Here is a 1,153,433-nt window from a genome sequence, read left to right as displayed (position 1 = left end):
TAGTCCCCACCCGGAGATCGGAATGGGGGACTATTTTACCTCCGGAATATTTTACCCAAGAGGACGCCATCATCATTTAATCATACAGTAAAGCTGCATGCCCCCGGGAAAAATTACGGCAGTAGTTTCCCCTTGCTTTCAGTCGTTCGCAGTACCGGCACAGCAAGGCCGTTGTGGTTAGTGTTACGAGGCCAGATCAGTCAATCATTCAGACTGTTGCCCCTGCAACTACTGAAAAGGTTGCTGCCCCTCTTCAGGAACCACACGTTTGTCTGGCCTCTCAACAGATACCCCTCCGTTGTGGTTGCACCTATTGTACCGCTATCTGTATCGCTGAGGCACGCAAGCCTCCCCACCAACGGCAAGGTCCATGGTTCATGGGGTGGGGGGGGGGGGGGGTAACAAAATTAAGATCAGTATTTGTGAGTGGTCGATCTGGTATGACCGCTAATGGGCTTTCTTTTTATTTATGAATAGACCAAGTCGTTTCCTGTACGGTTTCAAGTATAGTCCTTTTCCAATTTCTGCGGCTTCCATCATGCGGTTATGTCTTCTTGCCTACTCTAACTGCGCTTGGGAGTTTCACGCATTCTTGACCGTTCGAGCAATAGCTGCAACACCTCCAACGAGGGACCCTACCGCCGAGAGCGCGGGGACGGCCGGAATGAGAAATGGAAGAAAACCACCAGGTAGGAGTAATCCATCGAACTACAGACCTATATCATTGACGTCGGTTTGCAGTAGGGTTTTGGAGCATGTACTGTATTCAAACATTATGAATCACCTCGAAGGTATCTATTGATACGTAATCAGCATGGTTTCAGAAAACATCGTTTTTGTGCAACGCAGCTAGCTCTTTATTCGCACGAAGTAATGGCCGCTATCGACAGGGGATCTCAAGTTGATTCCGTATTTCTAGATTTCCGGAAAGCTTTTGACACCGTTCCTCACAAGCGACCTCTAATCAAGCTGCGGGCCTATGGGGTGTCGTCTCAGTTGTGCGACTGGATTCGTGATTTCCTGTCAGGAAGGTCGCAGTTCGTAGTAATTGACGGCAAATCATCGAGTAAAACTGAAGTGATATCAGGTGTTCCCCAGGGAAGCGTCCTGGGACCTCTGCTGTTCCTGGACTATATAAATGGTTCAAATGGCTCTGAGCACTATGGGACTTAACTACTGTGGTCATCAGTCCCCTAGAACTTAAACCTAACTAACCTAAGGACATCACACACATCCATGCCCGAGGCAGGATTCGAACCTGCGACCGTAGCAGTCGCGCGGTTCCGGACTGCGCGCCTAGAACCGCTAGACCACCGCGGCCGGCGACTATATAAATGACCTGGGTGACAATCTGAGCAGTTGTCTTAGGTTGTTCGCAGATGATGCTGTACTTTACCGTCTAGTAAGGTCATCCGAACACCAGTATCAGTTGCAAAGCGATTTAGAAAAGATTGCTCTATGGTGTGGCAGGTGGCAGTTGACGCTAAATAACGAAAAGTGTGTGGTGATCCACATGAGTTCCAAAAGAAATCCGTCGGAATTCGATTACTCGATAAATAGTACAATTCTCAAGGCTGTCAATTCAACTAAGTACCTGGGTGTAAAAATTACGAACAACTTCAGTTGGAAAGACCACATACATAATATTGTGGGGAAGGCGAGCCAAAGGTTGCGTTTCATTGGCAGGACACTTAGAAGATGCAACAAGTCCACTAAAGAGACAGCTTACACTACACTCGTTCGTCCTCTGTTAGAATATTGCTGCGCGGTGTGGGATCCTTACTAGATGGGATTCACGGAGGACATCGAAAGGGTGCAAAAAAGGGCAGCTCGTTTTGTATTATCACGTAAGAGCGGAGAGAGTGTGGCAGATATGATACGCGAGTTGGGATGGAAGTCATTAAAGCAAAGACATTTTTCGTCGCGGCGAGATCTATTTACGAAATTTCAGTCACCAACTTTCTCTTCCGAATGCGAAAATATTGTGTTGAGCCCAGCCTACAAAGGTAGGAATGATCATCAAAATAAAATAAGAGAAATCAGAGCTCGAACAGAAAGGTTGAGGTGTTCGTTTTTCCCGCGCGCTGTTCGGGAGTGCAATGGTAGAGAGATAGTATGATTGTGGTTCCATGAACCCTCTGCCAAGCACTTAAATGTGAATTGCAGAGTAATCATGTAGATGTAGATGTCTTGGGTATTGGTAGAATTCGAGGTCTTTAAACCGATCCTCTTCTTCTTCTTCCTCCCGCGCCTTTCTGCTTCAGTGCGTTTTTGGCTGCATACATCGCTGTCAGGATACAGTTATTCAAACAGCTCTGCTTCCCGCCCTTGTCCTTCTTCTTGTTTAGTGCAAAATGTGCAGCATTCATTACTCGCTTGAAATTCGTCAGTCCCAAACTCAACTTAATTATTCCTCACATGCCTTTATCAACTGCAAATGCTGCGATGCGTTGACCTAAATCGATATCCTTTCTTCTCTGTATCGCTTTAGCCTTATCAGCTAAAATCCTATCTGCAATGTGACGGTTTAAGAGATCTTTATTTGCAGCGTGTGCAATGTCATGTTCCATACGCCTTTCGTCGAGCAGATTAACCCCTTTATCACCTCGTGCTAGCCGTTTCTGAAGCTTTGTCCCAGGTCCTCAGTAGTTATACCTCGGGATGGGTAATTCCTCTGGCAGTTTGTCTGGAATTCTACCATCTCCTCTAACTCCACTAATGCGTCTCCTAGAACGCAAGTTATCCTACTGCGATGGTTGTGGACTGTGCACCCCCATTATATAGCAAATATTTGACATCAATCGAACTGTTTTGTGCAGCAGGAAAACCAAGCCATTAGACTAGCGCTTTATTACCCCGATGTCTTATGACTCTCTCCAAGAGAAACACATCCGGTTGTGAGCTTTTCTGCAATTCCTCGGTGTAGAAGCAGCCTGCTATTTCTTCGCCTTTACTATCCTTCAATATACACACAGCAAAAAACGTTTTGCATCACCGCGGTTCCGGATGTTGTATAATGGACATAGACCCTTTGACTGTTCAGAGATGTCACTAAATCCGCCCAAAGATGTAAACAACCATGATGAGCAGCGCCTATTAGACGGAGGGGCTCCGACAGCAAATCAGTTCCAGTCATTCGATCAGGAATGAGGTACACGGGTCGTGTTGTCTGTAGTTCAGTCATGCCTAGACGATCAATGACGTGGTTCGATCGCGTCCGCATTTTTTCTATGTGCCAGGAAGGGATCTCAGCAGGGGAAGTGTCTATGCGTCTCGGAGTGAACCAAAGCCATGTTGTTCGGACATGGAGGAGATACAGAGAGACAGGAACTGTCGATGACATGCCTCGCTCAGGCCGCCCAAGGGCTACTACTGCAGTGGATGACTGCTACCTACAAATTATGGCTCGGAGGAACCCTGACAGCAACGTCACTATGTTGAATAATGTTTTTCGTGCAGCCACAGCACGTCGTGTTACGACTCAAACTGTGCACAATTGGCTGCACGGTGCGCAACTTTACTACAGACGTCCATGGCGAGGTCCATCTTTGCAACCACGACACCATGCAGCGGGGTACAGATGGGCCCAACAAGATGCCGAATGGACCGCTCAGGATTGGCATCACGGTCTCTTTAGTGAAGGGTGTCGCATATGCCTTGAACCAGACAATCGTGGGAGGCGTGTTTGGAGGCAACCCGGTCAGGCTGAACGCCTTGGACACACTGTCCAGCGACTGCAGCAAAGTGGAGGTTCCCTGTTGCTTTGGGGTGGTTTTATGTGGGGCCGACGTACGCCACCGGTGGTCATGGAAGGCGCTGTAACGGCTGTACAATACGTGAATGCCATCCTCCGACCGATAGTTCAACCATATCGTCAGCATATCGGCTAGGCATCCGTCTTAATGGACGACAGTTTACTGTCCCATCGTGCACATCTTGTGAATGACTTCCTTCAGGATTACTACATCGCTTGGATAGAGTGGCCAGCGTGTTCTCTATACATGAACCCTGTCGAACATGCCTGGGATAGATTGAAAAGGGCTGTTTATGGACGACGTGACCCACCAGCCACTCTGAGGGAACTACGCCGAATCGCCGTTGAGGATTGGGACACTCTGGACCAGCAGTGCTTTGATGAACTTGTGGATAGTATGCCACGACGAATACAGGCATGTATCAATGCAAGAGGACGTGCTACTGGGTATTGAAGGTACCGGTGTGTACAGCAATCTGGACCACCGCCTCTGAGGGTCTTGCTGTATGGTGGTACAACATACAATGTGTCGTTTTCATGAGCAATGAAAAGGCCGGAAATTATGTTTATGTTGATCTCTGTTCCAATTTTCTGCACAGTTTCCGGAAGACTCGGAACCGAAGTGATGCAGAACTCTTTTTGATGTGTGTGTAAGTTCTAGGATTCGTTCTTTGCACCTTTAAAATTGTAAATATCTCTGCTGACCAGTTCGGTAGATATAATTTCTCAGCCGGCCGGAGTGGCGGAGCGGTTCTAGGCGCTACAGTCTGGAACCGCGCGACCGCTACGGTCGCAGGTTCGAATCCTGCCTGGGGCATGGATGTGTGTGATGTCCTTAGGTTTAAGTAGTCCTAAGTTCTAGGGGACTGATGACCTCAGAAGTTAAGTCCCATAGTGCTCAGAGCCATTTGAACCATAATTTCTCAAATGCCATCTTGTGTTTTGAGATACGTACCAAATCACCTACATTAAATTTTTGTCTGCGGGGATCCAGCATTTTAATGCGATAGTACACCGTGTCCATGAATCAATTATCACGAACGTCGATTGGTCTCATTTTTATTGTGCTATGTTTGGTTCGATTATACTGAGCAATTATTTCTGGGAGGATACCTGTCCATTTGTATGAGCCGCGAAGGTTCAAACGCATCCACATTCGACCTTTTATCGTTCCGTTCAGACGTTCCACGATACTTGTCTTCAGGTGAGTGAATGCTGAGTAGTGATATATTCCGCACCGCTGCATCACGGTCTTGAAATACCTATTGTAAAACTCTCCGCCGTGTTCGGTTTGGAGGTTGTCTGGACATCGTTTCGTCCCTGTCTGTAGCAAACGTTCAAACTCATCCGCGACATTTCTACCCGATTTTGTATTAACAGGTAATGCCCAGACAAATTTTGAGTATGTATCAATAACCATTAAAATATATTTGAATCTATTATTCTCATGTGAAGATTCCCTCACATCTGCAAGATCAGCTTGCCATAAGTCATCCAAACCTTCAATCACAACGTGCCTACGAGGGTATATTTTGCGTGCTGATTTGTGCAGTTCTATAACTACTGTCTCCATACTTATTCGATGATACCTCTCTCTCTAAGCACAGAGATTATTGGAACAGCCTCATTCGAATGAGCTGTATTACCTGCAGCAGCTGATGCCATGAGCAGCCGTAGTCGATCTATTAACTCGTTGGGGTCGTCATAATATACACTCCTGGAAATGGAAAAAAGAACACATTGACACCGGTGTGTCAGACCCACCATACTTGCTCCGAACACTGCGAGAGGGCTGTACAAGCAATGATCACACGCACGGCACAGCGGACACACCAGGAACCGCGGTGTTGGCCGTCGAATGGCGCTAGCTGCGCAGCATTTGTGCACCGCCGCCGTCAGTGTCAGCCAGTTTGCCGTGGCATACGGAGCTCGATCGCAGTCTTTAACACTGGTAGCATGCCGCGACAGCGTGGACGTGAACCGTATGTGCAGTTGACGGACTTTGAGCGAGGGCGTATAGTGGGCATGCGGGAGGCCGGGTGGACGTACCGCCGAATTGCTCAACACGTGGGGCGTGAGGTCTCCACAGTACATCGATGTTGTCGCCAGTGGTCGGCGGAAGGTGCACGTGCCCGTCGACCTGGGACCGGACCACAGCGACGCACGGATGCACGCCAAGACCGTAGGATCCTACGCAGTGCCGTAGGGGACCGCGCCGCCACTTCCCAGCAAATTAGGGACACTGTTGCTCCTGGGGTATCGGCGAGGGCCATTCGCAACCGTCTCCATGAAGCTGGGCTACGGTCCCGCACATCGTTAGGCCGTCTTCCGCTCACGCCCCAACATCGTGCAGCCCGCCTCCAGTGGTGTCGCGACAGGCGTGAATGGAGGGACGAATGGAGATGTGTCGTCTTCAGCGATGAGAGTCGCTTCTGCCTTGGTGCCAATGATGGTCGTATGCGTGTTTGGCGCCGTGCAGGTGAGCGCCACAATCAGGACTGCATACGACCGAGGCACACAGGGCCAACACCCGGCATCATGGTGTGGGGAGCGATCTCCTACACTGGCCGTACACCACTGGTGATCGTCGAGGGGACACTGAATAGTGCACGGTACATCCAAACCGTCATCGAACCCATCGTTCTACCATTCCTAGACCGGCAAGGGAACTTGCTGTTCCAACAGGACAATGCATATCCGCATGTATCCCGTGCCACCCAACGTGCTCTAGAAGGTGTAAGTCAACTACCCTGGCCAGCAAGATCTTCGGATCTGTCCCCCATTGAGCATGTTTGGGACTGGATGAAGCGTCGTCTCACGCGGTCTGCACGTCCAGCACGAACGCTGGTCCAACTGAGGTGCCAGGTGGAAATGGCATGGCAAGCCATTCCACAGGACTACATCCAGCATCTCTACGATCGTCTCCATGGGAGAATAGCAGCCTGCATTGCTGCAAAAGGTGGAGATACACTGTACTAGTGCCGACATTGTGCATGCTCTGTTGCCTGTGTCTATGTGCCTGTGGTTCTGTCAGTGTGATCATGTGATGTATCTGACCCCAGGAATATGTCAATAAAGTTTCCCCTTCCTGGGACAATGAATTCACGGTGTTCTTATTTCAATTTCCAGGAGTGTATATACAGCGAGATTCGATTGTCCACTGCTTTATGCTCAATTTCAATACCATCACCGCTCCCACTGCTGCTGTTGTTGTTTTCGTCATCAAGTATTGGTTTTATATTTCTTGTTGCTCAGCCTTTTTGCGATCTTTTGTACATCAGTCATGTGCAGTATTTCACGGTACGTTTCCCTATCATTAACTGAATAATTTATAGGTTTAGTGGCAGGTCTTAGGAAAACAAGATTCATTAAGCCAGGTGTTCTCTCAAACCGCCTATCACCACTCTGTATTATGTCAACAGTTAGAGTTATAGGATGCATGCCCAACATTTACCGGTCTTCCCCAGCTAACGCCGAATGTTCTATCTATCTGACGAGGGGCGTGACGGATAATGAATTCGTCAATGGCAACATCATCGTTATCGCGTGTTTTTGTTCTTGCTGAGAGCTGCCTGAGAGATCCAGTAAGCGGCTTAAAGGTCTCTCTTAACGTTTTCTGCCGGCTTCTGTGGCCGAGCGGTTCTAGGCGCTTCAATCCGGAACCGCGTTGCTTCTACGGTCGCAGGTTCGAATCCTGCCTCGGGCATGGATGTGTGTGATGTCCTTAGGTTAGTTAGGTTTAAGTAGTTCTAAGTGTAGGGGACTGATGACCTCAGATGTTAAGTCCCATAGTGCTTAGAGCCATTTTTTTAGTGTTTGCTGTCGATCCGTATGCCCTAACCTTCGGAACAGTAATTCCTCTCTAACTGCTTTCCGCGCTTGAATCACTTTCTTCTTCGTTGACATCTCAGTGTATAGTATCAGACATCTCCGCAGCGTGAGGCTTTATACATCCACTCTTCTTCTTCCTCTTACTAAGTGCCTATTCCCCCTTCTCAACAACAAGGAACTCTACATCTATTTCCCCCCCTCAATAGCCTCGGCCTTTTCAGTTAAGTCGGATACTTTCTTAACGATTTCATTAACTAACTCATTTAACTAATCCACCACTCTCAGAGTGGTCTGGTAATACGTCTCCAGTTCCCTTCGCATACCTCAAACTTTATGCACAATAGCCTGAATTTTCGCATCCATGTACAGGTGAATGTTCTGTCTGTATACACCCATTCTTTCGGGTTCACAGCTAGACAGGCGCGCGATTTTGTCCATGGTGCGGCGTATACTGATGTACTAACCTCTATAACCGGGCTATATACGCAGAAACTCTTGAAATGTTCGCCTGTACCTACCATCACTTAGTTTTCTTGTTTTATCAATAACGAGAAACCCATACTGTGAATCATTGCAGCAATCAACACATATCTTTACGAAATCATTGAACGACATGTCAGTTCCTACATGTGCCTGGTAAATGTGTTTTAAATTCAGATTGTCTTCTTTGAAGACTACAATGAGGTCTGCATCATCCCTAACCAACTGTTTAGGGATTCTGGAATATGTTTGGCTTAGATAAAATACATCAGCAGCCATATGACAACCGAAACAGAAATATTTCCGAATTTGGTCTTGGTTTTCCACAGCAACATCGTCAAATGTGAAGACAGTGTTTGGCTTTGCTTTTTCAAGTGAGGAGATATCACCGCTTTCGCTGAATGTCGTGTACGTAAAACCATCTACACCGCGCAATATCTCCTGTTATAGCTGATACTTGGGCTGAAACAGTGTTTTTGAGAATACACACACATGTTCAAAACGGACTCCATCTACATCTGTTAGCAGCGTCACGAGGACATTAGTCTTGCCACAATTGGATGGACCTACAATAATTGCTCGTATATTATCAGGAAGGAAAATTCCATTCTTCTTCTTCAGGTCTTCTTTTGCATCTACACAGGACCAGTCACCGTCAACAAAGTCCTTGTGATGAGGATGTTTCACCCACCCTGCCATGATACTAACTACGCCAGGTACTGACAAGTAGCTGGCATACGTAGAAAGATACACTTGAAGGGACGGTAATAGTATGTGCTGCTTAGTCATTATAGGTGTAGCACTGAAAAATGATAATACTAATAAGCGTAATACTTTGACTATAATGAGAGAGGTATGAAATAAACACAAACACGGCTTGAGATTATATGTTGTTGTTGTGGTCTTCAGTCCTGAGACCGGTTTGATGCAGCTCTCCATGCTACTCTATCCTGTGCAAGCTTTTTCATCTCCCAGTACCTATTGCAACCTACATCCTTCTGAATCTGCTTAGTGTATTCATCTCTTGGTCTCCCTCTACGATTTTTACCCTCCACGCTGCCCTCCAATACTAAATTGGTGATCCCTTGATGCCTCAGAACATGTCCTACCAACCGATCCCTTCTTCTGGTCAAGTTGTGCCACAAACTTCTCTTCTCCCCAATCCTATTCAATACTTCCTCATTAGTTATGTGATCTACCCATCTAATCTTCAGCATTCTTCTGTAGCACCACATTTCGAAAGCTTCTATTCTCTTCTTGTCCAAACTATTTATCGTCCATGTTTCACTTCCATACATGGCTACACTCCATACAAATACTTTCAGAAATGACTTCCTGACACTTAAATCAATACTGGATGTTAACAAATTTCTCTTCTTCAGAAACGCCTTCCTTGCCATTGCCAGCCTACATTTTATATCCTCTCTACTTCGACCATCATCAGTTATTTTGCTCCCCAAATAGCAAAACTCCTTTACTACTTTAAGTGCCTCATTTCCTAATCTAATTCCCTCAGCATCACCCGACTTAATTAGACTACATTCCATTATCCTTGTTTTGCTTTTGTTGATGTTCATCCTATACCCTCCCTTCAAGACACTGTCCATTCCATTCAACTGCTCTTCCAAGTCCTTTGCTGTCTCTGACAGAATTACAATGTCATCGGCGAACCTCAAAGTTTTTATTTCTTCTCCATGAATTTTAATACCTACCCCGAATTTTTCTTTTGTTTCCTTTACTGCTTGCTCAATATACAGATTGAACAACATCGGGGAGAGGCTACAACCCTGTCTTACTCCCTTCCCAACCACTGCTTCCCTTTCATGTCCCTCGACTCTTATAACTGCCATCTGGTTTCTGTACAAATTGTAAATAGCCTTTCGCTCCCTGTATTTTACCCCTGCCACCTTCAGAATTTGAAAGAGAGTATTCCAGTCAACATTGTCAAAAGCTTTCTCTAAGTCTACAAATGCTAGAAACGTAGGTTTGCCTTTCCTTAATCTTTCTTCTAAGATAAGTCGTAAGGTCAGTATTGCCTCACGTGTTCCAGTGTTTCTACGGAATCCAAACTGATCTTCCCCGAGGTTAGCTTCTACTAGTTTTTCCATTCGTCTGTAAAGATTATATATACATACATTATTTATGTGGTGTCAACGCCAGACACCACACTTGCTAGGTGGTAGCCTTTAAATCAGCCGCGGTCCGTTAGTATACGTCGGACCCGCGCGTCGCCACTATCAGTGATTGCAGACCGAGCGCCGCCACACGGCAGGTCTAGTCTAGACAGACTCCCTAGCACTCGCCCCAGTTGTACAGCAGACTTTGCTAGCGATTATTCACTGACTACATACGCTCTCATTTGCAGAGACGACAGTTTAGCATAGCCTTCAGCTACGTCATTTGCTACGACCTAGCAAGGCGCCATATTCAGTTACAAGAATGTATTCTGAACAGATAATATTGTGAATCATGTACCGTCAAGAGCGACGTTCATCATTAATGGATTAAAGTTAAGTATCAAACTAATTACGTCCGCTTTCTGAATTCTAATTCCTTGTCATGTTCCAGACCTCACGTCAGTATAATCCTTCCCTCCTCACGCCAGCCTGCGTGAGCTAAAGCGCGTGCATTTCGGCCTCCACTAGTAACACGGTGTTGGCTCTTCTGCCAACACAACAATTTACTTCAATATCATACATAGGATGCAGTATTTCAATAAAATCATCAGACTCTTTATGTATCTTCTTCTTCTTCGCACCTGTACGGTATTTCCCAAACAAAGCTTTTTGAGATGCAATAAATTCTACGTGTATCTGCTTAAGCAAATGGATCCCTTACAGTACTCGAGTTTTTCACACGCACATTTAATCTGTTTCTCTTTTGGTTCAGCGTTCATGCGCAAACAAAGGTACTGCTCCAAATCATCAACATGTACACTGTGCACACGTAGGAAGTTTACATCATCATTGTATTCAGAGTCTATGCTAGGCAACCAACGGTTCAACCACTCGAATGCAAGACGTAGCGCAGTATCCAGATCGTATAAGTTCATAAATGAGGCGTGCCTTGGATAAGCACAGTTGTCACCCGATTTCACACACAGTGCACAGTCACCATACACTGTTTTAGTAGATAGCGTCGTACCAGTAAGGGTTGGGTTGGGTTGTTTGGGGGAAGAGACCAAACAGCGAGATCATCAGTCTCATCGGATTAGGGAAGGACGGGGAAGGAAGTCGGCGGTGCCCTTTCAAAGGAACCATCTGGGGATTTTCCTGGAGCTATTTAGGGAAATCACGGAAAACCTAAATCAGGATGGCCGGACGTGGGATTGAACCGTCGTCTTTCCGAATGTGAGTCCAGTGTGACACCGGTAAGGCGAATGTATTGGGGCGAAGGAGTTGGACAATACTCTGTAGTCATCAGCTGATTGATGTGGTGCTCTGCACGACATATTTCGTCCCATTCGAACTCAGAAATCGGCACTTTAACACCCTTCGATGCATTTTCAATTTCTATTCTCATATGTAAGCCCCAGACATGTGCTTCTATACCAACGTTTACACATTTCATTCCACTGAGAGTTAAATTGTATGTAGAACTGAAAAGCATGGGTACACTCGATGCCTTCTTATCCACAGCACCTGCACTCTGTGCCTACGCTAGCATAAGGATGTTCTGCTGGGATGGGTAGTATGTTGGTGGTCGGTACTGTTCTCCATCTTGCTGTTGTTTAGGACCACCAGCAGCGTTCGATGTGTTGGGAGCAGATTGCATGTCCTCATCACACAAATCGATGAGTGGGGCAGACAACAACAGCTCCTTGTCCTGCTCCAGCAAGTGGGCTATGTGCGCTACAGTATGCCACGTGGTTGCTACAGGTTCACACACGCTGGATGCTGTTGCTGCCACAGGTCCAGAGGTCGGTGCAGGTCTCGATAAGATTGCAGCTGAGGTTGCTACAGGTCTGGACATAGCAGAGATCAGTATGTTGGCACTTGACCCTGCGGGCTTGGACACATCAAGGGCTACTGCTGATCAAAGACGAGGAGGCACTGCATATGGACCAAGACGCGAAAACAATCAATAATAATAATAATAATAATAATAATAATGCTAACCACAGATGAAGATGTAAATAAGGGGTAGACACTTTTCTGTTTCTTCCCGTTTTGCAAGGCTGCGTTGGATTGTGACTGCTGTTGATGCTTCATGGTTCTTCTTCTCCTGCTGCTGCTGCTGGCTCAGCGAGACTGAGATCCCAGACCTGCTGAGGCTGGCTTATATCACCTCCAATGACGTTACCAGATACCTCCATCCTACTGGCTGAAATCTAACACGTGACTGGATTAAGGGTTCCTATTGATTCCCACCATTTTTCCCCCAGACCACCATGGGATGAAAGTGCCCTCTGGTGGCAGTAGTGTGTACTAGGTGAGTTGGACTCCGGACCTCATGGTGAACACACTGCATGGAGCTACTGCCTCAAATTGTTTAAATAAAGACTGCCTGCAAAATAAAAACTTATGTCCATTCTATCCAGGTAGCCCAGCACAGGCTGAGTCGTTTTCCTGCCAATTCCAAGGAAGAGGTGGAGGTCAGATGACTTAGTATAGTGGGGGTATTCCAGGTGACCTATTTTCCTACCAAAATTTGAACTTCCCACCATGACATCATTGCGATGTTGCCATATCTGCCACCCCCATTTTGGATTCGCCATCGTGAATAAATTTGGCAACAATGGAGAGTCATGTGACGGCGGCCTTGTCCCACTACTACCACCACCACAGTTTAAAAAGGTCTCACCTACACTGAAGCGCCAAAGAAACTGGTATAGGCATGTATATTCAAATACAGAGATAGGTAAACAGGCCGAATACTGCGCTGCGGTCGGCAAAGCCTATATAAGATTACATGTGTCTGGCGCAGTTGTTAGATCGGTTACTGTTGCTACAATGCCAGGTTATGAAGGTTTAAGTGAGTTTGAACGTTGTGTTATAGTCGGCACACGAGCGATGGGATACAGCATTTCCAAGGTAGCGATGAAGTGTGGATTTTCTCGTACGGCCGTGAATATCAGGAATGGGGTAAAACATCAAATCTACGACATCGCTGCGGCCAGAAAAACATCCTGCAAGAACAGGACCAATAACGACTGAAGAGAATCTTTCAAAGTGACGGAAGACCAACCATTCCGCAAATTGCTGCAGATTTCAATGCTGGGCCGTCAACAATTTTCAGCGTGCGAACTATTCAACGGAACATCATCGATATGGGCATTCGGAGCCGAAGGCCCAATTGTGTACCGTTGATGACTGCACGACAAAAAGCTTTACGCCTCGCCTGGGTCCGTCAACACCGACATTGGGCTGCTGATGGCTGGAAACAAGTTGCCTGGTCGGACAAGTCTCGTTTCAAATTGTATCGATCGGATGAACTTGTATGGGTATGGAGACAACCTCAAGAATCGATGGATCCTGCATGTCAGCGGGGCACTGTTCAAGCTGGTGGAGGCTCTATTATGGTATGAGGCGCGTGCAGTTGGAGTGATATTGGACACCTGATGCGTCTAGATACGACTCTGACAGGTGACACGTACGTGAGCATTTTGTCTGACCACCTGCATCGATTCATGTCCATTGTGGACTCCGACGGACTTGTGCAATTCCATGAGGACAGTGCGATACCACAAACGTCCAGAATTGCTACGGAATGCCCCCAGGAACATTCATCTGAATTTACACACTTCCGATGTCCACCAAACTCCCCACACATAAACATTATTGAGCATATCTGAGATGCCTTGCAACGTGCTGGAGATCTCCACCCCTTCGTATTCTTACGGATTTATGGACAGCTCTGGAGGATTCATTGTGTCAGTTCCCTCCAGCACTACGTCAGACATTAGTCGAGTCCATGCCACGTCGTGTTGCGGCACTTCTGCGTGCTCGCGGAGGCCCTACAAGATATTAAAAAGGTGTACCGGTTTCTTTGGCTCTACAGTGTATGAAAAATACAAAATGTATGAATTATTATTTAGTGTTTAGCGTATGGCACTACATATGAACATGTAATAATAATAATAATAATGTAGTAAATAATAATAAGAAAATGTATGAAGCACAGGACTTGTGAAACCTTGCCAACCTGATACATACACCTCTTTAGTTTCATTAAAGTCCATCAGCCTAATATTCTTCATATAACTGATTGGTTATTCTAGCAATTCATAATGACATAACACAAGACACTTGATTTTTCTTGTTTTCCTTTCACACACATTAATTACTCAGCAGTTTTGATGATCAGTATGCTATTACCGTGTTCTAGATTTCGCTGCACAAGCCGAAAAGTTACACGTCCTGCAAGTGGTCAGACCAAGTTTACACACGACATTGTGATAGTTCTCCACTTTTTAACTCCCGGACATTAACTACGAACTTCCATAGGTTATACATTTTCATTACTGGACGCTAACCGACATAGATGTACAACATTTAACTCGCAGACACGAAGCCTGTATGTTGAATGCTCAGTACAGACTGCCTATAGCTGTACGCGCGACGCCTAAATGCAGACGCTCGTATTACAGAAATTACAGGACGGTAAAATAAGTGACTGCTATGTTGTAGATGTCAACACAGATAAAAAAAGAGATACGACGATACAAATGAATTTTTATACCAAAAACTGTATAGTTAAAAAATACTAAATAATGAGTACTGTTCTGTAAGAAGAACATTTTAACGTGCACGGGGATTCCTAAAGATCCCCAATAATTTTCGAGAAAGTGAAATGTTATAATTGGAATAACTGACATTACATCGTCGAGATATCACAGACTGTGTATAGATTTTACAGGTATTGCCACTGATGCCGATGCAGCAGGAAGACGTTTGTTATGAAACATAGCTGTTTAAATAACACATGTATAGCACGCAGTGTTCATTCAAGATCTCACAGTGTCTAAAATTTCAGTTTCCGAGCTTTGATTTCTAATCTCAAAATACGTAGTTTAAGATCATTTTCTGCCCCTGTAATGTTGACCGTAATGGTTCGGAACCTCCTGAATATGGTAATTTACTTATTATTGTGGCAGGAAAATTGAAAGGGCAAATAAGTCAGTCGTTTCCAAAACTCAACATGTCCAAAAATATCGAAAATCGAGATATCGCACGTTCCGGAACGTTTGTAGCTTCCTTTGTAATGTGGTAAAAGATGTATGTCCGTTAACTTTACACGGCCCATGGATATTAAACAAAGAAATTCGCAGTCTGTTCCAGAACTTTTGTTTGTCCATGTTTCTTGCGTTCCGAAACTTTGTATGTCCAATGTAAATTTCAAAATTTCTGAAAGAAATGTTTATTTGGTATTTATGTTGTAATGTACTAACACAAAATACGCACAAGCAGTCGTATTAAAAACATTTAAATATTTCATCACTTTTTTCACTCTGAGAGTCAAAATAAAAATTAAATCTTTATGAATAATGCTAAGTAAATGGTTGGCATCTGAAGCACCGATCCAGTTAAAAAAGTGGTGCTAATTTATCGGTGCCTGGCCACTCTTATACGCCACCAAATCGAGTTTTTGGTCGTATCGAGAAAGATATTCGACGAGGGAAGTAATTCTAAATCCACAGGACTACGTAGATATGCTTCAGTAATCTGGAATCTCATTCATCGGGATGGATTCTGTAATGCGTATGCATTACTAATAGCCGACCGCTGTGCTCGAGCGGTTCTAAGCGCTTCAGTCTGGAACCATGCGACCGCTATGGTCGCAGATTTGAATCCTCCTTCGGGCACGGATGTGTGTGATGTCCTTAGGTTAGTTAGGTTTAAGTAGTTCTAAGTTCTAGGGGACTGATGACGTCACATGTTAAGTCCCATAATGATCAGAGCCATTTTTGCCTGTCAGATATTCCTTTATTTCATACGTCATTTTATTTGTGGTCACGGTTTTCGTTGCCATTAATGACGGCCTAAGAACCCGAAGACTGGGTATGGTTGTTAAACAGCAGGAAAATGTTTCCATGTTTTTATATGTTCTGGCAAGCACCGAAAAAAATTCAGAACATTTTATATTAAAACTATACTTAGTTCACTTCTATCAAGTTAAAGGGGATAGGACGTCAAACGGGCCGACTTGGAGCAGGAGAGGCACCACAGGAGATTTTAATTTCCAGTGCCTATACTTTTACAAATAAATTCGTAAAACTTTGTCAGCATGACCAGAAAGGATTCAGGATTCACACTCATAACAGCAGAAGTTCTAAAACATAACAAAATAAATTTTTTTACGTATGAAATTTCATCATTTTTTCACTTACTATTTGCTGCGTTTAAAGCTATAGGTACACTTTTCTCCATAAGTAAGAGAGACTGTTCGATGAATTTTGCACAGCTTAAAAACCATACTTACAGGTGCCTGAAACTCTAGAACCTATTTAATTTATGAAAAAATGAATGAGCTCTTACGTTTTAAGCTTTACGTTTAGAAAAAAATAAAATTTTGTAATTAATTATCTCAATTTTTACCATAGTTTTTAATAGATTTGGAAAATTCTAAAGTTTCATACACCTGTAAGTATGGTTTGTATGCTGTGCAAAATTCGTCAAAGAATCTCTCTTACTTGTGAAGAAAAATGTACCTATAGCAACAAATGCAGCCAATAGTAAGTGAAAAAATGATGAAATTTCACAAGTAAAAAAAAATTATTTTGTTATGTTTTTCAACTTCCACTGCTATGAGTGTGAATCCTGAATCCTTTCTGGTCATGCTGACAAAGTTTTATGAATTTATTTGTAAAAGTATAGGCACTGGAAATTAAAATCTCCTGTGGTGCCTCTCCTGCTCCAAGTCGGCCCGTTTGACGTCCTACCCCCCTTAAGTTCCTTTTAGGTTTCTTCAGATACCGGTATGAGCCACTTTTGTTTATGTCGCGAAGTTCCTAAGCAAGTATTAAAAATGATTAAATTACAGTGAAACTGATGTTACTCTGTGTATTAAAAAGCCACAAAGGAGCTGACGTATACACTACTCGTTACACACTGTAATACACATTGTTTATGGTACACGAGTACACCTCTAATTCACAAACGACAGACACACATAACGTAGTAAATATCACGGATACTGACATGCTCAAAGAGTTAAAGGTTACTCAGTGCCCACAGAAATCAATATTTACTACAAACAACACATCGAAATGTTAATAAATGTAAGTATTTGGTACAATTTAATGGGCAAGACCTAATTCCATATATTACAGTAAATCGATTCCGGATAGGTGATTCTGAAAGGGGGCGAGATTTTTTAAGTTAGCCATGGCATAATCTTCTCTTTGATTGTGCATTTTATGATCTTTTTAAGTCGTGGAAAAGATTTATACATAATGGAAAATGTTTATTCTCTTGCTCATTTTGCAGACGATTTCAAAATTAGGGTTTTCGTCGCTCGTCAGTTGAGTAATTTCGTTCGTTTGAATGGCTTCAGCAGGTTACGTATCGCAGTTTAATATAAATTTCTGTGACACTTAGCCGCGCAGGGTAGCCGCTTGGTCTGAGGCGCCTTGTCACAATCCGTGCTGTTCCCCCCGTCGGAGGTTCCAGTCCTCCCTCGGGCATGGGTGTGTGTGCTGCCCATAGCGTAAGTTAAAAAATGGTTCAAAAGGCTCTGAGCACTATGGGACTCAACTGCTGAGGTCATAAGTCCCCTAGAACTTAGAACTACTTAAACCTAACTAACCTAAGGACAACACACACATCCAAGCCCGAGGCAGGATTCGAACCTGCGACCGTAGCGGTCGCGCGGTTCCAGGCTGTAGCGCCAGAACCGCTCGGCCACCAGCGGCCGGCTAACGTAAGTTAGTTTAAGTTAGATTAAGTAGTGTGTAGGCTTAGGGACCGATGACCTCAGCAGTTTGGCCCCGTAAGACCTTACCACAAATTTCCAATTTTCTCCTGTGGCACTTTTCCTGTGAACGAGGTACAGCAATATCTGTAGGCTATTTTTTGTGTTTATTTCTGGACTTTAATTTTGTCTGGTGTTCTTAAAGAGACCCTCGTTGTTGATCTTTCTGCTCAACTACTTTCATTCACTTCAGTAGCAGTCATGGAAACTCCCCATACCCTCGTTGCAGAATAGTAAAAATCTAAGTGTTCAGTATGTTTTAGTTGTGTGGCCGAAAACTGGTTTGATGTAGCTCTCAGTGACAGTATGTACTGTGGAAGTCTCATCTCTGCATCACTACTGCAGCCTACACCCATTTGAAACTGCTTGCTATAGTCGAACTTTGGCCTATCGCTACAATTTTTACACCATAACACTTCCTTCTTGATGCCTCAGTGTGTGACCTATCAACCATAAAGACCTTTTATCGGCTATTCGATCCAGTACTTCTTCATTCGTTATCGTACCTACCCATCAAATCTCCAGCAATTTTCTTCAGCACCACATTCCAAAAACTTCTGCATTTTCTCGATTGGGCTGCTTATCTCCCATGTTTCACTTCCATATAGGGCTACCTGCAAACACATACTTCCAGAAAAGACTTCGTAACACTTCAATTTATATTCAATGTTAATATATTTCTCATTTTTAGAAAAGATTTCCTTCCTATTGCCAGTTTACATTTTATGCCCTCTTTACTGATGTCATCGTTAGTTAATTTGCTACCCAAAAAATAGAAAAACTGATCTATTACTACCTTTAGTGTCTCATTTCCTAACTCAATTGCCGGCCGCGGTGGTCTAACGGTTCAGGCGCTCAGTCCAGAACCGCGCGACTGCTACGGTCGCAGGTTCGAATCCTGCCTCGGGCATGGATGTGTGTGATGTCCTTAGGTTAGTTAGGTTTAAGTAGTTCTAAGTTCTAGGGGACTGATGACCAGAGATGTTAAGTCCTATAGTGCTCAGAGCCAACCTAACTCAATTATTTGAGAATCTCCTGATTTAATTCGACTACAGTTCATCATATTTGTTTTACTTTTGTTTATAATCATCTCATAATTCCTTTTCAAGCCACTGTTCATTCAATTCAACTGATTTTTCAAGCCCGTTGCCTCCTCTGCCAGAATTACAACGTCATCAGGAAACCTTAAGAATATTTTATTCTGCTCCCTGACTTTCAATTCTCGTTCCAAATTTCTCCTTAGTTTCCTACAGTGTTTTTCTTTGTATGGTTGAACAACTTGTGGAATAGGCTAACTCCATTCATTTACTGCCCCTCGCACCCTTTTCATGACTTACAACTCCAGCCTGGCTTCTATACAAGTTATAAATAGCATTTCGCCTCCTGTATTTTATTCCTGATAATTTCAGAATTCTGAATAATATGTTACAGGTATCATCGTCAAAACCTTTCTTTAAATCTACAAATACTGCAAATGCGGGTTGCCTATATTCAGTCGATCTTCTAAGATAAATCGTAGCGTCAATATAGTGTATCGTGTTCGTAGCTTTCTCGGTAACTCAAATTGGTTTTCCCACAGGTTGCCTACTACAGAGAGTTCGTGTAATGATGACTTGTAAAACTGAGAGTTCAATATACAAATTAATTTTCTCAATCGTAATTTGAAATGCGTTAACCTCATCGCTCTGTTAGTAACTGAGCAACGAAGATGTGGAATTATAGTGGTTTTCATTACGTCTAACTTTCCTGAAAAACAAATCACTTCATGTCCGGGAGTAAATTATTGCATCAGAGCCAGATTTTTAGAAGTATCTCAAACAATTTTTTTTCTCATCAGTCATTTATCTATGAACGTAAAGCAGTATACACTCGTCTGCCTCTAGCTGTTAAAGTTTAATCGTGTAGCTCCTTTTTTTTCTCAAGTGACCGTAATCAAGCTGCATCATTACGGTGTGGGTGTGTCGGAGCTCCCAAGCGACCACCCGTTATCCCATATTGGCACACCGTACGTGGCCCGTCGTAAACAATAGGCCATTGCCAGAGTACACAAGCTCCCAAGCCTATAATTTACTTGAAGATTGTAAACATGTTATAGGCACGCGGCTTTCCGGAGAGTTTCTTTTTTTGCTAAGCATTCATTAATACTCGACGTCGGATGCTGATGTAATGGGGAGCTGATAAGAAGCCTGGCGCCCCCCGTTTATTCAATAGAGCTACCAGTTTTTTTATGATCCCGGGACGGCCGTGCCGCGCTGGCAGCTAACTGTAAGGGAATTACGTTCACTCCGCGGCTGTCGATGAACTCGCACCTCTCCTTACCAGGCCACCGCATTAGTTGCCCCTCCACAGGAATGAGCCACGCGTCACTCAGTACTCACTGCGATAGTTCGTAGGTTCACTCATGCTTCCATAAAAGTTTCACTTTGTACGAAACTCCTTAAAACTAACGCGGTATGTGCGTCGAGAACGAATATATACGAGAAAAATAAGTTTTAGAAGAAGAATTGATCTCGCTAATATCCGAGTTCAATGTCGTATATTCCTTTATTTGATTGTATACTTTCCAGAAATGACAGTACTTGAATATTATTCGAGTGAATATAATTTTTCATTTGGCACAGAAGCTAAATTTCATTCATATAATCGTAGTTTATAAGCTTGTGGTGTGACTCTAGACGAGGATTTATAGGTAAAAAAACTCAATTTGATGCTTTTTTAGTTTTTTACCGATACTTCTTGCGATGTTCTTTAGTGTTGCAACTTCATATGCCCGGCAATGAATACTACAGGTAGGTTCTGTCGATATAAAATTAAAAACACCACAAATACAAAACCTCTGTGGCGACTGTAATGAGCTTTTCATTTCCTGTGGAGAATTACAGCCGGGAAGTTACAGTGCACTTTGAAACAGGTCCAGGTAGTGAATTAGTTAACCACTGGCTGATTCGACTAAAACACTGAACTGTCACTAAAATGATACTAAATGATAAAGAGAACAAATATATGTATAAAACTACATGTTTCACGCAAGAGCAATCTGGAAGGAAATTCTAAAATAATAAGATTTCCCTCCAATTCGTGAACGCTTAGTGTATGACGCTTTAACATAAAATACGACAGTGCTTAGCCACCACCTCTCATAAAGGCAACCAGAAGCGTGTGTCATGAAATAATAGTAATAAATACAAGACAGAAAAGAACATATGTGATAAGTCAATCAAGGAGAGACAGGTATTGTGTCCTTCACTCACTCTTTTTAACATTTAAATTGTCAGTGTCCATAAATACTGGACATCAGATAACTGTACAAGAATTAATTTAGAAAAGCACATTAATCTAAGTTCACTACTATTTGCAGCTGAAAAATTAATTATGCAAAAATGTCAAAACGGTTTCCAGTTAGCAGTACATCGGCTAAACCCAACATGTACAAAATATAGTGTAAAAAATTCATTGCATAAGTCGAAAGTTATGGCCTGTCAAGGTAAATAACCATACGGTCAAAGCAGTAGTCAACAACAAAGTGATTGAAGACATTTTAAACATTTGGAATGCAACATGAGTTATGATTATGATAATAATATGATGATATAGATGAAAATCTTCACAATTGTTAAGCAATATGTGGAAAAATTAACTGCAAAGCCCGTAAAGATATAAAAATTAAATTTTATAAAATATTGGCAGTACAAGTACTGTTGTATGGAAGTGAGAGTTGGATAAATAAAAAGAAAGATGACAGCTAAATACATGCAGCAAAGATGAGGTTCTTGAGGAGAGTAAAGGGCAGCACAAGAAGAGGTTTACTAAAGAATGAAAATGACTTGAATGTACACGATATTAATGAGAAAATAACGGAATACAGAGAGAGGGGAAAACAGGATGTGAATAAAATGAAATATGAAAGAGTTACCAAGAAAATACGGAAGTACAACGCGAAAGGAACGAGAGCCATAGATCGACTAACAGACATAAACTTTGTAAAGACGCCTCATTCCTGTATGTAAGACGACAACGACGGCTTGGGGCTTGAGGCTCTTGACTGACTTCAAATCCTCGTTCAGCTATCCAGCTATTTCCACTGTTTATCTAAATCAATTAAAGTTAATGCTTGCACAGTTCGTTTTTCAAGGCCACGCACCGTTTCCTGACCAATCCTTGTACAATAAATTACTGTGCTGCATCTTTAATGAAAAGAACGTCGAGCCTGATCCGTCCTTCGTCCAAACAGAACTGTCAGACAGTATATCCGAATAATGAAAATTCCGTTATCCAAAGTAATTCTGAAATGTCAGGATGGTAACATGAGATTAAAAATAGCAGTACGAGAAGCCAGAGCTAAATGATGAAATAACTGGAAAATATTGGAACTCGAGGAATTTCTTGTTCGACACTTTTCACGTTACAAATAATTCCAGCATCTCTTTATGAATGTTTACTATATGTATTATGAAAAAAATGCTTTTCTCCGTTACATGTGAAACTGTATGAGATACAGCACACTTGATAGAAAATAAATGAGGTTTCCTGTTTTCTTTTTCTTTTCACTCGGCTTTTAACTTGAAAAAGGTTGCGACGGAAGCTATGTTTCGACATAAAAGCAAAAATATTTAAGATAGAATATTTCATATTCTTCTGTTGCGATGTCTGAATGTGGCGTAGCCTCCTGGAAGTTTATCATTCAGTAAATTAGACGAATAAGAACAGAACAGGAAACAGGAAATCGGGAACTGTGTTTTGCAGCAGTACCAGTTGAGAGATGTGTAATAATGTGATGAAGTAAGAATATGAGAGTGTTTTGTGCCTGATGGAAAGCGTACCTAGGAACACTTTATGTTTCCCAATCGGTGTTTCCGTCCAGTAACCTAATTTCAGATCAAATGAAGGGATGTGCACTAGAGACAACCTTGAGCCGTTTCTGGCATTTTCTGCTGCTTTTGTTGTTGTGAGACATGACGTTGTGTTTTGTGCAGCACTTGTAAATATACGGGGTGATTCAAAAAGAATACCACAACTTTAGGAATTTAAAACTCTGCAACGACAAAAGGCAGAGCTAAGCACTATCTGTCGGCGAATTAAGGGAGCTATAAAATTTCATTTAGTTGTACATTTGTTCGCTTGAGGCGCTGTTGACTAGGCGTCAGCGTCAGTTGATGCTAAGATGGCGACCGCTCAACAGAAAGCTTTTTGTGTTATTGAGTACGGCAGAAGTGAATCGACGACAGTTGTTCAGCGTGCATTTCGAACGAAGTATGGTGTTAAACCTCCTGATAGGTGGTGTATTAAACGTTGGTATAAACAGTTTACAGAGAATGGGTGTTTGTGCAAAGGGAAAAGTTCTGGACTTCATCACTGGCCTCCAAGAAGCCCTGATCTTACCCCCTGCGATTTTTTCTTATGGGGGTATGTTAAGGATATGGTGTTTCGGCCACCTCTCCCAGCCACCTTTGATGATTTGAAACGAGAAATAACAGCAGCTATCCAAACTGTTACGCCTGATATGCTACAGAGAGTGTGGAACGAGTTGGAGTATCGGGTTGATATTGCTCGTGTGTCTGGAGGGGGCCATATTGAACATCTCTGAACTTGTTTTCGAGTGAAAAAAAACCTTTTTAAATACTCTTTGTAATGATGTACAACAGAAGGTTATATTATGTTTCCTTCATTAAATACACATTTTTAAAGTTGTGGTATTCTTTTTGAATCACCCTGTATTTAATTCTACACGTTTAAGTGCTGTATAATGTAGTAAATTTGTTTGGAACATACTGCTAATTCTCCAGTTATAGAATTTCACCGTGAGTAAAATTCCATATATTTTTAAAACTAGTTATATAACGCATGGATGGTTAAGCCATAATTCGTGCGTCGTGCTCCATCTTGTTCCTTGAAACGGTAGGAGGTCTTTCACCACGGAACAAGTGATGTTTGCTAATGAAGCAAGTTTATTTAATGTCTTAGGACTTTTGCCCGTCTGGAATACTAAAATTTGTATTATTTTTAAATAGCTTCTATTTCATACGGTATTTAGCTTGTAACTAGTTTTAATAAATCTACGTAATTCGATTTCACTTACTGATTGCTGGGATATCGTAGAGTAACAATGTGACAGATGGGCTATGAAATACGGTATTGGTAAGATTTTCTCTACTGCAAAACTTTTGTATTTCTACAGATAATTTGTTCCTCTTTACATGATCATATTGTACCTAGGAGCACATTTTATCTGTAGTATTATTTTTTAATTTTAGAAAAAGATGGTACCTCATTAAAAATGAATGTTATCATTTTAACATGGAATAAGTAAATATATTAAGCTTCTATTACAAAGCTGGCTAGAAGTGGAAGTCTGAAGCGTCCCAGCGTACAACACTCTCCTCTACTAGAGACATATTCGTGTTCCAAAATCGAGTTATTTAAAGGAACGTTGAATGGAGGATTATTCCTCACTGTACAATGTATGTCACATTGTACCAAATTCAGTCACTACCTGTCGTACTCCGTTGGCTTATGGAGAGAGGGAAAAGGTACCAGCAGTGTGCCTCCATATTCGTCCTAAGCCCTCTAATCTTATCGTCATAATACCAAGGATAGACGTACAGCACAGGTAGGAAAATCTGAATCTGTGTACCTCTTCTCTATATTTGAACATCAAAGTCTTATGATAACAACGTCACATTTCTGAGAATGATTCCTGATTCAAATACGTGAACATCTCTAATGCAACTGCACACTGATTGCTCCGGACCGTTACTACCCTAACATCGCTTTTATAACCTACTTCGGCGTCTCCTGTACAGCAGACTCTATATGGTGCCGAAACACTGGAGCAGAACTTTAGAAAAAGTTGCACTCGTGTTTAGAATGAGGCTTCCTTTACAGGCGTACTGAAGTTTCTCAGAATTCTTTCAACAAATCTAACTCTCCATTCGTCAAAGAGGGTCCGATCTAGGATGAGAAAATGTGTATCATATGTATATCCCTGCAAAATCGAGAAAAAAAAATGGTTCAAATGGCTCTAAGCACTATGGGACTTAACATCTTAGATCATCAGTCCCCTGGACTTAGAACGTCTTAAACCTAACTAACCTAAGGACATCACACACATCTATGGCCGAAGCAGGATTATAACCTGCGACCGTAGCAGCAGCGCGGTTCCGGACGGAGGCGCCTAGAACCGTTCTGTCACAGCGGCCGTCCGAGAAAAAAACTAAGAAAAACATCAATTTGGCAGTATTACAAGTCTAGTACTAACAATGGTGGTTGTGAGAAAAATAGCAGTTGTCGTAATAAGATTTTTAGGCTACTTGTATTTGTTTTAGGTTGTAGAACGGATTTTTCTCGGACCTTTTCTGTTTCACCATTCATGTTAGGTTATACAGGGTGTTAGGGCTATAAGTGCAAATATTTCTATTGATGAGTGACCACAGCGTGCTCAACAATGTTACATCAGTATTTTACTTCATTTGCAGGCTAATAATTATAGCTATTACGAGCAATGTGTTTTTAGGTTCGTTAGTACCTGGCCGGCCGCGGTGGTCTCGCGGTTCTAGGCGCGGAGTCCGGAACCATGCGACTGCTACGGTCGCAGGTTCGAATCCTGCCTCGGGTATGGATGTGTGTGATGTCCTTAGGTTAGTTAGGTTTAAGTAGTTCTAAGTTCTAGGGGACTGATGACCACAGCAGTTGAGTCCCATAGTGCTCAGAGCCATTTGAACCATTTGAATCGTTAGTACCTCCAAGTACTTGTGGCACAAGAAAGCCATTAATGTTTATTTTCCCCTGGACAGTAGGTCAGGTACTGAAGTGTGGGTGCCTGGACGCAAAATGGATAGTCTATACAGACAGGTGTAGTCCACTTCGTGGCGCAGTTGCAGCCAAGCAGAAATTATGAGGTAGTAAATTATGAGATGTATTTGTGGGAAGATTGTTAGTCTCAGAGAAGAAACAAGTAACACACTGACGTGGGTACATATTAAGGTACCAGTTATCGGAATATCAATACCTATACCCCTAACACCCTGCATAACACCTTTATGGAAGATATAAAGTAAAGATTTATGCCACTACTTTTGTTATTATAATAAAGCGATACACAGTACTAATATTCTACAACAAGTGTATCGGTCGTGGCTCACCATTACCATGGGCTTCCAGATTCGCCGACTTGAACCTGCTGGAACTATTTATGTGGAAATATTTAAAGGCTCTGAGCACTATGGGACTTAACTGCTGTGGTCATCAGTCCCCTAGAACTTAGAACTACTTAAACCTAACTAACCTAAGGACATCACACACATCCATGCCCAAGGCAGGATTCGAACCTGCCACCGTAGCGGTCACGCGGTTCCAGACTGAAGCGCCTTTAACCGCACGGCCACTCCGGCCGGCGAAATATTTAAAGGCTTTGGCGTATTCCAGCACTGTTGACAGTGTTTACTGGCTCCGGGAACGCAACGTGGGTGGTTGTCAATGCATCTGGAATGCGTCCAGGATTTTCGAACGTGTACGGACATCGATGAGTAGACGTACTTGCCTTCGCATGTTCAGTGGCCATGTGGAACACTTGTTTAATGTGCTTGTCTTCAAGTGTATGTCTACAGTTTGGGTCCTTGGAGACTCCGTTATACGATGTTCATGAACTGCGATTACTAAATACACGAGTGTCTACCACTACTGTTGTTATTACTGAAACTTGCGGTTATTAGCAACTGCTGTTGCCTATCGCTGTCGCATAAAACTAGTGCCTTCTGGTTATTTTAGAGAAGTTATCTAGAACAAAGATTCTCCGAAAATTGTGTTTTGTAGGGTACATCTTGCCGGCTCCGTGGATGTTGCATATGATGATGTCGGTCGGGGGAATGGTGCTTGTCTTGTCTTCATTTTATGTATAGATGGCAGTCTTAGAATGCACTTTCTGTCTTTTCCTCGGCTTCCTGGTTGCAGAGGAAATTCACGTGATCCGAGGTCGCGTTGACATAGCCGATGTGGAGCGTTACTGCATTTTGTTTCTCGTCACCACAATTTCACGGATTTCTTCGATATACTCTCATATTACCGTAGGTGCAACCACAACGGAGGGGTATCTGTTGAGAGGCCAGACAAACGTGTGGTTCCTGAAGAGGGGCAGCAGCCTTTTCAGTAGTTGCAAGGGCAACAGTCTGGATGATTGACTGATCTGGCCTTGTAACAATAACCAAAACGGCCTTGCCGTGCCGGTACTGCGAACGGCTGAAAGCAAGGGGAAACTACAGCCGTAATTTTTCCCGAGGGCATGCAGCTTTACTGTATGATTACATGATGATGGCGTCCTCTTGGGTAAAATATTCCGGAGGTAAAATAGTCCCCCATTCGGATCTCCGGGCGGGGACTACTCAAGAGGATGTCGTTATCAGGAGAAAGAAAACTGGCGTTCTGTTCAATCTGTATATTGAGCAAGCAGTAAAGGAAACAAAAGAAAAATTCGGAGTAGGTATTAAAATTCATGGAGAAGAAATAAAAACTTTGAGGTTCGCCGATGACATTGTAATTCTGTCAGAGACAGCAAAGGACTTGGAAGAGCAGTTGAATGGAATGGACAGTGTCTTGAAAGGAGGATATAAGATGAACATGAACAAAAGCAAAACAAGTACAATGGAATGTAGTCTAATTAAGTCGGGTGATGCTGAGGGAATTAGATTAGGAAATGAGGCACTTAAAGTAGTAAAGGAGTTTTGCTATTTGGGGAGCAAAATAACTGATGATGGTCGAAGTAGAGAGGATATAAAATGTAGGCTGGCAATGGCAAGGAAAGTATTTCTGAAGAAGAGAAATTTGTTAACATCCAGTATTGATTTAAGTGTCAGGAAGCCATTTCTGAAAGTATTCGTATGGAGTGTAGCCATGTATGGAAGTGAAACATGGACGATAAATAGTTTGGACAAGAAGAGAATAGAAGCTTTCGAAATGTGGTGCTACAGAAGAATGCTGAAGATTAGATGGGTAGATCACATAACTAATGAGGAAGTATTGAATAGGATTGGGGAGAAGAGAAGTTTGTGGCACAACTTGACCAGAAGAAGGGACCGGTTGGTAGGACATGTTCTGAGGCATCAAGGGATCACCAATTTAGTATTGGAGGGCAACGTGGAGGGTAAAAATCGTAGAGGGAGACCAAGAGATGAATACACTAAGCATATTCAGAAGGATGTAGGTTGCAGTAGGTACTGGGAGATGAAAAAGCTTGCACAGGATAGAGTAGCATGGAGAGCTGCATCAAACCAGTCTCAGGACTGAAGACCACAACAACAACAACAACACTCTCATATTAGCAGTTCCACCATTGTATTAGTGCTAGTGGTGTGGATTATTTTGAGAGGTGGTATGCTTATGGATCTTTAACGGACACATCGCCAGCAATACCATCCAGGCAATGCCAACCTGACTCATTCCACGAAGTCTATTTCACACTGGGTGTTTCATAGTGATAAAGTCGTCGCGCTCGCTTTGCAGAGGGCAAACTTAAATCGCGTGCACTAAAGTTCCTTCTTAGTAAGAACAGTAGTAAAAGAAGCAGCGAATCACCAATTTGTACAAAATTATTTCGTGTGAATGTGCAGAAATTAAATAGAACCTGGAGAATGCTAAACTGATTATTTTTAGGCAGTGGAACGTGCTCTTAAAACTTTACCTCGATGGGTTATCAGCCACAGAGAACACAAAGTATTTACCATGTTCTCCCATTTAGTTTCATTTCGTTTCTTTGGCTCAAATGGCTCTGAGCACTATGGGACTTAACTTCTGAGGTCATCAGTCCCCTAGAACTTAGAACTACTTAAACCTAACTAACCTAAGGACATAACACACATCCATGTCCGAGGCAGGATTCGAACCTGTGACCGTAGCGGTCGCACAGTTCCAGACTGAAGCGCCTAGAGCCGCTCGGCCACTCCGGCCGGCTTCGTTTCTTTCATTTAATATTTCCACAGTCAATCAGGCATACTTTTTTTTTACATTTGTTCACAAACAATTAAACTAAAGTACATATTTATTTGCAATCTTTGCATTTACTATTTAGAAACAGAGTAAAATTTTGCACGTTACAGCAGTTGCTGAAAGCGATGGCAGTAGACGTCACGGAAAGAGTTGTAGTATTATCGAATACCTGGGGCGGTACTAAGTGTCTTAGTGCTGTTACGTTGAACCAATGAGTCGGCACAACTGTCACCAGATTCCTGGATATCAATGATTAATAAAAAATAAATGAATATACCCTATAGTCTGTAGACTGATCGGAAGCTATCTGTTATGTAAAAGGAGATTGATACCGTGGACCTGCCGTAGGACACAATGTCCCTCGCATGTAAGTGTGGCTGATGGCCTTGCTTAATCTATATTCGAATGACATGGGAGCAATTAACCACCGAAATGATATCAAGAAGAATTCTAAAAAATTGTTCAAATGGCTCTGAGTACTATGGGACTTAACATCTGTGGTCATCAGTCCCCTAGAACTTAGAACTACTTAAACCTAACTAACCTAAGGACAGCACACAACACCCAGTTATCACGAGGTAGAGAAAATCCCTGACCCCGCCGGGAATCGAACCCGGGAACCCGGGCGCGGGAAGCGAGAACGCTACCGCACGACCACGAGCTGCGGACAAGAAGAATTCTGTTACCACACATTTCTTTTACAAAGCTCTACACACATGGAAAAGCTAAACGTGGCGAACGTCTTCATTAAAAATAACTAGAAATACATGAAGAATTAAACAGTCTCAGCCACAAGTAATGCGCGTAAGGTGGGTCTGCAAGGCACTGCGAAACATAGTGTAAAAAGAGGCGTTGCTTCCACATATCGCTACTGAATGCGGCGGATGTAATTGCTTTACGCGTGGTTTAAGGAGAAGCTAGACATGCACCAGAATTAATACGTGCACCAGGCCAGTTAACTAGCAAATCTGTTGTAACTCACGATTCACTGTAACAAGCGTTGCTTCCCAAAATATAAAACAACTCTAATAAAAAGTTAAAAATCGTGAATATGGCTGTGAAACAACTCCCGATTGGTCGCAAGTTTCCTAAACTTGCCGATCTCGGTTACATCCTAACACAGCAGCGAGAAAACTCACCGTTCCGGCTGCCGCCTCAGATCTCGAATGAAGATCAACTGCTCTCCATCGATCTCAGAACCAGTAGGCTGATGTTCTCTACCACTCTCTGAAACAAAAAGTTCTCTCCACCACATTCTGGAACACAGTGTTGTTTGTACTTTTCGTTTCTCTCACTTTGGCGCTCCAATAAAAGTAATTCCACCAAAAATTCGAATCAGCCAACCATGGCTAGTGTTTATTTATTTGACTTATCAGAAGCGATAAAATTTTCCACACGAGTCCCTTCATCTCGTCTTATGAGCTTAAGAAAGATCTACACCATACATTAGTGACTAGTGAGAATTCTAGTCATGGCGTTAGCCTAAGAGACATGAGCAAATACTCGTTTCTCCCCCTACCATCCTGAATATTTTACTAAAGCGTCTTAACTCTTCCCACGGTTTTAATGTATACGTTTGGTATCAGTACGTCTGCCAATGTTGTAACTTCCTACTTAATCAGCAGTCTGTCGACTTTTTACTAGCGCCAGTATGTCATTTGGGGACGTATATGCTCATCAGTTTCTGAGCTGTCTTTTTGAGGGCTGGAGCCATTGCATCGAAAAAGTAAAAAGAAGGGCAGCTCGTTTCGTGTTATCGCGCAATAGGGGTGAGAGTCTCACTGATATGATACGCGAGTTGGGGTGGCAGTCATAGAGACAAAGGCGGTTTTCTTTGCGGTGACCGAGCGAGGTGGCGCAGTGGTAGCACACTGGACTCGCATTCGGGAGGACGACGGTTCAATCCCGCGTCCGGCCATCCTGATTTAAGTTTTCCGTGATTTCCCTAAATCGCTCCAGGCAAATGCTGGGATGCTTCCTTTGAAAGGGCACGGCCGACTTCCTTCCCCATCCTTCCCTAATCCGATGAGACCGATGACCTCGCTGTTTGGTCTCTTCCCCCAAAACAACCCATCCCTTTGCGGTGAGATCGATTTACGAAATTTCAATCACTGACTTTCTCTTCCGAATGGGAAAATATTTTGTTGACACCCACCTACGTAGGGAGAAATGATCATCATAATAAAATAAGAGAAATCCGAGCTCGAACGGAAAGATTTAGGTGTTCTTTTTTCCCACGCGCCATTCGACAGTGAAATGGTAGAGAAGTAGTATGAAAATGGTTCGATGAACCCTCTGCCAGGCACTTAAGTGTGAATTGCAGAGTAACCATGTAGGTGTAGATGTAGCTCTGCAAGAAGGGTGTCTCCACTGTTCATCAGTGAAATGTCCCCTCCGGTGCATAGCGGCGAGCCGGCGAGAACGGACCATGACGAACCCCTACCGGGCTTGTAAAATGACTTCCGTGGGCAGTGCCTCCTCCGAATACTTTACGCGAAGGTTCTGGATTGTCTGAGGGTCACAAGGAGGGGCCGCCTCGCCGGAAAGGGTGTGCAACTTGTGTGCGGAACTTGACCATTTTAACATCACCGCATACGAAGGAAAAACTATTGTTTCAATAAGATCTAACTTATTTGTTCCTTGACCTGTTAAGAGGAGTATCAAATTTTGTGTCTAAATTCTGTAACAGAAACTAATTGCGAGGGTGACTCCAATTGTTTCTGCTCTGGTCACACTGAAATCATTACTGGAAACCTTAACCGGCTAATAATCACAGCAGGTAGATGTCTCGGTCAAAATGCAAGTAGTGGGACACACGCCAGCATCTGCCCATGTACCTTTTACTGATCTACCTCTTTGTCCTTTGTTGTCAGATTGGATTTTCATATTAGTTACATTATGAAGGAAGTGACGAGTGCGTACCAGATTATGCATACTTCTTTCCGATAGGTTGGTTACTTCCGCAAACATTTAGCAAGTGGGAAGAGCCAATGAACAGTTTAGAAAATTAGAAAGATATGAGAGAGATCAGACAGATCTCCCATCAGTGCTATGACAACATTGGACTAGGTGTTTCTGCTGATCTAAATCTTCACCTGCTTACGTACTCCGCAAACCACTGTAACTTGCATGGTGCTTTGTACTTGGTAACACTGCTTGTCATTCCACTCCTGAACTAGTCACAAACAGAGCGAAAGGAAAATGATTACACATATATTTCTGTACGAGCCTTAAACTACCTAATTTTGGCCTTTCACTCCTTACGCGAGACGAACACAGGCGGCAATGGAAACATTCTACAGCCTGTCACAAATGGTTCAAATGGCTCTGAGCACTACGGGACTTAACATCTGAGGTCATCAGTCCCCTAGAACTTAGAACTACGTAAACCTAACTAACCTAAGGACATCGCATACATCCATGCCCGAGGCATTATTCGAACCTGCGACCGTAGCGGTCGCGCGGTTCCAGACTGAAGCGACTAGAACCGCTCGGCCACACCGGCAGACCACAAATGGTAGTTCGTAAATTCACTAAATAGAGTATCGCGAAAAAATCTTCTTCATCCCCGCCAAGGACTCACTTCTACGCTTACGATGTATATCTGTAACACTCTCGTTCTGATCGAACCAAACGGTAAAAGATCTAGTAGCAAACCTATGAGTTATATCGGTGGCTTCATTTAATCCCACATGGTTCACAGGACGATGATTTTATCACCAGCACTCTCATACGTATATACGTTGAAGCATTTAGGACAGGCTGCCTGAATAAATTAGCAACTTTTGGTTATAGAAGAAAATATTTCAAACAAAAGCTGCTTAAGAAGTTTGTTAGCATGGCCATCCTCCGCAGAAAGCACAGAAATATTTCTTTTGTAAATAAATTGCGCCTTTTCTTGCTGCACTGTAGCACTGCTTAGCTTGAAGTGTGACATAGTGAGGTATTCGTCATATTTTCGTAAGCGGAAGGGGAGAAGAGGTACGGTAATCAACTATTTTATTTTAAATGGATCGGCGTGTTATATTATTTACTTTTTAATAATAATAATAATAATGAAGACGCGTACAGCATTAGGTTTTGTTAGGTGTGGTTGAGTATGAGGGCCTGTTAATAATGGATTATCGGCGAAAAAGAACACGTACACTAAGTGGCTGCTTTCAAATGGTTCAAATGGCTCTGAGCACTATGGGACTTAAACAACTGAGGTCATCAGTCCCCTAGACTTAGAAGTACTTAAAGCTAACTAACCTAAGGACATCATACATATCCATGCAGGAGGCAGGATTCGAACCTGCGACCGTAGCTGTCGCGCGGTTCCAGACTGTAGCACCTAGAACCGCTCGGCCACTCCGGCCGGCACTCACTGCTGGGTTCGTGTGTTTATCCGTTGCACGAAGACCATTAGTCCGTGGTTTGCTGTTGTAGGGAGTAGACGCCGGCTTCATAAAATTATCAGGATTCACAATGTTTTACGCAAAAGCTAAGAAAGCAGATATGGTCATTATTTAAGGTGAATATCGCCAAAATATGAGAGCAGTAGTGCGGTTGAATGCTGAGAGATATCCTGAGCGTGCAACGCCTTCGCGATCATAACTGCAAACATAACGCAAATATTTAGGGAATAGGAAATGTCGGTAATAAAAAAATTAAACGTATCAAATTAGCATGCGGCGGGTGACATGCAACTGACATCTTAACAGCTGTGGCACTCAATTCACATTTTAATACGAGACAGGTCTAACACGACGGTGGAATCAGCCAACGAAGTGTTCCGCGAATACTACAGTCCAACAAATTACACCCATACCACGTACCACTCCATCAGGAGCTACAAGGCGATAAGTTTCGACGAAGGGTACGGAAACTGCAAACAGATGATATGTTCTTGACCAAGATGTTATTTGCATACGAAGCATCATTTACAAATCACGGGTCCATTAACCATTGCAACATGCGCTACTGGTCCGCTGAAAACCAATATTGGCTGACAGAAGTGGACACACAAAGACCCTTGTCAGTCAATGTGTAGTGCCGTCTTCTAAATAATTGAATTATTGGTCCCTATTTTATCGATGGAAACTATAATAGTGCGAGGTACTACGATTTCTTAACAGAAATACTGCCACTGCTACTAGAAGACATCCAATTGGACATACCAGAAGTCATGTGGTACCAACTTGATGGATATCTTTCACGGATAATTACTGAGGTTCTGAACAACAGATTTGGACATCGTTTGATTGCTCGGTCCGGCAGCACAAAGTGGCTGGACGTTCGCCAGACCCAACGTCTCTCGAATTTTACTTGTCGAGTAAATTGAAACCATAGGTTTACAATGAAATTCCAGCCACTTGCGAAGACATGAAAGATTTATTACAGGAGCTTATTCTCCTAACAGATCAGATGAAATTCAACGCGCAGTATTGTTCCGCCGCCCGGAATGGCCGTGTGGTTTGAGGTGCCATGTCACGGACTGCGCGGCCGCTCCCGCCGGAGGTTCAAGTTTTCCCTCGGCCATGGCTGCGTGTGCGTTGTTCTTAGCATAAGTTAGGTTAAGTTCGTTTAGGTAGTGTGTAAGTCGGACTGATGACCTCAGCAGTTTGGTCCCTTAGGTATTCACACACATTTGAACATTTGAGTATTGTCCCCATCCAATCGTTTTGCAGTACGTATGACTGCCAATGAATGGTCATCATCTTCAACACGTATTGTAACAGCATTATCTGACGTCACTGAATTATTTGCCATTTTTGTATTTGTTGGGATCCGTAGCCTCCAGATGTTCAATAAACGTAGTAGGCTGTAATGTGATTTTTATTTAATCGTGTGATTAGCTAATTTCGACTACTTGCCATTGTCAAGCACCTGTAAAACCAACAAGGAAAAGCACTACATTGTCTTCACACATCGCCGTCTATAAATAACACTTTACACACAGCACATTAAGATATAACATTGGCTCTGAGCACTATGCGACTTAACTTCTAAGGTCATCAGTCGCCTAGAACTTAGAACTAATTAAACCTAACTAACCTAAGGACAGCACACACATCCATGCCCGAGGCAGGATTCGAACCTGCGACCGTAGCGGTCACGCGGTTCCAGACAAGCGCCTAGAACCGCACGGCCACACTGGCCGGCTAAGATATAACATTACTGCACAAATTTCTTACAACCACATGGTAACTTGTGCAGGTGCTTGACATGACAAGTAGTCGAAATTAGCTAATCGCACGCCGGCCGGAGTGTCCGAGCGGTTCTAGGCGCTACAGTTTGGAACCGCGCTACCGCTACGGTCGCAGGTTCGAATCCTGCCTCGGGCAGGGGTATGTGTGGTGTCCTTAGGTTAGTTAGGTTTAATTAGTTCTAAGTTCTAGGGGAATGATGACCTCAGAAGTTAAGTCCCATAGTGCTCAGAGCCATTTGAAGCATTTTTGAGCTAAACGCACGATTAAATAAACATCACGTTACAGCCTACTACAGACCATGTTTACGTTTATTACGAATTACTTGTTGCACATTTCATCGTTGTATGCATTTTGCATATGCACTTATATAAGGTCAACACCATGATCTGACGTAAGATAATTACTGTACAACTTAATACATTGTACACGTTTTCAAACATGTTATTAAAAAGTAAATAATATTACATGACAATCCATTTAAGATAACAAAGCTAGCTATCATATCTCCTCTGCCCTTCCACCTGCGAAAAAATGATGAATACTGTGGTGTCACCGCCAGTCACCACACTTGCTAGGTGGTAGCCTTTAAATCGGCCGCGGTCCGTTAGTATACGTCGGACCCGCGTGTCGCCACTGTCAGTGATTGCAGACCGAGCGCCACCACACGGCAAGTCTAATCTAGAGAGACTCCCTAGCACTCGCCCCAGTTGTACAGCCGACTTTGCTAGCGATGGTTCACTGAGAAAATACGCTCTCATTTGCCGAGACGATAGTTAGCATAGCTTTCAGCTACGTCATTTGCTACGACCTTGCAAGGCGCCATTATCAATTGCTATTTAACTTGTGATGCATGTACCGTCAGACCGATGTTCACCAATTATGGATTAAAGTTAAGTATTCCAGAAGCTACGTACTATTTTTGCTACTATAAGACCTTGACCTGTTCCAGACCTTACGCCAGCCTGCGTGAGCTTAACGCGTGCCCTTCGGCCTCCCGTCCTCGTGGATTGGCTGTCTTGCCAGTCCACAAAAAATACGACATTACGCTGATCAGCCAGAATATTATGACCACCGAGCTACTCTCTACATAAACCCGTCCAGGCGATAGCAGCGTGGCCGGCCGCGGCGGTCTAGCGGTTCTAGGCGCGCAGTCCGGAACCGCGAGACTGCTACGGTCGCAGGTTCGAATCCTGCCTCGGGCATGGATGTGTGTGATGTCCTTAGGTTAGTTAGGTTTAAGTAGTTCTAAGTTCTAGGGGACTGATGACCACAGATGTTAAGTCCCATAGTGCTCAGAGCCATTTGAACCATTTTGATAGCAGCGTCACCTGGTGAGCAATGACTGATAGACATACGCACGGTGCATGTAGTACCAGTGAGCATGCTGTCTGTGTGTAGAACGGGGAAGCCGCACGATCCATCAACTTGACCGAGGGCAGATTGTGATGGCCAGGAGGCTCGGCTCGAGCATTCGGAAACTGCACGATTCGTCGGTTATTTGCCGAGTGCTGTGGTGAGTGTCTTCAACAGGTGCCGAAACCAAGGCGAAACCATATCCAGACGTCGTTGGGTTGGGCGGTCACTCCTCATTACAGATGTCGGACATCGTAGAATGGGCAGAATGGTAAAACAGGACAGGCGGCGAACTGTAGCGGAACTAACATCAGACTTTAATGCTGGGCAGAGTACAAGTGTGTCTGAACACTCAGTGCACCGAACATTCCTAAAGATGGGCCTCCTCAGCAGACGACCCACGTATGTGGCAGTGTTAACACCACGAATCGGCAACTACGACTGAAATGGACACATGACCGTCGGCACTGGGCGTTGGCACAGTAGCAGAGCGTTGCATGGTCTGATGAATCCCGAAACCTTCTTCAACATGCCGATGGGAGGGTTCGAATCCGTCGTCTTCCAGGGGAACAGCTCATTGACACCTTTACTGCGGGACCGAGACAAGCTGGTGGCGGCTCCATTACGTTCGGGGAAGCATTCACGTGGGCATCCATGGTTCCAGTGGAACCCGTGCAAGGTACCATGACGAGTACCGTACACTGGTTGCAGACTGCCATCATTCCTGTTTGTCGGCGGCAGTGGCATTTTTCAGCAAGATAATGCGCCATGTCACAGTAGTAGTAGAGGGGTTTTGGGGGCGCACGACAGCAAGGTCTTCAGCGCCCGCCATGTCACAATGCCAGGAGTGGAGATGGACGACTTAATGGACAGTTTCAGCAAGACAAAGCAACAGCACACAACGCCTTGACAATCTTGTCACGAGTGTATGATGCGCTCTGTGAGGAGAGCACAATCAGCAGAGGCTGGTGCAATATCCTGGCCAACTCGCTCCCCTGATCTCTCTCCCTGCGATTTTTATTCGTGGGGTAAAGTGAAGGGTCATGTGTACTCAAATAATCCCCACTTACTGGAAGAACTACAACAGAACACTGAAAACGCTATTGCTGCCATCTCTCAGCCATAGTTGCTACGCGTGTTCACTGTTTAATAATTAGTGTTCAATAACAAGGGTCAACCCTGCGTCAGTCTTATTGTAAATACTTCCCTGGGCCTGTTTTATGTTGCCCAAGACAATGAAATAAGCAAATAATCCTTATAAACATACGTCAGGAAACCGGTTTCCCTTATACAACACGTGCAATCATCCCAATATTACATCACCGTTATTATCTAAGGATACGTTTTTGGATTATGTTCGTTACGGTGAAAGGATGCGTCTGTGGTGCATACATGATGGTGGGATGGCACACTTTCGCATGGTTATTCGGAATTACATAGTACGATTCTTCGATAAGTGTTTCGGTCGCCGCTCACCAATACCATGGCCTCCGAGGTCCCACAACTTGAATCCGTTGGCATATCTGCACAGGAATATTTAGAAGCTTTGTTGCATTCCATCCCTGTGGATGGTGTAGACGAACTCCGGGAACGCATTGTGGATTTGAAACACGCCTGGAACTTTTGCACGTGTGCGGCCGTCGATGAGGAGAGGTGCCGGGTGGCCGTATGCAGCATTTGTAGTAATGTGTTTGTTCTCAAATATATAGCATGATCTTTATTAACGTTTAAAAAAACCCGAAGCGACGTAGATGACTCTGAGACAAGTAATTTAACATAAGACAAATGGGGTCGCAAATGTCGGGAAATACCCCTAACATGGATGACAAAACTAGAACATCTGATGTGACCATAAGACGTATCTCGCCGCAGCGGTTCGGCTTGGGCGTGAAAGGATTATTGAGCGATGAATACTTGCATTCGAGTAAACGGTGCAAATTTCGAACACCTTTTGTAAATGTGATCTGTTTCTAAACGTAGAAATTACAAAATTATTGTCCTCGCTGTAACCGAGTAAAAGCTGTTGTTGTTCCGTGTTCCTTTCCTTTTGCCTTTCTTTTTTGTTTACAGACATTATTATAAAAGAAAATGTAGGAAATGTCCTTGTAACGACGCAATTCTGAAGCTTACACTCTTTTATTTGTGACGCAATGTGATAGGCTTTTGTTGTGCTGAACTTTGCAATACACCAGTGGAGACCGCGTGACCAGTAAATAAAATAATAACTCTTACCGTAATGTAAATACCTAATAATCTAACGCAGCGAAAAGAAAACACTGCCTGTCAGACAGAAGACTCGAACCCTGAGCCCCACGCGCTAAGGTAGCGCGCGTAGGCCCGAGGCCACACCAACATGAATCATGGGATGATCAGGTGATAGTCCCAACCGTTGCAGGTGCGCGGTGAGGTTCGTCATATGGTTACGTCAAATGTTCAACATTTGTCATCAACTTTTGGGGTATTTCCCGACATTTCAGACCTCATGTGTCTTACATTAAATCACTTGTCTCAGAGTCATCTACGTCGCTTCGGATGTTTTTAAACGTTAATAAGAATCACACTATATATATACCCAGTACTTTTGTGGTATTGTAAGTAGGCTTTTTAGGTTTTTGTGTTGGTAATGCCACGTAGCGCTCTGTATGAAAATCACTGGCTGTGCTGTGTGCAGTCTGTGGCTGGTTAGCATTGATGGAATACTCGCTAATGTAGTGTTGGGCAGTTGGATGTGAACTGCGCGTAGCGTTGCGCAGTTGGGGGTGAGCCGCCAGCAGTGGTGGATGTGGGGAGAGAGATGGCAGAATTTTAAGAGGGGACGATCTGGACGTGTGTCCTGTCATTTCAGATTCCTGAGGCGAGCTGTTGCCGACCGATCGATCGATAATGCTTCCCTGTTCACTAATTTTTTCGCTGTCTGCACCATTATTTATTGCCTGGTCCATTTCCCTATGCACAGTTACCAAATTACTATTCTGAATATTTGTTAATTTATTACACGGGGGCGCTAACACATTACTCTCGTCTTCACTGTCATTTCTCAACTTACTTTGCAGCCTAGTGTTACGTTTTTCACACGCCATAATTGTCACAATATTTCACACGATAACACAGAAAAGCACAATTTGAAGAGCAAAAAGAGAAAATACATTAAAATAGCACTGAAAATAATGTACAATTAATTGGAAGCGTGGCTGCAAAATACTTGGTGCAAATCTACATGCATGCCACAAATGTTTTACTATAAAACAATGAAAAACTACAACTACAAAGGAAATTCTGTCTATAATTACGCGCTAGCAATAAACATTAGTTACATTAATTACAGACAATACAAGAAAAAATCAAAAGATTCCAGTGAGGTATCCTCGGCTAAGGGTCGACATGAAACATCTCCCTTAGAAAAATTAATGAATTATTGTGCTGATAAACCTCTTACGTTATTCGATTTTCTGAGCAAAACTGAACGTACTCAGACATTTCTCTCTTTACTTATTCTGATCAACACTAAACAGACACACAATATTTTTAGCGCAACGCAAACTGACTTTCAAAAATCCCTACAAAGGAATGGCCCTGACTAACGATAACCTATACCTTTCATGAATCAAATGGCTCTGAGCACTATGGGACTTAACATCTGAGGTCATCAGTCCCCTAGAACTTAGAACTACTTAAACCTAACTAACCTAAAGACATCACACACATCCATGCCCGAGGCAGGATTCGAACCTGCGACCGCAGAAGCAGCGCGGTTCCGGACTGAAGCGCCTAGAACCGCTCGGCCACCACGGCCGGCCTTTCATGAATCACTTACCTCACAAAAATCTTCGTTACTCGAACTACTGCAATACAGCGAGCGCTACTACTGACAGCTAAATAAATGATTCTAACTACTGAAGGCACTAACTACTGATAGGCATTGTCAACAAACGAAAGATTTTGATAGAGAACAAACAATGTATTTACCTTAATAATGTTCAAAAGTCACAATTTATATATCAGTTCATGATATCCAGTACTACAAATTTACTCTTTCTGGCGGACACACGCCCAGATCGTCCGCTCTTAAAATTCTGCCATCTCTCTCCCCACATCCACCACTACTGGCGGCTCACCTCAATCTGCGCAACGCTACGCGCTGTTCACATCCAACTGCCCAACACTACAATAGCGAATATTCCAACAATGCTAACCAGCCACAGACTGCACACAGCACAGTCAGTGATTTTCATACAGAGCGCTACGTGGCGTTACCAACATAAAAACCTAAACAGCCGACTTACAGTATTAAGTTATTCTCTAAGGTTTTGCCATTTGCTGCTTGTGGTTACAGATGATGCCACGTAGACGAAAATTGTGTGTATACACGGTGTTACAAACAGGTACGGCCAAACTTTCAGGAAACGTTCCTCACACACAAATAAAGAAAAGATGTTATGTGGACATGTGTCCGGAAACGCTTAATTTCCATGTTTGAGCTCATTTTAATTTCGTCAGTATGTACTGTACTTCCTCGATTCACCGCCAGTTGGCCCAATTGAAGGAAGGTAATGTTGACTTCGGTGTTTGTGTTGACATGCGACTCATTGCTCTACAGCACATCAGTACGTAGCATCAACAGGTTAGTGTTCATCACGAACGTGGTTTTGCAGTCAATGCAATGTTTACAAATGCGGAGTTGGCAGATGCCCATTTGATGTATGGATTAGCACGGGGCAATGGCCGTGGCGCGGTACGTTTGTATCGAGACAGATTTCCAGAACGAAGGTGTCCCGACAGGAAGACGTTCGAAGCAACTGATCGGCGTCTTAGGAAGCTCGGAACATTCCAGCCTATGACTCGCGACTACGGAAGACCTAGAATGACGAGGACACCTGCACTGGACGAGGCTATTCTTCGTACAGTTGACGATAAACCTAATGTCAGCGTCAGAGAACTTATTGCTGTACAAGGTAACGTTCACCACGTCACTGTATGGAGAGTGATACGGGAGAACCAGTTGTTTCCGTTCCATGTACAGCGTGTGCAGGCACTATAAGCAGCTGATTGGCCTCCACGGTTACACTTTTGCAAATGGTTCACCCAACAATGTGTCAATCCTCATTTCAGTGCAAATGTTCTCTTTACGGATGAGGCTTCATTCCAACGTGATCAAATTGTAAATTTTCACAATCAACATGTGTGGGCTGACGAGAATCCGCACGCAATTGCGCAATCACGTCATCAACACAGATCTTCTGTGAACGTTTGGGCAAGCATTGTTGGTGATGTCTTGGCTCTGAGCACTATGGGACTCAACATCTTAGGTCATAAGTCCCCTAGAACTTAGAACTACTTAAACCTAACTAACCTAAGGACATCACACACACCCATGCCCGAGGCAGGATTCGAACCTGCGACCGTAGCAGTCCCGCGGTTCCGGACTGCAGCGCCGGAACTGCTAGACCACCGCGGCCGGCAGTGATGTCTTGATTGGGCCTCATGTTCTTCCACCTACGCTCAATGGAGCACATTATCATGATTTCATACGGGATACTCTACCTGTGCTGCTAGAACATGTGCCTTTACAAGTACGACACAACATGTGGTTCATGCACGATGGAGCTCCTGCACATTTCAGTCGAAGTGTCTGTACGCTTCTCATCAACAGATTCGGTGACCGATGGATTGGTAGAGGCGGACCAATTCCATGGCCTCCACGCTCTCCTGACCTCAACCTTCTTGACTTTCATTTATGGGGGCATTTGAAAGATCTTGTCTACGCAACCCCGGTACCAAATGTAGAGACTCTTCGTGCTCGTATTGTGGACGGCTGTGATACAATACGCCATTCTCCAGGGCTGCAACAGCGCATCAGGGATTCTGTGCGACGGAGGGTGGATGCATGTATCCTCGCTAACGGAGGACATTTTGAACATTTCCTGTAACAATGTGTTTGAAGTCACGCTGGTACTTTGTGTTGCTGTGTGTTTCCATTCCATGATTAATGTGATTTGAAGAGAAGTAATAAAATGAGCTCTAACATGGAAAGTAAGCGTTTCCGGACACATGTGCACATAACATATTTTCTTTCTTTGTGTGTGAGGAATGTTTCCTGAAAGTTTGGCCGTACCTTTTTGTGACACCCTGTATGTGTGTGTGTGTGTGTGTGTGTGTGTGTGTGTGTGTGTGTGTGTGTTTGTGTGTGTGTGTGTGTGTGTGTGTGTGTGTGTACACGTGCGTGTGTAATTGTGTGTCTTTGTGTAATCATCTGTAACCACAAGCAGCTAGGGGTAAAACCTAACAGAACAACTTAATACCACGAAAATGCTGGGTTACACAAATGAAACCAGACTGCGCTTATTACTAACGAACTATCCGTCGTGATATGTAGGTGTGTGACTGTGTTGAGACATTTTACTGCCTCCTTAAATTGTGACTATTTTCGTCAAAAAACATGACTAAATTATACTTCAAATTGCTCTGAGCACTATGGGAATCAACATGTGAGGTCATCAGTGCCCTATAACTTAGAACTACTTAAACCTAACTAACCTAAAGACATCACACACATCCATGCCAGAGGCGGGAGTCGAACCTGCTACCATAGCGGTCGCGCGGTTACAGTCTGAAGCGCCTAGAACCGCTCCGCCACAGCGGCCGGTTAAATGATACTGAGTGAGCAGTCTATCACGGCCATATTCTGTCGAAAAATGTATGCGAGGCTTAATATAAAACAAAAGACACTGAAGTTTAACAGTTGTGTTATCACCAAATATGGTCAGTTAGTGATGGTTGCCTTCAAAGCATTATCCATTCGAGTCCTGAGGCGTCTGCTTTCCTTCGTCACACCGCTTAAAACAGTTCTGCTTCATATTCTCTTGTTACAAGGTAGGTACTCTACCGTTTCTTCTTTCTAGGGTCAGAAGGAAACGTTTGTGGTAAATTACTCGTCCACTACTGTAATGATCGACTTTGGAGATACCTGTCACAGTCTAAATGTACATTTCAAGATCGAAAAAAATTCGTGCACTAATGCAAGAAACAAATAGTTCCTTAACAATGAGAACGAACTAGTTTCCTTCATTTCACGATAGTATATCAACACTATCAGATCAAATGCATCCGTACATCTGCTGCTGGACAATAATATAGCGTGTGTCAATCATTCGCCTTTATGACGACTTGAACTCTACTGGGGACCCTCCCAGTAATGTGTCTGAATGACTGTGGGTGAATGTAGTCCATTCTTTCTCAAAAGCCGAAACCAGACAAGGTAACGATGTTCGGTGCAGGGGTCTGAAGCGAAGTCGACGTTCCAACTTATCCCAAAGGTATTACATCGTTTCAGGTCGAGAATCTGCACAGGCCAGCCCATTTCAAGAACGTCGTTGCCATTAGACTATTGCCTCACAATCATCGTCTCCGAACTGTTCCTCTATATTACGCAATGCATAATGCTGTAAAATGTGTTCATATCCTTCCGTATTTAACGTAGGCCCAATAAGGGGATCACACTCAAAACCACGAGAAACGCCCCAATACACTAACACTACTTCCTCCACTCTTCACAGTTGGCACTACACATGATGGCAGCCGCGCGGGATTAGCCGAGCGGTCTGAGGCGCTGCAGTCATGGACTGTGCGGCTGGTCCCGGCGGAGGTTCGAGTCCTCCCTCGGGCAAGGGTATGTGTGTTTGTCCTAAGGGTAATTTAGGTTAAGTAATGTGCAAGCTTAGGGACTGATAACCTTAGCAGTTAAGTCCCATAAGATTTCACACACATTTGAGCATGATGGTAGGTGAGGTTCTCTAGATATTCGCCAAACAAAAACCCTTCCATTACTCGTTTCCAGTCATCCAGTGTCCAGTGGCATCGTTCTTTACATCACCTCAAGCTTCGGTTAGCACTGATTACAGAAATGTGTTCTTTATGAGGAGCTGCCCTACAATTTTTATCCCCTTGCGGACAGTCATTGTGCCAGCAGGACTTCTGGTAGCAGTTTGAAACTTGAGAGTGATTCCTTCCGATGATTTCTTGCGATTTTGTACAGCAACCCCCTGCAATGCTCGACAGTCAGTGAGTACCTGAGGCCTGCGTGGTCTTGGCTCAGCTACAGTCGTTCCTTCGCGTTTCCTCTTCAGAATCACATCGCCAACAGTCGAAATGAGCGTCTTTAAAGGGACTGAAATCTCCCTGATGGATTTGTTGCTCACAAGGCAAACTCCACATCGCACCCCGCTCCGATTTAGAGGTAAAATGGCCCAGTGGATAACTCGTCAAAACCTGAACGCAGATCAAGCATGAAAACAGGAAGAATGTATATTGAACTGTGAAAAAAGAAGCAAAATAGAAACAATGAACGTTCCAAGCTCAGAATGTGGAACATCGAGCGTTAGCGTCTTCCAAAAATCACATCGTCGTAGTCGTGTAGTCGCGGTGTTGAACTGCAAAGCTGGGGATCCGTGTTCAAATCTCTCTCATGCCCTTTTTGGCACAAAATTATGAACTTCCCCTCCGGTCACTGACGTGTCTGTTCTATTTCTGTAGTCTTGGCAATTGTCATACTACATATTGTTTATAGAATATGAGTCATGTGGTAAGAATATATTACCGTCGCAAGTAAATGTGATGAATAGTGAGAGCAGGCGAGATGCCTCATAGACCTCTCACAGAAATGAAAACCACTAATAAATTGGTATGAAGTATGTCACAACAAAGGAATCCAAGAGTCAAATCTTCCAATACGTAACGCAGGAGTCATAACATGTGATACTTGTGTAGAACAAATAGGAGATACGTACGTCAGGAGGTCCTTTCCCTACACCTCGCTGTGGCAAATGGATGTAACCCCACGACAAAAATTTCAATACAGCTAACGGACACGTCAATGACGGAACGGACAGTTCATAATTTTGAGAATATATATGCCACGTTGAAGATCTGAACAGGGATATCTCCCTTTGCAGTTTGGCGGACCTGCTTTCGTGGCATCTAACGGTCGATCGTACTGCATTAGATGGTGTGTCAGGATACTTTTGATCAAATAGTGTTAATCAATCATAATTTCCTCATGCTGGATGCCAGACATAAAGAAATTTCATTATAGCATTTCCTATTTCCTGCTTTTAAGCGCCGTTACAGAATCCTGAATCCTGTTATATTGAAGGAAAGACTCAGGTTTAACATCTCACCGACAATGAATTTATTAGAATGACGCACAAGCTCGGCTTAGAAAAGAATGGGCAAGAAAATTGGTTGTGCTTTCTTTTTTTTTTTCTTTTTTTTCAAATGGCTTAATGACCGAACCGGAATTTGAAATCGCTTCCTTCCCAACTGTTAACCCAGTGTGCTACAACTGTTTAAACTCGCCCGCCGATACGCTGTGTAGAATAGTTCTTCACAGACTTGTGAGTGTTCCGTTTCAACACCATTCGCTTGTAAGGATGGTTTTTCCAAGGTTAGTGAACTGTGGTTGGTTCTTTTATGGTTCTAGACACCGTACTGTCTAATTATTAATGATTCTGATACGGAATCGATATTTTGAGCACCCTGTCGTCTTCCATTATTTGCTTTTATATTGAAGTTTTGTCGCGAAATTTTTTCAGTTGGTGGAAATGGTAGAAGAAATCGGTACCGTTCAAATGGTTCAAATGGCTCTGAGCACTATGGGACTTAACATCTACGGTCATCAGTCCCCTAGAACTTAGAGCTATTTAAACCTAACTAACCTCAGGACATCACACAACACCCAGCCATCACGAGGCAGAGAAAATCCCTGACCCCGCCGGGAATCGAACCCGGGAACCCGGGCGTGGGAAGCGAGAACGCTACCGCACGACCACGAGATGCGGGCATCGGTACCGTCTTTGTTAATGAAACTATGTCGACATTCGCTCCGAGTGGTTTAGGAGAGACGCAAAAACTGATTTGGGGACGGACAAACAGAATTTCGAAGCCTAAACCACGAACAGAGAGTTGTGACGTTTACGTTCTTGCGCTAACGGACCTTTGAAATATTGGTGTACAATTCTGTAATTTTGTACACTTGCTCTTTTATGAACAATTATAACATACCTGTTTCAAATCTTCCACCAACGTCAAAGATGGAAATTGCTATAATCTGTGAAAAGTTTTTATTTTTGTTGAAAACATTTAATAGGTATGTCGTATTCGTTCTCTGCTCTGCCCTAATGCTGGAGTGCCATTTACGTCAGTCAGTTGCTGAAGCGAGACCATGAGTTATTTACCGTGCAATATTTGAAAAACCGAGAGAGTGCTGCGTTCGTAGTTATTTCTCCGTCAACAGGAAGTTAAACATTACAAAAACAGAGATAAAGGTGGTGAGGTCAGTGACGGAATACCTGCGATTACGCGCACATGCGCTGTCAGAAAAAGCAGCTTTTTCATGTGTCATTTTTCTCATAGTCTTTCTGTATAGCCTGAGGGAAACTGTCAGTGTTTACAGCACTGGAAAGAGCTGGTAAACTAGTACTGCTTACAGCTGTTACATCTCGTACCTCTCAAGTTCATCTTCTAGAAATTCATGGTAACGCTTTTAAGAACAAACGGGGAAAGGACGAGGGGTTTGTTTGCATTGTAGTATCAGATACGCGTCAAGAGATGGCACCAGCTGCGTGCCAACCCAAGGCCACCCGGCTGCCCGTAGGTAACTCGTGCCCCGTCCGCTAGGAGAACTTATTAGCTGGTCGGTGGTCGCCCTCCGTTTGTTGTTACCTGTTCGGCGGCCCTCTTAGGCGAAGAGTATTTACTGACTGCGGGTACGACGTCAGCATTTGAACCCAATTTCTGACGTCGCTGTCACGTACCATTCACTGTTTAAATAGTTCATATTAAGCAAAAGGTAATGCGAACATAATTAAATTAAACGTGTCATTAGGATTATACATCTAACTATTTTCCGACTACTAAACGCAAGCCTTTAAAGTGCACGAGAATTTCATGTTTCGCACATGTCAAAATGCACGCAAACCTGTGCGAAGTGATAACCTGTGTACGAGATCACCTTTATTTGGAACATGACCTTCTCTGTACATACAGCACACTATAAGGCTTACTCGAATTCTACAGACAGACAGTTATACAGACATGCAGAAATCCTAAGCATTTTTGGGTATAACAGAATTCTCCCAATGAAGATACAAATTGTTTGTGAAGGTTTCTGTTGGTCGTTAAAATTATTCCCACATATTTGCCTAAACACAGAATTGTTTCACTGTCTAGTACAATCCGAAACCACTCAGTACACACAACACGATTTTGCGAGACCGTCCTCGTCATTACGAAACAGATTCGCATTCTGCAACTATGCACTGACGTCATCTGTTTGCGACACATGAAAATTTGTGTCGGATCGGGACTTGAACCAAATTTCCCGCTTATCACGAGCGGTACCCTTAACCACTATTTTTGACCACTTCGGATATTCGAGCCCGCCTCTACGGCCGATCCAAAACTCCATACGTCACGTAGTCACAACCCTTAGGATTGCACAATCCGTGAGTCATGCACAGGGAGACAGATATTATATTATCATTTTAGCCCGTTGAGGCTTGGATATATCATTGACGATTACAATGTCTGTGAAGATACAGACACCGTGTAAGCTCAGTCATTGTAACCTTCAGTATCCTCGGCATTCTTCCAAATGTCACCATTTAAATTCTCTAAGCATTTTTCTTACACCTTCGTATGGGCCGTATCGATCTCTAGCATGTCTTATAATGACTTCAAACAATCTACATCTACAACTACATGGATACTCTGCAAATCACATTTAAGTGCCTGAGAGAGGGTTCATCGAACCACATTCACAATAATTCCCTTTTATTCCACGATTTAACAGGGCGCGGAGAAAAACGAACACCTATATCTTTCCGTACGAGCTCTGATTTTCCTTATTTTATTATGATGACCGTGTATCCCTATGTAGGTCGGCATCAACAAAATATTTTCGTGTTTGGAGGAGAAAGTTGGTGATTGAAATCTCATGAGAAGATTCCACCGCAACGAAAAACGCTTTTGTTTTAATGATGTCCACCCCAAATTGTGCATCATTTCGGTGACACTCCATCCCCTATTTCTCGGTAATACCAAACGTGCTGCCCTTGTTTGAGCTTTCTCGATGAACTCCGTCAATCCTATCTGGTAAGGATCCCACACCGCGCAACAGTACTCCAAAAGAGGACGGACAAGCGTAGTGTAGACAGTCTCTTTAGTAGATCTGTTATATTTTCTAAGTGTCCTACCAATAAAACGCAGTCTTTGGTTGGCCTTCCCCACAACATTTTCTGTGTGTTCCTTCCGACTTAAATTGTTCGTAATTGTGATTCCTAGGTACTTAGTTGAATTTGCGGCCTTTAAATTTGACTGAATTATCGCATAACCCAAGTTTAATGGGTTCCTTTTAGCACTCGTGTAGATGACCTCACACTTTTCGTTATTCAGGGTCAATTACCAATTTTTGCACCATACAGAATCTTTTCTAAATCGTTTTTCAGTTTATTCTGATCTTCTGATGACCTCATTAGTAGATAAACGACAGCGTCATCCTCAAACAATCTAAGACGGCTGCTCCTAAATCATTTATATAGATAATGAACAGCGAAGGGCCTATAACACTACTATGGGGAACGCCAGAAATCACTTCTGTTTCACTCGATAACTTTCCATCAATTACTACGAGTGAAAGAATATTCTACACTTAGTCACGATAGTGTTGGTATGCGGGTTTCTTCAGAGATACTCATCATTTACCAGAATCCCAACAAATAAAAGTCTTCCCTTCAAATTTTCCGTTAAAGGTGTGCGCCCCAAGTCATGTCGTTTCGAAGTATCACTCCTGGATATTGAAACAATGTGACGCGCTCCAGAAGCTAAGTAACAAACTTTTAATCACATACTATGGGGCTTTTCCTGTTGTATTTTAGCATTGTCTCGCATTTACGAAAATTTAAACAGATCTGTAATGCAGTTCACCAAGTTATCTAAGTCGATCTGCATTTGCTTACAATCACCGAGTGACGATACTTTCCTATAGCCAACAGAATTTCCAGCCAATAATTAGTGTGTCCGAGTCTGATAAATCTCTTATAAACAGGGTGATTTTGCGGTTATGTTACAGACTTTCAGGGATGATGCAGAAGGGTAGATGTATCCATCTGAGGTAAGGTGCCCTAGTCCGGAAATGACAGGGTCGAAAGTTATAAGCGAAAATCGATCTGCTACTTCTGCGAGCAAGCTCTTTGCTTTCCATATTTCAGGAGAAGGCAACATGGACCAGAACAAGAAAAAATAGTGTAGTAAATATGGGCTCTAAAGTGCGTAGTTTAAAATCTACAAGAGTTTGTTCAGTACAAGAGATATGTTTCACACTAGCAAAGATGACCCAAGTGCTCATAGCTGTTAACGTATGCAGTTTAGAGCCCATATTTGCTGGACATTTTTTCTTGTTTTGGCCCATATTATCTCCTTACAAAATATGGAAAGCAAAGAGGTTGCAGTATAAGAGGCCCACTGTCGGAGGTATTGGAACGATTTTCACTTATAACATTTGACTCCGTCGTTTCCGGACCAACTTACCTAAAAGTAATACATTCACCCTTCTCCGTCATCACTGAAAGTTTCTAGCACAATCACGGAATCACCCTGTGTGTTCATAATATTAGTGGTATTACCACTCTTCTTCGGCCGTGCGGTTCTGGGCGCTACAGTCTGGAGCCGAGCGACCGCTACGGTCGCAGGTTCGAATCCTGCCTCGGGCATGGATGTGTGTGATGTCCTTAGGTTAGTTAGGTTTAATTAGTTCAAAGTTCTAGGCGACTGATGACCTCAGAAGTTAAGTCGCATAGTGCTCAGAGCCATTTGAACCATTTTCAGCTGTTTTTTTGTTACAGATTTTACCTTTTGGTGGGCTCTAAATAGAGGCCATCAGCGCACACTGTCGGATATCCCTTAATTTAAATAATTAAAAATAACATTCATTAAATAGTAAAATCGAGCATTAAAACACGTCTGCATCTCCCAACACATGAAAAACACACACACACACACTTATTATTGACGTGGTAATTGTTCGTAAAACACCCTAAACCCGCAAATATTCAAAATAAAATTTGAAGGTTGAATTTAAATATACTAGGTGGTCCACTGATAGTGACCTGGCCAAATATCTCACGAAATAAGCATCAAACGAAAAAACTACAAACAAGGAGGAAACCAGATGGCGCTATGGTTGCCCCGCTAGATGGCGCTGCCATAGGTCAAACGGATATCAACTGCGTTTTCTCAAAAAGGAACCACCATTTTTTTATTACATATTCGTGTAGTACGTAAAGAATTATGAATGTTTTATTTGGACCACTTTTTTCGTTTTGTCATAGATGGCGATGCAATAGTCACAAACGTATAACTACGTGGTATCACGTAACATTCCGCCAGTGAAGACAGTATTTGATTCGTGATACATTACCCGTGTTAAAATGGACCGTTTACCAATTGCGGAAAGGGTCGATATCGTGTTGATGTATGGCTATTGTGATCAAAATGCCCAACGAGCGCGTGCTATGTATGCTACTCGGTATCCTGGACGACATCATCCAAGTGTCCGGACCGTTTGCCGGATAGTTCCGTTATTTAAGGAAACAGGAAATGTTCAGCCACATGTGAAACGTCAACCACGACCTGCAACAAATGATGATGCCCAAGTAGGTGGTTCAGCTGCTGTCGCGGCTAATCCGCTCATCAGTAGCAGACAAACTGCGCGAGAATCGGGAATCTCAAAAACGTCGGTGTTGAGAATGCTACATCAACATCGATTGCACCCGTACCATATTTCTATTCACCAGAAATTGCATGGTGACGACTTTGAACGTCGTGTACAGTTCTGCAACTGGGCACAAGAGAAATTACGGGACGATGACAGATTTTTTGCACGCGTTCTATTTAGCGACGAAGCGTCATTCACTATCAGCGGTAACGTAAACCGCTATAATATGCAACGGAAAATCCACGATTGCTGCGACAAGTGGATCATCAGGGTCCTTGGCGGGTTAATGTATGGTGCGACATTATGGGAGGAAGGATAATTGGCCCCTTATTTTATCGATGGCAATCTAAATGGTGCAATGTATGCTTATTTCCTGCGTAATGTTCTACCGATGTTACTGCAAGATGTTTCACTGCATGACAGAATGGCGATGTACTTCCAACGTCATGGATGTCCGGCACATAGCTCGCGTGCGGTTCTAGCAGTATTGAATAGCATATTTCATGACAGGTGGATTGGTCGTCGAAGCACAATACCATGGCCCGCACGTTCACCGGATCTGACGTCCCCGGATTTCGTACCTAAGTTCTGTATTTTAATTTAAAAATCCTACCTGTTACCAACTATTCAAATGGTTCAAATGGCTCTGAGCACTATGGGACTTAACATCTGTGGTCATCAGTCCCCTAGAACTTAGAACTAATTAAACCTAACTAACTTAAGGACATCACACACATCCATGCCCAAGGCAGGATTCGAACCTGCGACCGTAGCAGTCACGCGGATCCGGACTGCGCGCCTAGAACCGCTAGACCACCGCGGCCGGCTTACCAACTATTCGTCTAAAATTGTGAGCCATATGTTGTGACTTTTACAGCGTCATCTATCACAAAGCGAAAAAAGTGGTCCAACCAAAACATTCAATTTCTTTACGTACTACACGAATATGTAATAAAAAATGGGGGTTCCTGTTTAAAAAAAAAAAACTCAGTTGATATCCGTTTGACCATATCAGCGCCAACTAGCGGACCAACCATAGCGCCATCTGGTTTTCCCCTTCAAGCTAGACAAGTTTCGTTCTTTGTAGTTTTTTCGTTTGACGCTTATTTAATGAGATATTTGGCCCGGTCACGATGAATGGACTACCCTGTATAGCCCTATGTCGATGCTTGACCATACAGTACACAAGAAAAACTAACCACTCTGCGAAACAGACAAATCTTATCGCTATAACATTAGAAACCAGCTCCGTAGCCGAGATAGCCTCCGAACGTCTGTGCGGTGGCGCTGGACGAGGGATTAGCCTATTGCCGGTCAGTATTTGGCTGGCAAGGAGGGGAGACGCTGCGGTGAACAGTTCCTCATGGCCAGACCTTACATCATTGTGTTGGAGTAGATTCTAAACAGAATCTTCACGTATGCCTCTGAATTGATGGTTGACCCTCTTGACATCCGATCCATGAAAGAGACGCCATCACAGTCCCAGAAGACTGTCACCATGACTTTTCTGGCAGACGGGATTGTCTTGAATTCCTTCTTTCGTGGTGAATGAGGGTGATGCTATTCCATGGACTGACTTTTTGTTTTCGGTGCAAAGTGGTGCACACAGCTTTCGTCTCCCGTAACGATCCGTGGCAGAAAGGCCTTTTCGTCGGTCTCAAAACGCTCCAACAATTCAGATAAAATGGCCTTTCTTTGAATCTTGTGGTCAGAGGTGAGCATTCGTGGAACCCATCGTGAGCACCTCTTTGAATGTCCGAGGGTCTCGGTCATTTCAGACGCACTTCCAATGCTGACCGACAACTGTAGAACCAACTGTCGTGTTGTGATTCGCCGGTCGGTACGAATGATGGCATCCGCACTATTCTGGAGTAATGGCTGTGACAGGACGTCCCGAGCGTGGCTGATCATGGAGCTCTGTCTCTGCATTTCCTAAGGATGGAACTTTCTTTACCCATCTCCCAACTGTACTTCTATCAACTGCAGCATCCCCATACACTGCACACAAACTTTTATAGACGTTCACCACGGTTTCTTTGGCTGCACGCAAGAACTCAATAACAGCACGCAGCTTGTAACATGATTCGTATGTAGATGCCATTTTGACGCTGTACTACGGCTCTGCCATCTGCCAGAACGACTCGAAACTTCACCGGCGCAAGGAACAAACATCAAATGTAAAGCACCAACAAGGACGTTTGTCTATGTATAGTAATGGCTTTTTTTTTTAAATGGGGGCATTACTTACTGAACGACCTTCGTTATATAAGGTTCCTCATTTAAGCTAATTGCGGTCCCGGTGGAAGCTCATAAAGCGCAATAAGTTGAAACATGTTCCATTGAAAGCGGAATCCGGAATCCATTCGTTAAAGGAATACGAGCATTACGCAAACGTGTAAGAGGAACTACGTTTCTTCTTCGGGGCTGGTTAGTTGTAGCACTAGGTTTTGTGGAAATTTTATATAAAATATTTCCAAACACCTTCCGTTATACCCTTTTTATTCATACATAACCTCTAATACTGAAATGCCACAGATGTCACTTACTGCCTCAATAGATGCGTAAATGGTGTCTGTTTTGAGACATTTCACACAATCTTTTGAAACTTTATCAGCAAAGTGAACTGCTTCTAAATTCGTCATTACGATTAGTAGGGTCAGTGCTCTTGCTGTAAGCTTCACAAGTCACTAGAAATCTAAAACAGGTGACCGCAAAATCCCACGGAATTCCCACGAGCATCTAGGTGAATTCACGTCAACAGCAGAGCTCTGCATTCCAAAGTGAGCTTGAAAGGGAAGTACCCTGGCTCTAACGGCTAAAATTGAGTAAATATGAATTTTAAAGGCGGAGACATGTATGTTCTACAACGAGTCAAGGTCACTTACCAGTAAAACTCTGCATTTACGTACAGTCTGTGTACAATCGATGTCAGCCGATCAAGAAATCGAAAATCTACAGAAGCTCTAGTCGCTGAATGAATGTTACCGTGAAACAGACAATAAACAGTACAGACGTCTTACTGAGTTTTTAAGTTTGAAAACTGAAAACAGCAAAGCACGCTACATGACTGATATTTCATCATCCATCTTCACTCTGTGATCTACAACCAACTGCCTGCACCTCTATATAGCAGAAGCTGATATTCTTGCCGCGTCATTTGATAATCTGATCGCTGTGACTTTTCATGCTGCATTGCGCCATCTATCATGTCCATATGTTACCCTTGTCAAGTGTGCATACTGTTCCGTTCCAATGTGTTTTAATAATTTCACTGCAGTTCCACATTCGCACTTCGATGACGAATAAGGGAAGAACGCCCTACAACACATCAAATTACATTTTGGAAAATACGACTCTGAAAGTACTGCATGTGTTAATACATAGAGTTACAAGTAAATATTTATCTTTTTACCAAATAGTACGTGATTTATAGCTATTTTAATCTGCTGGTTGTAACTATCTTTTACAGAATATTGTTTCTTAAGGGGCTTGTGCTTCTGTATTCATTAGATTAGTTAGCCTTCAGAATTGATGGTAGATAAGTGCTGAGTTTTATAGATAAATGTCTTAGATGAGGTAGAAAAAACACATCTCCGCATATTAAAATCATTTTTCTTTGGTCTTAGCCTTTCGATTGGGGTGTGGTAGGTGCCCTAGAAAATTCTCACTACCGACTGTTTCCCCTCAAGAGCTATTAATTTCATAACTACGTACCTCATTTGGGTTTGAGATTTTAATTCTTTCCTTCTCGAAGGCCCCAGCCAGCGCAATGCTGAGGGTGCTTCCTACCAATATTTGTCACTTTCTACAGTATTACTTTCTCGTATGGCTTGAGTGACGCTTCATCCACTTTATTATATTCTAGTGACCCGTAAGTATGATATGCGATAGACAGATTTAAAATTTGCCAGTGTAAAAGGAATGATTACCGAACAGCTTTACAGAAGCAGTAATCTATATTCATATACGCACTGCAAGGCTGCCACATTGCACTAAGTGTGTACTGTTTACCTCTACGTAGAAACGCTTTATTTAGTGAAATATGTGCAAGTCAGTGTCAGACTAAACAGTGCAAAGGTGTAATGTTGCACAACAGCTCCGAACCAATGGTGCAAATGAATCTTTGAGACGCCAAAATCGTCAGTTGACGACTGATACATTAAAAGTGTATCACACGATTAACACACCAGAATAACGGACGTAAAACTATCAGCATCCCATACAGACTATAGTGCCAAACATAACAAACGGAGCACAGCTCCATGTGAGCAGAAGATACATCGATAGTATCCCACCAGCCGCCAGTGAACGAAACGGTATTCTATGTTAATTTATATCAAGACATTTGATCTTGAAATAACATACATCTGTAGGCAGAAACGCCTGATGATGAGCAAAACATGCTTGAAACGCGTTGTGATGTCTTTAATTAAACTTAAAATAAGTAAGTGTGCCTGACATCAAATCAAATGTTCAAATGTGTGTGAAATCTTATGTGACTGAACTGCTAAGGTCATCAGTCCCTAAGCTTACACACTACTTAACCTAAATTATCCTAAGGACAAACACACACACCCATGCCCGAGGGAGAACTCGAACCCCTCTCCCCCCCCCCCCCCCCCCGGACCAGCCGCACAGTCCATGACTGCAACGCCTCAGACCGCTCGGCTAACCCCCGCGGCGCCTGATATCAGAAAAATACAAAAAAATTATCCCACATATTCACGTTTCTTAAACTTAACTAGCAAGACTACACTTAACTACGTCTACTACATGTAAGACATAGTTTGTGAATAAAAAAAATGGCTCTGAGCACTATGGGACTTAACATCTATGGTCATCAGTCCCCTAGAACTTAGAACTACTTAAACCTAACTAACCTAAGGACAGCACACAACACCCAGCCATCACGAGGCAGAGAAAATCCCTGACCTCGCCGGGAATCGAACCCGGGAACCCGGGCGTGGGAAGCGAGAACGCTACCGCACGACCACGAGATGCGGGCAGTTTGTGAATAAAGCGAGTTATGTTTGCACAAATGTTTTTTCCTGGGCCCGTGATTATTCATTGGCGGAAGCATCTTTTCCTCCAAGAACGTCATAGTGTCATACCCCACAATTTTCTCTACGACCCCGCAACAGACGGATGTTAGGCATATTGGCTCATAATTCTTTCTAGAAACGGGAGTCAGCTGTGATTTTTCTTTGAGTCATGCGGAACTATTCGATGCTCTAGATATCTTTATAAATATGAGTTAGAAAAACGGCTAACTGCGCAGCATAATTGGAATACCGTCAAGCCAAGTACTGAGTGAGGTCGCGCAGCGGTTAGCAAACTCGACCCACAATAGTGACGACGACGGTTCAGATCCGTGTCCTGCCACTCCGATTTAGGTTTTCCGTGATTTTCCTAAATCGCTCCAGGCAAATACAGAGATGGTTCCATTGTTAGGGCGCGCCCCATTTCCTTCCCCATCCCTGAAACAATCCGAGCTTTTCCTCCGTCTCCAATGACCGCCACGTTGACGGGACGTTAAAACATAATCCTCGTTCCTTCCTTTTTTCACTTAATAGTCAAATTTACACCTAGAGCGCAGCATAAAGAAAGCACGGCTATGACACAGTCTACGATCACTGTGTCAGTTAGGACCGTCAGGTTCCGTTTGCTGGAAACTGGGCTGCAAGAGCACCGTTCGACAGTTAAGCTCTCACCATACCACCAAGGAACTGGAAGAATAAATGGTACGAAGTTGCATTTAGTGATGTGGGCATGTTACGCTTTGGAATCAGTCACGGTTGTCTGAAAACTCTGTGTCGACCATGAGAACGACAACTCCCGGAATATATCAGTACCTACAGGGCAAGCTTCGAGCATCTTGATGTAATTACAGCTTTCAAAGACCATATATACCTCTATTTATTGAGAGGTCACCGAACAGTGCAAGGCATGTCTACAACATCATCTAACCAATACTCTTGTCGTTAATACGACCTTTGAGAAATGTACTCCCCAGTAAGACACTTACGCATTACCCGACGTTGTTACACAGATATCAGTCAATTTCCCAGGTGAACACGATCGCCACCCCTATCCTCCACTGAAATGTGCGGAAAAAGGCGTGGAACACTACATCGGAAAGTCTGCATCTATGTCTACATCTACATCAACAACCATACTCTGCGAACTACTGTAAGTTGCATGGCAAATGGTACGTTCTATTGTATCAGCTATTAAAGCTTTTACCCATTTCTTTTCACGTATGGTGCGCGGACACAATCATTGTTTAAATGCCTTTATGCGTTCCGTAACTAATCTAATCTTCCGCTCACGATCCATATGAGAGCGATATATAGGGAGTTGTATTACATTCCTAGAGTCATCATTCAAAATCGGTTACTGAAACGTTGTAAAGAGGCCTTCTCGGGGTACTTAACGTCTGCCTTCAAGAGTCTGCCAGCTGAGTTCTTTGAACATCTCTGTAACACTTTCCCGCAGCTCAAACAGACCTGTGACCAATCGTGGTGCCCTTCTCTGTATACGTTGAAAATCCCCTGCTAGTCCTATCTGATACGGGTCCCACACACTTAAGCGATATTTTAGGATAGATCATACGAGTGATTTTTAAGCAATCTGCCGGCCGGAGTGGCCGAGCGGTTCTAGGCGCTACATTCTGGAGCCGCGCGACCGCCACGGTCGCAGGTTCGAATCCTGCCTCGGGCATGGATTGTGTGATATCCTTAGGTTAGTTAAGTTTAAGTAGTTCTAAGTTCTAGGGGACTGAAGACCTCAGAACTTAAGTCCCATAGTGCTCAGAGCCATTTTTTAAGCAATCTAATTTGTAAACTAATTGCACTTTCCTAGCAGTCTATCAATAAACTGAGGTCTGCTACCTGTGTTACCACTTTGAAATCTTATCAAGATCTGTCTCAATATTTGTGCAGTTTCTTTCAGACTGTATTTCATTATAGGAAACTGCATCATCTACGAAAAGTCTGAAGTTACTATTAATATTGCCGGCAAGGTTATTAATATATAACATAAACAGAAAAGGATCCAACACACTTTCCTGGGCTACATCCGAAGTTGCCCCTACAGCTGTTGATGATTCTCCATCTAAGATAACATTCTTTGTCCTCCCTACCAAGAAATCCTGGATCCAGTCACAAATTTTGCTTGATACCCCATGCGATCGTACTTTTTATTATAACCGTAGATGTGGTACTGAGTCAAATGCTTTTCGGAAAACGAGAAATACTGCACCTGCCAGAATCCCTTGACCCACGACTTTCAGTACGTCACGTGAGATAGGAGCGAGTTAGGTTTCACATGATCGATGCTTTCGAAACCTGTGCTGGTCGGTATGGAGGTGGTCATTCTGCTCGAGATGCTTCTTTATGTTTGAGCTCAGAATATGTTCTAAGATTCTACAATAATTGTATGTCAAGGATATTGGACTACAGTTCAGTGCATCACTTCTGCAACCCTTCATGTGTACGGTGTGACTCGTACTTCTTTCCAGCTGCTGGGTACGGCTTTTTTGTTCGAGGACTCTATGATGGTTTATAGTTAACAGAGGGATTAACCCAGCTGCATGTTGGATATATAGTCTGATATAGAGTACACCGCGCCCTATGCTTTGATCAATTTTATCAGATGAGATGGCTTTGTCATTGCCCCTGTAAGGCGATTACAGGACTGCATCAGGAAGCTACACAAGATACTCCAATCAAACCTAGGGTGCAAGACAATCTGTCAGTAGCTGAATGACTCTGGTTGTGAACGTTTGTGCTGTACAGCCCATATAATATGCAAATAGGAAGTGGTACATCTTCGACCTCGTGTGTTCGTTTTTCATTTTCGCCAGTACTTGTTGCCAAGCGAACATTGTGCTGGTTCTACAGTTCCGCCTCAGGTGCACATTATACCAACTGTGTGTGAGGGAAACGCCCGCAATACTGGAGTGGCCAACAGATGGCCCACACAACGGCTTCCGTAGAGACGTTTAATTAGCTTCAGGGCGGGCGCGTTTTGCGTGGCGGCTGAGCGGAAAGCGGCAACTGTTGCCCCGCAGTGCTGCCAATTACAGAAATGTGCTCTGCGCCTGCTCGCTGCTTTGTACACAACACCAGCAACACACACAGTCAGATTACTACAAAGAATGTGAAACTACAGCTTTCCTCATTTTGGTGTTGTACATACGAGAAAAACTGCAGAGCCGGCCGCGGTGGTCGAGCGGTTCTAGGCGCTTCAGTCCGGAACCGCGCGACTGCTACGGTCGCAGGTTCGAATCCTGCCCCGGGCATGGATGTGTGTGATGTCCTTAGGTTAGTTAGGTTTAAGTAGTTCTAAGTTCTAGGGGACTGATGACCTCAGATGTTAAGTCCCATAGTGCTCAGAGCCATTTGAACCATTTGAAAAACTGCAGAACAATGCAAATACAACGGCGGCGAGGGTTAACGGTAAGTAAAATAGCTGCAATATGTCGCCGTAAGTTTTATTTTAAAGCCAGTAACACATGGGAGAGGTGAGAACTATTGAAGACTAACGGCCGCGCGGGATTAGCCGAGCGGTCTGAGGCGCTGCAGTCATGGACTGTGCGGCTGATCTCGGCGGAGGTTCGAGTCCTCCCTCGGGCACGGGTGTGTGTGTGTTTGTCCTTAGGATAATTTAGGTTAAATAGTGTGTAAGCTCAGGGACTGATGACCTTAGCAGTTCAGTCGCATAAGATTTCACACACACATTTTTCTGAAGTCTAACGAGCATGTTACACAACGAGACGGAAAGTTGTTAGAGTACCTTTATGGTGCAAAAAGTAGCAACTGCCCCTTAACAGCGGAAAGTGTGATGTCATCCAGATATTTACTGAAAGGAATCCGTTAAATTTCGGTAACACGATGAATCATACAAATCTAAACGCTGACAATTCAACTAAATACCTAGGCGAAACAATAATGTATAATAATTTACACATGTTATAGGGGCGACCTAATGATGTAATTAATAATATTAGAAGCCAAGATGGCGCGATGTGAAATACTTTATTTCATGGCCGGTTTCGAAAGTAACTACCTGTCATCTTCAGAGTCTCACATCTCTCAGAAATATAACTACACATCAGTTTCGTCGACATACTGAGGCGCGGGATTAGCCGAGCGGACAGCCTGCACGGTAACTCAGCGTGTTCGGTCAGAGGGTTAGCTGCCCTCTGTAATAAAAAAAAACTGACACAATGAGTCAATGACGAACTGAAACGGGTGTCTTGCGACGTCCACCCCAAGCAGATACGACGAACGAAAACGAACAAAATGAAGTTAAAAAGTATATATATATATATAAAAGCTGTCTAAGGCGCTGCAGTCATGGACTGTGCGGATGGTCCCGTCGGAGGTTCGAGTCCTCCCTGGGGCATGTGTGTTTGTGTTTGTCCTTAGGATAATTTAGGTTAAGTAGTGTGTAAGCTTAGGGACTGATGACCTTAGCAGTTAAGTCCCATAAGATTTCACACACATTTGAACATTTGACATACAGCTCCACAGCGGTTTTTCAGGTATATAAAACTTGCTAAATAAAATATCCATAGGAATAATAAGGAGTACAGGAGCCAAACAGGTACATTACTAAAGATGATTCGTTCTTTTCTGATGGACCTTTGACGCATCGACGTTACTGGTGTCCCAGTTTTTGTTCCTGCACTTCTTATTGATGCTATGGATATTTTCTTTAGCAAGTTTTATATCTTTGACGAAACTATGTGGACTGTATTATTGCAACTGGAGCATGTTCTTACTATGTCGACGAGATTGATGTATAGTTATATTTCCGGAAGATCCGAAAATTTGAAAATGACAGCTAATTACTGTCGAAATTGGTCATAAAATAAATGATTTCACATCAAGCGATCTTGGCTTCTAATATTATCCAACTTATATTGGATTAGTCACATAGATAATGTTCTGGGGAAGGCGAATCAAAGCGCGCGTTTTATTGGCAGAACACTTAGGAGATGCAATAGGCCTACTAAAGAGAATGCCTACTCTACACTTGTTCGCCTTTCGGAATATTGCTGTGATGTATGGGATCCTTACCAAATAGGATTGACGGAGGACAGCGAAAAAGTTCAAAGAAGGGCAACTCGTTTCGTATCATGGTGAAATAGGAGAAAGAATCACGGATATAATATGCGAATTCCGGTGGCATTCATTAAAACAAAAGTTTTTTTCGTCGTGTCGAGATCTTTTCACGAAATTTCATTCTTCAAATTTCTCCCACGATTGCGAAAATATTTTGTTAATATTAGTGACAGTGAGAAATGATCATCGTAATTAAATAAATCAGAGCTCGCATAGAAAGATTTAAATGTTCGTTTTTCCAGCACGCTGTTCCAGAGTCGAAGGGTAGAGAAATGGTGTGAAAGTGGTTCGATTGACCCTCTGTTACGCACCAGAGGTTGAATTGCAGAGCAGTCATGTAAAAGAAGATGTAAATGTTAGAATTTAGGTTTCTGGCAACATCTAGTTCTTTAGGAAAGAAGTGCCAGTTCAGATGGACGACATTTGGGCTTGACAGTGAGCATATGCTTGTTGTGTTCTTGGTATTCATTTGAATTGAAAGAGGGAAGCCACGGGAAAGGGCCATTGGTGGGTGCGTTGATAAGTATCAAACTACTATTCCAAATGTTTAAAATTTTATACCAGCATTTATTCGAGTAACTAACGTGACTTGCGTTGCTAGACATACTTCGTAAATATAAAAAGGTAAATAATGTTACACTTTTTTTTCTACGTTAAAGTGTAGCTTACTTTATACCTGTTTTGGTGAACCGATTCTCAAATGTAAGCAAAGTAATGTCGTCCACCTCAAAGAAGACAGGTTTATTAAGGTAGCCTATTTCCTTTCAGAAGTCCTGAAACTGTTAGATAGAGAGGAGTAAGTCAGCTCTTACAGTAAATGTCGTGTGACTAGGGCCTCCCGTCGGGTAGACCGTTCGCTGGGTGCAAGTCTTTCGATTTGACGCCGCTTCGGCGACTTACGCGTCGATAGGGATGAAATGATGATGGTCAGGACAACACAACATCCAGTCCCTAAGCGGAGAAAATCTTCGACCCAGCCGGGAATCGAACCTAGGCCTTTAGGATTCACTTTTTTTTTGCATTTTGTTCATTGTTGATCGTTGTGTGTGGTCGTTGCGTACGACACATGACATCCGGTCAAGTTCGTTTTATTGATCCTTCCACTCAGTTTTTTGTTGCAGAGGCCAACTAGCTCTCTATCCGAACACGCTGGGGCGTTTTATTGCTCTCCGCGTTTGGTGTGGGCGGACGTCACAAGACTTCCGTTCAAGGTGATCTTTGATTCCTTAACTCAATTTTTTATTATACAGGGCGAGCAGTCCTCTGACCGAACACGCTGAGCTACCATACCGGCATCATTCTGTCACGCTGACCATTCAGCTACCGGGGGTGGACAGCTCCAATAGTGGAACCCGAGAACAACGCACAGTAACAAGTCGACGTATGCTGAAAGCTGTAATCTGTACAACTTGTACCTACCGCCGAAACAGCATGAAACTCATCGCTAAAAAGAATGTTTTTGTATTCGTCTCTGAAGTTCCACTATCAGTCCTTACGATAAGTAAAGTGGAACGATGCTGGTACTTAGTATGTCCAGGTCCCCATGTCACTCTCTGTGTCTTAGACGCCGTTCAAGCGTTTAAACAGTGTGGTATTGTGTGAAGGTGCAAGACAAGGCAGTTCAACTATTCGGTGGAGAGAATGAAATCAGAGACTTACGTATCGTTTTCCATTAGTGAGGCGCAGTATTGTGTTCGTTGTCGCCCTCATCTATGGACCCAACAGGTTACTTACTAAATCCAATGTGGAAGCTGTCGATCTTCTCTTGCTACTGTTGCGGCGTTTAATCTTTGGGAAAAGTCTTTTCTCTAAGCGGTACAGTGGAGGTAGAATTCGTTTCGTCTTCTTGGAGCATCGAATAGTTGTTAACGAGTTGTGGGTCAAATTCACCTGGAACGTAACCCATACTGTCATCCAAAAGGTTTCGATGAACTTTCAGATTAAGAAATAAGTAATCCATTTCAGGCAATTTCATTTGATTTTCTTCGAATCTAATCGCAATGGGCCTTGCTTTGTGGAGAGAAGTATTACATCATTGATACAGAAGGTACCGATTTGGAACTTTTGTCCCAATGTAAACCGATTTTTACCGTTGAAAACGATTTCAGAAGCACCTATGTTTATATTGGCACTGAATAACATTAATGGTTCTACAAATTACAACTTTAGATCACGATATCGTTCGCACCGGATTTCCTGTCGCCACTGAGTATTCAAATTCCGCAAACCTGTCGTTCGATAAATCCACCACGCCCATCGAAATATCATATTAAATGACCTCAATCATCACTGAATAAATCCTCCCTGTACTGTATCACAGATTAGTGACGGAATTGAATACACTACATTAAGTAACGTTCACCACTCGTTCTTGTGATGAGTAATTACTTTCCACAGAGCCGGTTAGAGATCGCATGGCGGCCGTTCCAGTACTGAAATGTGGGGACTATATCCATCGACCTTTACTCAAATGTTATTAAATGTATTTTTGGGGGGTGGGGATGGGTGTACGGGCGCTCAACGACGAGATTATCAGTGAGTATCATTTCACATCAGTACTATCATCTTACATGAGGTTCTGCAGAAATTTTTACGAAGTCCCAGATGGTGTTCGAGAAAGATAGATTAGGCAGTGTTTGTGTCTGTCAGTAGTGGTTTATCTTGTAGTGAAGTCGAAGTAGATACTCCGTGCGAATTGGTATGGGTGGAGGTTATACTTAACAGCCGAACTAAGTTAATAATTGCCTCCTTCTACCGACCCCCAGACTAAGATGATATAGTTGCTGAACAGTTCAGAGAAAATTTGAGTCTCGTAACAAATAAATACCCCACTCATACGGTTATAGATGGTGGGGACTTCAACCTTCCCTCGATATATTGGCAAAAATACTTGTTCAAAACCGGTGGGAGGCAGAAAACATCTTCCGAGATTGTCCTAAATGCTTTCTCCGAAAATTATTTCGAGCAGTTAGTCCACGAACCCACGCAAATTGTAAATGGTTGCGAAAACACACTTGACCTCTTAGCCACAAACAATCCAGAGTTAATAGAGAGCATCATGACTGATACAGGGATTAGTGATCATAAGTTCGTTGTAGCTAGGCTCAATACCGTTTCTTCCAAATCCACCAGAGACAAACGCAAAATAATTTTATTTAAAAAAGCGGATAAATTGTCACTAGAAGCCTTCCTAAGAGACAATCTCCATTCCTTCCGAACTGACTATGCAAATGTAGACGAGATGTGGCTCAAATTCGAGGATATAGTAGCAACAGCAATTGAGAGATTCATACCTCATAAATTGGTAAGAGATGGAACTGATCCCCCATGGTACACAAAACAGGTCCGAACGCTGTTGCAGAGGCAACGGAAAAAGCATGCGAAGTTCAGAAGAACGCGAAATCCCGAAGATTGGCTAAAATTTACAGACGCGCGAAATTTGGCACGGACTTCAGTGCGAGATGCCTTTAATAGGTTCCACAACGAAACATTGTCTCGAAATTTGGTAGAAAATCCGAAGAAATTCTGGTCGTATGTAAAGTACACAAGCGGCAAGACGCAGTCAATACCTTCGCTGCGCAGTGCCGATGGTACTGTTACCGACGACTGTGCCGCTAAAGCGCAGTTATTGAACGCAGTTTTCCGAAATTCCTTCACCAGGGAAGACGAATGGAATATTCCAGAATTTGAAACACGAACAGCTGCTAGCATGAATTTCTTAGAAGTAGATACCTTAGGGGTTGCGAAGCAACTCAAATCGCTTGATACGGGCAAGTCTTCAGGTCCAGATTGTATACCGATTATGTTAAGTTTCAGATTACGCTGATACAATAGCTCCCTACTTAGCAATCATATGCAACCGCTCGCTCACCGACAGATCTGTACCTACAGATTGGAAAATTGCGCAGGTCGCACCAGTATTTAAGAAGGGTAGTAGGAGTAATCCATCGAACTACAGATCTACATCATTGACGTCGGTCTGCAGTAGGGTTTTGGAGCATATACTGCGTTCAAACACTATGAATCACCTCGAAGGGAACGATCTATTGATACGTAATCAGCATGGTTTCAGAAAACATCGTTCTTGTGCACGAAGTAATGGCCGCTATCGACAGGGGATCTCAAGTTGATTCCGTATTTCTAGATTTCCGGAAAGCTTTTGACACTGTTCCTCACAAGCGACTTCTAATCAAGCTGCGGGCCTATGGGGTATCGTCTCAGTTGTGCGACTGGATTCGTGATTTTCTGTCAGCAAGGTCGTAGTTCGTAGTAATAGACGGCAAATCATCGAGTAAAACTGAAGTGATATCAGGTGTTCCCCAGGGAAGCGTCCTGGGACCTCTGCTGTTCCTGATCTATATAAATGACCTGGGTGACAATTTGAGCAGTTCTCTTAGGTTGTTCGAAGATGATGCTGTAATTTACCGTCTAGTAAGGTCATCCGAAGACCAGTATCAGTTGCAAATCGATTTAGAAAAGATTGCTCTATGGTGTGGCAGGTGGCAGTTGATGCTAAATAACGAAAAGTGTGAGGTGATCCACATGAGTTCCAAAAGAAATCCGTTGGAATTCGATTACTCGATAAATAGTACAATTCTCAAGGCTGTCAATTCAACTAAGTACCTGGGTGTAAAAATTACGAACAACTTCAGTTGGAAAGACCACATAGATAATATTGTGGGGAAGGCGTGCCAAAGGTTGCGTTTCATTGGCAGGATACTTAGAAGATGCAACAAGTCCACTAAAGAGACAGCTTACACTACACTCGTTCGTTCTCTGTTAGAATATTGCTGCTCGGTGTGGGATCCTTACCAGGTGAGATTGGCGGAGGACATCGAAAGGGTGCAAGAAAGGGCAGCTCGTTTTGTATTATCACGTAATAGGGGTGAGAGTGTGGCAGATATGATACGCGAGTTGGGATGGAAGTCAAAGCAAAGACGTTTTTCGTCGCGGCGAGATGTATTTACGAAATTTCATTCACCAACTTTCTGTTCAGAATGCGAAAATATTTTGTTGAGCCCAACCTACAAAGGTAGGAATGTCATCAAAATAAAATAAGAGAAATCAGAGCTCGAACAGAAACGTTTAGGTGTTCGTTTTTCCCGAGCGCTGTTCGGGAGTGGAATGGTAGGGAAATAGTATGATTGTGGTTCGATGAACCCTCTGCCAAGCACTTAAATGTGAATTGCGGAGTAATCATGTAGATGTAGATGTAAGTTATAAAATTTTATTTCACCAACGTAAGCACAAAAAAATGCTTTGATTTTTTTTATTTATAATTTTTGATGTTTGAACCTTTATGCGACCACAACAACAAGCATTAGTCAATATCCTAAAACCACTCGTCAAAGCTGGCTCAGTTCACATAGCAAGGGAAACCCACTGTTTAAACATATAAATAGTTACTTGTAGAGTCATGTTTTGCGTCCCTCCGAAACAGGAAATTCCTTAGTACGCCAAGTGGCTGCCAGTTCGTAGATGGGAATTTTCAGGGGTAGCGGGGTTCGAGAAGGCACCTGCCCATCCCGGACCCCCTCTCCTTGAAAAAAATCTTCACAAATCCTACTCCCATCCCACCCGCAAAACAGACAGACGTATCAGACTGAAGACGGCTCAACATGTAACACATATCGACTAGAAGCAACCATGCTCAGAATCGTGAAATCTTAACCCTACTTCGTCATCCACTGCGAAATTAACATACGTTGCGTCCACCTACTTCAGGTGCTAGGTACATTCTTGGCAACCACGACCTTAGGTCGTTCCGAGACTTTTTTCATTTATTTACTTTGGCTTGCGGTAACATTGACCATACCGCCAGAAATAGTTACCACAATTAACATAATTTAAAATTTTGCAATGGAAAAATAAATGGAGTTTGTATGTGCAAATGTTTGTATGTCCATAAATTGAAATAAAATAAATACACAAATTGACAATGCATTTTTATAATTGGGCTGATTCCCTAAGACCACGTGGGTCACATCAACCTATAATTCACATCTGTATATTAACTTCTTTTACATTTTGCGCTGTATGTACTTGCATTTACTTGTATTTACGCGCATCAAATCGGTAAAGGAGTGAGGTTACACTTGTAGGTAGGGGAAAACCCTTGCAAACAGTTTCAAGTTCAGCACTTCTTGTGTATCTTTGTATTTAGCGCATGCCAGTGTTATCTGATTCAAATCTGCCAAGTCAAATGATCCTCATCGTAATGTCATTAATCTAGAACTTTTAAGCAACGTAAATGTGCGGTTTATCCCAATCCCATTCGAATGATGGAAATCACATGACGTCTACTAAGCTTCACACGTTCGAATCATGGTCGAGGATCAAAGTATGGCGTCTAGGTGTCCACCCTTTCTACTCACGGTAAGCAGCTTTGTTGATCGTAGGCCGCAGATCAGTATAACAGGTTAACAATTCAAAATGTAAAAGAAGTTAATATACAGATGTGAATTATAGGTTGATGTGACCCACGTGGTCTTAGGGAATCAATCCAGTTAGAAAAATGCATTGTCAATTTGTCTATTTATTTTATTTTAATTTATGGACTTATATTTCCTCTTTCTCCCTGTTCATTTAGATCGACATTTTGCCGGCCGAGGTGACCGTGCTGTTATAGGCGCTGCAGTCTGGAACCGCGAGACCGCTACGGTCGCAGGTTCGAATCCTGCCTCGGGCATTGATGTGTGTGATGTCCTTAGGTTAGTTAGGTTTAACTAGTTCTAAGTTCTAGGGGACTAATGACCTCAGAAGTTGAGTCCCATAGTGCTCAGAACCATTTGAACCATTTGAACTTATATTTGCACATAAAAACTCAATTTATTTTTCCATTGCAAAATCAGTATGAGAGGCTGGTGTTACAGGGAATTCTGTTCAGTAATGCTCCTCTTTACTAGGCGGTCGACTATTTCGCTACGTAAAATTCTATGCTGTTCCTTAATCCGTAGAAAGTGGACGTCTATGTCATTATTTATGGCCTCCTATACTTTCAAAATATATCTGTCAGTCTGCTTGTCGAATTTTCGATTTTGTAATTTCTGCAGAACGACTTCGATTATGTTTTATCACAAAGGTAAGAAAACTTCTGTCTTTGGCAAATGAAATTTATTCTTGAGTACGAAACATGTTTCGCCTATTTATGTTAGTCATCTTCAGTGGTATTAATTTTTGTGTCCTGTGCATTTAGCACACATAGAACAACAAATGGCTGCATGAACAGGACAAAAAAAAACGAATACAACTGAAGATGCCTTTCATGTATAGGCGTAACATGTCTGGTACTCAAGAATAAATTTCAGTTGCGAAAGATGGAAGTTTTCTTTTCTTTGTGATCAAACATAATTGAAGTTATTATTAGCAACTGAGGAAAATAGCTGCAAATATTAACAATATTATTCTGCATAACGCTTTGGGAGTACGTGGGTATCGATACGAATTTAAATGTCTGTATGCCGTAATACATAGCTTCCCGTATTGCCCATAACTGCTCTGTAAGACAGTCGATTCAGATGGAAGTGCAGTCGCTGTGTAGGCGCCATTAGAGAGGTTGAAGAAGGTGTATCCTACGCCCTCTACTCTTTTACAACCATCTGTGTATATACAAGCACACTGCGGATCACATTGTTCAATACATTGCTTTAGTTCGTAATTGATGTCCTTCCCTTTTCTTAATGGGACATAGTACATGAAATTCGTTTAAATTTGAAATTTTCTGTCCTCTACTCCATAATGTATTTTGGACTTTCGTGAACATTTTGGTGTACAATACATTAAAATCAGACAATTTTGAGGCCTTCAAATGATATTTTGAATGTTGGCGTGTGACTGTCAAATTTCGCGGCTACGCAAATACTGCCACAGTTGAGCAGTCATATCGCGGGAACTACACAGTCTAGAAGGCTGTGAATTGCTTTGTTTTGTGCCTATTGATACGTCTGAGAAGTTGGCATTACGAATAAACCTAAAAACCAAGCTGAGTAACACAAAACTGTCTGACGGCAAGACAATAAAATGTGCTGGAAGACTAACGGACAAAGTAATTGATGAATTATAGGAATATTATGGGAAGGCCATTAGAGATAACTGTGACAATTCAGAGAAGATGAAAAGAGCTGTGTGGAGCACTTTCTTTCATCGAATATCAACCGATGAAACGCGATGTCATGCTTTGTGTCTACCTCCACCAAACACTTGGTGTAAATATGGGCAAACTGATTTTTCTGGCACCCTGCATGAATTTACGCATAAACATTCTCTTCCTTTGGCAGTAATGGAGGCAATCAAACCTATTTACAGAGATCTGGCAAATCCTGAGTCACTAAAGAAGCGTTTACATGGGAAGACCCAGAATGTGAATGAGTGCTTCAATAATGTGTGGTGCAGTGTGCCTAAAAATATATTTGTTGGCCTTATGACTCTAACGTTAGCAGTGTATGATGCTGAAATAACTTTTAATGTTGGGAACTATGAAAGCCTTAAGGTTCTGGAGAAGTTAGGGGTAAGATTTGGACAGAACACAGCTGAAGGACTGCGGGAATTGGATGAGCTTCGTGTACGTGAAGCAGAGTTAGCTGCTCAGCAAACGATAAAAGAAGCAATAAAGAAAAGGGGGAGGCAGACACTGGGCTGTTGTGACACTGAAGAAGGCATAGACTATGGGCCAGGGCAATTCTAGTGCATAGAAGACGCAGAAATGTAAGTCTGTATAACAAATTGTAATAAAAAGGTTTTAAACCTCAATATCTCTGAACTACAGTTTTTGCAATCCTGTGGGGCTATTGGAAGGCGGTTTCGACATTTCTCGTAGTTTCTTACTATCAGAGGAATTCGGTTCGTGCTTTTTCTGTGACTATTTAGTCACTGCGTCTACAGGGTTACAATCAGATATGCAAGCCGTACTGAAGAGAAATGTATCTGACATCTCTCATCGTATCTTTAGTGGCGTTTGGGCGAAGCTTCCAATAACAGTGTGTTAGTGGGAATTGATTTTATGACTCCGAAAGTTATGCTGATCACCCTATAATGGAGTACGTCTAGCTTCTGCAAAGTAGATTTCGGTGCGTTGGCGTATATGATGCTTCAATAGTCGAAGACACAGCGGAGCAAGACCTTATGCAGAGTCTGTTCCGCTCCCTGCCAGATCCTATCAACTGCCCGTGGTATATTTCTAGTTTGTTCCACCTTGTGTATTAGTGAGGTACTCGATGTGACGATTACCCGTTAGTTTGCAGTCAAAGTAGACTTCAAGCAGTTTAACACGTGACTGTATGGGATAGTTGCGCGGCCAAGCAGCATTTCTGTTGGGAAATAATTACTCCTTTCCTCCGAGGCAGTTAGCCGCGTTTATCTAGCCACCAGTTGGCTGGAGAAGCCTTTCCGCCTCAGCTACTCTGTTTATTTATTTATTGATTCACTCATTTATCCAAGGATCATCTTACAGTGATAGAGAATTTGTTATCATAACACAATGAAAATAAACGGCTCAAAAATATACTTACACACACGATATGTAAGTGTGATTTATGAGGAAAGAACATGTGGTCAGGCATGGCCTTAATGAAGGAACCACCCAGAAAAAAAAGGTTCAAATGGCTCTAAGCGCTATGGGACTTAACATCTGAGGTCATCAGTCCCCTAGACTTAGAACTACTTGAACCTAACTAACCCAAAGACATCACACACATCCATGCCCGAGGCAGGATTCGAACCTGCAACCGTAGCAGCAGCGAGGTTCTTGACTGAAGCGCTAGAACCGCTCGGCCACAGCGGCCGGCGAACCACCCCGACATTTGCCTGAAATGATTTAGGGAAATCAAGAAAAACCTAAATCAGCATGGCCATACAGAGCAACTCAATCGTCCCGAATATGAGATCAGCGTTTTAACAACTGCACTGCCTCATTCGGTTGGCCCCTGTTTTAGACTGTGATTTGATATAAACACAGCTACGAATAGATTTCTTTGCGGGAAACATTATTGCAGTTGAGGTTGCCGTGGGACCCGCAAGGTTTTTGTTCGTCCAGTCAGCTTTCCAGAACACGTGGGATCAATGTGTAATTTTACTGCAGTGATCCAAGGATTCGAGATGTTTAGCTTATTGTAATTAAAGTCCTCGAATAATGCTGATTTGTGGTAATTTTCTTTTTTCTATTGTATGTAGATGGTAACACAAAGACGCATAGTCTATTGAGTTAGATTTGTATATGAAACATAAGGGCCTGTATTCCGTTATTGTATTAAGTGTGGACGTAATTTGGGAGTTAATTTTCGCTTACCCTGGTCTGTGTTCAAGTTAATCCTCCACGATTTCCATCCCTCCACCAGTCCTTACGAAAAAATGTGCTGCGTTCATATTCGGTATTTAAAGCAGAGAGGTTAACAGGCTTCCTTAAGTAGAAATGACAAACTTATTAAATACAGTATTCAGCTATACAAGTAAGTAGGTCTTCGAGACACGAACCGACAAAGACAGTGATATCGTGACAATTTCTGCTATCACACTGTTAAAATTTTTTCAGTTTACAAGATGTTATAGGTTACAGAGAGGAAAAAACAATATTTGTGTCGATATGAAACTTCCTGGCAGATTAAAACTGTGTGCCGGACCGATACTCGAACTCGGGACCTTTGCCTTTCGCGGGCAAGTGCTCTACCGACTAAGCTACCCAAGCACGAGTCACGCCCCGTCCTCACAGCTTTACTTCTGCCAGTACCTCGCCTCCTACCTTCCAAACTTCACAGAAGCTCTCCAGAGAAACTTGCAGAACTAGCACTCCTGGAAGAAAGGATATTGCGGAGACATGGCTTAGCCACAGCCTGGGGGATGTTTCTAGAATGAAATTTTCACTCTACAGCGCGCTTGGGTAGCTCAGTCGGTAGAGCACTTGCCCGCGAAAGGCAAAGGTCCCGAGTTCGAGTCTCGGTCCGGCACACAGTTTTAACCTGCCAGGAAGTTTCATATCAGCGCACACACCGCTGTAGAGTGAAAATTTCATTCTAATATTTGTGTCGCACGATTTACATCTGTAACTTGCACTTCTTATCTATGTATAATGAGTAGCTGCAAGAGATCTATGGTAAAGGCTACAGCTTCCGTTGTGTCTTGTTTAACTCTTGTTCAGCCCCCCCCCTTTAAGTTATTCAGTTGCAAAAAAAATGGCTCAAATGGCTCTGAGGACTATGGGACTTAACTATGGGACTAGAACTTAGAACTACTTAAACCTAACTAACCTAAGGACATCACACACATCCATGCCCGAGGCAGGATTCGAACCTGTGACCGTAGCGGTCGCGTGGTTCCAGACTGTAGCGCCTTGAACCACTCGGCCACTCCGGCCGGCTCAGTGCAGGTGATCGGTTGCCTGTGAGCATGCTTTCACACGTATGAAGCGTCTGCTGCAACCGGCGCCCTGCCTTACTTCCTTGTCTCCGTCACGCGCGCTGTTTTTGGGCGCTGATGCTTCTCCCTATGGCATTGGTGCAGTGCTGGTGCATAGGAACGATGGCAGTACTGATCAATCGATTGCCTATCAGTCGAAGATGCTGATATCCACTAGAAAGAAGTACTTGCAGATCGAAAGAGAAGCTTTGGCCAATATCTTTGCCACTAAAAAGTTCCATATTTACCTATTTGGGTCCACGTTTATCCTCATTACTGACCAAAAACCGCTGGTAGCACTCTTTGGGGCCCCCCTCCTGGCTTCCAGAGTGGACAGCACAATGGTTCCAGTGTTGGGCACTTTTCCTCAGCTATTTCCATACTGACATGGAATTGCAGCATGTTTTGGGTGGATTTCCCATTGCGGTTAGTCACATCACTGCAGCCATGCACCATGACCATGACTTATGGCATATCGTGAACTATGTACTGCACGGGTGGCCCATTTGTATGTTCTGGATGAAACCCGTGCAAGGTTGTCATTTATTTCTGATGTTCTCATGTTTGATGTATGCTCACCATGTTATCATCCCGTCTACACTGTGCCCTCAGGTTTTGCAACTGCACCATCATCGGCTTTAGGGTATGCTGTGAATGAAACCCTTGCAAGGCGACATGCCTACTGGTCAGTACTGAACAAAAACGTGGAGGCCATGAAGTGTAGCTGTTCTGTTTGTGACCAGAACCAGGTTGCTCTTCCACAGACTTTCATCCCCCTTGCCCCCCCCCCCCCCCCCACGTCCCCCTGAGACTGCATTCATCTAGACTTTACTGGCCCCTTCTGGGCTCTATGTGGAACATTGTTGTTCATGCTTATTTTAACTACACATATGTGATCAACATGACGACCACTACCATGGTCACAACATCAACGCACTCGTCCACGTACTTGCCATCAAAGGGCTTCCCTGCACCATCATTTCAGACAGTGGGACCCAATCATGGCACAGTTTTCAAACAGTTATGCACCTCTAATGGCATCAACCATATGTTTAGTCTGCATTTTACCCATCATCCAATGGCGAAGTGGTACATAGAATTCAAATTCTTGAACAACAAATATTATGAGTGCTGGACCCTTCCACCACATTGTTGCGCTTACTGTGTTTCTGGGCTGCAGTCGCAGGTTCGAATCCTGCCTCGGGTATGGATGTGTGTGATGTCCTTAGGTTAGTTAGGTTTAAGTAGTTGTAAGTTCTGGGGGACTGATAACTTCAGATATTAAGTCCCATAGTGCTCAGAGCCATTTGAACCATTTGAGCCATTTGTGTTTCTGGCCACCTATAGTGATAGTATTTTTCACGGTTTTAATGTGCAAATGGATAGGATTGCAAAGTTTTCGACGTTTCAGATTCGATAGAAATATTTTAATTATAAGTCAGTAAGCCATAAATACAACTTTCCTGCTTTCTGTAAGAACCACCTTCGAGGAATAAAACGAAAGAGCACATTGTTGTGTGTACACATTTTGTTTACAATTATGTATGGAGAAGGATTATATGTAGGAGAAACTATTTGTCGAAATGCCCTAATATCATAATTAAAACTGACTTCGAGAAAGAAAACTAAACTTCACATTATCACAGCACAGAATTCTCCTACTCGCAGTCAGCACTAACAGAAAACCTGTACATTGTTATTTAAAACGTGCATGTTTATTAAAGTAAGAGACGAGAATCTGAATCAAATCGATCAAGGACTTCTTGAGATTTTTGCTAACAACGTTTGCCTATCATATCTTATGTACAGGGTGGAGCATTTTAATCTATAACAGGGAATAACTTGCGATAGAGACGACATACAGCCAAATGTTCTAGATAAAAGTTATAGGTGGCAAAGAGAGTCACGCGTTGCTACTATTGGCAGTGACCTTGAAAGTGATTTTTAAGATAAGTTAAACTGATTTTTAAAAATAGGAACCCCAATATTCGATTTAAGATCTGAACAGAGCGGAAAATTTTGCGTATAAAATGATACATTATTGTAGGTCATGGCAAGGTTCACTTAAGGTCAAATAATCAAATATGATTTTAGTTCTAGTAGGGGTTACCTCGGAATAGAGGATGGATATAGCAAAATACAGTGTTAGACGTAGACTGCAAGGGAAATAAGGGTTCACGTATCATTACCATTAATCATGATTTTAATGGTAACTATGAAAGATCATTCGAATGTTGAGTTTTGTTCATGGAAACGCCTATTTGTGACTCTGGACTTAGAAGGGAAAACAGAGATTTGGACTTTTTGTTTTAATTAACGTGTTTATTGGCAAAAATAAATACATCACAATGCATAAACTCTATTTAAACATTTGTAAGACAGAACATATAAAAATAAAACGTCGATCATTAATTTACAAGCCGTTGAATTAGTCTCCACGCTTCTCATTCCTCGGTATGCCCCTTCCAGTTTCTTTCTAACATAGTATTTTGCTGTATCACTTCTCTGTTCCGAGTTAATCCCTATAGAACTAAATAATATTTGCTTATCTCACCTTCACTGAACTTCGCCATGGCCTTGAATAATGTATCATTTTATACGCGTAACTCACCGCTTTTCAAATCTTAAATCAAACATTAGGGTTCCCATTTAAAAAATCACTTTAACCAACAAACCTCCTTGAAAATCACGTTCAAGGTCATGGTCACTAGTACGTGGCCCTTTTTGCCACTAACAAATTTATCTAAAACGTTTTCTTTCATCTCATCTCTATATCGGATTATTCTCCATTATGAATTAAATGTTCAACCCTATATGTTTATATATTATGCGTAGTTAAAAAATATATAAGCTATACCTGCCCAATTGTTTTTTACAGTATCGTGCAAAAAACTGAAGTAAATCGGTCAAGAACTTTCAGAGATTTTTTCTAACAACATATATATATATATATATATATATATATATATATATATATATATATATATATATATCGGGTCCTTACACACACACACACACACACATATATATATATATATATATATATATATATATATATATATATATATATATACAGGGTGTTACAAAAAGGTACGGCCAAACTTTCAGGAAACATTCCTCACACACAAATAAAGAAAAGATGTTATGTGGAAATGTGTCCGGAAACGCTTAATTTCCATGTTAGAGCTCATTTTAGTTTCGTCAGTATGTGCTGTACTTCCTCGATTCACCGCCAGTTGGCCAAATTGAAGGAAGGTAATGTTGACTTCGGTGCTTGCGTTGACATGCGACTCATTGCTCTACAGTAAGCACATCAGTACGTAGCATCAACAAAATGGTTCAAATGGCTCTGAGCACTATGGGACTAAACTGCTGAGGTCACTAGTACCCTAGAACTTAGAACTAGTTAAACCTAACTAACCTAAGGACATCACAAACATCCATGCCCGATGCAGGATTCGAACCTGCGACCGTAGCGGTGTAGCATCAACAGGTTAGTGTTCATCACGAACGTGGTTTTGCAGTCAGTGCAATGTTTACAAATGCGGAGTTGACAGATGCGCATTTTATGTATGGATTAGTACGGGGCAATAGCCGTGGCGCGGTACGTTTGTATCGAGACAGATTTCCAGAACGAAGGTGTCCCGACAGGAAGACGTGTGTCTTAGAGAGCACGGAACATTCCAGCCTATGACTCGCGACTGGGGAAGACCTAGAACGACGAGGACACCTGTAATGGACGAGGCAATTCTTCGCGCAGTTGACGATAAACCTAATGTCAGCGTCAGAGAACTTATTGCTGTACAAGGTAACGTTGACCACGTAACTGTATGGAGAGTGCTACGGGAGAACCAGTTGTTTCCGTACCATGTACAGCGTGTGCAGGCACTGTCAACAGCTGATTGACCTCCACGGGTACACTTCTGCGAATGGTTCATCCAACAATGTGTCAATCCTCATTTCAGTGCAAATGTTCTCTTTACGGACGAGGCTTCATTCCAACGTGATCAAATTGTAAATGTTCACAATCAACATGTGTGGACTGACGAGAATCCGCACGTCATCAACACAGATTTTTTGTGAACGTTTGGGCAGGCATTGTTGGTGATGTCTTGATTGGTCCCCATGTTCTTCCACCTACGCTAAATGGAGCACATTATCATGATTTCATACGGGATGCTCTACCTGTGCTGCTAGAACATGAGCCTTTACAAGTACGACACAACATGTGGTTCGTGCACGATGGAGCTCCTGCAAATTTCAGTCGAAGTGTTCGTACGTTTCTCAACAACAGTTTCGGTGACCGATGGACTGGTAGAGGCGGACCAATTCCATGGCCTCCACGCTCTCCTGACCTCAACCCTCTTGACTTTCATTTATGGGGGCATTTGAAAGCTCTTGTCTACGCAACCCCGGTACCAAATGTAGAGACTCTTCGTGCTCGTATTGTGGACGGCTGTGATACAATACGCCATTCTCCAGGGCTGCATCAGCGCATCAGGGATTCCATGCGACGGAGGGTTGATGCATGTATCCTCGCTAACGGAGGACATTTTGAACATTTCCTGCAACAAAGTGTTTGAAGTCACGCTGGTACGTTTTGTTGCTGTGTGTTTCCATTCCATGTTTAATATGATTTGAAGAGAAGTAATAAAATGAGCTCTAACATGGAAAGTAAGCGTTTCCGGACACATGTCCACATAACATATTTTCTTTCTTTGTGTGTGAGGAATGTTTCCTGAAAGTTTGGCCGTACCTTTTTGTAACACCCTGTATATGTAATGACCTGATAAACATGATACATTATTGATGTGATGTCTCGTCCAGTAGTAATGGAATGGTGCCAACAATACGACCAAGGCCTCACAGACGTGGCTGGTGCTGATAGAGGAGGAAGACCATAGACATCGACTACAGAGGATAATGACCAAGCAATCGAGGAAGAACATCAGGGGGGAAGATAATTTACAACGATGAGGACGTTCACACAGCGGTGCTTGAATGGCTCTGTGATCACGGAGTGGATTTGTATCGTCGAGGAATCGAACAATACGTAGAACGTTTCGACCATTGTTTCCAGAGACATCATGAATCTACCGAAAATTAATCATGTGTCTGTGTCACTGCTGTGTAATGCTGCATCAAAAAAAAAATAGTTACTTGGCATGTTATAATAATGTGTAGCTTACTTTATGAAGACCCCTCGTACATCGACATCTACATACACACTCCGCTAGGTGTCTTGTGGAGTGTGGTGATCGGTAAATCATGCTCGAGCAACACTGTCTTGCCCCATCTACCCACAATTTATGCAACCCCAGGATATTGTTTACTTATCTGCAATAGATTCCTGAACATGGCAAGCTACGTACTTCCAACAGATTGTAATTTCTATGAAAATTTACTGTATCAAATAAGCAACGGTTGACTTTCCACAGACTGCCAACGCCGAAATACGAGCCAAGACAGGACACAATAGCATTATTACGATAGACATAGTGCTGCGCCTAGAAGTAGTATAGGCGTGGAATTTGGGAATTCTTGTAAATTTCGCGCAGCTATGGCTAGAAGGTAGAAGTTAAGGGACTAATTGTCACATTGGATGGCAGGCGCGGGCGATGTTGATATTCTCCAAACGATTCTGCGAGGCGAGTTTACAACACCGCTCACAGACTAGAAGGTACGGCCCGGCCGGGACTGTATACAAATGTGAAGTAGTCAGGACAGCACAGGGCACCGCCGGCCGCGGTGGTCTCGCGGTTCTAGGCGCGCAGTCCGGAACCGCGAGGCTGCTACGGTCGCAGGTTCGAATCCTGCCTTGGGCATGGATGTGTGTGATGTCCTTAGGTTAGTTAGATTTAACTAGTTCTCAGTTCTAAGGGACTGATGACCTAAGATGTTAAATCCCATAGTGCTCAGAGCCATTTGAACCATTTGAACAGGGCACCTACGTGATGTGAAGAACCCATACGCTGCAGTTGCAACAGCGTCCAATGACCCGTATGTAGGGGCCGAAGCAGGCTGAGGAAAGCTGACGTAATTATCAAAGAGCACTCCACTTGCCCCCTCCTGAGAAACTTCGTCAGAGGCGTAGGGAGAATACGTATAAATAAGCGACCCAGAGGCTCAAAGCAGGCAGTCGTGTCGCCATTTTGTCCGCCTCTAGAACTGAAGAGAATGACGATTGTTTAAGTTGCAGGACAACCACGACGACGTCTTGGTGACACATATCGGCGGCCAACCGGTCCCCTCCAACCTGCGCTGCACGGACGTGTCATTCCTGCGCCGGGGCGCATCCACAGAACAAGAAAAAAGAGATACGCAACTCCCGTGTTAAAAGTGGGAAACACAGACCGACAGCAACGCCTCAAGTGGCATGGAGATGAACTAAAATATAAAAACATTGCGGGTTGCATCCCCCCCGTAGTTTACTTACGTTCTAAGTTTTTATTTTTATTTTAATTCTATTACCTTATTTTTCTGAGCGTGCTTTGTAATTATTTTGGCTGGCATCATAATAAAATAATTGAAACACAGCTATATCACACTGTACTACAGCAGAGAGAAACCTATTCAGTAATATTTTCAGCCTATTTTTGACGTTTGCGTCTGACAGACAAGAAAACATGATAGGAGCAGCGACTGTCAGGCGCAAACGTCAAAAATAGACTTTTAAATTGACATGCTTATATTGTTATCTATCAACATGTAAAAGCTCCAGAATGTTTTATGGTTCATAAGAACTAGATGCAACACTTGAAACTGAGAGTAAGTCGAAACAAGCTTGTAGTGTAAATAATTGAAGGAAAAGAAAAATAACATTATAGCAGCTAAACTGGACTACAAATATTCCTGAATAATGTCAAAATTTTTACGTCATACAAGCTGCTGGATCAATGGAGAAAAAAAGCCTATTATTAAGAGAATAAGCAGCAGTTAAAGAGGTTCAATTAAGAAATATTTATCACAGTATTAATTAATGAAGAATTCTAAAATTTGTTGCAACTATGTTTCAGGACTATAAGTTCTGAGTAACTGCCCAGCAAACTTGCACTACTGACGATTAATTTCTTAGAAAGTTTCCTACATCTTACTACTGTAAATGATTCAACACAAAATAATAAAACATCAATATCAAGTACCAAAAGCAGGAAAGGTGGATAAAACAGTGAAATGAAAACAGTGAAATGAAAACCAAACTTACTTTTTATTTCTCAAGCACACGAGAACAGTTGTCATAGCACCACTAATGCTTGGTAGGCCCAATTCACTATTAACAAAAACGGTTCAAATGGCTCTGAGCACTATGGGATTAACTTCTGAGGTCATCAGTCCCCTAGAACTTAGAACTACTTAAACCTAACTAACCTAAGGACATCACACACATCCATGTCCGAGGCAGGATTCGAACCTGCGACCGTAGCGGTCGCGCGGCTCCAGACTGTAGCGCCTAGAACCGCTCGGCCACTCCGGCCGGCCACTATTAACAACAGTGTCATCAGATTCACTACCGATTTTGGCAATTTCACAAGGAACATCTGTCACATGTTTTGGAAACACACCCCTGTTTAGCCTAAGCCTACTTTTATTCATAAAATCTTCTTTGAAAAAATGATCTTCACAAACTAAATAAGAAGCACAGTTCGCATCTGGTGACAGTTTACAAACACTCTTCCACTTTAGAAGCAACTCTTGAGGTTGTTTTAGAAACCTGTAGAAATGCTTGTTGCCAGAACCCACAAGGGTTCTGGCTATTGCCAGATGACCAGCCGGGGAACTTGCAGGAGTATTTCAACGTCAATCTGTTGTGCTGAATATTCTGAAAAAAAAAACAACATAAAAGCCTTCATTAAATAAAACTACTACAGACATATCAAAGTTATTTAAATAAACAGACGGAAACCACACTGCTTAATTCACAATAGAAGAGAATACATTTCATTTATAGGTTACGAGATCATTTAATGAAAAATTAAATGTCTTACCTTACAGTTAATTGTGGACATTTTTCAGCAGGAAATCTCTTCAATTCCACGGTGAACTTTATGAATTTAAAGTAAAAAATCTGTTTATAATGAAGATGAGTAGTATGTAAATATGAAACAAATACAAAGACGACTGTAACCGAGGACCGCAGACTTCAGTGCAGAGCAAGACGATAGAATATTTCAAAACAACCACCATTGGAGTTTAGACAGCTCTCATTGGTCAATTCCAGCTTCGTTTGACCCCTAGCGTCTCTAGTGGTCTGGACTGGAACTATGTGGCTTGCTGCCTCGTCGCCCATATAGCTTTCACCCTCGTGGGCGCATCCAGGGGGGTGAAACTCATATAGGGATTTCCGGTAACACGACGTTGGTTTGGTCCCAGGCCACTTGGAGCGCTGCAAGTTTAGCAATTTATAGTCTCGTGTTCCTATTGGATGACGTAGTCTTCCATAATTGTTTTGGTATCGTAGCAACGTGATCGTGATTTTTCGTTCAAACTGCAGTGTAAGTATGTTGCTATTATTCTGCTTAATTTTTGGATGCATTCGTAATACTTGATGGTGTGATGATTCAGTATTTACTTTTTTACTTTTGTTTCATATAGAACACGAGCTTGTATCATCACATTACGTTCTGTGGACTCTTGTATATTTGTTACTGCAAAGAAATACAATTTCCATTGCTCAGTTTACTTAAAGGGTAATTCATATTTCCTTGTATTTCATAGAGAATCCCATGCTAGCGGATTTTGACATAGTTGGTATTCAACTTTCCGAATCATGTAATGGAATATAATTCTGGCTTTGATTCATCTTCCTTTTTGCCACGAAGTACTCTTAGTGACATAATAAGTACCATTTATTGTGCCGTTTACTACACACCAAATATTGGACGTGTTACAATTGATTCGTAATGCCTCGTGTGTGTTCTATTTCCCGTTTTCGAGAGTAAATATTCTGTACAGTACATAACACTCTATCCAGGTAAAAAGTGTTTGTTGCTGTTGTATTGACAAAGGTTGTGTTCTCACATAATAAGATATTTGTTTGTAAGTCACACAAAGCAGGTCCTTCAAGCAGTTGGACATTTACACGTATTATTGTGGCAATATCCAATGCAGTAGAAATCTTCTCGGACTTTAATGCTCAACACAATGTAATACAGATTTACAGCTGTAACTGTTACTGATAACGTACAGTTGAATTTGGTATCTACCATGGTATCTAGATGCTGAAATATACTGAAATGGTACAATAAGCAGTGTTACTACTGCCTGATAGCACTGTTTAACGAAGTAGTGTTGAATATAGAATATAGTACAACTACGCTCACATAGTTATATATAGAGTGATGTGCATATCCGTAATAGAAATGAGAATTTGTTTCGTTTTTTCACTATTTTGTAGCAATACCACATCAGATTACAAGCCATGATAACAGTTATCAATACTTCACTACAGAATAGCTGCATTTAGACATAAGCTAATATGATTTTTGATAGGGAAATTAATTTCACATTGAGTTTTCTTTAACATTAATCTATGTAAACCATACCTGATCTTTTTTCTCGTTCCTAATTTTTGGTTTGAATAACATTTCAGACACATGAGGATGGATCATACAAGAAGAGAAGAATCCAGTTTGAGATTGAAATTGAAATACTCGTGCAAGTTTCCCGGATGCAGGAGTAGTTATTATGTAAAAACAAATTCCAAACACAAGAATAAACATTTCTATAAATTTCCAGCTGCATCAAAAAGTGAGACTTTAAAGAAGTGGAAATTGATCTGTAATATAGATGGTGTCAACTGTAGTTATTATTATGTGTGTGAGGATCATTTTTATGAAGCAGATTTTGTGAACTTTATTAGACACAGGCTAAATCCTGGTGTTATACCAAAGCACATGGAATTGGTGTTGTATCACCCTCCCCCCCACCCATCTGTGTTACACTGGTGGTGGTGGTGGTGGTGGTGGCGGCGGTTTCACCACATTGAGTGCAAATATAAGTGTGCACGAGACAGGTCACAATGCAAAATCTACACTAATGCAACGAAGCAGTCCCCCTTTACAGAGCACAGATGATGGTGAGTACAGCTTTTTATCCTCACCTGTTTATGATGTTCAAAGTAGTCCAGGTGTAATGGGATCTGGCGTTTCTAAACGTGATTTAACTCCAAGAAAACACAAAATGTATAAACTGCATAGAATTACAGTTTCCAGAGTGTGTAAATTGTAAAAACAGCTACAGAATGGGAGGAATAAATTGAAAATTCTAAAAGAGTTGTATGATGACAGGAAATTTCAGTTAATTGAAGAAGAGTTGAATGATGTGACTAAAACTTTTAGTAATAGTCAGTTAAGAAATGCCAATATGCAGTGCACAGTAGTACGGTGGTCTATACAAGATAAGGCATTTGCTTTATCTATTTATAAGCGTAGTCCCAGATTGTACAGATATTTGGCCACATACTTCTCCCTTCCATCTGCCAGGCTGCTCAAGGGAGTGCTTTCCCACATACCATTCGATACAGGACTTAATCCAGCTTTATTAAACTTTTTTGCAAGGGAAGTAAGTAATATGTACGAAAATGACAAGTATTGTGCTCTACTTTGTGATGAAATGTCTCTGGATGATGGTATGTACTATGATGCACACAAACAGCTAATCTATGGGTATCAGGACTTGGGTCAGTCTGGACGTTCACCTGTAGCTGCTAATCAAGCATTGGTTTTTATGCTGAAAGGCATTCACAGACCTTGGAAACAAGTTCTAGCATATTACTTTACCGCAACCACTTTCCACTACACCCATTTGAAATCATTCATTGTTCACATCATAAGTGAACTACAGAATATTGGGTTCAAAGTGGTTTGTACTGTATGTGACCAGAATGCAACAAACCAAAAGGCCCTTAAGCAAGTGTGTGAAGCAAATTTGTTGAAGTCCAGTATATTTCATTTTGTCGTCAATAATCAACCAATTGTTACCATTTATGATGTACCACAACTGCTCAAAAACACTAGAAATGCTTTGACAAATAATTAAATTCAATTTGAACCTCACAAAGCAGCAAAGTTTGAGTACATCAGTACAGTGTTCTTTTTGGATAAAAAAAAACGGTTCTAAACTCTACCCAAATTAAAAGCACAACACTTTAACTTTTCTGATTCCCATGTCAAAATTAAGGTAAAAGTTGCTGCTGCACAAATGAGCCATACGGTTGCAGCTGCAATTGAAACATATGTTTCTACTCACAAATTACCATCTGAAGCTATACACACAGCTGAGTTTGTGGAAAAGGTAGATAATCTCTTTGATTCACTCAACAGTAATGAGCAATATCCCAGGGATGGAAAACAATTTAGGTGTGCTTTATCAGAAAATTCGCCACATTTAGAAATGTGGTATAGCATATTGAGGGAAATAGGCAGCTGGCAAATAATAGATTTAAAAACGGGAAGAAACAAGACTAATGTGTTTAGCTTCATAAAAGGTTGGCAGATTACATTACAGTCTATTATTTTCTTGTGGGAGACCTTGAAAGTGGTTGGCTTAAATTTAAAGGCGTTCAATCAAGATGCTTCAGAAAATTTCTTTTGTTGTATAAGGCAACATGGTATTGCTAATACAAACCCAACTTGTTTTCAGTTTGTACAAGCTCTGAAGACTTGTGTTGTCAATCATATGACTTTGCCTTTCAAAGCCATGAGTGTAACTAACTATGAAAATGATGATTACACTCCCTTGAGCAGTTTGTGTCACTTTTTGGCAGCTAGCGGTAGGAGTGAACATTTAAGTGAATGTGAGATGAATGACACTGATACACCTGAGCAAATTTATTCTTACTCAGGTGGTATCATCGAGTCTGTAGAAGATCAACAATCCTTAGCCTATGTAGCAGGCTATGTACTAAAAGCCATAGATATACCAGATGATTGTGAAACATGTAATACCAGTCTCTACTCCTCTGCTGTGACTGAAAATCATTTGTTTACCTCATTTAAAGAGAATAGTGAGGAGCATTCTCATTTGAAATATGCAAGTGAAAGAGTCATGATTTTCCTAAGGCCACTCCATGATCAGCTGTATGAGTATCTAAATAGTCATGGTCACACAACAAGACTGCATGATAATTTTTAAAAAACATCTGTTCTGTCTCATACAACAATTTGTAATAAACATGACACTGAAGAGAGACTTCTCAAGACAAGTATTCCATTTATAATCTACAAGTATGTGAAAGAAGAGAAATTTACAAACAAGAGGAAATTGTGTATGCAATAACTTAAAAAGAAGTTCAAATCATGTTAAAAGACTTTGTATTTCAGTGTTTATTAAGCTTACAATGAGAGTAAGCTCTCTATACATATACAAATGTTGTGTTAAAAGCACAGAATTACATGTTCTTGCATCAAAATCATGCCTTTGATTTGTTATGACAAAATCTGGTAATTCAGCAGGAACATAACTTAACACTTTCTAGATGTGATGATTGGACTCCAAAAGTATAATGAATAAAGTGCTGTCAAGGGGAATTTGTGTTAATTTTCAGTAGTGTACCAAACAAAGTTTTCAAAGCGGAAGTAAATAAATAAAAATGTTAAAAGCAAATGTTGTACCAGCGTCTTCTTTCATTATTTAAACATGATGGGTGTTGCCAAAATAACAGCCAAGTTGGGGAAAAAAGAAAATAAAGTTATGTGTTGCAGTTCATTTTCTTTGTATGTCTCATTGGCAAAAACATTTTGGCTGCATTCATGGAGAGTCTACCTGCTCTGCTCCCAATTTGTTTTTCAGTTGATGTAAAGTAGTATTTTGTGTGTTTCATAAATTTATTTGAACTGTGCAGAAGTTCAATTTCGGATGACTGAATATCCATAAATAACAATCAACAGAAAGAATAATAAATCGGATTTTGTAGACTCTACAGTACATCCTTGGTTTGTAGCACAGATTTTTTTTGTAAATGACCTCTTGGTTATCCTTTAGCTGTGTAGTTATTTATTTGTGTAACCTACTATTCCACTTTCGATCATGCGAGTGGACATAATGTGCTTTAGGATATGTGGAAACGTAAAAATCATTTATACATGCATGCAATGTCAGATGATTTTTTAGTCTGACATGTGCTAAAGCTCGTTTATTTCCACATGATAATGGCCACACGGCCAAAATCGCAATATTGAGTTTTACAAAAAAATTTCACAGTCAAAAGGTGACGTCGTAATTTACGAAAATTTTCACAATGTAAACTGCAGCTACGAGTAGTTAATGTTTGTTTTTGATTGAGATTTCTTTTATATATTACTTTGCAAGATCTCAAAAACCTTTATTACTGCACTATGCGGCCCACATTCAAAGATTACATGAAAAATATTGTCATCTAATTCGCGTATTTAGAAATAAACAGAAGAGATTTTCGCGCCATATTTTTTCGTATTGAAGTTCACAGCCAGGCCACAAATAGCGCTGATGTAGTTCTGTGTTTCCGTATAATAACGTGGTCTTTGCTCTTCTACTATATTGGTGTTCTGTGGGCGCATCGCACCATGAGCTACTCCGGCGCGTGAAGCAAGAGAGCTGCTAGCCTCCGCTCTCTGTGTGGCATCGTCAGGGGGACTGCAAGCTGCCGTTCACTGGGGCGGAGCCGGAGCGCGAACTGGGGCCTCCCGGGTGCAGAGCTGTCTGCCGGCACTAAACGAGCTGCACTGGGCGGACGGCCGGAGCTGCTAAGGCTCATTGCAACGACGGCGGTCGGCTGCCATCCCTACATTGAGTCCACGAGTCGTGCCTTAGGGAGCAGTCAGCCGTGTCCCGGGCCACAGCCACTGTTACGCACGCGGCGGCCACGTAGCAGTTGCACGAGTAGGATCGCTGTGTCCCCAAGGCTGGGCGTAAAACGCCAACACTGCAGTTTCCGGCATTCGCGTTGGCGCCAACCCACGCACGCTCTGCGGCGCCACTGCCCAGTTCAGCTCAAGGCCGGTTGTGTACCTTCGATGTAATAAAGTCAATGACACATTTGTCTGTGTTTCTCTGCGCGCTTCGGCGTGAGTCATCCCTCTCTCCCAAACCACACCTCTCGATCGTTCTAACATATTACAACCCCTGAGCTTAGGGGGGGTTGTAACAATAGATATGAAAGATATGAACTCAGTGTTCCCGGGTTCGATTCCCGGCGGGGTCAGGGATTTTCTCTGCCTCGTGATGGCTGGGTGTTGTGTGCTGTCCTTAGGTTAGTTAGGTTTAAGTAGTTCTAAGTTCTAGGGGACTGATGACCATCGATGTTAAGTCCCATAGTGCTCAGAGCCATTTGAACCATTTTTATCGTTTTCTTTGGACTGAATTTACCAGAATTACTTTAATTTTAAACTAGTTTACTTTACTTTATTCTCTCTCAATTAGCAAAATAGACATTGCCTCCGAATGTTATTTAACAACACTCTTAATTTATCGAACTCATTATTAGTTACTTTCAACTATCTTTTTAGCAAACAAGCAAAACTGGCAATGACAATCTTTTGTTACTTTACTTCTACCTATTTAAAAAACGAGACTCAGACATTCAATAACTGGAAAGAAATGGGACATATGTAGGTGACAGTGACCCAAGATAATGACAAGTTCATCTACCTTCTAACAATACCACCATTTGCAAAGTAGGTTAGAAATCAAATTAATAATGTTGATCACGCAGCATATGTTCGCTTTATCGGGCAACAACAAAGTTATTGACTGTGTATGGTATCGTCAGAATGAAAAGAATGAAGTCACTGTAAAAAAGTCATTAATTCTGTTACTTATCTTGAATGGATTCCCACGTAGATTTCGTCGAAGTTGTTATGGCTCATCTTGTTGATTCAAGGGTGATTCCACTTTGACTGCTAGAACGTCCAGACCTGTATTTTAGCAATATTTGAAGATCTAACAAATGCGTTTTTCAGAAAATTCTTAATGATCAAACAATCCAAAATCAGAACAATGGTATGGTAGAAATAATTTTTGACTTGGTGTTCACGATCCACATTTTTACTAAACTTCTTGTAAATTCGCATATACTCTTTCTTAATTGTCACATCATCAAGAAAAGAGTTTTGTATCAATCTTCATATATTTGATTTCCACTTTTACCAAACACAAGAGTTGACTGTTCTTTTACAAAGCGAAATAACAACTTAACTTCTGCAAAGTGAAACAAAGACTGCTCTGTGCGCATTCGCACCAAAACGGCCACAAGTAAGTCAAAGATTATGACACTCTCACAGAAATGAATACACACTAGAACCATATCACTGTAATATATCGATACATCGGAGTACCTATACATTAATAAAACCAAATGTGAATATTGTCACAAAAATATGTCCTTTACTTCGCAGATAAGTAGTACGATATTACTGTTATCGAGAACTGGGATTGGAGTGCCGTAATGGTCACGTAAATAAAGAACCATTACAACCTACAGTTCTCACGTACAACGGTTACTATGGAAATAAAATTCACTGAGAATGTCACTGGTTAATGTCTCACAAAGTTTCCGACGTGAACGAAAATAATAAAAAAAAGAAAACCTTACGGTACGTTGCACATGTCAAACCGTCGCCGTCGTTGTCGTCTAGAACGTTCCCACTGCTCGATGTAGTATTGCGGGCACGCCTTGATTCGCAATGACCAATAGAAGGTAGAATCTTGATGTTATTGGAGACCCTTACGTCTCCACACACTTGTCATACTCGTGATGCCTCGCTAGTAATAATTGCACCTGACATAGACCAGGCAGTGCACGCCACTTAATTGTGTTCACTCTTACGTCTCACAACCAAGTAAGTCTCCCACACGCTTTGCTCTGACGTTACACTCGTTTCCAGAGAGAGCGCTCCTACACAACTCTTTACTCTCTGCCAACGTAATTGTTTTTCCTAACTTTCCCTAACGGCATTAAACCAAAGTAAATATATCACAATAAAAAATAATTTGTACAGGTTACAGCACTTGTCGGATTTCTAATTAACACATAGCACCTAAGGATTTACAGATAAAACAAGTACATCAAATTTACAATAAACATAATGGATAAAAAATTTTAGACAGCACATCTGTATTATACAGGGTGAAAAGTGTTTAAACCGAAAAACTCTGGGAAGTTGTAGGGAACATCAAAACAAATATTTTTCCCTAATCTCATTTTTTCGAATGAGGATAATTTAAACCGGCGGAGGGCGTATTACGCTCTTCAGTTGTTCGAGGCCGCATTACGATCTTCAGTTGTTAGAGGGCGTATTATACGCTCTTGAGCTGTAGGCAACAGCTGTCCACCAGTGTAGTAGTGCATTGTCTCTGTTTACTAATGGAGCGATACACCTGGATTGAGTACCCTGATATGGTTGGTGCGTACTACGTAGCGCGCCACAATGGACAAGCCCCACAGCGGGTTTATCAACAACAATGTCTTAATCACCGTATCTCGCATCATACGACCTTTTCTGCTGTGTACCAACGTCTGCGTGAGACCGGGTCATTTAGCAGATTACCTGGACAGGGACGCCGTCGCACGGGAAGAACGCTACAATTCGAGGAAGCTGTCTTGCAGCATGTGGAGCGGGATCCTTCAATCAGCACTCGTGCAATTGGACGTGACATGGGGACGAATCAGTCCTTCGAGAGCAGTTGTTACGTCCACAAGCTGGAACCAGTTGATTATCCACCCAGAGCACAGTTTTCACAGTGGAACCTGGAACAGTGTGAAATCCATCCTATATTTCCATCCCCTGTGTTGTTTACCGATGAAGCAACGTTCTGGCGTGATGGAGTCTTCAACAGGCACAGTTCACAGTTCGCATGTTTGGAGTGAGGATAGCTACTAGCGGTCATCAAGTGCGGTCGGTGTTGTTGGAGACTGTTTAATTCGGCCGTATCTGCTACCTAGGCCATTAAATGGCAGGCACTATTACAATTTTCTCGCCAGAGCATTGCCAGAATTGCTGGAAGACGTCCCGCTCCCTACAAGACAACGTATGTGGTTCCAATATGACAGGGCGCCAACACATTTCAGTCGTCGTGTGCGTCCATTCCTGGACCGACGGTTCCCAGAAACGTGGATTGGCAGAGGTGGTCCAGTACCATGGCGTGCTCGATCCCCAGATATGTCCCCTCTGGACTTTTTTGTGTGGGGAGAGATGTGCAACCTTGTTCACGCAATTCCTGTTGCATCAGAAGAGGATCTGGTTGCCCGGATAGTAGCAGCAGTAGGAACAACTCAGCATACTCCTGGGGTTTTTGCCCGTGTCAGACAGAACATGATCTGATGGTGTAACCTTTGTTTACGTTTCAATGGAGGCGTTTATGAAAATCTATTGTAACTGAAATTGGGTTGTGTTGTGTGTTGTCTCTTGGTTATAAGAAAATGGAAAAGTGTTTGTTGGTATAATTAATTTGCTGCCAGAGAAATCTTCCTCTACCGATTTAAATACTCCTCATTGGAAAAAATGACATTAGGGAAAAATATTTGTTTTGATGTCCCCTACAACCTCCCAGAGTTTGTCGGTTTAAATACTTTTCACCCTGTAGTGTCACACAATGGGAAAATCGTAGTGTATTAACGGGAACGAATATTTCGCTGGCAAAAGGATTCATATAACGTTTTTAATGTACAGATCGCTGATTAACGACAGTTAAAATAAATGGAAAAACCAAGAAAAGTTACTGATTCCGACTAATTTCTTTACTGGCGACGTACAAAGTACCTTAGGTTCTTAACTGTGCAGCAACATTCTCAGATGCGATAAAAATGGGCAACATTAATAAAAAGCGTGAGTTTAGATCAGGACGGGAGTTATCAATTGGTGTGAGGGGTTTCAGGAAATGAGTAAAGCGATAGGCCGAAAGCGTTCCCGAACGTGCGTCATGCGCATGACGCAGCTGTCCATTTGGCGGCAATAGTTGTCTCGGCCACCGCCCCGTGCGTAATTCGGTGAGCACAGCAGACCGGTAGCGGCGCGGGAAAATTACTCCCCCATCAGTTTCATTACGCTGATCAGCCGTGTCTCGGCCGAATATGCCCCGCCGTAGACGGGTTAACCGAAAAGAGCGGAATGAGGAAAAAGGGAAGCGGCGAAGAAATGACCGCATAAGGAACAGCGAAAGCTTTCATTACTTGATGGATTTTTATTTCCATATTTATAGAGGGGTAAAGGCGCTGGGCGCGGGGCCTGTAATCTGGGAGCAGCGCCGTGTGTAGTTACGCAGCCAGCGCCGCCGGCTAAGATGTATGTTATCAGTCAAGTATCAGCTAATGAACCGTACCTGCAGCGCGGTCTCTCCTTCTGAATTCCTCCGCAGAGCTGCGCTTGTCTTCATAATGGCGAACGGCATTCCTCCAGCGCAAGTTTTCGGCTACTCTGTTCGCGATCATGTATTCGTGGGCTGGCGTAGCGAGTAGACTACACGTGTCAGGCTCGAGGAGAAACAAGTCCACACCTCTGTAAACATGGAACATAGGATACTGGTTGTTTCAGTGTTGGAAATGGATGAGGAATCATCCTTAGTCGTTACAAGTAAAGAGATAGGAAAGTTTGTCTTCAGCGTTCGACAACGCAAGGGTCAACAGGGCCCGGCTAGAGTTTTCGTGTGTATGGATACACTGATCTAAAGAACTGTATGATCAGCAGTCCTGGGCAATTTCAAGATTGGTAACTGTATTGCAACAGAACAGAGACATTACGTCCTGTGGTGGTGGGTTTTCCTTTCACTCCTACTCCACTCTTCTTCCTTTCTTTCATTTCTACATTTTTCTGTTACTATAACTGTAAATACACTGAAGAGCGAAAGAAACTGGTACACCTGCCTAATATAGTGTACGGGCCTCGCGAGCACGACGTGGCTTGGACATGACTAATGTCTGAAGTAGTGCTGGAGGGAACTGACACCATGAATCCTCCAGGGCTGTCCACAAGTCCGTAAGAGTATGAAGGGGTGGAGATCTCTTCTGAACAGCACGTTGCAAGACATCCCAGATATTCTCAATGACGTTCATGTCTGGGGACGTTGGTGGGCAGCGGAAGTGTTTAAACTCAGATGGATGTTCCTCTGTAGTAATTCTGAACGTGTGGGGTGTCGCATTGTCCTGCTGAAATTGCCCCAGTCCGTCGGAATGCACAATGGACACGAATCAGGTGATCAGACAGGATCCTTACGTACGTGTCACCTGTCAGAGTCGTATATAGACTATCAGGGGTCCAATATCGCTGCAATTGTACACGCCCCTCACCATTACAGAGCCTCCAACAGCTTCAACAGGCCCCTACTGACATGCAGGGTCTACATCTACATCTACATTTATACTCCGCAAGCCACCCAAAGGTGTGTGGCGGAGGGCATTTTACGTGCCACTGTCATTACCTCCCTTTCCTGTTCCAGTCGCCTATGGTTCGCGGGAAGAACGACTGTCTGAAAGCCTCCGTGCGCGCTCTAATCTCTCTGATTTTACATTCGTGATCTCCTCGGGAGGTATAAGTAGGGGGAAGCAATATATTCGATACCTCATCCAGAAACGCACCCTCTCGAAACCTGGCGAGCAATCTACACCGCGATGCAGAGCGCCTCTCTTGCAGAGTCTGCCACTTGAGTTTATTAAACATCTCCGTAACGCTATCATGGTTACCAAATAACCCTGTGACGAAACGCGCCGCTCTTCTTTGGATCTTCTCTATCTCCTCCGTCAAACCGATCTGGTACGGATCCCACACTGATGAGCAATACTCAAGTATAGGTCGAACGAGAGTTTTGTAAGCCACCTCCTTTGTTGATGGACTACATTTTCTAAGCACTCTCCCAATGAATCTCAACCTGGTACCCGCCTTACCAACAATTAATTTTATATGATCATTCCACTTCAAATCGTTCCGCACGCATACTCCCAGATATTTTACAGAAGTAACTGCTACCAGTGTCTGTTCCGCTATCATATAATCATACAATAAAGGATCCTTCTTTCTATGTATTCGCAGTACATTACATTTGTCTATGTTAAGGGACAGTTGCCACTCCCTGCACCAAGTGCCTATCCGCTGCAGATCTTCCTGCATTTCGCTACAATTTTCTAATGCTGCAACTTCTCTGTATACTACAGCATCATCCGCGAAAAGCCGCATGGAACTTCCGACACTATCTACTAGGTCATTTATATATATTGTGAAAAGCAATGGTCCCATAACACTCCCCTGTGGCACGCCAGAGGTTACTTTAACGTCTGTAGACGTCTCTCCATTGATAACAACATGCTGTGTTCTGTTTGCTAAAAACTCTTCAATCCAGCCACACAGCTGGTCTGATATTCCGTAGGCTCTTACTTCGTTTATCAGGCGACAGTGCGGAACTGTATCGAACGCCTTCCGGAGGTCAAGAAAAATAGCATCTACCTGGGAGCCTGTATCTAAAATTTTCTGGGTCTCATGAACAAATAAAGCGATTTGGGTCTCACACGATCGCTGTTTCCGGAATCCATGTTGATTCCTACATAGTAGATTCTGGGTTTCCAAAAACGGCCGGCCGCGGTGGTCTCGCGGTTCTAGGCGGGCAGTCCGGAACCGTGCGACTGCTACGGTCGCAGGTTCGAATCGTGCCTCGGGCATGGATGTGTGTGATGTCCTTAGGGTAGTTAGGTTTAAGTAGTTCTAAGTTCTAGGGGACTGATAACCACAGCAGTTGAGTCCCATAGTGCTCAGAGCCATTTGAACCATTTTTCCAAAAACGACATGATACTCGAGCAAAAAACATGTTCTAAAATTCTACAACAGATCCACGTCAGAGATATAGGTCTGTAGTTTTGCGCAACTGCTCGACGACCCTTCTTGAAGACTGGGACTACCTGTGCTCTTTTCCAATCATTTGGAACCCTCCGTTCCTCTAGAGACTTGCGGTACACGGCTGTTAGAAGGGGGGCAAGTTCTTTCGCGTCCATGGATTCATGAGCTTGTCTCCATACCTGCACACGTCCATCCCCTGGAGACAAATTGAAATGAGACTCCTCCGATCAGGCAACATGTTTTCAGTCATCAAAAGACCAATGTCAGTGTTGACGGACCCAGGCGAGGCGTAAAGCTTTGTGTCGTGCAATTATCATGGGTACACGTGTGGGCCTTCGGCTCCGAAAGCCCATATCGATGATGTTTCGTTCAATGGTTCGCACGCTGACACTTGTTGATGGCTCAGCATTGAAATCTGCAGCAATTTGCGGAAGGGTTGCATTTCTGTCGCGATGAACGATTCTCTTCAGTCGTCGTTGGTATTGCTTTTGCAGGATCTCTTTCCGACCGCAGCGATGTTGGAGATTTGATGTTTTATCGGATTCCTGATATTCACGGTACACACGTGAAATGGTCGTACGGGAAACCTCTTACTTCATCGCTACCTCTGAGATGCTGTCTCCCATCGCTCGTGCGACGACTATGTCATCACGTTTAAATTCACCTAAATCTTGATAACCTGCCATTGTAGCAGCAGTAACCGATCTAAAAACTGTGCCAGACACTTGTTGTCCTGTATAGACGTTACCGACCGCAGCACCGTATTCTGTCTGTTTACATATCTCTGTCTTTGAATACGCATGCCTATACCAGTTTCTTTGACACTTCAGTGTATTTAATATTGTATATTCACTTTCATGTTGAAAAATCTATGGTATCTATGCAATATAACGACCTGCCTGAGAACCACAATACGGCTATATAACTATGTAAAAGTACAAATAGTTTTATACGCAGGGCATCCGCACTTTCTGAATATCATGATAAATGAAAGTAAAAATTAATTTTTGTTGCACCTGAATATACGGTTCTAAAAACTAAAGCAAAGTTTTACCAGCTGTCAGAGGTGTTTTCGTTCATCATCAAGTACATTAAGTGTGAATAAGTAGCCTAAAATCTAGAACATATACAATATCGCTGGTAAAGTAACATTTACACGTTGTTTCCGATTTGTAAATAAAAAGATGTTACCTTCATTTTATGACTTTTTCTATATTTACGTCTATACTCTGCGAAGCACCATGACGTGTGCACTAGTATCCCCAGTGTTCCATATATTTAGTTTCCTTCCCATTCCACTTACGGCTGTCAGTAGGGGAGGAATTACTGCTTGTAAAGCACTATGCGAGCTATTACTTGTCTAATTTTGTTTCTCATTCTCTACGTCCGCAGCTCGTGGTCGTGCGGTAGCGTTCTCGCTCCCCACGCCCGGGTTCCCGGGTTCGATTCCCTGCGGGGTCAAGGATTTTCTCTGCCTCGTGATGACTGGGTGTTGTGTGCTGTCCTTAGATTAGTTAGGTTTAAGTAGTTCTAGGGGACTGATGACCATAGCTGTTAAGTCCTATAGTGCTCAGAGCCATTTGAACCATTTCATTCACTACGTAGCGGTCTGAAGAATATTAGTAGTCCCCGTCCTGAAAGCCGGCTCTTTGAATTTGCTAAGAAGATTTCACAGAATACTCTCTGCCAGTCAAAATTATTCAGCATTTCTGTTAACTCCAGCTAGCTGAAAAAGCCTGTTTGTATACACTCGATGTTCCTCCTTAGTCCGAAATGGAAAATTTGTGGTAAGCTGAGGGCATTGGTCGCTAGGTTTACACACAACTTAATCTAACTTAAACTAACTTATGCTGAGGACAGCACACACAGGCATGCCCGAGGGAGGACTCGAACCTCCGACGGGAGGAGCCGCGCAAACCGTTCAAATGGCTCTGAGCACAATGCGACTTAACTTCTGAGGTCATCAGTCGCCTAGAACTTAGAACTAATTAAACCTATCTAATCTAAGGACATCACACACATCCATGCCCGAGGCAAGATTCGAACCTGCGACCGTAGTGGTCGCTCGGTTCCAGACTGTGGCGCCTAGAACCGCATGGGCCACTCCGGCCGGCGCGCAAACCGTGACAAGGCGCCCGAGATCGAGCGGCAAGTCCGAACTGCTATGGATTACTGAGTATATGCAATCGTTCCACTTGATAACGTTACATGCAGGAAGTAGCAGGTATCTGTACCTGACTGACTCTGGTTGTGATGTTGTGATTCATTTATGATGTGGTCAATAGTTACGATATTTTTACAATTCATAGAGCCTTAAACTTCAATTTTTCTACATAGTTTCCAATATCTGCAACAGGCTGCTATTTTGGCAACATCTAACTGGATACTAGTATAATTTGTGTTGAATAAAACTTCATTGTTGAGGCTTTCGTGATCACTTGTTGACGAATTAAGTGTTGCCTATTGTCTGAGGAGTTTCGGCCGACGTTTGTTCAATGATTTTTGCGAGATTCGCCAACACGAAGGGCTGACATTGTCAATGGTTCACACCCTATTTCTGATGGCGGCCGAAGCAATGAACTGTGAATCTTTGACAGTGCCAACGAATCGTGCTGGCGAAATATCAGAAAAATTGTTGAACAAACTTCGGCCGAATATCCCAACCCAAAAGCTATCAGGCGATACGTGAAAGAAAACTTCTTCGCTTGTAACTAGACAATTTGTGAAACTAAAATTATCGTTGTTGTATAACCTAAGCAGTAACACTCTTGATACATTTCCCTGGAATAATTAGGTATTACTCCTGTGTCTGTTGATGACACTCCTTCCCCGCTAACGTGCCTCGTAGTAGTTGTCGACAGTTCTTTTCCATTCAGTCGGGAGCATGGTTAGATATCAACTACAAACATACTTTCTTTGACTGGAATCTGCGTGGTGCTGAATTCAAAACTTTCAGAAAATCTTAGATCGCTTAATGCATCCGTTTACTTCCATTCGTATAATGGGTGTAGAGCGTGAGTGAGGTATTGAATAATTGATGTTTTCGCATCTCATGCTGGTTTCCTTGGAAATCTTTATTTTTTTCAAAGTAGTTCATTATTATGTATGGGAGAGTACATTCCAGAATTCTGCTACAAACGGAGGTGAGAAATGTATGACGGATATTGTACGGGTCATTGTTGTTACGTTTTGAGTAGATGGTGTAATTTGTTCACTTCTCTAAGCACAGGGAACAATACACTTCTCAAAGAATTTTCCATAAATTACGGACGATAATGAAGCTAATTCACTGACAAATTCTGTAGAGAAACTGTTGAGCGTTAGTGATTTGAGCTGCTTCTCAACATCACTATTATAAATACTATGTCACTCATTTTTGCAGTGGTACTATGATTGAACTGCGACAACGTTCTTCAACTTTCCATTGTGAAGCGATCCTTGGAATCAGAATTCAGCGTTTCGGCTATGTGTTAGTCATTAAATATTTCGTTCCCTTATCATCTAAAAGTGTCGGGACACTAATTTTCGTGCCATTAGCTGTCCTCAGATGTTACCGAAGTTCTTACGGCGTCTCTCTGAGGGAGGTCTTGTGGTAATGTATTACGACGATAGTTAGTGATGATTTTGCGCATTGACCTTCTGATACTTAGGCCCGTTTCAGTTAAAGGACGAAGAAATATTAGGACTTAACGTCCCATCAGCGACGAGGTCATTAAGGACGGAGCACGAGCCCGGCTTGAGGAAGAATAGGGAAGGAAACCGGCCTTTCGAAGTAGCCATCCCGGAATTTGCCTTGGGGGCGATTTTAGGGAAATCATGGAGATGTAATTGGAGGGACAGGGATTTGAACTGCTTTCCTTCCGAATGAGAGTGTGTTGGCTTCTCTCAGCGCCATCTCGCTCGATCTGTTTCAATTAATGTCTGCTTACCTGTAGATATATCCAGTGATAAAATTCCCAGTGAGTTTGTTCCCAGAGGTGTAAACAAACGCATTGGCTCTGAGCACTATGGGACTCAACTGCTGTGGTCATAAGTCCCCTAGAACTTAGGACTACTTAACCCTAACTAACCTAAGGACAGCACACAACACCCAGCCATCACGAGGCAGAGAAAATCCCTGACCCCGCCGGGAATCGAACCCGGGAACCCGGGCGTGGGAAGCGAGAACGCTACCGCACGACCACGAGATGCGGGCTAAACAAACGCATTGCTTCCTCCCACATACACTGACGAAAAAAAAATCGCAACAACAAAAAATAAGTAAAGTTGAGTAACGAAATTTCTGAAATACGTTCGTCTAGGTAACACATTTCTGTGATTACGTCGCAAGATCAGAGATTAATGTAAGCGCCAGATAAGCTATTTCAAACGTGAAACGCTGGTACATTAATAACCTGTGTAACCGCCAGAATGCCGAATGCAAGCATGCAAATGTGGATGCATTGAGTTGTACAGGTGCCGGATGTCAGATTGTGGGCTATATTTCCATACCTCTTGCACTTGATCGGTCAATATAGGAACGATTACTGCTGTCTGTGGATGACGCTAGACTTGTCGTCCACTGATGTCCCAAATGTGCTCTATTGTAGACAAATCTGGTGAACGAGCAGGTCAAGGCACCATGTCGACACTCTACAGAGCATGCGCTGCAACAGTGATATATGAGCGGGCGTTACCTTGTTGGAAAACACCCCCTGGAATTCTGCACATGAACGGCGGCGCAACAAGTCGAATCACAAGACTGACGTACAAATTTGCCGTCAGGTTGCGTGAGATAACTACAAAAGTGCTCCTGCTGTCATACAAATAGCATCGCAGAACAAATCCGATGTTTAGGTCCAGTGCGTGTAGTACGCACGTAGGTTGTTTGTAGGTCCTCAACTGGCCTTCTTCTAGTCAACACACGGCCATCACTGGCGTCGAGGCAGAACCAGCTTTCATCACAAAACACAACACACCTCCACCCTGCCCTCCAGTTAGCTCTCGTTTGACTCCACAGTAGGCGCAAATGGCGGTGGTTTGGGACCAGTGGAATGCACGCTACAGGGCATCTGGTACGAAGCAGTCCTTGAAGTAACCGATTTGTAACAGTTCGTTGTGTCACTGTGGTGCCAAATGCTGCTCAAATTGCTGCTGCAGATGCAGTACGATGCGCCAGAGCCATATGCCAAACAGGATGGTCTTCGCTCTCGGTAGTGCCACGTGGTCGCCCGGAGAGCGGTCATGTTGCGACTGTACATTCTTGAGGACACCGTTGCCAGCAGTCATATACCGTGGATCTCATTCCTTCCAAGTCTTTCTGCAGTATCGTGGAAGGATCATCCAGTTTCTCGTAGCCCTATTACACGACCTCGTTCAAACTCAGTGAGGTCTTGATAATGGTGTCTTCGTCGCCTTAGGGGCACCCATGACTATCATAAACTCATCACGTCCAATCTCAAACGTAACTAACGTTCACCACAATTAAAGCTTGCATTTCAAGCAAACTTGATTTTCATCTTCATAGTGGTGCTACTAGTGCGACTCTCATGCGATTGGCGCAGAATTTGAATGAACATCATGTTTCAGATGTATAAAAACGCCCACCAGCTTTCCTTTATGTCGCACAAATTCTCCATGGTGTTGTGATTTTTTCCCCGTCAGTCTATATCTTGTGAAAAGAACAATGCGGGAAAATCAGCATGTTACGAGATCATTCGGAAGCTGATAGACGGTCGTTCTTCACATGAACTGCCAGCCGCTGTGGCCGAGCTGTTCTAGGCGCTGCTGCTAAGGTCGCAGGTTCGAATCCAGCTTCGGGCATGGATGTTTGTGATGTCCTTAGGTTAGTTAGGTTTAAGTAGTTCTAAGTCTAGGGGACTGATGACCTCAGATGTGGAGTCCCATAGCACTTAGAGCCATTTTCACATGAACTATTCGATAATAGAAGAGGGAAGCGGAGCAGGATAGTGGCGCTCAAGCACAAATTACCGATCGCCATACATCGCAAGATACCTAGCAGAGTGTGTATAATACCTTGGACGCTGTCCTCTGTGATCAATGTTGATGGCCTTCCTTCCCGGTCAACAGCACACGCCGCACACGCAGCACACGCTACATTGCATTTGGTCCATACACGGCTAGAATTTCACCGTGAATATATGTACTATTTAAACTTTTTGCCCACAAGAATCTTATTGTCCCGCGTACTTTAAGTTTGGAGTATGTTTCCAGTTGAAGTGTTTTTTCACTTTCACACGGTGATGCATGTATTAAGGCTAAGGCAGCTGCACACATATCAGTAATGCCACAGTGCCATGACTGGCCCGTTACACCCCCGACGTGTTTGAAGGTACTATTCTAGGAATTTAAAGGGCAATGCTCTCACTCGCCTGTGGCAAAATTCAAATAGTTCAAATAGCTCTGGCCGAGCGGTTCTAGGCGCTACAGTCTGGAACCGCGCGACCGCTACGGTCGCAGGTTCGAATCCTGCCTCGGGCATGGATGTGTGTGATGTCCTTAGGTTGTTAGGTTTCAGTAGTTCTAAGTTCTAGGGGACTGATGACCTCAGAAGTTAAGTCCCATAGTGCTCAATGCCATATTTTTTTTCAAATGGGTCTGAGCACTATGGGACTCAACTGCTGTGGTCATAAGTCCCCTAGAACTTAGAACTACTTAAACCTAACTAACCTAAGGACATTACACACATCCATGTCCGAGGCAGGATTCCAACCTGCGATGGTAGCAGCTTCGTGGTTCCGAACTGAAGCGCCTAGAACCGCTCGGCCACAGCGGCCGGCTTTGACACTACAGCTGCTACGTCGCTAGCGTTTGCAGTAATGGAAAAACAGAGAAGTCGACATGAAGTGTTCTGGACAAGTCCGATATGTGACGAAACCGAACGACGGACCCATCGGACACCTTCTGTTGTGCTCTTTGCATGCAGTTACAATTTTTAGTAAAGTGGTTATCGCCAAGCCTGAACGTGCATCGATTTCCTTTCAGTTTTTGCTCTAAGAGGGATACGCTGGCTGCTAGCTTGTTGACGTACAGAATATCTAATAATAAATCAATACGTAAATATACAGCTCTAAAACAGGCAGTATATTTACAATAAGCAGCCGATGTTTTTATAGGCCGGTACGTCTATATTTTTCCTATCGATATATCGACACATTTCTCGATATATGGAGGGACGTTAACGATATTTTTTAAATATCGATATATCGGATTCCCGGTTTTTTGAAAAATATCAACAGTCCTACAGTGTAAGCCGTGTTCCAGCCGACGTCGTATCGTGACTGTCGTATTCCTTGCCGCCAACATTTTCTCTCCTAACCGCCACGCCATGATCAGGCTGTTGCGTTGGCATGCATTAGTTTATCAACAGAAATATGTACGAGGAAACATTTATTTGATTAGTGCTCAACTATCCTGTGTTATATGGTCTTTCCAATCCCAAATACATGAACCCAGAGCTGAAGAATACATTCTGGGCCGGCCGTTGTGGACGAGCGGTTCTAGGGGCTACAAAAAATGGTTCAAATGTCTCTGAGCACTATGCGACTTAACTTCTGAGGTCATGCGTCGCCTATAACTTAGAACTAATTAAACCTAACTAACCTATGGACATCACACACATCCATGCCCGAGGCAGGATTCGAACCTGTGACCGTAGCGGTCGCACGGCTCCAGACTGTAGCGCCTAGAACCGCACGGCCACTCCGGCCGGCTAGGCGCTTCAATGAGGAACCGCGCGACCGCTACAGTCGCAGGTTCGAATCCTGCCTCGGGCATGGATGTGTTGATGTCCTTAGGTTAGTTAGGTTTAAGTAGTTCTAAGTTCTAGGGGACTGATGACCTCAGATGTTACGTCCCATAGTGCTCAGAGCCATTTGAACCATTTGAATACATTGTGGAATAAAATAGGAGCGGAAGTAAAAACAAATGGTAAGTACGTACGTGTTTATCTCTGATTTTACAGCAATGAATACAACCTGCTGGGTAAAATATCATCGTTTGATCGTGCTGACTATCGCTGTAACATTTTCTTTCCATATGCCCCGACATCAGATACCATATAGTTGCACTGAGCGTCTACAAGAGGCAATAAAGCAATGTAGAATGTCTTTGTGTTCTTAGAGGATAGTGATCCAGTGTTCTAAGGAACGTGAGCAGAAACGTGTTGCCCAGCCAAAGCTCATATAAAATTAGGAAAAATGCCACATTTCATAAAAACCCTTATCGATGTTCTTCCACATATCGTCTGTCAGAGTAGTCATCAATTCATCCATCATGCTGTCTATATTGTTAAGAACCATTCAAAAACCAAGATCGCGCAAAATATTTTTTATTCAAGACAACCGATTTCAACAGACTTGGCTGTCCTCTTTAAGCCTTAAACTTTTTTTTTTTTTTTTTTTTTGTACCAAAACATGTTCATTTTCCGCTGAATCTTATGCACAAGATGTCAAGTAGATAAAACTCAGCACATTATAAATGTTTGTCATAGCTAAACTATTTAAAAACACACAGCACCTTGTCCAAAAGGCCGTGTCCATATACAAAGAAAATGTTTAAGACCTGAAGATGACAGCTAAGACTGTTGAAATGAGTTGTCTCGAATGAAAAACATTTTGTGTGATCTTGGTTTTTGAATGGTTTCTAACAATTAAATCAGATCACCCTTCAATACTCTCACAATGAGAAAATTCAATCACATTGTCTATAATTATCTTGAAGTTATCGCATACGATCTTGTGTACCGTACTACGCCCCACGTGACAACTAAATGAAATCGTGTTTAGCGCATCAAAAATGGTTCAAATGGCTCTGAGCACTATGGGACTTAACATCTATGGTCATCAGTCCCTTGAACTTAGAACTACTTAAACCTAACTAACCTAAGGACATCACACAATACCCAGTCATCACGAGGCAGAGAAAATCCATGACCACACCGGGAATCGAACCCGGGAACCCGGGCGTGGGAAGTGAAAACGCTACCGCACGACCACGAGCTGCGGACTTTGGCGGATCTCCAGAGGCCAAATATGTGAGGAAAGGTAGGGAGTAATGGTATAACAAACGAAGGTTTCACAGCTGGTCTTAGCGCTAATGAATCAGTATCACGCAAAACATGAGAAAACACTCAATACTATACAACAGAATCCTATAATGATGAATGTTGTTTCATATATTTCGTTACGAATAAACTCTCAAAGTGATGTGATGACTTTTCTCGCTGTTTGTTTCGTTGTTTCAAATACACTTCCAACTTATTTAATGGTAAGCTGAATGAGTTTTCTGACATTCCGAAATATTCATAATACCTCGCTCCAACGTCCGTCGACAAATTCTCCTTCTGTTGCTCTATTTTTCCACGTCTGATGAACCAACTTCCGTTTTTTCACTGTTTTTCCTCTTCCTTAACAAGAATGACAGCAGTCAACATGAGAACGTCGTCCGGAAACTTCCCCATCCTGGCCGCTCAAGTGCACTGCCACGCGCCGGAAGAAGCACTGACCACAGTGAATACGTGTCACTGAGGCGTGAGGGTCGGTGCAATCACGGCAGTGTCACGTCACTGATGTGTATGAAGCGCCCTTTATCCGCACCGCAGCAGAACTGCGTCTGCAGGAAACATGAAACAAATACTCTGTTTTGACAATGCGCCACTCTTGCTACGCAATGGTCTTTGCGTGGGACAACATGTGTAACCTACTTCCTGAAGTCCCTACGTATTTGTGGCCGCAGGTGTGGTTGTTAAAACTGCAACTTTTGCAGGAATTACGCTACACCTAATCATTGTTTCTTTAATACACACATCGCTGAAGATTCTGCAATAGAAGATTCTAGAGATATAATTTCCTTTCGGAAAATAGTTTGAGGAAAGTGAATTTTTCCCCCTTTTTTTATTGCAGATTAACAAAGTGCTCTCTTCACATACGTACAGTTTTCATTTAAACATTCTATTGTCGGACACAGAAATGCTTACGACTGTCGCAATGTTTTGAAAGGACCGTCGAAATTCAGTGAGGGGATGCAACAGGAAATAACTGAAATACTTCCAGCAAATGGAGAATATCGAAATGGAGAGAGTTTTCTTTGTCGAACCGCATTCCCGTCGTCTGCGCTCATTGCGTATGCCGCTTGCCACTCCGACTATTAGTAATTTCGGCTTACCGGCGGCGAGTAATCTTAAAGCATTTGCCTGCAACACAGAATTGCCAACTAAAAAGCGAATTTGACCCATCATCAAGAATACTTATAAGAGATGGAAGCCGCCCGTGTCTAACGTCCCGAACTGCAATCTAGAAGCTGACGTCAGCGGGGAGTGAGAGTTGGGAGAAACCTAGGCCTGCGCACACATTTACTTTTCAGCTGCATTATTCGCTGCCACAGCTCTAATAACATACTGAAGTGGCCCGTCATTCGACGATTATGTATGCTTACAGCTTTATAATGTAAAAGTGTTTTTTTTTTTTTTTTTTTGACAGACCATACTTAACAATGTACACTGAAGAAATTAAAAGACTGAAAAAACAGAGAGATGTGTAAGTAATATTACACAGCCCTGTACTACACTTGTCAAATAGCAGAACAGCGTCCTTTATCAATGGTGCCGGTGCGGCTATAAACGTTAAAATACATTCTTTTTGGGTAAATCTATTAGCAACAGGAGCAGACTAATTTATTATCTGCACATACGTCAAATAGGCAGCCATTGTTATTATATACATTGTTGTCTGGAAATATATAGAATCACCTTCATCATTGGCTTTACTTAACTTCATTATGTGATTCATGAGTCATTTGTTCTACAAGATTGCGTACGAATGTCAAAAAATAAGCACTGAAATGTAGGATTTCGCAGGGTAGAGCCACGGGTCGTAACACATCTGAAATGTAACGTCCACTGTTCAAAGTGCCGTCAGTGCGAACAACAGGCGATCGAGACGTGTAACCAATGGCACCCCATAAGATCACACCGGGTGATACGCCAGTATGGCGATGACGAATACACGCTTCCAATGTGCGTTCGCCGCGATGTCGCCAAACACGGATGTGACCATCATGATGCTATAAACAGAACCTGGATTCATCCGAAAAAATGACGTTTTGCCCTTCGTGCACCCAGGTTCGTCGTTGAGTACACCATCGCAGGCGCTCCTGTCTGTGGTGCAGCGTCAAGGGTAATCGCAGCCATAGTCTCCGAGCTGATAGTCCATGCTGCTGCAAACGTCGTCGAACTGTTCGTTCAGATGGTTGTTGTCTTGCAAACGTCCCCATCTGATGACTCAGGGATCGAGACGTGGCTGCAGGATCCGTTACAGCCATGCGGATAAGATGCCTGTCATCTCGACTGCTAGTGATACGAGACCGTTGGGAACCAGCACGGCGTTCCGCATTACCATCCTGAACCCACCGATTCCATATTCTGCTAACAGTCGTTGAATCTCGACCAACGCGAGCAGCAATGTCGCGATACGATAAACCGCAATCGCAATAGACTACAATCCGACCTTTATCAAAGTTGGAAACGTGATGGTACGCATTTCTCCTCCTTACACGAGGCATCACAACAACGTTTCACCAGGCGACGCCGATCAACTGCTGTTTGTGTATGAGAAATCGGTTGGAAACTTTCCTCATGTCAGCACGTTGTAGGTGTCGCCACCGGCGCCAACCTTGTGCTCTGAAAAGCTACTCATTTGCATATCACAGTATCTTCTTCCTGTCAGTTAAATTTCCCGTCTGTAGCACGTCATCTTCGTGGTGTAGCAATTTTAATGGCCAGTAGTGTATGTTGCAATATACAGCTGATCTGTTTCTGACTAAATATATTCTACTGAATATTGAACTTTACTTGCGTGCTTTGAAATTTGTCTTCGCTATCTGTCAGATATTTTATATATTTAGGCAACTGTTAAAGGAGATCTTAAAATAAATAGTTTTCTGTCAAATCTAGCAGAATAGGTAGTGTCATTGGTAGACAAGACGTAAGACCTATTTCCGACAGTTCAAGATGATAAACGGTATGCTGCGTCCAGCTAAAGGCAGTCGTGGACTCAGGGTCCCTGGAATTGTCGTCCCTTGCCAGTGCGGAAGAAACTGTATCGGGCAGTCAATGCGTATATTTTTGTGCAGAACACGCAAGGCACATTAGAGATTGTGATTCCAAAAAATCTGCACAGCTTCACGAGTAAACTTTAATTTATATTTCATAAACTAAAAATCTTATTTCACGCATCATTCTACTGTAACAAAACTTTAAAAAGCGCGTAGAGACCTGAATGTTCCTGAAGACAGTCATGGGTTCCGGATGAGGACGACTGAGGTTATCATAGAATACTCTAACTTTTATTCTAAGTTGATGCGGCAAGAATACTGAAAATGTTTTTGAGTAATATAGTCGTAAGAAACTTTGTTCTCATATTATCTGTACTTTTTATTTTAAAAAAAGTTCCATTCCTGCTGATAACTTCGGGAATTAGCAACTGGGATAGAGACCCATATTTTAGGCATTAATGATCTGAAATTCTTTCTAAAAGTGTGACAGTTCCGCGATTTCACAGGTCTTACTTCTGGTCTGTTTCATAATCAAACATTTAACACTTTAATTGACAATGTTTTTCTGAAGCAACACTCATCTCCAATATCCACTGTACAAACTTTAAAAGTACTAATGAATTTTAACTGGTATTATTGCTCTTTCATCCTTTACCTACTCACAGTTGCCAGCGACTGCCTTTGAAATGCCGTACTTCGTGACCAGATGACCCCTAAATGACGGGTTGCACGAGAACTGTGAGCGACATTTTTGTTTGTTTGTGCATGTGTGTGTGTGTGTGTGTGTGTGTGTGTGTGTGTGTGTGTGTGTCCGCTCACGAGGAAAGATTTTAACGCGTCTCTGTTAATTAATTTTATGAAACATGTACAAATATGCTTGGTAACATTGTTTTTCTGCGAATTACGCCTTGGTTGCAGGCATATTTTGTGCCGGACGATTCGTCCACTACTGCGGGAAGTATCCTTAAAGGCCATGCAGATGTGGGTACAGTAGTTGATTCTCCAACGTAAATTCATTTTCCATGTGAAACAATGTAACCGATCAACGGTCGAAACGTGGTGTCATCCTGCCGTCACTAAAGATCCTAAGAGCCGCAGCGACGTAAATTACGCATCTTGCACGAAAGAAGAATTGACCCTGTTTGTTTTGTTTAGCACTAAGTCCCACAACTTGTCTAATTTCAGTCCTTACTATTTTCCGTTATGTACCTCCTCTACATATCTTAGCGTAGTAATGATCAGACTTTGATAAAACTTTAATATCGGTGAATCGAATTTTGTAGTCGACTGATGCCATTTAGATCACGAAAACTGAAAACGGCCGGGAGAGCGGTGTGCTGGCCACGTGCCCCTCCATATCCGCATACAGTGACGCCTACCGTCTGAGGATGGCACGGCGGTCGGTCGGTACCGTTAGGCCTTTCGAGGCCTGTCAGGACGGAGTTAGTTTAGTTTTCTAGTCCCAGTGCATGATCTGTGACTGCAGACCCATCTGTGTGCCGAGAGAAATGCGTTGTGTTCTCCAAGCTTCTTTCAGTATTTTATATGTACACTTGTGTGCACGTGCGAGGCATTTGGTGTATACGTGTCGTGGCAAGTGGAGGCCGCAAGTTTTTTTTCCATCATTTAGATATTCACACACTGGAATTACTTTATTGGTTGTAGGCACTTCGTATATTTTTGAAAATAAATTTATGTAATAATTTATCAAATTCAGGAAGCGTCATTAAGTGGGAAAAAATTGTCTGGAATAATTTTTATCTCAAGATTTTTAAGAAGTGTCAAATAAAGAGTTAGTAAGGCAAATAAAGAGTTAGCAATGTTTGTGTACGAGGTCCATGATCTTTCCAGTTTAATTTTGTAACAAAGTGAAATACAACTGGGTGAAAAACTTATCTATTTACTCTATTACTCTGCAAATGACTGTATGGTGTGTGGAAAAATGTATATCGGCATCGTTCTCCTACTTTCCTATAAAATTTTCGGTTTGTGGGATGGTAATTTTCTAAGTAACTTCCTTCGTAGATGAATTAATTTTCCTCAGGAACTTCCGGGCGAATCATATAGATAGTTAGGCTCATGTTTTCCCCACAGGTAGATTTATGTGGTTCCTACACTTCAAATCGGTGTGGATACGTATACCTTTCTCGCACGCCACGCACAGACCGATGGTGACCGACAAAGCTTGTACAAAGTTGCGCCTTATTTAGACATATAGATAAGCTCAAGGGTAGTCGCGTGACGTGTTTGCCCATATGCCACTGGCATATCTGATACATATCGCCTTTGAACTTTTGCGCCGTTAGGTGAGTGAAAGTCGCAGGAGAGCTCGTGATAATATATAGTGGACCACACACACAATAATGTCACCGCCAGTCACTATACACGAACGGTAATTATGAAGTAAAGGGTAGAAAATAAATATAGCGTTTACTTATTGCATTCGGGATACTTGCGATTTCACAGAGATAACTACCTCGTATTCTCAGCGAATGGAATAGAAGAGGATGACGCGATACCATGATTCTGTTATCCGAGTGACAGTCGCAACTGGATGGTCATCAAAGAGTTCGCGGATGGATTGATGTGTCCAGACACAAAGGACACTCCCTCTCGTAAGTCATACAGACTCTGATATTTTCACGAGTCATAATTACTAGGTGCTACTGTGAATACCGTAGCTCAGGTAACTTGTAGCTTCGGTACAACCTTTTTACTATTGAACATCAAAAAATGAGTCCAGTCATCTACATTTACATTTGAACTCTACAAGTCATCTTACGATGTATACAGAGCGTACTTCTTGTACCACTATCTTTTCCCCTTTTCCCTAATCCATTCGCGAGTGTCACGTTGGAAGAATGATGGTAGGTAATTTCTCAGATTTTCTCGTTGTGGTCATTTCACGAGATGTACGCGGGAGGAAATAATATGTTGTTCAACTTTTCCCGTAACGTACACTCTCGGAATTTTATTGGTGAACCTCTCCGTTATGCACAACGCCCCCTTTGCAGCGTCTTCCACTGTAGTTTCTTGAGCACTTCTGTAATGCTCTCGCGTCAACTAAACGTTTCTGTGATGATGCGTACCACTCTTCGTTGGATTTTCTCTTTCTATTCTATTAATCGAATCTGGTAAAGATCTGAAACTCATGAGAAACACTTAAGAATCGACCGAACAAATGTTTTGTATGCCGAAACTTCCTGGCAGATTAAAACTGTGTGCCCGACCGAGACTCGAACTCGGGACCTTTGCCTTTCGCGGGCAGGTGCTCTACTATCTGAGCTACTGAAGCACGACTCACGCCCGGTACTCACAGCTTTACTTCTGCCAGTACCTCGTCTCCTACCTTCCAAACTTTACAGAAGCTCTCCTGCGAACCTTGCAGAACTAGCACTCCTGAAAGAAAGGATATTGCGGAGACATGGCTTAGCCACAGCCTGGGGGATGTTTCCAGAATGAGATTTTCACTCTGCAGCGGAGTGTGCGCTGATATGAAACTTCCTGGCAGATTAAAACTGTGTGCCCGACCGAGACTCGAACTCGGACCTTTGCCTTTCGCGGGCAGGTGCTCTACCATCTGAGCTACCGAAGCACGACTCACGGCCGGTACTCACAGCTTTACTTCTGCCAGTACCTCGTCTCCTACCTTCCAAACTTTACAGAAGCTCTCCTGCGAACCTTGCAGAACTAGCACTCCTGAAAGAAAGGATATTGCGGAGACATGGCTTAGCCACAGCCTGGGGGATGTTTCCAGTATGAGATTTTCACTCTGCAGCGGAGTGTGCGCTGATATGAAACTTCCTGGCAGATTAAAACTGTGTGCCCGACCGAGTCTCGAACTCGGGACCTTTGCCTTTCGCGGGCAGGTGCTCTACCATCTGAGCTACCGAAGCACGACTCCGCTGCAGAGTGAAAGTCTCATTCTGGGTTTTGTATGCCATTTCTTTCGTGGATCAGATACATATTCTTAAGATTTTTCCTAGGAGTGTCAGCCTCGTGTTTGGTGTCAATTGAACTGTTTAAAAAGTGACTGGGATGCTACAGATTCTATCACCGGTGACCCATGTGATCATGGGTATTGAAAAGAAACAAGGTCCCCCATTGAATAACGGATTATTAAATGAAAATTAGTAGGGGGGGGGGGGCAGTTAAGAGTGAAAGTTTAGGGACCACACATCACATGGACATGTTGATAATGGGACCACAAAAATATGGAAGGAATCTAATGGTCACTAAGACAATCTGGTTTATTATCAAAATACATCAAAAATCTTTTACCCACTGAAACAAGAAAACAAAAAATTAATAAATGGACAAGAGACTACAATCAGCTTTGACACAGGTGGGTGGATACATGAAACACTGCTGTTAAACTGCGTCGTGAATACGAATAATGATTCCAGAAATGGTTATTGAGTTAAAGATCTTGAGAAAGTATGAGCAAACATCAGTATTCCTGCCTAAGTAGGTGCTGCTAGCTGGCTGCGAAAATTAGATCAGCAAAGCGAAACCATGATGCATATTAACTGACTTCACACTCACTTTATCTCGGTGGATGTAAATAAGGCTCATGCTTACAAAAAGTTCAGCACGGTCTTTGTGTTCTGCTATAAGTTGGAGACGTCTCATTCTGCAGCCCTCAGTGATGACCTCGAGCAAATGTTCTTCCTGGCACTCTCTGTAAAAATGTTCTCTTACTTTCCTCTTACCTTGTTCTTCCAGCATCAGAATCTTGCTGGCCAATTGCAACGGACCTTGTGTATTCTGACCAGTGATAATTTAACAAACAAGCTTGCCAACTTCCTACTCTTACGGATTTTGTCCTGATTAACCAACGAGGCATACTGTATTTCTACCTTGGCGTGGGAAAGAAGGCAGAAAATCTGCCCCACTATGTAAAAGATATCAAGTTATGGCCAATTCAAAGACGTCCGTGTAAACATGTGCAAGAACCCTCCCTCGTGGCCCAAATCATTACTATGAGCCAACCAGAGAACCACTCCTTAAAATTTGAGCAATCATTCCAGATTGCCTCGTTTGGGCTTAATTGCTTCTCCCACACTATAGAGGCTCATTTTCTCTCTTGTCTTTCAGATTTTTGTGTCTGTTAAACAGCATTCCTTTCATTTCTCGCACAGTGAAGCCTTACAGGACATTGGCCGTCCTCACTCCATGCCCCTGATGGGACAGGCTGGCAAACCACTCACCCTGGTGCTTTACCTGCCCCAGACTGGCTGTGAGCAGGAAACATCTTTATGTGAATCCTGCCGTTCCCTTTTTTCCAGCCAGCTAAAAGCTACAAGGCTGCTTTACCGAGAGGAAAAGAGATATAGAGAGAATTAGAATCACGTTCATTGGCAATAGTTCTTATTGTTTGGAGTTTTCCTGCTGTATTAGAGATTTGACTTGATTTACTGTTTGGATCTACATATTAAATTATGAAACAGGTTACAGGACAGTGTGCGAATAAATTGGCATCTACTTTTCTTACAATTCACCCAGATTCATCTTTTCATTACGTACTCATATTAGAGAAGGCAGTGATCAGTGATTGGTTTAAGGATTCTTCTGAACTCTCAAAATTCAGGAGACCTGAACACAGAGTGTTACCGGCGGGTTCGAATCTTGTAGTAGCATTATTTTATAGCAGCAACTTTCCTACATTACTAGCTGATGTACAGCTGTGACTTTCAGAATCGAGTATACAGTGATCTAGACAAAGCTGAAGTAGTTATTCGGTGTCAGGTTTGTGTTTTGTCATGGAGGTAATTGCTATCCGAAGAAAGCGTGGGTCAAAGTCTCAAACTTGGCGAACTTTATCAAAATGGGAACGAACCGTTTTGGTTTCATGGAATATAGAGTGTATGAATCTGGTGTTTTTTCTGCCATTTCTTTAAATAGTTATCCCGAGATTATTTTTCCGTTACTACTTCTCTACTAAAACTCAGTACTCCTCACCTCCTTTTATAGAGGTGGGTCCATCTTTTGTGACATGTAATGGGTCAATTTCACACTTCATAATGGGTATCCATATGTTTTTGGTTAGATAGTCTAGAGAGGTCAACCATATGCTGGAATCATAGCCTTGCATTAGGCCGCCAGAAATGTTCAACAAGCACAGCACCAAGAAATATCATACAACAGCTGACAGACTGTGTGTTATCGGGTTACTGGAGGATGCTTTGTGTGAGTGGTGACCTGTTACATACAATTTCCTCACACAAAGACAGTAGGTTACTCCGTTAGTTGGTACCTTGTCAATCACCAAGAAACAGTGGGCTAGTGTCCTGTTGAAGAATAAATTTATTTTGTTTGGCATGGGGTGATTCTTGTCGTTTCTTCATCTCTGAGCGCTCCTGAGGCATGTCTGAATATTGTGAATGGGGACCAATATGGAAGCAACAGTGCTTTCGTGTGAGGTGGCATTGTACTGTAGGGGTGCAGAATGGAGACGAATCTACGTTGTCAGGATGGTGTTGTGGACTTGTGGAGCGTCTTTCAGCACTAATAAAACAGGATTAGTAAGTTGATATTTATTGATTCCTGTTTCCAGAGCAGTGTGTTTCCATCAGTCTCTGTTGACATCTTGTGGCAATGACAAAATGGAATTTCGCTGGCTCCGATTGTCTGCTTGTCTCTGCCGGTCACCAAGGCAGTTCGGATGAAGTTTTATGTGCTGTCATCTGGCAGTATGCAAGTGAAGCTGTAGCCTGAGGGTGTGCTGTTAGAGCGTTCTCTAATCTACTGCAAAGGATGACAGTAACACATCAGAATGTGCTGTGCTGTCGGAGGTCGCGTTATTTTCTTATCCTGGGTCCACTCGACAGGCAGGCCCTACCGCCCAAAAGTGCCTGCAGCGATGGTCAGGAACAGCGGCATTAGATGCTCCTCTCGTCTGGTAGTGATTATGATGTTACTGCTATAAGGACCGCAAGATATACCGATTTTGGAAGGCTTCTGTCTCCCCATCAGTGATGTGGTAGGCGGCAGCCAAAGCGAAGTCCCATGAGTGACAGATCGTGGTTACTTGGATGTTGTCATCTCGGGAATGACAAGCAGTGTTCACGAGAAGCGCTGGAATATCTAACACATGGATGTCACTACACTGTAATAATCATTCATTCCACTGCTTCAAAACGAACTCCATCGAACCTAATGACCAAATAAATTCAGTGCTGGAGAACTAGGATATTTATGCAGACTGGCATGAGATAGTGTTATGATGCTCTGTTCGTTATGACCGAATGTGGTTCATTTATTTAACAGTTTGTTAAAAGCTCTTAAGTACAATGTAAAGTCTGAAATGCGTTATGACGTCCGAGGTCATGCTTGTTGCTTTACGTAACAAGAGCTAACAAATATATCTGCGTCTCTCTCTCTCTCTCTCTCTCTCTCTCTCTCTCTCTCTCTCTTTCTTTCTCCCAGCTGACATTCTGGTGAATGTGTAACTCGTGCTTGGCGACTGGTGCCGATGTAGAAAGTGTGCTCTTGTGTGGGTCAGTGTTGACTGTTTATTTCTTCTGGATAAATAAGTCATCGTTGTCACCAGTGGCCTTGCTAGCGTGAACTTAAGAAAAATGTAATTTCTTCCCCTTGCTTGCTCTGCTGCGTAACACTACTAAAAGCATGTTGTATAAGGAATATGTTTCGTAGGGTACTGTGAAGTCTGTGGCCTACAGTGATTACATCCTGCCACAGTATGTGCATATTTTTCAATGTGCGCTGATATGTGGATTTCATCTGATGAAGGATCATATCCAACCACTCAAGGTTGGGGTGCTGGACGAGTACCTATTCATGAGGACATCACGCTTCTAAAGTGGTCAGCAAGTATGAGGAGCTATAAGACGATGTATTACAGCCCAAACACCACCAACACAGATAACTGGTGACCTGCAGAGACTGATTGTTTAGCAATAGCAGAACTTTACTGCAAACCGTACTGGCACGCCTCATCCACACAAAGAAAGCTGCTGACTCGTGTATTCTACATTGGCATACCAAAGCATCAATCCCGGTAGTTATGTTATGTACGCACACAGCAAGTGCGACCATTTCTCATGGTCGGTTTTCCTCTATACCTTATGTCCATATCACTGTGTTTTGTGTGACAATGTTGACAGAGCTCCTTCCAGTGCACACATTATCCCTATGCACTATGTTGTGTTGTCGATCTCAAAAAACCCTTAACTTCTGAGCATGAATGTGTTATTATTTTTGTTAATATATTATTATTATTATCATTATCACGAACACTAACCCTAACTGTTGCCTTTTGTTACTGTCATTGTTATCGTTGCAATTCCCTTCCTTAACATTAATAGTAACAGTACTATTATCGTACGTTAAACATGTTGTCTTTTTATAATTTATGTCAAAATTATCAGAATATGTGTAAGATGCTTAGGTAGACACATGAGACGGTCATTGTAAAGATTTCTTCTACTTTGATGACAATAGTGATCACAATCCTTCCCCTATTTGGTGAACTACGTGGACTGTTAAACATCTACATACTATTATGGCGAATGGGGTTTCTTCCCTCCTTAAATTACAAAGTCAGTTAGTTGGTACACTAACATTATTTGTTCGTATATATCCACTCTCCCACACATCAAAAAACACTTCAAAATACACGTACTGCGTACCAGAGGTTAATGCCGTAAAGGTTCGAAACACTAACTCCTCCGTGACTCACCGTAGACTACTTCATATTACTGTTTGTTTGCGGAGCCTGCTACACAGCATTTTTGGCGCCAGCTATGATGTTACATTCACGACATAGAGGCTTACTGTACATTTACACCATGATCTTGCCAAGTAAATCAGGTGAATCAGTAAATTATTTTTTTATTTAACCAAGCATTCCTCATATTTTATTTTCATATTATTTATGGCACGTGTTACAATGTTTCCTTAGTTGTCACATGTTCCATTATTCAATTACACTTGTTGATATACACCTTTTGTCTTTCCTAAAATCAAATTTTTGTTTGTTGCTTAACTGCTTTTTAAAACAGTTAACACTGTAAAGAAAGGTAAATAACTATAAGCAATTCTTATACTCTCAAGGCAGAAGCATAAGATATAGCAGTCCGATCAAAAGTATCCGCATACCCTTATGTAACGCGGAAGTCACCGACACATCTCACGAGAGGCGGACTTGGCAGTATAAAAAGCGGCGGGAAGTATTGTGTCGGCAGTAGAGAAGCAGTAACCCAAAAATGGATCGCTCAGGAACCCTCACTTACTTTGAAAGTGGACTAGTCGTCGGATGTCACGTGACTACCAAATCCATTTGGGACTTTTAAACCACCGGCCGCGGTGTCCGAGCGGTTCTAGGCGCTTCAGTCCAGAACCGCGCGACTGCTACGGTCGTAGGTTTGAATCCTGCCTCGGGCATGGATGTGCGTGATGTCCTTAGGTTAGTTACGTTTAAGTAGTTCTAACAAGGGAACCTCCCCACCGCACCCCCCTCAGATTTAGTTATAAGTTGGCACAGTGGATAGGCCTTGAAAAACTGAACACAGATCAATGGAGAAAACAGGAAGAAGTTGTGTGGAACTATGAAAAAAATTAGTAAAATATACAAACTGAGTAGTCCATGTGCAAGATAGGCAACATCAAGGAGGTTATGACCGCAGGAGCAGCCTGGTCCCGTGGTTAGCGTGAGCAGCTGCGGAGTGCGAGGTCGTTGGTTCAAGTCCTCCATCGACTAAGAATTTTACTTTCTTTAATTTCGCAAAGTTACGATCTGTCCGTTTGTTCATTGACGATTCTGTTCACTGTAATAAGTTTAGTGTCTGTGTTTTCCGACCGCACCGCAAAAGCGTGCGATTAGTAGACGAAAGGACGTGCCTCTTCAATGGGAACCGAAAACATTTGATCGCAAGGTCATAGGTCAACCGATTCCCCCACAGGAAAACACGTCTGATATATTCTATACGATACTGGTGACGGCATGTGCGTCACATGACAGGAAAATGTTGTCGACCCACCTAACTTGTACACTTAGCGAATGGGTAAAAAGATTCTTCTACCTTGCCCGATTTAGGTTTTCTTGTGGATGTGATAATGACTCCCAAAAAAGTGATGAAAACATAAGAGTTTGTCACATATGCTGAAAATAAAAAATTAAACTTTTCACTCGAGGTAAGACTTGAACCTGGAACCTCTCGTTCCGCAGCTGCTCTCGCTAACCACGGGACCACGGCGCTCCTAGTGGCGCATTGTCCTTGATGTTGCATATCTTCGCGTGGACTACTCAGTTTGTATATTTTACTAATTTTTTTTATAGTTCCACACAACTTCTTCCTCTTTTCTCGATTGATCTGTGTTCAGTTTTTCAAGGCCTATCCACTGTACCAACTTATAACTAAATCTGAGGGGGGTGCGATGGGGAGGTTCCCTTGTAAGTTCTAGGGGACTGATGACCTCAGATGTTAAGTCCCATAGTGCTCAGAGCCATTTTTGAACTTTTCAACCCTCGTAAGGCTCAGTAATTTTGAGAACATTCCTCGTGGAGAACAGTGGTTATTATTAGTACTTTAAAATGAACATAAACAGTCTCGACCGCAAGAAATCTTTATTTTGTAGTTACCGGCTTTGGTCAGTTACTGACCATCTTCAGACCTTATACCCATGTGGCGGTGAGCGGAGCAGACGTCACGAGTGAGCCGCGGCTGCTCATTTCACTACCGATAACTGGATTCTCAACAGGGGGTGCGGATTACTCCATTGTGTGGTTATCGTTGCCTCGCCTTGTCTCAAAAGCGGCCGCTAGAGGCGCAGGCAGTCGACGGGAGTTTTCGCACAGTCTGGAGCTGAGGGTAGCAGCAGCTCAAAATGGTTCAAATGGCTCTGAGCACTATGGAACTTAACAGCTGTGGTCATCAGTCCCCTAGAACTTAGAACTACTTAAACCTAACTAACCTAAGGACATCACGCACATCCATGCCCAAGGCAGGATTCGAACCTGCGACCGTAGCAGTCGCACGGTTCCGGACTGCGCGCCTAGAACCGCGAGACCACCGCGGCCAGCGGTAGCAGTAGCGCTTGGAGCAATGCACACGCGGTGCGGATCGGCACATCTTTCCCGTGTCTTAGTTCGCTCTCTTCGCCAGAGCTGGGCAGAAGGCAAAGGTCCGGCTCGCTTATGTTGTGTGCTGTTTGTACATATGTTCGTCTTTATGTTCATTGAGTTTCTTGGCTCTGTGCTTTTAGGAATAGTACATGGCGTTGTCTGGTCTGAGTGATTTAAATGTAACTTGTCTTAATCTGCTGGGCCGGCCGGAGTGGCCGAGCAGTTCTAGGCGCTACAGTCTGGAACCGCGCGACCGCTACGGTCGCAGGTTCGAATCCTGCTGTGTGCATGGATGTGTGTGATGTCCTTAAGTTAGTTACGTTTAAGTAGTTCTAAGTTCTAGGGGACTGATGACCTCGGAAGTTAAGTCCCAGAGTGCTCAGAGCCATTTGAACCATAATCTGCTGGTCAGCGTTCTCTCTCAAAAATTTGGCGTGGTTAATGTTGTTATGGCTATGTAATGTGTCCAGTTGTCACGCATTACTGTATCAGGGGCCTAAATCTAGTTTTTTTAATTGTGTTTGTTTCAACTTCACTTGTACGAGTAGTATAATCCAGACAGACACTTATCTTACTTATTTGTTAACAGCACTTACTAAGCTGCTGGGTGAGTGTTTCATGTCGGTGGCCTCTACTTACTTGCAGCCATGTGCATGGGTCTCGAGCATTTACCAACGCGGCTTGCTATTTTTTTGCAGTCTCGCGTCCTCGCTGTCTATGCTCGAACTGAATACCTAATGTTATCTGACTTGCACTGTGAACGAAATTTTGTTGTTGGACTAGAGACCTTTGATTAACAGGGATGGCAAACGAAATTTTCTCTTTAATGTTTAACACATATTGTATTCTTGTTCTAAGTTTTATTGTAAATTTCTTGTGTAAACCCTTTGGGTAATCCCTATGTTATCTTTGTTCATATTTATCTTTTGGGGGTCCACCTAATGTCTTGGTCTTGAATTATTTTGAAGAAATTTATCTAGATCTATTTTAATTATTTTAAATGGGAGACTCACACTGAAGGGCGAAAGAAACTGGTACAGGTATATGTATTCAAATACAGAGATACGTAAACAGGCAGAATACGGCGCTGCGGTCGACAACGCCTATACATGACGAGAAGTGTCTGGCGCAGTTGTTAGATCAGTTACTGCTGCTACAATGGAGGGTAATCGAGGTATAAGAGAGTTTGAATGTGGTGTTATAGTCAGCGCACGAGCGATGGGACACAGCATCTACGAGGTAGCGATGAAGTGGGGATTTTCTCTTACGGCCATTTCACGAGTGTACCGTGAATATCAGGAATCCGGTAAAACATCGGATCTACGACTTTGCAGCAGCCGGAAAAAGATCCTGCAAGACCGGGACCAACGACGACTGAAGAGAATCGTTCAACGTGACAGAAGTGTAACCCTTCCGCCAATTGCTGCAGATTTCAATGCTCAGCCATCAACTAGTGTCAGCGTGCGAACCATTCAACGGAACATCATCGATATGGGCTTTCGGAGCCGAAGGCCCACTCGTGTACCCATGATGAATACACGACACAAAGCTTCACGCCTCCCCTGGGCCTGTCAACACCGATATTGGACTGTAATGACTGGAAACATGTTGCCTGGTCGCGCGAATCTCGTTTCAAATTGTATCGAGCGGATGGACCTGTACCTGTATGGAGATAACCTCAAGCATCCATGGACCTTGCATCTCAGCTTGGGACTGTTCCAGCTTGTGGAGGCTCCGTAATGGTGTGGGGCTTATGCAGTTGGAGTGATGTCGGACCCCTGATACGTCTAGATACGACTCTGACAGGTGACACGTACGTAAGCATCCTGTCTGATCACCTGCATCTATTCGTGTCCATTGTGCATTCTGATGAACTTGGACAATTCCAGCTGGACAATGCGATACCCCACACGTCCAGAATTGCTACAGAGTGGCTCCAGGAACATTGTTCTGAGGTTAAACACTTCCGCTTCCCGCCAAACTCTCCAGACATGAACATTATTGTGCATATCCGGGATGCCTTGCAACGTGCTGTTCAGAAGAGATCTCCAGCCCCTCGTACTCTTACGGATGTATGGACAGCCCTGCGGGATTCATGGTGTCAATTCTCTCCAGCACTACTTCAGGCATTAGTCGTGTTCAAACCACGCTGTGCTCGCGGAGGCCGTACACTATATTAGGCAGGTGTACGAGTTTCTTTAGCTCTTCAGTGTATCTAAACTGTTTAATTGAATTTTTTTAAAAAAGACCTCTATTGTAAAGATATTGTTTCTTGAAATTGTTTGATGTTGTTTTTATTGTAATTTAACGCCTGTCTCACTCACCATTTTAAACGCCTGTAATGGCAAAATAACTTCAATTTTTTCTACCTGTTTTTCAATGGGGACCTGTTGTTATCAAAGAAAATATAAAAATAAATGTTGTTGTCCAAGGGTAAATGATGTTAGTTAAAACGACCTAGCCCTTCCATGTCATTTCTCTGATCCTGGTAATTCATGATATCAACGAGGTCCACGTGTGTCAACTGCTCTGAGCAGCTAACGTTCGTTGGGTTCGTAACACGTGCTCGTTCACTGCCACCGCCTACCAATATAGTATGAGGTCTGCAGGTGGTCAGTAACTGACCAAAACCGGTAAAATAAATATTTCTTGCGATAAATACTGTTTACGTTCATTTTAAATCTCATGAAGCTGCCCACGTCGACTTTTGTTGATGTGATTGTGAAGTGGAAACGTGAAGGAACAATCGTAGCCTAAACCAAGCCCGGGATGACCTCATGTACTGACGGAGAGAGAACGTCGAAGATACTTGTAAAAAATTGCATGAAACCAGCGGAAATAATCATTCTTGATTCCCAAAGCGCTACCAGCAGTTCACCCAACACACTGAATGCACGTAGGGCGTTAAAAATAATGGGATGCGATGGTCGAGCAGATCCCTAATAGCCACACGTTTCTGGAGTCAGTGCTAAGCGACAACCGGGGTGGCGTAAAGATCAACGCTGCTGTACGGTGGATGACTCGAAATGAGAGAACTGAAGTGACTAATCACTCTATACCCTGTGGTAATCCTATGGAAGGGTTTGGGTTTGCCGAATTCCTGGAGAGCGTTACCTGGCCTCATGTGTGGTGCCAAAAGTGAAGTACGGGGGAGATACGGTATGAGGACGTTAATGTGGCTGATGTGTGGTCCCCGTATTGAACTTACGAAAACGCCAAATGTGCATTTTACAGCTTTGTGTTCTGCGTACAGTAGAGGAACAATTCGGAGACAATGACTGTATCAGCATGAAAATGCAATCTGTTATGAAGCAGCATCTGTGAGATACTTGTTTGTGGACAATAACATTCGTGAAGTTGACAAGCCTGCACAGACATCCGAGTTGAAGCCGATGGAAAACCTTTGGGATGAGCTGGGACGTCGACTTCGCTCCAGACCCCTTCGTCCAACATCGTTACTATCTCTGGTTTCTGATCTCGGGGAAGAATGGGCTGCCATTCGCCCGCAGGCATTCAGAAACCTCATTGAAAGTCCCTCCAGCAGAGTTCAAGTCTTTCTAAAGGCGAAGTGTGGACACAGCCCATATTAATGTCCACTAATAGGTGTTCTCATATTTTTGATCAGATAGTTGGTTCAAATGGCTCTGAGCACTATGGGACTTCTGAGGTCATCAGTCCCCTAGAACTTAGAACTACTTAAACCTAACTAACCTAAGGACGTCACACACATCCATGTCCGAGGCAGGATTCGAACCTGCGACCGTAGCGAATCAGATAGTGTGTAGCTTAATGTTTCATCCCCTCTGCAGTATTCTCCACAGTTGTGAAGTGGTACAACAGGCGACATTCAGGTCCTAGGCCAACTTGCACTAACTATGGATGGCTTCTGATTTGGCAATGAACTTACAGTACATATGTGATTCCTGTGCCATCCAGTTCCTTATGACGCCAATACTGTGGGCGAAAACACACACGCACGCAAACACACACATCTACATCTACATCTACATGGATACCCTTCAAATCATATTTAAGTGCCTGGCAGAAGGTTCATCGAACCACCTTCACAATTCTCTATTACTCCAATCTCGCATAACGCGCGGAAAGATTGAACACCTATATCTTTCCGTACGAGGTCTGATTTCCCTTATTTTATCGTGGTGATCTTTCCTCCCTATGTCAGTGTTCTAAAAGAGGACGGAGAAGTGTAGTGTAGGCAGTCTCCTTAGTAGGTCTGTCACATTTTCTAAGTGTCCTGTCAATAAAACGCAGTCTTTGGTTAGTCTTCCCCACATCATTTTCTATGAGTTCCTTCCAATTTAAGTTGTTCGCAATTGTAATACTTAGGTATTTAGTCGAATTTACGGCTTTTAGATTAGAGTGATTTATCGTGTAACCGCAGTTTAACGAGTTCCTTTTAGCACTCATGTGGATAACCTCACATTTTTCGTTATTTAGGGTCAGCTGCCACTTTTCGAACCATTCAGATATTTTTTTCTAAATCGTTTTGCAATTTGTTTTGATATTCTGATGACTTTATTAGCCAATAAACGACAGCGTCATCTGCAAACAACCGAAGACGGCCGCTCAGATTGTCTCCCTAATCGTTTATATAGATAGGGAACAGCAAAGGGCCTATAAACTACCTTCTGGAACGCCAGAGAGAGAGAGAGATCCACTATACCTACCGCCTCTGGTTCCTTGGACTGTTGCCGACACCGTAAGTTATCTTGCTCTGGTGTCCGTATGCTATGGATACCCTTGGCACCGTAAACTTCGTCATTAGATCACGATCACGTGTTCCTCAGAAACAAAAGTGTGCACAAAGAAAGTTATCAAGTGAGACGAATTGCACAAAATTCAGTGATAAAATCACGGAAATCATACACAATTTACGCGCTCTCGCAAAAGAGATACTGAACAAAATGAACTGAATCACAATAAACTCAACACAGCTCCACGTGTTTGATTAACAATTCAACTGAATAATAGTATACACCGTCCCTGGATTTTAACGCATTTAACACTCGCGACTTAGCAAGTAAAATTTTTCACACACGATAATAAACTATGAACGATGAAAGGAATCATTTACTTTGACTAGCTTTGAAAATCTTACTTTAAACACAACATTAACGTCTCATCGAAAAGGTACACTCACCTCCAGTAAGTCTCACCCGTCTCGTTGCTCGGCTACCATTGACCAGACGTTTTCAGTTGGTGAGAGATCTGGAGAATGTTCTGGCCAGGGCAGCAATCGAACATTTTCTGTATCCAGAAAGACCAGTACAGGACCTGCAAGATGCGGTCGTGCATTATCCTGCTGAAATGTAGGGTTTCGCAGGGATCGAATGAAGGGTAAAGCGACGGCTCATAACACATCTTAAATGTAACGTCCACTATTCAAAGTGCTGTCAATGCGAACAAGAGGTGACCGAGACGTGTAACCAATGGCATCCCCTACCATCACGCCGGGTGATACGCTAGTATGGCGATGACGAATACACACTTCCAATGTGCGTTCACTGCGATGTCGCTAAACACGGATGCGACCACCACGATGCTGTAAACAGAACCTGGATTCATCTGAAAAAATCACATTTTCCATTCGTGCACCCAGGTTCGTCGTTGAGTACACCATCGCAGGCGCTCCTGTCTGTGATGCAGCGTCAAGGGTAACCGCAGCCATGGTCTCCGAGCTGATAGTCCATGCTGCTGCAAACGTCGTCCCACTGTTCGTGCAGATGGTTGTTGTCTTGCAAGCGTCCCCATCTGTTGACTCAGGGATCGAGATGTGGCTGCACGATCTGTTACAGCCAAGCGGATAAGATGCCTGTCATCTCGACTGCTAGTGATATGAGGCCTTGGGATCCAGCACCGCATTCCGTATTACCCACCTGAACCCACCGATTCCATATTCTGCTAACAGTCATTGGATCTCGACCAATGCGACCAGCAATGTCGCGATACGATAAACCGCAATCGCGATAGGCTGCAATCCGACCTTTATCAAAGTCGGAAACGTGATGGTACGCATTTCTCCTCCTTACACGAGGCATCACAACAACGTTTTACCAGGCAACGCCGGTCAACTGCTGTTTGTGTATGAGAAATCGGTTGGAAACTTTCCTTATGTCAGCACGTTGTAGGTGTCGCCATCGGCGACAACCTTGTGTGAATGCTCTGAAAAGCTAATCATTTGCATATCACAGCATCTTCTTCCTGTCGGTTAAATTTCTCGTCTGTAACATGTCATCTTCGTGGTGTAGCAATTTTAATGGCCAGTAGTGTATTTGGCAAAGAATTATCCGAAGAAGAAGAAGGTGAGACCGGGACTTCAAGGAAGAATCACATTTCTCTATCTCTCAGTGACTTCACTGTAGTGAAAGTGCAGGGGCAAACCAAAAACTCATTCCGTTTCAGGTGTTCTAATTACGTAGTCATCCTTTTTTTTTTCTTGTTTAGCTCAGATGAGTCTTTGCCCGGAATTTGGTTGGGTTATAGGTAACAATCCAGTCTATGAGTTCAATTTGAAATTGCAGGGAAAACTACCTCTCACGAACCACATCGTTAGAAAAACAGAAAATTGCTGGACTTCACTCCCACCTACCTTTCTAAACAAACATCGAACTACTTCTCTTGTCCTGTTGTGTACTATCTTATATGTAAAATTTGTCTCCACTGCCAATGCCACTAACGTACAGTTGGGCCGTGGCGCTCCGCTCGGAGGAATCCGGTTAGATGGCTGTTGCTGGAAAACATTTTCATCACCAGTATGTAGCCGGCAAGGAGTGGAGAGGGAGCAGTGTACAATTCATGAACACCAGTCTTTGCCCCAATGTCCGGATCAAATCTAAGTCCGCTCTGCAGTGTATCGGGGAATAAGGGAGGGTGGTGCTGTTGATTGCGATGCATCGGTCAGATGCGTACGTTACGCTCGGTGACGCGTTGGTGCTACTTGCCGTCGCCGGGTTCTTTCCCCCTTCTCTTGCAGCATAATAAACAACACAAACACTGTCCACGCATACATCACAGACAGCCACACCGGACAACTGGATTTTGGATGACACACTCACGCATTGCAAAAGTGAATTCATTCACTCAGTGACCTTTGTGGCACCGAAATGGAAGGTGAAAGAGCGAAAGTCGAACTACTGAATTCGGTCTTACCAAATATTTTCACCACGGAAGATAGTAACACGGTCCCTCTTTTCGATTATCGTACGAATGCCGAAATGGCAGATACAGAAAAAACAGACTGCGGAATAGAAAATTAACAACAATCGCTTAGTAGTGGTTCAAATGGCTCTGAGCACTATGGGACTCAACGTCTGAGGGTATTAGTCCCCTAGAACTTAGAACTAGTTAAACCTAACTAACCTAAGGACATCACACACATCCATGCCCGAGGCAGGATTCGAACCTGCGACCGTAGCGGTCTCGCAGGTTCCAGAGTGCAGCGCCTAGAATCGCTCGGCCACTTCGGCCGGCACTTAGTAGTGGAAAGATATCAGGACCAGATGAGATACCAATACGAGTCTAGAACGATTATGCGCGTTGCAGTCTGGAACCGCAAGACCGCTACGGTCGCAGGTTCGAATCCTGCCTCGGGCATGGATGTTTGTGATGTCCTTAGGTTAGTTACGTTAAACTAGTTCTAAGTTCTAGGGGACTAATGACTTCAGCAGTTGAGTCCCATAGTGCTCAGAGCCATTTGAACCATTTTGAAAGATTATGCGAAAGAATTTGCTCCCCTTCTAGCAGTATTTTATCTTAGATTTCTGGAGCAAAGAAGGGTACCTATCGCCTGGAGAAAAGCGCAGGTCATTCCAGTTTTCAAAAAGGATCGTAGGACAGATACACATAATTATAGGCCTATATCGTTGACGTCAGTCTGTTGCATAATTATGGAAAAAATTTTATGCTCAAGAATTATGACGTTTTTGGAGAACAAAAATATCTCTATAAAAATCAACAGAGATTCCACTAACAGAGGTCTTGCGAAACTCGGCTTGCTCTCTTCCGCCATGAAATCCATAGCGCTGCAGACAACGGCGCTTACGTTGACGCCGTGTTCCTTGACTTCAGGAAGGCATTTGACACCGTCCCTCGCCGGCCGGTGTGGCCCAGCGGTTTAGGCGCTTCAGTCTGGAACCTCGCGATCGCTACGGTCGCAGGTTCGAATCCTGTCTCGGGCATGGATGTGTGTGATGTCCGTAGGTTAGTTAGGTTTAAGTGGTTCTAAGTTCTCGGGGACTGATGACCTCAGATGTTAAGTCCCATAGTGCTCACAGCCATTTCAACCATTTGATTTTTGACACCGTCCCTCATTACTGTTTAGACGGAAAAAAACGAGCTTAACGAATGTCCAATCAAATTTGTGAATGGACTCTAGACGTCCTTGCAAACACAACTCAATACGTCAAGTTAATCTTAACGGAACAAAATCAACATCTAAATCTACATCTACATCCATACTCCGCAAGCCACCTGACGGTGTGTGGCGGAGGGTACCCTGAGTACCTCTATCGGTTCTCCCTTCTATTCCAGTCTCGTATTGTTCGTGGAAATAAGGATTGTCTGTATGCTTCTGTGTGGGCTCTAATCTCTCTGATTTTATCCTCATGGTCTCTTCGCGAGATATACGTAGGAGGGAGCAATATACTGCTGGACTCTTCGGTGAAGGTTTGTTCTCGAAACTTTAACAAAAACCCCTACCGAGCTACTGAGCGTCTCTCCTGTAGTCTTCCACTGGAGTTTATCTATCATCTCCGTAACGCTTTCGCGATTACTAAATGATCCTGTAACGAAGCGCGCTGCTCTCCGTTGGATCTTCTCTATCTCTTCTATCAACCCGATCTGGTACGGATCCCACACCGCTGAGCAGTATTCAAGCAGTGGGCGAACGAGTGTACTGTAACCTACTTCCTTTGTTTTCGGATTGCATTTGCTTAGGATTCTTCCAATGAATCTCAGTCTGGCATCTGCTTTACCGACGATCAACTTTATATGATCATTCCATTTTAAATCACTCCTAATGCGTACTCCCAGATAGTTTATGGAATTAAGTGCTTCCAGTTGCTGACCTGCTATTTTGTAGCTAAATGATAAGGGATCTATCTCTCTGTGTATCCGCAGCACATTACACTTGTCTACATTGAGATTCAATTGCCATTCCCTGCACAAAGCGTCAATTCGCTGCAGATCCTCCTGCATTACAGTACAATTTTCCATTGTTACAATCTCTCGATACACCACAGCATCATCTGCAAAAAGCCTCAGCGAACTTCCGATGTCATCCACCAGGTCATTTATGTATATTGTGAACAGCAACGGTCCCATGACACTCCCCTGTGGCACACCTGAAATCACACTTACTTCGGAAGACTTCTCTCCATTGAGAATGACATGCTGAGTTCTGTTATCTAGGAACTCCTCAATCCAATCACACAATTGGTCTGATAGTCCATATGCTCTTACTTTGTTCATTAAACGACTGTGGGGAACTGTATCTAACGCCTTGCGGAAGTCAAGAAACACGGCATCTACCTGGGAACCCGTGTCTATGGCCCTCTGAGTCTCGTGGACGAATAGCGCGAGCTGGGTTTCACACGACCGTCTTTTTCGAAACCCATGCTGATTCCTACAGATGTAAAGAAAATTTCAGGAGTACCCAAGGAGGTGTGATACGACCTTTACTGTTTAAAATGTGTATAAATGACCTAGTATAAAGCGTCGGAAGCTCTTTAAGACTGTTCGCAGGCTGTGCGGTTGTCTAGAAGACACTAGCAACGCCAGACGATCGATTTGCCGAATGACCTGCACATTATTGATGAATGGTGCAGTCTCGGGCAGTTGACCGTGAACATGAATAAATGGAACATATTGCGCATACACAGGAGAAGAAATCCACTATTGCAGAACTGCACTATTGATGACAAACTGCTCTAAACAGTATCTACTGTAAAATATCCATGAGTAATGGTTCAAATGGCTCTGAGCATTATGCGACTTAACAGCTGTGGTCATCAGTCCCCTAGAACTTAGAACTACTTAAACCTAACTAACCTAAAGACATCACACACATCCATGCCCGAGGCAGGATTCGAACCTGCGACCGTAGCAGTCGCACGGTTCCGGACTGAGCGCCTAGAACCGCTTCCGTGAGTAACTAGCCAGAGCGACCTTAAGTGGAAGGACCACATACAGCAAATAGAAGGAAAAGCAGATGGCAGACTGAGATTCATAGGAAGAATTGTAAAAAAATGTAACTCATCCACGAAGGAAGCTGCATACAAGGCGCTTGTTACATCGAATCTTCAGTGTTGTTCATCCGTCTGGGATCCTTACCAGGCATGACTGATAGAAGGTGTAGAGAAGATGCAACGAAGAGCGGCGCGTTTCGTCACGGGATCGTTTACTCGGCGTAAGAGCGTTACAGAGATGCTCAACAAACTCCACTAACAGACGTTACAGGAGAGGTGTTGTGCAACACGGAGAAATTTACTATTGAAATTTCGAGCGAGCACTTTCCGGGAAGAGTCGTACAACATATTATATCCTCTCGCATACAGTATGCAGCATGACCGCGTCGAGCAAATTTTAGAAATTAGAGCTAATACAGAGGCTTACTGACACCCATTCTTCCCACACGCCACTCGCGAGTGGGACAGGGAAGGTGGACCAGTTAGTGGTACCAGGGTACCCTACGCCACACACCATTACGTGACTTGCAGAGCATGATGTAGATGTAAGTGAAGTCTCCAAACGGTGTGAATAAAGAAAGCTTTTATCATTTAGGAGGTTGAATACCTACGAGCTATCCCATCCAAAAATGTCATGACCTTCCAAACACTTGTCTCACTTCCCTCAACTGTATATGTAATATTCGGTGTTTTCCTTTCACATGTCACCATTTGTATGCAAAGTAAGCCCACAGCTGCGTGCAACCAGTAATTAGGTAAACATTTACAAATAGACAAGGTGGAGTATGAGAAGTCAACTTAAGAATGATAACATTTAAATACACACATCAAAAAAGTTTAGTATCACCTCGGTTCCAAGAGCTCCGGAACGTGTACAGAAAATTCGAATATAGATCAACTTGAAGATAATTTCCGCCATTTTTATTGGTCATGAAAATCACACATTGCATGTTGTACCACCATACAGCGAGACCTTCAGAGGTGTTGGTCCACATTGCTGTACACACCGGTACCTAGCCAGTAACACGTCCTCTTGCATTGATGCCTGCCTGTATTCGCCGTGTCATAAAACAAACAAGTTCATCAAGGTACTGTTGGTCCAGATTGTCCCACTCCTCCATGGCGATTCGGCGTAGATCGTTCAGAGTGGTTGGTGGTTCACGTCGTCCATAAACAGCCCTTTTCAATCTATCCCAGGCATGTCTGATAGGGTTCTTGTCTGGATAACATGCTGGCCACTCTAGTCGAGTGATGTCGCTATCCTGAAGGAAGTCATTCACAAGATGTGCACGATGGCGGCTCGAATTGTCGTCCATGAAGACGAATGCCTTGCTAATATGCTGCCGATATGGTTGCACTATCGGTCGGCGGATAGCATTCACGCATTGTACAGCCTTCCATGACCACCAGCGGCGTACGTAGGCCCCACATAATGCCACCCCGAAACACCAGGGAACCTCCACCTTGCTGCACTTGCTGGACAGTGTGTCTAATGCGCTCAGCCTGACCGGTTTGCCTCCAAACACGTCTCCGACGATTGTCTGGTTGAAGGCATATGTGACACTCATCGGTGAAGAGAACGTGATGCCAATCCTGAGCGGTCCATTCGGCATGTTGCTGGGCCCATCTGCACCGCGCTGATGGTGTCGTGGTTGCAAAGATGGACTTCGCCATGGACGTCGAGAGTGAAGTTGCGTATCATGCAGCTATTGCGCACAGTTTGAGTCGTAAGACGACGTGCTGTGGCTGCACGAAAAGCATTATTCAACATGGAGGCGTTGCTGTCAGGTTTCCTCCGAGCCATAATAAATAGGTAGCGGTCATCCACTGCAGTAGTAGCCCTTGGGCGCCCTGAGCGAGGCATGTCATCGACAGCTCGTGTCTCTCTGTATCTCCTCCATGTACGAACAACATGGCTTTGGTTCACTCCGAGACGCCTGGACACTTCCCTTGTTGAGAGCCCTTCCTGGCACAAAGTAACAACGCGGACGCAATCGAACAGCGGTATAGACCGTCTAGGCATGGCTGAACTACATGAGCCGTGTACCTCCTTCCCGGTCGAATGACTGGAACTGATCGGCTGTCGGACCCCTCAGTCTAATAGGCGCTGCTCATGCATGGTTGTTTACACCTTTGGGCGGGTTTAGTGACATCTCTGAATAGTCAAAGGGATTGTGTCTGTGATACAATACTGACAGTCAACGTCTATCTACAGCAGTTCTGGAAACCGGGGTGATGTAAAACGTTTTTTGATGTGTGTATATCTGCTGATGTTTCTCCCTCCTGTCATATTTTTTCAGTTACTTATATTTATTCGCTGCATAACGCCCACGTGTTATTTGTATCATAAATGTATAATTATATTAACGTGTAATTTGTTTCGAGGGATAATTGGGGTCGCATCACGGGCAGGCCTGAAGAAACACCGTACCATTCCTCTGCTAGCAACATCTGCAAAGAAGGCAGCCATCGCCTTCAAAGCACGGAAAACACTTGTGCGAGAGAGAGTACAGCAGCATTTGTACAACCACGATATGCTACAAACCTTGTCGCAGGCCACCGAAATTCTGGAAACGAATTCCACGACCGCATCCATTGCGGCCATGAATAAGAGATTTCACATATCTTCGATGGAAATAACCGGGAAGCTAGAGGCAAGGTAAGTTAGTTCGTTACGTGTTGCATGAATCACTTTTACGGTATTTCTTAATGACTTGGAACAGGTCAATTTAGACGTAATTAACTTAATTCGCATTTAAATATGGTTGCATGCTGACCATTTACAGATTAGTTCACACAAAACATTTAGTTTAATAACACACGTATGTCAAATTTTTGCATTAAAAAGCTACAAGTATCTAATTAAAAATTTTCTATGGAGTAAAAATTGCCCAGAAAGAACTTTCTTGGCTTACTTCAAACTTAGCTCTGTTACCTATCGGGCACTTAATACCATTTAGTTAGCGATAAATGATTTTGACATCTTTCTCAGCTGTTCAGTTTTAATGATGATAATGGTGACGATTTTTCTCTTGCTTGTGTAATTATATATGTCATTATTCTTTCTGAACTTTAAATACTATTTACAAGAAATGCCACTATATTACATATGCTGCGATGGTGTACTCCCAAAACCGAACCTCTAAATCGGTTGTCCAAAATATGATTTGCGGCTGAGAACCACACATTATTCTTGTGAAATGCTACTGTGCAATAGAAACTTACTTTCTTGAAGATTATCTACCCCAAAATGTAGCTCCGTGTAAGATCCATACATGTTATGAAATTGTATGTATGTATGTATGTGTGTGTGTGTGTGTGTGTGTGTGTGTGTGTGTGTGTGTATGTGTGTGTGTGTGTGTGTGTGTGTACGCTCCACATCTCCTCCTAACCGAATTCAACCAAAGTTGGTTAACATATCCCTTCCTAACAGGCAGCAATCGCTGTAGGGTTAAGCACCATCTACCCATCATTGTTCAACAAAAATGAGATCATAAACGACGAGATTCGTGAAAACCTGCCGCATCATGCATGACGTTTAAATTTATTACTTCTTTGCTATTAACTCTATTCGCAACACATTTTGCAGAAAGTATTCACATATGCCGCTGAATGTTCCTTCGTAATTATATAATTGTATGGAGATACGACGTCAGGAGATACGACGTCATAAACACTGAGATGCGTGAGAAACTACTGAATCATGCTTGGCGTTTGAATTTATCACTTCTGCGCTACTACTTCTAATAACAACATATTTGGCAGACAGTATCCACATATACCACTGAACGTACCTACACAAATATATCATTGTACGATACATAGTTAAAGAGAAACGCCGGCCGAAGTGGCCGTGCGGTTCTAGGCGCTGCAGTCTGGAACCGCAAGACCGCTACGGTCGCAGGTTCGAGTCCTGCCTCGGGCATGGATGTTTGTGATGTCCTTAGGTTAGTTAGGTTTAACTAGTTCTAAGTTCTAGGGGACTAATGACCTCAGCAGTTGAGTCCCATAGTGCTGAGAGCCATTTGAACCATTTTTTTAAAGAGAAACTCCAACAGTCGAATCAACTTAAGGATATCCCTGATACATGGCAGCGCTTTTAACAGCTTTCAACTACGAAGTGCAAACGGCCGTAGGCGAAAACATCGGCCTTCTATGGAGCTAGGAAGCGGCATTGTTATAGAGACGTTGACAAAATCGCGTTGGAGACACGCGAGGCGGCTGCGTCCAGCGTACAATAATAGTAAGTTTCTTAATTTGGATACTGTACTTATAAAAAAATGGAAGTCATCCAGGAAGGAAGCGGCATACAAGGCTCTTGTTACACCGATTATTGAGTATTGTTCATCTATCTGGGATCCTTACTAGGTAGAACTGATAAAAGAGATAGAGAAGATCGTCGAATCCCAATGGCAGACGTTACAAGAGAGGTGTTGTGCAACACGGAGAGGTGTGCTATTGAAATTTCGAGGAAGCACTTTCCGGAAAGAGTCGAAATACATATTACATCCTCCCACATACATTTGTACGTTATACATATTCTTTGTACGACTGTTTCATACTTCAAATGTGTTTTCACGAATACATGAAAACCAAATTTTTTTAGATATTGCATTACAAACACAGTTAATTTTTTGTTTTCGTTTCTAATAGAAATTTGGCAAAATGAAACTTAATGGTATGTTTCTCTCCACATCCTTCAGTGAGGAGGGGGAGATTAATGTTTAACGTCCCATCGACATTGAGGTCATTAGAGACGAACCGCAAGCTCGGATTAGGGAAGGATAGGGAAGGAAATCAGTCGTGTCCTTTCGAAGGAGCCATCCCGGCATTAGCCTGAAGTGATTTAGGGAAATCACGGAAAACTTAAATCAGGATGACCGGACGTGGGTTTGAACCGTCGTCCTCCCGAATACGAGACCAGTGTGCTAACCACTGCACACTCTCGGGCCCTGCAATGATAAGAGGTGCAAAAAGTGGTTTAGCTGCGTTCCTTAAGAAACCCTAAAATTGGTTGTTCTTTTAAGAACTGAGGATCTTGCTCATGACATTCGCTACATACCAAAACTAGATTAAAGAGATGTTATTCTGCTGGCTATCGAGGCACTGTGGGATCCATAACAACGAGGTCGCATATGCAGCATCCAAAGAGGCTTGTGAGGCAAATGCACCGACACTACGCCGCCTCCCCTTCCGTTGGTTACGTGAGTTGTGGATATTCTGGAAAAAGAGTGGCTGGAAGGAAATGACTTAAACTTCGGAAAATTAAACTGCCTACTCGAACGTGCCGTCTCTTTTTCCAGTCAGTCAAACGAAACCAGATAATTCTTGCTCGCCTTCGTAAAGGGCACTTGCTTTTAACACACTGCTTCCTGCCACGTCATAAAGAACCGCCAGAGTGTGACGCTCGAGGTAATGCTATACTAGTGCGCTTAGTTGTAGCAGAATGTGGTTTGTATGCTGAAAACATAAGTTTATCCTTTTATATTCCAATACAGTACGCCAGCTCATTTGCGTGTTTATACTGGCATTATTATTTTGAAATATTTAGGTTCAAAAAATGGCTCTGCGCACTATGGGACTTAACTGCTGAGGTCATCAGTCCCCTAGAACTTAGAACTACTTAAACCTAACTAACCGAAGGACATCACACACATCCATGCCCGAGGCAGGATTCGAACCTGCGACCGTAGCGGTCACGTGATTCCAGACTGAAGCGCCTAGAACCGCACGGCCACACCGGCCGGCGAAATATTTAGGGTTAACATTTATGCGCTGAAGACAACAATTACAATCGCCGACTCCACGTACCAAAACCAAAAAGTTAACCAGAAAATTTCATGTATTTTACCTTGTTAATGATGCTCTTTTCTCAGGAACTGAGACTTTCACTGGTTAACTCAAGAAACAATGCCTAGCTGCTTCAGATTCTTCTGGAGTTGAAGGATTTGATGTATGATAGATCTAAATTATTAAGATCAATTAGGAAGTCTTTTGAATTGCTAACAAATGCTCAGAAGTCAAACTTTAAAAAGTGATAACGAGACAGAAAGCTTGCATACGACATGAATTTTCTTTATTATTGTACGCGGAAGCATGTCTCATTCTCCAAGTAGCACTATCGATAGGTTTGCTTACCTCTATAATCACGGTCAATTAATTGGCATTCCCGTCCTAAGTATGCGAGAAAGCATGCTCGTTTGTTAAAGACCTAATCGTAATGAGCACCACAGCCTTTCTGCCTAGAAGTCTCTAATAGAATTGCCCATATATAGTGCTTAATTACGCACTAGGTTATAGCAAAGTGTCCTATCTTGAGAATTAATATGGCCGCTTTTGCAAGACGTGCTTCAGCTATGATGCAGAGCTGACTTTTAAATGCAGTTAAGTGCACCCATTAACATTTTGTTATTTTAATTATGAACCGTAAATCAGGGATTGAATATTCATTAAAATTTCTGCATGCGTAACGGCCTGCAATATACCTGGAGCTAATCGACGGAGACGGCAGTCCCTCTGTAGCTATGTTCTAAATTGTAATTTATACTAGTGGTCAAAATAAGATCACAGAAGGAAACTATTTTGTTTTCTTTTGGGCAAACTTTTAGTTAGTAACATGGATTTGGCAACTACTGCCACAGCACTAATACATATTGTTTGACGTACGAGACGTCATACTGATGTAGTAGGAACATACAGAGAGTCATTCTTATTAACGTTTAAAAAAACACGAAGCGACGTTGATGACGCAGAGACAAGTAATTTAATGTAAGAGACATGGGGTCGCAAATGTCGGGAAATGCCCCAAAAGAGGATGACAAATGTTGAGCATGTAATGCCGCCAGATGACGTATCTCCCACCACCTGCAGCTGCTGAAAAATGGTTCAAATGCCTCTGAGCACTATAGAACCTAACATCTGAGGTCATCAGTCCCCTAAAACTTAGAACTACTTAAGCCTAACCAAGCTAAGGACATCACACACATACATTCCCGAGGCAGGATTCGAACCTGCGACCGTAGCGGTCGCGCGGTTACCTTTACCTCACAAGCGGCTTGTAATCTTACTGCGTGCTTGTGGAATGTCGCGTCAGTTATGCAACTGGATTCGAGATATCCTGTCAGAGAAGTCACCGTTCGTAGTAACTAACGAAAATCATCAAGTAAAACAGAAGTGATTGCTGTCGTTCCCCAAGGTAGTGTTATAGGCCATCTGCAGTTTCGTATCTATATAAATGATATAGGAGACAGTCTGAGGCTGTTTGCATATGGCGCTGTTGTTTATCGTCCAGTAAAGTCATTAGAAGATCAAAACAATTTTGCAAAACGATTTAGAAAAGATATCTGTATGATGCGAAAATTGGCAATTGACCATAAACAATGAAAAGTGTGAGGTGATTCACATGAGTGCTAAAAGGAATCCGTTAAACTTCGGTTACAGGATAAATCAGTCTAATCCAGAGGCCTTAAATTCAACTAAATACCTAGGAATTAGAATTACGAGCAATTTAAACTGGAAAGAACACAGAGAAAATTTTGTGGGGAATGTGAACCAAACACTGCGATTTATTTGTTGAACATTTAGAAGATGCAACAGATCTACTAAAGAGACTGCATAAACTACGTTTGTCCGTCCTCTTTTGGAGTACTATTGCGCGGTGTGGGATCCTTACCAGATAGGATTAACTAACTACATCGAGAATGTTCAAAGAAGAGTAACATGTTTTGTATTATCGAGAAATAGGGAGAGAGTGTCATGGGCATGATCCATAGTTTGGTGTGGGCATCATCAAAACAAAGGCTTTCCTCGTTGCGGCGGAATCTTCTCACGAAATTTCAATCACCAAATTTCTCCTCCGAATGCGAAAATAATTGGTTGACATCGACCTACATAGGGAGAAACCATCATCATAATAAAATAAGGGAAATCAGAGCTCGCACAGAAAGATATAGGTGTTCGTTTTTTCCCGCACGCTGTTCGAGAGAGGAATAATAGAGAATTATTGTGAAGGTGGTTCGATGGATCCTCTGCAAGATCTGAAGTGTAATTTGCAGGGTATGCACCTAGATGTAAATGTAGAAGAATATTAACAAATCTAAAACTAAAAAGAATATATTTGGCAAACAAATTCTGTAAATGTGTCATGGTCTTTTACAGCCACCTAATCAAGTATTACCAATAAACTAGAAATAAATATCAGTAAATAAATGAACAGATATGTATTCTTATATCGCAGGCATTAACTACCAGAATCAAATAAGCATAACTTCTACCAGATGCAACCTTAGGAAAGTGTGAAAACTTAATAGATACACAAGTAGAAACGTGGTGCTGTTAGAACTAGTAACATAGCAGTTTAAGCGTAACACTGAAAGCAACGAAGTAAACCCTGTCTTCAGTCATTAAATCGTGTTCTAGCACGTTGTGGTATACCACTTACAAATGTACCCACCACAGCGTTTTTGTTTCGCTTTTGCCTTGTAACGTTAACGAGCAGCTACCTGAAGATAAGTACCAAGAGCACGAAACGCATGATTTAAGTACCCTTAAAAACTACGATAAGATAACTGATTTAAATTTCATTCAAATACATGCTATTCACACCTGAAAACATATACAGGGAGTTTCAAAATTCCTATCACAGGCTTCTAGGGCTACAGAGGGAACATAAAAGATAAAATCTGTATTACGATCATATGTCTGGAAATGTATCGTTTGGATAAAAGTTTGAAGGCCGCATCGTTTACAAATTTCCCGGTTCACGGTATTCACACAAACTGAGAAGAGGGCGCTGTCGTCAGTCCATGTTGCAATTATCACACCACATACCATTTCGGCCGACTACGACCACGGTTGGGAGAAACTGGCATGGTCGCCAGATTAGGAGGGTTGACAGTGGTGCTCCATGGACGCGTCGCGTTCTTCACTTCAGAGAGGACGTCCATCGTCACTTACACCCAAACCTTCAGATGTCAGACAGATATATACCAAACGTTGTATATCGATAGAATAACAACGAAAACACCGATGTCGTTTGCGCTATACACTATCGTCCAGTTAACGTACGTAAATGCTAAGTAATAAGCTCCAAATGACCTACAGAGCATAGGAAAAGCTTAATTGTGAGCTTCTGTCACGTGGAGCTCACGCGGGGAAGTCCATAGTGGGTTAGTTCGCCGTGCAAAGGGTCCAAGACACTGCTCATGTCAATTTGTGTACTGTAGTAAATGCGAAACTGTTATATGGAACAACATGTTCCTGACACGTTAAAGGACTGTTCGGAGCTAATAGATGTGCGTGGGTGCTGCCATCCAGCAGTCAGCTATTATTTTATTCTTATTCTTCTTTTAATTAACATTATTGTCATTATTATTGCTATTACACTACTGGCCGTTAAAATAGCTACACCACGAAGATGACGTGCTACAGACGAGAAATTTAACCGACAGGAAGAAGATGCTGTGATATGTAAATGATCAGCTTTTCAGAGCATTCACACACGGTTGGCGCCGGTGGTGACACCTGCAACGTGCTGCCATGAGGTAAGTTTCGAACCGATTTCTCATACACACACAGCAGTTGACCGGCGTTGCCTGGTGAAACGTTGTTGTGATGCCTCGTGTAAGGGGGAGAAATGCGTACCATCACGTTTCCGACTTTGATAAGGGTCGGATTGTAGCTTATCGCGATTGTGGTTTATCTCATCATTGCTCCTCGCGTTTGTCGAGATCCAATGACTGTTAGCAGAATATGGAATCGGTGGGTTCAGGAGGGTAATACGGATCGCCGTGCTGGATCCCAACGGCCTCGTATCATTAGCAGTCGAGATGACAGACATCTTATTCGCATGGCTGTTAGGGATCGTGCAGCCACGTCTCGATCCCTGAGTCAACAGATGGTGACGTTTGCAAGACAACAACCATATGCACGAACAGTTCGACGACGTTTGCAGTAGCATGGACAATCAGCTCGCAGACCACGGCTGCAGTTACCCTTGACGCTGCATCACAGACAGGAGCACCTGCGATGGTGTACTCAACGACGAACCTGGGTGCACGAATGCCAAAACGTCATTTTTTCGAATGAATCCAGGTTCTGTTTACAGCATCGTGATCGTCGCATCCGTGTTTGGCGACATCGCGGTGAACGCACATTGGAAGTGTGTATTCGTCATCGCCATACTAGCGTATCACCCGGCGTGATGGTAGGGGATACCATTGGTTACACGTCTCGGTCACCTCTTGTTCGCATTGACGGCACTTTGAACAGTGGACGTTACATTTCAGATGTGTTACGACCCGTGGCTCTACCCTTCATTCGATCCCTGCGAAACTCTACATTTCGGCAGGATAATGCACGACCACATGTTGCAGTTCCTGTACGGGCCTTTCTGGATACAGAAAATGTTCGACTGCTGTCCTGGCCAGCACATTCTCCAGATCTCTCACCAACTGAAAACGTCTGGTCAATGGTGGCCGAGCTACTGGCTCGTCACAATACGCCAGTCACTACTCTTGATGAACCGTGGTATCGTGTTGAAGCTGCATGGGAAGCTGTACCTGTACACGCCACCCAAGCTCTGTTCGACTCAATGCCCAGGCGTATCAAGGCCGTTATTACGGCCAGAGGTGGTTATTCTGGGTACTGATTTCTTATGATCTATGCACACAAATTGCGTGAAAATGTAATCACATGTCAGTTCTAGTATAATATATTTGTCCAATGAATAGCCGTTTATCATCTGCATTTTTCTTGGTGTAGCAATTTTAATGGCCAGTAGTGTAATATTTTTATTACTATTCATACTTCAGCATGCGTGATGCAATAGTTCTGATTGTTTGTGCTTATTCTCTGAAACAACAAAGGTTTGCTACTTTCTAATAAACGAAGCGAAAGTGGATTGCAAGTAGAACAAAAATCCGAACAGTCACAGAACAGTTTCACATGTACTACAGAACAAAAATTGGCAAGACCAGGCTTCGAAACCCGGACCTTAGGGATACCAAACTAACGCTCTACTAATATCCCGACGACATCTCCACACAGCAGTTGCACTCAGTTATGCTTTTCCCGTACTCCGTGTTACCTATTACTTGCCGTTTACTCACGTTCTCCTCGACATAGCACATAGCACAAATTATATCAGTGGTTTGGTTGACACACTGTCGATATGCAGCGTTTGGCACTGATCTGACTGTATGACATCAGGACGTTTGTGTTTTAGAAGAGAACCACCGACGAGTGCCCGAAATATTGCCCATGCCGTGGGCTCCTGTGGAGCACACAAGTCAGAACTCACTGTATGCGTACTGTGAAGCGGGTCATTAATAATCGATCCGATTTCAAACGTTTTTTACATCCAAGCGATGCATTTCCGGACGTGCATTCCTTATTAGAACTCTGTCTCTTAAGTGCCGTCTACAACCCATAAGAGACTGTAATTGGAACTGCGAAAAACTCTGTATTTTAAGTTGTCTAGACTGAAACTGAGCCGGCCGGAGAGGCCGTGCGGTTCTAGGCGCTACAGTCTGGAGCCGAGCGACCGCTACGGTCGCAGGTTCGAATCCTGCCCCGGACATGCATGTGTGTGATGTCCTTAGGTTAGTTAGGTTTAATTAGTTCTAAGTTCTAGGCGACTGATGACCCCAGAAGTTAAGCCGCATAGTGCTCAGAGCCATTTGAACTGAAACTGAAAACTTTAGTACAAATATTGGAATGTTTTTAGCACATCGTGTACTTGTTCGGTTCTCCAAATAATGTTAACCGAGTGGTTGGTTGGGGTGGTGTTCTTTGGGGGAAAAGACCAAACTGCGAGGTCATCGGTCTCATCGGATTAGGGAAGGACGTGGATGGAAGTCGGCCGTGCCCTTTCAAAGGAACCATCCCGGCATTTCCCTGGAGCGATTTAGGGAAATCACGGAAAACCTAAATCAGGATGGCCGGACGCGGGATTGAACCGTCGTCCTCCCGAATGCGAGCCCAGGAAAACCGAGTGAAGAGACGCTGTTGTTGCAAAGCGCACCTCATATTGCTGAGAACCTGAGATGATTTTTCTTAACTATGTCACTTAGTTAATGGGTGTATTCTTTAAAAAGAAATCAATTTCATATGCCTGTACCTCATTCTATTCCAATTGAGCTACCGCTCTGTATTTAATGTCCTCGTTTCCGAGGTGGCGTTAAGCTCTAACTTCTTTGTTTTCGAAAAATTCTAGTAATTGTGGAGTTCATTTATCGCTGAGATATTGAATTGCAGAATGGAAGAAGAGAGAAACTGCAAGTCTTCTGTTCGCCCACTTATCTTCTGCTTCGGACCGAAAGACCTATGGCGATACTGTTTTAGGATTACTGTGGTTTCCATAAATTACTTGATACATACGCCGGGTAGCTCCTTCGAAAAGGACACGGCCGGTTTCCTTCCACTAAATTCCACAAACCAAGCTTGTGTTCCGGCTCGAAAAACATCCTTTCCTTTGGACCGAAAGCGGTTGCGCAGTAGCTAAAGACATTAGACTCACATTCGGAACGAGGATAACTCCTCCTTTAGTCATCTTGGTTTAGAAAATTATGACCGGTTTCGACCTTTTAGTTACGGGCAATCATCAGTGTTTGGACTGTAATAACGAAAGTAAAAGTGCCATATTACATAGAGAAGCCAATGACGTAAAAGTGTACTCTAAAACGATGCATCATTACCCATCTGGATGACAGTGATGACGCCTGATATTCCGTGGGTTCCCCTAATGACATCAGGCGTGTGCCGACGAGGCTCCTTAAAAAAATGTCCTTAAAAAATGACCGATTGTTTTCCACCATCTGCCTCGCTGGTGACTGCCTGCGGGGGGCCGAGGTTCGATTCGCGGTCCTGTCAGTGATTTTTTCTTGGTGGGAAGAGTGGTAGTGGGTGTACTCAGCCTCGTGAAGACAACTGAGGAATTACTCGACCGATTAGAAGCGGTTCCAAAACCCGACAGCCACAGTGAGGACGGTGTGCTGACCACACGCTTCTCAATACTGCATTCGATGACATCATTGGCAGAGGATGGCATGACACTCGGTAGGGTCTGATTGGCCCCTCTAGTGCTATAACGCGGAGGTTTACGTATCTTACTTTACCTTTCCTAACATTGTCCTAGCCGAGCTAGGAGTTGTAGCAGTTGTGCGAAAAAACACTTGTGCGGAGATGGAATGTGTTGATATTTCTTCGGAGCCCAAGGAATATCAGGTAGTTTCGCTTTTTTTACATTCGTTAGCTTCGTCAGATCAGAACAAAACTGTCACATCCCAACCTAATTTAGAACTCGGGCTAAGCTACAGATAAGTCTGTCACCACAACTAGATTTTTTTGTTTTCACAGTCATTGGCTTCGCCATCTCACAATCACCCTCCAACCTAACCAAGACTTCGGGCTGAAATACAGTGTGTAACCACAACCAGATTTTTAGCTTATTTGGCTTTGACTCAGCAACAGACTACTTGCAAAAAGCCCCATATCCCAGCAGGAGCCTCAGACTCGGCAGGTATATTTTGCCGCACGAGTGTTAGTGTTCCAACCCCCAGCTACTTCTTCACCTATAACTGACTGAGGGTCTCGTTAAACAATTATTTATATAGCAGAATTTGAAGAAACAGTGCTAAATCGCGTGGGAGAATGTTCATCTACATCTGCGTACGTACTCCACAAACCACGGTACCGTATGTGGCATAGGACACCTTGTACCACTATTAGTCACTTTCTTATTCGTGGTGCTTACGCGGCACTCCTTGGCGGCAGTAGAATCGTTACGCTCTCAGCTTCAAATGACGGTTCTCCAAATTTTCTCATTTATCTTCCTCCAAAAGAGCGTCGTCGTCTTCCCTGCAGGTATCCTCACTTTCGTTTGCCAAGCATCTCCGTAATACTCGCGTGTCGACTGAACTTACCGGTAAAAAATCTAGCAGCCCGCCTCTGGATTGCTTCGTTATCTTCCTTTGATCCTACATCGTGGTGATCCCAAACAGTCGAGCATTACACAAGGATGGATCACACTAGTGTTCTATATGCGATCTCCTTGCGGATGAACCCCACTTCACTAAAAATTCTCCCGATAAACCGAAGTCGACCTTCCGCCAGGTCATATCACTTTGCAACTTTAGGCCCAGATATTTAATCGACGTGACCGTGTCAAGCTGTGCACAATTAATTGCTGTATTCCAGCATTACGAGGTATTCCTTCTCATCCACATTACATTACATTTTTCTACATTTAGAGCAACCTGTCATTCATCAAACCAATTTTCTTCAGTAAGCTTCCGTCAACTTGCACGCGAAGTGCACACTTAGAAGAAATCAGTATGGATAATACTGGAGGATCAGTAATGTTTAGTTTCTATCATACACAACGTGAGCAAGCAATGGGATCAGATCATTTCAAACCCAGACTTGCGATCTATGATGCATTAGATTTTAATGCATTCTTTGAGCCTAGCGATCATCACTTTGAGCGCTTACTTTGAGTTAAAGCTGTTGCCGAAGGTGTTATTCGTTTGCGTCAGAAAAACTAATTATTCATTTGCGACCATTGGCTTCTTATCTAAAAATACTTAGTTTGTAACCCCACTGGCAGCATTTCTCTCAGACTACTCGTGAATGACGCTGATGTGTACAATGAGGTTGGAGCAGCAGAAAATTGTTATGAAATGTTTGAAAGACGGCAGATAATTAACGCTTGGCTAAAGACTAACACCTTATCCTCATTCAAAACAAATGAAGACTTGCTCAGAGAGAGAAGATAACAATTCGCATTTGTTTGTTAGTAACATATTTTCCGCATATTAGGTTGTTATCCGGTAACAACTTATTAGTGTCCAAAAAGACAGTAGTGTGCAATACCAAATATTCCGTACAATTGTTAATATCATTAGTAATCAAAGTTCATTAGTAATGAAAGTTTGCTTTCCCGCAAAATAGTGGTTTTGTGGACACCAGGCAGTTGTTACTTGATGATGGACTTATAAGGCGAAAGATAGTTAATAATAAACATATATTAGTGTGACAAATCGCAAATTGTCTCCAATTCATCACTGAAATTTGATTTTTTCTGCCAAATGCAAAGGAAGAAACCATTCAGAAATGAAACACTCGGCATGTTGGTCGGTGAAAATCCCCGGTGTTGCTTGATATATTATCGACCATTAGTCACTGCAATCAAGTCTCTACGGGTAACTATCCGCTGAGATTTAATATAACCAGTGAATCAATTCTGGTTCTATGGAGGGCAGGGGTTCTTTATAAGAGTATTGCGGAAATGTAATTCATCGACGAAGGAAGTTCCGTCTCTAATGACCTAGTTATTGGCGGGCCGCTCAACCCTAATCTTGCTTCCTTCCTTTGCCAAAGAGGTCCTTTACAAAATTCACGGGTAACAGGTTCTTCATTATTGTTCGTTATTGGTGGATCCTCACAAAGCTGGATTAACGGAAGATACCGAGAAGAGCCAAAGTATTATTGAACTATTTCTCAAATCTCTAGTGACACGTGTTACATAGTATACATTCGAGCCGTATGTGAATACTTTTTAAATGTAATAGACATAAGATCTAATACAGGTGAGGAAATATATTATATTTTCACATGTACGCCACACGTAATGTTCTTGATATTATAACTACAGGAATTCAGACTTTCACGAAGACGTATTGATAGCCGTTCTTTCCGCGAATGGAACAAGAAGGAGATATTGGTGTTCATTGTATCGTCCACTATTCCATGCGGACCGCTCATCTAAATGTACGTTATACTGAGAAGGCGTAGTTAAATTCTCAGCGGAATGTTAGATATTAAATAATTAGCATAATGAATCTCTATGCATTCTTGAGGGCAGACTGTCAAAGTTTAATTTTATAGCTAGTTACGTCAAGAGTTTGCAGTACACCAAGTACTCTCTGATAGAAAACATTTTTAATAGTATTTTGTAACAACAAGGAGCTTGGAAGTGTACTAACGTGGAATAATTTTCGGACGAAGACAGTAGTGCAAACTTCTAAAAAATGTGTTTTCTTTTTCTGTTCCTTATTAGATATCCTTTTATACTACTGATCACGCCTCACATTTTAAATAATTCTACAATGTTCAAAAGAGTAATAAGTTGAGTGCAAGGAAATGCAGTTCCTGTATTACGAAATGTGAACAAAAGGGATCTCTCCTCAGACAGGATCAGCTCTCTCGCCTCGCTTGCATCCGGAAAAAAGTGGGCTAGATAATTAGTGACGAGAGTTATAAAATAAAATGTCCGTGGGTCGTATAAGACCGGCGGCTAGCACACACGGAAACAGCCCCGGAATACCTTATTGGACCATCGTGGAATGTCGGCAGGGAATTCATTTCCATTATACACCTTTACAACTATGCTAATGATTCAGCTATTGTAATGTATTATTTCAGCGCTCATGGTTTTGTTTCTTACAGATATTCGTTTTATTTTTAGGAAAGTGGCGTTACAGGAAGCAGTCAATCTATATTATGCAGCAGTTGTCCAAGGTCAGTATAAAAATTAGGGTCAATACTGTGCAAGTCGTTGCGCTAAACAGTAAAAGCGGGTATCAAGTGTAAAATGTAGCTGTAGGCTTGCCAGAGTGAAAACTGTGAGGAGCTAATACAACGTTATATACTGTTGCAAGCAAGTAACACAGTAATAGTGCTATCGCAGTGCGAGTGCTGAAGTAAGAATCTAACATTCAACCTGCAACACTTAAAATTACGGCACTGGAAGTTTACAACCCTCCTACCTCCAGGCAGGTTTGTATTTCACTAGTTCAGTAAATCCATTTTGAACAAGAACTTACGAAAAATTGAAGGCAGACAGTTATGTCAATATTGCTAACTGGCCTAGGGGGCAGTATTATCACCTTTTTAACAACGGGTTTCTTATTATCTTCGACTCCGATCCGCATAGTCGTGACAAAGTAGTTCTTGTCATATTTCATGAACAATTTAAGATGTGAAAAGGAACACTAACGATAATATCAAAAACTGCATATATTGTGCAGTATAGGTAATACTTATAATTTTCTTATTCATCAGTGTATTGAAGCTATTATGGTATTCCTGAGACTGATATACGTATGTACGTTTTAAAGATATTCTACAGCTTTTGAAAAGACGTACAACGTTCGCAACAAAATGTTTAACAAAGCGCGAAATGTAGTAAACCTGTTGCTGAGATTTGCCGGATCAGTAGAATTTTACTTTAATTACCAGGACAACATACAATTTCTGACATTAAAATGCATTATAGAACCGTTTTATAAGTATTGTGACAGATGAGAGTCCAAAAGAGCTTGTTAAATACTACTACCATCTGTATTTAATGAAAATTTTTTCTCAGTTTCGAATTTTGCAAATTTTGTTACAACTCCTTATGAAAAATAATGTCATCCTCTAATGTATTAATACCGTTTCTGAAATTTTAAGCCGATACTTGAACTGAATTCAAGGATTTTTTATTGATCGACTTGCATGCAGCTTAAAGATAATTCTAAGAGGACATTATTTTGCACATTATGCACCAATTGTTTACCTTAGAATAGTAACATGAAATGTCTCAACCTGGTCACTATCTACTCAGAATTAGCTTATTTAAAGACTAAATAGTGGAAAATATAATAATTAATTCCAGAAGTAGGACGAACGTATTGTAGTCAAATCGTGAAAGAATCTGCAACTTTGAATATTCCAAGATGTACTAAATTTATCGCATTGAAAGACATTTTTCAGATAGTTTTCGAAAAGTTAGATTTCTTATCACCCATAATTACGCAAGCAGTAATACGTCACATTTTATTCCTATCCTGTCATCTTATCAGCAAATTTATTGACTTGGCGTACCATCTCTTTCGTATTTATTTGTTAATACAGCCGGAGGTAGATAATCTGTCGTTGTGTAAGTGTTAGGATCAGGAACAATCCGCTTACGACGAACGACTTTTGACAAGGGACAACATGTAAGTACGAAGTCAGAATTCTTAGTTGTAAATGTCTTGTGGAATTAAAACAACAGTCAGTACATTTTATTCACTTAGCACATGGTCAGTTCATTAATTACCTACAGGTATAGGAGGCTCTTCCGCCGTAAGACTTATTTCATCGTTGATATTATCTTCAAATTATTTTTTAGAAAGCTACGCAGTTGAGAATATTGTCTTCCCTTGCTAACATTAATAATTTAGTAAGCCCGAATTTCAATTCAGTGGGATTACATGATTGATGCTGCTTTTCCCACTAACATTTACCAAATTTTAGAAGCATTAAATAATTAAATAGCACCAGTTGGTGTTTTTCTGTGATCTGCTCTAGGTACTTCACTGAGTAAATCACAATATTTTGCTTGAAAACCTAATATTTACGGAATTCCGTTGTTGCTTACAAATGTGTCACGCGATGTTTAACGAAAAATGCAGACAGTTGTGCTGTGTAATTCAACATGCGATCATTTTCTGTGCGTGGATTTCCACAGAATAATGGAGCTCTGAAGAAACATAGTTCAGATAACTTGGCACTTAGAGTCCTTGCTAGCTTTAGAGAGGAATTAAACCGTACCGTTAACGAACTTTAAATATTTTCATCAAATTATCTCCTGTGCTCCTGCAGAAATTGTATTCCATTTCCCCAGAGCTTGCAGGAAGAACTAACACGTTGCCCATTCGTGATTTTACTGTAGATTTTCATTTGTTTACAGTTCGTGTATTAAAGATTAAAATCACATAGACAACCATTTCAGAAGCCAGGCATTTTGACTATACAGGAGTCCACCCCGATAGCTGAATGCGCAGCGTGACGGATTGCCGTCCTACGGGCCCGGGTTCGATTCCCGTCTGGGTCGGGTGTCAGGGACTGGGTGTTGTGTTGTCTTCATCATCATTTCATCCCCATCCGGCGCCCAGGTCGCCCAATGTGGCGTCAAATGTAATAATACCTGCACCAAGGCGGCCGGATCAGTTCCGTAAGGGGCCTCCCGGCCAATGACGCCAAACGCTCATTTCATTTCGTTACTATACAGGAGTAGGAAAAAAATATGGAAACACCGTGAGAAATACATGTTTGAACATAAATGTAGATGCTAACCAAGCCTGCTGGTGGTGCTGTTGTATTACACCCTGCAGTGTCCTCAATGCGTTGCAGCTGTTACTCTTGAGCAGAACAATGTTCTGTGTAATTCTGAGTGCATTATGAATGGGAACGTGGCCAAGTTTTTGGTGCTGGTATGGTCGGTGCTTACGTAACCAAGATAACCGTAGTGTCTGGTGGTTCAAGAAGCACCATCATGAAGGATTATACTGCATACAGGGAAAACGGGAAACATCATCCTCTACGTCACAAAGCGGACGACAGATCGTATTGAGTGATCGTGACAGACGGCCATTGAAGAGGATTGTGACGAAAAATAAGAGAACTACAGCTGCTAAAATCACTGCAGAGCTGAATGCAGCACTTGCAAACCCTGTCAGCACCAAAACAACACCAAGGGAGCATCATAATTAGGGAATTGCAGGGCCAGCTGGAATTCCAAAACGACTCTTCAGTGGTGCTAATCCCCATAACAGAAAAACATGGTGTCGAAGACATAAAACCTTGGTTATGATGCAACTGGAGAAATACGTTTGGTCGGATGAGTCTTGTTTCACACTGTTCAAACTTCTGGTGGAGTTTACGTGCCAAGAGTGAAACATGGCGGGGATTTCGGTGAGATTTGGGCAACCGTATCATGATATGCCGTGGGCCCCATAGGCACTCTTTAAGGTCATATTACTCCTAAGGATTGCGTAATCATCTTGGCTGATCAGGTCCATCCCATAGTAAAATGTTTGTTCCCCAGCGGTGATGCTGTGTTTTAAGACGACATGGCCCTTGTTCACACAGCTCCGGTTTTGTGCGTAGGAGGATGAACTATTGCTTATCTCCTGGCCACCAGTCACTACTGAGTATCAGTACTGAGCCTCTGTGATCTACTTTGGAGAGAAGGTCGATAGTTACCTGAACTTGCCATTATTTTGCAGGAAGGATGGTATAAGATTCAGTTTAAAATCATACGAGACTTGTAGTTATCCATTCAGAGACGACTGGAATGTGATTTGAATGCCAATGGGTTTGCTACACCGTATTAGGCGTGGTAATCTGTCGTACTTTTGGTGTTTCCATATATTTTGTCAACCCATGTAGCACCACAGTATCTTACTTCCTGTGTCAAATTTCCTCTGCAAAAATTCATTACAATTCAGAAGGAATAATGATGTCCGTATGTACAATATGAAATGAACAAAATTACTTTTTGTTATTATCAAATTTAGCTAGGAAACTGGTGATAAATAGTACCACCAATTTTTTTATACCGATGTAACAGTAAAGAGTGCGTAGTGATTTCTGCAAATAGCACTTATTTATCTTCAGGAAAGTATACAGAAAATGGAAAGATCATATCGAATAACTACGTGCAGTTTCAACTTAAAGTGTATTTCAAAACATAAGAAATATTGCTTTCCATCAAGATAGTGAGAACAGAATAGCTTAGGCAAACGAGAGCCTTCCACTGAATTATAAATTAGACAAAGCAGAAATTTTGGAGAGCAGAAGTAAGAAGAAAATAATAGGTCAGATAAGAAGCATATAAGCCTGGAAATTAAGAAGACACGATGAAATATATATGAAAATATGGAAAAAGTATGGAAATTAAGACTGGAAAATATATTTATTGGTTCTGTTCTACAAACCTCATCAACTTTAGAAATGGTAGTATATAATGCCATAAGGTGCTGTATAAATTATTCTTTAATGTAGGACCGGTTTCAGTCAAAGACCATTATCCGGCATCTGTTACAAAAAAGACACTGACAGAGAAAAAATTTAGTTGGAAAGGATGTTTCACAATTGTAATAAAAGTACACGCAAATTTACAGTCCGCATTAGGAGCAGTGTGGAAACATGCTTTTCATCCCTAATTTTTCTGGATTCATTACGTTGTACAACTGATACTAGATAGTGGTCTTTGACCGGCCGAGGTGTAAAAAATTAACGACATGCCGGATTTGAGAAGTTGAAAAGATTTGAAACATTGAAGAAAGAGCAACAAGAATAATTATTTGGGAAGGAATGTGTTTAAATTAGAAAGATTGATATAAGCAAGAAGAGAAAAAGTGTAAAGTAGTCCGAAGAAAGAAAAAGGCGCAGTGTAAAAAGATAAGAACATTGGATGAAAATAAAATAAATGGAAGGGAGCTGAAATTTTCACGTTATTCCCAGCTGGCCGAAACGAACAGAAAAAAACGCGCAACAAGTAGCAAATTTAAATTTCGGCGCAATGTAAGACATTTCTTTTGAGTTTGTCCTACAACTCCGCATAAGACTTTGGTTCGAAACATGTAGTGTAAAATAATTACGTATTTGCCCCTGTCATCAAACAAAAACGTTAATGCGGCAAAAATCATCTGTAAATGGACAGTATGCATCCATACTTAAACATGAATTGTGTTAAATATCCTGTAAACTATCTCGTAATACCATACATACCATCCGTGAAACAGGTGACTAACTTAAGTTCACAAGCAACATATGGTAACCGGTCTGAAACTGCACTGTTTCACTAGATCCTAGCACCACAATTAAGTCATTTCCTTGCCATTTTTTCCAAAAGTGAGAGTGTGAAGTTTGGCTCGTTTTCAGTCGCTGTACCCACTTTCCATAAGTTACCGAATCCAGTTAAAGATTAGCATATGGTTTCATTTAACAACTTGTTGTTTTTACTAAAGTTGTTGATAAAGGCGCTACTGTGACTACTCACAAAGATTAGAAAGCTTTCATACGTGTTTTAGATGTCATATGACGTTTTAGAAGTGTAGGGGCCGTCATTGTTACTCTTTACAATTAAAAGCATAGAGTATTTACAGCGTAAATTTGGAATTCAGTTTGTTGAGATGTTCTACGAAAAAGCAATAGCGAATTAAGAAATTCTATTTTTTAATAGGAGTAGAATATCTCGTAGACGTCGCTGTCATTAGGCGCAGTTCTCACTGAGGCGATGTAATATGCGATACAACACGTTGCAATGAAGGTTGCACGACGTTACGCTTATCGGTACACCACTCGAGTTCCCACAGGGGCGGGCAATGCAAACTGCAGTAAAATACGCGATGTGAAATGAGATACGACAAGCAACAAGAGAGCACGAATCACCTTTTTGTTTCAGTTTCAGTTGCATTCGTGAGCTCTTCGGAAGAGGTCGTTATTGGGGCTTATTATTTAAAGCCCATAAAACGGAAAAAGAAAAGGAAGTACTGGAAGCACCCATACATTGCTATAAACATCATAGTTCGGCTATGGTTTCTCGTGAGGTCTCTCAGCACGAACACAAATTCCGCGAATTCTACAGAATGAGTCCAGACAGTTTCCACTTTTAGGAGCAATTAGTATCAGCTACCCTGAGAAAACAGGGCACAAATTTTCGACTTGTTATTTCTCCTACTAAGAAACTACTCATTACAATAAGGTAAGTAGGTGAAAAAATTAAAAATGCTACCACGAAACATTAACTTTGTAAGACCATCTAGTATGATACTTTATTCAATGTGGTACACATATACATCTACACCTACCAAATTGTTCTGCAGTTCACAATTAAGTGCCTGACAGAGGGTTCATCGAACCTCCTTCAGACTATTTCTCTACCGTTCCACTCTCCAGTAGCGCGTGGAAAAAATGAACACTTAAATATTACTGCTCGTGCTCTGAGTTCTGTAATTTTATTACGATGATCCCTATGTAGGTTGGCGACAATAAAATATTTTCACATTCAGAGGAAAAAGTTGGTGACTGAAATTTCGTGAAAACATCTCACCGCGACGAAAAACGCCTTTGTATTAATGATTGCTGCCCAAACTCTCTTTTCATATCCCTGACACTCTCTCCATTATTTCGCGATGATACAGAACGAGCTGTACTTTTTCAATGCACTTTGTCAGTGCCCTCTTGTAATGCTCCCGTACCGCACAACAGTATTCTAAAGGAAGCCTCGCGTGTTCAATAATATTTTTAAAATTGTCAATATATTGATCGTCTGAGAGCGTGTATTGACATATTACCAGCACCAAAAATACTGAAGAGCAGTATCGATGTCCTTCAAAATATTCTCAGTACTGTCAATACACACTGAACGTGTAGGTGGCGTATTGATGGTTTGGCAATATTCCTCGTTCAGATGTTCACAGAGCTTCATGAACCTTTCACACGGCACTAGTGTGCAATGATTATGTTTTCAATTCGCCTTTGTGCACATCATACTTCAGGTTCAATTTTCCGAGTAGTTTAGCAAAAAAATTTCTACTATGAGTATACGAGGGTAATCATTGTATTTATCAATTTAGGACAGTCAGCGGAGGATTCCCTATGACACTGCGTACTTTATATATTTGAAAATGTAGTAGAGGTTGGTGAATTACGTAGAAGCTTGGATAAAGTCTCCCACTTTTAAAAATACGTCACATATCTGCTAGTGAGAGGTCTCGAAATGAATGTCAGTTTGACCAAATTCTCACAAAATGTAAAACCAAAAAAGTTTACTTAAGCATATTCTTGCCAGGCAGATATGATAGCTTCACAGGTTCCATACAGTGTTACTAACTGTGTTTGCTGATATTACAGAAATGAGCTTCAAGTACTCGAATGACCTGCCTGTTGCCATAAATCTCGTCGACGGCGGATGAGCTCTCGTCAATACAATTTCCTTTCTATTTTATTATTTATAAATGTTAATAATCCATCGTACGACGCAGGACTGATGCGAAAATAGTTTACGAAATCTTTCGGGAACTTGAGTATGACAAGTCACTCCTTTTTTTCGGCCATTTTCCCACTGATTTTCTGTTTTCCTTTATTTTCTGCTGTTAAGGACGATATAATTGCGGTACACGCTTTCTTTTAGGTGTTCGACAACTTAATCCTGTAAAATCGTGTTTCCAACTCACAATATTGACAACACTATTGATGGTGTGTGGGCTGCTTCAGTATGTTAAAGGTTTGACAAACCAGTATTATCAATAAATATTGAACGTGTACAGGCCTTTTAAGAGAAGACGAACAAGGGTAGTGTAGGCAGTCTCTTCAGTACACCTGTTGCGTCTTCAAGTAATCTGCTGATAAAACGCAGTCTTTGGTTTCCTTCCCCACAACATTATGTATGTGATCGTTCCAATTTAAGTTGTTCGTAATTGTTATCCTCAAGTATCTAGTCGATTTGATAGCCTTTAAATTTGTGTAATTTATCATGTAAACCACAATTTAACGGATTTCTGTTCGTACTCATGTGTATGACTTCACACTTTTCCTTATTCGGAGACGATTGCCACTATTCGCACCATACAGATATTTTGTCTAAATCATTTTGCAAAAATGGTTCAAATGGCTCTGAGCACTATGGGACTCAGCATCTGAGGTCATCAGTCCCCTAGAACTTAGAACTACATAAACCTAACTAACCTAGGGACATCACACACATCCATGCCCGAGGCAGGATTCGAACCTGCGACCGTAGCGGTCGCGCGGTTCCAGACTGTAGCGCCTAGAACCGCTCGGGCTCTCCGGCCGGCAAATCATTTTGCAATTGGTTTTGCTCTTCTGATGACTTGACTATACGATAAATGACATTATCAACAGCAAACAATATAAGACGGCTGATTCTCTCCTAAATCATCGGAGTCGCAGAGGGCCTCTAACATGTCCTTGAGGAACGGCGGATATCATATTTTCTGTTTTACTCAATTATTTTCCGTCAGTCACTTCGCACTGTAACTTTTCCGAGAGGAAATCACGGACCAGTTGCACAAATCAAGTGATTCTCCATAGGCACGCAATTTGATCAGAAGTCTCTTGTCAGGAACAGTGTCAAAAGCCTTCTGGAAATCCATAAACATGGAACCAATGTAAGATCCTCTTTCGACAGAACTCATTACTTCATGCGAATAAAGAGCTAGTTCTGTTTACAAGAACGGTATTTTCTAAATCCGTGCTATACGCCAATAGACCCTTGTCTTCAAGGTAATTCACAATGCTCGAACACACTTCATGTTCCACAATCCTACTGTAAACTGGCGTCAATGATGTGAGTCTGCAATTCATCGGATTGCACCTACTTCTTTTCTTGAGAGTTCGTGTGATCTGTGCAAATTTCCAGTCTTTTGGTGCGTATCTTTCGTCGAGACAGCAGTTGTATACGATTGCTAAGTATGAGGCTATTGTATCAGCATACTCTGAAAGGAAGCTAGTTGGTGTACAATCTCGACGCGAAGACTCGCGTTTATTAAATGATTAAAACTTCTTCGCTACACCGGTGATATCGACTTCTAAGGTACTCACGTTGGCAGTTGTTTTTGATTCGAATTCTGGGATATTTGTTTCGTCTTCTTTGGTGAAGGAATTACAAGAAAAAGTATGTTTAATAACTCCGCCTTAGTGAAGCTGTCATCGGTAATATTACCATTGCTATCGCACACTGAAGGAAGAGAGTGATTGTGTCCTGCCGCTAGTGCACCTTATATACTACCGAAATCTCTGTAGATTTTCTATCAGATTTCGAGTTTTGTTGTGGAAGCTATTAAAAGCATCTCAGATTGATGTCGGCGCTAAATTTTTGAGCCTCAGTAAAACATCGCCAATATTGGATACATTGTGTTCTTTTAAATTTGACATGTTTTTTTCGTTGCTTCTGACCTGTTTTGCGATCGTGGGGGATTAATATCAACTTCTACTAATTTCTTTGGTATAAATCTCTCCATTGCCTCAGATACTATTTCCTTGAATTATACCACATGTGGTCATACTTACATAGCTAGGAAGGAGTGGAGACTGTATCACAGGAAGGTGTCAAGCGAATTTTCATCTGCTTTTTTAAGTAGATATACTCTGCGTTTAATTTTGATGTTATAGTGGACAATCTTGCTACATCTACCTGTATTCGCCGTAATGCTCGCTATTTACTTTGGATTATTTGTTACTAAGACGTCAAGTATGCTTTTGCCATATTTGCGCTTCGAGAGGGCTCCTGAACTAATTGCTCAAAATCATTTTCGAAGGAAGCATTTAGTACAATTTCGGTCGGTATTTTACACCTACCACCGGCTTTGAACATGTATTTTCGCCCACATATCGAGTGGAGATTGAATTCACCATCAATTATAATTGTATGAGTGGGGTACCTAGTTGAGATAGTACTCAAGTTTTGTTTCAACTAGTTAGCAACTGAATCATCTGAATCGAGGGGAGGGGGGGGGGCGTAAAAGCGCTACATAGTACACTACTTTCAACTGCAACAAACACGTCGCCATCAACTATATATAATCTATCCTTCCTGAACAACGCGTAGTCATTTGTAAAAATTTCGGCAGAACTTATCTCCGGCTTTAGCCATCTTTCGTTACCTATAACGATATGAGTTTCATTGCTTTCTATTAGGTTTTGGAGTTTAGGTTCTTTCCCAACACAGCTACGACAATTTACAACTACACTATTTATTTTTGCTATTCTTCCCTCGTCCGTATTCGTCCCGCACCCTTTAAGACTGAAGCCCTTTCTCTATTTTTCCGAGATCCTCTAACCCAAAAAGCCCGCACAGCCCATCCCACACAGCCCTCGCTATCTGTGTAGCCTCCACCTGTGTATAGTGGACTCCTGATCTATTAAACAGAACCAGATGGGGAGCTCCGCCTTCATCTCGCAAGGAAGACTGGCAGTCCTCACCATTTCAGCTAGCCACCGAAGACCAGAGAGAATCTCTCCCAGTTCAAAGTGACACACATCGTTAGAGACGACAAGTGCCACCACTTGCAGTTGACTACATACTGTGCTCTTCATGACACCTGGAAGCACTCGCTCCATATCTGGAGTATGCACACAGAGTGCACACTGTATTTCTTCCCCCCCGTGGCAACCCTATCCCTAAGTGGCCCCATTACATGCCTGACATTTGAGCTCCCAACTACCAGTAATCCCACATCTGTGAAAGCCCAGATCGTGGCAGGCGAGAGGCTTCCTCTGCAACAGGGTGAGCGAATGCATTTGGCCCAGGGTCCTTGTCAGCCACAGATAGCGTCCGAAACTTGTCCTTAAGACTAACGGGCGAAGCCCTTCGATTGGCCCCCTGGAAAGTCTTTCGTTAACTGTCACACCTTGAAACGACCTCCCATTGGTGTGGGGTCATCCTCAATGCGGGCAGCAACTGGTGTGGTCAAAGTAGTGGGCGAAAATACATGTTCAAAGCCGGTGGTAGGTACAAAATACCGTCCGAAATTGTGCTAGACATACCTTATATCCACACCTCCAGCCCCCCACCCCACCCCCCACCCCCCACAGCGACACCCATTGGCAAAAGGCTCAAGCAATGAGACTGAAGCCATCACCACGTGGAGCTGTGAGCGAAGGGTCAACAACTCAATTCGCATATGAACGCAACAGTCCCTATCCATACTAAACACAGCGGAAATATACAAAGGGCGTTCAAAAAGTTTTGCACAGCCGTCTCTAATTTTTTTATTTTTTGCACGAGGAGAGTGATATTTTTTGTGGACATACTTGGAACATTTAGCTATAAGTTTGTTTATAAAAGTATTTTCTTTTATTTACTGGTGAGCCATAATGGACCATGTTATAGATGTGAGGTTGCGACAGCGATCGGTGATGGAGTCCCTCTTCACGACTGGCGATGACTCTGTCATATCGATTCACAGGAAGTTGCTCACTGTTTACAGGGAGGACACAGTGGATCACAGCAGCATCCAGCGGTCGTTGAAGAGGTTTAAAGAAGGTAATTTCTCTCTATTGGACGATCCACACGATCCACAATGCGGTAGACTATCGACGGCAGTGAGTGATGTGAATAAGGAAAACAAATCATCCAAAATGACAGATGTGTGACGACACGGCAGCTTTCTGAAATGACTCGTTTGTCATTGGGTAGTGTGGTATCACTGGTGCAGTCACTGGGGTACCTAGGGTACAGAAAAATCTGTGCACGTTGCGTGCCTAAATTATTGACAAGAGAAATGAAAACGATGAGGAAGAATGTGTGCGAGGCTCTCATGAAGACCTTTACTAAAGAGTGGAAACAGTATTTTGACGGACTCATTACCCAGGATGAAACACGGTTGTTTTTGTCCGAACCTGAGGGCAAAACTCAATCCATGGAGTGGTGTCATCCGGGTTCCTCTCGGAAGAAGAAACCAACACTTTCAAGAACAGCAGGGCAAAAGGTGATGGCCTCCTTCTTCTGGGATTAGTGTGGTGTCATTTTCATTGACTTTTTGAACCCTGGCTCCACAATTAACCGGGACCATTACTGTTTGTCATTGGACAAGCTGCGACATGCCATCAAGATCCACAGACCATAGCTTCAGGGTCAGCTCATCAGACTACACTATGACAATGCCAAACCCCATACAGCCCTTATGATGCAGGAGAAAATCAGGAAAATGGGTTGGAAAATTGTTCCTCATCCTCCCTACAGTCGTGACTTGGATCCGTCTGATTTTTACCTCTTTGATCGTCTGAAGGCCCGCCTGTGCGGTAAAACATTTGATAGTGAGAAATACCTTATTTGCTGTGTCAAGCGATGGTGTAAAAGTCAATCCCCAGAATTTTACCAAAGTGAATTTACATCACGTTGGGCCAGATGCGTCACATTGAGTAGGCTCAATGTATAGATAAATTTTCCAAATATGTTCACAAAAAATTTCATTCTCCTCCTGCAAAAAATAAAAAAAATAGAGACGACTGTACAAAACGTTTTGAGCGCCCTTTGTACACTAAACAATTATAAAGACGCGGAACTGTGGCTACTAGATACACAAATACATGAGAAATTTAAGAATTCAGACTAAAGTGCGCACATTAAATAAAAAATAAATCGCTTCTTGTTGTTAGAAGCTCGCTACAACTCACAAACGAGAAGGTGTGTTCTGACATGCTGCTGCCTAGACGGGAGTTGCTTCCAAGTTAAAATGATAGTTACGAATTGATAAAGCTAGGATAGGAATTGCACAACTGTTCAGCTTTGCAAAGTAGTATGTTATTCAGCTTGAGGAATATTCAGACGAAACAATGATGGTTTTTAAGTGAGATCAGTCGCCACCGATGGTGTAGCAATGGGTGGTGAACTTTGTGTAGAGGTAAACAATCTGCTTGACGAAATGGAAGAAGCCCATGATGTTAAGGAAAATTCCGACGTGTCCTCGGCTTCTTCCAGCTGCTTCATTCGGAAGTAACGTGAATTTAGCTTTCAGATTTGTTTCATGCCTCTCACAAAATCTGAAAGCAGGGAACATAGACTGAAAAATATCCAATCAGCGTCATCAGCTGACGACTCCCAGTGTCTTTTCACTTCAGTATGTCTTTTTTTCATTTCCAGCTTCGGCTTTTATCGTCAGCATACTAAAAAGAGAAACACAAGGGAGCTCCAAACCCCCCATAGCAGAAACCAATAGTCTCATGTGTGGTGCGTGGCTGCCAATTTCGTCGCGGACAAACTCCAATACATCTCATATACTTTCTCGAGCATGGAAAGATATATCGCTCTCCTTCCACAGAAAAAAATCGATATGTTAGCTATCTTTCATTGCAGCAATATATGACCTAAAACCCACCACACGTAAACTGGCCAAGCACTACAATCCTCACTGCAAACTTGTAAAAATATGCTCGGTGGTTTACTTCTTTGTAAAATATCACAATAACTATGTGCAATAGCGAAATGAAAACAAGTTCATTATGAATCAGTGACGTGGGGTTATAAGACGCGAGAAAATTAATGTTTTTGCAGAATATTTGCCTTAGAATCGAATGAAAAAGCCTGTATAGTGGAGTTGTGATATATGAGAACAGACGTGTGTTTGCCTAACGCGAAACATCACCAACATGACATGATATTTTAAGGAGAAAAATGTACACTACCAACAAATCAGCCCCGCTATTCGATTCCCCGCGGAAATTTGGGCCATAATTCTGATAGCATGTGATCATGATGTTTTCACGCACCATTTATTTGTCATTCTCTCTGGCGAATTGCAGCCGCCTAATGCCCAAGTCTGAATTAGTGTTAAGTGGAGTGAGTTAGAGTTTTCTAAAATACCATTTTGACATCGGTAACGCGCTTTGTTTATTGTGTAAAGGTGTGTGGTTTCTAACCCGCAGCTAGTGCCAGAAATTTCTTTGCTTTGAACACATTTATGTTGCATTTCACTAATGCAGTGAAAATGAATGAAACGAATGAGTGTGTAATTAAGGAAGTAGCGTAACGCTATTTAACTACTAACATTGCTGTCGTGCTTCACGTTCTTTGGATTCTAAAATGGTTCAAATGGCTCTGAGCACTATGGGACTTAACTGCTGAGGTCATCAGTCCCATAGAACTTAGAGCTACTTAAACCTAACTAAACTAAGGACATCACATACATCCATGCCCGAGGCAGGATTCGAACCTGCGACCGCAGTGGTCACACGGTTCCAGACTGTAACGCCTAGAACCGCTCGGCCACTCCGGCCGGCTTGGACTCTAAAGCTGGCATTGTTAAAGTGAAGTATATTTGCAAGAGATGCACTATTCTTCATTTCATAATAATTCTTCAGTTGCTTAGGTTTTTCATTTTGATTTTGAGGCATATAAATGGCACGGAAAGTCCATACGAGAAGACTGCTAAAACAATACTGAACGTATATGTCTATGAAGTCAACATATTACGTACTTACACTACCTACTATTTTTCGCGTAAAGTAATATACGTTATCAAAAAAGATTTCAAAACACGTAGGGCAGTTGTGCCCACCTCCACACTCCTTTTCCCTAGCCTTCAACATCCCGCAAATAGCAGAGCTCTGGTTAGATTAGATCAGATTAGATTAGTACTTGTTCCACAGATCATGAATACGACACTTTGTAATGAAGTGGAACGTGTCAGGTCAATAAAAGGTGTCTATACAAGATATTACATTACACAAAATATTAAAATATTACATGACACTTAATTTTTTCTTTTTTTTTGTGTCACTCCGGTGTCCAATGTCCAGTACTTCGCGCCCGGGCATGAGGCGTCTGAAAAGGGGCGGAGCGACCGATAAATACACGGTGCGCGCGAAATTTCAAAGCTGCACCTGCAAAAGGTCATAACTACCTACTGTCAGAATTATGATCCAAACTTTCATGCGGAATCGATTGGCGGAGCTGATATCTTGCGTGTGTTCGGTTCTCAACTTAAAATATTAGGTCAGTCTGGTGACGTTTCCTGATAATAGTAGAATTCTTCGTGCTGCCTAATTTAGTTAGGTGATTAGCATGGTAGTCATAATGCAGTTCATGACACACGCAATCTTTAGACAAATTAATTTAAATGGATCCGGAACGGGTTCTGCTTCATGATATACAGGGTGACTCCGTTATCATGTTTCAAGCTTTCAGGAATTGTGAAGAAGGGTAAATGTATCAACGGGACCCTGGCCTGAAAATGACCAAGTCATAGTTATACGCGAAATTCGTTCTGATACTTCTGACGGTGGATCTCTTCTACTGCAAGCTATTTGCTTTCCGTGTTTTGGGAGAAGACACTAGGGCCCAAAGCAATAAAAAATAGTCTAGCAAACATGGTCCTGAAATGCTTACTTTTAAGACCAATGAGCACTTGTTCAGTAGAAGAGATGTGTTTCACAGTAGCAAAGTTGAACAAGACGTCATACAAGGTAACACTGTGGAGCCCATGTTGCTGGATTTTTTTTCTTGTTTCGGTCCATACTACCACCTCCCAAAATATGAAAAACAAAGAACTTGCAGCAGAGGAAATCCACTCTCCGAGGTATCGATTTCAGATTGAAACTTTCGATTCGGTCGTTTCCGGACCAGCTTACCTCAAATCGATACATTTACGGTTCTCCATCACCCCAGAAAGGTTGTAACATCATCACGGAATCACCCTGGCGTTGTCTACTGTTTTCCCGTTTGTTACAACATCTATGACGTTGTGGTGTTGTGTCGATATTTTCAGTGTCCGTTTAGTCGGTGAATCTGTGGCAACTGTCCCCAACCTGCTGTTGATACATCTAGCGTCATCACGGCACTAAACTTATTGATAGAGATGGAAGAGCTTTAAATATCATTATTACCTGTAATAAGAAGTCAGAATAAGCATAACGTGCACTTAGAGAATCCAGTGACAATGGAAATAATACGACAGACAATGCATAGTCCAAAATATTCACAGTAGACCACTTTTTGTTAAAGCAACTGGAAACCGTAGGAATGAGAAGAAGAGATTTCACTAGCGCAAGGAGCGAAGCCTCTGGACTATAGAGCAATGGAATCATGTAGTGTGGCTCGATACGTCTACTTTACATTTCTTGCCTCCAACGGGGCGTGCTTGCATACGGAAAATACTTGCGTAAGGGTACAAGCAAAATGGTCTTTTTCCAGCTCTGAAACGTCGTGGGTATTCTGCGGATAACAGTTTGCGTGAATTTCAGTGTCCTGTGCTCACACCAAAAGTAACTGGTAAAGTCTATAAACTGTTAAAGGTATACTTGTTTACTTAACTAGCGTTTATTTAACAAGCGTCTTCTAACCAATCTGCGTGCGGATCAGTTGTGCGACTGGATTCGTGATTTCCTGTCAGAAAGGTCACAGTTCGTAGTAATAGACGGAGAGTCATCGAGTAAAATAGAAGTAATATCCGGCGTTCCCCAAGGAAATGCTATAGACCCTCTATTGTTCCTGACCTACATTAACGACATTATACCACCTGAAGTATTAATTCCAACGAATGTATTCAACACCTCAAACAACACCCCCAAATCCCTTAAAAAATTTATTCTGTAATAATGTTGTTAGGTCGTATATTCTTTGTACTTTGTGATAATGTTTTGTCTTCTGCTGTACCATCCATGCACCGAATAGTTTCCGACACCATATTTGTTTACAAAATATGACAGTATACATGTGATGTGTTACGACAGTGAAAGGAACCTGTGACCACTGGAGGTACTTTATTTTACTTATTTTTATGTTTACCATTACATACACGTTTAATTTTTTGTCAAAAGAAACTCAAAACCATGTTCTGAAATAGTGTTTTGTTTCTCCACTAGACAGTGCCACAAGTTCCTCCAAAATACCGTAACACAACACACACACAAATGTCATATTAACAAATGTAAATCCACCTTATGATGGAGGTTTAAACATTTGAAACGCGTTGTGGGGATAAATAAACAGTGACTGGTAACAGTAAACTTGTTGTTTCATTTAAGGTAGAGAGACAGCTTGAAGGTGGTTCATTGAACCCTCTGCCAGGCACTTTATTGTGAATAGCAGAGTAATCACGTAGATGTAGATTTTGTTACTACTAGAAGATTAATTTTTCAAAATGTCAGTGCCACCAATGGTAAATGTCCAAGGCTAGTTTTTTGGGCGTGAGGAGAAATTGAAGGTCTTCCATTAGTCCTACACTCACTGAATTTGAATATCACAGATCAGTTTTGGACCATAGGTATTTAAACAACATGCAACCACCTCTTACCCACCTTCAGCATCTCTCTAGGAAGTGGAACGTCTTCTTTGCGAGAACTACTGCAAAATCACACTCACACCGTATACTATTCTCAACTATTTTGCGTCGATGCCCAGAAAAGTTCAGGCTGATTGACACGCAAAGTGTCAACTTAATCCTCTTTAACTGATTATCTACATTATTCTTCAACCTCTACAACTATTTGTGATGGAAAAGTAAGCTGCTTTAGATATGTAAATACGCAGATAAATGTCAGTTTTTTTTGATAGAACAGAGTTCCTTCTTGCCTCGAACTCAAATCTACTGATGTGGACTGAGCAAGAATAGTCCTAAAAAGCTAAGTGACGTTGCAACGTGGTATTTATGTTTGGATAAGCAATAGACCATCTTGGAGCTGATACAGATGTAAAAGTAACGGCACGCTCCGTCTACAGACCACAAGTGGCCCATCGGGACCATCCGGCCGCCGTGTCATCCTCAGATGAGGATTCGGATAGGAGGGGCGTGTGGTCAGCACACTGCTCTCCCGGTCGTTATGATGGTTTTCTTTGAGCGGAGCCGCTACTATTCGGTCGAGTAGCTCCTCAGTTGGCATCACGAGGCTGAGTGCACCCCGAAAAATGGCAACAGCGCATGTCGACCCGGATGGTCACCCATCCAAGTGCCGGCCACGCCCGACGGCGCTTAACTTCGGTGATCTGACGGGAACCGGTGTATCCACTGCGGCAAGGCCGTTGCCATAAAAAAAACGGGGGACGACAAATATATGAAAACACCAAAAGCAAAACAAATTATCATGCCTAATATGGTGTAGGAAAACGGGTGGCATTCAATACAGATTACAGCTGTCTCGAAATGGATAAATACGGGCCCTGTATGGATTTCAAGGAAATCTTATGTCATTCTTCCTACAAAACAGTGACAAGTTCAGGTAACGATGATGGAGGTGGATAGTGATCACGCACCCATCACTCAAAAGTAAATCATAAAGGCTTAGTAATATTGAGATCCAGTGACTGTTGTGGCCAGAGGAGGTGTGACAATTCATCCTTGTGCTCAATCCGCCCCGATAGCTGAGTGGTTAGCGTGACGGATTGCGGTTCTCTGGGCCCTGGTTCGATTCCCGGCTGGGTCGGGGATTTTCTCCGCTCAGGGACTGGATGTTGTGCTGTCTTCATCATCAATTCATCCCCATCCGGCGCGCAGGTCGCCCAATGTGGCGTCGAATGTAATAAGACATGCACCAAGGCGGTCGGACCTGCCCCGCAAGGGGCCTCCCGGCCAATGACACCAAACGCTCATTTTCATTTTTCTATCCTTGTGCTCACAAAACCAGACTTGGACAGTGCGAGCTGTGTGAACAGGGGCCCTGCCGTCCTGGAATACGGCATCATCATTGAGGAACAAGCATTGTACCATGGGATGGACCTGATCAGTCAAAATGCTCACATAATTCTTGGCAGTACTGTGACCTTGCAGAGTGGCCATGGGACCCATGGAATAACACGATATGGCAGCCCAAACCATAACCGAAACCCCCGTCATGTTTCATTCTTGAGAAGTAAACTCGGCCAGACGTTAGTAACAGTGTGCAACCTACCAAATGACTTCTTTACATTGCTCAATAGTCCAAGTTTTGTGGCTCCGGCACCGCCGTTTCCTGTTACAGGAATTTGCATCACTAATGTATGGTTTTGGAATTCAAGCTCTCCCTGAAATTCCTAGAATATGGAGCTACTTTAGTGTTCTTTTGGTGCTGACATGGTTGGCGAGTGCGTCATTCAGTTCTGCAGTGATTTTTGCAGTTGTCATCCTATTATTTTTCCCCACAATCCTCTTTAGTGACCGTGTGTCACGATCACCAATACAAGCTGTGCTCCGCGTTACGACGTTGCGGGCGATGTTTTCCTCTTTCCCTGAATACGATATAAATCTTCGATATGGTGCCTCTTGAAACACCAAAACTTCGTCTACCTTGGTTACGGAAGCATCCATCATACGAACACCAAGAATTTTCTCACTTCGAAGTCCTTTAGTTCCGACATGATGCACTCACAACTACACTGACACTGTTCTGACGAAGACTGACACTTGCAATGTGTTAAGGATATTACACAGCTGCCGTGCGTGGTGAGATACAATATTCCAAACTGCGGGCTTGGCTACCATTTGCATTTATGTTCACGCAGGCATTTCTTATAATGTTTCCATATTTTTGTCCAATACCTGTATTTTCTTTATTTACCAGTTACACACGCTTTCAAATCATTGCTGTTATAGGTTAACCAGAGGTGCAATAAAATTCTTAGTTTCCTTCACTGCTACGATTTTATTTATGTAGTTGTTGTTGCGTCTTTAGTTCGAAGATTAGTTTAACAAAGTTCCCCACGCTAGTATATCTTGAGAAAACTTCTTCAGCTCCGAGTATCTATTGCAGCCAACATCTATATGAACCTGCTTATTTTATTCATAACAGCGCCTACCTCTAGAATTTATTTTCCTCACAAATTCAAATGGTTCAAATGGCTCTGAGCACTATGGGACTTAACATCTGAGGTCATCAGTCCCCTAGAACTTAGAACTACTTAAACCTAACTAACCTAAGGACATCACACACAAGCATGCCCGAGGCAGGATTCGAACCTGGGACCGTAGCGGTCACGTGGTTCCAGACTGAAGCGCCTAGAACCGCTCGGCCACAGCGGCCGGCTATACCCCTCACACTTCCGGCCATTATCAAATTAGCAATTCCTCGATACCTCAAGACGTATTTACCAACCACTTCCTTCTTTTAGTCTATTTGTGCCATAAATTTCTTTATTTCCCTGTTGTATCCAGGACTTCTTCATTAATTATTCGGCTGCTAACTTAATCACCAGCGTTCTTCTATAGCGCCACTTTTCAAAAGCTTCTGTTCGCGTATTGTCTGAACTGCTTATGGTTCACGTCTCTCTGCCATACAAGGCTAAACCCTAGAAAATACCTTCAAAAAAGACTTCCTAGCACTTAAATTGGTATTATATGTTGATAAATTCCTCTTTTTCAGAAATTTTTCCCTGCTATCGGCATTCTGATTTTATATCCTCTCTACTTCGACCAGCATCCGTTATTTCGCTGTCCAGATATTAAAACTAACGTAATGCCTTTAGTGACTCATCTTCTAATCTAATTCCCTCGGCACCACCTCACTAACTTCGATTATATTCCACTACACTTTTTATACTGTTTTTAAAGTTCTTCTTGTAAGCTCTATTCCGTTCAACTGCTCTTCCAAGTCCTTTGCCGTCTTTACAGGAATTACAAAGGCATCGGCAAACTGCAAAGCTTTTACTTATTCTCCCTGAAATTTACACTGACGTGACAAAAGTCATGGGATAGTGATATGCACATATACAGATGGCGGTGGTATCGAGTACACATCGTATAAAAGGCAAGCGCATTGGCAGAGCTGTCATCTGTATCAGGTGATCCATGTGAAAAGTTTTCCGATGTAATTACGGCCGCATTATGGAAATTAATACACTTTCAACGCGGAATGGTAGTTTGAGAGAAAGGCAGGGGACTTTCTATTTCGGAAATCGTTAGAGAAATCAATATTCCGAGATCCACAGTGTCAACAGTGTGCAGAGAATACCAAATTTCAGGCATTACCTCACACCACGGACAGCGCAGTGGTCGACAGCCTTCACTTAATTACCGAGAGCAGCAGCGTTTACGGAGAGTTGTCACTGGTAACAGAAAAGCAACACTGAATAAAATAACCGCGGAAATCAATGCGGGACGTACGACTAACGTATCGGTTTGAACAGTGCGGCGAAATTTGGCGTTAAAGGCAGCAGAATGTCGACGCGAGTGTCTTGGCCAACAGCACGACATCGTATGCAGCTTCTCTCCTGGGCTCTTGATCATATAGGATGGACCCCAGATGAGTGGAAAACCGTGTCCTGGTCATACGAGTCCCGATTTCATTTGGTAAGAGCTGATGGTAGGTTTCGAGTGCGGTGCCGACCCTACGAAGCCATGGACCCAATGCCGACCGCTGTGGCCGAGCGGTTCTAGGCACTTCAGTCCGTTCCATGTGTTATGAACTGCAATGTCCCAACAGGAAATCATATAGCGCTCTTAGAAAAAAGTGTTCCGAGACTGTTACCTGAAATGCTTCTCCATGATACTGACAAGAGGGAGATTGAGTTAATAATTAAATCACTAAAGACCAAGAACTCTCATGGATATGACGGGGTATCTAGCAGAATACTGAAGTATTGTTCTATGTATGTTAGCCCAGTTCTCAGTCATATCTGTAACTTTTCCTTTAGGAGTGGTCAGTTTCCTGACCGATTAAAGTACTCGGTAGTGAAGCCACTTTATAAAAAGGACGACATTGATAATGTTGACAATTTTAGACCCATTTCTATGCCATCGGTGTTTGCTAAAGTTATCGAGAATGTTGTATATACGAGGTTGCTGGAGCATTTAAATTCACATAATTTGCTGTCAAATGTTCAGTTTGGTTTTAGAAATGGCTTAACAACTGAAAATGCTATATTCTCTTTTCTCTGTGAGGTTTTGGACGGATTAAATAAAAGGTTGCGAACGCTAGGTGTTTTCTTTGATTTAACGAAGGCTTTTGACTGTGTTGACCACAAAATATTACTGCAGAAGTTGGACCATTATGGAGTAAGGGGAGTAGCTTACAATTGGTTCGCCTCTTACTTTAAGAACAGAAAGCAGAGGGTAATTCTCCGCAATATTGAGAGTAGTAGTGATGTTCAGTCCCAATGGGGCACTGTTAAGTGGGGCGTTCCCCAAGGGTCGGTGCTGGGGCCACTGCTGTTTCTTATTTATATAAATGATATGCCTTCTAGTATTACAGGTGATTCAAAAATATTTCTGTTTGCTGATGACACCAGCTTGATAGTGAAGGATCTTGTGTGTAATATTGAAACAGTAACAAATAATGTAGTTCATGAAATAAGTTCGTGGCTTGTGGAAAATAATTTGATGCTAAATCACAGTAAGACTCAGTTTTTACAGTTTCTAACTCACAATTCAACAAGAACCGATATTTTGATCAGACAGAATAGGCTTATTATAAGCGATACGGAACAGTTCAAGTTCCTAGGCGTTCGGATAGATAGTAAGCTGTTGTGGAAAGCCCATGTCCAGGATCTTGTTCAGAAGCTAAATGCTGCTTTATTTACCATTAGAACAGTATCTGAAATAAGTGACACTTCAACACGAAAAGTAGTCTACTTCGCATATTCTCATTCGCTTATGTCGTATGGTATTATTTTTTGGGGTAATTCTTCGGATTCAAAAAGGGTATTTTTGGTTCAAAAACGGGCTGCTCGAGCTATATGTGGTGTAAGTTCGAGAACCTCTTGTCGACCCCTATTCAAAAATCTGGGAATTCTGACATTGCCCTCACAGTATATATTTTCTTTAATGTCGTTTGTTGCTAGCAATATTAGCCTATTCCCAAGAGTTAGCAGCTTTCACTCAGTTAGTACTAGGCAGAAATCAAATCTGCATGTAGAATGCACTTCCTTGACTCTTGTGCAGAAAGGAGTGCAGTATTCTGCTGCATCCATTTTCAATAAGCTACCACAAGAACTCAAAAATCTTAGCAGTGGCCCAAACTCTTTTAAGTCTAAACTGAAGAGTTTCCTCATGGCTCACTCCTTCTATTCTGTCGAGGAGCTCCTGGAAGAGCTAAAAAATTAAGCAGATTCCAGTGTTACATTGTTGATTTTCTTCATTTAAACTTACGACTTGTCACCTGAATATGTTTTTTTATATTTCATTTTATCTGTTTCTAATATCGTGTTATAATTTCATGTACTGACTCGTTCCATTACTTGGAGACCATTTGCAGTCATTCATGGACTCCATGTTTTCAAATAACAATGGAATTTTTGTGGACGACAGTGCGCTATGTCGCCGGGCCACAGTAGTCCGCGATTGGTTTGGAGAACATTCTGGACAAATCAAGTGAATGATTAGGCCACCCAGAGCGCCCAACATGAATTACATCGAAAATTTATGGGACATATCCGACAGGTCGGTTCGTGCACAAAATCCTGCGTCGCAACACTTTCGCAGATATGCATGCAGGATGGCTCAATATTCTGCAGAAAACTTCAAACTACTTGTTAAGTCCATTCCACGTCGAGTTGCTGCACTATGTCAGGCAAAAGGAGGTCCGGCGTGATGTTATGTGTCTTTTTTCGCCTTAGTGTACATTCCTTTCAAATGTCTTCTTAATTTTCTTTATCGCTTGCTCAGAGTACTGATTGATTAGCATTCGGAATAGGCTACAATAGTGTCTCACTTCCTTCTCAAGCACTGCTCCCTTTCCAAGTCCTTCAACCTTTAATTCAGTAGCTTCTAAATCCGCAGTGTAATAATTTCTTCATTGTCTTCACATCATAAAAATTTATGCCAGTTCACTCAAGTTTCATCTCGATTCCATATGGCTCAGGGTGCCATGGAATAGTACCACATCGCTGTCCTGTGCAGTATCCTTCCACACGATGGTTTACCATTGCATCCTTTACACGTATTTTGAAGCGACATGTCTGTAAATTCGTCCTGTATAATGTAGAACATTTTGATGAGTACTTGTTCATTTTGTAGCCATATCAAGCGAAATGTTTGCGAAGAAGGGTAACGTTTTGTCCAAGAATTACAAGGGCCGATCGAAAAGTTTCCTTTTTGTGGGCGTTGCTGCAGCGTATCTGCCACGTAGTGCGACTCCGGTGTGGCAATGTAAGCACCGACATGAAGACAAGGCATCGGTGTCGTATTCATGTCTTTCCCAAGTGCGTGCGCTAAATTGGGAAACGTGAACTATGGCGATGTCATTACCAAATGCGACAAACAGGACCAAGGTGCTGTTATTATTTTCTTGGCTGCCCGAGAACGAACACCGGCAGAAACCCATCGCAGAATGAAGACTGTGTACGAGGCAGCATGTCTGTCGGAAACCACCACTGTGGACAAGGGGTTCCGCTGCTTCGTGAAAACGCATGTCACATGATCGCAAATGTCGTAGCACCAAAGTTACGTTATCTCAAGTGGGAGACAATCGAGCACCCGCCACATAGTCTTGATCTCTGCCCATGTGATTATCACGTCTGGGGTCCCTTAGAAAAGAGTCGACGACTCCTGACGGATGAGGATATGCAGGAGGTAATTACGGACTTCTTCAAGCAACAGGACACGATGGCTCAAATTCAAAGATATAGTAGCAACAGCAATTGAGAGATTCATACCTCATAAACTGGTAAGAGATGGAACTGATCCCTCATGGTACACAAAACAGGTCCGAACGCTGTTGCAGAGGCAACGGAAAAAGCATGCAAAGTTCAGAAGAACGCGAAATCCCGAAGATTGGCTAAAATTTACAGACGCGCGAAATTTGGCACGGACTTCAATGCGAGATGCCTTTAATAGGTTCCACAACGGAACGTTGTCTCGAAATTTGGTAGAAAATCCGAAGAAATTCTGGTCGTATGTAAAGTACAGAAGCGGCAAGACGCAGTCAATACCTTCGCTGTGCAGTGCCGATGGTACTGTTACCGACGACTGTGCCGCTAAAGCGGAGTTATTGAACGCAGTTTTCCGAAATTCCTTCACCAGGGAAGACGAATGGAATATTCCTGAATTTGAAACACGAACAGATGCTGGCATGAGTTTCTTAGAAGTAGATACCTTAGGGGTTGCGAAGCAACTCAAATCGCTTGATACGGGCAAGTCTTCAGGTTCAGATTGTATACCGATTAGGTTCCTTTCAGATTACGCTGATACAATAGCTCCCTACTTAGCAATCATATACAACCGCTCGCTCACCGATAGATCTGTCCCTACAGATTGGAAAATTGCGCAGGTCGCACCAGTGTTTAAGAAGGGTAGCAGGAGTAATCCATTGAACTACAGCCCTATATCATTGACGTCGGTTTGCAATAGGGCTTTTGGAGCATATACTATATTCAAACATTATGAATCACCTCGAAGGGAACGATCTATTGATACGTAATCAGCATGGTTTCAGAAAACATCGTTCTTGTGCAACGCAGCCAGCTATTTATTCGCACGAAGTAATGGCCGCTATCGGCGGGGGATCTCAAGTTGATTCCGTACTTCTAGATTTCCGGAAAGCTTTTGACACCGTTCCTCACAAGCGACTTCTAATGAAGCTGCGGGCCTACGGGGTATCGTCTCAGTTGTGCGACTGGATTCGTGATTTCATGTCAGGAAAGTCGCAGTTCGTAGTAATAGACGGCAAATCATCGAGTAAAACTGAAGTGATATCAGGTGTTCCCCAGGGAAGCGTCTTGGGACCTCTGCTGTTCCTGATCTATATAAATGACCTGGGTGACAATCGGAGCAGTTGTCTCAGGTTGTTCGCAGATGCTGCTGTAATTTACCGTCTAGTAAGGTCATCCGAAGACCAGTATCTGTTGCAAAACGATTTAGAAAAGATTGCTGTATGGTGTGGCAGGTGGCAGTTGACGCTAAATAACGAAAAGTGTGAGGTGATCCACATGAGTTCCAAAATCTCGTTTTGTATTATCACGTAATAGGGGAGAGAGTGTGGCAGATATGATACGCGAGCTGGGATGGAAGTCATTAAAGCAAAGACGTTTTTCGTCGCGGCGAGATCTATTTACGAAATTTCAGTCACCAACTTTCTCTTCCGAATGCGAAAATATTTTTTTGAGCCCAAGCTACATAGGTAGGAATGATCATCAAAATAAAATAAGAGAAATCAGAGCTCGCACAGAAAGGTTTAGGTGTTTGTCTTTCCCGCGCGCTGTTCGGGAGTGGAATGGTAGAGAGATAGTAAGATTGTGGTTCGAAGAACCCTCCGCCAAGCACTTAAATTGCAGAGTAATCATGTAGATGTAGATGTAGATCTTTTACCACGGGGATATCTTCATCCTGGTGCGTCGGTGGGATGATAGCCTTCATGCTCACGGCGCTTTTGCCTGATTCGCTTACCAACTCTGGACTGTACGGATCTCGAACGGAAGCCTTTTGATCGCCCCTTAAATTTAATATCCAATGCGCTGTGGGTATGCTTTCTCCTTATTCTTTTGTATTCTTTCTTCATTGATGAAATTAATGCGGACTTAGTGTCCTTAGTCCCACAGGCCCTACGTACCCTGTTACATGCACCTGTCATTTGTTTTAAGCACAAAATGGTGCAGTACTGCACTCATTGACAGGCACCCAGTCCGAGTTGTAATGTTGCCTTTAAGTGTTGTGGATGATTAGGAGAATATAGAAATGGATAGGACAGGCACTGCATATTTTTCTCTTGTAGTACGTTACCAAGGGGCAAACGAACTTAACGTCTGCTTCCGACGGATGAACATTATCAAGTTTCACATGTAATCCATAACACCCTGAGGACAGGTTCGGAATTTAATGTTGGAAGTCGGTAAAATGTCTGTATATCAATCATTTGCCAATCAAACAGTGGTGATGAAAGTTTCTCTCACCATCGGGATTCAAACCACCTACATCACACTAAAGTATTCTAATGACCTCAACTACGTTGTTTTATAGACTACTGGCTATTAAAATTGCTACACCAAGAAGAAATGCAGAAGATAAACAGATATTCATTGGACAAATATATTATGCTAGAAGTGACATCTGATTCCATTCTCACGCAATTTGGGTGCATAGATGCTGAGAAATCATTACACAGAACAACCACCTCTGGCCGTAATAACGGCCTTGATTCGCCTGGGCATTGAGTCAAACAGAGCTTGGATGGCGTGTACAGGTACAGCTGCCCATGCAGCTTCAACACGATACCACGGTTCATCAAGAGTAGTGACTGGCGTATTGTGACGAGCCAGTAGCTCGGCCATCATTGACCAGACGTTTTCAATTGGTGAGAGATCTGAAGAATGTGCTGGCCAGGGCAGCAGTCGAACATTTTCTGTATCCAGAAAGGCCCGTGCAGGACCTGCAACATGCGGTCGTGCATTATCCTGTCGAAATGTAGGGTTTCGCAGGGATCGAATGAAGGGTAGAGCCACGGGTCGTAACACATCTGAAATGTAACGTCCACTTTTCAAAGTGCCGTCAATGCGAACAAGATGTGACCGAGACGTGTAACCAATGGCACCCCATACCATCACGCAGGGTGATACGCCAGTATGGCGATGACGAATACACGCTTCCAATGTGCGTTCACCGCGATGTCACCAAACACGGATGCGACCGTCATGAAGCTGTAAACAGAACCTGGATTCATCCGAAAAAATGACGTTTTGCCATTCGTGCACCCAGGTTCGTCGTTGAGTACACCGTAGCAGACGCTCCTGTCTGTGATGCAGCGTCAACGGTAACCGCAGTCACGGTCTCCGAGATGATAGTCCATGCTGCTGCAAACGTCTTAGAACTCTTCGTGCAGATGGTTGTTGTCTTGCAAACGTCCCCACCTGTTGACTCAAGGATCGAGACGTGGCTGCACGATCCGTTTCAGCCATACGGATAAGATGCCTGTCATCTCTACTGCTAGTGATACGAGGCCGTTAGGATCCAACACGGCGTTCCGTATTACCATCCTGAACCCACCAATTCCATATTCTGCTAACAGTCATTGGATCTCGACCAACGCGAGCAGTAATCTCGCGATACGACAAACCGCAATCGCGATAGGCTATAATCCGACCTTCATCAAAGTCGGAAACGTGATGGTTCGCATTTCTTCTCCTTATACGAGGCTTCACAACAACGTTTCACCAGGCAACGCCGGTCAACTGCTGTTCGTGTATGCGAAATCGGTTGGAATCTTTCCCCATGTCAGCAAGCTGTAGGTGTCGCCACTGGCGCCAACCTTGTGTGAATGCTCTGAAAAGCTAATCATTTGCATATCACAGCATCTCCTTCCTGTCGGTTAAATTTCGCGTCTGTAGCACGTCATCTTCGTTGTGTAGCAATTTTAATGGCCAGTAGTGTAGTTTTGCACAGCACTACATAATAGAGAATGTATTGTCTTAATTACATCATTTGGTTTATCATACAGAAATCTAATACAATTAAATAATTTAATTCGGTGAAGGGATTTTGTGTATGTTGTAATGGCTTTTGAAGCTTAATTCGGGAGGTATTCAGTTAGATGATAAGCTTATTTCGGCTGCATTGTAATTTTCAAGCGATCTGCAATTATATAGCGCTATTAGTATACAAAATTTTTACGTTATATATCTGGTTGGTGTTTGTTGTGTACATAGTTCCGCGTAGTCAGCGCGTACACAACTTTCCCACTAGAGCGCGCCCCGCTAAGCACAACAGCGCAGGCGCAGCGCTCGTCCGTCTCCGCACAACGAGATGGCGCAGCCTTAGAGACGGACCACATTCTGCTTCCGCCGATCCGTGTATTAATATGTAACGCAGCCAATGAGATTGCTGCTAACGTAGAACCTTTTCTCCTCGTGGATCACACTCGCACAGTGATACCTGAACACGCAAGGTATTATAACGGGTGTACAGAACTCCGATTAGTCAGTCTACATTAGTCTGTACGAGTCTGCATCTGTGTGCACTAGCCTGTACCAGCCTATAGTCAAGTTTCAGTCCGCACCTAAGAAGATTGTCATATTCCTGTACATAGCCATGAAGATAAATGTAGAGACACTTTTGTCAAGTATCAGAGATATGTGAGAATAAGATTAACGTACCAAGACCAAAGGAACTTCAGATTGCCAATTGTAAATGGCATCCAGAATCAAGTTACGTAAGGTTTATGCTTGTTACTATTTTAATAAATGTGTGTGAAAATTAATCAAGTTCTGTTTAAACTTGGTCACCGTCAATCTGCTACTCTAAGCATGCATGTGGAATTTCTATCGTCTGACCCAACGGCAGAAGACAAACACGCCACGATAAGACCACGAGACATATTGCTGACACTCACCTACTTCGTAAGAGCGACAAGTCAAATAATCTGGTGGTGTGTGGACCAAAGGTCTTACAGTACGCACACCACAGTTTTGTAACGATGTGTCGAGAACTTTCCTCCATATCTCATCGTCGATGTTGTAGCTGTCAAATATTTCTGCATGTTGTATTTGTAGCGCAGATTGAGTTGTTTTTGTTCATATATATATTTTCACAGCAGTAGATGCTGTTGTTGACAAACTTTTGTCGAAATTTTCGTTTTCTTTAAATTACTCAACAATAATATCTACTGTTGAAATATATATATATATATATATATATATATATATATATATATATATAATCAACTCAATCTGTGCTACAAACACAATACGCATAAATATTTGAAGACTACAAAAAGTGTCAGGATATCTTTTCTGAAAGTATTTGTGTGGTGTGTAACCATGTGTGGAAGTTAAACATGGACCATAAGTGGTTTAGACAATCAGAGATTAGAAGCTTTCGAAATGTAGTGCTACAGAAGAATGCTGAAGATTAGATGGGTAGATCATGTAACTAATGAAGAGGTACTGAATAGAATTGGGGAGAAGAGGAATTTGTGGCACAGCTTGACTAAAAGAAAGGATAGGTCGGTAGGACACGTTCTGAGGCATCAAGGGATCATCAGTTTAGTACTGGAGGGAAGCGCGGAGCGTAAAAATCGTAGAGGGAGACCAAGGCATGCATGTACTAAACAGATTCAGAAGGATGTAGGCTGCAGTAGGTACTGGGAGATGAAGAAGCTTGCACAGCATAAGTAGCATGGAGAGCTGCATCAAACCAGTCTCAGGACTGAAGACCACAACAATAACAACAACAACAAAACGTCAATGATGAGATATGGAAGTAAGCACTCAACACACGGTTACAAAACCAGTCAGATCTATAAAGTAAAATTGTTTATACTAATACGGTTATATACCTGCAGATTGCTTGAAAATGATAATGCAGCCTAAACAAGCTTGTCGCCTAATAGTTCAGCAATCTACTATGCAGCTGGCCATGATGAATACAAAAAGATTTAATTAGGATTAAACGGGATATTTATTGAGTTAAACAGTTACAATACAATACACACTCAGCAACATAAAACGTTATCTATACATATTACAATTAAAAATACCCCGCCACGTTTTTCTGTCTGTATGTGAAGGCTTACTTAAGGAGCTCCGGAAAGCCCTATACTTGCAATGTTAAAATAACGCTTATAAATTACATCTTTCCTCACAAAGTATTTGAGGTAGGAAGTTGAACTTTTTACAGATTATTTATTGGAATATGGGCTACAACTTAACACAGGGATTTTACAAAATTTTAGTTCAGTTATTATAGATGATTTTTTTTCAATTGTAATGAAAATTCACAACATTTTTTTGCAATTTTTTATTTATATATTCAAAAATATACAGTTTTTTGGAAAAAGGCTGTGTTAAATTATGCAGAAGGTACTGTGCAACATTTACTGAAAGTTTGAAACAAATATGTTTGGAAGATCCTTAGAAAACATGTAATTAGTATGAGAAAATAAAAGTTTTGGGAATCGAGCGACAAAGATTGGATTAACTTTTTAGTGCATTCCAGGTCCATAGGATGGATTATCTTCATCCTCTGCAAACTCCTCCTCCAGCTTCCTCTTGTTCCTCCTCCTGTTTACTCTTGCTTGTATTTCTAGACTCTTTACAGCCCTGTCTGCAGCCCGAAGGCGTTCCTTGTCTAAAGCAAGCATCGCTCGTTGTTGTGTTCGTACATTTTGCTACCATTTTCTTCAGTTGCAGTTACTGCAACACTGTTCCAAAAGGTGGTCATGTATGAACACTTATCACATTTCAGTTGTATTTCACTAGCAAGTCCTACGTGCTTTATTATGGAGAGTTCCAGACCAACTTCACTACAATGAATACATCTTACACAGTTTGAAAAAATTCCTTTGAGAACCGACATATCAAATATTTCATTCACATCCGATTCGCCCATAAAACATTCATAGTTTTCACTTATTGAACCAAGCTTCTTCTGTGAAGTATTTTCTTTCCCACTTTGACTGCTATGGGCAGGTGTACTTGAGAGGTTAGGTTCACTTACTTGGTTATCGTCTTTATTGTTTACAGTAATAACACATACCTTTGGCTTTCCAACATTTCTCCTTTTCTTAAAAGCCTTCAGAGGATTTCTAATAACTTTACTTTTACTCATTATTATACTTCAACAAAACAGAGACTCAAGAAACAGAATTAATTACGAATATTTTCGAGAGAACGACGGAGTAAATAAACATGAAACAATCGACAATCACACCAGCGATATATATTGAACCATCACAGGTTAGCCACAACACATACTTTATCTCACATCAGTAAAATGTACCTGATGAACACGGACGTTAATAATAACACCATTTGACAGCAGTTTAACAGCGCCGCAGTGGGTCACGCCCATGTAGAACACATTTCAAAAAAAATTTAAAAATAGTTGTAGTCTTCGGAATTGAATAAATTGTACATCTATTAAAAGGTAATAGTCTGCAGATTCAGAAAACGCAAAAAAGTAAAAATTGAACTTTTCATGATTTTGAGCCTTTCCGGAGCCCCTGTCTCTGTAGATAGGGTGATTCATGACCTAGGTTTGTGTAATATATAATCTCTTACCGCTACACCAGACGAGTGGTAAGTGCTAACAGTGCAAAGCGGGGTGGGGAGCAGTCAAATGAAAATGAAACACATGGAGAAAAGTAAGTAAATTATTACATCAAAAGTTATCGCCATATTTGTTCATACATTTATCCCACTGTGAGACAAGACGTCCAATTCCCTCATGAAAGAAAATGTTTGCTCTTGCTTACGGCGCCATGATTGTATCCAGTCGAGCACTTCTTCGTCCGAAGCAAACTGACGGCCACGAGTGTCTTTCTTCAGGGCTCCAAAATCATTTAAATAGACTGCAGGGAGGGGGGGGGGGAAGGGGGGGACTGTATGGAAGATGTGTAAGGGCTTCCAAGTGATTTGTTGTTTGGTTTGGGAGAGGGGACCAAACAGCGAAGTCATCGGTCCCATCGGATTAGGAAAGGAGGGGAAGGAAATCGGTCGTGCCCTTTCAAAGGAACCATCCCGGAAGTTGCCTGAAGCGATTTTTGAAATCACGGCAAACCGAAATTATGATGGCCGGACACGGGTCTGAACCGTCGTCTCCCCGAATGAGAGTCCAGTGTGCTAACCAGTACGCTACCTCGTTCGGTGCTTCCCATTGAAATTTCTGCAGCGTACTCGAAACAACTTTGTCAACACGTCTGGAATAATACCACGAACTGCTCGAACAGTATCGGAAAACGGTGTGCGTTGATTCATGTGCTTTCGACGTAATCATTCCCTATTATCGGCGTGTGACAATGTGCACCGCAGCCCATCGGTGCAGGCGAATTTATTTCATGGTTCTGGAGTCCAGTTCTTAGCACAGGTTATCGCTGTTGAGAGCAGAACTACACGTAGAGGAAGCGTTGGCCGCTGCACCCAATTAACGACGAGATGTGTGTGGGGTTAGCTATCCAGTGTTACACTCAGAGATTGCTGAACGCTACAAATAATTCAATACCTTCTCTTGCTGACAGTACGGGTAATGTAACGGATTATGATAAACAGAAGGCCGAAATTCTAAACCTAGCTTTCAAAAACTCGTTTACGGTAGAAGACTGCAGCGCCATTCCCCCTTTCAATTATCGAACAAAGGCAAGGATGGCTGACATAGTGGTTAGTGTATCTGGGCTTGTAAAACAGTTAAGATACTTAGACGCGAGGAAGGCATCTGCCCCAACGGTATCCCCGTAAGATTATATGTTGACTATGCTGCAAATATAGCACCATTCTTATCCATCATCTATCAGAGATCATTGGAACAGCGGAATGTTCCACGGGACTGGAAGAACGCCCAGGTCATAGCAATCCATAAAATGGGTAGAAAATCGGATGCACATAATTGCCGACCAATTTCACTGACGTCGATTTGTAGTAGAAGCATGGAAAATATTTAGTGTTCAGACATAATGACCATAATGACCTTTTTAGTCTCTGAGAACCTCATCTGCCGAAACCGGCACGGTTTTAGGAAACAGTGGTCATGCGAGACACAGCTGGCCCTCTTTGTGCATGATATACAACAGGCTCTAGATACCGGCTCCCAAGCTGATGCCATATTCCTCGACTTTCGAAAGGCGTTCGACTAGTTCCGCACTGTCGCTTGCTCCAAAAAGTGCGCGCTTACGGTCTATCCGATGACATATGCGGTTGGATAGAAAGTTTTCTAACAGACAGAGAGCAGTATGTCGTCCTGAATGGGGTGACTTCAACAGAAACAACAGTAATTTCAGGTGTGTCCCAGGGCAGCGTAACAGGTCCGCTGCTTTTTACGATTTACATAAACGATCTGGTTGATGGTATTGACAGTGGCATTAGACTGTTTGCCGATGATGCTGTAGGGGACTGATGACCTCAGCAGTTAAGTCCCATAGTGCTCAGAGTCATTTGAACCATTTTTTGAAACCGTCGTAGAACGCCAACGGTACGTTTCGGGACATGGGTTCCTATTCAAAATCTTGTGTTCTCACTCCCCTCTACAATTACTATAAGTTTACAACGGGAATTTTCGAACACCTTGTATATAAGCGTCAAATTAAATTTTTAAAAAGAAGAAAAATCATGACATGAATACTAATTTGAGATGAAGATTGGGATATTGTTACAACGACATGTTAAGGCGTAAAGTCAAGCGCCGGCACGTCAGTCGGGGAAGATAGAGAAGAGATGGCTGTGAGAAGACGTCAGCCAATCCAGGCTGACTGGATCTCCCTCCAGGACGACAACGTGACAGCAGTGGCCCCTATGTGAAGAGGACATAAACGCCGCGATCGACCGGCGACGCCCCAGTAGAATAGTAGCCTCAAGATTAGCCACTTTTATAGAAGCGTCAACGCTCGTTACTTTGCTTGTACACACTATGTAACACAGGCTTGGGAACTCTTATACTGAAGAGATTGCTTATTTTGTATGTCGCCCTTTTACTTGCGGCGCATCTGTCTAATTGACAAAGTTAAGTATTGTAATCTTTTCCTTTTTGTAATAAAACTTATTAATACGATTTGTTTGAATTGTTTGTCTAACGTTCCGATAAGCAGGTTTCCTAGGTACCCCACATTTGACGACTAGCATGGAGACAAAATAGGACATGATAGTATTTATTGTATACATGGCTCAAGAGGTACACGACAAGAGATCCCCAACCACAGAGGCACATCACTTGGCAGACATCCTTTCAGTTCCGAGCAGTGGACTGCAGACAACACTCACTATTCGCGACCACTCTCTACTTTCACAACCCCGCGTCCATCAGAGCGTCGTATTCGTCCAGTGATAGTGTTACCAGCCGCCAGAGGGAGCACTTTCAAGTGGGGACTACTGTGCTTCCGCCTAGTACTGGCGCAGGTGTAGATCCTTCCGTCGACAAGCAGAAAAGACGAAGTGCCACGGACAATTTCTCAGTTCAGGACCTGCAGACAGTTCAGTTTCTGTAGCGCCAGCAGAAAATTCCTGCAGTTCAGCTAATCCGTCGAGTGCCACCATTTCTCGCACGTGCTACGGAGTACAGCTCCGTGAGTTCTGTTCAGTCCGCCTCCATAGCTGGGTGGATGCCGGCACGGTAGCTCAGCTTGTTCGGTCAGAGAGCTGGCTGGCCTCTGTAATAAAAAAACTGAGTGAAGGGATCAACAACGAACTTCAGCGGATATCATGCGACGTCAGCTACGAGCAAATACAACGAATAACATCGAATAAAATGCAAAAAAAGTGGTCAGCGAGGTAGGATGCCAAGCAATGGGCGCGAGTTCGATTCCCGGCAGGGTTGGAGATTTTCTACGCTCAGGGGCTGGGTGTTATGTTGTCTTCATCATCAAATCATCCCCATCAACACGCAAGTCGCCGAAGTGACGTCACCTAAAAAGACTTGCACCAGGCGACGGGTCTACCCGACGGGAGGCCCTCGCCGCTCAACCTTTCATTTCAGTTCTGTTCAGACGAAAATAGTTCCTTCTTAGCAGTCGCTATTTACAAAGTAATGGATACTGTCAAACTAGTGTCTGCATAATACTTTCTCATAGTGACAATAATGTAGAATGCCAAGAGACAGCAAAGTTTTTTGGATTTCATTATATTAGGTACAGGACACCAAGTACTATTCATGTAACAGTTACCAAAGTTAAGTACCATATTGTATCATAGCTACTAATAAATATTATTCGTATGCCGCGCTGGATTAGCCGAGCGGTCTAGGCGCTGCAGTCATGAACTGTACGGCTGGCCCCGGCGGAGGTTCGAGTCCTCCCTCGGGCATGGGTGTGTGTGCTTGTCCTTAGGATAATTTAGCTTAAGTAGTGTGTAAGCTTAAGGACTGATGACCTTACCAGTTAAGTCCCATAAGATTACACACACATTTGAACATTTTTTTGTTATTCGTTATTTCTTATTGTGTTGACACATTTCTGTTCTAGTGCCGCCGTGACAAGCCAGTTCCTAATTTGTTAGTAATAGCTTGAAAACTATCACCAATTTTATAGAAACATAGTAGGAAATAAATTTTTTGATGCCGTGTTGTTTGGGCTTAATTAATAGTATCTTTCAGGTATAACATCTCAACACTGGCGACGAGGAAAAGTGGAAAGTTTTCACTAATTTTCGTCAGTTAACAACGCTGTCAATGAGCAAAGGTGAAAAATTTCGATCAATATCTAATACTGAAAGTGAGTTAAGTCAATATTAATGTTTTAGTCAGCTCCCAACACTGACAACAAGGCAGCGTACACCCACAGTATTCTCGTCTATAAGCGCGACTAGAAAAACGAACCACTAAGGAAGCGAATTACAGAATTATACAGACAATTTTATTTTGAATTATTCCTTTGAGTGCATGTTTTATTTAATTGATACTTGTGGTTATAGTGACCGGCTTAAAATTATCTGAGCACACTAGATTCTAGGATTATTAATCTGTTTCCTTTCCAGGAAGATTTCTGCAAATTTTATAAACTGTTATGAGTATTTTTTCAGACATGGCTCAACCGAAGATGCAGCCACCACCCTTTCCGTCATATAGTAGCAAAGGTGAAGCCTGGAACAAATATATACAGAGTCTGTAGCAGCATTTCCTAGCGCATCAGATATCAGGTGATATGGAACGGAATCATTTTTACTCACTTATTCAGGCCCCACTGCATTTCAACTACTCCAGAAATTGTCACCTACATGTGAACCTGTGACTCTCTCGTATTCTGTCATTAAAGAAATCCCCAACAAACACACTACAGGCCATTAAAATTGCTACACCACAAACATGACGTGCTACAGACGCGAAATTTAACCGACGGGAATAAGATGCTGTGATATGCAAATGATTAGCTTTTCAGAGCATTCACACAAGGTTGGCGCCGGTGGTGACACCTACAACGTGCTGACATGAGGAAAGTTTCCAACCGATTTCTCTGGCCGTGCGGTTAAAGGCGCTGCAGTCTGGAACCGCAAGACCGCTACGGTCGCAGGTTCGAATCCTGCCTCGGGCATGGATGTTTGTGATGTCCTTAGGTTAGTTAGGTTTAACTAGTTCTAAGTTCTAGGGGACTAATGACCTCGGCAGTTGAGTCCCATAGTGCTCAGAGCCATATGAACCGATTTCTCATACACAAACAGCAGTTGACCTGCGTTGCCTGGTGAAACGTTTTTGTGATGTCTCGTGTAGGGGGGAGAAATGCGTACCATCGCGTTTCAGACTTTGATAAAGGTCGGATTGTAGCCTATCGCGATTGCGGTTTATCGTATCGCGACATTGCTGCTCGCGTTGGTCGAGATCCAATGACTGTTAGCAGAATATGGAATCGGTGGGTTCAGGAGGGTAATACGGAACGCCGTGCTGGATCCCAACGGCCTCGTATCACTATCAGTCGAGATGACAGGCATCTTATCTGCATGGCTGTCACGGATCGTGCAGCCACATCTCGATCCCTGAGTCAACAGATGGGGACGTTTGCAAGACAACAACCATCTGCACGAAGAGTTCCACGACGTTTGCAGTAGCATGGACTATCAGCTCGGAGACCACGGCTGCGCTTACCCTTGACGCTGCATCACAGACAGGAGCGCCTGAGATGGTTTACTCAACGACGAACCTTGGTGCTCGAATGGCAAAACGTCATTTTTTCGGATGAATCCAGGTTCTGTTTACAGCATCATGATGGCCGCATCCGTGTTTGGCGACATCGCGGTGCACGCACATTGGAAGCGTGTATTTGTCATTGCCATACTGGCGTCTCCCCCTGTGTGATGGTATGGGGTACCATTAGTTACACGTCTCGGTCACCTCTTGTTCGCATTGACGGCACTTTGAACAGTGGACGTTACATTTCAGATGTGTTACAACCCGTGGCTCTACCCTTCATTCGATCCCTGCGAAACCCTACATTTCAGCAGGATAATGCACGACCGCATGTTGCACGTCCTGTTCGGGCCTTTCTGGACACAGAAAATGTTCGACTGCTGCCCTGGCCAGCACATTCTCCAGATCTCTCACCAACTGAAAACGTCTGGTAAATGGTGGCCGAGCAACTAGCTCGTCACAATACGCCAGTCACTACTCTTGATGAACTGTGAGGTCGTGTTGAAGCTGCATGGGCAGCTGTACCTGTACACGCCATCCAAGCTCTGTTTGACTATATGCCCAGGCGTATCAAGGCCGTTATTACGACCAGAGATGGTTGTTCTGAGTACTGATTTCTCAGGATCTGTGCACCCAATTTGCGTGAAAATGTAATCACATGTCAGTTCTAGTATAATATATTTGTCCAATGAATACCCGTTTATCATCTGCATTTCTTCTTGGTGTAGCAATTTTAGTGGCCAGTAATGTATTACGAGACGCAAATGCATGATACTGCTCCCAGACATAGATTTTTTTTATCGTTTCAAGAAGTTAAATCAAAGCTATAAAGAGTGGATTACTCAAATACGAGGCCTGAACTACGAACGTAAATTTCATTGTGAAAATGTCCAGTGTAAGAAATCTTGCAGACCTACCAATTCGCGTTATCCTTATCGTGCATTCCCCTGACAGTAAATTAATGATTGACCTTCTTAATCTAACAAACGCATCTTTACAATATTATCTGCCATTGGATTGGGTATTTGAACAAATTCATGTATCTGCTGAACCAATACATTGTGAGGACGTTGACATATTCACTACTTGGAAACAGCCGAAATGGCCTAGCGACCGTTACAGCCAAACCCGGAAAAGATGGCTCGGACACTGTGCTCGACTGAAGCAGTCAGTAAAGAGATTCAGGAATGCTAAATTACAATCTTGTTTACTACGTGGCGTAAATCACAAAAGAGACAATTATGTCTATCGGAACGCACTTTGAAACTATTGTACAAAGACCGGCCATAGGTCTGAGTGATCAGAAAGCTGGTCAGCCGACAACAAACTAGATATTCAAACATACTGCAGTGGTTAATAATTAAAGTAAATTAATGTTCATAACGAAGATGTAGAAATTCTAAAACGTTCACGGCCGAAACGTCACGTCAATGCGATCATTTCTATCAAGAACAAGTCGTTACTGGTAACTGTTCGACTTAACAATGTGCCGATAAATTTTCAAACTGACACAGAGTCGTCAATTTCAATCGTTAACCTACAAGTGTTCCGAAAATTAGAACCACCGAAGACAGCAGAGTTTCCGAGTTCGCTGCTCAGTTACAGAAATCAGGAGATTCCAGTAAAAGACAACTTTCAATAAATGTTACTTATTAACAATATGCCAGACAGACTACATTTTTGGTGGTAAGTTCAAATAAAGCAACTAATTTACTAGGACTGGACCTCTTAAATGCTTTGGGCTTCACTATTCATGAAGGAGATAGACAAATTCCAACTGACGTTCAGCTGGCCGATGTGAACGAGCGGTTCTAGGCGCTTTAGTCTGGAACCGCGCGACCGCTACGGTCGCAGGTTCGAATCCTTCCTCGGGCATTGATGTGTGTGATGTCCTTAGGTTAGTTAGGTTTAAGTAGTTCTAAGCTCTAGGGGACACCTCAGATGTTGAGTCCCATAGTGCTCAGAGGCATTTGAACCAACTGACGTTCCAAATGGAAAGATAAAACAGCTGTTGCAAAATATGGTGATTATTTTCCGAAACAACAAGTAAGATCAAAAGTTACGAGGCACACGTTATATTGAAGCCGAGGGCGGCACCGAAATTTTGCAAAGCACGCAACATTCCTTTTGCGTTCAAGCTAAAGTAAAGCAGGAACTCGACCGTCTTGTTGAGAATGATGTTATGGTAGCAATAACAAGTAACCGACGGGCAACACTGATCATTGTTGCACAGAAACTGAACGGCTCACCACGCATCTTCGATGGTTAATGCTCAATCTGTTACTGACTCATATTCTATTGCCAAGCCGGAAGATCTGATGTCAGTGGTGTGTACTTTGTAAACTGGACATTAAAGGAGGATATTTACAGATCCCTCTGAACAAAGATACGAGGAGATTTTTGCCGACAAATACTCCATTTTGTCTCTCTTACAAAAGGTTACCCTTTGGAATAGCCAGTGCATCGGGTTTTTTCCAGCGGTATTTCCAACAATTAATTCGGAAAACTCTGAACGCTGTCTACTATTTTGATGACGTAACTGTCTCACGTTGAACTCCACAGAAACTCTTACAGAATTTGGAATCTGTTTTCAAAATTCTACAGGTGGCAAATCTGAAATGCAACAAAACAAGTGCTGGCCGGTGTGGCCGAGCGGTTCTAGGCGCTTCAGTCTGGAACCGCGCGACCGCTACGGTCGCAGGTTCGAATCCTGCCTCGGGCATGGGCGTGTGTGATGTCCTTATGTTAGTTAGGTTTATGTAGTTCTAAGTCCTAGGGGACTGATGACCTCAGATATTAAGTCCCATGGTGCTCAGAGCCATTTGAGGCATTTTGAACAAAACAAGTGCAAATGAAATGACACAATTTCAGAGGCTTTCCTGGTATCATACAGATATGATTTTATGTGTATAGTCTGAAGCGGCGAGTGAAAATTAGTATCAAGGCCGAGGATCGAACTCAGGTCTCTTTCTGAGCAGGTGCGCTGGCCACTATGTCACCTTGGCACAGCCGTTCAGACAACTGCACGGATTACCGTGACACGCCTCCCTCCTCGATCCAAGTTCTCACTGCCACCCCATTCTACATAGATGCTGATGTGCTATTCCAGAACACGGAGAACCTCGGAAATTCTGTTTGTGTGTAAGAGGAAATTTGAAGTAGATTGGGGCGGCAGTGAGAATTTCGACCGAGGAGGGAGATGTGCCAGGGTAACCCATCCAGCCAATGTGGCTTCTTGGCTTACTCACCTGCCTAGTAAGCAGGAGGCTCGGGTTCGATTCCCGACCTTCGTACAAATTTTCACTCGCCGCTTCAGTCTATATACACAAAAACAAGTGCATCTTCTTTCAACGCGAAGCGCAATACGTAGGACACTAGAGTCTGCACACAGCATCAAGCCGACACCGTAATATATTGACGCCTTTAAAAACCTTCCGGCTCCCAAGGACGCTAAGCAGTTATATCCCGTATTGGGACAAATAAATCGTTATGAAAGGTTTATCTTTCACACGGCTTCTGTCAGTGAAACACTACAAAAGCTGTTAAGTAAAGGCATCAAATGGGTCTGAATCAGTGAATGCCAACAAGTCTTTCTTTCTTTCTTTTGCTTGTGCCTTTTGTCCCGCGGATACACAGGGTCGGCATGGTTAATCGGATGTGGCAATGTTAGTTGAGCGAATGCCCTTCCTGCCGCCACCCTGTACTCCCCAGGAAGGAATTAGTGTACCCCAACTGTCTGCGACTAGTGGAATCCATGGAATAGTGCGAAAGTGTTCAGATGTCTGCGATCCGTGTAACCGAGGTGAGACGTGGGGACCAGCCCGGTATTCACCTAGGGGGATGTGGAAAACCGCCTAAAAACCACATCCAGGCTGGCCGGCACACCGGCCGTCGTCGTTAATCCGCCGGGCGGATTCGATCCGGGGCTGGCGCGCCTACCCGACTCCAGGAAGCAGCGCGTTAGCGCTCTCGGCTAACCTGGCGGGTAGTGAATGCCAACAAGTATTTAACAAATTAAAATAATGTTTCCTTGACGCCAAATGTCTTACGACGTATGATCCGAACAAAATGTTCACAGTTGCAGATGCTTCAGACTATGGAATTTCTCTGTTCTGTCGCATCAGCATATGGTTTTGAAATATTAGTTGCGTTAGTTTCTATGATTCTGACAGTGGCACGAAGAAATTATAATCAGATCAAGAAGGGGGCTCTCACGATTATATTTGCAGTCCAAAAATTTCATGATTGCATTCGCGGATGTAAGTTTATCCTCCTCACAGACTACAAACTTTTAGTGGCTATCTTTGGACTGAACAATACTGTTCCGACATGGACAGCTGAACGTTTGCAACGCTGGGCACTACTACTGTCGAATTACGATGATCAAATTGTACTCAAATCCACAGCACAACGTGCGATAGCGGATTTGGTTTCACGCATGCCAATAGTGCAAGACAAGTAGTTTGATTCATCAGCTGATGTTTGTTTCTCAATAGATATCATCAGTGAAGATACCATGGAAAATTTCCCAGTAGACTCAGACTTAATTGCCAGACTTGTACCTCAAAGTGCTGTTTTGTCTAAGACCAAACATCATACTCAGGCAGAATGGCCTACTGATGAGAAGTTAAGTTTTACTGGAATGCGAGGAATGGCCTTCGTCTGCACTGTTGTGACTTGGCAAGACAGCCAAGTCACAATGAGAGGAAGCCGAAAGGCACGCGTTAAGCTCACGCAGATTGGCGTGAGGTCTGGAACAGTTAAAGGAATTAATAGTAGCAAATACAGTACGTAGTTGATGTAATACTTAACTTTAATCCACAATTGTAGAACATCTCTCTTGACGGTACATGTTATAACCACAATATAAAATAATATCAAATGCTATGGCGCCTTGCTAGGTCGTAGCAAATGACGTAGCTGAAGGCTATGCTAACTATCGTCTCGGCAAATGAGAGCGTAGTTGTCAGTGATCCACCTCTGGCTAAGTCGGCTGTACAACTGGGGCGAGTGCTAGTAAGTCTCTCTAGACCTGCCGTGTGGTGGCGCTCGGTCTGCAATCACTGACAGTGGCGACACGCGGGTCCGACGTATACTAATGGACCGCGGCCGATTTAAAGGCTACCACCTAGCAAGTGTGGTGTCTGGTGGTGACACCACATGCACAAAGACGTCATACTGGTACACTCATAATCGGCCATGACACCAGTGGTTATCCCTGCGATGTTTAAATCTACGGTACTACAGACGCTACATCAATGCCATTGGAGCATTGCTCGTACCAAGTGAACTACCAGAGAACATTATTACTGCAAAAACATTGACAAAGACATTGAAACGATGCTGGATAAATGCCACTTATGTCAAAAATACCAGTCCTCTTCGCCTCGACAATATTTTCCATGCCAGCAGGCATTGGAACCCAGGGCCACATCTGCATAATGATTTGACAGAACCGTTTATGGAAGCTATTGGCTCATCCTCGTTGACGCATTCTAAAAATTTCCATTTGTGTTACCGCTGTCGTCGGTATCTTCAACAAAGGTTATTCAGACTTCTCTACTGAAGTATTGCCGAAATATATTATCACTAATAATGGCACACAATTTTCTTCTCAGGAATTTATACTACTGCGTGAAACGATCGGCATTATACACTTCAGAACTCCACCGTTTCATCCTGAGGCCCACGACCTCACTGAAAGGATCACACAAACTTTCAAGTCGCACGAAGCTTGTTCAGCTGTAAATAAAGGCAGTGTTTTAATGATCTTCTCAGTACAGAGTCACTTCACCTGAGGCACAATCTCCATCTGATAAACTCCAAGGAAGACTACAGGGAACATTAACGTCAATTTTAAAGCCGGTCATGCATCCACAAGACGAACTTAGATAGCAGTAAAACCAAAATTTTGAGGCTTAATCACCCTGCATTTATTTCAGTGTAGCCGGCTGTGGTGGGCGAGAGGTTCTAGGCGCTTCGGTCTGGAACCGCGCGACCGCTACGGTCTCAGGTTCGAATCCCGCCTCGGTCATGGATGTGTGTGATGTCCTTAGGTTAGTTAGGTTTAAGTAGTTCTAAGTTCTAGGGGACTGATGACCTCAGAAGTTAAGTCCCATAGTGCTCAGAGCCATTTCAACCATTTATTTTAGTGTACAAGGATGGGAAAAAACATGCGTACCAGCTATAGTCACAGAGCAGCTCGGCAATGTCATGTATAAAGTTACATGTTCAAAAGGAGTCGCAATGCGCAATAATAATGAAATCAAGCTGCACTGGGCTGTTTTCTTTTACAGAGTCAGAAGATATAACCAGCCGTGTGAGGACCCTCGAACGCAGCTGGCAGCCACCCCCGTCATCACATCCAACAGCAGGCCCAGCTGCAGCCAATCAGCAACGAACCGATGGAAGGGGATGTCATGCTTCACACCCCATACTAGCCTACGGACATCGAAATGGCAACTGCTTGACTGGCCGCCTCACCGTAGTTTTGTGAGGGATTACCACAGTGCTGCTGGTGAATGACAAGGGGAGCAAGATATGTGCACAAACCAAATACGCACGTCGGCAAGCGTGGAAGCTAATCAAACCAGCTGGCCTCATAACTTGTCCCCCTGCCCGCTCCCTCGCCGGCCGGGGTGGCCGAGCGGTTCTAGGAGCTACAGTCTGGAACAGCGCGACCGCTACGGTCGTAGGTTCGATTCCTGCCTCGGGCATCGATGTTTATGATGTCCTTAGGTTAGTTAGGTTTAAGTAGTTCTAAGTTCTACGGGACTGATGACCTCAGATGTTAAGTCCCAAAGTGCTCAGAGCCATTTGAATCATTTGAACCCGCTCCCCCCCCCCCTTCCCCTCGACTACCCCCCCCCTCCCCGGGGGGTGATGTTGTGTAAATGGCTCAAGAGATAATCAGAATCACTTTCTGCTTCCGTAGCCACATCCACCGCCGCGCTCTATTCGTCCGGCGATAGTGCTCCCAGCCTCCAGAAAGAGCAGTGTCAAATGGGGACCATTTTGCTTCCGCCTAGTACTGACGTAAATGAAGTTACTGCCGACAGGTAGAAAACACGACGTGCCGTGGACACACTCTTAGTTCAGTATCTGCAGTCATTTCAATTCCTTGAGCCCACAGTTCCCGCAGATCGGCTGTTCTGACAACTGCCAGCAGTTTCTGCACTAGGCTATGCAGCACAGCTGTTCAGAAGAGAACTTCGACTTAGCATTCGCTGTTTACGGAGTAATACAGACAGTCAAACGAGTGTCTGCATAATACATTGAGTAATAATGACAATAACATAGACTGCCAAGAGACAGCAGTGTTATTTAGATCTCATCACATTAGTTGTAGGCCGGCCGCTGTGGATGAGCGGTTCTAGGAGCTTCCGTCCGGAACCGCGCTGCTGCCATGATCGCAGGTTCGAATTCTGCCTCGGGCATGGATCTGTGTGATGTCCTTCGGTTAGTTAGGTTTAAGTAGTTCTACGTGTGGGGTACTGATGACCTCAGATTTTAAGTCCCATAGTGCTTAGAGCCTTTTGAACCATTTGAACCACATTAGTTGTAGGAGGACTACAGGTACGACACATCAAACTGTTACCGGAGTTAAATACCACATAATTAGTGTATTAGTAAATGTTATTTGTTATTTCTTATTGTGTTGCCACATTTCCATCCTAGTGTCGCTATGACAAGCAAGAGTCTAATTTGACAGTACTAGCGTGGAAACTACCACCCTATTGAACCACAGTAGGAAATACTTTTCTGCTACCGTTGATGTTTGGGCAGAAATGAACTTAACATTCAGTAAAAACCTTTTAACAGTATTCTTATGACAAATGGCAACGGCCAAAATGGTTGCAGTAGGACCTCCAGCTTCAACATGAATGAAAACTAGATTGCGAGCAGAACCGCATTTAGTCTAGAGTGGAGTGTTCCTTTCTTTCATCTGTCCACTTTTTACTGAGAATAATGCCTAAAATTTCCACTCTTTATACTTAGATTTTATTTTTATTTTATCGGTATTCATCTCAGCCAGAAGCCAAGATGTTGTGGCTTTATTTTAATGACTCAGCGACCTCGTCTGCGGGAACGGTTGCGTAGAAGAACAGAAATCTAGATGTGATGTTTCAGGAGAAGTAGTAAATATTTCAGGAGGTGGTAGCACAGACGTATTCGAATAAAACGTTCTATGTAAAATGTGTTAAATTTTTATTGGGTGTAGAGATACAAATGCTAGCAAGTAACTCAAACAAATACCCACAGAACGTGTTAAGCAAAGGCAAATGATTAAATTCGATGTTAATTTTCGTACATTCCACCGGCGACCTCAATTCACTTTCGAACTATCTTGACACCACCACTTGTAGATTTTCTGAGGTCACCTTGGCTATCTTTTATGAGGCAGCACTATTCATAAACTAGCCAACGGCCTTGCCGCAGTGGTAACACCGGTTCCCGTCAGATACAGGAGTTAAGAGCTGTGTGGCTTGGCTAGCACTTGGATGGGTCACCGTCCGCGTCTGCCTAGCGCTATTGGCAAGCGGGGCGCGCTAAGCCCTTGTGAGGCTAATTGAGGAGCTATTTGATTGAGAAGTAGCGGCCCTGGTCACGAAAACTGACAACGGCCGGGAGAGCAGTGAGATGACCATATGGCTCTCCATATCCGCATCCAGTGGCGCCTATCGGCAGAGGACGACACGGCGATCAGTCGGTACCCTTGGCCTTCCGAGGTCTGTTACAATTCATAATCTGAATAATCAATTGGTCAACAAGAGCGGAAATCTTGCGTGTACTTATTGAAGTACTGCCTTACAGAAACCAAATAATGTCTTCCACAAGATCCACACTATGTTTATATGCACGTTCAGATGACATGTCACAAATGCACGGCCGGCCGTAGGTCGCAGGTCGCGGGTTCGAATCCTGCCTCGGGCATGAATGTGTGTGATGTCCTTAGGTTAGTTAGGTTTAAGTAGTTCTAGGTTCTAGGGGACTGATGACCTCAGAAGTTAAGTCCCATAGTGCTCAGAGCCGTTTCAACCATTTTGAACAGCTGGACGTTGAACCAGTCCCGCGCATGTATTGAAAACACGAGGACTCTCGTACTCTGCGGTTAGAAAATCATTTACCGTATTGTCTACTAGCAGCAGCAGCGTTCCCATTGCAAAACTCGCACACAAATACCGTACTGGCACACTAGGCATTTTAAATACGTGCTTTATGCTTAAACTATACAGCAGAACTGGCCAAAATATCACAACCACAGTTAAAAAATTCATGAAATGATAATTAAATGGACACCCTAGCTGCAAACAGGCGTTGATGTACTTCATTGGGGACATGTTCGATGCCCGGTCGGGGCACACATTTTCAACATATCCCCAATGAAGTGCATCAACGCCTGTTTGCAGCTAGGGTGTCCATTTAATTATCATTTCATTTCTAGCAAAGCTGCATGGTCATCCACGGTAACTGTTCTTTCGGGAATAGATACTACCGTCATATATAGTTAAAAAATTCAGTTGTGAGAACTCAAGCACAACTTCAAGACTTGCACTTCAAAATAAAACTGACAATCGATAACTAAACCCACAGCAGTTAGAGTACCAAGACGCGAAACGAAAGGTTATCTTTGTGATATGTGTGTCTCTGTATCCAATAAAGATTATACACGTGTTATATGCAATGTATCATTCGAATTGATCTATACTACCACTTCCTAAAATATTTAGTATTCCTTTTGGAATATGATGTATAACATGAAGAGGACAAGCTACTGACTTACAGTAAGATGGCCAATTCCCTAGGGAACTCTATAAGACATTTTTGTCGAATGCTGCATACCTCCTTTAGTTCATCCAGTTCTTATTGGATAGGACAGTGCTATCGTGGCAGGGTTTGTCTTGGGGTCAATGTCTTCAAATTTTTGTACGGTTTGAATAATGTCTAGCTGTGAAAATTTTCAGTACTTATCGCAAGCAAGGGAAAGAGGAATATTACATACGACGAGCCATTAGAGACAGAGCACAAACTCGAATTGGATAAGAATGGAGAAGGAAGAATTCGGCCACGTTCTTTTTAAAGAAACAATCGCTGTATTCACCTTCATGACTTCAGATAAACAGCGGACACACTAAATTTTGCTGGCGTACGGTGATTTGAACCCCCATTTTCTCGAATACGTACCGCTGGTCTCGGTGTTATTGTCGATTAGTACCAACGCCGATGGGTGAAAACTGAAATGAATAAAATTATTTAAGTCGCAGCATATTGTGAGTGAAGACATATACATTAACCCAAACTTCCCATAATGTCTGTCCCGTCACCTTAACATGCGTTACGAGTTCAAGAGTACGTATCCCATGTCCTCATCTTCTTTCGCTCTTTCGAGTCTAAATTAATACAACAGTAATTTATGTTCGGCGGCTATTCAATGTTCTAACCACAGTACGAGTTCCTTTTTCATTATCACACTCAAAAAAGTTTCTTAATATTATATATAGCTAATATTAAGAATTTTTTTTTAGTCAGATAATGAAAAAGGAATCCGTACTGTGGTTAAACATGAAATAGCCGCCATATACAGGGTGGTCCATTGATAGTGACCGGGCCAAATATCTCACGAAATAAGCATCAAACGGAAAAATTACAAAGAACGAAACTCGTCTAGCTTGAAGGGGAAAATCAGATAGCGCTATGGTTGGTCCCCTAGATGGCGCTGCCATAGGTCAAACGGATATCAACTGCGTTTTTTTAAAATAAGAACCCCCATTTTTAATTACAATTCGTGTAGTACGTAAAGAAATATGAATGTTTCAGTTGGATCACTTTCTTCGCTTTGTGATAGATAGCGCTGTAATAGTCACAAACGTATAAGGACGTGGTATCACGTAACATTCCGCCAGTGCGGACGGTATTTGCTTCGTGGTACATTACCCGTGTTAAAATGGACCGTTTACCAATTGCGGAAAAGGTCGATATCGTGTTAATGTATGGCTATTGTGAAAAAAATATGCCCAACGGGCGTGTGCTATGTATGCTGCTCGGTATCCTGGACGACATCATCGAAGTGTCCGGACCGTTCGCCGGATAATTACGTCAACAGGAAGTGTTCGCCGGCAGAGTGGCCGAGCGGTTCTATGCGCTACTGTCGCAGGTTCGAACGGTGCCATGGGCATGGATGTGTGTGATGTCCTTAGGTTAGTTAGGTTTGAGTAGTCCTAAGTTCTAGGGGAGTGATGACCTCAGAAGTTAAGTCCCATAGTGCTCAGAGCCAGGAAGTGTTCAGCCACATGTGAAACGTCAACCACGACATGCAGCAAATGATGATACTCAAGTAGGTGTTCTAGCTGCTGTAGCGGCTAATCCGCACACCGGTAGCAGAAAATTGCGCGAGAATCGGGAATCTCAAAAACTTCGGTGTTGAAAATGCTACATTAACATCGATTGCACCCGTACGATATTTCTATGCACCAAAATTGCATGGCGACGACTTTGAACGTCGTGTACAGTTCTGCCACTGGGCACAAGAGAAATTACGGGACGATCACAGATTTTTTGCACGCGTTCTATTTAGCGACGAAGCATCATTCACCAACAGCGGTAACGTAAACCGGCATAATATGCACTACTGGGCAACGGAAAATCCACGATGGCTGCGACAAGTGGAACATCAGCGACCTTGGCGGGTTAATAAATGGTGCGGCATTATTGGAGGAAGGATAATTGGCCCCCGTTTTATCGATGGTAATCTAAACGGTGCAATGTATGCTGTTATCCTACGTAATGTTCTACCGATGTTAGTACAAGATGTTTCACTGCATGACAGAATGGCGATGTACTTCCAACATGATGGATGTCCGGCACATAGCTCGCGTGCGGTTGAAGCGGTATTGAACAGCATATTTCATGACAAGTGGATTGGTCGTCGAAGCACCATACCATGGCCCGCACGTTCACCGGATCTAACGTCCCCGGATTTCTTTCTGTAGGGAAAGTTGAAGGATATTTGCTATCGTGATCCACCGACAACGCCTGACAACATGCGTCAGCGCATTGTCAATGCATGTGCGAACATTACGGGAGGTGAACTACTTGCTGTTTGAGAGGAATGTCGTTGCACGTATTGCCAAATGTATTGAGATTGACGGACATCATTTCGAGCATTTATTGCATTAATGTGGTATTTACAGGTGAATACGCTGAACAGCATGCGTTTTCAGAAATGATAAGTTCACAAAGGTACATGTATCACATTAGAACAACCGAAATAAAATGTTCAAACATACCTGCGTTCTGTATTTTAATTTAAAAAACCTACCTGCTACCAACTGTTTGTCTAAAATTGTGAGCCATATGTTTGCGACTATTACAGCGCCATCCATCACAAAGCGAAAAAAGTGGTACAACTAAAATATTCATATTTCTTTATGTTCTACACGAATATGTAATAAAGAATGGGGGTTCCTATTTTAAAAAACGCAGTTGATATCCGTTTGACCTATGCCAACGCCATCTAGCGGTCCAACCATAGCGCCATCTGGTTTCCGCCTTCAAGCTAGGTAAGTTTCGTTCTTTGTAGTTTTTTCGTTTGACGCTTATTTCGTGAGATATTTGGCCCGGTCACGATCAATGGACCACCCTGTATAGCTTCCTCTGCTACAGAAACTTCGGAAAAACGGAAGTTTTTGTGCTCCAAACCGCTGAATCGAAAAGTGCTGCGTGTTTAACCAATAGACTCTCCACTCAGTAGCAGCTGGCAACAGTCGGCTGTCAGCACTTTGCGGCGATCAGCTTCACTTCTTATCAAGCTCAGGTAAGGAATGCCGAGGCTGGTAAAGTATACTAGCGGGCTACTGTATACAAGTGCGACTTAAAGATGGTCTCTCTATTCTTTTTTTATGGCGGGCGCCACCTCGCATTATGCTTCTGTGGAGGGCGAAGACATGTCCGTATCCAACATAACTGGAGGAGAAAATGCTAAAGGTTCATGTGGCTTTAGAGCGGCGATGCAGCTCGGTCATTTGAAGTTTATGTTGTATGGCCTGTTTGGGCGCCAGTTCTTCGAATGCGGAACAGTTGGTTTTCCTAAGTGCTGGTGTGCCCTCTAATCATGTTTGAACGTAACAGCTCCAACTTTAAGAAAACTTGCTATCTTGATTGATTTTATATTAACTGAATAGTGAACGGTGAAAATGTTTAGTCCTCTCTACTCGATAGTCCCCCATTCAGGCATGGCATTGGTGGTGTTTTTTGTTCGGAAAAAGTTAGTTTTTATACCTGAACTGATTGATTTAATTACGAAGGTCTTTAATTACGCAGTTGATAGGTCTGTGATTAGTACAAATAAACTCTTCATCTCGTTAGCAGCATGAATCTGTAATCGGTTTTTCTGGATTATTTTTATATCACTCTCTCTCTCTCTCTCTCTCTCTCTCTCTCTCTGTTTTCTGGCACATGAAAGGATACTCTCGTAGGCTTCGCCACATGTTGCGTCTGCCCACGGAAAATCTATGGGCTACAGAATCAGTGGTGCTGCAATAAACTTTCGTTCGTGTGGGTTGTCACCATCTTTGTGTTTGAGAGTAGGATGGCAGTGGTTACTGTGAGACCGGAGAAGTGGGATAGCGTCAAGTCATCGCTTACTCGACAAATGAAGGTGGAGGGTCATTGGTGTATTGGCGGCTGTTCAGACGTAGACCCAGGTGACCAGGTGGTTAAATTTAGTCCTTGTGTTGTGATTATGTTTCAGCAATGGTTTACTGTTACAGGTTATACATACTGAAGATTCTGCTAACGACAGCTAATGGCTTAAAACTGCACCGTAACCGGTATCTGGCGTTGTACATTCGAAGAAATAAGAACACGAATCGTTATCGATCACCACATACCATCACTGTACGAAATGTAAGGGTGACTTCATCAGTTCTATGGGCAAAAGACTTCATGGGGGTTGTTGTACGAATGCGACGCGACCAGCTGCGTGCATTCCGGACGCCGGCCGTCGTGTCAAAGTTCCGTATTCGTAGTAGGCATGTACACCGCACTGAATTTCGATGGAGAATTGGTGTCTTCGCATACCGAGCACGTTTATGTACATGGTTTACTGTTACAGGTTATACATACTGAAGATTCTGCTAACGACAGCTAATGGCTTAAAACTGCACCGTAACCGGTATCTGGCGTTGTACATTCGAAGAAATAAGAACACGAATCGTTATCGATCACCACATACCATCACTGTACGAAATGTAAGGGTGACTTCATCAGTTCTATGGGCAAAAGACTTCATGGGGGTTGTTGTACGAATGCGACGCGACCAGCTGCGTGCATTCCGGACGCCGGCCGTCGTGTCAAAGTTCCGTATTCGTAGTAGGCATGTACACCGCACTGAATTTCGATGGAGAATTGGTGTCTTCGCATACCGAGCACGTTTATGTACATCTATATGATTCTCTGCAATTCACAATTAAGTGCCTGGCAGAGGGTTCATCGAAACACCTTAAAGCTGCTTCTCCACCATTCCCCTCTCGAACAGTGCGGGAAAAACGAACACGTAATTCTTTCCGTCGAGCTCTTATTTCTCTTATTTTATAGTAATGACCATTTTTCCTTATGTAGTTGGGCGTCAACAAAATAGTTTTACCCTCTGAGGGGAAAGTTGGCGGTTGAAAGATCATGAGAAGGTCCTGCTGCAGCGAAAAATGCATTTGTTTTAGTCCGCCACCCTAATTCGTGTATCATATCCGTGGCACTCTCTTCGTCATTTCGCGATAACACTCGTAGAAAATGAGCTGCCCTTCTTTGAACTTTTTCGATGTCCTCCGCCAATCCTATCCGATGCGCAAAGCAATACTCCAGAAGAGAGCGGACAAGCGAAGTGTGCGGAGTCTATTTAGTAGACCTATTACCTTTTCTAAATGTCCTGCCCGTAAATCGCTGTCTTTGATTTGCTTTCTCCACAGCATTACGTATGTGATCGTTCCAATTTAAATTAGCCGGCCATTGTGGCCGAGCGGCTCTAGGCACTTCAGTCCGGACCCGCGCTGCTGCTACGGTCGCAGGTTCGAATCCTGCCTCGGGCATGGATGTGTGTGATGTCCTTAGGTTAGTTAGGTTTAAGTAGTTCTGAGTGTAGGGGACTGATGACCTCAGATGGTAAGTCCCATAGTGCTCAGAACCGTTTGAACCAATTCAAATTATTCGTAATTATAATCTCTAAACATTTAGTTGAGTTTACAGCCTTTAGATTTGTATGATTTATCGTGTAACTGAAATTTAGCGGATTCTTTTTATTGCTCATGCGGATTGGTTCACACTTTTCATGATTTAGACTCAATTTTCATTTTTTGCACCATACAGATATTTGGTCTAAATCGCTTTAGAGTTCGTTTTGATCATCTGATGACTTTACATGACGGTAAAAGACAGCATCATCTGCAGACAATCTAAGAGGGCTTCTCAGATTGTCTCCTAAATCTTTTATGTAGATCAGGAACAAGCTGCAACGCAACCTTGGCGAACTCCAGCTATATCTTCTCTTTTACTCGATGACTTTCCGTCAATTATTACGAACTGTAACCTTTCTAACAGGAAATCACGAATCCAGGCAAAAAGTTTCTGGGAATCAAAAAATTTGGAATCAATTTGACGTCCCCTGTCGACGAAACTCATTACCTCGTGGGAGTAAAGGGCTGATTGTGTTTCACAAGAACGACATTTTCTGCATCCGTGTTCCCTATTTGTCAATAAACCGTTTTCTCCGAGGTTATTCATAATGTTAGAGTAAAGTATATGTTCCAAAATCCTACTGCAAATCGACGTTAGTGATTGGGTGTCTAATTGAGCGGCTTACTCCTATTTCCTTTCTTGGATATTGATGTGACTTGCGCAACTTTCCAGTCTTTGGGTACTGTTCTTTCTACGAGTGAGAGGTTGTGTATGATTGCTAAGTATGGAGCTATTGTATGTATCAGCATACTCCGAAAGGAACCTCACTTGTATACAGTCTGGACCAGAAGCCTTGCCTTTCTCAAGTGTTTTAAGCTGCTTCGCTACACCGAGGACATCTACATCTAAATTCTCATGTTGGCAATTGTCCTAGATTCGAATTAGGGAATATTTACTTCGTCTTCTTTTGTGAAGGAACTTCGGAGAACCGTGTTTAGTAAGTCTGCGCCGGCCGGGTGGCCGAGCGGTTCTAGGCGCTACAGTCCGGAACCGCGCGACCCCTACAGAATCCCACCTCGGGCATGGATGTGTGTGACGTCCTTAGGTTAGTTAAGTTTAAGTAGTTCTACGTTCTAGGGGACTGATAATCTCAGATGTTAAGTCCCACAGTGCTCAGAGCCTTTTGAAGTAAATCTGATTTAGTAGTACAATGACAGTAGACAATGTTCTGAAGTTGATAGGAGTCTGAACTCATAATCATCTTCCAAACATTTGCGAAAGTGATGCAATCATACAAGACAATGTCTGTGTGTGGAGTGGTATCCGTTTAAATGAACTTACTTCCAAATGGAAGAGTGAATATATGTCTACAGATATGCACATTTTTATTGTTGGACGATAGGTGCTGATTTCAACGTACAAAACGAAAACGCTTGGATGCCTACTACCCGTCTCATTGAGGAATATCTCGACAGCAAAAAGCTCATCGGATAGAGTAACCCACTCGATCAGCCCATCTAGATCTACATCTACATTTATACTCCGCAAGCCATCTAACGGCATGTTATAGTCTTAGGTTGAGATTTCAATTTACCAGATATAAACTGGGACACTCAGATGTTTAGGACGGGTGTTAGGGACAGAGCATCGAGTGACATTATACTGAGTGCACTATCCGAAAATTACCTCGAGCAATTAAACAGAGAACCGACTCGTGCAGACAACATCTTGGGCCAACTGATAACAAACAGACCCGAACTTTTCGACTCTGTAAGCGCAGAACAGGGAATCATTGATCATAAGGCCGTTGCAGCATCCCTGAATATGGAAGTAAATAGGAATATAAAAAAAAGGGAGGAAGGTTTATCTGTTTAGCAAGAGTAATAGAAGGCAGATTTCAGACTACCTAACAGATCAAAACGAAAATTTCTGTTCCGACACTGACAGTGTTGAGTGTTTATGGCAGGCACAGGGCACAGGACATATTTGGAGCGCTCTCGGAAGGCCTGTAGCTTCTCACTGCCCACATGGTCAGACTATTGTTGCACCGAGGGCACAATTTCAAGGCGTATGGTATTCACTTCCTTAGAGAACCACTTATATCTGTGTATTTGATATTTCTTCTAGGAAAGATATCATTCGATAATCGTGTTAATTGAGCTGTAGCAAACAACCACAGCCATTATTTGGAGCCGTTGTGGTCATGCATGGGGTTGAGTGGCCGCCTCCTGAAACTACCGATTCCACAATCGCAAATACAGCCTTGGGATCCAGACGCAAGCGAGATGTAATATCAGGAACGATAAACCGCAGTCGCAGAAAGCCATGAATTCCGACACGTGTTTGTAGAATTCTCTCCGTGTTACAGGAGCATTACACGATCGTCTCGCAAAGAACCAACATTCAAATGCGATTTCTGAACGAGAAACTGGCTGTGTCTGTTATATACAGAATGTACAAGAGACGGCGATACTCCGACCTAACTCCTGCGATTGCTCTGAGATGCTAATCCTTTGCATATCCAAGCGTGTACTACACTTCATGCCAATTTGATGTTTGTTACACGCCGCCTTAATGGCGCTGCAGTTTTATTGTCGACCAGTATAGAAAATCGAAAGCAAAAGCTCGACTTGTGCGGACGACATCAGACAGATCGACCAAAGCGTGTGAACGGTATCTCAGAGCACCGAGCCGCGCGCGGTAACGTAGAGGACATTCGAATCCCAAGTGCTTTAGTTTGCTGAGTTTTGTTTTTGTTGAGCCGGCTGGCCGTCGGGCCGGTGAGTTGCTGGCGCGTGTATGGCGGCAGGGGGCGGCGTGGCGCCGTGTTCCTGTCTGTTCACGACTCCCGACTCCTGTTACACCGCATGACAAACGCGACCGGCCAGGAATATACCTCTCCTTTCACCTAGCCCACTGTCGAACTGCCCGCAGCCGGACCGGCATTTTAGGAACGATTTATAAGCTCTCGATTTATGGCCCGACTCGTATGTGGGACTTCCATTACCTTGTCAGAACTCATTGCGGCAGTACATGATAATATGCGGGGGCACTCTTGTGACGTCCGTAATACGAAAAATGTCTTACCGCAGACTGTATATTCCCGCAAACGGATGGGTGGATGCGATGCACAGAGTGAATGTGTTTATGTGCTTTCCAAGCCAGCAACGGATACTGAGTGTCAAAACAACTCGGAAAGCTCTATGTGAACGTGAGTCCCATTTGCTGAGTTTTTATTGTGATTTTTCTGCTTCAAAGGTACAGTTTCTTACCACGACCTATGATGGTTTAGTTGACACCTATTTCTCGATCATAATTTTGCAATTAGATCTATACAATCTAGATACACATTCCACTATTATGATAGCCGAGCTGATTGCCATTTTAGAAACCCTGCTATTCACACAGGCAGTCATCAACAATGATAGTACTTCAGCCCTACAACTGATTAGAAACCATTATACGAGGGCCACTCCAAAAGAAATGCACACTATTTTTGTAAACATACAGTTTTCATTCTGCATGTGTGAAAGTTTTGCAGTGTGTAGATACATCCTTCCCGCTAGTTTTCAAACTTAGTTCAACCTGTTCCCGTGAGTGGCGCCGTCACAGCATGTCTTCAAGATGCCTGCTACACTTGACGTTCGTCAGAAGCAACGTGCTGTCATAGAATTCCTGTGCTGTGAAAACGAGACAGTGGGAAACATCCACAAGAGGCTGAAAAAGGTGTATGGAGATGCTTCTGTCGATCGCAGTACAGTTAGTCGGTGGGCAAGCATGTTACGTGATGAAAGCGGGCACGGCAATATTGAGGATTGTCCTCGCAGCGGCAGGCCTCGTACTGCACACACTCCAGACAATGTGCAGAGAGTTAACGAATTGGTGACTGATGACAGACGCATCACAGAGAACGAATTGTCGCGCTACGTTGGGATAGGGGAAGGAAGTGTTTGCAGAATACTGAAAGTGTTGGCGTTAAAAAGGGTTTGTGCCAGGTGGGTTCCCAGTATGTTGACAGTGGCTCACAAAGAAACAAGAAAAACGGTATGCAGCGAACTTTTGGAACAATACGAGAATGGTGGAGATGAATTTCTTGGAAGAATTGTGACAGGTGATAAAACATGGCTCCATCATTTTTCACCAGAGACGAAGAGGCAATCAATGGAGTGGCATTTTGCAAATTCACCCAAGAAAAAAAAATTCACAACCACACCTTCTGCTGGAAAAGTTATGGCTACGGTGTTTTTCGATTCCGAAGGACTCTTGCTTGTGGACATCATACCAAGTGGAACCACCATAAATTCTGATGCATATGTGACGACACTGAAGAAACTTCAAGCTCGACTGAGTCGTGTTCGACCACATCGGCAAAAGCAGGATGTTTTGCTGTTGCACGACAATTTACGGTCACATGTCAGTCAAAAAACCATGGAAGCGATCACAAAACTCGGATGGACAACACTGAAACATCCGCCTTACAGTCCTGACCTGGCTCTATGTGACTATCAACACTTTGGGAAACTGAAAGACTCTCTTCGTGGAACAAGGTTTGAAGATGATGATGCCCTTGTGCACGCTGCCAAACAGTGGCTCTAACAGGTTTGTCCAGAATTTTACAGTGCGGATATATACAGACGCTGGTTCCAAGATGGCGTAAGGCAGTTGAGAGGGATGGAAATTATGTGGAGAAATGAAAATATTGTTCCTGTAGGATGTATCTACACACTGTAAAACTTTCAAACATGTAAAATAAGAGATGGATTCAAAAAGAAATAGTGTGCATTTCTTTTGGAGTGGCCCTCGTAATAGTTGTACTAACTCCATAATTGCAGCATTGATCAATGTTGTGTATCGGGTGCAGGGGAACTATCGCACCATCGTGACAGTATGGATGAAAGGCTACTCTGGGAAACCTACCAAAAGAAGCATCTCTACATGGGGCTATTAAGTATGATAAACTACCTCTCACAGATATAATACCCATTCTCAGAGAGCGGTTGCGTCGAGCTGGCAAGAGGGATGGTCGAGAACATCTAAAATCAAAAGCAATCACTACGCACTAATACATCACAAGATTCTAGGAGTACCATGGTGCAATAAGCACAAACATCGAGGAGTTTCACGACAGTTATACCACGGCTGAAGTTTAATCACCGGAAGTTCAACAAACATCACTATCGACTCAACCTAAGCCAAGCCATATGTTTCTACAGCTTCAAATGGCTCTGAGCATTATGGGACTTAAAATCTGAGGTCATCAGTCCCCTATAACTTAGAACTACTTATACCTAACTAACGTCACACACATCCATTCCCGAGGTAGAATTCGAACCTACGACTGTAGCGGTCGCGCGGTTCCAGACTGAAGCGCCTAGAACCGCTCGGCCATCTACAGCTTCCTTGGAACAGATATCGCATAAACATACTTGAAAGTAATCTCCGGGATCCTGCTCATCTGTCTCCAAGCAGCGTCAAAGCCTTGTTAACATCCAACGATATAGCGACGTATAAAATACTAAACGAATTCCTCTACAGTGGCAACGCCCCGGCATAGCTCCTACCATGCTCATCTAATGCTCTTGATAATTATAAAAGCAGGGGACGACTAAAGCACAATTAACTCACTATATTCCCATGTGCTACTCAGCACGATATGCAACACTCAGCCTATAAATGTACGTCACTACGTACCTCCTACACGTATGTGTCTGAATACTAGTGTATCTCTACGTATGGTTGTTGTAACCAACTCTGGTCCTTGTATACTGCTCTCGTGTTCTATCTAGATGGCACTTACTGACCTGCAGAGATATTCAATTCTCCATCCGCAGATTTTGAAACAGTACTTAAAGGATATACAAAGGAACATTTTACTGCTAATTTAGATGCGTAGTCACAAATATGGATTAATATGGATTGCATTGAGAATATACTCAACATGAACCAACACCGATTTAACATTTCTTATTGTGTTACCAGTAGGAGTATACGACTTAAACGTTTGTCTAAAGAAGCTGTAGTACTGCATAACATTTCCTATGTTGAGAGGACTTTATGAGCACGTTCCGAAAGGCAATAAACTAAACAAAATGTTTGCAATTCAACTACGGTTCTTTCCCCAGTTGGTATGCGAGGAACCCCACACTGCAAGAGCGACGATAGACCGGTGGCCTTTTCAGTCCTCAACAAGAAGAGTTCCTCGAGAACCTATTACTCAACCATGTCTCTCTTCCTGTATCCAGTGTCTTCCTTTTAGGCTCATCAGAAGTGTGTAAACACAAAATAATATCAAGGTACTTAATTTTTAGAAACTGGTGTATTTAAGTTGTAAGAGTCTAACGTACGTGATGATTAAATACTTTGTTCCTGTGCACCCAGCTTATATTATACATAAAGAACATTTTGTTATACAGAATAACAAGTTATACTCATTAAGTTTACGGAGATTTTTGTGGTGTTTAATACTCTGAAACTGTCACGATTGTCTACAAGAATCGTTTGGCTCTGGATGCTGAATAACTGGTTGGATTAATTTGGTTATCACGTTCTTTATTGCGATTAACGCTTCTAAATTGAGGAGGTTTTACATAAAGAGCATTTTGTGGATAGTGAATAATTTGTATTCTTAATAGTGATCACTATGTTCTTTACTGTGTTTGATACTCAAAACTTTTACACCAAAAGAGCATTTCGTTATGTGTATTACACAACTGTTTAAGTTAAACCTTAGCCATGCTGTGGGATTTAAGGTTCTCCTTGCAGAGAACAGCGTTCATGGGTCGTATTTTCAAGCTATGTGGCTTTAAGAGGACGTGGATAATACGACTAACGACAGGCGAAAGTTCTCATAAAAAATCTGGTGTCACTAATACATTTATTACGCAGGCAACACTATCTCTAAGATATACTGACACATTCCCACACATTTCTATACAATCCAGAAAGGTTGTTAATATGTCGCAGCTCGCAGCAGAAAAATCTCCGTTGATATCGTATCACTAACAGCATATCCAGACACTCCGGGATGATGATGGCATTGAAACAGAGGATGACACGCGTAAAGCTGACTTTGCATTCTTTTCATGTTTCGCACACTGAGTGGTTAATTGAATTGAAACTCATTGTAATCTTTATTTGCATTGTAGTGCTTTATAGCTGCTTTGGTCTGAAACATCACAAGACTTTTCCTTCTGAGTCCCTCAGCACGTAAGTGCATACTTTTTCTTTCCCAATCGTTACTAAGGTCAAGCTTATTTCAGTATGCAAAATCTTTCTTATATTTCATTGGTTTTTAATCCTACTACATAGCACTGTTGTCCGCTTCTGTAGCTCGGTGGTTCGCGTGTCTGGTTGATGTGCGGATGACCAGGTTTCGACTCCCGGTAGTGCCAGCGACTTTTCCTTGCTGGGAGAAATGGTGCGATGGGCACGCACCTCGTGAAACCAATTGAGCAGCCGCTTGAATGAGAAGCATGGGCTCCAAGATCAAGACAGTCGACTATGACCGTAGAAGAGTGTGCTAAGCCTCGCCCTACGTACCGCATCCAATGACGCCACTGGCAGCGAATGACACGGCGGTCTGTCGGTTCCGATTGACCCAGACGGGCCAGAACGCTAATCTTTGCTGCATAACCCGACTGAAGGAAATAATGTTCTACAATACTACTTCGCGATACAGACCTAAATAACCCTTTACAGACACTGGAATTGGTTCTCAGTCATCCGTACTTCTGTGATTCACACTATGAGTTTGATGCTGAATTATGTGATTACACTTAAAGTGATAATGAATCTAAATCTCATGTGCCCTCCGTTGGACTTCCTGAAGGGAGTGATGGCAAAACCAAATTTTACATTGTAAAAATCATATTTGAAAATGGTGTAACATACCGTGTGTAAGTCATGTATCTGAATTCTAGGTGAAAATATTATTGTTCATCTTTCAGGACTCAAAGGTGTTACCAGGAACGTTGAAACTGCAAGTACTTTGAAATCCTGGCGTTTGTTTGTTTCTGATGCCGCAAGCACAGAAACGTTCAGGGGACTACGCCCATGTTAGGCAAAATAGTTGGATTTATTGAGTGAAATGCTTTTACTTGACTTTTCTGTTTGTGAAGATGTGTGAAGTCAGGTCAAGAAGATGTGGCATTGTTTACTTCGAACGGGCCTGGCGGGGACATATCTTGTGTGAGCGAAGTCAGGCCAAGAAGATGTGGCATTGTTTACTTCGAAGGCGACTAGCAGGTTCAAATGGTGCAAATGGCTCTGAGCACTATGGGACTTAACATCTATGGTCATCAGTCCCCTAGAACTTAGAACTACTTAAACCTAACGAACCTAAGGACATCACACAACACCCAGTCATCACGAGGCAGAGAAAATCCCTGACCCCGCCGGGAATCGAACCCGGGAACCCGGGCGTGGGAAGCGAGAACGCTACCGCACGGCCACGAACTGCGAACGGACTGGTAGGGACATATCTTGTGTGACCATGAGCATTCGCTGATTGCTTCATAGTACCTCCTCTGAGATTAATAATATGATACTCTGTTCAAACGTTCCTAAATTTTTTTTTGCGATGCACCTGGATCAGGGAATGGAAAGCTTGACATGGTTAACGCAACTCCGGGAAGGTTGGGTTTGACAGCCGGATCACCCACGGAGCTATTATTCAGTACTCAGGTAAATCAGTAAGTGACCAATTGTAATGATTTCTGCCAGACTGAACATTCTGAGGTCAACAGTGTCATTATTCCGAGGTTCAGAGAGAAGATCTGATTCAGCAACATATGAGAGGCGGAGAGCTGATACGTGCGAGGAATGGTATGCACATTTGTTGAATAAGTAATTCGAAGCACATCTTCATTCAAGACGCACAGAAAATCAAGATCTGAAATGTTCGCAAATCATGCAGACAGCCTGATAACAACCAGAAACCTGTGCGAATAATGCGAGGAACCGAACGCACATTTACGGGGCAAGTAAATTTCAGCATATCCCCAGTCAACACGCATAAGGATCTGAAGCGTGCGCAACACATGCAGACAGATAAACCGAAAAAGGTGCCGAATGTGCCGCATTTTTTATTGTACCCGATATGTTCATTTTGTGGCTGGAAACTGCAGTTAGTTTGGTCCATTCAATAATTATATTTTACGTTTTTCTCATGTCTTCAAATAACAAATAATTTTATTGTATTTGCTATTATTTGATTTTGCATTTTTGAAGTCTGTGAAACCGCATAAGCGGGGTAGCGCAGTGGTTAGCACACTGGACTCACATTCTGGAGGACTACGGTTCAAACCAGAATCCAGGCATCGTGATTTAGGTTTTCGTTAGTTCCCTGAATTACTAAAGGCAAATGGCGAGATGGTTGCTTCGGAACGGCACGGCCGCTTAGCTTCGCCATCCATCCCTAATGCTAGCTTGTGCTCCGTCTCTTATAACCTCGATGTCGTCCGTTGTACACTACTCTTCTCCTCCTCCTCTGCTCGTCATCCACAGACCAAAGGACGCTACGGTCGCAGGTTCGAATCCTGCCTGGGGCATGGATGTGTGTGATGTCCTTAGGTTAGTTAGGTTTAAGTAGTTCTACGTTCTAGGGGACTGATGACCACAGTAGTTAAGTCCCATAGCGCTCAGAGCCATTTGAACCATTTTTGAACCAAAGGACAAAAACAAAACCATAACGTCCTAGTTCCATCGTCTTCTTTACAATTCCGCGAACATCTTAGTTTCGTACTCAGACGGGCATTTCGCACACCAAACCAAATTTAGTACTGAAGACAATAACAATAACAGCACTCAAACATGTCCTTATTATTCTTATATTGTTTCAGGAGCAGACCTGCAGTCGCCCTTTGCGACGGAGCTGCAACGGCGTTCCGTGGTATCAGAGAGAAGGTATCACTCAAATGAGAAATCACCTAGACATTATCCAGCGAGTTTGCGCGGAGGAAAAGATATTCAGTTTGTATTCGGGAGATGTAGTGCTCAAATTCCTGTGTGCCAGTCCTAGCATCCAGGTATTTGTGGTTTCCACAAATCTCTACAGGCGATTGCTTGCAATGTTCTTTTAGATATGCTACGACCGATGTCCTTTCCCTTCTTGTCCGTCCCGAGTTAGCACTGTATCTGTACTGGTCTCGATGTTAGAACTTCAACCTCTTATTTTTCATCGTCCTTTCTACACTTTAATTATTCCAATAAGGCAGAAACACGACCACTCCAAATGTGACAGTCCAATAGCAGTATTTACTTCAGCTCTGACAGAATCAGAGTATTTACTGCTGGATGCTGTTGCAGAATCGGCGACCTTATAAATACAGTCACAGTATGCCAGGACAGCAAAGATTAAGCATCGTGCAGCGCCTTGTCGCCCCACGAACATTCATTCCGGCGAGTCTGCCTCGGATTCCCCTAGAACGACCATTCATTACTGTGAGGTCACATGAATCACTAATCGCCGTCCGCGGCCCCTCTGCTGAAGGAAGCGACAAGAAACATTATAGTTTAACGTTCCGAGGTCGTTAGAGAAAGAGCACAAGCTCGGATCACGAGAGGATCGGGTAGAAAATCGGCCAAACCTAAATCGTGTTGACCTTAGGATGACCGGTCGCGGATTTGAACCGTCGCCCTCCTGAATCTACTTCCAGAGTGCAACCACTGCGGCATCTCGCTCGTTCCGTTGACTGATTCATGTTCGTAGCTGCTGGCCACGGAAGCTTATTTGCCCCTGGTAGTTCGTTTACGCTCTGTGGTAACAGTTTGTGTCTTGACGTCATTTAGACGTACTTCAATAGACTCCGGAAGACAGTCCTTACAAACGAAATATCTGACACTCGACTTGCTGTTAGCCGCCGCGCTGGCTTAGCATTCATTACCTATCTTCTACTAAGCCCCGTGCGTCATGTTACAGCCAAAAAAATTGATCTTTCGTGTCATCGACTTTTATCCTAAAAAATGAAAACTTCGTGCAGCACCTAGATGCTCTACGCCTTCTTCATACTAGGACGGGCTACAGTTTTATTTGTGACATTATTTGAAGCAACATTATTTTTAAGACTTTTTCTGCTTATTCAGTACTTCATCAATGATAAAAGAGAGACACAAATTCATCTAACAAAGAACTTGTAGTTTCTGAAACGTGTGACAAGCAGAGTGATAACTAGGAATTGAGATAAACCACCAGTGTAGGCTATTTGGTTGTACAGCCTCTTTCAAAACGATACCGGAAATATCGAGCTAGTGAAAATCTAGCCTTAAGGAACAAACTGAGTGGCACTAGTTACCATCGAAAACATGGGAACCGAAACGTACCAGCACGCAACCTGACCAATACTTGTCTCCCTCTTCTAGAAATGTACAGATTTTTATAGACGTATGGGCAGGCATGCGTATTTTCAGGCCCTTGATGAGAGGAATAATGCTGTAAGAATAGTGCAAGACGAGGTTGCAAAAATGACCAATACCTGGATAATAATTTTCTGTAACTCATAATTATCTCTAATCAGTCTCTTTTGTCCTTCTTTCACTGCTTCCCTTGCCGTTCCTTCCGTAATTCTCCTGTATTAAATCTCCTGATCTCTGCTAGACACGCCATCTTTATTGAAGTATCTTGTGAAGCTTAGTACTATTGGAAAGCTCACATAGCTTAACTTTCTATACCTGAGAACTGGGGATGGCCACTCGCAGAATTTTCAAGAAGCAAGGTTTCACTGTTTTCTCAAAATTTAAATCCACATATTTTTGATCCTCTAGAAGTCTAGAGTTTATCTCTTGCGAATTTTTGTTAAAAATTCTCTTGAGTCAGCATTTAGCTCAGTTTCGCCATTTACAGTGTCAGCAATTTCTCTTTTTCTCCTTGCAGAGAACAGCGTTCATGGGTCGTATTTTCAAGCTATGTGGCTTTAAGAGGACGTGGATAATACGACTAACGACAGGCGAAAGTTCTCATAAAAAATCTGGTGTCAAATGGCTCTGAGCACTATGGGACTTAATCTGGTGTCACTAATACGTTTATTACGCAGGCAACACTATCTCTAAGCTATACTGACACATTCCCACACATTTCTATACAATCCAGAAAGGTTGTTAATATGTCAAAGCTCGCAGCAGAAAAATCTCCGTTGATATCTTATCACTAGCAGCATATCCAGACACTCCGGGATGATGATGGCATTGAAACAGAGGATGACACGCGTAAAGTTGAAATACTAAACACCTTTTTCCAAAGCTGTTTCACAGAGGAAGACCGCACTGCAGTTCCTTCTCTAAATCCTCGCACAAACGAAAAAATGGCTGACATCGAAATAAGTGTCCAAGGAATAGAAAAGCAACTGGAATCACACAACAGAGGATAGTCCACTGGACCTGACGGGATACCAATTCGATTCTGCACAGAGTACGCGAAAGAACTTGCCCCCCTTCTAACAACCGTGTACCGCAAGTCTCTAGAGGAACGGAAGGTTCCAAATGGTTGAAAAGAGCACAGGTAGTCCCAGTCTTCAAGAAGGGTAGTCGAGCAGATGCACAAAACTATAGACCTATATCTCTGACGTCGATCTGTTGTAGAATTTTAGAACATGTTTTCTGCTCGAGTATCATGTCGTTTTTGGAAACTCAGAATCTACTCTGTAGGAATCAACATGGATTCCGGAAACAGCGATCGTGTGAGACCCAACTCGCTTTATTTGTTCATGAGACCCAGAAAATATTAGATACAGGCTCCCAGGTAGATGCTATTTTTCTTGACTTCCGGAAGGCGTTCGATACAGTTCCGCACTGTCGCCTGATAAACAAAGTAAGAGCCTACGGAATATCAGACCAGCTGTGTGGCTGGATTGAAGAGTTTTTAGCAAACAGAACACAGCATGTTGTTCTCAATGGAGAGACGTCTACAGACGTTAAAGCAACTTCTGGCGTGCCACAGGGGAGTGTTATGGGACCATTGCTTTTCACAATATATATAAATGACCTAGTAGATAGTGTCGGAAGTTCCATGCGGCTTTTCGCGGATGATGCTGTAGTATACAGAGAAGTTGCAGCATTAGAAAATTGTAGCGAAATGCAGGAAGATCTGCAGCGGATAGGCACTTGGTGCAGGGAGTGGCAACTGACCCTTAACATAGACAAATGTAATGTATTGCGAATACATAGAAAGAAGGATCCTTTATTGTATGATTATATAATAGCGGAACAAACACTGGTAGCAGTTACGTCTGTAAAATATCTGGGAGTATGCGTGCGGAACGATTTGAAGTGGGATGATCATATAAAATTAATCGTTGGTAAGGCGGGTACCAGGTTGAGATTCATTGGGAGAGTCCTTAGAAAATGTAGTCCATCAACAAAGGAGGTGGCTTACAAAACACTCGTTCGACCTATACTTGAGTATTGCTCATCAGTGTGGGATCCGTACCAGATCGGGTTGACGGAGGAGATAGAGAAGATCCAAAGATGAGCGGCGCGTTTCGTCACAGGGTTATTTGGTAACCGTGATAGCGTTACGGAGATGTTTAACAAACTCAAGTGGCAGACTCTGCAAGAGAGGCGCTGTGCATCGCGGTGTATCTTGCTGTCCAGGTTTCGAGAGGGTGCGTTTCTGGATGAGGTATCGAATATATTGCTTCCCCCTACTTATACCTCCCGAGGAGATCACGAATGTAAAATTAGAGAGATTAGAGCGCGCACGGAGGCTTTCAGACAGTCGTTCTTCCCGCGAACCATACGCGACTGTAACAGGAAAGGGAGGTAATGACAGTGGCACGTAAAGTGCCCTCCGCCACACACCGTTGGGTGGCTTGCGGAGTATAAATGTAGATGTAGAGGAAACTATGCTAATCTTAATTGATTTTGCAGTTTACAACACCTTGCTACCTACTGCCACGCGTAAGTGGTCTTATTGAGAATCGCGGGCCCACTGAAATACCTCATCGCACGGCGTCTTAAAATGATGTAATAGAGTTTGCTCGGCTTCACTTCGACGCCTTGGGACGTTATACATTTGGTCTTCCGTACGACTATAAATACTTTAAGTTATGACGAATTTAACAATCTACAGCTCTTCTGTTTGGAGGTTCTCCCGTATTTCCCATCAGCAAGCGATTCCGTTTTGCACAAAAATTTGTGATTAAGCTAAAGCGTTCTTTGCGCTTAATTTTAGGTGCCTCCCTTTACATGTATATGATTCACGAATCAGTATATTTCTACTGAACAAGACTACACAAATAATTCTGGAAAAAAAACTGATGTGACCAGAAACATTACAAATTTCGATCCTCAGACATTAGATACCGTCTACAATATCACGAAGTTTTTATTTTCATTTTGAAATACTTTGTATACAAGGAGCGCAAGAAGGGTTATACCATACAGTTGCGAGACTGAAAATGTAAAAGTCATGTTATCGTCCAGATAACTGCTTCTTCTGCAATCTTAGACTTAATAACATGGAAGATAAAACTTATGACTTGCTAGACCATGCTATAATGAGTAGGGAACGGATTTTTAGGTAAATAAATATTTTTGGCTTATAGATAAAAAACTGCGGCTAAGCCAGACGTTCCCTTAAGAGCAGACTTTAATCGTACACGAAAGTGTATTTCACATAAAAATACAAATTCTTGTAGTATTTTATGTAAATAAATATTTTAAGTAATTCTGCTAAGACACATAATTTGTCACTTTTATTTGTTATAATTTTCAAATTTAACAAAAGAATCTCGTATTGTCATATTATGAGAACGCAATTTGAATGAACTCCATTCGTAAATGTACTGCGTAGGGAGTGACCTCCACCATACGCGCTGCTCACTGTCTGAAAGGGGAGTCCCTTATGTATGATGTGGTCTGATGACGCAATGTATATAACAGTCTTCAATCAGCCCTCGTCTTCAGAACGAAATTTTCACTCTGCAGAGGAGTGTGCGCTGATATGAAACTTCCTGGCAGATTAAAACTTTGTGCCGGACCGAGAATCGAACTCGGGACCTTGGACCAGATGGTAGAGCACTAGCCCGTGAAATGCAAAGGTCCCGAGTTCAATTCTCGGTGCGGAACACAGTTTTAATCTGCCAGGAAGTTTTTTAACCCTCGTTTTGTTTAAAGCAGAGCGTTTATACAATATGGTATCTTAAGTGAAGTGATTGGCGATATAATGCCGAAAGTAAACTCAAGTGTTCGTTCTCGATTGCAACAATACGTTACTGAATTTAGTGGCGCCTTACAAATGATGGAATAATTCTATCGTGTCAAAAATGTGGGAAATCGATAAATGCAGCTCAGCGATCACACATTTTGCAGCATTCGCCAGGTAGTAACCATAGAATGGCCGCTTCACGAACAGCTCCTAGACATTTACACAGGTCTGCAACTAAAAAACTCCGTAGGATTTTTTAACATTTTCTTATAGATTTTGACCTCCCAAAAACAGGAAAAATATTCAAAAAATTTGATCACATAGGTTTTTATGTACATTGCAGTATTTATGTTCATTAGCAATAAACCTATGTGGTTTTTTTAATTTAATAACTATTAAAATTATATCAATTATAATTGATAAAATGAAATTAAATTTAAAAAAATTAGAATGTTAACTATTCTTTGTTACCACTTGCAGGTTTTACCGTGAAGTCCTGGGCGCCAGAAGCAAGTGCAAACAATCTTATTGTTCAGCTTTATCGTGTTGCGACAAGTCAAATGACGATTTGTATCTCGCATGAAATGAAGAGAAACTCTCAGTAGACATATTGCTATTCAAGTGAACAGTGCTGTTGTTTCTGTCTAGTCATGGCTACAAGAGGTTGTGTTATTTCTCCAAACAGTTTTTGTTATATCTGTGGTGAATACATCATTAAAAGTCAACAGAGAAACATCAGTGATTTCTTGAGGAAAGTTTATTTTGATTACTTTAAACTAAAACTTGGTGATCAAGATAAACCATGGGCCACGGATAAGGTGTGTAGAAGATGTGAAGAAGATCTTCGTTTGTGGTTTAAGGTTAAGAAAAATGCATTTAGATTTGGAATTCCTATGGTATGGCGTGAGCAGAAAAACCATACCACTGATTGCTACTTCTGTTCAGTTGACGTAAAGGGATTCAATTCAAAAAACAAAAGAAGCATCAGTTATCCTAACCTTGACGCAGCTATACGTCCAGTGCCCCATAGCTCTGAAATACCTATCCCACAACCACCTTCCACTTTGGATGAATACCCGAGTGAGTTGGAGGACGAAGTTACGTTACCTCCTCAGGGTGAATCAAGCTCAGATTTTTCTTCAGACGAAGATGAACGGCCTTAACTATTTTCTCAAAGTGAGCTCAATGATCTAGTAAGAGATTTAGGTCTTTCAAAAGATGAATCCGAACTGCTAGGTTCCAGATTAAAAAATAAAAACCTTTTATCATTTGGCACCTCATTTTCATGGTACAGACACCGAGAAAAAAAATTTACCCAGTTTTTCTCAAAAGAAGGAAATTTAGTTTTTTGCAATGATGTGGAAGGACTTCTGGATGGCCCCTATTCATTGAGTCATCCAAAGCTAGTCTTAAAGTAGTAGTATTGCACAATGGAAATAAATTTTCATCGCTTCCGATGAGACATTCTGTGCATATGGACGAAAATTATAATGATTTGGCCACTATCCTGGAAAAAATAAAATATCAGGACCGTCAATGGATGGTTTGAGGGGACTTCAAAACACTCATGATGCTTTTGGGTGAGTAGGCAGCCTATACTAAATACCCATGCTTCTTATGCTTGTGGAATAGTAGAGCCAGAGAACAGCACTGGACTAAAAGTGATCGCCCACCCCGAGAAACTTTAAAACCTGTAGAGAAAAATGTTATCAATACTACTTTGGTACCAGCAGAAAAGGTTTTGTTGCCCCTCTCCATATCAAATTGGGGTTGATGAAACAATTTTTAAATCGCTGGAAAAGGATTGGGACTGATTTAAATATCTATGTGCAAAGTCTCGAAGTTGTCAGAAGCAAAGTTGAAAGAGAGAGTTTTCACTGGCCCCGACACAAGAAAACTTTTAACCGACACCCTATTTGTGGAAAGTATGAAGGAGAAGGAAAAAGAAGCTTGGGTATCGTTCAAGGTAGTAGTCCGAAAGTGTTTGGGAAATACTAAGGATCTTGAATACAAAACCATTGTTCAACGGATGCTAGCAGCATACGAAGCTCAAGAGTGCAAGATGAGCTTGAAGGTCCATTTTTTACACTCCCACATAGACAGTTTTCCTGAAAAGTTGGGAGCTTAGGGTGAAGAACAGGGGGAACGGTTTCACCAGAATATCCGTGATGTCGAGAGACTGTACCAAGGAAGATGGGATGTCCTTATGCTTGCTGACTACTGTTGGATGCTTAAGCGGGAAACTAAAGAGGGAAATCGGAAAAGAACTCGGCGAAGTATCAAGGAAAAGAAGAAAAGGTTTCATAAAACCATGAAAAAGTATAATATTGATACTATATGTCAAAAATAAACGAGTGTTTTTACAAATTTTTTGTGTTTGAATTTGCAAAAATGCCTTATGTGATAGAAAAAATGGACATCACTTCTGAAATAAGCGCATTCTAAAACATATAAGTCAGTGAAAATATCTCACGCAGCTGACAAAAATTTTTTTTTGCATATCTGTATTATTTTTAGGAGAAGCAGCTTCCTCTTCACATACACTAGTTTCAAAATGTTACGAATATGCAGATTTATGAAACAGTTTTGTTTCCTGTGATGTTCCTTTATACAAACCGAGACGTCCAGCGCTCAGAAATGTTCTTACGAAGTACACAAGTTTTGGAACACCAGTAGAATCAATTGTATGTACCTGCCTATTAAGAAGAAATGCTAAGAGTGATTAGAGCAGAATGTGACAATAAAAAAAAATGCGTAAGCATTGACGAATTACCAGATTCGAGCGGTAAGAAAGTGGAAAATGCTGTGGTAGGTGTGTTCGAAACTGTTGAAACAGTTTCCAAGCGGTGTTTTCTAGTAGCATGTAAAGGAGTACCAGCATCGAATCTTGAAACAACGATTCGCTTATTCAATGAATCTCTGCAACTATTATGGCCGAATGGGATGAAATTTGATAGCGTTTATTCTTAGTTATGGATACTGCTCCATATATGAAGAAGGTATCGAAATGCCTTCCTTCAAGCTTCCCACACACGATATACTTATCTTGTACAGTATGTGGTTCACACAGATTATGTGGACAGATACTTGCATTGTAACCTTAAGAGGACAAATTGATCTCAAAAGGCTAAAAGGTCCTTATGAAAGCACCAAGAGCTGATTTGCTTAGCGCCAAAAATTCAAATCTTGCACTTACGTCTAGACCCGTAGTTACTAGTTGAGGGACATGAATGGAAACAACAGTGTATTATGCAAACAATTTTGAAAATTTTAAATCGGTGATTGATGAACTAAATAAGAATTACGTTTCTGCTATTCAAATTCTTCAGAACTTACTCAACGACACTACACTAAAAAGATGAACAGCCTTACATATCAGCAAGTTTGAAATTTTTGTTTCACTCTTTCAAAAAATAAGAAGCGTCAACCAGCTTTTTGACAGAGACAGTTAATGAAGTTCATGACGTTGTGGCTGTGCCCTGTTGTAATGTTTTGTAGTCCCAGGCTGGCTGCGGTGAGGGTAGGTGGCCGGTTTCCTCCCACTACAACACAAAATGCACACGTCGTTAAGATACACTTTACTACAGCAACCAATTGAGTACTTAACTTCATTGATGTCCAATCTAAAGATCTGTGGTTAACAGTAATCAAATAAGATGTACTAATTCTGCAATCTTACCCATATCCATATCACAACTACACCGAAGCACCAAAGAAACTGGTGTAGGCATGCGTATTCAAATACAGGGATATGTAAACAGGTAGAATACGGCGCTGCGGTCGGCAACGCCTGTATGCCTGTAAGACAACAAGTATCTGGTGCAGTTGTTAGATCGGTTACTGATGCTACAATGGGGGGTTATCAATATTTAAATAAGTTTGAACGTGGTCTTATAGTCGGCGCACGAGTGATGGGACACAGCATCTCCGAGGTAGCGATGAAGTGGGGATTTTCCCGTACGATCATTTCACGAGTGTACCGTGAATAATTTAGGAATCCGTTAAAATATCAAATCTCTGACATCGCTAGGGCCAGAAAAAGATCCTGCAAGAACGGGACCAACGACGACTGAAGAGAATTGTTCAACGTGATAGTAGTACAACCTTTCCGTAAACTGCTGCAGATTTCAATGTTGGGCCATCAACCAATGTCAGCGTGCGAAGAATCATCATCGATATGGGCTTTCGGAGCCGAAGGCACATGAGTGTACTCTTGATGACTGCACGATACAAAGCATTACGCCTCTCCTGGGCCCATCAACAGCGACATTGACCGGTTGATGACTGGGAACATGTTGTCTCGTTTCAAATTGCAGAGAGCGGATGGACGTGTACGGCTATGAAGACAACTTCATGTATCCATGGAGCCTGCATGTCAGCAGGGTACTGTTCAAGTTGGTGGAGGCTCCATAATGGTGTGGGCGTGTGCAGTTGGAGTGATATGGGACCGCTGATACGTCTAGATACGGCTCTGACAGGTGACACGTACGTAAGCATCCTGTGTGGTCATCCGTATCCATTCATGTCCATTGTGCATTCCGACAGACTTGGGCAATTCCAGCAGGACAATGCAACACCCCACACTTCCAGACTTGCTACAGAGTGGCTGCAGGAAAACTATTCTGAATTAAAGCACTTCCTCTGGCCACTAAACGCCCCAGCCATGAACATTATTGAGCATATCTGGCATGTCTTGCAACGATCTGTTCTACATATACATAAATACTCTGCAAATCACATTTAAGTGCCTGGTAGAGGCTTCATCGAACCACATTCCCAATAACTCTCTATTACATTTTGCAAAAACAGACATAATGTCTTATGGGATAACAGCAATCAGTGATTTTATGTTACTTTAAATCCGTCTTGATTGCAAATTTTTTTTTTATTATTCATATGACCGGTTTCGGTTCATTCAGAACCATCTTCAGATCTGATATTTAAGTTACAGGAGTAACCCGTCCAATTCAGCAACCTTCACATGTGACGTAGCATGTGAAAGTTGCTGAATTGGACGGGTTACTCCTGTAACTTAAATATCAGATCTGAAGATGGTTCTGAATGAACCGAAACCGGTCATATGAATAATAAAAAAAAAAAATTTGCAATCAAGACGGATTTAAAGTAACATAATTCTCTATTATTCCACTCTTTAACAGCGTGCGGAAGAAAACGAACACCTATATCTTTCCGTGCGAGCACTGATTTCCCTTATTTTATTATGATGATCGTGTATCCGTATGTAGGTCGGCATCAACAAAATATTTTCGCGTTAGGAGGAGAAAGCTGGTGATCGAAATCTCATGAGAGGATTCCGTCCAACGAAAAACGCCTTTGTTTTAATAATGTCCACCCCAAAATCTGCATCATTTCAGTGACACTCTCTACCCTATTTCTCTACAATACAAAACGTGCTGCCCTTCTTTGAGCTTCCTCAATGTAATCCCTCAATCCTATCTGGTAAGGATCGCACACCGCGCAACAGTACTCCAAAAGAGGACGGACAAGCGTAGGGTACGCGGTCTTCTTAGAAGGTCTGTTACATTTTCTAAGTGTCCTGCCAATAAAATTTTCTACGCGTTCCTTCCAGTTTAAGTTGTTCGTAATTGTAATACCTAGGTATTTATTTGAATTAACGGCTTTTAAATTAGACTGATTCATCGTGTAACCGAAGTTTAACGAGTTCCTTTTAGCACTCATGTGGATGACCTCACACTTTTCGTTATTTAGGGTCAATTGCCACTTTTCGCACCATTCAGATATCTTTTCTAAATCGTTTTTCAGTTTGTTTTGATCTTCTGATGACTTTATTAGTCGATAAACGACAGCGTCATCTGCAAACAACCGAAAAAGGCTGTTCAGATTGTCTCCTAAATCGCTTAGATGAATAAGGAACAGCAAAGGGCCTATAACATTACCTAGGGGAACGCCACAAATCACATCCGTTTTACTCGATGAATTTCCGTCAGTTACTACGAACTGTGACCTCCCTGACAGGAAATCACAAATCCAATCACATAGCTGAGGCGATATTCCATAAGCACGCAATTTCACTACTAACCGCTTGTGTGGTACAGTGTCAAAAGCCTTCCGGAAATCCAGAAATACGGAATCGATCTGAAATCCCTTGTCAACAGCACTCAACACTTCATGTGAATAGAGAGTTAGTTGTGTTTCACAGTAACATTGTTTTCTAAACCCATGTTAACTGTGTGTCAATAGACCGTTTTCTTTGAGGTAATTCATAATGTTCGAACACAACAGATGTTCTAAAATCCTGCTGCATATCGACGTTAACGAAATGGGCCTGTAGTTTAGTGGATTACCCCTACTACCTTTCTTGAACATTGGTGTGACCTGTGCAACTTTCCAGTCTTTGGGTACGGATCTTTCGTCAAGCGAACGGTTGTATATGATTGTTAAGTATGGAGCTAATGCATGAGCATACTCCGAAAGGAACCTAATTGGTATACAGTCTAGACCAGAAGACTTGCTTTTATTAAGTGATTAATTTGCTTCACTACTCTGAGCATATTTACTTCTACGTTACTCATTTTGGCAGCTGTTCTCGATTCGAATTCTGGAATATTTACTTCTTTTCTTTTGTGAAGGCATTTTGGAAGACTGTGTTTAGTAACTTTGCTTTGGCAGCACTGTCTTCGATAGTATCTCCATTGCTATCGCACAGAGAAGGCATTGATTGATTCTTGCCGCTAACATACTTTACATACGACCAGAATCTCTTTGGATTTTCTGCCAGGTTTCGAGACAAAAATTCGTTGTGGAAACTGTTATAGGCATCTCGCATTGAAGTCCGCGTTCAATTTCGAGCTTCTGTAAAAGAACGCCAATCTTGGGGATTTTTGCGTCTGTTTAAATTTGGCATGTTTGTTTCGTTGTTTCTGCAACAGTGTTCTCACCCGTTCTGTGTACCAAGGAGGATCAGCTCCGTCGTTTGTTAATTTGTTTGGTATAAATCTCTCAGTTGCTGCCGATACTATTCTTTGAATTTAAGCCACATCTGGTCTACACTGTATATTATTAATTTGGAATTAGTGGAGATTGTCTCTTAGGAAGGCGTCAAGTGAATTTTTATCTGCTTTTTTGCATAGGCATGTTTTTCGCTTATTTTTCGAGTATTTGGGGATTACAATATTCAATCTCACTGCGACAACTCTGTGTTCACTAATCCCTGAATCGGTTTTGATGCTGGTTATTAATTCAGGATTATTTGTTGCTAAGAGGTCAAATGTGTTTTCACAACCTTTACTATTCGTGTGGGCTCATGAACTAACTGCTCGAAATAATTTTCAGAGACTGCGTTCAGCACAATTTCGGATGATATTTTATGCGTACCTCCGGAATTAAACATGTATTTTCGCCAACATATCGAGGGTAAATTAAAGTCACCACCAACAATTATCGTATGAGTCGGGCACGTGTTTGAAATCAAACTCAAGATTTCTTTGAACCTTTCAGCAACTGTATCATCTGAATTGGGAGGTCGGTAAAAGGATCCAATTATTATTTTATTCCAGTTGCCAACAATGACCTCTGCCTATACTAACTCACAGGAACTATCTACTTCAATTTCTCGACAATATAAACTACTTCTAACAGCAACAAACACGCCACCGCCAACCGTGTTTGGCCTATCCTTTCGGAACACCGTTAGGTTCTTCGCAAAAATTTCGGCTGAGCTTATATCGGGCTTTAGCCAGCTTTCAGTGCCTATAACGATTTGAGCATCAGTGCTTTCTATTAACGCTTGGAGCTCTGGTACTTTTCCAACACAGCTACGGCAATTTACAACTATTATACCAATGGTTCCTTTATCTACGTTCTTCCTGTGTTCAGCCTGCACCCTTTATGACTGAAGCCCTTCTTGTCTTTTCCTGAGATCCTCTAACCTAAAAAACCGCCCAGTCCACGCCACACAGCTCCTGCTACCTGTGTAGCCGCCTCCCGCGAATAGTGGACACCTGACGTATTCAGTGGAACCCGAAACCCAACCACCCTTTCGCGCAAGTCGAGGAATCTGCAGCCTACACGGTCGCAGAACCTTCTGAGCCTCTGATCCAAACCCTCCACTCGGCTCTGTACCAGAGGTCCACAATCGGTCCTGTCGACTATGCTGCAAATGGTCAGCTCTGCTTTCATCTTGCAAGCAAGACTGGCAGCCTATACCACCTCTGTTAGCCGCTCGAATCCAGAGAGAATCTCTTCTGATCCAAAGTGACACACATCATTGGTACCGACGTGAGCAACCACCTGCAGTTGGCTGCACCCTGTGCTCTTCATGGCATCCGGGAGGACCCTTTCCACATCTGGAATGACTCCACCCGGGATGCACACGGAGTGCACATTGGTTTTCTTACCCTTCTTGTCAACCAACTTCCGAAGGGGCCCCACAACGCGCCTAACGTTGGAGCTCCCAACTACCAATAATCCCATCGTCTGCGATTGCCGGGATGCTGCAGGCTGAGTGGTTTCCTCTGAAACAGGACAGGCGACAGCATCTGGCTCAGCGACAGTGTCAGCCACAGACAGCACCTGGAACTTGTTTGTCAGACAAACCGGGGAGGCCTTACGTGCGGCCGCCTGGGAAGTCTTCCGCTGCCTGCTTCGCCCAGGGCGACCTTCCACTCGACCACAGGTGAATGGTCAGCCTCAGTGCGAGTAGTAACTGGGTTAGCCACCTGTGAGGACTCGGACGTGCTGGACGTCCGCTGGATCCCCAAGGCCAGCCCACAACAGTGGTGCCCATCCACTGCAACCTCAAGCTGTGTGACCGAAGCCATCACATCCTGAAGCTGAGAGCGAAGTGTCACCAACTCGGTTCGCATCCGCACACAACAATCGCGGTCCCTGTCCATACTAAAGATCGTGGAAAACTAAACTATGCAGATAAACGGACTATCGGCACGTGCTGCTCAACTCTACTCGAGACCCTGACGGAAACGCACGAACTATGTCTAGTATTACGCAGATATTCGGAAACCTAACTACCGAAACACTCAGGTGAAACTAAATAATTTGCCCCTGATCAGGAACTTGTAAAGTGTCACAAAATCGGTTTACTTTCCGACACAAACTAAAACATGACAACTGTGGCTATTAGATATTAAATTTACACGCAGAAACTCAAGAAACTAAACTGTTAAAGCACACAGATGATACAATAAAATTCCCTCCTGGTTAGGAACTCGTAAATGACACAAAAGCGGTTACTTCCCTGTTGCTCCGTCTGTCTCTGTCGGCTACTGCTGCCTGACTGTTCAGAAGAGATCTGCACCCCCTCGTACTCTCACGGATTTATGAACAGCCCTGCAGTATTCGTGGTGTCAGTTCCGCCCAGCACTACTTCAGACATTAGTCGAGTCCACGCCACGTCGTGTTGCAGCACTTCTACGTGCTCGCGGGAGCCCTACACGATATTAGGCAGGTGTACCAGTTTCTTTGGCTCTTCAGTTCAAATACAATGACTAACGTTCCCTCACAGCTAGCTAAGATGAGAGGCGACGACTGTGGAAGGCTAGAGCACAGTGCGACGTATTGAGGTGCTACGCGAACTGTGTCCCGATGCGACGTACTAAGGTACTGAGATTGAGACAGCCGGCCAATGTGCACGCTTCCCAGGTGGCGTTATCGACTCGTAGCCTGGGGGCGTGTCTTGGTCTTCTGTTGTCATAGGCGAGCCTAGTTTACCACCTGCTAGACAATGTTTCCTAGTGCCAACCGGTGTGCGGACGAAGGCGTACGCCAGCACGCATGGCACTGAAAAAAAAAAAAATTACTCAAACCTCCAAAATTGGAACCTATTAAACTGAAATTTAAGAGTGTGTTCGAAAACAAATGGTGGATATCATGCTAGGTGTAAAAGTGCCATGGTTTTTGAAGGGAAAGCATGTGTGTGCCAGTGATATTCCTCCGATGAAATGTACAAGACTATCATCATGTGATATTGAAAGTTTCTTGCCACGGTATCGTGCATTTTTTTCGAGACAACCGACATCAGTTTGTGTTGGAAAATTTGGAGAAAACTTTCGTGCTTCACTGAAAAAGCGAGTTGTTTCAGTGCACCATTGCGTCAGCATAATTGGTGAATGAATTCTTAACACAAATACTTACGGTTTTGTAACTGAAAAAATATTTTGGCATTTTTTACATAATTTTTTGTGTTTCCTACATAACAAATAAAATATTTTAAAGTTTTATAGCACATAAAAATCCGTTCCCTCATAATGAGGAACCGATGATCATCCCTGGAAAAAGATCTGAAAACATTGGAACGTAATGTAAGTATCTAACGCAGATCAGGTGCAGTTTTCAAGTTTTATTCAAACCCATAGGCTATAATTAAAATTTCAGCTTGGAATCGAATAAAAATAGAACACACATTTATATAGAATTCTGAGTCTATTTTTGTATCAGCTACCAGCTGTTAATGCAAGTTGTACATATTAAGAAATGCGCCGTATACTTTCAGGTCAACAGTGGGATGGTTCCCTAAATCACGCCATGGCTGCAGTCTTCTCGCATCATTCCCTAATTGAGAAAGCCTTTAATAATCTCGACCTTAACTCTAATACGATTTTGTTCACTTTACCTGTATGCAGCATCTACCAGCTTGAAGTCTGGGAAAGTAGGCAGTGTAGGAAACACAAAAAATATGTAAAAAATGCAAAAATATTTTCTTTTCAGAATTACAAAACTGTAAGTATTTCTGTTAAAAATTCACTCACTAATTATGCTGACGCAATGGCGGACGGAAACAACTCGCTGTTCCAGTGAACCACGAAAGTTTTCTCCAAGTTTTCCGAGACAAACCGATGTCGGTTGTCTCGAAAAAATGCACGATGACGGGGTAAGGACCTTTCAGTATCGCCGGCTGAGGTGGCCGAGCGATTCTAGGCGCTACAGACTGGAACCGCACGACCGTACGGTCGCAGGTTCGAATCCTGCCTCGGGCATGGATGTGTGTGATGTCCTTACGTGAGTTAGGTTTAAGTAGTTCTAAGTTCTAGCGGACTGATGACCTCAGATGTTACGTCTCATAGTGCTCAGAGCCATTTGAACCATTTGACCTTTTCAGTATCACATGATGATACAGAATCAAAATGGTTCAAATGGCTCTGAGCACTATGGGACTTAAGATCTGACGTCATCAGTCCTCTAGAACTTAGGACTACTTAAACCTAACTAACCTAAGGACATCACACACATCCATGCCCGAGGCAGGATTCGAACCTGGGACCGTAGCGGTCGCGCGGTTCCAGACTGAAGCGCCTGGAACCGCTCGGCCACACCGGCCGGCTGATCAACGCAAGCATTCATCTATCCTTAGGGACTATGTCGACACCAACATGCAATTTATTTTTCTTCGGCACCATGGCATCTACCAACAGGACAATACAACATTTCACACAACTCGCAGTGCACGTGGGTGGTTCGAAGAACGCCAGAACGAGTTTACTGTAGGCCCATGGCCGCCAAATTCACAGAATTTAAGCCCAATCGAGAATCTGTGGGACCACCTGTATCGGGCTACTCGCGCCATGGATCCTCAATAGTAAAATCTAGCGCAGCTGTTCACGGGACTGTTGTCAGCATGACTCTACCCCAGTCGCTACCTCCCAGAAAATCCTTCGACTTTCTTCTTCCACGTGATGTAGCGGTCCGCGCTGCAAAAGATGGTTATTCAGGCTTTTCACAGGTGATCACATTATAGCGGGTGGACAGTGTATGAGAGTTCCTTCGTATGCGTATGGAAATGGAAATGATCGTTTGGCGTCATTGGCCGGGAGGCCCCTTACGGGGCAGGTCCGGCCGCCTTGGTGCAGGTCTTATTACATTCGACGCCACACTGGGCGACCTGTGAACGGAGGGGATGAAATGATGATGAAGACAACACAACACCCAGTCCCTGAGCGGAGAAAATCCCCGACCCAGCCGGGAATTGAACCCGGGCCCCTTAGGACGGCACTCCGTCAGGCTGACCATTTTTTTTCTTTTTTTTCCCTCCATTTTGTTCGATATAGTTCGTTGCGTTTGGTCTGGGCGGACATCACAAGACATCCGTTCAAGCTGATCGTTGATTTCTTGACTCAGTTTTTTTTTATTACAGAGAACACACAGCCCTCTGACCGAACACGCTGAGCTACCGTGCCGGCACCATTCAGCTATCTGGGCGGACGGTATGTGTATCCGTATCGCGTAGGTTGTAACACCATAGCTCTAATGCTGTACTGATTTATTTTGCTTTTGTTTCATTTAATGTTACATTGCTGTGCTTCTGTAAATGTGTGTGATTGAATCGATAACATAAAATTGTATACTGCTTTCTTTATACAAACTTTGATGTCATGGTTTGGTTCTATGCTGTGTAGCATCTCTTTCATTTAAACTCTTTGTCCCATTTGGAGGGAACAAAACTTACTGTATATAATTGTAATTTTGTGTGAATAATGTTTTGTAGAGATGTCAATATGTGTAAATGTTTTGTTTTATTTAATGCATTTGGTTGCTGTTACGTAAATTGCTGATCCTCGCTTAGGGTTCTTAGTTAGTTTGTATGTAAATGGTGTAGTGGTTCCCTCGGGAACGGAACTGCGTAACGCGCGCAATTTGTGGTTGGCCTAGGTGGAAAAGGTGGAACTGATAGTCAGTCGGGGACGAGCCGCCGGTCGGAGACGAGCTACGAGTCCGTGCACTGCCATGTAAAAGATGCATATTGTGCTGGTTCCGAGAGAGGCTTTTCCTGCCACTTTCCAATGCCTCGGATGGATGGATAAATAGCTGGAACTATTTTGGAATTTGTATCTATCATCGCCACCAAGAAATGACTAAGTCCTGCAATTCTACCTGCAATTCCACCTACCAACGTGCAGTTGCCACCACATTGCGCAATCATTGCATCGGAATGCTATAATGATGTACAGTGAAGGATCAGCTTAATGGATGTGTTATTGTGCTCAAATATAAGGTAATTTATATCTGAATTTATGTACCTACCTTGATTTTTCTCCTCATCATAACACCTCTCAGGTTCCTCTCCGTTTGAACTAAAGTGATATCCGAGTGTCCTTACTAAAAGAAATTAAAGCCTAGAGTTTTGCTAATTAATTCCTCTTGAACATAGTAAAAAGAAAGTTAAAGTTAATGTGGCAAGAGAGTGGGTTAAAGTTAATGATGCTTGCTGAAAATAATTTTCCTAGTAAAACTGCTTATTAATGTGTTGTTGCCTACTTCAAAATTAAAAGTTCTTAAGATTGAGGCTTATAAAGTTTTGCTTAGTGAATGATCACATTACTGGCTGTTGTAAATCGCAGAAGGTGAGTCAGTATCTTACGTATATGTTAATTTTGTGTTTCACTGTAGTAAAAATAGAAAACTGCAGTTGTGAAACGTTATATACTCATGTTTGCTAAGTGTATGTTTCTCTTGTGTATAGGAAGTGCATATTAATAATATAACAGGATCCACAGTTTGTTTATTGTATTAATGCTGGGTAATTAGTAACGGAAAGACCACTAATTATAAAAAACCATAATTCCTTTAAAGCCTGAAAGTAACAGGGTGTTTCGGTATCTCTTATAATTTTGCAAATAGTTTCTGCTGCTCTAACTGTTAGTTTCAATCTTACCGTAAACATATGTATGTGTCAGAGTTCATTGCACTTGCGTGTGACAAAGTATAGGTTGTGTTTATTCATTAAAATTACTAATAACTATTTTCTTAAACGAGAATTTTAATCATTCTCTTACCTAGTTAGGCTGGCGACCGTTTCCTTTATCAGTTGAACAGTACAGATAGGCAAAATTTTGTTTGTTACTGTTCAAACAATTACGTAATTCTGACTTTCACTTCCGATAAGCCACCTCCGTTAGGTACAATACGGTCAACATAGTAAAATTCCTCCCAGAGGGTAACACTGCTCTGATGCGTTATACCATAATTACTATAACAAAATAATTCTGTTTTGCAAACTGTCTCCAGCTTCGAGGTTATGGTATAGCAGTAGCAGACGGTAGTGTTATAAGGTGACTGTAATGGATGCGAGTATAGTGTAGCGTCATGTCTATGTTGTATGATGATGAGAGAAGGGTGGGAGTGCAACCCGGTGCTGGCACATAGCCTCTCGAATAGCACCAGCGGGTCCGCCCTGTTTAACGTCATCATCAAGGGTGTCACATACCCTTAGTTCATCAGACATTGCGGAGAGGTTTGAAATTTAGCCCAGGGCAGTGGGGCTAAGAGTTATGATCAGGAACGGTACACTACCACCTCTCTCCCCCTTACCAGCTGGATGCTGGCAGTCAAAACGTCATCCACTAGTGTGATTCCAACCGGCGTACCTCCGAATGAAGCGCTACAGCATAAGCAAACACTAGCATCCTCGGCTTCGCAGGCGGGTCCGGTGGGAGTGAACTAATAGCTTACTAATAAATCTTCTTGATTAGAGCGATAAAATATCACGTACGAGATCTGAGGCAAAACAAACAACTGGTGGTGGAAATCTGTGTAGTTACCAATCATTTTCCATTTACGTTGTCGCCTTCAAAATGTTACTCCTTTGGGTCCGCACAATTATTCGTTTGTTCCTTGCACTGCTTAAAACCAATTAGTTTTCCGTGAGACTGCGTGACAGATACCGTTTTTGCCTTGTACTGGAGTGTAAAATCACACTGTAGTAAACTGTCTATCGATGTTGTTGAAAGATATCACAATGTAAGGACAGAATTTACTAAAAAATAGTCGGGAACTAATATGCAGCGATACATTTTTGTTTGGTATTGCGAGCACATTTTTTCTGCTGTTGAAAAATGTACCTAGCGTTTCAGACAAGCCCACGCCCCAAAATCCAATGAAATTAGGAAGATTTATTTGGCAGACTGTGCAAAGCAACTACACCAGAAACTCTTGTGTGTTATCTGTTACATATAAATACCCAAACATCTCTTCACGTAGTCAGATTACAACGATAGGTGCACTTGAGAATCGTACACAAGAAATATCGACTGAGAACGTCCATCACAAGATTCAAGGTCAATGACTGGTTAGCCATACCGAACATTCACGGTAATTTTTGGCTGTTCCGCAGTCATTAACAGGATGCACTGGACAGATAAACTCTACAGAGTATGAATGGAAGATTTCTCCTTGTTATCAAAGTTTTATTTATTTATTTACTTATTTTTAATGCGGCATGACAGTCTATTCCTCTATAGTCAAGTGTGCTACTCATCCGCGTGGAGAGTATCATCCCAAGCCGGCCGAAGTGGCCGTGCGGTTAAAGGCGCTGCAGTCTGGAACCGCGCGACCGCTACGGTCGCAGGTTCGAATCCTGCCTCGGGCATGGATGTTTGTGATGTCCTTAGGTTAGTTAGGTTTAACTAGTTCTAAGTTCTAGGGGACTAATGACCTCAGCAGTTGAGTCCCATAGTGCTCAGAGCCATTTGAAGTATCATCCCAAACAAAACTTGTTGATGCAGCTGCCACTTTAGTGCCAGTATATCAACTCCATCGTCTCGCTGATATAGGAAGGAAAAAGGTTACCGGGGATACAGCAAAAAGAAAAAGACATAAACGAAAGGTTCAAGGTTCCATGTATATGGTGATCCATCAGCTAGAGCTATATCCACTCAGGTCACAGTTTCAGAGCGACATAAACACTCGTAGAAAATCGCGAAGCTAAAATGGAGAAATAGAGAGCCGAAAGTCAACACAATCGTGAAAGGAAGGTAAGAACCATCACCGTAACAGCACCTGCCTTGTCTTCATTTACAATCCTGCAGCGACTTTGAACAAACTTTCGAAGTGCTAGGTGAATGTAGAACGATATTAAATTATCACTGAAAGAGAAAATACCGCATGCTACTATGGAGATCCACAGAACGCACAAAACTTGCTGATGTGTACAAAAACAGAACAACTCTGCACAAACAAGTATTAGGGGGACCTGAAAGTAATGTCGTTTTGCGCACGTCGATATTCGTTTGTCATGTATTAGCTCCTTGTGCACATCAAAGTCCTGCCAAAGACATTTTAAGGTTAAAGTGACTTGTTTACTCGCAAATAATTGACTCTTAATTTTTTTTGCAATTAATGGTGATATGAACAGCTAAATACCATAATAACTACATACTCGGCGTCGAATGCTTTTTGAGTTTCTCAAGGGTAGCAACGGAACACTTGTTTCCAAAAATATTTGCGATGTTTATCCAAGTGCATTAGACGTTCGTAAATGCTAAAGGTGGTATTCTCAATTCATATCCGGTAATTTTGATCTTTCCGACTCGTATCGAACGGCAAGACCAGCAAGTTTAGACTATGACACATTAAGGGCGTAAGTCGAAGAAAACCCTTGTCAGACAATGGATGAACTGTCGAACATTCTTAACCAACCTTCTTCGACCATCCAAGAACATTTGCAGCAGATTGGTAAACGAAAACAAAGCTAAAGCATCCACCACATTCAAAGTATTGCTTCAGCAGCACGATACAGAATGGTTTTTTGATCGCTTAATCAGTGGAGATGAAAAATGGGTCCTCTATGATAATCCACAACGAAAAAGGCAGTGACTCTCTCAAGACGATTCGCCATGAAGTACAACTAACAAGGGGAGGCCGCCAATTGTGAAATTCAGATTCGATTCATACTGCGCATAATAAAAGCTCATGGCCAGAGGAGTAATGCGGCAAAGCACCAAGATGCACTTCTCAGCCGTTGTCGAGAAAATCGACAGTTAAAAGAAACCGTTGCGGTGAAATACTCTCTACGATTATTAATTTTCCAGAGCGTCCTGGCGCAGCGGTAAGCGCTCGGGTTCGTAATCTGACGGTCGCCGGATCGAATCCCGCGCCATGCAACTTTTTTTTATTATTAGTTTTTTGTAATTCAAATATATATATGAATTGCTTATGCATGTTGGTGAAGGCGGATCGCTCTCCAATTGTACCGCCTCCATTTTTCCGTTTGTTTAACAGGGTGTACCAAAGCTCTCCCGTCCGCACTGATTTTCGACGATGTTATAAGTTGCACTAGGGACCGCATCTACCTTCTTTCGAAGTTAGCAGGCAACTACGCTGTTATGCGGCGGCTCGTTTCGGCCCATTCAACATCTGTTCTTCAAGTGTAACGAGTGAGTAACGGAGTTTATATTTCATACCTGCCTCAGCAAATTTGTGTTCGTGGGGTCTCTATTCTAATTCGAACGTTTGACTTACGCTGTACGTATTCGTTTCGCAATATCGTTTCTACGTCTTCCGTTAACTATACGTGGTTAACATTATGAAGACAATTAATAACATTTATGAAATACAACTTTGTTTGCGGAAAACATAATGATGTTCGAAGTCGCCAGTTTTTCCACGACAAACGACTTTCAACAACTTATTATATGCATAATTGTTGCAACTGATTGCCGGGAATTATACATATATATATATATATATATATATATATATATATATATATATATATATATGAATTACAAAAAGCAAATACTAAAAAAAAAATTTTCATGGCGCGAGGTTCGAACCCGAGCGCTTACCGCTGCATCACAACGCTGTAGAAAATTATTAATCGTAGAGAGTATTTCATCGCAACGGTTTCTTTTAACTGTAGATTTTCTCGACAACGGCTGAGAAGTGCATCTTGGTGCTTTGCCACATTACACCTCTGGCCATGAGCTTTTATTATGCGCAGTATGAATCGAATCTGAATTTCACAATTGGCGGCCTCCCCTTGTAAGCCACACACCAAAACGCGCTTTTGTGAATTTGCTGGAGTATTCGACGGGTCGTTCACTTTGAAGTGCTGAAACCTGGACAAACTCTGAATATAGACCTTTCCCGTGAACAACTTGATCGGTAAATTAGTCTTTCATTGAAAATTGCCTAGTGATTGTCTACAGAAAAGGCGTTATTCTGCAACACGATAATGCAACACTGCACTGTGCAAGACGAGCCATGGGAAAAATTAGCTAGTTGGGGTGGGGAGATACTGCTTCACTCACCACACTCGCCCACTGGCGGGACATCGGATTTAGATTTATTCCAACCGCTACAACATTTTCTTAGTGTCAAAAAATGTGAAAAAGTGAATGATGTCCAAAATGCCATCTCCAGATATTTTGCTCGAAAACCAGTTGATCTTTATCGATCCGGCATCGAAAATTTGCACTCTAGATCGCAAAAGGTTTTTGATAACAAAGGTGTTTGCATCGCTGACTAAAAATAAAAACTTGTTAACAATTTATGTGTTTGGATTTAATGTAGAAATACATTACTTTACAGTCTCCCTAATAAAATATCGTGACGTCGACGGAGCAATTTAGGCAGAAGCACATTCCCGGATAGGAACGGAAATCACGTGTGGTATCTTCAAAAGCACCATCCTGGTGTGGGGCTTCATTGATTTAGAGAAAACATGGAAAACATTAATATGGATGTCCCGCCGCTCGAGCTGTCAACACAACTGGCACTTCGTAGAGTATCCTACGACTTCAACATCGCTGACAACGGATTATACACAATGCTGGTGACTACTTTGAAGGTCAGTAAAATTTTGAAACACGTATCTATTTTGTACGAACTGTAAATACATAGTTGCCACTATTAAAGTTCCAACTGACGTATAAGGTGCAGTCAACGGAAAATGAGGCAGATGGAAAAAGTAAGTAAACTGTTTATTATTTCAAAACTAATCGCCATAACTGTTGATACTATTATCCCCTTGTGAGCCAAGATGCTCAACGCCTTCATGGAGAAATGTATGCGATTACCCACGGAATCTTGATTCTACCAAAGCGTGTACCTCTTAGGCCGAAGCAAATCGAAGATCACGAATGTCTTTCCTCAGGGCTCCAAAAGGGATCCGGATTGTATGGAGAATGTATATGAGCTAAGAAGACCTTTCATATCCTCTGTTAAGTCCTGATCTCTCCCCATGGTATTTACATATTTCTGGAGCACTGAAGAAAAATATTCGTGGACGTCGAATTGCTTCGGACGTAGAGATGTACGGCTGGCTACAATCATCGTCCGTAGGCAACCGCAAACATTTTACCATGATGGCATTGACCATCTTGTCTCACAATGGGATTAAGGTTACGACAGTTACGGTGACTAACTTTTAAAATAATAAACAGTTTACTCAATTTTTCGAATCTGTCTCTTTTTCATTTGACTGGCCCGTATAAATAACTTCTTTTTACAAGAAAGTTAGGTATTTTGTGTCTTAATAACGTATATGGTTGCCATTACAACGGCATGTTCTCACATCTACGAGGGTTGGAACTTAAATAGTGGCAACTATTTATTCACAACCGCTACAAGAGATTTAAATGTTTTCACTTGTTGCTGTCCTTCAAAGTAGTCACCAGCGTTGTGTAGAACGAGTTGCCAGCAACGTGGAAGGCGTAGTATACCGTTAGCAGAGCCTGTTCTGTTGATGGTGCGAATGGAGCGGTCTACTGCCTGTCGAATCTCTGGAACAGTTCTGAAGCGAATGCCACGAAGCGGTTCCTTCATCTTCGGAATCAAATCAAAGTCACAAGGACTTACGTCCGGGGAGTATGGTGGATGGTACAGTATTTCTCAGTCCCATCGACCGAACAGAGCAGCCACATCTTGCGCTGTATGCGCCCGCGCATTGTCGTGCAAAATAATGGGTGGGTTGAGCAGAAAGTGTCACCGCTTCTTTCGCAAAGCTGGCCGCACGTGATGCTCCAAAAACGAACAGTAATTCCGTGCATTGACGGTCTGCCGTGGAGGAACGTAATACGTTAGGATAACACCAACACAGTCGTACACGAGAATCACCATAACTTTCATCGTTCTCGGGCTCTGACGCACTTTCGACTTTCGCGGCGACCCATACTGACGCCATTCATTGGATTGGCGTTTCAGTTTTGGCTCATACGATGTGGCCCATGTCTCATCCAGTGTTACGATACGGCGTAAGAAATCCTCTCCTTCGCGCTCATAGCTCTCCAAGTGCGTCTGAGCAGCGTCGTAACGCATCCATTTCTGCATTGCCGTGAAGTCATGCGGAACCCATCGTGATGCAGTTTTTCGCATGCCCAGGGGTTCCTTCAGGATGCGAAGCACAGTCGTATGCGCTAATCTGGTTTCGTGGGTGAGCTCACGAATCGTATGGCGTTGATCACTGTCCACTAACGCGGCAACAGCATGCACTTCTTCTTCAGAGACGCTAGGACGACCAGTCCGATGCATGTCTGCCACAGTTTGCCGACCTCCGTTGAAGGCTTTTACCCAACGTGCCACTCTTCCGTACGGCAATGCCGATTCCCTGCACGCCTCTTGAAGACCTTGATGACACTGTCGTGCTGTACGACCTCTGGCACATTCAGTCTTCATCCAGCTCCGTTGTTCCTGTTTTGAAAACATAGTGACACCGTTACGTTAGACCGCTCGCTGACAATTGACTGTTTTTCCCTCGATTAGGCACACGCCGGTGACGTGGGATGGGCGAGTCGTTTTCCTCGGAGGTAAGGTGGGTATGTCACCAACGTGTGCTATCAGCGACAATAGCAGATTCCATGGCATAGTGGTTCAAATGGCTCTGAGCACTATGGGACTTAACATCTATGGTCATCAGTCCCCTAGAACTTAGAACTACGTAAACCTAAGGACATCACACAACACCCAGCCATCACGAGGCAGAGAAAATCCCTGACCCCGCCGGGAATCGAACCCGGGCGTGGGAAGCGAGAACGCTACCGCACGACCACGAGCTGCGCATGGCATAGTGTCTCCACAGCAGTGTTGCCACTACGTAAGTTCCAACCTACGTATAATACAAAATTTGAATGAATGATTTCTCTCGTGGTTTTTAAGTATGAAGCAACATATACTCTATGGAGTAGAAAAAAAAACAAATCAATAAATAAAGGTCTTTTATTTCACAATAATGTAAAATCTTTACTTCAATTTCAATTTTAAATTTTTATTATCAGTTTTAAAACTACTAAGTGTGTGGCCACAACTTTCCATTTTACTGAAATGCCATTAAAAAGGGGCTGACACACTCAGAGGCAAGAAAATAGTAAACTAGTAATGGATATGAAATGAGAGCGGGCACTAGTAGGGTGGTTGTCAAATGTTGAAATTACCATGAAATTTAAATTTTTTTCGAACGGATACATATGCAAACCAATTACGAGAGAGTTATTTTACACATTTCTTCCCTGAACTTGTAATGGCAATCTATATTATTTCCCTTTCTGTTAAGTATCCGTTAAAATAATTGATTACCGCGCGACTACTACGGTCGCAGGTTCGAATCCTGCCTCGGGCATGGATGTGTGTGGTGTCCTTAGGTTAGATAGGTTAAAGTAGTTCTAAGTTCTAGGGGACTGATGACCACAGATGTTAAGTCCCATAGTGCTCAGAGCCATTTGAACCATTTGAAAATAATTGATTATGAAAACTGAAAACATTAGCACTTAGCAGTAGTAAGTAATTATTGTCGTTTGAGACGCTATTCATGCAAAGTAGTACTTCGTTATCTGCACTTTAAAATGTGTAGGTTTAGCAGTTTTTTAAACAGAAAGGAAAGCAACAGTCTTCGATAGAATTTGTCAACTTCATCCCCATCTTTGCTGTTGGTCAGATCTTAAAACTTTCCAGGCTGTTTTTCCTAGTAGTGCTTCGCGCCCTTAGTGATCACTACACATGCGTTTAAGGATAGCACATGGTTCCTTCCGAGCTAGGGGAGGTCCTTACGTCCGTTAAGCGTGTCAGAAACTCCCTTCTCCCCATGCACAGCACAAGCAACAAAGTTGGGGTTCCCTCAAGCTATGTCGTTCATGCAGAACCCATGTATATTCCTATACTGCGCCTATACAAACTCTAATTTAAATCCACATGCATTTTATTACGATACTTCCCGAATAAATCGAAGAACGTAATGCGTCACCTTTTAGATCAACATTTCAGTCATCTAGTCCGCCAGCTCTCTTAACCATGTGAATGAAATTCACCTGTGGCATTTACAAAGAATGGGGTACAATGGTCGAACAGCTGCCTATATACGACACATATCCGTAGTCGCTGCTAATCGACGTTTGAGGTGATGTAAACAGCGACGCCATTGGATCAAAATGGTTCAAATGACTCTGAGCACTATCGGACTTAACTTCTGAGGTCATCAGTCCCCTAGAACTTAGAACTACTTAAAACTAACTAACCTAAGGACATCACACACATCCATGCCCGAGGCAGGGTTCGAACCTGCGACCGTAGCGGTCGCGCGGTTCCACACTGAAGCACCTAGAACCGCTCGGCCACAGCGGTCGGCTGAGGTGGTGTAAAGAGCGTCATGACTGGACGATGGATGACTACAAACGAGTGATTTGGAATGATGAATCACGCCATACCATGTGGCAATTCGACGGAAGGGCTTACTGTGGTTAGTGTGTGGTCCACTTACTGCGCTTAAGAAAACGCCAGATGAGGAACGGTACAGTATTTTATCGTATTCCGTACCGCATGCGGTACAGGAACAGTTAGGAGGCGATAATTGTTTGTACCAGCATTTCAATGCATCCTATCAGAAAACAGCATCTGGGAGGCAATTGTTTGTGAATAATAACATTCCTTCAAATGTTCAAATGTGTGTGAAATCTTACGGGACTTAACTGCTAAGGTCATCAGTCCCCAAGCTTACACACTACTTAACCTAAATTATCCTAAGGACAAACACACACACCCATGCCCGAGGGAGGACTCGAACCTCCGCCGGGACCAGCCGCACACTCCATGACTGCAGCGCCCACGACCGCTCGGCTAATCCCGCGCGGCTAACATTCCTTAAATGGACTGGCATTCCCAGAATCTCGTGCTGGGACTCTTTAGCTTTCGTCCGCAGTCGTTCAGACACATCACTGGAAGTGTCCCCTGCACATTTCAAGCCGTCTGCATGACGGCTTCAACTTATTTAAGACCTGTTTTTTTTATATGTGGAGTGGATATCTCAGTAGTTGTTCGAAGTCGCTAATCCACACCAGAGGTGTGGTGCTCTAATAAAACGTGGATAAACCCCATATAAATGTCGACAAAAAGTAGTCGGGATACTTTTGATAAGACAGTATACCTTGCCGGCGTCACACACCTGCAAGGTAGGATATCAGGGTGGAATGGCTGAGCCGTAGTCTGAACTCTGGGTGACAGTCTCCAGAATGGATTTTTCACTCTGCAGAGAAGTGTGTGCTGCGAAAAACAGTTTTCGTGTTCATGCTCCGATCTGACGCACCTTTTTTAATCTGATAGGAAGTTTTAAAACAGCACTCTTTCCGCTAAATGAAAAACAAATGTCATCTTACATCGTCTCGAAAATCAATGTAAATTGCCCACTCAGCTTCTGTACTTTGGAAACGATGTGGAATTCTGTAATTTTTGTGGAATCCGCGATCGTAGCGTAACTGGATTGCCACTGCTATGACGTGTGAGTGAGTATCTGTATCGAGTGTATGACTATAACGAGTACTTTTTCAGTGACGTTTGATGCCTATATTGGCATGGATGAATATGTAATGCCAAGAAGGAAGGGGGTCCTCTATGGCACTGACACCTAATCTACACTCCTGGAAATGGAAAAAAGAACACATTGACACCGGTGTGTCAGACCCACCATACTTTCTCCGGACACTGCGAGAGGGCTGTACAAGCAATGATCACACGCACGGCACAGCGGACACACCAGGAACCGCGGTGTTGGCCGTCGAATGGCGCTAGCTGCGCAGCATTTGTGCACCGCCGCCGTCAGTGTCAGCCAGTTTGCCGTGGCATACGGAGCTCCATCGCAGTCTTTAACACTGGTAGCATGCCGCGACAGCGTGGACGTGAACCGTATGTGCAGTTGACGGACTTTGAGCGAGGGCGTATAGTGGGCATGCGGGAGGCCGGGTGGACGTACCGCCGAATTGCTCAACACGTGGGGCGTGAGGTCTCCACAGTACATCGATGTTGTCGCCAGTGGTCGGCGGAAGGTGCACATGCCCGTCGACCTGGGACCGGACCGCAGCGACGCACGGATGCACGCCAAGACCGTAGGATCCTACGCAGTGCCGTAGGGGACCGCACCGCCACTTCCCAGCAAATTAGGGACACTGTTGCTCCTGGGGTCTCCATGAAGCTGGGCTACGTCTCCATGAAGCTGGGCTACGGTCCCGCACACCGTTAGGCCGTCTTCCGCTCACGCCCCAACATCGTGCAGCCCGCCTCCAGTGGTGTCGCGACAGGCGTGAATGGAGGGACGAATGGAGACGTGTCGTCTTCAGCGATGAGAGTCGCTTCTGCCTTGGTGCCAATGATGGTCGTATGCGTGTTTGGCGCCGTGCAGGTGAGCGCCACAATCAGGACTGCATACGACCGAGGCACACAGGGCCAACACCCGGCATCATGGTGTGGGGAGCGATCTCCTACACTGGCCGTACACCACTGGTGATCGTCGAGGGGACACTGAATAGTGCACGGTACATCCAAACCGTCATCGAACCCATCGTTCTACCATTCCTAGACCGGCAAGGGAACTTGCTGTTCCAACAGGACAATGCACGTCCGCATGTATCCCGTGCCACCCAACGTGCTCTAGAAGGTGTAAGTCAACTACCCTGGCCAGCAAGATCTCCGGATCTGTCCCCCATTGAGCATGTTTGGGACTGGATGAAGCGTCGTCTCACGCGGTCTGCACGTCCAGCACGAACGCTGGTCCAACTGAGGCGCCAAGTGGAAATGGCATGGCAAGCCGTTCCACAGGACTACATCCAGCATCTCTACGATCGTCTCCATGGGAGAATAGCAGCCTGCATTGCTGCGAAAGGTGGATATACACTGTACTAGTGCCGACATTGTGCATGCTCTGTTGCCTGTGTCTATGTGCCTGTGGTTCTGTCAGTGTGATCATGTGATGTATCTGACCCCAGGAATGTGTCAATAAAGTTTCCCCTTCCTGGGACAATGAATTGACGGTGTTCTTATTTCAATTTCCAGGAGTGTATTTTCTCGAATACCACCAATAGACCACTACAGCTTATTGTTACCGTTCGACGGTGGGATTATCAACAATATTATAGCATTTCCTCAGCGCGTGAGCCCCTTGGTTGCCGTTTGTAATTTGATCTACAGCACTAACTCAAGATCTGGTGATGATAAACTTAACCTCTCCTTTTGCCGGCCAAACAACAGTGATTATAATTTGTTCCAACTCCTGGATTCGATCCCGCTACGTTCTATTAGAGTGCCACGCCTCTGGTGTGGATTAGCGACTTCGAACAACTACTGAGGCCTCCACTTCAAATATAAAAAGAGATCTTAGATAAATTAAACGCAGATTAGCTCTCTCGCGTCATAAGCGAATTACTACACGCTGGCAATACTGGAAGTTTTGTGTCTGTTACAGCTTTTGTCAGTTCCTCGTTCATTTTTCTGGCCCCGTAATGAATAGACCAGTTTTTGCGGCAGTTTCACTTTTGTTGTGCAGCGTCCCTCGCACAGAGCGGAGATAGCGCCACTGTTGTGTGCTCACATAGCGGAAATCGTGGCTACGCAACCTCGACAATGCCCACTGTCACAAACGTTCTAGAAAAAAAAGTGTTTTCCTCTGGCTGCTAATAACGAGTTAAATTGATGTGATATATAACTCTGATATTAATGCTATACCTCTACCAATTCATTCACCAACAGGTCTGTTATAAAATTGTTAGACGTAGATGTGAATTAACCAATGTTAACTGGCGTTAGGATTGAAACCACGTGGAACTACGTCGTTGACAGGGCCCCTGAATGCATTATTTATTTATTTATTTATTTGAATGGCTCACATCCAGTGTAAATATACAGGTATATAACAAGAATACAGAAAGACAAAACTACACTACTGGCCATTAAAATTGCTACACCAAGAAGAAATGCAGGTGATAAACGGGTATTCATTGGACAAATATATTATACTAGAACTGACATGTGATTACGTTTTCACGCAATTTGGGTGCATAGATCCTGAGAAATCGGTACCCAGAACAACCACCTCTGGCCGTAATAACGGCCTTGATACGCCAGGGCATTGAGTCAGACAGAGCTTGGATGGCGTGTACAGGTACAGCTGCCCATGCAGCTTCAACACGATACCACATTCCATCAAGAGTAGTGACTGGCGTATTGTGACGAGCCAGTTGCTCGGCCGCCATTGATCAGACTTTTTCAATTGGTGAGAGATCTGGAGAATGTGCTGGCCATGGCAGCAGTCGAACATTTTCTGTATCCAGAAAGGCCCCTACAGGACCTGCAACATGTCGTCGTGCATTATCCTGCTGAAATGTAGGGTTTCGCAGGGATTGAATGAAGGGTAGAGCCACGGGTCGTAGCACATCTGAAATGTAACGTCGACTGTTCAAAGTGGTGTCAATGCGAACAAGAGGTGACAGAGACGTGAAACCAATGGCACCCCATACCATCACGCCGGGTAATACGCCAGTATGGCGATGACGAATACACGCTTCCAATGTGCGTTCACCGCGATGTCGCCAAATACGGATGCGACCATCACGATGCTGTAAACAGAACCTAGATTCATCCGAAAAAATGACGTTTTGCCATTCGTGCACCCAGGTTCGTCGTTGAGTACACCATCGCAGGCGCTTCTGTCTGTGATGCAGCATCAAGGGTAACCGCAGCCGTGGTCTCCGAGCTGATAGTCCGTGTTGCTGCAAACGTCGTCGAACTGTTTTGGCAGATGGTTGTTGTCTTGCAAACGTCCCCATCTGTCGACTCAGGGATCGAAACGTGGCTGCACGATCCGTTACAGCCGTACGGATAAGATGCCTGTCATCTCGACTGCTAGTGATACCAGGCTGTTGGGATCCAGCACGATCTTCCGTATTACCCCCCTGAACCCACCGATTCCATATTCTGCTACCAGTCATTGGATCTCGACCAACGCGAGGAGCAATGTCGCGATACGATAAACCGCAATCGCGACAGGCTACAATCCGACCTTCATCAAAGTCTGAAACGTGATGGTACGTATTTCTCCTCCTTACACGAGGCACCATAACAACGTTTCACCAGACAACGCCGGTCAACTGCTGTTTGTGTATGAGAAATAGGTTGGAAACTTTCCTCATGTCAGCACGTTGTAGGTGTCGCCACCGGCGCCAACCTTGTGTGAATGCTCTCAAAAGCTAATCATTGGCATATTACAGCATTTTCTTCCTGTCCGTTAAATTTCGCGTCTGTAGCACGTCATCTTCGTGGTGTAGCAATTTTAATGGCCAGTAGTGTACATATAGAACTAACTAAATGTCAACATCTGTATTCCTAATCCATGTAAGAGCTGTATTGTCAGCTTTCCTGACGTCGCTCCAACTACTCTAATAGGAAGACAAAGGAAATTCATCTCTAATGTGCTTGATTGTCTGGTTCGGAGCACCACCATCACAAACCGGAGACTCTGAAGCACGGCATTTGTTAAGTGAGTCCGAGCATAGACTGTGCCCAGTGCGAGCTCTATTCGATTTGACCCATAGTTTTCTGTCGAGTTCTGTGCCAGCAGTATCACAGTTATACTTTCGTAAACATCAGGCTCTTCAGAATTTTCAATAAGTTGACAGTTCTGATCCCCCAGGTCTGTCACTTCGATATTACTGGCATCTAGCTGTACTGCTTGCCATAACTGTGAGTTTCTTGAACTGAATCTATTTCGTCGTTGCCCTGGTATGTTTTCCTGTATGCCGCACGGTCTTGGGGGCCTTGCCACGGTCTGCGGGGCTACCCCCGTCGGTGGTTCGAGTTCCCCCCGGATATGGTTGTGTGTGTCGTCCTTAGCGGTTCAAATGGCTCTGAGCACTATGGAACTTAACATTTGAGCTCATCAGTCCCCTAGAACTTAGAACTACTTAAACATAGCTAATCTAAGAATATCACACACATCCATGCCCGAGGCAGGATTCGAACCTGCGACCGCAGCGGTCGTGTGGTTCCGGACTGAAACGCCTAGAACCGCTCGGTTACATCGGCCGGCTGCCCTTAGCGTAAGTTAGTTTAAGTTAGATTAAGTAGTGTGTAAGCTTAGGGACCGATGACCTCAGCCGTTTGGTCCCATAGAATGTCCCAGAACTTTCCAATTTCCAATTTCTCTTCCTGTATGGGCAATTTCAGGTTCTCCTGTAGCTTGCGATATTCCGTAAGCGAGGTCTCGCTTCTATGGGTTACGGGTGGATAGACGTTGCTCATCAGAGGAAGCCAATAAATAGGTGTTGGTCGGATTGTCCCAATTATTAACCACATAATGCGGTTCAACTGGACGTCGTTCAAGTTGGTTATGACGAGGAGTGTTTCCGTTAAGTTTCACTCTGAGCTCCGTGTTAGCTTGTTTATTGTCCACTATCGCGGTATCTCTGATTTTTCAGAATTTTCTACACATTCAAGATATTCCGTGAACTTACGCAGGTGGAAAATGGTTGCCAATTTGAAGAGTAAACTAAATTTGTTCTCATATTCGTGTCTATTTATGCAGCTGTACTACGTATAGTGTCGTTGATGATGGGACAACACACACCAATAACAACGAATTCAAGGCGGTTTTACGTTGTCGAACTTATCATTTCTCCAGCTGAAAGACTCAGTGAATACTATTTGCACTAACCCATTCTCTAAATATTGCAATTACCGAGTAGTTATTGTTTTACGCTGCACATGTGTTTACAAGCAATAGTTCGATGCTCACCCCGTCGTGGAGAGTTTAAGGTTTAATAACTCTCTTCGTTTTACGTCAGAGAGCTTTTTCATCGTGTGTATAGGTGACTGCTGAGCTGATGGAAGCTATATTGAGGAGTGATAAGCAAGTGGGCGAAATTCTGTAAGTGTAAGCAAATTAAAGTAATGTAATGGGCAAAATAATTGCCTACTGACTGGTTAAGTGAGTCCGTTTATTGCAAGAAGCTCCAAAATGAGAACGAAGGCAATAAAATAGGATTTTACTTCCCATCAATAAAGAGTTCGATAGCGACGAATAGCAGGCTCTCGTAGATCAGGATGGAGAAGTAAATCAGTAACATCCATCTCAAAATCAACTTGTCTTTCGCCTTAAATTACTTAGGGAAACAACGAGAACTAAATCTACGTGGCTAAATGATATTTTGAATATCGATGCTCCTAAATTCGACATCTCTCTTGGTTTTACTGTAGAATAATTATCAAGCCGATGGAGTCCACTATAGCATGTTTATATATCGTAATGTGGGACTTTCTCACAGCCTATGGAAGAGTTTTCAAGTGGCTATGACCAAATACTAGGAAGCAGAGTAGATAAATACTGCTGTTCAAAATTAAGGTAGGATAATAAGGGTGTTGGCAGACGGAGGACAGCTAGTTGCTATGAGCCGGATTTGGTCGCTCCTCCACATTTCTCTACATAATAATTTGTGGGGAGCAGGGTTTCGCGAGAACTGTTAAGAAATATCTTTTCAATCTTGCTATAAAGGCCGCATTTACGAAATGAGATGCACGACAAGATCCCACCAAATACTCAAATATACTACTTCTGAAACGCGGCTATATATGTTCCATCTGTGTACAGCAACGAGCCACTAAGTTCTTTGGAAAGCTGGAAGGCAAAAGAGTTAATCTGTAGAAATGCAGAGTCTCAGCCATCACAGATAAACCTATACAGTAAAAATTCACTGGAAACTAACTATTGTTCGTTCCAAAGAATATACAGATGTATCCAATTGCGTGTAAACACTAAGGTCACTTTTTGCTACGACTGCAAAGATGATATTTGGGGAGGGGTTTTCTTTAGGTTGTAATACACTGAAGGGGGAATATACCGGGTGATCAAAAAGTCAGTATACATTTGAAAACTGAATAAATCACGGAATAATGTGGATAGAGATGTACAAATTGACACACATGCTTGGAATGACATGGGGTTTTATTAGAACCAAAAAAATACAAAAGTTCAAAAAATGTCCGGCAGATGGCGCTTCATCTGATCAGAATAGCAATAATTAGCATAACAAAGTAAGACAAAGCAAAGATGATGTTCTTTACAGGAAATGCTCAATATGTCCACCATCATTCCTCAACAAGAGCTGTAGTCGAGGAATAATGTTGTGAACAGCACTGTAAAGCATGTCCGGAGTTATGGTGCGGCATTGGCGTCGGATGTTGTCTTTCAGCATCCCTAGAGATGTCCGTCGATCACGATACACTTGCGACTTCAGGTAACCCCAAAGCCAATAATCGCACGGACTGAGGTCTGTGGACATGGGAGGCCAAGCGTGACGAAAGTGGCGGCTGAGCACACGATCATCACCAAACGACGCGCGCAAGAAATCTTTCACGCGTCTAGCAATGTGGGGTGGAGCGCCATCCTGCATTTTGGTCTAATAAAACCCCAAGAAGGAAATTGTATTGTTTTATGTAAAATAATTTAACGTTTATTATGTAACGGATATTGTTGTTACTTTATTTAGAACGTGAAAGTGCTCAAACTTTGATTATTTAAATATGTTAAAATGCAAAATAATGTAGAATAAGCTGTAGCCAATCAGATCGACGGCTTCAGGAAAGGGAACAGCAATAGTCAGTTGAGCGAGTATGTTCGGCCCTGCCTCGAGATGACTGGGTGTTTGTCTCATCATCATTCCTGAAAGTGTCTCGATTTGATTGAGCAAAGGTTGAGAATTTGTACGGGCGTTGATAACCGCGCAGTTGAGCGCCACACAAACCAATCATCATCATCATCATCAGCGTGTTCGGCGCGCGGGAATCGCGGCCAGGAACGGGTAGAGGGACAGCGCTGGTGCAGACGCGGAAGCGGGCAGTTCGGCTGGAGACACTAAAGTGCGAGCGCGCACGGAGGCTTTCCGGCAACTCGTTCTTCCCGCGAACCATACGCGAGTGGAACAGGAAAGGGAGGCAATGACAGTGACACGTAAAGTGCCCTCCGCCACACACCGTTGGGTGGCTTGCGGAGTATAAATGTAGATGTAGAATGTCACGGCCAGTAGCCTTGCACTAATGTGCTTTCTGATAAATAAATAAAGAACAAAAGTAACTATTATGCACTAAACTTTACAATAAATATTATATTACCTAATGGTTCAATAAGGTGTCATGCTGTCATCGTTCAATGTGTTTTGTGTGGAGAAAATGATGATCTGATGTTTAACTGAAAATACTGATAATTTAAATTTACTATATCTTTTAAACAAATGAAGTTACAGAGTTGATATTTACAACATTCGTCATTTTAATGATGTGCTTCTACATGAAATGTCTATCGTTAAGATCGACTAAAGCGTTCAGATTTTAGCGTTCGGGTCTTTGTTACAAAACTTGTGAATTTCACTTTAACAGTAAATCCTAAACGTTTACAGATATTATCGATATTCAAGTTTTATTGGGATCACCATGAAAATATATGAAGAATGGTAGATTAAAATTTCTGTGGCTTCATTCCCTGCATTACTACAGAATTAAATATTTTTCAAAAATGTTTCCCTTTATGTGCGATCTTAGGTGCGCCATATTTAACACTGCTACGTCTCTATGGCCACAAACGCCTTCTACTGGATTTCCCTATGACGTAGGCTCTCGTCTGCCTCACTCGCACACTACAGCGCTTTGAGGAACGCGGTCCTGGGCGACAGGGTTCGTTTCACAATTCCCGTAGGCTGACTCTATCGGCCACTTATTTAAATGAGAGCGCAATGTTCGTTATCTCACAACGGTAACGCCTTAGTACAGCACGGCAACTGACATGTGAGCTCGCAGCATCCTCTGGACGTGTTTTATCGAGACAAACGGTGTGCAGAAGGCTTCGGCAGAGTGACCTTTATTGTCGGAGACCTGCAGTATGTCTACCCCTCACGCGACTTCAAAGAAGGGAACGTTTAGAGTGGAGCCATCAACATGCCGCCTGGACGGTCGAACAGTGAGCCTATGTTGTTTTCAGAGGTGGGTCCCGATTTAATCTAGGGAGTGATTCTCGATGGATTCACGTCTGGAGGGAACGTGAACCCGTTTTCGGGACTCGAACATTGTGGAAAAATGGTTCAAATGGCTCTGAGCACTATGGGACTTAACATCTTAGGTCATCAGTCCCCTAGAACTTAGAACTACTTAAACCTAACTAACCTAAGGACATCACACAACACCCAGCCATCACGAGGCAGAGAAAATCCCTGGCCCCGCCGGGAATCGAACCCGGGCACCCGGGCGTGGGAAGCGAGAACGCTACCGCACGACTACGAGATGCGGGCAACATTGTGGAAAGAGACCGCTATCGAGAAGGATCCTTAATGGTGTGAGCAGGTTTTATGTTTAGCACTTGAACTCCTCTTCGTGTTGTACAGGTGAATCGGCAAGGTTTAACTGCTGTCAGGTATCGTGACGAGATCTTGGGACCTAATTTCCAGATGTTGCGAGGTGCTATGGACCCAGACTTCGTATTGATGGACGATAATGCTCGACCTCATAGAGCATGGGTGGTGATGTTTTCCTGGAAACGGAAGATATTGCACGCATGGCGTGCCTACTCTCTCTCCCGTTTTGAATCCCATAGAGTATGCCTGGGATGCACTAGGGAGACGGCTTGCATCACGTCAGCATCCACCAACCACACTCCAAGACGCGAGCAGCTCTGCAGGAAGAATGGGCGTTAGTGCCTCAACATTTGACTGACGACATCATTCACAACACACCCTGTCGTTGTCAAGCCTGTACTACCGCCAGAGGTGGCACCATCCCGTACTGAGTACATTAACCAGTTGTCGGAATGTTTGTGCAACTCTGTTAATTTAGAAAAAAGGAAGAACATTTTTGTCTACCGTTATGCATGTTGAATTTGTTTACGATCTGTATTCTTTACATTGTTTCGACTTTACTATCACCTGTTCATACTGTGGCAAGATAAAATCAACCTTGAAAAATTTCCGTTTGTTGCTTTAATTTTGGACGCCAGTGTATAAACAGTCGCAGCCACGTTTTGTGGCGAGTGGTCATGGTTTAGAGCAAACCTTTGCGTTAAAAGCATCTGATTTTCTTCGAATGGTGGTACAACATTCACTGCTTTATGGAAGCGACCATTATCATCCTGAATAAGAAAGTTTAGATTTCACGGCACAGCAGCTATTTGGAAGCATGCTGTAGAGCAAAATGTTTCCATTAACATTAGCGTACATTCTGTCACAAAAAATGGTTCAAATGGCTCTAAGCACCTTGGAACTTAACATCTGAGGTCATCAGTCCCCTAGACTTAGAACTACTTAAAGCTAACTAACCGAAGGACATCAAACACATCCATGCCCGAGGCAGGATTCGAACCTGCAACCGTAACAGCCGCGTGTTTCCGGACTGAAGGGCCTAGAACCGCTCGGGCCATTCTGTCACAGCACAAAAGTAATGTCCAAGAAGAAAACAGAAAATCCAGGCCACAATACGATTATTTGTGCTGGCTGATGTGATTTTTGGAGATTAAAGAATTCTTGTTTATGAATCAGCAACAGCAGTAGCACCAGTTGCACGTACAGCAACAGCAACAACAGTGGCTACAGCTCCGGCAGCAGCGACACCAATAGCAGTGGGTGTGGCTGCACCAGCACCAACAGCAACAGCAGTGGCAGGAGCTGCAGCAGCAGCAGCAGTATCACCATAAGTAGTATACACGTACATATTTTTCATCGTATACGTAATACGTTGCGACTAAGGTGTCTGAGGTTGTTATTGATGATTTCAGGGGACCAAAATCGATAAATGTTACTTTTTCACTAATAATTTCGTATTGTTTCAGTATATGTTGTGTATCTGCAGTTTCTTTCCTGCCTAATATCGTGTAGACCCCCCCCCCCCCCACTGCCCCCCCCCCCCCTCCCCATCCCCACCCCCTCCCCGCGCACGCAGAAGTGAGAAGTGTCGCAACACGACGTGGCGTGGACTCCACCGATGTCTGAAGTAGTGCTGGAGGGAACTGACACCATGAATCCTGCAGGGCTGCCCATAAATCCGTAAGAGTATGAGGGGTTGGAGATCTCTTCTGAACAGGACGTTGCAAGGCACCCCAGATATGCTCAATACTGTTCATGTCTGAGGCGCTTGGTGGCCAACGGAAGTATTTAAACTCAGAAGAGTGTTCCTGGAGCCACACTGTGGCAATTCTGGACGTATCAGGGATCCCATATGACACCAACTGCACACGCCCCACACCATTACAGAGCCTCCACCAGCTTGAACAGCCCCCTGCTGGCATGCAGGGTCCATGGACCCACGTCCATCCGCTCGATACAATTTGAAACGAGACTCGTTCGATCAGGCAACATGTTTCCAGCCAACAGCAGTCCAATATCGTTGTTGACGGGCCCAGGGAAGGCGTAAGGCTTTGTGTCGTGCAGTCATCAAGGGTACACGAGCGGGCCTTCGGCTCCGAAAGCCCATATCGATGGTGTTTCGTTCAATGGTTCGCACGCTGACATTTGTTGATGGCCCAGCATTGAAATCTGTAGCAATTTGCGGAAGGGTTGCACTTCTGTCACGTTGAACGATTCTCTTGAGTCGTGGTTGGTTCCGTTCTTGCAGGATCTTTTTCCGATCGCAGCGATGTCGGAGATTTGATGTTTTACCGGATTCCTGATATTAGTGCTACACTCGTGAAATGGTCGTACAGGAAAATCCCCACTTCATCGCTACCTCGGAGACGTTGTGTCCTATCGCTCGTACGCCGACTATAACACCATGTTGAAACTGCCATTGTAGCAGCAGTAACCGATCTAACAACTGCGCCACGACACTTGTCTTATATAGGCGTTGCCGACCGCAGCACTATATTCTACCGGTTTACATATCTCTGTATTTGAATACGCATGCCTATACCAGCTTCCTTGGCGCTTCAATGTATTTTATTGTTGCTCAAGCGCCATCATATGAAAATCGGTTTGCTCTGTCCGCTCATGAGATCCAGTAGCCTGTAAATGGGTCCCAGGTTTACGAGACATTTCTTGACTTTCGAGAAGCCTTCGATATTGCCACCCACCGTCGCTAGTAAACAAAATGAGCTTACGAAGTATCAGTTAAAATATATAATTGTGTTACAGACTTCCTGGTAAACAAAATTCAGTCCTTGACGGGCCCTACGTTGAATGCGGAAGGAGAAGTGTTATCTGGGTTTATAAGCAGTTGCAAATACAGCTAACGCCGAGTGCAGGGTGGTGGCAAATAAGCCGACACCCTAGAGGAACCGATGGCTTAGAGAGATGGAGCTCATTTAGGTGGGGTGGCGGTGCCTTCCGTGGAGAAAATGCCTCTCTAAAATTCACTATGCAGCGTCAGTTCTCCACATTAAGGACTTCTGAAAACAGCGTCCGTTACTCATGTCTGTGACAACTGAAATAAAATCTGGCAGAGAGTTTACTAAATGCATCCCCTCGGTGAACTAAGAGGCAGGTACGATATTAAGCCAGGCTTTCAGTTTCTGAAAACCAAAAAAGGTCATAGTTGACAAGGCCAAAATAGACTGATTCAATCACAAGATAATGACCTATAGGATCCCATTTGTGACGCTCTACTCTTAAACAAGAAATGAGGACATTGACCTGAAGAACGAGCCTCTATATAAATCGATTAGTGGCATCGCAATGAAAATGATCTTTATACACATTGAGAACAGAAGGGCCGGCCGCTGTGGCCGAGCGGCTCTCGGCGCTTCCGTCCGGAACCGCGCTGCTGCTACGATCGCAGGTTCGAATCCTGCCTCGGGCATGGCTGTGTGTGATGTCCTTAGGTTAGTTAGGTTTAAGTTCTAAGCGTAGGGGACTGATGACCTCAGTTGTTAAATCCCATAGTGCTTAGAGCCATTTGAAGCATTTCAGAACCGAAGGAAGTTTCTTAGTTTGTTAATTAAGTCCATATTCCATGGATCATAGCTGTGAACTCTCGCTACAGGGTGGAAGACGTGAGTTAGATTAGAACTGTAATACTTTTCTCAGCGAAACTTTCACTTTAATCTTCAACTATCTTAAATTCATTTTTTGTTGACATGATTTATACCTAACGCTATGTGTCGTTTCTCTCTCTCTCTCTCTCTCTCTGTTTAGAGTTTCAGAAATTCTTCTGTGAATTAGAAGAAATTATCAAGCCATCAAGCCGATATGATTTCTGTTTGAATTTAATTTTATTATCTATTACATTCTTGACATCATACGGTAAGTAATGAAAGATATTTATTGCTGATTACATCTTTCCTTACCACTTTAAGGCCAAGTGATGGATAGTACAAGTCATTTTTCGTTTATTACATTTATGAATCTTGCTGTTGTTTTCGAGCTGTGGCGTTATTGGAGTATCTGAGCCATGAGGAAATGGTGGAGTAATAGCACAACGATGAACTGGAAACGTACTCTGTTAAACAAATTAAAGTCAGGGAGAGAATGGCATTAGATTTCTAGATCACAAGATATGAAGGAACACAGTCAATGAATTGAAAGGTCTCTCGGATTGGTTACCTCTCCTGAGACTAATTTTAAACCATAAAATTGACTTAACAATCATTCAAGGCAACGAGTAGTAGGACAGTGAAGTAGTTGATTTCTATAGAAAACTGGATTCGTAAATCAATAAGTATAAAATAATTTTTTAAAAGAAATGATTTTCTTCCGTCGGCTGTTCTTCTATTTCATTACGGGTATTAATGATTTCGCCCTCTTTGGCATTATCGTGCCAAATCATAATAAAAATTGTCATTCTTACAGTATGTTACGATTCACACTTCAGTGTGGTGAAGAACATGTGGTAGCCTCCATTCTAAGAGATTCGCATTATTGTATTTACAACTATCAAAGATGTAATGTCCATGAATAAAATGGACGAGAAAAACGCTTATGCGGGTTTCCTCGCCGTATCAGCATTCACAAGAAAGACTGTAGGATGATGTAGACGACTTCCATTTGTGACTTCATCGCAAGAGGTACCCGTAGGCCTGACGAGGTGTAGATATGTGGGAGGGGGGCTGGTGAAATCCCCAGGGTCCAACCCTCCTGTGGGAGGAGGTAACTCTCCCGAGGCTCGGAACCTCCAGGGACAAGTCGACAAATATCAGACTGCTAGTGTCAAATAAATTTTGTATCATATAATAAATAAAAGCACCAGCGTAACCAATCCCTTAATTTCCACTTCATTTCTTTAGTTTTGTGCCATACAGGCCAACTGCTTACAGTTCTATTTCGTGTTTAATGTTGAATAGATACTATTTTCTTTAGACAACGTGCGCTAAAACCATCTTGTGATGGAGTGAAAAAGGCGCTTCCTTTAATTGTCGTTGGAAATACAACCAAAAAATTTCCCCAGCAAGTGTACACAGCAACAGCTGTGAAACGTCGTTACAATTTGATAGGTTTGCCAACAACATTCGCACAAGGTGATTGACACCGAAAAAGAGTATACAGAAAATATTTTGTATTCAATAGTAAACACAACATAAAATATTTCCATTTGTACATAGCACTCCTGGGAGAATCGTGATGATGATGAAGTCCCATACTCCGTGACGGAGCGTAGGGGAACGACACGGGAGACCCGCACCGCCGTACTAGGCAAGGTCCTGGTGGAGGTGGTTTGCCATTGCCTTCCTCCAACCGTAATGGGGATGAATGATGATGAAGACGACACAACAACACACAGTCATCTCGAGGCAGGAAAAATCCCTGACCCCGCCGGGAATCGAACCCGGGACCCCGTGCTCGGGAAGCGAGAACGCTACTGCGAGACCACGAGCAGCGGACGGGAGAATGGCAAAAGTGAATAAATGAAACGACATGCAAGAGGTACAATTTTCCAAACTGATGTTCGGAAGTAAAGATGTAATGTTCTCCTTTTGTTCGTCCATAGACAACTTCCATGTGAAATCTCATGTTACTTGATATAATGTTATTTCTTGATCAAAGCGGCTTGGTCTTCAGGGGTTAAGCTCAGAAAATTGGAGATCCAAATAATGGAAACCTTCTCGGAATATTGGAGCTCTCGAATCACTATGATCCAGTTCTTGCAAAACACACTATCAACGTCAGAGACAGACAAGGAGCTGGAAAGCGTTCACAAGTGCATTATCTGTCAAGATATACTCAGAGCGAATTTGTTTCTACTTGTGCCCATCATGTCAGAGGTACCGACATAAAATGAGAAATATTATTGAGTTATTGTTGATGCAACTCCTGATTCAATTCACACTGGAAGAATAACATTAATTCTGCGTTATATTTCCTTCAAGTAGGTAACTCACAAATATGAAATCTATTAATGGCTTTTAGGATTCGTAGACTGTAATCAGAAAAGGCGAATAACTATTGCACATTTAATTCGATGAACACTTGTGAAACAATCAAATCTTATCAGCGAATGCAGCGGATGAGGTTATGATAATAGTAATATTAGAGGGTCTTGTAAAGGAGCTCAAGCATATTATCTTTAGTGAAATCCTCTTGCAAAATTTTCTCTGTGTGCTTGTCATAGCCTTATGTGGAGCACTTGCAGCTGAGGGTTGTCATGAAGTAGATGCTTTTTTCGGAGTGATACGGCTTCTTAGAACTACCTCAGTAGCAGTCCGCACCGATGGGAAATTCTGAAATAGTGTGTTGGAAATTCTTTATATTCCATTATGAAACGTCCCCTTAGAAAAATTAATGAATTACTGTGCTGATAAACCCCTTACGTTATTTGATTTTCAAACAGCTGAGCACAACTGAACGTACTCAGACATTTCGCTCTTTACTTATTCTAATTAACACTAAACTGACACACAATATTTTTAGCGCAACGCAATCTGATTTTCAAAAATGCCTACAAAAGATTGGCCCTGACTAACATTAACCGATACCTTTCACAAATCACTTACCTCACAAAAATCTTCGTTACTCGAACTACTGCAATACAGCGAGCGCCACTACTGCCAGTTAAATAAAAGATTCAAACTACTGAAGGCACTAACTACTGATAGGCATAGTTAGCAAATGAAAGATTTTGATAGAGAACAAGCAATGTATTTACCTTAATAGTGTTCAAAAGTCATTATATATATATATATATCAGTTCATGACATCCAGCCTTACAAATTTACTGTCTCTGATGGACACACGTCCAGATCATCCGCTCTCAAAACTCCTCCATCTCTCTCCCCACATCCACCGCTGCTGGCGGCTCACCTCCAACTGCGCAACGCTACGCGCTGTTAACAGCCAACTGCCCAACACTACAATAGCAAATTCCAACAATGCAAACCAGCCACAGACTGCACACAGCACAAGTCAGCGATTTTCATACAGAGCGCTACGTGGCGTTACCAAGATAAAAAACCTAAACAGTCTACTTACACCATAATCGTTAATCGTTGGAGTGCTCGGGTTGACACTGCAATACCAATTGCAGTTCACTTAGATAAGATCATCATTGCTATTGAAACTCTCGGTAAGTTTAATTTGTCAGCTGAAATACTGTATGCGGTGCGGGGTGTTTTGGATTATGCGATATCATTCAAGTGTTTATTCATGGCGTCAGCTCAACTAAAGTTGTTGGTACCAACTGACTACAGAAGTAAATTACTACAAGCTGGAAATACTACCAGTAATGTTGAGGTAAAACACTTTGAGAACTTATTTAATGGCTTAAAATGTCTTCGCAAAAATTAGAATGACATCCTCCCTGATTAAAGTTGTTGCCAGTGCAATTAACATCGAGCCTGAATTCCCGGCAGTGTGCACTGAGAAGAGGAGATCATTTCATTAGGACAATCTAGTGTCTAACTTGAAAACCTGATACGAAGCAGTGAAGATTTTAATAGAAAAATTAGGGTTTTGTGGAAATACTCGAAGATGATTGAAGATCAAGTTGCTGAGGCATGCAAGTTAAATATCAATGAATACCATAATGACGTCGCAACAGATTTAGAAGAAGACATTAAATCTTTGAAAACAATTCGTACTTCAAACTTTGAATACATTACTTTCGAACCATTAGAGCTCTTGAATGAGATTGCGGGCTTTCGAATTAATAATTGAGGTGTGGTGGCCCTCAACTACGTACCCTCAGACTCAAAGTTGAAATATTTAAGTTTTGGCTGGTTTCGTTGTCTAGGGGCTGGGATACGTAGTTGCCACATTACAAGCCAAATACTGCTGAGTCTACAGTATACAATATGAATATACACATGAATCGAATGGTCGAAGGTTGCTATCACTCGGCAATTGCGAATGTAATGTAGAAATTTATAAACGAAAAATTGCAATTACATAAAATCTGCAGGTACTATTTTAACGACTTTAAATGATGAGTACGATAGCAGAAGTACTTTTGAGAATGCCGTATATTTCCTTCAAAACACTTATTGTTGTCGATGGTCCAGAAATCAAATAAAATGTAAGTTGAATAACAGGGAAACAATAGATTCCTATTGCACGTAATTAGTTATGAACAACAACATAGCTCGCGAGATATTCACTTCTAAACGCATACTACGTCTTCACTCTAGGAGCCACGGAAATCACACAAGAGCACAAGTCGGCACTACGAAATATTTCTATCACGTGCGACCACGCGCAAACCGCTCCAAGTCCTTCCCGCGACTCTGCGTCCATCTTGCCGTCGCGTCTAGCACTTCCTGTGTCCTGCGCGACTGTCCCTCGCGCCACACTGTTCCAAACCACCCCCGTGTCCTCTCTCGAAACGATACTCTTCTCCCACTTCCATCCTGTCTCCCCATTCCGAGCGCTGTGATTGGCTAGAGCGCTCGCGCCATGCCTTCAAGCCAACGCACCCTCACAAACATAATGAAATACATACTGGATTTACATTTAAATAACTTGAAATTAAATAAATATTCCTTCGGATGAACCATAAACACGCTCTAACACACATTATTAAATACATAAACAAATTAAACAAACATATATCAAAGGAATAGAACAAAAGGTAGGCCCGTAGCCTAATGTCTCTATGCTTTCTAAAACACAGTAAATATTTAACCAATTTCTTCATGAATAGTATATATCGGATATAAACAAAGACATAGACGAATAAATATCTTTATAAGCATGCTGCTACCATTTTTTCGTGTCACTGTGGAGTACTTACGGCCTGACGCGATCGATAGTAATCGGCCACTTTGACCTCCAATAACTCATGTACTATTCATGTTACATGCCTGTAATTTATACCAATTTAGGTTTCCACTAACAGCTTTATAAAGACACGTCAATCGACAAAATCAGATGAACCGTTTAGATTTTGGAAATTCGTTGCTGGGTGTTACTTGTATAATTTATCGTCAGGTACTAAACTTTAAACTAATAAAGATATTTAAAATCTGATTACACCATCAGAATCGTCGTGCAAATAATAGTAATGTACATGTTTGTTTTTGAGGTATCATGATTCCTCTGGCTACTATTAATTTCTGTATGAACTGTGAAATGCCTGCCATTAAGGTTTCACAAAGTCAGCCATCTGTGACCCTCCCAGTGCCCAAGTTTCTTTCATCAACACATCGTCGCCAAGGAATTCGCAGCCACTCGGTTGGCCTGGAGCACGCGCTGGGGCTCCCCTCGTGCTCAGCTAACGTTCGGCACCACGTGGTTGCTGCCGGGCCGCGGCTTTGACGAACGTCCTGCGCGGCCGCCCCAACTCCGATCATAGAATATTTCCTGGGCGCTACAACTCGCCCGTTACCTCACAAGATGCAACAGCATAAGTCGCGCACCCATCTCGGATGAGAACAAACTCAATCTAACAAGGGAACCTCCCCATCGCACCCCCCTCAGATTTAGTTATAAGTTGGCACAGTGGATAGAGCTTGAAAAACTGAACACACATCAATCGAGAAAACAGGAAGAAGTTGTGTGAAACTACGAAAAAAATTAGTAAAATATACAAACTTAGTAGTCCATGCTAAGATAGGCAACATCAAGGAGAGTGGGAACCAAGGTGCGCCGTGGTCCCGTGGTTAGCGAGAGCAGCTACGGAACGAGAGGTCCTAGGTTCAAGTCTTCCTTCGAGTGAAAAGTTTATTTTTTATCAGTCTGCCTTCGGCAGGGCAACAGAGCGGACGCGTACGTGTTGACTTCGTGCGGCGCGCGAGCTCGCCTTGTTTACTTTCCGACGGCTTTTGCTTAAGTGCCGGCTTACCTTGTACGATCCATGGCGAACCGTTACCGTAAATCAACACTCCGATTTACTTTCTGCAACGATTATGCCCGACCCAAAGCACTTGAGGTGGAGCGTTTTCTGCGAGAGGAAGTGAAGATCCCGGCGACCGATATTATAGGCATACATTTGTCCATCGTGAGCAGCACGGTCTATGTGAAAATCATTAACGACGCGGCGTGCGAACGCATACTACGTGAGACCAAACAGGGGCTCCGCTTCTGTCACGCTGATGGCAATGTGGGAGAGGTAACCTTCGACCACGCAGGCTTAGGTATGCGAACGATACGCATTTTCGAATTGCCATTCGAACTTCCAGCTGAGGAAGTCGTCGCGGCACTACGCCCATACGGCACAGTCCACGGCCACACTGCGGAGAAGTGGACACAGTTTCGGACGTATCCTGTCCTAAACGGGGTCCGACAGGTCACCATAGATCTCCGAAGCCACGTCCCGTCCTACTTACAGATCGGCGGATGCCGTGCCATAATTATATACGATGGCCAGCCTCGGACCTGTTCCGGGTGCGGCAAAGAAGGCCACCTTAGATCCGAATGCCTACAACGGCGTATTACGCAACTTCCAGCTGCCGAAAAACCACCCACGTCGCAACCTACAGTGCTACCGGTGACCTATGCCGCTGCTCTGGCTTCTCCTACCACTTTGCAACGTCGCCCGGTCACCGCAAACGACGCCACCAACGAGCCCGACCAGACACTGACGGAGAGCGCCTCGGACGACCTGCCGCCTCGGCCGGCCATTGACGCCGCTCCGAAGATGCCGACGCAACCAGACGCTGACCCTGATCTCGGAAACACGATGGAGATCGACTCGCTCATCGTTCCTACAGCGGCCTTTCTGCCAGAACGACGTGACTCCCTTCCGTCGTCGGACACGGAGGGTCGCACAAGGAAACAACGTTCCCCGAAACGTCGCAAGCGAAGACGTCGCACCGTTTCCGGCCAAGAGGAGACGTTACAAGTCGAGGAGGACGTACCCGTCGACCAGCACGAAGCCTCAGAACCCGCTACTGCTGACGAACACGTCATGAGCGCGGAGACATCTATCGGTGTGCCTGCGCCCCGTGCTGACGCTGAACTAAATCATGAACGTCTCACAGGCGACACGACACCACGCACAATTACAACATCTTCTGAAGACAAAATGGACGATACACCAGTTTCCGCTTCCACGGCGTGGCACGAGGAGGAGGTCACGGAGCAGGAGCCGTTACGGGACCCTGCGCCGTCACGGCCGCACCACTAATCATACTCTCCCCAGACTACCCTGCGGCCCAGCGGGATAACGTTCCGCTGCGACGCCCACACCCTTGCGCGGACGGCGGAGTGGACCAGCCACCAGCAATCCGACACCAGGCCTACCGGATAGCAACCATCAACACCAACAACATCCGTTCCAGGGTGAAAATCCGCCTTATGCAGGAGATGTTCTGGGCTTCGGATATTGATTTCGCCCTTCTGCAGGAAGTTCACTTGGCTAGTCTCCCGGATATTAATGGCTATACCGCCCACCCCTCCGCAAGTGATCCTATGGGCCGCGGGGTGGCCATCTACGTCCGCCACGGGATTTCTGTGACCGATGTCGCCTTCCTTCCATCAGCTCGGGGCATGGCACTCACTGCCATGGGGACACGCATCATTAATGTCTACGCTCCCTCAGGCACCGAACGACGGCATGAAAGAGCCCAGTTTTATTCCGAGGAAATCGCTCCCCTGTTTTTAGGGCGTTATGACCATTGCCTACTAGGAGGTGACTTTAACAGCGTTCTGCATCCTAAAGATCAGATCCCCCACTATACTACATGCCAGGAGCTACGTATAGTGGTGCGAGACCTCCTGCTTCACGATACCTGGGAAGTACAACACGGCGACCTTTCTGGCCATACCTTTCTTACAAGTCATTCCGCAAGCCGACTAGACAGGATATATGTCTCACAAACTCTTAGATCTGCGATACGGGGCGCCGAACGCTGGCCGCTGGCCTTTTCCGACCATTGCGCTTACATCTGTACGGTCCTCCTTCCGCCGCAATCAGTATGGCGCAGCCGTGCGCCATGGAAGCTCAATACCTCACACTTGCATGACCAGGCGTGTCGCCAACAAGTCACTGACACGTGGACAGCCTGCGAACGACGCCTTCCCCGCTACCGCTCGACATTGACATGGTGGTTGGACTGCGCCAAGCCGGCGATCCGGAGGACACTGATGAGATACGGGAAGGACATGGCCGACTGGCATCGCACCACTGTTGACTTCTATTACGCGATTCTCCGAGATCTGGATGCTCAACCGCCAACCCCGGACAACCAGTTGGAACGGCAAAGAACTAAGGCGAAGATAATTGCGCTGGCACGCCGGAAATTGCAAGGGGTCGTGATACGGACGCGGCGCCACGATCGCGTGGATTTAGAAATTCCATCCATGCATGATATAGTGTCCGACAACCGAAGGCGTCGTCGGCAGATCATCAGCACTTTGACAACGCCTCATGGAACGCAGGTGACCACTCAAAATGACATCGTCCGCGCATTCGTCGAGCACTACCGTCGTACTTATAGTGATGACGACTCTGAAACTGCAGCAGACGACTCCATTTTGAATTACGTCACGCGCACCCTCCCCCACACGGAGGCGGATGCTTTGACAGTGGCGGTCACGCTAGACGAAGTCAACAACGCAATCGCCAAAGGTGCAGTCAACAGATCGCCCGGCATTGACGGCTTACCGATTGAGTTTTACCGTACCTTTCGGGACCTCATGGCCCCACGGTGGACGACTATGTATCAAGAACTGATAACATCTGACCAAGCAATCCCACCCGCCTTTGCTGAGGGCATCATTATACCAGTCCACAAACCAGCCCGTGGTTCGATGGTCACGAGTTACAGACCGCTCACCCTCCTCAATGCCGATTACAAGATTTTCGCGCGCTTACTGGCAATGCGGCTCCGAACTACACTCCCTCATATCCTCTCGCCAGAACAAACGACGCCTGGCGGACAGATTAACATACAGACTGCCACAGGGGAATGCCGCGACTTAATTGCGATAGCGGCGGCATGCAGGCTCCGGGCAGCGGTCGTCGCTATAGACTTCGACAGCGCCTTCGATAAAGTGCGTCATCGTTTCCTGTTTTCGGTGGCAGCCCGAATGGGCATCCCCCCTCCGTTTCTCGACGTCATCCGGCGTCTTTACGACAGTGCCAGTTCACGTGTCCAAGTCAATGGACGTATAGCAGGGCCGGTACCTATCTGCCGTTCGATACGGCAGGGGTGCCCCCTCTCTACCCTCCTGTATGCTATTGCCCTTGAGCCCCTTATTGGGGGCTTGACGACCAAGCTTTCTGGCCTCACCCTACGCCAACACACTTTTCGCTGTCGGGCATATGCTGATGACCTCCTCCTCCTCATTCGCTCCGGCTCTGAGATTCGGGATGTCCTCGACTTGATTACCCGTTATGGGGCTGCCGCTGGCAGTGCCATGAATGTCGCCAAATCTTCTGCAATGCACATTGGACGAGGCCTCCAGGAGGGTGAAGTGGCACCACTGCCGCTTGTGCGGACTTTCCGGTACCTGGGCATTACCTTTACCCCCACGGTCACACGCACGGCGGCAACGAATTTCCGTCGCCTGTTACACGTCATCCGCAACGACGTCCGCCAGAACCTCTTGCGCCGCCAGGACACACTTCAAAGGGTTGCGTTTATTAATCTTTATGTGGCATCAAAATTGGTTCACATCGCGCAAGTTCTCCCTCTGCCAACTGCAATTGGGCGCAACCTTCAGGCGGCTTTCGGCTATTACCTCACGGCTGGTTCAATGTTTAAAGTCCGTTATGAGACACTTACCCTGCCCACACGGTATGGTGGCGTTGGGCTCGTCAATGTCCGTATGCGATCTGCAGCCTTGTACATGAGTACCATGAGAAAACAGTGGATGGGCCAGGGTACATCTCTAACACGCAGCTTGCTTGAGGTCCTCCTACCAGCTTCCACCTCACCACCAGTGTCTGTCGGCCATATCGTGCCTCATTTGTCCCATCTTTCGACCTTTTTCGTCGACTACAGTTATATACATACCAGTCTCCCAGATACACGCCCACCTAGGACTAAGGATTTTTACAGCCTGTTGCTGCGCTGTGTTCCCCGGAATGTGATGGAGACCAAACACCCCTCCATCCAGTGGCCCATAGTGTGGACTACCGTCCACCAGCCCTTCCTCCCTACGAACGTCCGGGCGCTGTGGTATCACATAGTCAACAGGAAATTTGCCACGAAGCAGCGCCTGCACAACATTGGCTTGTCAGAATCCCCTCTTTGTCTCCTTTGCCAGCAACTGGACACTGATGAACACCGTCTGACATGCGCCTCATCGCAAGATGTATGGCGCTTCGTGCAGCAAATCATTGCCTGCTATCTCCGGGTGCCACCAGACACAGTCGAGCCTCGAATGTTTCTATACCCGGAGGACCGACATTTTCCCGCCGCCAAATGTCATGCTATTACGTGGGTCAAAGGGTGGGCGGTCGCTTATCTCTTTAATGAGGGACCTAAATCCCGCCTCGACTTCTGGACCTATTTACGAACAGCCCATGCAGCTCTCGAAAACACGCCACGTTACCGAACATTATTTGCTAACTATCTTCGAGCGGTCCTTGTTAGACCTCCACTGAGTTGGGGGGTGCCTGGCACAGAGGGCACCCACCCCTCCTCCCCCGGCGGTGTCTGAGTTTCAACCGCCTACGATCTATTCTACTTCTGACCTCCGCGGATGGGAGAGCGCGTCGCAGATTGCGCGGATTTTATTTCTTTTTGCTTTTCCTTTTTCCTTTCTTTTTCTTTACCTAGAATTTATAATTCTTTTGTCTTTCGCATATGTGTTCCCATAATTTCATGCTATTAGTGAATATTACAAAAACACATGCAAATAAATAAATAACAACGCCTTCCACTACTGTTGATTCCTGTTTCTCCCACTTCCCTAAGCACCACAGGCTCGGTGGTAGTGCGGGGGACACTGTGGCCAGGCCTCGGGTTTCGACCCCTGCCCACTTTGCCCCCCGAGCCCCCACCGGTCCCAAAAAAAAAAAAAAAAAAGTCTTCCTTCGAGTGAAAAGTTTATTTTTTATTTTCAGTTTATGTGACAAACTCTTATGTTTTCATCACTATTTTTGGAGTGATTATCACATCTACAAGAAAACCTAAATCGGGCAAGGTAGAAGAATCTTTTTACCCATTCGCTAAGTGTACAAGTTAGGTGGGTCGACAACATATTCCTGTCATGTGACGCACATGCCGTCACCAGTGTCGTATAGAATATATCAGACGTGTTTTCCCTTGGAGGAATCGGTTGACCTATGACCTTACGATCAAATGTTTTCGGTTCCCACTGGAGAGGCACGTCCTTTCGTCTACTAATCGCACGGTTTTGCGGTGCGGTCGCAAAACACAGACACTAAACTTATTGCAGTGAACAGAAACGTCAATGAACGAACGGACAGATCATAACTTTGTGAAAATAAAGAAAGTAAAATTTTCAGTCGAGGGAAGACTTGAACCAAGGACCTCTCGTTCAGCAGCTACTCACGCTAACCACAGGACCACGGCGCTGCTAAGCTCGCAGTCTCCTTGATATAGCATATCTTGCATATGGACTACTCAGTTTGTATATTTTACTAGTTTTTTTTCACGGTTCCACACAACTTCTTCCTGTTTTCTCGATTGATCTGTGTTCAGTTTTTCAAGGCCTATCCACTGTGCCAACTTATAACTAAATCTGAGGGGGGTGCGATGGGGAGGTTCCCTTGTAAGTAGTGATACTGGACATATCCTCATATAGCAAGAGGTAGGAAAAGGTAAGGCTCCCAAGAACATTGTCGAACATGATCATGTTGGTGGTCCACGTATTATTATGTGGGAAGGCATAATGTTGCTTGGATGTGCTGGTCTCCAAATCTTTAAACATGGTGCACTGGCAAGTCAACGTTATTGTGTCACTGTACTCCTCCTCGTGTTCATCTTTTCAGGGGTGCATTTGGTCCTGACTTAATTTTAAAGATGACCATGCGCAACAGCATAGAAGAGCGCAGGTGGAGGGACTTTTGGAACGAGAGGATATTTGGCGAATGGACTAACTTGCCCGTTCCCCCGACTTAAATCCCATCGTTCACGTGTGGGGTGCGTCGGCTAGACCTTTGCAGCACGCCCACATGAGCCAACGACCATCCAGCAGTTGTCAACCGCACTCGTGGAGGAGTGGAACGGTCTGCTGCAAGACCTCCTTACTCCAGTTAAATAGCAGGTATACATTGTCAAATGTGGGATAGGAGATTTTCACTTTTTCAACATGTTCATATGGTTGGAAAGATTGGAAAACGAAGCTTTGCCAACAAAATTCATGTTGTACTCAAAACGTTTTTTTTTTTCAGAAAATCCCAGTGCCTTGTGCTCTTAGCGCTTTGATATCCATTTAGTTTTTCAAAGAGCATTTTCTACTAATTTGACAATTTTTCTCTGCACCCAGTGCTAAGGACGTTACTGTTCGACAAGAAATATCAATTTTGCAGAGTTTGTGCAAAATGGCAAAATACCTAGTTTTTGAGCAATTTTATTTCAGTTTCTCTTTATGTAGTAAGAATATCTTATATATTCTGTTATACAGGGTGGCCCATTGATCGCGACCGGGCCAAAAATTTCACGATATGAGCGTCAAACGAAAACTACAAAGAACGAAACTTGTCTAGCTTGAAGGGGGAAACCAGATGGCGCTATGGTTGGCCCGCTAGATGGCGCTGCCATAGGTCAAACGGATATCAACTGCGTTTTTAAAAAAAATAGGAACCCCCATTTTTATTTCATATTCGTGTAGTACGTAAAGAAATATGAACGTTTTAGTTGGACCACTTTTTTCGCTTTGTTATAGATGGCGCTGTAATAGTCACAAACATATGGCTCTCAATTTTAGACGAGCAGTTGGCAACAGGTAGGTTTTTTAAATTAAAATACAGAACGTAGGTACGATTGAACATTTTATTTCGGTTGTTCCAACGTGATACATGTACCTTTGTGAACTTATCATTTCTGAGAATTCATGCTGTTACAGCGTGACTACCTGTAAATACCACATTAATGCAATAAATTCTCAAAATAATGTCCGTCAACCTCAATACATTTGGCAATACGTGTAACGACATTCCTCTCAACAGCGAGTTGTTCGCCTTCCGTAATGTTGGCACATGCATTGACAATGCGCTGACGCATGTTGTCAGGCGTTGTCGGTGGATCACGATAGCAAATATCCTTAAACTTTCCTCACAGTAAGAAATCCGGGGAAGTCAGATCCGGTGAACGTGCGGGCTATGGTATGGTGCTTCGACGACCAATCCACCTGTCATGAAATATGCTATTTAATAAGGCTTCAACCGCACGCGAGCTATGTGCCGGACATCCATCATGTTGAAAGTACATCGCCATTCTGTCATGCAGTGAAACATCTTGTAGTAACATCGCTAGAACATTACGTAGGAAATCAGCATACATTGCACCATTTAGATTGCCATCAATAAAATGGGGGCCAATTATCCTTTCTCCCATCAAGCCGTACCGTACATTAACCCTCCAAAGTCGCTGATGTTCCACTTATCGCAGCCATCGTGGATTTTCCGTTGCCCAATAGTGCATATTATGCCGGTTTACGTTACCGATGTTGGTGAATGACACTTCGTCGCTAAATAGAACGCGTGCAAAAAATCTGTCATCATCCCGTAATTTTTTCTTGTGCCCAGTGGCAGAACTGTGCACGACGCTCGAAGTCTTCGTCATTCAATTCGTGGTGCATAGAAATATGGTACGGGTGCAACCGATGTTGATGTAGCATTCTCAGCACCGACGTTTTTGAGATTCCCGATTCTCGCGCAATTTTTCTGCTACTGATGCACTGATTAGCCGCGACGGCAGCTAAAACACCTACTTGGGCATCGTCATTTGTTGCAGGTCATGGTTGACGTTTCTTTAAATAACGTAACTATCCGGCGAACGGTCCGGACACTTGGATGATGTCGTCCAGGATACCGAGCAGCATACATAGCACACGCCCGTTGGGCATTTTGATAACAATAGTCATACATCAACACGATATCGACCTTTTCCGTAATTGGTAAACGGTCCATTTTAACACGGGTAATGTATCACGAAGCAAATACCGTCCGCACTGGCGGAAATTTAGGTGATACCACGTAATTATACGTTTGTAACTATCGCAGCGCCATCTATCACAAAGCGAAAAAAGTGGTCCAACTAAAACGTTCACATTTCTTTACGTACTACACGAATATGTAATAAAAAAATGGGGATTCCTATTTAAAAAATCGCAGATGATATCCGTTTGACCTATGGCAGCGCCATCTAGCGGGCCAACCATAACGCCATCTGGTTTCCCCTTTCAAGCAAGACGAGTTTCGTTCTTTGTAGTTTTTTCGTTTGATGCTTATTTCGTGAGATATTTGGCCCGGTCACTATCAGTGGACCACCCTGTATATCCGAGTCGAACATCTTACTTTTTGATATTCCATTACTCTGTGTGCAATCGTGTCATTCCTGGACATCTGTCTATTGCGATTCGTAATTATTAGTCGAAGTTAACCTTCAGTGCATTTTAGCCATGACTCACGCACATTTTTAAAACTACGTTATTTACTCATTATATACATTAACCAATCTGTGAGAGAAAACTGAACTATCATTAGCTGAAACAGAGAAACCGAAGTAGGTGGCTAATTTTAATTGTACAAAGAAGACATGCAATACTAATGAAACACGGGTAGCTTTATCATAATTAAAAAGGTATTAAAGTTTACTAGCATTTATTACTGTCACTTCTGGATGCGTAATACTTCCGACAGTCTACTTCAACTTTTGCCGTACTTGAGATGGACAAGTGAGTCACTTCCGACGGTTTGATGGATCAAGTTCCTCGCTGTCATCGGAAAGGAATTGAGTAGTAGATGCGGGGTAAGTAGATCGAGTGGGTCCAAATGGACCTGCTCTTCCAATAGGGAGTCAGCCTCTCTCTTATCGCTGATTTCGACGTCCACTTCCTCAATAATTTCCGTAAAATCTACTTCTTCACTTCGTATGTAAATTCTGGCACGTTTACACAGTTGAATTCACTGCAGTTCTTGCAACTGGAAGAAAATTTCAAATCTGCTTTTCTGCAGGAGCACATTCCGCCATAACTCAACTTACACGAGCACGAAACAACGTGAAGAAGTAACTCAGGTGGTGGACCTTGGCTCAGTTCAACAGGCCTCTGACGTTGTTTACTGTAAATCCAGCTCTATTTCTCTGCAGGTTTCGGTTCCCATCCAACTATGGACTTGCTAGTAGCTCCGTAACGAATAATGTTGCGCAGCTTCTTTTCTCGGTGACAACATCGTAAAATTCAGTTTGCTTTTTGTGGCAGACTTGACGAATAGCTGGTACCACGAATCGTCTAGCGTCTCGAATCTGCTGACACATCCATTATACAATGCGATAGTAAACTACTCTCCAGCTGTTATTATTTATTTGCCGTAGCGTCTGGTTTCTTGAATGTGCCAAGTGCTGAGTTAAGGTGTTCGTGTTTCTTTTAATAATGTGGCAAAACTTCGATTTCCCTAGATCGAAAAAAGCGGATGTTGTAACACATTAATTAACGACGAGAGCTAGCAGAGTCACTGTAGAACTTCTAGGATGCAGTGCAAAACAGCTTGTCTTCTGCACTTCCTCTTTCTGTCTTTAGGTAAAATAAGACCTCTATGTTTTGTCCTAAGCCAGTCATTAACAGAAGGAGGTCAACATCTAACATGGCTGCCTTAGTAGGTACTGAATGTAATTTCAGTGATGCTGTATATGTTATCTCTGCTGCATAGTGAGATGTTCAGTTCCAATGTATAACGTATCATATAACATACTTCTAATATACAAACAGACACTGGAATAAAATTGCTCAAAAACTTGATATTTTTCCATTTTGCACCAAGTTTCGAAAATCGTTATTTTTTAAGGAGCTTCAGCGCCCTAGTTACTGGATGCAGCAAAATGTCGTAATAATCACCTTGCAAAACGTCGTAACAATCACTTTTGTAGAGAATTATGTGCTCTTTTAAAAAGTAAATAGACACCAAAGCGCCAGGAGCATAAGAAACAAATTTTTTGACTACAGAAAGTTTAGACAACATACGTTTTGTTGGGAGAACTTGGTTTCCCTATCTCTCCGGTCATATGAACGAGTTAAAAATATAAAATCTTATATCCCACGTTTTGCGACGTATAGGTTTTTTTCAGACAGTTTCATTGGACTAACCTTGTGGTCGGTATGGGAGCACGTTGCAGAGCGTGCATTCCGACCGTAGTTATCACACACCCTATCAGGAACCATGTCCCGCCTTTTGTAATGTCCAGGGGATTTTAGTGCAATTATTATCTTTGATTAAGAGTGTTGTTTCTGTTCGCCTCATTAGTTTTTTGTATTAGGTGCTTTCTTTACTCTATTGTAACAGTTCTTTCCACGTATGGTCTAAGTTTCATTGAACTTCGTTACTTGGCAGTGTGATATCACGCGATAGTGGATAAGTTTTGCACACTGGTGTAATTTACAGTGATAATTTCTGGATTCTTCTTTCAGTATGATTTGTCTATCGTTGCCATCTCATCCTCATACCTACGTCCAGGTGATTTGTCATTCAACGATGCAGGCTTATGAAAGTTCTTCACAATTTTTCCAACAGGGGCTTCGTATACATCAATTTTTGCTGTGATTTTATCAAATCATAGAAGATCAAATTAACAATGTTGAGACATCCATAATAAAAAAAAAATTGAATGATGAATAACAGTGATGAAAATATTATGAAACTGTAATGTACAAGGATTTGTCTTCGTCCCTGAAGCTCCAACTGGCTTTTAGAGCAGTGGTTCCCAATCTGTTTTATACTGTTACTCCATTAGATGTCAAACAATACCCTCAACAGAGTTTATCACCAAGCTAGTAATATGCGCATGTTTTGGAATCAATAAATAATTAGTCAATGAGATATTAGCTACAAATCGTTTGCAACCTAGTGAAAGTCTCTGACTGTGAAACAGATGTATACACAACAGCATCTGAAATTCTCAGCACTCGCCGATGACCAGAAGTTTCCTACATCATGTCACTGTTCAATTGTTGTTCATTCTTTCAGTTGTTCCCTTAACGATCGAGTCAGAATAATACATAACAGTAGTATACCTACGCTACTTCTGACGCACTTTGTTTACATTTGTGACGTCATGTGACCCATGTCAGCACCCTACCCATGATGTCACAAACCAGGCCCTCCTTATCAGTGGTGTCATCATTCTTATCAGTGAGTTCATCAGCCTCATAAATGGCGTCATCATGACATGTCACGCCCCCTCCTGTCTCCCTCTCCATTTCCCTCCCCTCTGACCTTCTCCAGCCAATCACAGCACAGTGTTATAATGAGACAGTCAATCATAATTTAGCTGTGGAATCACACAAGGTTTATTTTAAATCGCTCCAAGTTCGAAAAAATGCAATTTTTAAAGAATTCTGTGCAGCGAAATGTTTAAACTTTTTTGCTTTAGCAGTTCTGTTGAATCGCATCACAACTGAAGCTTTCAAGGCTGAAAATGAGGAGTAGTGATTAATCTTATGTTTTTCCATTAGCATCCTGAAATGTTTTTGGTAAAATTAAATACATAAATCTATTTGTAAACTATTAGAAATTATATTACGTCTCCTATACATTTTTCTCAAGGCATCTGCAACCTCAGCAACAGTTTCTGTCTTATGGCAGACACCTATGCATATATGGGTTACAGGTCACTTACTGTCAACACATATTTAAAAACTGACTTGTATTAGGAATATGCAGTCAGGTCAAGCAAATCGGATTACCGAAGGCCATCAATTCCTTTCATGATACACACTCTGTTCAAATAAACTTTGCATGTTGAACGAAGCTATTTCAGCCTTCATGCTGATTACAATGAAATCAGTTACAACAGCAAGATCTCGTGAGAATGAGGTATGAGTTTTTTTTCTTTTTTTTTTTTTTTTTTTAAAAAAAAGAGGTGGAGCCCCTCCACGCCCACACCGGCATGATGGCCAACACAAAAGGTCTACTGCCATCTCTGCATAAGGGTTAGTATTCACTAAAGTGAGGTGTCGCAGGATGTGGGTACTGCGATGTTTGCGTACGTCTGGTTAGGATTAACCATTAATACGCGCTCATCTGGAGATAGATTGGTCGAAATCTGACGAAGGGTATCGGTTTGAAGGGCAGAGGAAAAAAAGTGCCAAAGCAAGAGCCAAGGGAAAAAAACCTCTGCGAAAGTTAGGTCGGGCGGCAAGAGCAGTAGCGGTTGTCTTGCTGCCTGCGATAGGTTGTGCAAGGATAGGCTTTGTTAGTAGTGGGTATCATGCATGTCGATACCTTGACGTTGTGCGTTTGTGCTGCTCGGCGGCTGGCGCTGGGTGCTGGTACAGAGTCCTCGTTCAGCGTCCTGCAACCTGCAACAGTTAGGTTTGTTATCGGTCTTGTGTCCGGTAGGTCATATACCGGAGGCACAGTGTGAGGGAGTGTTGGCAGATTGTTCGTGCGTCTGTGGGCGAGCTCGTCGGTGTCCCTGCTGTGGCCTGTTGGTCAGCTCTAATAGCAGCTGGTAGTTACCAGTCAGTGTTGCTGATATGCAGGGGCTTACCGGCGTTTGTCGCTGTTTGCGTATGTTAGTTTAGTGAGGCATTTCTTTATATAATATGGTTCTGAAGGATAACAAACAAAAAATGCTCTAGATATAAAATATATCAATTAACATGTTACATTTCTTTCATTGCTTAAAAAACATAACATTGCAGTTCTTCCAGTGTTCAAAAACAACGTCCATTTCGTTCATTGATACCGTATGGGATAACTCGCATGTGACAGTCACATTATCACTGTCCCTACAACTTCACATTTAACTGTCCAGTCACTGGTTTGTGTTGGTTGACGGCCATTTTCGATCAGAGGGCAGGAAGTGAGGCACAACCCATGTTCTCAATATTTTGCACATCATAGTCTGGCAACAAGTCTTCAATTCACTTTCTCAAAATCCTTCACATAAACACGCAACTCAAATGGAATAATTACGCTTAAACCATCCAGTGCCATCTCCAAAGATACACCAGCTGAGACCGTACTGTGATGGTGATAATTTCTCATCAATCAACTCATAGTAGGGCGTTGTCCACTGTAGAATAAAACACCTGCAGCAACCACACTGCTCCGAAAACTACGCAACATTCGGAAGAAAACTATTGTCTATGCTGCAGAATCCTTGGAAACCAAAGAAGACCATAAGTGGTTCTGAAAAAAGGGAACATATCAGTGAGCAGTCTCACGCTATTAAAAAGTCCTAAGCATGGGAGAAGTTTCTCTCTTACTTTGAATAAGACATCTGCCTCCTGCAATAAATACACAACTGCGAACTGTCTCACAACTCATATACAGTTTCCAGATGAGGCCACAATCGAGAAGTGTCTTATCAGCGTACTGAATATATAGCAATGAGCAAACTCACGAAAACTCAGACCCTCTTCCTAAGCATGGGGCAAGTCTTTTTCCATCTTACCTTCAGTAAGATGTCCGACAGATTACTGATAATCTGTGGCTGTCAGGACTTCTTGTATAATCTAAAGACACAAGATGGTCGCACTTCCTGTCCTATGACCATGACGTCACTTCCGGTCGACAAATTTCGAGGCTCCTTTTATATTTAAAGGGTTAAATCTCGCACATATGGGTATGTATTGTTACCCAGTTAGTTAAAGGCGCCATATCCATAACAGAATCGTGAATAACCTGACAGTATGCTATTGAATTTTTTGGTAACGGTTTTTGCATTTCAGTTCTCGTATCAAAAACAGACAATTTCAGTGCTACTACATCTTGTCGTGAACAATCGATTTAATGGATGGGGCACATCTGGAACTTTGTACGACTCACTAGCGGATTCTCTGCCCATAATACAGCGACTGAAAGCTGTAGTGCATTTCATGCGCTTGCGCAGTTTATTTATGCTAAAATCGACTGTATAGTTCTCTTCAGGATATTTAGATGAATTTCGATATACCTTCAACTCTATTATGTATTTGACATCGAATATTCTGCAAGCACTAGGAACGAATTCCTGTTTGTCGGAAACGCTAAAATTACGTATGTTGCTACTTCGAGCTCTGTACTGAATTTAACTTGCCACGTCCATGTATTAATTTTTGGTGCAACACATTCAATCAAATGACAACGAAGGAATGCTAGAATATGGTACAAATCATTTTTTAAGATGTTCCACAATGATACTTTTCTTTCGCAGACACACGTATTCTAAGTCAATATAAGTAAACGCTCTCGTTAGAGGACTGTTTGAGGAGATTTTTTTTTTTTCGTTAGGTAGAGACCAAGTCCATTTTACCTATTTGGTCCTAAGTACAAGCTGTTTTTTTCGCGAAGCGCTGTTGCTTCCATTGTATGATTATGACTGCATCTCAGTTAATTGTTAGCAAGCAGTCTTTGCATCATTAACTGCCTTAGCAATCCCCGTCGCTCCACCAGGTAAACATCCAAGCTCTGATAATGTAGAAAATTTTGTTTTGTGAATGGGTAAGATGTCCTCTCTGCAGATTAATTTTGCTTCTGGAGCTACTTGTGAAGGAATTTTAAAACTATTTTCACAGCTGTTATGAGATTACCGCCCGACTTCATACACTTTAGACTACTTCAAAACTGTTTTAATTAATTCGTTTATTACATTCCCTGCATTCTTCTCCTTGTTCTTCTTCTCCATCTATTTCAGACGCATGCCCATTTTAACTTTAGCTTTCATTCCACCAGTCGCTGCTAAGGCAGTCAATTTTTCACTGAGATTAACAGTCTTTTGTCTTCACTCTACACCATGCTTCTTCAGTCAGAATCCAGCCTGTTCGATGTCTTGTCAGACAAGCTGTGTGGGTGCATTGCATAAGCGATGTTGTGTTCCTTGCTTGCTGCAAATGTTGGATTATCTCCGACCTCACCTGCCTGCTTATCCAGTCCATCAAATTTATTCCCGGCTGACAAAAAAATGGTTCAAATGGCTCTTTTTTTTTTTTTTTTTTTTTTAATCTTTATTATGGAACAAACGGAGAGTACATATATATATATACACAAAGCAAAAGTTCTTCAAGGTACCAGTTAAACATATACAAAGGAGTGTTAGGTAAACAAATTATTAGAATAACATGAAATACAACAAATTAGAACATATCCTGTTTTCCTTTTTTTTTTTGTTTTTGTGTTTGTTTAAAAATTTGTATTGAACAAACTAAAGGTACATATATATTCACTATGCAAGAGTTCTTCAAGGTACCATTTAAAAATATACAAATGACTGTTAGTTAAACAAAAAAAATATTAAAAAAGAAAAACATTAAATACAACAAAATATAACATATTCTGTCTTCTTCCTTTTTGTAAAAAGAAATAAATAAATAAAATTGTGTTTGTTTTTGGTCGATGCATGAGAACGTGGATAAGGGTGTTGCATCATGTGACAGGTAGGCATGGTACACCCCAACTTTGAGGGGGGTCAAGAAAGACGCTGCGGAGATAACCGGCAAAAGTTTGTCGGTAAGATGGTTTTCGGGTGAGGGTGCTATGCGCGGTCACAACTTTGTACCAGAAGTCAAGGACTGTATGCGGACCACTCCGAAAGAGATATTCTAAAGCCTGTCCTCGAAACCAGATTAGGGTATGGTGCTTAGCAAGAGGGTAGTGAAATGTCTGGGGCAACAACAGGAAATCCGGGGTTACCGTCGTTGGCGGGGCACGGAGGTAAAAGCCCACGATTCGTTGGATGAGGAGCCATACGTTTTGTTTCAGGGGGCACGTAAGACGGTGCTCGTCGGTGTCTTCGAGCTGACAGTCAGGGCAGAGTGGGGAGGTGGCCAGTCCTATGCGGTAAAGTCGACTATTAGTCGGGAATTTCCCATAGACTAAAACATACCAGAGTGCAGACACAGACGACGGTAAAAAGGGTGCATGCACACACCCCCAAACCGTGCGCCAGTTAATGTCAGGATGCTGTAGCACCATGGGGTCGCAAGGGTTGGACAGCATAAACAAACGATAATAATCTTTTGTACGGGGAGGACGGGTGACTGGAAGATCGGCCCGAACGTAGCTGAGTTCTATGAAACAATTGGCGACGTAGTACAATAATGGAGAAATAGGTGCCACATTGATCGGTGGATCGAGAGAAGCTGGTCGGAGGATATCTAAGAGACAGCGTGTTAAAGACGGGACCGGCCCCTGCCAGTGCCGCAACAGAGTGTGGACAAAGAGTGCAGAAGAGCGTGCCCGCACGTTGATGAGTCCGAGGCCACCTTTTGCAGGAGGCAGTGTTAGAGTGTTGTAGCGGACTTTGAAAAGTGCCCCTGCTGACACGAAATATCCAAAGGCTGATTGGATGCGGCGGCCAAGGAGTAACGGCAGTGGGAGGATCTGGGCGACGTGTACCAGTTTAGGGGCGACATAGATGTTTACATAGGACACACGTTGGAGTTGGTTTAAGTTACGGTGCACTTGACCACGGACATGGTGCCGAATCGACTGCAAAAGCCGCCGGTAAGCCAGGGCCACTGTGCGGTGTGTGGAGCTCGTAAATTCGATACCCAAGTAACGAAGGGTGGCACTAACTGGGAGTGGGGTCGGCACCATAGCCGGGAGGCCGCGCCCAATGTGCATCATAGTCGATTTACGGACATTAAGAATGCTACCAGAAAGACGTCCATACTGCTGGATCCATTGGATGGCGTCATTGAGTTCCGTGGAGGAGCAGGTGAGAAAGAGGAGATCGTCCGCATAAGCCCTACAGTGAAAGGTGTGGTCACGCAAAGTGAGGCCCTGCAGTCTAGAGGTAAGTCCAGTGATGAGGGGCTCAAGTGCAATGGCATACAGTAAAGTAGACATAGGGCATCCTTGACGCACAGAGCGGCGTATAGGAATCGGTCCTACAAGCCTCCCATTGACTTGTACCATCGAGACCGCGGGAAGGAGTAACCGGCGAATGGCATCGACAAAAAGCAATGGGAACCCCATACGTGTCGCCACCATGAGGAGGAAAGGGTGTCGAACGCGATCAAAGGCACTCGTGAAATCGACGGATACCAGTGCTGCACGAAGGCGACAAACCGACGCCAGTGCAATGAGGTCACGGCATTCTCCCAGGGCTGTTTGTAAGGTGGCCCCACAACCACGTGCAGTCTGCTCAGGAGAAAGGACCGTAGGTAAGACGGTGCGTATGCGCGCTGCTAAGAGGCGTGCATAGATTTTATAGTCTGCATTCAGTAGTGTAAGGGGGCGATATGCAGAGACATGAGACCCTCCCTTTGGTTTAGGCACAGGTAGAAGAATGCCAGTGACGAATTCAGGTGGAATTGGGAAGGACGGAGTAAAGAGTTCCTGAATCATTTCCGTCCAGCGAGGAAGCATTAACGTGGTGAACGCCCGGTAAAACTCCACTGGGAGACCATCTGGTCCGGGTGATTTGTTCTTGGCCCGTTTGTTGATCGCTTCTACCACCTCTTCTGCGGTGATTGCAGACATCATGGACGTTGACTCCGCTACGGTGAGGGTCCGTTCAGGGGAAGGACGGAGATCATCAGGAATGGGCGTCGCCATCGCTTCATCATCATAAAATTGGCGATAATGTTCAGCAAAGGCGGACACGACCGCCGCCTGTGTTGTGTGGTGAACACCATCGGAGGTCGTGATGTTGGGGACGAAAAGCCGACGTCGACGACTATGGTCGGATGCGGCATGGATTGTGGATGGGGTTTCGTCGTGGAGGAGGTCTTGTCGTCGGGAACGCACCACGACACCATGCAGTCGTGCACGTTGAAGAGAGAGGAGACGAGCTTTAGTACGTTGTCGTTCCCTGTGGGTGTCAGGTGATGGAGGGAGCGCATCGAGCTCACGGAGGACGGCGTAGTGAAAATTTGTGGTGTCTCGATGCCATGCTGCTGCTTCCTTGCCACATTGTATGAAGGCCTTTCTGATCGCAGGTTTGGCACATGTGAGCCACCAATGGAACGTGGATGTGTACTGCGGAAGGCGTCTTTCGCAAGACGCCCATGTAGCGGCAATACATTGTCGGCAGTGTGGATCATTAAGGAGGGAGGTATTAAGCTTCCAGTAACCTCTGCTGCGCCACACTGACTGAGGTGGCAGAGCCAGGGAGCAAATGACGGCGCAATGGTCCGAAAATGCAAGGGGCCATCGTTCAGCTTGGGCGACTTCATTGCCGAGGTGAGCAGAGACATAAAACCGGTCCAGTCTGCTCGCAGAATGTGCTGTATAATGGGTAAAACCGGGGGTATTGCCATGAATTTTCTCCCAAACGTCCACTAGATGAAAATCTTCGATTAAGGTGAGCAGCGCCGGGCATGGCGAATAACCAGGTACTTGGTCCTGCGGATGGAGGACACAGTTGAAATCGCCTCCCATGATAAGGCGATCATAGCGTCCAGAAAACAGGGGCGCCACGTCATGTCCGAAGAAAGTGGACCGCTGCCGACGGTTCGTGGAGCCAGACGGAGCGTAGATATTGATGACGCGCGTGTCGAAGATGGTAACAGCCATGCCTCTTCCACAGGGAAGGATTGTCGTGTCCGTGAGTGGGATTCCTTCGCGTATGTAGAAAGCCACTCCACGCCCTGATTCATCACATGTGGACGTGTATGAGTCGTAGCCGTAGACTGGTGGTAGTGTGGCAACGCGTACTTCCTGAAGAAGGGCGACGTCGACGTCAGAGGCCCGAAGCATGTCACACAGGAGTTGCAGCTTGGGTGCAGTGCCGATCATGTTGATGTTCAGTGTGGCAAACCGGTATGTTTGTTTCAGTGGTGGTGGACGCGCATCTACCATCACCAAGGGAAGTAAGAGGAGGGCACCGACAGGAAGTCCCGTCCCATCAGCTGCAATGCCTCGCTTTTGATGTTAACAGGCAGCCTCGTCCGGCGGAGGTAACTCATCCGGAGGAGGGGGCGTACCTTCCTCAATGTCGTCGGCCCATGCTCCTGTGCCGTGGGTCTGTCCAATGTCCATGGGAATTGCGTCGTGGTGAGAGAGATCTGGAGTTGTCGGCGGGGAGACAGGCGTCTCAACCGGCGCACCGATCGTTACATTGTGCGTGGCGACCTCCATAGTGGTCCCGTCCTGCGAAACGTCTTGTTCATCGTGAAAGTTGTCCGCCGACCTCTGCGTGGAAATGTCGGCTGCTTGGGTGTCGTCTTCGTCGTCGCGGGTGGCAACGGTCTGAGAGCCCGTGGGGGAACGGCGACGGCGTTTGCGCCTACGTGGCGAGCGTTGTTTGCGCACGTGTTCCTCAGTGTCGGACGACGGCAAGGAGGAGCGTCGACCTGGTTCGAAGGCTTCGGTGGGTACAATGAGATTGTCAAACAGGTGTTGTGAAGATGTACTGGTCTCCTCAGCGTCCGGTGCGGGAGCCTGTTCGGCGGCAAGATTGTCAGGTGGGACGTCTGTACCGTCCGTTGGTGACTGGGACGGTGGGACGTGCCGACCAGAAGGACCGGGCGACGGACTGGACGAAACTGTAGACGTGGCAAGAGCCGCTGCGTAAGTGAGCGGTAGGGCGGTCATCGTGGGTGTGACGGACGCTTCCGACAACGGGAGCTGCGCGACACATCGTTGAATGCATTCAGACCGTAGGTGACCTTCTTTCCCGCAACCGGAACAGGTCCGAGGTTGGCCGTCGTACATTATAATGGCACGGCAGCCTCCGATACGTAGATAGGAAGGCACGTGTTTCTGCAACTCGATGCGGACCTGTCTAACACCGTTTAAAACTGGATAGGTCTGAAATTGGACCCATCGTTCGGCAACATGTTCCAGAACGTTGCCATAGGGACGGAGCGCCTCGATGACGACGTCTGCAGGTAGTTCGAACGGCAGTTCGAAGATCCTTATCGTCCGTGTGCCGAGACCTGCGTGATCGACGGTAACGGGTCCGACGTTGCCGTCGGAATGACAGAAGCGCAGTCCACGTTTTGCCTCTTGAAGCACCTTGTCGCACGCCGCATCGTTGATCATTTTGACGTAGACGGTACTGCTAACTATGGACAAGTGGATGCCAATTAGATCCGTTGGTGGTATTTTAACTTCATCGCGTATAAATCGTTCTACCTCCAGGGCCTTGGGTCGGGCGAAGTCGGAACAAAAGTTGAAACGTAATGTCTTCTTCCGATAGTTGTGCGCCATGGTGGTCTAGAAGGAAAACGGCACTTACAGCGGCCGAAGTAAACACAAACACACACCGTGCGCGCCTCGCCCGCAGCGCTCTGGCGCGTGACCGCCTCGCAGCACTGCCGGCGGCAGACTGCTCTGAGCACTATGGGACTCAACTGCTGTGGTCATAAGTCCCCTAGAACTTAGAACTACTTAAACCTAACTAACCTAAGGACAGCACACAACACCCAGCCATCACGAGGCAGAGAAAATCCCTGACCCCGCCGGGAATCGAACCCGGGAACCCGGGCGTGGGAAGCGAGAACGCTACCGCACGACCACGAGATGCGGGCCCCGGCTGACAGTTAGAGTAGCCCCGTATATTAAATTATATGGGTAAGTTGTTACTACCACGATTAAGGAGACGAATTCCGCCTCACGAGTGATATACTAAATTCTATGCAATGATCAGGTGCTACAAGGCAGAAGGATTCTCAGTACGTTTGAAGACGCAATTCAGGAAGCATGCACTTCAACTTCCCATCAGTCCTATTACTGCTGAAAGTGGGTTATAGCCACACAATCGCAAACACGGTGAACTACTTCCAGATACATCAGATGTATTATACCTGGTCCATCCTACTGTGCAAAAACGAATGTGATTATTTTCTCCTTCATGAAAATGGTCTAGCGAAAGTTTGAATGAATGGTCATTCACAGGTAGATGCTGATGGAGGTGATTTAGTGAGTCACAATGTGAGATCTTGAGAATTACGTTAAAATTCTCAGGGATACTACTGCTCCTGTACTACTCCTGCTTCGCAGGCCATAAATATATCAGTATCATTAAGTGTACTGTTGTAGAAAAAAGTGGTGGTGAATTACTACTGACAGATGATGAGATGCATACTGATATTACAGAGATATTACGAGCACATATCAGTTTTGTTCACTGAAATAATCCGAATGAATTGGTGGAACGATTAATATTCTTGCTAACATCGAAAGCAGTGGGCAATAAGTCACATGATAATGAAATAATATTATCGAAGAGGAGCTTCATGAAACATTGATTATTGTTTAAAGTTTGCAGTGGCTGAGGAAAACAAGGAGAAAGCCTTAGTTTCGGAATGGGAAGTTGCGTATAAGAGCATTAAGTAAGTTCAAAGACAATCGCAAAAGTCGTGTTTCGTAAATTTGAAAGCTTTGGAAACGATTCACGTAATTATTGTGTGGAATGAAAGCAAAATATGATGCTCTGTCACCAAGATAGAACATGCTTTCTAGTGCTCAATAATCACATTTTGTGCACATCAGAACTTGCTGATTCTACATGTATGTTTCAGAAAGTCAGAATTTTGCTTCTCCCATTCCTTACTTTTGTTCTAATTGACAAAAAAAGTCTCTGATAAATTTCATCTCAATCCAACAAATTCTAGGCGACCCTCAAACATTTTGAAGAGGGAACATAGCTCCGCAACACTTATTTCTGTTAAAACGCATTGTATTCTTCTGTATCTCAACTGTATACTTGTCTTTCGTGATAATAATGTATGTGATACATTCAAGTAAACACAGCAATTGTTTAAAATCATATTGAACAATATTACTGAAAAGTTCATTCGAGGCATTGAAAAACCAAAATGAAAAGTTTGAGAAGTATCTAGTTTATTTTCGGCAATACACACATTTTCAACCTGAGAAGCATTTTTTTATTTATAATAATCTTACAACATTCATAACTGTAGAATAAAATATAATTTAATTGAATGAACACTGATTATTATTTGATCATAAGAGACGATTTAGTATCAGCTGGGTATTTTTTATGGTCTCCAGCAATAATCTCTAAAACAAAATGTTCCTCACTTTTGTCTTATGTCTGAATGTTATTGTAGTTCTGAATGAGTTTGTCACCTCTTTCATCATCATTCACAATAACCATCTCCTCAAGCTTTTGAACTGCACTTTAAGAGTCTTTGAGGTGAAAATTAGTACTAACAGAAAACCTCATAAGAAAGTTTTCGCTACAGGTGTTACAAAAGATGAAAATTCAACATTCGTAAAAGAAGACAGATCATTTTCGCGCATAATATACCTTTTCGTGTGATTTTTTTTGCTTCTTCTTCATCACCTTTTTCTAATTCGAAAATAAATTGACCTATATTTGCTTTGACCTTTGTTGAAACGTTATCATCAAAGAAATCTAAAGCCACAGTTTCTGGAGGTAAGTACCAGAGTTGATTTGATTTTTTTTTCAATAGCCTTACTGATCACTGGTTCAGTGTCATGATAATTTATCAGTTGGCTGATAAATAGACAATCATGGCAAGCTGTCTCAACTGCTTCTGTTGACAGAAACGAAGCTCGGACGTACACACGTGGAAGAAAAATATAGATTCTTGTTAACGGGTTCTTCCATAGGGAAGACAGGTGAAACTGATCTTGAAGCATGTATAGTTTGAATGGATACATGCTCTTTGAAGCCACCTAGAATGAGTTACAGCTCCTGGGATGTGAAACGACATCACATTCTTTGGAATGTTGCCAAGAAAGATCACCGTTAACCCCAGCAGTTCTCGGTAATCATTTCGTGGTTGCTTCTGCGTAGAGAGCTGGTTTTGAAAAAATCCGAGAATAACAGATCGTACATCATCAGATGTTTCACTGCTGCCGGTTATGCAAACGTTCTTGTCGAGTTTCGGCCAAGTTAATCTACATTTCTTGAAAAGTTCCAAGTCCGGTCCAGAAGTCGCTCCCCTCAGTGAATCGAAACAGGTCCGCAACACCGCTTCAGAACTGTGATGACAGCAACGGAGGTATGATAGATCACTAACGAACAATTTTTCTACATTTTTACAGCTCCATTTAGTCGACCTGCTTGCTGTCGTGTAACAGCAAAGTTCTTGCGTTTTGTCAGCTATATCCTACTTCTTTACTGTCTGGTAAACAGCCATGACTTGATATTCTCCGGAAGATGTTGGGATTTCAGGGACTCCCAATAATTCTTGCTTGACTTGAAATGTTACTGATATCGCCCCACTGTATGTACCTTTTTAACACCTTTCAGCGCTGGGAGCAACTTCCCATCGTAGTACAACACTACTGCATGGCAATCATTCAGGTTTAATTTCTGCTGAATTTCTGCATGTTTCGCTTCTCTAAATTTTTTCTGAGACATTGAAAAGAAGTTCGATTTTAACCATGTTTTCAGTTTCATGTTCGAAAGCATCTGCAGCAGCCGTTAATATTTAAACCCCATTTCTGTCCCTGATTTTGTACCTAACAAATACTTCAGAGAGACAGGGAGTAAAAAACAGCAATGTACCTTGAGTTTTTGTCTCTGCTGAAACTTTTACTCTTAATGATATTTGTCGACAGACAACAAAGTAATTTTCGCTGTCATTACTACTATCACTTCCTTGTCTTCTTGATGTTAAATGATACTTGTTAAACGAGGGTTGTCCAGAAAGTAAGTTCCGATCGGTAGCGAAATGGAAATCACTCGTAAAATCCGGTAAACCTTTGCACAGATGTGTTGGGTAGTGTCTCAAGTATGTCCGTTGATCGTGTCGCGTCGCTCTTTTAAGTTTTGAGTGAACCGTGATCGCGTAAAGATGCATAGGGAATAGCGTCCCCCACCAATTACCAGGGCCTGGTTAGCGATTTCGCCTGTGTCATGCAGCCCACATAACACAACTGTCGAGCAGTTCCTTCTTCATGCCAATTCTCGGCCGCACACTGCAGGGGCAATGAAGACGCTCCTGAAGCATTTCCGATGAGAAATGTTTGATCACACACAATACAGTCCGTAATTGGCTCCCCCTGAGTCTCATCTCTGCTCACAAGAACGGCTGGCGGCGAAGACAAAATTTTTCCACAGACAACGAGATGCAGACCAGTGCAGATAACTGGCCGAAAGCACAGACGGCTGCTTTCTATGACGAGGATATTGGAAAGTTGGTACAACACTACGACAACACTCGAAACTGGAGCGGCGACTATGTAGAGAAGTAGGTGGAAGGTGTACCCAACTGTTGCAAATAAAACGTTCGTGGTTTTCACTGTGGTTTCCATTTTGGGACCAATCGGAACTTACTTTCTGGACAACCCTCGTGTATTAGGATTAAATATTATTTTATATTACGAATAGAGTCTTAAAGGAGGCTTATTAAAATAAGTATTTCTTACAAAAACTTTAAGTAATAATAATGAGTGTAAAAAACTTTGATGAAATTCACACAGTAAAAATTTGAAAAATCTTCGTCGATGAGGGTCGTCATGTAATTGTTCTATTGAGCTAAAATTTAGCACATACTGTTGTGTATTGATTGGAACAAAATAAGGGGTGGGTGCTAAACTTCTAGAAAGCTGAAAAATAAGGGCCACCCTACTCTACGTGGTGGAGTGCTATAAAAGCCGGAAGAGTCACTGCAATAGCTTTGTCATTGTTGCCCCACCATCAGAGTACACTTCATCATTGTAGCTGCCATCATCATTCATCACTTTTTCCGCAAAATGTTAGTGTACCATGCTCTACATATTACAACTAATAAAATCTATATATTTTGTTTATCAGTTACTTCTTGAAATAAAGGATATTACGGATTCCTATGCTTGCATGTTAAAGAACTCGAAGCATTTGGGTATCAGCGGAAGTGCAGTACGCACCGAAAGACTATCAGTCTTGGAGGAGGGACGGCGCCATCCAGTATTTAGCATGAGACGTGTCAACATCAAATCTGTAGTGGTGATGATGGTTCATCAGAAAGACTGCAGAATTTATCCGCCATCAATACTCTCGAGCGTCAGTGCAGGTGAACTTAATTTTCTCGACGGCGGTGCCACGTAAGTGATTTATCACTCAAGATTGAACAACATGAACACAGTTGATTCTGAAAATGGTGATATTTAAATTTTTTTAAGGTTCTGCATCTCAACTGGTAAAAACGGAAAGCTTATAGTATCATTTTGTTGTCCGTCCGTCCGTCTTTCTGTCTGACTGTTAAAAACTGTTTTTCTCGGAAACGGGTAGACGTGTCAAGTTGAAATTCGTGCCACATTCTGCGATCTTCTGTCACTTAGTGGTGTAGAAAATTGAAGTTTCCTAATCAATGTAATCAAAAGATATGGGCATTTATGTCATATACTTTGATACTCGTGACCTCACTCATCAAAATCTTCAGGGTACTTCCCTTTGGCCTAGAATCATAAAATTCGGCGGGAAGCAAGGTTTCACAGTAAAGTAAAACTCCGAAAAATGATAGTTCGTAATTATCTCAAACAAAAAAATGTTTTTGATATTTATTATCCAACTGTCTGTATGTCCACCTGTCTGTTAAGACCCATGTTCCTCATAAATGGGTAGACGTGTCAAGTTGAAATTTATGTCACTTACTACGGTCTATGGTCCCTAGGTGGTGTAAAATAGTTAAGCTTCTAAGTTAGTGCAGTCAACAGATACTGCCATTTCTGTAGTTATGTCACATATTGTAATACTTGCAAACTTATTCATTAAGACCTATAGGATACTTCCCGTCGACCTAGAATTATGAAATTTGGAAAAAAGGGAGCTTTTACATTAGAAGTATAGGAAAAAAGTCAGGAATTGTTACTCTGTAATTACATTACACAAAAATTTTCTTTTGTCAATTGTTATCCGACTCCAAATTTAAAATTAAAATAATCTCGAAAGTCTGCAATTCCCGTGACCGAAATCTAGCCAGCATCAGTGTCGACAACGGAACAAAATCGTCGAGATCCTCGATTCCCAGGATGAATGAAGCGTCTACAGAAATAATTAAGTTTGCAAAGAGACCTAAGAGAGCCCTACTCGCATCTGGCCAGACTTTTGTATGTGGCGAGCAAAAGAAAAACCGTGTATATGAAAATATCATTTCCTATAGACAAAGAATCACTAAGTGGATCTATAAGAGATGTTAATATTAAATCTCTAAAAGTCATTTGTTAGGATTGTTATCTAAATGCTTTTTCATAAATATTTCTTTATTCGTATGCAAAGAACAATAAAACACAATACAGGTGTTTATAAATGAGTATCGGAGTTTTAACGCTTTATAATATTTATTACATTAAACTTACAGTTATAAATGATATGTCAAATGAAAGAGCAACTCAAACAATTTTACCAAGAACCTTATAAATGTTCAAAGTGAGCACCATTTGTCACACGGCACACATTCACTGTACCCAAGCGCTGGATAGGCCGCAAGGGGCCCAATGACAGGGCTTGCTTTGCATGGCCTCCACGTTCACCCGACCTAACTCCATGCGATTTTTTTCCTTTGAGGTTTCATCAAGGATCGTGTGTACGTGCCTCAGCTACCAGCAGACCTCCCTGATTTAAGAAACCGGATTGAAGCAGCTGTTGCTACAATCACTGATGATACACTTATCAACGTTTGGGAAGAACTCGGCTATAGACTTGATGTGTGCCGTGTAACAAATGGTGCTCACATTGAACATTTATAAGGTTCTTGGTAAAGCTGATTGAGTTGCTCTTTCATTTGACATATCATTTATAACTGTAAGTTTAATGTAATAAATATTATAAAGCGTTAAAACTCCGATATTCATTTATAAACATCCTGTATAATATAAAACTACAGTGTAATATTAACTACAGAGAATTTCACACTGCATGAGTCCGATGTTCATCAGCCACAACGACACGGTCATTCACCGCAAAAATTCTTCTATGTCACAGTGTTGGTTCAGATTACTGCAAAGCAACAAGCGTTCAGAGTTCTACCTTTCCACACATTCACAAAATTCATCCGCCACTTCAGATTAGTCTTGCACCTTATCATCTCTGTTCCCAATCTGTTGAGGGTCTCCCAGGCACCTTATTGGAAATGGCAGCCTGATGGTAGTTTCTCTTTCGCCATCCGTAATCCTTCACGAGAATTTGTTCTCCACAGCTCAGATCGGCGGGCTTCTGTCGAAGTTAGGATTGGTGCTGTTGTAGACAGGAAGCTTTTCCTGGATTTCATTCGTGAACCACGAGTTCCGAACAATGGATGCCTTGGATCTGTTTCCTGCTTGTTATTTACATGCTCTGCTGCCACATGTCTTCCTACATCTGGAGGTGCTACTCCCTCGAGTGGAAAGATCTTATTGACTGGAGTTGGTCTTAGGCACACGGTGACAAAGCAGCTTGTCTCTTTGAGAGCCACATCAACTTGGTTAGCATGCGCAGAATTCCTCCATACTGGGCTGGATTACTGCGTACTGGAGAAACACTGAGTAAGTGCGGATGTGTGGAGGACACTGGGCTGCGTTCCACACATGGTGTTTGTCAGTTTGCGGTTAAGATAGTTCCTGGTGCCTGCATTACGTCTGACGTCTACACAACGATGCTTGTACGTTAAGACACGATCCATCTTTAACCCTAGGTTGTAAGGTGGCTATAATTTCGCATCTTACAAGCACCCATCCACATACTTTGCCGTGATCTTTTTTTTTCGTCATCAGTCTACTGACTGGTTTGATGCGGCCCGCCACGAATTCCTTTCCTGTGCTAACCTCTTCATCTCAGAGTAGCACTTCCAACCTACGTCCTCAATTATTTGCTTGACGTATTCCAATCTCTGTCTTCCTCTACAGTTTTTGCCGTCTACAGCTCCCTCTAGTACCATGGAAGTCATTCCCTCATGTCTTAGCAGATGTCCTATCATCCTGTCCCTTCTCCTTATCAGTGTTTTCCACATATTCCTTTCCTCTCCGATTCTGCGTAGAACCTCCTCATTCCTTGCCTTATCGGTCCACCTAATTTTCAACATTTGTCTATAGCACCACATCTCAAATGCTTCGATTCTCTTCTGTTCCGGTTTTCCCACAGTCCATGTTTCACTACCATACAATGCTGTACTCCAGACGTACATCCTCAGAAATTTCTTCCTCAAATTAAGGCTGGTATTTGATATTAGTAGACTTCTCTTGCCCAGAAATGCCTTTTTTGCCATAGCGAGTCTGCTTTTGATGGCCTCTTTGCTCCGTCCGTCATTGGTTATTTTACTGCCTAGGTAGCAGAATTCCTTAACTTCATTGACTTCGTGACCATCAATCCTGATGTTAAGTTTCTCGCTATTCTCATTTCTACTACTTCTCATTACCTTCGTCTTTCTCCGATTTACTCTCAAACCATACTGTGTACTCATTAGACTGTTCATTCCGTTCAGCAGATCATTTAAATCTTCTTCACTTTTTACTCAGGATAGCAATGTCATCAGCGAATCGTATCATTGATATCCTTTCACCTTGTATTTTAATTCCACTCCTGAACGTTTCTTTGATTTCCATCATTGCTTCCTCGATGTACAGATTGAAGAGTAGGGGCGAAAGGCTACTGCCTTGTCTCACACCCTTCTTGATACGAGCACTTCGTTCTTGATCGTCCACTCTTATTATTCCCTCTTGCTTGTTGTACATATTGTATATGACCCGTCTCTCCCTATAGCTTACCCCTACTTTTTTCAGAATCTCGAACAGCTTGCACCATTTTATACTGTCGAACGCTTTTTTCCAGGTCGACAAATCCTATGAAAGTGTCTTGATTTTTCTTTAGCCTTGCTTCCATTATTAGCCGTAACGTCAGAGTTGCCTCTCTCGTCCCTTTACTTTTCCTAAAGCCAAACTGATCGTCACCTAGCGCATTCTCAATTTTCTTTTCCATTCTTCTGTATATTATTTTTGTAAGCAGCTTCGATGCATGAGCTGTTAAGCTGATTGTGCGATAATTCTCGCACTTGTCAGCTCTTGCCGTCTTCGGAATTGTGTGGATGATGCTTTTCCGAAAGTCAGATGGCATATCGCCAGACTCATATATTCTACACACCAACGTGAATAGTCGTTTTGTTACCACTTCCCCAAATGATTTTAGAAATTCTGATGGAATGTTATCTATCCCTTCTGCCTTATTTGACCGTAAGTCCTCCAAAGCTCTTTTAAATTCCGATTCTAATACTCTATCCCTTATCTCTTCTAAATCGACTCCTGTTTCTTCTCCTATAACATCAGACAAATCTTCACCCTCATAGAGGCTTTCAATGTATTCTTTCCACCTATTTGCTCTCTCCTCTGCATTTAACAGTGGAATTCCTGTTGCACTCTTAATGTTACCACCGTTGCTTTTAATGTCACCAAAGGTTGTTTTGACTTTCCTGTATGCTGAGTCTGTCCTTCCGACAATCATATCTTTTTCGATGTCTTCACATTTTTCCTGCCACCATTTCGTCTTAGCTTCCCTGCACTTCCTATTTATTTCATTCCTGAGCGACTTGTATTTCTATATTCCTGATTTTCCCGGAACATGTTTGTACTTCCTCCTTTCATCAATCAACTGAAGTATTTCTTCTGTTACCCATGGTTTCTTCGCAGCTACCTTCTTTGTACCTATGTTTTCCTTCCCAACCTCTGTGATGGCCCTTTTTAGAGATGTCCATTCCTCTTCAACTGTACTGCCTACTGCGCTATTCCTTATTGCTGTATCTATAGCGTTAGAGAACTTCAAACGTATCTCGTCATTCCTTAGTACTTCCGTATCCCACTTTTTGCGTATTGATTCTCCCTGACTAATGTCTTGCACTTCAACCTACTCTTCATCACTACTATTTTGTGATCTGATTCTATATCTGCTCCTGGGTACGCCTTACAATCCAGTATCTGATTTCGGAATCTCTGTCTGACCATGATGTAATCTAATCGAAATCTTCCCGTATCTCCCGATCTACAAACACAATTAGGTATCATGTGATAGGTTGTACATCATATATATGAATATATAAAGGAGACTGACATTGTCATGTACGCCTTGTAAAGAATTGTTAACGCTTGCTGCATGAAAGGTGATGGAGTGTCTTTTCTATCAGAACGGCGTAATGAATGATTGCCTATACTAGTAGAGGTTGGAACGACAGTGGAAATGAAACAGCAAGCGGAAATCAAGACCTGGGTGGAAGGCCCACACAGATGTGTTGGACCCGCTTAAACATAGGAAGTAGCAATACAGACGTTGGGACACCTGAGCGCTGGGGCACAATAGAGTCGCGACCGGCCGGTATTGTAGCCAGACAGGATGGCTTATACTTCGGAAACTACGATAATCTTGGACGCAGCTGAGAGGAACGAGGAACCGTCACCTTGGAAATCATGTAGGCTGGGTTATTTGGTTCAAATGGCTCTGAGCACTATGCGACTTAACTTCTGAGGTCACCAGTCCCCTAGAACTTAGAACCACTTAAACCTAACTAACCTAAGGACGTCACACACATCCATACCCGAGGCAGGATTCGAACCTGCGACTGTAGCGGTTGCGCGGTTCCAGACTGTAGCACCTAGAACCGCTCGGCCACGCAGGCCGGCGCTGGGTTATTTCTGAGGATTTTTACTCAGCAGGCCGGAGTGGCCGAGCGGTTAAAGGCGCTACAGTCTGGAACCGCACGACCGCTACGGTAGCAGGTTCGAATCCTGCCTCGGGCATGGATGTGTGTGATGTCCTTAGGTTGGTTAGGTTTAAGTAGTTCTAAGTTCTAGGGGACTTATGACCACAGCAGTTGAGTCCCATAGTGCTCAGAGCCATTTGAACCATTTTTTTTTACTCAGAAGCATACCATTGTACGAGTATAGGTTTTTCCTTGCAAACTTTCCGCGCTGGACGACAAAAGACTAAAATATGGTTGGTCGGCGTTCGGAAGAACCTGTAGAGAGGGAGAATATTCCGTGATTTAGGGAATATAATTCTTTTTCGGAATTACGAGGGTGGGGAACCGAGCCTTGCTGGGAAGCCAGCGGTGGAGAGACGAGGTCTTCCGTTGTGAGCGCCCGTGTGTGAAGGTCGCTAGACATCAACTTTGTTGGTACAGATAGACTTGCTGTCTTTATTCTCAGGAGAGTTTATAGTTAGAACAGTAAGACACTGTACTGTTGCGGACCTATACGATTCCTGACTTCACTTCTGGGTTGGAAGTCGTAATTGAGTATGCGGCGTTCATTAATTGAGAGCACTTCCTCTGCCTATACTTTCGTTGAGACGTTATCTGGGAGTTCGCGTTTCTCGTCTGTAGAACACAGAGAGGAGAAGACAGTATTAGAGTATATTAGAGGACCGCCTTCTGCCGTCCTAGTGTTTGAAAGAGTTTATTTGTGACTGGAGTTCTTCAGTGTCGCAGACGAGTACGAGAACCATCACTTCGACGCACCGGACGCAGTACATACGGTGATATCGCAAATTGCTTCGGCTTATCAGGGCTATAAAAGCTAAACAGCTGTGATCACGTTAGTTTATTTCTACTGAGATTCCATACAACCGTAGATCATCTTTGAAAATAGTGTCTTCTATTGTTTGGTACGTAGACGATGTCAGTCATTTCGCGTTATTGAAATTAGATCGCGTAGTCATAATAAGGGGCAGAGTTGAGCAATTGATTAGTAATTTTACTTAGGAAATGTAAACTTTGTAATATAAAGGTTTTTTAATCTACAATAAATATATAAGCAGGAACAATGTTTATCATTTAGTAGTATTAGTTGCCTTAATCATTCATTTATGTTTAGGTTGTGTTTTATATGTTTAAAGTCCATTAAGAGACCCTAAGACCTGCTTCAGGGGTAATCAGACAGGGCCAAATCTTCATTTTAACGTTTATTATTTTCGGTTGCGCACGTTTATTTTTACACCCGCCTGGAGTAGCATCTTGGAAGGTATTGGGTGTGGCACAGTGATTTAGATTGCGTCCTTGCCAGGTGATGTTCAGCTTTCTTCTTGCCCTTTATTGAGTGCATGGAGCGCACAACTTGAATTTTGTCCGAATTGGATACCAAGCGGTTGTCGTTATAATTGATAGCAAGGATCTTCGAGATCAGATGTTAGCTTCGATTCAATTACAATTGTCGCTCCCGGAGCAGCGACAGTTTTGTCATCAGCATAGATGAAGGAGGAACACGTTCCAGCTTTGAATGGCTGTTCATTGGTGTGGTGTCACCGCCAGACACCACACTTGCTAGGTGGTAGCCTTTAAATCGGCCGCGGTCCGTTAGTATACGTCGGACCCGCGTGTCGCCACTGTCAGTGATTGCAGACCGAGCGCCGCCACACGGCAGCTCTATAGAGACTTCCTAGCACTCGCCCCAGTTGTACAGCCGACTTTGCTGGCGATGGTTCGCTGACAGATTGCGTTCTCAATTGCCGAGACGATAGTTAGCATAGCCTTCAGCTACGTCATTTGCTACGGCCTAGCAAGACGCCATTATCATTTGCTATTTATCTTGTGATGCATGTACCGTCAGACCGATGTTCACCAATTATGGATTAAAGTTAAGTATTCCAGAAGCTACGTACCTTTTTTGCTAGTTTCTATTCCTTTAACTGTTCCAGACCTCACGCCAGCCTGCGTGAGCTTAAACGCGTGCCTTTCGGCTTCCTCTCATAGTGGCTTGGCTGTCTTGCCAAGTCACAACAATTGGTACTTATCTTACACACAGACTGAAAATAAGTCGCAACACCAAAAAGGAGTAGGTGTGTTTCTACGTCTGAAAGACGATGTCTATTAAAATTTCGCGCCAGTAATATAAGAGTGGCGTTAGTGGTGCCACTATGAAGACACAAATCAGGTTTGCTTTAAATACATGATCTAACAGTCGTGAGCATTAGTTACCTTTGAGATTGGACACGGTGAGTTGATGTTAGTCAAGAACGCTTTTCAGACGACAAAGACGCCATTATCAGCACCTCACTGAGTTTGTATGGGTTCGTGTAATAGGACTACGAGAAACTGGATGTTACTTCAGTAGGAAGTAGGTTACAGTACACTTGTTCGCCCACTGCTTGAATACTGCTCACCGGTGTGGGATCCGTACCAGATAGGGTTGATAGAAGAGATAGAGAAGATCCAACGGAGGGCAACGCGCTTCGTTACAGGATCATTTAGTTATCGCGAAAGCGTTACGGAGATGATAGATAAACTCCAGTGGAAGACTCTACAAGAGAGACGCCCAGTAGCTCGTTACATGCTTTTGTTGAAGTTTCGACAACATACCTTCACCGAGGAGTCAAGCAGTATATTGCTCCCTCCTAGGTATATCTCGCGAAGAGACCACGAGGATAAAATCAGAGAGATTAGAGCCCACACACAGGCATACCGATAGTCTTAATTTGCACGAACAGTACGAGATTGGAATAGAAGGGAGAACCGATAGAGGTACTCAAGGTACCCTCCGCCATACACCGTCAGGTGGCTTGCGGAGTATGGATGTAGATGTAGATGTAGATATCGCAGGAAGGCTTGCAGGAATGTAGCGGCTGTACATGATTGTGGTCTCCTGACGTCTACATGGCATTACCCTGAGGGAAGACTATCGTGTTCGGCGTATGGCCCTGGAGCATTGTACTGCATCTACAGCAGCAATTTGAGCGGCAGTTGGTACCAGAGTGACGCAACGAACTGTTACAAATCGGTTACTTCAAGGACAGCTCCAAACCACAAGCGCTGTAGCGTACATTCTTCTGGCCCAAGACCACGGCCATTTGCGACTTCAGTGGTGTCAAGCGAGAGCTCATTGGATTGCAGGGAGGAGGTCTGTTGTGTTTTCTGATGAAATCTGGTTCTGTATCGGTGCCAGTGATGGCCGTTTGTTGGCTAAGAAGGCCAGTTGGGGGCCTGCTGCCAGCCTGCTTGAGTACTAGTCACACTGGACCTACACCTGAAGTTATTGTCTGGGGTGCGATTTCATTTGACAGCAGGAGCACTCTCGTGGTTATCCCACGCACCCTGACTGCAAATGTGTACGGCAGTCTGGTGATTCGACCTGCTGAGCTACCATTCATGAATAGCATTCCAGGGGGTGTTGTCCAACAGGATAACGCTCGTCCACATACCGCTGCTGTAACACAACACGCTCTGCAGAGTGTCGACATGTTGCCTTCACCTGCCCGGTCACCAGATCTGTCTCCAATCGAGCACATATGGAACATCAGCGGACGACAACTCCAGCGTCACCGACAAACAGCTTTAACCATTATTGTATTGATCGACAAAGTGCAACAGGCATGGAACTCCGTCCCAAAAACTGACATCCGGCACCTGTACATCACAATGCATACATATTTGCTTGCTTGCATTCAATATCCTGGCGGTTACACCAAACCAAACTGCGTGCCGACGGAGTATCGCCTCAGTTGTGCGACTGGATTCGTGATTTCCTGTCACAAAGGTCACAGTTCGTAGTAATAGACGGATGGTCATCGATCAAAACAGAAGTAATATCCGGCGTTCCCCAAGGAAGTGTTATAGGCCCTCTATTGTTCCTGAACTATATTAACGACATAGGAGACAATCTGAGTAGCCGTCTTCGACTGTTTGCAGATGATGCTGTCATTTACCGTCTTGTAAAGTCATCAGATGATCAAAACGACTTTCAAAATGATTTAGATAAGATATCCGTATGGTGCGAAAAGTGGCAATTGACCCTGAATAAAGAAAAATGCGAAGTTATTCACATGAGTACTAAAAGAAATCAGCTAAAATTCTATTACGCGACAAGTCACACAAATCTGAGGGCTGTAAATTCAACTAAATGCTTAGGGTTCAAATGGTTCAAATGGCTCTGAGCACTATGGGACTCAACATCTGAGGTCATCAGTCCCCTAGAACTTAGAACTACTTAAACCTAACTAACCTAAGGACATCACACACATCCATGCCCGAGGCAGGATTCGGACCTGCGACCGTAGCAGTCGCGCGGTTTCAAACTGAAGCGCCTAGAACCGCACGGCCACACCGGCCGGCAGTACTTAGGGGTTACAATAACAAATAACCTAAATTGGAACGATCACATAGATAATATTGTGGGTAGAGGAAACCAAAGACTGCGATTCATTCGTAGAACACTTAGAGGGTCTCCAAAGAGACTGCTTACACTACTCTTGTCCGCCCTATACTTGAGTACTGCTGTGCAGTGTGGGATTCGCATCAGGTGGGACTGACCGATGACATCGAAAAAGTACAAAGAAGGGCTGCTCGTTTTGTATTATCGCGAAATAGGGGAGATAGTGTTACAGACATGATACGTGAATTCGAGTGGCAATCATTAAAACAAAGGCGTTTCAATCACCAGTTTTCTCCTCCGATTGCGAAAACATTCTGTTGGCACCCACCAACATAGGGATAAATGATCATCACGATAGAATAAGAGAAATCAGGCCTCGCACGGAAAAATTTAAGTGCTCGTTTTTCCCGCGTGCCGTTCGAGAGTGGAACGGTAGACAGACAGCATGAATGTGGTTCATTGAACCCTCTGCTAGGCCATTTATTGTGAGTAGCATAGTAATCACGTAGATGTAGATGTACACCAGTTATTAATGTACCAGCATTTCACATTTGCAATGGCTTATCTCGCCCTTACGTTAACCTGTGGTCTTGCAACGTTAATTACTTCAATATGTTACCTAAACAAATGTATTCCCCATATTTCACTACTCTAAATTAATTATTTTTTTGTGTTGGATCTTTTTCTGTCAGCGTGTGCTATTGGAACCAGGGTACTTCCCTGGGGAAGGTCATTATGCTGTATACTGCATCGACTCTATCTGTCGTTTAGAATGACAAAAATTCGTCTGTTCTGAGTAAACTGCGTCAGTCGGTAGGCCATATTTGTTAGCTTCATTATTAGTTTCGTATATTTCACTGTATCATGACTAACTGTAAGATTGCTAATGGCAACTCCTGCAGTCTGCTTTTATTCATACCCTTCCTGTATGTGCTGCGTTAAATGAAGTATCTGACTAGTACATGACTTTCAGGGGCGGATCAAAATCATTCTCTCGAGAACTGTAAGCAAACGGTATAGAAACTGATACGGGTCTGAAGTTGTTGGGGTTATTAGGTTCTTTGCCTGGTTTAACCAGTGCGACGACTTTTGCCTTGCCCCAGATCTTTTCGATTATCATTCTAGTAACACAAGTGCTCGTCAAGTTCAGGATCCACTTGATAGTTACAGGGCTAAAGTTCTTTATTTGCTATGATCTCATGTCATTCAAGCCATCAATTTTCTTACTTTTCATCCGACGATTAGTAGCTCTCGTTTCTCAACTGTGAATGGAGTGCCAAGAAGATCATTCCCCTCCTCACATCGAGGAGGGGAATGGTTTTGCCATTCAACAGCAGTTGGCGTGCTATTTCGCCAGGGGTGACCTTGCTCACCCCTGACGGCAAAACTGTAGGATCATCGTTAAGTTTTCTCAATAACTTTCAGGCTTGTCGGCTACTGCGTTTCATGTCCAAACTTTCGAGGAGATTACGCCATTTTTCTGTTCGTGATGTTGGCATCGCTTGTATAAATTGTTCTCCTGTTTTTATTATCTCTTCTGAGAACCGATTGTTGTCGAAGAGCTATTTGCAATTCTTAAGAAGCACTTTTGAGTCTTTATCAAGTCGAGATATGTTCTTCACTACCTCCACAAAACCTCCAAAATTTTCTCGATCAGGACTGATTTTTGTGATTTCCTTGACCATGTCCTGACAAAATCATTCCCATCGAGGTTTTTTGAAGTCTTCTGAATACAACATTTGCTGGTTTAAAAACTATTTCTACAGCACATGTAAGAGCTCGGTGTTGTCTTCTTGAAAATAGTTCTGCACTATGCTTCTTGATTTAGTGAGCAATATGTTCGGATGCAAAAATATTATCCGGGTTTCAGCACCTTCTTCATCGTCCATTGTGAAAGTAATAGGGCAATTTGGGTCACGTATTAGTTTTTAAGCCTTGCATTCGGCCTAGTCTTCTAGGTGTTTCCTATTTGTGTCTGTCTTCTTGTCACCAAGAGGTATTATGACGACTAAAGTCACCAATTAAAAGCTTTGTTGCCTAGGAGTTAAAACTGCAAGTTTCTGTCAATTTGGATTCCTTATTTGATGGCTTGTAGACAAATGTAACAGTGCAAGATTGAGTTTCTGCTGTTAGGATTTCGATGTCGTCTGCACAGTTCATATCTACCGACAGTTTTGTGAAAATTTCACTCCCATATTGCCCGTCAGGTGTCTCTAAGGCAAGTTTCATTCCATTCCTCTGTGAGTTTCTTGGACCAATAATATATAACAGTTATGTTTCATGTAAATGTCAAGTACTAGTGCTTCCATCTCTGCTGAAATTTCTTCAGTATTACTGGAGAATGCTACTTGTGCTGGCATTGACAAATGCCGTTTTATGTGTGCCGTCGTAGTGTTTTTGGCGGTGGGGGATTAACCCGTTGAGGTTGCCCTCACCGTTATCCTGGGTACGCCCGATTGTTTTATAATTTTCGAGGAAGCATATTCAGAAGTGAATACCAAGATAATTCACTCACTTATGAGGGAGAGACTAATAGATGCTGAACACTTTATTGCTTCTGAAGTGTACAATAGGTGCGAATGTATTTATTACACTGAACTTTTTCCCATCAGTATAAGAAATTTATTGACTGCTACATTAAAGGTATGTTAATTACACTCAATACAGCTTGCACAAAAATGCAATTTAGTGTCATTTCGATTTTATTAAGGCAGATTCAGCAATCAAAACTTGGCTGTCTAATGGAAATATCTCAAATATTTGCTCAAACAGTAACAACGTACTGTTTGCAACAGTTAATATTCTCAAATGTATTGAATATGAAGTAGAATATGTATCAAATTTATATTTTTGTACTGTATGTGACAGCATAAAATGTCAAACGATTTGTGCAAGAAGTAAAATTTCACTGTGATTTATTGTATGAAAGTTCTTTATAATAAATTTTATATCCATTGTTTTTTGTGTATTATTTTCCTTTTCATTCTCTCGGTAATATTTTATAATGAAGAAGGAGATGTGTACACATTCCTTTTCAGTTGTGTGGCCGCAAATGATAGATGAAATTTAATGACAAAGCAGAGGTAGAAAGGAAGAGAGATATAAGAGAAGAAATTTCATGACATGACGGTACAGTGTTTACTGATGTGGAATATTATGCAGTGTGTGTGTTGGTAGGGGAAGGGGAAGGGAAGGGAATAGGGGTACTTAGGTATGCAATTCACAGAAAAATATGTTTTAATATAACCTAACTTTACATAAATAGACTGCCTCATTATAATATTATACTGATGAAATACAGAGGTGTGTGTGTGTGTGTGTGTGTGTGTGTGTGTGTGTGTGTGTGTATACGACACAGTTCGAAGGTAAATAACTTTGAACATAACGCTGCGTTACGCAAATATCTTTGACTTTGGCGCTTATTCGAGGGAACGTTACATGATCCTTTGCGAATACTGCGTATTTCTTTCGTGAAAGTAAGTAACGTGTGTACCAAGTTTGGTTGAAATCGATCCAGGGGCTTAGAAGGAGATGTTGTGGACAGGTGCATATGTGACATATACTACACACACGTATATCTGACTCTCTGCTGTTTTACACCATCGGACTCCAAGAGGATGTTAAATTTATCTGTAGTGGCTTAATCTTAGGTCTCGAAACATGTTGACGAAATCATTGGCTCACTACAGCGCTCTTTCTTGCGACCTGTTTGAATCATTGAATGGCACAAATATGAGACAGATTGCACTTCGTATGTCTAAAAGTATCCCATGTCAACTAAATATAGGAAATAAATACCAATATGTCGCTTTCGAACGATTTTACGTCACCCCTTCTCATCCATAACCCCACCCCTACTGATAGTGGGGAATCTTGGTACCACAGTATTTTTTACAAATAATAAACGATGCCCCCAACAGATCTGCTTGAAATTGCACCAGGTATTCCTGAGTTATGCATCAGTGTTACCTCGTTTACATTCCCACTTCTATGGGAGTAGGTAGTTTCTAAGCTCAGAGAGCTTCTCTCCAGATAGTAAGCAACAAGTAAACCCACAACTCTTTAAAGAACGGAGCTCCCGTGCATAAAACAGCTGCAAAGTTCTGATATTTTACAAATGAGTTAACGCGTTAAATATTTGACGTTAACCATGTAAGCGAGAAAAAGTTTAGAAATGGTTTGAAACTATGGTAAGGTTTGCTGGAAGTCAATAATTGCTCTCATTGTCAAACACTGGATGAGTATAGTCTGCGTAATTTGGGCTTGTTTTAAGAAAACTTAGTTTTTCACGCATCTCAGTGTTTATGATACCTTGTCTTCTGAACTATGTGTCGTACAATCGTATAATTCGGCTGGTACATTCAGTAGTGTATGTGGATACTATCTGCAAAATGTGTTGCGAGTAGAGTTAATAGTAATAAAATTAAACGTCATGCCTGATACGGCAGTTTTACTGCATGAACAGCGAAAAGGTAGTAAGGAATAAACTTTTTTCCTCTCGTCATTTTACGGGGATGTCAGCAAGAGAAAGTTATTCTCAGATACTGGATAATGAATATACTCTGGGTATTTGAGTACAGTGCGTTAAGTTTCTTTTTCAGATCCACTCTCGTCCCTTTGAGCAGTGAGTTCTTACCCCAAAGGTGTTTCTGTTCATATTGCAAGTGATATGTTAGCAAGTTTGGTTGAGATCGGTCCAGCAGTTTAGAAGGTGATGGTGAACATACATACAATCATGAATTTTTATAAGATACAGGCCTACAGATAGAGACGTGTTTTCCATTCTTACAGTGTCACACACATTACTTCAGTTCATGTCCTTCAGTAATGTCTTAAAATAATCAAGCTTTGGCTGATTGACTATCCTCCTAAACTCAAAATTTTGTGTAGTGATCAACATTAATATTTGATATAAGGATCTGGAAATCGTAGTCGGAGAGCCCAATAATTTTGTCCCAATAATTTTGTTCGTTAGATCTGTCTAAAAGGGTATCATCCGTCGCTGTTGGAATAATTGTTTAACCTAGTTGGACACTATTCGGTAGGAGTTCAGTTGAATGATAATATTACTGACTGCAAAAATTCTTACTGAGAAAGTTTTGAAAAAATTCATGTTAAAATCTCGAAGAACATATACTGTAAAAATAAACCAAAACAGGTTCAAGGTGATTTTTGAGTAGACTGATATTTCCTACAAGTGAGCGTTGCACATATATGGTGTTTAGTGAATAAGAAAGATAGAAATCAGCGGACGAGCGGGAACGACGTTCTTCAGATGAAGAACAACGTCGTTTCCACACAGTCTTTCTTCTTATTTCATTTTCTGAATTAGCGTACAGTATCCCATACATGAAATTGAATAGCTCTGTTATATTGGCAAAGTCAACTTTTCTTGGAAAGGTAAGATCTACCGTACAAGATGAAACCATTTATCCTTTCCATTGTGAATTTTCGGTTATCATTAACAATAAATCGTCCTCTTTTAAATGCCATGCTGACTAAGTTGGAGGACAAACGACGAAAATGGAAGCTTCACTAAACTCTATCGCAACCAACCTCTAGCACTGAGTGCAGGCATATGGGAAAACTGGACTTTGTTCCACATAACACAAATTGATCGAAATATGTAAAATATGTATACTAGATTTACATAATTTCCTAGTTATAAATTTCGATTTACCTGTATTGTGATTTGATTCTATGATCTAATTTAGTTCGTTACGTGTAAACTGTCCCCCCTTTTTTCTTTATGTTCATTCAGTCCTTAATTTTGGTATTCGCGTCACGACATCACTACTAAAAATGCCATTTACTCCGTAAGATTCGCTCAACATATTTTCCCAAAATTATTCACCAGTTTGCTATTGTCCTTTGCGATGATAATCAATTTTTGTTTGTTGATTGCCTCGTAAGCAAAACCCGGTTCACTAGATAAATAAAAGTTTTAGAACATCCGTAGTTCGTGTTTTCATTGATTAATGAAAATATTCTCCCAAGCTGCAGAATTCGTCAACAAGAAGGACGAGCTGGCAATGATTAATTTTCAGTTGAAACCTAGTTCATTAGCGACGAGCTCTACTGGACGACTGGTGTGGGAAATTGGCCAATCCAATGGTCTTATTAGGGAACCATCCCGGCATTGGACATTAATGAGTTAGACAAACTATGAAAATATAGATCTCTGACTGGGATTAGAATCACTCTTCTCCCTACGGGTGCCCTCAGTCACCTTGCCGGGCCCGATTTCTTTTTTTTTTTTTTTCTTTTTTTTTTTTTAATGTGTCAAACCCATAGCTTTATCTTTTGTAGCCAAAAAGTACGCCTCATTTAATTTGCGAGGCTCTCATATCAAATTTATTTGCTTACTCACATTAAGAAAATCATTGTGAGGAATGTGAGGAGTGTATCACTCATTGTACCATATGATATGACTGTTTCGTTGTTTATCATTACGTTGACAGATGGAGGACGAAACAAATGACTTACATGCAACAGTGCCAGCAATAGTAAACAGGAACATATTTTTGTGAGTGTAAATCCAGATAACTCACAAAAATCTGGTTCTTGAAATGGTGAAACTCAGTTTTCACAGAATGACCCGATTCTTCTGTCGAAGACGTGCCAGTTGTGTTTCTTAGCTATTTAGTTGACCTGATTTGTGATAGTTTTGCCTTTTCTGAGAACCTGTTAGTTTAGCGTCAGATGAATCCTACATACTAGAGCGGTATTCCAAAAGAGGCCGCACATGCAAGAGCAGGCAGTTACATCGCATAAGTGATGCAGTTTATTAACGGCCTGGGAATACCATAAGTGTAACAATTTACTGTAATTAAGCTAATGTAGACATCCCATATCTTGTCTCCACATATCTTTTCTCTGCTCCAAATATGTGGCAGATTCAAATTGCTTCTCATTACTCAATTAAACACACAAGAGTGATTTTTTCTATATTTAAAAATCTTTGACGTGCCTTGCATCGGACTGAACCTTTACAAAATCCGTGGAGATATTCAGAGATCATATCGGCTTAAGGAAGCAACGAAGGGAATCAGAGCTATCAGGAGCTATCAGTCTGGCATCGAGTTCGTAGAGACAGAGGTGGACGAGGACAGAGGAAGGAAACAGACCGTAGTGCAGTTCATAGAACCATGCCAGCATTCACCTGCAGAGACTTACAGAAGCCTAGCTCAGGGGTCTGGCACGAATTTTAACCCCTACCCTCTGGAGATGAGTCCAGGCTTCGCACCAGCTTGCTCGTTGGCTGCACTTACTGATACAGGAAAGTCTGTACCATCCAAGAAGTCGATAAAAGATAGCCTTAGAAATATATTATGAAGATTAAGGCTAAATGAAGATTCATTATGACGTATTTTTTTGGGTTTCACGCTGGAATACTGGAGCACATTTATAAAATTTCTCTCTGTCAGAACGGGCCGTCAGGGTCCTACTGTACCGACCGCCCGTCATGCCATCCCCAGCCCATAGACGACACTCAATACAAATATGGATGGGATGTGGTCAGCACACTGCTCTCTCGGCCGTTGTCGATTTCCGTGACCAGAGCCTCTACTTCTGAAGCAAGTAGGTCCTCAATTGGACTCACAAGGGGTGAGTGCACCCCGCTTGCCAATAACTCACGGCCAACCCGGACGATCACCCATCCAAGTGCTAGCCAAGCCCGACAACGCTTAATTTTGGTTCTTTGACAGGAACCGGTGTGACCAATACGGCAAGGCCATTGTCTTTATAAAATTTAGTATACTCAACACTAGCTTGTAATACAGATAAATCTACTGTTGCGCACTTCACGGGCCGCAGAAATGTAATCGTGTTTAAGGAAACAAATCAGGAAGCAGAAAAGATTAGAGTTTAACGTCCTGTGGACGACGAAATAATGCAAGCGGAACACCAGATAGCGTTAGGAAAGAAGGAACCATCCCGGCAGTCACGTTACGTGATTTTAGGGAAAGCGTGGAAATCCTAAATCTTGATGGACAGACGACGATTTTCTCAAATACGAATCCACTGCCTTACCTCAGCAAACGAATAACGAATCACACGTTAATTCAGTCACATGTTGTAAATACTGAGACGCAACAGTGCACTGGTACATTGTAATGAACGATCACATAGCTTTATTTGCAGGTCAGTGAAACAGCAGACTCCAATTAACTGGTAGTGCTCTAAAAACTGCAGTTTGTCTACAAAAGAGATTTGCTTGAAAACACTTGTACTCCTACTTTGGAATGCCGCTGATGTGTGTGGTCGCCACATCAGGTATGACTAAGGCGACTCTTCGAGAGTGGCACTATCCAACATGGTCACAGAGAGACTTCTGTGGGATATAAAGTTCGAAACACTTGGAGAACTAGTAATAGTTCAAGAAAAACGTACTTAGATAATTCCAACAATTCGAATTCGACTATTTTAGGTTAGGTTTTACAATGCTTTTTATTGGTGTCGATTGAAATTACAAGTTTACTGATATCAGTCACAGTTTTTTTATTTTCACGACGTGTTTCAGGGATTTAGATTACCATCACCTGTATTTATGTTAACTGAAATGGCTCTAAGCACTATGGGACTTAAGATCTGAGGTCATCAGTCCCCTAGACATAGAACTACTTAAACCTAACTAACCTAAGGAAATCAACACATCAATGCCCGAGGCAGGATTCGAACCTGCGACCGTAGCAGGAGTGCGGTTCCGGACTGAAGCGCCTAGAACCGCTCGGTCACAGCGGCCGGCCTTACATTAATTAAAACGGCATGTAGATGTTGAAACGTCCCCTTAGAAAAATTATACATGACTGTGCTTAAACTGACATACAATATTTTTTTTAGCGCAACGCAATCTGACTTTCAAAAATCCCTACAAAAGTATGGGCCTGACTAACATTAACCTATACCTTTCGCAAATCACTTACCTCACCAAAAATCTTCGTTACTCGAACTACCGCAATACAGCGAGCGCTACTACTGCCAGCTAAAAAAAAGATTCAAACTACGGAAGGCACTAACTACTGATAGGCACAGTTAGCAAATGAAAGATTTTAATAGAGAACAAACAATGTATTTATCTTAATAGTCATAATATATATAGCAGTTCATGACATCCATTCTTACAAATGTACTGTTTCTCTCACTTCCCCACATCCACCACTGCAGGCGGCTCGCCTCCAACTGCACAACGCTACGCGCTGTTAACAGCCAACTGCCCAACGCTACAATGGCGAGTATTCCAACAATGCCAACCAGCCACAGACTGCACACAGCACAGCCAGTGATTTTCATACAGAGCGCTACGTGGCGGCGGCGTTACCAATATAAGAACCTAAACAGCCTGCTTACAATGTTGTGTTTACCTCCTGTTCTGTCATGCTATATCACATACACTTCGTATGAAAACTGTTTACGAAGTGTAAGTGGCGCTGTATGTGATATAGCACGACAGAAAACAAGGCTGTGGCCACTGGAGACAATGCCATTGGATAAACCAAAATGGTACAAATAACACGAACATACCGTATTAATACACAGTAATCTACCTGCCGATGGAGGTTTGAACCTTTGAAACGTGTAGTCAGAATAGAAAAAATTGTGACTGATAATAATAAACTTGTTGTTTCAGTCGATATTCATCACTTCGGCTTTCCGAGGGAGGCTTACGAACACTCTTTAGTTCTGTACACTTCGCCTCTGTGTGACAAGAAAGCTGAAATAAGACCGATTGCAAGGTGTATAATATGTAAAAATTGTCGATCTGGACTGGGAAGAAAGCCACAGTATTCGAAAGATGACCCCTTATTAATTGACAATTTATAACTAGTAACTGTAAAGATAAGTCATTAATCCATAAAAATAATTAAAAGTTAACAAACAGAAAGGGCAAGTACCTCCAGTTTGCTAGAACAAATATTAATCTTTCCAAGAAGAATTGGGTATTCACAGAAAAAGACTTGTTCAATTCAAAATAGTGTTTGATCCCAAAATTTCTATCCTTTACTGTACGGCCGACTCCAGTCTATGTGAACGTCAACGTCTGTATCTGATTGCGATCACATACACTGTTGTCGATCATAAAATAGAGGATAAAAATTTTGCGATCTAACACTGTTCAAAAAATAGTATAAGTGGCTCAGAGCACTATGGGACTTAACTTCATCAGTCCCCTAGAACTTAGAACTACTTAAACCTAACTAACCTAAAGACATCACACACATCCATGCCCGAGGTAGGATTCGAACCTGCGACCGTAGCGGTCACGCGGTATCCAGACTGTAGAGCCTAGAACCGCTCGGCCACTCCGGCCGGCTTCCAAGACTGTTCTTAATTTTTCAAAATTCATTTATTTCATTGCTGTTTACATCATTGTCCTGATGTCAAACTTCAACGTTAATGGGACCATACGATTATACTAGTTGGACACGGCTTAGAAATTAAAAAAAAAAAAAAATAGAACGAGAAAGAACGGTGTGGGCAAATTTTACAAAATTATGGTTATTCCTTTTCTGCTGTACAGAGATAAGTGTGGACATCAATGCGTGAGAAAGAAAGAAATTTGTACATAGCAAGTCTGAAGCTCTTGGGTTGACATGAACAGAAGTGTATCCAAAAGAAAGGAAAATTAATGTCATGTTAGGCATAGAATTAAAACTACGAACTTCAAGAGAATGTATGTAACTTTTAGTCTGTAGAAAAAGTGGATAAATCACTTATATGATGTTGACAACACTCGTTTTCTCAAAAAGGAGAGAGGTCGAAGACCACTGGAAAATTTCAAACATTTGGTCGCTGTGTACATCATTTCCCTGATGTCAAACTTCATCATTAATGAAACCATACAATTATATTAGTTGGACATGGCTCAGAAAGAAAAAAAAATAGGGTAGAACGAGAAAGAAGGGTTTGGGGAAGTTTTACAAAATTATTGTTATTCTTTTTCTGCTATACAGAGATAAGTTTGGGCATCAGTGCGTGAGAAAAAAGATGTCTGAAGTTCTTGGGTTGACATGAACAGAAGTGTATCCAAAAGAAAGGAAAATTAATGTTATGTTAAGCACAGAATTAAAACTACGAACTTCAAGAGAATGTATTCGACTTTTAGTCTGTAGAAAAAGTGGATAAATCACTTACAAGGGGAAGACCTCAGACACGGCCAATCGAGTTTGCTCAAATTTGGCAGGTCGCTTCTGTACAACCTAAAACGAAGGACTCTAAGATATTTTGGGTCAACACCCTCACAATTTTGAGAAAATCACCCCTAAAAGTCATGACGAGCAATCGACTCAAAATTGGAGTGATCGATAGATAATTGTAAATAGAGCATTTTTCATAATCAGGTACGGGGTCCGCAAACGCAAACTTTTCCAGAAATCGATGAAAGAAACTTTTACAACTTCTGTACCCACATGTTAAACGCTTTTCGCGGACTGCGCCGATACCGTAACGGCCAAGGTAATTGGCTGGGAATGCGAAAAACCGTGTTCGAATCTCGAAGAAACCTAGCGCATGTTATTATTTTCATTTGTATGTTTCCATACCTCAATTGATAGGGATAGGAGGATTAATAAGGTAAGTAAATCAATAAGGAATGACAATAATAAGGTAGGCAAATAAATTTCTCAAACCTCTTGGGATAGTAAACAACTAAAATGTTACTCCAGGCCACTTTACACTCGCTCTTCCAGTCACTGTTACGTGTCCTCACTTTTCTTCGAACAACTAGACGGATGGTAAATGTCATATAAATATTCGAAACAAATATACTCATGGCATCAAGAACATCTAATGAATGCAATCTTTCGACAGCTGCACTGTTCCTTCCGAAGAGTTGGCGGAAAACAAACTTGGTTTACATTTAAAAATATTTCTGTTTCGGGAATTAATTTTGATGCGTACCACGCATACGATATCATTGCCTGAAAAATCGGTGCTGAAAGTTGGTTATGAATTATGTTGTGAATAGTTATTGCATCCGTGCGATTGTACAATTCCCAGCCAGTTACCTTGGCCTGTGTTTGGTCGTTGCGGACGTCACATGACATCCGTTCAAGTTCGTTTGTTGATAGTTCCACTCAGTTTTTTTTTATTAAATCTTTCGTGGTTGATGGGTCATATATGTCCCACTAACTTGGAGCGCCAGTTCGAGCGTCGGGATATATGTTACCCAGCTCTGCACGATGCTGCCATATAGGGACGACTGTACTGAACCTAAGAAAAAAATCGGGACTGCACTGCAAAGTTAATAGAGAAGCGGTGACTACTTTTGTTGACTGGCGTGTGTATATGGCTGCTGCAACGCCACTTATTTGTGTCATTCTTCAGTTTTCATCATTTCTCACCTTCCAGGGATGTCTGAAGTAAGTAATTCATCTTTTTATTAACTTAATAATCGTTTTTTAGTACAGATACAGTGTGGAATGTACTTCTCAGCGACTGTACTATCTTATAATCGAAATAAAATTAGTGGGACACATGTGTCCCAACAGACATTATTTGTAATGATTAGCAAGACAATTGATTAATGGGTACTCATCGAGGAAAAAGAGGGGATCAGTGCCCACTTTCTTTCCAGCAATGAGAGGAGTCTCTAGTGTTCCAGATGACGTCCGGCTCGTGAACGTAGGCAAACATGTACCGAAAGACAGTGGCACTAGGAAGCGATGCAGATTCTGCAGCACAAACTCTAAAGAGAAGAGAACGAAAGTTGTTTGCACCGCTTGTGGTGTACCACTCTGTGCCACACCATGGTTTTCCAAGTTTCATGGCATGTAAAGTTTTGTAAGTATTGATCATGTACGTATCATGAAAACTGAAATGTAATGAATATTTTTTACACTGGCTCTACACAAATAAAAAGATTACATGCATGTATAATTTGCAGTTATTTTATTCTCTGCAAAATCCTGTTTATGGCTAAAGAAATAAAATTACAAAATCAGTCAGTCAGCAGAAAAGGTATCTTGCGTTGGTTCATGAGACATGTGTGTCCCACTTCCTGTTGTGAAAAAATGGAGAATTTAAAAAATGTTTTGGTGGTGAAAATATAATAATGGGTCTGAAAAGAAACTGTTATCACCTTAATATTTTAAAAATTTGTAAAAAATGAATTTTATCCATGAAAGGGTTAAAGAGGCCAACCGGCTCTCTGACCGAACACACGGAGCCGGTCCGTTGCGCTATCGGTGTTGTCAGCGAAAAACGTTTACCATGTGGGTACAGAAGCTGCAGCTGTAAAAGTTTCTTAGCTCGATTTTTGGAAAAGCGTGCGTTTTCGGACTCCATACCTGATGATGAAAAATGCTCTATTTACAATTATCTAGCGATCCCGCCAATTTTGGGTCGACTGCTCGTCATAACCTTTAGGGATGATTTTCTCAAAAACGCGGGGGTGTTGACCCAAAATATCTTAGATTCCTTCGTTTCAGGTTCTCCAGAAGCGACCTGCCAAATTTGAGCCGAATCGGTTGGCCGTGTCTGAGGCCTTCCCCTTGTTAGATGATGTTGACAACACTCGTTTTGTCAAAAAGGCGAGAGGATCGGAATGATTAAGGGAAGCATGGAAGGACCGACACAATCAATAAGAAGAAGCTGTAATAGCCTACGTGGCCTAACGCAGACTGTCGTACCCGTTGGAGAGTACAGACGGGAAGACACATTAGCGAGGAGTCGCCTCGGCCGAGAGCTTGGTGCCGACTGGCGGCCCGGCGCGCGCTGCCGCTGGCGCCATCGCGGCGGCGACGGCGCGGGGGGCGTGTCCCGCGGCGGCGGCCCGCGCATGCGCGTGGCGGCAGGGTGCGGGGTGGGGGGCGGCGTCGCGGCGGCGTGCGCGCCTGCCCAGTAGTGTGCGGGCAGCGCGCCAGGCGGCACGTCGCCAGCCGGCATGTGCTAGGGACGCAGCCACCACGGAGTTCCTCGCGGCACCCACTGCGAGCCAATGCGCCGCCTTCTCGGCTGCGGGCGCTGGCGCTGACCAACACGCCATGAGCCAGCTGGGGACGGTGTACGCCACCAAGCGGCGACGGCGCAACGGCAAGAGGTGCGTGCTGCGTCGTCACGTGCTCGCGCTCGTCAGCTGATAGCCTTCGCGTGACGCCGGCTGGACACTCTTTCCCTTCCCGCAGCTGCCGACGTTGCGTGGACCCGCCGGCTGAGCCTCTAGAACGGCTACTTTGTCGAACGCCTGGGGAATTACACGCGTCTCTCCTCTCTATGCTCCTCTCACGTCTTGTCGGCCACTACAGAGATTATATGACTCTACGTGGGCTGTTATCCGTATCTGATACGACTGAGCCAGAAATAATAACACGTTGTTTGGCGTGAACTGTGTCTGGTTCTCGAATGATATAGGTTAAATATATGCTCGCAGTGAACGAACTGTATATTTTTTGGAAGTATCTGCTAACCTTCTTTTTGTGTTAGAAGTCACTACAACCCCTTCAGGACTGACGCACTCCTGTTCTCAGTGCTTCATCCCAGAATTCCATTCTCCAGAGTGGTACAAATGCTTCGATCTTCCATTCGTACTGATTTGTGCTGGAAGAAAAATTAAAATTCTCTCCAGTGTGACCTACAGCAGGGACATATTTTACGTAGAGTAAGCCATTTACCAAACGCACATTGACAATAGCGGTGTTTTCTAATTTACGTGAGTATACTACGTTGTAATTGGTACCTCTTCTGTATCCCATGGCACGTGCAATGTTTTAGAGGGTGGAAGTTTTTCGCTAGTCACTGGGCACTTACTCTCTTGAGGCTACGCCATTTCTGGATAATGAAATGCCAGAGACCAGAAAAAGCGCCTCCACGATAATGGAACTGCCTGGACTAATTACTTCGACTCTCGGAATATTTATCCATCGTAAAGTTATGAAACAAAATTGCTCCAGATCGATTTGAATTCATAAATAAACAATTAGTGTGAAGGACGTAACTTTGTTTTAAATATTAGCACGTATTCGATGGAAACGTCGTTCTATGAAAGCGTTTGTAAAATCGTAATTTATTCAATTACACTGCACTATTGGAACCCATTAGCGGATCAGACATTCTCGTAGCCGCAATAACAATTTCTCGGGTGCTTTCTTCTATTTTTTTTTTTTTTTTGTGAGATCAGTTAGTGATATTAGCGCTGTTTGAATAATCATAATACATAAATTGCTTTGAAACGTTTCGGTTATTATTTCGGATTTATACAGAAAAAATATAAAAGATTTTATTACGCCAGGTGTTATTTTAAATTAGAGTCGTCTATCCCAGTGGACGCCAGGGATCTGCCAAGTTTGGTCAAGAAATCTGTAAATTGCAGTTTTACGGAAATATTGTATGTGCATTAATCTTTAACAGAATGCCGATGTATCGATGAGTCGTTACTGTCAAATTATTGTTGCACCAAATTGTGTTCGCACGTACCGTTTCAAGTACTAGTGTGCTTATTAATTTTTGAACTGAGGCATCGGCGGTGACACAAGAAGAATCCATCGATTTTAGTAAAAATGTATCTTCGGGAAAAGTAGCTGAGTTGGGATATCGGAGGTGTACTCCCCGGCAGGGAATGGCCAGTCTTTCTCTCACGCCGAGGTCAGTGTTGAGCGGGGAACACTTCTTGCATAATGCCCATTGATTATTAGCCATCTTAGGTTCCCGGGTACCAATAACCATATCTCATCGATTACTGTTTGCCGAGAAGTAATCATAGCAGGGGGCTTTTGTGAGAAGCATGTCTGTCATTAGGTAGCGTGTAACATCTCCGCGATGAGGCTGGAAAATGAAGAACTATTATCACGTGAGTCACAGATTCCTGACATTCATCCGAGCGTCTCAATTAATGATTCTTTTTTGAACTGGTCACCTACTGTTCGGGGTCTTAAAGTAGGGTATTTTCCGATGAGTGGAAGTCTCTTCTGCATGCAGATATGGGTGGCGGTGGCGTACCGACTAATTCGCAACATTTCCAACAACGCCCATATTCCACTTCGCTGATGCTGTCGTGAATTAACTGACTAATGTCCTCTGCTACCGGATGAATTTTACATTTAATTAGTTATAAAATTAATTTTGGGTCAGTTAGTATGTTAACGTTTCAAGAAATATTACATTTTTACATCTTGTACTTCTACCAATAGTCGAAAAGATTATACCCCGCAGTAGGTACTTCATATTAATAACTGTTAATGAGTACTACAATTTATGTTCCACAGAAGTGTTTAAGCCGGCGATTTTCACTCGAGCATTCCTGCAAAACCGCCACTGTATGCAAACAAGATTTCCTGCTTCTTTGGCAAACAATGAAATACAATCATATGATACATAAAGCAATTAGCAGTCAGTGATGGGATACAGCAAATATTTGCGGAACATTTCGAAGAGAATCGGTTCTGCAACAATCAGTATTCATCCGTTACTAGTCTAGCAAATAATTCACCCTCGAATCTAATACCAGCTATAAGTTACTAGCGTTCACCACACTATCATTTACGCAGCAGTATATAATCTCTTTTCATTTTTTTCCTGCAATTTAAACGACATTTAGACTATCTCGTTAGAGATCAGAAGTGCAGCAATCATTATTTGCATCACAATTGTGCTGAAAATATCCGCATAAAGAAGGCTTATGAAAAACTTTTTGGTGATGCCTTAGCTGAGTCTACGACTTTAATTGGAATCTAAAGACAATGTGTAATTCATGGTGGCGACTAAAAAAAAATACGTGACCTGCAGCCAAGAAAAAGCTATTTCGTGGTATTCTGAAAGTGCAGTAGTTCCCGTTCTTTTGCTACAGTGCAGTTCCCTGTGTAAGCCATGGAGTATGTCCGAATCAATGAATAACCTGAGTGAGTAATGGGACCCATTAGTTACGGACCCAGATCTGCCACACGATGTGCTGCGTTGGGTTGGAGAGTTCTGTAATTTAAAAGCGTAAAAGTAAGCAATAACACATAGTGACAGACTATTGGGCGTATTCTTCAGGACAGAGTACTGATGCAGTGATTTGTGACGTCTGAGATGTTCACATGTTATCAGATCCACGCAAAAGTCGTATGTTAATGACAATCATGTGCCATTGACTGTGTAAGCAGTTGATCACATCGTATGGAAGAATACATATGTCTTGATAATCTTCTGCTCCGGAAGCGCTGTTGATACGAAGTTTATTTGTTGCAATAAAGCACGGACTGTCGTACCTGAGGAACAAAATCGGTTTGGGTCGGCGCCTTTGGCGGCTAGTTGTCGGGCTAGTCATTCAGTTAGCCGCACGTCTTTTCGTAACAGTTGATTTCTGTTTGACAAAATATAGTAGCAGCTTTCTATCTAAGCAGTCGCTCCATCCATATCTGTTTGGGAGAGTGAGATCATGTGCTGGAGAAGACACAGACACACTAGCCCCTATTGAACGATGCCACCTAAATCCCTGTTCTGCTCGAACCGGCATTCGAGTTGGTTATTGCAATACTTGACGCCATAAATTTAGAATGTCTAAGATATAATCTACCCATCATGACTAATCAGACTATAGATGTGGTACTCGGCTTTTACTGACGAGTGGAAGTGGATAAGCGCACTATATTCGTTACATTAAGTCGTCCCTGAAAGATCAAATACAATCCACACCAATAATGTGTGGGCAGATCTTGAGAATCTTGGGTCACACATTTAGACTAACTGGCACACGTAGAAAATATAAGTGTTTTGAATAGCCTTCCTTAGTGAATAGCTAATAGGCTGTACAGTTGTCTCTGATTTCCATTCGGGATGCGTAATGCGCCACTTACTGTCTCTTGCACTAATGATAACGGATGGGTCTGAACTCTCGCCAACAACGCAGCGTTTAAACCCGCAATTTTGGAATTAACAACATTACACTATCAAGCATTTTGAAACAATTTCAGTAAAAACACGATGTACGATGCAATCAAGACGACCTCCCAGTACCCCTAAATGTTTATCGGCAAATGCCAGTTACGAGTCGTTTAGTAAGAAATGAACCAACTCGTAAAACTGTACCATCCTGCAGCCATGACTTAACGGAATTTATCTACTGTTAAATCTTTACGTATTGAAACAGATTAACTTTTTTTATTTCCATTGTGTTAATTAATTGCTTTGGTACAATTACATGAACTCTTTCAAATGTTTATTTAAGTGGTTAGTCTCTTTCGGTCAGGTTATGTTTCGATTCCTCATCATTCCTCTATCAGCGGTGTTCATGTTTTTTTCTTTCATTATTTCTCCTGCCTGACTATATCTGAATGTCAAAATACGGAGAAAACTCTTTGTTGGATATGCTTCCCTTTCATTGATGTGAAGCGGGATTGCGGTAGCCATTCTGAGATTATAAACGCATTTCTAACAGGATTTTAATGTGAATGTGCTATGTTGAATTCAGTGGATTAACCTCTGTTACAAAACGATCTGTATGCCACAGACGTTTTATGTTTTGATGTAACAGAAATACGACGTTGCTAATTCCTTCTGGAGCAACTATTGTCACGGTTTCTTTGATTTTCTTTGAAGGTACGATTCTTGGCGAAATTTTACAACGGCACTTCAGAGTAATACTGCATGGCTATTCGGGGATCATGCACTAATAACATTTTGCTTCATATTTTCCTGGACATAAATGTCGATGTTTTATGTATTTGTTGTGAACAGAAATGACAGTATACACGCATGGAATTTTCAGGATCGCTTTTTAAACAAATCTAGCCAAGGGGTTCACTTTTTTCTTCGACACACTGTAATTATAAAACCAACTTACAGCTATAATTTATGTAATTAGTTTATATTTCTGCGTATTATAACGTTAAGGTAGCGTGGTAGGAACAATGGGCGGATTGCAGGGTTTTTATCCGAAATTACCACCTAACGAGGAAGTGTTGCGAATGAATTATTCGGCCTTTTAGCGCTTCAGACCCTTCTGCTAGCGTAGCCCTCTACGTTTTCTATTTATGATGCGTTGATAATTTTTCCGGAACTACAGACCCACTCATGACGGATGATTTACACCTGCAGCGGCATGGTCCACTGCTTTTCTAGATACATATCAATCATCTTTCATTACAAATGACACTCACTTCATTGTTGTCCTGTAGCATACATTGAATTTAATGTAACTGCTTGAGCAAGCAGAGTAGATAAAATCACTAACTGGCTTATAGACAACAGATTTTTAATAAACGTAAACGTGATCCGTAGTAGGCTGTAATGCGATTCTAATTTAATCGTACGATTAGCTAATTTCGACTACGTGTCATTGTCAAGCACATTTGTAACATGTGTACTTTATGTCATTTTAAAATCACTTCTAGTTACAAATAAAAAATAGCCATATTCTGTCATTTTTACTTGGAATTAAGAATGATTTGAAAATGACTTAAAGTACAGATGTTACAAATGTGCTTGACAATGATACGTAGTTGAAATTAGTTAATCGCACGATTAAATAAAAATCGCATTACAGCCTAGTATGGACCATGTTTACGTTTATTAAACATCTGGAGGCTGTGGATTCTCACAGATACAAAAATTTTAACGACGGTAGATTGTTTCTTAAATGCATTAAAACAAGGTACGTAAAGTTTATGTCACATAGCTCTAGTAAAGGCAACACTTTATTATTGCTACATGATGAAAGAATCATCCAGTTATTTTAAATTTCTGGGACTGACGATAAAAGGAAAACGTTTTTGGAAGTATCACATTTAGTATCTTATCCAGGAACTAATGATCTGTGCTGTTCAACTACACGGTAATTTGATACGCGGTAGATTGTTCGGTTTTATTATTTTCAAACTATTATGTCCTTTGGCATCGTATTTTCTGGAACTAAGCCAGGACAGTATACATATCCACTGAAGGATTTGTAGGTAATAGTAAGACTCACTCAAAAATAGCTGCCGCATTTACACATTGAAAACTAGATGAAAAACCGAATTGCACAAATGTGTCACTCCGTTATATATTTATAAAAAGATGAGCACTGTTTCGTAGGTATCATTAATGTAGGCACTGAATAGTAATAAAAAGTGATAGTGATAAACATCGGACTTAGGTATCTGAATATAATGATTGAGCTCTTTTCATTCTCTACAGCATTTCCTCCTAGTAGAGCAGATCCCTTTATTGCGTTTCACGTATATGAATACTGTCGCGAATCTCGTGTTTTCTGGTTTTTAATCAGATTTCTGTGAACTGTACGTGAATTTATTCGTTCCATAAACGGGGAGCTTTGACTCAGATGGACCCACGAAGCCTCAGAAAATAGATAAACAAACAAAATCCTGCGGTCGCTTTATGGGATAAATTGTAGATATGTTAAACAGTGTGGGACGTACCACATGAATGTAATTGCCGGAGGTTGCATTTTAATCATTTCTGACACTGGTAATAAAAATGACGCGAAGCAGGGGTTCCGGTTGTCGCATAAGTGAAGAAACGCAAGCGGCGAGGCCATTCTACAAATGGCCCGCGTCCTCTTCCGCAAATACTAAATGTCTCGTTAAGCATTCTGCCTGGGGAGGAGGGTCTCTTACGATATCCTTATCCAACTCTGCTGTGCGCGCGCCGTGAAATAACCTTGGTTTTATTTCGTCAGAAATAATTATGCACTGCTATAGGTACGATGACAAAGATTGGATTCACTGCGTTTGTGAACTCATGCCCTGTCCTAATGACGCTCAACCTTCGTCTTCCTTCCTTCCTTCTAAACCGTTTTGTGCTGCGCCTGTGTGTGTGCACGTGCGCGCGCGTTTGTGTGTGTGTGTGTGTGTGTGTGTGTGTGTGTGTGTGTGTGTGAGAGAGAGAGAGAGAGAGAGAGAGAGAGAGAGAGAGAGAGTGAGAGAGCGTGTGTTTCTCTTATAATTTATTCTTCTGAAATATCAAATGACAGTTTTTTATTTTCGCAAACATGTTAAATGTTGTCCCCAATACATTCCGCCAATCATTTTAAGAGCGCCGAATTGATTTCAGTTGCATTTAAATCCTGAATAACTAACCGACGAAAACCACACGTCATTCTCATTTGCAGTCACATGCGGTATACACTACATGGACAGCAACAATATTTCTGAAACGTTGTAAGAAGTGGAAACGACGTTTTCTGCAAGTTATACGATAGTACCCAAAGAGGTTAATATTTTTTTGTTTGTTTATACTTTAGTACTCGTATTATGTGCCTAAAGACGTAAGCAATGATGTGTCCTTTTTTCCAAACGGGACGATGTAATTTTTACTGCCATTCGATGGTTGAGAAATCAGTGTTTGAAGCGAAACTCTTCGCACAATTATCCGGGAAATGTACTAAATATGACGCGGAAATGTGTCGACTCGCTACTCTCTCAACCTGTTAACATGTGTGTATTCGGTAGTAGACATGAAACTGCGCTCTGCCGGCGGGCGGTTCTTTCTTTGGCGTATTTCCCAGAGTTTCTTTTAACTACAGACACAATATCACAGTACTCCTTTTTTGCAAAGGTTCTTGAATGTCCTTAAAAAATTGCAACATTGCATTTGACAGAAAAAGTTGTTTCGTAATCTGAACTATACAGTAAAATAATCTTTAGCGTCCTGTCACTTGCCAAAAACTTTGTTTCTATATCTTTAACTGTCTATGCAATACGAGAGCTGTTGTGTAGGATACGCTTTGAATATGGATAGAAACAGTTTTTAATTTGCGGGTTCATCATTTGTAAATTTCGCTAGTGTACCTAATAGTGAAGACACGTCTTGTTAACGCAAAGTAATATAATTCTTATGAAGCAAGAATGGCACCAATAAAGAAGCAAAAGAACAAATTTCACGGACTAAAACATAAACATTTCTGTGAAACATTCTCAGGTGAGCCTTCGCGGTTCGGAAGCCAGAAGGTAATAAATTTTGTTGAATTTGTTCTGAATATTTGAAGATCACATTATCACCGGTCTCTGGGATGCAAAACGAATTTCTTCTGCCGTCATAATACGTATTTTCAAACCTTACAGAATGCCGTACAGGCGTACTATGTTTTAAAAAGTTGTTTTAAGGTGCTGCTTTAACAGTTTCCAGAATTATTTACGTCCGTTGTTACTTGCCTTCCGTTTGGTGTGTGAATTTCTGTGCGGTGACTCACGGGCGGTTCGATACCTGCTCGGCTGGGCTAGCGTCTGTAAGCTGCGTCGTACCAGCCGACGATGTTTTCCCCGGCAGCTCGCATTGCCGATCTTACCATTACTTCTGCGAGTTCTCAGCGCTAGTACTGGCAAGCTACGCGGAACGAAAAACAAATGGTCTGGCCTTACTGTCACTTCGCTAGTGCCACCTTGTCATCACTTCTGCCAGACACCATCTGCTACCGCATGACATAAATACAAATGAACGTTTTTTGAAGAACTCACAAAAATAGTCACGTTGTCCATCGCTGTGGTATGTCGAATGCTTTTATGGGGCTTCTATAAAATTTCTTGCTGTTCCGCTTAAAGTGTGTTAGTAGTGTGCAATTATTGCCGTCTGATATCCATACAACAAACCGACAATAATTGTTTTGAACTTTGCTAAGAGACCTGTGACGAACTTCAACCTTTCATGCACGTCTTCATTTTCTTTTATAGTTTTACATAACTCACTTGTAGCAATTCAAAACAGTTATGTTTACCTTATCGAACAAAACAGGAACAAATACTTTTAAGTCATAACACTCGAAAAGTTTAAAAATGAAAACTTTGATGCAGACTGGTGTTTCTTCTCTAGATCAATAGCTCTTATCAGAATGCAGTTGAGTCAGTACCAGAGAAGCCGAAAGATAAAAGGATTGCCGTCATTATCGTTCCAATAACACGTGTCTAAATAAGAGAATTGAATATCAAAATCAAACTATTTATGTACTGATATTCGTTACGTTGTTTCTCCAATTTCCTTTGTTTCATTTGTGGCAAACAATATCAATAAACAATAGTCTAATATTTAGATGAGTTATAGACGAAATCTCCCTCAAATTATTTCCCACTTTGTAAGTTATAGGGCGATATAGTACAAATATGTATATTAAAATATGTAGTCCTACTTTTCCGTGATACTGTGGAGTTTCACAGTGTTTAGTTTTTCTTCTATGTTTTGCCAGAATCTGTTATAGTCTTAACTATGCCTATCTTGTGTCAATACATAATACGAGACGGATCTAGAATGACGAGAAATTGACATATAAAGTTAACGATTTACTCGTAACATCCAGTAAGACAGAGGAATAATACTTTTTTCTTACTGCGCTAATGTTTATGACAAGCCTAACGTGTTAAGCGTGTTATTTTCATGGAATTTAAATAAACCATTAGATCTCTTTGTATCTTTATAATTTTGTTTTCATGCTGCATTTATATTCTTTCACGGTTTCCTGATCAAAGTGTTGAACATTTTAGCATCGCCGATCGTGGATTTTGCGACTTGGTGTAAATGCTTCCACCATACATCAGAGTGGCTAAAGTTTTTGTGATGATGATGATGAGGTCCCGTACTCCGAGGTAGTACAGTTATATCTGTTTCAAATGACTCTAACTTTAATCATTATCAGATTTCGGACATCCTTCGTGCTTCCGTGACATGTAACTATTACTAACAGATCTGGCCCAGAATTCTTCGTACGTAATGTCATAATCCATCCAAATGTACCTGGTTTAACCGTCGGTAGAGTTATGGTGGCGATTTGTATATGATTTACGACTTGGCACATCGTAAATGTCACCACATGATTATGAGTTCCCAGAGGTGCAAATTTTCTATGCAAAATTAAGCAGTGCTAAATATTAACTCTTGATGATTACTTTTTCTGTTAGAGTTATCGGTAATCTGCTTAAAGTACAGTTCTTCCGTATAAAACAGGATCACGCCGTGTAAGTATTACACAATTTCTTCTTACAGTTGTTCGACATACGCAAAGTCTTTGAAGGTGTTATACGAAGCCGTATCTTCAACTGGTCTAGAAATCACGGTAGTCGATAATGGGGCGTGTTAATATTATTAAAGTTTATAAGGAGGTATGAATGGGTTATCAAAATGTAGAACATTTCCAGTGGTATTAATTACTTTAAATTCTTCATGCGTGTGTCTCCTACTTCATTGGTGATCATGGAACTACAATCCGAGTGCTTTTGTCATTATTTCTCCACTTACGTGCTAATCCAGTGATCCCTCATAATGTTGTGGAATAGGGACATCACCATATTGCCTAATAATAAATAATTATTTGATAAATACAAACTGAATACAGCTGCACTTATACTGAAATTTATTTGTTTTGCGACGTCAAACGTCGTCTACAGGTTTGATAGTCATTGTTAATTGTCGTTCTAAGCCGGAAGCACGTCCTCGGTGTAAGTAAGTACAACACTCACAATACTGCGTTTTCCGCTCTTGGATATGATGCTGTTATGACGTATAAGTTCGAAATAATCTGTTACATTTTATAATTATGTCCTCAAATCTTTTTTTCGATTTCTGATCTTTCTGGAACTAGGGCTTTTGAATGAGGTTCCCAATTTTAAAGCAAAAATGCCCAGTGTAAGTTTTGGGGTTAGTAAAAATAGAATTCTTCTTGTAGTATGAGGGAAGACCCAGTTTAATGCGCTATCGACAACAAGGTAAATAGAGATGTAGGTTTCCTGAATACTAATCCAGACTGCTGATGAACGGACTAAGATTTAAATTTTCGCACCGTCATAGGTATGTCTCTGAACGAAGATAATGCACTGTTTGAAGACCGACGTACAGAAAAAGTTCTGAAATATTTTTTGCAATAGAGTAGTTTTTTATGTCTTATTTTGAGTGGTACAGATAACGGCTTTTGCAATGAAAACATTAGTCAGCTTGTGCGACCCGAATAACATACCTGCCCTTTTTTGGGGTAAAAATCTATGCGGCTGTATTGATTTAGATTTTACGTGAATTCCCTAAATCACTTCAGGTGAATGCTGGAACGGAGTCACGGTTACTTTCTTCCTCCGTCGTTGTTATTACTACAAATGTTATGACCTTGATGTCTACAAGACCTCAAAATCTGACCTTCATGTGCAGTCCAACTGGGAGAATCCCATAACCGCACAACACAATAGCCATCACCTGGGTCGTTTCTTCATTAAACCTGTACACTGATCTAAAAGCGTTTTTATTTTCTTCTTTTATTTTTTATGGTAAATAGATTGTTTGTACTCGATGTTACAACGGATACTGGAAACGTTTCGCTATGTGCACACATTTATCTCACATTTTAAACAGTTTCCACTTTTTTTAGCCCATCTCGTCTCCCTCCAAACAAATAAATCAAATATCTTCTGACAGCCGGGAACATTACATGCCATACCTGATAGAGCTCTTCATCCCTTGACAACCGTTTAGTCCAGTCTTGACATGCTAGAACAATGGAGAAAGAATAATATAGGATAGGAACTCAGTAGCTACAAAGTATTTGGCACAAATTCTTGACATACTTACTGAAATATTGTCACGATCAAATATGTTGTTGCTGATTGTAAGTTAGAACAAACGGCGCGATGGATGATCCAGATGTCTACTCCCGTTTTCGACGGCTCTTGCAACTGCCTCTGCGACTCAAGGGAGGCATTGTTTCACGTACCATCACCGAGTGAATTTCGAACGTCGTATGTTTCGACTCTTAAAGCGAAGTAGGTAGCAATCATTCATCCATTTGTATCTCGAGATTTCCGTGCTCGGAAAGAGGTGTCTTCACCTTGAAAAAACACTTTTTTTTTGTAACTTGTTTAGAATACTGTGGGAGAAAGTGAGACTTTGTTGTCTGTAGCAGTGTTCGATAGGAAAGCGTCACTTTAGGGTATCTTAGTCATTCCCATGCAACACGGCCGCGTGGTGTAGCCGCGCGATCTTTGGTGCCTTGCGACGGTACGCGCGGCTCCCTCCGTCGGAGGTTCGAGTCCTCCCTCGAGCATGGGTGTGTATGTTGTCCTTAGTATAAGTTACTTTAAGTTAAATTAAGTAGTGTGTAAGCCTAGGGACCGATGAGCTCAGCAGTTTGATCCCATAGGAACTTACCACAAATTTCCAAAAATTTTCCATGCACCACGAACAATAATGTGCAACGTAATCCTCTGCCAAGAAGAGCAATGTTTCCTCCACTGAATCAATGTCGCAGAATGATACGATTTGGCGTTGTAAACAGACTGAAAGACTCTCCTGCTCTGAATCCACTAGTCCATTAGTCTCTCTACTTCAGTTGTATTTCCTTAAGTGATGAGTGAAGAATATCTTCCAAAGTGAAAAGTGTCACCCCTGCACTCCTTAATGTCTTGAATGCGTTAGTATGATAGGGGGAGGGGGGCGGCCTTATCGGAGTTTAAGGGAAAATTCCTCAAAGCAGTGATGCACCATCATCTTTCGAAACACACTGTACCTCAGAGCATCTCACCACATTCCTTTCCTCCACGCAGACATCCTTGGTCGACAGCTCTACCAGAATTAACAGGGGAAATTGAGTTCTTAGCTAAAGTGCATGTATGGCTAGTTTTAAACATGCTGCCGTAAACCTCGTATCTTGTTATCCTAAAACTTCGCATCGAAGAACTTTTCTGTCGTTAATATAGCATTATTTAATGATATCAGTCAGCTGTTCAAGGAATAACCAGGTTACTTCAGTACCAGGCACGTGCTGCATTTAATACAGAACTATCATCAGTGATAGTCTAATTCAATTTCTTGTTTCTGGCCTTCGACAGTTTTAAATTTTTTCTTTGTCGCATTCATCCGTTATAAGCAGTGTCAATATAACTAACTGGTGCCGGTTTCACAATAGAAGAAAAAGGCGTTTGTCACTATATTACTAATATTTATTATTACCTCAGAAGGGATATGCCGTTAAATAATTCAAAAAATGGTTCAAATGGCTCTGAGCACTATGGGACTTAACATCTGAGGTCATCAGTCCCCTAGAACTTAGAACTACTTAAACCTAACTAACCTAAGGACATCACACACAGCCATGCCCGAGGCAGGATTCGAACCTGCGACCGTAGTGGTCACGCGGTTCCAGACTGAAGCGCCTGGAACCGCTCGGCCACCCCGGCCGGCCGTTAAATAATTGTCAGAGAAATAAGTAACCTGATGGTTGCGCGGGTGTCGAACCTCCGATGCAAAAGTTCGAGATTCGATTTCGTTCTGATGCTTAAAGCTATTTTTATCCCTTGTAGTGCGTTGTGTTTGGGTTCCACTGTGTACTGTGCTCGGAAGAGCCGTTTCACAGGACGATGGAAAGTACTGCTTACGGCTTCAGAGAGGACAGTGCCCAGCAAAACAATGTCATAATCAAACTAGCCTCCGGGTTGATGGCCACTTTGTTTACACACTGCCAACGTAAGAATTACGAGATCAACTGCTTGACGTAATATGAGTATCCACTTAATACGGTATAAGGCCGCCATCTTATCCAGACATAGTCTGAATTTTGCTGGAGGCGCTACATATAAATCCTGAATGGGTCAATGTACACCAGTTTATGCCAACCCTCGCAAAGCTGGTGATCTAATTCTTTGAGAGCCGTCGAACGGCAGCAAACAGTCCTTAATATGTTTCGCCATAAAGACGGCAATGACTCAGCAGTACTCAAACGCGGTTTACGTGGTATCTAGGGAAGGCGAGTCATCGCATCCTCATGCTCGTAAAACTGTCCTTTAACATTTATGCACGCGGTAAGGTGCAGTCCCCTGTTGGGTACAACGCCCGCGTCGTTGAGCAAACTTTCTCGCCCAAAAGAGTCTTAATAACCTTACTGGTTACCTTTTCTCGCAATGTTACCTTAACGTTCTCAGAAAACTACGAAATAACAAGACCAAATCAGTACAGAACCTGCACTACACATTCGGAAGGAGACGTTCGTATAGTACGCTTTCTCTCGTGTAACCACGCCATAAGGTAGACACGAGACTAAAAACATACTCACATAACGACACGACGTGTTTCATTAGAGTTTTAAAAATACCGAAGCCTACCATAAGAAAGCGTAGACTACAGACCGAGTGACTTGGCACAGTGGTTAGCACCCTGGGCTGGCATTCGGGAGGACGACGGTTCAAACCCGCGACCGGCGATCCTGATTCAGGTTTTACCGTAATTTCCCTAAATCGCTTCAGTCAAATGCTGGGATGATTCCTTTGAAAGCACACGGTCGACTTCCTTCTCCATCCTTCTCTAGTCCGATGGGACCGATGATCTCGCTGTTTGGTCCCCTTCCCTCCATATCAACCAACCATCCGTAGATTACGGTACTTTTCCTAGTTGCCTGGGCAGTAAAGATCGTAACGGCGATACCATCTCGTTACATGTGTTCCATAGCTATCGGGTGTTACCCCATTTCGATCCCTTTGTCTGCGTACACGATCAGTGTCTTACTAGTTTCCACTAGAAACCGGATGCGGTGAACTACCTAGAAACTGAGTGAAGATATATAACGGGCTGCGTAACATACGGAACATTTTCATTCTGCATCGTAATCATCTTGCCTGTTACTTAAAAGTAAACAATATTTACAGCACAATTGAAATTGTTAATTTTTAGTGCAGGTTTTATTCCAAAATTGTTTATCTGTAACGTGAAACAGAGGGCTGTTCTAGTAAAAATGAAAAAAGATACAGATTTATCATATAGCACTAGACAACGCAATTACCTCGAAAAAAGGTGAAATGAAAAGAAAAGGCAAAATAAAAACGTATGAAGCGTTACTTCAATACCTTTCGAGCTTATATAAAAATTTTCTGTTGTTCATGAACAACCTTCGCACTTATCAATAAGAACACGAAAATCTTGCCTTTGATCGTGATGCAGAACGTCCTATTGAGTACAATATAACAGCAATAAATATATAGATCTTTTTCTCTTTGTGCATGTAAACTGTACTTTCACCAAAAGAAATTGTTTTTGTTACATACAAGCGCATAAATTACGCGATCAGCTCATTTGTGGTAGTTATAAAATACATTTTATGTTTTGTAAGGATATGAAATACAGAATGGACTAACACCGAAAAATGTGCGGTGCTAAACGTGTACCCAACAAACAAAATGAGAAGTCGTCAGCTCCTAGTTTCTCTCTGACACAGTAATTTATGTTTCTTTCCCTATCAATGCTACCGGTAATCCTACCATTTACTACTCACTTATGTACTGCACCGAAACCACTGAACCGCAGTTTTGGTAGGGCCCAAATCTAGTTCCCATTGGTTAGTAGCCGAGGTTTTGTCTTTCTTTCGAGAATAAGGCATTATATTTTCATAAAGTTGCTTTGCAAGAACATCTTCAACAGTAGTTGTAGGACGAATGTCTTGAACGTGTAGTTACTTTTGCACTGCTTTCTTCGGTACTGTGTTTCTAGACACATTAGAAATCCGCAGTACATATCGTGCCTGTGTTATCCATATTAGAGGCAAACATCCTCTTTAATGCTCTGTAAGTCCATCTTTATTCAAGATTGTTGCGGGACCTCGACTGTTCAATGTAAAATATCAAATCAGAAGAGCTTCAGTCGTCGAAATTTCCAGCATTATTTTATTTGGTTTGTGCAACCAGTTTCAGTGTTAAATTACACCACTTACAGACTCCCTAATCGAGGTGTGGGAAGAATCGCACCTCTTGTAGAGTCTAAATAGGGGCCAGCATACAATCACTGGTCTCTGCAGTTTTATTCTTAATACAGCGATCCCTTCGATCATCACTTGCTCACAACTGATGATCGAAGAGATCGCTGTGTGACGAAGATATCTATCTACTGTATGCTGGCTGCTATTTCGGATGTACAGGAGGTGGGATTCTTCCTGCACGTCTATTAGTGAGCCTGAAGATGGCGTAATGTAACACTGAAACTAGTTAGTTACTTGTCTATTGATCAATCTCACGATAATCGTTATGATGTATAACGTGTCAAGTGCATAAGAAATTCACACATGAATCAAGGTCTTTTTTTAAGCTTAAATTTTTTGTACCTACTCCATTCCCTTAAATGGCACAAAATGCATATATTATACTTAAAGATTTATTTATTCCTATTCAAGAATTCATGTGTGATAGAGAAGTAGTTGTCAACGAGACATGATTTCAGTTTATTTTTGAAACTATTACTGCTGTCTATCAGACATTTTATTTAATCTGGTAATTTATCGAAAAGTTTTACAGCAGCGTGTTTTACCCCTTTCTGTGCCAAAAAAAGGTTAAGTAGAGGATAGTGTAAGTCTTTCTTTCTTCTGGTATTATAATCATGAATGTCACTGTTGTTTTTGAACTGGTCCATGTTGAGAACAAATTTTGTTACTGAGTAGATATACTGTGAGGCCGTTGTGAGATTTCCTAACCTTTTAAACAGATACCTACAAGATGTGCGATTATGAGCCCCACACATTATTCTAACCACTTTCTTCTGAGCAGTGAATACTTTTTGTCTAAGTGTTGAGTTACCCTAAGATATTATTCCGTGTGACATCAGAGAGTGAAAATATGCAAAGTATGTTAGCTTATTAAAATCTGTATCCTCGAACTTGGCAATTATTCTGATTGCAAAAGTTGCTGAACCTAGTCGCTTTCGGAGATCCAAAAATATGAATTCTCCAATTAAGATGCCCATCTATATGTACACCCAAAAACTTGGTATGCTCTACCCTGGCTACTGACTTCTGTCGATGTGTTATATTTATTGAAGGAACTGTACTTCTTGCAGTAGAAAATTGGATGTACTGTGTTTTTTTTTTTCTTTTCAAAGTTCAGGGTAAGCCTATTCGCAGAAAACCAATCAATACCTTTTCCAAGGACATTGTGTCTAACATTTTCTATTGGGGTTTCTTTTACTGGATTAATAATGATGCTTGTATCATCAGCAAACAGTGTCAGTTTAGCATCTTGTTTCAGATAAGAAGGGAAGTCATTCACATATATCGAAAACAGAAGGGGACCCGATATCGAACCTTGTGGAATACCACTTGCACAAATAAAATAAAATAAGACTGAAAATTTAGTAGGCTCAAGGTGTTTTGATTGGACATTCCCTCTTTAAAGCTCTCCTTTCTTTATCAGTAATTGAAATTGTCTTCCATTATTCCACACAGAAAAAATTGTTTTCCTATTAACTGCAGAGTGTGTAGCCGAGCGGTCTGAGGGGCTTTGTCACGGTACGTGCGGCTCCCCCCGACCGAGGTTTGAATCCTTCCTCGGGCATGGGTGTGTGTACTGTCCTTAGCGTAAATTAGTCTGAGTTAGATTAAGGGGAGTAGGACGTCAAACGGACCGACTTGGAGCAAGAGAGTCATCACAGGACATTTTAATTTCCACTGTGTATACTTTTACAAATAAATTCATAAAACTTTGTCAGCATCACCAGGAAGGATTCAGGATTCACACTCATTGCAGTGGAAGATCGAAAACATAACAAAATAAATTTTTTTCCGTGTGAAATTTCATCATCCTTTCTCTTACTAATGGCTGCTTTTGTTGCTATAGGTACACTTTTCTTCAGAAGTTAGAGAGATTCTTCGATGAATTTTGCACAGCATACAAACCATACTCAAAGGTGTATGGAACTCTCGAATTTATTTAATTTATGAAAAAACGAATGAGCTGTTATATTTTAAACTTCATGTTTAGAAAAAACACAAATTCTCTAGTTAATTACCCCAATTTTTAGTACAGTTTTTAATATATTTGTAAAATTCTAGAGTTTCATACACCTTTCAGTATGGTTTGTATGCTGTGCAAAATTCACCGAAGAATCTCTCTCACTTATGAAGAAAAGTGTACCTATAGCAACAAATGCTGCCATTAGTAAGTGAAAAAAATGATGAAATTTCACACGTAAAAAAAATTTATTGTGTTACGTTTTCGAACTTCCACTGCTGTGAGTGTAAATTCTGAATCCTTCCTGGTCATGCTGACAAAGTTTTATGAATTTATTAGTAAAAGTATAGGTAGTGGAAATTAAAATGTCCTGTGATGCCTCTCCTGCTCCAAGTCGGCCCGTTTGACGTCTACATCTACATGATTGTAATTCACATTTAAGTGCTTGGCAGAGGGTTCATCGAACCACAATCATACTATCTCTCTGCCATTCCACTCCAGAACAGCGTGCGGGAAAAACGAACACCTAAACCTTTCTGTTCGAGCTCTGATTTCTCTTATTTTATTTTGATGATCATTCCTACCTATGTACGTTGGGCTCAACAAAATATTTTCGCATTCGGAAGAGAAATTGGTGACTGAAATTTCGTAAATAGACCTCGCCGCGACGTAAAACGTCTTTGCTTTAATGACTTCCATCCCAACTCGCGTGTCATATCTGCCACACTCTCTCCCCTATTACGTGATAATACAAAACGAGCTGCCCTTTTTTGCACCCTTTCGATGTCCTCCGTCAATCCCACCTGGTAAGGATCCCACACCGCGCAGCAATATTCTAACAGAGGACGAACGAGTGTAGTGTAAACTGTCTCTTTAGTGGACTTGTTGCATCTTCTAAGTGTCTTGCCAATGAAACGCAACCTTTGGCTCGCCTTCCCCACAATATTATCTATGTGGTCTTTCCAACTGAAGTTCTTCGTAATTTTAACACCTAGGTACTTAGTTGAATTGACAGACTTGAGAATTGTACTATTTATCGAGTAATCGAATTCCAACGGATTTCTTTTGGAACTCACGTGGATCACCTCACACTTTTCGTTATTTAGCGTCAACTGCCACCTGCCACACCATACAGCAATCTTTTCTAAATCGCTTTGCAACTGATACTGGTCTTCGGATGACCTTACTAGACGGTAAATTACAGCATCATCTGCGAACAACCTAAGAGTACTGCTCAGATTGTCACCCAGGTCATTTACATAGATCAAGAACAGCAGAGGTCCCAGGACGCTTCCCTGGGGAACGCCTGATATCACTTCAGTTTTACTCGATGATTTGCCGTCTATTACTACGTCCTACCCTCCTTAAGCAGTGTGTAAGCCTACGGACCGATGACCTCAGCAGATTGGTGCCACAAATTTCTAGATTTCCCCATTAACTCGGCTTGCTGTCATGACCTTGACTGGTCCCGGCGGAGGTTCGAGTCCTCCCTCGGGCATGGGTATGTGTGTTTGTCCTTAGGATAATTTATTTTAAGTAGTGTGTAAGCTTAGGGACTGATGACCTCAGCAGTTAAGTCCCATAAGATTTCACACACATTTGAACATTTGAACTGTCATGACCTTATGTCCTATTAACCCCGCCAGTATATTTACGTCTGTTACAGCGGACGCGTCAAAAATGTCGATTCAGTCAATTTGCTGTCGTCGGAAGTCAGTAATTTGGGAAACAGTACACCGACGTAGTGGTACAACAATCACAGACGTTGTGGACAGTTCCCAGAGGTGTCGTATCCTAAGGGGAAAAGACGACGCCAGCGTGTTAGAGATAAGTCAGAAAACGAGTTGTCGGTAGGACGGTGGCGGTGTTGCTGTGTCCATCCCCCCGTGGGTGGCGGCGGCGGCGGGCAGCTCGGCCGCGAGCGAGCCTCGGTCGATATTGGGCGCCGCTGCAGGCCGGCCGCCGCAGCGAGCAGCGCCAGACGCAGCGCCGCAGTTGTGATTGAGGCGTCGCGTGCCGACCCAGACGCACCCGCCATCGCACACGCATCTAGCATTCTCCCATCGCCTCTTCCCGCCTCATTTTCCCGCTATTCCTCCCTCATTTCGCCCGCCACTAATGTAAAAACTCTGTCGAAACAGAAGCTTTAACCATTATCAAACACCAACTACTACTCTTTAATGGTTTATCAGATCGTGTTCATTGAAACATTTCCAGAGCATAAGGCATCTTCTTCGTAATAATACATTTTCGGATTGTCCCACTCAGCTGCGTCTTTATAGCGATCGTACTTATTTTACGTTATCGATTTCGAAATTACACGGCATGTGTACCGATGTTGTTTTATGCTGCCTGCGATGTTATATCTGGCCTTCAAAATCCACGCCCGATATTTTCAAATTCTCTCGTTCTCTAGGCGCAAGCTACCAGTCCTACAGAAAAATTTTGTGGAAAATTTAAAATAATTAAGTTTTTTACTGGGATACGTTTTTGCTACAGCCTGTAGTTTTCGATTTATTAAAGACGAACATACAAAAGTGATCTCCAAACGCACCCCCACTCCCACATCCAGCCCCTCCTGTTAGGATGTGTGGTATATTGTTCGTGGCAGTACAAAAATTTGCGACAACACAAATTATTTCCCACATTCGACCTTTTTTGTCTTAATTGGCTGGCCTTATTACGCCACCGGCTTAGTCGAGCACTTAAAAATTGTAAAATTGACGTTTTTGTAAATTTTACGTAACAATTCTGTGAAGATATATATACTAAGATGGTATCTGTTCTTTCGGACATGTCCGAAAGAACAGATACCATCTTAGTATATATATAATTAAGGCTCACCGGCCACTTGACCGAAAGAACAGATACCATCTTAGTATATATATAATTAAGGCTCACCGGCCACTTGACCATCTTCTTCTGTGCGAAAGAACAGATACCATCTTAGTATATATATATAATTAAGGCTCACCGGCCACTTGACCATTTTCTTCTGTGCGAATGCACAAACAATGCCCGAACTCTTACGGGAATCGGCAACGCGCCGCGAGTAACGAGTGTAATGGGCGGGGGCAGTACGAATGTAGTGCGGGACAATACGTTGAGAATGTGAGTTTCGCGGGAGGCGTGCCAGAGATAAATCCCTGCAGTCGCCCTATCCTCTATGTCCTCGGTGGCTCAGATGGATGCCGGCACGGTAGCTCAGCGTGTTCGGTCATAGAGCCGGTTGGCCTCTGTAATAAAAAAACTGAATGGAAGGATCAACCACCGAACTTGAACAGGATGTCTTGCGACGTCCGCAACGACCAAACACAACGACAAAAAAAAAAAAAAAAAAAAAAAAAAAAAAAAAAAAAAAAAAAAAAAAAATGATAGAGCGTCTGCCATGTAAGCAGGAGATCCCGATTTTCATCAGTCCCCGTTGACGTATGTCAACGCCTGTCAGCAGCTAAGGGTGTTCATTTCATTGTAATTTAATTCTGTGAAGTTTAACAGCACAGAATAAACAATTAAGTCGTTCCATTCATCAGGCTTTCTGACTACGAAACTATTGTGCTTGTAAGAGTTCAGTTTAGATCGAATTGTCAACGTGATTTACTTTAGCATACCGTTTACAAAAGTCGTTTTTCTTTTATTGCCCACACGGGCACGTTTAAATTAATACTGTTGACGAAATAGTCGACTACGCTGAAGCGTGTAGTCGGAAATTTTTGAACAGTGGTAGGAGGGAGTGCCACGAATAACATACTAGAAATCCTGACTGGTGAGCGATGAGTGTGGGGGTGGAGTCGCGTTGGAATGTCACTTCCGTACGTTTTTCTCGGATAACTCGAAAACCGTGGCCTCCAGCGATAACGTATCCCAGTACAAAAGTTAACTACATTAAATTTCCAACAAAAAGGTAGGGTTCATTTCTTCTGTAGTAGTAATAGTTTGCTCGTAGCGAGTGAAAGAATACGAAAATCTCGCACGTGGTTTTTGAAGGTCATATTAACATTGCGGTTTGTGAAAAACGACATTGAGGGGCAGCTGAATCACCATCTACATCTACATCTACATCCATACTCCGCAAGCCACCTGACGGTGTGTGGCGGAGGGTACTTTGACTACCTCTATCGGTTCTCCCTTCTATTCCAGTCTCGTATTGTTCGTGGAATGAAAGATTGTCGGTATGCCTCTGTGTGAGCTCTAATCTCTCTGACTTTATCCTCATGGCCTCTTCGCGAGACATGCGTAGGAGGGAGCAATATACTACTTGACTCCTCGGTGAAGGTATGTTATCGAAACTTTAACAAAAGCCCGTACCGAGCTACTGAGCGTCTCTCTTGCAGAGTCTTCCACTGGAGTTTACCTATCATATCCGTAACTCTTTCGCGATTACTAAATGATCCTGTAACGAAGCGCGCTGCTCTCCGTTGGATCTTCTCTATATGTATGACTCTATATGTATAAATCCACTCTCAGACGTTCATATGATTGTCCAGATCAGTGTATGCTGGAGTGTATCGTTCAAGTCAAATAGTGCACACGTAGAAGAACCATCGTGCTAGCGAGTTTTATAAACAGATGAGCCAGGAAGACGCTAATGTGCGCATTCGCCTTTGTATGTGCACAGTATTTGAGTTGTTCAATATACTCCAATAGTGACTGACTTGCACCGCCTTATGTAAGTCTAAGAACGGTGTTTGTAAGATGAACATATCTTCGGAAACCTCCTATGCCACCTCATATTTCGTTCAGTGACAAACAATTAAACTTTGTATATGTAAAGTAACATGCAAATGAACTCTGAACTCAAACCACAGAGTAGGACGCTGTTTGATTAGAAGAAAACACCACGTAGGAAACAAAATTGCTGAAACAGTATTGCATTTTCCTTTAAACTCTGGAGAGCGACGCCAAACAAGGCATAGTGGAAACATGCGGTGCAATAGTGTGTGGTAACAGTTAATATCGTAATACAGCAGTGGAAATAAGTCATAATCCAAAGTAAATTACTGCAAGTCTGTTCCATTTCAACACACAATTTACCTACAAATCTACCTCAATAAACGATCGACGGACTGCATCACAGCTCAGCTCATCTTGAGGTTACAAAGAACTAATTTCAAAATTAATAAAGTATTTCAGACTATTATGCCGTGATCTATGGGATTGCGCTTCAAAACCCGACGTTTTCGTACCCATCTGAGTGAAATCTCTTCGACCACGGGATAATAGCCCGAAATATTTTATTAATTGTGACAATTCCGTCCGTGAAAGTTTACATTTTACAAAGAACTGATTTGTATTGCAGGAGCTGTAGCACAGTTCTTGACATAGAAGACTACTTGTGAGTGGCAGTGTTGTTTGCATGTCGTGGAATCTCTAAATAACTTTCCTTCGGGTCAGATTCAATTGATAAACGCAGTCAGATTACCTATTTGTAGTCTAGTGGCAGGATAAGATAGCACGCATATTATATGATACACAGCTCCGAAATCGATAACATAACACAAATATTAATCTAATCATGTATCATTCGTAAGTACATATGAACGCCCAAGTAGTCAATGTGGTAGGATAGATAGCACAAAAATATCTGTTCGTGTCTTTACTAGTCTTAAGAAATATGAGCAGCTTTGATTCTACAACTCGTCCTTCTACATCGATCGTCTTCGGAAGAGAATTAGCTGTAATCATGGCTCTTACCTGAAGGCCGGCAGGTGTGGCCGTGCGGTTAAAGGCGCTTCAGTCTGGAACCGCGTGACCGCTACGGTCGCAGGTTCGAATCCTGCCTCGGGCATGGATGTGTGTGATGTCCTTAGTTAGGTTTAATTAGTTCTAAGTTCTAGGCGACTGATGACCTCAGAAGTTAAGTCGCATAGTGCTCAGAACCATTTGAACCATTTTCTTACCTGAAGAAAACAGTGTACACATAGAAGAAACATTGTGCAACCTAACTTTGGAAGCAGATGATCTCAGGAGACGCTAGAGTACACAGGCTGTTTTGTATGCGTACACCACTTGAATTGTCCGATTTTCTTCCATGATAGTTCATTCAGACGTCTATATAGACACATTAACATGCGCTTACATAATTCCAAAACCAAGAAAGTAGTATAAAAATCGTAAATTAGAACAGCTGAGTGGAGTAATCCGAACATATATTATTAGTTAATACAGCTGAACGCCCAAGACGTCTCTAAAGACCTCGATGTAGACGGCGTGCAACTTTAATTATTCTTCCTTGATTACTTACCTAATTTCTCCTGCGAATTACTCATGACTGCTGTTCGACTGCGTAAGATCACCACCAGGAACTCTTACAGAAAATATAAGATAATTTCATAATTTCAGAAAGGATGTTAAGCACCAACCAGACGTTAAAGTTGCTGGTTCGATTATTAGAATCAAAGCTAATTCTCCTGAGTAAATTTTGGCAATTAGTAATCCAGAGACAATGCATAAATTTTCAGCACCTACGTCTCGTATATTTCGCAAAAGGATCCTCGAAACGAGATAAATGATATAAGAGACTACAAGGAACCACACAAATGGTCAGTTCACCCCTACTACATTCACTAATTCTACAAGGAAGTACGTGATGAACGATGATACAAAACATTCGCTACAACACACCGTTTATACGTAAACAGAGATAAATTTTTATTCGTACCCGGAAGTAGTGCAGTGACGTATACTTTGGGGTCACATTGGCACACTGACGAGCCCGACAGCCGAGAGTGTATCAAATTAATCTCTTATTTCTTACGAACTCGCAGTGCTCTGACATTTATTTGCTATGTGTTTATGACAAAATTCTGAAAAATACGTTCGCTCAGCCAGTGCCGTTATGTGAACAAACAGTGCATTTTGGCTTAATTATGAATCACTTTAACCTAGTTCATGCACGTCCCTGTCCACGCTATACACGGAAGTTGTAACTAGGCAACAATTTTACTCAGTACTTGTCTTATTCTGTTCCAAAACTGAATGACAGATATGTCAGTGTATGCTGACGTATCCTTCCTAATATTCTACTCTTGCTCTTGTAGTCTTTGAGAAAAATATAGGGCGGCTAAACGAACTGATTTATAGAATTTCTGTTGGCTGTTCACTCTAGAAGATCTCGTAGGACTTCTTGAGGCGATCAACTGAACCTCTTTTCTACAATTTTTCATCTACAATGCTCAGTTTTATGATCTTGTGTTGGGTAATTTAGCCGTTTACACATCCACTAAAGTTTCCATGGATTCTTTTGAGCATATTTCTCATGAGAATAGAGGTTGCGGTCTTTCTGCCCCAATTTTTTTTTCCTTCTTCAATCTGTCACTGTCGTCTAATAATACCTACTCTTGTGAGGGTATTAGACTTCAACTCACCTTATTCATAGTCATTTGACCACTATGAATGCTCCTTGAAATATACGATTATTTTTAAACTGCATTTATCAGTGTTTGTATAAAGATATAAGAGTGTCCATACGTTGTTCACAATTGTCCTTAAATAATGCAAAACTCTTAGCAATTAAGTGTTCCATAAGAGGAGGAATACTAATCTCTGTCGCCAATTCAATTTCATGAAGATGTGCCACCACCCATGGAATTGTCTCCTAAGAACGTCTGAGAAAATGCTGCGAAGTTAAATATCATCGTTACGTATTTTTATCAGACTAAAACGAATACAGTAACAGAAAGGTCAGGATGGAAACTAACTACGCTTTTTCGTCCAGTCGCTGGAATTGTCTTCAAACCTTGTCCTGAAATGTGAAATTTCTTTGATTCTGATATTCTATTTCATAATCGATTGCAACTTTCCTGTTATTTCTGTTCGAAGGACCGAGCCATTGGATAGGGCCTTAGCAGACGAACGTCATCTCTTCTGTAGCGGTTTTCGGATATTTTACGAAGTATATTAACGAATTTAAGTATTCTTTTTTCATGTTAACGCTGTTCTTTCTTTGAGCTTTTAAACACTGAGTCTACGAAGACTACGCGAATGCATGTCGCATGCCCTTGTCATGCCCTTTATTCAACTTACGTCTCTCTACAATCGGCGGAAACCAGATTTACTTGCAGTCCAATGCGAACCTACATTCTTTTATCTAGGTGAGTCCAAAATTATTCGTAACACGAAGATTCGTTCCTGACTGAATATCCTGAGATCGAATTTGTGCACCAAAACTTCATGAAAGGATGTCTCCCAAAGCTGAGTTTAGTTGGGCGCCGAGAGTGGTTCCCGTGCCATCTGCAGCACCGTGAAACGGTTATTCTCATAAATTCATTGTAATTGGCATATTAGTATCATAGTCGGATATATGTATTCTGTCAGTCTGCACCAGCTCAATGTAGAAAACAGTTTTTTACAGGTCCAGTTTTAGGGTGTGAAGCGACGCATAGACTGCATAATTTATCACATAATATTAATAGGCTAAACAAATTAAATTAACGAAATGACGTCTTGAAGCCCATTCTTAGTTGGAATAATACGTTTGTACGTAAATAAGGGTGAATTTGACATGCATGTTATACCAGGAACAGATTTTAGTAATGGAAACTGACGCTTTAAGAACAGCACTGCTTCTTCTGGGCTACATCGTAATTAATTTTATGACAGTTGTACAGGTGTTAAAGAAATATGAGTAGTTTCATTACAGTCTGTCACTCTTCAACTATTACTTTCACCAAAATTTCAGTCAGTTATACTACCCCATAAAGTAATCAACAGCTTCTACTATTCTGTTTTGGGCAATTAATCTTTATTCTAACGGAATTTGAATTTCGAACTGTATACGTGTGGTTAGGTTATCCGAACACCTGACCTCATAACAGACCTCTCAAAAGAATACTCCTAGTAAATGGCTGACTGGCTGTGTCTTCAGCTAGCTGTACCATATTCTGTCTGTTTATTTGATTGATCCTTTCTCCCTTAAATTTATTGAAATGTATCGTCCCTTCTTCTTTTTGATGAAGCAGTCTCAGATATTCGTTAATGCTTAATAGTTTCACAACAAAATGACTTCATAAATTATTATTTCTGCTGTAAAGCTTTTCTCTAAGTGCATAAAATATTTAATGACCTATTAAAATTTCTGTTTCTGGATATTGTAGTCCTCGATACAACAAATTAAATCCTTTCAGGAAGGAACAGGAACGCAAAAAAATGTAGCTTTTTTCTTGTATTAAACACTTTTAATATTTTTATGCAACGTTTGTAAGCACTTTTCTTAACCCCAAAATTTTTCCGTGAATTTATTGATTGGAAAGTCATGTACGTAAGTGTGGCAGTAACTGCCAAAATCTGTGGTGTTATTCTTCCTCCTACTACAATGACATATAATATCATCAGTAAAATGTTACGTCAGGTGATACTGAAACCTTCTTACTATAGTTGCTTCTCAGTCGCTATTGCATTATTATCACTGCAGCATAATCAACAATGACATACATAATTTACGAGATAAAAGAAAAAGGAGGCAGAAGAAGAAGACATACACCATTTCAAAAAAGTGTAAGAGTCTGCCGCATCCGTTGTCTGGTTTGTTTCGTCAATGAAACTTGCAAGTAGCTAATTTTTTCTTACTTAGTTCGATGTAGCAAAGGATTGTCCTTAGATAACATAAATAGCGTCCATTCTGAAAACCTAGATGTACACATGAGCAGCCTGCAAAGTAAATTTTTGTCATCACGTACTTTACAGGTCAAAATGGCGGCCCCACTATTACCACAGATTTTTGTCTCCTTTTTCAGAATTTCCAGTGCAATGGCTGAGGCATTCAGAACATTTTATGGTTTTTCCCGTCTTTCGCAGATCTACCACAGTTTCCTGGCGATCGCCTTCGTTACTGTTTAGTAACGCTGGTAGGCGTTAATGCAACACTATAGCAACTGAAGACCTTACGTCAGCATCCTACCGGACAAACAGATTCACAGCGTAATGAGATACCAATGTTCATTATTCATGATTCTTAACATTTAGTTATCGCTTCGGCAAATCAGTGTAAAATATTAAGTACATGCAGGCCTTTATGTCTCGTTAATCTTTCCCCTTGAATACAGCAGTTACTTATCTCAAACGAACACAGGTGTCGAAATATAACAAAAGATGTGGTTCCATGTGCTAACTCGCTTTCGTGACAGTGAGAGTCAGTACACTACTAGAGAAACTGTTACACGGTGAATTTGTTTTTATGTCAGTGGCTGCAGAATTCTATTATTGGAGAGAAACATCCAACAGAGACAATGTGGTTGCTGTTTTTTCTGTGAGCAGAGTGAAACACTTGTTTAAATAACTGAGTTTCACTTAGTGTTTTTCTTTGTTGGTAAAGAAAGAAGCACCACCAACTGCCCCACAGTAACCTACAAGAAATCATCACACATTTCTAAAGCATAAAGGACTTCTGTAAGTACTTACATGGTTAGAAAGTAGACTGCCGTACAATAATCTCATTCACAAGAACGGGTGACGTGAAACATATGTCTTATTGCAACAGTCAATTTTGAATTTTTGCCATTCTCTTTGATGATTTTTGCTTTGCTCTTGTATCAGCTATGCAAACACTTTGAGAATAATCCTTATTTTGTCAAGACTCTCACCACTAACGATGCCGACGCACTTCTTACGCAATGACTCTAAAACTTATTTACCTCTTTCAAGAGTATGAGTGAATGTTTTTCCTCTGTTTGTTACTTTTTTACTTCGTTGTTCGGATACAGAGGTGTGCTTCAGCTTTTCAGTATCACTTAAACCCACTTTCCTGTCATGTCAGGGAGATTTACAGATTTACAGCTTGTTTTTATGGCGTTTCATTTCCCATTTGTAAAATAGTATTGTCAATATGTATTTATGACTTGTTAAAACAGGTCTTTGCATAAAGCCCCAATGTGTGCAAATAAATACTCATTTCCGTCATTGAAAATCTTTCGTCATAAAATCTGTTCCCTGCTGCCAGGCGAGGTGGTTCGGTGGTTAGCGCACAGGAATCGCATTCGGGAGGACGTTGGTTCAAACCCGCATCGGGCTACCCCGATTTAGGTTTTCCGTGATTTCCCTAAATCGCTCCAGGCAAATGACCGGATGGTTCCTTTGAAGGAACACGGCTGATTTCCTTTCCCAACCTTGATACAATCCGACCTTGTGCTCCGTCTGTAATGACCTCGATGTCGAAGGGGATGTTAAACTCAATCTCCCTTCCTTCCTTCTGTTTCCTGCTCAAGATATCGTGGTATTTCTAATCACATGGCATTTTCATCCTCTTTAAGCCTGTTTATAATATCCGTGAAGTAATATTGAAATTTTTATATATTATCTACTATTTCATGTACAGTTATTTTTGAGGTGAAAAAATACTTATCTGGCATGTTCTTCAGATTTATGGAAGAGTAGTAGCATAATGATAGACGTTAGTGGCATTCTGAAGACGGGAGATTATTTTTTTGGTATGAAACAACCGCGAATGCAGTCAACACCTGAGAAGACGTGCGAGAAAACAGATATTATTTAGTGAGCAAATTAGTTTGGTTAGCTATTCTAGATAGTTAGCAACTTCAGAAATATGTTAAAGCAAAAACGTAGATCTACATCGTCCTACAGATATTCCAGGAAAGACTACATACAGATTATTTTGATGGAAGTCGAAGAAATAAGAGCCTCTGCCATTTATGGCAGGGTCCACTGTGGCTTATGTACAGAAAGGAAATAGGAAATAAGAAGGACATTTGCATTTCTGGTGAACAGACTATGTTTTCAGCGACTCATTGGCCCTGTTTCTTAATCCTAACATTCATGCATCACTAAAAAATTTTGTGTCTCTCTATAGCGCAAGATTTATAATAAAGTTTCGCGTCCAGCTTTGTGTGCTTGAATGCATCATAAACAATTACTGTGCATTATCTCACAATAGCTCCTTCTTAATACTTTACTAAGAGCCTATAGTCGTGTTATCGTAATAGTTCAAGCAGCTGTACGTTTTCTAATATGCGAAATAACGCAGTAAGAAGAAGTTATACTATTGTTACTGTCCTACCAAATTTTTCTGCAATTTTTTTTTTCCAACACGCTTAGCGCCAATATTAGAGTGACTCTTTAATCTATATTACAGACGAAATATTCCCTTACCTTGCTATACTGAATCTATATTTCCAGTCACTTAGTTATCAATTGGACGTATAATTCTAACACAACAGGAAAGGAACCATTTATTGTTAAGGGGGAACTTCTCTGAAACGACTTCTTTCGATACTTTCGCACTAGTGTTCCGAAATTTACTGTATGTTGAAGTTTGAAAACTCCAAGCTGCACATGGTGACGTTTCTGAAAGATAAAGGAACTTGTAAAGTGTTGTCATTACTTATATTAAAATTAGAGCGGATCTGCTTTGTAGCAGAGTTTCGTGATTCACATCGGAACGCTGTCTCCGTTTGTAAGGACCTGTTGCTCTGCAGCCACAGTATCTTTCCGTGTTCACATTGCGAGTTCTGAGACTTCTCAATCCGCACGCTCAAATATAAAGAGGCCCGCTCTCATGAAATAATCTCCATCTTTCGTCTTCAGTGCATTTTATGAATTTATTAATTTACGATTATTCCGCTACAATATTATATTGACTGCCACTATCGTTCATAAGCGTTTGTCACTATTCGAGGAAAAATTAAAGGAAGAATACAAATCTAAGCTGATCTACCTATTTGGTGGAATGAACGATTTAATAAACAGCCTAATGTAAAATCTCAAGACTGAGAAATTTAAAAAAAAAAATGTTTACGTGGAACGTGAAATATTCAGAGTTGATTCCAAAGCAAGATGTAAAGCTAAAACATTCTTGGAAGGAAAATATATTAGATCTTAACTATAATTTAACAACATACGCTCTGAATAATTTTGTATCGACGTGACATTAGAACATATTACAGAGCGTCGCATTATTTCTTCATTGTATGTGTAATAACATTCTATTCCGCTAGTCAGACTTACAGAACATACTGTATCGGCGTAAAGGTTACTGTAGTATATTATGGAGCTCATCACTAGGCTGCCGTAGTAATCCATCAAGACATTTGGTCTGCTTCTTAGTATCTTAATTCACAAAAGAGAAGACGGTATTTGTTGTAAAACATAATATGCACGCACTTAACTAATTCTATTATGTATTTCTGCAGATCGCACAACAGTTCTCCCCTCGTGTATCAATACGCCAACGCTAAGATAGGAAAACAGTACTTCCCCTGGCATATAGCAAATAGTAACATCAGCTGCAGATGGACTTCTGGAACCTGATAATTTACTGCGTCATATTGCAATCTTCAGTCACCCGTTAAGTTTCGGTTCCTCTGTCTGCGTCAAAATAAACTGCATATCTACAAAATCAGCACCTGCTAATCCCAGCAATGTTTGCTCCCAGGTCTTTGGTGATTTATATATTTTCTTTGGACGAAGGGGATCTGTCGGAAAGTTTCCAGTTCAGATATGGTATGAACCGTGTTCTTTATCATAATACCACTTTTATTATATGGAACAGTATTGTTTAAATGTTATCCCGATACCCATCGGAAATATATCTTACTAGATTCACTTTGAAGTTCTCTTGTTCTCCCTACGGGTATAAAGCTAATAACATGAAATTTGTCAGCACAGATCGATACCATTCTACTGAAGGAAATCGGTGAATCACATTTATCACAAATGAGTTATCTACTTTACACTCAGCAGATGTTTTTGGTGGCGTTTGTGTGCAAATGATCAGCCAGAGTGATATACACTGAAAGGCTCTTATATATGTACTTATCCACTTCTGTGATTTAATTGGCATTCATAAAAAAATGGTTCAAATGGCTCTGAGCACTATGGGACTCAACTGCTGAGGTCATTAGTCCCCTAGAACTTAGAACTAGTTAAACCTAACTAACCTAAGGACATCACAAACATCCATGCCCGAGGCAGGATTCGAACCTGCGACCGTAGCGGTCTTGCAGTTCCAGACGGCATTCATAAAATTCGCAATTATACCTAGCGGCAATAATTGTTTCACATGGTTTGTATTAATTGAGAGTATATGGATTTTTTGGTTCATCGCTTCTGAGTCGTTTCAGACAGTCTACGAAACGTTTCGTGAGTATAAAAGACCAAGAACGATTTGGGCCTTTTCAAAAGCTGATGGGGTGTACAAGATTTGAACGATAACGCAATCTTTGAAACAGATTTTAGCGATTTTCTCGTCCATTCAGAATCGTCATGTGGTAAAAATATAAGAAAATATGAAAATAAATCAGCATTATTCGATTCTGGTATTGGTCATATCTAACTCGGGGTGACCAATGCAATTAAATCGTGCTAATTAAATGGCCCTGTAAGAATCATCTTACTCAGAATGCTGGAGTTTATAGTTGCGCTCTCTTCCTCGGCAAGGATATGGAATCTTCATCAACAATGTCACTATAGATAGGCGAAGAAAAAACAAAAGAGAAATACGTGCTTATATAAAGCAGGTCTTCTCGCAGTGGTCGTGTACCATCGACTTCCAGGAACTTCTTACCAAAAGGCAAGCTACTTGCAGACGAATGGTGTTGCTGTAACATGCTGTCTCATGCTACAAAACCGATGGTATGTGATACTGAGGGACGAATTCCTGCCACATTATGAATTCCCAGAGCGTTTCCGGTCTACATTTCCTTCTTCATGCCTTCCTCTAACAACGTTATCTCATTCCATTGCCCTGAGACGATAGATACCATCGCCATCCTGCACGGTCGGCAGGAAGTATGGAGAATGTCGTATGACAGTACAGTGTTTCTAAACTTTGAACAGACAACGTGACTGCAGGAGAGATAAAGTGTGAATTCATCATAATAAGCATGCACTGTTCTACCTAAGAAAAGGAACACCCCTCTGTATGATACATCGCACAAACCCGAAGAAAGTATAATATCTTCTTGCTTGCTCATTTCTGCTCTCCAGTATAATAAAATAAGCTTTGTGTCATCTTGAAATACCTATTGAAGAAACATTTCAGTGATTGCTTTAAGTCCTTTTTCTTAACTGTTATGGTATGGATTTTTCCTATAAAGAAATAGGGAATAAAGATGGAGTTTGACATTCCGTTGACATCGATGTTGCCAGAGACGTGGCACTAGCTCAGCCGGACACGAAGTTGGGCCAGATCCACGTTGACATCAAGCCATTTTGGGAAATCATAGAAAATCTAAACCAGAAGTCTTGTGTGCTACCTCGTTGTAATCATTTCCTAAATAGTAGCTGACACATTTACTTGGATCACTGTGGATCCCTTGCTGTGATGTTTGGCACACCTCTGTTCTACAAAATAATGTGGTTAACAGACGACTTAAATTCGTGACTTTCCAGGAATTATCTTACGCTGTTAATAAATTGAAGTGATTAATCAAAAAAAAGACTAAAAAGAGGAAATTAAAAATATTCTATGTGCCATTATTTTCAGAAAACGCTTTTTCAGTACTGTTTTGTTCTAGGTAGTTTGTTGCAGGTGTCAACATATGGAGAAAGTCTTTCGAACATGAGTTAGTAAATAGCACATGGTTTTGTGCTAAGATGTGCTTCCCTCTGGAGTTCCACAATTTAAAACATACGATAAGTATTTTCTGTTGATTACAGTGCTACCAGAAGTACCGCTAAGTGGTCAGCGCGGCTAACTGCTATGCGGAGGACTCGGGTTCGATTCCCGATACTCTCAGTGATATTTCTTTGGTATGAGGATTGGTACGAGGAACACAGCTTCGTGATGCCAAGAAGTTAATTGACCGAGTAGAAGCGGCTCCAGGTCACGAAAACTGTCACTGGCCCAGAGAGCGGTGTGCTGACCCCACGCCCCTGTATGCCGCATACATTGACAGAGGATGACATGGCGGTTGGTCGGTACTGATGGCCCCACCACGGCATGTGGACGGAGTTTACGTGCGTTTACGTTTGCAGTTCTGCTACTTAAAAACCTAATGCTGTATTTCTGCACTTCTGTTATCACAAATAAAATGTAGTTCATCAGTATTAATGACATTTATTTTGTCATCTCGTGGAATCGGGTGCACTGCCAGTGGTCTGTGTCTTCCCAGCACAATATTTCGACGTCGTAACTTGGAGTCGTAGGAAACACCTGATGAAGACGCCGAGTTACGATGTCGAAATATTGAGTTGAGTAGACGCAGACCACTGGCAGTACATCCGACTGCACGAGATGATACCGAATCGCAGAAAAAGTCTAAGAAATGAGACTTATTTTATCAAAACTGACGTTCTTGAGACTGTGGCTGTGTACAAAAAAAAAAAAAAACAAGCTAATTCTTGCAAAGTTGAAAACAGTGACCGTCCATAAAGTGCTCGTTTACACAAATATCGCTGTTACCAGTTTGGAACCGCCAACTTCATCTTCAGACGGCTGTTCACATCTATATTACATTTGTTTTTGTATACATTATTCGTAGGAAAAAAACGGCTAACAGCTAATGTAAACAACAACAAGCGTAATATACAGGATGAGTCACTTAACGTTACCGCTGGATATATTTCGTAAACCATATCAAATACTGACGAACCGATTCCACAGACCGAACGTGAGGAGAGGGGCTAGTGCAATTGTTTAATACAAACCATACAAAAATGCATGGAAGTATGTTTTTTAACACAAACCTACGTTTTTTTAAATGGAACCACGTTAGTTTTGTTAGCACATCTGAACATATAAACAAATACGTAATCAGTGCCGTTTGTTGCATTGTAAAATGTTAATTACATCCGGAGATATTGTAACCTAAAGTTGACGCTTGAAACCTCCGACGTTCAGTTGCGTGTTGTAAACACAGCTGCAATATACATCGCGTTTCTACAGAACGATCTGCCAACGTTGATCGTGGAGGACGCATAGATTGGCCAGCCCGTTCTCCTGATCTTACACCTCTGGACTTCTTTCTGTGGGGTACGTTAAAGGATAATGTGTACCGTGATGTGCCTACAACCCCAGAGGATATGAAACAACGTATTGTGGCAGCCTGCGACGACATTACAGCAGATGTACTGCGGCGTGTACGACATTCATTACGCCAGAGATTGCAATTGTGTGCAGCAAATGATGGCCACCACATTGAACATCTATTGGCCTGACATGTCGGGACATACTCTATTCCACTCCGTAATTGAAAACGGAAACCACGTGTGTACGTGTACCTCACCCCTCATGGTAATGTACATGTGCGTCAGTGAAAAAGACCAATAAAAAGGTGTTAGCATGTGGACGTAATGTGCTGTTCCAGTCTCTTCTGTACCTAAGGTCCATCACCGTTCCCTTTGGATCCCTACGTAATTCGGTGCTCTCCGATACACACGATCGAACAGCGGAGGAGTGGTACTCAAGCGTCAACTTTAGGTTACAATATCTCCGGATGTAATTAACATTTTACAATGCAACAAACGGCACTGATTACGTATTTGTTTATATGTTCAGATGTGATAACAAAACTAACGGGGTTCCATTTAAAAAAACGTAGGTTTGTGTTAAAAAACATACTTCCGTGCATTTTTGTATGGTTTGTATTATCCAATTACACTAGCCCCTCTCCTCACGTTCGGTCTGTGGAATCGGTTCGTCAGTATTTGATGTGGTTTACGAAATATATCCAGCGGTAATGTTAGGTACTCACCCTGTATATACATGAACGGCCATCTGATGATGAACGCGTTCGTTGTAAACTGTTAACGGTGCTATTTGTGTAAATAAACAGCATTGTTATCAGTGATAATATGCTGTTTTGTTCTATTGCGAGTACCCGCATAAAAAATCTCTTATTGGCATTAACAACCAGTCAGTTTCCTGATATGGACTTAGAATATTCTCAATAAAGTATTTCTTTCCTAATTTGCCGCATTATTTTATGCGGTGATGCAATGAACAGCATAATTCAGTGGTATGAGAATAGCTCCTCAATTGTTTGGGTACAAATCAGTTACCTACAAACAAAGATACATTTTCTTCTCATTCTGCTGACAAATGTCAGGTCTGACACTCAGAATTTTTTCCATTTCCACTCTTCAACTGTTTCTGTGAGCAAATTCGGGATTAGTATCATGAGAGCAACTGTGAAATTCGTGCACGTCGAATACGAAAATTTTAACAAAAATTCATCTCTGTTAACCTACGAATCGCATAAAACGCATTTCCGTTCCGATGCCTGTGTATTAGTGACTCGGTACTTTGATGTCTAGATAGAGCGTGTCGAAGGGACTGTTCAGAGACTCGGCTGCTGTGTGAGAGTGCAGTAATTTGGTTTAATGAGGAATGCGAAAGCTTGGGAACAAACGCAGCGAGCGCGGCGGGTACTTTGCCATTGGACACGCGCCTAGTGAGGCGAACCCAGTCTTACTCACGCCTTATTACTTCATAAAAATCCCAAGACTGCCCAGTGGCCTACAAAACCGCTTAAAAATCAAACTCATCCGGTGAAGGCGGCAGCTGCCCGTGGGAACACGCGGATCCTGCACTAATACACGCCAAGTTTCCAGACATTCTGTTTCACGAAAGTCATGAGATGAATAAATCTCTGCATTCTTCATAATGTGAAATCAATTATGCTATATAATAAGAAGAGTGTTCTGGTAGAAAAATAAAGCTCTGCAAGAAAATATCACGCGAGGCGGTGCAATAGCTGAGGCCTTGGACACGTACGCGGAAGGATCAGCGATCAAATCCCATTCGATCTTTACTAAATCAGGTTTTCAGTTACTTTTCCAAATCGCTTCAGGCTAATACCAAACAGCTACTTCAACAGGTCAAGGACGATTCTTCCCTCTAATCCTCGGCAACTGAATCTGTACACCGCCTTTAATTACTTCGATGTCAGCAAATGTGAAGTTCTAATCATGACATTATTTTCCTCCGTTTACGTATTTGAAAATCAGACGATTTCCTCAGATCACTAACTTTCTGTAAGTAGTGATAGTGCTGTTTCATTATCATTTACAAACATAGGTTTTAGTAGTTTTCCTTAAGCACAATCAACATGTAAAAACGTATAAATAGAATGAGATTTTCACTCTGCAGCGGAGTGTGCGCTGATATGAAACTTCCTGGCATATTAAAACTGTGTGCCCGACCGAGACTCGAACTCGGGACCTTTGCCTTTCGCGTGCAAGTGCTCTACCATCTGAGCTACCGAAGCACGACTCACGCCTGGTCCTCACAGCTTTACTTCTGCCAGTATCTCGTCTCCTACCTTCCAAACTTTACAGAAGCTCTCCTGCGAGCCTTGCAGGTAGAGCACTTGCCCGCGAAAGGCAAAGGTCCCGAGTTCGAGTCTCGGTCGGGCACACAGTTTTAATCTGCCAGGAAGTTTCATATCAGCGTACACTCCGCTGCAGAGTGAAAATCTCATTCTGGAAACATCCTCCAGGCTGTGGCTAAGCCATGTCTACGCAATATCCTTTCTTTCAGGAGTGCTAGTTCTGCAAGGTTCGCAGGAGAGCTTCTGTAAAGTTTGGAAGGTAGGAGACGAGATACTGGCAGAAGTAAAGCTGTGAGGAGCGGGTCTGAGTCGTGCTTCGGTAGCTCAGATGGTAGATAACTTGCCCTCGAAAGGCAAAGGTCCCGAGTTCGAGTCTCGGTCGGGCACACAGTTTTAATCTGCCAGGAAGTTTCACGTATAAAGAGGTTTACACATTGCAAGAACGTCAGTATTTTAGGAATCAACTTCGTATTTTTTAAATGGAGGAATAATGTTAGGTATGTTGGAAGAGGTTAGTTAACTATCTCTCTATTCGTCCAAAATGAGTGTAATTTTTTGTATAACTGTCTTGGATTTGATATCTATTTTTTAAATGGAGGAATAATGTTAGGTATGTTGGAAGAGGTTAGTTAACTATCTCTCTATTCGTCCAAAATGAGTGTAATTTTTTGTATAACTGTCTTGGATTTGATATCTAGCAGGCTTACTGAGATATTAAAAACAATTTTGTATCGAAACGCGAATGTTACAGCAATGTCTCGTCGACTTTGGGGTGATTATAAATGGAACCGTAGCTTAATTCGCCAAGCAAGTCACGACAAACATAAATCTTGATGGTGTGTACTGAGACTTGAATCCCTTCTCACAAATACATATCGTGCCGATGTGAATAAATCCAAAGGATGTTTCTCACGAGACAACGTACATTCCACATACAGATTCACTGTGTATTCATCAGAAGACTGACTGTCAATATTAGCATATTTGTATTGTGACCTACATGGGACGCAGCGAGGATTTAAGCAACTATCTCAACTTTAGATGGTGTACGAGGATTTATTGCGGTAAAACGTACTGCAGTAATTACAGTTCTTAATATTATTGTGTAGGTGAACTACATCGTTTATTTAATATGGTCATAATTACCTGGCTTAACAGTGTTTAATCCGCGGGGGAGTTAGTTACGTATAGAAATGGCTTGCGAAACAGGAAGGAGATCCGCTCCGCGTGTCGGATTAATTAGAGCTGGTACGAAACAGCGGTCAGCCTCTGTGCGATTTTTAGAAGGATTCCCTCACCGCAATTGGCAAATATTTGACGAGCTATAACGCCCATAGCAAAAGTTAAAACAAAGGACAAAGCTTACATGTCGTTCACAGACGGGCGTTGTACACGTTACAATCACTAAACCCATATCGCTATTTTTTGACATAAATAGATTGGTTTTACATGAAAATATGCATTGAGAATGGAAGATGATGATTGTATAGTGATCACAGACTAGTATGTGGAATGTACTGACCCCAATTATTGGCTGAAATGAGAATATGACGGAAGAAATAGTCTCTGACCACAGAAATGTTGATAAATGCATTAGTATCACGTGAGCTGGCTGCAGAGTTTTCAACGTTACATACAAAGACGACATTCTGTGTAATCTTTCAAGTAAGTTCACTCAATAGAAATTAAAAACAAAGCGTTTGGAACTGAAACAGTACGTCTCCATCACTAATTAATAGTTTATTCTCCAATAGTGAATACTTATTGTGGTATTTTATGGCAACAGAATTTGCGTTTACACTCCTTATAGTGACGTTATTGTAACTGTCTATACAGAGTCATACCGTGATGCTGTTCCAAACTTTCAGGGACGATGGAAAAAGGTAAATGTATCAATCTGAGCTAAGTAACACAGGTCCGGAAACGGGCGAGTCGAATGGCATAAGTAAAAGTCTACTAAAGTTCCGCGGTAGTCTTGCGCAGCGTTCTAAGGGCCCAACTTCCGAATCCTGACTACGACGTACAGAATTCCCGATGAATACACCCCGATATTGTCAGATAATTTCGGCCGTTGATGGACTAGTAACGGCGCAAGTAACTTGATGTCAGAGAGACCGAAAATTCTAAGTCTGCAGTACAGTAATAACGCAATCCATTTACCTGAACAAGTTTCACAAGCTGCTAAATTTACAACAGTTGTTCAAAATGGCGTTCCCTACCGTCACACAAAGTTGTGTCGTTTGAAAAGTGCCGGAGACAGCGAGAATTCTTGCCAGCCGATCTCCTTCAGTGTCGACAGGCGTCGACATGGCCTCACAAGAAGAAATCAAGTGCGATGAGATCAGGTGAACGTACCGACCACGACACAGGACGTCCTCTGCCTAAACACTCCTCAGGGAATATCTGATCCAGGTGTTCACGAACACTCTGTCAAAAAGTGAAGCGGGGCTTCATCATACTGGAACCACATCCGTTGATGGATAACAATTGCGGTTTGTTCCTGGAACCTGGGTAGTACAATCTTAGCAACAACAGTGCCGGAACATATATTGCTCTGTCAAAGGCATCAGAACGATTTACACTTAAAACTTTTGGTGGTTTCCGAACTTGGGTCACTTACCTCAGATTCGTACATTTATCCTTCTCCGTCATCTCAGAAAGTTTGTAACATCATCACGGACACACACTGTATAAAGGGAGCGATTTAACATCACATTTGACCGCTATAGACAGGATAAGCGTGTGTTTCGACATTCCAAGAATGTATTACTGCAACTACGTTCAAGTTACCGAGACAAACAGTACGACGACAGTCATAATTCATCAGAATCGCTGCCAGCATTCATAAAAATGTCGTGAAAGTCGATAATTCAATACCTGCTGGTCACGAAAGTGGACTCTCATTGTCGAAGCCCTAGAGGGGCGCTACCTGGTCAGTAATATCTGACGATGATAATGAGTTCTTCCCGGTTCCTTGTACAAAATGTGTTGGTTAAAGGTTCCAGTATGCCCATCATGATTTAGTTTTTCACTAAATCACTTGAGTTGTCACGATGGCTCCTTAGACGAGGACTTGGTCGATCTTCCCACAGTCTTGTCCATGTGTTGCGGTGTAATAGTCTCGACGTCCAAGAGACAATAAACTCTAGTATCTCCTACCTCTGCTTACCATTTTTGCTTATAAGTCATATCATATAAAATACACCGATGTATTTCAGATGCGGCACTAAAAATATAGCTTCCAAGTCAAAATGTTTAACCGTTGTCATTTACGTCACTTTTTTGCGTCGCTGAGATAATCGGGCGTTCCTACACGGATGTTCCAGACAAAACTCTTTCCTTCCCTTTCGACTTCTTTTGCTGTCTATGCCAGGATGATATACCACTGGAGGACGCAGAGTGTTTTTTTCGCGTAATTTGGAACTGAGAGGTTCCTTATGTTTCTCTACTGTTCTAGTCCTTTGGCGAGATTTTTTTATAGAATTTTTCGTTTCGCATTACATTAATAGCGTATACGCATTTATACTGATATTATTTATGTCTCAACTATTATGACTGATCCAATTTCATTTTTAAGAATACAATAAGCAGGTTCAAAAAGATGTAGGCTGCAGTAGTTATTCCGAAATGAAGAAGCTTGCACAGGGTAGAGTAACGTGGATAGCTGCATCAAACCAGTCACCGGACTGAAGACCACAACAACAACAACAACAACAACAACAACATATCTTACGAGTGCGCACTGCAACAAATCATTCGTTTCTTTCTAACAACTTGGTAATCTGACACAAGACTCCATTCCATCTTTCGATTTTTTTGTTTGAAAGAAGAAGTCTTAGTGAGAAAGAGTAGGGTAGGTGTGGGTAAAACCCTTTTTTTGGTTTTACTAAATATTTAAAAAACTTGCAGCAATATTATATCAATTACACGTTCAACACCCTGTTTGATATCTTTGTAATATTGTGTAAGAGTTTCATTGTCGCCCAATTATTATTAGGGGAGTAATCAAAGTTTTCCTAAATAATAACTTTCCGTATTTTGATCAAGTACTGTAGAGTGCCCTTAACATGTAACAAATGTGAAGGACAATAAATATTTGGCCTCAGCTTATTTATAAAAGTAACTGACTCACGGAAATTATGCAGACCAACTGTTTGAATATACACGGTTTTTTTATATATAAAAAGTGCCACATCTTGCTACAGGAGGTACTATTGCTCAAAAGCAGAAGAGAAGTTCCTATAACGATATGTCCGGAAAGCAACACTTGTTGAGATATTCGTAACTGAAGATCCGCTGTTCATAACCTGTATTTTATTTGCAGATGAAGCAGGCTTCACAAAAGATGGTATAGTATATTACCACAATAGGCATGTATAGGCAGACGCAAATACTCCAGCAATCATGGAGGTGAGACATCAGAATACCTTCAATATCAGTGTATGGACAGGAACTGTCGGTGACAGATTTGTAGTGCCACACACTTTACCAAGCAGATTAACAGGTGCTGTGTATCGCGGATTTCTGCGTGATGAATTACCAGCGCTATTGGAGAACGTTATCCTTGCAGAAAGCTAGCAGTTATTTTTTATGCTTGACGGGTATCACCCTATTTTCTACGCAAAGTGCGATAGTACCTCGCTGTAACGTGTCATGGATGATGGACTGGTCTAAGAGGTCCGGTAACATTGCCTCCCAGTTTACCGGAACTGAATTCGTTCGATTTCTTGCTGTAGGGACATTTAAAGGCATTCGTGTTACGCCCAACCCATCGACAAAATGCAGACGTTACAGGAGCGTGTACGCAGTGCATGTGAGGCAATCCGAATGGAACTAGATATATGTGAAACAGTGCGTGATTCACTGGCGAAGAAAGGCTCAGTTATGTGTCAGGATGCCTGTTAACCACATGTAACACTGCCTAGTAGTGTGCCTCTATGTAACAGACACATGGGAGTGAGAAGACAGATAGGCCGATATTCCAATAGATATTGTTTTCCCGACATGACATTATGGGAACTTTCCTTCCACTTTTGACCGATACTGCTTGCTGTAGGAATATGTGACACTTTTTCAACACTGTGTGTACAAAGTGTCCATGTTTGCTATTAGAACCAATCCTATGACAGGAACGTTTCAATGGCGTTAAGACAGAATTCAAGTTTATTTCAAATGTCGCTGCCTGTATGTCGGACTCTAATCTCTTTTATCTTATTATAATAATTGCTACGCGAGATATTTTATGGCTACAGTAGTACTATCAATTAGTATTCATCGAATACCCGATCCTCTAAATTTACCCAGTTTCGCGAAAACAATGAGCCGTTCTTTCCAAGATTTCCATTAAAATTTCCAGAAAATCCCTCCTACAGTTTTGTATGAACTACACCGATCTGTTGCGATCATGTAAATGCGACTCTGAATTCGTTCAGTGTCTGCCGACATGCCTACCTGATAAGGACTGCAAACGCTGGAACTATGTACCAAAGTTGATCGCACTACAATCTTGTATGCACTTTTATTTACCTAATTCTCCGTACTTAAAAACCTTCCAAAAAATCTAAGTCCTCCATTCAGCTTACCTACTAGAGTTCTTTCGTGTTCGGCCGAATTCATATCGCTCCTTCTAATATATTTTACTTGATTAAAGTCTTCCGTTCAGTTTCTTTCTTTCTGTGTGTAAAGTCTAATCTCGAGAACTACTCTAGTGATTTTGACGCGGGTTTCATTAATAGACTGATTAAGGAGGAAGGTGTTTGTATACAGGACGTCTCAAGAGGAATGGCCAGTATTCATGGGAGTGATGGGAACGATCATTCGAAGCAAAAATGTCTAGCAAATCTTGGCTGTAAAATGCACACATTAAGAGGTATGAGCACTTCATCTTCGATACTGTGAAACAAATCTCTTCTTCTGTAAGCTCGTTGCTTTCCACAATTTGAGAGGTAGTAGTATGGAGCAAAAAAAGGAAGAAATATCCAGTAAACACCGACTCTTAAGACCTACGAGTACCTATTCATCACAGCTGCTGTCAAAAATTATCTCTTCTACTAAACAAGCGCATTTTAGAGCCCTTGTTTGTTTGACAATTTTTTCATGTTTTTGTCCATACTACCTCCTCTCAAAATATGGGAAGCAAAGAGCTTGCAATAGAAAAGATTCGTATTAGAACAAGTAAGCCCTCGGTCACAAATATTAAGTCAAAATTGACCAGGTTTCGACGGTACTATGAGAGTCGTCTTCAGAATCAGACTAACTGTTCTAAAACATTAGGTATATAATACATTAATAAAATTAAAGTTTGTACGGACTGGAAAAGATGCAGTACTTACAAGTCACATATTAAAAAAGATCTAAGCCCGACTATTCATGACGTCGCCTTTCGGGCTTAGATCGTTTTTAATATGTGACTTGTAAGTACTGCATCTTTTCCAGTCAGTACAAACTTTAATTTTATTAATGTATTATATACCTAATGTTTTAGAACAGTTAGTCTAATTCTGAAGACGACGCTCATAGTAGCGTCGAAACCTGGTCAATTTTGACTTAATATTTGTAACCGAGGGCTTATTTGTTCTAATATAATTCTGACACGGTCATTGAACCTTAGCAGCTATGTTCAAAGAAAAGATTCGTTTCACATAATCGAAGATGACGAAGTGTTCATTAACTATTAAGGTATGCATTTTAGTGCCCATGTCATATCCCTGAATACTGACCATTTTTTCTGGAACTTTCTGATAATTTGTTACCGGTACGCCAGGTAAGTCACCCGGCAGTAGGTAATTAGTACTACCAATGCGGACCCTGGGCAGGTCACTAGTTATCACTAAAAATTTAAACAATGTGACGTTCTCTAGCAGTCTGCCACTAATCTTGTGATTGGGAAATATCGGGTTCTTTCTCTTTCTTATAAGTATTACTTTGGATTTTTCAACTTTTAAAGACAAACGGAACTACAGTGAACTCAATCGGCACATTTGCACCATTCTATCGCTAGGCAGTACTAGGGAACGAAGATTTCGGGAAATGTTCGCACGACTCATTTACGTTCTAAACGTGTTTTGGAGCGCATCTGAGCATTTAAGACCTAGCATATCTCATAGTAGTGAATTCAAATTTTTACTCGTGTATTGATATTACTACACAGTTCATAATGGCGACAGACTAACAGAGGTGGATATTTATTTAAAAGCTTTGAAAGAGTCTCGGCAGTATTTCGTTGCAAAACTTTTTGTTTCAGCTCACAGAAAGCACTAAGCTAAAAGCAGGACATGATAATCCGCAACATACTCAGTATAATGCATTTGGCGATTGAGGCGACAGTTTTTTGGGCGGCGATAAAGCAGCACAAATTCGTGTAGTCTGCTTTCGAGCGAAGCAGTTCCGAACGCAGGTAGGGGTCCCCTATATCCTGTCCCAGATTGCAGGAAGGAGTGGTGGCCGTTATAAAGGACGAGTATCGACCGTGACTTCAAGATACGGTCAGGCGTCGCAGAACTGGCCAGCTAACTACAAGTTCCACGAAATTGTGTCACGGTCTCCACATACCACTGCACTTCCACGTAAAGCCTGCGTAATTCTGACACTGTGCAAGCAAGTGACGTAAATAGAAGCGGCGCTTCGTCCGCTGTTTGTCAAAGGAAAGTTGGGATTCTCAAGAGTGACTGTCATTAACTCGTTGTTCCGCTCCGCAGGAGCTATGTTGTAAACCATTCTCACAGTTCGAAAAGATCCTCGTATTTCATAGGAGTGAGTATTTCCTCTTCCAGAACTAGTTACGAAAAGTTGTGCCCGTTCTTCATTTTTTTCCCAAGAGCATGCTTGTTTCCTGCCGACTGTTTTTGAAGAGCAAATAAATCATCAAAGCTGCCGTATAACGGGACTTTCATTCGGGAGAAGTGTGTTTCAAATTCGCATTTAGGTTTCGAGTAGTTTTCCTAAATCACTCGGGGCGAATGCCGAAATGCTTCCCTAAGGAAGGTTGCCGTCGATTTCGTTCTTCATTCTTCTCCAACGCGAGAATTCCTACTGTAATGACATCGATGTAGACGGATTGTTTGATTCAAATTTTCCGTCCTTTTTCTCCCTGTGGTATAATGGCAACGAAATGCAGGGTGGCCGAAATAAAAATTTCCTAGAAAGTGTTATCGGTATTTGATGACAAAAAAAAACAGCTCTGAGCACTATGGGACTTAACATCTGTGGTCATTAGTCTCCTAGAACTTAGAACTGCTTAAACCTAAGGACATCACACACATCCATGCCCGAGGCAGGATTCGAACCTGCGACCGAAGCGGTCAAGCGGTTCCAGACTGAAGCGCCTAGAACCGCACGGCCACACCGGCCGGATTTGATGACAAGGTAATCCGAAACGATACGAGTCAGACCACTTGAAAATTTTTTCAAGTGAAATCTAGCCTGTAGAAAATTCCAAGGTATTGCATAGGTTGAAATTAAAAGGTCGTCGTATTCCATCATATAAAAAAAGAAGTCCGTATTATTTTTACTGCGCATGAATTAATTCTACTAGAGCAAGATGTGCGTGTTCATTTCTGACGCTAGTTTTTTAATCAACGGTTACTAGGCCATATGGATCCTCAGTTTCTGATTTCTTCTGATGGACCTTGGTTCAGCCTGTCCAGCAGTGTAAACTCACAGAACAGAACACGGAAAGTTATGCATTGATATATTTTCACCAGTAATTGGAACAGCCGATATAATGGTAAAAACCGCATTATAAGCGCAAATTCCGAGTCAGTTTTATTTTGATTAGCCTGTCGGTCCATTGAAGTTGTTTCGTAAATAGCGGACCATTGTGCCGTGTTGGCACATTAAATTGGATTAACTGACTGTTGAACTGACAAACTGTTGAACAATTAACACAAATATATAATTTTTCTCAGATGCCAGTTTTATAAAAACTTACACAAAATTGCCAACTCGTTGGTATCTTGTGAGATATGGAGCTGACGTAGATGCGCATCGGATCAACGCCATTGGTGTGGTACACCATGCAGTCTTAGTGGGGGTTTTAGCCAGTTATTGCCATCCGTTTAGACGAATACTACGCAGTTTGCCATCATTGCCTCAGAAACACAGCAGCCAAACAGATAAGTACGGAAATACGCAGAACAGATTTCCAGACAATCAGCACACACAACTTCCCTCCACTTCGATTAAAATGACGCTGGAACACCGAGAAGGGTTTCCGGCCACCCCACAGAAGCAAAGTTTCCTCGTTCGTGGACATTATAATGGCGGGATAAAGTCAGGAAGTGACCTTACTTGGGTTGTGTTGAGTGAAACGCATTGTACTCACTTATTAATAATTCTGACAAAAACTTAAAAGAAAATTCTCAAATGTTTGATGTTGGTAGATGAAATAAGAAATTAACCTTTGAGAACGTGGAGAACTAACAGCGAGTATGAAATAGGTTATTGACACAAATGTGCAGTTGATAATCATATTTTTGATTTGAATAGTATGCTGTAGCAAGGTATTTTTATAGCCTATTGACACTCCTGATACATTTTATAATGTGAAGAGATACTTAAATAACTTAATAAATATTTGGAAAGGTAAATAACTATAAAATGGAACGACGGGAAAAGGAATGTAAAGGATAGCAACGAAGACTAATCATGTTTCTATATCATCACTGAGAAGATGTCTCCCAAGACGAATCCATTTAGGGAAGGTAGTAACTGTCGTCAGATTTAGGACAAGTGCACAGGGAGCGTATTACCTACAGGTGGTACACTAAATTGCATCAACTTTTTCGAAGTATTTAAATGACGCTTATGATCTGCTGTTGTATGTGGAGAAGTTGAGCTAACTACTACTCAGATAACATCAGTAACACTTATTTTCAAAGTTGCTCAGATACGTTGTACGTAACTAATATTTAGTACGTAATTCAGTCTGTTATATATAATTTTACTAGTTTTTATTACCAAAATAGCTTCTTTGATCAGGAATAGTTAATAACTTAAATGTCGCTTGTGATAACTGCGCTCGCTAGAGTGCTGCAATGAATATTTTCATCGTCCCTGAAACGAGCTGTTCAAAACATAAAAACAAAATCCAAATATCGAAGGAATGCCTCCATTTAACTGGTGGGATTACCGTAAAAACATGACTGATTATTTTCGGGCTTTCATCTATCTATATTTATGAAATAATAAATTTCAATAATTTGCCTCTTTCCGTAGATCTAGACAGTTATCACTCAATGACTATCAAAAATATGTACATTTCTCTTACTTGCAAAAACTCTTCTTACGCAGAATATTTGATTTTAAGATCCCGTCGACGGCGAGATCTGTGGAGACGGAGCACAGTGTGTACTGGATAAGGATGATGGGAAATCGGCCGTGGCCTTTGAAAAGGAACAACCTTGCACTGAACTTAATTGTTCTAGCGAAACATTGAAAACCTAAATCAGGAACGATGCACACTGATTTGAGTACGAGTTCAGTACCTTAACTTTGCTCGTATCAGTTATAATCATTTCAGGATACTAACTGTCCATGTGGGTCCCTGAATCTTATAGAAACTGCCAAAATTGTTAATAATTACTGTTATTTACAATCGTTTGTTTAATAGTTTACAAAAACACCGCGTGAGCGCGTGACTTAAATTTATATACATTCAACGCTTTCCATTGCAGTATGCTTATTACATAAATTTATTTCAGAAATAGTTGCAAAATTTTTTTTTTTCGAAGTGGACGAAATGGAGCAAGAAATATGTTGTACCCTGTTCAAAGGAACAAGGATGTAGCCAAGTGTGTGTGGGGGGGGGGGGAGGGGGAGATGGGGAGGGGGGGCTATCCAGAGGGTCTGGTCCCTCCCATCACTTAAATGAAATTATACATGACGTATTTTTCATGAGTAATAGAAGGATATTTTGACTTTGAAACATACAACGAAAAAGTGATACGCACTATCGATAGACAACAAGGCAATCGATAGATGAAACTACCGCCCATTCCTACTCTAGGCCGATTTTACACTATCAAATTTATTGGACAAAGTTGATTTGTCCGTTACATTGGACGCAATGTAATAGGGAACTTTTGTCAAAGTCACCTTTCGTCCAATTTATTTGATCAAATCTAGCGCCCCGTCTTAGATTTGATCAAAGAAATCGTTCGTCTTCCGTTTACTGCAGTGAGAAACGTAACTACTGGGAGCTCTAACATTGCTGAAGCTGTCTGCCATCTAATGGATATCAATATGGCTTCGAAATTTACATGGTGATTGATTGAAACAGACGAGGCAGATGAAGCACTGTATAACTTGCGACATCCCGAATACAAAAACAGAATAAGAATAAAAAAGAAGCCATTGTCCACTGGCCGCGAAGTATGACCAGAATGTACCCCGGAGGATATGAAGGAGAAAAATCTACAACTTTTGTAGAAGTAAAAATATTTCTTAGTGGCTATAGTACGTACTAAATAGTAATTTGCCTACAGAGATTCCTACTTCAGTGCTTTATAAATACCTTCACACGTTTCTGGTATTATTTTCGTTAATGTCCACTGCGGTATTCGAGTGCTATACTGCAAACTACAGTGTCTTTCACCTTTTGCCAGAAATCTGAGTGTCATGGTAAGTCTGTCTTTTGCAGTTATAGCAATTGTGAGGTGTTCTGCTTGGTAATATGAGGAGCCAGTTTACTGAGTACGTACTTAAATGTAGTCTCGTCCATTCGCAAGTAATTTTCATACGATTTTACTTCCTCGATTTGCAGCTCCCGTAACAAATTTTGTTCGATGCTTTCATTATTTCGCCAAGAAACCCACGTTTTCACCCCAATACGTTTCCTTTTCCTTTTTTTTCCGCTCGTCTTCCAAATTCAAACACAATGCAGTTGTACGTAGAACACAACTGCACATCATAGTAACAAGTTGTTGTCCACCATTCTGAAACTTTGACGAAATATTGGATGCCAGTGTAATACCAGTTTCTGTGCCACATCGAAGGTCTTTGTCAAAGATCTTTGTCCAATACTTAACCAAATTTCTTTGTCTAGTAAAGCGGATAGTATAACAACCCCCTTAGACCAACTACTGTACATTGTTGGCCTTTCTTGTGCTCAGTCGTTGTTTCGCTAATCAGTTCAGTTCTTACTTGCAGTTGGATTAATGCAAGTTGTGCCGTTTATTGTTTTTGTGCTGTGTGCTTTTATGACAGTTTCTAATTACGGATAAGTCTGTAACAAGAAAGAAGAGGAAACCGATTTTGATTCCACCTCTAGCGTTATGATAGTTAAAAGTACGTACGCACTACCGTAATAGCCTAATTACCTATCTACAGCTGTTTACTTTTGGCACTAGAGTAGTTATTTGGAGACTGGTAGATCCTTGGGGTTGCAATATTTCAGTATTTGCAAGGCAGCGGATCGGTAAGCATCATTACAAAAAAACATTATATTAAATCCAGCGCATAACATTACGTTTGGTTTTGCATGAGTCGTCCAAAAATTACGATTATCAGCGAAAACATCGCCCAAACGTCGATAGCTGCATTTCTTTATAAAATTAGCTCAAAATTCTGTCATTGGTACCCCAAATGGCAACATATCGCCCAATCTAGTCACCCGGGCGGCAGTTTAAATACGGAACGATGGGGTGGGGGAGGGGGAGGGGTGTATGCGGAGAGCGCAAAAGGGTGTGTGATGATCGTTTCTATAAGATTTTTTCGGCGGGCTCTTGAATTCGTCCGAGCTAACAGCGCCCTGCATCCCCATATCTCCCGATCGTGCAAAATCTATTTATGCTCTTGTAATCCTAAAATAACTGAAGCCAGGAATTCCATGAATAATTAAATGTTAAGAGATGCACGCATTCGTGCGCTATCAGATGACCAGACAAGCACAAGTAAGATAAAAGCATGCAATCTCAGAATTCCTTCTTTTGTTGTGAATCATTTTATTTTGTTTTAAACAATGTACAACAACCAGTTTTTCCACATTCTCGACCGACCGAGTTAGCTCTGCATGTCGAGATGCTGAGCTAGCAATCCCTGGATTCAGGAGGCGAGACAGTTCGATTCCATCCGCCGGCAACCATAAAAATGGGTTTCTGTGGCTGCTAGTTTTCAATGATGGCGTTGGGCGCCTACTATACGGCACATCCAGTTCTTTCCGAGTTCATTTCTTTATTGACAGATTCCAATCCCCTCACCTGCATCGAATTTGAGCAGAATATCTCTTCGGAGACTTCCAGCACTAAAAGTCACACGATAAATAAATAATAATCGAAATTCTTCTCATTTAACGTGATGCGTTTATCTGTAATAATCAGGGGTCCCAAAAAATTCACGTTCGTTCATTTGTGATCACATCCTCAGCTTAAACAGAGATTGAAAGAAGAAAAGTGTAAAATAACCAAGGAGGGTGAAGGGAGATTAAAGTATGAGTGCTTCGCATTGGTTTGCCAAAATACAGTACTCCTAAGTAACGATATTACTTGCACTATTAAGCATAATAGTGCAATATTGTGCACTAAAGGCAGGAAAAGGTGATTAACGTGCAAGATCGAAGTGTAATGTGTCATATTAAGTATTAAAAAAATCAAAATATGCAATATGCAAGAAATTTACTTCCTGTAAGGCAAAATAAGCAAACACGCGCGATAAAAGCCTGAGGCTGCATGTAGTAATAACATGGTTCTCACTTGTTTAAAATGACTAAAATTTTATCCGACCCGCATCAACAGCCGAGCCCGCTGGCTCGCCACTTCCGGGATGTGACAGTGAACCTTATATTAGATGACTGAGGTGTGTTTTTACGTTCAGGAGGCAATACATTACATCATAATTCGTTTGGCAATACAGTGAAGTTTTCATATTGCTCAATAAGGAAATATTTAATTATGCGTTTAGGTATTTCTTACATATTGTTCAAAATATATGTTACACTTTGTTTAAGAAAAGCTTTTGTTGCTTAATTTTTTGGCCAAACATTATTTGTATTGTGCCTCCCGAAAGCAAATTATGTATTACAAAAAAAATTTAAAAAATGATTCCAGAACAAATGAAAAACACGAGTCCCTTTAAGATCCTCTTTCACAAATCGGATCCCGCACCCCTCTTTTCACAAAATCCTGGCTACGTCGTTGAAAGGAACCGTCGTGTATTATCCTAAGCGATTTAGGGAAATCGCGAAAAAAAAATTCCACGATCTGATGGGAATGTAATCTACAATGTGAGTCTAGTGCCTTGATCACCGTAGTTACTCGGCTTCGTGTGAAAAATTTTGAGATGTAGGTCTCTTAGCATAGTTCAACGTTTGGAGCACATTCTCTTCGATGTATTTTATGCTGGTGCTGATGCGACAATCAGCTTCGATTTGGTACAAATTGCTGTCTTCCCATACGGTATCTTTACCCCATGATACATATGTATGTGTGTGTGATATGGTGCTTACAGATATGGAGGAACAGTGACATTATTTCCTCACTCAAAACAAACCTTTAGATTATTGATAAGGTGGGCTTTTTGTGAGAGCTAACAGAAAGTTCTCCAAAAGTAACATACGCAGGAAGTAGCTGTATTACATAATGTTACATCCTGCACATCGATTTTCATGAGGGAAGTACCTTTCCAAATTAAAAAACTTTTATTGCCATGGGATCAGGTTTTAAAACATCTTGCGTATTCTGTTGTTCACTGTAATACAATGAAAACTAAATAATGCTTTTTCACCGTTTACGTTGAGATTTTTCATTTTTAAAATGGATAACGGAGATGACGGGGCGGCTATTTCGACACAGTAAACTTGCCATCTTTATAAATTAACCCTTATAAAAACTTTAAGGTTCCCGACAGGCGTGTTATCTGTCAATATTTTCTATAGGTTCAAAAAACGCCACACGAATGCGCAAACGGTTGTCAGACTATTTCATTAAATTTCTGTATATTTCTATACTTTATGTCCAGCCAGACGAAAGTGTTTCGTTCCTCCCTGACACTCACTAGTTGAACCTCGTAGAGCATTGAAAAAAATAATAACTGCTGCTGTTGATTCAGCAACTTCCGGTGTGTGGGAGTGAGTAAATTAGCTAACATCTCACTACGAAAAGTCTTTCGTCAACTTTTACTAGCATCTTGATTATACACTGCAATCAGGTGCTACTATTTTATTAAAATATTTACATACAGCAGTGATACCCGAAAATGCCGTATTGAAATAAACGATCTTACAATTATACTTAATATTTCCTGAGTTTTAGAACAGACAAATGTCATAGTCTTAGTGTAGAACATGAATTCCTTGACAGTAAGCAAGTTACGTACATATGGTTATACACCAAATACAGACGTTACCTCGTGTCTCACACAGCTGTTTATTTTTGATCTGATTGTTTGTATGAAGGCCTCCCGAAAGCAAATTATGTACGTACTATCACTTCAACCATACTTAATTCTTTTCGAACCAATAGATTATATCTCTTCAGTTCCTTCAGAAAACACGTCTAAGTCACACAAATACCTATCAGTAATCAAGAAGTTATGCAAGCACTAAATAACGCGGGACTAACAAAAACATCAGCACACTTCAACACAAATTAGTAAGCAATCGAAACAAACAAACAAAAATAAAAAAGACGATTATTTACTAAATTACGATAAAATTATTATTCACTCATATAACTTTTTGGGAACCAACACAGGTATATTGCTGCTCAGGTGCTAAAGGCCTCACCAGATTTTTTAGACCAATACCTGTGCTCGATAAGTTTGGCATGTATCAGAGAGCCGTACCGATTTTATAACAAATTTACTTTGGTGAAGATAATATCTGCTCTTCAAAATTTTGTTCCAAAAGTGTCCTCTTCCAGCAGCAAATAATTTCGTCATTTTACCGCTGAATATATTAGTGTCGAATTCTAAATATCAGAATGTACCCTACCAGACCTTTAAAAAACCGGTTAAATAACTTAACAAAACCTTGCCTTAAGAGATAGTTTAAATTTAGTTGAAAATTGTGCTTATAATTCCAGATAAAATTAATAGTAAAAATGGTATAACAATGGAGAGAATAAGGTTAGTCGCTTACTGTAGTGCACATCACAATTCTTACATATTAAATACAAAAATTTGCTTCTTTTACACATGGCCCCTCTGTATTACATTTTACTAAATGTAAATATCTAACTGTTTCGACTCAGAATTTAATGATTATTAGACTAACATTTTGGTGGGAAAAGGGGCGGAATGTCGGCTGAGTTGCCTTTCTTAATCTTCTATTCGTTTTTGTAGAAAATTTCCTTTTCGTTCAGAATTTTAAAAGTTGTATTTATTGTAAGATCAGTGATTGGAAATTTTAAATATTTCCAGCGACCGTTGTCAGTAAGCGCTTACGGACTCTTAGTACATGAACAGACTACCTGAACTTTCTCGTGTGATTCTTCCTTATCATAGCAAATTGAATCCGTTCTTACTGTGCGAAGTTGCTGTCCAAACTTCGTTAACGTGAATATGCGGTTTTCACATTTAATTCCGTTATAATGCACATCACACTGAAAGAGCAAAGTAAAAAGTTGTTTATGGAAAATTATGAAATGCAAAAAGTGGACAGCTCATTATGTGTGTCGCACTGGATAAAATGCCGTTATTTACACACATTTTCATGTCCTATGACCATCAATTTTATGTCTGAATATTTAAATTTATTATGTTGCTACCTTCCATGTTTATTCAATGTAAAATCACATGATAACTTGAAGATAACTGTCCCGTTCAAGGAATCCATATGTTCGTTTATAGCCGACTGCTTATTACTGTTCAGGTATTCCATTATTATATGCGATTTGTAATGGAAAAACAGGCATTTTATTTTCGTTGGTGAATTGTCAAAGCGTTTTATAGCTACATTTCACTGCTTTCCATGATGAAGTTTGATTCATTGTAGTATAGTGCAAATTAATTTCCGTCTAGCCTCATACTGTTACTCCTAAGCCCAAATAAATTGTTGACGATGGTTCTCAGGGAATAAATTTACTGTGATGCCATAGTCACTATTTGCAGCTGCTTAAACATGTACCTACAAAATGTACGTGCATGAATCCCACATGTAATTACAATTACTTCCTTTAGTACAATGAGTATTTTTCGCGTGTGTAAAGAAGCACAACAAAATACTGCCCCTTAGGGCTTCATGAATAAAAAAAGTTAAATATGTTAACTTCTTTTCTATGTCCTAGAAGTTGGAAACGCTTCATATGGCAAATGTATTTGAACTACATTTTAGAACGTTTATTGTATGACTTTCACAGTTTAAGATATCACCCATATGTACATTAGAACTTTCTCACCCGTTTACAGTATTTTTTTCCTTGAAATACTAAATTAATGTAAACAGAATATTAGGACTGGAGCTGTCAGTAAATGATTGAAACGATTCCAAAATTGCTTAAAATCGGAAAACAGGAAGTTTCCTAAGGCGATTATTTGGAAAATTGAATATTTCCGGAATAGCGCGAGAAATCAAAGATGTGCAACAAAGCCGTGTAAATTATAGCTTCTCTAGCGAGTGAGGAGACCAGTGGTTAGCACACTGGACACGCTTTTTGGCGGACGGTTATTCAAATCACCGTCCGGCCATCCAGATTTAGGTTTTCCGTGAGCTCCCCAAATCACTCGTAGTGAGTACCGGACTGTTCCTTTGAAAGGCTGCGGCCGATTTTCTGTTTTATCTTTCTCTAGCCCGTTATTTTTCTTCATCTCCAGTGACCTCGTCGTCGACGAGACTTAGAACCTGTATCTTCCTTCCTTGTAACAAAATCCTAATTTTCCTGCCTGATAACATCCGTATTAGATTATTACTGACAAGTGCGCTGGTAAGTTACATTTTCTGAGATGGAAACACAGATTTCGTGAGAAGTATTGCAGTGGGTTTCTTCTGTCCGAAGTATCTAAAACAGCTATGTTTCCAAACGAGACATGAACTAGGGCTTACGCGATGTATCAAGACTTTTTCATTGCGCTTCCATAGTAAGCGATTACTAATGATAAGAGTTAAATAAATCGAACGTTTTAGAACGTTATACAGCGAAACCCTCTTTTAAAAAATCGTCATTGCCAATAAGTGAATTTCTTCCACCGACGCTTGGCGTAAAGACCGTGTGCCACTAAGCCACCAGGCGTTTAAAAGTCGTGAGACACCGCCATATGTAAAGAAAATCAACGTGTTTGAGTCTGGCCACTAAAGTGACAGGATAAATAAATTATCACAGCTCACGCGGAAGTTTGCTTAAGCAGCTGTCAGAGCTATATGCTAACCGATTATCGAATAACCGCGTCGGTCTGTTGCGCGTATGCGGGCCGCTTTATAATACCATGAGTGAGCTTGATTGATGACGTGATAATGGTGCTTCAGACACCTTCGCTGGACAGTGTATGCGGGTTTTAGCGCTCCTGGATTACTAAATGCAAAGAATGTGTGTCATCAGTTCCCTCAACACCTTATAGTCCATTTCTTAGACTGATAAATTGCCTTACAAGCTATTCTTCCGGTATACGGGCGCTTCGGGTGGCGAAGTGACCGAAATCCACGAATGCTCGGCAAGGAAACGGAAGCGGCGGGCAAACGCCGTTCCCGGCGCAGTTGTAATCGCTGCTGTGAGATGCTTACAACGGAGCCGTCTCGAGAGTTATCACTCGCCACACGCAGAACGTAGCTGTCCCTCAAGGGCGAAACACGTAAATCATTGGTACTTACGTAACAGCTGTCAGCCCATTGGCAGCTCTGGAAAGCAGTAATTACGGAGTAAAAACAACCGTGCTTACTGTTACGCCTGTAATTCAGTTGTATCATCTGTTACGCATTCGCTCGTGCGCTCCCAGGGATGCAGTTGCTGTCGGACGCAGACTGGTTTCAAATGGAATGACGGCACGCTGAATAAAGCTGATCGTAGGGCAGTGCCGGTGTCTCCATTAGGACGCGCTCAGCGATCAGCGACCTGTTGTATATTCCTGGCGCTGTACGCATACAGCTTTTGTGATCTAGACGAAATACGAACGTTTAGCTCCCCGTCGATGTCGTAAGGATCAGTCCTGGCTGGGCTAGAGGAGGATGGCGAAGGAATCATTCGCCCGAAGCCACACGGGCAAACTATGTAAATTCGAAATACTGGTGGCCATACGTCGCTTCTGGATATGAGTCACTGCGCCATTTCACCCGGTTTCTTCTCTGTTTTCATGTATCGTTGCAATTTTCCTTGTACAGGATGATAAGAAACAATTTGAAAAGTTTGTAAGGTTGTTGCAAGGTATTATGTGCTGAGAAATAATTGTTAAGAAAATAATTCGACACGTAGCGCCGTTTCAGATTTAATTAACATTGAAGTTAGCCAATCAGGTGGTTTCGCCCGCCAGATGCAATTAGCGTCAGTTGCTTTCATAGCGTAGCATCGTAGACGATAGCGCACGAAACTGCCCAGCCTTTGGCTCGGGTCCGATCCTTGCTACCGAGCCATGCCCAATTTTTGGATCACTCTGATGATCGGTTTTAGAAAAGCAAACGAAGAACACGACTGGTGGCAACGCCATTGGCGAGCCGCTTGAATTTGCGCGTAACGGTTCAAATGGTTCAAATGGCTCTGAGCACTATGGGACTCAACTGCTGAGGTCATTAGTCCCCTAGAACTTAGAACTAGTTAAACCTAAGGACATCACAAACAGCCATGCCCGAGGCAGGATTCGAACCTGCGACCGTAGCGGTCTTGCGGTTCCAGACTGCAGCGCCTTTAACCGCACGGCCACTTCGGCCGGCCGCGCTTAACGGTCAAATATTGGCTAACTTCAACGGTAATGAACTCGGGGACGGCGCAAACCTATCGAATTATTTTCTTAACAATTATTTCTCAGTGAAACCTACCCCGCACCTCCCTTAAAAGCTTTTTAGACTGTTTCTGATCGCTTTGCATAAAAAATGTATCGAATGAGCGATCCGTTCTGACCATAGTTACTACTTACTGCTGAAGCTGCGCGAGAATTAATTTGGTGGAATTTATTTTACGAGAAATGGGCCCCTCCTGTCGTGTGAATAGACACAAAAAAATTTTCAGCATATTTTATATCCAGTGGGATGATGTTCAGAATCAGTAAGTTAGGTTCCTTTCCTTTTTGTTTTCTTTTCTTAAGGACAGAGATTATCGTCACCTGTAAATAGTCAAATGTTAACGCAATAACTTTGACACGAGTAATGTAATTCTTGGATACCTAATTTTAACATACGACCCGCTATGACACAAAACAACAGAGTTCTTAGAGCAATTAAATACGGCAATAATATTTTAAAAATAAAAATATGTTACAGTAACTTATTCATTCCGAAAATTTTTCATCGTTTCTAGGAACTGACTTCCGATTTATGAGCCGGCCGCGGTGGTCTAGCGGTTCAGGCGCTCAGTCCGGAACCGCGGGACTGCTACGGTCGCAGGTTCGAATCCTGCCTCGGGCATGGATGTGTGTGATGTCCTTAGGTTAGTTAGGTTTAAGTAGTTCCAAGTTCTAGGGGACTGATGACAACAGATGTTAAGTCCCATAGTGCTCCGAGCCATTTGAACCATTTTTGAACCGATTTATGAACGTACAACTCAAAGTCTAAAGATCTTGCGCTGTACTCAGAAACATGCAATTTTAGTCGGTATGTAGCTTCTGATGTCCTTTTTTTTATTGTATCAACCTGTTAGCAATTTTTTACGATGTGGGTAATTGCAATAATATAGATTCGTATTTCAGTATGTTGGGACGGTAACAGAATCAGTGTATACCTCCGGAGATACATATACTGTTGGTTACATTCGTTATTTGCCAATTTACTTTTCATATTTCATTGCAGTTGTTGCAGTATATACCAGGAAACTTCTGACTTTAGTTAATTCAAATTATGATGCATGATGAAAAGTTCTTGGCCAGCACAAAGGTGGCGAGATTTTGTTTTGGTATGTTGGTACACTCTCAATTTGATCTGGGTTTGTGTTCATAAAATATTATCGCAAGCGCAAATTCATCCAAAGTTAACAAAACTCAGAAAGGTAACTGATTATTCAGTTTCAATAGCTGACAAACGAGTATTTGAATTCAAACAAGGCCGTACATATTTTGAAGTCAAAAATATCACAACCCTACAACTAGAGATAGAAGCACTGAGAAAGTATACAATATTCAATTATACGACAAACGATCAGAGGTACGTGAAATATTTAATACCGTGGGTGTATGGGAAAGAACATTAAGGTGCATTATACCCGACAAGTTGTCTATGAGAAAGCTATTTGCAAGATGGGTGTCGAAGTTTTCGAGGTTAACCAAGAAGAAGCGAAAACGAATTTCTCAGCATAATTTGGACCATTTTAAAAAAGAATTCAACTCATTTTTATGTGCTAATTTTTTAAATTGTGGATACAGCGTGGGTCAGAAAAGCAACAGTGCGGGTGGACGTTGGTGGTCCTACACCAAGATAGACGATGTCGACCTTATCTGTGGAAGGACTAAAACCAGTGTTCCCCTGGCATGAAAATGAAGTTATTTTTATAATTATTGTGCATGCGAATTAAGCAACAACTGGCGAAGACCAATCACAACTTCTGGCAAATTGACGAATAAATACGTGATAGCATACCTGGATTACAGAAGAAAGTTCTTTCATCAGGACACTGCACCTACACACAAAATGGCTTTGGCGATGGGGAATATAAGGACTTTACGGAGGAATAGTTGGAACATCAACTATTTTCACACGATTTGACACCCTCTGATAACCTGCTATTTGCACCGATAAAGAAATATATGGCTAGAAAACTGTTTGAGTGCAATGTAGAGGTAATGGAAATCGTAGACGAGTGTTTTGAAGACCTACCAGAACTGCAGTTCAAAGATGGGACTACTCACTGGAAAAACTTAATAGAGAGAGGCTACATCGAAATTAACGTATGCTCTTGATCTGCAAATAACTGTATTTCACTTCCAAGCTGGGGAATTTCCTTAGCCCTTACAGTCATTACTGATGGAAAGTTGGTTGGTTCCCAATCCACCGGAAATGGAAAGCAGTAAAGTTTAATCTCAATTTTAGCTGCTTGAACTGAACGGTTTTACTTTCTTCGAGCACATAAGCCTCTTCCCTTCGCGAATGCAAAGTGTTGCGTACTAGCCTGCCGGAGTAGCCGAGCGGTTCTAGGCGCTACAGTCTGGAACCGCGCGACCATTACGGTCGCAGGTTCGAATCCTGCCTCGAGCATGGATGTGTGTGATGCCCTTAGGTTAGTTAGGTTTAAGTATTTCTAAGTTCTAGGAGACTGATGACCTCAGAAGTTAAGTCCCATAGTGCTCAGAGTCATTTGAACCATTTTTTTTTTTTTGCTGCGTACTACGTGTAGTTGTCTTGTGTACGTAATTACGATAACCTTGTATAGAGTGTATTCATCATTTTTGTTTCTGTTTTTGTTGTCCATGCAAATGAATGGAAAAAGGGAAAGTAGTTCCAGCCTATGCCTGCTTCTTTCGACTATCATCAGTGACGCCGTTAAGCTTAACGTCCTCATCCGATCGACGGATCACCGCTATTATATAATTCCATTGCATGGGACACTATGGAAAGTTATGATATTTATCCTAGGATATTGGCGCATTTCAATCCGGAACTGCGGGACTGCTACGGTCGCAGGTTCGAATCCTACCTCGGGCATGGATGTGTGTGATGTCCTTAGGTTAGTTAGCTTTAAGTAGTTCTAAGTTCTAGGGGACTGATGACCACAGATGTTAAGTCCCATAGTGCTCAGAGCCATTTGAACCATTTTATTGGCGCATTATTTTAGGATAGGGGCTGTGTGACGCTATGTCGTCTTTCCTTGGCTGTCAAATTCTGAGGGTGAAAAATCTTGCCGGCCGGTGTGGCCGTGTGGTTCTAGGCGCTTCAGTCTGGAACCGCGTGACCGCTACGGGCAGGTTCGAATCCTGCCTCGGGCATGGATGTGTGTGATGTCCTTAGGTTAGATAGGTTTAAGTAGTTCTAAGTTCTAGGGGACTGATGACCACAGATGTTAAGTCCCATAGTGCTCAGAGCTATTTGAACCATTTTTTTGAAAAATCTTTCTTCACCGAGAAGGAATCGATCACATTCCGAACGCGCACTATAGCGTTTCTTGTTTGTCAACGACGTTGGTTACGTTTCCCTATTTTTCTTAATTTATACTGTTTTCATTCGTAATAATAAGCATATTAAGAATATTTAAGAAGTTAAAACACGTTTTACACACCTTCTTCTAAATTCTCCTGAGTAATTACTGGTTAGGCGGGTAGAGAAAGGATTAGAGATTTCTCCGCTCCACAAAAGAAGCAGTCGTCAAGTGTCACATGCCTGGAATCTACTAAGTCAGCTGTGAGCACGAACTAGTGTACATCAGTGGGACGAAGCAGTTTGTCAGTACACGCATAACGAAGCTCGATGGATACACATGACCAAGACAAAATAACAAGTCGTCGGAGGTACAAAATAACAATGAGTGTATCTGGCTTATAATGTTCTGGTTAAGCTTGCGTAATAGCTAGGCTTTCACTTGCCCTCAAGAGGGAAAAAGAAAGATGATTTCGATATGAGGTAGCCTGCCATGCAAATAACAGTTATGGTCTTGGCTGCCAGAAGTAGGCGGGCAAAAGGGCGGAGCAGCACATTTAGCGCATAGTCTAGCCTTAGGCGCCGCCGAGTATCGTGGGAGAAGTACCACGTCACGACACTGGCTTGCTCTTCACTCGACAATATTACCAATTAAAATTCAAATAAAAATCATAAGCTGTCAGCTTCCTCCTCTACACTCCTGTGATTTAGTAATGAGATGAGTTCTGCAGCATTCTTGAAAAGTGGTACCAGTTGAAGAATGGAACATAAGTACGTAAGAGTTAAGTTTATCAAGTCGCAACCAGTATGTTCTATATTTACCGGTTTCGCTCTATAATTTTAATTGTGCATCGGAAACTGGAATTTAATACAGCTAAGTGTGACAATACGGTATCTTACGCTGACATTCAGGAAATACTTAACTTACAGTATGGTAACTTATGCTTAAAATACAGTAGTTGGCTCAAGGCATTGGTGGCACCAGAGATTAAGTTGGCTATAAAACAGTACCTGCAACGTCTACGGCCATGTGCATCCTAAGATAATGTACCACTCTTATTGAGAGAGATGAGGGCCTATGTACATGCTCATTGGTTCGAATCTACTTTACGAAAAACCAGGGCATTTCAACTACTGCACTAACATCGAAGTAAAGTAAAGTATTGTCATTTGTCACAAAATTAATACTGCTACGGCAAACAGAAGTTTACTTTTATAACGCCGCTTTTATGGGCGTGTATAGCCTATACACACGCCATTTCTGCAATGGACAAAATTTAATTGTGCTGCAGTATCTATCAAAATACATATTAATAAATGTACGTTTAAAAATCTATTTACAAATGTATCGCCAAAAACATACATTCAAAAGTACAGTATCTCAAAAATATATCTATTAGGATAATACAGAATGTTGCTGACACACTCTCTTGAGTGATTATCTACAGCACCTGTTCGAATAATTGGAAGAATCCACTCAAGTTAAATTCGTTCTTTTCATTCAACAAATTTTGCGGGATTTCCTTCTTTCCCATGAAAATTTCTACCTCTTCCAAGATGTTTAGTAAAGGGCCTTTATCTGCGATGTGTAAACATAAGTTACAATATTGTAAATCAAATACGTCCTTTAATCTCAATGTAAGATTCCATATTGTCATACTTTGTTGTTTTAACTTCGAGAATCTCTTATTATGCTTTTGTAAAATTATGGTGTTGTACCGGTAAAAATAAAAAGGACTGATTGCGACTTGTGGCAATCCTGATAAACTTAATCCCAAGAGTTGCAGTTTGCCCTGCAGGCAATGCCTGCTCTCGGTATGTAAGAGTTGATCTACGCATTAGTAAATACTTGCAACAGTGGCCCAAACATTGGCCGTTATTACAAAATGATAGTGCAGTCTCATACTCCGATAATTTTTATTAAAAATGCAACTGCGGTTCCTATACATTACACTAACCAACCTTGGCAACGCGAAAAAGTGGTAGCGCATTCAGTTTCAAACAAATGAGCGTTAGTTAAAATTATAGGAACAGGAGGAAATTCCTTCACTGATAGGTTCTGCAACTTGCTATTGACTTCACGAAGTTAATTGAAAGCTGCAAAAAGGAAGAAGGTTCCAAGGGAATGGTGACAGATTGTTCGTCTAAGATGTCAAATTATAATAAGACATCCATGTATAAACTTCGAAAAACGAGTTAAGATGCAAGAAAGCCAATATGAAACTGAGCCGACAACTACTCATCAAACACGAATCTTCACGTTGTGCAACGGCCGTTCAACGTGCTGATATGGTGTTTCTGGTGCAGTTTCAGATTCTCTGACATGTCGATCTTAAAACTGTCTCTTGCTCAGGTACCTGGTGTTCCAACTTATTTCAGTTAAATTTCTGATTTTCTTTATTTATGTATTCACTCGAGTCACAAGCATACATATGGGATTCTACAAATTTCCAAATTCAGCTATGGAAATGAAAAGAATCTATACGTAAACAGGCATACAAATTTGAAATCAAACACTCTTTGTTCATAAATGAGCAGCTGCTGCACCTCTTTCTTGAGCTTTGAAAAACTCCTCTTTCTTGCAAAAATCAGGACAACATAAACACTGATTCAGATGTTTCGTTGTCCATACCTCCATCCACACAATGTTGCCCCTTGTAATTATCCTCATCTGATTAGGTTGTCCTTAGTTTTGCCACTGCCCGTTAGTAACCTGGTCAGTGCTGTCCAGCCCGATCCAAGTTGTATCCGGCTGATAAGCATTCTGCTGGGTTTAGCCCTCCTAGGGGGTGATTTATTTTGGCTGTCCACAGTTTTTCTCTGGTTTTCTTAGCTGATGTGTTTAGTGAAGATGTTGACTTTAAACAGCTCTTCCTAGACTTCAACGCAAGTCTTGGTGGATTACATCCATACAATGGGTGTAACTCTTTTTCTTCGACTCTCTCTCTTTCGGCATTTTCTGCTACTTTCTAATAGTCTCTTTGCTATATAGATTGTGCCGTATTGAAATCATGAAAACATTTTTCGGACCAGTTTTATTTTCGCCATGCGTCAAAACATGTAAGTAGTTAAGTGTACGATAATTATTGGGTGTCACATGTTAAGGTAGATGATGAAACGGAAAATACAATGTAAGCAAACAGTTTAGTGTATGGTAATTTTTGGGTATCACGTGTTATGGTAGATGATGAAACGGAAAACACAATATAAGACATCACGTTCACAATATAACAAAATGGTTCAAATGACTCTGAGCAGTATGGGACTCAACATCTGTGGTCATCAGTCCCCTAGAACTTAGAACTACTTAAACCTACCTAACCTAAGGACATCACACACACCCATGCCCGAGGCAGGATTCGAACCTGCGACCGTAGCAGTCGCGCGGTTCCGGACTGAGCGCCTAGAACCGCTAGACCACCGCGGCCGGCCACAATATAACATTCATTATTATCATCCGCTACTGAATCGACAGAAGACGGTACAGAGACCCAACGTACGAAGGTTATAGTATCATCATAAAAATAATTAGCCAAAGTATTTTGAGCAGCATAAACAAATAACTATCCTGGTTGTATTATATTAAAAATATACGGCCCATTTTCCTCCCCACCTTGTGCCATCCGAGATTGTACTCTGGCTCTAATTATGTTGTCGTCGATAGGATGTCAAACCCTAGTTCCTGTTTCCCTTCCTTCGAAATAACAGTAGCGATTAATGATCGGAGGTGAGGCGTGTCGGTCATTCCCAGTTCAATTTTTTCTGTGTCCTCATCCACTAAGTGGAAGATTAGACTATTTTTCTATTTCTATTTCTAATATACGATACGCAAACCATTAAAACACACGGAACAAAATCACGCAATTTATAACTTTTCACCACAGTTAAGATTACACAGACGCTCTCCCCCTAGACTGCATATCTGGTCATAGAACAAAATGTCATATCTGTGGTGAACTAAGTATCATCAGCTGCATTTCCATCCGTTCTAAAGAGTTTGAAGCAGAGGCTGCGTTTTATGTATTCTCTTCGTACTCCATTTGCGGATGGCCCACGTGAGAAACAACAGCCGGTGCTTCTTGCCTGTTTTTTGTGTCATGCTGACTGTGTAAAAACTACATAGGACATAACGTAATTTTAAGAATAAGCCTTCAGTGATACAATACATATCTCATGTAGAGTCTTCCATGGTTGACTGTTGATGTAGTTGCGACATTTCCACTCACGTTCTGACTAAACGAAACAGTGAAGTTTAGACTTTCTTACACGGAGCCCGCGGTCAATGCATGGAAAATGGCAGCAAATGGAAGAGTACTTAAATAAATTTTCGTATAAATGATTGCTCTGTAATTAACACTGAAGTATTTATACGCTTTTTATCCCAGTTACAGATCACTTTTTTTGTATATCAAGGTATTAAATTCGGTCCGTAATTACCATTTCCTGCTCTACAAAATTCAGAGGCATCTCGTCGTACAAAGTATACCAAAATTACAAAAAAATTATTTAATAAACGAATGCACAAAATAGTTTCAGTTGGAGTTAATAAAACTTAATATGTTGTATTATTAAAATTAAGAGAAGGGTAGCTTCATTTAACACCAATATTAAATAGGTCACAAAACAAATTTAAAATAACATTACTCCATTTAAATTGTGCAATGTTATTTTAAATCTGGTTTTTAATATACTTATTAACAATGTTGTCCACCCCCGGTAGCTGAATTGTGCCGGCACGGTAGCTCAGCGTGTTCGGTCAAAAAAAAACTGAGTGAACAGATCAACGAACAACCTGAACGGGTGTCCGCCACGAACAAAGTCAACGAACACCATAGAACAAAATGAGATTTTAAAAAATGGTCAGCGTGACAGATTGTAAATCCTCTTGGTCCGGGTTCGATTCCCGGCTGGGTCTGGGAATTTTCTCCGCATAGGGACTGGGTGCTGTGCTGCCTCATCATCATCATATCATTCTCATCGCCTACAGGCCGCCGAAGTGGCGTCAAATTGAAAAGACCGGCACCCGGTGAACGGCCTGCCCGACGGCGTGGAGGGGGGAGGGCTAGCCGTACGATTAAATAAATAAATTAATAATGTTAAACAAAGCCTCCCTTCCCTATGAGCTCTGACGCCACGTTCAGTCACATCCCAAATATGTTCGATCGTGCTCACGTCTGGAGAGTTGAGGGGCCAGCATATCAATCACATGTCACCGTTGTGTTCCTCAAACCACTCCATCACACTCCTGGCCTTGTGACATGGCGCGTTATCTTGTTGAAAATTGCCACTGCCACCGGGAAACATAATCGCCATGAAGGGTTTTACGTGTTCTGCAACCAGTGTACGATACTCCTTGGGCGTCAGCTCCACTGACCCGTGGATGCCCTCGCCAATGTTCCCCAGAGGATAATGGAGCCGCCGCCAGCTTATCTACGTCCTGCAGTAGAGGTGTCAAGGCGCTGTCCTCCTGGAAGACGACGGATTCGTGCCCTCCCATTGGCATGATGAAGAAGGTATCGGGATTCATCAGACCATGCAGCGCTCTGCCACTGCGCAGGAGTCTAGTGCCGATGGTCACGTGCCCATTGCGGTCGTAGTTGCCGATGTCGTGGTGTTAACATTGCCATATACATGGGTCGTCGGCTGCTAAGGCCCATCGTTACGAGTGTCCGGTGCACTGTGTGTTCAGACACACTTGTACTCGGCCCAGCATTAAAGTCTGACGTTAGTCCCGCCACAGTTCGCCACCTTTCCTGTTTCACTAGTCTGCTCAGCCTACGACGACCGACTTATATTGTATGTACTGTATTGAATGTTAACCGGGGACCTAGAAACGACGGAGAGGCTCCGTCCCCACCGCAGCCATAGTGGTCCACAACCCCACGACGACTACCGCAGTCCACTTCACCCCTCGGCCGCCCCACACCGAACACAGGGTTATTGTGCGATTCGGCCCCCGGTGGACCCCTCCCCACCCCTTCCCCAGGAAACGACTCACACAAGACGAGTGTAACCCCTTATGTTTGCATGGTAGAGTAATGGTGGTGTACGTGGAGAACTTGTTTGCGCAGCAATCGCCGACATAGTGTAACTGAGGCGGAATAGGGGGAACCAGCCCGCATTCGCCGAGGCAGATGGAAAACCGCCTAAAAACCACCCACAGACTGGCCGGTTCACCGGACCTCGACACAAATCCGCCGGGCGGATTCGTGCTGTGGACTAGGCGCTCCTTCACGCCCGGAAAGCCGTGCGTTAGACCGCATGACCAACCGGGCGGGCCACCGACATATATAATGAGGGGTGGCCACCAAACACCACGACGTCTGGACGTGGTTTCAGCTTGGTTTCGTCACGTGTTGAAGACACTCACCACAGCACTCCTCGAACACCCGACAAGTCGTGCAGTTTTCGAAATGCGCGTGGCGAGCTTCCGGGACATCACAGTCTGCCCTCGGTCAAACTCAAGATAGATCACGCGCCTTCCCCATTCTACACACAGACAGCACGCTCGCTAATGCTGCATGCACCGTGCGTGTGTCTGACTAGCAGTTATTCCTCGCCACGTGACGCTGCTATCGCCTATACGATAGTACCATGCTGGATGTTCAGTGTAGCTCAGTAGACATGACGTCATAAACACTGAGAGACGTGAAAAACTGGCTTTTGCATAAAATTGAGCACAAATTATCTACACTACATTCATCCAGTGTTTCATGCACTGTTTCCAATAAACTTTAAGCATAATTTCAAAACTTTTTCGAACTTCTTCTCGCTTATATTCTTAACGTCAAATCTTCAACAAATTATGTCTTTTGTGAAGTAATTAGACAAATAATGGTTCAAATGGCTCTGAGCACTATGGGACTTAACATGTGAGGTCATCAGTCCCCTAGAACTTAGAAGCACTTAAACCTAACTATCCTAAGGACATCACACACATCCATGCCCGAGGCAGGATTCGAACCTGCGACCGTAGCAGTCACGCGGTTCCGGATTGAAGCGCCTAGAACCTCTCGGCCACCGCGGCCGGCTAAATTAAACGTTTGAAGCTGTTTTATACATGGGAGTTCGTGCCGAGGGATTACTGGTTGTAGTACAGGGGATGCAGAAAAATATGGAAGCTCCAAAATCACAACGCATTACTTTCCTTCCCGCTAAATACTGGTAAGTTCGAGCAACAGAGATGAAGGGGGATAGCGATCACGCACGCTTCTCTCAAAAGTAGACCACAAATGCTCAAACAAATTGAAATCTGGAAACTGTGGTGGCCAGTTGATATGCGGTAATTCATCGTCGTTCTCACAAAACTAACTCTGGACGATGCATGCTGTACGAACATGGACCCTGTCTTCTATTTAACACAGTGTCACCACTAGAGAAGAAATATTGAACCATGGAATGGGCCTGATCAGCCAAAATACTCACCTAATCCTTGGCAGTAATCCAACCTTGCTGAGTAATCATGGGGCTCATGAAATATCACGATATGGCTGTCCAAATTATTAGCCAAGCCCACGACATGTTCTATCTTGGGACGTAAACTCGACCAGAATTTGGAAACAGTGCGAAACAAGACTCATCCGATCGAATTTCTTTCTTCCATTACTCCATAGTCCAGGTTTTATGGCTTCGGCATCACGTTTCCCTATTAAGGACATTTCCATCAGTGATGTTTAGTTTTGGAATGCCAGCTCGCCCTGCAGTTCTCAGCTTTTGGAGCTCCCTTCGTGTTGTTTTGCTGCTGACAGGTTTCGCCAGTGTGACATTCAATTATGCAGTGACTTTTGCTTGCAGCTGTCGTTCTCTTATTCTTCGTCACAATCCTCTTCAATGACCGTGTGTCACCTTCACTTAAACACACACTTTCGTCTGCTTTATGACTTAGCGGATGATGTTTCTCTGCTTTTCCTGTAGGTGGTATATATCTTCCATGCGGTGCTTCTTGGAATACCAAAAACTTCATCACCTTTGGGTACGGAAGCACCCATCACACAAGCATGTTCGAATTCACTTAGCTTCCACGTAATGCACTCAAATTACACAGAACACTGTACTCACCACGACTGATACTTGCAACGTATGGAGTACATCGCACAGGTGCCGTCCGAGGTCAGATACGGTAGCAAAACCTGAAATTTTAGCTAACATCTGCATTTATGTTCAAGCATGCATTTCTCGCGGTGTATCCATATTTTTGCCCAATCAAAATGGTTCAATTGCCTCTGAGCACTATGGGACTCAACTGCTGTGGTCATCAGTCCCCTAGAACTTAGCACTACTTAAACCTAACTAACCTAAGGACATCACACACACCCATGCCCGAGGCAGGATTCGAACCTGCGACTGTAGCAGCAGCGCGGCTCCGGACTGGAGCGCCTAGAACCGCACGGCCACCGCGGCCGGTTTTTTGCCCAATCCTTGTATAATATGCTAGGAGTCGCACGAGAGCACTTACATCAAGTTTTATTAGGACGAACTGAAACGATTTTATTTATTCATTTATTAAATAAATGATTGATGCAGAAGTCATGTCAGCTGCTATCCAGCAACGACACTTAGCTTGCTGTACTGTACGCGCATTTTAGTCGTCGCTGCTCGGAATTTATAGAGGCAGCACGACAGTTACAACTGTCCATGTGTTGCTTATATTGTGTATGTATACGACGAAGGTTGTTTTGCCCCTTTTTTGTGTCTGTACCATTTTTACACATGCCGACTCGATATGATTAGCAAATTGTGTGCGCTCTGGTGCGTGACTATTTCGTTTATGGTTAAGCTGATTTCTGATGCCTTGTCTTTTGATTTTGGTCTCTTTTGTATTAGAAACCTCTAAATACTAAAAGTCTGAAAATTGACAATACGGATCTAAACTAATGATTTGATGTATAAAAAAATTTCGCTATCTGTAAGTGGAATAATAAATAAATGAATGTCTTTCTGGATCACTGGTAAGATTTTGTTGCGACTACGTCGTAGCTTGTCACACTCAACAGTTTGCCAGAGAGTTCATAGAACCACTTTCAGCCTATGTCTCGACCGATCCACTCTCTAAGTGCACGTGCAAAGAATGAAAACCTACATGTTTCCATGCGAACTCTGATTTCTCTGATTACGATGATGATTGTTTCTTCCTATGAAAGTAGGAGGCAACAAAATATTTTCGCAAATTTGAGGGTGACTGGGTCCACAGCCTTCGTAAAATCTTTGCATGAAATCATTCCGCTTTAGGCTATTTAAACATTGTTTATTGCACGCAGTAAATAATAAATTCATTGCAATAAATAATTTACAACAGCCTAAAGCCGAATGATTACATTAAAAAATATTTTCGAATTCGGAGGAGAAAGTTGGTGATTTAAATTTCTGGAAAAGATTTCGTGACAACGAAAAATGCCTCTGTTTTAATTATTGTCATCCCAACTCGATTATCACATCTGTGACTCTCCTCCGTCACTTTGACCCGGTGAGGATCCCACACCGCGCAGCAGTACTCTAGAAAAGAACGGACAAGCGTGGAGTAGGCAATTCCGTACATATGTGGCGTCACTGAAATGTCCAGCCAATAAAACGCAGTCCTGCTTTCGCCTTCTCCACAACATTTTCGGTGTGATGTTTCCAGTTTAAGCTGTTCATAATTGTAATTCCTACGTATCGATTGCATCGCCAACCTTCCTATCTGTGTGTTTATCGTGCGACTGAAATATAACTTTTTTTTTATCATGAGGAGGATCTACCACTTTCTGTTGTTTTAGGATCATCTGCTACTTTTCTACTTTTCTCACTACACAGATATATTGTCTAAATCATTTTGCAGTTCTTTTTGATCTTTGGGAGACTTTAATAGACGAAAATGACAGAAACACCTGCAAATAATCTAAGAGGGCTCCTCGAATTGTCTTCTAAATCGTTTATGTAGATGAAGAACTGCAGAGAGTTCTTTGAGAACACCAGATATCACGCCCGTTTGACTAGATGAGTTCCTGTTAATTACTACGAGGGCGTGCTGAAAAGTTATGCCTCCGAATTTTTTGTGAAAACTCTTACGGCTGTTTAAATAAAACAAACGTTATTAACATTCTACATCTTTATTCTTCATGTCTACGTATTTATTCCTGAACATAGTCACCCTGGCGACGAACACATTTCTCCCAATGAGAGACTAGTTTGTTGAAACCGTTAGTGTAGAATGTTTGACTTTGTTGAAGGAACCACAACCATACCTCTGCTTGCACCACTTCATCACCATTGAAGTGTAGCCCTCGAAGGTGTTCTTTAAGTTTTGTAAATAGACGAAAATCGGATGGGGCCAACTCGGGACTGTACGGAAGATGATCGAAGACAGTGAATCCAAGGCGTCGAATTGTTGCAGATGACGCAGCGCTCGTGTGTGGTCTGGAATTGTCATGCTGAAAGAGAGGGTGCTCCATACGTGGACGAACTCTTTGAATTCGAAACTCAATTACTGCACGCTGTTACTCACGCACCGACGTAGTTTCGTTAAACACTGCCACGCTAAGCGCCACAATTACGAACCCTCTAGCGTCAGATGACTGAAAACAAGCAGACATGAAGAATAAAGATGTAGAATACTAACAACGTTTGTGTTATTTAAAAAGCCTTAAGAGTTTACACGTAAGATACTTGGAGGCATTACTTTCCAGCAAGCCCTCGTACGAAAAGCGAACTTTATGAGAGGAAATCACGAATATAGCCACACAACTGAGATGAAACTCCTTAGGCACACGATTTAATTACAATCCACGTATGAGTAAAGGTGTCGAATTCTATGCCTAGTTGTTTCCTTTCGTACCTCAACCCTCGAAAGTTCTTCAGACCGACAAAGTTTTGAAATTAATCGGAAAAAATGGTTCAAATGGCTCTGAGCACTATGGGACTTAACTTCTGAGGTCGTCAGTCCCCTAGAACTTAAAACTACTTAAACCTAACTAACCTACGGACATTACACACATCCATGCCCGAGGCAGGATTCGAACCTGCGATCGTAGCGGTCGCGCGGTTCCAGACTGAAGCGCCTAGAACCGCTCCGCCACTCGGGCCGGCGAAATTAATCAGTATCTTTGTTTCTGTCCAATGTTTGTATTCCGCATTTCCGGCTCGCTCGTCAGATCATTTATTTTATACAGGATCTACCATTTTAATCCGTAAGGAGGAATAAATTGGCATAGAGATGGGATATAGCAAAATGCTTTAGATAAAAGTTGTAGGTGGCATAAAGGGTCACGCATTGCTACTAATGGCCGTGACATTGAACATGATTTTCAGTGTGATTTGGAGGTTAAAGTGATTTTTTTTTAATGGAAACTCTTATATTTAATTCAAGATTTGAAAACAGCGTCAAATTTTAGGTATATAATGATACATTATTGAAGGTCATGGCGAAATTAAGTGAAGGTCAAATAAGCAGGCACGTATGTTTTTGAAAACAGCCACGAGTAGCACTTTGTATTTTTTATTTATCTATTTTTTTCGAAAACTTTGTTTTAACAGTCTCTCCCGCTTCAGGCAATGCCTGCTCTTGCTAAGGAAATACGTCTTTTGTTCTAGAAGGGATTAATTCGAATTAGACGAGGGATACAGGAAAATACAATTTTAGATGCAGACTGGAAGGGGTACAAGGGGTCACGTATCACTAGCAATACCCATGATTTTAAAGGTAAGTATGAAAGGTCATTCGAAGGTTGTGTTTTGTTTCATGAAAACCCATATTTGTGAGTTCAGATTTGAAAAGAGCAAACTTGGATTTGAACTTTAAGTTCTAAATGACGTATTTATTGACGAAAATAAATAAATCATAGCCTTATGTTACTGTGGCATTTGCAAGAGAGAACAAACATAAAAAAACGTAGGCAATCGATTTACAAAGCGCTGAGTGAGTCCACTCGCGTCTCATTCCGCGGTATGTCACTTCGAATTTGTATCTAACATTGTATTTTGGTGTATCCCTCCTCTATTCTAAGTTAATCCCTACCGGAACTAAAAATATGTTTGCTTATTTGACCTTCATTGAGATAGCCATGACCTTGAAAAATGTATCATTTTATACGTCAGATTTGCCGCTCCTTTCAAATCTTGAGTCAAATATATGAGTTCCCATTTTAAAAAATCACTATAACCACCAAATCGCCTAGAAAATCACTATCAAGGTCACAGTCATTAGCAGCAATGCGTGACCCTTTTTGTCACCTACAACTTACAAGGGAACCACCCCATCGCACCCCCCTCATATTTAGTTATAAGTTGGCACAGTGGATAGGCTTTGAAAAACTGAACACAGATCAATCGAGAAAACAGGAGGAAGTTGTGTGGAACTACGAAAAAAATTAGTAAAATATACAAACTGAGTAGTCCATGCGAAGATATGCAACATCAAGGACAGCGGGGGTCAAATAGCGCCGTGGCCACGTGGTTAGCAAGAGTAGCTCCGGACAGAGAGGTCCTAGGTTCAAGTCTTCCTTCCAGTGTAGATTTTAAGTTTTTATTTACAGTTTATGTGAAAAACTCTTATGTTTTCATCACTTTTTTGGGAGTGTTATCACATCCACAAGAAAACCTAAATCGGGCAAGGTAGAAGAATCTTTTTACCCATTCACTAAGTGTACAAATTAGGTGGGTCGACAACATATTCCTGTCATGTGACGCACATGCCGTCACCAGTGTCGTATAGAATATATGAGACGTGTTTTCCTGTGGAGGAATCGGTTGACCTATGACTTTGCGATCAAATGTTTTCGGTTCCCATTGGAGAGGCACGTCCTTTCGTCTACTAATCGCACGGTTTTGCGGTGCGGTCGCAAAACACAGACACTAAACTTATTACCGTGAAGAGGGACGTCAATGAACGAACGGACAGATAAAAACTTTGCGAAAATAAAATTTTCAGTCGAGGGAAGACTTGAACCAAGGACTTCTTGTTCCGCAGCTACTCATGCTAACCACGGGACCACGACGCTCCTGGGCTCTCATTCTCCTTGATGTTGCCTATGTTTCGCATGGACTACTCAATTTGTATATTTTACTAATTTTTTTCATAGTTCCACACGATCTGTGTTCAGTTTTTCAAGGCCTATCCACTGTGCCAACTTATAACTAAATCTGAGGGGGGTGCAATGGGGAGGTTCCCTTGTTAGAGAAAACATTTTGCTGTACGTCATTTCAATCCGAATTATTCCTCAGTGTGGATCAAAATGGTCCACCTTGTATAGCTAGAGAGAAAAGCTCAAAGACGCTATATTCCAGAAGGCAGTATATATGCGTTGTTCTCCCTTTAAAATCGTCAGCGTTATCTGCGTTCAGCCACCAACGCTTGACTCCAATTCACAGCACAATCTAACGACGAACGCCTCCCCGATTTCGAAATCCTAGTTATCTTTTGATTCCTCCAATTCGGCGAGACCTTCAATGGCGATAAAGAAACGCCGGGTTGTGGGAGGGAGAAGCCAGAGGCGAGAGGCGGGAGCCTTTAATTGCCATCAGTGAGCCGCTGTGCGCGTGCGCGTGACGCCACGCAAGCGCAGCGGCCGCGGTCTCTGACGTCGCGTCGTGTCACACGAAAATGGCGGGCCGCTGCTCCAGGCTACAAACTCCTTGCCAGCAAGCGTACTTGTTTCAAGATACTCATAAATTCACATAAACTCAAATAAATAACAGTAACTTAATAATTTAGGTCTCGAAGATTGTAAAATTAGCCAAAATGTTGCACACATGCTCTGTCTGATCGAAAGTATCCAGAAACCTGTTAACAGACATTACAATGAAGTGTGTCTTCCCTTCGCTTTTATGACGGTGTGAACTCTGCTGACGACATTTGCAATGAGGTGTCTGAATGCTTGTGGATGAACAGCGACCAGTTCTTTCTCAAGAGTCGAAACCTCCCCCTTCCCTCTCCCCCCCCCCCCCCCCCCCCCATACTTACCTGTTGGCACTACATATGATGGCAGGTAACGTTCTCTAGATATTCGCCAAATCTAAACCATTTCATCAGGTGCCATATGGTATAGTGTGATTCATCGCTCCAAATATCCGCCCCGATAGCTGAGGGATGCCGGCACGGTAGCTCAGCGTGTTCGGTCAGAAGGTTAGCTACCGTCTGTAATAAAAAAACTGAGTGAACGGCTCAACGAAGAACCAGAACTGGTGTCATCATACGTCCACCCCGAACAAATTCAACGAACAATATAGAACTAAAGGAGGTCAACAAAAAAATAAAATAAAGAAGTGGTCAGCGTGACGGATTGCTGTCCTACGGGCCCGGGTTAGATTCCTGGCTGGGTCGGGGATTTTGTCCGCTCAGGGACTGGATGTTGTGCTGTCTCCATCATCATTTCATCTCCATCCGGCGCGCAGGTCGCCCAATGTGTCGTCGAATGTAATAAGACCTGAACCAAGGCCGCCAGACCTGCCCCGCAAGGGACCTCCCGGACAATGACGCCAAACGCTCGTTTCCATTTTTTTTTCTGTCACTCCAAATCACTCGTTTCCAGTCATATGCTGTCCAGTGGCATCGCTATTTACACCATCTCAAACGTCAATTAGTACTGACTTCGGAAATTCGTGGATTTTGAGGAGCCCCTCTGCCATTGTACCCGCTGTTTAACTCTCTACGCACAGTCGTTATAGTAATTGGACTGATGCCTTTGAAACTCAGGAGTGATTGTTGCCCCTGATCTCATGCGGTATTTTACGACCACTCTTCGCAGTGCCGTCCGTTAATACGTGAGGTGTGCTGGTCTTGTTTTAGCTGTAGCTTTTCCTTCGCACTTGCACGTCACAATCGCATCACCATGAGTCTACTTGGGTAGCTTCAACAGGGTTAAAACGTCCCTGATGTGTTCGTTACTCAGGTGACATCCAATGACTAGTCCACGTTCGAACTCACTGAGCTTCTCTGACGGGCCCATTCTGCTGTTAAGGCTTCTCCACTGTCAACGTAATACTCCCTGCCTCCTTTTACTTTGGCGGGTCCGCCTCTGGTGACATCTATTCATTACATGAGAGTGTTTGGGTACCTTTGATCAAATGGTGTATGAACGACGTTGATGCAACATTAAACCAGAGTTCCAGAAACAGAATTTACACTTGCAAACAACTGAATTAGATACGTAAAGTGCAGATAGCAACCACCATCATGACGGTTGCGGTCTGCGGTGGCATTGGCTCCACGAGGCAACGAAAGCGTTGGGGAGGCATACCGATATCTGACTGTTCAATTGCCACCGCCAACTCACGGAGAATGGACAGAGCTGGGCCCAAATTGGGTATACTCGCTCTAAGCCATCCCAGATGTGCTCAACACGATTGAATTCAGGTGGCCTAGGACAGACGTACAAGCATCCTCATGTCTTTGAACTATTCCTGAAGCCACTCTGACACTGTTCGGGGGCGATGGTGTGGCGCCGAGTCTTGCTGAACATATAAATCGCTCTTGGGGAGCGGTAGGCTACTAAATAAATACAAACGATCAGACAGCAGGTTTCCATATCGTTCGCTTGTGAGAAATAGCGCAGACGTGTCAGGAGCCTCATTCCGATCCACGTAAACATACCCTGCCTAACCGGTACTGTGCTGGCAAGCGGAATTCTTTGCCTCATTAGTTTTCAAAGCACTCGAACCATGTAATTGGTGTGTACCAACATGTAGCATTGATCCAAGGGAAATGTTCACTCGCTGCATCTGTTCATATGCTAAACTGTGGCCTTTGAAGTGGGCGTGGATCCATGGGACGGAGGGTTGAGAGGGTTGTGGGGGAGGTTCACGGGCCCCTCCACCAAAAAGATAAAGCACTGCACTGATGTAAGCAAATTATTATGATTGTAGTAAAACATTTAATACAGTATATTTTATCACAATTGTTTATCATTATTTGCAACTACTCCATTAGGACCACACAAAATATTTAAGAATTGGGCTTTTGCCATCCCTTGTGTCAATATTTCTTTCATTGCCTTCCTGTGGCTTCCTTTTTCACTTTAGACCATTTCGTTCGAGTCTTTGTCTTTGGTTTCTCCTTTTAGTTAACTTGCCATTTGTGAATTTTGGACATGAAGATTTCGTTCTTTGGACATCTTCCGGTGTAAATCCTGCCACTTTCAGATCAGTCATCATCTCGTTAATGCATTTCATTGTATTACATTAGCGTTATTCTTGTAGTCAAAGAATTCGACTATTTGTAAGTCTGTTTAAGTTCATTCTTTCAATGTGCCCACAGAACCTTATCTGCATGTTCTAATGTCACTGTGGATATATGTGTATTATTTTATTTCCTGTTTGCCTGTGATTTGGTATTGTTCGTCTACAAGTTTTGAGCCCAGAATGTCTCTCACGATTTTGCATTTTTCCTCATTGCTTTGAGAGTATGTTTACATGTTAAAAACTATTGTTCAAATGGTTCAAATGGCTCTGAGCGCTATGGGACTTAACATCTGAGGTCATCAGTCCCCTAGAACTTAGAACTACTTAAACCTAACTAACCTAAGGACATTACACACATCCATACCCGAGGCAGGATTCGAACCTGCAACCGTAGCGGTCGCGCGGTTCCAGACTGAAGCGCCTAGGACCTCTCGGCCACAACGGCCCGCAAAAGCTATTGTTACTGATACATAGAGGCACTCTGATTTAATTATTATAAGGTCATAGTTTTGTACACTAAGAGATACAGTTCTCACTCCAGATATTTTGGGTAGGTTCGTATGTAGCTTCCATCTTTTGGCATCTAATTTCGTTTGCTTTTGTTTCGATTCCATTTCTCTGAACAGTTTCACCGACGTGTTTAAACTGTGAAACTGGTTTTATTTTTCAATATTTCATCTCAGTGAATTTTGGTTCCTGTGTGTTGCAGGTCACGATTCGGTCTTCTCAAAAATGTCTAGAAAACGACTTGTTCTGCAGTTTCTTTCAAGAGTTAGTCCTGATTTTGGACTGATAAAATATCGCGAATTGCGGCTACTAAACCGTCTTCAAGTGCTAGGTAGTCTGTAGATAACTTGTCTCTTATCTGAAGTGTAATGACCAGAGGTCCAAGCCGGAGGGAACCTCTGTACCCGTAAATCAAGCAAGAGGAGGTCCTGGTTGTTATTGTGCAGCGTCCCATTGGCGAATTACATGGTTTGGATAAAAAGTAGTGGCCACACTGCCATAACGTGAAGTACGTGCGTCACATGGCATTTCTACCGTCTGTAGCTGATAGCAGAAGGTCAGTTCAGGTAGTGCAGTGAGCGGCAACGATTATGTTTGAAACAGTTGCTGTGTGTACAGTCTGAAATTGTGGGAAGCCAGTTCAAACACCCTTACAGTATGTTTAGGAAACACGAACAACATGCGAGGATCATGACTGAAGTGGCACATGGTCAAAGGGCATTTCCTTCTGTCATTACACCCTACTATCCTTCACGACCATGCACTATGCCATACGGCGCACCCAGTGCAGGAGCTCCTGTGGACATGGGGTGGGAGATACTGAAACATCCACGTATTCACCCGATTTGAGTCAGTGCAACTACGGCCTGTTCGCCAAAATGAGGAAACCTCTTCGTGGCGGGTACTACAGCACGACAGAAGACATCGTCTGTGCCATAAGGCGGTCCTTGCGAGACATCGACAGAGATGGATACGCTGGCGGTTTACGACGCCTTCCATCTCTGTGAGGGAAGGTGATCGAGATGCGGAACGATTATATTGATATATTGACACCATTTAATAGGGTGAACGTCTGTCAATGAAGTCTGGTGTGAGTTATAGCCTAGCTGCCATTATTTTTTATCTAACCGATGTATTTACTACGACTTGGCGCATCTATCCGCTGGCAACCCCTAGCATCAATACTGTTTTGTCTACGAAAGTTGTAATGTGGTTGAGGCAGTTTCCCGGAGTGACGTAATCACGGCAGAAGCTTGAAACCATATCTTGTGAGAAGCCCAGAGTCCGCACCACCTTAGAGGCGGTATGTCTCACGCATCTGATACCCACAATCTACCTGTGATCAAATGCTATGATATCTTGCGCCTTCCCCGTACTGCGCTCGGCAGTCACACGTACGACCAGGGTGGAATCTGACATCATCTCATTCACGCCGAACTATTCTATTGCAGATTTAGCGAGCGACAGAGCTCAGTAGTAAGGCACTGGCCTTACATTTTGGAGGGTGGTGGTTCACATTCCAGATTTATGTTTTCCGTGATTTCCCTAATTCGGCAAATACCACGCTGGCTCCTTTGAAAAGGAGACTGCCAATTTCCTTTACCAATCAGAGATTGTGCTCTGTCTCTAATGAACTCGTGGATGGTGGGACGTTGAACCGTAATCTTCCATTCTTTTTCTCCTACGTAGCAGTTACCTCTAATTCAATGGTTCATGAATGACTTACCGGGCATGTTTGAAATGTAAAAAGTTGTTGTGTTAGTTACAGTACCATCGAAAAAATTTAGGAGGTTGTTCGGGGATATTTTTTTAGTATTTTCGCATAAAAGAGACGTAATAATGTAATTATTACAGAGTAACAATATGTTGCAGAATACTAATGGAATTATGATTTATTCGGTTCGTCACCTTTGTTTCTGTGAAAACACTTTCATAATAGTGATTAAGCCTGTAGCAGCAGAAAAATACACTCAGATGTTCCATGACATCATTTTCCATATACAGAAGCAAGGCAAGGAGGTATCATTTTGCTGTGTACAAGGGCATGTGGGAATTTAACTGTAGTATCAGATGAAGCTGCTACGGATGCCTGCGCGTAAAACACAATTACCCCAGGAGCTGCCCCTGTACATCCATTCACGTCGTTGTTGAGGCACAGAATCACGTAGATGTGGGAGGAGGAGTGATGTGGATAAATAACAACAATCTGTGATCTGTGAACAAACTATACGGCCGTGGCGTACTCCTGGACATGGGTAACCTGCGTATGGACATCCCGCATAGGCTATCTCAGAAGATCTGGATGTCTGGAAATTCTCCAAACCAATCGTCCCACTCATTCTTCATACCATTGTTCAAAAAGGTTCTCCACTTGACTGCGCGAACTATTGAACGATAGTCCTTATCGCCCATGGAAGTAAAATCGTTCTCACTATATTGAATGACAGGTTGACCACATTCTTATTTCCGCAAATATATAGGCTTATTGCAGGCAAGAGAACTCCTGAGACCGGCCGTTGTGGCCGAGCGGTTCTAGGCGCTTCAGTCTGGAACCGCGTGACCACTACGGTCGAAGGTTCGAATCCTGCCTCGGGCATGGATGTGTGTGATGTCATTAGGTTAGTTAGGTTTAAGTAGTTCTAAGTTCGAGGGGACTGATGACCACAGATGTTAAGTCCCATAGCGCTCAGAGCTATTTGAACCATTTTTGAACTCCTGAGCAGATCCAAAATATCCGGCAGATGATAGAGAAGGCAAATGAATATAACATCAAGATGTTCATGTTCTTCGTGGATTACAAGAAAATTTCCGAGCATGTGAAATGGTCAAAGCTGTGGACTATCCTCCTCGAGATAGGTACGCCGAGGCGTCTGGTATACCTAATCCGGCAACTGTACTTTTCGAACACAGCGACAGTAAGAATCAGTAACACTTTCTCAGATACTTTTTCTACTAATGCTGGCGCCAGGCAAGCTGCATTCTCTCTCCACTATTGTTCAGTGCATATAGTGAGCTCATTATGAGGGAGGTTCCTGAAGACGGCATCTTCGTAGGTGGCAGAAAAGTTAACAATCTCAGATATGCACATAAAACTCTGATAACTACAACAGAAGTACATCACCTGGAAATCATCAGGCTAATGTTGGCCGAATGAAGCAGAGAATATGGTCTTGAAATCAAGAACACAAAGCCCAAAGTGATGATGCTGGTCGTGTTAATAACAGACCTGACATTACAAGAACTGCTGCGTACGAGGTCGTCAGGCGCTTCGAGTATCTAGGATCTGTTGTCATTGATACTTGAGACTGAGAGCCTAAGATCCGCAGGCGCATATCGACTGCGAGGCATTCTACAGCAAAAGTTGCTCACTTCTGGAAGGATACCTCCACAACTGCCAAGACAAAGCTCACCCTCGTCCGAACTCTAATCTTCGCTATCATGATCTATGCAACAGAGGCCTGGACGATGAAGACGGCGGATCGTCGCAGGATTGATACTCTGGAAATGTGGTGCTATAGAAGATTACTTACAAGGGAACCTCCCCATCGCACCCCCCTCAGATTTAGTTATAAGTTGGCACAGTGGATAGGCCTTGAAAAACTGAACACAGATGAATTGAGAAAACAGGAAGAAGTTGTGTGGAACTGTGAAAAAATAAGCAAAATATACAAACTGAGTAGTTCATGGGAAGATAGGCAACATCAAGGACACTGAGATCGCAGGAGCGCTGTGGTCTCGTGGTAACGTGAGCAGCTGCGGAACGATAGGTCCTTGGTTCAAATCTTCCATTGAGTGAAAACTTTAATTTTTAATTTTCAGTTTATGTGACAAACTCTTATGTTTTCATCACTTTTTTGGGAGTGATTATCACATACACAAGAAAACCTAAATCGGGCAAGGTAGAAGAATCTTTTTACCCATTCGCAAAGTGTACAAGTTGGTGGGTCGACAACATATTCCTGTCATGTGACACACATGCCGTCACCAATGTCGTATAGAATATATCAGATGTGTTTTCCTGTGGAGGAATCGGTTGACCTATGACCTTGCGATCAAATATTTTCGGTTCCGATTGGAGAGGCACGTCCTTTCGTCTACTAATCGCACGGTTTTGTGATGCGGTCGCAAAACACAGACACTAAACTTATTACAGTGAACAGAGACGTCAATGAACGAACGGACAGATAGTAACTACGCAAAAATAAAGAAAGTAAAACTTTCACTCGTGGGAAGACTTGAACCAAGAACCTCTCCTTCTACTGCTGCTCACGCTACCACGGGACCACGGCGCTCCTGAGCTCACGTTCTACTTGTTATTGCCTATATAGCACATGGACTACTCAGTTTGTATATTTTGCTTATTTTTTCACAGTTCCACTCAACTTCCTCCTGTTTTCTCAATTGATCTGTGTTCCGTTTATCGAGGCCTATCCACTGTGCCAACTTATAACTAAATCTGAGGGGGGTGCGATGGGGAGGTTCCCTTGTTAGAATACCATGGACAGCGCAGCGAACTAACGAACGGATTCTGAGGCAGCTCAATATCAGAACAAGACTGTCGACTCTTGTCAGTCAAAATCAGTTTTGCCAGAAGGCAAAAAGAAAAGGAAAGAAGGGTTATAAAAGGAAAAGTCTACTGCTGAAGCCTATTGGACGGCACCATTGCGGTGGATATACTAGATTAAGAACGTGACCGGATTGGGCTTGCAGCAAGCAAGTCACCATGGCCAAACAGAGCTTATTGGAGGGGGTTGTCAAAGGGCTTACCACGTGATGCCACTATATACTTGCTCTGGGCTAGATAACAGAGAGAGAGAGAGAGAGACTGACACTCTGTCTATAGAGGCAGATTCTTATATCGTTCAGACATATAATTTTGAAAGCAGCTGAACTGAAGCTGTTCTGGTTTTGTCCTGGCTCTCACTCCAATGAGTTTGTTATTTCGTTTAATCCTCCGGTGCCTGAGTTGCATTTTGCACTCGTACCCCGCAATGCACCTCCATCAGCAAGGCGCTCCCACCGACTTGATACGAGGCCAGTTCGCTTCAAAGCTCTCTTATACACATCGTTGGAGTAAAGATGAGGTCTTCCAACGTTATACGAACCTCCAAAAAGTTCTGTATCCAATAGGAAATTAGATATCTGTACAGGATCCACAGGGCTGACGTGGCTTAACCATCTAATTCGTCAGTGATTGAGCAAGCTAAACATATTAACGGCACATGTTCGCTTTTGAACATCGCCATTTGGTACTTGGTCTCGCCGAGAGGCCTGAAGGAACTTCGCGAAATAGCAGACTTCCTTTTTACACTCCTGGAAATGGAAAAAAGAACACATTGACACCGGTGTGTCAGACCCACCATACTTGCTCCGGACACTGCGAGAGGGCTGTACAAGCAATGATCACACGCACGGCACAGCGGACACACCAGGAACCGCGCTGTTGGCCGTCGAATGGCGCTAGCTGCGCAGCATTTGTGCACCGCCGCCGTCAGTGTCAGCCAGTTTGCCGTGGCATACGGAGCTCCATCGCAGTCTTTAACACTGGTAGCATGCCGCGACAGCGTGTACGTGAAGCGTATGTGCAGTTGACGGACTTTGAGCGAGGGCGTATAGTGGGCATGCGGGAGGCCGGGTGGACGTACCGCCGAATTGCTCAACACGTGGGGCGTGAGGTCTCCACAGTACATCGATGTTGTCGCCAGTGGTCGGCGGAAGGTGCACGTGCCCGTCGACCTGGGACCGGACCGCAGCGACGCACGGATGCACGCCAAGACCGTAGGATCCTACGCAGTGCCGTAGGGGACCGCACCGCCACTTCTCAGCAAATTAGGGACACTGTTGCTCCTGGGGTATCGCCGAGGACCATTCGCAACCGTCTCCATGAAGCTGGGCTACGGTCCCGCACACCGTTAGGCCGTCTTCCGCTCACGCCCCAACATCGTGCAGCCCGCCTCCAGTGGTGTCGCGACAGGCGTGAATGGAGGGACGAATGGAGACGTGTCGTCTTCAGCGATGAGAGTCGCTTCTGCCTTGGTGCCAATGATGGTCGTATGCGTGTTTGGCGCCGTGCAGGTGAGCGCCACAATCAGGACTGCATACGACCGAGGCACACAGGGCCAACACCCGGCATCATGATGTGGGGAGCGATCTCCTACACTGGCCGTACACCACTGGTGATCGTCGAGGGGACACTGAAGAGTGCACGGTACATCCAAACCGTCATCGAACCCATCGTTCTACCATTCCTAGACCGGCAAGGGAACTTGCTGTTCCAACAGGACAATCCACGTCCGCATGTATCCCGTGCCACCCAACGTGCTCTAGAAGGTGTAAGTCAACTACCCTGGCCAGCAAGATCTCCGGATCTGTCCCCCATTGAGCATGTTTGGGACTGGATGAAGCGTCGTCTCACGCGGTCTGCACGTCCAGCACGAACGCTGGTCCGACTGAGGCGCCAGGTGGAAATGGCATGGCAAGCCGTTCCACAGGACTACATCCAGCATCTCTACGATCGTCTCCATGGGAGAATAGCAGCCTGCATTGCTGCGAAAGGTGGATATACACTGTACTAGTGCCGACATTGTGCATGCTCTGTTGCCTGTGTCTATGTGCCTGTGGTTCTGTCAGTGTGATCATGTGATGTATCTGACCCCAGGAATGTGTCAATAAAGTTTCCCCTTCCTGGGACAATGAATTCACGGTGTTCTTATTTCAATTTCCAGGAGTGTATTTCGCAAAGTGGTCGTCCAGGCATCACTGTCACACGCAAACATGGTGAATGTCCAGCAACGATTATTCGAGGTTTGTTATTTTCTGTTTGCAGTGTATTATCGGAAACCATTTTCTTGAGACTGGGCATAACTGCAGTTAATTTACCAATTTTGTAGGTGACAACGTCCAGTGACACCTACTAGTTATGGTGAAGCGTATGTACGTGGAGCTGTTTACTACCTCCAAAGGACGTGCGATAAGGGTGACGGAGGCGGAGCGCCTGTGTCCTTGCTATAATGTTAGTTTCCTTGAAACTGACGCCTAAGACCAAACTTCCGTAGCCGGCCGCGGAGGTCATGCGGTTCTACGCGCTGCAGGCCGGAACCGCGGGACTGCTACGGTCGCAGGTTCGAATCCTGCCTCGGGCATGGATGTGTGTGCTGTCCTTAGGTTAGTTAGGTTTAAGTAGTTCTAAGTTCTAGGGGACTGATGACCTAAGATGTTAAGTCCCATAGTGCTCAGAGCCATTTTTGAACCAAACTTCCGTCACACGGCTGATAACCGATCGATGAGGTGCTATAGCTATTGTACGTTACACCTGCCCTTTAGACGATTAACGTGTTTGTCTTCGAAGGATGAAAGTTTTACTGAGATGACAACCTTAAGGTATCTGGGTAGTTGTATCATGTTCATGAATGAACACAGCGTTGCCTATGAGGGGACTAGTGCGCCGATCCACTCAAAATGCCTCAAGGGCAGTTTGAAACAGTTTACATTGTTTCTTGATACATTACTGGCCATTAAAAGTGCTACATTAAGAAGAAATGCAGATGATAAGCGGGTATTCATTGGACAAATATATTATACTAGAACTGACATGTGATTACATTTTCACGCAATTTGGGTGCATAGATACAGAGAAATCAGTACCCAGAACAACCACCTCTGGCCGTAATAACGGCCTTGATACGTCTGGGCGTTGAGTCAAACAGAGCTTGGATGGCGTGTACAGGTACAGCTGCACATGCAGCTTCAACACGATACTACAGTTCATCAAGAGTAGTGACTGGCGTAGGCGTATTGTGACGAGCCAGTTGCTCGGCCACCATTGACCAGACGTTTTCAATTGGTGAAAGATCTGGAGAACGTGCTGGCCAGGGCAGCAGTCGAACATTTTCTGTATCCAGAAAGGCCCTTACAGGACCTGCAACATGTGGTCGTGCATTATCCTGCTGAAATGTAGGGTTTCGCAGGGATCGAATGAAGGGTAGACCCACGGGTCGTAACACATCTGAAATGTAACGTCCACTGTTCAAAGTGCCGCCTATGCGAACAAGAGGTGACCGAGACGTGTAACCAATGGCACCCCATACCATCACGCCGGGTGATACGCCAGTATGGCGATGAAGAATACTCGCTTCCAATGTGCGTTCACCGCGATGTCGCCAAACACGGATGCGACCATCATTATGCTGTAAACAGAAGCTGGATTCAGCCGAAAAAATGACGTTTTGCCATTCGTGCACCCAGGTTCGTCGTTGAGTACACCATCGCAGGTGCTCCTGTCAGTGTTGCAGCGTCAAGGGTAACCGCAGCCAGGGTCTCCGAGCTGATAGTCCATGCTGCTGCAAACGTCGTCGAACTGTTCGCGCAGATGGTTGTTGTCTTGCAAACGTCCCCATCTGTTGACTCAGGGATCGAGACTTGGCTGCACGATCCGTTACAGCCATTTGGATAAGATGCCTGTCATCTCTACTGCTAGTGATACGAGGCCGTTGGGATCCAGCACGGCGTTCCGTATTACCTTCCTGAACCTACCGATTCCATATTCTGCTAACAGTCATTGAATCTCGACCAACGCGAGCAGCAATGTCGCGATACGATAAACCGCAATCACGATAGGCTACAATCCGATCTTTATCAAAGTCGGAAACGTGATGGTACGCATTTCTCCTCCTTACACGAGGTATCACAACAACGTTTCACCAGGCAACGCCGGTCAACTGCTGTTTGTGTATGAGAAATCGGTTGGAAACTTTCCTCATGTCAGCACGTTGTAGGTGTCGCCACCGGCGCCAACCTTGTGTGAATGCTCTAAAAATCTAATAATTTGCGTATCACGGAATCTTCTTCCTGTCGGTTAAATTTCGCGTCTGTAGCACGTCATCTTCGTGGTGTAGCAATTTTAATGGCCAGTAGTGTATAATAGATCGTTAGCTGTGAATTATGATTACATTCATCTATTTCAATTGGGGCAAGCAGTTTTCATGCTATGTACTTACAATATTATACGCTGTCCCGTTACATTAATGTGATCACCTGTCAAACGTCTGAGTAGCCACCTTTCGCAGGGCAGATCGCTGCGATACACGCAGAAAGAAAGTCAGTGACGTTCTGAAAGGTACCGGCAGGGATATGGTGCCATCCCGACTTCGGTCCCCTGGACAACTGCTCTAGTTTTCTTGGTTCAGGATCCGTACCGCGAACAGCCCGACCGAGGTGGATCCACATATTACCGATTGGATTTAAATCCTGGGAGCTATGTAGCCAGAGGAGTGGGGAAAACTCATCCTGGTGCTCTTAGAACCACCCACGTACCCTACGTGCTGTGTGATACTTTGCATTGTCTTGCTTATAGATGCCATCGTGTCGAGGAAAAACAGATTTCATGCAGATGTGTACATGGTCCCCAAGGATAGATGCATATTTGTGTGGATCTATTGTGCCTCCATTATGGTGAATTCACCCAGGGAATGCCACGAAAACATTTTCCAGACCATTAATATCCCTCCTCCAGACTGGATCCCTTTGCTCTCAGAAGTTTCATGCTGTACACGCCAACGGCATCTGCCCGATGGAGCCTAAAACGTGAGTCATCTGAAAAGGCCACCTGTCGCTACTCAGTGGACGTTCAGTTCTGATACTGACGTGCAAATTCCAGCCGTCGTCACAGATGGACAGCAATCAGCATGGGTGCATGATCCAGGCACCTGCTGCGGAGGCCCAAACTCATCAACGTTCGCTGAACGCTCCTTGAGGAGACACTGTTCGTAGCTCTTTGATTCATCTGGGCCGCCAGTTGCTCAACAGTAGCGCGTCTATTCGCTAGTATACATTTCCGCAGCCGTCGTTCACACCTGTCATCTATGAAACGTGGTGCACTACTAGTTGCCTCAGAGCCGGTTTTGCGTAGCACCATTTTGCCACGCACGGTATAATTTAACCACGCCGGCACACGAACACTTTAAGAACTTTTCTGTTTCGGAAATGCTTCCACCGTTGACCCGATAGACAATATTCGTGCCCTTTTGGACGTCAGACAAATCGTTCCGTTTCCGCATTACGACATTGACTGCACTGTTACGCGCGTCCGCCCTCTCCCCCCAGCGCGCTTTATATACCCTTCACTGCTAGTGCTGCCAGCTGCCGCCTGTGAGTAGTTACTGCGATGTAACTAAACCGTGTATATTTTGTGCTTTAACAAGGTTTCCATTTGGAAGACAACGATTGAAATGTGTGTTTGGCGTAGTCATATTTAGTGTAAAATTCCGTCATATGCTGCAACTGAAGAGTCAAGGAAGTAAGGAAGGAAGAATAGGATTTAACGTCCCGTCGACGACGAGGTTGTTAGAGACGGAGTACAAGCTCCTATTGCGGAAGGATGGAGTAGGTTCAAATGGCTCTGAGCACTATGCGACTTAACTTCTAAGGTCATCAGTCGCCTAGAACTTAGAACTAATTAAACCTAACTAACCTAAGGACATCACACACATCCATGCCCGAGGCAGGATTCGAACCTGCGACCGTTGCGGTCGCTCGGCTCCAGACTGTAGCGCCCAGAACGGCACGGCCACTCGATGGAGAAGGAAACCGGCCATTTTTTTTTCAGAGGACATATTCTAGCATTTTCCAAAAGCAATTTCAGGAAACCACGGAAAACGTTAGCCTGAATGGTCAGAGGGGATTTGAATCTTCTGCCCCAGTCCATTCTCTCACCACTGCGTCACCTCCAACATTCTGAAGAATCAAAGCGGCTAGAAATAACAGCAGTTATCACAACATGCGTCATCTGCAGGAAAACCTACGAAAAGTACTCGAAAATCACAAGTTATTTTACTTTTTGGATATAGTTCCTCTGGCCACTATTCACCTTTTAATCAGTGGAAATTAATCGTCAAATCAAATTTTTTCCCAACATCTCGCGCAATGCGTGCAGTAACTCCTTATCTGCAGGGGGATGCCATTCTTTCAGCCAAGGCCTCGCTTGTCAAAACAAAAGAATACCACGTCTCCTATTATCAGGGCTGCAAATGACCATGTTCGAGACCCACGCCTACTGCAGTTAGTTAGTACACCCTTTGAATTACATCCGTCAAGTTTCAGGCATTCAGCGGCACAAGTTCTACTTCTTATGCTGACTTGTGAGTAGAATGCGTGCCCGAAATTAATAGGTTATTCCTTTTGCTGTGGATATGAGAAGAGTCACATATTGGTTACGCCTAACCGTGACTGTCACTATTGTAATACTCGGATACCTGTAACCAGTCACTGTCACTTCCATCTCCACTATCCGTTTCGGCAGATTGTACCTCACTCGTGAGGTGGAGTTGCTTAAATTAACGTTACATTGACAGTCTGTGCATTTCTGGGCTACCTGTGACTATCTTTCATAGACCACTCGCTGCTTTTCCGACTCTTATTTGCTGAAAGACGAACAGATTTTTATCTTCAGGGCTACATGCGTACAGACGTAATTTGTGTCCTGTGAGTCACTAGGGTTCTCACACTATAAAGCATTCCTTCTACCCTTCATAGCCGATCGGTGTGGTCGAGCGGTTCTAGGCGCTACAGTCTGGAACCGCGCGCCCGCTACGGTCGCAGGTTCGAATCCTGCCTCGGGCATGGATGTGTGTGATGTACTTAGGTTAGCTAGGTTTAAGTAGTTCTAAGTTCTAGGGGACTGATGACCTCAGATGTTAAGTCCCATGGTGCTCAGAGCTATTTGAACCATTTTTTTACCCTTCATAAAAATCGTGGCAGTATGGGCGAGAGCGTGGCTACGAGCAAGTGAAAGATGGAAACGAGGAAGAAAGTGTTGTCTGTGGGTAGAAGAGATACAAGGAGAAATGCACTGAAATATCGATGTGTATGCCTTTGATTACGTTGGTCATCTTGGTGTCGTGCAAGCCACAGCTGAGCAAGGTGTGGAGGAAGCCTATATTAAAATCCTGTACCATATAAAAAAAAAATTACACATTTCGTTAGCGTCGGGAAACCAACTCAAGAGTTTACAATTCACAATGGAGTGAAACAAGATTTTAACTTTAAAAAACAATGAAATGAGGATCATGACCTAACAGCCTGAGATTTTCAGATTGTACTATTGGCAAATAATTTTGAAAACTACCGACGGTGGAGTATCGGATCTCGCCTTGGGATGTCAGGCAGTGCGACGGAGCACAGACTTTTCCAAGGCAAAAGTACGTTATACGCAAATTTAGAGCTACACAGTGAGGTGTAAAAAGGTCTTTGTTAGGATTTACAAGGAAAGGCAAAAAGAGAGCAGAAGACGTAAATCAGTTACCATCTTCAAGGACGTCTTGGAGAGAACAGTTACTATGACATGGCAATGGACCAGCCACGCTGCCAGAATATATTATGACCGCTGGATAGGGGCGGTGCTGGAATGGAGTCCAAGAGACGGAGGCAGAGCACGAGGAGGACCGTGGGAGAAACACCTGCAGAAGATCGCTGGAGTCAGCTGGCCGACGCCGCTCACGCCCGTTCCTTGTGGAAGATGAAGTACCAGTACCTGGACCAACCACGTCATTCAATGATAGACATTGCTAATGATGATGATGCTGTTGATGATGTTGCGTATTTGAGATGACGAATAGGGACTCTCTGGGAGAGATGAACGTACGCTGACAATTGAAAGTCGTCTAAAATGTGTGATATATCTGTTTACATGTCTATGCTGGCGGCAAGACACAGCAATGATTCTATCGTTAACCTTTCTTATCTTTATGTACCACTTACGCGTGAGATACTGAACCATCGCACTACCAATCAGGGCGTTTTCCAACGAGCACCAGGGCACTACAAATAACATAGCCCCAAATTACACGAGTAGTATATTCGGAGGCAAAGTAAGTTCGTGACAAAAGTGACTCACTTTAATTAAAAGCAGAGGACGGGGGATACGAGATGCGTGGCGTAGGTAGCTCAAATCTAGCGTCGGCCAGCTAATTAGAGTGGTAGGGCGACTAGTAATTTCTGAGAGAGTGGCAGCGCCGCGTTTAGGGCCCTGCCGGGACCGCGAAACGCAGCGCCGCTGCCCCTAGGTCGCAGCCGTGCCAATGGCCCGCCTAAGCGCTAATGGCGCTCTGCTCTGGACAACGCAGGGGGACTTTCCGCCTACTGAGGGAGCGACACGGCCGCTTACGGCACGGGGAACGGGCAAGTTCTACGAGAAATACGCGCGCGAGAGGTAGAAGGGGCGTTCAGTAAGTAATGCAACACTTTTATTTCTTATTCAGGAATCCAATACACCATATTATTACTCACTCTTTTGGCTACAAAACTCTATTTTTCAACATAATCTCCGTTCAATATGATGGCTTTATTCCATCTTACTGGGAGGGGATGTATGCCCGCATGCTACCACTCCACTGACCGACGTCGGAACCAACATCTTGCTGCTTAAATAACCTCCCCATTAGCCATGTACTGCTCCCCGTGGAGTGCATCCTTCATTGAGTCAAAAAGATGGAAATCGTAAGGTGCGAAATCCGGGCTTTACGGTAGACGAGGAAGAACAGTGCAATGAAGTTTTGCGAGCTCCTCTCAGGTACGCAGACTTGTGTGACGAGACATTGGCGAGGAGAAGGAGTGTTTAATTGTGATCCGTCGATTACCTCGAATGAGTGTGTTCGCATGTTCAAACAACGCAGGAGTCACAGCTGCGTGCGGCCGGCTGGCACGCTCCATATCGGACAGGTTTGATGATCTCGTTGCGATGATGACAGACCCCTGGCCCAACGACTCACCGTGCTTTTGTTTTCTGGAAGGTATACGTAGACACTCTGCAAGCGCCAGTATATACACACATCAGAAAAAGTCTTGCATCACCCCGGTTCCCAGAACTCCTGAAGATAGACGATGACTGTGGATATTGTATCACACACACAGTCCCTTTGACTGTTCAGAGATGTCACTAAAGATGTAAACAACCGTCGATCAGTTCCAGTCATAACACCAGGAAGGACGTACACGACTCTTGTTGTCTGTAGTTCAACCCTGCCTAGACGGTCAATACCGTGGTTCCATCGCGTCCGCATTGTTATTTTGTGCCAGGAAGGGCTCTCAACAAGGGAAGTATCCAGGCGTCTCGGAGTGAACCAAAACGATGTTGCTCTGACATGAAGGATATACAGAGAGACAGGAACTATCGATTACATACCTCGCTCTGGCCGCCCAAGGGCTACTATGCAGTGGATGACCGCAACCTACGGATTATGGCTCGGGAGAACCCTGATAGCAACGCCACCATGTCCAATAATGCTTTTCGTGCAACCACAGACGTCGTGTTACGACTCAAACTGTGCGCAATAGACTGCATGATGCGGAACTTCACTCCGACGTCCATGGCGGGGTTCATCTTTGCAACCACGACACCATGCAGAGCGGTACAGATGGGCCCAACAACATGCCGAATGGACCGCTCAGGATTGGCATCACGTTCTCTTCATCGATGCGTATGCCTTCAATCAGACAATCGTCGCAGACGTGTTTGCAGGCAACCCTGCGAGGCTGAACGCCTTAAACACACTGTCCAGCGAGTGCAGCAAGGTGGAGGTTCCCTACTGTTTCGGGGTGGCATTATGTGGGGCCGACGTACGTCGCTGGTGGTCATGGAAGGCGCTGTAACGGCTGTACGATACGTGAATTCCATCCTCCGACCGATAGTGCAACCATATCGGCAGCATATTGGCGAGGCATTCGTCTTCATGGACGACAATTCGCGCCCCCATCGTGCACATCTTGTGAATGACTTCCTTCAGGATAACGACATCGCTCGACTAGAGTGGCCAGCATATTCTTCAGACATGAACCCTATCGAACATCCCTGGGATAGACTGAAGAGCGGTGTTTATGGACGACGTGATCCACCAACCACTCTGAGGTATCTACGCCGAATCGCCGTTGAGGAATGGGACAATCTGGACCAACAGTGCCTTGATGAACTTGTGGATGGTATACCACGACGATCACAGGCATGCATCAGTGCAAGAGGACGTGCTACTGGGTACGTGATACTGGTACGGGTGTGTTCAGCAATCTAGACCATCACCTCTGAAAGTCGGGCTGTATGGTGGTACAACATGCAATGTGTGGTTTTCATTAGCAATAAAAAAAGGCGGAAATGATGTTTATGTTCATCTCTATTCCAATTTCCTGTACAGGTTCCGAAACTCTCGGAACCGAGGTGATGCAAAACTTTTTTTGATGTGTGTATATGCAATGCTCTGGTTTTCCGCCAAAAGAAACTCAATGATAGCTCTCCGCTTGGAACGAACCTACGCTACAGGCGCCATTTTGAAGATTACGTATAGCGGTGCCACTTATCGGAACTTCTTTAAACTATATATATAAGGGAAAATTCCACGATGTTCCACAACAAATTCAGCATTTTTTTCAACGGAAACTGGCCGAGAAAAACATGTGTTGCAGTACTTATTGAACGCTCCTCGAATTTTCTAGTGAGAGAGGACTCGTCTTTGTTCGACGACGCTGTACATGCATTTCCCAACAGTGGTTGAAAATTTTGCGCTGTGCATTTTTTCTCGCAATGAAGCCAGCAGGAATGCCATATGTAAGGCAGAGAGGGCCAGGGCATGAAGTTTTTCAGCAATGGAACATTCGTAAATGAAATCAACACGATCCCGTTCACGTTCCTGACGGCCTGAATTAATAAAAGATTAATATTAAGTAGAAAATCACTCTCTAATGTTCTACAACATTATATTTATTTGGTCACGAACCTGTTTTCGGTTTCTTAGACCATCCTCAGGAGATAAATGAATACCACTAACACAAACAAAAATTATGCGCGTCTTACACAGATGTCATTTGTAGAGAAGATACAAAAATCACCTACAACACAAGATTCACACTTTGCGCGAAGAAGGACACCTTTCTACTGAGGCAGCTGAGCAACCTCTCGAAAGTCTCCTACTCACCAACGCCATATCTTTTCAGTTTACTGTACTTTGTGGATGACTCGTATCCTATTTTGAAATCTACCACAAGGCGGCAATTCAAAATAAGTGATACAGAATTGTTAAAGCCACAGAGTACTTCAAGTTAGTGCACTTAAACTGTGACGAACATAAAATTACATACTTTCATAGTTTACTGTAAGTCAGGGTACAGTTGCAAGGGAAAAAAACGGGAAATAGGCGAGTAACTTATCCGTTTTACTGGTTGCTAAGATCCGAGGCTGCTGTATTTCGCCGGCCGGTGTGGCCGTGCGGTTAAAGGCGCTTCAGTCTGGAACCGCGTGACCGCTACGGTCGCAGGTTCGAATCCTGCCTCGTGCATGGATGTCTGTGATGTCCTTAGGTTAGTTAGGTTTAATTAGTTCTAAGTTCTAGGCGACTGATGACCTCAGCAGTTAAGTCGCATAGTGCTCAGAGCCATTTTTTTTTTTTTGCTGTATTTCTTAAAAGAAAATACCTGATTCCACTTTCTGGAGTCTCTTTTCTTTTGACCAGTGGTCATGGAGCGGAGTTCAGCTTTCGATAGACTCCACTGCATACAGTCTAGCATCAGTTACGTCGTTACTGTCCGTATTTTCTGTATGCAAGCGGTGCCTTTGTCATTCCCGTATTTGTGTATTAACACATGCCGTTTTGCTTTGAACAACGCTACTGCACTGATACACGGCGAAAACTATGCAACTACGAAACAGGCACTATGGAAAGATGTAGAACGTGCAAAAAAAAATTACGATTGTGCTGCTAAGTTCGTTGACGTGCATCCTATTTTATTTCAAGAAGTTGACCACGCCATGAGTATTTATGCATCAGTAGTCGAACGATCCTGTTTCAATGTATTACATATGTACGGTGAAAAATCTCGCATAAAGGTTCTCTATTTACGTATGGACTCTATGTCTTCGTTTTTTTGTGCTCTTACGCATTATGATTGTGCGAAACTGTTATTGTAGACGCCATCACACCTCGCTTTTTCCCGACTCTGCTGTGTGGGTCATAATAATAATAATGCAAACGCAAACTTGTTTAATGTGCTGTAGTTTGATAATGCTGAAAGGGGCGAAATGACGTAACTGATAATTAATAAAAAAAATTTTTACTTCAAAATAAAGACATGCCTAAACAGGGAAATTACTTCCTTTAAGAAACGGTATTGGGCACAGTCCATACCTCCATCTTAAACTGGTGGTCAAAGGGTTGCGTAAGTAATTAGAACGCTATAAACAGTCCAATGAAATTTCAACAACAGGCGCGATGAGCTCTGACGTCTCATAACATACGAATCTTTTTTTTCTCTAAATATGTGTCGAAGTACTGCACTATGGACAAAGTTCAACACTCTAGTTGGCTGTAAATCCTCAAGATATGTAATAGTCAAATGTCAAATGTGGTGAAATCTTATGGGACTTAACTGCTAAGGTCATCAGTCCCAAGCTTACACACTACTTAACCTAAATTATCCTAAGGACAAACACACACACCCATGCCCGAGGGAGGACTCGAACCTCCACCGGGACATATCTGACAGTGAAAGCAGTATTTCGTTAATGGCTAACATCATGGGACTTCGTGACTATGATAATATGGGAAATCTTATACAAACGCTGTCGTTCTCTATTACAAATTAACGTTCAGATTTATATCTACAACGCCATAATCATTTTCACGCACAGAGAATTCTTAACTAGCTGGTGCAGTACGTGCTTTATTGTCAGATACCTCCATTAATGTTTGTGTTTAATGGCGGTATCGGTTGAAATGCTTGCGTTTCGTCTTAGGTATTCACAACTTATTGGATCAACACGCAAATTTTCAATGAAGCATGTCTTCTGCCTTCTCATGATGAAATTTTGTAAGTTCAAAACCAGTTGTGGATTTTGTAAACCTAATCAGAACACATTTAGAAGCTGGAAACTGATTATGAAGACTAGAGCTACTGGGTAAGGGGGGGGGGGGGGGGGAGTCGGGCGGCTGGATCCATAACAAAGCAAATTGTTAGCCACACTAATTTGTCAGTCAGCGATACTGGTGCGGACGTGAGGTAAGTTGTTGCAGTTACCAAATCGTGTGGAAAGCTAATTAGTGACCAAGAAGTACAGGTTTTTTGCAAATAGGTAAATATGAACGTAACTCTTAATGAAGACTATACGTCTTCTTTAAAGTTATAGTTTTGTATATTCCGTTGGCATAGTGGAACACTACCTCACCTACACAGAGTGGAATCGGCTGCGAGTTTCTCAAAGGGATCACCAAAACAAAATACTGAATTGATCATATGAGAACTGCGATGTACAGTAATCAGAACGGTCGGATGGCGGACAGCAGCGGTTGACGCACTGCTCCACATCACTCTAAATGGTAACTATAGACAAGTTTGTTTGCGTGGCCATCATAAGACTCGATGTTTTCGCTTCCATATTATTACATTAGCTGAACTTGGAGAGTGGTCTTTCGTCACCAGTCGGTAGCGGCACTAGATTCACTGTTGGCAGAGAGATACGACTCGGGAACATTTCGCAAAGAATTAGCAGCGTCCGTCCTTAATAATCGGTCCCGATCAAGAAATATCTGGAAATTAAGAGGTGCTCAAATCACGACAGATGACCTCAAAAGCAAACCGGGTGTTCCAGATAGCAAGGGCACCGTGTTATCGCCTCTCGACCTTGATGTTTCTGTCCTAGGGGGAGTTGGGACTGTACTTGGAAACAGCAATCACTGATGATGTACTTGGCAGCAGCAATTCATATTAATGGTTTGCGTGTATCACACGGCATCTGATGCGATCAGTGAGGGGCACCACAAAGTTATGTGGTGTCACGATAGCAATTCAATTATCACGGTATGGGCACATGCGTGTCCCGTTACTCAGTCACGGACTCCCAATCTAGCAGACAGCTCAATTTAATCACTTCGGGCATGTAGCCTGTATACTTATGATAGCAGCGAAGTTACTCAAGTGCTTTGTACTCTTCTACAGCTCTGCTCCTCGAGCCGATGTAAGGTGCGTGGAGGAGGGTACACCGTAATCCAAAATTATTTTCGTCCCTTCCTGTTCTATTCAGCGGATGTTCCGTGGAAAGAAAGATCGATAGTCTCTGTATAGTCAAGCATTTCTGTAGTTTTACGTCGTAGTCGCGAAGTGAGATATAAATTTGGCGTACTAATTATCGTGTATCTTAACTCGTATTGTCTTCCCCGTAGCGGAATGGTCAGCGTCGAGGGCTGCCATGCGGAGGGCACAGGTTCGAGTCCCGCTACTGCCAATAATTTTTCCTTGGGGGGAGGACTGGTGCGGGATACACTCAAACTCGTGATGCCAATTGAGGATTTATCTGACCGAGGTGTAGCTACTACACGGTCTGGAAAGTCTGCCGAGAGAGCGGTTTGCTGACCATATGACCATCCATACCACTTCCGTATGACGCCGCCAGAAAGAGGATGACACGGCGGTCAGTAGACATCCCTTGGACATTCACAGCCTGGTAAGAGCTCGCTTGTTTTTTAATTTTCGAATAAAACCGTAGACTATGGCAGTTTTTGTAGTACCATTGGTCAGTTAATATTGTAACTCGTTGCCTGCACATTAACTGTGTTGAATACCTATCGGACGTAACCTCATTTCAACCCCTTTGTTTGCACTTGTATTGGAACTGGATAAAGGTCTCCAAGATTCTCAACACTCTTTCTATAGCGTCTCCAGTTCGAGTTTATTTAGTATATCTGTGATGCTCTCGAGCTAATATAGGCCTAAACACGTGAGGAAGAGCGCAGCTCTTCTTTGAACCTTTTCTCTGCACATTTCCGTAGGATTCTCTGTCTAGCATCTGCGTTTTTCACTGCTAGATTAAGCGGTCTTTCCGGCTTAAATCCCTCACAACAGATATTACGATGTAGTTAGCAGTTGTCATTGATTGCAGTGCCTGGTCAGGTGTAGCCAGTCGATATAGCTGGTGTTTTAATACCGTAGGTGCAAACGAAACCGACGAGTACATGTCAATGAAACACGCAAATAACCCTATTAAACACAGGTCTGGAAATCAACAGTTTCCCCGAAACGACGTGTGTACAAGCGCAGTAAAGCCAATGTTACTACACTGTTAATGTCTAACGCTGCGTTTATGATGCAACTTTACTGCTGCCTAGAGTTTTAAAACTACCCTAGGCCATCACAGACTATCATAAGTAAGCGAAGACTATAGCAGTTTTTCTAGTACCATTCGTCAGTTAAGACTGTAACCGCGTTACCTGTACATGAAGTGTGTTGAATACCTATCGGGCGTTACCTCATTTCGACTGCTTTTTTTGCACTTGCGAACAATGACCTACTACGTTCCGCTAGAAAGCGGAAGCGGTGAACCTTCTATAAACTGGGTGATAGTGTATAAAGAGCCGCGTAATCTATGTAACATCATTGTTCTACATAGTTATTCTTCTGTTTGATATAAAGTAACAGCCTTTAGTGCAAAAATTATACTGTCGACGTTTAATTCAGGTTTTATTCGAAAATTGTTGATATGTAACGTGAAACAGAGGGCTATTGTAGTAAAAATGAGAAACAATACATATTTTTCATATAGCGCTGGAAAACGAAATTTCCTGCAAAAAACGTAAAATTAAAAACAAAAAACACAAGAGAAAGAACATATCAAACATCGCTTCAATACTTTGTTGATCTTATATGAAACATGTTTCTGTTAGTCATAAACAACTTTCACACTTATCAGTAACAACAGGGAACTCCTTCCTTCGATTATGGTGAAAAACGTTCACCGTAGCCTTGGTAACAATATATATATATATATATATATATATATATAGTTACCAACGCTATGTATACGCCGTTGCACAGCGAACAACACACGTGTTGTAAATAAATCGCTTTGGCACACTTCACAACGTTCTGTCAGCTAGAGCGTCACGCGTGTGCTTTACACTCGATGTTTTTGTTTACAATTCAAAGACGTATATGCTTAGTGGATATAATGTAAAAGACCTTAGATTCAATGGTGTTGTGTGGCTAGCTCAAGGCATTCAGCTCGATACCACTTCGTTCCGTTGCATGCCAGGCGTCTTATGTGTAATTGTTTTTGTTGTTTCTTACTGTAAATTGCGTGAGATTGTAGTGCCACTGTTGTGTTGTTGTTGACAATAAGAGTGAAGGGAGAGGGTGCCAGCATGTAGCCTACTCCTCTCAAATAACATCAGTGGGACCGCAAAATGCATGACGGACGGACACCATCAACAGTTCAAAATACTCTCACACCATGGGGCACAGCGGAGGGGTGTGGTATTTCTCCCAGAGCATTGACGCCAGGACTAATGACAAGGTATTCTTATCTTATTTTCGGACAAATGCGTCTAATGAACATTTCTTCTGTGAGCGGCATTCGAACCGGGTAGCTCTAAGTCAAACGCCAGGGCAGGATTATGACTAGAGGGGCAAATATCTGTGAAAGTGGAAGCATTTCGTATCGTGAAGTGCCTGTCACCCCTTTTCAGGGGTGCAGTTGGTCCCACCTTCCTCCTGATGGATGATAACGCATGGCCCCACCGAGCTGTCATCGTGGAGGAGTACCTTGAAACAGAAGATATCAGGTGAATAGAGCGGCCTGCCTGTTTTCCAGACCTAAACCCCATCGAGCACGTCTGGGATGTTTTCGGTCGACGTATCGCTGCACATCAAACCCCTACGACACTTCAGGAGCTCCGGCAGGCACTGGTGCAAGAATGGGAGGCTATACTCCAGCAGCTGCTCGACCACCTGATCCAGAGTATGCTAACCCGTTGTGCAGCCTGTGTACGTGTGTATGGGGATCATATCTCATATTCATGTCGGGGTACATGCGCAGGAAACAGTGGCTACATCGCGAAGAAATATTCAAAGCACTTATCATCCAAGAGCAATGGTAGTTACGCACATACTAGACATCAGTTCACTGATAGGCTACGGGAAATGCAATTCATCCTTTCAATACACTGATCATGAAACTGTTGGACAAAGTGTACTGGAATATACTTAAGTGTTCGACATTCGTGTTATGTCAATGGATACATAGCTTGTTCAAGGAAAGGGCAGCACTGCATTATCACAGTTTTACTTAACGCTAAAAAATCAGAATTAGGTGAAACTCTAATAATGACGTAGAATATCTTTCTAAAATATTCTTACGTAATTACCAGTATCGTGTTTTTACGAGGAATCGTGGATATTCTGTAGCATTTTAACATCATTTACGTAGGAATCGTGAAAATAAGATTGCAACTTGCAGCTCACTCAGAAGCATTTAGGTTGGCGATCTCGCCACAGTCCATCCGTTAATGCAACCGTAGCAACTCTTTGTCCCACCTATAATGTCATTTGCAGATAGAAGTGTAAGGTGATTCGCTTTCTTAAGTCTTCGTAGGGGAACTAGTCGTGTCGAATATTGGGTATGGACTGCCAATCTTTTTTGACATCACAAGAGGACAGTCATATATGATGTGGTGAACTGTGCAGCTTCTCCAGAATTTTTTGTAGCTTTCTGTTCGTGGAATCCATTACTCGTCAGTAATTGTGAGTTGCTGGCCTCGAACATGCAAAATGAGTGTCTCCTTGGACCTAAGCACCGACGAAGGTCGTGTGACGCTTGTAGACCATGACAATGAAAAATCTCAGACTTTTCCGATATCCTTTTCTTACGATTGGTAAACTTTTTTTTTTCGAAATAAATGTTAGATCGATGTTTCATCCAAGTAGTCTCAACAAGTAATTAGAATTTCAGGTATAATCCCAAAATATTTGGGGACAGTCACATAATAGTACCGCAGAAACTTTGCAATGCCTACTGAAATATCAGAATTTTTTAATGTATTAGGGCTAGCTAGTATTAAGCTACAATAATCCTGCCACACAAACACCCTTTTTTCACAAATACGGGTAGTATGTCAGATATTTATAAAGATTAGCTTACCGAGGACGTCAAAAGTAGGTCGAAACATGTTTGGGACACAAATAAAATTATACATTATAAAAATTAAATATTTAAACAGGATTCTAGTAACCTGACAGTGAATATTTCTGTATCATAAAACACTGCGGTTCCAGCCACTGAATGGTCATTCTGGTCAAACTGATCAGCTTTTTGAGCGCATTAAACTCGTTCGTGATGTTACAGTTGCTCCCATAGTATACATAACAAATTCGTGCAATAATAGGTATTTCGCTTCTAGAAAAAATACTGTTAAGTAAGCAAGATCGCTGTCCATATCATCAGCCTTAAAGTTAAAGTTCCGCTTCTCGTTGTAAGTCGGAAATATATGAGTGCATACAAATTGTGTAGTTTTGATGACAGTGATTGCCTCTGTGTATGTGCCACTGAGACTTGGCTTATCACCCCAGTGACATCCGAATTGTAAATTATTGGGCCTTTTCACGACAGTGCTCTAAATTTGTTCTACCACTGAATCGACTTTCGCTTGCGCTCGCCTTATATTTCTGTTATCTATTTCCGCCTGGTTGGGATCCACACACTCCCGTAACACGAGATGATACCAAGCTCTATTGCGAAGTTGTTTTGGGCTGCTACCGCATGGTAGATAAGAAACTCATTCCTTAGCTTCAAGTAGTAAACACTGACCTTTCAAAGCTATTGTGTTTGCTTAGCTAACATAACAGAAACTAGTTTTCAGTTTTGAGATAAGCATTATCTAACCAAAAGATTTGGCTGTAGTCTCCGAATACTGTTTCGAAACTTCCTCCAGTTTAATACTGTGTGCCGGACCGGGACACGAACCCGGACCTCTGCATTCACAGGGGATGACCTCACCGGCGGATCTACTCAGGCAGGTGCCTGGTCCCGCCTTACGGCTTTAATCTACCAGTATTCCTGTTTCCATAAGCAAATGGTCCTACGTGATATTAGGTGCTTGAGTGGCATCTTTGAAGCGATGAATGTTCAGTGTCGGTAGGACAAACAGCGTATTTCCTATTTCTGAAAATGACAACGGCCATTTTTGACAACTGCGTTTGCTTCGACTGCGTGATTCCGTGCAGCGAAACTCGATCTACATCTGCATGGCTACTCTGCAATTCACACTCAAGTGCCTGGCAGGGGGTTCATCGAACCATTTTCACACTACTTCCCTACCATTTCACTCTCGAATGGCGCATGTGAAAAAGGAACACCTAAATCTTTCCGTTCGAGCTCTGATTTCACTTATTTTATTATGATGCTCACTTCTCCCTACGTAGGTGGGTGTCAACAAAACATTCGGAATAGAAAGCTAGTGATTGAAATTTCGTAAATACATCTCGCCGCAAAGAAAACCGCCTATGCTTCAGTGACTGCCACCCCAACTCGCGTATCATATCAGTGACACTCTCACCCCTATTGCGCGAAACCACGGAACGAGCTGCCCTTCTTTGCACTTTTTCGATGTCCTCCGTCAATCCTACCTGATAAGGATCCCACACCGTGCAGCAATATTCCAGCAGAGGACGGGCAAGTGTAATGTAGGCTGACTCTTTAGTGGGTTTGTCGCATCTTCTAAGTGTTCTGCCAACAAAGCGCCTTCCCCACAACATTATCTATGTGGTCTTTCCAGTTTAAGTTGCTTGTAATTGTCACTCCTAGGTATTTAGTCGAATTGACAGCCCTTCAATTTGTGCGATTTATCGTATACCCAAAACTTATCGGATTTATTTTAGTACCCATGTGGATGACATCGCAGTTTTCTTTGTATAGTACCAATTGCCGCTTTTCGCACCATACAGAAATTTTCTCTAGATCATTTTGTAATTGGAATTGATCGTCTGATGATTTTAATAGGCGGTACATTACAGCGTCATCTAAAAACATACTAAGGGGGCTGCTCGGATTATCACCTAGATCATTTATGTAAATCAGGAACAGCAGAGGGCCTATGACACTACCCTGCTGAACGCCAGATATCACATCTCTTCTACTCGATGATTTACCGTCTATCACTACGAACTATGACCTCTCTGAGAGGAAATGACGAATACAGTCACACAACTGAGACGATACTCCATATGCACGCAATTTGATTAACAGTCGCTTGTGAGAAACGGTATCAAAAGCCATCTGTAAATCTAGGAATATAGAATCGATCTGAGATCCCTTGTCGACTGCACTCATTACTTCATGGGAATAAAGAGCTAGCTAGCTGAGTTGCACAAGAACGATATTTTCTGAATCCGTGTTGGTTATGTATCGATAAGCCATTTTGGTTCAAATGGTCTGAGCACTATGGGACTTAACATCTGAGGTCATCAGTCCCCTAGAACTTAGAACTACTTAAACCTAACTAACCTATGGACATTACACACATCCATGCCCGAGGCAGGATTCGATCCTGCGACCGTAGCGGCCGCGCGGTTCCAGACTGAATTGCCTAGAATCACTCGACCACACCGGCCGGCCGATAAGCCATTTTCTTCAAGGTGATTCATAATATTTGAATACAGTATATACTGCAAAATCCTACTGCGAATTGAGATCAGTCATATGGGCCTGTAATTCAATAGGTTACTCCTATTTCCTTTCTTGAATGTAGGTGTGACCTGTGCTACTTTCCAGTCTTTAGGAACAGACCTTTCGTCAAGTGAGCGGTTGTATATGATTGCTAAGAAAGGCGCTATTGTGTCTGCATACTTTGAAAGGAACCTGATTGGTATATCATCTGGACCGGAAGATTTGCCTTTCTTAAGTGATCTGAATTGTTTCGCAACACCTAAGATATCTAGTAGTAAGTGAAGCAGGCAAAAAGGAATACAAACGTCTCAAAAATGAGATCGACAGGATGTGCAAAATGGCTAAGCAGGGATGGCTAGAGGACAAATGTAAGGATGTAGAGGCTTGTCTCACTAGGGGTAAGATAGATATTGCCTACAGGAAAATTAAAGAGACCTTTGGCGAAAAGAGAACCACTTGTATGAATATCAAGAGCTCAGATGGAAACCCAGTTATAAGCAAAGAAGGGAAAGCAGAAAGGTGGAAGGAGTATACAGAGGATCTATACAAGGGCGATGTACTTGAGGACAGTATTATGGAAATGGAAGAGGATATAGATGAAGATGAAATTGGACATACGATACTGCGGAAAGAGTTTGACAGAGCACTGAAAGACCTGAGTCAAAACAAGGCCCCGGGAGTAGACAACATTCCATTAGAACTACTGACGGCCTTTGGAGAGCCAGTCCTGACAAAACTCTACCATCTGGTGAGCAAGATGTATGAGACAGGCGAAATACCCTCAGACTTCAAGAAGAATATAATAATTCCAATCCCAAAGAAAGCAGGTGTTAACAGATGTGAAAATTACCGAACTATCAGTTTAATAAGTCACAGCTGAAAAATACTAACGCCAATTCTTTACAGACGAATGGAAAAACTGGTAGAAGCCGACCTCGGGGAAAATCAGTTTGGATTCCGTAGAAATATTGGAACACGTGAGGCAATACTGACCCTACGACTTATCTTAGAAGAAAGATTAAGGAAAGGCAAACCTACGTTTCCAGCTTTTGTAGATTTAGAGAAAGCTTTTGACAATGTTGACTGGAATACTTTCTTTCAAATTCTAAAGGTGACAGGGGTAAAATACAGGAAGCGAAAGGCTATTTACAATCTGTACAGATACCAGATGGCAGTTATAAGAGTCGAGGGGCATGAAAGGGAAGAGGTGGTTGGGAAGGGAGTGAGACAGGGTTGTAGCCTCTCCCCGATGTTATTCAATCTGTATATTGAGCAAGCAGTAAAGGAAACAAAAGAAAAATTCGGAGTAGGTATTAAAATCCATGGAGAAGAAAAAAAAACTTTGAGGTTCGCCGATGACATTGTAATTCTGTCAGAGACAGCAAAGGACTTGGAAGAGCAGTTGAACGGAATGGACAGTGTCTTGAAAGGAGGATATAAGATGAACATCAACAAATGTAAAACATGGATAATGGAATGTAGTCTAATTAAGTCTGGTGATGCTGAGGGAATTAGATTAGGAAATGAGACACTTAAAGTAGTAAAGGAGTTTTGCTATTTGGGGAGCAAAATAACTGATGATGGTCGAAGTAGAGAGGATATAAAATGTAGACTGGCAGTGGCAAGGAAAGCGTTTCTGAAGAAGAGAAATTTGTTAACATCGAGTATAAATTTAAGTGTCAGAAAGTCGTTTCTGAAAGTATTTGTATGGAGTGTAGCCATGTATGGAAGTGGAACATGGACGATAAACAGTTTGGACAAGAAGAGAATATAAGCTTTCGAAATGTGGTGCTACAGAAGAATGCTGAAGATTAGGTGGGTAGATCACATGACTAATGAGGAGGTATTGAATAGAATTGGGGAGAAGAGGAGTTTGTGGCACAACTAGACGACAAGAAGGGACCGGTTGGTAGGACATGTTCTGAGGCATCAATGAATCATAAATTTAGCATTGGAGGGCAGCGTGGAGGGTAAAAGTCGTAGAGGGAGACCAAGAGATGAATACACCAAGCAGATTCAGGAGCATGTAGGTTGCAGTAAGTAATGGGAGACGAAGAAGCTTGCACAGGATAGAGTAGCATGGAGAGCTGCATCAAACCACTTTCAGGACTTAAGACCGCAACAACTACAAGATATCTACTTTTATGTCACTCATGCCAACAGCTGTTCTGGTTTCTAATTCTGGAATGTTTCCTTCGTCTTCTTTCGTGATGGAATTACCGTTATGATTCGTCGAAATCGAGGAGCACATAGTACGTTCATTTACTCCTGCCCAGAAATATTAAGCTTCTGCGACCAACAATGAAATGGAAGTGGTGTACGGGCTCGTCCCCGAGGCCGCGTTGTGTCGTGTTGCGTGTGCGAGCTGATGAACTTCCCTCCTGGGACGCTCACCACCATTCGCAAATTGAGCTGCACCCCTAAATGAGCAACCTGCTTATTGTTTTGTTTCCATTTTTTACCCGCTAAATGGATAGTGTATAATTTATCATGCGCGCGTGCGGCGCACGCCACTCGCCCGCATCCACTCCCGCAGTGTTGCCAGTAATAAACATTTCTAGCCGTAATTTCACCAGAGTTTTCTCTCCCTGCTGGGACGCCGTACTGCTTTACTGCTTTGATAGCGATTCCTTTTGTTTTAATTAGCCGGGTTCGCGGCCCGTGTTCGTGATAGTTTGTGCGCGGGTTCCCGTCCGAGTACTGAGGCGGATCACGCTTTGATAAACGGTGCTGCATCCAACGTCCGCCCACACTGGGCGTTATTACAGGTCGCGAACTTAGCCTCTGATCTGACAGCTGTCAGAGAGGAAATCGTACTAAACGTCCATCGCTTAAGTGTTAGCCTGTAGTCGTACAGGGGAAAGAGGACAGACGCTGGACTTCCAGTCGATTATAGAAATATTATTTTGGTAGGCTGGTTTCACCCTGTAAACTCAATTACAACCCACATATCTGTGATATGACTTCTGAAACGACTTGTAGTGGCATTTTCACGGTATTCCAGCATGTGAGAAAGCACTAGTATCAATCAAGCACTCGTTGTAATGCCAGGAACTTCAAATTAGCATTCCTGAAAGTCCTAAGCCATAGTTTAAGAAAAAAGGGAAGTTATACTTTCTCTTTGCAAGCAAAATATGGCCGTCCGCGGTGGCCGTGCGGTTCTAGGCGCTTCAGTCCGGAACCGCGGGACTGCTACGGTCGCAGGTTCGAATCCTGCCTCGGGCATGGATGTGTGTGATGTCCTTAGGTTAGTTAGGTTTAAGTAGTTCTAAGTTCTAGGGGACTGATGACCTAAGATGTTAAGTCCCATAGTGCTCAGAGCCATTTGAACCAAGCAAAATATTTGATGATGGTTCAAATGGCTCTGAGCACTATGAGACTTAACTTCTGAGGTCATCAGTCCCCTAGAACTTAGAACTACTTAAACCTAACTAATATAAGGATGTCACACACATCATACCCGAGGCAGGATTCGAACCTGCGACCGTAGCGGTCGGGCGGTTCCAGACTGTTGCGCCTAGAACCGATCGGCCACTCAGCCTGGGAAATATGTGATGATTTTGAGGTCATAACGTGAGTCAAACAAAGGGATTCAGTATCCCAGTTTCAATTAATAGTAAAATTCACAACATAATTAGTGAAAAAGTAAAATTATTACAAAATACAAGACAATTGAAGAGCAAAACTAATATTCATGATAAAAAAGCAAATAAACAACGTGCTTCAGCTCAGCTAGCGATCCAGTAAGTAGTAATGTACTACAAATCATATTACACAACTTTTGCACAAACCAATGAATTTCATATATTTGTTTTGCTGGCCATCTTCCGCAGCAGCTGTAAAAATCAGTTATTATTGGTTTCTCCGTCTTAAGGTAACTGCAAGCATTTCGCCTTTATTTGCAAAGCATCTTCTGGGGTCATTCTGTTGTTACAGATGAAAAATAGTATTTCTTAGGAAGTTGACTGTCCACTTTACTTACGGTGTCTCTGCATCTTGTTCACATATTCGTCAAACAATTGCTTTCTCCTTCTTTGTTATCGGAGGCTGAAATCGAAAGAGACTTCGTTGTACATATACACCTCGAAATTTTCTGCCTGTTTGAACTTTCTCTTACGCTGCATTTGCGCTATTTGCACTTCACTTCACTTTTGTAAACAGAACTGCAGTTCTGCAGTTATATGTGATCGCATTGAGCACAGTATTACAGTGCTGGTTTATTTGTTTTTCACATGTGTCGTGAGCTATATATATCAAAAAGTCAGTATAAATTTGATAACTCAATAAACCACGGAATAATGTAGATAGAGAAGCAAAAATTGACACACATGCTTGGAATGACATGGGGTTTTATTAGAACCACCCCATATTGCTAGACGCGTGAAAGATCTCTTGCGCGCGTCGTTTGGTGATGATCGTGTGCTCAACCGCCACTTTCGTCATGCTTGGCCTCCCAGGTCCCCAGACCTCAGTCCGTGCGATTATTGGCTTTGGGGTTACCTGAAGTCGCAAGTGTATCGTGATCGACCGACATCTCTAGGGATGCTGAAAGACAACATCCGACGCCAATGCCTCACCATAACTCCGGACATGCTTTACAGTGCTGTTCACAACATTATTCCTCGATTACAGATATTGTTGAGGAATGATGGTGGACATATTGAGCATTTCCTGTGAAGAACATCATATTTGCTTTGTCTTACTTTGTTATGCTAATTATTGCTATTCTGATCCGTCTGACATTTTGTGAACTTTTGTATTTTTTTTTTTTTTTTGTTTGTTCTAGTAAAACCCCCATGTCATTCCAAGCATGTGTGTCAATTTGTACCTCTGTATCTACATTATTCCGTGGTTTATTCAGTTTTCAAATTTATACCGACTTTTCGATCACCCGGTATATATATGGGGGGGGGGGGGGGGGGAGACTGTAAAAATTCTCTTTATCTGCAGTAAGCTTAAGACGGAGAATCAATAATAACTGACCAATGAATTTAATTATCGTAGAACCCTGCTATTCTAGAAATTCCGAAAACGAATTAGGAATTCAAGAGACTTACAAACGTTACTAAGGCCTTGCGACAATTTTCAAAAGCAAGTTACCTCCTATGAACATACACACACACAATTTTTCGTATCTGCACAGGGCGTGATTTCGTCGTAGACCATCACTAGCGACAAAAAAGTAACTACGAGAATATTAGCCATCAATGGCTCGACTACAAACCCGGGGAGCCGAGCCGCGCGGTGTAGCCGCGTGGTCTGGGTCGTCTTGCTACGGTTCGGGCTGCTTCCCCCGTCGGAGGTTCGAGTCCTCCCTCGGGCACGGGTATATGTGTGTTTCCCTTAGCGTAAGTTAGTCTAAGTAGTGTGTAAGCCTAGGGACCGATGACCTCAGCAGTTTGGTCTCGTAGGAATTCACACACATTAGAACATTTCGGGGAGCCGAGCCCCGGAAGAGAGAGCAAAATTCGACTTGCGGGTATGTCTACGGGGGAGCAGAGGTTCCGACAGCGCGTAGAGACGAGCACGGAGATAAAGGACAAATGTGACCAGCACGAGTGATTGAACAACTAAGCACGCGAAACAGAGCACAGGGCGAGGCGTAGGGCAGGTCTGAGGTAGTTGAAACCACCGTAAGAACTGTTGGGCGCTGGCCTAACGTCGCCGGCAGGTGAACACCTGGGTCAGTGGTTCCGACCATGCAATGCTCCGTGGCAGCTTGCCGTACTACACTGCTGCGAGACGCACGCCAGCTGATCTGCGTCGAGGTCGACATGCGAGGGTGGGGATGGTAAAAGGTCTTTTATTGTACCAATTTTAAACAGTAGGTCTGCGGCCTGGACTCTCACAAAAGAAAGAAGTTACATGTAAAAATAGAAAACAGAGTAGGAAAATTATTTATGAGGACAAAGAAATGTGACTCAGTGTTGGTCATACTGCAGTGAAGAGCCTTGTAGGAGAAAGCCTGCAGCTTGTAAAACTTAATACCAATGATAATAACACAAATAATAATAATAATAATAATACTTGCTGTTTTCCGGATTACTTTATTCGTAATGAAAACAACGGACTTGATTCTGTACCTAACTGCCTCTACAAGCCTGCGGCAAGTTCGTCGTATCTTGCCATGTTCTTATGAGCTCTTGGAACAATTTGATAACGGAACTGGAACTTCTGCATGCTGAATGAACGATAACAGTAGCGTCTCAAAAATTTCATGCAGAGCACTGTGGCGCAGTGGTTATCACACTCCACTCGCATTTGAGTGGACGACGGTTCAAATCTCCAGTCGACCATCCGGATTCAGGTTTACCTGGTTTCTCTAAATCGCTCCAGGCAAATGCCGGCGTGATGTCTTCGAGAGGACACTGCCGGTTTACTTCATCATCTATGGAACAAACCGATGTTGTGCTACATCTCTAAAAGACCTCGATGTCGACGGGACGTTAAACCCTTTTCCCCTTTTCCTTCAAAATTTTGATGGGTTGTATTGAAGCAGTGTAGCTATATAATTGTATTCATTGACATATGTTAGCACAATGACTCTCAGCCTGGAGGGAGACGGCTCGAATCTGGCTGCTGTAAAAAATTATTACTCAATTTGACCAGAAAAGGGTCAAGAAGTGGCTGCGTATCGTTCTTGATTGCCAGATTGTGTTCCAAGACCGTGTGTTAAATTCTGAACCTTTAAACATTGTCTTCTGGTGTGATGTCATATCAAAATGCTAATGGAACACCACAAGTCTCATCAAAATCATCTACTAGACACAGTTCCACAACTGACATTACCAATACCTCAGAGAAACGTAATAGCTAAACACCAGTACTAAAATCGGTTGATAGGTCACATTCTGAGGCGTCAAGAAAATTTGGTAACAGAGAGAAGTGACCGGGGTAAAAATTGTAGGGGAGGGGGGGGGGGGGGGGACGAAGGCTTTCCAACGGTAAGCAAGCTCAAGTGGAGTAGCTCAAGTTGTAGTACTTATCCACAGGATGAACTAGCTTGGGAGTTGCATCAGACCAGTCTTCGTACTTAAAACCCCAACAACAATACTTCAATCTTTCTTCATTTCACCTGAAGTTACAAATTCATTTTTAGAAGGAATACTAAGCAAGAAATCCATCTTAAAAATATTCTACATCAGTTTGCATAATCCTCACTTGAGAAGTGCGAGAACGGTATTAAATTAATTAGAGCAATACGAAAGCATGGGGGCAGACATTGTTTCTGTATCGATTTCGCCGACGGAACAAGAAGAACGTTCGATAATTTTAAAAGTTGTCCTCTGCTATGCATTTCACGTTGATTGGTATTCTGCGGTCGTATGCTTAGACATATGTGTTTTAATGGACTTAAATGGGAGGGATGTACTCAAACTATGACTAGCCGTTAAACTGGAACTTTTCTTTTCCAAGACTACGTCACTATAACCTCTCCAGCCATCGTAATGGATATTTCTTAATTTCGAGTGCTAAGACTCTTTTAATTGAGTCTCTAGCTTAATGCAGAGCTCACTGACTCGTCAGGAGGGATAGGTGACGAAGACCAGAATGGAATCCGTACTCCGTGATAACAGCCACTAGTCCGATACACCGGCCAGTTTTTTATACGTGCATAACGAAATGGCGGATTGAGTCCCAGTCTTCGTCTCACAAACAGAACCCAAGAACCATTCAACCATACGAGCGTACACAGAACACTGCTCTGTGGAAGACAATTCACAGATAAATGTGTACATGTCTTTGCTCCTTCAAAGCAACTTTTTTTGTGGTGACACAATTGTAAAGTATATGACAAATTGTGGGTGCGTGATTCTTCATAATTAGCGTACCCTACCGATTTGAGGAAAATTATGAATAAATAAGTCGTAGCATTGGGTGTCGGAGTCCTACAAACACCCATTTCCCAACTGAAATATGCGTTTGTGGAGATTTAAAGTGGAACGACAACATAAAGCCTGTTGTAGAAAAAGCTGGTATCTGACTGAGAAACAAACTCATCCACAAAATGATTCTGGGAAATTTAAAATATTTTTGTCTCCGTTTGTCAGTGACTGCCAAATGTGAAGTAATTTTCAACGTTTACAAATCATGTAAATTGCAGCACAACGAAAAGTAGTTTCCTGTAATAGCTTTTATTTTTATGTAGTATGTACACAGGGCGGTCAGAAACAGTCTGAAATGCTTGGAAAGTTATTGCAGGATAGGTTGTGCTGAGAAATAATTGTTAAGATAAAATGTGATACTTTGTGCCGTTTCCGAATTAATTAGTATTGAAGTTAGCCTCAGACAGTTACGCGCAAATTCAAGTGGCCCGCCAAATACAACTAGCGTCAGTTGTTCTCATAGCATGCATGACAGCGCACGAGATAGCTCAGCTTTTGGCTCGGGTTTGATCCTTATGTCCAATTTTTCTATCGGTCTCTTATTCGGTTTTAGGAAACCAAATGAAGCCACGTTTGACAACACCGTCTCCGGAGGGGCCACTTGAATTTGTCCGCACAACTTGATTGGCTAACTTCAATGTTAATTAACACAGAAACGGCGCAACGTATCGATTTTTTTCTTAACAATTATTCAATTATTTCTCAGCACAACCCACCGTGCAACGCCCTTAAGAATTCATCAGACTGTTTCTGACCATCCTGTATTTTTAGAGACAAGACAGAGCTAACGTTCTCCGCATCGATCTTCGACATACACCAGCAGTCATCACATAGAGATTTAGATTACGTGGAATACAGAACGTCAGTCATATTTAACCGTTTGCGTAGCTGAATTTAGCAGCAGCCTGTTTCATAATATCGCCATCATGTTAGCGAACTCAGATTTAGCCGTGTACACGCTTATCCGCAGATACCGATTTTCAAACTACAAATAAACGGAATTAGCAATCTCAAATGCACTCTGAAACAGTGATCACTACATTCCAGAATTTGCTAACGGATTAGCATTAGAAAATACCATAAGATTCGGACTGATTTCTGTACATATATACAGATTGTCCCAAATAAAGTGTACACTGTTAATTCATGAAAAATTGACCAAGACACTGAAACATTACCTTCAATGAAGTGTGAGGACTTCGCTGCCTGGTCCATGACTTTGTACTTTTTGTACACAAACTATCTCTTGTAATGATTCAACGTGGTACACATCTCACACTGATGAGCGAAGCTCAAGAATTGATCGAATAGGTGTTTCGCAATCCATTTCTTTTGTAGATGAATTACATTTCCTTAAGCTTCTTTCAACGAATCTGTTTGCCAACTGTTTTTTTATAGTTACATACACAAGGTGGATCACGTAAGACGTAACATCCCTTTATTTCCTGAGCAGTTTCAGATACCGAAACGAGGTTTTCCGCAATTGGATCTATGCTGTAGGGCACATAATGTTTTGTGTCGATAACGCTCTGTACTCTGGCGTCAACCAAGATATTGAAACAAGTATGGCTTTTTTTGGTGGAACCTTATACTTTTCATAACTGCATTCAATAGCTCTTTAAAAAGACAATTACAGTGATTTAGCACTTTTTAATATTGTCTCCGAAACCTTTCGCAAATAATTCGTTAAATGTGCTAAAACTGGAAAGCAATGCGGCCAGAGTTTGCTGTTGTGGTGTAAACACTGCCAAGCAAAGCTCTCATGCCAGGATCCGTCGTTATACTGGTATTTAGCAAGAGAAGCCTATGCTACTAAGATAAAATGTCATTTCGTATACGACAGAGATACAGGGTCAGCTACGTTTTTTTGTATTTGCAACTATGTCAGATGAAATCTTCTGGCTCACCACCATTTCAAATTTCTGTACATGTCAGGGTTGTTGTGGAACAACTACAGTTTCGTCAGGCAGTTTTCCACTTAAATCCTCCCCGTTGCTGCTTACTTACCAAAGCCGAAACAGAAACATCGGTCGTTCATATTTCACAATGAAAAATAGCCCTATTCAGGGAGAGAAAGAAACTGTATTAACGTTCCTACAATTGAAAAAAGAATATCTGATCTGTTTTTTTTTCTGGAGACGCCTAAGAGCTTCTTGAAGGTCAAACACCTGTTGTCGGACAAACGTGTCTATAGATACTACTCGAAATTGTAATCAGACGGAATTTACTTTAAATAAACTTAATATTTTATTCAGAATGACTGACAGCATGTCACCCACAAAATTAATGCTTTTCGTAATGAATCACAGTTTTATAATCCATTAGGTCTACAACTTTACTTCCGCCGTTTTGCAACAGATGGCAGTGGTGGCAGGTCGCTAGTCGTGTCATATAATAAGCTTACACATCTATAAACATAACGCAATCAAATTATTAGTCAATTTGTGGTTACATCATAAAGTTATTCTCAATTGAATATGTCAACTTACGAGCCCATTTCTCGTCATTTGCGGGAAGTTTTAATTTTCTGCTTTAACATGAAGATGTCTGCTGCTGAGGCTCATAAAATCTTGGGTAATACCTATGGTGAGGCAACTACTGGTGAAAAGCTGTGCAGAGAATGGTTTCCACACTTCAAGAACGGTGGTTTAGACGTCAAAGACCGACCTGCCGGTGGAAAAGAGGTTTTTTAAGCTACTGAGGCCGACGGAAATGATCACAGGATATCGTTATCTAAAGCAATTGATGCGTTTGAGCCGACTACTGAAAGACAAACGGCCACAATGCAGCGATAGATATGGAAAGCTGATTTTGAAGCATGGCAGTGCTCGACACCATGTCGCAAAAGCCGTCAAAACATACTTGTAAACGTTGAAATGGGAAGTCCTACCCCACCCATCATATTGTACAAACATTTCCGTCTCTGACTACCATCTTTTACGATCAATGGCAATGGCCTGGCTGACTAGCACTTCCGGTCGAACGAACAACTGCAAAACTGGATCGACGCCCAGTTCTATCGCCGCGGGATTCATATGCTGCGCGAAAGATGGGAGAAAGTAAAGGCCAGCGATGGCCAAAACAGTGAAAGATGAAGTTTTTATAAGTTTTTCACAATAAAGCCTCGAACTTCGAGAAAAATTACGGAAGCAAATTTGTGGACCCAACATTTAAGTATGTGCTCAAATTCCTTACCATTGTTAGCGAGGCTCATTTGCAGTCGCCGTTCGAAAGATGAAAATACGTTGCGTGCTGTGGTGATTCGACATCGTATTTTATCTGGCGTATCTGGGGGTAGTGGGAGGGGCGGCTTCATGATAGACCCCATCTTTCAGTGCTCCCCATAGAAAGAAAGCAAGAGGAGTCAAATCAGGATTCCTGGCCGACCACTGTAATATAACATTACGTCCTAGCCAACGCTCAGGATACTTTTCATTCGGCGTTTGCGTTTTAGCACGGAAAGAGTGAGCTGGGCACCCATCATGTTGGAACCACGTAAATTGTCGCCTATCCAGTGCTGCCTCTTCTAGAAAAACATGCAAAATGCTCGTAATAAAGCGTGCATACTTATTTCCATTTAAGACCCCTGGGACGAAGTAAGGTCCCACAGTGGAAAATGGTTCAAATGGCTCTGAGCACTATGGGACTCAACTGCTGAGGTCATTAGTCCCCTAGAACTTAGAACTAGTTAAACCTAACTAACCTAAGGACATCACACACATCCATGCCCGAGGCAGGATTCGAACCTGCGACCGTAGCGGTCTCGCGGTTCCAGACTGCAGCGCCAGAACCGCGCGGCCACTTCGGCCGGCCCCACAGTGGAATTTCATATGTCGACACACCACACGTTTCGCTCCATCGTCGTTGGTGTTGTATCTGACGAAACCAGCGCGGATTTTCTGCTGCCCAGTAGTGCATTTTACGAAAATTTACGTGGTTCGTAAACATTGCTTCGTCGGTAAAGAACACACGTTGGAAAAACGTAGTGTCGTCTCCCAGACGAAGCGTAGCGAACCGACGAAATTCTATACGACGTTCGAAACCACGTCTGTGGCCTCCGTGATGGAGTGTCAAGCGTGGAATTTACTGTGTGTCGTCGCTAGATGCGTATGACACTCGTCTGGCTGCTCTCACATTCCTTGGCAATACGTCTCGTGCCATGATGCGTACTCATATGCGTCATAGGCAGAACACCTTCTTCATGTGCTGAGTCAGCTGCAGTCTTCGTCCTCGTCCTCTATTATACAATGATGTTGCCTGTTCGCGCTAGTGTGCACAACTGACAGTGACGATCATGATAGACTACCTTATACCGCCGTACCTTCTTGATGGAATTCCTTTGACACTCGCCGTATAAAAGGAGCATGTCTAACTTCTCCTCATGTCTGCATGTAAGGAATGTTGAAGCAGAAGTGACCTGCCGATAGACGATATAAATCCTTTTAGTTCTGCAGTTCAGTCAAGCAAACAGTCGAAAGACTTGATACAGTGACGTAGTCTGACATGAGCGTGTTTACAACAAAATACTTGATTCCGACCGACTGGCCTTTCAGTTTTAGTATATTTCTCGAATTCTTTTGCGAAGAGATTCAGCCTCGAAATTAACAACCATTATATCGTCGTACTCGTCTTTTCAAGCGCTTTCGGATGCCGCTAAAACAGTATATTACTCTATTTAAAAAATCATGCTTGCTTCAATATCTCGATCGATATGAGAGTTAAGACTCGTTATCACATAACAATAGTACATGTCCTTTAGCGCACTATCATTTGCCGGAAACCTTGTTTTGATATCTGGAACCATTCAAGGGGTGTTACGTCTTACGTGACTCATCCTGTATGTAGTCATACCCGATTAGGTCACTCGGCACGTTTATAAAAAAATATTTTACGCTTGTCAGTGTTTTCAGTGATTTATCGTGAATATTGTAGTCGAACAGTTGTACCCTCAAGTTTACATGGGTTCACTGTAACAATATTTTATTGTTGGTTAAAGCAAAGATTTAGAAATATGCAACCCAAATTGTTATTTTTTTTAAAAAAGAAACAATCTCCGAGTTTTACGAGAATGATGGAAAGTCCGCAGCTCGTGGTCGTGCGGTAACGTTCTCGCTTCCCACGCCCGGGTTCCCGGGTTCGATTCCCGGCGGGGTCAGGAATTTTCTCTGCCTCGTGATGACTGGGTGTTGTGTGATGTCCTTAGGTTAGTTAGGTTTAAGTAGTTCTAAGTTCTAGGGGACTGATGACCATAGATGTTAAGTCCCATAGTGCTCAGAGCCATTTGAACCAATGATGGAAAAGTGAAGTAGAACAGCGAACATAAGCTTAATTCATTTCATACAGAATATATCCACTGAAATAAAATAATGAGAAATACGTCCATAACTTATCATATGGGCGTCCTTTGTGGGTGAGTATAGACAGCAGCAGCGGACTGTAGTACTGTATGTTTACTGCGAGATGAAAGAGAGGGCCTGTCTGGCACAGAACAGAGCAGGGATCTGCCACACTATTGTGCTGAAAATTAGACCGGAAGTCCGTACCAGCAGTATGCGTTGCGCGTCGCGATATGTCGCCAGCCTACCACCCAGATGCAGGAGCGGTTGGCGCTCGCTGCTACAAATAGAACCCGCTGCTCTGTCATGTCTGCGTATTTTTTTAGGTTTCCGCACGAACTCTCTGTATATCATCACATATTGGGGACGAAATACCATTTTTCAGCAGGCGATCAGTCTCACTTTGAGTCATAGCTCGTGACACGTGGTGGCTTAATAAGTGATTTGTGTGTCTCATGATAACACAAATCGCTATTGTTCTAGCAGTAATTATTTCGCTGCGGACTATTTTTCATCTTATTAGGCGACCTGACAAGTACTAGTAGAACAAGCGGAATTTCTGTAGTCATCATTCATAAAAATTGCACTGTTCTACCAGAAACCAACGGACGAATCAATAAAAGTGAGTAATTACTACATTATCTGTGACCCAGTGAGCTTTATAATTTCACTCCGCACTATTAAATTTCAGAAACGAAGAAGACATGTGTACATGGCATTCTCGAAGGTATCGTCTCATAAACCTAGACCTTCGCCATCTCTTCTACGTGATCACATGTATCTTCATTCTAAGTGGCAGCATTAGTTCGATAATGTAATTCCGCGAAATGATGGTAGCCAGATAGTCTAACCTTCCTCAGTTAGGTGAGTATATTTACGAAAATATTCCAAGAAGGGCAGCCCGTTTCGTGTTATCGCGCAATAGGAGTGAGAATGTCACTGATATGATACGCGAGTTGGGGTGGCAGTCACTGAAACAAAGCGGTTTTCTTTGCGGCGAGATCTATTTACGAAATTTCAGTCACCAACTTTCTCTTCCGAATGCAAAAATATTTTGTTGACACCCACCTACGTAGGGAGAAATGATCACCATAATAAAATAATAGAAATCAGAGCTCGAACGGAAAGATTTCGGTGTTCCTTTTTCCCATGGGCCATTCGAGAGTGGAATGGTAGAGAAGTAGTATGAAAATGGTTCGATGAACCCTCTGCCACGCACTTAAGTGTGAACTGCAGAGTTATCATGTAGATGTATGTGTGGGCTTCATTGTTAGTCCGACGATATCTGTTTTTGTCTCCCATTGTTACGCTGCCTCTTTGCATGCATTCTTGGTATCGGCCACAGATACTCCATAACTTTTTCTATCCCCATTTATTAGTACTTTCCTCTCTTATCATAACGACGTTCATGTTCAGCATATTTATGCACTATTTATCAATTACTTTTCATCAGTGGTTAGCATCTCAGGACCATAATTTATATAAATTACAAAAGGCGTAGCCATCTGTTGAATTATTCGGCCGCAAAAGTGCTACTTCCTTAAATCATCAGCTGAACTGCAGAATCTGATGCTAGAGCTGTTTTAAAACTACATGAAGAATTCCTATCTGAATTTCTGAGAGAAAAAGCAATAACTTAGGGCACCTATTCTAAACGATAGAAATAAAACCTTGATAGCACTCTAACAACGACCTGAAAGGAGCAAGCCCACATATACATGATATCAGTAATAACATTTTGATATATTCTCAAGATGTGTTCAGAGCACTCCTTTTACCCTGCTGACCCCGCTACGTGTCATAGCATGTGGCCTCGAGGAAACACGGAAAATGGGGAGCACCCTAATCCATGACACCTCAAATACCGCCCACTACTCACAGAGACCTTTCAGAGGTGAAACCGAAGCACGTTCTGCACAACTCGCTCCATAGCATAGCGGAAGTGTTCAATACATGCTGTCACGTGACATGGCGAGCTACATAGTATCCTTGAGTATTTCTCATTCGTGAGAGACAATTATGAGGTTAGACGAAGGAGATGCTTAATAAACTCCAATGGCAGGCAGTACAAGATATGCATTTCCACTACGGAACGTTTTGAAGTAGAAATTCCAGTAAGATTAAGGCAACGTATCATTTTCATTACAACGAAAAACCCAAAGAAATAAATGCTCATAATGAGGCATATCGACGGTCACTTCACGCTGCGTTCGCAACTGGCTTGTACAATACTGATATAAAAGGCAGATGTCCACGGGCTCTACCTGAAACTATTCTCGAACAGTTCAGAGGCGAGGACCTGGAGCGTTCCCTTGCTGAAGATACAGAGAAGCTGTGCGATGCTGCAAGAGAATAAACGGGGACACGTTATTGGTCAGTAGGTTTCTGTATCGTTCGCAGGTGAAAAATAATGACACACGCGTCATGAACATCATACACTGAAGAGTTAAAGACGCTGATACACCTGCCTAATATCGTGTAGAGTCCCCGTGAGCACGCAGAAGTGTCGCAACATGACGTGGCATGGACTCGACTAATGTCTGAAGTAATGCTGGAGGGAACTGATACGATGAATCCTGCAGGGTTGTCCATAATTCCGTTAGAGTACGAGGGGGTGCAGATCTCTTCTGAACAGCTCAATGCAAACCATCCCAGATATATTCAATATTGGTCACGTCTGCGGAGTCTGGTGGTCAGCGGAAGTGTTTAAACTCAGAAGAGTGTTCCTGGAGACACTCTGTAACAATTCTGGAAGTGTGAGGTGTCGCAGTGTCCTGCTGGAATTCTCCAAGTCCGTTGGAATACACAATGGACATGAATGGATGCAGGTGATCAGACAGGATGCTTGCGTACATGTCACCTGTCAGAATCGTATCTAGGCGTATCAGGGATCCCATATCACTCCAACTGCACACCCCCACACCATTACAGAGCCTCCACCAGCCTGAATAGTCCCCTGCTCACATGCAGGGTTCATGGATTCATGAGGTTGTCTCCATACCCGTACACGTCCATCTGCACGATACAGTTTGAAACGAGACTCGTCCGACCAGGCAACATGTTTCCTGTTGTGACTTAGCAAGACAGCCAAGTCACAACGAGAGGAAACCGAAAGGCACGCGTTAAGCTCACGCAGATTGGCGTGAGGTCTGGAATAGTTAAAAGGAAATGAGAACTTAGAAAATGGACGCAGTTGCTGTAATACTTAACTTTAATCCACATTTGTAGAACATCGCTCTTGATGATACATTAATAGAATCTCAATACCAATTGAATACGGCGCCTTGCTAGGTCGTAGCAAATGTAGCAGAAGGCTATGCTAACTATCGTCTCGGCAAATGAGAGCGTAGTTGTCAGTGAACTGTAGCTAGCTACGTCGGCTGTACAACTGGGGCGAGTGCCACTACGTCTCTCTAGACCTGCCGTGTGGTGGCGCTCGGTCTGCGATCACTGACAGTGGCGACACGCGGGTCCGGCGTATACTAATGGACCGCGGCCGATTTAAAGGCTACCACCTAGCAAGTGTGGTGTCTGGCGGTAACACCACATTTCCAGTCATCAACAGTCCAGTGCCGGTGTTGACGGGCCCAGGAGAGGCGTAAACCTTTGTGTCGTAGAGTCATCAAGGGTTCACGAGTGGGCCTTCGGCTCCGAAAGGCAGAAGTAAAGCTGTGAGGGCGGGGCGTGAGTCTTGCTCGGGTAGCTCAGTGGTAGAGCACTCGCCCGCGAAAGGCAAAGGTCCCGAGTTCGAGTCTCGGTCCGGCACACAGTTTTCATCAGCCAGGAAGTTTCAAAAATATGAAGCACTCTGAAGATATAGTTGGATGTCAATCTAATATCGTAAATCTCGTAGACGTACACAAAACCGGTGGGTTTGTAAGTAAATAGAGTTCCAATTCCTGTGACAGTTAGTACGGCCACTAGAGTGCATTAGTTAGTGTTGATTCGTTACCACGTCTGGTATGGTATATAAGAGGTGTGAACACCACCAGATGTTGAGTGATTGCTCTAAAGGATTCAGAGATGCCGCGTACTCGAGTGAGGCAGAGTTATCAGCACTTCACAGAGTGTGAAAGTGGCCTCATTGCTGATCTCCATCGACCAACAGGTCGAATCGAGTAATATCCAGACTGTAACAATGGCCCGATGTTGGACTGCATGAGAACATGAGAGTAGGCATACTCGTCAAGGTTCCAGTCGACCATGACTAACAACCGCTATTGAGGATCGCCGTACTGTGCACCAGGCACATTGTAACCCGTTCGCATCTGCGCCTGCCGTCTGAGAACATCTAATGGACTTCCTGAAGCATTCTGTGTCATTCTGCACCACTGGTCGGAGATTAGCAGCAGCACTGGTCGAATGATATTTTTCTCACATTGGTTGGTTGGTTGTTTCGGGGAAGGAGACCAGACAGCGAGGTCATTGGTCTCATCGGATTAGGGAAGGACGGGGAAGGAAGTCGGCCGTGCCCTTTGAAATGAACCATCCCGGCATTTGCCTGGAGCGATTTAGGGAAATCACGGAAAACCTAAATCAGGATGGCCGGACGCGGGATTGAACCGTCGTCCTCCCGAATTTCTCACATTGTTTCCAACTTCTGGCCAAGTTCACATCCCAAGAGTGAAACATGGAGAGGATTCGATAATGATTTGGGCAGCCATACCGTCGTATTCCATGGGTCACACTGTTACTCTGCTAGGGTGCATTACTGCCAAGGATTATATGACCATTTTGGCTGATAAGATCCATCCGATGCTACTGATGATGCTGTGTTCCAAGACAGCAGGGCCTTTGTTCACACAGCTCGCTTCGTCCGGAATTGTTTTTGTAAGCACGAGGAAGAATTGTCGCATCTTCCCTGGCCACCACTGTCACTATATTCCAGTATTATTGAGCCTTTGTGGTCTACTTTGCAGAGAAGACTGCGTGATCGCTATCCTCCTCCTTCATCGTTACCTGGACTCGCCAGTATGTTGCAGGAAGAATGATAGAGGATTCCCTTGAACACCATACAGAACCTGCATTTATCTATTGCAAATCGACTGTAAGCTGTTTCGAATGCCAACTGTTTTCCGACACCGTACTGGGCATGTAAATGTGTTGTGCTTTTGGTGTTTCCATATTTTTGTACAACCAATATAGATTTCTGTGAGAGCTGTTGACGAGTCGTCCATGAATACTCTGAAAAAGCAAACCGGAAGAAACTACGTACAATTTAGTCGTAACTATTTAAATATAGTTCTTGACAACGACATATTGCTATAGCGAGGAACAGGGATTTTAGCAGCCCTTGGTATCAGTAGCTAATTAGTCTAAGGGGAACGTGAGTTGGCGCCATCGCGATAGACACTTTCAAGAGAGATCGAAATCCTGTGCTAGACACAGAAACTTCGCATATGCAGTGAAGAGTCCCGGAGAGGAATTGACTAAGCATTTCCAAAACGGGGAAACTAGATTATCCCGCTCCCATCTAGTCCTTCATGAATAAGGGACAGTTCTGTTTGCAAAACGCGTCATCCAGTGCTTATAATTTTGGGGCGTTAGACACTAAAGCGAAATGAAACTAGTATAGGCATGCGTATTCAAATACGGACATATGTAAACAGTCAGAACACAGCGCTGCGCTTGGCAACGCCTATATAAGACAAGTGTCTGGCGCAGTTGTCAGATCGGTTACTGCTGCTGCAAAGTCAGGTTTTCAGGATGAAAGTGAGTTTGAACGTGGTGTTACAGCTGACGTACAAGCGATGGGACACAGTATCTCCGAGGTAGCGATGAAGTAGGGATTTTCCCGTACGACCATTTCCCGAGGGTACCGTGAATATCAGAAAGCCGGTAAAACATCAAATCTCCGACATCGCTGTGGCTGGAAAAAGATCCTTCAGGTACACGACCAACGACGACTGAAGAGAATCGTTCAACGTAACAGAAGTGCAATCCTTCCGCAAATTGCTGCAGATTTCAATGCTGGACCATCGACATGTGTCAATGTGCGAACCATTCAAAGAAACATCATCGACATGGGCTTTCGGAGCCGAAGGCCCACTCGTGTATCCTTGATGATTGCACGACACAAAACTTTACGCCTCGCCTGGACCCATCAACCTCCGATATTGGACTATTGACGACTGGAAACCTGTTGCCTGGTCGGACGAATAACTTTTCAAATCGCATCGAGCGGATGGATGTGTTCGGGTATGGAGGCAACCTCACGAATCCATGAACCCTGGATGTTAGCAGGGGACTATTCAAATTGGTGGAGGCTCTGTAATGATGCGGGGCGTGTGTATTTGAAGTGTTATGGGACTCCAGATACGTCTAGACACGACTCTGACAGGTGGCACGTAGCTAAGCATCCTGTCTGATCACCTGCATCCATTCGTGTCCATTGTGCATACCGACGGACTTGGGCAATTCTAGCAGGTTCAAATGGTTCAAATGGCTCTGAGCACTATGGGACTCAACTGCTGTGGTCATAAGTCCCCTAGAACTTAGAACTACTTAAACCTAACTAACCTAAGGACAGCACACAACACCCAGCCATCACGAGGCAGAGAAAATCCCTGACCCCGCCGGGAATCGAAACCGGGAACCCGGGCGTGGGAAGCGAGAACGCTACCGCACGACCACGAGATGCGGGCAATTCTAGCAGGACAATACGACACCCCACACTCCCAGAATTGCTACAGAATGGTTCCAGGAACACTCTTCTGAGTTTAAACACTTCCGCTGTCTACCAAACTCCCCAGACGTGAGCATTATTGGGCATATTTCGAATGTCTTGCAACGTGCTGTTCAGACCAGATCTCCGCCCCCTCGTACTCTTACGAATTTATGGACAGCTCTGCTGGATTCATGGTGTCAGTTCCCTTCAGCACTACTTCAGACATTTGTCGAGTACATCCACATCATGTTGCGGCACATCCGCTGGCCCGCTGGGGTCCTACACGATGTTAGTCACGTGCACCCTTTTCTTTGGCTCTTCAGTTTACAAAGCCAAGCAAGAAGTTCGTTTGTTTATTTTAGTGCGGTGTAGACAAGAAGGCCTGTTCTGTAAGACTTCGTTATATCTGTCAATTATTCTGTTACTCTCACCAGCTCTAAGCTATTCCGTATCTACACTCCTGGAAATTGAAATAAGAACACCGTGAATTCATTGTCCCAGGAAGGGGAAACTTTATTGACACATTCCTGGGGTCAGATACATCACATGATCACACTGACAGAACCACAACACATAGACACAGGCAACAGAGCATGCACAATGTCGGCACTAGTACAGTGTATATCCACCTTTCGCAGCAATGCAGGCTGCTATTCTCCCATGGAGACGATCGTAGAGATGCTGGATGTAGTCCTGTGGAACGGCTTGCCATGCCATTTCCACCTGGCGCCTCAGTTGGACCAGCGTTCGTGCTGGACGTGCAGACCGCGTGAGACGACGCTTCATCCAGTCCCAAACATGCTCAATGGGGGACAGATACGGAGATCTTGCTGGCCAGGGTAGTTGCCTTACACCTTCTAGAGCACGTTGGGTGGCACGGGATACATGCGGACGTGCATTGTCCTGTTGGAACAGCAAGTTCCCTTGCCGGTCTAGGAATGGTAGAACGATGGGTTCGATGACGGTTTGGATGTACCGTGCACTATTCAGTGTCCCCTCGACGATCACCAGTGGTGTACAGCCAGTGTAGGAAATCGCTCCCCACACCGTGATGCCGGGTGTTGGCCCTGTGTGCCTCGGTCGTATGCAGTCCTGATTGTGGCGCTCACCTGCACGCCGCCAAACACGCATGCGACCATCATTGGCACCAAGGCAGAAGCGACTCTCATCGCTGAAGACGACACGTCTCCATTCGTCCCTCCATTCACGCCTGTCGCAACACCACTGGAGGCGGGCTGCACGATGTTGGGGCGTGAGCGGAAGACGGCCTAACGGTGTGCGGGACCGTAGCCCAGCTTCATGGAGACGGTTGCGAATGGTCCTCGCCGATACCCCAGGAGCAACAGTGTCCCTAATTTGCTGGGAAGTGGCGGTGCGGTCCCCTACGGCACTGCGTAGGATCCTACGGTCTTGGCGTGCATCCGTGCGTCGCTGCGGTCCGGTCCCAGGTCGACGGGCACGTGCACCTTCCGCCGACCACTGGCGACAACATCGATGTACTGTGGAGACCTCACGCCCCACGTGTTGAGCAATTCGGCGGTACGTCCACCCGGCCTCCCGCATGCCCACTATACGCCCTCGCTCAAAGTCCGTTAACTGCACATACGGTTCACGTCCACGCTGTCGCGGCATGCTACCAGTGTTAAAGACTGCGATGGAGCTCCGTATGCCACGGCAAACTGGCTGACACTGACGGCGGCGGTGCACAAATGCTGCGCAGCTAGCGCCATTCGACGGCCAACACCGCGGTTCCTGGTGTGTCCGCTGTGCCGTGCGTGTGATCATTGCTTGTACAGCCCTCTCGCAGTGTCCGGAGCAAGTATGGTGGGTCTGACACACCGGTGTCAATGTGTTCTTTTTTCCATTTCCAGGAGTGTATATTCCTTTCGTGATCATAGCAGACGGCATAATGACAAATCCTTAACTTACAAGAAGACTGTTATCCTCGAGGTATTTTTTCAGCAAGAAGAATTTTACTTTTTCAAATATTTAGTTTACAAAAAAATCCGTCAGTTTCATCAGTCATGGGAAAAACTTCAAAAGATGGAAATTTCTTTAGTTTTGGCTGACGTTGAAGAAGACAATCTTGTCGAGTTTAAAGCGAAGCTGAAGAGAAAGCAGGAGCCCCTAACCTCTTCCACTCCCTCCCTCACACCCATCCCATCCGCCAAAAACAGAGCTCATTCGGTAAGAGCATTGGTGAGGACGCAAGGTTCAGGGTTCGATTTTCGGTCAATCACACAGAGTTAATCTGGCAGTATGTTTCTAGACAGAGCACAGCGAAATATTCATTGTGGACGGAGTATTAACTTGTCACAATGGTTTCATACAGTTATTATCTTTAACTGCCCGAGGGAGTTCATGTAGGTAACGCAGACATTTTCAAATTCTTGTACAAAGAAGAGCTGCAAAGCGTCGGGATTAGACGTGGCCCTTCTTGCGCTGAAATTTTCACCTCCCGCGGCCACGTAGTGTGAGACGGCGCGTCACGAAGCAGCGGCACGCTAGATTAATCAACAGCCCTCGTATCACATGCACAGCCGCGGCGCCGGCAGTAAACGCTGCACCTTGTTAGCTCGACTAATGTGTGCGCACGGCCGGTTTAATGAACAGCTTTCTGGACGTCACAGTGACCTGTGAATGCAGCTAATTACATCGTCTTGCTGGCGCTACGAAAGAAACGCCGTCCAGTAGCCCTTAAAGCCAAATATACTTACAGCAGCAATAACTACAAAGTATGTGCTATTAAAGATACGCATCCCCGTCCGGGACGTATCCCTAGCATTTGTACGAGGTACAGTTTCTTTTTCTTTCTTTCTTTCTTTCTTTCTTTTTTATTATTATTTTTTTAAATCTATATACGAACTTCTCTCAGCAGTCTTGGATGTTGCTTCCTGAGTTCAAAAATGTTCAAATGTGTGTGAAATCTTATGGGACTTAACTGCTAAGGTCATCAGTCCCTAAGCTTACACGCTACTTAACCTAAATTATCCTAAGGACAAACACACACACCCATGTCCGAGGGAGGACTTGAACCTCCGCCGAGACCAGCCGCACAGCCCATGACTGCAGCGTCTGAGACCGCTCGGCTAATCCCGCGCGGTCCTGAGTTCCTGACGTGTTTTGGGGGTTACGTATGTCACTCGATAAAAACGGAACCCTTACAGGTTTACTTTGTTGTTTGTCTGTCAGTCCGACTGTTAAGAGCTCATTTTCCCTCATGAAGAGGTAGACGTATCAATTTGAAATTTATGTCACATACTAAATAAAGTAAATGGTCCTTTGGCGATGCCAAACAATTAAGCTTCTACGCCTATGAAATCAAAAGATAGGCCGCCTATATCACATATTTTGATACTCGCAAACTTACCAAAATCTATAGCGTACTCCCATTGACCTAAAATCATGAAATTTGGAAGGAAGCAAGGTTCCACGATACAAATGAAGGAAAAATCCGAAATATGTTAGTTTATAATTTTAAATTATTTATTTATTTATTTATTTATTTTTTGCCGGCCGGAGTGGCCGAGCGGTTCTAGGCGCTACAGTCTGGCACCGCGCGACCACTACGGTCGCAGGTTCGAATCCTGCCTCGGGCATGGGTGTGTGTATTGTCCTTAGGTTAGTTAGCTTTAAGCAGTTCTAAGTTCTAGGGGACTAATGACCACAGCAGTCCCACAGTGTTCAGAGCCATTTTTTTAAATTTTTTTGTCATTTGTTTTCGGACTGTCTGGCCGTCCGTCTGTTAGGTACAGTATTTCATAGCCTCCGCAAACGTCACCGTTTCACCAGCTAATATCTATGCGCCTCTCAGTTGCTGAATAATTCTTTCTTTCATAATTCGTGAACAGAAAAAGTTTTTTGTCCCGTGTACATTTTTTATCCGCCTATATAGATTTGAATACACCCCGAGTAAATTCTTACAGATACTTTTTGGTTTCCATAAATCGCTTAAGGCAAATGCGGAGATAGTTCCTTTAAAGAAGAAATGACTTCTTTTTCCATCCCGTGCCAATCCCAGCTGATGCTCTGTCTCAGATTACCTCCTCGTCTGCCGATATTGCGCACACACACACACACACACACACACACACACACACACACACACACACACAGAGAGAGAGAGAGAGAGAGAGAGAGAGACAGAGAGAGAGAGAGAGAGATAAACAAAAGCTTTGCATCACACCTTTATTTCGAAATACATGTAAAGGAAAACAAATAGGCTTTTAGGCATGCCTATATGTTCATTTCCGATGTGTCCAACTCTATAAGTCAAAAAACAAACATATGTTTAACGTCAATATCGTCTGTTTCCCATAAGGGGTGCGCGAGGGGGGGGGGGGGGGGGGGGAGGTTCACAGCACTCCTGGGCAACGTCAATACGTGGTGGAACGTCTCCTTTCTCGGATGCAGGCTTCAATCCGTCATGGGACACCATCGATGAAATCGTCAAGCCAGCCCTGGTCCAAATTTTCCCACTGTTCAATGGCAATTCTATGTAGGTGGCACAGGCTTACGGGGTCGTCGTCGACGTCCAAGAACAGTTCGTTTCAATCGAATCCACACGTGTTCGATTGGGTTAATGGTCGGGAATCAGGCAGCCCACTCCATTCTAGTGATCTTAGAATGGTGAAGAAACGTGTTCACGACAACAGCACGATAAGAAAGTGAGTATCATTCATCAAGATGAAATTGTCACCAAAATATTGGCGATACGGTCGCACTATTGGTTGCAGAATCTCGTCGCTCTACCGTCGAGAAATGAGATTGCCCTCAATAGCAGTGAGAGGTTTGCGGTGGCCCCATCTAGTGCCATCCCATAACGCAACTCCATCAGTACCTTGTTGCACGTGTGGGACGTATCGTTGGAGCCATTCGATATTACCGGTTTGAATCCAAACTCATTGTCTGCGATTGTGGAGGTACAAGTAGATTCGAGTTTCGTCCGTAAACAACATCCGACGTCAATCCTGGAGCATTAGTTCTGCATGATTTCTTCCCCATCTGAAATGGAAAACATGGTGTTGTCGTGTACGACATGATACTCGCTTTGTTCGTATGGAATTAAGATTCGCGTCATGCAATCTTCTCCTTAACAGTTTGATGCAATACATAACGTCCTGTATCCTCTTCTAAGATCTAATTCAGTACTAGAGCACGCAGCCCTCGGTTCCTTCGACTCAGAAGTCGTAGATGCCGATGATCCTATGCATCTGTCGAACATGGGCAACCTGTGCCGTGTAGTCCTAAACACTACCTGTCAATTGGAACCGATTACATGTCCGCACCACATCAATTTGACTAGGGTGCACACGTCGAGCAACTGCCCTGGTTAACCAGCCTTCGCGCGTGACGTGATGATACGGACCCAGCCATTGGTCGTGAGTGTGCTTCGTGGCATGGTGGATGCGCGCTCTACTGGTCCACAGACGTGTCTAATGCGTCCGTGCTAGTGCTTTAAGTTCGACTGAAATGCTGTAGTCCATTAGTGTGAGGTGTTGTGCCGGAGGTAACCCTCGTGGTAACTGAGTGTATGTTCATAAACAACGTCGGCGGCGACCTTCCCATCGGTACAGAATCAGTTGCAATAGCAACACACCAGCACGACATGTCAGGATGATGTAACACTTTTGTTGATGTGTGTCTTACTAGAATGTTTTAGCTGGTTCAGTGACAGCTAAAGAAGAGGAGGAGTATTACATTTTGTTTCATTTCACGAATGTCTCAAGCGTTCGTAACGTCTTTGAATAAATCGCTGTCTTCTATGTGTACTTCCTAACTCGTCGATCTGGGAGAACATTTCGCACATTTCACTAGTGAGCAGATAGTATCTGTTTGCTTTTGAAAAATAAAACTTGTTTGCCATGTATCCTTTTTTTTAACACTATGGGACTTAACATCTGAGGTCAACAGTCCCCTATACTTAGAACTACTTAAACCTAACTAAATTAAGGACATCACACACATCCATTCCCGAGGCAGGATTCGAACCTGCGATCGCAGCAGCAGCGCAGTTCCGGACTGAAGCGCCTAGAGCCGCTCGGCCACAGCGGCCGGTGCCATTTATCTCTTGAAGCGTAGAAGAATTCATTTTGCCACCAAGAGAAGAATGTTTATAGGCACAAAAAGCGAAGTTCCATAGCACATTTGCAGAGTCTGGCACTTCAGTTAGTCCAGAAGTGCTAGATATTTTTTAGATGCGTTGTGGTTGGCCGTGGATACGCAGTATGTACGTGCAAGTATTGAAGTGCGGTACAAAGTCAAAAGAATGACAGAGTTGTTCTCCACCTCTCTCTTGTCACTGATATAAATGCTCAAGCCTGGGGCACCTTGCTGTTATTCAGTTTCTAGGGAAAGAGAAATCTTCGTGATTAAAGCACATAAGTTGTCTATAGAAACTTTTCCATTGGACAATGATATTGCGGTGCATCACATTATATGGTATTCTATGTGCAAGCCTCATTGGGCCCTGAGCTTCGTATTACATATCAGGATAATCTTGCATCATATTTGTACATTATGAGTGTCGTAACTGATTTTACTGCAAGTTTAGATAAACGCTGCTGTCTTCTCCCCTCATATCCTACTCCCAGTTTTCTCACGCACCTAATCCCGGTCAATAGAGAGTGTCTCCAATCTCTTGGCTGAAATGGAAACAGGTGACAGTGGGTCCAAAACCGATTACATTGAGACAGTTAACGAATTATCGGAAACGAATATTTATTGTGTTAAGGACATACACATCGTACAACGCATAATAACAACGTAGCTCGTAGCAATTGTTCAAAGTGACGACCACCAGTGTCAAGGCATGTAACACAACGGCGAACGCAGTTCCGCCGCACTGCCGCAAAGATTCAGGGCGTCTGTTGTACTCTGGAACAGACAGTGGGAGGTAAACAGCTTACACCTCTGACCGCGAAACAGATATACTGTACACAAATTAGCTCATAGCATGTGTATCCTGTGATGACCGCATGCATCGCTCCAGCACATTACCAGTGTCAACACAAACCCCTATCCCTGGTGTCAATTGTCCATTGCATCAGACAGCTGACGATGTGTCCATGGTGAAACGTGTTACTGTGCAGAGTGAATAACGCGTAGTCAAAGATGGAACGTTACTCGTCACCCAGATTAGCAGATATGCATTTAAAGTATGGTGCAGCAGGTTACCTCCCTGTAAAACAGCACGAATGTACAGAGAACGCTTTCCCAACTGGTGTCATCCTAATTGGAAGAAGTCCACAACCGTGAATACCAATACGAAAGACGAGTCGTTCGCGCCACAGAGAGCCGGTCAAGGTTCCCGCCAGAGACATGTATGAACACCAACATTGAGGAGATGGTATTGGATCGTGTGGCCGACGACCCAGCAATAATTTCCTGTCAACTTGCTCGTGAAACGCACACAGCAAAGGATACAGTGTGGAGAGTACTGGTGCAACACGTATTACACCCCTGTAATAAAGAATGTGTACAAGACTGGGACCAACGGATTTTGAGACCCGCGTGTACTTCTTTCAATGGCTTATCCACCGCAATGCCGTAGTGCCGAACTTCACACACTTTGTATTGTTCACGAATGAGGCCTCATTCACCCTTGATGGTAGTTTCAGACAGACACAACAGTCATGTCTGAAGTGAGGACAATCCCCACTTCATCCACATCGGTGGCCACCAGCAGAGATTCTCTGTCAACTTACGGGCGGGCATTGTCCAAGATCACCTAATGGAACCTCATTTGCTGCTCCCTGTTTGACTGGTCCACGTTACCTGGTGTTCCTGCGAGATGTGCAGGCATAGTTCTCGGGAACTGTACCCGTTGTTGTACGCGAAAGGATGTGTTTCCAACGCGACGGTGCACCAGCTCACTTTGATGTTAAAGCCTGAGAGCAATTGAACAACATGTACGTTCATCGTTGGATTGGGAGGGGAGGTTCTGTCCCACGGCCAGCGCGATCACTGCATCTCACACTATTGGACATTTTGCACCGGCGTTGCGTCAAGACGTTGGTGTAAGAAACGACATAAGACCTGCCTGCTAGGGTCTAAGCTGCCTGTCTACTGGTCCGAGAGACACCAGGCCGGCCGCTGTGACCGAACACTTCTAGGCGCTTCAGTCCGGAACCACGCTGCTGCTACGGTCGCAGGTTCGAATCCTGCCTCGTACATGGTTGTGTGTCATGTCCTTAGGTTAGTTAGGTTTAAGTAGTTCTAAGTCTAGGGGACTGATGACCTCAGATGTTAAGTCCAATAGTGCTTAGAGCCATTTGAACAATTTTGACAGACACCAGAGATTTCTGAGAGAGTGCGGCAGAATTTCATGCGCCGTTGCAATGCGTGCATTGAGATTAGCGGTCGTCACTTTGAACAGCTACTATGAGCTATGTTGTTGTTATACGGTGTATGCTGTGCATGTCCAAAATGACATTTAATATCTATTTCCGACCATTGAGTCTCTATCTCAATATAATCTGTTAAGGACCCACTATCACCTGTTTGACACAAAAGGTTTGACACACCCTGTATAAATAAGCGGTTGTACCCTAGGGCTCATCGGATACACTGATCGCAAATGATAGATATTGTATGGAGCATCTTTCTAGTGTGAACTGCATAGGTTTCATTACTCTTAGCAGCAACGCAGTGTTTATGTACAGATTTAGGCAGGCAAATCGAGGTTAGTTTCGCATGTACCAACACATTTGACAGAACTAAAACTCCAGTTTCATTGTTTACTTCTATGAGAGAAGAGAATTAAGATTGGGATGATTAGTAAAGAGAATCAATAAATAATGTTATTGTAAAACTGACTGGAAACTGCTGAGACACCCAAAATAAAAAGTTGTTTGGTATCCTATTTTCTGCAATAAATACGTAAATATTCGTTTAGGAATTAAGCAACTTTTTCTTGCTGCAGTGTTGCTACTTAACTTTGCAAACTCATTCCTCATTTTACACACAGGTCATCGTCAACAGATTTTTCTTGAGTAGTACACATACACTACCTAATCAAAAGTATAGACATACCCATATGTAATGCGAAATCGACCACTAGATAACACGAGAGACCGACTCTCCAGTATAAAAGGAGACAGAAAGTATTGTGTTGTCACCAGAAAGGCAGTAACAGTAGAATGGGTCGGACATGGGAGCTCAGTGACTTCGAACATGGACTAGTCAGTGGATGTCGCCTGGGTAACAAGTCCATCACTGATATTTCAACTCTTCTGAAGCTGCCCAAGTAGACTGTTGGTATGATGTAACGTGGAGACGTGAAGGAACAACTAGGGTTAAACCAAGAGAAGGATGACATATACTGAAGGATTGGGACCTTCGGATTTGCGGAGGGTGGTAGTCAGTGGAAAGAATCACTCGTGAGTTTTTCAAAGTGCTACCAGTAATTCAGCTAGCGGTGGTACAGTGGTCGAGCAGCTCCTCAAAAGCCACACATTTCAGTAGTCAGTGCTAAGCGACGCTTGAGGTGGTGCAAAGAACAACCCCATTAAACAGTACATGGCTGGAACTGAGTGATTTGGAGTGGTGAATCACGCTAAGCCCTACGGTAATCCGATAGAAGGCTTTGTGCTTTGCGAATGCCTGGGGAATCTTAACCTGCATTCACATGTAGTGCGAACAGCGTTGCGTGGAGGAGATGGTGTTACGGTATGAGAGTGTTTTTCGTGGTTGGGGTATGGTCCTTTTATTGACTCAGGAAAAGCTAAATGCTGAAGCTATGAACACATTACATAGTACTATGTACTTCGTACAGCAGATGAACAGTTTTGTGACGATTATGGTTTGTACCAGCTTCACAATGCACCCTGTCAAAACAGTACGTATGAGGCAGTGTTTTGTGGACAGTAACATTACTAAAATGGACTGTCCTGTCTAGAGTCCAAGACTGAACCCAATGGAACATCTTTGGGATGAGTTACAACACTGACTTAGCTCCAGACCCCAGCACCAAACATCATCACTCTCTCTGGTTTCGGCTCTTGAGGAAGAATGGGCTGCCCGCCCACAGACATTCAGATACCTCACTGAAACTGTCCTCAGCAGAATTCAAGCCGTCATAAAGGCAGAGTGTGGCTATGCCTCATATTAACGTCCGCTAATAAGTATTCGCATTCTATGAATCAGATAGTGTAGAAATTATTTATTTAAAACATTTCGTGTCCTCCTTCCGCCGTTTAAAGTGCTGTCGATTACGATCTCGGCTTCACCCCCAGTCCGGTGTCTATGGAGGTTCCCGCAGCAATGAAGGGAACTTGTACGCTAGGGGGAGGGGGAGGGGGGGGGGAGACGAGTGATGAAGCCGTGCGGGAAATCGGGGCTGCGGCGCGCTTTGCTGTGAGATGAGAGCGGCGCCCAGTGGCACCGACTCCACTCGTATTGACCGCGGCGATCGCCGACGCCGCCAATTTGCTGACCTCCGGCTCCAGCCGCGCGCATGCGCACATCGCGCCTCAATTTTAAGTTCCGCCTCGCGAACGCAGAGTCTCATTATTGGCAGCAACTTTTCGCCGCAAGTGCCGATGTACTGCGAGCGTACCACTCACACCAAACCACCGCAGAAAAAATTTAAACATTTACGCTATATTTAACAATAACACATTCGTAGTTGTGATGATTTATAAGAATACATCAATTACGAGCATTTGTTCACAGATCCGCGCATATATTTGGAGTTATCACTAGACATCCGGTAAAGTAAATTGAATTGGAAGCATTTAGAAAATCCGAAATTTCGGAGATACCACGGATAAAATACAGGGAGAGGAAGGTACCTTCAACCTGTACAGAAACCAGACCTCAGTTACAAAGGCTGAAAGACGTGAAAGGGGAGCAGCAGTTGAGATGGGAGTGAAACACGGATGTAGACTCTTCCAATGTTACTCAGTTTTTACATACAGAAAGTTGTGAAGGAAATAATGGACAAATTTTGAAAGGGATTTTAAAGTTCAGGGAGAAGAAATAATAAATTCGAGGTACACCGATGTCATTCAGCCATAGATGGCAAAGGACTTGGACGAGCAGTTGAATGGAATTGATAATGTCTTTAACCGATGCAACACGATGAATACCAACAAAAGTAAAACAAGGGTAATGCATTGCAGTAGTTTCACATTAAGCGATGCTGAGGAAACAAGATTAGGAAATGAGACACTTAAATTAGCGGATGAGTTTAGCTACTAGGGCAACAAAATAACTCAAAAAAATTTGTTAACACCCAGAACAATTTTAAACGTTATGGAGTATTTCCCAAAGGTGTTTTTCATGACTGTAACCTTGTGTATGTGTGAAACATACAGTTCTGACAAGAATATAAGAGAAATTTTTGAAATATGGTGCTATAACAGAATGCTGAAGATTAGATGGATACAGAATAGCTAATAAAGACGAACTGAAACGAAAAGTGGAGAAAAGAAAAGTATGGTACAACCTGAATAAAAGAAGGGGATGTTTTGTAGGATTCGTCCTGCGCATCAAGGTGAAATACACTATGTGATCAAAAGTATCCCGACCCCCCCCCCCCCCCCCCCAAAACATACGTTTTTCATATTAGGTGCAGTGTGCTGCCACCTACTGCCAGGTATTCCATATCAGCGACCTCAGTAGTCATTAGACATCGTGAGAAAGCAGAATGGGGCGCTCCGTGGAACTCACGGACTTCGAACGTGGTCAGGTGAATGGGTGTCACTTGTGTCATACGTCTGTACGCGAGATTTCCACACCCCTAGACATCCCTAGGTCCACTGTTTCCGATTTGATAGTGAAGTGGAAACGTGAAGGGACACGTACAACACAAAAGCGATCAGGCCGACCTCATCTGTTGACTGACAGAAAGCCTTGAATACTAATTCTCTTCGAATTAAAGATACGCTCTTTAATTATTGCACACTTGACAGAATCCCCTGGTTCAGAAAACTAAGGCTATTCTTGGCTCTAAAGTCTAGTTAATGCTTGCTCGATTTTCTGTTGAACAATTTTGACGAAGTCTCGTAGTTATTCGCCAGAAGCTATGAATGATACTTTTCAGAAAACTTTATAAAAGTAATTACTTGCACTTTCGTAAACCGCCCAGAGTCTGCACGTGTGCTAATGCATCAGTGGGTGAGAGGAGGTGACAGTCGTCGTGTTGCTGTAGATATGAAAAAGAAAGTTTCCTACAATAGTGTTTGCAGGTTCTAACTATACGCCACGCGGGTTTGACCGAGCGGTCTTGCGCGCTGCAGTCATGGACTGTGTGGCTGGTCCCGGCGGAGGATCGAGTCCTTAGGATAATTTAGGTTAAGTAGTGTGTAAGCTTGGGGACTGATTACCTTAGCAGTTAAGATTTCACACACATTTTGAACATTTTTTCTAACTATCCACACTTTCCTTATCGATCGCCGAAATATTTTGGGTAAGATTCCGTCAGTCAAATTGAAACTCGAGCATACTTTTGTCAATAATGAACAAAAAAATATTGCGGAAAAGGCAGTACACTTTTGCCCTACATCATCGATGTGATTCCTTTCATAGCTAGAGCACATTAATGATCTGTTATTAATATGAATTGAAAATTATGTAATGGCGACTGCCAACAACGCCTAGACTATATAAAAGAATCTAGTCCTAAGACACTGCCCGCCTGTTTCAAGTTCCCGAAGAGAAGTAATTCCACCTCAGTTCCATTTTAATGAATTCTCATTTCACGGAGTAACTGCCGAGCTGTGATGAAAAATGCTCAGGTTTCAATTATCTATCGAACCTGATAGTATTTAGTCGACTGCGTGTCATGAAATTTAGTGGTGAGTGAATCGTTTAAGGAAAATGGCGGGATGGCTGCTTCAGAAAACGACGGTCGATTTCCATCCACATCCTTCTCCATTTTGAGCTGGAGTACTGTCTCTAATCAACTCATCCTCGATGGGGCGTTAAACTTTAACTCTTCTTTCCTGGTGGGGTCAAGGATTTTCACGTGCTTCGAGGCGACTAAGTGTTTGTGTTGGCCTCATCATTTCATCATCATTCGTGAAAGTGGCGAGATTGGACCGAGCAATAGTTGGGATTTTGTACGGTCGCCGATAACCGCGCAGTTGAGCGCTCCACAAAGCAACATCATCATCATCAGCAGCAGCATCAGCATCATCTTTCCTAGTAAAAGGACACTGTCAAATCGCATTAATTTGACCACTTGTCAAAAGGCTGAACATCCACCTTTTGCAGCGCAGACCGCTGCAAGATGCGCAGGAAGAGTCAGTGATGTTGTGGAAGGTACCAACAGAGATATGGATCCATGCCGATTCCAATGCCGTGGTGCCTACAGCCCGGTTGAGGTGTTCCCACAGATTCTCTATTGGGTTTAAATCTGGGAAGTTCGGTGACCAGGAAAAAACGTTAAACTCATCCTGGTGCTCTTCGAACTTCGCACGTACACTGCCGGCTGTCATACTCATCATATTCTGACGAAGTTTCGAAATAAATATACGGACATCCGCAATATCTCGACATTACTTAATACACTGAAGAGACTTAGAAACTGGTATAGCTGCCAAATATCGTGTAAGGCCCCCGAGAGCACGCAGAAGTGTCGCAACGCGACGTGGCATGGACTCGACTAATGTCTGAAGTAATTCTGGAGGGAATTTACACCATTAATCCTGCAGGGCTGTCCATAAATTCCTAAGAGTACGAGGAGGTGGAGATCTCTTCTGTACAGCACGTTCCAAGAGATCTCAGATATGCTCAATAATTACAGAGCCTCCACCAGCTTGAACAGTCCCCTGACCGACACGCAGGTTCCATGGATTCATGAATTTGTCACCATACCTGTACACCTCCACCCGTCCTACACAATTTGAAACGAGACTCGTCCGACCAGGCAATATGTTTCCTGTCATCAACAGTCCAATGTCGGTGTTGACGGGCCCAGGGGAGGCGAAAAGCTTTGTGTCGCGCAGTCATCAAGGGTACACGAGTGGGCCTTCGGCTCCGAAAGCCCTTGCCGATGATGTTTCGTTGAGTGGTTCGCACACTGACACTTGTTGATGGCCCAGCACTGAAATCTGCAGCAGTTTGCGGAAGGGTTGCACTTCCGTCACGTTGAACGATTCTCTTCAGTCGTCGTTGGTCCCGTTCTTGCGGGATCTTTTCTCGGCCGCAGCGATGTCGGAGATTTGATATTTTACCGGATTTCTGAGAATCACGGTACACTCGTGAAATGGTCGTACGGGAAAATCCCCACTTCATCACTGTCTCGGTGATACTGCGCCCCGTCGCTCGTGCGCCGACTATAACACCACATTCAAACTCAATTAAATATTGATATCCTGCCATTGTAGCAACAGTAACCGATCTAACAACTGCGCCAGGCACTTGTTGACTTATATAGGCGTTGCCGACTGCAGGGTCGTATTCTGCCTGTTTACATATCTCTGTATTTGAATACGCATGCCTATACCAGTTTCTTTGGCGCTTCAGTGTAAGATGATGACTAAGACCCTTTGCGAAACGTTGTGGCGTCTCGGCGCAAGTACCCGCCTGGAAACCCGAAAGCTTTTCATCATCTGTCAGGGTGGTCATATAGTACGATACGAATTTAAATTATAGCAGAAGATGAGATTATTACGCTTTGTTAAAGTTGCGACATCTAGGAAGTTTCTGATGCAAACAGATCGGGTACACAACAGACACATCTTAACTAGGTCCTCAGTGAAGACATATAGGTACAGCTGTTGGAAAGAAATACTTTGTAAAGTGAATTTTACTTGTCCTTTGGCCATTTTCCAGTACTTGGATATATTTGTTAGCTCTTTGAAGGTGTTGTTATATTCCATTAAATTGGCAGTGTTTTTCCTGCATCCATTTTACGAGCTTAGAGGCAACAAACGCATCCGGGTATATGAAACTGGTCTAAGGCTGAAATTATACAATGGTACGAAATTCAAATTAAAATCAACAGTTGCATGAATCATGGAGTCATTCAGATTTTGTAGGTAAACATCATTATGCTAGTGGTTTGAACCTTTTGAAATACAGACCATATTTTTCGTTGCGTGCCAGTCATAATTTTGGCAGACGAAAGAAAATCATTGAAATACTTACTACGTGAAAGCAAGTGTTCGTTATAATTCTGGTAACAGTTTAAAAGATTTTTACGAGAAAGGTATTTTATCTCTGAAAGCCCGTTGAAAAGTTACGACCAACCGTTTGCGAAAGCTTGTGTTCCTCTCTCTCTCTCTCTCTCTCTCTCTCTCTCTCTCTCTCTCTCACTCTGTTCAGTTTTGCTTGTGCAGTTTGGCACGATTCTGTTATAATGCACACAGGATCTTCATTTCTTTCATCGTGCATAATTAGATTTGCTATCAGAATACCGAGGACTTAACAAGCGCTTACATCATGTGTTTCCACTTAATGCCCCACATGCAGGAGTTGATGGATATTCGCAACACAGTGATATGAATACTGTTGTTATCATCTGAGGTTGGATTCTGACCGAAAATAGTTACAGTGAAAAAATTAAAGTTTTCCATTACATCTGCAATTTTTTAACCTCCCTGAATGAGATATTAGCCATAGATCTCATAGAGATCTATCATGGATAAAAGACTGCCACGGCCTTCTCGTCCCGCTTTGTACAAAATCTTAATTAACAGAAGAGATATCCTTTTTCGTTAACAAGTTCTCACCAATGTCGCAAACAACTTATTCTGCCTCTCATATTTAAATTTCGTTTTGGAATTACGGTTTTTTTTTTTTTCAGTGTAAAGATGGAAATGCCTCTCATATTTAAATTTCGTTTTGGAATTACGGTTTTTTTTTCAGTGTAAAGATGGAAATAATTTTCAGTAAGGTAATTAAAAAAAGAAGAAAAATGCAAAGAAGTATACAGGCATATAGAATTCGGCTCCACATTTATGCACGATAACTACTCAACGACTGATCATAAATAATGTCCCTTCTTATTAGAACGGTTTCCTCAATAGTTTATACTGCACCAAGGATAAGATATACGGAGGTTGCGGCCTGATGTTTTATTGCTCTTTGTGCGCTTTAGTGTGTTAGGCACTCGTTGATATTCAAATGTCTTTCCATTAACCCACTCGCAGCTCTTGAAACTGACAGTTTCTTCTTTTCAATAGTACGCGAAGTTTAAAGACAGAGTATTATCACTTTACAAAGCGTCCTCTCGTCTGTCTACCTATTTTTAAATTTGAAACTTTGACCATTTGTGGAAAACATGTCGTTTTTATTTTTTTCTATGTTTTACGTCGCTGTCTGAGGGAAGCGGGTAAATAAATGGACGTTTCGCGCCTTGCCGAATTTCCGACCTTAACAAACTGCGCCCGGCTGTTGGGACGTTTAACGGCTGTGCACTGTGTGGGCCGCATTATAATACTAACGAGCCTATGAGTGTCTCCGCTGCTTGCCTATTTTTTCCAGACCTCATTTTCCATTTCCACTCTTGAGAGTCAGTTGTAAAAACGAAATTAACTGCACCTTCTTTTGGTCATTTGTAAAGACGTAAAATAAACGAACTCGTTTTCAGTTTCTTTCAACGGCTGGCCATCAGTTCCTCTGTTTATACTTTCATTGAATACAAGGGACTTTTTGCCAAATAGACTAAATCTCTTAGCACCTGTTTGCCTTTTTTTATAGAAGTCGCTGAAGTAATCTTATCTGAATCTGACATCACAGGTTTTATACATAGATAAATATTTCAAATTCGTACAGGAATTATAAACGTGTACACATTTGCAAGATTCATAGTAAAAGTATTACGAACATCTATTCTTTAATAATGTAAGGACAAAAAAATTTCAATACTATTTCTGTATCTATTACTAGTAATCATGTTGATGTCCTTCCGCAGGTCATACGTAACCAAGAGTTGGTAACCATTTAAATACACCACTTAATTCATTCTGAAACCACACACACAAACACACACACACACACACACACACACACACACACACATACATACACAGAGGGAGAGAGAGAGAAAATTTCATGAATACCATAGTTATTGAATGAGTCAAGGATGACACAGTCTTGCCTCGCTGTCCAGTTCTTTATATAAGTAAACTACGTACGAATGCAGGCCATTTACACACACAACAACTGACTTTTATAAGAAATGTACTGCAATTTCTAGAAAAGCTTTCACTATTACATTTTTTGAGTAAATTCTACATCTACATCTACACGATTACTCTGCTATTCACAATAAAGTGCCTGCCATAGGGTTCAATGAATCACCTTCAAGCTGTCTCTCTACCGTTCCACTCTCGAACGGCGCGCGGGAAAAACGAGCACTTCAATTTTTCTGTGCGAGCCTTGTTTTCTCTTATTTTATTGTGAAGATCATTTCTGCCTATGTAGGTGAGTGCCAACAGAATGTCTTCGCAACCTGATGCGGATCCCACACTGCACAGCAATACTCCAGAATAGGGCGGACAAGCGTGGTGTAAGCTGTCTCTTTAATAGACCCCCCCCTGCGGGTTCGGGGCTTAGAATAGGCCCGCGGTATTCCTGCCTGTCGTAAGAGGCGACTAAAAGGAGTCTCAAATGTTTTGGCCTTAATGTGATGGTCCCCCTTGGGGTTTGACCTCCATTTTTCAAAATTCTACAGAAGTACGAGCCTTTTGGGGAAGGACACCTTACATGGTGTACCACTGGTCCTAAGTGCACTAAGACCTTGGCACTCAGCATTGCACCGGCGTTGTCACCATACCCATTATTCCTCAAATTGGGCCTACACGCCTGATGGGTTGTCCACGTTACGCCCATAGTGCCTCTCCATCTGCACCAGCGATCATGATGGACTTTCCATGGCACCAGAAATCCAGCACGGTAGCCAGCCCGTTGTGGTGGGGTCGTCATGTACCCTCTAGGTTGTAGCCCCCTGACAACACAGGGATCGTACTGCCGATACCTGAGCTGCACCCTCCCCACGTTGGCCAAGGAGTAGATGCCCGTCTCCTTGGGGCATCAGGACTCCCGGCAATGGTCATCCTGCCAGGTGGCCCTTGCTGCGGCTGGGTGGCGCCCGTGGGGAGAGCCCCTGGTCGGAGTGGGTGGTATCGGGGCGGATGTTTCGCACATGAAACGTCAGCACGTATCAGGTCGCTCTGCGGCCGAGTCTTCCAAAAGAAAAGGTACCGTTTCTAGTTCTGGTTCTCCTGCCCTTTCCCCCTTGGCCACTCCATGGGAGGAGGGACAGGCCCTCCGGCTTGGGGCGAAGTACTTCCCCCGCTATTTGGTCTGTTCTCGAACAGATGGGGGGACGTTCGCCACCTCCAAGCCCATGTTCTTTGTTCAACACATTGAGGACGTCTTCGGGGAAATCGAGGCTCTCAGCAAGATGCGATCTGGGTCCGTTCTTATCAAGACCACCTCTGCCACACAATCGGCGGCACTCCAGGCGTGCGACCGCCTAGGGGACATCCCGGTCTCCATTGTCCCACATCTGGCACTCAATAGGACGCAGGGGGTCATTTTTCATCGTGACCTCCTGCTACAATCTGATGAGGAGCTCAGGGCCAACCTGGAGCGCCGCGGCGTGCATTTCGTCCGGCGAGTCCAGCGCGGCCCCAAAGACCGTCGCATCGACACCGGGGCCTTTATCCTCGCCTTCGAGGGGGACGTTCTCCCGGAGAAGGTAAAGGTGATGTGCTACCGGTGCGACGTGCGACCTTACGTCCCGCCTCCTATGCGCTGTTTTAGATGTTTGCGTTTTGGGCACATGTCGTCCCGGTGTGAGGCTGAGCCCCTTTGCGGCGACTGTGGACGTCCTCTTCGTGAGGAACATACTTGCACCCCACCACCTCGGTGCCCTAATTGTCCTGGCGTCCACTCGCCTAGGTCCCCAGACTGCCCCGCCTATCAGAAGGAGAAAAAGTTACAAGAAATCAAAACTTTGGATCGGCTCTCTTATTCTGAGGCCAGGAAGAAGTATGACCGCCTTCATCCCGTGTCACTGGCCACTTCGTTTGCCTCAGTTGTGTCCACTCCTTCCGCTGTATCCTCACCTTTATCCTGTCCCCCCTCCGCCTCCTCTGCCCGTCAGGGGGCTCTGCCTCCGCCTCCCAAATCCCTCCCTTCCAACTCCTCCTCCCCCGCGGCCCCCACCCCCCCTGCCCCAGGGGCCACCCTTCCTCCTCCTCCTCCCCCCACGCCACCTGAGAAGCGATCCTCTTCTCAGGCGTCCATCGGGGAAACGTTCCGGACCCCAGCTTCCGAGGTCCGGCGTTCCAAAACGGACCCCGCGCGTGAGGACCTTCTTCGGGTCCAGCCCAACATCCCTGTGCCTCCTCGGCCTTCCAAGAAGGCCTCCAAGAAGAAATCTCTCTCCCCCTCTCCACCCCGGCGCGTTTCATCTGACGCTTCATCCGTGAGTCGCTGCTCCCGGCCGTCCTCAGTTTCGCCAGGACGCTCTGCTGCCAGGCGTTCCGCCGGCCTTTTGTCGGCAAATGATGCGGCCCCTCCTACACAATCAGGGACAGCGGCCGCAGCTGGCGACGAGTCGATGGAACCGGATCCGCCTGCCGTCAGTTGTAGCGTTGTTACCTCGCAACCTGGCCCTCCGCGGCCATCGAGGTGACCAGCTCTTCCCCGTCTCGTTCCCCCAACTTTTTGACTAGCGATGGCGTTGTTTCATTGGAACATAAGAGGTATTCGATCTAATCGGGAGGAATTACAACTGCTCCTCCGCCTGCACTGTCCGCTCGTCCTTGGTCTCCAGGAAACCAAGTTGCGCCCGACTGACCGTATTGCCTTTTCCCACTATACCTCGGAGCGGTATGACCTCGCCCCTGTGGACGGTATCCCAGCTCATGGTGGGGTCATGTTGCTCGTTCGGGACGATGTCTATTACCATCCCATCCCATTGACCACCCCACTCCAAGCAATAGCTATCCGCATTACTCTTTCTGCTTTTACTTTTTCAGTTTGTACCGTCTACACTCCACCGTCATCTGCTGTTAGCCGGGCAGACATGATGCACCTGATCGATCAGCTTCCCCCGCCGTTCTTATTGTTTGGCGACTTCAATGCCCATCATCCCCTTTGGGGCTCTCCTGCATTCTGTCAAAGAGGCTCACTCTTGGCGGATGTCTTCAACCATCTCAATCTTGTCTGCCTCAATACCGGCGCCCCGACTTTCCTCTCGGACTCTACTCATACCTACTCCCACTTGGACCTCTCGATCTGTTCTACCACTCTTGCCCGTCGGTTCGAGTGGTATGTCCTTTCTGACACCTATTCGAGCGACCACTTCCCCTGTGTCGTTCGTCTCCTGCACCACACCCCATCCCCACGTCCTTCGCGCTGGAACATACTGAAAGCTGACTGGGGACTTTACTCCTCCCTGGCGACCTTTCCGGACCGCGATTTTTTCAGTTGTGACAGTCAGGTCGAATACCTCACGGCTGTTATTATCAATGCTGCCGAACGTTCCATACCTCGTACTACTTCTTCTTCACGTCGCGTTTCCGTCCCCTGGTGGAACGAGGCTTGTAGGGACGCTATCCGTGCTCGACGACGTGCTTTACGCACCTTTCGCCGCCATCCTACGTTGGCGAATTGTATTGAATACAAACGACTCCGAGCGCAATGCCGTAGAGTCATCAAAGACAGCAAAAAAGCTTGCTGGGCCTCTTTCACGAGCTCCTTTACCAGTTTTACTCCCTCTTCCGTTGTTTGGGGTAGCCTGCGCCGGCTGTCGGGCATTAAGGCCCACTCCTCAGTACCTGGCCTGACCTCAGGTAATGAGGTCCTTGTTGATCCTGTGGCTGTCTCCAACGCCTTTGGCCGCTTTTTCGCGGAGGTTTCAAGCTCCGCCCATTACCATCCTGCCTTCCTTCCCAGGAAAGAGGCAGACGAGGCTCGGCGACCTTCCTTCCACTCGCTGAATCTGGAGACTTACAATGCCCCCTTTACTATGCGGGAACTCGAACGTGCGCTTGCACTGTCCCGGTCCTCTGCTCCGGGGCCAGATGCCATTCACGTTCAGATGCTGGCACACCTTTCTCCGGCGGGCAAAAGCTTCCTTCTTCGTACCTACAATCGCGTCTGGACCGAAGGTCAGGTCCCCATGCGTTGGCGTGACGCCGTTGTTGTTCCTATACCCAAACCCGGGAAGGATAGACACCTTCCTTCTAGTTACCGCCCCATTTCTCTTACAAGCTGTGTCTGTAAGGTGATGGAGCGCATGGTTAATGCTCGGTTAGTTTGGATTCTTGAATCTCGACGACTACTTACTAATGTCCAATGCGGCTTTCGTCGCCGCCGCTCCGCTGTTGACCACCTTGTGACCTTGTCGACATTCATCATGAACAACTTTTTGCGAAGGCGCCAAACGGTAGCCGTGTTCTTCGACTTGGAGAAGGCTTATGATACCTGTTGGAGAGGAGGTATCCTCCGCACTATGCACAAGTGGGGCCTACGTGGTCGTCTGCCCCTTTTTATTGATTCCTTTTTAACGGATCGAAAGTTTAGGGTACGTGTGGGTTCAGTATTGTCCGACGTCTTCCTCCAGGAGAACGGAGTGCCTCAGGGCTCCGTCTCGAGCGTAGCCCTTTTTGCCATCGCGATCAATCCAATTATGGATTGCATTCCACCTAATGTCTCAGGCTCTCTCTTTGTCGATGACTTCGCGATCTACTGCAGTGCCCAGAGAACATGCCTCCTGGAGCGCTGCCTCCAGCGTTGTCTAGACAGCCTCTACTCCTGGAGCGTGGCAAATGGCTTCCGGTTCTCTGAAGAGAAGACGGTTTGTATCAACTTTTGGCGATATAAAGCGTTCCTTCCGCCATCCTTACATCTCGGTCCCGTTGTTCTCCCATTCGTGGACACAACTAAGTTTCTAGGGCTCACGTTGGACCGGAAACTGTGTTGGTCTCCACATGTCTCTTATTTGGCGGCCCGTTGTACACGTTCCCTTAATGTCCTCAGAGTTCTTAGCGGTTCATCTTGGGGAGCGGATCGCACTGTCCTGCTTCGCTTGTATCGGTCCATAGTCCGATCGAAGCTGGATTATGGGAGCTTCGTCTACTCGTCCACTCGGCCATCCCTCTTACGCCGGCTCAACTCCATCCACCATCGGGGGATACGTCTTGCGACCGGAGCCTTCTACACTAGTCCTGTCGAGAGTCTTTACGCTGAAGCTGCCGAGTTACCGTTGACCTACCGGCGCGACATACTGCTGTGTCGGTATGCCTGCCGGCTGTTGTCTATGCCCGACCACCCCTCTTACAAGTCCTTCTTCGCTGATTCTCTCGACCGTCAGTACGGGTTATATGTGTCTGCCCTGCTGCCCCCCGGAGTCCGCTTCCGTCGCCTGCTTCGACAATTGGATTTTGCCCTCCCTACCACCTTCAGAGAGGGTGAGAGCCCGACACCACCTTGGCTCCAGGCTCCGGTTCGTATTTATCTCGACCTCAGCTCACTCCCGAAGGAGGGTACTCCGGCTGCAGTGTATTGCTCACGGTTTGTCGAACTTCGTGCTCGACTTGCTGGTCACACCTTTATTTACACCGATGGCTCCAAAACTGACGATGGTGTCGGCTGTGCCTTTGTCGTCGGGACCGCCACCTTTAAATACCGGCTCCTTGACCAATGTTCCAGCTTTACGGCCGAGCTTTTTGCTCTCCATCAGGCCATTCAGTATGCCCGCCGCCACCGCCATTCATCGTATGTCCTCTGCACTGACTCACTCAGTGCTCTTCAGAGCCTTGGGGCTCCCTATCCGGTCCATCCCTTGATTCAACGAATACAGCAGTCCCTCCATTGTTTCGCCGATAATGGCGGTTCTGTCAGCTTTCTGTGGGTCCCCGGACATGTGGGAGTGCCTGGGAATGAGGCTGCGGATGCTGCAGCCAAGGCTGCAGTCCTCCAGCCTCGGCCAGCCTCCCATTGTGTCCCGTCATCTGACGTTTGTGGGGCTGTATGTAAGAGGCTTGTGTCCTTGTGGTGGGATGCTTGGTCATCCCTCCAAGGAAACAAGCTCCAGGCAGTCAAACCGCTCCCAACTGCTTGGTCAACTTCCTCCCGACCATCTCGGCGCGAGGAGGTCCTTCTGACCAGGTTGCGGATTGGGCATTGCCGGTTTAGCCACCGCTACCTGCTCTCTGGTGACCCAGCCCCGCAGTGCCCTTGTGGTCAGGCATTAACGGTGCGCCATGTTTTATTGTCGTGTCCCCGTTTTAGTCAATTTCGTGTTGTCCTGTCCCTGCCATCTACCTTACCGGATGTTTTAGCTGATGACGCTCGAGCAGCTGCTCGTCTTCTGCGTTTTATAACTTTAACTGGCTTGACCAAAGACATCTAACCTTTTTACTTATTTCATCTGCATCTTTGTCAGGTCCTTTTGATGTCCCCCCATCCCCTTGAGTTTTAGCAGGTTCCTTGTGCTCTAACACCAGTGACTGGGCGCTAATGACCTCAGCAGTTGAGCGCCCTTAAACCCTACCAAAAAAAAAAAAAAAAAAATCTTTAATAGACCTGTTGCACCTTCGAAGTGTTCTACCAATGAGTCGCAGTCTTTGGTTTGCTCTACCCACAACATTATCTGTGTGATCGTTCCAATTTAGGTTGTCTGTAATTGTAATCCCTAAGTATTTAGTTGAAATCATTGGGTACATTCCAACATGTGGATGTTATGAAACTTCCTGGCAGATTAAAACTGTGTGCCCGACCGAGACTCGAACTCGGGACCTTTGCCTTTCGCGGGCAAGTGCTCTACCAACTGAGCTACCGAAGCACGACTCACGCCCGGTATTCACAGCTTTACTTCTGCCAGTACCTCGTCTCCTACCTTCCAAACCTTACAGAAGCTCTCCTGCGAACCTTGCAGAACTAGCACTCCTGAAAGAAAGGATATTGCGGAGACATGGCTTAGCCACAGCCTGCGGGAAGTAAAGCTGTGAATACCGGCCGTGAGTCGTGCTTCGGTAGCTCAGTTGGTAGAGCACTTGCCCGCGAAAGGCAAAGGTCCCAAGTTCGAGTCTCGGTCGGGCACACAGTTTTAATCTGCCAGGAAGTTTCATATCAGCGCACACTCCGCTGCAGAGTGAAAATCTCATTCTGGATGTGGATGTTATGACAGTTACCGGAACTTTCTCTATTTTTTGCCTCAGGAGCGCTGCCTCTTAATTCGGTCTGAGAGAAAATGCTTGTAGTCACAATTGTTAATTTTAATGATGTATCATCCCCAAAAAATCAGATAGGTCATAGCAAGCATCTTTAGTGAGAAATGCCTTTACTTTATTGTTGATGGCTATACCTCCTTTATTTCTTATTTGACACTGGTTCGTTGGCTATGGGATAAGCATCCCACTACAAGAATAAAGTTTAGTGGTCCAGTTTTCAGTATTTCTCGGGATTTTTGTTACCTATGGCTTTTTTCGGCTAAGTATGTTATCTGTTTACGTGAAGAATGCTGAGCTTACTGTGTTGTGTTAAAATGTAGATTGACCTGTAACTGACTGGGTAACTCAGTTCGAACATGGTAGGAATCACAGAGCGTTCACCGCAAAAACGACAGCGTCTAGTAACGCAATGTAGGGTTCAGACAATTTTCGGGTTAATAACAGCTTTACCTTACTGCTCTGCTAAGTATGTCTCCCCACCAGTGGTTTTCTTAGGCGGTATAGACACAACATGAAGACTGCGGATGCCAATAATACTGGGACTGTGTACGTGAAGATTCATCGGAAAGAAATCTGGTTCATTGCTGTAGACTTAATAAGTGAGTGCTCAGATACACCCGTTAAGCCAAAGAAGGTAGTCATGGTACTTTTAAGACACCCTCACAGAACGTCCAGTTACTATATAAGACTTTCATAATGCTTCTCTAGAATAGCACTCTGTTAAAAAATAAAAGAATTCGAAATGAGACGCACCCTTTTAAATGACATGTACAGCATATACAGGCTAGCAATTATTAAACCATATGAACAAAAATGTAAATTAGTTACAAACTACGGCGTGCAAACACTTTATTCGACATGTAAATGTCACTACAGATATTCGGATTTAGGTAAAGACATGTTCGATATGCCTGCCATCATTGGTGATGATACGGCGCAGACGAATAGTGAATTTCTGCACGACCCGCTGAAGTGTCACAGCATCGATGCTGTCGATGACCTCCTGAATGGCTGTTTTCAGGTCAGCAATGGTTTTGGGGCTACTGCTGCATACCTTGTTTTTAATATAGCCCCACAAAAGGGAGTCTCATGTGTTCAGATACGGAGAATATGGCGGCCAATCTAGACCCATGACTGTGGCTTCTGGGTACCCCAGAGCCAGAATGCGGTCCCCAAAGTGCTCCTGCAGGATGTCAAACACTCTCCTGCTTCGATGGGATCGAACTCTGTCTTGCATGAGCCACATCCTGTCGAAATGAGGGTCACTTTTGGTAACAGGGATGAAATCTTCTTCCAATCCTTCACGTACAGTTCGGTAGTGACCGTACCATCAAGGAATATCACACCAATTATTCTGTGACTGAACGTTGCACACCACACGGTCATCCATTGAGGGTGAAGAGACTTCTCGATCCTGAAATGCGGATTCTCAGTCTTCCAAATGCGCCATTTTTGCTTTTTGACGAACCCATCCAAATGAAAGTGGGCTTCGTCGCTAAACCAAATCATACATACCATACTAATTCCGCTCATGCCCCGAGGCCAACCGTGCGGTTTGAACGTCCTAACGCAAACCGTTCACAAGTTACGACGATTTTATTTCATATAGTTCAATTATTGCCACTCTGTACATTTATTGACAAAAAAGTAAAGCATTCAGAAGACATGGGTCGTATGTCAACGCAACTTCATACATGTACAACCATTGGTGGGTATGTAAATGATCAGATTTGCAGTTTGCTGAGACAGGTAGCATGGGCAGCGGTGTGTATTAGAGTTGTTCAAGTTTGGTGTTGTTACCAGCCGGCCGAAGTGGCCGAGCGGTTCTAGGCGCTACAGTCTGGAACCGCGCGACCACTACGGTCGCAGATTCGAATCCTGCCTCGGGCATGGATGTGTGTGATGTCCTTAGGTTAGTTAGGTTTAAGTAGTTCTAAGTTATAGGGGACTGATGACCTCAGAAGATAAGTCCCATAGTGCTCAGAGCCATTTGAACCATTTTTTGTTGTTACCAAACCTGGTAGGGTATATCAGGGACGTGAACTACGTCAGACGTTGACTGATCGCTGTGAAGGGCACGGAGATGCTGCGTACTCGAGTGAGAGAGCACTATCAGCACCTGATAGAGTTTGAGAGGGTCTTCATTCTAGGTCTCCATTTGGCCTGCTGGTCGAATCCTGCTGTATCCAGATTTGTGGACCATTCAGGTGTGACAGTGGCCCGATAATGCACTGGACGGGAAAGTGAGGGCAGACATGCTCGTCATCAAGGTTCCATTCGACCAAGTCTGACCCTCACTGGGGAGAATCACAGTATTGTGCACCAAGCACTTCGTAACCTCCTCGCGTTTGCGCTTGCCATCTGAAAATAAGTAATGGACTCCCTCCAACAACAGTCTCTGTTCTCTCTCACCATTGGTTGGAAACTAGCAGACTAGGGAATTACCGTCCCATGCTTAGACTCCCGTCAACACCACAACACAAACGGTTGTATTTTGAGTGGTACCGTTTCCAGAAAGCTTAAACTTGGACTGCTGATGAATGGCGTCACGTTGTGTTGAACGATGAATAGCGGTTCTACACTACCCCAGATGAGCACCGGTGGTGGGTATGGTGGCGACCTGAGGAGAGGTCTCATTCTTCCAGTGTTTTGAAAAAACACAGTGGTGTTTACTTCTGGCGCCATGGTGTGGGAACCATCGGTTACGACTTCAGGTCACAGCTGGTAGTGATCGAGGGAACTCTGACGGCACAACGGTACGTCACTAACATCCTGCACACGAGAATTAGCTCACACGTGGCATTACCGTGGTGCCGTTTTTCAACAGGGCAATGCTGGTCCACGTATGACATGTGTCTGTATGAACCGTCTGCTTGATGTTGAGATACTGTGGTGTCAGACAAGATCCCCAGATCTGTCCGTGACAGTCTTCGGGTTATCAAGGACCAATTCCAGCAGTTATGGGTCTGCTTGTCTCAGGAGAGAATAGAATTGCTTTCAGATTCCCTTCCCAAATGAATCAGCGGATGCAACATCTACTGATAAGTGGGCCCATACTGCCAAGTTGTTTGTAAATTTGACTCGATTTTTAACCAGTTAAATAAAATCACATACTCTCTCAAAGTGTGAAGTTTCATTTCGTTTCCTCCTTCCCTTCTGGGTGTTTCACTTTTTGTGTCAGGCAGTGCATATTTCTAAGATGAACAGACTCCATGATGACTTTGACTGTGCGTTGTCCGTTCATTTAAAACATTCTTATTTCCGAGTGGAAGATTTTTTTGGGTTTAACTACATGGACACTACTTGCTTACACCCTATTAATATGATGCTTGAGTGATTGGTATGAAAGTTATAAACGGAAATAGACATCACGCGTCTTCTGTACTAGGTGACTGAGTACTTATATACTGCTCTTCCGAAAAACAAACATATACGAATCGTACCTTCTATCCTTTTCATTATTTCAATTATTTGAAGCCTGTATGTTCCACAAACAGATGTGCAATAGGCGAGTATGTGTAGCATAATACTCGCTACGCCGCTTGTGAAGCTCGAACAAGAAAGTTGTCTCCAGCTGAATGGACGTAGTCGTTGCATTTCGTAGTTCACACATCGGTCATACCGAAGTAATTTACACAAGTGTGTGTAGTTACAAACCTATCGCTAATGATTCACTCAAAACAAATAGGGTCTTTCAACAGACTATGAAAATTACTTTACAGCTGTTTATACATATGTAGCAAGTAGTCTCTGGCCATCTCACCGCACGCTGTCTAGACCATATCAGGATTCGGAGCTGAATGTACACTACTGGCCATTAAAATTGCTACACCACGAAGATGACGTTCTACAGACGCGAAATTTAACCCACAGGAAGAAGATGCTGTGATATTCAAATGATTAGCGCTTCAGAGCATTCACACAAGGTTGGCGCCGGTGGCGACACCTACAACGTGCTGACATGAGGAAAGTTTCCAACCGATTTCTCATACACAAACAGCAGTTGGCCGGCGTTGACTGGTGAAACGTTGTTGTGATGCCTCGTGTAAGGAGGAGAAATGCGTACCACTACGTTTCCGACTTCGATAAATGACGGACTGAGGCCTATCGCGATTGCGGTTTATCGTATCGCGACATTGCTGCTCGCGTTGGTCGAGAACCAATGACTGTTAGCAGAATATGGAATCGGTGGGTTCAGGAGGGTAATACGGAACGCCGTGCTGGATCCCAACGGCCTCGTATCACTAGCAGTCGAGATGACAGGCATCTTATCCGCATGGCTGTAACGGATCGTGCAGTCACGTCTCGATCCCTGAGTCAACAGATGGGGACGTTTGCCAGACAACAACCATATGTGCGAACAGTTCGATGACGTTTGCAGCAGCATGGACTATCAGCTCGGAGACCACGACTGCGGTTACCCTTGACGCTGCATCACAGACAGGAGCACCTGCGATGGTGTACTCAACGACGAACCTGCGTGCACGAATGACAAAACGTCAGTTTTTCGGATGAATCCAGATTCTGTTTACAGCATCATGATGGTCGCATCCGTGTTTGGCGACATCGCGGTGAACGCACATTGGAAGCCTGTATTCGTCATCGCCATACAGGCGTATTACCTGGCGTGATGGTATGGGGTGCCATTGGTTACACGTCTCGGTCACCTCTTGTTCGCATTGACGGCACTTTGAACAGTCGACGTTACATTTCAGATGTGTTACGACCCGTGGCTCTACCCTCCATTCGATCCTGTGAAACCCTACATTTCAGCAGGATAATGCACGACCGCATGTTGCAGGTCCTGTACGGGCCTTTCTGGATACAGAAAATATTCGACTGCTGCCCTGGCCAACACATTTTCTAGATCTCTCAACAATTGAAAACGTCTAGTCACTGGTGGCCGAGCAACTGGCTCGTCACAATACGCCAGTCACTACTCTTGATGAACTGTGGTATCGTGTTGAAGCTGCATGGGCAGCTGTACCTGTACATGCCATCCAAGTTCTGTTTGTCTCAATGCCCAGGCGTCGTTATTACGCCCAGAGGTGGTTGTTCTGGGTACTGATTTCTCAGGATCTAAGCACCCAAACTGAGTGAAAATGTAATCACATGCCAGTTCTAGTATAATATATTTGTCCAATGAATATCCGTTTATCATCTACATTTCTTCTTGGTGTAGCAATTGTAATGGCCAGTAGTGTATATAGTAGTTACGAGAACAGACTCGTATTCTTAAGTGTGAGATGGTATTCGTAAATGGCTTAATGCAAATTCGGAGAAATTTCTCGTACCTTCGAAATCGACCACGACTGCTTTCCTTCGGCTTGCTTCTTCGATCCGTAACGATTTTGTAGTCTACAGAATGTCAAACCTTAGTCTTCGTTTTTCACGTAAATTTTCAGTTATGTTGGTATGTTTTGGTAACGCCAGGCAGTCATTTAATCCAACGATCCCCTAGCATACTTAAGAAACTAAGTAACAGGACTGGCTGAACGCGAAAGCGTGCTGCACTAACTAATCACCCTGATTATCTGTTGCAGAGGACTTCCCTTGCGTGCCACTTACGGGGGCCTTTGAATCTCGACGAGAGGTTGTTTGACACAGCATTCTTGGTCGTGGTGCTACTAAGAAACCACTGACCATAATAATGAGTAAACAATATGCTGTAAACAAGGCCGTGATTGTCTGTGGAGCAATGGATGTGGATTTTATAATGTAATGACACACAGTTCAGGGCATAGCTCTCAAATGATGGGCATGTGGCAATCTATCGAATGCCTGGTGAGTGATATTTTCCAGCACGTTTTACGAGAAACGGTGGAGGCTATGATCTGCGTTTGTTCCATACGGTTTGTGATTGTACCATTAGACTCAGTCGATGGCAAAATTAACGCAGGTGTCATGAAAAAATATTTAGACAACTCAACACTTACGACACTCTAGGAACAGTCTGTATTATTTTCTTTGTCAGCATGATAATTTTCCTGCCAAAAATCAAATACTTTTGTCATGGTTCAAAAAAGCTGGGCACAGATTGGCCGTCACATAACCCACGCCTGACACCTACCAAACATCTCTCGATTCAGCATTCTTCAGAAAAAAAGTTCGGTAATCCGTGGATCAGAACTTAGGTAAATGTCTTATCCGAAGACTAAAAACTATAACTGGAACAATTAAAAGTCCCAGACACTATTATTTACACGGCTGTCGTCTTTAGATCGAATATCTAGTAATGTTCCGCGGATCTGAGGGACGATGTGTACATGCAGATGGTGCACTATGGACTGATTTTCTGCACATCTTGACAAATGCCATTGTTTACCAATGCCATTGTTTACCATGCCATTGTTTACCAATTTCATACAAATAACAGCAGCGTTTGCTAATCGTCACGAAGGTCTACCGACAGTACATACACAGACTGCAGTTCTACAACGCTTCCTAGCGTGACGCGTGATAGGTTTGGTGAGTCCGGCGAGAACGCTTGCTCGAGTCATCGAGGCCTGGGGCGCAGCGTCGGTTTTTATTCCATCGGGAAAGCTTTCTTGAATTCCAAGGAGGCGCGGCACCGTTTATTGATCCCGCAGAGCGAGGGATATCTCAGTCCGACAACGCAGCGCCGCATGACAATCTTAGCGGCCCTCATACTTTAAACACGGAAGAATTCCGAGCTACGTATTCTCATGGTGCATTCTCGCATAATTATCCCTCTACCACGTCTTGCGAAGTGTTTCTTTTTCACTTAATGAATCTAAAATACTTCACTTTTTTTGTTTTGTGTATAAGTTACTGTAATTTCAAGACATAATTTAAAGTTGGAAAATTTTAAAAGAAATACGTGTTCATAAGGGCTAATTAATATAATTATTGAAACGCCGAGCCATAAATTTCTACAAGCCAAGTGTCCCAACTATGAGAACATGTTGTTTTTTTTCACTTCGTTTGACTGTGCTAGAGTACACTGAAGTTTCCTCGTCGATGTTGTACGCGTTCTGCTGTATTATCCAACAGACTGACCCGATGATCGCTATAAGTCTGAGAATCAGCAATGATGTTGATTGGAGAATTTTCTGTTAAATGAAATGAGGGTTAAATTAGATCAAATATCATCTCACACTGTGACAGTGAACAAAAGAGTTTTCCGGTTGCTGCATCTCTGAGGGAATATATATGGATTCCGGGTGAATCACTTGTTTGAAACACAGCTCTCTTTATTTCGCAAATTATGTCTGACAAATATAGATTCAGAGTAACAGGTAGGATACTTTCGCATCACATTTAACACTGAACAACACTATATACTGATGGAAAAGGTAGGATCATACGGACTATCTTTAAAAACATCCACCGCCTTGAGAAATTTTTGGACCATAGAACCAAGTACGCAAAAACAGACAGCAAATGTTCAACATATACGAAAGTAATATATGGTGCGCCCAATAGAAATCTGATAGGACCGCTTACGTTCTCAATACACTTGAACGATTTAAGAGATAGAGTCAACAGCACTGAGTGTTCTTAATGAAACTTTTGTCTATAAGAAACTACAGTCGCTGGGTGATAAAAAGGAGATGCTAAACAACTTCTGGTTATGAACTCAAGATCTCCTGAAATTAATATATAATAGAACTCAAGACAAAAAGAAACAACCTCACACTATTCGATTAAAATAATCGTAGGAAACTTCAGTGTTGTGCCACGTCACTTCGATGTGTATGCTTAATAGTAAGAAGCGATATCTACCAGACAACCACGTGAAATAGGGGTCTTAACGGATAATTTAGCTTTGTTGTGAAGGTGCATGGAAATGCTTTGCATCTGTAAAAGAAAGAGCACACAGGATGATAGTCCGACCAATGCTCCAGCGTTGGGAGACGTTTTCAAGTAAGCACAGCAGCGGACATCGAACGAATTACGAGGCGCGGTCCAAGGATTACAGGTCAAAGCAGCACATATGTAAGTCTAACTGAGATGTTAAGGACATTTAAATTGGAATCTTGGGAAGAAAGTAGAAGTTGCCCTCGCTAAACTCTGTTGGGCAAATTACATTCGAGGAGAACTGTACAATAATGCCTTTGCTTGCATCGCACATTGCGTGTGGATACCACGGTTAACAGTTAATAAGCTGTGTTTATGTTAGCTAATCGGACGTAATTAATGCTTTATGATGATGGGCTCGTACCCGAACACCGAATTGAAGAACAAAATTATTATTCTTAGGGACTTCAAAAAGTAGGTTACAAATGTAGGGCCACATTAAGAACATTGCGCAGCAAGACTGGCGCAGTATCAGAAGACAGTACGAGTCTGTTAGTTATTGCTCAGTGCTGTATTAAGTAGGAAGTTGTGTCGCACAGTTTGCGAATTTCGAGATGGCAGAGTTAGAACAGCAAGGCGTCTGCATTAAATTTTGCCTGAAACTCAAGGTTGGCTTGGTTCAAATGGCTCTGAGCACTATGGGACTCAACTGCTGAGGTCATTAGTCCCCTAGAACTTAGAACTAGTTAAACCTAACTAACCTAAGGACATCACAAACATCCATGCCCGAAGCAGGATTCGAACCTGCGACCGTAGCGGTCTTGCGGTTCCAGACTGCAGCGCCTTTAACCGCACGGCCACTTCGGCCGGCCGAAACTCAAGGAAACCTTTACAGAGACACACCAAATGATGCAGGAAGCCTACGGTGATGAGTGCTTAAGCCGTACTCGGTGTTACGCATGGTTCACACGGTTTAAAAATGGCCGGACGTAAGTTAAAGATGACACTCGTTCAGGACCCTTTGGACTGCTGCCGACGACTCTCATGTCAGGAACGTTGACGAAGTTGTGCGTGCAAATCGAAAACTGAATGTCCGAGATATTGTAGAAGAATGTAACATTTCAGTTGGATCATGTTATGAAATCCTGGCACAGCGTCTTGGAATGCATGGCGTTGCCGCCAAGTTCGTCCTACGGCTTATGAGTCAAGACCAGAAAGACCTTCGCCTCCTAATCTGTGAATAGCTTTTGGATCGCGCAAATAAGAACGAGATATGCCTTAAGAGAACCGTAATTGGTGGTGAGACGTGGGTCTACGGTTGCGATGTTGAGACCAAGGTTCGAGCTTCAGAAAAGGTCGGGAAAGGTTTCACCAAGAACAAAAAAATGTCAAAGCCATGCCGATAGTTTCCCTTGACTTTGAAGGATTAGTTCTTCATGAATTCGCGCCACAGGGACAAACTGTTAATCGATGATACTATCGGGACGTGTTGCGACGCCTGCGTGAAAATGTGAGAAGGAAACGGCATGAAATGTGTCAAGACAATTCATGGCTCTTACATCGCGATAACCCACCCGCACTTTCATCCCTGTTGATGCGCGAGTATTGCACAAAAAACGAAATCACTGTGCTGCTTCATCCTCCATACTCTCCAGACCTTGCCCTTGCGTACTCTTTTTTTTATTTCCAAAGTTGAAAATCCCGTTGAAATGACGAAGATTTGCAACCATAGAAGAGAGAAAAGAAATTTCGCAGACGACGCTTCGCGCGACCCTGTAAGAGGCGTACCGAGACCGCTTCCGGGAGTGGAAACGACGTTGGGACCGGTGTATCAATTGTGGGGGAGAGTATTTCGTAGGAGACCATGCACAACAAGTAAAAGGTACGGGTAGGAAAATTTTGTTGATCAAGTTCCGGAATTTTCTGAACCAACCTCGTACATGTTCCGGGTACCCTACACAGACAGTTCTGCTGCGATACAAATAACAAGCGTATCACTGTACCTGAGTGAAATAGCGTGGTTGGCTGAAATACGCGAGGCAGCGCGATTCTTGTGAACAAAATTCCAACAATTCGACTTGGGCAGCACAGACGTGGGTCATAATTATCCGCCAAGCAGTCCGGATCAGGCGCCGCGCGATTTCCATCTGTCCGACAAGCTGAAAGAAAATTTTGAGGAAAGAGGTTTTTCTAGGTTGAGGACGTTCAGACAGAGGTTCTCGAGTGGCTTCGTGGTGGAGGAACGGATTTCTACTGTCGAGAAATGGAACAATCGGTAGACAGTTCCGACCGTCGTTTATAGAGACTTCGCGACTATGTTGAAAAACGGTGTCATGTATGTGTATCACTTTGAAGTGTACTCTAGAATGAGGTGAAAGTTACTTGGCCTGCGATAATAATGTTAAACTTACTTTTTGGAGTCCTCTCGTATATACAGCTTAAACGCGTTTTTTTAACAAAAAATGTTATTTATGAAATAGAACTATTTTTCCCTCGTTCCATACTCGAATGGAATAGGATGCAAAGCCGCTAATTTCGATACGTAATACCCCCCCCCCCCCCCCCCCCCCGCTGTGCACCGTTATTTTAAAAATTAGTGACAGTGGAACGAAATGGTTTAACGAGGATGTTGCATTACAGTTATTCTCGAGAGATACTGTAGATCAGAGCTGTGAAATAATTTCCAGTCCCAAAAGATGACCGTCCACATTGCCTTATGACATTAATATGCTTCAAGATTTTCTGAAGAATGGCTTGATTATCGAAGGTACTCCGCCCTTAATTAAAACTTCTTCAACGAGCACTGTAAAGAGCCTATTGTGATGTACGGAAGCAGATTGACTCCTTTCAATTGACTGCAGCTGTACTTCACACCATTCCTTGGAAACAAACAAAGATGGGAAACTTATATGTTTCTGGATATAAACCTCCATGACAAAGAATTAGATGGCACATAATGTCTCGAGATGCAAGGAGATACTTCAAGTTGGAAAGTGGCACAATGATGAATAACGCTGTTACAGGCAATGAAACATATTTTCATTAATACGATGTCCCTACCAAGTAACAAAACAGGAAGTAAGTTTTACAATGAGGGAGTACCTGTCACGGCCTGCAGTCTTCGATCTGTCAATAAGAGGACGGTGACAGTGTACTTTGGTACACGTGGTAGCCGACCCTCAAAAACTATTCATTGGGGTGTAGTTCAAAGTGTGACGCCTGTCGCATATCGAGTAGGCGCTTACAACCATCCGCCAAAGGGCAACACGCGACATTTAGTTCTTTTGTCACAACGCCCGTCACTTCGCTAAGGAAAAATGTCTGTAGTCGCATCGAAATTCTCGAGTACCTTCTACATGTATTCGATTTTATTCCGCGCGGCTTTATTTAATACTCCTAGCATCCTTTGCACGTTCCGATCACTCGCTGATTTCACTGACAGTACTTGATGTAAATGTAAATGTCGTGTGACTAGGGTCTCCCGTCGGGTAGACCGTTTGCCGGGTGCAAGTCTTTCGATTTGACGCCACTTCGGCAACTTGCACGTCGATGGGGAGAGAAAATCTCCGACCCAGCCGCGAATCAAACCCGGACACTTAGGACTGACATTCTGTCGCGCTGACCACTCAGCTACCGGGGGCGGGCACAGTACTTGATGACTCCTGATAACACGCACCTTGCACGTTTTCTTATTCGGACTTTTTAAGTAAATTGACCTAAAAATTAGTCACCGAAATATCCGATTACGCCTTGTTAGCTTCTTCGAATATTCTTGGTTCTAATAAACACTGATGAGAAAAAATCGCAGCACCAAAAAGTAATTAACGTGGGTAATGAACATTCGGGAATACATTTGTCTAGGTAACATATTCAAGTGATTAACATTGCAAGATCAAAGGTTAATATAAGCGCGAGATAAGCTATTGCAAATGTCAAATGCTGTTATCAATGACCGGTGCAACAGTCATAATGTTGAATGCAAGCAAGCAAACGTGTATGCATTGTGATGTACAGGCGCCGGATGTCAGTTTGTGGGATGGGGTTCCATGCCTGTTGCACTTTGTCGTCAGTACAGGGACGGTAAATGCTCTTTATGGATGACGCTGGAGTTGTCGGCCGATAATGTCCCGTGATGATCGAGGAGGCCAAGGCAACATGTCGACACTTTGTAGAGCATGTTGGGTTACAACAGCGGTACGTGAGCGAGCGTTATCCTGTTGGAAAACACCCCGTGTAATTATGTTCATGAATGGCTGTACAACAGGTCGAATCACCAGGTGATGTACAAGTCTGCAGTGGGATATCCACTAGAGTGCCCCTGCTGTCATGTGAAATCGCACCCCACATCATAACTCCAGGTGTAGGTCCAGTAGCACGCAGGCATGTTGCTTTCAGGCCTTCTACTGGTCTCCTTCTAACAAACACACGCTCAACAAGGCAGAACCAGCTTTCACCAGAAAACACAATAGACCTCCACCCTACCCTCCAATGAACTCTAGCTTGACACCACTGACATCGCAAACGTCGGTGATCTGGGATGAGTGAAATGCGCGCTACAGCACTTCTGCCCCGGAGCTTTCCTTGAAGTAGCCGATTTCTAACAGTTCTTTGTGATAATACAGTGCCAACTGCGGTTCAGTTTGTTGCTGCATGTCCACACCGTTTTCAAGTTGTTCTGAGAACTTCCTAATCTGCTGATGTAGTTGGTGACTTTCGTCTGTCTAATTACACTCTTCAACACTTTCCAGTATTGTCTGTAGTGAGTTTCTGTAATTGGGCTGTGAATGTCCTTCATATTAGGACACAGTCTTCGTTTCCTCCTCACTTACTACTACACATTTCTGCTGCAGTAGTTCAATGGAAAAGAAATATCAAAGAAGGTGATGAAGTGTTATAGAAACGTATGATACATGTCATTTAACATGTCCGAGTAGTGGATTTGTAGCCAGCTGTACTTTCTGAAACTGTCTTTAAATGTCTGAATTGCAAGTGGAGCTATATCTCTCTTTTTTGCAGCGAAACTTTTGCAGTTATGTCACCGCGTTTATGACATGTGGATATGAGCTTGCCTTAATTGCTTGTAGTGTTCTAACAGTCATTAACGTTAACGTTAATACACACTCCAAACATCTTCTTTTCAACCTGATTTATTTCCTGTTATAAAAAATATATTGAGCGTATCGATTACCACCGCTGCGATGAAACAAATTCCGTGAAGATGAACACCATATGTGCTCTGTTTAACAAAGTGTCGTAATTTTAAATCCATAATACTGTATCAAGCATTTATCCGAATGTCTACGTTAAATTTCCGTGTGCTACACGGAGATGTTTCATCGGAATTTTTGAGGCCACAAAACAAAAACAGTTGTCCGAAGACTGTGTGAGTCTGCGCAAAAAGTGGTATTAGTGAGGAATTATTGTCAAAGTTGCTTGTAAAGACCACGAGAAATTTTTTGTGGGAGTACGTAGGGATGCTTTTCCGAAATTACTGCTGATTTTCAAACAGGTTCAGTACGCTATTAATTAAAATTAATTAGCCAGAATTTCACCTAATTATAAACGACAGCCTGATAGGCAGGGAAGATTACTGGTGTGCATTTAATCTTGTCGTTAAATAAAACATTTTCTTTTCCCTAAGATAACGCTTAATTATTATATTACTTTGAAATTAATAATGTACTAGAAATAAGACATCTTAATGGGTGATTTAGCTGTCCATTATGTGCCCAATTATAGGAAGCGATTAATTAGGTGATAACAGAATTTGCAACGGACAAATGTTTACGTGCAACTGTTGTTTAACGTACGCCAGCGCCGGCACCAGTTCGACCGACCCATCCTCAATCAAGATAGAGAACCAGTCAGCTACGATGCCAGTATGCAGATACGCCAGCTAGCTGCGCTGATAACGTCGCTAACCGTAAGAAACGCACCTCTACTGGAGGAGACCTCTAACGACCAACTTCTGTCCAGTAATTTGTAGGAAAGCAACTAGCGTATTTATAGAGGAACCGATACAGCATGTAAAGTACACATAATATTTTGTGTCTCGAAATGAACCTCTTTACGGATCTTTAGTTCCGGATCGTGCTCAAAAGATCGTAAACTGCCACAACTTATCTTCAAGCCGCTATCGACAGGGGATGTCAAGTTGTATTCGTATTTCTAGATTTCCGGAAAGTTTTTGATACCGTTCCTCACAAGCGACCTCTAATCAAGCTGCGGGCCTATGGGGTATCGTCTCAGTCGTGCGACTGGATTCGTGATTTCCTGTCAGGAAAGTCGCAGTTCGTAGTAATAGACGGCAAATCATCGAGTAAAACTGAAGTGGTATCAGGTGTTCCCCAGGGAAGCGTCCTGGGACCTCTGCTGTTCCCGATCTATATAAATGACCTGGGTGACAATCTGAGCAGTTCTCTTAGGTTGTTCGCAGATGATGCTGTAATTTACCGTCTAGTAAGGTCATCCGAAGACCAGTATCAGTTGCAAAGCGGTTTACAAAAGATTGCTGTATGGTGTGGCAGGTGGCAGTTGACGCTAAATAACGAAAAGTGTGAGGTGATCCACATGAGTTCCAAAAGAAATCCGTTGGAATTCGATTACTCGATAAATGCTACAATTCTCAAGGCTGTCAATTCAATTAAGTACCTGGGTGTTAAAATTACGAACAACTTCAGTTGGAAAGACCACATAGATAATATTGTGGGGAAAGCGAGCCAAAGGTTGCGTTTCATTGGCAGGACACTTAGAAGATCCAACAAGTCCACTAAAGAGACAGCTTACACAACACTCGTTCGTCTTCTGTTAGAATATTGCTGCGCGGTGTGGGATCCTTACCAGGTGGGATTGACGGAGGACATCGAAAGGGTGCAAAAAAGGGCAGCTCGTTTAGTATTATCACGTAATAGGGGAGAGAGTGTGGCAGATATGATACGCGAGTTGGGATGGAAGTCATTAAAGCAAAGACTTTTTCGTCGCGGCGAGATCTATTTACGAAATTTCAGTCACCAATTTCTCTTCAGAATGCGAAAATATTTTGTTGAGCCCAGCCTACATAGGTAGGAATGATCATCAAAATAAAATAAGAGAAATCAGAGCTCGAACAGAAAGGTTTAGGTGTTCGTTTTTCCCGCGCGCTGTTCGGGAGTGGAATGGTAGAGAGACAGTATGATTGTGGTTCGATGAACCCTCTGCCAAGCACTTAAATGTGAATTGCAGAGTAATCATGTAGATGTAGATGTAGAAGCACTCCATCCCTCATTACATACATTTGCTTATTACCTGTCCAAAATCCGTCGCTTCTTTCATTATGTCTGCAGATCGCAAGTTGGTGAGTCTTTTCCCATTTATTCCAGTTCCCCTTTCTTTCCGACTAATTTTGAACATAGCCATCTGAAGGTCTGCTATAAATAGTTTCGGTGATATGGTGTCACCTTGCGTTACTCTTCTTCCAGTAGAAAAGTTTCTAGTGTGTTTTGCCTATGCTGAGAGAAGCCATCAAATTCAAACGAAACATCTCTCTGTAGGACACTTAAATTTAACGTAGACATTCGGATAAATGCTTGATACAGTATTATGGATTTAAAATTACGACACTTTGTTAAACAGACACATACGCTGTTCATCTTCACGTTTCCACACCTTGTTTTGTCAGTACATATACAACAGCAGTGTGGCCTTTTCAAAGTCTGTAAAAGCTACCCATACTGGCATTTCCTATTCATTAGCTCGACTAATTATTTCACACAGGGAATGTACTTGTATATGGTCAGTTGCGCTGCAGCTACTACCGAATCACGCTTGTTCTGTGGGTTGTGCGTTATTCGCAACTGCATTGATGCGATTTGTTAACACTTTATTGAAAACTTTGTAGATAACACGGAGTAAAGTGCTGGGATGGTAATTGTTCAAACCACGAATACGCAAGTACTCATACACATTTGCGTACATCAACCACTGCATGTTGAACAAATGTTATATGTATATTGCACGAATCCACATCTGATACTTTTAGATTCATTTTGACATTCACTTTTGGTGAATTTAAGTATGCTCTCATTTTGTTTCCGGCCAAAATAGCAAGGAAACCAATTATCCATTTCAAAGAAATGAATGTATGATATATTCTGTAAATGATATACGTAACGATTAGAATATGTACTTTAAGTAGTAATATAAACTTTTGGCAGCAGGGGAAAGGGGGGGGGGGGGTGGTAGCTGGGGGTTGACGAGCTCCCTTATAGCCTTTACTGCATCCTCTTACAGTGAACTCTCAGTCAGATGAAAAAACACAAGGAGATTATATGTTTCATAATTATATTCTGTTCTTGCAGAGGAAGGTTACCTAGCGATAAAGAACTTCTTCTGTAAGGAAATTTCGGAAAATTGTCCACAAAATCTTAAAAAGGTGTTTTTTTAGCTGTTTACCAGCTAGGGTAGCTGAATGTGTGAAATACACGATTGGCTGATGAATAATAACATCTCGCTCAATATTTTCCTGTAAATTGCAGTCAATGAAACGAGGTACGCCGAAACGGTGGAGAAGAGAAACGTCCGCGAAATTTTTCAAAGAAGCGTGTGACAAAGAGATCGCGCATTTCCAGTGCAGGCTCGAGCACCGCGCTATTCCGACAGCCGATCTAAATGCATTACCGCAAATAAACACGAAAGAAAGTGTTTAAAAGCAAGATATCACGAAAGCGCCTCAAAGGATGTCGAAACGACGCTTCCATTTACTTCGAAGTGGAAATCAGGGCGAGAGATAATTTAAAAGAGGTTGAGCACGTTTTTATCGGGATGACTCGGTCTCGTTTAAGGCGACACCACAGACCTACGGGCACACACACGCAGTGTGGCTGCGAGTGCGTGTTCGGTGGCCGCTCTAGAGGAACGCTGACGGCTTGCTCACGCGTACCGACAGGCGTGACGGATGGCGACCCCGGTAATGACTTGCGGCTGCGCGCAAGCCCAGCAAACGCGCCGCCCTCGCCCTCACATCACACCGCGCGACCTACAAGTGTCCCAGCAGTCACAACATTAATGGGAGTAGTCATACAGTTGTAATTCTCACCGCGAGACAATAAAGTTGCGACCACGGAATTTGGTAATGAGGAGTCGTTCTCTAGATATTCATGCTTCAATGCGATACATTTTCCCCAACGATGGATGACTTGGCGGAGAACTTTGCCGCAGAAGTCCGCATTTTGGCTCTTCAGGAGGCGGTCCACCTCGAAAATTACCTTGTCGGAAGTTTTCACTGTGTGCATGCACACTGGAGTGACAAAAGTCATGGAATACCTCCAAATATCGTGTCGGACCTACTTTTCCCCAGCGTAGTGCAGTAACTCGATATGGTGTTGTGTTGGCTGAACAGCCAACACCGTTTTACGAGGGGAGGCCGAACTGCACGCGTTTTAGCTCACGCAGGCTGGCGTGAGGAGGGAAGAACTATACTGACGTGAGGTCTGGAACATGACAAGGAATTAGAATTTAGAAAGCGGACGAAATTAGTTGATACTTAACTTTAATCCATTAATGATGAACGTCGCTCTTGACGGCACATGATTCACAGTATTATCTGTTCAGATTATAGTAACTGAATATGGCACCTTGCTAGGTCGTAGCAAATGACGTAGCTGAAGGCTATGCTAAACTGTCGTCTCTGCAAATGAGAGCGTATGTAGGCAGTGAACCATCACTAGCAAAGTCGGCTGTACAACTGGAGCGAGTGCTGGGGAGTCTCTCTAGACTAGACCTGCCGTGTGGCGGCGCTCGGTCAGCAATCACTGATAATGGCTACACGCGGCTCCGACGTATACTAACGGACCGCGGCCGATTTAAAGGCTACCACCTAGCAAGTGTGGTGTCTGGCGGTGACACCACATATAGTATGGCCTCATTAAGTCGTTGCAAGTCTCCTGCAGAAATACTGAGCCATGCTGCCTCTGTAGCCGTCCATAATTACGAAAATGTTGCTGATGCAGGATTTTGTGCACGAACTGACCTCTCGATTATGTCCAATACATGTCTATGGGATTCATGTAAGGGCGATCTGGGTGAGCAAGTCTTCCGCTCGAATTGTCCAGAATGTTCTTCAAACCAATAGCGAACAATTGTGGCCCACTGACACGGTGCATTGGCTCAAATGGCTCTGAGCACTATGGGACTTAACTTCTGAGGTGATCAGTCCCCTATAACTTAGAACTACTTAAACCTAAGGACATCACACACATCCATGCCCGAGGCTGGATTCGAACCTGCGACCGTAGTGGTCTCGCCATGGCGCATTGTCATCCATCGTTGTTTGGGGACATTAAGTCCTTCAATGGCTGCAAATGGTCTTCAAGTAGCCGGATATAACCATTTCCGGTCAGTGATCCATGTAATCACAACACACACTAACGTGCAGGGTGCCTTGTTGACAACTTGGGTCAATGGCTTGGTGGAGTCTGCGGCACACTCGAACCCTACCATCAGCTCTTACAAAGGAACCTCCCCATCGCACCCCCCTCAGATTTAGTTATAATTTGGCACAGTGGATAGGCCTTGAAAAACTGAACACAGATCAATTGAGAAAACAGGAAGAACTTGTATGGAACTATGAAAAAATAAGCAAAATATACAAACTGAGTAGTCCATGCGCAAGATAGGCAACATCAAGCAGAGTGTCAGCTCAGGAGCGCCGTGGTCCCGTGGTTAGTGTGAGCAGCTGCAGAAGGAGAGGTCCTTGGTTCGAATCTTCCTTCGAGTAAAAATTTTAATTTTTTATTTTCAGACAATTATCAAAGTTCAGGCACACACAAATAATCAACTTCGCTCTCCAAAATTCCAGGACATGTTTAGATTTGCTTGGACATACGCATGATTTGACGGTCTACACACGGAAAAATTTGAAAACGTTAAAAATATATGTTTAGACAGAGCACTGGGAAATTTCTGCTGCCACTTCCGGTCCCATCTTCGCCCACCCGAGCTTCTGGTCTCTTTCAGTCTCCAGTGATGTCATCATTGTTGACATGTTAAATCTGATCCTTCCTTATTTTCAGAACTCTGATTAAGAGGTAAGAGGTGACTACAGGAAGGGCAAGGGGCCACTCTGTAATATTAACAATGTCAAATCCGATAGTAACCGTGCCTTCCACGTACAGGTACGGCATACAGGCAAAAGAAAATAGGAAAATGATTCCGTGCGACTTCTGTCTGACTGTGACAGTCGTATTTTGCCAAATGGTGGGTTGTGGGGGCGGAACAACAGCGTGGGCAAGCATCATGAGAGCAGCCAGCCAAATAAACGGTTTAGCGTCTCCATGAAGCAGAAGCCACGATATTGACCGATCTCCCCTCTTCTCCCCACTTCCTCATTTCCACTTTGTCAACAACGAATTCCAAAGCAATTCCTCTTTCCGACATTGAGTCATTAGTGGAACCGGAAGCAAAAGATGATTTTCCAAGCGGATAAACTTGCTCGTTCGACTCAGTGACAATGGATGAGCTGTTCACAGTAGATGTGGTCTTGAGCTCCGCCGCAAAGCAAATACTTCACAGTTCCTGCACAGACTCACAGAAAACGACGCGCTGAAATGTTTTGAGCTGAGGAAGGCGGGAATGCCATTCTGTGTGGACTCAAATACGTCCTACTTTGACGGCGACCACCTCTACTGAAGATATTTATTCAGTACGTAAATTGCTACAATAGTCTCGTTTTTCTTTTATCACATCTTATATTCGACATTTCCCGGTGTTGCAGAACATGTTTGTTATAAACTGCACGACCACTACTATTGACTTGGTCGAGACTTAAAACTTGTCACATCGACAAGGCACATTTCGTGATTGAAATATAGTCAGGCACTAATACGCTGCAATAAATATTTCCTTAGTTATCAGACGAGTTTTCTATCGTTTTTGTTGACCCTCGTATAGAGAATGTGAGCGAGCATAATAGACAGTTTTCCAACATGCTCCGAGCTGTCTGAAGCGAATTAATAAGTACCTATCTGGTAATCCTGTATTTAACGTGGGTCTCTTATATACTTCGTGCTTACTAATAGTGGTAAAATATTTGATAAACAGCTAAGGCCGAAACCGATCGTACTTATAAAATTAAATCATTGACCTTCTACATTTACAAACAGTTTTGCGGTTCATTGTAAATATCACACTTTCGATTTAGGAGGATGAGCGCCTAGGAGACACTCTTCTCAAAAAGACATACGACACTTACAATGTGTAAGCATTATTATTGCATTTTCATGGCAATGATTCTGCCATTTTATTCATTCACAAAGGAGGAAGGCTATAAATTCTGCAATTAAATAAAAACAGTACTTTATTATTATTATGTTATTATCATTCAAGTTGACGCCTTACTGGAAGAGGAGATACACAACACAGAGCGTTTAATTATTTTCCTTCTGCCTTTCTTTATGCTCAGATTACTTCCACTCTCGAAGAAGGGGTCCTTCCTACACTCAGACAAAATGTTTCCGGTCTCCTTGGCTTCCTTCTGTCTGGCCACCTGTCCAATCACGAATTTCCCGCCGAAATATTTTTCTATCTTTTATTTACTTTTGTGTTATCACTGCTTCTTTCAGTTAGTATTGTTATTATTACCGTCATTAATATTACTGTAATAAAAATACATCTTATTTATAGATTTAAAATTAATAAGACGGAGTGAATTCTTCTGACTGGAGATATCTTCTATGTAGTTTGTTTTCTTCATAAGAAGGAGTTCTATAATCAAACTACCTGTACGAAACCTCGTAGTGTTTTACATCACACTTCATGAACAAAAATTGCTCGTCCGTGTCTAAAGCACATGTGGAACCCGAGCTTCCGTCACCATTATTGTCGTAGAGGGAGGGGGGGAGGACAAGTTCTAATTCGATTTTTCAGTTCTAAGTCGATTTTTTTCATGAAATCTCAAGTTCCACAAGTGACTTAAACATCGAAAAGACTTTATTCAAACGAATAAATAAATAAAACGCGATCGAGGAGGAGGAATATTCCTTAGGACTGCTTGAAACCCCTCTGACTTAATACATAACTGGGCAAACAATCCTTTTCGAAGTCTTCATCGATTTCAACGTGCATCTACAACAAAATGCTTTCTCGCACCCAAATCAAATTAACAATCATTATTCGCTTATTACTAAATTACACTTTGCGAGTGCTTTCATTTGCAACTCCACTGCCTTCGAGTTTCTTTATATCGATGATAACGAGGGAATTTCTTTGAAATAAACTATGTTACGCATGTATAGCGTTCGCCGGACCAATACGTGTTGCGCAGGTATCAGGAGCTCGGTGTGGCTGTCTCCGAACCCCGTAACAATGCGTGGTATCTTGAACAAGTCCTTCTACCCTATAATTTTCCATCTTCGAAGCACAAACTTTCAGTTTTTTTTTATTTTAGCGCTTGCGTCGTCATTGCTACACACCACTGAACTAAAACACGGCAGGTAACCTTGGAGCGGGAATGGTGAGCTGTGAGACGAGATGTGGGACGTGGCGCCAGCGCCAGAACAAGGCTGTGACATTCAGAGCGGCGCGCCCGTGGCTCTTTACTAATTACAACGCGTTTGTCAAAATTACTTAACGCACTTCCGTGCAGCCACGGGAACTTGCTAATTACTCTAACTGGAGCATAATATACAGCACAGGGTCACTCCCTCTTGCTGCTCCCCAACTATGGCAAAAGCACGTTTTCTGCGTAATTACAGAAATAAACTAGCTGAAAGGCGACGTATATTTAACCGCTAACATATATCTTTTTTTGTGAAAGTCGTTCCACTGCGAGCATGAAATAAAGCAAATATTACTCGCTGAAATACGACAAAAATTTGTTGTTATACCTGATATTCGGTTATGAATATTACTTCTCGGTACTCCTACGCAACCAGTTGTGCAGGTGGCGGTCGATTCGGACGTAGTTAGTTCCGATCCTGTTGGTGGATGAAATTTGCTCATCTCACGGTGTGCCACTATCGTGGGTAAAATGCAGATGATCAGTTTACACTTTTTCTGAAGAATTCTGCCTCAGCAAAGGACTTTGAAGACGTTTGAGTAGAATATATAAAACAACTGAGAAAAGAATTTGTAAGATGATCGTCAACTAAGAAAAAAACATTGGTAATGGAACGGAGCCTAACTGAATCAAGCGATGCTGAGGGAATTAGATTGAGAAACAGGAAGGAAGGAAGGAAGATTGGGTTAACGTTCCGATTAGGAACTGAGACGCTGAGGAAGTGACCTGCTATATCAAGAAAAACGTTTGTTATGAGAGGGATTTGTTGACAAAGAATATAAACTTAAGAGATAGACAATGTTGGATGGTTGATTTGGGGAAGGGGACCAATCAGCAACGCCATCTGTCCTCTCGGATTGGGAATTATGGGGAAGGAATTCGGCCGTGCCCTTTCAAAGGAACCATCCCGCCGGCTGTAGTGGCCGTGCGGTTAAAGGCGCTGCAGTCTGGAACCGCAAGACCGCTACGGTCGCAGGTTCGAATCCTGCCTCGGGCGTGGATGTTTGTGATGTCCTTAGGTTAGTTAGGTTTAACTAGTTCTAAGTTCTAGGGGACTAATGACCTCAGCAGTTGAGTCCCATAGTGCTCAGAGCCATTTTGAACCATCCCGGCATTCGCCTGAAGCGACTTGGGAAAATCGCAGAAAACCCATATCAGGATGGCCAGACGCGGGTCTGAACCGTCGTTCTCCCGAATGCGAATCCAGTGTGCTATCCACGGCGCTCAGTGATAGGCAACGTTCGTTATCTGAAGATATTTGTCTGGTTAGTAGCCTCGTATCGAGGTGAAACGTGAACATTAATCAGTTCACGCTAGAAGAGGAAAAGAAATCCACTAATGCACAACTACACTAATGATAACATATTGCTGGAAACAGTATCCACCGTAAAATAACAAGGAACAACTAGCCAGAGCGACCTTAAGTGGAATGACCATACAGACCAAGTATCAGGAGAAACACACGCCAGACAGATTCATAGGCAGAATCTTAGGGAAATGTAAGTCATCCATGAAGGTAGGCGCTATTTCCACGGATTCTTGAGTATTGTTCATCTATCTGTGACACCAGGCAGGGCTGATAAAACAGATAGAGAAGATCCAACGATGAGTGTCGCGTTTCGACACGGGATCGTTTGGTCGGTGCGAGAGCGTTACAGAAATTATTAACAAACTCGAATGGGTGACGTTGCAAGAGAGGCGTTGTGCATCACGGAGAGGTTTACCATTGAAATTTCGAGAGAACACTTTCCGGACAGAGTCGAACAACATATTACTTCCTCTCACATACATCTCGCGAAATGACCAAGAGGAGAAAATCGACAAATTAGATTCAATACAGAGGCTTGCGATCAGTCATTCTTCCCCGCGCCATTCGCGAGTGAAACACGGAAGGGGGATGAGTTAGTGCTACCAGACGTACGCTGCGCCATACACGTTTAGATGGCTTGCGGAGTAGATGTAGATTTACATGTCAAAGATTTTGAAATTGGATGCTACGGAAGAATACTGAAGATCAGATGTGTATACATAATAACTAATGACGAAGTACTGAATTGAATTGGCATAAAGGGGATTTATGGCACAATTTGACTAAAAGAAGGAATCTTCAATTAGAAAATGGAAGAAAGTGGGGGGGATGGGTGAGGGGAGGAGGGAGGATGTAGAGGGAGACCAATGGCTAAACACAGCAAGTAGGTTAAAATGGATGTAGGTTGCAGCAATTATTCGGAGACTAAGAGAGTTGCAAAGGATGTACTAGCGTGGAGAGCTGCATCAAACCATTCTTCGGACAGAATACCACAACAACAACAACAACAACAACAACAACAAGATAAGCAGAATCCTATAATTTTACCATACTGTCAAAATCAAATCTACCTACAGGGATCTTTCAGAGAGGATGAACAACAGTGAAACTTGTTTGCTTCTAGTGGTTTTGTGTTCGTAAAAATGTCGTTGTTAAGTTACTGTGTGGAAATTCAGAATGACTTACAAGGGGAGGCCGCCAACTGTGAAATTCAGATTCGATTCATACTGCGCATAATAAAAGCTCATGGCCAGAGGTGTAATGTGGCAAAGCACCAAGATGCACTTCTCAGCCGTTGTCGAGAAAATCGACGGTTAAAAGTAACCGTTGCGGTGAAATACTCTCTACGATTAGTAATTTTCTACAGCGACGTGGCGCAGCGGTAAGCGCTCGGGTTCGTAAACCGAAGGTCGCCGGATCGAATCTCGCGCCATGCAATTTTTTATTATTAGTTTTTTGTAATTATATATATATATATATATATATATATATATATATATATATATATATACTATTAATGAATTGCTTATGCATCTTGGTGAAAGCGGATCGCTCTCCAATCGTACCGCCTCCATTTTTCCGTTTGTTTAACGGGGTGTACCAAAGCTCTCGCGTCCGCACTGATATATATATATATATAATTCCCGGCAATCAGTTGCAACAATTATGCGTATAATAAGTTGTTGAAAGTCGTTTGTCGTGGAAAAACTGGCGACTTCGAACATCATTATGTTTTCCGCAAACAAAGTTGTATTTCACAAATGTTATTAATTTTCTTCATAATGTTAACCACGTATAGTTAACGGAAGACGCAGAAACGATATTCCGAAACGAATACGTATAGCGCAAGTCAAACGTTCGAATTAGAATAGAGACCCCACGAACACAAATTTGCTGTGGCAGGTAAGAAATATAAACTCCGTTACTCGCTCGTTACACTTGAAGGACAGATGTTGAATGGGCCGAAACGAGCCGCCGAGTAACAGCGTAGTTGCCTGCTAACTTCGAAAGAAGGTAGACGCGGTCCCTAGCGCAACTTAGAACATCGTCGAAAATCAGTGCAGACGTGAGAGCTTTGGTACACCCTGTTAAACAAACGGAAAAATGGAGGCGGTACAATTGGAGAGCGATCCGCCTTCACCAACATGCATAAGCAATTCATTAATGTTTGAATTACAAAAAATTAATAAAAAAAAATTGCATGGCACGAGATTCGATCCGGGGACCTTCGCTGCGCTACGACGCTGTAGGAAAATCGTTCATCGCAGAGAGTATTTCTCCGCAACGGTTACTTTTAACTGTCGATTTTCTCGACAACGGCTGAGAAGTGCATCTTGGTGCTTTGCCACATTACACCTCTGGCCATGAGCTTTTATTATGCACAGTATGAATCGAATCTGAATTTCGCAATTGGCGGCCTCCCCTTGTTAGAATGTATATTTAGTGTGACGGTAATTTACTTCAGTTAAGTATAGGTAAATATAAGTTAACGCTGATGGGTAGGAGTAGCATTACTGTAGCATTCGAATGCAATATTAATGTTACGCTGTTTGATTCAACGTTAATTAAATATCTGGGTGTAACTTTTCGAAGCGACATAAAATGGAACGAGCACTTAGGTTCCGGCGTATGAAAGATTAATCGCTGATTTCGTCTTACTGGGCGATAACGGCAAAATGTAGGGCACATGGGAAGGAGCTGCCTGCACCTATGTAATCCATTCCTGAATACCGCTCGAGTGTTTGATCATTACCATATCGGATTTAATAAATACACCGAAGAGATGTGTTGTTAGATTCGTTACCGGTCGCTTCGATCAAAACTAGAAAGTGAACTTAATGATAATCTTTACATGGAAATAGGCGTTCTGTAGTTTAGAGAATCAGCATTTGCGACGGATTGCAAAACGATTCTCCTGCCCCTAGCGTCTTGTGCAAGGACTGCAAGGACAAGACAAAAGCGATTATTATTCGTACATGGGAAAATAGACAAAAATTGTAACCAGCTCCACTTACGAGTAGGACGGGAAATTGAATGCCTAGTAGCATTGTTACAAAGTACCCTCTGGATTTTACAATGACTTACAGCGTACCTATGTGGACGTTGGTGGATGCAGATGCATCCGTCAGTTATGGACGTTCTACACTCATGGATTAGAATCATATTTACAAAACCAGGTTCATCAGATGCAAATCAAGTGGCATCAATTGGAAAGGTTTCCGCCGGGCCCTGAGTCACACGTTTCGCTTGCAGTCGTTTAGAGAAGACCTTTGGTCAGGTAGTATTTGGCATTAAACCGTACATTCAGTACCATACTGCTGTTTAATTGTCTGCTTACGTCCTACCAAAGAGCCAGTTTTACGGCGAGGAAGAAGCCTTAGATCTAATCACAGATGCAGTAGCGCGTAAATAAAATTTTATTTTCCACGTGTGAGTGTGAGATCTGTAGAGTCTTTTCACAAGCGTTCAGATCTGTTTTAGCAACTGCAACTGTATTCAACATAGTTTCTCCCGCAGTCAATACTGTACAGGTGTACGATATTTGTGAGTCACGAAGTATGCGACACGGCAGTTTTCGTGAATGAAACCCGCGGAAACGAGCTCCGCATTCTTGACCACACACTATAGGGCAGGTGGCAGTACCGGAATCCTGTGAGTTGCCTAAAATTAGCATAACCAGTCGGTCAGCTCTGAGGGTGCTTGCGCATTAACCACCTTAGCAAGGCAGCTGGTGCAAGGACTAGACGCTGCTCTTACGTTTCAGATGACACACAGGTGTAAACTCAGGCTTATGCACTTGCTCCCTTTCTCTTCCTTTCCTCTCTCTCTCTCTCTCTCTCTCTCTCTCATACACATCCACACAACCACCCACCCACCCACACACACACACACACACACACACACACACACACACACACACACGTTCACTGCACGCTTATACTTCATTTTACATGCTGCAAACTGGCTGTCGTCGTCTTTTCCCCTCAAGTCTATCTCTCGATTTCATTGCAAGGGACGTGGTGCCTGTATTCCATCAGTCTGACTCATCGGCTGCTACATATCTATGATTTCCATGCCAAAGACGATTTTTTGTGTTTTCAGTATCGTCCAATAAAGCTTTCCACGTCAGTGAATTCGCTAAATTGTAGTCGGTAGTATCAAAGTAACGAAGGTGTCCTATGAACAGAAGAACCGGAGGTTTTACAAGGAAAATAATTCCTAATGGTACACAAGTTGAAGCATGCTTGTTGTCTCAGTGCTGAAAGATGAAGGGGCAGGTTACCTTCTGGGAGCGTCGAATTTGAGCGAGGAACATTGTTTCAAAAGTGACTAATACCAAGGCCATAACGAACTTTCATGTCTTTATTTTTCACCAAACGGTATCCTGTTTTGTTTGTACGAGAATTTCTGTTGTCATTACAGAAGTAACCTTCATAGAGTGAAAAGACTTCTCAACTTCCTCTTCTTCCAAAAGTGCAATAGCTATCTAATATAATCCCAACTCATGTGTTTATTTCTTTTCTTGTTACATTAGAGACTGTGCGTTCCATTTAATGCTTGTAGGACACAAGAATAAAGATCAGTGTTTTACGTACTGTCGAATGAGTTTTTTTTAGAGATGGACGACTTGCTCAGTTGGACTAAGATGATGAAAGTTGTCGGTCGTGGCCAAGTTGGAGAAAGCATCCTGGAATTTATCATAGCAGATGTAGGGGAAACCACCGAAAAACTATATCAATAATGAACGTTCGGCGATTTGAATCTTAGAGCAGGATAGCTACCATGTGAAACACCAGCAACGTACCCACTAAACTTGGTGAAACTGGTATAGCGTTCAGTCTTAAAGTTATTGTTGTAGCTTTTAGTATTTTTCAGACATCAGGAATTTTTTGAGGAGCTATCATAATCGTATTACACATGCTATATTATCGCTGTCAGCCATGCAATTGAAACGGGAGTGTTAATGTGTGACGATTATCCGCAGTTTGAAAGTGGGTTTCGGTGGAATTCAGTATCTAAGTGATTACATTTGGTATATAGTGCTTCAGTGCCTACGACCTTTCTTAGTTCCATCAGACGCGAAAAGAACTCTTCATGATGAAAGTGTGGCTGGGTGCCGAACAGCAGCCACTGCCAACAGACTAGCGTTTCATTTCCGACGAATGAAAAGAAGAAGTTCTATGCTCATAGCATTATTCCTGGTAGTGGATGGAAAGACTACTTCTAAGATATTGCAGAAGTGTCTTCAAATGTGTAAGATTTGCAGTCGAAGGACTGTCTAAACCAGAGACACGAGGCGTTCAATTTGCCTTTCCATCGGCTGACTGAGATTCAAAATCGCAATTCGCGACAAAACATTGTAGCCAAATGGTTCAAATGGCTCTGAGCACTATGGGACTTAACATCTATGGTCATCAGTCCCCTAGAACTTAGAACTACTTAAACCTAACTAACCTAAGGACAGCACACAGCACCCAGTCATCACGAGGCAGAGAAAATCGCTGACCCCGCCGGGAATCGACCCCGGGAACCCGGGCGTGGGAACCGAGAACGCTACCGCACAACCACGAGCTGCGGACCATTGTAGCCATAACTTGAGCTAGACGAGAGACGGATGTGGTGCTTTGATGATCGTCCGTCAAATACCAAAATAACAAGACAAGTGAGAGAAAGAATTAGACTCAAAGAAAGAAGAACAGTAAGCGTAAAACGGTACTCTGGAACATATCTTCCTAAACTTCTCAAAAAAGTCCAGGAGATGCGGGCAAAGGCTGCACTACATGGGATTAATACCAACGGTACAGCTTACCAGCTCAACCGGATTACATCAGTTTTTTTTAGACATAATGAATCCAATCATGTCCGATGTCCTTCACACACAAGATGTCTGGTGGTTTTTTTGTTCTCCAGACACAAATAGAAGCAACTGACGCACATGATTTAGAATATGCGGAGATGGCTATGTCACCCACAAACTTTCCTAAGGAAGCATATCGTTGATACTTGTAGCAGTATTCAAGGTTACGTAAAACTCACAGGAAATGATTTAGAAAAGATTGACCCTCGCCTAATCGTGCCCACTACGTATATCGTAGACTGGTGAGCCAAAACATTATGACCGTTGCCCACAGCAAACACCTGCTTGTGTTGTGAGCATGTGGCGCGGTAAGGAAATTATGTAAACGGAGCAGATACTGAAACGTCCCCTTAGAAAAATTTATGAATTACTGTGTTGATAAACCTCTTACATTATTTGATTTTCAAGCAGCTGAGTAGAACTGAACGTACTCAGACATTTCTCTCTTTACTTATTCTGATCAACAGTAAACTAACACACAATATTTTTAGCGCGACGCAATCTTACTTTCAATAACCCCTACAAAAGAATGGCCCTGACTAACAATAACCTATACTTTTCATGAATCACTTACCTCACAAAAATCTTCGTTGCTCGAACTACTGGTTGGTTGGTTGGTTTGGGGAAGGAGACCAGACAGCGTGGTCATCGGTCTCATCGGATTAGGGAAGGATGGGGAAGGAAGTCGGCCGTGCCCTTTCAGAGGAACCATCCCGGCATTTGCCTGGATTGATTTAGGGAAATCACGGAAAACCTAAATCAGGATGGCCGGACGCGGGATTGAACCGTCGTCCTTCCGAATGCGAGTCCAGTGTCTAATCGAACTACTGCAATACTGCCAGCTAAATAAAGGATTCTAACTACTGAAGGCACTAACTACTGATAGGCGTAGTTAGCAAATGAAAGATTTTGATAGAGAACAAACAGTGTATTTACCTTACTAACGTTCAAAAGTCATCATATATATCAGTTCATGATATACAGTATTACAAATTTACTCTTTCTGATGGACACACGTCCAGGTCGTCCGCTCTCAAAATTCTGCCATCTCTCTCCCCACATCCACCACTGCTGGCGGCTCCCAACTGCGCAACTCTACGCACTGTTCACATCCAACTGCCCAACACTACAATAGCGAATATTCCAACAATGCCATCCAGCAACAGACTGCACACAGCACAGCTAGTGATTTTTATACAGAGCGCTACGTGACGTTACCAACATAAAAACCTAAACAGCCTACTTACAATACCAATTAGAAATCATTCTAGAGACGATTTGTGTCGTAAATGGGGAAATTCACTGACATAGGCGACTCTGACAAAGGGCAGACTGTTATGACCCGACGCCTGGGAACAAACGTCTCAGAAACGGTGAACCAAGTCAGCTATTTGCTTGACTGTCGTGAATATCTATGGAAAGTGGTTCAAGGTTGGTGATACCACGAATAAGCGCCAAGGTGTTGGCATTTCATCTTTCATCACAGAATGTGAAGCCGGCCTGTGTGGCCGTTCGGTTCTAGGCGCTTCAGTCTGGAACCACGCGACCGCTACGGTCGCAGGTTCGAATCCTGCCTCGGGCATGGATGTGTGTGATGTCCTTAGGTTAGTTAGGTTTAAGTAGTTCTAAGTTCTACGGGACTGATGACCACATATGCTAAGTCCTATAGTGCTCAGAGCCATTTGAACCAATTTTGAACAGAATGTGAAGGTCGGAGGCGTGCCCGATCTGTCAAACAGGATAGATGACGATCTGTGGCAGATCTGACGACAGAGTACAGTACTAGCGCAGGCAGCAGTGTTTCGAAGCACACTGTTCAGTGCTCTTTGTTGAACACGAGGCGTCGCCGCAGACGACTCCCGTATTCCTATGGTGAACCTATGACATCTTCAGTTACGTTGGGCACAGGATCATTGAGACTGGACCATAAGTTAAGGCAACTTGTCGTCTGGACTGATGACACACGTTCCTTTTTACAGCAGGTCTGAGGTCGTGTCCGGAAACAGCGTCACCCAAGCGAACGGCTGCGCGAAACGTACACCGCACCACTGATGCGAACTGCTGAGGGCAGTATAACTCTATGGGGAACATTCACCAGAGTTTCCATCGGACCTGTGTTAGCAATCGAAGGAACCATGACAGCAGTGGAGTGCGTGAACATTATTGTAGACCACCTGCAGCCCTTCATAAGCCAGAATCGTGCTAGCATGATAGTGAACTCATTTAGGAGTCTTAGCCGCAGCTGAATCCGATGGAGCGGGTTTGAAGCGCTATAGAGCGCCAGCTCCCCGTCAGCAAACCAACGGCCCGTAGAGCATGAGAATTGTGTACCTTGCGCATAGAATCGTTTCCATTCGCAAAAAAAGTTTCTGTATTGCTTTCTACAGGTGGACGGTACACGCTATTAAGCAGATGATCATAGTCTTTTGGCTCATCACAGACAGAATTATAAAACCGAAGTGAGGCTAGAGTTTAATTTCTCGTGGACAAACAGATCCCTGGAGACCAAGCCTTAGCTCAGTTCGGCAAGTACGGAGCAGGAAAGCTGTAATCGGCCTCGATCTCGCCCAGGAAACCATCCGAGCACTCACTTGACTATCGAAGTGACTTAGGAAGCTACGGGATAACCATTGGAGGTTGGACGAACGGTTATTTCAAATCTGATCCCTCCGAAAACGAGGGAATGGCGATCAGAAATGAACACTCCGTCGATGATTAAGTCATTAGAGACCGTGTTATAACGAGCCCAATGTTCTTATCACTGCATCATCCCGCCTGGTGACATGCTTGCTGGCCACAACGGACAATAATCACGAAAGATAAGTGTACGCTGCTGAGGACGTAGTAACTGGTAAGTGTATGAGCGCTGGTCTGCGCAGCGTGCGTGGAGTGTGGCGGCTGCGGCGGGACCCGCTTGGGCAGACCGCAGATCGCTGGCTCAGGTATTCGCGTACCAAGCGTACACCGTGAAAAGTCATACTCGTTGCAGGCCGCACTTGGCCCTTGACTGAAGCCGTGGTCCTCGAATTACGGTGCAATGGCCAGGCCTGTTCCAGGTTCCCACACTTCGGTTCCAGGATTATTTCGACTCATCTGTTGCAACGATGAAGCAGTTGTTACCAAGGTTGTCGGTACCTTGCATACTCTTAAAGCTGCGCTACAAGGGTAGGAGCGCGGCACAGATAGAGTGTTTCCAGGGATCTACAGACTGCAATGTCCTGTTTATATAACAAATCCAGGTAATAAACCGGGTGATCAAAAGGTCAGTATAAATTTGAAAACTGAATAAATCACGGAATAATGTAGATAGAGAGGTACAAATTGACACACATACTTGGAGTGACATGGGGTTTTATTGGAACCAAAAAAATACAAACGTTCAAAATATGTCCGACAGATGGCGCTTCATCTGATCAGAATAGCAATAATTAGCATAACAAAGTAAGATAAAGCAAATATGATGTTCTTTACAGGAAATGCTGAATATGTCCACCATCATTCCTCGATAACAGTTGTAGTCGAGGAATAATGTTGTGAACAGCACTGTAAAGCAAGTCCGGAGTTATGGTGAGGCATTGGCGTCGGATGTTATCTTTCAGCATCCCTAGAGATGTCGGTCGATCACGATACACTTGCGACTTCACGTAACCCCAAAGCCAATAATCGCACGGACTGAGGTCTGGGGACCTGGGAGGCCAAGCATGAAGAAAGTGGCGGCTGAGCACACGATCATCACCTAACGACGCGCGTAAGAGATCTTTCACGCGTCTAGCAATATGGGGTGGAGCGCCATCGTGCATAAGCATCATACGTTACAGCAGGTGTTTATCAGCCAGGCTGGGGATGATGCGATAGTGTAACACCATTGTCATGCGCAGTCACTGACGTTTTGCTGTCCAGCGCCATCTGTCGGGTCCGCAGCTCGTGGTCGTGCGGTAGCGTTCTCGCTTCCCGCGCCCGGGTTCGATTCCCGGCGGGGTCAGGGATTTTCTCTGCCTCGTGATGACTGGGTGTTGTGTGATGTCCTTAGGTTAGTTAGGTTTAAGTAGTTCTAAGTTCTAGGGGACTGATGACCATAGATGTTAAGTCCCATAGTGCTCAGAGCCATTTGAGCCATCTGTCGGACATTTTGTGAACTTTGTTTTTTTTGTGGTTCTAATAAAACCCCATGTCATTCCAAGTATGTGTGTCAATTTTTACCTCTCTATCTACATTATTCCGTGGTTTATTAAGTTTTCAAATTTATACTGACTTTTTGATCATCCGGTATTTACCAGCGATAGACTTCAATAGGTATATGGCTGTTGATAGGATAGTCGGGCAAAAATTTTCAGTATATATAAGTTTAGGTGTAAGACTATTGCCACAGTGATTCCTTACTACCATATGCAGACATGTGTAGTGCCATTATCATCATCAATAACTCGACATATAACTGTTGGATACTGAACTGCCTCTTGATTTTTCCGTGTATTGCAACCGCCTGCTGTTGTATCCATGCCGTTCTTGGAGTTGTCCTGATGTCATCTATCCACTTTCCATTAGGCCTACGTCTCGATCTTATCCCATGAAATTTATCAAGGATTTTCTTTGCTCCATCTACAATCTATCCTCGGTTACACGTCCCAACCTCCTCCATTCCAATATGAGTTCGGCCATAATTACATTTTCTACTCCAAACTGTTCCTTGACTTTTTTTCGTTTTCCTGTCTCCCACCACAGCATGCACCAGTACATTGTTCGCTGAGCATCCTTCAGTTTTTGAATGGTTTCCGCAATGAAAGACAATGTGTTACTGCTGTTAAGTCAAAACTACTGATACCCATTGATAATGAGATTGCCTTTTCAGACACAGCGAGAGTTGGTATCTTTATTTGATTTGCCAAAAGCACTCCGTATCACTTTTACGTTCACGTTTTAAATGGCTCTATGCACTATGGGACTTACATCTGAGGTCATCAGTCCCCTAGACTTAGAACTACTTAAACCTAACTAATGTAACGATGTCACACACATCTATGCCCGAGGCAGGATTCGAACCTGCGACCGTAGCAGTCGCACGGTTCCGGAAAAGCGCAAATACCACAACCCATCCATTGCTTCTATGATTTCATGTTAATTAGCAATATTTTGTTTTCAATATGTCGGCAATACATTATTCTAGCCTCACCGTTAGAGATTTTTCAGGCCTATTTTCAAACTTGCTGTAGTAAGCTAGTGCATTCGTTGCTGATGTTTTCCCGCACTAGCGGTGTTACTTCCGGTTTGTCACTATCGTCATTAATAACCATCTAGATTTCTAAGTCATTCTTGAACTATACAAATATTTAAATGAATCGTGGGATACTATGTTACAGAGCATCTGTTGTTAAGAAGAACGATGCACTGTTCCTTCTGGCATGCATCCTGTACGGAAATTACAAACATCAAAAAACGTTTTGCATCACTCTGGCTCCCAGAACTCCTGGAGACAGACGTTGACTGTGGATATTATGACACAGATACAGTTCCTTTGACTGTTCAGAGATGTCACTAAACTCGCCCAAAGATGTAAACACCCATGCATGTGCAGCGCCTATTAGACGGAGGGGGTCCGACAGCTGGTCAGTTCCAGTCATTCCACAAGGAAGGAGGTACACGGCTCGTGTTGTCTGCAGTTCAGTCATGCCTAGGCGGTCAATACCGCGGTTCGATCGCGTCCGCATTGTTACTTTGAGCCAGGAAGGGCTCTCTACAAGGGAAGTGTCCAGGCGTCTCGGAGTGAACCAAAGCGATACTGTTCGTTCGTGGAGGAGATACAGAGAGACAGGAACTGTCGATGACATGCCTCGCTCTGGTCGCCCAAGGGCTACTACTTCTGTGGATGACCGCTACCTACGAATTATGGCTCGGAGGAACCCTGACAGCAACGCCACCATGTTGAATAATACTTTTCGTGCAGCCGCAGGACGTCGTGTTACGACTCAAACTGTGCGCAATAGGCTGCACTCCTGACGTCCATGGCGAGGTCCATCTTTGCAACAACGACAACAAGCAGAGCGGCACAGATAGGCCAAGAACATGCCGAATGGACCGCTCAGGATTGGCATCACGTTCTCTTCACTGATGAGTTTCGAATATGCCTTGAACCAGACTGCCGTCGGAAATGTGTTTGTAGGCAACCCGGTCAGGCTGAACTCCTTACACACACTGTCCAGCGAGTGCAGCAAGGTGGAGGTTCCTTGCTGTTTTGGGGTGGCATTATATGGGGCCGACGTACGCCACTGGTGGTCATGGAAGGCGCCGTAACGGCTGTAATATACGTGAATTCCATCCTCCGACGGATAGTGCAACCGTATCAGCAGCATATTGGCGAGGCATCCGTCTTCATGAACAACAATTCGCGCCACCATCGTGCACATCTTGTGAATGACTTCCTTCAGGATAACGACATCGCTCGACTAGAGTGGCCAGAATGTTCTCCAGACATGAACCCTGTCGAACATGTCTGGGATAGACTGAAAAGGGCAGTTTATGGACGACGTGACCCACCAACCACTCTGAGGGATCTACGCCGAATCGTCGTTGAGGTGTGGGACAATCTGGAGCGACAGTGCCTTGATGAACTCGTTGATAGTATGCCACGACGAATACAGGCATGCAATGCAAGACGACGTGCTACTGGATATCAGAGGTACCGGTGTGTACAGCAATCTGGACCACTACCTCTGAAGGTCTCGCTGTATGGTGGTACAACACGCAATGTGTGTTTTTCATGAGCAGTAAAAATGGCGGAAATGATGTCTATATTGATCTCTATTTCAGTTTTCTGTACAAGTTCCGGAACTCTCGGAACCGAGGTGATGCAATACGTTTTTTGATGTGTGTACATGATGTGCGTACAAGTACAGGTTGTGACGCAAGAGCGACGAAACATGAAAGTTTGGGTCTGGTCGTGAGTCGGGCACTGATAGCCAAAGAACTTAAGGAGACTGCTTTCGTAAACCGTGAAATACAAGTTCGAGTCCCGGTCCGGAACAAATTTTTATTGTCGTCATTCCGTTGCACAGCTGACTGTTGCTCGTATTCGCAACTGCGAATACATTTCCTGTACTGTCACAATGGTCTCTGCAATTCTTTATCTCAATGTACAGGGTGAACCAAAAATTCACAGACGAACTTTCAGAGGTTGGTGAGGGATACCTTCTCAGTATTTTGGTATAATGGACCGGTGGTCTTCGGCTGCACGGGTGCAGAGGTTTCTATCTGTATTGAACGTTCCTTAGTTACTTCAATTCAACGTAGAAATCAACGAACTAGTTTTATAAAATAGTATCAAATATTGTAAATGTAGTTACTGCAATGGTAAGTGCTAATTGGAGTTGAGTTTTAGAAAATAAAAAGAACGGTAGCCTAATATTCTGTTGCGTCACCGAGGGAGAAAGCTAACAACTACTTTCTGTAATATCCATACAAATAAGGAAAAAATTGAAAGTTTAAGTTCTCGGCACTGAGTTAATTAATGATGGAACATTAGGTCATATGCACAAAGACAGGAAGGTAAATCAGTCGTGGCATCGTTGCAGGAACCATTTCGACATTCATCTGGAGAGATTTAAGGAAATCAAAGGAAGCCAACTAATGAAGGCAAGGCGAGGGTTTTAATTCCACTTCTCCCATTTACAAACGTAATGCCATAACCACTACGCCGCATGTTTCGGTCATAACCATTCACATTTTAAGACAGTAATGTGGAAGGTGTGTCAAAGAAATCGGTGAGTCCTATGTCTAAATGGCAACGCGTGTTAACAATGCACGTGCAAATGCGTACAGGAAAATACGTTCAGATATCAAACCACGACTTCATATCCACTATAGATAAAATAAATCTTAAGAAATTCTATATTGCTGAGCTGTAGTTGAAAAGAACAGGACAAAAAGACAGAGGTTTATTACGCAGAGGGGAACCAAAAATCCACCGATAAACTTTCAGAGGTTCTTTAGTGACGCCTGCTAAGTATTTTGGTACAAGGGACCGGCCGGCTGGAGTGAGCGGTTCTAGGCGCTACAGAGTGGAACCGCGCGACCGTTACGGTCGCAGGTTCGAATCCTGCCTCGGGCATGGATGTGTGTGATGTCCTTAGGTTAGTTAGGTTTAAGTAGTTCTAAGTTCTAGGGGACTGATGACCTCAGAAGTTAAGACCAATAGTGCTCAGAGCCATTTTTGAACAAGGGACCGGCGGCTCGTTATAAAGGAACAATGATAATATGATTTATTCAATCTGTTACCCCAGTTACCTTCTTTTCTGTGCAAATACCGTCAAAACAATGAAAAAGATTGTAACATGCCGTCATCAGAACATGTAACACATCTTGTTTCTCTCGCATCTTTACACTAGCTTCTAAGAGTTTTCGGTAAATTGGAAGTAACTAAGGAACGATGGTAAACAGAAAAAATGATGACAGTCAAAGAATACTTTAGCGTTCACTAATTATAGAGAAATTTACAACTATGGTATAAATTACAAATACAAGTAACTTCTATGCGAAATCAGACTATTGCAAGGTTGTCAGTCCAGAAAAAAGATGAAGCCTACATGTTCAGTTTACGTGCTGCAGTAAAGTTTAAAAGCACTTCGTGCTCGTCTCTTTTGACCACAGTCCAGAGAAGCAAGTCGTATCTAATGACGTAACGTACTGGGTATAATATGGTTGTTGGGTTGGTTGTTTCGGGAAGAAGACCAGACAGCGAGGTCATCGGTCCCATCGGATTAGGGAAGGAAGTCGGCCGTGCCCTTCCAAAGGAACCATCCCAGCATTTGCCTAGAGCGATATAGGGAAATCACGGAAAACCTAAATCAGGATGGCCGGACTCGGGATTGAACCGTTGTCCTTCCGAATGCGAGTCCAGCGTGCTAGGATATAATATGGAGCGTCTCTTTTAGTACCAGTACTTCGTTAACGCATTGCACAAATAAAGATCATTCGAAAAGTATTTTGGCGGTATTTACATAAAGACGTACGTTTTCGATGGTTTACTTTACGCTAGAATTTCAACGATATAGGTGAAATGGTGGAAGGCACTTTATTACAATCTATGAGCGCTAAAGGTCGCTCAAGAAACGAACTGGCAGGTAGGAAGATTAGAATTCAACATCTTGTCTACAGTTTTTTAATTACATACGGAAAATGTAACGAACAAAACGACTTAAATTGTCTGTAGTGATGTTTGGCTGAGTGAATTTCGTATTGGCTTGTTTGGCCGAGAGGTGAGAGGCTATAGCGGTGTACGGGAACAGCTGATCGGCGTTGGGGCGCGACACTGGAAACCCTTTGACAGGAGGGTGGAGGGGCGCATCCACTTGCAGGGCTTCGGCCATCTCAGCCAGATAACTGTCGCTTCAACACGGCGCACGCAAACACTCTTTAACGCTAAGCACTCCCAATAATTCTGCACTTATATCCGCCGCACATCTTTTACGGACATTGTGTTTTACTGTAGTCATCGGGCAGCGGTAAGCATAAAACTGAAATTTAAGTTTCGTTGGAGTTTATAACGATGCTTCCTCTAGGTTTGTCAACCTGGTGTTGACTTAAATTGAAGAACGAAGGTGAATTAGTAATTAACGTCCTGTGGACTTGAGGTCATCAGAGACTATACAGTAGCTCAGCTGCAGGAAGATGATGAGGGAAATCGAAAGTAGCACTGCTGAAGTACTATTCCAGAATTCGCCAACCCTTATTTAGGGAAACCATGGAAAAATATTAATCGATATGTTTGGACTGGGACTCGAGCTCTGATTTTCCAGAACTAGAGGTCGATTTAACTACGATGTCAGCTCGCTCGGTCGTTTGACGTTTATATTTTGATATATCTAGGTCTTGGTATGTAATTTCAAGCTGTCCAGAGACAATACTATGAGTAAGCCCTTCAGTAAGTACAGCAAGAAATTTTCATACTTTTTCCTTTCTCCCCCCCCCCCCCCTTCCTCTCTCTCTTTCTCTCTCTCTCTCTCTCTCTCTCTCTCTCTCTCTCTCTCTCTCTCTCTCACCCCCTTCCTCCCTCTGCGTCTCTGTATATCTATCTACCTACCTATGTAACTAACTTTTTATAAAAGTTATAGTACCATAGTACTCTTTCAGATTCTGAAGATGGCAGGGGTAAAATACAGGGAGCGAAAGGCTATCTACAATTTGTACAGAAACCAGATGGCAGTTATAAGAGTCAAGGGGTACGAAAGGGAAGCAGTAGTTGAGAAGGCAGTGAGACAGGGTTGTAGCCTATCCCCGATGTTATTCAATTTGTATATTGAGCAAGCAGTAAAGGAGACAAAAGAAAATTTTGAAGTAGGAATTAAAATCCAGGGAGAAGAAATAAAAACTTTGAGGTTTTGCGATGACGTTGAAATTCTGTGAGAGACAGCAAAGGACCCAGAAGAGCACCTGAACGGAATGGACAGTGACTTGAAAGGAGGATATAAGATCAACAAAAGCAAAATGAGGATAATGGAATGTAGTCGAATTAAATCAGGTGACGTCAGGTGATGCTGAAGGAATTAGAGTAGGAAATGAAACACTTAAAGTAGTCAATGAGTTTTGCAATTTGGGGAGCAAAAGAGCAGATGAAGGTCGAAGTAGGGAGAATATGAAATGTAGACTGATTACGGCAAGGAGAGCGTTTCTGAAGAAGAAAAATTTGTTAACATCGAGTGTAGATTTAAGTCTCAGGAAGTCTTTCCTTAAGGTATTTGTATGGAGTGTGCCATGTATGGAAGTGAAACATGGATGATAAATAGTTTAGACAAGAAGAGAATAGAAGCTTTCGAAATATGACGCTACAGAGAATCCTGAAGATTAGATGGGGGGATCACGTAACTAATGAGGAGGTACTGAATAGAATTGGGGAGAAGAGGAAATTGTGTCACAGCTTGAGTAGAAAAAGGGACCTGCTGGTAGAACACGTTCTGAGGCATCAAGGGATCACCAACTTAGTATAGGAGGGAAGTATAGAGGATAAAAATCGTAGAGGGACTCTAACAGATGAATACATTAAGGAGATTCAGAACAAAGTAGGTTACAGTAGCTATTCAGAGATAAAGAAGCTTGCACAGGATAGAGTGCATGGAGAGCTGCATCAAACCAGTCTCTGGACTTGATACCACAACAACAGTACCCTGAGAAACTTGCTAAAAAAGCTAAATAACTATCTCTCCGTCCTGGTCGTATGTCAGTTTCGGAGACTGGAGCCGCAACTTCTCAATCAAGCAGCTCCTCAGTTTGCCTCACAAGGGCTGAGTGCAACCCGCTTCCCAACAGCGCTCGGCACACCGGATGGTCATCCATCCAAGTGTTAGCCCAGCCCGACAGCGCTTAACTTCGGTGATCTGACGGAAACCGGTGTGACCACTGCGGCAAGGCCGTTGGCAAAATAACTGTGAGGAGGACTATTGTGTTGACAGGACGTGATATGTTGTATGTAATTAGCTATTGTAAAAATACCATTTAGTTTTTTAACTCATCCTCCATGGCAGAGTACATGATTTTCAATCCTATCAACATTCCTTAATATACAGTAAGCGCTACTCCCTTCATGTCTCTGAAAGAGAAGATCTGATCCGATCCATGACTGAACCTCATGCACCTCTTGGAATTATTATAGATTCCAGTCACATTAACTTTATCTAAATAGGGCTTCATTCGCATTGGCAGATAATACTGAGGTCGTGTAGTTAACCAAGAGATTAACACATTTCAGACGAATAGAATAGCTGGAGCTTGTGATTCAAAAGCAGAAGCGTAGATAAAATGATTCTATGGTGCACGGGAGGGCACAAGATGACTTAGAATTTCTGGATGGTGTGATAAAAGTCAACTTGCTCTAAATGTAGAAAAATGTACGTTAATGCAAATGAGTAGGAATAACAATCCTATAACACTCGAATGCAGCATTAGCAGGACCAGCTTGACGCGGTCACGTCGATTAAATATCGGGACGTTGCTTTGCAAAGCAATATAAAAATGAAATGAGCACGTCAGGTTGGTAATAGGGAAGGCGAATGCTCGGCTTCGTTTTATTGGGAGAATTCTGGGAAAGTGCAGCTCATCCATAAAGGAAACGGTGTATAGACCGCTAGTGCGACCCATTCTTGAGTACTGTTCGAGTGTTTTGAGATCCCCACCAGATCGCATTAGAGGCATGCTGCTGAGTTTGTTACCGGCAGGTTCGATCAGTACGCAGATATTACGGAGATGCGTCGCGCACTACCTTGAGGCTAACGACGCTCTTTTCGCGAGTCACTAATGCGGAAATTTAGAGAGTCGGCATCGGAGGTCAACTGCTAAAAGATTCTACTGCCGACAACGTACATTTCGCGTAAGGACCACGAATATAAGATTCAAGCAATTAGGGCTCGTACTTTTAGAATCAGATCCAAGGAATTAGGGCACGTACTTTTAGACATTTTTCATTTTCATTTAAACACTACAGAGTAGCCCACCACCTGGGTTACTAAGGTGAGCCGTGCGCTACTTAAAACAAGTAACAAGCCAGGCAGTGTTTGGTCTCTTAGCCGTAATGGCTGCTTGCAAGTTATGTTAGATTGACAAGTCCCCATTCCGTTACCGTCCCTGCCACGTGGAGGCGGACCTTTTCTAAAGTTTCTGCTCTGGCTGTTCCTCTGTGTGTTAGTACACTCTTAAATACAGTGAGTGACACGTACTTTTAGACAGTCGTTCTTCCCTCGAGTGGAACAGGAAAGGAAATGACTAGTAGTGGTACGTGGTATTCTCTGCCACGCAACGTGCTGTGGCTTGCGGAGTATGTATGTAGGTGTACAGACAGATCTAGAATAAATTATATGAAGAAGAGTACTGAAAAATGCGTGGTTCAAGGACCCACATAAAATAATTCCCATCTACGTTTGGGGAATAATCTTCTTCGTACAGGGTCATTGTTTGAAACATTTCCTCCTCATACGGAGGACACGGATTCAATTCCCGGTACTACGAATGTTTTTTTCCTTGATCTGAGCACGTTTGTTCTCAAGCAAGATTCACACTGCATGTCGCTAACATTTGCACTGTTCTACAGACATTTTCAGGGCATTACAGACGGAGACAAATGCGGATAAGAAATCAAACGAAATGCAATTATACTGTGAGGAGACACTGGAAGACGGCCGCGGTGGTCTCGCGGTTCTAGGCGCTCAGTCCGGAACCGCGCGACTGCTACGGTCAAATGGTTCAAATGGCTCTGAGCACTATGGGACTCAACTGCTGAGGTCATTAGTCCCCTAGAACTTAGAACTAGTTAAACCTAACTGACCTAAGGACATCACAAACATCCATGCCCGAGGCAGGATTCGAACCTGCGACCGTAGCGGTCTTGCGGTTCCAGACTGCAGCGCCTTTAACCGCACGGCCACTTCGGCCGGCTGACTGCTACGGTCGCAGGTTCGAATCCTGCCTCGGGCATGGATGTGTGTGGTGTCCTTAGGTTAGTTAGGTTTAAGTAGTTCTAAGTTCTAGGGGACTGATGACCATAGATGTTAAGTCCCATAGTACTCAGAGCCATTTTTGAGACACTGGAGGTCACGAGCCCCTTTTGACAAAATACTCAGAAAATATTCCTGAATTATATCCAAAAGTTTTTAGTTGAGTCTGGGTTCACCTTGTACAACTGTGCGCCCGAGAGAAAAATAAAAGAGCAAGCAACCGGCTCTCCAATCCAGCCGCAGTAATCGAACTGTGAACTAGATCTGGTAAGTCATGGTCAGTATCGAACATTACTTGAAGTAGTGGACAATAAACTTTTGAAGCTTTTCCTCAAAGTCTTACGCCTCTTACATCATTTTTTTAATTATATGTTTCTAGATATTGCATTCTATTTTATCTTTCAACCATAGTGAATGTTACATTTTTTTCAGTTGCATACGGGACAAAATCCCTTTATTTACGTCGTGAGAAACGTAATCTTATTTTAGAAGCACTCACGGCTAAAGAAGTGAAAGTCCCGCTCTGTTTTTGAAAAACATTGTTGCTGGTCTACCGTAGAGTTCACTTGCAAAAAATTTTGCGTAAGAGGCCAATGCATTAGGTTATTTTACATTGTCCTTAGATGGCCACAATCAAAAAAAGAGAAAGAAGGAGCAAATTTGACCTAAGATAGAGTTAAGTATGTATGTGCAGAAATGGCACTTGGATCAACAGGTGTATCGCGTGTGAAGTCGCGGGCAGCGCCTGTGTGCTATACTATGCCGCGTTGTCTGTTACTCCATCAAGGCCGCTGCCGGCACGTCGCAGTGCATGCTAGCATTTCTACTCAAAGAGGACTTCTTTCTAGGAGACATCATCGCTCCCAGACTTCGTTATTCCCGTATGAATCTGATTCGTGGAAGTACTAACTCGCAAAAAGTAATATGACATCACCGGAAACAGATGGGGAGCATAATAAAACAATGTAAATAGCCATTCCAATGTGACCAACAACACCGAGAGCTGTAGTTTCTGTGTCTGCCGTGTTAATCGTCGTCAGTATTCATTTTAAAGCGGTATGCTAAGACGCATGGCTTTCCGTTTCAGGACAGAGGATTTCAAACGGCAGTAAGTGGAATAGAATTTTTGGTTAAGTTACCTCCCATCAAGTCGTAAGAATAATGCAGTTAATTCTTATTTTGTGGGAAAGGGGTTCAAACCCCCATCTGGTCTTCCAGATACAGGTTGACAACGATTTCCCTAAATCTCATTAGGAAAACGACAAGATAAATACGTCCAGCAGTTCAAACGGCTCTGAGCACTATGGGACTTAACATCTGAGGTCATCAGTCCCCAAGAACTTAGAACTACTTAAACCTAACTAAACTAAGGACATCACACACGTCCATGCCGGAGGCAGGATTCGAACCTGCGACCGTAGCGGCCACTCGGTTCCAGACTGTAGCGCCTAGAACCGCTCGGCCACCCCGGCCGGCTGTCTAGCAGTGAGCGGTTGATTTCTTTCCACCTGGAATAGACATCGACAGTTGTTTAGATATTCGTGTCTGAGTTTCCCAAGTCATCAGTGATGCAACAAGGACACTGGTTCGGTTATATCGAAACGCGTTAAACGGCGAGCCGTATGGGAATCTTTCTGAAGATTTTTGTTATCTTGGCACGTTCTTCATCTACATCTGCACCTTCTATAAGTTCTGTATGTAACGTCTGCGAATTACTCTACCGTTTACGAACCAGGTTGTGTGCATGCGTATTCCACTCAGCATCTGAACGCTGAAATATATTAATCGTTCCTTCTTTGTTTTGACCTTTAAGAAATCAGCAATTTGCCACTAGGTCATTAAAACATCATATCAGTTTTTGATATCTCAGCTGACTTTTATACTTAATCATTATATATTAATATTATGTTTACGTGCAATTCCTTTGCTTGTGATAAAACACACATATTTACTTTTTGTTGTTTTTGATTCTACAACAATAAAGGTAACGCACAATAACGGCTTCTATACGTCTCTGTCTGTGAGAAAGTGAGGTGTCTTAGTGGTTAAAACACAGGACTCCGATTTGTGAAGACGGGGCTAAAATCCCCATTTGGCCGCTCAAATGTTTTGAAAGCATACATCACACAGACCAAACAGCACGTAACATGATCACAACCCGCCGCGAGAATAATTTTCTCTGCAGAAACCTGAGGACAACACCCACATCATCTGCGGCCAGTCCTGCTGCGATAATTCCCTCCGCAGCTGCTTGAGGACAACACATCTCCACCTGAGGCAAATCCAGCAAGTCAGGTAACCGTAACGTCACATCAAGAGGTTCAGCAGGAATAACATTTTAATGTTTAACTTACACACATGCCGTGCAAGGAATGATCACCAGATCAGAGATTAGAGCAAAGCTGTCAACACGCAACATCAGCTATGACATGTATGTTCACATTCAGCCAGTGATCATAATAATGTGATTATCTGTAGTCTACAAAAATCAGCACTGTCTAACTTTCGGGTGACTACTTGGAAGACCATGGATGATAGCCTACCTCAGTCCATCCCGATATAATTATGTCGTCATCGACGAGACGTTAAACCGTACTGTTCCTTCTTCTTGCCTAGGTTTCGTGTTTCATCATAAATATGCAGCTGAAAACTTCTACAATACATTAGCTTGCCACAGTGGAACATCCTTGTACAATAGGTACTAATATCACTAGCCAGAATATTTTCAATGCGACATTTACTCGTATTGCATGTCAATGTCGATCACCAGTACAACATTCTTACGTCAAATACATATAATCGATTTACGTCCGTGCTAAACCCCCAAATAAATAATTTGATTTTGCCAGAAACCGGTTTGAAAATTACGACTTGGTGTGAACGCCAAATTTACAAGGGCCGTTCAATATGTAATGCAACACATCTCTTTCTTAAAAGCAAGTTGGTTTTATTCACGATTCCAATACACCATATTATTCCCCTCTCTTTTGGCTAGCCGCGCGGGATTAGCCGAGCGGTCTAGGGCGCTGCAGTCATGGACTGTGCGACTGGTCCCGGCGGAGGTTCGAGTCCGAATGGGTGTGTGTGTTTGTCCTTAGGATAATTTAGGTTAAGTAGTGTGTAAGCTTAGGGACTGATGACCTTGGCAGTTAAGTCCCATAAGATTTCACACACATTTGAACATTTTTTCTTTTGGCTATAAAACCCAATTTTTCAATACAATATCCGTTCAATGCGACGGCAACGCCCCTTAGTAGGAGGACCTGTATGCCCGCATGGTATCACTCTACTGGTCGACATCGGTGCCAAAGTCTTGATGCATCAATAACCTCCTTATCATCCACGTACTGCTTCCCGCGGAATGCATCCTCCATTAGGCCAGACAGTCGGAAGATGTAAGATCTGGGCTGAAGGGTGGATAAGGACAAGCAATTAAATGAAGTTTTCTGATCTCCTATCGGCTGCGCAGAGTGGAGCAGCGAGGTGTCTGGTTGCGATCCGTCTATCATCTCGAAAGAGTGTGTCCACACGTTCTAACATTGCAGGAGTCACAGCTGTGTGCGGCCTGCCAGCACGGAATAGATCGGACAGGATTTTGCGACCTCGTTGCGATGACAATAGACGCCTAGCCGGGCGACTCCTCGTCCTTTTGTTCACTGCCAGGTCTCCATAGACATTCTACAAGCGCATATGAATATCTCCGATGCTCTCGTTTTCCACCAAAAGAAACTGCTTGGAGCGCACCTCAATTAGAGACGCGATTTTGAATGCTACGTATGGCGCCGCCACCTATCGGAACCTCATAAAACAATAGGGTCTGAAACGGGAATATTTCACGCAGTCTCAAAACAAATTCCACATTTTTTCAATAGAGATTGGAAGCGAAAAAAAAAGTGTTGCATTACTTACCGAACGTCCGTCGTCAGTTTTCCACGGTTTCCCACAAATCCTTTTCACTCTGGTAAAAAAAGAAATGGATTTGGAGCTCTGCTCTTCTCAAAATCGTGCTATAACCTAAGGAACATCCTTGAGCGATCGAGAGAATCAGTTGCGTGCCAAAACAAGTAGCCCATAAGCCCGACAACTGCCAACGAACTGATGCTGAAAATTTGTTTGCTTACCAAACATGTTCAGAAAATGGTGTTTGTCTTCAGATTAGGACTCATTTGAGTCTACATATGTCTGCATTCGTTCCTTTCATTTCTGCAAGTCGCTTTCCGGAGGCAGCGAAGGCGCTCTGCCGTTTTTACCTTTCGACTGTGCTCAAGGACACATCTGTAGTAAACCGATTTTCCACTGCGCCTGAGCTGGTCGATTTTGATGAAACGTGTCACTTGATATGGGGAGTTAAAAAGTCGACAAACAGTCTTGCACGAAAACACTTCACAAATAGTTCGTTGGTAACTGTTAGCAGTCTCTGTTGTTTTGTGTAAAAGTAGTAGTGTTGAGGCTCAGAGGTTGAGAGACGAGGTATTCCAAACACACATGGGACTTTTAGAGGTGCAGTTGTTCAGGACATCCTCTAAGTGGACAATAATACCTTCTGCATCGAGAGGCTCTGCTGGATAAATATCTTGGCAAGTGGAAGATAACACCGGGTGGATTGTCCAGCAAGGTCTTTACATGTGAAATGAAATATAATTATCAAAGGAATGGTATAGGCTGCCAATAAAGTTCTTCAACCATCACACAGGGACTATGCCACGCCATCGGAATGAATTCGAGGAAGCTAGGGATAACCACATAGCCTGTTAAAATTTGATTTTGAGGAAGAAAATTTTCGCTTTCGTTACTATTTTTAGAAATTGTGTCTTCGGTCTAAACACATTTTTAACTAAAAGTTATTCCATTCCATTGTGTCAGAGTGCTATAGCAACCAGTTTCGAATTATTTCATAATAAAAACAGTCTTGGTTGCGAAATTATTTAATATCAACGACGCGTTTCACTCTTTTGGGGCATCGTCAGATGTGAAACAGTACCTGGATACGTGACCCATCCGTCATAAAGCAATATGAAATGGAAAATGGACGCAACAGCTACTGGATATATAACTCACTAGTTATAAAAGCATATAAAATGCAAGATGGACCTAGTTCCACCCTGCATTTTATATGTTTATATGATGGATGGATTACATATCCAGTTCCTGCTGCGTCTGTTTTCCAGTTTCACTCTCAAATGCAAAGTTTCATGATATTAAGGTTTATCTTACTCTGTAGCCCCACCAACATTCTATTCAACAAATATCCTTATGTTGAAGTTTTATGCGTTAGTTTAGTTTATTTCCAAAGACGTCTTCTGTTACTGACCAGTACCAGTGGGAAAACTCCCACCGCGTTGGAACTATGCAGTATGCAGACATACCCAATCAAAGTATGAAATCTTTCTACATCTATATCTACATCTACATACACACTCCGCAAGCCACCGTATGGTGCATGGCGGAGAGTACCCTGTACCACCACTAATCATTTTCTTTCCTGTTGCACCCTCAAATAGAATGAGGGGGAAGCGACTGTCTGTATGCCTCCGTACGAGCCTAATTTCTCTTATCTTCGTCGTCCTTACACATTGGCGGCAGCACAATCGTTCTGGAGTCGCGCTGCAAATGCCAGTTATCTAAATTTTTTTCAGCATTGTTTCGTGAAAATAACATCGTCTTCCCTTCAGGGATTCTCATTTGAATTCACAGAGCATCTCCGAAGTACTCGCGTTTTGGTCGAAACTAACGCAAACAAATGTAGCCACTCGCTCTAAATTAGTTCGATATGTTCCTTTAATCCGACCTGGTAGGCATCCCAAACACTCGAGCAGTACCCAAGAATGGCCGCACTAGTGTTTTGTACACGGTCTCCTATATGGACGAGCTACACTTCCCTCAGATTCTCCCAATGAATGCTAGGTTAGTTTAAGTTGTTTTAAGTAGTGTGTAAGCCTAGGGACCGATGACCTCTGCAGTTTGGTCCCTTAAGAACTCACATACATTTGAACAGACCCCATATAAATCTCGTGACGCAATTTATACTCCGAAGTCAGTGATGCATGTTATATCAGTAGTCAACATCAATAAAGTGCAGCCTAAAGAAGTCTGTAATCGTTCATATAATAAAATACATTTCTGCTACATGCTTCCGAGTATGTTTTCAAGAACTTTTCTGTTACGGCATCGCTGCGATCGTCGTGAGATGGCGGCGTGCGGCCGCAGAGTCTTCCGTACGCAAAAGCATCGCAACTGATGAAATCATGCTGAATGACACTGTACTTATACGTGTTCGGAGATGTTGCTGAAATATCCTGAATTTGGATAGCAATCTGTTAATTGAGACTGCCGACTATGTAGTTGAGATTGGTACCATCAACGCAAACGTAGACCGTAACATACTGGATCTCTAGCTGCACACATCATGCTTGGTGTTTTGGAATCAGCGTTCGTCATTTTCTGAGTGGCTGTCGTAATAGAGCACAAAACTATATGTGTTGAAATACTATGAAGACAACTTACTTTTGCCGTGCTAATTACGCGGGTGGCCTACCGTAAGATTATCCCTGATTACAACTTGTCGCAATCATAACTGCTGTGAATTAACTTTTATTTAACTTCAAGAAAAACAGCCTTAGCTACATGCCATGAGCACTTTTGAAGATCACTACACGTCGCTCGCAGCGATGTATAATGGTTATCTGTCACAACGGTATTACTTGAACGACAGACGCGATGCAATACATGACTTCTACCACCCAGAAAAATAACCAAAACAACATTGCTAAGAATACCAGCTTCATATCGTTTGAGTAAGAATAGCAAAAACTTGGAATTTACTCTTGAGAGTGCGTTGCATAACGAAACTTTAATTTGACTTAATGAAAAACATTCCGTTAAAATAAAAGGAGTAATAAGGCAGTGTCTTAATGTGACTACTTTCGAAATAATTCAGCACAGTTGCTGTAAATATATTTTAGTATATATAAACTATATAGGCGAAAACTGATGTTTACCTATTACGACTCATGCTAGAATATGAGTAAGGCTCAACTAAAGATAATTATTCGTTTGTGTTAGCAGATGTTTAATTTTCTGTCCAGAAGACCTAATGTAGATTTCCGAAGTTTAAACAAAATCATCTTAAGTGAACTTTAGGTTTATCTATCAAGTAAGCGACGGCCGATTCTTCCACTTTGCTTGTACACTACTGTAAACGCTCCATCTTTTAAGCCTAGGTGTTAATGCGACGTTTGTCTCGAATATTCTTATATAAATCCAATATTGTGCAGTGCTACTAACAAAAATTCTTTAATGTGAAACCACTGTCTACAGTTAATGTGATCTCCAAAAGCAGTCATGTCGCTAGTAGATGGCAATTCGGATCTCTTACAGAGAAACAAAGTTGAATGAAATTTTGCATTCCTTCTTTTATTCAGATCATATGTTATTGAATATGTTTCTATCGAGAGTGATCGATGGCGCCATTAGCCGGCCGTTGTGGCCGAGCGGTTCTAGGCGCTACAGTCTGGAACCGCGCGACCGCTACGGTAGCAGGTTCATATCCTGCCTCGGGCATGGATGTGTGTGATGTCCTTAGGTTAGTTAGGTTCAAGTAGTTCTACGTTCTAGGGGACTAATGACCACAGCAGTTAAGTGCCACAGTGCTCCGAGCCATTTGAACCATTTTGATGACGCCATTCGATTTCTAACTTCCAGACTCTACAATCTCTATTTTAATTAAAGGTATTTTGATGCTCAGACAGCTATAAAGAAGTCGTTTACCAGTTCCCTGACTTCAGACTGCCACTACCGGGGAACTGAACGTACTGTTAAATGATTCTTTAGCATAATCTGTTAATTCTAGATTTACTATGACGAATGTAATAAATACTTTACACAAGACGATAACGCATGACGAATGTAATAAATACTTCACACAAGAAGATAACGCAAAGCCGGCCGCAGTGACCGAGCGGTTCTAGGCTGCAGTCTGGATCCGCGCGACCACTACGGTCGCAGGTTCGAATCCTGCCTCGGGCATGGATGTGTGTAATGTCCTTAGGTTAGTTAGGTTTAAGTAGTTCTAAGTTCTAGGGGATTGATGACCTCAGAAGTTAAGTCCCATAGTGCTCGGAGCCATTTGAACCATTTGATAACGCAAAGGCTAATGAAAATAAAAGTATGAAAAGGAAATAAGTGAGGCGGTGACAGTGATGGGAATGTGTCTTTCTTAGTTGTCTGTCATTTTAAATTCTGTAGGACAGTGTATGGAATAGCTTGTCGAACGTTTTAAAAGCACAGAATAGCCGTTCCAAAGCTTGGCTGGAAACTGACCGTCTTCACTCCGCCTGCAACCTTGACACAGTGAGTCGATGAGCGGGTGAGGGATTTTTTCGTGGTCGTGTGGAAGGTGTTTTGCATTAATAGATGGTTATAAAACGCACGGGGGCCGGGTACTGTAGTTGTATTGGTTTGAGATATGTGGTTAGAGAAATTACACGGCGCGGCGCGGCGCGGCCTGGGAATGCGTGCTGCGATGCCGCCACCGCCGGCAGCGAGTCTGCCCAAGTCTGCCGCAGTCGCCGCCTAAACGTCACAGTCCAGCTAAGAGCTGAGAAATCACTGCCGACATACGCCCGGCGACAATGACGTAATTACAGACGGAACACAAGCGCGGATGGGACAAGAATGATGAACGAAGCTGGCCGTGTCCTTTTCCTGAAGACTCTGCCGCGGATTCGTCACCGCATTAGTGAGCCCAGCGAAAACCTAAAGCTAAATAGAATTTTATATGTTTAACTTTGACATTGTAATTCTGTCAGAGACAGCAAAGGACCTGGAAGAGCAGTTGAATGGAATTGACAGTGTCTTGAAAGGAGGGTATAGGATGAACATCAGCAAAAGAAAAACGTCGGTAATGGAATGTAGTCGAATTGAATCACGTGATGCTGAGGGAATGAGACTAGGAAATGAGACACTTAAATTACTACATGAGTTTTGCTATATGGGCAGCAAAATATCTGATGATGGTCGAAGTAGATAGGGTATAAAATGTAGACTATCAATGGCAAGAAAAGCGTTTCTGAGGAAGAGAAATTTGTTAACATCGAGTATAGTTTGAAGTGTCAAAAATGTTGAAATGTGTGTGAAACCTTATGGGACTTAACTGCTAAGGTCATCAGTCCCTAAGCTTACACACTACTTAACGTAAATTATCCTAAGGACAAACATACACACCCATGCCCGAGGGAGGACTCGAACCTACGCCGGGGCCAGCCGCACAGTCCATGACTGTAGCGCCTAGACTGCTCGGCTAATCCCGCGCGGCTTTGAAGTGTCAGGAAGTCCTTTCTGAAAGTATTTGTACGGAGTGTAGCCGTGTATGGATGTGAAACATGGACGATAAACAATTTAAACAAGAAGAGAATAGAAGCTTTTGAAATGTGGTGCTATAGTAGAATGGTGAAGATTAGATGGGTAGATCACGTAACTAATGAGGAGGTACTGAATAGAATTGGGAAAAACAGAAATGTGTGGTACAACTTGACTAGAAGAAGGGATCGGTTGATACTCAGGACACATTCTGAGGCATCAAGAGATCATCAGTTTAGCAATGGAGGGATGCGTGTGTGCTAAAAATCGTAAAGGGAGACTGTTGTGTACATAGTTCCGCGTAGTCAGTACGTACACAACTTTCCCACTAGAGTGTGCCCCACTAAGCACAACAGCGCAGGCGCAGCGCTCGTCCGTCTCCGCACTACGAGATGGCGCTGCCATAGAGACGGACCGAATTCTGCTTCCGCTGATCCGCGTATTAATAGGTAACGCAGCCAATGAGATTCCTGCTAACGTAGAACCTTTTCTCCTCGCGGACCACACTCGTGCAGTGATACATGAACGCGCGAGGTATTATAATGAGTGTACAGGCCTCTGATTAGTCAGTCTGCATTTGTCTGCACCAGTCTGTACGAGTTCTACATTTGTCTGTACCAGTCTATAGTCAAGTTTCAGTCTGCGCCTAATAAGATTACCATATTCCTGTACATAGCCATGAAGATTACCATATTCCTGTACATAGCCATGTATAGACACTTTTGTAAGTATCAGAGATATATGTGAGAATAAGATTAACGTACCAATACCAAAGGAACTGCAGATTGTCAAAAAAAAAAAAAAAATGTTCAAATGTGTGTGAAATCTTATGGGGCTTAACTGCTAAGGTCATCAGTCCCTAAGCATACACACAACGTAACTTAAATTATCCTAAGGACAAACACACACACCCATGCCCGAGGGAGGACTCGAACCTCCGCCGGGACCAGCCTCAAAGTTCATGACTGCAGCGCCTTAGACCACTCGGATGGAGAGCTACATCAAACCAGTCTTTGGACTGAAGACCACAACAACAACTTTGAAAGGTATCACTAGTGTTTCTTCACAAGCTAGACGTAGCAGCATCTGAAGTGCAGATTGTTGCGCTTGACTTCCCACCATCGCCGTCATCTTTCACAGGACAGCGGCCCACTAGCAAAGCCGACACCGACCTGTGTACAAGCGGACGTGCTAATAACACCAAAACCTTTACGCGAAAGTTCGACAGTATCGTCCTCTGCCCGAAAAAAAAAAAAAACTCAACTGGTACTGTAGTTAGTAGCAACAGAGATTGATTGCTAGTAAGACAACTGTCAACTTTTCGTAACACAACGCGTGACAATGGTACAATCTTTTATTCAAAAATATGCTGGCATGTCTACCTATCTTCCCTCGCTTCCTCTACGATGAAAGCTGCTGGAAAGTATACGGACGCCATAAGAACGTAAGCTATCAAGTCCATCAGCATATTAGGTAGTCGCGAAGTTTCATCTCCGAAGTGAATTTATCCGTAAATTAGCCGTTGCCTAGGTTGTTCTTGCGATCATCGCTACGGAGTACCTGTCATTTTATGGAATGTTGCCGGACATTGCCAGCAGAATCTTATTAATATGAGATCCCAATAGAAGAATCCTTTACACTTTTGTCGTATCGAAGATACAAGCACCCGCTCGACAGTAGCCGGATCTTTGTACGATAACTGACTTCGCACGTTCTTGGATACAGCTACCCATCGCCAGCCTTAGCACCTGCTCCGTACTCTACAGTTCAATCGCAACATATAGGCAGCTGATCCATGAAAGACTATCCCTATGGCTACCAAAACCATGAATGTTTCGAAGCCGCAATGTCTGCCAAAGGATTCTGTTGCCCGCTGCATAGCAGCTACTCAGGCTCGCTACATGATAGAAAAAGAATGAGGACTGGCGACATGTCATGTTTACCGACAATTCAGCACCCTAGTTGAGGCTGACAATTCTCCCGTTCCCCACATAGAGGACTTTGCTGTGAATATTCAGTTTCATTTATTTATTTTTAAGTGATTCATGTACCACGTTCCCATAACCACAATAAGATTCAAATGCCGTTTACACATTTCCAGTTTACTCGGTAGAAGGAAAGAAGATTAATGTTTAACTTCCCGTGGACAATGAGGTCATTAGAGACGGAGGGCAAACTCGTATCAAGGAAGGATTGGAAATGAAACCAGCCGGGCCCTTTCGAAGGATCTATACAGACATTTGCCTTAAGGGGAATCACGCAGAAGATAAAGCAGAATGGCCGGCCGCAGATTTGAACCGTAGTATTCCCGAATGCGAGACCAGTCTGCTAAATATGCTAAATGCTACACTACCTCGCGTAATTAACTCGGATACCAGTTGGATTATGCAATGTTACACAGAGATTTCATCGCTTCAACGACAAAATAGCACTAGTTCAAATGGCTCTGAGCACTATGGGACTTAACTGCTGCGGTCATCAGTCCCCTAGAACTTAGAACTACTTAAACCTAACTAACCTAAGGACATCACACACATCCATGCCCGAGGCAGGATTCGAACCTGCGACAGTAGCGGTCGCGCGGTTCCAGACTGTAGCGCCTAGAACCGCTCGGCCACAACGGCCTGCTAATGGCGTCATCGATCACTCTCGATAGAAACATATTCAATAACGTATGATCTGAATAAAAGAAGGAATGCAAAATTTCATTCAATTTTGTTCCTCTGTAAGAGATCCGAACTGCCATCTACTAGCGACATGACTGCTTTTGGAGATGACATTAACTGTTGACAGTGGTTTCACATTAAAGAATTTTTGTGAGTAGCACTGCACAATATTGGATTTATATAAGAATATTCCAGACAAACGTCGCATAAACACCTAGGCTTAAAAGATGGAGCGTTTACAGTAGTGTACAAGCAAAGTGGAAGAATCGGCCGTCTCTTCCTTGATAGACAAACTCGGCCACTCCGGCCAGCAAAATAGCACTAGTGGATGATTTATTGAAGAGAAAGATCTTCACAAATTCAGCAAGTCAATAATGTGTTGGTCCACCACTGGCATTGATTGACAGAGTTGTTGGATGTCCTTCTGATGAGATATCTTGCCAAAATCTGTCCAATTGGCGCTCTAGATCGTCAAAATGCCGAGGTCGTTGGAGAGCCCTACCCATAACGCACCAAACATTTATAGTTGGGGAGAGACCCGGCGACTTTGCTGGCCAAGATATGGTTTGGCAAGCACGAATGCAAGCAGTAGAAATTCTAGAGGTGTGCGGTAGGGCATTAACTTGCTGAAATGTAAACACAGGATGACTTGCTACGAAGGGCTACAAAACGGGATGCAGAAGATCGTCGACGTACAGCTAGGCTGTAAGGGTGCCGAGGTTGACAACCAAAGAGCTCCTGATATGAGCCGGCCGGGGTAGCCGAGCGGTTCTAGGCGCTATAGTCTGGAACCGCGCGACCGCTACGGTCGCAGGTTCGAATTCTGCCTCAGGCATGGATGTGTGTGATGTCCTTAGGTTAGTTAGGTTTAAGTAGTTCTAAGTTCTAAGGGACTGATGACCTCAAATGTTTAGTCTCAGAGCCATTTGAATCAAGCCAAGCCTGATATTAAAACAAATAGCACCCCAGACGATCACTTCTGGTTGTCGAGCCGTATGGTGAGCGAGTGAGGATGGTATCCCACTTTTGCCCAGGGTGTCTCCAGATACGTCTTCGCTGGTCGTCGGAGCCCAGTTGGAAGCAGGACACATCACTGAAGACGATTATACTCCAGTCAACCAGATTCCAGGCCGAATACGTGTGTGGAGTCGCGGCGGGATATCAACCTGACAGTCGCTCGCCATACCCCAGTGGCATATATTGTGTAAGCCTGTATCAGATGACGTGTGTGTTAAGTATGAAATCTTTATGTTGTTCAAGTTTGTGTGGATCTTTGGGTAGACAGGTAGTATTGTATACATGTTATAGCTTTGAAACGTTAAACGGCCACATTTCTTGGTTGCATTGGACATTCATTTAATACAGATGTACACAATATATGTCATTGATGATGGGATGTATGGCAGAATACCGGTTTTGCAATTAAATGTAATTCAGTGCAGCTCATGGTGTATAGCAAGTTGTATTTAAACAAATACTTATAAACCACAGATCACCCAGCATACAAGATTTTCATAATTTGTTTTGTATTGTGTGCGAATTCTTCAATAAATATTGTTATAAGCTCATTTTATAAGGGTCCTGCATTATGAGCATGTTGGTGATTAATTTCTCTAGGCCCGTAACTATGTGAGTTTGTTATGATAATAAGTAAACGCTGATTCATGACAAATTTTAAACTGTTATCATATGACCGCAAAATTAAATTCACCGTCGTAAACACGGTGTTGCAATAAATGACGCAAAAAGTAATAAGAAATAAATACTCTTTGAATAAAGAAACGTAGTCTCCCAATGCTGAAGACTTTCAGGTGAGCAATCACAACAAAATAAAAATGCACACGTAGTTTTTAGGCTCATAATAGAAAAATCAACCAATAGTTCTGTATATCTTTTACAGAAATAAAACTAGAGGCACTGTACGAAGTTGTCGAAACATGTTTGGATAAAAAATTAAAAAAAGAAAAAATACTGGGTTCTGCAGACGTTGGAATTTAAAAAGAGACGGAGAAATAGCAAGAAGAGTTCCCAACCCCAGCAACTTCAACCTTTATATATATATATATATATATATATATATATATATATATATATATATATATATATATATATATGTATGTATATATACTACAGACGTAAGCTGCTGTAGATTCTTTTACTACGAGTCCACAGTAATGGACAAATATTTCTTATTCACCCGATATTAAAAAACAAAAAACCAAGTATTGTTGAGTCAGGTACCTGTAAACCTGGGATCAACAGATTCCAACGTTACTTCCGTTTCGGACTGACAGTAAAAAGCTTAGTGTTGATTAATTACATTTTGTAAATAGAGAGCAACAATAAAAATACAGATAGGTTGCATAGCTATAAAATACTGGCCTAGTTATTTAGTCGAACCAGGTTTAAATACTGCACCAGACATATTCCTTGTTTGATGGTACAGGGGTGAACAAAAATACGGAAACACGAAAAACGCAACACATTACCACCCTCAATACGGTGTAGGAAAACCGTAGACATTCAAAACAGCTTGCAGTCGTGTCGGAATGAACAAATACAGGTCCTGTATGGTTTCTCAAGGGTATGTTACACACTATGTGATCAAACGTATCCGGACACCTGGCTGAAAATGACTTACAAGTTAGTGGCGCCCTCCATCGGTAATGCTGGAATTCAGTATGGTGTTGACTCACCCTTGGCTTTGATGGCAGTTTCCACTCTCGCAGGCAAACGTTCAGTCAGGTGCTGGAAGGTTTCTTGGGGAATGGCAGTCCATTCTTCACGGAGCGCTGCACTGAGGAGAGGTATCGATGTCTTCGGTGAGGCCTGGCACGAAGTCGGCGTTCCAAAACATCCCAAAGGTGTACTATAGGATTCAGGTCAGGACTCTGTGCAGGCCAGTCCATAACAGGGATGTTATTGTCGTGTAACCACTCCTCCACAGGCCAGGCATTATGAACAGGTGCTAGATCATGTTGAAAGATACAGTTGCCATCCCCGAATTTCTCTTCAACAGTGGGAAGCAAGAAGGTGCTTAAAACATCAGTGTAGGCCTGTGCTGTGATAGCACCACGCAAAACAACAAGGGGTGCAAGCTTCCTTCATGAAAAATACGACCACACCATAACTCCACCTCCTCCGAATTTTACCTTTGGCACTACACAGGCTGGCAAATGACGTTCACCGGGCATTCGTCATACCCACACCCTGCCATCGGATCGCCACATTGTGTACCGTGATTCGTCACGTCACACAACGTTTTTCCACTGTTGAGTAGTCCAATGTTTACGCTCCTTACACCAAGCGAGGCGTCGTTTGGCATTTACCGGCGTGATATGTGGGCGGGCTTATGAGCAGCCGCTCGACCATGAAAGCCTAGTTTCCTCACCTCCCGCCTAACTATCATAGTACTTGCAGTAGATCCTGATGTAATTTGGAATTCTTGTGTGATGGTATGGATACATGTCTCCCTATTACACATAACGATCCTCTTCAACTGTCGGCGGTCTCTGTCAGTCAACACACAAGGTCGGCCTGTACGCTTTTGTGCTGTACGTGTCCCTTCATGTTTCCGCTTCACTATCACATCGGAAACAGTAGACCTAGGGATGTTTGGGAGTGTGGAAATCTCGCGTACAGACGAATGACACAAGTGACGCTCAATCAGCTGATCACGTTCGAAATCCGCTAGTTCCGCGGAGAGCCCCATTCTGCTGTCTCACGATGTCTAATGACTACTGAGGTCGCTAATATGGAGTAGCTGGCAGTAGGTGGCAGCACAATGCACCTAATACGAAAAACGTATGTTTTTGGGTGTGTACGGATACTTTTGATCATATAGTGTACCACTCTTACCGCAAGTGGCAAGTTCTGATGGAGGTGAATAGGGGTCGCGCACCCTTCTCTCCAAAGTAAACCACAAAGGGTCAACAATATGGAGATCTGGTGACTCCGGTGGCCAGCAAAGACGCAACAATTAATCCTCGAGCTCACAAAGCCAGACGTGGACGATGCGACATGTGTGAGCAGGGTGCCTGTATTCTTGGAACACAGCATCACCACAGGGGAACAAGCGTTGTACCATGGGGTGGACCTGACCAGCCAAAAAGGTCACATTATCCTTCGAAATAATGTGACCTTGCAGAGTAACCTTGGGACTCACGAAATACCGTGATATGGCTGCCCAAATCACCATGGAACCCACGCCATATAGTGCTATTGGGCTGCAAATTCGGCCAGAATTTGAAAACAGTGTGAAACAAGACTCATCCGACCAATGACTTTCTTCCATTGTACCATTCAGCTCGTCCAGCAATTCCCTGCTTATGAAGCTCCCTTGGTGTTGCTTTAGTGCTGACAGGGTTGGCGAGTGCAACATTCGTTTCTGCATTTTTTGCCACAATCCTCTTCAGTAGCCGTCCTTCACGATCACTCAACACACACTTTTGTCCCTGTGACTTCGTGGATGATGTTTTCCCACTTTCCCTGCAAGCGATATAAATCACCGATACGGGAACTTTTGTAACAGCAAACATTTTGACTGGCTTGGTTACTGAAGCACTCACCACACGAGCACTAAGAACTCGATATAACACTCTCAGAAACGTACAGAAACCTGCTCCGTGCACGACTGGCACTTCCGTTCGTGGTCAAAGACGACAGCGCAACCTACAGGCTTGACTAGCATCTGCATTTACAGGGTGAAAATTACAAAAAAAAAAAAAAAAAAAAGGTTGGAATGGCTCTGAGCACTATGGGACTTAACTTCTGAGGTCGTCAGTCCCCTAGAACCTAGAACTACTTAAACCTAACTAACCTAAGGACATCACACACATCCATGCCCGAGGCAGGATTCGAACCTCGCGCGGTTCCAGACTGAAGAGCTTAGAACCGCTCGGCTACACCGGCCGGTGGTGACAATTATAGAACTATATAAAAAAACTTAAATTAGTTACAGCGTGCACACACTTTATTCAACATGTAAACGTCAAAACAGATATTCGGATTTAGGTTGACACGTTCGATGTGCCTGCCATCATTGGCGGTGATGTGGCGCAGACGAATAGCGAAATTCTGCATGAGCCGCCGAAATGTGGAACATCAATGCTGTCGGTGACCTTCTGAATGGCTGTTTTCAGCTGAGTAATGGTTTTGGGGCTATTGCTGTACACCTTGCCTTTAATATAGTTCCACAAAGATGAGTCGCATGTGTTGAAATCCGTAGAATATGGAGGCCAATCGAGGCCCACGCCAGTGGCCTCTGTGTGCCCCGGAGTCAGAATGCCGGTCTGGAGTGCTCCTCCAGGACATCAAACACTCTCCTGTTTCGATGGGGCCGAGCTCAGTCTAGAATGAATCACATCTTGTCGAAATCAGGGTCACTTTGGATAATAGAGGTTAAATCATCTTCCAAAACCTTCACGTACCTTTCGTTAGTCACCGTGCCATCAAGGAATATCGCAAGGATAATTCTGTGACTGGACTTTGCACACCACACAGTCACCCATTGACGGTGAAGACACTTTTCGATCACAAAATGCTGATTCTCAGTCCCCCAAATGCCCCAGTTTTGCATATTGACGAACCCATCCAAATGAAAATGGCTTGCAACAAGGCGCGTGCGCATGCTCATACTAATTCCCCGTGGCGAACTACGCAGTTTGAACGTCCTAGCGCAAATCGTTCGGAAGTTATGACGATTTATTTTATAGTTCAATAATTTCCACCCCGTATGTTCAAACATACGTCTTTTTCCTTACTTTCGTCCAACCCCTGGAGCGAACCGTGAGCCCATACACATCTTTACAAACCGTGCATCGACACAATGTATACTATCAAAATAAGTTGAACAATTGCCTATTAATTTTCTGCTTTGTTTGTCTGTATCCTCCAAAGCCAATAATGTAGTAATTCCTTATAGATATAACATCGGTAGAAGTGAGAATAGTTACTTTGAGAAACCCTGAACTCCTTCTTCAACGTAAGCGTAAGACTTTCGTATGGAGGTGCCCACTTGTCATTTGTGTGTTTCTTCTCGATCTCATCACTGTGTCACGTTTCAGTAAATGAGAATTTTCTTGTAACGAGCGACTGCTTTTCGATACCGTTTCGCTACTATGGCGACTTTTTGATACGAAGTATCCATAAATTATAAATATCATTTAGTCGCTGGGAGCTCACTTTTCGAGTCGAATAGACAAATGAATTAAAAGGAACTAGCATAAAAAAGGTCAAAATTAACAAATAACTTTGCTGAGAATTGTTAACTTCCATCTCCATCTCTGCTGTCTTGTACAAGGCTGTACCAGGAGCGGATTTTTATCTTGCGCACCTAAATAAGTAAACCAATAAGGTAATGAACACAGATCTTGTGAGGCTTCGGTAATCAGCTTATCTGCTACTAAAGCGTCTGCTAACCAAGCGACCAGGGCCCGTCGTTAAAATAAGGTATCGCGAACGTAATCCCATAAAGCTTTGTACACAGTCGGCATGTGGCACACAGCTAACACTCAACGCCACTAGCGCGAACAAGATTGTATTTTCGTAGAATCTGACACAAGGTCCCATATAATGACTCTGTGGGAGACCAAATACCTCTCTGCAAAGCACTCACCACTTGTAACCCATCTGGCGCTTTTCCTTCACGACACACAGACAACTTCAGTCGCAGGAAGTGGCGATCCAATTTCTTTCTTCTTTTCAGAGAGGCGTTTCTTATCAAATAAAACTCCTTAATACCTTTCTTAATGGAGAGACTAGTAAGAGCCGAAAGGATCGAGTATTAATCGGGCAAGTGTGATAGGACCATTACTGTCCACGATGTGTAGAAATGATCTGATAAATAACGTTATTAGATTTCTAAATTTGTTTTGTGGTGGCTTAACTGTGAGTGGAAACGTCGTATTACTGGAAGACTGTTGCTAATTGCAGTAACACCTGCCAATGATCAATGTTCATTGCAGATCTTCAACAGCAATAAATGTTACTGACGGAATCTCGTGGGAAAATAGTGATAGTGATTTTCTAATTAAGGAGATCACCGCCTGAATCACAAAAGTTTTTACTGCTAATGGGATGCAGAGCCAGCTATGGAGTATCTGCGGATCTGAAGGGGTAGTGGTGAAAGTCAACGTAGATATCATACAAAATTAATTGTGTGATAAGAAATTAGAAAAATTCGAAATCATGCGAAAGTATAACGACAGTCATCCTTCCCGTTCACCTTTCGCGATCGGGCCGAAAAACAGAGAAATGATAGCGCTACACTACATACCCTCCACCACACACCGTAAAATTACTTGTTTGATATACATGTACATGTAGATGTAATAACAGGAAAAAAGGACTTCAGATCCAAATACACAAATATTTCGTACAGGAGCTCATCTAGGTGATTCCGCGATGATGTTACAAACTATCAGGGATGGTGGAGAAGAGTAAATGTATCAATTCGTAACGTTCCACACAGTCAAAGGTATAAGGACAATTTCCTCTTATGACTTTCTACCCGTTCGTTTCCGGACCAGGGCCACTTATCTCAGATTGATACTCCATTATCCATGAAAGTTTGTAACAACACGGAATCAACACGTATATGACGAAATACAAGGGGCGATCAAAAAGTTTCCGTTTGGGGGCGTTGCTGCAGCGTATACGACTCCGATGGGACGTGTAGGCAAGGGATTCGTATAGCATTCGTAGCTTTCCGACGTGTATGTGGTAAATGGGAACCGTGAACTTTGGCGATGTTGTTAACAAATGCGTCCAAACAGGACCAACATGCTGTCGTTCTTCTCTTGGCTGCCGAAGGACAAAAACCGGTAGACATCCATCTGTGAATAAAGAATGTGTATGGGGCAGCATGTCTGTCGAAAACTACGGTTGTTGTAAGGTGCGCCAATTTCCGTGCTGGACGCAGTTCTATACAAGACGCCGGTCGAACTGGGAGCCAGACTCATACATTCCAGGCAAGTGCGAGATCTTCGAGCACCCGCCCTATAGTCCTGATTTCTCCCCATGAGATTATCATGCCTTCTGTTCCTTAAAAAAGGCCTTGAAGGGTCGATAGTTCCTGTCGGACGAAAACGTGCATTACGCAGTTAAGAACTTCTTCACGCAACAGGACACAGTATTTTACCAAACTGGCATTTCCAACATAGTGCGTCGGAGGGATGGTTGCCTCAGAGGTCACGGCGATTATGCCTGATTGGCACACCGATTCTATACTGTACAGCCTTCGAAAGAAATACACCAAAAAACTGTTATTAAAATAATCAGACATTAATTCTGACATGGTTCATTGTGATTTGTATGTGAGATAATCTGCGAAAATGAGAGAAAAGATTCTGTACTTTTTAATTACACTGTTTTACTTGTATTAGTCACAAAGGCCAGCTATCTAGGGATATTTATGTAGAGCGATGTAATTAGAACGAACATAGTAAGCTACTTGTGTGGCAAAAATAAGTCTCACGCAAGAGGCACCAAATACGCCCTGACACTGGCCCTAGTTCAGAGTGGAATAAAGTCCACAAGTTTCTTCTGGTACGCCATATACAGCCTGAGGTCACTCGCTAATGATGAGATCGCGTATAGCTCTCATATTGTGAGGATTTGGTTTGCTATTTTTCATACGTTATTCCAAATACTCCTAAACATTTTCAGTGGGATTAAATCAAGTGATTTAGCGAGATTGCCGAAGTCCACGGTTGTTATTTTGGAAGACGAAGCGTCAGTAACATACTCATGATGTTAACGTAGAAGATAAAGGAAGACTTGGTCACAGAGATTATTGATATAATCGTCCTGGTTCATATTCTCGGTAGTCTGAATGAATGGACTCGAGCCACGATACAAAAAACATCGCAGAATCTCCATATTGAACTACACCCTCCACACGCGGTGGGTTAAAGACATCTTTGGGGCGTCGATATACTTTAAGCTTTGCTTCATTTGAAAAGAATCAAAACTGCGTCTCATTGGCCCATAATACAAGCCCCCAGTCACTTGCTGTCCTCAGTCCGGAAATGCGCGACTGCTACGGTCGCAGGTTCGAATCCTGCCTGGGGCATGGATGTTTGTGATGTCCTTAGGTTAGTTAGGTTTAAGTAGTTCTAAGTTCTGGGGGACTGATGACCACAGATGTTAAGTCCCATAGTGCTCAGAGCCATTTGAACCATTTGAACTTGCTGTCCAGTTTACGTGTTGTTAAGCCCACTAAGACGTGCAGGTTTATGTGCCGCTGTGAGCAATGACCTTATGTGACGTACATGACTGCAGATGTCTATTGCACGCAGTTCCCTTCGAATATTCGCTCACACAATCTTTGAGATGGACCTGCATTCACTGCCAGTGCCAAATCCTAAAGGTTTTGAAGCGGACTGTCACTGACGAGACGAAAAACTCGGCTCCAGTCCCTGTCGGTTACGATCCTTTTACTGCCATAGGTTTACGCCGCGGTACACGACTGCGAGTGATGCGCTGTTCCTTGCAGACACGTTGGACAATCTGCTTGACGCATCGTCAAATGGGGCAGCTTAATTCTCGGTGTGGGCTTGAATACGTCCCCACGTTGAACCATTTTATTGCTGATACCAAATAACCGATTGGCACACACACAACACTTCGCTGCCACGACTTATGTCAACGGTGGAGACCGCCTGATAGCAGTTCACCATCTACAGTTCTCCGAACCCATTATTGTGTTCTTCTGAGAGAATGACTAATATTTTATCCAATCAGGACGGCGATGGTTCAAATCCCCATCCGGCCGTCAAGATTTAGATTTTCCGTGACGCCCCTACATCGCTTAAGGCGAACCGTTTGACGGTTTCTTTGAAATGGCCTGGCCTGTTTCCTTCCCCATCCTTTCCCAACGAAACTTTCTTCTTTTTTTCGAAACATCTTACCTATCCATGACTCTTAGGACATCATGTCTGAAGGACACGTTTTCGTCTTACCTGATCGGTGTGGTTAGGATGTGAACGTTTTTGGTTGTAATGATTATTTGTGCGAGTTGTTTGTTGTCGGCCTGGGAGGAAGCAGGCAGGGTTAATGAGGCGGGGCCCCGAGCTGAACCCGCGCCACCATTAGGGTATCGATTCGCTGCAGAGCCGCCACCCGCCCACGCCGCCACCTACTGCCGCTCTACGTGCTCTCGCTTATTTATTTGCTTAGCTTTTGGACCCACGTACGCTGTTAGACAATGCAGCTTTAAGCAAAATTAAAACAGACTATCTGAATATAAGGGATGTAAACCAGTCACCAACACGACGTTTATTTCGAGCACCACAGTGAGGAAGGAGCCTTGGAGCTACTAGGTATAGTAAACCTGTTCTTCCTCTTGCCTGTGAACTGTCTGACCTGGCCAGGACGGACTGTGTGTTTGTGTGGGATGGGGATGGGGCGGGGGGAGGGGGGGGGGATGGTGGGATAACAGATTAACTAGAAATTCAAAAAAATTGTACAAATGGCTCTGAGCACTATGGGACTTAACTTCTGAGTCATCAGTCCCCTAGAACTTAGAACTACTTAAACCTAACTAACCTAAGAACATCACACACATCCATGCCCAAGGCAGGATTCAAACCTGCGACGCAGCGGTCGCGCGGTTCCAGACTGAAGCGCCTAGAACTGCTCGGCCACAGCGGACGGCTGGCCCAAGAGAACACCGAGCTTAAAGTCCCGAAATAACCAACAGTGACACATGCCCTCTCACCATGAGACAATACAGAACTATCTGCGGTGCGTATCAGGATGTCCCAATGTCGTCTTATGTTCTACATATTTACGACATCAATCTTGTTCTCCTTTCTGGTCAATTACAACTGTGATTTTTTTTCCTAGCATCAGGATTTGAACTGATTCCATCCAAGGTGTGCATCCGTGAACGGGTTCTTCAGCGACATCGGTTGTTGGTAGTTGTTGGTGGAAGTACTTCACAAAACGTAGAAAGCATCCATATCTTGCTACACACACAAATATACATCGTACAATCACGGAATTATGACCACTTCTTTAATATTGTGAAAGGCACCGGTCGTCTTTCGTAGAGTACACGAGTCTTCAAATAAGATGTCGGTGAGGGTCTTTTGCCGTGGACAACTATGCTGCGTGGAACGAAGATTATGGGGGTGGAGCAAGTCTCCAGCGATCAAATATATTATTTTATTATTTCCCGAAGTCTCACAATGTTCAATAGGTCTGAATATGAAGAGCACCTAAGAGTGTGATAATCCACCTACTACGCTATGAACCAGTTCTTCGTAGAATATTCTATGTTTACAAGCGCGTTGTCGTCTTGAAAGGAATCACAGAACGGAAAACGGGCGTATTATCGGCTACGTGCGAAATAGTACGGTAGCAGAAACAAGACATGCGTTACTACGCCTACTCGCATAGCGTAATATTCAGCGCCCTAGTTTGCGAGGTCTAATCAGCCAGAGCCGGAATGAATAGGTGAGGTGAGTCAACAATCGTTGGTCTCGTACACCGGCTAGCCCGAGAGATTAAGCTTAAGGTGGCTGTCACACTCGTATAGACACGTTCCCCATCTCCACCTCAGAAGCACAACACATAAACACCAAAATTAACGTGTCGTGTAACTAACAGGTTACTCTGCAATTACCATTGATCCAAAGATGTTCTGTAACAGACCGGAATCGGTAATCTTCGTGAAAAAATGTTACAGTAGGCTGTAATAAAAGACACTATAAAATTTACAGCATTCACTGACTGGTGGCGCAGATGTTTTCCCTTCTATCTTAGAGTAAATGACGGTGTATCGACAGGAATGGCAACTGACCACAGAAATAAAATAATTTCCACAATCTTGATTCCGTAAACTAGAATATCATCTGGAAAAACACTAGTGCATTACTCTTCAGGCACTACACATGCAAGATCGTGACTCGTAAGCCTTAACCGTGCCACACTAAAACCACCGCCACTTGCCCGGGCTGCGGCTCCGACACAGATGGATGTCTGGTCTCTAGCGGCTGACATAAACCTCGCACACGCCCATTTACAAAGTGGAATAACGCCGTATCAACAGGCAGACAGAGTGACTCCAGCCGTCAAACATAAAGTTAGCATGCACCTCGCGCCCAATGCGTCGTTTTTCTGACTGACCTACTCGATAAGTGCGCGTATGAAGGGCAAACTTGGGGCGCAGAGCTTGTGCTTTGCCACGTAATCATCGAATAACAGATCCGAATCTTTGCTATCCTGGCAGACTTCGTCTTCAAACACAGAAAATATCACGTGGCGCTGAAATTAGTCATGCTTCTAGAGTTTTTAAAATACTGAAACAAGGTTTTTGTCCGTCAACTGAATGTTAAGAATAGTGTATTTCACTGTAAAATTACTGACCGTACTATTTTGTCTATACTGATTTAAAGCGACTAGCTTTTATGGAACTTGGTGCACTTCTTAATGACACTCAATTCCTCGTGTAAAGAGGTCCACAGTGATACATGTCAACGCTTACACTGAAGGTCTCACGTAAATAGCTATGGGACCAAAGTATATCCGGACAGTGCAACCATACTTGCTTACATATCACAGTAAATAAAAAAATTAAATGTAGTAATCAAACTGAAAAATATTTGCTCACTTTCATAATATAATTTGCGCACTATCTCGGTTCGAGATCCTGAACCGTTTATTAAACGCTGCAGGTGTCCCAGCTACGTTGTCATCCCGCATAGTGAGTACATTTTCCGCCTCTTTTGCAGAATTCTCCAGTGCATACCATAAACGGAGATAATTCACTCTACCCTTCATTAAGGGGCTCTAGAAAGCCATTAAACAGCTGCATAGTTCCATTTAAAACAAACATATATACTGCGGTCTCGGTGGATACTATACAGGGTGTTACAAAAAGGTACGGCCAAACTTTCAGGAAACATTCCTCACACACAAAGAAAGAAAATATGTTATGTGGACATGTGTCCGGAAACGCTTACTTTCCATGTTAGAGCTCATTTTATTACTTCTCTTCAAATCACATTAATCATGGAATGGAAATACACAGCAACAGAACGTACCAGCGTGACTTCAAACACTTTGTTACAGGAAATGTTCAAAATTTCCTCCGTTAGCGAGGATACATGCATCCACCCTCAGTAGAATGGAATCCCTGATGCGCCGATGCAGCCCTGGAGAATGGCTTATTGTAACACAGCCGTCCACAATACGAGCACGAAGAGTCTCTACATTTGGTACCGGGGTTGCGTAGACAAGAGCTTTCAAATGTCCCCATAAATGAAAGTCAAGAGGGTTGAGGTCAGGAGAGCGTGGAGGCCATGGAATTGGTCCGCCTCTACCAATCCATCGGTTACCGAATCTGTTGTTAAGAAGCGTACGAACACTTCGACTGAAATGTGCAGGAGCTCCATCGTGCATGAAGCACATGTTGTGTCGTACTTGTAAAGGCACATGTTCTAGCAGCACAGGTAGAGTATCTCGTATGAAATCATGATAACGTGCTCCATTGAGCGTAGGTGGAAGAACATGGGGCCCAATCAAGACATGACCAGCAATGCCTGCCCAAACGTTCACAGAAAATCTGTGTTGATGACGTGATTGCACAATTGCGTGTGGATTCTCGTCAGCCCACACATGTTGATTGTGAAAATTTACAATTTGATCACGTTGGAATGAAGCCTCATCCGCAAAGAGAACATTTCCACTGAAATGAGGACTGACACATTGTTGGATGAATCATTCGCAGAAGTGTACCCGTGGAGGCCAATCAGCTGCTGATAGTGCCTGCACACGCTGTACATGGTACGGAAACTACTGGTTCTCCCGTAGCACTCTCCATACAGTGACGTGGTCAACGTTACCTTGTACAGCAGCAACTTCTCTGACGCTGACATTAGGGTTATCGTCAACTGCACGAAGAATTGCCTCGTCCATTGCAGGTGTCCTCGTCGTTCTAGGTCTTCCCCAGTCGCGAGTCATAGGCTGGAATGTTCCGTGCTGCCTAAGACGCCGATCAATTGCTTCGAACGTCTTCCTGTCGGGACACCTTCGTTCTGGAAATCTGTCTCGATACAAATGTACCGCGCCACGGCTATTGCCCCGTGCTAATCCATACATCAAATGGGCATCTGCTAACTCCGCATTTGTAAACATTGCACTGACTGCAAAACCACGTTCGTAACCTGTTGATGCTACGTACTGATGTGCTTGATGCTAGTACTGTAGAGCAATGAGTCGCATGTCAACACAAGCACCGAAGTCAACATTATCTTCCTTCAATTGGGCCAACTGGCGGTGAATCGAGGAAGTACAGTATATACTGACGAAACTGAAATGAGCTCTAACATGGAAATTAAGTGTTTCCGGACACATGTCCACATAACATCTTTTCTTTATTTGTGAGGAATTTTTTCCTGAAAGTTTGGCCGTACGTTTTTGTAACACCCTATATATATATATATATATATATATATATACTTGGCACACAAAAAAATACTAGCTAGCTTTGTGTACTTTTCAAAAATATTGGTTTGGTTTCTTCATGATCCTTGAAAACCTTTTTTGTTTATCATCTTGGATGACTCGCCTGCATAACTGCTGCTGGAGTGACAAGATGGTAGGAACATCTGGAAGCTGTTTAGCAATAATTATTTAAAAAATGCAGGGAAGATTATACTTCAACATTAAATCCACACAGAAGTTCTTATAGATGGCGCAGTAAGTCTGTTGAATAACGATATAGGGGAAAAATCGCTACTATCTTATTGCCGACCTATCCTGGCTGTCCCTACAAGATATGTAGGGAAATTGTAGGAAATTTAAACTACGCTGGCCGCTCAGGATTATAATCCCGCTCCTCCAGAATACGTGTCCACGGGTCTCAGTACTTCAGCCGCTCTCTCGGTCCTTTGCTGGGTATCTCCGAGAGGACGTTGCTTTGAATAGAACTGGCTCTCGTGGTGAGAAACTCCTTTCTTTCTAGACGATACTATTTACATTTCCTATCGAGCTTATGCATATTGAAGGCGTCCTCGCAGAAAATTGTGTTTTGATTTACGATACTCCTCCGCTTTATGATTTACCTGCCTCCGAATTCCAGTAGCGCCGCTGTAGGTACAAGCTGGAGTGAGCGCGGAGCGGGAAGAATTTGGCTGTTTGCGTAGCGGCAAGTGAGGTAACGGTCGCACATATTGGCTGTCCCGGGCGGGCACACCTCCGGCTTGTCTGACACAGTATCCCGGCGCGCAAAAAAACGAGACGGGAGAACCGCGCCCCCCGCCCCCCGCCCCCCGTGCTCCCTGGTGGGAAGCTCCGGCCTGATGAGGAAAAAACGAAAGTGAAAGGCCCGCCTAAACCACTGCTCCGCACCATCCAGCCGACGAGCGACCGCCTAGCGGTAATTGCTTTTCTAGCGCGCGCCTCCAAAATGCGAACTTGTGTTTCCTGCTGGAAACTCCTGTCCGCCAGCGTCCGCAGTGTTTACTCGTCTTTTGGAGAGGTTGTGGGTGCGGAACCTGTTAGGCAGGCACAGCGTCTTCAAGTGACTTTAATTGCGGTGTCGGTTCGCAACTAAGGAGGTTTTCGGGGTTTCGAAATGCATTTTTACTCGCAATCTTAGAGGGTAGCGTTATTCGCAAGTGGACAGCTGGACTTTTCACTAAAAAGATCTTTTTTATTATGCCGTGTGATGACAAGTTATTTGACAGTTTCACAAGGAAATACAGAGTTATTCAAAAGGAGTCGCACAAATTGAAGGACATCATACAGCAGAAGTACTACAAATTAAGGTATTCAAAGTAATCCTCAGGCTGTGAACGCTCTGGAATGTCTGGACCAACAAGGACAGTCAATGCACACTACCTTAAGTTCAGCGAAGATTATATACTGTTTACTCAAAAATATTGTACAACGGGCGATCAAACAATAGCCGTTCTAAGGCTGTACAGTCCAGAATCAGTACGATAATCGTTAAAATCGTCGTGAGCCTTGAGGCATCATCCCCCAACGCACCAGGCTGAAGATGATCATCAAAATAAAATAAGAGAAATCAGAGCTCGAACAGAAAGGTTTAGGTGTTCGTTTTTCCCGCGCGCTGTTTGGGAGATGATTGTGGTTCGATGAACCCTCTGCCAAGCACTTAAATGTGAATTGCAGAGTAATCATGTAGATGCAGATGTAGATGTAGATACCCATGAAGTAATGAGTACTGTCGACATGGGATCTCAGATCGATTCCATATTCCTAGATTTCCAATAGGCTTTTGATACTGTTCCGCCGGCCGCGGTGGTCTCGCGGTTCTAGGCGCACAGTCCGGAACCGCGCGACTGCTACGGTCGCAGGTTCGAATCCTGCCTCGGGCATGGATGTGTGTGATGTCCTTAGGTTAGTTGGGTTTAAGTAGTTCTAAGTTCTAGGGGACTGATGACCACAGCTGTTAAGTCCCATAGTGCTCAGAGCCATTTTTGATACTGTTCCTCACAAGCGACTATTAATCAAATAGCGTGCATATGGAGTCGGATGGCGCTGCAATTTACCGTGTAGTAAAATCATCAGACGATCAATTCCAATTACAAAATGATGTAGAGAGAATTTCTGTATGATGCGAAAAGTGGCAATTAGCACTAAACAAAGACAAGTGCGAGGTCATCCACACGGGTACTAAAAGAAATCCGATAAATTTTGGGTATACGATAAATCGCTAAAATCCAAAGGCTGTCAATTCGACTAAATATCTAGGAATTAAAATTACGAACAACTTAAATTGGAACGACCACATAGATAATATTGTGGGAAAGGCGAAACAAAGACTGCGCTATGTTGGCAGAACACTTAGAAAATGCGATAAACCCACTAAAGAGACAGCCTACATTACACTTGTCCGTCCCCTGCTGGAATACTGCTGCGTGGTGTGGGATCCTTACCAGGTAGAATTGACTTAGGACATCGACATAGTGCAAAGAAGGGCAGCGTGTTATCGCGCAATAGGGGTGAGTGTGTTACTGATATGATACGCGGGTTGGGGTGGCTGTCACTGAAACAAAGGCCGTTTTCTCTGCGGCGAGATCTATTTACGAAGTTTCAATCACCAAATTTCTCTTCCGAATGCGTAAATATTTTGTTGACACCCACCTACGTAGGGAGCAATGATCATCATAATAAAATAATAGAAATCAGAGCTCGAACGGAAAGATTTAGGTGTTCCTTTTTCCCACGCGCCATTCGAGAGTGGAATGGTAGAGAAGTAGTATGAAAATGGTTCGATCAACCCTCTGCCAGGCAGTTAAGTGTGACTTGCGGAGTAACCATGTAGATGTAGATGTAGTTTGTAAAACACCGCGTCCTGCAGCATAAGGAAGCTCGTAACTGACTGCTGCACATCCTCATTGGCCAGGAATCGTCAATCCTCCAAGACCCTTTTTGTAAACGACTGAAGGGAGAGATCAGGGCTATAGGGCGGATCCCCGAGTGTCTTCTACTTGAGCTTGCGTAACTGCTGCGTTTCGACATTTGCGATATGGGGACGTTTACGTCGGACCGCGGCCAGCACGGAAGCTGGCGCTCTGTTGCCCAATGGTGGTTTACGCGAGACGTGCTGCCCCACACACATTTTTCATTCTCCGATGGATGTCTACCGGTGTTTGGCCTTCGGCAGCCGAGAAAAGAATAACAACACGTTGGTGCTGTCTGGATGCATTTGGTAACTACGACGCCATACTTCACGTTTCCGCATTTACCGCAAGCACGTCGATAAGACATGAATGCGACACTAATCCCTTGGCTATCTGGCGATGCTTATATACCAGCAACTGAGTCGCGATACGTTGCGTATGCGCTGCAGCAACGGCTCCAAACGGAGGTTTCTTTGATCGTCCCTTATGCATTGCAGAAGGTGTCCAAAATGACATTCGATACAGGCATTCGATACAGTCATAACATCTTCGTAGAAAATTATGGGACGCTCTACCAAGTACACGAGGAGTGGCACGAAGCTCATCAGGCGCTGCAAGTATCCTGGGAGAGGTGTTCTTCGTCGGGAGCTGGTATTACGTACACTAGGCTTTCAGTATGCCCCACAAAAAATATCAAGAGGCGAAAGATAAGGGAAAAGAGATGTCCATGCAATTGGACCTCCCGTTTCGATCTCAGAGCGCACGAATGAAAAGCAGATGTACGAACACAGCAACTGGTACACAAGGCCTTAGCGGCATGACAACAGACGAAGCGCGCTTGAGTGACAAGCAAATTGTTCGTACGCAGAACTTACGGCGCATGTGCACTGACATTCCAAAGCTTTCACAGGATCAGGATTATTTCCAAGGCGATAGGTTCGTATTCCAAAATTGTTGTGTTTGGAATCCTCTGTCAACTCCTTCAATATGTGTGCAACCTTATCAATCACTCAGTATTTTCTTTGGCATACGCATGATTGTGTGTCTGTCTCAAACAGGGGCCTTCGAAATTCTTACGCCATTCTCAATGTAAGCCGCCTGTGTTATAAAACGGACGTTAATATGGTAGTCACATTCTCTCTTAGGCACCTCAAATAGATCTGGTACCCTTTTCTGGATGACTGTGGTAAATATGCATTCGAAATTCTTGCGATATCGCTGTAAATGGAAAGATGTATACATGGCCCGGGGTGGATCGCCACAGAACGAAATCACTTCCTGGTGCGGGTAACGTCAGCCGTAAACAGAAACTATTGTGAACCGTCCACCACTCCATCAGCTTGCCAGGTCTCCATAAGTCAGTCAAATAAGTTCCCGTCTGCTGTACCGATGACCCATACATCTCCATCTTCGCTATCATTTGTTACTAATGGCCCAGTATTCATGTGCTGTGAAGTTCTCCCGGTGAAGAAACAAGGGGACACATACGCACCGTTTAGGAACGGCACAACTCATGTTTACATTTCACCTGTAACGTTCAGCCGCACGAGAGTTTCTCGAAACCTCATATCGGGATATTATGTCCGATAAATACAATGTTACTTCATCACATATCATGATTCTTTCCTATAGTTCCTCGTCCCGATCGGCAAATTCTCACCCAACTATTTCCTTTTTCCGAAATCGTGAACCAGTTGCAATTTGCGCGAGATTCACTGCAACTCTGTCTGTAGGAGCTTCCTCACAGTTTATGTTGATAATTTCAAATGTTGGTTTGTATTCTGCTGAGTTCTGCGAGCTCCGTAATAAACGTTCGCGCTCTTCATCAACTGCATCGTCTCTTAGATCTACATGTACGCATATACCCCGTAAGCCACTGCACTCTACACCACGGATGGTCTTGCGTACCATTGTTAGCGATTTTATGTAGTACTATTCAATTCACGTGTGCAGCGAAGAAAAATGACAACCAGCACGTCTCGGTACGCTTCGTCTTATGGTCTCTAAAGAACATGTAATACGGTGCCAGAAAAACTGTAGCACAGTTTTTTTCCGGAAGACATGTTCTCTAATTTTCCAAAAAGTGTTTGGAAAGAACAACATCGCCCTCCCGTTAAATCTGCTTGAGTAGCTGTATTAAACACACCTATCAACTTGCTACGATCCTAACAGCTCCTCTCTGAAATCGTTCGATGTCTGTTATAATGATGAATGGCCGGACGAAGATCTGAACCGCCGTTCTCCCGAATACGTGTGTGGCAGGCGATGCCTGCTTCGTTTCGAGCCTGAAGTTGATTGGTACTTAGTACTGGATGTCATTAGCAGTCAGTTATCTAAGTTCTGAAGACTACGTGTCTGATAGTTCAACACACCAAAGAACAATAAAGTTTCTGTAAAGCTTAGAAGAAGGAGTAGCATAGTTGGACACTCCCTTGCTGGAACGTACCACTAGGAGTATAATGGAAGAAGAGTATGTCCTTGGCGAATAAGGAAGGTAAGTTAGAGACTGAAGTCCTGTTGGCATCGGAATCATTAAGGACGGAGTACTATCTGAGTTGGGTAAGAATCAGCAAAACAGCTATGACCTGTTCAAATAAACACTTCATTCGAGCGTCACCTGAAGTGATTCTGGGAAACCAATAGACAACTATTCCGAATGTCTGATCAGTGATTTTATCGTTGCTTCTTCCAAAGCTGTCCAAGTGTCTTAAGCACTTCGCCAGTTCTCTCGGTGTAGCAGATTTTCGCATTTTCTCTTTTGTTATTGTCATTCGCGCCACCATGCCTTCAGCCTTTCACTGCTAACTTTCTATTCGCGAAAACATGTGAGTTTACGTAGCGCCCTTTACAATTACGTACCTTGGCTGACCAAATTTGCAATCCTGTGACCGTTTCTCTACAGCATTTTTGCTTCCGCCCTTTTGTTAAAGATGCCAGGTGAAATATTAGATGTAAAGGAATGTAATCGATCAAAAGTACAAGCTATGGAAAAAAATCTGAAGAAATACATACTACAATAAATATCTATCATGACTGGCTGTGTATAAAAGAATCAGCATATTGATTAGATTCATTTGTTTTTCCTTACTTTTTAGGGGTATTTCCGAAGAAACCGAAAAAACACGAAAATAATGTTATATAAGTTGGACATTGCGTCAAACGTTGTTGGCGATCTGAAGATTATATTATTCGTGAAGAATAACGTTTGCCAAGATCGCTAGTAATTCTTTTTTTATTGTTACCGGTTTCGACAGATCTACGCTGTCATCATCGGATCTTGTGACATTATTTAATGTACATGATTTTTACAACACTGGAAATCACGTGGTGATGTTGCATCAAATTGTGATACTAAGCGGCAGGGAACACTACTATGTCACAAATAAAATACCACACAATTAAAATATACACATTGTGAAGCACAATGTTAAAATTTTAAACATGGCTGCGTAGTTCAATGACAGTTTACAAATTAAAGTTAAGGCAATTACAGCCCTAAGTCACAAAATTTAAGTCTTTTCACCAGATTTCAACACTTTTATGAGTGCCTTCATCAGAAATTAAATATTCAAATTGGCCTATAACGTAATGACAAATTTATGGTAAAAACATTTTATATAAAAGTGTAAGTACAAGAGAGAAACAGTACTTACATGTCACGTATAAGATAAATATCAAGCGAGGAAGGCTTTGATCACAAAAAAAGACTTAAATGTTGTGACCGAGGAATGTAATTGCTTTAACATGTTGTATGTTTCAACTGTGTGGTATTTTATTTGTAACATGCTGGTATTACCTGACAGTTTTTATTACAATTTGAGGCAACATCGCTACGTGACTTTCAGTGTTGTAAAAACACGTACATCATGTAATGTTACAAGATCTGATGATTACAGCGTAGATCTGTGGAAACTAGTAATAGTAACAACAAGAATTACTAGTGATCGTGGTAAACATGATTCTTCAAGAATGTCAGTGAAAAAAGGATCACATAGGTCTGATTACCTAAATGATCAAAGTCTTATTTTTAAATTAGGGTTGTGACATTTCTATTTTAGTGAATAAGCGATCAAAGGAAATTGCTCTTTATAACTTATCACCAACCGTGTCAGTTTTTGCAGCATTTTCGTAAACTGCCACGAGCGTGAAATTTTCGATATTTTGCCTCTGAAGTACGAACACTGGCTCGAGGGCACACTTGCAGTGACAAGCTTTGTACGTAATGGGGTATTGTCTTACGCTCGACACATCAATTTCGAGCTTTTGGCGAGCGTAAAAGACAAGAAGTGGCGTCGGAGCAGTAACCCAATCTTCCGGCTATCGGCTTTCCCTGGCTGCTGTGCGCTCACATGCGAGGAGGCAGCCGGGAAAAGAAAACAAACCAAAAAGACGAGACCGAGAAACGAGGCGCTACAACCGCCCATTGATTTATGGGGCTTATTGTAATTGGCTTCCCATAGCTCGGCCGTTCCACTGTGCAACTCGCCTTCGCACTCACTTACGGCTGCCGTCCGTGGTACTATTGTGTTTCTGTCTTATTGTCCCCGCCTACGAAGGGCTGTGGCCTGGCTGACGCTGTGCAACCATTTAACAGAGCTCACTGTTTTCGGTGATCGTTAAAGGTATTCTCAAACTACACTCCCACAGGTTTCAAAACTATAGCAGATGTCCTTATTTAGTAGTAATTTCTTGAATTACTTCCTTCACTGTATGAAATACACTGAAGAGCCAAAGAAACTGGTACACCTGCCTAATATCACGTATGCCTCATAGCGAGCACGCAGAGGTGCCGCAAAACGACGTGACATTGACCCAACTAATGTCTAAAGTATTGCTGGAGGGAACTGAAACCATGAATCTTGCAGGCCTATCCATAAATCCGGAAGAGTACGAAGGGTGGAGACCTCTTCGGAACAGCATGTTGCAAGGGATCCCAGATATGCTCATAATGTTCATGTCTGGGGAGTTTGGTGGCCAGCGAAAGTGTTTAAACACAGATGAGTGCTCCTGGAGCCACTCTGTAGCAATTATGGAAGTGTGGGGTGTCGCGGTATCCTGCTGAAATTCTCCAAGTCCGTCGGAATGCACAATGAACATGAATGGATGCAGGTGATCAGACATGATGCTTATGTACGTGTCACCTATCAGAGTCGTATCTAGACATATCAGGGGTCCAATATCACTCCATCTGCACACTCCCACACCACTATAGAGCCTCCACCAGCTTTAACAGTCCTCTGCTGACATGCAGGTTCCATGAATTCGTGAGGTTCTCTCCATACCCGTACACGTCCATCAACTCGATACAATATGAAACGAGACTCGTCCGACCAGATAACATGTTTCTAGTCAGCAACAGTCCAATGTTGAGGGGCCCAGGCGAAGCGTAAAACTTTGTGTCGTGCAGTCATCAAGGGTACACGAGTGGGCCTTTGGCTCCGAAATCCCATATCCATGATGTTTCGTTGAATGGTTCGCACGCTGACACTTGTTGATGGCCCAGCACTAAAATCTGCAGCAGTTTGTGGAAAGGTTGCACTTCTGTCACGTTGAACGATTCTCTTCAGTCGTCGATGGTCCCTTTCCTACAGGATCTTTTCCCGGCCGCAGCGATTTCGAAGATTTGATGTTATACCGGAGTCTTGATACTCACAGTAAACTAGTGAAATGGTCGCACGGGAAAATCACCACTTCACCGCTACCTCGTAGATGCTTTGTTCCATCGCTCGTGCGCCAACTATAACACCACATTGAAACTTGATAACTTCTCATTGTAGCAGCAGTAACCGATATAACAATTGCGCCAGACACTTTTTGTGGTATATAGGCGTTGCCGATCGCAGCGCCGTATTCTGACTGTTTACATATCTCTGTATTTGAATACAGTTGCCTATACCAGTTTCTTGGGCGCTTCAGTGTATAGTGTTCATCCACACTCCATCTTTTCCAGCCACTCTTCTACATAATCTACACCACGTCACAACAAAGCCTACAATTTACATTTCAGGCTTCCGCAGCTGGTGGCTTTTCCTTTCAGTAGACCGTGAACAGGAAGTTTGCCTTCTCGAATTGGACAGCGTTTCCTGAGATTCTTAGGTACACATTCTAGAGAAGATTAAGAAAACTGTGGCTGTGGTGACAAGCGTCAAATTATAACTTCAAGGATTCATAGTTGAGCCCCATTTGAGGCCTGGATTTATTCTGAAGTTTAACACCTTAGGCGGTTCTACCTCCAACTGGAATGTGCCTCGAAAAGCATCTTGGTGTTCAAATGGTTCAAATGGCTCTGAGCACTATGGGACTTAACAACTGAGGTCATCAGTCCCCTAGACTTAGAACCACTTAAACCTAACTAACCTAAGGACATCACACACATCCATGCTCGAGGCAGGATTCGAACCTGCGACCGTAGCAGCAGCTAGGTTCCGGACTGAAGCGCCTAGAACCACTCGGCCACAACGGCCGGCCATCTTGGTTTTCAGATCAATCTTCCGATTAATGACTTTTTTGGTTATATGTTGTATTAGTCCATCTGAGACTATATAGCAATGTCGAGATGGAGAAGAGACACCACTGTAGTAGCTTATCCCACCATCTTCCACGTGACGACGACGGTGATGAGTCCTGCCACTGATTCCACAAAACAGCGGAAGCGTTGGGAGGCTGTGTCGATCCACGGCTGCTGAAAACTCACTGAGAATGCTTGGGCAGCGTTCGTGGTGTACACATCCCGTTTCGACAGCACCCCAGATGTGCTGACTGCGACTGATGTGATGTGATCTTGGGGACCAGACAAGTGCTTTCATAGTCTTCATCGACCCACACTGGTACGTGGTGGGAACGGTAAGGTCGTGAACTCTCTTACCCAAAATACAACTATCCTGTAGAGCGCTGCATGCGTGCTGATAGGTATGATCGGACAGCTGCTCCTTGTTTTGTTTGCTCTACTTATTAACCAACCTACGTTTCTAGCAGTTGTAGACTTAGAGAAAGCTTTTGACAATGTTAACTGGAATACTCTCTTTCAAATTCTGAAGGTGGCAGGGGTAAAATACAGGGAGCGAAAGGCTATTTACAACTTGTAGAGAAACCAGATGGCAGTTATAAGAGTCGAGGGGCATGAAAGGGAAGCAGTGGTTGGGAAAGGAGTGAGACAGGGTTGTAGCCTTTCCCCGATGTTATTCAATCTGTATATTGAGCAAGCAGTAAAGGAAACAAAAGAAAAATTCGGAGTAGGTATTAAAATTCATGGAGAAGAAGTAAAAACTTTGAGGTTCACCGATGACATTGTAATTCTGTCAGAGACAGCAAAGGACTTGGAAGAGCAGTTGAAAGGAATGTATAGTGTCTTGAAAGGAGAATATAAGATGAACATCAACAAAAGCAAAACGAGGGTAATGGAATGTAGTCAAATTAAGTCGGGTGATGCTGAGGGAATTAGATTAGGAAATGAGACACTTAGAGTAGTAAAGGAGTTTTGCTATTTAGGGAGTAAAATAACCGATGATGGTCGAAGCAGAGAGGATATAAAATGTAGACTGGCAATGGCAAGGAAAGCCTTTCTCAAGAAGAGAAACTTGTTAACATCGAGTATAGATTTAAGTGTCAGGAAGTCGTTTCTGAAAGTATTTGTATGGAGTGTAGCCATGTATGGAAGTGAAACATGGACGATAACTAGTTTGGACAAGAAGAGAATAGAAGCTTTCGAAATGTGGTGTTACAGAAGAATGCTGAAGATAAGGTGGGTAGATCACGTAACTAAAGAGGAGGTATTGAGTAGGATTGGGGAGAAGAGGAGTTTGTGGCACAACTTGACTAGAAGAAGGGATCGGTTGGTAGGACATGTTTTGAGGCATCGAGGGATCACAAATTTAGCATTGGAGGGCACCGTGGAGGGTAAAAATCGTAGAGGGAGACCAAGACATCAATACACTAAGCAGATTCAGAAGGATGTAGGTAGCAGTAGGTACTGGGAGATGAAGAAGCTTGCACAGGATAGAGTAGCATGGAGAGCTGCATCAAACCAGTCTCAGGACTGAAGACCACAACAACAACAACAACTTACTAACCACAGTATACGTGCGCCATTTCGGATGAATAATTGCAGCATGGGAGTAACTATTTTGAAAAATGTAGGAAAGTATTCTCGTTGACCAATTCTGAGGAAGTGCAGCAATACTGGACAAAATTTCCAGTTGATTTAATGAACGACAGCTCTCTTTAAATGTGGATAAATGCAAGATAATATCCATAATAAACAGAAAGAACCTGACAGCATTCGATTACAAAATTAGTTTACGGCCTGTCGTGTCATTTACGTACTTAGGATTTGCACGACGTAGCAGTATGGGATGGGACGAACACGTGAAAAACGGAGGAAGGTGAATGGGAGACTTAGAAAACGGTTCTGCGTATGTACAATCTGTAAAGGAAATTGCATAGAAGTACCTAAGTGGATCCGTTCTCTGGATCTCTGCGCCAGCAAACAGTGATGTCAACCACAAGGACACGGAAAAGGTCTGTTTGCCCGTGAGAAGCGGTAGTAAACATATTGTAATGCTTCACACTAATGAGTGGTACGCAGCCAGTGGAGACACACTTGTGCTTTACCTCTCCATATTGTGTGCTGCACAAGACATTACTGGATTCCATCCTGGCAACACTGAACTGCCACTACAGATTTATGTGTACTAGTACACAGGGTGATTCACATAAGCTGTTCATCTAAAATACATTCCGCAAACATTTCAAATATTACAGTTTTTACCAACATGAGTTGTACAAAAGTGCTCACTAAAAGATGTATGGTCTCTTATTATAGAGACATCAAATACAGAAATATTGGCATTAACTTCTTTTTATTCACATACAAATTTAGTAATTTCTGTTGCTAGTACCTTAGGTCTCAACGATACAAATGTACGTTGTTTAGCAATAACATTCTCATAGTTTTCCTGGATGTAAACAGAATTAGGATATCTTCGCAATTTAGGAAATGGTTGATGTAAACAGCTTAGCTGATTTACCCTGTATAATCATTCAAATATTAATGTGTTTTTCGGTTGTACTATTCCTGGTCGAATTAGAAGTCTTAAATTTTGTGACCATTCATTAAATTTCGTGTTTATCAAAATTATACTGGTTATTAATTGCAACTGTTTTAATTTTCAAACATTCAAAGAAATTTGTTTGGTTGTGCATGGAATTATGATACTGCATCACCAAACATCACTAAACCTGTTCACCTCTGTCCAATATGTAACTTATGGTGGCTCTACAAAAGCGTCAGTAATGACGTTCAGAGCAACACGGATAAAGTCAGTTGCAGTCCGCACTTCAAATTTATACGTGAATCTTTCCATTGAGTGAATGTACAAAATTATAAACGTCGGACGTTGTCGACGCTTTATTTTAAGCAATGAGTATGGTGTTCCTATTTAGCAGATCCACTGCTAATATTAAAATCCGTCTTTTCTCAACGGCAACGGCATTGCTGTCGATGCTCCTGGATCGCTTATCAGAGTTTGTAATAATTACATTGCAAAAGACATTCTGTTCACCGATGTACGCCAATATAGACTGCGGCACATTCGAACAGGTGATAGTTCTTTCATTCCAGTGCACATGCACGCTGACATATTTTTTTAGAGTGCTTCATACAGAGAAAATATTTCTGCATTGCTTGGCTTTTTATAGCTTTCCAGAAATGTGATGGTTATACTCCCCAAGAATATATAGACTTTTTTCACCTGTTATTCCCTTGATAACCCTCTCAGAATTTCTACAAATATTTGTCTGACAGCCTGCATAACGAACAGCCTCAATGAACAACAGGCAGATTTGCTGCGAGATGGCAGTATCTGTTTTGTATTCAATGCATTCAATTTCAGAGAGCGAAATACGCTCTCCGCCGCAGTATCAAAAGTCTTAGGGCTACTTGTTCTGTTCTTCTTCAAATCTATTAGTCACCTACTTCCTGGATTTTTTTTACATTTCGGTTTCTCTAAAATGGGAGCTACGTAAGGAGGAAATATTAGAATTTAATATTTCTTTCGTATCGAGGTCATTTAAAGGAGGAAGATTAGGGGTTGACGAATCCTGCCTCGGGGATGGATGTGTGATGTCCTTAGGTTAGTTAGGTTTAAGTAGTTCTAAGTTCTAGGGGACTGATGACCTCAGAAGTTAAGTCCCATAGTGCTCAGAGCCATTTTAGGGGTTAACGTCCCGTCGGCAACTAGATCACTGAAGTTCGACCACAAGCTCGACAGGACAAGGATGAGGAGCGAATCGTTGCATGAGTCATCTTGACATCCACCAAAGATGAATTTGGAAGGGTTACTGAAAAACTAAAACAGAATAACCGAACTGATTTACGAAACCTGCCGATCCGAAAGCGAGTCCAGTGTCTTGACCACGGTGGAAAGAACGGTAAAGCCTTAATCAAAAAGAGAAAACGCAGATTAGAATCTCGTGAAGACGACTCCGGCGTGTTAGTCTCAGCACCACTGCTCTCGGAATAGAGCTCGTGTATTGCTGTGAGTAATTAACCCGAGTATAGAAGTCGAACGAAGTATTTACATGTGTATAAAATGTAGGATAGGCGAAAACGTCTCGTTCACAAAAGCACAAAGAGGGGACTGCCTACATAGCTAATTTACAATTTAAATCGGGAACTGTGGAAGTTGTGAGACGTGGGAATATAAATGCGGGCGTGGTCGGCGGCGGCACGCCGTCCTTCACGGCGCTGACCCCTTGGTCAAACAGCGTATCTCAAGGCGTGCACGCGCTAACTCGCGTCATACGGGAGCACCGCTTATCGCTCCTCTCACACTGCCTAACAATTACTTTGGCGCTCATGCGCATTACCACTCTCCCAGGTTATTGCAGGAAGTGCCACTTCGAGGACTTAAATTTCCTCACAAAATTTGACCTAAAACAAAGGCTGCGTAAAGCAATCAATACGATGAATATCTTTATTTTAATGAAGCATTTATCGACATGTTACATATATCGCATACTATAATGGTTTCGTAAAAGCTATTCGATACAGGGCACATAATGGTACTGATGCAGTGCAGTTCCCAAAACAGGTACAAGTCAATCACTTATACTGAGAGGTGATTTTAGTGAGAAGACAATCCTATCTCACTACAGTGTTCTTCACCTCGGTCAGTGTCCTTCCCTACCCTTTTTAGCTCTGCCTCTACTGATATCGTTGTCGTCTGGACGTTAAACCCTTATCGTCCCTCCTAAGTTTACCCGCCTATGGAGAAAAAAGTATAAATTAACTGTTATATCTACACGGTTTCCTTTACTTTATTAATGACTGGCCAAGTGTCTGGCATTTTCCGGGTATGTATTCTCGTATTCCAGTCTTCTGTTCAGCTCCTTCTTCCCCCTCTCTTAGTCCATCTCCTCCTCCCCCCTCTCTCTGTCCATCTCTCCCTCTCCCCTCACAGTCCAACATCCCCTCTCCCCTATCTCAGTACATTTCATCCTCCTCTCTCTCAGCACATCCCCTCCCCCTCTCTGTCGTTCTCTTCCTCTTTGATTTCTCTGACCACATCCTCCTCTCCCCTCTCTGTCCAACTTCCCCTCTTCCCTATCTCAGTACATTTCATCCTCCTCTCTCTCAGCCCATCCCCTCCCCCTCTCTGTCGTTCTCTTCCTCTTTCATTTCTCTGACCATCTCCCCCTCTCCCCTCTCTGTCCAACTTCCCCTCTCCCTTATCTCAGTACATTTCCTCCTCCCCTCTGTCAGCCCATCCCCTCCCCCTCTCTGTCCATCTCTTCCTCTTTGATTTCTCTGACCATCTCCTCCTCTCCCCTCTCTGTACAACTCCTCATCACCTCTTTCTCAGTTCATTTCCTTCTTGTCTCTCTCTCAGTCCACCTACTGCCCCCCCTCTCTCTCTCTCTGTCCATCTCCTCCTCTTTGATTCTCTGTCCATCTACCCCTCTCCTCTCTCTGTCCAACTTCCCCTCTCCCCTATCTCAGTACATTTCCTCCTCCCCTCTGTCAGCCCATCCCCTCCCCCTCTCTGTCCATCTCTTCCTCTTTGATTTCTCTGACCATCTCCTCCTCTCCCCTCTCTGTACAACTCCTCATCACCCCTTTCTCAGTTCATTTCCTTCTCGTCTCTCTCTCAGTCCACCTACTGCCCCCCCTCTCTCTCTATGTCTATCTCCTCCTCTTTCATTTGTCTGTCCATCTCCCCCTCTCCCCTCTCTGTCCAACTTCTCCTCTCCCCTATCTCAGTACACTTCCTCCTCCCCTCTGTCAGCCCATCCCCTCCCCCTCTCTGTCCATCTCTTCCTCTTTGATTTCTATGGCCATCTCCTCCTCTCCCCTCTCTGTATAACTCCTCATCTCTCCTTTCTCAGTTCATTTCCTCCTCCTCTCTCTCTCAGTTCAACTCCTGCCCCCCTCTCTCCCTCTGTCAATCTCCTCCTCTTTTATTTCTCTGTCCACCTCCCCGTCTCCCCTCTCTGTCTGACTCCTCCTCTCCCCTTTCTCAATTCATCTCCTCCTCCCCTCTCTCTGTCCATCTCCTCCCCCCATCTGTTTGTATTCATCTCCTCCTTCTCCCACGCTATCAGTCCATCTCCTCCTCCCATCTTCTATTTCCACGTTACCACGCTACCCCAATAGGAGTCTGCTGGTACTTAGCCCCACAGTTTTTCTTTTCAGATCGCAACTAGTATGTGCACCAAATTTGGTTGAAATCATTCCAGGGTTTTAAGATGAGCTTTTTACGCATGGCTTTACCTGTGTACGAACATGTCAAGTGTATTTCACATATATTTAAAATATTTCAAACTCATTTGTATACATATTTCATCTGTATATGTAGCAAATTTCACTCTGCAGTTTCATTTGCATTGAGCTGAAAGTTTATGATGTCATATCTCCTGAACTATATGTTCTACCGGATAAATTTATCCGGTATATCCGGTGGTATACGTCGCTAGTGTCTGCGAAATATACTGGGAATAGAGTTAGTAGTAAGGAAGTAATAAATTAAAATGTCATGCGTGATGCGGCAGTTTTTCACATCTCTCAGTGTTCATGTCGTCATATCCACTGAACTATGTGTTGTATCATGATATAATTTTGCTGCTACATTCAGTGGTATATGTGAATACTGTCTGCAAAATGTTTTGTGAATGCAATTAGTAGTAAAGAACTAGAAACTCACGTTTTTTTTTGCGGCACTTTTATGCATGAACAGCGAAAATGTAGTAAGCGACAAACTTTTTTCCTTTCATCATTTGGTGCGGGTTTTCAGCGACAATAAGTTTCGCATAGGTTTGAAATTGTGTTTGAAGTTTGTTGAAAGCCCCTAAATTATCTCATTCTCAAATACTGAATTAATGAAGTTTGGTTAGTCAAGCGTCACTTGTTATACTGCTTTTTACCACCACCTCCACCCCTCTTTGACAAGTAGGTGGTTCTTATCTCCACAGCGATTCCTTCCAGACAGTAAGTGATATATTTACGAAATTTGGTTGAAATCGGTCCCGTGGTTTAGGAGGAGATCTGTTGCATATATAAATATATGTATGTCCATTTTTACAATATTTGTGGATTCTAAACTTTGAAATGTAGCGCTTGTAAAATTATATCTCCTATTGCACAATTACTTAACTGAAAACAATTCAGTTTCGTAACACTGAAGGCACGACAAGACTCCTATGAGCAGGGTGCCATTAGTGGTTAAGTTATTTAAAATTTGCAGTATGTTTACGAATGGCATTTTACAGGTTGATGTTAAATTACATTTTTAATTTTCATGCGGTACTCTCGTCCAGTTGACCTCGTCACAGAAAGTGTCCCGTTAGCGCAATCTGGAGTTTGTCGTGAAAAACTTCTCTTCACTGAAGACAACGGACGTTTTATAAAACGTTGTCAGCAATTTTGGCTCGAAATATAGCGGAAGTATAAATCTGCCTTTCCTTCCAGGAAACGACTTTGTGACTTTTATGGACCGACCCAGAAGCGAGTGCTTTATTCCGTGTCTGGAATTTACTCACGCTTTTACTACTGCGTCATCAGAGAGGGAGCTCCTGTACGAATCTGTGGCTTACTGTGCAATATTAGATCACGCAAAAGTCAATTTCTTTCGTTTGAAGTTGCGGAATCTGCTTTGTTTATTCGGTGAGCAAGAGAGGGCAATAACAGAGCAGAGGTTTTGTAGTTACGAAGTGATGACGTCGGTAGTCGATTCATCTTAAATCAGGCGTTGTAATGAGTCCGTCGTAAACACAGCGTGCTACCCCTTCTACGAAAATATCCTTGCTCCCTCTCTTCTTTCCTTAATTTCTAATAGCACTGATTTCTGAGCGAGCACTTTCACTGGCAAAACAAAGTTATTGGTAGTATGTAGTACGTAATGTGCACCCTAAAATAGCGATTCAGGTATTGTTGCCCTCAGCTTGTACCAGATTATTCTGAACCCAGAGTGACACTGACGTGATAGTGAACGTTTAAATAAGACAGGTGCGATGTAAATCACATTTGCAAATCTAGGAATTCTAGACTACAACCGACGACGGAACTCTTATAAATGTCTTTGACATAATATTCTGCTAACAGATACTAAATTTATTAAAGGACAGCTTCTATACACCATGAGCTGCGCAGAAATGCCTATTTGCCAAAATCGGTTTACGGGTTTACAACCCATCATCAGTGGCATCTGATACATAAGAACAAATAACTGTATTTACATCGATTTCTACAAAATGGTAGCTGTATGCATAGTACCAGTAATTTAAGTGTACTTACATTATGTACCTCTACAATAGTGACATGTGTGTCAGTTAATGCGATAACATTTGAAATCTGTTCTATAAAATAGTATAGGATTGTCATGTACGTTACTGCTGTAACGTCTTAGCCAGTGACAACTCTTGATAGCGTTTGACGTAACTCTCATATAGTGTAAACATGGAACTCATCCGTCAAAGAGTCTACATTACCTGTCTTTTGTTATTTCTAAGATCATATTTGTACATATCTGTAACATGCATTCATATATATACAGGGTGAGTCACGTAAGACGTAACACCTCTTTTATTTCGTGAATGTTACACACATCGAAACGCGGTTTTCGGCAAATGTTAGAGCGTCGAGAGGCACGTATGTTTTTGTTTGGTTAATGTTTCTTTTCGCACTGGTATCAACGGAGATATTAAAGCAAGTATGTTTCTTTAAATGAAACCGTATACTTTTTATAACTACAGTCTATAGCTCTTGAAATGAGAATTAGAGTGATACAGCGTTTGTTAATGCAGACGTTGAAAATTTTCGTAAAAAATTCTAGAAATGTCCTAGAATGTGAGAACAGGTGGCCCGGAAACGGCATTTGCGATGCAAACACTGCCAAACAGGCATCTCGAACCAGGCTGGGTAGTTATATACCGTAAGGTAGGCCTGCGCTGCGGAAATAAAGCTTTAATTTCCCTTGAAACAACTTACGCCTTGATCCAGGTTCACCTACGAACGTTGTATTTGGAAATACGACATACGCCAGAACGTAGCTTATCACAAACGGCTTAGGAAACTGTTTCACATTTGTGTATCCTCCCAGATTTACGTGAGCTGAAACAGAGAAATCAACCGTTAATTCTTCAAAAATAATGAGGTCTTATACGCTGCAAAAAGCAGTTATTATATTAAATATCTAAATGTTAGCAGGCAGATTTGACCTATCTATTCCCTGAAGTGGCTGAGCGCATCTTAGAGATAAAATACATACTATCGGACAACTGTTTCTATCTATACTGTTCTAAATTATATCAAACGGGATACATTCGTTGAACTTAACATTTTATTAAAAATAGTTTGGTGACCACATCTACACCGCAAAATAAATATTCCTAATAACGAAAAGTCGTTTTTTCTGAACTTAAGCGCATAATGGAAGCTACGTGCAGTACGCGTTGTCAAGTTATTTGACATGGGAATGCAATTCCGAACACACGTAAATGAAAAACAATTTAGTAAAAATGATTTGGCAACCACAAAAATCACATAACATAAATTTTGTCTTAAAAAAAATTATCCTTTATTTAGGCATGTGTTCAATCAATTGACCATGGACTGAAAGGCACATTTGCAATCTCCGCTCGAAGGAACGAAGAACAGGTGTAATTGCAATAGACGATAAGATAGAGGATGCAAACGGTTCAAATGGCTCTGAGCACTGTGGGACTTAATGTCTGAGGTCATCAGTCCCCTAGAACGTAGAACTACTTAAACCTAACTAACCTAAGGAAATCACACACAGCCATGGCCGAGGCAGGGTTCGAACCTGCGACAGCAGCCGTCGCGCTGTTCCAAACTATAGCGCCTAGAACCGCTCGGCCTATCCGGCCGGCATAGAGGATGCACTGGCGATTCAACAACTCATATTGTCCAGCGCAGTTGGAGCTTCGTCATAGACTGCATCTTTCAGTGTTCCCCAAAGAAAGAAATGAAGTCATATCGGGGGACATCGCAGGCCATTTCACAGCATAATCTAGTCCTATCCAGGAAAGTTCTCATTCAGTATCTGCGTTGCAATACGCGACGAGTGAGCTGGACAACCGTCGTGTTGCAACCACACACACTGCCGAATATCCAGTAGTACTTCTCTTCTCGGAGAACCGTCAGAATTTTCGTCAGAAAGTGTACGTACGAATGTCCATGTTGAACGCCTGAGATGAAGTAAGGTCCCAGAATGTAATTTCTTATGATGACGCACCATACGTTTACGCTTCACGGCACTTGAGTCGCACCTGACGAAGCCTGCGTGGATTTTTGGCTAACCAGTAGTGCGTGTTATATAAATTTACATTAGCGTAGTTAGTAAACGTTGCTTCATCGGTAAGGAGCACACGTTAGAAAAACGTTGGGTCGTTTCAGTTGCTGAAGGGCAAATCGACAAAATTCTGTACGACATTCGAAATCATGTTAGTCGAGTGCCTCATGTAGTGACAGATGATGGGGATGGAAATTCTGTCGATGCTGATACCATTTCCCTTGGCAATATGTCTCGTACCTCTGTGCGAATTCATTAGCATCGTAGCCAGAACAGCTTCTTTGTGTTCTCTGTCAGTTGAAATCTTCTTTGTTGACCCCTTTTTGACGTTCAAGCACCCTGCCCCCCCCCCCCCCGCCCCCCCCCCCCCTAGCGTCTTAATAATTTGTGCAATTTCCTAGCGCGCCGAATATTGGCGATCCGGATAGATAGCCCTATATCACTGTACTGTTTTTACGGCATTTCCTTTACATTCACCACATAAAATTAGAATATCCAACTCCTCCTCATTGGTGTACGTATTTGCACGCAACGAATGTTGAACCACAAATGAGAGGCCTGCAGTGCAGACAAGTAAACAGGCAAATGAGTTGACATTCTGATACAGCGTAGCACGAAAGCTCTGTTTGGCGGTGTTTGCACCGCTAATGCCGATTCCGGCCACCGTGCTCTCACATTCTAGGATATTTCTCGATTTTATTACGACAGGTTTCAACGTCAACATTTAATAAACGCTATATCGCTCCAATTGTCTTCTCCGGAGCTATCGAATGTGGTTATAAAAAGTACACGGCTCTATTAAAAAACGTACTTGCTTCAATATCTCCGTAGAAACCACGTTAGCCGGCCGCGGTGGTCTAGCGGTTCTGGCGCTGCAGTCCGGAACCGCGGGACTGCTACGGTCGCAGGTTCGAATCCTGCCTCGGGCATGGGTGTGTGTGATGTCCTTAGGTTAGTTAGGTTTAAGTAGTTCTAAGTTCTAGGGGACTGATGACCACAGCAGTTGAGTCCCATAGTGCTCAGAGCCATTTGAACCATTTGAGCCAATGAAAATGTTGTTCAACAAATATCTGAAATCGGCTGAGCGCCGAGCATTCAAGATTTATACACTAAATCACCCAATGTCTTCAGGAATCTCTCTTTGGCAGGAATACGCAATTTTCTCAAGGGACTTTTAACCACAAATCGTAGTTTCGTACTTTAGCAAGTCCATTAAGTGGTAAACCGATTTGCTGTTGTTCCACGACTCCCTTTCTGTCAAAGCCCAATGACACTCGCCTGGCCTCTCAATTATACGTAGGAAACGGCGTGCCTTGATGACGACGCCACTGTATGTACCAGTCGTCAGGCGGAGCTGCGGCAGCGGACGTCCTTAACACCTCGTGTGCGCGCGCCGACTTCCTTATTGCATGTGGAACGCAGGTGACAGGCTGTCCTCACTTTGCAGCTCGATTAATGGCCTCGGCCAGGCGGTCCGTGAGCAGTAGTCTGTTTGTGGCAGGAAGACGCGGCGCGCGGCCGCTGCCCGCTGCGTGCTACACGCATACTGACGTCACTTGCGGCTGGTCAGGTTTCGCGTGACAGAAAGAGAACATCTCTCTCTCTCTCCCTCTCTCTCTCTTTCTCTACCTCACGTCGAGCATGAGGCACCACTTCATCCTCGACTTTTATAGATAATACTTCAATAGACACCTCCCTCCCTCCTCTCTCTCTCTCTCTCTCTCTCTCTCTCTCTCTCGGTAACTACCTATCTTGTTTATATGTACGCTATGTCACGTATGAAAGTATCTTGATTTGCCAATTCATACATTTTTATCATCTATATCTTCTATATACAGTCTTCATTTCATCAAAATTGGATTACAAAAAAATCATAAAAGTCTTGGGAGCTTGCTCAGCTTAATACTCCGGATGTTTACCTCAGTGAAAGAATAATCACGGCGTAGTACAGCAAAGAACCGATAGCTATCGCTGTTAGTTTCATAGTACCCAAAACAACTAGTAGATGGCTCTGTCAGGTTTTTTTTTTTTTTATCTCAGTGACAGAAGTATTTTCAGAAGTTTACGTCCGAGACAGAGCTAAGCGCCGCAATATTATTTTTACAAATACAAACTAACAATTAATTTTATTGGCTAGGATATATTGTGTAATAATTTCGCTTTTGTGTATTAAAAACTTAACGAAATTGCTTTGCTTCTTTCTATAGGTTTTATTTGTATTTGAATTCTTGGATAGGAGAAAAGTATGCTTTCTGATTTGGGTGCCTACTTATTACATTTTGATTTCGTTTTGTTTACAAATAAGAATGCATAGAAAACGGTCGAGACTTTCTCAGTACACTAGAACAGCTGGAAGGCCGAGGATTATATGGCGTCAAGAATCAAATGAATATCATGAGGTGGGACTTGCTGCAGCACGAGAACATCAAGCTTTAACTCTTTCTTTACAAAATTCTTCCGAAAGTGCGGTGCGACGTAACTCTGATTGAGAGAGTCATGCATTATATCGCTCCTTACTCCGTATTATAAGCCGGCCGGTGTGGCCGTGCGGTTCTAAGCGCCTCAGTTTGGAACCGCGTGACCGCTACGGTCGCCGGTTCGAATCCTGCCTCGGGCATGGATGTGTCTAATGTCCTTAGGTTAGTTAGGTTTAAGTGGTTCTAGGTTCTAGGAGACTGATGACCTCAGTAGCTGAGTCCCATAGTGCTCAGAGCCAATCCGTATTATAAACATGTCATCCGGCGACAGAATTTTAGTGGTACTCGTGTGAAGCCAAGGCAGGTCGTTAGTAGTAAATACGGTTCAAACAATATCACAAATGAGACGATATTTGCACATGTGTCAGGCACAACTGGTTTGTGGCGTACTATAAAGTAAATCTACGGTTACAGTTCTATAAGCAACGAATTCAGTTCCCAATTCACATATTGTTTTCCTGTTAGGATACATTCCTTTGTTATCGGTTAATGTACATCAGAAAGACAATAATGACTGAAACGGTCGCTTAGTATTTAGTACCGCTGTCTTTTGAACTAAAGACTGCTAAGGACGCCTAACGTGAAGTTTTCCGCAACTAGAAATCCTAGCCTGTGTCCACTAATCCACCTGTTAGGAAAAGAGAAACTGCTTCAATAGTTCAGCAGTGACCCAAACAAGTAATCTGCCGAACTGGAGTAAAATCGAAAGGCTCAGCCCCCCGCTGTGAGCCATACAAAGCTTTTTACAACGTCGGAATTTGATAAAAAATGGAATGAAAATTAGAAGTTATCTTTTCGTTGCCATCGACATCAATTAGAGGCTGAACATTTTTGCTTTCGCTGTTGGTCAGGGATAGGTCGAGAGAAGGAGCCATTAGGCCGTTAGAGTGTCATCACAGTATTCGCGTAAAGCATATCAAGAAAACCACAGGAACCCTAACTGAGAAATGCCGCACTGAGATCTGAGCCCCCCCCCCCCCCCCTCTTTCCCATGAGGTGCCTTTATATCGGATACTGAGTGCTCAAATTTCTCCTGAGGAGCACTGTAAATCAGAAAATTGTCCTTCCAGCGGAGGATGGGACTGGAGTATCTTTTTGAAAAGAACCTGGAAACATGTATTTTACCCCATATAAATACTGCGCATTGTATTTCGGTTACGGAAAAATGCCTTTCAGGGATGGATTACATGTTTGCTTCCTGTGTACACTTGGTTTTTTTCTGCATGCAACTAATTAATGGCGAAAAACTCATCGTAAAGAGTTAATCTGGATTCCACACGATTTGTCCGTATTAAAGCTACACCTTTGTGATTTGATAAAACTAAATGAGGAGAAGTATCCAACAAAAAGAGGTGACGTGAAGAAGTCTTAATATTTTTAAATAAGAAATGATTTTCCTTCGAATAAGATCTGGTTGTCGAGTGACGACGCTAGTATCACAGATAAAACATCGGTAACTGACACTAACAATAACAACAAATACAGAACGCGAATAAAGAAGTAATTTTGCAGGAAATCCCTACTGTGTTAGATATCGTGTCTCCAGCATTTGATTCTTCCCTGCCAGCAGGGCAATTGTCCGCAGTTCAGGATTACGGCAGTAATCTGCTAGACACCAGTCCGAACACAATTAAGCTAACAGGAGAAGCCAGATAAACAGAGGATTTCATGCTGGCTAGCGGGAGATTAAGTCCCCCTTCCTTCTCACAATAGCTTGTGTATTCCGACACAGACGAGGTGTTTCGGTGGTAAACATACATGTTCCAAGTCATTATTTTTAACTACATAACAAAAAAAAACAGAAAAATACATTTTGTATTCTTCATTGTTGCAGTACATTGCGATACCAGGTTTACAACGCCACAAGACTGAACAAAAGCACTGTTGGTACCTCTATTGTGCAAATGTTTATACATTCTCACATTTTGCATATGTCACGAAGGTTCTTAACTTCGATTTTAATGGACAGTTAAACATCACCCGGCTAGCACATTGATTCATTCAGGCCCATCCTCAAAGAAACGAATCGTCAACAAGGACTGAAAAAAAAAACGTTTGTAGCATAGCTCGCAGTCGATTTGGAGGCCATCGTAATGGCTTACCGGTTCCTAAATATCCGAGCGGCTGAATGGGGGAGGGGGGGGGGGATTTGGAAATTTGTGGTAAGGTCATATGGGACCAAACTGCTGAAGTCATCGGTCCCTAAGCTTACATACTACACACCAATACGCGAGGGGAGGGGGGAACCGTAATAAGACGCCTGAGCCCGCGTGGCGGGGAAGGGGGTCAGGGAATTTGAAAGTACGCGAAAGGCGTACAGCATGCATGGATATTTCGGTGAAACGACCAAAGTGCCTATGAGTAACGCTATTTACAAGGGCGTACTCAAAAGTAATGCCTCTTAATTTTTTATTCTGTTCTCAATGTCGGTTGAGGTATTACATGTCATGCATATTATTCTGTCGATTTCCCTCTTCGCTGAAGCACGTTGCAACCCTCTGCCGCTAGGGGCTCCGAATTGTAGCGCGTAACATGGCGGTGTGTAACGTAACTATGTTGGTGCATGAGAAATAGCGTGTTGTAATCAAGTTTCTAAGCGCAGAAATCGTACCTTCAATTAAAATCCAAAGAAGGACGATAGCTTTGTACGGTGATAATTGTATCGACATTAGTAATGTGCGAAGTTGGGTTGTTTGTGCTCGTAACGGAGGAAACGTTGGTGCTTACCTCAACATGTGTGACAGTGTTCAGAGTGAACTACTGTGTACGGGTTGATGAACTCACCAGAGAAAATTGTCGCATAAAACAGACACAGCTCTCAGGTAAGTGTGGCCTATCACGAGTGTACAGGACATCATTGCAGAACTGCGGTACAGGAAACTGTGTGCACGGCGTGTCGAATACTCATTCCTGACACGAAACGGAGAGGACTGGTCATGTGTCAATAATTTCTTTTGAGTTTTGAGCGTTAGGGTGATGGTTCCTTAATAACATTGAGACCAGTGATGAAAGTTGGGTTCACCACTTTGACCTCGATGAAAACAGAGCATCAATCAAGTTCGGCCACATAGGATCACCCACACCAAAAAACTTCAAGACCATGAAACTAATGCTTAATGTTCTGAGATGTTCATGGTGTGGTACATTTGGAATTCGTGTCTAAAGGTACCACCATACACTTTGAAAGGCACTGCGTGACCCACAGAAAACTGAAAACAGGAATTCGATGAGTTCGTCCGCACATAGAGCAGTCTCTCCTTCAGCATAACGATGACAGACCACACACCAGGGCAGCGAAAGCTGCAACAAGTGGTTCAAATGGCTCTAAGCACTATGGGACTTAATATCTGAGGTCATCAGTCCCCTAGACTTAGAAACTACTTAAACCTAACTAACCTAACGACATCACATACTGGGGTGGCCGAGCGGTTCTAGGTGCTACAGTCTGGAACCCGCTACGGTCACAAGTTCGAATCCTACCTCGGGCATGGATGTGCGTGATGTCCTTAGGTTAGTTAGGTTTAAGTAGTTCTAAGTTCTAGGGGGCTGAAGACCTCAGAAGTTAAGTCCCATAGTGCTCAGAGCCACTTGAACCATTTTTGAACATCACATCCATCCATGCCCGAGGCAACATTCGAACCTGTGACGTTAGCAGCATAGCGGTTTCAGTCTGAAGCGCCTAGAACCGCTCGGCCACAGCAGCATGACGAGAGATCCACACGTCACCCCTCATCACCCACTACTAGAGCCGCTCGGCCACAGCAGCCGGCGAATTCTGCAAGAGTTCGACGCTTTTGTCACTGTCATCGGTCAGTCCCGGCTTGGCCCCATCCGATTTTCATCTGCTTCCAAAATCTAAAGAACACCATCGAGGACTTCACTTTGATAGTGATGAAGCTATGCAAGCAAAGGTAAGGTTGTGGCTCCGTCAAAAAAGTCAAACATTCTACAGTGGCGGTATCAACAAACTGATCTCTCGTTAGGAGAGGTGTGTTCGTCGTCAGGGTGACTACGTTGTGAAATAAGTATCTAGAAATGAATTGGCCGCGCGTGATAGCCGCGCGGTCTGAGGCGCGTTGCCACTGTTCGTGTGGCTCCCTCCGTAGTAGATTCAAGTCCTCCCTCGGGCATGGGTGTGTGTGTTGTCCCTAGCGTAAGTCAGTTTAAATTAGGTTCATGAGCCTAGGCACTGATGACCTCAGTAGTTTGATCCCATAGGAACTTACCACAAATAAAAAAAAAAGAAAAACATTTACGTGTTGGAATTAGACTACCCGGTCGAGACTGCGGTTTATTGTTCCGCTAGAGTGCTGCTAGACTTTCTCAGCATTCCACGATCGTCGTGCAATTGTGGAGTCAGCGGATCCAGGAGGATCTTAACCGCCCCACCTGATTAGCGCCCGAAAGGACAAACATCCCTTATGTGTGCAGAATCTTATAGCCACGGTACATACGTTGTAGACTTGTTGGCAGCAGTCTTTCTACTGGACGGTGCAACGTCGTCAGGGGCACGACGGGGGCCCACGAGATATACGGGCCGTGCAACGAACTTGTGACGTCACACTAGTCGGCTTGTCTGCTACACTTCGCGAACGCTCGGCTCGGTGCAGGGCCGATGAAGTATGTCGAGAGATCCACACGTCACCCCACATCACCCACTACGAATGCTGAGCTCTCACGTTCAGATGAAGCACAGTGGAATGATGTACCTGTATCTGCATCCAAGTTCAGTTCGACTCGGTACCCAGCTGGGTTAAAGACATTGTTACTGCCAGAAATCACAAATCTGTTTACTAAATTTTGCACCCTCTACATCTCAAAATAACCAACATATCTAATCATGTTTTCTTCCGGGTTTATACGAGGGTTATTCGGAAAGTAAGAAACCATCGGTCGCGAAATGGAAACCACAGTGAAAATCCGATGACATTTTGCGCAGGTGTGTTAGGCAGTGTCTCTAGTATGTCCGTCGATCGCATTACGTCGTTCTTTTTAGTTCTGAGCACACAGGGAGCACATAAAGGTGCCTGGAACAACAGTGTCTCCCACCAAGTACGAGGGCCTGGTGGGAAATATCGCCTGCAGCTATGCAGTCAACATTACATAACTGTCGTGCGTTTTCTTATTCAAGACCATTCGCAGCCGCATTCTGCAGGGGCAATGAAGATGCTCCTGCATCGTTTTCAATTGGAAATGTTTGATGACCCACAATACAGTCCGTAAATATCTCCCTCTGAATTTCATCTCTGCTCACATGAACCGCTGGCCTGAAGACAACATTTTGGCACAGACGAGCTGTAGGCCAGCGCAGAGAATTGGCGGAAAGCACTGGCGGCTGCCTTGTATAACGAGGGTATTGGAAAATTCCTTACAACGCTGCGACGAACGTCTAAGTTGGATCGACGACTATGAAGTAGCTGGATGTTGTAGCTAACTGTTGCGAATAAAACAGTTTTGATTTTCACTATGGTTTCCATTTCGCGACCTATAAATAAACGATATCGGAATTGAAAAACAACTGCTATCACTTAGTAGCGGAAAAGCATCCGGACCAGACGAGATACCCTTAAGATTCTACAGTGATTATGCTAAAGAACTTGCCCCCTTTCTATCAGCAATTTATCGTAGATCGCTGGAAGAACGTAAAGTACCTAGCGACTGGAAGAAAGCGCAGGTCGTTCCCATTTTCAAGAAGGGTCATAAATCAGATGCGAATAATTATAGGCCTATTTCGCTTACGTCAATCTGTTGTAGAATAATGGAACATGTTTTGTGTTCTCGTATTATGGCGTTCTTAGATAATACAAATCTCCTTCATCATAACCAACATGGATTCCGCAAACAGAGATCATGTGAAACTCAGCTCGCCCTATTTGCCCAAGAAATTCACAGTGCCGTAGACACTGGCGAGCAGATTGATGCCGTATTCCTGGACTTCAGGAAGGCATTTGATACGGTTCCGCACTTACGTTTGTCTTCGCTCTTGCAACCTCAGCTTGGCCGTCAAGGCCACTGAATCTCTCCTCATTTTAGGACGTTTGGAGCATTATGGGCAGGGCCCTTCAACCAGACGGTCGAACTCACCTAATGGACAGAATTTCGACCTCGGGGAAGGTCAGTTTGGATTCCGTAGAAATTTTGGAACACGTGAGGCAATACTGACCTTACGACTTATCTTAGAAGAAAGTTTAAGGAAAGGCAAACCTGCCGGCCGCGGTGGTCTCGCGGTTCTAGGCGCGCAGTCCGGAACCGTGCGACTGCTACGGTCGCAGGTTTGAATCCTGCCTCGGGCTTGGATGTGTGTGATGTCCTTAGGTTAGTTAGGTTTAAGTAGTTCTAAGTTCTAGGGGTCTGATGACCATAGCAGTTGAGTCCCATAGTGCTTTGAACCATTTGAAAGGCAAACCTACGTTTCTAGCATTTGTAGATTTAGAGAAAGCTTTTTACAATGTTGACTGGAATATTCTCTTTCAAATTCTAAAGGTGGCAGGGGTAAAATACAGGGAGCGAAAGGCTATTTACAATTTGTACATAAACCAGATGGCAGTTATAAGAGTCGAGGGGCATGAAAGGGGAGCAGTGGTTGGGAAAGGAGTGAGACAGGGTTGTAGCCTCTCCCCGATGTTATTCAATCTGTATATTGAGTAAGCAGTAAAGGAAAGAAAAGAAAAATTCGGAGTAGGTATTAGAATCCATGGAGAAGAAATAAAAACTTTGAGGTTCGCCGATGACATTGTAATTCTGTCAGAGACAGTAAAGGAGTTGGAAGAGAAGTTGAACAGAATGGACAGTGTCTTGAAAGGAGGAAATAAGATGAACATCAACAAAAGCAAGACGGGTGATGCTGAGGGAATTAGATTAGGAATGAGACACTTAAAGTAGTAAAGGAGTTTTTCTATTTGGGGAACAAAATAACTGATGATGGTCGAAGTAGAGAGGATGTAAAATGTAGACTGGCAATAGCAAGGAAAGCGTTTCTGAAGAAGAGAAATTTGTTAACATTGGGTATAGATTTAAGTGTCAGGAAGTCGTTTCTGAAAGTATTTGTATGGAGTGTAGCCATCTATGGAAGTGAAACATGGACGATAAATAGTTTGGACAAGAAGAGAATAGAAGCTTTCGAAATGAGGTGCTACAGAAGAATGCTGAAGATTAGATAGGTAGATCACGTAACTAATGAGACGGTATTGAACAGACGTGGAGAGAATAGGAGTTTGTGGCACAACTTGACTAGAAGAAGGGATCGCTTGGTAGGACATGTTCGGAGGCATCAAGGGATCACCAATTTAGTATTGGAGGGCAGCGTGGAGGGTAACAATCGTAGAGGGAGACCAAGAGATGAATACACTAAGTAGATTCAGAGGGATGTAGGTTGCAGTAAGTACTAGGAGATGAAGAAGCTTGCACAGGATAGAGTTGCATGGAGAGCTGCATCAAACCAGTCTCTGGACTGAAGACCACAACAACAACAGCCGTGCGGTTAAAGGCGCTGCAGTCTGGAACCGCAAGACCGCTACGGTCGCAGGTTCGAATCCTGCCTCGGGCATGGATGTTTGTGATGTCCTTAGGTTAGTTAGGTTTAAGTAGTTCTAAGTTCTAGGGGACTAATGACCTCAGCAGTTGAGTCCCATAGTGCTCAGAGCCATTTTTGAACAACAACAACAACAACACCCCTCAGGAGGATAGCCAACAATTCTACCTGTGAATGCCAAGCCGAATAACTGCTTGCATGCGGGCGAGAGGTGGACCAACGAGTTATTGACGTGCTCAGTTTGTGAAGCTCTTTCTCTTGAATAAATCTTCCTTTTTTTTTTAAATTGCAATCATATGTTTTGCTGTACATATACATCTGTTGATTTTCGTCCCATTCCATATTGCGCCGAATTGCTCGGCACGAACACTCGTAGATGTGCTGTTGAACTGAAATGTCTTTCTCTCGATAAAAACGAACTCTTACACCACCTTCGTACTGATTTGTTTAGGGAAACGCCCAAAGACAGGACGCTTCGAGAGGAAACTGAATTCCCTTTCTCTCGGGCGTAAATCTAGTCCCTTACGAGCGGCCCTCATAGCTCGTTACGTCTCAGTGTCCTCCCCTAATTAACGATTAAATGTTACGGCTACAGCCGTGCATGCAGTCCGCCGGGTGTCAGCATTCGAAATGAAGACCGCGAGCGAGGCAGTTTTACGCGGGCCGGCCGCGCGCGCTGTGGGAAGGCAGCGCGTGGGCCGGCTCTTGATGCTCATATAGCACCTTGTCCAAAAACAAACGACGACATAATCTCTGGCCGCAGTCGCAGCCAGCGAGCAGCGCCGCGCCGCCGGTAGCGGGCAGCGCAGACAGCGCCGCAGCGCCCGGCCTAATGAATGGCAAGCCGGGCGCTATCAGATGAGACACAGGTTTCACATTAGTTGCGGACGCGCGGGTGTCGGCCGACACGCCTGCTTATCGCGGCCCAAACATTCACCTTCGATTTGAACAGAAATAAATGGTGGTAGCAACCGATATCGGTTCCGGGGAAGTGGGAGGATAGTCGCGCTCGCCACCAAAAAGAAACGAACGCTCTTGAAAGGTGGAAAAAGTAATAAAAACAGGGGCGGAGAGACAACGGAGAGAAAAAAAAGGTGAGGCGACAAAAGGAAGAGAATCGGAGACGGAGGTGGCGATAAAACTTTTAATGGGTTTTTAAGTGATGGAGCATTTTAAATCTGTTTTCCAATTAAGGCGAAAGGTTTCGAAATGGGGAACTCTAGTAGCCCGAGGTCAGTATTTATGTACGGGACACTTGTCTCTTTCTGATGGAAATGGCTAATTAATTCCTCGTACGCGGGCGGGAGCTCGCAGGCGTGCTTGGACGCTTGCTCGTGTTATCACGACGCTGGCGCGGCCCCTGTTCGCGTTTCTCGTGCCCTCTTCACAGCTGCTACATTACGCTGTCGCTAAGCGACGTATTACACGAATCGGCCCTTTACTATCACCCGAGCTTTGAGCCGTGCAAATCGAGCGAGGTGCAACAACGCTTAAGACACTGCTTTTCTGTTCTGGAGGAGCGGGACTCGAAACCCTTTCTAGTCAGATTAACGCAGATCGTTTCGTGGATTTGCAAAATCACTCTAGCGGAATACCGAGCGCTTTCACAACACCATTTACATGTAAATCTGTATACGTACACTCTGGAGAGGGTGGGATAGTGTACTTGTCATTGAATCACATGTTAGGCTTTCTTCCAGTCTCAACTGCGTGCAGGGCGCAAGAAGGATGACTGCTTGAATGGCTGAGTGGGCGCTGTAATTAGCCCAGTCTTGACTTCGTCGCCCATTAGGACATACGTACAGGGCTGAAATATATTTATAGATTCTTAACTTAAAAGTGATTCTTGAAAATTTGCAAGTAGCCTTCCGCGGTTAACTAGAGTCTACGTTCAAGTGCCCGCCTACGCAGGTTTTTCAGCATTTTCGTGACGCTCTCCCGTGAGTCTAACAAACCTGTGACTATTCGTGCCGCCTTTCTTTGAACAGGTTCAGAATTCCCTGTTAGACAAAGATTCCACACACTTGAGCACTACGTATCCCATTCATCTTAGGGTCAATTCACACTAATGTAAATGTTACGACAACCTACAGAACGTGACGTTAAGCTACAGAGTGTTACAGTTCAATAGAAATTGTCGTGAAACAATAATTCCACGAACACGCATGTTCTGCGCAATTACGAATATCGTGGAGCTGTTAAATATTCGTGTAAGTAGCACCAAGGGCTTTCGTGCTATACGCTTGAGGTGTTCATTGGCGACTCCGTGCGGTCCTGGGACAGAGTGTAGGCCCACGTTACGAATAATTTTCGGAATTACTGCAGGAGTCGTTGAGAGCGGTGCAGACTGCTGCTTGCTTGGAAGATCGGCCCCGTAGTACCCACATCAAAAGTAGGAAAAGACTTGAACCAACCATCTAGCTACAGGCCAGTTAGTCTCTTATCTACAATGTAAAAAATTCTCTAACGACTTCTCCTCTACAGAATTCGACCACTCATCTTAGACCAGGACGTGACAAGGCCAGAACAAATGACCTTCTAGCCGAGACTCTCATCGGAACACCAACTACTGCGAATATCGCAATATGTAGCGTATAACATCAATATTTCTAACTACACCGCTGTCATATTTCTGGACGTAGCGAAGGCGTACGACCGCATCTGGCGAGACAAGTTAATTACCAGAGATTACGACCTTAACGTCCTCCCAGACTATTGCGCCAAGATGATACTCAGCTTTCTCCATGATATAACGATAATGGTGAGGACTGGCGGCCAACGCTCAAGTCTGGAACAATTCACAGTAGTCATTTCACAGGTGCCGGTACCGTCACAATTGTCATACATGTCAATAACCTCCCTGTCCTACCACAAGTTGTACTACCCCAATTTTCGGACAATACGACTTTATTGGTAAGCAGCAAACGTATCACCACCGTCGTAGGACATTTCCAGCGCCAGCTGACGTTAACGGAACAACAGGCAGCACAAAACTGCATTAAAATAAACGCCGGAAAGGCGAAAGCTATAATATTCAGCCGTCCGCCCCCGGATCTCCGAGACAGCTTCGTTATCAACCGGCCCTTAAACTGGCTGAATCGTGTTAAATATCTCGGAATCATTCTAGACAGCAAGCTGCTCTTCAAACCAAATGTCAGGGACAAGTGGGTGAAACTACTACAACTCTTGCACCAACTCTATGCACTGTTCGCCAGCACGTAACTACACACAGGAACCAGTCTGCGACTGTACTCTACAACTGTCGCACTCCTACTACTATATGAGTGTTCAACATGGTGCTCTGTAAGCCCCTTAAGCTTGAAACCTCTTCAGACTGTCCAGAACAGGTGTTTCCACATCATTGTCCATGCACCCAGGTGGGCCAGAATCCTAGACCTTCACAGGGAATTCAACATGCCAGCCACAAAGGAACATATCCAAGAAGGCTTCTCGATAAAGTTGAGGAACTTTGCTCCACATCAAGGCACCTCGTATACGCTGGCTCTGTGGCACCTGCACTGCGGCACAGGGTAAAGATACCTCTTGATATCGTGATGGACTCTCAATAAACGGCAGTAAAATAAAGACAAAGAAACCATAGTGATAGTAGGGTCTAAGAAACCCTGCTCCCAAGACGCTTCTCAAGAGAAAATGAAGACGACCCTGAATCATTCACCTAGACACCTCAGAAGTCCAGCTACGCAGATGGTAGAAGTTTGGAGAAAATATATAGCCTTGCCGCAGTGGTAACACCGGTTCCCGTCATATCACCGAAGTTGAGCGCTGTCGGGCTTGGCAAATACTTGGATGGGTGACCGTCCGGTCAACCGAGCGCTGTTGCCGTGCGGGCGCACACAGCCCTTGTGAGGCAAACTCAGGAGCAATTTGACTGAGAAGTAGCGGCTCCGGTCACGAAAACAGACAACGGCCGGGAGAGCGGTGTGCTGACCACTCGCCTGTCCATATCCGCGTCCAATGACGCCTATGGGCTGAGGATGACACAGTGGTCAGAAGCGTTAGTGTCTTCCGAGACCTCTGAGCACAAGAAAGGCCTCAGTGTGGTTCTCCATTTGGCCAGCAGATCGAATAGTGCAATATTCAGATCTGTGTAGCATGCAGATGTGACAATAGACCGATGTTGTACTGCATGGGAACACGGGCAAGCACTATCGTGGTCGACCACGTCTGACAACCACAAGAGATGTTCGCGCTACAGCTTATCAAGCGCATCATAACTCCATCAGATCTGCACCTTCCACCCGAGAACAAGTGCAGTAATGGACTCGCTGAAATATTCTGTATCATACCTCACCAGTGGTCGGAGACTAGCAGCAGCTGGAATTGGGAACTACTGTACCATGCCTGGGCTACGTTAACACCATAACACAAACGGCTGCGCCGGCCGTGGTGGTCTCGCGGTTCTAGGCGGGCAGTCCGGAACCGCGCGACTGCTACGGTCGCAGGTTCGAATCCTGCCTCGGGCATGGATGTGTGTGATGTCCTTAGGTTTAAGCAGTTCTAAGTTCTAGGGGACTGATGACCACAGCTGTTAAGTCCCATAGTGCTCAGAGCCATTTGAACCATTTTGAACCACAAACGGCTGCGTTTGGAGTTGTGCAGCGAGCGGGAAGCATGAACTGCTGATGAATGGCGTCGCATTGTATTCGGCGACGGATCGCATTTCGGCACTCTTCCGGATGACCATCATCGGCGAGTATGGCGGCTACTTGGGGAGTGGTCCCATTCTTCCAATGTTTTGGATAGGCACAGCAGTGTTACTCCTGTCGTCATGATGTGTGGAGCCATCGAATATGACTTTGGGTCACGTCTGGTAGTGACTGAGGGAACTCTGACGGACTTCCTGCTTCCTCATGTCTTACTTCTCATACGTCAGTAAAGTGGTGCCATTTTTCAGTAGAACAATGCTCGTCCACAGATGACATTAGTCTCTATGAACTGTTTGTGTGACACTGAGGTACTCTTACGGGCAGCAAGATAACCACATCTGCCTCCGATAGAACATGTGTGGGGCGATCTCGGAAGTCAACTCCATCCGAATGCCGGGAACCAGGATATCCAGGACCAGTTACAACATTTGTAGCCCAGCTTGTCTTACGAGAGGATACAACGGCATTATGACACTCTTGTCATCGGGATCAGTGCATGAATACAGAACAGATGCGGTGCAACTTCATTCTGCTAAGTGGGCTCGTAATGCCAAGTTCTTCCAGTATCTGACTCTATTTTGTAATCACTGAAATAACAACCCATACCGTCTCAACCAGCGAAGTTTCATTTCATTTCCTCCTCCCATTCTGGGATGCTCACATTTTTTTCAGTCAGCAACAACAGTCGTGTCACATCACCTTGAGGTACGCCGGACGCTACTTGGCTTCGATGGATGTTTCACCATTTAAAGCTAAGTAGTGAGTCCTGTTAACTGGGAGGTCTCTAGTCAAGTAGTGTAACACATATAAAAATTTCGTTTGTTAGGCGAATGCCGGCCGAAGTGGCCGTGCGGTTAAAGGCGCTGCAGTCTGGAACCGCAAGACCGCTACGGTCGCAGGTTCGAATCCTGCCTCGGGCATGGATGTTTGTGATGTCCTTAGGTTAGTTAGGTTTAACTAGTTCTAAGTTCTAGGGGACTAATGACCTCAGCAGTTGAGTCCCATAGTGCTCAGAGCCATTTGAACCATTTTTTGTTAGGCGAATGTGCACAACTGCATCGAAGGCTTCCTTGAAACCAATAAACACAACACCAACCTAAGATTCACTATCTAGTGCCTTCTCGATCTCGTGAACAAACAAAGTCGGGCTTCACACAGTCGATGGTCACGGAAACCCATGTTGATTCCTTCCCAGAAGATGTTCAGCTCCAGGAAAGTCATCACACCCAATCAGCTAATATTCGTCAACATACTTACGTCACTGGCATGAGTTTATAGCCATTCCTATATTTATTATTTTCTGACGACGAACTACATCTCCAGTAATATAGAAGCAACATAAAAGATGACAAATTATTATATTTTATTTAAGGAAGTGCATATGACCATTCATACAGGCTGGAAAGATCTGCGCCTTATTCCATACTGGTGGCACCCTTCGTTGTTCAAGCGACCCATCACAGACTGCTGTCACAGAAGGAAACAGTTCATCCACATATTCGATATAGAATCTAGTCGATACCCCACCAAGTCCATCGACCTTTTATCTATCTAATGTATTTTTTTATTTTTTTATATCGCGCTCAGTTTTTTCTTCTCCATCTCCCGTTTTTCGCATCTGCTCGACGATCGTACATACGAACTTGCTGGAATAATCTTCTTCGAAATATTGTTCTAAAGATTTCTATCATCAACCCAATTGGACATAATCACGCCAGGACAAGCACTACAATCATACAGCGCTATATGTTGTCAGTGAATTGTAGCGATGATTCCCGTGATATCGGATTTGTAGGATTCACTCGCGTGAGAAGCCACTTAATTCCACTTTCGTAAGTCTAGCGGCCAGAAAATAATATAGTATTGCGGGTAAGTACGCATAAACCTCTGTAAGTAATTGCCACACTTCTTTCGATGTTGCAGTAATCTCTAGCCAAAGCTCAAATCTGGTTTCGTTTATAACTGGTTTCTTCCATTCAATATTATTTCTCTCCCATGAAAAAAAAGAAAATTTACAGAAATATCACCCCTTGCTCTGTCGAAAGCGTCCATTCAGTAAGCTGGCTGCACATTTCATGGACATCAACACTTCGTTGTTTTCTTGTATTGTCCTGCAAACTGTATTCAGGAATCCAAACAATATGGCAAACCTGTCGCTTCAAGAAGAAACAAGTATGTAATATCAAAACTGGTCACAATAAAAGTGTTTTTGTCAAGTTCGAAACTGGGACCCCATGAGCGTCGTATCTCAGTTGGTGATCTTAGTTGTAATGGAATGGTTCCACGATTTATTAAAGTTTTCGGATAAATTGGACACTAACAATTTGGAAGCAGATTGTAAGATCTCACAACAAACGATATATTGTCTTCTACCTGATTCAGCAACTCCTTAAGAAAAGTGGGATAGTGACGTGGATGAGGAGTGGAGGGGTGGGGAGGGATGGGGGGAAGGGGGAGAGGAGACCAGGAGACAGATCACCAACACCATTAATTAACGCCGAGCTCACAGACATAGAACCTTTTAGGCAAACCATCCATACACTATTAGTTCAGATATAAGTCAGAAAATCCCTGTGAGAAGGCGTCCACTTCGCTTCACGGACACATGTGTTGTTTAGATACATTATGATCTGACGCTTCAGATAAAATGCCCATTTCCGCCACCACTACACTACATACAAAATTCATACATTTCCGCTATCGCACTGATGATTAAATAATCAATTTTCGGAACTTAATAAGCTCTGCCAGAAAGAAGATGAGCGTAGTCCAGAGCCGGCTGGAATGGCCGAGCGGTTCTAGGCGCTACAGTCTGGAACCTCGAGACCGCTACGGTCGCAGGTTCGAATCCTGCTTCGGGCATTGATGTGTGTGATGTCCTTAGGTTAGTTAGGTTTAAGTAGTTCTAAGTTCTAGGGGACTGATGATCTCAGAAGTTATGTCCCACAGTGCTCAGAGCCATTTGAGCCATTTTTCGTAGTCCAGAGGCATTTTTGTCGCATGGCATAAAGCCATTCGAAGGATGAATGATCATGGTTTAACGTCCCCTAAATGATGAGTTCATTAAAGACAGGAAACATGCGAAAGAAATTGTCCAAACCTATTTTACAAGAAGTCATCTCAGCATTCGCCTTAACAGGTTCAGTGAAAGCGCGGAAAATCTAAATTTTGTTGGCGAGACAGAGATTTGAACGACTTAACTACTGAGCTATCTCAATCGGTTGTTAGGTGTGAGATATTCGAGACTCCTCAGAAGACCACAAGCAAAATTTATTTACAGCAGACTGTCTGTGGTGCGCGTATTGCTCACCTTTACACTTGCATATGGTGAATGAAAGAGCTGCAACAAAGTAGCGAGAGAAATGAGTAAATATACAAAATGGATATACTTGTAAGAGGAATAAAATATTTAGAAAAATACTCGCAGGCATTAGTAAAAATAAAACACTTCCAAAATGATCATACTGTCATCTCGTATCCACATCACAAGGAGGTTTTAAATGTTCAAATACGTGAATGAGCAAATATTGACACAGACCACTACCTAATCCGAATGAAACTAAATTAAAGTCCCAGAAATTCCCAAGAAAGAAGTGAGCAATTCATAAATTTGATACTATTAAAGTCCAACCACTGTTAGCAAACGAGCTCGATAAACGCAAAGACAAAATTGGAACAATTCAAATACAAGTTCACCAAAACTGCTGAAAACAAAATTCCGTTACAAAGGTGGAAAAACATCCTTCGTGGTATGAACGTTGTGAAACGGCTGTGAAATTTCCATACGACAAACTACAAAGAACTGAATAGCATGAAATCAGAGAAAGCACATGACATGCTCCTGGCAACTAGAAAAGAAACATAAAAGAGAATAGAAAAACAAAATTGCAATGTGACAATAGTCAGCTCCGCTAAATTGAAAAAGACTCTCAAAAACAACTTGTAAAACAAAGCTAAATGCTTACCAGTTCCTAAATCTCTGCTTCAAGAAGAAAAACGGACAACTGGCATTTAACAACCAAGAAAACTGAAGAGAACTTGGCAAATATTTCAAAATGTTTTAAATTTCCCTGAAGTCACAGAAAGATTTCTAACAGAAATTCTCCTAAAAATGAATCTAAATTCGTAAGCACTAAATGAAGAATAATTTGCTAGTCATAAGATTAATCAAACAAAAATCTGATGAATATCGAATTGTTGCAGAAGTCCTGAAATCAACTGGACAATAAAATTTAAAAAAAAGTAACTGGTCATAAAAAACATTTAGAACACTGAGACAATTCCTGATGGCTAGAAAACTACGTTGATACGTCCACTATATAAAAAAGGGAGACCGAACAGAGGTTCGTAATTATGGAGGAATTTAACTTCTTCTTGCTCATACAAAGTTTTATCTCAGTATCTCCTGGACCGAGCACAACGAGTTGAATGCAAAATTGGTGAATATCATGCAGGTTTCAGACTACATAGCTCTTTCTCAGACCAAATTTTGGTTCTGAAACTAATTTTATGACGCAAAAGTATTTTTAATGAGAAATTAGTTTGTAGCTTCGTAGACTAAAAAAAAACAACAAAAAAACCTTATGATCCACTGAGCCTTAAGCCTCTCTTCAAAATTCTGAAAGAAAAGGCCTAGACCTGAAAACCACTGCAGTTATTAACGATGCAGTAAATGGCACATAATCTGATGTAAAATTCAAGAAGACAATTCGGAACATTTTGAAATTAAAACAGGAGCGAGACAAAGTGACTTACTCTCTCCGTTACTTTTCAACTGTATCTTACAAAAAGAGTCCAAACGTGATGAAAACTGAAATCATAGCTTAAAACTGACGAACCACTCGAATAAGGATAAAAAATCTTGCAACAGACTGCTTAGCTTTTGCAGACGAAATGCCGATTCTTTGTCAGGACACTGAAACAGCGTAAACACAAACAGAAATTCTTAAGGAAACACTGGAAAGAATAGGACTCCAAATACCATTTGAAAAAAAACTAATCTCCTGTAACTATCTGACACCCCAAATTCTAAAAACTAAACACGGGAAAATCGAGAGAGTTTCTCAGTTGAAATATTTAGGCGGAACCATCCAGGAAACTGGTCTGGAAAAGACTGGTAACGAAATTCGTTGCCACAAAATGGAAACAGCTTTCAGTGTTACAAAAGATACAAAAATGCATCTCAAAACACACCAGACTCAGACACTACAACACAGTCACAAAACCAGAGTGTCTTAATGGGGCTAAAACGCTCACTTTACGCAGAAAGAGGGACATTGAAGAAGTCTAAAAGAAAGAAGGATAGCAATCAAGAAAATTTGAGGTCTAAATTACACTGACGAAGAAATATACTGATCCAGAGTAAATAAAGAATTTGTAAGGTATACCAACACGAAATAAAAAAAATGTTTCAAATGGCTCTCAGCACTATGGGGCTTACCATCTGAGGTCATCGGACCCATAGACTTGGAACTATTTAAACCTAACTAACCTAAAGACATCACACACATCCACACACGAGGCAGGATTCCAACCGGCGACCGTAGCACCAGCGCAGTTCCTGACTGAAGCGCCTAGAACCGCTCGGTCACAGCGGCCGGTCCAACATGAAATCGGATATGACAGAACGCGAGATAAGATTCTGTGGGCATATTACAAGGATAGAACCAACCTGGTTATGTAGGCAGGCTATGGAAATTTGTGATACCCATAGTAAAGCTAAAATGAAATAACAAAATTGATCGGTACAGTAAACGAAGCTATGAAGGCAGCAGGAATAATACAACTTGATGTACCAGCCACAAAAGAAAGTTCACGACTAGAAGCTGGTAGAAAGTCCCAAGATGACTGGAACAGCTTGGTCTGACGAGTGGAAGAAATCCCGTTTTGAGAAAATAAAAGTAATATGGGAACAAAGAATATCGCGTAGTCCATTAGAGTCCAACCATGATTATTAACATCAATAAAACACTTAACAGCGTATGAATACGCCATACTAATGAGATTAGTGTTATTTTGCGGATAACCTGCCGATCTGGCATGGCACAACCTCTTTTAATACAAAACGGTCGTTTATTTACTCCAAAACTTTAGCAAACAAGGATACTTGTTTCCGCACGCTTTCAGACAGATTATACGTGAATCCGACTAATCGCTCTGAAAACGGATTTGTAAATCCGCCATTAAAGCGAAATGCGATCTAGAGTTTTAGCCGGTGCTCAGTAAGCACGGCCGGCGCTGTTTCTCTCTGTTTTCACACAATGGCAGTACTATAAAGGCTTCCCCTGTTACTCATCCCATTAGCTGGATTCCCTTACCGGCTCTAAAGCCCGCATTAACTCACCTGATTACTTCGAGGTTTGGCAACCGGAAATAGATAGGCTCGGAAGCGCCGGCTAAGTCCGTAAACAAAGCACGGCATGGTTAAACAAAATAATCCTAAACTGCGATTTTCTTTCAGACAGTGAACAGCAGAAAAAAGACCTGTAGATAAAACCAGACATGGAAGAGAATATTTGGCTCGATACGTGATTCCTACTGGCTTTGGTTCGATTGTCAAAAAAATTGTTTCTTGCTCTCATTACATAATAGTGATGATAATAACCTAATAAATAATACATTATCTTACTTTGTCTACGTGTCTATTCTAATACTGCGATAATATTCTGTGCCCCGAGAAATATAGAGGCGAATTACCGACTAAAATATTCGTATCTTCCTAGGTTATGAATTCCGCCTTTGCGACTTCCTGAAAGGCTTTAGTGAGCTATAATACGCAGTATATTTCTCACTACCTAATATAAAAACATAGTTAGAAACAAAATACGTACTATAGTACGTATAGTACGACTCTGAAGAAGCTTCGAAAATGGAAAATGACAACCAAACAAATAGCCTTTCATGTAGTCATAGATCTTGAATGTATACCCTAAGAGAACCCTCCGTAATCTCGACAATGGAAGACAGAAGATACACAAAAATAATACTAACTAAGAGTAGATGAAATCATTATAACGAATTTTGGGACTAACTTCGTAACAACTAAGACTTAACAAAGGCTGTTGGACAGAGAGAAATATAGATGAGAGTCAGAGGACGCCCAGTAAGCAAGTATAAAAGACACGATACATTTCTTGAATAGTTACTTGTTTCATTTCTGCAAATGCTTGTTCCCAGTGCCATTCAGTAAGGAACTTCGTGTTGTTTTATTTGGCCAGTGGCAGCAGGGGGACTACCTCTTGGTCAACTATCGTAACAGGTTAGGCTGCAAATTCCGAAAAAGACATTAATGATATCTGTTTCTATGAATGTTGTGTGACTTACCACGGGCATTCGCATTTTGTGTATCAACAACACCACAAACATGACACTACGTTGAACACTCATATGTCACACTAAGCTACGTTTTACACATTCACGCTTGACACTGTCGACATGAAAGACTAAGAAACAGGGTCGAGTCGTAAACGTTTGCACTAGACATATATACCGAACGGGAAATCAGTGTTCCTTTGGGTTAAAGACCACTTAATTTATCCTGTAACAGATTAAATGCTGATGATATGAATTTGAGTCATGAAAAACATTAAAATTCCCTATTAATGTTGATGGCTATCCAATTTACATCAGTGTGAAAGAACAAAGTCTAATGATAGTTTTCATCCAGTTTCAGTTTAATGTTCGGTTGCCCTTTTTGCAGTTGCATGTAGAGCCAAAGAGTGTTTCGCTTCCCTTCTTGCCACTGACAGTCGTATCACACAGATGATTGGCATTTTGCCTCTGCCTAAGCTGTATTTCACAATTTCAGCCAAACTGTTTAAATATCCAACAGATATTAATAAAAATATCGCAAAACGACGGCGACTTCACAGCGGAAGAGCGCCAAACCATAATACAGGATCATTTACTCACAGAATTAACTCTAATAAATGCAAAACTACTTTTCAATGATGTTACCGTGAATCTCTTATCTCTTCTGTAAGAAATAATTTTCGGCGCCTGTGATAATGCACTGAGCAGTGAGGATCTCAGTGGTTGTCAAAAGTGAACTCAAATGGCTCTGAGCACTATGGGACTTAACTGCTGAGGTCATCAGTCCCCAAGAGCTTAGAACTACTTAAACCTAACTAACCTAAGGACATCACACACATCCATGCCCGAGGCAGGATTCGAACCTGCGACCGTAGCGCTCGCGCGGCTCCAGACTGTAGCGCCTAGAACCGCTCGGCCACTCCGGCCGGCAGTGAACTCAGATCGCCATTATAAAAACAGTTCCGTTTGACAGAGGAATAGGTTTAAATTAAGAATAAAACCAATAATAATACATTCAAGAGCAATTGAATTAGAGACACTTTCCTAGTAGGTAGAGCTCCTTCCCGAATGGTGACGGCGACGGCGCGTCATGATTTGGATTGCGCGAGACGGCAAAATCACTGACGAGCCATCCTGATCTTGACCGTTCTTCCACCTCACATTACTCACAAGAACTGGTCAGAGAAAAATCCAAGCAGTGCATAAGCATGTTAATGGTGACGCAGCTTTGCCAACATGATTTAGGTCAGGGTTACTGGAAAGAATACAAAGATCATCGTATCCACAGAATGTATCTCAAACTATGTTCTGCAGAAATGATCAGTATTTCAGTCACCTCGTTTCAGCATGTGTCCTGTTGCCTACTAGGCACAGGATGCGCTATGGACACTGATAACTTGTTCCATGCGTGATGGTGTTGATGCGAAGGCGCGAATGGCGTCCTATGGTATAGCCATCGATGCTGCAGTCACCTGGTTCCAAAGTTCCTCTCTGGTGATTGGCATTGGGTTACAGCGCTGCATCCGTAGTTTGACCATATCCCACACATTTTCGATTGGCGTGTTCGTGGAGCAACATGTGGTCGTGCATTGTCTTGCTGAAAAATGGCGTCTGTGGTGGTGCGCAGAAAGGGTATGGCTAGGGGTAGCAGGATGTCATTCATGTAGGTCACACAGGTCACAGTGCCCTGGACACGCACCAACTGCGATTATTGCTTGAACCCCATAGCGCCCCACATCTTAAGGCCTTGAGTTCGCGCTGTATGTCTTGTGCGAATGCAGTCACTGTGATGTCTCTCCCCCTGTGTGCGGCAAACCAAAATCGGTCCTCATTCTCATACAAACAGTATGTGGATTAGTCCTAAAAGACTATACGATGCGGTTCCGTACACCATTACCGTCTAGCATGTTTCAGCTCATTCGTCAAATGTAGGCGGACTGACACCCCTAATAGTGTACGATGAGTTACACTGCCCCACTGTTGCGCCAGAGCTGAGTAGGACGCAGATCTGTCCTGTAATGCCATTCGGATGAGGTGTCGATCTTCTCGGAGGTGGTGTGGGTAGTGTGACCTGACCCATCGCGCTGTATGTCTTGTGCGAATGCAGTCACTGTGATGTCTCTCCCCCTGTGTGCGGCAAACCAAAATCGGTCCTCATTCTCATACAAACAGTATGTGGATTAGTCCTAAAAGACTATACGATGCGGTTCCGTACACCATTACCGTCTAGCATGTTTCAGCTCATTCGTGAAATGTAGGCGGACTGACACCCCTAATAGTGTACGATGAGTTACACTGTCCCACTGTTGCGCCAGAGCTGAGTAGGACGCAGATCTGTCCTGTAATGCCATTCGGATGAGGTGTCGATCTTCTCGGAGGTGGTGTGGGTAGTGGGACCTGACCCATCTCGTCATGTTCTTCGGCCTTTCACGAATCGTCCTGCACACACCCGTTGCACTACCGAAACATTTTGTCCCAACCAGCAGAAATTTCCCGACTGGATTCATCACATTATCTTATACCAGTAATAACCCCTCTTTCAAACTCACTGATTTGACAGTTCGCGCAAACGTCTGCGAGGCATCCGGCTCGTCTGATCAAGTCATACTGAGCCATTAACTTCTGTCTATAGCGACGACGTGAACCGCAGGAACATTTTATCTGTAGTAGGTGTTGCGATGTGATATCGATGTTGACCTTGAACTTGTGAGCCGTCATGGTTCAAATGCTTATCATTTCTGCAGAACATACTAATGTACATGTCCTGTGAACATGAACGTCCTATCTCTAATCTTTCAAGCTGTTCTGTATTTTCTGAACATGAGTGTATATTCCCGAACAGTGTATCGGACATACATGCGTGTGCGATGGGACATTGCATCGTAATTCGGAATAACATAGGCACTGCAATATCGTATCGTCTCGTTACCAGTTATTTGTCGATTACAACACAGTCCAGGAAGCGGTAAGGATATTTTTCTACACACGGTACGTTTCTCATTCTGTTCCTGCTCAGGATCACTGAACTAGAATTCTACATCTACTTGATTACTCTGCTATTCACAATAAAGTGACTGGCAGAGGGTTCAATGAACCACCTTCATGCTGTCTCTCTACCGTTCCACTCTCGAACAGCACGCGGGAAAAACGAGCACTTAAATTTTTATGTGCGAGACCTGATTTCTCTTATTTCATCGTGATGATCATTTCTCCATATGTAGGTGGGTGCCAATAGAATGTTTTCGCAATCAGAGGAGAAAACTGGTGATTGAAATTTCATGAGAAGATCCCGTCGCAACGAAAAACGCCTTTATTTTAATGATTGCCACTCCAATTCACGTATCATGTCTGTGACACTACTCCAGAATAGGACGGACAAGCGTAGTGTAAGCAGTCTCTTTGGTAGACCTGTTGAACCTTGTAAGTGTTCTGCCAATGAATCGCAGTCTTTGGTTTGCTCTACCCACAATATTATCTATGTAATCGTTCCAATTTAGGTTATTTGTAATTGTAATCCCTAAGTATTTAGTTGAATTTACAGCCCTCAGATTTGTGTGTCTTACCGCCTGATCGAAATTTAGCTGATTTCTTTTAGTACTGACGTGAATAACTTCACACTTTTCTTTATTCAGGGTCAATTGCCACTTTTCGCACCATACAGATATCTTATCTAAATCATTCTGGAAGTCGGTTTGATCATCTGATGAGTTTACAAGACGGTAAATGACAGCATCATCTGCAAACAATCTAAGACGGCTACTCAGATTGTCTCCTATGTCGTTAATATAGATCAGGAACAATAGAGGGCCTATAACACTTCCTTGGGGAACGCCGGATATTGCTTCTGTTCTACTCGATGACCTTCCGTCTATTACTACGAACTGTGACCTTTCTGACAGGAAATCACGATTCCAGTCGCACAACTGAGGCGATACTCCGTAGGCACACAGTTTAGTTAGAAGACGCTTGTGAGGAACGATGTCGAAAGCCTTCTGGAAACCTAAAAATATAGAATCAATTTGACATCCCCTGTCGATAGCACTTATTACTTCATGAGTATAAAGAGCTAGTTGTGTTTCACAAGAACGATATTTTCTGAATTGGGCAAAGTAGGTCGAAGTTATGGGAAACTGTAAGGTAAATTGGATAATCACATTATTTTAACACCTTACGGTACTTCACAGAACAGTGTAAACACAGAATCTGTTGCTGTATCTGGAGCTATCGGCTAATTTAGTCGGGTCTGTAGAGTGAGTCCTCTGAACGAAGGGTGGCTCATTCCTTACGCTCGTATACCGTATACGCCTCGACAGGATTGCAGCCTTGTTAACATTTACTTTTGGTTGCACTTAGTCTGTCACGACGTGGGTACTTTAGATGTTCTGATGCTCGGAAAGAAAGTCCTTAATTGCACCTTACGAGACGCTGCGTATTGGCGCAGTAGGTAGACAAATCGAGCGTATGTCGGCAGAGCGCGGATGGTCTTGAGGGGAGACAGACGCGGCAGAGGCAAGCAGTGTGGCGATAAATAACTTTGATGTCGCTATAAAGATGAAAGCAGCTCCCGCGGGCGTGCTCCTCAAATCTGCCAGCACGGCCTCGCACTAGCTGTACGCAGCATGCCCTCCTCCCGTCTCTTTTTATGGCTCATTTAACCTCCGAGCGACAGTTACGAGGGCTATTGCGAAAGTGCTGGGATGGGTAGCAGGGCCATACGATCGATCTCGACCTCTGGCGAGCTCGCGCTTAACTCGTAATGATTCTGCCCTCCTGGGCTTTAGGGGCCAATTCGTCTCTCTCTCCCTGCTACCTGCTGCTTCTATCTACTCCTACGCTATCGGGAGGTACTAACGCTACGTTTACATGCTACACAACATCCAGAAGGCGAAAACCGAATTTCGGAAACTGTTTTCGGCTGTCGTGCTTACATGTTAGGCGTGAAACGATTTTCTTGGCCGGATCCAACATGAACTGACCGATTTCGTCTTCAAGACGAAGTGAAATTATGAGCAGGCCCATCTAATTTATGTTTCTAGTGTCGGCAGAGCACAATTTTCTTATCCACGCCAGTTAATGCGTTTGCAACTGTTTTATTAATACGAGGGCAGTTCAATAAGTAATGCAACACATTTTTTTTTCTGAAACAGGGGTTGTTTTATTCAGCATTGAAATACACCAGGTTATTCCCCAATCTTTTAGCTACACAACACTATTTTTCAACGTAATCTCCATTCAATGCTACGGCCTTACGCCACCTTGAAATGAGGGCCTGTATGCCTGCACGGTACCATTCCACTGGTCGATGTCGGAGCCAACGTCGTACTGCATCAATAACTTCTTCATCATCCGCGTAGTGCCTCCCACGGATTGCGTCCTTCATTGGGCCAAACATATGGAAATCCGACGGTGCGAGATCGGGGCTGTAGGGTGCATGAGGAAGAACAGTCCACTGAAGTTTTGTGAGCTCCTCTCGGGTGCGAAGACTTGTGTGAGGTCTTGCGTTGTCATGAAGGAGAAGTTCGTTCAGATTTTTGTGCCTACGAACACGCTGAAGTCGTTTCTTCAATTTCTGAAGAGTAGCAAAATACACTTCAGAGTAGATCGCTTGACCATGGGGAAGGACATAGAACAGAATAACCCCTTCAGCGTCCCAGAAGACTGTAACCATGACTTTACCGGCTGAGTGTATGGCTTTAAACTTTTTCTTGGTAGGGGAGTGGGTGTGGCGCCACTCCATTGATTGCCGTTTTGTTTCAGGTTCGAAGTGATGAACGCGTGTTTCATCGCCTGTAACAATCTTTGAAGAGAAATTGTCACCCTCAGCCACATGACGAGCAAGCAATTCCGCACAGATGGTTCTCCTTTGCTCTTTATGGTGTTCGGTTAGACAACGAGGGACCCAGCGGGAACAAACCTTTGAATATCCCAACTGGTGAACAATTGTGACAGCACTACCAACAGAGATGTCAAGTTGAGCACTGAGTTGTTTGATGGTGATCCGTCGATCATCTCGAACGAGTGTGTTCGCACGCTCCGCCATTGCAGGAGTCACAGCTGTGCACGGCCGGTCCACACGCGGGATATCAGACAGTCTTGCTTGACCTTGCGGCGATGATGACACACGCTTTGCCCAACGACTCAGCCTCGGGCATGGATGTGTGTGATGTCCTTAGGTTAGTTAGGTTTAATTAGTTCTAAGTTCTAGGCGACTGATGACCTCAGAAGTTAAGTCGCATAGTGCTCAGAGCCATTTGAACCATTTGAACCCAACGACTCACCGTGCTTTTGTCCACTGCCAGATCACCGTAGACATTCTGCAAGCGCCTATGAATATCTGAGATGCCCTGGTTTTCCGCCAAAAGAAACTCGATCACTGCCCGTTGTTTGCAACGCACATCCGTTACAGACGCCATTTTAACAGTTCCGTACAGCGCTGCCACCTGTCGGAAGTCAATGAAACTATACGAGACGAAGCGGGAATGTTTGAAAATATTCCACAAGAAATTTCCGGTTTTTTCAACCAAAATTGGCCGAGAAAAAAAATGCGTTGCATTACTTATTGAACTGCCCTCGTACATCTGCATTACGTACGTTATGGAAAAAAATGCCAAGCGGTCACAGATGAAAGATTGTTCTGTTCCAGCATGTCGCAGTCTTAGAATAGTCAGAAAGCTTCCGAATGAGTTAAGAAATTCGCAATCCTGCGCACAGAAATAGCAAATGTTTTGTTGCTGGCCATTGATTGTGTATGAGTGTATGTGCCACTAGAATGGGGGGTAGATATAACAGTTTCCAAGTTAGCCAGAACTGCAGAGTATTGTGTTCCCAGAATTAATTTTTATTCTGCAGCGATGTGTGCGCTGGTACGAAACTTCCTGGCAGATTAAAACTGTGTGAAGGACAGAGACTCGATCTTTACCAGTTTGGAAGATAGGAGACGAGGTACTGTAGTTTGGAAGTTTGCAAGATAGGAATGAGGTACTGGTGGAAGTAAAGCCGTGAGGATGGGTCATGAGTCGTGCTTGGGTAGCTCAGTTGACAGAGCACTTTCCCGCGATAAGTATAGGTCCCAAGTTCGAGTGTCGATGTGGTACACAGCTTTAATCTGCCAGGAAGTTTCAGAATATTATGTTGTTGCAAATGAGTTCGATTTTCCAATGCAATGAGTATGTTCACATTTATGTATCTCTTTCCATCTAATAAAGATAAAATGTGCTTCACTTCGCTTAAATTGTAGAAATGAATAATTCCCTAGTCAGTGAAACACTTCTTTTCCTTCACTCTACATAAAATCGCTTCGTTCAGAGTAGCCATCATTTTTCAAAGCAAGTCGGAGCTCGACAAACAAAGCAATTTCGAAGACAGTTGTACTTTACGTAGGAGCGAATATCGACAGTCGAAGAGGAAATCAGGAAGCTAGAATCGCATTTCCAGAATCACTATCGAAGTGTTTACGTGACGAACCACAAGTGGGTTTGAGAAATCGGTCTATGAAAGCTAGCTCCATGTAAACGTAGTGTAAGAGACATTCCGTTCTCTCTCTCTCTCTCTCTCTCTCTCTCTCTCTCTGTGTGTGTGTGTGTGTGTGTGTGCGTGTGTGTGTGTGTGTGTGTTTGTATGTGTGTGTTTGTGCGTGTATTGCTAAGCAAACAGAACTTCTTGCTTCGCCAAAGATCTACTAGTCATGGCGTATTAGTGTGAGACTATTTTTCGATCTCGAATTCTATGCTTCTGCTGTAACGCATGTCAACCAAGTCCATAAACTCGTTGGTAGTGAGCTAGCAGTTTACCTCATACGTAGTCTCAGGTTCAGCAATAAAATACAACAGAAACGAGAGTGAAGCAGCGCACTTCCATACCTACCAAATAAGCTAAGTTAGTGGTCGTAGCCTACAGAAACTGAGTTCGGACAGATTTGCGTTAATTTCTTCCATTGCGCTGAACATTTCTTCATGTCGTTTTACATGAGGAATCGCGGGATCTCCTCTGAATTAGGCTTCCAGCGAAGCGCGAGATCACGTCCGCCATCTGTGTGTGGATTTGCTTTGGTGAGTCCTTAGTAGCACAGACAATCTCGTTTTGGTTGTCGACGTACTCGTGCGCTCCGGTACCCGTCCCAAACTCTCTTACCTTATTCTCACGATTCCTACGCGAGATATGCGATGGAGGTAGTAGATCTCTAACACACTCTACCTTGAATACCGGTTCTCTAAACAGGATTCCACGAGAACGGCGTCATCTTTCTTTTAACGACTCCCCATTATCTCTATTACACTTTTGTATGTGCTATACTAACCTGCGACTATCCTTGCACCGTGTCTTTGGATTCCTTAGAAATTCTCCATAAGTACTGTAGAATACATGGCACTGGTAACTTGTATGCGATTTCCTTACAAGTAACATTGGCCATTCACATAGTTATTCCAACAAATCGGAATCTTCTGTTCGTTCGCACTAGCACAGACTTGATGTGTTTGTACCATTTCAAGTCTCTTCTTAGTATTACTACCAGGTATTTAAACGCTGTGGTAGACCCATTAACGTTACCAAATATCGCATAAAGCAACAAAAACATTACTGCAGTAATTACACTTAAAATGTTTTCACCAAGGGCTCTCAGGCGTAGCCCATTTTGAAACGACGATCTCGGACTTCAGTTCATCAGCATAATTGCCACGAATACAACGCCGATAGATGCTGTTTATGTTTTGTGCCAGATGCACTGTGCATTTTACAGCAAAACAACCACGGACAGTCAATAACAAGGACAAAAATTTCTTAAGACTAACATGCAATTAGAAAATGCCAGATAAGGTATCGAAGACGCAGATATGACTTCTAAATATTGCGTGGGCCTACTCGATATCTGCAAATATTTTCTAGAACAATAAAAAAATTGATATTTTTTTATCTTAAAATAGTTTTGTACTCCTGTGCTCTTCTTCAGTCCATCCCCTTTCTAATTCGTCTCCAATCCGAGCTTGTGTTTCTCTCTAATAACATTGCTCAAAAATGGTTCAAATGGCTCTGAGCACTATGGGACTTAACTACTGTGGTCATCAGTCCCCTAAAACTTAGAACTACTTAAACCTAACTAACCTAAGGACATCACACACATCCATGCCCGAGGCAGGATTCGAACCTGCGACCGTAGCTGTCGCGCGGTTCCGGACTGCGCGCCTAGAACCGCTAGACCACCGCGGCCGGCTAACATTGCTCGATATGATGTTAAACCCTAAGCTTCCTTTCTTCTTTCATTCCATCAGGCGAATCAGCACGAATAGTATACATGTCTTCATGGGAGTCTGGGAGAAATTTTGAATTTAACGCAGGAAAATGGCGCAAAATCTTTTACCTAGGAAGTTAATCCTGCGATCGCACCTTCCCTTATTGGTCAGCTATTGGCGACGAAAATTTCTTCCATGACTAGGATTCGAACTAGCTATCGAGTTTCTCAACTGATGATAGAAAGCAACCAACTGTTTTTCTCGTAATAGGTTGTGCCCGCAATGTACCGCTTGCAGAAGTACGGCAAGTTCTCCTTATTGTAAGACATAGGACCCATCCAAATACCTCCACAGGAGAAACGTATTATTTATATACATATTTCTGTAAGGGTGGTATTTGAACTACACATTGCTATATTAGGTATTCTCTGCTCTTCCTAATCCAGCCTCGCATTGGAGGACAATTTAACCTACGGTCGAAACTACGGTGCAGCTACAGTGCGCTTTTTGAAGGGGAAATCACCTGACGTTTAACTTTCGACTCATATTTGAACATTCATTCGCAGAATTACAAATCCAGGCATTTAAAAAAATTAAATTTCAATAAGACAATAGCGCATATAACATCTGTAAGGAAATTCCATAAAAGTATGAAAAATAATTCACGAGATTAAAATTGCTCTGGTGAGCCTTTTGAGACAGGAAACGTAACAATTGGGAAGCTGCTTTAAGAAAGATATGAGTTTCAGATGTTTGTCATTACTGCTTAACCATCTATCTCTTGATCAAGGTTTTGAATTACTTAGTGAATAGTTTTCGTTTCTAACATGTGGACTGAAAAATGCCTGCACCTGAAAACGGTTTCACAGGACCAGAAATCTCAAGGTGTCGAGAAAATAGTAAAGAAATTATGGAGGTCTTAGTAACATGGCTTATAAACTAATATTAATTTTTCTTACTTATGTGTTTTTCTTATACAACATCCTCGTATGAATTACGGATGAGGCTTTTGATGTAGTTTGTCACCTGTTAATCACGAGCTAGCTTTGTCAGCCTTACATCTACATTTATGTTCTGCAAATCGCTGTAAAACAAGTGGCAGAGTGAATTTTTTACAGTATTGTATATTTAGTTATCTTCCTGTTTCATACAGGGATCGATTGTGGAAGGAATTATTATTATTTCCTCTGTGTGAGCTATTGTTAACATAAATTTGTCCTAGCCATAAGATTAAATTAAAGAACATCTCGTCCTCAGGTTTTGCACACCAGTGTACTTCTTTGCATTTGCTCGATATTCCCAGTTGTTCCTACTTTAAAAACGTACAGTATTCGGTAAGAAGCATATAAGCGCTTTTCTAAACAAACAACAATTTTCCATTACTGACTGTATACGTGTCATTTGCGTTACCGACAACTGAACCTCTGCGATCGATTCGCTGCACTTATCTATAAATTGAGGCTGTTCGCAAAAGGAAGTCTGCGACGTAAGGAGACTGTAGTGAAGTGCTAGAAGACCTATTTAGGACCTATGACTGGATGTAAATAAATGTAACATACTGCGCATAAACAGGCGAAGAGATCCATTATTATTCAGTTATGCTATTGACGGAAAATCACTGGAAACAAGTGCAATAATAATGATGTCGTGCAACTTACGTGTCCTTAAAACCAACGGCACCTGGTTTTTTGCGGGTGGTTACCCATCAAAGTCCCAGCCGGAATCAACATTGCTTAATTACAATGAATGGGCAGCAACTGGTGTTACCAACGTGGCAAGGCCTTTTCCTAGTAAAAAGTCTAAAATACACAGGAGTAATAGGCCGGAGCGGCCTAAACTAGAATGAGAACATAAAACTAATTCTAGGAAAAGAAGATGCCAAGCTAAACTCCAGGAAAGAATCTTAAGGAAGTGTAATTCGTCCACACAACAAGTGGATTGCAATACACTTGCAAGACCGATTCTTGAGTATTGTTTTTCAGTGTCGAGTCTTCACCACTACAGGTTTATAGAAGAGATAGAAAATATCAAATGAAAAGCGACATGTTCCGTCGCAGGATCGCTTAGTATGCGGAAGTGTGTCACAGTTATCAATAAACTTCAGTGGCAGACGCTACAAGAGGGGCGTTGAGCATCACGAAAATGTGTACTAGTGAAATTAGGAGAGTGCACGTTCCAAGACGAGTGGAGCAACCTGTTAATCCCTCCCACATATGTCTCGCAAAAAGACGACAAAGAAAATATCAGTGAAACTGGAGTTCATACAGATACTTACTGACACTCGTTCTTCCCACACACCGTTCATCAATGGCACAAGAAAGGAAAAAGGTGATAGTGGTACCAAGAGTACACACACACTGCACTGTAAGATTTTTTCTTTCCTTTATTGTAATTTCATTCCCCTGTCCCATAGAGGCTGGGGAGAGCTGGCAGTGGCACAGTCCACCACTCTTCAGCCAAATGGCTTTAACAAAAATACAAGGGAAACTCTTACATAAAAAATGGGGGTAAAAAGGGGTACATAAAATACAGTAAATGGAGATGATGGGAGTAAAAATATACACTAATTCGAGGACATTGGGGGACATTTAAAAAGTCGACATAAAGTTAAAAGAACACAGCTGGCAATTTGTTGCGTAAGTAAAATCACTTGAGACAAATCCAAGTTAAAAGGTGGCCACATAATAAAACTTACACAGAGTGAGACACTTAAAAAACAAAACCACTGGAAATGATGGAACACTCACAAAGAATAAAAACCATTGGTAGGGACCTGCCAAAGGACTGGAGCTCGGAGAGGAGGAAAAAAGTGGGGAGGGGGGATGGGTCTGTGAGGACGAGGAAAAGGGGGGACAGGGGCCGCACCAAGAGGCAGAAGAAGGGCAGGGCGGGAGATGAAGAGGGAAGACAAGGCAAGAGGGAGTGCAGAGACACTGAGGAGAAGCACAGGAGAGGGAGGAGGCATAGGAGGGGGAGAAGGGAGGGGTAGGAGAGGGAGCCTGAGGAGGAGTCAGGCAAAAGGTGGGGTTAGAGTCGATAGGAAGGGTAGACATAAGGGCGAAGTTCATCATTAGGGAGGGGTAGATGCTGGAAGTTGCGTTGGGAAAGGAGGTGGAGGGTGTGGAGATGGAGAGAGGTTAGGACACAATGGTAAAGGCATGGCAATGGGCTGGGGGTGGAGAGAAAGCGAGGCAACATGGGGTGAGGGGGATCGAGTCGGCGGACAGTATACAGGTACCGCACTGTAAGATTGCTTGCGAGGTATACACGTAGATTTTTACAACTATGTATGCCGAGAATGATTCCAGTTTTGACTCATCAATCATGTGGTCAAAGGCTATTACATTTATCAAAAAGCGGAGGTACGAGGGGCGTTCAATAAATAGTGCAACACTTTTTTTCTCGGCCAGCTTCAGTTGGAAAGATGCAGAATTTTATGTGACACATGGTGGAATATTCCCACTTCAGCCCCTATAGTTTCTTGAAGTTCCGATGGGTGGCGGCTCTGTACGTAGCCTTCAAAGTGGTGTCTGTAACGGAGGTGTGTTCCAAGCAGAGAGGTGTCACTGAGTTTATGTTGGCGGAAAACCAGAGCATCGCAGATATTCATAGGTGCCCGCATAAAGTCTACGGAGACCTGCCAGACCTAAGCACGGTGAGTCATTAGGCGAAGCGACATCGCTACAACGTCCAGCATACATGTCCTACGCGTGCCAGCCGACCGCACACAGTTGTGACTCCTGCAATGTCGCAACGTATGGACACTCTCGCTAGAGGTGATCGACGGAACACATCGCTACTCAACTGGACGTCTCTGTTGGTATTGCTGACAGACTCGTCCATCAGTTGCAGTACTCAGAGGTGTGTGCTTGCTGGGTTCCTCTCCGCCTTACATAAGACCATAAAGAGCAACGGAAGACCATCTACATTACGAGGCTGATCTTGACAATTTTTTGTCGAAGATCATCACAGAAGATGTCACATGGGTTCATGACTTCGAACAGGAAACAAAACGGCAATTCGTGGAGTGGCGCCGTGCCACCTCTCCTGCGAAGGAAATGTTCAAAGCCGCATTCATAGCCAGTAAAATTATGGCGATGGCCTACTGGGACTCTGAATGGGTTACTCTGTTTGATATACTCCCTCAGAGTGCAACGATTATCTCTGAAGTGCATTACGATTTCCTCTGGAAACTGAAGAGCCGATTTCAGCGTATTCATCGCCACAAAATTGCAAAGGAATTTCGCCGTCTGCATGACAACGCTAGGCCTCACGCAAGTCTGCACACTCGAGAGGAGCTCATAGAAGCTTATTGGACTGTTCTTCCTCACCCACTCTACAGCCCGGATCTAGCAACTTCGGTTTCCATCACTTCGGCCCAATGAAGGATGCACTCCGCGGGAAGCAGTATGTGGAAGATGGGGAGGTTGTTGATGCAGCAAGACGTTGGCTCCATGCGGGGATACAGGCCCTCCCAATAACGCCGTCGCACTGGGCAGAGATTGTGTTGAAAAATACGATTTTGTAGCCAGAAGGGTGGAGAATGTTACAGCGCGTTGGAATCCGGAAGAAAATCAACCTGCTTTCAGAAAAAAAATGTTACATTAGTTATTGTGCACCCCTCGTACTTTTCAGCTGGGAATAAACGGCGATCCTTATTTCTAGAAAATACACTTGTTTTCAATCTGTCGATCGCTGTTTCATTATCTCAAAATTACCGGTTTATGCCGGTGTGATCCAACTTCAGACCTGTTAAAAAAAAACATAAAAATAAATGAGAAATACTTTTTAATCCTATGCTTAAAATATTCCGGAGCTAAAAATTTTGTCTATCTCTTTACACTACAAACATATAACATACCATTCTCGTAGTTACAGAGCAACCAGGCTTAACTGAAAAACTATTGCTTTACTGCCATGAACAAAACCCAAACTTCTATGCTATCATTTCATATTAAAATTGAAAAAAATTTGATTCATGTAGTGCTACTTAGTGTCATTTACGTAACACTAGAGGCATTTTGCAACAATAAAATTGTTCAGTAATCTTTTTCTTTTAAAATAAATTGACGGCTTATAAGTTTGGCTTTTGTATACGACAGTGAAGCTGATAGAGTTACCGATAATAATGAGAACTGTAAGCTATCCATTAAAAAATTTAGTTTAGTTACCGTGTACGTGTTATTTGGCGATTAAACTTTTGAAGAAGACAACTTATAAAAGACCACGTCCGAAATAAAAATAAATCATGTATCCAGTTGTTCGTGATGTGCCTATAATTGCCATGGACATGGTAATTGCATATGACCATGATGTGTTATAAAAGATAACGTAATGTATGTAGAATTCGTGCACTGGTTCCTAAGATCGGAAATTCTCAACTGCGCCTTACACAACTACACTTTTTCAATGTGCAATGATAAATGGTTACTCTAGAGAAGTCATTATTTAATTAATTTTAATTATTTCTTCTTTCACTACTGTCTACCATAGGTCGTTACACCAAGTAAATTTAATCGGCCACATTAGTTCTACACGCATTAGAAAGGTTATTCTCGCTACTTCTGCTTAACTTCATTGTGTGTAGTTATTAATGAATAACCGCTTAACTTTTTGATAATAATCTTCCCCACAATACCGACTTTAACTTTTACCGCGACCGGCGCCATTTCTTACCCTCCGACCATCTCTCCTATCCCCCGACACCAGCCTACCGGCACGTCCGCTCGTTACGTACCAGAACAATGCTGAAAAAAAAAAAGGCGCGTAGGGTACCGAAGATTCCGGGCTGTCAGACCCGCCCACTAGCATACGCGTATGCTCACATTACTCCGTTAACTATTTGAATCGTATGTTATACGAACACAGTATTATAAATACACTGAAGTGCCAAAGAAACTGGTATAGACGTGCGTATCTTAAAACAGAGATATGTACACAGGCAGAATACGGCGCTACAGTCGGCGACACCTACGTAAGACAACAACTGTCCGGCGCAGTTGTTAGGTCGGTTACTGCTGCTACGATTTAAATAAGTTTGAACGTGGTGTTATAGTCGGCTCACGAGCTATGGGACACAGCATCTCCGAGGTAGCGATGAAGTGGCGATTTTCCCGTACGAACATTTCATAAGTGTACTGTGAATATCAGAAATCCGTTAAAACATCAAATCTCCGACAACGATGCGGCGGGAAAAAGATCCTGCAACAACTGAAGAGCATCGTTCAACGTGATAGAAGTGCAACCCTTCCGGAAATTACTGCAGATTTCAATGCTGGCCCATAAACAAGTGTCAGCGTGCGAACCATTCAACGAAACATCATCGACATGGGGTTTCGGAGCCGAAGGCCCACTCGTGTACCCTTGATGACTGCACGACACAAAGCTTTACGCTTCGCCTGAGCTCATCAGCACCGACATTGGGCTGTTGATGACTGGAAACATGTTGCCTGGTCGGATGAGTCTCGTTTCAAATTGTATCGAGCGGATGGGCGTGTACGGGTATGGAGACAACCTCATGAATCCATGGAATCTGCATGTGAGCAGGGGTTGTTCAAGCTGGTGGAGGCTCTGTAATGGTGTGGGGCGTTTACAGTTGGAGTGGTATGGGACTTCTGATACGTCTAGATACGTCTCTGACAGCTGACACGTACGTAAGCATCTTGTCTGATCGCCTGCATCCATTCATGTCCATTGTGCATTCCATCGGACTTGAGCAATTCCAGCAGGACAATGCGACACCCACACATCCAAAATTGCTACAGAGTGGCTTTAGGAACACTTTTCTGAGTATAAACACTTCCGCAGGCCACCAAACTCCCCAGACATTCATATTATTGAGCATATCTAGGATGCTTTGCAAAGCGCTGTTCAGCAGAGATCTCCACCCCCTCGTACTCTTACCGATTTATGGGCAGCCCTGCAGGATTCATGGTGTCAGATCCCTCGAGCACTACTTCAGACATTAGTCTACACGATATTAGGCAGGTGTACCAGTTTCTTTGGCTCTTTAGTGAATATAGAACATTTTTTTAACTCTGTAATATCACTATGCAACATCATTTTTGCTGTTTGTGTAATTTTCTATGTTCCTGAAATACTTTTTGCGCTGATTTCAGATCTTTTATTAGTTTTGACTGACACGTACAGTTTTTTTTCACAAATCGAGGAAACTCATTTTTCATTTAAAACTGTTCCACAGAGAGAAATTTTATTGCAAGTAAGGGAAATTTTGTTGTAATAAGATGAAGTAGTTGGGTACACTTACCACACCCATCTGGCTAATAGACGGGAAACTTTCATTCATCTATGTATAGTGTTGTGGGGTTATAGTATGTGCGTTGTTAAATGTAGTTTTGCGGATTCTTAGGAGTGGGTTCCCGCAAGTGATTGAATTTGATGTTTGTGGTAGCTATGTACTTGCTAAGCAAAAATAGGACATTAATAGTTTTGTGAAAAATGTGTACTACGCATGTTGTGGTAGAAGACTTGGTGATCAAGGTAAAAACTAGGCATCGCATTATGCCGTACATATGTTGAGGGACTGAGGCTGTGGAAAGATAGGAAGAGGAAAGTAATACCTTTTGTAATTCCTATGGCTTGGATGAAGCCGAAAAATCATTTATATGATTGTTGTTTTTGTACGGTTAACGTTGAAATTTATAACGCACAAACTAAGAAGGATACAAAATATCCTAACATTTCTTCTACCTTACGACCAGTTTCCCATAGTCATTCTCTCCTTATTCCAGTTCCAGCAATCATTCTTGAAGATTTGCAACAGAACAGCAGCGCAGAAAATGAATGCGATGATGGTGATGATTACTATCTGGAAGAAGATTCTGCACCAGACTTATTTAGCAAAACAAATTAAGTAATTTAACTCGTATCTTAAAGCTGATAAAACATGCCCCGGAATTGCTTCAGTCAAGAGTGAGAAAAATGTCTCCTACTATCCGGAGTATTATCCTCTTGGTGCAGGAAGAGAGAAAAGGGACTCATAAAATTCTTTAAAGACGAAGATCATATCGTTTTTTATTGTAATATTGAGGGTTTATTGAATTTCTTTAACTTCACTTATGATCCAAGTCAGAGGAGGTTGATTGCAGACTCGTCAAAATTAGCCTGAATGGTGTACTTTTACAAAATGCAAATTTATTTGGCTCCATACCTGTTGCCCGCTCAGTACACCACAAGGAGACGTATGAAAATTTCAAAGCTGTGTTTAAATACGAGTACCATGAAAAACATTCTTTGTCGTGGGGATTTGAAAGTAGTTGGCACGCTACTTGGTCAAGAATCCGGCTTCACAAAAACGCCATGTTTCATTTGTGAATGGGAATTCCAAGCCAAAGAGAAGCATTCGAAAGTATCTAACCGGCCCAAAAGAAGAACCCTACGGTCAGGTTCACAGAATATAACAAATGAACCAATTGTTCAGCCAATCAAGATACTATTACCCCATCGTCACAATAAGTTTGGATTAATAGAGCAGTGCACTAAAGCATTTCCAAAAGATGGTGACTGCTTCCTGTGCTTGCTAACAATATTTCCAAACGAATCTTAGGAGAAAATTAAACAAAGGATCTTTGTGGGGTCACAGACCAGAAATTTAATGGAAGACAATTTGTTTCACAGCACAATGAATCCAGAGGGAAAAAAAGGTTCGGGTTTCGTTTAAAGAAGTAGTGTCCTTTTTGGGAAACAACAAACATCCAAATTATAAAATCGTGGTTAAAACACTGTTGCAGAGTTTCTTGAAATCAGGATGTAACATGAATGTGGAGCCGCATTTTTTCACATTCACCTATTGATTTTTTCCCTGCGAACCTTGGCGTTTCTACCAATACATAAAGGAGATGGAAAAGGGTTACAAGGGAAGGTGGAATGCAAACATGATAGCTGACTACTGTCTTACGCTAAAGAGAGATAGTGGTGGTGGAGACAATCATAGAAGAAAAGTGTCGCTCCATGTCAAAGAAAAAAAGTAAAAAAAACCTTGATTCACTGAAATCAACGAAGGGAAACTAAATTGTCATAAATGTTTTGTGCTTCTGTAATAATTATTACCATTTTGAAGTGGACGTATACCACTGTCTACTCTAATCCGGTCTTTAGTCACTCTATACAATGTTGCAAAATGAATAATTTATTTTTAAGGCAATTAAAAATTCCCTGTTAGAAAAAATGTGATTTCACCCAAAACTTCAGAAGCTATTTGCACAATAATCTAACTTGAAAAATCTACGACATTTAACTTTTTATTCATTTAGTTCTTACGTTTCGTAAGATGGAAAACTTATAAACAGAGAACTAGTTGACAGTCTTAGTACACACTGGTATTTTGACAACGTCTGACTGGCTACAGCCAACTTTTTATTTGACAAAATTTTCTGATAGTAACAGCGTCGTCTAAGAAGTTGTCATGGATATCGCTGGGATATTTAGTGGCCCGGTTAGGAAAAAGGTCGAGGTTCAGACTCCGGCCCAAAATTCGCGATGAGCCAATGTGTTGGAGGCAGCGCCGCAGAGGCTGTGTCGGGATGTATGAACACGGGCGCACTAATTCAGCGGCGAGTCCCCGTCATTAGGACTGGGCTCCGGCGGGCACTACAAAAAGAGCCGCCCTACAGCCTTCCGTAATGTCCTAAATTTCTTTATAATTTGCCTTGCCATGTTGCCGGCACTGAGTAATGACGTGCACGTCCAGGGAGGAAAAAGTGTCTAACTATAAATATGGGGGCGATACTGCGAGATAAAAAACTGACCGGTCTGTACACACATGTTGGCCGTTTCCCATATCAGTAGTATACACTCGTGTGGGAAATAAGAAGATAATTCAGGGTTATGAAGGAGAAAATTACATTTAATACTGCGATGAACTTCGGCGGCAAACGGAAGAACCAAATGAGCGCGCCGTGCTATCACACACTATGGTGGTACCTCAGTTCTAACCGACAGGACCTAATATCTTCGGCGTCACATCTCGCCTTAGTGTATAAGCTGCAGTTGCCTCGGCAAGCCATTAGAGCATTTTTAATCCCTTAGCTTTCAAAAGTGCAAGATTTAATGCCTATTTCGTCACTGGCACTCTAAACGATACAGTACGGCTCGGTGTTAACAGCGATGTTTTAGACGGAAAAAGGAATGCCAGGTCTTAATGCTGAAAAGCTGTTTTACTTATTCTATGATTCGTACGTTGCAGTGCGAAGAACAATTTCGCTTAAGAAAGGGTGTTTCAGGTGATATGACGTCTTGAAAAGTTCCGCTGTGCCATCAAAATAGAACCACATTTAACAAGGAACCCCTTGTGTGCGAAGACGGAAGTTTCATCATTAGTACAGCTCATTTTAACGTTTTGTGTTAAAACTAATGACAGTAAAAATACTAGCTGCTAATTATTCACAATGTGCATCTGGAGGGCAACAGAAAATGAGTGTCCGGGAGGGTCAGAGGTCAACCTTGTATGCGATGTATGTATTACACTTCACAAAATGGACAGCGGCGACATTCAAGAAATCTTCAGAGCAAACCATTAACTTGCACCATGAACACGGAATAAAAAATGGCGCATCACATTGATCGCAAATATTCGCACCATCAAGGTCGAAGGTGAACTCCTTGGAAGTTACGAACCGCGCAGGATATTCAGCTAGCTATCCATTCTTGCAGTGCATGTACAATCACATTGGTGTAACGAGGTGATGAGAACTGATGGAATGTGATGGCACGCAAGGTGAAGGTGAAACGCCCTGTGATGGAGTTTATTGTTAAACTGGCTATCCTTTCAGGCGTAGCTGCAGATAGTACTGTTGTGACTGGGCAAGACAGCCAAGTCACAATGAGAGGAAGCCGAAAGGCACGCGTTAAGCTCACGCAGATTGGCGGGAGGTCTGGAACAGTTAAAGGAATTAATAGTAGCAAATAAAGTACGTAGTTGATGAAATACTTAACTTTAATCCACAATTGTAGAACATCTCTCTTGACGGTACATGTTATAACCACAATATAAAATAATATCAAATGCTATGGCGCCTTGCTAGGTCGCAGCAAATGACGTAGCTGAAGGCTATGCTAACTATCGTCTCGGCAAATGAGAGCGTAGTTGTCAGTGAACCTTTCCTAGCAAAGTCGGCTGTACAACTGGGGCGAGTGCTAGTAAGTCTCTCTAGACCTGCCGTGTGGTGGCGCTCGGTCTGCAATCACTGACAGTGGCGACACGCGGGTCCGACGTATACTACCGGACCGCGGCCGATTTAAAGGCTACCACCTAGCAAGTGTGGTGTCTGGCGGTGACACCACAAGTACCATAATATGTTTTATAAGAACGGAAAAAGCAAACATACAGAGGCTGAATTTGTTCACTGCTTCGTCCGCAGCTCGTGGTCGTGCGGTAGCGTTCTGTCTTCCCGCGCCCGGGTTCCCGGGTTCGATTCCCGGCGGGGTCAGGGATTTTCTCTGCCTCGTGATGACTGGGTGTTGTGTGATGTCCTGAGGTTAGTTAGGTTTAAGTAGTTCTAAATTCTAGGGGACTGATGACCATAGATGTTAAGTCCCATAGTGCTCAGAGCCATTTGAACCATTTGTTCAGTACTTCCAAGTGGTATGAACTACAATGTCACACACTTTTCAGGAGGGATAGTTTCTTATAAATGAGTATGATTTTTATACTCGTACCAGGAATCAAGTGAAAGCAAGTTATTGTGACCAGATGTTGGCCAAAGCAATGCTCATATCATTGTTGTAGATCTCTTACAACCATTTTCCCACTCTTTCTTGCTGTGACGTAAATATTCTCTACTGTCCTTACAAGATCACGCAGACGAGGCAGAATCACAGGGGGCAGAGTACCTCCAGCTTTTCGCAGCACAATAAGTAATTTTCCAGCCAATTTACCATCAAGATTAACAGTTGGCGTAATTGTATAAGAATGCGTTAAGTCATTGATGCTAGTTGAACGTGATACAACTCTCTTGGTACCTCTAATTTCCATTGTTTCTTTCATACGCATTTCCTCTTCAAATTCCGATTGGTCGGAGTTGAAAACAAATTCATTATCGAACGATGGAATAAGTTTGTTTATTTCATCTACAAATTTCCGGGCCAATTACGGAGTTTGCTGTGCATCGTCAAGTTGACGCTTTGCTTGAAATTTCGTTATCTGACCTCTTCCAATACTGTAGCAGTGTCTGAAGTTATGCAAATATCCACTGCTTCCCTTGATGATGATGGTTGGTTTGTGGGTCGCTCAACTACGCGGTCATCAGCGCCCGTACAGAGTCTCAATTTTTACAAGTCCAATTTTTTACACAATCCAATCTAGCCACTGTCACGAATGATGATGATGGTGATGAAATGATGAGGACAACACAAACACCCAGTCCCCCGGCAGAGAAAATTCCCAACCCGGCCGGGAATCGAACCCGTGACCCCGTGATCCAGAGGCAGCAACGCTAGCCACTAGACCACGAACTGCGGACACTACTTCCTTGAAAACACTAATCTATGTCCGAGGGCAATTTGATAACGCTTCTAAGCCTCGTGCTGTTCTCACCCTTTAGATACCTCCAGTCCTGACCCTGTTGCCATTAGCAGCCAATATTGCGGTTGCATGGTATATAAAATGTGGGGCATCGAAAGCCATAAACATCATTGACCTTTAGTGACTTCGCACTCAAGGGGTTCCTTGTAATCTTTCGACGTGCAGCATAAGACCTTGTTGTTTACTTGGGACGTCCAAGATGGACCATTAATTGATTTGACATGATTGAGGCAAGGTGGCGGGAAGCGGAAGTGATGCTTGTCGTATCTACAAAGGTCGTTATCTTAAAGAATGACATCCACGCTGCTGTACCCTTGTTACACATTATCTTTGATAAACAAAGCATTTTCTTCCTGAGCATGAAGGTGGGCGAAGGCGTCATGCGGGCGCACTGGATTTTGAGGCTGCCTCGATTCAGAGATTTAGTAATGCACCATCAGGCAGTGCATTAGCTGTGGCAAGTGCTATGGGCACAGGTCACGCAACCATTTTGTGGCTATTACTGTGGTGCCGCCTAGACGTGTGCAAACTTCAAAAGATTCGTGTACTTGGACAACCCGATTTTGCATGTTGTACGCAATTTTTGCGAAGTTTTTCTCCTCAAAATGCTAATGAAGCTGCATTCCACGCATAAGTTTTATGCTTATTTCAAGTGTGTCTGTTACTTCCGCAGTTTGCTTGTCACATGTGGGACTGTCAGAACATAGTTGAGGATTTCCTTATGTATCATAAAAAAAGGTTTTCTGTGATCATTTATGCTTGAATGGATGGTTATCACCTCCTGGGACCCAAACTCCTCGCAATTTGCTTAAATTGAGCATAGAATCATCAGAGTCTGACCGCCACACATGGTTTAGAGTTCGTGGACACAGTGCTGCTTGCTTTGAGCAGCAACTTGGTGTTACAGTATGGAGGGGGTGGAACTGTAGCATGACCGCCGCGTTCTCCATAGTTAACAGCCCCTGATTTTTTCTTTAGCGCCATATCAAGTGTACGGTGTGTATTTACTCTAATTATCACTACAGCTTAAATTAATTCCGAGGTTTGAACTGCTGTTCTTCGGAATACGATGCCAGTGTCTTATCATTGCGCCACCTCGCTCGGTGGATTAAGATGAATAGCACCCATGTTACAAATAATTCTTCATGTGTGGCCTATCGTTCTACGCAGACTGTGCATAAGATCCCTAAAAATTATGTGATAGCTTGGAGAAGAATAGTTACCTGACGTGGGCACTTCTGCGGTGCCACCATAGACATTACACCAAAAGCTAACAAAACCGGAGCGAGATTATGAATTGTCTGAAGCTTCATTGGTTACAAAAAGGTGACAGGTTCTTACATCTGCATGTAGATAATGAGCTCTTATTTCGGGAAAATGGTAGTAACAGTTTTTCTGCGTTACTTTGGAATGGAAGCAACGTTCCTTCTGCGAGGTAGTTTATCACAGATAGCTGACGCCTTCAACGACGCTGTTCTGCTAAGTGGTAGATAATCTCTTGATTCACGTAGCTCAGTTATTATTAAACCGCAATGACTGTGCAAGATATTATAATATTCAATTTTGGAATTTATTTGCTGATTGCACTGAATTTCTAATTGACAGTTTTTGTGAATTATTAACGAAATACAAAATTTATGGGGGTTAACCTTCTTGCAAGATTCACTGTGCTCGCGTTCTGCGATTTAGGGAAATCACAGAATCTATCTTTTTATCTTGAAACACTTCCTCTGATCCATTTTTGCACAAAAACAACTAATTGGGATTGTGGGTCGACCTTGATGCAAAACACTTTAGCTTTTTATTTGTTTATTCCCAAACTAGTTTCAAGGACAAAATCGCCGTCATCAATGAGTTCTTTAATTCTAAATCATACAAAAAACATGATACCTATAAACAATGTGAAACATCACTACTTGTGTACTGTTAGGTTCCAAACATTGTGATCTGTCAATAGTTTTACAATACCTCATTTACTTAACGGCACAGCATGGCTTGTTATGTCTCTTGCCTCTGTTTCCGCCATATTTGCTGTTGTTTTTGCTACCCTTTTTTCGGCATGCAGCATGTCGTCTGCAACTGTATGAGTGGCTGTTAGTAAACAAGCCTAAACTGGGGTACGAGAACCAATAATAGATCCCAGATATTCAAGTAAGCCAGACCAATGTTTAAATAGGAGATGCCATAATGATATGACTTTTTCCCTCCGTTTTTGCTTCTTAATCTTCCAAATTCTGTTCGGAATAATGCTGTAATTTTGTAAAACCTAAAATAATACTTCTTCACGCTACTTTTAGTTATCTGACGCTATAGTTTGACGACGCGTACCAAACCGTCAGAAAAAAGTGCATTCGTTTATTTGGGATATTTTGAATTTTACGAGCAATATGTAACAATTGCCATTCGAAAATTAGGGGAACAGACTTCAGTACTTCAACTATTAATGACATAGTGGAGAGCACCTTCATTAATGGAGCTGCTTCTAAGACAGCAAACAAATGCCACTTCCGTGTGTTGGAAGACATGAGTCGTGCAGTAGGGGTTGGGTGTAGGTTACTGAAAGGCGAGCAGCCGCCACTGCCAAACCGCAAGCTCTACACTCACTGCGGAAGAGCATTCCTGCTTCTTACGTCGTGTCTGAACATCAAACTGCTCCAGAATGTGGATGACGTGGTTTCACAGCCAGAATGTGAATACCAGTTGGAGGAATAAAGACTGGGAAAACAACAAAAAATGCCGAAATTTCAGTGCTTTCACTAAGCTACTCCGGAAACTCTGTCGCATATGTTTCCGTACGTAATTAGTTTTACGTATATACGTTTAGGAATTTTTGATGCTGTGGCCGAGCAGTTCTAGGCGCTTCAGTCCGGAACCGCGCTGCTGCTACAGTCGCAGATTCGAATCCTGCCTCGGGCATGGATGTGTGTGATGTCCTTAGGTTAGTTAGGTTTACGTAGTTGTAAGTCTAGGGGACTGATGACCTCAGATGTTAAGTCCAATAGTGCTCTGAGCCATTTGAACCATTTTTTTTAATTTTTGCTTGCTGTATCATTGTTCGAATAGGAAAGTTGCAATCCTTCTTCTGGCATGTTGCTGGCATCCGTTGAAATATTGTTATAGGTACACGCTTCGTTTTGAGACAAGTGTGACGACCGTATATCAGAGTCGTGCGTTGCAGTGATGAGTGTATGTTCAGTGTAGTGACATGTCTGTCTTGTTGCGGAAGTTTGTAAAGGGACACAGTGAAGGCGTTCCGCTAGAAGACAGCTAAAATTCAAGGGAGCAGTCACCAAGTCGGACATGGATGGGGAAAGGAATCAGCCGTGGTCTATTCGAAGGAACCATCTCGCCGTTCTCCTTGAGTAGTTTAGGGGAACATGCAAAAACTAAATCTTCATTGCGAGAAACCCTCTCCTTACGAATAGTAGTGCACAGTCTTATTTATCGCTCCATCCGGCCCGAATGGTACTCTGGGATGGCATTAAGGGGAGCCCCAAGCACAACCTCAGGTTTGATATTTAACCCAATTGCTGAAATTTAGTCTGGTGACCATGAAGTTTAGTGCGCTGCCTCACCTCCTTCCAGCCAAATTCTCCTCTTATCGGTCGAATAATGAAAACGACACTTTCTTATATCAGTAGGATTCGATTTGGCATCAAGTGGTCCACAAGCGGTCTTTACCGGTAGAGCCGACCATCAGTCATTCTGTTGTTGTTGTGGTCCTCAATCCAAAGACTGGTTTGATTCAGCTCTCCATGTTACTCTATCCTGTGCAAGCCTCTTCATCTCCGAATAACTACTGCAACTCACATCCTTCTGAATCTGCTTACTGTATTCAGCTCTTGGTCTCCCTCTACGATTTTTACCTTCCACGCTTCCCTTCAGTAGTAAGTTGGTGATCCCTTGTTGCCTCAGAAAGTGTCCTCCCAACCGATCCGTTCTTCTCGTCAAGTTGTATCACAAATTTTCTCCCCAGTTCTATACAGTACCTCCTCATTAGTTATGTGATCTACCCACCTAATCTTCAGCATTCTTTTGTAGCACCACATTTCAAAAGCTTTTATTCTCTTCTTGTCTAAACTGTTCATCGTCCATGTTTCACTTCCATACATGGTGCACCGTCCCGTCACATAAACGTGACCACCAGTAAAAAATCTGAATAACCACCTTTTACAGCGCAGACCGCTGCGAGACTTGAAGCAAAGAAGTCAGTGAAGTTCTGGATCGTACTGACAGGGATATGGACTCCAGTGCTGTGGCCAGTTGCGCTAGGTTTCTCGGTGGAGGATCAATGGCGTGAGCGGCCCGATCTAGGTGGTCCCACAGGCTCTCGGCTAGTTTTAAATCCGGAGAGTTTGGTGGCCAGGGGAGAGCTGTAAACTCATTCTGGTACTCTTCGACCCACGCACGTACACTGCAAGCTGTATGACACGTTGCACTGTCCTGCTGTCCTGCAACGAATCTATTTTTCCTTTCAGACTAACGAGTTCATCCAGGGAATGTCCTCCGGCCTAGATCCTTGCAGGGCGTCTGTCTGCAGACGTTTCATGCCAATGGCCATCTGTCCGATGCAGCATAAGACGTGGTTCGTCTGAAAAGGCCACTTGTTGTCATTCAATGGACGCCCGCTTGCGGTATTGGCCTGCAAATTCCAGACTCCGTCGTCATTGAACAGGAACAGCAGTCAGCGTGGCTTCACGAACCAGGCGCCTGCAGCGCAAGCCCATAAGCAGCAGCGTTCGCTGAACGTTGAGGAGACACTGTAGGTAGCCCCTTGGCTCATACTGGCGGTCGCTTTCTCAACAGCTACAGGTCTGTTCGCCCATACACATCTCCGTAGCCGTCGTTCACCCCTGTCATCTACGGCCCACGATGCTTCACTGGTGCCTCGGCGCCGGTTTTGGATAGCTTCATTTTGCCATCCACGGTATACACTGCCCTCCATAAGTTTGGAAACACCGTGCTGCGTATTGCAACGGAGCAAGATGGAAGTGATCTATGTGAGTTATTGGTTAGAATACGGAATAGCAAGCCCAAATAACGGTTAATAATGACACGTACAGTGTTGTACACTTAATTATTGTACATACACATACATACTGGAACATACTAGTATTGCTTCGTTATATGTAAACCAAGTAGTTCTACTAAACACGCCAGGTGGCGCTAGTAGACCGCATGGCTATGTAGAGGTACGATGTTTACATTTCTGTTCACTTGTAGTTGCGTTTGCATAAAGATAAAACACACCGCGAAAGTAACTGAAAATGGCCCCAAAGTGCCAGATTCCTTATGAATCACGGGTAATCATAATCACTTTGCACCAAGAAGGCATTAGTGTCCGACAAATAGCAAAGAAACTGATGATTTCCATCAGCGGAGTTGTCAAAACCATACACCGGCATCGAGGAACAGGCTTCTATGGAGATCGTCCTCGCTCAGGAGCACCCAGGAAAATATCAGAACGCCAGGAAAAGTATTTGGTAGTGGCCAGTAAACGTAACAGATTAAAAACTGCCCGTGAAGTGACTGCTGAACTAAACGCAACGAGGGATACACCGGTGAGTGAGTCAACAGCGAGACGACGCCTGGCAGACAACAACCTCCGAGATTATGTAGCAACAATGAAACCACTGTTGCGCCGTGTTAACAAGAACAAAAGGCTTCAGTGGGCTAAGACACACCAATATTGGACAGCGGGGGATTGGGAAAGGGTCTTATTCACTGATGAATCCAAGTTCGAATTATTTGGAAGTAAACGCCGTCAATTTGTACGCCGTTTACCCCATGAATGCTTGAATCCGCAGTGCGTAATTCCAGCTGTAAAGCGTGGAGGGGGTTCTGTGATGAAATGGGGATCAAATAGTTCAAATTGCTCTAAGCACTATGGGACTTAACATCTGAGGTCATCAGTCACCTAGACTTAGAACTACGTAAACCTAACTAACCTAAGGACATCACACACATCCATGCCCGAGGCAGGATTCGAACCTGCGACCGTAGCAGCCACGTGGTTCCAGACTGAAGCGCCTAGAGCCGCTCGTCCACCGCGGCCGGTGAAATGGGGATCCTTTCGAGGGAATAAAGTCGGACATTTGGTGAAAATAGATGGAAAACAGCACCAAAAGGATTATCATGCCGTTCTCCAGCGACATGCTAACACATCTGGTTTGCGTCTGATTGGGAAAGGGTTTGTCTTGCAGCAAGACAACGACCCGTAACATACGTCTCGCTTGTGCCAGAACTATGTCAAATCTCTAGAGGTTCGCGAAATATTGAAAAACATGGAATGGCGCCTCAATCCCCTGGTTGTAACCCAATCGAGCTGCTATGGGATGAATTGAACAGGAGGATCCGAAAACGGGAAATCATGAGTAGGTCACAATTGTGGGATGTGCTGCAGCAAGAATGAAGATTAATTCCAACTGAAACCTTGGCATAACTGACGCAGTGCATGCCGAGAGTGTGCAAGGCAGTGGTGAAAGCAAAGGGTGGTTATATTGAGGAATTCAAAATTTAATTGTTGCATCTTCCTGTGTATTATTTGAGCTTAATAAACACTTGGAAAACAACAAAATGGATTTTTATACTGTATTTCCTTTCCATTGTCTATAATTACTAGATGTTACTTATGGAGGGTAGTGTACTTTAACCACAGCGGCATACAAACAGTTTAGAAACTTAGCCATTTCTGAAATACTTCCGCCCTTGACCTTAAAGCCAATGATCATGCCCTCTTGGACGTCAGATAAATCTCTCCGCCTTACGACAACGACTGCACTGTTTTCCGACAAATTTTATATGCTCTCCAGTGCTACTGTCGTCTGCGAGTAGTTTCTGCACGTTAATGTCGAAAATACTCGGTGGTAACATTAATGTTAATGCACCGTTTATAAACGTGTGAGATAATCGATGGCAACAGCAGAATGGTCCTTCCGATCACGTGAAGTACAGTCATTTATCGTCCGTGACTGTAGAACTTCGAAAGCTCTAGCATCTGAGCGATCCCGAAAAGCATCACGAACCGAATGAAAGATACTTTCTGTCAGCTATTCCATACAACACTGAGCGGTAAAAGTAATGAGAAGGAAAAGGAACACGAGTCGATCATCGGCAGCTGAAGCGTACACGGTGCACTTGTCTCCGTATTGTCGTGGTAGAAATGGGTTCGTGACGGCCCACATTCAAATCGCCAGCGATCTGAATCATAGTACACCGTCGGTCGCCCCGTATGGCTCTGTGGAGGTAACGTCTCGCTTGTTCGTCAAACACTTGTCCTGCGGACTGTTTACATCTCCGCAATACTGAATGTCCACCCTAGACATTGTGTAACCTCAGAAGACTGAATTCTTGTTTGATCTCCGATATGGTATGACATACGCGTCTTCAGCGATGATCACGTACGTTCAAAGTCGGTTACCTGGCGAAGTGCTGCAACGTTCTCTGCACAGCTGTCCGTAACATACTGCCCAGAAAAAGTTAGATTTTCGGAAAGCATTTGACACGGTTCCCCACTGCAAAATATCGAAGAAGGTCCGAACTTATGATTTAGGTTCCCAGATACGAAAGTGGCTCGAAATATGGTAGAAAATCCAAAGAGATTCTCGTCGTATGTAAAGTGCACCAGTGGCAAAAACAGTCAATATCGTCACTGCCCGATAGCGATGGAAATGTTTCCATGATGTTTCCACTAAAGCGGAGGTACTAAATACAGTTTTCCGTAATTCCTTCACGAGAGAAACCGAAGTAATATTGCAGAATTCGAAACCAGAACAGCTGTTAGCACGAGTGACATAAAAGTAGATATCTTCGGTGTTGCGAAACAACTCAAATCACTTAAGAAAGACAAGTCTTCCGGTCCAGATGGTATACCAATCAGGTTCCTTTCAGAGTATGCAGACACAATAGCGCCTTTCTTAGCAATCATATACAACCGCTCACTTGACGAAAGGTCTGTTCCTAAAGACTGGAAGGTAGCACAGATCACACCAGTATTCAAGAAAGGAAATAGGAGTAACCCATTGAATTACAGACCCATATCACTGACCTCAATTTGCAGTAGGATTTTGGAGCATATAGTGTACTCGAACATTATATATCACCTTGAAGAAAATGACTTATTTATACATAACCAAAACGGATTCAGGAAATATCGTTCTTGTGCAAATCAGCTAGCTCTTTATTCCCATGGAGTAATGAGTGCTGTCGACAAGGGATCTCAGATCGATTCCATATTCCTAGATTTCCAACAGGCTTTTGATACCGTTCCTCACAAGCGACTATTAATCAAATTAAGTGCATATGGAGTATCGTCTCAGTTGTGTGGCTGGATTCGTGATTTCCTCTCAGAGAGGTCACAGGGAGATGGTAAATCATCGAGTAGAACAGAAGTGATATCTGGCGTTCAGCAAGGTAGTGTCATAGGCCCTCTGCTGTTCCTGATTTACATAAATGATCTAGGTGATAATCTGAGCACCCCCTTAGATTGTTTGCAGATGACACTGTAATTTACCATCTAGTAAAATCATCAGATGATCAATTCCAATTACAAAATGATCTAGAGAGAATTTCTGAATGGTGCGAGAAGTGGCAATTGGCACTAAACAAAGAAAAGTGCGAGGTTATCCACATGGGTACTAAAAGAAATCCGATAAATTTTGGGTATACGATAAATCGCACAAATCTAAGGGCTGTCAATTCGACTAAATACGTAGGAATTACAATTACGAGCAACTTAAATTGGAAAGACCAGATATATAATATTGTGGGGAAGGTGAAACAAAGACTGCGCTTTGTTGGCAAAACAATTAGAAGATGCGACAAACCCACTAAAGAGACAGCCTACATTACACTTGTCCGTCCTCTGCTGGAATATTGCTGCGCAGTGTGGGATCCTTGCCAGGTAGGATTTACGGAGGACATCAAAAAAGTGCAAAGAAGGGCAGCTCGTTTCGAGTTATCGCGCAATAGGGGTGAAAGTGTCACTGATATGATACGAGAGTTGGGGTGGCAGTCACTGAAACAAAGGCGGTTTTCTTTGCAGCCTCCGCCAGGCACTTAAGTGTGAATTGCAGAGTAACCATGTAGATGTAGATGTAGAAAACTTGTTGGACCGCCCTTATTTTCTGTATACATAAATCATCTGACGGACAGGGTGAGCGACAATGTACTGTTGTTTGTTGATGACCCTGTGGCGAACGGGGAGGTGTCGCCATTGGGTGACTGTAGGAGCATACAATATGACTTAGACAATATTTGTAGTTGTGTGATGAATTGCAGCTTGCTCTAAGTGAAGAAAAATGTAAGTTAATGAGGATGAGTAGGAAAAACAATCCTGTAACGTTCGAATACAGCATTACTAGTGTCCACCTTGACACAGTCGCGTCGTTTAAATATCTGGGCGTAAAGTTGCAAAGCGATATGAGGAGGAACGAGCACGTGAAAACTGTGGCAGGGAAGGCAAAAGCTCGACTTCATTCATTGGAAGAATTTCTGGAAAGTGTAGCTGATCCATAATGGAGACGGCGTATGAACGCTAGTGCGACCCATTCTTTGAGTACGGCCCGAGTGTTTGGGATCCCCTCCTGGCCTGATTAAAAGAAGACATCGAAGCAATTCAGATACATGCTGCTAGATTTGTCTCAGGTAGGTTCGATCAGCAGGGAAGTATTAGGGAGAAGCTTCGTGAACTCAAATGGGAATCCGTGTTGGGAAAATGACTCTAGTTCGGCGAACCGCTATTGCAGAAATTTAGAGAACTGGCAATTGAGGTCAACTATAGAGTGATTCTACTGCCGCCGATGTACACTTCGCGTAAGGACCCCGAAAATAAGATACGAGAAATTGGGGCTCTTATGCAAGCTGGTAGATAGTAGTTTTTCCCTCACTTTATTTGTGAGTGAAACAGGAAAGGGAATGACTAGTAGTGGTACGTGGTACCCTCCTTCATGCGCAGTGGATTGCGGGGTATGTATGTAAATGTAGATGTAGCTGCAACATTCGGGCGTCATACAAGCCAAATCTTCAAATGGGACCTTTTTTCTTGGGCCTTTCTCCACTGATTTTACTGTTTCAAATGGCTCTGAGCACTATGGGACTCAACTGCTCAGGTCATTAGTCCCCTAGAGCTTAGAACTAGTTAAACCTAACTAACCTAAGGTCATCACAAACATCCATGCCCGAGGCAGGATTCGAACCTGCGACCGTAGCGGTCTTGCGGTTCCAGACTGCAGCGCCTTTAACCGCACGGCCACTTCGGCCGGCTTTACTGTTTCAGACACCATAAAGGCTAGCTGGTATATGCCACTGAAATAGCTTCTTTAGAACAAATACGGTACGTTTTCAAACCTGGGATCCTCTTCAAAATGTTATGTGCTTTCCCCTCTAGAAGTCCCAGACGTTTGGAACGGGAATTTCCGAACGCCCAGTGTACATCAAGCGGCATTTTCTGGAATGGGACAAATGTGAGGTGAGTGTGAAGAGTACTGAGAACTCGATATCTTCGAGAGACTGATTGTATGTTTTTCAGCTTCACTTCATTGGTTTCCTGTCGCCAAATAGACATTTTAAGTCTCTCTAGCTCGTGTATAATTTTCACTCTAAATGGCCCTGTGTGATGGTTCGTTATTTATTGTCAAACATGATAAATCTTTCTCAAGCATGTATGTCAAATATCACTCATTACTCTCCATAATTTACGAAAGTTATCAGACCGAGCGACTGTTATCTGTCGTACGCTTTTCGGATATGGTTGGGAGCAATGTAAATATAGAAATGCTGGGAGGAATGACGAATAACAACCACTAAATGAATATCTGCGACACGTAGAAAAAGCTTATTCACGCTGTTTAGCTACGTGAGGAACTACCAGAGATTGTATACATGTTGATGCGATCTGATATATGAATGCGATTTCCAGACTTCGTCCGTCAGCTAGCCTTCAACAACTAGAGTTCAACGCCTCGGTGTAATCACATTCTAATGGATTTAAGGGTCTCAGTACGCCTGGCTAGAAAGATAAAGTGTTTAGAGAACATATAAACACAGGAACGACACGTCAAAATGTACCTTCATGTCCGCGATGGCACTAAAACCCATGAAGTCTGCTTTACGAGCTAACGGAACTACCTCGAGGCAACTAACAGTTGCAAGCGTTTCTTTTACATGTAACATACCTGTTTACAAACTTCTAAAATTCAGCGAGGCTTCTGCGTCACCCGACATCCTTGGTCCCTCTAATCGCCGCGTCAAATCGAGAGAAGTTGGGTACGAGCTATCGACAGTGTATACACATTGTTTGGCCAGCAGCGATTATGTCGTATGCGTGTCGCCTATCGGGCAGACAAATTGGAGCGATTTCTGCGGCCGGTAACGGCCCGCCAGCTCTTAGGAATCACTTGTGTCTATTTAATGTAGAATTGATCGAGCATCCCCCATTCGCATCGGCCATGATACGTAGTAGTCACGCACACTGCCCGACGTACAACTTGCGGAATCTAAGCACGTACACGCCCTATCCAGACAGCTGTCAAACCACGCGCTCCACCAAGCTTCTTTTGCTCTCGTTATTTAACACGTGGAACGCACTAGCATCTCATTTTCCGAAATTCTGAAAGAAGCGACTGGCTGATCTAGAAAAACGAAAATTAATCGTTTCTATGCCGCATAGGAAGGTATTGCCTGGTTTTAAGTATACGGGCTACGAAGACGTGCCTGTGGTGTGTAGTCAAATACAAATTAAAAGGGATGAAGAATGGAAGTTTAGGGCTTAACGTCCCTCGATGACAATGTCATTAGAGACGGAGCACAATCTGGGATTGAGACTGTTGTGACTTGGCAAGACAGCCAAGCCACTAGGAGGAAGCCGAAAGGCACGCGTTTAAGCTCACGTAGGATGGCGTGAGGTCTGGAACAGGTCAAGGTCTTTTAGTAGCAAAAATAGTACGTAGCTTCTGGAATACTTAACTTTAATCCATAATTGGTGAACATCGGTCTGACGGTACATGCATCACAAGATAAATAGCAATTGATAATGGCGCCTTGCTAGGTCGTAGCAAATGACGTAGCTGAAGGCTATGCTAACTATCGTCTCGGCAAATGAGAGCGTAATTTGTCAGTGAACGATCGCTAGCAAAGTCGGCTGTACAACTGGGGCGAGTGCTAGGAAGTGTCTCCAGACCTGCCGTGTGGCGGCGCTCGGTCTGCAATCACTGACAGTGGCGACACGCGGTTCCGACGTATACTAACGGACCGCGGCCGATTTAAAGGCTACCACCTAGCAAGTGTGGTGTCTGGCGGTGACACCACAGAGACGATGAGGAAGGGGTGCTGTTGGGTACAACCGCAAATCACAGTTGGTGAGTGTCCACGGCACTTTGACCACTGATACCTACGGAAATGATTATTGGTTGTACAGGGTACCCTCCGCCATGTACCTACCGTGGACTGCGGAGTATCTACGTAGATTGATGTGAATGTAGAAAAGGAACCAGTGCTGGCACATAGCCTACTCCTCTCGAATAGAACCATAGAACCAAGTGAGCCATCGAGCTTAACATCCCCATCCGACGAACGGATCGCCATCAACAGGCGCACAAGTACTCACTTCATGAGACACTTCGGAGAAGTTTGAAATTTAATCCAAAAGACTGGCGCAAAAACTGGTGATCAAGAACCACCTCTCCTCCACTTGCCGTCCAAATTCCGCCAGCGAAAATTTCGTCCACCATCAGGATTCGAACCGGCGTCCTTTCGTGTCGAACGCCACACCACACATGTGCACTAGTGACCCCGGCTTCCGAGGCGGGTAACACAAGCTATGTAGCCAGAAATCTCCGTATATCCATTACAATCCGTTCCCAACATAGCAGCCGTGTTAATTAATTTCTCGCTTCTTTCAGAGCGATGCCTGAAGCTGACATTTAACTACACTGCTTAAGGCGGACCTCCACATAGGCGTGCGTTACCGTCTTAGGCTACGGAGGTGGGTATTGGATAACAGGTAGCAAGAAGAAAATACTTTCACCAGATGCATGATGGTTCTATCTCCAAATCATTTAGATTCTTAAGGTATCGTTTCATGAGCTAGGAAATTTTGCATATGTAATGTCGTTCCAAGTCTAATACGTGATTAGTAAAAAATCTTCATTATAAATTGACGCTATGAGAGTTGGTTTTTCTTGCGCTAGTAACACTTCCAACCGAAACAGGAAAGATTTTTTTAACCCGTCTGTTACCGAAACACTCACAATACACCGGAACAGCTACAGTACATCTATTCCAGCAAACCACCGCAAGAACAGAGCTTCTCATTACATCGTCCCATCACTTATTTTTCTTCCAGGGAACATATTTTCCTGAGATGAATACAACTTTATTTTGCTTTCCTGTGGGCGCATATTATTATTATTATTATCATTATTATTGTTGCCATATAAAAATGCAAGCTGCTCAACTGGAGTTCCCTGTGCATAATATGCCACAACAATGACTCTTGCAGCAGATAACTTTCAAATGCAATAGAAGATAGTTGATAACCAGACCTCGTATTTGTCGTTTTCTTAATTTTAATTTAATCGTATGGCTAGAGCCCCCCGTCGGGCAGGCCGTTCGACGGGTGCTGGTCTTTCAATTTGACGCCACTTCGGCGACCTACAGTCGATGAGGATGATAGGATGATGATGAGGACAGCACAACAACCCGTCCCTGGGCGGAGAAAATTCCCCGACCCAGTCGGGAATCGAATCCGGGCCTAGAGGACTGACAATCCTTCACTCTGACCATTCAGCTACCGGAGCGGACATATTTGTCGTAAGACGTCGGGAAACGTCTTACATTTCTCTGCTTGTTCCGTTAATTCAACTTGTTAATGGTTGCAAAATCCCCTCGCTTCTAAACTGATACTGTTATTGCTAAGCTTAGCCGCGAGTCCGTAGAGGGTGGTATATGTGACGTACAGTATGACTGGTCAGCATTTCCACCCGGAATTTGCTAGTGTAAGTCGGACCTCCCTTGATCCGCCTTGGTGGGTCGTGTCGTCGGATTTCCTCCAACATGTGCGCGGTGCAACTCTCGTAAATGTCGTCCCGTGCAGATTCTTCATTGGCGCATTGGATGTCTCTGACGGTGGGAGCAAATTGTCTGAAATTGCTGTCGATCAGCTTTGGGGTATCTGTTTACCCGAAATTAACATTCAGAATGCCGTAATATCACTTTTATTCCTATTAGATCAATAATGAAACACTCATGTTACGAACTACTCGTACCCGAGAGCATGGCTACCATCGAACAAGGCAGGAAGAGCTCATAACGCCGACTCCCGACTTTGGCGCGCAGTCCGTATCTCTTACTAGTTTCGTCATAGTTGGTGAATTTCCGATCAAGTTCGTACTTACTAAGATATGCATTTGTTAATGAACGGGTGTGAATTTTAACGAGGCAAAATTATGATAAATAGTTTTAAACATCCAGAGGCTCCTCCTAGTATTCATGTTGTCATAAATGACTTTAATTATTAAATATAAATAAACAAAATCGGTGACTTTGGCGCCAAGATGGCTGTACTTCCCGTCATGTATATTTCCCAGGCTGACGCTTGTTGCTACGGTCCAGCGCCGAGCCCCACCCCACTACGCGCGACATATGGTCGCTTCGTCACCTAGCCAGCCAGCGTGGGAAATGCTCTCCGATTCATGGCCGGCTACGGACTACAGCACTTCCTAACTATCGTGCATACATCAATAAGAGACAATAATTTATTAAAACTGGTAAAAATGTCTTCCTCTCGTAAGAGGCACCTTACATGGTTCCAGATCGACGAACAATATTCAAGAATTTTTCGAACGAGTATTTTGTGAGAGACGTCCTTCGCAGGTGAATTGATTTCTTTAGTCTTTCCTCAATGTGTTATGCTTGTTACAAAGTCATTACTTCAATAACATACCTGTTTCGATATTCCGTAAGCAGGTCGTTTATTTTTACTAGTATCCTGTGTGGATTGTGCTGCACTATCTGCAGCCTTCTAGATGCGTGAATAGAGCAAACTAGTCGGTTCTTCCGAAATTCATGTTGATCCTGCCGAAGATTTCAAAGGTCTTCAAGAAAGTCGTCATACACGTGCACAAAATATGTTTCATAATAATTCTATAATAAACTGATGTCATAGAAAGAGATCAATAGTCCTGCACATCTGTCCTACGATCCTTCTGAAACACATTAAAACGATCTGCACCTTCTTCAAAGCATGTAGGATACTCCATTGTTCCAAAGACCTGCCTCAGACTGTTGCTGGAAGAGTCAGTTCTACATATTCGACGTGGAATAAAATTGATATCACCTTGCCGTTTTTAATTCCATGTTCTCTTTTTCTAATCGTCCATTTTGCAACTTTGTAACTGTCGATAGTGCGAGCTGTGCTCAAATCATTTTCGGTGAAGCAGTTCGGATGATTTAATTCATTATTTCAGTCTTCGTTTCGTCGTCTTCTGTTTCGGTACCACAGTGACCAACGAGCATATGAGGAGTGGAAATTTCATACCATCTAAGTGCTATTTTTTCACGAAACACGTTTTCAGTACCATTGTGTTTTCGGTACACTGTTGCACGTCCCTAGACTTGTTCCACATGCCAAATAACTGAATAAATGTTTCAAACATTCATTACTACATGGTGTTTGTGCCACGAAGTGCTTTCCTCTGAAGTTCAAAGTATCATGCATCGAGGTCTTTGCTCAGCCAAGGATGGTTTGAAGAGATAACATCCAAGTTTTTGGTAAATGGACACATATTTTTGAGCTGCTACAGATATTGTGCAGTTATAGAGAAACGAAGAAGCGAAAGTAGAACTTTTGTTCCTCAGAATTTACACAAGATTACTTAATTTTAAAGATGCTGCTGAAACACTGTTGTCAATGCATGCGTGTAACATCTCCAAATTCAATATGATCGGGTTGTCTTACACTCCTTCACCTCAAATAGCTATTAAAAGTTCTTACTCACAGACAAGAGAATGGGAAAATGTCGAAGCAATAAACAGATGAAGGACCGTAACTGATGTCTAAAATTCCAGCCATATTTATCAGTTCCAAACAGAAAAACCTGTTGACGACGTTAACAAAAAAAATGGCTCTGAGCACTATGGGACTCAGCATCTTAGGTCATAAGTCACCTAGAACTTAGAACTACTTAAACCTAACTAACCTAAGGACATCACACACACCCATGCCCGAGGCAGGATCGAACCTGCGACCGTAGCAGTCCCGCGGTTCCGGACTGCAGCGCCAGAACCACACGGCCACCGCGGCCGGCGACGTTAACATATCCTCCTCATCGGCAGAGGAAGTTTTACAGTAAATTTTGCAACGTCTGATCCCAATAATGGAACTGTGTAAGAAGCAGAAGTCAGTAGTGAGAAATCTTCCTCCTTCAATATAGTTTTATTATTGTGCTGTATGAAATTTAAAAGATATAAGAAATGCTCTTTGTTGTCTACAGTTTTGCTACTTACAATATTACTCCTCCATTTTTATACTGGTGCTATGACAAAATAACGTAACGCCTCAATGATCATGGCACATATTAACCCAAACCTTCTTATTGGCACTTAGAGCCAGTCAGTTCCCTGGCATGACACTTTGAATATCCTTGATACATTATTTATTTTCTAATTTGTCTCATTATTTTTTGCAGTGATGAGTTGAGCAGCATAAGTTTGTGGTATCAGAATACTTTCTCAATGTTCTGAATAAACATACGTTGTATACAAAAAGAGATACATTGTTTTTTATTCTCCTGACAAATGTGATATTTGGTACTCAGAGCGTTTGACATTTACACTCTTCATAATATGAACAACTAACTTTGGCCTATTGATTTATTTCATATAGAACCATAGTTGTTATATTTGTTTGACAACTCGGCAAGTGTGATACTTTCATTGAACGCGTCTTACATAGCTGTCCTTGTTTTGACTTTGTTCAGTTTATGCCTGTGAGCCAGGAATCGACTTCGTTTCTATTACTTGGTAAGTTCTCTCTGTTATTAAGAAACTTTGTAAACCGTTGTTGACCTTTAGTAGGTCGCTCCCATCTGTCACTGTCTTCATGATATAGTTCTCAACTTATTCCGTAACCACCCACACTCTCCTCCCAAGTACTGAATGCTTGCTATTGCCTACTAAGGTAGTTTTGGTCATTTTCTCCCTTCGTTAAGTAAGAATGCGTTTCTATCTTGTAGCTCCGCACTGCTGATGAATGATGCTACTGTAGCTTAATGGTTCCTATACCCCAACTCTACATTTAATGACTCGATAAGTTCAGAGTGTAATTGTTACCAGCAGATCAAACACATTTTCAGCACTAGTGGGTTACTAACCAATTTCTGTAGCCAATTTTTGGAAATTTCATGTGTACAATGACACCAGAATCTATGTCCGTATTAAAATATCGATGGGGATCCTGGTGCACTATTTTACGTTTGTGACGTCACGTGAGCTGGTCAGTGACCTACCCATGGCGTCAAAAGCCATGCCCATATCTACGAAGTCATCATTGTGACGCACGTCACTTTGCAATGACGTCATCAAGATTTCGGATGACGGTAAATTTGAAAATTAAATATGACAGTAAATCGAAAAATTATAGATGACGGGTAACGGTAAATTTAAAAACAGCCAGATGACATTGGTGGGTAAAATTTTTACAACCAATCACAGTACAGTATATACACACAATTTTCCCAAAGCCCGCCATTTTCAAAAGTATCCATAGCGAAATTTATTAAAAAAAATTGCAACCTCAGGGAAGTGAATGTTTTCTTTATGCGTCATGTTCAAAAGTATTCGGAGTATTGTCACAAGTTTCTTTGGGTGCCACGTTGAAAAGTATTTGATTATACGTAAGTGCATACACACACACACACACACACACACACACACAGTGAGCAATTTGATCACTGTAGCAAAAATACTCACTGTTTTCTGTTCGGCAGTAAAAATTTTCCCGCAAGCGCCATCTTGCAATGTGATTAGCTGAAAAATATTTCGCACGAATGCCACCTCCTTCTTTAATTTTCCATCTCCTACCATCTGACATCTTGATGGCATTATTGAAAAAGGGGCATATCTTGTAATGCAATAATGATGATGTCATAGATGGGGATGTTTCTTCTGACATCATGTGTAGGTCACTGACTTCTTCATGTCTCGCCACAAATGCTATGTGTGTATCTCCAATCTACACGTGGCAAACCAAAATCTCAATCACTGTCACTTGATCGAGGAATTTTTCTGTGGTATTTTCAAAAATTTCGCCGAAACTTTTCGTCACGTTGTTTCTTGATGGAGGTGAGCAATAGAACATCTGATTACATTTTTTGCCGAACTTTCAATATTATCTTCATTTGGATTCTCCCTCATTCTTACTGTATTTACCTTACTAGACGTTACTGATTTTTCCCTGTACTTGGAGTTCAGCCTGTAGTTCCAGTAAGCACTCTATTCTGAATTAAATGTTGCTATTTATTTCTTGTTTCAGCCACCTTTCTGCTCCAAGTATAGTGTAGCGTTACCGCTGTTAATAAGTGAAAATAATTGTGGCACCTTACCCTGAACGCTTCTGCAGTTGACTAATATTAGGTTTCGTTTCTCGATTTGCAAGACCATGTATTCTCCTATATAAGAAAGAGAGAGGACTTGCTGTTCGCTCTGCAGTTTACTGCATCTCGCTGCTTACTGATCCTTCAACGTAACCTACTGACTTCAAAAATCAGCATTCGCATGCCACACGTACTCTTCTATCCAAACACTGCTTCAAGTAAAACTTTGAACATAGCTGCTAAGGTTCAGTGACCGTGTCAGAATTATATTAGAACAAATAAGCCCTCGGTCACAAATATTAAGTCAGAATTGACCAGGTTTCGACGCTACTATGAGCGTCGTCTTCAGAGTTAAACTAACTGTTCTAAAACATATTAGGTATATAATGCATTAATGAAATTAAAGTTTGTACTGACTGGAAAGAGATGCAGTACTTACAAGTCACATTTAAAAAAAATCTAAGCCGGAAAGGCGACGTCATGAATAGTTGTAAATAAGATGGCGAGCCGCTAAGGGCTGCTCGTACTTGAGTGAACAAGACTGTTGCAACCCTTGTTACGTACTACAATTACGTTTAAGTACTAGGCTACACACCACACAAATACCTTTATAAAAGACCTCCTAACATTTAAATATTTATTCGATGTTAACATATTACTCTTTTACAGAAATGCTTTTCTTACTCTTGCGAGTCTGCATTTAATATCCTCTCCATTGCTGTCATCGTCTGTTTTTTTGCGGCGCAAATAACAAAACTAACATGACACATAATACTCTTAGTGCCTCATTTCCTAATTTAAGTCCCTCAGCATCGCCTGATTTCATTCGACTATATTTAATTACTATTTCTTTACTTTTTATTAATATTCACCTTATAAGCTCTTTTCAATATCCTATCCATTCTAATCAACTACTCTTCCAAGTCCTTTGCGGTCTCTGACAGAATTACGATGTCACTGGCAAACCTCAAAGTTTCCTTCTCCCTGAACTTTAACCCCCTTTCAACATTTCCACGTAGTTTCTTTCACAGTTTGTTCTATGTACGGGTGAAATAACGCTGGGTATAGGCTACAATCCTGCCTCACTCTCTTTTCACCTACTTACTGCTTCCCGTCCATGCTCTTTGACTTTTATCAGAGCAGTACATACGTTCCTATCGTTCAGATAAAGGATCAGTAAAATTGCACATGCTTCTTTTTACTAGCAATATTAATAAGTTCATACACTAAACTTCAAAACTGAATATTTATATTCTAATCCTGTGCGTGGCTACAGTCGAAATACGCTTGTTTTCCTATATAATCTTGCATATCATTTGAAATTCTTTCATTCTTTTGTTTTCTCACGGGCCTTGTCTGTCTCTCACGTACATTCATAGGTGCTCGTCTCCTTTTTTTTATTTTTATACGTATTATTATTATTATTATTATTCACGTTTGGGACCCGCCTGAATAGACATGCGTGTTAAAGTGCTGCTCCTGGGATGGGGAGGTGTGCCGACACCGGATCCAATCCACCCGGCGGATTAACGATGAGAGCGGTGTGCTGGATGTGGTTTTCAGGCGGTTTCCCAATCCGACTAGGAAAACACCGGGCCGTTACCTAAATCCTGCCTCAGTTACGCGATTCGCAAACATTTAGAACACTTTCGCTCACTATCACATTAATAACGCTTCACTCAGGGCCTCGCTGAAAATATTTTACGATATCAATTCGTCTGTAGTTGTTGTGGTTAAGTGTGAATATACCGCCGTAGTGGAACTTAAAAAGTTCATCGCAGGCAGGTTTTCTTTGTACATTTAATTGGTACAACCATGACAACAGCAGCAAATCCATTGAGGTTTTCTAGAGCTAGTGGATCTAATGTGAGGAGAAGTTAGGTACACATATACCGAGCCGGAGGGTAGCGGGGTTGCGAAGGGAGGGCATCCGGCAGCCCCTTAAATTAACCGTGCCAAATTCGTTCTTAGCCATGCCGACCCTGGGCTCATGAGGGTCAAAGGTATAAGAAAACGAAGATTATTTACGTTTGAGCCATACTGGACCAGAGGATGCACAACAAGCGGCATTTTCAGAGTTTTGTGTTAGCTTACCATTGTGACCACAATACTTAGATTCTCTCAGGATGGTTGCTTTTCCTCTCGTCAGACCAAATTGTTCCTGTCTTCTTGGGTTTTTCTGACAGGTCAACTGTCCACTTGTCAATTTTCTGCCTTTTTTTCTGTCTACTTCCTTCTTTTACTGCATCGATTCTTTTTATTGTTTCAGTTTTAGTTTTAGTTTTACTGCCATGTAGTTAATATGTTTGGTTCCATTCTTTTAGTATACCCATAGAACGTGTTTCTCTTCAGGGTGGGCCCCACAGCCTCAATAAATTAGAAAAACGACGATTCCACCAGGCTGTGTTTTAAATTACTTAATTTGCACTGTCCATTTTCAAGTACATCTAAAAGACATACAACACACTTATAAAAATTTTAAAAAAATAAAAAATAGCAAACATATAAAACTATAATTACAGTGGATATTATACGATTTTCATGTTTTCGCTCTTTGTTACTTTTTCATATTTTTTGTTATGGGGTATTCTGTGTTTTATTGATGCACTTGAAAATGGACAGTGTCCTAAACTAGATGTGCAAATAAAGTAATTTAAAACACGGACTTGGGGAATCATGTCATTCACCATACAATTTTAGCCTGCGTTATTTCATGTCTGAATAAATGTTGATGAACTTTTCAAATTTTTTATTTGGTCTTGGTATGTGCGTTCCTTCTTGTGTATGATATGAACTAACCTACTACTCTTAATTCTCTCTTTTAGACTACTTCCGAGTCCCTCTTCCTGATAAATAATGTGTGTTTCAGCCCCTTAAAGGTACTCTGGTTTTATGGCTGTGTTGTAGAGTATTTTGAGATGCACATTTGTTATGGATGTCTTTTGTAAGCCTGGAAGCTGTTTCCATTTTAAGACAAGAATTTCGTCACAATTTTTCGCCAGGCCAGTTGCCTGAATGGTTTCACCTACATATTAGACCTGAGACACTCTCTCAGGTATCCTGTATTTTACTAAAATGTAGACTTTCACGGCCGGAAATGTCATGTCCATTATAATTATCCGGGCTGTTATGCCGTGGTCGGCTGATGAATTCTTTGTCAATTCCCAACGTTTCGTCCCCGTCTGCGGGGGACATCTTCAAGGTAGTCTGTAGCTCCATGGAAGGTTTCAACACACCCACTGGCTCGCTACTGACTGCCGCTAAATTCCGTGTCCGCGCGCTCCCGCGCCGCGGCGTGACGTCACGTCTTTTGAAAACGTCAGTGCAATTGGCCGCTGTCCGTCGCCGTCGATCGCCGTTGCCATCACCCAGTAGTGGACGGGTGGTACACATCTTCTTCAACACCGGCATCCATATACCGTTTAATTTCACGCCCTCCTCCTTTCGAATGAAATTATTAGGATGTTTGGCGATTTCGATTGCCTCCCTGTAGAGCCTTTCGTAGTATCCGCTTGTGGCCGCTAGTACTTGCGTCTCCTCAAAACGAATATGGTGGTTACCTGGTTGGAAAGCATGTTCCGCAACAGCTGATCGTTCCGTTTCTCCTCGTCTACAATTGCCCTTGTGCTCTTCCAAACGTTTTGAAACAGTTCTTTTTGTGGTACGCCCCTTGAAGATGTCCCCCGCAGACGGTGAGAGAAACAATGGGAATTGACACAGAATTCATCAACCGACCACGGCATAACAGCCCGGATAATTATAATGGACATTCTGAATTTTGTTTTTACAATGTCGGATTCTAGGTTATTGCTAGACATGTTTTATTTTTTTTCAGAAGATATTTGCAGCCATACTCTTTGGCTCTGAGCACTATGGGACTCAACTGCTGTGGTCATAAGTCGCCATACTCTTTCTGGTGTTTCTTTAAGAATTTCCATATCCTTTTGTGATGTTTGAATGTCCTGTCGTAGACTCGCCAGGTTGTCCTTAAAAACTAAGCAGTATATCATAATTTCTTTTTCATTTTTTTTGATTTTTAATTATTATTTTAAATGTTCGTGTAAGAGCATCAAAAAGTACTTAAGTTCGCTAGATTCAAACCACCGATGTGCTAAGGAGTGGTGATGTGCGTGTTGCAGCCTGAAGCCCCCGCCGAAGGACGGCGTGACGAAGAGCAACCCCAGCAAGCGGCACCGCGAGCGCCTGAACGCCGAGCTGGACACGCTGGCCAGCCTGCTGCCGTTCGAGCAGAACATCCTGTCCAAGCTGGACCGCCTCTCCATCCTGCGCCTTTCCGTCAGCTACCTGCGCACCAAGAGCTACTTTCAAGGTCAGCCGCTGCGCCGCGCTACGCTGCACTTCTGTGCCGCATCCCCTCCTCTTCTCCGAGGACACGTCTTCTTTCGTGGAACACACCAAGCTGCACAAGTTTTGCAGCAAATGGAAGTCACTAGTGAAGCATGCTGGGAGACCACCATAGCAATACAGCTGTTTTTCATTTTTAAAATGTTTTCACTTTCTATCGTAGTAGCGTTCATCACAAATTTATTAGTATCCACTTTCAAAAACAAGTGACATCTTCTGACCATTGCCTATAGTCAAGAAGTACACTCCTGGCCATTAAAATTGCTACACCAACAAGAAATGCAGATGATAAACGGGTATTCATCGGAAAAATATATTGTACTAGAAAGGACAGGTGATTACATTTTCACGCAATTTGGGTGCATAGAACCTGAGAAATCAGTACCCACAACAACCACCTCTGGCCGTAATAACGGCCTTGATACGCCTGGGCATTGAGTCTAACAGAGCTTGGATGGCGTGTACAGGTACAGCTGCCCAGGCAACTTCAGCACGATACCACAGTTTATCAAGAGTAGTGACTGGCGTCTTGTGACGAGCCAGTTGCTCGGCCACCATTAACCAGACGTTTTCAATTGGTGGAGATCTGGAGAATGTGCTGTCCAGGGCAGCAGTGGAACATTTTCTGTATCCAGAAAGGCCCGTACAGGACCTGCAACATGCAGTCGTGCATTATCCTGCTGAAATGTAGGGTCTCGCAGAGATCGAATGGAGGGTAGAGCCACGGGTCGTAACACATCTGAAATGTAACGTCCACTGTTCAATGCGAACAAGAGGTGACAGAGATGTGTAACTAATGGCACCCCATACCATCAAGCCGGGTGGTACGCCAGTATGGCGATGACGAATACACGCTTCCAATATGCGTTCAGCACGATGTTTCCAAACACGGATCCGACGATCATGATGCTGTAAACAGAACCTGGATTCATCCAAAAGTGACGTTTTCCCATTCGTGCACCCAGGTTCGTCGTTGAGTACACCATCGCAGGCACTCCTGTCTGTGATGCAACGTCAAGGGTAACCGCAGCCATGGTCTCCGAGCTGATAGTCCATGCTGCTGCAAACGTCGTCAAACTGTTCGTGCAGATGGTTGTTGTCTTGCAAACGTCCCCATCTGTTGACTCAGGGATCGAGACGTTGCTGCACGATCCGTTACAGCCATGCGGATAAGATGCCTGTCATCTCGACTGCTAGTGATACGAGGCCGTTGAGATCCAGCACGGCGTTCCGTATTACCCTCCTAAACCCACCGGTTCCATATTATGCTAACAGTCATTGGATCTCGACCAAAGCGAGCAGCAACGTCGCGATACGATAAACCGCAGTCGCGATAGGCTACAATCCGACCTTTATCAAAGTCGGAAACGTGATGGTACGCATTTCTCCTCCTTACACGAGGCTTCACAAGAACGTATCACCAGGCAACGCCGGTCAACTGCTGTTTGTGTATGAGAAATCGGTTGGAAACTTTCCTCATGTCAGCACGTTGTAGGTGTCGCCACCGGCGCCAAGCTTGTGTGAATGCTCTGAAAAGTTAATCATTTGCACATCACAGCATCTTCTTCCTGTCGGTTAAATTTCACGTCTGTAGCACGTCAACTTCGTGGTTTAGCAATTTTAATGGCCAGTAGTGTACATCATTCGATTCGAAGTGTAAAATAAAATCCATTTAAGAAACCTTATTAGCACTATGTGTGGGGAAAATTAAAGTACGGTTCAACACGGTATTTCAACGGCCTTGCCGCAGTGGCAACACCGGTTCCCGTCAGATCACCGAAGTTAAGCGCTGTCGGGCTGGGCTAGCAGTTGGATGGGTGACCATCCGGTATGCCGAGCGCTGTTGGCGAGCAGGGTGTACTCAGCCCTTGTGAGGAAAGCTAAGGAACTGCGTGATCTAGAAGCAGTAGCTCCGGTCTCGTAAACTGTCGTACGGTCGGAAGAGTAGCACACTGACCACATGCCTATGAGCTGAGGATGACACGGCGGCCGTCGGTACCGTTGGGCCATCTCGGCCTGTTCTGGTGGAGTTTTTAATTGTTTTTCTCTTTTTCAATACGGCAATTACAAACGTATCTGATTTATGAAAGTATGAATCACTGTGAAATAATTCAATATAACAGTTATGGACAGTTCATATTCACACATTTCGTATCTACTTCTGTTTAAACATTTAAAATTTAATTGAAAGTGATTTGCAAGGTGGTAATATCGGCATAGTGTTTAAAACAAAATTCAGTATTTTTTTATTCCGTTGGCAAATTCACTGCTTCAGAGACACGCCATTATGACAGTCCAAAGAATTGTTACGAGGAAAATATACCGTTTGCGACCACAGCTATTTTTAGTCTACTTTAAAGAAAAAAATAAACAACTTCGAATAGTAAAGAAAAAATGACATTTTCATCCGTTTTCAGTTTTAGTAGGAAACGATCCGTTGTTGAGAGAGAGAGAGAGAGAGAGAGAGAGAGAGAGAGAGAGAGAGAGAGAGGGAGGGAGGGAGTGAACAGCGAGGATCTTTGTAGCCCTCCTATCTCTTTTATGTGTTTAGTGTGTGGAAAACAGACTACTCTTCTCAAATTTTTTGCCTATACGATTGTGTCAGAACAATCTACTTGAACGTTATCAGTTTATCACTCTTGTGAACATCAGAATTCATGCCCTCTCCTAATGGATAGGATTTACTCTCGCAGCTGCATTTCAAATTGACATAGCCGTTAGAAATTTCAGCTCTGTACGGTATAACTTCCGTTCTTCATTGTGCGAAATGGTTTCGAACGAATATCTTTTGTTTGCTGAAGGATCTCCAGAACAATTTGAAAGAGGTTTCAAATGCCTTAATCAGTGCTTCCTGTTATTTCTAAACAGAAGCTACGTTTTTAATATACTTGCTTTGTGTTAGTACTGGAAACGAAAACTTGTTTTGATATACGGCAGCTGGACAAAATTAATAAACTTAACACCTACAAATTATCACGTAGGGGCTCTCGTGGCGTCCAAAGAACTGCGACTTTCCATGAAGTTCGATAAGTCGGCATCACTGAGTTTTTTTGCAGTTCCACAAATAAACAGTTTTAATCTCTTAAGCGATGCTGGATAAAGGTCACGGAAAAGTATTTTTGTTTTTATATTCATGGACCACGTGAATATCAATTTTTGATTTAATTTCCCAATTTCCCAACAGTGTCGGTCAGATTGTTGCCGTTTACAATCTTCTTACAACGTCTCTCCAGTTTTGTCTCTTAGCTTATGAAACTGGACCTTTTTCTTCCAAGGCAGTCCACAATCACTCTACATTAGTCGAATAAGAGAGCTGTGAAGGTCTGTAAAGACCCACGAACGAACATCGTTACCTAAAATTGCTTCATAGACCTTAACAATTACTTTTACTTTCATTGTGGTCACAGGACCCTCTCAAAAATACCTCATGACAGCTCAGACCATTACGTAATTCTTCGGAGTTGAAGAAGAAATAAAAAGTAAAGATTATACGTCCCGTGGAAGACGAAGCCATCAGAGTTGGAGTACTAATCTCGTATTATACATAGCTGTGAAAATCAACATGACGTGACACTATAGAAGGGTACAATCTGATGTTCGTCAGGATAATCGGACGGTGACAAAACATGAGAACTGCTTCTTAATAACTGCGCTAACTCACTCGGCTTCGCATTTGGAGAAATATAGTTAAAGATATGAGCTTCTTGTAGGTAAGCACTCCCGCTGTAAGGCTCGGGATAAAATTTGCCGTTTGGGCCACATTACACACAATTATTAAACTGTCCATGAAACATTTAAAAAATCGGTACATGTAAACGACCAATAACAATGTGTCAAATGATACAGTACGTGAAAGATAAGCCCTCATCATTTTATACAATGTTTATAAAATGTCGTCCACCCTGCGGCACCAGTACACTTCAATCGTAATCTAATTCTGCCTATACCCGGCCCAGCGCATTAGGGAGTAATGTTAAGAATAGCTGCTTCGATTCGATGTCGTAAGTCTTCGAGGTTCTGTGACAGAGGTGGAACATAAACGCTATACTTCATGGAGCCGCCGGCCGCGGTGGTCTCGCGGTTCTAGGCGCGCAGTCCGCAACCGCGCGGCTGCTACGGTCGCAGGTTCGAGTCCTGCCTCGGGCATGGATGTGTGTGGTGTCCTTGGGTTAGTTAGGTTTAAGTAGTTCTAAGTTCTAAGGGACTGATGACCACAGCTGTTAAGTCCCATAGTGCTCAGAGCCATTTCATGGAGCCCCAGAAGAAAAAATCGCAAGGCGTCATTTCTGCCGTCCGTGGTGGGCACTCGAGCAGCGCCACGTCAATGTCTGCAACACGGCTTATCCAGTGACGAGGCAATGTCTCATTCACGTAGTCTCGAACACTATTGTGGAAATGTTAAAAGATGCCATCATGCTGAGAGATGGAAGCCTTGCGATTGTGTCAAGTTGTGACACGAGCCACAAGTGCAGCATGTCGAGATTCTACTGACAGTTTTCTCAGCGAAGAGTAAGTGTCCATAGACTTCTTGGACACGGCGCAGAACACGTTAACTTTGTCGGAGTCCTGGACATGTTAGACAACTGCATGTGGATTCTCTGCCACACATATGGGTGGTTAGTGTCGGTTGACTTTTCCCAAAAGATGAAAAGTGGCTTCGTCACTGAAGATTAATTTGTTTGCGAAGTCATCATTTGCAAGGTGATTCTACATATCGATGCAGAACTGCAGACGGCGCATTTTGTCGTCATGGCTTATGGTTTACAGTAACTGTAAATTGTATGGCTTTACTCTTAATCGCTTATGAATGATTTTCCAAAGTGGTGGCTGAGTTCCGCTCAGCCTCGACAGGTAGACTTCGTGGGAATTCGCAACATCACATCCCTAATATGGTCCAATATCTGTTCTGACATGCTACGCTTTGCATCGCACAAACAACCATCGTCCTCGATTTTTTTGTATTACTTCGCTGTGCTATTGTAAACTGGTGATGTCTTGTGAAGTTTGTCACAGAAAGCTCTTTGCACACTCACTATCGAGTGGCAACCCGCAAATTCTAGCACAGAATATGCTTTCTCTGCCTGCTTCATCCGCATTTTCAGAAACTACGGTTGTTGTTGGCTATGTCGGTTGTTTTCCAAACTAACTTTCCTCACCACGTTCAAATAAAACTTTGAGAGTTTGTCTTTCGCGAAAAATCTTCATGGAGTTTATGACAGCCCTGGATTTTTATATTTGTCGATAGTCACTTGGTATGCAAGAGCAGCCTCAATATGAACGTTTTGTTTATGCAAAATCCACCCCACTGTTTTTGTGTTATCCACGCACATGTTAATATCAGTATTGATTTTCGTGGCAGTAGTCACCGTATTAGAGGTAGAAATCCCTTTTAGTGTCTTCCTCTCACTATCAATAAGTTTAGTCTCTCTTCCACTATTGTGTGTAGGGAACGAAGTTTCTCACGAACATCACGTCATATTAGATCCACTACAATCTGCCTGTGTTTAAAGCTTTTAAGTTCCAATACGACGGTATACTCACTCTAAACCGCAACAACGGGTGAATTGACACCATAAAACACTTTCAGTGGAGTTACATAACGGGGGAAAACCAAAGTCAGTGACTGCGTACTATATTTAAATCATAGAACACGCTCCAAAAATGATGTTTCAAGGTTTTTCATTCTATTTTGTCTAATCACTGCATCAACGTAGTCTGTTTTTGAGCTTACATGACGTATGACCCAAATAACACAAATGAAAACAAAGTTCGCCACTTGAATAAATTGTTCTGGACATGGTTACGTTTTGAAGTAAATATTATTACTCGAAGTTAAACTCTGAATAGAGTTGTAGAATAATTTTTATTGCAGTGTCCCGATTCTTACAAAATTTGCGTGCTCATATAACTTATCTGAATAGCACGGGACGCATCGTAATCAGAAAACAGCAGATCTGTATTCTTATAGAATATCGAACGCATTATCTTCCAGTTTTCGTGTATATTCTACTGTGAAATGAAGTATGCTTTTAATGGAACGCATCAGAATTACCGTAAGATTTGTGAAACACGTAGAGCAAGGCGTACGCCATTCTAGTTAACGTATGCCACATGACGACCAATAAATACGTCGTCTGGTGAATGGTGGCTCTTGCGTGAGGTTTAAAACATGTCATACTGCGCTGCATGTGGGAGTTCGCGGAATACAGTTTTCGGTACTGTTCACTTCATTTACGGCCTTTACAATGGTAAATGTTGTAAGGCACACTACATAATCCCAAGGGAATCATGCACTTTCATTGTTTAGAAAACTTTCGTAAACAAACTCTAAAATAATTCTTCCGACTAAGCAAGTTAAGTAGGTCGGAATATTTTACGCTTGTACATACAGTTGATGTGTGTTGATTGGAATCAACGAAACAGTCGTTTCTTTCCACCTAGCGACAGAGCTTAACTTCCGAAATTTCACAAATTAACTTTCTGTACTTTCTAGTTTCTCGTTTTCAGTTTCACATCAAAAACTCCTTTAAACACGGTTCCCGTCTCACTTGTTAAGGATTTGTTTTGCCTGATTCCTGTTTTTCATTATCCGCGCAACTGTTTGCGGTTGCGAGTGTGCAGTGTAAAACAGATTCTCATATTTATAGAACTAAGAAGAATCTACTAATGTAAAAAAGGTCCCGTCAAATTCATAAAAAATATTGCTTGTTTTTTTGTCAAGAACTTTCTTATATATTAAAGCAACATTTAATAGGCACAAAGCGTCAAAGTATTGTTGTTTTCTGACTTTGACGGTATCTCCCCTTCAAGCGTTTCATATTAGAGATTTCCGTCATTATCATCGGATTCTTTCCATTCCAATGCGGAAAGTTGAGCTCCATGTCGAAAGACTTGACATTGCCCCATTTAAATCTGTGGCATAGGCTAGGCGCAGAACCGCATACCACCAACCCGATGTGGCTTACAAGTTATTTGCTCTCATTAGTTACGCAGAGTTTCTTTTCTTAGGTACTTTCCGTTCTGTTCGAGATTGTCACATCGTTAATGTTATGTGCTTCAACAAAAGGCAATGGTATAATTTCGCTCGCTTATATATAATTTGACTTTACCGCTCCAGTAGCATTGTTATTCAGAGAGAATTAAAAAAATGGTTCAAATGGCTCTGAGCACTATGGGACTCAACTGCTGAGGTCATTAGTCCCCTAGAACTTAGAACTAGTTAAACCTAACTAACCTAAGGACATCACAAACATCCATGCCCGAGGCAGGATTCGAACCTGCGACCGTAGCGGTCTTGCGGTTCCAGACTGCAGCGCCTTTAACCGCACGGCCACTTCGGCCGGCCAGAGAGAATTAAACGCTAATTTGAAAACAAATGTGTTCTCTGGAAGAGATGGCGTCTAACATGGCTCTCCGATCTGTTTGCACGTATGTCTATCCCTGAGCTATCCGAGATCGAAAGCTATGTCTGTTAACTGGTATTTCGTTTTATATTGACTCAACCAGTGAATAGAGCACACACTTGTATGCTGATGGATGACAAAGTACATTGTTTGCTACACCACTGATTATTGTTATAGTGGCAGGACGCTCAAAGTGACATAACATACTCGTCTTTGACATGTAATCTCCCCGTTCCCTTTCTCTGCTGCCGATAAAACACACTGTGGAATTCTCCCTGGTAGCTTATACGGATAAAGGTTGTTTAATACTAAGGCGTGGTCCTAGTGCGTAAAGATATACACTGGACGAGAACTTGTGGCCTTTTATACCTCTTAATAAAAGCGAAGGTTAAGACGTAATTAGAGAGCCCTGAAAAATTTCCGATGCTGAAGACGTCGTGGTTACATACGAAAGGCCAATATCAGCCGTTACAAAAATGTTGTTCGAGGAACCAGATCGGCCATTAGCAGGGAAAGGGAGTAATAGAATGCAGAAGTAGTCTAAAATGGTAGCTTGATGCAGCTACCACCCTTCTCGGCGGGCATGCGGCCATCGTGAGGTGATATTTATGATAAAATTAAGAGGTAGGCCCAACACGCCGTGGGCAGTGGCCTATGCTCCCAAATACTGGGCTCCGGCGCAACCCACCGCCCAAAGCATACGCAAACCCATCTCCGCTGCTCACCATATTCACATTGGAATATTCAGTTACAAGCATTCTTTGCTCTGTCACACCGTTCACAGTTAAGTGCAAAACTGCTCCCAGTTTTACCAAAGCGTAAAATACACAAATTCTTGCACGTACAACACCAAACTTCGTCCTAAATCTAAATGTACACTACTGACCATTAAAATTGCTACCCCAAGAAGAAATGAAGATGATAAACAGGTATTCATTGGAAAAATATATTATACTAGAACTGACATGTGATTACATTTTCACGCAATTTGGGTGCATAGATCCTGAGAAATCAGTACCCAGAACAACCACCTCTGGCCGTAATAACGGCCATGATACGCCTCGGCATTGAGTCAAACAGAGCTTGGATGGCGTGTACAGGTACAGCTGCCCATGCAGCTTCGACACGATACCACAGTTTACCAAGAGTAGTGACTGGCGTCTTGTGACGAGCCGGTTGCTCGGCCACCATTGACCAGACGTTTTCAATTGGTGAGAGATCTGGAGAATGTGCTGGTCAGGACAGCAGTCGAACATTTTTTGTATCCAGAAAGGCCCGTACAGGACCTGCAACATGCGGTCGTGCATTATCCTGCTGAAATGTAGGGTTTCGCAGGGATCTAATGAAGGGTAAAGGCACGGGTCATCACACATCTGAACCGTAACGTCCACTGTTAAAAGTGCCGTCAGTGCGAATAAGAGGTGACCGAGACGTGTAACCAATGGCACCCCATACCATCACGCCGGGTGATACGCCAGTATGGCGATGACGAATACACGCTTACAATGTGAGTTCACTGCGATGTCGCCAAACACGGATGCGACCATCATGATGCTGTAAACAGAACCTGGATTCGCCCGAAAAAATGACGTTTTGCACCCAGGTTCGTCGTTGAGTACACCATCGCAGGCGCTCCGGTCTGTGATGCAGCGTCAAGGGTAACCGCAGCCATGGTCTCCGAGCTGATAATCCATGCTGCTGGGAACGTCGTCGAACTGTTCGTGTAGATGGTTGTTGTCTTGCAAACGTCCCCATCTGTTGATTCAGGGATCGAGACGTGGCTGCACGATCCGTTACAGCCATGCGGATACGATGCCTGCCATCTCGACTGCTAGTGATACGAGGCCGTTGGGATCCAGCACGGCGTTCCGTATAACCCTCCTGAACCCACCGATTCCATATTTTGCTAACAGTCATTAGATCTCGACCAACGAGAGCAGCAATTTCGCGATACGATAAACCGCAATTCCGATAGGCTACAATCCGACCTGTATCAAAGCCAGAAACGTGATGGTACGCATTTCTCCTCCTTACACGAGGCATCACGACAACGTTTTACCAGGCAACGCCGGTCAACTGCTGTTTGTGTATTAGAAATCGGTTGGAGACTTCCCTTATGTCAGCACGTTGTAGGCGTCGCCACTGGCGCCAACCTTGTGTGAACGCTCTGAAAAGCTAATCATTTGCATATCACAGCATCTTCTTCCTGTCGGCTAAGTCTCGCGTCTGTAGCACGTCATCTTCGTGGTGTAGCAATTTTAATGGCCTGTCGTGTATATTCATACTCTACAAATCGCTGGAAAATACGTGGAAGATCTGTCTGAATTCCACAGCTTTACATTGCTCTATACTAAAAACTAGCTGCCAGTCTTTGTACGAGGCCAATATTTTTGAAGATCTCATGCAATATTACTAAACTTAAGTCACATAAAACTTACTGCAACTAACTTCATCATTTTAGTAAAATCATTGATTGCAATTAATAATATTCGGCAGCTGATCGACACACCATATGAACTCTTATCATAGTGTCACATTTCTCTGGGATACAGGTGGCCTTAATTCTGCACCTGTCCTTTGCCTGGGGCAAGGCTCTCTAGTTATCCTGTAGATTGCCTTACCAGGATTGGTGTGTTTATAAACGTCGAATCCATCAGTTTCCGCTGACCATGGCTGTTAAGATGTCACAAGTGAAGAATATGATTTGAGTTTCATATGATAGATGTCTTTGGATCTATCAATGCCATAGAAACAATCGTTTTGTTGAAGGTATGCCATTGTGTTTGAACTCAGGATATGATCGAGAATCCTGTTACATAGCTTAACAGGCCTGCGGATCGTTTGTGCTACTTTTATAATGAATGGATGTAATTTGTACTTAGCTACAGTTGTTGAGGACAGTTCTTTTCTTAAGATGTCTGCAGTTATTCTTGATTAAGACCACAGCTAATCCTTCTTGACCACTAGTACTGAAATCCATATGATTCAGTTTCTTCGGTACTTGAATTCACTAATAGCACCAGCATTTTGTCGTCGATTGTGAACAAACATTTGAAGAGAGAGTTGCGCAGGACGTGCGAGGGACGTGGGCTCAGATGTCAGGATTCGCGGCAGAATCACGAACAAGTTACTGAAAGAGAGTGCAGATCACTTTCTTTACAAAATGAGTAAAAGATACGATGCAAAGAATTGTAGACCAATGTTAATGACATCGATATGTTCGAAAATCTTAGAGCATAATATTTTAAGCTTAAACTTTATGAAGTTCCTGGAGGAAAACAACAAGCACGGATTCAAAACGAAAAACAAAAACTAAACACTGGTGCGGAAAATAGCCTACACTATTAACACACGATTCGCGAAAGGTGTTTTACACCGAGCTGAATCATCGATTACCAACTAATATACAGTCATACGGAGTGTCTTTGCAAAAATGAGATTGGTTCGATGAATATCTTACTAATAGTTCCGAGGATGTTATATTGGACGACGAATGTTCCGCAGAAACAAAAATAACATTAGGTATTAGTTAGTTTCATGCTCTACGCATTATTTGAATGATTCTTCAATCGATATGATGTGAAAATGTTTAGTTTACAGAATATTTATAGCGTTAGCATCAATGAATACATATTTTTTGTAGCCTTATTCATGCTCTTACAATTAAAAACTAAACTAGGGTTCTATTTCTTTTTTCTCTCTTACAGGCTACCAATTTTTAAATAGAAATTTGTCAATGGAATAGAAGCAGCTGTTCACGAGGAATGATTTTAGGTTAGATTTAAAACTTGATTTGCTACATGTTGGACATTTTACGTTATTGGGAAAATGATCAAAACCTATTGTTGCTGCATACTGAACTCTTTCTGAACCACTGACAACATTAATATAGGGTAATAAAAGAAGTTCAGTAGCATCTCTAAAGCTCTTAATACACACGAGCGATTTATCAGAACATGATTAGCTTCACCGTAAGATCGTTCGCTGACAATGCTGTTGTGTACACGAAAGTATCAGCGCTGTGCGATAGTAAGAAAATACAGAAAGTCATGGACAAAATTTTTACTTGATTAATGAATGGCAGCTCTCTTAAAATGTGGATAAATTTACGGTAATGAGGAGGAATCCTATAGTATCCGATTGCAAGATTGCTGATGAACGTCTCGAGCACGTCACATCGTATAAGTACTAAGGGGAAACACTGAGAAGTGATGTGGAATGGAAGAATTGTATAAAATCAGTAGTAGGAAAGCTGAATCGAGGACTCAGATTTGTTGGAAGGGTTCTGGGAAAGTACAATACATCTGCAAAGATAATGGCATAGAAGACGTTAGTGCGACCAATTGTGGAGTATTGTTCAAGTCCTTGGAGTTCTTACCCAGTAGCCTTGACAATAGGCATCGAACTAATTAAGAGACTGGCTGCTAAGATCGTGACAAATCAGTATCATCCATAAATAGTGTAACAAAAATGATCGTTGCCCTTAATTGGGAATCCTTGGAGGAAAGACGACGTAGTTCTCGTGAAGCCCCATTTGGTAAAGTTAGTGAAACTGTATTCTAAGAAGACTATCATTATTCTGTCCTAATTGTATGCTTCGTGTAGGAATCGTGAGAATAAAACAAGAGAGATTAAGGTGCCTGCAGAGGCATATAGGCAGTAATTTTTCCTCGCTCAATCCGCGAACGGAACAGGAAAGAAAATTGATAATATTTATATGATGTGCCCTGCACCACTAACTGCACAGTGACTTTCGGAGTACACACCGATGAGCTAAAGCATTGTGGCCAGCTGCTAAACAACGTGCCGATGCACCTTTGGAACGCAGTGCAGCAGCGATTCTTCCTGGCATGGATCCGATAGGTCTGTAGTAGGTTTGCGTGGGTCTGTGGCACCAGAGTCTATGCATAGGTCACGCGATTCAGGTAAATTACGGGCCAGGTGGTTTGCGGGTTCGGAGCTGACGCCCAACAGCGTCCCAGATGTGTTCATATCGGGCGAATTTTGTGTTGAAGGCATCAGGAGTTCATTGTCATGCTCTTCAGACCAATGTAGCACGATTCCTGTCCTGTGATACTGACAGTTATACTGCTGGAAAACGTCGGAAATACATCATGCACGAATGGATTTAGGTGGCCCAGCAATAATGGTCAGGTAGTCCACAAATGTCACAGTGCCAATGACGCTATGGACGACGAGGTGAATGTCGTCCATAGCATACTACTACCCTCACCATCCTTCGTCCGCGGCATGGTGTAAGTTTCGAACAACTGTTCGCCGGCCGGAGTGGCCGTGCGGTTCTAGGCACTACAGTCTGGAGCCGAGCGACCGCTACGGTCGCAGGTTCGAATCCTGCCTCGGGCATGGATGTGTGTGATGTCCTTAGCTTGGTTAGGTTTAATTAGTTCTAAGTTCTAGGCGACTGATGACCTCAGAAGTTGAGTCCCATAGTGCTCAGAGCCATTTGAACCATTTTTGTACAACTGTTCGCCTTACTGACGTCGTATTCGGACACGATTATCGATCAGGTCAACAAGAAACTGGATTCATCCGACCAGACGACATGTTTCCATTGATTCACGGTCCAGTCTCGACGATTCTGGTCCCATTGCAGTCGTAATTGATGATGGCGTTTGGGTGAACATGGATACACGCTGAGGTCGTTTGCTGCGCATCCCAGTGTCCAACAATGTCCGCTGAACGGTGTAATCCGAAACACGTGTGGCTGCGTTAGTATTTTCCTCTGTCGTCAGATGTACCACAGATGACCACATACTCTGCTTTACAGAGCGGGAAAGCCACGTGCTGTGATTTGGCGTGAATATTCAACACCTAGTCATCCACTCGCGGCTTCATCGTCCTTCAACAACTTCTCATAGATGCTCGCGGCAGTAACACGCGATCAGCCGACCAGCTTCGCCGATTTCAAAATGCTCCTTCCCAGGCGCCGGGCAGTAAGAATCTGCCTATTGCCCAAGTCGCTTTTTTCAGTAGATTTCCCCATTTGCGGCCCGTATCATCGCAAGTGCGATTCCCCAATCATTTCTACTCCGCTTATACAGGGTGTTACAAAAAGGTACGGCCAAACTTTCAGGAAACATTCCTTACACACAAAGAAAGAAAATATATTATATGGACATGTGTCCGGAAACGCTTACTTTCCATGTTATAGCTCATTTTATTACTTCTCTTCAAATCACATCAATCATGGAGTGGAAACACACAGCAACAGAACGTACCAGCGGGACCTCAAACACTTTGTTACAGGAAATGTTCAAAATGTCCTCCGTTAGCGAGGATACATGCATCCACTCTCCGTCGCATGGAATCTCTGATGCGCTGATGCAGCCCTGGAGAATGGCATATTGTCTTACAGCCGTCTACAATAGGAGCACGAAGAGTCTCTACATTTGGTACTGGGGATGCGTAGACAAGAGCTTTCAAATGTCCCCATAAATGAAAGTCAAGAGGGTTGAGGTCAGGAGAGCGTGGAGGCCATGGAATTGGTCCGCCTCTACCAATCCATCGGTCACCGAATCTGTTGTTGAGAAGCGTACGAACACTTCGACTGAAATGTGCAGTAGCCGGCCGAAGTGGCCGTGCGGTTAAAGGCGCTGCAGTCTGGAACCGCAAGACCGCTACGGTCGCAGGTTCGAATCCTGCCTCGGGCATGGATGTTTGTGATGTCCTTAGGTTAGTTAGGTTTAACTAGTTCTAAGTTCTAGGGGACTAATGACCTCAGCAGTTGAGTCCCATAGTGCTCAGAGCCATTTGAACCATTTTTTTGAAATGTGCAGGGGCTCCATCGTGCATGAACCACATGTTGTATCGTACTTGTAAAGGCAGATGTTCTAGCAGCGCAGGTAGAGTATCCCGTATGAAATCATGATAACGTGCTCCATTGAGCGTAAGTGGAAGAACATGGGGCCCAATCAAAACATCACCAACAATGACTGCCCAAACGTTCACAGAAAATCTGTGTTGATGACGTGATTGCACAATTGCGTGCGGATTTTCGTCAGCCCACACATGTTGATTGTAAAAATTTACAATTTGATCACGTTGGAATGAAGCCTCATCCGTAAAGAGAACATTTGCACTGAAATGAGAATTGACACATTGTTGGATGAACCATTCGCAGAAGTGTACCTGTGGAGGCCAATCAGCTGCTGATAGTGCCTGCACACGCTGTCCATGGTATGGAAACAACTGGTTCTCCCGTAGCACTCTCCATACAGTGACGTGGTCAACGTTACCTTGTACAGCAGCAACTTCTCTGACACTGACATTAGGGTTATCGTCAACTGCACGAGGAACTACCTCGTCCATTGCAGGTGTCCTCGTCGTTCTAGGTCTTCCCCAGTCTTTGCACTGAAATGAGGATTGACACATTGTTGGATGAACCATTCGCAGAAGTGTACCTGTGGAGGCCAATCAGCTGCTGATAGTGCCTGCACACGCTGTCCATGGTATGGAAACAACTGGTTCTCCCGTAGCACTCTCCATACAGTGACGTGGTGAACGTTACCTTGTACAGCAGCAACTTCTCTGACACTGACATTAGGTTTATCGTCAACTGCACGAAGAACTACCTCGTCCATTGCAGGTGTCCTCGTCGTTCTAGGCTGGAATGTTCCGTGCTCCCTAAGACGCCGATCAATTGCTTCGAACGTCTTCCTGTCGGGACACCTTCGTTCTGGAAATCTGTCTCGATACAAACGTACCGCGCCACGTCTATTGCCCCGTGCTAATCCATACATCAAATGGGCATCTGCGAACTCCGCATTTGTAAACATTGCACTGACTGCAAAACCACGTTCGTGATGAACACTAACCTGTTGATGGTACGTACTGATGTGTTTGATGCTAGTACTATAGAGCAATGAGTCGCATGTCAACACGAGCACCGAAGTCAACATTACCTTCCTTCAATTGGGCCAACTGGCGGTGAATCGAGGAAGTACAGTACATACTGACGAAACTAAAATGAGCTGTAACATGGAAATTAAGCGTTTCCGGACACATGTCCACATAACATCTTTTCTTTATTTGTGTGTGAGGAATGTTTCCCGAAAGTTTGGCCGTACCTTTTTGTAACACGCTGTATATTTTCCTATCCGCATCACGTGCGTACAGCGCCACCAGCGGCATTCAATCTCGTGATGGGTAGTGGTCATAATGTTTTGGGTCGTCGATGTGTATGTAAATGTAGATTAAGAGGTAAATGGCATCTCTCAAATTACAGGCAAAAATCCTAATTTATTGAGTCCCACGTTATGTAGTTACGTCCGCCCAAATGAAACTCCGTTAATAATGCTTAGTTATTTTTCTCAGAAAGAGACTGACAAAGCAGCTACACCGTTCTGGTTTTTTAACTGTCGGGAATAGTTAGTAGTACCATCACCCGCAATGGGTGGAGTGGTTGGTAAAAGCTAAATAGATCGGAGCAGCAGCAACGTGCTCAGACACAAAGAAAGGGCAATGACCATCTGAAGAGAGCACAACGAGAGAAGCGGAGGAGCAGAAGGAAGCCATGCCATCAGTTGCAGATCTGCTCTGCTGGAAGAAGCGCCGTGTGATCATATGACGAGACTCCGACACCATGGCAGGATGTTTAGAAGAGTTAAATGTGCTTGCCTGAGGGAACACAGAAGTGGTTGTAGCAGTAGCCTCAGTATTTCAGCTTACAAAACGCGTGCCTGCTCTAGAACGCATTGTGAACCGTGAGTAAAACTTTCAAGCAATAAAATGGATTTATTTCACGTTGTGGTAGGCGAAACGGCTTTCATAGAATAAACTTTTGCTTTATTATTTCAAATAATTTTTTCAACACTCTTTTTTGTAAAAGAGACAGTCAGATCTCACGATTCTGCTCGAGATTCTGAGACAGAGTTTTGCCAGGATGTTTGCTGAAGGGTCCTTGCGTAATCCTACCGGTAGCCAAGCTTGTTTCTGTTACTATCTGCCCATTTACGGTTTTGCTCTTCGCTTTGAACCTATTGTGCAGTAAATGCTGATTATTCGAACGCCTAAAAATTTCTGATAAATGCATCCTACACTGAAGAGGCAAAGAAACTGGTACACCTTTCTAATATCGTTTAGAACACCCACGGGCACGCAGAAGTGCCGCAACACGACGTGACATGGACTCGACTAATGTCTGAAGTAGTGCTGGAGAGAATTGACACCATGGATCCTGCGGCGCTGTCCATAGATCAGTAAGAGTGCGAGGGGGTGGAGATCTCTTCTGAACAGCACTTTGCAAGACATCCCAAATATGCTCAATAATGTTCATGTCTGGGGAGTTTGGTGGCCAGCGGAAGTATTTAAACTCAGAAAAGTGTTCCTGTAGCCACTCTGTAGCAATTCCGGACGTGCAGAGTGTCGTATTGTCGTGTTGGAATTGTCCAGGTCCGTCGGAATGCACAATGGATATGAATGGATGCAGGTGATCCAACAGGATGCTTAGATACGCGTTACCTGTCAGAGTCGTATCTAGACGTATCAGGAATCCCATATCACTCCAACTGCACACGCCCACACCATTACAGAGCCTCCACCAGTTTGAACAGTCCCCTGATGACATGCAAAGTCCATGGATTCATGAGATTGTCTCCATACCTGTACACGTCGATACAATTTGAGACGAGACTCGTCCGACCAGGCAACATGTTTCCAGTCATCAGCAGTCCAATGGCAGTGCTGATGGCCATAGGTGAGGCGTAAAGCTTTGTGTCGTGCAGTAATCAAGGGTACACGAGTGGCCTTCTCCGAAAACCCATATCGACGATGTTTCGGTGAATGGTTCGCACGCTGGCACTTGTTGATGGCTCAGCATTGAAATCTGCAGCAATTTGCGGAAGGGTTGCACTTCTTTCACATGGAACGATACTCTTTAGTCGCCGTTGGTCCCGTTCTTTTTCCGGCCACAAGGATGTCAGAGATTTGTTTTACCGGATTCCTGATATTCGTGGTACATTTGTGAAATGGTCATACGGGAAAATCCCCACTTCATCGCTACCTCGGAGATGCCGTGTCCCATCGCTCGTGCACCGACTATAACACCACTTTCAAACTCACTTAAATCTTGGTAACCTGCCATTGTACCAACAGTAACCGATCTGACAACTGCGCCAGTCACTTCTTGTCTTATATAGGCGTTGCCGATCGCAGCGCCGTATTCTGCCTGTTTACATATCTCCGTATTTGAATACGTATGCCTATACCAGTTTCTTTGGCGCTTCAGTGTATATCAAGTAGATATATTCGAACTAATTCTGCGAACCAACACGCCTTGAGTGAAATGGCAGTCAGAGGACAACTCTAAAAAATTTCACTGTGACTTTCAGTTCCTAAGGTATTGTTTTATAAACTATGAGATTAGGCAACAGCCTTGCCACCAGGCACAGAATGTTGGAAACCGAGGATCACTTGGAGGGGAAGAAGAGGGATCGTTTGTGGCTTTGTTCACTCAGCCACTCCAACAGTCGCATGACGATATTGATAAAAACATGGAAAATCGAAACCAGTGTCACTAACTTAATGTGGAACACCACACATCGCTGTCTTAGCAAAGCCTTGTGGCGCAGTTACACCTTTGCCTTTTTCTGACCTGTTGATGAAGTGTCGAAATAGTGACTGTTCTGTAGGTTAGTGTGGTAACTACCGTAACTGGGCAACGTAGCGTTGCGTTTGCGTTATGTGTTATGAGCTACTGTGTAAATGACAGCAAGAGAGACACTGTAATGATTACATCCAAATATTGAGATGGTGCCTGGTCATAGATCCTGTCTGATTTTCGTTCTACCGTCTTAAATTAAAAGTCCCTTCCTTCCTGACAAATAACATCCGGTAGAAATAAAAAGCATAGCTACAGCACAGAAACGTAATATCCATTATGGCAAATTTCAAAGCGATGTAGGTAGAATAATCGTTATTCGCAGCGGAAGTTCCGCAACAGGATCATAGTATACTTACCGACCATAGTAAGACATTAATAAGATGATGGGACCATATTGCGGTAGATGTTATCGTAGTTACCTATTCGTGAAGGAACAACTGAGTTATTTTGTCTTTTAGAATTCTATCAGACGTGAGAAGACGAAATCTGTTCCTCGTAATGTTGAGATTGATAGGACAGTACAAAGTCAATGTGGTCAGTGGAATACAGGTGGTTTCTGCAAACGTTCAATAGTGACAGGTATCTCTTTAGGTATCTAGCTTCTGGAATCTAACAACTGTAGTTAGACCATTATATTTAGTGTAATCGGATCAGTAATAGGTGATATGGGGGAAACTGTAACTAAGCACATGAGTTGTGGTTGAGAAACTAACATCGACTTCGTGTTTCTTTCAACAGTTCACAATCTTTATGAGGTGTTGTACATCCAGATATTCTATCACAAAAGTATATGGTTGCTATTTTCAGTATTTTTCAGATTATGCTTGGTACGTGAGAAACTTTTATAACGTTGAACTTTCTGGCGTACACGTTCACGAGCACTGTGAATTTAGTTATTGTCAGAGATTATTTTTCTCTCCCGTAATTACGTACAGCGTGGCATCGTAGATTGTAACTGCAGCGGTGGATGTATTTTACATCACTGGTATCAAGTTTAATGTTATCAAAAAGAACGAAGGAGGCTGAAAAATGTTGTTTCATCTCATCATTTGCTGCCATCAGACTTGGGTAATAGCGCCACTACACTTTTTCTCTTAAAAACCGTGTGGCTTTCTAGCGTCCCATTTACGGAAGTACCTGTAGAAACATTCTCTGCGCTGACGATATTTTCCTTCACACTGAATGTTCCGAGACGAATTCCGTTAGCGGTATGTAGTACAGAAATCCTGCTACGAAGGTTACTATTTAATGCACGTCTCTTGGTGACACTGAATCCAGCGAACAGCGAATTGGTCACTACAGCACTCACGAGGGGTCACCGGTGGCCGGCAAGGGAAACGCAGTTCTCCAGTTTTCGTTCCGTTCATATTGATTAGCTGCTCCATTACTGGCATTAACGCCAATTTCGCCCTCCCTCCGCCGTCCGCTAATCACAACGCTCGTCGCGAAGCCCTTAACTACGCAGACCTGTGACCTGGATCCCTCTCGCCGGGAGTAATTTCGTGTCGCGAAAAACTACTGGCGACCTCTGTGGTAAACTTCTCGGTCCCCTCTCGTTCTCACGCTAGGTTCCTGCTCCAGTGCCCGTGTATGAGGCGCACCGAGCAAGTTCAGGGTGCTTTATTTTAATGTTCAGTTCACTGGAGGGAAGTTGATGGCCTTTCAAAAAACGACGTTAGCAGAAGTTGCAGAGGAGGAAATTAATATATGACAGAATGCCTTTGCTAACGGAATAAAATCGCAAAACTAAGAAGGAGTTGTGCGACATAAACGCAAGTTGGTACCATTGTTTCTGGATCTGAAAGATGATATCTGTTCACATTTCGCACCAGTCGTATATGAGCTGCGCTAGTAGCGTCACTATGAGGATGCAATTCAGGTTTGCTTTAAATACAGGCTGCCACGGTCGTGAGCATTAGTTACCTTTGAGATTGTACGTGGTGAGTTGATGTTTGTCAATGATGTCCATAAGGTGATCCACACTTAACTGAGTTTGAACGAGGTCGTGCAATAGAGCTACGAGAAGGTCGATGTTCCTTCTACGATACTGCAGAAATACACTACTGGCCATTAAAATTGATACACCAAGAAGAAATGCAGATGATAAAGGGGTATTCATTGGACAAATATATTATACTAAAACTCACATGTGATTACATTTTCACGCAATCTGGGTGCATAGATCCTGAGAAATCAGTACCCAGAACAACCACCTCTGGCCGTAATAACGGCCTTGATACGCCTCGCCATTGAGTCAAACACAGCTTGGATGGCGTGTACAGGTACAGCTGCCCATGCAGCTTCAACACGATACCACAGTTCATCAAGAGTAGTGACCGGCGTATTGTAACGAGCCAGTTGCTCGGCCACCATTGACCAGACGTATTCAATTGGTGAGTCATCTGGAGAATGTGCTGGCCAGGGCGGCACTCGAACATTTTCTGTATCCAGAAAGGCCCGTACAGGACCTGGAACGTGCGGTCGTGCATTATCCTGCTGAAATGTAGGGTTTCACAGGGCTCGAATGAAGGGTAGAGCCACGGGTCATAACACATCTGAAATGTAAAGTCCACTGTTCAAAGTGCCGTCTGTGCGAACAAGAGGTGAACGAGACTTGTAACCAATAGCAAGCACCCCATACCATTACGCCGGATGATACGCCAGTATGGCAATGACGAATACACGCTTCCAATGTGCGTTAACCGCGATGTCGCCAAACACGGATGCGACCATCATGATACTGTAAACAGAACCTGAATTCAACCGAAAAAATGACGTTTTGCCATCCGTGCACCCAGGTTCGTCTTCGAGTACACCATCGCAGGCGCTCCGGTCTGTGATGCAGCGTCAAGGGAAACCGCAGCCATGGTCTCCGAACTGATAGTCCGTGCTGCTGCAAACGTCGTCGAACTGTTCGTGCAGATGGTTGTTGTCTTGCAAACGTCCCCATCTGTTGATTCAGGGATCGAGACGTGGCTGCACGATCCGTTACAGCCATGCGGATACGATGCCTGTCATCTCGACTGCTAGTGATACGAGGCCGTTGGGATCCAGCACGGCGTTCCGTATTACCCTCCTGAACCCACTGATTCCATATTCTGCTAACAGTCATTGTATGTCGACCAACGAGAGCAGCAATGTCGCGATACGATTAACCGCAATTCCGATAGGCTACAATCCGACCTTTATCAAAGTCGGAAACGTGATGGTATGCATTTCTCCTCCTTAGACGAGGCATCACAACAAAGTTTCACCAAGCAACGCTAGTCAACTGCTGTTTGTGCATGAGAAATCGTTTGGAAACTTTCCTCATGTCAGCACGTTGTAGGTGTCGCCAACGGCGCTAAAATTGTGTGAATGCTCTGAAAAGCTAATCATTTGCATATCACAGCATCTTCTTCCTGTCGGTTGAATTTCGCGTCTGTAGCACGTCATATTCGTGGTGTAGCAATTTTAATGACCAGTAGTGTACTTGACAGGCATGTAGCGACTGTGCATGACTTCTGGTAGCGGTGGTCAGACCGGGCTCCTGATGGCCATTTGACACTAACCAGTCGGAAGATCCTCGTGCTCAGTGCATAGCTCTGGTACATCGTAACTACATCTGCAGCTGCAACCTGAGCGGCGGATGGCACCACAGTTGATACAACAGACTGTTATAAATCGATTGCTTCAAGGGAAGCTTCGAGCCAGACGCCCTATTCCGTGCATTCCACTGACCCCAAACCACCGCCATTTGCGACCTCAGTGGCACCAAGCGAGAGTTCATTGGAGGTGACGGACGAGGTCTGTTGTGTTTTCTAATGAAAGCTGCTTCTGCCTCGGTCCCACAGATGGCCATGTGTTGGTTAGAAGGAGGCCAGCTAAGGACCTGCAACCGACCTCTCTGTGAGTTAGACACACTGGACCTACACTTGGAGTTATGGTCCGGGGTTGCGATTTCGTATGTCCGCGGGAGCACTCTCGTGGTTATCCCGCGAACTCCGACTGCAAATTTGTACGTCACTCTGCTGGTTCGACCTGTTGTGCTGCCATTCATGAACAGCAGTCTACGGGATGTTTTCAACAGGATAACACACGCCCAGATACCGCTGTTGTATCCCAAGACGCCCCACAGAGTGTCGACATGTTGCCTTGGTCTGCTCGACCTCCAGATCTGTGTCCATTCGAGTACAAATGGAACATCATCAGACGACAATTCCGACGGCATCCATAACTAGCAATAACAGTCCAGTATTGACCGACGAAGTGCAAAAGGAGTGGTACCCCATCCCACAAACTGACATCCGGCACCTATACAACACAATGGACTCACAGTTCCTTGCTTAAATTCAACATTCTGGCGGTTACATCGGTCATGAATGTACCAGCATTTCATATTTTCAATGGATTATCTCGCGCTTACATTAACCATGTTATCTTGCAATGTTAATCACTTAAATGTGTTAGCTAGATAAACGTATTCCCGAAATATCATTACTCTACATTAATTATTATTTTGTGTTGAGATTTCTCTACTGTCAGTGTATATGTATGTGTGTGTGTGTGTGTGTGTGTGTGTGTGTGTGTGTGTGTGTGTGTGTGTGAATGCCTAAGGGACCAAACTGCTTAGGTCATCGGTTCCTAAGCTAGGCGCTACAGTCTGGAACTGCGTGACTGCAACGGTCGCAGGTTCGAATCCTGCCTCGGGCGTGGATGTGTGTGCTGTCCTTAGGTTAGTTAGGTTTAAGTAGTTCTAAGTTCTAGGGGACTGATGACCTCAGAAGTTAAGTCCTATAGTGCTCAGAGCCATTTGAGCCACCGGTCCCTAGTCTTACTCACTACTTAAACTAAACTAACTTATGCTAAGAACAACACATATACCCATGCCCAAGGGAAGACTCGAACCTCCGGCGGGAGGGGCCGCGCAGTCCGTGACATGACGCCTCAAACCGCGCGGCCACTTCGCGCGGCAGTGTATACGTAACAAACAGTTTTCGTACAGCCACAGTTGTCCAGACTACAAACATGTTAACACACGATATAAAACTGCTACTAATAGATAGTGCGAGTGTTGTGACACATGTTGTTACTTACGCAACGCACATTCGTGGGTAAGTCGCTTGTTCGTGCGCTTGTGGATTCACGTAGACTGCCTGTTCTGCTTACCGGTGTGGAAGAAACTTTCATCGCGAGTATTTGGTGCTCTGGTTCAATGAGGCCTTCACCAAAGGATTAAACAACCTTCGAAATAGTTCCCAGTTGGACAACTGTAGGGGATGCTACAATATAACACACAACCCCTGTGAAAGAGTTCGAGGCCGTAAAAAAATTCAGAGGTGCATTTTTTGTCCTATGCTTACCAACATCACCATTAAAAAATAAAAACTGGGTTATTCTTATCGAAACAATGCGTATAGCTTATTTGTCTCCAGTAAAAACAAAGATAAAGATTCGCTTAGTAATTTTATAAAAGATCTTGCCTTCGAAAACGGTGTATATGCATTACGCACCTTGTAACATGTACGAAGGTTCAAAAATGGCTCTGAGCACTATGGGACTTAACTTCTGAGGTCATCAGTCCCCTAGAACTTAGAACTACTTAAACATAACTAACCTAAGGACATAATACACATCCATGCCCGACGCAGGATTCGAACCTGCGACCGTAGCGGTCGCGCTGTTTCAGACTGTAGCGCCTAGAACCGCTCGGCCATCCCGGCCGGCTGTACGAAGGGCAGACTATGAGTCCAGTAGAGGAGACCTTAAACTAGCACCAGCAACGCTACCGACTATAATAGCCAAGCAAATCAGCTGTCAACGACAGATAACAGCCGCAGTAGCCTAAGTCACTAAAATAAATTTGTTCTGGGAACACTCGGCTCAAAGGTAGCCAGTTCGACTCTTGATGCTGGATGAAAACAGCGCACTGTGGTGAAATTTCACTGAATTCCTTAAACTTAACAGATTCAAAGTCAGAATAGGCGCAACTGACCGCTCAATGCGTTAGTGATCAACACGATCTCATGTACTTGACAATCGGCTCCACACAATCACGTGCGTAGCCTAAGCAAGTTATCACCCACTTCACCAATCGCATCTCTCATCACATCGTCGTGGATATGGTTCGCCTGCAGACACGATCCTACCAATACGACGACTGATGACTCAGTTAGGTTGGTCTTCTAGTCTGGCGACTTTTTACTCAACTCTGTAGACAGGCATGTAAGTATTTAGTGTCAGCATGGTGTCCTCAGTATTGGCTATCGGTGGGTAGTACGGTATTATACCAGTTTCCACGATATACACCTTTCTGTCTGCAACACATGGCCAATATCGCGTTCTTCTTACTAAGCAGATGCTTTGTACAGTGTTATACCGTTTTCGAAACAGGGACGATATCTATCAAGAAAACAATACAACATCACATCGCTCATACCCTGTTCTGAAATGTTTAAAAGAACGAAGGACAGACTTCGGTTATACTAAGTGTCCGTCACACTTAGTAACTATTAATTTCATTAACCACCTGTGGTTCTTCAAGGAATAGCATATTCCGTTGTTCGCTATATTCCTCACTGCCAAATCGGCATTGAAATAAAAAGGTTGCAATGGGGGTTCCTTGTAAACCCTACTAACAGATTAAGTCCGACATCTCAATGTCCGTGGATCGACTCTATACAGAATCCGAACATACATGGTATTACATGTTCCCTGTTCAGTAATCAGACAGTTTAGAAGCCAGGACTTATCATGGTAGCGCTTTGCCAAAGGTAACAGATTGATGTCCAGAAAGAGCCCTACCAAATTCCCGTTTTATCCCGATTTTTATATCCTATGGATTTCCAAAATCTCTCAGACTAATGTGTCCTACCCTGCTCTTTGTGGATGGAATTTGGAAAGTACCGTATCCAACATGAACTGGAACACACAATATTTCATAAACGGTTCAAGATATCAGGATATCTAAACAGTGTTTCCGCGGAATGATAATATGTAACGGGACAAATATTATTCTAAATGGTTAATACTCGTAACATTTTGTCTACGTGATATTGGAGCAGCAATAGTTATTTTTTCAGTTGCATGATGTTCTTTATTAATGGAACTCGCTAGTTCGTAAAAAGAGGAGTAGGATGACGTAACAAAGACACTGTTCGCAGTGACACTTTTCACAAAAGCAGGAAATGGAACTGCTACGTATGAAGCTGAAGTGTACAGAAAACTGTTCATTTTTACCTTAACCGGCGCGCAAACATCTGGTAACGAGGCAGAAAGTGTGATGTGTCGACAGGCCTCTCTGTCGCACTTCATAATTTTAGAGGCTGTTTTTTGCGAGCATTTGCATGTGCTTCACAAACGTACTTTTCTTCACGTAAGCTCTCGAATGTTTCTATGGAAAGCAGGATGCTGCATCTAAAAATTCTGTTGCTCGCACATCTTGGTAGATAAAACAATTAACAGCCTTAATTATAGAATAAACTACTCGGCCTTTCGCATAATATCATTTCCTAAAGTGTTTGTTTTATTATTTGGAGCCATTTACGAAATTTTAGAAGTGTCCTCTCCCACCCCCCAAAAAATAACTAATAAATAAGGAAGCACTTGATTTCTGTACTCGGACGTACTAGTGGTTTTGTATGACTTATTTTAAAATTTGTCAATTAATTAAGAAGATATTAGAGAATTCCTTTAACGTATTTCTTTGTTACAATTCTTCGGATAATCTCGTTGTTATTGTACGACGTTGAAAATGGTAAATAAAGCGCCACAGCTGAAGTTTTAATAATTTAAGCGTAAAGGCAACGTCAGAGAATAAGAAAGGAATGTACACGCAATGGCAAGAAATCCGATAAAACTTGGCCATTGCAAGCAATTCCCAATGTCAGCTAAAAATAAAAGAGTGAGAAACGCTAGGCAGGAAGAGTTGGGCTGCTACCGCCACACAGTAGAATATGCGCCACTTTGTTTGGTGAACGTTTCCCCAGTGATTATCAAATACCATTAAACGAGCCCCCGGTTTACGGGCGACGTTTATCCGTTCAGCGATAATAGCACATTAATTTGTGGGGCCGTCGTCAAGATTAAAACAGGCGCGGTTAATGGTCAGGCTTTAGCGACGCCACCGAATGAGAATCGAATTACGCCTCTAACGCACATGAAATGTGATATTAACAACAACGGAAACCAGGACCTGCTGCCCACCATTATGCACCTACGTCATTTAAGGGCAGCCCAGTCTCGCTGTTGTCAACTTCATGAGTGTGTAGGTAATACCACCACAACTGATCAGCCTCACTAGCCAATTTTGTACAAATATGCCAAGTATTATATATTTTTAGAACGTAACAGCTACCAGTAGCTTCCCTTATATGTAAATGCATTTTTAAAAATTATGTTAATTTGGATAATCGCCCTCACCTAGCAGCTAAACTAATTGTTCAAAACTAATAAAAATCTAACACCCTTCATTGTTGGTATAAAAAACATTGTATTTTTCCATCAAAACCTTTGCCTACTTTAAATTTGCCTATTTTCTCTCACGCAGAATAAAGATTGTGAGAGAATCTTCTACCGTAAAAGAAACAGGTTCAGAAGCAAGCTCCAACTGTTGTGGAGTTCTAAAAAGTTCTGAAATTTATTTCTCAGGCATAATGCGTGTGTGTGTGTGTGTGTGTGTGTGTGTGTGTGTGTGTGTGTGTGTGTGTGTGTCAGTAAACGCTATTTTGAAAACGTATAACTCTCAAACTCTCCAAGAACGATGCTTAATATTTCACGAAAGTTGCCTTAGAAAATCCCAAGAACTGTTCTTCGTGGTGAAAGCTGTGTATATTTTTGAACATTCTTCGCACAGCTTCATCAGGAACGTGAAGATGAAACACGTCAAACAATCGTTCACACATAGACAACCGATCGTTCATCTCACGCGTCACCTGTGAATGGGAAGTGAAAAATCTTACTACAGGGTACAATAAACACCTTACAGAAATTCTGCAGTATCGATGTAGGTGCAAAAGCGTAGTATCTCTTTTTTGAACCGTTAATGCCTGAATAAATAGCTAGATGAAAGATAAAAATAAAAAACTGCGGCGCTTTAAAGGTACCCAAAATGCTCAGCTTGGTAGCTTCATGAAGAATCAGCATCTACTGGCACTGGCTTTCAAAAACATTTAATCTTCCTGTTATTAACTCTGCATTGGTGCGATGCAAATTCGCGACACTCGGCATTAAGTGGTTAAACTGAAGCTATATTCGATGAACGTCGTTACTAATTATCAAAATGCCACTGTAAGAATACAATCTTTACTGTCGAATCATCTAAGTTTAATCAAATTATATATATATATATATATATATATATATATATATATATATATATATATATATATATATATATGTGTGTGTGTGTGTGTGTGTAAGAAAAAGCCTGAAAAGCTTGTGAGTTGCTGTGCTGAGAAATAATGTAAGTGTGTTGCTGCGCTCAGAAATAACTGTTAAAGAAAAAAATAGATAGGTTGCGTCTGATACGTTACGACTGATGATAGAATACATACCCGAATGCCGGTCTGGCAATTAAATATCTCTAAGTGCTACTTATGGTGTACATCAAGATGTCTTATATATATTGTATTTCCAATTACTATTTTCCTATTTAAGTCTTCTAGAGTTTGTAGAGGACACGTAGTAGATAAAGTTTTGATAGATAACCCATATCCTGGAACGTTTCGTTCAGGTGTAAAATAAGTTTGAAGATCGGATCACTTTCAAATCTCTCGCTTCAGGGCATGCACACAGTGGCGACATTGAGCTGTGACATGTGTGCTCTAGAGAGGGGCCGCTCCACGTGGCAATCCTGCTGTGCTTTGCACAACGTGTTGCGTGTGACCCACGCTTTCATACGCACTCGACCTGGTGTATACTGAATAATTTCTGCTGCCGCCAGAACTCGTGCAAGATCTCCTCCCGACTTCATACGAGTCTCATACACAAGACTTCTCACATGGCCCCACAAGAAAAAGTCGAGAAGAATTAATTCTGGCGAAGGACCTTTCATAGTGTGTTTGGCTGAGATGTTTGCGGAAGTCACGTGCAGAATGCGCGGGTGGGTCACAATCTTGGAGCTACATTTTCTGACGGAATGACAGTGTCACACCTTCCAATAGCTCCACCAGTACCTCTTGCAGTAATGTTAAGTATCTGGGACCCGTTAGGCAACACAGGAGAACATACAGCCAATAAGACGACCATCAATGACGTTAGCACATGCATTGATACCGAACCGTTTCTGAAATCCACGCGTATGTGTGGCATGAGGATTTTCGTCATCTGATATCTGACTGATCGAAAGTTCAAAACAGTCTCCCAGGTGAAGTGAGCTTCATTCGTGAAAAGAACGCGGCGTAGAAACTCGGGCTTGCCGACACAATTATGTAGAAGCCACGAAACTGACACTTCGTGGAAAATCAGCCGGAGGCAAGCGTGGTAAAGGTGGAGTTGCTGGTCATACAGAACACGCTCGACGCTCGTATGAAGCGCATTAATGGCATGGACAACGTTTCGAGTAGTCGTCGTCGGGTTCTCTTCTACGTGACGGAGGACGTCATCTTCAAAGTCGAGGCACGACCGTGGGGAAACACAGCCGATCCTCCTAGTTGCTAACATCCTAGTTTGCCGGAAATGTAATTGTTGTAGGACGAAAGTGTTATGTGACGGACTGGGGCGATTCGACAGACATTCTCGAGACATACGTTGAGCAGCTCTACGCCGAGCTACACCGCAAATCATCAACATCTCTGTGTACTTTTACAACGCGTATTCTGCCACTCTGTACTGTCTCGGTCGTCCTTACTGCTAAATAACGGACTGACAAGTGAGCAGGACGCTGAAGCAGTGATTGCAAACAGAGGGCACATTCCGTCAGGGGACTGACTACAGCGCTCTGTTCGCGTTTATGTACCTATCGTTAAGATTTAAAAGTGATCCGACACTCAAATATATTTATATTAAAATTTATATTATATGAAACTCTTTAGCTCATACTTTTCTATAATTAGATCATTGATGATAATCGTTTAATTGAAACAAAACTCGTCAAAGTGGACTATATTCTTGCAGCAGCTTTTTGGTAGTTAATTATGACATTCTTCAAAAGTAAGTTTATAGATTTTTATCGTGATGAAAAAGATGTTACTGAACAATTGGAATTTCATTCGATCATTATTGTCTAATTCAATTCGTGCAGGAACACTCGAACAGGTAACGGCTAGTTCGAATCTCGATGGTGGATGAGATTTTCGTCACTAGTGGGTGGCCGGTAGCAATCATCCTTCACCGTGTCACTTCTCTTCATGCTATGGCGTGATTTAGAATATAATCCGTGATGTTTCTGCAGAATTTCTCGTAACAAATTAGTAGAAATTTAGTAGAGATTCATGTTTCTATAAAAAGATCGATCCATGAACCACATAACTTCCACTGTCATACACTACTGGCCATTAAAATTGCTACCCCCCAGAAGAAATGAAAATGATAAACGGGTATTCATTGGACAAATATATTATACTAGAACTGACATGTGATTACATGCCGGCCGGTGTGGCCGTGAGGTTCTAGGCGCTTCATTCTGGAACCGCGTGACCGCTACGGTCGCAGGTTCGAATCCTGCCTCAGGCATGGATGTCTGTGATGTCCTTAGGTTAGTTAGGATTCTAGTTCTAAGTTCTAACTTCTAAGTTCTACAGGACTGATGACCTCAGATGTTAAGTTCCATAGTGCTCAGATCCATTTGAGCCATTTGTCATTACATTTTCACGCAATCTGGGTGCATAGATCCTGAGAAATCAGTACCCACAACAACCATCTCTGGCCGTAATAACGGCCTTGATACGCCTCGGCATTGATGGCGTGTACAGGTACAGCTGCCCATGCAGCTTCAACACGATACCACAGTTCATCAAGAGTAGTGACTGGCGTATTGTGACGACTCAGTTGCTCGGCTACCATTGACCAGACGTTTTCAATTGGTGAGAGATCTGGAAATTGTGCTGGCCAGGGCAGCAGTCGAGCATTTTCTGTATCCAGAAAGGCCCGTATAGGACCTGCAACATGCGGTCGTGCATTATCCTGCTGAAATGTAGGATTTCGCAAGTATCGAATGAAGCGTAGAGCCACGGGTCGTAACACACCTGAAATGTAACGTCCGCTGTTCAAAGTGCCGTTAATGCGAACAAGAGGTGACCGAGACGTGTAACCAATGGCACCCCATACCATCACGCCGGGTAATACGCCAGTATGGCGATGACGAATATACGCTTACAATGTGCGTTCACCGTTATGTCGCCCAAACACGGATGCGACCATCATGATGCTGTAAACAGAACCTGGATTCATCCGAAAAAATGACGTTTTGCCATTCGTGTACCCAGGTTCGTCGTTGAGTACACCATCGCAGGCCCTCCTGTCTGTGATGCAGCGTCAAGGGTAACCGCAGCCATGATCTCCGAGCTGATAGTCCATGCGGCTGCAAACGTCGTCGAACTGTTCGTGCAGATGGTTGTTGTCTTGAAAACGTCCCCATTTGTTGACTCAGGGATCGAGACGTGGCTGCTCGATCCGTTACAGCCATGCGGATAAGATGCCTGTCATCTCGACTGCTAGTGATACGAGGCCGTCGGGATCCATCACGGCGTTCCGTATTACCCTCCTGAACCCACCGATTCCACATTCTGCTAACAGTCATTGGATCTCGACCCACGCGAACAGCAATGTCGCGATACGATAAACCGCAATCGCGGTAGGCTACAATCCGACCTTTATCAAAGTCGGAAACGTGATGGTACGCACGAGGCATCAAAATAACGTTTCACCAGGCAACGCCGGTCAACTGCTCTTTGTGTATGAGAAATCGGTTGGAAACTTTCCTCGTGTCAGCTCGTTGTAGGTGTCGCCACCGGCGCCAACCTTGTGTGAATGCTCTGAAAAGCTAATCATTTGCATATCACAGCATCGTCTTCCTGTCGGTTAAATTTCACGTCTGTAGCACGTCATCTTCGTGGTGTAGCAATTTTAATGGCGAGTAGTGTACGTTAGCGAAAGTTCCTTCCATAAAATTCTAGTCCTACCTAAAATCGCTAACCGAGTTGAAGATCAAGTAGTGTGATGTGGTAATAGAAGACAACACGAAAGCTGCAGCTTCAAATTTCACGTTTAAAAAATCATTTACGCAGGACAATCGTTCAGACATAGCATCATTCGATAGATGCTCAACCTGCCTAATGGGGGACATGGTAATAAGAATCCCTGGTGATGAAAAGCATTTAAAGAAGTTAAAAACAAATAAGTCGCTATGTCCGGATGGAATCCTAATTCACTTTTATTGAGCGTGCCCTTCGGCATGAGCACAAAACTTAGCTTCCATTTACCGAGAATGTCTCATCCAGAGCATGTTTGTAAGCGACTGGAGAAAAACGCTGGTGATTCCTGTATATAAGAATGGTGAACAAGAAGCTCGAAAAATTAAAGATCAATATCATTAACTGTGGTTTGGTACAGAAACCGGAGGCAAGGGTATCGTCAGGAGTGCCACAGCGAAATGTGCCGCGTCTGGTCTTGTACTATATATATATATATATATATATATATATATATATATATATATATATATATATATATATATATATATATATATATATATATAATGATCTTTCGGATTGGATAAGCAGCGATCTGCGACTGTTTGCTGATGACGGTGTTGTGTAAGAGAAAGTATCATTTTCTACAGGCTTTAGGATGATATAGAATTACTTAACCAATAAGTGCCAACGGCCTTGCCACAGTGGTAACACCGGTTCTCGTCAGATCACCGAAGTTAAGCGCTGTCGGGCTGGGCTAGCACTTGGATGGGTGACCATCCAGTCCGCTGTTGGCGAGCGGGGTGCACTCAGCCCTTGTGAGGCAAACTGAGGAGCTACTTGATTGAGAAGTAGCCGCTTCGGTTCCGTAAACTGACATACGGTCGGGAGAGCAGTGTGCTGACCACATGCATTTCCGTATCCGCATCCAGTGACGTCTGTAGGCTGAGCATGACGCGGCGTCCGGTCAGTACCGTTGGGCCTTCATTGCCTGTTCGGACGGAGATATAATGACTTGGTGGAGAAATTCAATTTAATGCAGGTAAGTAGGATAATCTCTCCCGTAATTTTCGAATATAGTATTATTGGTATGCTGCTGACCCAGTCACGTCGATTAAATATTTAGGCGCAACGTTGCAAAGCAACATGAAATGAAACTAGCAAATAAGGCTGGTTGTAGAATGCGGTTTTCACTCTGCAGCGGAGTGTGCACTGATATGAAACATCCTGGCAGATTAAAACTGTGTGCCAGACCGAGACTCGAACTCGGGACCTTTGCCTTTCGCGGGAAAATGCTCTACCTTCTGAGCTATCTCATTCTGGAAACATCCCCCAGGCTGTGGCAAAGCTATATCTCCATTATATCCTTTCTTCCAGGAGTGCTAGTTCTGCAAGTTTCGCAGGAGAGCTTCTGTCAAGTTTGGAAAGTAGGAGACGAGATACTGGCTGGAGTAAAGCTGTGAGGACGGGGCGTGAGTCGTGCTTGGGTAGCTCAGATGGTATAGAACTTGCCCGCGAAGGCAAAGGTCCCGAGTTAGTGTATCGGTCCGGCACACAGTTTTAATCTGCCAGGAAGTTTCATATCAGCGCATACTCCACTGCAGAGTGAAAATCTCATTGTGGAAACATTCCCTAGGCTGTGGCTAAGCCATGTCTCCGCAAAATCCTTTCTTTCAGGAGTGCTAGTCCTGCATGGTTCGCAGGGGAGATTCTGTATAGTTTGGAAGGTAGGAGACGAGGTACTGGCGGAAGTAAAGCTGTGAGGACGAGGCGTGAGTCGTGCTCAGATGGTATAGAACTTGCCTGCGAAAGGCAAAGGTCCCGAGTTCGCGTCTCGGTTCGGCACGTAGTTTTAATCTGCCAGGAAGTTTCAAGGCCTGTTGTAGATCGACTTTGGTTTACTGGGAGCATTCTAGTAAAGCGTACCTGATCTAGAAAGGTGACCGCGTACAGAACACTTGTAAGACATATTTTTGAGTACTGATAGAGTATTTGGGAGTCTCATTAGATCATATTAAAGGAAGACGGCGAAGCAATGAGTTATTTGTCATCAGTAGTTCCAATCAAGACGCGAGTGTTACTGAGATGCTTCGTGAACTCAAATGGGATATCTTGGAGGTAAGACGACGTACTTTTCGCGAAACGCTATTGACATAGTTTAGAGAACCGGCATTTGCCCCAGCCTGTAGAAAGATTCTACTGCCAGACAAATTAAAAGAAATCAGAGCTTATACGGAAGCACTAGACAGACATTCGCTTCATTTGCGAGTGGAACTGGAAAGTAATTGATTAGCGTTGCTGCAAGATACCATCCAGTGTGCACCATAGTATGTACCTTGTGTAGTGTGTTCCTTGCGGGGTAAGTATCTACATGTAGACGTAGATCAGATTCTGTTCCTACGCCATACCCCACCACCCCCTGTTTCTTGGTAGCAAACTCTGTGAGATGAAAATCTGACTTACAGCCGACTGCCTCTGGATCGAGAACTGTAGTAGAAGCCGAAGCCGGACGTTTTATTTGAAAAGCCTATGGCCGAATTCGTTACCCATACTTGTCCATTCCGAGCTTGTACTCAATCGTTAACTACCCCGCTGTCTCGTCGTTGACCCAAATTGAAATCTTGGTTCAAATGGCTCTGAGCACTATGGGACTTAACATCTATGGTCATCAGTCCCCTAGAACTTAGAACTACTTAAACCCAACTAACCTAAGGACAGCACACAACACCCAGTCATCACGAGGCAGAGAAATCCCTGACCCCGCCGGAAATCGAACCCGGGAGCCCGGGCGTGGGAAGCGAGAACGCTACCGCACGACCACGAGCTGCGGACTTGAAATCTTGATCTTACTTCTTTTTGGTAGGTGTTCGTCTTATTCTTTCGGCTCCATGACGCTCATACACATTCTAGTTGTGAGATAATACTTCCGTTAAACATAAAAAATTCTGGTTCGACCACAGAGCTGAGATACATTAACTGTTTGCTAAACATATGAAATGGTTTTGCTTTATTAGTTACTTAAATCAAATAGCAACGTTGACTATCGATCACGCTTGAAATTACTGACGAGTGTCGTTTAAGAAAGGCAGTTACTTCGTAATTTTACTTTATCTTTGTGAACCAGAGACCACTTTTCTCGGTCCGCTAATTTTCCTGTTCATTCTGCGTGCTATGTGAGCAGCGGCACATACCCTCTTGTAACTCAAAACAAGTTTTCTGACTGCTAATTGGCTAAATATATGAGTTGACGAGAGTTTGTGACTTCCTGCTCATTAGAAACGGAGCAATATTTTTCAGGGGTGTGAGCCCGCAACAGTCTTTGTTAAGCAGCTGTGTAACTGTTGCCTTGGTATTATTTAAAGAAAAATACAGAGACAGTGATGAAGATTTATTAACAAGAGAATCGAACCTGGCTTCTCTTATGTGGTGATGTTTAGACTGACTTTGTAAGCTGCTTGTCCCATTAATGTGCAGCTTCGCTAGATTCGATGGAATGACACAATATTTGTATGGGAACACTACTCGATTCCTATGTACACAAGTATTTCTGTAGCGCTGCCTATTGTAAGGAACACTATGTTTAACACTGTGCACTTGATTTTTACGGATGCGTAAGTGATTTCCGTTAATCAAACCTCACGTTTGTTGTGGTTGATATGATGCACTATGGTCTTTGACTCGCGTTTAAAATTAATTATATGAAGTAAGATGTTTTCGTATTTTTTCTTCATAAGGATTTAGTGCACTCATTAGGATTAAACGCTCTCGTGACATCAAAGTTGCTAGGAATGCGTTGTGAGTTAATGGGGAGCAGCTGACTGTGGCGTTTGCGAAGGAATGGACACAGCTTACCTGTAGCATTTTAGCGTTTTGTGGGAAATTCTGGAGCAATAACTCAGGATTTCTGGACCAACTACTGAATATCATCCCAGTGGCCTATTACTGGGGGTTTCTTGGACTATGCTCCATGGTCCTAAAATGCATCCTGATTTTGACAACAGATCAAGTTTGTGTGTGGCGTCTGCCCAAATAAGCTTATAGGGGCGAGCAAAATAAAAATGACCTGGAAGGTATTTACAGTAACACTGACGCGGAAATGAACAGATCTGCCCATCACAGAAAATGTTGGGAACCGTGATTTTGATGCTCCTGTTGGTTTCTGCGTGAAGTGAATCAGGACTTTTGAATTCTCTGTTTTCAGTTTCGTTCTGACGAGGCGCGATTCAGCTTGTCAAAGTATGTGAACTCCAGATAATGCGACTTTGTGATTCAGGAAATCCCCTTCAGTCCTTTGAAGAGCCGTTGCATAGTCTCAAGATCAGTTTTTCGTTCGCGAGCAAAATAAAAATGACCTGGAAGGTATTTACAGTAACACTGACGCGGAAATGAACAGATCTGCCCATCACAGAAAATGTTGGGAACCGTGATTTTGATGCTCCTGTTGGTTTCTGCGTGAAGTGAATCAGGACTTTTGAATTCTCTGTTTTCAGTTTCGTTCTGACGAGGCGCGATTCAGCTTGTCAAAGTATGTGAACTCCAGATAATGCGACTTTGTGATTCAGGAAATCCCCTTCAGTCCTTTGAAGAGCCGTTGCATAGTCTCAAGATCAGTTTTTCGTTCGCAATGCCTTGTGTCCGCGTCGTAACACGATCCTTTCACCAAACTGTTAATGCTCAGCGGTATGTCCAGAAACTGTTTAGTACGAATTGAAGCAACACGCAGAAGATGAACGACTGAGTGAATATTTTCAGCAAGACAGAGCAACAGCACACACCAACTTGACACCTTGTGGCGTGCGTGAGGTGATCGGCCGAGGAGAGAACAATCTGCAGAGACAGGGCAATCTCCTGGCCACCACTCGACTGCCATCTCTCTCTCCCTGTGGGACAAACTGAAGCGTTGTATGTACTCAACTAATCCTCACAGGGTGGGAGAGCTACAGCAGAACACTGAAAACACTATTGTTGCTATCTCTCAGGTGGAGCTGTTGCATGTGCCACATAGTTTGATAAATTGAGCACAGCGGTGTATCGACGTCAACGTGGGCCATTCCCAGCGTCTTGTGATGTTCATTAACAAAGGTCAATCCTGCATTAGTCTTACTGTACACTGACAAGGAAACCTCCACATCGCACCCCCCTCAGATTTAGTTATAAATTGACACAGTGGATAGGCCTTGAAAAACTGAACACAGATCAATCGAGAAAACAGGAAGAAGTTGTGTGGAACTATGAAAAAATAAGCAAAATATACAAACTGAGTAGTTCACGTGCAAGATGGGCAACATCAAGGAGGCTGTGAACTGAGTAGCGCTGTGGTCCTGTGGTTAGCGTGAGCAGCTGCGGAAGGAGAGGTCCTTAGTTCGAGTCTTCCCTCAAACGAAAATTTTACTTTCTTTACTTTCGCAAAGTTACGATCTGTCCGTTGATTCATTGACGTCCCTGTTCACTGTAATAAGTTTAGTGTCTGTGTTTTGCGACCGCACCGCAAAACCGTGCGATTAGTAGACGAAAGGATGTGCCACTCCAATGGGAACCGAAAACATTTGATCGCGAGGTCATAGGTCAACCGATTCCTCCGCAGGAAAACACGTATGATATATTCTATACGACACTGGTGACGGCATGTGCGTCACATGATAGGAATATGTTGTCGACCCACCTAACTTGCACACTTGGCGAATGGGTAAAAAGATTCTTCTACCTTGCCCGATTTAGGTTTTCTTGTGGATATGATAATCACTCCCAAAAAAGTGATGAAAACATAAGAGTTTGTCACATAAACTGCAACAAATGAATGCAACAGTTTCACAGTTGCGCAGTTTTCCCTGTGCTCTCAAAACATATGTTTTTTACGTTTTCAAATGTTTCCGTGTGTAGACCGTCAAATCCTGCATATGTCCAAGCAAATCTGAGCATGTTCTGAAATTTTGGAGAGCGAAGTTGATTATGTGTGAGTGCCTGAACTTTGATAATTGTCTGAAAATAAAAAATTAAACTTTTCACGAGAGAGAAGACTTGAACCAGGGACCTCTCATTCCGCAGCTGTTCACGCTAACCACGAGACCACGGCGCCCGTATGCTCACAGTTTCCTTGATGTTACGTACCTTGCACATCGACTACTCAGTTTGTATATTTTGCTTATTTTTTTCATAGTTCCACACAACTTCTTCCTGTTTTCTCGATTGATTTGTGTTGAGTTTTTCAAGGTCCATCCCTGTGCCAACTTATAACTAAATCTGAGGTGGGTGTGATGGGGAGGTTCCCTTGTGAGTACCGGCGTTGCCCGGGTTATTCCAGTCTTCTATTTATCCATCTCCTCCTTGCCCGTCTCTTTCTATCCATCACCGCCACCGCCTTCCCCCCTCCCCCCCTCTGTCGATCCCATCCTGCTCCTCTTCCTGTCCGTCTCCTTGTACCCCTCTATCTGTCCAGCTGCTACTCCCTCCTCTCTGTGTCCATCTGCTCCTCCCTCTCCCCCCATTGCACCTTTTCCCTCTGTCCATCTCCTCCCCCCGTCCTTTTATTCCATCACTTCATCCCACTCTCTCTGTCGATCTCCTCCTCCACACTCTCTCTGTCCGTCTCCTCCTTCTCCCTCTGTCTGTTCATCTCCTCCTACCATTTTCTCTCTCCACGTTATCATCTCAACGCATATAAGAGGCTGGCGATTCCAACCCGCTGCGGTCGCAGGTGCGAATCCTGCCTCGGGCATGGATGTGTGTGATGTCCTTAGGTTAGTTAGGTTTAAGTAGTTCTAAGTTCTTGGGGACTGATGACCTCCGATGTTGAGTCCCATAGTGCTCAGAGGCGTTTGAACCATTTTGATTCTAACCCCCACAGTATTTCTTGCCAGATCGTAACTAATATGTGCACCGAATTTGATTAAAATCGTTCCAGAGGTTGAGGATGAGAATTTTATCCTCGGCTTTGCTCACATACGCACATATACATAACACATTTCATTGATATTTGTACACATATTTCACCTGCATCTCTGGCGAATTCCGCCCTGCAGTTTCATGATATCGTATCTCCTGAACTGTGTGTCACAGAATGATATAATTTTGCTGGTACATCCATTGGTATAATTGGCTACAGTCAACAACATTTTTTGTGAGTAGATATCATAGTATAGATGAAATAAATTAAAACCTATGCTTGATGCGGCAGTTTTTCACGTATCTCAGTTTTTATGAGGTCATACCTTCTGAAATATGTGTCGTTCAATGACGTATATTTCTAGGTACATTCAGCGATATATGCAGATACTGTTTGCGATATATGTTGCGAACAGAGTTAGTAGCAAGGAAGTAATAAATTTAAACGTCATTCATGATGAGGCAGATTTTCACGTATCTCGGTTTTTATGGCGTCATAACTCCTGAACATCGTGCCGCACAATGATATAACTTTGCTAGTACATTCACTGGGGTATGTGGTTACTGTGTGCAAAATGTGTCGCGAATAGAGTTAGCATTAAAGACGTACTAATTTAAAACGTTATACTTCTTGCGGCAGTTTCACTGCATGAACAGCGAAAATAGGGAGGTTGTCGGTGAAAAAAAGTTTCGTAACCTTGGAGGCCAGTAATGTGAGGCTGAAACATATGGTCCAGTGCGACCGATCCATCGTTCAGTAATCTAGTCATTTAAAAATCCCGCGCTTCCAAATACTAGTGTGGCGCTGCCCCGTCCTGTTGGTAAATGAACTCGTTCGAATCAATCTCCAACTGTGGGAAAAGAAAGTTCTCAAGCATATCGATATATGTGCTTCCAGTGTTCTCGGCAAAAAATGGCTCTAAGCACTATGGGACTTAACATCTGAGGCCATCAGTCCCCTAGACTTAGAACTACTTAAACCTAACTAACCTAAGGACATGACACAAATCCATGCCCGAGGCAGGCTTCGAACCTGCGACCGTAGCAGCATCCTCTAACTTGCCAAGAACGAAATTACGGGACTCCACACGTTGTTGTTTGTCATCTTCACGAAGAACTTGCAGTAGCTGAATTTTGTACGGTCTCATGTGTAAACGTGGACGTAACACACGCCAGACGGATATAGGGAGCAAGTTGAGCAGTCGAGCTGCACGGCGCACAGGTTTCTGCCGACTCCTTGTGAAACCATGGCGGATGCGTTCGACGTCTGTGTCAGACACTCGGGAACGGCCCGGCGATTTGCCTTTACGCAGACAACCTGTTTCTTGAAATTGTTCATGCCATCGTATAATGCTCTGCGCTGCAGGAGGATCCACACTATACCTAGTACGAAAGTCACACTGAACAGTTATTACTGACACGCACTGCGCAAAACGTTAAACATACATCGCTTTCTACTATCCCGATACAATTTTTACTAGAACTTAAGTGGGAGCACACTGCTGCTACCTAGCGGGAACCATGTAAAACTCGAGAGTTTGCTCTTTTCAACAGTACGTTGTTCGCGCACATATCTCAAATAACATAATCGTTATGATTTTTTAAAATCGGATGATTCGTTTTGATATACCCTGTAGGAGGAAGCAAAATATTGCTTGTCTCTTCAATGAACGTACGAACTCTGAATTCGAACAGTAAACCACACCCTGATGGATAACGCCTCTTCTAGCGTCTGCGACTGTGGTTGGAAAGCACTCACGTGACGCATTAGAGCTTATTAATCGAACCCGTGACGAAACGTCCTGCTCTTCTTTTGATCTGTTCTTTTTTTTCCTTTATCAGTCCTACCTGTTGCTGTAATGGTCGAACGAGGGTATTGTAAGCTACCTCCTTCGTGGGTGGATTACACTTCCCGAGGATTCTTCCAATCTGTCATCTTCTTTTCCTATAAGTAGTTTCATGTGGTTCTTTAAGTTTAAATCACTCTGGAGGCATACTCCCCGATACTTAAAGGCTGTAGCTGTTTTCCTTGCAGCGAGATCTTTTCACAAAATCACGATGACCAGTAGCCCTTGGAACGCCAAAGTATTTTGTTGACTCCTGCTTACGTAAGTAGCAATGACCATCGCGATAAAATAAAATTTTAAGTTTCCGAGTGTTACCCAAGAATGGAACGGTAGAGATATGGTGTGAAAGGTGTTCTTAGAAACTACGATTGCAAAAAAAGAAAAAAAGAATGAAACACGCCCGGGTTCCCGGGTTCGATTCCCGGCGGGGTCAGGGATTTTCTCTGCCTCGAGATGGCTGGGTGTTGTGTGATGTCCTTAGGTTAGTTAGGTTTAAGTAGTTCTAAGTTCTAGGGGACTGATGACCGTAGATGTTAAGTCCCATAGTGCTCAGAGCCAATGAAACACGCACCACGAAGGAATTATCCAAATGGGACGGAAATTGTTAGATCTTAATTCAATAAACTTTACCGACAGCCGTATACAGGGTTGTTGGTAAAGTTTATTGAACTGAGAAGTACGTACCAGTCGATGTTCCCTGGCCATAATGGACCGACAGAGACTGAAATTGGTAGATGTGATGAACATATAAAAACAAATAAATGATTACCATATCAGAAAAATATTCAAGAGGAACAGCTTCACAAACTGGGCACGTCAGTATCTCGCTGGTGCACCTCTGACCCTTATGCAAGTAGTTATTCGGCTTTGTATGGATTGATAGAGTTGTTGAATGTCCTCCTGAGGAACGTTGTGCCAAATTATGTCCAACTGCCGTGTTGTCGGGCCGTATGGCGGGCGACAGTTAGGTAGGTATCCCGCCGCTGTCCGGGACCTCTTCGCTGGTCATCGATGCTCATTTCGAAGAAGGACTCACCACTGAAGACTCCAGTCAATGAGATTCCAGGCCGAAGACGTGTCTGGAGCGGTGGTATACCAACCTGAGTGTCGCGCGGCATATTGCCCGACAACCTGGATTCACAACAGGACCTCTTCGGTTGTCATTCGTGGCACTCTTACAGCACAGCGGTACGTCGACGATATTCTACGCTCCGTTTTGCTGCCCTTCATGAAAAGCCATCCTGGGATTACATTTAAGCAAGATAATGCGCGCCCGTACCACACGGCGAGAGTTCTACTGCTTGTCTCGGTGCTCGTCAAACACTACCTCGGCCACCAAGGTTGCCGAATCTCTCCCCAGTTGGGGACGTTTGGAGCATTATTGGCAGGGCCCTGCATCCAGCTCGGGATTTTGACGATCTAACGCACCAGTTGGACAGAATCTGGCATATGGACTGTGCGGCTGGTCCCGGCGGAGGTTCGAGTCCTCCCTCAGGCATGGGTGTGTGTTTGTCCTTAGGATAATTTAGGTTAAGTAGTGTGTAAGCTTAGGGACTGATGACCTTAGCAGTTAAGTCCCATAAGATTTCACACACATTTGAACATTTTTTTGAAGAATCTGGCATGACACCCTTCAGGAAGGCATCCGACAACTCTTGAAACGTCACCTTAGAAAAATTTATGAATTACTGTGCTCAAAAAATGGTTCAAATGGCTCTGAGCACTATGGGACTCAACTGCTGTGGTCATAAGTCCCCTAGAACTTAGAACTACTTAAACCTAGTCAAAATATCCACGGGTGTGCTGCCGGTCTATAGTGTCCAACGGGCACAATATTTCGGCGATCATACATGTCGCCATCATCAGGTGAACTGACGGACTGAGCTCCTGTGAACGTGCCGGCACGGAGATCCGTACGCTATGGCTGCTCAGAGGGAACTGGGTTCGGTCGCGGCGGCGGCCGATTTAAATACCCTCCGCCCGCGGCACGCTCCCTCCGCCGTCCGCGCCCCGCGCCACGGTCGCGCGGTGGAACGGATTGCGACGGTGTCTGAGATGACGTCGGAGTGATGGACACTATAGACCGGCAGCACACCCGTGGATATTTTGACTATCAAATACGCCGGGAGAAACTCAAGAATCATACTTAAACCTAACTAACCTAAGGACATCACACACATCCATGCCCGAGGCAGGATTCGAACCTGTGACTGTGGCGGTCGTGCGGTTCCAGACTGTAGCGCCTTTAACCGCTCGGCCACTCCGGCCGGCAATTACTGTGCTGATAAACCCCTTACGTTATTTGATTTTCAAACAGCTGAGCATAACTGAACGTACTCAGACATTTCTCTCTTTACGTATTCTGATCAACACTAAACTGACACACAATATTTTTAGCGCAACGCAATCTGACTTTTAATAATCCCTACAAAAGAATGGCCCTGACTAACAATAACCTATACCTTTCATGAATCACTTACCTCACAAAAATCTTCATTACTCGAACTACTGCAATACAGCGAGCGCCAATACTGCCAGCTAAATAAAAGATTCTAACTACTGAAGGCACTAACTACTGATAGCCATAGTTAGCAAATGAAAGATTTTGATAGAGAACAAACAATGTATTTACCTGAATAGTGTTCAAAAGTCATGATATATATACATCAGTTCATGACATCCAGTCTTACAAATGTACTGTTTCTGATGGACACACGTCCAGATCATCCGCTCTCAAAATTCCGCCATTTCTCTCCCCACATCCACCACTGCTGGCGGCTCACCTCCAACTGCGCAACACTACGCGCTGTTAACAGCCAACTGCCCAACACTACAATAGCGACTATTGCAACAATGCCGACCAGCCTCAGACTGCACACAGCACAGCCAGTGATTTTCATACAGAGCGCTACGTGGCGGTGGCGTTACCAATTTAAGAACCTAAACAGCCTACTTACACTCTGTCAATCAATGCCAAGCCGAATAACAGCCTGAATAAGGGCCAGAGAGTTAGACCAACATGTTATTCGCTTGCTCGGTTTGTGAAGCTTTTTGTCTTGAATAAACCATCCATTTTTTTCTGAAAGTGTAATCATTTGTTTATCACTAGATGAACATCACATCTACCGATTATCGCAGCATTCGGATAATTCCATCGTGATGCGTCCTTCTGTGTTTGATTGTACTTAATCGTGGATTGCCGAGTTATCATATAGGTCTAGATGTAGAATTAATGCTCTGAACTCTTCAACAGAATCACAAAGCTGGTCTGATATTGCGGATGATCGTATTTTGTTCAGTAGATGACAGTGCGGAACTGTACCAAATGCTTTTCGGAAGTCAAGGAACACATCGTCAACCCCAGATTCTGGCCTTTACCACCTTCTGGCTCTCGTGCGCGATTGGAGCGATCTGGCTTTCACAAGATCTATGCGGAATCTATGTTGACTTCTACAGGGGAAAGTATTTGGCCTCCAGAAAGATCACAATATGCGAGTGTAAAACGTACTATGAATTTCTATAACACATGTCCCGATCATTTGTAACGCACACACATGAGCGATGCGAGATTAGAATATATGGTCTCTACTTCATGGGGCGACAACGATGCGCCGTTCGAGTTCATGGATGTTAATGTGTCAGAATATTCATATCCGTTGGTCGCTTGTACCAGCCTGTGCAGAGACGAAAAAAGGCTCATAGCATGTTCTGGAGAAGGAGAGGCTCTGGTTACATCTTTGACAGGTAATAATCTAAAGACTCTTGTCACTCATGCTGAAAACGTCTCTAGAACAGTTCATCCGCTCTCACGGAAATGCTCGTCTAACAAGGTTGTAGGAAAGCTGTTGAGGCGTTAGGAAGGTGAGAGAGAGCAATTGAAGGCGAACCGACATCGCTCAAGGCGTGGACGGCAAAAATCTGTCTCTCGTCCTGGCACGCACAGGAATTTTAGCTTTCAGAATTTTTAGTGTATAGGAATGTAAGAGTTAATGCTATTAGTTCTTTAGAGTAACAATAATTTTCTTCTGCTTTCGATGTCATGGAAAGGTTTTAATATTAGTTTTTTTCTTTTTTTAATTTTGAATATGTTTTCCAGTGGTAGTTTTATAGCTACTAAAATGCTTATGAAACCATCGGATGTAAATGCATACGTCATTAAAGGCAACCCTAGCAATACACTAGAATCGATGCTATACTGAGATGAATGCTGGACTTATCCCTTCTGTCCACATTTCTGTCTTTTTTCACTGTTTTTATTTACTTACTGCAAACAGAATAGAATTATTAAATCTAATAAGTTCCGATAGTGGCAAATACTAGATCAAAATCATCATGTAACAAGATTCAATGGAGTATTGGTTGTGCACTTGACGAGTTTTTACATCGCAACAGAGTGCACATGTTGAAGGAAGGAAAGCAAGGGCAATTAGTGTTTAACGTCCTGTCAGTAACTAGGTCATTAGAGACGTAGCACAAGCTCATACTAGGGAATAATGGGGAGGAAAATTTCCCGTGGCCTTTCAAAGGAAACATCCCGGCATTCCCCTGGAGAGATTTAGTGAAATCACATATAACCTAACTCTAGATGGCCCGACGGAGATTTGCACCGTCTCCTTCTGAATGCGAGTTTATTGTGTTAGCCATTGTGCCACCTCGTCAGTCATGTTGAAGGAACATACAATAAGGTGCTTCATGTATTCTGAGAAAACATAACTGAATTCAGGCTGGCATCGGATGAATGACTGGTGACAGTATTATCATTGAAACACGCATGTATCAGGCGTTTTTACGTAATTTTCATTCAGAAATGTAACCATATTCCATAATTTGAGACACTTATCGACAGAAAACTGTCATCAACGTTAACAGTTACCTCTATAGATTTTTCTTATTGTTATTTTGCTTTATCATCCCAACACTTTATCGATCTTAAGATCGATCATGGTGGACTACCTATCTTTCAAGTAATTTACTCTAGCTTACGTGCGGAGCTAGTTGGCTCAGTGTGGTTATAAAAACGTAACACCGTTGAATGCCCTGTGCAGCTACTCTGAGTTTGGAAGTCTGTAGTTTCCCTGAACCACTCCTTCGATAACGCAATCTACCGTTCCCACCTATAGCTATGTACGACTGAACTGGTGTGCTATTCTTAATGCTTGTAATGCCAATTGGGTTTTAAAAAGTGAAATTCTTCCCATTTTTCTGCCTGGCATTCGACGAAAAAAAAATCAAAAGAACAAAACAAAACAAAATCCAGCACGTGCTACTTGCTAGTAATGAGAGTAATTTTACTTGAAAAGTGAAAATAATTCATCACACTGTTTAATTACACATGGTCTTGCTGAATGTGGAATGGCATAGTCTTGCCCCACTATGGGAATAGCTCACTCCTCTTGTAAGTGATGGGCCGACGCCTTGATGCGGGTTCGTAGCCTCAAGACAACTTGGTATTTTTCTCATGCAGGACCTATTGTCGGAGATGGAAATAACTTTAACGAAACAACAAAGCAGATTAGATTTTGGCATCACGAAAATGTGTGGTCATAATAGATGAAGCACAAGTTGGGACTGGACATAGGTGGAGAAGAAATTATCCATGGCCTTGTTTACAGAACCATCTCTGCAGTCACTTAAAATTATTTAGGGAGCTCAAAGAAAAATTATGTCTGAATAAGCGTACCATGGTCTGAGCATCACTTACCCGCAATTCGAGTCCATCACCGTAAACTTTGTGCTATCTCATTTGGTAATTAACGTTAAACGTCAGAAGAAAGTTCGAAGTCGGGCTAACCTAAGATATACTAAACATAGTGAACCTAAAAGTCACCAGATTCAGCGGTAAATTACGAGAAATGTTTAAGTGAAAGTAATAAATGATGCAAAACTTAGAGACCAATTTGATTTTCTCGGAGTCGTTACGAAGAAGCAACAGAAAATTGCATTTACTCGTAACTAAGTTTTGTGATGTGTCAGTATCTGGTGCACTTGTAATCGACGAAATCGTCGCAGTTCTAAGACGGTTTGCTGTCAACCGAGCGACCAAGTATCAAGAAGGAATACGGCACAGGTATTAGTAAATGTTCCTCTCTAACGCTGTAACCGGGAGTGCTGGTGCAGTGGTTGACAAATTGCAATCTAGCTCGGTAGGAACCGCGTCCAAACTATGTCCGTCCATCCAGATGCAGGCTTTTTCTTTCAGTAAGGCGTTTGCCAATTTCCATCTCCCTTACCTTACAGGTTAGTTAGTGCTCCATCTCTGACAGGTCCAATGTCTATGGATCTTACACTTAAACACTACAAAGCGGAGCCCCAAAAACCTAAAGATCTGTTTCAGCCTTCGAAGCTACTTCTAATTCTGATTTCTCTCTATACATCGGCAGTGATAATGACGCCAAGTAGGCCCTTTCAAGGCACGTAAACCTAGCGTACAGGATCCAGACTAGAACAGGGATGTCTTTTTCGCTACACGCATTACAGCCTGAGCTGTTACATTGGTGCATCACGGCTCCACAGTCGACTAGCATTTCCCTGAGCGGCGTACAGACTGTTATCTGAATTACGATACCTGTCTGGCACCGGTCTTCATCTGTCGTGAAGTTTATCGTATCAGCAAGTCTTCCGCTCTGTATTCTTCATAGCTGGTGGGTGAACCATCTCCTCGAATTCAGTTTAGCGTAAAATTCTTTGTCGAGTAGCTTGGCCAACTTCCTGCAACATGAAGGACTCTGTTTCTCACTAGTTTCTCTTCACAGTTATAAATTTCTTCCAATCAGGATGATATCTATTACTAAACATTTCTCTGTACTTTCAATCCGATTTCTGGAAACCTTTCGTTAAATGCACTTCTACGAGTTTCTGTAATAAGTAAATCCTCCATCTTCAACAATCAGCCTATGAACTGTAAACAGTGGGGAACTCACCACGGACACGTCACAGACGACTGTGCGTTGTTTTTCAAGGTAGCGCCACCGGGTGCCTTGTTGTTATGAAACACAAGCACATGGCTCACACGTACTGCTCATTCAAGACCTCGTACTGACTGAAATATTTATTAAGACCATTTACTCCTTATCACAAAACACCTACTTCACGAGCCTGTACCGACTACGTAATTTTGATGATAAAGAAATATAAGTAACAAGCATAAGTAACAATTTTTATGTTCCTATAGCAGTTGCTACACACATGACGCGGAGTGTACGGTGGGCCCGGATTCCTCGGTCCTTTTAACAAGCCAGCGTAAGCAGTACGGGAGGCGCAGGCCATAAAACGCTTCTAGGCAGGCGAGTCCACAGCCCTCAGAGCTCTGCTGTTGGAGAATACCAGTCAGGTTCACCTTTGCCTAACATAATTCGACCATAGCCCTATTAGATGCGAGATTCTCTACGAGGTTTTGACTGACTGACTGGTAAGCTTTCATGTGTTTAGTCACATACTGTGAAACGTCACGAATGGAATTCTTATCACTGTCGGTTTTCCATGTGAGAAACTCGTCCACTTATTTTGCTCCCGGGGCAAGGAGTTCTTTCTAATAAGTGTGATGAAATCCTTAGCTCCCGAACCATTACCCAATGCCTCATACTTACAACTAGTTGTCTATTGCGTCCCCCATCTTCATTTTTCAACACTCAAATGCCTTGTAAGTATCAGATAAGTGTCAGGCTGCTGGTTGTTTAGGTTGTGGTGTATATGCGTTATTTAATTTTAAAACAACATTTTTTAAAGTCTTGTGATGTGAAGGAGGTGTTTCTATGCTTTATTTTACACAGAATAACTCTTTTAGGTGTCTTTCTATGGAGAAAAATCTTCTAGTATCGAACTTTACGTGTTGCATTCTGATAACATTATTATAGCTTTACTATTACATAATCCTGTTAAATGATGAATCTTTTTCCTATATTTATCCAGACAGATCACATGCTGTTCCTCAGAAGAATTCCACCAGCAATGTTCTTGATGTTCAGCCTTGCAGTGAATGACGCCAGGGTTGTACCATTCCTGCTATACTCCTTTTTCCAACACACACATACATGAAGCAGACGCACCAAATTTGTTCAGCTTCTTAGAATAAATATTTCTGTACTGAAACACAACATTCCAAATGCTTGTCACTCATTACACATGTTCTCTCTTTCTGATATTTTTATTCAATTTTGTAAATACCCTCCACACAGTGTTTCCATGCCATTTTCACAAGTTTTCTCTTGTATTTGTAGAACATATTTACAAATAGTTATAGAATGCTGGAAAAGTGAGGAGTAGGATGCTGGAATAGATTCAGCTTCTAGAACAACTGTAATTCGTCGCGTAATTGATGCACAAAGCTAGCAACTGTTAGCAAAAGAATTTGACACCATTCTCTGTAAAGAACAGCGCTCTGTTCCGTCTAAAGCCAAGCCACATATTGCCGAAAATGTTCTAGCCATGAAAAACTGGCCGAGAGAAACTGCTGAAATGTTTCTCCGTGTTTTAAAATCACACTTACATAGCAATCCAGGGGGACAACGTCCTTGACAGGGAACAAATCGTGTACCGTAGTACGGTCACCTATAGCATTCATGCAACCCTTAGCTGTTATTTGTTGCTGGAAAGTGTCAATACTGTTAACGGAATAGCACTAAAATGCGACTCATTCCTCAATGTTCAGCAATAAACGGTAGGTAGTCCACTGTACAGGGCGGGGAAAATAAAACAGACCCTGATCCCTGATAATATTCATACATAGTATAAAAATGGATGTAGTTATGTATGGACATATGTATGTATGCATGTATTTTTGTATGTCTACATCTACTCCTAAACCACTGGAGCACTTCAAACAGACGTGGTACACATATCACTTACTGTCTGGAAAGAATCGCTGTAGGGCTAAGAACCTCCTACCTATCAAAGGGGTGGGGGTGGGGATGAAAATGCAGTGTAGTTTATTTCTTGTGGGGGTTTATAACGTACTCTGTTTATGTGCCGCCATTACTAACAACAATGAATGAACTGACACATCGCTTAACAGCAGCTGTGGAGGATGTAACTCAAGAAATGTTCGCTGCAGTGTGGGAACAATTTTAATACCGGATTGACATATGCCGTGCATCTCAAGGGGGGCATATTGAACACCTGTGAAAAAGTGTGAAAACAAACTTTGAGTTAACCCTTCATCAAAATACAAAATTCATTGTATATTTTTAGTAGTTTCAGAAATATAAACGTGCCAAATCGGATGATTCTTTTCGAAGCAACGTGTATTTCTTAAAAAGTTCATGAAGGTAAACTAAGAGAGCTTCATTCTCATATGGAGGCTTGCCAACGGTCGTTATCCCACGCATCACTCACAACTGGAACTAAGGTGACTAGCAGGGTATAGACGTAGATGTAGGGCGTGCGCGTGTGCGCTAAGTTGACGTGCTACAGACGCGAAATTTAACCGACACGAAGAAGATGTTGTGATATGCAAATGATTAGCTTTTCAGAGCATTCACACAAGGTTGGCGCCGGTGGCGACACCTACAACGTGCTGACATGAGGAAAGTTTCCAACCGATTTCTCATACACAAACAACAGTTTACCGGAGTCGCCTGGTGAAACTTTGTTGTGATGCCTCGTGTAAGGAGCAGAAATGCGTACCATCACGTTTCGCGACTTTGATAAATGTCGGATTGAAGCCTATCGCGATTGCGGTTTATCGTATCGCGACGTTTCTGCTGGCGTTAGTCGAGATCCAATGACTGTTAGCAGAATATGGAATCGGTCGTTTCAGGAGGGTAATACGGAACGCCGTGCTGGATCCCCACGGCCTCGTATCACTAGCAGTCGAGATGACAGGCATCTTATCCGCATGGCTGTAACGGATCGTGCAGCCACGTCTCGATCCCTGAATCAACAGATGGGGACGTTTGCAAGACAACAACCATCTGCACGAACAGTTCGACGACGTTTGCAGCAGCATGGACTATCAGCTCCGAGACCATGGCTGCGGTTACCCTTGACGGTGCATCACAAACAGGAGCGCCTGCGATGGTGTACTCAACGACGAACCTGGGTGCACGAATGGCAAAACGTCATTTTTTCGGATGAATCCAGGTTCTATTTACAGCATCATGATGGTCGCATCCGTGTTTGGCGACATCGTGGTGAACGCACATTGGAAGTGTATATTCGTCATCGCCATACTGGCGTATCACCCGGCGTGATGGTATGGGGTGCCACTGGTTACAAGTTTCGATCACCTCTTGTTCGCATTGACGGCACTTTGACCAGTGGACGTTACAATTCAGATGTGTTACGACCCGTGGCTCTACGCTTCATTCGATACTTGCGAAACCCTACATTTCAGCAGCACAATGCACGACCGCATGTGGCAGATCCTGTACGGGCCTTTCTGGATACAGAAAATAGTCGACTGCTGCCCTGGCCAGCACATTCTCCAGATCTCTCACCAATTGAAAACGTCTGGTCAATGGTGGCCGAGCAACGGCCTCGTCACGATACGTCAGTCACTACTCTCGATGATCTGCGGTATTGTGTTGAAGCTGTATGGGCAGCTGTACCTGTACACGCCATCCAAGCTCTGTTCGACTCAATGGTTAGGCGTATCAAGGCCGTTATTACAGCCAGGGTTGGTTGCTCTGGGTACTGATTTCTCAGGATCTATGCACCGAAATTGCGTGAAAATGTAATCACATGTCAATTCTAGTATAATATCTTTGTCCAATGAATACCCGTTTATCATCTGCATTTCTTCTTGGTGTAGCAACTTTAATGGCCAGTAGTGTAGTTCATAGCAGGCTCTTATCCGAAGCTTACAGTTTTCTGCACTGTCGTGGGTCCGCAGCTTGCTCATTTCCACGTTTGTCCGTTAAGACGCGCAGAGGACGTTCCAATAAACGCCAGCTGCTCGGAGGGTGCGTGGCGGCAGCTTCTTGTTGGAGCTACCGGGAGGCGCTGCGGCCGGCGCGAAGCCACGCGAGAACGGATGGCGCGTCACGCTCTGTGGCGGCACGCATCCCTCACGCAGAGGGTGACAACGCGCCGCCTGCTCTGGCGTCGCTGGCCTTCAGATTGTCGAGAACTTGCCTCACACTTTGCTGAAGGAAGGAGGCAGTCTGTGTCAGCTAAAAGTTTGACCTACGTCAGCTGATTGTGTGTGCATAGTGCACTGGCAAATGAATGGAATTATTTGTTTATATTTATTTTTTGGTTTAACCTAATCTGAGTAGGGCCATCAGACCCTTTCTTAAATCGGCCTATTTTTCCACACATACAGCATTTACTATATCATAGTTACCTAACCACGCGGTCAGGCGCCATGCTACGGTCCGGGGGGTGCCCCCTGTCGGAGGTTCGAGTCCTACCTCGGGCATGGGTGTGTGTGTTGTCCTTAGCGTAAGTTAGATTAAGTTGTGTGTAAGCCTAGGGAGCGATGACCTCAAAAGTGGGGTCCCATAGTAACTTAACTCCATAGTTATCTAAGAAACAGCAATTTTTATGTGACAAGTAGTATTAAAATGACTTGAGTGTCTTAAATGGCAGTGTGATTAAATTATACTGATTATGAACTAACAAAGTTAACACTGACATTACTTGTGCCACTGCAGCTGCTGCCACTAATAGTGATAATACACGACTGGCCATTAAAATTACTACACCAGCAAGAAATGCAGATGATAGACGGGTATTCGTTGGACAAATATATTATACTAGAATTGACATGTGATTACATTTTCACGCAATTTCGGTGCGTAGATCCTGAGATATCAGTACCCAGAACAACCACCTCTGGCCGTAATAACGGCCTTGACACGCCTTGTCATTGAGTCAAACAGAGCTTGGATGGCGTGTACAGGTACAGCTGCCCATGCAGCTTCAACACAATACCGCAGATCATCAAGAGTAGTGACTGGCGTATTGTGACGAGCCAGTTGCTCAGCCACCATTGACCAGACGTTTTCAATTGGTGAGAGATCTGGAGAATGTGGTGGCCAGGGCAGCAGTCGAACATTTTTAGTATCCAGAAAGGCCCGTGCAGGACCTGCAACATGCGGTCGTGCATTATCCTGCTGAAATGTAGGGTTTCGCAGGGATCGAATGAAGGGTAGAGCCATGGGTCGTATCACATCTGAAATGTAACGTCCAAGGTTCAAAGTGCCGTCAATGCGAACAAGACGTGACCGAAACGTGTAACCAATGGCCCCCCTTCCATCACGCCGGGTGATACGCCAGTATGGCGATGACGAATACACGCTTCCAATGTGCGTTCACCGCGATGTCGCCAAACATGGATGCGATCATCACGATGCTGTAAATAGAACCTGGATTCATCCGAAAAAATGACGTTTCGCCATTCGTGTACCCAGGTTCGTCGTTGAGTACACCATCGCAGGCGCTCCTGTCTGTGATGCAGCGTCAAGGGTAACCACAGCCACGGTCTCCGAGCTAGTAGTCTATGCTGTGGAAAACGTCATCGAACTGTTCGTGCAGAAGGTTGTTGTCTTGCAAGCGTTCCCATCAATTGAGTCAGGGATCGATACGTGGCTGCACGATCCGGTACAGCCATGCGGATAAGATGCCTGTCATCTCGACTGCTAGTGATACGAGGCCGTTGGGATCCAGCACGGCGTTCCGTATTACCCTCCTGAACCGACCGATTCCATATTCTGCTAAAACACTGCACTGGGAAACGAAGTCCAGGTTGGAAAGAGGAATGTACAAGGACAACTGTAGTCCTCAGTGTTGCTTTCGTATACACATCATTAACTGTCTTCTGAAGCTGGAGATGTTATTTAGTTCTCTAATACAACGCGGAAGGTTATTCCAATATAGCTTTCCTGCTGTTGAGGAGGACTTAGAGAACATGGCTGAACGATGAAGTGGGACAGAACGGATTTTGCTCTGTTGGGAACGGGTGTTGCTGCCGTGTTGTTCAGATAAGAGCGTTAAGGTGGAGGAGAGATATGAGGGACAGTGTTCATTGATAAGGCCGTAGAGAAGGCAGATGGTATGGAAATCCGTGCACTTGTCTGCACGCAGTCAGGATACCTGTGCATATGATGGTGAAATATGATCAGAGAATCGAACATCATAGATATAACGAACACAAGTCATAACCAGTTCCACACGCCGTGAGGTTTCCTGAGGTAGGCGTTGCAGGATAACAGCACTGTAATCAATAATTCGAAGTTTAAGTGTTTGTACAATTTTCTTTTCATATTTATATTTTCGTAGGGCGTGAAGAAATGTTGATGTCTTCTTGCACATTGCAGTTACGTGCTCAGTCCAATTTAGATTTTCATCTATTATTACTCCACTAGGTAAACCGAACGGGCCTCGTGAGAGAACAGAATGAGGCGCTCCGCGGGAATCACGGATTTCGAACGTGGTCAGGTGATTGGGTGTTACTTGTGTCATACGTCTGTACGCTAGATTTCCATACTCCTAAACATCCCTAGGCCCACTGTTCCCGAAGCGATAGTGAATTGGAAACGTGAAGGGACACGTGTAGCGCAAAAGCGTACAGGCCGACCTCGTCTCTTGACTGACAGAGACCGCCGACAGTTGAGGAGGGTCGTAATGTGTGATATATAGACACCCATCCAGACCATCACACAGGCATTCCATACTGCATCAGGATCTATGGCAGTTACGCGGGAGGTGAGAAAACACAATGTGGCGATCTGACGACAGGGTCTGAGTATGGCGAATACCCGGTGAACGTCATCTGCCAGCGTGTGTAGTGCCAACAGTAAAATTCGGAGGCGGTGGTGTTATTGTGTTGTCGTGTTTTTCATTGAGGGGACTTGCACCCCTTCTTGTTTTGCGTGCCACTATCACAGCACAGGCCAACATTGATGTTTTAAGCACCTTCTTGCGTCCCGCTGTTGAAGAGCAATCCGGGTAGAGCGATTGCATCTTTCAACATGATCGAGCACCTGTTCATAATTCACGGGCTGTGGCTGAGTGGTTACACGACAATAATATCCCTTTAATGGACTGGCCTGCACAGAGTCCTGACCTGATTCCTATAGAACACCTCTGGGATGTTTTGGAACGCTGACTTCGTGCCACGCCTCACCGAGCGACATCGATTCGTCGCCTTAGACCAGCACTCCGTGAAGAACTCTGCCATTCCCCAACAAACCTTCCAGCACCTCACTGAACTTATAGTGCGAGAGTGGAAGCTGTCATCAAGGCTAAGTAAGGGTGGGCCAACACCATATTGAATTCCAGTATTACCGATGGATGGCGCCACGAATTTGAAAGTCATTTTCAGTCAGGTGTCCGGATACTTTTGATCACATAGTGTATATAAATGGCTGTATGCAAGAGTTTCGTTTCTTCTCCTTAGCCAGTTTTCTTTTGATTCGTCTGCATGTTTGTAGCCAGGAAATCCAATAAATGGTCTGGCTGCCGATTCGTTCTAGCTTATTTAGTGTTACCCAGGGTGCACGTGTAGTATTCTACTACGCACGCGACCTTGTTTACACCCCTTAGCCAATAATAGCATGACAATATTCTTGGTTCAATAAGGTGAAATGGCAATGTTTTGTTGGTTTTGTGATGACAACGCACCCACTGCATGCGAACAATATCGAAGGACGATTAGTAACCACAGAGCACCTGACCGAACGAGGTGGTGCATTGGTTAGCACACTGGTCTCGTATTTGGGAGGACGACGGTTCCAACACGCGCCCGGTCATCCTGTTTTAGGTTTCCCATGATTTACCTAAATCCCTTCAGGTAAATGCCGGGATGGTCCCTTTGAAAGGGCACGGCCGACTTCCTTCCCCATCCTTCCCTAATCCGATGGGACCGATGGCCTTGTTGTGTGGTCCCCTCCCTCAAATCAACCAACAGATTACCAGATTTAAGGTTGCTTACTATGTTTTCAAAAAACTCCATAAATCTGCTATAGTTTCCAATACTTATATTTCTTGGGTTGCTACAACATAAAATGTAGTATAGGATTTTTAAATCTTTAGAACGTAGTCCTTGAACAACTAGTCGAGGATTTTAGAAGAATATCGGTGTTCTACGTTGAGATGAATGACGTACATTAGGTCAAAAGTCTCGAATCTGTTCAGCATTAGCTGGCGATGAAGGTTGACAGCCGTAATTTCGTCGACGAGTAATTGCCAGTCACCCATTTACTCCATTCATACAGTTCTTCACATAGACGCCATGCAAATCCATACGTAACCCAGGAGACACATTTTTAAAAAGCCGTTTATATCAATGTATCATTCGAAGCCATGGATAATCAGTTAATAGGCCATGTTATCTCCTGAATACTAATATTCTTGCAAAAGTGATCCACAGATGAATAAAACTATTACTGCTATTACTACTACTGCTACTACCACTATTATTAATACTCCCCTACTACTACTACTAGCAGAAATTGCAAATATTTCATGAGACCGTACTATCAACCATTTTAGACACACAATTGCATGTAAACAACTTTCAGTGAGTATAGAGCTACAAATGTCTGAATATTACACACAGAAGAAACTTAAAGAAAAGTTATTAGGAGCATAAAAATAGTTTCTGGAACTATTAACACATGCAAAAGTACACGGGTAATTCTCTCTCTCTCTCTCTCTCTCTCTCTCTCTCTCTCTCTGCGACAGTACAGGTGTTGTTATTATAGCACTGCACACAATGCGAACGATAATTAGTCCCTTGCGTTATTTTCTATGTAAAAGTCAATTTTCTGCATCCCCAAAGTTAAAATAGGATGGAAAAAATACCGGCTGCCATTGTGTCACATGGACTGGACATGACATTCACGGTCGACTCACCATTGTTAGATTTACATGACATGCTACATAACGGGAAGGATGTGCAAGAGATCGTTGATGCTGAAAGAAAAAGCTCAGTCTTGATGTCAAAGGAGCTTCTTCCAATGACAGCAGCACCAGTTTTTGAAAAAATTCTCCACACTTACGTCGTGATACGCTGTTCAGAAAAATAACAAGTTCTGTTAAAGGATAATCGATCACTTCGCCTTACACATGTTACTTGTTACTTGTTACATGTGGCGGGCAAAAAAGAGGTGGCCAAGAAAATATTTACAATAAGACTGACACGGGACTGACCCCTGTTAATGAACATCACAACAGATGCTCGAAATGCTCACCGTTGTCGGTGCAGCACTGTGCGTGATTTACAAAACTGTGAACTCGTGTAGCAGGTCTGCCTGACGGAGAGCAGCAATAGCATTTTCAATGTGCTGCTGTACCTCTTCCGGTGTGTGAGGATTATTTGAGTACACAAGACCCTTCAATTTGCTCCACAGAGAGAGATCAGACGATCGAGATTTCCGTGGCGACGTTTGGGGTTGCTCCGTCTTGCTGAAAATATCCATACAGTCGGTCATCCTCTGTGAGCTGATCCACGTAAGGATTGAATAGTTTCTGGACATATCGCTTGTAAGTAACAATTTGGCGAAAGAATCGTGTTCTGATGTCGAAACAAGCGCTTGCGCACCAGACACTTATTTTGAGATTATTCAACTGGTCTTCAAAGCACTGACGGAGTTTTCTGATGCATAACGGCCCATTTTCTGTGAGTTCACATACATTGGGAGGTTGAACCAGGCCTCAAGTGAATAAATTAAAAAGTAAGAATTCAAAAGTGCTGACCCCACCTCACTCACAAACCGATTGGTGCATCGAAATCACGGTTTCCAGCATTTTCTGTAACATGTTGTTCTCCTGTGTATTCACATGGATCAATTCCCGGTCAGTGATAATGTAAATATGTTCCAGGGCAATTTTATTTTGCGCATCCTGTATATCGATTTTAGTTGCCTTGCGACGCTAGCTCCTAGTATTGTCGATGCCTCCACGCGTGCAATAACTATGCGAATGGAATAAATTGGTGACCAGCAATTACTTATCGATAAAATAGGAATCTTCGTGTTACATTGCCATCGTATGACAGACAGGATGCCTCATGTACGCGATTCTTCTGGATGCTGAACACCAATACGTGTTGAAATCTCTTGTCCAAGAATTACGTCCTCAAAATTAAAAACGAAATCTACTATAATCACATTTTTTCACTCGCACCTTCGGAGAAAATTTAGATGCAAGAAACTATAATGGTCTCATAAATTTGTTGAAAACGCAATCAAATAGTCTCAGATAGGATACTCTATTAACAAGTCTAATGCACGAACGAGACGTGCATTATTATCACAAAAAAAATGCGTCAGTTTATTTAACGTGTATAAAGATGTCTCAAGTTTCTTCAAATACCTTTATCGCCGCAAAGATTCTGGTTTCGGTTGATTCAGACATCACACTCGCTAGTATTAGTTATACCTAAACGTACACACGAAATTATACACGTCAACTTCAAAAAGAAATATATCCATATTCACTGATGACGAGAGATTACATAAACTTTTTACCTCGAATTGACTGTAAAATATTCCTGCAATACACTAACTTTGTAAAAATTGTAGCACCCGGAACGAACGGACCGGATAAATGGAAACTCGGTGCATATGGATGTGTAAGATACATGGTGATTACAGCTTGTTGAAAGTTTTCGTCAGGGTCCCATACACTTGAACAATATTCTAGAATGGATCGCACAAGTGTTTTGTAAGTAATCTCATTTGTAGACTGACTGCATTTTCCCAGTATCCTACCAATGAGGCAACGAGCATTTGTTTTACCTGTGACTGTGCCTGTGTGATCATTTCAGGATTGGAGAGAGATGGTATACAGGCGGGCACTGCAATAAGCTCTCGTGTAAGACTGGAAAGCATATTCCAAGGGCGCTCAAAGATGAATAGTCAAATGACGCAGAAATGAGAAAGCAAATACCAATAATTCTCGTAGCAGCAAGGGAGCAACAACAGCGTGTCGGTGAGTTAGAACGGTACGGAAAGGTCGCTCTCTGGGAAATTGGTTTCTCGTGCTAATAAGCGCATGCTACTACGATGAGTGTGGAAACAGTCGATAGAAGAAAGAAGAGAGGGAAATTAGGATTTAAGGACAGTCGACGGTGAAGTAATTGGATAGGGTACACAAACTCGGATTAGACAAGGGCTATCGCCGTTTCCAAAAGACATATTCCTACATTCGTCTAAATTAATCCATAGAAATGAAGGAAAACCAAAATCTGAAAGGCCCGACGGGGATTTGAACCCCATTCTTCCCTCCACTTCGCTCGGCGGGAGGCAGAAGGGAGAATACAGCGACGAGCGAGCACTGGAAAACGCAGTGACCGCAGCCGCAGCACAGGAAGACCGCCATCTTGTGCACATTTCCGTAACGGATCGTACAGTTTCGTCCACAGTTTCATCTCGTCGCAGTAGTACCGCAACTGTTGTGGCTCATTCTGTGTCGATGGTTCAACGCTCTCGGGTGATGCCTGTACCAGAGGCACTCATGTCATTGCGTCAACTTCTGTGCCAACGTGGTCGATGGCGTGCTGGGAAGGAGGTTGTATGTAGCGTTTTCGTAAGAGTCCCGCTTTAACATGATTTACAGTAATGGCCGCGTACGGTCTGGAAGCTACGCATGTGAGCGCAGTCTGGCAGCCTGTATCGTTGAACGGTGTCAAGCGTGACGTTTTGTGTCAACAATTGATGCATCATGTGATCTCGACTCCTTTGTACTGAGAATAATCTGAACACTAGCTGCTAACTTAGGGGAGATTTGGAGAAGAAGGCAGAGCACCTGCTGGGCAAATACGCATGTTACATTTCAGGAGAACAGTGACTGAATATATCGTTAAGCGAGACGAAAATTTAATACTCATGGGGGACTGGAACTCGACTGTAGGAAAAGGAAGAGAAGGAAAAGTAGTAGGTGAATATGGACTGGGGGTGAAGAATGAAAGAGGAATCCGCCTGGTAGAATTTTGCACAGAACATAACTTAATCATAGCTAACACTTGGTTTAAGAATTATGAAAGAATGTTGTATGTGTGGAAGAGACCTGAAGACACTGGAAGGTTTCAAACAGATTGTATAATAGTAAGACAGAGATTTAGGAACCAGATTTTAAATTGTAAGACATTTCCAGGGGCAGATGTGGACTCTGATCACAATTTATTGATTATGAATTGCAAATTAAAACTGAAGAAATTGCAAAAAGGTAGGAATTTAAGGAGATGGGACCTGGATAAAATGAAAGTACCAGAGGTTGTAGAGAGTTTCAGAGAGAGCATTAGGGAACGGTTGACAAGAATGGGGGAAAGAAATACAGTAGAAGAAGAATGGGTAGCTTTGAGAGAGGAAAAAGTGAAGGCAGCAGAGGATCAAGTAAGTAAAAAGACGAGGGCTAGTAGAAATCCTTGGGTAACAGAAGAGATATTTAATTTATTGATGAATGGAGAATTTATAAAAATGCGGTAAATGAAGCAGGCGAAAAGGAATACAAACGTCTCAAAAACGAAACCGACAGGAGGTGCAAAATGGCTAAGCTAGGATGGCTAGAGGACAAATGTAAGAATATAGAAGCATATATCACTAGGGGGAAGACAAATACCACCCGCAGGAAAATTAAAAAGACCTTTGGAGAAAAGAGAATCATCTGTATGAATATCAAGAGCTCAGATGGAAAACCAGGCCTAAGCAAAGAAGGGAAAGGAAAATGGTGGAAGGAGTATATAGAGGGTCTATACAAGGTTGATATACTTGAGAACAATATTATGAAAATGGGAGCTGTGATACTGCGTGAAGAATTTGACAGAGCACTGAAGGCCATAAGTTGAAACAAGGCCCCAGGAGTAGACAATATATCATTAGAACTACTGATAGCCTTGGGAGAGCCAGCAATGATAAAACTCTTCCATCTGGTGAGCAAGATGTGTGAGACAGGCGAAATACCTTCAGACTTAAAGAAGAATGTAACAATTCCAATCTCAAAGAAAGCAGGTGTTGACAGGTGAGAAAATTACCGAACTATCAGTTTAATAAGTCATGGTTGCAAAATACTTATACGAATTCTTTACAAACGAATGGAAAAACTGGTAGAAGCCGAATCCGGGGAGGATCAGTTTGGATTACGGAGAAATGTAGGAACACACGAGGCAATACTGACCCTACGACTTATCTTAGAAGATAGGTTAAGGATAGACAAACCCACATTTCTAGCATTTGTAGACTTAGAAAAAGCTTTTGACAATGCTGATTGGAATACTCTCTTTCAAATGAAGGTGGCAGAGGTAAAAAACTGGGAGCGAAAGGCTATTTACAATTTGTACAGAAACCAGGTGGCAGTTATAAGAGTCGAGGGGCATGAGAGGGGAGCAGTGGTTGAGAGGGGAGTGAGACAGGGTTGTAGCCTATCCCTGGTGTTATTCAATCTGTATATTGAGCAAGCAGTAAAGAAAACGAAAGAAAAATTTGGAGTAGGAATTAAAATCCATGGCGAGGAAATAAAAAGTTTGAGGTTTGCCGACGACATTGTATTCCTGTCAGAGACAGCAAAGGACCTGAAAGAAGAATTGAACGGAATGGAAAGTGTCTTTAAAAGAGAATGTAAGATGAACATCAACAAAAGGAAAACAAGGATAATGGAATGTAGTCAAATTAAATCAGGTGATGTTGAGGGAATTAGATTAGGAAATGAGACACTTAGAGTAGTAGACGAGTTTTGCTATTTGAGGAGCAAAACAACTGATGATGGTGGAAGTAGAGAGGTTATAGACTGGCAATGGGAAGGAAAGCGTTTCAGAAGAAGAGAACATCGAATATAGATTTAAGTGTCAGGAAGTCTTTTCTGAAAGTATTTGTATGGAGTGTAGCCATGTATGGAAGTGAAAAATGGACGATAAATAGTTTGGATGATAAGAGAATAGAAACTTTTGAAACGTTGTGTTACAGAAGAATGCTCAAGATTTGATGGGTAGATCACGTAACTAATGAGGAGGAACTGAACAGAATTGGGGAGAAGAGGAACTTGTGGCACAACTTGACTAGAAGAAGGGATCGGTTGGTAGGACATGTTATGAGGCATCAAGGGATCCCCAGTTTGGTATTGGAGGGAAGCGCGGAGGGTAAAAATCCCAGAGGGAGACCAAGACGTGAATACACTAAGATTCAGAATGATGTAGGTTGCAGTACTTATTCGGAGATGAAGAGGTTTGCACAGGATAGAGTAGCATGGAGAGCTGCATCAAACCAGTGTCTGGACTGAAGATCACAACAAAACAGGCCGCGTGGGATTAGTCGAGCGGTCTAAGGTGCTGCAGTCATGGACTGTGCGGCTGGTCCCAGCAGAGGTTCGAGTCCTCCTCGGGCATGGGTGTGTGTGTTTGTCCTTAGGATAATTTAGGTTAAGCAGTGTGTAAGCTTAGGGACTGATGACCTTAGCAGTTAAGTCCCATAAGATTTCACACACATTTGAACATTTGAACAACAAAACAGGTGACGAAAAATGTACAGGCCATATCCATAGTCTACGCGTGCATCTTCGTGTTTTCACGCCTTGATGACTGTTAATGGAGATGACTTACACTTTCAACTGACATATCGACCACCCAAAATGTCTGCAGTACGATTGGCTGGCAATGTGTCAAGATACAGGAGGTGGACAGAAATTCGGAAACACCATAAGCACTACGCATCACCAGGCTCAATACGGTGCAGGAAAAACGCTCACATCGAAAACATCTTCTAGTCGTCTCAGAATGGATAAATAGAGGCCGATATCACTCTTCCTTCAAAATAGTGGCACGTTCAGGTGCTGACGATGGAGGTGCATAGCGATCACCCAACCTTCTCTCCAAAGCAGACCACAAAGGTTCAATAACATTGAGATCTGGTGACTGCGTTGGCCAGAAGAGATGCGATAAATCGTCCTCGTACTCAAAAAATCAGTCCTTGACTGTGCGAGCTGCCTGAAAAAGAGCCCTGCACGTGTCTCACGTTGAACGATTCTTTTCAGTCGTCGTTGATCCCTTTCTTGCAGGATCTTTTTCCGGCCGCAGCGATGTCGGAGAGTTGATGTTTTACCGGATTCCTGACATTCACTCGTGAAATGATCGACGGGAAAATCCCTACTTCATCGCTACCTCGAAGATGCTGTGTCCCATCGCTCGTGCGCCGACTGTAACGCCACGTTCAGACTCATTTAAATCTTGATAATCTGCCATTGTAGCACCAGTAACCGATCTAACAACTGCACCAGACACTTGTCTTATATAGGCGTTGCTGACCGAAGCGCCGTATTCCGCCTGTTTACATATCTCTGTATTTGAATACGCATGCCTATACTAGTTTCTCAGACGCTTCAACGTAATTTACATCGTCAAGGCGTTTTTCGAGAAGTAGTCAAGTACCCATGTAAATCTCGTTAGAAATAGACGCAAAGTCGGTTCTCCGTAGTCGTATGGCCAGTTTTGCATGCAGTCGCTATGGAAACGCATAGAATTTAAGATCCACGTCGATGCTCACGGAGAAACACTCCTATTACCAGAAACTAGACTTGCCAGTCCCGACGGATTGAGTCGGTCAAGTTTTTTGTTTGTTTCTCGCACATTTTCCTCTTCGATATGCACGTCCTTACTCTGGAAATAACTGTGCTATTTACAACGAAGGATACTTGCTGGTGCATCAGTATCATCACGTTTTCTTCCCGTCGCATCCACGGACAGTACGGAGGGTTGGGGGCTGGTAGCAAGCTTGTTTAAGTACATCAAGTAGACCGCTACGAAATCGTTAACATAACAAACTTTTAGACGAAAAATCTCAAAATATTCGTCCGCATATATGATAAAATAATGCGGTGACGTACAGTTTCCTAACTTTCAAGGAAAGGATAAAAATTGTAGATAGTACATAATTTGGTTTATTTGCCGCCTATTTACGATCTCATTGTTGTAACTTGTACAATGCACAGCAAGAAGTAATGGGGGTTACGGCTATTTAATTAATTTTATTGGCTGACACAGTCTCTGATAAGCACATCTAATGAACAGAAAAAACATCCTAATAAAAAGGAATTCGCTTTTAAATGTGGCTTTGGCAGCAACATGACGCATACACTGTACACCAATACAAATTAAGTAATTCCTTCCTGAGTGCATAACTAGGTAAAACTTGAAAAATCTACACAGCAGACTCAGAATCAAGCTCAGAGCCGTTCCTTAACATTAAAAGATTGGCGGCCCAATTATTGTTATTCTAGGACTGCTCGAAATGTTTTTTTTTTCGTAAGTAAACTTTTTTGGCAGTCAATGAACTCTACCCTGATTACTGGGTAAATCGTTTCAGAGATCTCAGCAAATGGCTTCAAATGGCTCTGAGCACTATGCGACTTAACTTCTGAGGTCATCAGTCGCCTAGAACTTAGAACTAATTAAACCTAACTAACCTAAGGACATCACACACATCCATGCCCGTGGCAGGATTCGAACCTGCGCCCGTAGCGGCCGTTCGGCTCCAGACTGTAGCGCCTAAATCTCAGCATATTAGTCACTTCTCCATAAATTAGTCGCTCTCTATGTAATTTCGGCATCGTCCACTATATTCTTCCAAAAGATACGAGATATTCCAGTGATATACCCACGAGTCGACGCCCTTAACTGATCATAAGTAATTATTCAGTTCCACAGTCCCGCATATTTTCTTAAGCCTAGATTCTTGTATGTCGTGAAAAGTAATGGTCGAGGCTCAGTCTCCGTAATCGGTGACTGTGATGTCTTCCAAATTTATTGAAGCGTTGTCGCATACATTATTCTACTTTTAACATCCTTTCCGCCGGCCGCTGTGGTCAAGCGGTTCTAGGCGCTTCAGTCCGGAACCGCGCGGCTGCTACTGCCGCAGGTTAGAATCCTGCCTCGGACATGGGTGTGTGTGATGTGCTTAGCTTAGTTAGGTTTAAGTAGTTCTAAATCTAGGGGACTGATGACCTCAGATGTGAAGTCCCATAGTGCTTAGAGCCATTGGAACCATTCTTTCCACTTTAGCAAAAAAAAAATGGTTCAAATGGCTCTGAGCACTATGGGACTAAACATCTGTGGTCATCAGTCCCCTAGAACTTAGAACTACTTAAACCTAACTAACCTAAGGACATCACACACATCCATGCCCGAGGCAGGATTAGAACCTGCGACCTTAGCAGTCGCGCTGTTCCGGACTGAGCGCCTAGAACCGCTAGACCGCCGCGGCCGGCCTTTAGCAGCTTGGTACAATTTATCAAGACCAGACTGGATATCTGTTGCAGAAAGCAGGTCATCTGCGAATGATGAGTTGTTACGGCAGCGATACGGTGATTGAAGAACTTGCCTCCTGCAGTAGATATTTACGTGTGTTCATGATTCTTGGTCTAGGAAAAGAATTTTTTTCTGGATTTCAGAAAGCCTACGTTACAATAACTAGCAAATGTTCAAAATGTGTTTTAATTCCTATGGAACCAAACTGCTGAGGTCATCGGTCCCTAGACTTACACACTACTTAAACTAACTTACGCAAAGGACTTTTTTTTCTTTTTTTTTTTCTTTTTTTCACTAGCTGCTTATATTTTATGACCCACCGTCTAATTTCTTATGGTGGGTCGTATGTTGCCACTTAGCCGCTGTGACTGGGTCCGGAGTCCGGAGTGACTCAAAGTAACACCACCCCGGCTCCCGTCCCCATTCACACCGTTGCCCGTGTCCCGCCACTTGGAGGCGGGCTCTATTTGTTTAGATCCATTTGATATCTTTTTTTTGTGCAGCATTAGAAAAACTTATAACTAATACAAAATCAAATAAGATATTAATAAACAAAACGAAATTAAATATTTAGAAAGAAGGAAGGGAGAGAACTGAAAAGAGAAGGGATAGGTATAATATTGCCCGTCACCTGGTTGTGGGCGGCGGCCTGGGTCTTGGAATGACCCTCAAGACGCTGGCCGTCGCTCATCATGCCTTTAACATCTACCATCCTAAAAACTAACTTAACTAGAAGAGATTAGAGTACGTTAAAGCTAGAAACTAAGACTAAGACCTCCATGTCCAGCCTGCTAAACTATTTACGATATACAATAGAGAGGTAACTGATTTTGTGCTTGGCTCAAAGTTGCTAATGAAAGAGTACTTGTGGTAAAAGTAATAAGGTAATGACGCTAACGGTTTGTGCTGAGCCTACAAGGCTCCTAGTAGAGTACATCAGGCGCAAGCACCTCTCGGCCCCGCCGACAACACTACCTGAACGGTGGTTTCCCCCGATCTATCATAGGTATCCGTCGGGTTGGGCTCAAAAGAGAGGAACCACAATTAAGATCCTTCCATCCAGGACGTGCGCCGCCTCTTACCAGGGGGCGTAGGTCCCTTGAAGAGGTGCCTAACTTTAAGCTTCACATCAGAAGTTATTAGTGTAGTGGAGGTTGAGGTATAGGCTGTGTAGGTTGGTTGTACAAACAGTTCACGCTGAGCCAATGAGACTTACAATGATACGTGGTGTGGCAGTTAGCACCTTCCGGCCCCGCCAGCAACACTGCCTGAACGGTGGTTTTCCCCGATCTACCATAGGTATCCGTCGGGTTGGGCTCAAAAGAGGGGGACCACAATTAAGATCCTTCCATCCAGACTGTGCGCTGCCTCTTAACGGAAGGCGTAGGTCCCTTGAAGAGGTACCCAGCTTTAAGCTCTTATTAGACATGGAGATGCTGTTAACTATTTACATATAAGGTGCAATCTGTTTTTAGGATTGTGTGTGACTTGTGCACCTCTTGTCGGTTGTTCCACTCTGTTCTTTGAATTTGACTTGGTTGACACTATGGATCATCCGCGCTGGACGCTTCAATATCTGTGTTGGTGCCGTGGTCTGTATCTGTTTCTTCTTCATCACTCGTGGTGCTAATCTTATCTGTGTCCCCTGGGTATCGTGACGTCTGTTTGGACCGACTTGCCTTCGGTAGGGTCTGTTGCGCAAGTATTCTATTTGTTGGATCTTCGAGATTTCGTCCGTTAGTTTGTTGAGTTCAGTCCACCTTTCCGGGTCGCGTATTATGGCATATAGTTCGTTCTGTGTGTTCAGGCGATTTATGTGTACTGTGTGTCTTATGTTCGTGCGTTGTCCGCAGAAGAAGACAGTATGTTCAGGGGAAGGACAACACACACACCCATCCCCGAGGGAGGACTCGAACCTCCGGCGCGAGTGGTCGCCCGATTCGTGACATGGCGCCTCGAATCGCCACTCACCGCGGCCAATGATTAGCATCAGTGTGGAACAGAATCAATATTTTTCAAAAATTATGATAATTATTGGACATGTTTACCTAGATTCATGACATTTAGTATATATGAATAAAAACAAATACTATTTTTTCCATAGCATTAATTTTTACTTAATTTTGTGAAAATTTCATACGTTACAAATAGTGACAGTTCTTTTATGAAAGTTTTCGAAAACAACTGACACCAGTTAAGGACTGTAAGCTGTTTGTACATGATGTCTCACCGATGATGACGATGATGCAAACTTTCAAGGTGATGGAGAACGCCAAATGTTCGACGTGAGGTAATGGGCCCTGATTCAGAAACAACTGAGTCGAAACAAGTAAGCGAAAATGGGAAATTTTCAAATTTACCATTGGTATGCTTACGTCGAAAAAAAAAACACAAGTGCATACTTTATTATGATGATTTTATTTATTTGTAAACTTTCTCAAAGAACTAAAAGTTGTTTAGGAGCCATAATGCAAGGAAAGCAGTTGTTTCTCTGGTGTATATATCCTACTTGCTACTGGTATTAGGCTTAGATAGCATGTATAGCGGGTTTCAAGTGGAGTCGGAGGAAATATGCACAGAAATATTGACCTAAATCAGTGACTTCAGATTGTTGCACAATCATGGTACATGTATTCTGCTCGCAAGACATGACCGTTGTAGAAAATAAGCAACTCCCCAGTAAAGAATGAACGCAGGCCCCACAAGCGCCAATCATAGTAAACCCAGCTGGCTCTTTTCGTTGAAATAGCCCAGAATCCACAGACAGCAGAGCTCATGTTGATTCAGTGTTTCTTAGTTTTTGGAAACCTTTCAATACAGTTCTACAATGCCACAGGCTAAACAAAATATGGGCTATTGGAGTACCAGACCAGGCAGGTCACAGCTCTGAAAACTCATCAGATATATCTTAGTACGTCTTTCCCAATGCATAATGTCGATATCTATATGACGCTGTTGACGAACAACGCTGTTGTTCGCAGGGAGGATCGCATTATTATAAAAATGTTACAAATTGCAGAAAGATCTGATCGCATTTGTAAATGTGCTGTGTAAGGAAAGTGTATATATGTACGCCGGCCGGAGTGGCCGTGCGGTTCTAGGCGCTACAGTCTGGAACCGAGCGACCGCTACGGTCGCAGGTTCGAATCCTGCCTCGGGCATGGATGTTTGTGATGTCCTTAGGTTAGTTACGTTTAATTAGTTCTAAGTTCTAGGCGACTGATGACCTCAGACGTTAAGTCGCATCGTGCTTAGAGCCATTTTTGTATATATGTACGTAAACACGTTTACTCATAATGTACTTAAAAAAAATGTATCCACTACTGAAACCAGGCCAGTATTAACCTAAATTTGAAAAAAAAAAATGATGTATAGACTGTCAAATCACGTGAAGATGAAGCCCCAGGGCTCGAAATGCATAGTGCATTGGAATAACCGATTGTTACTGAAGGCCGTTGTTCGTTATTTTACGAAAGTAATGCAGTCACGGAAGAAACACTGACAGCAATGGATAAAATTAAGAAATATGGAAAGTATGTTGAAAAATAAAGAAACATGTAAGGAATAAAAAAAATTTTTTTTAAGAATTTATGACGATTTCTTTTATAAGGAATCGGACCTTACTTTCCTAATAATCTTCGAAATGAAGACTGCACGCCACTGTGCATAGCGTCCATACAGCGAGTACCGACTCCATTCAGAACCACCCTGTCTTCGCATCAAACAATCCAGAAACGATCCACTGACAGTCTGTTAAGCTTAGTTTAGAAAATATGTCATTATCATTAACTTCTTCCGTCCATATTGGACTGTGTTTTGCAAAGTTCTACTACTTACGACATAATGCTACGAAAAATACAAAAATAGAAAAAAAATTTCTTTTCATTATCATTAGCCCTGTGTTATGGATCGTAAAGTTAATATCTCCAGATAAAGCGTTTTTTTGACTCAGTGTCATTTAGTGACTTAAATTGATAACAAGTTCTTTGTAAACGTTATCGGAATTTGAAACCGAGAGAGCATTTCCTTAGAATACCGAAGATTATCCATTCCTATACAAGCACGCTGCGGTATTTCGTACGTAGTAAGCGACTCTATCCTATTACTGTATACGAATTTTTATCAATATTGTTTCCACCCTTGCGCCCTAACCTTCGTGTCTACAAGCCATCTAATCCTATGAGCTGTTATGACGTCTGATCGCGTAAAACAAAAAGGATTGCTACATGTCAGCGACGTGTATGCCGACACAATAAGGTATTATTATAGTTGTTATAAATCTGAATGGCGTGGGTAGAGGAACAGTTGTAGGTTAATTGTGCTTCTCGATTAGAACTGGGTACCGCACATTATACAGCCGCAGCTGTCCCAGCCCTCTGGCGGGATTGCCTTCGCTCTATTATTGCGCGTTATAAAACACCGTAATTGCTTTAAGTTCCAGGCCTGCGAATGCATTTATAATGCCGCTGCCCCCTTTACAATCCCCGTCGCTTGAGTCTCCAGCGGGCGGCGGCTTTTACAAGTTGACCTCGGCGTGCACACGCCGATATTTCTTTCTGCTTCTGTCAGTATTTTAAGCACTGCCGCCCGACTGTTAGCTGTTAACTGTATTTTTAAGCAATTTAAAGCACACGGACATGATCTACTGAATTCATTTTATTGCGAGTATAGTTTTGGCTTGTTAGGTCATCATCAAGTGAAGCAGCAGCTCAGTAAAAGAACCAGAAGGCACAAATAAAGGAGCGCGTAAATCACAGATATAAATTGTGGCATAGAAAATAATATCGGAACAATTGCTGGCAACAGAGTTGCACTGGCATGGCATTAATACAGTTCACGTTGTACTCGTAAGCATTGTACTGTTTTCGGAAGTTACGGTTCATTTGTTACAAAATAGAATCATCACCGCTTTCCTGGGCATTGGCCTTCACTTTTAGGAGTCCTCATGTCTATCTTTGGCAAAAGTCCCTTTTCGTATACAGATACGCATGAAGTCACACGAGGTGGCGCAGTGGTTAAGGTTAAGACACTGTAGTGCTACTGCTGGGAAGGGGGGGGGGGGGGGGAGGTTGACGCTCAATCAAATCTCCGTCCGGCCTGTAAGACATATATTTCCATGGATTTCTTAAATCACCTAAGGGAAATGCCGGGATGGTCCATTTAAAAGGACTCAGCCGATTTCTTTCCTCATCCCTCCGCAATCTTAACTTGTGCTTCGCCTCTAATTACCCTGTTGTCCTCTTCGCATGCGCTATCGGATGGCGCAAATAGATAAATAAATAAATAAATAAAAACAAAAAAATCTTACATTGTTCCATCTGAGAAAGTATAACAGCTTAATACCTACACGAGTAAAACGTTCATGAAATATCATGTATATATACGCTACGGAGTACATCTAAACTAATCACTGTGAAGTAAAACTTCCACGTCCATCGTCCATCGCTTACGTCAAAGACATTAACACCTCATTTCCTCAGCGTCAATAAAGTGACATTGTACCTTACGAAAAACCCATTGTCGTGAAACACGACAAATCGTAGTGGACTGTAATGAGTTTAAACTCAACAACAAACAATTGAGGTAATAATGTTCACGCCTTCACAATACTGATTAGCCAGAAATCTGAGTCGACCTCACTACCGTGGAATTCCTAGATTGTGTGGAAACCAAGTCAAGCGCCAAAGGAGGTATACGTCAAGTGTTGAGAAGACAGAAATAATTCGGTCGACTACATGTCCAAACAATGCTAACTTCCTGGCTTGAATGATTCTAAAAAAGGGCAGATTACGGTGGTGTGACCGTTAGAAATGTCGCGGTTCGTTACACGCTCATGTGCTACGAGGCGTGTTTTTTAAGTAAGTACCGTTTTGAAATTAAAAAAAGACGTGCTAAGATATCTCAATAATTTTATTTTTGCATGAAAGCCTGTACCTTAATCTACGCACTGACGCCATTACAGTCTGATTCTTCCTTGTTTACGTTGTGTACTGAGTGTTTAAGGTGCCTCCGATAATCGTGAGTCCCGCCGACTGTGAAGTACGGGCTGTTATTAGATTTCTTAGTGCTAAAGGCCTAAAAGCGATCGATATTCATCGTGAGATCTGTGCAGTTTACGGAGAAAACATTATGAGTGATGGAATGGTAAGAAAGTGGGTGAGAGCATTTAAAGATGGCCGCTCAAATGCGCATGATGAACAACGGAGTGGGCGTCCTTCGGTCGTTAATGAAAGTTTGGTGAAGGAAGTGGACAATAAGGTGAGAGAAAACAGACGCTTTACGATTTCCTCCTTGCGGGATGACTTTCCTAATGTTTCTCGTAGTGTTTTGTATGGCACTGTGACCGAGCACTTGAATTACCGAAAATTGTGCGCGGAACCGAAAATGTTGATGGTTCAAATGGTTCAAAACCAAACGTTTAGACAGTGCATTAACATTCCTTGAGCGGTACCACAACGACGGTGATGATTTCTTAAGCCAAATTGTTACGGGCGATGAAACATAGGTGGCCTACGTCACACCAGAATCAAAGCAACAGTCCATCGAATTTGAGCAAGGGCATCGTTTTGCTGCAAGACAATGTCCGTCCGCATGTGGTGAATCAGACCAAAGATCTCATCACATCTTTTCGATGGGAAACTCTAGATAATCCTCCGTACAGCCCCGATCTTGCGCCCAGTGTTCCTGCACTTGAAGAAACACCTGGGCGGTCAGCGTCTTCAAGACGATGACGAAGTCAAAACAGAGGTGGTGCAGTGGTTAACAAGTCAGGCGGCAGACTTCCATGAGGAGGGTATTCAAAAACTGGTACAATGTTATGACAAGTGCCTCAATATTGAAGGAAATTATGTAGAAAAGTAGATTAAAGTACAGGCTTTCATGTAAAAATAAAATTATTGAGATATCTTAGCACGTCTTTTTTTAATTTCAAAACGGTACTTACTTAAAAAACACGCCTCGTACCATCGTGAGCATACCGTTCCTCTTACGTTGTTACAAGTCGAACTTCGCAACAAATGATCGACATTTGTTCTCTATTGACCCAAACACTGCCAGTTAAGAATGCAGTGGGCACGGGAATACCGCGATTGAACCATAGACAACTGAGACAAATCGATCAATATGTGATACACGCTTTCGTTTAGTGAAACACTTACTCGACATATCCACCACAGAAAGTACCTAGTATTGGTTTGGCAGATAATTAATCTGGCTTCTCCGGTAACTGTGATTATTATAGCTAGCACCCTTGAAAGCCACGGATTCTGAGGTTGTAATTTTAAACAACTAACGTCTCTTCATGGTTGGTTCCTCACACCAGAACATGGAATTAATGTCAGACAAAAATATGTCTGAAAATGCTACGTTCCTGAATTATTAGTAAAATAACATTAAGTCAGTCAAAGTTGATCTAATGACGAGCTCTCCCAATCATTCGTTACAATTTGTCCCAAGCGATTAGAAAAATCATGCGGTTTATGGAGATATGGGTCAATACATTTTAACCACGACGCGTGATCGATGTCTCCCTTGACTGGCGAAGAGGTAGGGGATGAATAGTTGCAAAGGCTGCACGTTCACTCGAACCGCTATTCTTATCTTCGCCATTGATTCTAACTAGAAAAATCAGTTTCGCCAACAGACGTTCTAAACGCGGAGAGTCTTTATCAGTGTGTCATGGAAGTCTGCGAGAGCCTTCGACACAATTCGAGAGCACTTGAATAGCTGACACAGATCTTGTTTCGACATCACACGTGCGTAAAATGTAGATATTTGGTATCTTTACTATCAGCTGATGGCATTGTGAGCAGCTCCTGTAAGCTGGCGATCGGAAATTAGTAACATGTAGCTGTATTAAATGGATTAATGAAAATTCAAAAAAGTATTCCACGGCATACGTTTAATTGTCATTTTATCCTTGTTTTAGTGTGAGAGACCCGCTCATGCGTTCTTTATTCATGTATTTTTTGTTCATCGTCTACATTAGTTTTCTACACTACACATAATAAATATTTTTAAATCTCTCATGAAAAATATATGTGATAGTCTTCATCACACACTACTGAGTTTTAGTTGAAAGTTGCCTACAAAATGTAAAGTAAGCAGAAATTTTACTCTAGTTTTAAAATTTTATTTCGAATGTGTTTCACTGTTTACATTGCTTGGTCCACGTTGTTGAGGCAGTTTAGCCGGCACACGCTCTTTTAATGGCGATGCTACGGCTGGATCCACATGCCTTTATTGTAGAGACCGGGATACAGTATTCGTGCCTTGCGGAGTTCCTTGTTCAATTGCAAGCGTGTATGTTCGCGTGTTGTCACGTTGTAGAAGGCATTTAGGTGTCTGCCATATGAGTAGCGAAAAGTTGGCGCAAAGGACCGCGACGAGCCAAGTGCTGCGTAATTCTTCGAACTGAGCATCCGACATCATGGAGACCCATCACCCTTCCTATTTCCATTCGCTGACTTCGCACCCTCTCGAAACGTTGCGGCCTATTTCAAGGCAAGAGTCCAAAAGAGGCGGAATTTTCCACAGCTCACTGGATCTAAATTCGGGAGTAGCAGGGTACATATCCTGTCCAAGCCAATTAGATGTAGGTTTTCGTTACTTCCCTAAGTCGAATGAGGCGAATACCGGAATGGGTCCTCTAAAAAGGATGTGGTTCCCCATCCTTATCTTAACCGACCTTCCGCTCCATTTACAATTACATCGTAATCCATTGCGTGCTACACACCAATTAAGCTAGGTGCGATGGCATATGCAGCTGTGTCCTTGATGTCTATCAATTTGGTTTCCTATTCCCATCGGTGTAACAACTAACGCTCGCTACAGCACAAGTGTCAATAACAACATCGAGGAGATAAATAAATATTTTGTAGTTCCAAATACATTTAATTACACACCTCCTTTGCAACTATCGAAGAAACAGTTGTCTCTCCCTTATTTTCATTTTCTCTGACCAGCAGTGTATTTCACTTATCTTTTCCGAACACAGGAAGATGGAAAGTCTGGGTTTCAAATGTTTTTTATTCCAGTCTTTGATCACAATATAAAGTCCTTCGACAATGACCGGTTTCAGTCAATAATGACCATGTTCAGATCTGTTCTACACCATGTCCTAATGTGATAAAGCCGTAATGGCGTCGTAAAAGCATATAAATACACTCAGAAAAGAATCGTCATGTAGAACTAAAATACGGTATAAAATAGGCCACGTCGTTCCCACAGTCATTTTGTCACTGGCGTTACGGTACAAAACATACTGAAGTGTGGACGATGTGGCCTGTTTTACACCGTTGTTTAGTTCTACATGATGATGCTTTACTGAGTGTATTTAAACGTTTTGAGGACGCCATTACGGCTTTATCACATTAGGTCATGGTGTAGAACAGATCTGAAGATGGTCATTACTGACTGAAACCGGTCATCATCGAAGGACTTCATATTGTGATCAAAGACTGGAATGAAAAACATTTGACAGTACCTGGATCACTGTTTGTATTCGCTACTATGTCGCAGCTTGTGAAGCCTGGGTTTAACGTCCCACGGCTACGAGGGTATTCGCGACCTTGCACTTAATGGAAATATTTGTAAGGAATATGATTAACAACATTGACAGTATTCTACTCATGTGCGGTACGTTCAAAAAAGCCTTAACCGTCTAATATAACACTGGATTGTGATATCTGGATTGACAAGTAGTGTAGTTAACGGGCTCAGATTTTCCAGATCACTTGTCCAGAGACTTGGCCATTAAGGTCATACTTAAATTTCGCCGATTTAGGCTGGAGAATGAGTTTTTCTCGGCCAGAGTAATGTTTAAATCTACGTCGACCTACTTCATGCTGTGTTCTCGTGAATATTTCGCCACTACTTACTCAGCGAGTAACTTCAGAAACGGTCACGCACAGGCCCGGAATTCCAGCATGAAATATTAATCTACCCTCCGCAGTAACTTTTGAGAGAGCAAACATTTTATCTGGGTCTCAGCTACGTCTGTTTCAGGATGGGTGTATATCTTATAAACCACCGTGTTCCCTCTTTCTCCGACTGAGAAACTGGACGCAGTGCTTTTGTCTGTTGTATTACGTAAAATCTTACATAATGCTGTCTTCCTTACTTTGAATATAACGTTCGTGGCCGTAATGACAAAGAAAAACATTTAACTGGACTAGGAAAACGACGATAGCTTCAGTCTGATAAGGGTAGACGCTTCTACGTTTTCGGGTCTTGCAACCGTTTTAGGGATAGCGGACGACAGCTATAAAGACAAAGTGAGACAATTCAGATTAAATTTCCGGAAATAATTTTTCCACAAGACGGAGAAAACGTTAACCGTTGTTAATTTTAGTATTTTGTGGTTATATTAGACCATGTATAATTACGGAAGAGTTTCCTATAAACCAGTATTTCATATAAACACTTTACCTAAGATCATAACATTTATTTGGATAGTAATTTTATTTGAAATGCAGATATGCCAAGAACATTTGCTGCGGGTGGATTGCTCTGGTGTCTTACAAAATATGTGAACAGGCCTATATCAAAGACCTTCTCTAATACTGATTGCCAATAAAATATTACTGATTATAACTTCATTCGGATACTAATTGGAATGGTGAAGTAAGGATGATTGGAGTTAATGTCCCGTCTTTGACGAGGTCATTTAAAGACAAACTACAAGCTCGGATTAGACAACAATGGGGAAACAAGTTGCCTGTGTACTTTTGGAAAGTATATAGCAAACCCGTTAGTCTGTATCTTCATGAAGCAAAATGATAACGATTTTGGATTAAATAGCAGCACTATTTTAAAAAGCGCGACCGATTACAGCCCCCAAGTCAGTTAGCCAGTGGCGTCTACATACTATCGAACAACAGAGTATAACAGAATTAGCCAAATGGAGAAAAATATAGCAATAGCCATCTTCAGCGACAAATGTAATACATAAGTGTTCAAATCTACTCGCCCCCACTCTTCATAAAACTAACAACTTAAAAAATAATAGTGTGAATTCATCTAATATTAAAATAGACATACAGGGTGAATCACGTAAAACATGCACCGAAAATACTGCGGAAATGAAAAGAGCTACTCATGTGCGGTTTTCACAGAATGGATGGGCACTCAGGTGCTCGTATTTTTAGCCAATAAACAGAATGTAATAAACTTATAAAATGTATTGTTGTGCAGACATACACGTCTTTAAATAGAACGATGCCTGTTCGCATTAACAAACTGAAGAGAGGATAAATTAGAATGCCAGTGGTGTTTGTTGCAGGATTCTAGTGCGAGTCGTTTACAAAATACCGTATTTTGAAAAGTTTCCACAGCGATACTTGTGCAATACCTGTGATAGCACACACTAAAGAACAACACAAGTGCACACACCATCTATGTGGATTCTGACCAGTAACGAGACGACTGACCATCACAAGTTTGCTTTCAAAATGTCCAGTGGCAGCGGCAATACATGCTTCCAGTCAGGTATGGAACTACTGCATCATACATGCTAGCATTTCAGTGGAGATGTTCGAGCCGGCTGCAGTAACACGTCACTGCTAAGTCATTGGGTGTAGTTGGTATGTCCTTGTAGATAGCCTATTTCAGCTTACTCTACAGAAAAGAGTCTCCAGGTGGCAAATCCGGGGAACGGAACGGACAAGGTACAGGTCCTCTGCATCCAGTCCAATGATCTGGAAACAATTCGTGAAGATATGCACTTCGTGCACCATAGGCTGGACAGCCGTCATGTCGGTACCACAGGCCCCTCCTAGTCTGCAAAGGAACGTCCTCTAGTAGCCGCGGAAGATGGTCTGTTAGGAGGTTGCGATACTTGGGAGCGTTCTGTGTTCCGTCTATGAAAAACGGACCTATGAGCTGGTGGTTTCGTATCCCACAACACACGTTTACACTCCGTGGACGCTGGCGTTCCACATGACGAAGCCAAAGAGGATTAAATGATAATTAATTGAAACCCTCAGCTGCCGACTGGTATTGTTAATGTACCTCGATGGGGACAACTGAAAATGTGTGCCCCGACCGGGACTCGAAACCGGGATCTCCTCATGTATATAGTTAAAGGCTACCCAGCCATTGACCTTCGTCTGTGCGAATGCGCACAGGTTGCCCGAACTCTTACGGGAATTGTCACCTTAGTGTGCGCGAGTAATGAGTGGATGGGCAAATATCTATTTGGTACATTGAGTATGTAGATTGTGGACAGTTGGGAATGTTGGTCCACGTGAAGTGTGCAAGGGATAAGTCCCTGCAGTCACGCTATTCATCTGTGTCCTCGGTGGCTCATATGGATAGAGCGTCTGCCGTGTAAGCAGAAGATCGCGGGTTCGAGTCCCGGTCGGGGCACACATTTTCAGCTGTCCCAATCGAGGTATATCAACAACACCTGAGGGTTTCAATTAATTATCATTTATTCTAGAGAAGCTGCACGGTCATCAATGGTATCTGTTCTGTCGAGAACAGTTACTATCTTCATATATATACCAAAGAGGATTGTCACCAGACTAATAGCGCATGTTTTGTCGGTTTACCTGGCCATGATTGGTAAATGTGGCTTTATTACTAAACAGGATACATGATACATCTGAAGTATCCTGTCCTGATGCCCATGTAAAGAAGTTAACACGATTCTCATAATCGTTTCCATGCAGCTCTTGATGGAGAGAGATGTGATAAGGATGGAACCTATGTTGATGGAGAATGCGTATGACACTTGTGTGATTCATGCCACTTCGTCATGCGATTGAGCGGGAGCTGACGTGCGGATTAACTGCAACAGCAGCAAAAACATAAATTTCCTCCTCTTCCGTCTTCACTAGTTTGCTTCTGATGGGTTGTCTATGTGTTACACTGCCACTTCACGCAACGGGCTGAAGAGGCTGACAATTAATTGCCATGATGGTTGACATCTATTGAGATATCTTGACGCATACACCGTACAAGAATGAACTTCATTCTTACTACACTCTCCATACACCATGAGCATGTCGGCTTTGTTGCATTGGTATATCCCATCGTCTACAAACGACCTACTGCTTAGACTGTCACGTGCTGACTACCAAGTCGCAATGCACACAAGGAATACACAAGAACACTATAAGCAAACATTATAACATCGTACCTAGCAGCTACGCAGGTTGAATGGTACAAACGAGTGTCGGTATTGGAACTTTTCAAAATACGATATCTCGTAAACGACCCGCTCTAGAATCCTGCAATAAACACCAGTGACATTCTAATTTGCCCCTACTTTTAGTTTGTTAAAGTCAATAGGCACTGTTCCACTTAAAAAGTGTGTATTTGCACAAAAAATTCACTTCATAAGTACTATTACAGACTGTTTATTGGCTGACAACACGATTCCGTAACTACCAATGCATTCTGTGAAAACCACACATCAACAGGACTTTCCATTTCTGCAATATTTGCGGTATAAGTTTTAGAGGATTCAACCTGCGTATATTGTTACATGAACTTGTAAAACAGCTTGTCAACAAGCATCATAAGAACATCATAACGACAGAAATATTGTACGAAGTCGTTTAAAATGTAGGATCTCGGTAGGCGTCCTGAGAGAACACAGAACGACTCCTGAAACGTGCCAGGAGGTGCCACTTAAATAGAGGAGCAGCAAGCTGCAGGAAGGCTCTGTAGGAGGCTCAAATGGTTCAAATGGCTCTGAGCACTATGGGACTTGGCTTCTGAGGTCACCAGTCCCCTATAACTTAGAACTACTTAAACCTAACTAACCTAAGGACATCACACACATCCATGCCCGAGGCAAGATTCGAACCTGCGACCGTAGCGGTAATGCGGTTCCAGACTGTAGCGCCTAGAACCGCTCGGCCACCCCGGCCGGCCGCTCTGTAGCAGGCACGCAGGTAAACAGACAGAGGAAAGTCGCGAGATAAAAGTTGATAAAATGTTTTAAAAGTAAAATAAAAAACAGAACAAAATTATACTTAAAAGATTAACGCAGATGTGTAATAAAAAGATTGGTAAAAGTATTATCACGGAAAGAGAAATGATCACAGACCACGCCGAGATACCCTACGACGAAAGAAAAGTCGATGTAGGAAACCAACGATGGAAAAAAACGGTAGCAGCAAATGGTATATCTGCATACAAACACGATGTTAATACGACATGCAGCCACTACCAACTGAGCGTGGTCTGTTGTTTACAATACCTGGGCCTACCGTATTATGTAATGAACTACAGCACCGCTGAAAGTGTAATACATCAAACACACCCTGAAAAACATCCAGGAAATCATTGTTTTCTACGCAATTCTGTCCGTTAAGAAAATCGTTCTGATAGCAGTGCAAATGATTAAATTTCAGTTGGCTCCAAGATCCCCATACGGGTACCGTTCTACATCTATATCTACATACATACTCCGCAATCCACCATACAGTGCGTGGCGGAGGGTACCTCGTACCACAACTAGCATCTTCTCTCCCTGTTCCACTCCCAAACAGAACGAGGGAAAAATTACTGCCTATATGCCTCTGTACGAGCGCTAATCTCTCTTATGTTATCTTTGTGGGTCTTTCCGCGAAATATAAGTCGACGGCAGTAAAATTGTACTGCAGTCAGCCTCAAATGCTGGTTCTCTAAATTTTCTCAGTAGCGATTCACGAAAAGAACGCCTCCTTTCCTCCAGACTCCCACCTGAGTTCCTGAAGCATTTCCGTAACACTCGCGTGATGATCAAACCTACCAGTAACAAATCTAGCAGCCCGCCTCTGAATTGCTTCTATGTCCTCCCTCAATCCGACCTGATAGGGATCCCAAACGCTCGAGCAGTACTCAAGAATAGGTCGTATTAGTGTCTTAAAAGCGGTCTCCTTTACAGATGAACCACATCTTCCCAAAATTCTACCAATGAACCGAAGACGACTATCCGCCTTCCCCACAACTGCCATTACATGCTTGTCCCACTTCTGCAATGTTACGCCCAAATATTTAATCGACGTGACTGTGTCAAGCGCTACACTACTAATGGAGTATTCAAACAGTACGGGATTCTTTTTCCTATTCATTTGCATTAATTTACATTTATCTATATTTAGAGTTAGCTGCCATTCTTTACAACAATCACAAATCCTGTCCAAGTCATCTTGTATCCTCCTACAGTCACTCAACGACGACACCTTCCCGTACACCACAGCATCATCAGCAAACAGCCGCACATTGCTATCCACCTCATTGTATGCAAAATTGTGCGGTTATTCGCAATGTTAGTGACACAGTGTCCTTTCGACATTAAGGAAGAAGCAATGGTAGATTTATCTTCTGCATTTTTCATTCCTACTTCTTTACGCTCTTCGAACCTAGTTTTAAAATCCCTGCCTCATGCCTGTCTGGCCAAAGTAAAAGCCTCTTCAATCAGTGCAGCAGATTTTATAAATGCTTGCAGTCGTAAATTTATTGTTTTTAGTTTTGATATTGAGTACAACTAGCTGATCTAGTGTGATAACGGTTTTGAAGGAAATTATAAGCAGTTAGTCGGGTTCATTAATGTGCGCCCTGTATAACTTATAATGGTCGCCTAGTCGTAGATATTGCTATAATCGCACTATTTCACTCCCATTTACGGAGCTTGTTAGCACTTGATGTTAGGTTGACGCCATTAAAATGCATTGTGGTAATCGCTGCTGCTTGCTGGATCGCTGCTGTGTCTCGATGCTAATGCTGGCTCTAAATCTGGTTGTCTAGGGGTAAAAAGATGAGGTCCCGTGTTTTTGATGTGCTTTTGATGATAAATAATGAGCGAAACCAACAAATATTTAAACTTCAAATATTTATTACTCTGGTGGCCATCTTAATTCCACTGTCCACCAAAGACAATGACACAACACAAAGTAGCACTTCCTTTACATGTTCTTTGCAATGTTTATCCATCTCGAACAATAACACACATACACTTTACCAAAGTGGCATTCAGATTCCGCTGCCGACCCTTCTTGCTGCTTGTATTAATAACCTTGTCAAAGAACTACTAAAAAGAGATATAGTTTATAAGTCACATGTACATCTGTTATCGTAATTTTTGCAGAAAAGTTATTAATTTATATCGAGTGACATAATTTAACAGGTTATTAAAATGACAGACAGATTTGTTGACTTGACAGAATAATTCTTTGTTACATAAAGGCCGTTTTTTAGAAGTTTGTCAGTTGACTTCTCTAATTTGCATAAATACGTAAATAACATGAATTATTAAGAATTACATTGGTTTTCGTCTAAAATAGGAGTGTTTACGTGAATACTGAGTGAAAACGGTCCTAGTGATAAATAGGTTTCACTGGGTGATTTTTATTTAAGGAGATGGAAAATACGTAAGTTGACATTTGCTGTATCAGTGATCAAGTGATATTAACTTTTGTGTGGGTCAGTTATTCAGTATAATTTAATGGGTTGACCGTTTATGGAGACATGTTATGCAATCATTGTTAACATACACAGTAACTTTTCTATAATCATAAATACTCGTTAAACTGGTTGAATTTGGAGGGTATCGCATACTTCGGTAAAGTAAAGCCTTTAATAGGTTCCGTTATAAACTGTTGTTTGTGGATATATTCGGATGACAAAACACGGATAACAGCTATCGGAGCAAACTCGTTGAGTCTCCGTGTGGAGTCGCGCGACGTACTTGTGTTCGTAACGTCGGACAGGGAGAAGAGATTGTGTCGGCGGGGCGAGGCTTTGTGATTACGGCAGGGCGGGGCAGCAGCGCAGGGTGGGGCGAGCGCGCGAATCCTGGCGTCACCGCGGCCGTCGGCACGCCAGTAGCCATTCCAGCCGTACCTAATGTACTACATATACATTGCGCGCACGGCGCCGGAGGCTACTCTTCTACTCCATTCGCGTAATGAGCGAGGGAAAAACGGCCGCCTGTACGCGCCATAACCTCTCACATCTTATTATCTCCACTGAGCGAGGAGGCGCAGTGGTTAGCACACTGGACTCGCATTCAGTAGGATGACGGTTCAAATCCGCGTCCTGCCACCCTGATTTACACTACTGGCCATTAAAATTGCCACACCACCAAGATGACGTGCTACAGACGTGAAAGTTAACCGACAGGAAGAAGATGCTGTGATATGCAAATGATTAGCTTTTCAGAGCATTCACACAAGGTTGGCGCCGGTGACGACACCTACGTGCTGATATGAGGAACGTTTCCAACCGATTTCTCATACACAAACAGCAGTTGACAGGCGTTGTCTGGTGAAGCGTTGTTGTGATGCCTCGTGTAAGGAGGAGAAATGCGTACCATCACGTTTCCGACTTTGATTAAGGTCGGATTGTAGCCTATCACGACTGCGGTTTATCGTATCGCGACATTGCTGCTCGAATTGGTCGAGAACCAATGACTGTTAGCAGAATATGGAATCGGTGGGTTCAGGAGGGTAATACGGAACGCCGTGCTGGATCCCAACGGCCTCGTATCACTAGCAGTCGAGATGACAGGCATCTTATCCGCATGGCTGTAACGGACCGTGCGGCCACGTCTCGATCCCTGAGTCAACAGATGGGGACATTTGCAAGACAACAACCATCTGCACGAACAGTTCGACGACGTTTGCAGCAGTATGGAGTATCAGCTCAGAGACCAAGGTTGCGGTTACCCTCACGCTGCATCACAGACAGGAGCACCTGCGATGGTGTACTCAACGACGAACTTGGGAGCACGAATGGAAAAGCGTCATTTATTCTGATGAATCCAGGTTCTGTTTACAGCCGTGTTTGGCGACATCGTGGTGAACGCACCCTGGAAGCGTGTATTCGTCATCGCCATACTGGCGTAGCGCCCGGCGTGATGGTATAGTGTACCATTGGTTACACGTCTCGGTCACCTCTTGTTCGCATTGACGGCACTTTGAACAGTGGACGTTACATTTCAGATGTGTTACGATCCGTGGCTCTACCCATCATTCGATCTCTGCGAAACCCTACATTTCAGCAGGATAATGCACGACCGCATGTTGCAGGTCCTGTACGGGATACAGAAAATGTTCGACTGCTGCCCTGGCCAGCACATTCTCCAGATCTCTCACCAATTGAAAACGTCTGGTCAATGGTGGCCGAGCAACTGGCTCGTCACAATACGCCAGTCACAGCTCGTGATGAACTGTGGTATCGTGTTGAAGCTGCATGGGCAGCTGTACCTGTACACGCCATCCAAGCTCTGTCTGACTCAATGCCCAGGCGTATCAAAGCCGTTATGACGGCCAGAGGTGGTTGTCCTGGGTACTGATTTCTCAGGATCTATGCACCCAAATTGCGTGAAAATGTAACCACATGTCAGTTCTGGTATAATATATCTGTCGAATGAATACCCGTTTAACATTTGCATTTCTTCTTGGTGTAGCAATTTTAATGGCCAGTAGTGTAGGTTTTCCCTGACTTCCCTAAATCGCTTCAGGCAAATATCGGGATGGTTCTTTTCTAAAGACACGGCCGAATTCCTATCCTCATTCGATGGGACTGATGACCTCGTTGTTTGGTGACCCTCTCCCCCCCCCCCCCCCCAAAAAAAACAATCATCCAAACCAACCAACCTTGTTATCTCTGCTTGAGATACACGATGGCTGCAGCAGAATTGCGGCGCAATTTTCTTCATATATATTTTTTTTTTATTTACTTGACAGGGTTTAGCGAAAACAAGCTATTGTATCTTTCGAATATTCCTATTTAACCTCCTCAGTTCTTACGTAGCACGTATGCAGCATCCAATTATTATTTTGTTCTAGCTCAAGGTGCTTTCAGTGCTCCGTCTATGAAAAACAGGCCTATGAGCTGATGGTTTCGTACCCCACAAGACTCGTTTACACCCCACAGACGCTGTGTGCCCTATTATAGTATATACTTCATACCACGAACTTAATGTGCGTCACTTCTTTTCGTTTTTGCATCTTCGCAGATGATTGCAGCATACGCTTGAAGAAAGCTGTTTATGGCATTGTCAAAGTTAATTCCTGTTTGATTTTAGCGATTTTGGACTAGAGAGTGTTTATAATGTGCCGTAATATGCTAATATACCCTACTCTATCCAGTAAGTGGTTGTTTATTTTATCACAACAATAAAGCGATATTTTTCTCATAATAGCACTGGGTTTACATTCGGCAACTACCTGCACTTCCACATTCCACTGGCATTGTCTTCATAATTTTTGGATAATTTACGCTGACTTATATAAATATTGTACACATATCAATTATATTTCAGTTTTAAGTTCGAACATATACTAAAAGTTTGGTGAATCACACAATTTTTTTTTTAAATTAAGTATTTTGTCGCATTTTGTCCCAGAACAATGGATTGACCACCAGCATAAACTTTTGAATACACAAAATCTAAGCTTAGAGATGAGGATGTAAGTCCTCTGTGCACATCTGTTACACTGTCATATGGGCTATAACAACATGCTAGAATATTAGCAGCGCATCTTTGAATTCGTGAGATTTTTCACGTTACAAAATAGACATTCGGGCAGTGGTCACATTCTTACAGAGGCATCTGGAGTACGCCTGTTATGATAATCTCGATGGCTGTGTTATACGCAGCTTTTAAATTCTGGCAGCTCCTCTGTAGAAGGAAGGGTATATGCTTGGCACCTGGTGAAACCCCACAGAAATAAATCGCAAACTTATCAGGCGATCACCCGATCGACTTGTCGGATATCGATTTTAGCACTTCCGGACGTTTGTCTAGCACTGCAGTCGACTGGTCTCTTGTAGGACTATAACCAGTATTCCTCGTCTTCCCCTGTCAGTTATGTCATTACAGATTAAAGTATACGTGTGCCGTTATACGTTTCTCGGTGAAAAAACAACAGGTAACGGTCGCAGCTCTGAGAAACGGCGCATAACAGATTATTACTTTTCGACTATCACGTGCACTCGCAGTGACTATGAAAGTTTCTCGAAACCCCATATTGGGATATTGCGCCTATCAATTTTACTAGACAATGAATGTCGCTTCTTCGTCCATCAGTATTCGTTCCGGCAAATTCTCACCCCGGTCGTATAACGTCTTACAAAACTATTTGCTATTTCCGGGATCGGTAGGATGAAATTAGTGAGACAGTTTTAATTTGTAGGCGACATATCATATACCCGTCTGTAAACTCTCCTTAACGAATTTATTTTAGAACTTCGGCTATCAGATTCCACTCCTGAGTTCTTTCTGCGAGCTCTGTAAGAAACTTTCGCGCACTTCGACAACTGCATCTTCTTCATTTACATACGCAAATATACTCAGCATATCATTCAGTAATACAAATATTAATGGTTTTCTGCCCACTTCCATTCGCGTACTAGGCGTAGGAACAATTACTGTTCTAAGAGGTGGGCAAAATGAAGCTGGCACGGAAAATATTTCATGCACCTCAAGATAGGCAATCCAGTTTATATCAGGAGTGGATGATATAAGCTGGTTTTTTCCTCACCATGTAAATGCTTCGGTATAGTCCCTAATCTCTCTAATATTGTTCCATGACCCCCTCTAAAATATACGCTGGAGGGAGCAGAATTGACACACAGTTCACCCCAACACAACTTCTCTAAGTTTGCTCCACTTCATTTAGCCACAAAAACTTCGCCTGTCTTCCAAAGATGCCTATTTAATTTCCCTGAGAACATTCATTGGATTTTCGTAAGGTCTACAGCGACCTCCTACAAGTCTCTAGCAGCGAGTCTCGAGTCTGTTCGATGTCTGCTGCCGTTCTTCCTGAATAAGGGTTCGAAATTCTGGAGGAGTACACTAAAAGGGATCACAGTAGCTTCCTATATGCGGCTTCACTTAAAGATGCATAGTACGTTTCCCTCAAATCTTAGTGCTCCATTCGCCTTCCTTACTACTGCTATTATGTGTTCGTTCGACTCCGTTTCGTTTCTTAATATCACAAATTCCTCGCTTTGTAGATGAGCGCCATACTATGTCAAAGGCGTCAGTTAGATGTGCGGTGGGAAGGCGCATGAGGTCTATACTTCTCTTTCGGCATCACTAGTCTACGTGCACCCCATTCCAGTCCTGCTTTCAAATATATAACCCCAGGTGTTGCTTAATATGAATTCACTGCGATACGCGCATGAACGCGTCGGCATATAAATTTACATTTCATCACGGTTTCTTCTTCGGTCTCAATTATACATCGCCATGAATGTGTCACAGTGATCATCATGATTAATATCATTTTTTTTCTTTCACGTGAAACATGGTTCTTTGTGGCAATCCAGGTACAAAATGGTTCAAATGGCTCTAAGCACTGCCGGCCAGAGTGACCGAGCGGTTCTAGGCGCTACAGTCTCGAAGCGCGACCGCTACGGTCGCAGGTTCGAATCCTGCCTCGGGCATGGATGTGTGTCGTGTCCTTAGGTGAGTTAGGTTTAAGTAGTTCTACGTTCTAGGGGACTGATGACCTCAGAAGTTAAGTCCCATAGTGCTCAGAGCCATTTGAACCAGCTCTAAGCACTATGGGACTTAACATCTGAGGTCATCAGTCCCCTAGAACTTAGAACTACTTAAACCTAACTAACGTAAGGACATCACACACATCAATGCCCGAGGCAGGATTCGAACCTGCGGCCGTAGCAGCACTGCAGTTCCGGCCTGAACTCTCTAGAACCGCTCGGCCACAGCGGCCGGCTGCGATCCAAGTAGACTGCCTAACAAAAAAAGTGAAACACTTACAAGATATGGTCGGATGTCAGTTTAACTTCGCACATGTACACAACATCTGCGGGTATGTAAATGATTAGAACTGCATTTCTCAGTGACAGGTAGAAAAAAATTGTTCAAATGGCTCTGAGCACTATGGGACTTAACATCTGAGGTCATCAGTCCCCTAGAACTTAGAACTACTTAAACCTAACTAAACTAAGGACATCGCACACACCCATGCCCGAAGCAGGATTCGAACCTGCGACCGTAGCAGTCGCGCGGTTCCGAACTGAAGCGCCTAAAACCGTTCGGCCAGACAGGTATAACGGCAACCAGAGTTCATTAGCGTTTCCCGTGTTTAGTGTTGTTGCTCGGAGTCGTAGCGTTTATAAAGGGCGAGAACAGCTTCGGTGGTTGAAAGATCACTGTGAAGGACACGGTGGTGTCACGTACTCGTGTGAGACAGCGGTATCAGCATCTGACAGAGCTTTTGTGTGTCTCCATTTGGCAGACTGATCGAATTGTATAATTGCCAGATTTTGGGGCATTCGGATGTGAGAGTGGCCCGATGTTTCAGTGCTTGAGAACGTGAAGACAGACATATTCGTCATCAAGGTTCTGGTCTGCAACGTCTGACCACCACCAGGAAGGATCGCCATATTGTGCACCGAACACATCCTATTCCATTCACGTCTGCACCTGTCATGCGAGTAAAAATAATGGGCTTCCTGCGACATGCTGTGACATCCCGCACCGTTGGTCGGAGACTAGCGGCAACCGTACTAGGAAATTACCGTCCCGTGCGTAAGATAAAGATTGCACCACAACACAAACGGCTGCGTTTGTGTTTGGAGTTGTGCTGTGACTGGAAAGCATGGACTGCTGATGGATAGCACTGCATTGTGTTATACGATGAACTGCAGTTCTGCACCACCACGGATGACAATCGTCGGTGAGAATGCCTGGGGAAATGTCCCATTCTTCCCGTGTTTTGTAGAGGCACCGCGGCGATACTCTTGGCGTCACGGTGTGGGGAGCCATCGAGTGTGAACTCAGGACAAAGCTGGTGGTGACTGAGGGAACTCTGACGGCGCAACAGTACGTAACGCTTATCCAGCGCCCTCATCTGTAACCTATTATTTGACAGAATCGAGGTACCGTTTTCCAGTAGTTGTGGTTTTACTCCAGCGTTTGCGTCCTCGCCAAGTGATCTTAAGGAAGAAAGACACAAAACTCATCGGCCAGTCCACTCAATGTGCTGTGTGAGACGACAGGCTCAACGCCTCATAATCGTAGACGTATGAGGCGTATACGGAAAGTAAGGCCCAATTGGCAGCGAAATGGAAACCACTGTGAAAATCCGATGGAACTTTGCACAGATATGTTGGGCAGTGTGTTTAGCGTACCTGTCGATCGCTTCATGTCGCTCTTTTCAGATCAGAGCGCAAAGTGATCACGTAGAAATGCTTAAACAACAGTGTCTGTCGCCAAGCTGAGGGATTTCGCCTGAAGCTATGCAGCCCACATGACATAAGTGTTCTTTCGCATTCTGCAGGGACAATGAAGATACCCCTAAAGCGTTTTCGATGGGAAGTGTTTGATCACACACAATACAGCCCTTAATTGGCTCCCTCCGTTGTTCATCTCTGCTCATATGAACCGCTGGCTACGAAGACTTTTGGCACAAACAACGAAAGGCAAACCAGCGTAGAAAATCGGCGGAAAGCACAGGCGGATGCTTTCTGCGACTAGGGTACTGTAAAGTACGTCAGAGAGGCGACTATCTAGAGAAATAGCTGGAAGGTGTGGAAAACTGTTGCGAATAAAAAAAAATTTATTTTTGACCGATCGGACCTTATTTTACGAACAGCCTTCGTACTTTCTGTCAGTATGAGTCAACTGGCTGTAAATACAAATCGGACACATTTTTAGGAAGAAAGATCAGCGTTTAACGTCTCGTGGAGGACCAACTCGTTAGAGATGGAGCACACCCTCGGACTGGGAAAGGATAGCGGAAGTGTCCGTTTCAAAGCGCCTTGAGGATTGCACCAGGAAACTAAATCTGGATGTCCGGATGGAGATTTGAAACATCGTTCTCCCGAGCGCAAGTTCAATGTATTAACCAATGCACCACCTGGCTCCGTAAAATTGGAGAAGGCCCAGAAGTTTGTTCATACTCTGTGCCATATATGCTGATGATCTAAAATATTATGATCATCTGCTTAACATCGTGTTGGTACAGCTTTGAAACGCAACGCAGGGGCACTTCATAGTGGCATGGTTTCGACAAGTCGTTTGTAGTTTTATGGTGAATATGGCCCACCTCACGCAGATCCCGTTTGTTTATTGGCCACGTCTCAGACGTATTTTATTGGGCTCAGACCAGGTGTATTTTATGGCCAAGACAATGTGTGATCAGTAACACGCTCATCAAACCACTGTGGCACAATTCTGGTCTTGCAGTACGACGGACAGCTATCCTGCTGGAAGATGTCATCACCATCGGGGACGACATTTATATCTACATCTACATCTACATGGTTACTCTGCAATTCACACTTAGGTGCCTGGCAGAGGGTTTATCGAACCATTTCCATACTACTTCTCTATCATTCCACTCTCGAATGGCGCGTGGGAAAAAGGAACACCTAAATCTTTCCATTCGAGCTCTGATTTCTCTTATTTTATTATGATGATCATTTCTCCGTATGTAGGGGGGTGTCAACAAAATATTTATGCAATCGGAAGGGAAAGTTGGTGATTGAAATTTCGTAAATAGATCTCGCCGCAAAGAAAACCGCCTTTGTTTCAGTGATTGCCACCCCAACTCGCGTATCATATCAGCGACACTCTCAACCCTATTGCGCTATAACAAAAAACGAGCTGCCCTTCTTTGCACTTTTTCGATGTCCTCCGCCAATCCTACCTGGTAAGGATCCCATACCGCGCAGCAGTATTCCAGCAGAGGACGGACAAGTGTAATGTAGGCTGTCTCTTTAGTGGGTTTGTCGCATGTTCTAAGTGTTCTGCCAACAAGGCGCAGTCTCTGTTTCGCCTTCCCCACAACATTATCGATGTGGTCTTTCCAATTTAAGTTGCTCGTAATTGTAATTCCTAGGTATTTAGTCGAATTCACAGCCCTTACATTTGTGCAATTTATTGTATACCCAAAATTTGAATGAAGAGATGCCGATGCCCCGTAATAATGTTCTCGTACTCTGCAGCTGTCATAGTGCCTTAAATTACTACCATAGGTCCTATGGTAGCCAAGGTGAATGTCCCCCCATATAATGATACCACCCACACCGGCATGCGTCTGTGGAGTGATGTATTGTTTCGAACAGCTATTCGCCTGTATGACGGGGTTTCCGGACACGACCATCCACCTGATGTAACAAGACACGTCCGACCAGGTGACATGCTTCTATTAGTCTACGATCCAATCTCGATGATCCCATACTCACTGCAATCGTAACTGACGATGTCGTTCAGTCAGTATGGGAATACGTCGGGATCGTCTTCTGCGGAGCCTCATGTTCAACAATATGCGCTGAACGGTGTGCTCCGAAACTCTCGTGCCTGCACTAGTAGTGTACTGTGTCGCCTAATCTGCCACATATCGCCGCTTATTTTGCTTTACAGAGCAAGCAAGCCTCAGCCCGCCACGTTCTGTGATTAGGCGTGGGCATACAACCCCTTGTGGGATACTCGTGGTTTCACGGTTCTTCAAACACTTTCCATATTTGCTCACGAAAGTAGGACTTGAACCGCCGAACACCTTCACGGTTGCCAAGAAGCTCGTTTGTTGTGCCAGGCCTTATCAATATCCCCGTCGTCAAAGTTCTTTGTCAGTTGATTTTCCCATTTACTGCGTATATCATCGCTACGCCGATTCCCCATTCGTCTGTTCCGCTTATATACCGGGTGGTTGCAATTACGGTGCAGCAACTCGAGGAGGTCCAGTGTGGACTGTAATTATCGCATGACAGCGAAACTAGGTAGAAATTGTAATGCGTTAATAAGGAACCGGTTTACGCTAGAAAAAATGGTTCCAATTTTGGCCATCAGGTGCAAATCTGGCGCTGTGAATGCAAAAAAGATGTATAGAAATGTTTCCAGGTGTAATGGATTAGGAACAGGGCGCGAGCAGAAAAGGTCACACAAATGTGAAAGGCGTAATGTTAATTTCATTATTAACCACTGATTACACAATTTGTTCAGTATGAGTACTGGATACGTCAACGAGATGATGCACGCGTAAAACGTCGTGAACAACAGTTGGTCGCAGTAGCTCTGATGGAATCCGAGCAAGATGTTCCTGTATACTGGCCTTCAGATCAGGAGAAGACCGAACGTGTCCCTGGGAAACGCGTTCTTTTAGATACCCCGTAAGCCAAAAGTCACATGGGTTCTGATCAGGTGATGTTGCAGGCCATACATCTAGAAAACCTCTGGAGGTAACATTTTCGCGGAAGGCTGCATTTAGCAGATCTTTCACTTGACCTGCGACATAAAGTGTTGCCCCATCTTGAATGAAAGTAGTGGTTCCAAGACGGTTGCGCTCTACCAAAGTAGGGATCACATGCGGTACAACGAGGTCTCGATAACGTCATGGTATACCTGACAGGCCCTCTGACTGCATTATTTTCAAAGAAGAACGGACCGAGAACAAAGGTGCTTGTGAATCCACAACACACAGCCACATGCAGCAACTGCAGTGCCTCTTTGTGCACAACAGACGGCTTAACAGTACCCCAAATTTGGCAATGCTCTGTATTCACTGCATTCTGTAGTGTAAAATGTGCTTCGCCATTCCATAGAATATTGCCCGGCCACATGTCATCTACCTCGATCTGTGCAGAAACCTAAGAGTAAATTCAGAATTTTGCTTTTTAACATGAGGTTTCAATTGCTGCACCGACTGGATCTTGTACGGGTGCCACTGTGAAATAGACTGCAAAATTTTCCATACTGTTGACCATGGGATGAACGTTTCTCGTTACGCTCCCCGAGCACTAGCAATAGCCGGGGCACGTGCTACATTGTCAATTACAGCTATACCATTGTCGTCAATAACTTCCACCGGGATAGGACGCCTTCCTATTCCAGTTAACACACCAAGCTCAAGCGTATTTTAGAATTTCATGATCATCTTCTTTAAATCATTTAGTGACATTGGGCCTCTCTTTACACCTTTCAGTCGGCGATAATCTCTCAGATCAGCACTGTAATCGCTGGAGTTCTCATAAAACACTTTCATTAACAGCGCGCGGTCTCTTTTCTCGATATCCCTACTGTTCACTCACGTTATGGTTTCTAAAATATCTGAGTAGACGCCATACCGTCATACAAACAGTGTACAGCGCCTGACCTGCACCTTGTGGCCACAATTGGAACTAACTTTTTCCAGCGTAAATAGGTTTCGCATTAACGCATTAGCATATCTACCAAGTTTCACTGCCAAACGTTAATTCCAACTCACGCTGGACCTCCGTGCGTACTTGCACTTTAATTATAACCACCTGGTACTGTCTTTAACGCGTCACAAGCCTGCAATCCCACCAGACAAATTCAATCTAACGGTTGGCAGTGGACATCATATTTTGGCTCATCAGTGTAGACTGTATGATGACTGATTTACAATCTCTTCGCCAGGCTATAAACTCAGCCATTGATGAAGAGATCCTTCCAGCTGAATTAGTCAGTGAATAGGTAGCTAGCTTTCAAACATGGTGGCGAATCGAAGGTATTTATCGGTATTTACTAAGGAACGGATAGCTAGGACGTGGTTTCAAAAGTCCGTTGCCTGATTTTGCAAGTCGCTACGTATGAATAGCTTTCGAGGGTTACGATAATTAAAGTTTATAGAGCTTATTATGAATACAAATAAACAGCGAACCATCAGCACAGACAGTGGAAGGTTAATGGTTAAGTAAGTACCAGCTTCAGCGTATTGCACCTACCTAGAACAAACAGTGCGGAGCAACTGACTGCTGGATACAGCGATAGACACGTTATTAATGAGCACCTACGATGCATTCTCACTTACAGGGTACGGATATTCCAACACACGTCTCATGTGTCAACTGTTGTTTAGGTTTATCAGTGTACTCATCTGGCCTCAATCAACGAGCAAACCATCCAAACGACTGACGACTGAAATAGGTCTGTTCAACTGCCGAATCATTTTCCATACTGCTATTTGGGCAGGTGGGTTGTGTGTGGTGTCCACTCTGAGACCGTGTGTCCAGCTTGATTGAAGCTCTCAGGAAAAGCCAGTAGCGGTGGATGTGAGGGTGGGTCAGGAACTAGGGCTTCTTTTTATCGTAAAGGAGTTCATAACTGCTTTTCTAGGCTATAGTCCCGTTATACATTGAAATGATTTGACTATTTAACATTCATTACAACTGGTGATTCCCGTTCAAAACGATAACGCTCTAAGATCAAACTTCTCTCTACGGAGAAGTATACACTGGTATGAAAATTTTTTACAACACTACCACGTCGTATTTCTGACGTGCGGAAGCCAATGAGAATCCCTATACGGTATTAGTGGGGGAGGGGGGGGGGGGGGAGGGCTCGGAGATTGTGCAAAATAATATGAACATCTACTTAACAGGCATAGGATCCTCCCTTTCATTTGAAAAAGCTGGGTCCTTCAGGAAACCGATTCATATCAATCCTGAATCATGGTCAGCGGAATCTGACACCATACCTTGCACTCCTCCAGTTCTTTGAGAGATGCCGAACGAGAGTAGCCTTTCATTGTTTTTCTAATACGGGTCATACTGGCCATAATACTCAGATTTGGCGGCCGAAACCATCAAATGAATCATTCTTACAGAATTACAGGCGTGCAGCTGGAGGACGCAACGTGACCAAGAAAGATACGATTGTTTACTATGTAAAATAGCTGCACCATGGAAACCAAACGTGGTAGTGCATAGGGTAACCACTGGAATTCCAATTGAGTGGAGCGGGATCAAATCTCCATCCCGCCACCCCCATTTAAATTTTCCTTGAGCTTCCTAACTCTATAAAGATAAACGGTTCCTTTGGAAGGGCACAGCCGATTTCCTTGCAGTATCCGATTTATGTCTCCACTTCTAATGATCTCGTCATACACGGGGCGTTAAACCCCAACTTCTCGCTGAACTAACATGATCATCTAAAATGGTTTCTGAGACTTTAACAGTTACATTTCTATTCAGTGGAACCATAGAACTTACTGATCACACTGTACTACGGCACAGATCATAACAGAACCTCCATCGTGTTCACAGTTAGTTTCATATGCGTTTTCCATAATTCATAAAAGGTCGTGCGATACCGAACAGCGTAGAAGTGGATTCGTTGAACCACAGTATATGTTTCGTGTTGCAACACTGAATTATGTTATTTGCTTTCATTTGGTTTATAAAAGGCTTTGTTATTACTAGTTTTACTACAAGTGTTGTGTTTCTACTGTTCCCGCATCTTTGGTTTCGCTCACATTGCGGTTAGACACATTTTGCATGGCGGGTATCCGCTTATTAGAGGTAACAGACCTCTGTGATGCCCCTTCTCTTTATCAAATACGTTTAATTTCTATTCCATTATTGTGTTTGACTGACGAAGTTTCCCCACGAACTCTGTATGCTGTCACGATATTACATGTTCCACATCCACGAGGATCTCCTCAGCACGGATCTATGGAACGAAAAACTAATCTAATCTAATCTAATCTAACTTTTAGTAACACTGGACATGCCCTGTAGATTTTCAACTGTTGTAGCAGAGCGGACAATTTGCCCACGCTGAGAATCTGTTAGATCCGCCACAACAGTAGGTCAACAAAACGCTACAAAGTTCATAGGTGTACTAATGGCTCGTAACATTTTCAGAATACGTTTCAGTCCTCAATTGACACAACAGCTTGAAATGTACATATATGTGATTTATGAACTGTAAATTATCAATCTGTCAATCTGTGTTTACAATAATTGTATACAATATGTACAGTTTCGTGCATGTCATGGCGTTATGGTTCTGAGAAGAAGCTATTGGCATCTGCTAAACTAATACTAGTCTTCTGAAGATGTCAAATTAATTTTTTGAAACCGGTAAAGTGAAATATCTGTGCAACTGACGACTGAATTTTATTCGGAAATTTGTACTAAAGTTACTGGAAAATAACAGCTATGAATAAAATAATTTGTAGAAATATAGAGCAAGGGGAAAGCAAAAATCTTAGGTTATACATGTACAGATTATATCAGGAAACAATTTTTGAAGTGAACTGTTTATACTAGGTTCTTTATGGTTCACAGACAGTAAATCAGCGATCTCACTGAACGTGTATGTAGGTTTTAGTGTCAGATAGGGAAATGGAAATGTAATAGAAGAGAGTGATAGCAATTTGTTTACGCAATGCGTGTCTACACGTATGTCCTTCTCTTCCTTCTTACACACATTTTCTGTCACAGTAGCCACTCTTTTTGACAGTTTTGCTCATCAGTTAAAGGTTTGACAATGATTCGTACTTTCAGAGTAGTCTTCAATGAACTGTGACAGAAGCCCGAGCAATAGGGGACTGATATAATATGACTTGCATTGAAACTATGAAATACTGCTTTGATAATGGCTATGCACTAGCCGAAATCTGGATTTGCTTTAATAAATCCTGAAAGGACGGCTGATTACTGTGCTCCATCAATTTGAAAATCGTTGAGAGCATCCCACGTTTCTACTGGAAGATAACTTGATGAACGATTCGTACAGCTAAATACCTTTCCGAAGTTAACTGTACTTTACTAGATGGAGATCGTACGTACTCTCTGTATACTTGTTGTGGAAGCTGTGTTTTCTGCGCTTTTGTGTCTCTAAGTATCTGTTTACGCTATGTCTTCGGTAAAATAAATTGAGACCAACTGAGCATTGGCTGACATCAGTCTGGGAGGAAGAGATAGCACTTTGCTAGCCTGTGTCCCAGATCACTGACGAGAACAGGGCACATACAGGAGTTTTGCAACCATGAAGAAGCAAGCAGCCGTTAGTAATAGTACCCCTCGCAAAGAAATCCGCATTTCCAGATGAAACGTATTAGCGGCTGATGAATTATTGTCTCTAAATCTACATGACGACTTGCCAATGAGGAATACGGTTTTGTGTTTTCTTCACCCACTCACACGTATATTTTGTTTTCCTGTTGCCCTATATGATTTGGAGCAGAAGCAATTCTAATTTAAAATACTCTCCATGCAAGGTGGTTTTAGAGCGCTTGTGTTGCTGCATAGTTGCAATAAAATGTGCACTAGGCCTGCGCAAAAGCAAACTATAATCAGTAGACAGTGCAGGTTGAAATTATGGGTCCATCGGAACGGTAAGATGTTCGTTAAAAATTAAAACTGACACATCACGACTAACCTGTTCCGAATTGGAGGCGATTTTCAAGTGATACACATACACTTAAGAACATGTGTATCAAAAGCAGTTATGTAAGTGGGCAGCCCACAAATTTGCCAATCGTAGCATGTACATCGATGAAAGTATGATTTTATAAGCCGATGTATTTGATAGCTATTTGGTACAACAGTGAGAGTTGCAACATAACCATAAGAGCCCAGGAAGCTGTATTATGTAAATAGTCTGTCAAAGAAGCCACCGTAAAAGATAAGAATTTAATGTTGTTACATGCAGAACGGTTTGCTGACGCGTTTCTCTGCAAAAGAACGAGAATGTGAAACTGTATCAGATGTTTGTAATGCAGATGGCTGAGCTTGCATTTTTAATGAAACAGTCTCTTCAGATGTCGCAGAAACAAGGAACAATTTGTTGCAGCAACAACTCAAATATACAGTTATTTGCATGCAAAGATCACAGTCTATCAATGACGCGTGCACAGACACAAACTTAGCGAGTTCCCCGAAGGAAGACTAACTTAACGATATTGGGCTGATGAGAGGAAACGAGAAGATACTCGGGAGAATAAACAAGAACTGACACGTTTAGTGAAGATCATTGACACCTGAGAAATAAAGAGCTTCAAATGAAACATTTCTCATATATTCAATGTCACGCCGTGTCCTCAACAACTCAGTTTTCGTGTTTCTGTATACACAGTCGTAAACAAAGCTTCCATTCCCGTATCAGCAGCCGCAGGTTGTTAGGCTCGTCTCAATTTGCATTTTGCCATTACTTACCAACTTTATATGTAGATTAATCATTAATTGTGCCAGATATTCCATCGCCAGTGAATCAGACTCAGAGTAGGTTGTTTGTATTACTTGGGTAACTGGAAGCTCTGCACACAGTACGGTCCGTAAATATGCCAGCAGTTCCTACTTGAAATCGAAATTACTCGACGTATATTTATTTACGTACTGATTGCTCTAAGTTATTTCCATTCAGCCAAATGAAACACTCAACTTACGTTCCTTGCTTTTAGTGTGTGGTAAAAAGTCTTGTTTAATTATGAGTTTCACTGCTCGCTCAGAGTCGATTCATTGACTGTACCCTCAAGATTAAGTCGTTCTTTCTGCTGGAGCTCCAGATTAAATTACGGTAGGCAATGCGAATACACCAAATAAAGCATATCTGTAACACTTCTTCCATCCAAAAACCGTCCCCTAACAGTAACGACATTCTTAAAGTACAAATTTAATTCAGAATGAGCGACTCAAGTAATCAAGCGGCAGCGCAAAAGGTCTGTATTCCTTTACTGTAGCATTTCTTTGCCGGCTTTTGACGTTAAGTACACTAATGCAAAAAAATCGTAAAACCAAAAAATAATTAACGTAGAGTAGTGAAATTACGGGAATACATTTCTATAGGTAATGTATGTGTGTGATTACCATAGCAAGATCTCAGGTTAATGTAAGCGCGAGATAAGCCATTGCAAATGCTGGTACATTAATAACCGGTGTAAGCATCAGAATGTTTAATGTAAGCATGCAAACGTGCATGCACTGTGCTGTACAGGTTCTGGGTGTAAGTTTGTGGGATGGAGTTCCATGCCTATTTCAGCTGCTCGGTCAATACAGGGACGTTTAATGATGTTTGTTTATGACGCTGGAGTTTTCGTCCGATGATGTCACATATGTGCTCGACTGGAGACAGATCTGGTGAAGGTAAAATGTCGACACTCTGTAGAGCATGTTGGGTTAAAACGGGACATGTGGGCGAGTGTTATTCTGTTGGAAAACACCCCCTGGAATGCTGTTCATGAATGGCAGCACAACAGGTCGAATCATCATACTGACGTACAGATTTTCAGTTAGCGTGCGTGGGATAAATGCGAAATTTCTCCTGCTGTCATACAAAATCACACCCTTGACCATAACTCCAGGTGTAGGTCCTGTGTGTCCAGCACGCAGACGGGTTTGGTTGCAGGCCCTCAACTGGTACCGAGGAAGAACCAACGTTCCTCAGAAAACACAAGAGACCGACATCCTGCCCTCCATTGAGATTTCGCTTGACACCACTGAAGTCGGGAATGGTTGTAGTTTGGGGTCTGTGGAAAGAAAGCTATAGAGCGTCTGGTTCGGAGCTGTCCTTGAAGTAACTGATTTGTACCACTTCTTTGTGGCAATGTGGTGATAACTTCTGCTGAAACTGGTGCTGCAGAAGCAGTACGATGTGCTAGAGCCGTACGCCGAACACTGTGGTACCCCTCTCGGTAGTGCCACGTGGTCGTCGAGAGAGCGGTCTTCTTACGACCGTATATTCTCGTGACCATCGTTGCCAGCAATCATGTACATTCTCTACATTCCTGCAAAGTCATTCTACATTATAGCAGAAGCAACATCCAGCTTCTCGTAGCGATATTACACGACCAAGCACAAACCCAGTGAAGTGTTTGTAATAGAGACTATGTTGCATTAGGCTTTCTTGATTAACATCAGCTCACCACGTCCAATCTCAATGACAACTAATGCTTACAATCGTTACAGTGTGTATTTAAAGCACTTGATTTGCATCCTCATAGTGGCGTAATCCTATCGCGACTGACGCGAAATAGCCGGCCGCGGTAGCCGAGCGGTTCTAGGCGCTTCGGTCTGGTACCGCGCGACTACTACGGTCTCCGGTTTGAATCCTGCCTCGGGCATGGGTGTGTGTGATGTCCTTAGGTTAGTTAGGTTTAAGTAGCTCTAAGTTCTAGAGGACTGATGACCTGAGATGTTAAGTCCCATAGTGCTCAGAGCCATTTGAACCATTTGACGCGAAATGTGGTTCTAATGGTTCTAAGCACTACGGGACTTAATATCTGAGGTCATCAGTCCCCTAGACTTGGAACTACTTAAACCTAAGTAACCTAAGGACACCACACAAATCCATGGCCGAGGCAGGATTCGAGCCTGCGACCGTAGCAGCAGCGCGGTTCCGGAGTGAAGCGCCTAGAACCGCTCGACCACAGCGGCCGGCCGCGAAATGTGAATAGACATCATCTCTGAGATGCAGCAATGCGCCTACCAACTTCCGTTATTGTCGCACAACTCAATCTTGGTGTTGCGACTTTTTTCCCGTGATTGTGATTTGGAAACTGCCATTTTGTTAACTTTTTGTAGGGTCAATTTGTGCTTAGTCAAAAAATAAACCTCCTCTTACGGCGAAGTTGATGAAATCTGGCTCAAAGTGGCTCTGAGCACTATGGGACTTAACATCTGAGGTCATCAGTCCCCTAGACTTAGAACTACTTAAACCTAACTAACCTAAGGACGTCACACACAACCATGCCCGAAGCAGGATTCGAACCTGGAACCGTAGCAGCAGCGCGGTTTCGGAAGGAAGCGCCTAGAACCGCTCGACCACAACGGTCGGCTGTTGAAATCTGAAGCTGAAAGTTTTACAGATTACTACCCATAAGAATTTTACATTATTTACAGAGTTTGTCATTCAGGCAACAACATAATTCTGTTTGAGGTTTGTTTCTTCACACGTTCTATTCGTAGTTCGTGATGCACTTTGGAGGATACTATTTGCACAACCAGTCCTACGTTTCATCAAACAGTACAGAATAGATCTTAAATTCAAAGACTGTTAACGGGTAATAAGAGGTCGAAATTTGAAGAAAAATGTAATTTTACGACACTTGAATTACCACGATGGACTAAACGTCGTTATATTTCCACAACTGAATATTATGCGCCAGAAGTTTTGATCTTCAACATGAACAGTTGGATTTTCCGTCTATTTGCGCATAAAACGTATTTATTCACCTTGAGGGTCAGCTCCCTTTCCTTGCATCAAATGGTTGCTCTCTGCAAGTCTTCCTATGTTTCGCTACAGTTTTCCGGCGCTGCGACTACCTTATACACCACACCATTATAGACGAACAGGCTCACGGAGCTACCGCCGTTATACACTAGATCATATATACACAGGATGTTTCACAGTCTTTGTATCAAACGTCCAGGGCTGACAGATGACGTCATGGAGAACAACCGTCGTTAAAGGCAACATGTTCACTGATCTTTCCCGGCTACACTAGGCGTCCTTTACCATTCTCCGGCCGTCCAACGACGAGATATCACTGAACTAGCCAGGGTCTACTAAACAGGCGTGCTGCATACTACCTACACCTGTAAATCGGTATAGTGATTTTCAACAATAAAACCTTAATAATAAGTGCCTCTAAGCGGAGGAAGAGATTTTAGAAGGTAATCAGGAATATTGATTTTGCTGGGCGTATCCCCTTTATTACAGGCAACACACGAGGCATACGCAATCTGCAGAGTGCCTACAAGCTGCCGTCTCTCAGGAACATAACCAATAAAAACGGGCATCAGCATTGCTAGAAAACGTCAGCTAACATTTTGTCTCTAAAAAATGTTTTTCTTCACGACGTGATCTATCATTCCTAGACATTTGATGCAGTGACTTTGAACCAGCCTGTATAACGTGAACAATAACTCTTCTGTAACACACCCTTGTGTTCTTCCGAAGTTTCTTTCACATCAGCCGACCGCTGTGGACGAGCGGTTGTAGGTGCTTCAGTCCGGAACCGCGCTGCTGCTACGGTCGCAGGTTCGAATCCTGCCTCGGGCGTGGATGTGTGTGATGTCCTTAGGTTAGTTAGGTTTAAGTAGTTCTAAGTCTAGGGGACTGACGACCTCAAATGTTAAGTAAGTCCCATAGTGCTTAGAGCCATTTGAACCATTTTTGATTTCACATCTGACAATTTCACCGCATTAAGAATACAGTCTAGTTATTTGATCAAGACGCGCTGAGGACTTGTCTGTAACAGCTGTCAACATTAAACCAAATCGAAAATGTAACTACGTTTTGAAGAAAGTTACTCGCAAACTGCACAAGGAACTGAGCGCGGAAATCGGAAAGGAGTTCGGTTAGGCTATCAGAATAAGAACCTTAAACACTAATTGTTCAGATTTCGCAACTGATCTGGCAGATTTTTTCGAGTTATTTCGACACAACAGGAAAGAAAGATATATGTATTGAGATGGAAACATCATAGGTAGGTCTTCGGATGTTATCCGGGGAAACAGTTCATAACGAAGACCAAGTCAACGCAGAGTCAATGGTAAATCCGTAGATAATAGATAGACAGACTTAGATATCTAGGCACATTATCAATATGAAACAGACATGTACATCAAGTAGCAACAAGATGGGTATGGTTCATTAAGTGTGTCTACTGTATAATAATCTACGTGTTCATCAGCGCCAAGACCAAACACTTACGTACATCCAGTCGAATGGAAAGCTCTACAAGCAGTAGAATGTCAGGTAATGAATAAGAAAGGTCTGCCAGAACGACTACGAGGAGCGTTCAGTAATTAAGACAAGACATTGTTTTTTCTGAAAGCAGGTTGGTTTTATTCAGGATTCCAGTACTCCATATTATTCCCCAATTTTTAGTAAAATCTCCATTCAATGCAACCGTCTTACGCTACCTTACTGCGAGGGCTTACATGCCCATATTGAACCGCTTACTGGTCAACGCCGGAGGCAATGTCTTGCTGCACCATTAACCTACCGTCATCCACGTAGTGCTTCCCGGGAGTGCATCATTCCTTGAGCCAGATGAAATTCGGAGGGTATGAGATAGTGAGATACGGGCCTTTGGGTGGATTAGGAACAACAGTATAATGAGCGGTGAGCGGACACGTGTGAGGCCTTGTTTTGTCATGAAGAAGGAGAAGTTCGTTTGCATTTCTGTGATGACTAAGGCTCTGAAGTCGTTTCTTCAATTTCCTGAGGGTAGCTCAGCTGTGGTTCAAAATGGCTCCAAGCACTATGGGACCCAACATCTGAGGTCATCACTCCCCTAGACTTAGAACTACTTAAACCTAACTAACCTACGGACATCACACACATCCATGCCCGAGGCAGGATTCGAACCTGCGACCGTAGCAGTAGCATAGCTGTGAGCGACCGGCTGGCACGCCGGGGATCGGACAGGTTTCCTCGACCTTGCGATGATGACAGAAAGACTCACCGTGTTTTTGTTCACTGCCAGGTCTCCGTAGACATTTTGCAAGTGCCTATGAATATCTGCGACGGTCTGATTTTCCGCCAAAAGCAACTCAATGACCGCCCTCTGTTTGGAACGCACCTTCGTTACAGAAGCCATTTTGAGGGCACTATAGCGCCGCCACCTATCGGAACTTCATGGAACTACAGGAGCTGAAGCTAGAATATTCCACGATGTCTCACAACAAATTCCAAATTTTTTCAAATGAAATTCGCCGAGCAAACGGTGTGTTAAGTGATAATTAATTGAAACGCTCAGCTGCCGACACGTGTTGTTGACATACCTCGATGGGGACAGCTGAAAATGTGTGTCCCGACCGGGACTCGAACCCGGGATCTCCTGCTTACGTGGCAGACACCAAGGACACAGACGAATAGCGCGACTGCAGGGACTTATCCCTTGCACCCTTCCCGTGAGACCCACATTCCCAACTGTCCACAATTCTACATATATAATGTACCTAACAAATATTTGCCCATCCACTCATTACTCGCGCACACTTTGGCGATTCCTGAAAGAGAGTTCGAGCAACCTGTGCGCATTCGCACAGACGAAGATCTATGGCTGGGTAGCCTTTAGCTATATATATGAAGACAGTAACTGTTCTCGAGTAATGACTGGATGGGCAAATATCTGTGAGGTACATTATATATGTAGAATTGTGGACAGTTGGGAATGTGGGTCTCACGGGAAGGGTGCAAGGGATAAGTCCCTGCAGTCGCACTATTCGTCTGTGTCCTTGGTGTCTCAGATGGATAGAGCGTGTGCCTGGTAAGCAGGAGATACCGGGTTCGAGTGCCGGTCGGGGCACACATTTTCAGCTCTACCCATCGAGGTATGTCAACAATACGTGTCGGGAGCTCAGGGAGCTGAGATGGATAGAGCGTGTGCCTGGTAAGCAGTAGATACCGGGTTCGAGTCCCGGTCGGGGCACACATTTTCAGCTGTCCCCATCGAGGTATGTCAACAACACGTGTCGGGAGCTGAGGGTTTCAGTTAATCATCATTTATCCTAGGGAAAACTGTACGGTCATCAATGGTATCTCTTCTTTCGCGAACAGTTACTGTCTTCATAAAAAATGTGTTGCATTACTTATTGAACGCCCCTCCTAGAAGCCAAAGATATCAAGTGCCTGAGAAAGATTCCGCGCTCACCAAAACGTAATGGCGGCTAATACAATCAGGAGCTTCTACTTAAGATGAAAATTGATGGAAAACAAATTTTTCGGTCAAAACCTAAAAAGAAATGACGAGCCAGACGTTGACCGTAGATCTGAAGGGACCTCCCCGAAAAAGAAAGCGCGAATACTGCGCTAATAAAACGCAAGGTAAAAAAAAATCTGTTGAAATAACAATATCCATAGCAGAAAGAAAGGTAAAAGGGGAAAAAAGCAACTGTAATCATATATCGCACTGTATGCGCTAATGCCGTCGCGAGCTACAAAGTATTGGCGGTGACGACGTTGGTGTCTACGCAAAAAACGGCAGGCCAGCATGATGAGTGACGCAGTGGGCTACCCAGAAAGAGAGCGATGTTTTGTGTAACCTGTTCTGACGGCGCCGCAAATGAATCATCAGAGCAGCACGCGGACCGCCGCGGCTGGACACGGCCCTTGTAGCCCCGACAGTAATTTAGGGGGGCCCGCTGTCGTTAAGAAACCTGACTTAGGCTGCGCTCCCGACTTCCCCCTGCCACCGGCGCTGCTCTCACCTTCCCACTTTCAAAAAATATCTCCAAAAATTACGCGAGTCGCCGCCCAGGTTCATTGCCATCACTGACACCCACATTTCGCTGCGGTATAGCGATCGCCGAAAGTCCAGAGATTTCCGCGAGGGAAGCATTTGCAGCACTTCGGTACTGGTAGGATGAAAATCAGAGCTCATCGCTAGGCGCTTAATTTATGCTTATTAATGATATAATAAACTCTCCAGCGAGCAGAGCAGCCGACAACAAAACCAGTTCGTTATGTGGAATGCGTATTTTATGTGTTGTATTTATAATGACATTAAATAACTTTGAAGTTATTAGTGAAGTGTGAGGAAAGAACATTCACTGAAATGAAACAAGCCCAGAAGTTTGCTGCGTCGCTATTTATAGCCCAGCCAGCATCCAAGTTGTTACACACGCTTTTCACAATAATTTTTCGTGACAGGTTACTCGCTCCTAAGGATTTTAACCACGTTGTAGTAATTAGGGGAATCCGCCTGGTGGTCTAAAGCCGGGCGACCTAGTTGAATATCTGGAGGTCCTGGCTCAATTTTAAATTACCCTTGATCTGTGCTTGACCTCCAAGAAAGAAAGTACTGCCGAAATCGAAACGTTCAGTAACCTTCGAGCTCAGGTTGACGCTTTCTTTCCTCATATTCAGTACGCCTTCAGTACAATTCTACACCGTCGCGCTGTAATCAGAACACGTGAATACGGAATATTCGGACTAGTATACAGGGTGGTCCATTGATAGTGACCAGGCCAAATATCTCACGAAATAAGCGTCAAACCAAAAAACTACAAGGAACGAAACTTAGCTTGAAGGGGAAAACCAGATTGCGCTACGGTTGGCCGGCTAGATGGCGCTGTCATAGGTCAAACGGATATCAACTGCGTTTTTTAAAATTTTTTTAATTACATATTCGTGTACTACGTAAACAAATATGAATGTTTTAGTTGGACCACTTTTTTCGCTTTGTGATAGATGGCGCTGTAATAGTCACAAACGTATAAGTACGTGGTATCACGTAACATTCCGCCAGTGCGGACGGTATTTGCTTCGTGGTACATTACCCGTGTTAAAGTGGACCGTTTACCAATTGCGGAAAAGGTCGATATCGTGTTGATGTATGGCTATCGTGATTTTTTCTTCTTCCGTGTCCGGATGCACCAATTATATCTTCCCTTCCCAGTAATTAGCAACGTAGATTGCTTTGTCATTGACTTTCAAAATATCATCTTTAGTGCATGTCATAGACATGTCTGGGCAGATCAGTAGGTGGTCCAAGTCCTGTATTGCTCCGCATTCACACCTATCGCTATCACTGTAACCCCATTTAAATAGGTTTGATTTGCACCCAGTTACTCCAGTGCGCAGCCGGTTTAATGACCTCCAAGTTGTAAAAGGTAGTTGAAATCCTGCAGATCCCTCCCCAAGTAGTTCCATTGTGGAGTGTGGTACCATTTCTTCCCAGAGAGATAGCCGCCTTGCGACGGGCTTGGTGGCGAGCTCTTCAGTAGTTTCAATGAAACTCCTGCGGGATTTCAGCCGGACACGTTGTTTTCGGTGCATATACATCGGGTGTCGAGGATCATTCTTTTGTTTTGATCTTTAGATCTCGACGGCTACTTGTCTGCGGATAGTGGGTGGTGCTATGCCTATGATGGGGTAAATGATGTCTGTGGGAGTTGGTTTGAGGCATCCTGTGGCAATACGTACAGTTTCGTTTACGGCGACGTCAACTTGCTTAGCGTGGGCAGAGTTCCTCCAAACTGGCGCCGCATATTCCGCAGCTGAGATACTCAGCACCAGACCTGTGGTGCGCAAAAATATGTGGTTGAGCTCCCCACGATGAACCTGTTAGCTTCCGCAGTATGTTGTTCCTGGCACAGACCTTTTTTTTAGTGTTGTGACAGTGCTGCTTAAAAGTAAGTGCTCTGTCCAATGTTACTCCCAGGTATTTTGGGCTGTTTGTATGTTTCAGCTCTTCCCCTTGCCACATGACTCGGAGTTTCCGTTTGGCTTGATTGCTCCTAAGATGGAAGGCGGATACTTGTGATTTGCTGGGGTTTGGTTTGAGATTATTGCCGTCGTAATAGGTAGCAAGTTCTGTTAAGGCTCCTGTGAGATTCTCCTCCACTTGTTCAAAGGTTTTGTCCTGTGTGGCCACTGCTGCATCATCAGCATATATGAACATTCGTGTCTGGTGGCTGATGGGAAGATCATTGGTATAGATGTTAAATAATATTGGAGCCAACACACTGCCTTGTGCAAGTCCATTTTTCTGTGTCCTCCATCGGCTGTTTTTAGATTGTAAGGTTACATAGTAGCGTCTGTTCTGTAGCATACATTGCACGAACATAGAAAGGGTGTAGTCCTTAGTGACATTATACACTTTCTGGGTAAGCAACTTATGGTTAACTGTGTCATATGCAGCACTGAGATCCAGGAATGCGACCCCAGTTACTTCTCCTCTCTGATAGCCGTCTTCGATGTACTGTGTGAGATTCAGGATTTGGCCACAGCATGATTTTCCTGGTCGGAATCCAGCTTGTTCGTTAATGAGGACTTTGTCCACATAATCAGCTATGCGGTTGAGGATCATTCGCTCCAGCACTTTAAATAAATGACAAAGGAGTGAGACAGGCCGGAAATTTTTAGCTTCAGCTGGGTCTTTCCCTGGTTTTAGTAACGCAATAACCCGGGCTTTCCTCCACAGTTTAGGAATTTGCATTGTTGTAATACAGTTATTCATTAGCTCTAGGATCCATGCTTGTACTCCCGGTCCAAAATGTTTAATTTGCTCAGATCTCAGATCGTCGAGGCCAGCGGCCTTATTGTTTTTCAAATCTTTGATGGCGTCTTGTAGCTCCTGAATGGAGAACGGGTGAGCTAGGAAGCTAATCTCCTCGTTCAATTTTCTTTTAATTTTGCCATTCCCGATCTTCCTTTTAGTTTTTCCGTTCATGAGTAGTTGGTGAGTTATCTGATCAGGTGTAACTTCACTGTAATTTGGTTGTGGTTCTGTTGGGTCGTTGTTGAGACTTTTGACCAGTTTCCATGCCTTCCTACTGCTGTGCTTCATGTCCGTCTCTTGTAGGAGATTGCACCACTTTTCCTTTCTCGCTTCGGAGATACCAGACATCAGTGCTTCACCTGCCTGGATTGTTTCCTCTGAGAAGGGGTCCTTATTGTACAGTTCTTCATACTTTTTCAGAGCTTCCTTGCTGCTACCATTGAGTCCAGCGATATACTGGGTGCGGCACCCTCTAGGTATGCGCCGACGAGAGATTTTCTTGACAAGGTCTATAAAAGTTTCATATGTTTGTATCTCTGGATTAATTTCCAGGATCTCCTTATCAAGGTCCTCTGTGAAAAGTTCCCAATGAGCTTTTTTGAAATTGAAGCGTCTCTTGAAGGGCATTACATCTGATTTGATTACTGCAGTAATGCAGCAAGTTATTGCTCTGCGTTGCGATCTTGGAATTGGGTCCTCGATTTGCTTTACAGTTTGCAGGGATACCTTTTCGGAGACAAAGATGTTATCTGGATTATATCCTCGTTTCCATCTTCCGCTGTTAAATGATGCAGGCAACTTTGGGTCATGTATCAATTTCAGTTTAGTCTGGTCTGTCCAGGCCTCCAGCATTTCGCCATCGTCATTTGTCTCTTTATAACCCCATGCGAGACCGTGACAGTTAAAATCTCCTAGTACAACTTTCATGTTTTTTGAATGGAAATTTCCAGGCTCCGTAAATTTGAACCTCGCACCGGGTGGTTTGTACACGGATGTTACATTACATGAATGTAGCTCAATAGTTAAGATTTCTATGTTTTCTTCGCAGGTCAGAGCACAGGAGCGTACGTCTAAGTTCGGTTTCACAAATATAGCACTTCCGTACCTTTCGTGTGGTCTCTCAAGAACTAATTTCATGCCCTGTATTTTTGGTCTATGGCTAGTTGGTGCTCTGTGTGTTTCTTGTAACACTAAAACATCACAGTTGTTTCGTTTGCACATGTCAGATAATAAAATTTCTTTATTTACAGATAAGCCTTCAATATTGCAGGAAGTTGTCACTAGTGATGGTCTTGATAAAGGCCTTTTTTGAGTCTCTTCGGAGAGTTGTTTTGTCATCTTTGGTTTTGGTGCTCCGGTGTTTGCAGGATTGGCCGACTAGGTCGTTTCCAGGGGACGCCCGATTGCTTGTTGTTCGAGTGGTGAACGCAATCTTCGTGGAGGCTCCTGCAGTGTCCCAACGGGCGTGTGCTATGTATGCTGCTCGGTATCGTGGACGACATCATCCATGTGTCCGGACCGTTCGCCGGATAGTTACTTTATTTAAGGAAACAGGGAGTGTTCAGCCACATGTGAAACGTCAACCACGACCTGCAACAAATGATGATGCCCAAGTAGGTGTTTTACGTCCTGTCGCGGCTAATCCGTACAGCAGTAGCAGACAAATTGCGCGAGAATCGGGATTCTCAAAAACATCGGTGTTGAGAATGCTACATCAACATTGATTGCGCCGGTACCATATTTCTATGCACCAGGAATTGCATGGCGACGACTTTGAACTTCGTGTACAGTTCTGCCACGGGGCGCAAGAGAAACTACGGGACGAAGACAGATTTTTTGCACCCGTTCTAATTAGCGACAAAGCGTCATTCACAATCAGCGGTTACGTAAACCGGCATAATATGCACTATTGGGCAACGGAAAATCCACGATGGCTGCGACAAGTGGAACATCAGCGACCTTGGCGGGTTAATACATGGTTCGGAATTATAGGAGGAAGGATAATTGGCCCCCATTTTATCGATGGCAATCTAAATGGTGCAATGTATGTGATTTCCTACGTAATGTTCTATCGATGTTACTACAAGATGTTTCACTGCATGACAGAATGGCGATGTACTTCCAACATGATGGATGTCCGGCACATAGCTCGCGTGCGTTTGAAGTGGTACTGAATAGCATATTTCATGAGAGGTGGATTGGTCGTCGAAGCACCATACCATGGCCCGCACGTTCACCGGATCTGACGTCCCCGGATTTCTTTCTGTGGAGAAAGTTGAAGGATATTTTCTATCGTGATCCACCGACAACGTCTGACAACATGCGTCAGCGCATTGTCAATGCATGTGCGAACATTACGGAAGGCGAACTACTCGCTGTTGAGAGGAATGTCGTTACACGTATTGGCAAATGCATTGAGGTTGACGGACATCATTTTGAGCATTTATTACATTAATGTGGTATTTACAGGTAATCACGCTATAACAGCATGCGTTCTCAGAAATGGTAAGTTCACAAAGGTGCATGCATCACATTGGAACAACGGAAATAAAATTTTCAAACGTACCTACGCTCTGTATTTTAATTTTAAAAACCTACCTGTTACCAACTGTTCGTCTAAAATTGTGAGCCATATGTTTATGACTATTACAGCGCCATCTATCACGAAGCAAAAAAAGTGGTCCAACTAAAACATTCATATTTCTTCACGTACTACACGAAGGTGTAATAAAAAATGAGGGCTCCTATTTAAAAAAAAAAAAGCGCAGTTGATATCCGTTTGGCCTGTGACAGTGCCATCTAGCGGGCCAACCATAGCGCCATCTGGTTTCCCCCTTCAATCTAGACAAGTTTCGTTCTTTGTAGTTTTTTCGTTTGACTCTTATTTCGTGAGATATTCGGCCTGGTCACGATCAATGGACCACCCTGTTTAATTTAATACTAATTATTAATGAGAACCACCACAGCTGTATTGCTACAAGTTTAATGTGTCTCGACCGATTTCATTCGTTAAAACATCATCAGGTTACCGAGCTGTACCAGTATTACAAGAGGTATAGTTATGTTATACAGCGTCTCATCCTCTGTTATGCCAGTCCCGCCTGGATATCTGCCCCCCACCCCCCACCCCCCCCAAATTCTATAAGTCCCTCCAGATCGTTGAGCGTCATGCACTCCGCCTCATCTTCCGTATACGCCTCCCGTCCCCCACGCAGATCCTCTATGACCTCATTCCTTTCCCCCATCTGCTCCTATTCCTTGAACATATCCGCATCCTCTACACCTCCCGCCGCCTTGATCCCCCTCACCCCCTGGTTGCTCCTCTCGTCTCCCATCTCCGCCCCCTGCCACGTCTTCACTGTTGTGTCCCCCCTACCCTCCATCTCTACACCCTTCATCTCCTTTCCCAAGGTGGCTTCCATCAACTCCCCCTCCCGAATGATGCCCTCTATCCCTCCATTTATCCCTCCTATCAACTCTGATCCTCACTCCCCCTCCTTTCCTCTTTCCTTTTCCCGGGCTCCCTCTCCCCCCTTTCCGTCCTCTCTTTTCCTCACCTCCCCTCTCTCTGCCCCCTTCTCTCCCCCAAGTCCTTTTGCATTTCCCTCCTCTGCCTTTTCTCATTCCCTCTTGTGTCTGCCCTGCCACTCTCCCCCCTTATAAGTCCTCTCCCACCTTGGTTCCCCCCCCCTTTTCGTTTTTTCCTGTCTTCCCTCCTTGTTTTTCCCCCTCCTCCAGGTCCCCGCCCCCCATCTGCCCTTGGCTCAGGAGTGTCATCTTTGTCCCGCCATTTCCGTGCAGTGTTTTACAGTGAGTGTTTTACAGTGAGTGTTCCGTGTTGTGTGTCTTTTGGGAAGTGTTGCGAACGGCCATCATACTGTCGCTGGGTGTGATTTTTTATCTCCCCTACGAACTGAAACCAGTCTGTCTCCATGTTTTTTTAATTGTGTGTCAACTATGTTACTTGTCTGATTCCAGTGTATTTTATTAACATTGCCAACCCCTTTGCTTTCTGTTTTAACTTTCCGCATTTTTCCGCCATTTTACACTTTAAGTCACCGTTTTATCGCCTGTCTTTCTTGTTTCTTTTCTTCTTCCGTTTTTTAAAAAAGTCTGTAGGCTGTAGAGCAGCGTACTAAGCTGCTGATAGCCCACCCCCTTCGGGCGGAATTGAAAATCAATAAAGGAAAAAAAAATGTTATACAGCGTTAGAGGCAAAATTTGAAATGTCGATCATACAAACATTTGGCCGACCTCCTGGCATGGTGAGCAGTAATTGCATGCAATTTGGCGTGCTGTATACATCAGATCGGATTGAATATATACGTACTAGCAACCAGAACTCATTAGGATGTTTCTGATTGTGAAACATCGTTAAAGGCAGCATCGTCGTACCTGAATATTATGCGTTAGAGATGCTGCTAATTATTATATTCATACATATGAGCTGTCGGTTAATATCTGTACTATTCGAGGCTGTAGAGATAAAAGACCTTCAATAGATGTACGAGAGCAGATCTGGGAAACACCAGGAACAGGCAGGAAAGAATTTAGGTCTTTCCTCATTGTGAGAGATAGACTTAAAATGAAACTGAAGGAATTGCACACTTTCTTAACTGTACATGGTCCGTATCCGATGTACTTCCAGGGAAACGTGTAGCACTGCATATGGCTGTGGAGTCGAAGAGGGGACCCATACACGTGCCCCTATTACGCACGAGCTGTCTCGGTGGACAGGCAGCCTTTAGGTACAACTCCTGCACAGGAAATAGTCCATGACAGAGATAAAGTAAAGATCTTTACAAAAATGTTGAATAAAACATTCAAGCAGCTTCAACAAGAGTATGACGGACAAAATAAAAATTGAAAAGATAGGAGAGAAAAGCCCCATATAATGGTGCAGGCCAACAACGTCAAGGCATCTAACAAAGGAAATCTAACGGCTAGACAAAACATGTGTGGTTGGCACATAAACGTTGGCCGACCTTTGGTCTGGCCGGTCCAGTGGATAGGCGCTGAAGCATGACAACCGCAATGGTGTAAAAAGTGTATGAGGCTAAGGTTGAGAGAAGACGACACTCATCCCTATCGAAGGACAAACAGGAATAATCAGCGAAGAAGTCAACGTTCAAGGGTACCTCGTCACCTCCCAAATAAAGGTTATTGTGAGTAGCTCTGCCTGCTTAGCTGGGTGGTAACGTGCTCGCCTCCCATGCAAGCGGGCCCAGGTTCGATTCCCGGCCGGGTTGGAGATTTTCTCCGCTCGGGGACTGGGTGTTGTGTTGTCCTCATCATCATTTCATTCTCATCACCGGCGCCCAATGTGGCGTCGACTGCAATAAGTCTTGCACATGGCGGCCGAACTTCTCCGCATGGGGCCTCCCGACCAACGATGCCATACGCTCATTTCCATTGTAAATATACAGTGATACGTAGAAGGGGGTTTTTAGTTGTTTGTGTGCTGAAAACTAATAGTGCAGGTAGCTTTAGTTAGAAAAGTAGAGTGTTAGGACACTGATTTTGTAAATAAGTGGTTTTCGCTAATAGTTAACTGCCTGTCTCCCTATGGTAGTGACGGGTACTTGCCATTTCGAGTATTATTTTCCTTTTACAAAACAGTGTAACAAAGTAATATAATAAACTACTAAATAACAAATGCAAAAGTAGCTTCGCTTCAGTCAATCAGTGCAAACTCTCACAATCATCACAGACGAGGAGTTAGTAATATAACAATAGATATGTAAAACTATGTTCGCAGACGACGCAGTTATGTGCAGGGAGACGATATCATTAGAAACGTCTTAACGATGTGTGGCTGAGAGTACTTGTGACATCACTATGACTTTCTGCCTTGAATAATACGTGGGAAGAAAGGCTGCAGATAAACTTCAGTACGTGCTCAAATTTTTTCTGATTTTTTTCTTCGTGGTCTTTTTGTGAGACATTTGTAGGAGGAAGTAATTTGTTGCCTGACCCTCCTTGGCGTACCTTAACAGAATTTCAACAGCAACCCGTGATACACACGCCACCCTTGCAGCGACTGCGACTAGACTTTGTTAAGCATCTTCGGCCTAAGCGATCCCGTGACCAAACGTACCAGTCTTCTTTAGATCTTCCCTATTTCGTCCATTATTCTTACTTACTAAGGGTCCCAGAGTGATAAACAGATCTCAAGAATCTCTCGAACAAGTGTTTTCTAAGACACTTATTCCGAGGATGAATTATACTTCCTTAAGATTCTTCCAATGAACTTCATCCTGGCATCTGCTTCTGCTACAATTATTGTCATGTGGTTATTCCACTTTAGGTCACTCTGGAGTGTTACTCCTAGGTATTTTACAGTTATTGAAGTTTGCAATTTTTCGCCGGCCGGAGTGGCCAAGCGGTTCTAGGCGCTACAGTCTGGAACCGCACGACCGCTACGGTCGCAGATTCAAATCCTGCCTCGGGCATGGATGTGTGTGATGTCCTTAGGTTAGTTAGGTTTAAGTAGTTCTAAGTTCTAGGGGACTGATGACCTCAGAAGTTAAGTCCCATAGTGCTCAGAGCCATTTGAACCATTTGCAATTTTTCCTGTGATTTTTCACTAATAGTTTAATCTAACAGTAATGGATCTCTTGGCCTATTTAGGAACATGATATTACATTTATTTATATTCAGGATTAACTGTCAGTCTCTCTATCAATTTTTGATCCTTCGTATGCCTTCCTGCGTTCCGGCACAGACTTCTGGGGTAGCAACTTTCGTGAAGACAACAGTATCGTTTACGAAAAGCCTCATTGAGCTTCCGACGTTATCCACTAGATCATTTATATACAGGCTGTTTCAGTATTACACAGGTTAATTGCGGCATCATATTAAAAGCTTTCAGGGATGATGGGAAATGGTAAATGTACCAATCTCAGGTAAGGGACACTGGTCCAGAACGACTGAGTTGAAAGTTATAAGCGAAAATCGTTCCGATACATCTAACAGCGGAATACATGCTAGGGTTGTAGGGTATACAACTTTCAGAGGTGGTAGTATGGATCAAAACAAGGAGAAAAGTCAGTAAACATCAGCTCTAAAATTGATACTGTAAGAGCTATGCGCTCTTGTTCGCCTTCGCTACTGTGAGAGAGAACTCTTCGACAGAACAAGTTCCCGTAGCTCTTAAGATATGCGTTTTGGAGCCAGTATTTACTGGACATTCTTTCTTGTTTTGGTCCATACTACCACCTATGAATGTTACCCTACAGTCTTAGCAACAACAACACCGGTACATGTATTACATTCTCAGAGCTATGAGAACGATTTTCGCTTATACCTTTCGACTCCGTCATTTCCGAACCAGGGTCCCTTACCTCAACTGATAAACTTCCCCTCCTCTATAATCCCTGAGAGTTTGTAACATCATCTAGGTATCACTCTGCAGGTACAAACGAAAATGGTGGATAGAGGACAATGAAACAAGGTAATAATCCTAATAAACAAAGGTCCAGAAACCATTGTTTCTCCGATACGACTATTACAACTGAGTATATGAACAGCTTATAACAGAGTTCCCGAGGGTGAAACTGCAGATATACCCTTGAGGACGACCACGTTACAAAAAGTCTTCCAAATGGTCACCGTTCGTGCGAAGGTAGCCTTCAGCACTTCCCCTCGTCGACGCCGATTCACGTTCGAAAACCTCATGGGTGGTCCGAATGCACTGACGACAATCCGCAATGTGTTTCTAGAGTCCATCGACACCATTAACAGGGCTGAAATACACCAAAGCTTTTAAATATCCCCAGAAAAAACATCCAACCTCTTCAGGTCGGAGGATCTGGGAAGCCACGGCATTGGGGAGTCACGACCGTTACACTTGTTATGAGAATCAAAACTCTCCAACCTTTGAGCAGTAGAAGCAGTACTGCCAGTACTTACAATATCTACAGTCAACCAACTGTTACCTGAGTAAAACCATCATTATTACTAATACTAAAATTACGAGGGTTGCCCAGAAAGTAATGCACCACGTTTTTTTCTTTTCTTCAACAGTTCTTTATTGAACATAATGAGAATTACACACACGAAAAAATTGCGTTTTATCTACACACCCTATTTTTCCACGTAATCTCCATCCTGTTCTATGGCATTCCTCCAGCGCGAAACAAGAGTGTGTATGCCCTGTCGGTACCAATCCTTGTCCTGGTGGCGAAGCCAGTGCTTTACTGTGTGAATCACCTCCTCATCGTCCTGCAAACGTCTTCTACGAAGGGTATCTTTTAATGGCCCAAACAAGTGGAAGTCCGGGGCTAGGTCGGAGCTGTATGGTGGATGGGGAACACTGTCCAACTCTGTTTTGCGATGTGTTTAGCAGACCTCTGACTTATGTGGGACTGAGCGTATCGTACTGCAGCAAAACATCTCCTGGGTTGCTGTGGCTCCGAAGTCGCCGGAAGCGCGTCTTGAGTTCTGTTAATGTGTTGACATATGGTTGTGAATTAATGGCAACGCCTCTTGACATCACATCAATGAGAACCACACCTTCATAGTCCCAGAACACGGTGATCATGACCTTACAGGCATGCCGGGATGGTTCCTTTGAAAGGGCACGGCCGATTTCCTTCCCCATCCTTCCCTAACCAGAGCTTGTGCTCCGTCTATATTGACCTCGTTGTCGACGGGACGTTAAACACCACGAACCTAGCCTAACCTTACAGGCAAGAGCAATTGCTTTGAATTTTTCTTCTGTGGGGAGTGGGAATGGCGACAATCCATAGACTAAATTGTTAAGGCTTTTGTGGCCACTTGTTGACAAACTGCCTATTGGCTTCTGTCTCGGGTTCTTCGGCCGACGTTCATCTAATGATTTTTCTGACGTTCCGCCAGCACGAAACGTCAGAAAAATCATTAGATGAACGTCGGCCGAAGAACCCGAGACAGAAGCCAATAGGCAGTTTGTCAATCCATAGACTGTCTTTTTTTCGGGTTCAAAATGATGAACCCAGGTTTCATCACCTGTCAGTATCCGGGACAAGAAGGTCTCCACCTCGGCTTCAAAACGTTGCAACAAATCAAGACGAATATTTTTTCTGTACGATTTGTGATCCACCGTTAGGCACTGCAGGACCCATCTTGCACATACTTTTGAATATTCAAGAATGCGGATAATTGCATCCACACTTCCTTTGCTGATTGACAGATGCAGTGCCAACTGCCGAGTCGTAATGCGTGTGTCCTCGGAAATGACAACATCAGCTTGCTGGAACATGTCAGGTGTGACAGCCGTGGTTGGTCTCCCCGACCTCTGCAAACCGTGGAGCTCCGGCGAACAGCCCTCTGATGACCTCACCCTCCGTGCCCAGCGACTAACTGTACTTCTGTCTTCAGCAGATGCTCCGTAGACTTTGCACAAGCGTTTGTGAATATTCCCCACAGTTTCTTTTCCCGCAGTGAGAAATTCAATTCCGGCACGTTGATTGTAACGTACATCATCTACAGACGCCACTTTGAAACTGTCCTGGAGCTACGCTGTCGGAAGTGACGGAAACTTGGCGCGCTTACTCAGGAGACTTCAGATAATACATACAGTACGTAACGTTACGCAATCGTAGCATTGTTTTCGGCTGAGAAAAAAATGCGGTGCATTACTTTCTGGGCAACCCTCGCAAAATTACAACTTACAAATACACAAGGGTCATCAAAGGTAGAGGTAGAGGCCATTCCTTTCAGTTTATTCTTTGCGACACCCACTCCAGTGCCACACTTGGCTTCAGTGTTCAGAATACTGTTGCAGTAGCACGATGACGTGCGTGTCGACGACAACCGTAGAGCGGCATGTTCCAGTTGCTGCGTTCAGTGCAGTTACCTGTACAGCATCCCGAGCCAGAATGGCAGCGCCGCGTGCGTCATCGCGTAAAGAGTAGCTGTGGAGTAGGTGACTCACAGATTAAACGAAAAGGAGTTGCCTCTACCTCTATCCTTGATGGCCCTGTGTATTTGTAGGCTGTAATTTTAATTTTATCATTAGTAGTAATGATACTTCTATTCACTGTAACGGTTGGTTGACTTTAACTATTGTAATGTATTGCGAATACATAGAAAGAAGGATCATTTATTGTGTGATTATACGATAGCGGAACAAACACTGGTAGCAGTTACTTCTGTAAAATATCTGGGAGTATGCGTACGGTAAGATTTGAAGTGGAATGATCATATAAAATTAATTGTTGGTAAGGCGGGTGCCAGGTTGAGATTCATTGGGAGAGTCCTTAGAAAATGTAGTCCATCAACAAAGAAGGTGGCTTACAAAACACTCGTTCGACCTATACTTGAGTATTGCTCATCAGTGTGGGATCCGTACCAGGTCGGGTTGACGGAGGAGATAGAGAAGATCCAAAGAAGAGCGGTGCGTTTCGTCACAGGGTTATTTGGTAAGCGTGATAGCGTTACGGAGATGTTTAGCAAACTCAAGTGACAGACTCTGCAAGAGAGGCGCTCTGCGTCGTGGTGTAGCTTGCTGTCCAGGTTTCGAGAGGGTGCGTTTCTGGATGAGGTATCGAATATATTGCTTCCCCCTACTTATACCTCCCGAGGAGATCACGAATGCAAAATTAGAGAGATTCGAGCGTTCACGGAGGCTTTACGGCAGTCGTTCTTCCCGCGAACCATACGCGACTGGAACAGGAAAGGGAGGTAATGACAGTGGCACGTAAAGTGCCCTCCGCCACACACCGTTGGTTGGATTGCGGAGTATAAATGTAGATGTAGATGTAGAATTACCAGTACTAAGGTATCCAGAATGACGTTAAAATGAAGGGAGGGCAGTTTAACACTTTGTAATTTACACCTCACATGCGGTGTTTCTGAATAAACGTAGCGTTAGACATCAACAGTGTTGTAAAATAGCCACGACTGCATTTCTGCATATGTCTATCGGGGAAAACGTTGGCCTCCGGACCTATGTTTATTACGACTATTTGCTTGTTTAATTGTACTCTACAGGCATCTTTCGTTTGTAGCTTTAATAGTCAAACACCTGTCTATTGTAAACAGTAATGGAGTTGAACATCTTTATATTTTTCGATTTCGTCCCGTTAAGTTTAACGCACTGTGTTTCCTCTCTGTAAAACGCAGAAGTTATCCGTCGCCCTTTGTATTTCGATGTAATTTGTTAGCTGCTCCGGCAGGCGCGGTGGGTGGAGGCGGTTCCGGGTCGGCCCCGAGACTGTTGGTATCGGCTCGAGGGGCAGGCGCCCCTTCCAAGGAGGATCCCCGGGTGACGTCATTAGGTGCGCCGCGACGAGGAAACAGCATCGACCGCGCCTCGAGCCGGCTCGGCTTGCTACAAAACAGCCACTGCGCTCCCTCTCCGCTCCGCACACCAGGCGGGAGCTAGATCTACCGACCATTCACTAGTATTTCAAAATATAAATACAAGGAGATACAATTCTCATTTTTTTACATCTACGTATATACTCTGAAAGCCACTGTATAATGCGTGATACAGGGTACTTTGCATCAGTATTAGTAATTTCCTGTTCTGTTCTATTCGCGTGTTAAACGCGAGGGAAGAATGACTATTATGCCTCTCTAAGTGTCTATCTTATTCTCACTATCCCTGCTCGAGAAGTACAATGGTGACTGCAGAATTGTGACAGTCTTCCTACATCTACATCCACATCTACGTCGTTACTCTGCTATTCACAATTAAGTGTCTGGCAGAGGGTTCAATGAACCACTTTCCAGCTATCTCCCTAACGTTCCACTCTCGAACGCCGCGCGGGAAAAATGAGCACTTAAATTTTTCTGTGCGAGCCGTGATTTCTCTTATTTTATCGTGATGATCATTTCTCCCTATGTAGGTGCGCTCCAACAGAATGTTTTTGTTATCGGAGGAGAAAACTGGTGATTGAAATTTCATGAGAAGATCCCGTCGCAACGAAAAACGCCTTTGTTTTAATGATTGCCACCCCAATTCATGTATCATGTCTGCGGCACTATCTCCCCTATTTCGCGATGATACAAAACGAGCTGCCCTTCTTTGAACTTTTTTATATCATCCGTCAGTCCCACCTGATACGGATCCCACACCGCACAGCAATACTCCAGAATAGGGCGGACAAGTGTAGTGTAAGCAGTCTCTTTAGTAGATCTGTTGCACCTTCCTCGAATATGCTCGACATCTGCTATCATCCTTGTCAGATAGGCGCTTCTAATTCTGTAGGAGCACTCTAAAATTCATCACACTGTCTTGTATGTGGTTACGTTCACAGAGGCACTGCACTTTCCCAGAATACTCCCAACAAAACCAAGTCTTCCATTAGGTTCACCTACTGCTAATTTTACGAGCCTGCCTCATATCACATCGCCTCTTAGTATTACTACTAAATAATTACACTATAACGAACCCCCTCCCCCCCTCACGGGTAGCCACGCGCGCTAGCACACCGCTTCCGGGATTCGGGGAGGCTCACTGGCCCCGGATTCAATCGCCCGGTGGATTAACGACGAGGGCCGGCGTTTCGGTCAGTCTGGATGTAGTTTTTGGGCGGTTTCCCACATACAATTAGGTGAAGACCGGGCTGGTACCCACGTCCCCATTCAGTTACATTATCAGCAAACATTTAAAATGCGTTCTCACAGTCTGACAGGGGATAACACTAGACGCAGACAAATGCGATACACAAATTCCGTCATTGGGGGAAGAGAGAGTGGCTGAGAGAGAATGGGTGGCAACGGGATGAGCATCCGACCACCCTCTCCACCGAACATTACAAAATACAGACTATCATGCCAGCCCCGTTAAGATACGGGATAAAGGCCAAGAAATTAGAAGAAAATTCGTACTTGGGGACTCAATCTTGTAGTCGGATACCATTGGGTTCTTTATCACGACTCTTATCTTGCATTTATCCACATTTAAAAAAACTGCCAATCGTCACACCAAATGGTAATTTTTTCCATATTTCCTATCGACCACCCAACGATGATACTTTCCTGCAGACAATAGCATTGTAATCTAACAGTATGGTAGCGTTGTTGCTGACGCTATCTGACAAATCGTTTATGTGTCCTGAGAACATCAGAGGTTTTCGTTTCTGTTGAACATTTGTTGTTCAGTAGACATAGTTGCTATTAGTCAAAAATTCTTTGAGCTAATCACATACATGGGAAGGTACTCCGTAAGATCGTGTTTTGGTTATTAGTCTACGATATGGTAACTTGACTAACTCCATTAGGAAATTTTGGAAGGCAGGATCGACCTGGTCACCTACATCTACGTATACCAACCCTGCATCACAAAGGTTAACCCCCATGGACGGCGCATTTGTAAGACCAGTCTTACGCATCTACCCACCACTGCAGTCAAATCACAGGCGTTTCGTGTCCTATAAAATGTAGCGCATTGTGTACAAGAAACTGTGCTATACACCAGCCGTGCTACGGTTAGTGTACAACTTCGTATACTTGGATGAGAACTAATCAGCTGCCAAACCACATGAATGGACACCATCAAACCGTGGTTATCCACATGATCGAGTACTATGTGCTCAACATGTTGCACACCAACAGCTACTTCAGTAACTGAACCATTTCGAAATTCTTCTTAACTTGATGCTATCGGTTCTAATTGGTGACCATCTACGCTACTGCTGCAAGTAAGGTCCTGATGAAGTTAACCTGGAACTGTAGGCTGTATATTCTTATATACCTAAAGAATGTATTTGAAGGAAAAGTTTTAGGGAAAAAAAACCAAGAGGCATGCCAAGAGCAACGTATTTTAATAACATCAAACAAGATATGGGGATAAAATCGTATGAAGAGTTGAAGAGGATGACAATGGAGAGAGGGACGTGGCTAAATCGACAAGGCATAGCCTTTAGTTTATGATGTTGATGAGCGAAATTTTTTTGAATGATATTAGCTGTTCGGCGAAAGCTACGCTAGATTCCGCTGGAAGCTGACTGAGACGCGTTCGTTTCCGCGCAAGGCTGTCTCGCGGAATTCGCTGTAATGGTCGCAGCTGCGGTTGGTGCGTGACGGCCTGGCGAGCGCGTGTCTACCACAACAGCGCTACAGCGCCGGCGCCAGACACGCCGCTTTCAGCCGCCATCTGCACAGCCAGAAGGCGTATTGTATCTCTGCTTCTGCTCCCATTGTGGCGACCCTTTTTGTTCTCCGTTTTTTATTCCTCGCCGTCATCCTACACTATTTACGTCTTAGAACAGCCGGAAAACGTCCTAGAAAGGAAGGACACAGTGATGCTTAGAGGACCCACAGATCGATCAGAGTAAAGCGTGCCCGGTCCGCTGTCCTGGGCAAGGTTCACTTGGAGTTGGCCATTGTGGCTCCTCCGACCTACATAACTGTTAGAAGAGCGTAGCGTTCCAAAGGATTGGAAAAGGGCACAGGTCATCCCCGGTTTTAAGAAGGGACGTCGAACAGATGTGCAGAACAATAGACCTATATCTCTAACATTGATGAGTTGTAGAATTTTGGAACACGTATTATGTTAGAGAATAATGACTTTTCTGGAGACTAGAAATCTACTCTGTAGGAATCAGCATGGGTTTCGAGAAAGACGATCGTGTGAAACCCAGCTCGCGCTTGACTCAGAGGGCCATAGACACGGGTTCACAGGTAGATGCCGTGTTTCTTGATTTCCGCAAGGCGTTCGATACAGTTCCCCACAGTCGTTTAACGAACAAAGTAAGTTCATATGGACTATCAGACCAATTGTGTGACTGGATTGAAGAGTTCCTAGATAACAGAACGCAGCATGTCATTCTCAATGGAGAGAAGTCTTCCGAAGTAAGAGTGATTTCAGGTGTGCCGCAGGGGAGTGTCATAGGACCGTTGCTATTCACAATATACATAAATGACCTTGTGGATAACACTGAGGCTTTTTGCGGATGATGCTGTGGTATATCGAGAGGTTGTATCAATGGAAAACTGTGCGGAAATGCAGGAGGATCTGCAACGAACTGACGCATGGTGGAGGGAATGGCAATTGAATCTCAATGTAGACAAGTGTAATGTGGTGCGAATACATAGAAAGAAAGATTCTTTATCATTTAGCTACAATATATCAGGTTAGCAACTGGAAGTAGTTAATGCCATAAATTATCTGGGACTACGCATTAGCAGTGATTTAAAATGGAATGATCATATAAAGTTGATCGTCGGTAAAGCAGATGCCAGACTGAGATTCATTGGTAGAATCCTAAGGAAATGCAATCCGAAAACAAAGGAAGAAGGTTACAGTACGCTTGTTCGCCCACTGCTTGAATACTGCTCAGCAGTGTAGGATCCGTACCAGATAGGGTTGATAGAAGAGATAGAGAAGATCCAACGGAGAGCAGCGCGCTTCGTTACAGGATAATTTAGTAATCGCGAAAGCGTTACGGAGATGATAGATAAACTCCAGTGGAAGACTCTGCAGGAGAGACGCTCAGTAGCTCGGTACGGGCTTTTGTTGAAGTTTCGAGAACATACCTTCACCGAGGAGTCAAGCAGTATATTGCTCCCTCCTACGTATGTCTCGCGAAGAGACCATGAGGATAAAATCAGAGAGATTAAAGCCCACACAGAGACCTACCGACAATCTTTCCTTCCACGAACAATACGAGACTGGAATAGAAGGGAGAACCGATAGTGGTACTCAAAGTACCCTCCGCCACACAGCGTCAGGTGGATTGCGGAGTATGGATGTAGATGTAGATGTAGGCAGATCTCAACTGGTTGTTCGAATCCCTGATATTTCAAGATTTTTCTGTATTGAGTTTAAAAACCTCCCGGCATCCTACTGCGAACAATAGTAGTAAAATGCTGCTGATTACCATCCTTACATTAGCTGCCCCTCTTGGTGATCTGCTGTATCGCTAAGCTATGCTCAATTAATAGGTTTCGTAATTTTCATTCGGTTCAGTTACTCTCTGTGTGACTTCCGAATTTCGACGAACTCCATTATACACAGAAAGTCTGCTTGCTGTACAAGTGAGATCCAAAATATCAGTGGTGGAATGAAAAGGAAGCAAGATTCGAGCTCATTAGAAACTCGACACAAACTTGGCTTTGGGAAATAAATAGATCACTCCCTTTCGAAAAAGCTACAGACCAGCATTCACCTGATGAAATTAAGCGAAATCACAGGAAACCTAAATCCAGATGGCCAGACAGTATTCGAAGTGATATCCTCCCAAATGCGAGTGCATTCTTTTATGACTGCACATCCTCAGTCGGTTGTTGTAGTGAGATGCTCGTTAAAGGTCTCAGGATACAGGTAACCATGATGCAGGCAATGACGCCTGAGTGTCGATATAGAGATGCAGAACATTTAAATAAGAAAGAGTGAAATACGATTGTTCTCTGGGAGGCCGGAGAGGAAGTGTATTCAGCTGTGTGACTGGAAAGGGCTTCCTTCTTCGAACACTTTGGAACATTTCCAATTGCGATTTCTGAATTTTGTGCTCTGACAAAGTCAATTTATTGCAGATATTTGAAAATTTCCGCTGATCTTTCTGGATACGATTACTTTTATGTCTGAATGTTTAAATTGAATTTATGTAATGGTGAAAGAAGACACTAGAAGAGAACAGCAGAGTGGCAAACACTGTCTGTTAACACTTATGAAGAGCGTCCCTTTTAGTTAGTGTCTAAGAAAGGCTAGGGGTTCTGGTAGGCACGTAAGCTGTGACGCCTTAGTCCGTACAGGAATCTCTCTACAGCACAGTTTGGTACAAAGATTAAAATTTAAACACCAGTAACCATCAAGGTTATTAGTAGGATGACGTCGTTAGAGACGAGGTAAAAGCTTGCGTAAAACAAGAATTTGGCAAGAAGTCGGCCTTGATTTGGGGTTGGGTTGGGTTGTTGTGGGGGAGGAGACCAGACAGCGAGGTCATCGGTCTCATCGGATTTGGGAAGTATGGGGAAAGAAGTCGGCCGTGCCCTTTCAAAGGAACCATCCTGGCATTTGCCTGGAGCGATTTAGGAAAATCACGGAAAACGTAAATCAGGATGGTCGGACGCGGGCCATGACTTCTTCAAACAAACTGTCGCAGCGCTCTCCTGAAAGACGATAGAGAAACCATGGGAACTTTAATTTGTGTGACCAGAAAGGGAAGCGAACCCCACTACTCCAGAATGGAAGTCCATTGCCTCTAAACCACTGAGTTACTTCACTCGGTGAAATTATTACAACAAATTGGACGCAGCCATTATTACAGAAACCTTGGAAAACCAGTACTCCATTTTTTGCTGCGAGTACAGTGTCTGAACCACTGTGCCATCCCGCTCAGTACTAACTTGCATTTTGATTTTTCCATAGAAGGTAGAAGGCCACGGCAGACCTCGTCCTGCCCCCCTGCCTCCCCCCCCCCCCCCCCGCCCCTTCCCGCTCCATCTAGCCATACATGCATACACACACACACACACACACACACACACACACACACACACATTATCCGAACTAGTGCTCGGTCTCTAATGACTTCGATGTCGGCGATAAGCTGAATTATAGCCTTCTTTTCTTTGGAGTGATAACACATTAACTCTGACTTCAATCTTCGATAAACAAAGAAGTATACAAGTGGCTTGAAGCGATCGATGTGCGTTTCTGCAGACAAAGATATACACCTAGTCCGGAGACATTTTTGCGCCTTCATTCCACCTTGCAGTATCGCAGTTTTCTCTGGAGGATGGTTTCTTTCAAACTTATTTTTCAGTCACGATAATTACATACGGTATTTTGTCTCTGCCTAAGGTATTCTACTGTCATCGCCTGGTTTTGAACTTACTAAACAAATCAAAACTTCAGTTTTGAATTCTCACGGCATTGTAACGGCGGTGGCTAACCCAGAAGAAAACTTCATACTTTCTTTTTGTACGAGTAATAATGAGACTGAATTCGTGTAACAGAAGCCTTGTTGGAAACAACGTAGCTCTGGAATATCGTCGAAGCTTTTCTGAACTGCTTGCTGCACAAAGTTTTTGCATTAAAGGCAGCTCCCCGTAACATTTCCAAGGCGAGATTATTCTCCCATTATGGCTTATTACGCCTAACGACCCACGGAACAGGCGACAAGAACCCGTTACTGTGCGTATCGCCTAAAACGAGTGTATTCCTATCCGTTAATAACGAACGACGCTCGCGACACATTTCTCAAAAGTGAAACACACCGCTTCTGTCCCCTAATAGGCTAAACATAGACTGGGGACTTCTAATATAGAAAAATAATGGACTATAGTATTTTATTTTTCTGCTGCAAGAAATTTTATCGTCAGAAAATACTTTTATTTCGAAGTTGCAGACAGCAAATGTGCAAAGGGTACTCATCAGAAATCACAAGCGGCCTCAAACTTCGACGCCCTACAAAGCCCAAACTAGGTATTTCAGGACAGTGGTAACCTCTTGAAAACTTAGCAGTTTGATAGCTGGAAAACGTGCCAAGTATTGTCTGCTTTTGTTTGATAGATCCCGCGCATCTACGTAGACTGATGAGCCAAAACGTTATCAACGCCTGCTTAATAGCGTTTCGGTACACGTTTAGCACTCAATACTGCGGGGCATGGATTCGACAAGTCCTCGGTAGGTTTCCGGAGGTATGCGATACTAGATGTCTACAGTTCACGCATTTCCCATGAATACGAGCCGGTGGTTTCTGGGCTCGGGGCTGGCGCCCTCATGCCATGCTACCATACATCAACGCTGGAAGAACTATCGATTCGTATAGTCGCATTCTGATTGTGATTTCAAAAATGGTTCAAATGCCTCTGAGTACTATGGGACTTAACATCTGAGGTCATCAGTCCCCTAGAACTTAGAACTACTTAAACCTAACTAACCTAAGGACATCACATACATCCATGCCCGAGGTAGGGTTCGAACCTGCGACCGTAGCAGTCGCGCGGTTACGGACTGAAGCGCCTAGAACCGCTCGGCCAATGCGGCCGCCTATTGTAAATTCTAAGTCAATACTGACGGAAAGGGGTCATAATGCTTTCGCCACGCTGAGTCATTTTTTTGTCTTTTCGCTGGTATGTTTGTTGAAAAGAGTCCTATATGTTGAGTTACACCTAGGTATACCCTCTGCGCCCAAGATATTTGCTGTTTATTGATTGTTCTGTATAGTAGTGGTCTTTCGTTTGAGCAGTACACTGCTATGGTCTTGTCCGTACTTAAAAGCATTTTGTTTGCCCTGTGCCGTCTCTTAAATAGATTTAGTTGTCTTTGGAGTTCCCCAAAAATTGAAAAGTGTCGGCGTCCATTCGTGTATAGGACTGTGTCGCCTGCATACTGTGCCCCTTTCACGCCTTGTTGCAGTAAAAGGTCGTTAATGTGAATATTAAATAGACACGGAGATATTACGAACCCACGTGGAACTTCTGCAGCTATTATCTTGGTGTCTGACATTTTGCCGTTAAAGATGATTGGTTCAAATGGCTCTGAGCACTATGGGACTTATCTTCTGAGGTCATCAGTCTCCTAGGACGTAGAACTACTTAAACCTAACTAACCTAAGGACATCACACACATCCATGCCCGAGGCAGGAACCGAACTTGCGACCGTAGCGGTCGCGCGGTTCCAGACTGTAGCGCCTAGAACCGCTCGGCCACCCCAGCCGGCAAAGATGATTGAAATCTTTCTACTTTGTCAGGAAGTATCAATAATTTCAACGTAGCAGCCTTGCATGGTCGTTTATGAAATTAATTTCTTGATCAGGTTCCATAATCGCGTTCCCAGACTGGGAATAAAGCTACTGTGTGAATCAATACATTTATGTTGTTGGTTATCTGTCGCACTAGCCGAAGTATCTGTAGCTAACTTGATTATATATTTTTAATGCAAACTGCCCTGCCCTGATGGTGTTCTCTTCTATTAGAGAAACCTTTTTTTTACCAAAATGAGCCTTTCTAAGGTTTTACTTAACGTACTTGGCAGGCTTATTGGTCTGTTGCCGCCGGGTACCTTGGAGAGTGTCATAATCATCGATTTTTCCCACTAAGCTGGGAAGTAGCCAATTTCTAAGCATGTATTGAATATTGTTGTCGTTAGTACCAGTGGATTCTCCCGGAAGTTGTTTTGGGTGTCCATTAGAGATCCGATCGAGGCTTGCTGCTTCTAGTAATACTCTTAGCTTTATAAGACGCGTCTGAGGAGCCATGTCACGGATTGCTCCCCCCCCCCCCCCTCCCCTCTGGAGGTTCGTGTTATCCCTCGGGCATGGATGTATGTGTGTTATTCTTAGCATAAGTTAGTTTAAATAGTGTGTAAGTCTACGCACCGATGATCTCAGCAGTTTGATCCTTTAGGAATTCACGCATTTTCTAATTTGTGGTGTACTGTCTGTCTTCCTCTAAAGTTTTGAATTATTTGGTCCTAGTTTTTCTGTGACAAGGCTTCTCCTCTTAGTACGTGAAGGCGAAGATTTCGACACTTGTCAGAGGGTCGTATGTGAGAAGGTTTGCTGCTGTCATAGCTCGACGTGGTGGTCTCGGAGTTTTGAGCACTCTAACCAAGTACCACTCCTCTTCCTCCTAGAGGAGGAAGGTGTCCCCCTTGTCTTCCCATCTCTGTCTTCTCAGCTCAGCCAGACTCGATCTTAATCACAATGTAGTTGTCTGTCTCGTGGGCCTCGAGACGTCTGTCATCTTTTTCTGAATCTAACTTCTTGCAGCTTAAGTGCCATGAGTAATGGAGGGAGCTCTTCATTTGCATTATTTCTGTCTTCTGCTATTATTATGAATGCTCTTTTTGTTGCTTCGTTGATTTTTTTCGTGAGTTAGGTAACGGCTGATTCGATTTTCTTTCTGCTGAGTTTACCTCCAGTTTAGTTCGAACCGTGTTTTGCAGGATTTTTTTGTACTGATTTCTATCTGTTGTAGTTTCGCTGAAGTTGGCTTTGGGGCTTGTGGCTCCTGTAGGCTACAGGTTGGTTGTCCGATGTCAGGTCGTTGACTGTAGTCAGTTGCAGCTCGGGTCTTACAGTCTTTACGATAGTCACGTCGGGAACGTGCGGGTTCAGCTGACTATTGAACGGTTCATGTACTTCTGTATTTAATTCTGCCTACAGTTCGTAAATTATCTTCCCTAGCCGGCCGCGGTGGTCTCGCGGTTCTAGGCGCGCAGTCCGGAACCGCGCGACTGCTACGGTCGCAGGTTCGAATCCTGCCTCGGGCATGGGTGTGTGTGATGTCCTTAGGTTAGTTAGGTTTAAGTAGTTCTAAGTTCTAGGGGACTTATGACCTAAGATGTTGAGTCCCATAGTGCTCAGAGCCATTTTTTTTATCTTCCCAATCTTGGTAGATCGTAGGCTGTTCCAAGAGTGGTGCTCAGCATTCAGATCCGCTCAAATAAATATTGAGTCATTGCTGTAGATGATGTTTCTTCAACTGGTTCAAAAGGCTCTGAGCACTATGCGACTTAACTTCTGAGGTCATCAGTCGCCTAAAACTTAGAACTAATTAAACCTAACTAACCTAAGAACATCACACACATCCATGCCCGAGGCAGGATTCGAACCTGCGACCGTAGCGGTCGCTCGGCTCCAGACTGCAGCGCCTAGAACCGTACGGCCGCTTCGGCTGGCTGATGTTTCTCATCTCTTCGTGTAACACGTCCTTTCTTGGACTTAAATACACCGCCACGAAAGTGATCTGGCCAGTAATGGGAGGAACTGTTACATCCGTTGGTTTTATATTGTTTAGTCCGTAAATGATCTCTTGATCGTGCAAGATCGACTTTATTAAGAATATAGCTGCCTCTCCTTCCCTTCCGATCTGTCTGTCAGCCCTGTTTTCTAGTTTGAAGTTTGGGCCGGATTATGGACGCGTCTCAAAAAATGGTTCTGAGCACTATGGGACTTAACATTTGAGGTCATCAGTCCCCTAGACTTAGAACTACTTAAACCTAACTAACCTAAGGACATCTCACACATCCACGCCCGAGGCAGGATTCGAACCTGCGACCATAGCGGTCGCGCGGCTCCGGACTGTAGCGCCTAGAACCGCTCGGCCACTCCAGCCGGCGGACGTGTCTCCAAAATAAGTATGGTATCAACATTGTTCTATAACACGAAGTTTTCTGTTTCTTCTTTTTTTCAGTACCATTCGCATTTAATATGCTGATTTTCAGATTTCTTCTAGGTTTCCGTTGTCTCTCCATTAACTGAGAAGTTTCACCATTGCTGGTACTAAGATCTTTTCAGTTTGTCATTTCTCAGCTTTAACCCCTGAGTCGTGTTCATTACTGAAGATGATGATGCTCCATGTATGGACGAAATCTTCAAATTAGAAACTCGATTATAGCACGCTGTTTCTCCCACGCCGTCATAATTACTTTACATATCGCTATGTTACACGCTTCAGTTCGGAGCCCTCTAGCGGCAGAAGTCTGCAAACATGTAAACTTGGAGAATAAAGAAGTATTATGTTAATAATGTTTGTTTTATTTTAAAAACTTTAAGAGTTTTTACATAATAAATTCAGAGGCGTTACTTTCGACCACTCTATCGTATTTAGTCATACTACTTACTATTTTTCTCGTTGGGCAGATGGCAACCTTCTCTTCCTTCGCCTTAAACATCCCGCGAATGTGGGGGTTCTGGTTGTCTCCTTTGTGCTAAATCATTAGGCGGCTGCAGTGAGACAGAGCGAGTAACAAACAACCGATGCCAGCCAAAGTTCAAAATGTATACTTTCTGAATGTCATAACTGCGTACTATCAGAATTATGGCCCGAAGTTTCGCGCCACATAGATTGCTGGGACTGATATCCCGCAAGTGTATATTTTCTCTCCCTAAAATATGAGACGAAGTTGGTGACGTTTCTTACTAAGTAACTTTTTGTGAGATATAAGGCGTTTTTCTTTGCGTGCGTGCTAGGTGTGCAATGTATTCATACAAACCTTGAACTGAAGGCAGTTGACTGAATGACCGGCGTGCATTTTTCTGGTGTTTCTGTTTGTTTACTGATAAAAATGGTTCAAATGGCTCTGAGCACTATGCGACTTAACTTCTGAGGTCATCAGTCCCCTAGGACGTAGAACTACTTAAACCTAACTAACCTAAGGACATCACACACATCCATGCCCGAGGCAGGATTCGAACCTGCGACCGAAGTGGTCTCGCGGTTCCGGACTGTATCGCCTAGAACCGCTCGGCCACTCTGGCCGGCGTTTACTGATAGCTGCAGCAACTAGACGAGTTATGTTACCTCGGACAGAGTGCGGATACTGTATCGTGGAAGTCCCCCTTGGGTAGAGGACCGCTGCGGGTGAACAAGCTCGAACTTCCTTTCACAGGGCCGGCCGGGGTGGCCGAGCGGTTCTGGGCGCTACAGTCTGGAGCCGCTCGACCGCTACGGTCGCAGGTTCAAATCCTGCCTCGGGCATGGATGTGTGTGATGTCCTTAGGTTAGTTAGGTTTAAGTTGTTCTAAGTTCTAGGGGACTGATGACCTCAGATGGTAAGTCCCATAGTGCTCAGAGCCATTTTGAACCTCTCACAGGGCTGGCAGCCTACGCCCGTCTTGTGTGTTCCTCTGAATGCTGTATTGATACGAGGCTCGCCGATCCAGTGCTGGATCAGTATTGGTCTGTTTTCTGTGACGCACAACCGTATTACTGGCCTGGCTCTTGGTAGAAAGCAGCCTTTCATTGATAGGGCACCATGAGACCAATCGTCCCGGCGCCTTTTATCCCCGGGAAAGATCCCCAGTACTCGTTTGATAGCAGCCTGTGTGGACCTGGACACGTCCTGGAGGGACTGGAACGAGGATAAATCTCCGCCCCGGTCCGGGACTGAACCGGGGACCTCCAAAGCCAGAGTCTAGTACTCCACCCGCTAGACGACCACAGACACATTAGCCTCGTCAGTCACTTCAGAATAAGAAAAGGAAACAACGAACGAAACATAACACAAAGCAAAGCGAAGTACAGAGAGCAGTTTCCACAGAATACTTTCTCTGTCAGCAAGTACAGGATACTCAAAGTCAGTTTTGTGTTACGTTTTTAATAGCCACGTTTAAGTGAATGATATACTGTGATACGTTCTGGACAGTGCTTGAGGAGAGGAAGTGAGTTACCACACAGAAATGTACGGTGCTATTTAAAAAAGACGTACTACTACTCGCATCTTCATAACGAAAAGATTTACAATATAGGAAATCATGCTGATTAATGCCATCCTTATAAGTAACATCATTCACTTGCTAATTTTTCTATTTTTCTTCAGGATATAAAATTATTTGGAGTGGTCAGCGTGAATGGGATACCTGGAACAGCCAAAATAGATTTAATGGTTTAATGCGCCACAGAATTGTTTGTGCGCAAATGCCTGAAGTCTTCGGACTTCTGCCGACTGAGAATGGGAAACCGTTGTGCCAAGTAAATACGTACATACTGTACTGACATTTATCACTATAAGGAGTAGCAGTTGAACAAGTCGTTGCACATTTGTGTTGTATACGAACGGTAACCAGAATAATTAAAGCATCTGGAAGTATACAGAGTGTAGCAGGTGTAAGTGCAGATACTTTTATACACCACTGGCCATTAAAAACGCTACACTACGAAGATGACATGCTACAGACGCGACATTTAACCGACAGGAAGAAGATGCTGTGGTATGCAAATGATTAGCTTTTCAGAGCATTCACACAAGGTTGGCGCCGGTGGCGACACCTACAACGTGCTGACATGAGGAAAGTTTCCAGCCGATTTCTCGTACACAAACACCAGTTGACCGGCGTTGCCTCGTGAAACGTTGTTGTGATGCCTCGTGTAAGGAGGAGAAATGCGTACCGTCACGTTTCCGACTTTGATAAAGGTCGGATTGTAGCATATCGCGATTGCGGTTTATCGTATCGCGACATTGCTGCTCGCGTCCGCCCCAGTAGCTGAGTGGTCAGCGTGACGGATTGCCGTCCTCTGGGCCCGGGCTCGATTCCCGGCTGGGTCGGAGATTTTCTCCGCTCAGGGACTGGGTGTTGTGTTGTGTTCATCATCATTTCATCCCCATCCGGCGTGCAGGTCGCCCAATGTGGCGCCGAATGTAATAAGACCTGCGCTATGGCGGCCGGACCTGCCCCGCGAGGGGCCTCCGGCCAATGACGCCAAACGCTCATTTCCATTTCCATTGCTGCTCGCGTTGGTCGAGATCCAATGGTTGTTAGCAGAATATGGAATCGGTGGGTTCGGGAGGGTAATATGGAACGCCGTGCTGGATGCCAACGGCCTCGTATCACTAGCAGTCGAGATGACAGGCATCTTATCCACACAGCTGTAACGGATCGTGAAGCCACGTCTCGATCCCTGAGTCAACAGATGGGGACGTTTTCAAGACAACAACCATCTGCACGATCAGTTCGACGACGTTTGCAGCAGCATGGACTATCAGCTCGGAGACCATGACTGCGGTTACCCTTGACGCTGCATCACAGACAGGAGCGCCTGTGATGGTGTACTCAACGACGAACCTGGATGCACGAGTGGCAAAACGTCATTTTTTCGGTTGAATCCAGGTTCTGTTTACAGCATCATGATGGTCGCATCCGTGTTTGGCGACATCGCGGTGAACGCACAATGGAAGAGTGTATTCGTCATCGCCATACAGGCGTATCACTCGGCGTGATGGTACGGGGTGCCATTGGTAACACGTCTCTGTCACCTCTTGTTCACATTGACGGCGCTTTGAACAGTGGACGTTACATTTCAGATGTGTTACGACCCGTGGCTCTACCCTTCATTCGATCCCTGCGAAACCGTACATTTCAGCAGGATAATACGCGATCGCATGTTGCAGGTCCTGCACGGGCCTTTCTGGATACATAAAATGTTCGACTGATGTCCTGGCCAGCACATTCTCCAGATTCTCACTAATTGAAAACGTCTGGTCAATGGCGGCCGAGCGACTGGCTCGTCACAATACGCCAATCACTACTCTTGACGAACTGTAGTATCGTGTTGAAGCTGCATGGGCAGCTGTAGCTGTACATGCCATCCGAGCTCTGTTTGACTCTATAACCAGGCGTATAAAGGGCGTTATTACGGCCATAGGTGGCTGTTCTGGGTACTGATTTCTCAGGATCTACGCACCCAAATTGCGTGAAAATGTAATCACATGTCAGTTCTAGCATAATATACTTGTGCAATGAATACCCGTTTATCTTCTGCATTTCTTCTTGGTGTAGCAATTTTAATGGCCAGTAGTGTATTTATCGGCCACCAATAAACCTACGTACGCCTATTACCTACATGTGGATTACTGAGAGAGTGTGTGTTATAGGAGTGCAGGAGCACTGATTTATAAATTGATATTGGTGTGTCTGACCATCGCTTTGAAATTCCTAACACTGCTATAATGCTGCTTTACATCGATTTCAGAAGAGGTGCTCTCCACTTTAAGCAATGCGCTATCAAGTATATACGCTTGCGTTTGAAACTGCGGCGAACATAACATATTGCCATTCCTAGTTTACACGTCCCCTGCGCTACATAATGACACCCGACAGCCACAGTTTACAAGCAGCGCTTACTACTCAGGCGGCGAGAGAACGTGAACGCACGTGCCCGCCTAGCCGTCTGCTGACCAGGCCTGTTCTGGAGGACGCAGCGTCCGCATTAGCTTTTTGTGACAGATACCGCGCCTTTGGTACTGACATTTTGACGGAACCCATCATTCCTACGGATGCAGATACGACTTCCGGCGGCATAATGTAGTGTTTCTATTCTCCGGTCTTCCGCCTGTATCCCGTAGCCAGATGTCTATCTCGTGAAATGGTGCTCGCAATGATTAGTGTAGTTCCATTCCACCGAGATACGGCATTTCGAGGCTCCGAGACGGGGAAGCTGGCACAAGTGGCGCTGGGCACGTTATTGTGTTTGCTCCATGTAGGGAGGCAGGCACGTGGCAGCCGCGACCACAAAGCCGGCACCCCGCTGCTGTGACTCCGCGGTCGCCGCGCCTCATTGCTCCTCTAAAGAGGATTCAATTGACCCGTGATACGCTTTATAATGCCATTACAGGCCAATCCATCGGCCGCGGCAGGGGACGCGCTACATTAACTAACAGATGTACGCCATTATAGCCGGTGCCCGGGCCGACACAGGGACGGCGAAACCGATAGCGGAAATGAGTGCGCTCGCCGGCAAGCGCAGCCGTTCTCCTAACTGCCGAGGGCAGTTTCCGGAATCGTCTTATCTACTAGGCGGACTTTTCGTCACGTGAGATTCGTTTCTCATTCTGTTACGTAGCCTAACACTTAGCCGAAGTCACTAGTTGAGTATAGTGTCTGATACACTACTGGTCATTAAAATTCCTACACCAAGAAGAAATGCAGATGATAAACTGGTATTCATTGGACAAATATATTAGACTAATACTGACATGTGATTACATTTTCACGCAATTTGGGTGCATAGATCCTGAGTACCCAGAACAACCACCTCTGAACGTAATAACGGCCTTGATACGCCTAGGCATTGAGTCAAACAGAGCTCGGATGGCGTGTACAGGTACAGCTGCCCATGCAGCTTCAACACGGTACCACAGTTCATCAAGAGTAGTGACTGGCGTCTTGTGACGAGCCAGTTGCTCGGCCACCATTGACCAGACGTTTTCAATTGGTGAGAGATCTGGAGAATGTGCTGGCCAGGGCAGCAGTCGAACATTTTCTGTATCCAGAAAGGCCCGTGCAGGACCTGCAACATGCGGTCGTGCATTATCCTGCTGAAATGTAGGGTTTCGCAGGGATCGAATGAATGGTAGAGCCACGGGTCGTAGCACATCTGAAATGTAACGTCCACTGTTCAAAGCGCCGTCAATGCGAACAAGAGGTGACCGAGACGTGTAACCAGTGGCATCCCATACCATCACGCCGGGTGATACGCCAGTATGGCGATGACGAATACACGCTTCCATTGTGCGTTCACCGCGATTTCGCCAAACACGGATGCGACCATCATGATGCTGTAAACAGAACCTGGATTCATCCGAAAAAAAGACGTTTTGCCATTCGTGCGCCCAGGTTCGTCGTTCAGTACACCGTCGCAAGCTCTCCTGTCTGTGATGCAGCGTCAAGGGTAACCGCAGCTACGGTCTCCGAGGTGACAGTCCATGCTGCTGCAAACGTCGTCGAACTGTTGGTGCAGATGGTTGTTGTCGTGCAAACGTCCCCATCTGTTGACTCAGGGATCGAGACGTAGCTGCACGATCCGTTACAGCTGTGTGGATAAGATGCCTGTCATCTCGACTGCTAGTGATACGAGGCCGTTGGGATCCAGCACGGCATTCCGTATTACCCTCCTGAACCCACCGATTCCATATTCTGCTAACAGTCGAAGCGAATAGTTGGCCACCCAGATCGCCCGAAGTGAATCCCGTCGTACATGTATGGAACGTAATCGAGAGGGCAGTTCGTGCACAAAATCCTGCACTGGCAACACTTTCGCAGTTATGGACGGTTTCTGTAGTAGACTTCCAACGACTTGTTGTGCCCGCGCTACATCGAGTTGCTGCACTAAACCGGGAAAAAGGAGTTCCGACACGATATTAGGAGGTAGCCCATGGCTTTTGTCACCCCAGTGTAACGAACACGTATTAATAATTTTTAATCCTGTTTATCTAGAATAGCAACATGGTTGGTTGTCACATACGAGGAGGACTACTGTCTAAACTCTTGAGGCGTTACTACAGCTTGGTATTACAAACGTCACACTCGTAACAGCCGTGTCTTCTTGCCTTATCTATGAAAGAAAGTGATAAAGTTCTCTGCTCTTAGATATTTAGGCCGTCTTGCAGTCCTACTTGAATAAAAGAAGGAAGATTAGGGTTTAACGCCCGGTTGACTTCGATGTCGTTAGAGACGAAGGACAAGTTCGGAATGTTCTAAGGATCGGAAAGGAAATCGGCCGTGCCCTTTCAGAGGAACTATTCCGTCATTTATTAGTGCCGAGCGTTTTAGGGAGATCACGGGAAACCTAAATCTGGAGGCCGGACGCGGATCTGAAACGCCGTCCTCTCGACTGCGAGTCTAGCGTGCTAACTACTGGACCACCTCGCTGGGTCTCTCCTACTTGAGATGAGTTTACTTAGGTTTCTGTAGTTCTGAATCTCGCAGAGAGAGGCGCTGCAGTTCTTAGCCGGCCGCGGTGGTCTCGCGGTTCTAGGCGCGCAGTCCGGGACCGTGCGACTGCTACGGTCGCACGTTCGAATCCTGCTTCGGGCATGGATGTGTGTGATGTCCTTAGGTTAGTTAGGTTTAAGTAGTTCTAAGTTCTAGGGGACTGATGACCACAGCTGTTAAGTCCCATAGTGCTCAGAGCCATTTGAACCATTTGCAGTTCTTAAAGAACCGGCCGCGGATTCGAGAGGAGCAGGATTCGAATTCCCGATTGGTCCTGCTTATTTAGCCTTTCTGCGGCCTTCCTCAAATCACTTAAGGCGAATGTCTAGACGTTTGCTTTGAAATGGTTGCAGTCAATTAATTTCTTCATTTGTTCGCAGCTGAGAGAGTCCTCCGTTTGTAATGAATTATCTGTCGAGAAGACACTGAATTCTGAAAATGCTTCTAACGTGGAGGATATCCTGAAGTGGTGTAGAGAAGAGATGTAGCCGTCACAAGGAAGTGCATCTGTGTTAATGGCTTCGGACGTCGGTAAGTTGTTACAACGCTTTCAGACCATAACGTTCATGGTTTGATTCGCGCGCAAATTGCCGTAGTTGCGTGTAATGTCTTCATAACCTGGCGTTGCATGATGTCGTTGACACATAAGCATCGTGTTTATGTTAACGACCTGTGAATGCGGGATGGACAGAAAACGCGTGCTATTACACGCAGTGACCGCGATAGATGGTAAATTAGTTCAATATTGCTCGTAAGATTCTGTCTCATACGAGGACGAACAGGTGACTGTTGTTCAGAATGTTGTTATTTTCACGTCATCGTCACCACTGTGAAAATCTTCTGCATTTCTATTGGTTGTCAGCTTAATAATTCATGACTTGTTCTTCTATGCTTCCTTCACATGTGCAGTCAGTACGTCTGCCCGTTTGAGTGTGAACTATATCACGATGGATGCATAATATTTGAATACGTAACGAACATTGTTACCGGTACTGTACTCGTATGTTATATAGCTGTACCGAGAATGGTGGAGCACTAGTTAAATCGGGGTCGTGTTCGGGAGGACTTGATTTTAAATACGCGCTCAGCGGTAGTGATTAATGTTTCTTGTGGTTGCCCCAAATCACTTGAGGAAGAATTTTGAGATAGTTTCTTGAAACCGACCGGGCTCATTTCCTGCATCATTGTTGTCCAATTAAAGATTGTACTCCATCTCTTACGCCCTTTTCATCAACGAGACTCAAAACCCTAGTTTTCCTACCTCCCTTTTCCATCAATGCAGGAAGGTCTCTCGAACACTGAAATTGGAACACGTTGGTTAAGAGATGAAACCCAGAAGTAAACAAAGGTACTTGTTGCGGCACCTGCCCCACTGCCCGGTTCTGTCAGATATCGTTGGCACACATCAACGTAGTCTTTGACTGAGGAATGAAATTCATGTGCTGCTATGCTGTTTCATTTGTTATTTTCCATTTATTACTTTGTTGGACAGAGTGTTATTGCGAATATAAAAACGTATGTATGAATTTAGAGACAAGAAAAGTAGTCAGACGTCGTCAGAAACAGAGAATAATTGAATTGCACAACCGAGTTGTATTAAGTGAAACTTGTGATTATCTTTTAACTGTCGCTCACTGAATTCAGGCCATTTGCCTGGCAGCCAGCAGTCACTTTCACCAACGGTTACTTTAATCTCCTCTCTATTTATGATTTTGTAATACCCTAATTACTGACCAGCTAAGAGCTTAGGATAGTCTTGAGGTGATAAATCGACAGAAAGGCCAGGCGGAAGCGGAGATGATGGAAAACGTACACCAACACCATATATTAGAAGAATAATTTTTCCTTAAGGGTGTTGGCCTATGACAATAGTTTATCAATTAAGTTTTACAATAACACTGATCTTTTTATTTTAGCTGCAGAGTTAGGCCCTTTGAGAGTTTTACTGAGTAAACAGAACGTCACTATTGTAAAGACGAATTTCTCAAGAATGGATTGAATCGAGACATAGCAAATATGCATCGGAATATGAGAAGGAACTATCACATAAGTGAGAGCTATCGATAAAGCGAATGGTAGAGTTCATCTCATGGGAAAGCCAAGACATTTATGGAATGAATTGATTATCAAACGTTTGTACAAACTGCACTTGCAGGATCCATATTACGTTGAGAATACAGGGTGGCCATAATTAAAGTCACAGTTTCAAAACGCTGTAGAAAGAGAACCACTGCTCAGAATGACGTCAAATCTGGACGGCTTATTAGTGACGCAGGGATAAACGTCACGGAACAAGAAAACTGAACGAAAATTTTACCAATAGACCGCGCTGTAAGCGTCATAAGGTAAATGGGGTCGGTTACAAATGAAAAATTAATGGCAGTGCGACGGCTGCGTTTTGAGCCGCACATTGCGCCATCAGTGCTGTTCAATCTGTACGACTGCTCAATTTCGGTAGTCGATAGTTGTGGCACTGTTAATTAGGTAAGCCCATCCACCACGGCAAGGTGGTACCACATCGGAAGGGAAAGATCAGTTTTAATTGTCCAGAGGTAAAAAACCGCATAAAAAGCCAAATGACATAAGTTTATAACCGTCGTGAGACTGGCGAAAGACATGAAAACATGTTCAGTATGTTGCCTACCGTTTTCTTAGTCAGGCTGAAATCGAGAAACAGCATGTTCCACAGCAGATCGCAGTATCTCTTGGGTCATGTTCAGAATGCGTTGCGTAGTGTATGTCTTCAGTCCAGCTACGTTCGTAATTTGAGCACTGAACACAACATCTTTCTTGTTACACCTGATCGATGGCTGGGTCCTTACACGCTGTCATCCTGGTGAATTGCCGCTTGGAGCGTGCACTACGCCACAGATGGAGGCCGGTGAGAGCAGAATTATGCTATGGAATACACTGAGTTGGGCTTCTATGGGACCTGTGTTAGTACACGAAGACACTACGACAGCAGTGAACTATGTGAACATTATTGCGGATCACCTGCATCCCTTCTGATGGCGTTGAGATCTTCCAACAGGACAATTCTCCGTGACACAAGGCCAGAATCGTGTTCCAGTGGTTTGAGGAGCATTGGAAATTGGAAATTTGTGGCAAGATCTTATGGGACCAAACTGCTGAGGTCATCGGTCCCTAAGCTTACGTACTACTTAACCTAACTTAAACTAAATTACACTAAGGACAACACACACACACACACACACCTATGCCCGAGGGAGGACTCGAACCTCTGACAGGGGGAGCCACGCGGATGGTGACAAGACGCCTAGACCGCGCGGGTACCCCGCACGGTTTCGAGGGACTTGATACTGAACTCACACTGATGTCTTAGCCGGCAAATTCCCCTGATCTGTACCCACTGGAACACATATCGGGCACCAGCTGCGTGCTCACAAACCACCGTCCCGTAATTTGCAGGAATCTAGTGATCTGTACGTAGACATCTGGTGCCACATACTTTTGGAAACGTATCAAAGACTTGTAGAATCCACGCCAAGCAGAATCGCTGCTGTACTGAGTTTGAAAAGTGGACCAACACCTTCAGTCCGAAACCGCGCTGCTGCTACGGTCGCAGGTTCGAATCCTGCCTCGGGCATGGATGTGTGTGATGTCTTTAGGTTAGTTAGGCTTGAGTAATTCTAAGTCTTGGGGACTGATGACTTCAGATGTTAAATCCCATAGTGCTTAGAGCCATTTGAACCATTTTTTTGGACCAACACGCCACTAAACAGGTGGCATAACGCTTTGGCTCATTGGTGTAGACAGTCGTATTCCCATTGCTCCATTTGCCATTTTAGCATGAAAGCGAATGGCCAGTCGTGATACAAGATGCTCTCCGCGACGCACCGTATATGTGTAGATGTAGTTGTGGACCACTCCATTGCCTCGCTCGGCGTGTTCGAATTGATGCAGCGAAGATACTCAGTAACTGAAATTGTTCGAACCACCGGGGTTCAGACACCGCACTCTTTCTGAGGACTTCTGAGGTTCAATTCCTTATCAGGCTATCAATTTTATATTTTCCGTCGCTTCACCAAATCAAATAAGTCAAAAACTGGATGGTTCCTTTGCACAGGACGCGGGTCATTTTCATCCCCAACCCGAACTTGTGTTCCGTCGACGGGACGTCAGACCCTAAGCATTCCTTTCAACATCTTCATCTGTTCAAATTAAGCCACAATATGGTGTGTGGAGGAGGGTAATTTCCTGTTCCAGTCGCGAATGCTCCGCGGAAAGAACAATTGTTGGTACGCCTCCTTGTGAGCTCGAATACACTTAATTTCACCTTCATGGTCTTTTTGCGAGTTATACGTTGGCGAAAGTAATATGTTGGTTGATTTTTCTAGGGACGCACGTTCTCGGAATTTTAACAGCAAACGACACCATGATGCACAACGCCTCTCTTGTAGCGTCTGTCACTGGAATTGGATGGGCATCACAACGACGCTTTCACAGTTACTGAATGAAGCTGTGACGAAATGCGCTGCTCTTCTTTGGATCTTATCTATTCCCTCTACCAGTTCTATCTGGTACGGTTCCCGGACGAACAAGTGATATTGAAGTATTGGTCGAACGAGAACATTATAAGCTACCTCCTTCGTGTATGGATTACACTTTCTGAGAATACCTCCAATAAATATCAGTGGCATCTGTCTGACCAGTGATTAGAGTTACGTGATCGTTACACTTTAAATCACTCCCTACGTGTATTTCCAATTATATAACGGATGTGACTACTTCCAATGATAGTTCTGCGATCGTGTTTCCGTACAATAATAGATCTTCCACCTACTTATGCGGAACATGTTACATTCAGTTATATAGAGGGTCAACTGCCAGTCCCTGCACAAAGAGTCGATCCTCTGCAGGTATTCTTGCACTTCAATACAAATTTTTAGCGTTACAGTTCTCTGTATGTAACATCATTACCCGCGAACAGCTTCGTGGAACTTCCGAAGTTATTCACGAGATCATTTATATACTCTGTGAAAAGTAATGGTCCTACAACACTTGTTTATGGTACGTACGAAGTTATTTTTACGTTTTAAGATTTCGTCCCGTTAAGAATCACATATTGTGTTCTGTTTGCTATGAACTCTTCATTCCAATCACAAAGCTGGTCTGATGATCCGTACGCTGCTGTCAGAGTTAGAAACGGTTATCTGTTGAGTGAGGTAAAAAAGTAAGGGAAGAAGTTGAATACCATTTGCGTATTAGAAATAAACGTTTAAATAAACTCAGTTTCACTCTATTCTAGTGCTAGAGAGTTTCTGAGAGTAGTACCTTGAAGGCACTGAATTTAAGGGTTCCAAATCTAGTGACAGACATATCTTGATGACGCTCAGTGACAAGTAGGCACGCGTGCTTCGTGCGTCCTCAAGTGTATACCACCGACAAGCAAAGGAAGAAAAAGACTATGATCTCGTTAGTGATGGAGTACCAGCCCTGATTAGATAAGTATGAAGCAGAAATGTAGCAGTGGAAGCTATCGAAAACATAGATCTAGATGACCAGACGGGGATTTGAACCCGGCTCCTCCCAAAGGCAAATCTAGAGTCTCAGCCACGCGCTACCCACCTCTGTCCTATGATAAGCGAGAAATTCTTATTTGGGGAAACGCTCGTTGCTACCTACACAGCCTTTGGTACTCATCTTCGAGTAAGTGTTCAACTTCTGAGGTCATCAGTCCCGTAGAACTTAGAACTACTTAAACCTAACAAACCTAAGGACATCACACACATCCATGCCCAAGGCAGGATTCGAACCTGCGACCGTAGTGGTCGCGCGGTTCCAGACTAAAGCGCCTAGAACCGCTCGGTCACTCCGGCGGGCCGAGTAAGTGTCTAGCTCACCATACGTACCTCTGTTACTCAAATTACAGACATGAAATTATGCCTCAATCTTAACTACTTTCCATTTGATACTTGGTCGCCCTTTTAGACGAAATTTCATGGGGTCCTACAATCTGATCTTTTTTTGGTTCACTGTCATTCAACATTTTACTTTTTTCAGGGCAGTTACGAGGGAGATGCATGTGCGGAGGTGCTGGGGTGAAACCTCCAACTGTATTTTGGTGTAAGGGAAAGTGGAGAATAGCAAAATTTATGAGCGGCAATAATCGTTGTTTGAATTATCTGCCAGTTTCTGTTAGGAAATTAGAATGCTGAAACGTATTTAAACAGTAGCACAGAATGTGTAGACACATTCATTTTCACGTTTCAACAATTTTTAGTGTGTTAATCTCTCGGATAAGCAGTCATTACAAAGATAGTCTTCTGCGGTGTCTCTTCTCCTAAACATGCAGCATGATTCCAGGAAGAGCACCCAACACACCTGTACCACAGTTATTTGGATGTACTTCTCCACAGATGCAGCATAACTCATTACGACGTGTAGGCTGTGATTTCAGTGCACCAGGAAACTGGTTATCGTAATCATCGCCATTCCATCACAAATGCTAGAAACACCCGATACCTCCGATGACTCTGGTGCTTCCTACTTACTTAGGTTTCTTTTTTTTTCCTTTTTCTTCTTTCCAAGATCCTCAGTAAAGCATTCAAGTACAGCTTTCCCAAGCTTGTTTTTCAGCACAATCTGTTATTTCTTTTCATTTCTCATTTTCCTGTTCATTCCAACTTCTGCTGGCTTCTTTTTCATAGGCCTGCGCACCCATTGTCTTTCAGCGCTCCATTACCACAGTCTGCCATTCCATACTAACGCTTGCGCCCTAAAACAGAACAAGCAAACATACTAACGCGATTAGATAATGTATGTTACACCGTTATATTTAGAAAGCAAATCCATGCAATGATATAATGAACTGCTGAATTTAATAACATATTCAGATAAAAGTAAGTCAGTAATAACTGGAAGCTTACCTGCTTGTTTTCTGTATGTTGAAAATAGCAAAGAACTGGCCTCTTTCATTTGCCTTACACTCACACATTTCACAGCTCTAATGGCAGCTGTCATCTTGTTCTGTTCGTTATTTATAGGAATAAGAAGAGTACAGCAGTAGCTGGAACTCGACATATTCGAATTGCCCTCTGTGCATAATTACCCAATTCTACCTTATAGGGGTTGTTTACCAGTACCTCCGTAGTGTCAAAAGACGGCTGTATGAAAGTTACAAGACAGAGAGAAAAATAATACACATCAGTGGGCAGAGCATCTTTCAAAATTTCGATTCATAACAGCTCCGTGACGTAGTTCCTGAACGGGCCACTAGGCGGGAGGCATGTCATCCATTTCATTTCGTCGCATGGAATTAATCCCCCCTGCAGCCAGGCAACCCATCGAACAGATTTCCAAAACGGGCTACTATCCTTTCCTTGATCTTTCCTGGCAAGCAGTGGCATGGACTTCAGTTCACACCCAAACGTCAAGAGTGTTGTAAGTGTAAACAGGTCGTAATTTCCCGGCTTGTCACTTTCTGGGTATTTAGAAGAGATTTGATAAATCAGTTATACTGAGTTTTCTGCATTAGTACAAACTGTATTCGAGAGTGAGATGGGACAACACATGCTACAATGGCACGCAAGGAAGAATATGATTACGTTCGAAAATTTCAATCTGCGGCGGAGTGTTCGCCTTAAGAGAAATTTCTGACGTGTAAAACCTATATGCCGAACCTGGACTTTTCGCAGCAACGCTCTCGGCAGCAAAGCCGTCTTATCACATCTCACGGTCCAGTTAATATCACCAGTTTTTCAGTAACTCTTCCCACCCTCCATACTTCACAGAGACCCTTCGACATTCCTTGCTGCACATACAATCCAGGTTCTGTTTTCAGCATCATGATGGTCGCATCCGTGTTTGGCGACATCGCGGTGAACGCACATTGGAAGCGTGTATCCGTCATCGCCATACTGGCGTATCACCCGGCGTGATGGTATGGGATGCCATTGGTTACACGTCTCGGTCACGTCTTGTTCGCACTGATGGCACTTTGAACAGTGGACGTTACATTTCAGATGTGTTACGACCCGTGGCTCTACCATTCATTCGATCCCTGCCAAACGCTACGTTTCAGCAGGATAATGCACGACCGCTTGTTACAGATCCTGTACGGGCCTTTCTGGATACAGAAAATGTTCGACTGCTGCCCTGGCCAGCACATTCTCCACATCTCTCACCAACTGAAAACGTCTGGTCAATGGTGGCCGAGCAACTGGCTCGTCCCAATACGCCAGTCACTACTTCTGATGAACTGTGGTATCGTGTTGAAGCTGCATGGGCAGCTGTACCTGTACACGCCATCCAGGCTCTGACTCAATGCCCAGGCGTATCAAGGCCATTGTTACGGCCAGAGGTACTGATTTCTCGGTATCTATGCACCCAAATTGCGTGAAAAATTAATCACATGTCAGTTCTAGTATAATATATTTGTCCAATGAATACCCTTTTATCATCTGCATTTATTCTTGGTGTAGCAATTTTAATGGCCAGTAGTGTATTTTTCCTTTTCTTTTATTCACATATACCGTTGTTTTCCAAGGCTGACTTTCCCCGTCTGGCTGAAAAGTCGATGTACCAACTGTCTGCGCCCTTTTACGATTGAACTTCCGAAGCTCTTTAGTCCTGAAAAACTGGGACTCGTCTCATACTTGAATGCAGGCGTTTATGCTTGGGATTTTGTACGAACCTCTGTATAAATTAGTAAATTCACCTCATAGTTGTGAAAAGCGCCAGTGTGCTATAGTTTGCTGAGGCATTCGTCCCAGGCCGGTGGCAGTGGCCGAAGGACGGGGAAGGGAAGGGGGTGTCGGCGATATCATGGCCACCAGCGCTGCCGTGACGAATTACAGCTAATCTGCGCTTACGCCGCTATCGACCACACGCTCCGTCAAGTTCCACGAGAGCGCGCCCGAATAAGCAGCTAGCTGCGGAGATGTCTGCAGCAACCATGTTTATGGCCACAAACTGTCAGCTGTTTCAGAATTTCTGGTGGAAGTCAGCGAACAGGAAATATACGGGGAGCCAACTGCGTATATCTCCCGAAATGAAACAAACAAGCAGTCGTATTTAGTACTTTGTGAGGTTCATTAAATGAACTGTTTTGCTACTCTATTTTTTTATTTTTTTATTAGTCTTCTGTCTTATTAAAATACTCGTTATAATGTGCTTTGAATGTTTCTGTTCCGTGATGATAAAAATATGGTGTCCAGCGTACTGAAACATTACACCATATATCCTTTGTTCTTTTTCTTGTGCCACTGTCCCGCATCGGCGTAGGATCGACATGGTTATTAACACATTTGAGATGGTTAGTTTAAGGGGCGGCTGGATGCCCTTCTTGTCACCAGCCTGTAACTCCCCTCCCCATGACGTTATACAGTACTGGCCATTAAAATTGCTATTCCAAGAAGAAATGCAGATGATAAACGAGTATTCATTGGACAAATATATTGTACTAGAACTGACATGTGATTACGCTTTCACGCAGTTTGGGTGCATAGATCCTGAAAAATCAGTACCTAGAACAACCAACTCTGGCCGTAATAACGACCTTGATACGCCTGGGCATTGAGTCAGAGCTTGGATGGCGTGTAAACACGGATACGAACATCATGATGCTGTAAGCAGAACCTGGATTCATCCGAAAAAATGACGTTTTGCCATTCGTGCACACAGGTTCGTCGTTGAGTACACCATCGCAAGCGCTCCTCTCTGTGATGCAGCGTCAAGGGTAACCGCAGCCATGGTCTCCGAGCTGATAGTCCATGCTGCTGCAAACGTCGTCGAACTGTTTGTGCAGATGGTTGTTGTCTTGCAAACGTCCCCATCTGTTGACTAAGGGATCGAGACATGGCTGCACGATCCGTTATAGCCATGCGGATAAGATGCCTGTCATCTCGACTGCTTGTGATACGAGGCCGTTGGGATCCAGCACGGCGTTCCGTATTACCCTCCTGAACCCACCGATTCCATATTCTGCTAACAGTCATTGGATCTCGAGCAACGCGAGCAGCAATGTTGCGATACGATAAACTGCAATCGCGATAGGCTACAGTCCGACCTTTATCAAAGTCGGATACGTGATGGTACGCATTTCTCCTCCTTACACGAGGCATCACAACAACGTTTCACCAGACAACGCCGGTCAACTGCTGTTTGTGTATGCGTTATCGGTTTGAAGTTTTCCTCATGTCAGCACGTTGTAGGTGTCGCCACCGGCGCCAATCTTGTGTGAATGCTCTGAAAAGCTAATCATTTTCATATCACAGCATCTTCTTCCTGTCGGTTAAATTTCGCGTCTGTAGCACGTCATCTTCGTGGTGTAGCAAATTTAATGGTCGGTAGTGTATGTGTACCTCTAACTGTCTGCCTGTAGTAATATTGATGTGAGAGTCAGTGACAGTGTTCTACATGTTTCTGAAACGTGTGAGGCGGACTTCGGGTACCAGCCCGGTATTCACCAACTGGGATGCGGAAAATCGCCTCAAAACCATATCTAGGCTGGTCGCCACACCGACCCTCGTCGATAATTCACTTGGCGTATTCCATCCGGAGCCGGCTCACCTCCCTGTCCCAGAAGTAACGCTTTAACACGCACGGCTATACTGCTATGTGTTTCACCATCTATTCGTCATATTCCGTTTAGATGTTTCTTCATATTCTTAAACAGGTGACATTCCGATGGCACCAAGTGCGTATACAAATATCTATGCTTTAACCGTTCAGTATTTCCGAAACGAAGTATTCGATAAAACGATATTCCGCTGTATGGGTAATGTTTGTAAATTTTTTTCGTTACCGAGTTATTTAATTAACCCCCAGGGTTAGTCATAAAGATTTAATTTTCGCCTCGAAAAAATAAAGTTACGGTATTAATGGTTGTTTGTTTGCAGTTACATGCCGGTAGTCTTGGTACACTTTGAAATCCCTCCGCCACAGTACCGTTGCAACCCACTAGAGGAGCCAAAACAAAATGCCAAGGCAATTGTTTTCAGCAGCGGCGGGAATGTTGTAGTAGTTCCATCCAGTCCAGATGACTTCTTTAGCTCACTTCGTGAGACTGCGGAGAGGTATGGAATTTACCCCAGGACACTGGCGCAAAGTCTGGTGATCAGCAACTTTAGACCACCACCTTTCCTACCCTCGCCGGCCAGATAGTGGCGGAGAAAATTTCCAGCATCACCTCGATTCGAACTGGCTACCTCAGAGTAGGAGTTAGCAACGTCGGAAGTCAAGGTGGATTAGTGCGACGAAGTCATGCCTACACAGAAGTCGCATCCTATAACTGTTATGAATGTAATACCTTGTGCAGATAAATAAAATTAACATAAAAATGTGTCTACTTGTATTTTTATCATAGTCAGCAGATCAACGGTAACTTTGAAATTTTCTTATTTTCCTTATAACTATGGGCTCAATAATTTCCAAACCGCGATCGCCATCTCAGCTTCATACATTTCTTCTTCCTCATCGTTCCCGAAAGTTCGGGCGATGCTGGTGACAAAAGTATTGTCTCTATGGAGTTCGAAGTTGAGTGTGACAGTGAAGCTATCTGGTCGCGTATAACAGTTGTGGGTGAAACCAAGTTAATTGTTGGACGTTTTTACCGGCCACGTGATTCCGGAGTGACAGTTCTACAGTCATTCAAAGGAAGTCTACGGTCAGTAGCGCCTAAATACCAAGATTATGCAATACTAGTTGCAGGAGCCTTTCAAATGGTTCAAATGGCTCTGAGCACTATGGGACTTAACATCTATGGTCATCAGTCCCCTAGAACTTACAACTACTTAAACCTAACTAACCTAAGGACATCACACAACACCCAGCCATCACGAGGCGGAGAAAATCCCTGACCCCGGCAGGCGTCTTTAACCTACCGAATATAGACTGGGATGTCTCCTTGATTCATTGCGGGGGAGGGAGAAGGGGGGGGGGGCGGTGCAGACATACAACAGTGCGAAACACTTGAACACGTTTTTTGAAAACTGCCTTGAGCATCTAGTTCGGATGCAAACACATAATGGATATATCGTAGACCTTGTAACTACAAATAGGCCGGACCTTATCGGCAAAATCAGTATAGAAATGGGATTTGTGATCATGATGTCATTATAGCAACTACGGTTAAGAAAGTTATTAAATCAGTCAAGAAGGCTAGGAGAATGTTGCTGTTAGACAGAGCAGATAAGCAGTTGTTAACATCTCACATAGACAGTGAACTGACACCCCTTAGTTCCAGTAAGATGTAGAGAAATTATCGGCAATGTTCAAGCAGACTGTAAATCATGGTCTGGAGATTTATGTGCCCAGTAAATGGGTTAAGGATGGAAAACTCCACTATGGTTTAATTACGAAATTTGGAAAAAGATCAGGAAGCAAAGGCTGTTGTACTCTCGGTTCAGAAGAGAGCGCACAAATGACGACAAGCAAAGGTTAGCAGAGATTCGTGTGGCTGTGAAAAGATCTACGCGCCAAGCATGCAACTTCACCGTCATACTTTAGCAAAAGATCTGGCAGAGAACCCGAGAAATTTCTAGTGCTACGTAAAATCGTTAAGCGGGTCTAAGGCTTCCATCCATCCCTCGTTGACCAGTCTGACGTGGCAGTTGAAGATGGGGAAACAAAAGCCGAAGTTTTAAATTCCACGTTCAAGAAATCGTTCACGCTGGAGAATTGTACAAACATACCGTCATTTGACCGTCTGACAGACTCTCGTATGGACGACATAGTACTAAGCATCTCTGGCGTAGTGAGACAAGTGAAAGATTTTAAAGCAAGTAAATCATCAGGCCCGTATGGAATCTCAGTTCGGTTTTACAATGAGTACTTTACGGCATTGGTCCCTTACATAGTTTGCATTTATCGTGAATCTCTCGCACAGCGCTAAGTCCCAAGCGACTGGAAAAAAGCGCAGGTGATTCCTATATACAAGAAGGGTAAAAGGAAGGACCCCCAAAATTATAGACCAATATCCCTAACTTCGGTTTGCTTTAGAATCCTTGAACATATTCTCAGTTCGAGTATCATAAATTTTTTAGAGATTGAGAAGCTTACGTCAGCGAAACAGCATGTTTTTAGCAAGCATAGCTCGTGCGAAACTTAGTTTGCCTTTTTCTCACAAGGCATACTGCGAACTGCTGATGAAGGGCAACAGGAAGATTCCATTTTTCTAGATTTCCGGAAAGCATTTGACAACGTGTCTCATTGCAGAGTGTTAACGAAGGTACGGACATATGGTATAGGTTGACAGATATGTGAGTGTGTCGAAAACTTTTTAAGTTATAGAACCCAGTATGTTGTCCTCGACGGGAAGAATTCATCACAGACAAGGGTATCGTCAGGAGCGCCCCAGGGAAGTATGATAGGACTGCTATTGTTTTCTGTATACGTAAGTGATATGTCGGACAGGGTGAACAGCAATCTGCAGCTGTCTGGTGATGATGCTGCGGTACAAGGGAAGATTTCGTTGAGTGACTGTAGGAGGATACAAGGAGATTTAGACAAAATTTCTGGTTGGTGTGATGAATGGCAGCTAACTCTAAATGTAGAAAAATTTATGTTAATGCAGATGAGTAGGGAAAACAAACCGTCATGTTCAAATATAGCATTAGTAGCGTGCTGCTTTACCTAGGCACGTCAATTAAATATTTGTGAGTAATGTTGCAAAGCGATGGGAAACTTAATGAGCATTTAGTAGGGAAGGCGAATAATCGACTTCGGTTTATTGGTAGACTTTTAGAAAAGTGTGCTTTATCTGTAAAGGAGACCGTATATAGGACACTAGTGCGACTTGTTCTTGAATACTGCTCGACTGTTTGAGATTCTTATCAGGTCAGATTAAAGGAAGACGACACAATTCAGAGGCGAGCTGCTAGATTTGTTAGCGATAGTTTCTAACAACACATAAGTGTTACGAAGATGCTTCGGGAATCCAAATGGGAATCCCTGGAGGGAAGGCAACGTTTAGAGATCTATTATGTGAAGCTGACTGCCGAAAGATTCTACTACCAATATTTACTATCAAGTGAGAGTAGTGATTCTCCATCAGAAGGAGGTCCTTACTCATTGGCCTGTTGGTCTGAAGATGACCACAGTAGTGGTCGAAACCGGTCACCGTAATAAATAAATTGTGATCAAGACTGTTTTTGATAGTAAATATTTGTAACACTTTGAACACTGTTCACTCCCACAATGTATTCAAAAGTAATTGATTCTACTACCGCCGACATACACAGCGCGTAAGGACCATGACGATACGATAAATTAGCGCTCGTAAGGAGGCATATAGACAGTGGTTGCTCCCTCGTTCTATTTGCGAGTGGAGCAGAAAAGGAAATGACTGGTAGTGGTACAGGGGACCCTCGGCCATGCGCCGTACCGCTGCTTGCAGAGTGTCTCTGTAGATGTAGATGTGGGTGACCGTAACACATTGTTTTATAGCGTATCTGACACTATTTATACTTACACCTGTGCTCCGCGAGTCACCTTAAAACGTGTGGTGGAGGGTTCTTCTGATATCACTGTATTTGCTTCCCTTCCCTGTTCCAGTCGTGAAACCGAGCGAGGTGGCGCAGTGGTTAGCACACTGGACTCGCATTCGGGAGGACGACGGTTCAATCCCGTCTCCAGCCATCCCGATTTAGGTTTTCCGTGATTTCCCTAAATCGTTTCAGGCAAATGCCGGGATGGTTCCTTTGAAAGGGCACGGCCGATTTCCTTCCCAATCCTTCCCTAACCCGAGCTTGCGCTCCGTCTCTAATGACCTCGTTGTCGACGGGACGTTAAACACTAACCACCACCACCACCATTCGTGAATGGCGCGTGGGAAGAATCACTGACCGTACACATCCATATGAGCTCTAATTTCTTCTAACTGTGATCATTTCGCGAGATGTATGTAAGAGGAAGTAATATACACTCCTGGAAATGGAAAAAAGAACACATTGACACCGGTGTGTCAGGCCCACCATACTTGCTCCGGACACTGCGAGAGGGCTGTACAAGCAATGATCACACGCACGGCACAGCGGACACACCAGGAACCGCGGTGTTGGCCGTCGAATGGCGCTAGCTGCGCAGCATTTGTGCACCGCCGCCGTCAGTGTCAGCCAGTTTGCCGTGGCATACGGAGCTCCATCGCAGTCTTTAACACTGGTAGCATGCCGCGACAGCGTGGACGTGAACCGTATGTGCATTTGACGGACTTTGAGCGAGGGCGTATAGTGGGCATGCGGGAGGCCGGGTGGACGTACCGCCGAATTGCTCAACACGTGGGGCGTGAGGTCTCCACAGTACATCGATGTTGTCGCCAGTGGTCGGCGGAAGGTGCACGTGCCCGTCAACCTGGGACCGGACCGCAGCGACGCACGGATGCACGCCAAGACCGTAGGATCCTACGCAGTGCCGTAGGCGACCGCACCGCCACTTCCCAGCAAATTAGGGACACTGTTGCTCCTGGGGTATCGGCGAGGACCATTCGCAACCGTCTCCATGAAGCTGGGCTACGGTCCCGCACACCGTTAGGCCGTCTTCCGCTCACGCCCCAACATCGTGCAGCCCGCCTCCAGTGGTGTCGCGACAGGCGTGAATGGAGGGACGAATGGAGACGTGTCGTCTTCAGCGATGAGACTCGCATCTGCCTTGGTGCCAGTGATGGTCGTATGCGTGTTTGGCGCCGTGCAGGTGAGTGCCACAATCAGGACTGCATACGACCGAGGCACACAGGGCCAACACCCGGCATCATGGTGTGGGGAGCGATCTCCTGCACTGGCCGTACACCACTGGTGATCGTCGAGGGGACACTGAATAGTGCACGGTACATCCAAACCGTCATCGAACCCATCGTTCTACCATTCCTAGACCGGCAAGGGAACTTGCTGTTCCAACAGGACAATGCACGTCCGCATGTATCCCGTGCCACCCAACGTGCTCTAGAAGGTGTAAGTCAACTACCCTGGCCAGCAAGATCTCCGGATCTGTCCCCCATTGAGCATGTTTGGGACTGGATGAAGCGTCGTCTCACGCGGTCTGCACGTCCAGCACGAACGCTGGTCCAACTGAGGCGCCAGGTGGAAATGGCATGGCAAGCCGTTCCACAGGACTACATCCAGCATCTCTACGATCGTCTCCATGGGAGAATAGCAGCCTGCATTGCTGCGAAAGGTGGATATACACTGTACTAGTGCCGACATTGTGCATGCTCTGTTGCCTGTGTCTATGTGCCTGTGGTTCTGTCAGTGTGATCATGTGATGTATCTGACCCCAGGAATGTGTCAATAAAGTTTCCCCTTCCTGGGACAATGAATTCATGGTGTTCTTATTTCAATTTCCAGGAGTGTATTTTACGACTCTTCCGGGAACGCACGCTCTCTGAATTTCATCAGTAAACCTCTCCGTGAGGCATAACGCCTCTCTTGTAGCGTGTGCCACTAGAGTTTACTGAGAACCCCCTTACGCTCTCGAGCCGGCTAAACGACTCCGTGGCCAATCACCCAGCTCTTCTTTGTCTCTTCCTCTGTCTCTTCTATTAAACCAGCCAGGTGAGGAGCCACTGCTCAGCAACATTCAACAATTGTCGAAAGAGTGTTTTGTAAGCCACTTCTTTCACGGATGAATTACATTTCCCTAAAATTCTCCCAATGAATCTCAGACTGACATCTGCTTTTCCTAAAAAGATGGCCATTCCACTTTAGGCTCCTCTGAATGGTTACTCCTATGTATTTTACGGTAACTGCTCTTCCCAGTGTCTGCCTCCGTAGTTGAGTGGTCAGCACAGCTGCCATGCACGGCTCCCGGGCTCGATTACCGGTAGTGGAAGGTACTTTTCCGTGGTGGGAGCACTGGTACGCCGTACATTCAGCCTCTTGAGGCCATCTGAGGAGCTACTCGACTGATTAGTTGGGGCTCCAACGTCAAGAATCCCGACAATGACCGGGAGTGCGACTGGCTAGCCACATGCCCCACCATATCGCATCCAATGCCGCAGTAGGCACAGGGTGACATGGCAGTCGGTCGGACCCGCTTGATCCGCCTAAGACCAGAACGCCGAACTCTCTCCACTGATTCGTCGCCAACAGCGTAATTTCTCGTTTACAATATCAGAGTAAAATAAACCTTACGTCGCAATATTTCGACTGACGCCTGAATAGTTTTTTCTCGATTCAGGAGCAGAAAATTTGTGAGGGAGATTGAGATGAGTGAGGACCGTGGCGGTGAGCTACCGCTGCAAGCGCAGATCCAGGCGACGAACGACAGGCCGGTGTCCTGTTGCGGCGCACCTCGGCCTTCGCATTTTCAGGCTCCACTGCCCCTTTTCCACGGCGCACTCTTCTTATTGCAGGGCCCGCCGGGGAACACGATACGCCAGAAATGTTAGATTATTTGCCAGGCACCGCGTCACACTTCCTAGCTGCGACGTGCGCCGTCAAACCCCACCTTCCGTGTCTCCCAAATGCGATCCAAGTTCGTCACAGGCGCTGGAATTTCTTTCATCTAGTTGTGCAGCTCTCGCGTCGTTAAATGAGGAAGACACGCCATTACGCACAAATTAAAATATTGTGGGGAAGACGTTCTATCGGCAGAATACTTAGAGGAGGCAACATACCTTCTGAAACGACTGCCGACACTACGCTTGCCCGCCCTCTTCTGGCTCTGAGCACTATGGGACTTAACATCTGTGGTCATCAGTCCCCTAGAACTTAGAACTACTTAAACCTAACTAACCTAAGGACATCACACACATCCATGCCCGAGGCAGGATTCGAACCTACGACCGTAGCGGTCACGCGGTTCCAGACCGAAGCGCCTTTAACCGCACGGCCACACCGGCCGGCCCCTCTTCTGGAGTACAGCTGCGCGGTATAGTTTTTTTACCGTATAAAACTATGTAGAACTGACAGAGGACATAGAACAGTTCAAAGAGAAGCAACTTGTTATGTGTTATCGCGAAATGTAAAAAACAGAGTGTCAAGAATATTAAACGCGGGTTGGGATGGCAATAGTTAAAACAAAGGAGTATTTCATTGGAGTGCGATCTTTTCGCGAAATTTCAATCATCAATTTTCTCCTCCGAATGACAAATTATCTTGATTCCACCTATACAGGCAGAAATGGTCACCGTAAGATATTAAGAGGAATCAGAGGACGCACGGAAAGATTTAGGTGTTCATTTTCACGTACCATTCGAAAGTGGAAAAGTTGAGAAATATCAGAAAAAGGTTCAAATGCCTCTGAGCACTATGCGACTTAACTTCTGAGGTCATTAGTCGCCTAGAACTTAGAACTAATTAAATCTAACTAACCTAAGGACATCACACACATCCATGCGCGAGGCAGGATTCAACCTGCGACCGTAGCGGTCGCTCGGCTCCAGACTGTAGCGCCTAGAACCGCATGGCCACTCCGGCCGGCGAAAAAGGTTCTATGAACGCTCTGTGAAACACTTAAGCGTGACTTGCAGAGTAGTCATGTAGATGTTCATTCGGTTGGCCAGTATAAGCAAATAATAGCTTGGTAACACATAACGAGATAGGTATAATTGACTATATTTATGAGACGTCAAAGCAGAAGTTTCCAGTTTAAGCAAATAATACCTCGGTGATACACAACGGGATAGGTATAACTGACTATTTACGAGACGTAAAACAGAAGTTTCCAGTAGCTTAATTTCATCTGTATGGGCTGCAGCAGGTCGTTGCTCAACCGTTTTCCGTCATCGAGAGAAAATATGAGGTAAAATTCAGTCAAGATACACCGTACCCTCCCATGAATGCTCTGCGTCATTTGATTTCCACTTTTTACGCAAATAGCTTGTCGGCGCTCCCGCAAGAAGTATCTCTTGTTACGATTATACATTTCATTCTAGCGTGTGCGCAGTAAGTGTGCTAGTTTGCCATCTCGGGAGCTGAGAACGTTCCCGTTAGTGTGGCAGGTGAGGGCGTTCGCGTTAGTGTGTCAGCTGAAGTATGTTTGCGTTAGTGTAGCGGAGTTAAACCCAAAAGTGGCATCTTTAGATGCTGCTGATGAGGAAAATTTTAATCAGCAGTATTTGTCAGAGAAGAGGGTCTAATGTACAGTCATTTATCACCAGCCGGCTGGTGTAGCCGAGCGGTTCTAGGCGCTTCAGTCTGGAACCGCGTGACCGCTACGGTCGCAGGTTGGAATCCTGCCTCGGGCATAGATGTGTGTGATGTCCTTAGATTAGTTAGGTTTAAGTAGGTCTAAGTTCTAGGGGACTGATGACGTCAGAAGTTAAGTCCCATAGTGCTCAGAGCCATTTTGAACCAATTATCACCAGACTGCTCTGTATCATATCCCAAATCACTCCACACAGCCTGATAAAGTGAAGACATGAGATACTACAGATGATGGTCCATCCACTGGACCGGGATGTTAAGTTGAGCCCCACACTTGGTGCTATTGGGGAAGAGTAGGACATACGCCGTACGGTATTTCACATTTCACCTTCCACCTTCCTACCGTCCTCTCTTTTCCAACAACCATGTATAAAAACCTACCTCCTAGAACTGAGTATATACTTCTTAGAGGAGGTATAATATCGGGATGTGAAAGCAGCTTCCACGGCATCGTAAGACAGTGTTACAGGACAGTTACCTAAACCTGAAAACAGAATTTCAATAAATGGTCACATAATTCCGTTTTGTAACAACCGAGATACTAGACCAAGAGTGTTTTTAAATGGAACGATATACTTTTTTTAGCGCCATTCGACAGCTCTTTGAAAACACGAACACAGTGGCACAAAGGTTATTAATATTCGCATTGAAGCGTTTCGCAAGAATATCCTAGAAATGTGTCAAAACTAAAAGACAAGAAGGCCGAAACCGATTACGATTATTGCTGTGTAAACACCGACTCTCACGTCAGGTTCCGACGTTCAATCAAGAAATTCGACTGTTTACTTGTTTCCACAAAAGCTTTTCACGTAAACGTGAGTCGTACACACGTTTGAAATAGTTTGCTTATGCCCCTTTTGACACATTAGAAGTTTGCAAATAGGCTAGTTCCATTTACAACAGTCGCAGCTGAACTTGTATCTGTGCTACAGAAAGTAAGGTAGGCTTCTTGCTGGCATGATAGCCCCACTTCACAGAGTTTGCACCGCAATACCCGATTTTAGACACAATATCTTTCATCTTTTGCACATTTATCTATTATTACACCGAAAAGTTTCAACGGCAAAATTAATGGGCGCTATACCAACGTACTCGACTTTTCAAGAGCTTTCAAATGCCGTATGTCGCTCCATTTAAAAAACCATACTTCCTTCATAATCTAGATTGGCACAAGAGCTGACCGTATTAAAACAGAATTATATGCCCCTCAGCCAACTATCATATGCCGAAACTCTCGTTTCGATATCTTGAACCGTTCACGAAATAAGATGGATGCAAGTTTCAGGTGATTCGCCGAGTAGATACGGTGTGGCCAATATAAGACTGGCTCGGAAAATGTTTATAAGGTTGACAGGAGAAGTACTCTTTACAGAAGTGCTGATGGTCACTGCCGATTTCAATGGCACGCTGTGAGCGATTTTTCAAATTGCGAGACACGCACAGCAGCTCTGCGGGTTAAATGGCAAGAATATCGTTTTCAGTGTCTTCCTGTACATCATACAGTGTATTAGAATCATTTGAGTACACCTGATCCTTCACCTTGCTCCACAGGGAGACCAAATGGTCTTGGAGCCCAGGTTTTGTTGTCTTTACTGAGTGTCCTTTCCTCACTGAACACTTCATGAACTAGTTTCGAGGTTGAAAATTGCTGCTGAAAATTTGCTGTTGCCCAATTTTGCACGAAATAAACATACAGTGGTTCCTCTTCTGTCAGTATGTGTATAATGCACTGCATTGTAACGAAAGGCCGAGAAAAGATGTCTGGTCAGTTTTATTCTCGCAATCATGTCTATATGACGTGTCAGATAAGAATTTTCGATGAGGCTGTTCTTGGAGCATGCTGTTTGCTATAGGGAAGTCGCAATGCCAGAAAACTGTTTGTAAATACAGAAAGACCAGCAGAAGATCGCCGTTTGGCGCAGTGTCTAGAACTACACCTTCATCAAAAATTAAAATAACGTAATGTGTTTAAACAGACGGAAAGACCCTTGCGGCTGCACACCCGAAACTTAATGGAACAGTCTTTGCGCCGCCAAAACCTGAAGATTCAGACTCATCATTATTTCATTACCTACTTGACGGTCTATCATTGGGGCCAGTATCCACCGTAACTACCTCGAAATATGTGTCCGGGATAATTAAAAGTCAAGCGTTAACTTAAAAGACAGACAGCAGCCTGAGATTCGTTGGACGAAGCCTAGGTAAATGTGATTCATTCTTGCAAGAGGTAATTTGCAAAACCATCGTTCGCCGGATTCTTCAACACTCCTTGTCAATTTTGGACTCTCACCAGGTCAGATTGATAGAGGAAATTAGAGGAGATGAAGATAAAAAAAATTTCTGCGCCTTTCGTCACAGATCCTTTTAGTAAGCTGAGAGCATCACGGAGATTGTCATGCAGCTCCGCTGGGATATGCTTCAGGCCAGGCATTGTGCGTCATGGAAATACGTCTTCTATGTGAATATTTGGAGAACCAGAGTGTCTAGATGACTTGGCCACTCACTGTTAGACGAGTATTCATACCTCAACTAATTTTAATGTGTTTCCATCGACATCCGACACGACTCTCAGCTCTAACAAACTTTTTATTGTGTGAAATGCAAATGGAGACCAAGGGTACACCATTACCAAGATATCAATGGAACTGTGATATTCAGCTACCGTCTCACTCGATAGTTAGCTTGCTTTTTACAAATCTGTACGCTGTAAATTGTGACTGAATCCTTTCCGTGGCATATGGGAAACGCTCTAAAGCTTTATCTACGTACCTTAAAAGTTTATAAGGTTTTAGGGCTTTAAATAGTTGTCTTTTGGCTGCAAATGAGTTACTCCCAAAAGTCTTGCACGTAGTAGCATCGGTAAATCTAGCCAAAAGTGTCCTACTGTATAAACTATCAACTTTTCAATGCAGGTGAGTATTATGAAATACATGTGTTAGGTCACTAAGCTCTGACACTAAATATAGATGCTTAACGAAATACACTATATGAAAAGACGTCGTAATACGTAAGAGATGTAAATGTGAAATCAATTAGCCGTTTGTGGTTCAAATGGCTCTGAGGACTATGGGACTTAACATTTGAGGTCATCAGTCCCCTAGAACTTAGAACTACTTAAAAATAACTAACCTAAGGACATCACACACATCCATGCCCGAGGCAGGATTCGAACCTGCGACCGTGGTGGTCGTTCGGTTCCAGACTGAAGCGCCTAGAACCGCTCGGTCACACCGGCCGGCGACTGTTTGTGACTTTTGCGTCTAATGAACAACAAAATTTGTACTTGCAACGAGAGAGAAAGAGTGATAGTTTTTCAAATTCATGATAATACTCATAGTACTCGTATAACAGTCCTCTGACTGTGTGTTACAGCTCATTTAGAGTAGGAGTGACGCTAAATTGGAAGGAAGCATAGTTTAACATCCGGTCGACATCGACTTCATTAGAGACGGGTCATTAGACAAATTGAAGACTGACAATCGAAGAATAGTTTAAGGAAACATTCCGGTATTCATGTGTAATAAAGAAAAGTGTGATTTAAGCGTTAGTCAGATATCGCGTTGTGGCATTCTGTATTGTGAGGAAATGTTTTTCGGTAACTGCAGTTTTATCGTGAGCACTCTTCCGTTCTCAGTATTACTGACACGGAGTCCACCGGCCGGGGTGGCCGAGCGGTTCTAGGCGCTACAGTCTGGAACTGCGCTACCGCTACGGTCGCAGGTTCGAATCCTGCCTCGGGCATGGGTGTGTGATGTCCTTAGGTTAGTTAGGTTTCAGTAGTTCTAAGTTCTAGGGGACTGATGACCTCAGCAGTTAAGTCCCATGGTGCTCAGAGCCATATGAACCTTTTTTTTTTTTTTTTTACACGGAGTCCTCTCTGTTTATAAATGTAAGAGAACGTCTAATTTTTAGAATTCGCCAGCCGCACACCATTCCGGAAATTTGTTTCTCTACTTCCCGGATCGAACTCACCTTCTTTCATAAGAAAAGTCCTGTGACTGACCACTTTATTTTTCTTACTATTGTCTAAATCACATGTCAAGAAACGTGTACTAAACAAAAACAAAGGTCAATCCAAATCGAAAGTAGTTTCAGACGTTGGAAGAGCTAATAAAATACCGGTGGGGTTCACGACTTGCGGTGTTAAAGCCTGTTTAGGGTTGGCGGCCGGATGTGCCATTTGTTTGGACAGCTCACCATCGGGGATTAGTGTTAAAACACGGGGCGCGATGGCAGTAATGCGTAAAGCGAGGTGCGCGGCTGTTGTTTTAATGAATGGCCAGCGGGCAACGGCAGCGGGCAGCGGGCAGAGGCGGCGGCAGGAGCCAGCCGCGGTTGACTCATCTGGCAGCTTGGCTCGATAATGGAGGTGAGCCCAGGTGCGTCCTAACATCTGCCGTCCCCTCCGCGCAACTTCCACAAATGTGATATCTGTTTCTGCGCCCATAATTCATCCGCGCCCCCGCTCTCTCGCAGTCATTCGTCTTCCCGAACCCCTTGCGCAGAGCCTGGCCACCTCTAAAAGTTCACTTACTTGTTTACGCTCGCTCCGATCAAAGCGTGATTCACCTCCACACGTATTCCATCGTTTATTCGGCTGAATATTTGATGCGCAGCACCGGGTGCTGCATACTCTGCATAACTTGAGAACGTTCCGTTGTCATTGCATTGACAACTCGCGACTCAAATTACTGCAGAAGTTGCTAAATTAGCTAAACGTTTTATTGATAAACGTGTATCTTGAAATACGCCATTGATTTTAGCGTTCCGAACTGACTATGCAAATGTAGACGAGATGTGGCTCAAATTCAAAGATATAGTAGCAACTGCAATTGAGAGATTCATACCTCATAAATTGGTAAGAGATGGAACTGATCCCCCATGGTACATAAAACAGGTCCGAACGCTGTTGCAGAGGCAACGGAAAAAGCATGCGAAGTTCAGAAGAACGCGAAATCCCGAAGATTGGCTAAAATTTACAGACGCGCGAAATTTGACACGGACTTCAATGCGAGGTGCCTTTAATAGGTTCCACAACGAAACATTGTCTCGAAATTTGGTAGAAAATCCGAAGACATTCTGGTCGTATGTAAAGTACACACGCGGCAAGTCGCAGTCAATACCTTCGCTGCGCAGTGCCGATGGTACTGTTACCGACGACTGTGCCGCTAAAGCGGAGTTATTGAACGCAGTTTTCCGAAATTCCTTCACCAGGGAAGACGAATGGAATATTCCAGAATTTGAAACACGAACAGCTGCTAGCATGAGTTTCTTAGAAGTAGATACCTTAGGGATTGCTCAAAAAAATGGCTCTGAGCACTATGGGACTCAACTGCTGTGGTCATAAGTCCCCTAGAACTTAGAACTACTTAAACCTAACTAACCTAAGGACATCACACACATCCATGCCCGAGGCAGGATTCGAACCTGCGGCCGTAGCGGTCGTGCGGTTCCAGACTGTAGCGCTTAGGGATTGCGAAGCAACTCAAATCGCTTGATACGGGCAAGTCTTCAGGTTCAGATTGTATACCGATTAGGTTCCTTTCAGATTACGCTGATACAATAGATCCCTACTTAGCAATCATATACAACCGCTCGCTCACCGATAGATCTGTACCTACAGATTGGAAAATCGCGCAGGTCGCACCAGTGTTTAAGAAGAGTAGTAGGAGTAATCCATCGAAATACAGACCTATATCATTGACGTCGGTTTGCAGTAGGGTTTTGGAGCATATACTGTATTCAAACATTATGAATCACCTCGAAGGGAACGATCTATTGATACGTAATCAGCATGGTTTCAGAAAACATCGTTCTTGTGCAACGCAGCTAGCTCTTTATTCGCACGAAGTAATGGCCGCTATCGACAGGGGATCTCAAGTTGATTCCGCATTTCTAGATTTCCGGAAAGCTTTTGACACCGTTCCTCACAAGCGACTTCTAATCAAGCTGCGGGTATCGTCTCAGTTGTGCGACTGGATTCGTGATTTCCTGTCAGGAAGGTCGCAGTTCGTAGTAATAGACGGCAAATCATCGAGTAAAACTGAAGTGATATCAGGTGTTCCCCGGGGAAGCGTCCTGGGACCTCTGCTGTTCCTGATCTATACAAATGACCTGGGTGACAATCTGAGCAGTTCTCTTAGGTTGTTCGCAGATGATGCTGTAATTTACCGTCTAGTAAGGTCATCCGAAGACCAGTATCAATTGCAATACGATTTAGAAAAGATTGCTGTGTGGTGTGGCAGGTGGCAGTTGACGCTAAATAACGAAAAGTGTGAGGTGATACACATGAGTTCCAAAAGAAATCCGTTGGAATTCGATTACTCGATAAATAGTACAAATATCAAGGCTGTCTGTTCAACTAAGTACCTGGGTGTTAAAATTACGGACAACTTCAGTTGGAAAGACTACATAGATAATATTGTGGGGAAGGCGAGCCAAAGATTGCGTTTCATTGGCGGGACACATAGAAGATGCAACAAGTCCACTAAAGGGAAAGCTTACACTACACTCGTTCGTCCTCTGTTAGAATATTGCTGCGCGGTGTGGGATCCTTACCAGGTGGGATTGACGGAGGACATCGAAAGGGTGCAAGAAAGGGAAGCTCGTTTTTTATTATCACGTAATAGGGGAGAGAGTGTGGCAGATATGATACGCGAGTTGGGATGGAAGTCATTAAAGCAAAGACGTTTTTCGTCGCGGCGAGATCTATTTACGAAACTTCAGTCACCAATTTTCTCTTCCGAATGCGAAAATATTTTGTTGAGCCCAACCTACATAGGTAGGAATGATCATCAAAATAAAATAAGAGAAATCAGACCTCGAACAGAAAGGTTTAGGTGTTCGTTTTTCCCGCGAGCTGTTCGGGAGTGGAATGGTAGAGAGATAGTATGTTTGTGGTTCGATGAACCCTCTGCCAGGCACTTAAATGTGAATTGCAGAGTAGTCATGTAGATGTAGATGTAGAAACACCCACACTGTCTGTCTAACCGAATATCGGCAGCAAATATGTAAGCAAAATTCTAGGTTACACTTTGCAATGGTAAATTATCATTTTCATATGTGTGGTGAAGCAGGTACGTGTGGAGAATAAAAATAATTTACACTCCATTAGCTTGGTTGTTTCTGAATGTCCCTTGTTAAATCCTTCACCTTGAAGAAAAATAAGGTTCTTCTTTTGTACTTTTGGCAGCCATATTTCTTTCTGTTGTGCCATCAACAGTGATCTCATTTATTTCTGAGAAATTTGCATTTTGTTAAAATAAGTATGAATGGCACCTATTATTTTCTGGTATACTACTTATATATCATATATATTATTTCTCAAATCAACATTCCTTTTTCTTAAGACGTACTAATCGTACAGCGATGAAGGAGGTATTGTTGAAATGCGTTTTTAAGAGGCTTCTGACATTGGATAGCGACATTGAGCTGAAACTTACCATTTGTGGAAAATTTTAACATAAAAGTTATTTTTAACTATTATTGGCAAAAGGGCATCATGGCTGCCCAGCTTCATACCTATATTTTACGAAGCTAACTTATTAATCACGAATGAGAGACTCCCTTTAATTTTATTTTATTACAGATTTAATTTTGTTTTAAAGAACTTATTAACTGGATAATTTGTATACATCATTGTCACAGATAATAACCGTGGCCACTGCCGTAGCCCATTATCTCTGCCCGTCGTAAAATTTGACTTTTCTACACAAATATACTTTCCGAAACGCCTTGAACTATGATTTCCAGGGTGACAGTTACCGAATTATATGAAATAAAATCGTCATACGTTCTGAACTGTTTGCGTTAGGACGTTCAAACTGCACGGTTGGCCACGGGGCACGATGGAAATTATTATGCGCTATATCGTTTGTTTAGCGACGAAGGCCACTTTCATTTGGATGGGTTCGTCAGGAAGCATAATTGACGCACTTGGGGGACTGAGAATCCGCATTTCGCGATCGAGAAGTCTCTTCACCCTCAGCGGGTGACCGTGAATTGTGCGATGTCTGGTCACGGGATAATCGGTGCGATATTCCTAGATGGCACGGCGCCTATCGAACGGCACGTGAACGTTTTGGAAGATGTTATCATCGCCATTATCCAAATTTACCCTGATTTCGACAAGATGTTGTCATGCGAGACGGAGCTCGACCCCATCGAAGCAGGAGAGTGTTTGATGTCCTGGAGGAGCACTTAGGGTACCTCATTCTGCTCCGGGGTACCCAGAGGTCGCTGGCATGGCTTACGATTGGCCGCCGTATTCCCCGGATCTGAACACATGCGACTCCTTTTTGGGGGGCTATACGAGGTGCATTCAAGTTCTAAGGCCTCCGATTTTTTTTCTCCGGACTGGAAAGAGATAGAAACATGCGCATTGTTTTAAAATGAGGCCGCGTTCATTGTCAATACATCCCAGAGATAGCAGCACCATACGGCAGATGGAATTTTACCGCCAGCGGCGAGAATGAGAACTGTTTTAAATACTTAAAATGGCGACGTTTTCCTTACTTGAACAGTGTGCAATCACTCGTTTTCTGAATTTGCGTGGTGTGAAACCAATTGAAATTCATCGAAAGTTGAAGGAGACACGTGGTGATGGAGTTATGGATGTGTCGAAAGTGCGTTCGTGGGTGCGACAGTTTAATGAAGGCAGAACATCGTGTGATAACAAACCGAAACAACCTCGGGCTCGCACAAGCCGGTCTGACGACATAATCGAGAAAGTGGAGAGACTTGTTTTGGGGGACCGCCGAATGACTGTTGAACAGCTCGCCTCCAGAGTTGGCATTTCTGTGGGTTCTGTGCACACAATCCTGCATGACGACCTGAAAATGCGAAAAGTATCATCCAGGTGGGTGCCACGAATGCTGACAGACGACCACACGGCTGCCCGTGTGGCATGTTGCCGAGCAATGTTGACGCGCAACGACAGCATGAATGGGACTTTCTTTTCGTCGGTTGTGACAATGGATGAGACGTGGATGCCATTTTTCAATCCAGAAACAGAGCGCCAGTCAGCTCAATGGAAGCACACAGATTCACCGCCACCAAAAAAATTTCGGGTAACCGCCAGTGCTGAAAAAATGATGGTGTCCATGTTCTGGGACGGCGAGGGCGTAATCCTTACCCATTGCGTTCCGAAGGCACTACGGTAACAGGTGCATCCTTTGAAAATGTTTTGAAGAACAAATTCCTTCCTGCGCTGCAACAAAAACGTCCGGGAAGGGCTGCGCGTGTGCTGTTTCACCAAGACAACGCACCCGCACATCGAGCTAACGTTACGCAATAGTTTCTTCGTGATAACAACTTTGAAGTGATTCCTCATGCTCCCTACTCACCTGACCTGGCTCCTAGTGACTTTTGGCGTTTTCCAACAATGAAAGACACTCTCCGTGGCCGCACATTCACCAGCCGTGCTGCTATTGCCTCAGCGATTTTCCAGTGGTCAAAACAGACTCCTAAAGAAGCCTTCGTCGCTGCCATGGAATCATGGCGTCAGCGTTGTGAAAAATGTGTACGTCTGCAGGGCGATTACGTCGAGAAGTAACGCCAGTTTCATCGATTTCGGGTGAGTAGTTAATTAGAAAAAAAATCGGAGGCCTTAGAACTTGAATGCACCTCGTATTAAAGGCCAGGTGTACAGCAATAACTCCAAAATCATTGATGAGCTGAAAACAGCCATTCAGGAGGTCATCGTCAGCATCAATGTTCCGACACGTGAGCGTATCAAGCAGAATTACGCTATTCGTCTGCGCCACATCATCGCCAATGATGGCAGGCATATCGAACATTACATAACCTAGATCTGAATATCTGTAGTGACGTTTACATGTTGAATAAAGTGTGTGCACGCCGTAGCTTGTAACTAATTTACGTTTATTTTCATATAGTTCAATAATTGTCACTGTGTGCCTTGCCGCTACGGTTTAACGTGCTTGCTGTAACTGAAAATGTCAGTCGAGCTAAAGCTATAGGTTACGTGGCGCTACTGACAGACCCTGGTCTCTGCCCGTCGTCCAAGTGGGGACAATCATTCCGAATGCAAAACATATTTTTGGACATACGGAAATGTGTATGCAAGGATGTATCATAAATTCATGATTATTATTTCACGTCGTTCAGATCCTTTTAAAGATGTTCTCTCTTCATTCCCAGAACTATCTTATACCTTTATCCCAACGATTACTCTAATTCCAGATACTGTCACTATTTAAAATTTATAAAAGTGCGCTCCCCTGGTTGCCAGTTGCTTTATCTGCATCGTTTACCGTGCGACCATTCCACTTAGTATTCCTACGAATTGTTACTTCCAGGTATTTTTATCGCATGACTGCCTCCATGGTAGATCTCATTGATAAAATTATTTTCGGTGGCTAAACTGCGTCATATCGGTGGATACCTGAGCTTTTGATGACCGCCATTGTCATTAGGGCCAAGAGTAAACTTTACTTGTCAGTTTTACACCTGTCGATGATGAAGAGAAAGCTCGAGTTTAACATTCAATTTAAGGCATCTTAGCGATAGAGAGCATTTTTTCTACATTTGATTCCAGTTGTGTGTTATTAATAGTGTAGTGAACGGGTACTAATTTTTTACGTTCCATTGTATACGATTTTCCTCTTTGAGAGATAGCTGCCGATCGTTGCACCAGCCTGACGTTTTGCTAAGCCTCAGCTGCTAAGTGAACTGAACGTGGCAGTGGGCACTGGATACAACAAACTAGCGAACAACAAGCCACAGAAAATTCGTTATCGTTGTTACGGAATAATTGGCCTGACACGAAGCAAATGATTACTACGTTCTCGAAATTTCCAAAAATCTGCCTACATTGTACATATACGACGCTGAAAATTTGTGGTAATCATTTCTTAACGCCTGGAAATGTTGTTAGGGAAAGTCATCAAATGGTTAGAATCTTTATCTCAACTGATGTGGCTTGAAAATCAAGAAGCCTTTATTCCAGAAGCAGGGAGTGAAGAACTATGTAGACCTACAACAAAATAAATTTTATTCGAAGCAATCATATTCTTTCAAAGTCAACTTAAAAGTCAAAGAAAGAAAGAGAAATAACTAATGTGATGGCGATGAATGGTAGACCATTAACAGTTAATATTTACCCAGAGAAAGTTTTTTTTTGTGCGCTGTGGTTCCTTCCGTAACAGTCCTCAATTTTCTTGGAAATTAAACTTTCACTTGACAGACAGGGTATTTAAAATGAGGAGAGCGATCGCATTATCGATTTTGTTAATCATGAAATCTCGTAACCTTGAAGCTACCTGCACGCTTTTCACGAACTATATGAATTCCAGATTTGAGTGGGAGAGTAATTCTTTAGCCTCAACGCTTCAGCATTCTATTCCATCAGTTTACGCTTCTCCACCGAATTGCACCACTTATATGGTAACAATATCTGATAAAACAGACGTTCAGTTTAGAACGCTATGTTATGACGACCTTTTTCGGATATATTTTGTAAACGTGAGTTACACTTTCACGCATTGATTATTTTTTAAAAATCATAGGACATATCCCGTAAGCTTGATGGAATGACACAAAAGCTACACGCATTTCACATATTTGTCGTTGTAAGTGATTTTATTTTTCTAACAATTAAAGTTTCTTGGGGTGTAGGTGCCCTACACAAAAACTGAAAAAAGACTTTAGTTTTATTAGACCACACACCCTTATATCAGATATCACATACAAAGGGCTAGTGCGATCAGTTCCGGAGAGTTGTTACAGTGTTTGGAGACCTTACTAGGCATGCATGACAACAGGCATCGAACGAATTCGCCGAGCGGGGTGGTGCAGTGGAATCACATTCGGGAAAACGTTGGTTCAAATCTGCGTCTGGCTATCCAGATGTAGGTTTCCCGCGGTTTCTTTAAATCGCTACAGGCAAATGCCAGTATTGTTCCTTCCCCATCCTTGAAACAATTCGAGCTAGTGCTCCGTCTCTACTGAAGTCGATGTCGACGGGACGTTAAAACCGTTATCTTTCTTCCTTTCATCGAAGGAATTCAGAGACATACTAGGATTGCAACTGATCGGTATACGAAAGTGCAACAGAAAAGTTTGGGGAACTGAATTTGAAATCCTCCGAAGAAGGACCATGCAGTTCATGCGAAACATGGTCGGGTAAATTTAAAGAAACTATATTCGTATAACGCATTGCGATCATCACGCTGCTACCAAGGTATATCTCGCGTAGTGATCATGAAAACTAGATGAGAGAGCTTAGATCACGTACATAGGTATTTTTTCCCACGCTCAACACGCGAAAGGAGTAGGAAAGAAAATCGATAATATTGGCACAATGCACCCTCCGTCATGCACTGTACAGTGGTTTGCGGATTATGTATGCAAATTTAGATGTCAGATTTCAACAAAATACCACTTAATTATCTTAAGCCAAGTCTCTTAAGATAGATACGACGTGCGACGAGAGCGAAAGGCTTCGTATGCTCAGTGTTTTGAGTATCCATTTTCCCGGCCATGGTCGTTTTCTTCCAGGCAGGTCATTATCTTCGAATTCGGAACATGTTCTACAATTCTGCTACGGGTGCAGGCGAAGGGCACCTGTTCTGTTGATCAGTTCTAAGGATGGGCGAGGTGTGTGCGCTCTTCTATTCGCTCAAGAAGTCTGTAATAATTTACTATTAGAGCTGGAGCTAATACACGGGCGTCCAAAATTAAAGCAACAAACTGCTGTTTCCCAGCCCCGTGTCTAATTCACGATATGACCATACAAACTATCAACAGGTGTCGTTACGATCGTGTTCTGCGTGGAAGATGGCACTCCGATCAACGTACGTCCACGCCAGCAATGACTTAGGGCACCTGTCAAGCGAGGTTGCGTTTGCAGGGTGGTCCCATATCGACAATCGTTGTGTACACAGACGGTGCAGTATGGCACAGAGAAGACGGCTACGGACTCTTTGTTGTGGAGGGCTATAGGAAGAATGGAAGCAGGAGAGTCGCAAACTGATGTGGCCCTATGGTTAATGTGAAACGTTCTGTTGTTTCTCGGATGAAGCGACAGTTTATAGAGACCGAAACTGTATTCCGGAGACCATGACAGGGCCGACCACGTGTGACGTCAGAAAGAGTGGACCGTTATTTGTCTGTAGGGGCACGACGGTACCGCCTTAGTACTGCACTGCAGCTGGCATCTGACCGCGCAGCATCCCCTGGACGTGTTGTATCGAGGCAATCGGTGTACAGAAGGCTTCAGTAGAGTGTCGTTTATTGTTGGATACCTGCTGCCTGTTCACCTCTGGCGTGTCTTCACAGAAGGGAACGTCTAGAGAGGAGCCGTCAACATGCCACCTGGACGGTGGAATAGTGGGCCAATGTTCTTCTCACAGATGAGTCCCGATTTGGTCTGAATAGTCATTCTCGACGGATTCGCATCTGGAGGGCACGTAGAACACGATATCGGGACCCTAACATTGCGGAAAGAGACCGATATCGAGGAGGAACCCTAATGGTGTCGGCAGGGATTATGTTCACCACCCGAACACCTCTTGATGAAATTGTTCGGGTAAATTAGCAAGATGTAACTGCTGTCAGGTACCGTGAGGAGATCTTGGGATCTCATGCGCGGTTGTTGCGGAGGTCTGTGGGCCCAGACTTCGCATAGACGGACGATAATGCTCGACCACATAGAGCACGGGTGGTTGATGTTTTTTCGGAAGCTGAAGATATTGCACGCTTGGCGTGGCCTGCTCGCTCTCCCGATTCGAACCCCATAGAGCCAACTCTGATCATTTACAAACCCGCCGATGGTGTGCACATGTACGAAGTTGCATTGAGATCCTATTACGTATTATGGATGATTCACTTTTTTGTGCACGACATTACTGAGCTCTATGCTTCAAAAAATGGTTCAAATGGCTCTGAGTACTATGGGACTCAACTTCTGAGGTCATTAGTCCCCTAGAACTTAGAACTAGTTAAACCTAACTAACCTAAGGACATCACACACATCGATGCCCGAGGCAGGATTCGAACCTGCGACCGTAGCGGTCTCGCGGATCCAGACTGCAGCGCCTAGAACCGCACGTCCACTTCGGCCGGCCTCTATGCTTCATGTACATCTATATCTATATGGTTACTCTGGAATTCACACTTAAGTGCCTGGTAGAGGGTTCATCGACCATTTTCATACTACTTCTCTATCATTCCATTCTCGAACGGCGCTGGGAAAAAGGAACACCTAAATCTCTCCGTTCTAGCTCTGATTTCTCTTATTTTATTACGATGATCATTTCTCCCTACGTAGGTAGGTGTCAACAAAATATTTTCGCATTCGCAAGAGAAAGTTGGTGATTAAAATTTCGTAAATAGATCTCGCCGCAAAGAAAAACGCCTTTGTTTCAATGACTGCCACCCCAGCTCGCGTATCATATCAGTGACACTCTCACCCCTATTGCGCGATAACACGAAACGAGCTGCCCTTCTTTGCACTTTTTCGATGTCCCCCGTCAATCCTACCTGGTGAGGATTCCACACCGCGCAGCAATATTCCAGCAGAGGACGGACAAGTGTAATGTAGGCTGTCTCTTTAGTGGATTTGTCGCATCTTCTAAGTATTCTGCCAACAAAGCGCAGTCTTTTTTTCGCCTTCCCCACAATATTATCTATGTGGTCATTCCAACACACTTCTCTCCGCGGCTCTTTACGTTCCTGAAAAATATGTATATCCATACATGTATGAGCTTTAAAGAAAAATACTCAGCTCTTTTCATACTATCATTTGCTAGAAACCTTTTTTCAATACCGCAAACTGTTCGTGAAATATTATAACAGTCCACGTTACGTGGGAAACTCCGCATTTCGTGGTCCCTGTGAAATACTGGTGGATGATAATCCTGCTGCTCTAGCCAGCCGGTCGTACAAGTGTGTGACCATTTGCGCTGACCTTCTTAGTATACGCTCGATATTTTCTTTTATTTCCATCACACATGAACCGCATATACTAGCGCTGTGTTCCAATATAGGCCGTAGAAGCAGAGTGTAAGCATTCTCTTTCGTGAACTGTCGGCTGTTCCATAGTACTCCATCAGTAAATATTAGCTTGGCAGCTGCTTCACCTTCAGCTGCACGTGTGTTATTTTCTACATGATATTCCTAAACATTGTTACCCGCATCTACGTTACGTTGGTGTGTCCGACTGTGTATCATTAATGGTAAAGTCAAAGGCTGCTATATTTTACATTTTACAATAATTTACTAACTGAATTTTTACAGATACATAACTTTAGCATGAAGAGGATGTGTGACAGCTGTACAGTGTTCACTTGCACTGATCCATCCTTAACTCCAGGCCAGTCCAGAGTCCAAAGAACAATAACTACGGTCACTTGTAGGATGTCCAGGTTGGCTCTTCTTGCCTTCAACTGTGAATGAGTCCTGATGGTGTCTTGAAGTACTATCCTGGTACTGTGCAAATGATACTGATAATGCCTGAGTGGATCCGAGTATCTGCTTACACCCGCATTAGGCGGTCGGATGTCCACTTGCAAACTATGTAAGTGACGTGTGTATAGCTCTTGCCCTGCGTGCCCTCCGTTAGGAGCTAGTCCTATCTCAGGTGCACCTTAGTACTAGGCAGCCCGGTTCTCTTCTATGTATGACCGTGTTCAGTGTCTTTCAAATTCAGGTGGTTCAAATGGCTCTGAGCACTATCGGACTTAACATCTGAGGTCGTCAGTCCCCTAGAACTTAGAACTACTTAAACCTAACTAACCTAAGGACATCACACACATCCATGCCCGAGGCAGGATTCGAACCTGCGATCGTAGCGGTGGCGCGGTTCCAGACTGAAGCGCCTAGAACCGCTAGACCACACCGGCCGGCCAGTGTCTTTAGGTGGACACAGCAATTACTTTGTTTGAACTCGGAATAGGGTCTAGAATTCTGCTGCACGTAGAGGTGAGTGATGCAAGACAGCACCGAGCTAGACGGTGCTGTGACGAGGCGCTGGACTCCTGTTCAGGAGGACAGCGGTTTCGCGAAACACTATTGAGAAAATTTAGAGAATCGGCATTTGAAGCTGACTGCAAAACGATTCTGCCGCGCCACGTACATATTGCTTAGTGACCACAAAGATAAGAGAAGTGAGGACACTTACGGAAAGATAGAGACAGTCGTTTTCCTCCCACTATTTGCAAGTGGAACAGGAAAGGAAATGACTAGTAGTGGTAGAAGGTACCCTCCGCCATCCACTATGCGGTAGCTTGCGGAGTATGTATGTAGAAGTACATGTAGAAACCACCGTCCTGTGGTCCACATTCAGGTTTTCCGTGATTTCTCTAAAATCAGTTAAAGTGAATGCCGTCGTGGTTCCTTTGAAAGATCGCGGCCGATTCCTTCCCTATCCTTCCCCAATCCGAGCTTGTACCTCGTCTGTAGGACGTTACACCCTAATCTTTCAATCCTCATAAGTAAATGCGTGGGACGCATTATGTCTTCTAGTAACTGAGAATGATTCCGTGCTTAATCACATTCAACTACTCAGTAATGGAGACTGTATCAAACAATACCTAAAGTTATTTTATGTGACACTGGCACGATCCAAAGAATTACATTAATTTCGCTGTAACAATGGAGCTTTCTTGAGTACGACAATGAACGACTCATGCATGGAATAGATAAGAACTGTCTGTCGCTTTAGGTACCCAAAAGAGGAAATATCACGTTAGCAACAGTAGCAAGATGATGATCTACTTTGACTCATTTATGACGATGGAGATGTGTGCTATGATCAGGCTTCTTAGGTGTTAGGTCCAAAAATATATAGGCTTTAGTCGAAGTCTGAAGGCAATATGTGAGTATTCTTTCTTGTCATTTCAGCAGGTATGTAAATGGCAAAAGAAGTTTAAACAACACTGGTGAACCACGCTCTGATAGCATACGACAGCTACACCAGACAGACGCTTCTACAAATCGAGCGATACGAGGAATCCGCAGTGCCCACTCGACAAAAATGCCTCAGATTGTGAGATCCACCATAGCTCTGTGCAGTATATCGCTCACTATTCGCCTCAGTCCCACAAAGTTTGTGTTATGTAGGTGCCAAAAAATTTACGCACGTAGTGGAGCAGCTGTCTTACGTTCTTTGCAGATGGTATAGTCGCTTACCGTCTGGTAAATTCATCAGAAGATCAAAACGCATCACAAAATGATTTTGACAAAAAATGTTCAAATGTGTGTGAAATCTTATGGGACTTAATTGCTAAGGTCATCAGTCCCTATGTTGGTTGTGGTCTTCAGTCCTGAGACTGGTTTGATGCAGCTCTCCATGCTACTCTATCCTGTGCAAGCTTCTTCATCTCCCAGTACCTACTGCAACCTACATCCTTCTTAATCTGCTTAGTGTATTCATCTCTTGGTCTCCCTCTACGATTTTTACCCTCCACGGTGCCCTCCAATGCTAAATTTGTGATCCCTCGATGCCTCAAAACATGTCCTACCAACCGATCCCTTCTTCTAGTCAAGTTGTGCCACAAACTTCTCTTCTCCCCAATCCTATTCAATACCTCCTCATTAGTTACGTGATCTACCCACCTTATCTTCAGCATTCTTCTGTAGCACCACATTTCGAAAGCTTACACATTACTTAACCTAAATTATCCTAAGGACAAACACACGCACCCATGCCCGAAGGAGGATTCGAACCTCCGCCGGGATCAACCGCACATTCCATGACTGCAGCGCCTGAGACCGTTCAGCTAATCCCGCGCGGCATGATTTTGACAAGTTATCTGCAAGGTGTGACAAGTGGAGGAGGAGATTAGTGTTTAAGGTCCCGTCGACATCTAGGTCATTAGAGACGGAGCAGGAGATCGGATTACGGAAGAATGGAGAAGGAAAGCGGCCATGCTCTTTAAAAGGAATCATTCCGGGATTTGCCTTAAGCGATTTAGGAAAATCACGGAAAACCTCAATGAGGATAGCCGAACGCAGGTTTGAACCGTCGTCCTCCCAAATGCGAGTCCCTTGTGCTAACCACTGTACTACCTTGCTCGGTACGAAAAGTGGAAATTGACCGTGTATAATAAGATACGTAATATTTTCAAGTGAATAATAAAATTCCAATAAATTTCGGTCACACAATACATAACACAAATTTAACCGTTGTCGATTCAAATAAATACCTACGGATGAGAATTACGAACGACTTAAAGTGGAACCATCACAAAGAAAATGTTATGAGGAAGGGACACCAAAAACAACGTTCCACTGCCAGAAAACTTCGAAGTTGCAACAAATATACTAATGAGACTGCCTCTACTACGCTTGTCCGTCTTCATCTGGAGTGCTGCTACGCGCTATGGGATCCTCACCAGACACTCATTTTGTATTATCACTAAATAAGGGATCACGGATATGATAAGTGAGGTTGTGTGGCTATCATTAAAACGAATGCTTTTTCTTTGAAGCGAGCAGTTTCCATGACTGTTAAAAACCATTCAAAAGTCAAGATCGCACAAAATATTTTTTATTCAGGACAACCGGTTTCAAGTCTTAGCTGCCATCTTGAGGTCTTAAACATTTTTTGTAGTGAAACATGTTCATTTTACGCCGATCTCATGCATAAGATGTGAAGTGGATAAAACTCGTCTCATTATGAACGTTTGTTAACGCTAAAATATTTAAAAACGCACAGCACCTTGTCCAAATGGCCATGTCCATATATATAATATTTTATGCGACCTTGGCTTTCGAGTGGTTTTCAACAATTAAAACAGATTGCCATTCAATACATTCACAATGAGAAAATTCAACTTTCCATGGCATTTCAATCACCAGCTTTCTCCTCCGAAAACGAAAACTTCTTGTTGACTGCCACCTACGTAGGGAGAAATGATCATCGTGAAAAACGTAGGAGAAATCAGAGCACGTAGTGAAAAATTTTTATGTTAATTTTTCCCACTTGCTCTTCCAGAATAGAACAATAGGGACGTAGTCTGAAAGTGTTTCTATGCAGTCTCTACGAAATACATAAATGTGATATGCAGAATAATCGACAATATGTAAATGTAGTCGCATTGACATCAGTTTGACAAACTTTGAAGACTGCAGTCAGATCAAAACTTCACGATTTCGTGAGCACTAGCGTAATACTGCAGCATGGTAATGTGAAGGCACAAGTAACCGACTCCACAATTCAAAGAAATTAGGGGTATTACTTTCGAATTACTGCTACAACCCAACAGAGTCTCCTGAGTTGTCATGGAGCGATTGTTATGTGTCTGGATCCACCATGGAGGCACTAGGTGGAAATACGTCTGGTAGTGGTGTTGGAATTAAAGTGACGGTGCGTAGCTTTTCTTTACTTTTGTTGTGAAACCTACGCATTGGTAAGATGTTGATTACTTGAACTAATAACAATGAGAGCTCTGTTGCAAAGTGATGACTCGTTTTCATAACTGTTGTATTTCACGAATGAACCTATGGACAAGGTTACTTACTTTCTCTGTCTCGTTTCTTAATAATTTCCGTAATTCCTGATCCCATCTGTCATTTTACAGTAACTTGAGCCTCAGGTTGAAGAGTATTTTTCCGCGCACGGCCATACCGGCAGTGGAGATCTGTGCTCGTAGTTAGGTTTTGTAAAGAGGGGTTCGGCATCGGGAAAGTGGAGAGGCGGCGAGATTCCCTTGTTTTGGGGGAGGGAGGGGGGGCAGAGAAGGGGACGGCGCCGCAGCGGCAGCCAGATCGATACGGCGTCTTGAGAATGCACGTCAAATTGCAGATTTTAGTGGCCATAAGCTGGCGCGTGCGCGCGTCGCCGCCGCCCAAGATGGCCGCCGCGCGTCAAATCAGGGCTCGGGTACCAGCAGGCAGCGACACCCTGCTATCCAGCTCCAAACACTACCAGAATACGCCGCCACGAACTGTCTAGTACTGAAATTATGTCAAGCAATGCATTTGTCACGGGCCAGGAACTACTGTCCGAAAATCACTGCTCGTCCTACTTTGCACTGATAGGAATATCAGGTCCGTAAGTTCGTAGCATTTTTCCATAACTTTAATAAACACAACAGATACACGTAACAAAGACTCTAGTCACCAATAACATGTTCTCCTTCACTATTCCCAACGCTGGCCTAACTTTTCGATTCCGCGAATGTACACTACTGGCCATTAAAATTGCTACACCACGAAGATGACGTGCTACAGACGCGAAATTTAACCGACAGGAAGAAGATGCTGTTATATGCAAATGCTTAGTTTTCAGAACATTCACACAAGGTTGGCGCCGGTGGCTACACCTACAACGTGCTGACATGACGCCGGCCGCTGGTGGCCGAGCGGTTCAGGCGCTACAGTCTGGAAACGCGCGACCGCTACGGTCGCAGGTTCGAATCCTGCCTCGGGCATGGATGTGTGTGTTGTCCTTAGGTTAGTTAGGTTTAAGTAGTTCTAAGTTCTAGGGGACTTATGACCTCAGTAGTTGAGTCCCATAGTGCTCAGAGACATTTGAACCATTTTTTTGCTGACATGAGGAACGTTTCCAACCGATTTCTCATACACAAACAGCAGGTGACCGGCGTTGCCTGGTGAAACGTTGTTGTGATGCCTCGTGTAAGGAGGAGAAATGCGTACCATCACGTTTTCGACTTTGATAAAGGTCGGATTGTAGCTTATTACGATTGCGGTTTATCGTATCGCGACATTGCTGCTCGCGTTGGTCGAGATCCAGTGACTGTTAGCAGAATATGGAATCGGTGGCTTCAGGAGGGTAATACGGAACGCCGTGCAGGATCCCAGCGGCCTCGTATCACTAGCAGTCGAGATGACAGTTATCTTATCCGGATGGCTGTAACGGATCGTGTAGCCACGTCTCGATCCCTGAGTCAACAGATGGGGGCGTTTGCAAGACAACAACCATCTGTACGAACAGTTCGACAACGTTTGCAGCAGCATGCTCGGAGACCATGGCTGCGGTTGCCCTTGACGATGCATCACAGACACGAGCGCCTGCGATTGTGTACTCAACGACGAACCTGGGCGCACGAATGGCAAATCGTCATTTTTTCGGATGAATCCGGGTTCTGTTTAGAGCATCATGATGGTCGCATCCCCGTTTGGCGACATAGTGGTGAACGTACATTGGAAGCGTGTATTTGTCATCGCTTTACTGGCGCCATACACGGCGTGATGGTATGGGGTGCCATTGGTTACACGTCTCGGTCACCTCTTGCTCACATTGACGGCACATTCAACAGTGGACGTTACATTTCAGATGTGTTACGATCCGTGGCTCTACCCTTCATTCGATCCCTGCGAAACCCTACATTTCAGTAGGATAACGCACGACCGCATGTCCGCATGTTGCAGGTCCTGTACGGGCCTTTCTGGATACAGAGAATGTTCGACTGCTGCCCTGGCCAGCACATTCTCCAGATCTCTCACCAATTGAAAACGTCTGGTCAATGGTTGCCAAGCAACTGGCTCGTCACAATCCGCCACTCACTTCTCTTGATGAACTGTGGTATCGTGTTGAAGCTGCATGGGCAGCTGTACCTGTACACGCCATCAAAACTCTGTTCGACTCAATGCCCAGGCGTATCAAGACTGTTATTACGGCCAGAGGTGGTTGTTCCGGGTACTGATTTCTCGGGATCTATGCACCCAAATTGCGTGAAAACGTAATCAGATGTCAGTTCTAGTATAATATATTTGCCCAAAGAATACCCGTTTATCATCTGCATTTCTTCTTGGTGTAGCAATTTTAATGGCCAGTAGTGTAGAAAGCATCCAGTTTTGAGGGGAAGATCTCGTCGAGCCATGTTCGAAGCGCATTTTCGTCCGGGAAGGAAGTTCCTTGAAGATTGTTCGATACAGAGCGGAGTGGTGAAAATATGAAGGCGCAACAATAGGTGAATGAGACTCCTATGTAGTGTCCTTTTTTCTTTTTTTTAGGCAGTCTAGCAGAACGTGGGAGAGCGTTATCATGGTGTAGAATCACTTGGCGCAGTCTTCCTGATCGTTGTTCTTGGATTATGTCTGCAAGATGTCTCAGTTCTTCACTATAAATGTCAGCAGCGATGGTTACACTCCGGCGAAGCAATTCGTAGTACATCACACCGCCGATGTTCCGCAAGATGTATAACATTATGTTTTGTGGATGCGTGCAGGTCTTTGTGCGAGGGGTTGCTGCTTTATTTGGGCCCAAACATTCTTTTCAGTCCCTTATGTTACGAGGGCAGTTCAATAAGTAATGCAACACATTTTCTTTCTCGGCCAATTTTGGTTGAAAAAACCGGAAATTTCTTGTGGAATATTTTCAAACATTCCCGCTTCGTCTCGTATAGTTTCATTGACTTCCGACAGGTGGCAGCGCTGTACGGAGCTATTAAAATGGCATCTGTAACGGATGTGCGTTGCAAACAACGGGCAGTGATCGAGTTTCTTTTGGCGGAAAACCAGGGCATCTCAGATATTCATAGGCGCTTGCAGAATGTCTACGGTGATCTGGCAGTGGACAAAAGCACGGTGAGTCGTTGGGCAAAGCGTGTGTCATCATCGCCGCAAGGTCAAGCAAGACTGTCTGATCTCCCACGTGCAACCGGCCGTGCACAGCTGTGACTCCTGCAGTGGCGGAGCGTGCGAACACACTTGTTCGAGATGATCGACGGATCACCACCAAACAACTCAGTGCTCAACTTGACATCTCTGTTGGTAGTACTGTCACAATTGTTCACCAGTTGGGATATTCAAAGGTTTGTTCCCGCTGGGTCCCTCGTTGTCTAACCGAACACCATAAAGAGCAAAGGAGAACCATCTGTGCGGAATTGCTTGCTCGTCATGTGGCTGAGGGTGACAATTTCTTGTCAAAGATTGTTACAGGCGATGAAACATGGGTTCATCACTTCGAACCTGAAACAAAACGGCAATCAATGAAGTGGCGCCACACCCACTCCCCTACCAAGAAAAAGTTTAAAGCCATACCCTCAGCCGGTAAAGTCATGGTTACAGTCTTCTGGGACGCTGAAGGGGATATTCTGTTCGATGTCCTTCCCCATGGTCAAACGATCAACTCTGAAGTGTATTGTGCTACTCTTCAGAAATTGAAGAAACGACTTCAGCGTGTTCGTAGGCACAAAAATCTGAACGAACTTCTCCTTCTTCATGACAACGCAAGACCTCACACAAGTCTTCGCACCCGAGAGGAGCTCACAAAACTTCAGTGGACTGTGCTTCCTCATGCACCCTACAGCCCCGATCTCGCACCGTCGGATTTCCATATGTTTGGCCCAATGAAGGACGCAATCCGTGGGAGGCACTACGCGGATGATGAAGAAGTTATTGATGCAGTACGACGTTGGCTCCGACATCGACCAGTGGAATGGTACCGTGCAGGCATACAGGCCCTCATTTCAAGGTGGCGTAAGGCCGTAGCATTGAATGGAGATTACGTTGAAAAATAGTGTTGTGTAGCTAAAAGATTGGGGAATAACCTGGTGTATTTCAATGCTGAATAAAACAACCCCTGTTTCCGAAAAAAAATGTGTTGCATTACTTATTGAACTGCCCTCGTAGTTCAATGACACTATTTTTCGTCGCCAGTAACGGTACAGGATAGGAATGGTCAGTGTTGTTCACAACTTGTGAAGACTAAGCAGAGATGCACATATAGCCATCCGCTGACATGGATAATTATGGAGTAATGCATTTAAACAATCTTTGACAAACCCCGAAGTTCTTCATGAACGTGAAGAGTCACTAATGTCAAAACGATCCCCCTTGAAACGGGAAAACCATTTTTTGCCGTGCTTTGTCCAATGGTATCGTCCCCAAGTACGGTGCATATGTTTCTGTTTGCCTCCGCCGCTGTCGCCCCTGTATTGAACTCAAACAGAAGATATGTCGGAAATGTTCAGATTTCACCACTTGATACCCCATTTTCTAGCGTCCACGGCTCCACTCACTATCTCCAAATGACAAAATGACAATATGTAACCTCAAATATCAACAGTGAACCACAACTAAAAAAATGGCAATCGATAAAGAAACCCATAGCAACCGGAATACTAACACCCAAAACAAACACGCTATGAACTTAACGCACCAACCTTATACATATATGTGTGAACAGTTCAAGATAACAAAATGAGGTTTTCAACAAATGGCAGTAGGCAGAGGGCCACGTAATTATGTTGTATGCTTTACTATTGCATCAACAGAAGTATTGAGGCAGGTATGGTTTAAGGAGTTATTATTGATTTGTCCATCTTAAGTTTCCTGTCATTGAAAAGTATTTTGCACCAGGTTTTTTTCACTTGTATTTATGTGGTCATTGCCGGCCGAAGTGGCCGTGCGGTTAAAGGCGCTGCAGTCTGGAACCGCAAGACCGCTACGGTCGCAGGTTCGAATCCTGCCTCGGGCATGGATGTTTGTGATGTCCTTAGGTTAGTTAGGTTTAACTAGTTCTAAGTTCTAGGGGACTAATGACCTCAGCAGTTGAGTCCCATAGTGCTCAGAGCCATTTTTTTTATGTGGTCATTCTGGAAATATGAATATGAATATGTCATGTAAACAGATAGACAGGATGTAACAAATAGGTATGGTCCAATCTTTAGCATGCATTCCTCACACGTAAAGCAAGAAAATACGTTAATGGACATGGGAAGCGAAATGCTTTATTTCAATATTAGAGCTCAGTTTCCACAGCCCTTCAACACAATGTAAAAGTTTTCATCGTTAAAATAAAGGTAGTTCTTTTTAATGCACGTACAGCTTTACAAAATTGTTCGTTTCTATATGTGGAGTTTTAACAATATGCAGTAAAACGCGACAGCGATGTAATAAAAACAAAAAGCTAGGCGCTGGTAACTTTTCTGTGGCGGCTGTTTCAGAACTGTGAGCAGAGTACAGGGGGTCGCCTTTAGTACTCAAAGCCGCGAGGGGAAGTTGAGCTACTGAAGAATTCATCGTGGAGGAAAAGCGCGTATCTACCGAAGCGAAGTTTTGGGAGGGGCTTCCGTCTGAACTAGAAGTGATCACAGGGTCAATTTGGTTGTATTTCCTCCTTTCCCTATTTCGTTTCCTAGCTTGTGCATTGTTTTATTTGAAGAAAAAAGGAAGATTAGGCTTTAATCTACCGTTCACGACAATGTCAATCACTAGAGAGCGCAAGACTGTATGAGGGAAAGGGTACACAAGCAGATCAACCGTGTCCCTTTCAAAGGGACAATCCCAGCATTTACCTTAAGCGATTTATGAGACCACAAAGAATCAAACTCTTGCTGGCCGGACGTGTCTTTGAACCGCCATCTTACCGAATAAGAGTCCATTGTCTCAAAACTGCACAACTTCTTTTGGTGTCTTTATCTGAGACTACCCTCTCTGGCGCGGTCACAGTGACAGATTTGTCCAGACCACTCTGCTCCTAGGGTAGGAAAACGAGAGCTTAGTTTCTTTTTCGACGAAGAGGGACCTCTACTCATCGACTGGCTACCACGGGCTGCAATAGCGTTTCAGCCGTTGCTGAGGCTCAAACAGACAGACCATCAAAAACAAGCACACGGACAAGCTCTCGAATAAAATAGCGCTTCTCTAGGAAAATGCTAGGCCACATGTGGCCAATAAGACCCTCAATCTCATTCAGAAATTTCGAATGGAAGTACTGGAACATTCTTCATGCGTCTCACATATCTTCAGTCCCAAGAAAATCTCTGAAAGGTCAGAGTTTCACCTGTGACAAGAAAGTGCAGGGCACCGTGGAAAACAGTCCAAGAGTTTCTTCAATGAAGCCATCTAATCCCTTCCTAAGCGCTGGAATCGGTGTATCAATGTCAATGGCAGTTATAGATAGTTGTACTGTTTCACATGAACTGTAATCATAATATTGTTATTAAAATTTCTTTATATATAACTGTAGGCCCCGTTTCACCTGGGCAAACTTTCTAATTTCTTAGCCACGGAATGTGCTAAATATGGGTCAAAGTTCGTCAGCGCAGCATATTTTCACTGTGAAACAGCCTAGCAGGAATGTAACTACGCAAAGCCGGTAGATTTTACACATTTCCCGACTATTTAGCCCTAGAGTCTTGCTGTTAGCATTCATATGTGCTATTTAATTGTAATTCCGTAGCAGAACTTGTTTCGTTAAGATACTTATCACCAGACTTCGCGCTAATGTCATGGATTAACTTCAAAACCTCTTCCCAGTCATCACGTGAGGGCATGTGCCATTGTTCCATCTGCTGGATGGGGACATTAACCTCGCGCGGTTCCCTTCATGCTGTGTGTGTTGACACCGAATTTAGCCACCTGTCTTCTCGCTCACCGACAACAAAAGCAACAATACTGTAAACGCAGTACATTACACATGGATTCATCACTGGCACCAAATGTAAATATGTTAGACTTAAGACACTTGGTAAGCAATCCGCCGAATCTGTATTGATTAAAAAGGACAGAACAGACTGTGATCCACACAGATAAATAAATAACTAAATAAATGCTATAATTCCCTTTCCATTAGCTATCGAATGCCTTTAAGGAAGTGCATACTTCAATTTACGATCTCCATTGAAAATGGGTCCTTATAAAGTCTATGTTGAGCGCGATGGTACACGGAAATACATGGAATTTTAGAACTGTGACGTGCACCGGTTCTAAAGGTGCTGTTGGCACTGGCTTTATGCCAACTACGACACATGTACTCACAAGCGTAATCACAGTGGACGCCATTCAAATACGAAAGTTATTCGGAAAGTAAGTCGCAAAATAGAAACCACAGTGAAAAGTTTTGCACAGGTGGGTTGGGCAGTGTCTCTAGTACGCCCGTCGATCGCGTAACTCGTTCCTTTTAGTTCTGAGCACACAGGATGCACATAAAGATACCTAGAACAACAGTGTCTCCCGCCATGTACGAGGGCCAGGTGAGAAATTTCGCCTGAAGCCATGCAGCCAACTTTACATAACTGTCGTGCGCTTTCTTCTTCAAGACAATTCTCAGCCGCATTCTCCAGGGGCAATGAAGAAGCTCCTGCATCGTTTTCAATTGGATATATTTGATTACCCACAATACAGCCCATAATTGTCTTCATCTGAGTTTCATGTATGCTCACATTAACCGCTGACTATGAAGACAACATTTTGGCACAGACAACGAGCTGTATTCCACCGTAGAGATTTGGCGGGATGCACTAGCGGCTGCCTTCTATAACGAAGGTATTGGAAAGTTGGTACAACGCTACGACAAACGTCTAAGTCTGATCGGCGACTATGGAGATAAGTAGCTGGAAGCTGTAGCTAACTGTTGCCAATATAACAGTTTTGATTTTCGCTGTGGTTTCCACTTCGCGACCTATCGTTCCTTACTCTCCGACTAATCTTATATCATGTGCAGAGACTAGTATGGCATAGTGTGCCATAGCAGAAGTTTTGTACAGAAACTTGAAAATGATCAAAAACCTAATACGAATGCTTTGACACCTTTGGTGCCTATAGCGTCGCCTGGGATCCCCGAATGTCGCAGCGCCTTCCTATACGCTCGTCCTCGCTTGACAGTGAATGGCCATCTGTGGCGGGGTTGCGTATCTCTGTACGGGAAGCTACGCTACTGGCCATTAAAATTGCTACACCAAGAACAAATGCAGATGATAAACGGGTATTCATTGGACAAATATATTATACTAGAACTGACATGTGATTACATTTTCACGCAATTTGGGTGCATACATCCTGAGAAGTCAGTATCCAGAACAACCACCTCTGGCCGCAATAACGGCCTTGATACGACTGGACATTGAGTCAAACAGAGCTTGGATGGCGTGTACAGGTACAGCTGCCCATGCAGCTTCAACACGATACCACAGTTCATCACTAGTACTAACTGGCGTATTGTGACGAGCCAGTTGCTCGGCCACCATTGACCAGACCTTTTCAATTGTTGAGAGATCTGGAGAATGTGCAGGCCAGGCCAGCAGTCGAACATTCTCTGTATCCAGAAAGGCCCGTACAGGACCTGCAACATGCGGTCGTGCATTATCCTGCTGAAATGTAGGGTTTCGCATGGATCGAATGAAGGGTAGTGCCACAAGTCGTAACACATCTGAAATGTAACGTCCACTGTTCAAAGTGTCGTCAGTGCGAACAAGAGGTGACCGAGACGTGTAACCAATGGCACCCCATACCATCATGGCGGGTGATACGCCAGTATGGCGATGACGAATACACGCTTCCAATATGCGTTCTCCGCGATGTCACCAAACGCGGATGCCACCATCACGATGCTGTAAACAGAACCTGGATTCATCCGAAAAAATGACGTTTTGCCATTCGTGCACCCAGGTTCGTCGTTGAGTACACCATCACAGGCCCTCCTGTCTGTGATGAAGCGTCAAGGGTAACCGCAGCCATGGTCTCCGAGCTGATAGTCCATGCTGCTGCAAACGTCGTCGAACTGTTCTTGCAGATGGTTGTTGTCTTGCAAACATCCCCATCTGTTGACTCAGGGATCGACGTGGCTGCACGATCCGTTACAATCGTGCGGATAAGATGGTTGGTTCAATTGGCTCTGAGCACTATGGGACTTAACATCTATGGTCATCAGTCCCCTACAACTTAGAACTACTTAAACCTAACTAACCCAAGGACAACACACAACACCCAGTCATCACGAGGAAGAGAAAATCCCTGACCCCGCCGGGAATCGAACCCGGGAACCTGGGCGTGGGGCGGATAAGATGCCTGTCATCTCGACTGCTAGTGATACGATCCATCACGGCGTTCCGTATTACCCTCCTTAACCCACCGATTCCATATTCTGCTAACAGTCATTGGATCTCGACCAATGAGAGCAGCAATGTCGCGATACAATAAACCGCAATCGCGATAAGCTACAATCCGACCTTTATCAAAGTCGTAAACGTGATGGTACGCATTTCTCCTTCTTACACGAGGCATCACAACAACGTTTCACCAGGCAACGCCGCTCAATTGCTGTTTGTGTATGAGAAATCGGTTGAAAACTTTCCTCATGTCAGCGCGCTGTAGGTATCGCCACCAGTGCCAACCTTGTGTGAATGCTCTGAAAAGCCAACTATTTGTATATCACAGCATCTTCTTCTTGTCGGTTAAATTTCGCGTCTCTAGCGCGTCATCTTTGTGGTGTAGCAATTTTAATGGGCAGTAGTGTATATTGAGCGCTGGCCGCCTAGCTGCCCCGTACAACTTAGAAACTGGTTTGTGTTCTTGCCCACTGCCGAAAGTACATCTGAGCCACCACGGGGGAATGGGTTTACTGGTCACTGGGAGCGAGTGACTGAGCCCCTTAGGGAAACAGCGGTCAGGTCAGGAAGGAAAGTCAGTGTCCACTCTGCTTGTCGGGGATTCACGTCCGAGATATGGAGGAGGCTGTGCCGACAGGACTGAGAGTACTTGGTGCAACCGGCTGCAAATCGCCTGTCTCTTGGGTTAAACACCATCCTCTGCTCCTACAGGCTGGCTGCTTTAGTGAAGACAGCTAGTCTCCAGTGTGGGATTGAAGAGGAGTTAGCGTTTTGCAGCAGCGTTCCAAGAAGTGGGCTGCAGTCATCGGGCTCGGAACCGAGTAGAAAGGTCAAACCAGAGGCTTAATCGATTCTGTGATGATCTTCAATTCGGTTGAACAACTGCTGAAAATCTCTCGGGTTTCCAGCTAGGTAGCAGTGTTAAAATACCGCAACGTTGCGAAGAGTATCATAGACATCGCCTTCTGGCGAAGTCTACACTCACAAAAACTGAACAGTGTGAAAATTAGTGCAAGGAGACCCATGAGAGAAAAGTTCAACGAATTCAAAACTGAAATTGCAGCTGCCGATATGACAGACAGTGCTAAAATTTTTCGGTCCTGTATTAAATCTATAAACGGATCAAATTCGTCAAAATGACAGATATCGAAATAAATGGTTACAAGACAGAACATCTACTGAAATTCCTCAATGGAGGGAAGGTCATTGGAGCTTCAGTATAAATAAATGTAAAGTAGTGCAGCCGGCCGCTGTGGCCGAGCGGTTCTAGGCGCTTCAGTCTAGAACTGCGCTACTGCTACGGTCACACGTTCGAATCCTGCCTCGGGCATGGATGTGTGTAATGTCCTTAGGTTATTTAGGTTTGACTAGTTCTAATTCTAGCAGACTGATGACCTCAGATGTTAAGCCTCATAGTGCATAGAGCCATTTGAATCATTTGATTTGAAAGTAGTGCACATAAACAGGTGGCAAGAGTAACGACCACATAAAACTAATCACACGTTATTCACGTGCCAGACTAATATTGATCGAAAGAATCCTCAGACGCCGTGTCCACTGACAAAGGAGGCAGCTTACAAAATCCTCGTTCGAGCATACTTTAATGTTTCTCGTCAGTCTGGGAAACGTACCAGATAGGACTGATAGAGGAAACAGAAAAGATCCAAAGAAGAGCGGCGCGTTTCGTCATAGGTTCAATCAGTAAGCGTGAAAGTGTCATGGTGGAGCTCATACAATTTAGGTGGCACATGCTAGGCGAGGGAGTCACTACGTCTGACTGTAATGCAGAGAACATGCATTCGATTTCTGCTATGGGTTCTTCTTTGAAGGAAGGACTGGAACGGGGTGGACTCAGCTTCGTGATGTCAATCGAGGAGCTACGTGGCCTAGTGGCAGCGGCAGCACATCTGCCAGCCCAACGGCCAGAAGAGGACATCCTGACCCCACGCCCCTCCATATCGCATCTCAGTAACGTGTTAGTGATGTCGAAGCTACGTGAGACACCCGCATACCCTCCGTCGTCACGCTGTGTGCGTCCACCGCATCTATGGTAACTTGGTTGCGTATTGTAGCTACGAAATGATGGGCTACACAAAATAGTCATGGTAGGATTAGCGAATCTAAAGCTACCAAAATATTCCGGGAGACCTCATAACCCAGTACGAATTCACTGCTATACCCCCACGAATCCACAAATAAGTTCCCATTTCACCACAACTTCATCTTCTGTCTCGATTATACCTCGCCACAAATGTGTCACAGTTGTTATCGTTATTATTATTATTGTTTCTTTCCCAAGAAACTGATGCGTTGTAGCGATACAAGTATACTGTCTGAAAAAAATGTGGAGCACCCAGAAAACATGGTCGGATATCAATGTGGCTTCGTAGAAGTACACACCATCGGCGGCTGTGTAATTGACCAGAGCCGCAATTCTCTGTGACAGGTAGAACGGCCACGACAGTGCATTAGTATTGTTCGTGTTTAGTGGTTTCGGGGCCTGGTAGGGTATACAAACGGCGCTAACAGCGTGAAACATAGCGTGATCACTGCGAAGGACACGGAGATGTTGCATACTCGTGTGAGACGGCGTTATCAGCATTTTTCTGACTTTGAAAGGGGCCGTATTGTGGGTCTCCATTTGGCCTGCTGGTCGAATTGTAGACTATCCAGATTTGTGGGCTTTCGGATGCGATAACGGACTTCATAGGAACGTGTGGGTAGGCATACACGACATCGGAGTTCTACGTCTGACCACCTCAAGGGAGAATCGCCGTCTTGTGCACCAAGCATTTCGTAACCCTTTCAAACCAGCGCCTGTCATCCGAGAACTGCAACATACCTGTGTCATCCCGCACCATTAACAGCTGAATAGGGAATTACTGTACCATGCGTAGGCTGCCGTCAATACCTCAACACAAACGGCTGCGTTTGGAATGGTGCCACGACTGACAAGCCTGAATTGGTGATGAGTGCCATAGAACTGTCTTCACCGATGACTTGTTTTGGAAATGCACAATGGTGTTACTCTTAGCGTTATGGTGTGTGGAGCTATCGAGTATGAATTCAGGTCACGGCTAGTAGTGATTGAGGGAACTCTGGCGGCACAACGGTAAAACAAATACGTCCTGTGTCCTCGAATTTTTATGCGATATATATCGATGGCAATGGGGCAATACCCGCCGCAAGTGGTACGAGTCTCTATGAACTGTCTGAACGCTTTCAGGTTCTTCTGTGGCCAGATCTGTCTCCAATGGAACATGTGTCGGACCAGCTCGGGTGTCAACACTGATCGGGTGCCAATATTCACGATATCAAGGTCAAGTTAACAACAGTTGTCGGTCGTTTTCCTCAGAAGAGGACGCAACGACTTCATGACACCCTTCCCGACCGAGTCAGTGCATGCATCCAGTCCAGAATGGAGTGCAACTTCGTACTGGGCTTATACTGCCAAGTTCTTTGTAAATTTGACTCGATTTGGTGGCCACTGAAATAACATCACATACCAGAATGAGTTTTTTCACCCTGCAGCGGAGTATGCGCTGATATGAAACTTCCTGGCAGATTAAAACTGTGTGCCGGACCGAGACTCGAACTCGGGACCTTTGCAAGTGCTCTACCATCTGGGCTACCCAAGCACGACTCACGCCTTGTGGAAAGTAGGAGACGAGGTACTGGCGGAAGTAAAGCAGTAGGAAGTTTCATATCAGCGCACACTCCGCTGCCGAGTGAAAAACTCATTCTGGAAGCATCCCCCAGGCTGTGGGTAAGCCATGTCTCCGCAATATCCTTTCTTCCAGGAGTGCTAGTTCTGCAAGGTTCGCAGGAGAGCTTCTGCGAAGATTGGAAAGTAGGAGACGAGGTACTGGCGGAAGTAAAGCTGTGAGGAAAGGCATGAGTCGTGCTTGGCTAGCTCAGTGGTACATCTACATCTACATTTATACTTCGCAAGCCACACAACGGTGCGTGGCGGAGGGCACTTTACGTGCCACTGTCATTATTTCCCTTTCCTTTTCCAGTCGCGTATGGTTCGCGGGAAGAACGACTGCCGGAAAGCCTCCGTGTGCACTCGAATCTCTCTAATTTTGCATTCGTGATCCCCTCGGGAGGTATAAGTAGAAGAAACGCACCCTCTCGAAACCTGGACAGCAAGCTACATCACGATGCACAGCGCCTCTCTTGCAGAGTCAGCCACTTGAGTTGGCTAAACATCTCCGTAACGCTATCACGCTTACCAAATAACCCTGTGACGAAACGCGCCGCTCTTCTTTGGATCTTCTCTATCTCCTCCGTCAACCTGACCTGTTACGGATCCCACACTGATGAGCACTACTCAAGTATAGGTCGAACGAGTGTTTTGTAAACCACCTCCATTGTTGATGGACTACATTTTCTAAGGGCTCTCCCAATGAATCTCAACCTGGCACCCGCCTTACCGACAAATAATTTTATATGATCATTCCACTTCAAATCTTTCCGTACGCATACTCCAAGATATTATACAGAAGTAACTGCTACCAGTGTTTGTTCCGCTATCATATAATCATACAATAAAGGATCCTTCTTTCTATGTGTTGTGTACATAGTTCCGCATAGTCAGTGCGTACACAACTTTCCCACTAAAGCGCGCCCCGCTAAGCACAACAGCGCAGGCCCAGCGATCGTCCGTCTCCACACTACGAGATGGCGCTGCCATAGAGACGGACCAAATCTACTTCCGCCGATCCGCGAATTAATATGTAACGCAGCCAATGAGATTGCTGCTAACGTAGAACCTTTTCTCCTCGCGGATCACACTCGTGCAGTGATACATGAACGCACGAGGTATTCAAATGAGAGTACAGACCTCCGATGAGTCAGTCTGCATCAGTCTGTACCAGTCTGCATTAGTCTGTACCAGTCTGTACGACTTCTACATTTGTCTGTACCAGTCTATCGTCAAGTTTCAGTCTGCACCTAATAAGGTTACCATGTTCCTTTACATAGCCATGTATAGACGCTTTTCTCAAGTATCAGAGATACATGTGAGAATAAGATTAACGTACCAATACCAAAGAAACTTCAGATTGTCAATTGTAAACAGCATCCAGAACCCAGTTAAGTAATTTTTATGCTTGTTACTGTTTTAATAAACGTATGCGAAAATTAATCAATTTCTGTTTAAAGTTGGTCACCGTCAATCTGCTACTCTAAGCGTGCAAGTGGCATTTCTATCGTCTGACCTAACGACAGAAGATAAACACGCCACAATAAGACCACGAGACATATTGCTGACACTCGTCTACTTCGTTAGAGCGACAAGTCAAATAATCTGAAGGTGTGTGTACCGAAGGTCTTACAGTACGCACACCACTCTATGGTAGAGCACTTGCCCGCGAAAGGCAAAAGTCCCGAGTTCGAGTCTCGGTCCGGCACACAGTTTTAATCCGCCAGGAAGTTTTAACATCGCATACCGTCTCGACTCGTGAAATTTCATTTTGTTTCCTCTTAGCCTTCAGGGTGCGTGACATTTTTTGTCTGGCAGTGAATACGTGAAGGGCACCGTACTAGGACAACATCTGTTACTTCCAAGTCTCTGCTACAACCGTGCGAAAAACAAGCAAAATCGGTATCCGCTGGCTGTGTACTTCCTTCGTCAGTTACTAAATTTCCCCTTCCTACTCGATCGACCTCGTAGTTCGTTCTCAAAAATTAGACAACACGATGCCGATTCTTTTAAGAAGGCTGATAAAATAAATCAGACGGCTTCGATAGCGCGCTTGTTTAACCGTAAATAGTGAGCAGGGAGAAAAAGGCGGCCGGCAGTAGTTACAAATTTGAATGGCGGGCGCGCTGGGCCGTTTGTCAGCGGCGCAGTAGCCGCCGAGTTCACACAGCGCCTCCCCACTGCGCAGGCGCCGACGTCGCGCCGTGGCATTACCTGCATGCCGCGATTTATGGCCGCGCTCTGTTTAAACGTGTTTCCAATATATCACCCACCGCGTATGCTTTGTTAGCCTCTACTTACGTATTCCCTCCAAAGTAAGATAGAGCTCCGGTGAGAGGCCGAGTGGCCACATCGGACATCCTTCGGGCGCGATCGAGGGGAACTCTGGTGGAAAAAAGAGGGAATAATAAAGCAAAAAGGAAAGGAAAGAACCTTACATACAAAAGTTTCGCCTCAGCAGGCATCTCGAGAGCTGGTCTTGTTAGTCGTGTTGCGGAGTAAATTCACGCAGTAGGATCTACAAGTGGTCATCTTCCGACAGCGAAGCAAACGATCCCAGCAGCTACCATGCGCTTTGAATTTGTTTTTCGGTGTTTCTCTATCTAACTGGAGAGAGAACCTTGCTGTTTGTTGCGCAGTTCGCCGTTTGTGCCGCGATAGTAAACCGAATTGACTTTCGATGCCGAAAAAAATGGCTCTGAGTACTATGGGACTTAACTGCTGAGGTCATCAGTCCGCTAGAACTTAGAACTACTTAAAGCTAACTAACCTAAGAACATCACACACATCCATGCCCGAGGCAGGATTCGGACCTGCGACTGTAGCGGTCGCGCAGTTCCGGACTGAAGCGCCTAGAACAGCCCGGCCACAACGGCCGGCTGATGCCGAAAGAGAGCAAATTTTCCATCTCTATTCTTGACAGGCGTTATACAAGTGACGTTGACATGCCTAATGTTTCATAAGCATTTCGGGATATGGAAGTTGCCGAGGGGAAGTGTCCTTCATGTCTCATAGAAATAGATAACCGTACCGTAGGTGAAACCATAACGTAACGTTATCTGTGTAGGGACCACACAAACCTGGTTTTCCTGAAGAGGTGTAGCAGACTTTTCAGTAATTGCAGAGGTAACAGTCTCAGTGACTGATCTGACATTAGCGAACATGATCGTGTTATGTTGGTTCTGCGAATGGCTGAAAGCAAAGGGAAACTGCACCTGTGATTTATCTCTAGGGTGTAAAGCTCTACTATATGACTTCGTGATTTTGTTTATTTATTGGTTCTTGCTTTCTTGATCATACATCCAACCATTGTTCATATATATCAGTAAAACTTGTCAGTTTTGACTATTACCTATGTAAAAATTTAAATCCATTTAAAACAGAAAAGTATAATTTATAAAAATGGTATGTATAGAAAACGCATATCTACAGTAGTGCCGGCCGGAGTGGCCGAGCGGTTCTAGGCGCTTCAGTCTGGAACCGCGCGACAGCTACGGTCGCTGGTTCGAATCCTGCCTCGGGCATGGATGTGTGTGATGTCCTTAGGTTAGTTAGGTTTAAGTAGTTCTAAATTCTAGGGGACTGGTGACCTCAGAAGTCCCATAGTGCTCAGAGCCATTTGAACCATTACAGTAGTGTCCAAACGTCAGACATATTCACGAAAAGAGGACATATTGCCATACCAGGACTTCGGAAGACCTACTGAACAAGCTACAGCTTAATCACGAAACATTTGGCATACATCGCTGCCCGAAACATAATGTTACAAAAGTTCCGATAACTAAAATACACACTGTTAAGAAAGTAACTCAACTGGGAAATCTGTCGTATAGCAAAAAACACTGTTAGTAGGGTATATGGTTACCCGAAAAGGCCTCACATGCTCCACAGTATCGTAGCATGCTCTCTAGTAGATGGTTCAAGGGCTCTCTTGGCAGTCGATCCCATTGCTCACCTAGAGTGGCGCAGGGTCTGGAAGTGTCCTTGGTGCAGGCTGCCGGGATAAAATTCTCCTTCCTAATGCATCCTAGGCATGTTCTGTAGGGCTCAGATCTGGGGACCTCGCTAGCCAATCTACACGATATCTTCCCCCAAGAAATTCATCCATCAGAGCAGTTCGATGCGGACGTGGGTGAAGAGGAAATCTTGACCAACTGCGCCTCTGAAAAGGCGAACATATGGAGCAATGCCTCATCTCTGTCCCTCTGAGCGTTTACGGTACTCCTCCAACCACCAACGATGATATGCGACTCCGTATAGCCATTCGACATACTGCCTCCCCACATCATGACGCCATCACCTCGGACCGGTCTCTTTCCTTGATGTTCCTGGGGTTGCATCGGCCACCAGGTTCTTTCCAGAGTAATATGCGACGGGAATCATTTTGCAGACTGAAGCTGGATTCATCTATGAAGGGCATATTCCAGCCGGCCGCTGTGGCCGAGCAGTTCTAGGCGCTTCAGTCCGGAACCGCGCTGCTGCTGCGGTCGCAGGTTCGAATCCTGCCTCGGGCATGGATGTGTGTGTTGTACTTACGTTAGTTAGGTTTAAGTAGTTCTGAGTCTAGGAGACTGATGACCTCAAATGTTAAGTCCCATAGTGCTTAGAGCCATTTGAAGTGCATATTCCCCAATTCAGATTCCAGTTTGATGTTGCCGATTCCATAATACACGGGCCCGTCTCTACGCTGGAGTGAGCAGGATGAACACGTCTGGCAAACAGCCCTGCTGTTCTGAGCCTCCGATGCGCAGTTTGTCAGGAAACAGCAACTCCTGAGGCAGCTGCAAGCTCCGCATCCGATTGTCTCGCAGGTGTACTCCGATATCTTTGGGCAGTTATGGCCACGTATTGATCGTGCAGATGGGTGACTTTGTTGACCTAGTACTGACCTACGACGAACATCTCCTCTGTCTCAAAACCATCGTCAAAGACTCGGAATGATACTCTGTGACACATTCAAGGATGCTGAGACCTCGGTCAGCGTCTGGCCTGCTTCCAGGCGGCCAACTATTCCACTCTATAAAACAGGGTCCAAACGGCGTCTTCGTGGCGTTACGTTTTCAACTTCACAAAGAGACTACACTTACTATGAACGGACAAACAGGACTAAGGCATGAGTGGTCTCATCCACTGTTTGTGTTTACCTTTCGGTTACATCCCATTCACAGTACGAAGTACTCCTTTCCTATGCAGAGCGAACAAGTAGAGATCGTAAGTAAATATTTACAATGATGTTGCGTGTTGCTCATCTTTTCTCTTTTCGTTTCTCTTTTTTGATTATGCCTAACTTTTGGATACCAATGTATGCACAAAATTTAAATTAAAGTCAGTTACAACAAAACACGTACACTACTGGCCATTACAATTGCTACACCACGAAGATGACTTGGTACAGAGGCGAAATTTAACCAACAGGAAGAAGATGCTGTGATATGCAGATGATTAATTTTTCAGAGCATTCACATGAGGTTGGCGCCGGTGGCGACACCTACAATGTGCTGACCTGAGGAAAGTTTCCAACCGATTTCTCATACACAAACAGCAGTTGACCGGCGTTGCCTGGTGAAACGTTGTTGTGATGCCTCGTGTAAGGAGGAGAAATGCGTACCATCACGTTTCCGACTTTGATAAACATCGGATTGTAGCCTATCGCGATTGCGGTTTATCGTATCGCGACATTGCTGCTCGCGTTGGTCGATATCCAATGCCTGTTAGCAGAATATGGAATCGCTGGGTTCAGGAGGGTAATACGGAACGCCGAGCTGGATCCCAACGGCCTCGAATCACTAGCAGTCGAGATGACAGGCATCTTATCCGCATGGTTGTAACGGATCGTGCAGCCGCGTCTCGATCCCTGAGTCAACAGATGTGGACGTTTGCAAGACAACAACCATCTGCACGAACAGTTCGACGACGTTTCCAGCAGCATGGACGATCAGCTCGGAGACAATGGCTGCGGTTACCCTTGACGCTGCATCACAGACACGAGCGCCTGCGATGGTGTACTCAACGACGAACCTGGGTGCACGAATGGCAAAACGTCATTTTTTAGGATGAATTCAGGTTCTGTTTACAGCATCATGATGGACGCATCTGTGTTTGGCGACATCGCGGTGAACGCACAATGGAAGCGTGTATTCGTCATCGCCATACTGGCGTATCACCCGGCGTGATGGTATGGGGTCCCATTGGGTACACGCCTCGGTCACCTCTTGTTCGCATTGACGTCATTTTGAACAATGAACATTTCAGATGTGTTACGACCCGTGGCTCTACCCTTCATTCGATCCCTGCGAAACCCTACATTTCAGCCGGATAATGCACGACCGCATGTTGCAGGTCCTGTACCGGCCTTTCTGGATACAGAAAATATTCGACTGATGCCCTGGCCAGCACATTCTCCAGATCTCTCACCAAATGGAAGCGTCTGGTCAATGGTGGCCAAGCAACTGGCTCGTCACAATATGCCAGTCACTACTCTTGATGAACTGTGGTATCGTGTTGAAGCTGCATGGGCAGCTGTACCTGTACACGCCATCCAAGCTCTGTTTGACTCAATGCCAAAGCGTATCAAGGCCGTTATTACGGCCAGAGGTGGTTGTTCTGGCTACTGATTTCTCAGGATCTATGTACCCAAACTGCGTGAAAATGTAATCACATGTCAGTTCTAGTATAATATATTTGTCCAATGAATACCCGTTTATCATCTGCATTTTTCTCGGTGTAGCATTTTTAATGGCCAGTAGTGTATTATTTTTAACTACATAAATATGTACAGACACACTTCACTTTATGTATGCGGTTTGTCTTCTGATGTATTGGGTCATTAGGGTCCGTTCTCCACGCATTGCCATTCTTCATTTCTGCCTTGCTCCCTCGTAGTGCTCGCTCTCGCGTATTATATCGTGTTTCCGGTCTCCTACTCCTCCCTGTCGTACTCGGGGGACACACTTTTGGCATGGCTGATTGTATGGACACTCATCATTCCTTGAGGGCGGTATACACCTTAATGTCTGTTGTTCCCAGAGAGTGGGAACTGCAGTGGGGTCCTTTGTATCCCACAGCACTGCCCTGTCTATTCTGTCTGTCTTATGATGATGGCACCCTCTTAGATAATATAGGTCGCCATTCTGATCTCTCAGAAGGATGTCGTTATCTGGTAAACGGAAGAGACTAGAAGCTTTTGAAATGTAGTGCTACAGCATAAACCTGAAGATTAGATGGGTAGACCGAATAACTAATGAGGAAGTACTAAGAAAAGAAATTTGTGACACGACCTGACTTAAAGGAGGGATTACCTGGCAGTAAACATCCTGAGGCATCAAGGAATTGTCAGTTTGGTTCTTGAGGGAAATTTGAGGTGTAAAAATTGTAGACGGAGCTCGAGGCCCGAATAAAACAATCAGGTTCTAAGGAATGTACGCTGCAGTGGTTATGCAGAGCTGAGGAGACTTGCACAGGATAGACTAGCGTGGAGAGCTGTCTCACACCAGGTTTCGGAGTGAAGACCACAACAAGCAAAATTTTCGGTAACTGATAGAACGTAAATATTCAGTACTGCATTCGATCGTTAGGATTCGCGATGTTTTTTGTCCATTGATATACTGGAAGAAATACTTTTTCTTAAAAGAAACATAATGATTACTTTAATGGCTTGGGACATTGCTTGAAAAGAGAAGTGGAATGATACAAGAGCCGTTAATTTTTGAGAACGACGGTTCGGTTCCAGGTTCAGCCATCCAGGTTTAGATTTTCGTGTTTCCTTCCCAAATTGCGTAAGGCAAATGCTGGGATGATATCTTTGAAAAGGACGTGGCCCATTTCCTCCCCAATCCGATTTTGTGCTTTGCCTCTATCTCACCGTCGACGGGACACTAAATCCTTATCTTTCTTCCTTCTTTCCTTTCTTCCTTAAGTGTATGGATTAAGTCTGCATGTACTTCCACTCACACCCACAGTACACAGTATAACTGATCTGTAACGCAAAACGTCGGCCTCACATGCCACTCATCTCTTGGGTATTTCTGCGACTTTTCCAGTTCTATATAGTACCAAGCGTTGTACTCTTACTCTTATATTCTCAAGAGCTAACGAATTATGTTAAAATAACACCCGATATTTTTATTTTGTTTAAATAAGAATTCCAGTGTATCGAATAGTTTATGAAATATTCGTTTTCCACTTTATGTAGCACACGTGATATGGACGTCTGCAGGGCATTCGAAAGTATGCGAAAGAGTAAAGAATATAGGATATTTGTAATAGGGTAACAACCTAGAAGTCCAGGCAGGGAGAAGGCACTACCTGTACGTAGATATATCCACAAAGAAAGAAAATATTTTTCCTTGGTTTCTAAAATTTACAGAACAGGTGCGGGAACGTAGATCATGGTTTAACGCCCCGTCAGCTAGGAGATCATTGGAGGCAATCAAAGTACATGTTCTGATAGAACGAGGATGGAGCCGGAAATAGGTCGTGTCCTTCTCAAAGAAATCAATCCGGTACTTGCTGTAAACGGTTTAGATAAATTATGGAAAATGTAAATCAGGATGGCCGCACGAAATTTTGAATCCCACCCGGATGTGAGTCCAGCGTCTAAACCAATGCTCCATCTCGTACGGCCGGCCGCTGTGGTCATCCGGTTCTAGGCGCTTCAGTCTGGAGCCGCGCTGCTGCTGCGGTCGCAGGTTCGAATCCTGCCTGGGGCATGGATGTGTGTGATGTCCTTAGGTTAGTTAGGTTTAACTAGTTCTAAGTCTAGGGGGCAGATGACCTCAGATGCTAAGTCCCATAGTGCTCAGAGCCATTTTTTGAACCATCTCGTACGATGAAAAACAGATTTCACATGAATGATTGTTACGTAACTGATATGTATGATGATCACCGTTTGCTTCCTCAAACCGAGGGAGGTGGCGCTGCGGTTAGCACACCGACCTCCTTTCCAAAAGAAGCGATGTGCAGATTCAAGTGCATGGAATCCCCGCCAAGTGGGTTAAAGGGAGATACAGAAGTAATTCAGAGGCTTGTTGTTGGACTTGTAACCGGTAGGTTCAATCATCACGCGAGTACTACGGAGATCCCTGGTGAGAAGTTAACGTTCTTTTCGCGAATCACTGTTGAGAAAATTTAGAGAACTGACATTTGAAGCTGACTGCAGAACGATTCTACTGCTGCCAACGCACATTTCGCGTAAGGATCGCGAAGGGTCGCGCGGGATTAGCCGAGCGGTCTGAGGCGCTGCAGTCATGGACTGTGCGGCTGGTCTCGGCATGGGTCCCTCGGGCGCGGGTGTGTGTGTTTGTCTTTAGGATAATTTAGGTTAAGTAGTGTGTACCCTTAGGGACTGATGACCTTAGCAGTTATGTCCCATAAGATTTCACACGCGAAGACAAGCTAAGAGAAATTAGGGTTTGCATGGAGGCATATAGACACTCATTTTTCCTTCGCTCCACTTGCGAGTGGAACATGGAAGGGACTGGCTAGTAATGGTACAAGGCACTGTCCGTCATGCACCGTATTGTGGCTTGCGAATTATGAATGTAGATGTAGAAGAAAATAATGCTCACAATGTCATCATGCCTTTAAAATCGCAACAGGAGAAAAATTATACCTTCATTTGCTTCTCGTAGCAATTTGCATGAGGCGCTTTAGGAACTTGGTTCTAATTTCTAATTTTATAGTAAACTGAAGACTGTACTCGCCCGGGAGATACAGCATGATCGATTGCGTACCCTAGCTGCTTGTACACATATGTTGTCGCTAGAACATCTCTGTTACTTTATGTGACGTAGAAAATTTCACGAAACAAGTTCAACCAAGAAATTTCAGTGCCGGCTTACAAGGAAAGTGGACATAAATTTCTGTTTATGCACAGCGTGTGTGTTTGTGACACGAAACATTGTCGTTTATCTGGTTCAGACTATTCGTACCTGTAATTGCCGACATGTCAATACTGCGGAACTGGTGTTATCGACGTGAGGCATGAACATCCAAAACATTCAGCCTAACCGGGTTTGTCGCAATTTTCCTTCAGTTGCCGGACTGCCCTCGAACAAATACTGGCCCGAGTCACGCGTTGTGGGAATAAAAACATGGCTGTGAAGCCTGAGAATAAACAAAGCAGCCTTCCTAATCTCCAACCGGATTTAATGCACGTTTCTAGCACACTATGAAACATTGTTGTGCCTTACGGTTTGGCAGAACAGTTGACGATACCAACATAGTGCACTGACAAAGTATCGTGAACATCCGGTGATTGTTCAGTCTTTCTATTACGAAAGAAAACCTCATACCGCAGTCTGATCTTATTTAGGCTAACAGGACAATGATAGCCCTTATTTTGTTATTTGGCTGGGTGTTGTGTGCTGTCCTTAGGTTAGTTAGGTTTAAGTAGTTCAAAGTTCTAGGGGACTGATGACCATAGGTGTTAAGTCCCATAGTGCTCAGAGCCATTTTGTTATTTCTAAGTTTTATTTTTATTATGAAGCACGATCCTTTTTATTACTGAAAATCGTTTTAATAACGTTTAACATACAATTCAGTCTCTTAACAGGAAAGAACTGAGAGTATCACATACCACGAAGACAATACCGTGCAAATGGTGACTATTCTACCTGAATAATATTTCGCGAAAAGACAGTTTCTTCAAGAAAACATTTTCGTGGGATATTGATGGGGGGGGGGGGGGGGGGGGAGGGGGGAAACTTCCATGTCAAACTTCATACAACCATCTTGGTTTACATTTTCCCCAAACGACTTCAAGCGATTCCCGTGTTCGTTCGTTAAACGAAGCCGCATCGACATTTCATTCAGTCTTACCCTTTCCGATCTTCTATTACGTCTCTAATGATCATAGCATCTACACACTTAAATACAAATTTTTCTTCTCGTGTAACTGTTCTCCTAATATCTCCGTAACTTTTGTTCAGTTCTGAAACTGTCCTTTAATGATTCTGAGCGTCTGATTTTGAAATCGTATAGTGTACTATTTAACCACACATATAGAAATTAAGCCTGTTTTGGTATTAACCGAGAAGCATCAAATTCAAAATGTCAGGTATAGAGATCACTGATCGTGGAATAGAAAATCAACTAAAATCGCTCAGCAAGGGAAATGCGATTGCACCTGATGGATTACCAGTATGCTTATACATGGCTTATACGAAATCTTGTACCCCTTCTAGCACAAGGTTATCGTAGGTCTCTGGAGGAAAGAATCGTCTCATGTGATAGGACAAGGTGCAGGTCATTCCAGTTTTCATGAAGCTTCCCGGACACACGCACATGTCGTTGACGTATATCCGTTGTGGAGTTGTCAAATATTTTACGCCCACGTTTTATGGTCTTTTGGGGAAACGATATATTCCCTGTAGAAACAAAAATGGATTTCACAGACAGCGATCCTATGAAACTTAGCTCGCTCATTTCGTACATGAGATCCAGAAAGCAATAGATAACAGCGCCCAGGAATATACAGTATTCTTTGACTTCTAGAAAGCAAAATACGAACATACGGAATATCAGAGATTCTTTTGTCATTACATTGACTTCCTAACAAATAGAACTCAACATGTCGCTGTTAACGGGTAAAAATCGTCTACACGAAAATAATTTCGGGCGTACCGGAAAGGGGATCTATAGAACCTTTGCTGTTGACGATGTGTACACAATGAGGCATAAATGAAGAAAAATGTTCCGTCCATTGTGTCACACATCTAGCCACAAGAGCAAAATTCTTTTTCCTAAGTTTCCATTCCAAGAAATGGCAGTGTAACTCAACTGCATAACATCGAGAAATGTGACCGAAGATTTTGAGTGTTCCTATGCACCTGTATAAACCAGGAGGAGAGAGAGTCAAGACCGCAGAACTTGTGCGATTTGTAGTAGTCTATGTTGCCCACCATTTCCGAATCACTGTCGGCAATCTGTTCTATGATTCACATGTTCTAATACGGTTGCTAGTGCAGTACTGTGAGATGAGACTTTTCCCCGTACATTACTACTTAACATACTAATATACTATGTGATCAAAAGTATCCGAGCACCCCCAAAACCATACGTTTTTCATATTAGGTGCATTGTGCTGCCACCTACTGCCAGGCACTCCGTATCAGCGACCTCAATAGTCATTAGATGTCGTGAGAGAGCAGAATGGGGCGCTCCGCGGAACTCACGGACTTCGAACGTGGTCAGGTGATTGGGTGTCACTTGTGTCATACGTCTGTACGCGAGATTTCGACACTCCTAAACATCCTCAGGTACACTGTTTCCGATGTAATAGTGAAGTGGAAACGTGAAAGGACACGTACGACACAAAAGCGTACAGGCCGACCTCGCCTGTTGACTGACAGAGACCACCGACAGTTGAAGGCGGTCGTAATGTGTAATAGGCAGACATCTATCCAGACCATAACACAGGAATTCCAAACTGCATCAGGATCCACTGCAAGTACTGTGACAGTTAGGCAGGAGGTGAGAAAACTTGGATTTCATGGTCGAGTGGCTGCTCATAAGCCACACATCACGCCGGTAAACGCCAAACGACGCCTCGCTTGGTGTAAGGGGCGTAAACATTGGACAACTGAACAGTGGAAAAACGTTTTGCGGAGTGACGAATCACGGTACACAATGTGGCGATCCGATGGCTGGGTGTGGGTATGGCGAATGCCCGGTGAGTGTCATCTGCCAGCATGTGTAGTGCCAACAGTAAAATTCGGAGGCGGTGGTGTTATGATGTGGTAGTGTTTTTCATGGAGGGGGTTTGCACCCCTTGTTGTTTTGCGTGGCACTATCACAGCATAGGCCTACATTGATGTTTTAAGCATCTCATTGCTTCCCACCGTTGAAGAGCAATTCGGGCATGGCGATTGCATCTTTCAACACGATTGATCACCTATCCATAATGCACGGCCTGTGGAGGAGTGGTTACAGGACAATAACATCCCTGCAACGGACTGGCCGGCACAGGATCCTGACCTGAATCCTAAGAACACCTTTAGGATGTTTTGGAATGCCGACTTCGTGCCAGGCCTCACCGACCGACATCGATAACTCTCCTCAGTGCAGCATTCCGTGAAGAATGGGCTGCTATTCCCCAAGCAACCTTCCAGCACCCATTGCACGTATGCCTGCGAGAGTGGAAGCTGTCATCATGACTAAGGGTGGGCCAACATCATCTGAATTCCAGCATTACAGATGGAGGGCGCCACGAACATGTGAGTCATTTTCAGCCAGGTGTCCGGATACTTTTGATCACATAGTGTATATCTCGAGGTTCTTCAGTGTTTCGTTAAATAGTTAATATTTTATTACTTTCGTGAACAATACTTAAGGTAGGGAAAATTGAACAATGTTTCTTGGCTAGTTGTTCGAGCAGCAGGTGCTCTTCAGAGTATTTTTCCCCAATTATGACCCTGCTTGCATAAAAGGTAGTATGCGGAAGTTAAATGAAGCCGTTCTCGGTTGATGCTGAACAGAGGAAAGTAGCAACACTAGAAAATTATAGTGAAATACAGGACAGACACGGAGGAGATAGACTTTTGGTACAGGAACTGGCTGTTGATTTTAAAAACAGACAAATGTAACGCACTGGGCATAAGTTAGTGAAACTTACTTTTATTGCCTGAAAACGATAGGATTGTTCCACATTTTAAATCAAGTAATTTAGGAAAATCAAGCAAAATCTGAACCCGATTCTGGTGAACTGAATACCGAATTCCCATGTCTTACTACATCTTCTACATGACTACTCTGCAATTCTCAATTAAGTGTCTGGCAGAGGGTTCATCGAACCATCTTTGAGCTACTTCTCTACCGTTCCACTCTCGAACAGCGCGCGGGAATAAACGAAAACTAAAATCTTCCCGTGAGAGCTCTTATTTCTCATATTTTATTATGATGATCATTTCTCCCTATACAGGTGGACACCAACAAAATATTTTCACTCTCTGAGGAGAATGTTGGTGATTGAAAATGTTTTCGAAAATATAAGTACCGTTGCAGCGCACGCAACCCTATGCTCGGAACATTTTCGATGAAAACATTTCGAGGCATAAAGACCTGTATGCCTACTGCAAGAAATCTCCCTCCCTTAAGGTATTGCAATTTTCACTAAAATTTGTTATATTCTTAGTGTTTTGTCGTATAGTTGTCGTCGAATCGCGAAATTCTTGCGGATTCAGCCCGCGATACTACATTTATTTTACACTGTCCCGTCACATTAATGTGACCACCTGTCAAAATCCTGAATAACCGCCGGCCGGAGTGGCCGAGCGGTTCTAGGCGCTTCAGTCTGGAACCGCGCGGCCGCTACGGCTGCAAGTTCGAATCCTGCCTCGGGCATGGATGTGTGGGATGTCCTTAAGTTAGTTAGGTTTCAGTAGTTCTAAGTTCTAGGGGACTCAGATGTTAAGTCCCATAGTGTTTAGAGCCATTTGAACCATTTGAGCCTGTATAACCACCTTTTGCAGCGCGGACCACTGCAAGACATGCAGGAAGAGAGTCTATGAGATTCTGGAAGGCACCGATCAGAATGTGGAGCCATGCTGTTGGCAGCTGCGCTGGGTTTCCTGATTGAGGATCCAGAACACGAAAAGCTCAGTCGAGTTGGTCTCACATATTCTAGATGAGGCTTAAATCCGGGGAGTTTGGCGGCCAGGGGAGTGCGGTAGACTCATCCTGATGCTCTTCGAACCACACACCAACAGTGCGAGCTGTGTGACACAGGGCATTGTCCTGTTGATAGATGCCATCGTGTCGAGGGAAAACAAACTACATGCAGGGATTGACATGGTCGCCAAGAATAGATGCGTACTTGTGTTTTCCGTCATAACTTTGACCTCGATTATTTTCAAAAACTATGGACTCTCTAGAAAAAAGCCTAAACAGGTGTCTCTTTATTTTCAATGCAGAATGTCCTTGCAAAACAATGAAAATCGGTGACCCCCATATCAGACCCACCGATGTGAGGTGTACTACCACACTCCTACAGAAATACGAGCAAAACGTTTAGCACGTGCAGACTCTGCAGAGAACGTCATAAATAACTGTACTGCTATAGGATCTTTGGGTTATCAATACAAAATCAAATAGGGGTAATGCAGGAGTAGGTTTAATAACGAATAAAAAAATAGGAGTACGGGTAAGCTACTACAAACAGCATAGTGAACGCACTATTGTGGCCAAGATAGACACGAAGCCCACGCCTACTACAGTAGTACAAGTTTATATGCCAACTAGCTCTGCAGATGATGAAGAAATTGATGAAATGTATGATGAGATAAAAGAAATTATTCAGGTAGTGAAGGGAGACGAAAATTTAATAGTCATGGGTTACTGGAATTCGAGAGTAGGAAAAGGGAGAGAAGGAAACATAGTAGGTGAATATGGATTGGGGCAGTGAAATGAAAGAGGAAGCCGCCTGGTAGAATTTTGTGCAGAGCATAACTTAATCATAGCTAACACTTGGTTCAAGAATCATGAAAGAAAGTTGTATACATGGAAGAACCCTGGAGATACTAAAAGGTATCAGATAGATTATATAATGGTAAGACAGAGATTTAGGAACCAGGTTTTAAATTGTAAGACATTTCCAGGGGCAGATGTGAACTCTGACCGCAATCTATTGGTTATGAACTGTAGATTAAAACTGGAGAAACTACAAAAAGGTGGGAATTTAAGGAGATGGGACCTGGATAAACTGAAAGAACCAGAGGATGTACAGAGTTTCAGGGAGAGCATAAGGAAACAATTGACAGTAATGGGGGAAAGAAATACAGTAGAAGAAGAACGGGTAGCTTTGAGGGATGAAATAGTGAAGGCAGCGGAGGATCAAATAGGTAAAAAGACGAGGGCTGGTAGAAATCCTTGGGTAACAGAAGAAATATTGAATTTAATTGATGAAAGGAGAAAATATAAAAATGCAGTAAATGAAGCAGGCAAAAAGGAATACAAACGTCTCAAAAATGAGATCGACAGGAAGTGCAAAATGGCTAAGCAGGCATGGCTAGAGGACAAATGTAAGGATGTAGAGACTTATCTCACTAGGGGTAAGGTAGATATTGCCTACAGGAAAATTAAAGAGACGTTTGGAGAAAAGAGAACCACTTGTACGAATATCAAGAGCTCATATCGATACCCAGTTCTAAGCAAAGAAGGGAAAGCAGAAAGGTGGGAGGAGTATATAGAGGGTCTATACAAGGGCGATGTACTTGAGGACAATATTATGGAAATGGAAGAGGATGTAGGTGAAGATTAAATGGGGCATACGATACTGCGGAAAGAGTTTGACAGAGCACTGAAAGACCTTAGTCGAAACAAGGCCCCCGGAGTAGACAACATTCCATTAGAACTACTGACAGCCTTGGGAGAGCCAGTCCCGACAAAACTGTACCATCTGGTGAGCAAGATGTATGAGACAGGCGAAATACCCTCAGACTTCAAGAAGAATGTAATAATTCCAATCCCAAAGAAAGCAGGTGTTGACAGATGTGAAAATTACCGAACTATCAGTTTAATAAGTCACAGCTGCAAAATACTAACGCGAATTCTTTACAGACGAATGGAAAAACTGATAGAAGCCAACCTCGGGGAAGATCAATTTGGAATCCGTAGAAATGTTGGAACACGTGAGGGAATACTGACCCTACGACTGATCTTAGAAGGAAGATTAAGGAAAGGCAAACCTACGTTTCTAGCATTTGTAGACTTAGAAAAAGCTTTTGACAAAGTTGATTGGAATACTCTCTTTCAAATTCTGAAGGTGGCAGGGGTAAAATACAGGGAGCGAATGGCTATTTACAATTTGTACAGAAAGCAGATGGCAGTTATATGAGTCGAGGGGTATGAAAGGGAAGCAGTGGTTGGAAAGGGAGTGAGACAGGGTTGTAGCCTATCCCATATGTTATTCAATCTGTATATTGAGCAAGCTATAAAGGAAACAAAAGAAAAGTTCGGAGTAGGTATTAAAATCCATGGAGAAGAAATAAAAACTTTGAGGTTCGCCGATGACATTGTAATTCTGTCAGAGTCAGGAAAGGACTTGGAAGAGCAGTTGAACGGAATGGACAGTGTCTTGAAAAGAGGATATAAGATGAACATCAACAAAAGCAAAACGAGGATAATGGAATGTAGTCGAATTAAGTCGGGTGATGCTGAGGGAATTAGATTAGGAAATGAGACACTTAAAGTAGTAAAGGAGTTTTGCTATTTGGGGAGCAAAATAACTAATGATGGTCGAAGTAGAGAGGATATAAAATGTAGACTGGCAATGGCAAGGAAAGCGTTTCTGAAGAAGAGAAATTTGTTAACATCGAGTATGGATTTAAATGTCAGGAAGTTGTTTCTGAAAGTATTTATATGGAGTGTAGCCATGTATGGAAGTGAAACGTGAACGATAAACAGTTTAGACAGGAAGAGAATAGAAGCTTTCGAAATGTGGTGCTACAGAAGAATGCTGAAGTTTAAATGGGTAGATCACATAACTAATGAGGAGGTATTGAATAGAATTGGGGAGAAGAGGAGCTTGAGGCACAACTTGACTAGAAGAAGGGATCGGTTGGTAGGACATGTTCTGAGACATCGAGGGGTCATCAATTTAGTATTGGAGGGCAGCGTGGAGGGTAAAAATCGTATAGGGAGACCAAGAGATGAATACACTAAGCAGATTCAGAAGGATGTAGGCTGCAGTAGGTACTGGGAGATGAAGAAGCTTGCACAGGATAGAGTAGCATGGAGAGCTGCATCAAACCAGTCTCAGGACTGAAGACCACAACAACAACATAGGTCCTTTAATGCCGTTTTTCTCTTGTTGCCATTTTTTACAAGTGCCATATCAATCATGTTGCAAGTATCTTTCCAGTAACTTATAGATCCTCTAGATTGACAGAATCTTTCTACGATGAAACAAGTTTTTTTCTTTATCTTTTTAACAGCAATGAGACGTATCAAAAACTAGTCAATTAGTCTAAGACCAGCCATCAAGCAGTTGTTAAAAGCACCCGTACCTGCCAGAAAGGTTGCTGTTGCGAAGCCCACTCCCAACATACACGTTCATTTTCTCTAGTTCTTCATTTATCTTCTCTATTAAGTTATAGTTTCTTGAAAGTGAAACTATTACTTAAGTAACTCAGTTAAAAGATGTAAAGCTTTCGTTTAAACAATGGCTGAGATGAAACTGTAGCAACTCTGCATGCTGAATGACACACTGATAAAAAGGGTCGTTGAAAAAGTTGAAATAACACATATTATTCGATAAGACTTTCACAATAAATGAGCTGCAAATATTTTACTATAATAAACTATACACTGCAACGCCTTCTTTCGAATATAGAAATACAGTGTTGATATCAATAACAGAATTTTAATTCCAGATGTTATATGTAAATATCGAGTAGAACAGTTTTTAATTCCTTCTGAACGTTATAATTATATTTCTTTGTTTTTATGCATCTCTGAATCGTTTCCACTTTTAAAAATAGGCTTCTTGGAGCTGTTCATTAATTTTCATTTTTTATTCGCAAGTACTATAATATGATGAAAAATTGCTTTAATGCCTTGGCTGATTGGCTCTAAGCACTATGGGACTTAACATCTGAGGTCATCAATCCCCTAGACAGAACTACTTAAACCTAACTAACCTAAGGACATCACACACATCCATGCCCGAGGCAGGATTCGAATCTGCGACCGTAGCAGCAGTGCTGTTCCAGACTGAAGCGCCTAGAACCGCTCGGTCACAGAGGCCGGCTTTGGCTAATTATTGGGGCGACCTTTGTGAAACATTCGCAGCCAATTAGCAAACATATGCTCGGAGAAAAAAAATTGTTAGTTGCTTCCGGCTACCCCGATGGTCTTGAAATAGTTCAGATGTATCAGCGTGTTCGCAGAACTTATTCTTGTCACTAGTGGAATCGTACCAGAAACTACAACAGAGAAATGAAGTCATGAAGCTACCCGTTATGAACGACGTTTTCTGGGGAAAACTCTTTATCATGTTCGCAAAAAAGTCAGATTGATGAGAGAACAGTGAGAAGTTAAGTTTCACTACATTTTGGCTCAAACCATCATAACGGAAGTGCATTCATTTGGTATACTCATGCACACTTTTGTGATGTTCGTGAAGACTGAGGACGATTTGCTTACTCTATTCCTGGTTAACCTGCCATTGCGCTATCTTCGGGATCAATACGTAATTTACGAAAAACATATCACCAGACAGCAATTCCAAAGGATCAAAATCATGTTACCTCACAGGAATTCCCCACACCTACAAGTGCAAACAAAGCATAAGTAATTAGTGAACTCCTCTCTTCTCCAATCTGAAAATAAATAACTCAGTGTCACGTGAAGTGACGTCGCAGATTCGCATCAGAATCGAATTGAAGTTGATAGAAGATCTGGTTCATATCCACCTCTGGCCGTCCTCATGTGATCTCTCTCTCATTCTGTCGAATACTGGCTTGATTCCTTTCAAAGGACATCGTTAATTTTTATCAGATGCTACTTGCGTTACGTCTCTGATGACAATGTCGTTGATGGGGCATTAAACCAAAAACTCCGTTCTATTCTTTGTCAGCAGCGGCAGTAACTTGTCAGCTCACCCACACAGCTCAAGCGTCTCCCTTCAGTTGACAAAAGATGTTGAGTTGCTTCAGTCTTTCCCAACGCAAAATATAGTGGCATAATCTGTATAACATTCTGTCACTCGAACAATCAGAACACTTCCAGCATTCATTGCCAGGTTATCACAGCAGAATACGAGGTCACGTTCTTCGGCCCGCATCTCGTGGTCGTGCGGTAGCGTTCTCGCTTCCCACGCCCGGGTTCCCGGGTTCGATTCCCGGCGGGGTCAGGGATTTTCTCTGCCTCGTGATGGCTGGGTGTTGTGTGCCGTCCTTAGGTTAGTTAGGTTTAAGTAGTTCTAAGTTCTAGGGGACTGATGACCGTAGCAGTTAAGTCCCATAGTGCTCAGAGCCACGTTCTTCGCCTAATTGATCGAAGCGCCTCACAAATAGAACACTGTCTTATCATAATGTGCGGCAGAAGCTGCTGTATCTCGTTTCGTTAATACTGTATAAGTGTGCTCTGCCTTTAATGTAAGCCAGGAAGAATGAATGGCAGGGAGAAGGCGGCTGGTCATTTCGTTCCCGCCAAGGATAAATGCGGTTAAGTGCAATTAGGGCAAAAGCGAGACGGTGGTGCGCGGTGCAAGCAAATCGGCGGGCTCGTCGTTATTGAAAAGGCGCAGGTGACGTCATGTTGCGTGAGGGCCAAGTGCGTCATTGCGTGATTGGCGTGCGGGGGCGTGGGGAGGCTGCCACCGCTCCCTGCGTGCGCGTCAGCTGGGCCGCCCGCAACAGCCTAACCTTACCCGTGTACCGCCCACACCCTCTCAGGGATTAAAGAGGAAAAAATTCCACCTTTGTTGGGTCGCGATTCTTCGTAACGCAGTGCCGACATGGGTGACGCCGCAGTTAAGGTGCCATTAGGAGCACTGTTGTAATCCCCATCCCACCATCCTACATTAAATTTTCAGTGGTTTCCCTGTGACAGGTGAGGCTAGTCCTGGGACGATTTGTTATGCAACTAGCACACTTTCCGATTTCTTTCCCACTTATTACACCCAAACCTCCAGATGTCACACACTCAGATAGGTACCAAACGTTGCGTGTCGATAGAGTATCAACCGAAAGACCGATTTAGTTCGTGCTGTGTGCTGTCGTCCAGTAAAAGATGCGTAAACGGTAATTAGAAATAACACCAGAACTATGGAGTACAGACAAAAGTTTATCTGTGAGACCTGACTGTGGAGAGAGCTTGTACGGGAGTCGGTAGAGCGTCAGATCTTCGAACTAAATGTCCCGAGTTTGAAACGCACTGATTGCGATATTTTTTTCGTTTATGGGTGAAATTGTTATATGGAAGAACATTTTTCTGGAGTGCAAAAGGATGTTTCGGAGTTTGTAACAATGTTCTTTTGGCTGTCTGCTTTTGCTTCGGTAGCTGAACGTAGCAAACCTACAGAGTACATTTGTATAGATAGGTGTGGTGTTATCTACACAAATGTATATACGTAAGCATCCTGTATGATCACCTGCAACCATTGATGTCCACTGCTTTCCGACAAACTTGGGCAATTCCAGCAGGACAATGCGACACCCCACACGTCCATAATTGCTTCAGAATGATTCCAGGAACAATCTTCTGAGTTTAAACACTTCCCATGGCCACCAAACTCCCCAAACATGAACATTATTGAGCATATCTGGGATGGCTTGCAACGTGCTGTTCAGAACAGATATCCACCTCCTCGTTCTCTTATGGAATTATGGACAGTCCTGCAGGATTCATGGTGTCAGTTCCCTCCAGCACTACTTCAGACATTAGTCGAGTCCATGTCACGTCGTGTTGCGACACTTTTGCGTGCTCACGGGGTCCCTACACGATATTAGGCATGTGTACCAGTTTGTTTATCTCTTCAGTGTACATTCATCTCATAGATGGAAGTTTACGGATTCTACGTTGATGACTGATGTGTGTGCGAGCTTGGGACTATTTTGTCCCAGGTGCAGGACATGGCTGTGTGCGAAGAAACATTGTTGCTGCCATTCGAGAGACATTCAAAGGAGCATCTAAACATCATGTTTTTAATACGAATGTCGCACGAGTAGTTTCTCGACGTAGGATGCATTTGTTGCGAAAGTAAAGGACTAGCTGGGAGAACAGGTGTAAGTTAAAGCTTCCTCTGGATCTCAGAAGAATCGCTCTCAGGTTCAGTAGATACAGTACAAACTGTATCTGGTACACGAACCTTACCTAATTTTTCCATAAAAAGGCAGATTTTCTGCCAGAACTTTTAACGAACCTGAAGAAGCCAATAGTCTCAAGGTTCGTTTATAAGGATCCGAGACACAAAATGAAAATCGAGAGTCAAATTAGTGAGTCTACGATGGGAAAAACCGACCGGTTAAACCGAAACCGTTATTTTAGTTGTGATTTACCGGTAGTTTTCCGTATTTGTTGGATTTCGGTTATAACAGATTTTTTTAAAATTCTTTGCTAATAACTGGGTAGGAACCGACACATCTATTTGGCAGCAGCACAGTCTAAAATGTTTGGTTTATAAGTAATGCTTTTGTGAAAACGTTTATGTTTATTCGTAAAATTTCCATTGCTTTTAAATATTGGATTACTATGGAAATTGGGAAAAAAACATTAATACTATCTTAATAAAAAGGCCTACAATCAGAGAGTAGCAACAGGCACCGGACATAAGAATCACTTCAGTGTAGCAGAGACAATAATGTACTTGCTGCCATGTGGCGTGGCCTTCTAGACGGTACAAGTGTACCTGAAGTGTGCAAACTTGCCCTCATATGGTCCATAGGGTAGTTACTCACTGTTGTCCTCGGACTCATTTGTATTGCAGAATGATACCATTCCTAGTTTGAAAGTATTTTACGAAGTGCGGTAACAATGAAGTACAGTGCTTCATTTGCTTTAAAAAATTAGAAACCGGAGGAGTTACAACAAACTTACGACATCATATATGGAGAAAACAATTACAATGTCGCTTGGAGGAGAAGGTCAATTTCATTGATATATCTATAATTTCATTGGCAAGCACTAAATTTGCGAAGATAATTCAACCCTTAATTTTATGGTTGCTTCAGGTTGAAAAATTGATACCATCCAAAAGTAACGATGAAGGAAGTCATCAACTTGTGAACTTTTTTTCTCGCTTGTCACCGCGCCTTCTCCTTCACCTTCGCGTTCTTTGTTGGAGACAATGAGACTGAAATCTGTTGCAGCCTCAGCCCATATCGATAGCCATCTCTTAATTCATCACCCTTATAACAGTTTTTCAACCCATTTTTATTACTGGAAAATAACAATAAACCAAAAACTGGTTATTTCAGAAACCGGTTATTTTGAGCGGTTTTAACACCCATGATAAACTGCAGACAGAAATAACTGGTGTAACTGAAAACCAATTATTTCAGCGATAACCACTATCCCTAGTCTAGTCCTGTTTCTTGATGACTTGTGTTTCACCCATTTTTCTTCACTTGTTACCAGACTGATTACAACTCGCTGGGGACATGGAAAAGAGCGACAAAGTTTCCAACATGACCGGCAAAAATGACACTTGTCACCAACCAGGTCCCTAGGTTTCCTACACTTCCAAAAATCATTTGATACGGTGCCCAACGGTAGACTGTTAATGAAGGTACTAGCATACGGAACAAGTCCCAGATATGTTAATGGCTCGAAGACTTCTTAACTAACAAAACCCAGTACGTTGTCTCCGACGGCGAGTTCTCATCAGAAATAAGGGTAGCGTCAGGAGTGCCCCAGGGTAGTGTGATAGGACTGCTGTTATTTTCTATAGACTTAAATGATATGGCTGACAGGGTGAGCAACAATCTGCGGCTGTTTGCTGATGACGCTGGGGTGTACTGAAAGATGTCGTCATTGAGTGATTGTTGGAGAATACAAGACGTCTTAGACAAAATTTCTAGTTTTTCGGATGAATGGTAACTAGTTCTAAAGGTGGAAAAATATAATTTAATGCAGATGAGAAGGAAAACCAAACCAGTAATGTTCGAATACGACACTAGTTGTGCGCTGCTTGACACAGTCACATTGGTTGAATATATGGGCGTAACGTTGCAAAGCGATATGAAATGGGACGAGCATGTAAGGATTGTAGTAGGGAAGCCGAAAGGTCGACATCGGTTCATTGGGAGAATTTTGGAAAAGCGTGGTTCATCTATGAAGGAGACCGCATTAAGGACACTAGTGCGACCCATTCTCGAGTGTTTGGGACCAGAAACAGGTCGGATTGAAGGAGGACGTCGAAGCAGTTCAGAGCCGGACTGCTAGATTTGTTACCAGAAGGTTCGAGTAACAAGCTAGTATTACTGAGGTGCTGTGGTAATTCAAATAGCAATCCCTGGAGGGACATTCTTTTGAGGAATACTATTGAGAAAATTTAGAGAACCAGCATTTGAGGCTGACTGCAGAACGATTCTAATGCCACCGCCGTAAATTTCGCGTAATAACTGCGAAGATAAGAAAAATTAGGGCCTGTTTCTTCCTATTGGGTTATGCCAAGGACGAAGTTGACATTAACGTTGTCAGAAACGAAATAGTGCGCTACCGTAGCCATCACAACAAACCTGTTTGCAGAGCTGAGCAAGAAAGGGACTACAATTGTCTGTAGGGGCCTCACATTAGGTCTATCTAACGTCTTTGTAAACGCTTCACATTCCTTTCATTGTCGTTGCTGAAAAACTATAGCTTTATGAAAAGGCAGTGTTGTGTACATAGTTCCGCGTAGTCAGCGCGTACACAACTTTCCCACAAGAGCGCGCCCCGCTAAGCACCACAGCGCAGGCGCAGCGCTCGTCCGTCTCTGCACTACGAGATGGCGCTGCCTTAGAGACGGACCAAATTCTGCTTCCGCCAATCCGCGTGTTAATATGTAAAACAGCCAATGAGATTGCTGTTATCGTAGAACCTTTTTTCCTCGCGGATCACACTCGCGTAGTGATACCTGAACGCGCGAGGTATTATAACGCGTGTACAGACCTCCGATTAGTCAGTCTGCATTTGTCTCCACCAGTGTGTACGAGTCTACATTAGTCTGTACCAGTCTATAGTCAAGTTCCAGGCTGCACCTAAGAAGATTATCATATTCCTGTACATAGTCATGAAGATAAATGTATAGACACTTTGTCAAGTATCAGAGATATGTGAAAATAAGATTAACGTACCAAGACCAAAGGAACTTCAGATTGTCAATTGTAAATAGCATCCAGAATCAAGTTACGTAAGGTTTATGCTTTTTATTATTTTAATAAATGTGTGTGAAAATTAATCAAGTTCTGTTTAAAGTTGGTCACCGTCAATCTGCTACTCTAAGCGTGCAAGTGGCATTTCTATCTTCTGACCTAACGGCAGACCACGAGACATATTGCTGACACTCGCCTACATCGTTAGAGCGACAAGTCAAATAATCTGATGGTGTGTGTACCGAAGGTCTTACAGTACGTACACCACAGGCAGTAATTTGTGATCCTTCTGAATCACCAGACGACTGTTCACATACGGTGTTACTAGCCAGTTTCACACAAAGTGCCGCATACTGTTCAGGTCCGGCGACACATTCGTAATACTACAAGAATGGTTCAAATGGCTCTAAGCACTATGGGACTTAACATCTGAGGTCATCAGTACCCTAGACTTAGAACTACTTAAACCTAACTAACCTAAGGACATCGTACACATCCATGCCCGAAGCAGGATTCTAACCTGCGACCGTAGCAGCAGCGCGGTTCTGGAATGAAGAGCCCAGAACCGCTCCGCCACAGCGGCCGGCTACTACAAGAATGACAGACAAGAAATTGACAATTTCTGCAATTTAAGGGTCGATCAAAAGATTTCCGTTCGATGGCCGTACAGTCCAGAATCGGTATGCAAGTCAGGCAAAATCCCCGTGAGCATTGAAGGCAATTATCCCATCGGCACACCAGGTTGAAGATACATATTTGGCCAAACACCGTGTTCTGCCGCGTGAAGAAGTCCGTAACTACCGACTGCACATCTTCGTCCGACACGAATCCTTGACCCTTCAAGGCCTTTTTGAAGGGACCGAAGGCGTGAAATCGCATGGGGAAAGACCACAACTTTACGGTGGGTGCTCAAATCCCTGCCACTTGGTTTAGGTTGGCCTCCCAGATCGACCGGCGTCTTGTGTCGAATCGACCAACACGGAACTTGTAACGGTGATTTTCGACATGCATACTGCCCCATTTACACTATGTGATCAAAAGTATCCGGACACCCGGAAAAACATATGTTTTTCATATTAGGTGCATTGAACTGCCACCTACTGCGAGGTACTCCATATCAGCGACTGCAGTAGTCATTAAACATCGTGAGACGGCAGAATGGGGCGCTCCGCAGAACTCACGGACTTTGAATGTGGTCAGTTGATTGGGTGTCACTTTTGTCATACGTCTCTACGCGAGATTTCCACTCTCCTGAATATCCCTAGGTCCACTGTTTCCGATGTGATAGTGAAGTGGAAACGTGAAGGGACACGTGCAGCACAAAAGCGTACAGGCCGACCTCGTCTGTTGACCGACAGAGACAGCCGACAGTTGGAGGAGGTCGTAATGTGTAATAGGCAGACATCTATCCAGACCATCACACAGGAATTTTAAACTTCATCAGGACCGACTGCAAGTACAGTGACAATTAGGTCGGAGTTGAGAAAACTTGGATTTCATGGTCGAGCGGCTGCTCATAAGCCACACATCACGCCGGTAAATGCCAAACGACACCTCGCTTGGTGTAAGGAGCGTAAACAACGGACGATAGAACAGTGGAAAAAAGTTGTGCGGAGTGGCGATCCGTTGGCTGGGTGTGGGTATGGCGAATGCCCGGTGAGCGTCATCTGCCAGCATGTGTGGTGCCAACAGTAAAATTCGGAAGCGGTGGTGTTATGATGTGATAGTGTTTTTCATGGAGGGGGCTTGCACCCCTTGTTGTTTTGCGTGGCATTATCACAGCACAGGCCTACATTGATGTTTTAAGCACCTTGTTGTTTCCCACTGCTGAGGAGCAATTCGGGATGGCGATTGCATCTTTCAACCCGATCGAGGACCTGTTCATAATGTACGGCCTGTGGCGGAGTGGTTACACAACAACATCCCTGTAATGGACTGGTCTGCACAGAGTCCTGAGTTGAAGCCTATAGAACACCTTTGGGATGTTTTGGAACGCCGACTTCGTGTCAAGCCTCACCGACCGACATCGATACCTCTCCTCAGTGCAGCACTCTGTGAAGAATGGGCTGCTGTTCCCCAAGAAACTTTCCAGTACCTGTTTGAACGTATGCCTGCGAGAGTGGAAGCTGTCATCAAGGCTAAGGGTGGGCGAACACCACACTGAATTCCATCATTACCGATGGAGGGCGCCACGAACTTGTAACTCATTTTCAGCCAGGTGTCCGGATACTTTTGATCACATAGTGTACATTCTTCATTCTCCGATGTCTGGCTACATGTGTTTTTCCTTCTGAAGCCAAGGAAAGAATAACAGCACGTCGGTCCTGTTTGGACGCATTTGGTAATAACGTCGCCCTATTTCACGTTTCTCCATTTACCGCACGTACGTGAGAAAAACACCAATGCCACACTAATCCCTTGCTTATAGGTCGGTGCCTCGGAGTCGTGCAACGTCCTCAAACGGAAACCTTTTGATTGCCCCTTATACTCTAACATTTTGTTGACTATGAACTGTTTTATTTCATTTAACATTCAGTTCTAATTACTGAGGAAGATTAAGGCTTAACTGCGAAATCGTTAGAGTCTTAGCACAAGTTCGTATTGTCATTAAACCTGCTCACACTGTTTTGACGTTTTTGTCTTCGTAATGGACCCGCCAATTTTCTGTATGCACAGAACAGACCAGAGATGAAGACTCGTCTTTGATCAGTAATACATCGAACATTATTTTCGCTTTGACGTTCGTTGTTTCTCGGTACTAATCATCGTTGACACTTGTCATGACGACTGCATCTAATCCATTAATCTTCCAACTCCAAAACACCAACGTTTAATTAAATACAGTCAGGAACGGGTTTGTACAGTACGGCATGATGTTAGGGCAGAAACCAATTAACACCGTCGGTACAAATCATTCTCTCCTCTATAATAAAACCCCGAAAAAAATTCATTTGAACTTCGACAACAGAGAAAGCCTTACACTTCTAACAAAAGTCTCTTTCAGCGTCTAATGACAAATATTCGTGACTTATAGACACCCTCTATGTATTCGTTTTGTTAAAACAGTATGCATTTATTCGCATATACTATTGTTGGCATGGCTTGAGCTTTGAACCTTAAATGCTTCGTCAACGGGACGTTTAGGCGTAATATTTTTTCCTTTGTGGATATTATTTCTGAAATGTGAATTTGCACTAGATCGAAAACGTTTTACTACAGGTAAATCTGTTTACATTAATAACTATTTCATCTGAAAATTGTTAGTTACTTTTTTAACAACACGCCGTCTACGTGTATATTTGGCCTACTGTGTTAGCTTGCGTACAAGTTATGCTCCTGCCATTTTCAGATCACACGCGCTGCTATTGTGGCACATCTGGTACGGTAATTCCAGCAGGATTGCGAGGTATGATTTATTTTTGAAAGTGCTGTTAATTTTTACTATCCTTCCTGCCATCAGGTGGGAAGTAATCGAACCTGACTAAAGATCTGAAATAGTAGATTGGTTTAGTTAACGAATCTTGTGTAGAAACTGGGAACTTCCATTAAACGAAACATGTCCCACTTTTTAATTTCTATCGAGTAAGTGACACGAGAAATTTAATTTAAGTGATAAACATTAACAGCAATTTTCTGCCGAATAAAAATGCCCTCTTTATTACGGGTTGCTCCGTATCTTATTTAATTTCACGTGCAACACTTAGTCCATTATTTTAATTTCTAATTTTTCTAATTGCTTATTTGCATAATTACTACATATGGCAACCGCCTGCAACGCTAAATGGACTGTGACATAATTAGCGCAATATACTAACAAGAACGGAATGAGGCAGCTAATTAACATTAGTACTTTTTAATGCTCAGAGAACTGGAGTGGAACATAATTACGAATGCCAGTGGCCCTTCGTCCTTTAGCTGATTAACACTTTGTACTCGTGGTATACAACAGAAAATTTGTCTGTTGAGATCCGATGACGACTTGCTTCGATTTCATTCAGATAAGGGTGATTTCAGTACTGTTAGATTAAAATGTATTCAACACTGCTTTATATACGTAAAAAACATTTTTAATGTAAGATGGAAAAATTAAACAAATATCTGTAGATCAAAATTATTTCACATCTTAAATTGAGTAGACAATATTTAGAATATCAGAATCGAGTTCTGGAATATAGAGCAAGGTGGTGCAGTGTTTGCATTGAACACGAAATCTGGAGGTGTTGAGCTCGTAGCCGGTCCTAGCATTGCAATGAATGTTACCTTTATATAGCCTGAGACGTATTCTGTGACGGTTACTTAAAAACTGACCACAGTCCGTTCTCTCCTATGTTGAAGAAATACAGAGACCAGCTATTTACTTTGCTATTTACTTCTCCAAGACGCGTTTCAAGTTTTGACCCACATTCAGCTGCCTTGATTTAGCTGCACTTCTTGTGTCCACTGACTCTTTAATGCTGCATTCAACCTATCACTTGGTCCACACGATGGTATAACACTGTTAAAAACGAACGCAAAAGTAGGGCAGCATACGACATGCAGTTGATTTACATGCTTGTTTTGGTCGAAATATGCAACCTATTAAAACAAGTGCGTGTAAGTCAAACGCAAAACGAAAACTGTAGTGCAGATGTACTCAGTTTTAACAATATTTATATCAGAGTGTATAGCATGATTTCAATAGTGGGAGGTGAAACACAATTTTAATCCATTTGTTTATTTTGTCTGAAATTTTTTGAAAGCTATCAAGTAATGGCAACGTACTGAGTTCTCATGGTTCTTAACTCCTAGCAACACCGGGTAAGTACGCCAGTCTGACGCCGTACCGCTTCAATTAGAGCTGATGGCTGTAATTTGCAACATTTCCTACGTAGTGTTTGTGTTCTTTATATTTACCACATTGTAAGCTTATGTGGTTGCCTTATTGGTAGGGAATGGCTAAAAACTTATTAACTGTACATTCTTAGTTATGCATTCATAGCAAAGTATTTTGTTGAGACAGCAGCATGCATTCTCGATTTTTACGTGTGTGTCAGTTCTCTGCAAGCCACCAAACGTTGGGCACGCACTGTGCGAGTATTATTTTACCCACTTAACTTGAGAACAACCACTGGGAAAAATAATTACATGAATCAGCTATCTCACAAATAGTAGAAAGTAAACTGAGTAGTTAGTGTGAATTCGCCAAAATTCTGTTGTACTCATCATATAGTCTTTGATGTCTGGAGAAAAATATTGTTGATATAATGGTACTCTATGAAGCTACAAATCAACAATATTATTAACAATCGTAAATTCGTTATTAAGATCTGTATCTGCTGAGAGAATTTATTTCTGACCTAGTAATAAGACTGTTTCGCAGGAGAACATTTTATTTTTAGCGAATAAGTTGTTTCTCGAACGGGCAGTCACGTCCTTCATCACCTCGAATGTCCGCACGAACACTCCGTGTAATGCACACATAGGACTGATGGTTGTCGGACGTTTGAAAAATACGTTCGGAGTGACACGAGCAGTAAATCTTCCTCGTACGGCTAAAAGCGAAGACTCTACTACTCAACAGATTACACACGGCGAGAATGAATGATAGAGTTGTTCATTCAATCGATTGCGATACACTGAGTGATAAGTGCCACGGACGCATGAACTGTATCCAGTTGCACGAAGTTCGCATTATTTGACTGGCAACAGACACGCAAATCGAACATCATTCAATTGTAAAGTGTATATAATTGACTTTAAACACTGCGTTCCCGTCCGAAGTGTGCAGCAGAAAAATGGAGAAATGTAGACGACGTCAGCTGTTACGTAACAACCTTCCGACCATCTCGTGACTTCTTTGCTGGCCGTTGTTGCAGAAGTACTCCATCTACAATTCTATCTTAAATCGTAAGAGTATTTATGCGCTACTAAATCGCGCAGACGCAATACTCACACACATGAACTCGCGTGCTGTTCGTAATATATCTTCAATGCAGTCAAACCTCTGGAAAGTGAATCGAATCCGTGTACGAGGATTATACGGAAAGCGTTATACGAAGCAATGTTGAAAGAAATTACAGATACACACAAAAAGCTATGAAAATTATGCTTATGATAGAGACAAGTACTTTCCTTACACCACTTTATACACAACAGGTTCCACTGTTGAGACACCTGTTGCACGTTAGATCTAGTTTTTATATCCCCTCAACAGATAATGTGATAATGAACAGCTGCTCACAGCAGAGACACGTACGTACCTTACACTACTTTGTGCGTAACTGGTCACATTGCTAAGACATTTTTTGCATGGTAGATCTAGTTTTTATATCTCCTCATCAGATAATGTGGTAACAACCAGTCACTCACAGTTTCAAATGGTTCAAATGAATCTGAGCACTATGGGACTTCACATCGGAGGTCATCAGTCCCCTAGAACTTAGAACTACTTAAACCTAACTAACCTAAGGACATCACACACATCCATGCCCGAGGCAGGATTCGAACCTGCGACCGTAGCGGTAGCGCGGTTCCAGACTGTAGCGCCTAGAACCGCATGGCTACTCCGGCCGGCAAGGGTTCGTCCAAGCATAGACCACACTCTCTTTCATCATGACAATGCGAGACCACACACGAATGCTGCAACCAAGCGACGCCTTGGGTTCTGTCATCGACCATCTTCCATAGAGTTCCTACTTGGCCCCTACGATTTTCATCTGTTTCCAAAACTTAAAGAACATCTTCGAGAACCGCACTTTGATGGTGGTGAAGCGGCGCAAGCAAAGATGAAGCTGTGACTCCATCAACACAGTCAGACATTCTACAGTGACGGTATCAAAAAATTGGTCTCTCGTTGGCAGAAATATGTTCGCCGGCAGGGAGACTATGTTGAGAAATAAATATGCAGACACGAAGAATAGAGATGTAGAATGTGAGTAAAGCTTGTTTAATTTTAAAACCCTTAAGTATTTTCACATAAAAAATTCGGATGCATTAATTTTCAGCAGGCCCTGTTAGTTACATGATTTTTACATGCTACATTCGCTTCTAAAGAATGCTTCGAAACATGTCAGTAAATAAATAATTATAAATGTGACTAATAAAGTAATACTAATGTGTCTATAGTTAAACGCTTTTAATCACTTACTGCAGAAATTGACAACAAATAAACATTTAACACGGTAATGAAGTTTACTGTCATCGAACGATGCTAATTAAACTTATAAATATATTCTTACTGCTCACGCCTGATACTATCACATCGTAGACGTTACGTTTCGTTCGTTTAATCGTTATTGCAGCTTTGAATTCTTTATGGACCTGTAACGATCAGTAAACCTTTCCTCGCTACTCTTGCGTCATTCTTTCAGGTTTCTCGGTCTCTTTTGACGTCAGCCAACTTCACTCTTCATCGCCTACATTCTCCTCTCCCACATACATAGTCTTACCTGATTGTTAGCCTCATCTCCTTGAACTTTAGGTTTTTGGCAGTGTGTGGTTGCTGCAGTGGTGCTTCGCACATTCAAATACCGAAGCACTGTCCCAGTCGTTTAAACCTTTATAACCACCTGCATGCATTGAATACTCGGTTACAGTAAGCAAAATTATTTTTCACGTATTGCAGATAAATATTTTTAGCAAAAAGGGGTGTGTCATTATAACTTTGCCGTTATGAATGCCATTAGAATGTTTTAAGGGAAAAGTAACTCATGCTTATAGAAGATTCATTTTTTTAAATAAAAAGCGTCTGGGTTGAAAACACCTGCATTGTAGCAGGCAAAAGACCATTTTTCTAATTAATAACAGACATACGGCTGAGTCAAAAGTTTGTCACTTGGCTACAGGTTACAATCAGTTACGAGTGGCGTATATTCCTATATTTTGCTTGACGCGTAAGCAAAGTGACAGACGCACCTCTTTGTTGCTACAATTCATCAACGACCTCACTTTTTGGATTACACCTTGTATACACTGACTGAGTGTCATGATAGGGGTTCTAAATACTAAGATTTTGGTATGTCTGAAAAGGAATTCGCAACGTTGGGAGTATACCACATACCGTGTACTTGTGGAAAAGTCTATGCTGCAATGATCGGACGGTCCGTCAATAACAGTATAATCGAACATAAACGGTACTGCATTTTGGAGAAGGTAAAGAAATCGGCCGTGGCTGTGGCTGTGTGGCCGACCGCAGTGGCCGAATGGTTCTAGGCGCTACAGCAAATAGTGCTTCGGGCATGGATGTGTGTGATGTCCTTACAGTAGTTAGGTTTAAGTAGTTCTGAGTTCTAGGGGACAGATGACCTCAGAAGTTAAGTCCCATAGTGCTCAGAGCCATTTGAACCATTTTTTTGTGGCTGTGTGTGAGACCGACCACATCAGAAAATCCACCGACACGTAGGTTCCCGCTTTAGCGAAGAATTAGCACTCCAGTTTGTTTGGGAAATTTATTGAAAATTATAAAATGACGATAGTTTTAACAAGAAAGAAGGGAAAAGTTAATATAAACGTATCCTGAATTTCCATGCTGCAGTGAACAACCGTTCCATGTAACAAGGGGAGAACCACAATGGTAATGACGAGGAAGAGGTCCTCAGACGTTGGCGCGGTAAGTACACTCTAAGATAAAAAAACGACTCACCACGAAGGAACTGTCCGAATGGAACGGAAATCGGTAGATGCGATTTACATATATTTTTGGTATTGTTGTTGTGGTCTTCAGTCCAGAGACTGGTTTGAGGCAGCTCTCCATGCTACTCTATCCTGTGCAAGCTTCTTCATCTCCCAGTACCTACTGCAACCAACATCCTTCTGAATCTGCTTAGTGTATTCATCTCTTGGTCTCCTACTATTTTTACCCTCCACACTGCCCTCCAATACTAAATTCGTGATCCCTCGATGCCTCAGAACATGTCCTACCAACCGATACCTTCTTCTAGTCAAGTTGTGCCACAAATTTCTCTTCTCCCCAATTCTATTCAATACCTCGTCATTAGTTATGTGATCTACCCATCTGATCTTCAGCATTCTTCTGTAGCACCACATTTCGAAAGCTTCTAGTCTCTTCTTGTCCAAACTATTTATCGTCCACGTTTCACTTCCATACAAATACTTTCAGAAACGACTTCCTGACACTTAAATCTATACCCGATGTTAACACATTTCTCTTCTTCAGAAACGCTTTCTTTGCCATTACCAGTCTACATTTTATATCCTCTCTACTTCGACCAACATCTGTTATTTTGCTCCACAAATTGCAAAACTCATTTACTACTTTAAGTGTCTCATTTCCTAATCTAATTCCCTCAGCATCACCTGATTTAATTCGACTACATTCCATTATCCTTGTTTTGCTTTTATTGGTGTTCATCTTATATCGTCCTTTCAAGACACTGTCCATTCCGTTCAACTGCCACTCCAGGGCCTTTGCTGTCTCTGACAGAATTACAGTGTCATCAGCGAACCTCAAAGTTTTTATTTCTTCTCCATGGATTTTAATTTCTGCTCCGAATTTTTCTTTTGTTTCCTTTACTGCTTGCTCAGTATACAGATTGAATAACATCGGAGATAGGTTACAACCCTATCTCACTCCATTCCCAACCACTGCTTCCCTTTCATGGCCCTTGACTCTTGTACCTGCCATCTGGTTTCTGTACAAATTGTAAATAGCCTTTCGCTCCCTGTATTTTACCCCTGCCACCTTCAGAATTTGAAAGAGAGTATTCCAGTCAACACTGTCAAAACTTTCTCTAAGTCTACAAATGCTAGAAACGTAGGTTTGCCTTTCCTTAATCTATCTTCTAAGATAAGTTGTAGGGACAGTATTTCTACGGAATCCAAACTGATCTTCCCCGAGGTCAGCTTCTACCAGTTTTTCCATTCGTCTGTAAAGAATTCGCGTTAGTATTTTGCAGCCGTGACTTATTAAACTGATAGTTCGGTAATTTTCAGGTCTGTCTACACCTGCTTTCTTTGGGATTGGAATTATTATATTCTTCTTTAAGTATGAGGGTATTTCGCCTGTCTCATACATCTTGCTCACCAGATGGTAGAGTTTTGTCAGGGCTGGCTCTCCCAAGGCTGTCAGTAGTTCTAATGGAATGTTGCCTACTCCCGGGGCCTTGTTTCGACTTAGGTCTTTCAGTTCTCTGCAAACTCTTCACGCAGTATCATATCTCCCATTCCATCTTCATCTACATCCTCTTCCATTTCTATTATATTGTCCTCAAGTACATCGCCCTTGTATAGACTCTCTATATACTCCTTCCACCTCTCTGCTTTGCCTTCTTTGCTTAGAACTGGGTTTCCATCTGAGCTCTTGATATTCATACGACATATACAGACATACAAATGATTACAGTTACAGGAAAATTGGGTGATTTGTTCAAGAGAAAGAGCTTCACGATCTGAGCAAGTCAACAACGCGTTGATCCATTTCTGGTCCTTATGCAAGCAGTTACTCGACTTGGCATTGATGGATAGAGCTATTGGATGTCCTCTGGAGCTGGTTAGAGGGCCCTGCTCGTACTGCTCCAAACGGTTTCAATCGGGGAGTGATCCGATCACCTTCCTGGCCAGGGGACAGTTTGGCAACACGAAGACAATCAGTAGAAACTCTCCCCATGTGCGGGTGGGTATTATCTTGCTGAAACGTAAGCCCAGAACTGCTTGCCATGTAGGGCAATAAAAAGGCGTGTAGAATATATTCGATGTACCGCAGTATCGCTGTGTAAGGATGTCTCGGATGACAACCAAAGAGGTCCTGCTATGAAAGGAAATGGCACACCAGACCATCACTTTTGTTGGTCTTGCCTTATGGCGGGTGACAGTCAAGTTGGTATCCCACTGCTGTTCGAGACCTCTCCAGACATGTCGTCGACCTGGAATATCATTGACTGGAATATAGTTGTCTTCGCTGATCAATCCCGCGTCGAAACGAGCCCCGATTACCAGCGAGGATGCGTATGGAGATGCCCCGGATAGTGGTGTGATAACCAGCCTGACGATCACCCTCCATTCGACCCTACAACCGGGAGTGGTGGTCTGGAGTGCCATTTCTTTTCATAACAGGACCTCCTTGGTTGTCATCTGCGGCACCCTTACAGTAAAGTGGTACAGCGACGATATTCTACACTCTGTTTTATAGCCCTACTTGGCAATCTATCCTCGGTCTACATTTTAGCAAGACAATGCCTTCCCGCAAACGGCGACAGTTTTTACTGCTTATCTTCGTGCATACTAAACCCTTACTTGGCCAACAAGGTCGCTGGATCTTTCCCCAATTTAGAACATCTGAAGCATTATGGGCAGAGCCCTCCAGTAATCTCAGGATTTTGACGATCTAACGCTCCAGTTGGACAGAATCTGGCGCTATATACCTTAGGGTCACATCCAATAACCTTCTCAATCAATGACAAGCCGATAACCGCTTGCATAGGGGCCAGAGGCGGAGCAACGCGTAATTGACTTGCTCAATTTGTGAATCCCTTTCTCTTGAATAAATCGTCCCGTTTTTCTGAAATTGTAATCATTTGTCTGCCTGTAGATGTACCGGGTGATCAAAAAGTCAGTATAAATTTGAAAACTGAATAAATCACGGAATAATGTAGATAGAGAGGTACAAATTGACACACATGCTTGGAAGGACATGGGGTTTTTATTAGAACCAAAAAATGCAAAAGTTCAAAAAATGTCCGACAGATGGCGCTTCATCTGATCAGAATAGCAATAATTAGCATAAAAAAGTAAGACAAAGCAAAGATGATGTTCTTTATAGGAAATGCTCAATACCGCCACCATCATTCCTCAACAATAGCTGTAGTAGAGGAATAATGTTGTGAACAGCAGTGTAAAGCATGTCCGAAGTTATGGTGAGGCATTGGCGTCGGATGTTGTCTTTCAGCATCCCTAGAGATATCGGTCGATCACGATACACTTGCGACTTCAGGTAACCCCAAAGCCAATAATCGCACGGACTGAGGTCTGGGGACCTGGGAGGCCAGGCATGACGAAAGTGGCGGCTGAGCACACGATCATCACCATACGTCGCGCATCTGTCGGATTATTAAACAAACTTTGACCGAGAACAATGTAAAAAATGCACGTGTATCTGTTTGCGCGCAAGTTGACCATAGCTAAGAGTATTTTTCCCGTTTCGTAAGAGTGAACAGCCTCCGCATTGGAAACGAGAAGGTTGTACACTGATCCTCTTTTTGTAAAGGTATGTCCTTTAGAGATGAAGAAAGATTAGGGAAGCAAAGCATATTCTCGGAATGGGGAAGAGTAAGGGAGGAAGTCGGCCGTCTCCTTTTTCCAACACAGCACACCGACATTAGCCATAAGAAGGTTAGTGGAATCACGAGAAACCCAACCCCCATCCAGTCATGCTGATTTAAATTCTGTTCTTTTTCACGAAAGTCCTCCGTAACGAAAGTAGTTAAGACACACTAGAGAGATGGTATCCATGCCGACGATATTCGGAACTTTCATTCGCCATAAAACACTCAAATACAGTAACGAAATGACAAAAACGAACCATTATAGCATCTTGTGCTGAAGTATTCATGTCTGCACACATGGACACACACTTGTGCAAATATTTACGCTGAAAGTCTGCAGATCGAAACAAATCCGTACCTTTGAATACACGTATACATATTATATACTTCAAAGAAGTTTTTAATGTTTAGATAGAAACATCTCTGGCTCACCATTGTAATCATAAGTTGTTATTAATAAAGAACGGAATTGAATATTAATAAAGGACTGTATCGAAATCTTGGAAAATTTGGAAAATTTGGAAATGGTAGAAGTAACGGCAAATCTGATTAAAGTAACAGCTATAATGTTATTATAAATGATGACGAATGCGGGGTATTTTTCAGAAATCAGCGAAAGTTGATAAGGTTCTTATATTGCTGCCACGGTACCATAGGTACCATACTCTGTTCGCTCTCTGGAATGGAGTGGACATACTGTGACCCTAAGAGGGTCTGCATATTAATTTGCTCCTACTGACATATTTTTATAGCCTTTCAGAGTAAGGCTTATAAGCGTTTCCCGCGTGGACGCACCCCGCGGCAATAATTACGAAAGCGCCCGTCTTAATGAGCCTGGCCGACAAAACTTATATTTATATACGCTGTGCAGGAGTTGTGGTGCCGCGATTGAGCTGCTTTGCTGTGAAGAGTTATTTATGTTTCATTAAGAGGCAGCGCCAGTACCCGAGAGGGCAGACCGCCGTCGTAATAAATACGCACCGGGTTCCGGTTTCACGGCTAATTTCCACATCTCTATTTCCTACCATCCATAAATATCCCTTTGTTTTGGTTGAATGTCATCTACTCAGTACTTAAGGGACTCGGTTGCACCGCGGACCTGTGTTTACTAAGTGACTCGAGTTATTGTAATGTTTCCGATGCCGTACCGAGTATCCCCACCTTCGTTAGGACGGCACTATGGACTATTCATGTAAAATTGACAATTTAAGTGATAACTGGCCTGGTTTATCTCATTTAAGTGGGTCGTTGTCGGCTGAACTCTCACAAAGTAAACGATTCAATCTCATTCGATCTCCCAGTTGCAAATGAGAGCTTTGGGGAGGTGTGAAAACTGGGTGCCCGTAGTACGTCTTCTGTCAGAGAGCACAAATGCCTGATAGCGCCGCACAGGAAGAGTCATGTTAGGGTCTGAAATGAAAGCTACGTTTTTCACTTTTTGGTGAACGAAATTATTCGGTGTTTTTAGTTTCGACTGTATGGAGCCACCTGAAATAATCCTCAGGCTTTCTAAATTTTACACGAAGTCTTCATATGAAAGCCACGTAGCTACTTTAACTTAGAAAAGTGCAGAGTTAAAAAATAATGAAATCATCATTTATGAGCAATATTTTGCATTGTCCTAAAATAAATATGATTGGTAAGTAAAAAGCCACACTCGGAATTATCATGGGTAGACAAGAAATAGAGAGATTTTTTAGAAAATTGATAACATGTGAAAATTAGTTAGTACCCTGACCTCCCAAGATAAAATGCTTGCTTCATAAATACACTGGTCAAAGGAGAAATAATTATTACAACAAAAAGTTGCTGGTACAACTATGTTATTAATAATTTAAAGTTAGCATATTCTGCAGTCATATAATAATAATAATAATTATTATTATTATTATTTTAGTATATTTCATTAATATTCGTTCAAATTAATGACATCCTCCAGTATAGTCAAATATAAAAAAACCGATGGACTAGTTCAGTTTCTATGCTATTTTATGTGCAATACGAAACGTGACTGGAAATTATAATTCTCACAGATTTCTAATCTCACGTTCTTATATTTCAAAAATGTATCTGCATCATCGTTTGCTAAAAATTTTGCTGATAATACAATCCAAAGGAAGCCATTCTAGTCCTAATTCTCCACGTTCATACAAAACTTCTTATCCTTAATTTCCTCTAGGAGTTCGATATACCATGAACGTCTTAATGAAATATAAGGCTTTATAGCTAACTGCAGTTCAGTCATTGTGTAAAGTCCATCAAGATCCTCTTGCGGGAACCTTTTAAAGACTGAGACCGAAAGGGTGTCATGGTTATGACACTGTATTCATTTTCGGTCCAGATCTCCGTCCGGCCATCCACTTTTAAGTATTTCGTTGTTACCTCAAAACCCTTCAATACCGGGACGATTCCTTTGGAAAAGAAACAGCTGATTTTCCCCCCACTATCCTATTCCTTTCTGTAATGACCTCGTCGTTGACGGGCCGCTAAGCATTCACCTCCCTTTCCTGCAAATGCTGGAAACATTAACACTAGTTACGAGAGGACCGAAACGAACAAGTGAGTACGCTCAATTCCCAGATATGTTCGACTTCGGACAGGCCAGACGAACGTGCACATTGAAGAACCTGACGAAGAAGGTTTGTACATCCCTCGCAACATGTGTGCGTGCATTGTTATATGTTAATACGACACCTCCCAACAAGCCACAGGCAGTGTTCAACTCACACTGCAGTTTGAGATGAATTACGTTTCTGGACAGTGGAAGCAGAAGAACGCAACGGCAGAAAAGCCGTGCAGCCTTCCGCTTTGACAGATAGACGGACGCATGCCAATTACAGCGCTCGAAGGTCAGACCAACACTGTGGACGAAAATGCAATGTGCGGATGGCCGTGCGAAAGAAAGATAATGATGGGGTCCCATACTCCTTGACAGAGTCCCGCACCGCTGTACTAGGCAAGGTCCTAGCGGAGATGGTTTGCCATTGCCCTCCTCCGACCGTAATGAGGATGAATGATGATGATGAAGACGACACAACAACACCCAGTCATCTCGAGCTAGGTGAAAATCCCTGACTCCGCCGGGAATCGAATCCGGGACCCCGTGCTCGGGAGGCGAGAACGCTACCGCCAGACCACGAGCTACGGACCGAAAGAAAGAAGATGGGGTCAATTGGAGACGGTGCACAATCTCGGTTACAGAAAGGATGAGGAAGAAAATGTTCTTTTTGAAGGAACAATCCTGGCGTTTATCTTAATCTGGATGGCCAGGCGACGATCTGAAATCCCGACTTCCGGAGTGCGAGTTTAGTGACTTACCATTGCAACGCCTCGTTCGGTACGGCCACATAGACGAGATAATGATCACCCCGGGCTTCAGTCACGTTTAGTGGCCCAACATCCGCTTGTTGCCGCGTACGACACACTACTATTCAGTGTCTGGTCAAAAGTATCTGGAGACAACTATGTAAAGCGGAATTGACCACAAGATGTCACGAGAGGGCGACCTGCCGGTATAAAAAGAGGCGAAGAATATTGTGTTGTCAGTAGGGAAGCAATAGCAGCACAATGGGTTGAGCAGTAGCGATGATGTATGGTTGGTGGGGCGCTCAACTGCGCGGTCACCAGCGCCCGTACAAAGTTCCAATGTTTACACAGTCCAATTTTTTCACAGTCCAACCTAGCCACTGCCACTAATGATGATGATGATGAAATTATGAGGACAACACAAACACCCAGTCCCCGGGTAGAGAAAATCCCCAACCCGGCCAGGAATCGCACCCAGGACCCCGTGATCCAGAGGCAGCAACGCTAGCCACCAGACCACGAGCCGCGAACACGGTCAGTATCGATCAGTAACTTCGAACGAGGACTTGTTACTGGATGCCACCTGAATAACAAACCCGTTAGGGATATATCGGCCGGCCGCTAGTGGCCGAGCGGCTCTGGGCGCTTCAGTCTGGAACCGCGCCACCGCTACGGCCGCAGGTTCGAATCCTGCCTCGGGCATGGATGTGTGTGATGTCCTTAGGTTAGTTAGGTTTAAGTAGTTGTAAGTTCTAGGGGACTGATGACCTCAGAAGGCTCAAATGGTTCAAATGGCCCTGAGCACTATGGGACTTAACTTCTGAGGTCATCAGTCCCCTAGAACTTACAACTACTTAAACCTAACAAGCCTAAGGATAACACACACATCCATGCCCGAGGCAGGATTCGAACCTGCGACCGTAGCAGTCGCGCGGTTCCAGACTCTAGCGCCTAGAACCGCTCGGCCACCTCGGCCGGCTGATCTCAGAAGTTTAGTCCCATAGTGCTCAGATCCATTTGAACCCAGTGCAGGTCCTTCAGCTGTCAGTGACTGTATAGCGCTTATTTCTCCCCGTTTCTGCTGTATATCATTTTATTTTTTATTATTACTTTTTAAAAGTAAAAAAAACGTATAAAAAGCTAACATAATTTTTCATACATCATCACTGAATATCATCTTTTTAAATAATTTTAAAAACTAATTTAAATGTTTCACCTTTTTAATAGTGTTGCATCAACTTAAGTATCTTTCAAATAATTAAGCTGAAGAGCCGAAGCTTTTACCACTGACTGCCTATCCCTGTGGCCAGACTGGGCAACGGGGATGAAAAGAAAGTAAAATGAAAAGAAGAAGGCGCTCTGTAATTCCTTCGCACTTAAATTATAAGACCGTGTCGTGGCGCTGGTAAATTTTGTGCTAACAAATGTACATTAATGTTTCTGCTGTCTATAGTGACTGCGCCAAGAGTATTAATGTATTTATTCCATAGCATAGCCGCTACTCGAAATAAGTACTCATTCTTCAACTTATTTACCAGTGTTGCCTTTCGGTCTCTGGGAGTTCATCTTCAGGCACTATACGCAGTTCTCTTCAAACAATTTCAGTTTTGGTCGGCCTAAATAATAAAATGCTGTTAATATTAAGTTGTTAGTGGGTAGTAGTGATTTTGGATAACATTACTTAGACTGGCAGCGCCAAAGCAGCTCATAACCACTAATTGTCTGAAATTGACAGTTTCATATTACGTAGGCAATCCTTACGGGTTTTTATTTAATTCAGTGTGAAGATTGTTTTCTAAAGCTGGAACTGTATCAAAAGTGGTAATTAAGTATCTGGCAGCTGGCAGAATGAATTAAAACGTATTTATGAGATTTGGTACGCTCAAAAATCAAAATTCGATTAATTGAGCAGACACAGTCTAAATGTACAGGAAATTGTAACCACCGTTCATAATAATCTTACACTGTTCAAGCTACCTTGTGAATTTATGTTAGTTTGTATATTCTGGTAGATACAAAACGAAATTATTACCACATTTTTTGGCGATTGTGGCCTTTCACAGCCTATCCCCATTGCAATTTTCTTTTTCTGACAAAAAAAGAAGCTTACAGTTAACATCTCGTCGATAGTGAGATCATCAGAGACGGAATAGCGGTGGTAATAAGTCGACTATCGTCTTATCAAGGGGACCATCCCAGCATGCTTCCCATGTAATTTAGGGGAATTACAGTAAGTACAAATTGGATGGCCAGAACGGAATTTTAACCTTCAGGGTGTATATTAGAGAGCTCGTAAAAGCTGTCGTATTTGTGATGTGAATTCAAGAATTCCGAAAGTGGCCTGATTAAAGAAGTGTATATTTAGTCCTTAATAAAATCTATTATATTAAAATATCAAACTCTTATTTCATGGAATCATTATCAAACAAGGAGAAGATACATATATGCTTAAATGCATTTGCAGCAATCGAGAAAGATGTGTTTCTATTCAGAATCACATATTTTAATAACTTCCCATGAACCATAAAATGTATGACTGCTCATAAAGTACATTTTGAAACAAGACTGAAGAATTTGTTGGTGACCATCTCATTCAGGCTCACCAATGAACTTTTTACCTGAATTAATTTGTGACTTTATTATTAATAATACTAACAGGCTTCTATGTAAATTTTACTCCTTCATTTCTCAAGTGGATATATATGATAAGTAAAATTACGTAGTTTAACTGTTTTATTCGGATAATTCATGGTTACAATAACCTACGTATTATCGTATGCACTTCAGAGCTAAACATGTATACCTCAATGTCAATTATTGTATTTATTTGTAAAGGGTAATATGTTGCATATTTTGCCTTGACTTGTCTCTACAGTTCCTCCTCCCACATCACCTCCCTCCCCCCTGCCCCCTCCTCCCCACAAAAAACACGTACATACTTTCCTCAATTCCCAAATTAACTATTCCTTGGTGCCTCAAAATGTGTACTATCAAACTATACCTTCTCTTAATCAAGTTGTGTGTCTTTCCACTTTAATTCAATTCAGAACCTCTTTAGCTGTTATGCCATCTACCCACCTGTCTTCAGCGTTCTTCTGTAGCACCACACTTCAGAAGTTTCAGGTGAAACAGTTGGTATTGGATCTGCATTCAGAAACACGTCAAAATTCACCAATTTACACACAAACTGAGAACTGAAACCAACAGAACCTGGGCAGACGAACAGACAAGGAACTTCCGCGAGAAGATACAGAGTTTCTGAGGGAGGAAGAAAGCAAACTAAAAAAAAAAGTTGCGGCGCTTCGAACTCATTTGCCTGGACTATTATCTAGTCACATTAAGCGTTATTCCGAACTAGCCGCTCATTTAGCCATATTATCACAACATTGCTCCGTTGCGTAATCATTAACGACGTCGTACTAAGGCCGGCACGGCGTAAAGGTTAATTTCAATTAACTCGCGCAGTAATGAAATAAGAGACGATCGGAATATTTCATCCAGTATTCGTTGTGCGTAGGAATGCCAGCAGTGAGATCAATTATAAGCGAGCGGAGCGTTGCGCAGGGCGTAATTGCCTGGGCCGGGCTGGGTGCTCGGGGTGACCCGGGAACAACTGAACAGCTGCTCGCCAAGGCCTGGAGACACCGCGCCACTCATTTATCTTCTGCCGCCATCAATACCAAAATATATACCGTTCGCCGAATAACATTCGGCCGGCAATACGTGATACCTCTCTCCGTTGCCGTAATTACGGCACGAGCCGAGCGGTGAATAATTTCCGAGCTAAACCGCCTAATAAGCATTCCGGTCGCCAAGCATCTCACAGACAATCCTCTCCGTTTAGTTTCACTGTATGTGACCAGAATTAGTTATATCTTTTTGTATAGTTCATCTGTCTTGCTATGTTACTGTGGCTAGTGTAGAGGCAGACGTAGGAACAAAATAGATAAAATAAATCAAAAGTAATATTAGTATTCTTTCCGAGAAGGCAGTTAGTTAAATATTTGAAACGATTAACATACTGATGTTATTAAAATACTCAATACGTACAGTGCACTACTTCTCACAATTCACTAAAAACCATCGGTAGTTATCGAAACAAAGAAATTCAAGGAGTAGATAGCGTTAAGTGTTCGGGATTACAAATGGATAGAGTTGCGTTCTACCAAAAATATTGTTCGATAGTTTTGGTACACTACGTAAATGACGCAGTAAATGGTAGGTTTACCGGCAGTATTGGTAGCATTAGTAGAGAAAGAAACATGAGTGTGTAAGAGAGAAACTGGGACTCGAAGATTTTTCTCTGTTTGTTGTTTGTTTAGTTGGTTGTTTTGCATGTAATTAGAACCGCACACCACTCGGTGTTAGTTTGTTGTGTATTTTATATCATAGAATATAAATTGCGTTTGATAAGTAATAAAAATAAGTTGATCGCGTAACTTCTGCGCTTGTACGTAACCAAAGCAATAACTTTTAATGAAAGTACAATTTGCATCCATAAACCTACATATATATAATTATTGTTGTTAATTTGCACTCAATAAAACGTTCTTCATCATGATAAAAGGCAAGAGTTTCCTGTTATTATTGATAAATGCGACAGTTATTTATGAATAACAGGCACATGTTTTATGAACGTCGGCGAAGTACTGAAGCGATGTTTGATTTATTTTTGGTTTTGAAAAAAAAAAATGGTTCAAATAGCTCTAAGCACTTTGGGAGTTAACATCTGAGGTCATCAGTCCCCTAGACTAAGAACTACTTAAACCTAACTAACCTAAGGGCATCACACACAACCATGCCCGAGGCAGGATTCGAACCTGTGGCCGTGGCAGCAGCGCGGTTCCGGACTGAAGCGTCTAGAACCGCTCGGCCACGGATTGCCGGCTTTGGTTTTGAGGTTCTTTTCCTTTTTGTTGAGGAAATAGCGTTTTCTAACGTTGTATGATAAATCTGTGTGGTTTTCCTCATTGTTACAACAACATCCCACCGTTTCACGTATAAAATCAACAATTTTCGAATAAAATCTAAATTAAACACAAACAAGCTGGATTTTGCTATACATACTGTTTATTTTTCATTCATTTCCTAGACGGTTTACCACTTACAGTTTGTAGGGGAATCTATTAAGACACTGATCGCATACGTAAGGAAAGCGTTCCTTATGAGGTAACGCCCAATACGTACGCAACACACTTAACTTACAGGTAATGCGGGTACGACTTTAATTCAAAATGGTTCAAATGGCTCTGAGCACTATGGGACTCAACTTCTGAGGTCATTAGTCCCCTAGAACTTAGAACTAGTTAAACCTAACTAACCTAAGGACAGCACACACATCCATGCCCGAGGCAGGATTCGAACCTGCGACCGTAGCGGTCTCGCGGTTCCAGACTGCAGCGCCTAGAATCGCACGGCCACTTCGGCCGGCCGACTTTAATTGGCCAAGGTACTAGGAAAACTACCGTATTCTACGCTTACTTATGGTAATCTATGGCAGCCTACAGTAGTTTTATAACCCTCCACATGGATCATAGCCGTAAGTGGAAAACCAACGATCTTGACTTCATGAAGCACCTCAGCTCAATTACATTCGCAGTACAAATGATTATACCCATGACGATTTTTGGGGGGTATGAGGTGGAGGGTGAACAGAGTTTTCGCTGTTTTTATGCGGTCCGACACGACTTTCTCTCTTGTGCCATCCTGTTCACTTACACCAGCGTCGTGTATTATTTGGATTGTTTCTGACTCCAAAGCTACCTGCAAAACAACGAGAAGATCACATAATGCCGGACATCTGACGTACAGTCCAACCGTTTCGTTTTGTTCTGAGACGCTCTTCTCGAGAATTTTATGGCTAAATGAATGAACGGTTCGCTAGGTCTCAGAATAATCTTCAGGGACTTTCACAAAAGCAGGCTCGACAATAAACTGTCTCCTGATCCGAGCTTTCTCTGTTACCCCCCCCCCCCCCCCCCCCCAAAATGACAGGCTCCTCAATTCTTTTTTATTTACGCGACACATTCTACGATTAGTTTGGCCGACTGTAGAAAACTCCCTGTACAGACAGAGAGCTTGGCAAACGTACGAGGGGGTGCTGAAAAGTAATGCTTACGAATTTTTTACGTGAAAAGTCTTAAAGTTTTTTAAATGAAACAAGTGCTATTAACATTCTACATGTTTATTCTTGATGTCTACAAATTTGCCTCTTTCTACTGCTAGGGGCCTCTGAAGCGTAGTGTGCGGTGAGTAACGGAATATGTCGGTGGGTGAGAAACAGCTTGCTGTAATCGAGTTTGTAATTCGAAGACTTCGTACGCAGGTGGAACACCCTCTTCTTCACCATGACAGTGCCAGACCACACACGACCGCTGCGACATTTGCAACAGTCTGACACCTTGGGTCAACTGTCATTGATCATCCTCCATACAGCCCCGACTTGGCCCCATCAGATCTCCATCTGTTTCCAAAACTTAAATAACACCCTCGAGGACTTCACGTTGATAGTGATGCAGCGGTGCAAACAGAGGTGAGGTTCCGGCTCCGTCAAAAATATCAAACATTCTGCGATAACGGTATCAACAAACTGGCCTCTCGTTAGGAAACATGTGCTCGTCGCCAGAGTGACTACGTTGAGAAATAAATGTGTATACATGAAGAATAAAGATGTAGAATGTTAATAGAGTTTGTTTCATTTCAAAATATTTACGAGTTTTTGTATTAAAAGTCGGAGGCACTACTTCTCAGCAAGCCGCCTGTTAAACCACTTCTGTTGGAGACATTCGTGTTCAGGCATGCATGTGAGTTAAAGAGGGGTATATAGCTTACAACGTCCGGTTAAACTCTTACGCCAAGTGGCGTTTGTGAGGCCAGCACGCTCGACAGTGTCCCCTTGATTGGCTGTCAACCCGAGTCTCTCGCTGCCAACGGTGTTCTTAAACACACTTGGAAGCGCACGTACGTAACAAATCTCTCGGCGGATCAATATTCCATTAGGGAAGCCAGCAAACTCTGAAAGCTCAATCATGAAGATTAATCTACAGTGACCGACCCTTCCCTACCGCCGCTCTGTCACTCGCCCCGCGTATATTTTTAGGAAACTAACGTATGCGGCAGAGGTGGGCTGTTTTTATGAGTACGCGGCGGGTTCCCCACCCCGTGAACTCTGTTTTTAAATAATGCGCCGGAGATCAGATAATGAGTGAATCAATGACGCAGTCGGCGAGCAGAAACAATGACGCAGCCGTTCTCATTAAGGGCGCTGCAAACGCGTAAGGGGAGGGGCCAGATGCTTCCGATAGCGGCCGACAACCGCCGACGCTTCCCGAACGGCTCCGCGCCACTCCGCTCAATTCACACGCCGACCACCTTTGTACAAATATAAAAAAAGGTTGCGCTGCCAGTTTCAGCGCTGAGCGTATCATTAAATGAATGCTTCGTTGCAGTAGTGCCCCATTACTGATATTAAAACCCCTTAATGCTTCCAGAAACGTCCGTTCTAGTATAGTAGGAAAAATTTTCCGAGCGACAAACGCTAGGTTCTTTTCACCACAGGCAGTTCAACCAAAGCACTATACACACTTCAGGAAAATGATCGCTGCATCGCATGTTTTGTTGTGTGTAAGTAATATTATCTGTACAAAACTGTAGTTTAACTGCATGTGGACATTGTGTCCTACATGCTGGTTGAATGCACGCCACATTTTCAGTTGGAGCATACCGTCGTAATGGAACATCAGCACGTATTTCTTAAGTCGTACGTAGAACGTTTGCCAAGAGCATATACCTGTAGATGGGGCATGCTGGACTCTGAGGATATTACCTGCAGTGACATTATCTCGCATACTTTTAATCCCCAAACGAGTAAGACTACAAACTTCCCGACGATCCAGATTCCGTAGTTCTATTCTAATCATATGCCAAAATATATACAAGCTAAAACTGTTTCGAGGAAGAAAACGAAACCGTGTATTTTCGTAGTATATCAATTTCTTTTTCACAGTCGGTTTTAACAGAAAATCTGTTCATCGTCGCTTAAAAAATATGTAGTTTATATCTGCCAGACTCTTCATTGGACTATCGTGTAAAAATTTGAAGTAAATCAGTAAAGAATTTTCGAGATTTCTTTTAACAACGTTTCACCTTTGTACGTTAATATATATTTATAGGCTATGTGTAGTATAAAAAGACATATAGCTTACGTCTGCTCAAACGCTTAGTAGAGCATCGTGTAAATATTTGATATAAATCAGTCAAGGCTTTGTCGAGATTTTTTGCTACAAAGGAACATTGCATCGCTCTGTCTAACAACACTGCAATATCGTATTTATCCGCCGATACCAGACAGTGACTTTCAATTAAAATGTCTCCCCAGTACGGGAATTACATAATGTGTGTACGAGTACAGGTTGTGACGCAGGAACGACCACGTATGGAAGTAAAAGGAATGACCTTGATAAGAACTGGAGAATATACACTCCTGGAAATGGAAAAAAGAACACATTGACACCGGTGTGTCAGACCCACCATACTTGCTCCGGACACTGCGAGAGGGCTGTACAAGCAACGATCACACGCACGGCACAGCGGACACACCAGGAACCGCGGTGTTGGCCGTCGAATGGCGCTAGCTGCGCAGCATTTGTGCACCGCCGCCGTCAGTGGCAGCCAGTTTGCCGTGGCATACGGAGCTCCATCGCAGTCTTTAACACTGGTAGCATGCCGCGACAGCGTGGACGTGAACCGTATGTGCATTTGACGGACTTTGAGCGAGGGCGTATAGTGGGCATGCGGGAGGCCGGGTGGACGTACCGCCGAATTGCTCAACACGTGGGGCGTGAGGTCTCCACAGTACATCGATGTTGTCGCCAGTGCTCGGCGGAAGGTGCACGTGCCCGTCGACCTGGGACCGGACCGCAGCGACGCACGGATGCACGCCAAGACCGTAGGATCCTACGCAGTGCCGTAGGGGACCGCACCGCCACTTCCCAGCAAATTAGGGACACTGTTGCTCCTGGGGTATCGGCGAGGACCATTCGCAACCGTCTCCATGAAGCTGGGCTACGGTCCCGCACACCGTTAGGCCGTCTTCCGCTCACGCCCCAACATCGTGCAGCCCGCCTCCAGCGCTGTCGCGACAGGCGTGAATGGAGGGACGAATGGAGACGTGTCGTCTTCAGCGATGAGAGTCGCTTCTGCCTTGGTGCCAATGATGGTCGTATGCGTGTTTGGCGCCGTGCAGGTGAGCGCCACAATCAGGACTGCATACGACCGAGGCACACAGGGCCAACACCCGGCATCATGGTGTGGGGAGCGATCTCCTACACTGGCCGTACACCACTGGTGATCGTCGAGGGGACACTGAATAGTGCACGGTACATCCAAACCGTCATCGAACCCATCGTTCTACCATTCCTAGACCGGCAAGGGAACTTGCTGTTCCAACAGGACAATGCACGTCCGCATGTATGCCGTGCCACCCAACGTGCTCTAGAGGGTGTAAGTCAACTACCCTGGCCAGCAAGATCTCCGGATCTGTCCCCCATTGAGCATGTTTGGGACTGGATGAAGCGTCGTCTCACGCGGTCTGCACGTCCAGCACGAACGCTGGTCCAACTGAGGCGCCAGGTGGAAATGGCATGGCAAGCCGTTCCACAGGACTACATCCAGCATCTCTACGATCGTCTCCATGGGAGAATAGCAGCCTGCATTGCTGCGAAAGGTGGATATACACTGTACTAGTGCCGACATTGTGCATGCTCTGTTGCCTGTGTCTATGTGCCTGTGGTTCTGTCAGTGTGATCATGTGATGTATCTGATCCCAGGAATGTGTCAATAAAGTTTCCCCTTCCTGGGACAATGAATTCACGGTGTTCTTATTTCAATTTCCAGGAGTGTATATTTATAGGCTATGTGTAGTAAAAAAAGACATATAGCTTACGTCTGCTCAAACGTTTAGTAGAGCATCGTGTAAATATTTGATATAATTCAGTCAAGGCTTTGTCGAGATTTTTTGCTACAAAGGAACATTGCTTCGCTCTGTCTAACAACACTGCAATATCGTATTTATCCGCCGATACCAGACAGTGACTTTCAATTAAAATGTCTCCCCTGTACGGGAATTACATAATGTGTTGTAACCTCCCCACCGAAATTTTAAAGATATTATTTTAAATGCTCTGCAATGCCTCGCCATCGCCGTCACACAACATACGTGTTTCAGTGTGTACGAGTACAGGTTGTGACGCAGGAACGACCACGTATGGAAGTAAAAGGAATGACCTTGATAAGAACTGGAGAATATATAAAATTTTATCCAACATCAGAGAGCGTAAGAGAATGAACCAAGTCACACCGGATTATATGATGATTTACTGTCTAACAGGGCATGATACTTATGGAAAGCATGCACACAAAATTCAGCAAAGGCAGCCCCCTTGCATATCGTGTAATATCAGAATGCTGTTAACATGGAGAAAGATAAGTTTAGCTTCCGCGGATGAGTCATATACGATATGATGAGAGAGACCGATCACTGTAAACCTTTAACTATAACTGCAAATAAAATTCATAGTAATCTCCTCATAAATTTACAGACTGATTCAGCTGCCCCTACCGATGTCTTTTTATGCAGCTCACAATGTCATATCTGATCTCCAAAAACCGCGCCCTAGATTTTCATTTTCCCTCGCTCGCTACACGCAAACTATTAGTCCCCCAGAAAAAAGAACAAGACCTTTTTTTGTAGTAAATGTAATGTAGAAATCTTAACTACATATCGAAATAACCAGCAACCAGTTGCATACAATAAATCTTATTTCCCTAACCGGTTTCAGATACTTAGCGCCCTACTACAGACGGTTTTAACTAGCATTATTTGCGAGAAGGGCACTGAGGGTGGTAAGTCCCAGGAACCGGTTAGGAAAATAAAATTTCCTTTGCGCAACTTATTGCTGATTGTTTTGATGTATACAACTGCTGCTGCTGAAGATTAAATTTGCTGTTCACTTTTTTCTGTAAGACTAATAGTTTGCGCGTAGCGAGAGAGAGAATATGAAAATCTCGCGCGTGATTTTAGAAGGCACATGTAACATTGCGGGTTGCATAAAACGTCATCGATAGGGGCAGCTGACTCTCCTTGTATGCTCGCATGTCGTAGTAAACTCTAAGAGGAGTATAGTGGTTCTGTGTATACGTGTGTGAGTGATATTAGCTAATGTCCATATTCTCAGTGAGGCATGAGTCACTTCCAGCTACGTAATATACAGGGTGTTACAAAAAGGTACGGCCAAACTTTCAGGAAACATTCTTCACACACAAATAAAGAAAAGATGTTATGTGGACATGTCTCCGGAAACGCTTAATTTCCATGTTAGAGCTCATTTTAGTTTCGTCGGTATGTACGGTACTTCCTCGATTCACCGCCAGTTGGCCCAATTGAAGGAAGGTAATGATGACTTCGGTGCTTGTGTTGACATGCGACTCATTGCTCCACAGTACTAGCATCAAGCACATCGGTACGTAGCATCAACGTGATTTTGCAGTCAGTGCAATGTTTACAAATGCGGAGTTGGCAGATGCCCATTTGATGTATGGATTAGCAAGGGGCAATAACCGTGGCGCGGTACGTTTGTATCGAGACAAATTTCCAGAACGAAGGTGTCCCGACAGGAAGACGTTCGAAGCAATTTATCGGCGTCTTATAGGGAGCACGGAACATTCCAGCCTATGACTCGCGACTGGGGAAGACCTAGAACGACGAGCACACCTGCAATGGACGAGGCAGTTCTTCGTGCAGTTGACGATAACCCTAATGTCAGCGTCAGAGAAGTTGCTGTTGTACAAGGTAACGTTGCCCACGTCACTGTATGGAGAGTGCTACGGGAGAACCAGTTGTTTTCGTACCATGTACAGCGTGTGCAGGCACTATCAGCAGCTGATTGGCCTCCACGGGTACACTTCTGCGAATGCTTCATCCAACAATGTGTCAATCCTCATTTCAGTGCAAATGTTCTCTTTACGGATGAGGCTTCATTCCAACGTGATCAAATTGTAAATTTTCACAATCAACATGTGTGGGCTGACGAGAATCCGCACGCAGTTGTGCAATCACGTCATCAACACAGATTTTCTGTGAACGTTTGGGCAGGCATTGTTGGTGATGTCTTGATTGGGCCCCATGTTCTTCCACCTACGCTCAATGGAGCACGTTATCATGATTTCATACGGGATACTCCACCTGTGCTGCTAGAACATGTGCCTTTACAAGTACGACACAACATGTGGTTCATGCACGATGGAGTTCCTGCACATTTCAGTCGAAGTGTTCGTACGCTTCTCAACAACAGATTCGTTGACTGATGGATCGGTAGAGGCGGACCAATTCCATGGCCTCCACGCTCTCCTGACCTCTACCCTCTTGACTTTCATTTAAGGGGGCATTTGAAAGCTCTTGTCTACGCAACCCCGGTACCAAATGTAGAGGCTCTTCGTGCTCGTATTGTGGACGGCTGTGATACAATACGCCATTCTCCAGGGCTGCATCAGCGTATCAGGGATTCCATGCGATGGAGGGTGGATGCATGTATCCTCGCTAACGGAGGACATTTTGAACATTTCCTGTAACAAAGTGTTTGAAGTCACGCTGGTACGTTCTGTTGCTGTGTGTTTCCATTCCATGATTAATGTGATTTGAAGAGAAGTAATAAAATGAGCTCTAACATGGAAAGTAAGCGTTTCCGGACACATGTCCACATAACATATTTTCTTTCTTTGTGTGTGAGGAATGTTTCCTGAAAGTTTGGCCGTACCTTTTTGTAACACCCTGTAGAAAAGTAAAGTAACTCCGTGAGCACGCCCAGACGACACCGCCATGCTGACCGGCTGCCGTCTCACCCTTCAGCCAACTGGCGTCGTGCGGGTTATGTACGGGCACAGGTCAGCACTCCGCTCTCCCGGTCGTTGTCGGCTTTCCAGACGTTGAAGCCGCCACTTCTCACTCAAGTATCTCTTCAATGTGCCTCACAAGACCGAGTGCATCCCCGTTCAAGTCCTCCTACCACGAAAAATTCACTGCGAGTACCAGGAGCTTGCCGAAACCAGAATGAGAGGAAATAAAAAAAAAGATGGAAGAAGAACATAGGAGACTGTGTGGAAAATCCGATACGAGCTACACGACTGAACGGACGATGAATAGTAAAGAGCCACGTGGAGTAGTGCTATTTCGCGGATTTAGTCAGGATTGAGCTAAAGTAAAAAAGTGTTGCGCTCACAACTATAAAAGTTTGCACCTCTTTCGGCCGGGACGTGGTGACTGGCCGTATCACAGTCGCCAACAAAACGCACGCAGTGGTTAATTCACACGCTGCCCCTGTTGTCACAAGGGCCAAATGCGCGGGTAAAAGCCCGTTTATGGCGCGTTAGTGAGACATGTTAATTGGTGCGATGACTCAGCACCAGCAGCAGCCACGACTGACGGGCAGCGCCGTGTTTGCCGCCGGTAACCTGCTTCCGATAGAATAATTACGCCGCCCCGCCAAGAACTGCCCCGAACAAATTTACACACGCAATCGTGTGGTTCCATCCCCGTAGACGCCGAGGGGTGTACCGGGAGGGAATATTGTGTCAAGGCGAGAACTGCCCAAGTATAAACTGCGAAGTAACGAGAATAAGAGAACAAACAGAGGAAACTTCATCCCTTTTCGCTTACTCTGAGTCACATTTTTCATGGCCTTTTTCTCCTGAATCCCTCCGCGGGAATCCAAAGTGATTCCGTCAACATCCTACCCTATGTTTCGTAACTTCCCCCCCCCCCCCCCCCCCCTATATTCCACCATTATTCTAATGAGATTGCGCAGTGGATCAATTAACACTTCAACATTACTCCGTATCGGATAAGACTGATATACGGCGGTACGATGGTCGTCGACCCAGGGGTAACCAGTCCTAATCTGGGTAATCGAAGAAATTTACATCACAGAGTTTGGTGCCTGGTTTACGGAATGGTTGTAATTAAACTTTCGCTATTTGAGCCAGTGTAAACAGAAAGCCCTTTACCGTACAGATTCCTATCTTTACAGGAATGACATGCAGAATACGTGCTGCAGGATTGGCGTTGTTAGTAGTTTTAGTGTCAAGACTTATCGTTAGGCGACGGTACTGGTACGGCGACATAAGGTGGAAACACAAGCAGCAGTGGACATTATAGTTGCAGACAGTTAACATGGGTCTGGACAAGGTGATAGTTCAAATGGCTCTGAGTATGGGATTTAACAAATGGTTCAAATGGCTCTGAGCACTATGGCACTTAGCATCTTAGGTCATCAGTCCCCTAGAACGTAGAACTACTTAAACCTAACTAACCTAAGGACATCACACACATCCATGCCCGAGGCAGGATTCCAACCTGCGACCGTAGCAGTCCCGCGGTTCCAGACTGCAGCGCCAGAACCGCACGGCCACCGCGGCCGGCGGGGTTTAACACCTGATGTCATCAGTCCCCTAGAACTTAGAACTGCTTAAACGTAACTAACCTAAGGACATCACACACATCCATGCCCGAGGCAGAATTCGAACCTCCGACCGTAGCGGTCGCCCGGTTCCAGACTGAAGCGCCTAGAACCGCTGAGCTTTACTTTGCACAGCTGTTCTATCAAAGCAACAGCAACAGTGCTGGTGCTGTTCGCCAGTATCGTCGCATTAAAGGAATGCGGAGAGGTCCTCTTTCCGCACCGGTGTTGATGAACATGATTCGGAAGTTCGAATTAACTGGTGATTTGGGAATTGCTCTTGGGAGTGGCCGACCGTCAGTTGGCTCACAGTTGAAGAAGTTACGGTTGCCGTGGCTGAGAATGCTGGACGCTATGTGGGATCTTCAAGCAGTCCACTTTCTGTGTAACGACAAGCTGATCATTCCATGGTCCACCGTTGTTTCGGGCAGCAGTAGAGCCATCTCTAGTGCGGTTCCATGCTGTGGTGGATGCAGATGGCCGTCAGACCGAGCAACGATTGCAACCTGGAACGTAAATACGGTACACAGTTAAAAAATGTTACCCTCTCATTAAGAAATTAAAATGCGTTTCTTTCAATGCTTTATTCGTTATCTCTCTTCCGCCTGTCCTTACAAATGTTTCCGCGAAGTTTCGGTGTTCTAAGGTCACTCGTTTTTCATGGAGGCCCTCTCAAATAGCGAAAGTTTAATAATAACCACCCTACACCCTCATGACACCGCAAGGTAGAGGATGACACGGCGGTCGGTGGACATCCCTTGGGCCTTCACGGAATCCTAACGGCAGTGACCCGTGCAGTTATAACATGTGACTGTTAATGATAGTCCATCAGATGTTGACGTTAAATTTGGCATCAAGTTCGCTTATAGTGATAGTTTCCCACTACTGTGGTACTTTCCTCTACCTGTAACCTTTAACACCTCAGATACCATTTCTTTGTTCATTAAACCCTTCATTAGCTGGAATTTTTTCAGCATTTCTATGTGCAATTTGGAAGTGAGCTGATAAGGCGTATTTTTGTATGTTGCAGTTGTAATGCACAAGGACAAAGAAGACTCTCAGTACCGCAACAGGGACCTGACCGCCTACGACCACTCGCCTTTGGACGGCGACATGTTTCTTCAGGTAAGTCTGTCCAACACTAGTCTACATTCTGCGACGGATCGTAGTTTCTTAATTTCTCCTCCCTCAAAATCCTCGACCGCTCCAACTGTAGCTCCCTGTCACTCCCAATTTTAACGTAACACAGTTCCCTAGAATTTAATAATTGTAATTAAATATAATTTTTTTTAAACATTGCGATAATTTTTGTATCAGTCCTTAGCCTATCGTTTCAGCGCAGCTTACAAGAATAATAATTAACACGGCCTAAAATCGAAGTTTACATTGCACCATTATCAGTATTTTACTCAGCACGACGATGTGAACACAGACCTGCAGATATGGCTATGCGAGCCTGTAAATGAGTGGTGTTTCTTTCAGTCGTTTCCAGCTATGGTGAGGAGAGTCAGTGTTTCTCTTATTACTTCCTTAGAGGAGGGACTTCCCTTTCTGTCACGCCTAACTCAACCACCTGTACTCTGTCGGTTCTACCTGCAGACTCAAGTACTGCATCGGCTTTGTTGTTGACAACTGGAAGATCAGTCTGTGAATGGCACTTTTACATACCGTCCGAAGCCCGTCGGCGCAAGCACATCCACGTAGGCTAGCTCTCAAGCGAGGATCTGAAAAGTGTCCTGTGGTAGACACCACTAGTAATTTTCTAGACTTTCTTGCCATTTACAGTTTTTATGTTGGTTTATTTTCCGCTAATTATCTAAGAAACTTGGAAACTGTTATATCAAAAATGTAAACATTTGTAAGAAAATGTTCTAGGGGTTCGGGGGAGGGGGGGGGGGGTGCTTTCAGTACCCCATTCCCCTCCCCCTTAGATCCGTACGTTGCAGACGTTAAAAATAAAACCTGTGATTTATGTGACAAATTGTTTTCCAAGAACTGAGTTTCTCTTATAAGTTTCTAATTCATCCCGATACGAATAATTTTCCCCGCAAATGGGATAGACGTTAGGGAGCACACTTTGTAAGCAGCCCGGATCTTCGCAAATCTTTTTCATTCTACAAGTTGACGAAATATATTTAAAAGATAATGATTCATATAACGCATATACTAGATTTGTAGCTCATTGCTGATAAAATGGAATCTATAGCTATGTCGATGTAACACGTTAAATTTTATCAGAAATTAGCTGCTCGGTAAGCCCATAAAAAAACTATGCGACTTTTCAAACGAAGACAAGAACAGGAATACGCAAAGGTTAACGTCTCATCGATGACGTGGTCGTAAGGCACGGAGAAAATGTTCAGTTTCTTGTCTCCGACTGTTAAAATCGAAAAATCTTTATAGCCGTGTTACTCTTTTCTTGAAGAGAATAAGGCGAATAGTTATCGACCTTCCAGTGAAGAATTGCAATTTGTAGGTAAAAAATGCTCTTCTTTTTCGACGTCGGCCTCATTTTGGTGAACATACTTTATATAACATCTCTCAAGAGTGATAGTGGAACCACTGCAAAATATACTCTTACGACTCCCACCATCTCTACACCGGACTAAAAACGTTTTCTACTCACATAACTGTTTGGATGTGGGAAGAATTGGAGGCCAGAGAGGTTTCCAAATGTTTTAACGATTCACACTTGTAATTCCGTAGTGTTCCTTCTGCCAAGGCGACTACCCGAACCAGACACGTTTATGTGATCACCACCTAGGTTCGACGTAAGCGTGCAGTAACCTCTCACTGACGGCAGGTGGCATCACTAGCAATGTATGGCATATAAAGCGTGTCGTGGTGTTCGTGACTGGACGTACGTGCACCACGAAAATCCCTATCCCTTCACCCCTCCAGACAGGCCAAAACCACTCCTTCCTCGTCAGCCCTACGGCCCAGTCAGGCATAATTCGGCCTTACGTGCTCTGGTCTCGAGGAAGGATTTGAATCTCAACAATAAACACCCCGTCCTCACGCCCTCCGACTGGGAACATATTTTTGTGGTCTCATCCGGGTTCGAGTCGGCTGGGGCTCCCTCTAGCGTCGGTGCGAAACTCCTCCGCCCGACCCACCGAAATCTCCTGGTTCCGCCCTTCTAACCGAGGGTGTGTGTGCATTCCTCCGTCAGCCACCTCTCCTGAACCCAGACGAATTACGTCTATCAAGACCACCGTGCGCGTAAGCTTCCCCGACTCTCATATCAGTCAGGACTAGAAGGCAAAGCACAAGAAGTGCTAATACTGCACCCACACGTACCTGAGGATGGCATGTCATGTTAGCGAGCGAGCGGTTAACAGTGCAGTCTTTGTCGTAGTGCGGAAAGGAAGCGATTTATCACACGCCCACAAGGGCATGATCATTGGCTTTCGGGTCATGCGTGGAAGGAAATACGAAAGGGCTAAGTTTGTAAATAGTTTGCGTGCCGCCGTGGTTAAAGCATACTTCGCATGTCAAAATGGCGCTATCCAAAACTAGTGCCGAGGCAAATATGGCACATCACGGGCCATACATCACAGGGTTGAACGACGGTTGCTGAGATGTGTTCTGGCGAACAGACGTGCAACTGTTGAGCAATTGACAACAGCTTTTGTCAATGTAAACAATACTTGTACTAATGGAGTTATGAATTCGCTTTTTATCAAAACAAAACAACATTGTTAAAGCGACTGGTAGCAGGAATTCATTTTCTTATGAGAGATAATATCGCATTCATGCTGTAACAGGCTTTCTCACAGCTGTACTGTATAATGAATAAGGTAAAGTCCATGTATACGTTTCACACGCGAACGGGTTTGCGTTGGCACACAGACGCACTATGGAAGATTAAAACGGGAAGGGATAAAAGAAGATAAAAAAGACATAATCCCAACACGCGCAACAGGGGCACTTGCTGAAAGATGCACGGTATGATACGCAGACGTGGAGAAGTGGCGGCGAGGCTGTTAAGTAAGTGTGCGGCCGGTGGGGCGGCTCGGCGTCGATTGTGATGTCTGGGCCGGGTATCGACAGACCGCGTTCCCTGATTGAATCGGAAGCGGCGCGGATGCTGATTAATGACCCGCACTCGCGACGGCCTCTCGGCGGCGCTGAACAACTTGTTGTCGACCTGCCGTGATTTATCGGGTCGGAACGCTCAGCAAATGCCCCTCTCATCTGCCAGGAACAGACGCGTCACGGTGTGGCCACAAAAATCTGCTAATTTCTTCTCAGATCGCATACTTCCCAGTGGACAACTAGGTCGACGCTCCATTTCTATGTACGATGATGGGTCAATACATAAAGTTCGGTTCATACAGAACGTCAACGGAATTGGAGAAACGACAGGTGAAAGTGAGGCTATCAGATACCACCCGCAGTACAAAAAGTCGGGATATAGCACAGAATTAAGGAACTAGCAATGAAAAAGTTTATTAATAGCCAAAGCAAAATTCTTAACTTATATCCTTGACAGTTTATGTGGTAAAACTGAAGCACGTACACTGAAGAAACAAAGAAACTGGTACACCTGCATAATATGGCGTAGCGCCCCCGCGCGTACGCAGAAGTGCCGCAACACGACATGGCATGGACTTAACTAATGTCTGAAGTAGTGCTGGAGGGAATTGACACCATGAATCCTTCAAGGCTATCCATAAATCCGTAGAATACGAGGGGGTGGAGATTTCTTCTGAACAGCACGTTGCGAGGCATCCCAGATATGCTCAATAATATGAATGTTTGGGGAATTTGGTAGCCAGCGGAAGTGTTTAAACTCAGAAGAGTGTTCCTGGAGCCACTCTGTAGCAATTCGGGACGTCTGGTGTGTCACATTTTCTGCTGGAATTGTCCAAGTCTGTCGGAATGCACAATGGACGTGAATGGATGTAGGTGATCAGACAGGACGCTTACGTACGTGTCACTTGTCAGAGTCGTATCCAACTACACACGCCCCACACCATTACAGAGCGTTCACCAACTTGAACAGCCCCTGCTGACATGCAGGATCCATGGGTTCATGACGTTGTCTCCATACGCGTACAGGTCCATCCGCTCTCTACAATGTAAAACGAGACTCGTCCGAGAAGGCAACATGTGTCCAGTCATCAACAGTCCAATGTCGGAGTTGACGGGTCCAGGCGAGAAGTAAAGCTTTGTGTCATGCAATCATCAAGGATACATGAGTGGACCATCGGCTCCTAAAGTCCTTATCGATGATGTTTCGTTGAATGGTTCGCACGCTGACACTTGTTGACGGCCCAACATCGAAATCTGCAGCAGTTTGCGGAAGGGTTGTGTTGTGGCGTAACAAGACAGCTACGCCACACTGAAGTAGCCGAAAGGCATGCGTAATCTCACTTAGGCTAGATAGAGGTCTGAAACAGGATACGTAATAAATGGTAACAAGAAAAGTACGTAGCTGTTTTAATACTTAACTTTTAATCATCCTTGTTGTATACATCGTTCATGATGAGACATTTCATACGATAACTATCAAACTATGTAAGGCTAATGGCGCCTTACTAGGTCGTAGCCATTGACTTAGCTGAAGGCTATTCTAACTGTCTCTCGGCAAATGAGAGAAAGGCTTGGTCAGTGTAGTCGCTAGCAAAGTCGTCGTACAACTGGGGCGAGTGCTCGTCCGTATCTCGAGACCTGCCTTGTGGTGGCGCTCGGTCTGCGATCACACAGTGGCGACACGCGGGTCCGACATGTACTAAGGGACCGCGGCCGATTTAAGCTACCACCTAGCAAGTGTGGTGTCTGGCGGTGATACCACAGGTTGCACTTCTGTCGCGTTGAACGATTCTCTTCAGCCGTCGTTGGTCCAGCTTTTGCAGGATCTTTTTCCGGCTGCAGTGATGTCGGAGATTTGATGTTTTAACGGATTCCTGATATTCACGGTACACTCATGAAATGGTCGTACGGGAAAATCCCCGCTTCATTGCCACCTCGGAGATGCCGTCACCCGTAGCTAGTGCTCAGACTATAACACCACGTTCAAACTCACTTAAATTTTGAGAAGCTGCCATTGTAGCAGCAGTAACCTGTCTAACAACTCCGCCAGACACTTTTTGTCATATACAGGCGTTGTCGACAGCAGAGCCGTATTGTGTCTATTTACATATCTCTGAACTTGAATACGCATGGCTATACCAGTTTCTTTGGCGCTTCAGCGTATAGCAATTGCTACGGAAAATCCGACCAATGATAGTAAAAGGAAATATAGAGGGCGGGACGCGTTAATTGCAGCTAAGCCTGAGCACGAACTCTCTGTATGCATCCGACAGTTCACGCAATGCAGTGTTTGACGAAAGTTATTGTGGAACCGATTAGTGTGGCACTTCGTGTGGTACGGCAACGTGTCTGCAAAACATGGTTTGAGTGCTTACGACCGTGGACGAGCAGTTGGATTGCTCGAAGCCGGTCAAAGTGTCTCTACTATGGCCAAGGTAACTGATATTAAAAAAGGCCGCCGAAGGTGTAAATGCTACGCGAAATTGGCCGGTGCTCATAGGCGGACCCCACGCCGCAAGAGGATCGAGACATAGCCCTCGTGGCGAAAAGGAACAGATATCTCACTCCTAGGCAGATCGGTGCAGACCTTGCAACCGCTACCGGTACACGTGTTTAAGCCAGAACCACTTCGCAGCGATTAAATTAGGCTGGTTTGTATGCTCAGATGCCTGTTAGTTGGATCCTACTTCAATGGCGCCATCGTCAAGAAAGAGTTCCCTGGTATAGGGAGCACACTGGTTGCGGTCAGCAACAGTGGTCCACAGTGATGTTCTCCGACCAATCCGGCTACATTGTGGCAAGTGATTCTGGCCTCTAGTTAGTGGGTAAAGGGGGAGTAGCACGTTACACACTACAGAATATTCATGAACGTCATCGATATTGCATGGGCAAACATATGCACAATGGCCGACCACCACTGCATATCTTTGCACGAGGTACTGTTATAGCACCGCGGCGTTGCCGGGAGATAATTCTGGATCATGTCCATCTGTTCAGGGATGCGGTAGGTCCCAACTTTCTAGTTAGGGACGACAAAGCCCGCCCACACAGGACCGCCGAAGTGTCGGACACACTGGAACGTGGAGATATTTAACGTATGGAATGACCTGCGTACTCCCCAGACCTAAATCCTATAGAGAATACCTGGGATGCTCTTGGCAGACGTGTTTTTCAACGAACATCCACCCTCGAACCGTGCAAGAACTGAAACCTGCCTTGAGAGAAGAGAGAGGCAACATCCCCCAAAGACTCACCAACAGCTTGGTAGGCCACATGAATAACAGGTGCAAAGTGTGCATACGTATCCAAGGAGGGCATATTTCTTACTGAGAGTCCGATAACGACCTTTATGTTGAGAGCCAGACATGTGTCAAACACGAAAGTTATTCTTGTCTTTTACCCTGCTTTCCCATGTGATGAAATCCGCACCATTTTTCGTTATAAATATACCACGCCACCTCTATTACGTATGTAAAAATGTTCAAATGTGTGTGAAATCTTATGGGACTTAACTGCTAAGGTCATCAGTCCCTAAGCTTACACGCTATTGAACCTAAATTATCCTAATGACAAACACACACACCCATTCCCGTCACTGTTAAAAAAGGTTATTTAATGAAAATTGTTTCATCAAATTATTTTCCTATCTATGCATAGACTTTTTATTTTTCCAGGTGTTGCAAACCCTTAATAACTTTTTACTTACAGATATCTGGCTTCTTTTTTAGAAGAACGCTCATAGGAAAAATATGTAAGTGCTCATGACACGATTGTAGTGAGTCATGAATTCGGAAAGAACATCAAAATAAAGATTAAGAATAAACCAAAGCACTTCCGATGTCAGCAGATGATGCCACCGTTTCCCCACCTCCGTCAATGTCAAAACTTTCTTCTCGAGAAACCTTGACGTTGACGTTCTGTTCCGTTCCATTCTGTTGAAGACTTGGGTGAATGCCACCACTGAAAATGCATTCCGGAATGTTCTGATGCTCCAATATGCAACTAACTTACAGAAGTGAATGTATTGGTAACAATTTTTCGGGTCTAGGATGATCTGTCTGGGGAATTAAAGAATTGTTTGAGACATTAGCAAAGTGGTAGACGGTGTTTTTTTACGTAGGATATTTCTGATGATCCAGTTTTTTGTACCACATTTCGAGAACTGACGTTGTCTTCGTCGGGTACTGTGAGGTATTTATAGCCACACCATATTCGCGTTCGAGACCAGGCTGGAGAATATTTGAGCCCATAGCTCGCGGCTATTGGCACAGATAGCTTTGTCAGATGTCGGAACATTGTACGAGATTGAGTTAGTAAATAAGCCACGAATGTCAGAATAAATTTCAAAACTGTGTCTTTCTAGAAAGTGGCAGAACATGTCGGTTGGGGATCAACAGTTAGTATTATGCTGCCAGTGGAAGACGATTTTAGTGCCATGACTAGAATAGTGCCTGACTAGAATATCGTGCAGCTGTACAATTTATGTGGACCAAGAGCCACTCCACAGGGAATGTTCATTGTGAAATGCGTCCTGTGTATAGCGAGAACGTATTGAATATAAATTTGTGTCCGGATGCAGCCAGGAATTTAACAAAGTACGAAAACGAATCACAAGTAATGAGGGCACTGCTTTCTCTGTGGGTCATAATACAACCTGGGAAAGAAATGATACGAAACTGTGCTTAAAACTAATGCCTCCGAGTTTTTTGCGAAAACTCTTAAAGTTTCTTAAACAAAACAAATGTTATTAACATTCTACATCTTTATTCTTCATGACCACATATTAATTTCTCAGCGTAGTCACCCTGACGAAGAACACATTTCTCTCAACGAGAGACTAGTTTGTTGATAATGTCAGTGTAAAACGTTTGAGTTTCTTGACAGAGCCACAACCTCATCTCTGCTTACACTGGTTCACCTTTCCACGGTTCGTATGGTTTCCCCCGTCGGAGGTTCGAGTCCTCCCTCGGGAAAGGGTGCGTGTGTTGTCCTTAGCGTAAGTTAGTTTAGGTTAGGTTAAGTAGTGTGTAAGTCTAGGGACCGATGACCTCAGCAGTTTGGTCCCGTAGGAACTTACCTCAAATTTCTACCTGTTCATCGCTATCAAAGTGAAGTCATCGAAGTCGGAATTGTATGGAGGATGATCAATGATTGTGAATCGAAGGCGTCAGATTGTTTTAGATGTCGCAGCGTTCGTGTGTGGTCTGGAATTGTCATGCTGAAGAAGAAGGCGCTCCATTTGCGGACGAAGTCTTCGAATTCGAAACTCGATTAAAGCACGCGGTTTCTCACGCACCGACGTAGTTACGTTACAGATCGCCGTGTTACACGCTACACTTCGGAAGTAGAATATTAATAACGTTTGATTTATTTAAAAAACCTTAAAAGTTTTCACACAAAAAAATCAGATGCATTACTTTTCAGAACGCCCTTGTAACAAAAATCAGTGTGTGACAATCTATGATTTGGCACGTGCTATAGTTTGTTTTCACATAATCATGTAGAGCGTAATCTGTTAGCCACTGAATTTTCTCTGACTCTGTGTGCGTTAACTCGAGGACACAAATGGAACAGAATGGGCATATGTATGCAGCGTCACATGCGCTGTCAGACCTGGTGGTCAGCGCATTTCTGGAGCCTGGAGGTCGCGGAATCGAATCCCGGTCAGACCACGGAAATTTTCAGTCTCCCTTTAATGTAGCCTTCACGTCTCAAAGATGTGATGAGTCGCCAGGAGTGACAAGTGGTTCGGATTTCACATTCAACTTTACGTTCCGTTTTCTTCGTTGGATAACTTGTGTAGATTACGGAAACACACGAAAATCTTGCGCGTTTTAGAAAAAAATAGGTGATTTCCTTACGAGAGTTACTGCAAGAGACAAGTCACGGGTTCACCACTACCAGTCTAAGTCAAAGTGATTTTCTATGGAAGGAAAGGCTCCTACCTCCACAGTAAAAAAGTTAAAGGTGAGTCCGTCGGCACACAAATTTATAGTGACTGTGTTTTAGGACATGCAAGGTGTAATATTGCTTGCATTCCATACTCATGATGAGAAAGTTAATGCCGCAACCTACTGTCATTTGCTGCAGAAACTGCGACAAGCCATACATCGCAAGCAGCCAGCACTCCTGACTATGGACGTGATTATTCTAAATGGCAATGTTCGCCCTCGCGTATCAAGACAAACGCATGGGTTATTGCAACTACAGTTTGGACAAAATAAAACTGACCCAGAAAATATTTCATGCACCGTAATAGAAGCAACCCAACTTACATCATCCGTACTGAGGACAGCTGACGTAAGTCGGGTTTCCTATATTAAGACGCATGCAATATTTTTCCGGCCACCTGCATTTCATTGAAAACTCTTGGAACATCCACTGTTCAGCCCCAGTTTGACCACCACTGATTTTCATCCTTTTGAGTCTCTTAAAAATAAACGAGTTGGGCAGCTCTTTGCAGACAACCTCGCAGCCCACGAGATTGCTCTTTGAGTGCACTACTACTGGAAGTTTTGCTGCAGGCTTTCATGGCCTTATCAAATGACGGGCTATGTGTTTAAATTTACAGGAGTAGTACGTTGAAAAGTAGAATAAATTTCATCGTGGTACTCGCAGCGCTGATGCCGCTACTCGCTTTGTTACTTAGGGTCAATTCATAGTTGATGCGGAGCTAAGCGTCAGAACATTCCGGAATGCATTTACAGTGGGTGCATTCACACACATCAACAGCATGGAACGGAACGTCAGCGTCAGGGTTTCTCGAGGAGAAAGTTTTGACGTTGACTACACTGCTGGCCACCGTAAATGCAACACCCTGAAGGAAGCATCCGATTCAAGTGAATTTTACACCATGGGTTTGCAGCGATGAGATACGCAACTGATTAGAATTTCAGCGCAGACGCACATCACGCGCGCCTGTGGCGCCACCTCATAGCGCCATTTAAGGCTTGGCGATTTCGACGAGTGTACGTTCGGCACGTGTGTTTACCTTGTGGTTGTTTCACAAGACGATCAGTTATGCCTCGTAGACAACAGCGAACATCTTTTGATCAAGTATCCGAGTTCGACAGAGGAAGGATAGTGGCTTACCGAGATTGTGGATTATCATACAGAGAAATCGCTAGCCGTGTTGGACGAAACCAAACAACTGTAATGCGGATATGTGACCGTTGGATGCAGGAGGGTATGACGGACCGACGTGGTCGATCGCATTCACCTTGGTGCACCACTGCACGTGCTGGTAGGCAACTTGTGCGCATGGCAGTGACGGATCGCTCAGTGACATCCCGAACCATAGCACAGCACATTGCGTCTGTAACGCATCATCCAGTGTCTGCGCGTACCATTCGACGCCGTTTACAGCAGAGTGGTCTTTCCGCAAGACGTCCATTGCTTCGTCTACCATTGACGCAGAACCACAGACGTCTCCGTCGCCAATGGTGTGATGACAGACGGATGTGGACGGCAGAATGGAATGACGTTGTCTTTACTAACGAGGCACGCTTCTGTCTGCAGCACCACGATGGTCGGATTCGAGTGTGGAGACACCGTGGAGAGAGGATGCTGGACAGCTGCATTATGCACCGCCACACTGGTCTTGCACCGGGTATTATGGTATGGGGCGGTATTGGATATTACTCTCGCACGCCTCTAGTACGCATTGCCGGTACTTTAAATAGCCGGCGCTACATATCCGAGGTGCTGGAGCCAGTTGTCCTTCCTTACCTTCAGGGTTCGGCCACAGCCATATTCCAACAGGATAATGCGCGACCACACGTGGCACGCATTGTCCAAAGGTTCTTCGTCAATAACCAGATTGAATTGCTTCCCTGGCCGGCTCGCTCTCCGGATCTTTCGCCGATAGAAAACGTGTGGTCCATGGTTGCTCAACGAGTGACCCAGATTACATCCCCAGCTGCCACACCAGATGGTCTTTGGCAACGTGTGGAAGCTGCTTGGGCTGCTGTACCCCAGGAACACATCCAACGTCTCTTTGACTCAATGCCGAGACGTGTGGCAGCGGTGATCTCCAACAATGGCGGCTACTCTGGTTACTGATTCTGGCAGGAACCACATGTCACAGACGTCTGTAAACGTAATCATTTGATACTTGGTCAACATGTTATCTACAAAATAAATCTTGTTGTGCTACCTCTTGTCTTTCTTAGTGTTGCATTTACAGTGGCCAGCAGTGTAGGTGGGGGATCGGTGGCATCATCTGCTGACATCAGTGGTTAAGCTATTCTTGTCGCACTCACTCGTTTTAAGGTAATGGATTTCATGCTGTGGTTTCTTCTTAACCTTATCAGCGCACACACCGCTGCAGAGTGAAAATCTCATTCTTTATTTTGATGTTTGTTTTCGAATTCATGACCCACTACAAACGTTTCATAAGGACTTGAATATTTTTCCTATGAGCGTTTTTCCAAACAAGAAGTCAGATATGTGAAAGGAAAAAAATATTTTGGTTTTACAATACCTGGCAAAAGAAATAGTCTGCACTATGCATAAATAGGAAAATAATCTGATGAAACAATTTGAATTAAATAACCTTCTTTAATAGTGAAAAAGTCAGGTGTGTTGATATTTCCACTCAGTTATTAGTGGAAAACTACGAAACACAAGGACCACGCCAGCTCACTTACTTTCTAGCTAACGCTCTGCTGACCGGACACAGGAAGCTTTTGAACATGATTTTTTTTCTTCTCTGGGGTTATCTCGCTTCATTGTGGGGTCCGTAGCTGATGAGCCTTTTGCGCCCGTCCCATGGGTCATTAGAGATCCGAGCACTAGCTCGGGTAGCCAAGGAAGAGAGAAGGAAGGTTAGAATTGAACGTCCGCGTCGGCATCGAATTGTTTCCATGTAGAGAAAAGAAGAAACGCTAAATCGGAACTTGTAAACGTATATTTGAACCCTGCTGCTCCAGAATACGAGTTCAGGCCTTAATTCCTGTGGCTTCTCGGTCTCTGTGTCTTTTTGTATTTCGACTGATTAAATGCTGTGTTGTTGTGCCAGAAAAGGGAAACCAGCAAGGCGTTCGACTAAAACCTGCACCTAAACTGGCTGGTGTACCCGACTAATTTTCGGGGTGTAGCATGCTGAAAATGATTAATTTGAATGAGTTAACAGTCAAGTGAATATTACCAGCGAGAAACAAAGAGCATAGTTTACCAAAGAAAAAGGTAAAATGATGCAATGTGGGTTTAGGCCTCATAGAGGTTGTCAGGACCAGATCTTTAGCTTACGGCAAATAATGGAGAAGTGTTAAGAGTGGAACAGGGAATTGTATCTATGCTTTATAGATCTAGAAAAGGCATATGCCCGGATTCCTATAAGGAAGTTATTGTCTGTTCTACGAGATTATGGAATAGGAGGCAAACTTTTGCAAGCAATTAAAGGTCTTTACATAGATAGTCAAGCAGCAGTTAGAGTTGACGGTAAATTGAGCTCATGGTTCAGAGTAGTTTCAGGGGTAAGACAAGGCTGCAACCTGTCTCCACTGTTGTTCATATCATTTATGGATCATATGTTGAAAACAATAGACTGGCTGGGTGAGATTAAGATATGTAAACACAAAATAAGCAGTCTCGCATATGCAGATGACTTAGTTGTGATGGCAGATTCGGTTGAAAGTTTGCAAAGTAATATTTCAGAGCTAGATCAGAAATGTAAGGACTATGGTATGAAGATTAGCATCTCCAAAACGAAAGTAACGTCAGTGGGAAAGAGATATAAACGGATTGAGTCCCAAATAGGAGGAACAAAGTTAGAACAGGTGGACGGTTTCAAGTACTTAGGATGCATATTCTCACAGGATGGCAACATAGTGAAAGAACTGGAAGCGAGGTGTAGCAAAGCTAATGCAGTGAGCGCTCAGCTACGATCTACTCCCTTCTGCAAGAAGGAAGTCAGTACCAAGACTAAGTTATCTGTGCACCGTTCAATCTTTCGACCAACTTTGTTGTATGGGAGCGTGTGGTGTGCGTACTGTAAGACCTTCGGTACACACACCATCAGATTATTTGACTTGTCGCTCTAACGAAGTAGGCGAGTGTCAGCAATATGTGTCGTGGTCTTATCGTGGCGTGTTTATCTTCTGCCGTTAGGTCAGACGATAGAAATGCCACTTGCACGCTTAGAGTAGCAGATTGACAGTGACCAACTTTAAACAGAACTTGATTAATTTTCACACACATTTATTAAAATAATAACAAGCACAAAAATAACTTAACTTGGTTCTGAATGCTATTTACAATTGACAATCTGAAGTTCCCTTGGTCTTGGTACATTAATCTTATTTTCACATATCTCTGATACTTGACAAAGTGTCTATACATTTCTCTTCATGGCTATGTACAGGAATATGACAATCTTATTAGGTGCAGACTGAAACTTGACTATAGACTGGTACAGACTAATGCAGACTGACTAATCGGAGGTCTGTGCACTCGTTATAATACCTCGCGCGTTCAGGTATCACTGCGCGAGTGTGATCCGCGAGGAGAAAACGTTCTACGTTAGCAGCAATCTCATTGGCTGCGTTACATATTAATACGCGGATCGGCGGAAGCAGAATATGGTCCGTCTCTAAGACAGCGCCATCTCGTAGTGCGGAGACGTACGAGCGCTGCGCCTGCGCTTAGTGGGGCGCGCTCTAGTGGGAAAGTTGTGTACGCGCTGACTACGTGGAACTATGTACACAACAAAAAAATGGTTCAAATGGCTCTGAGCACTATGGGACTTAACATCTGTGGTCATCAGTCCCCTAGAACTTAGAACTACTTAAACCTAACTAACCTAAGGACATCACACACATCCATGCCCGAGGCAGGATTCGAACCTGCGACCGTAGCAGTCGCGCGGTTCCGGACTGAGCGCCTAGAACCGCTAGACCACCGCGGCCGGCTGTACACAACAGAGCGAAAGCTGGGTGGATTCAGGTTACCTTATCAATAAGGTTAAGGTTACGGATATGAAAGTAGCTGGGATGATTGCAGGTACTAGTAGATGGGAACAATGGCAAGAGGGTGTCCACAATGAGGAAATCAAACAAAAACTGGAAATGAACTCTATAGATGTAGCAGTCAGGGCGAACAGGCTTAGATGGTGGGGTCATGTTACACGCATGGGAGAAGCAAGGTTACCCAAGAGACTCATGGGTTCAGCAGTAGAGGGTGGGAGGAGTCGGGGTAGACCAAGGAGAAGGTACCTGGATTCGGTTGAGAATGATTTTGAAGTAATAGGCTTAACATCAGAAGAGACACCAATGTTAGCACTGAATAGGGGATCATGGAGGAATTTTATAAGGGGGACTATGCTCCAGACTGAACGCTGAAGGCATAATCAGTCTTAAATGATGATGATGATGATGATGATGATGATGATGATGATGATGATGACTTCTTAATTTAAATGTATCTACTGTTGTCTGTTTCCTAACAGCTTCCCCGCACTCGTTACTTTTTCCTTATTTCTTCAGTTTCCTTTTATTGAACCTAAAATAAGTATTTCTGGCGCGTCTGTTTTTTCTGGCCGAATTACGCTTTTTAATAGTGAATTTTTGCATTTATAGAGAATAGTTCCGTATTATAAACATCTTTCTATCATTAAAAAATTGTTCGACATCCCAAATGCACTCGAGGTTGTGAAACACATACTCACTTAGTGTGGGCGAAAGCATCGTTTCCACAATATTCTCAGCGATTGTTAAGAGAAAGAAGGCCCTCAGCGGTGTTCGCTGAAAACGAGGCGAGTGCCAGAGCCCCGGACGTGGCATCAGATAAAAACGCTGCGCCGTGTCGCCGGCTGCTCGCCTTAGCGATTCATTAAAAACTCGTTTCTGGGGCGCAGCCCGCCCGCCAGCTCCGAGGGTCTCAGCTCGTACCCCCCCCCCCCCCCCCCCCCACCACCACTTCTCGCCGTCGCTCAGCCATGAAGCCCCACAGTTCATTACTTTGACACTTATGACAGGTTCGCAACACAAGTACCTCGAGGATAATGAGGGGATGGGCCCTCGCCAACTCAAAGGCACAGTCGCCATATTTTCCGTGAAACATGTGAGGAGGCATCGAGCAAGACGGCACAGTAGACTTCACACTATTCTTGTAATCAGGAACAACGACTTAAATTTCGGTCATGTTATTAAGATTTGTGTTGTTACCGTCTTCAGTCCGAGGTCTATATTTTATTCTGGTCTATACAGTGCAAGCCTCTTTATATCTGCATAACGACTGCAGCCTTCATCTATTTGAGCCTGCGTAGTATAGAGAAAGCCTGATATCACCCTAAAATTTTCATCACTCACAATGCCCTCCATTCCCAAACAGACGGTTTCTTGATGCCTCAGTATGCGTCCTATGAACCGATCCCCTCTCTTGTTGTGATATTTTTCTCCCTCTTTCGATTCAGAATCTCTTCATAAGTTATTCGGTCTGTCCACATAACGTTCAACATTCTTCTGTAGGATCTACACTACTGGCCATTAAAATTGCTACTCCACGAAGATGACGTGCTACAGACGAGAAATTTAACCGGCAGGAAGAAGATGCTGTGATATGCAGATGATTAGCTTTTCAGAGCATTCTCACAATGTTGGCGCCGGTGGCGTCACCTACAACGTGCTGACATCAGGAAAGTTTACTATCAATTTCTCATACACAAACAGCAGTTGACCGGCGTTGCCTGGTGAGACGTTGTTGTGATGCCACGTGTGAGGAGGAGACACGCGTACCATCACGTTTCCGACTTTGATAAAGGTCGGATTGTAGCCTATCGCGATTGCGGTTTATCGAATTGGGACATTGCTGCTCGCGTTGGTCGGGATCCAATGACTGTTAGCAGAATATGCAATCGGTGGGTTCAGAAGGGTAATACGGTACGCCGTGCTGGATTCCAACGGGCTCGTATCACTAGCAGTCGAGATAACAGGCATCTTATCTGCATGGGTGTAACGGATCGTGCAGCCACGTCTCGATCCCTGAGTCAACAGATGGGGACGTTTGCAAGACAACAACCATCTGCACGAACAGTTCGACGACGTTTGCAGCAGCATGGACTATCAGCTCGGAGACCGTGGCTACTGTTACCCTTGACGCTGCATCACAGACAGGAGCGCCAGCGATGGTGTACTCAACGACGAACCTGGGTGCATGAATGGCAAAACGTCATTTTTTCGGATGAATCCAGGTTCTGTTTACAGCATCATGATGGTCGCATCCGTGTTTGGCGACATCGCGGTGAACGCACATTGGATGCGTGTATTCGTCATCGCCATACTGGCGTATCACCCGGCGCGATGGTATGGGGTGCCATTGGTTACACGTCTCGGTCACCTCTTGTTCGCATTGACGGCACTTTGAACAGTGGACGTTACATTTCAGATGTGTTACGACCCGTGGCTCTACCCTACCCTTCATTCGATCCCTGCGAAACCCTGCATTTCAGCAGGATAATGCACGACCGCATGTTGCAGGTCCCGTACGGGCCTTTCTGGATACAGAAAATGTTCCACTGCTGTCCTGACCGGCACATTCTCCAGATCGCTCACTAATTGAAAACGTCTGGTCAATGGTGGCCGAGCAATTGGCTCGTCACAATACGCCAGTCACTACTCTTGATGAACTGTGGTATAGTGTTGAAGCTGCATGGGCGTCTGTACCCGTACGCGCCATCCAAGCTTTATTTTTCTCAATGCCCAGGCGTATCAAGGCCGATACTACGGCCAGAGGTGGTTGTTCTGTGTACTGATTTCTCAGGATCTATGCACCCAAATTGCGTGAAAATGTAATCACATGTCAGTTCTAGTATAATATATTCGTCCAATGAATACCCGTATATCATCTGCATTTCTTCTTGGTGTAGCAATTTTAATGGCCAGTAGTGTTTGTCTTTCTTATGTAAACTACTTATCGCCCGCGTTTTACTTCCATAGAAGGTTACACTCCAGACAAATACCTCTAGAAAATATTTTCTAGCACTTAAATTTATATTAGATGTTAGAAACTTTTTCTTTTTCAGAAACGCTTTTTTCTGTTGTTAGTTTTCAATTTATATCCTCTCTACTTCTACCATCGTCACTTATTTTGCTTTCCGAATAACGAAACTCATGTATTAGTCTCATTGTCTCTTTTCCTAATCTAATTCTCTCATCGGGACCTGAATTTATGCGACTACATTCCGTTATTCTTGTTTTACTACTGTTGATATTGATGTTATAGGCCCCTTTTAAGACACTGTCCGTTGTAGTCAATTGATCTTCCAAGTCCTTTTCAGTCTCTGACAGCATTACAATGTCATCAGCAAATCTCAAAATTTCAATTTCTTATCTCTGAACGTTAATTCCCCATTGAAATTCCTCCTTGGTTTCCTTTATTGCATGCACACTGTACAAAACTGAACAAAATTGGGAATAGGCTATAAGACTGTCTCATTCTCTCCTCAGTTACTGCTTCCCTTTCACGCCCTTCGACAGTGATAACTGCAGTCTGGTTTCTGTACAAGCTGTAGTTAGCCATTTGCTCCCTGTATTGTGTTCATATTACCTTCATAATTTCAAATTGTGTATTCCAGTTAACATCGTCAAAAACTTTCTCTCAATCTACAAAGGCTATAAACTTAAGTTTGACTGTCTTCAGTCGGTCTTCACTTGTTCTCGTATCTCTCAGAAACCCAAACCAATCTTCTCCATACTCAGTTACTACCAGTCTTTCCATTCATCTTTAACTTATTCGAATTCAAATTTAGGTTCGCCAAAACAATGCATAGCAAGATATCCCCTTCAATATTGTCACTGCCGATACCTCACCATGTTCTGCCTTCAGTGACTTCGCTGTTGACGATTGCATCTTTTGTCTACTACACAGTCACAGTTCCATAGTAGAAGCTATTAAACGACTGGTGTATGCTGTGAAACATTAATTTTAAAGCTTCCTACAACAACATCAAACCTAAGGTCACTGTCATTAATGTGTAAACTTATATAATCGAACTGGTATAATGCTTAAAATTATCTGTGAAGGCTCCAGCTAATTATAGAGATTTTACGGGGCTTATGGTGTAAATCTGTATCTAAAGTTATAGTAGTCACGGCATAAAAATGAGGAGTTGAAGTAGCATATAAGACAATGAAAAGCAATTTTAATGTGTGCACTGAAGGGAACATATTTATTTGCTGAAGCCGACACAAGAAAAGGACGCCAGAATCTCATTGTCAGTTAGCTGATCAGAAGTACTTCAATTGCGTCGTATTCAGTGTTAACATTACATTTTTACATTATGTCTACTAAAATTTTAGATACGTGTTTACATTCCTCGTAAAAACTCTGTGTCGACGAAGTGGTTTCACCATTAATTTTAAGGATTTTACTAGTTAGATTATGTAACTATGTTTGTTGCAGAGTTTGCACACTTATGTCGTAGCCTTAGGTTGTATCTTGTACTAAGAAATTTGAAAATGGATGTTTGACATCCGAAATCTGACGTGTAACAAATTTTCTGTGCAGGTGAGATTGAACTAAATATAAGAAAAAAAGTCGTCCAAATGCAAATATTTAATAGCTTCCGAAATTCTCTATACATTACATGGATTACTATAAATGAAGCACACCCATAAGCATCTTTAGGATCATCTCTAATACATCTGTCAGTCTTCAGTTGCTAGTGAGACTGCATCATTTCAGTTTGTAGCGCAGTTCGTTCAGTGACTTGAAATGTAGACATATTTACATGCAACAGTTTTCAGTTACAGATATTCCCAACGTAGTTTTAGGTTTTTAACATTTCTCTTACTCTCTGGCTTAACATGAATTTCGTACATGCAAATTATGTTGTTTCTGCGCTGAGTCTGTGTTTGTCTTGCTGTTGATGAAGTTGGTCTGTCATTTGTAACGCTTGATTCGTTTATCAGCGCAGACGCATTTTGTTCTAAGCCTTCCCACCATATTATTGAGTAATAACCAACACAGTATTCTCCAGATTTATTATTCGACGATGCGAAGATATTTGCACATTACACATGTACATGATACAAACTCTTTGATATTACACGTAGCTAAACACTGCTATGACACTTCCCAATCAGAGGTGATATATTAAAACAAACGACTCATAATCCAAAATGCTGGTAGTATGAAAATAAATACTTCCTTGATACAGAGGCATAAGACATGTATTTTTCTTTGTAAAGCAGAAACTCTCGTGATATTAGTATCTTCCAGGGAGTCCTGTCAACTTATAGTGACGCTCCTTAGCGTTGGTATTTGTTTGTTTTATCTACTGAGCGCTAACCAAAGTCGTAGTAACAGGTATGCTTTTCCTTTTCGTAATGAGTTACTCTCACCTTCACTTTACTTCAGATCATTTATGAAACTGGATTCGTGATTTCCTGTCAGAGACGTCACAGTTCGGAGTAACTGACGTAAAGTCATCGAGAAAAACAGAAGCGATTTCTGGCGTTACACAAGGTAGTGTTATAGGCCCTCTGCCGTTCCTTATCTATATAAACGATTTAGGAGACAATCTGAACAGCCGTCTTAGGTTGTTGGCAGATGATGCTGTCGTTTATAGTCTAGCAAAGTCATCAGAAGATCAAAACAAATTGTAAAACGATTTAGAAGAGATATCTGTATCCTGCGAAAATTGGTAACTGACACTAAATAATGAAAAGTGCGAGGTCATCTACATGAGTGATGAAAGGAATCCGTTAAACTTCGGTTACACGATAAACCAATCAAATCAAAAGGCCGTAAATTCAACTAAATACCTAGTAATTACAATTACGAACAACTTAAATTGTAAGGAACACATAGAAAAATTGTGGGGAAGGTGAACCAAAGACTGTGTTTTATTGGCAAAACACTTAGAAGATGCAACAGATCTACTAAAGAAACTGTCTGCTCTACGGTTGTCCGTCCTCTTTATGAGTACTGCTGCGCGGTGTGGGATCCTTACCAGATAGAACTAACGGAGTACATCGAGAAAGTTCAAAGAAGGACTGCACGTTTCGTATTATCGAGGGGGAGGCAGTGACACGGACATGAAACAGGATTTGGGGAGGACATCATTAAAACAAAGGCGTTTGTCGTTTCGGCTGGAACTTCTCACGAAATTTCCATAACCAACTTTCTGCTCCGAATGCAAAAATATTTTGTTACGCCGACCTACATAGGGAGGAACGATCAACATAATAAAATAAGGCAAATCAGAACTCGCACGGAAAGATATACGTGTTCGATTTTTCCTCACGCTGTTAGAGATTGGAATGATAGAGAAGTTTTTTGAAGGTGGGTCGATGAACCGTCTGCCAAGCACTTAAGTGTGATTTGCAGAGTATAGATGTAGGTGCAGATGTAGATGAAGACGATGTGATATGACGATGGGGGTAATCTGAGCGGTATTTGGACTTCGGTGTTTCCTAGTATTAATACGCTGCTTTTGTGCTACCACGTTTTATCAAAACTTTTCGTGGTTTCACACATAGCTATGAAAGTTGCTGGCGAATTCTCTGGCAGCGACCACTGATTTCAGTGTTCCCTATCGATTCATGTAGGATGGCACATTTTTAAATAAGGAAACGCCGTGAGCGTATTATACACATTTGGATAAGCAAGTAATGCTCTGTGAACTTGTATTGGGGTAGGTATAGTTGATAAGTTTTGAGATGTTGATAATAAACAAGAAGAAGAATTGAGAGGCTTTGGTTAACATATCTGCATAACTCTAGGACTGTGTAAAGACTGCCTGCAGTTCAATAATGTTGACACTAAATTCTTTTGCTTCCATGTGTGTTGTAACGTAATTGATTCGCGTTTCCTGCCTTCGGCGTTCTTCGCTAGCCAGTTATCTCTGTTCCTCGAATCATGAACATGATTGTAAGTTATAAGTTGTGACCTTCGATACATATCGATGATTAAAGTTAATGCACGAAGGGCAGGTAACGCGTTTCATACGGAATATGGCAGCTGATGACTTGGTTAGGGTAGTCCCATTTTTTTAAGCCAGCCAAGATATCCAGTTTGAACCCGCTGAATTACTTCTTACGGGGACTCGGTCCATTACGTTCACCAAAACGTAGAACGAGTACAAGCAAAGTAATTGGTATAATGCCGAACATGTGGAGAATAGCCCGGCTATTTTCATATCGGTCGGTCTCTTCTCTGGCCTGGCATTGTCCTTATGTTGTATTGCAAATGGGTTAAACTGTAAGCACTGAGCGTGACTTTTATGTATCCATCATATGCCCCGGTCTATTACGAATTTTTGAATTTTATTCGCATTGTTCTTCGATAGCATGTACCTCACAGGAATACACTTTCATGATTCTCGGACATAATTGTTTATAGTGCGCACATATCTTCATTTCGGGCCAGGGCGCGCAGCCAGAACTTACGCTAACACTTTTGAATTTTGTCACGTCTTTCGTTCGCAGTATATTTTATTAGCGGATCTTTGTTTTTCTAATGCATCATACTGCGTATTGTTTCAGACAAACTAAAACCTTTAGTGAACTCTTGATTCACAGTTTATTTTTGAAAACTTTTTCAAATATGTCAGACTATTCTTAATTACTAAAACTACTCATGTAACTGGAATACACTACTTTGTTTCCGTGTTAGCGATCATTCCCACAGTGACATGCACATATGTAGTAGAATAATCTCTCTGCCGCATTATTGTTGCTGTGATGCAGCAGAAATGTAGAGAATTGACTTAATGCCATAAGAAAATAATTTGATATGCATAGCACCTAGCAAACTTGAGCGTGAAGGATGACATTTACCCAAGGTAACCAAAAGTCTCTTGAGACCCGTACCAGTTTGTTCCAAAGATGCTTGTACTTGCGTATTGACTTTCTTTTGAATCTATTATAACGTTATCGCTCCAGGAACGCTTCCCACTGTGTTATGATATATTGGAGGCAAATGTTTCCGTCTTCCTAAAGCGTTACACATATTTTTTGCTGAGTTTTTGTCCGAACTGAGATTGCATACAACCGACGCCCTACGTCATCCCGAAGTTGTTCGAGGATCTGATCAGATGTAGACTAATTCATCTATACAAATCTAAAATAGTTTATTCAAACCACGATGCAAGAAATGGCGACATTAACGTAAACGAGATATGAATCAAAGGACACGTGAGTGCAGTCATCTGTGAGTTGCAACCCATGTCGGAACCAATGACACCAGACGCTAGGGTTCTGAGGCCATCCTCAGTACGTGTGGGCGGCTGCTGGAAGTGGTGAAGACTGCTATTCTTGTTCGTGGGGTGTAAGCAGAACATGCTATTTGCAGTACCGTAACAAAGTTGATCACGGTCCTTTGATTTGGAATCCAATGGAAGGTCTCAACCAGAGGCTCGATCGACCCTTTGAAGGTCTTGGCTGCAGGTTTCTGGGCCTTAGTTATGCGCTGGAGAACTGTACGATACTCCTTGACAGGTCACGGATGCGCAACATGGAGGAAGCAGCTACTCGCGTAGCAGATCTCTTATAGAGTGCAGATGGAGGTTTTTAAGCAGGCGATAGTTTGAGGTGCTTTGGTGAACGCTCATCAATCGATACGCAGACAGCGAACTCAGATCACGAACGAAGTAAAAGAATTTCGAACTTCAAAATTTTAACAGCAAATTTCCTAAACATTGAATTTGCCGACCTCTAGGAAAGTTGTCGTGTACAAATTATATTCGTAACTTAGAGCTGGATGAAACTGGAAGTAGAAATCTCTTAAATGTTTAGCGAGTCATGGAACGCATATCTAAAAGACAGATTAAACATTGCAAACGACAAAAATATTATGTCTGTCGAGATTGAAATTCAGTCTGGGTGCGAAGTTATCTGGACGCGAGTAATCGGCCTAGATGAACTCCAGTTAATCATGGAATGTTTTTAGCGGCCACTCGATTCCGCCGTAACATTTGCAGAATCGTTCAAAGAAAGTTTAAATACAGTAGTGCGGAAGTACCTCGATCATGCAATATTAGCTGGAGGTTATTTTACCCTGCCGAGTATAGACTGTCTCGAGATTTATTGCAGGTGATACAGATGGACACTCTTGTGGAGTAGTTCTGAACACATTTTCCGAAAACTGTCTTGAGCAGCTAGTTAGATAACCATCACGTAATGGAAATATTTTAGACATTATAACTACAAAAAGATCTGACATTATCGACAGTGTCAATACAGAGACGAAAATTGGTGCTCATGAAGTCATCATAACGACATTGGTTTGATTACTAAAGTTAAAAATCCGTGAAGAAGGCTAAGACATTTTTCATTCTTGAAATTGCAGATAAGCAGTTGTTAGCACCCTACTTAGAGAAAGAACATCAATTAATTCTAATGTAATGGACGTTGAGATAGTATAAAACTAATTTAAAATGATTGTAGATCGCACTCAGGAGAAGTATGTGGCGAGTGAGTGTGTAGAAGACGGAAAATACTCACGTGATATAATAATAAAATTCTGAAAATATTGAGGAAACAAAGGTTGTTGCACTCTTGAGTCTAAAAAAAAGCACAGAAGTGACTACAGACAGAAGTTAACAGACATTCGTACGACTATAAAAAGATCGATGCACGAAGCATGCAACTTCCAACGTCATGTGGTAGCGAAAGATCCTGTCGAAACCCCGAATAAATTCTGATTCAACGTAAAATCGCTAAGCAGATCGAAGGCTTCTATTCGGTCACTCAACTCGCCGGCCAGTCTGGTGTGGCAATAGAAGACAGCAAAAGGAAAGCTGAAGTTTTAAATTTCGTGGTAAAAAGTCATTCGCACGGGAGAATCGTACAGACCTACCACATCGTTTGATCGTCGCACTCGTTTGATTCGGCCTCTTTAAACCGTGTTTCTGATACACAAAGTAGAAATAATATCATTTTATTTCCTACTCCATGTACGCAGTTACATAACAAAAAGTGTTTATACCAGTAACTAATATAATTTTTGATGATATATGAAAGCAGACTGTAACAAAACGGCAAAATAACAATACAAAGTGCAAAAATTCTGCTACAGCATCGTCGGCCGGAGTGGCCGAGCGGTTCTAGGCACTACAGTCTGGAACCGCGCGACCCCAACGGTCACACACATGTTCGAATCCTGCCTCGGGCATGGATGTGTGTGATATCCTTAGGTTAGTTAGGTTTCAGTAGTTCTAAGTTCTAGGGGACTGATGACATCAGAAGTTAAGTCCCATAGTGCTCAGAGCCATTTGTTGTTTTTTTTTCCCCTACAGCATCACTGAAAAATTCTGGGAAGACAAAAGCAAATGTGTAGAGAACTTGTGTTATCATCTTTGCTCACGTATTTCTTTTCTTAATTTTTTCTGCACAGTCTAGGTTGCAGTCAGTTGTTCGATGTTTTGATGGGAAAGCTAGTGAAACTTCGTTTCGTTGTCAGTCTGGGCATCATGTCTGGTGCGTTCCCCATTTTCTTTGCGAAAAATTTCACTACAAACTATAACAAGAGTCAAATCACTGAACTACTCTTTTTAAGAGCACCCAAATGTCATAAAAAAAGTACATAGTCCAAAGATGGCAGTTTAGTCATTAGGGAAGTGTTCGCTGCCAGTAACATTTGGAGAGAGAATTGTGCTAGGCACGATGAAGTAGCATGCTAGGCTGCTGCAATTACTCGCGCGAATGACAATTTTAGTATCCGTCTCGCATGCAAATTCATTTTTCCACGAACGTGGAAAGCTCTATTTTCAAAAATCATGATTGCACAATATTTCGGTAGATAAACTATATGCGAGCTTTGACCGGATCGAAAAAAGCTTCGCATACTTGTTTATCGAATACATTGTATAGCTGTCTTCAACGAATTCGGAAATATTTCAGGTCTGATTCGTAGGTGACGCCCTCCGTTAGAAAATTGCTTCAGGTAATACGTCCCGAATTTTTAAAACTTATAAAATTATGTTCACGTAGCTATTTACGTGAAAATTACGGATTAATCATTATCTACAGCAGTAAGACGGTCATAAAAAGTTTACTAGAAAGACATAGCTCGTCGCGGACAAAAGTAGTGAATCTGGTACGGTGTTAGGATGACCATGTTTTGCAAACTTTTCTCCGTGAGCGCCGCTTTTGTTTCGCTCGTTATTGAACGGCACAGAAGCGAAATAAAACGTCCCCGGCAAGTTGCGAGTTGCGGCGCAACCGTATACAGGGAGGCGTCAACGGCGCGTAATGCGGTACCCCGCGCCGAGTACAACTTGTAGCAGATCCCCAGGCGGCGATATGCTCGCTGCTGGACGCTCAGCGCTGAATGCGTAATGAGCCATCAGCCCGCTCGCTGCTCAAGGAGACTGTCCCAGCGCTTTTAATGCATGTACCGAAACCAACGATACATATGTATTAGATTTGTATAAACGGTGGACGTAAACTAAGTTTCTCGGCTCAATATTATTATAAAAAAGCTATTAAACCGAAAAGAAGCGTTTTCAGTCGTTTTGCAGAAAAGGGATGGAGGCAAGGTTGAACGTTATGTCAACAACGGCATTAGTAGAGCAGTACAAGTTCGAAATTGGAAAGGTTATCCCAATATTCGGTTTAAATGACTGAGGGAAATCACGGAAACCATAAATATGGATGGATAAGGATCTGAATAATAGTCCTCCCGAATTCGAGTCCATCGCCTCTGTCACTGCACCATTTCACTATGTCACTGTGCAAAATACCATCGATTACGTTGTGCTGCATTGCTTAAGCGGCTTTTGCTGAAGGTACAGCTTTTGGCAAACATTCTATGTTTCCAGAATGAGATTTTCACTCTGCAGCGGAGTGTGCGCTGATATGAAACTTCCTGGCAGATTAAAACTGTGTGCCGGACCGAGACTCGAACGGCAAAGGTCCCGAGGTCGAGTCTCGGTCCGGCACACAGTTTTAATCTGCCAGGAAGTTTCAAACATTCTATGTGCTCAAATGTCCCTTGTAACACCAATGAGTGAAGTGGGACTGATTTAAATGCGATTCCACGAAGTGTAGAAGTATGAAACCGGAATTTCCCTATAGATGGTGCTATCCGTCAGTGGTGGGGCCGTGAGACCGCGCCTGTAGCGTCATCTGCTTCCTGTAACGGCTGACGACGAATGTCAACACACAGTAACCTAAGTTCGATACATCGGCATTTGTTTCAAACCTGTAAACATATCGAGTTTTGTGCCTACGAATTACGATTTTCAGACATCATTTGTTTTCTGTTATCATTTGAAGAAAACTGATGCAGAATTGCATCGAATGCTTGTCGAAGTTTTCGGTGAAGATGCTCTTGGGAAAACACAGTGTTTCGGGAGGTTCAAAAAATTCAGAAGTGGTGATTTTGATGTGAGGAACGGCGAGCGCGGGAATCCACCGAAAAAGTTCGAAGACAACGAATTGCAGGCCTTATTGGATGAAGATGATACTCAAGCTCAATAGGAACAATTGAATGTGACGTAGAAAGCCGCTTCTCTTCGGTTGAAAGCTATGGGTAAATTGCAGTAAGTGGAAAAGTGGGTTCTGTATGAACTGAATGAAAGACAGCAAGCAAATCGAAAGACCACTTGTTAAATGCTGCCCGAGGAAGGATTTGAACCTGCGACCTTAGCAGTCGCGCGGTTCCGGACTGAAGCGCCTAGAACCGCTCGGCCACCGCGGCCGGCGCCAGATACAAAAGAAAGTCAGTGACAGGTGATGAAAAAAGGATACTAAGCGTCGTATATCATGGGTGAATCCAGACAAACCATCGACATCCTCTGCAAGACCAAATCGCTTTGGAAAAAAGACAATGCTCTGTCTTTGGTGGGCTCAGAAGGGTGTCATCTATTATGAGCTGCTAACACCTGGTGAAACGGTTAACATCGCTATCAAAAGCAACGGAATATGGAAGAAGGCAACACAAGGTCATGCTGCTCCGTGACAACGCCCCGTCAGGGAAAGGGTTGAGGCGTTCAGCTGGGAAATACTAGGGCATGCGGCTTATTCTCCAGACTTGGCTCCTTCCGATTATCATCTATTTGCTTCACTGGGGCACACTGTTGCTGAAAAACGCTTCATTTCGTATGAAAATGTACGAAAATCGCTCTTTGATTGGTTCGCTTCAAAAGATGAACTTTTTTTTTTTTTTTTTTTTTTTTTTTTTTTTTTTTTTTTTTTTTTAGTGGCATTCATAGTCTGCCGGAGAGGTGTGAGAAGTATATAAATAGCAATGGAGATTATTTTGAGTAAAATATTGTTTATCAGTTTCAAACACCAGACGTGTAATTATTGCAACCAAATTCCGGTTCATACTTCTACACCTGGTAAATTCTCCCGCAGCCATCCAGATTTAGCTTTTTCGTGATTTTCCTAAGTCGCTTAAAGCAAATGCTATGATTATTCCTTCGAGAACAATACTGCAGGTTACCTTCTCCAGTCTAGTCCAATTCGAGTTTGTGCTACTTCTCTTATAACTTGGGCGTTTACAAGGCGTCAAACATTAACCTTTCTTTCTTCCGTGTGGACTTAAGCTATACATTCGAGGTACAATAGAGGAAGTACAATGCATAAACTTCATAGACGTGGTTCATGTCGGAATGATTATATGGACCGTGTGTTGCAATGGGGAGTAATTGCAAGCGCTCACACGTGTGAGCGTTAGTACAGGGCCCAAAAAGTACACTCACTGACAAACAATGTGAAGCGCCCATAAGGGGAAGCGGAAACCAAATGAAACTTCACGGGTGTGCGATGTTATTTCAGTGCTTACGAAATCGAATCAAATATACATATAACTTGTGAGTGTGAACCCACTTATTGTTGCACACTCTCTGGCCTGGATGCTTGCACTGATTCTCTAAGCTGGTTGTAGGTTGTGTTCCAAAAATGAACAGCAAAGAGACAGAAGTGATGACACTTCCTGCAGGATCTGACCATCATGTTGCAGGACAATGCTCAAGCACGGACAGTGCAAGCCGTTACTGATTTGTTTGACTGATGGGGCTGCTAAGTGCTATACCACCTACTGCACTCCACTGGCTTAAGCCCTCGTGAGTTCAACTCGATTTCTAAACTGAAGGAAACACTTCACGTCATTCGCTTCGAAATTGCTACAAATTCGTCGGGCAATAGACCGCGCCGCTCCAACTGTCAACACAATTGGCACTGCTAAGAGTATCCTACGACTTCCACGTCGCTGGCAACGGATTATACACAATGCTGGTGACTACTCTGAAGGTCAGTAAAACTTTGAAACACGTATCTATTTTGTACGAGCTGTAAAATCGTTGCCACTATTAAAGTTCCAACCCTCGTATAAGCACAACATTTTTGTTCCAGATTGGAACTGAAATAATTGATTCTCCATTATTCTCCATTCATGCATATTACAATGTAATTGGAAGAATGGCAAAAGTTTTATAACCATGGAAATCTTTAAAGAAAATATCTCACGTTTCCAAGCACATAGTACATTAAGCGCTCTGTGGATTTTCTAAGATGTTACTATCTCTAAATTGAACATTTGGCTCGTACACCGCGTTTACAAAGCACAGAAACGTCATACCGTTACAATGAGGTAGAGAGAAAGTACGAAAATTATGTAAACTTTGTTATGTTTGTTTCTATGATTTATCTGCTTGTTATGCTGTGTTTCTGAAGCAGAGATAGGAAACTATTCCAATACGTGCCTCAACGAGTGTAGGTTCAAATGGTTCAAATGGCTCTGAGCACTATGCGACTCAACTTCTGAGGTCATCAGTCGCCTAGAACTTAGAACTAATTAAACCTAAATAACCTAAGGACATCACACACATCCATGCCCGAGGCAGGATTCGAACCTGCGACCGTAGCGGTCGCTCGGCTCCAAACTGTAGCGCCTAGAACCGCACGGCCACTCCGGCCGGCCCGACGAGTGTAGGAAACAGTTAAAAATCGAATACGGGCTGGCCCTAGTATCGAACTGACGGTTATTAATCCAGCGTACTCATATGTATTCAGTTCGGATCTGGCTTATCTTACTATCTTGGAAGCTAAATTGCTTCTCGTTACGTTATTTTAACGGATAGTGCATACTGTTTGTTGAGTGAAGAATATATAGAATGAACTTTACCAGAAAGTTATCATTAACAAAGCAACAACATTAAATGAAATTGAACATTCAGCAACAGATTACGAATCTCGATTCCTGGCAACCACGGAATGGTCGTTTGTCTAACGCCATTAGTTGTCAAAGCACAGTAACACCCTTTAGAATATCGTGTCGGAAAGTAAGCGCCCTCTTACAAGTTCATTTCATTTTGTTCTTCATCTTCTATACGAAATTCAATCACAGTTGGAATCGTTCTAAAACCTCTACTAAAGATATTATATTCCTGTCGTATTTTTACCCAAAAAGTTATGTTTACCTCTTTGGAATAGTAACTATGAGGCTTCTTTCCTCGTTCGTTTCTTTTAAAAATTCTCTCACTGTCTTTGCTCTGTGTCCACCTGGCCTTAGTCTTCTTCATAGCAACTTTACTGTTTGTGACACTGACTGACTTTTACTACCATACGTTAGCATGCTCCAGATAAACGTATTGACAAAGTGTATCTTCTGTTCCTTACTGAAATATTTGTTTACTAATAACGTCTTCTCTCCCTAATAATGTTTTTTTTTTCTGTTAACTACAGTTCACGTAGCGTCTGTTATCTTAACATGTTTCGTGTACATGTTGTCTTTAAGTCTGAAAACTTGGATCTCAAGTAGGCTTATTGTTTTTTATTGTCATGCCTTCATGGCGAAAATATTGATATTAAGTTCGTTTACAAAACTGTTGGCAAAGTCAATGTTGGCTGCTTATGTTCTTCACTGTCGGCGATTAGGACAACGTCATCTGCAAAATTTATGTGATAGATCGGCATCCCATTTACTGTTATTTCAGCAGATTTTTCATTAGATCTTCATTGATTGTCATGTGGAAGGGTTAAACACTGATTTTATGTTTTTTGTACACTGTCAGTCAAATCTTCAATATCTTGATCAGTTTCTTCCAACAAACATTTCAATGCCTTTTTTTCATACACAACTTGTGCCTTGACAATCTCAGCAGCAGAGGTCATCTCCAGCAACTAGTGGGTATTTTCATGTTTCCATGGTACGGCTTTCCGCTTACTTAGAGCCACAGACGCTTCCAAGGCGCGTTTAATTTAGCGACGACCGCTCGTATCCCCTGGCTCGTTATTGGCTGCCAGGCCTAATGCTTTTATAATAATGCCTTTCCTCCCGCACTCCGTATTCGACAGTTTTTGTGCATCTCTTGACTCTTCGCATTGACCTTGGAGCGGGACACCGTTTGACAGACTTCGCTACGATTAAGGAAAAAAATCCTTACGCTTCAATACAGAAAGTGATCTTCTGCCAACGATGATACCTAAATTCTATAGGCCTGTAATCATTTATTTCGATGTCATAAACACATTATGTAACCAAAAGTTTCCAGACACAAGGCTATGTGTGCTGTGGTATATAAACGCAAGCAAAGTGCGTCACCATCACAGACGTATTTTCTTTTGTAATGAGTCAACAAAAGAATTCGAATAGGGCGTGACAACAATGTTGTGTTTCCAAACATCAACTACCAACTGACTCAGTTCGTAGTTAATGGCTGGAGACACAACATCGTAGTTACAGGTAGTCTGCGGAAACCAGCTAATAGATGTTGGCTACTGATAAATAGCGCCGGCCGCGGTGGTCTAGCGGTTCTAGGCGCTCGGTCCGGAACCGCGCGACTGCTACGGTCGCAGGTTCGAATCCTGCCTCGGGCATGGATGTGTGTGATGTCCTTAGGGTAGTTAGGTTTAAGTAGTTCTAAGTTCTAGGGGACTGATGACCACAGATGTTAAGTCCCATAGTGCTCAGAGCCATTTGAATTTTTTTTGATAAATCGCGTATACGTTTGGAGTCAGTTAAGGCCTGAAGATGGTACGCTGAAGCACCGAAACTGGTAGCCATATAATAAATAACATCGCAAGGATGGCTGCAGGTTTCCATTCTCTGATTTCGGCTCCTGAGAAAGACACAGAACCGCGCGACTGCTACTGTCGCAGGTTCGAATCCTGCCACGAGCATGGATGTGTGTGATGTCCTTAGGTTAGTCATGTTTAAGTAGTTCTAAGTTCTAGGTGACTGATGACATCAGATGTTAGGTCCCATAGTGCTCAGAGCCATTTGAACCATATGGAGACACAGACTTTCAGACGGGTCTTTGAAAGCGTCCACAGCAAAGTTCAAGCCGTCATAAAGGCGAAGAGTGGACACATCCAGTAATAATATCCGTTAATAGGTGTCTGTATACTTTTCATTGGTTAGTTATATGAGTGTTACATTTCACAATCCTGTGCGTTCTATGTTACAGATACAGGATGAGAAAAATAAAATTTATCCTTAAAATGCCTTCGGAATTTCGTGACAATGTGAGCAAAGCAGCAAAGAGATCATTAGAAAACGATACGAAAAGAGTCCGAACTCCAATAAAACATTGTCCTCGTTGAAGATAGCCTGCGTGCGTTTAAAGGCGCTGCAGTCTGGAACCGCAAGACCGCTACGGTCGCAGGTTCGAATCCTGCCTCGGGCATGGATGTGTATGATGTCCTTAGGTTTAGGTAGTTCTAAGTCTAGGGGACTGATGACCTCAGATGTTAAGTCCCATAGTGCTCAGAGCCATTTGAACCATCCCTGCCGGAATGCCAGTATGGCCGTTTCCGACGCGGTCGACCGTGTCCTCACGGCCTTTTGGAACTTGCTGGTACACCTTACCTTTTAAATATCACCACAGAAAGAAATCCGGCGACGTCGAATCCGGTGACCTAGCGGGGTACTTAATAGGGCCTTGCTTAATGCGCCGAAATATGGAACAGGGCAACCGCCTGCAGTAGTACTGGTAGTTCCTGTTCCAAAAACATTCCGTATTTGCGTCCATTCAACGTGCTGTCGATAAAATACGGATCAATGAGTTTGTTCCTCATGGTGCCACACCATTCGTTAACAGACGAAGGACACTGATGATCGACTTGCCGAATGTTATGCAGGTTAACGCTACCATGGTTTGTGAATGTAGACTCAACGGAAAGTAGTACCTCGGCAAAGAACGTGGGGGTCGTTTGCTTTTGTTGATGTGTCCATTCACAAAACACTACCCGATTATGAAAATCGGCGCTATGAAGTTCTTGATATAGTGACACATGGTATTGATGATATTTATGACGGAGCATAATTGTGACAATACTACCTACGGACATACCAGAATCGCGGTGTAATTGCAAGACGCTCATCCATGAGATGTGGTACACTACCGCTTGTGCAGCTATTTCATTAGCTTCTCCTGTAACATTTTGCTTCGTTTCCTTTTGCCCGTCTGTACGCTGCCATCAGATATATAGGCGTTCACAACCTTGTAAGAGAACAAATTAGAGCGAGCTTTCTCTGCAAAACGCTCGGCATGCAAGGCTTTAACATTTCTCCCACATTCTCCGTACATCAGGATCACTTCGATTTTTTTTTCTGTCGGTGCAACATTCATTGTCCACTTGCGAGCCTGTTCTCAAAATGATAGGTAGATGTGCAGCCAATAAACACTGCCCAAGTATTGCAATGTTTAGAGCCGCTATCTGGTCTATCTCTGGACGATGCTTGCAGTGTACTGCCTGTTATGATACGTCGTAGTTTGCTACACGGCCGCAGTGGCTCGTCGAGTAGACCCTTGTTCGATCTGTCGGGGGAATAAAACGTTGCGAATGGGGTTTCCAATTACAAGTTATGCAATACTACCCTCGCAACATAGAAGTGGAGTCCCACGTGCCATTGCTTATCCAAGGGCCTTTGTGTAGCACGCCGTAAATTACTACTGTGTACCCATTTGTATTCCTCCGATTACGGCGCCATCTGTGGCGAAACGAAGAAAATGCTGCTGACAAAACATATGTAGATTTAGCAGAAGAGTTCAAAGTTGCTTCCCGTCACCCACGCACGGGGTGGGGTGGAGGGTCGAGTGTGGTGTCGTTGGATGTCCCCCTCCGAGATAAACAAATTGGAATTATAACTTTTTTTATTCGATGTGTAGCTTTCGAGATATTTCAATGTCTTCAGTTAAAATGAACACCCTGTACACAGAACAATATATGTAGAATATACATGTAGAATATACTTGTCTGAGAAAGGCTTCTTAAACAACTCAACACGACAGCTGCCATTGAAGTGGGCACTTACAGAGCGTGTGTGCAGTGATAAAGAGACATTTCTATCTTATTTCTGACACATACGTCTTTTGAATACCACTTCCTCATATACATTTGAATTTGGTACTAGCAGTGCTATATGTTTTGCTGTTAGTCAAAATGCCTAAATCGAAAAACAAAATAGTTGGGGGGGGGGGGGGGTGGGAAGGGGGAGAATTTAAAAAATAATGACTTTTTAGAAAAATCTGAGTGCAGCGTTGTAGCATACATTAAAAATACCTTGGAACCCTTCTTTGAAGTCTTCTTTACATATGTTACCGTTGCAACGATGTTCATTCAGAAATATTAAACTCAGTTTTGTAAATTATAGAGCGCAGCAATCAGTTGTCGTTTTTTTTTGTAGGTTTTATTTGGCAAATCCAGATTTCGGCTAGTGCCTAACCATTATCAATGCACTATTTTCTAATCTCGACACATGTCAGTTCCCTGTTGTTCGGGCGTCCACAGTCGCTGAGTGCACCAACTTTCCTAATGAAAGGTAACCTGATGAAACTCAGTTTTTTTTCAATGGGGTGTCTCACCCCGTTAAATGCCGTATGGGAACGTATAAAAAAATATGTGTCTCTTATTTTGCTCTATGCTTGCGAAACTGGGTCGGATCTCTAGTTAATTATATTTAGTTAATTAATATCCGTGTCCAGCAGTCCTGTTAGATTCGCCATTATTTCGTGTTAAAAACATCCAATATTGAAAACTGCAACTTGACATAAGCTTGAGTGAACGGCTGTGTGAATAATACATTGATCTAACGATGCTAATGACGGTTTTCGCATTGATCAAGACAGTGCACGTTTAAAACGCTTCTCTAGTAAATAAGAAAGAAGACTATGGTTTAATGTCCGTTGACGACGAGGGCGTTAGAGTGGCACCGCAAGCTCGGATTTCTCGAAGATGGGGGACGAAATCTGCCGTGCTCTTTCGAGGGAACCATCCCGGCAACTGCCTTAAGCCTTTTAGGGAAATCACACAAAACTTAAATCTGGATGTCGGGTGGGGATTTAAACCACCTTCCACCCGAATACATCAGCAAACATCTGTATCACAACTCTGTTAACCCTTTCCCCGTCCCGTAATACGGTGATTTCTCCTAAATACTCTAGTATAATTTATTATTTTACTTTAAACAAAGCTATCTTTCTGCAGCGCTCCAAGTCAAGAGGCTGGAGAACTCTTAACTCAAGCAGCGTACAGTGGAACCTCGTTCATCTGGCTCTCATTATTCCGGATCTCCGCCTCATCCGCATAGTTATTTTTTACTTTTTTAATGATACTGTGACTCTGCAGTATTTAATACTAAGTAGGTAATAGGGGCAGCAGTCGACAACGACAATCATGGAATTTAAATTCAACCACCTGCCATTCGCGGGTCCTGGCACGATGTCAGTTAACAAGTTAGCATTGAGTCGTACGCTTCTGCAATGCCCGGTCTGTTGCGCGTACAGAATAACCTCAAAGAAAAAGTAGGTGGCTGTGTCCATGGACAAACTGCACACGACGACTAAAGGAGAATGGCTTAAAAACAATTTCTTTGAAGCATTTGCAAACATTGCTCAGACATAGCTGTTAATGATCTAAACGACTGGCTGTAAAATGATAATCATGCTGGCCACAGCAACATTTCTGATTGCGGAATTATCGCCATTTGTTCGTCTGAGGGCAATGATGACAGTGATGATGGATTAGATGACAAAGTTGGCGTTCAGTCTGAAGACATTATTACTCACACAGAGACCACGACGCAGCTGGACAAATTAATGGTTTCTTTGGGACACCAGGTGGCAACAACTTCAGCCGAACTAATGCTGGCGAAAACTCTGCGTGACAGTGCAATACATGCGAGTAAGTGCCATACGAATCTGGCTCACAAGAAACTTATTACTTCAGCACATAAAACTCACCATATTTCATTTCAACATTTTGTCAAAATTTCTGTTGTTGGAGGGAAGGAGGATGGTGTTTAACGTCGGTTTCACATCGAGGTCATTAAAGATGGACCACAAGATCGAATTAGTGAAGGATGGAGAAGGAACCATCCCGGCATTTGCCTTAAGCAAATTAGGTAAATCACGGAAAATATAAATCTGGATGGCTGGACGCTGGTTTGAACCGTCGTCTTCCCGAATGCGAGTCCAGTGTACTAACCATAGCGCCATCTCGATCGGGATTCGGGATTTGTGTTGTTGTCATGGTATTCAGTCTGATGAATGGTTTAATGCAGCTATCTACGTTACTCTATCATGTGCAAACCTCTTCATCTCCGAATATCTAATGCAACCTATATCCATTTGAAACTGGTTGCTCTACCTGTCTCGTCTGCAGTTCTTACAGCCCACAATTCCCTTCAATATTAAACTGTCGATTCCTTGATGTCTCTTAATGTGTCCTCCCAACTGATTCCTTCATTTAGTCAAGTTTCTCTTCTCTCCAATTCTATTCAGTACCACCTCATTAGTTACATGATCTATCCATCTAATCTTCAGCATTCTTTTGTAGCTTTGAAGTAGAGTCGGCCGCTGTGGTCGAGCGGTTCTAGGCGCTTCAGTCCGGAAACACGCGGCTGCTACGGTCGCAGGTTGGAATCCTGCTTTGGGCATGGATGTGTGTTATGTCCTTAGGTTAGTTAGGTTTAAGTACTTCTAAGTCTAGGAGACTGATGACCTCAATTGTTAAATCCCATAGTGCTTAGAGCCATTTGAACCATTTTATTTGAAGTAGAACATTAATCTACCAGACAATACTTGAGGTATTTTATTTTCACTCTCGTTTCGGGAACAACCCATTCTCAGTTGCATCAGTATATCCAAGAGGCGTTCAATAAGTAAAGTAATGTTTTTCTTCTCGGTCAACCTCGGCTGAAAAAATGCTAAATTTGTTGCGAGACATCGTGGAATATACTCGCATCAGTCCTTATAGTTTCAGAAGTTTCGATAGGTGGCGGCGCTATACGTATCCATCAAAATGTTATCTGTAACAGAGGCGTGATCCAAGCAGAGAGCTGTCATTGACTTTCTTTTGGCAGAACACAAGAGCATCGCAGATGTACATAGGCGCTCGCAGTATGTCTACGGAGACCTGGTAGAGAATAAAAGTCCCATCATTTCGATACCATCATCACCAGATAGAAGGCAGGGATCACGTCAGATCCGATCCTTCGAACATAGGGGTTCAATACCAATCAGACCACCTCCCTAGCGATGTGTCTGTCATCATCGCAACAAGGTCGCGCAAACTTGTCCGACCTCCCGCGTGCCGGCCGGCCGCACACAGCTGTGTGGGACGTGCGGACACTCTCATTCGAAGTGAGTGACGAATCACTATTAAACATCTCATTGCACGACTGGACGATTCTGTTGATAGCGCTGACACGCTCGTCCACCAGTTGGGGTACTCAAAAGTGTATTGCTGCTGGGTTCCTCGCAGCGGTAAGACAAGACCATAAAGAGCAATGAAGGAACAGTTGTGAGGAATTGCTTTCGTGTTACGAGGCTGATCGTCTCAATCTTTTGTCGAACATCGTCACAGGCGATGAAACATGGGTTTATCATTTCGAACCGGAAATAAAAGGGCAATCCATGGAGTGGTGCCACACCACATCTCCTCCTCAGCCGGCCTCTGTGGCCGAGCGGTTCTAGGCGCTTCACTCCGGAACCGCGCTGCTGCTGTGGTCGCAGGTTCGAATCCTGCCTGGATAGATGTGTGTGATGTCCTTAGGTTAGTTAGTTTTAAGTAGTTCTACGTTTAGGGGACTGATGACCTCAGTCCCATAGTGCTTAGAGCCATTTGAACCGCACCCTCAACCGCTAAAGTCATATCGACTGTCTTCTGTGGCTTGAAAGGGGTTATTCTGTTTGATGTTCTCCTCAATGAGTAACGATCAACTCTGAGATATACTGTGCTATCCTCAGGAAATTGAAGAAACGGCTTCAGCGTGTTCTTCACCACAAAAATGCAAATGAACTTGTCATTTCCCATGACAATGCTAGGTCTAACGGAGACCCGACAGGCACTCACATAATTGGACTGATCCTCATCACCCACCTTACAGCCCGGATCTCGCAGTTTCCGACTGCTATCTATTTGGCCCAGTGAAGGATGCATTCCAAGGGAAGGAGTACATGGATGATGGGGAGGTTAGAGATGCAACAGGTCGTTGGCTTCAACGTCGACCAGTAGAGTACCTCCAAGCGGGTATATAGGTCTTCCCAGTGTGGTGGCGTAAGACCGTCACTTTGAACGGAAATTATACTACTGGCCATTAAAATTGCTATACCACGAAGATGGTGCTACAGACGCGAAATTTAACCAACAGGAAGAGGATGCTGTGATATGCAAATGATTAGCTTTTCAGAGCAACCACACAAGGTTGGCGCCATTGGCGACACCTACAACGTGCTGACATAAGCAAAGTTTCCAGCCGATTTCTCATACACAACCACTAGTTGACCGGCTTTGCCTGGTGAAACGTTGTTGACGTGCCTCGTGTAAGGAGAAGAAATGCGTAACACCACGTTTCCGACTTTGATAAAGGTCGGACTGGAGCCTATCGCGATTGCGGTTTATCGTATCGCGACATTGCTGCTCGCGTTGGTCGAGATCCAATGACTGTTAGCAGGATATGGAATCGGTGGGTTCAGGATGGTAATACGGAACGCCGTGCTGGATCCCAACGGCCTCGTATCACTAGCAGTCGAGGTAACAGGCATCTTATCCGCATGGCTGTAACGGATCGTGCAACCACGTCTCGATCCCTGAGTCAACATATGGGGACGTTTGCAAGACAACAACCATCTGCACGAACAGTTCGACGACGTTTGCAGCAGCATGGACTATCAGCTCGGAGACCGTGGCTGCGATTACCCTTGACGCTGCATCACTAACAGGAGCGCCTGCGATGGTGTACTCAACGACGAACCTGGGTGCACGAATGGCAAAACGTTATTTTTTCGGATGAATCCAGGTTCTGTTTACAGCATCATGATGGTCGCATCCGTGTTTGGCTACATCGCGGTGAACGCACATTGGAAGCGTGTATTTGTAATCGCCATACTGGCGTATCACCCGGCGTGATGGTATGGGGTGCCTTGGTTACACGTCTCGGTCACCTCTTGTCCGCATTGACGGCACTTTGAACAGTGGACGTTACATTTCAGATGTGTTACGACCCGTGGCTCTACCCTTCATTCGATCCGTGCGAAACCCTACATTTCAGCAGGATAATGCACGACCGCATGTTGCAGGTCCTGTACGGGCCTTTCTGGATACAGAAAATAGTCGACTGCTGCCCTGGCCAGCATATTCTCCAGATCTCTCACCAATTGAAAAGGTCTGGCCAATGGTGGCCGAGCAACTGACTCGTCACAATACGCCAGTCACTGCTCTTGATGAACTGTGGTATCTTGTTGAAGCGGCATGGGCGTCTGTACCTATACACGCCATCCAAGCTCTGTTTAACTCAATGCCTAGGCGTATCAAGGCCGTTATTATGGCCAGAGGTGGTTGTTCTGGGTACTGATTTATCAGGATTTATGCACCCAAATTGCGTGAAAATGTAATCACATGTCAGTTCTAGTATAATATATTCGTCCAATGAATACCCGTATATCATCTGCATTTCTTCTTGGTGTAGCAATTGTAATGGCCAGTAGTGTATGTTGAAAAATAAATTTTGTATCCAAAAGAGTAAGAAATAATATGATGTATTTGAATCTTGAATAAAACCAACCTGCTTTCAGAAAAAAATGTGTTGCATTACTTATTGAACGCCCCTCGTAGTAACATATGTGGATGCATGTGCCCATATAGCAGTTAGATGAACAAGTGTCTGTAGTGTGGTTTATGGCAGACATTACAATGTTATTTTCCTAGGTGCTTCTCGCCAGATGTGACATTTTAATTGCCGAGTAATGCTATTCTTCCTGTAAGGACTTCCATGTCAAGCACTTTGTACTTCAGATGATGAACGTTGAAGAGCGTGCTGTGCACAAATATACATGGTACGCGATTTTTTAAGGAAATGATAACGATGTATCCAAATCTGTTACTATAGATGCAATTAAGAATGGGCACATTCCGAAAACAGTACAAATCAAATTTTTAAACACCGCCTTGTGTAATAATGTCCTTCAAATTTATTGAGGCAGTGGGGTCCACCCAGAAGAAAATACTTCTGTGGCACCACAATTCAAAAGCTTCTATTCTCTGTGAACTGCTTACGGTGCACCTTCCACTTCCGCTCATGGCTACACTCCAAACTAATACCTTCAGAATAGACTTCCTACCACTTAAAGTTACACTCGATATTAACAAATTTTTCTTCTTCAGTAACGCCTTTCTTACCTTTAAAAATTTGTGTTGGTAACCAGTTACAGCTGTGAGGTATTTGTATAAATGCACTGTTATCTGCCATAAATTGTATATACAATATTTATTTATGACCGGTTTCGGTTAATTTAACCATCATCATCTGGAAGACAAATCATAACGTCTGTAGGTTTAAAAATGCATGTTCTTCGTAGAAGACACTTCCGTATACCACATGAGATAATGACAAAACGTGGAATGCAACATTGCCAGATTTGACAGTATCTTGAAAATTTAGCTAAGTTACACATACACTCGTGAATTGTCAGGAGTGTACGTGCAGCTTACCTAGATTTTCAAGATATTGTAAAGATCTGGTTATGTTACATCCCACGTTTTGTCATTGTCACATGTGGTATAGCCGCTCGGGGTAGCCGCGCTGTCTCAGGCGCCTTGTCACGGTCCGTGCGGCTTCCCACGTCGGAGGTTCGAGTCCTCCCCCGGGCATGCGTGTGTGTATTATCCATAGCGTAAGTCAGATTAAGTAGTGTGTAGGCTTAAGGACCGATGACCTTAGCAGTTTGGTCCCTTAAGACCTTTCTACAAACTTCCAATTTTCCGTGTGATATACGAAAGTGTCTTCTGTGAGAAATATGCATTTTTAAACCAACACGTGTTATAATTTTTCTTCCAGGTGATGATTGTTAAGTTAATCGAAGCGCTCAACAATAAATATTATATATACAGCTGATGGCAAATAGAAATGCGTTCCTACAAAAACTTTTCTTATCTGTGCCAGTCTACATTTTATAGCATCTCTACTTTGGCCATCAAATGTTTTACTGCCCAAATAGCAAAACTTATCTACTACTTTCAGTGTCTCATTTTCTAGTCTGTATCCCTTAGTATAGCCTGATTTAAATTGACTAGATTAAAAATTTCTCAGAAAGTAATTTATAATTTGTGTGTTTAGTGATTTTCAGCAAATTGCGACACACTATTCCGCAGCAAGCTTTTACCTACGGGCTGTGTCCATAACTGATCACTGCAGTACGCCATCCTGTGTCCGTAATTTCCCTGACCTCTGCCGGGGCGTTAGCTGACTCCCGAAACCGTTCTCGCTTTCTCCACATGTGGTGCGGCAGCACCTCATCCCCTATCTGCTGCTTCATAAATTATTTATAAAGCAGTTATTCATCCCGAGTGCTGTTTGTTTTCCGGGCGTTACTCTACTAACATCTTGGCAAATGTGTTCTGTCCTGAAAATACTTCTCGCCTTACGTAGGTTTGATTTACGCCTAACTGAGAATTACACTGCTCCCAGGGCGGAACCCAGTTTCGATCGTAACAGCTGTGCCCGATGTTACTACGTTATGCCTAGCTTTGATTTACATTTTCTCACGACATAAGCGATTCCCCAGGTAGTAGTCTGTATTATTGGATTCAGACCGCATCGTGGTTTTCACACCACGTCGACTAAAATATCATTTTAGTGGCAAGAGCAAATTCGATGAAAACTTAAAACATATTTGAATACAGGAGTTCTCAGCTGGTTTCATTGATTAAATCTTCATGGCTTGTAAGCCGAGAAGCAGCGACGTGATGAAGCAACGTTTCTACAAGTTTCCTAATCTTTCTTTCCACGCGAAGATTAATATGGCTATGAAACTTCTAAAAAAAATGAGTACCAGACGATGTTCTTATTCGGCTAATAACTGGAGAAGATTTCATCAGTCAAACATATCTTATTTATTCACGAAATCTGTTAATATATTCCAGGATATCCTCACATTCGGCTGGATAAGAACATAGGTTTATCGTACTTCGTGTAATCGAATGAACTGTTCTGTCTTAGAAATGACAAATTTACAGTTCTGAATTCTATTATACCGACTCATGACGGTACCAAACACCTATACGTGCTTAACTGACTTTGATCCTCATTTTACGATTGCTTACGTGGCTCTCCAGTTATGTTTTGCATTATGGAATTTCGACCACATCGTATTATTCTGTAACACACCAACTACTGTTGCTTTTAGTGGCAAAATATAGCGAAAACTATTTACGACAACCAGAAAGTCAGAATATTTTTCTGGAGTAGCACGTACGTTATCGTAGTTACTAAAATATTAACGAATGCAACTGTATCAGGAGCGACTATCACCCAGTTCCAAAGTATGAAATGCACCCACAGATTTATATTAAAGAAGATATAGACGAAAGGCATTACTGGTTGAAATAACTAGTAATTACGCAAAAATCGATAATTTGCGTAATTCGTTAACCAACTCTTAAACTACTTACTGAAAAGTTTAAAAAAGTCAAAAATTGAAAAGGAAGCTGGCTCTGTATTTGAAAGCACTTGATCGGGTTTGAACAAGAGGCTTTAGTAGCGTTAATTACTGCTTGGAGTTACATGCTAATGATTATATGGCGTATCATTTGTGAGAAAACACCTTGAGATTTCGTACCAAGATTCTAAATGTAATAGTGTGAGCGTGACATTAGTAATATGAGTACCAGATCTGTAATTCTGAGTAAAATGCTCAGTCGTATCAGAATCAGGTGAAAATACACTATAATCACGCAACGTACAAACAGTAAAAGATAAATAACTAGCTTTCCTAACGAATTGTGCCATGTTGCATGCTCATGACGCCCAGAGAACTATGGATAATTATGGAGAAAACCTTTAATATGTCGATAAACAGTAAATATGTAACTGTGTAAAGATTGTCGGTGCCATAGAACGAATTTACAGATTCCGCTTTGTTAGGGTAGTTACATATTCCATAGATCATGCGGAACCAGTCACTTTACAATATATGTATACGTGACTAACGTTAACTTTAATGAATACATTATTTTTTAGTCCTATTCATGCAACAACACATAAAAACAAGTTTTTTCAGGCTACCGGTTTGTAAATAGAAGTTCGTCCATGCAATAGAAAGAATTGTCCAGGAGAAATGATTTTTGGTAGAACTTGCTTTGCTGCATGTCAGACATTTTATGTTATACGGCAAATAATCAAAAATTTTTTGTTGCTGCATATTGAATTCATTTCTGAGCCACTGAGAGCATGAATAACGGGTAATAAAGGTACTTTTTTCCTCTAGTGTTGTAGGTATGGACATCAGCGTTCTTCTCAATTTAAGATGGATTATTTATGATGAATTTTAGTAGCGAATATGTGTATTGTGAGAGTGCAGATAAAATGCTTAACTCCTTGAAGAGAAGACGACCGCGGATGAACATCACATATTATTCTTATAGCTAACTTTTGTGCAATCAGTGCCTTCTTTGTAAGAAGTGAGTTACTCCAGAAAATCACTCCGTAAGACATTATTGATAGGAAATATGTAGAATAAGTCAGGAGGTTCATTCGTTTGTTTTCAAGACTAGGAATTATACGGAGAGCGAAAGTAGCTGGACTTAAATGTTTGAGAAGCTCAGTAATATGGCTCTTCCAGTTCAAGTTTTCATCAGTATTGTTGTTGTTGTTGTTGTAGTTATCAGTATTACGACTGGTTTGATACAGCTCTCCAAGCTACTCAGCCTGTGCAAGCCTCTTCAGCTCCGAATAATTGCTGCAACCTACATCCGTCTGAATCTGCTCACTGTGTTCTTCTCTTGGTCTCCTTCCACGATTTTTACCCCCCGCACTTCCCGCCGGCACTAAACTGGTGATCGCTTGATATCTCAGAATGTGTTCTATTAACCTATCCCTTCTCCTAGCCAGGTTGTGCCACAAATTTCTTTCTTCCACAGTTCTTTTTAGTACCTCCTCGTTAGTTACATGATCTGTCCATCAATTCTTCAGCATTCTTCTGTGGCACCACATTTCAAAAGCTTCTGTTCTCTTTTTGTCTAAGCTGCTTATCGTCCATGTTTCGCTTCCATACATGGCTACACTCCATACAAATACTTTCAGGAAAGACTTCTTGAAAATTAAATCTATATTTGATATTGAAAAATTTCTCTATTTCAGAAATACTTTTTTGCCATTACCAGTCTACATTTCATATCCTCTCTACTTCGGCCATCATTAGTTATTTTACTGCTCAAATAGTGAAACTCTTCTACTACTTTCAGCGTCTCGTTTCCGAATCTAATTCCCTCAGCATTACCTGGTTTAATTAGGTCACATTCCATTATCCTTGTTTTGCTTTTGTTGATGATCTTATATCCTCCTTTCAAGACGTTGTCCATTCCGTTCAGCTGTTCTTTCTAGTCCTTTGCTGTCTCTGACAGAATTACAATATCATCGGCGAACCTCAAAGGTTTTAGTTCTTCTCCCTTGACTTAATTCCTTCTCCAAATTTTTCTTTGGTTTCTTTTACTGCTTCTTTCATTTATTGCTGGCTCAGTCGGGGATACGCAAGAACCCTGTCACACTCCCATCTCAACCACTGCCCCCCTTTTCATGCCCGTCGACTGCTATAACTGCCATCTGGTTTCTGTACAAATCGTAAACAGCCTTCCGCTCCCTGTATTTTATCCCTGGTATCTTCAGAATTTCAAATAAAGTATTCCAGTCAACTTTGTCAATAGCTTTCTCTAAGTCTACAAACGCTATAAACGTAGGTTTGTCTTTCCGTAACCTATTTTCTAAGAGAAGTATTGTCTCGCGTGTTCCTTTATTTCTACGGAATCCAAACTGATCTTCCCCGAGGTCGGCTTCTTCCAGTTTTTCCATTCTTCTGTAAATAATTCGTGTCAGTATTTTGCAATCATGACTTATTAAAGTGATAGTTCGGTAATATTCACATCTCTCACTACCTGCTTTCTTTGTAATTGGAATTATTACATTCTTCTTGAAATATGAGGGTATTTCTCCTGTCTCAAACATCTTGCACACTAGATGGAAATGTTTTGTCATGCCTGGTTCTCCCAAGGCTATCAGTAGTTCTGATGGAATGTCGTCTACACCCGGGGCCTTGTTTCGACTTAGGTATTTCAGTGCTCTATCAAATTCTACTCGCTGCATCGTGTTTCCCATCTCATCTTCAGCTACGTCCTCTCCTGTTTGTATAATATTGCCTTCAAGTTCAGCTCCCTTGTATAGACCCTCTGTATACTCTTTCCACCTTTCAGCTTTCCGGTCTTTCCTAAGGACTGGTTTTCCGTCTAAGCTCTTGATGTTCTTACAGGTGCCTCTCTTTTCTCCACAGGCCTCTATAATTTTCCTGTAGGTGGTCTCCATCTTTCCACTAGTGATACATGCTTTTAAATCCTAACATTTTTCCTCCAGCCATTCCTGTATTAATCAATATGTACACTCAAAAATTTGGAGCGTTCTACCATGTTTACCATTTCCTGCTCATGTGCTACATCTATAGCTGGTATGACTCTACGTGTTGTACAGAATTCAATATTGGTTTTTTTTCCAAAATTTAGGGGAGTCCACTTTTTGAGAACCACCATTATTATTGTTTTCGCCGTCTTAAGCTTACTGCAATTAATTAAAGAGAGTTTTACACCAAACACCTTCACTTTTATTTACTAAGCATCTTCTATGACTATTTTGATAATATGATACCTATGTTTCTACAGTTTGGTTGTTAGAGATTAAAAACAATATTCCATTATAAAGTTAGCGTGCACTTTACTTACTGTGGTTATGCCATTTTCCACATATCCTGCCTTTTCCTTCCTTCTTAGCCGAGGTAGAAATCGAAAGAAACGTTGTTGTACATATACACTTGGTAGTTTTTTGCCTTTTGCACTTCCTCTTGCTGTGCACTGGTGTTACTTGCACTTCGCCTCACTTTTGTAAATAGAACTGCAGTTACATGTGTTAGCACTCAGCTCAATATTACAGTGTTTGTGGTCGTTCATTTGTCTTTCGTGTAGGTTGTGAGCATTGCCTTTGCTACTTTTTTATTTTTTATTTTATTTATAAAGAATAGTTCACAGGTTGACAAAGGTCAAAAATGGTTCAAATGGTTCTGAGCACTATGGGAGGTCATCAGTCCCCTAGAACGTAGAACTACTTAAATCTAACTAACTTAAGGACATCACGCACATCCATGCCCGAAGCAGGATTCGAACCTGCGACCGTAGCGGTCGCACGGTTCCAGACTGAAGCGCCTAGAACCGCTCGGCCACAACTGCCGGCGACAACGGTCACAACCTAAACGAAAAACAAATGAACAGCCGTTAACACTGCAATAATCGATTGTGACCAGAAAGTTGCTCGTGTGAAACGGGCTTAAAGCATGTTTCTGTGTCAACAGTTCTTATTCCAGCCAACATAAATGTTAGAATACGCACTGAGCTTTCTTATTTTTGAAGCAGCTGTCGAGAAGTTAAACCGAAACCCACGAGGAGCGTATGAAGTGATCCAGGCCAGCGCCTCAGAGGGGCGAGCTCCGTGGCAGAATGACGGCGTAATGATGGCCGTTTGTCGCCGCGGCTGGCCAGATAAATGAGGAGTGCTTTCGCTGGCGGAGGCGGCGGTGGCGTCGCCGGTAGCGGTGATAAAGTCGCATGGATGAGCCGGCCGGGCAGCCGATTCCCGCTGACTATGATAGCCAGCAAACCCGTTTGGCGACGACACCGTTTCGGACAACCCAGTCCCAAGCGAAGTCGTAGCTCTGCCTGCAAAATTGTTGGCAGTACTTCGCCAAGCTGGAGTTAGCCGCAACACGGCAGATAACACACTTGCCTTTTATCCAGTGTACTTCATAAAGGGTTCAAAGCAGCTCAAAAAGATTTGCTTAGTATAGGATGTCTGAATATTGGGTTTTGTTTATGAAGTGGTTATGTATAGTTAGGTTAAAGGTGACCAACTGTGTTTTGTTACACTGAAGCAGGAACAATAAGGCGCTGCGGTCGGCAACGCCTATATGACAACAAGTGGCTAGCGCAGTTGTTAGATCGGTTACTATTGCTACAGTGGCAGGTTATCGAGGTTTCAGAGAGTTTGAAATAGCGTTATACTCAGCGCACAGACGATGGGACACAGCATCTTCGAGGTAGCGATGAAGTGGAGATTTTTCCGTACGACCATTTCACGAGTGTACTGTGAATATCAGGAATCCGGTAAAATATCAAATCTCCGCCATCGCTGTGGCCGGAAAAACATCCTGCAAGAACGGGAGCAACGATGACTGAAGAGAGTCGTTGAACGTGACGGAAGTGCAACCCTTCCGCAAATTGCTGCACATTTTAATGCTGGGCCATCAACAAGTGTCAGCGTGCGAACCGTTCAACGAAACATCATAGATATGGACTTTCGGGGCCGAAAGCCCACTCGTGTACCCTTGATGACTGTACGACACAAAGCTTCACGCTTCGCCTGGGCTCGTCAACACCGACTGTTGATGACTGGAAACATGTTGTCTGGTCGGATGAGTCTTGTTTTACATTGTATCGAGCGGATGGACGTGTACGCGTATGGAGACAACCTCATGAATCAATGGAGCCTGCATGTCAGCAGGGGCTGTTCAAGTTGGTAGAGACTCTGTAATGGTGTGGGGCGTGTGTAGTTGGAGTGATATGAGACTCCTGATACGTTTAGATACGACTCTGGCAAGTGACACGTACGTAAGCATCCTGTCTGATCACCTGCATCCATTCATGTCATTGTGCATTCCGACGGACTTGGTCTATTCCAGCAGTACAATGCGACACCCCACGCGTCCAGAATTGCTACGAAGTGGCTCCAGGAACGCTCTTTTGAGTTTAAACACTTCCAATGGTCACCAAACTCCCCAGACATGAACATTACGCTACGGTCGCAGGTTCGAATCCTGCCTCGGGCATGGATGTGTGTGATGTCCTTAGGTTAGTTAGGTTTAAGTAGTGTAAGTACTAGGGGACTGATGACCTCAGATGTTGAGTCCCATAGTGCTCAGAGCCATTTGAAGCGTTTTGAACCATGAACATTATTTAGCATATTTGGGATGCCATGCAACATGCTGTTCAGAAGAGATCTCCATCCCATCTTACCCTTACGGATTTATGGACAGCCCTGCAGGATTTATGCTGTCCGTTTCCTCCAGCACCACTTCAGACATTAGTCGAGTCCATGCCACGTCGTGTAGCGGCACTTCTGCGTTCTCGAAGGGGCCCTACACGACATTAGGCGCGTGTACAAGTTTTTTTGGCTCTTCAGTGTATATAGTGTTTGTAAGCGTACCGATCACCGTAGCCAGGGCCGGTACACTCTTTTTCCGCCATTGGTACTCTTTGAACTGCAGCACAGCTATACTGCGTCCATAGTAAGAATAAACAGGACGTAAACATTACACTATGTATTCTTCCGCGTTTGTTGGAACCTCATTGGATTTCGTTTCACGTTGAGCAGAAGCCGCCCTGTCTCAAGAACGGTCAAGAATGATAATAAGGATACGTTCTATACTGCAAGTTACGCGCATACCGACTCAGGGATAAAATAAAATATCGTGTGACTAGGATCTCGCGTCGGGTAGACCATTCGCCGGGTGCAAGGCTTCCAATTTGGCGCCACTTCGGCGACTTGCGCGTCGATGGGGATGAATTGATGATGATTAGGACAACACAATACCCAGTCTCTGAGCGGAGAAAATCTCCGACCCAGCCGGGAATCGAACCCGTGCCCCTAGGTTTGACAGTCTGTCGCGCTGACCACTTTTTTATGTCATTTTGTTCTGTATTGTTCGTTGAATTTGTTCGGGGCGGACGTCCGATGACACCCGTTCAGGTTGTTCGTTGATCCGTTCACTGAGTTTTTTTATTACAGAGGGTAGCTAACCCTCTGACCGAACACGCTGAGATTCCGTGCCGGCTATGACGAACACTAACTTCACTTAACGAAGGTTTAATCAGCACTACCATTCAGCTACCGGGGGCATACGACTCAGGCATGTTACTGGGCAACAGCTTTATTGCCGCGTTTAACTTGCACAGCACTGGCCAACCAAGTAGCCTAATTAACCTGCAGCGTTGTGAACAGTTACAGTCAACGCGTAAAAAGACACGAGCAGAGAAACAACGTAGCTTTGAATGTCATTTAATTTTAAAACGGAATGAAATAATATATGGTAAAACTCCGGCAGTACACTTCTTAGGTCACCTGACGGAAAATACAACGTGCTCTCGTTATTACCTAACATAGTATTGTAGTTAAAAATAGGACTGATGAAAATTCGTAACTTAAACACAGGTTAATTTTTTAGCGTGCTCTAAGTGTAATGTAAAAGTGTCTGCAGGGATTTCATCATACAGTTAAATAATGAAGCTAGTGAAGGTAGCACTTACAATCAGTCGTCTGGTAATCTCCGAATTCCTTCCATATCCGAATCCGATGAATACGTTTCAGTGTTGGAACTGTCACCTGCTACGTTGATAATGAATTGATCAACAACAGAATCCATAAAGACACCCAAAAATCGCATTTTCTCCTCTTCTTTTATGACGCGCTGTTCAGCAATTCACCAAGAGTTCGGCTGTGACGTGTAACAAAACTTCGTAGCCCTGTACGTCTGCTAGTTTGTATGTCTGTTATTTCTCTCTACAGACCCCTTACCTTGGCTTCAGATCAATTCTGTTGGGTTCACGTTGCAGTGGTACGGTGGCTACTGTAAAAATGCCTTTGTACTGTTGTGCTCGATGCCGTGAAAATTATTGTTTTCTTTGTTTCTACGACGCTTAGCAGTCTTGCACGTGTAAGACTACATTTGTGGTATTGTAATGGACGTAGTCCTATTAAAGAGTGTTTGTTTCTTTAAATCACAGAATACTCGCTTAGCAGACTCCAGCGTTACCAACTAAGCCACGCATCTAATATCCAAGAATGTCTTATGTTTGGTACATACAGTTTCTCGAAAAGCCACTTTCCCTGTAATCTTATGAAAAACACTGAGAACAAATTATCGTTTTTTTACGGTGTTCCGCGCGTATTTCACTTAAACACAGGAAGCAGTGTCAGCCATTTTCACAGAACGTATTAAGGGTGTGACAATCAGAGCACAACTAGTGTTTACAGAGACTGTTTTACTGTACACGATTTTTTTAAATAAAGACTACATAGCTGAAGTATGAATAATAAGAGCGTTGATGGCTATTAATATATTAGAACATCTTAAAGTTTCATTTAAAGTGACATAGTAATAAGATATCTTACATAAGTCGGGCCTACTTCCAAGCGCGTAACATCAGTGTACGCGTGCTACGGCTGTTGTCCAGTTATCGCGTTTGTATTTGTTTACATTAAGTTTATTCTTACGATGAACGAAGTATAGTGCGGCCACTGGGCATTTTCTGAGTTAACAGTGTGGAGTCTGTCGAGTCTGGGGCCAGAATATGGACGCGAGGATTGTGGTCGCGGTAAAGATATTAAGGTGGATGTGATATAGGTAGTTAACAGGGAAGAGACGAAACAATATTGCGAGTGATCTAAGCAGCATGTATCTTGATTATTTCATATAGCTGGAAGTATTATCGCAGGTAATGGACTTACATATATGAGAGGTAACATTGTGATTTCATCAGTGTGCGTGTAAGAGATAGAAATCGCAGTGACTGATAATAAACTCCAAAAGTATCATGAAACCTGACCTGAATCGTTATTATTCAGCAGTTTTCCGATCATTAATAATTATTTTGACTGTGGTCGTATAGATTAGGGCAAAAGTTCATTGTTAGAAGCTAATACTACCAGTGGATGTGAGATATACTAGAAACTAAACAGCCGAGTCTGCGGTTTCTTCCTCCTCCTTCTTGATCCTGGCCTTTATCTCGTATCGTCACAAGGTCAATATGTCAGTTACTGGATCTGGCAATGTTAAAAGGTAGAGGGTGGCCAACCATCCCCCACCGTGATTTTTTGTTAAAATATGCACAAAATACACAGGAACACAAATAGATAGTTACAACTAATTAGTACATGTAAATATCTTGGAGAAACTATACGTCTGAACGGGCCACCACAATTTGCAATAGATTAAGAGTTAATAAAACGGAAAGAGTGTATCGTTTGGAAAAATAAACCTACAGCAAGAAATGCACATCTTGAAAAGCAAAACTAAACACTATACCACAGTGGGAAGGGCATTGAATATTTACATGTATGTGAGTGCTTAACGATAAACTATAAGCTGGACGGAACTGAGGTACCTTAAAGACGGCTTATTAGAAAAATAATAGGTGCAATGCAAGCTAGAGATGGTTGGAAAATGATAATTGACGAAAGGGCCTAAAAAATGGAGAGAAAATGTCGGAAATAATGGCAAAGCAAAGATTAATCTTCTTGGGACACCTCTACCAAACAGCCTTTTGAAACAAATGTTTTCGTATTTCTGGAAAAAGGAATCGATTGTAGCGTGGATTATACAGTGTGAAAAGTATTTAAACCGACAAACTCGGGGAGGTTGTAGGGGACGTCAAAACAAATATTTTTCCCTAATGTCATTTTTTCCTATGAGAAGTATTTAAACTGGTATAGGAAGATTTCTCTGGCGGCAAATTAATTAAACCAACAAACACTTTTCCATTTTTGTATGACCAAGAGACAACAACTAGGTAGCAGATACGGCCTAATTAAACAGTTTCCAGCAACACCGACCCACACATTAACGAAGAACCGCACTTGATGAGCGCTAGTAACTGTGGCATGTGGGTTATCCTCACTCCAAACATGCGAATTGTGCATGTTGAAGACTCCATCAATCCCGAACGTTGCTTCATCGGTAAACAACGCAGAGGATGGAAATCTAGGATGCATTTCACACTGTTCCAGGTACCACTGCGAAAACTGTGCTCTGGGTGGAAAATCAACTGGTTCCAGGTTGTGGACACGCTGTAAGTGAAATGGACGTAACAATTGCTCTCGAAGGACTGTTCTTACAGTCGTCTGATTCGTCCCCGTGTGACGTGCAATTGCACGAGTGCTGATTGAAGGATCCCGCTCCACATGCTGCAAGACAGCTTCCTCAAATTGCAGCGTTCTTACCGTGCGACGGAATCCCTGTCCAGGTAATCTGCTAAATGACCCGGTCTCACGCAGACGTTGGTACACAGCATCAAATGTCGTATGACGGCGATTAGGATATTGTTGTTGATAAACCCGCTGTGCAGCTCTTCCGTTGTGGTGCGCTATGAAGTACGCACCAACCATATCAGTGTACTCACTCCAGGTGTATCGCTCCATTAGTAAACAGAGACAATGCACTACTACACTGGTGGACAGCAATTGCCTACAACTGAATAGCGTAATCCGCCCTCTAACTACTGAAGAGCGTAATACGGCCTCCGACGGTTAAAATAATCCTCGTAGGAAAAAATGACATTAGGGAAAAATATTTGTTTTGATGTCCCCTACAACCTCCCAGAGTTTGTCGGTTTAAATACTTTTCACCCTGTAGACACCATCAAAAAGTCGAAAATAACAGAAAGAAATCTTTTTAAGAATAAAATATTAAATTTGGAAGTCTTTCATAACAGAAGGAATACGAAATGTGTAGCAACATGGAGAGAAGAAAGGAAAAGGTAATATGGGGCGAAGATGAAGAAATACTTAAAAAATAGAAAACAAAGATAGAAGAAATTGCTACGTGATACTAGTTGATCAATACGGAGATTAAACAAATATATTTTATAATAGTGTTGTCGATATTAAGACTAATTTTAAGCGCAGATATTGCGCGGAGCTACACAGTGCTTAAGATAATGGAATCGGAATCAAGAGAATGGCGGTTCAAAAACCCGTCCAGCCGTGCAGATTCGCCCGCAGGAATGGGAATGAAGTACTGCTTCCAGTATGTTGTGCTCTCCGTGTACATGCAGTAGGATGATGACGCTCGGAGATGGTCTCAGCAGACAGTATATAGGGTTCACTGGGCTAAAGAAGCATTTATCTTATGAAGATGAATGCGAGTGTATTCTAAACAAGCAAATGAAAAAAGCTAAATCGTGACTATTTTCCGGTTGCTGTAATCCAATAACTTTGCACTTGCGTGGAAGTTATCTAGACTGGTATAGATTTTTGCCATTTGTTGCATTAAACCTAATCTAAAACAGTCACCCCTGAAGAAAAAAAAAATGATAGAGCAGAAAAACTGGCATACGTTTACAGTTTCTTTGACAATGAAGGTAGCTATCGGCGATCAAGCCAAAAATGCGACTAAAGCAGGTACCAACAAAGCTCCATTAATATTAACGTATAATCATTACGAGGCTAATGAGAATTTAAATATGGTTTCACTTTGTAAAGTGTAGCCATTATTTTAAATAATTTTCATCATCTACTGCACCACCAAACAAAGCCTGGCTGTAATCTTATAGTTTTTACCGTAGCAACTGAACAAGAAGGAAATATATCCCGCTTCTGACAGCCTATTAGTAATTACCAGACAGAAAGAATCGTAAGTTATACATGCCCTTTCACTGTCGATGTAAACGGTGAAAAATTTAACCGAAATCGATACGACCAATTTAATTTCTTAGTCCACACGACTAAATGTCATAAGCTTACCTATAAAGTAGCAAGTGTGAACCACGCATTTCAGTTGCAATGCTCATTAGTGACACAGTATTAACATACAGTAAAGTGAGGCAATCTTTCGTTCTGACGAAGTGGTTACGGTGATAAAACAGTAATTGAGATATGGAATTCATTAGGCTAATAATTCCCGCCGCAGAGGCCAAGGGCATAAGATACTATCTCCATTCCATCCATCATTTATAAAGTATGCAAATTCAGTGTGGGCGGATCGCTCTGCCCTAGACAACAGCAAGTAGCCACATCTGATGGATAGCTACAAATACACACACACACACACACACACACACACACACACAGAGAGAGAGAGAGAGAGAGAGAGAGAGAGAGAGAGAGAGAGAGAAAGATAGCGGAGGGGGGAGGGGGGGAGGGAGGGAGAGGGAGGAGGAGGGGAAAGAGAGGGTAACGTTCGTTGCTTGTTGCATGCTCTCCGGTCCCTTTCCCTACTCTGGCCCTAACTGACAGTGGCCCTTCCTCTTCCGTGACACGCCCTTAAGGGACAGCCATTATTGCGACAGTAGGTTTTATTGGTTTTCCAAAGGCCTAGTTAGAAATGTAATCGCCACCCTTTGCGTGGTGACGTAAATCTGTGACTTGGGACACGACCTAATGCGTTGATTACTCGAGGATGGTGCTTTTCTGTTACGAGTAGCAACACGAGAATCGTATACAGAAGTCTTCACGCGGTTTGTTACGAAAGTGAAATGAAGCCACAGCCTTTCAGTATACAACTACCTCTTACGTGCAAAAACTATCCATTCTCAGATACCTCTAACAGTGGCTGTTTGCAACGCTGTTCCTAACTGACAAAGTTATCAGTTCTTTGTACCCTGGCCCATACGTATAACCAGAACAAAAAAAAAGCCGCGTGGGATTAGCCGAGCGGTCTTAAGCGCTGCAGTCATGGACTGTGCGGCTGGTCCCGGCGGAGGTTCGAGTCCTGCCTCGGGCATGGGTGTGTGTGTTTGTCCTTAGCATAATTTAGGTTAAGTAGAGTGTAAGCTTAGGGACTGATGACCTTAGCAGTTAAGTCCCATAAGATTTCACACACATTTGAACATTTTTTTGAAAAAAAAAAAAAAGATTGGGCATAATGTTACGGGGCTGTAAACGGTTCTCATGTAAGTGGTTGTCTGTATATCCAATGCATACTAGACGTCTATTATAACAGATTTCATTATACTGTATTTTTCTTCTGATAAAAACAATATTCGATAAACAAGTAATTTACTTCCGAGCGCAGAATATTTGTTTCAGAGGCGTTAGTTAACATCAGACTCAGCGATGTTATATCCCCAGTTCCCAAAATACTGTTGCAGTTTTGGCGTTTTATTGGCAGTCCTGTTGGTAAGGAACTCGTAATTAAAGGTAGTTTGAAGCAAAGTGAAAAGTTTATGGAACAAGTCAAGTCTCTAAGACGCGTCGAAGTCATTCTTCGCCATAGCTTTCTTTCCACGGTTACCATTTCGGCAGGCAATGATGGAGTCATTTTGTGCAGTTGTTACGATAGGTATAACTTTTAAATGATACAGTGAAGCGTACTGACATGCTTACACACTTGAGCGTTACCTGTTGCCGGCCTGGGTGGCCGAGCGGTTCTAGGCACTACAGTCTGGAACTGCGAGACCGCTACGATCGCAGGTTTGAATCCTGCCTCGGGCATGGATGTGTGTTCTAATGTCTAGGAGACTGATGACCTCAGAAGTTAAGTCCCATAATGCTCAGAGCCATTTGAACCATTTTTTTCGTTATGTGTCAAAAACAAAGATGTGGTGTCTAATCCCGATACAGCAATAGTTTTCAGCTGCTAAGAAGTTTCATTACAAATTACACCCGTTGCAGATAGAATTTTTCATTCTAAATACCGTTAGTATCTTTAAAATTATATATTCTAAAATAGACATATGTATTTTTTACGAAAACCAAACCACATAATATTCAGTGATATGTTCGAACGTAAAAATATTCATTACACAACCAATTTATTTAATTCGTTGGAAAATTGTTGTTCCTTGTCAGCTATGTATCTACAAAACCGAACGAGATGACGCAGTACTTTTCCTTTGAAACAGACACGGTCGATTTCCTTCCCCATCTTTCTGTTATCCGAGCTTGTGCTCCGTCTTTGATGACTTCGTGTAGACGGGACGTTAAACTCTTATCTTCTTCCTTTCTATCTAGAAATCTGTACTAACAATAAAGCTTTTAAACAGTCATGTCTGTTTGAACACGCTGATCTCCAAAACTACTAGACGAATTTTCATGATGTTTATACATGTAGCTTGGGGTAACGTATTGGTTTCACTTCATCAAAATCGGATCACGAAAAAAAAATCTTACGATTTAAAATTTTATCTAAAATCACCGTGTCTGTCTGTTTGAACGCGATAATCTTCAAACCTAGTAGACGTATTTTCAAGCGGCATTCACAGTTAACATGAGCGTAGGTTGGGCAGCATATAGTCTTTATTTCAACAAAATCGAATCATGAGAAAAAGCGTATCGAAATTTAAAATTTTAGGAGTCTGCTCAACTTGTTAGTTGTTCGGATGATTACCTTAGTGACGACGTAGTGCACCAAATAACCAATAAGTGGCGCTGTTTCTTTTTTTTTTTTACCTCTGTGACAAGTATTTTTGGTAGTTTACGTCAGTGACAGAATTAAACACCACAATCTTATCGTTACGGATACAGACTAACATTGAATTTACTTGGCTAGTATATACAGATTTACTGATTTCGCTTCGTGTATAAAAAAAACAACGAAACTGCTTTGCTTCTTTCGATAGGCTTCATTTACATTTGACTTCTTGGCTAGAAAAAGCGAATTTATGACTAATTGATTCTATAAGGGTTCCGTTTTTACCGATTGATCCACGGAACCTCGAAGCAGAAAATACACATTTTTAGGGAGAAATTTTCTGTTATTTAATTCTTGAGCAGCAATAAGTTTTAATAACGTAAGTACGTTGACGATGTTGAGGTGTGCACTAGAGAAGCACTTAAATGCGTTGTAATGAGTTAAAAAAATAATGGGAAGATGATTCTACTGTTGCGAGTTCATGAACTTGAGCAACCGCAGATCGATGTTAAAGTGCCGCTGAATTGTCCTGGCTTGACACTGAAAATGGTTCGGTCCAAATGCCGCCCTCTTTGACTGCCTCATTATACCCTTCCTTGTGCGCTCGTCGCTCTGCTCCGTATGATACCTCCAATTTTCTTCCGTCTCTAATGACCCAGCTTCTACAGGATGTTAAACTCTAAACTTTTTTTCTTCAATTCCAGTCTTCCGAGTACGACTGCCCGCGTCACGAAAAAATAGGCGTCTCGATTCATGTTGATGCGGGTAGCTCGTGCGACTTACACATCCTACAGGATACACTACTTATAGATTTCTGCTCTCCGTATACGGGTCAATGGGTTGTCATAGACGAAAAAATGTAAACCCCTCGTTTATGCCGTTTGAGGAATGTTATAAGGCGTAAGTTACTGCGTAGCACCGCCAATATACAGAGTATGTTTTCGTATGGATCAACAACATCTATGAAAGGACTTCAAAACTAAGTTACACGTTATTATGGCAGACTAAGTAACTTTATCGAATACTGGAATACACTTCAACGAGAGATGCTTATAACAGTTTCCACAACGAAGATTTGTCTCGAAGCCTGGCAGATTCTGCTTGTATGTAAAGTATTCTAGTGGCAAGACAAAATCAATGCCTTTTCTGTGCAATAGCAATGGAAATACTATCGATAACAGTGCTACTAAAGCAGAGTTTTAAACACAGCCTTCCGAAATACCTTCACGAAATAAAACGAAGTAAGTATTCCAGAATTCTAATCAAGAACCGCAGTCAACATAAGTAACTTAGAAGTAGATATCCTAGGAATAGTGAAGCAAGTTAAATCACTTAATAAAAGCAAGTCTTCTGGTGCAGACAGTATACCAGTTAGGTTCCTTTCAGAGTACGCTGATGCATTAGCTCCATACTTAACAATCATATAAAACCGTTCGCTTGAAAGATGATCCGTACCCAGTGACTGGAAAGTTGCACATGTCACACCAATATTTAAGAAAGGCAGTAGGAGTAATGCACTTAATTACAGGCCCATATCATCAACGGCGATATGCAGCACGATTTTGGAACATACATTGTGTTACAACATTACGAATTACCTCGAAGAGAACGGTTTATTGACACACAGTCAACACGGATTTAGAAAACATCGTTCTTGTGAACCACGACTAGCTGTTTACTCACACGAAGTGGTGAGTGCTATTGACAAGGGATTTCAAATTGATTCTATATTTCTACATTTCCAGAAGGTTTTCGACACTGACTCACAAGCGGTTTGTAGTGAAATTGCGTGCTTGTGGAATATCGACTCAGTTATGTGACTGGATTTGTGATTTCCTGTCAGAGACGTCACAGTTCGTAATAATTGACGGAAAGTCATCGAGTAAAACAGAAGTGATTTCTGGCGTTCCCCAAGGTAGTGTTATAGACCTGCTGCTGTTCCTTATCTGTATAAACGACTTAAGAGACAATCTTTGAGCAGCCGTCTTAGGTTGTTTGTAGATTATGCTGTCGTTTATCGACTAGCAAAGTCATCGGAAGATCCTATGAATTGAAAAACGATTTAGAAAAGTTATCTGTCTGGTGCAAAAACGAAAAGTGTGAGGTCATCCACATGAGTGCTAAAAGGTATCCGTTAAACTTCGGTTACACGATAAATCAATCAAATCTAAAGGCCGCAAATTCAACTAAATACCGAGGAATTACAATAACGAACAACTTAAATTGGAATGAACACACAAAAATATTGTGGGGAAGGCGAACGAAAGACTGCCTTGTATTGGTAGGACACTTAGAAAATGTAACAGATCTACTAAAGAGACTACCTACACTACGCTTGTCCGACCTCTTTTTAGAGTACTTCTGAGCGGAATGGGATCCTTTCCGGATAGGATTAACGGAGTCATCGAGAAAGTTCAAAGAAGGGTGGCACGTTTTGTATTATAGAAATAGGGGTGGGAGTGACACTGACATGATACAGTATTTGAGGTGGACATCATTACTACAAAGGCGTTTTTCGTTTCAGCGGAACCTACTCACAAAATTTCGATCACCAACTTCCTCCTCCGAATACGAAAATATTTTATTCACGCCGACGTACATAAGGAGAAACGATAATCGTAATAAAATAAGGGAAATCAGAGCTCCAACGGGAAGATATAATTGTTCGTTTATTTCGCAAGCAGTTCGAGATTGGAATAACAGATAATTATTGTGAAGGTGGTTCAGTTAACCAAAAAATGTTCAAATGTTGGTGAAATCTTAGGGGACTTAACTGCTAAGGTCATCAGTCCTTAAGTTTACAAACTACTTAACATAAATTATCCTAAGGACAAACACACACCCATGCCCGAAGGAGGACTCGAACCTCCGCCGGGATCAGCCGCACAGTCCATGACTGCAGTGCCTTAGTCCGCTAGGCTAATCCCGCGCGGCTTCAGTTAACCCTCTGCCAAGCATTTAAGTGTGATTTGCAAAGTATCCATGTAGATGTAGATATATATGTAACACAGACATTTGACACTATTTTTCAAAGTGGCCACCGAGTCTCTGTAAATAACGGTCGGAACGTTCTATCAATCGTTCAGCTTCTCGACGATAAAAATCTACTCGTTGGTCACGGAGCCATTCGAGAACTACCGCATGAACGTCATCGTCGTTGGAAAATTTCTTTACTCGGAGATGCTATTTCACATTTGCGAAAAGATGAAAATCGCATATGCAGGATCTGGACTTCCCAGTCAACATCACTCACGTCTGTGCGGCCTTGGTTGAATTGCTGACACTTCACTACAGCTGGATACGACACTTGTTATCTATACCGCAGAAGAACTGTCTTTAATGAAAACGTGGAACATGTACTTTCTTCTGACAATGAGCCACTCTCGTTGCGCAGTGGGACAACATGTGTAACGTAATTTTTGAAGTCACTGCGTAGGATTCTTTCAGAACATTAACTGGGTACACAGTCTCTCTCTGTGCCGACGGTTAGAATTTTTAGCATTTAGTAACCTTCCCGTTGCCGATGGATTTTCTAGCGCCAACGAATTTACTTTTAACTTCAAATTAGTCATTAAGTGCATAGTTTGCGTCATGCTTTCATAGCGAAGTATTTAGTTAAGACAAAAGGAAAAAATTCTCCATCGACGTCTGTATTCTCCGTAAGTTATCGCACAATGGTTGAATAGCATTAGACCTCCCCCTCCTATCTACTTCACTCATGGCTGTTAAGCTGGAACGACTGTCTGTAATCCGTTAAAACCCAATTTTTTCTATATTTGACGCCACGGTCATTACGCCAGACGTACGTTGGCGGAATTAATATGTTCCTCGAATCTTTTCCGAACCCACTCTCCCGGAACTGCATCTCTAAGCGTTTCGTAATGCACAACATACTTCAGCTACATCCCCAGTGGAGATAGTTGACCATTTTTGTGAACCTTATGCGCGGATAACACAAACTCGTGACAAATAGCGCAGCTCTTCCTCTAGTTTTTCTCATCCCTTCCGATATTATATGTTTTTGAGAGCCCTCGGTAAACAAACAATACAGAAGAAGCACCCAGTCGAGACTTTTGTAAGCGACCTCCTTCGTGGATGAATTACAGATCATTCATCAAAATCTACATCTACATTCACATACATACTCCGGAAGCAGGCATATGGAGCGTTGGGAGAGTGCCTTGTACCACTTTTAGTCATTCCCTTTTATTTTCCATTCGTTAATGGAGCGAGGGAAAATACGACTCTCTATATGCCTTCGTACGAACCCTAATTTCTCTTATCTTCGTCGCCCTCACACGAGATTTACGAAGGGCATTCAATAAGTAAGGCAACACATTTTTTCTGAAAGCGGGTTGGTTTTATTGGCTTTGAGCACTATGGGACTTAACTTCTGAGGTCATCAGTACCCTAGAACTTAGAACTACTTAAACCTTACTAACCTAAGGACATCACACACATCCATACCCGAGGCAGAATTCGAACCTGCGACCGTAGCGGTCGCGCGGTTTCAGACTGTAGCGCCTACAACCGCTCGGCCACCCCAACCGGTGGTTTTATTCAAGATACTAATTCACCGTAGTATTCATCACAGTTTTTGCTATAAAACCCTATTTTTGGCTACAAAATCCTATTTTCCAACATAATCTCCGGTTAATGCGACGGCCTTACGCCACCTTACTGGCAGGGCGTGTATGCCCGCACGCTGCCACTCCAGTTCTCAACGTGGGAGACACCGTTTGCCGCATCAGTAACCTCCCCATAGTCCGCCTGCGTAGCTGGGCCGGCACGGTAGCTCAGGGTTAGCTGCCCTCTATAATAAAAAAAAGAGTTAATCGATCAAAAACGAACTTCAGCGGGTGTCTTACGACGTCCACACCGAGCAAATGCAACGAACGAAAGCGAACAAAACGAGATTAAAATTTTTTTTAAGAAAGCTGGTTACATTCTCGCCTCCCATGCAAGCGGGCCCGAGTTCGATTCCCGGCCGGGTTGGAGTTTTTCTCCGCCCAATATGGCAGCGACTGAAATGCACTTGGCGGCCGAAATTCCCCAGACGGGGCCTCCCGGCCTACGATGCCATACGCTCATTTCATTTCATTTTTTGCCTCCCAATAGTCCATATACTCCTTCCCGTGGGCGCATCCCTCATTGGGCCAAACAGATGGAGGTCGGAAGGTGCGTGATGCGGGCTGTAGGATGGATGAGGAAGAACACTCCAATGAATTTTTGTCAGCTACTCTCGGGTGTGCAGACTTGTGTGAGGCACGGCGTTGTCGTGTAGAAGGAGAAATTCGTTCCTATTTTTGTGGCGACGAAGACGCTGAAGTCGTTTCTTCAGTTTACTGAGCGTAGCACAAGACACTTCAGAGTTGATCGTTGCACCACGAGGGAGGACAGCAGACAGAATAACCCCTTCAGAATTCCAGAAGATCGGCACCATGACTTTACCGGCTGGGGTGCGGCTTTGAACTTCTTTTTCGGAGGCGAGGTGTTGTGGCGCTCTACCATGTCTTGTCGTTTTGTTTCCGGTTCGAAGTGATGAACCCATGTCTCATCGTCTGTGACAATGAACGACAAAAATTCATCACGATCAGCCTCGTAACAAGGAAGCAATACCGCACAGATGATCCTTCGCTGCTCTTAATTGTTTTCTGTTAGGCGGCGTGGAACCCTTCTGGCTCACACCTTTGAGTACCCCAACTGGTGTACGAGTGTGTCAGCACTACCAACAGAGACATTCAGTTGAGCAGCGAGGGGTTTCATTGTGATTCGTCGATTACCTCGAATGAGAGTGTCCGCACGTTCCAACATTGCGAAAGTGACAACAATGTGCAGGCGACCGGCATGCGGAAGATCGAACAGGTTTACGCGACCTTGTTGCGATGATGATAGGCCGGCCGCTGTGGGCGAGCGGTTCTAGGCGCTTCAGTCCGGAACAACGCGGCTACTACGGTCGCAGGTTCGAATCCTGCCTCGGGCATGGATGTATGTGGTGTCCATAGGTTAGATGGATTTAAGTAGTTCTAAGTCTAGGGGACTGATGTTAAGTCCCATAGTGCTTAGAGCCATTTTTTGATGATGATAGACGCCTCGCCCAACAACTCGCCGTGCTTTTGTTCTCTGCCAGGTCTCCGTAGACATTCTGAAAATGTCTGTGAATACCTGGGATGCTCTGGTTTACCGCCAAAAGAAGCTCAGTGACAGCTCTGTGCTTGGAACGCACCTCCATTACAGACGTCAGTTTGAAGGCTACCTATAGTGCCGCCACCTATTGGAACTTTCTGAAACTATAGGAGCTGAAGCAGGAATATTCCACGCTGTCCCACAACAAATTCCGCATTGTTTCAACCGAAATTGGCCGAGAGAAGAGTTGGGTTGCGTCAGTTATTGAACGCCCCTCGTATGCTGACGACAGGAGAACCGTTCGGCAGCGAGCTGCAGATGCATATTCTCTAAAGTGTCACAACAGTGCCTCGCGAAAAGAAAGTCATCTTCCCCCCAGATTTTCCCGCTTGACTTTACGGAACATTTCCGTAATACTCGCATGTTGATCGAACGTACCGGTTACAAATCTAACAGCATGTCTCTTGACTGCGTCGATATCTTCCTTCAACACTGGTGCTATACACACGGTCTCCTTGACAGAGGAGCTACACTTGTAACATCCCCTTAGAAAAATTAGGAATGACAGTCCTAGCAAACCTCTTACGTTATTTGATTTTCAAACAGCTGAGCAAAACTGAACGTACTCAGACATTTCTCTCTTTACTTATTCTGAACAACAGTAAAAACAAATTTTTTTTTTTTTTTGGCGTAACGCAAACTGACTTTCAACAATCCCTACAAAAGAATAGCCCTGACTAACAATAACTTATACCTTTCATGAATCACTTACCTCACAAAAATCTTCGTTACTCAAACTACTGCAACACAGCGTGCGCCAATACTGCCAGCTAAATAAAAGATTCTAGCTACTGAAAGCACTAACTACTGATAGGCATAGTTAGCAAATTAAAGATTTTGATGGAGAAAAAATGTATTTACCTTAATAGTGTTCAAAAGTCATAATATATATATACTTACTTACTTATCGCGAATGGACCCAGAAGGATCACGCAAAGCTTTCTGACGTCGTTTCTTCCATACTTCTTTCATTCGTTCTCCATGTTTTCTTTTTCTTTCTTCTGTCCATTTTGTTCCTGGTCTCTTTAGTGCTTCCTTCTCCGACGATACAATCCACTTTTCCACCTTATTTCTAAAAGTTTTTCTATCTTTGACATCTTTAAGTTCAATATTTGCTTTTTGTAAATCTAATTTTACTTGGCTAATCCATGGTGTTGTTGATTTGACTTTTTCTATGTAAGTGAGAATTCTGTTGGTGAGTCGTGTGGGGGGAAGTCTAGTGACATGTCCATAAAATTTTAATCTTCGCCTTCTTATGTCTGCTGCCAGGTTTGATATAGTTTCTGTGGTTCTTCTTGATTGTATCCGGTATCCTTCTTCTGTTAATTTTGGACCTAAAATCTTTCTCATAATTTTGCGTTCTTCTTTTAGTATTTTTTCTAAATCACATTTTGTGTGGAGTGTGAGCGTTTAACTAGCATATAGTGCTGCTGGCTTAATTACTGCGCAGTAGTGTCTGATTTTTGTGTTCGAGGAGATGCATTTTTTATTGTATATTTCATGTGTCATACCATATGCCCTCTTCATTTTCTGTTGTCTGATCTTCTGTGCAACTTTCTCTGCTCCGGTTGGCTCCAAAATTTCACCTAGGTATTTAAAATGTTTTACTCTATTTATTTTTCCATATTTTGTGTTCAAACTGTGTATATGGAATTTCGTACAGAAAAATTCTGTCTTTCGAAACGAAATTTGTAAACCTACTTTATCCGCGCATTCCTTAAGGATCTCTATTTGTTTGGTGGCGATTTCTTCATTATCTGCAAGTATGGCCAAGTCGTCCGCGAATGCTAAACAAGATATCTCCACGTTGTCTTTGGTTCTACCAAGATGGATTGGTTTCCAGTAGGATTGATTTTTTAATTCTTTTTCCCATTCCTTAATGACTTTATCCAGGACTATATTAAACAGAAGTGGAGATAGCCCGTCACCTTGACGTACTCCAGTTTTTATGAGAAAAGGTTCAGAGATTTCTCCCCCGAATTTAACTTTAGATACAGTGTCTGTCAGTGATTCTTTGATAAGCCTTAGTGTTTTGGAGTCAAGTCCAAGTTCCTCTAAAATGTTAAACAAAGATTGCCGGTCAATTGAGTCATAGGCTTTCTTAAAATCTACAAATGTACAAATTATGGGGGCATTTCTAATTGCTTTGTGTTTTAATATTGTCTTTAAATATTTGTTCTATGCATGAGCGACCGGGGCGGAAGCCTGCTTGATAATCACCAATTTGGCGTTCCAGCTGCTCTTGTGTTCTTTTCAGCAGGCATGTTGAGAGAATTTTGTAGGTGACTTGTAAAAGTGACATTCCCCTGTAGTTATTGACATTTGTTCTGTCTCCTTTTTTATGTAACGGGTGAATAAGGGCACATTTCCAATCCTCTGGTAATTTTTCTGTTTCCCATATTTTTGTTATTATTTTTGTGAGCTCTTGCAACGTCTTTGGTCCTAGGTTTTTTAATAGTTCTGCAACAATGCCATCTTCGCCAGATGTTCTATTATTTTTTAAGTTTTTAATGTGACATTTGATTTCTTCCTGTGTTGGTGGTAATGAATCCGGTTGAGCATTGGCACTGATTTCTTTGGGAAACCTTAAACTAGGTTCTGGGCAATTTAGTAGGTTAGAAAAATATTGAGCCAATATTTGACAGTTTTCCTGGTTTGTTAGGGCTAATTTACCATCTGGTTTTCTGAAACATAAATTTTGAGGGATATATCCTCGTATTTTATCTGCGAAAGTTCTGTAGAAGTCTCTTGTATTATAGTTTTGGAAATTTTCTTCTATGGCATCCAGTTGTGCCTTTGTGTACTTCCTTTTTGCTTGCCTAATAGATTTTGAAACCTGTTTTCTAACCTCGTTAAATAAATGTAGACTTTCTTGTGATTTTTTACTGTTATATTCTTGAAATGCCTTTTTTCTCCTTTCCAATGCATTTTCACAGTCTGAATCCCACCAAGGGTGTTTGAATATCTTTTTCAAGGGAATAGTTTCCTTAGCTATTCGCGTGATTTTAGAATGAAATTCTTCCCATGTGTTTGCCTTTTCCTTCTCCCATTCTTCTTTTACTTTAGATTCTTTAATCTTCTTGGTGTCATATTTCTGTATTTCTGTTTTCTTCTGATGACTTCTTCGTGCTGTAAACTTGATTTTAATTCTAGTTAGGTAATGGTCTGAATCAATGTTTGCTCCTCTGCGTACTTGGACGTCGTAAATTTCTTTTTGTACTGGGTATGAAATCGCCACATGATCTATTTGAAACTCGCCAATTTGTTGTATAGGAGATCTCCATGTCTTTTGTTTTCTTGGACATTTTCTTAGAGATGTTGACATTATCTTCAGGTTATTCTGCTTACATAGTTCGACGAGCCTTGTACCATTTTTATTGGTAAATTTATGTGCAGGATATTTGCCTACGGTTTTTTGGTGGATTTTCTCTCTACCAATTTGGGCATTAAAATCGCCGAGTAGAACTTTTGTATCATCTTTTGGAATCTTGGCCATTATATTCTCCAAATTTTCCCAGAACTTCTGTTTCTATGGGGTTTTTCTTGTTGTCTCCGTTTGTGGGAGCATGAACATTAACCATTGTGTATGTTTTGTTGGCACATTGTAAGCGCATCGTCATTATCCTATTATTTACGGGAGTAGCTTCCTTGATGGAGCTGAGCACGCTCTTGTGTATGATAAACGCCATCCCGAGATGGGGGGCTCCTCTTCCGATTCGTTTATCCGTCTTGCTCTTAAAGATGCGATAGTTGCCATAATCTGATGTTTCTTCATCTGTAAAACGTGTCTCCTGTAAAGCTAGTATTACTATCTTTTGCTTTTCAAGTTCTGTTGTAAGGTTTAGAAGTTTTCCTGGTTGGATTAATGTATTTATGTTAAAGGTTCCAATGTATGTAGGTGTTTTAAGTGGAAGTTTGCCAGAGAGCTCTGACTTTCTCTGATGTAATCGTGTAAGTCCAGGTTCCTCAGAATCCGAATTCCTGGTTGCCATCTGTTGATGGGTGGATTGGTTACCACCTGGGGTAATGTTGTTATTACTTGCACGAGTCATACTTGCTTGTAATCAAGTTGGTCCAGTGTTTCCACTGGGTGTTTAGAACCAGGGATTGTTAGTTCCTGGCGCATTATGACCAGCCGCACATTGTGTGAACAGACGCTGACCAGGATGCCGATGGTTCCCACTTCAGACGCGTCCTGGATTTGGATGTTGACAGTGCTTATTGTAATGGCGGCACTTACTCGCCATGACACAGCAACGTCTTCGGGTTCTGTGGTTTTTGAATGAGTGTGACCCTTGCCAAAAGTCACCCTCCCACACCCTCGTGATGCTGCCGCCTCGGTCCGGGACTGCTTATTTGGGTTTCCCCTTATTCGCAGCTGTCCGCCATATCTGATGGATCGTTCGCTATCCGCCACCTGCGACCCGCCCTGTACCTGAGGCTCGGCTAGGGTATATATATATGTGTGTGTGTGTGTGTGTGTATCAGTTCATGACATCCGGTCTTACAAATTTCGTTTTTCTCACGGACACACGTCCAGATCGTCCGCTCTCAAAACTCTGCCATCTCTCTCCTCACATCCACCACTGCTGGCGGCTCACCTCCAACTGCGCAACGCTACGCGCTGTTCACATCCAATTGCCCAACACTGCAATAGCAAATATTCCAACAATGCAAACCAGCCACAGACTGCACACAGCACAGTCAGTGATTTCCATACAGTGCGCTATGTGGCGTTACCAACATAAAAACCTAAACAGCCTACTTACACACTTTCCTAAAATTCTCCCACTAAACCGAAGTCGATCTTTCCTCTCAACTTCTACTGATATTAAATGCTCGTTCCATTACAAATCGCTTTGCAACGTTATGTCTAGACATTTAAAAGTCCTAAATGTGTCAAGCAACAAACTATTAATACTGCATTCGAACATTAGATTTTTGTCTTCCCTAGTCATCTGCGTTAACATACATTTTCCTGCATTGAAAACAAGTTGTCATTCATCAGACCAAATAGAACTTCTTAGCCATCCAGTATCCTCCTACAGACCCTCAATAACGACACTTTCATGAACACGACAGCGTCATCAGCAAACAGCCGTAGATTGCTGCTCACCATATCCGTTAGATCATTTACATATAGGGAGAGCAAGAGCGACCTTTATAGCGGCACTCCTAACGATACCCATGTCTCTGATGAACATTCGCCGTCCAGAATGTACTCAGTTCCATTACTTAAGAAGTATTAGAGTCATTCAAATACCTGAGAATCAGTTCCGTACACCCGGACCTTCGTTAACATCATTAGTGTACTTTGTGTCAAACGCTTTCCATAAACCCGGGAATATTAAGGAGGAGGAGATTAGTGTTTAACGTCACGTCTACAACGGGGCCATTAGAGACGGAACATAAGCTCGAATTAGGGAAGGATGGGGAAGGAAAGCGGCCGTGATCTTAAGAAGCATTTGCCTTAAGTGATTTAGGGAACTCACGGAAAACCTAAATCAAGATGGCCGGACGCGGGTTTGAACCGTCGTACTCTCGAATGCGAGTCCAGTGTGCTAACCACTGCACAACTCCGCTCGGTGGGAATACTGAATCTGCCTGTAGCCCTTCAGCCATGGTTCGCTGGATGTCGTGCGTTAAAAGTGCTAGCAGAGTTTTGCATGAACAATATTTTTTAAATCCGTTCTAATTTGTGGACAGAAACTTTTCTGTCTCAAGGAAATTTACAATATTAAAACTTAGAATATTCTCAAGAACTCTGCAGAAAAGTGATGTTAAAGATATTGGTCTGTAATTTTCCAGGTCCGTTCATTTACTCTTCTTATGTACACGAGTCACCTGCGCCTTTTTCCAGTAGCTAGGGACTTTCAGCTAGGGCAGAGATTCGCGATAAATGCAAGTGAAGCAAGGGGTCAGTGCCGAAGAAGATTAAATGGATACTTATTTATTTTCAACTGTTTCAGTTACTTCCGAACTCCAGGGATGCCCATTTCTGTGTCTTCCATGAGTGTATGCGACCGTGAGGTGATGGTATGTCCGTCCGATCCTCCTGCGTGGATGACCTTTTAAAAGTGAAATTTACAACTTCAACTTTCCTTTTACTCTCTTCTATTGTCACACCAGACTGGTAGACGAGTGACTGAATCAAGTCTTCGACCAGCTTAGTGATTTCATGTAGGACAAGAATATTCTCGTTTCTCAGAAAGATATTTCGCCTACTATTCTCCCAAGCAATCTGCCTGGAATCTGTCGCCGCGCGGGATTAGCCGAGCGGTCTGAGGCGCTGCAGTCATGGACTGTGCGGCTGGTGCCGGCGGAGGGTCGAGTCCTCCCTCGGGCATGGGTGTATGTGTTTGTCCTTAGGATAATTTAGGTTAAGTAGTGTGTAAGCTTAGGGACTGATGACCTTAGCAGTTAAGTCCCATAAGATTTCACACACATTTGAACTGGAATCTGTCTTCCCGTAAGTTTTAGAATGGCGTCGTGTTTGCTCTTTGTCATCACAGATATGCGTACAACAAGCAAATTACGTCTCCATTACGATTTCCAGTTGTATAGAATGCACTTCTTTCTTCTTGCAGTATAAGATCATTTTGCTGCAGAAGGACATCCGCTCACGCACATCACAGCCACATTGCTACTGGCCGATATGCTCAAGTGTATTAGCTGTACCACGCATTTGTCATGTAGTCTTTTCTGTCAAGATCGTACCACTAACGCTGAAAGCGTCTCACACTCTCTATGACACGATTACTTTCGTCGGATGAAACACGTGTATTATTTTCCCTGTACCTTTTTACATCTACATCGACAACTCTTGAAGTCATTGTACAGTGTATAGCAGTAAATATACAGAGGGGTCAAAAAAATGTATCCACTTTTTAAAAGTCCATAACTTGCAAACTAATTGACGGAGTTGTCTCGTTTTTGGTGAAAGTGTAGCTTAAAGTCCAACTTACTGCCCAATCAAGCCCCGGTAAGACAACCCACACCACACATTTACTCCTGGCAAATTCACGGCTTTGTCTACATGGACGTTCGGATTTTCGGCGGCCCAGGAGATGCAATTGTGGCGATTTACTGTACCATTGAATTTGAACTGTGCCTCATCAGACCACACAATCATCTCTGCAAACTCTTCATCGTTGCGCACGATGTTAGTAAACCACTCTCAGTACTCCATTCTACGATCTGGGTCGTCCTCGTTCATTGCGTGTAGCAATCGTGGGATGTAGCACTTCCACTTTTCTGTCTTCAAAATTCACCGAAGACTTGAGCGACTCACTCCAGTTTCACGGGCACACTGTCTCACAGACTTCTGTGGTGAGCGAATGAATTATTGTAACACATGACAGGAGTTAGCTGGACTTGTTACTGTTACAGGTCGTCCAGATCGTTGTTTGTGTACATCTTTAACACAGCCTTCGGCTCAAATTTGTCTCGAATGCGACGAATCGTTAAACATGTCGGTGGCTCTGTTTGATATTCATTTCGCCATTGCCGTTGAACCTCATTAATGTTTTCGTACTTAAAATACTACTTCAAAACTGACTTCCTTTCATCGAATGTAAGCCTTGTTTACTCGAGTAACTAGGCGCAACTAAGAACAAAACACTGACTATCTCGCGACCGTCATCTGACAAAACAAAATAACGCAATACAACTCTTGTGTGACGATTGCCGGAACTACAAGCTATTACACTACCAAAGATGAGACAACTCCGTCAATTAGTTTGCCAGTTATGGACTTTAAACAGTGGATACATTTTTTTGGAACCCTCTGTATTATATATAATCTTTTGTTATTTTACCCCATTCCTGACCAGGTTTCATTTTACCACTTTTGAATAACTTGTGTATCAAACACGAGACGATTTACAAAATAAATCTGCCTTAAGAGTGTAGGTTTCACATTCGGACAACTGTAGCGAGCAGTGGTTAGCTTGTCACAAGGTATGTCTGGGCTGAACCGCAAAGCAGAAGCTTTTGAATCAGCTTTAGACTTGCGTTACGGAGGAGATGTGATGTAAATTAGATGTAAATCCTAAGTACACCATCTCTCGGAATATTCAGCAAAAAGCATCCCTGTATTTCTACGACTTATTTTCCTCGAAGTCCGCTTCCTTCTATTCCAACTTCTGAATATTCATGGATAAGTTGCTGGTAGTTACCTCTGCTGGACGGTTCTTGCTCCCGTGCGATGTACTGTCCCCACACGCCGACTGCCATAGGGCGATATGAAGCAACATTAAGGCATTCTGTATTTAAAAGGCTCCTGGACACATTCCCGATCCAGCTAGTGTGGCTTGAAAGGTGTAAATTTGAAACAATGGCGATCTCGTGTTACACATATTGTTTATCAGTAAAAAGAATACCTAAACACTAAGGGTGAAACGGGAACTTGTCAAGTAACTATTTGAAATTGTTTGAATCACTGTTTAGACTTATGTAGGTAACCTAAAAACAGATGAATGAAACCGAAACTTGTTAGTTAACTATTGAACACTGTTTGATTCACTTTTATGCTTATAATCCCGTCAGTCGAAAAGGTTTCAAGACTGGACTGATAAAAAAAACAGAGGAAAGTTAAGATGGTGGTTTTAATGCTTCAGATGTTATACATAGTTCCCCTTCACTTTAGTACAACATACAGAAGTTCGTATTACAAGGTGAAACTGTCAGAAAAGTTGTTCTTTAGGATATTGTTCAACTTTCATGTCACGTGGCGTGAATATAGGTTATGTCGTCAAAGCATTAACCCTTCATCTGAATTTCTGAACTTTTTCGTGTTGTGGTAGATTCGTATTGGTTCTTGTCCACCTGACGATTTTTTCCGGAGAAGAATTGTCCGCATTTTGCGTTTCAGTTAGGTTGCGGCAGGCGTCCACGCTTCGTTGTTTTTCTTCAGGAGTCAACAAATTTCGCACACACTTTTCTCTTCTTGAAAACATTCTTGAGAATGTGTTGAACACTTGATTTGGAGATGTTGCTCCATCCCGATTTGTGACACTAGAACACTGACACACGACGGTCGCAGGTCCCCTGCATAACACTTCCTGCCCATAACTGACTGGTCGAATGCACATCTGTGGTTTACAATTGTTTGTTCAATCTGCCACCGTAGTTGCTGCTCTGACGTCTCTAATACGCCAGGAATAAAATCAGCCTCAGAACTTTCTGGACGGACGGTGTATAGCTATGATCAGTTAATAATAAACTAACCTCTGAGTAGAGTTTGCGATAGACTATAAAAATAATACTGTATCGTGTATTTCATTTTTGTGCTCCGTGTTCAGTAAAGGCAATTATAGACAGCTACAGCAACAAACACAATTTAAATGTAGATAAATGGAAAAAATTATACACTGTTAAATTCAATTGTACGAGATGATTAGCCGAATACTAACAGATTTATTGTAAATATGTCTCTTCACATTTGTGGTGCGTCAAAGTGCACTATAGCTTTTACATTACTCATCATCTACAAGTTGCTAACTTTAAATACTCATTTTCACCAACCAAATTGGAGAATATGTTCGGTCGTCATAACCGTGCTACAAGTAAAACTAAATATTAAAATCTCGTTCGTGGAATTCACTACACATAGACAATCACAAAATTAGAATATTGTAACCTTCACTGCTCAAAACACAATTATTACAACCCTAAATGAGTAGAAAAAATTACACTCTCTTCACAAAATCCTCATATCTGAACAAGAAAATGAGAAATATCAGTTTGATATATACCTCACTGGCTGTGTAAGCTAGGATAGAATTGTTAAAACACACACATGGAATGTCAAATGCACCTGATTATTTTGTTGCGCAATGTATCATTATTCGCCACGTATGCAGTGACCGAATCACCACATTAGGGCCAGACGGCTTTCTAAAAGAATGAATCGAAGCTCTGCTATTATAAAAACTTGCCAATGAGAAAGAACCCTGATAATGATTGGCAGCACTGTATCTGGCGTCACAGTCAAATTTAGGTGTGGCGGGTAGGGTGGGGAAGGAAGGAATGTTGGTGTTTAACGCCCAGTCGACGCTGGTGTCATTATAGAGGGCGCGTTAGCTAACCTGAAAAATGATAGGGAAGGAACTCGACCTTGATAGCTGTAAAGGAACCATTCCGGCAATCGTTATAAGGAAATTAGGGAAACGCAAATACTGATGCCCGAAGGGGATTTTGATCCTCTTTCTTCTGGTTCGGTGGCTAAATGGGTAAATGCCAAATTATACTCGTAGGTCCAGAAGCCCGTAGTTCAGTCCATAGTCGTTCCTAAGATTTATTCTGTGGTTTATATCTTCTTTCACCTTTTTCAACGATTTTTATATGTGAAAAATATCAAGTTGCAGAGTATTTCGGATTCAGCATTAAAATATATGGCCTCCTATAACTGGCGGGGTAAGTAAGCTAGTTTAGGGTTTGTAAGGCGGCGGAGCACAACACTTGCTGTGGGACTAAATCTGGGAAAGCACTGCGGTGTTCAAACCAACCCTTGGGTCTAGAACAGCTTTACCTTCTACGTCCTGAATACGAGTCGACCACGCACGGAGGTCCGGATGTAGAACAGTTAGTCCACAGAAGGAAATTTAACGAAGCCAGCCAGCAGATTGAGCGAGAATAATTATGTTTTATGTAATAAAACTATGAGATATCTATAACGGTTGCAATCTACTATCTACATCTGCATCTACATCTACATGGATACTTTGCAAATCACATTTAAGTTCCTGGGAGCGGGTACATCGAACCACCTTCAAAATTCTCTATTATTCCAATTTCGTACAGCGCGGGGAAAGAACGAACATCTATACCTTTCCGTACGAGCTCTGATTTCCCTTATTTTATCGTGGTGATCGTTTCTCCCTATATAGGCCGGTGTCAACAAAATATTTTCGCATTCGGAGGAAAAAGTTGGTGATTGGAATTTCGTAACAAGATTCCGTCGCAACGAAAAACGCCTTTCTTTTAATGATGTCCACCCCAATTCCTATATCATTTGAGTGACACTCTCTCACATATTTCGTGATAATACAAAACGTGCAGCCCTTTTTTGAACTTTTTCGATGTACTCAGTCAGTCCTATCTGGTAAGGATCCCACACCCCACAGCAGTATTCTAAAAGAGGACGGACAAGCGTAGTGTAGGCAGTCTCCTTAGTAGATCTGTTACATTTCTTAAGTGTCCTGCCAATAAAACGCAATTTTTGGTTAGCCTCCCCCACAAAATTTTCTGTGTTACTTTCAATTTAAGTTGTTCGTAATTGTAATTCCTAGGTACGTAGTTGAAATTACGGCCTTTAGATTTCACTGATTTATCGTGTAATCGAAGTTTAACGAATTCCTTTTAACACACATGTGGATGACCTCACACTTTTCGTTATTTAGGGTCAACTGCCAATTTTCGCACCATTCACATACCTTTTCTAAATCGTTTTGCAATTTGCTTTGATCTTCTTATGACTTTATTAATCGATAAACGACAGAGTCATCTGCACACAATCTAAGACGGCTGCTCAAAGATTGTCTCCCAAATCGTTTATATAGATAAGGAACAGCCAAGGGCCTATAACACTACCTTGCGGAACGCCAGAAATCACTTCTGTTTTACTCGATGACTTTGCGTCAATTATTACGAACTGTGACAGGCAGCCACACATCCAGTCACAGAACTGAGTCGATATTCCATAAGCATACAATTTCACTACAAGCAGCTAGTGAGTCAGTGTCGAAAACGTTCTGGAAATATAGAAATATGGAATCAATTTGAAATCCCTTGTCAATAGCACTCAACACTTCGTGTGAGTAAACAGCTAGTCGTGGTTCACCAGAACGATGTTTTCTAAATCCGTTTTGACTGTGTGTCAACAAACCGTTCTCTTCGAGGTAATTCATATGTTGTAACACAATATATATTCCAAAATCGTGCTGTATATTGCCGTTGATGATATGGGCCTGTAATTTAGTGGATTACTCCTACTGCCTTTCTTAAATATTGGTGTGACATGTGCAACTTTCCAGTCACTGGGTACGGATCATCTTTCAAGCGAACGGTTGTATATGATTGTTAAGTATGGAGCTAACGCATCAGCATACTCTGAAAGGAACCTAATTGGTATACTATCTGGACCAGGAGACTTGCTTTTATTAAGTGATTTAAGTTGCTTCACTAGACCGAGGATATTTCCTTCTACGTTACTCATGTTGGCAGCTGTTCTCGTTTCGAATTCTAAAATATTTAGTTCGTCTTCTTTTGTGAAGGCATTTCGGCAAACTGTGTTCAGTAACTCTGCGTTAGCAACACTGTCTTCGACAGTATCTCCATTGCTATCGCACAGAGGAGGCATTGATTGTTTCTTGCCGCTAACATACTTCACATACGACCAGAATCTCGTTGGATTTTCTGCCGGATTTGGAGACCAAGTATCGATGTGGAAACTGTTATAAGCATCTCGCATTGATGTCCGCCCTAGATTTCGATCTTCTGTAAAAGATCGTCAATCTTGGAGATTTTGCGTCTGTTTAAATTTGGCATGTTTGTTTCGTTGTTTCCGAAACAGTGTTCAGATCCGTTTTGTGTACCAAGGAGGATCAGCTCCGTCGTTTTTGTAATATATTTGGTATAAATCTCTCAATTGTTGCCGATACTATTTCTTTGAATTCAAGCCACTTCTGGTCAACATTTATATTATTAATTTGGAAGGAGTGGAGATTGTCTCTTAGGAAGGCGTAAGTTGAATTTTTATCTGTTTTTTTTTTTTTTAACAGGTATGTTTTTCGTTTATTTTTGGAGGATTTGGGGGTTACAATATTCAATCTCGCTACGACACCCCTGTGTTCACTAATCCCTGTATCCGCTTTGATGCTCGTTATTGACACAGGATTATTTGTTGCTAAGAGGTCAAGTGTGTTTTCACAACCGTTTACTATTCGCGCGGGCTCATGAACTAACTGCTCGAAATAATTTTCTGAGAATGCGTTTAGCACAATTTCGGATGATGTTTTTTACGTACTTCCGGAATTAAACATGTATTTTCGCCAACATATCGAGGATAAATTAAAGTCACCACCAACCATAACTGTATGAGTCGGATACGTGTGTGAAATGAAACTCAAGTTTTGTTTGAACCTTTCAGGAACTGTGTCATCTGAATTGGGAGGTCGGTAAAAAGATCCAATTATTATTTTATTCCGGTTGCCAAAAATGACCTCTGTCCATACCAACTCACACGAACTATCTACTTGGCCGGCCGGTGTGGCCGAGTGGTTCTAGGCGCTACAGTCTAGAACCGCGCGACCGCTAAGGTCGCAGGTTCGAATCCTGCCTCGGGCAAGGATGTGTGTGATGTCCTTAGGCTAGTTAGGTTTAAGTAGTTCTAAGTTCTACGGGACTGATGACCACAGACGTTAAGTCCCATAGTGCTCAGAGCCATTTGAACCATTTTTTTGTCGTTGGTGGTCAAATACAGTACCGAAACATGCAGGCTTGGCTAGGATCTGAATTTACGTTCAATCAACCATTCCTCGCGGTGTTTCCTTATTTTTGTCGAACCCCTGTACGTCGGTTCCTGGAAAAAACATGGGGAAGACCTATTTTCCGACCACCCACGAAGAGAAAGGAGATACTGCGCCAGTTTCAGCGTGGCTAGAATTTATAAGATTCCTTATGAATGCGAAAGCAACTTCACGGGTGTGACTACCTGTACTGTTACCAACCCCTGTGCAGAACACCAAACGCACATTAAAAATCGAGAACTTGAGAAATCAGGATCTGGAGAAAGCAGTCTCGCAAACAAACTTAGACTAATGTCTGATAGAATTAAAATGTTGTCCTACGTTTTTACGTGCTGGGATTCTGTTATTAAATAAGCAGTAGAAATTATAATCTGCGAGAACAAATACAACCGGGACAGCGGTTATTATCTTAATGTGCGTGGAAGTAAGCTCTCGACGTTGAGAAGACACGGAGAAATGTTCTGAGATGTTTACGTTCCTGCGAGAGCACAGGAGCCACTAGTAGAGATAAGGACACGATCTCTGGCAGCATGACGTAATAAAGATGTACGCCGACCAATCACAAGCCACGACAGTCTGTTCCTGACGAAGATGACGAAGGGTTTTCCCGAAAGCTCGAGATTTTACCCATAATTGAGAGGACAAATAAACTGAGAATGTTTTACGTACCTTTGGTGTTTCTCAGTCAGTTTGTAGTGTAGATGTTGGAGAAAAAAATTACTCTTTGTCAGAGAGTTCCCTGTGATTTGTGGGTATTAGTTTCCACGTAAGTCATGACAACACGTAAATCGCCATTTTAAGCTTCTGTGGAGCACAGGTGGCACAGACGTAATGAGGCAGGAACTGCAAAATGAGTCATGGGACGAGGAGAGGAAGGCAGCCGTGCGCCGGGCGCAGGAACAGGAATTGGTGCGGTGTGCGCGAGTGCGGTGCGCAGGCCTGGTATTGATCTCCGTAAAGGTCGCCTCGCCGTTTCTGATTGTGGGCTCAGTCAAACGCGCTGTCCCATCCTGCGTCTGCATCCGCCTCCACCTCTGCCAGCGGCAATTTGGCTCGTCCAACAACATGGCGCCCACGCAGCTACAGCCACCGGCTCGTTTTCTCGCTTATTTTGGCAATTTTCCCCATCCTTATAGGAAGAAGCGAAGCCCTTAGGGTCGGAGGATCCGGTAAACGTCGTGTGAAATCGTGCGGAAAGATTCTATGGACTGGGATTGAGAATTTCGAATAAGACGTACCATCTCGATTACTTTCTTTATTTCCTTTGTCTGCTCTGGCGTCTTGATACTGAAAATGGCATCGGCTGACAACAAAATACACATTGTCTCACTAGATTGATGTTAATTGGCGAAAGATATACTCTCTTTCTAAACAGAAGTTACACTGTCAAGTCACACTAATGTGACCACCTGTCAAAAGCCTGAATAACCACCTTTTGCAGCGCGGATCGCTGCGAGAAGTACGGGAAGAGAGTCAGTGAGGTTCTGAAAGAGATGTGGAACCATGACGAATCCAGTGCCGTTGCCAGCTGCGCTAGCTTCCTCGGTTGAGGATCCATGGCGCGAACACCTTGATCGCACTGTGTGACACGTTGCATTGTCCTGCTGGTAGACGCCTTCGTGTCGAGGAAAAACAAGTTGCCTGTAGAGGTGGACATGGTCCCCAAGGGTAGATGCATACTTGTGTTGATACATTGAGCCTTCCAGAATGACGAGATCACCCTGGGAATGCCACTAAAACATTACCCAGAGCACAACGTTCCCTCAGTTTGGATTCTGTAGAAATGTTGGAACACGTGAAGCAATTCTGACACTACGCCATATCTTAGAAAATAGATTAAGGAAAGGCAAACCTACGTTTCTAGCATTTGTAGACTTACAGAAAGCTTTTGACAATATTGACTGGAATACTCTGTTACAAATTCTGAAGGTGGCAGGGGTAAAATACAGGGAGCGAAAGGCTATTTACAGTTTGTACAGAAACCAGATGGCAGTTTTAAGAGTCGAAGGGCATGAAAGGGAAGCAATGGTTGAGAAGGGAGTGAGACAGGGTTGTATCCTCTCCCCGATGTTATTCAATCTGTATATTGAGCAAGCAGTGAAGGAAACAAAAGGAAAATTGCGAGTAGGAATTAAAATCCATGGAGAAAAAATTTAAACTTTGAGGTTTGCAGATGACACTGTAATTCTGTCAGAGACAGCAAAGGACCTGGAAGAGCAGCTGAACGGAATGAACAGTGTCTTGAAAGGAGGATATAAGATGAACATCAACAAAAGCAAAACGAGGATAATGGAATGTAGTCGAATTAAGTCGGGGATGCTGAGGGAATTAGATTCGGAAATGAGACCCTTAAAGTAGTGAAGGAGTTTTGATATTTGGGGAGCAACATAACTGATGATGGTCGAAGTAGAGAGGATATAAAATGTAGACTGGAAATGGTAAGGAAAGCGTTTCTGAAGAAGAGAAATTTGTGAACATCGAGTATAGATTTAAGTGTTAGGAATTCGTTTCTGAAAGTATTTGTATGGAGTGTAGCCATGTATGGAAGTGAAACGTGGACGATAAATAGTTTGGGCAAGAAGAGAATACAAGCTTTCGAAATGTGGTGTTACAGAAGAATGCTGAAAGATAGATGGGTAGATCACATAACTAATGAGGAGGTATTGAATAGAATTGGGGAGAATAGAAATTTGTGGCACAACTTGACTAGAAGAAGGTATCGGTTGGTAGGACATATTCTGAGGCATCAATGGATCACCACTTTAGCATTGGAGAGCAGCGCGGAGGGTAAAAATCGTAGAGGGAGACCAAGAGATGAATACACTAAACAGATTCATAAGGATGTAGGTTGCAGTAGGTACTGGGAGATGAAGAAGCTTGCACAGGATAGAGTAGCATGGAGAGCTGCATCAAACCAGTCTCAGGACTGAAGACCACAACAACAACAACAACGTTCCCTCCTGAGGCCTGCACCCTTCCGACGATTGTCGCAGGGTGTTTGCTTTGAGTCCGATGGAGCGTAAAACGTGATTCATCTCGAAAGATCACCTGTCGCTACTCAGTGGACGTTCGGTTGCGTATTGGCGTGTAGCCTTCGTCGCCGTCGCCAGTGAACAACAGTCAGCGTGGGTGCATGAGCCAGGCGCTTGCTGCAGAGGCCCATACACAGCAACGTTAGCTGCACAGTCATTGAGAAGATACGTTGGTAGCCCCTTGGTTCAAGTACACGGTCTGTTGCTCAGTAGTAGCATGTCTGTTCATCCATAGACATCTTCGCAGCCCTCCTTCACCTCTGTCTTCCATGGGCCATGGTGCACCACGGAGGCGTCAGCGCCAGTTTTGGATAGTGCCATGTTCCCATGCACAGTATTCTTTAATCATGGAGCCCCGCAAACAATTTACAAACTTAGCCGTTTCAGGTATTTTTCCACCCATGGCGCGGAAGCCAATGTCCATTTGGACGTCAGATAAATCTTTCCGTTTCCGCAATACAACGACTGCACTGTTTTCGACTGATGACCATAGATGTTAAGTCCCATAGTGCTCAGAGCCATTTGAACCATTTTTGCACTGTTTTCCGCGTCCCCCCGACACGCTTTATATATCCCTCACTGCTAGTGCTGGCACCTGTCGTCTGCGAGTGGTTTTTTACGTTGACGTCGAACATAGGCGGTGCTCACATTAATGTGACTGGATTGTGTAGACTTGCTGGTAGTTTTTGTAAATATGAGGGACCCTCCTTTTAAGAGCAAAGGAAAAAAGAAAGCGTGGGGTTTATCGTTCCACCGATGAACAAGCTTGGATAGGACAAGGGCGGGGAAAGGAATTGGCCTTGTCGCTTCGAAGGGAAATATTTCCGGAATTTGCCTTCGGTGTGTTATCTGCCATCCTGTCTTGACAAATTACAAGTATTCATGTAGTGTGATGTCTGCCTTTTGAGCCCTGAACTTCGTGTCCAGAAAGAGAATGTGAACCCTAGGATAGTGCGATCAGTCCATTTTATTGACGATAGGAGAAGGCGAGTTCACACAAAGAACAACGAGAGCGGGGAACTTTACACAATAGTAACAAATGAATACTGAACATGCGTGTGAACTGTCAAACACATACAACACAAACTACAAGTGTTGGACATAACATCCTGTAGGACGATTTTTATCAGCTGTTACTTACAAGGACTACTCAGAAAATAAGGTCCTATAGCTCGCGAAATGGAAACGACAATGAAAAACCGATGAAGCTTTGCACAGATGTATTGGGCAGTGTCTCTAATATGTCTGTCGATCGCGTCCCATTCCACGTAGCTCTTTTCAGTTCTGAACACACAGTTAGCACGTGAAGATGCCTAGAACAATAATGTAAATATATGTAATAATAAAACAGTTTTGATTTTCACTGTAGTTTCCATTTCGCGACCTATCGTTCCTTACTTTCCGAATAGCCCTCGTATGTTTGCTTCTTCCTAACGAACAAGAGCGTTATATTACTTGAAAATTTGGTTTTTATTAATTATGAAATTTTAAAAACGATAATGAGTTGTGGAAAGTATGCGAAAAGCAGTCCATTAGTGAAAAAGAAACTCGAGAGTTTGTACAGGAGAACACAGAGAAACATTTCCGGTTTCCTGGTGACTGCAGCAATTAGTCGTTATGCAGTAAACTGTTTATGGAAACTTGGCTGAATCCGTCGAATGAAGATGTATTGAGAGCCCCGCTGTGCAGCAGCCGTTGGGCCGCATGCAGCGCTTCTTCGGTCGATTCCCATGGCGATACCGTCGGCACCCATTCGTCGCGGTGGACAGCCTACAAGTTGTAGCTGTGTAAGTTGCGCGGGGCGGTGGTTTTAACAGTCGTCCCAGATCTTATGGCCACTTCGGCAGATTACACTGAGACATGATTACCTGTACAGTTGTGTAGTTGATTACCCCAACACTAGAATTAATCTGCATGGCCAGTTCCTCATGGTCTCCTGAGTCGGCCTATAGGACTTTGTAGTCGGTAAACCGTGTCTTTATAGCCGTTATAAACAACATATGATTCACGAAGCTCCTACATTTCAGATATTCCTATCGCGGGAAATCTGACCAAAAACCGAAATCCTATAGCATACTTACTGCCAGGCAGGGGTTCTATTCGTTGAAGGTAATCTAAGTAAATACGGTCTTGAATAAGGCCATGATTGCTTTTCACTAAAACATGCTGTTAACTGAGGTTCTTTCGGCACTTTCGAAACGAATCAAAGCAATAGTAGACTTACGTATACAGCATCATAGGTGTCACATTTTCAATCAGCGTTTTGTAAACAAACCGCACAGTAATTAAACTTCCATGGCTTATTTTCTGTTCTTCAGCACAATTTTTAACGTACTTTTTCAATAGCCATCTCTGAAAAGTGAAACTACTTCTACAACAATACCATGTATCTGCAATAATCCAGTCCATGATTATTGAAGCTGCATGTGTCTTCATTATCAGATGGAGACTTCTGGTAAAAAATGTCCACCTGTTATCAAAATATAAATATTTTCTAATAGTTTCACCTGCTTCATTTTTCGGACGATTAATTATTATACTACTTGATAGTGTGTTTAGTATAGTGACTTAATACCTGAAACATTCTACACTCCTGGAAATGGAAAAAAGAACACATTGACACCGGTGTGTCAGACCCACCATACTTGCTCCGGACACTGCGAGAGTGCTGTACAAGCAATGATCACACGCACGGCACAGCGGACACACCAGGAACCGCGGTGTTGGCCGTCGAATGGCGCTAGCTGCGCAGCATTTGTGCACCGCCGCCGTCAGTGTCAGCCAGTTTGCCGTGGCATACGGAGCTCCATCGCAGTCTTTAACACTGGTAGCATGCCGCGACAGCGTGGACGTGAACCGTATGTGCAGTTGACGGACTTTGAGCGAGGGCGTATAGTGGGCATGCGGGAGGCCGGGTGGACGTACCGCCGAATTGCTCAACACGTGGGGCGTGAGGTCTCCACAGTACATCGATGTTGTCGCCAGTGGTCGGCGGAAGGTGCACGTGCCCGTCGACCTGGGACCGGACCGCAGCGACGCACGGATGCACGCCAAGACCGTAGGATCCTACGCAGCGCCGTAGGGGACCGCACCGCCACTTCCCAAAAATTAGGGACACTGTTGCTCCTGGGGTATCGGCGAGGACCATTCGCAACCGTCTCCATGAAGCTGGGCTACGGTCCCGCACACCGTTAGGCCGTCTTCCGCTCACGCCCCAACATCGTGCAGCCCGCCGCCAGTGGTGTCGCGACAGGCGTGAATGGAGGGACGAATGGAGACGTGTCGTCTTCAGCGATGAGAGTCGCTTCTGCCTTGGTGCCAATGATGGTCGTATGCGTGTTTGGCGCCGTGCAGGTGAGCGCCACAATCAGGACTGCATACGACCGAGGCGCACAGGGCCAACACCCGGCATCATGGTGTGGGGAGCGATCTCCTACACTGGCCGTACACCACTGGTGATCGTCGACGGGACACTGAATAGTGCACGGTACATCCAAACCGTCATCGAACCCATCGTTCTACCATTCCTAGTCCGGCAAGGGAACTTTGTGTTCCAACAGGACAATGCACGTCCGCATGTATCCCGTGCCATCCAACGTGCTCTAGAAGGTGTAAGTCAACTACCATGGCCAGCAAGATCTCCGGATCTGTCCCCCATTGAGCATGTTTGGGACTGGATGAAGCGTCGTCTCACGCGGTCTGCACGTCCAGCACGAACGCTGGTCCAACTGAGGCGCCAGGTGGAAATGGCATGGCAAGCCGTTCCACAGGACTACATCCAGCATCTCTACGATCGTCTCCATGGGAGAATAGCAGCCTGCATTGCTGCGAAAGGTGGATATACACTGTACTAGTGCCGACATTGTGCATGCTCTGTTGCCTGTGTCTATGTGCCTGTGGTTCTATCAGTGTGATCATGTGATGTATCTGACCCCAGGAATATGTCAATAAAGTTTCCCCTTCCTGGGACAATGAATTCACGGTGTTCTTATTTCAATTTCCAGGAGTGTATTTAAGGCATCATTTTGTATATCTTCTATCATTCTTTAATTGCTGATTTGTTTATGACTATCTTCTTAGTTTCTGTGGCTAAATAAAAGACTGTCTTTTTGTCTGTTATGCGTGTTTCACATATTTTCCCGTTTTAAACTACCTAAGTGATAATTTTTGCCTGTCCTTCCTCCACATTTGTGCCGGGATAAGACTGTATCTAGTCAGTCGACCCAGTCTAGTATGTGCTATTAAGGACATTTGCGCCCACATATCACAACGTGTACCTCACGTTTTCACAAGTCTGTTCTTAAAGGCGTATTTACTAACTGCACACAGGAAACGACTGAGTCAGCTACTACCATCAGCAAACGACTTAGTCGAAAACTATAAGCCTAAAAGCGATATTTTCAAATTTACCACTGGACTGGTGACGATGATGAAATTCCAAGTAGAACAGTTTTTATAACAATTTTAATTATCTGCACAATTTGTGTAAGGTGCTATGTTCACCATAGATGTTGAAAATGACATCAGTTCCTACGTAGGCATAAAATCGTAGCACAAAGTTCTGTCTTAAACATTCTAACAGCACTGGTTTTGTTCGAACTGTATTACGGGCAGCGAAAACAGAAAAAGACATTTTACGTGACTCAACAAGAAAAAATGAAATTGATTGAGAACAGCTGAACGGGCTGGTCACGAAACAGAACTCTTTCTTCCTTTCCGTTTTTCTGGGAATGTCTGATGCTGATGGTCCTAAGCACGATGTGCAAAATGATGTGACGCTCTACCATATTTGAACCAAATACATGTGCGAAGATCAAGTGAGGCAGTTTGCGGGACCCTTGGGACTATACAGCGTGAATCATCTAAAACTTGCACCGCAAATATTGCGGAAATGGAAACAGCTATTAATGTGCGATTTTCACAGAATGGATTAGTATCAGGGGCTCGTAATGGTAGACTGTAATAACACTTATACAGTGTATTTTTTGTGCGAACCTGCACTTTTTTAAATGTAACATTGCCTATCGACATTAAAAGACTGAACGTAGGGTAAATTAGAACGTCAGTGGTGTTTGTTGCAGGATTCTAGTGCGAGTCGTTTCCGAGATATCGTATTTTGAAAAGTTCCCACAACACCATTTGTACACCATCACAGTTTATGCTCAAAATGACCACCGGCAACGTCGATTCACGCTTCCAGTCTGGTATGAAACGACTGCTCTACACATGCTAACATATCAGCGGAAATGTCCGATCAGGATGCAGTAATATATCGTCGCATACCATCAGGTGTAGTTGGTATGTCCTTGTAGACATTTCTTTCAGCTTTCCCCACAAAATAGTATATAGACGTAAATCCAGGAAACGGGCCGTCCAAGGTACAGGTTCTATATGTACTGGTCCTATTATTTGGAAATAACTCGTGAAGATATGATGTAGTACTTCATGCACTATGGGCTGGACAGCCATCATGTTGGTACCACATGTTCCTCATAGTCTGCAGAGAAACTTCTTCTAGCATCCGTGGAATATGGTCTGTTAGGAGGCTGCGACAATTGTGCGCGTTCAGTGTTCCGTCTATGAAAAATGGACCTGTGAGCTGATGTTTCAATAACCCACATCACACGTTTACATTCCATGGACGCTGACGTTCCACATGACGAAGCCAACGGGGACTGTCAGCAGACCAATGTGCATGTTTCGGTCCTTTACCTGGCTACGATCGGTAATTGTGACTTCATCACTAAACAAGACACATGAGACATCTGAAGTATCCTCCCTTAATGCCCAAGTCCAGAAGTTAACACGATTCTTATAATCGTTGTCACGCGACTCTTAATAGAGAGAGATGTGACAGGGATGGAACCTATGTCGACGGAGAGTGCGTAAGACACATGCCTGTCTCATGCTACTTCCTCGTGAGATTGCGCGGGATCTAACGTGCGGATCAACTGCAACAGCAGCAAGAACATTAATTTTCTCCTAATCTTTAGTCACTTGTTTCCTTCTGTCACGCTGTCTAGGGGTTACACTACCACTTTCACGTAACTGGCTGATGAGGTTGATAAGTAATTGCCGAGATGGTTGTAGTGTATTGGGATATTTGTCGCATAGTCTATACAAGAACGAACTGTATTCTTCCTACACTCTCCATACACCATGAGCATGTCGGCTTTCTCTGCATTGATAAATCTTATCGTCCACTCCATGACCTAATGCTTGGACTGTCACACATTAACTAACTAGCAAGTCGCATTGCACTAAAGAAACACACAAGAACACCCAAAGCAAGCATAATTGAATGGCACAAACAAGTGTCAGTGGGAACTATGCAAAATACATCTCGTAAGCGACTCGCACTAGAATCCTGAAACAAACGCCACTGACATTCCGATTGACCCTTCTTTTAATATGTTAATGCCAATAGGCATTGTTGCATTTGAAAGAGTGTATGTTTGCAAAAAATGGTTCAAATGGCTCTGAGCACTATGGGACTTAACTTCTAAGGTCATCAGTCCCCTAGAACTTAGAACTACTTAAACCTAACTAACCTAAGGACATCACAAACATCCATGCCCGAGGAAGGATTCGAACCTGCGACCGTAGCGATCGCGCGGTTCCAGACTGTAGCGCCCAGAACCGCTCGACCACCCTGGCCGGCTGTATGTTTGCACAAATATACATTTTCTAAGTATTATTACAATCTGTTTATTTGTTAAGAATACGAGCTCCTGACTTTCAATCCTTTCTGTGAAAACCGCAGGAAAAAGCGTTCAATAACAAGTAAATTTGCTTTATCTGCGAAAATTCTTGGCTGTTGAAAACTGTCAACAGGACAATCACGAAACAGGATGTTTCCTTTCGTAGAGAATGCTCTGCTGTCCGAGGTCCTCAAATCTCATAGGTTCAGTCTGTTGGTACCTCTCTTTTACTTTCTTATATCGACTAGAAAGCTTAACCTACGTACATACAATCGATGCAGTGTGGAAGATCTATTTAGAACTAGATGATTTCGGCGTCTGTGTTATTGTCTGTTTCGTAATCGAATAAAATGTCATATGAATGACTGAGACACTGAGCTATTCTATCGATGGAAACATGGAAACTGCCAGGTCACGATGCGATGTAACGAAAATACAACTCATTGGACTAAAATTGCTCATTTAAATACGAGCTTTAAATAAGCACTTTGTGATTACCCCTAAACTGAAATTCCATTTCCGTTTCTTGTAAATCTCTAGGTTTGAGAGTATGCATTGAAGACAACACAAATGGTCAAAAGTTTGTTCGTTGAACTGTAGAGAAACAAGAGCATACAGAAGAATTCCAAGTGACCAGGACTAATAGAAATCTCCCTAATATCTCGTGGAAAAACTATTAGATAACTTCAGAAACTGATCTCTAGTGAGGATCCAAGGAACATTCTGCAATCCATGCATCTCGCTCCCGAAGGGATAGAGCAAATAAAATCAGACAAATTACAACTAATACAAAAGCGTATATAGTTTTGAGGAACTCTATTAGAGATACTTGCAGTGGTGGAGAAAGCTGGTACCTGTCTTGCCGCTGAAGGGAATTGTTCGATGTGTCACGTGATTGGAATTTCGAAAGACCCTGTAATGGCCGTCACCGTGAGTGTCTAGCGTAGGTTAGGCAATACATGCGGGCCAGATCGTGGCTGCCCGAGACACCATCTTAAGGGCTTGTACAGGCCACTGGACTTAGCAGGGCACGACTATGTCGAAAAGCACATAGGTGGTGCATCCAGATTGTCAACAGGCAGACGGTTGAGGTACTTTCGTCTGATGAAAGTCTGAATGGAGTTAAGTGCCGTAGTTTCTCACAGGAATCGACTATCTGACACGTGCGCCCGTTTGCTCTCCTATAGCACGCCGCAGACGTTTCTTTACCTTCAGCAGAACAATGCAGTCCCGAAACGCTCCAAATTATCTCAGAGCGGTATGAGGATCACTCTGCAGACCTGAGAACGCTTGCGTGTTCCCCAAGGTAACACTGTGCGCGGTGTCGCGGTGGTGAGCACCTTGGACGCGAGGTCGTAAGGACGACGTTTCAAATCCCCCTCTGCCCATCCAGAATTAGGTTTTCCTTGGGTTCAAAAATGCTTGAAATGGCTCTGAGAACTATGGGACTTAACATCTGAGGTCATCAGTCCCCTAGAACTTAGAACTACTTAAACCTAACTAACCTAAGGACATCACACACATCCATGCCCGAGGCAGAATTCGAACCTGCGACCGTAGCGGTCGCGCGGTTCCAGACTGAAGCGCCTAGAACCGCTCCGCTCTAAATCACTTAACGCTAATGCTGAGATGATTCCTTTGAAAAGGGCATCGCCGATTTCCTTCCCCTATCTTTAAAGACCTAGTTGTCGACCGGACGTTAAACTCTAATCTTCCTTCCTATGTTCCCAAGCTCACCCGACGTTTTTCCTACTGAGCATATCTAGGGCGAGATCTGAGCACGTTGGATCCAGCAGCATCTAATCTCTGTGAGTTGTAGGCTGCTGTTGCATGGTCACGGGTCAGGACGGCTTTCTAATGCATCTGGTTCTGTGGGAACCCTTTCACGACACGTCACCGCCGTCCCCATGTACTACACACTATGAAGTTGATTTTTCCTAATTCAATTATCCTCGCGTGTAAACAATCATTCTACCGTGCTCCATTCGTGAATGTGAATTAAAGCTACCTTAATATGCCATATAAGAAAAGTATTCTCAACCACGCATTTTACGGTGATTTTTGCGCTATAAACTGAGGCTGCAAAAGTCATGCACATAAACAGATGGCGGTAGTATCGTGCACACAAGATATAAAAGGTCACTGCATTGGTGTTGCTGTCATTTGTTCAAATGGTTCAAATGGCTCTAAGTACCATGGGACTTAACATCTGAGGTCATCAGTCCCCTAGACATAGAACTACTTAAACCTAACTAACCTAAGCACATCACACACATCTCCATGCCCGATGCAGGATTCGAACCTGCAACCGTAGTAGCAGCGCGGTTCCGACTGAAGCACCTAGAACCGCTCGGCTACAACGGCCGGCCTATCATTTGTACTTAGGTGATTTATGTGAATATGTTTCCGACGTGATTATGGCCGCACGGTAGGAATTAACAGAACTTGAACGCGCAATGTTGGTTGGAGCTACACTCATGGGACATTCCATTTCGGAAACCGTTAGAGAATTCAAAATTCCAAGGCTCACAGTGTCAAAAGTGTGCCAAGAATACTATATTTCAGGCAGTACCTCTCACGATGGACAACGCAGCGATCGATGCCTTCACTTAACGACCGAGAGCCGATGCATCTGCATAGAGTTGTCAGTGCTAACAGACAAGCAACACTGCGCGAAATAACCGCAGAAATCAATGTGGGACGTGCGACGAAAGTATCCGTTAGGACAGTGCGGCGAAATTTGGCGCATCAGTCCGGAACCTCGCTGCTGCTACGGTCGCAGGTTCGAATCCTGCCTCGGGCATGGATGTGTGTGCTGTCCTTAGGTTAGTTAGGTTTAAGTAGTTCTATGTCTAGGGGACTGATGACCTCAGATGTTAAGTCCCATAGTGCTTAGTGCCATTGTTGAAATTTGGCGTTAACGATCTATGGCAGCAGACGACCGACACGAGTGCCTCGACCATACCGTTGGACCCTAGACAACTGAAAAACCGTGGCCTGGTTAGACGGTTCCCGATTTCAATTGGTAAGAGCTGATGGTAGGGTTCGAGTGTGGTGCAGACCCCACGAAACCGTGGACCTAAATTGTCAACAAGGCACTGTGCAAGCTGGTGATGGCTCCATAATGGTGTGGGCTGTGTATACTTGGAATGGACTGGGTCTTCTGGCCCAACAACGTCCGGTTATTCATGGACTTCATTTTCCAAAGCAACGATGTCACATCACCGGGCCACAGTTGTTCGCAATTGATTTGGAGAATATTCTGGACAATTCGAGCGAGTGATTTGGCCATCCAGATCGCCCGTATGAATCCCATCGAACGTTTATGGGACACAATCGAGAGGTCAGTTGGTGCACAAAATCCTGCACCGGCAACGCTTTCGCAGTTATGGACGGCTGTAGAGGCTTCGTGGCTCAATATTTCTGCAGGGGACTTCCAATGACCAGTCAAGTCCATGCCACGTCAATTCACTGCACTACGCCGGTCAAAAGGGGGTCCAGCACGATATTAGGAGGTATCCCCTTACTTCTGTCGCCTCAGTGTATTTAAACATCGAGTTAGATATTAACAGAAATGTAGTTTATGCTCTAGCTCAGCAGGAGAGCGTGAAAAGCTGTATCACCAGAGACGTCGCCGCACATCACTAATGTGTGTGCCCGAACAAGCTGCGTACATCGTGAACGAACCGTGGGACCGCTGCGGCTGAGCGAATCGCTCTCTAGGAATTTGTTGGAGAGTCGCTTTGAATAATACAGCGCAGCGCTGCGAGGAACTGCTATATAAATTTTATTTATGCTGAATTAGAAGACGGCGGGAAGCACGTTTGGTTGATTAGAGCGGGCGCCGTGTGCGCTTGCGGCGGCCCCCAGCTGTGAGCGGCGGACCGGCTAGCCTTCGTCCGCTGCATCTCATCTGCCCTCTGCTGCAGCGATCCATACCCCTCGCTCCCACCATCTGCGCGTCACGCCTTTGCCAGCAAGTGACGTTCTTTTAATGATAACATAGTATTTACACGGCTGCCCACTGAAATTACAACACCATGGAGACGCTATGCGACGAGCTTCAATTTGCCACGAAGCGTATTATACGTTCGGATGTGCAAATGATCAGCATTTCAGGACAACCACACAAGTTACGGAAGACTAGCGGAATCTAAAGAGTAGGCCATAACTCAATTGTCAAAAATGCATTTCGCACAATACAACTAAACGAAGGAGAATAAAAATTTATTGTCAGTACAGTAATACGAGGGTGAGTCAAATGAAAACCTTAAATATTTTTTAAATATTATTTATTGCGCAGAAGTGGTACAAAGCTGTATCACTTTTCAACATAATCTCCCCCACGCTCAATGCAAGTCCTCCAGCGCTTACAAAGTGCATAAATTCCGTTAGAAAAAAATTCTTTTGGTAGTCCGCGCAACCACTCATGCACCGCGTGGCGTACCTCTTCATCAGAACGGAACTTCTTTCACATCTACATTTATACTCCGCAAGCCACCCAACAGTGTGTGGTGGAGGGCACTTTACGTGCCACCGTCATTGCCTCCCTTTCCTGTTCCAGTCGCGTATGGTTCGCGGGAAGAACGACTGCCGGAAAGCTTCCGTGCGCACTCCAATCTAATTTTACATTCGTGATCTCCTCGGGAGGTACAAGTAGGGGGAAGCAATATATTCGGTACCTCATCCAGAAACGCACCTCTCGAAACTTGGACAGCAAGCTACACCGCGATGCACAGCGCCTCTCTTGCACAGTCTGCCACTTTAGTTTGCTAAACATCTCCGTAACACTATCACGCTTACCAAATAACCCTGTGACGAAACGTGCTGTTCTTCTTTGGATCTTCTCTATATCCTCTGTCAACCCGACCTGGTACAGATCTCACACTGATGAGAAATACTCAAGTATAGGTCGAACGAGTGTATTGTAAGCCACCTCCTTTGTTGATGGACTACATTTTCTAAGGACTCTCCCAATGAATCACAACCTGGCACCCGCCATACCAACAATTAATTTTATATGGTCATTACACTTCAAATCGTTCCGTAAGCATACTCCCAGCTATTTTACAGAAGTAACTGCTACCAGTGTTTGTTCTGCTATCATATAATCATACAATAAGGAACCTTGTTTCTATGTATTCGCAATACATTACATTTGTCTATGTTAATGGTCAGTTGCCATTCCCTGCACCAAGTGCCTATCCGCTTCAGATCTTCCTGCATTTCGCTGCCAATTTTCTAATGCTGCAACTTCTCTGTATACTGCAGTGTCATCCGCGAAAAGCCGCGTGGAACTTCCGACACTATCTACTAGGTCCTACCATTGCGTCTTTGAGTGGTCCAAACATATGGGAATCACTTGGGGCAAGGGCTGGTGAGTATGGTGGATGAGGTAGACACTCAAAATGCAGGTCTGTGATTGTTGCAGTGTAGGGCTTTGCATTGTCATGTTGCAAAAGGACACCTGCTGACAGCAATCCACGTCACTTTGATTTGATTGCAGGCCGCAGATGATTTTTTGGAGATCTGTGTATGATGCACTGGTGACAGTGGTCCCTCTAGGCATGTAATGCTCCAAAATGACGCCTTTTTCGTTCCAAAAGAGAGTATAACCTTCCCTGCTGATGGTTCTGTTCGAAACTTCTTTGGTTTTGGTGATGGAGGAATAGCGCCATTCCTTGCTCGCTCTCCTCGTTTCCAGTTGGTGGAAGTGAACCCAGGTTTCGTCCCGAGTAACGATTCTTGCAAGGGAGCCATCACCTACTCGTTAAAAGCGACAAAGAAGTTCTTCACAAGCATCAACACGTCGTTCTCTCATTTCAGGAGTCAGCTGCCGTGGCACCCATCTAGCAGACACTCTGTGAAACTGGAGCACATCGTGCACAATGTGGTGTGCTGACCCATGACTAATCTGCAAACATACTGCAATGTCATTCAGTGTCACTCGGCGGTTTTCCTTCACTATGGCTTCAACTGCTGCAATGTTGTGTGGAGTCACAACTCGTTGTGCCTGACCTGGACGAGGAGCATCTTCCACTGAAGTCACACCATTTGCGATCTTCTTCCCCATTCGTAGACATGCTGCTGTGACAAACATTCATTTGTCGATGACTTTCAATAGGTTTCACACCTTCACTACGTAAAAACCGAATAACAGAACGCTGTTCTTCCCTGGTGCATGTCGCAAGTGGGGCGGCCATCTTTATACTGCTACGGCGACGGTATGTGTGCATCTGCACTATGCTGCCACCTACAGTCCATTCTGCACGCTGTTTGTAGCACGCTTACCAACTTACAGCATAGCGGCGCGAAATTTCGATTTGTTATTACAAATTTAAGGTTTTCATTTGGCTCACCCTCGTACATGTAGATTTCAATAAACCTACGAAAGGTGCTCGAAGTAGTTTCTAATTTGATCTAAGCAAACACTGCACCTTTTCAACACTGATGTACAAATTTTGCAGCAAATCTTCCGGGATTGTAGGTTTTCATATTCTGTTTGGATGCGTTCCTTCAAATGCTCAATATCGCGGCTGTTGACGGAATAAACATCATTTTTTAGCGTACCACACACTGAAAAATCCATTGGTACGATATATAGGGACCTTGGAGGCCATTCAATAGAGCCTCCTCTGCCATTCATTAATCAAAGTTTTTATTTAGTAAGTCTCTCACAATAACTCCATAATGTGGGTTACTCCTTTTTTTGCCATAACAGCTGCTCCTCAAGCGGCTGCAGATGTTCATAAAGTGGACTATTTTCCAGTTGTTACAACACATCTTGAAGCATATCTATGGAATATATAGAACTGACAGCACCGTTAATAAAATAAGACCCAGGTAGCCCATACACTCACGACAGCCACATTGGCATTCGTAGAATCCAGTAAACACAGTTGTCTCTCTTCACTCTACCATTCACTTTAGAAGTCGCTTCACCGCTCCAAAGAATGCCTTTATAAAACTTTGGATCGACTTATTGTCGGACTGTGTATGGCTTGCAGAATTCCATACGCCTGTAAGGATTATCTTCGTTTAGGCCTTGAACTAAAGCAGGACAATATGGTCTCAATTTCAGCTTTTTCGCAACCCTTCGTAGCCTTGTTCTTGCTATTCCATACTCCTTGGACTGTTTTCTTTGAGATTTAATCGGCGATTGCACAAAACAACGATGGAAGCACTGCTACCTACCCAGTCTCTTCAAATCTTAAACCTAATCTGTGAATACCTTGTCGGGAATGAGACTGGATGTTTGGCAAACCATTCGCAAACTAATCACAAAAATCACTGTAACTTTTGTCGTGTCTCCATCATGCCTGCAAAACAAATACATGCTGCCCTGTAGTTAACTCTCTCTTCATTGTTTCTCAGCTAACAGAAAACGTAACCTCAAACTGCTAGTGTCAGTTGACTTATGGGCCCCACTTACCAGTCAGGTTCACAACTGATTACCACTACGCTAAGCAAGAAAAAGTCTAAGGATTGCTAGTGACAACTGGCTTATGGTCTGTCTACTACGATATAAAGACAAGTTCTTGTTTCTCAATAATCTCGAAAGCTTCTTAACGGATTTACTTCAGATTTTTACCCGATACTCTAACAAACGATCGGAAGGCCAGCGGCTACATATTTTTTAAAAATATGTGTCGCATATACACACATATACAACGTGCAAAGAGAAAACGTTGTTAGCAAAGTTATCGACCGAGTTACTTCAGATATTTATACAATGCTCTAATAAACGTTCAGACGAACATCATATATATACGAAGGGGAAACGTAGAAAATACCACGGAATGTCCTTAACCTACATACTGGAAATTTTTACATGGTACTTTAATAAATATTCAGACAGATATAAGTTAAATATATTTTAAACAACAATGTACAGGTTTTTTTGTTAAAACAGAATGAGGGAAAGAAATTGCTGTGCAGTGTCGTGCTGTTAAAATGTGCAGATTCGTTTTCTTCCTTGCAGTCAGTTTTAACTACAATAACGGGGCAATTAAACTATCAGAAAAATTGTTTCCCCCACAATATTCTTTCTCCTTGTATATAATTTTATACAATAATTGTATACACAGGTATGTGCTGTTTTGTTTTCTTCGTTGCGGTCGGTTTTCACATACGACAGGAAAGTTGTATTTATGGCTTATCAGCTTACGATTAGAACGCTAATATGCAATCTGAATCATCCGAACTTCATAGTCCAACCCACCTGGGATTGAAACTATGCGAGATTCTGTCAATGAAGCTACTGTCCTCACAGATCGAGCAGCAAGAGAGGTCTCTCTTACCCTTTATAACAATGACCACGACCGATTTAGCCATTCATTTTAAACGATTTTATATCGCAATCAACGATTCGTTGGCAATGACAATAAACAAGGCTTAAGAGCAGATAGAGGCGGAAGAGGATACGGATAGAAAGGGGCGAGAAAATTGATATAGAGAGGGGGAAGGAGGAGAATGACAGAGAGAGGCGAGAGGAGGAGGTGGAGCGAGATATGTGGAGGAGGTGAGAAGGTGGTGGACAGATGGAGGGGAGGAAGAAGAGATGGACAAAGAGAGTGGGGAAGAGGAGGTGGAGAAAGAGGGTAGGGAAGAGGAGATGAAGAGAGGTGGGGGAGAAGGAGGCTAGGGCGTATATCCAATTCCCATACATATTTAGCAATTGCGAAGCAAAGCCGGGGTCTTTATATAAGGAAATAATACTCAAGGGATTTCTCTTTCAGAAATTGCACTTTATTGTTGACTGTTCGTGAGAAGACGCCTCGTGTACTAAGGTGAAAAAGTCTGGGGCTGTACGCCACGGTTGATAGTCTCAAAATTCCATAACTGTATTTCTGTTTCCAAAGTCGGAATGACATACAGGGTGGCGCACGAAATGTGTTACCATTTTGTTTTTGAATATAAACTTTATTGTCAATACCATCTGAAAGGAACATACACTACAATGAAGAGCTGTCCATGGAGATTTGTTCTAACTCAGTACATGCTCAATATGTCCACCATTTCGTTTCCTAACTTCCTTCAAACGAACACTGAAGTTAGTGATTACCCTGCGACACATGCCTTCCGTAATTTCACTGCAAGCTTGTAGAATAAGTCTTCTGAGCTCTATTAAATTACACAGCTTCTTGCTGCTGCCTTGCCCTTCAACACGCAGTGGTTCATGCAAGATGGAGCAAGTCCACATACTGCAAACACTGTGCTAGAGTTTTTACACGAGCATTTCGACATGCGAATCATTTCACTCAGGTTTCCAGGTCGCTTCAATGACGGACAAAATTGGCACCCCAATAGTCCAGACCTCAATCAAATGGTTCAAATGGCTCTGAGCACTATGGGACTTAACTACTGTGGTCATCAGTCCCCTAGAACTTAGAACTACTTAAACCTAACTAACCTAAGGACATCACACACATCCATGCCCGAGGCAGGATTCGAACCTGTGACCGTAGCAGTCGCGCGGTTCCGGACTGCGCGCCTAGAACCGCTAGACCACCGCGGCCGGCAGACCTCAATCCATGAGACTTTTTTCTTTGGGGGTACCTAAAGGAAAAAATTCTACCGAAAAGTCCACGTGATTTAATGGAGCTCAGAAGACTTATTCTTCAAGCTTGCAGTGAAATTACGGAAGACATGTGCCGTAGGGTAATCACTAACTTCAGTGTTCGTTTGAAGGAAATTGGGAAACGAAATGGAGGACATATTGAGCATGTGCTGAGTTAGAACAAATCTCCATGGACGGCTCTTCATTGTAGTATATGTTCCTTTCAGATTGTATTGACAATAAAGTTTATTTTCAAAAACAAAATGGTAACACATTTCGTGCGGCACCCTGTATATGGACATTTATATGTTAGTGAAACTAGTATTAAACCATATTTGTCTTTCAGAACCAAATACTTCTGAATTTTAAGTTCAGTTCGAGCTACACTAAACTGAATGAGAAGTGCTGTGCGCACACGTACCAAGAAAACACCACCCTGACATATAGCACCGAGATAATGAAACCAAAACCTTTGTTGAATATTCTGCATAAATCTCAGATTAATTTTAAACAGTTCCCCGGAAAAGGGCACCCTTCTTCCGGAAAAGGCCTCAGTAGCAATCCCTAGGTACTTAGTTAAATTGTCCGCAGCTAGTGGTCGCGCGGTAGCATTCTCGCTTCCCGCGCCCGGGTTCCCGGGTTCGATTCCCGGCGGGGTCAGGGATTTTCTCTGCCTCGTGATGACTGGCTGTTGTGTGATGTCCTTAGGTTAGTTGGGTTTAAGTAGTTCTAAGTTCTAGGGGACTGATGACCATAGATGTTAAGTCCCATACTGCTCAGAGCCATTTGAACCATTTTTGAACTTAGTTAAATTGACAGCCTTACGATTTGTGTGATTTATTGTGTAAACGAAATTTAACAGATTTCTTTAAGTACTTATTGGATGACCTCACACTTATCGTTATTTGGAGTTTATAGCTTGAACACAATATTCAAGAACAACAATAGCACATTCTGGAATGTTAAGTTACTAAAGAGCGACCGGCGTTACAGGTAGCGCAGGAGCTGCTTTCAAATGAGTATGAATGTTGCGTGTTCATAGGATCACTTTTCCTAATTTAAGAAATAAGTTGTAAGAAATAAGTTGGGAAAGTGCTGAGCTACCTGGCCGTAATAGCGATTATTTGGCTGCTTTGCGAGGGAATGAGCGGAACGCGGGCCGGCAGCCGCGGCGCACAGATTGCGTGATCGATAGCTGGCTGGCCCGTTTGTTTCTTCCATTTGCGGCTTCGTCCGCCGGCGCCCGCTGTCGCGCCATTACCAGACCCGCCTTGATGATCGTTTTTACTCACCATTTCGCTTCTTACCTCACCCGACTATTTCTGAAAATATTTCTCGACACTGCAGAATAATTTTGAAATTAAGAACAGCTCAGACGCAAAGGAAATGTTATTTGGTTTCGTTATATAACTCCGGAAAAAAAACTGTAACAGCCGCTCATGAAAAGGAAGATATGACGCAAACATTCCTTTGAGATTGTTGAAACGGATTGTAAGTTCAGTTGGTTTAGATTGGGGAAAGAAGTCGGCAGTGAATATTATTATTATTATTTACCTTTGGGCCCTACGGGGCCACACAATGTACAACATGGGGGCATTTCCAGAATTTTATTTTAGCTTATCTTTGTGCCCATATTACTTTCATTCTTTCAGTATGGGCTCTTTTTCCGTTCGTCAGACCAAGTTTCTTCGTTCCTCTTGGGTTTTTCTGTCGCGGCAAATCCCCAGTCGAGTATTTTCTGACAAAATATTCTCCCGTCTTGTACATCAAGTTGTATTTCAGGTCTTCATTGACTGCACCTATCCATTTCTATTGTTTCAGTTTTTGCTTTACTGCGAGTTTCGTAGAACTCTGCAGCCTGTCTAGTAAATCTTGTTCGTTCCACTCTTTTAATATGCCCGCAGAATTTTAGTCTGCTTATTTATACTTTACAGTTTCTTTACTTTTTATTTACCTTACAATTTCTTTATTTCTTTTTAGTCTGTACGTTCCTTCTTCAGTACAATTGACTTAAAATTTTCCTGCTTACTTGTCGTCCTCTCTCTTAGATTTCTTAGATGTTTCTCTTTCTGTTTAAAATGATTGTCTCGGCTCCATAAAAACACTCCGGTTTGATCACTATGTTGTGTGTTTTGAGATTTGTTATAGATGCCCTTTGTAAGCCGGAAAGCTGCATCCATTTTGTGTCAACGACTTTCGTAACTAATGCGACAAGTCAGAATGTGTTCCAAATTGACCTTGCCGTACTCAACGGATCACCCTCTCGGACAAATTATATCAAATGGTTGTAGTGTCAGCTGTTGCTGCTGAAAAAAATTCATTCACCGTATTTTTTTTATCACACGTCGTATATTCCAGACATGCTTCCTGAATGGTTTCGTCTAAATACTTGAACTGGGAAACTCTCTCGATTTCCGCATATTTTGTTTTTAGAATTTCGGGTGCTAGGTTGTTGCTGTACAGATATTTTGTGTTTTCAAACGATAATAATAATAATAATAATAATAATAATAATAATGGCGTGTGCCTAGGGGCTCCCGTCGGGTAGACAGGTATTCGGAGCCCTACGATAAACGGTTTAAACAAAAAGACAGTAGAAGCTTCCGAAATCTGGTGCTACAGAAGAATGGTTCAAATGGCTCTGAGCACTATGGGACTTAACATCTGAGGTCATCAGTCCCCTAGAACTTAGAACTACTTAAACCTAACTAACCTAAGGACATCACACACAACCATGCCCGAGGCAGGATTCGAACCTGCGACCGTAGCAGTCACGCTGTTCCGGACTGAAGCGCCTAGAACCGCTACAGAAGAATGTTGAAGATAAGGTGGATAGATCACGTAACTAATGAGGAGGTATGGAACAGAACTGAGAAGACAAAAATTTTGTGGCACAACTTGACCAAAACAAGGGATCGGTTGATGGGATACATTCTGAGACATCAGGGGATCACTAATTTTAGTATTGGAGTGAAGTGTGTGGGAGTGGGGGAGGAGTAAAAATCGTAGAGGCATACCAAGACATGAATACAGTAAGCAGATTCAGAAGGATGTAGATTGCAGTAGTTACTCAGAGATGAAGAAGCTTGCACAGGATATGGTAGCATGGAGAGCTGCATCAAACCAGTCTTCGGACTGAAGCACACACAACAGCTCTTTCTCTTGTTTCTTTAAGAATTTCTCTTTGTTTTTGAGCTGTTTGAATGTCCTGACATAGGATTTCTTGGTCATCTGCAAAAGCTGTCCTTATACTAGTTCTTCTTAATTTGATTGCTTCGTCAAATTTCAAGCTCGAATCTTTCCGTCACTCTTGGATAACCCTTTATAAGATACAGCTGAAAAGCAATGGAGAGAGTCCATCATCTTGTCTCACTCCTCTTATAATTTCAAAGCTTTCCGGATTTTCTCCTCTAAATTTTAAGTGAGATTTTGTAGCATGTAGATTTTCACTAATAAATGCAGAGGTTTTGGGTGCCAGATCATGTTTTTCAGAATTTAGGAAAGAGACTTACAGAACACCGATTCATAAGCTTTTCTATAATCTAAAAAGGTACAAACTGATTTCTTGATGCAAATTTTTTGAAGCCTCAGAATTAGTGTCAGAACTAAATTTTTTCTGGAAAAGATCTGTTTGGTCTGAAACCTGCTTGATACTCCCCAGTCTTGCATTCAATATATATATATATATTTTTTTTTTTCGCTCGGTCCAGGAGACACTGAAGTAGAATTTTATATGGAGCAGGAGGAAGAGATGTCCCTCTAAAATTATTAATGTCCATTCTCAACCAATTTTTGTGTATTGGATGTGTCAATGGAGTTTCCCAGTCATCAGGACTTTTCAAAGTTTGCCAAATGTTTTGCATGATCAATGTAATTTCTTTCATGGCTTTTGGGCCAGCTGATTTCTGGGGTCGGCAACAGTTCCGTCTTCGCCAGATTCTTTGTTAACCTTACAATCTGTTTAGCGATTTCCTCTTCATTTGGTTTTCAGCAGAATTTTTGGTGGAAGTCTTTATACGGGCTCAGCGCAGTTTAGAAGTATTTTTAAAATATTTGCAAATTTCTCTGTAGTTTTCTTGGTTGTTAAGTGTCAGCTTTCCCTTCTCCTTCTTGAAGGAGCGTGTCTGAGGCGGGTATCCGTTTAACATTGTTTTAAATGTTTTATAAACTGTCCTTCTGTTTTTTAAGTCTTATTTAATTTCAAGGAGTTTACTGTCCTCATATTGTCTTTCCGGCTGTCTCATTAATCTTGAAGCTTCTTTTCTAGCTATCAATAACATATCATGTGCAGTTTCTGACTCATTACTACTCCGTGTTCTGAATGCCTCGTGTCGAGATTTTACTGCTTGTTCACAATCTTCGTTCAATGAAGGATGTTTTTTCCGCCCTTGTGAAGGAATTTGATCTTGGGTAGTTTGATGAGTTTGCATTTGAGTTGTTCCTAATGTTGTGCTCGTACTTTGTCGAGTTCGTTTGCTAATAGCAGTGCTTACATTTTATTCGTATCAAATTTACGAATTACTGCAATCCTTCTGTTGAATTTTGGGGGCTAAGAGTTTGTTTCACTCGGATTAGGTGGTGGTCTCTGTCAATATTTTTTCATTTGCATACTTGAACATTTAAAATCTGCTTTTGATATGGATTCGAGATTGCGATATGAGCAATTTGGAATACACCTGTATTCTTGCTGCATAGCTGCCATGTTTTCCGTTTTGAGGCTTTTTTCTTAAAATGGGTTGACATAACTTTGAAGCTGATATTTCTATACAGTTCTACCAGTCTCTTTCCATTTTGTTTGTCCATCAATGTTGATTGTGCCAAACAAATTTTTTGTTTGGCTTTAAGTTGGCCAGAAAACACCGATTTCCTTAGATTTGGGATATAACGTCTCAGCCAAGTGTCCCCAGAACCCGATAGACTAGTTCTGTCGCTCATAGCCGAGAATTTTTTTCTCCTGGGACAATTTTGTGTTTACTTAAACGCTCCATTGTTGTACTTAATATTACAGAATTACAGTTTTTTAAAAAAAAAAACACTGTTGTTAAAACTGGAGGGGTTGGTTCGAGAATTTTAAGTTACGGTCGTATGTTTGGTGAACAAACGTTCACCACATTGCCGTTTAGTGAAAATCAGACGTAAAATGGATTTTTTTAAGCGCAATCCCTCTTTTGCTAATTTCGCCATACCGAGATCTAATTTTGCGGCCTTCACTACCGTTGAGGTCTTCGCTGTCTCCCTACGGAGGGGTCCTCAAACGGTTCTATCACCCGGGCCTGTTTCATCACCTGCACGATGACGCCACGGGCATGGGACCTTTTATGTGGAGTTATTATCATTATTATTATTATTACTAACAATAGTAGTATCGTCATGTTGAGACTTTTCCCAGTACTAATTGTCATTAACATTAGCATACCTCAGCGTTCGCCTTGCGCTTCAATCTAAGTACATAAAAATTGTAAAGATATAACTGCACAATCATATTTCAGTGAAATAGCTACAACACAAACAAATGTTATATTTAAGTAAAACGTTTGAAACTTTAGAGGCTGGTATGAGAAAGCAGACTCTCCACAGATGAAATCTTCTCATGTTATCAACGTAGTAACAGCGTCGTTTTGGAGAAACTTCGCCTGATGATTACGACTAGAAAGCGTGTCGAAACGTTGCTTCAAGAGACAACATTACTCGGCTTGTACCACGAGGAAATTTCACCCTGAAAGGATTGCACTCTACAAAGAACAAATTGACATACACACTAGTTCATATAATCAAATTATTTTTCGATATTAACACAGTAACTAATGTAATAGATTTCATATTGTACTGTTTGAGAACTGAGCGTCTCGCTTGTTGGAGAACTGTTTCGTTCCAACTACATGCTTGCTACATGAGAACGACAGAAGATTTAAGCTTCCCACTACTACATTATAACAGTCAAAGAATGTCATTTCCTTCCTGTTAATTCTATAGAGGTGTGATAGGAAGCACCTATAACCAAATGTCATTATGCAAATCGTAGAGATGGTTCGTATTGAAGAGTTACAATCTTTAAACCAAATAGTACATCTCTCCAGTAATGCCTTCCCCTAATGTGTTTTCAAGTGTTCCTTTCTTCTTGTTAACTACGTGCAATTACTGGCAATTACTGATGTTTTGCAGGTACAAAATTCATTACATGAAATGTAAAAATTGAAGCATAACCCATTTATAAATGTCTTATTTGCCAAGTGTTCCATCTCCTCATTATCAATTATTCATCAGCGAATTCCATCCGAAACAAAATCTAGTTCAAATGATTCAAATGGCTCTGAGCACTATGGGACTTAACATCTGTGGTCATCAGTCCCCTAGAACGTAGAACTACTTAAACCTAACTAACCTAAGGACATCACACACATCCATGCCCGAGGCAGGATTCCAACCTGCGACCGTAGCAGTCGCGCGGTTCCGGACTGAGTGCCTAGAACCGCTAGACAAAGTCTAGTATTTTAGTGCAGCTGCTACCTCCTATAACCTCATGCATTATTTTTTGTAATTAATTAGGTCTTTTTCTTGCTCCAGCTTTCGTGGCCTCAAAAGCTTTAACTACAGACATCGAGTATGACTCGAAAAAAATATTTTTAAGAATAAATTTAATGAAACAAAAGAAAAGAAAATTAAGATTTAATGCCCCGTCAACTAAAGGTCATTAGACACGGATCTCAAGCTCAGACCGGACAAGGATGGCACTGAAGGTCAACTGTGACTTGTTCAGAGGAACCATCTCGGGAATTGTCTTAAACGATTTAGGAAAACCATGAAAAATCTAAATCACGACCGGCAGACGAGGATAAGAACTCAATTTCTAACGAATGCGAATCTGGTACCTTACATGGCACTAGTGACTCAGTCGGTACTACGTAGCACTCCGTATTCCCAGTCTCGCATTTCGCAAAAGTAAACAACAACTGCAAACAATAGTTACTCCTGTGTAGAAACTTCTCCGAGTTTAACGAGTTATTATGGAATAAGTAATGTGTTATGCTGGTAAGAAGCTCGGGGTAACAGTGCACTCCCCTTTTTTATCTCCTTAATATTATCTTGACAACGTGGTCGCTAGGAACAGAAACAGTCGCTGTGGGTACGAACGCCTGGGGAAAAAAAAAACGCTATTACTTGTTCATCAGTCGTTTAACCTGTGTTTTAAGTACATTAGAAGTAGAGTGTGAATTCAGGATCACGTCGACCTCAGGAAGAGATAGGAACCGTCTCCATTTGTAAGGGCTGTGACATCGTTGTCGTCATCACTCGTATGTGGGGAGAAAATTAGCAGATCTGATAATTTACTGTGTGGGTTATATACGACATTGAACTATTTATCTAGCTTCAATCTGGAGGCTCCATCTTTCAGTTCTAGAACACTTCTTTCTCAAAACCTCTAGACGAACAGGGTGTTGATTAATGAATCTACATTCTGCTACGTTATTTTGGATGCTGTATAAGCAGTTTCCAATTGATTACGCTGCCACGTCGGTAGAGGAGCAGTTGCTGGTGTTGAATGTACGTTATTTTGGATGCTGTGTAAGCAGTTTCCAGTTGATAACGCTGTCACGTCGCTAAAAGAGCAGCTGATGTTGGATGTACAGCGAAATACGTTTAACACATAACTGAAGGAACGGAAATATTTTTTCGTGTTAAAAAGTATTTCATGTAATACGATGCATGCGAGATAAATAACAAATAATCAGTATTTTTCATCTCATCACGATTGGATTACCTGTCACAGTTAACCCTTGGAAATATAGACTCTACAGTGTAAGTATGGATACGGCATATTATTGTTTTTTGGGGAAATATCTGATATTGTTTTATGTAGTGCATTATCCAGCACCAAATTTTAGACAAATTTCTGGATGTCTTCCATCGTTTTATTCATTTTACTGTTTAAATATGCGTCTAAGTAAGTACGTAAACATCTCATAACGTTCTGAGTGTATGTATAGCGCAGTCAGCAATTGCCGTGTTGAAGTCATTGAGAAATTCGTCCTCGGCGTGTTCGTCGATACGGTCTTTTCAGATCTGAACGACTTCCAAACGTTTTCATCTGTCATAGTTGGTGCTGTACACAGAACATCATCGCCGAATGCAGAAAATTCATCCAGTGATAGTGTAGGGCAGTCTACAGATGTAGCTACTTTCCCAACTTTTCTGTCAATGCTAGAAAAAAATAAATTTGCAGTAACTGAAGAAACTGCAAAAAGGTGGGAATTTAAGGAGATGGGACCTGGATAAACTAAAAGAACCAGAGGTTGTACAGAGATTCAGGGAGAGCATAAGGGAGCAATTGACAGGAATGGGGGAAATAAATACAGTAGAAGAAGAATGGGTAGCTTTGAGGGATGAAGTAGTGAAGGCAGCAGAGGATCAAGTAGGTAAAAAGACGAGGGCTAGTAGAAATCCTTGGGTAACAGAAGAAATATTGAATTTAATTGATGAAAGGAGAAAATATAAAAATGCAGTAAGTGAAACAGGCAAAAAGGAATACAAACGTCTCAAAAATGAGATCGACAGGAAGTGCAAAATGGCTAAGCAGGGATGGCTAGAGGACAAATGTAAGGATGAAGAGGCCTATCTCACTAGGGGTAAGATAGATACCGCCTACAGGAAAATTAAAGAGACCTTTGGAGATAAGAGAACGACTTGTATGAATATCAAGAGCTCAGATGGAAACCCAGTTCTAAGCAAAGAAGGGAAAGCAGAAAGGTGGAGGGAGTATATAGAGGATCTACACAAGGGCGATGTACTTGAGGATAATATTATGGAAATGGAAGAGGATGTAGATGAAGATGAAATGGGAGATATGGTACTGCGTGAAGAGTTTGGCAGAGCACTGAAAGACCTGAGTCGAAACAAGGCCCCCGGAGTAGACAATATTCCATTGGAACTACTGACGGCCGTGGGAGAGCCAGTCCTGACAAAACTCTACCATCTGGTGAGCAAGATGTATGAAACAGGCGAAATACCCTCAGACTTCAAGAAGAATATAATAATTCCAATCCCAAAGAAAGCAGGTGTTGACAGGTGTGAAAATTACCGAACTATCAGCTTAATAAGTCACAGCTGCAAAATACTAACACGAATTCTTTACAGACGAATGGAAAAACTAGTAGAAGCCAACCTCGGGGAAGATCAGTTTGGATTCCGTAGAAACACTGGAACACGCGAGGCAATACTGACCTTACGACTTATCTTAGAAGAAAGATTAAGGAAAGGCAAACCTACGTTTCTAGCATTTGTAGACTTAGAGAAAGCTTTTGACAATGTTGACTGGAATACTCTCTTTCAAATTCTAAAGGTGGCAGGGGTAAAATACAGGGAGCGAAAGGCTATTTACAATTTGTACAGAAACCAGATGGCAGTTATAAGAGTCGAGGGACATGAAAGGGAAGCAGTGGTTGGGAAGGGAGTAAGACAGGGTTGTAGCCTCTCCCCGATGTTGTTCAATCTGTATATTGAGCAAGCAGTAAAGGAAACAAAAGAAAAATTCGGAGTAGGTATTAAAATTCATGGAGAAGAAATAAAAACTTTGAGGTTCGCCGATGACATTGTAATTCTGTCAGAGACAGCAAAGGACTTGGAAGAGCAGTTGAATGGAATGGACAGTGTCTTGAAAGGAGGATATAAGATGAACATCAACAAAAGCAAAACAATGATAATGGAATGTAGTCGAATTAAGTCGGGTGATGCTGAGGGAATTAGATTAGGAAATGAGGCACTTAAAGTAGTAAAGGAGTTTTGCTATTTGGGGAGCAAAATAACTGATGATGGTCGAAGTAGAGAGGATATAAAATGTAGGCTGGCAATGGTAAGGAAAGCGTTTCTGAAGAAGAGAAATTTGTTAACATCCAGTATTGATTTAAGTGTCAGGAAGTCATTTCTGAAAGTATTCGTATGGAGTGTAGCCATGTATGGAAGTGAAACATGGACGATAAATAGTTTGGACAAGAAGAGAATAGAAGCTTTCGAAATGTGGTGCTACAGAAGAATGCTGAAGATTAGATGGGTAGATCACATAACTAATGAGGAAGTATTGAATAGGATTGGGGAGAAGAGAAGTTTGTGGCACAACTTGACCAGAAGAAGGGATCGGTTGGTAGGACATGTTCTGAGGCATCAAGGGATCACCAATTTAGTATTGGAGGGCAGCGTGGAGGGTAAAAATCGTAGAGGGAGACCAAGAGATGAATACACTAAGCAGATTCAGAAGGATGTAGGTTGCAGTAGGTACTGGGAGATGAAAAAGCTTGCACAGGATAGAGTAGCATGGAGAGCTGCATCAAACCAGTCTCAGGACTGAAGACCACAACAACAACATATTTAAAAACAAAAAGTACCAATGGTTTTGACACAAAATTATTGATTTCGACACTTCACAGACTTCAACAGAATCGTCGCCCAAACTGAAGCGTTTTGACGATGTCACTACTGAAAGATGAGGGCTGACATAGCAAGTGTATCAACCATTGTCCACCCTCCGCCTTTATGACGGCTTGAAGTCTACTGGGGACACGTTGGATATGGTGTCTGAATGTATATGGAGGATGGCAGCCCATTCTTCCTCATGAGCCGAACCCAGAGTGTAGTGATGTTGGATGGTGGGGCTGGAGCAAAGTCAACATTCTAACTCATCCCAAAGGTGTTCCATTGGGTTCAGATTGAGACTCTGGGCAGGTCACTCCATTTGAGAAATGTTATTGTCCACAGAGCATTCCCACACACATGCTGCTTTGTGACAGGGTGCATTGTCCTGTTGATAGAAACAAGCTTCGTCTCCGAATAGTTCTACTGTACGCAGTAAACAATACTGTAAAATGTGTTCATATTCTTCCCCTTTGAGCGTTTTCTGAAGTACAAAAAGGGGACAACACCCTAACCACAGAAACATCCCCATTCTGTAACACCACCTACTCCGTACTTCACAGTTGGCACAACACATGAAGGCAGGTAAAGTTATACAGGCCCTCGACAAACCGAAATCCTTCCATCGGAATTCCACAGGGTATAGAGCGATCCATCACACTAAATCACTCGTTTCTAGTCACCCACTGTCCATTGTCGTCGCTCTTTACACCGCCTCAAGCGTCGCTTACCACTGACTTCAGAAACGTGTGGTTTATGGTGAGCTGCTCGAAACTGTACCCCGTTTTCTAAACTCCAGACGCACAGTCATTGTGCTAGCTGGACTTCTGGTAGCACTTTGGAGGAACTCACGAGTGATTCCTTTTTTTTGCAACCACCTTCCGCAATGCTCAACGGTCCCTGTCCGTCAATGCACGAGTTCTTCCGGGTGTTGTTTTAGCAGTGTTCCAATCTCCGCCTTTCGACCATACAATCACATCAGCAACAACCGGCTTGGGCATCCTTAGAAGGGTTCAAATGTTCCTGAAAGATCTGTTACTCACGTGACATCCAATGAGTAGTCCACGATCGATGTCACTGAGCTCTTCCTACCGACCCATCCTGACAACACAGTACTCTCCGCCTCCTTTTATTTGGTCAAGACAGCAGAATTATTTCGTACTAACCAGTTCTAGACTTGAAAATTTTCCACTGTATTTCCGAGCGGTACAGGAGAAAAGAAAAGATATCTGTATGGTGCGAAAATAGGAAATTGACCCTCAATAACGGAAAGTGTGACGTCATCCACATGACTGCTGAAAGGTATCCGTTAAACTTCGGTTACACGATAAATCAGTCAAATCTAAAAGCCGTAAATTCAACTAAATACCTAGGAATTACAATTACGAACTACTTAAATTGGAAAGAACGGCCTTGCCGCAGTGGATACACCGGTTCCTGTCAGATCACCGAAGTTAAGCGATGTCGGGCGTGGTCGGCACTTGCATGGTTGACCATCCGGGCCGCCATGCCCTGCTGGAATTTTTCGGGGTGCACTCAGCCTCGTGATGCCAATTGAGGAGCTACTCGACCGAATAGTAGCGGCTCCGGTCAACGAAAACCATCATAACGGCCGGTAGAACGGTGTGCTGATCCCACGCCCCTCCTAACCGCATCCTCGGCTGAGGATGACACGGCGGTCTGATGGTACCGATGGGCCACTTGTGGTCTGTAGATGGCATGAGTTGAGTTAAATTGGAAAGAACATATAGAAAATGTTGCGGGGAAGGCAAATCAAAGAGTGCGTTTTATTGGCAGGACACTTAGAAAATGTAACAGATCTACTAAAGAGACTGCGTACACTACGCTTGTCCGTCCTCTTTTAGAATACTGCTGCGCGGTGTGGGATGCATACGAGATAGGATTGACGGAGTACATCGAAAAAGTTCAAAGAAGGGCAGCACGTTTTGTATTATCGCGAAATAGAGGAGGGAGTGTCACTGAAATGATACAGGATTAGGGGTGAACAACATTAGAACAAAGGCGTTTTTCGTTGCGGTTGAATCTTTTCACGAAACTTCAATCACCAAATTTCTCCTCCGAACGCGAAAATATTTTATTGTCGCTGACCTGCATAGGTAGAAACGATCACCATAATAAAACAAATGCAATCACAGTTCGCACGGAAGGATATAGATGTTCGTTTTTTTCCGCGAGGTATACGAGATTGGAATACTAGAGAATTATTATGAGGGTAGTTCGATGAACCCTCTGCCAGGCGCTTAAATATGATTTGCAAAGTATCCATGTAGATGTAGATGTAGACCATGGCCGGCCGGAGTGGCCGAGCGGTTAAAGGCGCTACAGTCTGGAACCGCACGACCGCGACGGTCGCAGGTTCGAATCCTGCCTCGGGCATGGATGTGTGTGATGTCTTTAGGCTAGTTAGGTTTAAGTAGTTCTAAGTTCTAGGGAGAAGAGAAATTTGTTAACATCCAGTATTGATTTAAGTGTCAGGAAGTCATTTCTGAAAGTATTCGTATGGAGTGTAGCCATGTATGGAAGTGAAACATGGACGATAAATAGTTTAGACAAGAAGAGAATAGAAGCTTTCGAAATGTGGTGCTACAGAAGAATGCTGAAGATTAGATGGGTAGATCATGTAACTAATGAGGAAGTATTGAATAGGATTGGGGAGAAGAGAAGTTTGTGGCACAACTTGACCAGAAGAAGGGATCGGTTGGTAGGGCATGTTCTGAGGCATCAAGGGATCACCAATTTAGTATTGGAGGGCAGCGTGGAGGGTAAAAATCGTAGAGGGAGACCACGAGATGAATACACTAAGCAGATTCAGAAGGATGTAGGTTGCAGTAGGTACTGGGAGATGAAAAAGCTTGCACAGGATAGAGTAGCATGGAGAGCTGCATCAAACCAGTCTCAGGACTGAAGACCACAACAACAACAACAACAAGTTCTAGGGGACTTATGACCACAGCAGTTGAGTCCCATAGTGCTCAGAGCCATTTGAACCATTTTTTTGTAGACCATGCGGCGGAGGGACAAACTCTGATGGAACTTATAATTTTGCTCTGTTACTGCGTACCTTTTCAAACCTTCTGACTAGTAAAATCCTCTCCTTCCCGTAGGGGTGTCTGACGTGAAATGTGAAACTTTCCCGGAGTACTGAATACATAATGATAATGTCAAGATTCAGAGTAGAGAGTAGATTTAATGTCACGTCGACGAAGACTTTATTATACAAAGAGTACAAGTTCAGAATACGCACAGATGGGGAAGGAATTTGGCTGCGTCCGTTTTTAAAGGAACCACTCTGGCATTCGTTTTAATCAATTTAAATAAAACTGGAAAGCCTAAATATGGTTTGACAGCTGAGGATTTGAACCCCTCTTCTCCCGAATGCGATTCAGTGTCGTATCAACTCAAGCGATGTAAGTGAAATTTAGGAGCAGGAACTTGCAGTTAATATCTTTTAGTAAATGTCGTCAAGAAAAGCTTGAAATGTTAAATAGAGTGTGTAATTACAAGAATGCTACAAGTTGTCTGTTCGTTGTCCTGACGGATCTGAGTTACCCGAGCAATGAAATGTGGTGCAAACTGCTGACTCAAAAGTGGTAATTATCTCAGATAACCTATACTTATTGTTGAAGCCCGTATGCGCACGGCTGCATATTTCTGTTTGTATGTGAAGGCCAATCTCAGGAACTACTGCAGGAATTTTGATACGGTTTTCACTGACAGACAGACCGATTCTCGAGGAAGCTTTGTGTATGTAATTTATTACTACTATGCCAGACAAGTCATACAATGAAGGACTGTACAACGGAAATGTACTTGAAGGCAATTTTGTAGAAAGAGAGGAAGACGTTAGATAAAGATTAGGTAAGAGATATCATAGCGCAAGAAGAACGTAACACAGCACTGAAAAACCTAAGTCGAAACACGGCCCCCGGAGTAGACGATATTCCCTCAGAACTACTAATAGCCTTAGGAGAGCCAAACAGAACAAATCTATTCCACTTAGTACGCAAGATGTATGAGGCATGCGAAATACCCTCACACTTCAAGAAGAATGTACTAACTCCAGTTCCAAAGCAAGCAGCTGCTGACCGATATGAATATTATCGAACTATAAGTTTAATGAGTCATGGTTGCAAAATACTAAGGCGAATTTCCTACAGAATAATGGAAAAACTGGTAGAAGCCGACCTCGGGGAAGATCAATTTGGGTTCCGGAGAAACGTAGGAACACGTAAGGCAACACCCACCGTGCGACTCAGCTTAGAAAACAGATACAGGAAAGGAAAAGAGACGTTTATAGCTTTTGCACATTTAGATAAAACTTTTGACAATGTCGCCCGGAATTCTCTTTAAATTCTGTAGATAGTGGGGTAAAATACAGGTAGCGGAAGATTATACACAACTTGTACAGATTCCAGACGGCAGTCATAAGAGTCGAGAGGCATGAAAGGGAAGCAGTGGTTGAGAAGAGAGTGAGACAAAGTTGTAACCTATCACAAATGTTACTCAGCCGTAAAGGAAACCAAAGAAAAATTTGGAAAATGAATTATAGTTTAGGGAGAAGAAGTAAAACCTTTGAGGTTTGCCGATGACGTTGTATTTATGTCAGAGACAGCAAAGGTATGGGATGAGCAGTTGAGCGGATGGACAGTGAGTTGAAAGGAGGATGTAAGATCAACATCAAAAAAAGCAAAACAAGGATAATGGAATGTAGTCGAATTAAATCAGGCAATACTAAGAGAATTAAATTAGGAGACGAGACACTAAAGGTAGTAGATAAGTTTTGGAATTAGGCAGTAAAACAACTACTGATGGCTGAAGTAGCGAAGATATAACATGCAGAGCACTAACGACAAGAAAAACGTTTCTGAAGAAGAGATGTTTGTTAACTCTGAGTATAGATTTAAATCTTAGGAAGTCTTTTTTGAGGGTATTTGTATGGAGTGTAGCCTTGTATGGAAGTGAAGCGTGGGTGATAAACAGTTTAGATAAAAAGAGAATAGAAGCTTTCGAAATGCGGTGCTACAGAAGAATGTTCGATATAAGACTGGTAGATCATGTAACCAACGAGGAGACACTGAACAGAATTGAGGAGAAAAGAAATTGGTGGCATAGTTTGACTAAAAGAAGGGATCGGTTGACAGGACGCGTTCTGGGATATCAAGGCATCGCCAATTTAGAACTGAAGGGAAGTGTAGACGGGTAAAAATTGTAGAGGGGGACCAAAAGATGAATACAGTAAGCAGGTTCAAAACTGCGTAGGTTGTAGTAGCTATTAAGAGATGAAGAGGCATGCACGGGATAGAGTAGCATAAAGAGCTGGATCAAACCGGTCTGAGCACGACAACAGCATCTTCAGCAGACATTTTCATTCACGTATCAAAGTACAAACTGTCATTAAAGGTGAAATTGTAACAGCCTTTAAATATAACTTGAAGAATTTAAACTGTTGAAACGTGACTGGCCGCGGTGGCAGTGCGGTTCTAGGCACTTCAGTCCGGAACCGCGTGACTGCTACGGTCGCAGGTTCGAATCCTGCCTCGGGCATGGATGTGTGTGATGTCGTTAGGTTAGTTAGGTTTAAGTAGTTCTAAGTTCTAGGGGACTGATGACTTCAGATGCTAAGTACCATAGTGCTCAGAGCCATTTTTTTGTTGAAACGTGGAAGAAACTGTGTCCTTCAACGAAGGACATTTTAGAAATCTGAAAATAAATGTAAATTCCTGCATAAAATTTTGATTACGATAAAATAACATTCGCTGTGGTACACTCCTTCTCCTTAAAAAATTCATTATAATTCTATTTTAACTTAAAAGTCTTACTCGGGAATATAAATCTTCACACGAAGCGTGAGTGGCTGCATTCACAACTCTAGACACTTAGTCACGTGATTTCAAACAACCGTCCGGTTTCCTGATTTAGGTTTACTATGCCTTCCTTAAGCGATTTCAGGTATTCCTGAGTTCTTCGGTAAACAAGACCAGACTTAGTTCCGTTTCCCTTCCTTATCAAAACGTAACTTGTGCTCCATCTATCTATCCCTGCTATCGACGGGCAGTTAAAACTGTGAGCTTCCTTCTTTTATGATTCTTTATCAGACATTACGTTTGATTATTATTTTCAAATAAAAGAATATTATAAGTAGTAGATATATTTGACCTCGTGACGTTGGTTGCCCACGTAACAAGCCAGTATTCACAGCTTGCCTCTGTTATGTATTTATGTATGAAATTCACTAGAGCTGCTGCGCCCAACTACGTAAAAAATTCTGAAGAGTGGTGAAACATACAACGTTCCCCTCTAAAAGGCTGTCCTTTGTCACACGTGTGCTGCGTGAATACGACCTTATCGTCAGCAGGCTGTCTGCCCGAAAGGTAATTTACATGAATTTACATGCAGTAACACTGCATTTATCATTGTGTCGGTAGCAAGAAAGTGAGCTTTTGTTGAACTCTGGCGCTGTAATATGTTGTGTATGGTCGTCGTTAAGCACAACTCGTGTGTTTTAATCTCTGTAGGCTAATTTGTGAAGTTTGTTTCTGACTTACAGATGCACTGCATGATCTTATTCGTTTTCGTTCAATTGCAGATTTATTGCAACAATTTGACCAGAAGAAAAGTTGAAATTATTGAACCGACAGTGGAATGGCAGATAGCGATACTGATGACAAGAAACGCACCTAAGTGGTTTCCATAATACCTATGCCACATAAAGAATTCCGCATTTTGTCGATACATCACGTTAACTGTTATTTCTTTGTGATACCTTTAAAAGACCAGTAAGTTTGTTTAATTAGAATAAGTATGTTTCGGTAAAGCTAAAGCGAAACAAATTCCTTAGCATTCTCTGTGGTTGCCATTACAATTATTATTTCGCTTATAATTTGAATAAGCGTAAATTAAAAAATAATTTTGCATAATTTGTAGTTTTGTTATACTTGTAGTTGTCCCTCTATCCTGCGTAGTTGCAATCTCTCCGACGCTGGCGTCATTTTTCCATAGATTTTTACGTCGTACGTAAGTGTAGCGCTGCTTGTACTGAATAAGCTTGCATATCACACGAACCAAATGAGATATCATTTGTGCAATGTAAGACAATACTTTATGTGATAGAAAAGCAGAACTTGAGCGTAGGACCAATTTTTTCTTAGATTTAATTTAACCAAACTGTAAGTGGAATCATAATTAATACAACTGTCTAGTTACACTCCATGACGAAGGGCAATACCTCTGACTAAATTAAATAAACTTATTGCATTTTTATAAATTTTATCTAACGTGAACAGTGCTTCTTTTACCCTGCAGCCGTGTCAATAATGATTTAAATAATGGAGTAGAGCACCAATTACGATTTTTTATACGTAGCACGACGTGTTTCAGAAATTTATTCCCCTTTTTATTATGGAAACTTACGTAGTAGATGCTGAATGTGACATCTGTCTGTCTGTTATTCTGTCTCTATCCCTGCAGTCATCTTCTTATGTTCTTACTGCAGTCACAAAATTCGAAAATATTAATCTTGAAATTGTAGATGCTAATGTTACAGGATAACATTTTTGATGTAACTACTTACAGGTGCACACTCAGATATTCACACACATGTAACACATCTTTCGCAGGTTTTATTTAATTTAAATAATAATATAGTACAAAGATAATGTGACAACATTACTTATAAAACAGTTCGGATACGAGTCGGCCGCTGTGGCCGAGCGGTTCTAGGCGTTTCAGTCTGGAACCGCGCGACCGCTACGGTCGCAGGTTCGAATCCTGCCTTGGGCATGGATGTGCGTGATGTCCTTAGGTTAGTTAGGTTTAAGTAGTTCTAATGTCTAGGGGACTGATGACCTCAGATGTTAAGTCCCATAGTACTCAGAGCCATTTTTGAAGTTCGGATACGGAACACCTTCGATCACATGTCGATGCAGCATAAGGTTCAAATGGCTCTGAGCACTATGGGACTTAACAGCTGTGGTCATCAGTCCCCTAGAACTTAGAACTACTTAAACCTAACTAACCTAAGGACATCACACACATCCATGCCCGAGGCAGGATTCGAACCTGCGACCGTAGCAGTCGCGCGGTTCCGGACTGCGCGCCTAGAACCGCGAGAATGCAGCATAAGGTACTGAGAATGTCCCCATAAAGAGTGTTCGCATTTTGTCGCTCATCAGAATGCAGAAAACACGCTCACTCATATAGTGTTTTTGTTACATTATGCATAGGGGATGGCACGTACCAAATATGTTAGATATTTCTTTTAAGAAATAGGAGCGTAGTACACACAATAAAGACACACGACTAATAAAAATAGATTCTATGTCATTTTGTCACAGCTGATTACGCATTAGTCTCTGGTACTGACTTCGTCATATGCTACAGAGCGGCTCTGTAATGAGGTCAAAATCTCCCTGTCGTGTCCAGATCGCGCCAATTTCAAACCTCATGCTGGGAAATGGAGACGATTTCCAGGTCATTATTGTGACGACTGGTAAATTATGATTTCTCACCACACATTTGAGAATAAGCTATAGTCACTACAACGATCACATACAGGCACACAATCGAATAAAACGTGGTGATAGATTTCAGTTTCTGAAAAATATTCTGGCTCAGGAAACGACCATTATTCGTTGAATATTTGTCCCGATGACACCGAATCAATGCTGATTTGTCTTTTAGCCGTTACAAAACTCTGGTGAACCATTTCAAACAAACGGCAATGAATGTTGTCGTGTTGAATGAAAGATAGCGCCTGTCCGCATACTGCGCGAGCTACTCGTGAATTGTTGCATTGACTCGAGTGTTAATTTTTGAACCTCCACCGTCCAATCCAGATGTTCTACTTAGCGAATTTTACTTGCTTTCGAAGTTTAAAGAATAAATGACTGGAAAGGCTTTTGCAAAAACGACGTTATTAAAGGAGTCACATTGTCAGAAGAGGCTCTAGCGTCTGGGCTGCCACAAGGTAATGTGATAGGAGGCCCTCAACAAAAACAAATGTCATGTAGTGTCGGTAAATACACGAAAAGATCCGATATCATATGACGACGCGGTTTGTTTATCAGCCACAGGGCCGCGCGGGATTAGCAGAGCGGTCTGGGGCGCTGCAGTCATGGACTGAGCGGCTGATCCCGGCGGAGGTTCGAATCCTCCCTCGGGCATGGATGTGTGTGTTTGTCCTTAGGATAATTTAGGTTAAATAGTGTGTAAGCTTAGGGACTGATGACCTTAGCAGTTAAGTCTCATAAGATTCCACACACATTTGAACATTTTTGAACATCAGCCACTGGAATCGTTCACAGCATTCAAGTATCTAGCAGTTTCTGTTCGGAGTGATGTAAAGTGGTGGAATGACCAGACAGACATAACCGCGTGGAAGCTAGACGCCAGACTCAGGTGAAATGGAAGAAAAAATTAATGAAATATTTTCGGTCTCTTGGCGTGTGTTGTCGCAACGTTTCTATGAGTTTTCTGGTAGTCATCTTAAGGCGAAGACTTCCCCTGAAGAACATGAGCAAAAAACTCGTCGAATCAAGGCGACAACACGTTTCCAAGATTCGGCTGAGAACCCGACAAGATTTCATCGACGAAATTCACAGAGAAAGCCTGCAGTCTCCTGAGAAATTATAATACTTCAGCGAAACATATCTCTTACGGAATCCTCTCCGACCAGTTTTTGAGTAGCGTTTCATTTGCCGGTCTGAACCCTTACCATGTTATACTTCCAGAGAGATAGAAAATACCAAAAAAAAGAGCAGCATGGTTTGTCAATAATTTGTCTAGACAACGTGAGTGGCACAGAACTGCAGCGGGAAACTACGAGAAAGACTTCGTGCATTGTAAAGTGCCTTTCTCACAAAATTAATATATATATTAAAAAGGAACTATACAATGTGCGTGCCACTAAAACTCAGAATTGAGTTCCGGTACAGTCAGAGGTGTGGTAGCCCTCTATCCACCATCCATGAATGAGGTTTCTGATTTTACCAGAATGCGTGCTTTTGAAGATAGAAGGGCTGGGAAGTTTCGCCCTCTTGAAATTTCTAGAACATTCCAGAACATCCGAGAGTATTCGAGACCATTCCACATTTCAGAATGTTCCGGAATGTTCCACAATGATCCGGGATGTTCTGGAATGTTCGTGAATAGTCTCGAACATTCGGGAAGATTCAAGAATGTTCTGGAACATCCCAGATCATTGTGGAACATTCCAGAACACCCTCGAATATTGTGGAATGTTCTGGAACATTGTGGACTATTTGAAGCCTTTTTGGTATGTTGTGGAATTCGCCCCAGGTGTGGCTATCCATTGGTAGTGCTATATAAAGCCAAATCCGTCGTGGGTTCGAACGTCAGTTTCTTTTCAGTGTCGAACGGGGGAACAGGAAAAGTAGTTCAGCGAGTGAATACAACAAACTGCGAAAATTTCAAACCTTTACAAAATATTTTCTCTCTGACAGTCCCTACAAAACAACGAAAGGAGAAATGTTCATCACTTACTACTTTTCCGCTGTTCATGCAGTAAAAGTTCCGCATCGTGCATGACGTTTAAATTTATTAATTCTTTGTTACTAAATTTTTTCGCAATATGCTATACCGTTTACGACACTAAGTTTAGGAGATAATAACATCATAAACAGTGAGATGACAGAAAAACTGCGGCATCGTGCATGACGTTTAAATTTATTAATTCTTTGTTACTAAATTTTTTCGCAATATGCTATACCGTTTACGACACTAAGTTTAGGAGATAATAACATCATAAACAGTGAGATTACAGAAAAACTGCGGCATTGTGCATGACGTTTAAATTTATTAGCCGGCCGGAGTGGCCGAGCGGTTCTAGGCGCCACAGTCTGGAGCCGCGAGACCGCTACGGTCGCAGGTTCGAATCCTGCCTCGGGCATGGATGTGTGTGATGTCCTTAGGTTAGTTAGGTTTAAGTAGTTCTAAGTTCTAGGGGACTGATGACCTCAGAAGTTAAGTCCAATAGTGCTCAGAGCCATTTGAACCACTTAGATTTATTACTTTGCTGCTACTAACTCCATTCGAAGCATATTTTGCAGCTGAATGTTCCTATAAAATTATATGATTGTACGACACATAGTTCGGAACATATGACATCATAAACATGAAGTACTAGGCCAGACACTGCGTGATATGGGCGCGGATGCAACGCTGTGTTTCTCCGCTAGTTCCAAAAAAAAATGGCTCTGAGCACTATGGGACTTAACTTCTGAGGTCATCAGTCCCCTAAAAATTAGAACTACTTAAAACTAACTAACCTAAGGATATCACACACATCCATGCCCGAGGCAGGATTCGAACCTGCGACCGTAGCGGTCGTGCGGTTCCAGACTGAAGCGCCTAGAACCGCTCGGCCACTCCGGCCGGCCGCTAGTTCCAGAATAAGCGAAAAAACATATTACTCCTTTCAACATAAATCTAACGTAATTTCCAAGACGGCAAAATTAGATAATCACACAGAGGTGTCTTTCTTCCCACTTACCATCGACGCTTGGAACAGGAAGGGGACAACATGAAACTCACACGCTTTGTACCCTCGCCACACGCCGTGCATTGCTTTGCGGAGTATGTATCAAGTTAACACGGAAATAAGTGCATCTGCTTAAACTGCCCTCTTAAAACTTTCCAAGGGAAGAAGGCGAAGGTCAAATGATCAAACCTTAGCGTTACTGATTTTTCTACAGAGTGGGAAAAATAAAAATGGCTCGGAGAATATTTACGACACCACCGACACGGGATTGAATCTTTTTAATGAATATCACAGGAGGTGTTGGAGATGGCCACCGTTGATGCTGTTGCAGCGGCGTACGGGGCTTACCAAACTGAGACACGCGCAGCAACCCTGCCTGAGGGATACCCGTAATAGCGTTGTAGTGTTCTGCTGTAGCTCTTACAGTGTATTGCCCTCCAGTAACAATCATAGGGAGAGATATCAGACGACCGAGGTGGCCAGGAAATAGCATTGCCTTTGCTGGTTGTCCTCTCCTCACCGAACACCATATGCACTCGTAACGAGGTTGTCAAGGCGATGTGTGCTGCTGCTCCAACTTGCCAAAAATATTCATACAGTCGTACATTTTCTGGGACTCGAGTCACATCTGGATTAAATAGTTTCTGGGCATACCGGCTAGCATTAATAAAGCATGTTGAAGAAATCGTGTTACTTTGAGGCCAACGGTGATTGGGCAACAAACACCAATCTTGAGACAATTTAACTACTCTTCAAAGTACTGACGAGAATTTTCTGATGAATAATTGCGTGTTTTCTGTGATAGGCAGTTCTCCTGTTCATTAACTAGGGTCAGTTCCGCCTCAATCTTACAGTGAAGAGCCAAAGAAACTGGTACACCTGCCTAATATCGTGGAGGGCCCCCGCGACCACTCAGAAGTACTGCAGCACGACGTGTCATGGACTCGACTAATGTTTGAAGTAGTGCTAGAGGGAACTGACACCATGAATCCTGCAGGGCTGTCCATAAATCTATAAGAGTACGACGGGGTGGAGATCTCTTCTGAACAGCACGTTGCGAGGCACCCCAGATATGCTCAATATTGTTCGTGTCTGGGGCGCTTGGTGGCCAGCGGATGTGTTTAAACTCAGATGAGTGTTCTGGAGGCACTCTTTAGCAATTCTGGATGTGTGGGGTGTCGCATTGTCCTGCTGGAATTGCCCAAGTCCGTGGGATTTCACAATGGACATGAATGGATGCACGTGATCAGACAGAATGCTTACGTACATATCGCCTGTCAGAGTTGTATTTAGATGTATCAGAGTTCCCATATCACTCCAACTGCACACACCTCACACCATTACAGAGCCTCCACCAGGTTGAGCAGTCCCTTGCTGACGTGCAGGGTCCATGGATTCAGGAGATTGTCTCCATACCCGTACACGTCCATCCGCTAGATACAATTTGAAACAACACTCATCCGGCCAGGCAACATGTGTCCAGTCATCAACAGTCCAATGTCGGTGTTGACGGGCCCAGGCGGGGCATAAAGGTTTGTGTCGTGCAGTCTTCAAGGGTACATGAGCGGGCCTTCGGCTCTGAAAGCTCATATCGATGACGTTTCGTTGAATGGTTCGCACGTTGACACTTTTTGATAGCCAAGCATTGAAATCTGTAGCAATTTGCGGAAGGGTTGCACTTCTGTCACGTTGAACGATTCTCTTCAGTCGTCGTTGGTCACGTTCTTGCAGGATCTTTTTTCCGGCTGCAGCGATGTCGGAGATTTGAAGTTTTACTTGATTCCTGATATTCACCAGATACTCACGAAATAGTCGTAGGGGAAATTCCCCAGTTCATTGCTACCTCGGAGATGATGTGTCCCATTCCTCGTGCCCCGACTATAGACCACGCTCAGACTCCCTTAAATCTTGATAACCTGCCATTGTAGCAGCAGTAACCCATCTAACAACTGCGCCAGGCGTTGCCAATCGCAGCACTGTATTCTGCCTGTTCACATGCCTCTGTATTTGAATACGTATGCCTATACCAGTTTCTTTGGTACTTCAGTGTATAAACATTTTCCGGGCCCCACTGTACTTCAGTTCTACAAAATGTGGATTTCGCTCGTAATATATAATTTATAGAAATGTCGGTATATTCTGCGATAGCACCGTTGTGTGTCGTATTGAACTCTAAGCTGTGTCTCCATTATATCATAACATAGAATGTCAGACTGCCCTACACATGGAGAATTGCTGCGGGACCATTATTGCTGGCACAACCACCTGTATTCCCACTATTATCAGAGCTCAAAGTTTAAACTTCCCTCCCACGTGCGGGCTGTTTACTCGTTACACAGGCAAAAAGCAGTATGGCGTGCAAGCAAACTTCACCCACGAACTTCTGGACATTATTTACAGACGTAAGCTGGCAGTTTTTATGTTCTGAAGCTGTAGTCTTGGTGACTCTGCAGCGAGCAAACCTTTTCTGCCATTTTTTACGCTAGTACTGAGTGAGGTAGTAGAGTTGTTAGCACATTGAACTTCCAGCTAGGAGGACGACGGTTCAAATCCCCGTCCGACCATCCATATTTAGATTTTGTGTGATTTCCCTAAATAGCTCCGGTGAAATAAATGCTGGAATGGTTCCTTTGGAAGGGCACAGCCGATTTCCTTCCCCATCCTTGAAACAATCCGAGGTTCTGCTTCGTCTGTAATGGCCTGGATGAAGACAGAACGTTGAACTATACTCGTTCCTCCTACTTCTTTACACTCGTTTAACATTAAAAATATCATTACTCTCATGAAGTAATGAATCGACAGGGGACGTCAAATTGATTCGTTACTTCCAGAAAGTTTTGACACCGCTCCTCACAAGCGGCTTCTAATGAAACCGCTTCCCTATGGAGACTCGTCTCAATCGTGCGACTGTATTCGTGATTTCCTGTCAGAGAGGTCACAGTTCGCAGTAATAGTTGATGGAAAGTCATCGAACAGAACAGAAGTAATGTCTAGCGTTCCCTAAGGAAATGTTAAAGGCCTTCTGCTGTTCCTAAACTATATAAACGATATAGGAGACAATCTGAACATCCCTCTTAGGTTATTTTCAGATTATGCTGTCATTTGTCGAATTTTAAAGTCATCAGATAATCAAAACCAACTGCAAAATAATTTAGCAAGATATCTGTATGGTATTAAAAGTGGCAAATGACTCTAAATAATGAAAAGCGTGAAGTCATCCACACGAGCTTTAAAGGAATTCGCTAAATTTCGGTTACACGGTAAATCACACATATGAGTATCTAAATGCTGTGAATTCAACTAAATAGTAAGGGATTACAATTACAAATAACTTAAATTGGAACGGTCACATGGATACCGTTGTGGGAAAAGCGAAGCTAAGACTGTGATTAACTGGCAGAACACTTAGAAAATGCTACAGATCTACTAAAGAGACTGCCTACGTTACACTTCTTCGTGTTCTTCTGGAGTATTGCTGGTGAGTGAAATTTCGTGAGAAGTTTCCGCTGCAAGAAAAACGCCTTCGTTTTAATGATGTCCACCCCAAATCCTGTATCATGTCCGTGACACTCTCTCCCTTATTTCAGGATAATACAAAGCGTGCTGCTCTTCTTTGAACTTTGTCGATATACTCCGTTAATCCTATCTGGTAAGGATCCCAGACGGCGCAGCAGTACTCCAAAAGTGGACGTACTAGTGTAGTGTAGGCAGTCTCTTTAGTAGATCTGTTACATTTTCCAGGTGTTCTGCGAATAAAACGCAGTCTTTCGTTTGCATTTCCCACAACATTTTCTATGTATTCTTTCCAATTTAAGTTGTTTATAATTGTAATTCCTAGGTATTTAGTTGAATTTACAGTCTTCAGATTTGACTGACTTATCGTGTAACCGAAGTTTAACGGATGCCATTTAGCATTAATATGGATGACCTCACACTTCTTATTACTTAGGGTCAAAAAATGGCTCTGAACCCTGTGGGACTTAACATCTGAGGTCATCAGTCCCCTAGAACTTAGAACTACTTAAACCTAACTAACCTAAGGACATCACACACATCCATCCCCGAGGCACGATTCGAACCTGCGACCGTAGCAGTCGCGCGGTTCCGGACTGAAGCGCCTAGAACCGCTCGGCCACCACGGCCGGCACTTAGGGTCAGTTGTTAATTTCTGTACCTTACGTATATCTTTTCTAAATCGAATTATAATTTGTTTTGATCCGCTGATAGCTTTACTAGACGGTAAACAATAGCAGCATCTGCAAAAAACTCAAGACGACCGCTCATACTGTCTCCTAAATCGTTTATACAGGGTGTTACAAAAAGGTACGGCCAAACTTTCAGGAAACATTCCTCACACACAAATAAAGAAAAGATGTTATGTGGACATGTGTCCGGAAACGGTTAATTTCCATGTTAGATCTCATTTTAGTTTCGTCAGTATGTACTGTACGTCCTCGACTCACCGCCAGTTGGCCCAATTGAAGGAAGGTAATGTTGACTTCGGTGCTTGTGTTGACATGCGACTCATTGCTCTACAGTACTAGCATCAAGCACATCATTACGTAGCATCAACAGGTTAGTGTTCATCACGAACGTTGTTTTGCAGCCAGTGCAAAGTTTACAAATGCGGAGTTGGCAGATGCCCATTTGATGTATGGATTAGCACAGGGAAATAGCCGTTGCACGATACGTTTGTATCGAGACAGATTTCCAGAACGAAAGTGTCGCGACAGGAAGACGTTCGAAGCAATTGATCGTCGTCTTAAGGGAGCACGGAACATTCCGGCCTATGACTCGCGACTGGGGAAGACCTAGAATGACGAGGACACCTGCAATGAACGAGGCAATTCTTCGTGCAATTGACGATAACCCTCAAGTCAGCGTCAGAGAAGTTGCTGCTGTACAAGGTAACGTTGACCACGTCATTGTATGAAGAGTGCTACGGGAGAACCAGTTGTTTCCGTACCATGTACAGCGTGTGCAGGCACTATCAGCAGCTGATTGGCCTCCACGGGTACACTTCTCCGAATGGTTCCTCCAACAATGTGCCAATCCTCATTTCACTGCAAATGTTCTCTTTACGTATGAGGCTTCATTCCAACGTGATCAAATTGTAAATTTTCACAATCAACATGTGTGGGCTGACGAGAATCCGCACGCAATTGTGCAATCACGTCATCAACACAGATTTTCTGTGAACGTTTGGGCAGGCATTGTTGGTGATGTTTTGATTGGGCCCCATGTTCTTCCACCTACGCTCAATGGAGCACGTTATCATGATTTCATACGGGATACTCTACCTGTGCTGCTAGAACATGTGCCTTTACAAGTACGACCCAACATGTGGTTCATGCACGATGGAGCTCCTGCACATTTCAGTCGAAGTGTTCGTACGCTTCTCAACATCAGATTCGGTGACCGATGGATTGGTACAGGCGGACCAATTCCATGGCCTCCACGCTCTCCTGACCTCAACCCTCTTGACTTTCATTTATGGGGGCATTTGAAACCTCTTGTCTACGCAACCCCGGTGCCAAATGTAGAGACTCTCCGTGCTCGTATTGTGGACGGCTGTGATACAATACGCCATTCTCCAGGGCTGCATCAGCGCATCAGGGATTCCATGCGACGGAGGGTGGATGCATGTATCCTCACTAACGGAGGACATTTTGAACATTTCCTGTAACAAAGTGTTTGAAGTCACGCTGGTACGTTCTGTTGCTGTGTGTTTCCATTCTATGATTAATGTGGTTTGAGGATAAGTAATAAAATGAGCTCTAACGTGGAAAGTAAGCGTTTCCGGACACATGTCCACATAACATATTTTCTTTCTTTGTGTGTGAGGAATGTGTCCTGAAAGTTTGGCCGTACCTTTTTGTAACACCCTTTATAAATAAGGAGCGTAGAAAAGACGACCTGCCGGCCGGAGTGGCCGTGCGGTTCTAGGCGCTACAGTCTGGAGTCGAGCGACCGCTACGGTCGCAAGTTCGAATCCTGCCTCGGGCATGGATGTGTGTGATGTCCTTAGGTTAGTTAGGTTTAATTAGTTCTAAGTTCTAGGCGACTGATGACCTCAGACGTTAAGTCGCATAGTGCTCAGAGCCATTTGAACCATTTTGAGCCAAAGAAGACCTATAACACTACCTAGTGGAACACCAGAAATCACTTCTGTTTTACTCGATGACTTTCCGTCAATTGCTACGAACTGTGACCTCTCTGATAGGAAATCAGGAATCCTGCCTCATAACGATATTCCATAAGCACACAGTTCCACTAAAAGCCGCTAGAGTGCTACAGTGTCAAAAGCATTCTGGAAATCTATAAATACGGAATAAATTTGAAATCCATTATCAATACTACTCAACACTTTGCGTGAATAAAGAACTAGTTGCGTTTCGCAAGAATGATGGCCGGTCGCTGTGGCGGTTCTAGGCGCTGCAGTCCGGAACCACGCGGCTGCTACGGTCGCAGATTCGAATCCTGCATCGGGCATGGATGTGTGTGATGTCCTTAGGTTAGTTAGGTTTACGTAGTTCCAAGTCTAGGGGGCTGATGATCTCAGATGTAAAGTCCCATAGTGCTCAGAGCCATTTGAACCATCTCAACAAGAATGATGCTTTCTAAATTCGTGTTGACTGTATGTCAACAGACCCTTCTCTTTGAGGTAATTCATATTGTCTAAACGCAATATATGTTCCAAAATCCTGCTGCATAATGACATTAACGATATGAGCCTACTTCGTTTCTTGAATATTGGTGTGACCTGTGCAACTTTCCAGTCTTTGGGTACGGATCTTTTGCCTAACGAGCGATTGTGTATGATTGTTAAGTATGGAGCTGCTGCATCAGCACACTCTGAAAGAAACTTCATTGGCATACAACGGAAGACGTCCGGCACCAATGGTTTTCCCGATACGACGTGTGCAAAAGTGCAGTCATGCCATGTTACAACACTGTGAATGTCTAAGACGGTGTTTATTTCGAAACACCGCAAGTGAAGCGTAAATCATAAAGTGCCCTCGTTTGATTTTATCGTCATTCCGGATACCTATGCACCGGTAAATAGCGTTCCGACAGCACGTATGTCGGTCGTGGCTTGACAATACCATTGGATTTTTTTTTTAATAATATTTAAAAGCTTTGGTGTATTCCAGCTCTGTTGGTAAAGTCGACGAAGTCCGGGGACGCATTGTGGATATTTGTTAATACATTCGGAAACCACCTGGAATTTTTTGGACGGAACAGGTATCGATCAGGAGCCTGCCTTCACGTGAACAGTGACCATAGTGTGTGTTAGCAACATTTCTGTGACCGAGACGCTCTCACCACTGCCAAACAAACAAAAGACGAACGCATCCCGCAATAGCAAAACAAGACACACGAAATGGCGAGGCGAGATGACACAGAAACGTGTATATATTTAGTGCAGAGAAAGTGCTCTGAGCTAATATCTAAGACATGCATATGAAAGAACAGGAAGAATGACATAAAGAACAAAAACCGTGAGTAACGACACTGTTTATATTAATAAGTAAAGCATGCGAACTGTTCATGAACCTAGTAAACAAAATTGTAAGGCAAAAAAACCATATTGTTAGAGTGACCGCTGAAGATGTTTCAGAATAAAGCGAAACGCGTTTAGTCTTAATAAGACTTCAATTACAGTTGCAAAAGACTGTATTTAACCTGTACAATTTGCATAAAAATTATTCCTGAGTGGTGCCTGGGCAGCTCAGTCGGTGAAATCAAGGCAAGCGTTCACTCCGGCAAACTGTTTACCTTTGCCAAAATAGCGCACAGTCCCACAGAATGAAATATTCGTTCTGGATATACATGCAGGACATCTTTTCCTTCATTTGGTCAGAGGAAGTAATCCTCTAAACTTTGCCCAGGTATTTTTGATGTACAATGTGCAAATGGTTCAAATGGCTCTAAGCACTATGGGACTTACAAGGGAACCTCCCCATCGCACCCCCCTCAGATTTAGTTATAAGTTGGCACAGTGGATAGGCCTTGAAAAACTGAACACAGATCAATCGAGAAAACAGGAAGAAGTTGTGTAGAACTGTGAAAAAATAAGCAAAATATACAAACTGAGGAGTCCATGCGCAAGATAGGCAACATCAAGGACAGTACCACCACAGGAGCGCCGTGGTCCCGTGGTAGCGTGAGCAGCTGCAGAAAGAGAGGTTCTGGGTTCAAGTCTACCTTTGAGTGAAAAATTTTACTTTCTTTATTTTTGCATAGTTATTATCTGTCCGTTCGTTCATTGACGTCTCTGTTCACTGTAATAAGTTTAGTGTCTGTGTTTTGCGACCGCATCGCAAAACCGTGCGATTAGTAGACGAAAGGACGTGCCTCTCCAATGAGAACCGTAAACATTTGATCGCAAGGTCATAGGTCAACCGATTCCTACACAGGAAAACACATCTGATATATTATATACGACATGGTGACGGCATGTGCGTCACATGACAGGAATATGTTGTCGACCCACCTAACTTGTACACTTGGCGAATGGGTAAAAAGATTCTTCTACCTTGCCTGATTTAGGTTTTCTTGTGGATGTGATAATCACTCCCAAAAAAGTGATGAAAACATAAGAGTTTGTCACATAAACTGAAAATAAAAAATTAAACTTTTCACTCGATGGAGGATTTGAATGAAGGACCTTTCATTCCGCAGCTGCTCACGTTACCACGAGACCACGGCGCTCCTGCGTTCCCATTCTCCTTGACGTTGCTTATCTTTCCATTAACTACTCAGTTTGTATATTTTGCTTATTTTTTCACAGTCCCACACAATTTCTTCCTGTTTTCTCAATTGATCTGTGTTCAGTTTTTCAAGGCCTATCCACTGTGCCAACTTATAACTAAATCTGAGGGGGGTGCGATGAGGAGGTTCCCTTGTTAGAACTACTTAAACCTGACTAACCTAAGGACATCACACACATCCATACCCGAGGCAGGACTCGAACCTGCGACCGTAGCAGCCGCGTGGTGCTGGACTGAAGCGCCTATAACCGCTCCGCCACAGCGGCTGGCATGTACAATGTATACTTTGATAAAAATAATGGCTTGTCTGTAAATAATTACTCGTGCGTAAAGTGCTGCTACTCGCTTCAGCCTCTTTTCAGTGACTCAAATGATAGCTGCAAGGTTTCCAATTCACATAAAAATAATCCAGCTAACCTTCACCTATCTGCGCGCGTATCAGCAGTAAGCGTGAGAAGCAGTAAGTTTGGTGGATGTCTCGTAATTGATATCGCGTTACGACTCTTGAAAATTGCGCAGTAAATCGTATCGGCGCACGTTGCCCGTATTTAAGCATCAGTGGCGCGGGCAGTTGCACTCGAAGAGCGGGCCGTGCGGCCTCGGCCTCCATTTTATCGCGCTTTTGTTGCGCTCCCTGAGGGATTGCAGTATCGATGCCGGAGTAATGGACCAATAAAGAGGCTCCGTGGCCACTGCACACTGGCTGCCGCCATCGCGTGTCCTGCCAACTGCCTCCATAAATATTTTCAAGTGAAAGGAACTGCTTCCTGTAACCCTCGAGTTGTGGGTGCTCCCTGTTTCCGTCATTGTAGTTACTGCGTAGCACTCGACGCGTTTCTTCGCGTCGCATTATATAGTCCGATTACTAGTATGTGTGCGTGCATTAGTAAAGGTCCCTGCAACCATCTTTATTCAAAATCCTCTAAGAGTGCGAATTTAGTTTGTCCCTGTGAAGTTGCAGTCCAGCGACTGTTCTGGGTGTTTGGGTCAGTACGTGGAGATTTCACGCCACATTAACTTCTTACACCCTTTATTTTTCTCTTCCACCAAAAACAAAATATTGCTGGTCCTTTACTTTTGTACGTACAGTGAATGCCGCTAACGTTCGTCCAACTCTCTTTCTCTCCAGTTATTTCAATATCACACACATTGGATTTCGTATTAAACTGGCTCATACTCAATTTCGTAATAAGCAGTAAGTAAGAAGACAGAATGATTTAGTGGAAGAATGCAAATATACATTGCGAATACCCTTAGCTGTTGACTTCGAATGCATTCGAAACTTCTGAAAATAGCGAAATTATGTTTTTGGTGTTGATAGTAAGCAAAGAAATGAGTGTCCATCGAGATTCAGAGGCAACTATTATTTCTCAATAGCTTTCATTTTTAATAGCATTCGATGCCTAATGAAACTAGGCATACAATGATATGAGATACGTCGGGATCGTCGCAAAAATAGCCAAGGGATGTGGTAAACGTGATTAAAATTAGCAGTTCTACATCTGTTGTCCTAATTGTCTTATGGATAGTAGTATCCTGCAACGGGAGACTTCGGCCTTACGTTTAGCACATTCTCGCCTGTTTTTATGAAAAATTACGATAGGAACATTGGCATGTTCTATGTCAGTAGACCACTATTTTCGCAACATATCAAACGAAATTAAATAAATAAATCGTTCGATAAGAAAGTATTTCGTAGTTACCTCCATACCTCGGTAGATAAAAGAGTGAGCAGCACGAATCATAGCCGGCCGCGGTGGCCGAACGGTTCTAGGCGCTTCAGTCCGGAACCGCGCTACTGCTACGGTCGGTCGCAGGTTCAAATCCTGCCTCGGGCACGGATGTGTGTGATGTCCTTAGATCAGTTAGGTTTAAGTAGTTCTAAGTTCTAGAGAATCGAAGCATTTGAGATGTGGTGCTATAGACGAATGTTGAAAATTAGGTGGACTGATGAGGTAAGGAATGAGGAGGTTCTACGCAGAATCGGAGAGGAAAGGAATATGTGGAAAACACTGATAAGGAGAAGGGACAGGATGATAGGACATCTGCTAAGACATGAGGGACTGACTTCCATGGTACTAGAGGGAGCTGTTGAGGGCAAGAACTGTAGAGGAAGACAGAGATTGGAATACGTCAAGCAAATAATTGAGAGACGTAGGTTGACCAAAAAAAAAAAAAGAAAGTTCTAGGGGACTGATGACCTCCGATGTTAAGTTCAATAGTGTTCAGAGCCATTTGAACGAATCATACAGCAAAATACCTGCCCTTTTCGCGTTTTCGCTATCCAGCAAACTTCCTTTCATAACTTCAATGTTTCGCTCACCATTGAGGTTAGCAGCTAGCGGTGTGTAAAATCTGAATTTTCAAATTTTGATGCTGGTGAAATGAAGACCATATTCCGTTAGAGTAGCTATAATTGCTTGGCATTTAAATCTTTGGCCGCGCCATTTGCTCGCAAATTAAAACAAACGTTATTCGTTGCGATAATGTCTCTGCACATACGGAAAAATATGAAAGATGTTACTTTTAAAGAACGATAACTAATTGTATTTCGTTGCGAAAAGGAAAGGTATAAGATGAAAATTAGCGACAAATGGTTCAAATGGCTCTGAGCACTATGGGACTCAACTGCTGTGGTCATAAGTCCCCTAGAACTTAGACCTGCTTAAACCTAACTAACCTAAGGACATCACTTACATCCATGCCCGAGGCAGGATTCGAACCTGCGACCGTAGTGGTTGTGCGGTTCCAGACTGTAGCAATTAGCGACAATTATAGTATTTCAAAGAGCACAGAAATAATATAATATGAAGGTTTGAGAAGGGAGAGAATGGAGTGATATACCAAAGAGCAGTCCTGAAAAAGTTCAGATGGAAAGTCATTTTAAGTGTAGCGAAAAACAGATTTCGCGCTTCTGAAAAAGAAGCTAAAATGTTGTAGGAGCGTACGAGCCTCAATCCCAAAACAATCCACAGAATACCGAGAGTTGGACACCAGAAACACATAAATCAATTTCAACCGTGATACTGTTTATTGTCCGGATCATTCGAAGAAATGGTGCTGATTAAAGGCTGTATGAGAAAGGTAGACGAAAACCAGACTTTAAAAGAGCATCTGTCTGGGGTAATGATCAGAATCCTAGATAATTCGTTGGGCAAAATTGGCTGCTTTGTAACCGTGAGAAACTGGTCGAGATATCGATGGAAATCCCATTATCAATCCAAATGAAACTGTATGACAGGAGCTAGAAATGAGAATTTAAAACAAAATCATTAACTTTAAACTTGCTTTCGGAAGAAGAGTATAGTAGGAACGGCATAATCAGTCTAATGACACGGAAAAGCTATAGGATTAAACGCGTGAAAGAGAACGTGTGACGAAGCGATTAGGCCAGATATTAAAAGTTGATTGATTTGTTTTCGCTTCCAGTGAGGTGTATTTCTCTTTAGCAATGCTGAATGTTAGAGTCCTAGGTCTTAAGTTTTTCTTTGTGACAGAAAAAGTACGTCACGTGTTTTAGTTGCGAAGAGAGAATTTATTTTTATTATTGTAGTTCTGAAAAGAAAGTAGTTTCTTTTAAAAACCTATTTCTTTGTATTTGAACCAAGTATGATTAATACGAATTGTAACTCATGTTTAACCACGCACATGGCTTGGTCACTGCATTTCCTTTCTACACGATCACTGTCTGAGCGATCAGCTACTTGTATGTTACAATTTGTCTACTACAGTTGAATCTGTAGACAATCCGTATACTTCCAGAAACTCTCTGATGACGCCTAAACATTTACTAGGATGAAGTGACGGGAATAAGAGAAACCTACAAATGAATTTTATTTGTTCCAGGCGCTGAACGGCTTTCTCCTAATTCTCACTTGTGAGGGGGAAGTGTTCTTCGCCACCCATAGCATCGAGAGTTACCTCGGATTCCACCAGGTGAGTGTCGTTACCACAGATACTCGTTTAATCGGACAATGTACACTTCTTCTGGCTGCTGCTTTGGCGAAAACATTAACTCCACACTGCTTCACTTTAAGTTAATTTATGATCTTGGTCATGTTGAGCATAATATTCAGAGCTGTCCGCAAGTGTATAAATAAGAAATAAGAACATTGGCTTCAGTGGCAAAATAGGCGTTATAAAGTACAACAAATTTCGACTCCTTATATCATTATCAAGTGCACATTCGTTTCATTCACTTGAAAAGTATGTAAAAACTTGTGACTGAAACTTGGCTTCAGTGGCAAAATAGGCGTTATAAAGTACAACAAATTTCGACTCCTTATATCATTATCAAGTGCACATTCGTTTCATTCACTTGAAAAGTACGTAAAAACTTGTGACTGAAACAGACTTTTACAACTATAATTGACATTTCGTTTTACCTTTAGTTGAGTTCCGTCAATTTTTTATATGCAGAACTCACGTTTTTAATCATGCAGTGGCTAGAATTTGTAAGCGCAAGTCATAAGTTTCTACACACTGTTTTCATATACCAAGAAATTAGAAAGTTTTCGTTGATAATCCAGGCCTTAAACATTCAGTAATTCATCATCATTAATGCTATTTCCCCACTAAAAGAATACAAGATTTGTAATGCAAAGCTCTTTCATTTAGTGATGCCTGCCTGCAAGTTTCAGAAGCTGCTGTTGATATTCGCTTGTGCATTCTGTCCTCTTTCACGATGAGAGCAAACATTAACATTTTTATTGGAGAACGAAATACGATACCTTTTTTATCTCCACCTTTGAGCGACCTCTGAAAAAATAAGCAAGTAGGAAGCTTATTGTTTGTTTATGCAGAAGACTGTCTAATGAGATATGTATAGTACGTCCAAAAAAAGGAATAATAAATGAAATCAATAGACCGTTCGACAGGGGAATCTTCACAGCGGAGAAGCACCCCTTTCACTTAACTGAGTGTAATATTGTATTCCGCAATGTTTCCTGAACTCATATATATCTAATTCGTCAGGTATTCTGCATATTGTTCTACAAATTGACTCAGTTGCGTTATAACGATTGTTACATTTTTTATGCTTTGAATTGAATGGTATCGGCAACAAGATCAAAACCGACAGAAAAAAGAATATCGAAAGAAGAGTCTAGCAGGGAGCATCCGCTGACAAAACGAATACAGCTTTACCAGAATGTGAAGAAGACATTGGCTAAATATTGTACTTTACTCCAAGATTTCATTTTGAAAATAAAATGCAAAATACAGTGAGAAACGCTAACACATCATTACTGTCGCTGACACTGCGCTAGACATTTCGGCCAAAGTTGCTGAAGAAAGAGTAATGCCCATCATTTAATGACACATAATCTGAAACGAAATGGACGGCATTCTTCTAAATTATCTATACTCTGGGCGTTTCAAAAAGTAGGAACAGATTAATTTCTTTATGGCAGAGAAACTAGATGTTGTAGAAACACATAATTAGGCGGCGTAAATTCTGGAGTTTTATTGGACTTCTTAGAAGTTCGAATATCTCAGCGAGTGCGCTCTTCCTTTTGTTTACGTTTACTTCACTGCTTCACCGTCATTGCAAGAGAAATGGTTTTACGCGCTTTAACGTGGGAAAAAATAACTTTAAATTGCAATCTGACTTCCGTCATCATTCCACAAAGAGCCTTTCAGTCACAGACTTATAAATGGAGCAAAAATTAATTTAAAGACTACTGAAGTTGTAAACACACGAACGCTGGATCTTTGGGGGCAACATATGAAAAGTCGAACGAATAGAGGATTCGAGTGTAGACATCACGAATCCACTATTTGGACAAGTTTAGCACTTGCATTTCTCAAGATAGCCGCGTCGCATGTTCTTCGGAAACTACATATGAAGCGTCACATCTTGAAGTTACTGCAAGTACTGTTAGACGATGATGGCAACCTCTGTGTCGAAATGCTGTCAGATGTGAAACATTTTCCAATTCCCTCTTTTTTTCGTATTTATCGGATACGAGCTACCAACATAGCGTAAGCATTTCTGGGTCCAAACAACCTGCCTTAGTCGTTGACTACGAAAGATGTTCACCAAGACTGAATAAATTTCGTACAAAAAGATTCATATGACTTCCATACACTATAGTGCCCAACTGCAAATTCATCTGGAATTACGGCTCTGCCGTAGCAAAATTATGGCTAGACGCAAGGTGGTCAGAGGTCACTCAAACTTACCGCATGAGATATACTGAGAAAGTATGAAAGACAATTATTCTTTATAGGTATTGCGGCAATGGGCTGCCTAAAGTTGGGCTTTACTGGATAACCGCAAGGAAACGCACAATGACTGAGACAGTATTTCCTCTTGGTTTAATCTATGGAAGGTCTCTTTATATGTGGATAAACTCAAGAAGATTCGCACAGAAAAGAGAAATAACCCAGAGAGTATACGATTACAAGATTAGTTTACACTCGGTCACGTCGTTTAAATACTTAAGGCTAATACTGCGCAGCTATGTGGAATGAGACGAATACGTGACAGCAGAAGCCAAGGTGAATACAAGTCCTCTGGGAAAATGCGGTTCATTTGTCTACAAGATGACAGCGTGGGTAATTTTAGAACAAATTTCCATATTTGAAATCTGTTGTGTCTAGACAAGACAGCCTAGACACAATGAGAGGAAGCCAAAAGGCACGCTTAAACTCACGCAGGCTGGCGTGAGGTCTGAAACAGGATACGTAATGAATGCTATAAAGAAAAGTACGTAGCTTCTGGAATACTTTAATCCACAATTGTAGAACATCTCTCTTGACGGTACATGTTATAGCCACAATATATCTAGCAAAGGATTATGGCGCCTTGCTAGGTCGTAGCAATTGACGTAGCTGAAGGCTATGCTAACTATCGTCTCGGCAAATGAGAGCGTATCGGTCAGCGTAGCTTCGCTAGCAAAGTCGGCTGTACAACTGGGGCGAGTGCCAGGACGTCTTTCTAGACCTGCCGTGTGGTGGCGCTCGGTCTGCTATCACTGACAGTGGTGACACGCGGGTCCGACGTATACTAATCGACCGCGGCCGATTTAAATGCTACCACCTAGCAAGTGTGGTGTCTGGCGGTGACACCACAAAATCCTTGTCGAGTACGCCTGACAGTAAACATCAAAATAATTTCGAGACCAATGTGTTGTGCATCGTAACACGCCGACTATTATAGGGGAAGGCGGGGCAAGATGGGGAAGCTAACTTTAAACCCTTACAAAAGGGACAAAAACAAACAAATTCAAGTAGGTTTGATTGTCATTTGTTTATTTACCATTGAATTACAATAGCATGCAAAGAAACCTGCAAACTTGTTACATTTAGTTAGAAATATCTCGATTTGAAACATAAACTACCAATTCCCCATCTTGCCCCATATGCGGGGTAAGATGGGGAACTAGCATGAGTTCATCTCTAAAGCTTAAATAAGGACTGGAGTAACGAAATCATGTGAAGATAAGGTTTCGAAACATGGTTCTGCGAATTGTAGGATCAGGTATTACGTTTTATTTAGGCCTCTTACTTTCACATACTACACAAGTGTGGACAACCTCGTCATCACTTCTTTCTGTCCCTGCACAAGTGTCGTGGGCACCCCGACGCTGAAACACATATTTCTGTGGCACGTTGAACTGTCGAGCAGCCCTGAAAGAACCCATATGACCTTCCATAACAGCATTTACAACGCCTTCCATTGACTCCAAGGACCAATCTTGCCTAGAAGTTCGTCGCCGATACTTGCGAACCATCTGAAATAAAACACGTGGAACGTACTATCGAGTCAGATCATTCCTGGTAATCTATATTATACAGTAAATACCATATTTCCAAATGTCAGTCGTCAAAGCATGGCAAGAATACTGACTTTGCACGTTTTGTGTATTTTTATTCACCATATAGCCTAAGGCATACTTTGTAATTAATTAGGAAAGTGTTGGAAAAACGAATACCATTCTATTTACAATTGTATTCAACGTATAATGTACGTGTTCAAAACCCGCAGCGAGGTAAACACATGAGACGATAAGAACGTAATGGTTGGACACATAGTAGGGGCAAGACGGGGAATCTCCCCATCTTGCCCCACCCCGTCTTGCCCTCTACCATTCTGTCAGGTTATATTACGCCTACATGAACACTATCTAGTGAACATTGACTACAGACGCAGCAGTTTACTGTTAATAAGACGTACTATTCAGTGCTATATATACAGTCTGGACAAATGTTCACGAAACACATGTTTTAGGACCTCGAAAGGCGTAAAACATTGCAAATCGGTATAGCAATTGTACGTACCTTGAAAAGCTCACAGAAACCGCCGCGAAACTAAGGTTCAGCAATGTCAACACTCTGGGACCTGTGTATTGATGATGTTGACGTAGCTATCCACAGATGGCAATACTGTAACTGTAGCTTATAGCCCTTCCCCGTCTTACCCCACCTCCCCGTCTTGCCCCGCCTTCCCCTACTCCACACAGAAGTGTAACAGAGACGCTCACGAAACGTTTGTGAGAAACTCAGAAGGCAAGGCAACGCTGTTGTCGCGAAAAACTGTTAGGTAGATTTAGAGACCCAATACTCATGCAGATTGTGCAATAATTTTAATTTCTTCGTAGCATTTCTCATGCAGGGATCATGAACGTTAGCCCCGTGGAACGTTCATATTGTGTTCGTCCTGAAGTGCACATCTGCAGTTTAAATCCTACTGGACTCTGTTATAAGGTGTTCTTGTACTCACAAGGGTACTACTCCTACTCGTCATCGCCGAATTAGACCAAATTTATGGTATGTGCAGGGCTTGGCCAGAAATGAATGTGACGGAAGTGGGGGCTCCAGATGGCAAACCATTTAGAAAAAAAAATCATTTTTGGCGCGGGTATCAGCATGTGGAGTAAGTTTGCAGAAATGTGAGTGGCCCAGTATGTTGGCCTCGACGGTGAGTGTTCATCAGAGACAAAGGTATCGTCAGGACTGCGTCAGGGAAGTGTAATAGGACCACTGTTGTTCTCTATATACAGAAATGATTTGGTGGATGGGGTGGGCAGAAAGCTACGATTGTTTGCGGATGATGCTGTGGCGTTCGGTAAGGTATCGAAGTCGATTGACTGTAGGAAGATACAAGACGACTTACACAAAATTTCTAGTTGGTGTAATGAATGGCAGCTAGCTCTAAATGTGGAAAAATGTAAGTTAATGCGGACGGGTAGGAAAAACAAACCTCTAATGTTCGGATACAGTATTAGCAGTGTTGTGCTTGACACAGTGAAGTCGTTTAAATATCTGGGCGTAAAGTTGCAAAGCGATACGAAATGGAACGGACATCTGAGAACTGTGGTAGAGATGGCGAATGGTCGACTTCGGTTTATTGGGAGAGTTTTAGGAATGTGTGGTTCATATTTAAAGGAGACAGCATATAGTACGCTGGTGCGACCTATTCCTGAGTACTGTTCGAGTGTTTTGGATGTGTACCAGATCGGACTGAGGGACGACATCGATGCAGTTGGGAATTCCTGGAGGGAAGGTGACCTTCGAGGAACACAATTGACAAAATTTAAAGAACTGGCTTTTGAAGCTGCCGCCAACATACATTGCGCGTAAGGACCGCGAAGATGTTGTTGTTGTTGTGGTCTTCAGTCCTGAGACTGGTTTGATGCAGCTCTCCATGCTACTCTATCCTGTGCAAGCTTCTTCATCTCCCAGTACCTACTGCAGCCTACATCATTCTGAATCTGCTTAGTGTATTCATCTCTCGGTCTCCCTCTACGATTTTTACCCTCCACGCTGCCCTCCAATACTAAATTGGTGATCCCTCGATGTCTCAGAACATGTCCTACCAACCGATCCCTTCTTCTAGTCAAGTTGCGTCACAAGCTCTTCTTCTCCCCAATTCTATTCAATACCTCCTCATTAGTTATGTGGTCTACCCATCTAATCTTCAGCATTCTTCTGTAGCACCACATTTCGAAAGCTTCTATTCTCTTCTTGTTTAAACTATTTATCGTCCACGTTTCACTTCCATACCGTTTTTCTCTCGCTCCATTTGCGAGTGGAACAGGGGAGGGAATGACTAGTAGTGGTACCTGGTACCCCCTGCCACGCACCATACGGTGGTTTGCGGAGTATTTATGTCGATATAGATGTAGGTCAACCGCGGAATGGGCCATTTACGTTGCGTAGTGTCCAGGCGGCAGTTGACACACCGGGAAGATTACAAAACTGTAGCTTACCGTGGGGTCGAGTCGTTATGCGGAGATATGTTTAATTCTTTTATTTTTTATTTTATTTACTAACACTGCAAAAAAATTTTAATTAAACTCAATATATTGTATTAATTAATATTTTCATAAATGGTATGAAAAGGAAAGGCAATGGAAAAATTGTGACAGCAAATAAATTTCCAGGAAGGGGTTGTAAAATGTGGGTGAGAACGTCGTGGATAAAATTACACACTTTTATTATTCTACAGTTGGTGCTTAACGCGAGCTGAGATGATATTCATCATTAAAAAAGGGACAGCAGTAATTCTCTCGGCATCTCGCACACGGTATATACGCCACATTTTTTACAATTACAGTGTTGTTTTAAAATTTATATAGAATAACGAACTTGGTTTATATTGATAAGGGGTTCTCTCTCAATGCAGTCTGGCAGTAAACCACGCGTAACGCACCATTCTCGATGTGATGTCTCGGAAATTTATTTCCATTCCGAAAATTTCCTTTGCCATTCCTTTTCAGGGGTTTTATGAAAATATTAATAAAAACAACATTATTTGCAGTACAAGTCACATAACAACTGAAAATAAAAAATAATTAAAATTTTCCGCTTAGCGACTCGACCCAACGAACCTCCGATTAGTTACTTTTTCTTACACTTCCCGCTGCGCCAACCGCTGCCTGGAAACTACGGTAACATGCCTCTCCCGACCAGTCCCAAAAATACTATTTTTTCTAAACGCTTCGCCATTTGCAGCTGCCACTTCTACCATTTTCATTTCTGGCAAACCCCTGTGTTTACCACAAATTTGGACGAAATCGGCAATGACGAGTAAGCGTTGCCCTCTTGTCAGTCGTAATATGTGGTACCGGGTAAACCATTAGTTTCTAGACCTATGTTTATTAGGATTATTTCCTTGTTTCATTGTCCTCTACTCATGCCTTTAGCTTGTTCCTATAATTTTCAAAGACCCTGCATGATGTGTTATGCTAGAAATTTTTTGATGTTATTGCCATTGTAGCATATTAACAGCATCAATGATGAGCGTGAATCTGTTAAAATAACGATTTTTTTCTTGAAACCGTACATAACATTTTAAAATCTCTCTCTCTCTCTCTCTCTCTCTCTCTCTCTCTCTCTCTCTCTCTCACACCTTCCTCTCCGTCCGACAGTCTGGAAGCCCGCGACCGCTACGGTCGCAGGTTCGAATCCTGCCTCAGGTATGGGTGTGTTGATGTCCCTAGGTTAGTTAGGTTTAAGTAGTTCTAAGTTCTAGGGGACTGATGACCTCAGAAGTCAAGTCCCATAGTGCTCAGAGTCATTTGAACCTCTCCGTCCGAACAAGCCTCGAAAGACCCAACGGTACAGATCGGCCACCGTATCATCATCTAGATGGGGTGAGGCATGTGGTCAGCACAATGCTCTACCAGCCGTTGTGGTTTTCGAGGGCGAAGCCGCTTCTTATCAGTCAGGTAGCTTCTCAATTGGCATCACAAGGGCTGATTGCACCCCGCTTGCCAGTAGCTGTCGACAGTGCTTAACTTCGGTAATCTGATGGGAGTAGGTGCTGCCGCTGCGTCAAGGCCTTTGGCACTTAAATATCTGTTCTTCCTTTTTAAAACACACTATTCCGTGCGATTGTGTCTGCAGTGGAAGGCTGTTATCTGGACGCAGTTTGGATATAAACTCCGGATACGTTTTTGTAGGTCTCCAGTGCCTTTGCGGCTGCGGACTAGTACCGGAGCACCGGGAGCTCTTCGAATAATGGGCAGACTTGGACGTATCGATGGGCTCCTCTGCACTGTCACGAAAAAACCAAGAAGTATCCTACTTACTGCCATGTGAGCCAAACCCAGGATCTTTGGAGACAGCAGTCGCGTGTGGAACAAACGCATTTGTGAGGAGTTAGCGCGCCTCGCGCTGTTTGCGGCTCGACTTGTTGAGCGGCGCATTTCACACTCGCCGCGTCCGGCTGTGATTTGTGGGGCCGTCCGCACGCGACGCAGCCGAGCCGAGCCGCGCGGCCCCACTAGTCTGTCCGGCAGGCGATCGCCCGTCTCCTCTGTATGCGCGCTGATTTACTCCGGTGGAAACAGAAGCAAATAAGTACGAGGGGCGTTCAGTAACTAAAGCAACACATTTTCTTCCTCAGTCAGTTTCGGTTGCAAAAATGCGGAATTCGTTATAGAACATCGTGCAAGATTCCCGCTTCAGCCACTATAGTTTCATGAAGTACCGATAGGTGGCAGCGCTACACGTAGCCTTCAAAATGGCGTCTGTAACGGAGACACGTTTCTGGCAGTGAGCCGTAATTGAGTTTCTTTTGGTGGAAAACCAGAGCATCGCAGACACTATAGGCGCTTGTAGAATGTCTACAGACACCTGGCAGTGAATAAAAGCACGGTGAGTCGATGGGCGAGGCGTCTGTCAGCATCGCAACAAGGTTGCGCAAACATGTCAGACCTCCCGTGTGCCGGCGGGCACACACCTGTGACTCCTGCGTTGTTGGAAAGCGCGGACACTCTTTTTCGAAGTGGCCGACGGATCGCAATCAAACACCTTGCTGCTCAACTGGATGTCTCTGTTGGTAATGCTGACGCACTCGTCCACTATTTGGGGTACTCAAAGGCGTGTGCCCGCTGGGTTCTTCGCCACCTAACAGAAGACCGAAAAGAGCAACGAAGGACCATCTGTGCGGAACTGGTCCACGGGAAACAGTGCACAGATGATGCGGAGGTTATTGACGCAGCAACATGTTGGCTCCGACGTCGACTAGTGGAGTGGTGTCATGCGGTCGTTCCCAGCAGCGTAATAACATCGCGTTGAACGGAGTTTATGTTGAAAATGCGGTTCTGTAGCCAATAGAATGGGGAATAATACGTTATCTTGAAATCCTGAATTAAACCAACCTGCTTTAAAAATAAAAAAAAAGTGTAGCATTACTTATTGAACCCCCCCCCCCCCCCACCCCCCCACCCCCCTTGTATATTAAAAATTTTGAAGTTTGTCGATGACATAGTGTTTTCTGTCACAGATTGCAAAGGACCTGAGAGATCAGTTGAATGGAATTGATAGTGTTTTGAATAGTGGTTATAGGATGATCATCAACAAAGGTAAAAGAAGAGTAATGGACTGCAATCCATTTAAATCAGCCGATGCTTAGAGCATTTAGTTGGGTGAATGAGACACTAATGCTAGTGGAAGAGTTTGCTGTTTGGGCAGCAAAATAACTGACGACAGCCACAGCAGAGGTGGTGTAAATTGCAGACTGGCAATAGCAGGAAAAACGTTCCTGAAGAAGAGAAGTTTGTTAATATCGAAAATAAATTTAAGTGTTAGGAAATCTTTTCTGAAGGTATTTTTCTTAAGTGTACCCATTTGCGGAAGTGAAAGGTAGATAATAAATAAGCAGTTTAGTTATAACAAAGTGAAGCTCGCAGAGGACATGGTAGAATGTCAGTTAGCTTCGTACGCATAGGTACAATCGATGAGTGTGTTAATGAGTAGAGATACAATTTTCTGTGACAGATAGAACGGCCACCAGAGTGCATAAGCACTGTTGGTGTTTAGTGTTGTTACAAGACACGATACATCTACATCTACATGGTTACTCTGCAATTCAAATTTAAATGCCTGGCAGAGGGTTCATCGAACCATTTTCATACTAATTCTCTATTATTGCACTCTCGAATGGTGTAAGGGAAAAAGGAACACCTAAATCTTTCCGTTCGAGCTCTGATTTCTCTTATTTTAGTATGATGATTATTTCTCCCTGCGTAGGTGGGTGTCAACAAAGTATTTTCGCATTCGGAAGAGAAAGTTGGTGATTGGACTTTCGTAAATAGATCTCGCTGCGAAGAAAACCGCCTTTGTTTCAGTGACTGCCACCCCAACTCGCGTATCATATCAGTGACACTCTCACCCCTATTGCGCGATAACACGAAACGAGCTGCCCTTCTTTGCACTTTTTCGATGTCCCCCGTCAATCCTACCTGGTGAGGATCCCACACCGCGCAGCAATATTCCAGCAGAGGACGGACAAGTGTAATGTAGGCTGTCTCTTTACTGTGTTCGTCGCATCTTCTAAGTGTTCTGCCAACGAAGCGCAGTCTTTGTTTCGCCCTCCTCACAATATTAATTATGCGGTCTATCCAATTTAAGTTGTTCGTAACTGTAATTCCTAGGTATTTAGTCCAATTGACAGCCCTTAGATTTGTGCGATTTATCGTATACTACCCAAAATTTATCGGATTTCTTTTAGTACCCATGTGGTGTGTCCAGGACACGAAATGCCGTGTACTCGTATGAGACAATGTCATCAGTTTGAAATGGGCCTTATTGTGAGTCTCCATTTAGCCAGCTGGTCGAGTAGTGCAATATCCAGGTTCATGGGGCATTCGGATATGACTGTGGCCCTTTGTTGGACTCCATGGGAACGTGAGCGCAAGCATACTCGCAGTCAAGATTGCGGTCGATTGCATCTGACCACCACAAAGGAAGACAACCTGATTGTGCAGCAATCGGATCTTAACCTCGTCACATCTGTGCCTGCCTTCCGAGAACAAGTAATGGACTCCCTGAAAATTCCTGTCTCATCTGGGAGGAGATAAGCAGCAGCTGGGGTAGGGAATTACCGTCCTAAACGTAGGCCGCTGTCAACACCACAAAACAAACGTCTGCGTTTGGAGTTGTGGCGTAACCGAGAAACATTGGCTGCTGATAAATAGTGCTGCACTGTGATCAGCGGTGCATCGTAGTTCTGCACTGCCCCGGACGACTATCGTCGGCGAGTACTGCAGTAACCTGGGGAGAGGTATCATTCTTCCAGTGTTTTGAGGTTGGGGAGCCAATGGGTATGATCTTAGGTCATGGCTGGTAGTTCAAATGGTTCAAATGGCTCTGAGCACTATGGGACTTAACATCTGAAGTCTTCAGTCCCCTAGAACTTAGAACTACTTAAACCTAACTAACCTAAAGACATCACACACATCCATGCCCGAGGCAGAATTCGAACCTGCGACCGTAGCGGTGGCATGGCTCCAGACTGAAGCGCCTATAACCGCTCGGCCACAACGGCCGGCTGGCTGGTAGTGATTGAGGGAAATCTGACGATCCACCAGTGCATCACGGGTAACCTGCCTCCTCATGTGTTACCTTCCTTGTGACAGCAGTGTGGTGGCACTTTTCATTAGGACAACGCTCATCCCAACACGGCACGTTTCTCTATGAACTGTCTGCGAAATATTGAGGTGCTCCCGTGGCCAGTAACATACCCATATCTCTCCCCGATAGAACGTGTGTGATACCGAGCGGTTCTAGGTGCTTCAGTCCAGAACCACGCGGCTGCTACGGTCGCAGGTTCTAATGCTGCCTCGGGCATGGATGTGTGTGATGTCCTTAGGTTGATGGTTGTTTTTGGCGAAGGAGACCAGACAGCGAGGTCATCGGTCTCATCGGAATAGGGAAGGACGGGGAAGGAAGTCGGCCGTGCCCTTGGAAAGGAACCATCCCGGCATTTGCCTGGAGCGATTTAGGGAAATCACTGAAAACGTAAATCAGGATGGCCGGACGCGGGATTGAACCGTCGTCCTCCCGAATGCGAGTCCAGTGTCTAACCACTGATGTCCTTAGGTTTAAGTAGTTCTAAGTCTAAGGGATTGATGACCTCAGATGCTAAGTCCCATAGTGCTTAGAGCCATTTGAACCATTTTGAACCACTCAAACGTCAAATTTGTCCCAGTGCCAGTATTCAGGATATCAAGGACCAGTTAGGAATGTTGTGGGTCAGTTTGCCTTAGGAGAGGGTGCAATTGCTTTTGGCACATTCCCAGCTGACTCACTACATACGTCTAGGCCAGAGGGGGGGGGGGGGGGGGCATATGAGTTGGCTCACACTGCCGAGTTCATTGTAAATTTGACACGATTCACTCGAATGACGTCACGTATCCCTTCAACCCGTGAAATTTCATTTCATTTCCCCCTCCCCTTCTGGGCGCTGCACTTTTTTGTCAGTGTAGATGGATAAATCGAATAACAAACGTGGTGGTGCTGAATCGAACCGGGGAAGAAAGAAATTTATGCCAAAATCGACTAAAAGAAAGAATGTATTAATAGGACACACCCTGAGGCGTGAAGAAACCGTCAGTTTGGTAATGGAAGTAAGTGTGAGGGGAGAAAAACTGTAGAGAGATGCCAAGACCAGTAAACAGGCTCAAATGGATATACGTTACAGTAAATATGCAGAGATGAAGAGGCTTGCACAGTACAGAGTAGCTTTCAAACTTACATCAAACCTGTCTTCGGGATGAATACCACAACAACAACAAGTAAACGACCAGTTATAGAATACAGGAAGGTGTAACGAGGCTTAATCAACGACTCTCGATGGCCAGGCAGTATATCTAGTAACACGTTGCTGTCAGGACGCGAATAAGTGTGGCGCTACATGTGGCAGGGGTAACGTTGGGGAGCGCGGGAGTTGTCCTCCGCGACACGTCGCTGTCGTCTGTTTCTCGATCAGTCAGGGCAGCACAAGAAATGTATGGGGCGCTAACCGCGGATCAGTGAATGTCCTGAAAGCTGCAGCACACACGGCAGCAGAAATTGTAAATATGGAAACGCCGAAAGAGTCTGAAGTTATTGTGCATGAGTGCAGCTGCTGAAGCAAATATATGAAACAAAAAGACTGAGACACGTCGCTCTGGTAAGAGTCCTCTCGATTGGAAAAAAATGTTACAGTCTTGAGTTCCGGTGGACGGAAAAGAGGCGTGAAACGATAGTCATAATTATCTATTTCCGACCAAACAGTGGAAATGAACAGAGCCGTTACGAACTCAGAACTTTGAAAATATGTGATTCTTTCTTTTGTGATTGTGCATTGATATTAAGTTGACCTCAACTAGAAGGTTGCGCACAACATTTTAGTGGTTTACTAGTCGTGGCACGTCCTTGTTTTTCTGATATAAATCATTTCCAAAGGTGAAAGAAAAGATAAGTAACAGAAAAAAGTCCTAGGGTCCACTGGGGATGGAATTCCGAATCTTTCGTTTCGTAGTCTGTCACATACACATAGTCACCGAGACACCCCATGTGAAGGCCACTCTTAATTATGAAGGAAAAATATATTGAAAGTTATTACTATTATTATTATTATTATTATTATTATATTTGTGTATGTCCGATTCCGACGACCGTGAGAGATTGCAAGACCTGCATGTATAGCATAAAGCGCAGCGTGCTGGTTTGTAAGACAAGGATTTAACCCAGACCCATATCGAATCAGCGCGGTGGATCATCGAACGTTGGACTGGTTCACTGGCCATCCTCAACGCAGTTTTTAGGCAGTTTTCCTCGCCCGCTTAGGCAAAAGCTAGGCTGATTCTCAGTATCCGCCTCAGAAAAAACGCCACTCAGTTTTTTAAAATACGATAACACAAAACAAAGTCTACGTGACGCACAGACAGATGGCACGCAGGACTTCTCTGCCTTAGGTTAACTGACGACTGGGAATGCATCCGGTTACAGAGTTAAAGAAAATATAATAGCCAAATCATGAAAACAGTGGTGTACGACGAGATATACGCTAGGAGAAAGAGAGACAGAGTCCTACATATTGACTCGCAGACTGCTGGTCAACAGCAGTAAACAGTAGGCCGAAGTTCTCCATCCTTGACTCCTAAATGAGATGGAAAATCTATGCGTCCGGCCAGGACGTGAGGAAAAATAGTTAAGGATGGAATTTAAAGTTCTGTTGCCGTCTGGCTCGATACAGAGGCAGCACAAAATAGCTGCGAGGAAATGGCCACGGGCGTTTCAAAGGAAATATATCCGCAGTTTCCTTAAGCGAGTTAGGGAAATCCTAGTAAACCTAGGTTCGGTTGGTGGGACTGGAATTTAAGCACTGTTATCCCTAATTACGAATCCATTGTCTCGAAGGCGGAAGGAAGACCCACACAACCATATCATCTACAGGCCGTAGAGTCACATTTAGTTGAGATCATATTGCATACTAGCTCATGTAGGTCAACCAAAAGGTAACTGATCCAAATCCCCCGAGATGTTGTGATACATATTTCTTGTCCACCACGTTGTGTACCACTGTCGTGGATTATTTAGCACATAATTTGTGGAGTGACAGAGGTAGAAGAAGAGAAATGAAAACATACGACACTCAACTTTTACGGCTTCTTCTTTTTCTTGCGCAATTTTCCAGCATCGACGCAGGGTCTGGATGGTTATTAACAGATTTGGTACGGTTAATTTAAGGAGTTCCCGGATGCCCTTCCTGGTGCCATCCCCGACTCCCTGGGATGGAATACGTACACCTCAACTGTCTGCGCGAAGTGTTATTCATGTGAAAGCGATTGAAAGTTCTCTAAATGTTCGCGAATTGTGTAAATCAGGTGGAACTTGTGTGCCAGTCCGGTATTCACCTAATGGGATGTGGAAAACTGCCTAAAAGCCTCATCCAAACTGGCTGGCGCACGGCCCCTCGTCGTTAATCCGCCGGGTGGATTAGGTGGCCAGCACATCTCACCGTTCCAGAAGCGGCGCTTTAATACGCTCGGCTATACGGGTGGGCCCTCAACTGCTATAGCATGAACGACAAAATCTTACAACATCGCCAAAATTGGAGAACTCATAGAGAACGAATGAGAAACGGACGTCTGCCCAAATCGTTAGGAGAGGCGTTCAATAAGTAATGCAACACATTTTTTTTCTGAAAGCAGGTTGATTTTATACAGGACTTCAACATATCATATTACTCCCCACTCTTTTGGCTACAAAATTCTGTTTTTCAACGCAATCTCCGTTCAATGCGACGGCCTTACAGGGAGTGACCGTATGCCCACATGGTGGCACCTACTGGTGCCAAAGTCTTGCTGCATCAATAACCTCCCCTTCATCCACGTACTGCTTCCTGCGGAGTGCATTCCTGCATTGAGACAAACGGATGAACGTCGGAAGTTGCGAGGTCCGGGCTGTGGGGTGGATAGGTACGAACAGTCTAATAAGTTTTGTGAGCGCCTCTCGGGTGCGCAGACTTGTGTGAGGCCTTGCGTTGTCATAAAGGAGAAGAACAAATTCGTTTGCACTTTTGTGGAGATGAATACGCGGAAGCTGTTTCAAAAAATTGTTGAAATGGCTCTGAGCACTATGGTACTTAACATCTGAGGTCATCAGTCCCATAGACTTAGAACTTCTTAAACCTAACTAACCTAAGGACATAACACACATCCATGCCCGAGGCGGGATTCGAACCTGCAACCGTAGCAGCAGCGCGGTTCCGGACGAAAGCCCCTAGTATCACTCGGTTACAGCCCGAAAGCTGTTTCTTAAGTTTCCTCAGGTTAGTACAATACACATCAGAGTTGATCGTTGCGTCATGAGGGAGGACATAAAACAGAATAATCCCTTCAGAATCCCATAGCACCGTCGCCATCACCCTATCGACTGAGGGTGCGGCTTTGAATTTTTTCTTCAGAGGAGAGGCGGTGTGATCCCACTCCGTAGATTGGCGTTTTGTTTCCGGCTCGAAGTGATGAACCCATATTTCATCACCCGTGAGGATCTTCCACAAATAATTTTCACTATGAGCCTCGTAACGCATAGGTAACTTCGCACAGATGGTCTCACGTTGGTCTTTGTGGTCTCCTGTTAGGCGGCAAGAAAGCCAGTAGACACACACCTTTGAGTACCACAATTGGTCAGCACTACCAACGAAGACGTCCAGTGGTGCAGTGGGGTGTTTGTGAATCATCAATCACCTCGAATGAGAGTGTCCGCACGTTATAATAATGCAGGAGTCACAGCTGTGTACCGAGCGAGGTGGCGCAGTGGTTAGCACACTGTACTCGCATTCGGGAGGACGACGGTTCAATCCCGTCTCCGGCCATCCTGATTTAGGTTTTCCGTGATTTCCCTAAATCGTTTCAGGCAAATGCCGGGATGGTTCCTTTGAAAGGGCACGGCCGATTTCCTTCCCAATCCTTCCCTAACCCGAGCTTGCGCTCCGTCTCTAATGACCTCGTTGTCGACGGGACGTTAAACACCAACTACCACCACCACAGCTGTGTGGGGCGAGCCGGCAGGCGAGAGATCGAACATGTTTGCGCGACCTTTCTGCGATAATGACTGACGCCTCGCTCAACGACTTACCGTGCCTTTGTTCACTGCCAGGTCTCTGTAGAAATTCTGCAAGCGCCTATAAACATCTGCGATGCTCTGGTTTCCCGCCAGAAACGAACACAACGACAGCTCTCTGATTGGAATGCACCTCCGTTACAGACGCCATTTTGAAGGCTACGTATAGCGTTGCCATCTATCGGAAGTTCATGAAACTAAAGGGTTGAAGCGGAAATATTCCACAATGTTCCACAGCAATCTCTGCATTTTTTCAACTGGAACTGGCTGAGAAAAAAATCTGTTGCTTTATTTATTGAACGCCACTCGTACAAGCCTCGGTGGTTCCGCAAACCAAAGGAAAGGAGGACACACTGAATTTGAAGAACACAAGATATCGGAGGACCTGTTGCATTAACATGATGGTGATGATCTCTCCGCAGTATAGTATGGAGTGACAGCATGTCATATTATTGATGTTGATATGTCCGGCAGTAATATCATCATGCGTTATTCGCGGACTGCACGCTTTGTGTCGGCATGGCGTTTTCCACCTTATCCGTCATCAACATCACAAACACAACAAAAAACGCTCCACGCACTTTATTACAATCATCCACAAAAATCAATTTCACGTACAACACAATGACTACCCCTTCGAGTGAAGCAGCCAGTGTGCGCAAAGGAAGGTGAATGAAAACCGCTCACAGCCAAAAATGTCCTACGACTCTTCATCGTCACTTACTCTAGAATACGAAAGCCTGGCAACAGACAAAAAATTGTTGCCGGGCAGTTGGTCAGTCGTCTCGGGTAGCAATCGAGCCGCGATGGTCAGCATGCAAAGCGCTAACGCTCCCACTTTGCTAGAGTGGGTGTAACTCGAGTTCATTCCCGCGCGGTAAGCATCACGTGGCCTAAAGAAAAGAAGAAGAGAAACAAAGCTGGAGCAGAGGCAGAAGCAGGTGAGATGTGGGAGCGCGAGTATCGCAGGTGGGATCGCCGGCAGCTAACACTCTCGCTGCGTACACCTCGTGACTCCGCTATGTCCCGAGAACTGTCACGCTTAATTACATTCATCACACCTAGATCTTACTTACATAACTATCGTCCTGAGTCAGTCACGACCTCTGGGAATAACTCGGACAGACGATACACCTCGCAGATTGCTTATAATTTTTTTTTCAAATGAATGTGTCTTCAACTCGTGTTTTGCAGCTTCGCACCCGGGTGTGAAATGTATCCCACAGGTTAGGTTAGCTAAAGTTAGGCTAGAGTCTTATTATTATTATTTCTTTAACTGATCATACGCTGAACAGCCAAAGAAACTTGCACACCTGCCTAATATCGTGTAGGGCCCCCGCTAGCACGCAGAAATGCCGCAGCACGACGTGGCAGGGATTCGACTAATGTCTGAGGTAGTGCTGGAGGAAACTGACATCATAAATCCTGCAGGGCTGTCCATAAATCCGTAAGAGTACGAAGGGGTGGATATCTCTTCTGAACAGCACGTTGCAAGGCATCCCAGATGTGCTCAATAATGTTTTAACTCAGAAGAGTGTTCCTGGATCCACTCTGTAGCAATTCTGAACGTGTGAGATGTCGCATCGTCCTGCTGGAATTTCCCAAGTCCGTCGGAATGCACAATGAACATGAATGGATGCAGGTGATCAAAAAATATGTGTGAAATCTTATGGGACTTAACTGCTAAGGTCATCAGTCCCTAAGTTTAGACACTACTTAACTTTAATTATCCTAAGGACAAACACACCCACCCATAATGAGATTTTCGCTCTGCAGCGGAGTGTGCGCTGATATGAAACTTCTTGGCAGATTAAAACTGTGTGCCCGACCGAGACTCGAACTCGGGACCTTTGCCTTTCGCGGGCAAGCACTCCTGAAAGAAAGGATACTGCGGAGACATGGCTTAGCCATCTGCCAGGAAGTTTCATATCAGCACACACTCCGCTGCAGAGTGAAAATCTCATTCTGGAAACATCCCCCAGGCTGTGGCTAAGCCATGTCTCCGCAGTATCCTTTCTTTCAGGAGTGCTAGTTCTGCAAGGTTCGCAGGAGAGCTTCTGTAAATTTTGGAAGGTAGGAGACGAGATAACTGGCAGAAGTGAAGCTGTGAGGACCGGGCGTGAGTCGTGTTTCGGTAGCTCAGATGGTAGAGCACTTGCCCGCGAAAGGTAAAGGTCCCGAGTTCGAGTCTCGGTCGGACACACAGTCTTAATCTGCCAGGAAGTTTCACACACACCCATGCCCGAGGGAGGACTCGAACCTCCACCGGGACCAGCCGCACAGTCCATGACTGCAGCGCCTAAGACCGCTCGGCTAATCCCGCGCGGCTGCAGGTGCTCATGCTTACGTACGTGTCACCTGTCAGAGTCGTACCTAGGGTCCCATATCACTCCAACTGTACACGCCCCACACCATTACAGAGCCTCCACCAAACTTGAACAGTCCCCTGCAGACATGCAGGGTCCATGGATTCATGAGATTGTCTCCAAACCCGTACACGACCACCCGCTCGATACAGTTTGAAACGAGACTTGTCCGACGAGGCTACACGTTTCCAGTCAACAGTCCAACGTCGGTGTTGACGGGCCCAGGCGACGCGAGAATTCACGAGTGGGCCTTCGACTCCGAAAGCCCATATCGATGATGTTTCGTTGAACGGTTCGCATGCTGACCCTTCTTGGTGGCCCAGCACTGAAATCTGCAGCAATTTGCGGAAGGGTTGCACTTCTGCCAGGTCGAGATCTGAACCCTGTCCGGTTTACAATTTTAATTTGCCAAGAAGTTTCAATATATTATAATTTACTCGCCTACTCCGGAAATCGTGAGTAGGAAAAAAGGCATTCTACGATATTTTCCTACTCTACCTTAAACCATACCGTAGTTAAATTAGTCATATTTCATATCATTGTGCTGATCTATAAGGTTTATACGGCTTTGTTTTTCACTACAACACTTCTCCACTCAAGTGCAAACCAGCAGCAGTCGCCACAACGACGACGTAACGGAAGATTCCAAGGCCAGATAGGCAGCAGTATATTAGCACCTTTTTTAAGATGCGGGCTGAGTGAGACATTAGTTACGCAGTTTTAGAGTAGACAGGCGGAACCCCACTGACTTCTCTATTTCCCTAGCGAAACAAGATAAGATAAGGGTCTCCCATTTGTGCAGCCGGCAGTGAATCGAGGCCTAGGGTTTTCCTGGCGCGAGCAGCTCTCCCGCGGGCTGTAATCTCAGCAACATTCATTCAGCTTACGTAGCGGACAGGCGCGACGCTGGAGCCTCAAGGCGGACAACGCAACCTGTAGCGACTGCCTAGAATCAGCCTCAATATCAAGAATGAAATACCAGTTTTCTTAGCGTCTCTGAGTGCACTCATCCACCAAATTTGCAGATAGATATACTTGTAAAACTTTTTCAGTTTATTGCTATCACATTATAGAAAAAAGGGCGAATAAGACGTTGTAGCTGTAATTAGAGCATGATCGACGAACGTTCAGAAAATAAAGAAGCCCCAAAGGCGCCTATCTTGCTGCAAGAATACTACCTGAAAAATCATTTAAACGAAATATCTCAGCTTTATGTTGTTAGATGGAAAGCAGTAAAAGGACAACATACATAGGAAAAAGAAATCTAAAAACCATTGTATTCTATAAGAAGTCCTTGGCTGTGTACAAATAAATATCTTTGAAAAAGAGTAAAAAAGTTGTTTACATCCATTTCAAACGTTGAAAATTAACTAACTACATCGTCTTAGTCTCTAAGGATGGCTCCAGTATTATAAGATGAACTGTTGGGCACGGAAACTTCTTAGAACTCGGCCTGACGCTCATAAAACCAATGTCACCAAGAACATATACCGTGAAAGACCACATTGTATAAAAAAATAACTCGGCAAAACAGCGCTCTCTTTGCATTGCTCCTCATTATTGTGTCAAATAATATATAGACAAATGGAAATATGAAACACGTAATGCTCTTAATGTTCTAGTCATCTTAGATGACATAAATATAAAAGTAGAACTTTTACAAAATACAATCCAAGAAACGCCAAATAGAGATTATATGATGCACGTTCTCAGAGTAACGGGCCCGAAAATGTTGTTACCCTCGACAAACAGACAAAGAAACAAAAACAGTGAACTAAACTACGTGATTGGGAAAATTTTCAGAACCCAAATACGTAAAAATGGCGTCTGTACATGGGTACTGAAAATTTTTGCACTTCTTACGCCCAAACGTGTGAGACTGTTTTCGCAAAAGTGAGACTGTTTGGTTCCTAAACCTTTGACTTAATATTCAGAGTCATATAATGTAGGTTCTGCGTCATACAACAATTAATCGGCTATAGAACGTTAACGGAGAAGATTGGTCGCAAATGCATGAAAATCTCCGAAGCAAAATGTTTGGAACATGCAACAGTGATCTCACATTCTATTGCGAGGGTAATGCCTCTGAATTTTTTATTCTGTTCTCAATAACGACATGCCCGCTTCGCTGAAGCAAGTTACAATCCTCTGCCGCTAGACGGCTACGAATTGTAGCGTGTAACATGGTGCTGTGTAACGTAACTATGTCGGTGTGTGTGAAACAGCGTGCTGTAATCGAGGATCTAGCCGTACAAAAAGTGCGTTTTGAGCTTGAGGGTGATGGGCTCCCTAACATCATTGTGACAGGTGTTGAAAGCTGGGTTCGCTATTTTGACCCCAAGAACAAGAGAGCATCAATGGAGATTCACCACAAAGGATGTCCGCCTCCGGTAGCTGGGTACTCAGCGCTGCAGAGTGCCAATCCTAAGGGCCCGGGTTCGATTCTCGGCTGGGTCGGAGATTTTCTCCGTTCAGGGACTGGGTGTTGTGTTGTCCTAATCATCATCATTTCATCCCCATCGACGACGCGCAAGTCGCCGAAGTGGCGTCAAATCGAAGGACTTGCACCCGGCGAACGGTCTACCCGGCGGGAGATAATAGTCACATGACATTTACATTTACCACAAAGGATCACCGAAGCCAAAAAATTTCAAGACCATCCCATTAGCAGGCAAAGTCATTCCTACAGTGTTCTGTGATATTCAAGGTGTGGTGCATTTGGAATTCGTGCCTAAAGACACCACTATAATCTCTGTTAAGGTACTGCGAGACCCTCAGAAAACTGCAAGCACGAATTCGAAGAATTCGTTCATACATGGAACATCCTCTCCTTTAACATGGTAATGCCAGACCACACAGGAGCGCTGAGACATCTGCAACGATTCGACGCCTTAGGATCACTGTTATCGATCAAGCTACATACAGTCCCGACTTGTCCCCATCCGATTTTCGTCTGTTTCCAAATCTTAAAGAATGCCTCGAGGACTTCACTTTGATAGTGATAAAGAGGTACAAGTAGAGGTCAGGTTGTTGCTTCGTCAACAAAGTCAAACATTCTACAGTGACGGTATCAACAAAGTGGTCTCTCGTTGGAAGAAACGTGTTTTCACCAGGGTGACTATGCTGAGAAATAAATATGTGGACATGAAGAGTAAAGGTGTAGAATTTTAATAAAGTTTGTTTTATTTAAGAAGCTTTAAGATTTTTCACTTAAAAAATTCAGAGGTATCGCTTTTCAGCACGCCCTAGTAATAAATAGGGCGAACACAAGAGTGTTCGATTGCAGGTCATGTGGTAGGGGCTTACAATACTTGGGAATATCATTAGAATTATTGTTATGATAACCTACGGGAATGCAAACGGGTGACATCGTCGACAACCGCCGATATTTCGACACGTGACCACACAGTTTGCACAGCGCTTACTTGCTGCAGAGCGGTCACCTGTCGAATTATTGACGGTCATCCGGCTGCATTCCCGTAAGTTATCTGAACATTGCATACGCCGCGAGAAACTCAGGTCTGCCAGTGGCAGCGTGCTCGACAGACGATCCGCACTACGAGCTGACGCCAAAGTTGTCCGCAACTGGTTGTCATTGGTGGAGGAGGAGGATATTAGTGTTTAACGTCCCGTCGACAACGAGGTCATTAGAGACGGAGCGCAAGCTCGGGTTAGGGACGGATTGGGAAGGAAATCGGCCGTGCCCTTTCAAAAGAACCATCTCGGCATTTGCCTGAAACGATTTAGGGAAATCACGGAAAACCTAAATCAGGATGGCCGGAGACGGGATTGAACCGTCGTCCTCCCGAATGCGAGTCCAGTGTGCTAACCACTGCGCCACCTCGCTCGGTGTCATTGGTGGCCAAAGCTGGAGGCGTCCTTTAGGTTCACAGCTCTTATCATTCCCATAATTTATTTTTGACATCATGTCTATCGTCAGAATATTTATATATTTACAAGGTGATAATTGTTGAACTATGTGGGATAAAACGTAAATTAGTTACAAACTACGGGGTGCAGACATTTTATTCAACACGTAAACGTCACTACAGATATTCGAATTTAAGTTACGACATGTTCGATATGCCTGCCATCATTGGCGATGACGTGACGCAGACGAATAGCGAAATTCTGCATGACCCCTTGAAGCGTCAGAACATCGATGCTGTCTATGACCTCTTGAATGGCTGTTTTCAGCTCAGCAATGGTTTTGGGGTTATTTCTGTGAACCTTGTCTTTAATATAGCCCCACAAAAAGGAGTCACGTGTCTTCAGGTCCGGAGAATATGGCGGGCAATCGAGGCCCATGCCAGTGGCCCCTGGGTACCCCAGAGCCAGAATGCGGTCCCCAAAGTGCTCCTCCAGGACATCAAACTTTCTCCTGCTTCGATGGGGTCGAGCTCCGTCTTGCATGAACCACATCATGTCGAAATCAGGGTCACTTTGGATAATGGGGATGAAATCATCTTCCAAAACCTTCGTGTACCGTTTGGTAGTCACTGTGCCATCAAGGAATATCGCACCGGTTATTCCGTGACTGGACATTGCATACCCCACAGTCACCCGTTAGGGGTGAAGAGACTTCTCGATCGCAAAATGCGGATTCTCGGTCCCCCAAATGCGACAATTTTGCTTAATGACGAACCCATCCAAATGAAAGTGGATTTCGTCGCTAAACCAAACCATACCATGCGCATAATAATTCCCAACGTGCCCCGCGGCCAACCGTGTAGTTTGAACGTCCTAACGCAAACCGTTCAGAAGTTATGACGATTTTATTTCGTATAGTTCAATAATTGTCACCCTGCACAATGGAACATAGGTAAGATGCGTCCATACCAGAAGACAATCTTGTCAGAAGCTAACAACGTCAAAAAAATTAGAGATCAGAACAAATTTTGTGTTAGTTTTAATGTCATGTTAAGTCGTATCTGTGAGACTAAAAATGACAAAAAGAACATTACTTGTAACACAATCATTCTAACTGAAGAACTGCAAGAACGCAAGCTAAAGTCGGAAGAAATAACTAAACTTCTAAGACATAGAAACGCACGTCACTTGATACCCACTCGGAATTGTTATACTAAAGACACAAAGCTGACTTCGCACAGGGAAGACGTGTTAGAATAAAGAACCGCTGTGCTAAAACCCAGCCAACAGTGCCATACGCCATATATGTTCACAATAACTTGAAGTAGAAAAAGATGAAGAATAATTAGCCAAATATACCAGATTATATGCTGTTCCTTCATTTCTACGTTCGTCTTTACTCCATTATTTATAAATGTTTCTCTGGAAATAGCTGACGTAAGACTGTGCAATTACGATACTGTTAGTAGCTGTTTTAAACGCCGTCTTCGTCACTAATCAGTAATAAACCGTTAAACGCAGGCCAGCAGATCACGCAACGGATTATTGTAGCGCAACTAGTGTTCCCTAAGTAATCATTTCACAGTAGGCGACAGCAAAGTAAGATCTGTACCTTGTATGGTCCTCGCAAATTAGGTGAGCAGGACTATTAACGGAACAGTCTGTGTGGGAAACATCGCATTTGCAAACTAAAGCAAGCAAAAAGAATTATTTGAGTGTTGTTCCTCCATTGTTCCGAAAATGCACGACAAAGTTCTTCTATTGATGTATATAAGTTACGTGTGATTACTTTTTTTGAGACAGTTCGCATTTGACATGTTTCCAAATCACGTGATGTGATAGTTCCTTCAAAAATATTTCGGCCGATTTCCTACGCGTTCTTGTAAAATCAGAGCTCATGCTTCGTCTCTAAATACCTTCACGACCTCTTTCTTGTTCGAAATGCATTGTATTATTTTCTGTAAGATGTAATGTAGAGTACAATTGTTCTAATAGCAACTGAAATAGGTTGTCGGTAAATGAACTATACAATGTACAGTAGGGTCTTCCAACAAAACCATTTACGTCGCTCAGGCCGAAGAATAGGACTACCGAGATTCGTTAAGTTTTAATATCACTTCCAGTCGAGCTGCGATCGATCGACGGACAAGTCACAATGAAATTCGTGACGTAAGGCAGATCAGAGTTTAACGTCTGGTCGACAATAAGGTCATGAGAGACGGAGCACAAGCTCGGATTAGGTAAAGAAATCAGCCATGTCCTTTTCAAAAGGACCATCCTGGCATTTGCCTTAATTAAAACCTAAATGTGATGGATGGACGGGTAACTGAACCACGACCTATCGAATGCAAAGCCAGCCCCTTCCCTATGGGCCAGTTCTCTTTGCAAATTCATGACGTAGCTGAAATATTTCAAATAATTTCTCACAAACTAGTGATGATCACACAAAATACGAGGAACCGTGTTAATCAATATCATCTGCCCCAAGTAAGAGGAATTTCAGTTGTAATGAACGATTTATTATTTATCGACCGACAAACAGTTGTAAATCTCGTACGACGTAATACGTGTTTAACCGTGTACCTTCGATGTAACATCTTGTATGTGACACAACAAAGGAGATGCCACCAGAGATTTATGAATTAGCATACAGAGTTCAGAGGCGTGAAGACGTAGCTGATGCAATTAAGAGCAGTTCTCATGTCGGTTAAAGGTTTCTCATGCACTCATCAGTCATCGCCGTGACGACCGTTCGATACACACTCCACACCCGGACATTAACCTCTGTTTCTACTCTACATTAACCTTGACTTTATAACTCTGTTTCCCCCTCTCCGTCTCTCTCTTTCATGGTCCATTGTTATCATATGAGCGCAATAAAAAATTTCTTCTTCCAGTCTCTGTATGAGAAAAATAATTAACTTTGACCTCGTGATGATATCCAGCGCGTAAAAGCTAGGGATTTTCTGAAAAATTAAATAACATGTCAGACATTATTTTGAGATCTAAAGTTTTTTCATTCTTTTAAGGTGGCCCGACATTTGTGCTTCGTTTACAGCCTGTCTATTTTTCCGTGAAACACGTTATTAGATTCTTTTGATTCAGTAGTAACTTTTGTGATGACTACAATAATGGTTAGGTCGATGGTAAAAATAAGTTGCTAACTATTAACATTTCACCTATCGTACTAGCTGCCTTATGTAACAAAATTCTTGTGAATAAACCTACAGTTACCTTCATAAACAAATGCAACCTTACCTCCGGATATCAATTTATGAATGCGTACTATGTACCATTGTCTTGACACGCTCTTAAAGCCTTTCTTTTTTAATAATAATAGAAGAAGAATTGTATGCTTTGTCAGTCAAACAAGACGCTACCAATGATTTCTTTTTGTCTTCCTTACGATTATAATCCGTTCAGGTAGCTGATTCTTCCATATCTTGTGAAGGTAGAGAAGTTAAACAACTCCGCCACTCTTATTTGTAGTGCCGGAGACATATTAGTCAAAATGCTTATAGAACTCAGCATACGGCTGAAATTATTTCAGAAAATTGCGCAAGGGCAAAACTCACAGTTTGACCTGTTTCCCTTGTGTGGTAGATTCAAATGTGTTGCCTTGATACGTACTACAGAATGTGCCTAATTTCTTGTGTGAAGATGACATCCGTGGTTTACGGATGTTTACTGCGTATTTTTGTATAGAAAACAAAATGTCGGACTCGTCTGGTTCTAATACAGAATAGTGAGGAGCGAGAAACACTGTGGCGGGATTATTACACCGATCGTAAGTAAATGCATCATATTATTTTTCATTGCATATGGAAACACTATTGACTATTACATAACTGACAAGTGCAGTATTTCATTTTACAAAGAAGAAGCTGGTATCATTTCGTGCACAGTACGTATCGCTCATCAGCAAAAGTGTTCCAGGATGTATTCATGCACTATGTGATCAAATGTATCCGGACACCAGGCTGAAAATGACCTACAAATTCGTGGCGCCCTCCATCGGTAGTGCAAGAATTCAACATGGTCTTGATCCACCCTTAGCCTTGATGATAGCTTCCACTCTTGCAGGCATACGTTCAATCAGGTGCTGGAAGGTTTCTAAGGGGAATGGCAGCTCATTCTTCACGGAGAGCTGCACTGAGGAGGGGTGTCGATGCCAGTCGGTGAGGACTGGCACGAAGTCGGCGTTCCAAAACGTCCCAAAGGTGTTCTGTCAGATTCAGGTCAGGACTCTGTGCAGGCCAGTCCATTACAGGGATGTTATTATCGTGTAATCACTCCGCCAAAGGTCGTGCATTATGAACAGGTGCAAGAAGGTGCTTAAAACATCCATGTAGGCCTGTGCTGTGACAGTGCCACGCAAAACAACAAGGTGTTCAAGGCTCCTCCATGAAAACATGACCACCCATAACACCACCTCCTCCTAATTTTACTGTTGGCACTACACACGCTGGCACATGACGTTCAAAAGGCAGTCACCATACCCACACCCTGCCATCGGATTGCCACATTGTGTGCCGTGATTCGTCACTGCACACAACGTTTTTCCACTGTTCAATCGTCCAATGTTTACGCTCCTTACACCAAGCGAGGCTTCGTTTGGAATTTACCGGGGTGATGTGTGGCTTATGAGCAGCAGCTCGACCATGAAATCCAAGTTTTCTCACCTCCCGCCTAACTGTCATAGTACTTGCAGTGGATCCTGATGCAGTTTGGAATTCCTGTGTTATGGTCTGGATATATGTCTGCCTATTACACATTAAGACCCTCTTCAACTTCGGCGGTCTCTGTCAGTCAACAGACGAGGTCGGTCTGTACTCTTTTGTGCTGTACGTGTCCCCTCACGCTTTCAGTTCATAATGACATCGGAGACAGTGGAACTAGGGATGTTTACGAGTGTGGAAATCTCGCGTACAGACGTATGACGCAAGTGTCGCTCAATCGTCCGACCTCGTTCGAAGTCAGTGAGTTCCGCGGAGCGCCGCATTCTGCTCTCTCACACGATGTCTAATGACTGCTGAGGTCACTGATATGAATTAGCTGGCAGTAGGTGGCAGCACACTGTATCTAATACGAAAAACATATGTTTTTGGGGGTGTCCGGATACTTTTGATCACATAGGGTGCCTACAAAAAACATTAAGCTAAGAGTACCCATTTAAAGTGTAAGCAATAATTATTCACACAGTACTAATAACAGAAGACATGTTGCGTTCCAAAAAAATCACTGGTAGGTATTCGCGCAACTATTTTCCCATTGTGTTACGCTTGAGCGAGGTGTCTGAGACTCCCGTTTTCCTGTCTCAAAGTACTTAGTTTAGTTTCCTCTATCACATGTTGTTTTGTGATTTTTTCTTTTACACTCAATATGTCACGCTTCCTTGACACATTGACAAAGCGGCTCTGCACGAAGAATATCCATCGTATAAACTAATTATTTTAGATCTCTCCATATATAAAAATCAAGCGAGTTGAATCTTGATGAACGCGTAGGCCACGGATCTGGCTCTCCGCTTGCTACCTATCTATAATTGTAATTAAAAGCCAGTACATCTCTGACAATGTAATTTAAATGTGCTGTTTCCTGATCATGCATAAATAAGTTCTTTGTTATTATTACAAGGAGACGTGTTAGAATATTCTCAACGAATTCCATGTGCACATTGTCCCTCACAATGGCAGCATTTTCCATTCTTTTATCTTCATTTTAGTTTTGGTTGATAACAAATTTGTCCTAATTTCTTCTAATAGCTTGAATCTGCTCTGGTCTTTGGTCTGGTCAATTCTTTCCAAAATGTCTTGTCGAACGTCCTTACCAAGTCCTCCTCCAGCACTTGATTGTTTTTACTAACGGTCTTTTGTTCATTCGCCGGCCGATGTGGCTGAGCGGTTCTAGGCGCTTCAGTCTGGAACCACGCGACCGCTACGGTCGCAGGTTCGAATCCTGCCTCGGGCATGGATGTGTGTAATGTCCTTAGGTTAGTTAGGTTTAAGTAGTTCTAAGTTCTAGGGGATTGATGACGACAAATGTTAAGTCCCATAGCGCTCAGAGCCATTTGAACCATTTTTTGTTCATTCACTCTTTTTAATTTCATTTTATTCCTTACTTAGTTTATCTAGTTCTCACCTGTCTTGCGACACATCCTTATTTCAAGTGGTTATAAAAACTGCTCTTCGCATTTTAGCATCGTTTATGTCTTAACAACACATTCTGTGTCACACACTTCACTGAACTTTTTCTTAGCTCATTATCCATAAACCACATAAAATAGTTAGTTACAGTCTAAATCGATTCTATATCATGAACGAGACTGTGACGACTTAATTTATGACAACATGCAGCAAGAATAGCAGAGGAAAACAAGAAACCAAATAATCAGAAATAGAATATATGTTCAAAGTTCAGTTATTGATTTTTTTAACACAAACAGATAGAATGGTATGGATATTTTAAAAGATTCGAGGCGAAAGATTTCCAAAATGTATACTGAATTGATACTATATGCAATAAAAACAAGGGGGCGACCACCTAATCCTTGGATAAAGAGCTTCTGTTCGTAAAATGGGTTAGTAATGTTCCTGAAAAGTTATAGGTGGATTTAGAAGAATGTAGAAAAACAGAGACACTCTGCAATTGTATGTCCTGGTAAAATGTGAAGTTATTGTCAGCAGTGTCGATTCCAAACAGATCTCGAACTCCTCGTTTATAGAGCGGAAATCTAACGGAGTTTAAAGTGGTTATGTCCAGCAGAAAGCTTCCCCTAAATATTGCTTAAATAGCTTCTTCGATAAACATTACCAGTTGTTCAACCGTAATCTAAGTCGTCGGTCGGAAGTAGACACTTCCCCATAGATATAAGTAGTTCTTTTTCCATAGAAAGTAGAAAACATAAAGTGCAAAAATTTCTGTGGGCCCTCTGATGACAAATTAAGAAAGATTACTGAAGTAGTGGATGTGGAATTTGTTGCTGCAACATGAACTCTGCGGAGACGAGAAGAGCAACATTTAGAACCTTTCGAAATAAGCATCAGTCGTAAGATAGAATTGGTAACTTGGAAAGACTGAATAAGGAATAAGTAGGTTTTAGGAGAGTGAATGAAAGAAGACTGTTACTAAAGGCAGTTAAGAAATTGCCATAATCATTAAGTTCTTTACAAATTCATGTATCTCTGAGACAATATGCCGAAGGCTTAGACACACATGAAATATACGAGGGTTGGAACTTAAACAGTGGCAACTATTTATTCACGACCGATACAAAAGAGTTACATGATCGCACCTGTTACTGTCCTTCAAAGTAGTCACCAGCGCTGTGTAGAACTCGTTGCTAGCGATGTGGAAGGCGTAGTATACCGTTAGCAGAGCCTGTTCTGTTGATAGTGCGAATGGAACGGTCTAAAATTATGGTGATTCTCGTGTACGACTGTGATGGTGTTAGCCTAAGGCATTACGTTCCTCCACGGCAGACCGTCAATGCACAGTATTACTGTTCGTTATTGGAGCATCACCTGCGACGAGCTTTGCGAAAGAAGCGGCGACACTTTCTGCGCAACCAACCCATCATTTTGTACGACAATGCGCGGAAGCATACAGCGCAAGCTGTGGCGGCTCTGTTCGGTCTATGGGACTTAGTCCTTGTGACTTCGATTTGATTCCGAAGATGAAGGAACCACTTCGTGGCATTCGCTTCAGAACTGTTCCAGAGATTCGACAGGCAGTAGACCTCTCCGGTCGCACCATCAACAGAACAGGCTCTGCTAACGGTATACTACGCCTTCCACATCGCTGGCAACGGGTTCTACACAACGCTGGTGACTACTTTGAAGGACAGTACCAGGTGCAAACATGTAACACTTTTGTATCGGTTGTGAATAAATAGTTGCCACTTTTTAAGTTCCAACCCTCGTATATTCGGAAGAAATCTATGTTATGTCATGTAACAACCTCTCGACATGTAGTAGTATATTTTTCGCTCTGAAAAGTTAGTAGTTTTAACTGAAACGTCAGTTTTGAAATTATCTACTGTCGGACACCTTAAAATGAATCTGACCCCTGCTTTACATAAAAATATTTTTCAGCAGGTCTCTCTACCTCTGTTATATCGGATGTCTCCTGATTTCGCATTGTGATTCTTAACAACCTGTTGTAACACCAAATTTCAAATGTTTCCTGTCTGTTCTTCTCCACCCTATCTAGTGAGCATATTTCAGTTTCATGTAGTGCTCTGTTTTAAGAATATGGTTTTCAACATTTTTTTTCTCAATCGATGTCTGAGTTTTGTCTAGCATTTTCTTTTTTCTCAAGCAAGCCTTCTCTGTCTCGCCTTTGTGGCAGTTTCTGTCTCTCTTGCTTTTCCATTTTATGTCACTTTCTTCTTTGTACCATATCATTCCTTGTTCCGAAGTTTAGAATAGTCTTATTCTCGTTTCTGCGGGCTGTCATTCCTTTTAATTTATTTGTTTTCGAACCTGATTCTACGGTAATTGTTATTAACAGTTTTGTAAGTCGTCTTTATTATCAGCCAGAGCTATAATGTCATTTGTGAATGCTTTTTTTGATATTATTTCACTTTGCACATTTACTCATGCCTCTGAATATTTCCTCCTGTTTTCTTGGTGCTTGTTCTGCATACTTGTCAAACAGTAATGGTTATCATCTACAGCCCTCTCGACAGCTTTTTTAAATACGTGGGCTAGCCTTTACAGTTTTTCATTTTTATCATTAACAATTACGTTACGCAGATCTTATCATTTCTTCAGTCTTACTTTCCACATGGGCTAAATATCTAACACCACGAAAAGCGAAGCTTAATTTTTAATACTTCGTAAAACTGAAACTTACTGGTGGATTTGCAGTTTTTGTTGAAGCGAGAGTCGATCCTGGACCCCTGACTTTCACAGGTAAATGCTCTTACGATTTTTTCCACTTCTTATTGTAAAAAGTGCTGGAAACTGAAAAGCTCCCGTGCATCAAACTTTTCAGCATTTTTCGCGAGATGGAGACGCAGGCAGATGAGAAAGCGGAACGCGATACGGGGGTCAGGTCACAGATCTGTCCGAGCCCAGTCTGTCAGCTTCAGTTGTGCCAGAACTCTGTGTATTCGTCGCAGTTTTAATCTCTCAGGAATATTCATAATGCCGCATACTCTACTGCAGAGCGAAACATTCATTCTGAAATGGTTAAAGTGACTATAATTTTTAAACAGAAAGTCTTAGTTCCTTAAATATATTAAACAGCTTAAGCCATTTCTTGCAGTGTTGTATCCGAACTAACTTTTATACACAGATCTTTGCCAATTACAAAATACGTTAAGAACAGATATTTTACTGAACAGAAAAGGTAGTAATACGTTCTGTATTTACACACTATATTTGAACGACTTTTTGTTTCGGTATTTCTTAAGATGATTCTCCCACAGTAATCCATTACTAAATCTTCTCATATGCAAGCATTACGAAAGTAAATGATTTAAGACTGCTGTTAAACGAGAAATTCATTCATCATTTCTTCGTTAGTGGTATTCACTTATTAAAATACCTTCTAAAAACATCAAAGATGTATCATACACTCGAGCGGATACATTTTCATTTGTCTACCTTCGAATTACCTACAAGGTTGATTTATTTTCCTTTGTTTTATGTACCATTTCTTTGTCATTGCATACAGCAGATTCGGGTGTTTCCGCCAACATGCCAGTAATTACAAATCCGTCTTGTCCGTTGAAAATAACGTCCTGTATGCAAATGGTTACCGTCAACAGAATAACAGTGTGCTTTCGGAGGAGAAGGAACAATATTAATCAGTTTAATGAACGAACTAGCAGAAAGCTTCAAAGATAGTCTCGTAACTAATTAAGATATTTCTGTGTCGGCAGGATCTGTTGTGTAGGTGTACGTGAACAATCGAGGTAATAGCCAGCAGTGAGAAAGGGTCTTTTCGAGAAAGCAAATCAGCAATTATTCAAATCTGCGCGAACAATACGGAGCCATGAATAGGGCGGCTTGTGAAAGCTTCCCGCTGTTCGCGGGTTGACTGCCCCTGCCCAACCCAGCTCGCTGACATTACCCCCTGACGTCTGTGGAACCTGCTCTCAAGTTTGCTGCGCGACCCCACTGTGCAGGGACAATAGCAGTTCAAAAAATCGAAATTTTAAACTACACGCAGCCACTGTACAGCGCATCAGACTTTGACTAATGCACCAGTGACCTCTACGCGAAGTTAGCTGGTTCGAATCCTAGTAGTGGGAAAACTTTCATCAAAGGCAAACCGGAGAGAGTTGATACCTACATACACTATCTGATGAAAAGTATCCGTATACCCCCAAAAACATACGTTTTTACTATGACAGTTAGGCGGGAGGTGAGAAAACGTGGATTTTTTATGGTCGAGCCGCTGCTCATAGGCCACACATCACGCCGGTAAATACCAAACGAAGCCTCGCCTGGTGTAAGAAGCGTAAACATTGGACGATTGAACAGTGGAAAAACGTTGGGTGGAGTGACAAATCACGGTGCACAATGTGGCGATCCGATGGCAGGGTGTGGGTATGGCGAATACCCGGTGAACGTCATCTGCCAGCGTGTGTAGTGTTAACAGTAAAATTCGGAGGCGGTGGTGTTATGGTGTGGTCATGTTTTTCATGGAGGGGATTTGCACCCGTTGTTGCTTTGCGTGGCATTATCACAGCACAGGCCTACATTGATGTTTTAAGCACCTTCTTGCTTCCCACTGTTGAAGAGCAATTCGCTGGATGGCGGTTGCATCTTTCAACACGATCGAGCACCTGTTCATAATGCACGGCCTGTGGCGGAGTGATTACACGACAATAACATCCCTGTAATGGACTGACCTGCACAGAATCCTGACCTGAATGTAATAGAACACCTTTGGGATATTTCGGAACGCCGACTTCGTGCCAGGCCTCACCGACTGACATCGATACCTCTCCTCAGAGCAGCACTCCGTGAAGAATGGGCTGCCATTCCCCGAGAAACCTTCCAGCACCTGATTGAACGTATGCCTGCAAGAGTGGAAGCTGTCATCAAGGCTAAGGGTGGACCAACACCACACTGAATTCCTGCATTACCGATGGAGGGCGCCACGGACTTGTAAGTCATTTTCAGCCAGGTGTCCGGATACTTTTAATCACATAGTGTATACAACAGCTGATCAAAATTATTCCGACACATATTAGTGGTCACTAATGTAGGATGTGTTCATCCTTTGCCGTTGTGACGGCTTGAAGTCTACTGGGGAACAGTTTCAATAAGATGTTTGAATAGCAACTCATTCTTCCTCAAGAGCTTAAACCAGAGAAGGTAGTGATGTAGGACGCATGCATCTGGAACGAAGACGTGTTTCTAACTCTTCGCAAAGGCGTTCCTCTGGATTCAGGTCGAGACTCTGGGCAGAGCATTCCATTTCAGGAATGTTAATCTCCATAAACCATTGTCTCACAGATGCTACGTTATGAGAGGATGCATTGTCATGCTGATACAAATGGTTCAAATGGCTCTGAGCACTATGGGACTTAACAGCTATGGTCATGAGTCCCCTAGAACTTAGAACTACTTAAACCTAAGTAACCTAAGGACAGCACACAACACCCAGTCATCACGAGGCAGAGAAAATCCCTGACCCCGCCGGGAATCGAACCCGGGAACCTGGGCGTGGGAAGCGAGAACGCTACGGCACGACCACGAGCTGCGGACATGCTGATACAATCAGTCGTCGTTCCCGAACTGTTTCCCTACTCTAAACAGTATACAGTGCTGCAAAATGGGTTCATGTCCTTCTGCATTTAGCGTTTTCTTAAGCTCAATAAGAGGGTCACACCCTAACCACCCAAAATACTCCATACCGCAACACTACCTCCACCGAACTTCACTGTTGGCACAGCAGATAATGGTAAGTAACGCTCTGGAGGCACTCGTCAATCCAAATTCTTCCATCAGATTACCACAGCGTATAACGTCATTCATCACTCCAAATCACTTTGTGGTTTTTTTTTTTTTGTAATTTCTTGTTTGGTTTATTCTGGAGGAATTCGTGTGCGTTATTTTCCGATTATGTGTTGTCTTGGAATGATGCCAGGTTCATATCGTATTTTTAGTTTCTCCCTGCCCAAAACCACCTAAGTCCCGCGATTGTTCTGTTAGTTTCATTTAATTAGGTGAGTGACGTATTTCAGCCATTCATCGTGCAGTTTCTGTATCTTAGTCACCGGACAAGCTCAATAAAGAAATGAATCTAATAAAAACTGTGGCAATTAATAGCGGCTATGATCCTTCGATAGCTGACAAGATGTTCAAAGTTAAAACTGACGCTAAAGTGACCACTTTAGGCATCGGTGCTGTTTCGGACAGTAACGAGCAAAAAAATGTTATCTCGATTCCATTTCTAGGCCCCTTTTCTTATAAAATTCGCCGTCTTCTTATTAAAAAATACGGATGCGAAGTTACCTTTCCCTCTAACACTAATTTGCATAAAAATGTTATTCACAATCTCAAGGTCACAGTTACTCCTACTATACACAATTGAGGAGAGTATAAAATCACTTGAGAGACGGATCCTGTTTGTTATGTAAGACAAACTGGAAGATCTTTTAGAGTCACGTACGAAGAACATTTATTGGGGAAAAAAGGCACTAACGTACATAATTACACTTTTGCTGATCATCTATCAATTTCCAGTCACAAACCGAAAAGCGTTGAAGAAATTTCCATCTTACATAGAGAAAAGGAAGGTCGTTGACTGAACGTACTCGAAGAGCTAGAGATTTTCAAGCATATTTCTAAAGACGATGGCCTCATCTTCAATGAACGGTTACAATCACGTAACAAAATTTTTTTCAATGGTTTTAATCCACTACTCACAGAATATTTTTTATTATGTTTTCTGTCTCTAGTTCCTAAACATTTTCTTAGAATCTCACAGATGTATACTACTATAGTTACCTTCATGTAGATTTTTTTTTTTGGACTGTACAGCTGTTTCTTGCGTAATAGTTACTTCTCCAAAGTCTAATAGATGGCTCTTATAATTCATCTGCTTTACTACTGTTTAATCATCCAGCGTCTAATGGCGTCGCACTTAACACCACCTCCAACGTCTCTTAGCGCTGACAACAGAAACGTGTGGCGTATGAGGTGCTGCTCGACCATTGTACCCCATTCTTCGTAACTCGCAGCACTTTGTAACTTACAAGTAATTCCTTCCGTTTTTTTTTCTTTATTGTTATTTTGAAACCTGTGTACAGGCAGGCCAGTAGCAGCATACTACGCCGCTCTTGGGCCTCAGAGAAACACAAAAGATACAAATGAAGACATTTAGAGAAAAAAATACGGTGGACATATAAACGGAGACTAACACTACTTAAAATACATGGAGCCGTTCACGGGCGTAGAGTCCAAGATAAAATTTGTTCAGACACTTCGACACAGACTTTCTTCCGGTGATTCCCTGCGATTTATACAACCACCCTTCGCAATGCTCGACGGTCCCCGTCCATCAGTACATAACATCCGTCTGGTCTTGGTTTAGCTGTGGAGGCTCCTTTTCGTTTTACTTCGCTCTCACATCACAACAGTCGACTTGGGCTGAGCTCTCCCGAGCGACCCATCCTACTGTTACTGCTTCTCTACTGACAAAAAAATACTCCCCGCCTCCTTCTATACTGGGGGATGCGCCTCTCCTGACATCTAGCGGTCATTTCCGCACTACATAGTTTTGTGTGGACACATTGAACCAGTGTGTACAGTTTGCTGTCATTACTAAGAACTGTTGAAGTACTGGATTACCATACGAGCTTCTGAAGTAGTGTGCTCCTCGTCTTTCTCTGGATCACCTCTACCTAATATATTAATCGTATTTGTTAACGGCACATTTAAAACACACACTCGTAAATGAGGCAGAATTCGGGCCTGCAGCTCAACTTACAAGGCAGCGACGCCGAGAACACAAAGGTCATCTATGCTAGAGTTAATTGCTGTATTTCGTAAACGGCTTCGCAGCATAGCTGGATGTGACGGATACAGATAGATACTGTTGGCATTGCACATCTGGCGATTTCGGCACGCGTCTGGCTACTCATGGCAGTGAACAGTTACTGTGTGGACATCAACAGTTCATCCAAATTGATGTTCGTCTTCAGTATAAGCTTAATCAACGAAACACGCCTGAAAAGAGTCTATTGTTGACAAACTGTCGTAAGAATTTCAGATTAAAAATACAGTATGAAGCTCACGAGCGTACGCTTTCTTCATATTACCGAAACGTTGTTGGTATTACTAAATACGATCCTTTGTTAACTCTCGGTACAGAATTTTCGACACCTGGAATATCAACCAGACAACAACTAAATTTTCAATATTTCACTATCTCTAAAACGTTTACAAACGTGATATTTCTTGATTTGCGGAAAACAGTAGTAGTAAGGAAAAACGGAAGACTAGGGTTCCGCACCGCATAGGCGAAATGGTCATTATAGAATGAGCTTGAGCTCATACTGGAGACGGAAATAGACCGCACTCTTTTAAAAGTAAACAACCCGACATTCGCCTTAAACGATTTAGGGAGACAACTGAAAACCTAAATCCGGATGGCCAGACGGTGATTTGACCCTCAATCCTCCTGAATACGAGCCCAGTGTCTTAACCGCTGTGCTACGCCAGTCGGTAAAATATAGGGATAGTCACTAGTTCCTGGATCAAGATTATAAGAGGGCTCGAAAAATTCATATTCACATGCAACTTCTCATAATCCCTATTCACAGTTTCTAACGTCTGAACAGTGCATGTGCAGTGTCTGGATCCGCATTGTCCTGTACCAAAACAATGCCAGATCTCAGTTTTCTACGTCAAAGCTTCTAAATGGAGCCTCCGTTTCGAAATTACTTGGAAGCATATCTCAGACGTTGTAGATGTTCTCGTCTATATTACACCCAGTAAGAGCATAAATTTTTATCTCACAATAATATTTCCATTGAAGTTACATTTCTGTGAAGCTTCTTCTCCATTGGTGCATTTTGAATGAATTACTGTTTCGACTACAAACTGACGTAAGATCCACATATCTTGTTACCAGTTACCGTATGAAGAAAACCTTTGTCATCCCAGCAGCATCAGCCCAAAACTATGTGGTCACAAATCTTCTTTGTATTTCGTGAGAATATCTCAGCATTCTTTTTAATCTCATATTTTCGTTCGCAGGCTCAGATATTTAGTTTTTCGTCAACAATTCCATGTAAGTTTGTCCGAACATCTGCTTAAACTCCTTAGCAATTAAGAAACGACGAATTTTATCACTGCTTCATTCACACGCTTGATACAGGCCGCTGCCTGAATAATCGGCCTTCTACTTCTCTCCTCATCGAGCACGTTCCGACGGCCTTCCCTAAAGCGTCACTTTCCCTTCACTCATTGCTGATGGCCCATAAATGTCTCATGGCGAATTTCTATCGCCTAATTCCCACATACAATGCGATATCGAATCATCGTTAAAACTAACCCAAATGAGGTGAGAATGTTTATTTTCCCATTCATTTTAACTCGCCACCTCACGATGTGAAAATAACAATAGAATAAGGATACTGGATTTCTCTTTCACAGAGTTTCTTTGCATGTTATACTGTCATCGAATGTTCAATCTGACCATCGTAGGCATTCATATTTTCTAGCCATTGGCCCTTACTTTTGGGAGGTGTCTCGTATATTATGAAGGTCACATAATCCATATAATTCCGGCATCAGCAGTCACCTCCACGGCGATCTCTTCATAATTGGAAAGATGACTTTTTGTTACCAGGAGAGATCGTTTCTGTCTATGAATAACCTAGAAAATTTCCGTTAGTGTCGTCCGAGATTGACGGGGTACCAAATCTGACGGGAACACGAAGTTGGCCCACATCTTGTTGACAGCCTTTTCATTATTTCTACTCAATCGTCTGGCATTGTACATGTCTTGTAGCTGCAGATAACAACGCTCGCGCCTTCGAGTGAAACTAATTTCTCTACGTGGCCACTTAATGAACATTATCTGGTTCTATGTGTCTTCAGCAAGCGGACCGAACTAATGAGGTCACTGCGGATACCATTGCTGCAACGGCGCGGAAAGCGGAACACTACGCGTCGTCTGCCCTACTATGATGTCTACCAAAGTTACGCTTTCAATGGCCTCACATAATGCATTTAATACATTTTGCGCCTTCAATTTCGTGCTTTGTCGTACACGGATTTGGGACCACTGAGTCGGGTGGCATCTTAATGCAGAGACCGACACGAATGACACAGTCGCCTTAGCAACGATACAGGAGATCCTAATCTAGGTTTTCCATCATTTCTCGTGAATATCGAAGCAGTTTCTATTAGGGCACAAGTTATCAGAATGTGGGTAGCTAATCGCAAAGGAACAACGAAGCAAAGAAAAGTAAAATGAGATCACATCTCAAATTTTTTGCTGGCGTCTCTATACACCGCATCCTGTTGAGTACGTTTATCGAACGTACTGTGAGTAATCTATAGCCTGTGGAATTATTTCACAATGTTCTTAAAGGTATCAAGAACAGTTTCGGTAGATTAATTTTCTGAAAAAGACTTCCTGTTGTTAACCACCTCCAAGTTTCACGTAAGAGACTTGACGTTCAAGAGACTTTGTTATAAAATGCTATGAATTATTCTGTTATGAAATTATTACATCTATTAGTCATGTCCATTATAATTATCCGAGCTGTTATGCCGTGGTCGGTTGATGAATTCTGAGGTGATTCCCAACGTTTCGTCTCCGACTGCGGGAGACATCTTCAAGGGGGTCCATAGCTTGATGGAAGGTCAAACACACACACTGGCTCGCTACTGACTGCGCCCCCGCGCCGCGGCGTGACGTCACGTGTTTTGAAAACGTCAGTGCAATTGGCCGCTGTCCGTCGCCGTCGATCGCCGTTGCCATCACCCAGTAGTGGACGGGTGGTACACATCTTCTTCAACACCGGCATCCATATACCGTTTAATTTGACGCCCTCCTCCTTTCGGTTGAAATTATTTGGGTGTTTAGCGATTTCGATTGCCTCCCTGTAGAGCCTTTCGTAGTATCCGCTCGTGGCCGCTAGTACTTGCGTCTCCTCGAAACGAATATTGTGGTTCCCTGGCTGGAAAGCATGTTCCGCAACAGCTGATCGTTCCGTTTCTCCTCTTCTACAATTTCCCTTGTGCTCTTCCAAGCGTTTAGAAACAGTTCTTTTGGTGGTACCCACATAAATATCACCACAGCTGCATGGGATCCTATACACTCCAGATTTTTCCAATGGTTTGCGAGCGTCCTTGGCAGGCCTAAGGTATTCCTGTATCTTCCTGGTGGGCTTGTAAATTACGGTAATAAACGTTGGGAATCAGCTCAGAATTCATCAACCGACCACGGCATAACAGCCCGGATAATTATAATGGACATGATATTTCCGGCCGTGAAAGTTTACATTTTAGTATCTATTAGTCAATTATATAAGATAGATCAGCCAGTAGCAGAATTACTTTAAGGAAGACACATACAGCTGATTCTGCTTCAGACGTAAAATTCAAACTAGTAACGATGTACAAATGGTACAAACACATAGATAATACACTTACGTGCCAAAGAAACTGAAATAAGCATGCGTATTCAAATCCAGAGATATGTAAAGAGGCAGAATACGGCGCTGCGGTCCGCAATGCCTATATAGGACATGTGTCTGGCGCTGTTGTTATATCGGTTACTGCTGCTACAATGACAGGTTATCAAGATTTAAATGAGGTCAGCGCACTAGCGATGGGAAACAGCATTTACGAGGTAGCGATGAAGTGGGTATTTTCCCGCACGATCATTTCACAAGTGTACCGCGAATATCCAAAATCCGGTAAAACATCAAATCTCCGACATCGCTGCAGCCTGAAAAAGGTCCTGGAAGAACGGGACCGACTACAACTGGAGAGAATCGTTCAACGTGGCAGAAGTGCAACCCTTCCGCAAACTTCTGCAGATTTCAATGGTGGGCCATCAACAAGTGCCAGCGTCCGAACTATTCGACGAAACGTCGTCGATATGGGCTTTCGGCGACGAAGGTCCACTCGGGAATTCTTGATGACTGCACGACACAAAGCTTTACGCCTCGCCTGGGTCCGTCAAAACCGACATTTGACTGTTGATGACTGGAAATATGTTGCCTGGTCAGACGAGTCTCGTTTCAAATTGTATCGAGTGGACGGACACGTACGGGTATGGTGACAACCTCATGAACGCATGGACCCTGCATGTCAGCAGGGGAATTTTCAAGCTGGCGGAGTCTCTGTAATGGTTTGGGACGTGTGCAGTTGGAGTGGTATGGGACCCCTGATACGTCTAAATACGACTCTGACAGGTGACATGTACGTAAGCATCCTGTCTGATCACGTGCATCCATTCATTTCCGTTGTGCATTCCGACGGACTTGGGCAATTCCAGCAGGACAATGCCACACCCCTCACGTCCGTAATTGCTGCAGAGCGGCTAAATGAACACTCTTCTGAGCTTAAACTCTTCCACTGGACACCAAACTCCCCTGAAATGAACATTATGGAGCATATCTGTCATGCCTTGTAACGTGCTGGTCAGCAGAGATTTCCACCCCCTCGTACTCTTACGGATTTATGGACAGCCCTGCAGGATTCATGATGTCAGTTCCCTCCAGTACTACTTCAGACATTAGTCGAATCCATGCCATGTTGTGTTCCGGCACTTCTGCGTACTCGTGGGGGCCCTACACGATATTAGGCAAGTGTACCAGTTTCTTTGGCTCTTCAGTCAGCGATATTTTGACATAGGCTGGCAAGTATTTTGTAATCAAACTTCGAAGGCAAATGGCAGTTTTCTTATGCGCTAGCGAGAAGCCGAAACCTAGTTTTGCCAACAGCTGAGCCAAAGAGATTTTCCACTTTCTTATTCGCACACATTGTCTCTTCCAGATACTTGGTGGACACGACTTCGAACGCAGCACAAACCTCTGGATATGACGACATTTCAGCTGTTTCCGTACCACATCGCCTATTTAGCTACTCAGGCAGTTTCACATTTGGCCTCACAAGGTCGAATGCACCTTATTCGAGACCGTCCCATCCAGTAACAATTCTATCTGAGCACTAGAAATTAAACCAGGGATTTGCGCCTCAGTAACTAACGACGCTAACCACTTAGCGAACGAGATGGAACTATGGTTACAATACTATATTCACATGCATGAGGAGAGCATCCAGAGTAAGGTTTCCAGATGTGCCATTGCCAATTTACTGCCCGTTTCCTGCCCGTTTCCTGCCCGTTTCCTGCCCGTTTCCTGCCCATTTCCAGACTGGTGGTTTGTCACTTATGACTTTATCGTCGACTAGACGTTGGGCTCTTATCTACCTTCCTTATTTATGCGTATCACTGAACCACTAAGTCAACTGTCAAATATTTATGGTTCGCGAAGTATTCCTCAATGTTCACCATATTAAATTTTCCAACCTTCTCAACGGGCTGATGTTCTGTCAAAGTTAAACTGTCGTTAGTCCAGTTGTTATCGCTTAACACTTTCGCGTTGATAACTGAACCCCCACCATGTTTCACTCCTAGGACGTAAACTTGACCAGAAGTTGGAAACGGTGTAAAACAGGACTCATACGACCAAATTACTTTCCTCCTTTGCGCCATGGTCTACATTACATCTATATGGATACGCTGCAAATCACATTCAAGTGCCCGGCAGAGGGTTCATCGAACCATCGTCACAGGCCGGCCGGTGTGGCCGTGCGGTTCTAGGCGCTTCAGTCTGGAACCGCGTGACCGCTACGGTAGCAGGTTCGAATCCTGCCTCGGGCATGGATGTGTGTGATGTCCTTAGGTTAGTTAGGTTTAAGTAGTTCTAAGTTCTAGGGGACTGATGACCACAGATGTTAAGTCCCATAGTGCTCAGAGCCATTTTTTGAACCAATGTCACAATTCTCTATTATTCCAATCCCGTATAGCGGGCGGAAAGAACCAACACCTATATATTTTCGTACGAGCTCTGATTTCCCTTATTTTATCATTGTGATCGTTTCTCCCTATGTAGGTCGGCGTCAACAAAATATTTTCGCATTCGGAGGAGAAAGTTGGTGATTGGAATTTCGTGAAAAGATTGCTCCGCAACTGAAAACGCCTTTGTTTTAATGATATCCAACCCAAATCCTGTACCATTTCAGTGACACCCTCTCCCATATTTCGTGATAACACAAAACGTGCTGCCCTTCTCTGAACTTCTTCGATGTACTCCGTCAGTCCTATATGGTAAGGATCCCACACCGCGCAGCAGTAGTCTAAAAGAGGACGGACAAGCGTACTGTAGGCAGTCTCCTTAGTAGATCTGTTACATTTTCTAAGTGTCCTGCCAGTAAAACGCAGTCTTTGGTTAGCCTTCCCGACAACATTTTCTATGTGTTCTTTCCAATTTAAGTTGCTCGTAGTTGTAATTCATAGGTTTGTAGTTGAATTTACGGCTTTCAGATATGACTGATTTATCGTGTAACCGAAGTAAACGGATTTCTTTTAGCACTCATGCAGCTGACGTCACACTTCTCATTATTTAGGGTCAATTGCTAATTTTTGCACCATACCTACAGATATCTTTTATAAATCGTTTTGCAATTTGTTTTGATCTTCTAATGACTTTACTAGTCGATAAATAACAGCGTCACCTGCAAACAATCTTAGCCGGCTGCTCAGATTTTCTGCCAAATCGTTTAAATAGATAAGGAACAGCAAAGGTCCTATACCACTAACTTGGGGAACGCCAGAAATCACTTCTGTGGTCTACGTTTTATGGCATCGGCACCACGTTTTCCTTTTACATGTATATGTATCACCGTGTGTGGTTTTGGAATTACAGTTCGCCCTGCAGTTCCCTGCTTACGGAGCCCCCTTCGTGTTGTTTTGGTGCTGACACGGTTCCCGAGTGTGACAGTTCTGCAGTGACTTTTGCAACTGACGTCCTCTTATTTTGTATCACAATCCTCTCCAATGAGCGTCTGTAACAGTCACTTAACACAAATTTTCGTCCCCCTTGTGGCTTAGCGGATGATTTTTACCGCTTGCCCTGTGGTACAAATCTTCGATACGATGCCTCTTGAAACACCAAACTCTTCGGCTACCTTAGTTGCTTAAGCACCCGACGTAAGAGCACCAACAATTTGCCCAGGTTCGAATGCACTTAGCCCCGACAGAGTGCACTCACGCCGGCCTCTGTGGCCGAGCGATTCTAGTCGCTTCAGTCCTGAGCCGCGCGACTGCTACGGTAGCAGGTTCGAATCCTGCCTCCGGCATGGATGTGTGTGATGTCCTTAGGGTAGTTAGGTTTAAGTAGTTCTAAGTTCTAGGGGACTGATGACCTCAGATGTTAAGTCCCATAGTGCTCAGAGCCATTTGAACCATTTTTTTAGTGCACTCACAACAACACAGAACACTGTTTTGATCATGACTAACGCTTGCAACGTATGGAGGACATTGCACATGTGCCGTTCGTGCTCAAATACAACAGCACAACGTGCAGACTTTGCTAGCGTCTGCATTTGTGTTCAGGTTGGCAGAGCACTCAAAGACCTGAGTCGAAACAAGGTCCCCCGGGAGTAGACAACATTCCATTAGAACTACTGACGGCCTTGGGAGAGCCAGTCATGACAAAACTCTACCATCTGGTGAGCAAGATGTATGAGACAGGCGAAATACCCTCAGACTTCAAGAAGAATATAACAATTCCAATCCCAAAGAAAACAGGTGTTGACAGATGTGAAAATTACCGAACTATCAGTTTAATAAGTCGCAGCTGCAAAAATACTAACGCGAATTCTTTACACACGACTGGAAAAACTGGTAGAAGTCGACCTCGGGGAAGATCAGTTTGGATTCCGTAGAAATGTTGGAACACGTGAGGCAATACTGACCTTACGCCTTATCTTAGAAGAAAGATTATGGAAAGGCAAACCTACGTTTCTAGCATTTGCAAACTTAGAGAAATCTTTTGACAATGTTGACTGGAATACTCTCTTATAAATTCTAAAGGTGGCAGGGGTAAAATACAGGGAGCGAAAGGCTATTTACAATTTGTACAGAAACCAGATGGCAGTTATAAGAGTCGAGGGGCATGAAAGGGAAGCAGTGGTTGGGAAGGGAGTGAGACAGGGTTGTAGCCTCTCCCCGATGTTATTCAATCTGTATATTGAGCAAGCAGTAAAGGAAACAAAAGAAAAATCCGGAGTAGGTATTAAAATCCATGGAGAAGAAATAAAAACTCTGAGGTTCGCCGATGACATTGTAATTCTGTCAGAGACAGCAAAGGACTTGCAAGAGCAGTTGAACGGAATGGACAGTGTCTTGAAAGGAGGATATAAGATGAACATCAACAAAAGCAAAACGAGGATAATGGAATGTAGTTCTGCAGTGGAATGTAGTCGAATTAAGTCGTGCGATGCTGAGGGAATTAGATTAAGAATGAGACACTTAAAGTAGTAAAGGAGTTTTGCTATTTGGGGAGCAAAGTAACTGATGATGGTCGAAGTAGAGAGGATATAAAATGTAGACTGGCAATGGCAAGGAAAGCGTTTCTGAAGAAGAGAAATTTGTTAACATCGAGTATAGATTTAAGTGTCAGGAAGTCGTTTCTGAAAGTATTTGTATGGAGTGTAGCCATGTATGGAAGTGAAACATGGACGATAAATAGTTTTGACAAGAATAGAATAGAAGCTTTCGAAATGTGGTGCTGCAGAAGAATGCTGAAGATTAGATGAGTAGATCGCGTAACTAATGAGGAGGTATTGAATAGAATAGGGGAGAAGAGGAGTTTGTGGCACAACTTAACAAGAAGAAGGGACCGGTTGGCAGGGCATGTTCTGAGGCATCAAGGGATCGTAAATTTAGCATTGGAGGGCAGCGTGGAGGGTAAAAATCGTAGAGTGAGACCAAGAGATGAATACACTAAACAGATTCAGAAGGATGTAGGTTGCAGTAAGTACTGGGAGATGAAGAAGCTTGCACAGGATAAGTAGCATGGAGAGCTGCATCAAACCAGTCTCGGGACTGAAGACCACAACAACAACAACATGCAGCTCTCGAGGTGTTTCCATATTTTTGTCCAACTGCCGTACGTAATCTCCTTCAGGGGCCACGGTCGCAGAAAGGTTGAGAATAACAGTTTCGTACAGTCTAGAAACTCCGAAACTAGATGACTTTGAGAATCAAATGTGCAAAGAGGTGTTGGGTACTGTGGGGAAAGTCTGTTGGCGACTGAACATTTTCTTCGGTGCTTAAGGCTCAGCCAGAGAGCCCACAGCGTGGGAGTGTGATGGGCTACCGGCTCGAACACATTTCAGCCCACTAAGAGCCCATTTCTCGGTTAATGGCGAGCTTAAATCATTGCCAGCTGTTTTAAGTTAGCTGTCTAATGAGAGCTGCGAGGCGGGCAGTGGCACGGCCGCAATTAACCGGAATTGTGGCCGAGGGAGGGCGGCTGGCGTCGCCCGGAAGTACGATTGCAGATTGGCTGTGTTCGGTAACAGCTGCTTCCTGTCACCCACGTGCGCTATGCCGGTAATTACGCAGATGCTATCGGGCCTCGGACAAGACTCAAAACGCGGACACCTGGCAGCGCCGTTACACAGCGCGGGATCATTCAGCGCCACTACTGCTGCACTTCGCCAGTAATTAATGACACTCTCAAGCAAGATCGGCGTTTCCAATCGTGCGAAAACTGAAGGGTGAGACTCTACAGTGTTTCACAAAACAATAATACTCGCCTGGCCTAATTCCAATGTGGATCGATGCTTGTTGTTGTTGTGGTCTTCGTGCCGAGGGATGGCTTCATACAGCTCTCCACGCTTGTCTACCCTATTCCACTCTCTTAATCTTTACATAAATGCTGTACTATGTATCCATCTGAAACTGCTAACTGCATTCAAGCCTGGATTTTACTGTACAATTCGCCCCTTTCCCTTCACTACCTAATTAACTCCTGTGAATCTATTGCTTCTTGTAGTCAGGTTGTGTCATAAAGCTTTTTAGGGTTCTATGCGATAATGGAATGTAGTCGAAATAAATCAGGTGCTGCTGAAGGAATTGGATTAGGAAATGAGACACTTAAAGTAGTAAATGAGTTTTGATATTTGGGAAGCAAAAGAACTGATGACGGCCGAAATGGGGAGGATATAAATGTAGACCGGCCATGTCAAGGAAAGTGTTTCTGAAGAAGAGAAATTTGTTAACATCGAGTTTAGATTTTAGTGTCAGGAAGTCTTTTCTGAAAGTATTTATGTGGAGTGTAGCCATCTATAAAAGTGAAGCATGGATGATAACTAGTATGTGTAGACCACGTAACGAATAAGGAAGTACCGAACAGAATTGGGGAGAAGAGGAATTGAAGTTAAAATCTTCTGGGTTATTAGGCCGCGTCATGGTTCTTCTCAAATGTTCGACACTTCGACCCCTCTACTGGGATCTTCCTCAGGATCTTTTGGTGTTCACTACTGCTAGAACACTGTAATGCCATGCAACAAACGTACCAAAATTTATAAAATGCTCTATTACAGATAACCTGATGATGGCTGTATAGCTGAAATAGGCCTATAGTTCAAATAAAAATAATAATACCCATAGCAGTGTAACTTGTTATACAAAATTTACTAATCCATTGTTGAGTTGATACAGTGCGAAGAAGTACCAACTGCGTTAATCCGAGACAGGGAGACTGGTATTGTAAACTTGTCCTTTTCTCAGTTTGTTTAAAAAAAATACGTACATCATACACTGTAGTAGTAAATGTACGGTGCAAATCTTTCGAGTGGACGTCACTCCAGACGACTGGATGTTAATTTAGCAGCTTATGTGTACAAGAAGCTTCTCATTAGGTGTCCTGAGGCTGAATGGAACCTGTTCTAGATCTTTCCACGACATGAAAATCTAAGGCGGCCCCACGGATTCTGACCACATCATTTCTTGTCAGTAGCCAGCCTCATTGCACTCCCACTGTGAAGGGGTACTTAGCAGATTGAACATATTGCTTTGTTCTTCCTCCTTTCTTTAAAAAAAAACTGTAAGCTGTTTCTTTCTTCTTTAACGGAAATGTGCTTAGTTGTGGTGTAGTGAATTCTCGCCTACCCACCTGCATGGGGTCTGGAAGCGAGATAGCTGGTTCGAATTGCAATGGATGAGAAATCTCCAGTATATGTCCGACAGGAGGCATACCATTTCTGAGCACCAACTCTGCGCCCACATCCCGGGTTAGAACTGGCACCCCTCCCTGAATGCATAATTAATTAACTGTGTTATTGACACATGGGAACTTTAAGACCGAACGTCCATTTTGTCACTTATTGATTGCACAAATGGGAAGAGTATGCACCGACAAAATTTCTCTCTCTCTTTACTTATCCATAGCCGGTCGGAGTGGCCGAGCGGTTAAAGGCGCTACAGTCTGGAACCGCGCGACCGCTACGGTCGCAGGTTCGAATCCTGCCTCGGGCATGGATGTGAGTGATGTCCTTAGGTTGGTTAGATTTAAGTAGTTCTAAGTTCTAGGGGACTGATGACCACAGCAGTTAAGTCCCATAGTGCTCAGAGCCATTTGAACCATTTGAACTTATCCATAACAACACATACACAAACTCAAACTGACTCGTATCTATCCACGTTATGACATCCGTCCTTAAATTGCACAAAGGTAAGGACAATTGTTTTAACCCTTCCTGGCAGTACTCGTTGTATGAGTCACACTTGTTTCTGTGGCAGGATGCTGTTCCTGACGTCACACTGTCACGCTAGGTAAAGTGGACATTGGACACACATCCATTAGGAATGGAGTTCAGTTCCCTGTCCCGTCAGCGATATTTACGTTTTCCATAGATTTTTAATTCCCTTGATGTGGTTTCATATATAGTTACGCTCGAATAATTACGATCGTTTCTATAATCTGAGCTCTTGTGTTGTCTATAACTAGCACATCATCAGTGCTTCGTTAAGTCGTAATCTTCCTTCTTCAACAGAACATGATAATAACATGCTGCGACAGTTGTTGCATGTGACACCTGTTTGCAACTCGTGTTTCTGTGCTTCGGCTGTTTGTGCGTTGCATTTATGAGATGGAGATTAGGAACCTGTCCGGTATTCTTCCAAGATATTGGAAATTAGAAGGCAACGATAACTCTACTTTGCTAATACGTTACCAAGAATGGCAACGACAGATTTCCGCATTGTACATAGCGCTCGTTGTGTTTCATACTATTACAACTTCTTAGTTAAAGAGGTTAAGCACGTCGTTCATTCCATAGAATAATAGTGAGAAAATCCTCTTGTATGTGAACATTCATGTAAACAAGATACGTAATGTATCTTTTACACAAGTACTGTTATTCTTAGATTTAATATCATCCCATACATACTTAGCGTAGTGGTCTTCAACAATATGGAACAAGTCACAAAATTCGAACACCATCTTATTTACAAAGCAACACAATACAGGGCTATTACAAATGATTGAAGCGATTTCATAAATTCACTGTAGCTCCATTCATTGACATATGGTCACGACACACTACAGATACGTAGAAAAACTCATAAAGTTTCGTTCGGCTGAAGCCGCACTTCAGGTTTCTGCCGCCAGAGCGCTCGAGAGCGCAGTGAGACAAAATGGTGACAGAAGCCGAGAAAGCGTATGTTGTGCTTGAAATGCACTCACATCAGTCAGTCATAACAATGCAACGACACTTCAGGGCGAAGTTCAACAAAGATCCACCAACTGCTAACTCCATTCGGCGATGGTATGCGCAGTTTAAAGCTTCTGGATGCCTCTGTAAGGGGAAATCAACGGGTCAGCCTGCAGTGAGCAAAGAAACGGTTGAACGCGTGTGGGCAAGTTTCACGCGTAGCCCGCGGATTTCTTTCTGTGGGGTTATGTGAAAGATTCAGTGTTTAAACCGCCTCTACCAAGAAACGTGCCAGAACTGCGAGCTCGCATCAACGATGCTTTCGAACTCATTGATGGGGACATGCTGCGCCGAGTGTGAGAGGAACTTGATTATCGGCTTGATGTCTGCCGAATCACTAAAGGGGCACATATCGAACATTTGTGAATGCCTAAAAAAACTTTTTGAGTTTTTGTATGTGTGTGCAAAGCATTGTGAAAATATCTCAAATAATAAAATTATTGTAGAGCTGTGAAATCGCTTCAATCATTTGTAATAGCCCTGTATATGTCATAAACACGAACATAAAGTGTATGAAATAATTCCTAATCTATTGTGGCTGAACGTCACCGAAGAGAAAGCATTTGCAGTATTTATCACTAATACTCAAAGTACTGCACTTAATATGCGGAAGTCGTTACTGCGTAGACCTGCCAGTGCTTGATATTATTAATAATATATACGTTACTCATTTCTTCTAAGAGAAGTAGGGAGAGGTGAAAACCAATTGATACGTCAGAGTTCTTTAAAAATGAATTTTATTAGTAGCTAACCTTTCAATGGCCACTGTCTTTCTTTCTTCCTTTTTTTATATTAGGCGTTTATAACATTTTCTTAAAATTGCATGTTCGCGAATAATGTCTGCCTGAACCAAAGTAACCAAGTTTACATTTCTATGATAATGTGAACTGACCTGTTGGTACACTTTAGCACCAGTTACACTAAATAACAAATTTGATGAGAATAAACAGTTAATAAATCCTGAACTAGAACAAGAATTTTCTTAAGGTATGAAAATTACCGAACTATCAGTTTAATAAGTCATGGTTGCAAAATACTAAGAAGAATTCTTTACAAAATAATGGAGAAACTGATAGAAGCCCATCTCGAGGAAGATCGGTTTGGATTCCGTAGAAATGTTGGAACGCATGAGGCAATATTGACCATACGACATATCTTAGAAGATAGGTTAAGGAAAGGCAACCCTACGTTTCTAACATTTGTAAACTTACGAAAAGCTTTTCACAATGTTGACTGGAATACTCTCTTTGAAATTCTGCAGGTAGCAAGTGTAAAATACAGGGATCGAAAGGCTATTTACAATTTGTACAGAAAACAAGATGGCAGTTATAAGAGTCGAGGGGCATGAAATGGAAGCAGTGATTGAGAAGGGAGTGAGACAGGGCTGTAGCCTATCCCCGATGTAATTCAGTCTGTACATTGAGCAAGCAGTAAAGGAAACAAAAGAAAAATTCTGAGTAGGAATTAAAATCCATGGATAAGAAATAAAAAATGTGAGATTTGCCGACGACGTTGTAATTCTGTCAGAGACAGCAAAGGACCAGGGAGAGCAGCTGAAGGGAATGGACAGTGTCTTGAAAGCAGGATATAAGATGAACATCAACAAAAGCAAAACGAGGATAATGGAATGTAGTCGAATTAAATCAGGTGATTCTGAGGGAATTAGATTAGGAAGTAAGACACTCAAAGTAGTTGATGAGTTTTGCTGTTTGGGCAGCAAAATAACTGATGATGGTCGAAGTAGAGAGGATATAAAATGTAGACTGGCTAATGCAAGGAAAGCGCTTCTGACGAAGAGAAATTTGTTAACATCGAGTATAAATTTAAGTGTCAAGCAGTCTTTTCTGAAAGTATTTGTGTGGAGTGTAGCCATCCGTGGAAGCGAAACATGGACGATAAATAGTTTAGGCAGGAAGAGAATAGAGGCTTTTGGAATGTAGTGCTACAGAAGAAAGCTGAAGATTACATGGGAAGATCATGTAACTAACGAGGAGGCTGGACCACAAGAACAACATGGGAGATATCTCTGACAGCATGGCTATTGCAAAAAAAAAAAAAAAAAAAAAAAAAAAAATGGCTCTGAGCACTATGGGACTTAACATCTGAGGTCATCAGTCCCCTAGACTTAGAACTACTTAAACCTAACTAACCTAAGGACATCACACACATCCATGCCCGAGGCAGGATTCGAACCTGCGACCGTAGCGGTCGCGCGGTTCCAGACTGAAGCGCCTAGAGCCGCTTGGCCACCTCGGCCGGCGGCTATTGCAAATAAATATATATTTAAGAAGGCAAAGAAGATCAGTGCTTAACGTCCCGTCTACATCGAGGTCATTAGAGACAGAATACGTGTTTAGGTGCGTTATCAGTACTACGCTGGTATGCAGAACTTACGGACGAAAGTAACTTTCGCATGATATGTCACTGCCAAACTTGGAACATTCGTAGAAAGACCTGCTACAGTATGGTACAGAAAGTAAATGTAAAAAAAAAAAAAAAAAAAAAAATACGCCATGAAACGAACACAAGTGACACTTTTATTCAAAGCCAATAATTATACGGAAGTCAGCACGATTCGTGATGATCCCGTGGACATTAGAGCAGGCAGGGTATGTTTCTTAATAGAGCGCGTCATCATTACGGACGGTAATGCATTCTCTGCAGCGTGCTCCCATGCTGGCCACAAGGTTGGTGATCTTGTGGCAAGGCCTTCCATTCCTTGACCGGCGCGGCTGAAAACTGCTCAGTGGTCGTTGGTGCATAAGGACGGGCTGCAATAAGTCTCCCCAACGCATCCCACACGCTCTTGACGGGATTTAAGTCGAGGGAACTGACAGGCCAGTCCATTCGCAGAATATCCCGTCGTTCCTTGGGCCCTTCCACCTGCGTTGTTCTACATCTATAATCTGGAACTGTTCTACATCTATAATCTGGAAACCGCTGTGAGGAGCACAGCAGAGGGTACTTAACGTTGTGGCCGAGAGAGGTGGCGCAGTGGTTAGACACTGGACTCGCATTCGGGAGGACGACGGTTCAATCCCGCGTCCGGCCATCCTGATTTAGGCTTTCCGTGATTTCCCTAAATCGCTCCAGGCAAAAGCCGGGATGGTTCCTTTCAAAGGGCACGGCCGACTTCCTTCCCCGTCCTTCCCTAATCCGATGAGACCGATGACCTCGCTGTCTGGTCTCCTTCCCCAAAACAACCAACCAACTTAACGTTGTGCTATGTATTCAGACGTAGAAGTACATCTACATCTACATCTACATCTACATTTATACTCCGCAAGCCACCCAACAGTGTGTGGCGGATGCCACTTAACGTGCCACTGTCATTACCTCCCTTTCCTGTTCCAGTCTCGTATGGTTCGCGGGAAGAACGACTGCCGGAAAGCCTCCGTGCGCGCTCGAATCTCTCTAATTTTACATTAGTGATCTCCTCGGGAGGTATAAGTAGGGGGAAGCAATATATTCGATACCTCATCCAGAAACGCACCCTCTCGAAACCTGGACAACAAGCTACACCGCGATGCACAGCGCCTCTCTTGCAGAGTCTGCCACTTGAGTTTGCTAAACATCTCCGTAACGCTATCACGCTTACCAAATAACCCTGTGACGAAACACGCCGCTCTTCTTTGGATCTTCTCTATCTCCTCTGTCAACCCGACCTGGTACGGATCCCACACTGATGAGCAATACTCAAGTGTAGGTCGAACGAGTGTTTTGTAAGCCACCTCCTTTATTGATGGACTACATTTTCTAAGGACTCTCCCAATGAATCTCAACTTGGTACCCGCCTTACCAACAATTAATTTTATATGATCATTCCACTTCAAATCGTTCCCCACGCATACTCCCAGATATTTCACAGAAGTAACTGCTACCAGTGTTTGTTCCGCTATCATATAATCATACAATAAAGGATCCTTCTTTCTATGTATTCGCAATATATTACATTTGTCTATGTTAAGGGTCAGTTGCCACTCCCTGCACCAAGTGCCTATCTGCTGCAGATCTTCCTGCATTTCGCTACAATTTTCCAATGCTGTAACTTCTCTGTATACTATAGCATCATCCGCGAAAAGCCGCATGGAACTTCCGACACTATCTATTAGGTCATTTATATATATTGTGAAAAGCAATGATCCCATAACACTCCCCTGTGGCACGCCAGAGGTTACTTTAACTCCTGTAGACGTCTCTCCATTGAGAGCAACATGCTGTGTTCCGTTTGCTAAAAACTATTCAATCCAGCCACACTGCTGGTCTGATATTCCGTAGGCTCTTACTTCGTTTATCAGGCGACAGTGCGGAATTGTATCGAACGCCTTCCGGAAGTCAAGGAAAATAGCATCTACCTGGGAGTCTATATCTAATATTTTCTGGGTCTCATGAACAAATAAGGCGAGTTGGGTCTCACACGATCGCTGTTTCCGGAATCCATATTGATTCCTACATAGTAGATTCTGGGTTTCCAGAAACGACATGATACGCGAGCAAAAAACATGTTCTAAAATTCTACAACAGATCGACGTCAGAGATATAGGTCTATAGTTTTGCGCATCTGCTCGACGACCCTTCTTGAAGACTGGGACTACCTGTGCTCTTTTCCAATCATTTGGAACCTTCCGTTCCTCTAGAGACTTGTGGTACACGGCAACTTCTGGCATAGCCCAAGGGAGTGTCACAGGACCATTACTTTTCTCAGTATTTCTGAATGACCTAGTAGATAACGTCGGGAGTTTCACGAGGCTTTTTGCGATTGATGTTGTTGTATACAGAGAAGTTTCAAAGCTAGAAAATTGTGGCTAAATGCAGAAAAACCTGCACAGGATCGACGCTTGGTGCAGGGTGTGCCAACTGGCCCTCAACATAAACAGACGTAACGTATAGACAGAAAGACCCATTAGAGTAAGATTATACGCTTACAGAACAATCACTGGAAGCAGTAATTTCCATAAAATATCTAAGTGCACACGTACGGAGAGGTCTCAAGTGGAAAGACCACATAAAATTAATCTCGGCTAAGGCAGATGTCAAACTATTCGTTGGAAGTATCCTAAGGACATGTAGTACACCAAAACAGGATGTAGTTTACAAAGCACTCGTTCTACTAATACCTGAGTATTGTTCGTCAATACTCACATAGGATTGTCTAACATTCTGCGTGGTGTCTGTTTGTTCTAAGTCGTGTCTCCCTACCACTTTCGCGCAACGACGCTCTGAACGTGTTTTTTAGGGAATTGACTAGTTTGAACCTGGGACCTGTTGCTGGTAAGGAGACGCCAGACCACACATGACATGTAGAGTTCAGAAGAGTTCAGTGAGACTAGCGATGATATAACCAAACACTTAATGATTTCAGCGTCAGCTCCACTGCACTCCCTGTAAAAGAATCTTAATACTAACTAAATTTAGTGGAAGGGGTTCAAGGCTTTCCTATTTTTAGTTAGTTGGTAAAATAACGTCGAAAAAGCAGTTAAGTTTACCATTGGAAATATTATTCTACTCACAAAACATTGTTTATAAACTGCACTATTGATAAAAGGAAATATTTTAATACAGGATGATAAAACCCAACTGCGTTCAACAAAAATGTGAACGAATATTCCCTGAGTGGGTTTCCAAGTTCTACAATGGACCGAAGGATGACCTATGCCATATCACATCTATAATCTAGGTTTAAATTAAGTTTCACAAAAGAGAAAACTATCAAAATGGTCTACAGTGACCCTCAATTATCTTTAATTACTTATCTAACTTGTCGTAAATTACAGTGGCTGATGTGGCTTCTCAATAATTATATAACAGAAAAATCATCGCGTTTCCGATTTTAACTTATGTAGCAAATGTGAATACCATGAGCTTTAATTGACGATCGACAATAGTATTACGCAAAAATGGGGTGTAACAGATGAGACTTCTGCAGTTCTGAGTGAAGCTTTATGCGCTGTTATGCGGCATTGCTTGCGTTCATTACCTTGTCGTTGGTTAGGCAGTGTCAGGGGGCGACGGGCGGCGCAGCTCCATACAGCTCGCCGTCTCGTAAGCAACTCTCTCCTAACTTCTCCTTACTACAATTTACCGAAGTTGGTTTAAAAAAGCTATCTGGCTCTGTTTTCAACTGACCAATCAGGGTCTCAATGTTAACCTTAAGCTCTGCCTACAAAAATTCTGTCTATCCAATGAGAAACGTTATACTTTTCGTGGTGGGGCAATGTTTTTAACGTTTGCAACGTAACAGAGACGTGAAAAAGTCTCACGCTAAAACTTGCAACTGGTGTGGGCCTTTTAGTGTTATCGTAAGATCTATACTGTTCTTCTGGAGGGCTCTATCTTTTAACACGGGCTGGGGGGTGGTCCTGGCGGTTGGCTGGCAACGTGGGTGCCCGTCCCTTATCGTAGGGCCTTCTAGCTTAACACGGTTCTGCTCTCGGCTTCTGTTCTCGTTTCTCCCCTCGGAACTGCGTGTCTCACGGTGGGAAGGTATGACATGCATTGAGGCATTCTTGTGTTAGTCTGTGGTATTCCATTTGCTCACTCGTTACTCATATTACTTTGGTTAATTTAATGTCACGATTTATTCGGAGCTATGTGACATACTGCTGGATTTGCTTATCATGTCACGGTTTTCATGGAAGGTGTTGGATTTGCCTGACACCTTACAATTGGTAAAGGAAATAGGGAAGATCCAAAGAAGAGCAGCACGTTTCGTTACAAGTTCATTTAGTAAGCGCCAAAGCGTCACGGAGATGCTCTGCCATTTCCAGTGGCAGACGGTGCAAGACAGGGGTTCTACATCACGATGTGGTTTACTGTTAACGTTCCGAGAGCTTATGTTCCTCGAAGAGTCAACCAGTGCATTGCTCCCTCGTACGTGTATCTCGCGAAAAGTCCACGAAAGTAAAAGCACAGAGATTGGAGCCCATTCTCAGACTTACCAGCAATCGTTCTTCCAGCGAACCGTTCGTGACTGGGACACGGGTAAACAAAGTACCTAAGCCACACTCCATGAGGTGGCTTGCGAAGTATAGATTTAGATGTATTGGAGTTTCTTCCCGTTCCATTACGTACTGCACGCTGGAATAATGATTTCTTGATTGCCTTTCTGTACACTGCAATTAGTCTATTCTAGTCTTCGTAGACCCTGCGGGAGCGATACGTACAGTGTTGTAGTATATTCCTGTTTTTCTCTCTTGACACTGGTTCTTGAAAATTTGTAAGTAGGCTTTCGCAGCATAGTTGGCGTCTGTCTTCGAGCGTTCGAGTCGATCAGTATCTCAGTGACGCAATCCCGTGGGTCAAACAAACCTGTGGCCATTAATGCTGCCCTTTTTTTTTTTTTTGTGTGGATTCAATAACCCATTTCAGTCCAGTTTGGTTTGGGTCCGACACACTTGAGTAATATTCTGCATCTAATGCCTACTCCGCAATTCATATTTAAGTGCCTTGCAGAGGGTTCATCCAACCACTTTCACACCGTTTCTCGACCGTCCAATTCACGAATACCGCGCGCGAGAAACGAACACTTAAAACTTTCCGCGCGAGGTCTGATTTTTCGTATGTTATTTCAATGATGATTTCTCCCTATGTCGGTTGCCATCAACAAAACATTTTCGCGTTCGGAGGTGAAAGTTGGTGATCGAAATTTTGTGAAAAGATCTCCCCGCAACGAAAACCGCACTTGTTTTAATAATTGCCACCGAGATCCGTGACACTCTCTCCCCTATTTCGCGATGATACAAAACGAGATGGTCTTCTTTGAATTTTTATGATGTCCTCCTACAATCCTGACTGGTACGGATCCCGTACCGCGCAGCAGTATTCCAGATTAGGATGGACAAGCGTACTGTAGGCAATCCCCTTAATGGACCCGTTTCATCTTCTAAGAGTTATGTAAATAAAACTCAGTCTTTGGTTCGCCTTCCACACAACATTTTCTACGTGATCGTTCCAATTTAAGTTGTTCGTAATAGTAATACCTAAGTATTTCGTTGAATTGATAGCCTTCAGATTTGTTTGATTTATCGTGTAATCGAAATTCAACGGGTTCCTATCAGTACGCGTGTGGATTAAATTACACTTTCCTTTATTTAGGGTCAATAGCCACTTTTCGTACCATACAGAGATGTATAAATTACACTACTGGCCATTAAAATTGCTACACCAAAAAGAAATGCACATGATAAACGGGTATTCATTGGACAAATATATTATACTAGAACTGACATGTAATTACATTTGCACGCAATTTGGGTGCATAGATCCTGAGAAATCATTACCAGGAACAACCACCTCTGGCCGTAATAATGGCCTTGATACGCCTCGGCATTGAGTCAAACAGAGCTTGGATGGCATGTACAGGTACAGCTGCCCATGCAGCTTCAACACGATACCACAGTTCATCAAGAGTAGTTACTGGCGTATTGTGACGAGCCAGTTGCTCGGCCACCATTGACCAGACGTTTTCAGTTGGTGAGAGATCTGGAGAATGTGCTGGCCAGGGCAGCAGTCGAACATTTTCTGTATCCAGAAAGGCCCGTACAGGACCTGCAACATGCGGCCGTGCATTATCCTGCTGAAATGTAAGGTTTTGCAGGGATCAAATGAAGGGTAGAGCCACGGGTCGTGACACATCTGAAATGTAACGTCCACTGTTCAAAGTGGGGTCAATGCGAACAACAGGTGGCCGAGACGTATAATCAATGGCACCCCATACCATCACGCCGGGTGATACGCCAGTATAGCGATGACGAATACACGCTTCCAATGTGCGTTCTCCGCGATGTCGCCAAACACGGATGCGACCATCATGATGCTGTAAACAGAACCTGGATTCACCCCAAAAAAAGACGTTTTGTCATTCGTGCACCCAGTTTCGTCGTTGAGTACACCGTCGCAGGTGCTCCTGTCTGTGATGCAGCGTCAAGGGTAACCGGAACCATGGTCTCCGAGCTGATAGTCCATGCTGCTGCAAACGTCGTCGAACTGTTCGTGCAGATGGTTGTTGTCTTGCAAACATCCCCACTTGTTGACTCAGGGATCGAGACGTGGCTGCACTATCCGTTACAGCCGTGCAGATAAGATGCCTGTCATCTCGACTGATAGTGATACGAGGCCTTTGGGATCCAGTACGGCGTGTCGTATTACCCTCCTGAACCCACCGATTCCATATTCTGCTAACAGTCATTGGATCTCGACCAACGCGAGCAGCAGTGTCGCGATACAATTAACCGCAATCGCGATAGGCTAAAATCCGACCTTTATCAAAGTCGGAAACGTGATGGTAAGCATTTCTCCTCCTTACACGAGGCATCACAACAACGTTTCACCAGACAACGCCGGTCAACTGCTGTTTGTGTATGAGCAATCGGTTGGAAACTTTCCTCGTGTAAGCACGTTGTAGGTGGCGCCACCGGTGCCAACCTTGTTTGAATGCTTTGAAAAGCTAATCATTCGCATATCATAGCATCTTCTTCCTGTCGGTTAAATTACGCGTCTGCAGCACGTCATCTTCGTGGTGTAGCAATTTTAATGTCCAGTAGTGTATTTTGCAATTTGTTTTCATCTTCTGATGGTTTTACTAGACGGGAAATGACAGCATCATCTGAAAACAAACTAAGAGGGCTGCTCAGATTGTCTCCCAAAATGTTTATATAGATCAGGAACAGAAGAGGATCTGTAACACTTCTTTGGGGAACACCAGGTATCATTTCTATTTTACTCGATGATTTTCCGCCGATTACTACAACTGTGACCTTTGTGACAGGAATTCACTAATCCAATCGCACAACAGAGACGATACTCCATAGACACCCATCTGATTAGAAGTCGCTTTTGAGAAAGGGAGTTAAAAGCCTTTTGGAAATCTGAAAATATGGGATCAATTTGAAATGTCCTGTCGATGGTACTCATTACTTAACGGGAATAAAGAGCTGGTTGTGTTTTACAGGAACAATATTTTCCAATATGGGTCGCACAAATGTTTTGTAACCAATCCCCTTTGTAGACTGATAGCATTTCTCCAATATTCTGCCAGTGAACCGAAGTCTTGTCCCTTTACCTATAACTGAGCCTATTTGATCACCCCATTTCGTATCACTACAAGCTCTTACACTCAAATATCTGTATGAGTCGACTGATTCCAGTTGCACTTCGTTCATACCGTGGTCATAGATATTAGAATTGATTTCGCTAAGTACAGTTCGGACGCTCGCTGCAGAAACGTGCCCGCGAAGATTCGTGAGCAGCATAACCACTCTGTTGAGCTCCTGTGGTAGTTCGCGTGTCCTCGCTTGCTACTACCCTCTCGGTTTCGTACAAAGGACACAGCTTGGCAACCGAAATGGAAATCTAAGACAGTGTGGGCAAAGCATTTTCGTTTCGATCTGACAATTGGAATCGCAGTCGTGGCCGGGGGTATGGTGCAGAAGACGCAGACGCCGCGGTAGTAATATGAATGGAACGTGCGGCCGGCTGGACTTCCGGGCAGCTGCGGGGGCGGATAGCGTGACGCCCCCGCTACACCCCCGCCTCGCGGCTCCATAACGGCCGCCGGCCCTATCTCGATCGCGCGCTTAATTAGGATACTTTTCACTGCAGATACGCTTACTTTTCAAGAAACACAACTCCGGTCAGCGTTTTGTGTTACGCCGCAGGATAGCCACTCGAGCGATAGTATACGAGCAGAAAACCACGTGCTCGTACAGTGTGACCAAAACGGAAGGCTACCCCAGAACGTTGATCTGGTTCGCCAGGCAGGCTTTAGCGTGATTGTGTGCGGAGTTCGACACCTGTGCTGTTCGCTGCTTCCACCCTGATTATCACCCAGTAAAGCGATCTGAACTTTTGACCAGCATTTCAGCACCGTCTTGTTTACGCCAGAGAAACAGGAATAAGCGGCAAAAATGCGTATACTCTAGTATTCTCACAACTGGAGCGCCCTCACGTTACGCTTCTTTGTACAGATCGCCTAGTCAGTCTAGGGGATATCACGATTTTTTACTATTATTTCTAATTCTATGTATACACGACTAGTCTGTAATTCACACTTAAATGCCTGGCAGAAATTTCATCTAACCACTTTCACACTATTTCTCTACCGCTCCACTCTGTAACAGCGCTATGATAATTTCTCCCTACGTACGTGGGCGTCAATAAAATATTTTTACGTTCAGAGAAGCAAGCTGGAGATTAAAATTTCGTGAAAATCTCGCCGCAACTAAAAACAACTTTGTTTTAATTATTGCCACCCCAGCTCGAGTATCAAATCCGTGACTCTCTCTTCTCTTTTTCGCGATAATACAAACGAGGTGCCCTCTTTGAAATTTTTCGATATCCCACGTCATTTCTCGCTGGTAAGGGTTCCATACCGCACAGAGATACCCTAGCGGAGGACAGACAAGCGTAGTGTAGGCAGTCTATTGCATTTGTTGGATCTTCTAAATGTTCTACCCATAAAACGCAGTCTTTGGTTCGCCTTTCCAACCACATTATCTGTGTTATCGTTTCAATTTAAGTTGTTCGTAATTGTTATTCCTTGATATTTAGGTAAATTACAGCTTTAAATTTTTGTTTGAGCACAATTTATTACGCTCTACGTACATACCAGCAATTCCTTACGAGTACACGCCATTTTTTGAATAGCCAATAAGGACCGCGGGGGAGAAATTACGTACTGCCTGCAGTACACAACACGAGCGTCGGTCGGAGTCTCCCGTTACACATGACTCTTCTCCCTCTCCTTGTTGTTCCGACACCAAAACGACAACTTACCATGACCACTTCGATTGGCTTATGGTTTGGCACTCTGCCCTGTACGCTCCCACTTGTATTCCGTACAGCACAATACACATGATGTTGTTCGAAGGAAATATTTTATTTTAGCGATAACCAGGGCCGGTTTAAGGCTTAAGCGGCACAAGCAGCGGCTTGGGGCACCAAGCCGAGGTACGCGGGGTGTTCCATAATTAACATAAAAAACGCACATTTTCCACAGACACCAGATTTAGATTTATTTTTGAAGATCTTACCAAGATCCAACGAAACAGCGACTAATGTGTGATGGAGGAAGGAAAATGGAGGGGGTGGATGGGGGGTGGCGCCAGATGATACGTCGTTTGTCTGCAAAATTGAAGGGGGAGGGGAGGCGGCATCAAATTGTGTGTCGCTTGTGAAGGAAAATGCTCTCTAACCAGCCCTTCCAATATCTCTCTTTAAGCGCCCACATCCTTAAGCATTCTGATTAGGACCACAGACACCACCTGTACATCTCTACGCCAATGGTCTGCATCGTATAACAGTTACACACTGACACGCACTTTTGTTTGACAATATTTCTAGCACACCATCACCATGACAATGGTGTAATGCCTATGAATCTAATTTTAGTCTGAATAAATCACCGGCCTCTGTAATTGTCATGCTTCATGTTTTCGTAAACATCTAACGCAGAACTCTTACCTTTGATCATGATCACGAACATTCTATTGAGTACAGAATAACAATAATAATAATTATGTACACATTTTTTTTATTTTTGTGCTTGTAAACTGTGCTTACCTCAAAAGTAATTGCTTTCGTTACATATGAGCGCAGAAGTTACGCGATCAACTAATTTTTATTACATATGAAATGCAATTCATATTCTATAAGAATATAAAATACACAGTGGACTAACACTGAATGATGTGCGGTTCCAATTATGAGCAAAAGAAAAAACCAAGCAAAAAAGAAAGAGAGAGAGAGGGAGAGAGAGAAAGAGAAAGAAAGAGAAGTCGTCGGCTCCCAGTTTCTCACATACGCATTCATTTACGCTTCTTTCCCCACCAACGCTACCAGTGCTACCGGTAATCCTGCTGTTTACTACTACGACATTTATGTACTGTATCAAAACTACCGAACTGTAATTTTGGTAGAGCACAACTCTATTCATTGATATGAAACGTCGCAACTTCTCGACCGACGAATTGAGGAGCCTACTACGTCATTATGGACGATTCTGTGCTACGTGCTACGCGAGAAGACATGGCATTTGACACTAGTCCATTTCATTTACAGCATGACAGTCTCTCTTTCATTAAGCTAAAGTCATAACCGAGTGGTTTGTCAGAATAAAAGCGACTGATATGCACTGACTGTCCCATGACGCTACCAGCTTACCACCTTTGCGATGAGTTGCTGCGAGGAGTATCAGTCAGACCAGGTCGTCACAGTACGGGTACAAAACTGATCAATATTTTACTCGCTGAATGGCAGAAAATACTTGCAAAAATCTATTGCCGGTTAATGGGAAATCTGCATCTTCATCTACTTTTGTACTCTGCAAGTGACGGAGCGTACGTGATGTAAGAGAGTCATTCCCTTACTCGCCTTGCTTGTTACATTCGCAAATGGCACGAAGGAAGAAAACGCCTCTGTTAATGCCCGAGTTTATATAATTTTACCCTCCTATACAGTGCGTGACGTATACATTGAAAGAAATAAAGCGTCTCTTGACGCGTCCTGAGACGTGGAATTTTTTAGATTGAGGCTGTTCCCGATGTATTGCTTGTATCACCTGAAACTGGAGTTTTTTCACAATTTCTATGACTCTCTCGAACTGGCTAAGCAAAGACGTGACTAATCGTGTGCCGGCCGGAGTGGCCGTGCGGTTCTAAACGCTACAGTCTGGAACCGCGAGACCGCTACGGTCGCAGGTTCGAATCCTGCCTCGGGCATGGATGTGTGTGATGTCCTTAGGTTAGTTAGGTTTAAGTAGTTCTAAGTTCTAGGGGACTGATGACCTCAGATGTTGAGTCCCATAGTGCTCAGAGCCATTTGAACCATTTGACTAATCGTGCAGCTCTTCTTTGAATCTTCTATACCTCTTCCGTTAATCCAACTTGGTGACAGGCACCGACCGACGAAAGAAACCCAAACGTGGTCGAACAAGGGTTTTATAAGCGACGTAACTCACGGGTGAGTTACACTTGCTCAGGATTCTTCCGATAAATCTCACTCTGGCATCTGCCTTCCCCACAGTTAGATTTATGTGGCCGTTCCGCCTTCAATCGATATGGATGGCTACTGCTAGATACTTGAGGGCTGTATCTTATTCCCGTGACTAATCGCCGATAGTATAGTCAAATACTGACGTGTCTTTTCGTCTACTTATCCGAATTACCTTACGTTTATTTTCGTTGAGGGACAGGCGAAAATGACTGCACCGAGCACCGAGCATCTTCATGTCTTTTTCTCACAATGTGACTTCTCTGTATACAATAGCGTTGCCTGTGAAGGGCGTGACAGAACTGAGAACCACTCTGCCTGAAAAACATTGTGAAGCACCCAGAAGATGTGGCTGGATGTCAATGTAACGTCGTACACGTACCCATAGTGGGCGGGTATGTAAACGATCGAGTTGTAATTCTCTGTGATAAGTATAACGGCCACTGGAATGCATTAGTATTGTTCGTGTTTAGTTTTGTTACCGCGCCTGTTAGAACAGATAAGGGACGTTATTGAGTCAGTTATTGAGTGATCCTATGAAGGAGACGGACCTGACGCTTACTGTGAGAGACAATGTTATCACCATCTCACACATAATGCTGGAAGATGAAATGAATTAAAATTTGTGCCACGGCCGGGACTCAAACCCGGGTCTTCATGTTTACTAGGGAAAACTCGCCGGCCGGTGTGGCAGAGCGGTTCCAGGCGTCCAGTCCGGAACCGCATTGCTGCTACGGTCGCAGGTTCGAATACTGGCTCGGGCATGGATGTGTGTGATGTCCTTAGGTTAATTAGGTTTAAGTAGTTCTAAGTCTAGGGGACTGACGTCCTCAGATGTTAAGTCCCATAGTGCTTAGAGTCATTTTGAGAAATGCTCACCATTACACCACCGCATCACCATGTTCAACATGGCTGCACGAACTACCCACGTCGAATACACTCCCCAACACAAACTTTATATCTTCAGCTTATTTTCCCCCTAAACTGTCACTATTTCCAGGGCTTTCCGGCATTCGAATAGCAATTGGAGAGCCCTGGTAATAGTGAAAATTTAGGGAGAAAATAAGCTGAAGATATGAATTGAAGTTTGTAGTGGGGAGAGTACTCGAATATGCAGTTCGTGCAGCTCTGTTGACAGTAATGATGTGGTGGTGTAATGGTCAGTGTTTCTGTTTGATAAGCAAGAAAACCCGGGGTTCATTTCTTCAGATTATCGTAGATAAAGAAGAGACTTAAATGTCTCTAGGAATATTTAATTATAAGATCTGTACGATCACCATCTGACACAGTTTGAAAGGGTTCTCGCTGTGATTCTTCATTTGGGCGGCTGGTCGAATCACGCAATATTCAGATTTTTGGGGCATTCCGATGTAATTGTGGACCTACGTTGGACCGCGTTGGAACGTATTGGCAAGCATACTTGTCGTCAAGATTCCGGTCAACCACATCTGACCATCAGAAGAGAGGAATGCAGTACGAGGGCTGTCCAGAAAGTAAGTTCCGACTGATTGCGAAATGGGAACCACAGTGGAAATCAAAACTGTTTTATTTTCAACAGTTAGCTACACCTTCCAGCCACTTATTTCCATAGTCGCCGTTCTGACTTAGACATTTGTCGTAGCGTTGTACCAACTTTCCAATGCCCTCATCATAGAAGACAGCCGCCAGTGATTTCCGCCAATCCTCTACGCTGGCCTACAGCTCGTTTTCTGTGCCAAAATGTCTTCATAGCCAGCGGTTCGTGTGAGCAGAGATGAAACTCAGAGGGAGTCAATTACGGGCTGTATTGTGGGTAATCAAACATTTCCAATTGAAAACGATGCAGGCGCATCTTCATTGCCCCTGCAGAATGCGACTGAGAATTGTCTTGAAGAAGAAACTGCATGACAGTTATGTAATGTTGGCTGCATAGCTTCAGGCGAAATTTCGCACCAGGTCCTTCTCCTTGGCGGGAGACATTATTTTCTAGACATCTTTAAGCGCTCACTCTGAGCTCAGAAATGAGAAGAGCGACGTGATGCTATCTAGGGTCATACTAGAGACACGCCCAACACATCTGTGCAAAGCTTTATCGGATTATCATAGTCGTTTCCATTTCGCGACCGATCGGAACTTACTTTCTGGACACCCCTCGTATTTTGCATCAAGCACATCATAGCCCCTGCATATCTCCGCCTGTCATCTGTGAACAAGTAATATACTCCCTGCAACATCCTCTGTGATTCTGCACCATTGGTCGGAGACTGCAACAGTCGAACTGGGGAAGTACCGTCCCACGCTTGGACTTCCGTAAACACCACAACACAAACGGCTGCGTTTAGCGTGGTGTCGTGACTGAAAATCATGGACTGCTGGTGAATGACGTCGAATCACGTCCAGCGATGAATCGCGTTTCTGCATTACCCTCGATGTCCATCGTCAGCGAGTATGGAGGAGACCTGAGGAGAGGTAACATTCTTCCAAGACTTTGGAGGGGCACAGTCGCGTTACTCCTAGCGTCATGGTGTGGGAAGCCATCAGCTATGGCTTCAGGTCAAGGTTGGTAGTGATTGAGAGAACTCTGATGACACAACGGTACGTAAAGGGCATCTTGCATCCCCAGATACTAAGTTCTCTTCCACTTATGGTACGTGTACATCTGAACTATCTGTGTGATGTTGAGGTATTACCGTGGCCAGGAATATCCACCGATCTGTCACGAACAGAACATGTGTGATACCAGTTCAGACATCAGCTCCGCCCCAGTGCCAGTATCAGTATCCATGAGGTCAAGGACCAGTTACAACAGCTGAGGACCAGCATGCCTCAGGAGAGGATACAAAGACCTTATGATGTCCTTTCAAAACGAATCAGTGCATGTATCCATATCACAGTGGGCGCAACGTCAGACTAATCAGTGGACTTCATATTGCCAAGTTCTTTGTAATTTGACTCGATTTTGAAATCACTGAAATAACATCAAATCCCCCCCCCCCCCACCCCCCTCAACGCCAGATGTTTCGTTTCCTCCTCTGCTTCTGTATACTTCACTTTTTTTTTGTTAGGCTGTGTAAAACACTTGTTTATCTGTTCGTTTGTATATATCGTGAACAGTAACGCTCCTGCCATACTATCTTTAGCTACACCAGACGTCGCACCAATCCTGACGATATCTCTCATTAAAAACGACGTACAGAGTTTTCTTCGCAGGGAAGTATTCATTTCAAACGCGTGCCTATATGTTTTGTAGGCAAGCATTTTATTTAGTATCCCACCGTTCGGATCCGTATCGAAGGCCTTCCGTAAGCCAAAAACCACGTCAGCCTGGACTCTACATACCGTTTTCTAAGTCTTGTGAAGGAACAGACCAAAATCGCTGCTTCCGGAATCCATGTTCATCATTACAGAGGAGATGCTCTTCTGCAGTTCTGAGCAACTTTCCTATGAGCTTCTCAAAAACTAGAACGAGCTGTGACGTCTACAAATCTCTTGGAACCTTGCGATATTCCAGCCATCTATGATAGGCTATCGTTAGAAGAGGTGGTCAGTTCTTCCACATATTCGATATAGAATATAATGAATACAACTTAATTTCCAGGGGTGCTTTCTCCATCGGTCGTATTCATTTATTTTTGTTTTGTTAAACGCTCACTGATTTTAGCAGCTGTCAATTTCACATCCACGTTTCCGCCGAAAGTAGGAACTATGTTGGAATCATCTTCGGTGAAGCCATTTCGGAATGTGTTTCAGCCTTCACTTCATCAGCTTCCGTTTTGTGCCATTATCATCGGTGAGCATCTGGTCAGATGATTTATTCCATTGTCTGACATCATGTAGAACCAAAACGTGTTGTTTTCTAATCAACTCTGCTGGTAAGGGCCTGTTTTCAGATTCATTAAACGGCTCTCTCATGGTTGTCTTTACACTTGGTTTGACTTCATTCAGCTTTTGTTGACTGCTAAGGATTTGGATTCGTATGACTGAGCTATGGCGCTTTATCTTTTATATTAGTAGCATTCTAATATTTTTATTACATCAGTGCGGGTCCAGCCTATCCCTTTTTGTCTTCGACAGCTAAAACGTATCTACCAGTTGACTTACAACGTTTCTGAACTTGAGGCACATATCGTCTCGTTTTTCCTCCCCCGATCTGTGTGTTTGCTGTTGACTACTCAGATAATTTGTATTCATTTTCTTCTCGGCCTTGTTAAACTGTAATGTTCTTCTACCTTCCTTAATTTCTCATTCAACACTATTTACAAATATTGCTATAATATCCCTGAGACTGCTCATTCCTATCTCTGCTTTTACTGTCTCGAAGAGCTTGGACCTGTTTGTTACCAGTAGGTGCAATACGCTTTCCTCACGAGATAGTCGTCTAACAAACTCTTCTAGGTAATTGTCGACGGAAACGTAGTGTACATTGAAGCAAGAATCCTCGCCTCCCATTCTAAACGTGTGTGTCTGCTAATACACCTGTCAAACAACAACCTCCGCTTATCATTGTGACACGATCGCTGAATTGACATGTGATATTTTAAAAATACGGAAGGGTGATAGACACCGGGTGTTTATAATTAAAGTGTCGCTACTCACAGAAGTCCAGAGTAGGCTGTAATTATCATATGACAGCGAAACGTGGTAGATATGCTAATGCGTTAATGCAAGACCAATTTAAGCTAGAAAAAAAATTAGTTCCAATTTTGGCTGCAAACTGCAAATCGGGGGCTGTGGATGCAAGAAAGACGCATAGAAATGTTTCAATATGTAATGGCTTAGGAACGGGATATGGACAAAAAAGGTCAAACAAATGAAATAGGTATAATGTTGATTTTATTATTAACCACTGCTCACACAATTTGTTCCACATGATCCCCGAAGACGTCGGCGAGTTGCTACATTCGTAAAATGACGTGATCAACAGTTACTCGCAGCAATTCTGGTGGGATCTGAGCAACGTATTCATGCATACTGGCCTTCATATCAGGTACAGACCGAAAGCGTCCCTGTTAATAGCTTTCTTTTAGATATCACTAGAGCCAAAAGTCACATGGATTCAGATCAGGTGATCTTGCAGGTTGTGTGATGTCCTTAGGTTAGTTAGGTTTAAGTAGTTCTAAGTCTAGGGGACTGATGACCTCAGATGTTAAGTCCCATAGTGTTTAGAGCCATTTGAACCATTTGCACTTAGAAGGACAAGTTATATCACCCGAAGTTTGTAAAATTCTAATGTACACTCCAATAAACTTCAAATAATTTTTGTATCCCCATAACTGTTAAACTGACACTAAATTATGTCGTGATGTCGTATCATTCGAATACCTTTGATTAAGAATACATGAAGGGGATGAACATGGTCACAGCATTTGTGACTCAAAGGAAAGCGCTACGGGAATGCTGAAGTATGTGAACTGGATGAGCCCACAAAAAGACGCAGCACCACGTAGGATTCGTACAAATAGAGAAGATCCGACGAAGAGCGGCACGTTTCGACACGAGATCGTTTACTCGGTGGGAGTGTGTTACGGAGATGCTCAAAAACTCCGAAGGTAGATGCTACAAGAGATGCGTCGTGCATCACAGAGAGATTAACTGTTGTAATTTCGAGAGCTTACGTTCCAAGGAGAGTACGCCAACGTATTACTTCCTCTGACATACGCCTCGCGAAATGATCACACGAGAAAATTAGAGAAATTAGATGTCATACGGAGCTTTACCGACAATCATTTTTCCCATGTGCCATTCGGGAATGGTAGAGGACGGAGGGAGGGGGGAGGGAGGAGGGGGAGGAGCTAGTGGTGCCAGAAGTACCCTCCGCCACACACTGTAAGGTGGCTTGCGGAATATTGATATAGATAGAAATGGTTCAAATGGAACTCTACATAGAATCTTTCAAGAATCGGTTTTGTCCGCCTCGGTAGCTGCCGGGTCAGTGTGTTAGATTGCTAACTGAAGGGGCCTGGGTTCGATTCTTGCCCGAGTCGGAGATTTTCTCCACTCGGGGACTGTGTGTTGAGTTGTCCTTACACTCGTATCACCATTACTGACCCGAAAATAGCGTGAAATACAGTGTAGTGTAGTCTTTACACAACTGAGATGGCTGCATGGGCACCAACCGAAAGTCAATAATTTAAAAAAATCAGTTTTCACGGATGAATCTAGGGAAGTCCTATGCCCTTCCACAACTACTACCTGCTTCCATGTAGTGAATATAAGCTCAGGCTAATAACAGCTCACACATATAAAGTCATTTTTCTACACCCTATCTGTTAGTGGAAGGAAAGGCAGCCCAAACGTAAAAAACTACATTCTGCCACGCAGTTATTAACTTTTTCTCGAGGTATTATGCCCGAGTGGAAATATCGTTGTTGGTAACTAGGCGTCAGCTTGAAGGACTGTCTCGGCGTTCGTCCAGGCGAACACAGAAAGCAGCGGAAAAGCACTGGCCATTATCATCGGTATAGTCTCGACTCTCCCAGCACAGACTTGAAATAGTCTAGCGCACACTTTCGGAGCTGTGTTCTGAGCCGGCGCTGGCGCTTCGGGTCCGCCAGGCAGTAGGTGGTGTCTCCTGGTAGCGAGAACTCATTGTATCGATTCCGCCTCCACCCACACCTTTATTATTTACGACTGCGGGGAAGATACGTGCCCCTGCCTGGAGGCGGGCCACAGTGCTTCAAAGCAGACGCTGGAAATACACAGGTCTGCAGGAGCTGCCTTAACAAGACTACAACTACATTTTACCTCGATCTTTGAAAAAATAATATGATTTTAGCGCAAGACGAGAAGGCAGAGCAACTATTACGTCATTCACACGGAGGCGTTGAGATTTTTGAACATACTAAAGGCTCCTGATCAGCTAAATTGTGCAAGAATCTGAACACTTCCAGAACTACCAACATAAAAAAGAATAAAAAAGAAAAGGTAGTGAAGATTAAAGTATGATGTCCCATAGTCAAGAGGATTAGTGAATAAGTAAAATATCTGATTGTATTATTATAGGGAGGGAAATCGAACATATCCTCTGCAAGGAACTATCATCATATCCAACTGATTTAATTTAGAGAAACCAAGGAAAACCTGAATCTGGATTGTCACACGAGGATCTTAACCTTGATCATCGAGAAATGGAGTCCACTGCCTTAGTCACTATGACACCTCGTTCACCGAGTGAAAAAATCCCTCGATGTCTCTGTCTGTATAAATATAGTTTTTTTTTTTTTTCAACCAAGGGCCGTAAGGATAATTGTTCCACGTTAGTCCTAATTGACTCTTCAGGAGTACCGTCACTACATGCCATTAATCATCGGACACTCGTAGGAAAGTGCTCGTCTATACGCCACTATACACTGCAAGCAGCTTTTCGAGTAGCCGGGCAAATTTAGAGTGCGCATGACGGCATTTAGGTTAGAAAAACCCTCTGTAAGATCGATGAGCCGTTAGGCATCATACAGCACAGTGTCAAGAGTGTGTAACCTATATTTGTTTCAGAGAGGAATACACGTCATTGCAACCCAGAAAAAGAGATCGAAAGCCTTATATTAGTCAAATACAAAAGTGTTCAGACTGAATTACTCTTACTTATTGAGGGTAATTCCGCGCACGCAACACTTGGCAGAGAAAGCTAGCTGAAACGAGAAATAAACAGCAACGAAATCTCATATGCTAATCAAATACATACGCTAAAAATAGCTTTGGGCATCATTTATGGTGACTTTTTTTTAATTTGTAGAGAGACAGATAGAAGGTTAAAATGTGAGAGAAAAAATGGTTCAAATGGCTCTGAGCACTATCGGACTTAACATCTGAGGTCATCAGTCCCCTAGAACTTAGAACTACTTAAACCTAACTAACCTAAAGACATCACACACATCCATGCCTAGGCAGGAGTCGAACCTGCGACCATAGCAACAGTGCGGTTCCGGACTGAAGCGCCTAGAACCTCTCGGTTACAACGGCCGGCGTATGTCAGAGGAAGTAATACGTTTCCGTACTCTCCTTGGAACGTAAGCACTCGACATTTCAACAGAAAATCTCTCCGTGATGCACGACGCATCTCTTGTAGCATGTACCATCGGAGTTTTTGAGGCAGGATTCGAACCTGCGACGGTAGCGGTCGCGCGGTTCCAGACTGAAGCGCCTAGAACCGCTCGGTCACAGCGGCCGGCTGAGCAGCATTCCAGAAGGTGTTTTCCAACAGGATAACGCTCGCTCCTTGGTTAGGTTTAAGTAGTTCTAAGTCTAAGGGACTGATGACCTCAGATGTTAAGACCCATAGTGCTTAGAACCATTTGAACCATCTTTTGCAGGTCACGGACGCGAATTGTTTAGCGCCGTTGCAACTACTAGATTCCAAACCTGTTTTCTGTGTACCCTCCCCCAATGCCCCCATCGAAACTGTTTGCAAACCACGTTGCTAGCCCTACTGGTGACGTAAGGCCCTAATGGGGCTGGACGTGACAAAAATAATAGTTGGTATTAATCGATGGAACCATTGGGGGAGGTTACACACAAAACGAGTTTGGAATCTAGTAGATGCAGTGGTGCGAAACAATTCGCGTCCACGACATGCAAAAGGTTTCTTTAAAGGCTGACCAATGAAAATGACTGTATTTCCATTTCTGTGTTCATAGTACGTAACTGTAAATGTATTTTGGAAGACCGACCGTAATCACAGTATGACGATTAAGACACCTGATACCGTAAACGCAGACTACACTTAGCAAATAACGACAAATAATCCACGACACAGAATCGAACCCTCGACGTCCTGTATGCTAACCCAAAACGCTATTCGTTGTACCAACTGGACAGCACTACCGGCATGTCGTGACAGATGTAGTTACCGTACACATAATTACAGTGTTGCCAGATTGCCGATCTTTACTGCCCGAAATACGCGCAGGCTGAAATTTTGTAAGAGACACTTTTGTTTTTCCAATGCGTGTGAAGTCCGAGTGCGCGAAATTTTCTTCATCCTGTAGATTATATATATTAAAAGATATACAGCCGTTTCGTCCAAATGTTCATTAGAGTATACTGTAAAAATTTCAAGTACATCGGTCAAGAACTTTTCCAGAGTTTTCGTAAACACGTTTCCCGTTTATATATTACGTAAAAAAATTTATATCATATCATTAAAAAAATATATATCCTATGTCCTTCCAAGTGTTCCTTAAAGTATAGTATAAATATCTGAAGTAAATCGGTCAAGAACTTTTCGAGATTTTTTGCAACAACGTTAAACAACGAATTGTCTTTATATAGTAGTATAGATAACGCTCCACTGCAGATTGAATAGTTCATTCCGGACTGTTTGGTAAGTCGAAATTCTTCTCTTTAAAGAGACAGAATCGATTCGGAAGGTACCTACCATTCGCAAAGTGTCTGCACAGAATTCTGATTCAGAGCTTGACATATAGCTTGCCTGGATCCTTAAACAGTCGTATTACTGCTGGTTTGCGAAGCCTAATATTGTCCCGGCGGCACCCTTGCATGACCGCTATTGCTCACTGGGGTTAACGTTGAGATATTACCACTGCCCGCTATAACGGTTTGTTCGTGTCGATTCTGAGCTCCCTGCTATATCGCCGCAATATACAGAACAGACTGGTCAGTCGGTGATATCCTAAGGTTCTGTTCCCCCGCACAATATTGTCGCCCTTGGTTAATCCAGAGCTCAAAGGGGTGGCTGATCTTTTAACGTCCCGGTCTGTCGCTTGGGGGAAAATGCAATTATGTTCACGGGATATTTGCTCCCATTTTCAGCAGAATACGTAACATATAACTCAAATAGGTTGTGTTAATTACTTGTCTGCTACAGTGGGGAGCTAACTCCCGCTCAGTTTTAGGAGGTTTCGTAAATCCACCGAGGCAAATACTAACCACGAACTCCGTTTACGCAGTAAACATTGCAAGACTGCGTTTACGACCCATTTGCAGAGAAATATCGCGTACTTTCTTACCTTTCGTAGGGACTCAACGTATGTATCAATACAGTACCTTGAATGTTGCCTAAACGAAGATTGAGACTATGGTCAATATGTGAAAATAAGGGCTGAAAGTAATCGAAGCAGCTTAAATAAAACGACGAATTTGAATACTAAGCAATATCATAAGCTATGTTTAAGAACTTGGAAGCTTCCATAAAGTGGCGGCAGCGTTTGTCATGGAGAGAGAGTACATCAGTAACGCTGAACTATTATAAAGGTAGCACAAGGAAACAGAAGTTGTGCTCTCCACTAAGAATCAAAAATTATTTTAATCATATGTTGCATTACGAAAAACACAGGCTCTTTCAAACGGGAATACACGGGAAGAGAGAAAGAGACGACGAGGACCCTGTGTTAAAAGAACATCAGGACTGAAGGGTAACTATGTCTTTGACTAGGGATGTGACTAGGTATGTGACTAAGTATGTGGCTAGATATGTGTGTGAGTGATCAGATATGTAACTAGACAAGTTACTGCGATTAGGTACGTCAAGATTACTACATGGTGCTTACAACTAAACTTTCGCTGCTTGAGAAGGCCGTAATTCAAAACGAGGGATCTCAGGTCAATGAAACTTTGTGGAAGCATTAGTAAAGACGTGCGGAAGAGAAATAACGAATGGCCATGGGAAGAAACATTTTAATTTCCACATGAGAGGGTGACACTTGTTAATTGCGTACAATGTTTACGTCAGGTTACAAACGTTGCTCAGTGTTACGACCATATGTATGCACGTTAGTATGGAACCGCACCAGAGATACTGTTTCACAATTAACGGCCACGGTGGCCAAGCGGCTCTAGGCGCTTCAGTCCAGAACCGTGTGACTGCTGCGGTCGCAGGTTCGAATCCTGCCTCGGGTATGGATGTGTGTGATGTCCTTAGGTTAGTTAGGTTTAAGTAGTTCTAAGTTCTAGGGGACTGATGACCTCAGATGTTAAGTCCCATAGTGCTCAGAGCCATTTGAACCGTTTCTTGTTTCACAGTTTTTCGCAGCACTTTTCGAACGGTGAACCATGGAATGTTCAGCTGTCGTGACACAGTTCGTGCATTGCTTCAAGATCGCACATTGCGTCCAGCATACTCATCCATGGCAACAGTAACTTCGGCAACAATTCGTGAAGCAACTGGCCGTCGGCCTCTCCCAGGAGCAAGTTAATCACGTTCTTCAACCCCGTTGCGGAAAGAGGTTCTCTCCGTATTCCTTCAATGCGGCGATACTCGCGAAGAGCAGCAACACTAGTGCTGTTGAAAGATAAAACAGCTTTGAGAATAAAGCGCTGTTCGCTTTGCCCAGACCAGTCTTGACTGTCGGTAACTGGAATTCCCACTGATGCTCGTGTTTCAACCGTCCGTCGCCCTACAAGTACCGGCGCCTAGCGGCAAGTCATGACACTAACACTACTAACAACGCAAATCCTGCAGCATGCTGTCTGAACATCATCCGTATAAAGTTAGACGTAGAAGCCAGACAACCATCCTATATGCAAAGACAGGAAGGAATCCACAGGGTGTAAAACAGCACTGATTCCTACATGGAATCAGGTGAGGATACTGATCCCGACACGACCGTAAATGTATTAAGAAGTGCCTAAATAAACAAAAGAACAGTCTTTAAAAAAAAGAACGTTAATCTCAAGAACTCTGTATCCAAGCACAAAGGGAACATACTGACAACATATTGTAGACAGTTATTAGAAGTTAAGGTTTAGTTATTAGGACGTCTAGAGTATATGCTAGATTTATATAAAGAGCTGTGATTGGCGGTCGGCGGCTTGATGGACAGTTCCAAGGCACTCGCCATCATATACAGTTGGTAAAGGGACGTTCTTCCACCATCATCTTTCCGATCTTCACTTTTTATTCTTTCTAAAAATTTAGATATGGTTTATATTTCAATTTTCCAAAATTTTGTTAATTTCATAAATGTTAATTATCTTTTATTTATCCATCTTAAATGAAAGAATCTTGTCTATTTTAGAGAAAATTTTCCTAATTTATACCATGTCTTAAAATTATAATATGTCTTAACCTCTGTCTTCATAAATTCCTGTCTTCTATTCATAAATCGTTAATTTTAAGATTTTCGTTTCTTAATTGCTTTTAAGTCTGTAATTATTTAAAGCTGCAATATTATTAATCCTTATTAAAAATAAGAAATAACAAATAAGTTTCACACTCTGTACATGTACAATTTCGTATTGTGAAAGTACGACCTGTCTTAGTAACAAGATCATTTGTAAATGGCAGCAAATAAATAATTTAAAAAAATACCCATATGGTAAATAGTTTGCCGTATACACTGGCTCAAATAGCGAAAGTTTAATTATAGCCACCCTGTACATGAATGCAGAACTCTTTGTTCCGCATGTCATCTTCAGAGATATGCTCTGTGATAGCCACAATGACCACCAAACTTCGGTGTAAGAAATAGAACAAGAAGTGCAGGAGAGTGACTTAGAGTGAGCGTCTGTAATAATTCTCACCATTAATGACCTCAAAGTGGATGGGATGTTAGGCTGTATCTTTGTTTCCTCTTCTTAAAATCTGTACAAACCTTCAATCGGAAACAGGGGCTGCTCTACCGAACATTTTCAGATAGGGAACCTATGATTTGCAAAGCCGACTTAGGAAATATGGGTATTACTTACTGTTCATATTATTGTCTATACATATTACTATAAATTTAATTCCCCCGCCACGTTTTTCTGTCTGCATGTGAAGGCTAACCTCAGGAACTACTGTAGGTATTTTAATACGGTTTTCTCTAATAGATCCACTTATTTACGAGAAAGATTTGTTTGTATAATTACCGCTACACCAGATGAATCGTATGGCAGTAGATACTAAGTGCTACGAGCGCGAACCCGGAATGGCTTGCTGATTTCATATAATTTCATTTCACCCAGTCATTTATTAGTTACGTTGACTTGCATGTATGTAATCATAATTCAATTTCAGCGAACATGTAAGCGCTGGCATTCAGTGTAACATCAGTCATAGTGTACCTTTTCTCACGTCAGAACAGTTGCCCAATATGGACGCCAGCGCGTAGAACAAATCGCTGGCGAGTTTCGAATGTCACCCTGGGTACCATCAGGGCAACTAATTTCGTGTTCGTGACCATTAAGATCTCATAAACAAGAAATTTCAGATTTACACATAAGAAGTAATATAGCGGTTTGTTGTCGGCTGTTGCTGTGAAAGCTGCCTTCCGCGAGACAGATCAAGATAAAAAACTAAATGGAATACCTAGTAGGACACCGGCGGCAGCGATTTTCAGTTATGTTTCCTGCCTCAGAACGTTTCAAAAAACAAATACCTATTTTGTTACTGAATGGAAGCAAATATCTTCGGTTTCGTTTAGCTCACCATCTTACATTTAGCCACGTATATAACAAACTGTGGACGCGATAATAACGTGTTAATTGCAGTCGCAGCATAACCTTTAATAGAAATGATTTCATAGCTAAGCATAAAAAACAGTTTCTGACTTTGGAAATCGTAATAAGATATGTAATGCTGCATGCCTGCTCCATATCTGACATGTTATTCCTCACATATAACAAATACCCCCCCCACCTCCCCTCTCGAAAGCAAGACAACGTGAATTAATGCACCTTGCTGTGATAAATATGATAATACAAAATAACAAAAAATGAAAGTCACTTCATAAGAGACTCGCTCTATATCCGAGAGCTCTCACCTGATTCAGTCAACTACAAAATTGCAAAGTTACCGTGTTTGAAGTCCACAACAACAACTAGCGCAAAAGCCTAACATTCCTTCTTTTATCACTTCACTAATTTTAGGAAACACTTTGAAACGCATATATTTAGCCATGTAGTCGTGCATGTATATAACAGATATAAGCGTAATAGACATTAAATATGTTGTTCCATGGTCAGTCCCTTAAGGGTTATCTTGGTCATATACAATAACTGACATGCTATGTTTCTTCCTAATATTTGTTTGGGTACATGGTTTTGTGCCAAAATTCCTGACGTAACAATTATAGCAAACCCTGTACCTCAGAAGGGCGTATGGATTCTCGCGTGAGAGCTCTAAATACATAAATAAAATCTTTAATTCTTAATTTATTGGTGCATCTGCCAGAGAATCTCAGTTTGCTATGAAAAAGATGGAGAAACAAGTAGAATTTCTAGAACACACAAAGTGTAGTTTTCCAAGCTTTTATAATTTTTATCTTTTGAGTTATGATTTCTGAAAGGTAAAACACGAAATCCACAAGTGACACCGAAACACAGAACACGATAATATTAGTGATTTTTTGTTGAAAGTATGTGTTAGTGGGTTCAATGACGACTCTACTAATTACACTGAACAATATATACAAACAATTTTTCTTTCCTTATACTTCATTTTATAGCTTGTCTTTCAACGTCTTATTGGAAGTGCAATCACTGCAGACAGATGAAGCGCACACAACAATGGGTAGCGTGGTGTCAGGTTGCGGAGGAACTAATTGATGTCTTGAGTACGGAAACACTTTCGATCACAGCTGTTTGGCTAGCAGCGACGAGCTGTCTATGGCATGCAGATTCTAATTATGGTATTGTGTAACGGCTGCATATCGTGTATTTCCAAATTGTTATCACGTACTTCTTAGAGTAAGAGCATATCACATTACTGATAGTCACTTCTTCCAAATTTTCCGGCGATAGGCTACCACTGGAATATTATCATGCGTTTACACAAAATTTTCCATCACAAATTCTTGTCACATCTGTGTAGCCTACTACTGTTTAAAATAGTAACATAATACACTGAAGCGCCAAAGAAACTGTTACAGGCATGTATATTCAAATACAGAGATATGTAAACAGTGAGAATACGGCGCTGCGGTCGGCAACGCCTATTTACGACAACAAGTGTCTGCCTCAGTTGTTCAAGCTGGTGGAGACTCTGTAGTGGTGTTGGACGTGTGCGGTTCAGATTTGCTTGGACATATGCAGAATTTGACGGTCTACACACGGAAAAATTTGAAAAAAATTAAAAACATATGTTTTGATAGAGCACAGGGAAAACTGTGCGACTGTGAAACTGTTGCATTCATTTGTTGCAGTTTATGTGACAAACTCTTATGTTTTCATCACTTTTTTGGGAGTGATTATCACATCCACAAGAAAACCTAAATCGGGGAAGGTAGAAGAATCTTTTTACCCATTCGTCAAGTGTACAAGTTAGGTGGGTCGACAACATATTCCTGTCATGTGACGCACATGCCGTCACCAGTGTCGTGTAGAATATATCAGACGTGTTTTCCTGTGGAGGAATCGGTTGACCTATGACCTTGCGATCAAATGTTTTCGGTTCCCATTGGAGAGGCACGTCCTTTCGTCTTCTAATCGCACGGTTTTGCGGTGCGGTCGCAAAACACAGACACTAAACTTATTACAGTGAACAGAGACGTCAATGAACGAACGGACAGATCATAACTGCGAAAATAAAGAAATTAAACTTTACACTTGAGGGAAGACTTGAACCAAGGACCTCTCGTTCCACAGCTGCTCACGCTAACCACGGGACCACGGCGCTCCTGATCTCACATTCTCCTTGTGTTGCCTATCTTGCACATAGACTACTCAGTTTGTATATTTTGCTTATTTTTTTCACAGTTCCACACAACTTCTTCCTGTTTTCTTGATTGATCTGTGTTCAGTTTTTCAAGGCCTATCCACTGTAACAACTTAAAACTAAATCTGAGGAGGGCGCGATGGGGAGGTTCCCTTGTGAGATGCCGCGTACTCATGTGAGACAGCGTTATCAGCTCCTGACACACTTTGAAAGGGGCCTGATTGCGTGGCCCCATTTGGGGGTGCAATATTCAGATTTTTTAAGCATTCAGATGTTGCAGTGACCCAATGTTGGAACGCATACTCGTCGTCAAGGTTCCTGTCCACCATGTCTGACAACCACAAGGGAGGATCGCCGTGTTGTGGGCCGAGCACAACGTAACCCCACCACATCTCCGACTGCCATCATAGAAAAAGTAGTGGACTCCGTGCAACACTTCGTGTCGTCGTACACCATTGATAGGAAACTATCAGTACCTGGAGTAGTGAATCACCGTCCCGTGCCTAGGCTGCCGTTAAACCACAACACAAACGGCTGAGTTTGGAGGGGTGCCGTGACCGAAATGCACGGACAGCTGATGAATGGCGTCGCATTGTGTTCAGCGATGAATCGTGGTTCTGCACTGCCCTGGATCACCATCGTCAGGGGGAATGGCGGCGACCTATAGAGAGGGCCCATCCTTCCAATGTTTGGAGACACACAACGGTATTAGTCCTGCCGTCATGTTGTGGGGAGCCATCTGGTATGACATCAGGTCACGGCTGGTAGTGACTGAGGGAACTCTGACGGGTTCAACGTACGTCACGGACGTTCTGTGTCCTCACGTGTTTCATCTCAGGCGACGGTATCGTGTTTCCACTTTTGAACAGGAAAATAATCGTCCATATAGTAAATGGCTCTGAGCACTATGGGACTTAAGATCTTAGGTCATCAGTCCCCTAGAACTTAGAACTACTTAAACCTAACTAACCTAAAGGCATCACACACATCCATGCCCGAGGCAGGATTCGAACCTGCGACCGTAGCAGTCCCGCGGTTCCGAACTGCAGCGCCTAGAACCACTAGACCACCGCGGCCGGCTCCATATAGTAGTAGTAGTAGTAGTAGTAGTAGTGGTGGTGGTTGTTGGGATGTTTAAGGGGGACTAAACAGCGAAGGTCATCAGTCCCCCAGTAGTAGTAGTAGTAGCTTTATTCATCCGTAGATCTCTTTTTGCAAGGATATAGAACACGTCAAAGTATTTACAAGTTTAGATAAATTTAAAATAAGATAATTCTTATACATTTATATTCACAGACTTCTAGTTAGACATAATCACTAGATTTACTCCTGGTATACAATACCTTTTTTTACAAATAACTTATTAAGATAATGTAATGCCACACCGTTCACTCATATCTCACTATCAGTCACTGCACACAGTACACACACATTGTTTCACAACATTTCACTCACTACACACACACACACACACACACACACACACACACACACACACACACACAAACACACACTGGTGATATTTGGGCCATTTCCTGTACCGCAACTTCCCATAATGAGTGAGATGTTGAGCTCAGAAAGAAGAAGAGGTGATAGTATTGTGCTATGCATAGCATGGGGTTACGTATTTCTAGACAGGAAAAAAGAAGGAAAAAAACATAAAGTGAAGGTATTATTTGGAATGTTGGATTTTTTAAAATCATTATTATTAGTATTGTTATTATTTTTACAACATTTTTTTATCAAACCCTTACTCTGTTTTATCTAAGTAATCCTTCAATGTATAAAAGGTATTGCATAACAGGTACTTTTTAGCTACCTCTTTAAATAAGTTATTTTTGCAATTTCTTTAATCTCTTTTGGTAATTTATTTTATAGTTTTATTCCTTAGTAGAAAATGCTGTTTTGAGTTTTATGTTTATTTTTTCTTGGTAAACGTAAGTTGAGTCTCTCTTGTTGCATGGTCATGGACAGCTGTTTGTGTAGTAATTACCAATGCTATTTTTGATGTGTATAACTGACTGGTAAATGTATTCACATGGAGCAGTTACAATCGCCAGTGTTTTGAACAGATCTTTACAATGAACTCGACTTGTATTTTTAGTTGTTATTCTTATGGCTCTTTTCTGGAGTGCACTTGTCTCTATGGACTGTCTGCGCGATGTTGAGCTATTTCCGTGGCCAGCAAGATCCACAGATCTGACCCGATAGAACATGTGTGGGACCAGTTCGGACATCAGCTTCGTCGCATTGTTGGTATTCGCAGTATAAAGGGCCAGTTACAACAGTTACGGGTCAGACTGCTTCAGTAGATACAACTGCTTAATAATACCTTTCCGTCAGAACTAGCCCATGCGCCCAGGCCAGAGGGGTGCAAAGTCTTACTGATAAGCGGGCTCATACAGCTAACTTCTTTGTCAGTGTGACTCGAATTTGTAATCACTGAAATAACATCAGATACCCACTGAACCCGTAAAGTTTCATTTCGTTTCCCCCTAGCCTTCTGGATGCTTCAAACTTTTTTCGCAAGTAGTATGTGTGTGGGAGATAGAAATATATTGTTTAATTCTTCCTGAAATGTACCTTCTCTGAATTTTAGATACACATCTGTCAACATCTACATATATTTAGTCTGAAAGCTGGTGCGTGGAGGTTCCCCTTTCCTATTCAAGCTGTGCGCGGGGAAGAACGGTTGTTGATAACACTTCGAATGGGCTCCAGTCGCTCTAACTTTAGCGTCTTGGTCACGTTGCGAGACATACGTAGGTGGAAGCAATGTATTGGCTGACTCGTCTAGGAATTTTAACAGCGAAACCATACCGTAATGCACACTGCCTCTTTTGTAGCGTCTGCCACCGTAGTTTGATGAGTATCTCCATGACGCTTTCGCACTTATGAAACGAACCCGTGACGAAACGCGTAGCTCTTCTTTGGATCTTCTGCATTACATCTATCAATTATATCTGGTCGCCGGCCGATGTGGCCGTGCGGTTAAAGGCGCTTCAGTCTGGAACCGCGTGACCGCTACGGTCGCAGGTTCGAATCCTGCCTCGGGCATGGATGTGTGTGATGTCCTTAGGTTAGTTAGGTTTAATTAGTTCTAAGTTCTAGGCGACTGATGACCTCAGAAGTTAAGTCGCATAGTGCTCAGGGCCAGCCAATTATATCTGCTAAGAGTACAAGACTGACGAGAAATACTCTAGTATCCGTTTAAGGAGGATTTTGTAAGCCACTTCCTTCGTGGGTGGTCAACATTCCTTGATGATTCTTGCAATTAATCTCAGTCTCACATCAGCCTCTCCTACGACTACTTTTACGCGGCCGTCTCACTTTCTCTCATTCTACACCGAGATGACAAAAGTCATGGATAGCAATATGCGCATATAGAGATGACGGTAGTACCGCGTACACAAGGTATAAAAGAGCAGGGTATTGGCGGAACCGCCATTTGTACTCAGGTGATTCGTGTGAAAAGGTTTCCGACGTGATTATGGCAGCTCGACGGGAATCAACAGATTTTGAACGCGGAAAGGTAGTTCATGCTAGACGCTTGGGACATTCCATTTCAGAAATCGTTAGGGAATTCAATACTCCGAGATTCACAGTGTCAGGAGTGCGCCGAGGATACCGAAAAATGGTTCTGAGCACTATGGGACTTAACATCTATGGTCATCAGTCCCCTAAAACTTAGAACTACTTAAACCTAACTAACCTAAGGACATCACACACATCCATGCCCGAGGCAGGATTCGAACCTGCGACCGTAGGAGGATACCGAACTTCATGCGTTCTCGCTCATCACGGACAATGAAGTGGCCGATGGCCTTCATTTATCGACCGAGAGCAGCGGCGTTTGCCTAGAGTTGTGCTAACAGACATGCAACAGTGAGTGAAACAACCGCAGAAATCAATGTGAGACATACGACGAGCGTACCCGTTAGGATAGTGCGGTGGAGATTGGTGTTAATGGGTCATGGCAGCAGACGACCGACGCGAGTGCCTTTGCTGACAGCGCGACATCGCCTGCAGCGTCTCTCCTGGACTCGTGATCATATCGGTTGGATCCCAGAAGACTACAAATCCGTGGCCTGGTCAGATGAGTCCCGATTTCAGTTGGTAGGAGCTGAGGGCACGGTTCGAGTGGGGCGCAGACCTCACAGTGACATAGACCCAAGCTGTCAATATGGCACTGTGCAAGCTGATGGTGACTCCATAATGGCTTGGGCTGTGTTGACATGTAATTGACTGGGTCCTCTGGTCCAAATGGACCGATTATTGCGTGGAAACGGTTTTGTTCGGCTACTTGGAGACGATTTGCTGCCATTGATGGACTTCGTGTTCCCAAACAATAATCTCATGTGCCCGGGCCACATTTGTTCGCTATTGGTTTGAGAAACATTCTGAACAATTCGAGCAAACAATTTGGCCACCCAGATCGCACGACATGAATCCCATCTAACATTTATGGGGTATAATCGAGATGTCAGTTCATGCTCAACATACTGCACCGACAACACTTTCGTAATTATGGACAGTATAGAGGCAGCATTTCTTCAGGGAGTTTCTAACGACTTGTTGAGTCCATGCCACGCCGAGCTGCTGCACTATGCCGGGTGAAAGGAGGTCTGACACCGTATTAGAAAGTATACAATGACTTTTTTCACATCAGTGTATACCCATACTCACTGATATTCAATGGATGTGACAGCTTCCAAAAATGTACAAATGTTCAAATGTGTGTGAAAATCTTATGGGACTTAGCTGCTAAGGTCATCAGTCCCTAAGCCTACACACTACTTAACCTAAATTATCCTAAGGACAAACACACACACACTCATGCCCGAGGGAGGACTCGAACCTCCGCCGGGACCAGCCGCACAGTCCATGACTGCACCGCCTTATAAGGTTAGAGGTTCGAGTCCTCCCTCGGGCATGGGTGTGTGTGTTTGTCCTTAGGATAATTTAGGTTAAGTAATGTGTAAGCTTAGGGACTGATGACCTTAGCAGTTAAGTCCCATAAGATTTCACACACATTTGAACATTTTTGCAGCGCCTCTGACCGCTCGGCTACTCCCGCGCGGCCGACTGCTTCCAATATTCGTTCGACAATCGTGCAATCTTACAATAATGGGTCTTTCCACCCATATATTCGCAATACATAACATTTGATTATGCTGAGGGTCAGTTTTCGTTCACTGCATCAATAGCCGATTCTCTGCACATCTTCCTGCATTTAGCTAAAATTTTCTAGTGTTGCGACTACTCTGTATACAGGAGATCAGCCTCATGGTGCATCCAGTATTATGTACTAGGTGTTTGTATACATAGCGATTAGACAGAAACATGGAAAAACAAAAAAACACAACACATTGCCATGCCTAACAGGATGTTAGAAATCTTGGCAATCAAATCAGCTTTCATCATCTCTGAATGGATAAATACAGGTCCTGCATGGTTTTCAGAGGAATCTTGTAACATTTTTCCTGCAAAACAGTGGCAAGTTCGGGTATCGATAATGGAGGTGGACAGCGACCACGCACCTTTCTCTCCAAACTAGATCTCAAAGGCTCAGTAACATTGATATCTGCTCACTGGCGGCCAGTGAAGTTGCGACAATTCATCTTCTTGCTTACAAAACCCGTTCTGGGCTGTGCGAGCTGTATGAACAGGGGACTTGTGGTCTTGGAACACAGCATCACCATTGAGGAACGAACAATGTAACATGGGATGGACCTAATCGTGGGATGGACCTAATCAATCTTGCGATCATATAATTCTTGATACACTACTGGCCATTAAAATTGCTACACCAAGAAGAAATGCAGATGTTAAACGGGTATTGATTCGACAAATATATTATACTAGAACTGACATGTGATAACATTTTCACGCAATTTGGGTGCATAGATCCTGAGAAATCAGTACCCAGAACAACCACCTCTGTCCGTAATAACGGTCTTGATACGCGTGGGCATTGAACCAAACTGAGCTCGGATGGCGTGTACAGGTACAGGACAGCAGTCGAACATTTTCTGTATCCAGAAAAGCCCGTACAGGACCTGCAACATGCGGTCGTGCATTATCCTGCCGAAATGTAGGGTTTCACAGGGATCGAAAGAAGGGTAGAGCCACGGGTCGTAACACATCTGAAATGTAACGTCAACTGTTCAAAGTGCCGTCAATGCGAACAAGAGGTGACTGAGACGTGTAACCAATGGCACCCCATAGCATCACGCCGGGTGATACGCCAGTATGGCGATGACGAATACACGCTTCCAATGTGCGTTCACCGCGATGTCGCCAAACACGGATGCGACCATCATGATGCTGTAAACAGAACCTGGATTCATCCGAAAAAATGACGTTTTGCCTTTCGTGCACCCAGGTTCGTCATTGAGTACACCATCGCAGGCGCTCCTGCCTGTGATGCAGCGTCAAGGGTAACCGCAGCCATGGTCTCCGAACTGATAGTCCATGCTGCTGCAAACGTCGTCGAATTGTTCGTGCAGATGGTTGTTGTCTTGCAAATGTCCCCATCTGTTGACTCAAGGATCAAGACGTGGCTGCACGATCCGTTGCAGCCATGCGGATAAGATCCCGGTCATGTCGACTGCTAGTGATACGAGGCCGTTGGGATCCAGCACGGCGTTCCGTATTACCCTCCTGAACCCACCGATTCCATTTTCTGCTAACAGTCATTGGATCTCGACCAATGCGAACAGCAATGTCGCGATACGATAAACCGCAATCGCGATAGGCTACAATCCGACCTTTATCTAAGTCGTAAACGTTATGGTACGCATTTCTCCTCCTTACACGAGGCATCACAACAACGTCTCACCAGGCAACGCCGGTCAACTGGTGTTTGTGTATGAGAAATCGGTTGGAAACTTTCCTCATGTCAGCACGTTGTAGGTGTCGCCACCGGCGCCAACCTTGTTTGAATGCTCTGAAAAGCTAATTATTTGCATATCACAGCATCTTCTTTCTGTCGGTTAAATTTCGCGTCTGTAGCACGTCATCTTCGTGGTGTAGCAATTTTAATGGCCAGTAGTGTAGTAATGCCACGTTGCAAAATAACCATGTACCCCAAGGCATACTCTTGGGACGCTCAGCCAGACGTTTGAAACAGTGTGAAATAATATTGATCAGACCAAATGAATTTCTTCCATTGCTCCATAGTCCAGGTCTTATGGTTTCGGTACCAAGTTTCCCTTTTACCGTCATTTGCATCTGTGATGAATGGATTTGGAATTGTAGCTAGTCTTGCACTTTCCTGTTTATGGAGCTCCTTTCGTGAAGTTTTGGTGCTGACAGGGTTTGTGAGTGCGAAATTCAGTTCTACAGTGACTTCTGCAGCTTTCGTCCTCTTACTTTTCGTCACAATCCTTTTCAATGTCCGTCTGTCACACACTTTCGTCCGAATTGTGACTTAGTGGATGATGGTTTTCCGCCTTGCCTGTATGCCATATAAATCTTCGAATAGGTGCCTCTTGAAACAAAATCTCTACTCCCTTAGTCCAGGAAGTACCCACCAGTTTGCTCACGTCGGAATTCACTTAGGCTGCGCTGGTTTAGCCGAGCGGTGTGAGGCGCTGCAGTCATGGACTGTGCGGCTGGTCCCGGCGGAAGTTAGAGTCCTCCCTCGGGCATGGGTGTGTGTGTTTGTTCTTAGGATAATGTAGGTTAAGTAGTGTGTAAGCTTAGGGACTGATGACCTTAGCAGTTAAGTCCCGTAAGATTTAACACACATTTAAAAAAAAAAAAAATTCACTTAGCTCCGACATAATGAACTCACAACTACACAGAACACTGTTATGACCACGCCTGAGCCTTCAATGTATTGAGGACATTGCACAGGTGACGTTAGTGGTCAAATACAACAGCGCAACCTAAAGGCTTGGGTAGGATCTACACTTATAATCAAGCATGCTTCTCTCGCATAGTTTCCATATTTTTGTCCAACCCCTGTTATTAACGCTTTCTTTCTCCGATGTGCCATTAAGGACGTTAGTTATTGTAATTATTAGGTCTGAAATCCTTTCCTCTCTGAAGTCAGAACGTAATTTGGTTCAAATGGCTCTGAGCACTATGGGATTTAACTTCGGAGGTCATCAGTTCCCTAGAACTTAGAACTACTTAAGCCTAACTAGTCTAAGGACATCACACACATCCATGCCCGAGGCAGGATTCGAACCTGCGACCGTTGCGATCGCGCTGTTCCAGTCTGTAGCTCCTAGAACCGCTCGGCCACTCCGGCCGGCCGCTAGTTCCAGAATAAGTGAAAAAACATATTACTCCTTTCAACATAAATCTAACGTAATTTCCAAGACGGCAAAATTAGATAATCACACAGAGGTGTCTTTCTTCCCACTTACCATCGACGCTGCCGGCAGAACGTAATTTATTTTGCCTTTGAAGGGATTTCTCTATCCTAAAGAACCCGCAGGTGTGCCCCGGATGTACCTGTTGTTAGGTCGTTCTTGCATCGTGCGCTCTCTGAATTTTAATGGTAAACCTCTGTGTGTCGCTAAACGCTTTAGCTGCAGTTTCTGCGAGTGAAGAAGGATGAGCGTCGCCGGCCGTTGTGGCCGAGCGGTTCTAGGTGCTTCAATCCGGAACCGCGCGACTGCTACGGTCGCAGGTTCGAATCCTGCCTCGGGCATGGATGTGTGTGATGTCCTTAGGTTAGTCAGGTTTAAGTAGTTCTAAGTTCTAGGGGGCTGATGACCTCAGATGTTAAGTCCCATAGTGCTCAGAGCCATTTGAATCATATTTTGGATGAGCGTCCCAGTGACGCTGTCACCCGCACAACTCTGCTTTGAATTTTATCTAGCTCCTCTATGAATATTGATTCCCAGACTGACAATCAAACGATCCGCCTGTTGGCTTTTATCCCGAGATCTGTGGCCGATGTTTGTTTAACGATTTTCTGATGTTGCGTCACCACGAATGGCTGGTGTTGTCAAATATTCATCCTCAATTGCTGGCGGCAGACTCTGGAGAACGCGTCTTTGATAATGTCGACCACTAATGCTGGTGAAACGTTAAAAAAAGGTACTTAACAAACATCGACCGTAGATCCTGAGACGAGAACCAAAGGCAGTACGTCAACAAGTGGACACGAAAGTCTCAACGATTTTGTAATGTCTGTGTGTTGCAGTCGGACATCGTGCACCAGTCGGTGTACGAGCTGGTGCACTCGGAGGACCGGGAGGAGCTGCAGCGGCAGCTGATGTGGAACTCGTTCCTGCCGCCCGAGTCGGCCAGCATGGCGCTGCAGGACGCGCTGGTCGCCGACAACTGCCACCTGCTCGAGCGCAGCTTCACCGTCCGCTTCCGCTGCCTGCTCGACAACACCTCCGGCTTCCTGGTGAGCCTGCGGCCACACACCGCTACTGCTCTCTTCAACCTGCTCTATTTTACGCTTACAGGACAACGTTGCATGCATTTTAAAACTTTCTCATGACGCGGACCTGGTGTACCATCAGAACCAGACTTTTCATGTGAAGGCAGACTTCAGCACGTATCTTGATTGATGCCCAAACTCTTAAATACCCCCACAAAAAAGTCCAACTTGTTCATGATCGCAGGACAAGTCATTCATTAAACATGGTGTCCGACTAACCAAGGAAAATTGGGGTTTAACGTCGCTTGGCGCTCGACTATTGCAGGTACAAACGAAATGGGCGAATAGAGGACAATGAAACAAGCAAATAGTCCTAACAAACATAGGTCCGGGCCGCGCCGAGTGCCCGCGTGGTCTGAGGCTCCATGCCACGGATTGCGCGGCCCCTCCCGCCGGAGGTTCGAGTCCTCCCTCGGGCATGGATGTGTGTGTTTTTCTTACCATAAGTTAGTTTAAGGGGGACAGGACGTCAAATGGGCCGACTTGGAGCAGGAGAGGCACGACAGAACATTTTAATTTCCACTGTCTATACTTTTACAAGTAAATTCATAAAACTTTGTCAGCATGACCAGGAAGGATTCAGGATTCACACTCGTAGCAGCGGAAGTTCAAAGACATAACAAAATAATTTTTTCACATGTGAAATTTCATCATGTTTTTCACTTACTATTGGCTGCATTTGTTGCTATAGGTACACTTTTCTTCATAAGTAAGAGAGAATGATGAATTTTGCACAGCATACAAACCATACTACAGGTGTCTGAAACTTTAGAATCTATTTAATTTATGAAAAAATTAATGAGCTGTTACATTTTAAACTTTATGTTTAGAAAAAAATGAAATTTTATAGTTAATTATCTCAATTTTTACCACAGTTTTTAATAGATTTGGAAAATTCTAGAGTTTCACACACCTGTAAGTATGGTTTGTATGCTGTGCAAAATCCATCAAAGAATCTCTCTTACTTGTGAAGAAAAATGTACCTATAGTCACAAATGCAGCCAACAGTAAGTGAAAAAATGATGAAATTTCATATCTAAAAAATTTTTTTGTTATTTTTTTGCACTTCCACTGCTATGAGTGTGAATCCTGAATCCTTCCTACTCATTTTGACAAACTTTTATGAATTTATTTGTAAAAGTATAGACAGTATAAAATAAAATGTTATGTGGTGCCTCTCCTGCTCCAAGTCGGCCCCTTTGACGTCCTACCCCCTTAAGTAGTGTGTAAGTTTAGGGATCGATGACCTCAGCAGCTTGGTCCCTTAGGAATTCACATACACATACACACACACATAGGTCCGAAAACCAATGATTTCGCTGGTACGACGTACTACAACTGTGTACGTGAACACCTTGAAACAGTTCCAGAGGACTGAGTCTGGAGATATGCACTTGAGGACAAGCACACTACAATAAGTGTTGCACATGGCCACCTTTCACGTGACTTCAGCACGTCTCTTGATTGATGCCCATACATGATCAAAACTCCGGGCGTGCTCCGAATGCACTGGTAACCACTCACAATGAGATCCAGAAATTCATCGATTCAATCAGCAGAACTGGAATAGACCAAAGCTCTTAAAAAAATGGAAACGAGCGTATGGCATCGCTGACCGGGAGGACCCTATTTGGGGAAGTCTGGCCGCCAAGTGCAAGTCTTACTTCATTCGACGGCACATTGGGTGACTTTCGCGCCGGTGATGAGGATGAAATGATGATGAGAACAACACAACACCCAGTCCCTGAGCAGAGAAAAACTCCAACCCAGCCGGGACTCAAACCCGGGCCCGCTTGCATGGGAGGCGAGCACGTTACCACCCAGCCAAGCAGGCGGACACCAAAGCTCTTAAATACCCCACACAAAAATATCCAACGTGTTCAACTCGGAGGCCAAGGCCACGATATTGGAAAGCAACGATTGATGCACTTGTTGTCGAAACGCTATTTACCAGTTCTTAAGTATCTGAAATGTTACGCTTCACTTCTGCTGTTTCAAAGCAAACGTAACCTTACACAATGACAGTTTTGTAACATTGGCATTTGCGCATACGTCGTATTGATGAAATAATTAGTTTCCAGATCCTTATTTACCAGTGCTATTTGCCTATTTTATTCTTATCTTTTCCTAAACTGTATACAGGGTGTCCCAGATACGTAGCGACAGTCTTCGAAGGGCTATAGAGGGAGTCTTAAGGAATAAATCGAAGATAGGAACCCGCGTCCGGAAACGTTATCCAACGACGCTACAGAGTATTGAGGTTATCGCCGGCGCCCACCCATTCGGCAGCAAAAGTGACTTTATACGCTGACGGATCTTAGGTGGAACATCTCGCAATTTAGTTTGTTATCCAGTGATCGCCATTGATTGCCACGATCGCCAGTGAAGAAGATGGAGCTAGCTGCTGCATAGAAATGACTTGTCTCCTATGACTGCAATGCTCGGTTGCTTCGGTGGATGACAATTCCGGACACTGGTACTTACCCTCGATTTGTTGCTTTAGTGTCCGCCTGCTTAGCTGGGTGGTAACGTGCTCGCCTCCCATGCAGGCGGGCCCGGGTTTGAGTCCGGGCTGGGTTGGAGTTTTTCTCTGCTCAGGGACTGGGTGTTGTGTTGTTCTCATCATCATTTCATCCTCGAAGTTTGTCGCAACATTTATGGGACACCCTGTGTACGAACATACAAATGCTGATCGCTACTGAATACTTTTCTGCGTACTGCAGTGAAACACAGTTTTTTTAAAATAATTATCCGATTTGAGATGATTGTAGCTTCTAAATGAGTGAAGAAGGGAACTTGCATCAAATTTCAACTTGCACACAGGACTACAAAGTTTTAATTTTCATAAAACCAGCCGATTTTATAAGAGTATAGCTTTCACATACAACCTGGGAATTCTTCTTAAAAATACGTTTAGGATCAATGTCTTCATTACTTTTCACCAACAAATCTTGTGAAAATCTACTGAGCGTGTGTTTTAAAGCACTGTAATTCCTGTATTTATTGTCCGTATAAGGTTGAGAATGTGGACCTTCCTCGAGATCTCAACGTCTACCTACCATTTTATACAAGAGATGAAAGTTAGCACAAGTATGCTTGTAAAAAGGGTATCGTATTTTATTGTATTTGAGTGTCACCCTTCTACCTGTAAATTAAGAACTGCTCTGCTCCGAAACATTATTTGTTATATTATTCCATTCCTGACCCGAATCTGTAACAACTGTGAGTGCATCAACTTCAAGTAAATAAGCTTCGGAATTATATGCTATAGTTAACGGCAAGTCGTCATTGAATACCAGGAAATAAAGCGGCACGAGTATGAAACCTTGAGAATCACTCACCCGCTACAGTAAGCCAGACGGATGTAGGCTCATTTCCTGTTACATGGTATTGTAAGGCAACATTCTGTTCCCTACTGCTGACATAGACTGAAACCACCGGAGTGCTTCAGCGCTAATTCTACTACAATGATACTGTAGTTTGTTTGACAGTATATAATAATTCGAATGATCGTAAAACTTTTCATAAGCCACAACGGGTAACCGATGGAACCCGGTTTTCGTCAATGCTAACTGATTAGCCATTCCTGAAGCCAAACTGCGCTTCTGCCAATACGTTCTGTGGGAAAAGGTCTTAAGTTCTGATAGAGAACTGCAGCACCATTTCCCCTTTCAATTATCGAACAAACGAAAGGATGGCTGACATAGCGTTTAGTGTATCTGGGATTGTAAGACAGTTAAGAACCTTAGACGCCAGAACGTCATCTGGCCCAGACGGTATCCCCGTAAGATTTTGTGTTGACTATGCTACAAATATAGCACCATTCTTATCCGTCATCTATCAGAGATCATTGGAACGGCGGAAAGTTCCACGGGACTGGAAGAAGGCCCAGGTCATAGCAATCTATAAAAAGGGTAGAAAATCGAATGCACATAATTACCGGCCAATTTCACTGACATCGATTTGTTGTAGAATCATGGAACATATTTTGTATTCAGACATAATGACCTTTCTAGACTCTGAGAAGCTCATCTGCAAAACCAGCACGGTTTTAGGAAACAGCGTTCATGCGAGACACAGCTGGCCCTCTTTGTGCACGATATACAACAGGCTCTAGATACCGGCTCCCAGGTTGATGCCATATTTCTCGACTTTCGAAAGGCGTTCGACTCAGTTTTGCACTGTCGCTTGCTACAAAAAGTGCGCGCTTACGGTCTATCTAATGACATATGTGGTTGGATAGAAAGTTTTCTAACAGACAGGGAGCAGTATGTCGTCCTGAACGGGGTAACTTCAACAGAAACGAGAGTAACTTCAGGTGTGCCCCAGGGCAGCGTCATAGGTCCTCTGCTTTATACGATTTACATAAACGATCTGGTTGATGGTATTGACAGAGGCCTTAGACTGTTTGCCGATGATACTGTAGTCTACAGGAAAGTAGTATCAGACGAAAGTTGTGAACAAATCAATGAGGATTTGCAGAAAATAAATGCGTGGTGTAATGACTGGCAGTTATCTCTCAATATTAGTAAGTGTAACCTACTGCGTATAACGAGGCGAAAATCCCCATTAATGTACTAGTACAAAATAAATAATCAGTCTTTGGAAGCGGTAACATCAGTGAAGTATCTGGGTGTGACTATTCGAAATGATCTCATATGGAATGATCAGATTACACAAGTAACGGGTAAGTCGAACTCTAGATTGCGGTTTATTGGTAGAATCCTGAAGCGATGCAGTCCTTCAACAAAGGAAATAGCTTACAATACGTTAGTTCGTCCAGTCTTAGAGTATTGTTCGTCTGTATGGGACCCTTACCAGTTGGGTCTGATTCAAGAGATTGAGAAGGTCCAAAGAAGAGCGGCAAGATTCGTGACTGGTACATTTAGCCATCGCGAGAGCGCTGCAAATCTCATAGAAAGTTTGAAGTGGGATACACTTGCAGATAGACGACGCGCTAAATTCCGAAATCCAATCTTCACCGAGGATGTAGAGCATATATTATTACCACCAACTTTTAAATCGCGTAATGATCATCATTCAAAGATGGGGGAAATAAGAGCTCGTACTGAGGCGTTCAGACAGTCGTTTTTCCCTCGCGCGATCCGCGAGTGGAACAGAGGGGGGGGGGGGGGGGGGGAATACGACTTTGGCGCGAATTGTGCCCTCCGCGACACACCGCTTGGTGGCTAGCGGAGTATATATGTAGATGCAGATGTAGATGTAGAAGTTTTGGTGTGAGCAGATCTAACTTTTCTAAGTGTGTCCTTCGTCTATACTAAAGTACACTGCTGTACAAACTTAAGGACGAAAGTAGATTTTGCATGATGTGTCACTGTCAAATACCATAGCTCGATGGAACTTGGACCATATATAGAAAGACCTGCTACAATATAGTACAGAATGTAACTGGAAGAAGTACGTGTGGAGACGAACAAAAATGATACTTTTGTTCAGTGACAATAAAACAATGAAGTCATCACGATTCATTGTGGTCCCCTGGGCATTACAAAAGGCGAGATGTAGTATTCATTGGGTGTGTGATCATCACAGACGGCAACGCATGGTCTGCAGTGTGCTTCCCTGCTGGCCACCAGCTTCGTAAGGCTTCGTTTTGGTAGGGCGTTCCGTCCCTGCACCAGAGCTGTTGAGTACTGCTGGATGACTGATTGTGCATGTGTATGTACTGCAGTACGTGTACCCAACCCATCCCACACGTACTCGATGGGATTTAATTCGGGGGAACGGGCACGCCAGTCCAATCGGCAAATATCCTCTCATTCCTCTCATTCCAAGAGCTCCTCCCCTGCGCTGTTGGATACTGTCGCGCATTTTCATCCATAAAAATGAAGTAAGGGGTGAGTGCACCCCCGGGTAGATGCACATGGGGAAGGAGTACAGTGTCACAATAACACTGACCGGTGAGAGTACCATGATCAAAGATCTGGAGGTCACCACGCCCATGCAACATTGAGCCTCTCAGACCATAACACCTTGACCAACAAAGCATTTAAGTTCGACAAAGTTTCAGGGTGCATTCCCACCCCTCGCCATACGAGGGTAGAGCCCGCTCTCATCCGAGAAGGGCACGTGATCCCACTCCTGGTTTGTCCAGTCCCTATGCTCCTGGCACCATCGCAAACCGTGCTGCTGATGTGCGGGTGTCAACGGAACACTACGTACTGGTCGTCGGGCGAAGGAACCGCCCACACGCAGTCGCCTGATTACACAGATAAGTGAAACCATTGTTTATTATAGGAGAGCTAATTGAAATTGTCAACCATCACTTAATGCTGCTCCTGGTGACCATTTACGGGAATTGAAAAGTAGCAATCTTTGCGATGTATTTCGGTGTTTCACACTTCATTGAGAAGACTGTCATTAGAGGCGGTGACATAGTTGAATAAGGACTGGGGAAGCCCGTTGAAGGAGACATCCCCATCACCAATTGGACAACTGAGGATGTAAATCAGAATGCTCTCTGTAAGTCCATCTTTATACAAGATACTTCGGCTGTTCAGTATAAAATGTCAAATCTAAACGCCTCCATCCGTCTAAATTTCCAGTTTTATTTTAATTGTGCAACCAGTTTAAAAGCTTACCGAAGTTAAGCGTTGTCGGGCTGGGCTAGCACTTGGGTGGGTGACCATCCGGTCTGCCGAGCGCTGTTGTCAAGCAGTGTGCACTCAGCCCATGTGAGCCAAAGTGAGGAGCTACTTGACTGAGAAGTAGTGGCTCTGGTCTCGTAAACTGACACACGGCCGGGAGAGCGGTGTGCTAACCACATGCCCCTCCATATCCGCATCCAGTGACACCTGTGGGCTGAGGATGACACGGCGGCCGGTCGGTACTGTTGAGCCTTCATGGCCTGTACGGGCGGAGTTTTATTTATTTATTTTATTTATTTACTCGTCAAGTTCCGTAGGATCAAATTGAGGAGCAAATCTCCAAGGTCATGGAACGTGTCAGTACATGAAATTCAACATAAACGTAAAAACAGATAAAGATAAATGTTCATTAACCTTAAAAAAGTCAGTCTATAAGTTTAAGTAAACGCTATCACCAATACAATAAAAATCAGCTTAATTTTTCAAGGAAGTCCTCGACAGAATAGAAGGAGCGACCAATGAGGAAACTTCAGCTTCGATTTGAAAGCGCGTGGATTACTACTAAGATTTTGAATTCGAGTGGCAGCTTATTGAAAATGGATGCAGCAGTATACTGCACACCTTTTTGCACAAGAGTTAAGGAAGTCCGATCCAAATGAAAGTTTGATTTCTGCCGAGTATTAACCGAGTGAAAGTTGCTTATTCTTGGGAATAAACTGATATTGGTAACAAGAAACGACAATAAGGAATATACGTATTGAGAAGCCAACGTCAAAATACCCAGACTCGTGAACAGAGGTCGACAAGAGGTTCATGAACTAACACCACTTATTGCCCGAACCGCCCGTTTCTGAGCCAAAAATATCCTTTTAGAATGGGAAGAGTTACTCCAAAATATAATACCATACGACAATAGCGAATGAAAATAAGCAAAGTAGACTAATTTTGGTGTCGAACGATCACTCACTTCTGATACCGTTCGAACAGCAAAAATGGCAGTATTAAGTCTTTGAACAACATCCTCAACGTGGGCTTTCCACGACAGCTTACTATCTACCTGAACATCTAGAAATTTGAACTGTTCAGTTCCACTAATCATATGCCCTTTCTGTGAAATTAAAATGTCAGGTTTTGTTGAATTGTGTGTTAGAAACTGTAAAAACTGAGCCTTACTGTGATTTAGCGTTGGTTTATTTTCTACAAGCCATGAAATGAAGTCATGTACTGCACTATTTGAAACCGAGCCAATGTTGCACACAACATCCTTTACTACCAAGCTAGTGTCATCAGCAAACAGCAATATTTTAGAGTTACCCGTAATACTAGAGGGCATATCATTTACACTCCTGGAAATGGAAAAAAGAACACATTGACACCGGTGTGTCAGACCCACCATACTTGCTCCGGACACTGCGAAAGGGCTGTACAAGCAATGATCACACGCACGGCACAGCGGACACACCAGGAACCGCGGTGTTGGCCGTCGAATGGCGCTAGCTGCGTAGCATTTGTGCACCGCCGCCGTCAGTGTCAGCCAGTTTGCCGTGGCATACGGAGCTCCATCGCAGTCTTTAACACTGGTAGCATACCGCGACAGCGTGGACGTGAACCGTATGTGCAGTTGACGGACTTTGAGCGAGGGCGTATAGTGGGCATGCGGGAGGCCGGGTGGACGTACCGCCGAATTGCTCAACACGTGGGGTGTGAGGTCTCCACAGTACATCGATGTTGCCGCCAGTGGTCGGCGGAAGGTGCACGTGCCCGTCGACCTGGGACCGGACCGCAGCAACGCACAGATGCCAGCCAAGACCGTAGGATCCTACGCAGTGCCGTAGGGGACTGCACCGCCACTTCCCAGCAAATTAGGGACACTGTTGCTCCTGGGGTATCGGCGAGGACCATTCGCAACCGTCTCCATGAAGCTGGGCTACGGTCCCGCACACCGTTAGGCCGTCTTCCGCTCACGCCCCAACATCGTGCAGCCCGCCTCCAGTGGTGTCGCGACAGGCGTGAATGGAGGGACGAATGGAGACGTGTCGTCTTCAGCGATGAGAGTCGCTTCTGCCTTGGTGCCAATTATGGTCGTATGCGTGTTTGGCGCCGTGCAGGTGAGCGCCACAATCAGGACTGCATACGAACGAGGCACACAGGGCCAACACCCGGCATCATGGTGTGGGGAGCGATCTCCTACACTGGCCATACACCACTGGTGATCGTCGAGGGGACACTGAATAGTGCACAGTACATCCAAACCGTCATCGAACCCATCGTTCTACCATTCCTAGACCGGCAAGGGAACTTGCTGTTCCAACAGGACAATGCACGTCCGCATGTATCCCGTGCCACCCAACGTGCTCTAGAAGGTGTAAGTCAACTACCCTGGCCAGCAAGATCTCCGGATCTGTCCCCCATTGAGCATGTTTGGGACTGGATGAAGCGTCGTCTCACGCGGTCTGCACGTCCAGCATGAACGCTGGTCCAACTGAGGCGCCAGGTGGAAATGGCATGGCAAGCCGTTCCACAGGACTACATCCAGCATCTCTACGATCGTCTCCATGGGAGAATAGCAGCCTGCATTGCTGCGAAAGGTGGATATACACTGTACTAGTGCCGACATTGTGCATGCTCTGTTGTCTGTGTCTATGTGCCTGTGGTTCTGTCAGTGTGATCATGTGATGTATCTGACCCCAGGAATGTGTCAATAAAGTTTCCCCTTCCTGGGACAATGAATTCACGGTGTTCTTATTTCAATTTCCAGGAGTGTATATAAATAAGGAACAGGAGTGGCCCCTGAGTTTAGTTTAGTTTCAAATCTACACTACGCGATCTTCACAGCCCCTGACCGGCGTGTAGAAGGAATCCCATCATTGGTCCAGTTAAGATGGGGCCAGCATGTTGGGCAGGGGCCCTGAAGATGGCGTAATGCATCGCTGAAACTGGTTCACAAATGAAATAAAACTACACTACTGGCTATTAAAATTGCTACACCAAGAAGAAATGCACATGATAAACGGGTATTCACTGGACAAATATATTATACTAGAACTGACATGTGATCACATTTTCACGCAGTTTGGGTGCATAGACCCTGAGAAATTAGTACCCAGAACAACCACCTCTGGCCATAATAACGGCCTTGATACGCCTGGGCATCGAGTCAAACAGAGCTTGGATGGCGTGTACAGGTACAGCTGCACATGCAGCTTCAACATGATACCACAGTTCATCAAGAGTAGTGACCGGCGTATTGTGACGAGCCAGTTGCTCGGCCACAATTGACCAGACGTTTTCAATTGGTAAGAGATCTGGAGAATGTGCTGGCCAGGGCAGCAGTCGAACATTTTCTGTATCCAGAAAGGCCCTTACAGGACCTGCAACATGCGGTCGTACATTATCCTGCCGAAATGTAGGGTTTCACAGGGATCGAATGAAGGGTAGAGCCACGGGTCGTAACACATCTGAAATGTAACGTCCACTGTTCAAAGTGCCGTCAATGCGAACAAGAGCTGACTGAGACGTGTAACCAATGGCACCCCATAGCATCACGCCGGGTGATACGCCAGTATGGCGATGACGAATACACGCTTCCAATGTGCGTTCACCGCGATGTCGCCAAACACGGATGCGACCATCATGATGTTGTAAACAGAACCTGGATTCATCCGAAAAAATTACGTTTTGCCTTTCGTGCACCCAGGTTCGTCATTGAGTACACCATCGCAGGCGCTCCTGTCTGTGATGCAGCGTCAAGGGTAACCGCAGCCATGGTCTCCGAGCTGATAGTCCATGCTGCTGCAAACGTCGTCGTACTGTTCGTGCAGCTGGTTGTTGTCTTGCAAATGTCCCCATCTGTTGACTCAAGGATCGAGACGTGGCTGTACGATCCGTTACAGCCATGCGGATAAGATGCCTGTCATCTCGACTGCTAGTGATACGAGGCCGTTGGGATCCAGCACGGCGTTCCGTATTACCTTCCCCAACCCACCGATTTCATATTCTGCCAACAGTCATTGGATCTCGACCAACGCGAGCAGCAATGTAGCGATACGATAAACCGCAATCGCGATAGGCTACAATCCGACCTTTATCTAAGTCGTAAACGTGATGGTACGCATTTCTCCTCCTTACACTAGGCATCATAACAAACGTTTCACCAGCCAACGCCGTCAACTGCTGTCTGTGTTTGAGAAATCGGTTGGAAACTTCCCTCATGTCAGCAGGTTGTAGGTGTCGCCACCGGCGCCAACCTTGTGTGAAGGCTCTGAAAAGCTAATCATTTGCATATCACAGCTTCTTCTTCTTGTCGGTTAAGTTTCGCATCTGTAGCACGTCATCTTTGTGGTGTAGCAATTTTAATGGCCAGTAGTGTAGAAATTTAGACTGCCGAAGGTATTTTGGTTTGAAATTTTAAATCAGAATGGGTCCTGTTTGAGAAGTTAGCGGTGCGAGATGTGGGATGTGGTGTTGCAGCGGCTGGACATCCGCGGCCGCGTGAAGGTGCTGCACGGCCAGAACCGCAAGACGGAGGAGCCGCCGCTCGCGCTGTTCGCCATCTGCACGCCTTTCGGGCCGCCGTCGCTGCTCGAGATCCCGCACAAGGAGGTCATGTTCAAGAGCAAGCACAAACTCGACCTCGCCCTCGTCTCCATGGACCAAAGGTACGTACACCGCTTCTCTCTTCTTGCTTCTACCACAGGCGAATTTTGATATTACTGAGAATATTTTTTTTTATGTTGCTGACCCCTTCACATGAACCGTAGTAAGACAGATACAAATAATTTACGACCAGTCTCACTACTTACCTTTTACTCAAAGATGCGGAAAAAAAACTATGGAAGAATCTTAACATACATCTCTCAAAACAAAGAAATTGAAACAAAATGGTAAAATGCTTTGTGTCTTGATTTGTTTAACCCTTTGTCTCCTGACATAAGAACATTTTTACTTTTTAACATTTTCTTTGCAGAATTTATGCTTTTGTGGCCTCAAATGTCGGTAGGATTTTTTGTAAAATTTTATTTTATTTTTTGCAACTTTTTTCTCTCCTGGTACTCAGAAGTACCGTCAGACTCCATGGACAGAATCACAACATGCGCAGAAAAATGCTCCAATTTTTATAACTTGTACTTTATTCCACATAAATATTAAACATTTTTACATTAGAAAATTAACAGATATACGATATTTCTGAATTTTTTTTTTTAAATTTCGCATAAATTTATTCTAGAGCAACTTCACAATACATAGTAACTTGGCTATACATTTTTGACGGTATATACATATCACATATTTAGTGATACCTCATGAAATTGTAGGAAACAGTTCTTTTTCTCATTGCAGCACAAATACACTTTACATGTACTACATTGTGAATGTGGTCTCGACTGAATTTTATTTTTTGCACACATTTCGCATCGTCCTCTTTTACAACTGAACACTACAAAATGGTTTCCTCGGTTGCCAAGACGTACATCCTTCGGAAAGAAAAGTTATCCTTCCTTCTCTTTGGGAGAGTTATTTCATCTTTACCAGAGTTTCTCTTTTTGAGATTTGGCACTTGCTGTTCATTCATTAGCCCTAGTGCCACAGCACGCCTGAATTCCAGCAGTGGCAGTGCCCCATGTAGATCACTGAAAATGACGTAAGCATTGACAAAAGCAATTTCTATTGCTCCCCAGAAGAGACGGTGCCACCATTTCTTTGATCGCTTGTCAAGACCATAAGTTGAACGTAATCTGTCTGCATGATCCACACCACCCATGTTTTTATTGTAATCACATACAATAACTGGACATGGTATAGTCATACAAGTTCCATCTTTCCGTTTTCTTGTCACTACGCTCTGTTCGGTGCTATGGAAGTTTGACGCAAAATATACTACTTTATTTTCCTTCCATTGAAATACTGTTAGTGCTAAAGATGTCACTCTGTGATTTCGGTTCAAGGCGCGCAGTCTGGAACCGCGCGACTGCTACGGTCGCAGGTTCGAATCCTGCCTCGGACATGGATGTGTGTGATGTCCTTAGGTTAGTTAGGTTTAACTAGTTCTAAGTTCTAGGGGACTAATGACCTCAGCAGTTGAGTCCCATAGTGCTCAGAGCCATTTGAACACTCTGTGATTTGATTTAGACATTTTTCTTCAGGTAAATTCCCTGGCAAACCTTTCCTGTTTTTTCTAATTGTTCCACAGGCAAATGTATTTACGGATTTCTGTGTGAGAAAAAGTGGACAGAACAACTAGTGAGAGGTAACGCGTTGTTGCTACAATAAAGTGTTCGCACAACCTGACGGTACTAATTAGTCCGCCTTATATTTTCCACTTTATCTCATTCACTTGTAACGTAATGCTTCAAACTGTTATAAAAAAACAAAGAAGTTAAGTACGTACAATGGAAAACTCAACGGAAGTTTCGATAAATTGCGCACAAATTCAGGCAACACCATGGAAACAAGCACATACAATCTTCTGTTTTCACAGCAGCGCGCGAAAAACAATTTCAAGCTCTGACCGCCAGAGAGGTCTATGTATTGCACAACAACAACTATGAAACAGTAGAGCAGAGTTACTGTTACGTACCGACAGGCTCTCAGATCACGAAACTGCACCACGAGAAAATAATGAGAGTCAAAACTTACTGGTACTTTTAAGTACCGTCAGGCAACAAAGGGTTAAAAGTTTTAATCCGCCAGGAAGTTTCATATCAGCGCACACTCCGCTGTAGAGTGAAAATCTCATTCTGGAAGCATCCCCCGGCTGTGGCTAAGCCATGTCTCCGCAATATCCTTTCTTGCAGGAGTGCTAGTTCTGCAAAGTTCGCAGGAGAGCTTGTGTAAAGTTTGGAAAGTAGGGGACGAGATACTGGCAGAAGTAAAGCTGTGAGGACGAGTGTGAGTCGTGCTTGGGTAGCTCAGTCGGTAGTGTTCGGTCAGAGGGTTAGCAGCTCTCTGTAATAAAAAAAAACTGAGTTAATCGATCAACAACGAACTTAAAATCGGATGTCTTACGACGTCCGCCCCGAGCAAATGCAACGAACGAAAACGAACAAAATGAGATTAATTGCTATTGCTGCACATGAGTTCGAGCATCATTCAAAGGTGCGTAAAATGTTTCTCTAATACATTTTCTTACTTTTAAACAGACATCTCACAAAATATTTTTAATTTTTTGAAATTTTTTAAATTTCCAGTTTTTGCTCAGAAACCGTGAAATATCATACCAACGTAACTTTTTATGTTATGTTTAGTATCTCCTTGAGGAGATACTTCTTTTACATAGGTAACAGTGACGGTTCGTGAAATATTTCAGTTTTCCCTCAAATCACTAATTACATTTTTTATTAATCACCCTGATTACTTTCAAGCTGTTCAATCCTTTTTTTTTTTTTTAAACTAGACCACTTGCTGGCCAATTTGATGTCCCATTTGTCCATTTCCCACACTATGTTTGGCTATAAACATTTGTACAATCTTTTCTCTCACCTTACTGCATGACTTTTTTAAATTAACCTGATTACTTCCAAGCAATTAAACCTTTTCTTTTGCAAACTAGACCTCACTCTGATCAGTTTGATACCTCATTTGTCCATTTTCACTTTCCGCCTGGCAATGAAAATTCGGACAAAAATTCACTGTGTAATTTTCACTCAAGTCACTAAGTTTTTTTCAATTACACTGATTACCTTCAAGCAATGCAAAGTTTTTTCTCAAAACTAGACCCCACTCTGGTCTTTTGATACCCAGTTTCCCCATTTCCTACTCTTCGTTTGGCTACGAAAATTCTGGCAAAATTCACCGTGTAATTTCTAGGGAGTTTTGTTTTCGCTCCTCTCAAAAATTTCACCGGTAAGATACTTAACGAGTCTCAGTTTGTATTACGAAAGGGTCTTTCCCGATTATACAAAATTCAAGTGATAAAATATTGCCAACTGGGGTTTTCTGTAACTTTCCAAAAGCATTTGATTCTACAGTTCAGAGTAATATTATGAATATTATGATATCAGAATCCTTGTCAGAGCAATACTGTGTCCGCCCTTTTTCGTGTTATATATAAATGATCTTCCATCACGTATCCAGGAAACAGAATTTGTTCTCGTTGCTGACGTTCCAAACAGTATAATGAAGCATAATAAAGTAACTTCAACACTTCACATCTACATCTACGTGATTGCTCTGCAATTTACAATAAAGTGCCTGGCAGACGGTTCAATGAACCACCTTCAGGCTGTCTCTCTACCGTTCCACTCTCGAACGACGCGCGGGAAAAATGAGCACTTAAATTTTTCTGTGCGCGCCCTGATTTCTCTTATTTTATCGTGATGATTATTTCTTCCTATGTAGGTGGGTGCCAACGGAATGTTTTCACAATCTGAGGAGAAAACTGGTGACTGAAATATCATGAGAAGATCCCGTCGCAACGAAAAACGCCTTTGTTCTAATGATTGCCACTCCAATTCACGTATCATATCTGTGGCGCTATCTCCCCTATTTCGAAATAATACAAAACAAGCTGCCCTTCTTTGTGCTTTTTCGATGTCATCTGTCCGTCCCATCTGATGCGGATCCCACACCGCACAGCAATACTCCAGAATAGGGCGGACAAGTGTGGTGTAAGCAGTCTCTTTAGTAGACTTGTTGCAGCTCCTAAGTGTTCTGCCAATAAATCGCAGTCTTTGGTTGGCTCTACTCACAACATTATCTATGTGATCGTTCCAGTTTAGGTTATTTGTAATTATAATCCCTAAGTATTTAGTTGAATTTACAGCCTTCAGATTTGTGTGACTTATCGCTTAATCGAAATTTAGCAGATTTCTTTTAGTACTCATGTGAATAACTTCAAACTTTTCTTTATTCAGGGTCAGTTGCCCCTTTCTGCACCACACAGATATCCTATCTAAATCATTTTGCAATTAGTTTTGGTCATCTGATGAATTTACAAGACGGTAAATGACAGCATCATCCGCAAATAATCTAAGAGGGCTACTCAGATTGTCTCCTATGTCGTTAATATAGATCAGGAACAATAGAGAGCCTATAAAACTTCCTTGTGGAACGCCAGATATTACTTCCGTTTTACTCGATGACTTTCCGTCTAGTACTATGAACAGTGTCCTTCCTGACAGGGAATTACGAATCCACTCGTACAATTGAGACGATATTCCATAGGCACTCAGTTTGGTTAGAAGACGCTTGTGAGGAACGGTGTCGAAAGCCTTCTGGAAATCTAAAAATATGGAATAATCAATTTGCATCCTCTGTCAATAGCACTCATTAATTCATGAGTGTAAAGAGCTAGTTGTGTTCCGCAAGAACGATATTTTCTGAATCCGTGCTGACTATGTTTCAATAAATCGTTTTCTTCGAGGTACTTCATAATGTTCGGATACAGTATATGCTCCAAACTCCTACTGCAAACCGACGTTAGTGATATGGACCTGTAATTCAGCGGATTACTCCTACTTCCTTTTTTGGGTATTCGTGTGACTTGAACAATTTTCCAGTCTTTAGGTACGGATCTTTCTGTGAGCGAGTGGTTGTATATAATTGCTAAATATGGAGCTATTGTATTAGCATACTCTGAGAGAAACCTGGCCGGTATACAATCTGGACCGAAGGCCTTGCCTTTATTAAGTGATTTAAGGTGCTTTGTTACACCGAGGATATCTACTTCTATGTTTCTCATATTGACAGTTGTTCTTGATTTGAATTCAGGAATATTTACTTCGTCTTCCTTGGTGAAGGAGTTTTGGAAAACCGTGTTTAATAACTCTGGTTTAGTGGCATTGTCATCAGTGACTTTACCGTAGTTATCGCGCAGTGAATGTATTGATTGCGTCTTGTCACTGGTGTGCTTTATGTACGACCAGAATCTCTTTGAGTTTTCTGCCAGATTTCGAGACAGAATTTCATTGTAGAAATTATTAAATGCATCTCCATTTGAAGTACGAGCTATATTTCGAACTTCTGCAAAACTTTGCCAGTCTTGGGGATTTTGCGTTCTTTTAAATTTGGTATGCTTTTTTCCCTGCTTCAGTCTTTGGACTGAAGACCATAACAACAACAACAACAACAACATGTTTAACATACAACACTGGATTTAGGTCTGAATGTATGTTACAGTCATCTGAACATCCACACCCTTTAGTGATTTATGTACTGTTCAATACCCTTTATTATATTACACGTTTTAATCATTAGTTCAGTAATTTTACAGAACTTCTCTGATTGCAGATGTCTTCCCTCTTTTTGACAATGTCTTCTGTAACTTCGAGACTTCTGGAAGTCCATCTTGTCGCCAATAGCTAGTCTATGCTTTTTTTCTCTTAAATAATTAAGTCAAAACGTTTCTTGTTTAACCTACCGCTGTGCAGTCTGTAGAAGTGGCCACTAAAATGTTAGTCTTCTTTTCTTTATTAAGTCTGTGGCTACGTTCCTGTATAAAGCTTTGTTCTTCCTCTTCATCAAGTTGTTATATTTGTTATCTCATGATCCCAAAATTTTCTCGAGCACTGTCGTTCCTTTCATTCTTTTGTTCTACTGTTCACCTCTTTCGTTCAACGTAAGGTAGCCTCATTCGTGTAATATCTCTCTCTTAATTACTATGGCATCACGCTAGATTTCTAATGAATTTCTGTTACACAATTTTTTGTGTCAGTTCGTACCCCTATACTGTCTTCTGCTTCCCTAAGTGGCTGCGTTATGCAGTCCGGTTGATTGGTTTCACAAGTTAGGTACTTGTCGACGCTGTCAGTCTTTATATGCTGTATAGGTGTACTCGCCGTTATGGCTCTGTCAGTTTTTTTTTTCTCTCAGCATATTAGCTGTGGAGATATAACTGCAATTTCACGAAGATTTTCTTTTATTCTTGCTTCTGTTTTGGTGATGACTTTAATATCGTCGGCCAACAACGGCATTTCAGTTCTATTTGGTGCAAAATGGATTTCTCTCGTGTTGCTTCTCGTGATGCTTCTTCTCATTCTGTTATGATTTTGTGCAGTGCCAACCTGAAATGCAATGCTGAGAGACTCTCAGATGTCTACAGCTACTCGTTTTATTGCCGAAAAGAAAATTAAATCAGTTTCACACACTTACTGAAACTTCTACTATGCTTGAACATAACGCTATCAACGTCCAGCCTGACGACTCCCGACTGTAAATACAGACTTTCCAGCTTACACTGCTGAAGAGCAGCCCACGAAATTACTCCAAAAGACTATGAGTGTTACACTCGTCGAAGTTTCGCGGGATTTATTATCTTCTGGTCTATACCGCTAACGTCCACGTTTCAGTTTGATGTATAGCAGCACTACAGACAAATACTTTCGAAAAAGACGACCTAACAAAATATTTCTCTTTTGGGAACACATTTCTTCTTGTTGCCAGTCGGTATTTTATATTACCCAATTTTCCCCACAGCGCCTCATTTAACCCTTTCAGACCCTCTGGTTACAATGGTGTATATTAACTTTTACTGTGCCTTAGAGGCAACAGAAATATTTTTTCCCAATGGATATCTGAGGCGCACATTTGTGAATGTTCAACCGTTTTATCATGCGCGAGTACTGCCAAGTGTTCGGTATCTCTATGAATATGTCAGTAAGTAAACGTAGCAGTGTGCAGCAGTTCGTGATCACCAGAATACACAGATGTCGTTCGTTCGCTGTATTCCAGTGTATAATAAATTGAACTGCCAAGTGTTCGGTATCTCTATGAATATGTCAGCAAGTAAACGTAGCAGTGCGCAGTAGTTCGTGATCACTAGAATACACAGATGTGGTTCGTTCGCCGTATTCCAGTGTATAATAAATTGAACATTGTTATTCTGCATGGTAATTATTGAATGATGATTTTCGTATTGATAACAATAGAGAATATTTCGTAATTAGTTATTTAAGTCTATAAAATGAAGCCAAGTGTACAGTGTATGTTTTGAAAACTGGTACATAATTTGTATAAATCTCGCATCTAAAATCATTAAACAATCACCTAAGAGCTTAACTTCTTTTCAAATCACCATCCATTCCATTCAACTGATCTTCCAAGTTCTTTGCCGTCTCTGAGAAAAATACAATGTCATCGACAAACCTTAAAGTTTCAAATTTCTCTTTCTATATTTCTCTTTGGTTTCCTTTACTGTCTGGTCAAGTTACAGTTTGAATGATATCGGGGATAGGCTACAGCACTATCTCACTCCGCTCTCAGTGAACTGCCTCCTTTCCATCTCCTTCTATTGTTATAACTGCCGTTTGATTTCTATACAAGTAGCAGATAACATTATTCCACCTGTATTTTATCGCAGCAACCTTAAGAATTTCAAGCAGTATGTACCTTGGTGTGTATTACTCTTTTAATATGATCATATATTTAGAATGTAGTTAACTACTATAATGAGCTTTTTTTATTAATTGTTGCGTTTTACAAATGACGCGCAGAACTGAGAGACTACCATAGATCGTAGATTTACAAAATATTATCTAGAATCTTACACGATACATTATTTTCGACTCGAATCTAGTATAAAAATCTACCTTTTATATTCTATTATTGCATGAAAGAACTGATATTGAAGGAAATACGTAAATAAATTACGTATTTCTTGAGGGTAATTTTGTTCTGTCTTTGCAACTACAAAAATGCGTGATTTTTTCATCAAACGCGTTTCGCTTTATTGAAGTAAAGCATCATCAGTGGTCTGTAATTAAGTTATTTACATTTTGATTTGCTTTTAGATCGGAAAACAGTTCGTTAAAAATAAGTTGATTTCGTACTTATGGCGATTTTCGGTTGACTTCTCGCTTACATCGAGAAATGCCGTCTGCTAGCACATCGTTGTTTTTATGTTTTAGACACTGATAATTTGGTCTAATTTTTAGTCGTTCTGCAGCACTAAAAGCAAATCAAAATTTAAATAAATTAATTACAGACCACTGATGATGCTTTACTTCAATAAAACGAAACGCGTCTGGTGAGAAAGAGAAAAAAATCACGCATTTTTGTAGTTGCAACGACAGAACAAAAATACCCTCAAGAATTATAAAGCAACTACGGACACTATGGCTACACAAACGAAAAATTATGTATTACTTTACAGCTGCATGAAAATAGTGATAGTAGTTTTTTTATTCATCTGTGGATCACTTTTACAAGGATATTGTGCAAGTGATGGTATTACAGATTAAGAGCAAAAACTTAATTCATATGTACAAGCATTTAGATACTTTGAAGTCTAGTTTGACAAGGATGAGACAGAGAGAAATAACAAAAGCATTATCAATTCCTAATATCACTACACATAGTTTACCTACATCCTTTGTACTTTATTGTGTACTAATTTGTATATGTTTACAATTTGATGTACCCTGGCATCGAATTAAAACCAGTGCCATGAACAACAGTTATAAATACACTCCTGGAAATGGAAAAAAGAACACATTGACACCGGTGTGTCAGACCCACCATACTTGCTCCGGACACTGCGAGAGGGCTGTACAAGCAATGATCACACGCACGGCACAGCGGACACACCAGGAACCGCAGTGTTGGCCGTCGAATGGCGCTAGCTGCGCAGCATTTGTGCACCGCCGCCGTCAGTGTCAGCCAGTTTGCCGTGGCATACGGAGCTCCATCGCAGTCTTTAACACTGGTAGCATGCCGTGACAGCGTGGACGTGAACCGTATGTGCAGTTGACGGACTTTGAGCGAGGGCGTATAGTGGGCATGCGGGAGGCCGGGTGGACGTACCGCCGAATTGCTCAACACGTGGGGCGTGAGGTCTCCACAGTACATCGATGTTGTCGCCAGTGGTCGGCGGAAGGTGCACGTGCCCGTCGACCTGGGACCGGACCGCAGCGACACACGGATGCACGCCAAGACCGTAGGATCCTACGCAGTGCCGTAGGGGACCGCACCGCCACTTCCCAGCAAATTAGGGACACTGTTGCTCCTGGGGTATCGGCGAGGACCATTCGCAACCGTCTCCATGAAGCTGGGCTACGGTCCAACACACCGTTAGGCCGTCTTCCGCTCACGCCCCAACATCGTGCAGCCCGCCTCCAGTGGTGTCGCGACAGGCGTGAATGGAGGGACGAATGGAGACGTGTCGTCTTCAGCGATGAGAGTCGCTTCTGCCTTGGTGCCAATGATGGTCGTATGCGTGTTTGGCGCCGTGCAGGTGAGCGCCACAATCAGGACTGCATACGACCGAGGCACACAGGGCCAACACCCGGGATCATGGTGTGGGGAGCGATCTCCTACACTGGTCGTACACCACTGGTGATCGTCGAGGGGACACTGAATAGTGCACGATACATCCAAACCGTCATCGAACCCATCGTTCTACCATTCCTAGACCGGCAAGGGAACTTGCTGTTCCAACAGGACAATGCACGTCCGTATGTATCCCGTGCCACCCAACGTGCTCTAGAAGGTGTAAGTCAACTACCCTGGCCAGCAAGATCTCCGGATCTGTCCCCCATTGAGCATGTTTGGGACTGGATGAAGCGTCGTCTCACGCGGTCTGCACGTCCAGCACGAACGCTGGTCCAACTGAGGCGCCAGGTGGAAATGGCATGGCAAGCCGTTCCACAGGACTACATCCAGCATCTCTACGATCGTCTCCATGGGAGAATAGCAGCCTCCATTGCTGCGAAAGGTGGATATACACTGTACTAGTGCCGACATTGGGCATGCTCTGTTGCCTGTGTCTATGTGCCTGTGGTTCTGTCAATGTGATCATGTGATGTATCTGACCCCAGGAATGTGTCAATAAAGTTTCCCCTTCCTGGGACAATGAATTCACGGTGTTCTTATTTCAATTTCCAGGAGTGTATTATTAAATATTCATTATTTTTAACATTTATTAATGCTCATATTACTTTCAGTATTAATAAAACATTAGCAATTCCATATATTTATCAAGAGAAATTTCAAATAACAACTGCTTTAAAAACAAATTTTACCAAGCTGATGTCCAAGACAGTTTTTGGTACCGGTATAGGTCCAGTATTTCTCTGTCGAAACTAGGATTGTTCCATGGTGACGGTTGATCAACCCAGACATCTCTCATGGGTGTAAAGTCCGTCTGGACTTGCCAGTGCTTCCGCAAATCTCTCCTGAGCCCTTCCTCGGAGGAAGATCCGTAGCTTTTTTATCTATGTGACTTATTGCATATTCTGTGATTCAACATTACATAATATTTTCATGCATTGCACTATAACAATATATTCATTTGTATGGGTAGCCTATTAGCAAGCGCTAATCATCTGCAAGTCCTTCTACACAGTGCTGGACTTTTCTCCTACTGTCAGTGTACTGCACGAATCAGCACTCTTTGAACTGAAATGTATCAACTGTCCTCTTGACAACAGAACAAAATATTCACCAGTATAGCAGTAACAGTAATGATGGTAAGATGTACTAAAACTGCACTTTTGGTTCCGGCAGGGGTAAGATGTTGCTGGGCTACTCGGACGCTGAGTTGGCCAACCTGGGCGGCTACGACCTGGTGCACTACGATGACCTGGCGTACGTGGCGAGTGCGCATCAGGAACGTGAGTATAACCGCTCTCACTTTCCCTCTTCTTCTTCTTACTTTGTCTTTTCTCGTTTCTTCTACAGGGTTGGCACTATTATATAGGTTGAAGCATTGTTAGTGGCAGCTGGTGGCCAGGTGTCCCTGACGACACCACTCACCCCCCCCCCCCCCCCAGTCGCCCCCCTCCCGGTACGGAATGGAATCTGTGTGCCTCATCTGTCTCCTCTAGACAAAATCTTCGTTCAAATGTGAGCACGTTTTCCAATGCTTACACGGCGTGTATCTGGAGCAGGACGTGGGTACCATCCCAGTATTTACCTGCTCCGATGTTGTAAACCACCTGAAAACCATATCAAGGATGGCTGGCTCACCAACAGTCCTCGATAATCCGATTCGATCCGGAATAGGCTCAACCCCCTCCCTGTACCCCGGAAGCGGCAATTTTCGTACTCGGTTATCCGGTCGGGTCGCTCTCACATTGTCTCTACCGCTCAAAAAATCATATGTTCATAAACGTCAGCTTGCAACCTTTCTGGAAAGAAAGCAAATTGCTAAAAAGGACGAGCTCGGAAACCGTCTTTCGTAATTACACTGAAGAGCCAAAGAAACTGGTACACCTGCCTAATATCGTGTAGGGCCCCTGCGAGCACGCAGATGTGCCGAAACACGACGTGGCTTGGCCTCGACTAATGTCTGAAGTAGTACTGGACGGAATTGACACCATGAATCCTATAAGGCTGTCCATAAATCTGTAAGAGTACGAGGGGTGGAGATCTCTTCTGAACAGCACGTTGCAAAGCAACCCAGATATCCTCAATAATGTTGATGTCTGGGGAATTTGGTGGCCAGTGGAAGTGTTTAAACTCAGAAGAGTACTCCTAGAGCCACTCTGTAGCAATTCTGTACATGTGGGGTGTCGCATGGTCCTACTGGAATTGCCAAGTCCGTCCAAATGCACAGTGGACATGAATGGATGCAGGTGATCAGGCGGCATGCTTACGTGCGTGTCACCTGTCAGAGTCATATCTAGACGTATCAGGGGTACCATATCACTTCAACTGCACTCGCCCCATACCATTACAGAGTCTCCACCAGCTTGAACAGTCCCCTGCTGACATGCAGGGTCCATGGATTCATGAGGCTGTCTCTATACCCATACACGTCCATCCACTCGATACAATTTGAAACGAGACTCTTCCGACAAGACAACATGTTTCCAATCATCAACAGTCCAATGTCGGTGTTGACGGGCCCAGGCAATGCGTAATGTAGTCATCAACAGTACTGGGTCTTCGGCTCCGAAAGCCCATATCGATGATGTTTCGTTGAATTAGCCGGCTTCTGTCTCGGGTTCTTCGGCCGACGTTCATCTAATGATTTTTCTGACGTTTCGCCAGCACGAGTGGCTGGCATTGTCAAAGCTTCACCCTCCATTGCCGGTGGTGAACAATGCCAGCCACTCGTGCTGGCGAAACGTCAGAAAAATCATTAGATGAACGTCGGCCGAAGAACCCGAGACAGAAGCCAGTAGACAGTTTGTCAACAAGTGGCCACGAAAGCCTCAACAATTTTGTGTTTCGTTGAATTGTTCCCACGCTGGCACTTGTTGATGGCCCAGCATTGAAATCTGCACCAATTTAGTGAAGAGTGCACTTGTGTCACGTTGAACGATTCTCTTCAGACGTCATTGGTCCCGTTCTTGCAGGATCTTTTTCCGGCCGCAGAGATGTTACTCTAGTGAAATGGTCGTACGGGAAAATCCCCACTACGTCGCTACCTCGGAGATGCTGTGTTCCATTGCTCGTGCTATAACACCACGTTCAGACTCAATTAAATCTTAATAACTTTCCATTATAGCAGCAGTAACAGATCCAACTGCGCCAGACACTTATTGTCTTATATAGGTGTTTGCCGACCGAAGCGCCGTATTCTGCCTGTTTACATATCTTTATATTTCAATACGCATTCCTATGCCAATTTCTTTGGCGCTTCAGTGTATTAACAAGAGTATATGTTAGGTAAATTATTTTACACTACCTGCGGCATAAACATAGATAAATCTAGCGTTTGCAGTACGAATACGTTTCTTTAACTGAAATCTGGTTTCATTAAGAGCGTACCGAACCTACAGGCCCAAAATTATACATCTGACAAAGGATCCTAAACTGAGTATTTAGCGATAATGCACCAACAATCAGAAATTACCGTTTCAGTGGTGTGTAGTTTTGAATGCCGACCGCAAATGACACGTATTTACACGAGTAAACTGCTTTTGTTTCATAACAAATAGCTGCGTATCATGTCGACATTGGTGACGCACCATGAAAAGCAATACACGGTGGAGTTTGCACTGCTTGCATCTCGCCACTGGTTGTCAAAAATTCATCATAACTCATTACAGGAACTTGTACATATATTATATATACAGAAGTTTGTAGTACCCGGATTCTGCAATAGTAACATGTCAATTTGACCTTGAAATGAACACTTCGAAGATTAGAATGTGGAGAATACTGGCGAAACTGCAAACTGATTTTGGACCGAGAACTGGCGGAAATGCAACTGTATCCCTATTATTAACAAGCGTGCAAGCAGGGGGGCCAAATTATTTTGAACTCAGAGTTCAGGTCTGTCACTGGATTGTACAGCAACGCCTGAACTGAGAATGGCGATGATCCCCCTTTTTCAGTTGCCTTAAGTTGATTTTATTAAGTGGGAGTTGCTTGTGATGATTAAAAAAGTTAAATACTCATCTCCGAGCATTAGTCTCTTATCTCAAAGTACTTAGTTTGGGGTTTGTGATCCAGAAGGTTTCGGGCACCCCATTTAAGCTCGCTGATTTTTTTATGTTAAAAATGATTTCCCCGAAAAATATCCGTAGGAATCTTCCCGCATTTATAAAGACTATTGGCATATTTCCAAAAGTTAGATCTTAATTTTCAGAATAATTCTATTTGATCTCATATTGAGATTATTCAAGAACCACTGCGCAACGCTTTGCGACGTACAATATGTTCAATGCCCATATTTCTATCGGTATACATACCATTTATTGTCTTAGCCAATATTTTCCGTAGAGATCGCTTTCAGATTAAAAAAATGTGTTTGTTTATGTCTTTACTGCATCTGAATTTTATTTTTCCAAATGTGTATGATGCCGTCTGTAGCACTCAATTGTATACTACAGTAGGTTCAGTTCATCAGAGTCCGCCAACGGGCTCGCAAGCTGCGCGTCTACCGAGTGGATGGTGCACTCGAAATCGTCCCTTTCCCACGCAAGCCCGCAGCCGACACTAATTATGTCATCGGCCTTGGCGTCGATTCTACTGCAATGAGGATACGTTACCCGGCTACACAATTATCCACGTAACTTTTTTTCTTTGCGTACAGATTGTACTTAGTATTTAAAATTTTCCACTCATTCGTAACACAAGTCTTTTCGAGTATGGCCCTGTACCGGAAATGGACTTTAAACAGTGGCAGCTCGTGAGTATACATTCTGGGTGTTCACAAATTTTTAGATTCAGATAAATTGAAGAGTGTGAAATTAATAGCATGCTGTAGAACAGCTATGCTTATCAAGTTTACACAACTACAGCCACTGCCAATAATAATAACAGCAATAATAATAACAATAATAAAAATAATGATAAATGCGTAACTTATCTGACAAAGGAAAGAATTTTTTTGTGGAATTTTATTTTTTTGTACATATTTAAGTACAGTTTAGGGTAATAATGATATAATGTTTAAGCTTTCGCAACTCTCTGTTTCATATTTTAGTGTAAGTGGGAGTTCTCGTGCTTTTTCACTTTTTCAGACAAATGTACAAGTTCCCTAACAGATGTATTAGTTCACGAATTTACTTCTGAACTGAAAATCAGATGATCTTACGGTACACCTAAACAAGAACTTGTGCTAACTGTACACTTACTTGTTATATGTTCGTTGTAGATATGCTTATTTGATTTCGTCACTCTCTCAGTCAAAGATTCTGTTCAGGGAGGCCGTAGGTCCTTTACGGCTAACTTTTCCTGGTAATTTACTTTTCTGTTCCCAGAATGAGATTTTCACTCTGCGTCGGAGTGTGTGCTGACATGAAACTACCTGGCAGATGAGAACTGTGTGCCAGACCGAGACTCGAACTCGAGACCTTTGCCTTTCGCGAGCAAGTGGTCTACCGCCTGTGCTACCCAAGCACGACTCACGACCCGTCCTCGTAGCTTTACTTTTCTGTTAGCATTTACAATAGATTCAATATAGTTCATGTTCACATTGCACACGAAAGCCGATTCCCGTACAGTAAACAACCAACTCTAAACACAAACTGCCGTTTGTGGAAATGATTAAACTCAAGTAGTAATTACCAGCATGGTCACTTGACTAGAATACAAATGAGGCGCTGAGTTCCATAAGGATCTAAAGCACACCGCCGTCGACCCAGCATTTCAGTGAATATCAGAGAAACCAGTGATACAACTTTTCGTGAATTTTCATATATACAATGTTAGCCTACAGCATAGATAAACCTGACTCACCATAAGATAAGCAGATTTCAGAAGCATGAACAAGTGCTACACTCTCACAATCGACGATGATGCGCTTTAGGCCCTTATGATTCTCAGCGCCTCAAATGGATCACTGTATGATAAAATTCATAACTTAGTATACTATAGCTCATTCAGAAACCCACAAAATAGGTTTACTGTCAGTACAACTTTAATACCTACTGACAACCGATCTAATTTTACTATATAGTGAGTGAATTAGCATATCTGAGGAGCGTACTATCCCATTCAGCAGGATTTATGCCGAGCGAACAGGGAATAAAGTCGGTCGCAGTGTGCTACCATCTGGTGGCACTGACGCAAACTTCTAGTAGAATGCCAAGAGCTGCGCGCAACGTGAATCATTGTTTATCAAATCCGTACGTATTTGGCCCGTAAGGCACTTACGTCACGCGGGTTGCTCATGCGCAAAAGCTCCTTAAAACGTGCACGACTGAAGGTGTGCTCGCGAACCTGATGCCAAGTTTCATGCGGTCTAGAGGAGCAGTAGTGCAGTAGATTTAATTGCCGTATCTTTCAGATTGCAGCATCTATGTTACGTTTCACAGCATTCAAAGAAAAATAACCAGTAAATCCGCAAGGTGTAGAAAGTTATGGTGTTCACCTGCTCTTGCGCTCTAATACCACAGCCGCCATTGATTTTAAATGCTTGTCCACGTCAAAATTCGTTACATTTTCCTCCTTTCTCCTCTCAAGATCTATCATTCTTTCAAAGCGCGGTCGTTTCAGATAGACCACTTATCCAGACCACTTAGTGTGCTTCATGATGGATTGCCTCGGAAACGATCTGAGAAACACATAAATGACAGATAAGGAGGAACAGGTAGTGAATGAAGTTCACGAAGCACAGCTGCTCCAAGAGAAGTATTTCAGTCTATATTAGTTTCTGTCCGTACCGAGAGAATTACCATTCACTCTGTAGGCGTCTTAGGCTGTTTCGCACGATATATTCCGCTGTTTGGTGTAGCGCACTAGCAAATTAAATACGGAGAGGGGCCATCACTTAGCAGCTAAACGCTTCATTTCGCACTAGTTATATAATCAACTATATTTAAATCTTCCAATTGATACTTCTGGTGGCAGGTACATCAGTTCATCAGTAACCTATATGTAAAGATATTTTTCCCATGCATATTTCTAAATCGTTACTAAAAACTCTGTGCACTTACCTCCAGTAAATCTTGGAGTGCGTGTGATGTTCGGTAATTTTTGTGGAGATGGAGGACCGTGATTATTTTCGTTTCCACTACGCGAATATATCCGATTACGGACCAGTTGCGTAACACAATCATAGCTTTAGATTATTTCATGCATTTACCTGGGAAATTATTAACGCAAATTTTACAAAAAAATTAGAGCTCCAAGTTTTATCTGGCTCTTAAAATCAGCCTCCAGCATGGATACCATTCTTGTTTCTACTGCTAGCTATTATCGTAATTTGCAAGCTTTTCATTTATGTACTTTATTTCTATTTAATTTTCTGGGGTATATCCTACAAATCGTCTAAAGTCAACGAAAAAGTATGTGTCCAAAAGCTTTGGCTTCCCCACTAAATGAGTTATGTGTGACATCAGGCTATGCATGCTGGTTCAAGAAGCCAAGGTGTTTTCTGCATTTTTAAACACAAAGAAAGGAGTGTGTTCAAACGGTGCTTGATTGAGTCCACGAGTTCGGACATACTGTAAGAAAACTTGCATAGGAGTTACACAACTCAGAGCGATGTAATTGTGGATTGGCAAAATAAGGTAAGCTTTAATCCCAAACTACGCTCTGATAAGCCTAATAACTTAACTGATTGTGACTGTGGAACGCTGAAGCTTATTATACGAACCAGTCGTTAGACAGCCTCGTCGCCTACCGCAGAGAACTTCCGTTTCAGTTCATGTTTATCTGTTCCACAGTGAATATATTTCTGCATTGATTGCTTGTCATAGAAATGTACTGGAATACCCACCAACATCTGCTCCTTATATTTCAGGAAGAATGGAAACAAATGTCTCTTTCTATCAGAACGTAGTGGAAAGCCTTTCTCAAATATTACACAGCTTAACAGTGACCAAAGGAGGTCCCAGATGATATCAGTACACGCTTTGATCTCTGGAGCGCATAGCAATCGTTATCCGAGTGTGTGCTCTTAATTTTCTTCTATGTTGTAAAATATTTACTTCGACAGCATTTATTCTTTCTCTAAAATTTATGAAAAATATGTAGAATATCAAAACACTATAACACAAAACTATGAAGAAACAGTTTTCCTCTTTAGTGAGTATTACTTTGATCTGTAGCCAATGATCTCGCCATCAACTGGAGGTCAGATACCAAACAAACAGCAAATAACGTCCAAATACAGTGCAACATGGGCCAAAATTCTGAATCTCCGAGGAGGCATTTTATAGGTTTGATCTTTACACATTAACGACGTTTTTAACCCTTTTCTTTTCGTGTGTACTAACAACTCAACTTTTTTTCCTCTGATCTACAAATACAGTTCTGAAGACTGGCGCATCCGGAATGATTGCGTACCGCTTCCAGACGAAGGAAGGTCAGTGGCAATGGTTGCAGACGAGCTCCAGGCTCGTGTACAAGAATTCCAAGCCAGACTTCGTCATCAGCACGCACCGGCCACTCATGTAAGTACCTTAAGACCTTCAATAAAATGTCGGTACGCTTTATTAAATATTTAAACACCTACACGCCCCCATCACGAACGTATTTGTTGTACAAAGCCGTTAACTGCGCACATCAAAAAAAGTTTTGCATCACCCCAGTTCACAGAACTTCTGAAGATAGACGTTGACTGTGGATATTGTATCACAGACACAGTCCCCTTGACTGTTCAGAGATGCCACTAAACCCGCCCGAAGATGTAAAAAACCATGCCTGAGCAGCGCCTATTAGACGGATGGGGTCCGACAGCCCATCAGTTCCAGTCATTCCACCACGGAGGAGGTACACGGCTCGTGTTGTCTGTTGTTCAACCATGCCTAGACGGTCAATACCGCGGTTCGAACGCGTCCGCTTTGTTACTTTGTGCCAGGAAGGGTTCTCAACAAGGAAAGTGTCCAGGCGTCTCGGAGTGGACCAAAGCGATATTGTTCGGACATGGAGGAGATACAGAGAGACAGGAGATGTCGATGACATGCCTCCCTCAGGCCGCCCAAGGGCTACTACAGCAGTGGATGACGGCTACCTACGGATTATGGCTCCGAGGAACCCTAACAGCAACGCCACCTTTTCGTGCAGCCACAGGACGTCTTTTTACGACTCAAACTGTGCGCAATAGGCTGCATGATTCGCAACTTCACTCCCAAAGTACATGGCGAGGTACATCTTGGAAACCAAGACACCATGCGGCGCGGTACAGATGGGTCCAACAACATACCGAATGGACCGCTCAGGATTGGCATCACGTTCTCTTCACCGATGACTTTTGCATATGCCTTCAACCGGACAATCGTCAGAGACGTGTTTGGAGGCAACCCGGTCAGGCTGAACGCCTTAGACACACTGTCCAGCGAGTGCGGCAATGTGGTGGTTACCTGCTGTTTTGGGGTGGCATTCTGTGCGGCCGACGTACGCCGCTGGTGGTCGTGGAAGGCGCCGTAACGGCTGTATGATACGTGAATGCCATCCTCCGATCGATAGTGCAACCACATCGGCAGCATATTGGCGAGGCATTCGTCCTCATAGACGTCAGTTCGCGCTTCCATCGTGCTCATCTTGTGAATGACTTCTTTCAGGATAACGACATCTCTCGACTAGAATGGCCAGCATGTTCTCCAAACATGAACCCTATTGAACATGCTTGGGATAGATTGAAAAGGGCTGTTTACGGACGATGTGATCCACCAACCACTCTGAGAGATCTACACCGAATCGTCGTTGAAGAGTGGGACAATCTGGACCAATAGTGCCTTGATGAACTTGTGGATAGTATACCACGATGAATACAGGCATGCATCAACGCAAGAGGACGTGCTACTGGGTATTAGAGGTACCGGTGTGTACAGTAATCTGGACCACCACCTCTGATGGTCTCACTGTATGGTGGTACAAAATGCAATGTGTGGTTTTCAGGAGCAATAAAGAGGGCGGAAATGATGTTTATATTGATCTCTATTCCAATTTTCTGTATAGGTTCCAGAACTCTCGGAACCGAGGTGATGCAAAACTTTTTTTGATGTGTGTATAATACTAAAAGTAATGACATTGATTCAATTGTCTCACATGCATTTTCTCGCTTACCTTCTTAACACAGCGTACACCGTACTCTCATTGTTGGTTGTAACAATGCCAGAGCAGCTATAATAGTGAATGTGTAACGCTAGAGTGACTAATGAATGTTAATGTACGTCGCGCGCCCGCGCGCGCGCTGTTGTGTGTGTGTGGGTTGTCTATGTCTGTTTTCGCGTCCATATGCATTTGGTGTTAAATTCGCATTATTTAATACAGTTAGCATACTTCCCAAGTGAAGGTCTCATGGAAGTCTAATAGCGACGAGTCATCTGTAGTGTTTCCTTTTACTATAACTCGTAAAAGCGAGGTCGACATACAATAACAGTATGCATGTCATGTTTGCCTGTAATAGCAATTAAATAAATGTCCATTAAATGATTCACTCTGCACCAGCTGCTAAACGACAGAACAGGTAAGCCAAAAATATTGAAAATTTGCATTATCCTACTTCCTGGAGAAAAAGGAAATAGTAGAAGTGGCTCTTGTAGAGTCAAAAAATTTGATAATGCACGTTGAATGATTTGGCCAAGATTAACTAAAAGCTACAGGCTGAAAATTGTAATGGACCCTTCTGCTGAATGCCAAACCCATATGCAAAAGTAACTGAAAGCAGCAGAAAAAGTTTCATCTCGATAGTGTGATATTTTCTCATTCTTTATCTTGAATAAAGTTAAAAAGTTACATAAGAGACTACATATACAGATCTTAATGAGAATTCCTTCAAAAATATTCCTCTGGAATCAATAATTTATTGACGCCAAATACGAAAGTATGTTCTTAGCATGTAAATCAATGTTTGTTGAACGCAATGAGAATTACACACATGAAACAATGGTGTTTTATCTACACACCCTGTTTTTCCACGTAATCGCCATCCCGTTCTATGGCGTTCCTCCAGTGCGAAATAAAGGCGTGTATGCTCTGTCGGTACCAATCCTTGTCCTGGTGGCGGAGCCAGTGCTTCACTGTGTGAATCACCTCCTCATCGTCCTCAAAATGTCTTCCACGAATGGCCCAAACAAGTAGAAGTCCGAGGGGACTAGGTCAGGGCTGTAAGGTGGGTGGGGTAAGACGGTCCAACCCTGTTTTGAGATGTGTTTAGCAGTCCTCAGACTTGCGTGGAGCCGAGCATCATCGTGTTGCAGCAAAACATCTCCTGGAATGCTGTGCGCCAAAGTCGCCGGAAGCGCGTCTTAAGTTTTGTTAATGTGTTGACATATGCTTCTGAATTAATGGTACCGCCTCTTGACATGACATCAACGAGAATCACACCTTCACAGTCGAAAAACACGGTGATGATGACCTTACCCGCGGAACCAGTTGCTTTGAATTTTTTCTTCTGTGGGGAGTGGGAATGGCGCCATTCCATCGACTGTCGTTTTGTTTCGGGCTCAAAATGGTGAACCCAGTTGTCATCATCCGTCACTGTCCGGTACAAGAAGGCCTCCCCCTCGGCTTCAAAACGTTGCAACAAATCAAGACAAATGTTTTTTTCTGTGCGATTTGTGATCTACCGTTAGATACTGCGGAACCCATCTTGCACATACTTTTGAATATCGAAGAACGCGGATAATTGCATCCACACTTCCTTTGCTGACTGACAGATGCAGCGCCAATTGCCGAATCGTAATGCGTCTGTCCTCGCGAAAGGCATCAACTCGCTGCAACATGTCAGGATTGACAGCCGTGGATGATCTCCCCGACCGTCACAAATAGTGGAGCTGCGGCGAACCGCCTTCTGATGACCTCACTCTCCGAGCCCAGCAACTAACTATACTTTTGTCTACAGCAGATGCTCCATAGACTTTGCACAAGCGTTTGTGAATATTCCCCACAGTTTCTTTCTCTCCAGTAAGAAATTCAATGACGGCACGTTACTTGTAATGTACATCACCCACGGACGCCACTTTGAAACTGTCCTGCTCCTATGCTACCTATCGGAAGTGACGGAAACTTGGCGCGCTCCCTCAGGAGACTTCAAATAATACATACGTAATGTTTCGCATTCGTAGTATTGTTTACGGCTGAAAAAAAAATTGCGGTGCATTAGTTTGTGGGCAACTTTCGTATCTAATGTGTATTTGCGACATCTGCGATCTGCGTGAGAGTGAGTATGTGTGTGTGTGTGTGTGTGTGTGTGTGTGTGTGTGTGTGTGTGTGTGTGTGTGTGTGTGTAGGTTGGAGGTTCCTTCCATAAAGTTGAGGTTTGACAACCCTGGATATACACTACTGGCCATTAAAATTGCTACACCACGAAGATGACGTGCTACAGACGCGAAATTTAACCTACAGGAAGAAGATGCTGTGATATGCAAATGATTAGCTTTTCAGAGCATTCATACGAGGTTGGCGCCGGTGACGACACCTACAACTTGCTGACATGAGGAAAGTTTCCAACCGATTTCTCATACACAAACAGCAGTTGACCGGCGTTGCCTGGTGAAACGTTGTTGTGATGGCTCGTGTGAGGAGGAGAAATGCGTACCATCACGTTTCCGACTTTAATAAAGGTCGGATTGTAGCCTAACGCCATTGCGGTTTATCGTATCGCGACATTGCTGCTCGCGTTGGTCGCGATCCAACGACTGTTAGCAGAAAATGGAATCGGTGGGTTCAGGAGGGTAATACGGAACGCCGTGCTGGATCCCAACGGCCTCGTATCACTAGCAGTCGAGATGACAGGCATCTTATCCGCATGGTTGTAACGGATCGTGCAGCCACGTCTCGATCCCTGAGTAAACAGATGGGGACGTTTGCAACACAACAACAATCTGCGCGAACAGTTCGACGACGTTTTGCAGCAGCACGGACTATCAGCTCGGAGTCCATAGCTGCGGTTACGCTTGACGCTGCATCACAGACAGGAGCGACTGCGATGGTGTACTCAACGACGAACCTGGGTGCACGAATGGCAAAACGACCTTTTTTCGGATGAATCCAGGTTCTGTTTACAGTATCATGATGGTCGCACCCGTGTTTGGCGTGTTTGACGCTCCATCACAGACAGGAGCGCCTGCGATGGTGTACTCAACGACGAAGCTGGGTGCACGAATGGCACAACATAATTTTTTCGGATGAATCCAGGTTCTGTTTACAGCATCATGATGGTCGTATCCGTGTTTGGTGACATCGCGGTGAACGCACATTGGAAGTGTGTATTCTTCATCGCCATACTGGCGTATTACCCGGCGTGATGCTATGGGGTGCCATTGGTTATACGTCTCAGTCAGCTCTTGTACGCATTGACGGCACTTTGAACAGTGGACGGTACATTTCAGATGTGTCACGACCAGTGGCTCTACCCTTCATTCGATCCCTACGAAACCCTACAGTTCAGCGGGATAATGGACGACCGCATGTTGCAGGTCCTGTACGGGCCTTTCTGGATACAGAAAATGTTCGACTGCTGCCCTGGCCAGCACATTCTCCAGATCCCTCACCAACTGAAAACGTGTGGTCAATGGTGGCCGAGCAACTGGCTCGTTATAACACGCCAGTCACTGCACTTGATGAACTGTGGTATCGTGTTGAAGCTGCATGGGCCATCCAAGCTCTGACTCAATGCCCAGGCGTATCAAGGCCGTTATTATGGCCAGAGGTGGTTGTTCTGGGTACTGATATCTCAGGATGTATGCACCCAAATTGCGTGAAAATGTAATCACATGTCAGTTGTCCAATGAATACCCGTTTATCATCTGGATTTCTTCTTGGTGTAGCAATTTTAATGGCCAGTTGTGTACATACTTAACGTTTCGCATTCATAGCATTGTTTCCGATCGAGAAAAAGAAATGCGGTGCATTAGTTTGTGGGCAACTCTCGTATCTAATGTTTATTTGCGATATCTGTGATCTGCGCCGGCCGGAGTGGCCAAGCGGTTCTAGGCCCTACACTCTGGAACCGCGCGAACGCTACGGTCGCAGGTTCGAATCCTGCCTCGGGCATGGATGTGTGTGATGTCCTTAGGTTAGTTAGGTTTAACTAGTTCTAAGTTCTAGGGGACTGATGACCACAGATGTTAAGTCGCATAGTGCTCAGAGCCATTTGAACCATTTGATCTGCGTGTGTGTGTGTGTGTGTGTGTGTGTGTGTGTGTGTGTGTGTGTGTGTGTGCGCGTAGGTTGGAGATTCGTTCATAAAGTTGAGATTTGGCACCCGTGTATGTATATTTATTTAAGGAACCCTTGATCTGAGACTTTTCTTCCGCACACAGGGAAGAGGAGGGTCGCGATTTGCTCGGCAAGCGCACCATGGACTTCAAGGTGAGCTACTTGGACGCGGGGCTGACGAACAGCTACTTCGCGGACGCGGACCAGCTGGTGGTGACGTCGGGCGTGTCGACGCCGCAGCACGCGGGGTCGCCGTCGGCGACGTCGACGACGCCGCAGCGCGTGAACCGGCGCTACAAGACGCAGCTGCGCGACTTCCTGTCGACGTGCCGCAGCAAGCGCAAGCTGTCTGCGGCGGCGGCGGCGGCCGCGGTGTCCACGTCTGCCGCGCAGCTGCCGGCCGCCGCCCCCGCCATCGAGTACGTCGACACGTCGAGCGCCGCCGCCGCCGCCGTCGCCGCCGCCTACTCCAACCTCAACAACATGTACGCCGCGCCGTACCAGGCGGCATCGGGCGGCGACGCCAGCCTCGGGCCCTACATGGGGCACTCCAACTCCAACTTCCACCAGAGCCTGTACTCGAGCACCGCGCTCGACAACCGCTTCCTCGCCACGGACAACCTTTTCCACCAGTACCGGCCGCTGGGGACCTACTACCCCGAGTACCACCCGGCGGCGACCACGCCGTACGTCGGCAACGGCTTCCTGGAAATGTCGACGCGGCCCGCCGCGTGCAGCCTGCCCGCGTACGACCACCACCACCACCACCACCACCACCTCGCCAAAGACGACAAGCTGTACGCGTGCCAGCAGCTGGCGGACCGCGGCGGCGGCGGCGGCGGCGGCGGGGGCGGCGCCGCCTACACCAAGTGCCTGGACGCGGCGTCGTACGCCGCCTCGCCCCTCGCCGTCGAGCTGCAGACGGGCAAGCCGCCCGCCAACTCGGCCGGCGCGCAGCCCACCCCCGCCGGCGACGCCAAGGCTTCCCCCGTGTCGTCGTCCAACTCGGCGGGGTCTTCGCCCGCGACGGACGGCGCGGTCCTCGTCACGCCCAAGATGGAGGAGCTGAAGGCGGACGTGCTGGCGCACCAGCAGCACCACCAGGCGGCGCCGCCGCCCCCGCCGCCCCCGCAGCCGCCCGCGCAGCAGCAGCCGCAGCACTACGGGGAGCGGCAGACGGTGCTCATGTGGGGCAGTGCCGCCACCTCCGCGCCGTCGACGCCCTCGCCGCCCACGCCGGCGCCGCAAGCGGCGGGCAACGGCGCGACGCCGTACCGCACCGCGGCGCCGCCTCCGCCTCCGCCCGCGCAGTCGGACAAGGCGGCCCACCCGCTCAAGTCGCTAGCCGAGATGAACTCGGTCGGTGGTGGGGGTGGGAGCTCGTGCAAGTGGGGCACCGTGGCCAAGCCCGAGCCCGTTTCGCCCCCGAATAAGTACCCCTCCCAGCATCCCCAGCACCAAGCCTACTCGGAGGCGGGCGCAGCCACTGAGGTATGGCCCGCGCACCAGTACCACCAGTACTATCCTTACACCACTCCGTACCACCACCACGCACCCCAGTGAGTGAACATTACACTTTTATTTTAGCCTTTAAGTGGCTGCTAGCTTACTGTACGGCAACTGCGCGCAGCTTTACACTCGGATATGCGCCGGTCGAATTGCGCAATCGCAACCTCGGCGTCACATCCGCGGGCGCATTTTCTGTGCGTTCCTCAATTTAATCCGCTGATGTTGGTAATACGACTGCGCATAATATGGAAAAGAGCCTGTCGCTACCATTCGTGAATGGTTCAAATGGCTCTGAGCACTATGCGACTTAACTTCTGAGGTCATCAGTCGCCTAGAACTTAGAACTAACTAAACCTAACTAACCTAAGGACACCACACACATCCATGCCCGAGGCAGGATTCGAACCTGCGACCGTAGCGGTCTCGCGGTTCCAGACTGCAGCGCCTAGAACCGCACGGCCACTTCGGCCGACAGGCTTTTCTTCCTTATTTTACTTTCCAAATATTCATTTTTGCAATCGGCATCAAGGAATATTTATATGACGGAAATAAAACGTAAACTATGTCACGTACACGTGCGCACGTGTGGTATACAGCCCCGTAGTACTACTATAGCTGTCATAGTACTGCCGGTTTCTACGGTCTGCTACCATCGCTTGTTTAACACAATACCACACGAACGTACTCAGTGACAAGAAAATCCCATCAAATCATTTCAACAAATTATGTTCAGCGTGGCCTACATATAGAGAAGTCTAAAAGTTGCAGAAAATGCGAAATACCAAAACATCAAAAAGTATTCCTACTGTCACACTGCGCTTGTCACATAAAAGCACAGAAAAAAACGGCTTTCAATTCTTCGAAGACGTCTGCTAAAAGTTTTTGTTTTTCTCATGAAGCAAACACTTTCCATCACACTGCATTGGTTTCGTGCGTCTCGTTCAACCCGTTATAATAGAGCAGGTGCTACACACAGCATATATAATGTTAGTCGGAGCAGTGGGCGTTATTGTATGTTAGTGCTAACTGCAGTCAGTTCTTCCTCTCTCGAAATTATAAGCTGTTCAGCATGTCCAAGATACTTACAAGTAGTAGACAATAATTTAGAGCCACACCAACGTTCTAATACAGCTCTGTACGCACATTTTTATGTTTCACGAAATTTAAAATATTCAGCGCCGTGTGAGAATAGAAATTGATTCGTAATCAGTGACGTTATGCGACGTAGTAATTCAGTCATCTGTTATGCATACGTAATTTGTCAAAGGCAGTTTTATCAACCGGCTTGTCGACTGCAGGCACTTCTTAGTTACGTTGTTTGTTTACTCACTCGTTTGATTTACAAATAATGTTGTTATCTAAATACAGCGAGTGCTGAGGAACACTGCGACACAAAAGACAGAAATAGAGCACCATTGACTCAATGTATCTAATCCGTCATTTTTCGGCAATATACCACATAAACTTTTTTTTTTTTTTTTTTTTTTTTTCCTGCACGGGAACTGATAGTTCAGCGAGCGGATTTTTTTCATGAAGCATGTAATCTCGTGTTTCAGTACGTTGCCTTACAATAATTCTCTGCATTTAGTGTCGCGGCACATGATAAGATCATTTGACAACAACCAATGACAGCAGCTCATAAAGCAGATGTTTATAACTGCGTGCAGTTGTTGTAGAAGTATTTCAGTAAATTACTGCAGTACATGCATGACAAACTTTAACTGCTTGTGCTTCACTAATTACAGTAACTGCAATATAAATTTTAAGTTTTTTAACACTTTCTGGGTATGCAGACATAACACTCAGTTATAAGAGATGATTATTGGTTCGTAACCTAATTTCTTTACTTTACCTAACAATATCCTTAGTTGCATTATGTTATTAGTACGTATTGTAGTAGGTGATATAGCACTACATATAGTATTCAGTGCAGAATAACTATAATTTTAGAAAACTTTTTCAACATAATGTTTTGTGCATTTACAGTCAGAGAAATTAAAAAGCACACTGTTGATATTAATATTGTTTATACTGCACAACATCACTACAGCTTTAGCATGAGGCAATCACATAGGATCGTTGTCATTTCATGTACAGTTAATTCCATTATCTGATCAAAAGTACCTCGACAGCCACTGCTCGACATCAATGACACCAATATGTGCTGTGTACACCCTTCGCCATCATGGCGGCTTAAACTCTGCATAGGGAACTTTCAGTAAGGTGTCTGAACGTCTGTGGAGGAATAGCAGCCCATTCTTTCCTCGAGAGTCGGAACCAGAGAAGGTAGTGATGTTAGACGCTGTGGTCTGAAGTGAAGTCTGACGCTTCCCAGTGGTGTTCCATTCGGTTCAGGAAGAGACTCGGGGGCAGGCCAGGCTATTTCACAAATTTTATTGTCCACAAATCATTTCCGCGCAGATGCTGCTTTATGATAGGATGCCTTGTCATACTGATACAAATAATAATCTCCGAACTGTTCCTCTACTGTACTCAGTACACAATGCTGTAAAGTGCTTTCATATCCTTCTGCATTTAGCGTATTCTTAAGTTCAGTGAGGAGACAACACCTTAACCAAGAAAAACACCCCCATACCCCAACACTACCTCCTCCGCACTTCATTGTTGCCACTACACATGATGGCACATAACGTCCTCCACGCATTCGTCAAACCCGATCGGATTACCACAGGGTATAGCGTTATTCATCACACCAAATCACTCGTATCCAGTCATACAGTATCCCACGGCGTCGCCCTTTACACCTCTGCATGCACCGCTTGGCACTGATTATACACTGAAGAGCCAAAGAAACTAGTACACCTGCCTAATATCGTGTAGGTCCCACGCCAGCAAGCAGAAGTGCCGCAACACGACGTGGCATGGACCCGAATAATTCTTGAAGTAGTGCTGGAGGGAAATTACAGCACGAATCCTATAGAGCTGTCCATAAATCCGTAATAGTACGACGGGGTGGAGATCTCTTCTGAACAGCACGTTGCAAGGTATCCCAGATATGCTCAATAATGTTCATGTCTGGGGAGTTTGGCGGCCAGTGGAAGTGTTTAAACTCAGAAAAGTGTTCCTGGAGCCACTCTGCAGCAATTCTGGACATGTGGAGTGTCGCTTTGTCCTGCTGGAATTGCCGAAGTACGTCGGAATGCACAATGGTCATGAATGGATGCAGGTGATCAGACAGGATGCTTAGGTACATGTCACCTATCAGAGTAGTATCTACACGTATCTACACGTATCTATACGTGTCAGGGTTCCAACTGCACACGACCCATACCATTACAGAGCCTCCACCAGCTTGTACAGTCCCCTGCTAACAATCAGGGTCCATGGATTCATGAGGTTGTCTTCATACTCGTACACGTCCATCCGCTGGATACAATCACAAACGAGGCTCGTCCGACCAGGCAACATGTTTCCAGTCATCAACAGTCCAATGTCGGTGTTGACGGGGCCAGTTGAGGCGTAAAGCTCTGTGTTGTGCAGTCATCAAGGGTACGCGAGTGAACCTTCGGCTCCAAAAGCCTATATCGATGATGTTTCACTGAATGGTTCACACACTGACACCTTTTGATGGCCCAGAATTGAAATCTGCACCAATTTAGGGAAGAGTTACACTTCTGTCACGCTGAATGATTCTCTTCAGTCGTCGCTGGTCCCATTCTTGAATGATCTTTTTCCGGCCGCAGCGATGTCGGAGATTTGATGTTTTACCGGATTCCTGATATTCACGGTACACTCGTGAACTGGTCGTACGGGAAAATCCCAACTTCATCGCTACCTCGGAGATGGTGCTTCCCATCGCTCGTGCGCCGACTATAACACCACGTTCGAACTCACTTAAATCTTGATAACCTGTCATTGTAGCAGCAGTAACCCATCTAACTGCGCCAGACACTTGTTGTCTTATATAGACGTTGCCGGCCTCAGCGCCGTATTCTGCCTGTCTGCATATCCCTGTATTTGAATACACATGCCTATACCAGCTTCTTTGGCGCTTCAGTGAGGAATTGTATGGCTTCTGAGGAACTGCTCTACCATTGGGACTCGCTACTCACACTCATTGTGCTACCTGGGCTGCTGGTGGCGCTTTGAAATTCACAAATGATTCCCTCCGCAGATTTCGCGTGACTTCCTACAATCACCCTCTGAAAGGGTCGACGGGCCCCTCCGACAGTAGATGATACGAGGTCTGCCTGTTCTTGGTTCACATGTGTTGTTTCTTCGCGTATTCTCTTCACGGTCACGTCGTCAACAGTCGACTTGGGCAGCTTTGATAGGATTGAAATTTTACTAATTGATTTGTTACTCCGATGACATCTAGTGACTAGTCCACGTTCGAAGTCACTGACCTCTCCGGACCGACCCATTTTGCGGTTACTGCTTCTCTCCTGACAACACGATACTCCCCGCCTCCTTTTATGTTGGCGAGTCCATCTCTCGGGCCATCTAGTGGTCAATTTCGTATTACAATGGGTGTTCGCATGCTTTTGATCAGATAGAGTACATTGGGGAACACTGCCGTCAGTTTCTATGGTGAAAATATGCTTAGCCCAGGGAATGATTGTCATAAATGTGAAACGATGCGGCTCATAAAAATATACCCTTTGTTCAACATAAGAAACATTTCACGAAATAAAGTAGTTGAACACATAAAAGCACCCATAATATAGGATTATAGCTACGATGTCATGATTTTCTGTTTGTGGGTGTGTTGATGAAAGAACTACTCAGAAGGGGAGGGCGCGACGTTGGGATGACAGACTTACTTCAAACACTGTACACCTTTAGTAGGCGATTAAAACAACATAATTTGCAAGTAGTAATGTGTGCTACTCTGTGTAATCTTACCCTACCGCATATCACCATTAAACTTCTCGTTCTTTGCACAATTTTTTGAAAATTACGAGAGGAGTAAGATTACAAAGGAGGAACTTTTTACTTATCTTGATTATCTCGTTGTTGTTGTCGATGCCTCAAAGTTTTGTCTAGGAGTACTTTCATGCAGCTGAAAATTTCGATTTCTTAGGTTCTTGATGACAAAATAACTGTTGAAGAGTTGCCTGTTGCTATGAATATCTTTTCGTTTTATCCCATTCTTCTAAATCACACTGACTTTACTATTCACACGTTCAAAAAACCAATAATTACATTCTTGTTGTCAACTTTAGCAAAATACGTGCGTTTCCATCAGAGGCCACCACTACTTATATTTTGCAGTACTCACAATTTTCAAGGAGTTCATAAGGCAAAAGAGTTTACAAACTTTCTCGACAGGAGAAATATCTTTACCAAAGTATATCATTATTTCACAAATAAATCCAGAAACAAATTTAATAATCAGCGTTAATAATATGAATGTTAAGTATACCACAAATTTTGTAATTTCAAATATTTTCAAAATAAGAGTAATTTTAACTGTTAGTACATGTCGATTGTAACACATTAATTTTTTTTTAATACATTTTAGCCTGAAATATAATACATCGTATACAAAATCATATGAATTCTTGTAATGAAACAGCTGAGATAATTTTAACCTATGCGAGATTCGAGATTATACATGGTATCGGTTACCTCTACAAAAAAAAGAAAGAAACAAGGTAATGCTAGAGGAGGATGATCCATTACATCTGACAATTCCGAGAAAATCGCAAGATAAGTTTTACCCGTCTATTATGTACCTGATGTATCTGCGCGTAGGTGCTGAACGTTAGAGTTCATCGTGGTCAAGTGGTTAGTCTTCGAGCTTTGTTAGATGAACGTGTATGAGGCGACGATTCGACTCCCTTTCAAACATAATTTTTAACCTATGTTTCTTGCGTAACTGGTAGTGTTATTTAATTTATACGACATTTGAGAGATAATATAATTTAAAAAACCACGTGTATTTGCATCAAGTTTCAGTGAATTTCGTGTTGTTTGATTACTTTCTATTTTTAATTAAATTTAATTATTAGTACAAATATATTTATTACTACCGACAAGAAAATGAAGAAACGCATACAGTTCCTGAAAATGTATGTCTGTCGGGTTTTGCGAACTCCCTTATGCAGTCTGATACGGTACCCGGAGCTGCTTCGCACCTCGAAGCTTTGAGCTGCAGACACAGAGGCAGGTCCCATTCGACAGTTAACCTGCGAAGCGGTGAGACGTTGCTAATGTAGCAAGAACTAAAGGCTCCATCGGGAGTCGAGCCGTCGGCTCACACGCGTTCGTCTTTCAAAGCTCCAAGTCTAACCACTTTCTCTCTCTCTCTCTCTCTCTCTTCCGTGATGGTTCGTTCCATTAGTTCGGGCGGACGTCCCACGATACCGGTTCAAGTTCATCGTTGAACCATTTATTCAGTTTTTTGCTATCGAAGACGACTATCCCTCTGACTGAAAACGCTGAGCTACAGTGCCGGCACCACTTGACCACCAAGAACCATAACGTCTAGCATCTACCCACAGACACATCAGGTACACAACAGACGAGTAAAATTTCTCTTGCGAATTTCTCGGAATTGCCAGAGTAGTGCACCTTATTCATAGCACATTATGTTGTTTTAATGGCCTACTAAAAGTGTACAAAGTTTGAAGTAAATCCGTGATCCCAACCCAGTGGACTTCCCTTGTCAGATTAGATTTTACTATTGACGTCACAGTATTAGCTACGTTAGTTACAGTGGCTTGATTTTAATGGAAGTGATGATGATTTGTGTGATAGAAACTGGTACTCAATAACAGGTTTTTACTCATTCTCGTGCACATGGCGCTCTTTAAGTGTAAACTTCAGATGCATGAACAAACATAAATATGGGGGAAGACAGGCCGAGAAAAGTCAATAGTTCTTTTGTTAAAGGATAAAAAACTTAAAATATAAAAATGTGAATGTCTGGCAACAAAGTCGAAACTTCAGGTTTACATATCACATCTCCTTAGAATTTTTTATGATAGTGAATACCATTTTCCTTTCTGGTAATACTTTGTGTATACAAAGCAGAGTCACGTTGCGTCTTGATTCCGATTCTACATGAGATTGTAAATTGTAAAAATTCGCTGACTGCTTCATCAAGATGATTTTAGCGCGTGAGGTACTGTGTACTAATCTTCCATTAAGTATTCTCACATACAGTATTTCAGCAGAATAGTAGCTAGAATGTGCAAGCCTTCGTCGAAAAACGATGGCTACCATGATCCCTGGCCTTCTCGTTTGCCCCAGATATGGCTGATCGCCAACTTTTTCGTTGCTGTTCTACAGTAAATACTGTTGGTGCTTTGTGGACTAGTATACAAACCACGTAGAGGAACTTTGTCAAGGAATATATCCAGACCCTCCTCGACGTCTGCCACAATGCAGAAACGCTCTGATTGTACCTTTTTGGGCTTCACACCAAACTGAATTCTCAGAATCAGAGGCCATGTGTAGTTCTGTAACCCTACTCATTTGTGTATTGTCATGTACCTAATCTGTAGTATGGTACAAAGTTTCGTTTCTGTGGTATTTATCCTCGTTTTGGCTGCAATTTATAATATTTCACAGGGGAAGATCTCTTATCAGTTTCCACACATGGAATTTCACTTCATCATCATTTTTGGCTTTTTTTTTTCTTTTTCACAATTACGACATTTTAGGGGTTTCATAATCTCATATTCACCGAACGCACTTACCAGATCTTTTCTTAAATATTGATTCCTTTATTCGCATTAAATAATGAAAAATTATTATCTAACAGTGATTTTTGTTTGTTTCCTGGATTCTTGACCTTTTTTACGTCATAGTAGCACGCAATAATCACTTTCACGTATACTAATCCTGTACGAGTAGCTGTATATTTGGAGTGTGTACTAATTATTTTGTATTCCGTGTTATTTTGCTTGTCCATATAATTTCGTTGTATATTCACTTTCATATAACAGAAACAACGAATTTTTTGATGTTTTATTGTGTTTTTTTATTCCTTTTGCACGTTTAGTATCAGGTCTTACGTCGTTAAAGTGTTGTTTCCCTATAGTCTAAAGATTTGTTCACTATATTTTTTGCATTCAGATAAGGAAAATGTAAGTTATCAAAAGAGAAATACAGACAAATATTCGAAGAGTAGCAACTCCAGCACAAGTCAGGAAAATATGGAATTATGTGAACACTAGTCTCAAATTAAAATCATTTCAACAGTAAGAGTTGTCTGGTGCCACTGATCAGATGGCGCATGACCACTCACTTCAGCAGGTTGTGCTGGTATGTAACGTCCAAATCTTCACAATCTATTGCCGTCTACTGTCTTGTAATAGCGCGACGTGAGAAGGGAAACAGTCATCAACACACTGATTGATTTGTTACCACAGTGCTTTACTAAACATAATATTTTTAGGTATGGTGGGTTTCTGCCTTCCTTTTACCTGAAAACCGAATGATCCGTAGAAACTTGGCATTGTCACATATACAAAATATTGCCGGAGGTGAAAGTGAGGTTAGGCGCCAGAGCAGTCATAGCGTTAGCCGTGGATATATCCAAAAACTTTCGGATTTCTAACCTGAAACCTAGGGAGCCATCACACATAAGGTGAAGTTGCATACTAGGTGTATAGCATTCATGTATCACTAACGGTCTTAGACTTCTCGAAGTATGTTTTCGCTGAAATCCACGAATATTCTGAAGGTCAACCATATCACTTCCGTAGAGTCTGTGCAGATATCAGAGGCACAAGTGTGCATTCTGCTCACGCTTCGTCCATGAATAGAATCGGGAGAAATTTTAACGTTTGCTGCAATAAAAAGTATTCGTCAGTTTCCCAACAGCTGACAGTGATTCGTAGATTACAAATGTAAGGTCCCGGTAGGCCGTGCTGCTGAGGCGTCGTATTATCTCGACGCTTACCGATGCAGACGTCAGCACTAAACACCTTGACTACTGGAGCACCTATACCTCTACAGTCACACGTGCAGCTGATATTTCTAGAAGTTCTGAGCAACACATTTTCTTTTCCTGTACCATTGATCCGTATTAGCCCTGACGTCGATTGGACATTAAATTGTAATCTTCCTTCCTTCTTACCTTCTTTTTATAGTAACACTGATTGGTTGACCCCAATTGTCACAGAAAAGTACACTACCCACTATCCAGGTACCCTAACCGACTCTTTTAAAGCTCTGCTCAGCATATTTGTCTCCCGCGAGTATACAGGGTGATTCAAAAAGAATACCACAACTTTAAAAATGTGTATTTAATGAAAGAAACATAACATAACCTTCTGTTATACATCATTACAAAGAGTATTTAAAAAGGTTTTTTTTTCACTCAAAAACAAGTTCAGAGATGTTCAATACGGCCCCCTCCAGACACTCTAGCAATATCAACCCGATACTCCAACTCGTTCCACACTCTCTGTAGCATATCAGGCGTAACAGTTTGGATAGCTGCTGTTATTTCTCGTTTCAAATCATCAATGGTGGCTGGGAGAGGTGGCCGAAACACCATATCCTTAACATACCCCGATAAGAAAAAATCGCAGGGGGTAAGATCAGGGCTTCTTGGAGGCCAGTGATGAAGTGCTCTGTCACGGGCTGCCTGGCGGCCGATCCATCGCCTCGGGTAGTTGACGTTCAGGTAGTTACGGACAGATAAGTGCCAATGTGGTGGCGCTCCATCCTGCTGAAATATGAATTGTTGTGCTTCTTGTTCGAGCTGAGGGAACAGCCAATTCTCTAACATCTCCAGATACTGTAGCCCAGTTACAGTAGCACCTTCGAAGAAAAAGGGACCAAAAACTTTATTGGCTGAAATGGCACAGAAAACGTTCACCTTAGGCGAGTCACGTTCATACTGAGTTGTTTCCCGCGGATTCTCAGTGCCCCATATACAGACATTGTGACGGTTGACTTTCCCGTTAGTGTGGGAAGTTGCTACATCACTAAACACAATCTTTGAAACGAAAGATTCATCTGTTTCCATTTGAGCAAGGATAAAATCACAGAAATCGATTCTTTTAATCTTATCAGCTGCAGACAGTGCTTGAACCAATTTCAGACGATAAGGTTTCATAACTAACCTTTTTCGTAGGACTCTCCATACAGTTGATTGTGGAATTTGTTGCTCTCTGCTAGCTCTGCGAGTCGATTTTCCTGGGCTCCGAACAAATGCTTGCTGGATGCGTGCTACATTTTCATCACTCGTTCTCGGCCGTCCAGAACTTTTCCCTTTGCACAAACACCCATTCTCTGTAAACTGTTTATACCAACGTTTAATACACCACCTATCAGGAGGTTTAACACCATACTTCGTTCGAAATGCACGCTGAACAACTGTCGTCGATTCACTTCTGCCGTACTCAATAACACAAAAAGCTTTCTGTTGAGCGGTCGCCATCTTAGCATCAACTGACGCTGACGCCTAGTCAACAGCGCCTCAAGCGAACAAATGTACAACTAAATGAAACTTTATAGGTCCCTTAATTCGCCGACAGATAGTGCTTAGCTCTGCCTTTTGTCGTTGCAGAGTTTTAAATTCCTAAAGTTGTGGTATTCTTTTTGAATCACCCTGTATTTTCTACTTATTAAGTTATGCACAATTTCACGATTTACGTCCATAATTTAAAACAGTGATTGGGCTGCGATTAATAATTATGCATTGATCTTAAATGAAACAAATTTTTGCGTCAGTCAACAAATTACGTATTTTACACACAGTGACTTTCACACGAAACTGTCTCATTAATAATTGCTGCAAGGATCTCTTATTGACTTCAAACAGACTTCAGTTCTTTGTTTAAAGCAATCTGTGGCTAAAATATGTAATTTAAGTGGAAATGTTTGTTATATATCTCAAAGTAGATCCCACAATTTCGGTAAGCTGATCAGCCCCACATAAAAAACCGCGGACTTCTTCGGTAATATCTTCGTATATTAACTTAAACATTATTTCAATGACCCGCTTTTAACCAGTATATCACACAGTTCCACTCTATAGTGAGCTTGTTTCGTTCCCAATTTTTATTTTTTATACGTCATTTCAGTTTTCAATTGGATTACGATTTTTTTAACTGAACTAAGTAAAAACACTAGGCAAAAAACTAGAATGGGTACACTTTGCTGCTTCTTGGAATCAGAGACCTTTCTATGAGATGCATAATCCCTTTTCTTTCAAACAGCAAATATTTGTCACTTATAGTATACATAGATGTAATACTAAACATGCAAGAAACTTAGCAAAGAAATACAACAATTCGCGTCAGTTTATCAAGTTTCTCAATGGCCCACACAACCATCTTTTTAGTTTCCGAATGTCGTCGAAAGAGATAATTGTAGACCTAGATCAATCAGCAGGAAATTTCTTTTCAAACGTTTGTGAGAAAAGCGAAAAAAGGGAAGTTATATTTTACCCTCCCGTTTTACTTAGAGAGAGAATGCGTACGATTTTGTAGAAAAATAATCTCATCATTCACCGACGTCACTTAGGGAAATGTTTAATGCCCATCGTGAATCGTTTTTGTTGCACTGGAACATGATGCTTGCTCCAACTGGAAAAAGAGACATAAAGCATGTAGTGTGACTACTGAATAATGTGCTCTTAGCTTGCCCTTAGCTTTGGTGGTTATTATCATCACAGTTTATTACAAAACCAAAGAATTAGCAGTGGAATAGGAACTTACGACCGCTGTTTCGCGTAACAAATGCAGTTTGAGAACACATGGTTTTACACATTTTTTTCATACAATATAGGTACAGTACGTCTCTGGAAATTCATTACTGTTCAAATCACTATCTATGCAATGCAAGTTTTCAAGGGAAATTTCCGCACATCTTTTAGAAACTTGTATTAACAGCTTACGGTAAACGCCCCAAAATAGATTTGCAAGGAAAGTAACTTGCTAGCGTAACTTTGCTCCGCGCTCTTAGCAGCTATCAACCAGAAGTCTAGGTGTCATCTACAGTAATTTCGTAATGAGCAATTAACTGTTAGTTGATCGTATGGCCATTTAGTTATACTATGCTCCAAAAAACATCGACAGTGTTCTAAAGTTGTTCGTTGCTGTACTGGTTTCAGCACCTCAGTCAACGACAGCGGCTATCCACAGATAAACCGGACGGGAGTCCTTTGCTGTCAATCTCTGAGGTGACCAACACTCTACTCAACCACGATTGAAGGTTAGTACATGTATATTCAGTAATGTAACAGATGATTACCAGGCCCTGCTTCCAAGTTTTGGGCCTTTTTTTTGTTTTTTTTTTGGTACTTCCCTTGTTGCCATGTAAAGAATTCTTCCTTTTCCTTGTCTAACATCTACATCTACATCTACATCCATACTCCGCAAGCCACCTGACGGTGTGTGGCGGAGGGTCATTGAGTACCTCTATCGGTTCTCCCTTCTATTCCAGTCTCGTATTGTTCGTGGAAAGAAGGATTGTCGGTATGCCTCTGTGTGAGCTCTATCTCTCTGATTTTATCCTCATTGTCTCTTCGCGAGATATACGTAGGAGGGAGCAATATACTGCTTGACTCTTCGGTGAAGGTATGTTCTCGAAACTTCAACAAAAGCCCGTACCGAGCTACAGAGCGTCTCTCCTGGAGTTTATCTATCATCTCCGTAACGCTTTCGCGATTACTAAATGATCCTGTAACAAAGCGCGCTGCTCTCCGTTGGATCTTCTCTATCTCTTCTATCAACCCTATCTGGTACGGATCCCACACTGGTGAGCAGTATTCAAGCAACGGGCGAACAAGCGTACTGTAACCGACTTCCTTTGTTTTCGGATTGCATTTCCTTAGGATTCTTCCAATGAATCTCAGTCTGGCATCTGCTTTACCGACGATCAACTTTATATGATCATTCCATTTTAAATCACTGCTAATGCGTACTCCCAGATAATTTATGGCATTAACTACTTCCAGTTGCTAACCTGCTATATTGTAGCTAAATGATAAGGGATCTTTCTTTCTATGTATTCGCAGCACATTACACTTGTCTTCATTGAGATTCAATTGCCATTCCCTGCACCATGCGTCAATTCGCTGCAGATCCTCCTGCACTTCAGTACAATTTTCCATTGTTACAACCTCTCGATATACCACAGCATCATCCGCAAAAAGCCTCAGTGTTATCCACAAGGTCAGTTATGTATATTGTGAATAGCAACGGTCCTACGACACTCCTCTGCGGCACACCTGAAATCACTCTTGCTTCCGAAGACTTCTCTCCATTGAGAATGACATGCTGCGTTCTGCTATCTAGGAACTCTTCAATCCAATCACACAATTGGTCTGATAGTCCATATGCCCTTACTTTGTTCATTAAACGACTGTGGGGAACTGTATCGAACGCCTTGCGGAAGTCAAGAAACACGGCATCTACCTGTGAACCCGTGTCTATGGCCCTATGAGTCTCGTGGACAAATGGCGCGAGCTGGGTTTCACACGATCGTCTTTTTCGAAACCCATGCTGATTCCTGCAGAGTAGATTTCTAGTCTCCAGAAAAGTCATTATACTCGAACATAATACGTGTTCCAAAATTCTACAACTGATCGACGTTAGAGATATAGGTCTATAGTTCTGCACATCTGTTCGACGTCCCTTCTTGAAAACGGGGATGACCTGTGCCCTTTTCCAATCCTTTAGAACGCTACGCTCTTCTAGAGACCTACGGTACACCGCTGCAAGAAGGTGGGCGAGTTCCTTCGCGTACTCTGTGTAAAATCGAACTGGTATCCCATCAGGTCCAGCGGCCTTTCCTCTTTTGAGCGATTTTAATTGTTTCTCTATCCCTCTGTCGTCTATTTCGATATCTACCATTTTGTCATCTGTGCGACAATCTAGAGAAGGAACTACAGTGCAGTCTTCCTCTGTGAAACAGCTTTGGAAAAAGACATTTAGTATTTCGGCCTTTAGTCTGTCATCCTCTGTTCCAGTACCATTTTGGTCACAGAGTGTCTGGACATTTTGTTTTGATCCACCTACCGCTTTGACATAAGACCAAAATTTCTTAGGATTTTCTGCCAAGTCAGTACATAGAACTTTACTTTCGAATTCATTGAACGCCTCTCGCATAGCCCTCCTTACACTACATTTCGCTTCGCGTAATTTTTGTTTGTCTGCAAGGCTTTGGCTATGTTTATGTTTGCTGTGAAGTTCCCTTTGCTACCGCAGCAGTTTTCTAACTCGTTTGTTGTACCACGGTGGCTCTTTTCCATCTCTTACGATCTTGCTTGGCACATACTCATCTAACGCATATTGTACTATGGTCCTGAACTTTGTCCACTGATCCTCAACACTATCTGTACTTGAGACAAAACTTTTGTGTTGAGCCGTCAGGTACTCTGAAATCTGCTTTTTGTCACTCTTGCTAAACAGAAAAATCTTCCTACCTTTTAAAACATAAAATATTTTTTGTATACTGCCATTGATTTTTGACGCATAAGTACCAACTAGTCAGATTAATATTAGTTTCACCCTCTTAGAATTATTTTGCGCCTTAAAATAATTAAATGTGAGTTGTGTGCCTTGTGTCGAGCTTGAAGTAGTCCTTTATTTACGTTTTTCGTATTATTTTTATTAAAATAATGTTTAAGTGGATTTAAATGTTTAAATTCTTTATTAAGAATTAATAGGTTAGCTATACCTGTCTTATGTGTTCTTGGCGTTTTGATCGTGTTTTCTGTGTTGTTCTCGTTTATATTTTACAACTAATTTGTCAGCCTCTCTTGTGTAATCTATGCTTTCTGTCAACCTTGTTTTGTTCTTACTGCTATGACTATCAGTGATAAGGTCGATGAACCATTTAAGATGAGCATGTTTATCAGATGACACAGTTTATTTTCCCAGTAGCAGACTGCATGTTCCAAGAAAATAATACCCACGCTCCCTTTATGGAAATGTTCTATGAAGGTAAAATAACAAGTATTTCTTCTTCTTCACAACTGCTGGATTTGTATATTATCGAGGTGTTGTGGATTGTATCGGAAAATGTCAGCCGTTACCATTATTCCTACACCTCAACGAAATGAGGTGGTCTCATTACAAGGAATGGTCTGAAATACGTTGAAAACCATTTAGAGTTTATATATATTGATTCTTTGAAGTATTCAGGCATTCTTTGTGCTTCGCGTATTGTACTAAGTATGAGAGTTACATAGGAGCAACTAAATAATGTAATACACGTCTAATGCAATGAAAAAATGCAGTTTCCTTATTTCCCTTTAAATAGTGATTGCAACATACAGAAGACCCAATTGTTTAATTTGTAATGAAGCTGAAGCACAATAGATGTTTGGTTGCACATCTTTGCGGCACAAATGCAGTGTAAAAGTCTTTCTAAATAATTAAAATATTTAAAGAATTATAATTCGTTGCACAAACTGAGAGCGAATCTGACATAAATGACAATATAATATTCTGCGACATTGCTCTCTGTTTTAACAACAACAATGTACGAAATTGTTATTGATGGCAGTGACAGGCTAGTCCAGGGAACAACAACGCTAAATCAAATTCCCCAATCATATTCCGGCCACTGGCGACGAACCACTTATCTGCGGTTAATAGTAACAGCCAAGGGATAGGCACGTCAGTCTTGCATAATCGTAGCTTTTGCGTGATGTGATTCAATTAAATCACAGAAAATTCAAATCAGAACAGCCAGACAGAAGTTTAGACCACGGTCATCCCGAATTAAAGTGCAATATCTTGTCACAGTACCACATCGTTCATTGAGAATGTGCTGTATCACTCAAAACGGTAATTCAGTTTCATTAATATATTATATTATATTAGGCTGTACATAACTATAATGGGAATGGGGAAGACCTCACCGAGCGAGGTGATACTGTGATGAAGGTAATCGATCAATATTTGGGAGGGACAGATTTAAAATCGCTGCCGCGCCACCATCGTGTAGTATTTCAGTGGTATCTCTAAATCACTTCAGGTGGATACAGAGATGATTCGTCCAAAAGGCCGCGGTCGATTTCCTCCTCCCCCGTCCCCCATCCCTCGTTTGTCCAGATAGGCATTTGATTCATTCCTAATGGCTTCTTTGTGGAGGGACATTAAGCTGTCACCTCACTTCCTTCAAATAGAGCCTATCTGGCAATGAGCCCGATAGTTGGTCGACAGATCTGCACTTCCAAAAAAGTAAAAATATTGTGACCCTATTTAGTTGCCAGACCATGAACAAGCGACACTGATAAACTAAAAAAAAAAAAATCGTTAAAGGAAAGCAGTAACAGTTGTTTTTTTTTTTTTCAGGTTGTCAGCGGAACGCAGTGGGCGAAATTTAACAGCGTTATCGCTGCTGGCCTTACCAATTCCTCTCGCCATTTTAGTATAGAGAAGTAAAATAATTTAATCAAGTCTGTATTCTTAATTGATATTCGCTTTATTCTTTACGTATTTCTTATTACATTAATTACAGCTATGTGTGTACTGTGGTACGTTTCCTTTTATCGCAAACTTTGTAAATTATTCTCATATACATAAGTGTTTTCTGTGATACGTGTCGATTATTGTTGTAAGAGTAAGAAAACGTGTAATATACAATGTAGATGATTTAATAAGTACTGTAAAGTTGTGTACTATTGTGTAAAGCTTTATACCGGATGTGAGACCCTTGTGTCACCTGATATACAAGATTTTGAAGATGGAGGATCAGTAGAATACTGTCATCTGCAGAAACTCATCTTCGTAATGTCCAGGAATCTTACAGCACCTGTCAAACAAAAGTGACTATACCGCAACAGAAAAGTGATGTTTCTGTACGTCATTAACGTGCTATAAAAGAAATATGTTGGTTCACTACACCTGAAACACAAATTTACTTAACCGTGTTATTCACGTGTTTCATTTACAATAATAAACTCTTCGTATTCTATTGCGGAAATAGAATTTGAATCAAGTCAGAATAATGGTATTATGATCTGAACCCTCGATTCCGCTGACAGTTCTGAAGAACACTGCACTGCTGAAGAATTCGTGAAAACTGTTACGTATTGACTTTTACAGTACATCACGAAATTTTGAATTGTATCTCTGGTGCAGCTAAATACAAATGTTAAATCACGAATAAAATTAGGTTGTATCCAATATACCAGTAATCTAGTCTCTTAGAATGCTTATTTATACATTTTTTTCGAAATTTTAATTCCTTGGCTGTAGTCTTCTACTATAAACGTAAGTAACAACACACATTCAATTGCTTAAAATTCAAGTGTTACACATAAATATGAAACGATTGTTTTTCATATATTTATTTATTTATCGTCTTTAACTTTGAATATGGTAGTACTATGGAATGAATGATGCAAAGAATGATTTCTCTCTTAAAAGAAGAAATATGAATCATGTTATTAAAATTGTACGCTTTGGTCAAAAATAAGCTTTCAATTTTTTAATGAAACAATTCTCTTTCCACTGCTTTTCAATATTTCGAATGTCCATTAGATTTCTTTGTAAACGTAATAGTTTCTCAAAAATTACGAAAGTGGCGGTGACAAACTGTGCCCGTGAAAGGAAAATTGTCCATTGTTAGTTTACAGACGTATGAGTATGTACGGCATGTTTATAATAAAATAACTTCTGATACCATGCTGGCCAGTCTCCTTAATTCCTCAAGAGATTTCCAGTTTTTTTCCAAGTTGTGCAACATTCCTGCCGATAATTTCAAGATCTGCTGCCTTCAGAGGTACAAAGACGGTAAGAAAAGTGTTACTTGAAGTTCAGTGTGTGTTACAGCCTTTCAGGTTTTATTACTTCTCATACGTTCATATATCACCACTGTTGTTTGACCGTATGGTGAGTTCTAAGTTCTAGTACTAGTACCAACACTCATCCACACATTTAGAAATAATGACTACTGCCAATTCAATACAAATATTGAGAGGAAAAAACCATTACAACTGAGTTTTATACCAATTTTTACCAAAATCCAGACGTTCAGGTGTTTGTGATGAATAAATTGTGATAGTTTACAGCATACAGTAGTTGCGAATGTAAGTAAATACACATTCTGACGCAGTAACAGCATATTAACAAAAACGAATCTCAGGAACAGAGAGGAGAAAAAAGATAAGAATGATTAGAAAAAAAATCATTTTACACTCACATTACACATTCTTATGTAAATACGTCTACATGTTGACCATTTACTAGGGTTTTTTTTCTTTAAATACAGATGTGAGTTCGTAATTCTTACCCATCATCTTTTACACGTTACAGTAACAGAGTAGAAAGAGTTGTCAAGGAGAAACTTTTTCAGTGCGTTTTGAAATTAAACTTTGCTACCTGTTAGTCATTTTATATCATTAGGTAAATGATAAGATATTGCAGCACTGTCCACCACTTTTTGTGCTAAAGACAACCCTAATGTGCAGTAACAAACGTCATTTTTTCTTCCGATGTTGTAATGATGTACATCATTGTTCCATTTGAACTGCAGTGGATTACTTACAACGAACTTCATGAGGGAATAAATACACTGTGAGGTAGTAGCCAGACTGCTTAAACGGATGCCTACAAGATGATCATGGATGAGCGCCACATATTATTCTTACAGCACGTTTTTGAGCAACGAATACTTTTTCATTATATGTGGAGTTACTCCAGAATATTATTCCGTATGATTTTATTGAATGAAAAAATGCAAAATATGTCAAATTATTGATTTGCATCTCCCAAAAATGTGCAATGATTTGAAGCGCAAATTTGGCTGAACTAAGTTGTTCTAGGAGGTCCAAAATGTGTTTTTTCCGGTTAAAATTCTCATCAATATCTCTCCGTCCGAACAGGCGTCGGAAGGCCAAACGGTACCGATCGACCGCCGGGTCATCCTCAGCAATAGGCGTCACTAGATGCAGATATGGTGTGGCATGTGGTCAGCACACCAATCTATGGTGCCAATTTTCGTGACCAAAGCCACTACTTCTCAGTCATGTAGCTCCTCAATTGGCCTCACAAGGGGTGACTGCACCCCACTTGCCAACAGTGCTCGGCAGACAGAGACGGTGACCCTTCCAGGTGCTTGTCAAGCCCAACAGAGCTTATCTTCGGTTATCTGACGGGAACCAGGGGTACGACTGCGCCATGCCATTGGTCCCTCAGCAATATGCGCACCTAAACATTCTTAAGCTAACGCCCCAGTCATTGTTTCCTAACTATGTGTTACACTTATCACTGGTCTAGTACATTTAGCTGAAGAGAACTGAATATACTGCGTCTTTTTGAAATTGAGAATGAGACCGTTCGCAGAATACAGCTCGATAACATTTTTACGAGCAATTTACAATTTCTTCTGTCACTGTATATACACTCCTGGAAATTGAAATAAGAACACCGTGAATTCATTGTCCCAGGAAGGGGAAACTTTATTGACACATTCCTGGGGTCAGATACATCACATGATCACACTGACAGAACCACAGGCACATAGACACAGGCAACAGAGCATGCACAATGTCGGCACTAGTACAGTGTATATCCACCTTTCGCAGCAATTCAGGCTGCTATTCTCCCATGGAGACGATCGTAGAGATGCTGGATGTAGCCCTGTGGAACGGCTTGCCATGCCATTTCCACCTGGCGCCTCAGTTGGACCAGCGTTCGTGCTGGACGTGCAGACCGCGTGAGACGACGCTTCATCCAGTCCCAAACATGCTCAATGGGGGACAGATCCGGAGATCTTGCTGGCCAGGGTAGTTGACTTACACCTTCTAGAGCACGTTGGGTGGCACGGGATACATGCGGACGTGCATTGTCCTGTTGGAACAGCAAGTTCCCTTGCCGGTCTAGGAATGGTAGAACGATGGGTTCGATGACGGTTTGGATGTACCGTGCACTATTCAGTGTCCCCTCGACGATCACCAGTGGTGTACGGCCAGTGTAGGAGATCGCTCCCCACACCATGATGCCGGGTGTTGGCCCTGTGTGCCTCGGTCGTATGCAGTCCTGATTGTGGCGCTCACCTGCACGGCGCCAAACACGCATACGACCATCATTGGCGCCAAGGCAGAAGCGACTCTCATCGCTGAAGACGACACGTCTCCATTCGTCCCTCCATTCACGCCTGTCGCGACACCACTGGAGGCGGGCTGCACGATGTTGGGGCGTGAGCGGAAGACGGCCTAACGGTGTGCGGGACCGTAGCCCAGCTTCATGGAGACGGTTGCGAATGGTCCTCGCCGATACCCCAGGAGCAACAGTGTCCCTAATTTGCTGGGAAGTGGCGGTGCAGTCCCCTACGGCACTGCGTAGGATCCTACGGTCTTGGCGTGCATCCGTGCGTCGCTGCGGTCCGGTCCCAGGTCGACGGGCACGTGCACCTTCCGCCGACCACTGGCGACAACATCGATGTATTCTGGAGACCTCACGCCCCACGTGTTGAGCAATTCGGCGGTACGTCCACCCGGCCTCCCGCATGCCCACTATACGCCCTCGCTCAAAGTCCGTCAACTGCACATACGGTTCACGTCCACGCTGTCGCGGCATGCAACCAGTGTTAAAGACTGCGATGGAGCTCCGTATGCCACGGCAAACTGTCTGACACTGACGGCGGCGGTGCACAAATGCTGCGCAGCTAGCGCCATTCGACGGCCAACACCGCGGTTCCTGATGTGTCCGCTGTGCCGTGCGTGTGATCATTGCTTGTACAGCCCTCTCGCAGTGTCCGGAGCAAGTATGGTGGGTCTGACACACCGGTGTCAATGTGTTCTTTTTTCCATTTCCAGGAGTGTATGTTTGTTTTGATTGAATACTACTGTTGACCGCAAAAAGAACTAATTCTGCTTCTTGGATATTAATGGAAGGACATTTACATATATGAGAAGCAATAGTGGACCTAATATTGAGTTTTAGGGAATCTATTAAGCTAACCAGTGTTAAGAATCTCCCCCCATAACATTGGCGGAATTATTCAATATATCTTACTGCATTCCTTTGGTTAGATACGACATTGTCCGTTGGTTGGCTATACCATCAGTTCCATAAAATCCTAGTTTACCCAGGAGAGCACTGTGCTTCACACACTGAAATGCCATAGATAACGCGACAAAAATACCAACTTGTGCTGTTTTGTTATTTAATGCTTGTAAAACTACGTGAGTGAACGTGCAAATGGCATTCACAGTTGAGCAACTTGTTTGAAATGCAACCTGTGATTTATGTGGACATTATTGTCGCTCATGTGGGATACAACTTTAGTACATGACCTCTAAATTTCGGAAATGATGTCACTAGTGAAATGAGTCGTTAGTTATTGGCAACCCTCCTACCCCTTTCAACAATGCCATATTTCACTCTCTCTGGAAAAATGCCCTGAGTTAATGATGCATTAAATATTTCAGAAACGATTGTGCTTATTTTATTGGAGTACTTTGTTGGAAACACCATCAGTCTTTATTTGTGAGAGAATACATAATTTCTTCAGTTCCAGAAGGAGAAGTACGAGAGACATCCATATGATTTAATTTTATGTAAGTTTCTTGTGAACAAATACCTTTGATTTTTGCTTAGAACTGTTCGTCCCTATGTTTCTACTACAGTTAAGGAATGATTAATTATTAAACATATCTGCTACCTGTGACTGATCACTTATAACCAGTTCATTAAAATCCATAGTAATTTTATCGTTTTCTGTGGCTTATTGCCTTGGCCCTCATTTTACTACATTCCATATTCTGTTGTCTGGATAACTGATTTATGACATAACGTGCATATTCCTTGGCTTTTAATAACTTTTTTAGCAATTTTTAGTAATTATTTTAGTGTACATCTACTCCAGGATCTTTACTTGTTCTTCCCAATATCTTTCACAAGATACTTCAATCCCTCTAACGATTCATGGTTTTTTACATGCCTGTTTAATTTACTTTCTGACTAGCATATATGGAAGCTATTTTCAATTTATGATAGTAATTTATCATGGAATAAATTAAATTTTGTGTCGAATTTGGTTCATTATAAATTTCATCCCAGGTGATCTCTTGTAAACTCTTCTTAAAAATGTTTGCCCTGGAATCATTAATTATTCTGATTTCCACTGAGGAGTATCTTCACTGTAAGGCATTATCCTCTTTATGCTAACTAATGATCAGAGAGAGTATTTGTTACACTTGCAGTGTGTTCAGTCATTTTCTTGATCTGAGCTTCATCAAAGAAAATATTATCAATTAGGGCTCTACCATCATTATCCACCTGCGTTGGAAAGTTAATTACTGATATCAAATAGAAGGGCCCAAATAAGGTTTCCAGAGCATTTTTTTCTATTAAAATTATATAGAGAAGCTACATTTAAAACGACACAAATTATTTAACTGCCTGCTGCTGTCTTACAGCGTAGAAAGGAATCCATACACTTCGTGAAAAGTTCAACATGCCCCATGGAGATCTATATACAACTCCAATCAAAAGTTAACTGGTTTTCAGTATTAATTCACAAGCACACACTTCTACTTGCTGATCACTACAGAATCTACTTGTTTCAAGGTTTTTGAATTTGTACGAGTATTCTGTCTCAATACGTGTATCAGTCCTATATCAGTAATATTCTAGAGCGTAATCTTTTATATTTCAGTTCTCTAATCCTATGGTTATGTGGCGTTCAGATAGGCACAGATTGTCTGTCTTTTCATAGCAACCTAACATTTCCAAACAGACAACAAGCTCTTCTACCTTGTTACTCATCCCTCTAATATTCTGATTAAATAATGTTACCTTACTTTTTTGTGTCTTCTTAACAATTTTGTGAGGATCTTCTGTTGTTTATAATTTCTTTCACAAATAGGTGAGTCAAGCACAAATTTCGTTGAGTGAAATGTGAAAAGCGACAAAACCACAAATAACGGAAGGTATAATCATCAGAACCAGCACTGATCTTTGTTTGTCCCGAAAAGACTGTCTTTATGGACACAGACGTACAGTTGACTGGTTCACTATACCGTCAGCCATTATTGTTCAGGCACCATGCCAACCTCTCGCCCGTATTTCACACTATGTATCTAATAACCAAGCGTTCGTACAAGTTTATATACTCAAGTCAGCTAATAGGTTAATAATTTTCAAAAAGCATCTAACATAATACCATGAACATTATCTATTTCCTAAGTACAGCTATTGAACTACTGCCCATTAAATAATGATCTCCTTTTTATTATTGAGCATAGGATAGTACTTTTCCTTCATGTTTCAATGTGAAGTATGGATTTATAATGCTCTGGAACATATTATATGACTTTGTGGATCTAGAAGACCACATACTGTAGTCAAGTATCACAGCAGCCAGGGACTTTATAATGCTATAAAGAATGTAGAATGGTTTCATCGATTTTTAAATTTGCTTCAGTGACTATCTTACAATGAACTGGATCAGGGCTACCATATTCGTTGGCAAAAGATATTGTTTTGCTTGCCCATTAGGACTACATGCGCTATGCACTTAAATTGTAGATGTTTTAACTGAAAAACTAACGACACAAAATCGGATCCTGTCACTTTTTGCATCTGGGACAACCAGTGGGTCAGGATATGAACTGAAACTCATACTTTAACGAATTAAATATGTCTCAAATGAAAAACAGCCCACAGTTGCACTAAATTATGTTTATTTTAAACCTTGACCATGGTTTCTGCTATAATAACATAGCCTCCTTCAGAAGTCATGTACACTAATAAATGAAAAATGTCTTAACCCAGCGGCTGCGTAAAGACCAATAAAATAATTTCAACAGACATAAGCCTGTTTCGAACATAAGTAAAATTACATATGGCACCGTGTGTCCTCCGCCGCAACCTCGGTTATTTCATTTGAAACAATTTCGTAAAGGTTGCTGTTGTCGCTGCCATGATGAAAACAATGAATTAAATATTTTTTTAACATTTCTTCTATACTCTGTCGCCAGTCGAGGAGCATGTGGCCAATCATACCCAACTACTTTGCATATCCTCGATGCCCTCTGTTAGTCCGACCTACGGTGGGTCTCTTAAACTTCAGCAGTATTCAGTCATGGATCGCACATGTGTTTTAAATTCAGTCTCTTTTGGGTACGAACTGCAGTTTCCCAGTATTGTACAAACGACTCGCGGCCTAGTATTTACCTAATCTACAACTGAGCCTATATGATCATTCTGTTTCATACCTGTGCGTAGTTGTACTTGTATGACAAGATTGTAGTCAAAGCATATCACGTTTTTATGTTTTGTGAAATGCGCAACTTAATATTTCTCCATATTGATAGTAAGTTAACAGTTTTTACACTAGCGTGATATTTTGTAAGGTCTAATAGAATGTTACTGTAATTTTTGCAAGACGAATTTCCTTACAGATGACTGCATCATCCGAGAAAATATTGAGACTGCATCTAAAACCATCTGCTATATCACTGATATACAGTATGAACGGTTCTATTACACCATAATTACTTCAGCGCCTGTAGATGACACTCCAACCAGGATAACGTGTTGTGTTCTGACTTGCTACATATTTTCGATCCAGTCCCAAACCTCATTAGAACGTGCTTCCTTAGAAGGCATTGAGGCGGTACTGAATCCAAATCTTTTTAAAATCTAGAAACATCAAACCAACCTGGTTACCTCCATATACGGCACTAAAGACATTATGTGGAAAGAGTGCAAGCTGAGTTTCGCATGTTCGGTGTTTTCGCAGCCTGATTTACCTGGAGAAGATCAGTGTATTCCAGGTAGGTCGTAATGTTTGAATTCAGAATATGTTACAGCATTCTGCTAGTAATAGATATGGGTCATTTAGGATGGTAGCTCTGTGCAACAGTCCTGCTTCCTTTTTTGGGAGGATATGTTTGAGGTGTGCTCTTTTCCAATCACAACCTAGTTCACTCTCAAGTTCTACATTTCTAGCCATGGGCCTTATTGAGTTTTAGTAATTTAAGTTGCATTTTAATACCACTAGTACTTATTACTACGTACACATTTAAGTAACGATATGGTTGTTGAATGACGATAACTTTTCTTCATCTTTTTAGCGAAGGAACATTTTAAGATAGAAATCAACATCTTTCTTCTGTTTTGCTCCTTCCTGTTTCGGTTTCTCTCTCGTTCACGAGTGTATGGACACTGATTTTTGTGCTAATAGCAGCCTTAGCAGATGACCAAAATGTCATGTTAGTTTGGGACTGGTCCTGTAATAGCATTATTAAATTCATGTTCTGGTAACTGACCGCATTTCAGTTACCGTCTACCTATCTGCAGGTAGTAGGTACTGTTTCTTAAGAAGCTTCCTAACTTTCCCTGTGTACCAAGTGGGTTATTTGATGTCTTTAGTTTTACTGACGGGTATACATTTCTCTGTATGTTGGTCGACTATTCGTTGGAACTTAAACCATAATTTCTCCACGTCTTCACTGTCTGAATCAAACGACTCTGGCTCCAGTCTGAGAAATGAGACAATCTCTTCCTTATCCAACTTATCGACATTTTAACGTTCTGCTTACTTTTCTAGCCATTTGTACATTGGTGTTCGTTGTTTCTACAACTACATCGTAATCGCTCATTGGTCTCTCTGTGAACCTCCTCAGAAGGTCGAGTCTGTTTCATGCTCTCATAGGTAGCAGTCTGAATCATCTTTTATGAGTTGTTTTCAGATAAATGTTTTGTAACAGTTTCGCAGGAAGTTTTCCCTCACCACCACTTATGAAGACATATTTTTTCCAGTCAGTTGTGGGATAGTTAATACTTTCTTCAATTATTATAGCATGAAACTTTGTGATAGATTAAAACTCTGTAGCAGACTGGGATTAGAGCCCGGAGCGTCAACTTTTGTAGGTAATGCTCTTATCCACTGACCTATCCAGCCATGGCTCACAGACCACCTCCACAGCATCGCTTCTGTCAGTATCTCACTCCTACCTTCCAAATTTCACAGAAGCTCTCCAGAGTACCTTGCGCGACTAGCACTCCAGGAAGAATGGATATTCCTGAGAAATGATTTAGTTACAGCCCAGGAATTACCTCCAGAATAAATCTTTCGCTCTGCATCGGAGTAAACGCTGTTCTATAATAACCTGACAGTAAAACTGTGTGTTTGACTGGCTCTCGAACCTTGTACCTTACTTTTCGGGAGCAATGCTTTTAGCCATTGAATTATCCAGTCATCTCTCACAAACAACCTTTCAAGAACGAAAGATTCATTCTGGAAACTACTACTAGGTATAACGGCCATTCTTTCGCAATGTTCTGCATTGTCCACCGAAGGTAAGGATCCTATTTCGAGTCCCAGTGCAGCACATTTTTGAATCCATAAACAAGTTTCAAAAAACGCTCTCTCCGTTATAGTTCTGTTACAACATCCTTTGGATACATACGCACTAGGTAACGGAGGTTTTCTTTGAAGTTATTTGTGGTATACAGCCGAAATATTAGAAGAAGAAATTGAATTTATGCTGCTGCACGCCCGAAACGCGATGAATCAGCGATAGCCCCTCGAAAACGTGAAGACGCACAACTTTTCTCCGGTTCGTTACTGTTATTCGTTTCCAAACCATTTCGCGTGCAGAGTCGATCCCTACTTAATTTGATTTAAGATTCTGGTTTACTGTTACAAATACCTATTTTCCGTCTCATGAAGTGAAACATATCTTTGCTCCGAAAACCTTGCTACTATCCATTTCTGGTCTTTCCGGATTTTGAGTGCAATGTGGACCCACAAACTTTTAATGGTGATTCAAGCTCTGTCACAGTTTTGTAAATGCTTTTACAATTTATCCCCTATACCTTGATATTCTCATCTGTTTGGACTATTTATTGAGGTCTGACATGGGAATTTTCATGCACCCTTCAGCAACGTGTTTCCTGATTGGATGGAGAGTCGTCTAATCATTAAAAAAAACGGCTTGCATGTATTCCACATAAATTCACTTCGTCTACACAATATAGTGGCTTGTTATCTACCAATGAGAATCTCCGTGAAACGTCCTTACTTCGTATCCAGGAAATTTCCTTTAATGAACCTTATTTGTCTGAAAGGGGATTAACGAAGGCTATCAGAATGATGATGATAGTTCAAAGAAAATTACCACAGAAAAGTGTAACACCAGGAATGGTGCACTAACGACAAATGAGTCACTCGAGAGAATTTACTTATTCAAGAGAAATTTAAAAACATAATGTGTCCCTCTACGTAACACTGATTATATTAAATTAACTACAACACGTACGCAGGAATTTAATCAGTCGTTTCTTATACTCATCATCCGCTGTTACGTTGTTCTGTAGGTTGAAATCAAGTTTCACAGTGAATTTCAACGTGTAGCTGTAGAAGGTCGTGTAAATGGAGCTTAAAAATACGTCTTACACAAAACTTCTTGCTTACCACAACATAACACATTACTTGCCGTAAGAAATTCTTCGCTGGAAAAAGTTAAAAATCTTGTTATGCATCTCCAGGGTTACTCCTAGTCCTTACAAGTGATATGACATGGAAACAGAGCATCACTCAATAGTTTTGTCAAAGCTGTCATGTGACCATCTAAAACAAACTATTTTTATAGCCGTACCATAGGTTTAATACATACAATACTTATATGTTGTACACAAAATCAAATACTGTCAGTTTACGTGAAAGTAAATATTGGAAAGAGCTCATATTGCAGAGCAGTTATATATTTACAGTTGTTTGGCCCATTTTTTGTTCCATATTACCAATTCACTATCTCTGCGTACGTAAGTCTGTTTTCCTATCTTTAATGTTGTACGAACATATCTCTTTTCCAAAGCAAATAGCGACTTACAAAATTGTGTCAGGGGTAAATTTTCATCCCGTGCTTCAAACAGCAGCCAAGATGTACACTTTAAGAACTTTTCACTTAGTTCGAGAAATTTCCGATATAATTCACTAGGTTACATTTACAAATATTATTTTGATATTGAGTTTTCGTATGGTGAAGTATACTTGTAGTCTTCTTCATCACGTGTCCACAAGGAGTAATATTTCAGTCTTGAGAATTCTTTTATTGACAGTCTACGAACCATCTTAATACGCGTTCTTCACTAAGTAAAAGAATAATAAGAGAAAAGAGATGTGGTATTCTTATTGATAGTCAGGGACAGTCTGAGGACGCATGGGACTCGTAATACTGATAAACCGCAGGGCGCCAATTCACAAATACGAACTCGTATTTAGGCACAAAGCAACTACAGACATTGGCTGCAGGTGGGCATTGATTTAAATCAACAGAGAAAGTTGAAAATTTGTACCGGACGGGGTGTCTAACTCGGCTCTTCTGCTTAGGAGGCAGATGCTCTGACCACAACGCCATCCGAAGACAGTGATCATCGCAGGTGCTCGGACAACCGTCAGACCAAAATCCTTATCTTAGCTACACACTACTAACGTAGTGTTCCTTGCCCATTATCCTCATTATTCGCGACATTACGCTGATTCCCATAAGAGCTGGGCCTGGTATGCATCTGCAGTGAAGAGATCATTGGACGTCCTCTCCCTAATTATATGTATGTGGTGTCTGTCCTTTCGCACATGTACGAAAGAAGCGACGCCAAATATATAGAACTCATATTGTTTTAACGTATTGTTTTGAGGCCTACTTACTCTAAGGAAACGTCTAATGAGATTTTATTTAACTAACTTACTTGCCTTTTACGAATAATAAGGCTCTCGACCATCAAACTTAAATAAAATGTTTAGACCACCACTCACATCAACTATCTATACTCTGAAACTGAGGATGTGATCTGGGGTTCTTACACTTGATTTCACACCGTGGGAAGAGTAAGGTAAGCACTGTTCTACGTTTCTACTATCACTCGAATTGTCGGCAAGAGGAAGTAACAGTGGCCAACCGTTTCATGTGATGACTTATACAAACTGTCCGCCGCGGTAGCTGAGTGGCCAGCGCGGCTGACTGCCATGCGGGGTACCCGGCTTCGATTCCCGGTTTTACCTCAGATTTTTCATCGGTGGAAGGGCTAGTACGGGGTGCACCCAGCCTCGTGAGGACAACTGAGGAGTTACTCGACCGATCAGTGACGCTTCCAAGGTCGAGAAACCCGACTGCGACCAGTAAGGAGACGTGCTGACCACATTCCCCTCCATGCCGCCTCCAATAACATCATTGGCAGAGGACGACACGGCGGTCGGTCGTTGCCGATTGACTCGTCTATGGCCAGTACGCGGAACTACTACTTTTACTTGCTTTATTTGTACAGGCTGTACTGAAATTAACTGCTGTTCACATTAAAAAGCAAAACGCTTCATATTATAAACATATAAAGTTTTAACCTCTGAAAGGAACAAAATTTCACGACAGTTCATATGACTACGGTACACAGTAAAATGTTTCGAACCATCGATTCGGAGGGCCTAATATGTGCGCTTACCAGTGGAATCTGGAAGAGGGAATGAACGCACTGGTGTATCTAAATGTTGGACATAACATTAAAGTACGCATGTGCACTTTAAAGAAATGCGTTGAAACATGGTACACAAAGCTAGTGTAATGGCACACTGCGGATGAATATGAGATTAGGGAAAAGAACGTGAAACAGGAACCCAAAATCAGCACTGAGTAACCTAGATTATCACTAACTTCAATTCAAACCAGTTATGAATGTTCGTGTTTCGCATAAGGATCTACGTCGCTTGGTGCGAGGGTATATCAACGAATGATTTTTAGACGAGCTTTTTTAACAATGTTAAGTAAATAATCTCTGTCGCTCATATTATGTTGCAAGTTCGTCGTATCTGAATAAAACTATTGTGGCATTTTGTAATGTGTAAAATGCAGTGAAGTAAGCTAAAATTACGTCCAATATATTCCACAAACGTTCCAAAATACATACAGTATTATGTCAATGACCTATTATTAGCGCTGCTGTACAATCATGTGCACGTAATCCTACACGATAGTGATTTTCAGTTTAGTATTTGTAACGATTAATTTTCCCCTGAAAAACTGGTCGCAGCTCCGGCGAGGCCTGTAACAGCGAGGGGATAGTAACATGTGCTACATGGTTAGCCTCTGTTAGTGATATGTTATCATATTCACTAAGGCCACCTATTTAGAATGTAGCCTAAGTCATTGTAGCATTTACAAACAGAGTAATTTGTTTATAAACTACCAGTGCTTTATTTTTATTCTTCATGTCTACGTATTTATTTCTTAACATAGTCATTCTGGCGACGAACACATTTCTCTCAAAAGTTTTTGACACCGTCACTGTGTAATGTTTGACTTCATTGAAGGAGTACAACCTCACCTCTGGTTGCACCACTTGGCCACCTTCAAATTAAAGTCCTCGGAGATGTTCTTTAAGCGTTGGAGGTAGATGCACGTTGGATGCTGCCAAGTCGGGACTGTATGGAGGATGATCGATGACGGTGAACCCAAGGCGTCGGATTGTTGCAGACGTCGCAGCGTTCGTGTGTGGTATGGCATTGTCATGCTGAAGAACGGGGTGCTTCACTTGTGGACGCGAATTCAAAATTCGATTACAGCACGCTGTTTCTCGCACACCGGCATAGTTACGTTAAACACCGTGAAGTTACACGCTACAGTTCTGAGCTTCTAGCGGCGGAGGCCTGTAAACATGTAGAAGAGAGGACTAAAGATGTAGAATGTTATTAACGTTTGTTTTATTTAAAAAGAGTAAGAGTTTTCACATAAAAAAGTTGGAGGCGTTACTTCTCAGCATGGTTTTGTACATAGCAACCTCAAATCGTTTTATGTTTAATGGAGCTTATGGTAATTGCATTTACGTTCCCACTATTGATACCAAATATCTATTTCCTTCTTCGATAGCCCTATCTTCGTTATGTGATTGAAACATGTCTGTGTTTTACAGAGAACTGTAAAATTACGCTCATAGTGATGGGTTGCAGTGCTAAAATATAGGATTTATTTCGAGAGAACGACGAGTCAAATCGCTCTCCGACCATCCAAATATAGGTTTTTCGTAGTTTAAGTTAAACACTGCGATAGTTCCTTTGAAAAGGACACAGTCAATATCCTTCACCATCTTTCCCCAATCCGAATTTAGGCTCTGTCTGTAATGATCTCATCGTCGACTAAACGTTAAACCCTTTCCTTTTTCTAAAATTATAAGGGTATTAGGCACTCCTTTAACTCATCGCATGAAAACAACTCTAAAGTCACTTTATGGAAGCCTCATTCGGTGTTTTGCATACGTGTTTAGCGATCATATCATTACATTGTTGAAACCTGGTTGCTTATAACACTACAGATATATCTAGTGGACGATTTACTTAAAGTAAACGGCATCGTCAACAACTTCTCAGCATCACAGAATAACAACCCTGTGTTTCTGGTGTTCTTGCCGTTCTTGCCGCCTACTGGACACTCAGTACTAACAAAAGGTTACAAGGATTCCTACGTTACCTGGTGTAAGAGAGGGTCAGACTCAAATCCCCGTTCAGCCAGACTGCTATGAGATGTTCACATCGGAGCTCTGCAATCGATAACACTTAAACCTTATCGTCTTATATATCTTGCTCATTATGGAGGAATGTGGACTCAGTCTGTGAGGCGTGTGCGAATGGGAAGATTCAGTACAAGACATGTAAACAAAACTCATATAACCTGGCATGAGGAAACACTTTTATTTCGATTATATGTAACTGTTGGAGCACCAGATCACAAGGTCCCATTCACACTTACTGTTTACTCTTACATTAGTCGAGAGAAAAGGCATTCACTTAAGAATCTCATACACACAAGGATGGCTTGTTACTCAAACTCACTCATACTCCAAGTCGATAGAACATTTACTTATTAGAAAATCTCATTTACTACTTTATAATGGCAAATCATTCATAGTTTTAGATATTAGATATTTTCCCTGTCAACATTATTCATAATATAAAATACATCTAAACACGTTGAAGTAGTATCAATTTAACATAAATGAATATCAAATATGACGTTGTTTCCAAGACATTATAAAATTCGTCTTTAATATCATTTGTGTGTTTGAATGAGAAAATTTAAGTACAGGTTTATAAAACATTGTCATTGGTGTGACATTTTAACTACATAAAACAAACATTGACATAATAAACATAGAAAACAAATTTTTCCGCATAAAACAAACACAAAATAAAATAATATGAGGTTACAGAACTGTACAACTTGGAACACCACTGGAGGTGCCATTTATAACATCTCCTCCTTTAGCTATTTTCTCATATTAAAACTGCAGCCTTACTGCAACTCTAGTATAGAAGACTGTTGTTGTGGTCTTCAGTCCTGAGACTGGTTTGATGCAGCTCTCCATGCTACTCTGTCCTGTGCAAGGTCCTTCATCTCCCAGTACCTACTGCAACCTACATCCTTCTGAATCTGTTTAGTGTATTCATCTCTTGGTCTCCCTCTGCCATTTTTACCCTCCACGCTGCCGTCCAATACCAAATTGGTGATCCCTTGATGCCCTGCCAACCGATCACTTCTTCTAGTTGAGTTGTGCCACAAATTTCTCTTCTCTCCAATTCTATTCAGTACCTCCTCATTAGTTATGTGATCTACAAATCTAATCTTCAGCATTCTTCTGTAGCACCTCATTTCGAAAGCTTCTATTCCCTTCTTGTCTAAACTATTTATCGTCCATATTTCACTGCCATACATGGCAACACTCCATACAAATACTTTCAGAAACGACTTCCTGACACTTAAATCTATACTCGAAGTTAACAAATTTCTCTTCTTCAGAAATGCATTCCTTGCCATTGCCAGTCTACATTTTATATCCTCTCTACTTCGACCATCATCAGTTATTTTGCTCCCCAAATAGCAAAACTCCTTTACTACTTTAAGTGTCTCATTTCCTAATCTAATTCCCTCTGCATCACCCGACTTCATTCGACTACATTCCATTATCCTCATTTTGCTTTTGTTGATGTTAATATTATATCCTCCTTTCAAGACACTGTCCATTCCGTTCAACTGCTCTTCCAAGTCCTTTGCTGTCTCTGACAGAATTACAATGTCATCGGCGAACCTCAAAGTTTTTATTTCTTCTCCATGGATTTTAATACCTACTCCGAATTTTTCTTTTGTTTCCTTTACTGCTTGCTCAATATACAGATTGAATAACACCGGGGAGAGGCTACAACCCTGTCTCACTCCCTTCCCAACCACTGCTTCCCTTTCATGTCCCTCGACTCTTATAACTGCCATCTGGTTTCTGTACAAATTGTAAATAGCCTTTCGCTCCCTGTATTTTACCCCTGCCACCTTCAGAATTTGAAAGAGAGTATTCCAGTCAACATTGTCAAAAGCTTACTCTAAGTCTACAAATACTATAAACGTAGGTTTGCCTTTCCTGAATCTATTTTCTAAGATAAGTCGTAGGGTCAGTATTGCCTCATGTGTTCCCACATTTCTACGGAATCCAAACTGATCTTCCCCGAGGTCGGCTTCTACCAGTTTTTCCATTCGTCTGTAAAGAATTCATGTTACTATTTTGCAGCCGTGACTTATTAAACTGATAGTTCGGTAATTTTCACATCTGTTAACACCTGCTTTCTTTGGGATTGGAATTACTATATTCTTCTTGAAGTCTGAAGGTATTTCTCCTGTTTCATACATCTTGCTCACCAGATGGTAGAGTTTTGTCAGGAGTGGCTCTCCCAAGGCTGTCAGTAGTTCTAGTGGAATGTTGTCTACTCCCGTGGCCTCGTTTCGACTTATGTCTTTCAGTGCTCTGTCAAACTCTTCACGCAGTATCATATCTCCCATTTCATCTTCATCTACATTCTCTTCCATTTCTATAATATTGTCCTTAAGAACATCGCCCTTGTATAGACTCTCTATATACTCCTTCCACCTTTCTACTTTCCCTTCTTTGCTTAGAACTGGGTTTCCATCTGAGCTCTTGATATTCATACAAGTGGTTCTCATTTCTCCAAAGGCCTCTTTAATTTTCCTGTAGGCAGTATCTATCTTACCCCTAGTGAGATAAGCCTCTACATCCTTACATTTGGCCCTGCTTGGCCATTTCGCACTTCCTGTCGATCTCATTTTTGAGACGTTTGTATTCCTTTTTGCCTGCTTCATTTACTGCATTTTTATATTTTCTCCTTTCATCAATTAAATTCAATATGTCTTCTGTTACCCAAGGATTTCTATTAGCCCTCGTCTTTTTACCTACTTGACCCTCTGCTACCTTCACTATTTCGTCTCTCAAAGCTACCCATTCTCCTTCTACTGTATTTCTTTCCCCCATTCTTGTCAATCGTTCCTTAATGCTCTCCCTGAAGCTCTCTACAACCTCTGGTTCTTTCGGTTTATCCAGGTCCCATCTGCTTAAATTCCCACCTTTTTGCAGTTTCTTCAGTTTTAATCTACAGTTCATAACCAATAGATTGTGGTCAGAGTCCACATCTGCCCCTGGAAAAGTCTTACAATTTAAAACCTGGTTCCTGAATCTCTGTCTTACCATTATATAATCTATCTGAAACCTGTCAGTATCTCCAGGCTTCTTCCATGTATACAACCTTCTTTTATGATTCTTGAACCAAGTGTTAGTTATGATTAAGTTACGCTCTGTGCAAACTTCTACCAGGCGGCTTCCTCTTTCATTTCTTCCCCCCAATCCATATTCACCTACTACGTTTCCTTCTCTCCCTTTTCCTACTGTCGAATTCCAGTCACCCAATACTATTAAATTTTCGTCTCCCTTCACTATCTGAATAATTTCTTTTATTTCATCATACATTTCATCAATCGCTTCATCTGCGGAGCTAGTTGGCATATAAACTTGTACTACTGTGGTAGGCGTGGGCCTCGTATCTATCTTGGCCACAATAATGCGTTCACTATGCTGTTTTTAGTAGCTTACCCCCATTCCTATTTTCATATTCATTATTAAACCTACTCCTGCATTACCCCTATTTGATTTTGTATTTATAACCCTGTATTCACCTGACCAGAAGTCTTGTTCCTCCTGCCACCGAACTTCACTAAGTCCCTCTATATCTAACTTTAACCTATCCATTTCCCTTTTTAAATTTTCTAACCTACCTGCTCGATTAAGGGCTCTGGCATTCCACACTCCGAACCGTAGAACGCCAGTTTTCTGTCTCCTGATAATGACGTCCTCTTGAGTAGTCCCCGCCTGGAGATCCGAATGGGGGACTATTTTACCTCCGGAATATTTTACCGAAGAGGACGCCATCATCATTTAATCATACACCAAAGCTGGATGCCCTCGGGAAAAATTACGGCTGTAGTTTCCCCTTGCTTTCAGCAGTTCGCAGTACCAGCACAGCAAGGCCGTTTTGGTTAGTTTTACAAGGCCTGATCAGTCAGTCATCCAGACTGTTGCCCCTGCAACTTCTGAAAAGGCTGCTGCCCCTCTTCAGGAACCACACGTTTGTCTGGCCTCTCAACAGATACCCCTCCGTTGTGGTTGCACCTACGGTACGGCTGTCTGTATCGCTGGGGCACGCAAACCTCCCCACCAGCGGCTAGGTCCATGGTTCATGGGGGGAAATATAGAAGGCTATCACCGCAATATTTCTAGTATAGTTCTGATGGACAGATGACATTACTTAACTTGAAGTTGGCTTTAGCGTCCAGGCGTAGCTTCCGCTACATTGTGTATTGAACCGGGGACCTAGAAACGATGGAGAGCCTTCGTCCCCGCCATAGCCCTCAGTGGTTCACAACCCCACAACAGGCTACAGCAGTGCACTTCGCCCATCCGCCGCCCCACACTGAATCACTCTTTCAGGGTTATTGTGCGGTTCGACACCCAGTGGACCCCGCCACCAGGAACGTCTCGTACCAGACGAGTGTAACTCCGAATGTTTGTGTGGTAGAGTAATTATGATTTACGGGTACGTGGAGATAGTGTTTGCACAGCAATCGCCGACATAGTGTAACAGACGGAATAAGGGGAACCAGCCGGCATTCGCCGAGACAGATGGAAAACCACCTTAAAAACCATGCACAGGCTGGCCGGCACACCAGACCTCGACACTAATACGCCGGGCGGATTCGTGCCGGGCCCCGGCACGCCTTCCCGCTCGGGAAGCAGCGCGTTAAACCGCACGGCTAGCCGGGCGGGCTTCCAATACATAGTCTTGTTGAAAATAGATGTGGCCGTGGGTGTTATTTCATTCAAGACTGATCTTGATGTAGGCACTTTTTATCTACACTTTTCGCAGTTGCAGAAACAGAAACTCGGAAACATTTTCATACACATTATGTTAGAGTATTCACACAAAGACTTAATGTACAGTTTTTCAATGTTTTAGAGCTTCATAGCAAACAGTGTCATGAAGTGAACATCGAAACTGGACGCAATTTAACAGCATATATGTATTACATTTTATACTTGACACGTCCATAACATTTGGTGAATCAAATTAGCGGTGTGAATATTTCTGCTTTCAGAAATATTCTGGAAATAAAAGATATTCCTGTGAGCATGAGAATAAATCAGACGTTTTTCAAAAAATATGCTACGTCTCACATAATATAAATTAGCATATTAACCAAATGTAAGTGGAATCTCGCATAAATGATATTAGATTGATTTAATGAAAACAAAATAAAAGAAGGATATATTTTGTATTTTGTTGTGACATTTATAGCAAGACTAATTTTCGTAGCATAACCCAGAAGCACGTAAAATTTAACGATACGAAATGGACTAACTTTAAGCATGACAGAACTTTGTCAGAGTGCTAATATATTGTGTAACAATTGAAAAACATAACTCAGGTACTACAGATCTGAAAATAGGTTCAACACTATCTGAAAATATAGTGGTATCGTTAGTTCACATAATGTGAAGATTTACTTGGCTTTGTTATAACCTCAAGATTATTCCATTAAATAGGCAGCTCACACGAACCTGTTTTTGAATGTCTTATAATGGGCGTATAGGCCACTTGTTCCAATACATTTGTACTGAAACAAACAAGCACTTTCACGCAAAGATTTAAATATGGTCCCTGAAAATACATCAAATAGAAACACAAAAATAATACCATACTCTGTTTTAGAGCAAACACACACTGTCCAACACACAAATAGTCTTGACTGAAAGTTCGGCTCTAGAAATGACACGATTTTGTAAGAGTTAACATTCGCAGAGTTTTATAGTGCAATTCTTGGTAGCACAACACGATTTGCAAGCTCAGATTAGGATTTCGTTCGGCTCATTTGTCGCACATCTCTATTTTGGTCAAAGGGCTGGGTAGTATCATTGTTCTTATCCGTAGTCTGCTTGTAATAAACAATTTGATCACTCTTATCTCCACTCTTCTCAGTCTATATCCTTGTATTGTTCATGACTACAGTGATCAGTGTTCTAATTGGATTAGCGAGCCATCGAGAATAGGCTTCATGATACTGAGGTTAATTGCCTAACAATGTGCAGCCTCACCCACAAGCAACAGAAGTAAAATTCTTATTATCTGCTAAATCGACGTGACCACACTTGCGTCAGTTATTAAATGTGTTAGGCGTACACCAAGGTAAAAGTTCAAGGTAAGTGTTACAAATAATATTCATTGTTTATTGATATGGTATCTCTTTGCTTGGACGACACTATGACGAGTTCCATTATACATTAGTGCAGACCCCACACAGGAACGCTGGTGTCCCAGATCGTCTCAAAGTATCTACATCTACATCTACATCTACATTTATACTCCGCAAGACACCCAACGGTGTGTGGCGGAGGGCACTTAACGTGCCACTGTCATTACCTCCCTTTCCTGTTCCAGTCGCGTATGGTTCGGGGGAAGAACGACTGTCTGAAAGCCTCCGTGCGCGCTCTAATCTCTCTAATTTTACATTCGTGATCTCCTCGGGAGGTATAAGTAGGGGGAAGCAATATATTCGATACCTCATCCAGAAACGCACCCTCTCGAAACCTGGACAGCAAGCTACACCGCGATGCAGAGCGCCTCTCTTGCAGAGTCTGCCACTTGAGTTTATTAAACATCTCCGTAACGCTATCACGGTTACCAAATAACCCTGTGACGAAACGCGCCGCTCTTCTTTGGATCTTCTCTATCTCCTCCGTCAGGCCGATCTGGTACGGATCCCACACTGATGAGCAATACTCAAGTATAGGTCGAACGAGTGTTTTGTAAGCCACCTCCTTTGTTGATGGACTACATTTTCTAAGCACTCTCCAAATGAATCTCAACCTGGTACCCGCCTTACCAACAATTAATTTTATATGATCATTCCACTTCAAATCGTTCCCCACGCATACTCCCAGATATTTTACAGAAGTAACTGCTACCAGTGTTTGTTCCGCTATCATATACTCATACAATAAAGGATCCTTCTTTCTATGTATTCGCAATACATTACATTTGTCTATGTTAAGGGTCAGTTGCCACTCCCTGCACCAAGTTCCTATCCGCTGCAGATCTTCCTGCATTTCGCTACAATTTTCTAATGCTGCAACTTCTCTGTATACTACAGCATCATCCGCGAAAAGCCGCATGGAACTTCCGACACTATCTACTAGGTCATTTATATATATTGTGAAAAGCAATGGTCCCATAACACTCCCCTGTGGCACGCCAGAGGTTACTTTAACGTCTGTAGACGTCTCTCCATTGATAACAACATGCTGTGTTCTGTTTGCTAAAAACTCTTCAATCCAGCCACACTGCTGGTCTGATATTCCGTAGGCTCTTACTTTGTTTATCAGGCGACAGTGCGGAACTGTATCGAACGCCTTCCGGAAGTCAAGAAAAATAGCATCTACCTGGGAGCCTGTATCTAATATTTTCTGGGTCTCATGAACAAATAAAGCGAGTTGGGTCTCACACGATCGCTGTTTCCGGAATCCATGTTGATTCCTACACAGTAGATTCTGGGTTTCCAAAAACGACATGATACTCGAGCAAAAAACATGTTCTAAAATTCTACAACAGATCGACGTCAGAGATATAGGTCTATAGTTTTGCGCATCTGCTCGACGACCCTTCTTGAAGACTGGGACTATCTGTGCTCTTTTCCAATCATTTGAAACCCTCCGTTCCTCTAGAGACTTGCGGTACACGGCTGTTAGAAGGGGGGCAAGTTCTTTCGCGTACTCTGTGTAGAATCGAATTGGTATCCCGTCAGGTCCAGTGGACTTTCCTCTATTGAGTGATTCCAGTTGCTTTTCTATTCCTTGGACACTTATTTCGATGTCAGCCATTTTTTCGTTTGTGCGAGGATTTAGAGAAGGAACTGCAGTGCGGTCTTCCTCTGTGAAACAGGTTTGGAAAAAGGTGTTTAGTATTTGAGCTTTACGCGTGTCATCCTCTGTTTCAATGCCATCATCATCCCGTAGTGTCTGGATATGCTGTTTCGAGCCACTTACTGATTTAACGTAAGACCAGAACTTCCTAGGATTTTCTGTCAAGTCGGTACATAGAATTTTACTTTCGAATTCACTGAACGCTTCACGCATAGCCCTCCTTACGCTAACTTTGACATCGTTTAGCTTCTGTTTGTCTGAGAGGTTTTGGCTGCGTTTAAACTTGGAGTGGAGCTCTCTTTGCTTTCGCAGTAGTTTCCTAACTTTGTTGTTGTACCACGGTGGGTTTTTCCCGTCCCTCACAGTTTTACACGGCACGTACCTGTCTAAAACGCATTTTACGATTGCCTTGAACTTTTTCCATAAACACTCAACATTGTCAGTGTCGGAACAGAAATTTTCGTTTTGATCTGTTAGGTAGTCTGAAATCTGCCTTCTATTACTCTTGCTAAACAGATAAACCTTCCTCCCTTTTTTTATATTCCTATTAACTTCCATATTCAGGGATGCTGCAACGGCCTTATGATCACTGATTCCCTGTTCTGTACATACAGAGTCGAAAAGTTCGGGTCTGTTTGTTATCAGTAGGTCCAAGATGTTATCTCCACGAGTCGGTTCTCTGTTTAATTGCACGAGGTAATTTTCGGATAGTGCACTCAGTATAATGTCACTCGATGCTCTGTCCCTACCACCCGTCCTAAACATCTGAGTGTCCCAGTCTATATCTGGTAAATTGAAATCTCCACCTAAGACTATAACATGCTGAGAAAATTTATGTGAAATGTATTCCAAATTTTCTCTCAGTTGTTCTGCCACTAATGCTGCTGAGTCGGGAGGTCGATAAAAGGAGCCAATTATTAACCTAGTTCGGTTGTTGAGTGTAACCTCCACCCATAATAATTCACAGGAACTATCCACTTCTACTTCACTACAGGATAAACTACTACTAACAGCGACGAACACTCCACCACCGGTTGCATGCAATCTATCCTTTCTAAACACCGTCTGTACCTTTGTAAAAATTTCGGCAGAATTTATCTCTGGCTTAAGCCAGCTTTCTGTACCTATAACGATTTCAGCTTCGGTGCTTTCTATCAGCGCTTGAAGTTCTGGTACTTTACCAACGCAGCTTCGACAGTTGACAATTACAATACCGATTGCTGCTTGGTCCCCGCATGTCCTGACTTTGCCCCGCACCCGTATTTGCTGGTATTTGCTGTTGTTGCAGCGGATAAGTTGACATGTCAAGCATTTTCATGACTACAGTGATCAGTGATCTAATTGCATAAGCGGGCCAACCAGAATAGACTGTATGATGTTATTGTGAGCTGCCTAGCAATGTTCATCTTCACCTACAAGCAGCAGGAGTAAAATTGTTATTATCTGCTAAATCGATGTGATCACACCCGTGTCGTATGTTCACGTGTTATGTGTGCACCAAGGTGAGAGGACAAGGTAATAAGTGTTATAGATGACATTCATTGTTTATTGATGTAGTGTGTCCATGTGTGGACAGCAATGACGAGTTCCATTATAGGTTAGTGCAGACTCCACACAAGTCTCTGGTGTCCCAGATCGACTCAAAGACTCTCTGGTATTAACTGTTTTGGCAGTGGATAAGTTTACCAAGATACTGTTGATGATGCTCTTGTTCATTTGAAGAGCGAAACCGGTCACAATCAAAATTACGAGGGTCACTCCAAAAGAAATGCACATTATTTTTGTAAAAATACCGTTTTCATTCTGCATATGTGAAAGTTTTACAGTGTGTAGATACGTCCTTCCCTCTTGTTTTCAAACATAGTTCAACCTGTTCTCGTGAGTAGCGCCGTCGCAGCATGTCTTCAAGGTGGCTGCTACACTTGACGCTCGTCAGAAGCAACGTGCTGTCATAGAATTCCTGCGCTGTGAAAACGAAACAGTGGGAAACATCTGCAAGAGGTTGAAAAAGGTGTATGGAGATGCTGCTGTCGATAGCAGTACAGTTAGTCGGTGGGCAAGCAGGTTACGTGATGAAAGCGGACACGGCAATATTGAGGATTGTCCTCGCAGTGGCAGGCCTCGTACTGCACACACCCCAGACAATGTGCAGAGAGTTAACGAATTGGTGACTGCTGACAGACGCATCACAGTGAACGAATTGTAACGCTGCGTTGGGATGGGGGAAGAAAGTGTTTGCAGAATACTGAAAATGTTGGCGTTAAAAAAGGTTTGTGCCAGGTGGGTTCCCAGGAGGTTGACGGTGGCTCACAAAGAAACAAGAAAAACGGCATGCAGTGAACTTTTGGAACAGTACGAGAGTGGTGGAGATGAATTTCTTGGAAGAATTGTGACAGGTGATGAAACATGGCTCCATCATTTTTCACCAGAGACGAAGAGACTATCAATGGAGTGGCATCATGCAAATTCACCCAAGAAAAAAAATTCAAAACCCCACCTTCTGCTGGAAAAGTTATGGCTACGATGTTTTTCGATTCGGGAGGACTCTTACTTGTGGACATCATGCCAAGTGGAACCACCATAAATTCTGATGCATATGTGACGACATTGAAGAAACTTCAGGCTCGACTGAGTCGTGTTTGACCACATCGGAAAAAGCAGGATGTTTTGCTGTTGCACGACAATGCACGGCCACATGTCAGTTAAAAAACCATGGAAGCTCTCACAAAACTCGGATGGACAACACTGAAACACCTGCCTTACAGTCCTGACCTGGCTCCATGCGACTACCATCTCTTTGGGAATCTGAAAGACTCTCTTTGTGGAACAAGGTTTGAATATGATGACTCCCTTGTGCACGCTGCCAAACAGTGGCTCCAACAGGTTTGTCCAGAATTTTACCGTGCGGGTACACAGGCGCTGGTTCCAAGATGGCGTAAGGCAGTTGAGAGGGATGGAAATTATGTGGAGAAATGAAAATAATGTTCCTAAAGGATGTATCTACACACTGTAAAACTTTCAAACATGTAGAATAAAAGATGGATTTTTTTAAAAAAATTCTTTTGGAGTGACCCTTGTACAAAGAGCGAGTTGTGGCTGTTTTCGAAAACTTAGTGAATAAGTTGACTCCTCAAGCACTGTGTCTTGATATTGCCTTCAGCTGTCAACATGGATGGTCCAAAAAAGGTTACCAGAGGTGATAGTTGTATTGGAGGTGCAGGCAGTTGACTACTGGGCAGTGTCGGCAGGTAAAATTCCCAATTGCACGCATCTGTGACGCCAAATATCGGTTCTGTGTGGCCAGCCACAAAAAGGCGGTCTGCCACATGCCGTCAAGGGTAAACATCTTTGACAGCTGTATCCCACGGCCGGTGATTAAAAGAGCACTTCCAGGTAAAACAGAGCTCGGACCCTTCGCGTGCCCGGAACTGACAGTAGACCAAGGTCACCTACACTCATCAGCTGGTCCATCATCTCGCTCGTGCCCTGCTTCCCGTATCGTATGTTTGTCCTTGAACAGCATTACATAATAACATATTAGGAATAAAAGATATAAATGTCACTAAATAACCATATGAATATATGTTGCTTCTTCGACCAACTGAAATTCGTAAAATCTAACGCGAATTCAACATTGAATGGTGCTTTAATCTACACAAAACATTAAACTTTGGTTCTTTGACCAAATGAAATGAATACAATCTACAACGAGGTGACAGAAGTCATGGGATAGCGACATGCACATATACAGATGGTGGCAATATCGCGTACACGTGATATAAAGAGGCTGTAAAATGGCAGAGTTGTCATTTGTACTCAGATGACTAATGTGAAGACGTTTCCGAAGACATCATGTCGGCAAGACGGGAATTAACAGACTTTGTACGACGAATGGTAGTTGGGCCTAGACACATGGGACATTCCATTTCGGAAATCGTTAGGGAATTCAGTATCCCGAGACTCACGGTGTCAAGAGTGTGCCGAGAATACGAAATCTGAGGCACTACCTCTGACCATGTACAACGCAATGGCCGACAGCCTTCACATAACGCCCGAGAGCAGTGGCGTTTGCGTAAAGTTGTCAATGCTAACAGACAAGAAACACTGTGTCAAATAACAGCTGAAATAAATGTGAGACGTACGACTAACGTATCCGTTAGGACAGTGCGACGTAATTTGGTGTTAATGAGCTATGGCAGCAGACGATCGACGCGAGTGCCTTCTCAAACAGCACGACATCGCCTGCAGCGTCTCTCCTGGACCCTAGACGACTGGAAAACCGTGGCCAGGTCAGATGAGTCTCAATTTCAGTTGGTAAGAGCTAATGGTAGGATTCGAGTGTAGCGCAGACCCACGAAGCCATAGACCCAAGTTGTCAACATGGCACTGTGCGAGCTGGTGGTTGCTCCATAATGGTATAGGCTGTGTTTACATAGAATATACGGTGTGCTCTGGTCCAATTGAACCTATCATTGACTGGAAATGGTTATGTTCATCTAATTGGAGACCATTTGCAGCCATTGATAGACTTCATGTTGCCGAATAATGATGGAATTTTTGTGGATAACAATACATCGTGTCACCAGACCACATGTTCACGATTGGTTTGAAGAACATTCTGGATAGTTCGAGCGAATGATTTGATCAACTAGATCTACTGACATGGCTCCCATCAAAAATTTATGGGACTTAATCGAGAGGTCAGTTTGTGCTCAAAATCCTGCACTGGCAACACTTGCGCAATTATGGACGGCAATAGAAGCAGCGTGGCTTAATACTTCTGCAGGGGACTTCCAACGACTTGTTGAGTCCATGCCACGTTGACTTGCTGCACTACTCTGACACGATGTTAGCATGTATCCCATGACTTTTTTCATCTCAACGTAATATGAGATAGCCTTGAATGGGACGTCCACCACACGACGTTAGACATTTGTTCCTCGATCAGCTGAATTGAATACTAACATTTTTCCTAAATTTACCCTCAAACACCAACAGAGTGGTGCATATTACACGTTATAATTTATTTTTCTACTGGAAGTGTTTCATCTACATGGGATATATACACTGAAGAGCCAAAGAAACTGGTACACCTACCTAATATCGTGTAGGGTCCCTGGGAGCACGCAGAAGTGTTGCGACACGACGTGGCATTGGCTCGATTAATGTTGGAAGTAGTGCTGGAGGGAAATGACCCCATGAATCCTGCAGGGCCGCCCATAAATCAGTAAGATTTCGAAGGGTGGAGATCTCTTCTAAACAGATCGTTGCAAGGCATCCCAGGTATGCTCAATAATGTTCATGTCGGGGGAGTTTGGTGGCCAATGGAAGTGTTTAAACTCAGAAGAGTATTCCTGGAGCCACTCTGTTGCTATTCTGGACCTGTGGGTTGTCGCATTGTCCTTCTGGTATTGTCCAAGTTCGTCGGAATGCACAATGGACATGAATGGACGCAAGTGGTCAGACAGGATGCTTTCCTACGTGTCATCTGTCAGAGTCGTATCTACACGTATCAGGGAACCAATATCACTCCGACTACACACGCCCCACACCATTACAGAGCCTCCACCAGCTTGAACAATCCCCTGATTGACACGCAAGGTCCATGGATTCATGAGGTTGTCTTCATACCCGTACATGTCCATCCGCCCAATACAATTTGAAACGTTGTTGTTGTTTGTAAAACATCCACATAGTCAAATCGTTAGTAATACACGAACCATTTTCAGGAGTACTATGTAATTTACTAACGAAAATAGCCGATATGCTCTTAATTTATGACGAGCGTCACCAAAATGCATAAAGACCAACAAAATTCTATGCAGAAGGACACCCTGCTCAAGTCGACCCAGTTTTATCAATACCATTAAAAGATTTCTTAAGACTGGAAGTTTTGCCCCAAGAAAACCTATACAAAGGCAGATTGATATCAACAAAGTTGCTGAAGTTGCGGAAGCTGCTCCAATAAACCCATGTGCCAGTTTTCGTCAAATATAAAGAGAGATTGGGATCAGCCAAAAAAGTGTTCTGCTCGCTCTTCATGGACATGAACAACACTCATTCCTTATTTCTGTACATCAAGAGCTACATGGCAATGATTTTCAACATCGTTTTGAATACTGCCAGTGCGTTCTCCAGCATGATAATGATTCTACATCTGCATCCATACTCTATAAACGACGGTGAAATGGATGGTAAAAGGTTTCCATTGTACCAGTTACTAGAGATTCTTTCAGTTCCATTCACGTATGGGATGCAGGAAGAATGATGGTTTAAATGCCTCTGTGTGAGCCCTAATTAGTCTAATCTTATCCTCAAGATCCCTATGGGAGCGACACGTAATGGATTGTAGTATTCCAAGATCATTTAAAGTTAGTTCTTGAAACTATCTAAATATGTCTTCCCAGGATAGACTTGCGTTGGGTGACCAGTCTACCCGACAGGAGGCCGTAGCCACACGACATTTACATTTTTCTTTTTGTGTCTATCTTCAAGTGTCTGCCAGTTCAGTTTCTTCAAAATCTCTGTGACACTCTCCCATGGGTCAAAAGAACGTGTGGCCATTCGTGATACCCGTCACTGTGTAGTAGAACTGTTGATAAAAACCGATAAAGCGATATTTTCCCAAAGATATCTATATACAGGGTGGTCCATTGATAGTGACCGGGCCAAATATATCACGAAATAAGCATCAAACGAAAAAACTACAAAGAACGAAACTCGTCCAGCATGAAGGGGGAAACCAGATGGCGTTATTGTTGGCCCACTAGATGGCGCTGCCATAGGTCAAACGGATATCAACTGCGTTTTTTTTTTTTTTTTAAATAGGATCCCCATTTTTTATTTCATATTCGTGTAGTACCTAAAGAAAACTGAATGTTTTAGTTGGACCACTTTTTTCGCCTTGTGATAGATGGCGCTGTAATAGTCACAAACGTATAAGTACGTGGTATCACGTAACATTCCGCCAGTGCGAACGGTATTTGCTTCGTGATACATTACCCGCGCTAAAATGGGCCGTTTACCAATTGCGGAAAAGGTCGATGTCGTGTTGATGTATGGCTATTGTGATCAAAATGCCCAACGGGCGTGTGCCATGTATGCTGCTCGGTATCCTGGACGACATCATCCAAGTGTCCGGACCGTTCGCCGGATAGTTACGTTATTTAAGGAAACAGGAAGTGTTCAGCCACATGTGAAACGTCAACCACAACCTGCAAGAAATGATGATGCCCAAGTAGGTCTTTTAGCTGCTGTCGCGGCTAATCCGAAAATCAGTAGCAGACAAATTGCGCGAGAATCAGGAATCTCAAATACGTCGGTGTTGAGAATGCTACATCAACATCTATTGCACCCGTACCATATTTCTATGCACCAGGAATTGCATGGTGACGACTTTGAACGTCGTATACAGTTCTGCCACTGGGCACAAGAGAAATTACGGGACGATGACAGATTTTTTGCACGCGTTCTATTTAGCGACGAAGCGTCATTCACCAACAGCGGTAACGTAAACAGGCATAATATGCACTATTGGGCAACAGAAAATCCACGATGGCTGCGACAAGTGGAACATCAGCGACCTTGGCGGGTTAATGTATGGTGCAGCATTATGGGAGGAAGGATAATTGGCCCCCATTTTATCGATGGCAATCTAAATGGTGCAATGTACGCAGATTTCCTGCGTAATGTTCTACCGGTGTTATTACAAGATGTTTCACTGCATGACAGAATGGCGATGTACTTCCAACATGATGGATGTCCGGCACATAGCTCGCGTGCGGTTGAAGCGGTATTGAATAGCATATTTCATGACAGGTGGATTGGTCGTCGAAGCAATACCATGGCCCGCACGTTCAGCGGATCTGACGTCCCAGGATTTCTTTTTGTGGGGAAAGTTGAAGGATATTTGCTATCGTGATCCACCGACAACGCCTGACAACATGCGTCAGCGCATTGTCAATGCATGTGCGAACATTACGGAAGGCGAACTACTCGCTATTGAGAGGAATGTCGTTACACGTATTGCCAAATGCATTGAGGTTGACGGACATCATTTTGAGAATTTATTGCATTAATGTGGTATTTACAGGTAATCACGCTGTAACAGCATGCGTTCTCAAAAATGATAAGTTCACAAAAGTACATGTATCACATTGGAACAACCGAAATAAAATGCTCAAACGTACTTGCGTTCTGTATTTTAATTTAAAAAACCTACCTGTTACCAACTGTTCGTCTAAAATTGCGAGCCGTATGTTTGTGACTATTACAGCGCCATCTGTCACAAAGCGAAAAAAGTGGTCCAACTAAAACATTCATATTTCTTTACGTACTGCACGAATATGTAATTTAAAAAATGCGGGATCCTATTTAAAAAAAAAAAACCGCAGCTGATATCCGTTTGACCTATGGCAGCGCCATGTAGCGGGCCAACCATAGCGCCATCTGGTTTCCCCCTTCAAGCTAGACAAGTTTCGTTCTTTGTAGCTTTTTCGTTTGACACTTATTTCGAGAGATATTTGGCCCGGTCACGATCAATGGACCACCCTGTATATTGGAGTCGTTCTCTCTTCCGATATATTGATACATCGATGTAAAAGTAACAATACCGAGTGCCGATATTTTTATTTTTCATTATATTCCTTTCATAATTTTCGGAATATATTTGAAGTTATCTTTTGAAATTGCAGTAGGACACTACTTTTTGAGCTTTCATCACATCCAATCTTTCTCCTTGACTGGCTGAAGCAAGTATATATGGCACATAAGGAGAACACTGATTACACAGAGGGGCCGGCGGTGTGAGTGGAAAAATAATGTTTCAGATGTGAAGAAACAGTACACCAGTTGCGTTAAGAAAGATTGATCGTTGCGTTGGGCGGAATCGTGTGAGTGGAAAAGCTGACGGAGTCTGCGCTCGGCGCTACCAGTAGAAACTGCAACGTTTGGTTTCACCACACAGTTTCGACACTACAATTCTAGGTCGCTGGCGTTTGCAGAAATGAAAAAAAAAAAAACGGGGAAGTCAACATGAAGTGTTCCAGACAAATCTGATTTGTGACGAAACAAAACGATGAACCCATTGGACAACTTTTTGTGTCACTTACATGCAGTTACCATTCTTAGCAAAGTGGCTATCGCCAAGTGTGAACACGCATCGTTTTCCTTTCAGTTCTTGCTCTAAGGGGGATAGGCAGACTGCTACCTTCTTGATTTACAGAATATCTAAAATAAATCAATACTTAAATATACAGATCTAAAACTGCCAGTATATTTATAATGTGCAGCCGATATTTTTATTGGCAGGCACGTTGATACTTTTTTTTGCCGATATATCGATACTTTTTTCGATATAGCGACAGCCTAATAATTTTTTTAAATATATAAATATTGGATTCCCAATATCGACACTCCTACAGTGTACATTCAATGTCCCCTGTTTGTCCTATCCTCTAAGGGGTCCTGCACACTTGAGCAATGTACTGGGATGTATTGTAAGAGTGATCTGTAAGCTGTCTTCGTTGTAGACTGATTGCATTTCCATAGTATTCTACCAGTAAATCGATGCGTGCCATATGCGTTAACTGCCACTGAGCCTATGTGATCTTTCCATCTCACACTCCTTCAGAGTGTCATACGCAAGAATTTGTACGATTTGACCAATTTCAGCTGTGACTCGTTAATAATATAGTCCCAGGACACAACTTTTTTGTTTTCTAAATGCACAATTTTACTTTTTTGAACGTTTAAAGCAAGTTGTCAATATTTGCACCATTTTGAAATATTATCAAGATCTCACTGAATATTTTTTCTGACAGTACTTCACTATAGGTGAACCATTCATCTGTGAGAAGTCTGAGGTTACTAGTAACATTGTCTGCAAGGTCAAAAATATACAATGCGAACAGTAAAGGTCCCAACACATTTCCCTGGGACACACCCAGAGTTACTTCTACACCTGTCGATGACTCTCCATCAAAGTTAACTTACTGCATCCTCCCTATCAAGAAATCCACATCCAATAAAAAATGTCACTTGTTGTCTCGTACAGTCGTACTTTCGGTAGTAGGGTGGGTGTGGTACTGAGTCGCAGGCGGAAATAGAGGAATACTCCATCTACCTGACTGCCTTGAACCATGGCTTTCTGGATTTTAGGATCTCATGTCAGAAAAGTGCGAGTTAGGTTTCACACGATCTGAGTTGTCGGAATCTCTGCTGGTTGGAATGGAAGAGGTAATTCTGTTCTAGATACCTCATTATGTTTGAGTTAAGAATATGTCATAAGATTCTACAATAAATGGCTGTCAAGCATACTGCACAGAAGTTTTCTACATCACTTCTGCTACCCTTCTTGTAGACGGGTGTAAACTTTACTTTCATCGAAATACTGGACCAAGTTTTTGGTTCGAGGGATCTAGATTAGAAAATAATTAAAAGAGAGGCTAACCTAACCACGAGTTCATCATAGAATCTGATACTGATTCCATCAGACCCTGTCGCTTTCTTCAATTTTATCAATTTCAGCTGTTTCTCAACACCACCGACACATCTACATCATACTCCGCTAGCCACCTTATGGTGTGTACTAGGGTACTTCTGGTACCACTAACAGACCCCTAGTACCATGTTCCACTCGCAAATGGCGCCTGGGAAAAATGGTTATCGGTAAGCCTCTGTATCTGCTCTAATTTATGGAATTTTCTCGTCGTGGTCATTCCGGAGAATATATGTGAGAGGAAGCAATATGTTTTCCGGCTCTTCAAGGAAAGTACTCTCTCGAAATTTCAATAGTAAATTTCTCTGTGATGCACAACGCCTCTCTTGTAGAGAGCATCTCTGTAATGCTTTCGAGACTAAATGAACCAGTCTACATGGTAAGCGTCCCAGACTGATGAACAATACTCAAGAATGGGTCTAACATGCGCCTCGTAGGCCATCCTCCTCGTAGATGAGTTACATTTCCTTAAGATACTTCCTGTGAATCTCAGTATGTCATATGCTTTTCCCTACTATTTGTTTTATGTGGCCATTTCACTCCGGATTGTCGTCCCTAGATAGTTTACAGCAAATACTGTTTCCAGCAATTTGTCAGCAATAGTGTAATTGTACAATAATGCATTCTTTTTCTGTGTATGCACAATATGTTACACTTATTTACGCTCGAAGCCGACTACCAGAGCCTACACCATTCATCAGTCCCATGCAGATCGTTCTGCAAATCGATACTGTCTTCTTGCGTTGTTACTTCCTGATAGTCGATACCATCATCTGCAAACGGTGTTAAAGAGCTTCCATCGCATTCTACTAGATCAGTTATATACATTGTAAACAGTAATGGTCCTATCACACTTCCTTGGGGTACTCCGGAAATTACCTTTACATCTGACGATTTTGTTCCATTAAGAGCGACGTGTTGAGTTCTATTTGCAAAGAAGTCTTGAATCGAGTCGTGAATCTGGTCGGATAGCCGGTAACTTCGTATTTTTTTCACTAAACGGCAGTACGGGAAGGTGTCAAATGCCTTCCTGGAGTCAAGGAACATGGCAGCAACCTGAGCGCCATCGTCTAAAGCTCTATTGACTTCACAGAGGAACAGGGCGAGCTCAGTCTCGCAAGATCTCTGTTTACAGAAATCATGTTGATTTTTATAGAAGAGGTTTCCGTTCTCCAAAAATGTTATATTTCTTGATCTTAAAATATGTTCCAAATTTCTACTACAGATTGACGTCAACGGTATAGGCCTATAATTATGTGCATCTGTCCTGCGATCCTTCTTGAAAACGGGAATGACCTGTTCTTTTTTCCAGTTGACAGTTAGCCTTCGTTCTTCCAGAGAACTACTATAATCTGCTGCTACAAGGAGAGCAAGTTCTTTCACATAATCTCTGGAGAATCTTGTAAGGATCTCATCTGGTCCTGATGGCTTTCCACTACTAATCGAATATAGCTAATTATCTATTCCGCTATCGGCTATCTCAATGTGTGCCATTTCGACGTTCGTACAATGACTGAAAGGAGGAACTCTGTTACGATCTTCTGCGTTGAAACAATTTCGAAAGACGGAATTCAGTGTCCTCTTTGTTATCATCCGTTTCGGTGCCAGTATGGTGCTTGAGTGAATGATTAGATGTTTTCTCTGATTTTACATAAGACCAAAACCTCTTTGGGTTTCTAGTCAGGTCGGTTGACAAAATTTTACTTTCAAAGTCATTGAGCGCTTCTCTCATTGAGCTTCTTACATTTATTAATATCTATATCACTTCTCTTTGCAGCGATCCGAGAGTTAAATTGAACCAATACCCCTCGAGTTTCGGTAGTAAAGGAACATCTGAAAATCGAGTTCAGCAAACCTGTTTTTGCGATGCCGCCCTCAATTTTAGTCCGTGTCTCGTCCATGAGTGTCTGAACACTAAATTTTGTGTCACTAATAGCCTTTACATATGACCAGAATTTCTTTGGTTTTGTGAGAGATCCTTTGATAATATTCTGCTAAAGCAGTCGAAGGCTTCACGTATTGCCCTCTTGATAAGCAAACTAGTTTCATTCAGCTCTCCTTTCTCTAGCCCCACACTTTGTTTTATATCTACTATGCTGTCCTTTGTTTCTTTAGAAGTTTCTGCACAGAGACTGAATATCATAAAGGCTCCCTCCCATCATGAACGGTTCTACTAGTTAAATGTCTAACAAGTGCATGGTCAACTATTTTTCTAAACTTGAGCCGCGTTCTTCTACTTGTTCCTCTCCAGAGTTAAATGTTTCGAGTTCCTTACTGACATGCGACACTACCTCCCCTTTACCTAGGTTGTAGGAAACATAAACTACTCTACATGTTTTAGTTACCATTTGTTCTTTTTTAATAATTGTTGCTAAAACTGTCTCATAGCCAATGATACCAGTATCTATCTCGATGTCCTCAAAGTGATCATGTCTGCCATGTGCTGTTAGTTCCATCACGGATGGGCTTCTGAACAATCTGTTGTAGGTAGTTTTCAGAGAACACATTTAGTAATGTTTCGCCAAACGGCTTGTCACGCCAACTACCTACGAAACTGTAATTTTCCCAGTTGATAGTTGGATCATCAAAGTCTACTCCAATGATGACAGTGTTATATGCGATTTCAGTCTTTCTCGGCGAATGCCACTGATGAATTCTTCTCGGGTTATCAGCCGAGTGGTGGGTACGAAACTCATTGAAATGTTGCGACAAGACGACGCCACCACTCGGCTGATAACCCGAGAAGAATTCATCGCCGATGACGGTGTTGTTGTAGTCTTCAATTCAAAGACTTGTTTGATGCAGCTCTCCATGCTGCTTTGTCCAGTGCAAGCCTCTTTAACTCTGCAACCTACATCCTGTCGGCCTCCGTAGCACAGCGGTTGCGTTATCGCCTACCAAGCAAGGGGGGCTGGGTTCGATTCCCGGCAGGAGACTGAGTGTTGTGTGTCCTTCATCATCATTGTCATCAGCATCGACACGTAAGTCGCAGAAGTGGCGTCAACTAAAAGGACTTGCAATATGGCGGCCAAACCCTGAAAGGCGATATTCCGGCCAATAAATGCCATACGATCATTTCATTTCAACCTACATCCTTCTGAATCTGCTTACTGTATTCATCTCTTGGTCTCCCCCTACGATCCCCCCCCCCTCCCCACACACACACACACACTTTCTTCCAATACTACATTGTTGATCCCTTGATGTCTCAGAATGTGTCTCATCAACCGATCCATTCTTCTAGTCAGGTTGTGTCACATATTTCTTTTTTCCTCAGTTCTACTTAGTGCATCCTCATTAGTTACATGATCTACTCCCCTACTCTTCAGAATTCTTCTGTACCAACACATATCAAAGGCTTCTATTCTCTTCTTGACTAAACTGTTTATCATCCATTTTTCATTTCCATGCATGCCTCACTTCATACAAATACTTTCAGAAAGTCTGCCTAACACTTGAATCTACATCTGATGTTAACAAATTTCTCTTATTCAGGAACACTTTTCTTGCAATCGTCAGTCTACATTTTATATCCTCTCTACTTTGACTATCATAATTTATTCTGTTGCCCAAATAACGAAACTCATCTACTACTTTTAGTGTCTCGTTTCCTAATCTAATTCCCACAGCATCACGTGATTTAATTCGACTACATTCCATTATCCTTGTTTTGCTTCTGTTGATGTTCATCTTCTATCTGTCTATCAAGATTGTCCGTTCCATTCTCCCACTCTTCCAAGACCTTTGCTGCCTCTGACAGAATTACATTATCACAGGTAAATCTCAAAGTTTTTTTTGTTCTCCATGAATTCCTGCTCTCAATATTTGTTGCTCAGTGCTCAATGTGCAGACTTAATAACATTGGTGATAAGCTACAGTTCTGTCTCACTACCTTTTCAACTGGCTTTCATGCCTCTTGACTCTTATAACTTCCGCCTGGTTACTGTACAAACTGTAAATAGCCTTTCGCTCCCTGTTTTTTTTCCCCCGCTACCTTCAGAATTTCGAAGCAAGTATTCAAGTCAAC

General features: G+C 43.2%; 1 protein-coding gene, 1 non-coding gene and 3 pseudogenes across 2 annotated transcripts; 2 read left to right on the top strand and 3 right to left on the bottom strand.

Annotated features, from left to right (window-relative positions):
• Positions 1 to 161,095: 161,095 nt before the first annotated feature.
• Positions 161,096 to 161,213, bottom strand: LOC124557113 (annotated as a pseudogene).
• A 140,953-nt stretch (positions 161,214 to 302,166) lies between these two features.
• LOC124556370 (circadian locomoter output cycles protein kaput) lies at positions 302,167 to 1,117,277 on the top strand. The gene is made up of 11 exons (XM_047130334.1): positions 302,167 to 302,343; positions 603,018 to 603,208; positions 845,522 to 845,616; positions 974,682 to 974,771; positions 1,062,912 to 1,063,121; positions 1,074,236 to 1,074,423; positions 1,085,204 to 1,085,310; positions 1,092,351 to 1,092,492; positions 1,098,310 to 1,099,764; positions 1,111,755 to 1,111,855; positions 1,115,950 to 1,117,277. Exons 1-10 carry the CDS (start codon positions 302,288 to 302,290, stop codon positions 1,111,825 to 1,111,827), a joined length of 2,607 nt encoding a protein of 868 aa, XP_046986290.1. The 5' UTR covers positions 302,167 to 302,287; the 3' UTR covers positions 1,111,828 to 1,111,855; positions 1,115,950 to 1,117,277.
• On the bottom strand, positions 488,143 to 488,260 carry LOC124557544 (annotated as a pseudogene).
• Trnap-ugg lies at positions 491,717 to 491,800 on the bottom strand. Its single transcript has one exon. It is a non-coding gene; the product is annotated as a tRNA-Pro (tRNA).
• On the top strand, positions 604,975 to 605,092 carry LOC124557045 (annotated as a pseudogene).
• Positions 1,117,278 to 1,153,433: the final 36,156 nt, after the last annotated feature.

Source organism: Schistocerca americana, chromosome X (genome assembly GCF_021461395.2).
Source record: "Schistocerca americana isolate TAMUIC-IGC-003095 chromosome X, iqSchAmer2.1, whole genome shotgun sequence".
Classification (NCBI taxonomy): Eukaryota; Metazoa; Arthropoda; class Insecta; order Orthoptera; family Acrididae; genus Schistocerca; species Schistocerca americana.
Note: the sequence above shows the minus strand (reverse complement) of the source record. Positions and strands in the feature narration are given on the sequence as shown.

Bases quoted from the DNA above. Each gene is read 5' to 3' on its own strand.
- LOC124556370 (XM_047130334.1), top strand. From the start codon at position 302,288: ATGAGCCAGCTGGGGACGGTGTACGCCACCAAGCGGCGACGGCGCAAC. The intron at 845,617-974,681 runs GTAAGTCTGTCC...TATTTGTTCCAG, and splicing joins ACGGCGACATGTTTCTTCAG to GCGCTGAACGGCTTTCTCCT. The intron at 1,092,493-1,098,309 runs GTAAGTACCTTA...TTCCGCACACAG, and splicing joins AGCACGCACCGGCCACTCAT to GGAAGAGGAGGGTCGCGATT.